The following is an 828,557-nucleotide window of genomic DNA, read 5'->3' on the forward strand; positions in this document are numbered from 1 at the left end:
GTGTGTATGTGCATCCAGCTCCTGCATTAGTCACAGCAGGTTTAGCCAGGATTTACTGGGATTTGCTAGGTCATAGGATTCCTCCTGGCATTTGTGAATAATGTGACATTTTTGGATTCTCCCCTGAAGATTCTGGTAAGTCTGGAATGGATCCTAAGAATCTTTAAAGCTTTACAATTTTCCAGGTAACATTTTGTATCTGGGCAGGTCCAGGAAACACAGGATTAATCATTCTGCAAGTATTTCTGGAGCTTATTATTTGCCTAGTGCTGTGTTAGGTTCTGTGAGAGATACTCAGAGTATAAAATACAACATCAAAGATCCCCTTCCCCCCCCTTGCTCAACACAATGAAGAATGTGACAAATGATTGCTGCATACTTGCTCTGTCTTTTTAAATATTTATTTTTATTTATTTGAAAGGCAGAGAGAGTGAGCGAGAGAAAGGTCTTCCATCTACTAGTTCACTTCCCAAATGATTGCAATGGCTGGGCCTGGGCCAGGCCAAAGCCAGGAGCCAGGAGCTTCTTCCGGGTATCCCACTTGGGTGCAGGGGCCCAAGCACTAGGACCATATTCTGCTGCACATCCGCAGGGAGTTGGATCAGAAGCAGAGCAGCCAGGACTCAAACTGGCACCTATATGGGATGCTGGCTCTGCAAGAGGCAGCTTAACTTGCTATATTACCAAGTCAGCATTGTCAGGCCCACACTTGTTCAACTGATAGCCTTTAGCTCTTTGGGTGGGTAATAAGGCAATGCAAAGAAGAAGAAGCTACACAGTATCTGCAATAGCATCAGACTATATTACAACACAGGCTTACACAAAGCATTCTGCAGAGGAGGTAAAAGAGCAAGTAAATCTACTAAAAGGAAGACAGGGGAAGTATTGCAAAGCCTTGGCCTAAGATCTAGGATTTATTTATTTTTTATTTTTAGATAACATATTTTCAATTTTCCATTCTAGCCAAAGGCTAAATGCTCCACTAAATCAGGAGTTCAACCAGCAAAAATCAAAGGTTTTGAAGGATAAATAGGAGTTTATTAATTGGAGGCACTTTGCAGGAAAAACAGAATAACAAGAACAAAGAAATATATGAATGCACATATGTGCACACATGTATTTTAATCCTAACTCTTTGGAGGAGAGGCAAATGAGACATGATGACAAGACTGTTAGTCTGTGAAGAGGAGGGCTGGAGTGGGGTTTTCAGTGTCCTTACACATCTCATTCATTCATACAATAAACATGTATCCATTACCTGATGGCAATGTTTTAGGAGATTTATCAGTTGCAACTTTAAAAGTGCCCTTCATTATGAGTTTATGTGTTATGCACTGAGAAAACCAACAAGACAAGTACAACACATGGGATGCTGGATGATAATGAATGCCTAAGCAGAAAATGAGGCAGAATAGAAGCACAGGAAATGCCTGTGGCAATGGTTGCACCTGGGCAAGGTCTTGGTAAGAGATAATATTTGGCTGGCGCCGCGGCTCACTAGGCTAATCCTCCACCTGTGGCGCCAGCACCCCGAGTTCTAGTCCCGGTTGGGGCGCCGGATTCTGTCCCGGTTGCCCCTCTTCCAGGCCAGCTCTCTACTGTGGCCAGGGAGTGCAGTGGAGGATGGCCCAAGTGCTTGGGCACTGCACCCCCATGGGAGACCAGGAGGAAGCACCCAGCTCCTGGCTTCGGATCGGCGCAGCGCTGGCCATGGCAGCCATGTGGGGGGGGGGGGTGAACCAATAGAAGGAAGACCTTTCTCTCTGTCTCTCTCTCTCTCCCTGTCTAATTCTGCTTGTCAAAGAGAGAGAGAGAGAGAGATAATACTTGATCTCTGCTCTGAAGGAGATGGAGGAGGGAGCCTGATGGGAGACGAAGGCTCTAAATGAACAGAGAAACAAGTGAAAAGGTCTTGGGCATGGAGTGTACCTGGCGGAGGCTGCTATGGCTGCAGTGAAGTGAGCTTGGGAGAGAGACAATAGTAGGAGATGAGCTAACAGGATGATAGCAGGCAGAGATGACAGGCACTGATGATGACGGGCTGCCTGGACCACTTCCTGGGTCAGAAGGGAACCCACCAGAGAATTTTATGTAGAGTAGTGACAAGATCTGACTTTTGTTTAAAAACGTGTTACTCTGCAGTGAGGGTAGTTTGTTAGGAGCCTAGCCTAGGACAGAAGATACAAAAACAGAAGGACCAATTCAACATCCCAGGCGCAGGATGGTGGTGACTTGAGCCAAGACAGGAGGAACGGAGGTAGTACAAAATGGTAGACTTCTGGAGGTATTTTGGCATTTATTAATAACTAGATAGGGGGATAGAGGAAAGAAGTTGAAGATCGTGGGCCTCCTAGGAAACCTTGCAATGCCATTACCTGGTCCATGGCTTTGCAAATCCTCCTGGTTTCAGACTGGAGAGCAGAGGGCTGCTGGAAGGCTCCTAGAACATGTGAGAAAAAAGAGATGAAGAACAAGGATCAAGGATGGCTTTGCAAGAAAGAATCATGAGGAGACAAACAAGCTGCAGAATCTGGTGGCTAGTGAAACCTGTCCTCTGTGACCATTCTGTGATAGAAAGAGAGAAGGCGATTTCTGGAAGGAAAGAGGATGTGTTTGGCTTAGACTCCCTTACCTTGAAATGATTGTGGCTTGGAATGTGGAATCACTAAGAGAATAAGCAATGTTAACTCTTCCACTTGTGAGTTAGGGTATAGCTAGGACTTTGGATATTGCATGCCAATTATACTTCTAGATCTTACCAAGATAATGATTTCTGCAATATATAGCCCTCATATCTCCCAAATTTGAGCACCAGGGGAGTTTAGGAAATGTTTGGAGATAGAGCGAGCTGACAGAAATGAACACGGGCACTGAAGTGCATGAGGGGGAGCAGTGTGGGATGTGAGAAGTTCCCCAGCCTGGCCACACACAAGAAGTCGCTGTATTATTTGGGAGTTGAGTCTCTGCCCCAATAAGCTTGATAAACAGACCCATACATTGTCTTTGCATTTCATGCATATTGAAGGCATGCATGGAAAAATCTCCAAATGAGCCTTGAATTCCCTAATAGAGCCTTACAGCATATCCCCCATATGCTTATAGGAGGAGAGGTTATTAACATTATAAATGTTTTCTTGACTGGAACAGGTCAAATTCGTTGTACTTTCTCTGAGAGGATGTCTATGTGTTTTTTCTGGAGAAAATGAATTATATGTACAAATTCTTTCTTTGGAGTTTTTTTTGTTTGTTTAGTTTGGTTGTGTACTTAATTTATGTACAGAAATTTTTCCATTGTTTCTCAAATTAATTGGAAGAAACATCTAATAGAAATTTGCCATGGATTAAAGCATAGGGCAGTTTTAATAGATTTCATTGTGGGCAGCAAACTTTGCCCCAGGAAAATTTATTTTAAAAGATCAGGACATTCCTTTGACTTTAAGTAAAACTAAATGAAACCGGCTGGCGTCGTGGCTCACTAGGCTAATTCTCCGCCTGTGGCGCCAGTACTCCCAGTTCTAGTCCCTGTCAGGGCGCCGGATTCTGTCCCGGTCGCTCCTCTTCCAGGCCAGCTCTCTGCTGTGGCTCGGGAAGGCAGTGGGGGATGGCCCAAGTGCTTGGGCCCTGTACCCGCATGGGAGACCAGGAAGAGGCACCTGGCTCCTGGCTGCTGATCGGAGCAGCGCACCAGCCTTAGCAGCCATTTGGGGAGTGAACCAACAGAAGGAAGACCTCTCTCTCTCTCTCTCTCTCTCTCTCTCTAATTCTGCCTGTCAAAAAAAAAAAAAAAAAAAGGCTAAATGAAACCAAGTTGCTGTAGCCCCAGAAAAGGGAGGCATCCTTAACTTTGGCATCCCCAAAACAATCAACACCCTTTGGGGAGATTTCAAATCTCTTGACCTAGATGATCCTCCCAGTAGCCCAGAGCAGATTCTGGACAGAACTGCAATGTGGTCAGTGACCCACGGACACTGAAAAGGACATAGGAATCTGAAATTCTGCCCTCTTATCTGTCACTAACAGCCTCAAGCACAACCATCTCCCTGGAGTCTCCACACATAATGGCCACTCTCTTATCTTGGGTGAGAGACAGGGGAAAGTGAGAAAGTAGATCTAACATCGATTGAAAAAGAATAGCTCCCTCAACATTTGCTCAAAGGGGAAAAGAGCAAGATTTTGCTTATAATTTTTGAGAGGTGAGAAAGGGAGGAACGTGCTTAAGAATGGGAGATGTTGTGCACAGAAACACAAATCGACTTCAAGAGAGAGCAGACCAGCCTTCGTATAGTTAGGTGGTGGTCCACTACAGTAGCTCCCAGTGATCCTGCCTCCCAGTCATCATGCTCCTGTATAATCTTCCCCTTTTTTGTTGGCTGCATTTGAGGACCTGCTTCTAATGAACAAGACATGGCCAAAATGATGAGAAATCACTTCTGAGATTACATCATGAAGACGGTGACTTCCATCTGGCCAAAACCTTCTCACATTAATGCTCACTTGGTGGAGCCAACAGCTATGTTGTGAGCTATACCATGAGCAGGTTCATATAGGAAGGAAGCATAGGTGGCCTCCAGCCAACAGCCCAGGAGGAACCAAAGCCCTGTGTCCAACAGACCACAGAACCTGAAGCCCACTGGAAACCAGTGACTGACCTTGGAAGCAGGTCCTGCCCCAACTAAACCTCGAAATAATTTTAGCCCTTGGAGAGAACTTGATTGCACTCTTGAGAAACATCAGGAACACAGGCACCCAGCTTAGCAGTGCCCAGATTCCTAACCCAGAGAAATTGTAAGATAATGAATGGTTGTTGTAGTAAGCTACTGAGATTTGGGAGTGATTTCCTTCACAGTACTTAATTAATATACCAGTGAGCCCAGAACAACCTGCTATGGTTTTGGATGGGAAGAAATAAAATATCTTTCATAATAATCATTGGAATGTTAAAACTGTGATCTTGATATGGAAGACCAGGGAAGAGAAAAGGCTCCACGAAGCACTGGGATAGAGGATAGAGGGGTAAGTGTGGAAACAAAAAGTGAGCAACCAAATGAGAAAGAAATGTCTATTTATTTGGAGCTTGCTGTAGTAAGGGAACCAGCAGAGACTCAAAGGCAAGTAGAAATGTAGGGAAGCTTTAGGATGGAAAAAAAGGATGACTTCGAGTGTGCTCTACTTGGAGGCTGTTGTCATGGGAAAGCTGGAAGGCTGCTAATCAGGAGCAGAGAATTTCATGTGATTGGTTAGGGTAACATACTTGACTTTCCCTGGTTGATTCTAAGATGGAAGTGGGGACAAACATTAGGGAGATAGTCGTTTGTTAGTCAAGTCCCAGCTATTTGAAGATGACTGTTTCTTGGTTATTGTTTGGCTTGAGATGGTGTGTTGTTGGCAGAGAGAGTGATCTGACTTTCCAGAGTCTGACTCATGGAGGAAGGTTGGTTTCCTGGCTTGGTTGGAGAAAATGGGCTGGTTTCTTGAGCAGATGGCCGCAGGTTGTGAGTCTGTCCATTGTCCGTTTGTATAGTCAGTATCTCTGAAGGAAGTGGAACTTTGAAGCAATGGCGCACCTGGATTACCTCAAGGAGATTCCCACAAATGGACTTGACATCCAGTCGCAGAGGGGGAGAAGGTGCACAGAATGTGTTGGCTTTTCCCCAAGCTGACAGAGAGGTCCATAGTGAACAGCACAGGGAGCTTTGCCCATACAGGTTTCAGATATTTGGAACCATGACACATTGCTGGCTTCAATTAAATTGCTGTGACTATGTGCTAGATGGACCTGCTTCCACCACTTGAATCTGAAAGCAGTTTTGTGAAGCCATTTCTTTTTTTAAATAGATTTATTTTATTTATTCAAAAGTCAGAGTTACAGAGAGAGGTAGAGACAGAGAGAGAGGTCTTCCATTTGCTGGTTCACTCTGCAGATGGCCGCAACAGCCGGAGCTGCACTGATCCAAAGCCTGGAGCCAGGAGCTTCCCCCAGGTCTCCCACATGTGTGCAGTGACCCAAGGAATTGGGCCATCTTCCACTGCTATCCCAGGCCATAGCAGAGAGCTGGTTCGGAAGAGGAGCAGCCGGGACTCGAACCGGCACCCATATGGGATGCCGGTGCCTCAGGCCAGGGTGTTAACCCACTGTACCACAGCGCCGGCCCTGAAGCCATTTCTACAATGTGCTTTCAAATGCTTCATGTCCCCTGCTTGGCTCTATGGCACGTATATCTACACCAAGTCACCAGTTAAGTGAATTCATGCCGTGCAGCTTGGTTCCAAGACCAGTCCCAGGGGAGTCTTTATCCCCACAATCCTGAGTGCAGTGGGGTTCCCTTTACTGGACTCCTTTTCATACAACCTCCCTCACAGTCAAACTTTGGAGAGGTTTGTTTTTTTTTTTTTTTTTTTTTTTTTTGGCTTTGATTTTTTACCTGCCGGTTAACTAGAAAATTACCCTTCACCTAGGAAGGTAAATGCTATCTCATTCCCTTGCTAGAATAGAAAATTATCTTTTAACTTTGCTCTGCAGGGCAAAAATCTACATCAGATCAACACTCCCTTTTAGCAAGCAGTGACTTTCAGAAGGGGTTCTGGGGCCTGGATAATAACAGCAGGGCTTGTAATCTTCCCCGTGCTAATGAGGGTCGCATCCTACCTGACTTGTCGGCCTTCTGCAGTGAGAGTTAAAACTCCTCAGCCTTTAATTAGCAATGGCTGATGGAGAGGAAAGCCTGTACCTTTACAAGTATCCATCCTCGTGGTTTGAACAATGCAGAGAACAATTATTTGGAGGCCCAGTGGCAAAAATGGTTAATTAAAATAGTGATGATGCCTGTAAGAGCAATGACAAATGGGGGTCGCTCCATAATGAGCATGGTCGCATTCTCTGCTCCCTTGTCCCCTTGCTCATCAGGAAATAGCAGAGTGGAGCCCCCAGGAGACTCCTGCTCAATTAGGGCCCGCAGGCAGTGGAGACTGCCAAAGACCTGTATGAAGAGAAAATATAACCACCTAATTTGGGAGGCAAGGAGATAGGGTACTGGCTTTAATGGAATATGCCACCAGCACTTCCAGGTGCATTCGGATGGCAGGTGGCACTGAGAGCAGCCAGTGGAAAGGCAGGAGTGAGATCACCAGAGGGACTGGCTTGAAGTCACCCAGGCCTGCGTTTGGAGCTTAGCGAAGTGCCCTCACCCCTCAGAGCCTCTGCCTTCTCATTGAAAAACAAAGAAAATGACAATGACTTCGAGGGATTGTGTGCGTGTCTGTGTGTGTGTGTGGGTGTGTGCACGCCTATGATCAGACGCTGTAAGAACTGCAACCTTTCCACCTCCCCATCCCAGCACTGCCCTGATGCTCTTCATCCACCTGAACCATCTCTTAGCAACCTGTCCTCAGGGGAGATAAGTCATCTGCACGCCACCCCACCCGATGTGGCAACAAAAGTTTCCTGAAGACCTTTCTTGGATACTTTGTGTTATTTCCTCTATGGGACAGCCCCCTGAGGGCAGAAGTCTTTCTTCTTTCTTTCTCATCTTCTTATCATCATCCTCAACAGTTTCCCAGTTGTCCCATTTATGTTGGACATCACCCCCACCCCAGTGCCCACAGCAAGGGAGGGGCTTTGAAGGACGCAGAGCTGAAGAACCCTAATTCTTGTTCCTTCAGATTTGCAGAAACCCTCATCGGTGCCAATACCCACAATTATAAAGCAAAAATCTCATGTTTGATCTTTCCAATGACCCCATGGGAGTAATGGACTGGGCAGAGACTCCCAAATTTGAAATAACTTGGCTTATATCCGACTGCTAGAAAGAGACAGGACTACAAGCCAGGTATTCTGAAGCAAAGCCGGAGTATACTTTCCATTCCTCTGGAAATAACTAATGTTTCACTCTGTATCACTCAGGATAGGTTATGAAAATCTGGCTGGCTGAAACAACAAAGGTTGCTGTCTCCCTCATGCTGTGTGTCTGTCACAGGTCAGATGCTACTCTCTCTGCTGAGCCACCCCCATCATCATGTGCACTCAGACGGCGAGGCTGGTGGAGCAGCTGTTCCTTGCAGCATTGCTGGCTGCTGGGGCAGGGGAAAGTCAAACATGCTCAAGCACATGTTTGCTCTTAAAGCACTGGCCTGGAAGTGACACATTTCATCCTGCTCACATTTCGCTGACCCTGCCCGAGTTCAACAGAGCAGGGAAGTATAAGCTATTATCCCAACCCGCAGCAGGAGGTACAGGGACATCAATGAACAGCTACGCCATCTACCACTGCCTCCATTGCTCTTTGTCTCCACTGCTCAGTGCTATAGATCTTCTTGCTATCTATTCATCCTGGAAAGTGACTAGAAATATGTGTGGGAGACAGTAGATCCCACTTACTGCTTCATATTGTAAGTAAGGATAAAGGAAGAATACCCCTAATAGTGTTTGCTTTGGAGAAGACAAGTTAGAAGTTGGTATTTGTGCTTAACCATAAATAGCATGTTTACAACTTTGACTGTAGATGGTAATACTAGCCAAAGAAGATGCTACATTGCTGTGTTTCCATGTCTGGCCTCTTACCACAGATTGTAAAACACTATTCCAAGTCCAGTCATTTTCCCCCAATGATGTATTGGGTCAATGAGAGACTGCAGACACCATAGTGTTCCCACAAGACGATATGGCTCATGGTGTCACAGCTTCCTTAGTCTGTGTAAGTATACTCTTTGATGTTTGCACAATGGTGAAATTGCCTAGCGAATCATTTCTCAGAATGCATCCCTATCATGAAGTGACGCGTGACTGTATCAGTACAGTTCAAAGCCACAGACACAGGCTATGGTCTTCAGTAAGAAGGCATTCACATGTCTCACTTTGTGCATGTGGTGCGTTTTTACTGAAAAGAAGAAAGCATCAAATAAGTTGCCAGTGACAAAGGGTCATGCTTTCCCACCAAAAACAGCAGAAATGGCATTCCTAGAATATTCAATACTGACCCAACAGGGAAAAGTCAGGGGCTTTGCATAAAAGCTTGATGATGGCGTTCTAGGACCAGAGCCATCTTAGATCAGGCAAATGCCTTCTCTGTTTCTATTCAGTGCACTTTGCACCTTCATCCCATAAAACTGGCTTGTTTACAAAACAGAAAAATAACAATCCAAAGCCTCTGCTTCTGGTTCCTGAGGTTCATGAGTGCCATGTAAAGCTACATCACACACATGTGTTTCTCTGTCTCCTCAGACTCCATCTTTATTGGATTCCAGAAGGATTTGAGGCAGCTTCTACTTTAAACTTACTTGAAGTAGGATCGTTAGAACTGAAACTGGAGCAGAGACTGTGTGGTGGGAGCAGAGTAAGCATGTTTCCATGCTCTTGAAAATGCTGCTTTGTCTGCAAAGTTTCTGGAAGGCACAAAAGGAACATGCTGGACTCCTTAGGAGTGCCATGTATCTGACAGCCCAGGTAGTTGTGCAGGTGAAGCGCCACCATGCAAGCTGTCCCTTCTTGCTTTGCCAGGATCACATTCCCACTATCCAGAAGCTTAGTAAAGCATGACTTTTTTTTTAATAAGGATAGATGTTCAGCAAACTATCTACCCTCCTGTAGGACCCACACCACTATCCATCCAGTCCCTCCTTCCTGCCTAGCTGGTGCTCATGGGTGAAGAGGATCTGTTCAGATGTTACCTGAGAAGACTTGAAGACATGGCATTATCTGGGCATTTTTGTTCAATTGCATGCATCTAATATTTATGTATCAGTTACATTTTCAGAACCTGGAAATACAGAAGTGAAGAGGATAGACATCATGAGCATTCATGTATTACTGGGATCCTTAGAGATTTCTAACATTTGAATACTGAAAGGAATTGATCAGTTCTGGGAAATCATCAGGCACTGCCAATGGTTGTCCAAGGAGATTGTTATAACCTCTTCCAGGCAGTCACAATCACTAGTGCTTGCCTGTAGTACCTGGGCAGGGCATGCTGTCAATTCCTATGCAATAGTGATGTCCACAGGGGCTGAGCATAGTCAGTTGGTAGAACTATCCTTAGACTAGTTAACCAGGGCCCCTGTGCTCTTCCTCCAGCCACTCTCTCATGGTAAAGGATCCCACGGGGACAAGGACGGATGTGCTTACTGAAGGTCCTGAGCCTCTTCCCTCGGCTCCATTTTCCATTCTGGGTCTTAAATCTTCCCAGAATTTTCTGACTAAACAACACACAACAGCATCCAGGGCTCAAGAGCTCTCTTGTCCTGAGGGAGGGAGTCCACCCAAGAGTTCATGTTGGGGAGGAGAGTTGATAACAGCTTGGACCGTTGGCTTGAGATGTTCACAGAGTTGACACAATCTGAGCAAGGGGTAGAAAGAGGAGTGAGGTGGGGATCAGGCTAAGGCTTCCATTGGAATGTCCACACTTATTCTTGAAAATATTGGAATAGTCTCAATGATCAGGCAGTCTGGGAGGTTATGACAGAGCTAAGCTTACAGCCTTGTAGATTGTAAGTCAAGAATGGAGTTCTTTTTGCCAGCAAGGAGTTAATGCACCACTGTTACCTATTTCTGATTGTTTACGGGAAGATTGGATCATGAAAGGCCAATGAGAGTCTGATTTTTCTTGTCTATCTAAATTACCATCTCAGGAGGTAAAGCAAAGCAATTTACCTTGAGGCTTTCATCAAAGAGATCCATAGACAGTCCAGGAACCACATGCTAACAAGATAGTGAGCCTTAAAGCAAGAAAACAAACTAAAAAGGCAAACTTAGACTAAAACGTTTTGCTTCATGATAAGCTTCCACCTTTTCAGGAAAAAGAATCTAAGAATAGTACTATCAAAGAAATACACGTATTCTGGTTAGCTAAATGTTAGGTTAGAACTACTTTTCTTCATAGAATCAAATATGAAAATATTTAGACAAAACCATGTCCCTCCATGATTACCAACATTGGTAATTTTTACAAATTGCCTTCAAAAAAGTCCCCAATATGTGCATAAGTTCTCTCTCCAAAGCTTGACAAAGAAACAGAAACAAGATAAAATGTCCCCAGCAGGTTCCTCCTTGTTATTACCAAAGATAGGCACTCAAAAATTTCTCTTTGTAAAGGGTCAGAAATAGCTTTACAGGCATGGCATCCTGCCCACAGTGTGTGAATTCTTTGTAGTAATGGGACCTGATATCAAATTGGACTCTTCTCAACTATTATTATCCTAGAGTACACAGCTAACCAAAGGATTCTTTTCATTACCGTTTCCTCCTCTCTGCTCTTTCCTCTGCATAGGACACAGTTGCCTACTCAGCCCATATGGTGATTGTGTTATGGGAGTCTCGCAGGTCTAACAATTGCCTTTGCCTTTTTGCTGTCCTTTAACATCTTCCTTGATGTTCTTCAGCATCTCCATGCCCTTTCCTTCCCATCCCATGGTCCTTTTAGGTAATTTTCCCCTGGACCATTCAGAAGAATTCTTCAAGGATTCTGTGTGACTAGGCTAAAGGACAGGCTTGGCAGAGAGCAAGACAACGTGGTGGAGGGGACAAACTGATGTTTCATAGAGCCATGTTCTGGACAGTTTACTTGATCCTATTGTCAATCGTCATCATTAAGGTGGTTAAGTAGGGAAATTATATGACCAGGTCCTTACAAAGGTGGAGTCAGGCTGAGAGGAAAGTCTGGAAGCAGAGAGAATGAAGACTTAATAGTGGAGCTTAGACTTTAGATTAAAGCAAAACTGACTTCAAATAGCAAATCCTAATCCCAATAGTTACCAGCTGTGAAATCTTCAGGTTACTTAAAATTTACTTTCTGGAATACTGAATTTCCTAATTAGAGAAAAGTTATGTCACCTAGTAATTCTGTGCTGGTTAAAACAGGTATAGGGGCCGGTGCTGTGGCATAATGCATAAAGCCACTGCCTGCAGGGTCAGCATCCGATATGGGCACTGGTTCAATTCCCGGATGCTCCATTTCCAATCCAGCTCTCTGCTATGGCCTGGGAAAGCAGTAGAAGATGGCCCGTCCTTGGACCTCTGCACCTGCACGGGAGACCCAGAAGAAGCTCCTGGCTCCTAACTTCAGATCAGCACAACTCTGGCCGTTGCAGCCATCTGGGGAGTGAACCAGCACATGGAAGACCTCTCTTTTTCTCCATCTCTGCCTCTTCTCTCTGGTAACTCTTTCAAATAAATACATAGATCTTTAAAAAAAGACGTATAAAAGGTTCTATTGGCAAACAAGATGAGAGTAGGATACCAGCCGTGGGGATGGACTTTGCAGACAGCATCATCATGGTGGGTAAGAGTTGTTGAGGAAGACCAGGGGTTCCACCCTGGATGAATGATTGATTTTATAGTTTATGACTCAGTTGGAGGCTAAAAAATACAGAAGGGAGAACACTTTTTGTTCAGAAGGTAAAAGACCAGATAAGGAATATCATTTTGGATAAATTGAATTGAGAGGTGACTAGAAGACACTCAGGTGCAGGTATTCATTATGTCATTAAAATGGAGATCTAGAGAATATCAGCTATTTGGGACTGTCAGAATATAGGTCATTATATTGATGCTAGGTTATTTGCTTAGCTTACACAGGAGGACATATTGGATCAATTCACTCATTAATTCACCTTTTAATTCATTCTTACATAGTTAATATATATATATATTAACTATCTACTATGTGCCAGGCTTAATGCTAGTGAATGGGCAGAAGTGATCCCTGATGGTAAGGATCTTCAGGCTCTAGTAAAGGATAAAGAGGGTTAAGGATGCTTCTGACCTTAAATCTTGGGCAATCAGGAACCCATGTATATGTGCTGCATGCTGAGCTAGGCATGGAGGGAGACCGAGCTGGTCTGTGGTTGTGGATCATGACATGAGGAGGAGGGAAGACCCTCTGGGCTGAGAGTGAGCACAGAGCAAAGTGTGAATCCAGAATAAATGTTGTACAATAAAGGACAAGAAAGGTGGAGTGTTTGGGTTCAGATGGTTGGGGGTGAAGAGTTTCCTTAAACTTGATCTGGGGGCAAGGCAAGGGCATTTTCTTGGGAACTTGCCACTTAGCTTGTGAGTATAAAAGAAATTACCAAAACCATCAAAGAAGAACCCCTGCTCTTTCAATGACAATGAAAAGACTTAAGTTATCATCATTCTGGGTATAGATCTAGAAGGGGGCGAAGTTATTGTAGACTCTCTAATAAGTCATAGAGATGATTATGGAGGAAATATCTTGGTAAGCTGAGTTTGGGGACTGTTTAAAAAGCAATGAATATTGTTGCAATGACTTAGTAAAACTGATCATAATACCAATATATACAACATCATAGCGTTGATGCTGTTTTTCTGAAATTGCAGAATCTCACCTAGGGATGGTTTTCTCCCCTTGCATGTGAAGAAAATGATATCAGCAGAGGACTGTGACTCTTCAACAGCAACTGAGTGCATAGATTGTGTTTCTGCTTCTCCCTTAACATGGGGTGCACGGTGGTTGGTGGGGGCTCACTGGCTGTGACTTGCAGTTGCACTTGTAAGCACTAACCATCAGCAGTGACTCTTAGAAGAGCAGTAATTTATAAGCTTCTGCTTAAAACTTAACTGGCAGGCTTCCTGGCAGGGCTCCTGGGAGTGATGCCCTGATTTGCAAGGATTTAATGACTTCTTGTCGTCTAACACCTGTACGTATAGAGACAAGCAAGGGAGGGCATTAGCACCTGGCTGTGCCCCAGATAAAGTGAGCACCATGGATATGTGAAGGCACTATCTTTCCTTTCCAGAAAAGAATTCTTTATGTTGTATTTATTCAATAATGGTTACCGTGATATTAAAACTGTCAGTGTTCTTGTACAGAAATATGTAAAAATTATATTTTTAAATTAAGAAAAATCATGCTATCTCCTACTTCCCCCTTACTTTGTGTATATTATTGTGCTTTTAGCTAGTCATAAATTAAACTTGAAAGCAGTTGCATTTCTATTGTTCAGTTACAATTTTCATTCCTTCAGTTTTTTTTTCTCACGAAGCAAATATATTTTTCCTAGGAACTGATAACATCCTGAAAGCAAGCTGTCCCCATAGCTTTCAAACCCTAATTGTGAAGTCCTAATTTCTTCTTTATCTTCATGTCTTCTTATTTCGCATTCAACAAGTGTCTGAATAATGTAAATGATCATATACGCACAAGCATTGATAGGAGCAGTGAAGACACTGACATTATAACTCAGTACTTCCAGATGAAGATGAGAGATTTAATAAGAGTTTATTATCCGCCCTCTTTCAATAAAGTTGTAATGCTAACTGTAATGATAGTATAGCCACAACAATACGAATCTAAAGTCCCAGCTTATTTCTAATCTGGAGTTGTGGATCCAGAGAATTAAAATAAACAACTGGAAGTAGGAAGAGGGATGAAGGTAAATGTGAACATCTTCAATTACAAAAAGGAAAGTCAACTAAATGTTGTTGCATTCTTAACATTGATTCCAAATAAGTCATAGTTTATGATGACAGGAAAAAAAAAAGAAACAGTAGAAATCAGAAAACAAGAAAACAACAGAAAGCCACAATGTATCACTTGTAACTCTCAGGTTAAAAGGCAAGGACTCAGATTATGTGGAGAATTAAACAACACGTTAATTGTAAGTTATCAAATGTTGAAAATAATACTAAGATGAAAGGAGAATTTAAAGCAAAAGGTATCAAAACAGGTCATTTTGTACTGAGCATGATAGTTTCAACAATAAAGCGCATGGAAGTCATTAACACAATAATAAATCACCAAAATGCAAAGGCTAACAACTCTTATGAATTGATAAAAATATGGATAAAATTGATAAAATATTGATAATGATTGATAAAATGATTGATAAAAACTGTTAATTCATAAAAATTCTTGTCAATCATCTGTCTCTACTGAATTATATACACATGTATATATAAATATATACATTTAAATACACATACATATATGTGTATTTAAATGATTATATGCAGACATATACTTATAACATACAGTTATATATATAGTTTATATCATATACCTGTTTGTCTTATATCTATTTTCAAAGGCAATGCATATTATTTTCAGATATTCATGGACTTTTTATAATAATTGAATACATACAAAGCTCCTACATAATAAAAATTCTGAAGTCAGAATTAGCTGAGTACCACGCATTGGTTAAAAAATAATGGAAATACCTTAAGGGCTGATTCTGAGGCCAGAGTGCTATTTAGGACATCTGCCATTCTAGGAGTCTGCTGTGTATCCCGCTTCCCATGTTGGATCATTCTCTCCCTTTTTAATTCTATCAGATAGTATTAGCAGACACTAGTCTTGTTTCTGTGATCCCTTTGACACTTAATCCTAACACTATGATCAATTATGAACTGAAATTGATCACTTGGACTAGTGAGATGGCATTGGTACATGCCACCTTGATGGGATTGTATTGGGATCCCCTGGCATGATTCTAACTCCACCATTTGGGGCAAGTCCGATTGAGCATGTCCCAAATTGTACATCTCCTCCCTCTCTTATTCCCACTCTTATATTTAACAGGGATCACTTTTCAGTTAAATTTAAACACATAAGAATAATTGTGTGTTAATTGCAGAGTTCAACCAATAGTATTAAGTAGAACAAAAAATACTAAAAGGGATAAAGTATTAAGTTGTACATAAACAGTCAGAACAAGGGCTGATCAAGTCACTGTTTCTCATGGTGTCCTTTTCACTTCGACAGGTTTCCTTTTTGGTGCTTGATTAGTTGTTACCAATCAGGGAGAACATATATGTCGATTTGGCTGAAGAGCCCATGAGAGTATTTTAGGCATGGAAAGCCAAGACAGTCTGGCCAAAAAAAAAAAAAGGACCTAAATGAAAGATCTCTGCGAGTGAGATCCAGTAGAAAGAATGGGCCATGAAAGAAAGAGGTACCTTTCTCTGAAGGGAGGAGAGAACTTCCACTTTGACTATGACTCTGTCTAAATAAGATCAAAGTCGGTGAACTCAAAAGGCTTCCATAGCCTTGGCAACTCATGCAAGAGCCTAGGGAGATTACTGATGCCTTAAACAAGAGTGTCAAATTGTTAAGTCAACAACAGGAGTCACTGTGCACTTACTCCTCATGTAGGATCTCTGTCCTTAATGTGTTGTCCAATGTGAAGTAATGCTATAACTAGTACTGAAACAGTATTTTACACTTTGTGTTTCTATGTGGGTATGAACTGTTGAAATCTTTACTTAATATATACTAAATTTATCTTCTGTATATAAAGTTAATTGAAAGTGTATCTTGATGTGAATGGAAGGGGAGAGCGAGCGGGAAAGGGGAGGGTTGCAGGTGGGAGGGAAGTTATGAGGGAGAAAAAGCCATTGTAATCCAAAGCTGTACTGTGGAAATTTATATTTATTAAATAAAAGTTAAAAAAATAATGGAAATAATGCAAGTGTGTTGCAAAATATTGTGAAGGGGTGGCTGCAACCAATGATTTAAATAAACTTCAATAGAGGGGCCGGCGCCATGGCTCACTGGGTTAATCCTCCGCCTGTGGCACCGGCATCCCATGTGGGTGCTGGGTTCTAGTCCCTGTTCCTCCTCTTCCAGTCCAGCTCTCTGCTGTGACCCAGGAAGGCAGTGGAGGATGGCCCCAGTGCTTGGGCCCCTGCACCTGTGTGGGAGACCAGGAAGAAGCGCCTGGCTCCTGGCTTCGGATCAGTGTAGCTCTGGCCGTAGCGGCCATCTAGGGGGTGAATCAACAGAAGGAAGACCTTTCTCTCTGTCTCACCCTCTCACTGTCTAACTCTGCCTGTCAAAAAAAAAAAAAAAAAAAAAAACTTCAATAGAAATGTGAGTATAAACTGCCAGTAAAAATGAAAAGTTAGGCATTATAAGATAGATGAAATTTAAAGCACTAAATCATAGCAATAAAGCTTTGAAGACAATTAAATATTATTTTAAACATAGAAAATTAGGATGAAATTCAACCATAAATGTACAGTTATAAATTGGGAACTGAAATTAAGCAGCAAAAAAGTAAAATATATATGTAAGAATTAAAAATATAAGCATGCATATTGTTAAAAGGATTGAATAGGAACATGAAGGACTATGAAAGAATGAGCATACAAGTTGGAAAGTTCCAGAAATAGAGGAAAGAGGGATGCATGCTGTGATGCAGGGGGGTCAGCTGCTGCCTGGAGCTCCCACAGCCCACACTGGAGTGCTTGGTGAGTCCCTGGTACTTTGTGCTTCTGACCCGCTCACTGCTAACATGCTGGAAAGCCCAAGTACCTGAGTTCATGCCACCCATGTGGGAGATTTGATGGAGTTTCTGGCCCCTGGCTTCAGTCTAGCCCACCCCAGCTGTTTGTGGCTATTTGGGGAGTCAACCAGAGGATGGAAGATTTCTTTCTCTATCTCTGTTTTTCACACAAATAAATCAGTGGTTTTTTAAAAAGTAGAAAAGAAGTGCAAGGCAGCCAGTAAATCTAGAACCTTGAAATGGAAAGCACAGGATGAAGCTCCAAAACATGGAAGAGAATAGAAACGTGTACAAAGAATGTATAGATTGCATGAAATATATAAAAATAATCTCAGAGTTTGTATAACATAAAATTTCTAATTATCTAATTATCTATTTGTCTTTTCCTAATTATCTAAGGTCATGTATTATTTTTAATCATAAAAATTAATATTTTAATATAATTAAATTATCCTGGAATATTTATACTCCATTAGTTTGCAAACCTGAATTTATTATGAAAACTGGTCTGTGAGAATAAAATGGTATTTTATATTGAGAGTAGAGTTCCCATAAGTTCAACATTCTTCAACCTTATTTTCAACATTATAGTTTTCCCCTTTAATTGGAAATAACAGAAACGTGAATTTAAAGGAGATTTTAAAATCGAAAGACAGACTCCTTTTCGGTAACTTGAACAACTGAGCTAACATCTAAGATTTCTGTTTCAGCCATTAACAGGTAGAAATATTGGGTAAAGTATGTCAAAATAACTTCTAAAAACATAGCTGAATTCAAAAGACCAGAAGACGAATCTGCAGGTGCTGGGACAAAGCTTCCTAGAACTGGGGGCTCTCTCAGGGCAGGTTTTGTTCCCCAGGGAGTGGAGTGTGGGGTTAGGATGTGTGTGTGTGCAAAGGTGACTGGGACTACACCTGCAGGGGAGTAACGGAGGCAGGAAGGGCCACTGCGGTTTGGCTGTGAGCACAGAAGTTCATGTACTGGAAATCTAACTCCCAGGGCAACAGTATTAGCAGTCGCGGTCTTGTAGAAGGCATCTGGGTCATGAGGGCTCCACTCCTATGAACAGATTAACGCTGTGAGTTCAGTGTCCTGCTCTTGCTCGCTCTCTCTTTGCCTTTCCATCATGAGATGACACAGCAAGAAGTCCCTAGCCAGATGCTGGCCCCTTGATCTTGGACTGCCCAGTCTTCAGAACTGTGAGCCAAACTGTCCAGTTTAAATTGCTCAGTCTTTGATTTCTGTTACAGCTGCACAAAACAGACTAAGCCGGGGCAGAGGAAGAAAGCGACCTGAGATTTCACAACAGAGTCCTCAGGTGATCCTACAGGGCTTTTGAGCCAAGGCTATCCTTCCCAGCTGTTGCTTGTCGAAGATTCTGGCCCTACCTGCACAAGATCCCCATCAGATGTGGCATGGCCCCAGGAGGTGGCAGGGCCTTGGAGAAGTGTCTCCAGCTAAGAGCAGGTCCTTGAGAGACAGCAGCCAACACTCCCAGCATCCTACGGCCTGAGCCCTTGAGTCCTGGGCAGGTGGGGTGGCTCTAGAGAGATCCGTATGATTTTCTTTAATGACATAGGTGACTTGAAAATTGAAAGAACAATTTTTTCATAATTCATTTACTTTTAACAATCTTGAAATACTTTTTTTTCTGGATTATTGGGAAAATGCAACCAAGCACTCCACCATTCTCTTAATACTCAGGTACAAATGAATTAACTTCCATGTTATTTATATTAGTGGAAAATGATCAGAATGATAAAAATATGGTAACTGTAAAATTATAAGCAGCTATTAAATTTGTGTTTCCAAAGAATGTATATGCATAAAATACATAAAAATAATATCAGAGTTCGTATAACATAAGAATTTCTAAGAACTTTGCCTTTTTCTAATTCTCTAAGGTCATGTATTATTTTGTAATCATAAAATTTAGTATTTTTAATATAATTAAAATTATGCTAGAATATTTTATATTCCATTAGTTTGCAAACCTGCATTTAATATGAAAACTGGTCTATGAGGCTAAAATGGTATTTTATTTGAGAGTACAGTTCCCATAAGTTCAACATTCTCAACCTTATTTACAACATTATAGTTTTCTCCTTTAATTGGCAGATTCCTGTTCCATGGTTTCCATTACTCATGGTCAGCCTCAGTTCAAAATATTAAATGGCAAGTTATGGAAACAAACAAATTATAAGCCTCCAATTGTGTGCCCCTCTGATCCCAGCCACATGCCCCCAGGAACCTGACTCATCCTTTGGTCCGGCATATCCGTGTGTCTTACTCGTAAATGCTAGCCGCCTGTCACCAAGCAGTCCATCTGGTTATCAGATCAATTGAGGCAGTCGGCAGTACTTGCATTCAAGTAACTCCTACTTAATTTAGCAGTGGCCCCCAAACACAGGATAGTGAGGGTGGCTATTTGCATGTGCCAAAGAGAAACTCTGACGTGCTTGCTTTAAGTCTAAAAGTGAAAGCTCATGTTTTAAGAAAAGAGGAAAAAAATCACATGCCAATGTTGTTAAGATTTATGTTCAGAACAAAACATATTACAAAAAGGATTTGGTATTAACAGCAGTTTTGGGCATCCGGTGGGACACTTGGAACATATCCCCGTAGATGAGAGGGGATTACTGCGCTTTAACAAGGAACAAAATGTAAATCTTAAGGTCCACGGTCCTTCTCTTACCTGAAGTTTCCTTGACAGCCCCACATTGTCTCCCCTTTGCATGGACACACATGCACACCATGTGTTTCTGTGTGTTTATCTGCAACTGTCTTTTGAAGCCTCCCTTATGGCAACTTCACTTGCCCTCACGTCAAGCTCCCTTTGCGTGTAATTCCCACTAGGTAGAGGGACAATATCAATCACATTTTTCTCAGGGTACAAATCCCACCCATGGCAAGGGAAGGATCCACAAGAAAATATAAGCTGCATCATTCAAGAAATTTTTGAAGAAACTTGCTCTACTATAATCTCCTTTGCTTATAGTATAGGAATTAGCTACTGCTGTCGAACCATATACACTAAGATTGGGGAGAGTGTTTGTGGTTGTTTGTGGATTTCTTCAGTTCTTCCACTTCCCATTCCTCCCTCCCCCCCTCTTTTCTTTCCCCTTTTCTTCCTTTAGATTGTTTTCCCAGATCTGTTGCGCCAACCCCTGTTTCTCTCCGAGCTTTTTCCAATCCTCACCTCATCCCTCACCCCCACGTGACTCTTCTACATTGCACAGCAGATTGCAAAGTGCTGGAGTGGGCCTGGGCTGGGGAGAGGGGGTCTTCGAGGACATGGTTTTAGAAGCCTATGTTTGAGGGCTTGTGAAATCCTTCCTGGCCCCAGAGGCTCTCAATTCTTTCAATCTATATTTTCTTTGTACTTTATGGCTTTTAAAGTTTCACATCCAATAACCACATTTGTAGCCAAAGCATGGATTTTTCAGTTTGAGAAAGTTGGCCTTGTGGATCCCATTTCCATAAATCCCTGAAAGTGTTTAACTTTTTCAGTTTACAAAAAAATGTCTCTGACAAAAACACAGGGGGAAAACAATTGTTCTTGACATCACAACAGTTTAATATGTTAACTTATTCATTAAATTGTGCTTCACACCAATGGAAATCCTCAGTTCTACAAACTATCATTTTAAATAGCAATAAAGACTGATCATGTCACAATACAATCTCCTAGTAACCAAGTTCATACATATTATTGCACAGAAACAAAAGGAACTATCTCTTAGGAGAAATAATTTACTATCTATTGAATATCTATCTTTACATCTAAAATGGGGCACCAGATAAAGATCCAAATTTTTCTTCCCAACATTGCGTTGATAAAAATAAAAGAAAAAATAATGCAAGAAAATCCCAGGAAGGGCTTCTGGAGGGAGAAAAGAAGGAAAAGAATGGATGACCACAGAATCGACACCAAAAAAGTGACGAGGTGAGAGACAAATGTGACACTGATTAAATCACACACAGCTCCGCTTCTCAGAACACCTGTTTTCCCCAGCAAGAAGGGAAGGGTTTTTTAAGCACAGACATCTGGTCCTTTGATGGGTTCCCATAGCACAGCAGCACATGCCACAGGATGACAGTTGCAGTCTTTTCCACAGACCACTTGGAACAGAGCCTCCAGACCCTTCTGTAGATTTGCAGCATCCGATCTGGAGTTTAGTTCAGTTACCTCGAGTCCTTGCCTGGAAGTTCAGAGGCTTTTGCCATGCCGGTGTTGCTGGTGTTAACAACATAGGTTCCCAGGTTTCTCCATTGGGTGTCTCAGCGCCTCTGCAAGGCAGGTGAATTCTGTCAATGCACTGTGAAGATGGGTCCATGTGCATTCCATCCATTAGGCTACAAAACACACAGGTCTCAGATCCCACTCACTTTCTCAGAAGCACTGACTCAGAGTTTCAGAGAATGTTTTGAGATGTGCCCTGGTGAAAGAGGTGAGGGAATAGTAGGGATTGACCGATGTCCAGCAGAGATGGAGGAAGGGGATAGGAAGGGAAGCCGCAAGTGCCTTGGAGAAAGATGGCACCACATAGTTAGCAGTATAGGCTCAGCCAGCCCTGATATCCAGCCTGAGGACTTTTAGTTGCAGTTCCAGAGACCAATGGAGGCACAACAGCTATGGAAAAGGAAACCTTAGAGTCACACCTGTGATCAGATCACGCTCTTTTTTCTTAAGTCCAACCCAACTTTCCGTGTTTCGGTTCCTCCAGTGCAATCAACCTTCAGTCCATAAAACCATCCCGTGCTCTGACCTCTCAGGAGCTTCGTTCAGTTTTTGTTTAAGTTTCTAAAAGAATTACCGTGTACCTGTTTCCAGCTTTCCTTTGTTTTTGAAGAAAGAAACTATATCCTAGTCATTTTTAGTCATTTTTAAAAAGTTTTCCAAGATTGCCTTGCACGTATTTAATTCCTCATCTTTCAGCTTTTGAAATATCCGCCTCCCTTTCAGGAGTCCCACTATTTCTGTAGTCAGCCATAGTCACCCAACCCCTCCACCTCTGATGATCCCATTATATAGGACTTTCATCTCAGCCAGGGGTCATGGTGGGTGGGAAAGGAATCAGATAAACTCTCCATGTGAAGGTGTTAGCTTATGACAAATTAAAGCATTTCTTTTCTCCAGCAAATAAGCAAAAGGAACTCATTTAATACCAAATAAAACCTTCAAAACTAAAGCAATGCCTTGCTGATAAAATGAAGAAGTAGAGAAAGAGGGTTTTTTTTTTTTTTTTGTATGGATTCTATTGATCGCCTCTTAAGCTTCACTAACAGGCGACTACAAGTTTTGAATATTTCTAACACTGAGCTTCCCCAAGGATTGTAAGCACAGCTCTTTAGCCGTCATCTTGCATAGTTCTGGAGTTGGATATGGCACACATCCAACTAGTTTGTCTGAATGTCTTCCCTGAGGTCCAGTGATTCTCACCCCTCACTGCAACACTCTCCATCTCTTGGACCCTTTATTCATAATAAGAACTCCCCTTCTTCAAGGAAGGAAGTTGAAAGTCAACTCAACGCGTCTCCATGGCATTTTCTAAGTCACTGCACTTCCAAAAAAAAAGGTAAGGGAAGACATAAATCAATAAAGGTTTAGTTTTGATATTCTTGCAATTCCCAATCCAAAACTGAAGCTGAGCAGCATAAAGCAGTAGGAATGCCTATAAATCAAAAAGCTGGGGCTCTGAGTAGCTTTGCTAATAAATTAGAATCTTTGGGAAATCTTTCAACACCATTGAATCTCCATTCCAACTTACCACATGGGAAAATGAATCAAGATCCTATTTAACACACAAGAATGTAATGAAGACTCAAATGAGATACTAAATGTAAAAATGTTTTGAAAAGCATTGCATGCTATACAAAGTGGTGAAATTTAATCTTATCCTTTACAAAACATATGATGAAATAAATGATGTTGAGAAGCATCTGAAATATTTTTCAATTCCCTTTCATGTCAGACACTGAAAGTTTTGTCAGTATTAATTTTTACATTGTTTCTTTAATAGAACTCCCACATTTGTCAAGGCACATGGCAACCCATAATAGACATTTCCTAGTCTTTGTAGACGTGGCTAATGTCTAGGTTCTGCTCCATGAGATGTGACTAGATACAATATATGCAGTTTCCATCCACTTCCTTTCTACGGTCTCAAATGTAAATGAAGTGGCAGGAGCCACAGCAGCCATCTTGGATCATGAGATGAATGCTGCACATTAAGACAAAAGAGCAACCAGAGAGCACCTGGGCTTCTGGTAATGTCATACATCACAGCTATCAAAGTAGTCTATCTTTAAGTGAGAGAGAAATTGTTTTAATTTTGTTTGATTTTACTATTGTTTTGGATTTCTTGGCTAAGATAGCCAAATAACAATTCTATCCAATATACACACACTTACTGTTCAATAATACATTCTTACTTCCTTGCCAGTTCTATTTTATAGACCTTCTTCCCGATATTAGAACAGTATGTCTACTCAGACTCTTGAGAAATTACCTTGAGGGCATAACCAAATGGAGTCTCATATTTCAAAGTTTCCTTAAACTATTTATGGTGAAGTTAACTCCTTGGAATGATAACATTTCTTTATCATTTTTAAATAACACATGATATCACAAGCTATCATCTAACATTGATTAGTAATGCTATCAATTATTAAAGAGTATTAAAGTAATACTTATGGAAGTTTTCTCCAGTTACCAAGAGTAGATGGCCAAAAAGATGAAGGCAAAATGAACAGTGTGTACCTTAATTCTTAATAAAATTTAAAAGCACACGTACATGCACATATTCCCAAGGACATCTATCCCAATCTGGTTATTGGTGTAGTTATTGCCAAGACAAAGAAAAGGATGTCTTTGAGCAAATTGTGGGAGTGGAAGCCTGTGCATTCCCTGGGGAATTTGAGGCCAGGGAGCAGGGAGAGGCTCTCTTCTTGCACTGTGGACACTGATGTATCTGTAGTTTATTTGTTTTGCAGTCTTGAGACAGCTAAATTGCCCACATATACTTAGGCCCAGCTGCCTTCCATTGGCATCCTTCCCTGAGCTTCACTCAGCATGTAGATGTGCAGTCAATTTTCAGAGAACACACTGTGTCGCTACCTCTCTATTTCTATCAACATAGGACCTCAGGGATGTAAAAGTGTGCTGCTTCTGAATGAAATGATATGAGGGAGGAAGCCCTTGTCGGTCTTTTTTAATTTGCTCATCCGTGGCCTTGGGCCAGCAAAGAGATGGTTTCTCTTCTGAACATTCTGATATCTGGTCTCAGGTGGAGCACCACACATCACGGCAAGGCAGTGGAAAGCCTTTTGAGATAAGTCCCAAGGCACCTAAAGAACAGTGTGAAGTTAGCAGGGGCCGCCTCCAAGTCTCAGCTATGCAGGAATTCTCTGCCAAAAATTTGAAGTGAGTTTAAAGGGAATAATCTGAATGCTCTCTAAGTTGTTTTGATTTTCCACATGACAAAATACTGCATCATCATTGTGTGTGTGTGTGTGTGCATGTGAACATGCATGCATGTGTATGTGTCACAGTGGCAGGCAGAAGGGTAATTTGCAGTCCTGCTATTCTCAGCAGAACATTATTAGATCTTAACATTGAAATACAAAGATAGAGATAGAGAGGGAGAGGGAGAGGGAGAGGGAGAGGGAGAGGGAGAGGGAGAGGGAGAGGGAGAGGGAGAGGGAGAGGGAGAGGGAGAGGGAACAAGCGAGCTGTTCATTATTACCAGCTGCCATGTTCCTTCACTTTCTACCTTAGGAACAAAGCATAGGGAAGGGAGACACAAATAAATAAGCAGTGTTCATTTGTCCATTTTTAATTCAATTTGTATGTGACTCAAAAAAGTCTGGTTGCCTAAACTGTCATCTATCTCTCTATTCCTTGATGGACCAGTGATGTGGAGGGCGTTGGACTCACCCAAGGCAGCATAGCTCTGGGTCATTATAAGCTTGGTGCTGTCACAGCTGCACCACAAACAGCGGTTAAAGGCTATCAGTTCTTGCAACAGCATCTGGCTTCTTGCATGTTTGGTGGCTTGAGCTCTTGTCTCAGGTGTATGGGATGACGGAGTAAAAAGAGCTGCACTTTGCAGTTAGCTAGACCTAGCTGCCAACCGGTAAGGTTGCTACTTAGCATCTATGGGCTTCACTTTTCTCATCTACAAAATTTTTGAAGGTATGGAAAGAGTCTTCTCTCAGTCTTGGCACAGAGGGCCATCCCTTGCACCACAGATGAAGCCAAGGTGGGGTGAAAGAAATGTGTGAGCCACTTCTCCAGATCTCCATTTGATGGAGATGCCAAACTCCTCTCTATTCGTGTAGGCAGCTCTATAAACATTTGTGGGTTGATTGACTCTCAACCCCAGAGAGAGTATTCTGGAGGCTGAGAAGTGGCTTAAGCAAAGCTGGCTTAAACATCAAACATGTTGGATATCAATGAAATAGGCTTTTCAATCTGATTTAGGGGTTTCACTCATTTTGCCTTCAGCTCCTTGAAGGGATTGATCAGATCAATCTGTTGTATAACTTCCTATCCACTCTGATCCTCCCACTGAATGCGAGGCGAAGGCTTTCTAGTCTCTGTTCCTTCACACTCCCCTTGGTTTTCAAAAAGACTTCTTTCCATTATCGTTGAGTAAAGGCAAAAATAAGGAGCAGTTGGCAATGCAGCACACGTTTTAGTCCAGTTTTATGCACTCTAGACCTGATTTGCTGCCTGGATCCATAGTCTAGTAACAGGTAAAGATCATATGGGAAGAAAATAAGCTACCGTGCTGGAGACATTCAGGAGTGTGTGCAGTGAGGAGTAGAAAAGACATCTAAATTCCTAGGACAGGTGTCCTATTAATGGGGTTCCATGTCTCCTAGCCTAACTCAGAGCTATTATTCATTTAGGGACCTCAAATATAATCCAGGTCAAGTTCTTTATAAATTCTTTTCCTTTGTGTTAGCAGAATTTCAAACCTGGCAGTACCAAATTAAAGATGATGACTGCTCCAAAGGGGTTAAACTCGAATATTTCTATAAAAACAAGGGTTCTGTAGCTGGCTTGGAAATGTAAACCATATAGGTCTCCTCCTGCTTTGTTTTCTTCTCTTAATTTATCATTCATTGCTCACATTGAAGATTGAAACTGGTAAACTGTGATCTGCTTAGACATTAATAAATAAGCAAGTTATTGGAAACACCTCACCAATGTTCAGTTTGCAGGAATTGCAATCATCCCTGTCCTATATCCACTCCCTGTTCCCTAAACGATGGAGAGGAAGCATGGCTTAGCACTATGGTGTTTGGGTTTTGCTGGATGTGGGTCTCTGGCGATGGTCAACAGTAGGGTAATTTTGTTTAAAAGCATCTGCTACAACAAAACACATCACTCTACTTATGATTTAAACACATCCAAATAGAGTTCAAAGATGAGAGCCCACAGTCAATGAAGCATTGCCAGAAAACCTCATCTAAGGGCTAAAAGGTCCTTCTCTGTCTAATGAAACAGACCAATATTTCCACAGCAGAGACAGTACGAAACAGACTGGATTCAGCGGAACATCCAAGCCACAGTTTGGCTTTTCATGTGTGCCTCTGTGGGTTCTAGGCACCAGAACTATAACCTATGCTGCTGCGAAGGTTGCAGCGACTGCTTTCTTTTGGCTGCTTCTCCTCTTGACCTCCTAAAGTGGTCTATGTTGGATATATTCCTCTCCTGTTTAACAGCATTGATAGAATAATGTGGGAAATAAAAGAACAAGGTGGTTAATCTCCAGCTGGATAAAAATGAAGACAGAGGAAGTGCATGTCCAATTCAAGTCACCTACAGCCAGATGTTCTCAGAATAACCTGACATCTTCAACTAATGCAATAAAAGTCAATGCATCTGCTCATCCTTCCCCTACCAAGAGAGGAGCAAGCAGGGGGTCACCATCTCACCACCTGGCTGTTGTAGTCCTCCGTGACAGTCCTCTCTGTGGCTGCATCCTCTTTTGGCCAACGGTGGGCCCTGTGCCCTCTCTGTAGCCTCCGTTCCTCCCGCCTCTTTTGGCGGTCTCTCTGGTGCACTAGCTGCTTGGTGTGATGGTAGCGTTGCTGGAAGAGATCTTTTGCATACTCGTAAAGCTGCATGTCCAGGAAGTTTAGCTCCTCAATACGTTGGCGGGCACCCTCATTGATTTCCACATTGGAAGCCCGCGTGATATTGAACTGTGTGAAGGGGGAGATGAACTTGAGATTGAATGTCCTCTCAAAGAGAAACTGTGTCTTCCTCTGGAATTCAGTGAGCCCAAAGAAGGCCATGTTCTTCAGGTTGTTCTTTGCACTTTGCAACAGGATGGTGTTTCTTTCACTCTCATTCATGAAAGTCAAGTTGTAGCAGCCCACCAGGCTGAGGTCTGCCAGCATTCGCACTTGGCGGTTGTTAGCCAGGTTGTAGCTGCAATCCATAAATTCCCGCAAGCTAACCCCAGACCAGTCGTCCCCAGGGTAGCAGGTAGGCAGCTCATCAGGGGTGGGGCTTCTTCCATCACACATATGGAGAGAAGTTTTCCATGTGGCCCCTCGCTGGACATGTTTCCACTCACTCAGGTAGCGAGAAACTGGATCCCGCAACATTGTGATGTAGTAGAAATTCCTGGAAGAAATTAGAGGCAGGAGGTCAGTAGCTGACACTCTAACACTGGGATTCAGAGTATCTAATTTCACATCCATATCGAGTCAATGGACTCTTGGAACATTATGAACTTGGACTCTTGTGAACATCGGATTTGCGATTTTCAGGCATATGTACATGCAAGGGGTCTTCCAAAGGCACATGAAAAAGGTGTATTATTAAAAGGAACTATATAGGGGCCGGCGCTGTGGCACAGCAGGTTAATGTCCTATGGGTGCCACTTCGAGACCTGGCTGCTCCACTTCCCATCCAGCTCTCTGCCATGGCCTGGGAGAGAAGTAGAAGATGGCCCAAGACCTTGGGCCCCTGCATCCGCGTAGGAAACCTGGAAGAAACTCCTGGCTCCTGGCTTTGGATCGGTGCAGCTCCGGCCGTTGCGGCCAATTGGGGAGTGAACCAGCGGATGGAGGACCTCTCTTTCCCTCTCTCTCTGGTTCTCCTCTCTCTGTATAACTCTGACTTTCAAATAAACAAATAAATCTTTTTAAAAAAAAAAAACTATATTAGGATTTCTAAAAATGTTCCAAAATAAACTAATCTTTTAATTGTATTTTCTACTAAATCTCTGAAGGAACTTCATATGTTCCCATAAGGACACATGGACTAACCTTTAATACTGTTTGCTGGGACTTTTTTTTCTACCCACTAGAGCATGGGGCGAAATGGTAATTAAGTAGATCAGTCATTCATTCAGCAATTATTCACTGACAAATTTAATGGCAATAACAACATATTACATTTAGAGAAAACACAACAATTTAAAAAAGTTATTACCCATCTGCTGTTTTCTTTGGTATTAAAACAAACCTTTGTAGTAGATGAAGCACTGCTTGACAGTGAAGCACCTACAAAGAAGTGAAGTGATGTAATCAGGGTAGGGGGATTAGAAAGGGCAAGGCTAGGCTGGCGCCGCAGCTCACTTGGCTAATCCTCCACCTGTGGTGTCGGCACCTCGGGTTCTAGTCCCGGTTGGGGCATTGGATTCTGTCCTGGTTGCTCCTCTTCCAGGCCAGCTCTCTGCTGTGGCCCAGGAAGGCAGTGAAGGATGGCCCAAGTCCTTGGGCCCTGCACCCCATGGGAGACCAGGAGGAAGCACCTGGCTCCCGGCTCCCGGCTTCGGATTGGCACAGTGCACTGGCCATAGCGGCCATTTGGGGGGTGAACCAACGGAAAAGGATGACCTTTTCTCTGTCTCTCTCTCTTTCACACTGTCTAACTCTGCCTGTCAAAAAATAAATAAATAAAATAAAACATTCTTCAAATTTATAAAAAAAAAAGGCAAGGCTGAAACCCAAGTTTCCTTCAGCTTTCTATTTACACTGCTATGCTGGATTATGTGGTATGTGGGGTAGATGAAGGATGGGTACCAAACCAACCCTATTGCTGAGAGTGTTTAGAGCTTAGGGGTCTACTTGTCACAGAAGCCACAAAAAGGACCACTGAGGAGCAGGGTGGACATGAGACTTCCAAGTTGTCTTCCAATTCTAAGATCTCACTTCGGCCTTTTGCTTTTCCATAAAAGCCAGTCTGATGCCAATTCAATCCCAGTGCAGTCCGTGGCCCACAGAGGTGAGTCAGCTCAGAGATACGGGGTCAATCATATGAACTTGGCATTCCTTTGGGAACAGCAAAGAGGTCCTGTGAGATGTTCTGAAAAGACCTTCTTGTAGAGCTAAACAAATGACATTGCTACAGAGTCCTGGAACCATGCCTGGCTCTCGATTTGTCGTTAGGTCATATATCTGCACTTAAAGATAAACAATGGTGTGTCTGCCTGTTTTTAAATCAAAGATGTCTTAAATCTGCAGGAGGAACTCGAATTAAACTGGGGGAGCTGGACAGCTGCTTGGCCTGCCCTTGTTTTCGCTATTTTATTCATCTCCTATCTCATCTGAGAGTATGGCTATCACATCAGGGCGGTTCTAAGTTTAGAAGAGTTACTTTGTCACCACACCCCGAAAATCACTTTTGGTAGAGAAATTTTATTGTTGCTTTAAAAGGAATTGTGAAAAGAAGGAAAAGAAAATTGTGTCACTTTTTGAGTGCATAGTAACTGTTAATGGTGACAGTGGGACTCGGGGTAGAAAAACTAAATGAAAGGAAAAGAACACATTGCGAGTTCCCAAGGAAGAGAACCTAGCCTGCGGAGAGCTTAATCAATAAAGGAAAGAGAACCTAGCCTCCGGGGTGCTTAATCAATAGAGGAAAGAAGAGAACCTAGCCTGCGGAGTGCTTAATCAATAGAGGAAAGAAGAGAACCTAGCCTGCGGAGTGCTTAATCAATAGAGGAAAGAAGAGAACCTAGCCTCTGAGGTGCTTAATCAATAGAGGAAAGAAGAGAACCTAGCCTCCAGGGTGCTTAATCAATAGAGGAAAGAAGAGAACCTGGCCTGTGGAGTGCTTAATCAATAGAGGAAAGAAGAGAACCTAGCCTCTGGGGTGCTTAATCAATAGAGGAAAGAAGAGAACCTAGCCTCTGGGGTGCTTAATCAATAGAGGAAAGAAGAGAACCTAGCCTCTGGGGTGCTTAATCAATAGAGGAAAGAAGAGAACCTGGCCTGCGGAGTGCTTAATCAATAGAGGAAAGAAGAGAACCTAGCCTCCGGGGCACTTAATCAATAGAGGAAAGAAGAGAACCTAGCCTCCGGGGTGCTTAATCAATAGAGGAAAGAAGAGAACCTAGCCTCCAGGGTGCTTAATCAATAGAGGAAAGAAGAGAACCTAGCCTGTGGAGTGCTTAATCAATAGAGGAAAGAAGAGAACCTAGCCTCTGGGGTGCTTAATCAATAGAGGAAAGAAGAGAACCTAGCCTCCAGGGTGCTTAATCAGTAGAGGAAAGAAGAGAACCTAGCCTCCGGGGCGCTTAATCAATAGAGGAAAGAAGAGAACCTAGCCTCTGGGGTGCTTAATCAATAGAGGAAAGAAGAGAACCTAGCCTCCAGGGTGCTTAATCAGTAGAGGAAAGAAGAGAACCTAGCCTGCGGAGTGCTTAATCAATAGAGGAAAGAAGAGAACCTAGCCTCTGGGGTGCTTAATCAATAGAGGAAAGAAGAGAACCTAGCCTCTGGGGTGCTTAATCAATAGAGGAAATAAGAGAACCTAGCCTCCGGGGCGCTTAATCAATAGAGGAAAGAAGAGAACCTAGCCTCTGGGGTGCTTAATCAATAGAGGAAAGAAGAGAACCTAGCCTCTGGGGTGCTTAATCAATAGAGGAAATAAGAGAACCTAGCCTGTGGAGTGCTTAATCAATAGAGGAAAGAAGAGAACCTAGCCTGCGGAGTGCTTAATCAATAGAGGAAAGAAGAGAACCTAGCCTCCAGGGTGCTTAATCAATAGAGGAAAGAAGAGAACCTAGCCTCCGGGGTGCTTAATCAATAGAGGAAAGAAGAGAACCTAGCCTCTGGGGTGCTTAATCAATAGAGGAAAGAATAAACTGTTGAAGGCTGATCTAAGACTTAAGAGATCCTTCATTCATTTAAGTCTAACTGGTCATTGCCTATACCACTTAGGCAAAAAATATGTTTCAAGATTTTGGGGCAAAAGTTTCCTAATTTTTTCTTAAATTGCACAAATATAATTTCTATTTAGATAAACTCACTGGAACACTGGAATGGCAAATTCTTTCCTTGCAGATTAGCACCCAAGACCCATGATGTTGCAAATTTACCAAATACCAGACAGAGTGCTAAAGGTATAGCCATGTCAGCAATCTATGAGATGAACACTCATTCTCACTGTTGTTGTCATTATTGCTCAGTGCTGAATAAACTAAGAATTTTAGGAGATGAAACAAGCTGTTCAAGCTCACACTGATAGTTATAGAACCTATGTTTAATTAATTCTAGCTTATTTTAAAAATTTACTTAATAGGAAAAACTCATTATTTCAAAGGTAAAGTTATATCCACTATAATTTTGTTTGACTTGAAAAAGCTAAAACTGAGAGAAAAAAAATACATATTTACTAAATAAATGGAAAAAGGAATTTAAGAGGGCAGGATTTTTTCTTCTTCTTTTTTTTTTACAAGGAACTAATTTACTACAATATTTAAACTATTTGTTGTATCTGCTGTTCTGAATGTCCAACTTTACCAATAGGTAATTGAGACAGTTTTGAAAAGTGCTAAAGAAACTCCAAAAACTAAAGTAGCACTGGCTTCCTTTTAAATCAGGATAGGGAATTTACTGAAACTGCCAAGGACAGACCAGCCTGAGCTCCCACTTTTGTCAATCACCATTTCACATTACTCTGTTGTCTTTCACTGTGATGGAATGGCAATTCCATCAGTGGAAGAAAAGTTCCTAAAAGAGCAGTAGGAAAAGCAGAAAATAACTGACACAGCTTCTGCACTCTAATGAAATGTTCATGACAAAGTTTTGCTCAGAGTGGACATTATGCTATTGTTTAATACCACACAATACATCATTATTTTTGTTTCAGTCCTACATTCAGACTTCTTCACATTAGACTCTTCCAACAGAGATCAATTTTTATTTCACAAAATAATTACATAAAAAATAGATAAATACAATAATGATGATCATCATGATACAAGTCAGTGGGCTCAGGATACCAAATGTATCAGCACAGAAGGATTTAAGTGATCTTTGGAATAGAAAGTTTCAAATTTCCCTATGAATTGAACAAAATAGGAAATACCAAAAATAAAAAAAGCAAAAAAAATCTGGTGACAATCAACTGATAAGTCTCAATGGCATGTATGTGTCTCAAGTTCAACATGATCCAGACTTTACAAACTATAGGGCTAGCGCTGTGGTATAATAGGCTAAACTTCCACCTGTGGTGCTGGCATCCCATATAGATGCCTAGTTCATGTCCTGGTTGCTCCTCTTTCAATCCAGCTCTGTGCTTATAGCCTGGGAAATCAGTAAAAGATGGCCCAAGCACCTGGGCCCCTGCACCCATGTGGGAGACCTGAAGCAGACTTCTGGCTCCTGGCTTCAGATTGGCCAATCTCTGGAAGTTGTGGCCATTTGGGGAGTGAACCAGTGGGTGGAAGGTCTTTCTCTTTGTCTCTCCTTTTGTCTGTAACTCTACCTATCAAATAAATAAATAAAATCTTTAAAAAAATCATAAAAGTCAGAGGACTGGGAACTAAGAATAAAAATGGCTGGTGACATACTTGTACAAATTCAACTAGAACCAGCTGCAATATGGAAATACTTTTGTCTCACTTGGGAAAACTAACCACTGGGCTTCTAGCACTCTTACTCCATTAGAAAGCTATGTAATCTCAAAACTGGCTGAAACTAGCTCAATTTCTAAATTGTCTTGGTTTCAAATTTAACTTTATTCAACTTAATACTTCATTTAACAAATACTAGGCAAATTATAGAGTGGTGCTTACATCAGTAAAACAAATCAAATGGCTTTGAGTTCTAGAAACCAAAGGGTTCAACTTGTTACTAAAAGTAAACCTAGTGTGGAGATACAGAGATGTAATTGTGAAACAGTTATACTGAAAGTTCAAAGTTGTCCCACCTCATGGTTCTGGATCTGAGTGGCCAATGGCAGCTGGTTTGGTCAGATATTTTCATGTATCTTTTCCAGGTTTGAAAAGCAATCAAAATAAAAAGTTAGAAATATAGCAGACATAAATAAATAGCATAGAACACCCAATTAATAGAAAAAGTGAGTGAAAATTTGATTAATTAAATCATTTTTCTCATCTCTATGAGGTGTATTCATAAAGTTCATGGAAACATCTATTATAAAAAATCTACACATGGAGTTCTAATTTTTTGCACCAAAATATATCTATTTTTAAATGTCAATTTCCATGAACTTTTTGAAGTACCTCATTTTTTTCTTTGATTAGCTTCTTCCCATGCAGACAGAAAACTATACAAATCATTAATGAGATGATGTCTATTTCCAGGCTGCACACTCAGTCTTCATGGCTGAAAAGCTTGGCTCCAATTTCATGGACTTACTCCCTACTCCAGAACAAAGGAAACTCATTTTCTTCTGCTCCCATAATTCCCAGTTCAGTCGCTGATGAAATCACCTAAAGGATTCAGTATTCCTAAAATCCACAGTTTTGTTTTTTAAGGCCTTACTTGTTCAAAAGAACCACATAGAGGAAAAAGTCGGTCTACAGAAAGAAAGCCAAAGAGTAGAGAGGAATAACAAGCGACCCTCAGTTCCCTGAACTCTGTCTCCTAGGTCGAGTCAGAGTATCACTTGTTTCTATGTTTGTTCTTACAGTTAATTTAAACTCTTCCAAGAATGGGAAAAATAAATATGCAAACTGTTATTCCACCTCTTCATCTGTAAATTCATTCGTTCTCCAAACTTTGAGTCCACTTTATTTACCACACACTGGGATTGGACACTGGGAGCACTCGGAAATTATTAAGGCATTAAGTCCTCAAAGAGATCTTGGGCACGCAATGATGTGATAAAGTGGAAGAAAGGCTAATTACCAAGTTCAGAGAATGTTCTGTCAATCTCCCTGAACCAGAACACTCCCCAAGACTGATGACTCTGTTTGCCTCAGTGACAGCACCCTGTCAGCAGATCTACCATTTGCAACCTACATCATTGAGGGGTTGAGTGAATTCATTTAGGAATGTGTGTAAAGCAGCTGGAGCTCTTTAGAACTGTCATTCTTGTGATCAGAATAATGGTGGCAAACACTTGTATTCTCAGATAGATTAGGGAATGGGTGTCTTGATTAGTTCAATAATCATTTTACCTGATAATTTGCATAGGGACCTCAAAGCCTATTGAAGTTCAAAGGAACTGAATGCATTTTTCCATGGCTTGTTTAGAACCATTTTGAGTATTTTGCTCTGCTAAAAGGAAATTGCATTAGTGAATTCTAAATACAAACAAGAATACTGCTACCAAAGCTTACTTTGAAAGTCTTTGCCCTTGCCTTTGCTCATCTGTATCCTGTTCATCTTTCCCAGCCTTATTGAGGTCTCAAATCCATCTACCTTGACTTTCGAGCACGTAGGTTTACTGTATCACTTATCATATTCTTTATCTGCATGTGAAAATATTGGTCACACCTACTCTGTAAGCCCCTTTTTGATAACCACACCATAGGCCTTACTTTCTACAGCACCCAACATAAAGTCTGGTTCACAGCAAATGTTCACAAAATGATTGCTTATGAAAAGAAAATGACTACTACATGAAATAGACATTTCTTGCTCACTAGGTTAACACTTCTTTTGATAAAAATGCTTCTTGTCTGTCACCAAAAGTAACCTGACTTTATTAATGTCTAAATGTATACAAAGAATAAAAATATATATGATCTCCTAATTCATCTGCCATCTAACAATTGATGATATGCAGAGAGAAAGATCATCAATTCAGACTTAGGGGAAAAAGTAGAATACTTCCCAAATAACAGGTAGTTAGTAGCAATGAAGTTTTCTTCCTATTATTTTTAAACGTTGCATTCACTGGTTTTCTTCACCATGGTTTCAAGAACCTATGTTTTCCTTAGCAGTGTATTGTATAATTTGCTCCCTGGATCAGTTAGCAAGTGATTTAGTTAACACAGGCTTACAGAGAGCTTGCTCAGTACTAAGCAACTGCTCCAGGAAATAGGAAAAGAATAAAATACTCTCAAGTATTGTCAGTGTGGCTGTGTTAGGGTAAGAAAAGACTTTAACTACCAAGTTGCAGAGGTGAGGAGGGGACAAAATATTTATGAGAGCTCTCCATACTTTAAGGATCACTCACCTTGCGGCGCCGGCACACCGGGTTCTAGTCCCGGTCAGGGCGCCGGATTCTGTCCCGGTTGCCCCTCTTCCAGGCCAGCTCTCTGCTATGGCCAGGGAGTGCAGTGGAGGATGGCCCAGGTGCTTGGGCCCTGCACCCCACGGGAGACCAGGAAAAGCACCTGGATCCTGGCTCCTGCCATCGGATCAGCGCGGTGCGCCGGCTGCAGCGGCGGCCATTGGAGGGTGAACCAACGGCAAAGGAAGACCTTTCTCTCTCTGTCTCTCTCTCACTGTCCACTCTGCCTGTCAAAAATTAAAAAAAAAAAAAAAAAAAAAAGGATCACCAGAGTGGCCTGTGGCCTGCCTAGACCAGGCCACATTGGGTTCTTCACTAACATGTGCTTGGTAAATGGATGAGTGGCAGGAGGGAACGAGCCAGAACAGGAGTTGAGACCAAATTGTCACTGGCTCTGAATGCAACTGTGAATTGCTGAAACGGAAGTGTTGATTTAGGCAGATTCCTTTAGCAACAGCATGAAAGGTGGATTGAAGGCAGTAGAGACCAAGGGTGACATTTCACAATTATGGTCAGAGACTTGCAGGGGAAGATCCAGAACCCAGGCTTTTGATGAGAGAATCTGGAACACACTCCAGAATTAGCACACACTCCTCTAGCATCGCTCCCTCCCGTCCCATGCTAGGTTTCTCAATCCCACCACTTCCTCTCTTCCTTCTAATCCTCTTCCAACACTGCAACAGAGAAGAGGCAGAACCCTGTCCCCATCAAAATGATGAGGATCCTTTACCTTCAGTAATTAAACACTGTTCCTTTAGTGAGACTATGACTTGCCTATGCAGTGCTAGGTTCCCTGAAGTTTAATAAATATATTCTTCTACCACAAGCTTAACTTATAAAATCAAGCAACAAAATTAATATCTGCCTACTCCACAGTTTCATGCATTCCCCAAAACCAAATCATGTGGGAACTCCTCCACCCAGCCTTCTATAAACCAATCAAGGGGATGTCTTCCCCTCTCACCACTCACAGAAACACGGGCCCCCTCCTATTTACTTTTGTTGTGGCAATCGGCGAATGTCTTATCATTGAACAAGCTTCACATAGAGAGTGAACCTTACCCTACTCACTTTTCATCCCCAGAAAGTACAACCCATGACCCTTCCCAGCGTAGCTACTCAGTTGTTGAATAAACATTAATTCTATCAGCCACTGCTGCAAGGATTCCTGGAAGTTGTTAAATGTATGGGAAGTAGTGTATCTCTCCTAAGTCCTCCTGCCCTATAGAATTTGAAATGGGTTTTCCTTTTAACTCAAGCTTTGCCAGAGCTTAGTCTCAGGAAGAATGCTGTGAATGATTGTACAGGGCAGGCTTGAGGTATCTGACACTTGGTCCTCACTTTAGAGTATGCACAGGTGACTTGTGCATCTTACTCGTATGCTGATGTGTGCATTTTTAACAAGTGCCACTTAGCTCTCTCTGCCCTGCTGTACTGCGCGGGAGTCATTTCCCAAATGCTCAGAATGGAATTAATTTCCTGGCTCTCTTTAGTGTTGCACACTCATTATAGGCTGCCCATTCTTTATTATCTCAATAGAGTATTATCTGCACTATCCTAAATCTGATGGGGGAATCGCAGCAGTTAGGGCTTAGCAATCAGATGGCCCTTTGATACATGAGGAAAAGGCCTTTTATTCCAGCCTTGAAAACAAATTAAAGAATTTAAGAATGATGTTCTGAGCAAATGGAAAATTGGAAACTATGATTGTTAAGTATCATAATAAAAAACTTCAGGAGGCTGACAATGGCTTGTGTCAGAGAGGAGGGTTCCAACTATGTGCAGCACCATCAGGGAAAACAGTGTCATGTTACCACTCAGAATCCATGTGGAGTCATGCCACACTGAACCCAGCAGCTGCCACGGCCTCCGTCACGGGCACTTGCAAACCAGCCAGAGCCTTTGGCCAAGGCATTTTTACAAGGGTACTTCATAACGTTCATGGGCAATTTTTATTTTGGTGCAAAAATGTTTAAAATCCATGCATGGTTTTTCCATAATGTGCATTTCTCTGTGAATTTTTGGAAGCCTCTTTGCAATTTCCTTCCTGCCCTGAGATCTGCCCTTTCTGTTGGTAAGGAGAGGTGAAAGCAATGCCAAGGGGCTCTCCTCAGGAGGCAAGAGGCTCCACATCTCTTTGCTTACTTGTGCATCTAATAACTTTACAGAGAGAAGACTTTGGATTCAGCTGGTCTTGATTTTCTTCTTAATCATTGATCGATTTTTACCCCCAGTTTGAAATGCAAGAGTATCTCTGTGGAAAATGAGGACACACAGAAGAGTGAAAATTAATTACCTGTCGTCCTTTATTCTGATATGACCACAGTTAAATATATACCTAAATCCCTGCTTCTTTTACAGGTTTGAGATCATAACGCACATTTTATATTATACATGTGAATTATATTTGTATTTTAAAAACCTGTGTTCTGAGCTGGCACTGTGGCACACTGAGCTAAGCCTCTGTCTGCTCTGCCAGAATCCCATATGGGCGCTGGTTCAAGTCCAGGCTGCTCTTCTTCCAATCCAGCTCTCTGCTATGGCCTGGGAAAGCAGTAGAAGATGGCCCAAGTCCTTGGGTCCCTGTACCCACGTGGAAGACCCAGAAGAAGCTCCTAGCTCCTGCCTTATTGGATTGGCAAAGCTCTGGTGTTGCGGCCATCTGGAGGGTGAACCAGTGAATGGAAGACCTTTCTCTCTGTCTCTCCTTCTCTCTGTCTGTAAATCTGCCTCTCAAATAAATGAATAAAATCTTTAAAAAAACACCCTGTGTTATAACTGAAAAATACAGTGAGAAGTCTTTTTTCCATTTTACTTAATATTCTTCCCTACGAGCACAAAAACTGATCTTTTGTATATAAAGAGAAACGAAAATGAATCTTGATGTGAATGGAAGGGGAGAGGGAGTGGGAAAGGGGAGGGTTGTGGGTGGGAGGGACGTTATGGGGGGAAGCCATTGTAATCCATAAGCTGTACTTCGGAAATTTATATTCATTAAATAAAAGTTTAAAAAAAATGCCAATTATGGATGGACCGTGATCTATGTGACCCGTCTCCCAGGTTTGGACAGTGAGACACACTCTATTTGAAGCGTATTATAAATAAGAAACTGATGGACATAGCAATCCAAAAATATTTATGCAGCGAATAAATTCCTAGGAGTTTCTAGCCAAGAGAATTGCTCCCATTTCATTATCAAAATGCTTCACTACAGTTCCTGCCAGTGCATTTGACCACAGAGTAGGAGAGGCCAGGGCCGTTGCCTGAGGCATGACATCATTGTGTGTGTGTGGAGGGGGAGGGTATGGGGGACAAGGCCCTGGATGCCAAGGGAGAGGTATCAGAACGGCTGTGTCTCCTGCCAGCTGGGTCAGGAGATGCCTTGCTTGGTTTCAGATGACCATTTTAGGACAGTCAGGTTGGGATTTGTGACTTGATGGTGGGAAAACAGTTTTCAGAAAGACTTTGTTTATTTTTCACTTAATGAGCAGCTGGAATATCAAATTAGAGACTAAACATTGGTGGAATCCAATCTCACTCATCTGCACTGCCGCTCTATTAAAGCTGACATCTGGACCAGAAAGATGGAGGTTCCTCGTCCGCTTATATGCGGTGCCAGTCCTCAAAGAAACAGCCCCAGGAGACACAGGTTGTCTGCAGCGTCTGGAGGTGTCAGCTAACTTTAATTACGGGAAGCCATGCGTGATACTAAAGTGACCAAAGCACGAAGGAAGAGGCTCCTGGGTGACACAGGTCATTTCTCAAGGATGATCAGACCCGTCCCTAGACCCCTAAAGGAAGAGACAGCATTTATCAATAAGATAAAACTTTAAATCATGTCATGTCGCTGCCTTCTATTGACAGGAAACCCAGGAGCCTCAGACTCACTGAAATGCCATGGTTTTCGGGTGGCTGTCACATTTGCTCCCACGTTCCCCCAAGTGGCTGCCGCAAGAATAAATTTCAGGGAATGCATGTTCCAGGGGCTTGCTTTTGCTATCTTGCTGAGTACAGCTCCTCCCAGTACAGTGCCAGGGAGGGTCCTGCTCTCATGCATTATTCAGGGGCTTCTGTGATTATTTGGTTCAGAGGCGCTCTGCTTTGCACTGCATCACTGGGATTCGGGCATGAGGGCGTCTCAAGGCGCTGTGCAAAGCGGCGGTTTATGCAGGCGGCTTTGCACCTGAAGCCTGGAGCCGCCCTGGAGTGAGATAAGGCCCAATTCAGTCCCACTCACAGCTCTAATCCCAGCCAGGCAAAGCAGAACACCAGATAGTACACTCAGATTGTGTTATCAGGCCGTTCGTGTGCAGCCAAGCTCTCTTCTTAGCGAGTTTCTCAGGCGCTGCTCTGAGGGCATGTGAGAATTCCACGGGGTGGAAATGACGAGGTGTTTCCATTGCAATTGTTGGCCAATTTGGAAGGGAAAAGAAGCAAGTCAGGATGTGTAAGAGCAAGGCATACGCTCCAATATTTAGGTCTATATTTGACAGCTTTGGTGCAGATTTTCCTAAAATATCACAGGAACTTAAAAAAATCATCTCTTTGGATTTTTGCCATGTTCTTACATAAAGATTCTTCTGTTTTAGGATTTTGCTACATTCTGCTATCACGACTAAGCAATCATGCTGGTATATAAAATAAAATATCTGAGAGATTCCAACTTTATTCCACCCGGGCTAACTCTCAAAGAAAGAGGGCCTCGGAGGTCATCTCTAGACAGCAGAAAAGGAGAAAGCTAATAAAATATGGAAGGTTCTGGGTGAAATGAAAATTGATATCCATAATACCATTCACAATGGCTTACATTTGTTGAGTGGGTACTATGTCCAAATACAGTCCTAAGTGCCACGTTTGCAGTAACCAATTGAGTCATCAGAATAAATCTTTAAGTTCTATATGCTTTTAGATGATGCCCATGATTTAACAAAGCAATGACAGTTTCGACAGTCCTGAGTCATCTTGCAGAAGTCAGGCTATCTTAGAAATGCAGTTTGTGGCTTAATGGTGCAGTGGCCCAGGCTTTGTTGAATTCAAAGCTCTAAAGGCAAATGAGTGGCAACTCAGGATGAAGGATTTGTGTCTATTTGGGCAGGAGATGAGAGAGAGGCAGCAGCTTTTAAGGCTGAGAGTGGACAAGATGCAGGAGGCACAGAGGCTGCTATGTAATCCCAGCACAGGAATGAGTGGGTACAGAGGCGTCCCTAGCAGCATTTGGTGTAGAAAAGGCCACAGAAACAACTTTCCTGAGCTCAGCACACACACGAAGTGGCGTAACAAATTTCCACTTGAGGCAAGAGTGTTGGAGAAAATGGGGAATTGCTACAGTGGCATGAGTTTTTTACATGTCTGAGAAATCTAGAAGCCAACGCTGAAGCAACCTCAGAACAATAAGGATGGTTAGAAATAGCAAGGCAAGAGAATCACACAAAGCCAGTGCTCATGCAACGCATAACTCTCTCTTTGGCTTTGAATTCGTTCTCTTTCTGCACACAATGCAGAGTCTTAGAAAAATCTTCAGAAAAGGTTGCTGGATCCTGAAGTTGGCTGCTCTGTTCTGAAGCTTTGATTTGGGAAGAGAGCACTCAGAAATGTACACGTCCAACTATTCATTTGGACAGAGCATGAATGCATAACTTGCGTGTTGGAAACCTCAGAAGCAGCATAAGGAAAATAGGTTTGAAGGCAGAAAGATTTGGGTTCCAATTTCAGGCTCACTTCACTTTCAGTGTGACTGATTAGCTTATCTGACCTCTGGGAGCCTTCATTTCTTCATCTAATTGGCCAAAGTATAGATGCTTGTTTTGTAGGGTTGCAAGAATTACTCAATAAAACAATGAATACAACAGAGCCAGCAGTAGTTAATATATATCAGATCCTCAACATATGTGATTCTCCAGACTTTAACTTTCTCCATAAACATCAGAGACTCATAAACTGCCCCAAATGTAGTAAAACTGTAAATATTAAACAAGCTGTGTTAAGAAGTTTTAAAATGCCCATAGTCCTTTTAAAGTTATGTAACATCTCTAAAGTGGTACTTTCCTCATCTCTTATTTCATTTTATCCTCACTATGTGATTATGTCACAGGCAAAAAGAAAGTGTTCTGATTCTAATTCTACAAATGGGGGAACTGATGCTTTGAGATACAGAAGAATGTTTCTCAAGTTCGGCAAGTAAATAAACATGGAACTAGAACTTCTCTTTTGCTTCTCCAGCTCTGGGAATCCTATTGTCTATTTGCAAACACTCATTACTTATGCATTTCATGCTGAGCACTGAGTTAAGTGCTTAAGATTTGAAGGTGCACAATGATGGCTGGACCTACAGGAGCTGACTTGTCTTTTGAGCAGCACATATTATCGTATTTTGCCATATGAGGGTTTTGAGTATGAAATAAAACATGTCATTAAGACTTCTACAAGTTTGAAGTATATAAATATATACTCCAAATATATTTTCTCTTGGGAACTAACTGAGAAAGAAGACCCAGGAAAATGGGCCATAAATTTTAAATATCAGAATATGGATATGCCTCTGGTATTTCTTTTTTTTTTTTTTAATTTGACAGGTAGAGTTATAGACAGTGAGAGAGACAGAGAGGAAGGTCTTCCTTCTGTTGGTTCACTCCCCAAATGGCCACTACAGCCAGCACTGTGTCAATCCGAAGCCAGGAGCCAGGTGCTTCCTCCTGGTCTCCTACGTGGGTGTAGGTGCCCAAGCACTTGGGCCATCCTGTACTGCCCTCCTGGGCCACAGAAGAGCGCTGCACTGGAAGAGGGGCAACCAGGACTAGAACCCCGTGCCCATATGGGATGCCGGCACCGCAGGTGGAGGATTAACCAAGTGAGCCATGGCACCAGCCCCCTGGTATTTCTTAATTGCAGACAAATCACTCTGAAATAATATACTTTTATTTCTATGTAGGTGATGCTGTAGATTTCAACCAGGAAGCACTCATAATGTCTAGTGGTCTCTCTCTTTTTGTGATGCCCATAACCCCTGATGGTCATTCATTAGAGGTTGCAAAATGGTGACGTTTCAGTTCTATCATTTCTTTTCTATGTATTTGCAATAATGCTTCCTTATCTTCTTGCCTCACCTTGAGGTATGGTGTGGACCATCCAGGAAAGGGAGATGAATGTTTGATTTGCTTTATTTACTGGTGTCCAAATGACTGATTGCTTTCCTAGAACTCTCCAAAGGGTGTTTTTGTTGTTTTACTTGTTTGTTAATTTATTTTATGGCATTATGAGCTCATGAAGGTAAACATATTTCCTAAGTTTCAGTATGTGGCAGTCATTATCCTTACTGTTGCTCAAATGATCCAATATCTGGCCAGTGGGAGCTTATCAAAGGTGGATCTTGAATCCTTTTGATACCACCCTTGTAGCCTTTTATGTTTTACTTAAAGGACCTTGCACATTGCAGAACTCCATTCCATGGAAAGACCAAGAAGAATGGTGTCCCCAGTTGTTACAGAACAAAGCCATGTCTGCTCAGCATCTCACTCGGTCAGCATATACATGTTCTCCATGGTCTCTCTCACTCCCTTCCCAGCAGTGTCACTGCTGTTTGTGCTAATCATACCTGTATATCGAAAACAAAATAAAATAGACACCATGTGCAACTGCCTATATTCTATCTAGACCCAACTTCAAAGGCTTTTGCCTTTCATTTCCCAACTCTTTTTCCTCCTCAACTCCCATCCATGACATTTTCCTCCATGCTAGAGACAACAAGCAGGGCTAATAATTCATTTGTGTCTAGATGCCAGTGTCACTCCAGGAGCTAATCTAGAGGAAACCAAATTACACTGGAAGTAATGCAGAGCCTTAATCAGGTTCTCTCCAAAATCCACTTACTCACAATAATTAGCAAGAAGCCCAGCTTACCACATGGTCGCTCAATGGGATCTTTTAGCTGTAGTGGGCTCCAAGAACTTGCTGTGATTCTGTCTAATTAATAAAGCAATGACATAAATTTAGAAAAAAATATGTGCATGATCATTTAAATCTCCTAGAAAAAAATCCATTCGTTCTGTCTAAGCTTCGCCTGAGGTGCTCCTTTTATCAATTCAAGAGCAGAGCAGAGTGACCTAAGTTATAAATATTTGTCTCCAGGCATGATTGAAGCATCACAGAGGTAAGAGTTTTTAACACTGCTTTCTCAGAGACTTTAAAACACTCAAATGAGGATGCTTATTTTCCCACTTTCCTCTGCTATATGTAAATTTGAGAAAGCAAGCTTTAAGCCTTTCAAAATAAATGTAGCTTGGGGCAGCAAGACGTAACTTTTACATTTGTGCAAATCAATACGTGGATTAAAAATAAGAGAGGGAGAAGAGACACCCCTTGAGGAGCAGAATTATGCAACCCTAATTCCCTTTTCTTTGTGAGCTCCACTAAGCATGCCCCATGCATTGATTATTTCTCTTAGCGTTAATTGGAAAAAAAGTTACCTGTTCTTTTAAAATTGACACCTGCTACCATCTCTGAGTCCTCAGTGGAAATGATGTGAATTACACTGATTCTAATCTAAATGAAAAAGAATTCAAAGCCATAAAGCAAGCAAACAGATGTAACCAAAAACAGAGAGAGGGGGAAACACATCAAATAAAACAGCTTAAAGGTTTGCATTGGTTTTCAGTTTCCCTACAAGATAGCCACAAGGGGGCTCTAGAATCTTCCCAAACACCAGGAGAGCACTGAGAGCTATTTCTAGTAATTAATTTCCACAAATCAATATTGCCTACTAATGCACATTACAGAGACGGGCTACAGGCTTCTGACACTTCACACTCAAGTTAAAGAGAGAATTTCATATAAAAATTCAAGGGGCCCGCAGTGACTGTAAGTCAAAACGGAAATTAGTTGCACCTGTGATTTCCTGTGCCTGCTCTAGCATAAAAAATCCCAACACTGCAAATTTCATCAAAGGTTAAAACTGAATTTGAAGCACTGTGCATATAATGGATTCCATTGACCTCCGATGGCTTTTTAAAACTCTCCTCCTTCTCCGGACACATCAAGCACCCCCCAACAGCGACGGACGGTGACAGAACCACTGAACAGCAATGACCCTTCCTGGGGCAGAAGGAAGTTGCCAGAGCCATTAGTTCTGGAGGCGTTCAGCCCATGCTGAGAACCTGATGGTGTTGATGGTGTTTGCCGCCTGCACCACAAAACACACTTGGAAGCAAAAGGGTTTTTGATTTTTCTGTTCAAGCCCCGAGATGGGGCAGGATCTGCAGCTGCACTTGGGCAGACCTGGAGGATTCAGCAAGCACGGACAGACTGGAAACACAGCTCCAGCAGAAGACCGAATACAGACAAGCAAGGGACAGAACAGAAGTGCCCCCCCCCCCCCAGCATGCTATCAGGGTAATCTATTTTTTTTTTTTATCAAATTTTTTCTTTTTTTTTTCTTTTTTTTTTTTAATCTTTTATTTAATGAATATAAATTTCCAAAGTACGACTCATGTGTTACAATGGCTTCCCCCCCCATACCGTCCCTCCCACCCACAACCCTCCCCTTTCCCACTCCCTCTCCCCTTCCATTCACATCAAGATTCATTTTCAATTATCTTAATATACAGAAGATCAGCTTAGTATACCTTAAGTAAGTATTTCAACAGTTTGCTCCCACACAAAAACATAAAGTGAAAAATAATAGATGATTTTTTTTTAAATGATGATGAAATCAGATCAGACCTATTGTCATGTTTAATCCCAGTGAGAGTCAAGTTGGGAATTGATAATTTCTTTCTTTCTTTCTTTTTTTTTTTTTTTTTACAGAAGATCAGTTTAGTGTACATTAAGTAAAGATTTCAGTCGTTTGCACCCCCATAGAAACACAAAGTGAAATATACTGTTTGAGTACTCATTATAGCATTAAGCCTCAGTGTACAGCACGTTAAGGATAGAGATCCTACATGAGGAGTAAGTGCACAGTGACTCCTGTTGTTGACTTTACCAATTGACACTCCTGTTTATGGCATCAGTAATCTCCCTATGCACCAGTTATGAGTTTCCAAGGCTATGGAAGCCCCTTGAGTTCTCCGACTCTTATCTTGTTTAGACACGGTCATAGTCAAAGTGGAGGTTCTCTCCTCCCTTCAGAGAAAGGCACCTCCCTCTTTGAAGACCTGTTCTTTCCACTGGGATCTCACTCACAGAGATCTTTTTGCCAGAGTGTCTTGGCTTTCCATGCCTGAAATACTCTCATGGGCTTTTCAGCCAGATCCGAGTGCCTTTAGGGCTGATTCTGAGGCCAGAGTGCTATTTAGGACATCCGCCATTCTATGAGTCTGCTGAGTATCTCACTTCTATCAGGGTAATCTAAATAGCACGGTGCCTTTGCACAAGCTCAGAACAGTGCTTCTGGCTGTGATCTGAGATGGCTCTTTGATGATGGCCTTTTCTTCCGCAGTGAATGGGAACTTGGTGCCAGAGGTCGGCTTGGGTGACGGTTCTGTTGGTGTAGGGGCAGCAGTAATGGGGGAGTCACAGTGATGGGGGGCATTTGGTGGGGTAGCAGAATTGTCTCCACGCAGCATGCTTGGAATTAGAAGACATCACTGTGGAGCAAATCCCAGGTTCTGGAAGACCCGTGTTCTGCCTCTGACTCGGGCCCTGACGATTCTTTCTCATGAAACCCTCCCTTGCTCGGTGTTAAAGCTCTGACTCAAGTTGAATTCAACCTTGAGGTGAACTGCATAGACTTCCAGTATCCGGGCCTTCTCAGGTTCAATTCCCAGCTTATATAGCAGTAACCCCTCTTAATTTGCCCAAATCACTCATCCTTACAATTTCCAAAGGTGCCTCTAAGGATCCCAGGCACAGGCCTCTCATGTTTCTTTCTGATCCGATCTGACTCCCACGTCCATCCATCCTGCAAGGCACTGTTGTGCTTTCTCACATCTTTGTCAGAATGTTCTCATTCAAGTGCATGGAATGTTGGCCTTCAGGCAGGGCCTTCCTTGTTACAGCCCTCTAGCCCCAATGACCTGGGGATGGAAGTTTAGTATAGGCCCTAGGAGGACAAAGGATCCTCAGACCAGGCCCAAGAACTCTGGTTGTCCCAAGGTGCAGTTAGGGCTGAGGCAGACCCTGGGAAGGAAGGGGCAAGCATTGAGCAGGTGGAAACATACAGACCCCTAATAGCTCACAGCCCATTTGGCTTTTGGACAAAGCACATCTAGTCAAGTTTATTTCTTCAAAATACATGTGGACCTTAAACTAACTCATGTAGGGGCAGGTATTTGGTGCAGCGGTTACAGATGCCACTTGCGATGCCTGCATCTCATATCGGAGCGCCGGGAGTTGAATACTGGCTCAGATCTCAGATCTCAGTTCTAGCTTCTTGCTTATAAGCACTCTGGGAGGCAGCGGGTGATCACTCAAGTAGTTGGTTCTCCGCCACCCCTATGGGAGACCTGGATAGAGTTTCAGGCTCCTGTTTTCATCCTGGCCTAACCCTGGCAGTTGCATCTGGGGAATGTACCAGTGAATGGGAGATATTCTCTCTCTCTGTCTCTCTGTCTCTCTGTCTCTCTCTCTCTCTCTCTCTCTCTGTCTGTCTCTCTACATGAGTTGGTGTGTGTCTTATTCTCTTTCTGCCTTTCACATAGATAAACAGCAATTTAAAAAAACAAACAACAACTCCCATAACTAAAGAGTGTAAAGAGAAGGAATTCCCCATCTCCAAGCAGCAGACCAAGGTTACTGTTTTAAAGGGATCAAGCAAACCTTCCCTCTAACATCCTTCTCATCTCATAGAGCATCTGGTCACGAGAAGGCTTGAATAAGCCAAATCCAGAGAACTGCTCTCTTACAAAATGAAATGATTAAGTGACTGGCTATGGTAGCATGGGTCAGGGGAGAGATTCATAGGCCAAGTCTTTTTCAATTAAGAACGACCAGCGCAACTGCTCATCATTGCTAACCAGCACAAAGCTCATCCCTGATTTTCCCTTGAGAGGTGTTAAGGGTTGACTTATGTCCCACCAAAAGATGTTCAGTCCTTACTGTCGGTACTGATTTGGAAACAAGATCTTCACACGTATTCAGGCTAAGATGAGATCACTCAAGTGAGCCTTAATCTAATATGATTGATGTCTGCAAGAAGAGTAGAAATTTAAACACAGACACAGACACACGTGCAGGGAAGATGATGTGAAAACACAGGAATCTCCAAGCTAAGGAATGCCTGGAACTACCAGGAGCTAGGAGGGAGGCACAGAACAGTCCCTTTCAGCCCTCAGGGGCCAATCCTACCAATACCATTACCTCGGCGTTCGACAGTTCAGAACTGTGAAAAGATAAATTCCTGCTGTTCAAGCCACCTGGTTTGTGGTGCTTTTCTTACAGTAACCTGAGGAAACTAAAGCAGGGAGATGTTTACTGGAGAAATGGATAAACATAATGGCAGAGGATGTCGCTAGGGTACAGTGGGTTAAGCTACCACTTGCAGTGCTGCTATCCCATAGCAGAGCACCAGCTCAAGTCCCAGCTGCTTTGCTTCCCATCCAGCTCCCTGCTAGTGTGCCTAGGAAGGCAGAGCATGATGGCTCATGCACCCGGACTCCTGCCATCCATACAGGAGACCTGGGTGGATTTCCTGGATCCTGGCTTTGACCTGGCCTAGCCCCAGCTGCCCATTTGGGAGTGAACCAGCGGATGGAAGATTCCCCCCTTTCCTCTCCCTCTCTCCGCCTCTCACCCCTTCCCTCTTCCTTCCAACAAAATGAATAAATAAATAAATAAATAAATGCATCTTTGGAAAAAAACATAATGGTAGAGGAAACACGCATGAACAACCCACATTAATGAACTTGTTACCTACAAGTATGAGTGAACTCATTATGAAATACTAAATATTTGAAGGAAAAATATGAAAAGTACCTGGAAGAAATAGTTAATTTGGTGAATAGAAGAGAGCTTTAAAAATATTTAACTATCCTGAAATGTAATTGCATCTATTAATCAAGAATGAGACAGTAGGAAAGTGAACAAGGAGTTCTTAGAAATGAATTTGCACTCATATACAAGATGTGCCTGAAAGTACTAGGTTAAGGTAATCTGCCCAATATGATGGAAACATGGGAAATAAATTAATTGAAGAGACAAGGAGATGGATTCTATAGATCCAATATCGATCTAGAAAAAAATTCCTAATAGAAACTTTGGAGAAACAAGAATCCAAGAAATAATAGAGTATTTCCTAAGCCTAAGAAAACATGTGATTATTATGGAATTCAAGGGATATAAATGAAATAGTAGAATATAAAATATAAAGAGAAGTTACAAAAGCTTTCAGAGAGGAGACCTAAACAGAAATCAGCCATATGGGATATAATTTTCTCATCAGAACTTTGCAAGCTAGAAACAATAGATTAGAGGCTTCAGTATTTTGATTTTTATTTGTTTGTTTATTTTTTGGAAGGCAGACAGAGAGAGAACTGCTCTCATCTGCTGATTCACTTCCCATATGCCTACCACAGCCAGGGATGGGTAAGATTGATGTCAAGGGCTGGGAACTCAATCTAGGTCTCCCAGCTATTTGACTCAAGAAGCCAGAATTGGGAGTGCAAACAGGAATAAAAATCCAGGCATTTCAATATGCTGTGCAGTTGTTCTAACAAGTGTCTTAATCCTATACTAAATACTTGTCCTTGTTTCAAAATTTTGAGGGGAAATTATTTTGAACACTGAATTTCATGCCTAGCAAAATTGTCAATCAACAATACAGGTAAAATAGAAAATGTTAATACATTCAGAAAAGTCACCTCTTCTATGCTCTTGGTTTAAAAAGAAAATTATATTCAAAAACTGTCCCAACACAAGTAAGAAAGAATCTACCAAAAAGAGGTGGGATCTAGGACACTGGAATTCACATATGCAAGGGAAAGAGTTGGAAGCATGACAATTCAGATATATTTAAGAAAAAAAAATTAGATGAAATTGGTTCCCTTTGAACAAATGCCAAAATTTATACATTGAATATTATAGATAATAATAATGAGACATAAAATTCTTATCTCCAAAAGAAAGACAATTAGCAACCCCAAGAAAAATAAAAACTGAAAGAGAAAGTTACAACCAGATGTGAAGCAAACTAAAGTGTGGTGTTATCTTAGGAACTCGATGGACTGTGGGAAGTAGCCTCCATTTGACTTCCGCATGTGACAGAAGAGCTAACGTCTAGTCCTTCTTTTGTGAATCACATCACTCCTTTGTGAATAGTCACACGGTCACATTATGTGTGTGGTTTATTGGCTTTTTCATTGTTCACTTTTCAAGCATTCTAGAGAACAAATACATTGAAGGCCAAACACACATGTCAAAAACCTTACAGGGTGAAGGCAAGGCCACCAGACGTAGGAGGTAGCGTGAGTTAGGGGGTGGTGCGTGGTAAGGAAACTAAAGATGCGCTCATTTCCTCAGGGAGGAGTCAAGATGTTTGTGGGTGACAGAGAAAGAAATGAAGATTTTATTAATTGAGTAATGGATTATTTGGGGCCCTGCGCAGCAGAGGCAGGATTGGAAGCAGCTCACTAGACAGAGGCTGTAGCGCAGTGGCAGCCTTCCTTACTACACAGTGACAGCTCTGGTAGAGAAAGGTCTCTGAATACCGTTCATCCATCCCCGGCAGGAGAGCGGCATGCTGATGCCATTACCGCCCTTCACACAGTCCCAATCACGTTTTGTGGGACATATCCCTTAACATTGGATGCACAGTCCACATCAGACTATTTTTCTGTGTATGTGTGTTGTTTTTTAATATTCTCATTCCCAGGTTTGCTTTTCTTCCTTTTTTTTTTTTTTTTTTTTTTCCAGTTCCTAAGAGAGCTGTGGAGTTGGTAAACCTGCACTGATGCTGCCATCTTTCTGGAAATAAATTGCAAACTTGATCTTGATACCAAACTGTCTCAGAAGCAAGGGCTTTAGATGTAGTTCTTCAGCCAGAGCAGGAATGTGATTTGAGCAGGGAGAGCTGATAGGAACCGTGATCAGAGCAGAGCAATGGAGGAAGCAGTCCCCGTGACCACCTGAGTCCTCAGAAATTCTGGTGCTAGGAATCTCACAACCCTAACAGTTTCCCTCAGGCTCAAATCTGCAAGAGTCACTGAAAATATGGAACTTTTCAGCAAATCATGAGTCAAGTATGAAAAGTACGTCCCCATTGTCCGATATGGATGCCTAACAGGAGTGTGTGTGTGTGTGTGTGTTCATTTTTATTATTTTTTATTTGAGAGGCAGAGAGAGACAGAAACAAAGAGTGATCCCACCTACTGGTCTCCAACATGGGTTGTAGAGACCCAATAACTTAAGCCAGCGTAGTTACTTCCCACAATCTACACTGGCAGGGATCAAAAATCAATCATCAGAGACAGACATTGAATCCAGGTATTCCAGTGTGGGCTGTGGGAGTCATAACCTCTAGGCTAAACTCCCACTCAGCATATTCATTTTTAAATACAATGACGATCCCTGATGTGGTGAGAGGGTAAAGGCATTACAACTGGTTGTTAACTTTATGATGAGTTGTTTCATCTAATAGTTGGAATAACAGATAGCTTGGAGAATGAAAGGTAACCACCAGCAAGCTAACAAGTGGCAGCAGCAAACTGCCCTTCTGTGTAGATCAGCATTGTCTTTAGGACAATGTTAAAGATTATCTTAAGAGTCAAATTTAGAAGTCTTTTCAGGAAAATTTTTCCTGCTTGGTAATGTCTATGTCAGTGTCTGCTTTTATATAGAAGCTCTGTGCTTAGCACAGTGGGGCTAGGGCCAAAGTAAAGGGAGAATTCAAATACTTTTTAGAAGAAGTTAACTTGAACTTGGAATCAGAGAAAGCAGAAAGCAAAAGAAGGCTTCAGGAAAAATAAAGAGAATGTTGGGCCAAGCACTGTGGGGAAGGCGAGTGGGGAAGCATCACTCAGGGAGAAGTTCTGATAGCAGAAGAGCTGAGAGACTTGAAGGTCAGAGATGACTCATAATCTCTTTCAGACTGATTTCTCTGGAATTCTGTCATGTCCATACTCTTTGCCACCCCAAACCACAATGCTATACATGTGTACAATACCTTCTGTGGAGAGTAGATGGAGGGAACCAAGAACCTAGTTCTTCAGCCAGGCCAGGGTAGAATGCCACTGGCTTCAGGGTACCAGAATCGAAGGTGACCTTGAGAAGAAATTAAGTCTTCCTAGAGAATAGAAAATGTGGGGAAGAAAATATGCCCACCCCCTGCCATCTCTTGGGCTCTAGTAGTTCACCAAGGAGACTCCAGCCTTACTCCTCACACACATGCACTCACAGACCAAGATTCTCCCATTACCTAAATCTGTTCTAAGAATATTCTTGGTAATCTCATAGAAAATTGAGTTTTATAGTTTAGTGGTGATGTGGGCTTGTGTACTATGTATTACTGGTTCTATCATGCTTCCACCATGATTTCAAGCCTTAATAATCTTCCTATATTAAACAAACCTTTCTTTGGGTAGTGAAAGACTAAATTACAATGGAAGGTACAAATGGTTGTTTATTATACATGCTCAACTTTCTAATCTGTTTTTAATGAGCATCCTATTCATGTTTTCTTATTCACTAATTCATTCCACAGATTCTTAAATACCTACTATGTTGCAGGCACCCTATTTTCTATTCCACAAAATAATCCCACCTTTTTGTACTTGGTAATAAATGCATCTCCTTCCCAATATAGAAAGTGGTGGATAATATTAAGCTCTTCTTTGATATTCTTTTCACAAATAACTGCATTTTTCCTATTTACATAGAGCTCAAGACATTTATTGAACATTTTCCAAAGATTCTTTAACACTCCAGCCAAGTGGGTGAAAAAGAATTGCTATTCTGATTCAAAGATGATTTAGGAACAGGGCCCAAAGCACATCAGAAGTAGAAAAGCCCTTAAAAATAGGACCTTTTTTGTGCTTCGTGCTCTCTGCCAGAGCAGCGCAGGGCACGGTCTCCTGACGGTGCCTTATCGCTTCCTTGCTACCATGCTGAATAGATATTTCCTCGGCAGCCCTGAGGTAAGTAACAAGAATGGCTTTTCATTTCTGTTATTGGTTTTACACCAGTAAAAATGTTCATTTCACTTCATTAACAAGAAAAAGGTTCACACCGTCTAGGGGCCTGCTGCTTCTTCATACAGAACATTGTTTTCTTATCACTTGTCCTAAACAGCCCCAGCAGAGCTGGGAGGTCTCTAGAGAATTTGTTCTTGGATGGCCCTATTATTAGTACTTAGTGTGCTGTGTGCAGCCTGAGGACTATAATTAAGACTACAGGGAAACTTGAATTGTAATTTCTTACTTTTGACTAATGCAAGTAAAAGAGAACTTGCCCTAGCTCTTCAGCTACGTCTTTTGCTGGTGGTGGCTGTTCTGTGTTTCATGCACGATTTACCATCAGCAGAAGCACTGCAGATTCCCTGCTCCTTAGCACACACCCGAGCTCTAAGCCAGCAGCAAACTGCTTTCTAAGTATGCAATGCCTACTTTTCCCTCTATGTTCAACCTAACTGGAAATCCATTTTTTACATGGGCCCAAGATTTGCTCATTAGATGGAAGTCAAGCTTTGACACCACTTACTTGAACAAATTATTTAACCTTCCTGGAGCTTTGCTTCCCTTGTGTTTAAATGATGATTAAAAAAAAATAATGCCAACCTTCAAGGATTTCCTGTGAGGATTCAATGAGACTTAATAAGGGAAAGTTTAACATAGAGCCCATCATAGCACTAAATAAAGGTTAGCTATTATTACTATCCACGAAGTTTTACAGTAATAATATGCACAATAACAGTCCAAACAAATGCCTTTGATGGAGTGCTTCTGGGCTGTTAGGCAAGAACAGAAATAGGTCTGTTTTCTTTTCCTCTCTTCTTCCCTTCCTGCTGGGCAGAGGAAATACTTCTAATAAGTTTGAGTAAAGCCCAGGACAAAATAGCACAGAGTTTTCCTGATAGGAATAGTTATTCAACTTTCAAAAAGTAAGCCACCATTGTGGGACCACATGCAGTTCCTCCTTTCATGCTGGAGAGGCAGGGTAAGTCACTGTGGCTTCCACACCACATTTTCCAAATCAGGTTTTACATAATGTCAGCCTTGGAGGGTATCAAGAGCTGTCTCAAGCAGAACTTTGATTCCTAGTTGGCACATTTCTCATTGGTCAGGAACCTCAATGACATCTGTAGGGTGGGTGTGGTCAGAGATCATTAAGTTATGGGGAGTGTGCTCTCTGAGGACTGCTCCCATGACAGTCTTGATTATTTGAGTTCAAGAGCTGCCTAGCTGTTCTCTCTCTTTCCTGGATCACCTTGTGATCTGGCCTCTTCACCTGCCATAACTCCATTGTTGTGCACTGGCTGTAACATCACCATGATGTCACTCCAAAACCCCTGCCCCAGGCTCTGGGTTCTATGAAGGCTCTATGAAAACATAGCCTCCTATAAGCCCCATAAGCTTAAAGGAGGAAGGTGTCATTTTCTTCATCTTTCCAGGGACCCGAGGGGATACAGGTCCTTTCACAGAACTAGTAACTGCTATTGACAGCATGAAAATTCATATGTCAGATCACAAAGCCAGTGGACATTAAGTCTCATATAGCTGTGCCTTGTATGTTGTCATGGGTATGACAGGATGTCTCCCCAAAACTCAAGCAGTTGTTTACACTCTGATGTGTTAATGTTAATCATTGACTGGTAAAGCGTAGAGACTTAACCTGATAATGGCATCTGATTGGTGGGTCTGATGGGAGGTCTTTAGGTTACCGGGGGAGTGCCGCCAGAGGGTTATTCTCATGACAGGTTTTATTATTTTACTTCAAGTGCTGCCTAGATGTTCTCTCTCTTTCCTGGCCCACTATGTGACCCCACCTCTGCATCTGCCATAACCAGCCTCCACCAGATGCCAGAATCTGGGGCCACCTGATCGTGTAACCACTCTCTGGTATTTTAGTTAAAGTAATGATAAGCAGGGCAATTCATATGTTGAACAACTACAATAAATATAAAACAAAATCCTACCTTCAAGTAACACAGGGTAGGGTCTGGGGGCCCAGCCAACATAGGGTCCCTCAAGGTGTTGTCTGTACAACAGCATCTGAGCTACTTCTTAAGGTGTGGCTTAACCCCCTCCTCCACCAGACTTGCTAAATCCAAATCTCTCCACTGTGGACCCAAGGATTCTGCCTCTTTAAATGTTATGCCTGGCCATTCATAAGGATATTAAAAGCTAAAAACTAGGATTTTCATATTTAATAGTTAAAAATAAAGACAGGGTAAGAAATAGCATATTTTTAGGAAATCTTCTTAAAACATTCATGCATAAGGGTATTCTTTTCACCAAACTTTATCTTTATAAAATCTCAGTCTGAATCTTTTCTGGGGTTCCTTAAATCCAGGAAACATAATTCTTAGGAAGAGTCATGCTGGCATTGGATTACGATAAAGATTTTATTACTAGGCTTCACTTTTTAAAAAAGGATGCATTATTACAGGGCTAACAAGAACCATAACTCAAACATGGTGAACATGAAATGCCAGGTCCAAGAGCTTTTTCCTTGAATCTAACATATTAAGCCAATAGCTCAGATGGTTAGAGGTAAGCCTGTAAATTCTCAGTTTTGCATGGATTTTGTTTTGCTCAGTTCTATGGTTTGAAGGAAAGTAATGCTTTCATTTCGGGAGTTCCTAGCTCTTCACTTTCCACCTGCACTCAGTGGTAGCCTGACTGGCTCTTCATTTGTGTGCCCTCCTTTAATTCCTGGGGACCCTGCTCATCATGCAGTGACCTTGCCACACTCATCTTCTAGGCAAAGCCAGTGATAAGTTGCTGAAAGACATTCCAGTTTCTTAGTAAAATTCTCAGTAATCTGGGTTCCACTGTCTTTTTTTTGGGGGGGGGTAATAAGAATCTATTTTTCAAATTTAAGCTTTTCAAAGAATTGAGCTACTTACTACTTCCCAAATGAATGCTTTCACCACTGGGTTATATGCAGTTAAACAACTCCTAACTCCCCAAGACTTCCAACAACAAAGGCTTACTTCTGGTGCAAGTCAATGTCTATTGAAAGTTAGTGTGAGACTGGTCTCATCTTACATAACACAGAATCAACCAGCGGAGCAGCCAGTTGGATTACTCCTGGCTGCCAAGCCAGAAGACAGAGCGCTGGAGAGGATCACACTGGCGATTCCATGCTTTGACTTAGAAGGCACACAAGCCACTTTCACTTTCCTCTCACCCCTCAGTACCAGTCACATGGTCCCACCCAACCACAAGAAAGTCACAAGTGCAATCACAACCCCTCAAATAGGAAAAATGCTAGTCAACAGCACTCAGGACTAGAGAAAGTACTTTTTCAAATTCTGTTGATTCTAAAGGTTGAGCTCACATATCCTTCAGTTGTTTTTCCAACAGAGTCCAGCTGGTTGATGCTTGACTCTTTTTTGATCATTCTTAGAACTCTTAATTTCTGTTCTGTTTATTGGATCTGTTGAATTAACACATATTCTAAGTTATTAGTTTATGTAAATATATCCTATGTCCTTTGAAATCAGAGATTGTGTCTTTTCAGAAGTCAATCACCTGATCTACCAGTTTGGAGAACAAAATGGATATTTAATGGCACAACTCAACATGGATGACCTTTCTAGGTTACTGTTAAAATATACACCTATAGAGATTGATCCAACATGGGAAGCAGGACACACAGCAGACTCATAGATGACAAATGCCCTAAACAGCACTCTGGCCTCACAATCAGCTGTTAAGGCATTCGGATCTGGCTAAAAAGCCCATGAGAGCATCTGAGGCATGGCAAGCCAAGACACTGTGGCAAAAAATGACCTACATGAAAGATCTCTGTGAGTGAGATCCCAGTGGAAAGAATGGGCCATCAAGAAGGAGGTACCTTTCTCTGAAGGGAGGATAGAACTTCCACTTTGATTATGGTCTTGTATAAATAACATTGGAGTTTGTGGACTCAAGAGGCTTCCATAGCTTTGGCAGCTCATGGCAAGAGCCTTGGGTGATCACTGACGTCATAAATAAGAGTGTCAATTGTTAAATCCTAGCCACTAAACCACCAGGGAGACACTTATCAATTGTTAAATCAACAACAGGAGTCACTCTGCACTTACTACCCATGTAGGACCTCTGACCTTAATGTGTTATACTTTGAGAATTAATAGTAAAACTAGTCTTCAAACAGTACTTTATACTTTGTGTGTCTGTGTGGGTGCAAACTGTTGAAATCTTTACTTAGTGTAGAGTTGATCTTTTGTATATAAAGATAATGAAAAATCAAACTTAAGGAAGAATGAGATGGGAGAGGTAGTAGGAGGTGGGATTGTTTGGGGGTGGGAGGGTGGGTAAGGGGGGAAGAACCGCTATAATCCAAAAGTTGTATTTATGACATTTATATTTATTAAATAAAACTTTCTATAATAAAAATACACCTCTATAATAACACTTCATGCTCACCTTGCATCACTGATGCAATGCTCACTGTATATTACAGCTTTGCACTCATTGTTTTACTCAGTTAAATTCTTAAGATGATCATTCCAAATACTATTCCCTTGGCTGTTTGTTTTGTAAAGTGTACACATTTTATCAAACACTTGTTAGATATTTTTAATGTTTTACATGTATCCCAAACACGTAGAGCAGTGCCTGACAAATAACACATGTCCAATAAATATCCATTGAATGATTCAGTCTATGTTCAACATTACCCTAAAAGAAAGTAATCTCATTTTACAGATGAAGAAATTAATTGAAGCTTACAGAAGTCTGGAAAACAATTGAACATAACGTGCATGCACAAGATAAATCTTCTTTCATCAAAGGATCCAAAGGATGCGATTTTGATATAGGATGGAATCTATAGTCAAAAAAAAAAAAAAGAGCTTTTATTCTAGCTATGTTCTTCATCACAGTCAAGAGAAGCCAACTGTAGCTAGTGTGTTTGCATGTGTAGGGGAGGAAGGAAAGGTGAGATTGTAGAATTACTGAATCAGCTAAAGATTAGTTTCAGAAAGAAAACAAGGAGAGAGGGAGGCAAGGCTGTGCTAAGGCCCATGGCAGGAAGTCTGTGGAGGAAGCTACTTGGTACACTTTCTGATGTACCTGGCTCCAAGGCTGATGGAGCCTAGGCCACCTCACCTCTCGGACCACCTTTGACTCTCCTTTGATTTGTGAGTAACTGTTTCAAGAATTGATAGATTGAGGCCGGTGCTGTGGCGCGGTTAGCTAAGCCTCCCTCCACCTCTGACACCGGCATCCCATATGGGTGTTGGTTCGTGTCCTGTCTGTTCCCCTTCCAATCTAGCTCTCTACTTATGGCCTGGGAAAGTAGTAGAAGATGGCCCAGGTCCTGGGGCACCTGCACCCACATTGGCGACCCTGAGAAACTCCTGGATCCTGGCTTCAGATCTGCCCGGCTCTGGCTGTTGCATCCATTTGGGGAGTGAACCAGAAGAGACCTTTCTCTCTGGAAGTCTACCTCTCAAATAAATAAATAAATAAATAATTAGAATTAGTAAGCTGATCCAAGCTTGGTCATCTATGTCTGTTGGTGTCTTAGATGTTCAATTACACAAGATGAGGCTCACTCTCTCTCTCATCTAGGAGATTCCCAAAACAATAGCAATTAGTGAAATAAATCACTAATTTCCAAGACAGCTCTGTGGGGCTTATCAGACTCCATGAGCTGTACTAGTATTCATGACCCCAAAGCAGATCAGTGACACAGGGCAAATGTCCAACTCAAGTCTTTCTCTCTACAGACACTGTGTTTGCTTTGTCACATTTTCTGCATTTCGGTTAATGTTGGGAATTAGGAAATGCAGGTCACTGATTATGGCCTTATTCGTTATTAGGGCCAACTTTATTTTGTTTTGTTTTTTATTTAGAAATTCTGTTTCTCCTTGACTGGCACACGGAGAATGATCAGGATTGTGCTGTCCACTGGGGAAGTTGGATGAAGCTGCACAGGACCAGAGAGTCTATTCGAATCCAGGTCCTAGAAGGCTCTACAGAAGACTGAATGCACCAATATCTCAGATCACACTAGTCGGCAAGCTCTGATTTACCAACTAGTCACATGAAGACAATTATCAAAAGCATTCCCTGAACAATTTATCTGTAGGTAGAATATTCACTTCTCCAGCCATCACCATGGATAATCCTCCAAATACCGACTTTATATCCACAATGGGCCAAACTGGATAGTCAAGGCAGAGAAAGGGGCTAGCATTCACTAGAGTGGAGACCAAAAAAGGAACCAGGCAATTCTCACGCAGTGTGAAGCCGCCACAGGCCAAGGAGCACTGGCAGACAGCAGAGGCTGGAAGAGCGAGGAACCAAGTTCTTCCCTAGAGCCCCTAGAAGGATGTGACCATGGCAACACCTTGCTTGTGGCCCAGTGACACCGACTTCAGATTCCTTCCCTCCAGACCTGTGAGAGAACACGTTTCTGCTGTTTTAATCCACAGTGTTTGCGGGAATTCTTACAGCTTGAGTTACAGTCTTTTATTGCCAAAATGGGAGCAGAGCCAATCTCAGAATCATGTTTGTTTCAGGTTAGAATTGTCTCCAAGTGAGTTATACAATATTTGGGAGGTTGAAGAGGGGCGACAGCAGTCATGGTCTGGAGGTCATCATCGGTTAGAGGCACAGACAGGGGCAGAGTTACAGCCCCTGGGTGTGTGTGCTCCCTCTTACCTTCTCTGCCTTGGATCTTCTTTCCAACAGCTGGTCCTGCTGAATCAATGGCAGTGCCCCCAGAAACACACTAGTTCCTAGGCTAGGAACTAGCAGAGCCAATCAGTGCTGCGTGGTCACAGGTGGTCAGTCACCGTCCCTGGGCTTCTGCTGTAACCAACTCCAGTGTCCCCTGTGTCTGCTGCACAATCATCTCCTGCAGCACTGATCAGGGATTCTTCTTTGATTCTAAAAAGCCAGATCCTTGCTGATCATCTCCTCTTTCAATTGTGAAAGTTCTTGTTCCCTCAAGAAACTCTTTAATATGCACATGGTTGTGCTTCCCTGATTGGATCTGGTCTAATTCATGCTCATTAGCTGAGCTAATGCAAGGGAGAGGAAGAGAAGGATACAAGCAGAGGCACAGATGGGAGAGCGAGGATGGCAGAGGGTGGGGACTGGATGTGGCAGAGGAGAGACAAAAGAGAGGTCTCTCATCTGGGGTTGGGATACAAGAGGCCTTGGTTCCCCAGGGCTACCATGAAGATGCATCACAAATGGAGTGGCTTAAATGAGATGTATCACAAATTGAGTGGCTTAAACAATAGATATACAAGGGAACTTCAAAAGGGTCATGGAAAACGAAGTTAAAATTAATATGTTTTAGTGAAAAACACTTTGAAATCTGTGCTTCAGTGTTTTCATAATGCATGTTTTACGAACTTTTTGAAGACCCCTTTTATACATGCATTTCAAATTTTTTGGCAACAAATAAGCCTACCTTCTGATTTCATTTCCTGCAATCATTTTGCAATTCCTTTGTACAATGCCTCGAAGTTCTGAAGGGTAGAGATAGAGACGGGAATCAAGGTGTCAGCAGGGCGCTAGGGAGGGATCTGCAGCAGGTTCTCCCTGACATTCTGGTGGTTGCTGGCGATCTTTGGTGTTTTTTGGCTTGCAGTTCCATCATCTCATCTTTGCCTATGTCTTCACATAGCATTCTCCCTGCATGCATGTCTGTGTCGAAATTCCCTCTTTTTAGAAGAACACCAGTTATATTTCAGTCGGGGCTCACCTTACCCAGAATGGACTCCTTTTAATAGCAACAAACTATCATTATGATCAATTGTGAACAGAAACTGATCACTGGGACTAGTGAGATGGCATTGGTACATGCCACCTTGATGGGACTGAATTGGAATCCCCTGGTATGTTTCTAACTCTACCGTTTGAGGTAAGTCAGCTTGAGCATGTCCTGAATTGCACATCTCTTCCCCCTCTTATTCCCACTCTTATATTTAACAGTGATCACTTTTCAGTTAAGTTTCATAATGATAGGACTAAGAACCAAAGGGATCACATAAACAAGAATAGTGTCTGCAAATACTAGCTGATAGAATCAAAAAGGGAGAGAACGATCCAACATGGGAAGTGAGATACACAGCAGACCCATAGAATGGCAGATGTCCTAAACAGCACTCTGGCCTCAGAATCAGCCCTTAAGGCATGTGGATCTGGCTGAAAAGCCAATGAGAGTATTTCAGGCATGAAAAGCAATGACACTCTGGGGGAAAAAAAAATGTAAATGAAAGATCTCCACGAGTGAGATCCCAGTGGAAAGAATGGGTCATCAAAGAAGGAGGTACTTCCATAGCCTTGGAAACTCATGACTGGAGCATAGGGAGATTACTGATGCCATAGACAGGAGTGTCAATTGGTAAAGTCAACAACAGGAGTCACTGTGCACTTACTCCTCATGTAGGATCTCTATCCTTAATGTGCTGTACATTGAGATTTAATGCTATAACGAGTACTCAAACAATATATTTCACTTTGTGTTTCTATGGGGGTGCAAACTGTTGAAATCCTTACTTAATGCATACTAAACTGATCCTCTGTAAAAAAAAAAAAGAAAAAAAAAAAGAAAAGAAATTATCAATTCCCAACTTGACTCTCACTGGGATTAAACATGACAATAGGTCTGCTCTGATTTCATCATCATTTAAAAAAATCATCTATTATTTTTCACTTTATGTTTCTGTGTGGGAGCAAACTGTTGAAATCCATACTTAATGTATACTAAGCTGATCTTCTGTATATTAAGATAATCGAAAATGAATCTTGATGTGAATGGAAGGGGAGAGGGAGTGGGAAAGGGGAGGGTTGTGGGTGGGAGGGACGGTATGGGGGGGAAGCCACTGTAATCCATAAGTCGTACTTTGGAAATTTATATGCATTAAATAAAAGTTTAAAAAAAATAAATAAAAAAATAAAAAAAAAAGAAGGAGGTACCTTTCTCTGAAGGGAGGAGAGAACTTCCACTTTGACCATGGCCTTCTCTAAATATGATCACAGTCGGTGAACTCAGGGGGCTTCCATGGCCTTGGCAGCTCATTACAAGAGCCTAGGGTGATTACTGATGCCATAAACAAGAGTGTCAATTTGTTAAGTCAACAATAGGAGTCACTGTGCACTTATTCTTCATGTAGGATCTCTGTCTTTAGTGTGCTGTACATTGAGATCTAATGCTATAACTAGTACTCAAACAGTGTTTTTCACTTTATGTTTCTATGTGGGAGCAAACTGTTGAAATCTTATTTAATGTATGCTAAACTGACCTTCTGTATATAAAGAGAATCGAAAATGAATCTTGATGTGAATGGAAGGGGAGAGGGAGTGGGAAAGGGGAGGGTTGTGGGTGGGAGGAACGTTATGGGGGGAAGCCATTGTAATCCAAAGCTGTACTTTGGAAATTTATATTCATTAAATAAAAGTTAAAAAAAAATAGCAACAACCTATTATTACCTGCAACAACACTATTTCCAAAGACGTCTGCATTCTGAGATAGTACAGGTGAGCACGTCAATGTATGAACCTTTAGGGGATGCCTTTTAAGCCATACTGGGGCAGAGGGATTCAATGAGAAGTCCAGGGGGAGAGATGTGCTGATGTTGGAATCCTAGCTGCCATCATTTGTTTTGAATGCATGTGCCAGGAAATGTGTTCACAGGTCCACGTGCTTTAGCTCACTCTTTCTCTTACCAGGTGATTAAAGCTGGCATTCCCATTCTCTAGAGGCTCAGACACTAAGTCACTGGGGATTTAAGTCCCCTGGAAAAAGTTCTCCAGCTAACTGGGAGCACAGGTAGTCTTGAGCCCAGCTCTTCTTGATCTTGAACCCTTGCTCTTCTAATGAAAGAGGGGAACTCACAGGCCATGGTTCTGGGCAAAATATAGATTTAACAATGATCAACTTAGTAAATTCTTAGGCATTCTAGAATCCATCCAAATCTAAGTATATATGAGTTTCCTCTGCAACTGAACCTTCAACACTGAACTGATTCATAGTTAATTGATCAAACCACTCAATTGCCTAGGACTACATTCTACAAACTGATTACCAGGGATATTCAGGGTTCAGCATGTGCCTTTATTGGTGTTGATTTTTTTTTCAGTGACCCAAGGAAAGATCTTGTAATATTTTCTTTAGCATATTTTGCCAAAGAGATGATTGTGGCTATAACCTGACTAAACCTTAACAGTTTTCATAATTTGTACTTAAATGCCATCTCACCTGCTTTCATGCGGAAGCAGACACTCTTCCACAGACATCAGTGCCCACAAATCTATACTGCTCCAGCTCTACTGTGCTGTATTTTAATCACTTATTTAATTATCAGCCTCTATGACTGGATCGTACGTTCAGTGATGAGAGGGGCTGGGTCAGTTTTGTTTCCATTAGGTCTCTAGTACCTGGTATATGTTCAATAAAATTTCTATGAGTGCATGATTATATAAATTAATTGAACTTTGATTATCCATCACTCTGAATCTTGGAAACAAGAAGCAATTCAAAATTGCTCCATAAGGCATGTTCTGGATCCATCCAGGGTCACTCTCAGTGACCTGTTTGCTTATTTCTGCTTTTTGGTCTCTACCACATAGAATGAAATCAATCCCACTTGTAGCTATGGTCTATGCTTGACGAGTGATACAGAATCTGAAATTCCAGGCACTTGTCAAGGTGCAGAAGTTCCTAATACAAACGCTACAGCAGAATCTGTGGAACGCTGCTTTGAGGTCAAACTACCCACACTTATAGGATCCCTAAAATATATTCTTGGGCTGGGACACAGCAGTATAGTCTGGCACACCTGGAACAAAACTGTATATTAAAGAAGTTTTTAAAATTGAATTTCACTTGGATATGAATGTACCTAGCAACCTCATGGTTTTGTCATCAAAGGATATTGTTGATACTGCTTACTATGTTGTATTGTGACCTCTATTGGTGACCATGGAGAAATATGAAGTCCTATTATTCTATTTCTTTTGAAAAATCTGTTTATCATATAGTCAAGCTTCCTGACCTGAAAGATGGGGATAAAATATAAATACTTGAAATGAAAAAAAAGAAAGATGGGAATAACAATAACATCTGTCTTTAGGATCTGAGAGAAGATATCATGGCCTAATGCAGACAATGGCTTAGCACCATGCTTGGCGTACAGTATGCAAGTACAGGGTGAGTTTCCCAATCTGAAAATCTGAAATCTGAAATTTTTCAAAATCCAAAACCTATTTGATCACTGACACGATGCACCAAGTGGAAAATTCTACACTGACCTCATGAGATGGATTCTAGTCAAAATGCAGGCACACTAAAAATTTTGTAGAAAATTACCTTCAAGCTATGTGTACTAAGTACACATGAAATTTAAATGAATTTAATTTTCAGGTTTGTGTCCCATTCCCAAGATATCTCATTATGTATATGGAAATGTTCCAAAATCTGAAATTTGAAGCTCTTCTGGTTCCAGACATTTTAGATAAGGGATACTCTGCCTGTGATAAGTAGTGGCTGTTTCTCCCATTATTATTATCATTTCATAATCATCATCATCTTACTATCTTTTGATATTCACAATTGGAAAGCTCCAAGGCACATTTTTCCCATCTCTACCAAGTGAAATTACTTTATGTTCAAAATAACCTTAGCTTCATTTGATTTTCCCCACCCTTATATTTCCTTTGAACTATTTTCCTCATTACATATTTGTAAGTTCAATTTTGTACATACTTTTACACACAGGCATACAACTTTTGTGAAATGAGATGAGTTATTAACACATACATTAGGTTTTGAAAGGGGAGGATGGATCACAGAGAGGTGAAGTGACTTGTATTCAAGGAAGCAAAGCAGGGATAATTCTGTGTCTTAGCTCTCGGTTGCTTTTGACTGGAAGACCACTGAAGCTTCTATGCTACATTTCTATCCAGCCTGGTCAAAGAGCTTGCTGTGGTTTGTACTGCGTTCTATGCTAGGTTGTTGAGAAGAAAGGTTTCCTTCTTATTTGGCACAGAAACAACAAGGAAGGAACGAAGGACCCTGGGAGAAGAGATCACAATAGCTGGAGAAAAAAAGGGTTCCTGCCTAGGTAACTGAAATATTGCCGAGTGAACTGATATAAGCAGGAATTTTAATATTACTTTTAAAGAAAGAAAATTCTGTTTCTTTTTATTCCCTATAGCGACTGTGATTAATCTGTGGAGGTAGGAAAAGGGAGCAGCCGGACACCGAACGCCTGAAGATTTATGGCTGTGTGTGTGTAATCAGCATGAGTTTGTAAATACATTTCTGAGCACCAGCCTGTTCCCTGAAACACTCAAAGCACCCCTTCCTCCCTCTTTACACTCACAGACAAATACAGGAAGTTTGGGGCTTCCATCTGCCCTCCATTTCTCGACAGAGATAGGCTTCTTTCTGTCCTAAGAAGCTCAACTGCACATTTCCCCGCCACTACCACTACTGCCCCCATCTCTGGCCTTACAGCATTTGGTAACCCAACTCTAAACAACTTGAGTTTGTCCAACAGAACTGAAAACTCCGCATGGAATACTGATACAAGCAACCGCTCCATCACTCCTGCCTACAAGTTCAGAAGCTCACATTTCAGATGCTACCCCCAGATCCCTGCCCAAGTATGACTAGATGCAGAAGGGGTGATGGGTTCCAAATACTTTCACACCAGAGAAGCTACATGTGGTTGGGAGCAGCACTCACCTCACACTCACTGTCTGGTTCTGCAAAGCATGAATTGTGATCCCTCCCTTACTTAGCATACACAAAGTCTAGCAGAATATTCCACATGGTTTACTTATAATGCTTATTTAAGCATATTGTAGACTAGAGAGAGAAACACAATTTTTCTTTCCTGCTGTCAAAGACTCCAGATGCTAGAATTACCAATGCTCTGGCACAAAACTTCCTGCCTATCTACTCTCAGTATTGGGTCTAAAGCTAAAAACAAACAAATTCTGGCAAAAGTTCAAATTTGAAGATGGGGCCATTTGCCAGGAAACAGAGTCTCAATTTTGGCTTTAACTTGGTCTCCTTTTAGTCTTACAGGAAAACAAAGCAAAATAGAGCAAAACACATTTTCTCATCAACTTGTGTAAAGTCATTCTCACCTGCCCCTCTGAGTTCAGTAAGGATTAATGGCTTCTATTTCTTAAGAGCACCCCAGTCCCACCATGGTAGAAAGTTAGGGATGTGGGCCAATTAGCTGCAAATGTTGCTCCAGTGGCCTTAAAGGATTAGTAAACCTCTCAGAGCCCTTAGCTCACTGGTACAAATGTGGCTCAATGGTTAATGGGCTAATTAGTTAATTGTCAACTCTGCAAAAATGAGAGGAACTATTATTTTGCACTTTATTAAATTCTCAAGCAGTAAGAAGTAGTGGGAGTAGATGCTAGGAGGGTCTGACGAAGCTAGATGATTGTGCTGTGCAAAACTGGCTCCACCAGATTCTTGTCCATCCTCCAATGGGGGGAAGACAGGATAATTTCATTAATTCTATCCCATGAGTAACTCAGATAACCATTAGGATCCATCATTTCAAAGTCCTTGTGATGAGAGTGCCTGTTATAAAGTAAAATGAAGAGCCAAGGCAGCAGGATAATTGTCTATTGGATTGTGAGAGAGATTATGTACTAATGTGTGTTCCAGGGCAAGATTTGGTCTGCAGAATAACTGAATATGCAGAATGGTGAGGTAATTTATAGTGGAGCCTTATCATGCCCTTTCAAATTATAGTATATGTTAAAGCCACGGGATAGAATGTGGGGAGAGTGCTTGAAAGTGTGAATATTCTATAAAGAAAAGTAAGGTGAGACCAGCACAGGACCAGGATGTTGGAGTTGCAGACACTATAAACAGGGGTCAGTCATGGGATGATGTCCTTCTTATTGGTGATGATCAGAAATTATATAGCTCAGACAACTTGTTTCTAAGGGGAAAACTTTAAAATTCCATGAGCCTCCGAATGACTTGGGAATGTGTTCAATCCCTGAGCACACAGTACATTTTGAGGAATTGGAAATCCTATACAGAACAGTCACAGACCAAATGATGGATAATTATGCACGCCGGTACCACAGGAAGCATGTTTAATTTACAGCTCTTGCCAATATAGCAGCTAATGAGACTTTTGGAACAAAAAAGCATGTATGAAGAACAGCTGAAAAGTTTTTCCTCACAAGTTTTTGTTAAAAGAGAAAAACACTTCAAAATGGAATGCACAAATGTGTATCTCAGACATAGTGCCTGAATTCCTTGTTGGGTCACAGAGTACACCTTCCGGTTTGCCTATGCAGTAGTCCTTCTTCCTTCATTAATGCTGACTAAGCTCTACACCTCTGTTTGGTTTCTGGACCTCCCACGCATTAGGTCAGTCCTGATAAGTCTAAGCCATTGATGATGGATCCCTTGCTACAGAGGACCAGCTTGCAGGTGGGTATGTAGCTAGCTTTGTCAAGGAGATGTGAGAAGATCTCTAGTAGTGGATCTCTAAAAATTTTCCTCTCCATAAATTTTATTCAGTCATAACTCCTTCTTCTTTTGAGATTAGTCAACTTTTAAAAAATATAATGAAATACACGAAGAAGACTCACTTTATAAAGGAGAGATTTGTTTGGGTTTTGAAGGTCCAAAGTTCAAGACTGGGCAGATCCATTGGTTCAGTCTCTCCTTGCTGGCAGGTTTTAGAGGCAGCACAGATCATCACATGGCATGAGACAGGGTGTGTGTGTGTGTGTGTGTGTGTCTAGAGGCCTGCTTCTGTCCCTCTCCTTATAAAGTTAACATGATTCAGTCATGGGGGCTCCACCCTAATAAACTAATCCAATCTAATAACTTCTTAAAGGTATGACTTAAGTTTCTACCTTGTTAGTGATTTTAACTTATGATTTTGGCATTTAAACTCCTGTATGAGCACAGGGGCCAACTTATACTACAACTGTACATCTTTAGTTGCTACATAATGTTGTATTTTGGAGTACTTCTATTAACTAGTTCAACATATTGCAATGATAAAGAGAAATAGCCTTAAGACAAAGGCAACACAGGGACAGAAAAACAGGCTGTGTCCTCACTGACAATCTTGAGCTTGCTGTGTCTGGAGTTCTATTTATGTGAGATGGTTGATCAACCCCATTATAATTTATGTCAGCTGAACTGAGTTCACTGTTTGAAGCCAAGATGTTCTAACAAATCCCAAAGAAATGGCCGAGTCCTGACTTCAATCTTTGTTTCCTCCGGAAACTTTAAATGTAAAAATGTATGTTTATTAAAAACACCACAAGAGGGTCAGGAATGGGCCTGGATCCTGAATCTGCCATTGAGTATGAACCTAGAAAAGTCTCTTAAACCCTTTATGACACAAGTTTCTGGCTTGTAAAGGGATAATGACCATCATCTCATAGGGCAGAGAATGGGGTTATGGAAGAGAAGGCAAAGTGTGGACTCTTGATAATAGTATCTAAATACAAACATACATACCATTTGAAGGCAAATCTGACAGCTGTTTTCAAATAGGAAAACAAATCAAGTGAGAAAACAAACACTCTTCAAGCAGTATGACAAATAAACCCAGAAAGACATATGGTATATTGGACAGCATCTGTGTACAGAACTTAAAACCTATATCTTTACACCTAATAGAGAATTAAGTGTAAAAATATCAGTATTATTCCCAGATCCCTTAGGAAACCGGAATCTGAGGTGAGGATATTTGAGGGACCTGGCATCTGAGAAGTACTCAGTGTTTATAGCCTTGGGATTTTCAGAGAAGAAACAAGAATGGGATGATGTGGGTAGCAAAGAACAGGCTGAATGTGCTGACCTAGAAGCCAAGAGAAATTGTGGTTGTGAAGATGGAGTGGAGTGTGGAAGGCTGATAAAATGCCAAATAACAGAACAAACAAATGACATAAGGGTTTCAGGCCAGCGCCACGGCTCACTTGGCTAATCCTCTGCCTGCAGCACCAGCACACCGGGTTCTAGTCCCGGTCGGGGTGCCAGATTCTGTCCTGGTTGCTCCTCTTCCTGTCCAACTCTCTGCTGTGGCCCGGGAGTGCAGTGGAGGATGGCCCAAGTGCTTGGGCCCTGCACCCGAATGGGAGACCAGGAGAAGCACCTGGCTCCTGGCTTTGGATCAGTGCAGCGCGCCGGCCACAGTGGCCATTGAGGGGTGAACCAACGGAAAAAGGAAGACCTTTCTCTCTGTCTCTCTCACTGTTCACTCTGCCTGTTAAAAACAAAAGGGGGTTTCTGTGTAAAAGGAGGTTATAACATCAATGGAGTGAACTGAGGAACAAATGAGGGTTTAGAAATCAAAAACAATGGCAATACATATCTTTTCTATCTCACTAAGACAGGATAAAGGGTAATGGGGCAGTGACTGGAGGATCACCAACCCAAAGCAGGTTTTTTCTTTCTTTTAAGAGAAGAGATGACCAACATGTCTATATAGTGATGCAAGTTGTGCTGGAAAGCAGGCACACTTGATGGATCAGAAAGAAGAAAGATGGCAGCAAGAGTAAAGTCTTGAGAAGAGGAGATATTGCATGCTGTGTGCCTTCAGTAGCATCTGGGAAGCTACTTATTAAAATAAGATGGGAGGGAGGCAGGTATTGTGGCATAGTAGGTTAAGCCACTGCCTGCAACGCCCACATCCCATAAGGGCAGTGACTGGAGACCCAGCTGCTCCATTTCTGATGCAGCTTCCTGATAATGCACCTGGGAATGCAGCAGAAGATGGCCCAGCACGTGGGCCCCTGCACCCACAGGGGAGACCCAGAAGCTCTGGACTCCTGGACTCCTACCACTGTGGCCATTTAGGGAGTGAAGCACGGGATGGAAGGTCTTTCTCTCTTTCCATCTCTCTCTCTCTCTCTCCCTGTCACTCTGCCTTTCAAATAGATTTTAAAAATCTTTGAAAAGATTTAAGATAGAAGGTAAGAACAGTATAGAGAGAGGCAGGTGCATTGGTAGAACTGGTGATGGGAAGATGAGTACATTTCCATCTGTCAGCTTCCATACTGGATGGTATGATATAAAAGGCCAAAGATACAGAATTTCATTTACAGAAATGGGAGTCTTATACATTTACCAGATTTCAAAGGTTAGACCTTGAAATAAAAGACTTTGGAGAAAAAGTGTAGAATTTGTCTCCAGTTAGATAATACACTAATTACTCAGACTTTGAGCTCCTTACACGGTAGCTTCTTTGGAACAGACGTAGTTTTAATGCTTTGGGACAGAACGGTTGTAAATTTAACAGGAAAATCAATTCTCTGATAATTGTTCAAATACCTGGTGGCAGCACACTGTGATAGAAAGAAAACAGCTGAGGGTATATGGTGCATATGAGGTGCACGGCCGGCTTCATAACTGATATAGCCCACGTAACATGAGGCAAGAATTTTACCTTCTCTGTACTCAGCTTTGCTACCGACATATAAAATTATTAAAACAATAATTTTCATATTATATATTTGGTATGAAATCAGCTTATATGGGAATAATAATAATGATCCTGATGATTACAAGGCCTCTTGCTTGGTGGAGGCCCACTACAGGGTGGAGCACTAAAATATACTGTCTTCATATCTCTCTCTCTCTCTCTTTCTCTGTCTCCACACACACACCCACACACTATTATGAGCTGAAACATGTTCTCCCAAAACTCATGTTGGAGGCCTAAGGGTTTTGCAAATATCCATGCTCTCCCACTGAAAGGAGTGAAATGGTTGAAAGGTTGGAGTACCTAGTACTTCAGAGATAGGGCTTTTAAGAGGTGATTAAGTTAGAGTGAGGCTGTTGGGGTGAGCCCTAATCTAATCTGATTTGAATCCTTATAAAAGAGGCAACTGGGCATGCAAAGACAAACAAGGGACAAGTGTTTGTAGAAAAAAGACAACATGAAGACACAGGGAGAAGGCAGCCATCTACAAGCCCAGGAGAGAGGCTTCAGAAGAAACCAAACCCGATTACACCTTGATCTTGGAATTCAAGCCTCCAAGGCTGTAAGACAACAAATTTCTGCTGTCCAAGCCATCCAGTCTAGGATATTTTGTTATGGCAGCCTGAGCAGACTAATATAGTTACAAAGCCGTGTATACACAAACACACACACACGCACTCCCTTATCTATTCCAAATTTTACAGTAAGGTAGGCCTTATTCACCCCATTTTATAGATGAGGGTGCTGAGGCTTGAAGAGATTAAATGACTTCTTCAGAGTCATAGATGACCTTAAACACTTTCAAAGTGCATAACAACTATAGCATCCCATTCCAAGGGAATCATGAAACATTAAAGCCAAGGAAACAGAAATTTCTAGAAAACTCTGTTTCCTATACTCGCATTTTTATATAGATTTCTAGTTAATGTGCTCTGATTCCATATCTCTTTGTTGTTATTTACAGAGCTCCAATATGACTATCTCTTCAAAGTTTATTACAATTTTTAAACATATTTCTTATAATGCCTTTTATTGGTCCCTTACTACAGTTCTATCTTTCAAACTCAATTAACTAAACTGTTTGTACCTTCTGCCTTTGTTCTCCTCTGTGCTGGGGAGGGTCACCCCAGGGGACAGCAGCTTTCCAGGCTTGCAATGAAGTGCTTAGATCAGAACCCTGAGCTGCACCGTGTTCACTGGGACAGGGCTGCCATCGGGTGGTGGCCACGTCACGGCAGCCCCAGACCTCAGGGTTTTGCAAATATCCATGCTCTGCTTTACCCTGCAGCATTTCACTCCCACTGAAAGTGAAGTCTAACATCTCCCTTGTGCATCCCCGCCTGGGAACTGGGTGACTTCCAGTTGAAGGGTCAGTAGATATAATTAAAAGGCTCATCCAACTGGATCTTTCTCTCTGCATGTCTTCTCTTGGAGGGCCAACCCTCCCCACCTCATAAACGGATTTTTTAGAACATGAAGGCTTTGGAAGGTGGCAAACATCCTCACTCAGTCTATTGATTATGTCCAGCCTGATGTCTGGCGAGTTGCGGTCAGTGTCCTAGGGCAACTAAGGACACATCCTCACATGCAGAAAAGGAACACATGATGTTCAGCAGGTTATCACCTGACCAATAACCCCTACCGAAGAAGTATTTACTACCCCCACTCTCCTCATAGGTGCAAATGCCAAGACTTGTCAGGAAATAATGAAAGAAAAACAGCAACAGCCACTATCATGAAAATTTATCAAAAATGGAACTTTTTTTGTCTTCCTACATTCTTTAGTCCTATTTTTTAAAAAAAATAGACCTGGAAGTTGCCAATTATTACTGCTTTATCATCATCAAGGAAGGAAAGAAAAGGTTTATGAACTCAACTCATATATGCAAGGTCTCATAATTATAAAGTGTCTGAGATTGTCTCCCTATCACCCAAACCTCCCTCTCACTCTACTAAAATTTCTCCCAGCCAGTCCTCACTGACATTCCAACAATATGAGTTTTCTTTAGGAAGTTAACCTTTGAAACTTTATTCCATTCAATGGTGTTTCCTCATACCACCAGTCTGAGCTGCTTTCTTGCTTTTGAAGTCTAGACGTTCAGTGATCCTTTGAATTATTGGTTTACTGCCATATCATTCAAAAGAAATGACAGTATGGTTCATTTAAAAAATTTCTTTTGCATCTGAGGTTTTGCCAAGATCTGTTTATCCCTGTCATGTGGGAAAGGAGAATATGATGAGTCTTGAAATGTTCAAATGTGAAGTTTCCCTTTTTCCATTCAAATAAGGACCAGCAACAAATCAAAAGGCAAGATTTCATTTCTAGTGATTGACTTAGACAAACTAAAGGCTGAATAAATGCTCAGTAAATTAGATGTGGTGACTGCTGCTTAAAAGACGTGACTCTCAAGGCTCCTGAAAGGTAACAGACAGATGGAAAACAGATCTTCTCTCAAAACTAATGGTAGCATTGTGGACTATGATTTCGGTAATTTGGGCTTGTGTTGTGTTTTCCCTTCCAAAGACTCAAAGCTGTCAACAGATGTACCAGGAAACAAAGACCACAGCTGGATAGAGATGGGTATTGTGCTGAAAATCTAGACTTCCTCTCCAACAGGCAGCAGGCCCTCTAGGAAGTGCAGTTCCTTTCCACTTGGTAGGGAGTGCACAGGAGGATTCAGTCAGGTGCTTGTTGCCATGGGGATAAGAGTAGGGGAAAAAGGCTCTTCAATGAAAACTGGTCCCTCAACATAAAACTATTCCCTTTAGATATGATTTTTTGGACCTTCTGGGGACCCAGCTGGAAATAATTTTCAACAAGTCAGAGACTCGAATAAGACATCTAAACATAAACAAATTTAAACATATTTTTGTAGATGCCTACTGAATTTTTGTTTGAAAAACATAAGGCAGATATTAATGAATAACAAAATCACCAACCTAATATAATTTTGATGGCTTAGTAGTCAAGAGAATGAGGGGATTCAAAAAGACTAGTTTTCAAATCCTGCTTCTGCCACTAATTAGATACATGGCTCTGTGGAAAGTCACTTAACAATTTTTTGTTTTTAGTCTCCTCATCTATATTATGGAAAATCATATTTAACTACTAAATCTATTGGAAGAATTAAGAACCATAATAATTACAAAGGATATTTCAAGTACTTGGCACAAAGACAATGCTCAGAATATTACACTTTAATATTAAAATTGATTATTCATATTATTATAGCATTGCAACGGTAAGACTGGGTAAAGATGTCATCAGTCCAATACAAAGGAAGGTTTATAATACATACTTCCAAACCAAGTACAGAAAAGGAAAAAGAATGATGGGTTGGAGTGGCAATAAAAAGGCTTACACTGGAATCACTTTGATATAAATAGATTTTGGTGGGGAGAGAGGTGGAGTCTTTTAAAAGAAACTAAGCTGAACATTTTTAAAAACTACACAGTAGGGTACTAAGGTGGAAATCACAGATGAAAATCAATATGCTTTGCCAAAAATATAAACAAGAAAACCCATCAGCTATAAGAAGCAGTGACACAATGTGCATGTTGCTTCCATCTGGGAGAAAAATGCTAGAACGAAACTTAATATTCATGACTGACACATTTTCTTTGTACTGTCAGTCAGCTGGAACAGAAATACACAGCTGGTTAGAAAGCCCATCTCTGGTTCATGTTTCATCTGATGACCTTATACATCAAATCAAGAACTGTGGGCTGAGACAACACTCTTCCTCCTCGTTTATTTTTTTCACAGGATGGTATAGTGACCAAGATCTGCCACAGTATAACCTGTTTTCTTCCCTCACTTTTCAAGTTCTTTTTGGAAGTCAACACCAGAATTCAAGAATGTAAGTCCAATTAGCCCAAACAATAAAGGAGAACAAAAAAATACACACTTGGTCAACTATCTTATTTGCAGGCAAAATAATTTGTCACACAGAAGATTCATTCTTGTTTCCACAGCACTGAAATTATGTAGTCATATTTTAAAATCCTTCAAAAAAAAAAACTTGGCCATAAATATTCAGGAAATCTAACTGTTGGAAAGAATCTTCATTATTAAAATATGCCTATTTTTAAAAGATTGTAAATTTCTCAAGTCAGAGTCTACCATTTATTGCTGTTTCCTAGAATTCTAATATGCACAGAGAGGATTAGTCAGATGTGACTTGTACATACATAGAATACACTTACCTAATTATAAGTCCAGGGCCCTGAATTTTCACATAGGAGGTGAGAATCTAAAGTCTTATTGTTCATTCTGTGATGGGGACATAATGAAGGAATTGGCCCATGAAGGATGACACTGCAGTGTCTGGACTGTTCAAAAAAAAAACAAGTCAATGGCCTATAGCCATTTGTCTGAGAGCACATGAGGTGTCATAAATGCAAAATCAGAAGAAAGAAAAGTCACCAGGTAAATGCATGCCTAAATGTTCCCCATCAATTCCATTCCTCCTTAGCATGTCACAGAATTCAACCAATAAGAAAATACTTGTTGATGTTGACAAAACTAAAATGAAATGCATTATTATATTTAAAGAATATTTTTTGAGGGAGACAGTTCCTAGATCCGTATTGTGTCCTTATTCCCTCCTGGGGTATTACTTAAGGATAGCAAAGAAGTCCCAGAGCATTGTCATGTAAATAAATTCTTAGCTCTCCACCTCCTGGGAGTACTGACTGCAGATTTATACATCTTTACCTTTTGGTATGTGGCACATTCTAAAGATCCTAGGATGACAGAGTGTAGTTGTGATTCTGCGGTATGAGAGATTTAATTAGACATCCAATGTGCATTGCCTAATGATGGTGGTTTAAATCATCAAGGCACACATGCAATTCTCTGACCCACAAGCAGGAAGGAAGCATAAGGTAAAAATACAGTCAATCCCCGTTGACATAATGGGAAGGAGGGAAATATCATGTTACCATTGGCAGCCTTACAACTCACTACCTCCCCTTCCCAAACATTCTGTGCTGTTTTGTATTTCACAGGCGATTGCTGCTTATTTTCTGTCTCCCAACTACCAGATCTGCTCATCACCACATTTGTCAATTTAATACCATGACTAATTCTATCGCAGAAAAACATTTCTGTTTATAGAAGTCTAGCTCTGTGGCAAGTGACAAATACCCAAAGGTTTCCAGGGAGCGATGCTAATGGGCGCTGGAATGGCGAGAATCTCTCCATCACAGTCCGCACCCATTTCCATTGCCTCTTGGGTCCCAGCGCTCGGGAAGTGGTGATTAGAACCCTGCTGTGTGCAGCTGTGCTTCTCAGAACAGCTGGTCTGCGTGAGAAGAGACAGGGAGCGCACCTCATTATCAGGACTTTGAGACTAAGGTAAAGGATGCTGTGCAAAGAATCTCCCCACTAAAGGTCAGAGGCTTGGCAAGTCTGTGGGTGAGACACAACCTCATTCACTGCATTGGGCTAAGCAGCAATTAGTTTCATTTCCCTCCCTTTGAACTTTTAAGGCATGGGCCACCCATGACCGAACAGAAGCAGCTCTTGGCCACCTTAACAAATTGCTGTGGTGCAGAAAGAGAAGGAAGCCTGCTGGTTGGTGCAAGATCAATGAATGTGAAGAGTTCTCAATTTTAAACCATCTGGGCAGGTGTCTTTTAACTAAGATTAATAAAACTCATCCAGAGGCATGATAATGGAGACTCCAAATTTTCCAAAGTGCCAGGCTACCACAGAGCTAAATCTCTCCAGATAAACAAAGTCCTGTGCCAGCTTGGCTAGGAAAAGCTGCCCTACTGCACCTGAAACATTTTATTCCCAAGGTAAATAGTCCTCCTTTCTGGAGAAACGACATGGACCAGTGGCCTCTGTGTCCAGGCCAAAACACCGGTTGTAAAATTTCCTCACCATGGGTAATCTGTACTCATATGAATTGAAAGCAACATCCTGGCCTGCAAGTTGATGGCTGAAGCCAAGAAAGAGACCATTTTGGAAGCTCTTATCAGAAATTGGTGGCCAGGGGTCTAGAAAAATCAGCAGTTTCCATGGGCAGCTACACAAAAGTTAGTCATGGTGACCAAAATAGGACATGTCATCAAGAGCACTAGATGGGGCTACACCTGGCCAACTTAACTCAAAGTGTAGGTTCTACAAGAATGTCAAAGTGGCCTAAGGCTATGAGCACATAAGGAGCCATCTGAGTCATCACTGGGGTCTCACATTCAAGGTCAAAGTCCATCTTCATCTTGCAGTTCTTGTGCATAGTGTACTACTGAATAACAGCATAGGCAATCTCACACAATGACACGTGTGTCAAAAACAAGACTCCAATCTCCTTGTACACAAAAGATAATTTTTAATTTTCCATTGAGTTGTGCTTGTAGGGAAATGACAATTTATTTTTCACTTTATTTCTCGCTCTGTGTGCAAGATTAATATATACTCACAACCATTTGAATATAAAGAATGTCTATATGCATAGACATATTCACATATATTGTAAGATATCACCACATATAGCATAGTATACCATATTCATTCGCCTCACTAAACCACTGCATTGATGAAAAGTAGACAAGTAAACCCTTAACAAGGACCACAGGAAGTCACCATTAATTTAAAACAGCTATCAGGGATAGAATTTCAAAAATCCACATTACATGGCATTTCTAGATGGTGGTACACACTGTGAATTCAAGCAGGTCAAAGAAAAGGATGGATGATGAAAAAGGTGGACATTGTTGTATTGCCAGATGACAGTCCTCTTTCTTGCTCTACCTGGCAACACTCTTAAAGGTTTTCTGCCCAAGGAAAACAGAGTGCACACATTATTATTTTGCATATTCTGGCATGGTTATGGCAAGTAAGTTTCAACCATGCATCAACTTTGATGACTTAGTACAGCAGCCAGAATGGATTCTGACGCTACAGCTGGGCTCAGAAAAACCAAGAATCAACAAAAACATCTGTCTTCACCACACACAGGTGGATGTTGATTACATAACACATATTTGCCACGATGAACCCTAACTTTATGAAGTACTTACTGAATGTTTACTATTGATAAGGAATGGAAAATCACCATACAAGACACCGAAAGACCAGAAGTTAGAAGATGATGAAATCAGCAGTGCAAAGTCAAACTTCATAATGTAACTGAGGTTCAGCAATGTTCAGTAACTTCAGTAACTCACAACATAAGCTGAATCTATTAATTTGGGGATCTGGTCCTAGAAATGCCACTTGGGGCTGAAGTAAAAAGAAGCTTCCTCGGAACCGACTCTACTATCAGTAGGGGTGGCAATGAGGAAAAGACTTCTAAAAACATTTGGACACAACAGTTAAGACACTATGTGGGGCCGGCGCTGCGGCTCACTAGGCTAATCCTCCGCCTGCAGTGTTGGCACACTGGGTTCTAGTCCCGGTCGGGGCACCGGTTCTGTCCCAGTTGCTCCTCTTCCAGTCCAGCTCTGTATGGCCCGGGAAGGCAGTGGAGGATTGCCCAAGTGCTTGGGCCCTGCACCCGCATGGGAGACCAGGAAGAAACGCCTGGCTCCTGGCTTCAGATTGGGGGGATGAATCAACGGAAAAGGATGACCTTTCTCTCTGTCTCTGTCTCTGTCTCTCTCTCTCACTGTCTAACTCTGCCTGTCAAAAAAAAAAAAAAAAAAAAAAAAAAAAAAAACACTATTTGGCATACCGACATCCCAGGTCAAAGTGCCTGGATCCAGTTCCAGCTCCACTTCTGATTAATTCAACTTCATACTCAAGGGCACCCTGGGATGTAGCAGATAATGGCTCAAGCTGGGGCCTACCACCCACATGGAAGACCAAATGACATTTCCACGTTCTGGCTTTGATCTGGCCCAGTCCCAGTTGTTGCAGGCATTTGGGAAGTAACTGGTAGATGGAAGACATCTTGCTCTACCTTTATCTTCTCCCTACCTCTACCCCAACCCCTACCCTCACCCCTACCTCTACCCCTACCTATACCTGTACCCCAACCCCAACCCCTACCCTTACCCCTACCTCTACCCCTACCCCTACCCTTACCCCTACCTCTACCCTTACCCTTACCCCTACCCCTACCCTTACCCCTACCCCTACCTATACCCTTACCCCTACCTATACCTGTACCCCAACCCCTACCCTTACCCCTACCTCTACCCCTACCTATACCTGTACCCCAACCCCAACCCCTACCTTTACCCCTACCTCTACCCCTACCCCTACCTATACCCTTACCCCTACCCCTACTTCTACCCCTACCCTTACCCCTACCCCCTTACCCCTACCTATACCTGTACCCCAACCCCAACCCCCATATCCCTACCTCTACCCCTACCCCTACCCCTACCCTTACCCCTACCCCTACCTCTACCCCTACCCCCTTATCCCTACCTATACCTGTACCCCAACCCCTACCTCTACCCTTACCCCTACCTCTACCCCTACCCTTACCCCTACCCCTACCTCTACCCTTACCCTTACCCCTACCCCTACCTCTACCCCTACCCCTACCCTTACCCCTACCCCTACCTATACCCTTACCCCTACCTCTACCTGTACCCCTACCCCTACCCCTACCCCTACCTCTACCTCTATCTTAATCCTTTCTGTATCTCTGGCTTTCAAATCAAATAAATAAATAAACGAATAACTCACTAATTCTTGATTAGTGGTAATTTAGGGAATTAAAGCACATATACTCTCTTACAACATACCAGAAATTTTTATAAAAATGTAAAGGAGGGGGTGGTATGCTCAAGGGAAAGGTACCAGAATTTTGTAAGGGAATTAATTACTGAGCAGCCAAAGTCACTCTGAACCAAGATGGCATCAGAACTACTTGGAAGAGGGCTATCAAGCCATAGCATGCAAACCTTCCTGCTCAGGAGCCAACAGTGTAGATTTCATTTTGTCCTCTAAAAGTTCTCCTACATAAGCCTTATTAGAAACCACCCACTTAGAGTAATCCCTGCTGAAATTCAATTATGACAGAAAATATTTTAAATACATAATTAGAAAACTGTGTTTATGAGACTACTTGGCATAGTATTTAGCATATAGTAGGAACTTTAGAACTGTTGGTTGAATGTGAATATTAGGTTACAATGTTTTGAGACTGCCTATTTTGCATTTTTTCCTAATTTCCAACCACAGTGCAAGTATTGCAGACAGCACGTAACTTAACATGCAGTGGATATTCCATACACATGCGCTGAATTTGAATCTGAAGTTAGTTTCGAGTTTCAAAATTTCCTTATTTTAAGTATTATCTTCACGAAGTTAGTCCTTGCTATTTCCTGATTTTTAAATTTTCTGTCATTTCCAATAATGATTGTAAATGTTACATATTATATAGAAGTGTGTGTGTTTGTGTCTCTGCATTATTAGGATACTATTATGAAGTTGGTTTCCAGGTAAGAAGGTTACTCTAAACCACAGATCTTAAAAGACTAAAGGACATGCCTGTTAAGTGGTCATTCTACAGCAATACTCATCACTTAAAAAGAAAAATAAAATAACTTAAAGAGGAAGAGCTGCCAATCATATTTCCAAACAAAGCTTGTTATTTGTTTGCATTCTTCTCTTTAGTATTAATGCCAATAATCATTCATACTGGTTTCAGAGTTCCTTTTACCTTAAGCTGACTTGTTGGCTACAGTTTTTACCTATGTTTGCAAAAGCAAAACACAATTTCACACGCCTCTCTGAAGATTGCAGTCCTAGTTAAGATGGACTAAACAGACTTCTCGTTCTGTTTTACCGCATATAACTAAAAAACGTTGATAGACTACATGGAGCAACTATCGGAGGATTCTGAAAGATAAATGATAGCAGGCAGACGGGGGGAAGGACAGCAGATCTCAGCATCTCATCAAGTCAGTGGGGAGCTACTCAGAGTGGATTTTTCCTCTGGGGTCTCCCTGACCTGCATTCAAAAGTAGCCTGAAACACCCGGAATCACACACTGGCTCTGAAGAGAAAAATCTCCCGCAGGAGCCCTCCTTTGTCTGAGACGAGGAGGGGGCTGCATGGGTCACAGAGAGTTGGGGGAAATCTTCATATTTATTTATTTAAAAGGCATGGAGTGAGGGAGGGAGGGAGGGAGAGAGGGGGAGAGAGAGAGATATCAGTCTTCCATCTGTTGGTTCATTTCACAAATGGCTGCCACAGACAGGGCTAGGTCCTGTGGAAGCCAAGCCAAGAGCCCAGAACTCTATCTCATTCTCTCATGGATGTAGCAGCTGACCAAGTATTGAAGCCACCAACTGCTGCTTCCCATAGTGCTCATTAGCAGGAAAGTAGATCAGAACTGGAGGCAGGGCCCAGACTGGCCCTCTGATATGGGAAGCAAGCATCCCAAGTGGTGGCTTAACCCATTGCACAACACCCATGCCTCCAGTTTGTCTGGCTATTCTCTTCTGCCCAGGCCTCTAGGCAATGCTATAGTTTGGGCAAGAAGCAAAAATCTGAGAAGGGTCCCTGTGCCTCCTCGCAGAGGAAATGTGGTTCTAAGGATGTGGGAGAGGGAAGCCCCTGGCTTTTATTCTGCCACTTGGGTCCACAGGCAGATGCAGCTACAGGACAGAGAAGCAAAATTAATTCCTGGGTTTTTAGCTAGAAGGGTGTCATCCAAGACGGGTGTCCTTGGGAGCAGGATAGAATAATGGAGATCCTAGAAAGAAGGAGCCAGAGGAAGTGATCCCACTAGTTGTTTATGGAAGTGGGCACTTGTCACAGTGGTAGATACTGCTTTGGGAATTCTTCATCCCATATCAGAGTGCCTGGGTTTGGAACTCCACTCTGTTTCTGAATCCAGCTTCCTGTTAGTGTGCATCTTGGGGGCAGTAGCTGGTGGCTCAAGTACCTGGGCCGCTGTCATCAGCTGGGAGAGCAGGATTGAATTTCTGGCTCTTGGCTTCGATCTGGCCCAGTGCTGGCTGTGGCAGTCATTTGGAGAGTGAATCAGCAGATCGACGATCTCTCTCTCCCCTCATCATCTTTCCATCTTTCAAATAAATTTTAAAAAATAACCTAAATAATTAATCTCATGTTTTAATGTTCTGTCTGGACTCCTGGGCTCACCCCCTGAGGTGTGCATGGACATATCTAACTCTAGAGAGCATTCCCAAAGCTTTGAGAACCGAGGGAGGGAAGAGGCAGCTGCCACTGACCAAGAGAAGGGCCATTTATGCAGCAATTCTAAATAACAAGCCAATGTGTTTTAAATGAACTTGCATTACAACCACAATTCTTAGAGGTGGTAGGAACTCTGGGCCTGAACACAACAAAGCCATATGTTATTTTTTTAAAAATCAACATTCTTTACTGGGGCCCACTGTACAATACTTTGGCCAAGGTTCAATCCTAAATTATTCACCATACGAAGAGTTGGGAAAATTTCAACATGTCTCAAGGAGAAAGGCAATGAAGAGATGCTAACCCTCCAGACAGGTGTCCAGCAGAGAACTCAAGTCACTGCTCAGGATGCCCACATCCCATATTGAAGTGCCTGGGTTCAAGTACTGGGCTTTGTACTCTACTACAACTCCCTGCTAATACAACCCTCTGTGTGCATGTGCGTAAGTGTGCATGTGTGTACGTGTGCATGGTGGGGAGTGGAGGGAGGGGCAGCAGGTGATGTCCGAAGTTTCCAGGTCTCTGCCATTCATGTGTGACCCAGATTTATCGGCCTGACCCAGCCCTGGCTAATGCAGGCATTTGGGGAATGAACCAGTGAATGGGAGATCTCTCTGTATCCATCTCTTGCTTTCTGCTTTCAAATAAATATAATTCATACACTAATTAAAAAATAAAGAGATGCCAACCCTGAGAAAAAACCAGAAGTTTAAATTATCAAAGTCTTTAAAGCAACAATTAAAAACCTGCTCTAAGAAGTAAGTGAATATTGTTGACATGAATGGAATGATACAAAGTCTCAGCAGAGATAATATATGAGGAATGCCTAAATTAAAAATTTCAAATTGAAAAAATGTAAGAGCCTACAAAAGAAGAACTCACTGGATTCATTAGCAGAGTGGAAAAGACAGAGTTAAGTCAGCTTAAAGACAGACTAAACAAAAGAATGAAATCTGGATGGAGAGAGAAAGGTTAAAAAACATGGCCAGTGCCAGGAGGATGCATGGGGAATACTGAAAGGTGTTCTATTATCAGAAATTTAGAATAAAGGAAAAAATGTGGAGCAGAAAATATCTTTGAAGAAATAATGACTCAAAACATCCCAAATTTGATAGGAAAAAATGGGTGTAAGAAATTCATAAATCTCAAACAAGATAAACTCAAAGATATCTATACCCAGACACAGCATAATCACATTGCTAACAACTAAGGGTAAAGAAACCAGAGAAAAGCTTATTATATATCAAGAAAGAATAGTTCAGATGGCTGTGGGCTTCCTATCAGAAATCTTAGGGGCTGGGAGGGCAGTGGAGGATAGCCTAGGTGCTTGGGCCCTGCACCCGCATGGGAGACCAGGAGGAGGCACCTGGCTCCTGGCTTCGGATCGGCGTAGTTCTGGACATGACGGCCATTTGGGAGGTGAACCAACAGAATGAGGACCTTTCTCTCTGTCTCTCTCTCTCTCACTGTCTATCTGTCAAATAAATAAAAAAAGAAGGAAAAAAAGAAATCTTAGGGGCCAGGATGCAAGGTATCAGCATATTGTATATTTTGAAAGAAAAATATCATCAACCCAGAAGTCTATATCCAGTAAAATCTCTGCAGAAATTCAGGTGAAATAAAGATATTCTCAGAAGAAGGGGACTTAAGAATAAATACATCATCAGCAGACCTACTACAAAAGAATAAAGTTCTTCAAAGGAAAGAGAAATGACATCAGTGGGAATCTTGAAACTTTAGGAATGAAGGAAAGGCAACAGAAATGATAGATCACTGGTTATTACAATAGGCCTTATATAATCCTTGAAATTGAGTGACAGTTGAAAGTAAAGACTTTCAAATAAATAAGTAAATCTTTAGAAATAAATTTGAAAAAATGAGAAAAGCTCTGACATTGAGAGAGTTTCAATGTTTAAAGGTGAAATACACACACACACACACATAGTGGCTATAAAATTAAGGGGGAATATAAAAGGACCTCAATGTTGGGAAAATTTCCACTTTCCACTTCAAGGATGAAATATCAAATCTAAGCATTTTATAGAAATGTAGGTATGTATATTATAACCTAGGCAAGCACTAAAATCAATAAAAATTGACATTTAAAATTTAATAGAGAGAATAAAATTAAATAACAAAGACTACTCAAGTAATATAGGAAAAGATCAGTGGAAGGAAAAAGAACAAAATACATACATATATACATAAATGGTAGACTTATTACATCAGTAATTGAAAAAAATGAAAATAATCTACATGACAATTAAAAGAGATTACCAGAATGGAAAACCTAATTAGATGTAATCCATGAAAAATTACTTGAGGGGCTGGCATTGTGGTGTAGTGAATTAAGCCAACCCCAGCAATGCCAGCATTTCATATGAGTGCTGGTTTGAGTCCCACATACTCCAGTGCAATCCAGGTTCCTGCTAATGTGCCTGGAAAGGCAGCAGATGATGGCCCAACTGCTTGGGTCCCTGACACCCATGTGGTCTGATCCAGCCCTAGCTGCTGCAGCCATTTTGGGAATGAACCAGTGCACTTACTCCCCATGAAGGATCTCTGTCCTTAATGTGTTGTACTATGCGAATTAATGGTAAAAACTACTACTCAAACAGTACTCTATACCTTGTGTGTCTCTGTGGGTACAATCTGTTGAAATCTTTGCTTGGTATATGCTAATTTGATCTTCTGTATATAAAGATAATTGAAAATGAATCATGATGAAAAATAGGATGGGAGAGGGAGTAGGAGGTGGGATGGTTGCGGGTGGGAGGGAGGTTATGGGGGGAAAAGCTATTATAATCCAAAAGTTGTACTTTTAAAATTTATATTTATTGAATAAAAGTTTAAAAAAATGAATGGCATATGTCCTAAGTAGCACTCTGGCCTCAGAATCAGCCCTTAAGGCATTCAGATCTGGCTAAAAAGCCCATGAGAATATTTTAGGCATGGAAAGCCAAGACACTCTGGAAAAAAAAAAAAATCCCTAAATGAAAGATCTCTGCAAGTGAGATCCTAGTGGAAAGAACAGGGCCATCAAAGAAGGAGGTACCTTTCTCTGAAGGGAGGAGAGAACTTCTACTTTGACTATGACCCTGTCTGAATAAGATCAAAGTCGGCAAACTCAAAAGGCTTACATAGCCTTGGCAACTCATGACTAGAGCCTAGGGAGATTACTGACGCCATAAACAAGAGTGTCAAATTGTTAAGTCAACAACAGGAGTCACTGTGTACTCACTCCTCATGTGGGATCTGTCCTTAATGTGTTGTCCAATGTGAAGTAATGCTATAACTAGTACTGAAATAGTATTTTTACACTTTGTGTTTCTGTGTGGGTGCAAACTGATGAAATCTTTACTTAATATATACCAAATCGATCTTCTGTATATAAAGATAATTGAAAATGAATCTTGATGTGAATGGAATGGGAGAGGGAGCGGGAGATGGGAGGGGTGAAAGTGGGAGGGAAATTTTTTGGGGGGGAAGCCATTGTAATCCATAAACTGTACTTTGGAAATTTATATTTACTAAATAAAAGTAAAAAAAAGAAAAAGAATTTAAAAAAGAAAAAAAATGAATGGATGTAATTTAATTCTCTCAATTCTGGATAGATCTCAAGGGAATTAAGCTAAGTAAAAAAAAAAAAAATCCATCTCAAAAGGAGATGTATCATGTGATTCCAGTTGTGTGACATCCTGAGAAGAAAAACTATAGTGATATAGTTTTATATATAGGATATAGTTATATTCCATATCACTATATAGTGATATAGAATAGCTCAGTGGTTCCCAGGGTTTGGAATGAGGTAAAGGTTTGCCTTAAAAAGCTAGAATGAGGGAGAGTTGGGGGCTATAGCACAGTTTTGTGTCCTGATTGTAAAATTTGTTGAAAGAATCTTGTGCTTAAACTCAGAACTCTATACTCAAAAGGAAACACAAAGTACTGTATGCAAATTTAAAAAATAAAAAGTTGTCTTTTTCAATCACATGTCAAATTATCAAATTTTTAATGTTATTACTCAATTGCATGACTTTTATTTGTGTGAATGTGTGTTTTGCCTCTGTGTGTAACTCTCTGTTGTATCTGTGTGGTCACCAATAGGAGACCCCACAATCTACTGGAAGAAACACATGCCTACAACTCTTACTTACAAATTTTATCCATTTATTAGCTGTCATTTACTAAGCCCTTACATGTGCTAGGTATGTGCTGAGTGCTAGGAATGGAAGAATACATAAAACTGATGCTAAGATGTGAAGAAATATACAATCTCATGAGGAAAACAGACACTAAGCAAACATTACAGTAGATAACTACAGACAGAAGCAGGAGCTACCAAGAACTTCGACGAGGTGACAGAGCAGAAAGGAGAGGGGCTGCTGTAGTCAGTGTTCTGGGGAAAACGGAACATTGGAGACCTGAAAGATGACAATGACATACACATTGTCCTGCAGTGGGGAGTAGCAAGTGTAAGGGAGCAGACATGAGGAAGGAACTAGTGTGTCCAGGAATACAAAATGAGGTTCCATGAAGCTGGAGAGGCTGCAGAGGTGAAGTGATCCGTGGGGCCGAGGCTCCCGGGCTGAGAACAATGGGAAGCCACTGCTTTTTGCTGAGCTTCTTATTTATGTATTTACTTATTTGCATGCATTTCATAAATACAACTTTAGGAATATAGTCATTCTTCCCTCCGTATCCACCCTCCCACCCACCCTTCCACCCCTCTTCCTCCTCCCTCTCCTATTCCCAGTCTTATTTGTTACTAGCATCTATTTTCAATTAACTTTATACACAGAAGATTAGCTCTGTTCTAGGTAAGGGGATGCTACAATCTGGTTTATGTTATCAGTGTGACCTTCGGAAAGCTCTTTTCACCCAGAATCCCAGCCTCTGCACATGCTAAGTGGGGACGATACTTAGAGAAAAATATATTTGTGAGCACTACTGTATACCTACACAGTGAGGTCTAGAATTGCTCAGGTTACACAGTAGGCACTCAGTACAATATGTGCTTCCCTTCTTCCCTTGTTTTTCGTTCTCGGTGTTTATGAGTTTTCTGAAGTGTCACTTTGTTTCCCCTCTGTTTGTGCAAGACCCTCATGTCCGCATCTTTTTTTCTGCCAGTTCATCTTTTGCTTGTTCTGTCTGACCTTGGGAAGAGAATCCGCACAGGTCCTCAAGCACAAGGCACAAGCAGAGCTTCTGATTTCTGCTGTCTTTAACCACTCTGGAAAGCAAACTGGGAGACAGGCAGCTCAGATTTTATTCGGCTGAGCCAGGGAAAATGGTTATTTTTGGAAAGCACCACTAGGAGAATTAGGCTGTACCAATTTTCAGCTTTGTAGCACACTAAAGCATGCCGTGGGTTGATTGAGGTTTTCTTCATTTGCTAAAGATTAGATTATTTTTGAGACCGGTTATGGGTCTACATTATGTTATACTAATCAAGGCTGTGTTCATCAAAGGTGCATCTTTTCTCACTAGTGTAAGTGAGCATCCCTCCCTCTTGCACACTCTATCACCAACAAATTTCTAGGAGGTTCTTTTTGTAGTTATGACAGTGTTAGATAATAGAGCTTTCATGAATACTGCATTTTACAGTAAAAGCATTTAGTTCTTATTACTTTTTATTAAGAATAATTTACAGTTTCATTGTATGGAAAACTATGGCTATCCCTTTGTTGTGGATGGACTTGACAGAAGGTACAATGACATTAGAGGGTACAGTCTAATACAACTAAGAGATATAATTCTAGTTTGTAGTTCCATTTGAGGCACCTACTTATAACTTCTTGAGGATACCATGGAACATCTATAAAATGGATTTTGAGCAATATCTTTAGTTAATCAGTAAGTTGTTTCAAATAGAAATCCCTTTTCCACTGCTCTGTAAGCACGGCCAATACATGTGAACCATCCACGAGCCAAGAATGATGGCCTTAACATGCCCTAACTGAACACTATCCTAAAATTGTCTCACAGCATTTTACATGTGTGTGTATAATATCATATGAAGGTAATTTAAATAGTTTGTGGAAAATGGATTTAAAAATAATTTTATTTTGGTGCAAAAATTTGAAATAATGCAGAATTTGTCAGTAACACACATTTTTCATTAGGTTTTAGTAGATTTCTGAAATGCCTGGGTTGAAACATTTTTTTGTACCAAAATAAGCCTATCTTGTAAAATCATATTTTACAAACTTGGTTTACTGGCATATTCTATTTTATCTAGCTCTCTGCCTCTCCATTGACAAAAATGGATAAATATTAAAAGATTGCAATTTTCAAAGGCCCATTTCCTGAAGAGCAAGTTGCAATCCTCTCCCTCCTGCCTTCACAGATATATCTCCCAACTCCTCTTCTTAGAGTGCTTTCAGCCAGACAGGTCAGTTAGGATGGTCATACTTATTTCTGAAGAGTTTTCACTATCATTATTAATCTTTTCCCAGATTTTCATGAGAAGATTCAGCAGATATCGATACAAATAAACATGTGAGTTGTTTATTCATATCAAAGCTCCTTTAGTCACAGCAGGAAGTGAATTACAGCCCCAGCAGTGATGAATCAAAGGGCTACAGCTGGAAAAGCTTGACAATATTAAAATCCAGAGAGGCCTCTCGGGCCCCGCTGTCCTCTGCTCTCATCAAGTATTTCTTTCTTGGGGTATTGTTATTTTGCTCTTGGTAAGTGCTGGGGTGCAGCATGGTGAGAGTTTTCTAAAGATCAATAGTGACCCAGTATGATGAGTTTAAGACACCTTCTCAAAGTAATCAATAACAGCTTTCGTGTGATCTTGTGATGCATTGTAACCAGGCTCTGTTTAATAACAACGTGGCTTCCTATTCAAGTTCTCATTATTGAAAATTGCCTTGCACATGCCCCAGTGAAAGGAATTGGTGGATACTGGCTCAGATTGCCTGACAAGCCTGCATAGGTTCCATCCTGTTCACAAACTAGGGTATCAGTGACAGAACCCAGGGAAGATTTTTCCTCCTAAATAAAGCAAAAGAATTACCTATGGTTTTCTTTTTTTAAAAATTTTTTTTTTTGACAGGCAGAGTGGACAGTGAGAAAGAGAGAGACAGAGAGAAAGGTCTTCCTTTGCCGTTGGTTCACCCTCCAGTGGCCGCCGCGGCCAGCGCGCTGTGGCCGGTGCACCGCGCTGATCTGATGGCAGGAGCCAGGTACTTATCCTGGTCTCCCATGGGGTGCAGGGCCCAAGGACTTGGACCATCCTCCACTACACTCCTGGGCCACAGCATAACCCACAGATGTGGTCATTAGTTGTAGGGTTCATAATTTCTTCATAGAATAAAAGAAAAGCTACTTTGAATCTGAAACTCCAGGACAATCACAGAAATAAAAATAGGGTGGAAAATGTCAGTGATTGCTGTAGTTTGTGCAACACTAAGATACTGGGTAAAAAATGAAAAATTCATTTTCTTAATATTTAGTTTGTAGGATATCAAATGTCATAACAGAATGAAGGATAAGGAAAACAGAGTCATAACCCAAATAGAGATAAATCAAGTTCAAGAGCCTAAGGACTAACTCTCTAAGAAAGAAATGACTCCAATACATATCACTAGTGCCCTGAGAGAGGAAACTCTCAGTCAGTATGATAATTTGTTCTTACATTTTTGTGTCACTCCCTTGTATCTGCTGGGGTGTTTACTTTCTAAGACTCTTCATTTCTTCAAGAAACAGTGGGCTCCATTTTGCTCTCATATGATCACATGGAATGCAATGACGTATTCAACATATTTATAAATTATTTCAGATTTGGTTCTTACTGAGGAGAGTTTCTGGCTTGTCATAGTGAATGCTCACTTTGTCATCCTTCTTAATAGGGAACCAGACTTTCCCATTTCAGGTATTTGGAGAGCCTTTCCTCTCTCTACTTAGAATGAGTGATTTTTTTTAGGGTTAGAGAGCAATAGACTAGAGAAAGAGAGAGAACTCCCACCCACTTAATCATTCTCCAAACGCCCACAATGGCCAGTGGCTGAAGCACATGAGTGACAGTGCCCAAATACTTGAGCCATGACTGCTTCTTCAGGGTCTGCATTAGCCAGAAGCTGGAATCAGGAGTCAGAGTGAATGCTCAAACTCAGGCACTTGGATATGGGACACTGGCATCCTAACCAAAGGCTTCCCCATTTAGGACAAATGCTGGGCCCCTAGAATGCATGATTTTCAATATCTATGTGATAAGTCTTCCTACAGGCATACTGGGTGGGCAGGAAGTGGTTGTCCTCAACAGCTTTTTTGCTCGCTGGTGGAATTAATGTCTGCAATCAAACTTTCTTGTTTAGGCAACCCATGCTCACACATTTATATCTCAGGATAGATAAATATATCAAACGACAAGGATTTGTGATGAGAAAGGTGGGGACAAGGAGCTAAGTACAAAAGAAAGGGCACACCATCGAGATCACAAAAGAGTATCAAGTTCTCCAACTCTCCCTGCCTGTTCCATCTCTCTACACAATGTACTGCCCATTGCTAGTTTCAATTCTTATTTAATAAAGCTTCCCAATCCCAATGTCCCATTATAAGTTCACGATCTTCCAGCTGGCTAATAATAATAACCCCCTGCCTTACCTCCATTCACAAGGAAAGACCCTACACTTGAATAGGAACAAAAATTATTTATTTTCTCTAGCATTGATATGATGTGTTTGTAGCAGCCATTTTGGAAAACATGGAGAAAACTGGTGAAACTTCTTTCTAGGATAGCTTTTACTCCTTTATGTTTCTTAAATAATTCAGGGGCCGTCTTTGCTTGAATATTAACATATATAACCAAAGGAAATTAGGGGCAGACTTAGGCTTGATTGATAAATTAATGATGTTCTCTGAAGGATGCGAGCAGAGTCTGGGGGAAAAAAAAACACAAGTGTAGCTGAGACAAGGTTGAAAGTTCACAATAAATATGGATGCTGATTATAATATGCCTTATAATTTCTATTTGTTTTCCTGACGGATTTCTAAGTCATCTACAACCACTCCTGTTTCACATGGGAAGCTTACATTAAAGCTAAGTGGTTTTTGGACATGAGATAATTATTTGGGAACATATTTATGAAAATATGATTACATTTTCAGGGTTCAGTCCATGATTTTTCCTTCAAGGGTTGACAATGACTAATAATAATGTCAATAAACACTAACAATAACGTATTTGCCATTCTACTATAATAGCTAAGTGGAAGCAATTTTAGCTAAACATGATCATCTCTAGAAAACAAGATTTGGATTTACAAGTTATGAAAAAAAGATTCACGTTTTCCCTAATAATGGGAAAGAGATTATTTTTGAGGCCCAAAGACAAGTTGTTTTGAATTGGTTTCATCTCATTATTGATATATTTTCATTTGCTGAACTGCTGCAGAGTTATAATCTGCCCTGGTTTCCTGTTGAGAGTTTTATCTTTCCATTTTTATAGTACATGACTTTTCAAAAGAGTAAACTTCCAGAGCAATTTGTTTAAGAAGATACAGCTATTGAATATCAAGATGAGTGACAAACTGCTGTGAATACACTATGGCTTTCCCCAGAACAAAGCTTTGGCAATGGCTCTTGAGCTCCAATGGCATTTTGGAAAATTTGGCTCAAGACTGCTATGTAATATGTTGGGCAGGTTGTACACTTCCCAAAGGCGTCTGGCCAAGGGGACAAAGAGACCAAAATCATCCGTGCTCTGCCTGCTGAGCCATGTGCCCTGGCATGAGGCAGCATCCACCTGGAAGATGGGCTTGTTGCTAACTCACACTAAGGCACTTTATGGGTTAGTGGCAACCCTATTTAGCTTGGCAGCTAACATTGAATACGGCAACTCCACAAGTGAAGATTTGCTCTGAGGAGTGCAGAGAGAAGTGAGAGTGTCCGCAAGCAAGATGGGAGAATTAGAGAGATGGAAGAAAGAACGTCGCCATAGTCAGACGGACACACCTATCTGCCTCTGCACCAAGCACAACGAACCTCTTCTAGAAGTAAATTAGGCACAATCATGTCCAGATAGCGACATAAAGTGTATGGTATGGGTATTTAACAGGCCTGCAATGCTTGGTAGCTGTTGTTGTCAACATTGCTGCTGCTGCTGCTGTTTTCATGTGTTTAATCTGATTCTACCCATACTTTCCAGGAAGAATGTCTCTTTGCCAGAACCAACTTTTCCATATATACACGTGCAGCTAGGAATACTCAAGAGACAAAAGCAGCGGCTCAAGTCCTCTCTGTCTTCTGCCTGCCATACACCTAAGAGGGATCAGAGTCTTCAACTTTCCCCCCAAAGCGGCCAGCACACCCTGCAGAACTCTGGACTAGAGTTCTCGGTCAAAGGTCTTAGAGGGGTCTGTGAACCTCTATAACTAAAGGAGATATTGGAGAGTATCGGTCATTGAAATTCTCTGGAAAGTGGGTTTCTAGCAATCACTTCATTCTCTCCAATGTGTCCTCTAGCCAAAGATTAAGAATGACAGCCCCAGCCAAAGCAAAGAACGAGAAGGAATTAGGGAAGACTACTTCTCCACTACCCCAGGAAATGGAGTTCTTATCTGAAATGAATGTGCCAACCACAGCCTAGTCCAGCACCGTGCCTCCTGTTTATCTCTTTTCACAGGAATAGGGCTATCTAACTAAAGCTGCTGGGTCTCACTAACACAGAAAATGCAAAACCTTGATTTAAGACCAAGAGCATTTTCTGTTGCTTCGATGCATGTTGTCACTCTCTGCATGGATCCTTGATTCCTGCCCTTCAATTTATCTCCCACCTTCTGGGTCCATGACACCTGCTGACCTTTTATTTTCTGTATTTTCATTCTTCTCCAAATCTGACAACGTACAGTTCCAGCTTTGAGTCCTAGGGATTGTATTCCACGGCTGCCACTGAGATCAATTTCCCAGTGCTTGCCCTCTGTCTACTCTGCCCTCTGATTTCCAGGTTCTAGTTCTTTGCCCTAATTTCCCACTCCACTCACAGGAGGTCCTGACTGGATCATGTCCAGGCTCTTAAAGAATCATATAATTTAGTAGTACTAAATACTCTAATAACAGCCTTTCTGTTCTGAGATTGGCTGATACTTCATAGCTTATAGCCCATCTTTTTTTTTTTCCAGAATTTAAACCATTATCTTATTGAACTAGACAATAAGTATTCCAATTTCTTGAAGAAAAACACTCTAAGAAGAGCAGCAGTTTTGAAAGAAAGCAAAGATACCTGCTTAATCTTCGGACCAATCCAAAAGTGAAGAAGTCATGAGCTGTCTCACTTGTGTTCGGTCATCTGACCTCATGTTTACTCCTGCATAGCACACGGATCATGCCACAAGTCGACACTTTCATCTCTAATCTCTTTCTACATCCTGAATTCCCAACATTTATCACATCTATTTCATAGATATTCTGCTAGCTCCTCATAATCAAAATGTTCAAACTCTCAGTTCGCTGTCATCCACCAAAATGACAAATGTGTTTTTCACAGTGTAATCAGCAGGATATGTCTGATATGCAGATCTGTTATACTTGTTGACTACCTCAAAAGGTTTCAGTCACCCATTCTCAAAGAACAAATTTCCAAAGCATGAGTTTTATTTCCATTCCCACAGGAGAAATTGTCACAGAACAAATTTCAAACTTCCTCCATTGCCACAGAATAAATTCTTAACTTCTCAACGCAGCATTCAACACTGTAATCATTGTGAAAGAGGAGAACCACACTGTAGCCAGCATTACAATAACTTGCAGGAATGTTCTTCTTACTGAGTACCCATTCCACATCCATTCTTAGACACAGATAAACCTGTATAACGGGTGAATTTCTCAACAGCACTTAGCCGTTGCACATACGACGTGCCTGGCATCGATCTTGGTTCATAGAAGATGCTGAATAAGTACAAGTTTATTTCTTCATACCTGTTTTCTTAGGATGATCTTTAATAGATAGCCACAACACAGAATCTTTGATTTCTCCCTAGTTGATTCATTATACCTATTTTTAAATAGCAATATTCTAGGGGCTGGCACTGTGGTGCAGCGGGTTAAAGCCCTGGCCTGAAGTGCTGGCATCCCATGTGGACGCCGGTTCTAGTCCTGGCTGATCCTCTTTCGATCCAGCTCTCTGCTATGGACTGGGAAAGCAGTAGAAGATGGCCCGAGTCCTTGGGCCCCTGCACCCACGTGGGAGACCCGGAAGAAGCTCCTGGCTCCTGGCTTTGGGTCGGCGCAGCTCCTGCCACTGCGGCCATCTGGGGAGTGAGCCATCAGATGAAGACCTCTCTGTCTGTACCTCTCTCTGTAACTCTGTCTTTCATATAAATAAAATAAATCTTTAAAAAAATTTTAAATTATAAATTGCAATATTCTCAGTATTTGGTGATTGTCTCTTTTTTGTTGTTGTTGTTCTGGGGTTCATCTTCTGCCTGTGTCTGATAAAATATCACTTTCTTTGCTCTTGTATAACTGGATTTGCTTAGAGTGCAGAATAACACTGGAATCTATAATCTATAATCCATGTTTCTGGTGTTCACTGGAAAGAGAATTATCACAAACCCTAGTAAAATTAAGCAAACAGCTCTGCTTCTGGCAGGTGTATCTCCACGTTGAGGATGGGCAGGAGATCAGAGGCAGCTGATTTAAGTAGCACCAATTCCAAAAGCCCCATCGAGTTTCACTCTGCTTTTGGGTGTCTCTCACTTTGATTTCTAGGGCCTGCACCAGCATCCTGGTTGCCAGATGACTTCAATTCTGCATACAAATCTCTGGCCTCTACAGGAACTGAAATATCTTTCTTTCCATCCCTTAGCAAAACTAAAACACTGTGGAGTTTAAAAAAAAAGTTTCCAATATGAAGGAACAAAATGTCCAGGAAAAACAAACCACATGGACTTGTGATATTTCATAGTTAGTATTTCATAGTTCCAGCTCATCCTTGTTAGAACAGAAATTGGGAGGATAATAGAAGGAAGATGGCCTCCTTTTCGAAACACATTTTTTTGTGTGTATTTCCTTGCTTCAGGTCGCTGTCTAATCCATTCCATAATTTTTCTAGTCAGGGTGTGATTATGACTATCAAAAGCAGCTATGTTGGGATCTGCTCCGACTGCCTAGGAGAGAACAAAATGCCTGCTGTGTGACAGGACAAAGCTGCCAAAATCTTGAAGGCTTGGCACCCTGAGAGAGGAAACAACGCACATTTGTTTATTACAACATTCCTGAAATGTACATATGCTCTCTCGTTTCAGGGCTGGGATCATTAGGTTTTGCCTCCTCGATCCTCGCCGCCAATTTTGGTCTGCTTATTTTGTACTTCTACGAACAGCAGAGCAGTTACATCAAGAGAATGCTTATCTAGGTTTCCTGAATTCTTTCAAAAAATACCCTTTGCTTTCTGTTTATTTGTGGATCCAATGTGAGCCGCTAAGACGATGGATTGATCACCTCCTCCAGGATCCCTCCTTTCAGAGGCAATGACTGGTTAAACATGAGCAACCCCATCAAGACCACCTTTGATGGGGCAACCTACAGAGAAGCTCCAGCCAAGTTAACCACAGATCTGGAAAGAAGTGAGCACAGGTTAAACCCTTCAGCAGAATTCTGGCAATTACTACCTAATAATTAATCACTCTATGACTCAGGACCCATTTATTGGTTGCTTATTGTGCTGCAGAACCGTCTAGCTTCCATTCAATATCTCTTATTTCACCTCTACTAAGAAACTCAAGTACTCTTTCTTCTGCAATGTAGTTCTCTTATATGCTGATGTAAGCAAAATTTGGCCTTACAAAACCACTGTTCACGTCAAGAAAATATAATATTCAATTAAGAATCACATGGTTCCAAAAGGCAGGTATATAAGTAAAACATGAAAGTGTTTGGTTTGATTTACATTTGTCTAAGTTTTTGGTTATTCAAAAAATGAGAACATGCCAGCATTAAAATTGTATTCAAGAGCATTTACTTTAGAATTGCAAAATGGTAAAAGCCATAATCAGGCTTCATTTCCAATTAATAAGTTCATCTATAGGAGCTCCAGACTGGCCTCTGCACATAACGAGACTGCATTGGGCAGGGAAGTCCACGTTCAGAGCCTATGGCTGTGCGTACATGGTTTTGGACAATTTATTATTCTGTACAGTAAATGGCTGGCCCATAATTCACAAGCTGAGAGTTAATGAGAATATCTGTCCCTAATGCCCATAAGAAAGATAAGGACTGGTATAATGTGGTTTATCCAGTATTTCTGAGCCTTCAAGGGCAGGAGTGAAAGCTGCTGACAACAAAATGCAACAAGAAATACTGCAGTGACCTACAGACTTCTTGCTCTCACATCAAACCAACCCTTGTATAGAGGCATTAAGGAGCAATTCATTCTGAATAACTGTTCCCAAATAACTAGATCCTTTTTAATTGCTGGCATAATTAACTTAATGATGTAATTGCGTAGCTCCAAGTAGGAAAGGGGTAGAGCAGGGAGAGTAATTTATTTGTTCCTCACAAACCTAGAATACACACAGAGGCACACACACATGAAATGTTAGGAGTGAGAAACAAATTTAAACAGGAGCAAAGTTCCCCCAAGGACTAATTGTTTATCAGTTTATCTGCTTTTATTACCAACCTTTGGAAAGTAAATAAATGTTGGGGGTTTCATCAGAGCAGTAATAAATATTAGTAATTACCAATTGATTAGAGGCTTTAAATGGTCCTAAAGTAAGGTGTCAGCAACTGCAGTGTTCCCAGGAAGCACAGAATAGATGTCTGCATTAATGGCTTCTCCTTTGCTTGGCATTTCAGAGTCAGTGATGTTCTCAACGGTCTATCAGAATGGCCCCTTAACTCCCTGCTATTTCCTTGAAGGCAGCTAAGATGTCTTGTAAAGAAGATGAGTGTTACTCCCGCAGGCTGAAATGAACCTAGCAAATCCTCTGCCTTAAATAAAAGGAGGGAGGGAGGGAGGGGAGGAGGGAGAGAGGGAGATGTTTTAGTGCAGGACAGTGGAGGATTCTCAATATGAACCCTTCAGCCAATTGCAGGGCTCCTCAAAATGGCTCAGGGACCCAGCAGCATGCGCCTCACGTCAGAGCTTGTAAGAATGAAACGCTCCTGTGGTCCCTCCCGTGCCCTATCCAGGAACTCCCTGGACTGAAGCCCAGGAATCTGTGTTCCCCAGTTGTGCAGGTGATGCTTTGGCTCACCAAAGTTTCTGAAGCTTGAGTCTGAAGTTTCCTTGACTCCAGGGGTCAGCCCCATATTATGCTGTCAATAAACCAGGGCTAAGCAAGCAGACGTCTGAGACTGAGAGGCATGACTGCTCGCACCGTAGGTTCTGCATCTTAGGCTATGGCACTCAGCAGAGACAACAAAGTTTGCACGCTAACTGAAGAGTTTGTGCATTGCTTTTACTAGAGGGCATGCCCATGGGATCGGAAAAGTCAAGTGGTATGAACAGTCTTTGCTGTACTGTGGCTTACATGGCAGGGAAGAACTCATTCTATTCTAACTTTAATCACACTTCAGTGGGAGTGCAAGCAATGGAGTTTGAGTATTCATGTTAAAATTCTATACCCTAACAACTGTGTCTGAAGAGAAATGAAGAAAAAGCTAGATAAGAATACAAAAGTGACATAGTCAGAGTTTATGATCATTTGCTAAGAAAGGCTTATGTATGTACTTAAATGCACTGCCTGCAAAACGCAAGCCCCAAATCGCTGTTGGCAATTACTTTTCTGCACGGTCAACTAGCAGAGGGAGTGATGTGAAGCATTCTCCCTTTTGCATATACAGTATTCATTTCCTTTTCCCTTAATCTTTTGCTTCAAAGGCAGTTAAAAGCAGTGTCTGCATGCTAAGCAAGTGTGACCTACCTTCCAAACATCAGCAAGGTAAACAAAGACAGGATGAGCTGGGAGCTAGTGATTGGAAAACTAATGAAAGCATTATTCTTTTTCAGGTGTGTGGAAAAGACCATGAGTTACTAAGATTCCACTGCGTCTGCCTGAATGAGAAGAGAGAAAAGAAAACAAGATGGTACGACCTCTGGCATGTTTCCTTTCCAGTCCTTGGCCCCATTTTTCTCAGCTGAAAAGAGGTGCAGCACAGGTCTTATGGCTTCCAATGGAGGCAGCAGAATGAGGAAGTTCCTTGACTTTAATATTACCTCCCTGCGTGGTCTCCAGGTATTCCTGGTTCTAAGGTAGACCTGGTTAATGGGCATCTACTTGATATACTTGTCTTAACATTTTTCTTGTTTTTGTTTCCATTTTAGCTCAGAGTATATTTTCTTGCTTACTTAAGAACACATTTCTTGGCTGACAGATCTTGGCTGTACATGAATCTTGCTGGCTTTGTGCTACTGCCTGTATTTCTTCATCCCAATCCACCTCACATGGCTTCAGCCACCATTTTCACCAAATACCCAGATCGTGAATGGGAAGTTATTTTGTCAAAATCAGTTTTTGCAACAACATTCACACACCCAGTTTTATTTCAAGGTTGCAATTTAAGAGTTCATCAGCCGGCGCCGCGGCTCACTAGGCTAATCCTCCGCCTTGCGGCGCCGGCACACCGGGTTCTAGTTCCGGTCGGGGCGCCGGATTCTGTCCCGGTTGCCCCTCTTCCAGTCTAGCTCTCTGCTGTGGCCAGGGAGTACAGTGGAGGATGGCCCAAGTGCTTGGGCCCTGCACCCCATGGGAGACCAGGATAAGTACCTGGCTCCTGCCATCGGATCAGCGCGGTGCGCCGGTCGCAGCGTGCCGGCCGTGGTGGCCATTGGAGGGTGAACCAATGGCAAAGGAAGACCTTTCTCTCTGTCTCTCTCTCTCACTGTCCACTCTGCCAGTCAAAAAAAAAAAAAAAAGTTCATCAGACCAACATGGGAACCATGTACTAACAGATTACAAACAGGCAGCATATTTTATGTTTTCTTAATTCTCTTGTTCCTCCCCAAAGTAATAGTTTCATTATTGCTAAATTTCACAAATTTTTCTAAACCAGAGGTAATGAGGACAAAGTAGGAAGAGATTTTATCAAACAGACTGAGACACATAGGACCTTCATTTTCTTAAACCTGAAAGGTAGGGTGCTTGTGTGTTTGAATGTATGCACATGTGTATGAGTGTACAGTTCTACAGTGACTAAGTGGCTACATTGGGTCATGCATAGGAGGTATTTGGTAAATATTTGTTGGAAGAATTACTGAAAATAGCTATCAGTGAAGGCATTTGGCCAAGTGAGTTAGAAATGTGCCAGAGTTCAGCCTCTTTCTAATGCAGATACTGGGCCAGCAGTGATGGCTCAGGTGTTTAGGTTTCTGCCACTCTCAGGGGATACATGGACTGAATCCCCAACTCCTGAATCTGACCCCTGGTCAGGGCCATTACAAGCATTTGGGGAGTGGAAATGGGAGGGAATGAGAGCACTCTATAAGTATCTCTCTATTCCTATCTATTCCTTTCTTTGTCTTTCTCTTTGCCTCCCAACTGAAAATAACTTTTTAAAAAAGAAAATAATTATTGACTATTTTTTCTGTAACTGGCGTTGTCCTGCTGTAGCTATGAAACAAGAAGATTGTCTTGAGGATTTTGATGTGAGACTGCGGATTCTAGGCACAATGGAGTTCCTGGCGGCTCACGGTTGCCAGTTATTTTATTAACTATAACTTAGTAAAATATCTCAAAGCCTTTGATGAATAGGCACCAAAAATATACAGAGTAATAATTATACTCTGCTTAAAAATACACTAAAGTTGAGCATGCTAAAGGCAATTTTCTCATAGATTAGCTGTGTTCAAAAGCAAGCTACCCTTGGAGTAAGTTACGCCTGTTTGTTAAGTACATCAATTCTTTTGGATCAGCAGGGTTCTAAAGGGGCACGTTTAATATATAATTTCTTGCATGCAACCAGAAGAGGTTTCAAATAATGCTGTTGAAGGGCAAACATCCTAGCTAGGGACAGCATGGTAGCTATAAATTGTATTTTGGTGACAAAGAGGTGATGATTTTCATCAGAAAATAAAAAGACCGAAGCTGGCACAAGGTTGTCTAGGATATATTTCTCAGTGACACCCCTAGAGAAGCTTATCCTTAGAGAAAACTGTAACTCTTTTGATAGATCACAAGTGAGGGGACTCCCCTTAAAGATGTTAGAGAGTCTGCAAGTCCCACAAATAATTAGCTGCAATTATGTAATCAGTCATCTCCAAATGCTATTCCACCTAGGCTCATAAAAATTCTATTTAATGATTTTGTAAGGCAACTCCCCCTAAGGGAGTTTCTGTCTGAAAAAAGTAGGGGCAAAATAGACATATGCTAAGACTCTTCTGGTTAAAGGATTGAAGTCACAAGCAGAACAAAATTAGCACATGTAATCAGTACTTTGGAAATGTGTCATATTCAGGGTTTAAGATGTCCTTTTGTAAGATGACTAACATCAAATTGCTGCTTTATTTTTCAAGGAGTATAAATAGAAATTCCACATCTACTGGTTTTTATGCAATCATTTGTTTTAGTTTGTAAACCAAGGTTTATAAATGTTCCTCACAGGACAATTAATTGCTGCTCTTACATATGGGTAGTGGGAAAGGAAAGGGTAATTCTAGTCTCTGAAATTTTAACCTTGATTTTTCTTACAATCTCAAAGCTATAAAAAAGAATGGAACAGAGATCAGTAAGTGATTCTGACTGGTTAACAACAGGATCTACTACCAGTTATGCTCAACATTTGTAAAAGAGAATTTCAAAAATTTGCTTCATATAATCAAATAAAAATCAATTGCTACCCTGATTTCATTAACTGTGATAGCATTTATTACAGTGTCATTTTTACATCTCAGATAAAGCTTTTATTTCAAAATATAATGTGTTCTCATGGCTTTCTGAGACCTGTTTCACAGTAAAAAACACCTGCCAACACTCATAAAAGAAAAAAAAATGCTCTTTAAAACTCTGAGTCTATATTTAGTACACAAAGCTTTTGTTGAATATATTACCATATTCTTTGTCAGGCACTTGGTTCCAAAATACAAGGTGAATATAAGAGAGGTACACTATATGTGATGGAAAGAGAGAGAGAGAAGAAATAGCATCTGCTCACAGAAAATTTTCAAGGACTAAACCCAAGGTAGTAGCCCAAATCTAAGAAAAGTCCTGAAAAACCAAAAAAATCCTATTGTCAGAGGAATCTTATATTCATCTAATGCATTTTTAAGCTCTAGAGATGATATAGCTAAGGCTGACAGGGCTTCATATGGCCAATGCAACTGAGGGACTGAATTGTAAATTTTGGTCACTATCAACATCAATTTCAATGACTTCCAATGGCCAATGGAGGCTTCATTGGGCAGGGCAGAGTCCTTTCGTATATCTTTCTCTTCAGATAGGCTGAAAGACATGGTCCATTATTTAAGGACATGAGAATTAAGAATACAAAAGTCATCTGCAATTATTGAAATCCCCAAAGCTTTCTAAACCCAACCAAACACATGACAAACATTGCAGGGGAAAGTGATCAATAAAACAAATACCTCCCCTCCACACACACATACACACACAGAAACCACATTTGTGGGGCTTAGGTTTTTCCACAGGAGTTGAAAGGAACTGCCAAAGAGAAGAGAACCAGCCAAAGTGGCCCAAAAGAACAGCCAGGCAACAGAACTGTCATGTTGACCTCTCAACTAGCAAGAGTTCTGCCTGGACAAAATGTGAAGGAATGCTTGCCTCGATGTGATCAACCATGAATAATGGGACCGCTGAGGAAGATGGTAGGGTTGGAAAGACATCGGACACTCTCCTGCCTGTCTGCTCTCTGCATCCTGCACTGCATGGGACACGGATACTAATCAAGCGATCTGGATTTTTATTGCTAGGTTAGCAAGTTAGAATGCAATCTTGGGAAGCACACTTAACTCACCATCTTACTTGCTTCATCTATTTAAAGAAATGCTATTGAGACTTGGTTTCCTGAGCACTGGGAAGCCTACAATGACAGCTAAAGAATTTTCACTTGTCCCTTTTCTTACATCAAGCCATGCTTCCGTTTTTCGTTAGTAAGACCAGTCTCTCTCTCAAATCCCAGTTTTGTTTCTTGTTATAGAATAGTTCTTTGAAAAGTTGGGTAGAATACTTTTTATGCTTCTTTGGAAATATAACAATTGGACCTAAAATTAGTGTGATTCATGTACTCAGTAGAAAAGGCTGTAAGATAATGAAGGGAGGAACATACGTATGTTAGGAAATCCCTAGAATCTAAAGAAGTGAATATGAGTAAACGTTTAATTAAGAATATCATGAACTGCTCTTAATTAAATGCAAATGACTGATTTTGTTGGTAAAAAGGCAAGTCATTGTTTTTTTTCATTTCTACCATTTTTCTGCACACCTCATTTTCCTTTGAAAAATCTGCATTTGTACTAATTTCAGGATTAACTAAGAGTAACTGTGCTTAAAAAAGCATATTGCTGTAATATGATTTGTGTCTTACTTTCTTGTCCAAATATTTTTCCCATTTAAAAAAAGTGTATTTGGGAGGCTTTCTTTAGTGTTTCCTAAATACACAGCACAATTCTAAGCACTTTACAAATATTAACTCACTAAATCCTTACCAGTATGAAGTAGGCACTTTTATTACCTCCTATTTATATGTGAAGGAATCTAAGATAAAGAAGGTTAAGAATCCTGTCTAGCCATGGAGCTCCTGGTGGTGGAGTCAGGATCTGAAATCAGGCAGTCTTTCTCTCTTAACCCACCTACAAAGATCTCTTAACCCACCCATAAAAGTTCCTGGAAAATGTGTATTATGAAAAAAATATTCATGACTGCAAATATCTTTTGTACCAAAAGAAAAATCTTTTTTTTAATTTATTTATTTTTTTTAACTTTTATTTAATGAATATAAATTTCCAAAGTACAACTTATGGATTACAATGGCTTCCCCCCTATACCGTCCCTCCCACCCACAACCCTCCCCTTTCCCACTCCCTCTCCCCTTCCATTCACATCAAGATTCATTTTCGATTATCTTAATATACAGAAGATCAGTTCAGTATACATTAAGTAAGGATTTCAGCAGTTTGCTCCCACACAGAAACATAAAGTGAAAAATAATAGATGATTTTTTTTTAAATGATGATGAAATCAGATCAGACCTATTGTCATGTTTAATCCCAGTGAGAGTCAAGTTGGGAGTTGATAACTTCTTTTTTTTTTTTTTTTTTTTTTTTACAGAAGATCAGTTTAGTGTACATTAAGTAAAGATTTCAACAGTTTGCACCCCCATAGAAACACAAAGTGAAATATATTGTTTGAGTACTCGTTATAGCATTAAATCTCAATGCACAGCACATTAAGGACAGAGATCCTACATGAGGAGTAAGTGCACAGTGACTCCTGTTGTTGACTTTACCAATTGACACTCCTGTCTATGGCATCAGTAATCTCCCTATGCTCCAGTCATGAGTTTCCAAGGCTATGGAAGCCCTCTGAGTTCTCCGATTCTTATCTTGTTTAGACAAGGTCATAGTCAAAGTGGAGGTTCTCTCCTCCCTTCAGAGAAAGGTACCTCCTTCTTTGAAGACCTGTTCTTTCCACTGGGATCTCACTCACAGAGATCTTTTGCCAGAGTGTCTTGGCTTTCCATGCCTGAAATCAGCCCTAAAGGCATTCGGATCTGGCTGAAAAGCCCATGAGAGTATTTCAGGCATGGAAAGCCAAGACACTCTGGCAAAAGAAAAATCTTTTTAAAAGTCTCCTTTGGCATATATACATACACATTCAGCTTTAAAAGTACTATTTGTAAAACTTCTGGAAATCGTTTTACTAGGCCAGTGTTTTCCCCTCAAGCTGCTTCCCCAAGCCTCTATTCCTACCCAGACCCTGTCTCCACAGAGTCTAAAAGGGCAACACTGCCACATCATCTCAGATATGAGAATCATTTCTCTTGGGGGAGGGGAGAGTGTGTCTAGCCTCCTCCTCTCTTAATGAGGACCATTCTGGGAGAGTAAGTTGATTCTAGTCTTTAAGATTTTATTTCATTGTTCTTGGATTTTAAGGAGAAGAAATGGAGAGTAAACTAAAGGAAATACAGAAAGAGATGTGGAGACGAGAAGGAGAAAAGACAGGAAAGGGAATGAAAAAAATTGATGGATAAGTTGCCAGCTCTGCCAAAGCGCCCCAAAGTGTTCAGTTCTCACAGGTGGTAACTGCTAATTATTTAGAATCAATGACTTGAGTGGTTAAAGAACAGATTGGACTGCAGGAATAAATATGACCTTATCCTCCCAAAAGTAGAAGTCTTGAATAAGGCCACTGAGCCAACAAACACCCCTTTGTTAATTTTATTCATAGGGTGTCCAGGACAGCCTGAGGACCCGAGCAGGTGGCTCCAGCTGGAATCCCCATGAAAACAGCCTTCATGAGAGAGAAGAGCACACCTGAAAACCTCACCTCCCATGGTGGGGAAATACAGTGGAAAAGGACAAGGTGTAGTGTCTTGATGCCATCAATAGGTACAACAATTTTAATAACAATCCCATGCTGATTTGACAGTGTCTGATGTGACTCTACACATCTACTGATTTCACTGGGAAGCAATGGAACTTACTGTAAAACAAACCTTAAATACTGTATATGAATATCATGAGTCTTTTATGTCATGTTTTATGATCTTTTATAAGTTAGTTTTTTTTTTTTATTCGACAGGTAGAGTTATAGACAGCGAGAGAGAGAGAGAGAGACAGAGAGAAAGGTCCTCCCTCTGTTGGTTCACCCCCTAAATGGACACCATGGCCGGTGATGCACTGCACTGATCCAAAGCCAGGAGCCAGGCGCCTCCTCCTGATCTCCCATGTGGGTGCAGGTGCCCAAGCACTTGGGCCATCCTCCACCACCCTCCCAGGCCACAGCAGAGAGCTGGACTAGAAGAGAAGCAACCGGGACTAGAACCTGGTGCCCATATGGGATGCTGGTGCCGCAGGCAGAGGATTAACCAGGTGAGCCACAGTGCTGGCCCCATAAGTTAGTATTTTTTTAGGTTCAAAATTCAAGACAGAGAAGTGAAACAACAGTCTATATCTCTTTTCTCTGAGGTCCAAATGAAACAATAGAAAATTAATGATGTGTGTGTGTGTGTGTGTGTGTGTAAACATAGACTGACCTTTGGAAAACATATAAAAGCAAGCAATTTGGAAAATTATTTGTGTTCCCTTAGCAATATCAAATTTATGTAAATATAAATTCTCAAAGCAATGTTCAATACTGCTTATGGGAACAGGTGAAATAAAATTGTGAACATGTCAACTAGAAGCATGCACATATGACTCACATGAGTGGTTGTCTCTGGTAAAGACGAAGGTAAGATTGGGAAGTGGCACAGGGGAGTCTTCACTTTAATCTATTTTAAATTAATTATTCATTCATTTATTAGAGAGACAGGCCAAACTCACATTCTCTGCTTCGCTCTCACATACCTACAATGGCTGGGGCTGGGCCAAGCCTGGGCCTGGCTACAGCCAGGAGATAGGACTCAATTCACATCTCCCACTTAGGTGGCAAAGACCCAACTACCTGAACCATCACCTGCTCCTCTGAATTCGTGCATTAGCAGGGAACTGGAATTAGGAGTGGAGCACAGACTCAATCCTAGGTACTTCAATATAAGATGTGGGTGTCCCCCTCCGGCCTCTTAACTACTTCACCAAATGTCTATTCCCACCTATTTTTTTAAAGAAAATAATTATATGAAACAAATGAAAGTATGTCCCAACTGGCCTCTTGGCCACTTGACCGCCCACACCCATGTATCTTTTTAAAGTAATTACATGAAACAAAGCAGGTGCTGATTCTTGGATGTAGATGGATGGATGTTTACATTTTTCCTTAATTGAAATAATAGTAATGAAGCAAACAGAGGTGGGAGGGGGTGTTGTAGCACTATGGGTAGGCCACTGCTTGGGATACCCATATCGCAAGCTGAAGTGCCTGGTTTGAATCTCAGCTCCTCTACCTCCCATCCAGCTTTCTACTAATGAATGCTTGTCAAATTTGTGGACTATCCTATGCCGTATGAAAATAATATGAATGCTGTTCATTGATAACTCCCTAATTATTTTATGTACTTATGTAAGACAATGCATCCATACAGCCAAAGTTATCTTTTAAAGACTAGAAAATTTGATGCCCTCTTGGCGCACTATAAAGCATCTTCTTGCATTATTAGAGTGGGGAGATAGCAGGCAACTTGGGTACTTGGGTGCTAGCCACCTATGTGGGAGATCTGGATAGAGTTCCAGGTTCCTTGCTTCAGCCTGGCTGAACTCTGGCTATTGCAAACATCTGCAGAATGAACTAGTAGATGGAATCTCTGTCTCTCTGTGTGTGTGTCTCTCTCTCTCTTTCTCTCCCTATTGCTCTCTAACTCTACATTTCAAGTAACTAAAATAAATAAAAAAGAAAACAGAAGTGGGATATATACATCCCAACAACAAGGATAGGAACTCTCTTCACCCGACAGAACCTTCCAAACTCCATAGAGACAAGAATTGTCTTACTTTAGCCTCCAAAACTGAATGAACATATGAAATTATAAATCAGTATAGAGAAGTAGAAATGGGCTAGGGAGAAAGTCATCAGAGTCATTGATTATATAACTACTTAAGAAACAATTGGACCAGTAGGGCCTCAACCATATTCCTTTACTAACGTTTGCAGCACTTCACATATGCACAGAATATCATAAAAATTTCCAGAGAAGAGCCGGCGCCGTGGCTCAATAGGCTAATCCTCCACCTTGCGGCGCCGGCACACCGGGTTCTAGTCCCGGTTGGGGCGCCGGATTCTGTCCCGGTTGCCCCTCTTCCAGGCCAGCTCTCTGCTATGGCCAGGGAGTGCAGTGGAGGATGGCCCAGGTGCTTGGGCCCTGCACCCCATGGGAGACCAGGAAAAGCACCTGGCTCCTGGCTCCTGCCAGGATCAGCGCGGTGCGCCGGCTGCAGCGGCGGCCATTGGAGGGTGAACCAACGGCAAAGGAAGACCTTTCTCTCTGCGTCTCTCTCTCTCACTATCCACTCTGCCTGTAAAAAAAAAAAAAAAAAAAAAAAAAAAAAAAAAAAAAAAAAAAAAAATTTCCAGAGAGAGGAAAAACCTAGACTTCCTTCAAAGAAGAGAAGATCACCATTAGTGTGCCCAGCAAGAACACCTGGTGCTGAACAACGATAATGTGACCATGCCTTCAAAGGACAGAGAGAAAATAAACATCAAAATAAAACTGTCTACCATCCAATCTGTAAATACAGTGTGAGGATAGAGAGAGAAAACACACTTTCAGTAGCACAAACACTCTAATATTTTTTACCAACTCTTCCAATCCTAAAAGGAAGGAAATATTGCTTGAGGTGGTATGCAAAAAATTATAAGAAATTAAGAAATATGGAATTTAATTAAAAAATAACAGACTCTATTAGACTGAGAACTTTAGAAGATTCTCTCCACAGCAGTATAATGATTTATAATGGATGGTGCAATGATTTAAATGTATATGATTATATCATGTTGACTATCACTTAATTTTTCTTGCTAGACAGTGGATAAAATTCATTTTGAAAGCCCAATACTGTAGAAGCAGAATTGAAGATGATATTTAAACTTTTAAAGTCACCCTTTAGACATAGCATAAAATATTTAGCAATTTTTATAGACACGAATACAAATATCACAAAGCTTGACAATATAAACAGGATTGTGTAACTAATTTAGTGTGCAGAAGTAAAATGGAAAGAAGAGGATGAATAGTTAAGTTACTCAACTGTCATGGCAGGGAGTCAATAACTATATAAAGCCAATACATCAAGGACTAGAAATAGGAGTATATAATTAAATTTGTATCAAGACAAAGCACAGCACTTAAAAATTAATGTTATGAATTTTGGATCAACCTGAAATAGCAAATACAGCACTTTTATTCAGTATTTCACTACATACAACAATGTAAGTAAAAGTAATTTTTAAAGCGCAGATACTGAAGAAGGAGAAGTAAAATCATCTTTATTTGTAGACAACCTCTCTCAGTAAACTACAGACCACTACTAGAATCAATAAATGTGTGTGGTTTTGAGTTTGAGAAAGCCCTGTAATTCATGCTTCCTGAGGTGACTTGAACCTAACCATAGATCATGGCACATGTGATGAGATGCAGTCCCTTGATTGTACTAAATGATCTTACTGTGGTGTGGGATGCCATTTCCATGACACATCATGTTATGGAGTTGGCTCCATCTTTCTAGCAGACTTCTTCTAGAATTTCTTTTCATTGCTGGATTTCAATATGAATCCTATGGGCAAAGGAAATGAAAGAAGCCATCCACCATGCTAACGGGGAAGCAGATCTTTACTCAATTAAGCCCCAAGAGGAGAATACAGTTGTGGTCCACACCCTAATTACCACTTTGGCAGATTTTTGCAGAAATCCCAGATATACTTTGCATGGGCTGCTGGGAATACCCTGCAACCTGAAGTATGCAAAGATTTCTTAGAATATATTCAAAAGATACTAACTACAAAAAAAATTGATATGTTTAATTTCACCTGAGTTAAGACTTTCTGCTAACCAAAATGAAACACTTATACAGTGAAAATTCAAGCCACAGACTGAGAAAATATTCACAGTGCATACATTTGACAAATATATATGCAGAACACAAAATAATTCATAAATCAGTAACAAAAAGAACATAATCAAATTAAAATGGGGAATGCCTAGAACAGATACTTAACAAAGAAAAATATACAACAGCCGACAAAAGAAGATATACAAAAGGCCAATAAAAACATAAGAAATATGTTCAACAACACTCAACAACAGAGAAATACAAACTAAAACTATCATGAGATACGATTACACACTTTCTAGAATGGTTATAAATTAAAGACTAGTAACCCCAATGTTGGTGAGTATGTGGAGCAAATGGTACTTACACGATGCTGGGGACATAAAAGGATACAACCAATTGGAACACTGTTAGTTGATATCTTATCATGATGAACACATATCTACCATGTAACACTGTAACCCATTCCTAGACATTAAACAATGTTGAAAAGACATGTAGCAAAATGATATAATTAAATGTTCAGAGCAGCTTTACTCATAATAGGAAAAAAATGGTAGAAACTAAAAACTTATCAATACAGAAATACATTAAAAGGGAGTTGGTCCATATTCATGCAGTGGAATATGCCTCAGAAATACAAAAAAGACTGATCTACTGACACACACACACACACACACCCCTGTTGGAACGATTCTCAGATATATTAGGAAACTAAGGCAGACAAGTGTGCAGACTATCTAATCTGATTTAAATAATGTTTATGAATTGGCAAAACCAATATATGGTGATCAAAATCGAAACAATGGCTTGGGTGGCAAGCATTTGGCACAGTATTTAAGTTACTGATTGGGACATACATCCCATATAACAGTAACTGCTTTAAGTCCTGGTTCAAGTACTTGGGTATTGGTCTCCTCAGTTAAGAGCTTGACTGAGTTCAAGGTCAACCCAGCCTTGATTGCTATGGAATTGGGGGATTGACCAAGTGGTTGGAAGATTTCTATCTATCTATGTCTGTCTCCTTGTCTCTCTTTCCTCTCTTACTCTGCCATTCAAATAAAATGAAAATGAATAATTAAAATTAAAAATAAAAACAATAGGCTGATGCCTTGGCTCACTGGGCTAATCCTCCGCCTGCGGTGCCAGTACTCCAGGTTCTAGGCCCTGTTGGGGCACCGGTTCTGTTCCCGTTGCTCCTCTTCCAGTCCAGCTCTCTGCTGTGGCCCAGGAAGGCAGTGGAGGATGGCTCAAGTGCTTGGGCCCTGTACCCGCATGGGAGACCAGGAAGAAGCACTTGGCTCCTGGATTCGGATTGGCGCAGTGCCAGCCATAGTGGCCATTTGGGGAGTGAACCAATGGAAGGAAGACCTTTCTCTCTGTGTCTCTCTCTCACTGTCTAACTCTGCCTGTCAAAAAAATAAATAAAAACAATGACTTGTGTACAAGTGGTAGGGTTCATTATAAATGGATATCAGAAAACTTTGTGGGGTGACAAAAATCTATATCTTGAGTTGGGAATGGGTTTTTAGATAAATACATTATTGAAGATGGACAAATTACATATTTCAGACCTGTACTTCCATTTATTTTAATACCAGTCTAAGGAAAAGTTAAGAAAGAAAGAAGGAAGCATGCCAATGTGGGAGAAAATCATTAGGAAAAACATGGAGATTGTATATGCTGTTATTACTATTCTATATAATGCATAAGTAAATGATAACTATAATGCAGTGGGTAAGAATGTTGATGATATATAGTAACAACAAGAAATAGACACTAATCTATCCTTGGATGTAATTTGGTGACTTTAATCATCTCAAAATAGAGGACAAGATATCTAAAAGCAAAAGAATATACAGATATTCTTCTGTGAGCAAAACAAATAGACTCCTATGACCAGCGTCCTATTGAATAGGGAAAAGTTAGAAGTATTCCCACAGAGGTCTGGAACAAGTCAAGGATGTCCACTCTCACCATTGCTATTCAATATAGTCCTGGAAGTCATAGCCAGAGCCATTAGACAAGAAAAAGAAATCAAAGAGGTTCGAATCAGGAAAGAGGAAGTCTGCAGATGACATGATTTTATGTGCAGGGGATTCAAAGGACTCCACCAAGAGACTATTGGAACTCATAGAAGAGTTTGGCAAAGTAGCAGGATATAAAATCAATACATACACACAAAAACCAGCTTTTGTATACACAGAAAATGCCACAGCTGAGAAAGAACTTCTAAGATCAATCCCATTCACAATAGCTACCCAAAAAAATCAAATACCTAGGAATAAACTTAACAAAGGAAGTCAAAGATCTCTACGATGAGAATTATGAAACACTAAAGAAAGAAATAGAAGAAGACACAAAAATGGAAAAAACTTCCATGTTCATCAAAATGTCCATCCTTCCAAAAGCAATTTACAGATTCAATGCAATACCAATTAAAATACCAAAGTCATTCTACTCAGATCTAGAAAAAATGATGCTGAAATTCATTTGGAAACACAGGAGACCTCAAATAGCTAAAATAATCTTATACCACAAAAACAAAGCTGGAGGCATTACAATACCAGGTTTCAAGACATATTACAAGGCAGTTATAATCAAAACAGCCTGGTATTTGTACAAAAATAGATGGAACAGAATAGAAATGCTAGAACTCAATCTAAACATCTATAACCAACTTATATTTGATCAAGGAGCTAAATCCAATTCCTGGAGCAAGGACAGTCTATTCATCAAATGGTGCTTGGAAATTTGGATTTCCATACGTAGAAGTATGAAGCAGGACCCCTACCTTACACCTTACACAAAAATCCATTCAAAATCGATTAAAGACCTAAACCTATGACTTGATACCATCAAATTATTAGAGAGCAATGGGAAAACACTGTAAGACATTGGCATAGTCAAAAACTTATTGGAAAAGGCCCCAGAGGCAAAAGCAATCAAAGATGAAATTCATAAATGGGATTAAATCAACTTGAGAAGCTTCCATGCTGCAAAAGAAACAGTCAAGAAAGTGAAGAGGCAACCAAAAGAATGGGAGAATTATTTGCAAACTATGCAATGAATAAAGGGTTAATAACCAGACTATACAAAGAGATCAAGAAACTCCACAACAGCAAAACAAATAACCCAGTTGAGAAATGGGCAAAGGACTTAAACACACATTTTTCAAAAGAGAAAATCCAAATGGCCCACAGACACAAGAAAAAAATGCTCAGGATCACTAGCCATCAGGAAAATGAAAATCAAAACCACAATGAAGTTTCACCTCACCCCAGATAGAATGGCTTTCATACAGAAATCAACAAATAAATAATGCTGGGGAGTATGTGGGGAAAAAGGTACTCTAATCCACTGATAGTGGGAATGTAAACTGGTAAAATCACTATGGAAGACTGTTTGGAGATACCTCAGAAATCTGAATATAGACCTACTATATCACCCAGCCATCCCACGCCTGGAAATTTACCTAAGGGAGATGAAATCAGCAAATCAAAGAGGTATCTGTATCCCCGTATTTACTCCAGCTCACAATAGCTAAGACATGGAATCAACCCAAATGCCCGTCAACTGAAGACTGGATAAAGAAATTATGGGATATGTACTCCATGGAATACTTCACAGCTGTAAAACAATGAAATCTGGGCTTTTGCAACACAATAGATGAATCTAGAAAATGTCATACTTAGTGAAATAAGCTAGTCCCTGGTGACAAATATCATATCTTTTCTCTGATTGGTGAGAACTAACAGAGCACCTAAAAGGAAACCTGAAAAACTGAAACTGACACTTTGAACACTTTGAAATCAATGACCTGAACATCCTTCTTTGTGACTATTGAGAAACTTCTGTTTTTCTTTTCTTTTTTTTTTCTTTCTGAATATCATTGGTTCAAGTCTTTACCTAACATAGAATTAATCATATGTACATAAAGTCAATTGAAAAATAGATCTTGGGAAAAAAGAAGAGTGGGAAGAGGAAGTTTGTAACTTTAAAGCTCTATAGGTCTGCATACATGCCTATGGACTTACTTCTAAGTGTACAGTTTAAAAACTTCCCGTGGGGCCCCAAATCCCATTAAGCTGAGTGGTAAAAATGCCATCTCAAGTGTTAAAGTGATCAAATTATGTGTTAAAGTGACTATATAGATAGAATTAAGTGTTAAAGGATTATATAAATATGATACAATGTCCAGTAATAAGAATAGATAAAAATAAAAAGGAGAGAATGCTCTAACATGAGAAGCAGTCCACACAGCAGACTCATAGAATGACAATCTGCTTAATAGCACTCTGACCTCAGAATCACCCCGTAAGGCATTCCGGTCTGGTGGAAAAGCCCATGAGAGCAATTCAGGCATGGAAAGCCAAGACATTGTGGAAAAAAATATCCTATATGTAGGATCTCCTTGAGTGAGACCCCAGTGGAAAGAAGTGGCCATCAAAGAAGGACGTACTTTTCTCTGAAGGGAGGAGAAAACTTCTACTTTGCCTTTGGCCTTCCTAAATAATGAGGGAGACTGTGATTTCAAAAGACTTCTATAACCTGGGCACCTCTGGTGATCAATGATGTCATAGGTAAGAGTGTTAATTGTTAAATTAGCAGCAGGAGTCACTGTGCACTTACTCCCCATGCACTTACTTCCTCTGTCCTAAATGAGTCATTCTATGAGATTCAATTAAAAAACTTGTTCTCAAACAGTTTTTTATATTTAGTGTGTTCAAATAGTTGAAATATTTACTTAGTATAGAGTTGTTCTTCTGTGTATAAAGTTAATTAACAATGGGTCTTAATGGAGAATGGGACTGGGAATGGGAGAGGGAGGGTGGGTAAGGTGGGAAGAATGACTGTATTCCTAAAGATGTACTCATGAAATTTACATGCATTAAATAAAAGGTTTCTGAAAAAAAAAAACAAACAAACAGTTAGACTAACAGTCACCAGGTTTATTATGAACACTGAATACAGAAGATAAAATAGTATTTTCAATGTGCTAAGAATTAAAAACTATTAACCTAGAGTTATATACCCACTAAACTTGTCTCCCAAGTGCAAGGGTCAAAAAATGACATTTTCAGGCAAACAAAAAGTAAGATAAAAGAGGAGAAATGTCATCTCAGCTCATTCTGTGGTATTATCATACTATAGGTAATCAGAGGATACAGGTTCTGCATTCTTTGAAGAACAAAATATCTAAACAAATATCAGTAAACACTATGTTTAAAAGATATGACCTTATAAGATTATGTATGATCAAACAGAATTTGTCAAAAAAATTATAAAGGTGATTTGACTATATAAGTCTTTAAATATAATTCATCACAATTTTAGGTAAAAGGAGAAAATATCCTAGATCTCTCAGTGGCAGAAACCTCAGTGATATGATTGATTTACTCATGATAAACAGTGAGTTAGAAATAAAAGGAAATGTCCTGAGCTCAGACAGGTTCAAAAATCTTAACAATACAGTGTTAGGAACAATTCACCTTCAACTCAGGAACAAGAGAAGTATGTTCATGATCTGCTTCTATATAAGTTGCATTAGAGATCCTTGCTTATGCAAAAACACGCAGAAAATAAATTTAATCATATAAGCACTGGAAGAGCAAAAACAATACCAAAAGTCATCTTCTACAGATGACATAATTATCTACACAGTGAACTCAAAATAGTTAACAGAGAAATTTCAGAATTAATAAAAGAAATTAGAAATTTTCTGGGTAAAAAAAATCAGTTTACTTAATTTTTACAACATCTGCATGGATAAAGTACAGATTTTTTTAAAAGGTAATAGTTAAAATAGTAACAGCAATATATAGTATCTAAAAAAAAGATGTAGAATACCATTATGAACACATTTCTAACACGTTGACTGACGTTTAAAAAGTTATAACTAAATGAAATGAAATAGAACACGTTCAAGGTTAGGAAGGCTCTATCATAAAAGGCACTATTTCCTCTTTATGTATTTAGGGATCCAAGGTCCATCAGTGTTTGGGTATTTTTATTTATTTATTTTTATATAAAGTTTTTATTTAATAAATATAAATTTCATATGTACAACTTTTGGATTATAGTGGTTATTCCCCTCATACCCACCCCCAAACCATCCCACCTCCTCTGCCTCTCCTATCTCATTCTTCATTAAGATTCATTTTTAATTATCTTTATATACAAAAGATCAACTCTACGCTAAGTAAAGATTTCAATAGTTTACACCCACACAGACACACAAAGTATAAAGTACTGTTTGAAGACTTGTTTTACCATTAATTCTCATAGCACAATACATTAAGGTCAGAGGTCCTACATGGGGAGCAAGTGCAGAGTGATTCCTGTCATTGATTTAACAATTGACACTTTTATTTATAACATCAGTAACCACTCAAGGCTCTTGTCATAAGCTGCCAAGGCTATGGAAGCCTCTTGAGTTCACAAACTCCAACATTATTTAGATGAGGCCATAATCCAAGTGGAAGTTCTCTCCTCCCTTCAGAGAAAGGTACTTCCTTCTTTGATGGCCTGTTCTTTCCACTGGGATCTCACTCACAAAGATCTTTCATTTAGGTAATTTTTGCCACAGTGTCTGGCTTTCCATGCCTGAAATGCTCTAATGGGCTTTTTAGCCAGATCTGAATGCCTAAAGGGCTGATTCTGAGGCCAGAGTGCTGTTTAGGGCATTTGTCATTCTATGAGTCTCCTGTGTATCCTGCTTCCCATGTTGGATCGTTCTCTCTTTTTTACTTCCATCATTATTATTAGCAGACACTTGGTCTTGTTTATGTGATCTGTTTGGGTGTTTTTAAAGAAAAATTTCCAGATGATTCTAACAAGTGTATAAAATGCAAAATGGCAATCCTACTGTAAATGAGTAATTGGCTATGAGAACTTGCCCTCCAAAACAGATTCCAAGCTCTTGCAATTAAAAGTGTGGCAATACTACAGAACAGATAAAAAAAACATCAATGACACTGAATAAAGAGGCGAGAGAGCTAATTTATGTCAGAAGCGGCAGCGTGGATCTCCAGGAGGAGAGATGGTTCTTTGGGACCATGCTCTATGACAACCAATTGGTGGTACAGGAAGAAAGGAGATTTGAACACTACCTATTGCACTATTCACAAAGAAACACTTCTGTAAAAGAAAACTGAAAAGAAAACTTTTTAATCTTTCATAAGAAAATATTGGAAAATATGCTTATAAGCTTTTCAAAAAGATACAAAGAACAAAAAAGGAAATAGAAGATAAATTTAATTTCATTAAATATGAGGTTTAACCATCAGGAGATTAAAAAGACAGCAAAAGACAAGCCAGAAACTAGATTTACAACATGTATGACTGACAGAATATCTAGAATATGTACAATAACACTAACAGGTAGCATGAAAAAGGCAATTCAGTAGAAAAATGAGAAAAAAGATATGAATAGGACTTAACAGATTGGGAACTTTAAATGACCTACAACATTTCAAATGCTCAGCACAGTTATTAATCAGAGAAATATAAAAGAAGATCATAATGTTTCCATTTCATACAAGCTAATTTGGCAAAAATAAAAAAAATTCTTTCACTCTCAAATTTTGGAGAGGATGTGAAACAATAACAAACTTTCCAGAACTACCAGTGGGCATGCTAAAATGATGGAAAGCAACTTGACATACCTTATACACCTAAGCTATGCACTGGAGAATGTAGAAATCTAGGATACACTCACTGATATTGGTAAACAGCAAATAGTAGTAAAAGTAGGCAAGTATCTGCAATATCCAACAACAGAAACACAAACATAGCACATGGATTATTCATTGAAGCATTTGTCAAATGATAAGAACATATCCGAAATGACAACCCAGACTGTGGTGCCATTACATGTATTAAAATAAAAAGTAATACAGTATTTTGGTAGTCAAGCATTTTTAAAACTTTTTAAGAAAAAGAAATAAATTTTAAAATTCAAGTATGCATGTAGCCAGTCATTAAGATGGCAGTTAAGATGCCTGTGTCCCTCACTGGAGTGTCTGGGCTGTAGTTCAAGCTCTGCTCCTGAATCCAGACTCTTGCTAATATTCACCCTGTGAGATAGTAAGTGATGGTTCAAATGGTCTCTTTTGGTGCAGAATATACTAAAATTTTTCATAATATACATTTTCTATGAATCTTTGGAAGACTTCTCAGATGGGGGTATTTCAAAATATTTCACTCCAAAACAAATTTATCTTTTAATTCCATTTTTCCACAAGCTTTCTGAAGTATGCATGTACATACACACACACCCACACACACTCTCACACATACTCACACCCTGGAGATAAACATTTTTTCCTTAAACACAATGAAGAAAATCATTGCAGTAGCTATAATTAGCTACATATTGACTTATTATCAGGAGTCCAGATTTCACTTAAAAATGTTTCCACCTGTATAATAGTTTCTAAGGGTTGCAATAACAAATTAGCACAAACTAGTCAGCTGATAACAGCAGAATGCTCTCAGAGTTCTCAGGGCTGGGGTGTGAAATGGAGGTGGATTCGGGTCTGTGTTTCTTCCAAAGGATTCTTGTCAAATTCTGACCCATTCCCCTTCCTGTCTCTGGTGGCTGTTAGCATTCCGAGACTTGTGGTGCCATCCCTCCCATCTGCCCCCAGTGTCATCCCACCCTTTCCTGTGTGTCTCTCTATTTTCCAATCTGGAAAAGGGTACTGGCTTGAGTATGTTTTTTTTTCTGTTTAGAAGAAAATAAGCTATTTGAATTTTATATTTTCTATTTTATTTGAAGGTCTTTTGATAAGCCTATAATTTTTATGAGCAGAAAAAAATTTAAGCTCTTTTCCTTTTGAAATTAAAATGCTATTGGCATGTTTCTTTTTTATATTTTCAAATCTTCATTTACATTTCAACTTAGGTTGACAGAATTTTAAAGGGAGGCTAATGATATTTCCCAGCTTGATACACCACGGTTTGTCTCCTGCCTGTTGGGCAGTTCCTAGTCATTATGCTCTTCTGAACAGCTACATGGTTAATCACTTCCTCTAAACAGAGGGCATAGGGGTCAGATTTATATCTGAATCTAAGGACAATGGAACATTCCCTCTTTTGAACTGGATTGAGGGGGGCCATGGTCAAAAATATCAAAAGCATTTTAAACCAATTATATCATTAACAGTACCACGTCTGTTTGGAAAATGAAAGAGTTATTGGGAAGAAGCATGGGGCTTGTTTCCTTTTCTTCCCTTCATTGAAGAAGATAAGCATGGAATAGATGGGCAGTGGCTTGTCCAGGCTGCCCATTGAGAAATGGGAGGTCTTGGGGTGAACTGAGGTTTCTATGTGGGTGCAAACTGATGAAATCTTTACTTAATATATACTAAATTGATCTTCTGTATATAAAGATAATTGAAAATGAATCTTGATGTGAATGGAATGGGAGAGGGAGCGGGAGATGGGAGGGGTGCGAGTGGGAGGGAAGTTATGGGGGGGGAGCCATTGTAATCCATAAACTGTACTTTGCAAATTTATATTTACTAAATAAAATTTTTAAAAAAAGAAAAAAATTATTTCAAAAAAGATTCATTTTCAATTATCTTTATAAACAGAAGATCAATTTAGTATATATTAAGTAAAGATTTCAACAGTTTGCAGCCACACAGAACATAAAGTGTAAAATACTGTTTCAGTACTAGTTATATCATTAATTCACATTGAACAACACATTAAGGACAGAGATCCTACATGGGGAGTAAGTACACAGTGACTCCTGTTGTTGACTTAACAATTTGACACTCTTGTTTATGGCGTCAGTAATCTCCCTAGGCTCTTGTCATGAGTTGCCAAGGCTATGGAAGCCTTTTGAGTTCACCAACTTTGATCTTATTTAGACAAGGTCATAGTCAAAGTGGAAGTTCACTCCTCCCTTCAGAAAAAGGTACCTCCTTCTTTGATGGCCCCATTCTTTCCACTGGGATCTCACTCGCAGAGATCTTTCATTTAGGTTTTTTTTTTTTTTTTTTTTTCCAGAGTGTCTTGGCTTTCCATGCCTAAAATACTCTCATGAGCTTTTTAGCCAGATCCGAATGCCTTCATGGCTGATTCTGAGGCCAGAGTGCTGTTTAGGACATCTGCCATTCTATGAGTCTGCTGTCTATCCCACTTCCTATGTTGGATCATTCTCTCCTTTTTTTATTCTATCAGTTAGTAGTAGCAGATACTAGTCTTGTTTATGTGATCCCTTTGACTCTTAGACTTATCAATGTGATCAACTGTAAACAGAAATTGATCGCTTGGACTAGTGAGATGGCACTGGTACATGCCACCTTGATGGGATTGAACTGGAATCCCCTGGTATGTTTCTAACTCCACCATTTGGGGCAAGTCAGCTTGAGCATGTCCCAAATTGTACATCTCCTCCCTCTCTTATTCCCACTCTTTTATTTAACAGAGATCACTTTTCAGTTAAATTTACACACCTAAGAAAATTTGTGTGTTTATTAAAGAGTTCAATCATTAGTATTAAGTAGAACAAAAAAAATAATAATAGGGATAATGTATTAAATTGTACATAAACAGTCAGGACAAGGGCCGATCAAGTCACTGTTTCTCATAGTGTCCATTTCACAATACTGCATTTCTTATAATTTCTGTTTTTTTCTGGGGCTTGTGCAGATTCAGGCATCATAGGCAAGAGATGGTAGATTTCCTGGGCCATGAAACTATACTCTATGACTTCTTCACCAATTGCCAGTCTTCTAATAAATGACAACTGTTACAGGTCTCTTCACATATACCAGGGTAATTTAAACATAGAAATAAGAGAATTATTGATTTTGCTTATATTACCTGTCTTCCTGTTAAACTGCTGTCATTTATTTTTGGCAAAATATGTGTCAGAGATCTTTGTAGTTACTAAAACTCTTCAAACAAAATAATATTTCCTTCTTCAACTCAATTATAGAATAGCATACCAAGGGCCAATAATTTTAAGTGTCACTTATTCTTATGCCAATTGACTAGGGTAATTGATAAATCAGTCTATGTGTTAATTCTAGATTGTTACCTAGGGATATTATGAATTAAATGATACATGAAATGCAGTACAATAAAGCTGAAGGAAACAAATAAATAAATTTGTGAAAGATAAAAGTAAACATAATAAAATGGAAAAGTAAAAGATAATAGAGCTGTATAAAGTAGGCAAAATATAAGATATTGATCAATCTGATAAAAGAGGGAAATACAAAGAATACTAGAAAACAGCAATACCACAGATATAAAAGTGATTTTAAAAATTATCAGAGAACACTATGTACAACCTCATAAAAGTGCATTTGAATACATACAATGAACTTCCCAATGCTCTTCAACATCCCTCCAAAACCGGTAAGGAGACATACACAATCCCAGAATTAATCTGTTATGAGTTGAATGCAGGAGTCTTTAACAAAATACTAGCAAAATAAATCTTTCTATATACTAACAGATTATATAAATGCATATTTATATATGTATAATTACATACATAACTATATTTGTGTAAATAAGACTTATGTGTATGATTTTTTTCACTTCAAATATTAAAAAGTACTACTGTTTCTAATAACAATATGTTGTTAGTTTCATAGTATTTCATTAAAAGCATCCACTTTAGGGCTAAATAAAGTACTGCAATTTACTTATGCTGAACACAGAGCGTATGTGTAAAAAAATATATCAAATACCCGGAAGCTGCTCATTTTAAGCTAGGTTCAAAATTCCTCAAACAAGTGTTGGATGAACTCGAAGTTTTCTATCTCAGCAAGAGGATAATTTGGCACAGAAAAGAAGTAGGGGGTGCAGTGAGCGGTAAGACCAGGGATCTCGTGAGATGAAAGCAGTTAAATTTCTGGGCTCTTTATTTCCTAAACTGAAGGGTAATAGACAAATCAGGGGTTAAGGAAGATCAGGAGTTTGTAGGACATCACCACTTGACAATCAAACAAATAGGATTAAAATGGCAAGAACTTAGACCATTACAGAGTAGCTGGTGCCAATTGTACTCTACTGGTCAATCTCTAGGAGGAGTAAAAAGCTTGATTACTATTATTTGTTTCACAAACCTTTTTGAAGACTTAACCACAAGCCAGACAAAATAGTACACAAGACATAGACACTTAATGAAATGAAAAAAAAAAAAAACAACACTGTAATGGACGAGAAGAGGAAAACATTTATGAAATGCTTTGCATGTTATGAAAAGAAAGTATACAAGGAATGTATTTGAAACGTTTGTGAACTAGCTTAGCTCTGATTAGCAAAATATAACTGAATGAGCTGTACTGACTGGTCCTGCCTACGTTCAACCATAGTGAACTAATTAGAGAGGACCAAAACTTCTCTGCATGAGAACTTTTGCTCCTGGCTTGTAGACTTCCTCTCCAAACATCTTAGAAAGTTTTACATCAATAATTTCCCCTCTTACCACACTGCCCAACCTGAATCATAGGTAGGCACAATCTGACCTACACCCAGTCAAGCAATGATTGGTCCAGGGGAGGATATGGCATTTAAACAGAATTAGAGTCTGTTTGAGTTGTGTGTGGGCTGTGTAAGACACAAGTTCTCTTATACCCTGCTACATGGCAAAGCTGGAAATCTGGGGACATCCAGGACCATCCTTCATGTCACAAGGAGAACACTGACTTGTGACAACAGAGCATGAAGTAAACACAAGAGTGAAAGAGACATGTTAACATGGGAGACGGACCAAGAAAAATGACCTGCAAGTGTGCGAGGTGGGCTTTCCTGCCACTTCTCATTTGTGTGAGTTAATCTAATTTTCATGTTAATATATTTTGATAGATGAGAGATAGATCTTCTGAAAACATACTCTTCTCACTAGTCAGAGCTGCCCACTATGAAATGCTATCCCCTAATATGCCAATTTCTATTAATTATAGACATACACATACTCATTAATAGCTGGATTATGAAAAATCCAGTGACAAATTGTATAATCATATAAATTGTATAATATAATCATATACATTTCTTAGTTATAAAGATGTTGAAGCATCCCTGCATACTATGGATAAGTCCCACAGGGCCTGGGTGAATGAAATTTCTGATGTGTTGTTGGATTCGATTAGTTAGTATTTTGTGAAGATTTTTCATCTATTTTCATCAGGGCTATTAGTCTATGGTCCTATTTTCCCTTTTTCTGGTTTAGGAATTAAACTGATATTGGATTCATAGGAGTTTGGGGTACTACATCTCTTTCAATTGTTTTCAATAGCTTAAGTAGTAATGGAATTAGTTCTTTAAAAATCTGGTAGAATTCAAAATTGAAGCCATCTGGTCATAGGCTGCTTTTCTTTGTTGGGAAGTCTATTACTGATTCAATCTCTGTCTTTGTTATTGAACTGTTTATATATTCTATGTCTTCATGACTCAATTTTGGGTACATTGTATGTTTCCAGGAATCAATCCATTTCTTTTAGATTTTCCAATTTGTTTGCATACAGCTCTTTGTAGTAATTCCTGATTCTCTCTATTTCCGTGATATCTGTTGTTACATTTCCTTTTTCATCTCTGATTTTATTAATTTGGGTCTTCTCCATATTTTCTTGGTTAGTTGGGCCAATGATGTATCAGTTTTGTTTATTTTTTTAGAAAATCAGCTCTCTTGTTGCTGGCATTGTGGCACAGTGGGTTAAAGCCCTGGGTTGCAGTGCCAGCATAACATATGGGTAGTGGTTTGAAATCCAGCTACTCCACTTCTGATCCAGCTCCCTGCTAATGCACCTGGGAAAGCAGAGGAAGAGACCGAGAAGAAACTTCTCGCTCCTTGTTTCAGATCCCCTCATTTCCAGTTGTTGTGGCCATCTGGGGAGTGAACCAGCAGATGGAAGACCTCTCTCTCTGTCTTTCCCTCTCTCTGTAACTCTGTCTCTCAAATAAATAAAATAAATCTTTAAAAAAAATCTTCATTTCACTGGTATTTTGTATTTTTTTTGTTTCAATTTTGTTTAATTATTTCTTTCCTCCTACTAATTTGGGGTTTGGTTTGTTGTTTTTCTAGGTCCTTGAGATGCATTTGGTAGTTCATTTATTTTATGCTTTTCTAATTTCGTGATGTAGGCACACACTGCTATTAAATTCCCTCAACACCACTTTTGCTGTATCCCACAGGTTTTGATATGTTGTATTGTTTGTTTCCAGAAATATTTTTATTTCTCTTTTGATTATTTCTATGATCCTCTCTTCATTCAGGAGTATATTGTTCAGTCTCTGTGTGTTTGCCTATGTTCTAGAGAATCTTGACTTGTCAATTTTCAGTTTAATTCCATTGTGGTCAGAAAAGATGCTTGGTGTAATTTCAGTTTTTTTGAATTTGCCAAGAGTTGCTTTGTGGCCTAGCACATGGTCTATCCTAGAGAATGTTCTATACATTGATGAAAAGAATGTGCATTCTGCAACTATGTGATGAAAGGTTCTCTAGATATCTATTAGGTCCATTTTGTTCACAGTGTAGATTAGCACTATTGTTTCATTTCTAATGTCCTGTCTAGTTGATCTGTCCATTGATGAAGGTGGAGTGTTGAAGTCCCCTATTACTATTGTAATGACATTCATCTATATTGTTCTGTTTATTCATCTGTGTTATCTCTCATTAAGCAAAATAGTCAAAAGGGGAAAAGTAAATCATTCCAATACCACCAAAAGTGGCACATAATTCATCCTTTTTTCTTCCTATTCTCTTATGCTACATTTACAGGAAGAATATAGGATTAATTGAATCTGATGAGTTCCTGAAATATTCTAAAATGGCATTGGGGTAATAGGGAGGTAAACAGCTGGGCCACTGTTGACTGTAACAACATCCAACTTAAAAGCTGGAATGCATGAGTAATCTGCTGTTATCATACTGATTTCATTGAGCCCTTCTGGAAGGTATATCAGGGAGATTTTCCAATGTAGAATCAAGACAGATGTTCAGGAGGTTGGAAAAAATTAGTCTCACAGTATAATGGAAGTCAAAGCAAAACTTTTGGAAAAAATATGATTATAATCCCTTGACAAACAAGTGACATCAAATGAAAAACATCTATTAGTACCACGGCAAGAATCAATGGCATAAGAACCCTCTAGCCTTCAGTGATAGTCATTAGATGTTTTATCTATCAATGAGGTTAATTGTTATAGGACTATTGCTATGATCCCTATTTAGATGCATTCCTAAAATCACCTATAAATCAAAGTACATGATATAATTAATTAGGTTACAGTTTTAGAGGATATCTTGACCTAAAAAAACTTTCAAAGTAACATTTAATTGCAGAGCAAGTGTTTACATGTCTCATCTTTAATTTAAAATGATTATTCATACCCATGAATCAAAGATCTATAACGATGGTTTATGACTTCTATACAGGATCAATATAAAAGCAAAGTGATGTTATTCTTGAGATGCAAAAAATATAGCAAATAAGTCTTATATGAGAAGGACCAAAGACTTCAGTACTCCACCCAAACATGGGAAGCAACTATTTTACATAGCTACTAAATTCTAAATAGTATAAATTTTTCATTCATATATATCTTTTATCAGCTATCCTTTTATCTTTAGAATTTGGAGGAAAACTAACTGCTATTTTTTTTTACTTGCAAACACAGACAGAATAATGAAAAACAAATTGAATTTTGGGGTTAGGGGTTTTAAGACAATTCTAAGACATATTAAAACTATGACCTAGGACAAATTACTCAACCTTTAAAAGCTTGAATTTCTCAATGCACAACTGGAATCATATAAAACTGGTAAGATTTATTAAGAATATTACAGGGGTCAGCACTGTGGCATAGCAGGTAAAGCCACCGCCTGCAGTGCTGGCATCCCATATGGGCACCAGTTTGAGTCCCGGCTGCTCCACTTCTGATCCAGCTCTCTGCTATGGCCTGAAAAAGCAGTAGAAGATGGCCCAAGTCCTTGGTGCCTGCACCTGCATGGCAGACCCAGAAGAAGCTCCTGGCTCCTGGTTTCAGATTGGCACAGCTCTGGCCATTGCAGTTATTTGGGGAGTGAACCAGTGGATGGAAGACCTCTCTCTCTCCCCCTCTCTCTCTCTTTCTCTCTCTCTCTCTTCCTCTGTCTCTCTGTAACTCTGCCTTTCAAATAAATAAGTACATCTTTTATAAAAAAGAATATTACAGGTGATTCTCTATATCTACAGGTTCTATATCTGTGGATTTAACTAACCATGGAGAAAAACCAAACAAACAACAAAAAAAAAACTATACCTGTTCTGAACATGTACCAATTCTGTTTCCTGCCAATATTCCTAAATAATATTCTATAACATCTATTTACATAGTATTTACATTCTATTAGTTATTACATTAACACAGGGATATTTTAAAGCACACAATAGGATGTGTATTGTTATACAAAAATATTTTGCCATTTTACATGAGGGCTTGAGTGTGGCTGGATTATTGTATCCACGGAGTGAGTGTCCAGGAATCAATCCTCTGAAGATGCTAAAAGGGCAACTATAGCCTTGCCATGAACATACTTTCTCTTTAAAGTAGAACTGGGGCTGGAAAATTTTCCAGTAGAAATTGTTGCACCTTCAATAAGTCTTAGGTATAGTCCTGAAAAAAAAAAAACCCTAGATGATGTATGCCTGTACAGAAGAGTAGTCCTATCAGAAACAGCAGGTACCGCATGACACAGTCGCCAGGGCTTTGATTTCTACAGCAGTGGAGAAGCCTGAAGATGACAGCCAGGTACTAGGGACAAGGTCAACAAGCAGACGTGGGTTCAAAATGAGTTGTGTTTCCATATCATAGCCAGAAGCTAGACCACTCCAAGAGTAATACTGGAGTCAAAGCAGAAAGTTCTGGGGATACATAGCAAACCAGAGGACTAATTTAATGTATCAAAATTAATTCTGAGGTACTGAATATGCATTAACTGTAATTAACTCATTTTGGGAATTCCTTGCCCCCCACCGAGGTCCGATCTTGACCTCTCCCTCTATACCCATGCCAGCGGCACTGCAGGCACCATGGCTCTCTCAAGTTTACTTTTGTGACTTGTGGCACATGGAGCACAAATGTCTCCAGTTATGCTCTGCCACACAGCTCCAGGTGATTTGATTCATCTCTCTACAGTGGCCATGGAGTCATGTATGTCTACATGAGATGAGAGGTCATCAGTTTTACAACAACTTGGTTGGGCACTGCTGTTAAGTCCTAGCACATTTTGTCACTCCCTTTGTTTCTGCACATTATATGTTCTGTTTCTCTCTCTCTTGCTTTTGATTTCCTCCTGGTTTCTTTTTTATGAGTGGGGAAGTTGACTCAGTTTGGGGATAGATTAGATAATTGAAGCTGTAATGTTTGAGGTAGAAGGTGCATTGGACAATGTTAATTTTAATTTCCTCATTTATGCAAAGGCACAGAGGTCAGGAGACTTGCTGTGATCCCAGGCTGGAGAATAACACAGATATCTTGAGTGATCTTTTCTAAGTCGGAAGAAACGTATCTTTTCCTAGATGTGAATTTCACACATTTCTGCTCACTTAGGAGGCCTTCAAACATGACTGTTGGGTGAGAAGTTGTTCAACAAGTAATTGTCACGTAAGACATGGGATCAGTGAGAAACTAGGTGCCTCTGTGAGGCTGACATACAGAGAAACCATCTGATTTATGTGTCACCATGTTCTTTCTGATTCTTAGTAATTGAGAATTGTGAAACAGCAAAAGTCAGCGTAAAGAGCCTGTGTAAAATGTGCTGGCAAATCCACAAGCAACAGACTTGGTTTGGAGGGGCAAATGCGGCCACATTTCCCCCTTTCATCTTGGCTACCATGCTACCTCAGAAGTTCTGCCCTTTGGAAAACAGTGCATTTGCGTATGCAAAGTTGATATTAAAATCCTGGTTCATCTGAAGAGAAGACTGTCACAAGAGGAAGCCTTCCTAGAACTGAAGACAAGCTGCTCCTTTCCAACTGAAAATGTCAATGACTTACTCACACAGTTCTTACAGACTTGATTTACATGAGCAACTGCCAACTTTTAACCCGCCCCCTCACAAGTGCAAATGGGAAGCCTGTTCATTCAGCCATTAATATCACATTAGTTTTGTTTGATATCCTGAATAGAAAATCATTTTCCCTCCATGTGGGAGTTATTGATTTATCCCATTGTTTGCTTTAAAATCTTCTAATTTCTAAATATGCTTGTTGTTTATCTATGGTATAAAAAACATGATTATTTACCTTATGGTTCTCTAGAAATTTGGCTTTAAAAAAATAAAAGTTGTTTATAATGTGACTTATAATTTGAATTCATATTTTCCATGTCCAGTGAAAATTACACTCTTTACAGAAAGGAAGAAAAATTCAAAATAGGATGAAATTTCACCTGTACCATGTCTTTAAGCAATAATGATGTAATTCATTTATTGAAGCTCAAGTATTTCATGAAGCATTAACAGGTTTTAAAAGTTTTACTTCTTGTATTTACTAGATATGTAACTTATATAAATATTCTTTCAATGAGAATTGACAGGAAAAATTGCACGTACAAGGTTAGGGCAGATAAAAACAAGGTTTTCAGTGAAATTTAAAAAAAAGAAGAAAAAGGAAAAAAAGACAAACTTGGTCTTACAGAATGAGTCACTTAGTTCAGAAAGAGAAGGGGCCATCAAAAGGCATGATTTATAGTACCATGCACCAATAAATCATAGCCAGGAAAAAGGAGTTGTAAGGTATGAAACATTTCCTGTGATATGCCTCTGCAGGCACTAGATTGATAAATCTTCAAAATTTAGACCCTACCTCAAATGCAGATTACAACAGAAACCTGTCTTGAGGTTTCCTGATTCATAACTCTCATTGTCAAACTAACAAAGGACAGCCCACAAGCTGTGTTTTGGTTTTATTTTATACAGCACAAGGACTAAGAGCTCCAGAAAAACTATAAAGAAACATGCCCCCATTCTTTACTTCAAAAACTAACAGAAAGATAGGTTATTCACAACGTAGGAGTCCCACCATCATTATGGGAGTTAACTCACAATAGGTAGCACTCCAACAATTGAATAATAGAGGACTCTGAATAACCATGTTCTCCAGGGAAAGCTGTCTCATCTTAGAGATTTTCCCTTCCCAAGACAAGTACTCCATGGATGGCCAAGGAGACCAGAGCAAGTCATTAACAGGACTGCCCAAATGACTGTTCCATACCCTTCACATTCATAGAGCAGGCATTTAAACCTCTAAACTTTTTTCAAACTCAACTTTCCCATGTTAAATGACTTTCTTTTCAGAAACTCATGATGAAACCTCAGAGCAATGATGACTTGAGATGGGATAAACTGATCACTGGTTTGACCATAAGGAAATGCAACACCTCCCCAAGAGGTGTCAGTAATGAAACACCTCCCCAGGGTTGGTAATGAAATGTGGAAGGGACTAGGGGTCTCACTGGAGAGTTCCTACTCGCTACTCCTGCCATATGAGGAAAAGTACTACCACTTCGAAAATCAGCCATGTTTCTCTACAAACCTTGCAGAAGACCAAGGTGGTAGAAAACTTTCTCTCTACCCCAACACTCGCAACCTGAACTGGGTCTTATTTAGGAAACTGCTAGTCCTGAATCTTCTCTCAGCTGAGATTTTACTGTACTTGGACTGCAGCTTCATGATACTCAGGTTCATGAGCTGTAGTGAAAACTTTTAGGATTCATTTTTCAGTACTGAATCTTGTTTCATATAAAGTGTGTTGTCATCTATAGCATTTCAAGAGAAAATAAAATAATAAATTTAATCATAGAAAATGACTTTATATGAGGAAAATAAGCCCAGCCCAGCAGTTGGCATTTTTGTAAGGAAAAACTGACCTCAGAATTTAAAACAAGCCTGAACAATCAACTGAAATATCATGCACCTGAAATTGTGATATTTAATTATGTGCTCCTGTTCTTTTAAAATGTACATGAGGTAGAAATCTTACAGCTAGTAGTAACAGAATAAGCTGACTTCAGTGGTCTCAACTGCAAGTGCATTTATTGTTAGCTTTTGCCTGGGATATATTTTTTCATCCTTTCATTTTCAAACTTTCAGTGTCCTTGTGATTCAGATGTGTCATGTTATATGTATCACTTGTAAGCAGAGTAAAGCAAAATTTGATTGTATTTCATGCAAAATAATACATCTATTGACACTAGAGAGTCTAGCCCTCTTATGTTTCTTGGGAGTACTGATATATTTGTCATTATTGATAATCATACATTGTCCTGTTTATCATCATTTGTTGTTCCTATTTGTTTTTACCTATTTTTTGTCATTCTCTGTCTGCTACAGTTTGTATTCAAATTTTTAAGTTTCACTCTCATGCCTGTAGCTACTGGTTTGGATGTAATACTGTATTTCTATCCCTTAATGTCTTTAGAAACCACTTAGATTAACCATGATCTACTCAAAGTAAATGAAGCACTTGGTACCTTTTCACTATCATGATAATCACCTTCACACATCCCCTCTCAATGAGTTGCTGGTAAAATTTCAAAGTTGCCCAAGGTCAATCTTGCTTGCAGAGAAATGGGATATTTCATTAGCTATGTGAAACCAAAAATTCCTATAGAAGACAGTCATAGCAGCATGAAAAAGGAAAGAGAAGAGCAAGCATGGTCCCAAATTTAGTTTATGCTGAATCGATCCATCTATTCATCATGCATGTATCCATTCATGTATCTATCATCCATATATTCAAGGAGCAAATCTTTGTTGAGGATCTCTCACACAGTTGTTAAATTGCTTTTATGAAATAAAATCCCTTTATTTGTAAGAAGTTAGTTTTCTCTGACTACACTGCACATTTCTTTTATTTGTTTTCAATCCATTCACTCAAGCAATTCTCAACCCTCAGTGAGCACTAGAGTCAGTCACAGGTAGCAGTCAGCAGGGGACTTGCATTTTTAAGAAGTATTCTCTCAGATGAAGAACTAGCATGATCAAGTAACAGTGGTCTCTCCTATAAACTCTGTACACAGTGCTGCTCCATTAGGTGTGCTACAGTGAGGTAACTATTCTCTCCAGAAAGACAAGATGCAGAATTCTACAAAGAAGCTGATGTCAGTTGACAAGACTTTGAGGGTATGGTGTACAGAATGAAAACTAACCAAAAGTAATAATAATCATGGTTACATTTTATCTTTTTTATTTTTTTTAACTTTTATTTAGTAAATAAAAATTTCCAAAGTACAGCTTATGGATTACAATGGTTGCCCCTCATAACTTCCCTCCCACCCACAACCCTCCCAACTCCCGCTCCCTCTCCCCTTCCATTCACATCAAGATTCATTTTCAATTATCTTTATATACAGAAGATCAGTTTAGTATATATTAAGTAAAGATTTCAACAGTTTGCACCCACATAGAAACACAAAGTGTAAAATACTGTTTCAGTACTAGTTATAGCATTAATTCACATTGGATAACATATTAAGGACAGAGATCCTACATGAGGAGTAAGTGCACAGTGACTCCTGTTGTTGACTTAACAATTTGACACTCTTGTTTATGGTGTCAGTAATCTCCCTAGGCTCTTGTCATGAGTTGCCAAGGCTATGGAAGCCTTTTGAGTTCGCCAACTTTGATCTTATTTAGACAAGGTCATAGTCAAAGTGGAAGTTCTCTCCTCCCTTCAGAGAAAGGTACCTCCTTCTTTGATGGCCCGTTCTTTCTACTGGGATCTCACTCGCAGAGATCTTTCATTTAGGTCCTCTTTTTTTTTTTTCCAGAGTGTCTTGGCTTTCCATGCCTAAAATAATCCCATTGGCTCTTCAGCCAGATTCAAATGCCTAAAGGGCTGATTCTGAGGCCAGAGTGCTGTTTAGGACATCTGCCATTCTATGAGTCTGCTGTGTATCCCGCTTCCCATGTTGGATCGTTCTCTGCCTTTTTGATTCTATCAGTTAGTATTAGCAGACACTAGTCTTGCTTATGTGATATTAATCTGATCCATTGAAGCCTATAAAGTTGTCCCAAGATCTTGACTCTTTTAAAATCATATCTGGCTGAAAGGCTCTCAAAATAGATTGGTCTAGATAAGACACCAACAGGATCTTTGGGATTGTGAAAATGTTGCCCAATGGCAAGAAAAAAAGCGAATGCATATTAAGAGAGTTTCAATACTTTACTAATGCCATATAATGTCAAATGGAAGCCAATTATACATTCTTCTAAAATAAGACATATTTCTAGTGGCAGTGAATTGTTTTCCAGAGTGTTACTTTGAAAAGTAATGAAGAACCAAGTGTTTCCCCTTGTGGGTTTATATTTCAGTTGGACGATAAATTGCTTAATGCTAACAAAGTGCCTTTGCTAAGTAACATCATACCTGCTACTTCTAGCCTCCCATAATTATGTGCTAGCTTGGTATCTGGCACTTGTTTAATCAAGTATCGATTCTGCCCTAGCCTTGCTGCCAGAAACTCTGAGTTGGTACATTCTGTGAACAGCTATCCATTTGCTGGCTCATGCTGGCTTCCATCCTTTCCTCAGAGGAGAAGATGAAATCTCATCTCAAATATTAATGGCTCAAATATTACTTTGGCTTTGATCTCAGGAAGCCTACCTTCCCAGACACCACTTTTCCATAAATTCCCTTAAAAACTAGGGCTATAAAATGAGAAAGAATGATCCAGTGGTGGATTATCCCCTTACTTATTTAGGTTTAATCACCCCATGACTAGTGAAGACACATCCAGAGCAATGAAGGTGATCGGTGACCCAGAATAGGTTCAAAAACTTAACTCCATCACAATGTGCACCTGAGATTAGGCCATTACCTATAATTGAAGATTGTGAATACTAGTACTTTGCTATTTTAAATATACAGCACAAGCATAAAACTCAAAGATCAACAACGTATGTGATAAATAGTATGTTTCCCTTCCCCATTTGTCCCCCAGAAGTCCACTAACCCAGTTAATCCAGTTCCCTTCCATATGGGGGCTGTTGTTACCATTCTGTTGTGTATCTTTCCACAACTCTGCCATAAGCATACAAGGAACTGATAATCAACTCATCATGTATTTATTGAGTACCCAATATATGAGAAACATTGAATACATTACATATATCTCTAACAAAAGAGCCAATGTCCCATGCCTTCAGGGGGTGCACAATCTAGTGTGCAGAGACAGATATTCAATAAGATAAATATACCAATTTTGTAGTCTATTAGAAGATGGCTATTCCTATGGAGAAAATCAACTAGGTAATGTAAGTCGGAAGTCTTGGAAAGGTGTAAAAGTGTATTTCAGAATTCAAGCATCATCAAAGTAGCAAAAAGTGAGATTTCAGCAAATTTGGAGGAGGAGTGTAAATAAGTTTTGTGGCTATCAGGGGAGAGCATCTAAAAAGAGTGAGTTTAGGGTATAAAGAATGGGAAATGAGGTCAAGGTACATGCTGAGATTTGTCATGGTAATGAAATTGGCTTTTATTTTGTAAGAAACAAGGAGCCATTGGAGGGTTTTAAGCAAGGAGTAACCTGGCCTCACTTAACATTTTGGCAAGATATGCTGGAGGCTTTACACAGAAGAGGACTGAGAATTGGGAAACCAGTACACAAGTGTAGTGACCACACAGTGAGGTACAAGTGTCTAGCCTAGTGGTTAAAGTGTCTGTATCCCATAGGATTGGAATACCTGAATATAACTTCCAGTTTCAGCTATTTACTCCAGCTTCCTGATAATGGGAGGCAGAAGTAATGCTCAAGTAAGCAGTTTCCTGCTACCCCATAAGAAACTTGATTTGAGTTCTTAGCTCTCACTTTCAATCCTAGCCTAGTCCTTGCCATTGTGGGCATTTGGGGACTGAACCAGTAGATTCGAGCTTTCTCTGTTGGAGTTTCTCTCTTCCTCTCCCTCTCCAACTCCTTCTTACTCTCGTTTCTCTTTCTTTTTTTTTTTTTCTCTCTGTTTGCCTCTCAAACAAGTTTTATAAAAAAGGATGATGATTCATGGCTTGGGCTGGGATAGCAGCCAGCGGTGGAAATTGTCAGATTATGGGTACATTTTAAAGGCAGGGTCAAGGCAACAGACTACACGTGGGATGCAGGATGAGAGAGGAAGTCAGGAGTCAAGAGTGACTCTAGTGATTTTAGCCAGGGTAACTGCAAGCACAATGCTGTAATTACCTTTGATGGAAAGACTGAAGGAGGAGCAAATGATATGGAGAAAGCTGAGCAGTTTAGTATTAGGAATCCTAAGCTTCAGATGATTATACTGTAGATATGAAACTGAAGATGCTGAGTAGGCAGTTAGATCTATCAAATGAGAATCAGGGAACAGATCTGAGCAAGAGATTAAAATCTGAGAGTCAAGGTCAAATAGAGAGATGGGAGGGGGACAGACTGCACTCCTAAGCAAATGTAGATAACAGAATGGAAGGGGGACGGAGCTGCAGAATCTGCCAACATTTGGAAGTGAAAATGATAAGGAAGCAAAAGACTGAGATGGAGTAGAAATTGGGAGAAGAAAACCTGTGTGTGGTGTCCTGGAAGTCAAGGGAAGACTCATTTCCAGGAGGAGGCATGGCAGTTGTGTCGAATGCTGCTAAGCAATTTATCAGAACCAAGGTCAGTGATAATATTGATGAGAAGGGTTTTTATGGAGCAAAAACCAATTAGAATGGATTGAGGATAAGAAGCAGAAGATAAACTCAAGAAAGTAGGCATAGATTAGCTCTTTGGAGGCATTTTACTGTAAAAGAAAGCCAAGAAAAGGGCCATAACTAGTGGGGGAAATATGATGAAGAGATTTGTTTTTAAAAGGAGAAATAAAAAGCTTGTTTGAATACTGACAGTAATGACCTCATAAAGAGAGAAAATATAAGTGTGTTTACTCATACTATTTTGTTGCACATATGATACAGTTATGTACACTAAACTCAACTTTTTCTACTTAATTACAGTATTTCATCAAATTTAAGTTCTCGCTGACCACAAGCCACACCATTATTATTTTACCACTATGAAGGGAAAAAATGCCTGCCATTTAAATCATGACAGGCCATTATTTGAAAGATGCAGCTTAATTTCAGAGATGTTAAAATGTTTAAAAAATTTTAAAAAGAACCTCTCATATACAAAGGAACGTGAGCTGCATCTTGGAGATTTTTCCCCTCAGTATAGAAAGAATAGCATCATTCATGATAGGCTGCAGCATACTCACTCCATCAGAGAATCACAGCTGCTTTAGGCAGCTCTCTTTTGATGATGATTTAATTATGTTAAATTCTTTGGCATTATCAAAGTGCTGCAGTGAGTATCCTTGGTATACAATCATCTTTATCATGTGTTGGAGAATCTGTTGGAGAAATTTCTGGAAGTGCATTTGTCATCTTCTGGTGAATCCACACATGCCTGTGCAGAAGCTTTTACCAGCCTCTAGCATGACTGAAAATGCCTGTTGCCCAGTCTCTTGGCACATATGATGTGATCAAACACAGGGTTTTTGGTAATGTGTTGCATGAAGCAGAATAATAGTCTCCCAACGAGGCCCACATCCTAATCCATACAACCTATGATGATAATACATTGTGTAACAAAATGGCTTTGTGATTAATTTAGAGATCCTAAAATAGGAAGATTATCCTGGATTCTGTAGGCAGGCTCCAAGTTATCAATCACAAGTATCCTCATAAGGGCAGCAAGGCAGGAGAGACAGAGGGAGACATAATATAGGAAGAGAGATTATGTAAAACAAAACAAAACAAAATCCCAGAGGGCAAAGTCCTGAGGCTGCTGCCTTCACAGATGGGAGGGTGTCACAGCACACGAGTGAGTTTTGTGTAGACTGAGTGTTTCTCAGGTGAGTAAAACAGTTTAAACTTCTTTCACATATTTCTTTTACTTCCCTAGTATATTGAAGGAGAGAGTAATGGTTCCATTTATTTAGTGCAGAACACTAAGGAAATTTGGGGAAAGGCAGACATCTGACTCTTAAATGGCTGGGGTGGATATGCCGGCTCTCTCCAGTATCCTTTCTACGTTCTGGACAAGTCTTCACATTTCGAACTTAATATCCTTCCTCATGTATGTACATGCCCTTTTTATAGTAAATAATCACAAAGGCAATAGATAAAGGTAATACCTCTGATCAGACTTACCAATAAATTTCGAGCCTCAGCATTTGTGAATGTGTACAGTTCCCTTCCTATATCCGTCTCCTACACTTAGAAAATGCATCAACCCTTCTCAGATATTAAAATTAAATTTGACCTTGAGATTGTGTGTGCTCTTTAGTTGTTGTTCTTTTTTTCCTGTAGGTGATTTTCATCACGCATCACCTTGGTTCTCAAAAATATTGTGCTGTGGATCAGCCCATTAGGCCCTTTTGGCCAATGCTCTCAGCTAGGCAATCTACTGAATTATGTCACTGACAGCCTGATGACTCTACTTCTTTGTCAACTTAATATACGAACTATGTTCCTCATTTGAATGAGTGCAAATGTCAAAATCCAGCGTGAGAAATAGCCTTGCAGCATCTCAACCTTCAGCTTTTGGGGAGAATGCCAGAGTTTATTCCAGAGGATGCTTCTTAACTGCTGATGATTAGCACCTTAGAGCTTCAAGGCACTGACGACTCCTCATCTGAAAAAAATACCCATTAGCAGAAGCTACTCGGGTGTGTGTGAACGAACGAAGACAAATTTCTCCAGACACCACGTCCTGGAGAGAGAATCAAGTGGTGGGTGTTCTGTCACTTGATCACTCTCTGTTAACACTGCTGCAGGCATTGCTCATTTTAGTTTTGCATTAACAAATAATCTTATTAAAAAGATGGCCAAGATAACACTGATTGATGGAGAGGAAGCATGCCTGGTTTAAAATACTCATAATTTATAATCAACCGTGCTTTAACAATGTAAAAATGTCATTTAAAATGCTGTGTATATTTAATCTATTTCTGAGGGAGCAATTATTTCTATATGAAATTCTAATGATTTGAATGTAATGTTCATCAAAGCATTCTCCATTTTAATTTCAGTTCCCTCCTCTTTAACAAATAGTTACTTTAATCTATAAGAACTGCATTCTTGAATACTCAATGATTATTAAATGTCAGAGTCTGGATAATGAAGGTGGGACCCATGTAGGAGCAATCATCATGTTAGCACTTCTCAATACTAGAAACCTTTAAACAATCTATTTTAAAACAGTGACCCAGAATAGGCATTAATCCTACATGGTTAAGACACATGCCTTCCATGTCGAGTATATGATACCTGTATCGAGTATATGGCTCTGGTTCCTGACTCCTTCATGTTAATGCAATTCCTCTGATGGAGAGATGGTAGCTTCAGTCATTGGATTCCTGTCACCAGTGTGGGAGACCTGTAATGAGTTCCTGGCTCCTGACACTGACCCAAGAAGAAAGTCTGTGACCAAACAGGGAGAAAGTAATATTTTTTCCTTGCAGTGATAGTGTAGTGTATTTCTTTCACCCAACAATTATTTGTGAGTGCCTCCTGTGCTTCAAGCCCAGGATGTGTTGAAATGGCAGATCTGACCTCTGCTCTCATGGAGTTTATGGTGGAGGCTGTGTTTTTAGATCATGAGTAAATACAGGTTTGCACTTTGCTTCAAGCACAGATAGAAATTCCTGCAAGGTATGAGTCCACCTCAGCAGGTGAGTTGCAGTACCTTACTGTTATTTAGGAAGTTGAAGATAGCTGCTCTGTAGGCAGTGAACTGTAGGAGTTCTGGGTTGAGGCAGGGAGACTCTGAGTCCGTGGCAGCGGTCTGGGTCAAGGCTACAGTGGCAGTACATAAATTTGAGGCATATTCTCAAGAAAGTTGCACTGTGAATAGCTATTGAACGGATGTGGAGGAGAATGAGAGGAAAGCAATCAAATGTCACTCCCGAGTTTCTGGCTTGAACAGGGGGACAGAAAGAACCATCTTCTGTGATTGGGGGAGTAGGACAGAAGTCAGTCCAGAACCTATGTTGTCCCTAGGAGTTTTCCCAGCTCCATACTCACATCGCCTATAACATTTACAAAACCTCATGTGGTTACATATTATCATACACATGTCACTGGTACAGAAATCCCTTTAGCAATTAGGAGTATAAAGATATCTTTAAAACTGAGTAGCATTAAAATTGCTGAAGAATATAAAGAGCACTTAGATATGATTGCTCTTAATATCTAGTTCAACTGGATGAAGACATCATCCAAACTATCAAAAGAAATGCCAGTCCTTAAGGACAGATGGTTCTCAAGTTACCATGGTTCCACTTAAGATGTTTCAACTTTAGGATGTTATGGAAGCAATGTTCTTTCAGTAGCAATTTACTTGATGTTATGAATTTGGATCTTTCCCCTGGATATGGTCTTGGACACAATCTTTGGCTGGTGGGCAATGGCAGCCACATGTCCCATTCAGCTCCACAATCATGAGGGAAACCATCAATATCCCATAGGATGCTGGGTTCCTGAGCTAGTGGCTTAGAGGTAGTAATTGAATTTTCAACTTAGTCATGTTCAAACTTATGATGGGTTTGTTGGGACACAGACCCATCATAAGTTCAGATGCATAAGTGTCTCAAAGGATTAGAGAAAGTGGATAAATAAACACTATCATCATTTAAAGTCTGTATAAAAAAGATTATTTTGCTTTTGGTGTTGGTGGGATACAGAACACAAAGCACACTGGATAGAATAAGCAGCTCATCTGGTAACCAAATGTACTTCTACTGTTGTTTATCTGGTGTTCATTATGTGCGAGGTACTCTACTAGATTCTGAAACATCTATCACAAAATTAATTTTAAAAATGGCTAGAGGATTGACAAATCCCTCAAAATATCACAATACAGAGCAACATGTTGGGCTGCAAGAAGATGACCAAAAGAGAGCCATGGGAAAGAATGTCAAGTTTAGTCTGAAATACAACTTTATTAATTATGTGAAAGAAGATGCTTATTAATGAAATTTCCAGATGATGTTGAACAGGGAATTTCCAAGCCAATGAGTGAAAAGAGATAGAGAAACAATATAATGTGCAAAGATTAATAACAGAAAGAAAGGAATTATACAATGTTTTTGCATCCACATCAAGGCTGAGATGATGCAAGCATACCACCACTTTCGAAGCCAGTTGTGGTTCTGTGCTCAGAGCATCCCTAGGTCAGAGGAGACGTTTCACTTAACACTCCATAGGAGAAATGCCCTCATCCACACTCCCACTTCAACCATGGACACTGCCATTAGACACTGCAAATAGAAACTTCTCTCTCTCTCTCGCTCTCTCTCTCACACACACACACACACACACACACTATTGCCATTATCTCAGTTTTCCCTTGATTAGACAAGGTACAGAGGCTCAGGCCCTGCTCCTCAAGCATGTCCTCTGAATTCTCTCAGAAGTGATTCACAGTTTGGAGGAAGGCACCTACAGCTCATGAAAGATACAAGTTCACAATTTGACAGCTAGCAAACTTCAGGCTCTTCCACTTGCCCTCTTTCCTTCCCATACTACATGGAAGAGGACGGTAATTTCCCTCACCACAACCACTCTGTTTAATGGCTTGGTTGGAAATCTACTGGTAGAAAGTATTTCTGTTAAAAAGACCCAGAAAACCAAACAGTGGTTCTTCCTTGGACATGAGTACTTCTCATGTATCAGAACAGGGAAAAATCATGATGGTGGGCGGTCACTTCATGTGTCAGTTAAGATGTCTGCATCCCACCTCAGAGTGCTGGTTCGTGTCCCAGCTCCTTGGCTACTCATCCAGCTTCCTGATAATGCAAACCCTGTGAGGCAGCAGATAATTGCTCAAGTACTTGGTTGGGTACTTGCCAATTACGTGGGAGATCTGGACTGACTTCCAGGCCACTGGCTTCAGCCTCACCCAGCCCTGGGTTTTGCAGGCATTTGGGGAGCAAGTCAACAGAGGAAAGACTCTCCCCAACTTCTACCCTGTCTTTTCTATCCTGTCTTTCAAATAAAAAATGAAGAAACAATAAAAATAAATAAAATCATAATCCTGAAGAGGTACCATATTCACCGGGATCCCAGATAATTTTTAACACTTGAGCCTGTTAAAATATGGAAATGGCAACTAAAAAGGAAGCAGACGACAATCTTATGATTCTGAAAGAACCTCACTATTGTATTTGCATTTTGAACAGTGCAAATCTAAAAAATTATTCAAGTAGTGGGTGAGTAGAACATAATTCACAGAAGACAATATTAAATGTTAGACAAAAGAACAGTTTAATATTCAGGACATTCAATGAATTATGTTTACTCTAGGATCTCTTTGTTTCAGGTATATTTTAGGAAGTCAGAATGATACCATGGAAAGCATACTAACCTAAAGGGCCCTGATATTGAAGTTTAGATATATGACAAAAGTTAGGTAAATGAATACAGTATTTGGCTCTTCTGCTCATTCAGTAAATATTTATTGAGTGCGAAATGGAATTTATCTCACCTCTGAACTTACATGATAATAAAGGTTTACTTTACTCATCTAATTTGTGTTTTCAGTTTTTACATATTTGTTCTATGCACACTATTTCACTCATTTCTCCTATAAGTTTTTATCAAGTGGGCACTTTTTGCTAAGCAGTAATGGTAGGCGGCTTTCATGATTTCATTTGTATAACATAGTCACAAAAAAAAAGCAATCTATAGTCACATAAAGTGGATCAGTGTTTGCCTGGATGAGCGTGAGAGGGCAGAGAAGCAGCAGAAGTTACAAAAGGGTCCAAGGACACTTTTGGGGTTGATGGTTATGTTCACTATCTTGATTTTGGTTGTGGTTTCATGGTGGACATATATGTTAAAATTCATCAAATTGGGCTAGTGCCGTGGCTCACTTGGTTAATCCTCCGCCTGTGGCACCAGCATGCCATATGGGCGCCGGGTTCTAGTCCCAGTTGCTCCTCTTCCAATCCAACTCTCTGCTGTGGCCCAGGAGGGCAGTGGAGGATGGCCCAAGTGCTTGGGCCCCTGCACCCGCATGGGAGACCAGGAAGAAGCACCTGGCTCCTGGTTTCGGATCAATGCAGTGCCGGCCATAGCGGCCATTTTGGGGGTGAACCAACGGAAGGAAGATCTTTCTCTCTCTCTCTCTCTCTCTCTCTCTAACTCTACCTGTAAAATAAATAATTCATCAAATTGTGCACTTAATTAATTGATTATAGTTTAGAAAGGGTACAGAAGCCGGCGCCGCGGCTTAATAGGCTAATCCTCTGCCTGCAGCGCCAGCACACTAGGTTCTAGTCCCAGTTGGGGCGCCAGATTCTGTCCCAGTTGCCCCTCTTCCAGGCCAGCTCTCTGCTGTGGCCCGGGAAGGCAGTGGAGGATGGCCCAAGTCCTTGGGCCCAACACCCATATGGGAGACCAGGATAAGCACCTGCCTCCTGGCTTTGGATCAGCGCGGTGCACCAGCCGCAGTGCACGGGCCGCAGCGGCCATTGGAGGGTGAACCAACAGGAAAGGAAGACCTTTCTCTCTGTCTCTCTCTCTCACTGTCCACTCTGCCTGTCAAAAAATAAATAAATTAAAAAAATAAAGAAAGGGTAGAGAAGAAGGGAGAGAGGGTTAGATTTGGATACCCAAAATCAGTTAGAGGGAAGCAGTAAGTTTCAGTGTTCTACAGCACAGAAGGGTGACTACAGTTGAAAACAACTCACTGTTGAATGTTCTGAACACACAGAGAAATAATGAGCTAGAAATACTTATTGCCCTGATTTGATCATTACATACTGCACACATATATTGAATTATCAAACTGTACCCCCAAATACGTACAATTGTTATGTCAATGACATGGAGAAATAAAATAAGAAAATTGTGCAATGTAATATATGTATAATTGTATGTCATTTAGACCTTAAGCAAGTCATTCAAAAAGTTACAGACAGAACCAAAGAGTTCCTAGATTCCCTCAGACCATTTCCCTACCTACTCCCACATGTGTAATCACAAAGTTGATATGAATATGCTCAGAACATTTTTAACTTTCTCTAATTTTTGTGGCCATATACTACGTTTTGTGCGTTAAGTGTTCACAAGTGCTAATGTGATGTGTGTATTACTTTTTATTGGCTTCAGTCTCTCTGGAGTGCAGTGATGGACAGATGAAGCTTGAGAGAGCCTGCTGGGAAGAGGTCATTCTGAGTCCAAGAGGGAAATAAACAACAGAAAGAATGCTTTTTCAAAACAGAATAAAGAGACTAAGAAACAAAACAAAACGGAAAAAAAAAAGAAACAAAAAGAAGGTAGAAAAGATATGAAGAAGTTGGAAGACAGGAGGCTGAAAGGAAGCATGCAAAGAAAAAATTTTACAATGGAACATCAAAAGGGTTCTATAATCATAAAATAGGAATTAAAGGAATTTAAGATGAGACCATTAAAAAGATCTGTAAGAGCCTGCAGAAAATGAAAGTAGGATAAAAGAGAAATGTCATGTAAAATGCCTTATATAACAAACTGCTGGCTAAACCAAGATCATGTTGAGGGGTAGAAAGAAAGAATGAACCTGCCAGCAGGGTGGGGGGAGTTACCCACAGCCAGGCTGTGAGCACACCACAGTAATTAGCCAGTAAGCCCAAGCTGGAAGGTTCAGAGGAGCTGCAGAGAGTTTATAGGTGCCAATAAAAAGTGGATTGTGAGAAGGCAAGAGAAGCAACTCTTATTGAAAGTATTATCAGTTAGAATGAGGTTCAGCTATAAGCACCAAAAAACTCAAACTAACAGTAGCTCAACAAAATGTGCCTTTGTTTCACTTTATGAAATCTAAGCCTAGACAGTGCAGGGCTGGAAACCCCATGTCCAGCAGCTATGCTCACGATCCACCATCCCTACGGTGACTTCCATCACAACCCAAGGGTGTCTGCAGGAAACAGTATGGAGAGCACAGCGTAGAGGAAGGAACAAAGGAGAGAGAGTAAAGGGTATACTCCCACTGCTTCCAGAAGGTCTGCTTTCCTTTCATTGACCAAAATTGTATGTTAGAGCCATACACAGCCAGAGTGAAGGCTGGGACGTGTGACTGTTCACCAACTAAACACTGAGATTCTACCAGTAAGAGAGAAGAGGAGACCAGGGACACTGGGTACACAGAAAGAAGTCTCTGCCTCAAACTCAGTAAAGCTGAGCACGTTAGTCCACATAACCCTGATAGAAATACTGCAAGATGGACTTATTTTTCTCATTTGAGAGGTGATGAAAATTAGGTTCTAAGAGTTCAAGTAAACTATGAAACATTGCAGTAGGATTAAAATTAAGATCTGTCTGGATTCAGAGCACATGTTCTTTTCACTGGTAAACATGGGGAATTAAAGAATCATAATTCTGGGCAGAAATTTCTTGCAAAAAGCATAAATATGAATGCCAAAGGGAAGCAAGAGACCTGGGTAGAACAATTTTGAATTTTACAGATGTAAAAAGAACTGAACAGTGAATTGACTGTTTTTTTTGTTGTTGTTGTTTTGGTTTTTTTGACAGGCAGAGTTAGACAGTGAGAGAGAGACAGAGAGAAAGGTCTTCTTTTTCCATTGTTCACCCCCGAAGTGGCTGCTATGGCCAGCACGTTGCGGCTGGCGCATTGCGCTGATCCGAAGCCAGGAGCCAGGTGCTTCCTCCTGGTCTCCCATGTGGGTGCAGGGCCCAAGCACCTGGGCCATCCTCCACTGCACTCCCAGGCCACAGCAGAGGGCTGGACTGGAAGAGGAGTAACCGGGACAGAATCCAATGCCCCGACCGGGACTAGAACCCAGGGTGCCGGCACCGCAGGCGGAGGATTAGCCTAGTGAGCCACGGTGCTGGCTGAATTGACAGTTTTGTGAGGCTGTTTTCCTAGTAAGAAATGGAGCATGTTTGGCTTTTGCTAATGAAATGGTTGGGTCTTTAACACATGTATCATATAGGTCCTCAATCTTTTATTTAAAGGCCAAAGATGAAATTTCTGAAAGCCATTTTTCCCCCAAAATAATTTATTGAAACAGAATGGATTTAAATTTAGGTGTGACTCTTCATTACATTATTGGCTTTGGCTTTTCACAAGTTTGGCTGCAATGTTAGTGAGCTTGACTACAGAGATCACTACACAGTTCCTGGTCACCAGGTAAGACTCGGCACATGCACAATACTATCTTCAAAAGTCTAGAATGTTTTGCTGAAGAAATACAGCTGGCCCTATATATTCAGATGAGGTAACATACTTTACAGAATCATCTTTCTATGACTGAAACTCAAATAAGATAATATCTATTAAAGTGTCTGGGGATGTCTAGAGAAGCTCAGGAATATATGATATATATTATAATTGTTGATGTTATTATTATTATTATTATTAACAGCCCATGGCCAGATTGGCTTATTCACTGTTAGTTCAGTAGGTTAGTTATGTTTTCTTCCACAAAAAGAATGTGTCTATAAATGTACATTGAATATAAATTTCTTAAACATTATTATTATTAGATAAATATTGTGATTTATGCAAACATTCTAATTAGCTTGGTTCAATTGAGTTGTAGAAAAACCTTCCTTAGAGACCACACTTTTTGTGTGATAAATCTCTGAAGATTCCTGACTGGAACACAAATTACCCACTCACCAGAGCAGAGGCAAATACGAAGCTGTTAAGTGGATAAAGATATAAAAATGCTACATCTTATTACAAAAGAATATGATTCATCCTCTCAGATTCAGGTAACATGCGCCATCAAAAACACACAAACGCACTGCTGCTCCATAACTAGAGCAATTACTTTTAGCCTTGGTACATAGACAAAACAAGAGAGGGATTTTAGGACGCCTGTGTCCCAAGTTGGAGTGCCTGGGCTCAAAGCCGGGCTCTAGTTCCCGGCTCCGGGCTCCTGGCTTCAGTTTCCTGCTAATACACACCTTGGGAGGCTGCAGTGATGACAACAATATGGGTCCCAGTCATCCATGTGGGAGATTTGGGATGAGTTCCTGGCTCCCAGCTTCAGCCTGGCCCAACCCCAGTAATTGTGGGCATTGGAGGAGGGGACTGGTAGATGCAAGTGCTCATCCTCTGTTCTTTCATCTCTCTTCTCTCCAATAAATAAATAAATACAATTTAAAAATTAATTTAACACTTTGCTGTAGAGTCTGCTTGTTAATTCACGGTTTCTAGGTCTCCACTATCTACTCCTCATGTGGCTTTAGAGATTACCCGATTTTTCTTCAGTTCCTGCAGTGTTTGGTATTACACAGTACTACACTGAGTGTTGTGATGATATGCCATGAACAGAGGACAGAACGATGTGCTGACGTGAGCTGCTGCTGTAACAACACCCTTAACCTTACGATGGGAATGACGGAAAACACTATCTCCTTACTGAGCCGCAAACTTCAGAATACAGGAAGGCACACCTGTGGTACCGTCTTAGGTGCCAGAGACCTGTCAGGATACGACAATTATACACTAAAGAAATTATTTACCTCCATCTAGGCAACTGCCTTTCTCAGGATGTGTTGGGTCCATTTCAACATGAGGAAAAAGCAGAGGCTGGCGGAGCTGGTGGAACAGCAATACGACAGGCTACCGGCAGCATGATCAGCAATGACAACCACACCTAGCCAGTTTTGCTAGCTCACTTAAAAGTACCTTAGAACACAGAAGACAACCAGCACACCATCAGAAAGCTCTCTTTCTTTTTGTATGTTTTCTTCCTAACTCCATTAACCTCAAAAGCCGAACAAAGCTACTACCATACACAAGGATGGTAGAAGAATGACCACGTATCTCTCAGGCTCGCCTCCCTCCTGGAGCGCTTTTAGAGCATATTGGACCCACAGAACCTGAGGGGGATGTGTGTCTCTTTTTTCTGTACTTTATGGTCACCTGCTCTATCCCAGTTGCCATGAGTTATACACAAAGGAAGAGCCTTGGCCTTTTTTGGACTCACAATCTATTTTTGTGAGACATAAGCACATGAAAGAAACAAACTCTATGGAAGGCAGAACAGTGGGGTCAGAGGCATTTAAAGGGGTGGAGATTATTTGCGATTCACTTAGCACTGCTGTCAGTGTCCAGGGAACCAAAAGAGGAAGGCAGGAGGGATGAGGGGTGGGAAAAACCAGCAAGTCAGACCCAGTGCTTCCACATCCAAACCCCAAAGATAAAACCCCAATTTTTTAGCGCATTGTCAGAAAGGGCATGATAGCACCCCCTGCAGCTGAGAGACAGAGAGAGAGAGAGAGAGAGAGAGAGAGAGAGAGAGAGAACGCCAGAGAGTGAGCTGCCTGTGATGGTGTGAGCTCAGCAAACAAGAGAGGAAATGAAGAGGAAGGGAGATGAGCACACGATGAAGAAGGGCTTCCAAGGGTGCAGGCAGCCTCGCTCTGGGTTTAGCTCAAAGAACCTCCAGGGCGACTCAGTAGAAGGTAGATTCACAGTTATAGGTAATGGCACAGGTGCTAAATTATTTAACAGTATTTTCTTTAGTCCTGCAAGCAAGAGCACCATAAACTCGCAGAAAACTGATTCACCGAAAAAGCTGACTGCAGATCACATAATGTAAAACAGTAATTATGCTGGCAATTACTCATTTTAAAGTCTAAGCAAGCTGGCTTTAATAAACCACAAACCACATATCACCAATACTCTCCTTTTTATTACAATAAAATAGCACTTTCAAGCTTGTAATTGCTTTATAGACCTAGAAATAGAATGTTCATGAGATTATTTCCACAGGGTTCAAATATTTATGAAAATATTAATAATTTTAGAAGTCAAAATACAAACATTACCAAAAAAACGATGTAATAAAATAGGTCTTCCTGGTTTCCTTTTTTTCTGTTGTCTTTAAACCAAGAACAAATGACAGTTTTACATTTTCTGGATCCTTGATATAGGAGCTTCTTAGTTGCCACTTCAAAGAAGAGATTTTACAAAGAAAATTGTATGATATATGCCTAGGCGATTCCTAAAGGAGCACACTTCTTAATAAGATACGTGTTACTAAAACTTTGTACTAAAAAGCATCACTATTAAAGAAAGATGCTATGGCTGGGAGCAGAAAAGGAGGTAACAGGTGAAAGAGAAAAGAGGGACAAAGCTGAGGAAAACAATGGAAAATCTGTCACTGGCTAACGTGGGCATTTGTTCATCCATTCTTTCAACCTTTCCTTTTCTCATTTAACACATTTTAAATACAGTCTTCTTCATGTCCAGCATTATGTTTGGAAGTGATATTGGTCATCATTCAATCATTTTCAAATTACATCTCTTATGACATATTTCACTATATAAAACAGATTAAAGAGGTCATTTTTAATGCTGCTGGATGTAGGTCATTACTTCAAGTTTATAATCGTTATTGTATATAGACATTCACCTCTATTGCATAATCAGTCAGCTCTTTTTATGAACCCCCAAATTTGATATTGGTGGATATAGAAGTCAGCATCTATTCTGTTTTTTGCCCTTTCCTTTTTTTCCATCCTATAGAAAAAACACCTCGATACGTACCCAAAACGAGTCATGGTTGGTCACAATTCCTTAACAGCAGGATAGCATGCCTTGTAATCTCAGGATGTTCTTCAATTAAAAAGAGATGGAAGGAAAGCTTTGATCTGAGCTCTGCACAAAAATGATTTAACCTGGCATTTATTTATAGATTTAATAGGTCACTGCTAGAAATGGGATGGTGAGAAACTGCTCGCTACCTTCATGGAATTCAAACCTGATGGAGGAGATAGACCTTAAACAAAACTAGTTACACAGAGGATGATTTAATAATCTTTGCAAGAAGGGCACACAAATCTGTTGCTGGTACGCTGTGTAGACCAGGGCATTTGAGAAATCTCTGGGACTAAGGGACTGACTGTGTGTGGATGGTTGGAAGACAGCGAGGTATCAAGAACTATTAAGTGGAGGCAGAGACAGGTATGGGCAGGTATGTTACTATTATCTTGTTTTTAAGGCAGGGAGAGTCAAACGTGGTGATTTACAACTCTTTAAGACTTGGAATGACACACCTCTGTGTACATTTGTTAGCTTTTTAATATATAGCCAAATGATATATTAAAAAATGAATTGTGCTCCACCTGCATGTGGGAAATGCTGCATTGCCAGGCTATGGGGCCTCAGGCTACTTTTCTTGAATGATCTTGGTGTGAGGATTAAGTGCCATTCTTGATGTGAAAACATGCTGTATGTGGTAGCAGGAAGAAAACTGGACAAAGCATAATCCTGCAGCGCTGAACATTTACTCGAGAGCAGACACCTTCGCTCTTCCCAGAACCTGCTCCCTCTGGGAGCATAGCCCAGGGTGGGGAATCTTTTTTTCTGCCGTTTGGATATTTATAACTTCATTCGCGGGCCATACAAAACTATCAACTTAAAAATTGGCCTGTTACAGATTTCTCAAGTTTCAAGTTGTGTCTGCAGTTTCCTTGGCAGGACCAGACCAAATGATGTCATGGGCCTTTTATGGTCCACGGACTGGTCATTCCCAGCCCCTGATTACTCCGCCAATTCTGTAAGGGCCAATGTGCTACGCATTTGCCTACCTAATGGAGAGTCCACTGCAATACAGTGGAGCAGATTTACTTTACAAATAGACCGCGGAATCCTATGATCTGCCATAGAAGTGTTCCACGGATAGAACAGCACTTTCTTTCTATTTCTTGACTGCAACCTTTTCAGATTTATAGGTTCTAAGCCTTAGTGGTGTACACAGCCCACAAATTACTCCTGGAGGTTCCCTGACACCCCAGACACAAAAAGGCAGGTGTTCTCCTACGGCCCAGTTTCTACGTAATTTTTATTCTGAGCTCCACATTTCACACTTCTCATTTGCTGCTGGACAGGGACGTCAGTCTCCCCAGATGACAGAAAGGGACACCAGATATTCTTCAGTACATCTGGTGCTCATACAAAGTTTCCTCCCTTGTGAACGCTTGCTCTAACACTTGGCCTGCTTACATACACTAATGGAGGAATCAAGAGCATTTGTTACCTTTGCCTAGAATTTTCTTTTCACTCTATTTTACTGTTTGCTACATTTTAAAAATCTGGAAACTACCTCATGCTCCATCTGAAACAAGAAAAGAAATAGTATAGGTAGAGACAGTTGTATATTTAGAGAGATAGATAGCTACAGAAATAGCAGGCTGATATATAGGTAGTTGGATAGATATATAGATAGGTAGTAGATAGGTAGGTACATAGATAGATACCCTTCCCTTGACTAATGACAGCTTGGGTTTAGTGTCTTGGTCTTTTAAATGTTTAATTTTCCTCTTCCTAGGCAAAAATTACTGTTGTTTTAACTTAAATAATCAATTTATCAATTTTTCCTTTATTTATTTTAGATTTCTCCATATTCCTATACCAAGGCACTTCAAAATGAATTTGAACAATAATATGCAAATGTAAGCCTAACATGATTCAACATTTTTATATTCATGAATTATCCACGAACTTTTTGAGGTACTACTGTGCATATCTCGGCACCATTCTGGATTTTTGTTTGTTTGGTTTTGTTATTCCATATAGCATTTTATGAGTACTCTACAGGTTCTTTATTAATCCTTCCATTAACAGATGGCCAGCCTGTTTTCAAAACAATCTTGAATGTCTCTGCTTCTAGTTCTCTATCGACATACATGCGCAAGTACTTTTGTAGGCTATGTCACTAGTACTCGTGGCAAGGGAATGAGGAATGCCTGCTTTCAACTTCAGTGCACCATACCAAAATAATCTCTAAAGTGGTGATATCAATCAAAATTCTGTCCAGTGGTGACTGAATATTTTTGTGGTTTCACAATCTTCCTGGCCCTTGTCATTCTCAAACTCCAGTTTTGCATGCCTGATAAGGTGAAATGGCACTGCTTTACTTTATGCACCTTTAATTGATCATGAGTATGGCACAGCCTCTTCCCACCTGTCTACCAATGGATGGGCTTCCTCCTTGATGATTAGCCTACTCTTGTCTTTACCCATTTCTCAGTTACACTTTGTGCATTTTCTTGGTGATGGGTAGGAGTTATCTACAGAACATTAATCTTTTGTCGTAATGTATACTACAAGTGTCATTTTCTAGATTGTCCTTTTACTTTGCAGGAGATATATCTTAGACAGATAACATACTTAAATTTAATAGACTTAAATTTATCTATCTTCTGAGGTTTGTAAGTATTTTTTACCTTAAGAAATCTCTCTCTGAGTTCATAAAACACAAAATATTCTTTCTAAAAGTATTGAAGTTTTTCATTTTCCTATTTTGTTCTTTAACCCACATGGAAGCTATTTTGTTCATAGTGTAAGGTCAGGGCCTAATTTTATCCTTGTGAATAACCAATTATTCCAGCATCTTTTATTGAGTGTCCCATTTTCCCACACTGGTTTAAAAGCTAACCCTTTATTCCCAAGTCTCCAGAATTGTGAAAGAGGTGACTAGGCACTTTGTTCTCTTCCAGTAATTATTTATTTTTCATCATCAGGTCTTATGAAATATTTCCTTTAACTTCAATGTTTATTAACTTCAAAAAGTAAATATGAATAAAAATAGAAAATTTAATCATTTTTACTCTAAAGGTAGAGACCTTTTCATTTTTCTTTTGAGACTATTTTTTTTAAAAAGGGCTTTCAGTAAAACCATGGCTGGGTGCTTCCACTAAAGCATCACTCAAAGCAAATTACTTTTACAAAACAGTCACAAAATTGTTGAATGAATATGCTTTGGAAATATATTTTATTTAAAACCTTGGGTAAATTATTCGGTAGCATAATTTCCCTTGATATAAAATAAAATTCAAGTATGGGAGGTGTTCGGGATCTATTCTTGGAGAGGAGTTTAAAACAGGCTTTAATGCATCTTTTGGAGCCATTAAGGCTTGCCAGGTAAATAATGTGTGTTTTAAACATCCTTGAATCTATATTTACAGTCATATGATAAATGCTAATGGCTCCAAAGAGAAACCTTAAGACCTAATGGATATTGGAAACAGCTCCTCAATATGTATTTATGCAAGGGATCCAAAGAGACTCAAAGGCAGTTTAGTTCTATTTAATCAATGGCAATCAATAGTTTTGAAAGATGAGGAATATTTAGAGTCCATATTTAAAACTCCTGGAACAAGCAGTCCTGCAAGCTTATGGTTATGTGCTTCTTTGCAGCTTGGGACAGATGTGGAATTCTGAAAACATCCCATTACCACCACACCGAAAAAAGGCCAAAAGAATTTAGCACAGAAAAAAGATGACATTTCCCCATGGTGGAGCTGGGGTGCCCAGCAAGGACAGCTGGTACATCCTTTTTACATCCTCAAATGGATTTTCATTTTGTACTACTCAGTAGGAGTCATTTTGAAGACAATTTCTTCTGAAAATAAGCTCTGAAGCTTAGCTCCACTGTTTTTAAAAACCCCATTGGATTCAGTTTATGCAGGCCTTGGTTTCTATTTCTGTTCCTTTCTCCCCTTAGAATCACTTACATTTTCATTGTATTGTTTGAATGAAAGAGTCCAATCACACCTACTGAGACCTTTAACTGCCCTCTGTGTGTATGTGTTTGTGTGTGCCTGTGGGTGAGTGTGTTGGAAGGGGAGGTGTCAGGATTTGGCAGGAGTGGGAGTAGCAGATAGGCACAGAACCAGAATTTGCATCAAACTCTTGGAAAGCTTTTTTTTTGGCTAAAGAGACTCAGGAAAGTGTAGGAGAATTTTGCAAACCCATCAACATATCAAATGGAGTCAGCTTGACTGATCTGGAAGTTAAGCCAACTCTTCTTACTTTGGAAACAATGTTGTTTGAGAATAGCATTAAAGTAAGGTCCTGGCACTTAGTTCATTTCCCTGCTCTTCAGAGACATAACACCACCTCTCAACCCCAACCCTGGACTAATAGATAACCTATGCTTTTACTCTGATGAGCCTTGTATGTCATTGAGTTCAGCACATGGAATTCCAATCTAACAGAGGCTATCGCCATGAAACTCAAAATTCCATAGCTCCCAGTTATCAACTGATGTCTAGTGCATCTATTTCCTTCTGTATTGGTGTTCCAAGTTCTTACAAGCCCGTCACATCAGCAAGGATCTAGAGAGATACTGCTGTAAGAAGAGAAGATTTTGTATCTCTTAAATTAGTGTTCATGTCTTAAACCCTTTTAATTCTCTGTGCCACTCACCTTGGTTCGATTCAGCCATGTTGCACAAATCTAGGCAGCCTTAGTATAATCCCCAGATCATAGGTCATTGACTGAGTCAAGGAAAATCAGGACTGGTTCACACAACAGATAAGAAATGAAATTAGACCGCTCTTGGCTTAATGTATCATTGGACAAATGTACCATATTAGAAAAAGGCATCTGTTAGCCCTGAAGACTGGAGTTGAACAGAATAAATATATTTTGTATTCTACTGGGGCAGAGAATGACAATATGAAATTCTAACTTCACAGATGGAATACTAACTGATCTACTCAATCTATTGTAATTACATTCAATGTCATTCTTTATATGGAACATATTGGAGATTAGAAAATATTTCAGGTTGATCACAATCTGGATTAAAAATCACAATAAAGGAACATAAATCATCATAGACCTACAAAGAATAACTCACTCATACAGAGAATGTGATGCAAATATACTGGGGAACACATGGAAGTCTGGAATGAGACACGCAATGACATAAATAGAAAGTATGTGGGAAGCAGCCCCTGAAAAAGCCCTATGGATATGCAGGTGCTTAATTGATGCTTTAGATGGTGGCTTAATAAGGAGACATTCTTAGAAGCTAGGATAAAAAAATATATGTATGCAAAACGGAAACTAGGAGGTTCATAGAAGGACACGAAGGAACAAAGACAAAGGGAAGAGGGATAGGCAAGGATGAGAACCATCTTGTCATGATCACTCATAGTCTGCTTTTTTGCACAGAGAATTACTCAATAAACAGCTTTTTCCCTCATAAAATTATTCATCTAGACGTTAAACTATTATTTTTGTTCTTATTATTTTACTACTATAATATTACCTTAATAATAAATTATGCATATATTTTGGAGGTTATGCATTATGCATCCTTAGAGTGCCTACTTCATTTATTTTCAGTGCATAATGATGTGACTGTGGGGGAACATGGCGGGCCAGGGCTCTCAGAAACTGGGAGATTGGATTACTCTGCCTGGACAGATTAGGGTGTCATAGCTTGAGGTGTGGCCAATCAGGGAGAAGACAGATCAAGCTAAAGCTCCTGACCACAGCAGGTGAAAGGCTATAAAAGTTTGAAAGCTGAGTGAGGAATGCATGTTGCACACCTCACTTTGGAGTAGTCAGGTCACACACAAGTGCAGGGTCAACTGTAAGACAGACTTAGGGCTATAGGCAATTTTTTGTTTGGGAAGACTAGTGAAGTATGGACTCAGCAGCAATCGTGGCAGCAATGTGCTCCTGGGATAACCAGCATGAGTCATCCGAGTTCAACTGGCTAAGTCCACTGTGAGATGGCTCTCTTTCCTCCTGAAAAAACAGGGGCAGTTAATGTAGGCCAGGATTCTCAGGGCAGGACTGGATACACCTTGCAGCCAGCATCCTCCAGGATGCTGTCACCACTCCTGGCTGAGATTTCTCTGTACACAGATAACATCCTGGTTGAGCATAACCTACGACATGAGAATACTATGCCTCCTCGGTTGCCTCTCACCTTGGATTGGGGAGAGGTAGCTATCTGGGAGGCAGTGTCTGCTGGGGAAGTAGAAGTGGGGACTAGAAACTATGAACAGAGGGTATACTGTAGTGAGATCAGACTACTTCTCTTCAGGGCAAGCAATGGCTACATGTAGGGACTATGCCTGAAACTTAGCTTAGTAGGTATTCAACGAATGCCTGGCACTCAGTAGAAATGCAATAAATAACTGAAAGAGGGAGTTATCTGCCCTACGTGCGCATTCACTTGCAGAGAGAATCTCCACTGTGACTCACGTTTGCCTGAGAAACAACAAGGACTGACATAAGCCGGCTTTGTCACTATAGTTCCTAGGATCTGACGCTGCTAGCCCTGAGTGGTCTATGCTCAGGAAGTCCCACTGGTGGGTAGGTTTCGGGGGTGACTCTGAGCCAGCTGGCTTCAGGCAGAGCCCTGCTGAGTCAGACCCCCAGATAAATGTGGCCAGAACAGCCTGAGACCTGCATTACATTTTCATTTCTAAATTTATTTTTAGATGGCATTGCTTACTTCACCCTAGTCCTTTGGCTGTCTTTTTGGCTGTTGTGTACTTAGCTGGCTAATTATATCTAGTGGGACAATTAGAGTAATAGTCACTGCAATAGTAATACAACCAAATGACTATTTAACTGTGTAGAACCTTTTCATTGACCTCACCCACCTTTCTCTCATGTGACTGAGAGGCAGTGCAGAGCACCAGTTAAGGACATGTACTGTGGGGCCGGCACTGTTAATGCCCTCGCCTTAAGTGCCAGCACCCCATATGGGCGCCAGTTCGAGACCCAGCTGCTCTACTTCCCATCCAGCTCTCTGCTATGGTCTGGGAAAACAGTAGATGGACCAGGTCCTTGGGCCCCTGCACCCGTGTGGGAGACCTGGAAGAAGCTCCTGGCTCCTGGCTTTGGATCAGTGCAGCTCCAGCTATTGTGGCCAATTGGGGAGTGAACCACTGATTGGAAGACTTCTCTCTCTCTCTCTCTCTCTCTCTCCCTCTCCCTCTCCCTCTCCCTCTCCTCTCTCTGTGTAACTCTTTCAAATAATTAAAAAAAAAAGGCACATAAAAAGCACATGTACTATAGCCAGCATTGGGACGCACTGGGTTAAGTCTGCCTATGGCTATGGCATCCCATGTGAGCACTGGTTCACGTCCTGGCTGCTCCACTTCATATCCAGATCCCTGCTAATGTGCCTGAGAATGCAGCAGAGGATGTCCTTTGCCACCCATGTGCAAGACCTGGATGGAGTTCGCCATTAGGGCCACCTAGAGAGTGAACCAGCAGATAAAAAATAGTGTGCATTCTCTCTCTGTCTTTCTCTGTCTCTCTTGCTCCCTCTCTAACCCTGCCTTTCAAATCAATCAATCAATAATTTTTAAGATGCAGGTACTCTAAATAAGGTTCAAAAAAAGTGCCAACACAGACATTCCTTTGTTTGAATTATACATTATTCTTGCTACACTTTTTCCAAATGGAGTTTTCTATTTCAAATTCATTTAGATATTCAAATTAAATAGTATCTTAAAGGTTTCAACTTGAGTGATCTATCTGACAATTAGTGACAGCTCACTGTCCTAGTCAGCTCAGGCAGATAACAAACTATTACAGACTGGGGGACTTAAACAACACACATTTCCCTCTCACAGCCCAGAAGGGTGGAAGTTCTGAGATCAGGGTGCCAGCCTGGTCTAGTTCTTGGTGAGGGCCCTCTTCCCAGTTTACACATGGTCACTTACTTGTTATATTCTCACACAACAGAGGGAGAAATCATTTCTCTTTGATATCTGCTTCTAAGGGCACTAATCTCACTCATGCAGTCTTCACCCTCATCACCTAATCACTTCCCAAGGACCTCATCTCAAAATGATCATATTGGGGCATTAGACTTTTGACATAAATTTCTGGGCCACATACTCGACCTATAGCAGTTACCATTGGGAAAGAATCCACACTTTATTTTTTCTCCTACTATCCTTTCCTAGTCTATGCCATGAACAACCATGCACCTACTTTGTAACATGACTTTTCCAGTTCTTTGGCACTCATGATATTAGTTTGCATTTTTCCCATATTTTACTGTGCCAGAGAACTGCTTGAAGTAGATTTGAAAAGAACAAATGCATTCCTTCCAGTTCAAAGGGCGTTGACGGGCCAGGACAAGTAGATCTCTCACCACTGGGCTTTCTTGCTCTGTGAACTTCCACTTCCCAGGAGTGAATTGGGCCCTAGACCCTGGATGACTGGTGCTTAGGTGGAGTTGAAATTGCTATATAAGATGGGGGGGAGTGAAGAGAGAGAGAGAAAGAGGGAAAGAAAGAGACAGGGAGAGAGAGAGAGACAGGGGGAGAGAGAGAGAGAGAGAGAGAAACAGTGGTATCAGCAAGGAGTAAGAAATGAAGGATACGCTAAGCAAATTGAATAGTATTGATTTCATATATCAATATTTTTCTGACATTCCTTTGAGATGGCTGAGGCCAGAGGAAGACACAGACATTCTCAAGTTGGATTATCCATGCTTCGGAAGTCAGAGCCTGACACCAAAAATTCTGAATTACATGGGGTCCAAATTTTCATGTGATCTCATCCTTATCAGAAACTTAATCCAAAGTCATTAGCTGTGCTCAGATAATTATGGAGGAAAATAAAAGTGGCTAAGTACAATGTTTACTCACCTCCAGACACTGTGAAGTTGCAAACATGTGAACAAGAGTCTCAGAATGATTTCTACTGCTGTTTACTTGAACTCATGACACCTACACTTAGTGCTTCTCTGCAGGATGGCTGAAAGGTTCACAAATCCAATATCCCCAGGAGTTATTTCATTAGATTTCCTAACTTGAAAGCCCATCTGGAATGCCCTTCTTCCCTTGCAACTCTTATTGACTGACGCTGATTATGCCATCAGCAAACCTCACTAACTCCAGTTCTTCATTTAGATCATTAGTGGTCAATAGAGGGCTGAGACGGTTCACTATTAGCTTTTCGTTCAGAGGACTGACACTGAATTCATTTCCTTCGTCTTTCACTGCGTGCTTAGCTGAGCTCTCTGAGGTAAAAGAAAGAGGAGAGTGAAATAAACAAATCCTGGATTCCACCTCCCTTCTTCCCACAAGTGCATGAGCCCAAGGATTGATTGTCAGGGCACCTTTATATGAGCTATGCACACAGACAGCAAAGGAGAAAGGGTGTGGCTCCCAATGCACCAGGTAGAGACCCAAAGGAAGCTCAGTCCACAGGAACTACCCCCCTGGTCTCCAACTCAGCAGTTCTGCAGTCTCAGTTCTGGAACTCAAGCCTGGCTGGATGCATCACTGTGCCATGGGCAAGCTTCACAATGCAGACGCACGGTCCTCTCCTTTAGGGAGACTGATAGGGTGGTGCTTCAGTAGGGCTTAGGAACAAGCAGTTCTAGATATATAACCAAAGACATGAACTCATTGAACCAAAGAGGTATCTAGTCCATCATGTTTAAGCTGCACTGTCCACAATGGCCAAAATAATAGAATCGGACGGTGCCGCGGCTCAATAGGCTAATCCTCTGCCTGCGGTGCTGGCACACCGGGTTCTAGTCCTGGTCGGGGTGCTGGATTCTGTCCCGGTTGCCCCTCTTCCAGTCCAGCTCTCTGCTGTGGCCCGGGAGTGCAGTGGAGGATGGCCCAAGTGCTTGGGCCCTGCACTCCCATGGGAGACCAGGAGAAGTACCTGGCTCCAGGCTTCGGATCAGCGTAGTGTGCTGGCTGCAGCAGCCATTGGAGGGTGAACCAACGGTAAAGGAAGACCTTCCTCTCTGTCTCTCTCTCACTGTCCACTCTGCCTGTCAAAAAAAATAATAGTAATAATAGAATCAATCAAGGTATCCATCATCACATGAATGGATAAAGAAAATGTGGTATACAAAAGCAAGGAATATTATTCAGCTATTAAAAAGAATAAAATTGTGTCATTTTCAGCAAGATAAATGGAACTGGTGGGCATCATGTTGAGTGAAAAAAGCCCAACACAGAATACTGCACACTGTCTCTATATGCAGGAGTTAAAACTAAGACAAACCACAATCTTTTTATTTTATTTGTTTATTTGAAAGGTAGAGTTACAGACAGAGAGAGAGGCCTTCCATCCTGCTGGTTCATTCCCCAAATGGTCACAATGGTCGGAGTTGAGCCAATCCGAAGCCAGGAGGCAGGAGCTTCTTCTGGGTCTCCCACGTGGGTACAGGGGTCCAAAGACTTGGGCCATCTTCTACTGCTTTCCCAGGCCATAGCAGAGAGCTGGATCAGAAGAGGAAGAGCTGGAACTAGAACTGGCGTCCATATGGGACACCGAATCTTGCAGGCAGAGGCTTTAGCCCGCTACACCACAGTGTTGGCCCCACAAAACTCAATGTCAATATAGAATGCTGATTACCAGAGTCTGGGAGGGGTAAATAATTTTTGGACTAAAAAAATAGGGGAATCTGGGTGTGGTTCATTATTTTGACAAAGATACTAACATCAGATGTTGATGGGGAGAAGGGGTGGAAGTGTATGGGAACTTTTCATTACTATCTCACAGTTTTTGTTATGTAAAATGATTTAAAAATTAAAATAATATACACACAAAATAAAATATAAATACTAGTTGCTTCAAAGAGCTTTTGGAAAAATGAGGTAAAAAAGAATTTATTTTAGTAAAAAAACCTTGAAATCCATGCATAGCTTTTTTCATAATATACATTCTTCTATTCTATACGAGACTCCTCATGTATGTATATATATATATACCTATATATATATAGAGAGAGATTTCAACATTTTTTACCAAATTAAACAGACTTTTTCCTTCCATTTTCCCCATAAACTTTTTGCAGTATCCCTTTATATAATTTAAATATGCATATGTAAATGTTTATTAAAAGCTACTCAGATGATTCTAAAGCAAAGACAGGCTTCAGAACTTCTGTTAAGGCGAGCTCTCCATATCTCTCCATGGCGCACAAGTAGTAAGAGTAAGAATTGGAGGGAACATAATCTGGTATTGTAACCAGAACTAAACTCAAGCGTAACAACATCCTGCACAGGTTAATAATTTATTCTTCCTCTAAACTAACTGCCTTTAAATACATTTTAGAGATATTTATGGGAGAAGCAGAATGTTACCTAGTGGATGAGAGATACCGGACTGTTGGACTCTTAGGGGCATAAGTCAGCCTTACCTTGCTTGTCCCAGGAAACTAAGTCTGGTCCCAGATTCAAAGACATCCTCTCAGCAGAACAAAAGCCTTGAGATGAACTGGACCCACTGTCCTGAGAAGAGACTTATTTTGACCAGTGGCTCTTATGCACACCTGCCTCTCAGGAGCCTCCATACCACCCCTAGTAACTCATCATCTACACTCTATAAACTACATGGTACTTTTCTTGGTAGATACATAGCTTGTTACATTTACAATAATATTTTAGATTCCACAGCCTTTTTTTTATCCCTTCTTATTGAGAAACCCAGGCTACTCCCAGCTCTGCCTGTTCTTCCGTCCACATGAGATCCTAGACACATCCTCCAGAAACCACCTGCTGATTTTCTGAGGCCACAAATCCTCATGAGAAAAAGTGAGTGTGCACATTTCCTTTCTGCTCTTCAGGGATGGATATTTCAAGGAAGCAAAGGAAACACAAATAAATGGCTTCTTACTAAGTACAAAAGGTAACTCAAGACCATGTTTGGTGCCAAGTGCAGTGAGGCAAGGAACCAAGGGATTGTTTAAAAAAAAAGAGGAAAAAAAGTCTCTAGATGAGTCTCAGCTTAACAAATCCTGGTACTAATAGTAGAGAATATCCAAATATCTAGAGGGAAAAGAAGGTGAAGGCAAGCGTCTGTGCCTGTCACTTCCCCTTGGTGAAATGAGCTATTTTAGTGATCAAAGTATGGCTGGAGATTCATAGAGACCAGGATCACCTGTGCAGGTGTGCAAAAGGTCAGTAGGATGGACAGAAGGGGCCCTGACAGGCTGCCATGGAGAACCAGTTCCTGATCAGTTTGGATTTATGGGAAAGGATGCTTTTCTGCCTCTATGTTAGGTCCCTCCTGTGCTGTAGGCAAGGCCTTACCTTGGAGAAAGGTAAGGCACGAGGCCACCCTTAGAGAACAGAAGTCATAGTGAGAAATGTGAGCCTTGAGCTAGTGGCTACTCACCTTTGTTTTAATTTCTTAAAGATTGATCTTATTTATTTGAGAGACAGAGACAGAGAGAGAGAGAGGTCCTCCATCCACTGATTCATCTCCCAAATGGCCACAATAGCCAGAGCTGAGCCATCTGAAGCCAGGATCCAGGAGCCTCCCTTGGGTCTCCCATGTGGGTGCAAGGGCCCAAGTACTTGGGCCATTCTACACTGCCTTCTGAGGCACCCTAGCTGGGAGGTGGACCAGAAGTGGATCAGCCAGGACTCAAACCAGCACCCATATGGGATGCTGGCACCTTTAATTTTCCCTCATTGGACCAAGGAACAGTCATCAACACATGGATGCATGAGAGCAATAGGGACACTGAGAGGCTGAGAAGGCTCAGTGAGTCCCAGATCCTTTTTCTTTCTTTTTTTTTAAGATTTATTTTATTTATTTGAAAGACAGAGTTAGAGAGAGAGGTAGAGACAGGAAGAGGTCTTCCATCCTCTGGTTCACTCCCCAGATGGCTGCAACAGCCGAAGCTGTGCCAATCCGAAGCCAGGAGCCAAGAACTTCTTCTGGGTTTCCCATGCGGGTGCAGGGGCCCAAGGACATGGGCCATCTTCTAATGCTTTCCCAGGCCACAGCAGAGAGCTGGACTGGAAGAGGAGCAGCTGGGACTAGGACTGGCGCCCAAATGGGATGCCGGTGCTTCAGGCCAGGGCTTTAACCCGCTGCACCACAGCGCCGGCCCCACCAGAACCTTCTTCAATACCCATGTGCACTTACTGATTTCCAACAACTGCACGAACAGAAATGTGCTAAAATGTACAATATGACCTAGTAGAATTTGGGGTAAAAATCACACAGACAGAAGAGTTAATCTACCCTCTTGTAATTTTAGCATTCTAAAAATTATTCTTGCCTTTGTTCGTATGCAATTTAAAAAATCCTTAGAGACTGGGGAGGGTGATGGATGGATAAGCAGAGGACAGAAGACTTTTAGGGTAGTGACACTGTTCCGTATGATATTATCAAGGTGGACACATGCCATTATACATTTATGCAAACCCACTGAATGCAAAACACTAAGAGGGAGCCCTTGGTAAATTATGGATTTTGGATGATAATGAAGTGACATTGTAGGTTCATCAATTTTAACAAATGTGTCAATCTGGTGGGAGGCATCAGTAGTGAGGGGGCTGTACATATATGGGAGGGGGCAATTGTGCTGTGAATCTAAAACCACTCTAAAAATAAGTTTGTTTTATAAATGCCCTAACAGGGTCTCTTAGCAAAATGATCTTAAAGTCTCTGGAAAGAGGCTAGATGGAACTTTCATGGGATCCCTGCCAACTTGGAGTCTTAACAGCGCCTCTGCAGTCCCTGATATAGACCTCAGGTTGCCAATGAAGCTTATATGTATGCTCAGCCATTTAGGAATGTGGGGGGAATTTCTTTCTCTTCCAGTCTCCGACTCAATGGCCCTGTGGCCAGTATTCCAGTTTTCATCCTGTACGCTGGTTCCTGGCTGGTTGCCTCTCACTAAGCTACTGGAGAATAACTCTTCCAAAGGACTGAATCTGGTTTCTATCCCAGGCGCTCTGCATCCCACCCTTTGCCCATCTCAGGAGCTATAGCATAATTCCAATGTAGCATTTTCAGACATACTGCTTCCACAGAAACTGAACAATCATTATTTCTGATCAAATTATATCTTATATATCTGTAATTGTCTTCCCACTTCAGGCATCTACATCTATTTGACTGATAAAACTACTGGTACTTGCACTTGAGATGGTATCTAGGGTAGACCAACTTGAGAATGAATCGGATGAACTATCAAGAGTAGATCTACGTTGTGCAGAGAACGAAAAGACCTCCAGGCTGGAGCTTATTCTGGAGATAGGGAACAGACAATACAGAATGTTGACTGCAGAATTCCATCAGCGATGTGTCGTGTGCATCAGAAACAGGGGCCACTATCTGCTGATATGATAACCCAGTGAACTCTGTTTCAGAGCAGGTTATGAAGCTACCAAAGCTATTTGGAGCTAATTATAAAGCACTTATCTGGGATACTGTGGGGGCAAGGACAGATATTAACATTGCAAGCCACCTTCATTTAGAAGAAGAGATAACTAGGATCTTTTTTAAATGCCCTGGTAGTGACACAAGTAATCCCAACCAACAGAACGCAATAAGGGTGATTGTTAGTAAGTAAGGGTAACACTCACGACTGTGATTTTACTGCATTTTCTGTGTTAACGCCACTTTAGACATATGAAAATATTTGCAGCAATTTATTCTGAACAAAAAGCAAGTGCTCAATCAGGCTAAGTGCTTCTGATGAGAGCACAACATTATTTTCATTCTTCATTTTTAATTAGGATGCACCAGAAAATTGCAGGTTGGTTCCTTTTCTTACAACCTTAACAAATGCAGATGAGCAGAAGCTGTTTCCAGGGTTAACACTAAAAGTTCTCAGGGCCAATGGTTAAATACAGTTCTTAAATAAGCTAAGCAAAATCATCTATGATGTGCAATGTTCATGTCAATAGATCATTTAGAGAAGTTAGTCTTTGTGGAAGCTATCTATCTCATAGAAACACACAGTTTGCTATTGGGAAGCAAACACCCCCTGGTAACACTAAGATTGGGCAGAAGGCTTGATCTTTTAAGTTAAGACAAGCAATCCAGAGAGTAAATATGTCCAATAATATTTTAGACCTGAAAAAGACTAGGATTTGGACAGCAGATAGTCCCATCATTTTGCCAGACAAAGAAAGGAACAAGTCTTGGATTCCTTTAATGGACTAGTCCAAAGTGTCAAAGCAGAAAACAGCAACAAAAATAACACTTAATATTTTATTAGTTTTCATAGTTTAAAAACATGTTTATTTGATTTGTCCTGATCACCTACCCTTTCGGCTATTGCCACCTTTGTTCATGTCCAGCTAATGTCATCAACTTGACGATTTATGGTATTTCAGGTGAGAGATTTAAACCTAATTAAGGGCTTAAATACATGATCTTAATTTTATTTCTCTTAGGTACTTTCTGAAATTAAAATTATACCTTCTGAAGTTTCTTTTTTCTTGTATATGTAAGAAAACAATTTATTTTGGAGGTTTACAAGAGGGCAATGGAAAGCAGGTTTTATATAGCTGTGCTTGTGTCCAAGGTGGGACCTGTGAGAAAGGAATGAGCGATCCTCCTTGTACCCTCATAGGTGCAACATCAGACTTTGGAAACATGGTAGGAATATGTACTGCGAATAGTACTGATTCGACTCATGCGCACTCTCGGTGGCAGTTTTTCCTTAAAAATTACCAGCTGAACTACATGGAAATGTTATCTACATAGGGCCACTCTGGACATAGACTCACTAAAATGACTATCTGAGAGTCTCCAGAGACCATGAATAATGGCAGAGAAATCCCTAGGGATAAATCAGACTCTGCATTTTCTTAACTAGGATGACTGCAGAAAGCTTTTGACACAAAGGGAGTAGATCAGGTTTTTACATCTATGGTTTTTCCCTACAATTAAAATGGAATAAAAAGCCAATGCTGCATCTAATTGACTTCACCTAGGTATTCATTTATTACTATTTTTTGGTTTCAGAGTAAGGATGGATATTTAATAAACATTTAAATTTTTATTTCAGAATAATTTTTAATTTAAATTTAAATAAAAGATTATAAAGTCCCACAAAGAGTTCCTTTATACCCCACACCCAGTTTCTCCATTGCTAAAATTATGTTAGTATATTTATCACAATGTATAAACCAAACCCAACTTCACCTATTATTTGCATGAGAATTGCATGGCCAGACTTATTATTCATGTCGTCTTTCTCTTCACGTCTTTTTGCTCATCTGCCTGTGGATTTTAATGATCACCTTGATCCATATCCTATCTTTATATCCATTGTATATGCTACAGATTGCTCATCAGCTCCTGTTTGTTTATAGGTTATTTCTGCACCTTTCTTATTTCCTTCATTGAATTAGAAATAATTTGGTCATGGAGATTCCTTTTTAAGTCCACCAAGAGCCCAGCATACTAACTGTTCTTCCCAGTTCTGGAAACTCCATGGTGTTGAATTTAATTTTTGTGTCCAGAAAAAAAATTTAAAAAATTAAAGCAAGTTAAGTATGTATATTTAACCACTTCCAATAGCTATTTAAAATCCAGTCTCTTCTAATTTTATTCTTAAATACCATAATTAGGGTCTGTCTATGCATAAGTAGAATTCCAATGAGCTACCACATTATTTGATTAGTCATTCTCTACATCTTCAGACCAATAATTAACATTTCACCTGTCTCAAATGTGCATCGTGTCTTAGATGAAATGCAAACAAAGTGAAAGGCTGGGTTTAATAATACACTGTGCCAGTTGTCATGATAGAAATGTTGTGACTTCAATAAGTATAGTACTTCTTTTGTTAGGTGGTAATTTTGATTGATTGATCAACCCAACCCCTATTTAAAATAGCCAACATGTTTCTTCTTCCAGAATCGGCTTTTTAAAAATTGTTCTGCTTATGATGATGATTAAAACGATGCTGTGAGTAAAAGTCTCACCTGTAAATTATGACCATGGGAATCCATGAGCTAAATCTCCACTCCCTGAAATGTTCTCGAGAACAATGGTACCAGGATGTCCCAATGTAAGTTTACACTCATTAAGTCATTACTGAGCCTAAAGATTAAACCCAATGAAATAAGAGTGAATCATTTGCTCCAGGGGAAGTGTGACATCTATTTTAGGCTAGAAGGGAACAAGTTTGCAAATGACCTTTTCCAATGTGACAAGCAATCTCTCTGGGACCAGGGGGAATTAATGCCTATTTCTTCTTACGGTGGACATTCTTTCCTTCCCCTCCTCCATAGACCCAGTTACAGTAAGATGGCAAGCAACCTATTTCTTTTAGCTTGAAGATTAGCTGATTTAGCTTCAGTTTCATATCTAAGGTAAAAATCAGTATACCCAAGAATGTCAACAATGTACATGATCAGCCATTCAAATACAAATAATTTAAGAGGGATACTGCAAAGCTTTGACATAACTACAACAACAAGCAACAAATAAACACTCAAATTCTGAGCAAGGGGCGCATGCCTTAGGGGCACACAAATGAGAAGTAGTTTAGAGGCCTAGGTAGTCAGGAAATTCAATAGGATTCAGCCTAACTACCATCACCAAAAAGGTTAATGCAACACTAGCTGGCTGTTTATTAGAAACAAAGCACTTACAGGTAGGCATTTAGCCCAGCATTAAAGGCAGCCCCATCCAGCATCCAGTGTGTGAGTTCCAGTCCCAGCTTTGATCCCTGATGCCAGTTTCCTACCAATGAAGTCCACATGAGGCACAGATGATGGCTCAAGTAATTAGGCTCCCATCATTCGTGTGAGAAAACTGGATTTTATTCCTGGCTCCTGCTCCTGGCTTCAGTCTGGCCCAGTCCAGTTCCCAAATGGGGAGTGAATCAGCAGATGAGAGTGTTTCTCTCTCTCTCTCTCTCCCTCTCTCTTTCTAATAAATAAATAAATAGGCAAATAAATAATCAAGTGAAAACAAAAGAAATCAAGTATTTTTTAAAAATTATATTTAAATAAATCCAGACTATTCAGTATTGATTAAGTTATATGTGGTGTTTTGTAGACTTTATTGAGCTCTGTTTTAATTGGCTTACAGATGAAAGATTAATCATAAATTTAAACTGATAACCAAAGATGCCTTTTTTGATTCATGTGACCTAAATAAATCTGTATCAGATGTTTTAAATTTGTTAGTAGAAAGAAACTAAATATGTTTAAGTTATTGACATGTTTGTTCTGGGTTTGCTGGTCAAACAAGTTACGCTTGTGTTAGATAATTTGGTGATTTTCCAAATACATGTACTCTTGGCTTAAAATCTGAAGGCATTGGACCTTTGGCATATATTTTTATAAGTTGTTATTTAACAGTTGTTTGCTAAGTTTTTACTTGCCATTAAGTTACTAAGATTAAGCAACCAGGGAAGCCTGCCTTGTCCCCTCATTTCTCTATTCTCAAGATGGGAAACTGATTCTATTCTGAAGGACTTTGATCTTTAGACCTTATAAAAGGGATGGCTAACATTTTTCTGTAATAAATGCCTGGCCACATAGAAGGCCAAATAACATAGCCATGATGAGACCTTCCTTAAATTATGATTTAACAGCTAGATATACTTTGTCATGGGCACAGAAAACAGACAAAACCTCTCTTTTCAAACCAAACTAAGGACAACATAAACATTTTTAATAATAACTTCGAAATCTATAGACAGGTTGCATAAGGTGGTCTGCATGCTTGATGTTAAAGTGAGGACAGAGCCAACATCATGGGCACTGTCTACCTCACAGAAAAACCACTATCAGAACATACCTGTGACCATAGATTTCTAGCTTAGGCCACCAAAGATTAGGGATGGGACTGAGCACACCCTTGACTTGCATCTGCTTAAAGGTTTTCTCTGGTTTACTACAACAGAGACCAGGAGGAAGAGGAGCAAGCTAGACAGCAGGAGTAATGTAAAGACAGGTGGCAGGCCAATTAATGGCTGCTTTACACAGTGATCTGCCATCAAGGAGACCCGACAGACCAGTTCACTGCAAATGGCATTGGTTTTCAGCATGGAAAGCCAGGGCTTCAGATGGACACAGAAGTCAGCTTATGAAGAGCCCTGCCAGCCAAGAGCTGGGTCACTGGAAATGGAACTGCCCTGGAGTCGCAGGACTCCCAGGTCAGAGCCACAGACCATGTTGGCTCTAAGCTGGAAAGCCCTTCACTCTGCCCAGCTTCCAAAGTAAACACCACTGTTGTGGGGACAGCCAAGCAGGGTCAGCAACGTTGCAGGCAGAACTATAAATTCTCTTTTAGAGATGCCACCTGCCTTCTGTCAGGTCAGCCCTCCTCCCTGGCCAGTTAGGTAATGAGGGTCACACCTCCCTTAGGCTGTCTCTTCTGGTACCCCATGGGAGAGATAAATAGGTCTGGGCCTCATACCTGGCCAGGTCTTAAAGCCCAGCTGATTATGATCGAGCCCCTCCTGTCAGTTTCTATTTACCTCTCAATGGGAAAGCTTCCCCGTGGTTTAGACAGCACCTTTCTTAGCTCCTCTAATAATGACTCTGTCCTTTGTTTTAGACCCCACGAGTTTAATCTGCTTGTTAGATTTGTTTTCTCCAGACTTGAAACAGTGAAATCCTAGATGGCCATGCACATGACACCTCGGACGGAAGCAGTTTCTGCAAGCTGGCACCATGTGCCCCTCAGAGGCCACCTCCTACTGGAACCCTGTCTTGACTGCCGTTGCCTGCTCCACCCCTACTCAGCTTGAAGAAGCCAGGGTCCCAGACCCCAAACAGAAGTTAGGGTCCATTCTTCTGGGAGAAGGAATGGGAGGAGTCATACGGGTTAATAGGCAGTCAGGTTGGTCACAGTGGAAATTTTAGGGTGCAAAATGCTAGCTTTCCCTAAAAGCTACCTTTAGCATGGTCAAAAGTGCCAAAAAGTGTCAAAAATTCATAGGAATTTCCAATTTCACCCTGAGAATAGCAAGGGAGTGGTGATTCCATCCTTCTGCGCTCCAAGTTTTCTGTAAAGCAAATTAGGAATCCCCCCTTTCTGATGGCTCTTTTGTTTTATCATGAGAAAACCCAGTCAGGGTAAAAAGACACAAATCAGGTCTTTTGATGGGTTTTTTTCTTTGCCTTTAACTGAATGTCAAGCTGATTGTTAAGTTTTTTTCTTCCCAAAAATTATGCTTAAAAATCCACTGTCCCCAGCTCCTTCAGGTTTTTCCTCTCTGGGAGCCCCCCTCCAGGCCATTCTGGCTGGAGGTCTCTGACGTAAATAAATCTTGCTTTTAAATACAAAAAAAATTCCAAAACTATAGAACATATTACTTCACAACTGTCTAGAAAATAATGACTAATATGAGGGTACCTCAAAAAGTTCGTGGGGAGAGGATTTAAAAGAGAAGTTAAGGGAGCGGCACTGTGACATAGTAGGTTAAGCCTCCACCTGTGGTGATGGCATCTCATATCAGTGCAGATTCGGTTCCTGGCTGCTCCACTTCTGATCCAGGTCCCTGCTAATGGCCTGGGAAAGCAGTGGAAGATGAAGAAGCTCTTGGCTCTTGACCTTGAATCAGCCCAGCTCTGGCCATTGCAGCCATTTGGGGGGTGAATCAGCAGATGGAAGACCTCTTTCTGTGTCTCTCCCTCAGTCTGTCTGCAACTCTGCCGCTCTAATAAATAAATATTTTAAAGAGAGAAGTTAAATGTGGTGTAATCTTTTTTGAAACTCATGCATAACCCCTTTTCCTACAGATTTTCCATGATGATTTATAAAAACACTTCAAATGCAAATGAAATAACCCAAAGATTCTACTAGCTATAGAATTTTATGTCCAACACCATTTTCCCTTACACTTGCAATTAAAGGTATTGTACTACTGTCTTCATGCATGCAATGATACTCATAAAGAGCCCCTCTAGAAGTGAGCTATATTTTTGTTAAAAGTTTTAAAAAAAGTTTCTCTCTATGTGGAAATTCTTAGGATATTTCATAATTTTTTTGTTTTTTGAACTTTCAAATTAATGTTTCTAATTGTGGATGTTTTCTTTACTCATCCTATTCAACACTCAGTAGAAATCTTTAACTGGAATGATCTTGTACTTTCTAGCTGTAAAATTTTTCTTGCTTTGTCTCTTCAAAGTTTTTCCCTCTATATTATATCTTCTCTTTTAGTAGAAATTTTAATTACCATATTTTGGAGTACCTGGATTGATTCTAAGGTCTTCAATATTTTTATTTTATTCAGATTTCCCAACTGTCCAGTTTTGTTAAGAATATATTTTTTTAATCTTTCCAAATTTTAAAATTTCGCATACACACATACATTGACATTTTATATTTTTATCTGTGTTAGACATATACATACATAAACACACATTTATGAGTATAATTTCCAAGGGCATTTGTGTCTGTGTGTGTGTGTGTGACCAAGGCATTTTTTCTTTGTTTTGTTAAAGTAACATCTTTTCAAACCTCCCTGGGTATAACGATTCCAGTTCTTGTCAGTAAACTCTGTTTCTTGAATTTTCATTTTTTTCTTGGAGTTTTTCCACAGCAGTTTTCTCTTTCTTAATGCTCTATTCTTTCTCAAATGTCGGAAGGTTCTGATTGCCATTGACATCTAAGAATGAAGAAGCAGGTTGCCTGGGAGGTTTGTGTCTTCTCATTCACTGTGCTTTGGTTTAGCATAAGTAGATCTTGAGGTCGGGTCAATCTCGGGTCTCCAATGCCACATGAGGTGGGTTCTACTCCCAGCTGCCAGTGCCCACGTTAGCTACCTTCATTGTTCATAGATCTCGGTTCTGCTTCCTTGGAGAAAATTTCTCCATTTACCTCCCTCAGATAAAAAAGTAAGCTGGGAGCAGTTTGTGCAAGAAAACAAGGACCCAAAGGTGTGAGATGAGAGACAAAACAGACCTTCAGTGAGCGTGCATGCACACACACACACACACACACAGCTTTCTGCCCTCAGGGTTCTGCCAAGCAGGCTGCCCGGCTCTGTTGCTTTGGGGGTATATTGCACATGCTGGGACTTCCCCTTCCCAATTCATCAGAGGACACTCTCCCACCCATTCTCCATCTTCTAGGGCAAAGGTCAGTTTCTTGTGCCAGCTTGGCTAGGCTGTCGGTCCCAGCTATTCGGTCTAACACTACCTAGCAGTTGCGGTGCATACATTCTGCAGGTGAGAGTAACTTAAGTAAGGGAGACTGTCCACCTCTATCCGGCATGCCTGACTGAGCTGAAGGGTCAAGGGCAGAGCTGAGGCTTCACTGAGGAAGATGCGATTCCACTGTGGACAGCAGCTTTGGCACCTGCCTGAGTTCCAGCCTGCGCTTTCTGATGGCCTGGGATGTGGATTTCAGATCTGTGTAGGCAGCCCCATAGTCATATAAGCCAATTATTTAAAATAACCATCTTCACCTGTATCTTCTATTGTTCTGATTAGAATCTCACTGGTACTTCTGTAAATTCCTTGAAAGCCCTTTTTATTTAGCTAATTCATTATTTTCTGTTGTCATTATTACTATTATTATTTTAATTAATTAATTTGGAAGACCATGACAAACTGAGAAGGACACAGACAGAAAGACTGGGAGAGGAGAAAGAGATCTTACATGCAGTGCTTCACTCCCTAAATGCCTAACAGCTAGGGGTGGGCTAGGCTAAAGCCAGGAGCCATGAACACCATCCAGGTCTCCCACTTGAGTGGCAGGGACCCAAGTACTTGAGCTGTCATCTACTGCCTTTCAGGTGCCTTAGTAGGAAACTGGATCAGAAGTGGAGATGGCACTCAATCCCAGGTACTCTGATATGGGATACAGGTGTCCCAAGTGGTGGTTTATTATTAATGCTGTGTTGAACGTCACTGTATATGAACCTCCTACATCTCAATATTTCTTTCCTATATGAGGAATTGCTGGGGAAGTGAGTAACATCTTTTGTTGCAAATTTCCAAATTGTCCTCCCAGGAATTTTATGTCCATTTCTTATTTCCAGCTGCAGTGCATGAATGGTTGTCAACCTTTCCCAGTGGTGATGGCAACCAGGATATAGTCACAAAAGACAGTCTGTCAGAAAGAATAGAACAACATGATGCTCAAATTCAGAACTAGGGATGGTTGACCTGGACAAGACACAGGGCACATGAAAGCAATCTTCCATATGGTCCCTCAAAGGAGTAAAACCAGAGGAAGAACCAAAAGAAGGGGCAAAGCGGGAGTTTTTGTTTTGTTTTGTTTTCTAGCTAACATAAAGAACATTGACTTTGAAAATATTCTAGGAAACCAGAAAAGTATCCTGAGACGGAACGGGTTTCTCACTACTAGACATGTTGGAGCACTTCACTGGTCTACTCTCAAGCCGCAAACAGCTGGGCCTGTGCACCAGAGATTCTTAAGGACACTATCAAGCTCAGCTTGCAGGTATCTTTGAACATTAATGTGTGTGAGTGTGCATCTAGAAGATTCTGAAAGATACTTTGAAACCGGAGATTTTAGGTGTCCTTGAAAATTAACATGTGTGTCATTGTTTTGGCACATTGAGTTTACAGCTTTTTCCCCATAAAATCTAAAGCTATGTGCAAGGAAATGAATATGTGACTGCCTGCAGAAGTGAGAAGGATATGACTGCTGAAGCTTACTTTTAGAGTTGTTGTTTTGTGGATTATAAACAGTTGTTGAGGAAAGTCATGAATGTGAGTTTAGCATCAACTCTGCGCCTGTGTAACTTTCACTGGAGATGACTCACTGAAAGAGCTACAGCTAATTCCAAATGAAAGACCCTCCTCAGAGACTGAGACCGTGAGCATGAAAACACTGTTCTGGTCTACACTGTGTGAGGGATGGTCTCACACCGGTGATAGTTAATTCCCCTCACCACCCCCAGTTACTACTTATAGCCAATCATCATTGCACCACCAGCATAGCTGAAAACAACTGGATCACACAATACCTCCAACAGAACCCTCACACTCAGGTCAAATTACAAACAACAACATAGCAAACTCACATATATTGGACATTAGTGGAAGCTGTTCTGTAATTAGTGATGAGCATGGTATGTATTTTCTTACTTTTATTAAAAACAGGTGAGATATGGCAAACAGTGCTCTTATCCATCACCAGTGCAGTGAAGAAAGCAGTCCTCCATACGTGGAAGTGAAGTAAGCAAAGTATGTGATTACTGAAAATGAAATTGGGCTTCAGGATTATTGCTGGACCTCAACTCTTAGGGGTTATTGTAACTGAGTTTGAAACTTGAGATTTCAAATAGAGATCACTGTTTAGCACAAATGGCCTTTTCAAGAAAAAATTACAGCAGGAGTTTGGTAAAATATAGATAGTACAATGTCTCTTAAATTGTGCAGTTGAAAAAACATCAGTCTAACAATGCAGTAATTTTTTTTAGAGTAGCAATTGGATTTGTATAAATTTGAGTGTAAGACATAAGATAAATAAAACACAAAAAAATGAATAGGAAACCAAAATAGTAAGTAACTGAATGGAAAAATATACATTTTTGTTTGTAAATTTGACCAATAATAGCTATACCAGAAAAGGAAATGAAAACTGAACATCTGTTATTCCATGAAATGCTATTAATATTCATATAGAAATAGATGTGGCTGAATCATTCAGTATGGAATATTAATGTAGTTTAATTATTTTCATCTTCAGGATTTGTAGCAGCCCTCTGAAAGCAATCTGTGATTAAGGTTCCCAACAGATTTGAGAACATGTAGACTTCCTAATCATGGCAAGAGTCCTTGGATATTCTGCGAAATCAAATCAGTAAAGTCCCCAAAGGCTACATAATTCTACAGAAAAGAAAAAAAAAAAAAAAAAAGACTTCTTTTCTAGAAATACGCATTAAGCAAATCAGATAATTTTGATCACAGTTAATTACTGAATGATCAGTCTTCAGTATTCTAAGCATTTATTTGCTTTTAAGTCAAAATAACCATGATATAGTTCAGTTATGACAGGCAGAGTAAAATTAGATTGTATTTGGTCTGAGGTTCAAAGTAGAATAGTGTGTGACCTTGAGCCTGCATTGCTGTGTATGTGGTAAGCAAAGTTACAATAGGGATCATTTAACTGGTCAACATTTTGGAGATCATGGAGTTCTAGGGTGCGAGGTTAAGGCCATATGGAAGCTGGCTACCATCTTGCATGGACACCCTGGTTTAAATCGCTTATCTTCTGTAGCTTGGCACCAGAGCAATCATTTACACATGGCCCTCTGACAACTTATCAATCATGCAGCAGCTGCAATTTAAATATTTTGGCTGAATACACTCCCTCCTTATGTCAGGACACATTAATTTAAAACAAACATTTTGCTGAGATGTGAAATGAAGCAGATCCATTAAAGGCTACTACTCATAGGTTTTGATTTATTGCTTTCTGATGTGCTAGTGCCATTGCATAGGCACAGTAATAGTTGACCAGTGTGATGGGTTTTCTATGGAACAGGAAGGGAATTGGAAAACACCGAGAGGCTACTACATGCCAAGTACTGTGCTGGACACTCCAGTTTTCATATTTCTCTATAATAATTTACCAGGGAGGCATGTATCCCCAACCTAGGGATTGAAAAATTAAAACTACCATAGCCAAGCAGTGACAATAATGATAATAAAAGCATATTCAGACTATTTTCTCATGTCATTTAGAATGTGATAATACCTTCTCTTGTATTCAAAATGGATTTTCTGATTTTTACCCCTTGGTCATTTCCAGGCAGGATAATGATTGTTGCACAGAAACACTTTTGAAGAATGATCAAAAAATGCATGTCAACAATTTCATAAGTACTTCACAGTGTTAGAAAAGTAATGTCTGCCCAGGAAATGGAGGTACATATGGCAAGGTGCCAGCAACAACAGGACTTCCTCAGCATCCTCTCCTTGCATGAGAGATGGCTTTTATTTCAGATGATCCACACAATTCCTACAGTGCACTCTAGGGAAGTCTGTGTTGTATTCCTAAGATATCCCATTATCTGGCTTCAAATATAGAGTTGAAAGAGGGGCATGTAACTGTGTCTAGAATAGCTTTTTGTTATTATAAAAACTTAACATACCAATCTATCAAAGAAAGATGACTTGATTGCATTTTGAATAGTAAATCACACATAGCATACTTTGTCTGCATATGAATTATAACCTGAGTAAGGAAAGTAAACGTTCCAGTATCCTTGCACATTTGCCTAAGGTTTGTATCCTATGATTTTTTGTTTTGTTTCCAGTATGTTTTTCCTTCTGTTTATATTTCACTTAAATGATGATTTACTCATACTTCTAAACCCAATATTGTAAGAATGGGATAACATAAGCCCCCCACCCCAACCCATGAGGATTGGAGAACTGAGTCAAACAACTTAAATCTTTGACTTAGCAATATTCAGTACTTAAAAATTGATTTCTGTCCACAGCATAGCTATGTTGAAAAGCTTTCAACATAGCTTTTCTTAACAGCAATTTAAAATATGAGCATTTAAAGGTCTCCCGAAATCTTCCTCAAAATGAGTCAAGTTTTCCAATGTGTACCCTCCTCTCTGAGATCTTCAACCAGGTATCCCATCTATGTTACAGCCAACAGTGCCAATATGAAATCTAAGCTGAGCATTGACTGCTATAACAAAAACAAAGCAGCTGTGGCCAACGTCATCAGAAGTCAACGTGTGTCTCCACAAGCATACACTGAGAAACTTCAGGACACTGAGTGACCGAAGAATAGCCAAGGGAGGAGCCTCCCCTTTGTTCCCACATCTATCTGACTCCAAAGGTGAACTAAAAGCAGATGTGAATTTTCTGCATTGGGTAGTCGTGTTTCCATGTGCGAATCAACCACACAAACAATTTATAACAACAAAAACCACAAACACAATTGGTGATTCTTCTGACTCAGCAGCTGATCAACACACGTTGGGAGACCCTCTTCCTATGCATATGCCATGAAGTTCTGGTTACTATTTCACGGGCAATATAACTGGGACTATACAGCACCTATGAAAACTATAACAGAATACAGTTAATCATAAATGTTGAATTTGCTACAGATCTCTATTTCAGGAATTTAGAGGAGAGCAAACTTTGGGAAACAGGGGATTCTGGACTTTATTGTCCCTAAAATTTGGATTTCTGCCTACTGGCCATACAGTGGTCAGTTGTTTCTATCTCCCTGGACCCACAAGATGACCATGAGCAGTAATGCTGACTCTCGAAACTGTGCCAAACCCTTACATATGCCATCTTATGTAATCCTTAAAACACTCCTGTAAAGGTTATACTTTCATTATATTCATTTTACAGAAGATGAAACTGAATGCAGAAGCTAAGTAGCATGCCCCAAAGTCCCACAATCAGTAAGCAGCAGACCCCATCCAGACTGTGAAGTGGGGCTCAATATCCACTCCAGTACTCTCATCGCTGCTCTTTCCTTCCTTCCTTCCTTCCTTCCTTCCTTCCTTCCTTCCTTCCTTCCTTCCTTCCTTCCTTCCTTTCTTTCTTTTCCTTCCTTCCTTCCTTCCTTCCTTCCTTCCTTCCTTCCTTCCTTCCTTCCTTCCTTCCTTCCTTCCTTCCTCCCTCCCTCCCTCCCTTCCTTTCTCTCTCTCTCTTTCTCTCTCTCTCTCTCTTTTTTGACAGGCAGAGTTAGACAGTGAGAGAGAGAGACAGAGAGAAAGGTCTTCCTTTTCCGTTGGTTCACCCCTCAAATGGCCACTGCGGCCAGCGCACCGCGCCGATCCAAAGCCAGGAGCCAGGCATTTCCTCCTGGTCTCTCATGCGGGTGCAGGGCCCAAGGACCTGGGCCATCCTACACTGCCTTCCCAGGCCACAGCAGAGAGCTGGCCTGGAAGAGGGGCAACTGGGAACAGAATCCGGCACCCCAACTGGGACTAGAACCCAGGGTGCTGGCGCCACAGGCGGAGGGTTAGCCTAGTGAGCCGCAGCACCAGCCCGTCACTGCCCTTTCAAGCTGCGATATGAGGCTCCTTAGCACTGGGTCCAAATAATCGGTCCTCTAAAAATCGTGGTTTTTCATGTAGTTAAGAAAGAAAATTTTAATAGCCTTTTTAGATAGTGTTAAGTATTCTTTGGTAGTACACCAAGACTTGACAAGTGGTAGTTCCCTTTAAAAAAAAAAAATTAAGGGGCTGGCACTGTGGCAGAGTGGGTTAATGCCCTGGCCTGAAGTGCTGGCAACCCATATGGGCGCCAGTTTGAGACCTGGCTGCTCCATTTCCAATCCAGCTGTCTGCTATGGTCTGGGAAAGCAGTAGAAGATGGCCCAAGTCCTTGAGCCCCAGCCCCTGCCCCTGCATGGGAGACCTGGAAGAAGCCCCTGGCACCTGGCTTCATATTGGTGCAGCTACGGCCGTTACGGCCAACTGGGGAGTGAACTGTCGGATGGAAGTCTCTCTCTCTCTCTCTCTGCCTCTCCTTTCTCTGTGTAACTCTGACTTGCAAATAAACAAATCTTTAAAAAAAATTAAGATAAACAAATTCCATGTATTTCATATATACTTCTTTAACCTGGGGTGACAGGAAAGGACATAGGGGGACAATATTGCAGCTGGATTTTGAAACATAAACAAGAGTCAAGCAAGCAGTAGCAAGGAGCACACTTCCAAGCAGGGGTCTTGTGTAAATGAGGAATGACAATGTATAGCTGGTATATCCTAAGTTGTCCACAGGGGCTGGATGAAGCCACATGCCAAGGATATGAACTGGACTGTTGCATGGTGATGAGTAGCTTATTTAGTGAAGATTGCATATACATATATATATATATGTATGTATGTATTTATATATACATACATATATATATATTTCATCAAGCTAAATAGGTCACCTTAGAGGAGAGGGAGTTTACACACAACTTACAGATTCTTAAGCTCAAGAAGAACTCATTAACAAAAACACTCTCAAATTTCAAGGTTATGAATTTGACAGCTGATGGGGTCAGAATAAACCTCTATATCAAATAAGCATCTCTTCTCTATTATTACTTCAACAGCATCTTTCAGAAGACATGAAGAGGTGCAGGAAGCAATTAAAAGCAGAAAGAAGAAAGCATCCTTGATCTGCGATCCTTTGGCTCCAAACTAAACTAATCCTGCCTGTTCATGCCAGCAGCTGGCTGGAGCCACATAAATCACAAGTAACAAAACCCATTAAAAAATAAAGCAAATTTATAAAAGCGCAGCATTCAGTCAAGCTCCCTTGGCCTAGCTTACAACTCCCAGGGAGACATGTCAAAGGTATTGGTGGACATATTTGCAGCCTGAGATGGCCAAATTCTTTCATAGATTCAATATCAAGATTACACAAGTGAGGACTAAACCAGTGTTTGACCATCTCATTCACTGTTTTGGCCCATTTTTAGTGACAACTTGCACTGTGTCAGTCATTGCGCATTCCTGGCTTATTCTTCATTTATTGTCCATATGCCTAGAATGAGCCAGAGGATCTCAATACTTGACAATCCTCCCCTACATGTTACTATTCTCTTCCCAATGCCACCAACCACCACACACACCCTTTCCAATGATACTATTTAAGTATATCAAGCCCATGGTATGCACTGCCTCTTGAATTGACATGCACACTACTGGATCATTTTAGAGATGGAAAGTATTTCACATTTTTCTGAGTGGTTGATATGTGAGTTGGAAATATATAATCTTTTCTGCCCTTCATTTCCTACAAATCTAAAATACCAAAGTGAGCTCAACTGTGAGCATGTTTAGAGACATTCTGTATATTGCAGTCATTCTTTAAATTCACTCTGTCTAGATGTGTTACAAACATAAGTTGCCCCAATTCAAAGTAATTGACTTTCAGCCAACTGTGACCAAATCACACACACACAAACACACACCATGTGTTATAGCATGAAAACTTATCTCTAACTCAGAAGGTTACATCCCAAGAAAACTTTTAATAGACTGCTTTATAATCACACAAATCTTCTGTGAATAAAATAATATGAACACTTCATCATATTTGTAAAAAAATAAAGGTTCTTCTGTCTTTTACAGTATATATTTGGTATTTGCTCAGTATTTCCTCCATGAAGGGAACAGCAGGAAAGGGAGAAGTAAGCTTCATAAATTAAGCAGCATTTTATCTACAGCAAACATTAAATATCCAAACCTACACCTTAATACATCTGATTATCACACGCTTTGGACTGCACAATGAGGAATAAAATGAAAAGTAACTACAGACTATAGCTGCCTAATTCAATATATTGGCCACATATGACTATGAATCCTATTTCTCATTACCAATGTTGCACAGTATTATCTCCTAAGTTTCCCTCTAAAATGGGAAAATTATACTCCTTAGCTATCATGTTATATAAGGGCAATGATCAGTGACCTGGTATTAGCATAGAACATTTTAACTTTTCCTAACTATAGACTCCTTGTTTTATTAGCAAGCCATCCTACTTTCTATTTAGTTGCACAGATCATGAACTTTCTGACATTAGGGGATATCTTATGTATTCAATATCTTTGGAGTGGAAATTTCACACATGTATCAAATTAAAATAACAAAACAACAAAATGATGATCGAAACTTCTCAGAAGTGCCTGTCCCCACATAGCAGAACACTGAACACATCAAATCATCTTCATTGTCTCGCATTCAATAGAAACCACAATAACAAAAGACACTTTTTAGATGGGTTTGGCCCCTAAGCTGCACCTTTTCAGCGCTCTTTACACAGGTAATAAAATATAATTATTAACGGAGAATAAGCACATTTCTGTGAAATAAACCACAATCTGATGTTCACATCAACAAAAATATCTTTTCACTTGTGACAGCTATTTTCTTGGCTTGAAAGGTCATCATTTGCTTGAATAAATAGGCAAGGAAGAAGCTTTTCAAGCTCTGTTTGTAAGGAAAATGAGACCCCAAATTGGAGAAGACGTGTATAGTAATGAGAAAGTGCAGTGATGGGTTGTGTACAACTGCAGGCGAACACCTTCCTCCTTGTATGAAAATTTAATGATGGGTTACTTTTCCAATGGGAAAGTAATAACTTAGGTGAGTAAAGTTGTACACTCCAAAAATGAAACTATTTTCAGCTTTAAAATATAACCCCAAAGCTATACACCTGTGACTTTGTCTGTGCATTAACTGAGCACCTAACATGCATTTTGAACATTTCATTTGCTGCATTACTCTCTGACCCTTACAACGTAAGATGGAATCTAAGCAACATGACGTGAATGTGGGGCGTGGATCTCAGCTCCTAGAAATATTTAGAAAAATATTCTGGGTAAATGAGGGAGCACAGGAATTAAATGTTGTAGTTATTATTTTGAAAAAAAGAAAAAGAAAGAACCCACAATCTGTGACCTGGCTACCACAGGCAGAAGGTGTGAAGACACTGAAAACAAGGCAGACAAATCTAGGGTTATACAAAGGGTAATGTACTGGGGCCACTGTGGACAGAAGCCAATGGACACATGGTCCCAGGCTATAGTAAAGGACTTACCTCTTAAGTTAAACAAAGGTGACCCAGAGCTAATGTACCGGAGCCTAGACAGTCTCAAGAAGTAGCACATCCCAGGCATAGGTAAGGGCATTCTGCTGGCAAGGTTATCCTGATGACTCTGCCCCATGACTATGGGGATGGCCATCAGGGTTAAGTAAAGACCAAGATGGTGGTTATAGCCCAACTAGCCATCATGTTTGGATGAATCCCTACAGTTTTTTATCTTTCCTATTGTGTGTCTGTGCTTCAGAAGATATTTTGGAGCCAGCACTGTGGTATAGCAGGTTAATACATTACCTGCTATGCCAGCATCACATATGAGTACCAGTTTGAGTCCCAGCTGCTCCACTTCTTATCCAGCTCCCTGCTAACGTGCATGGGGAAGCCACAAAAGATTACCCAAGTACTTGAGCCCTGGCCACCCATGTGAGAGACCCAGATGAAGTCCCTGGCTCCTGGATTCAGCCTGGCCAAGCCTTGGCCATTGCAACTATTTGGGGAATGAACCAGTGAAAAGAAGATCTCTTGCTGTCTCTCTCTTTCTTTGTCTCTCTCTCTCTCCCTCTCTCCCTCTCCCTCTCTCTTCCTCTCTCCCTCTCTAACTCTTCCTTTTAAATAAAATAAAATAAACTTTTTTTTAAAAAAAAGAAAAAAGTATTTTACCTAGTTGAGGTATAATTCTATTTCCTTTCTTATTCAGTCCAATCATGGTATACTGCTGGATGGACATAATGCAATTATGTTACACTCCTACAGAATGGAACATCCCAACAGCATCTCAAACGTATTGATGCTCAGTACATACACATCCAATTAGTGAATTACTGTCATAGCTGTATTTTATGTAGTATGTACCAGTATGTAGTAGTGGCACAGAATCTAGCACATATATGACTTGTCAGAAGCACAAACATGTGCTTATGACACAAACTTGAGTAATACAACAATACAAAATTTGGAGTTAGGTGTTTTATATTTCCATTCCAGCTATTGAAGGGTTAACACCCACGTCACAATAATAGTCTTATTTCTGTTTTTCAAGTGCCAAAAAAGACAATAAAAAACAAAATGAGATAAGGGAAATAAACTATCCTTATATAAATCCTTTGACTTATGTAAAATAATCAATACCTGGCTTACTTAATGACAAAATGATTAGTTTAACCTGTGTTATCACTTTTCATCAGTTTGTTTTGGAATCATGGCAGAGAATAGTAGTTAAATGATACTGATCTATTAAAAATTTAAGACTGTCAGATTAAAAGAAAACAGCCCTGCCAAATAGCTCACTTCTGTATATTGCACACTGAATGTTTATTTCACATATTGATCATTTTTTCTCCCATATGTCTTTTCTACAAGCTAAAGAGCAAAGTCCTAAAAGTTGTACACACATGTATGTTATGTGTACATACACACACCTGTATGAATCATCTGCACCATGTGGGTATTGCATACACACACACAAATGCACACAGGCCTTTCCACTGCTATGTTGAGAAGCAGCTCTTACAGGCACCACATAGCTTCTTGTTTGGATGGGTCTTCGGATGGCATCCTGGCTGTCATACGCCACTGTGAAGTGCATTCTAATTAGCTGTATATTTCATGTCATGGAGCTGCACTACCCAGTGATAACAGGTTAGGGCTGTCAGTTCAAGTATCAAGAGTGTGAAAGGATATTAAGTGCAAGGATGACAACACAATGGGAACATTTCAGATCCAGGAGTCATTCAAAGTCTGGTCCTCTATCAAGCATGGGCTACCTTTGCAAGGATCTATTTCAAGGATCAACCAGCCCGCCCCTTACCTCCATCAATATGTGCAGACTGAAAACTTTCTTCTTGGGATTTAGTTTTGCAGAAGCCTGTAAAATTATATACACAAGTCTCCCAGTCCTGCTTGTACTTAGATTTCTGTTTGCAAGTGAAGACTTCATTTCAAAAGTGTTAATGGTGTCAAATATTAATGCCAAAATTTGTTACTTAAATCAGTTCAAAAATTAGACATATCCTATTGCCCCCAGAATATGCTGTTTCTGTATTTACATAAATGTACTTTAAAAAAAAAGACTACTTTTTGGAACATCCATATAGAAAAAAATTCAAAATAAATTCAAAATACAAAAAAAAATTCAAATAAGAAAGAGAGGTGAAGAGAAAACAGTTATTTTACCCAGATTGCTAGAAGTTATAGTCATACATAGTAGAAAACAAAAAAAAACATTACTGATATTACTACACTGAGCAATTGAGGTAATTCGTATCTGTTGAAATCAGTGTTTAACTCTTGTACCCAAATTTGCATCTTGCAAAATTACAACTGTTTAACTCTTTCTAGATAAGTACAATATTAAAGAACTCATAGCAAGTGACTTAGCTCTCAAGTTAACCTTTCAATTTCCCAATATAAAATGCCATTTCAATTAGAGAGGAATGTAGAGTAATTTGGCACAGAAATGCCTGCTTTTATTAACAATAAACACTGCCCTTCAAGTCCATCCACCCACATTTCAATTGTCTTCAGACCCTGACTCTGGCTTGTAATTTTCTTAGCACAAAGTTTTATATGCTGAGCCGGCGCCGCGGCTCAGTAGGCTAATCCTCCGCCTTGCGGTGCCGGCACACTGGGTTCTAGTCACGGTCGGGGCGCCAGATTCTGTCCTGGTTGCCCCTCTTCCAGGCCAGCTCTCTGCTGTGGCCTGGGAGTGCAGTGGAGGATGGTCCAAGTACTTGGGCCCTGCACTCCATGGGAGACCAGGAGAAGCACCTGGCTCCTGCCATCGGATCAGCGCGGTGCGCTGGCTGCAGCGTGCCGGCCGCGGCGGCCACTGGAGGGTGAACCAATGGCAAAGGAAGACCTTTCTCTCTGTCTCTCTCTCTCACTGTCCACTCTGCCTGTCAAAAAATAAAAAAAATAAACAAAGTTTTATATGCTGAAAGTAAGAGTAATTGTGCTTCATTCTGATAAATGATATGGAGTTTGTTTTTGTTATCCTTACTAGATTTTCTCCCCCCAAAAGAAAAATGCAAGTCCTTACTTGTGCAAGTAAACATATGTAAATACCAACAAGAATTAAACATTCAATGAGACAATTGATGGTTGTGTTACAATATGATAACTCAGCCAAATAAACAAAATCTATCAATATGAATGGCTATTGATCGTGTATTCACAGTGCTTTGACTAGCCCTTACTTGAAACAAAGTGAAAATAATAAATGAATTATGAATGTATGAAACTAATGATGAAATACTACCTGCTTGTGTTCATGCTTTTACAATGTCTTGGTGAACATAAAATAAAAAAAGAAGACTGCTTTAAAGAATTGTCTCCATTAGTAAAAATTCTGCCAAGGCACATCAAGGTTTAATTAAAACATCAAAATGTTGGAAGAAACACAATCTGACAGATAAATGTGAATATCATGGCATTGTGACTGAGCTTTTCTAATGAGATTAGATTCTTTCTTTAATTGACATTTCCAATTGAGGCAAAAATAAGACAGATTTAATGGGAGTAGTTATATATAGCTGGACTCTAGCTGGATGAACAAGTGTTTGACATTTAAATATCATAAATGACATACTATATACTCCCCTCTCCAACACACTGTCAATACTGAGAAGGACAAGCAGATACTTCAACTATACAAGGTACAGAGAATAGCACAAGTGATGCAAACTCTTGTGAATGGGAACGCTATTGCATCAAAGCAACCCTGCATTCAACACATGTAGGGTCTTATAAAAGAAAGGACAAAGCTTCACACAGACTCCCTAAAGGTAATTTGATTTATTGTTTATAAAAGTGAATAGGAGGACATAGAGTTGCTTCTGAATGTGTGTCAATGATTTTCTCTTTCAAAAAACATTAAGAAGATGCTTTTCTTGAATTTTCATTTGGTCCTAACAAAAGACATGGGAAAAATCCATCAACTGATGCAAGGTTGCATCATGACCAAGACAATAGAAATAAACCCATCATTTATTTTAAAATATCAGTTTGAGAGCTTCTTTCTTTATTGGACTTTAATGAGGTTTCCACCATGAATTCACCTTAAGCACTTTAGCTTAATGAACAGAATTTGCTATTATGAAGTCTCTTGTGTCAGGTCCAAAATCTGAGTACTGTGGCTCCAGGATGTATGGCATGTCCACTGCACTTAATAGGCTAAGAGTCATCAGTGGCCTTTGGAGTCAAAACCATGTGCCTCCATTTGCCCAGTTTACAGCTGGAGTTGCTTGGATAATACACGATGTATCAAAGAATCATTGTGTTTGTACAAATCCTTAAACAAAACAGCACAAGTTCAAAGGACAGACAAACCACAGCAGAGGAATAATGCATTTAGTTCTAGGAGGCAAGATTTTACTAAGCCTGGTAAATATAAAGAGAAAATGAATATTAAGATTGCATGCTTTAAAGCATCATTATGGTGCCTAAATATTTATGTACAAACAATTTCAGCGTGTTCAATATTTATTTGTAGACGTAAAGAGGGCCTAGATACATATATATCTGAATATGGATAGGTAGCCTTAACATCCAGACTGAGCACTGGGTATAACGTCTTCAGAGAAGAAAAATAATTAGCAAGTGCATGAATAATGTTTTATTGGCTCTCCAAATATTTATGATGCAACCACTATGGCCCAGATACAAAGATAAATAATACATTTTCCTTGGCCTCCAGCAGCTCCGTCTATTGCACACATAAGAATATATCCAAGTAATGACATTAAATAGATTCCAGACTTTGTTGAGGTAGTCAGCACAGATTTTGCACCTGGATAATGGTCAAACTAAATTCTAAATGACAAGGAGATTTTTTTCACACAGAAATACAGAAAAGAGAACGGGGGATTTCTAGACACGGCATGAAGGAATAAGGGCTGCTCAACAAATGGCCACATGTTCAGCAAATCCAGGCTCAGTGATCTAAAAATTGGGCTACCCAGGATCTCTTGCTTCAAGAAGAAGCAGGAGGAGGTGGGAGTAATGAAGAAATTGTGTTGAGGTTCCAGACCCCTACGCTAGACCCAATCAGAGCAGCCCAGTTTTATTCATTTTCTATATCAGGCTTTATATCTGACGGCCATTAAAGAAAGAGTCTACCTGGCTGGCGGCGCGGCTCACTAGGCTAATCCTCCGCCTTGCGGCGCCGGCACACGGGGTTCTAGTCCCGGTCGGGGCACTGGATTCTGTTCCGGTTGCCCCTCTTCCAGACCAGCTCTCTGCTGTGGCCCGGGAGTGCAGTGGAGGATGGCCCAAGTGCTTGGGCCCTGCACCCCATGGGAGACCAAGAGAAGTACCTGGCTCCTGCCATCGGGTCAGCGCAGTGCGCCGGCCGCAGTGGCCATTGGAGGGTGAACCAATGGCAAAGGAAGACCTTTCTCTCTGTCTCTCTCTCTCACTGTCCACTCTGCCTGTAAAAAAGAAAAGAAAAGAAAAGAAAAGAAAAGAAAAGAAAAGAAAAGAAAAGAAAAGAAAAGAAAAGGAAAAGAAAAGAAGTGAAGTCTACCAGTAAGAACATACACTTGAATATTATTTCACTAGAAACACAAAGTCCATGGTGCGACATATTGAGAATGGCACTAGGAGGAGTCCAGGTGAATAAGAGCATGACATGCCCAACCCAGGTGTGTGGACATCAATCTAGGGCAGTAAGTCCAATGAAAGGTATGATCGGGCAAATGACAGAATCCTTGTAACTTCTATGGAAGGGAAGACCAGTAGCAGGAAAGTGGAGAAAAGTTTGCAGTGGGGATGGAATGATGGCAGTTAAAATCTGTGCACCAAGAGTTGAGGAAACTGAGATGGAAAGAAGGCGTGTTCAAGTGTTTGAATCTGTGTGACCAGAGAAAGAACAGCCTGAACCCATTTTTCAGATTTGACAAATCCAACTGGTTATGAACAGATGTCACCACCAGTCTTCTTCCTACCTTGATCAAGAAAAAGCACATTCTTTGTGGCTAGTTTTATTTCTAACATTTAAGCATCTAACTGATAGATACACATTGTAGCTGATTCACACTTCTTGTTTATATTACAGTTAACATGTTGGAAAACGTCTAAAACAAGGGTCTGCTATCCTGTCTACACAGAGCTGCAAAGCACTGTTATGGCTTATATTGATAATTTTAGGAAACAAACAACTTAATGGTGTTAACTAGTTTCCCTCTTTTTACAGATTTGTAAACTGAGTCCTAGAAAACTTAAACAGCTCATCCAATGTCATACAGCATGTCAGTGGTGAAGCTGGCATTCAAACTGTTTATGTGTTTCCAAAAACAAAACACACAATCTGAAATTGTAGCACAGAGGATGAATCCATTGCCTGCAGTGCTGGTATCCCATATATGGACACTGGTTTGAGTCTCATCTACTTCACTCCCAACCCAGCTCCCTGAAATGCCCCTGGGAAGGCGCTGAAAATGGACCAAGCGTTTGGGCCCCTGCACCATGTGTGAGACCCAGATGGGGTTCCAGGTTCCTGGCTTTGGTCTGGCCCAGCCCTGGCTTTTCCAACTATTTGGGAAATGAATCAGTAGATTGATGATTCATATTCTCATCTCTCCCTCTCCCTCTCTCCCTCCACTCTCCCTCTCTCCCTCTCCTTTTCTCCCTCCCTCCCTCCCTCCATCTGTAACTCTTTCAAATAAATAAATAAATCTTTAGGGCACACTTTCTCCAGGCTATTCTGCCCCACTCACATTCTCACTTGGTATTCTAGCAATGACTGTTATGAAGTATACAGATACCTAAAAATTCAAATATTCAGGGAGTGGGAAGAAAATGTGCGTAAGTTTGGAAGCAAGTATCTGTATACCAAGGTGGTGGGGTCAGGTTCTACAGCAGCAGTCTTCTTCCCAAACTGGCCCATGACTACTCATGCAGATATGACAAGAGCCATGATCTGACCTCCAGTGCACGGTAGTGGTGGAACACAGTGGGACCACTGTGCCAGCCTGTTGTCTACACCTCTCTTGGAACACATTCCATTGTACTTGTATAATGCATGTGTCCTCTTCCCTATGTCCCCAGAATGGACTGTACTAAGGATACCAGTTCATCCCAAGGTAGAGGTAGCTGAGTGCCCCAACAATCAGCCTCTAACGATACTTAATCTAAATTCATTCTTTGTACCCAGCCCAAGAGGAATCCTGTGAACTTATAGAATGTACAAGTGAACGGGAGGATTGCCAGGTTACAATTACCTGCATCACAAGATGTCATCAAGAAGCGTAGAGATGGCTTCGAGGCTATGACTGTGAAGCAGCCTGTGTGGGTCACTTTTCCCCAGAGAAAGGTGCTAGGCTAGATCCAAGGTCTTCCATAGCAGCCTGTGCCATCCACATACACTGGCATTGCACATACAGCAAATCTATCTTGGTGTGCAATGCTAAGACAGGGCTCAGGCCAGAGTCCTTTTTCTCTCCTTCATTCTCCTTCCTCATGTTTCTACCACCTGAGCTTTTAAGCTTGGAATAGGGCCTTTGGGGCTTCAGATGCTTCTATATCTTTTTATTCCCAAACTCTCATGGCAGACTAATGATCCCAAGGTCAGGGTCAAGTCTCTTAGACCTGTGTTCCCTTTCTTGGATCCCAGTACATACTAGAATCTTAAATGTTTGATGAGTGAGTGTGTGATGTCTACCTCAAAGACAGAGAAGGCAAAGCACAATCTACTGCCTGTAGCTCAGTTGCCACAGTAACCAGTGGGTGACCTCCAAAGCTGGCTGTGGGGGCAGAGAGCTGGGGAAGAGGGGCACTGCAAGTGAGTTCTTCCTGCTAAAACAAAAAGGAAGCTCACCAGGACAACTAGCCACTGCCGCACACACTTAAAGATAAACTGTGCTCTGCCAGTGGAGATTGCTGAGGCAGCTAGGTATCCAGGTTGGGTTGGCCTGAGGAGTTGCAGAGTAAACAGAGAGAATCCAATATGCCTGCATGAATGTATCCCTCTTGTCATATTAAGAATCTATATTGTCACCTGGGGCAGGGAGTAGTTAGGAGTCACTGGTCTCTCTGCCTCTTGACGTGAGGGGAACAGGCACTTGGCAGTAGACTTCTCAGGTGGGCTCAGAGATTTTTAAGATGTCTGTGATTCCTCATTCAGTCATTAATGAATTTAGTCATCAGACAGCTTTTGACTATTCTACTAAGATACCAGCATGCTAGCATCCTATAAATGCTGTTGAGACACTAGTAACTCAGACATAAGTGCTGACTCTATGCAACAACCTAACAGGGGGACAGGCTGATTGCTGAAGTGTGTGTCACCAGGTGAAATAATGAATATGTAGGAATTTGGCTGAGAGGAATCTGACAGCTGAGGGTGTAGTGACCAAGTGAACAGAACACTGATTTCTTTGCTTTCCACAAGAGTGTATCTTCCTTCCAGAACCAGTCAAGGAAATTGATGTAATTTTCCTACCATCATATTTGGAGTTGACATGGATTATTTTATATATAAAATCTATCTGAAATTCTTTGTTTCCTATAAAGATCTTCCTCACACGTAAAGGGTTGCATAAAGGCTGACCCGATAAGAAAAACAAATAAATAACGAAATGGATTGTTTGGCAATTATAAAGTCTACAAATAATGAGGTGTATCTGATCAAACCTAAACAACTCCATATTATCATTAATTATTATGTTGATTTTGAGTCAAGAAGGCAAATTTTGCTTTTATCTTGACTTTAAGTAATAGTCATAATGCTATAATAATGTATTAAAAATAGGAATGTTGCTAAATGCCATTGGTTTGGTGGTAAAAATATTTCTGTAAGCTAAAGAATTCAGGATGAAACAATAAATAAGTACGCATTTTGGCCAAGTACAATATTCACCTAAGTCTGAAATAAGATTTGTTTGTGTCTAATATGACTCAAGTTCTAGAAGAGAGTAAAGAAATGTAATTAAATATTTACAACACGATGTCATAAGCTATCTAAGAGAATTGAGTGCAAAGTGATATAGGCATAAAGACTGCTAATAACATCCTGAAACGAAATATTTTTTCAAAAAGAAATATAGCTCTGGGAATGAAAATGAAATGCAACTTTCTCTTTTGTTTTATTTTTTCTTAAAGGAAGGGATTGTGATTCTATATAATATACACACACACAAGTACAGACACACAAATATACACACACACACACACATATATATATATAATATGTATTTATACACATATCATATACAACATATGTGTGCATTCATTTATACAGATATATGGATATACCTAAGCGAAATTTAAAATGCCAAGGAATATGCTTGACTGTTAGAGAAATCCAGCCTACTTACATCCATCCAGCTACTACATATGTTGGCAAAAAGTAGGACACAAAGACAATCTTTGCTTAATGCATTCACTTACTCTTTTAATTGCTACTCTTATAATTTGTTTCATTTTTATTAATAAAGTATATCCTATCCAAGAGCATATAAACTAAACAAGCTAATTCAAACAAACTAATCTCAAAAAAACAGACAACATACATGGCTTTGTACTTTATCTTCATATAATGTATCCTAAAACTCAACAGATGGAGCAAGTAATTTTTTTCCTTTAATATGACAGGATCCTCAACTACCTATAGAGATGATCCTTGCTCTACCAAAGAGATTTTCTGTATGTATCACACTGTAGTATTTGAAAAAAAAGGCAAATACAAAGCCAAATTTCCCCCCACCTACTGTGACCTTGATTCACTTAGAGATTTTTTAAGTGAGCCCCAAACCTGCTGATCAGCACACCCACAGAGAGGGTGCTAGAAGAACCAAAATAACTTCTTGAGGAACAAATCGCAGCCATCTAAATTACTCCTTTGACAGAGTAATGGATCTCACAGATGAAAGGCAGCAGAAGGTGTCATTTATCTTGACTTCACAAGACTTGTCAACTTTTCTTGGTCTTTTCTGAAGAACACATTCATAAATAATTTGGAAAATTATGACTTAGACCTCAACTTTGAGGCAAACTACCACAATCTGAGAATGTGGACTTAAAAAATTAGTTTCTGCCTCTGTGGGGGTGGAATAAGAATTATAAACCAATTTAACTGGGAAATTCATAGAGCAAGAAACCATCTGCAATTGATATGAGTGACTCATTTCTTGGGTAATTCGATTTAATTCAAGTCAGTAAATACACATGTATTTAATGGAAATGCAGTGGAGTTGAACATCACACCAGGCATGTCAAAGAAGGTGTTTGCACATGAGAGTCGGGTTCTGGTTCAAGTGTCTGCCCACAGAGAAGCAGTGAAGGGCTGCTGAGGTGTGTTCCTCCCAAATCTGTATCCAGAAGATCTCACCTCCACTACCTCAAAAAGTGACCTCATTTGAAGTACATTCTTTAAAGAGGTCATTAGGCATGAATGGTGCTGTCACAAAAAGAGAAAATTTAGACATAGACACGCACAGTATAGAAGTAGGACTATGTGAAGACATGCCAAGAACCTGGCCATCTACAAGCCAAGAATAGAAGACTCATGAGAAACCAACCGAGTCAATACCTTGATATTAAACTGTGAGACAATACTTTTCAGTTGTCTAAGCCTCCATTCTATGCTACGTTGTTAATAGCAGTCCAGGAAACTAATCCAGAGTCAGTGTCAAAAAGCAGCTCTGGGTTGCCTGTGGTGAACAAAAGGTTCCTACTAGATTAAATGACCCAAGAGTAATTTGCCAAAGACTGCTCGATCCTACAGGGTGACCAGGAGCACAGGATTCTGCCCAATCAGATGATAGCGAGCTACCCACCAGAAGGATTCCTCTAGGAGTCACCCTGTTGGATATAGTGGATTGACAGAATCCAAAGAAGGGTGTAGATACTCAGTTGAGAGAACGAGAGCACAGGGAGAGATCATGTAGGCCATCAGTAAAAGTTGGAGGGAGAGGTGACTCAAGCTGTTTCAGGCTGATTTCCAAATCTGACTCCAATCCTCTTTCACTCTCACAATAACCTTTTCCATTTCACTCCCTGCTTTCTTAAAACACTTTTATGTAACTAGATGCCCAGAGGTGATCGGATCTTAAATTGTTTTGGAATTGTAAAACCTGGCATTCCAAATGGAAGAAGCAGAAATTTTCAAACTGGAAACTGAATTTGCCTATGGAGAGACCATTCTTACACGAAGAGAACCATGGAACGGGGCTTTTTTTTTTTTTTTTTTTCAAAAATACAATAATATTCCCACCCATTGTTTTTTGAGGTTCACCTGTATTCAGTGAAATAACTAACATGCCCTTGCTTCAGAACTTTATAAAAAATAAACAGCTCTCTGCTATGCCTGGGAAAGCAGTAAAAGATAGCCCAAGTCCTTGGGCCCCTGCACCCATGTGGGAGACCTGGAAGAAGCTCCTGGCTCCTGGCTTTGGATCGGTGCAGCTCCAGCTGTTGCGGCCTTTGGGGAGTGGACCAATGGATGTAAGACCCCTCTCTCTCTCTCTCTCTTTCTCTCTCTCTTTCTCTCTCTCTCTGCCTCTCTCTGCCTCTCTGTAACTCTTTCAAATAATAAAAATAAAATCTTAAAAAAAATACATAGCAAGTTGAATGCATGCATTTAGTTTTGCTTTACCCTGAAAACTGACAAAGAAAAAAGTAAAGGGTGAAAAAGAGTGTAAACTCACAAAGATCATTCTCTTGGGAATGGGAGAAAAGACAATAGGGAATAAGAGACGTCCACAACATTGTGAACGCTGGACTGAAATCTACGTTGCTGTCATGTGGAGGAGGAACAGAGGTGGCGTGAGCAGGTAAACACTGCTGAACGCCCCCAAAGGCTCCAAAATTGGAGGCGCCACCTGTCGCTGAGGCTTCCTGCACCCTGAAGACTCACTTTCTGCTGGGAATGAGTCAGAGTTACATCAACTCAGGAACAGAAGGACCTTGGAGGAGATGCCTAATGGAAGGGTGAACTGAATAATCTCTCCTCACAAAATGGAAGAAATCCAACTCCTTTCTATGTTCAGGTCCCAGAGAGGCAGCAGGAAGAGGTTAGGCAATTTCTCAGGAAAAAATAAATCAATGTATTTATTTATTTATTTTAATTTGACAAGTAGAGTAACAGACTTTGAGAGAGAGAGACAGAGACAAAGGTCTTCTTTCCGTTGGTTCACTTCCCAAATGGCTGCCACTGCTGGTGCTGCACCGATCCGAAGCCAGGAGCCAGGTGCCTCCTCCTGGTCTCCCATGCGGGTGCAGGGGCCCAAGGACTTGGGCCATCCTCCACTGCCTTCCTGGGCCACAGCAGAGAGCTGGACTGGAAGAGGAGCAACCGGGACTAGAACCCAGTGCCCACGTGGGATGCCGGTGCCACAGGTGGAGGATTAACCAAGTAAACCATGGCGCTGGCCCCTAAATCTATATTTTTAAAAAGAATTTAAAGAAAAGGCTTAAAGAAATGGTAATTTGGAAGTCACTCAGCAAATTGCTGAATCATTTTATGATCAGCTTTTAAGTTTTTATCCTTTCACTACTGAATATTAGTGAATACCTTTAGTAAATACCTGTTTTTTTTTAAATCTCCCCACATGAAGGAGAAAAGTAGAAAAAGCACTTGTAAAGAAAAAGAAGAAGAAAAGATACAGAAAAAAAATTTAAAAGCTAACTAAAAGGGTCCTTGGAGATGAGAAAATATTGTGATCAGGAAATAAGATTTGGATGTTACAAAAAAGAAGAACATGCTATCAAACATAAAAGTTTAATTTCACAAGTGTAAAACATAAGTTGCAGGGTTAAAAGATATAAGGTGAAGAAATCTTCCAGGAACTGGAAAAGTTCAAGGGACAGAAAACAAAAGAGGAAATGTAAGAGAATAGAGGCTCCCCTTAGAAAGACCTAGGAGGATCTAGTGGTTAACTTTAAAAACAGAACTATAAAAATATGAAGAAACTAAGTTCAAAAATCAGTAAAGCAAATATTCCCATGCCAATGTTGTAGCTTAGCAGGTAAAGCTGCCAACTGCAAAGCCCACATCCCATATGGGTGCCGCTTCATGTCCACCTGCCGATTAGCTCCTTGCTAATGGGGGCAGGGAGGGACAAGTACTGGAAGATGGCCCAAGTGTTAGGGCTCCTGCAACCCACATGGGAGACCCAGAGGAAGCCCCGGCTTCCTGGCTTTGGCCTGACCCAGATCTGGCCATTGTGGCCACTTGGGGAGAAATCAATGAATAGAAGATCTCGCTATCTCTGTCTGTACCTCTCTCTCTCTGTTAACTCTTTCAAACAAATAAATGAATCTTAATTTTGAAAAATCCCAAAATACAGTACATAAATGTATAGATTAAATTGCTCATAAAGTGTCTACAAAGCAAACTGATCAACCAAAAACTAATATCATTTTGAAATTTCAGGGAGGAAAGAGTCCACTAGTTAAGAACCATGAAATGTAAGTTGACCTCCTGTATATGGCTAAATAATGGCTGCATAGAAATATGTGGTCCTAATTCCTGGAACATCTATTTGGAAAAAGTTTTCACAAATATGATTAAATTAAATACCTTAGCATGTGAGGGCTACCTTGGAGTGCTGAATGGCCTCTGAAGCCATCGGAAGTGTTCTTTCAAGGGTGAGGTAGAGGGAAATCACACAGAGTAGAATGTGAAGATGGAGCTGAGACTTGCAGACACTGGCCTTGAAGACTGAAGTGACATAGCCAAAGCGAAGCCATGCTGGCAGCTCCCTGACGCTGTAAGAAAAATGGAGATGCCCCCTCGAGTCTCTGGAGGGAGCATGGCCCTGCTGCCACTCTGCCACTCAGTGGTGCCAACTTCAGACTCTGATCTTCACAACTGTGAGATGAGAAGTTTCTGTCATTCTAAAAGCCTAATTTGCTGGGACTTGTTATAGGAACCAGGAAAAATCTAGTACATCTCCAAAACCTCAGAATTCAACCTGAATCCACTACAGCATGGACGATGACGGAAGAATGTCCTTATATTTTCAGAAAAGATGACTTATAAATTCAGAATTATAAACCAAGTAAATGTTTGGATAACTATACGGAAAACTAAGATCACAGCTATGTATTCAAAATCTTAAAATGGTTTTCTTCTATAAACTCTTTCTTAAGAAGTTACTAGAGTATGTACATTCATCAAAATAAAGGAGTAAAGAAAAACAAAATATCGGAAACCAGGGAATGGGGCATTGAGTGTAGGAGAGCAATAAATGGTTTTCAAAGGATGAAGATGAAGGAAGCTTCAGGACACCACTATAAAAATGTCCCAGAGTCCAGCTGAAAGTGGAAATGAGGACGTCAGGACAGGTGTTGCCAAGGAAACAGTTGGGATGTTGTGATGAGCTGGAACGTTTGACCGCACAAACAGGAGTTTGCAATCCAATAGAATATTGAGGATGTATTAGCAGGTGCAGGCAAAGAAACAAAACACGTTTGAGCTCTATATGCAACAAAATACAGTATAAGAAGGCAAATAGAATGCTTTTGTGGATTAACTGTGAACAATGCATAGTAATAGTAAAGTAAACATTGACTAACCATGTGACTGCGTATCTGTATTGAGTATGGGCACATGAGTACACATGAGGGCCAATCTCCACACTCTGCAACATGGATCCAATGCATAATACTTATCATGAAAAATAAACATTACTGTGAGGATGGCATTTAGAAAATGAATATAAATTATGGAAGAAAATATTTGTAAAAGGCTTCTATGAAGGATTACATTTTACAGATGGAGATGAGGGGTGCAGGAGAGAACTCATTGCATTGCAAGTCACATAATATTAACTTTTAAAACTATTATTTTGTTTTAAGGTATTACTTGGATAAAAAAAAAAAACATGTTTAAGATTGAATATATTTTAAGTTTCTATTAGAGACTGAATCATGTTCCCCAAAAATTCGTATGTTGAGATTCTGGCCCACAGTATGCCACAGTGTGATCATATTTGGAGAGAGAGTCTTTTTTATTATTTAATCATTTATTTGAAAAGCAGAGTTACAGATGGAGAGAGGGAGAGGGAGAGGGAGGGAGAGAGAGAGATCTTTCATTCACTGGTTCACTCCCACAAATGGTTGCAACATCTGGAGATGGGCCAATCTGAAACCAGGAGGCAGGAGCCTCCTCGGGTCTCCCATGTTAGTGAAGGTGCCCAAGCACATGGGCCATACTCCAATGCATTCCCAAGCTATAAGCAGAGAGCTGGATCAGAGGAGGAACAGCCAGGACACGAAACCAGCACCTATAGAGATTGCTGGTGCCACAAGAGGAGGGTTAGCCTACTAAGCCACAGCACTGGCCACTGAAGAGTCTTTAATGAAATGATTGAATTAAAATGAGGTTATTGGCATGGGTCCTAATCCATTTTCACAAGTATCCTTACAAAAGGCAGAAAGCTGGCTACAGACAGATGTGGGGTGAACATCAAGTGAACATGTAGACAGTATCTCCAAAACACAGTGGGAGGCCCAAAAAAGATTCTTCCTGTGTGGCCCTCAGAAGGAACAAAACATTGTGATCATCCTGATCTTGAACTTCTGGCTTCCAGAACTGAGAAAATGCATTTTTGTATTTAAAGTACCCAGTCTGTGGTTCTTGTTACCACAGACCAAGCAACCCAATACATTTGGCAATGACACTGGTACTTGTTCATTAGGATATGACTGACATCCTGGCGGTTAGCTGGGTATATAGTTCCAGTTGGAGGGAACGCCACTGTCATTCATATTGGGAAGAGGGTAAATTCTGGGGTGGGAAACGAGCAGTTCTCGCGATGCATGAGAGAAGAGACCCCATTTTTGTTTGGGTTAGAAATGATTTGGGAGAGGATGGACTTGTACTCTAAGTTTCAAAAACACATGGAGCATTCCTAGCTATGAAGGCAGGTACCTGTCTCTCACTCACTTAGAAGCAGGAAGGAAGTTGGTCCCGCAAAGACTTTCTTGAGGCCAGGTCTGGACTGAGGGGGTCCCTTCTAGTGGTGGTTATAAGTCAGTCTCTTCTGGTGTACTTTCATCATCTCGAGAGTTCAGTAAAGTCCTGGTGAAGTTCCTGGCCTGTTCTTGGTTTCACTGTCTGATCACAGGCATCAGAAGGGAGGGCCAAGGAGCAACCAGAGTGGAGTAAAAGTGGTGGGTGTCCAAGCAAGACAGCTATGCCCACCTGTCTGCACAAACAGCACACTATTTTCCATATTGGTAGGTGGCCATTTTCAGTTTGGCACAATGAGCCCTCTCCCCAGGACCAATGGGTGGATTAAAGGCTTAAGAACATATTAGATTCCAGGAAACAAAACTTGATGAAAGATATAAAAAGAACAGCTCAATATTTTATTTTGTTAAATTTCTCAAACTTACCTTCATCTGTACCCGCACACAGAGAATTCCTTCCAATAACCATAGAATGCTCCCTGGATGAATCTAGGATCAATACTCCTCTGTGTACTGACTACCATCCTCTCCTGGCACTTCCTCCCTCTCTCTCTCTCTGGCACCTCATTTCTCTTTCTCTATTGAATTATTCCCACTAGTACACATTCTTGCTATCAGATCTCATCTTTTTTAAAAAAATTCTTGATCTCCCTGTCTTCACTCCATTCTCTGTTCCTCTTTCTATTAAATTCTTGAAATGGAGGTCTATATTCACTGCCCTGCTTTTCATCTGCCATTCTCTCCTGAATCTACCTCAAAAAGACTTTTGTTCCTATTGCACCACGAAAAAAGAAGAAAAAGCCTTTGCTTTGGCCTACAAGGACCTTACCTCTTAGTAGCATTAAACACAGCTGGCCACTCCCATGTCTTAAAGCCTTTCTTTCCTGGATACTGCATTCTCATGTTTCTCTTTCATCTTTGACCTTGAGTCTTTCAAATTTCCTTTGATGAGCCATCCCTCAGTTCAGACCTCTAAATGCCACAATGCCTTAAGGCTTTCTATACTAACTTCGTTTTTCTACATTCACTCTTTTGGTGATCACATCCAGTACTGTGGCTTTAAAAATAATCTACAAAAGGATGATTCTCAATTCTGAATCTCAAACTCTATTTTTTCCTGAACTCCACATCAATGGATTCTAGCTGTTCTAACAGCAGCTCTTCCACAGAAACCCTGCTCTCTTCTATTCTTTCCTGTCTTAAGGAAGAGCAGCAACAACAGCCAATATCACATTCATGATGACAAATTTCCTACTACTATTACCTTAGGACAGAGGTCTTTATTATGGATCCATCTCATCAGAGAATTTTTACCATTCAAAAAATGTTATTTATTTTAATTTATTTAAAAGGCAGGCAGAGCAAGAGAGACAGACAATTTCCATCCTTTGGCTCACTCCCCAAAAGCCCACAACAACCAGGATTGAGCAAGCCCAAAACCAAGAGCTCAGAGTTCAGTCTGCGTCTTCCCTGTGAGTGGCAGGAATCCAAATATCTAACCCATCGCTTGCTGCCTCCCAGGGTGCACGTTAGTAGGTCAGAGTCAGAGCTGGAACTCAAAGTGGATACTCCAACTTGGATGTGCGCATCCCAAAAGGCCTCTTACGTGCTGCACCAAATACCTGTCCCAGAAGTTTTACTACTTGCAAACACTATTCCTTTCACAGCAAAACAAAGATAGGAATATAAATGTAAAAGAAAGAAGTACTAAAGAGAAGAAAATAGTTGCTTCTACCCAAGAACAGGATACTTGACAGACAACCAAACTGTGCCACCAACTTCTCAGAAATCTAGACAGGAAGATAGGGGTTGAAACCATTGCTGGAGAAAAGAGAAGCCAGAGGGAAGGGGTTCTGGTTGGACACGATGCACTGAGGAAGGTGATGTGGTATTTTTCCTCTGAGCGCTTACAAGACGTGGGGTGGCAACAATTCTTCTGGCAGGTTTCCTCCTTGGAGGGAGGAGGAAGGAGCCAATCACCTCCCATGAGCCCACCACTGCACTAGCACCACTCTTCAGCAGCACAGAAAGGTAACCCTGTCACATCACCCCAGGCACCATCTGAGACCCTTCCTGCCCTAGGCAGACGCAGGAGTCACACAGGGTTTAAGCCAAAAAGAGTACACACATGAGTGTGCCTCCAGCATCGTGTATTTCATCTTAATACACAGTGCCCTTCCAGGTTCTTTTCAAGTCTACCACAAATAACAGGTTTTATCACATCAGGTGATATTTTGCTTCCTGAAGCATTTAAATTAATTTTCTATTACCAATGCAAATGTGTACTTTCCAATTTACCCACTGAACAATAAAACCTAATTTAAAGCAATTAATGTTCATTAATGGTCCCATCTGCATGTTTATCACTTTATCCTTAAATACTTGAGACATAGTACCCATATTTTACAGCTCACATCTTATCAGCAAGAATTCTTATACCCAAGGGTAAAAGTAAGACTAATGTGCCAGGATCTCATATCTCTATAGGAAAACTACTTTGCCATTTTTTAAAAGGCTAGATGAACAAGTTGAAGGTACATGATAGCAAATGAAACCAGTACACTAATAAAAAAAATGGTTTGTGTTCTGCTCAGCAACCACTGTCATCTTGCTCTTTCCCCAGAAGTGCAACGGCAGCAGTGAATGTGCACCAGTCAGTTCTTGGGTCTTCCAGTAGAACACTGCCAGGAATGGGATGGCTGATGTGATGGCAGCAGCCCTATAAGGTTTGCCTACCTCGTTCCCCTTCAGAAAGGTGCTGGCCGCTGCAGTGGGCAGTGGACACTTAAGTCTTACTATGCCTCAAGCACTAGGTCTTTGTAATTCATGTAATTTTGCATCAGGCATTGCCATGCCACTTATTTGTTTTATTATCTGTGTGAATTTTGCCTCACCTTTTGAAGTGTCAGTTTTCTCCTGCCTGATTAGGTTTTCTCAGGACTTAATAAGATGAAAATACGTTACAACAGAAAAGCACGTCATGATGAACAGTCAAATCCTGGTTTTGCCCATTACAGCTGTGTGTGTGTGTGTGTGTGTGTGTGTGTGTGACTTCTCTGTACCTCAGTGTTCTTATCTGCAAGACAGACATCATTACAGCATCCGTCTAAAAGGGTAAGGATTCAAGTGAGTTAATATGTACAGGTTGCTTAAAATAGAGCTTGACAGTTAGTAATGACTTTGGTGACTGTTAGGAGTAATAAGCAGAAATAGTAATTAGGAGATAGCAGCTATTTTTATTAGAGCTCCTCCCTGGAGTCCCAGACTGTGCCGTTCACATGTGGCTACTGGGCTTCCAGACAAGAATTCTGGCACAAGGGCACACGCAGGCACCTTCTGTCTCCATTTCTTCCCCATACTGGAGCAAGGCACAGTAAGTACCTCTCCGTGACACTTATTTCTCCTGACACCCAAGTGCATGTATAATTCTTGCAAAAAAAGGAAAAAAGTATATTTCTATGTTTACATTATTTTGTCAAGAAAAGCAAATGCATTTGGATGAGATCTTTTTATAATGTTGCTGAACAAAGATCAACCTGTCCAATTTTGCCATTCTTAAAATATAAAACTTAATAAATGTTTCCACACATGTGATTTCAAGAAATTTACATTTATAAGTCATTATCATTTTGGTGGAAGGCAAGATGATATTCAGCTTGTCACTTGCGGGGCAGATGGAGATGGAGTTGTGGAAGTTGACAAGCTAGCTGACAGAAATGAGTAAAATTTACGTTTCTACCAGCCTAATGGCAAGCAATTATCTCTGAACTGGGATAACAAATGTGCTTTTTTATCCTAAAACTTGACATGCATTATAGAAGTTTCCAGAAGGCATATTTTCTGTAAAGAAGCAACTGTTCTGTATTCAACATTTAGTACAAGAGTTTAATTGGATGCTGACCCTTTCAGAAGATTTTCTTACAACTGAGATATTAAGAGAATGGAAAAGTCACCTGAAGTTGTCTGTTACTTTCTGCTATCTATTTCACTGTTTAAATACTCCCTTACAAATGGAGTTTTACTTCATATTCAATACCATTTACAAATTTTGGCATTAACAAAATATAAATTATTCTATGCACAATCTGTAGTCATACTATTTTATGAATATAATAAATAAAACAAATATGAGTGGGACATTTGGTGTTTATCCTGGCTTGAAAGACAATCAGCACAAGAAAGCCATTTTTGATTGTACGGTTAAATGGCATCCTGCATCATAAAAACAGCAAATTTACTGGTATATTTCAGCATTGATGACATAGTATAACTAAAATGTGTGAATATGAAACTTTGAGACAATTTAAACATCTTATAGTGTGACTTTTGAGTGTTTTGAGTCATAAATTTATTTTTTAAGATAGTAACCAAAGCAGACATAGTCTACATGAGAGCATATCTTGAATGAGATGCAATACTTGCGTGGATTACTTTCATTTACTTGTTTTCATGAAGGCATAAAACATAAATGCTTGATAAATAAATAAACCTTTGAAAACTAGGCTACACAGAAATCCAGAAACATACACTTACAACCTATTACAGATGAAAACAACCATATTTGCTTAGTTCAAATCATTTATGTTAGATAAATCCATAGCCAGCAACATGTTGAATGAGGAAAAGCTGGAAGCATTTCCTGTAAGATCTGGAACCAGACAAGGATTCCCACTTTCACCACTGCTATTCAATACAGTCCTGGAAGTTTTGACCAGAGCCACTAGGCAAGAAAGAGAAATCAAAGGGATAAAATTTGGAAATGAAAGTCAAACTATCCCTGTTTGAAGATGACATGATTCCATGTGTAGGGGAACCAAAAGACTCAATTAAGAGACTATTTAAAGTCAAAAGAGAGTTTGACAAAGTGGCAAGTTATAAAATCAAAACACAAAAATTAATAGTACTTGTATACACAAACAATGACATGGCTGAGAAAGAACTTGTAAAATCAGTAACATTCACAACAGCTATACAAAATGTAAATACCTTTGAATAAATTTAACCAAGGATGTGAAAGACCTCTACAATGAATGTTACAAAACATTAAAAAAATAAATGGGGGGCAGGCGCCGTGGCTCAATAGGCTAATCCTCCGCCTTGCGGCACTGGCACACTGGGTTCTAGTCCCGGTTGGGGCGCTGGATTCTGTCCTGGTTGCCCCTCTTCCAGGCCAGCTCTCTGCTGTGGCCTGGGAGGGCAGTGGAGGATGGCCCAAGTACTTGGGCCCTGCACCCCATGGGAGACCAGGAGAAGCACCTGGCTCCTGCCATCAGATCAGCGCGGTGCACCGGCCGCAGTGTGCCAGCCGCGGCGACCATTGGAGGGGGAACCAATGGCAAAAGGAAGACCTTTCTCTCTGTCTCTCTCTCTCACTGTCCACTCTGCCTGTCAAAAAAAAAAAAAAAAAAGAAAGAAAGAAAAAAAAGAAATAGGGAAAGAAACAAAAAATAGGCCGGCGCCGCGGCTCACTAGGCTAATCCTCCGCCTTGCGGCGCCGGCACACCGGGTTCTAGTCCTGGTTGGGGCACCGGATTCTGTCCCGGTTGCCCCTCTTCCAGACCAGCTCTCTGCTGTGGCCCGGGAGTGCAGTGGAGGATGGCCCAAATACTTGGGCCTTGCACCCCATGGGAGACCAGGATAAGTACCTGGCTCCTGCCATTGGATCAGTACAGTGCGCCGGCCGCAGCACGCTGGCCGTGGCGGCCATTGGAGGGTGAACCAACGGCAAAGGAAGACCTTTCTCTCTGTCTCTCTCTCTCTCACTGTCCACTCTGCCTGTCAAAAAAAAAAAAAAAAAAAAAGAAAAGAAAAAAAATAGTCATGGGTTAGAATTAAAATCATCAAAATATTAATAATGTCCAAAGAAATTTACAGATTCAATGCAATCCAAATCAAAAAACCAATGACATTCTTCTTAGATCTAGAAAAGACAATGATGCAAAAAAAATCATATGGAAACCTAAGAGATCCTGAATAGCGAAAACAATCATAAACAACAAAAACAAAGTCAGAGGCACCACAATACCAGATTTCATGACATGCTACAGGACAGTTATTATCAAAACATCCTGATACTGGCACAAAAATAGACACGTAGACCAATGGAACAGAATAGAGACCCTGGGAATTAATTCACGCATCTATAACCAACTAATCTTTGACAAATGAGCTAAAATCATTCCCTAGAGAAAGGATAGTCTCTTCAACTAATGTTGCTGGAAAATTGCATCTCTACATGTGGAAGTATGAAACAAGACACCTACCCTACACCTTGTACAAAAATCAACTCAAAATGGATCAAGAATCTAAATCTATGACTGGGTAGCATCAAATTTAGAGAACATTGGCGGAAACTCTTCAAGACATTGGCATAGGCAAGGATTTCTTGAAAAAGATCCCAGCAGCATAGGCAAAAGACCTATTTCAAAATCTATCTTAAGACTTACTACTGGGGCCAGAACTGTGGCACAGCAGTTAAAACCACGGTCTGCAACGCCAGTATCCCATATAGGCACCAGTTCAAGTCCAGGATGCTCCATTTCCAATCCTACCCCCTGATACTATTCTTGTTAAAACAGTGGAAAACGGCCAAGCTCTTGGGCCCCTGTTCCCATATGGGAGGCCTGGAAGAAGCTCCTGGCTCCTTTCTTTGTCCTGGTTCAGTCCTGGGCATTGTGGCTATTTGGGGAATGAACCAGCAAATGGAAGATATATTCCCCCAACCCCTACCTCTGGCTTTGCCTCTCATAAAAACAAAACAAAACAAAACAAAAACAAAAACAAAGACTTAATACTCTGTGCTCTTGAGTAAATCATGCCCCAAACGGCTCACATTTAAAACTGGAGGAAACAATAAGCAGAGCTAATGTGAATATAATTGAGACAGTGTATGGAAAGGATTCAATTGCTCACATGGTACAGTAAATTCATATTTCAGTCCTGGGTTTTCAGGTGGGTTCTATGACACAATGCTGATGCTCGTAACATGCTCTAAAGTCAGTGGCAGATCTGCGCTTCAGAGTGGACCTGTTTAATTCAAAACCAAACCTATTCTCATATGCTTAGCCTCAAGGCATCCCCTCTGCTTGGAATATTTTTGCTACTCCTCTATCCTGTATCTCTCACTGCTTGCTAAACCCTATTTATTCTTTAAACTTTACGTTAATATACATTTTTCAGTTGTTCACCATGCTTCTATTAGATTTCCTCTTTTTTTTAAACTTTTATTTAATGAATATAAATTTCCAAAGTACAGCTTATGGATTACAATGGCTCCCCCCCCCATAACTTCCCTCCCACCCGCAACCCTCCCCTTTCCCGCTCACTCTCCCCTTCCATTCACATCAAGATTCATTTTCAATTCTCTTTTTATACAGAAGATCAGTTTAGCATACATTAAGTAAAGATTTCAACAGTTTGCACCCCCATAGAAACACAAAGTGAAAAATACTGTTTGAGACTAGTTCTAGCATTAAATCACAATGTACAGCACACTAGGGACAGAGATCCTACATGAGAAGTAAGTGCACAGTGACTCCTGTTGTTGACTTAACAAATTGACACTCTTGTTTATGGCCTCAGAAATCACCCTAGGCTCTTGTCCTGAGTTGCCAAGGCTATGGAAGCCTTTTGAGTTCACCGACTCTGTTCATATTTAGACGTAGTCAAAGAGGAAGTCTCCTCCCTTCAGAGAAAGGTACCTCCTTCTTTGATGACCTGTTCTTTCCACTGGGATCTCACTCGCAGAGTGAGATCTTTCATTTTAGGTTTTTTTTTTTTTTTTTTTTTTTTTTTTTTGCCAGATTGTCTTTGCTTTTCATGCCTGAAATACTCTCATGGGCATTTCAGCCGGATCCACATGCCTTAAGGGTTGATTCTGAGGCCAGAGTGCTGTTTAGGACATCCACCATTCTATGAGTCTGCTGTGTATCTCACTTTCCATGTTGGATCATTCTCTCTCTTTTTTATTCTATTGGTTAGTATTTGCAGACACTAGTCTTGTTTATGTGACCCTTTGGCTCTTAGTCCTATCATTAAAATCAATTGTGAACAGAAATTGATCACTTGGACTAGTGAGATGGCATTGGTACATGCCACCTTGATGGGACTGAATTGGAATCCCCTGGTATGTTTCTAACTCTACCGTTTGGGGCAAGTTTGATTGAGCATGTCCCAAATTGTACATCTCTTCCCTCTCTTATTCCCACTCTTATATTTAACAGGGATCACTTTTCAGTTAAGTTTCAACACTTAAGAATAACTGTGTATTAATTATAGAATTCAACCAATAATATTAAGTAGAACAAACAAAAAAAAAATACTAAGAGGGATAACGTATTAAGTTGTTCTTCAACAGTCAGGGCAAGGGCTGATCAAGTTACCGTTTCTCATAGTGTTCATTTCACTTCAACGGGTTTCCTTTTTGGTGCTCGGTTAGTTGTCACCGATCAGGGAGAACATATGATATTTGTCCCTTTGGGACTGGCTTATTTCACTCAGCATAATATATTCCAGATTCCTCCATTTTGTTGCAAATGACCGGATTTCATTGTTTTTGACTGTTGTATAGTATTCTATAGAGTACATATCCCATAATTTCTTTATCCAGTCTACTGTTGATGGGCATTTAGGTTGATTCCAGGTCTTAGCTATTGTGAGTTGAGCTGCAATAAACATTAAGGTGCAGACCATTTTTTTGTTTCCCAATTTAATTTCCTTTGGGTAAATTCCAAGGAGTGGGATGGCTGGGTTGAATGGTAGGGTTATATTCAGGTTTCTGAGGAATCTCCAGACTGACTGCCATAGTGGCTTCACCAGTTTTCATTCCCACCAACAGTGGGTTAGTGTCCCTTTTTCCCCACATCCTCGCCAGCATCTGTTGTTGGTACATTTCTGACTGTAAGCCATTCTAACAGGGGTGAGGTGAAACCTCATTGTGGTTTTGATTTGCATTTCCCTGATTGCTAATGACCTTGAACATTTTTTCATGTGCCTGTTGGCCATTTGGATTTCCTCTTTTGAAAAATATCTATTGAGGTCCTTGGCCCATCTCTCAAGTGGGTTGTTTGTTTTGATCTTGTGGAGTTTCTTGATTTCTTTGTAGATTCTGGTTATCAACCCTTTATCTGTAGCATAGTTTGCAAATATTTTTTCCCATTCTGTCGGTTGTCTCTTCACTCTCCTGACTGTTTCTTTTGCAGTACAGAAACTTCTCAATTTGATGCAATCCCAATAGTTAATTTTGGTTTTGACTGCCTGCGCCTCCAGTGTCTTTTCTAGGAAGTCTTTGCCGGTACCTATATCTTGCAGGGTTTCTCCAATGTTCTCTAATAATTTGATGGTGTTGGGTCATAGATTTAGGTCTTTAATCCACGTTGAGTGTATTTTTGTGTAAGGTGTAAGGTGGGGGTCTCGCTTCATGCTTCTGCATGTGGAATAGATTTCCTCTTAGCACTTGGTTTTACTTGTTCTAATTATTAATAAGTTGTTCAATTAATCTGCTAATGACTGTAAAGTAGTATTTCTCTACTAGACAGTAAGATTCATGAGAACAATCATCATTTCTCTCTTGCTGACCATCAAGACTCTAGTCCCTAGAAGAGTGTCTGGCACAATGTACACATTAAATAACAACACATCTCCTCTCCTCTCTCTCTCTCTTTCACTCTCACACTCTCTCACTTTCACTCTTGCTCACACTCTACTTTCACATAAAATAAATGAATCTTTTAAAAAATAACATGGTAGATACATCAGTGAGAGCATGAATGAATAAATGAAGAATAAAGAGGATATTTGGGTTGGGAAATGTTTTTGTTTAAGTTTGTTAAGAATGAGAGAATGCTGAATATGAACAAATAAGTGGCCATATGTAAGATATGGTAGAGAAATTGTGAGAGATTGAGTAAAGCACCTTAGAAGGCCAAAGAACTCTGATCTTCCAGAGTATGTGAATAAGAGCTGCACTTGAATAAGAGGAGGAAAAATTCTGACACTGGCTGGAAAAAAGTTAGAAAAATAGCTGTACATGCAGAAATATTTTTACAGGAGAACCCTTCATATTCTTTGTAAATGAGGAGGAAGCATTCCCACATCAGAGCTGAGTGAAAAGAGGGAGATGGAGTTTTGAAGAGCTGGGTGAAGAGAATGTGAGAAAAGGAAGATCAGACACAGAACCCCCAGAAAGCATCACACATTCAGCCAAAGTTAGAAATTAGAGTTTTCAATATTATCAATATACAAGCCTAGGATAGGATTTTCTGCTGCATAGCTCAGCAACTGGGGTTTGGGGATGAGAAGACAGTTGTCTAGATTCAGCATGATGATGATGATGATGATGATAACAGTGTAAACACTGATTCACTATTACTCTTTCAAATACTGCAATGCTCTTTCTATGAATTATTTTTACAAACACACATATCACATCCTATGTTATACATATGATTGTTTTACAGATGAGGAAGTTGAAACTTCCTTTTATATAAATTTATTAAGCTATAATTTACATACCATAAAATATAACTATTCATATATAGAGCTAATTTTAATTAATTTAGAGTTGGCAACCATCATTATAAGTTTTATGCATCAGTTTTAAATCATTTTCATCAGTCCAAAAAATTCTCTTGAGCCTGTTTGTACTCAAGTCTGTTTCAAACCCCAAATCCAGGTAACCACAGATCTACTCTCTAAATAAATTTGCTTTTATGACCGTTTCATGAAAATGGAATCCTAAAATACAGACTATTGTTCTTTTTGTGGCTTCTTTCACTTAGGATTTTTTTAGGGGGAGGTCCATTCATTCTGTAGTATGTATTTTTTGCAGTGTTGGATATTATTTAATTGTACAGGTACATCATTTTTTTTTGACAGGCAGAGTTAGACAGTGAGAGAGAGAGAGAGAAAGGGAGAGAGAAAGGTCTTCCTTCCGTCGGTTTACCCCCAAATGGCCGCTATGGCCAGCACGCTGCAGCTGGCTGTACCTATCTGAAGCCAGAGCCAGGTGCCTCCTCCTGGTCTCCCATGTGGGTGCAGGGCCCAAGCACTTGGATCATCCTCCACTGCCTTCCACTGCAGAGAGCTGGACTGGAAGAGGAGCAACCAGGACAGAATCAGGCACCCCAACTGGGACTAGAACCAGGGGTGCCAGTGCCGCAGGTGGAGGATTAGCCAAGTAAGCCATGGCGCCGGCCGGTACATCATATTTTAAAATTGATGAAACATCTGGTTTGTTGACAGTTTTCAATGATAACCTTAATGATGTTGCCATGAAAATTCACATACAATTCTCTGTGTGATTTATGTGGAATTTCAGGGCTGTGTGGCAAGGCTATGTGTAGCTTGTTAGGAAACTGTTAAAATGTTCTCCAAAACAGAAGCACCACTGTGTTTTCACTTTAGAGATGTGTGATAGTTCCAGTCCTCTGCATCGTCACTCATACTCTGAATCCTCTGTCTCCTGTGATTACAGGCATTATTACAGATTTACAATGGCATTGAACTGTGGTTTTAATTTGCATTTCTCTAATGACTAACGATGTTTGCTACCTTGATGTGCACTTACTACCCACTTAAATTCACTTATTTGGTGAAATGTCTATTAGTTAAATCTTTCTTTTATCTTTGATTAGGATTTTATTATCATTGGGTTAACAGACAATGTTTTTTTTATATTTTTGATAAAAATCCATCATCAGAAATAGAACTGGCAGATATGTTCTCCTATCCCAGAGCTTACTTCTTCATTTTCTTAACTTAACATGCTACAGTGCAAAAGTTCTTGATTTTAATGAAATCCAGTATACTGATTTTTTTTGGTTTATTGCTTATGCTTTTAGTGTCATTTCTAATTACCTTGCCTACCCCAAGTTCACAAAGGTTTCGTCTGTGATTGTCCTCCTGAGTTTTGTACGCTTAGCACTTACACTTAGGTTTAAAATCCATTTCGAGGATTCTTTTGTAAAGTGTGAAATAAGACACTAAATTCCTTTTGTTTTTCTTCCTCCAGGAACAGATATTCAATTGCCTACCACCATTTCATTTGTTGAAAACATCATTTCCTCATTGAATTCTCTTGGCACTTTTGTCACAAATCAATTGACCATGAATCAAAAAGTTTTATTTAAGCACTCTCAGTTTTGTTTCATTGTTCTTACACCAGTACCACCGTCTTGATTACAATAGCATCACAGTAAGTTTTGAAATCACATAGACTAAGTCCTCCGGTTTTGTAATTCCTTTTTAAAGTTGTTTAGAATATTCTAGGTCCACTGTATTTCCATAAAAAGATTAGGATCCACTTGTAAATTCTATAAAATATTCATCTTGGATTTAGGTGTTCTTTAATTTTATTCACAAATGCACTGTAATTTTTAGGGTACAAATCTTGAACTTCTGTTGTTCAATTTACTCTTAAGTACTTGGTAGTTCTGATCTATCATGAAGGTAATAGGTTTATTAATCTATTTTCCAAAATGCTCATTGCTAATATACAGAAACATATCTATTTTTATTTTAATTTTAATTAGTTTTAGCAGATTCAGTGTAATTTGTAGACACAATCTAAGAACATAATGATATTCCCTTCTTTCCTCCCTTCCCCCTTCACTCCTCTCTCCCTCCTCCCATTCTTCCCCCCTTTCTTTTTCCATTTTTTTTTTTTTTTTTGCTTTTGAGAGATAACATATTTTAAAGTGACGTTACCATAAAAGGCTTACTACTTCTCCAGATAAGATGTTTAACAAATAAAATCCAAAAAGACGCTAGTTTAGTGGGAATATAGATAACGGCTATACACAATGATTGAAGGGACAGTGACCATTTCATCCTTATACAGTAACTTTTAAAATAATCACAGCTCATTATAACTCTAGTAGTATAAAGAAATACCAATTCAAAATATTAATTTTATAACCTTAAACCTTGCCAAACTTATTACTTTTAGTAAGCTCTGTGTGTGTGTGTGTGTGCGTTTGTGTGTTTGAGGGGTGTGTGTGTTTGAGGGGTGGAGCTCTTTATTAATTCTTTATTGTTATATGTAGAATTTTTTCACCTGTGAATAAAAAGTTCCTTCTTTCTTTCCAATGTAGATGCCTTTAGTCTTGTTGTGATGTTGTTTTGTTGATGTTCTTTGTCTCCTGTCACAAACCAGACGCTTCAGAGCAATGTTGACTAAAGGTCATGGGAGCAGACATTCTTATTTACATGAACTTACTTGTAGGTTTTTTTTTTTTTTTTTTTTTTGAAGATGCCCTTTATAAGATCAGGAAGTTCCTTTTTCTTTCTTTCTTTCATTTTTTTTTTTTTTTTTTTTTTTACAGGCAGAGTGGACAGTGAGAGAGAGAGACAGAGAGAAAGGTCTTCCTTTGCCGTTGGTTCACCCTCCAATGGCCGCCACAGCTGACGCACTGCAGCCAGCGCACCACGCTGATCCGAAGGCAGGAGCCAGGTGCTTCTCCTGGTCTCCCATGGGGTGCAGGGCCCAAGTACTTGGGCCATCCTCCACTGCACTCCCGGGCCACAGCAGAGAGTTGGCCTGGAAGAGGGGCAACTGGGACAGAATCTGGTGCCCCGACCGTGACTAGAACCCAGTGTGCCGGCACCGCAAGGCGGAGGATTAGCCTAGTGAGCTGCGGCGCCATTCTCCTTTTTATTTCTAATATGGCTGGATTTCTATCTTAAATGGGAGTTACATTTTTGTCAAGTGTAGTTTCTGTGTCTAGTAAGATGATCATGTTCTTATGTTTTATGCTATACACAGGGTACAATGCATTAATTGATTTTAAAATATGAAGACAACCTCATATTCCTGAGACAAATCCCTAGTGTTCATGGTACAGATTCCTTCTTACACATTACTGAATTTGTTTTGCTAATATTTTGTTAGGATTTTCATGTTTGTCTATATGAGAAACATTGTCTTATGGGTGTTGTTTTTTTCTCCCCTTTGGGATGTTTTTCTATGACTTTGGTTTCAGCATCATTTTCACATGAAAAAAAAAAAGAAGTACTCCTTTCTCATCTATCTTCAAAACAGTTTGTAACAATGGTATTTCTTTTTTTTTTAATTACTTTTTTTATTAGACAGGCAGAGTTAGATAGTGAGAGAGAGAGAGAGACAGAGAGAGAGAGAGAGAGAGAGAGAGAGAGAAAGGTCTTCCTTCCGTTGGTTCACCCCCCAAATGACCGCTACAGCCAGTGCGCTGTGCCAATCCAAAGCCGGGAGCCAGGTGCTTCTCCTGGTCTCCCATGCAGGTGCAGAGCCCAAGCACTTGGGCCATCCTCCACTGCACTCCTGGGCCACAGCAGAAAGATGGACTGGAAGAAGAGCAATCCCATATGGGATGCCACTGCTGCAGGTGGAGGATTAACCAAGTGAGCCATGGCGCTGGCCCACAATATTTCTTTAAATATTTTTTAAAGTATTCTAGCAAAGACATCTAGGCTTTTTTTTTGTGGAAAGGTTTCAAATTAGTAATTTAATTTATTTATGTACTCTAGTTTTTTTTTCTAATATTTCTATGTAAGTCAGTTTCACTAATTTGTAAAAATGCAATTTTCTCCTCCAATCTTTGGATTTTCTTCCTTATGTTTAATGTAGATTTAGTTTGCTCTTTTTTTTCCAATTTATTTAGGTTAAAGCTTAGGTTATTAGGACTTGAATCTACCTTCTTTGGTGGTATAAGCACTTATGGTTATAAACTGTCCTACAAACACTGCTTTATCTGTACCACATAATTTTTATCTGTTTTGTTTGAGGGTACATTCCACTCAAAATATGTTTTTATTCTGTTGTTTCTATTTAATCTGTGGGTTATTTACAAATGCTTTAGTATCCAAATATTTGGCATTTTCCTGGATTTATTTTTGCTGTATATCTGTAATTTAATTTTGCTGTGCTTAGAAAATATGTTTTACATTATTTCTTAATTTTTTATTTGCATGTATCACATAAATATAACATCAAGAACACAGTAATTCTTCCCACTGTACCTGCCCTCCCACCCACTCTCCTATCCTTCAACCTCTTCCCTCTCCAGTTTCCTGTCCTATTCTTCACCAAGATTTATTTTCATTTAGCTTTATACACAGAGGATTAACTCTATTCTAGGTAAACTCTATTCAATGCCTAGTATGAGAAAAAGAAAGGAAGGAAGGAAGGAAGGAAGGAAGGAAGGAAGGAAGGAAGGAAGGAAGGAAGGAAGACAAACGACAAAGAACTATTCCCCAGCAGTCCAGACAAGGGCTGTTCAAAGTTATTGTATTTTGGAGGTAATTTTGCATTATTTCCCCTTCCTATTTTTCCTTCCTTCCTCCTCCTTGTTTTCTTTTAGAAACTTAATTACTTTTAAAGAAGTACCCAAGAATGACACATATTTTGCAAGCTCTTAGACATAACTATAACTTAGGAAACATAAGAATATCCTCCACTTAATATCCTAAAAGGAAGTGCTCATTAAGAACAAGTTTTACTATTAAGTCTCATGATTCAACTCTGGGGACTAAGGTCCTTCATGGGAAGCTAATGTTCAGTGACTCTTGTTGTTTATTTACCAATTAACACTTTAATATATGATGTCACTGATCACTCCAGGTTCTTGACAGGAGTTGCCTAGGCTATGGAAGCCTTTTGGTTCCACTAGCTCAACAAGGCCATACGCAAAGTGGGAATTCTTTCTTCCCTTCAGAGAAAAGTACATCCTTTGGTGGCCCCCCGAGAAGTCCTTTATGTGGAACATTTTTTGCCACAGTGTCTTGCCTTTCCACGCCTGAAATACTCCCCTGGGCTTGTCAGCCAGACCAGAATGCCTTGAGGGCTGATTCTGAGGTAGCAGTGCTACTTAAGCAATTGTCATTCTATGAGTCTACTGTATGGACTGCTTCCCATGTTGGAGCATTCACTCCTTTTTAATTCTATTATTGTTTCCAAACAGTCCTATTTATATCATCACTTTAACAGTTGATCCTATCTATATGGTCACTTTACCACTTAATCCTATCCATTTGGTCTCTATAAAACTTAAGCTGCTATTTTTACTAGCCAGCTTAAGGGAATTTGGGGTCTCATGGCAAGTTTTTAAAGTGTACCCTTAGAAGTAAGTCTGTAGGAATGTATGCAGAACTATACTGCTTTGCAGTTAGAAATTTCATACATTTCACAATCACAACTTTAGGACCTTGGAAATTCTTTCCACCATGCCTGCCCTCCCACCCACACTCCCAGCCCCTTCCTCTTTCCTTTCTTATCTCATTATTATTTTTATTAACATCTATTTTCAATTGACTTTATGCACATATGGTTAACTCTATATTAAGTAAAGAGTTCAACAATTAATATGAAAGAAAAAAATAAGGAAGATATGATAAAGGAAAATAAAACAAAAACAAAAATAAAAAATGAAAAGCCGTTCCTTAACAGTGAAGAGATGGGCTGTTCAAAGTCATTGCTTCTCAAAATGTCAGTTTCATTTCTATGGGTTGCCTTTTAGTTGCTCTATTAGTTACCATAGGTCAGGGAGAATATATAGAATTTGTGCCTTTGGGACTGGCTTATTTCACTATAGTATAATGTACAGTTTGGAACATGCTCACTCGGACTTACCCCTAATGGTAGAGCTAGAAACGTGCCAGGGGATTCCAATTCAATCCCATCAAGGTGGCATGTACCAATGCCATCTTACTTGTTAAAGTGATCAGTTTAAGTTCATAATTGATCAGAAAGATAGGATTAAGTGTCAAAGGGATTACATAAATAAGACCAGTGTCTGCAAATAATTGATAGAATTCCAAAGGAGAGAATGATCCTACATGGGAAGCAGGATACACAGCAGACTCATAGAATGGCAAAAGCCCTAAACCACAATCTGGCCTCAGAATCAGCCCTTAAGGCATTTGGATCTGGCTAAAAAGCCCATGAGAGTATTTCAGGCATGGAAAGCCAAGACACTGTGGCAAAAACAAACAAACAAACAAACAAAATCCTAAATGAAAGATCTCTGTGAGTGAGATCCCAGCGTAAAGAATGGGCCATTAAAGAAGGCAGTACCTTTCTCTGAAGGGAAGAGAGAACTTCCACTTTGAATATGGCCTTGTCTAAACAAAATTGGAGTTGGTGAACTCGAAAGGCTTCCATGGCCTTGGCAGCTCATGACAAGTGCCTCTGGTGATTACTGATGTCATAAATAAGAGTGTCAATTGTAAAATCAACAGTGGGAGTCACTGTGCACCTGCTCCCCTTGTAGGACCTCTGTCCTTAATGTGTTGTACTATGAGAATTAACAGTAAAAAGACTACCCAAACAGTACTCTATACTTTGTGTGTCTTTGTGGGTGCAAGCTGTTGAAATCTTTACTTAGTATATACTAAGCTGATGTTCTGTATATAAAGATAATTGAAAATGAATCTTGATGAAGAATGGGATGGGAGAGGGTATGGTAGATGGGATGGTTGTGGGTCGGAGGGAGGTTATGGGGGGAAAAGCTGCTATAATTCAAAAGTTGTACTTTGGAAATTTATATTTATTAAATAAAAGTTGGAAAAACATTGGTTGTTTATTTTGTTGTTGCTGAGTTTCTTGATTTCCTTTTTTAAATATTTATTTATTTTTAAATGAAGTCCACTTCATTTTTTATATAAATATCCAGCTTTCCCAACATTCTTTATTGAGAAAACTGTTCTTTGTATAGGAACAGATATTAGCTAAAATGATTTTGCATTTGTCAAACATCTGGTACTTTTTGATAACAAAATATTTTATGTAACAATGTACAGTTTTCCAACCATTTCCATGTCAATTAATATGTTTAATTCTTCCCATAATTCTGAGAGGTGACAGTTTTTATTTCCAAATTACAATTTCCAGTTACAAGTTATCCCCACCACTGATAAGTGGTAGAGTCTTGATTGGGATTCAGTTCTTCTGATGTTGTCTGAATGTACCTCACATTATACAATAGAGGTTCTGTTCATAGAAAATTTAAATGTCTTGTTATTTCTACATTTCTTTTGTATAACAAAGGTGCATAATGATTCAGTATACTTAATAGAGAAAATGAATTTAATAATTGAGTTCACAAGTCATATTAGATTAAGTAAATATTAGTGCATCTATAAATTAAACCCTATCTATTCATTAAAGTGGCATTTTGCTGAATATTCATTAATAGGAAAATATAACCATAATATAGTAAGTGGAAAAGAGTTATAAAAAATTTTGTGTAAACAGAATAGGTAGTACAGAAATAGGTGTATGCATGGATAGTCAAGTGATTCATGATAAAAACACCGCTAGAATTCATTAGGAAAATTTATTTCATTTAACGGTCTGGAGCAACTAGAAATCTATATGAAAAACAAAAATGAACCCTGCCTCATTATTTCACATCGCATTTAAAAATTAATGTGATTGACCACAAATTTGAGAGTGAAAATAAAGAACAATACTTTTAAGTAGAAAATAGAGAGTATCTTTAGAATGGAAAATTGTTTCTTCATTAGTACACAAAGATAATATCCAGAAAAAAATAAAAGTTGTAGCTTGTTAAAGTTTAGAGGTAATTTACTAAAAAATTACATGAAAAGACTAAAAAGTTCCACAAACTGGAGTAGATGCTAACTATACATATACCCACCAAAGAAGCTGTATATGGAATACCTCAAGAATTCCTACAAACTGATAAGAGACAAATGAACTTATTTTTAAATTGGACAAAGGATTTTAAACATACTTTTCAAAAGAAAGCAAACTACAAATCTCCAAGAATTGATGTGTTTAATCACTAGTGAAATGCAAACTAAAATCACCAGGCAACATCACAGCTTTACCTATAGAATGTTCAAGCAGCCCTATTAATAATAGCCAGAAACTGAAAACAATCCAAATAAACCGTGTCATGAAATAGTTGACAACAGTAAAAACTAATGTTAATACCTGCAACAATGTGAATGAATCTCACAGATATGTTGACCATTAAGACACAGGAAAATTTATACTGTATGATTTCACTTATATGAATATCAAGAATAGGCAAGAGTAATGAATGAGGATAGAAGTAAAAAATAATTTTCTCTACAGGGAAGAGACACTACAGAATCTTCTGGAACACCAGAATTGTTCTAGATTTAGATGGGATGGTTACATGTAACTGCCAAGTCAAGCAGTGCTTCAGTTCCCTGGAGGTCAATGTCTGCAAACTGTTTGCTTCTGTCACAGGCTGCCTTCAGCCACTCTCTAAGGTGTGCTGCCTTGTTCCTCATAATTGGATGGTAATTTTGAATACTGAATTTCTACTGGATAAAGTAAGCTTTAGAACAGTCACCCTTTCTGTTCACCTCTTTTTCTATTTCTGCTTAATGCAATATCCTAAAAGATCCCAATGAATACTTCCAGTACTAACACCACCATAGCCAAGCAGCTAAAAGCTCTTCTGAAAATGTCACCAATGGTATTTCAAACCACCAGAATTCACAGAAAAGCATTCTTCAAATTTCCAAAACTTTGTACTTGAAACAATAATGATACACTTGTGCACATGTGTTACAATCTTAGCACCTAAAAGGTGAATGAATTCTGGGCTGGTAAGATGATAAGATGATACCTTTTTTTCTCTCTTCTTAAATTCTGCTTATCCTTTTTATAATTTTGCTTTAGAATAAATGTAAGTAAGAAATAATATGCTTCATTTTGCTTATGTTAAATAAATATTAAGGTTGGCTAGCTGATATCTACCTTTCTTATTCACTGCTTCGCAATTGCAGCATGCTCTGCGGGAGAGTAAGAAACATATATGCAAATTCTCTCTCTCTCTCTCTCTCACACACACACACGCTCACTCACACATACACACACACTTAGAGGCAAGAAAATTCACTATTCCACTGGGCCATGATCTATCCAGGTTTGGATGAAGTGTCCCCAGAGGAGATATACTCCAAGTATGGCTTTACACTCTAAGCATCTAACCCAGAGATTGTAGTATGTATAATTTCATGAAATCAGTCAGTTTGCTGTGAAGTTTAAAGTTTAGAGTCTGCCTAAAGCTGGATGTTCAGGCCCATTAGCCCTGGTTTCTCAGTATAGCCAATTCATTGGAGGATCCCACCAGGGCTTCAGTGCTATCACGTTTGCCAATCCTTCCCTTTCCCCCATTCCATTATTGTAAAGTTCAGAATAAAGAATTAGCCAAGGGCAGAAAACTTTATTGTGTGTCTGTCCTTGAGCTGAACACTCTGATTCCATACAGTCCTCTTGCATATCATCACAGCCTTTCTCATGCCCTGAACCTTATTCTAGTCCCAAAGAAAACGAAGGGTGAAATGTCAGAATTTATTCTAACAACATGCTTCTATTTTATCTCTGTGGTTTACTACATAATAGTTTCTAGATCTGACCTTTTGGTTTGTGATAGGAATAAAAGAAGGTTTCCCCTAATGAATGAAAACAGGGGTGGCATAACTGAGTTCTCTAAAGCATCCTGAGAAATCATGCAAAGCATCATTGGAGAGTGACTCACTAATTTGCTTTAGTGGTCACCTCTGCTCAACTCTGTACATAACTTTAGACCTGGCATCTAAGCCCTTCACTGTAATTTATTTGTCTTGCATTTTAAACATCACATTATTTATTTTTAATAATGCTTCTTGAAAGGTGAACCAAAGATAATCTTCATAGTTATCTTAGGTGATGAACACAGGCACAGAAACATCAGTGTAGATTGGAAACCCCTCAGGGGATAATTGCTATTACTATGTTTTATAGATTATCTAATTTTCTCTTAGCAACCACAGACTCTGAATTATAAATGTGGTAATGATCACAACAATGAGAATGAGTGATACCTTTTACTCCCATGAACTACCCTCAACTCATTCTTCTGTTCTTGAGACTACCGTCTCCCTTCACCAAGAAGACATGGAGCCCTCAGTGGCCAGACAGATTGACAAGTAAACAAGGGTAGGACAACATCTGCATTCTCTGCAATGGTCCTGTCTCTCTTCTTCCCCAGCCTTCCCCACCCAATTCCTTGGAACGAAAAGTTCAACAGGCTGGGACAGAAGGGACAAGATCTATAGGAGCTTGGTACAATTTTGTTTTAATCTTTATCCAAGTCTTGTTTTCCTCACCACAAGTAAGAGTGATATGATTTATAAGAAATCCAGGGGCCGGTGCTGTGGCACAGTGGGTTAAAGCCACTGCCTACAGTACAGGCATCCCATACGGTCACCGGTTCTAGTCCCCGCTGCTTCACTTCCCATCCAGCTCTCTGCTATGGCCTGGGAAAGCAGTGGAGGATGGCCCCTGCACCCACGTGGGAGACCTGGAAGAAGCTCCTGGCTCCTGGCTTTGGATCAGGGCAGCTCTGGCCACTGCGGCCATCTGGGGAGTGAACCAGCAGATGGAAGACCTGTCTATCTATTTCTACCTCTCTCTGTAACTCTTTCAAATAAATAAAGTAAATCTTAAAAAAAAAAAAAAATCCGAATTTTCTTCCTGGCAATTTCTCATTACAGATCTATCAGAGAATCTTGAAGCAAGTGTGTCAAGGAAAGGATAAAATATTTTATAATTTTATACATGTTTCCAAGAAGACTGAACCTATTTGTGGATATAAATCAAAAACCTAAACAATAATCATCAATCCTCTGTGGAATGACAGCTTACAAATTTTGAATAAGAATTCAAAATTACAAAGATATTTTTTATTGCATTGAGATAAGCAACAAACTTGGATGTTCCAGGCACTTTGGTATTACCCATTGAACTGGACTCTAAAGCACATTTTCTAACACATCTGAGATGTAACCTGATTTTCCCTCGTGAAGGAAAGTCGATGACCAATGGTTAAGGGTTCACAACTTCTCTGGTTTCTGTCAACGTGAGTACATTAGATTGAGAAGCTGAGCTGAGTTGAAAAGCATAAAGTAGGGAGCTACGACACTCCTCTCTCTCCCTTGACAGATATGGGCAGAGAGAAAATACAAACTTAACAATGTCCTGAGGGCTCAGGTGATCTTTTCCCTCCACTTATAGACACCTTAAAAATAAGGAAAATCACTAGTGAGCCAGGCAGGACAGCCAAAAAGTTCCTTCTTCAACAGCTCATAATGTCAACTCTTCAGGGGCAAAATTGGTACTGCCTTTGTCAAGTTAAATCATCACTTCAGACACATTAACTCCAGGCTGTTTCTAATAAGGCTTGTTTCAGCAGCAGGTACATCTAGGATGTAACGTATAAAAGAGATACAGGTGGGATTTGTGCTCTTAAGCAGATGATTAAAAATGGACCATAGAGAGTCTGTTTCACTACAGATTTCCTTTTTTTTCCAATAGGGATATTTATTTTTTGAAAGTGACAATTTTGAAAGCAAACAACAACAAAAAAATTGTATACATCGTCTAATATTTGACTTGTGTTTCTTTGGCGGAGAGTGGGAAACAGGAAACAAACATGCACTTCGGGCAGACAACTGAGGTTTTTCAGTCCTCCAAAAGTCCCTCTTGTTTCAAGACTAGGATGAGTAATGTGAAGTTCCTCTGCCTTTATTCCACTTCAGACGAAATTTAGCAGACACAAGAACTCAGACAGCACTGACATTAAAACACTTTTAAAACATTTCTTTTTTCTTGCAGCACAGACAGTTGGTCATAATTTGGTCATCAATTCATTAATGGCTATCATGCTATGATTTGGATTTTGTGACACAAGAAAATCCTTTCCCCTTGTATAATATCTCTAAAGAACAATAACAAACAAGGTTGAAGATGATCTAGTAACACCTTTAAAAATGTATACTTGTATTTGTACCTTTAAAGTTTTTTTTTTTTTTCATTTCATTTGAAAGGCAGAGAGGGAGGGGCAGGGGGAGAGGGAGAGAGAGAGAGAGAGAGAGAGAGAGAGAGAGAGACAGATTTTCCATCTGCTGGTTCACTCTCCAAATTCCTGCAGCAGCTGGGGGTAGGCCAAGTTGAAGCTAGGACACAAGCATTTCAGCCATCACCTACTGCTTCCCAGAATGTACATTAACCAGAATCAGGAATGGAGCCAGGACTTGGACCAGACACTCCATCTGATATGGGATGCGGATCTCAACTGCTGCACCCAATGTGTGACCCTTAAAATATATTTTTACAGTAATTATGAGTCCTGTTGCTGGCTGCAGCAATTTTCGGAAGCCTTCCTCTACAAAGGGCCTCAGGACTGCAGGCATCATCCACATCACAGATTACAGAACACCTGTGATGCTAAAGTCAACCTCCCTTTCCAAGGAACACACAAAACAATTTGTTCTGATGCACTGTACAATCAAGAACAAATAGGTCAGATGCATTCAAACCACTGGTCTATATATCAATAATTCAGTGCAAGGTGATGGTGGCTTTTTTTATTGTGCATACCAAGTATACCAAAGTCCAGCCATATTTTAAAAAATGAGAAAGCAAGAGGAAGACTGGGAAAGAATGGGAAGAAAGGACATGAGAGAAAGAAAGAAATAGGGAAAAAAAGGAAAACACAGAAGAGGAAAGAGAAGAGACTGCCTACCAAATGTCATTCATACATATTAATATGTCTTCTATATTACGTTAATATGCTATTCACATTTATTTATAAATATGTATATACATAAACATATATTCATAGGTAACATGCATACTCCAAATAAAGACACACACAGATGTGAGTTCATGTAAATGCATTATTGTACATGGTGGTAAAAGTCTAATGCACACACACACACACCTGAGACCACATGCCAAGTATAATCTTCTACACATATGATATGTGTCATGATAGCAACAGATAGAGCTAAATATGAATACTTATTTTCATTCTACAATGATTAAGACTTTGCTATAATCAAAGAATTGGACTATGGACTGTAGGGCTAGACAGTTAAGGAGAACATGGCTTCTTGGTGCCAATGAACTTCAGTCACAGTGGGAGAAGGTATGTCAATACCTAAGTGAATACAGAGCATATGGAGCAAGTGCCCTGGTGTAGATGCAAAGGAGGACTGGAGGAAGGAGGGGGCACTGTGATGCAGTCTGAGCTTGGGAAGGAGACAGGAAAACACTGCTTGATGAAGATGCTGTTCAGCTCATTTAGCAGCTGTAGAAGACGTAAGAAATCCATAAACCCACAGAGAAATTACAGCATGGCATGAGATAAGGAGGAAAACAGCCTTCTCAGGATTGGCTCATTGACTCATGTACTTAGAGAGTGGGGTGCAGCAACGGAGTCCAGGTAGGGATGTCAAACAGACAAGGACAGATGACAATGTAGAACAGATGGCATTTTAACTAATTCTTGAAAGGTCACTATAATTTCTGTAGTCCTAAGTGGAGTGAAAAAGAACATCTCAGGAAAAGAGGATGGCATTAGAAATGCGGCAGAGATAAGAAAACATAATGTTGATTCAAGGAATGGAAAGGATAAAATCAGTTGCTTACTTCTTGGCACATAGTCACCGTTCAGTAAATACTTCTTTAATGACTATTTAGTCAAAGGAAAACAAGGGGGAAAAATTTCAAAATGTGGGCTGGGATTAAACCTTGAGTTGCAGACTTTGAGTTGTAGACAAAGAAGTCATTGACAGTAACCAATGGGAAGGCACTAAGGGATTTTAAAAGGAAGGACTGACAGGATCAACTCTGTAATCTGAATCAAGAATCTGGTATTGAGATCAAGAATGAATTAGGGAGGGACCTAGAAAGAATAAGCTATTGCTAAGATTCATTATCACAGGCTAAAGTTAATGGGGATTTAGGTAATAGTGGGGATTTCATGGACAGAATGAATAGAAGGAACATTAGAAAAGCAGAACCAGCTCTCTTCCATTAAACAATCTGATCAGATTTATCCACACTTCAGGGAGGGTTTTGCAAGACAATCCATATACATCATAACATGCCCGTGTCTAGTTGTGTTCATTACTTGAGTCTTCTTCATTTGTTGCTTCCTGCACTGTTCTTGTTTTCAGCCCGATGATATTTCATTCTACTGCTTGTTTCAAGTTAAGCTTCCTTATGCTACTTTGGACTTCAAGTTAAATTCTGTTTACCCAAGTTGACATTCAGAACTCATCTGGTATTGCCTTATCCCAGCCTCAGGCCCTGGATCCGAATCCCAGAATTGATCCACTTGCTCAGAACCTAGCCTATACCTTCAGTCCCTCCAAGGTGACTCACAAAAGAAGCACTCAGAAGAGTAGGATTTCAGTATAGATCAGATATAGGAAAAAAAAAAAAAAAAAACACAAATCAAAGATGAATTGCCTTCCAAGCTAGATCATTCACCCATAGATATTTAAAGTGTTTGTTGTTTACCAGCCACATCTATTCATGCTTGCTATATGTGAGTGAACATAACAGCTGAAATCCCTGCTGTCATGCAGCTTAACTGGTGCATGTAGAAATAAACAACAGACATGATGAATGTATTAGTTACACAGTATGCTTAAAGATGTTAACTGCTAGGGGGAAGGCATTGCAGGTATGTGGGACGTGCATTGGGGAAAAAGTGGGAACAGGCTACTCTACCAAATAGGGTTTCTGGTATATCAAACAAGTAGGGTACCTAGGACAACAGCATCCCTGGCAGAAGGCATGACTGAGTGTGTTTGGCAAGTTCAACGAACAGCAAGGATGACCCTGTAATGAATGAAAAGTGAGAAAGAGGGAGCATGATGGAAAAGGGACCATATCAAATCAGGGACAAATCTTATTTCATAGACTGTTGTCAGGATTTAGGCATTTACTCTGAGTAAGATAGAAACCATTGAAGAGTTTCTGTTGCAGTGTGACATGCTTTGACTTGAATTTCTAAGGGTGAAAATACGCAATGAGGAAAATCTGTAGAGAGGCAAGGATAGAAAGGGAGACTCATGAGGGCTTTCTTGAGTAATCCAAGTGAGAAATAATAATGGCCACACCAGGATATGGCAAAGGAATTGGTGAGAGGTGAGAAAAATGAGGTTGCATTCTGATGGTAGAACCAACAGGGTTTTTCCTTGACTAACTGATACGAAGTGCAAAAGAGAGGGAGGAGTCAAGTAAAATTGAAAAAATGGAAAACAACCCAGAAATTGAGAAAGGGAAACTGTGGGTAGGACTGATGTGTGGGGGAAGATCAGCAGCTCAGCTCAGCATGAGCTAAGCTCATTATGTTTATCAGATACCACAGTGGAGATGGTTAACAGGCAAGAGAATACAGGGTGTGCAGAGAGCTCTAAGACTGAAATAGGAGGCGGGAGTGCTCAACATATAAACTATTAGTAAAGGCATGTGACATGATTAAAATATCAAAGGAATTAGTTTAGGTCTGGCAGAGCAAAGAAGAGAACCCAGGAATGGGTCCAGAAGCACCCAGAGATTGAGTAGAACACTGGTCCTGGGGGACACAAGAACACTTGAGTTTGGTGAAGGATGGTGGGTAGATAAATGAGCTCTATTTTACACCTGCTGCATCTGAGCTGTAACTACACAACTTAGGTGAGGTCCAAGTGTAGTAAATGTGCACCAGCCAGTTCCAGGGTACAGGAGTGTAATTTGCAGTGTTTTCCAATTTCCCTTGTGTAAATATTTCATTATGGAAAAGTATGAGCCACCAACTTGAAGTCACTGCATTTAACAGTAGCTAGAAATACAGAACTGAAGATCAACACAAAATCAGAAAGTTAATTTTTAAAGAAACTATCTCTAAGAATGGTAATTAAAGCCGGGTGAAAGGAAGGAATTTTCAGAAGCTGTCTGGAGATAAAGCAAAGAACACTGAGAGTAAGATGTAGTAAATGTCCTTAATAAGGAGCTCAGAAGGTTCCGGAGTGAAGAAAGAAAGATAAAAAACAACAATACACAGCGGTTTTTTAAGCTATGATCATTTTCTACTGTCTCAAAGTAATTCTTTGCTTTTTTCCTACTTTTCCCTTGAGATGGAAACATAGCAAATTCAGATCAGAACTTTTCCATTTAGCATTTCAGAGACTGCACACAAGAAATTCTCCATCATATCTATGGAAGGATTTCAATTTGAACTTGGTTAAGAATAATTTCACCCACATTCAGCTTTCCTTAAAATAAAATGTCATCCTGATATCTACATACTCCAATACTGTATTACAGCATTTTATTTGTCAAACAATGTGGTTTTCAAAACTTGCTTAACTTTTTTAAGTTTGCTGATATCTGGCACAAAGAATTGTACTTAATAGCCAGAAAACTGTTACTCAGATTAATACTTTTAAAAAGATGAATAATACATTAGAAAATGATAGTATGAAGATAATTTGCTTTTTCTTTGTATAAGTTCACTGATAAAGAATAGAATCCAAAGAGGATGCTAAATTCTTATTATTTAGATACAATTCATATTATGGATAACCAGACATATGGTTTAGCAATCAGACAAATTATATAACTTTTTAAAGCTCTATTTAGCTTTGATCTATAGCATATTTATGGCAATCATATATCTAGAAATTTGTGTGACACTCTTATTGTCCTCATAAATGTATCTGTAATTTTCAAGCTAGGTAGTTTGATTTTTTTCATTCGAAATATGTGAATGCTGTTAGCAGACTTTCTTTGGACTAAATTAAATTTAGATTCCACCCCCAGTGTCTGCTGGATGGCGCAGAGAAGCTCAGTTAAATCTAAGAATTCTTGTGGAAAAAAGCACTACAAACCAAACCCACACCTTCACTGGGTTTGCATTCCCAGGAGAGCTCAGTCAGTCCTTGCTTGGTAAAACTAACAGTAAGTATTTTCTCAAATTGCAGATCAATGCTCACCCTGGATCTTGGGAAAAGCTCTGCATCTAAGAAGCTGTATGTTCTGAGGACACCGAATTTATGACTTGAAAAGAAAAAAAGCCAATTATTAAAGTATTCCCTGATTGAAAATCAGTTTGAAGACGTGAAACTCTTCCAAAAGACAAATCTCTATCTCATGATTTTGGGTCCTGTGCAGTCTCCCTCTGGGCCTCTATGTGAGATGAGGACAATACGGAGACCTGCATGTTCACATAATTGATCCACTTCCATCCACATAAAGGGATGAGAAAGCCTCAAATTATTAACAGTCCAGTGCTTTTACAGCTCCCACCTACCATGCACTTATCACTTTCAGAGTTCCCCTAATTGAATTACTGAGAGCACACCAAATGACTTAGTTGTCCAAGCACTATTTATCACATTTTATTTTAAATGAATTTCATTTTTAAAAGGAAATATTCTCTCAGTCCATTTCCCATCTTATAGTAATTTCATCGTTGGGTGTCCTAATTTTTCTGTGACTTCTCTTTTCAAGAAACAACTATCAGCTTTAATATAGTCATTGACCTTGTGTGGATGACTCTGTCCCCTCCCATGACCTTGAAGCAAAAATTATAGAAGCATCAACTGCTGCAAGTTCACCACCATCCACCAAAGGATGAAAAGAGTAAGAGCTCTTCATTTCCCAGCACTGGCATTCATCATGGAAAGACACATAAAAAGAAAGGGCAAGTTCCAATGACATGCATCCAATAAATTGGAAACGCATGTCACAGTAAACGCCAATTCAGCAGTTCATAATCACAATGCATAACATCGCTACATTACTTATTTTTTAACCATATAAGCCAGGGCTTTTATCATTGCTCCTTCCCTTCCTCACTTATATTCTTCAAAATACTAAGTTTTAACTACTATAAGACCAACTTTCCAATCTGTTCCATTTCATCTTGGCTTAGCAGTAAATCTTTCTTGCAATACTAATCAACAATCACCAATGAAGAAATCTGAAGCGTTTATTAATTCCAAACAGACCACTGTGCAAAATAAACTGAGGTGAAAAAAAATGGAATCACTTATAAATTACTCTGAGTACAATAAACCCCAGAATTCTCTTAGCAGTTGTCATGGGATTTCACTCACTTTAAGCCGATAAACAGGAGCCAAATTATCTTACCTGATTAGGAGATAACTTCAAAACAAACATTCAAAATGAACCATAATTCCTAAATTTATTAATAGACTTAAATGGTATAGTCCCCTGCAGACTTTATCAACATTAATAGGCACACCAAGTGATGTTCTCTATCAATTGTGCTTGATTTTTTTCCCCAATAATATGAATCCCATAACCCAAGTGCATAGTATAAGGTCAATCACACACATGAAGACTTCCACAGTTGTTCAAGCTCACCCAGATCAGTGTTGTATTTAACCTAAGAGAAACCTATGATGTACAGCAGGAACCTGGAACAGGCACCAGGTGAAAGGACTCACAGGCTTGGGGTTCAAGGGCAGCTCTTTGAGTCTTAGAAATTCCATTACACAGTCACTCAGATGCGCTTGGCCTTAATTTTCATTCATAAAACTTTCTGAAATCATGTGACCTGACAGGTGTATGTGATTAAATGTAAACACCATATTAACAAAACCAAACCTAAAAAAAAGAAACAAAGCAAAAACAGAAAAATTAGGATGGACGCAATTGCATGTAGTCTGTACCTGATTTTTCCATCTCTGTAATCCTATTTTACTATGCAGTTTAAACGTGTTTATCTGAAGTGAGAGGCTGTATGAGGTTAATCCATGCTTTGATACCAGGAACCCTATTGAAAAAAATTCTTAATTTATTTAGGTCTCTGACTATATTAATAATTTATCTCTAGTGACCAAAGCACACATATTAGAATTCCGGTAGTTAGTATTTCTGGTGCAGGTATAATATAATTTATAAGGTTGCTATTATATGAGCAATTGACTATTCAACATAGGCAGACACTTAAATTAATAGTAGAATAGGTGGGAACTTAATCCAACAAGGGTGTTTATTGAGGTGAGGCCCAGTGGAAAATCCTTAAGTTGTAGGAGTGTATCTCAGAAGGTAATTCTGCCAAGAAGGTTGATTATAAAAGCCTGCATTGGGCCTAGCTACACTGTGTGCCTTCTGGGTCACTGTGTGACTTCTGCTCTGCACCACCGCCATCCACTGCCCTCATTAGAGGCCAAACCTAAGAAATTCCCAATCGCAGACTTGAACCTCTAAACAGTGAACTAATTAAGCTTTCCTATTTATAAACTTAGTTGCCTCAAGATTTCATAAAACTAATGAAGAACTAATAACAAAAACAGAATATTTCTTCCATCTGAAATAATTTTCTTTGACATTATCCATCAAAGAATTGTCATTAGTGGAAGTGTGTTATTGATATAGAAAGATCCAGAGAGGAAACTATTTCTAGAACTTTCTTTTCTGAAGCATGGTTTGTCTATTTGACAAATTAACAAGCAGGTAAAAAAAATTGACAAGTTGTCTTCTTGAGTAATATATTCCTATACATTTATGACTTTTAACATATAGCCATTTGTTTCCGCTACTGATTTTCGCATCTTATTTTGGGCTTTACCCCCCAAAAATGAAGCAAGGGCTTACTACATTCTACCCAGAATATCAATCTATTTCCTAGGCTGCTTCTACCTCTGCATTCTATACACCTGAGGCAGTTCCCTAAACATCTCACATGAGACAAGGCATATTTCTATGCCCATAGGTAAGGGTGGACTCTTAGCCAGATCCTTGCACAAGACTAAGGTCTACTAGCCATATAATGTTATTTTAGAAATTTATAGAACTTGTTTGCCTTAAAAATAATTCTGAACTCAGCAAATATCTTTAAGAGAACAATGACAAGTTTTCAATTGGTACATCTTTTCCTGAGAGAAGTAGAACATAACCCAAAATCTACTTATGGCATAGTTGATTAATACCAACTCTTTTTCTCTCCCTCCTGATCCCTCTCTCTCACTTTCTCACCCTCTCCTCTGGACCTGTCAGGCTTCCCCCACCCAATGATAAACTTTTACCTTAACTCCAGTGTTTGGTGTGTTTTGTGGTGGCCTTACATTGTGCTGTGGCTTGGATCTAGTCCCTACCATCGACCTTACTCTCCCCCAGGGATCTGAACTGCCTTGGGATCCTGGATTTATGCCAGCTACAAAACATACCCCCAGACCTCCTTCCATGCCACCAAATGCTCTGTGATCTCCATCCATACACCAGCCTTTCAAATTCCTGAGGTAAGACAGGGAAGATGCAGGATCCTCTCACTGAGATGTTCGCCCCAAAGCCCTGGTACAAGGCACCACAACTCCTATGGCCTCATGCCTCTACTGACTCTGTGTCTGGGCAACAGTGAGTATGGGTGATGACTCGACCCCTGTTTCCCTTCCATGGGCTAAGCCCTGCGTTCCAGTGGTTGAGTGGGTGACAACCTCTGCACCCTCTTCCCATATCCTCCAGTCAGATGGCCATGATCTCACAGATGTCCAATATCCACCAACCCAACTCTATAGGTCACCATGGGAGCTTCTTCCCGAGTTCCATCTGATCCTCCTCTTGGTGGTCTCTCATCTCAACAACCAGTTCAAGATCACTATCTTTGAGCATTCAGAAAAGTGGAAGATTTCCTATGTCTAAGATTTCTCCTATCTCAGCTCTAAACCTCCTCTAATTCAAGTTCTCTTAATGTCCAAATGTCCAAAGCTCTCAGTAAAAAACTAAAACCCTTTTCTTCTATATTCGCTGTTCCAGCTCTCATAGTCTCACTCACTGTACCTCCCCCTCCTGCCTGGGAATTACAACCTTATCTCAGAACAAGCCCTTATCCAAAGTCTACTCCCCCTGCCTATCTATAATCCTCTCTAACACCCTCCTCCCAGAAAAGCAAAGGCAAGTTGGGGAGCAGGCTATCTCCGTGTCATAACCCTCTTCACCCCTCCCCATCCAGTTCCAATTTTAACATAAGAATAACAAGAGACTGCCGGTTCCATCCTCCTGAGCTCTCAAGCCACCTATCCCAGCCTTCTGATGGCTCTTTTGCTTTACCATGAGCAAGCCAGACAGGATAATCAGGTATTTTGAGGGATTTTTGTCCCCGCCTTGTAAATGAATATCAAGCTGACCTCACCTGGTCTCCTCAGTTCCTACAAACTCGATTTCTTGGTCCCATTAGTGAGCATTCCCTAATACATCTCTCCAAACCTATGTGAAATAATGATCAAGACTACTTGTCCTTCAAACCAGCAGGCTCACTGGGTTAATTACTATTTCCAGACATATCTCCTTTTCCCTAATTGCCCTTTACTCTATCACTTACCAGATTCTCATCCTTAGGAATCTCTGGAGGGTGCACACCTGCTCTGGTGGATGCCCTCTCCCATTAAACCTAACATAATGGTGAACAATCTCCAGTGGACTGCATGTCTCTGGCACATTAGCACCCTTGAGACCTGTCTGGCAGCTGCCTGGACATTTTGTTTCAGAGGCAATCTCACGTAGCTGACCATTGACTAGGGCATCATTGGCCTAAGGCATTCTTTGTGCAAAAGAAAAGTAGACTCAGGCCAGGGCTTTAACCCACTGCGCCACAGCACCGGCCCAATCAATACACAATTCTTCTTAAGTGCTGAAACTTAACTGAAAAGTGATCACTGTTAAATATAAGAGTGGGAATAAGAGAGGGAAGAGATGTGCAATTCGGGACATGCTCAAGCTGACTTACCTCAAACAGTAGAGTTAGAAACATACCAGGGGATTCGAATTCAATCCCATCGAGGTGGCATGTACCAATGCCATCTCACTAGTCCCAGTGATCAATTTCTGTTCACAATTGATCATAATGATAGGACTAAGAGTCAAAGGGATCACATAAACAAGACTAGTGTCTGCAAATACTAGCTGATAGAATCAAAAAGGGAGAGAATGATCCAACATGGGAAGTGAGATACACAGCAGACTCCTAGAATGGCAAATATCCTAACAGCACTCTGGCCTCAGAATCAGCCCTTAAGGCATGCGGATCCAGCTGAAATGCCCATGAGAGTATTTCAGGCATGGAAAGCCAAGACACTCTGGGGGAAAAAAAAAAAAACAAAAACCTAAATGAAAGATGTCTGCGAGTGAGATCCCAGGGGAAAGAATGGGTCATCAAAGAAGGAGGTACCTTTCTCTGAAGGGAGGAGAGAACTTCCACTTTGACCATGGCCTTGTCTAAAAATGATCAGAGTCAGTGAACTCAGGGGGCTTCCATAGCCTTGGCAGCTCATGACAAGAGCCTAGGGTGATTTCTGAGGCCATAAACAAGAGTGTCAATTTGTTAAGTCAACAACAGGAGTCACTGTGCACTTACTCCTCATGTAGGATCTCTGTCCTTAGTGTGCTGTACATTGAGATTTAATGCTATAACTAGTACTCAAACAGTATTTTTCACTTTATGTTTCTGTGTGGGAGCAAACTGTTGAAATCTTTACTTAATGTATGCTAAACTGATCTTCTGTATATAAAGAGAATCGAAAATGAATCTTGATGTGAACGGAAGGGGAGAGGGAGTGGATAAGGGGAGGGTTGCGGGTTGGAGGGAAGTTATGGGGGGGAAGCCACTGTAATCAATATTCTGTACTTTGGAAATTTATATTCATTAAATAAAAGTTAAAAAAAAATTAAAAAAAAAAGAAAAGTAGACTCAAATTCAACTAGAATCTAAAAATGTCTTTGGTAAATAATAATCTCATGCATAAGAATTTGGTTCAGCTGTAAGTTGACATTGTGTTTAAAGGAATTTCTCTCTTCTGTATCTAGGAAGATCACTTCTTTAAAAATATTGCTTTGAGCCGGCGCCACGGCTCACTAGGCTAATCCTCCGCCTTGCGGCGCCAGCACACTGGGTTCTAGTCCCGGTCGGGACGCTGGATTCTGTCCCGGTTGCCCCTCTTCCAGGCCAGCTCTCTGCTGTGGCCCGGAAGTGCAGTGGAGGATGGCCCAAGTCCTGGGCCCTGCACCTGCATGGGAGACCAGGAGAAGCACCTGGCTCCTGCCTTTGGATCAGCGCGGTGCGCCGGCCGCGGCAGCCATTGGAGGGTGAACCAATGGCAAAGGAAGACCTTTCTCTCTGTCTCTCTCTCTCACTGTCCACTCTGCCTGTCAATATATATATATATATATATATATATATATATATATATATATTGCTTTGTAACTTACTGAACTTGTTTTACAATTTGTTTTAACAGGTTTCTTATGATATAGCAATGGGTAATCAGTACTCATTATAGCCCCTAAGGTGGATTTTTCAGTCTCTGGTTTAATGTCATAGATTTATAGCTAGAGTTTTATAAAAGGAGTAGAATTCCATATGAATGTAATTTGGACCATAATTCAGATAGAGGTATGGAATAATATCAGCATCTTCAGTCATCCAGGTGTAATTGCTAAATGAAATTGGGTAAAGCAAAGGAGGTAAATATGTCTAAAATATAAACGTTGGTACTCTTAATACCTTATATTCTATAGAAAACTACTTGAGTTGCTAACATGTTTTCATAAGTCGTCCATAAGAAAATAGTTTAACACTGATTGAAAGCAACTAAGGTTGAAATTAGATGTTTTATCTTATTTAGAAAATGTCTTAATTTGGAGACTTCTAAAGGGTTATTTCAAAATGTACATCAAGGAAATCAGCAGATGGAAAACAAATTACAATATTTTAAATCATCTTAAAAACTATTTAAAATCTGCAGTATCTCCTTTTGATAGTTTTGTCTAATTGGTGACTTTCTGTCAGTTTTCTAGCAAGCTCCAGTAAGCTATTCGCTCTTCTCTAGTTCTGACTCTGTTATAACTGTTCCAAATTACGGGACATGATTCCATGCACTAGTTTGTAAATTTAAGTTTTTGTTTCCAATTTTTGGAATGACCAAAGAGACACCAATTTTGTTTTCTGTTAAAATAATCTAATGTGTTTTCTACTGTCCCATTAAGCTCTGACTGGTAGGAAAAACTGCGTTTTAAGAGCTAGGGTTTGTTTGAATATACACTCATTCTAAAACATCTGAGTAATCACCTGTAACAATGAGCAAAACTCGTCTATCTTATGTCATGATGCTAAGGGTTCTTATTCCTAATAGATATTTTAAACCTCCTTGGCATCCTTGACAGGCATTCAGAAAAAAAAAATCAAAGTTTCAAATTCCTTTGACTTTGGTATTTCCAGCTGGGCCCCTGGAAATATCAAAGGATATGTCTCTCATCTTGTAGAGATCCCCGCTAATCAGGCTATTTGGATTATATTACAGGTACTGTGAAGATGTGAAGTGGTGCTAAATTTTAAGTTGCGATAATGTAAAATGCTACTGATACAAATGTCCAAAAGTTAAAAAGTCTGATGATCTTGTGATACCAGACATGGCAGTTATTTTAATGAGAAAGGCCCAGAGGCCTAAAAGGGATGTTTTATAAAATCCTACAGGTGCTTTCAAAATGTTGCATGGAGTAAGCAAGTGCCTCTTCTTGTTGGCTAATGAATTTATAATTTTAAAACATGGCTATTTAAAGTCTTTTAAAATCCACAGTTTGTGTTCTCCTCTATACACTAAAATTCAGATTTTTCTGGTCATAAAACTAAAAAAATTATTGGTTCTGTGTTTAGCTATGTCCTTCCACAGGTTCTGATGGACTTTTTCCAGTGACGTCTATTGTATTCAGTACATTGGAACGGCTTTGTGAGCAAATGAAGCCAATAATGCACTACAGGTTCCAACTGAGAGAAAGTATGCTTAATCAAGGTTACTAAGAGTAGAAAGTAAAACGAATCAATTGCTAATTTAAAAAAAAAAAACAGGTGAAGATTTTAAGAAGCTATTACTGAAACTGCTTTATTGTTCTATCTTATATATTACGTTATACATGTATATATATTATATGTCTACATGGGAAAATTTAAGAACTTTGTATTAAGTGGTATATAGATAAAATATTGCTCATAAATTTAAACTGCTGAGTTAATTGAAGATACATTTTGGTTTGTGTGGCCTGAATCTCTGTATCTGATGTTTTAAATTTGTTAGAAGATGGGGCCGGCACTGTGGCTCACTTGGTTAATCCTCCACCTGTGGTGCTGGCATCCCATATGGGTACCAGTTCTAGTCTCGGTTGCTCCTCTTTCAGTCCAGCTCTCTGCTGTGGCCCGGAAGGGCAGTGCAGGATGGCCCAAGTGCTTGGGTCCCTGCACCCACATGGGAGACCAGGAGGAAGCACCTGGCTCCTGGCTTCGGATCGGCGCAGCACCCGCCATTTGGGGGGTCGCACCAACGGAAGGAAGACCTTTCTCTCTGTCTCTTTCTCACTGTCTATAGCTCTACCTGTCAAATAAATAAAAAAATTAAAAAATAAAAACAATTTGTTGGAAGAAAGAAACTAAAACTGCTTAAGTCGTTGACATGTTTGTACTTGAGTTTGCTGGTCAAATTACATGGTGTTAAATATTTAAGAAATGTTTCCGAATACATATATTCTTATCTTAAAATTTATAGAAGGCATTGGACCATCTAGTAAATGCTTTCATAAGTTATTATTTAACAGTTAAAGCTGTTTACTAAGTTTTCATTTGATACTGATATTTTCAGTCAGTGATCTGGAAGCCCAACTTGCTCCCTCATGTCTCTACTCTCTTTGAGGTGGAAACTGACTCTATACTGAAGGATCTCCAGAATGTACACTTTGATTTCTAGACCATATAGGGACGGATAACCTTTTTCTGTAATAATAGCATAGCCATAATGAGAGCTTAAGTTACGATTTCACGGCTAGATTTACTTCTCTATGAGCATAGTAAACAGGCAAAACCTCCCTTGCAGACCAAATGAAGGGAGAAAAAGTTTTAAAGCGAGGACATAGCTTTCCACATGGGCATTGTCTACCTTACAGAAAAACTACTATCAGAACATGCCTGTGACTACAGACTTCTAGTTTAGGCCACAAATATTAGAAATAGGACTTAAGCATCCTCTTGACTTGCATCCTCTGGTCTGTTTTAACAAAAAAAAAAAAAAAAACAAGAGGGAAAAAAAGCTAGGCATCAGAAGCAATGTAAAGATAGGTGGCAGGCCAATTAATTGCTGTTTTGCATAGTGATCTGCTATCAAGGAGACCCAAGAGGCCAGTCCACTGCAGTGGCTTTCAATGTGGTAAGCCTGGGCTTCAGCAGAAGTCAGCTTATGAAGAGCCTTGGCAGCTCTGCCAGCCAAGAGTTGGATCACCAGAAATGGAACTGCCCTGGAGTCAAAGGACTTCAGATCAGAGCCACAGATCTTGCTGGCTCTAAGCTGAAAAGCCCTTCACTCAGCCTAGCTTCCAAAGTAACCACCGCTGCTGAGGGGATGGCCAAGTAGGGCCAGCAACATTGCAGGCAGAACTGTAAATTTCCTGTTAGAAATGCCACCTGCATTTACCTGGCCAGCTCTCCTCCCATGCCAGATAGGTAATGGAAGTCAACATGGTGCCTTCCCAAGGAGGGTCACACCTCCCTTAGCATGTACCTCATGTTAAGAGATAGATAGTTCTGGGCCTCATAACTGGCAAAGCCTTAAAGCCCACCTGATTATTATCCAGCCCCTCTGTCAATTTCTTTCTGCCTCTCAATCGGAAAACTTATTCATGGCTTAGACAACACTTTTATAGGTCCTCTAATAATGACTCTGTCCTTTGTTCTAGACCCTATCTAGCCCACGGGGGGCCTAATTCCTTTGTAATCATAGCTTCTTCTCACATCAATGGCTCTACTCCTGACCCGTGTGTGTTGATGGTCCTCTCCCCAAATTAACATTATATGATTGTTCAGAATTATTCTGCAGACAAACCCCTCTACCTGCAAGAGATGAGTGGCCTTTCTCCCAACCTTGGTTGGGATCAGCTTCGTAGCCTCCCTCTCCTCTCTAGTGATCTCAGGAACAGCTTTAGGCCACAATGTTATCTCAACCAACCAACCAACTCCAAAACAACTCCAGCAGTTACAAGAGGAGGTCCTGAGATCCATCGAGACCTCAGCTGATGCCATCTGAGGTCTCCAAAGCCAAATCACCTCACTAACAGGCATGGCAGTATGGAACAGACGGGCCTTAACCGTGGTGTTATTATATTAACCAATCAGGCCAGGTAAAACAACATCCGACAGTCTTCACTGGGGTCCAGAGACGCCCCTCATTTCCTCTCCTCTATGAAATCCTCTCATTACTTGGTTAATGCCAATCTTAGGACTATTGGCTGCTATTCTCACCCTGTCTTTTATATTACTGTGTCTGTTTAAGTGTTTACAGGAGGTGATAATGGAATGAACCAAAGCCTTCACCAACTAGGCAGTCAACCAAATGCTGCTACAGGGATATACTCAGCTCCCCACCCAGGAGACAGTGGCTTGAGACATTGCCTCACACCAGCAGAGAGTCCCTTGTTGCCCCATGTCAGCAGGAAGTAGCTCTAAAGACAGATCATCATCCCTCCACCCTTCTTGGACTTTTGGAGTTGATGTAATCCCATATAACACCTGCTTTGTGAAAAACAAAAGGGGGGAATGCTAGTAAAATGGCGTGGTCTTGTCTGTGGCATGATCTATGCCCTGGACACCCTCGTAGGCTCTGGCTCCTGCTGTCATTGCTACAAGCTGGCTGACCAGATGGCCCCACCACAGGTGTCAGCTCCACCCCCACCCTAATGGGATTTGCTGTTCCTACTTCCCTGGCCCCCAGCAAAGGTATAACAGGACCTGCTGCCTGCACATGCACTCTCCCCCCTCATTTGTTTCTCTCTTACTCTCTGGCCCTCTCCCCCTGACCAGTTGGGCTTCCCGTACCCGACAATAAATCTTTCCCTTAAAAAAAAATCTTTTCCCCACTGGCACCTGAAATTGGAAAAGGACAATAAGTGAAAGTAGAAAACAAAAATTTTTGCTTCATTATCATTTCTAATGATAATAATGTTCACCTCATGTAGTTGTTAATTGGTAATTATAAATGAACACCATTCATTGAGTCTTCTAATAGTCAGGAGTGGCATCAGTGAAAAATGCCAATAAGAATATCCAACAAGACTGTCCTCCAAAAATCCAACAAGAAAACTGGAAAAAGTGTCAGAAACATTTTTTTTATAATTCTAACAATCAACAAAATTCTTGTAGCAATTTGGAGATGTCTGTTTTTTATTTCTTTATGTTTTAAGATTTATTTTATTTTTGGGAGGGAAGTCATGGTGGGGGAAAGCCATTGTAATTCATAAACCACACTTTGGAAATTTATATTAAATAAAAATTTAAAAAATGCATATACACACACAAAAAAAGAAAAAGTTACACAGAAACAGGGAGAGACAGAGAGATATCGTCCATCTACTGGCTCAATCCCCAAATTGTCACAATGCCTAGGGCTGGCCAAGCCACAGCCACGAGCCAGGAGCTTCTACTGGGTCTCCCATGTGTGTGGCAGGGGCCCAAGGACTTGGTGCCATCTTCCACTGCTTTTTCCAGGCCATTTTAAGGGAACTGGATTGGAAGTGGAGCAGCCAGGACCCAAACCAGTGTCCATATGGGATGCCAGCTCTCACAGGTGGCAGCTTTACCACCTATGCCACAACACTGGCCCTGGAGATATTTTTTAAAGCAAATCTCACTAAGAAGAGCATGCTTTGTTGTGTTTTCACTTTCCCTATTCCCATTCACCTCTGGCCAGATCTGAGTTAATGGTGAAAACCAACAGTCCACAATCACAGCTAAAACCAGCAGCAGAGGACCACTGGAGGTGGCAGAATGGTGTAGCCACTCCTAGGGAATTTGTCATTATTAGGCCTGTCTCACGATGCCCTGAAAGACCCCATTCACAAGGCTGTCTACTTGATCTGACTTGAAGCTGTTCTGGTGTGAAAAGCCACACACACACACACACACACACACACAATCAGAAGAAACTGTTGACATTTCAAGCACTGGAAGCAGTGGATAATACTGAAACAATAATTGTCAAAAGCAAACTCAAAAAAAAAAAAAAATGGGTAATGAGATGTCCATGGGGGCTCAACAAAGCCACAACCTATTCTTAGGAATCTAGAAGCAGACATAGGGATGTGCATATGGCTAAGGTTGTGTGCACATTCTCAAACACCTAAGAAGGTCTGACCACTTGCCAAACTGGAGTTCTGAGCCAGCAGACAAGGAAAGCTAAGAAGGAATCCCTGGCTGAATGGTCGAGGCATTTCCAACATACACACAAAGTCCTCAGCAAACACTAGGAGGCTTATTGGTTCCAAACACTTATGGAAATCTTCATTCAGGCAGTCACCTAGAACCAACTTCACAGGACACACACCACAAAGGATGCATAATTTACAGAATTTTCTCAGAAAAGTCACTAAACAAACAACAAACAGCAATAGACTTGGGGAGGGAGTACGGTCTAATTTTTCCACTTGTACATTAGTTAGAATGTTTAATTTTCAACAAAACATTACAAGGCAAACAAATAAGACAATAAGGCCCATACTTGGGGGAAAGCAATCAATAGAAATTTTCTCTCAGAAGACCCAAAGTTGTACTTACTATAAAAGCTTTAAAACTTAAAAAACAAAAACAACAACAAAAACAAGCAAACCAGAACACAAAATTAGGTGGTAGTGAGAAATGATAAGGATTAGAGCAGAAATAAATGAAACTGAAACTAAAAATATACAAAGTTCACCAAACAAAAATCTGCTTTTTGTTGAGAAGATAAACAGATAAGCCTCTAGAGAGACTAACAAAAAAATAGAAAAATGTAATAAATAGAATTGGAGATGAAAATGGAGATATTAAAACTGACAAAACTAAAATACAATGGATCCCCCGGCACCACGGCTCACTTGACTAATTCTCCACCTGCGGCGCTGGCACCCCGGGTTCTAATCCTGGTTGGGCGCCAGTTCTGTCCCGGTTGCTCCTCTTCCAGTCCAGCTGTCTGCTGTGGCCCGGGAGTGCAGTGGAGGATGGCCCAAGTGCTTGGGCCTCTGCACCCACATGGGAGACCAGGAGGAGGCACCTGGCTCCTGGCAGCCATTTTGGGGGTGAACCAACAGAAGGAAGACCTTTCTCTCTGTCTCTCTCACTGTCTAACTCTGCCTGTCAACAATAAAAATAAAAAATAAAAAAAAATAAAAAAATACAATGGATCAAAGAAACTACTGTGACGGGTTGGTGCTGTGGCACAGTGGGTAAATTTGCCACCTCCGACAATGACAACAGCATCCCATATGGGAGTCAGTTCGTGTCCTGGCAGCTCCACTTTTGATCCAGTTCCCTGCTAATTCCCTGGAAAAAATAGGAGGATGTCCCAAATGCTTGAGCCCCAGCCACCCACGTGGAAGACCCAGATGAAGCTCCTGGCTCCAGGCTCCTGGCTTCGGCCTGGCCCAACACCGGCCCTTGCAGCCATCTGGAGAGTGAGCTACCAGATGGAAAATCTCTCTGTCTCGCCCTCTCTCCCTGCAACTCTGACTTACAAATAAATAAAATAAGTCCTTTAAAAAAATTTAGGATCTTTGGTGAAGGTAACTACATAGGTAAATATAAAAGCTGATATTGATGCATTTTTTGTTAATAACTCCTTTTTTCTACCTTTCTTAAAAGTGTTTCATATAAAGCAATACTTATAAATCTGTATTGATACACACAAAATGAGTGAAGATATAGTTTTTAAGACAGTAATAGCATAAAGGAAAGTGGGAAGAAATAGACCTACATAGAAAATATTTGTGTAATGTTGAAATTATGGAGGTATAAATCTAAACTAGATAATATATTAATATATTAATTATAATCCCCAAGGCATCCACTAAGAAAATAAGTCAAAATAAATAACAGACTGCAAACAAATTAAAATGGCACACAAGAAAATATTTATTACCAAAGAGGATATGTAAGGCTTCATTAATATAATCAAATATATTAGTACAGAAAACAAAGATAAAAATAGTTGATGTTATCAGTAATGATGTTAAATATAAATTAATTGAGTGCATCAATTAAAAAGTAGAGATCAGCCCTCACCCTGACTGTTGATGAGCAACTTAATATGTTATCCCTCTTAATATTTTTTTTGTTTGTTCTACTTAATACTTTTGGTTGAATACTGTAATCAATACACAATTCTTCTTAAGTGCTGAAACTTAACTGAAAAGTGATCGCTGTTAAATATAAGAGTGGGAATAAGAGAGGGAAGAGATGTGCAATTCGGGACATGTTCAAGCTGACTTACCTCAAACAGTAGAGTTAGAAACATACCAGGGGATTCGAATTCAATCCCATCGAGGTGGCATGTACCAATGCCATCTCACTAGTCCCAGTGATCAATTTCTGTTCACAATTGATCATAATGATAGGACTAAGAGTCAAAGGGATCACATAAACAAGACTAGTGTCTGCAAATACTAGCTGATAGAATCAAAAAGGGAGAGAATGATCCAACATGGGAAGTGAGATACACAGCAGACTCCTAGAATGGCAGATGTCCTAAACAGCACTCTGGCCTCAGAATCAGCCCTTAAGGCATGCGGATCCGGCTGAAAAGCCCATGAGAGTATTTCAGGCATGGAAAGCCAAGACACTCTGGGGGGAAAAAAAAAAACTAAATGAAAGATGTCTGCGAGTGAGATCCCAGTGGAAAGAATGGGTCATCAAAGAAGGAGGTACCTTTCTCTGAAGGGAGGAGAGAACTTCCACTTTGACCATGGCCTTGTCTAATAATGATTAGAGTCAGTGAACTCAGGGGGCTTCCATAGCCTTGGCAGCTCATGACAAGAGCCTAGGGTGATTTCTGAGGCCATAAACAAGAGTGTCAATTTGTTAAGTCAACAACAGGAGTCACTGTGCACTTACTCCTCATGTAGGATCTCTGTCCTTAGTGTGCTGTACATTGTGATTTAATGCTATAACTAGTACTCAAACAGTATTTTTCACTTTATGTTTCTGTGTGGGAGCAAACTGTTGAAATCTTTACTTAATGTATGCTAAACTGATCTTCTGTATATAAAGAGAATCGAAAATGAATCTTGATGTGAATGGAAGGGGAGAGGGAGTGGGAAAGGGGAGGGTTGCGGGTGGGAGGGACGTTATGGGGGGGAAGCCATTGTAATCCATAAGCTGTACTTTGGAAATTTATATTCATTAAATAAAAGTTAAAAAAAATTAATGGGCCGTAAATGAAAAAAAAAAAAAAGTAGAGATTAATAGAATGGATAAAAAATCATGTTCCAATGATATGCTTTCTAAATGAAACATACTTTATTTTTTTAAAGATTTTATTTATTATTTATTTATTTGACAGAGTTACAGACAGTGAGAGAGATGGAGAGAAAGGTCTTCCTTCCATTGTTTCACTCCCGAAATGGCCACAATAGTCGGAGCTGCGCCGATCTGAAGTCAGGAGCCAGTTGCTTCCTCCTGGTCTCCCATGCGGGTGCAGGGGCCCAAGCACTTGGGCCATCCTCCACCTCACTCCTGGGTCACAGCAGAGCTGGAGCAAAAAGGGGCAGCTGGGACTAGAACCCAACGCCCAAATTGGATGCCAGTGCTGCAGGCAGAGGATTAACCTACTGCACCCTGGCGCCGGCCCTGAGACATACTTTCTTTTCTTATCTTTTTTTTTTTTTTTTTTTTTGACAGGCAGAGTGGACAGTGTGAGAGAGAGAGAGACAGAGAGAAAGGTCTTCCTTTGCCGTTGGTTTACCCTCCAATGGCTGCCACGGCTAACGCACCACGCTGATCCAATGGCAGGAGCCAGTTGCTTCCTCCTGGTCTCCCATGGGGTGCAGGGCCCATGCACTTGGGCCATCCTCCACTGCACTCCCAGGCCACAGCAGAGAGCTGGCCTGGAAGAGGGGCAACCGGGACAGAATCCGGCGCCCCAACGGGGAATAGAACCCGGTATGCTGGCACCGTAAGGTGGAGGTTTAGCCTAGTGAGCCGTGGCGCCAGCCGAGACATACTTTCAAAGACACAAGTAGGATGGAAATAAAAGGATGGAAAATATATCATGTAAATAGTAACCTAATAGAATTGGAGTGGTTACACTAATACCAGAAGAAATAGGACTTAAAAAATTATTACTAGAAAAAAATGACATTTCATAATGAGAGTCAAAGTTCGTCAAGAAAATGTAGCAACTATAGACACATAGACATTTTTTAAAGATTTATTTTGTATTTATTTGGAATCCAGTGCCATGGGGCGGAGGTGGCAGAAGAACGAGAGAGATCTTCGGTCTGTTGGTTCATTCTTCAAATTATAACAATGGCTGGGGCTGGGCCAGATAGAAGCCAGGAGCTAGGAGCTTCTTCCAGGTTTTCTACATGGGTGCAGGAGGTCAGGCACTTGGACCATCGTCCACTGCTTTTCCAGGTGCATTAGCAAGGAATTGGATTGGAAGTGGAGCAGCTTGGTCTTGAAATGGTGTTCACATGGGATGCTGGTGGTTTAACCCTCTATGCCACAAAGGCAGCCCCAACATAGATACTTTTAACAACAGAGTCTCAAATATATTTAGCAAAAACAGAATTGAAAAGTGAAGCAAAATTTACAAATAATAGTTGGCAAACTCAATAGCCCACTTTCAGTAATGAGTTAAACAACAAGCAGATGACCAACCAAAAAGAAAATAGAAATTTTAAACAATTTTGTAAAACAATTAGACCCAAGAAATCTATTGAAGAGGATCACACATGCTGCTCAAGTGTACGCCCATTGTTCATTAGGATAGACCATTTGCTTGTCTATACAATAAATCTCAGTAATTTTAAAGGTATATTTTCAAAATGAAAGGATTAAAAATCAATGGCCAGAAATCATTTAAAGTATTTTTACCCCTATATTATCTAATTTTCAACAGTATCCTATGAAATATAATATAATTAGGCATGAAAGGTATGATTTGGTAAGATGATTACCCACATTTTCATTACAGATGAAGAAACTACAGTAGAAAGGACTATATAACTTGCTTAAAATTAAACAACAAGAAACAAAGACACAAGCTAATGTGCTGGTGTTTGAGGTCTCAGCTTAAATATTGTCTCATGAGAGATATATTCCATCCAATACATAAAAGGTCCCTACTATAATTCAAGTCCACAGCATCTTATGCTCTTTCTTTGTAGAGCTGTTCGCGATATAGAATTACATATTTCTAGGGTTGAAAATGTACAAATGGATAAGATCAGGAGTGCCAGACACTCATCTCAGTTTGCCTGAGGCTTCCCCAGGGTTGTAACTGAATGTGCTGGGAAAACCTCTCTGTCGGGGAAACCAGGGTGGCTGGTCACACTGACGACTAAATAAACTACCAGTCTTCACCGATTCCACACCACCAAGTGCTTTCTGAGTGAGTGATGAAAGCTATTGCCCAGGAGATACCCGTGCTGCAGCTGACCCCAGGTGGCTTCGAGGTCTGAGGGTCTCTGTGTCAACCCACTATGGGGCACCCTACTTGGGCACCATGAAAATACTGTGTAGAAACAAAGCAAGACAGGACGTTAACCTAGTCATTGACTAGAAACGGTAGCTCTGCTAGAAGACACCATCCTTTTTGGGGGAGACAAAATGTGTTATTGTTTGTTTACTTGTTTATTCTGTTTCCTCCATCTGAAAGCACAAGGGGCTCATACTTTTGTTCACTACTGAATAAGCCGTGTCTAACAAGCCCCTGTCACTTGAAGAGCACTCAATCAGTACTTGTGGAGCCAATAACCATGTGAAGTCCAAGGCCTGGTTCATCCCATAATCACCAACTTGCCTTGGTGCTAACATAGGTGAGTAACAGGAACCAAATGTTATGTCTCACACATGATGTTATCTCAATTGACAGAACAAACTTTTGAATTAAGGATCCTATTTTTTCCAGATGAGGAAACTGGAGACTAAGACCTCCAAGTTCATTTCTGTTGCACATACATATGTTATATTTTTTCAAATCTATAATTCTGGTGGCAAGAAATAGCTTCGTGGGGCCTGCGTTGTTGCATAGTAGGTTAAGACACCGCCTTCCACTCTGGACACCAATATGGGTACCGAGGAGTGTCATGGCTGCTCCACTTCCAATCCAGTTTCCTACTAATGGCCTGGAAAGCAGGGAAGATGGCCCAAGTATCTGGGTCCCTGCCATCCACATGGGAGACCTGTGTGAAGCCCCTGGCTCCTGGCTTCGTTGGCTATTGCAGCCAACTGGGAAGTAAACCAGTAGAAGGAAGATCTCTCCCTCCCTCCCTCCCTCTTTCTCTCCCTCCCTCCTTGCCTCTCCCTCTCTCTCTCCCTCCCTCCTCCCACCCCTCCCTCTCTCCTTCTCTTCCTCTCTCATTGTAGCTCTTTCAAAATAAATAATCTTAATTTTTTGTTAATTAAAGAACAATAAATATTTCTGTAACCACACAGGATGAACAAACATATCTGGTGATTAACAAATGCTTTCTCTATAGGCCACTGTTCCAGGCCTGCTCCCACTATTATTTATTGCACCAATCTGGTAAGCTAAACATTTTTCTGATCTAGCATACTGCCAGTCTCAGCTGGGCCTCTTTCCAACTAATAAAATTGAAGTGAAAACAGAGTTATGTAAGGTTACAGCCGTTACATTAATAACCTTTGAATTCACTCAACTCCAGCAAAGTTTGGGCCTACAAATAATCTTACTTCCCTGTTTTTCTTCTTCTAATTTCTGGAAGTAACCAAGAAAAGCACCTTCATTTCTTTTTACCAATTTTAATTTATTTTTGTCTATAACCATTTTGGTTTTAAAACCTCCTTTTTTCATTTTTTTAAAAGAATCCTCAAGTGTATATGCATGATATTTAAACTAAACTCCTTAAAAACTGAATACAATTTATCTTTAAATAGCAGAGAGGAAAAGAATAGAGCAGGAATTGTCAAATATATAAATAAATTCATAGCTAGCTTCTACTGAACTCCTGTCCTCATCAACTCATTTAGAGCACAATTTTCCAAATGCCACCTTTCTGGGATTCAAGGGAGGGGAAGATAGCGCTTTCATTTCATTAGATTTATGTCAGCTCCATTCTGAGACTGTAGCAATAGGGACTCTTGGAAAAATACGTTGAGCTTCCCTTCAGAGATAGGCTGCTGTGACTCTGGCACGGTGCAGCACCAAAAGTACATAAAATGACTCACATTGTGCTCTGGGCTGGAGGGGGCCTGACAGATAGAAGGAGACATGGAGCCTGTGTGCCTAGACTCCGCCTCCGACGGGCACTCTGCTGTGTTCACAACACGCAGAGCTGCAGCCATGGCCAAGTTGCCTGCTCAGAGCCCAATTCTGTCCTCAGCCCTGCATAGGCAACTGCACCCAAAGTCAGTAGGTGTGGAGTGTCTGTCTAAAAGGAGTGCTTGGCATCCGCTCCACTTAGCTCTCTTATCAGCCCCATCCTTCCCATGCAGTAAGTGCCTCTCCACCAGTTTCTGCACAAACGGCAGCCCATGTGCTATTATCAGATGGCAGTGCTAGCTGTACCATTTCCTCACTTTTTAAAGCTTTTTGTGTTTTGCCAGTCAGGAGCACATTTTGCAAGTCTCTGGCAAGCACAAATGTACTTTCTTCTTGGCTTAAACACTTGCGGAAGCCAGATGAAAGAAATGGCTCCCAGGGAAAGCCTTGGATTTCATCAAATTGTCGCTGGAGAAGACTGTGCCTCTGCAGTCAGGTTTTTAAGGGATTGTGTTTCCTTAATTGAAGAAGTAAAATCGCAGGAGAAGGGAAGGGAGAAAACAGCTGAAGGTTCACCTCACTGGCGGGGTACATTCTGAACTTCTCTGCTTTCCTCCCGCAGGCTGAGTTGGCAGTCTGCAGACCCTGTGCAGGTTCTCATCATCTGTGTGTGGGGGTGACACATGCACAGGCCTCTCCCCATCCAGTGTAGGCTCCCTGACGCAGGGCCGGTGGAGCATTTCTCTCTATTTCTGGCATCTAGCAAGGGTGTGACGGTCCAGGTGAGGAGACACTGGCTGTTTCTCTACTCTGCATCAGGCACTGCGATGTCTTCCCTCCCCGGAGAAACCTGCATTCTAGTCAGGACACAGATGCGTGAGCATGATATTGTGTGCAGTGTGATCAGAGGTTACACAAAGCTACACTCAGGGCACTAATGCAACCCAGCAGATCAATGTAGCCCTGCGGATACAGTCAGGAAGACCTGCTGCAAGAAGGCTTTCAGAACTGAGTCCTGGGAAACAAGGAGTGGGGAGGAGAGGAGGGTCCGGGCAGAGGAAGGAACCTGAGCCAATGCAGGAGGTAATGAAATTCCAAGACTGTGCAGACTCTTTCAAGCAATCTGCCCTGCAAACGTTAGTGGCCAGGCTGGGAGCAACAGGCCACTAAGACTGGAGTGGTAGCCCAGGGTCCAGATATCTAAGGATTTTAATTTTTTATTTATGAGAAAGATACTTTTAAAAAGTATGCCGAAGAAAATCAGACATATGCCTGTGTTTTCAAGAGTTTAAAATGGGGACACAATAAGGCCGTATGTTTTTTTGTGTCCAAGACCAAAAACAGGCAACCCAACCGGAGGTTGATTTCAATAATGTTGGCGGGAGTCGACATCAGAGCGGTTTCTCAGAGTAGGTGGAGGTGGTGCAAGAGATACTGAGAAGCAGAACAGGAGGGACATTGTGCTTGGCGAGAGGAGGGAAGGGAACAGTGTGAAGGACTCAACTTGCTTTCTTTCAGAGATTAATGTATGTGCCTCGTGAATTGATAGACAAGGAATTCTTGAGAGTAAACGAACTTTCCCATGAAGAACTTGGTAAAGGAGGTGGTTGCTAGGGACCATTGGGGGAAAAACACCATTTTAGGGGGTGAGGTGAGGATCAGGTTCCTCCGAGGTGATGAGCAGACATTTCAGAGACACCCACGAGAGAAATGAGAGTGTAAGTTCCTAGAAGGCACAGCAGTACAGATTTTCTGAGAAAAGAGGAAACCAGGTTGCAGTAAAGTGAATCCAGATTGGAATAATACTTAGTCATTTGGCAATCGGGAGGTCTTCAAACCCTTTCCTCTGGCATGGGCACTCACACAGATTGCTTAATAAACACGTGAATGGACGAATGGATGGCACTAGGTCTTCAGAGACTCCATTGCCTTAGGAATGGGAAGAGTGAGGCCCCATTTGTTGTACAAATGCTGAGTTTCAAAGTAGCTCAAATCTCTAGATTTATAATCCTCATAGAGTATGAGCGACACTAAATAAGCCATTCTCTATTAGCCTTTTCTTATTGACTTCTCTGGCCCACCCCTCCTTGCCAGGCCTGCTGGCAGTGACAGATGATAGGACCTACGCACATACCCAAATCCAGAGATATGCTTAGCTCCTTACTCGTAATCATGACCCATTGTCTTAGCTTGGATTGCTATAAGAAATTCCCATACTGGATGGATTGTCAATAACAGAGATTTATTATTCCCAGTTCTTGAGGCTGGAAATGCAAGGTGAGGGAGCCAGCATTGTAGGGTTTTGGTGGAGGACCCTCTTCTGGGTAGTGGGCTGCCTACTTCTCTTTGTAACCCAAACACGCTCCCTAGAGCTCTCTAGAGTCTCTTTAAAAGGGCACTGATCCAATTCATAGGAGCTCTGGTCTCATGATCTCATCACCTCCCAGGTACCCCACCTCCAAATACGATGACATTGGAGACTTGAACATACGGATTCGGGGAGAGACAAAAGCATGCAGTCCATAACACCTACCTCCACTTTCACACAAATATTTGAGGTCATAGAAAGGAATCAAAAACATTACAAATATCAAGAACTAGATGCCATGAGGCCAGAGTTTTAGCACCAGTTCCTTTACTGTATTCAGTGATAATAGTTTATCCATTATATTTGTGAGCCTCAATACCCCATCTTTGAACTAAAGTAACAGACTAATGCACTTCTAAATTTTCCTCCACTGTAAGGTTTTCCTGGCGTCTCAGCTCTAATGTCCTTGCAGCACTGCATTCCCTCAATCTGTGCTCAACAAAGAATTCAGTCCCTACTTCACTCTTTTGCAACTAAAAAAAAAAAATTATTTTTAAGCAAACAGAACTGTGTGCTGAATTTTTCCCCCGAACCAAGCTGAGATGATTTTGCTTTCTGCAGTTGTTCTTCATTTCTGTTTTCCCTGTTGCGCTTTACACATACGCTGCCCCTTTCTATTCCAGCTTCTGTATGTGGAAGGCAGGAGTACCAGTCCCTGCTGAGGTGCACGCCCATGCTCACTGGTTCATGGGATACTGGAACCTGCACCTCCATACTTTGACTCACGGCAGGGAAGAGGCACACTGCCAGCTTTCCTGCTTTCAGTGTTAGAAAAGTGACAGAAATGCAAGATGAAGGAATTAAACAAGAATTAGAAGAGGCTCTGATGATAAGTGCAGCTTGCTGCACAGTAAGAGAAACACAAACAAACGACCTGGCTGATTTCATTGTAAACATGTGCATCTCATTCACCTGTTCCAGGTTTCTGTATCTCCTGCCGTCTTGCCTTGTGTATTCAGATGATGCACCATACCAGCACAGGTAATGTTTTCCACAATCCTTAGTGTAGTGTATGACATGAACTATCAAAGTTTCTTCCACAACATTAACAATAAAAAGAAACAGTATTGCTTAAAAAGGGACTCACTTTCAGTGTAGCAGCTGCTAAGGGCTGGAATCCTATGATACTAGATTCTATTTTCAGAGCTCACCAGGCAGTGACTGAATGTCAAAACAAGTGACCCCATCTTCCTCCACTGATATTATAGAGGAAGCCCTGAATGGTTGCCTAAATTCCTCGTGTTTCAAAGGATTGGGGCTTTGGAACTGCCCTGCAAATATTTCTAGGAAAAACCCACCACACTCTTATCTCAAATAACCTGAGGTCTAATTAGCATCAATTTCCAGATAGGACTGCATCATGCTTCCCATTCTACTTTGGCATTAATGTCCCCTGATTTTATTTCATGGATCTTTTTTAAGTATATATATATATTATATATATGATATATATCATATATACATATATGATGTATATGTATATATGATATATATATATCTTTTAAGTGCCACATAGTGCAACTTTTAAGTGCAAATATTTATGATGTATGGTGTGATATCATAGTACATCTATACTCATGCAATGTGAAATGATCACATCAGGGTAACTGGCGTATCTACCACCTGAAACTTAAGGAGGTTTTAATGAACCCCATAGCACTCGTTCTGACTTGCTATCATTACTGGAAATGTTTAAGAAATATATGACATCCCTACCAAACTGAATTGAAATTAATTGGGATTATTTTTAATAAGAATTTTGCAGTACTATCTGGGGAGAACTTTGAGTTGATGTTTAAGACATGACATGCAGCCAAAATGCACTGAAGTTTATTGCATTTTCAGAATTTTGCACACGGTTAGGATCTCAGGATGAAACTGTAAGGTGGTACCCACAGGCTGAGAATCAATCCTAATGACAACAGAATCTTTCAGCAGAGTAACTTGTTATAAGGGTTTATTCAGACAACAAGAAAAATGAGGTAAGGAAAGACCCTACATTGTTTACTCTTAAAATTTTACTTGTTTACCTCATAAAGTTTCAAGACTATTGGACAAGTCAGTGTCTTCTATTATCAAGCTTTTGAAAACAAAAATTGTAGTATTGCTGGGTGATAGTTCATGATAAAAACATTTATTCTTCCCAGGTCTTTTGATCTAAACAAGACCATTGGCTGCTCACCATTTATTTTTAGAAATAAAGAACTGACACATAATATTCAGGTACTGAGGGAAGGAAAGGCCTGTAACCATGCTAGAATGAGAAATTCTGGGGAAAAGACGCGCTGCTTTGTGTATGTCAAACCCTGTCTTGGAAGCAGAAGATGCCTGCCTGAAATCTCACCACCTGAACCCATTTCTCTATGACCTGGTTTTGTAGATTTTTATTTCTTCAAAGGAAGTTACCAACAATCGCCATCTAATATGCATTTGCACATTCTCCCTGAGAGAGTGTCTGTCTGTATTTTGCATTTAAGAATCCTAATAGGACCTTCCTGCCACGCTGCTCCTGAGCCCAATCTGCGGCCCAGGAGAACTCCCTCAACCACACGAGGGCCCAGCCCAGGCCCTCCGCAGAGCGGAGCCAGCGCCCACCACCATAGCCTCTGCAGGCAGTCTTGTCAGGCCTGGGAGCGTGATGTTCTTTTAAGATCTATTGTGTCAAGGGAAGAACATTGGCATTTTGTGGAGTTCTGGGTGCTTTTCTGTTCTCTCGCGGTGTCGCATTTGGATGGAAATAAATAGAAATGCTGAGTTTCCATGTTTCAAATGGATCTTCCTTGAACTTGAAAGTATAATCTTTTGATGGCAATTAAGCATATGATTTTTTTCTTCAGAACAGATTTTAAATAGACACTGCTAGTATATTTTGAAGTTTCTTTATTACAAAATTATAATTTTGGGAAATCCAAGATGGCTGAATAGGGTACAGCCACACTAACTTAAGCTGCTCTGGGATATGGAAAAAAATAAAGGAAGGACTAAGTTTGCAGGGATCTGACTGATGGAAATTTTTGGAGAAGAAGTGAGAAAAAAAAAAAAACAATAAAAACAAAGACCCTGTGGGTCAAGAAAAGAGAAAATGGAGACACGGCTGTGAGCCGCCACCTCACGGTAGGAAGAAATTGCCATGTGCCCTGCTGCTCATGGTTATAGCTGAGAGGTAATTCCACAGAGCCCACTGACTGTTACCTCGGTCTGGAGAGCTGACTGGGGTCTGAGCAACCATCGGGCTTGTAGCAGGGAAGCCGCCTACTTCCTTCCCCTCCCCCTTTCCCATAGAGTGGCAGCAGAAAGGCAGCACACTTCCGTTCCCCTACCAGCATCATAGTCAAAGTCAGGGCAACGTGTGGGGCAAAGGACAGACCCCCTGCATCCAGAGCTGTGGGAGTTTAGGGGCATTAGCCCCAGACCTACGCTGACGCAACTCTATGTGAGCAAGAAGGATTCACATTAGCTTCTGTGGGATAACACCAGAGACAGCCTATAAAGAGATCCTCTTCCACTCTGCGAGGTTTGGGTAATGACTCCACTATTCCCTGCAGCACCAGAACTGTAACAGTTCACTCTAAATTTCCCGGTGCCAATGGAATCTACCCGGTGCACACAGGGGAGAACCTGCATGCATTCCACCTCTCTGGACTCATATTCTCCAGAGTAAAGTCTCCTGTAAACCTTGTAGAGTCACCCTGGTGGACTGGAGCAGGATTCAGTTCACATGCTAGCCCTAGGACTTGGGCTCTTAGTATTATAAGCCACTGCACCAGTTGGACTCTCCTAGAAGGACTTGAGGAAGGGTCCATTCATATCACACAGTACTAGAGCCACGCAATTGGTGCCACAAATGTTGGCATCACTCAGGCTTGTCAGAAGGACAAGGAGGCAATCACCCTTGTCTCCCTTAGCACGAGAGCAAGGCCCTGGGTATCACATTTGCCAGGCAGGCTGACAATGAACTCTCTGTAGACCAAAGATACACATACAAGGAAACCCTTATTCATCTCAAGTCACACTACTATCCCTACAAACTGCAGATTAGTCCGCTGTGTCACTTTAGACACAGCTGACACTGATTCAGACAAAAGAAATCATTCAAAGACCCTGGACTCACCTAGACGCAAAGCCAAAGCAAAAAGACAAGTGATATTCTGTATTTCAGCAAAACCATAAAATGTTTTACAGTAAAACATACAACCATAAAGAAGAAGGGATGAAAACAGCAGATGGAAAGATGTCAACAGGGACACAGGAGTCATGAAGAAGCAAGGTAGCATGACATCCTAAAAGAACACAATACTCCTCCAGAATTAGATTCTGAACTAAAGGAAGTCTATGAAAAGGCAGATGCAGAATTCATAATGATTGAAGGAAACTCAAGAAGATGTAAGAAAATACTGATAGATTAATGAAATGAGAAAATCAATGAGTGGAATGAATGAAAATATTACTAATGAGATAGAACTCATTAAGAAGAGCCAAATAGGAATTCTGGAAATGAAAGCTTCAATCAGTGAAATAAAAAATATGCTTGACAGCTTTAACAGCAGAATAAACCAAGTAGAGGAAAGAATTTCAGTCCTCAAGGACAAAAATTTCTAAGTAACTCAATCAGACAAAAATAAAGAGAAAAGAATTAAAAATAATGAAGAAAGCCTACCCAAACTATGGGATACCATTAAATGACCAAATATTAATATTATAGGTATTGCTGAAGGAGAAGACAAGGAAAAAGGCAGTGAGAACCTGCTAAATGAGATAATAGTTGAAAAACTCCCAAGTCTTGAAAGAGACATGGATATCTAAATACAAGAAGCTCAAAGAACCCCAAGCAGACACAAACAAAAAAAGTTTTCTCTAAGGCATATTGTCATCAAATTGTCAAAGGTTAGAGATAAGGAGAGACTCCTAAAGACAGTAATAGAAAACTTTCATGTTACATATAAGGGAAAATCAATTAGAATTCTCAGTAGAAACTCAATAGGCCAGAAGAGAGTAGGACGACATATTCAAAGTCTTAAAATAAAAAAAAAGAAATTCCCATATAAGAGTATACTTTAAAATGAAAGGAGAAATAAAGTATCTTCTAGAGAAGCAAAAACAGAATTCACCACCACCAGAGGAGCTTTACAATAAATTCTAAAAGGCATTCAGTATGAGAAATAAACATCAGGAAAACACATGACAACACCAGATTCACTAATACAGCAGGCAGAATCATTATATAATCAACAAAATGTCAGGTCATGGTTCTTATCTATCAATAGATAATCTAACCTAGGATGTAAATGAATTACATTCACCAACCAAATTAGGTTGGCTGAATGGATAAAAAAAAATGACAGCCTCACTATGTGCTGCCTACAAGAAACTTTCTTCACAAAGATACATGCATACTAACAGTGAAGGGTTGGAAAAGGGTATAACAGGCAAATGGAAACCAAAAGCACACAGGCATAGCTATCCTGTATCAGAGAAAATGGACTTAATAAAAAACTGTAAAAAGAGATAAAGGACATTATATTTTGATAAAAGGTTCAATTCAACAAGAAGATATAACAATCATAAATATATGTACCCAATATAAGACCACATAAATATATACAGAAGTACTGTTAGAACAGTTAGGGAGAGATAGACTCCAATATAAGAATAGTGGGGCACTTCAACTTCCCATGTTCATCAATGGACAGATCATCCAGACAAAAAAAAATCAATAAACATACATCAGAGTTGAAACATACCATCCAGCAAATGGACATAACTGACATTTACAGAGCATTTCACTCAACAGCTACAGAATACACGTTCTTCTCATCAGCACATGGAACATTTTCTAGGACAGACCACATATTAAGCCACAATCAAGTCTCAGCAAATTAAAAAAGACAGCACCATACAAATGAGTAAGGCTAGAAATCAACAACAAGAAAAAGAGAACAATCATAAATCCTTGGAAGTTAAACATCACACCACAAATGGTCAATGGATCATTGAAAAATTAAAAAGGAAATCAAAAACTTTGTTGAATTAAATGAAAATGAAAACAGAACCTATCAAAAACTGCAGGAAAAAGCAAAGGCATTATTAGGAGAGAACTTTTATATCATTAAGAGACAATATTACTAAAACAGAAATGTCTCAAATTAAATATCTAATGATACATCTCTAAGAATTAGAAAAACAAGAATAAATCAAATCTCAAATCAGTAGGAGGCGAGAAACAATAAGGATCAGAACAGAAAAAAAAAAAACGAAATTGAAACTAGAAAGCAATACAGAAGATCACCAAGAAAAATTTGTTTTTTTGAGAAGATAACAGAAAAAAAAAAATCAAAATAGTCTAGCCATACTAATAAAGAGACAAAAACAGCTAAATAAGAGATGAAAAAGGAAACATTACAACTGAGAAAAATGAAATACTAAGGATCATAAGAAACTACTATAAAGAACTCCATACTAATAAATGGGAAAATCTTGAAGAAATGGATAAAATCCTGGATTCATATCTTACCTGGATTAATTAAGAAGATAGAGAGAACCCAAACAGACCCATACCAAGCAATGAGATTAAAAAAGTAATTAAAAGTGTTCCATCAAGGAAAAGTCTGGGATTTGATAACTTTACTACCAAATTCTACAAAACATGGAAAGAGGAAGTAGCCCCAATATTCTTCAAACTATCCCAAATTATTGAACAGGATGGAATTCAGCCAACAACTTTTTATGAAAAAGAAAAGCTATATATATAATGAACATGGATGCAAATAATTTCAAAAAATTACTAGCAAATCGAATCCAAAACCACATAAAAATATCATACTCATGATCAAATAGGATTTCCCTAAGGGTGGTTCAACATTTGTAAATCAATAAACATAAAAATCACATCAATAGAATGAAGAATAAATAAATAGAGTCATCTCAATAAATTCAGAGAAAGCATTTAGATTCAACATCCCTTCATGATAAAAACCTCCATGAATTAAATAAGAAGGACATTCCTCAAAGTTACAAAGGCTATAAATCACGAACCAACAGCCAATATCATACTGAATGGAGAAAACATTTCCTCTTAGATATGGAACAAGACAAGGATGTCCACTTTCACCATTCTTATTCAAAATAATACTGGAAGTTTTTGTGAGCAATTAAGGAAGAGAAAGTAAGAAAAGGACTCAAAATTGGAAAAAAGGAAGTCAAGTTATTCATGTTTGTAGATAACATGATGTTGCACATGGAAAAACTTAAACACTCCACCAAAAAGCTGTTAGAATTGATAAAACAATCCAAAAAAGTTTCAGGTTACAGTATAAATATACAAAAAGTAGCTTTTTTGTATGCTAATGATAAACTCACAGAAAGTTAAATCAAGAAAGAAATTCTGTTCACAATAGCCACAAAAGATAAAATACTCAAGAATAATTTTTTTTCTCCAGGTTTCCTTGGTATTTTTTTTTCTGATTTTATTTATTTGAGAGGTAGAGTTACAGACAGGGAGATAAAGAGAGGTCTTCCGACCACTGGTTTACTCCCCAAATAACTACGACAACTGGAGCTGGGCTGATCTGGAGCCAGGAACTAGGAGCTTCTTTCGGGTCTCCCACGTAAGTGCAGGAGCCCAAGATCTTGGGCCATCTTTCTACTGCTTTCCCCGGCCATGAGCAGGGAGCTGGATTGGAAGAGTAGCAGCCAGGACACAAACCAGTGTCCATGCGTCAAACATTGTCATGCTTTTGCTCATACTGTTCCTTCCACCTTAAAGACTCAATTCTACTCAACCAGTCCAGCAAACATCAACCACGCTCTCTTGATGTGTTCCTGCCTGAAACCTGGTAGTTCTGGGGCTGGTGTGGTGTTAACAGATTAATAAATAAATTTAACTAAAGAAGTGAAAGATCTCTACAATGAAATTTATCAAACACTGATGAAAGAAATCATCAAAAAAAGATATTCCTTGTTCATGAATAAAAAGAATCAATATAATTAAAATGACTATACTACCTAAAGCAATCTACAAATTTAATGCAATCCCTCTCAAAATACCAATTAAATTCTTAATAGAACTAGAAAAAGCAATCCTAAAATTCATATGGAAACACAACAGACCCAGAATACCCAAAGCAATTCTGAGCAAGAAAAATCAAGCTGGAGAAATCACAATACCTGACTTCAAAGCATCCTACAAAGCTATAGTAGTTAAAATGGCATGGTCCTGGCATAAATACTGATATATAGATCAATGGAACAGAAGAGTGAACCCAGAAATTAATCCACATAAATATAGCCAACTGATTTTTGACAAAAGTGTTCAGATCATATAGTGGTGTAAGGATAGTCTTTACAACAAATGCTGCTGTAAAACTGGATTTAAATATATAGAAGAATGAAATTAGATCCATACTTCTCACATACAAAAAAATCAACTCAAGGTGGATGAAAGACCTTAAGTTAAGCCCTAAGACTATGAAGTTGTTGGAAGACAACTTGGAGGAAGCACTCTAAGACATTGGTGTAAGGGAGGACTTCTTGGACAGGACCCCCAAAGCACAGGCAACAAAAGAAAACTAAACAAATAGGACTATATAAAACTCAGACGCTTTTTATATAGCAAAGGAAGCAATCAATAGGGTGAAGATACATCCAACAGAATGGGAAAAATATTTACAATCTACCTAAGTGACAAAGGATTAATATCCTGAATATATCAGTAACTTAAACTCAAAAACAAAAAGACAACCAGCCCAGGTGAGAAATGGGCAAAGGACTTCAATAGACAGTTCTCCAAAGAAGAAATACAAATGGCCAACAAATATACCAAAAAATGCTCAACATCACTAGCCAACTGGGAAATGAAAATCAAAAGCTCAATGAGATATCACCTCACCCCATCAGAATGCCTAAAACCTAAAACACCAAGAGTAACGAATGCTGTGAGGATAAGAAGGGAGAACACTCACACACTGTTGGCAGGAATGTATATTATTGCAGATACTGTGGAAAACGGTGTGGAGATTTCTTTAAAAACTAGAATTAGACTTGACATATGATCTAGCAGTCCCACCACTGAGCATATACCCAAAAGAAATGAATACAATGTATCAAGGTATACCTGCTCCACCATGTTTATAGCAGCAGTGTTCACCACAGTCAAATTTGGAATTAACCAAGGTGTCCATCATCAGATGAATGGATAAAATGTGGTACATATAGACAATGAAATATTATTCAGCTGTTAGAAAAAAATGAAATTCTACCAATTTCAGCAAAATGGATGCGACTGGAGGACATCATGTTGAGTAAAATAAGCCAGACCTGGAAAGATAAGTATCACATGTTCTCCATTATATTTGGAAGCTAAAATGTAAAAAATAAACAAAAAAGGAGAAAGAAATATCTGTATGTATCACCACTGCTGCAAATATAGTTTTACAAATCCTTGCTTTATACCTTTGTGAAACCAATGGTTAAGAATATCATACTAGCATAGTTTTAATGACCTGTTATTACTTCAGAATTTCCTGTGTGCAACCACTGTCTGTATTCCCACTAAAGTAGGGTTAAGCTTGTTAAACTTCTTATTTGGTAAAATGTTAAGTCTTTTTACTATAATGTAAATTTAAAACATTTTATCTCAGAAACTAAAGTAAAAGAGAAAGAAAGGAAGAAAGGAGGGTGGGAGGGAGAGAGGAGGGGGGAGAAAGAGAGGAAGGGAACATCATCATGTTCTTAGAATTGTATCCACAAAGCACAGTGAATCTTTAAAAACTAATTGAAATTTAAAAAAGAATACTGAACACCATTGCTTTCTAATTATAATTGTGAACAGTACTTCTAAAAATGTAAAATCAAAATCATTTTCATTCATATGCCTCTTCTAGCAGGCACTATAGAAAAAATCAACTTGGAGTTTAACTCATTAAAATGTATGTTTTAAATAACTATGTCCCTGAATCGATGAGAAAATATGGAACCCAACATGAAGTAAAAACCAAACCACAGGGGATAAGCCAGATTGGGGGAACCTGGGACCTTGGTTCTCTAACTGGATGGCCTATCAGGGTGGAAGAGTTAAGGGATGCAAGCCAGGGTCTGTTCAAAGTAAGAACACATTAGAGCCTACATAAAGTTGAGATCATAATGTGGAAAATGGAGTGATAAACAATTACATCCCAAAGAAAGAAGAATAAGGGACATTGCCTCTAGAGATAGAGAAAAATAAGGCTGCCTGAGAATCTGTAAGCATAGGCCAATCATGACCGGGAACCAAGGAATCTGCGGCCCAGATTCACACTTTCTGTGTGGTTTAGAAAATCTCGAGCTTCGAATATGATGAAATGTGCACCCAGTGGTCCAGAGTATCCCTTCTGGAGGGACTGAGAATCAAGTGATGGAAGAAATGGTTCTCAGAATAATTCAAAAAAAAAAAAAAAAAGGAAGAAAGAAAAAAGATCACAATTATAAAACCACAACACACAGAAAGAGCACACCGAGAATGAGACACAGAATAGCTTACAAACATATATCATGAATACATGCTATTTATAATATAAAAGAATTATGCTTAACATGCTCCAAGAAATAAACACTAGAAAATATAACAAAAGGATGTTTAAAAGAACTCTTTGGATATATTAGACTTTCAATGAAATTTTAAATTGTTGAAATTCATAGGAAATTCAACACTGCTAAAGAGGAAATTAATGAACCTGAATACAGACCTGAAGGACTCTACATAGAGAAAAAAATATTGAAAATCAAAAGAGAACATTGAAAAGTGGAAAGGAGGTAGTGTGGTAAGACTCAGAAAGTTTGAACCCATCTAAATGGCATTTCAGAGGAATATAATTTATAAAGTTAGGAGAAAGAAATACTGAAAAAGATAGTATCTGGTATTTTCAATGAACTTTATAAACATTGGACCACAGCCCTAAAAGGTTTGATGTTTTCCAAGCTGGCTAGATAAAAAATAAATTCACACCTAGAAATCTTGGGAGTGAAACTGTAAGAATGAAAATAAGGAAAGGAAGCAGAAAATAAAATGAGCTTCCATTAAATATAATATATATACACACACATATATATGTACACACACACACACACACACAATAGCTGACTTCCTAACACAACCAGAGATGCCAAAATACAGTGTGCAATGAATTGTCAGAAAGAAGCCATCATCCCATATCATCATACCCAATAAATTAACTTTCAAGAACAAGAGAAATATATGTGGAAGCTTAAAAAAATAAATCCTGGGGCCTGCACTATGGTATAACAGGTAAAGCAGCTTTCAACACCAGCATCCTATAGGGACAACAGTTTGAGGCCCAGCTGCTCCACTTCAATCCAGCTCCCTTCTCATGCTTCCAGGAAAGCATTGGGAAATGACCCAAGTTCTTGGGCTCCTGCACCCATGTGAGAGACTTAGATGAAGCTCCTGGCTTGTGACTTGGACCTGGCCCTGTCCTGGCCATTATGGCCATCTAGGATGGAAGATATCTCTCTCTCTCCTCTCTCTCACTCCCCCACCCTGTAGCTTCAAGTTTCAAATAAACAAATAAATCTTTTTTAAAAAATAAATCAATCTGAATGTAGAATAGTGATTACTAGAGTTTGGGAAGCAGAGAGGATCCAGGGAGTTGGAAATATGGATGAGTACCAAAACACAGTTACCAGATGGAGTAAGTTCTAGTGTCCTATAGAAGAGTGGGGTGATTGCAGTTCATGAGTGGAGACCCAAAGTATCCAAACACAAATAATGAAAAGGAAATGTTACTTAGTCTGATTTGATCAGTGTACACTGAATACATTTATTGAACATCACATTGTACCCCATAAATATATAAATTGTTAAATATTAATAAATTTTAAATGTTTATGGAGATGAAAATATTAACTAATTATTAACTAAATATCGACTAATGTGATTAATCATTGAATACACTTATTGAATTATCCCACAAAAACTCATAAATAAGTATAATTAAAATAATAATAAATTCAAAGAAATTTAAGATGCAATATCAAAAGCAAGAAAGAACAAAGATAAAATAAGAACATTTTCAGAAAAGCAAACCTGTGAATGCTCATTATACACAGTCTGCCCTAACTGAAATTCTACAGGATATGCTTCAGGAAGAAAGAAAATTAGTCCAGATGGAAGGTCTGAAATGCAAGATTGGATTATGAGCAAAGATATTGGCGAAGATATGACAGATAAAACATTGATGAATAAAACAACTGAATTTGTCAGGATTTAAAAAATAAGTAGAAAATAATAGTATATAAATTGGGAGAGTAGTGATTAAAAATACATTCCAAGGTTTTTGTATCATTTGAGATGAGTGTAAAATAATGTCTTACTTTTAAACTGTGATAATTATGCACATTAAAATATCCACAGTAACCATTAAAATATAAGCATAAAGAGTAAACTTCAAATATAAGTACATAGATAAAACTGAAAATGAGACAAGAAATGCAGAGGAATTTAAACATGACATAAATTGAACAAGAAATCAATGAAATACAATCACAATAAAGTAATCTATTCAGTTTTTTAAAAGATTACTAGGGCAGACCCTCATGCATACCAATTTAATTCATGTCCACATGCATATGCATATGTATTACAGACGCACACACAGTACAAATATGTGAGAATGTAAAAGAATGAAAACAGTTATCTCAAATAAAATTTAACCCAAAATACTACAAAGAGAATAGACATTAAGGCAAAAACATTATGAGCAGAAGTAAATTAGGTCTCTTCATGATAAAAAATTTAATTAACCAGTTGCATAATGATTTTAGACTCATATGAAATGTAATTACATAGTTTCAAATTACACACATTGAAAATTTATAGGTACATAGGGAGAAACTGATAAATTCACCAACATATTGGGACGTTTTAGTAAAGTCTCTCACAGATCAATAGAGTAGACAAACAAAAAGCCAATGAAGAGATGAAGATAGTGGAGAGGAAGACAGAGAGGTAGAGATAGAGGCAGAGACAGAGGCACTGGTAGAGATACAGGCACAGGTAGAGAGAGAGACAGAAGCAGAGAAAGATATCTCTATGCCCAATTATCTTCTGCTGAGTCTGTCCCTGGAGAAAACTGACCAATACAACTAAGCATACAACCTAGAATCCTGCTTATTGCTACAAAAACACTTAGAAATATCACATAAAACACAACAAATGTAACAACATGAATAGCTGAGTTCATAGAACATATGGGAAATCGCTGAGTGAAGTCAAGCAATGAGAGGAGACTCACCTTCCTTGGTTAGAGATGGAAGTCCAAATGAAAAATAAAGCGGGGGGGGCCGGCGCCGCGGCTCACTAGGCTAATCCTCCGCCTAGCGGCGCCGGCCCACCGGGTTCTAGTCCTGGTCGGGGCACCGGATTCTGTTCCGGTTGCCCCTCTTCCAGGCCAGCTCTCTGCTGTGGCCCAGGAGTGCAGTGGAGGATGGCCCAAGTGCTTGGGCCCTGCACCCACATGGGAGACCAGGAGAAGCACCTGGCTCCTGGCTCCTGCCTTCAGATAGGCGCGTTGCGCCGGCCGCAGCACGCCAGCCGTGGCGGCCATTGGAGGGTGAACCAACGGAAAAAGGAAGACCTTTATCTCTCTCTCTCTCTCTCTGTCCACTCTGCCTGTAAAAAAAATAAAATAAAATAAAATAAAGGGGGACCAGGGGAACAGGAAAGTAGGCATCAGTTGCCATTATTTCTATAAGCAAGCAACTTACATCTTCCAGTTTGTATGCAAATAGGAAATGATGTCTTGTTCTGCCAAAGGTTATAGCACTACGACTGGACCATATGCGAAGTTTAAGACCATTGAAAAATGATGGATCATGGCCGGCGCCACAGCTCACTAGGCTAATCCTTGGCCTGCGGCGCTGGCACCCCAGGTTCTAGTCCCGGTTGGGGCGCCAGTCCTGTCCTGGTTGCTCCTCTTCCAGTCCAGCTCTCTGCTGGCTGTGGCCTGGGAAGGCAGTGGAGGATGGCCCAAGTGCTTGGGCCCTGCACCCACATGGGAGACCAGGAAGAAGCACCTGGCTCCTGGCTTCGGATAGGCGCAGCGTGCCGACTGTAGCGGCCATTTGGGAAGTGAACCAATTGAAGGAAGACCTTTCTCTCTCTCTCTCTAACTCAGCCTGTCCAAAAAAAAAAAAGAAAAGAAAAGAAAAGAAAAATGGTGGATCGAAAGTTTATATGTAGGGTATGCATTTGGTACAGCAATAGTGATGCTGTTTAGGACGCCCACATCCCATATCAGAGTACTGCAGTTCAATTCCTGGCCCTGCTCCTAATTCCAGGTTCCTGCATCTGCACCTTGGAGGTCGGGCATCATGGTCCAAGCATTTCGGTCCCTGCCACCCACCTGTGAGACTCAGATGGAGTTCTAGGCTCCTGGCTTCAGGCTGGTCCAGCCCAAAGAAACAGTGGACTGAAGATCTGTCTTTCCCTTCCTCTGTGATGCTCTGCCTTTCAAATAAATTTATAAAAATAAATAAATAATTCTAAACTATATTTGTATCTGCCCCTGTCCCCAGCACAGGGAGAGATACTAGAGTCTGAGTGAATAATTTCCTAAGAATAGGCATTCACAGATATGCCTCTACATCAATTCAGGATCTGACTCTTTACTGTAGCATGGTACAGGAATACTCAATTTGAAAATATAGCATACAGTGTCTTGGCTACTAATACACCTACGATTCATGTCTCCCATTCCTACCTCCACCCTGACATTCAACCACAGCTGCTGAAATATCAATGAATAAAGACTCAAGGAAAATAAGGTTTGCAATCCAATATTACCAACTGAAAATGAAAAAAAATATAAAACTAGCATGGAAAAGTCAATGGATAAAGAAGTTAGATTTCTAGATAGTCTCCATTTTGGTACTGTGAGATATAAAAATAAAAATTTAGTATATTTGAAATGTTTGAGATCATGAAAGGAGAAATAGAAATTATATAAAAATATGCATGCTATCAAAAAATCAAGCAGATGTGAAAAATAACTACCAGAGAAATTTCTAGAAATAAGTGAAATATAAACCCCAAGAAACATATAAATCAGAGCAAGATGAAGATAGAATGAATGAATTGAAATATAAAGATAAAATTATTAAGAAATCAGGATGAAGAAAAATGCATAAAATATCAAAGGTTCGGATGCATGAAGGACACAACATAAAGACCAGAATTTAATCACTGTGCTATTCTAAAGAAGCTATATGCAGGATGTGGGTAAAGTAGACTATAGGGAGAACCACAGAAGAGGTAGAAATAAGATATTGAATGATTTGTTTAACCTGCTTGATCCAACTTTGCCTGAAGCCCTGTCTACACCTTGACTTTTCAGTTGTTAGCCTATTCATTTTCTTAATTATTTAAGCCCATTTATGTTGACAATTTTTTTCCTTGTAAACTAATTTCTCTGTAAGGGGAAAAGAGAAACTAACAATTAGCCAGAGAAAGCAAAAAAAGTACTTGGCCATTCAACAAACTGGAACACTGAGAAGTTAAGGGAAAACGAATATTTCTGCAGAGTATAAGAGTATATACTACAGCTGTGAAGTGTCCTAAGAAGTCACTTCCCTGGGTGGCTGCAGGTTCTTTACGCATTGGGTAACATCTTCTCTTAAATCTTGAACTATCAGAAACGTTGGCTTTCGGAAACTACCTAAGTGCAATGGAACAAGTCAGCCTTGCCTTGAGGATCTTCATCGTTTTACACAGAAAGCAGCCTCAGTTTCCAACCTAGGTGCAGAGTTTCAAATAAGGGGTTTCTGGACCCAACACCCCATGTCTATCTTAGATGTTTAGTTTCCAAGGAAACAGGACCTCACATCTACTTCAGGGTCCAGACTTCCCGTTGAGCCCTTCGCACACAGCCCTGCTTTGCTTTGGGCCTATCCAAACATTGCTCTATTTAAATTTCACCTAGACTCCATTATCCCTCCAAATCCTATGAAAGCCTCTATCTTTTCCTCTGTTTGGTGTGGCACCCACTATGAGTTTTCCCACATTTCCCCTGGCGTGTGATTTCCTTCACGGCAATGGTATAGTAAACCTGACTTTTCTGAATAAAAATCTGTTTCTGGTGATTTATGGCAGGGAATGAGGTGAGGCGCACCAAAAATTCAAAATATGAAATGAGTTGTTGGTGTGTCCTACTGGTTACGACACCAGTTAAGACACTGTGTCCCATATCAGAGTACCTGGGTTCAATTGTCTGCTCTAATCCCTGATCCTTGCTCCCTGCTAATGGATACCCTGGGAGACAGAGATGATGATCAGGTGGTTGCATCCGTGCCACCCATAAGGGAGAATTACTGGCTCCTTGTCTTGAGCATCAACAAGTAGATTAGAGTTCCCACAAAAAAAATTTAGAGGGGTGAGTGTTGGAAGTATTTGCTAACATGCTACTTCTCATAGCAGAATGCCTGTGTTGGAAGTCCTGCTCTATTTCTGATTCTAGCTTCCTTGTGATGCACACCATGGGAGGCAGAAGGTGATAGCAAAAGTGTTTGGGTCCTTGCCAGGCATGTAAGAGGCCTGGACTGAGTTCCTGGCTCCTGGCTTGGCCTAGCCTAGCTCCAGCTGCTGTGGGCATCTGAGGAATAAACCAGCTAATCACAGAATTCTCTCTTTCTCTCCCTCTCTCTCTACTCCCCTTTCACATAAATGACAAATTAAATTTTAAAAATGAAATTTTAAAAATTAAAATATAAAGTTATGTGTTTCGCATTTTCCTAAAAAGATTCTGATGGAGAGGAATAGAAAAGGGAATTTTAAAAATTGTCAGACTCATCTGGTTGGTCTGAGACTAAAGAGTGGGGGTTGATGGTGGTGGCCATTTGGAGAAGGCCAGTGTTGAGAAGAGAGGGAAAGAGCTTGCTTCAGCCTCCATTTAAAAAGGTGTAAGGTAGGGCCAACGCCGCGGCTCACTAGGCTAATCCTCCGCCTTGCGGCGCCGGCACACTGGGTTCTAGTCCCGGTCCGGGCACCGGATTCTGTCCCGGTTGCCCCTCCTCCAGGCCAGCTCTCTGCTGTGGCCAAGGAGTGCAGTGGAGGATGGCCCGAGTACTTGGGCCCTGCACCCCATGGGAGACCAGGATAAGTATCTGGCTCCTGCCATCGGATCCTCGCAGTGCACCGGCTGCAGCGCGTCGGCCATGGCGGCCATTGGAGGGTGAACCAACGGCAAAGGAAGACCTTTCTCTCTGTCTCTCTCTCTCACTCTCTGCCTGTCAAAAAAAAAAAAAAAAGGTGTAAGGAAAAGGGGTGCAGAGCATAGAACAAACAGGATAGGAACCTGCAACCAGAACAAATTTATTCAAGAAAAATTAATTCACACAGGTGGGTGGGCAAATGCTGGCATACACACAGACTGAATTTGAGGCAGAGGGCCCAGTCCTCCAGGGAGCTGGGCCTTACATATCTTAGTGATCTGGGACAGATCATGGAGATAGATTAAGGTCATGAGCTGGACACCATACCTCCCCTGCCCCCATGTAATCCCACCTCTATCCACCCACCTGTCAATCTGACTATGTAACAACTTCCCTTTTGGAAGTGAATAAAAAGTCTGGCAAAGGGGAGGGGCACCCTTCCACCTCAGGGTTCCCTCTCCCTGGCTTGGTCCCCTGGCTTGCTCCTGCTGTCTCTCTCCTCTCGGCCCTGGAAGGACTGGTAGGGAGATTCCTGTTCACTTTCCTCGGCCCACTCTCCCTTACTAAAGCCTTCATGTTCCTGTGTATTCTCACTTCTTAAATAAACTCTAAACTTTACCAAGCTGCATGTGGTGTTCGCGACTGTGCTTAGAATACTTCTCTAAGTAAAAGGCAAGAGCCTTAGATATTAATTTTTAGGCTAACCTAGCCCACAACATGCGGGTGGGCTAAGGGTCCACAGACGGGTGGGGGCTAATAGGAGGAGGTGAGTTTGTCCATACAGTTTTTTCACGTTTTTCCGCAGGCTTTCAAACATGGAAAAGAATGCAGATGGTGGGGTGGGGGACAATGCAAGGCTTGGGGCTGAGCTGGTCTCTTGAAAGATGGCAGGAGTTAGGGGTAAAATTAAGTTTTATCTGGTTTCAGGCAAGGAGCTAAAATGGCTGAGGCTTATATCTTGTTCCATCGGAAACAGCACCACAGATGTTTAAAGAAACAGGCCCCCTTGCTTCCCCTCACAGCTGTACCTATGCTTCCAGACAGTGAACAGTTCCTTCTTCAATACCAGCAGCCCACGGGGCTCCCAGATAATGGAGTAAAACCTAAAACAAGTGCCAAGCACACCCAGGGACTCAGCTGCCCCAGCCCTAGGAGTGAGCTCCCTGGCTGCATTTGCAGCCGTGAACTGGCAGGCATAAATGTCAAGCCCTGATCAGTGTAATCTCCTTAGCTCTTCCAGCTGCCTTCACAGGCAGTAAAGGTGGCATCAAGAAGATTTCCTATTTTGGAAAAACATAATTGTTGAACTTGGGTTGGCATGATACAAACAGCGCTAATGTTATATATGGCTTGGATCTCCAGCAGGTTAAAGGCCACTTAAGCATTTGTGAGAATTTGATTTCTTTGTAATTAAGACAAATCATAGTATTTCAATGTCTTCTCTGATTGCTAAATATAGCTATTTTTCAGGTGGGGGAGCCAATGAGAATATATCTTGTATAAATATCTGCAGGTATAAAGTATATCTGCAGTAAAAATAAACTGATTAAACATTAAAGCATACTGAAGATGTAGCATACATTGATGTATACCCCACATTCAAGACACCCTACATTCAGGAGACCCTCTCCCAACCTCCCCCCAGTTCCCTTGCCTTCTCCAAGTTTTATAGCATCAACCTTGAACAAGGAAATAAAAATCAAGGCCCAGGTATGTTCTTCAAACTCTCTCCAACTCAGAGTACTCAGTGAACACTGAGGAAAACTACATATAAATCAAGAAAAAAACACATTTTAAATAGGTTGAAAACTGTTCTGGTCCCAACTAGTTCATTTTTACATTACTATAGCTTCCTGGACTTTAGAAGTCCATTTGTATGCTTTCCGAAGCATGAAAAAAAACAATACATTGATTTTCTTAACTAAATCATACTGAATAGAAGCCATCAAAGTGAGTCGGGGAGGTGAGGGTGGTTTGAAATCAAATTTGGGGAAACTGTTTAAGGAAAGCACTTTTTTTATAGCAACAGCTTCGAGTGCTTTAAATAATTCAGATGAGTCAAGAACAGACACCCCATCCCCAACAGACAACCCCAGCACTCAAGTCCACAGACGTGCAGAAGATTCAAAGTGCATCGCACCTGCCAGTCTCCACAAGCGTCAGCCTGGCACAGAGAACATGAGAACCAGCTTCTTGCAAAGGAAAATGGTCTGCCACTTCACCTGCCTTATAGATTTCGCAGGCATGGGATTTTTAAACGTTTCAAGTTTCGAAGTTTGGTTGTTTACACCAGTCTTGCCAGTGATATGTTGCTGGGGCCTGCCACCTGCCAACCTTGCCCAACCTACCCAAAAAGGAAGCTGTAAGGGTGCATGTGCCACTACTGTAGAATATGGGATATTAAAATAAAAAATATTCCAGCTCTTTGATTTCCTCTGATTTTGTGGGTAATACAATAACCAGAATGAGATAGCTGAAACCAATAAAATCTGATTTATAGCATTAAAGGCAATCTTTATAGCACTTATTTATGGTACATTACATCTAAAATCCAATTTCACAGGCTGCTGTTTGAAACTTTCTGTTCAATCATAAATACACTACATACACTGCACCTCAGTGCCATAGAGTTAGATTATATAAATGTCTGTATCCCCAGAAGGTATTAAAATTCGGTTACTGTGGTGGTGAGTGAGCTTGACAGTAATTTTCCTAACCAACTCTTCAACCAAAAAGATCAAGTCAGCACTTGATAAATACTAAAAATGCCAGCACTGATATCATTGAACCAAAAAAAAAAAAAAAAAAGAAAAAGAAAAAGAAAGAAAAGAAATCACTTAGATAACTCTACATTCTGGAATAAAATTAATTGAAAAGGAGTCATGGAAAAATGGAATAATTGATGCTACCGAAGGATACCTGCATTAATGTCATGGAGTAGGTTTTCTAGCCAGTGAGCAGAAGCACCCCTTTGCATTTCACCACTGGCGTGAACAGGAGACACATGGCTACTTCTACACGTTACTTTGAAAATACAACCTTAAGTGTCTACATTCATACACTTCAATGGAGAAGACTATATTCTGTTCAATTACTATAATCATTGTCAAAGAGAGGGCAAAGAATACAATTTGACTTTCAGCGAAGAACTGTCATTTGAATCTTAAGCAACTTCACATTGGTTTAAAAGGGTTTTGCCTTTAAAAAAAATCCACCTCTCCATAGGCTTTGTTTGCCAGGTATTGTTTGCAAGTCAGTAGAGAGGCAGGAAGCATCCTCTGGCCTACCAGGCAAGCCGACTCATGCTTTGTGAGAGACCATGTCCCTTGGAACTCAAGCTTTACTAACCACAGCTCAGGCTCATGGTCACCCACAAATGTGGACTGTGTGTGCTCTGTGTGCTCTGTTGATAAGCTGTTTCAGAATACAAGCTAGGAATCAAATATAAATGTGAAAAAAAGTGGCAGGAATGGGCACATAGATAAACCCCAACCCAAAATAACTAACATATATTAAGCCTTTACCATGTGGTAGGTATTGTACTGTGCCAGGGGTACAAATATAATTACACACTTCAACTCTGAATTGAGGTTGAAATATATTATGTAGAAGACTCCAATGCTGAAGCCTTGTTAGTGACATGGTGAAAGCAAGTCCAGTCCTTGCTTTTCATCTATCATTTCCCATCCTCACCACAGCCCAGAAAGGCAGGGATTACTCTGAGTATGAGAAGCCTGGGTGGGTTGCTGTAACTGGGCTAATGCTGTCTCTCGGGAGTGGCTCAGATCTGGTAGATGAGTTGCTGCAAAGGTGGTTGTTCTGAAAAAGAATAAGCCTCACTCCTGCCCAGTCTGCTGCATCTTCTTGTCCTTTTGGCCATGTGTTCTCTTCAGCACATGCTCTCCCACTACCATGTTCTACCCACAGAGACCCTCCCCAGAGCTGAGCGGATGCCAGGGCCATGCTCTTGAACCTCCAGAAGGGTGAGTTAAGCAATTCTCTTTTTTTTACGAATGGCCAGCCTCAGGTATTATGTGGTAGCACCAAAGAAATAGACTAAGGCAGTCATGCAGCCTGGACTTTCCTGAGACAAAATTTTATTCTCAATTGTTTTAACTCCTGAAGAATTCCCCACATCAAGAAAAGGCTGACAGTGATGGTGATAGTACTAAAACTTAAGTGTGGACTACAGTCACCTGGAGGGTGAGTGAGTGAGGCACGTTTGCTGGGCCACGCCTCCACAGTCGCTCAGAAGATTTGAGGAGGACCTGAATCTCCCAGAGGACACTGACACCGCTGGCCTGGAACCATCCATTGATAACTGCTGACCTGCAGAAACTGAGTTTATTCTAGCATTCCGCCCTCCACCCCACACACACACAACACCCCCACTCGCCGGCTTCCTCACTCCACAATTAGTACAGCTCACATTTGCTTTTACCAGCTCAGCTGACTTGAAGCAAACCCCACTCCTTCAGGAAAGCCTTGGGCTGGATTCAGCAACAGCTGGAATCCAAAAGATGCTGGGAAGCAACAAACATTAGTGAACGATTATGTTGAAAGTACGACTGATTCTTAAAACGCTCTTCGACCATGATAAACTCCATACATGTAAATTAGCTTCACTATTGCATAATTTAAAATTGTTAAGTAACTGTAATTAACATAAACTCATATAAATACCCCAATTTTTCCGGAAACTAATAGAAAAATAGCATCAATGATTAGGGGGGAGAAGCCAAAGAAAGGGATTCACCAAGCAGAAGGAAGAAACTAAGTGACTAAGGGCATGAAATGTCATTTGAAATTGAATTCATAGGGTTTAATCAAGGGATTTAAATGCATTCTACAATAGAGTACAACTTACATTCTGTATTTAAGTCTGATTCAATATAATAATGATGGACTTTTATTACAGGACAGATATTCAGTGATGCCTATGAAATGATTGTAGACAAATTACCTCCATGACAGACTACAAAAGTCATATCCATAAATTAGTTTAAGATGCTGATACTAAGTATATTACGGTTTAGAAGACATCAGTTCACTCCAAATTCTTATGTTTCTTGAACACACTTACTGGAAGAGGAGATGAACCTTTTTCCATTATTATCTCATGAATTATTCTATAATAAGCATTTTGTATATCTGTCCTCTGGTTAGAAGCTTGTGAAGCTTCTTGGTTATTCAGTAAAGATTTATTAGCACCTACTAAGTGCCAGAGAGACATAGATCCAGCCTTCAAAGAATCAGACAACTACTTTTTGTCTGCTTGATTTGCAGAAAGGAAAGAGAATTAGTACAACCATCAAATAAGTTAAAGAATCAAAATAGTAATTTGAATTTTGGTTTCCAGAGGCTTTTATTTTGATCTGTATGATCTATGGAAATGGATGGCCAGAGATTCACAAGTTTCTTAGGCAACAGTCCTTTGTATTAGAAAACAGTATTTCTAGGGAAAATTGCAAATATGGGTCATACTGAAAATGTTCTCTGTTTCCAGGAGCAAAGCTTCATATGTAGGGTTTCTGTTCACTGGCATCTAAACAATGGTGGCTTGAATATTGAAAGAACTGTTTTTCCAAATAGGAGAACAGATTTTTCAGAAAAGGAAATTTTCTGAGGAACTGTTATTCAGGGTCACACACACACACACTTCTCTAGAAAATGCACCATCAACACTAGATCTTCCAGGCAATTACCCACTAAAACAATGAGTTTCCAGCAATTACCATGAACACAGTTGTCTTTATACATAAGAAATATAAGAAAATACATGTGCTAGAATATCAATATTTTATACCATTCCTGCTTTCAGAAAATGGTTTCTTTATGCTTATTTTGCCTATTTCATAGGCAAATGAAAACACTATACAACTGGATACCTGTGTCCCATATCAGAGTATCTGGGTTCAAGTTTGGGGTCTGATTCCAGTTTCAGCATTCTGCTGATTTAGACCTGTGAGACCTGGATTGACCTTCCAGCTCACAGCTTGGTCAAGTCCAGCTCTGGACATTGTGAGCATTTGGAGAAGGAACCAGCAGATGGAAGAGCTGTGTGTGTGTGTGTGTGTATGTCTTCCTCTCAAATACATTTTTTAAAAAAGTAACCAAAAACAAAGAACTTTTCCTTGCAAACGCTAACCATGTTTCCATCTATCTACAATGTCTGAAACTAATTGTTTGATTCATCAAATTGTTATCAGAGGGGCCGGTGCTGTTGTGCAGTGGGTTAATCCTCCGCCTGCAGTGCTGGCATCTCATATGGATGCCAGTTCTAGTCCCGGCTGCTTCTCTTCCGATCCAGCTCTCTGCTATGGCCTGGGAAAGCAGTAGAAGATGGCCCCAGTGCTTGGGCACCCGAAGCCACATGGGAGACTTGAAGAAGCTCCTGGTTCCTGGTTTTGGATAGACCCGGTTCCGGCCATTGCGGCCATTTGGGGAGTGAACCAGCAGATGGAAGATCTTTCTCTGTCTCTTCCTCTCACAGTCTTTAACTCTACCTCCCAAATAAATAAATAAAATCTTTGAAAAATTGTTATCAGAATCCTTTTATTCACTATACTTAAGAGAAATCAAAATTCTTATTAGAAGCAGATAACTTAAATGGAGCAGCTGTCTTATCAAGCAAACTCAGGTCACACATATCAAAGGTGCCAAATGTGGGTGAGAAACCAGCTCTTAGTACAGCCCACAGGAAGAGATGTTGCCCATTTGTACAATGTTGAGGATGACATATCCAAATGCACTTTGTGTCACAAGGTCTCAAAACCTTCATGCTTCACCATAATATTCAAACAGACTTTTCTAATTGTCGTGTTAATTCTTCCTCATTCACTTTCTAGTTTATATCAAGTCTCAGAAGTTTGAACTGGAAGGGACCTTAGAGATGATTTAGCCTCTTCCCTTCCGACTCATTTTCAGATATGATTGATTGAGACCCAGGACAGTGTAGTGATGTGTACAGCGTCTACATCCAGGTGATGAATGATCCAAGGCAGATTGAAACCCTGGTCACCTGACCACCATCCACCGCTGTTGCTCTCGCTGTGCCACTTGATCCATGATCCTGCATAGTGCTCTGCCACTGTTTTCGGAATTAAGTGCTTTCAACAGTTATCAGAACACACTGCATCTGGTCACTTGAACGGCAGGTAAAAAGAGTAGCACAAACACGTTTATGAAATTCTCAACTGGCTACCCTTTGTCTGGCTCACCGAACTGGTACTAGGATCTACTGAAACTAAAGAGATAACTATTTAAAGCAACAAGATCTATAACTATAAACCATGGTACAAACATAAGTAATTTTTAAAATCAGAAAACCTATGGCATGCTGTTATATAAAATTCTCTGAAAGAAAAACCTAAACATCTTGTCAAAGATACACGGGATACCACAAAGTACCTTGGCCGAATTTTACCCACAGACAAATTGGTTGGATATATTTTAAAGTTAAATTGTAACTGATGTTAAGAATAATCTCACTCTAAAATTGTATCCAAAATGGAAACAAAACTGAATTCAGCAAAACACTTAACTGGTATTTATAAAAAATTGGTTGCTCTCTAAAACTGCACTGAAATGTTAATTCTTAGAGGAAGAAATGAAATAAAATAGTAATTCTACATTTTCATAATTAAGAATAAATGTCTTAAAGTGCCTATAAAATGAAAACATATTATTTTATTTTCTGATAGCAATTTTTATACATATGCAATTCTGAGTCTTCAATAGTCTCAGAACAATTTATAGAGCAAATAGGAAATTAATTTCCACGTATACAGAGATTCGAAACACCAAAGTGTACAAGAGTCACAATATCGGATATATCCGCTATTGGTGCTTTTTCCCACCATCACCACCAACACCCCTTGCCTCTCCTTTGCTCCCGGCACTAAGATGGCTGTGTGAATTACTCCCTAAACTCTTAAGATACCTAAAACCCTCTCCTCCAAGTCCTTCCTGTCACCTTGACTCCTTACCCAATTCTCCCAACAGACAATTCTCCACTGCTGCCATTCCCTAGCAATGGTTTTGTGCCTATCTGTTAGTTTGTTTCCTGGATCACAAATTCCATAAATGGAGAATGACCTTACAGTCTAACACAGTGATTGGCACTTGTTGTGATCAATATAAGCTGCTCAGTTGGATTCAGCTAACATTCCTCATCAAATATGATTTTATTGACTATTTCCCACAGAGCAATTAAAAAGAGAAATTTTAGAGACAAGCTTCCTTTTGATTAATTTGCTAGACTCAGCATATGACCATAAGAAATCAGTCAAGTATTTAGTATTTACTGCTGAGTTTACAATAGCAGTGTTTTAATAGAAAATGAAATCATGCAGATAGATTTTTAAAAATCCAGAGTTAAAAGAAAAGGAAATTTAAATGATATTCTTTTTTTAAAAGAATAGCATATGGTGATTGAAGAAATACAAATTTTTTGATTTTATCTTTCTATATTTCTATTCATCTGAATATGGGAAAGGGGATACTATACCTGCACTGTGAATTGATATATCTGAAGTTTTTTTAGTCTTTAAATACAGGGTTGAGTCACATTCTAAGTGCCAGGGTAACAGCTGAGCAGTGAAAATAATATTAAGTCTTTGCTTTCAAAAGGCAGCAAAACCTGTGGAGGTGATGAGGCAGATGGCTTGAGCTTGAGTTCCAGCCCTACCACAAATGAGCTGCAATTTACCTAATTTCTCCATACCTCCAGTGTTAGTCTATAAAATGAGAATAATGCTATCTATGCCATGGGGTTTTGTTGCCTATTATGTGGTAATATTTATAAACTTCTTAAAAGAGTACCTAGTATAGATAATATCCAACCAAAACTTTTTGCAAGTTGCTTAAAATTATACTGTAAAAAGATGGACATGTGATGCATACCTATTTGATGAGTCATGGTACATATGCTAAATGTGCTGAAGAACGTATGAGAAGATGAAGGCAATCACTCATTTCTTCCAAGGTTGTCGCTCCCCCTCTTCGTGGAGGAATGACACAGGACCCTGCGCTGTTCTTTCGTCTGCTCGGCCCTCCCCGGGTTTGCTGCTGGTTCTTCCCGGGTTGGCTACTGTCCCTTCCACCTCCGTGGAAGGGCGGTTCCCCCTGGCCACTTTCCCCACTTCCGCAGGGGAGCGGCACACCGCCAGCTGGCTCTCTCGGGGGCTGCACAGGTGTTCCTTCAGATAGATGTTCCTCTTAGATGTTCCTGGTGCAGGCCGTCTCTCTCCTCCTTTATAGTCCTCCTCCGCCAATCCTAACTCGGCTGCCCACACGCCGAGTACGCTGCTCTCCTCCAATCAGGAGCAAGTCCTACAGTTTATTGGCTGAACTGGAGGCAGCTGTGTAGAAGCTGTTTTCTTCTCTCCCAGCGCCATATTGTGGGAGAGCAGATGCATAGAATAAGTCTTAATTCCAGTAACTTAGTCTAGTCCGAGTTGCTCCCCACACAAGGTGGTCTCCCCAGTAAAGTGACTTTTTGAGAAAAGACTTAACAAGCAAAGGAGGAGCTTTGCGAATTTCTTTTGAAGAGGGATGAGCAAGTGAAAAGGCTCAGAGGAAGAAGATGGCTGAGAGTGGTGAAGGCACGGTGGAAAAGCTGCAGCCGCTGCAGCCAGGCTGGAGAGGAGCAGTGTTTGAGAGGCCAGGTGAGTGTGGGGAGGGAGCCATGGAGACCTTGTGCGTCACGGTGAGCATCATACATCGCATCCTGTGTGAACTGAGAAACCACTGGAGAGTGGAGAAGGGAAGGGCGACATTATCAGATATCTCTTTTAAAAGGTCCCTTTGGAGGAGCTGGTGATGTGGTATATTGGGTTAAGCCATCACCTATGACACTGACATCACATATGGGCACAGGTTGGAGGCCCAGATGCTCCACTTCCATGCCAGCTCTCTGCTAATGGCTTGGGAAAAGCAGTGGAAGATGGCCCAACTGCTTGTGCCTCAGCATCCACATGGAAGACATGGAAGAAGCTCCGGGCTCCTGGTTTTGGACTGGCACAGCCCCGACCATTGCAGCCATTTGTGGAGTGAACCAGTAGATGTAGGATCTCTCTGCATCTCCCTCTCTCAGTAACTGTGCATTTCAAGTAAATAATAAACTTTTTTTTAAAGGACCCTTTGGCAGTTATGAGGGAGAAGAGTCCAGTTGACTCCAAGGGTTTTTGTCCCAGCTTTTTTTTTTTTTTTTCTTGACAGACAGAGTTAGTGAGAGAGAGAGAGACAGAGAGAAAGGTCTTCCTTTTTCCATTGGTTCACCCCCCAAGTGGCCGCTATGGCCGGCGCGTTGCGGCCAGCGTGCTGCGCTGATCTGAAGCCAGGAGCCAGGTGCTTCCTCCTGGTCTTCCATGCGGGTACAGGGCCCAAGCACTTGGGCCATCCTCCACTGCACCCCAGGGCCACAGCAGAGAGCTGGACTGGAAGAGGAGCAACCGGGACAGAACCAGCACCCCAACCGGGACTAAAACCCTGTGTGCCAGCGCCACAGGCGGAGGATTAGCCTAGTGAGCAATAGCCCCGGCCTGTCCCAGCCTCTTTTAGCAACAGAGTCACTATCAATTGAGATGTACAAATTAGGGGAAAGCAATGTTTGAAATATTAATTGCCACTTCAGTCATGAGCATTTTAAGTTCTGACATGTAGACCGTATACTCTGTAAGCAGTTCAATGCATGAGTCTGGCGTCAGGGTGGAAAGCTTGAAGCTGGAGTTCAATGTACCATATCTGGGGATAAATGTATGAGCCACGAAATTGGTGAAGGAGTGGAGATACATATCAGGAAAATCCACTGCTCAGTCTTAGGACGCACCAACAGGTAGAGGTCGGGAAAAGGTAGAAGCTCAACGTAAGGACCCCAGTAAGGAGGGCCCAGGTGAATGGGCAGGGGGGCAAGGCTGAATAAGTCACATGCTGAGCTCACGGTCCAAGCTGGCACCTTGTTCTGCTTTTCCTGTTTCAGTCCACTCCATGGCTTAAGTAACATCCTCCTAATCAATCAAGCTAGGAGATACCTTCAACAATTATCTTTCTCACTCTTTCTCCACAATATCCTCCCTAGCAATTGTACACTTCCATGTTCTCCCATATCAACTTCCTCATTTCGCCCTCTAAGAGTGCTCTAAATAGAAGTCCCCATCGTCTCTTGGATGGACTAATCAGTCTTCTAACTACCTGACAGCCTTTCCATTGTCACTTGTGGAATCCATTCTTGCAACTGCCATCAGTTAACTTTCCTGACACAAGTCAGATGATTTTCCTCCTGGAAAACCCTCAGAGGGCCCTACTCACTGTATAAAGCCCAGCCCCTGATGTTCTCATCAGGGCACCAGGCACTCACTGCCCTCATCTCCATCCCCCTGCCTATGCCCTTTCTACTCCAACCAAGCTTGACCCATTCTTGGTCCCTAAGCCTTCACAATGTGATGCCATTCCTTAGCCTGAGATGTATTCCCACTTCTGGCTAGCTGGTCCTTCAGAGTCCTTCAGTGATTAACCAAGAATTCCTATTTTCTCATGAAGATTTCTCTGATATTTCTCAGCAAGAGGCTTTGGGCTTTGTACTCATGTCACACATATTTCCTTTCACCTTACATTATTGTGCATAGTTGCTCTTTGTGCTATTTTGTCAGACTGGAAGCACTTGGAAGGCAGAGGTCATATTTTGTTAAATCAGTATGTCCATGGTACCCAGAACTCTGCTTGCACTGAAAAGGCATTCAATGGGGCTGGCACTGTGGTGTAGGAGGTTACACTGCCGCCTGCAACACCAGCATCCCATATGGGCACCGGTTTGATTCCTGGCTACACTACTTCCCATGCAGCTTCCTGCTTATGGCCTGGAGAAAGTAGAGGAGGATAGCCCAAGTTCTTGGAGCTCTGCCCCCTATATGGGAAACCCAGAAGAAACTCCTGGCTCCTGTCTGAGGCCTCACCTAGCCCCAGCTTTTGCAGCCATCTGGGCAGTGAACCAGCAGATGGAAGATTTCTGTCTCTCTGTAACTCTGACTTTCAAATAAATAAATAATTTTTTAAAGATTTGTTTTTATTTATTTGAAAGAAAGAGTTACAGAGAAAGGTAGAGACAGAGAGAGGTCTTCCATCTGCTGGTTCACTCACCAGATGGCCACAACGGCCAGACTGCATTGATCTGAAGCCAAGAGCCAGGAGCTTCTTCTGGGCCTCCCACAGGGGTGCAGGGGCCTAAGACTTGGGCCATCTTCCACTGCTTTTGCAGGCCATAGCAGAGAGCTGGATCAGAAGAGGAGCAGCCGCCAGCGCTCCCGAGCAGGGCTTTAACCCACTGCGCCACAGCACCGGCCCATAAATAATTTTTTTAAAAGACAATCATTACTTTGTTGAAATAAAATTAATAGTTGTTTCTATTAATATTTGCTTGTCATGAAAACAACTATATGATCTCCATAAATGTGCTGTAAATTTCTAATTATGTAATTTTGCTACTTGTATTTCATCAGATATATGTCCATTTTTAAGTTTTCATTTCCAAAAGAAAGGGAGAAAAACGAATAAAATAAAAAGGAAAACAGAAAAGAAAGTAGTAATGAAAAGGAGAACTGAAGTGTCTCTGGATTTTTGCTTGTTTTTAAGTCTGATACTTTTCTTTGGCTGATCATAAGCAATACCCTTGAGCTTTTTATGATAAGGTTAAAAAAATTCTATGATATCTTAGTATATAGTTCAGGCAATGTTCCTCAAGTTTTTATTTTTTCCAGCATAGCTATAAGCTCCTCTGGGGAATGAGCTTTAAAGCAAAGATTTGGTACTATCTGTCTCTTCCGCTTCAGAAAACTACAAATTACGTGCTTTGAGACACGGGGAAGTAAAGTATTGATTGTATAGAACACTTCAGTGGAGAAGAAGGCATTCTAATTAACATGATAATCAACACAGGCCTTTTCATTGGAACATATTGCATAATCGAATGTGCTTTATGGATTTTGATAAACATACTTTACTCTCTGATGGATTTCAAACTTCTGGTGCTATTTATCCTTTCTGGACACCAAGGTACACAATTAACACAGAGGAACAAAGAAAGAAGCCAATATTAATTTAAAAATCAGCTAGTACTTGATTGATTACACAGGGGAATAACACCAGTTCCTCCTTCTTCTGGTGGCTGATTAGAATAAATAATATTGGGAATGCTGGAAATCAGTAATGGTCTGAAGAATTCTCTAACAATTTTTATATTCATTCACAAGTCTCACTTGCCATCCCAAATTTTTGCTTAAAAAGAGACAAATAATTCTAGCTGAGCCAGGACTTGTTCTAAGAGCTAATAACCATTTGTTGATCACAAACTCTGCCATGGATAGCATTTTAGATATAAGGTCTTAATAATTTTCAAAATAAAAGTGAAGTAAAAAATTAAGTAACTTTCATCAAGACTGTGGAAGTTATTAACTATAAAAGCTGGAGTTTGAACCCAGACTCTTTGATGCATGAATTCATGCCCTGAGCCATGCCTTTATGTCAGTATTTATTTTCTGAGAACCTCCTATGTGCCTATGTGCCTTGCACTGTGAGGTCATTAGGGACACAGTGGTGAAAAGGCAAGAATAATAACTGCTTCTGGAGTTCACCTACCATTCCTGTAAAAGACAAAGAAAAATAGCTTCTACCATAAGAGCTTTCTTGAAGATTTAAGGGAAGGCTACACTGCCCTTCCTACTTCATATTCTGCCAGATTTTATCAGAAACATTGAAGGTTTGCATATTACCATATGTCTGAATAGAATTATATCTATAACATCCACAGGTAAATTTTCATAGAATATAATGAGTCTCCCTGTTATATTCCTGTTTCATAATTGAAGAAAACCACTGCAGGATTTGAATATGTGTAACTCTCTCTGAAAGGACCTACCGTTAGATCAGCTCGCACACGTTGGGAGACAGCGTCAGACAAGTCTAGTCGTATGCTGCCTTGGTTGACATGTCCTCTTCTATGACCTACACGTCATATGCAAGCCTCATTTTATAATATATTATTAGGGATTGCCTTTGCCTTGCATCCCCTAGAAATATTGTACAAGATCCTGTCTCCAAACACAGGTTCCCAAACACATACACAGCATGTTTCCAAGCTAAATTTTACAAAGATGTAAAAATATGAAGGGCCAGCATTGTGGTGCAGCAGGTTAAGCTACTGCCTGGAACACCATGACACCCCATACAGGCGCCCACCAGTTTGAGTTCCAGATGCTTCACTTCCAATTCAGCTCCCTGCTCATGTGCCTAGAAAGGCAGCAGAGGATGGTCCAAGTGCTTGGGCCCCTGCACCCATGTAAGAGGCCTGGATGGAGTTCCAGGCTCCTGGCTTTGCTGTGGTCCAGCCTGGGCTGTTGCAACCATTTGGGGAGTGAACCATCAGACGGAAGATTCTCTCTTTTTCTCCCTCTCGCTCTCCCTCTCTTTCTCTCCCTACTCCCTCCCTGCCTCCCTCTTTCTCTACTTCTCTCTGTAACACTTTCAGATAAGTAAATCTGTAAAAAAAAAATGTAAAAAATGGAAGGTAAAAAAAATCCTCCCAAGTATAACCAGCAGGGAAAAACTCTTATTATAATTCAGTGCTGTCTATCTGATTTTATATTCAGATTCAACTAAAAAGAATTCATTGATTTCTTTTATTGGACCATTTGAAATATTGACTCACTTGATTTTTCTGAGTTTTTTCTTAGTATTTGTATTTTAATGGAATTTCCTTTAGGAATCATAAAACTTACTTAACAATTGATATGGAAAAATCTTGCTATATTAGCCATTGTGGTTAGTAATATAAGAAAAAATGAGTGTGGTGGATCATATGAACAATGTGTGAAGGCCAAGAAACTTGGGAAAACATAAGTATGTAACACTTCATACACAAGAACTAAGGAGGCCTGCGCCATGGCTCAATAGGCTAATCCTCTGCCTGCAATGCCAACACACTGGGTTCTAGTCCCGGTCGGAGCGCCAGATTCTGTCCCGGTTGTTCCTCTTCCAGTCCAGCTCTCTGCTGTGGCCTGGGAAGGCAGTGGAGGATGGCCCAAGTCCTTGGCCCCTGCACACGCATAGGAGACCAGGAGGAAGCACCTGGCTCCTGACTTCGGATTAGCGAGGTGCGCCAGTCGCAGAGCACTGGCCGCAGCGGCCATTGGGGGGCGGGGGGTGAACCAACGGAAAAATAAACAAACAGACAAAAAAAACAAGGAGTAAATAGTTTGACTCCAATTCATCTAGTCCAATAGAAAGAAGATATAAATGACATTTGATGGCATTAAAATGTGTGCCTCTAAGGCAGTTCACCTATTTCAGACATCGTGATTATTGCATTAAGTTGCAATTTCCAGAATTTAGTCATTCTTTGAAAACAATATGAAGGTCGCACAGCCTCCTGCAATCCACAAGAACGCTATTACTAATTATTCACCATTGTTTCTGTACTACATACCTCTGATATTTAAAGAGAATAAAACATCTCGACTGAAAGGGTAGAATACCCTCAGATTCCAGAGCTGATAAGATCTGGGGTACAAGCTTTTAAATTTGTTGATAAAATATTTAAAACAAATTGGGCTACAAAATCACCAGGGAAGAAAATATTTGGTAAATGATGTAGAAATCGTAAAAATTGTCAGTATTGGAATATTTTAAAGCCCCTTGGCTTTTCTTCTCCATCTCTCACTACACCTATCAGGTCTCCAAATGTCAGTTTGAACCCTCTGGTCAAATCCTGTTTCAGGAAATCTACTTGTGGATGTGGCACAGCAGGCATTAAAGATGCCATTAAACCAACATCTGCTCCTGGACACATGAACCTTAAATGGCCTGAAAGCATATAATGTGCCATGCCAACTTAAAAAGAAATAAAAAGACAGAGGCAATAAAAAGATAGGAAGTAAAAATACACTTCAATGAAATTTTAATTTAAATGTGTGTGCATACATACACACAGAGAGAGACACTATTATGCTAATTTGCCTTAGATTCAGAACATTTGGTACAGAACTAGAGTACCAGAAGCTCAACTCTGATACTGACATATGCTTTACATTATTTTTAAACTCTTTTTTGCTAACTGTTATATTATCACTGATACTATTTATGTCTCTGCAACCTCTGATCACAGAGAGAGGGGTTCTTTTAAAATAAGCCCAAACATACAGAGCCCATAAAATGAAGATTTTCATCAACCAACATGCATCATCATCATCCCAAAAAAGCAGAATTCTTTTCCCAGTACCCTGACACAAAAGATGCTCTCAGCATCTTCATCTCTAAAATACAGTTGAAATTAATGGAAAGTTGAATTACACCCACGGCCTCTATTTTTAAAAATATTTTTACAAAGCAGCAAATTGTTTTCACTGAGCTAAAATGATGGATTATTCTATAGTGTGAAAAAATTAATGAGCAGATGGAATACCAACCCATTATTCATTAAAATATTGCACTGGGTTAATTCAGCAAATAAAAATGGAGAATAGAGCAGATGGCCATTTATAGTTCTCTTGATTTCTTAAGCTACTTCTTTACAGCCAGAACTGCTCCTATATTTAACTTGAAATGCACAGCTCTTACCATATGCACAGTAAGCAAGCATCCTTGTGACCTCATAAACTTTTCATATAAAACAGCAATGATTTTTATGATTTAGTTTAAAGGAACACTGTGCACTTACCTTGTAAGTTATTGCCTTATCCCCAGTATTCGGGGGATAGTATAAGTTTCCTAAACTCAGTAGATCCTTGCCACCATTATCTAGCCTGAAGTTGGTCCAATTAGGTGCATGAAGGAAATCTCACAAAGGAAACATCAGCTTTGTTATGAACTTTGGAGTATGCCAGGCCTATACAGAATTATTATGAAATAGGTGGTGTTTCCCTTAAAGTCATTTTAAAATCATATACCTATAAATTATATAATCCTAATCCTGTAAATTACTCCACCAAAAATATCTTCTGGTTTGGAGCAAATGGAACTCTCATACAAATCATTTGAATCAACCACTCCAGGAAAATATTCTGTATTATTCTATTGCAGCTGGACATATACATTCCCCCTGACCCAGCAATTTCACTTCTAAGTATACAGCCCAGAGAAATGTATACACATACCTACAAAAGATATGGATATGAATATTCACAGCACACAATTTGTGAAACTCAGACCAGGAAAAAATCCAGACAGAATCATTAAATACATTATGACATATTTATACAAAGGTAAAATCTAGGCAGCGAAAGAGTGTATCTTGCATAATTTCATTCACACAAATTTCAAAGGTTGGCAGAAGGAGTCTGTGATGAGATAAATCACAAGAGTGTTTGCTTTTAAGGAAAAAATGGGAACAATGAGTGGTACAAAAAGGAACTTTTAGGAGTTCTGGACATGCTCTTTTGTCTCTGTTGGATGGTTCTTACATGAGTAGATTCCTGATGCAAAGAATGTATGATTTGTGAACTTCTTAGTAGGTAGGTCAGACTAACAGTTTTAAAGTTTATTTTAGAAGATAAACACTATGAAAGAGAAAAAGTCCTCTATATCAGTGCCAAATACAGTCCCTAAATTATGCCATAATTAATGGCAAGAATTGCATTGCATTACAATAATACACAATGACAGATACTTTTAGATACTTTTTCCATAAGATTCTCCAACCTGCATATTCAAGTAAGTTCTCAGTAACATGATCACCCTCTTGTAGAAGAAGTGTATTCTTTCTCTTACATGTTTAACAATCCTCCTTTTGCTGAGTACCATATATTTCATTTGTAAAATTCTCCTACTAAATTATTTTCCATGTTGGTTAAGCCATATGGAAGTCAGTCTGGAGATTCCTCAGAAACATGAATATAACCCTACCATTCAACCCAGCCATACCACGCCTTGGAATTTACCCAAAGGAAATGAAATTGGCAAACAAAAAAGCTGTCTGCACATTAATGTTTATTGCAGCTCAATTCACAATAGCTAAGACCTGGAACCAACCCAAATGCCCATTAACAGTAGACTGGATAAAGAAATTATGGGACACGTACTCTATAGAATACTGTACAGCAGTCAAAAACAATGAAACCCGGTCATTTGCAACAAGATGCCCTTAAGGCAGTCGGATCTGGCTGAAGAGCCCATGAGAATATTTTAGGCATGGAAAGCCAAGACACTCTTGGGGGGGGGGGGGAGAAGAAGACCTAAATGAAAGATCTCTGCAAGTGAGATCTCAGTGGAAAGAACGAGGCCATCAAAGAAGGAGGGACCTTTCTCTGAAGGGAGGAGAGGACTTCCACTTTGACTATGACCCTGTTGGAATAAGATTGAAGTCAGCGAACCCAAAAGGCTTCCATAAACTTGGCAACTCATGACTAGAGCCTAGGGAGATTACTGACGCCATAAACAAGAGTGTCAAATTGTTAAGTCAACAACAGGAGTCACTGTGTACTTACATCTCATGTGGGATCTGTCCTTAATGTGTTGTCCAATGTGAAGTAATGCTATAACTAGTACTGAAACAGTATTTTTACACTTTGTGTTTCTGTGTGGGTGCAAACTGATGAAATCTTTACTTAATATATACTGAATCGATCTTCTGTATATAAAGATAATTGAAAATGAATCTTGATGTGAATGGAATGGGAGAGGGAGCGGGAGATGGGAGGGGTGCAAGTGGGAGGGAAGTTATGGGGGGGGAGCCAATGTAACCCATAAACTGTACTTTGGAAATCTATATTTGCTAAATAAAAAATGAAAAAAAAGAAAATAATTGGATTTATATTTTTGAAGTGTTTTTATGGCTAGAAAATCAATTGGTAACACAAGGCCTATAATTAAATATAGTTATTTATTTTATGCTTAATGGTATGAAATCAAATATTGCACAGGTGTTTGATGCGATTTGACTACATGGTCTACAGTGTTACACTTTGGACGCCATTGTCTGAGAAAATGAAATCTACCTTAAATCTAAATTTTCACGAGTGATTTTAAGTTTGTTTCCTGTACTTTAGTTATTGCATTAATCAGAAGTTCAGAAGTTCAGTTCTTCAAGTTCTCCTCAGAAAAGTCACAAATGAATTGAAGATAGTTTAATAATTGCCAAAAGCTGGCTTGAGAGACCCAGCATGCATAAAAGGCTCTCTAGCAGTATATTATTTAGCCATTCCTCTAGGTTCTCTAGGACCTTAATCCTATGATTTATATCAATCTCTCCACTCCTTTATTTTATTTTATTCTATTTAGTCCTGGAGGAACCTCAGAGCCCAGTTTAATATCTAATTGCAAAAACAACATATCCTAGCTTCCTGATATATCTCTGTATTATACCTTCATTGATATTTTTATCTTTGTACTCTTTAATTTTTTAAATTTTCTCCTTTTTAAGTGTTCTGTTGTATTGTTATTATTTTTAAAACAATAACATAATGTTTAAATCTTATTTACTATTTTTCACAAATACTGAAAGATCAAATTTAGATAGCTCTGATCTAAGGAAACCATAACTGAAGAGATACACCAACTTTTACTTTTCATAATGGTGCATTTAGACTTCCAGCTGAAGAGTATTTCTGTTTTTCCTGTAACTATGCAATCACAGTTTTTAAAAATATTTATTTATTTATTTATTTGAAAGGCAGAATGACAGAGAGAGAGACAAAGACAAAGAGGGAAAGAGATCTTTCATTCACTGGTTTACCCTCCAAATGGCTGCAACCGCAGGGGTTAGGCCAAGTGTAAGCCAGGATTTTGAAACTCCCACATGGGGGGCAAGGGTCTAAATATTTAAGCTATCACCCACTGCTTTCCTAGTTGTATTAGCAGGAAGCTGGATTGGAAGCTGAGCTTACAAGACTCCAATCAGTAAAAAAAATAAAAATAAAAAAAATAAAAAAAATAAAAATTCCATGTAATTTGTGTCCAGTGACATTTACTTAACTCTTTAGGTGAACACTGGATAGGCAGGGCAACTCTTTGTTGCCTGTGCACTACTGCATAGATAACTTCTCTCTACTTAGACAAGAAAGGCAGTGAGAATAAACAAGCAAAAAAATGAAAACAGAACAACTACAGAGTCATTAAGATCTATGAGTTACAAAATAAAATATGTGAAAAAATAAACAAGAAAGGATACAGTTGCTTCAGTGCTTCTCAATCATGGATCATTTTGCTCCTGGAACCATTTGGTGATGTTTAGAGATATTTTCAATTGTCACAACTGAAGGTATCTAGAAGGCAGAGGCCACGGGTGATGCTAAGCATCTTACAATGTATAGGTCAGTATTATCCAATACACCAGTAGCTCTGAGGTTGAGAAACTACTTTAGGTACAAGTGGTCAGGGAAGGAAGTCCCATTACACTTAAGATTTGAATGATGATGAAACATGAGCTAAGTCTGAGCATTCCAAGCCAAGGGAAGAGCAAATGAAAATGCTCTGAGTTGAAAACCAGTTTGAGTGCTTTGAATAAAATGTAGAAGAGTAAAAGGGCGGAAGGTGACCAGTGTTAGGGAGAATAGCACATTCAAGATGGGGTTGGGCAGAAAGCACAGACTAGGTCATCGCAAGTCATGGTTGGGTTGGGAGTTTACTTTTATTCTAAGAACAAAACAAAGCCATGAAAAAGTTTTCAGCAAGGTGACAGCACCGTGCCTGGGGAATGGCATGTTGAAGAACAATGGAGAAAACAAAAGGGAAAGATGGAGGAAAATCAAGCAAACAAGTAAGAGGACTACAGCTGTGGTCCAATAGAAACTGGATGAGGATCTGGACATATCCATCCACAGAACTGCAAATAAGATAGACTATTCCAGTTAGTTTTGGATTTCAGTATGTTATTTTGGTATAAACATATCCCCTGCAATATTTGGTACATACTTATACAAAATAAATTCAATGTTTTTCTGAAACCAAATTTTATCTGGTCTTCCTGTATCTTTGTTTCAAAATCCTGGAAACCAGATGAATAGCTACATATATAAACAAATAATGATAACGATTTGGGAAATGAGCCAACTTGCTATCTTTTCCCAAGTTCAAAAATGAAAGGTTGTACCCGAAGGATGGAATACCGTTTATACTAAGCAATTAATAGATTAATCTCTTTGATTACATCAAATCTCTAACCAGCGTTAGGGTATTCCTCCAGTTTCTGCACGAATGCTGTAGCATATATTGTAAGAATGTTCTCATTCCTCCTTCATTGATCAACTTCCTGTTCCTGTCCTCCTCAACCTGGTTCTGTCCTCATGAACCTCAATGTCAAAATCTTGGGGTAGGCTTCTTGCCTAAGAGTTTTATTTTCAAATGTGAATTTAAACAATTCCAACGTCCATCAATTCTTTAGAAATTTTTCAATCAAACTTCCCCTTTTACAGTTTCCATAGATCTGCTTTTATCTAGATCTGATTCTTGCTAATTTCTGGCATGGTTACCAAGATCTCTCTCATTCCCCATTATCAAAGTGTGACTCAAATTTAAATCTTCCGATGTTCCTTATCACTGTACAGTATTACAGACGTGATTCCTGGACTAAATCAACTGAATAGATATGTGTAAGTTGGCTCACATGGATGTTTAAAAATATATTCCTAAATCTGTAAATATGAAATACATGGAATTTGTATACCTTAAATAAAATAAAAAAAAAATTAAAAATAAAAAAAAATTTAAAAAGAAAATGGAACTAGCCAGAAGCCTTTCCGTATCTGTGACTACAGACATCCTGTGAGAAGGGCACAGTAGGCAGGATCAGATGCACAAATGTTAAAATATTGGAGAAGACAAGGGGACTACTGTTCAGTGCACTGAAAGCTTGGTACACAGATTCAGGAAATTCTAATGTCTATAATTCTGTTGTACATCTGTTCTTTGTGTCCTGTGTTTTAATTTATGTTATAGTGTTTGAAGTTAGGAATCAGTTTAATCTAACCAAAGAAAAACTTCTAGGAACTGCTGAAGGGACATTTCTATGACTTTTTTAAATCTATTACATTTTCTATTCACAAGGTTTATGAGAAACTTGGCTCTCTAAGTTAAAATGTCAAAACAAAACAAAACAAAAAGTCAACATTTAAAATTAAGAACATTTTTTTCTAAAATCTGTAGGCCTGACTGCACTTGAAAAAAAAATGTGATTTTCTCAAGGCTACAACGGCTGGAGTTGAATACAAATATTTTTCTTCACATAGAACATATATGTCCCCACATGCTTAAGTGACTTAGCTGGCATCTGAAGCTATGACCAGAAGTGGGTTATACTCAAAGGCCTTGACAGCTAGCATCAGAGACCCACCTAGGCTGCGACTCCCCTGCCAGTCCAAACTCTCAGGCCTGTAGCAAAAAGCAGCTTGTGTTGTCCCCTGCTCCCTTTGTCTTAGTCTTCACACAATTCCAGAAGCCCTGATAACCTGAGTATTCTTTTTTCTTTTCCTCATCCCAGATTTTTTTTTTTAAGTCTGATTTGCTTTTTAAAATAGTTCTGGTATAACTGCCATCAGCTCCGCTCCTTACCTCATTTTGCTTTCTGCAAGATAACATGCATCCATTCTCTAGGAGGGTTTGGAAGTTTCTCTGTCTCATCAAGACCCCAGTGTCAGCTCTCTGAGGGCCAGAACCTGTCTTGCTACAATTCTGGATATTCCAAATGCACTCAAAAAGTAGTTGTTGCATGAAATGATTTTGCTGCAATCTAATTAGCATATAAAGAGAAAACAGGTCTGCATATATTCCGTTTCTGAATAGTATCTTAGTAAGGTTTGAAACTGGTAATTTTCCTGAAATCAACTAATCCCCCCAAAGTATGAAAGAAATAGAAACTAAGCAAGCTCTTTTAAAGTTTCTATTTAAAGTGATTTGATAAAGTCCTTCTAATAAACCATACTATCTCATTTTATTCCACATATAAATTTGACTCTATGCCCAATAAAAACTAAAAATTTCACTCATTTCCCTCTTACTTCTTATGAGATTATTAAAACCCAAGTATCCAATTTTCCATCATTTTAGGGAGACATTATTTAAATGTTAAAGACTTGAAATTAAGTAATAAAGCATTTGGTGAGTTTGTGTGTATCTAATGAAACATTAGGCGACAGAATAGAAGTTTGAATTCTAAGAAAAGCTTTCTATGTGAGCATAGAACAAAACCTATATAAACCAATATATAGAAAACAGTAAGTTTTAGAATATTTAGTTATAGATCTTTAAAAAAGTAAGACTTGAAAAGTCCAAAACTATTATTTTTTCAATCATAAAATAACTCTTCCCAGACAATAATTACCTTTATAGAAATGTTTAAAAGTTTCCAAGTGAAAAAGTAATTAGGAAGAAAGTCACTCACAGTAGGGATTAACAAATAATCTATGTTCTCCTAAATCAGCTCCTCTTGATATGTTGTCAGGATCATGAAGCATAAAAAATTTTAAATGAGCTCACTGCAGAGAACGCATCCATAAGATACAGCCATCTTGAAAAAAAGTTTCAATGTGTTGAATAAAGCACAAACATTCATTACTTGGCTGCTTCCATTACTGAGCTGGTTAGTAAAGATGGAAATATAATGTTACAGGTCAGTCTTTTAGGAAGGGCTCATTTGCTTATGTCAGGTGAAGTCTGGATTATGTCCTTCATAAATACGTATGTGACTTGGGAGATCCTTACCAATGTACAAACATGAAAAAATGTATTCCTCAGTCACACTGACTTTTTTTTTATTTCAGAAAAAAATAAATATTTGTATAAGGACACAAGTTTCTAATCTGATTAAATCATAAAGCATGCAAAACATCCAGTGTGAAAGACCACCAGAAGAGGATAATTATTGACATACTAACGTCCAGTGTGAAAGACCACCAGAGGAGGATAATTATTGTGTACTAACATCCAGTGTGAAAGACCACCAGAAGAGGATAATTATTGACATACTAACATCCAGTGTGAAAGACCACCAGAGGAGGATAATTATTGATATACTAACATCCAGTGTGAAAGACCACCAGAGGAGGATAATTATTAATATACTAATGTCCAGTGTGAAAGACCACCAGAAGAGGATAATTGTTGATATACTAACATCCAGTGTGAAAGACCACCAGAGGAGGATAATTATTGACATACTAACATCCAGTGTGAAAGACCACCAGAAGAGGATAATTATTGTGCACTAAAATATACGGTGCAGCCTTAATTATCCAGGGGAACTGCATTGCTCGTTTCCCAGCACGTGACTTCGGTCTGGTGATTTGCACAGAACTGATTCATACCACATCAGCACTCAGAAGGGATTGCAGTGACTACATAAGACCTCTGCCACTCTAGCAATACCATCAGGGGAACCCTGACCATGACTCACCCGGGGGTCACTCAACTTAGCAACAGCAGAGAAAGGGCTAGAACTTAACCTGCCTACTTTAGAAAAAATACTATTTCTTGACTTGGCCTAGTTAATCTTTGGTCCTAATGACATTTTGCTTGATACTGGCTTGTTTGTTTCTTTTTCTTTGTTTAAATGAAAGGTGAAACCAAATATTATATATATATATATATATATATATATATCCTAAGAATAGTTCCAGAGAGATTAAAAAGGTACCGTGGACAGGGATTTGAACCACTATTCCTGATGAGAATAGACTGGAAGATAGTGAGCAGGGGATAAGATCAGGAAAGCAACTCCATATCTATGGGTATAATGAGGTCCACAAAGATGATACACCTTGCTTGATGCTAAACGGCTAGTCAATAGTAGAAATGAGATAACTCAGTACAACCAGCTGGTTCCTCAATGATGTCTTCAGAGCTACAATTTTTATTCTAACACTGAAAATGAATTCTTCATGGAAAGAGATAATCATGTTAAATATAAATGCAAACACTATGCTTCAGAATGTAACATAGGTGATTTCTGGATTATGTGGTATTCTACATCATGCCTACCATTGCTTCTTACACTTGGAATGGATAAGGTACCATTCACTGGGACATTTTTCCAGTATGCATCTAGGAAGTTGGACAATCACAATATTAGAACATTGCTCTGTCATGAATGCATTGCTGTATGATAGGGAAACCGATTCAGACAGCACCACAGCTCACAGACCTCAGAGGCAGAAGTGATTTCAAGCACCCAAGGACCTAATGTACTAAATATTCACAGACTTCAATATTTGGGAGGAATGGAGTAGGACATGGCCGCAAATGAGTTGGTAAAAACAAAGTATCAAAATTAAATACCTTTGAAGAAATACTATTCAATTATTTTGAAGTAAATAAGAAAAAGTAACCACTAAAATATTTCATATACATATATGTGTATATATATATGTATATATATACACTATAGGGCCTGTTTTAATAACTTAATAACTCATCCATAATTAGCAGATAAACTGTTTATATGCAAAAGATATTAGAAAGCATCTGAGATATTTTAACATGTTAAAAATGTCATATTGAATCTTGTTTATTTCAAACTTCACATAGCAAATTTTTCTCTACATAGAGTGTAGAGTTAAAATGTAGTCTAATTCTAGGTAAATTATCAAAGTTCTGATAGTAATAATGCCATTGAAACCATAAGCAGTGATAATGATAGCAATAATATCATTTTAACTCCTTCTAGGGAGTCCATAAGTAGTTTCTAATCTGTGTGTCAACAGAGCTCTGTGCACTGAGAACACACACAGGTGAAGTGACTCGCCTAAAATCTAACAGCAATTGCATCCTGCAGCCTGGATCCAGGCCCTCCGCCTCTCCGCTGTCCTACTGCTCCACAAGGCTCTCTGTGATGGACTGAAGTCTAACATTGTTCAGGAGAGCTCCCGTGGCACGTTTTTGCTTCCAAGGCCTGCATTTCTGACACCATGTGTTTTCTGATTTCAAAGCCAAAGGCACCCATTGCACACAGTTGTGAAGAGGGCCTGGCCTCGCTGCATTTCAAGGACTCTGACTTCCCTTCAGCAGGTTGTCTTGAGTGTTGCGGCCCAGTACCTGGCTCAATACTTTAGATACTGTATTGATATCAAGCGAGCATGGAATTCAAACTCCTGTACCTTTGTTTCCATTAATAAAGAAAACTGGGTCAACTATCTCTAAGCCATTCAAACGGCAAAGAAAAGTAACTTCTTATCTACACTAACATTATGTAGACTCAGACTCACGGATAATCTTCCCATTTCAGGCAACAAGTGCTATGAGTTTAACCTTGCAAAGATAGCAGAGACTACCGAAAAAAGAGCCTCAGATACTAATTTACTTAACAAAGAAAAGCATACCTGAGGAGGACAAGTCTTTGTGTTAGTAACGTTTTAATAAAGAAGAAACTGAAACAGATTTTTTTAAGTGCACTTACGGTACGGCAGTGCAGTCTCTTTCATGTTGTCCTATTGGTTTCCTGATACCAACTTTGCTGTTGACCTTACTTTACATTGCTATAGATGTGATTTTTTTTTTTTTTTTTTGACAGGCAGAGTGGACAGTGAGAGAGAGAGACAGAGAGAAAGGTCTTCCTTTGCCGTTGGTTCACCCTCCAATGGCCGCTGCAGCCGGCGCGCTGCGGCCAGCGCACCACGCTGATCCAATGGCAGGAGCCAGGTACTTATCCTGGTCTCCCATGGGGTGCAGGGCCCAAGCACTTGGACCATCCTCCACTGCACTCCCGGGCCACAGCAGAGAGCTGGCCTGGAAGAGGGGCAACCGGGACAGAATCCGGTGCCCTGAGATGTGATCTTAAACATGGCTCTGTTTGAATTTCCCTTTTTCTTTTTTTTTTTTTTTTTTTTAAGATTTATTTTATTTATTTGAAAGACAGTTACAGAGAGAGGTAGAGACAGAGAGAGAGGTCTTCCATCTGCCGGTTCATTCTCCAGATGGCCACATTGAAAGGAGTTGCGCCGATCAGAAACCAAGAGCCAGGAGCTTCTTCCGGGTCTCCCACATGGGTGCAGGGACCCAAGGACTTGGGCCATCTTCTACTGCTTTCCCAGGCCACAGAAGGGAGCTGGATCGGAAGAGGAGCAGCCAGGTCTAGAACTGGCACCCATATGGGATTCCGGAGCTTCAGGCCAGGGCGTTAACATGCTGCACCACAGCATCAGCCCCTCCCTGTCTTTTTCAACTGACACGTATGCCTGTTTGATTCCCCCCCCCCCCATAGCAGATAAGATCAAACAAGCTGGCTAATGACCAATCAGCATTGATCCCCCCCCCCCATAGCAGATAAGATCAAACAAGCTGGCTAATGACCAATCAGCAGAGTTGACCAACATGGGTGCAGAGGAGGAAGGAAGCCATGACTTTAAATAATGCTGTGACTAGATTCAGAGAACAATCTTTACACCATGCTGTCAGTCTTTTATCATCATCTAAACTTTCAGCCTGATTTCTCACCATGTACATCCTCTAGCCCAGACACACTGTTTCACTAATAATTTTCTTAACACTTTATATAAAGGATGTTTCTGGCCTAAAATAGCCCCTTCCTTCCTTCCCTCTTCAATACAGATAATTCTACTCAGTTTTCTTTTTAATTTTATTTGTATGTATCTCATAAATACAACACTAGCAACATAGTAATTCTTCCCATCATATCCATCCTCCCAATCACTCCCCACCCCCCTCCGGTTTAGTCTGAGAAAGAATAAGAAAAATAAAGGAAAAAAAAGAAAGAATGGAATTAAAAAAATAAAACTAAGAGAACTGTTCATCAACAGTCTAGACAAGGGCTGTTCTGTGTTACTGCTTCTCGAAGGTGATTTCATTCCCCCCCTTCCTCTTTTCCCTTCCTTCCTCCCCTTTCTTTCCTTTTAGAATCTTAATTGTCTTTAAAGAAGAACCCAAGGAAGAGACATCTTTCACGAGCTCTTGGACATAACTATAACTTCTCAGTTTTAAAGATCCACCTTAGGTTGCCTCCTCTGAGAAGCCCCAAATAGGTGTAATGTTATTGATACTCAACAGCATCTTGGTCAAACCCTTAGTTTAGTGTTTACAAAATGCGCCATAATTACTTGATTATCTGCCCTATCCATCAGCTTGTACATTCCTCCTGGGCAGGGTCACTGTGTTACCTCTTGTTATGTTTCTGCTACTCCTTGGTCACCTGTCCTTTACTCTTCTAGTCGCACCAACAGGCTTTCCAATGCCTTGCACTCTGCTGGGTGTAGGGTGGGTGTTCTATAAATGCTTACAGACTGAGGCAGTGGGATTGGTCAGTGGACAGCCAGAATCTAATGGGTGGTGAGGTTTGTGTGTGACGAAAACCCTGCTAAGTGCACATGTCAGCCTAAAGTCTCAACTCCCTGACCTGTAATTTAGGCTGCAAACCAGAGTGTGTGCAACTTTGTTCATCCTCTTAATATTCGACACAGTCAGATTTCAACCTCTCATTAATCTGGGATATTAATTCAACCAGCACTTCTGATAGAAGCTATAATTTACATCACTAAAAAGCCTTTCTGTAGCTTAAATTCAGAGGTGTAGAAATACAAATTATGTTAAACAATAAGTAGGTAAAGAGGTATGGATAAAGAAACTGTGCTGTGTTAAAAACTTAGGGTCAAATTGAGGCTAAAATATTTTATAATTAAATGATGAAGAAATGAACAAGTGTCGTAGGTTGTTCATTAATCAGAAAGGATAAACCAAACCAGAGGCACATTTATTACTTTAAAAATATCCTCAACTCCCCAAAGCATCTACAACTATTAATTATTTATAAACAACCCTGGAAGTGTTGACATTGTATATTCCTATAAAATGAAACATAAAATAATAATGCCTCTGTCTTAGACAATCCCTTCAAGTTAATGATGTAATTTTAAAGGGATCCTATGAAGTTTCAGGTGGACAGGTATGGTGACCATGCACAAATGGTATCTGTTTTAATAGCATTAATACTGTCGACTCTCCCTGTTAAAAACTCCTTTTTTTTCTGACATTTATCACTGTACTGAGACTGTATGAAGTGCATGGCCCTGATATCTAATCCTGACTTGTTAGTGACCTTGAACAAGGTTATATTTCTCTGGGCCTTAAATTCTCCATTTAAATAAATGAGCTGGAGCAGTTGATCTTTATTTCATTTCAATTTGAGTATTCAATCATTGCTATTTCTAAAATTTATTTGTTTTCCTTACTCTTACCTTCAATCAGAGGAAAATATGGATGGTATGAAAGAAAAAACATTTGTAATTTTTAGCATATTATTTGATAGCTGCAAAGTTAGTCTGAGTCATATTTAAAATTTGTAGCCATTGTGATGCTTCCTATTGTTTGCTAAATTATTGCTCCTCTAACAGGTATTTGGAAGGTGCATGGGTTAAGGGCTGAAGCAGCAAAATCAGCTGGGACCCAGGCCCTGTCTACTCTCTGCCCCACTATCCTCAGTGCCAGTGTTCACTGCAGAGGTGGCTGGCCTAGTTCCCAGCGAACAATGGAGAACATAAAGACTGGACTCCTCGCCTCACATTTCCCGAGGAGATGTCATCCTTCTAGTCTCAGTTAACAGCCAACAGCTCAGCACAGTATCTTTCCTTGCTGTCGGATTATTAAGGTAATTCTGCAAGTAGGTATCGAACACCTAGTAGAAACCCAGTATGGTGCCAGGAACTGTTACTGATAAAAATGAAAAGAAGTACAAAGTAAAACTCATTCAGTTTTTCTCTAGTTCACAACATAGATTGGCTTTACAGCCATAAAGCAAGACAGAAAAATTTTTTCCATGCTCTTACCCCAGTCCTACTTGAACTTCCAGATATGATTAGATGGTGTCAACCTCAGTCTAACTTCCTGAACAGAATAAATTCCTTATTTGTGAATTCCATGATTAAGGATGATTTTTAAATAAGTGTTATCATTCCTGACCTTGTTCTTGAATTTAAAGCTCAGCAAAGCAGAATTTCTTTCATATTGCAATGAGTGAACTGCATCCAACGATTAGCTGAGATATTCAGAATAAAGTTTTTACAACGATAATATACTATGCCACCAAAACACAGTCAGAGCTTCTCCAGAGTAGAATGCGTGGCACCCAATGTGTGTAATCTATATCCAAATCCGCTGCTCTCACATATGTCCTGTTTTTGAAATGGTGAAGTTATATGTAATGAAATGCCAGTCACAATATTCAGGTCCTTTAATGTAAAGACTGAGAGAGCCAGAGGTAGTGTTTGCTGCATATTCTGCATGTAGTATGAATAAATCAGAACATCTAACCACGTCACTCCCTTGCCCTTCCAGTGGCATTGTAGTGAGCTCCCCTCTGTCCTAGAAGGCTTCAGAACAAACAAGTGGCAATTTTTCTGAGATGGAGACCGGACAGTGGAACTCTAGCCCACAATATACACAGATTTTTCATAATTGCTGCCAGATAACCTTTTAAAACTATATTACGGACTTCCTCCAGCTGTATATGAGAGTTCTTGTTGCTCTGTACTCCCATTAAAAACTTAAGACATTGTGCCTTTCACCTCCCTGGTGGATGAGAAACAGCATCTGAATTCTGTCTTTATCTGTACTTCCAAATGTCTTCTGATATGCCTGATGCGTTTATTAGCCAGAACATCCCCGACTTCTAAAAAAATATACATTATTCATTTCATCCACATTGTATTTGGATATTTTCATTTTCATATTAAATTTATAAGTCTTTCATATATATGAAATATTAACTACATATTCACAGAACATGTTCTAGGTATATTCTTCTAGTTTGATATTTAGTGACCTCTGCAATATATTCTTAATTTTTATGGAGCCAAATTCACTAACAATCATTCCACTTCATGATTTGTGTTTTTTGTGCTGAAACAGCACTTCTTTGAGAGAGTCTGTGGTGATAAATTTTATGCACCGCCACCATCTATGAATGTCTTTCTTTTGTCATTACATACGATGTAATAGTAGGATGTGCATAAAAATTTAGTTCAAAAGGCATCCCCCCTGAAATATTTTTATATTATTTTTGTGTTCAATATTGCTGTAGAGAAGTCTGATGCCAATTCAGTTTCCACAACTTCAAAAAATGTGTCTTTCTTCTGGTAACCTGCACTTCCCCTTGTGCATGGTGCTCTGAAGTGCTATAATACTGTGGTTATGATGATTTTCTAATACATTTGAAATATAATTTCTGTTCAGCACCAAACAGGATTTTTAAATCGAAGACTTACAGGTGTGGCAAGAGAGAAGAGCTATAGGATGAAGGAATAAGAAGAATGGGAAGAACAAGAAAGAGTCACTGGGAGAACAGACTAGAGAAAGAAAAAAGCAGCCAGATGCCCCAGAACAATTGCACACAATAATGACACAAGAGATGAGAATTCCCCGTAAGAAACCCTATCCAAGCATTTGCTTATGTAATGTGGTGTCATTTAAAAAAAAAAATTTGGTTTGGCTAAGCAAATTCTATCCACGTTTATATCCATTTAAGTTATTTACTCTAGAGGCTAGTTATTATGCAGGATCATTAATATAGTATATAATTATAAACATGTCAGTCACAGTTTATTTTGTTAAAACCTAAACTCCATACACACTTGTTCAATCTTTCTATGTTTTCCCTTATGTAACATATTTGTTTCTGTTTGTAAAATTAGAGTCCTTTATCTACTTTGACTATGACCTTGTCTAAACAAGATAAGAGTCGGAGAACTCAGAGGGCTTCCATAGCCTTGGAAACTCATGACTGGAGCATAGGGAGATTACTGATGCCATAGACAGGAGTGTCAATTGGTAAAGTCAACAACAGGAGTCACTGTGCACTTACTCCTCATGTAGGATCTCTGTCCTTAATGTGCTGTGCATTGAAATTTAATGCTATAACGAGTACTCAAACAGTATATTTCACTTTGTGTTTCTATGGGGGTGCAAACTGTTGAAATCTTTACTTAATGCATACTAAACTGATCCTCTGTAAAAAAAAAAAAAAAAAAACTATCAACTCCCAACTTGACTCTCACTGGGATTAAACATGACAATAGGTCTGATCTGATTTCATCATCATTTAAAAAAATCATCTATTATTTTTCACTTTATGTTTCTGTGTGGGAGCAAACTGTTGAAATCCTTACTTAATGTATACTAAGCTGATCTTCTGTATATTAAGATAATCGAAAATGAATCTTGATGTGAATGGAAGGGGAGAGGGAGTGGGAAAGGGGAGGGTTGTGGGTGGGAGGGACGGTATGGGGGGGAAGCCATTGTAATCCATTATTCGTACTTTGGAAACTTATATTCATTAAATAAAAAAAAAATTAGAGTCCTTTAATGAGAAACTTCTAGTTTTTCTGAAACCTTTAATTCAGAAAGCAAAATTGGATGCAATTAAGGATGGTTTCCTCCCCTATTTATTACTGTTTTTCTAAATGATGGGCTTAGAATGCTATCATTCAAATGTTTCATTGTTGACACACTTATAGTTCAGGCTTTAAAGCACAGTGAGGTTATAACACTCCCCACCCGGGTCTCCCAGATCTTCTCAGAATGGTTTAAATGGATTTGGTTTGGGTTAATGAATGGTCTTTACAACATTATGATTCTCAATACTGCTCACTCCAAGCCAAGTACTTTCCTATGGTTAGGTTTGTTTGGGGTTTTTGTTCAACTTTTCCTTTCACAATAGTTCAAAAATGACCCAGTTGTCAGGGCAGGACTTCCAAACTTCCGACCTTGCCATATGAAGACATTGCCATCCCTTGTTTGTGCTGGCTTGTGTTCTGGGCCTGGAGCTCTTCTGTCCCCATGGCCTCGGCCTTTCCCTGTGCTGGGTCTTGCTTTTTAGATTCCGCGTTTTCCTCTTTCAAGTAAATGGCTTGACGAAAAACATCCTTCAATAGCTTTCTTAGGGAAAAAAAAAGAATTCATTAAAAGTAAAAACATTAGAATCCTGGGGAAAGAAGTATTATGTTTACTCTGACTTGAAAGAGAGCTTTGCAGGGTGCACACTCATTTATCATGCCTATGAGGTAGGATGATGGACAAAGACATCTTTATTCTGCTTACTATTTTGTCTCTGTTTCCCTGGATTTATATTTTCTGATTTGTTATCATTGAAGACCCCTTTCTCAATTGTTCGACAATCCTTGTCTATCAATCCCCATTTAAGTCCGAGGTTTAAGCAAGTTTGTGGGGGTGGGGGTGAGAAGACTTATTCCATACTTTGGGATGCCCACTTGAAGTCTTCGCTCTGGATCAGTTGAGTTTGTCTCTCTTATCTCCCGGTACAGAGAATGCACAGCTGGACCCTGGTGTTCTGGGAGCCAGGGCCCTCTCATTCAGATCTCAGAGTTTCATTTATGTCCTCTTTCGGGGTCCCATCTCTCCCAAGCCACCTTCTACACTTAGTCTGCCCCCTGGCCTGGAGCCTCTCTGTGACACATTTTTCTGAGATAGACCATTGCCCCTTATGGAGTGGAAACTCTCATGGCTGCTCTACATGAAGAAGCACATCTGGAACACAAGAAAAGGACATTGCAAGGGAGTCAGTTGGGAGAAGTTAGATCACTACTCCCCCATGTTGTCACAGATGAAGTGTCCTCAGAAGATGCACAGAAAATGCATAATATGAAAAAACTATGCATGCATTTCAATACTTTTTGCATCAGAATTATCCATTCAATTCCATTTTCAATAAGCTTTTTAATATGTTCTCCTAGTTAGCTTAAATATCTACTGCTCGATCAACGTAGGCACTACTCCCCTACTCGGTTTCTTCCAAAGCGTGTTCAACTATCTCATCAGCAGCTGCTCCTCTCCTGTTATATTGGTTCCTGTGGGTCCATGCCTCTTTAATTCTTTCACTCTCATTTTAGAAAGATTTTAGACGCCAAGAAAAGGAATGTGTGTGCTCAGTTCGCAGTGTGAACCAGAAGTTCTGAGATTGCCATGCTGAAGACATCTCCGTCCCTTATTTGTGCTGGTTTAGGTCTTGTGTCTGGAGCTATTCCATCCCAATGGCCTCTGACCTTGTCCTTTTAATATGATTCTCACCTTAGCACTCCCAATTACTTTTGTCATCAGAGAAACAGGTGGAATGAATGTCTTTATTCTGCAAATATTCATGGAAAACAGATATTTTCCCATAGAATCAGAATGAGATTTAGTTAAGATGTCTTATTGAAATAACTTGAGTTTTTGTTTATTCTAATAATACATCTGAGCACTACCCCAGAGGTCACTCAGATACTTATCTACGGTCCTGAGAAATAAGGAAGAGAGCAGACTCAGTGTGATGGAATCATCTGCCATTTAAATTTAATTAAAGATACCTTTATTTTAGATTTTCCCAGATAGTTTCATAGGGGAAAACCTCCCCACATTAATTCTCATGACCTTGTGCATTTTCCCCCTTAGTATTTTCATGTGTATATCACTATGGGTGTTAAGGATTCACTTATCATGCAATAGGGAATTTCTTCCGGCTTTGTGACTAAGTGATGCTTAAACAGTATGCCAATGAGACATTCATTATGCAAGGTGCTAAGGCAAAGCACCCAATGATGTGTGAAGGAAACAGAACTTCAGCTTTGGTATTTTAAAAGTACTTTCTAAGACAGATTATAGCCTTTCACCGCAAAGAGAAAACGAATAGTCTCAAGTAATTTTGTAAGACAAAAGAATAGCAAGTATGTACTATCTCCACTTAAAAACACATAAACTGCGTGCAGTCTGAGTTTTTCCCAAGCAATGAGTTCCTGAATAGGTAGAAGGAAAGTTCTACAGAATGCATCAGTCAGAAGTACTGTGCTAAATTGCCCAATTACTCATGCTCTATGGAAACTTTCAAAATACAATTCACACTGCTTGCTGAACTTGTTAGTTCATTCTCAATTGCAAGGAACAACAAAGTAGTTTATTTTTCCTGTTTTAGGGCATGAAAAACGAGTTATCTCATAAACTAGATATGAATCATTATCACTTATATCTGGAAGGGCTATGGCCAATTATGTTATTTCCTGTTATCGGCAAGGCAACAAATAGAGGCAGGAGAAAAGCCAAGGAGGTGTTCACATACTAGCTGGCCATATCTTTTTGGCACAGACCTCAGGCACAGGATCAGGGCAATAGGTTGGGTGTGGGTGGGTAGCTGTGCATGGTGATTCACTGGACTCCCTTCTCTTCCAAAAGCTCATCAACTCCAAGAGATGCTGTATCAGAAAGGAAGAGGATGAACTTCATACCAGGCAGGCCTCCCCCATATGTGACCACCAGCAGATCACTTAACCTTATGAGAAAAAGGGGTATGACAATACATGAAGACTAAAGGATACCGTCCACTTAGTACAGGCTATGTAATGCATTGGGCATAATAAATATCCAATTAGGCTTGCTCAAATCCCTGCTTTCCTGCTACATAATGGCTCTCACTCATTGCACTGGGTGCCATTATTATGCAGGGATGCTAAGGATGAGGCAACATACATACATTTCTTGAGTAAATACATAGACCGGCACAATTCTGCTGGACAGTCACAGACTCCTCGTGACTACATATTATAGCTTCTGCCAGAAGAGCCTGCCAATTATGATCACCCCCTTCCTTCTCTTTGTTATATACTTGAGATTCTTCCTACAAGAATTTTTTTCTGAAATTTCTCAATTTTTTAAAATACAAGACTAATAGGAATTCATTCCCAAGGAGCAGGGATCAAAACAAGACCAACTTTCAAAGCAAAACAAAACTGCTACTCTGTCACCTCTATGACACCTAGAGTTTGATTTCCTTTTAAGATTTTTTCTCTCTTTTATCATGTATGGAACTCTGATAGGTTCACCAGTGAATCATGAGTGGGGCTTGAGACAGTGTGGCAGAAATCCAGCCTGGTCTAAGTCATAGGCAAGCCTATATCATATGATTAGAACTTTGATTTCTTTGAGGAAACAAACTGAAATCAAAAAGCATTTTGTTGGCTGAATTACTAATGAGTTTCCCATCCTTAGGCATCCCTTTTGCTTCTTCTAGCAGAATCCATCACTTGCCCTCGGCTTCCTTCTGGGGGCAGCTCCTGCTTTCTCTTTCCCAGAGAAGCCTCAGAAACCTGACAGTTTCTATCACGATCCTTCATCTCAGCATTTGGTCCTTTCTTCCTCTGCTTCCCTGACCTTTGTGAGCCACAAAGAAGACATCTCTTATCATTTCCAAAGCTCAAACACCCATGACTCTCCCCACCCCGCCCCCCATCATTGCCTGCTACCCAGAAGGATGCTGGCTCCTTCTTTCTGGGTGAGAGAGCCCGATCCCTGTCCAACCCCCCTCTAGTGTGTTGCACATCCACAATGAAACACAACTGAGTATTCTGCCAGAGCAGCTGCTAGCAATCAGGTTTTTTTTTTTTTTTAAAGGTTATGATGCTGATATGAGAAAAAGAAATTCAATTTGATTTTTTAAAGACATTTCTCTTTAGATGTAAAAAATCAGAATTGTCATGAACAAGTGGTAAAGATCATTTAGAGACACAAGTATAAATGTACTGAGTAAACGTTATCTCTGATGTTTATATATCGGTTTTAACCCTTGCTAAGGACTTGGTGCTAAGGGTTTACATAATACAAGCCATCTCATTGAATTCTCACAAGGTAACATTATCGCCATAGGTGATTGAGTAACATGTTCTATACATGGCCACTGATACATAACTAATACATCAAGGCATGTATTGAACTCAGGCACTCGGGAACCAACATCAAAACTTTGACACCAGCACCTCCTACAATGAATAGCATATCTATCCTTCATTTAGTTGCCCACACAAGCTTGAGGGTTGTTTCTTTTATTTAAGATATGTTTTATTTATTTGAAAGGCAGAGTTAGAGAAAAAGTGAGAGACAGACAGAGAGGTCATCCATTTGCTGGTCCACTCCCCAAATGGCCACAACAACCAGGGCTGGAGCAGGCAAAAGCCAGGGACTTCATCCCAGTCTCCTACATGGGTGCAGGGGTCTGAGCACTTGGGCCATCTTCTGCTGCTTTCCCAGGTGCATTAGCAAGGAGCTGGATTGGAAATGGAGCAGCTGGGACTCAAACGGGTGCCCATATGGGATGCTGGTGTAGCAGGCGGCAGCTTTACCTGCTAAGCCACAGAGCTGGCCCCTAAGGGTTGTTTCTGACTGGAAGCCTGCGGAGGGCCTGGGATCAAACTGTCACAGACCTCAATTCAGGAGGCTGCATGAAGGAATCATGTATACATGTGTCTTGATTAGGATGAAATAATTAAAAATAAAATTATAGGTATGCTGATTAGACCAATTTAATAAAGCCCCCATCATCACTCCACTAAAAATACATTTTAGCATCTTGATGATTTAATCGAAGAGTGCTACATTGCAATTCCCAGCTGCATAAAAACCTATTCTCAAGCATGATCATTATAATCTCGTGCTTTATTAAACCTCTGAAAGGAATGGCATAATGGTCCTTCAAGGACAGCCCCATTAGGAAAAAAAATAGAATAATCTACAGTATAATGTGTTTAAAATGCTTTTTAAAATAGTGTTGTCATTAAGGTGATCAGCACCTGGGTTATTCTCATTGAAACAACCTGAGGTCTGTTTGATTAAAGAGACAGCTACACCCCCTTTTTCCTGGACCATTAAATGGAGCAAAGATATAATCTGCACATGTCTTGCTGGGGTCTAATTTCATTAGAATGGAAATCTTCAAAAACCAGTTAGACATCAGTGCAATAAATGAGCTTGGGAAACAGAGGGAGTAGGGTGATAGATACATGGCTTTATTGGCCAATAAAATTTAATTGACTATATATCCTCAAATAGAAATTGTTTAAAATGGCCCCAAAATACTATTTGATGTCAGTTAGGCTCCTTTCAGATGTCCAAATTTGACTTTTTTTTTTAAAGCACATAATTCTTCATCTTTGGTTGGCCAAAATTATATCAGGTAATTACAATGAATTTTAGCCAAAAGTTAATTAATAGTCTCCAATCTGTGTCTGATATTACACATGGAACACTTTTAGTCTGAACATGAGTAATAAGGTTAATAAACTTACATTTCCCTTACAGCTAAAGATTCACAAACACCTTTCAAGTTGATACCATTTTAAACTTTCCACATCAAATACATTATGATTCCCATTTTTTCAGAAAACAACAAATAAAGAAAATAAGGTTGAAATGATTATGTGACCAAGCTGTGATGACACAGAACATAGCAAGCTTAAAAGGATTCTAAGTCAGGTCTTAAAACTGGCCCTGGGCACTTTGTACTTAGCTATCTGTTCTGAGTGAAGAGTTTCCCCTTACCTGGCACTTGCATGCTGCCCAAATTCTCCAGAATATTATTACACGCTTTGTAAATGAATCTGTAAATGCCTTGTGAAAGATGAACCTCTTAGGCGCAGCAGGCAGCAGGTGGTGACAACTGTTACCTACCTGCTGTGAGACTGAGGGCAAGTGAGTAAATCTCTCTGAAAGTTAGGTTTCTCCTTTTTAATACCAAAATAATGTGACAGGGTTGTTCTTGAGAGAAATCAATGAAAAACATGTCAGAGAAACTCCCCCCAAAATGTGGTATCCAGTGAGTCTTAACCTTTTCAATATGCACCTCAGTTTGAGCATTTTCAAAATCTATGTGATAATGGAACTGCAAATGTACAATGTTTATCCCAAAGATGAAATTGTTAGAGGTAAAACAAATGCTAAGCAGATTTCCACTGCATACTCATTTATAAAATAGTGGGGGGAAAGAGCATTGGGGAGAAGATAGAGAAAACAGCAAACAGGTAATGGATAAGGAGGAATAAATGAATTTAAAGAAAAGCAATGATACCTACACATATGCATTTACTCTCTGGATAATAACTGAAAGACCAGAAAAAGTGAAGCATTTACAAACTCATTTACTTCTCCTACTAACTAGGAGATAGCTATTGATGCTATTATCATTTTACGAAGAACAAATGGAGAGACAGAGAAGTTGAGTGTCTTTCAAAGGTCCCACAGTCAATAGAAGAGCTGAGATTCAAATCCAGAGTCTCTGCACTTGCCATTTGCAGTTCTGCTCCTGACTTAAGCTGAAAGTCGAAGGCAGTAACACTGAGTGGGTACTGAAAACATTCAATGAGCTAGAAGAATTTACCCTGAAGGCAAAGACCACCTGAGAGTACTAAAGGGGCATATCTGACCCAGCGCAGTGGGTCACTAAGAGCTTGGGGTGACAAGACCATGGTATAGACAAGACTTTTTTTCATGCGTTTGTAAAAGATTGTTGAGGGATTGCTTAGGTTACATGGTTGAGACTGAAAGACACCATATTTTCCCCACAATATGATTTAAACCCTGGGCATGTGAGCCTTGTTCATTCATTCAAAGCTCAGGGAGGTCTGTTTTTGCCAGGTTTCCTCATCGATATGGTATCATTCAGGTTTTCCCAAGCCATTCTTTGCTCTTCTTACTCAAAAGCACCATCAGTGGTCACACAGGAATCTTTTTAACTGCTCTTAGCACGTATGTGAGCCCTTCAGTATTGATTCTAGGTGGAAACTGTATAGACCTGATTGTAACACTGCTGGCTGATAGAGCAGGATCCTCCTCAAAGGATATGTGCAGGGGTACAGTGTTATACTTGAGAATCTATCTGATCCTTTGTATACATTGTTGAACCTGGACTTCAGACGCAAATATTACTTTTGAACACCTGGACTGTTTCCAGAACTTCCCTGTTAGTGAATCCATCTCCACTTTAAAGATGACCTATAAATCACCTGGATTAAATAGATCAAAATATAGGATGTGACATCAGATACGGGGCCATCTCTTTTCAGCATGCCCAACAATGGAACTTCGCTGTAGCTGCTGCAGACAAAAGTGAGTGCAGACAAAATATCCTGAGCCATTATTATATATCATTAATGTCACTTTTAGCATTTTCTGTCACTTTTTATGAGTTATGACTCACCAGAGCCTGGGCTGCAGTCACTACTGTTCATTCTGCTCATAGAAGTAGATGGTTTGGAACACACACAAAAGAGCTGGCATCAGAATCGAGATAAAAGCAGCCTCATCTGTATTGCACAGTCCAATCAAGATACATTGACCAGAGTTAAAATATATTCATCTTTCCAAGATAAATAATTTTCTCAATTAGTCCAAAAGTGTATCTCAGCAAGAATCTATTTTAGTTTGTTAAGGGGTAATTTCCAAATTGAAAAATTTACACATAACAAATTCTGGTGAAATCTAAGAGCAATTACGGATATTTGAAGATGCCCTTTTAGATATTAGTTTCTGAGAGTGGATACCTAAGAATGGATATGAAATTTAAATAAAACCGTGCTTATGCTGGAAACTGGCTTTTGTTTATTTATTTGTTTTATGCTTTTCAGAAGCAGAGAGAGAGAGATAGCTCCCATCTGCTCGTTCATAGCCCAACTGCCTGCAACAGCTGCAGCTAGCCCAGGGTCAGAGCAGGAAGTGGAAACACAATCCAGGTCTCCCACACGGGTAGAAGGAACAGTTACTTAAATCATCACCACTGCCTTCCAAGGTTTACATTGGCAGGAAACTAGAGTCAGAGCCAGGGTTGAAGCCAGGTATTGAATGCAGACACTCTGATGATGTCACACACACATTGTAATCACCAAGCTAAATGCCTACACTCCTACAACTTTGCATTAAAATTAACAAAACAGGAGTCATAACTTAAATGACCTAGTTAACACCTAGTTAGTGCAATAGCTCGTATTAAAATATTGAAGTCTTTTTCTTCTGAGTTCAGTGGTTTTTCTTTTAAGTAAAACAAATATAGAGGTATGAAGCACTAAGGCCATTCTATTTTATGAACAACCAGGCCCCGCCTATCCTAATACCAGAGAAAGCCCGACTGTACCTCTCTTTGAATATAAGAACAGCCTTGGGGAGAACATAGGGTAAATAGTGGGTTGATTAAGAACAGTCTATGCTCAAGGAGGGAGAACTGAGGGCCACCTTGCCCTTCGATCCTCCATGATATATTCTCTCTCTCCTTAACTCATCTGTACAGATCAAGATACTATGATCTATGTTGCTAACTTAAGGGGCTAAGATTCCAGAAAATTTCTGAATCAATTTTCCTGCTAAAAATGTTCAGATGTTATTATTTACCTAGTATTTATTGTCATTGACATCTGGGAAGGTTTTTAGACAAGAATGGATTGCCTTCCACATCTTGCTCCAGTACAGCATACTGTATTCCATTCAGGACTTTTTTTTTTTTCAAAGAACCATCTGTTTAATGTGACTTTATTAATTCGTTTTGGTGTATTTTTTGACACGTCTACAAATTACAGGTCATAAATTTTCTAATAACAAATCGTTCATAGAGCCCTAGGCAGAACTTAACATGAGTCTAAATAAAGAAGATGTACTTACATCTGAAACCAAGTAATTCATACATAATATAAAACATGTTTGTATCTACCAAGAGCATGCACTGGATGAGCTCCAGTAAGACCAGTTCAAGACAGTTGTAGATTTGCCAACCTTAGGCCTAGTGAGCCATACAAGAAGGCTGTAATTCTACATAATACATCTCTATCATTGTACATCTCTATCTTCTCTCATAGTTTTCTTTTTGAATAGCATATTTAGCTTTAAATGTAAGGAAAGTTAGCACTCATTCCACTGTTCCCTTACCATACAGCATTTGATAACTGGTCCTAATCTAATGTTCTTTAATTTTTAACTGAGAAACAAAAATTGGAATTATTGATGACATACAACATGATGGCTTGAAATATGTGTACATTGTGAAATGACTAAATCAACATAATTAAAATGCACACTGACTCACATATTCTCGATTTTGGGGCATAGAACAATGAAAGTCTACTCTGTTGGCAATTTTTAAGAAAACAAACTATTGTTAACTACAGTCACCATGCCGTACGCTTCTGAAATGATTCTTCATATCTGAACTGAAATTCCGTATCCTTGGTGTCTAATGTGGTTTATTTGTAAGCACGTAAATGACATTTTACTTTACCCTGCAAAGTGCAGCACTTCTAAACTACCATACCACATTAAATCCCACAGTGTCTTTTCCTAGGTCAGATGGAAAGGACCTCAGGGATACTGAGAGTTCTGTGCTGGGCCAGTGTCCGAGGAGCATTTGGGATGCTGACCACAGAGGAGGACCTCCCTAGTCCCCACTTGAAGATAATGGGAGTCCTTTAAGTTTTTCTCCTTCCTTCTTCTACCCAGCTCCACATAGGATACTGTGCCCAGACTCTTCATAAGAGAACCAAAATTAAAGGTATTTCTGCAGTAAACATGGGTTTTGTTATAATAAACACAAGGACTTCTCAGATACTTTAACATATATTCTGAAAATGGATATTCATGAATGTATATCCTTGTTAGATATAATACTCCTACTCATCTTAATTGATGTCCTAATAATCTATGTCTCACTCATAAAGTATATATACTTACCTATATAGAAACATATACATATTTTCTTTTGATTAATAGAGAGGAAGGTATGATATCTCTTCCATGAAACTATCATCTCCTAACTTGGTAACACAATTTTCTATTTCTCATCTATTCCAAATGGTCATGTTTCTGTTTCTTTCTCCTGCTCCTGATTTTCCTTCTTTTACATGGATATGAAATCTAAGGTTCTGAACTCTCTTCTGTCTCAGTTCCTAGCACATCCCCAGAGCCCTAGTACCACATTCTAATTATGTGAACATGTCCACATCTATTTCCAGCTGGCTGCCTAATCAACCTTGTATTTGCATTTCAGTCTTCTGCATTCATTACCTAGCCTAGTCAAGATCATGTGTGCATGGGTGTGCATGCACACAGAGAGAAGGCTGGCTCTTCTAACTTCCCAAGTGCTATTTATATGCCAATATCCTTTGAGTCAAGCAGATTCAAAACTGTGGCTATCTTTGGCTTCCTTATCTCCCTCATCAAACTGTTACCCATCACAGCACTTCATCGTGGTGTCACAGTCGCACATGCTTTCTGACATGGCTTTTTTTCTTGAGTCCTCATTTAATTCAGCCCAGATCAAACTAAGCACCTTGTTCACTGCATTAATCCAATGCATAAAATATTCAAAAAGGCTCTGGGACTACCACACAAAGCTTCAGTGTAACTCAGTGGAATTAACTTGACACTTTGAGCTCTACCAAAAGTGAGCAATATCTTTGTAAAGACACCCTGCATTAAGGAGGCTGCCTTTCTGCACCCTGACCTTTTGTCACCTCCTAAATATCAGCAAGCTTCAAGCATGCTTTGCGATCTGCATAGCTGCTCTTTCCTCAGTCTTCTTCATCTATATCTTCTGTAAGTGTAACCTCCTGCCAGACCAAGCTCAAAAACAATGTCCTCTAAACAGGCTGGGGACACTTTTCCTGCCCTTGAACTACTGTGCTTTCTAGATCACATCCATGGTACAGCACCTTGACTTGTGCTTACCTGTTTCCTTGTCATGCCTCACTACCATAATCCCTGCACTTGGGAATGGGGATGGTGCCATATTAAGTACTAGAGCCCTACAATGTCTTGGCAGCTCCTCACCACTATTCCAACATGGAAGGGTGTTGTAACCTACCTGTGCTGGACTTCGTCTTTTAATATGTACACAATTTTATCTGCGTGGGAACACCTGTTTCTGCTCTCTAGCTTGGGGGAGAATGCTACATTGTCTCCACCATTGGAGTGTTTTTCCTTGAGATTGTATATCCTAGTTTTTCTTGCAATTATATGTGGAGACATGGAAGATTCTATTCAAGAAAATGGAAATTCAACTGATATGGGCCATTTTTGAGATAGGAATTTTAAAGGAAATGGTTTGTCCTCTTCCACCAGACTTGATGCAGAAGGCAAGAACCAGAGGGATGAGCCATGGAGTTGTGAACAGCCCAAGAAGCAACACCATCTGTTTTCCTCAGATAACCCACAACAACTATTAGATACGTGAGAAAAACAGGTAGTAGTTGTTCAGTAAGCATGTGTTGAGTATGGAAGAAGAGGGAAGAGATGCTATAAGCTAAGAATATAGGAATCACAGTGGAGATGTGAGATGGGGTGAGGAAAATAAACTGTGCAGCTGGGGAATTATAGGGATCTTCCAAGACAGTTTGAGTTCCATGAGGTGCACCAAATCCAGGGACTCCAAGGTTCAAAACTCCAGGGAAGGCCTGCTGATCCCTACTGCCGTGCTGGTCCTTTCCCAGACCCTAGAGCTCATTTCTCTCCTGGCAGCTGTCAACTAAAACCCATGCTAGATGCCAAAGGCATTTGCTCTAAGTTCTGCTCTGAATCTTTGTTTCAACCATCAAAACTGGACTCATCTCTTCGTCCTCTGAACACTCCAGTTCTGTTCTCTGGATTCCTCTTTATGCCAAAGTTCAGCTTTATTAATGTCCTTTGTTCCTCAACTTCCTGAGCTTTGGATTTTAGTAAGTATTTCTCAGTATTGACCTCTAGCATATACTCCTACAACTGACCATCAAGCAGGTGTGCCCCACCTGCTGAACTAGCACTCAGTACCAGATGTCTGTCTCCTGCAAAACCATTGCCAAGTTCCTGCCACTTATCCAGGTGTCCCTACTCTTCAACCAGGGCAGTTTCTTCTTGGGCTAGCTCTTGCTAGCTTTGCTGTCTACGTTGGCAGATTCACTAGGATTCCTCCAAGTGGGGGAATCTTGATGTCCATTTATAGTGCTGATGGCCCAAGGTGGGAAGGTCTCATTAAGGGCCCTTGGAACCTCCTCCAAGATCCATCCTGTTCTCATTTACATGACTCTGCCCACAGATGTGAATATTGGCAGGAAAACGTTTGTAGGGAACCCAGAAAAATCCAGCACAATAAATGTACCACCTTCAGAGGAATCAAGGTTGCTGCTGCCCATAACTACCCCTATGTGGATCTTATAAAGAAGGGTCCAAGACAACAAGACCTATCTTTAAGAGATGCTATAGGCCGGCGCCGCGGCTCACTAGGCTAATCCTCCGCCTAGCGGCGCCGGCACACCGGGTTCTAGTCCCGGTTGGGGCGCCGGATTCTGTCCCGGTTGCCCCTCTTCCAGGCCAGCTCTCTGCTGTGACCAGGGAGTGCAGTGGAGGATGGCCCAGGTGCTTGGGCCCTGCACCCCATGGGAGACCAGGAAAAAGCACCTGGCTCCTGGCTCCTGCCATCGGATCAGCGCGGTGCGCCGGCCGCAGCGTGCCGGCCACGGCGGCCATTGGAGGGTGAACCAAGGGCAAAGGAAGACCTTTCTCTCTGTCTCTCTCTCTCACTGTCCACTCTGCCTGTCAAAAAATAAAAAAATAAAAAAAAAGAGATGCTATAAAGCTGTGTTCAGGAAAATACAAAAGAGCTTCAGAAAAGAGAAACATCTTAGAGAGGAAAGACATGGAAAACATCACAAGTTTTTGTATTTCTAAAATCGGTGTATAGCATGCACCTAAGCAATAAATACATGCACTTGGAACTGCTCTAAAACTACTGAAATAAACCAAATTTCTTATTTAAGGTATGCAGTAAACTTTTTCTCTAGGACATCCATTACAATTGCTCAGACTTTAAAAAAAACATCAGCTGACTTATTCTGTATTCCTACAGCTCAGAATAAATAGATCAACTAACTTTAAAGTTGGCAGGTTTACAGTTCTCACAGAGGAGAGAAATTAAAGCCAAACTGAAGATAAAAAGTAAGTTTTTTTATATTTATGAAGTCTTCAAATTACTGAGCTGAATGTCTAAGGTCAATACAGAGCTGGCAGATAACAGAAGTTAAATATTTCCTACATTAGCTTTATTTCCTCAAGTGAGAAAACACACTGTGCGGGGTGGAGGGATGGCAGCGTGGGCTGAGCAGTAGGTGGAGAGTGGCTGTGGTCCTGATGCTGGGGACAAACTCTGCATTCTGGGCCAAAATTGACAGCTCAACCCCTAACTCAATTCTCCAGCCAGATCCCTGTATCCCATAAAAAGGCAGAGTTATCACATGTCAATCAAAAATAAAATATAAAATTGTCAAAGTATGAATTGTGAAATATAGTGCTCTTACATACAGATAAATTACGGTGTCTTTATTTTTAATTATTTACTTTATTTTCCTAGGTGTTCCTGCTTCCTGTCACATAAGTAATGAGTTCCATGAGGCAAGATCCTGGCTTTCCTCATCTGTAATACCAATGTTGTGTATAATGTCAGCCATGTGACAGTTTCTCAGTAAAAACTCACTGACTGAATACACTTACTTTGACATTTAAAAAAAATTAACTGATACATAAAAATTGTTCATATTTAAGGAGTACCATGTGATTATTTTGATATATGTACACATTTTAATGTATGAATCAGGGTAAACGTCTACATCCTCAAATATTTACTGCAGAAAGAAGTTCTGATGTTCCGTTGCACAGTAGGATTACTATAGGCACAATAATGTACTATTTTTCTTAAAGTAAAAAAGTCTAGAGGAAAATTTTTAAGCAAATTTTTATTCTTCTCATGACCTTCTCAAAGGAGCTCACCAGCCTTAGTACCTCTCTCAATGAAATAAAACAACTTTGCTTGTTCCATAAATATATAAGGACATCTAAGAACTGTAATTTAAGCTGTCATTTTCAAAGGTAACATTTTATTTTATCAATTTGAGAACCTGTCTCTAAAGTATAAGATCGAGTATTAATCTTCCTTATATTCATCTCTCTGATCACTGGAAATTTATTAACATTTAATTGTCTTGATTTTGAATTTGGTTTCCAGGAAGCTTCAAAGAATTAGCATACTCTGAGTAAATCTTGCAAGATATTAGTTTTTATCTCAAAGGAGAGTTAATTTAGGTTGTTTACATGACAGATTTGGACAGAGTTAAAGGTTAAATTCTACCTTTGAAGTCTAAATATAACCGACAGTTGATATTAATAATTTTGTAATTACTGAAACTATGATTAGAATTGTCTAAATATCTCTTGCCATTAAACGTATCATATGATTCATATTTGCTCTCCCTGAGAAATGACCTGACTTTTGAATTTTCATTACCCCTAAAATTATCAGCTTCAAAACAGCATTTATGAAAAGAAATTAACATAAACATTTAAATGAGGTTTTTCTGAAAAGTTACTTGCTCATATAAAATTGAAAGTCAACAATGAAATTACTTAAATTAATCATCCCTTCATCCACTCCACATATAATTATGCTAAGTTTTGGGGATGCATAAAAAAAAAAAAAAGGACACCAAAAAAAAGGACATGTAGTTAAGGAATAGAGTAGCACAATTGGTTTTTACTTTTTGTTGGTTGGTTCCGTAAGATTATTGACAAAGTTGACATGAGCAGGTCCTGGGTCCACGGTAAGTAGGAAGCACCGTAATGCTGTTCACCACTATGTGTCTACTATCAGGAGCACCACAGTAAGAAGTATGGGTGAACGTGTAATGCTTCCAGAGACATTGGTGGTGTTCAAGGGCAAATGTGGAAACAGGAACACATACCATATGACATGGTGCCTTACTCCTACAAGGAATTTCCCACACTTGCGTGGCAAATCACCAAAGGCCTCCCAGAGTAGACCCCACTGAAATAAAACACAATTTCTTTTAATTGACATATAAAACTTGTACATATTTAGACAGCACCTTGTGATGTTTCCAGACATTTGGTATAAATTATATAGAGTTCAAAAGTACCTCTATTTCCTATTCATCATTTATTTGTGATGACATGGTTAAAAATCCTTTCTTCTGGTGTTTTTTTGAACTACACCACATATTACCATTGCCTTTAGTCACCTGATGGGTTGGAGTGTTATGAACAAGCTGGTGTCTCCAGGAGAGCAGGCTTGAGGGGTTTTCCAGGCAGACAAAAAGTATGCACCCAGGCATGGAAGCATAACCGAACACGGCCTGCCCAGAACACCTAACTGTAAGACTTGAAGAGTGCTATGGACACAGTGAAGATTTTTCTCAGGAGCAGGCATGTGGCGTTGCAGTTAAGACACTGCTGCGAGATCCACACACCTTTTCTGAGTACCTGGGATCGAGTCCTGGCTCTGTTCCCCATTCCGGTTTCCCGCAAAGAGGCTGCATGAAATGACTCAAGTACTTGCGTCCATGTCAGCACTGTGAGAGACCCAGATGGAATCCTTGGCTCCTAGCTTTAGCCTGACCCAGGCTCAGCTGTTGCATGCATTTGGGGAGTAAACCAGTAGATGGGGAGTCTTCTCTCTCTCTCTCTCTCCCTCCCCTATGCATTCGTGCATGTCTGTGTGTGTGTGAAATAAATATATAAAAATATTTTTCTCAGGTTTCCACATAAACTGTTACATAGGTAAAAACAGTTTTGAAAGTAATATAAGTAAAAATCTATTATTAAACTAAAGTTGAATTTTTACAATTATTTAGTCAAAGGGCAGAGGGCCACTGACTCTATCATTTACAAAGCTTAAGAGCTTTTTTTAAAAATATTACTATTTTTTATTACTTCCAGAGAAACAGTTTAAAATTTCTATTTAAGCCTGGAATCAACTCAGAGTCACAGCTGTTCCTCCACGTATGAGGATTTAATTCTCTAATCTTCTGTCCTCTGATAAAGTCAGCTTTGAAAACTTCAAGCCACATAGTGCTATTTCCCCCTGGTCTGATAAACTATGAAAAACACAAACGAATTAACACATGCCTCCAACCAGCACATAAATGATGGTTCTTAGGAGCTGAAGTTCGTTATTTTGTGTGCACACACACGAATGATTTCTTTTTTTCTTTTTCTTTTCTTTTTTTTTTTTTTTTTTTTTTTTTTTTTTTTTTTTTGACAGGCAGAGTGGACAGTGAGAGAGAGAGACAGAGAGAAAGGTCTTCCTTTGTCGTTGGTTCACCCTCCAATGGCTGCTGCAGCCGGCACGCTGCGGCCAGCGCACTGCGCTGATCTGATGGCAGGAGCCAGGTACTTATCCTGGTCTCCCATGGGGTGCAGGGCCCAAGCACTTGGGCCATCCTCCACTGCACTCCCGGGCCACAGCAGAGAGCTGGACTGATTTCTACTGAGTGCCCCAGGAGAGCAAAACCTAAAAGTCGAGAGGTCTGGTCATCCTTGCAGGACTGGAGGAGGAAAAGCAGCTTCTTTCCCAGAATGAGACTGGGAAGAAGGGGCATTAAGGACAGGGCATGATGGGATTCATAACAGAATGCCAAACTCAGCCGGATGAGGAATGACCACGGGTCTCGATGTGTAGGCTGAAGAACTGTTTTCTGGGGGAATAAGCCTAACTAGCTTCAAGTATTTCTAGAGGAATGTGAGGGTTAATTTTATGGGTAAACTTGAGCCATGGAACATTCAGATGTTTGGTCAGGTGCAGTTCTGGGAATTCCTGTGAGGGTGTATTTACATGAAATCAACCTTTAAACTGGTAGACTGAGTCAAATAGATCTCCTTCCTAATAGAATCCAACCTTACCCAAATCAGCATTAGGTGCGAATAGAACAAAATTTGACTCTCTTCAAGGAAGAAAGGAATCTCTTGCCTGATCTGACAGCTTCAAACCAGAACATTGGCTCTTCCTGGATCTACGGGAACAAGCCAGCCAGCCCTTCAGCCTACAACTGGGACACTGGCTATGGGTTTTGGATGTGACCGAGGAAGGAAGAATCTTCTGTTAGTTCTATTTCTCTGGAGAACCCCCAATAGAGAAAGTAGTAATGAAGGGAGGATAAAGTGAAAAATGTGCAAAGCTGAAAATGTTTTTGGGTGACAATGGAAAAATTAGTTTTCATGAACAGAATCTTAGAGAGGCATGATAGGGAAGAAGATCAAAGAGTTAATTGGAGCCTTGGGATGGATTCCTTCAGGTATCAACATCGTGGGTTGTCTTTGAGCAGGAGTGGGGGATGTAATTAGCATGAAGTCTTAGCAAGATGTGTCTGGATGCAGTTTCTAACCTATCAGAGAAGAGGCTAGAGCCCCTGAGTCCAGTCTTCAAAATGAGGAATGGGGAGCTCCTCTACGTGCAACCAGTTTTTGATCAAAAAGAACTAGAAAATGTTCCAAGCTAAATATTAGGTTGGCTGGGTGGGAGAGCAGGGTTTGGGGATGAACAACTAGAGTAAAACGAAATAACTGAACAAAGTCTAAGAAGTCTGGATTTGTCCTCTGTAAACACTGTATTTTTGCAATTTTTTCATTTCTCTCAAAGAGAGCTGTGGAGTGGAAGAGAGTTGTCATGCCTGCCTTGGATGCCTCTGTGACAGCTTCATCTTTCAAGCAAATCTCTTGGATTTATAAAATATATTCTCAGGTTTTAACACACCCTGCAATATGTAAGCCTTATAAGCCAACAACAAACTAACGCCTAAACAACATTTAAACCTAAAACTGGATTCTTCCATCCCAGGTTACTCACAGATACACTGATAAAACCCCAAATAGCACTGCAATGGAAGATGAGTAAAAATAATCAAGGTGGCATATTCAGCAGTAAGACTGTCCAAAGCACAGAATTACAATGGGTTGAAGAAATTCCTAAACTGAATTCTCTCCCCCTCTCTCTCCAGCTCTCTTTTAGCCACTTACTTTTCTAAAAATTATTATTATTTTTTTTTATTTTGATAGATAGAGTTAGACAATGAGAGAGAGAGAGACAGAGAGAAAGGTCTTCTTTCTGTTGGGTCACCTCCCAGATGGCCTCTACGGCCGGTGCTGCGCCGATCCAAAGTCAGGAGCCAGGTGCTTCCTCCTGGTCTCCCATGTGGGTGCAGGGCCCAAGGACTTGGGTCATCCTCCACTGCCTTCCCGGGCCACAGCAGAGAGCTGGACTGGAAGAGGAGCAGCCAGGACTAGAACGTGGCACCCATGTGGGATGCTGGCACAGCAGGCAGAGGACTAATCAAGTGAGCCACGGCGCTGGCCCAGCCACTTACTTTTTGACAGCAAGAACATCACTAACCTTAAGGAAAACTATTTTATCATGGATAAATATTAAAAGCTATATCAAGAAAGTAATAAACATGAGTTTAATTGACTCTAAAAAGAAAAAAAAAATCTGTTGATAATGTGTCCAGTGCCCTTCAGAGAATAAAAAAAAAATACTAAAGGGCTCAACAAGCCTATTTTGGAGAAAAGAGACACTAGAAATGCTGATGGATTTGCTATGAGCTAATTTTTGTAGCGTGCTGGTACCTGAACTTTCACATATGCCATGCAGGACTCTTTGGGGTTAATTTCTTCTCAGTGATACTGTACCCTACCAAGAGCAGCTCTTCCTAGTATTTCTTCATTCCCACTCTGCTCCCCTAGCAGTTAGAGAAAGCAAGATTTCTCTTGGCTGACTCCTTCACAAAGGACCCTACCGGTTGCCAGGGACAGCGATGCCATAAGACTTTGAGAAGTGAAACTCAGATTGCTGTATCTCTTCACTCCTGTAATTTGTAATATTTTTACCATAGCTTCAGAGGAGGGCCAGTGGGATCACATTCCCCTCCTGTTATCATCTGTAGAAGAAGACACAGAAGGCAGAGAGCTAGAACAACTGTGGACACTCCTGTGCCTCTGGGAGCTGTCGTTACATGGTCCCAGGGCAATGCTGAAATATGTATTCCAGGGCAGAGGCCCATTGTGACTTGAGAGTTTATTTTAAATTGAATCTTTAATATGCAAATGTAAGATTCACCTGGGGCACCATAAGAATGAAATCTATCCTCCATCCTGTCTTGCACTCTTACATTAAAGGAAAGAAGAGTAATTTTTAACACACCCCTACGATGATTTTATGCAAATTCTTCCAGCTAGCCAAATTATTTTTGTGTTAAAATTTTTCAACCCCATAAAAACAGGAGTGAATTTATGTGGCATTTTAAAACGATGTTAGGCACATTGTAAAGCTATTCCATCTCATTTATAAAGAAGAGTGAACATAAAAACAGGCCATGGCATAATTAATAGTGAAGTGATTTATAGCACCAACTCCTTCTCTGCACATATTTATGTATTTTTCTGTGGTCTGGAGCAAGTTCTTCCTCTGCAGACTTTCAATCCCTGCCCTCGCCTTAGGACAGAAAGGGGATCAGGCAAAACGTACAGTAAGCAGCTTTAATTCTCCCATGAACACACAAATGCGTACACACTCGCAAATATGTACACACACATTGCTGTAATGGTTCTCCAACTTGGATGCACAGTAGAATTTAGTGTTTCTTGGGAAGCACTAAAATTTTTTAAATTCTGAAACCTGGACTACCTTGCCCAGAGGTTCTGCATTAATTGGTTTGGGGCAAGGGGTAGGGGGTGTTGTCAGAGACATTGAGATCTATAAAAACCCCAGGTGACGGACCAAATGTACAGCCCAGATTGAGACCTACGACAATGACAGCATTTTTAAAGTATTAGGCAAAGCTACAGAATGGAATTAAATTGTTACTGTTATAACTAAGTTGAGGGGCCGGCGCCGTGGCTCACTTGGTTAATCCTCTGTCTGTGACGCCAGCATCCCATATGGGCTCTGGGTTCTAGTCCCGGTTTCTCCTCTTCCAGTCCAGCTCTCTGCTGTGGTCTGGGAGGGCAGTGGAGGATGGCCCAGGTGCTTGGGTCCCTGCACCTACAGGGACCAGCTGTAGCGGCCATTTGGGGAGTGAACCAACGGAAGGAAGACCTTTCTCTCTGTCTCTCTCTCTCTCTCTCTCACTGTCTATAACTCTACCTGTCAAATAAATAAAAAAAAATTAAAAAAAATATTGTCTCATCTCTAATTTGCTCTGCAACTGATTGAGTAACTGAGAATTCAACTCATGTTTCTTGAGAGCCTACTGTGTACCAGGCACTGTGCTAGGCCCTCGGAGATACAAACATTAACAAGACAGACCTGCCCTGTCTGGAAGAACGTAGAGTTCATGCGATATTTATGGGCTACTTTTCCTGCTTCCTTTACCCCAGCTAGAATATCTGCTCTCAATATCCACATTCTGCCTCAGGTCGTTCTTGAAGTCAGTATTGGGTTTTCCTACTTAGAATCTCTCTCTCTCTCTCTCTCTCATCAGTTTTGGATTTTCCTACTTAGAATCTCTCTCTCTCTCTCTCTCTCTACCATTTCTTCTGAATACAGATGAAAACTGGGGAATTCTTCTAGCTTTATAACAGCAATAAGAACACTGGTAATACACTCATTTGGAAACTAATTAACATTTCAGAGTCACCTGAAAAATAAACAGGAAGCATTATCTCCTTATGGAAGCTTGATCCTCTCTCCAGAACGTTATGAGAGAAATGAAAAGATCAGCAACCGGCTATGCTTACCACACCTAACAGAGCACCAGGCCACTCTGCGACAGGAGTGGAGCACCTTGGCACATCACTCTTCTTTCTATGATTATGCCGAGGGAGTGAGTATGATTTCAGATCAGGTCTACAATATTTCCTAAGCTTTTCAAAAGAGTAGTTTGGCTTGTGAAAGGAATACAGAATAGTAAATATGCTGGTGTCATTTGTAGAAGGATATCATTTAATTTCTCTTGACTGTATTCAGCTGGAAATTCTGTGCACCGTAGTTTGATGAGGCAAATGGAAATAACCGCTTCATTCTTACAGGGAGCACATGAACACAACGAGCTGAATTAGCAAACTCTGCAAAAACTGACTCCGAAGACAAAAGCATTTTAGTCTGACATAGAACCTACTACAACTTTCTCATGACTAAAACAGGGTACGTAAATAATGTCAGGAAGACTTAGCTAGCATTACAGGGAGATATTGTCACACATAGATATTACATATTCACCCAGCAAAAAAGTGCATTTCCCATTTTCCATTTTTACTTTAGTTAGTAAGGGCCTGTTTGCTTCTCTCTACTAATTCTGAAAGGTGTTTCTTTGTGTAATTTTCAAATACTTTTTCTAGTTGAAACTTCATCTCAGAGCAATACGTTAGTGGATTTCTAACAAGGTACATGATAAAATAGCATAAGGAGCCAGATTTTCTCAAATTCTCAAGTCACTTGCTTGTAATGGCTGGGCCTTCCACACTAGTAGGGAACCACTCACCACATTCTCATCAGATGTCCACCAGAGAAGACCACATTACAGAGGCTGATGCAAACATCATGCACCAACAAGAGGGTAGTAGGCTGAGGGATTCAATGTCAAAAGTTATTCACATTTTAGATTTTAGATTTTATATATTATGCAATAAAAAGAGGATAAACCAAGTTATCTCAAAGATCATGACAATAATGAAACAAGGATAATAATGATTTATACTTAATAGACCAGTCTAAGTTCCTTGACTGCCCAATTACCAGTTTCCATTAACAAAGTGTTCATGGCTTTATTAGGTGGCTTATTCTATTGATATTCTATTTTAGTTCATCATTCCTGTCTGTCAGCCATCAGTTCTCTTGGACAACATGCTTCCTACGTTCATTCTACCATATATTAGCTCTGTAAATATTGAAAGAAACTCATGTCTACTCTAAGTCTTCTCTGTCTGTGTTAAATTTCTGTCTTCCACCCTTCAGAGAAAGGTACCTCCTTCTTTGATGACCTGTTCTTTCCACTGGGATCTCACTCGCGGAGATCTTTCATTTAGTTTTTTTTTTTTTTTTTTTTGCCAGAGTGTCTTGGCTTTCCATGCCTGAAATACTCTCATGGGCTGTTCAGCCAGATCCGCATGCCTTAAGGGCTGATTCTGAGGCCAGAGTGCTGTTTAGGACATCTGCCATTCTATGAGTCTGCTGTGTATCCCACTTCCCATGTTGGATCGTTCTCTCCCTTTTTTATTCTATCAGTTAGTATTTGCAAACACTAGTCTTGTTTATGTGATCCCTTTGGCTCTTAGTCCTATCATTATGAACAACTGTGAACAGAAATTGATCACTTTGACTACAAGGATGGCATTGGTACATGCCACCTTGATAGGATTGAATTGGAATCCCCTGGTATGGTTTTGTTTTGTTTTTGTTTTTGTTTTTGTTTTTGTTTTTTTTTTTGACAGGCAGAGTGGACAGTGTGAGAGAGAGACAGAGAGAAAGGTCTTCCTTTGCCGTTGGTTCACCCTCCAATGGCCGCCGTGGCCAGTGCGCTGCGGCTGGCGCACCGCGCTGATCCGATGGCAGGAGCCAGATACTTCTCCTGGTCTCCCATGGGGTGCACTGCACTCTCTGGCCACAGCAGAGAGCTGGCCTGGAAGAGGGGCAACTGGGACAGAATCCGGCGCCCCGACCGGGACTAGAAACCGGTGTGCCGGCGCCGCAAGGCGGAGGGTTAGCCTAGTGAGCCACGGCAATGGCCTCCCCTGGTATGTTTCTAACTCTACCGTTTGGGGCGAGTCAGCTTGAGCATGTCCCGAATTGCACATCTCTTCCCTCTCTTATTCCCACTCATATTTAACAGCGATCTCTTTTCAGTTAAGTTTCAACACTTAAGAATAACTGTGTATTGATTACAGTATTCAACCAAAAGTATTAAGTAGAACAAACAAAAAAAATACTAAGAGGGATAACATATTAAGTTGTTCATCAACAGTCAGGGCAAGGGCTGATCAAGTCACCATTTCTCATAGTGTTCATTTCACTTTAACAGGTTTCCTTTTTGGTGCTCAGTTAGTTGTCACTGATCAGGGAGAACATATGATATTTGTCCCTTTGGGACTGGCTTATTTCACTCAGCATAATGTTTTCCAAATTCCTAACAGGGATCGCTTTTCAGTTAAAAATTAAACACCTAAGAATAATTGTGTGTTAATTACAGAGTTCAACCAATAGTACTAGAACAAAAAAAATACTAAAATGGATAAACTATTACATTGTATATCAACAGTCAGGACAAGAGCTGATCAAGTCACTGTTTCTCATAGTGTCCATTTCACTTCAACAGGTTTCCCCTTTGGTGCTCAGGTAGTTGTTGCCCATCAGGGAGAACATATGATATTTGTCCCACTCTGACTATGACCTTGTCTAAATATGATCAGAGTCGGTGAACTCAGGGGGCTTCCATAGCCTTGGCAACTCATGACAAGAGCCTAGGGTGATTACTGAGGCCATAAACAAGAGTGTCAATTTGTTAAGTCAACAATAGGAGTCACTGTGCACTTATTCTTCATGTAGGATCTCTGTCCTTAATGTGCTGTACATTGTGATTTAATGCTATAACTAGTACTCAAACAGTATTATTCACTTTGTGTTTCTATGTGGGTGCAAACTGTTGAAATCTTTACTTAATATATCTTCTGTATATAAATAGAATGGAAGGGGAGAGGGAGCGGGAAAGGGGAGGGTTGCGGGTGACAGGGAAGTTATGGGGGGGGGGGGAGACATTGTAATCCATAAGCTGTACTTTGGAAATTTATATTCATTAAATAAAAGTTAAAAAAATGTAAAACTATAAAAAAAAATTTCTGTCTTCCAGAAAGAGTTCATCATATCACACAGCATCCAGATGCCCTGCCATTGGAGTCAACCTACTTTGACTACTTTGAAAGCTCTCTGATTGAGAATTATGCTTGTCACTAAGCTTGTCCCCAAATTGGACACCGTATTCCAATTTGAGCATGACAGTGCAGCTGGTGGTAAGATGTGTCCTCCCTTGTCTTGTGTGCTAGCCCTTTGCTGCTGTACCAGGCTGTGGATGGAGCACAAGTTCACGGTCCACTGATGCCCTCCCTCAGTGCCTTTCATCATAGTGAATACTGTCAAGTCACACCTGGTCTCCCTAATCCTGGACTGGTGCAGATAAGGTTTAGAATTCGGTACTTTAAGTTTAAGCCTGTCAAACTTTATATCCATGGTTAAAACATATCATTCCATCCTATTAAGAAAATAAATTTTGATTCCATCATACATTTTCAGTTTGGTCTATTCAACATTTTTAATAGCTCATATGAAGACATGTTTTAAAATTTGCTATCCTTCATAGTTCATGTCATGGACAAAACTGATCAGCATATTTTCAACACAACTGAAGCATTATCACCCATACTCTCTTAGACAGGAAAGACATTATTTGCAGAAAAGCAACAATCCTGAAACTCACTCCCTTCATACAAAGAGTAGAGAATGCTGTGGCCAAGAAATTGAGTGGCCCAAGATTCTAGAGAAGAATATTAATCGTAGAGTTTCTACTCAGTATTTGTAGAGCACAGAGACAGCCCATATGGAGAATGTTAGCCCTGTAAAGATTCCATAGTTTATATCCCTAAAGATTTCACAGTAAAGATCAAATGTCTACAAACAGGGTTCAAGAAGTTAAGTGGATTCCTTGCTATGGGCAGGGGCTTTGGGGATTGTGCTTCCCTTCCTTAGCACAGCTTGTTCTCACTCTAAGCAGGGTTCCTGAGATCGAATGCCTATTTGCAAAAAGCAATTATCCACTGGATGGCAACCAACATGAGTAGACATATTGAACCATACACTGGCAAGGAAAATTTCACAATACCAGCCCCAGAAGACAATGGGAAATTATTATTGACTGATTAAAGTAGGGGCATTCTGTGTCCAAGACCATCTATAGGACAGGTAGAGGAGGGAGGGAGATTCCTGTCTGTGAGTGGCATTCCCTAATGGGAGCCAAAATATGGATATGTGAGGATACACAATGAAGGAAAAGTACAGTGTTTCTCTTCAGAGCACTTGTTTTCTGAAAGAACCTTATATATTTTATTTTACTCCATATCTCCCACTGTCAGAAGAGATCTCCAATTGAGCTGAGATGTTTATCATATTATTCTCCTTGCCCTTCCATATAGAACCTTGCACAGAGAGGTTCTCAGTGGCTACATGTGGCCACAAGACTATGTTGAAAGTCTACTAAAATGGAACAAATCATGAAAGTGGTGGGAAACCTAACGGTAAAGTTAGAAATGTGCAAGGGGATTCTAATTCAATCTCATAAGGTGACATGTACCAATACATCTCACTAGTCAAAGTGATCAGTTTTAGTTCATAATTGATCATAATGATAGGATTAACAGTCAAAGGGGGGCCAGCGCCGTGGCTCAATAGGCTAATCCTCCGCTTGTGGTGCCAGCACCCCGGGTTCTAGTCCTGGTCGGAGCACTGGATTCTGTCCCAGTTGCCCCTCTTCCAGGCCAGCTCTCTGCTGTGGCCAGGGAGTGCAGTGGAGGATGGCCCAAGTGCTTGGGTCCTGCACCCCATGGGAGACCAGGATAAGCTCCTGGCTTCTGCCTTCGGATCAGCGCGGTGCGCTGGCTGCAGCGCCCCAGCCGTGGCGGCCATTGGAGGGTGAACCAACAGCAAAGGAAGACCTTTCTCTCTGTCTCTCTGTCTCTCACTGTCCATTCTGCCTGTCAAAAAAAAAAAAGAGTCAAAGGGATCACATAAACAAGACTTGTGTCTGCTAATACTAACTGATAGAATTAAAAAGGGAGAGAACGATCCATCATGGGAAGTGGGATACACAGCAGACTCATAGAATGGCAGATGTCCTAAATAGTACTTTGGCCTCAGAATCAGCCCTTAAGGCATTCAGATCTGGCTGAAGAACCCATGAGAGTTTCTCAGGCATGGAAAGCCAAGACACTCTGGAAAAAAAATGACCTAGATGAAAGATTTCTGTGAGTGAGGTCCCAGTGGAAAGAACAGGCCATCAAAGAAGGAGGTATCATTCTCTGAAGGGAGGAGAAAACGTCCACTTTGATTATGGCCTTGTCTAAATAAGATCAGAGTTGGTGAAGTCAAGAGGCTTCCACAGCCTTGGCAGCTCATGACAAGAGCCTCAGGTGATTACTGAAGTCATGAATAAGAGTGTGAATTGTTAAGTTAACAACAGGAGTCACTGTGCTGAGAGTCCTCCTCATGTAGGATCCTTAATGTGTTGTACTATGTGAATTAACGGTATAACTACTACTCAAACAGTACGTTATACTTTGTGTTTCTGTGTGGGTGCAAACTGTTGAAATCTTTACTTAATATATACTAAATTGATCTTCTGTATATAAAGAGAATTGAAAATGAATTTTGATGTGAATGGGATGGAAGAGGGAGTGGGGGATGGGATGGTTGTGGGTGGGAAGGAGGTTATGGGGGGGGGGGAGCCACTATAATCCCAAAGCTGTACTTTGGAAATTTATATTTATTAAATAAGAGTTAAAAGAAAAGAAAGTTGTAGGGAAGACAATATCGTGCCCACGATGACAGCATCCCATATGAGAGCACTAGCTCAGGTACCAGCTGCTCCACGTCCAGTCCAGCTCTCTACTACTGTGCCTGGGAAGTCAATGGAGGATCACCCAAGTGCTTGGTCCCTTCCACCCACGTGAGACCCAAATGAATTTCCAGGCTCTTAGTTTCAGCCTGGTTTGTCCTGGCCATTGCAGCCATCTGGGGAGTGAGTCAGCAGATGGAAGATCTCTATCTCCCTCTGTAACTTGCCTTTCAAGTACATAAATCTGTTAAAAAAAGAATTTGAAAGTGTAGAAGAAGACCTAGACCATGTCCTTGAGATAATCCCTAGTAAATACTGATCCTTATCAGTCTTTTTTCCCATTAGTGCCCACCAGAACAAATTGGAGTGGCAGGCATGGGAGCAGTGAAGGACAGAGCAGCACTGCTGAAGGCAGTCATTTCCACATTTGTCACTCTGCTGATGTTCACAAATAAGAAGGTACAAGAAATGCAGGGAATTGGGTTTGGGAGGTATCAGAAAGGGACCAGAAGTGAAGTGAATGCCCTTGATTGGGTTAGGAATATGAGAACCAGCTCCCCTTTCTCAAATATGCCAGAAGAGGTCAACTGTTGAATGGATGAAAGGACTAAGTATTTACATAATCAATAAGAATACCAGTGGGACTATAGATTACCTTTTAAGGTGATGTGAATCTAACACCTACATAGTGTTTAATCAAAGCAGCCTATCTAACCCTATTATCATGCAGTCCAATTTCTCCTTACTCACCACAAGCATTTCTTTATCAGTAGAAAAGCTGCTATCTTCATGAAATAAAAATACACTGTATTGATGTTTTTTGGTTTCCTCTTCCTCATTTGCCAATTTAGTAATCCTAGTTACAAATGCGAGGGAGTAACTTAGTCATGTCTTATTCTTAATGAATCAGAGACCACCTTTTACTTATGTAATTATTCAAACATAATTTTTTAAGTATTTGTTCCAGGGGCTTTCAGCCCCCAGAGATTCTTTGAATCCAAAGGTTTCAGATCTACAGATACACATAACTAATTCACAGGAGGTAAAAATGCTTTGATCCAATAAATACTAAGAAAGAAAGCAAAAACAAAAGAACTCTCAGAAAATGAACACTATGTCAGACTTCACTCCCATTGTATTCCATTTCAACTGACATAAGGAAAACAACTGGTAAATTGTGGAACTGCTTCTAAATCAAATGATACCTTGAGTTGTAGACTATCAAGAACATCATTCTCATGAATAATTGAACACTGATAAGATACTTTATGTTTTAGGCTCCTGGGTACCAGTTTTGGGCATTGTAGTTGCAAGTCCTTGCACAGTAAGCAAACATCCCTGTATGTTCCACAAGGCCACACAGCTTCCACGGATCTGAGCAAGTGTCTTCTGCTTGGCCCTGGGTAGTCATTATATCATCCTTTTTTGCAGAGGCTTTTAGTGATCATTCTGATTACATTTTGCATTTTTACAGCACCTGTAATCATAGCTCTCAGGCACTATACATTGTTAATTTATTACAATCATTTCAATTTTGCTAGTTAACTCTCAGTTCTTCTCATGTATTAAGCCCTACAATAAGTAGAATGAATGAAATTCTTAAACAATCAAATCATTATACATTCTCAGACAGGAGACCAGTCTTCCAATGCAGGGTGTTCCATCGTCTGATCCTGTGGCTCCGGCATGCTGCTTCTTATTTTTGACCTCAGTCTTCCCATGGGTAAATGCCAGGCTTGAACTAAGTGGCCTCTCATCGCTTCCCCAGCTCTGAGATTTTCCAATTCTGCAGATGAGGGCTCTCAGGAATGTAACTGACATACCTCTGTACATAGATATAGATTAATCTGTTCCTGAGGTCACTTTTACTCTACACTCTAACTGTATCATCTATCCTGGTGCTGGCAGCTGACCCCTCCCTGTGGAGAACTCCACGTCAAATCTAATTCCATAAGGTCCTCAGAACCAGAAATAAATAGGAATGCTGGGGGCTAATTTAGATATCCCAAGCTGAGCAAAGAGAAGTCATTCCTTCATTAGATTTACTTTAGAACAACAACAACAACAAATCTTTTGCAGAAGAAAGTAAAGGAGCTATCAAAAGTGTGTGAGTAATTAATGGTATAACTTTAAATGCCACTTTAAGAGATTATCCTCAGCAAGAAATCCATTAACTGATAGCGGGCCCACGGGTGAGGGAGGATTGGGGGTGATATTAGGATACATGGGGGAGAAGAAAGCATTGGTAGCCATCCCTAAATGTTTCCCGCTCTGCTTAAAATTTAGGTGATAAAAGTGAATCAAATATATGTGAGGGAATAAGTTTAAAAAGAAAAGAAAAGAAAAAAAAGTATGAACTCAAAAGTCCACAGCAAATACTTGGAAAGTTTGAGTAAGCTTTAAATCCAAGTGCAGGAAAGACACGCATGGAAGGTTGAATTTGTTTTGTAAGTGTCTTCGAAGAATAAATAAGAAACATACATTGGAGAGCACCTGGGAAGAAGTGCAGTCAGGCTGAACTTGCCAGAGAGTCAGTTGTATATTAAGGTTTAAAGCAGCATTCATCTGAACAAGACCCTATCTACCGGAAAATTTCAGAACTTTACCTGCAAGTCCCAAAGTGAGTTTTCAATGTCATGTTACCATAAGGGAATTCTCTATAGCTGAAGCTGGAAACCATCATCCCTTTGTCATGCTGTACTGAGTTATACCCAACACACTACTTTTGCTCTCATCAGGGAGGCCCTGAGCATGAAGGAACAAAGTAGACTCGCATGTGCAGAATGACCACTTCTTAAAGTGTAAAAAAAATACTGAGCTCATTTATCATGTAGGCCACAAGACAGAGGGCTTGGGTCAGGTGGGCAGTGGAACATGTAAAATCAGAACAATTGGATATGTTAAAACACAAAAGGGAGCCACTGTGGCTTCCCTGGCTTTTTTTTTTATTATTATTATAAATTGAGAGGCAGAAAGACAAGGTGCACACATGCAGGAGAGAGAGGGAGGGAGGGAGGGAGGGAGGGAGAGGGAGAGAGAGAGAGAGAGAGAGAGAGAGCAAGCACGTTCATCACTGGTTTACTCTCACCAAGGTGTTGGCTTATAGGAACTTTCCTTAAGTTTACAAATTTTCTTATTTTTTCCTCTGTTCTTATTTATCAACCAGTCTACCCAAAGTACAAAGCATTCTTTTCTTCTTTTTTTTCTAGATGAACTATACATAATTTTGCATTGAAAACATTTTGCTTCTTTCACTGAAGATTTATTTGGAAATATACAGTAAATTTTGTAAATTTGCATGAACTTTATGAATAAAAACAATCTTAAGAAAGTAAAAGGAAAACTTTGGAAAAGTAGTAAGCCACCCTTATGCCTGAATAATATCACAACCTCTAGAGGCAAATGTTGAGATCATGCAGAAAACACAGAACAAAGACTCTGCCCAAATAGACTTAATGGGTAGTTGGAGATTAGGGGTCCCTTCTGACTGAAGTAATCTGCTCTAAGAAACAGTGGAATTAGTACAAAAAAGTGAAATTGGTAAATATTTATAGATAAGATTTTCCTAAGTCTTTAATTTTCTATTTGATCTAAATATTTGCTAAAGTCAACATTCCTGTGCTCAAATATTTCACTAGGATTTTTTATAATATTGTAAAACAAAACTATTTTCTGCTCTCAAATTTCTAATAAATGTATAATGCAAAAGATCTCTATAATTAATGTATAAGGCAAGAACAGTCATGGCCATCATCTTTTTCCCCCTGAAAGTATGATTAGAATTACTTCATAAATTATTCATATATTCTGCTAGAACAATAAAGCAGTATCTCTTTCTGCATGAATCACATTATTTATTTGGTGTGTGTAGCCAAGTTCCTTTAAAATGTTTTGATAACACGTAGGACAGGCACCTTAAGTCATGATTAGTGTTTGGTTCATCGCATTGTAGACAGTGTACACATCACAACTGCAGGTGCAGCTGCTATGTTTGCATCCATTATGAATGGAGCATAACCTTTAAGACATGCCAGGCCTTTCGCAGACTGTGAGGTTGAGGAGAAGCGTTTGTTTCTCTCTTGTCCTCTTTTCCTGGGACCCCGTTCCCTTTCTGAAAGCATCGCTAGGTACATTTCCCACTATCGTGAACCTTCCTCTCCTCAAATGGCTCACAACCAGACAAACTGTTTCCCACTCTCACTTACAAAACAGACTTCTGACACTCAACCTATCATCAAAAATTCATCAGCACCAGCATTGGTTTATTATTAGTGCCCTTGCTTTCTGAAACACATTAATGAAATGAACTGATTCAGGCTAAGATGATTTTTTTCTGTCACATTATATTTAACTATATGAGTAACACCCAACTAGTCATTAGTCAGTTTGATGACACAAGGTTGTATGGAGATGTTTACAAGCTAACAAGCCACAGGGAAATAAACAAATGCATGTAAGTAATAGAATGAATGGTTTAAATGGGGAGAGACAGCACAGAGGAGTTTTACAGAGAAGTTTGCCTAAGAGGGGATGAACATGAATCTCATTGTAACTGTGGAGTGAGAATTTTTTTTTTTTTTTGACAGGCAGAGTGGACAATGAGAGAGAGAGACAGAGAGAAAGGTCTTCCTTTACCGTTGGTTCACCCTCCAATGGCTGCTGCACCTGGCACGCTGTGGCCAGCGCACTATGCTGATCTGAAGCCAGGAGCCAGGTGCTTCTCCCGGTCTCCCATGCAGGTGCAGGGCCCAAGGACTTGGGCCATCCTCCAATGCACTCCTGGGCCATAGCAGAGAGCTGGCCTGGAAAAGGAGCAACCGGGACAGAATCCAGCACCCCAACCGGGACTAGAACCCAGGGTGCCGGCACCGCAGGCAGAGGATTAGCCTATTGAGCCGTGGCACAGGCTCAGAATCAGTTTTCAATCACAGCCCATACCACAGAGTCTTCCTCAAGTCTAGAAGGAAACAGAGAAATGCTTTAATGGAACTACTAGCCTACAAGCATTGCCAAGGTTTCTCATCCTACACAGGACAAAATTCCTGATAAATGTTTAAAGGATGATTGTTTAAATAAGAGGCTAAAAGGGAGGACCACAAGGCATAGGTAGGTGGAAAACACCCTCTTCCCAATGGGCCTTTGGCAACCTTCTGAAACCAGATGGCTTTGGTGGTCTCTCAAGAGGCAGACTTCTTTTGAATAATTGCCTCTTTAGAAAGTATTACTCATCAAAGATTCTGACAGCCCTCAAGGCTACATTCCACCTGCTGCCTCAATTTCCTCTGGAAAGAGGTGATGGCAAGCACCAGCCCGGCCCTTAGAGGACACTTTTCCACCTTACGGGGCCAACAGAGTCAGCATCCCAGGCATCACTTTGCCTTTCCCTTCCACAACCACAGATGGCAAAGAGTCACCAACTCCAGCTAAGAATGCCCTTTATATTTGATCACTCAGGATCTGCAAGGAGTTTTTCTCTAAGCAACTCTGCATGTGTTATGCATGCAGAGAGAGAGCATCTTGTTTTTATGTTGTCTATAATAAATTATAAGTGTAACAGCAGGAGCCTTTTCAATACTATTTGTAAATGCAGCCAGAGGCTATTAAGTGATTGGTGTATGAAATAAATATAATTAGTAAATAGCAAAATAACATGTTTGTAAACTGCCTTTGGAAATATGTGATTAGACCAAAGACAACAATTTCTGCCAAAGCTTCGAAGTGTTTCTAAGAGATACCAGAAAAAATGCTTTAACAATTTTCATAACAACTTCAAAAAATTTCTATGTAAATCTGCTAAGGTATACAGAGTATTCACTTAGTCCCAACTCCTTTTGAATGCTTCATGTTGAAAATTTAAGGATGAGTGTATGCTTAAGTGTACAGCATAATTTTTCAGGGGAGTTAAAATGTGCTTGATTATTGACTATAAGTTTTTAAATTGGCATCTAATGAGGTTAAAAAAGAAGGAGTTATAAATACGCTGCCATGTGCAGAGTGCTCTCAGGTGGTAGAGTTGGTCTCAATTAGCAGCACTTAAAATTCTTCCAGCAAGTCAATCAGTTTGGAAGGAGGTGAACTCATCCTGCTCTTCCCTCTTACTGGCATGATGAAAAGGAATTTGCCCCCCACTATCAATACGCTTCTCAGTGTCTGGCAATGGAAGCAGAAGAGTCATCCAAGCCTACTGATTCTTCCTCTGAGAGATGTATTACATTTGTCCCTAACTCAGAGTCCCTCATCTCATATCTGATTTCTCAGACCCCTGCTCCCCTGAATTAATTACTCACTTTGATATGTAAGTTCCCAAGAACTTAAAATAGATCTCCATGAACACATATCAAGCCAAAAATATATATCCTACTCATACCTATGTAATTTGTCTACTGAGTCTCAAATCAACTAGTCAAGCCTCTCTAATGTGCCATTCCTGGGCCCATGTGTTCAACCCACTCCCAGGTAAACCTGCATTCCCCATGGCATTCAAGCTGCCTGCAATGTCTTGCCTTGTAAGACCCACAATATACCCAGTTGGGTTTACTGACATAAACTGAGAAGACCCGACTTGGAAATCCTAGGATTTCATGGTCTTCATTGCATATCTATGTTTGATTCTGCATTTTGCATTTTCTTTGCCTCCCCAGGCAAGACCAAAACTGGTACTGAGCAATGAGCAGGTAAATATCTATAACCATGAGGATGATGATGGTCATAATACAGATAACTAATACATTGATTCTCCTTTATGTGGCAAGCTTGTGCTATCCAATGTTAATAAAATATTGCATCTCAAGTTCATATGAAGCACATCTGATGCTTATGATTAAGTTCACCATTTAAAACATGAAAAAACTGAGGCATGCAAAGGTCAATGAAAACTGAATTTCAAAGAGGTATTAAAACATAAGCATCCTTGCCAGTGTGTACATCTGGATTATATTCACTCACAAATAAATGACCCTATCCTGTGATCACAGCCTTTGACTGCATTTTACCAACATTCATTCACTCACTCATTCGTTCAAAATGCATGAATTAAACCTTGTTTCTACACATTATGCCAATTTCTAGGTTCTTAGGATGTCAAGTAAGTCAACAAAATATGATTCCTGCCCTCAAACACCTTCTAGTCCTGGCGTTCCACAGAACTACATCTATAGTCTTTCCTTTTTCTTGGACCCTGAAGGACAAAAATATGTGAACCTGAAAAAGGAACATTTTAGAAAAAAAAATCAAGATCCAATCATCACGGGGGGTGGTGCAAGTCCAGCAGTGTCTGACAGGGAAAGTGATGAGAAGAAAACAATAGTTAAGGGACAGACTGAGAAAGTCTCTGAGAGCTCTCATGGAAATTTCTGGAAAAGCAAAGATTGGAGTAAAGACTTCTAGAAAAATAATCCCTAGACCCCTGGGGCAGCCGTATGCTCAAGCTCTTGTCTATCTGTCCATTGCAGAGGTGCAAATACCTGCAGAGAGAAACCTCAAGGCCAGATCGAAAGAGACTCTGCTTTTTTCCAGTTTGGGGGTCTCTGGGGATGACTTTAATACCGAGCACTTAGTCATCATGTTTGATGGCTGCAGCGTCCTCATTTATCAGGAATCTATAGTTAAATTTAATTTTCAGGCGAGTGGAGGACAGCCATGGCAGCCGGCTTCTGGTTGCTGATCTGCCCCCGTTGATGTCTTGTGAAGTGGAAATGATGGATGCCGCATGTTCTGGCTGTGATTAAATTTGCTTTGACAAAGCAGCATGGAGATCTGATTTTCAATAGACTTCTGCATTTCACCTAGTGCTGAGTAAACAGATACAGAACACAATGCTTGCATGGCTGTCAGGCCGACAGCTAATTCATTGTGCCCATCTAATCAGGCTGTCCATTAAATTATTATTTGTCAATAACATGCAGGATCATTTTGGAAACTCTGAGGAATGGGAAGCTTGTTTTTAAGTAAATAAACGTGGAGGGCTTGACAACTTCCAGGGCTTTTTCCCAGGAACATCCAAATAACTCATCAGTCTCTATGTCTCCCCTCGCCCTAAGAATCAAAGCACCATTTAGGAAGTTTTTAGTTTCACTTCACTTGGTTCCCATTTCAAATGCAAACAACATCATCCAATTACGACAGAGAATGAAGCTACAAACATTGACACTTTAGCTCCCCAGTTTATCTTTAAAGGAGAATGAAGCAGAAAATCACATTAAGTATGCATCTTATGTTGGAGCTTTTAACCTCCTGCCTAGAAATGCTTCATGCAGACCACCTCCTGGAAAAGGCTTCCACTCTGGGGAGGCACTGGAGAGAGTGCGGTCTCATCAGGCAGGCCAGACAGGCAGGGTGTGTGACTACAATGCTTGTTCGCCTCCCACCTTCTTTGGCTCAATCAGTGGTGTAAGTAAAACCTCTGGTTCATTGGTCTGTTAGGACAGGTCCTCCTTGTAATCCCGGCAAAACTTCTCCCCCTACAGCCCCATTCCAAAACTCAGAGCTCCATGCTTGTAGTGCTTTCATACCTTCTAAAGTTCAAGATAAGCATTTTATCACCTTCTGTGTCCCCCTTTTTTTAGAACATAATGGGCTCTATCAACACCATCCTTTTGAACCCTCTCTTTGCCAACCAACTCCAAACTCACCAAATCTATTTGTTGATGGAACCCCTAGATCTCAAATGTGTCATTCTCACTAGACAGCTGCGTGTGCAGCCCACTTGCATAGTCATACCACCTGCTGGAACTCCAGCATGTTTCTTAAAAGTCCTAAGCCCATACATATTTCTTACTGGGAAAATAAAGCCTTTATCAAAGGGTTGTTGCAATGATTATATTGCATAATGTAGCTGTGAATTAAAATATTTTTATCCCTGTTTGCAGATCCCCTTGTCACTATCAAATAGGAATTCCCCTCTCTGAGAAGTACTGGGGAATCAGCTGTCAGTCTTCTTGTCACAGTCATTCTATCTCCCCCCCGAAATGGCTGATTGCATGATGAGGCCCGGCTGCCCTTCGCATCCAAGTTGGGACCAGCCCTACATCTGCAGGGTTGGAATGGGCCTGGGGTGTCTGGGATGGCCTGCTGTTACTTGTCTAGCTCATCAGCTTTTAGGCATATGTGTGTATTTCTGAGAAGAGAAGCAGAAGGGTTCACATATTGGCCTCAAGTCCAAGTTGTATTCGTCACCCAGGTTTCCCTGTAATAAAATTGACATTAGGCAGTTGTGTTTATTTCTCAAAGATGCAAGGACTCAGGAGAGAAGCAGCAGGAAACTTCATTACACATCTTGCCCCAAAGATGACTGGTACCTAGCAGTTACTCAATTTCTAAGACTTCAAAAATGAAAAAGTAGGAGCCAGTATTTAGCGCAGCAGGTTACCCTAAGGCCTGCAGCACAAGGTATCCCATGTAGGTGCTGGATAGAGTCCAGCTCCTTACTAATGCGCCTGGAAAAGCAATGAGAGATGGTCCAAGTCGTTGGGTGCCTGTATCCACATGAGAGACCTGGAAGAAGCTCCTGGCTCCTGGCTCCTGGCTTCAGTATGGCATAGTCCCAATTGCTGCAGTCATTTGGAGAGTGAACCAGTACATGGAAGATCTCTCTGCGTCTCTTCTTCTCATTCTAACTAAGCCTTTCAAATAAATAAGTAAATCTGTTTAAAAAAATGAAAAAGTAATCCAATAAGAAACAGTGGTGACCACAGCTGTTGCTTGTTGTTATCTCATGGCCTTCACAACACCCCAGGTAGTCAGGCTGGGCAAACAAAACTTCCTGTTTGTTGCTTTTGTCAAGTTCACAAAACTAGTAGGATCCAGCACAAGAAGATCCAGGCATTGTAGCAGCCTGACGAATGCACTTTGGGAATGCAACCACTCATTGCTTTCTTGCATGGTACATGTGCAGGAGTTTCAGGATCCCTGTAGCATTAGCCTGGTGTCTGAAAATTCCCTCCGATTCCTTAGTGCGAGCTTTATTTGCAGCTTCTGTGACCTTGGGACACTGTGCTACTTTCCTTATGCAAAAGTGTTTTGGTGTCAAAACACTTGTACCCTCAAGGAAACCTGCATTTCCATATTGCTCACTGTTAAAGATGCCCAGGGGTTGGCCAATGACCCGGTCTTAGCCAGAAGGATGGTCCAGCCTGAAACAGCACTAATGGATCAGAGTCTACCCTCTGCCCCTCTGACCTGCACTGAGGGAGTAATAAACATTAAGAAACATTTCAAGGCTTAATGTAATTATCATAAATTGAATTTCATCCAGCCGACATGAATAAGAGACATTCCCAGAACACTCTTCTAAACTTTGGACTTGTAATGATCTTACAATGACTATTTGGAAAAGAATCAAGTCTACCATGGTATGCCTGAAAGGCAATGAATGGACATCCATAAAACATGGCCTAGTCCAAGGAAAAATCCCATTTTTACCAAATAACAATGTGTCACCAATCCAGAGTCTGGGTGCAGGGACAATGTGAGGGAGGCGGTTTTGAACTTTTATTTTGTTGCAAATAAATTCATTATTTATTAGGAGAATGACTAGCACATGGTGAGGGCAGAGAGGAGGGTGGGTGAGTGAGAGAGTAGAAAGAGACATGACAGTATAAATGCATAAACTGGAGACAGTCTGTTCAGCATTGAGTGCCGCTCTGAGGGGAAAGTGTTTATAAGCAATGGGAAGTCACCCAAGTCCATCTAGTCCAAGTGTGATCAGTGAAGCAATGGCATTTGACTTGTGTGAAATTTGTTAAGAACAACAAATAGCGGTCCTACTAAATTAAAATTTACAGTAAGAAGAGAACCAGGTGATTTTAATATACACGAAACTCTGAGAAGCCTTCACTGGTTACAGTTGAGACAGTAAAGAGTCATAGCAATCAGATTTGTTTTCAAGAAATGGGCGGGGGATGGCACTGTGGAACAGTGGGTTAAGTCACCACTTGGGACACGCATATGCCATATCAGAGTAATCAGCTTGAGTTCCTGCTGCTCCAGCTCTGATCCACTTCCCTGAAAATGCACCTGGCAAAGCAGCAAATGATGAATGCAAATATTTGGGTCCCTGCCTCCCACATGGAAGACCTGGTGTGGCCATTGAGGCCATTTGGGGAGTGAACCAGAAGTCAGAAGATTTCTCTCCCTCTCTCTCTCTCCCCACCCTTTCTCCTTCTCCATACCTGTCACTCTGCCTTTCGAATAAGTAAGTAAGTAAGTTTAGTAAGTATGGAAGTAAATATTTTTCTAGAAAGGAAACTGGCAAAGGAATCAACAACAGTTTGGAGATAAATGATCAGTAATGAAAGGCCATTGTCAGGGAATCCAAGGAGAATTTTTACTGTGCTAGTACAGCTGATTGATGATAGAGACCATAGTGTTTTTGGGAATAGAATGGAGGGAACAGATTTGAAAGAACAAAAGACAGAGACAGAGGAAGAAAGGGAGGGAGGGAGGGAGGAAGGAGGGAGGGAGGGAGGGAGGGAGGGAGGGAGGGTGGAGGGTGGGAGGAGAGGGCAAGGGAGGGAATAAGAGAGTAAGGGAATATCATTATATTCTTAGAATTGTACCTATGAACTATATTGATTCTGTTAAAAGCTAATTAAAATAAAAATGAAAGATATCAGCAATAGAAAGAATGCATTTGGAGACGGATGAGATAAAGCGCATTTGTGTAAAATAAGAATCTGCATGAAGCTCCAAGGCTGCTACCTTGGGACATCCATCAGGTAAGAGATTGTTCATCAAGTCTTCCCAGAGCCTATTCCACACCTGGCACAGAGGAGATAAGCACTGTGTGAAAGTTGAATCACTGCATGCACAGTCCAGGCCACGGGATTCTACATTGCACTCTACAAATCCCCAGGGGTAGAGTCCTGACCAGGTAGGCTGTGGCCCATTTGTGATTCCCAAACCATTTGCAAAATGAAGAAAAACAACAAATCTCATATTTTTTCATTACCTTACAAACCTTCAAACCATATGACTTGAAGATCAGTCCCAACTCTAATTTTGGGCCTGTTACCTGCATGTTCTTGGATTCATGTTACTCCTTCAGTATTAAGACAAACTTGGATTTATTATTAGTAGCCTCTAGAATAATGGACAGCCAAGTGAGTATCATTTCACACAAGCAATTTGGTCTTAAACAATTAAAAAGTACTAACAAAATAACTCAATAGAAGAAACCCATTATGAATGCAATCACTATGATTCACCTAAAATACTAAAAATCTAAAATCAGCTAAATGTCTTACAAGCAAGAATCATGAGATTATAACACACTTTTATACAGTAATAAACTCGAAAATAGTCATTAGGAAAATTAGGCTTCCATGAGGAAAAAGGTTTGTGACACAAAGATAACCAGGTAAAGGCACAGGTAACTTAATAGCCTGGCAGGTAAGAGACCCTGTCCCACATCAGAATGCCTGGATTCACCTGTTGCTCCAGTTTGACTCCAGCTTCCTACCAGTGCAGACCCTGGAAGGTTGTAGTGATGGCTCAAGTGAAATGGGTTTCTGCCACTCAAGTGGGAGACTGATGTGTGTAAACTGCTCCTGGCACTGGCTCTGGTCCAGCCCCAGCTGGTGTGGGCATTTCGGGAGTGAACCAATGGATATAGTTCTCTCTTTCTCCCTACTTCCCAAACAAATAATAACTAAAAATAAACAATAAAGACCATAAAATGCAAGATCACTATTGTTGGAAGTATATAAATGCATGTATGCACAGCATTAAAAGGCAGAAAGGTACTATAGAATGAGGTAGAATATTATAAACATCTGAATCATCAGTAAATTTTACAGATCCTGTACAACTAATTAACTACAACTATGCTAACTCAACTCCATCTCTCAGCTCCATCCATCTCCTCTTGCAATATATTCTCATCTTCAGCGCTACATACAATTTTTACCTACAAATTAGATTTTGCTTAAGTTCTACCTATAACTTCCAATCGTATTTAAAATACAATCTAGATCTTGAACTCTAGATCAGCGGTTTCCAAACTGGTTTCAGGGACTCTTTAACTTCCTAAATATTATTAAGGAGCCCAAAGAGCTTTTGTTTTTGTAGCTTATATCTACTAACATCTACTGTATTTTAAACAAAAACCAAGAGATGCTAAAATATCAACTTTCTAATTTGTTTATAAATAGCAATAATAAATCCATTTCAAGTTAACATAAATAACATTTTTGTGAAACTACTCCCTCAAAACTCAGTGAAAAGAGTGTCATTTTATATTTTGCAATTCTCTAATATCTAGCTTAAGAGAAGACAGCTAAATTATCACATCTGCCTCTGCATTCAATCTGTTTTGATACACTATTTCAGTCGAAGGATGTGGAGGAAATTGAGCCCCCACAAGTATGTTGGAAAAGGGAGCAATGTTTTATTAGAGTTTTTAGACAATTGCTGACATGCTTCTATCATACTTTATGCAACTTCGGCCAGTGGAAATGTCTTCCCACTTAATCGCAATGTGAAATCTGAGCCTTTATTAATGGACATTTTGTACCAAGTTATGGTAACATTCAGGGATGATTTCTGATATTACACACTGGTTATTAGAAACTATTGGTTCATTGAGTTACCAGAAATTCCAAATATTGGCATATTTCATTACATAATATCAAAACTTCATATTTGTTCATCTCTGCACCAATCTCATTGGTAAAATCTTTAAGGACTGGGTACCTGTCAAGTTCATGGGTGCTGATACAGGTTTTCAAAAAAATACTAACCTTCTCTTGAGAGATCCAGGTTTTTTTTATTATGAACATTTTTTTTCAACTTTTATTTAATAAATATAAATTTCCAAAGTACAACTTTGGAATCACAGTGGTTTTTCCCCCTATAGCCTCCCTCACACCTGCAACCATCCTATCTCCCACTCCAGAGAGATCCAGTTTCATCATAAGCAACAGTAATGTCCTCTGTTTTCGTGAAGTGATTACGCTCACTTTCAAAGTGATGGGTTCATTTTTGAGAAACTGTCAAATAGCACAGTCTGAATGACCATGATTTGTCAGACATCATTTCAGGGAAAAATGATGTTGCATGAGAAACACTGCTAGTTAAGCTTGAAATTCAATTGCCCCAGTGCTCTTCTGTGGGACAACTGATTGTATTTATGTATGCAGCAGCAGTACTTCAGGCTTCCTGCCCGATTCCTTACACACACACCCCCACACACAAAGTTAAAAAGATGTGTACTCACAGCTTAAGACTTAATGCAATTAATAATTTCACTGCTTTATCAAGGTCATTCTTAAATGAACAAAGTGGTAAGTGCACTGATCTTGAATAGCAATGAAGAATGCATTTTATGGCTTGATAGGCATAGGGGCTCCACTGTCACCTTCCTGTCATCAGAGCAAATATTAACACAATAAGATAGTTTGACCTTGCAGATGTCCCCAGCAGGTTCTGGGATCCCCCAGGGGTCTGTGAGCCACTGAGAATGACCCTACCAACTTCTCCCAGGCATTTCTTCCCGCCCAACACTGCCGCCCTTACCTCACCCCTGGCTTTCTTGCACACTGAGCTTGCTCCTGCCACAGGGTCTCTACATTCTGGTTTTGTCTGCCTGCAATGCTCCCACCTGTGAAGTTCATCTGCCTTGTTCCCTCTTCCCTGCCACTTCCTGTTTACGTGATGTCTCTTTCCAGGTGTGTTTCTGATCCCTTCATCTATCATAGCCTCCACATTTCCCATCAGAGCCCCAGGAAGTTCTCTATGCCCTTATTTTACTAAGGCTCCTCCACATTGCTTGTCCATAACGAGACTTATACTATGAGTTTGTTTACTTGCTGATCATCTGCTTCCTTCATTAAAATGTAAGCTCCTCGGAGCTAAGACTTCATTTTGTTCATTGCATCTCTCATATCACACTCAAAAAATGTTATCTGAATAAGTAACCTAATGGTTTTTAAAACAAAGATACCTTAAATGTGGTTGCTATTTTTTTTGAATAAAAGAGTCTTCTAAGTCACTGCTGTCAGATAATAATATATCCATAACCATATATGTAACTTTATTTTTTTAAAGAGAATAATTATTATTAATTTTCCTACAAATGAGGAAAACCAAGTTGATGATTAAACATAATATTTTAAAATTTTTAAATTTTAACAAAATTAAATATAGTTAGTAAAAAAATTCTTTTTTAGGGTTTTTTCTCCTTTTTAAAATTTTTGATTATTTTTTAAAAGATTTAGTATAGTTCATAGATACAGTTCTAACGATATAATGTTACTCCCTTCCCTTTTCCCGCCCTTTCCCCCCTCTCTCCAAACTTCCTTTTCTCCTCATTTTTTTCTTCATAGTTTTTGAGATAACACATTTTATATTTAAAATACAATAAAAATTCTTAATGCTCCACCTAGTAAGAAGATTAACAATTAAAAAAAAAGATCCTTGTTTAGTGGGAATATAGATGACAATGGCTATAAATAGTTGAATGGAAAAATGACAATTTCACCCATGTACAGTAAATTTTAAAGTACTTATAGATCATTAAAACTATAGTGTAACATTCTTAGCCACTGGTTTGACAAAGGTATAGAACAAAGTTTTATCTATATGTTAAGCAATACTGATACACATAGCATTTCTCTCTCTTCTTTTTTGCTTTTTCCATTTTTTTCTTTTTTTGCAATTTTAGCTCCAACATATAAGGGAGACCATGTGGCGTTTATCCTTGTACAACTTATTTCACTCAACACGATGACCACCAGTTGCATACATTTTGATATAAATTATAGAATTTCATTCTTTTTTATAGCTCAATAATATTTTATTATGTATATATACCATATATTCCCTATCCATTCATCTGGTGATGGATTCTTTGTTGATTATAAATCTGGGCTATTGTGAACAGTGCTGCTATGAACATGGTGGTGCAGGTATCTCTGATACAACACGTTCATATCTTCTGGGTATGTACGTAATAGTGGGGTTGCTGGATCATATGGCGAGTCTCTTTTTAGTTTTTAAAGAACACTCCATACTGTTTTACACAGTGGCTGTACTAATTCGCATTCCCACTATCCGTCTATAATTGCCGCCCCCTCCCCTTCCACATCCTACTAGTATTTGTTACTCTGTCTTTTTGGATTTCAGCCACTCTGACAGGGTTGAGGTGATATCGCATTGTAGTTTTGCATTTCCCTGTTGGCTACTGATGTTGAGCATTTTTTTTTTCACATATTTGTTGGCCATTTGTATTCTTTGAAGAACTGTCTTCTGTGGTCTTTTGCTCATATCGTAACTGGACTGATTTTTTGTTGTTGTTGTTATTAAGTTTTAAAGTTGCTGACATACTCTTGATATTAACCCTTTGTCAAATAAGTAGCTTGCAAGTATTTTCCCCATCCTGTTGGATGTCTCTTCACTCTCTTGATAGTTTCTTTTGCTGTGCAGAAGCTTCTGAGTTTCATATAATCACATTGTCTGCTTTTGCTGTTGGTTGCCTATGCTTTAGGGGATTTGTCCAAGAAGTTGTTCCCTACACCAATGTCTTAGAGTGTTTCCCCAACATTTTCTTCCAGCAAATTCATAGTCTCAGGTCTTAAATTTTAGGTCTTTGAGCAATCTTGAGTTAGTTTTTGTATATGGTGAGAGCTATGGATCTAATCTCATTCTTCCACATAAATACATCCAGTCACCAGCACCATTTGTTGAAGAGATTAGACTTACTCCACTGTATGGTCTGAGCACTTTTCTCAAAAGTCAGTTGGCTGTAGTATGTGAATTAATTTCTGGGCTTTCTTTTCATGGACCTAATAGGCATTTACAGGACCTTTCACCCAAGAGCTACAGAATACACATTCTTCTCATGAGTACATGGAATACTTTCTAGGACAGACCATATATTAGGCCACAAATCAAGAATCAGTGAATTTAAAAAGATTGAAACATACTATGTTTCTTCCTAGACCACAAAGCAATAAAACTAGAAATCAACAACAAGAACAACAACAGAAAAATCACAAATACATGGAAATTAAACAAGATGCCACTCACCTATTTTAAATCTTTCCTTGGTGCACCTCATCTGCAGACTGATTCTTCACTCTACATTGTCAGGGCCTAGCACACAGGCTCCTTTTGGTTGAAGGCTTCCATGCTCCCTGGTTCTCCAGTCATCACTTTCCCACATGCATCACAAACTTTCCCCAAACAGAACAAGTCGCAATTTGCTAAATAAGGAATCTTCCTCACTCTGAGCCACTCTATTTGCTCATATGAAGGGCCTCCAAAAAGTCCAGGGGAAGCATGTATCATGAAACAATTATGAGAAGATTTCAAAAACGTTTGCACCACTATAAACATTTGCAATTCTATTTCCTTGAACTTGTGGAAGTACTCTCCTATTGTGTATCTTCGTCTTGCTGGCTAACTCTGAAAGTCCTCCAAAGTCAACTCACCACCTACTGAAAACAGTTCATCTAATGTCCAACAATGGGCCCCTGTGTTTTCTCAACATCCTGGGAATACCCATAATGCATGTGCACAGAAGACCATCACTGGTTCAAGTCCAAGCTCTACTCCTGATTCCAGCTTCCTGCTGATGTACACCCTGGGAGGCAGCAGGTAATGGCTCATGTGGTTGGGTCCCTGCCACCCCTGTGGGAGACCAGGATTGAGTTCCCGGCTTCCCCCTTGGGCCTGGCCCAGTACCAGCTGAGGCTGGCATTTGGGGAGAAAACCAGCAAATGGGAGTGTTTTCTTTCTTTCTCTCCCTCCTCAAAGCAAATAAAATAAAACTACACATAAACATGGTACTCCCTCACCTCTCATCTCTATCCTAGCAGGTACCAACTGTAAACAACTCAGAATTCACCTCCAGGCAAAAATAAATAATACCCCTCTCCCATTGCTTTGTCCCACAGAAATTAAACAATGTACCTGTGAAAAATCAGCATGACTTGGAAAATGGATTGATGCTCAGTTTGTCGCCATATTGCACAACCAAACAACCTACATTCAGTGATGCTGGAGGAAACACATGAGAATTTTTTAGCAGAACTGTTATCCTTGTTGAAGTTTAAGAAAATATGATCACCATAATATAAGAACATAATGCTATGAGAAGGCACTATATACAAATAAGAAGGAGAATATCATTATAAAAATGAAAATTCAGTGGTGGGCATTGTGGTGCAGAGGGTTAAACTGCTGCTTGGGATACTGGCATCCCACACTAGAGTGCCAGTTCAAATCCTGCCTCCTCCACTTTTGATCCAGCTTCCTGCTAATGCCTGCTGCCAGACATTATTCAAGTATGTGGAGCCCTGCTGGAGAACCGGATTGACTCCTGGGCTCCTGGCTTCCACCATGCCTACTCCTGCTGTTGCGGATATTTGGAAAATGAATCAGCAGGTAGAAAGTGTCTGTCTTTTCTGTCTCTATCTCAATCTGTCTCTGTCTCTCTTTCCCTTTCAAATGAATAAAAATAAATTAATTATTTTTTTTTAAAAATAGCACTGCATTCTAAAAGGCAAAGAAACAATGCATTCAAAATATGGAGGGGACATTATGTTTTCCTAGAATATGATGCTGACCCCAATTATAGGGTAGATAAAATAATACTATACTCAGGGTTTCAAGAACTCAGAAAATTTTCCTCCCAGACACCCTTTCAGAATAAGTTATAAAAGTATATATTCCATCAAAGGGAACTGTATTTCTTATTAAACATCTCAAACTTCAATAAAAAGATTGAAGTTGTCAAGGGAGGAAACTTAAATGCATTTTGCTAATGAAAGAAGCCAATCTGAAAAGGCTACATAATGTAAGACTCCAACTACAAGACATTTGAAATAGAAAAGAAAGCAGTACAGATGCAGTTAAAAGATCAGTGGTCACTACCATTTCAGGGCAAGGGAGCGGGGGATATACTGGTGGACATGGGATTTGGGGTGCAGTGAAACTCTTCTGCATGATGTGTGGTAGTGGAGATCTGACATACATTTCTCAAAATCCATTGAAGGAACAACATGAAGAGTGGACCCTAATGTAAACTGTAGATCTTGTTAATGTACAACCTATTCATCTATCAATTGTTCACAAGTGTACCACACTAATGCAAGATATTAACAGTAAGGGGAACAAAACAGCTCTCTGTACTTTCCACTCAGTTTTCCTATAAGCGTAGAACTACCACAAAATACATCTTTTATTTGGTTATTAAGTTGCAACCTTGCCTTCCAACAGAGCTTTGGTCTCTTTTATTCTTATCTACTTTGCCTGTTTCCGCATACACACATACCATGGAACTCAACACCTTTTCACATGTCTGTATGATTTATATATTTTTATTGTATACTTTGTTTTTCTGACTTCAAGAAAAATTCCACAAAGATAGGAATTTTGCCAGTTTTCTGTATAAGTGCATCACAAGTACCTAGAACAGTGTAGCATAGAGTAAAAAATGTTTTAAAAAAAAACCTTGATAAATAAATTTAAGAGCAAGATAGAACTTAAAAATAAAGGAAATTCCAGGGACAAGAGACACTACCTAGGTCATGAATGACAGAGGACAGCAGACAGCAGCTTTGGAGAGAGAATTCTACCCCCACTAGGACAGAATATGATCAGGCTACAGGAGAAATGTTGTTTGCATATTGTCAAGCTACATATATGGATTTTGAAAGTATGGAAAGTGAAAGTATGAAAAATAGAATTCAAAGACAAACATATTTTGGTGCAAAAAATTTTTGAAACCCAGACATGTGTGAGAGGTCTTCAAAAATCTCTTGAAAATGTGTATTATGAATAAACACCATATGCCTCAAATTTTTGCACCAGAATAAACTTATCTTTTGATTCCACTTTCCACATTTTACAACAGTCTCATACACACATACACACACACACACACACATACACACTGGACCAGAGTTATTCTTTAGCCTGGCCATATAAAAATTAAGTAAAGGCAATTAGAAATGCTCAAAATATAACAAATAAGTAATATAAAGTTATTCAAGGAAGTATTATGAAATGAACACAATATGACATGCTTATGAATATTTAATGTGAAAATGTATTTGGACTTAAATGCAAAAACACGCTTCACTACTATAAGATTAGAGATCCAGGTCCAGATTCTTCAGGATCAATCCTTATTTGGTTCTTCAGTGACCATATTTGCATAATCCTAGAAACATAGATGCTGAAAACTAATTTTTATAATTTTAGAACTCATAGACAAAATGAAGTATTCCCATCATGGCTTCAGAATGGGGTACATTTTATAAATTTTGACAATATAAAAAAAATCACTCGTGCTGACAAAACTGGGGAGTCAGCAGAAGAGATGGAGAACAGCTCGGAGCGGCCCTGTCCTTCAGTTTCTGTGCTGGAGAGTAGTGAGAAACCACCTGGACTGGATGGAACATGAAACAGAGGTTCTTTAAGAGGTTACCAATGACAATACGTGTGTGTGTGTGTGTGTGTGTGTAATAAAACAGCCATCAGTTAAGAGACGCAGAGAGAAGGAAGGTGGGGACAATTTAAAAATCCTTTATGTAATTCCAAGTTAGCATTGCAGAGGTCGGCAGCAGCAGAACCAGGAACTTCATTCTCAGAACAACTTTACCTAATTACTTTGCCTCCCTCATATAGGAGGAAACAGTAAAGCTAAGCAGTTCTCTTACAGTTTCACAACTAATAATTCACAGAATAGGATGTAAATCTATTATATATAAAATATATAAATCATATTTTAAATAAATATATGTTTTATATTATACATAAAATAAATATATTTTATATCCAAATACAAACTAACTCCAAAATTTATGCTCATATCCATTATATCATATCACCTCCTAAGCTATGAACAGACAAATAAATGTGGCATCCCCTACTAAGTGTAAACTCCCAAGGGCATTACTATTTTGTTCTTCACTTTTATGTATCTCATAATGGCTAGTTCACTGGCAGCTACATCAGTAGGACCCAATAAATATCCTGCAGTTGGACCACGCTTGGAAACACCCATCCATGTGGTCTTCTGCTGCCCCACTGTCCATCAGCACACAGAAGAGGTTCATTAGATACAGAGAAGACCTATCCCCCCAGGAAGCCAATCTCAGTCACATAATTTAGAGGAAGAGCACAGGTCACGGAGTGAAGCCATCGCTCTTCTCTAGGAGACACACTATGAAATACTATGCCAATTTCCCACCAAGCAATTAGGACAATGTTGGAGTCATTGAGAACTGAGACCACAAGTCATTAACACAGGGACTCAAGGGCAGCATTAACCTTGTTTGAGACCCAGAGGATTCCCCAGGCTTTTCTCAGCCCTGCCCCTGAGAATGCTCAGAGTCAGGAAGAGGTAACTCCATTACTTTGTGCCAAGTAAACAGCTTCTACACCAGTGTTTTATTATTTTAGACAACTTACCAATAAAAGATAGAACAGGATGCACACATTTGGATCATAAACTGTGTATCTATTCTAAAGTCATTTTAGTCAAAATGTGAAAATAAATGTTTTCTAAAGGCTTGCATACAGAAAGGATCAAGATAATGTTCCAGAACTCAGAGATCTATCCTTTTTAGAATTGTGAAATGATTTTAGCATGAGTGTGGCTTCCTAAAACAACACAAAAACTGTAAGCTGATTTTCAGTGAAGAATATGCATTATAAAATGCACCCTAAAAATGTGAGAAATTCAAAATGCTTTTAAAAATCTCCTTTCAACTTGATAGCTGCTTTTAATGGGAACATAATACAAATGAATAATTAAATTATTACCACCTTAATACAGGCATTGCAACGTTTACAACTGATGTATCTAGTTAACTACTCATTTAAACGGATGCTTATACTAGGATATTAATAAAAAATACTGTTTTCAGAATTTACCACTTGGGTGTAGGGAATAGAACTGGCAGTTTTGGAAACAGGATAAGAAATAGGATTGTTTTGTGATTCTTTGGTAAATAATTTCACAGTTTCTATATAACACACTTAACATATTGCAGAGATTAAACAAAAAAGTGCTTCTGTGAACATCACGCACCAAACAACTAAATCAACTATTATTGTTACTCTAAATGCTTCTTATTAAAAAAAGGTAATAAAACCAGTCTTGCTCACCACCTCAGGAAAGACATACTTAATTAATATTTGGTATTAATCTGAAACAAATTCAGAATGTTCCGGTGCTCATAATTAAGGACATGGTGGTTCCTCCAAGGAAAAGGAAACTCAAAATGATCATAGATAAGAGAGGCTTTAAGACAGGTTCATAGTTCAGTGCCAATATCTGAGCTTCATGTCAAGGAAACAGAAGAGCCCATGGTAGTCAGTGGATCAGTGTGCCCATCCCTGCCTCCTACAGCAACCATGACCTCCATGACAGACCTGCATTTCTCTGCTCCGCTGTTGCAGAGTTGGCTATATGATTTCCTTTGGCCAATGGGATGTGGGTAGAAGTTACGATGAGTCAGGTCTGAGCAAGGCCTCTTGCCACACTGGCAATCACTCTCAGTCACTGCTACCGAAAGAGGATGGCATAGCTATTCATCGACCTCAGAAGAATCAGAACTATGTCCAGCAGACCTGAACCACACCATGGCTATGCACCAAGACCTGCTGAACCCAAATCCGATCACTTAACCCAGACAACACATAGGCCCATGTGTGAGAAAAAAAATGCAATTGTTGCATGTCCCCAGATTTGGGGGGGGGGGGGTCATTATACTGTGTTGCTATGGCAACAGCGAAGGTTAATACCAAATAATTTTGAAAATTATTTAGATTAGAGTACATGCAATTCTTTTAAATATGCTCCTTGAGATTCTAATGCAACTGTTACTCTGAGTCATTTTTTATCCTACAGATAGAAAAGAAGATTGAAAATGTAAATTAAATTTTTATTGAAAAATGTAAATTTAAGAGCATTTAAATTTAAATATAAAATATGTAAGGGATGGAAAGTGCTTTTCTATTTGTGACTATAGAAAGAAATACTACTCTATATGTAACCACGTAGATAATTATTCAGTACCTGTTAAGTGTTCAAGAGATGTTGGGAATATAGAGATCAGACATATAGGTTAGATCGAACAAGGCTTTGTCAGCGCAGGGTAAGTATACCAGAAGCGTTAATACTGTTCCTACCTTAGTAATCATCATCATCTGGATAACAGGAGAGTGTAGAATAATAACAATGTATTACACTTCCTGCTAAAATGGAAGTTCCACAGAATTATAGTAGGGTTATACAACACAAAGCTTCCCCATATTTTTAAGGACTCTGAAAAGTGTGCTAAAGGTGGTAACATTGAAGGAGAAAGGAGAATGATGAGTAAGAATTTGCGAATGTAGGATTAGGAAAAGGCAGTATGGCACAAATAAAGGCACAAAACCTGAATGCATTCAGCGTGTGTAGGAAAGAAGGAAGCAGAAGGTATAAAAAGGTGAACAAGGGCATCTCTCAATCCACAATGAGCAAAACCTTGTAACTCAATGCCTCACGTTAGAGCAGGATCCGCACAGTTTGGATGAAGAGGGTCCTCCTCAGAGGCACTGCAGTGACTTCATAAATATCACTCTGCTCTTCATTTCTTATAAACAACTTACAAGAAACCCCACAGATTTAATTTGTATTAGAGCCACATGTTAATGATTTATTCAAGTTGCTGAATACTGGGTATTCAAAAAGTAATGTTTCATTACCCCTACAGTGAGCATGGGCCGGACCCCAGTGGAGGAGGGCAGTGAGGAACCAGTGGCCCCAACAACAAAGCTCCTCCTCCCAGATGAGGGTACACATAAAGACAGCCTGAATTCTTACCCATTTCAGAAAAAGATACTTTGTTTTTAGTGCATAATCATTGTTGCATTGAGGTAGCACTGACTTTGCATTGCTATTCTAGGTTTTCATTACACATCCCTGTTTAGTTTACCTTCATCATTAGAACTTTTTCTCTGAACTCCTTGCTCCTACACAGCATCACTGGAATGCCTAATAGAATTTCCAATCTACCTTGTCAAACTCTTTGATTAAAAACTCCTCCACAAAGTAACTAAGTAAATAAATAAAAGGTACCCTACTCAGAGTCACTGAATGAGCCTGCATGAGCTGTCATAACAAACTCCGCAGACTGGAGGCTTGGTACAACAGAAACATACGGCTCATTGCTCTGGAGGCTGGGAGTCCAGGGTCAAAGTGCCAACAAGGCCTCCTCTCTTCTCTTGGCGTAAGCAGCTTTCTTCTCAGAGTGCCCATAAAGCCTCTTCATGTGAATGCATGCAGAGAGAGAACTCTTCCTCCTCTTATAAATCTGCCCACCCTATCAGATTAAGGTCCACCCAAATAGCACCTCATTACAGGCCCCATCTCCAAATATGGCCACGCAGATGAACTCAGAGTTGAGGGGACAAAATTCGGTCCAGAGAAGCTGCACCTAGTAAGTAGCATCACCACTGATCAAACCAAGAAAGCACTAGAAATAAGACACCTTTTGCAGCTACACATTTCATGTTGAATTGCTCACCAAATCCCACTGGCTTTGTACTTCCCATTCAAAGCCAAAGTCCTGAAAACCCTGTCCTGTTCTTCTCCCATCAACCTAGCTCATACCAGGATCATTTTATCTCAGGGTTATTACAATTCCTTCTGTGTGTTGCCTGTTCCTTCTAACCCTGCCCTTCTAAAAGATATCCACATAGCAGCAGGTGACCCTCTGAAAAGGAAGTCCTGTGATACCACTCCCATACTGAAATCCCCCATGGGCCTCCATCCCACTGAGAGTGTAGCCAAATCCTTACCACATCCTGCAAGGCTGAGCAAACTCCTAACCGCATTTCTGACCATATCGCCTCCTACTCTGTCCTCATGCACCTCTCAACCATTCAGCATCCTTGCCCTTCCCCACATTCCCCACATGCTCCCAGAACATTCCTCTCAGGGCACTGGGACTCAATCACCCCTCCACTTGGAAACTTTCCCCCATGTCATCACATGTCTGTTTCTCTCTTCATCTCAACCATCCGACCTCTGTTTATAAAGATGTCGTCTTCCCAAGGGATCACTGCCCTTGTCAATGACTTAAAATGCCTGCTTGCCTTGGTGTTATCCCACAGAGCTTTTCCCATTGCATGATGTTACACAATTACCCGTTCACTTGTTTATTATCTAGTGCTATTCTTTGGAGATGGTTAGAGTGTGTGCTCTGTTGGTTCCTGTGTTGGGAACTTTGGCCTCAGTGTGCTAGTGTTGAGAGGTGGTAAGATTTTTGTTTTAAGATTTATTTATTTATTTGAAAGGCAGAGTTATGCAGAGGCAGAGAGAGAGCGACAGAAAGAGCGAGAGAGAGAGAGAAAGGTCTTTCATCTGGAGGTTCACTCCCCAGATGGCCACAACTGCTGGATCTGGGCTCCAATCCAAAGCCAGGAGCCAAAAGCTTCCTCCGGGTCTCCCACACGGGTGCAGGGGCCCAAGGACTTGGGCCATCTTCTACTGCTTTCCCAGGCCATAGCAGAGAGCTGGATTGGAAGTGTAGCAGCCAGGAACTGAACCAGCACCCATATGGGATATCTACACTGCAGGTGGTGGCTTTACCTGCTACACCACAGCGGCAACCCGAGGTCGGGCAGGCATTTGGTACAGCAGTTGGAATACCACTTGGAGCAACCATAACCCAAATCAGCATAGCTGGGTTCAAGCTCCACTCTCAAAGCCAACTTCCTGCTAATGTGAACCCTGGGAGGTAGGGATGATGGCTCAAAGAGTTGGGTCCCTGGTGCCCATGTGGGACACTGGATTAAGATCCTAGCTCTTGGCGTCATCCCAGGCCCAAATATTGCATGCATTTGTGTAGTGGACAGAGTAGACAGATCTGACAAATGAATAAATTAAAAAAAAATAAAATTTTAGAAAGAAGTGGAGCAGAGCCCAGTAGGAGGTGGCTGGAGTGAGCCCTCCAAAGCTACCTCAGCAAGGTAGCTCCCATGAGACGCTGCGCTGAGCCAGCTCTGCAAGGCAGAGTTGTCAAAAACAGCAGGCCTGGCTCCACCACAGCTCTGGTCCATGTGCTTCCCCCAGGATGTCATTTGCCACAGTGTGGTGCAGGCAACAGGCCCTCACAAGAGCCTTTCTCATGCTCTTTGGATTTTTAGCCTCCAGAACTATGAGCTAAACATACCTCTTTGCAAGTTACCCAATCTCAGGTATTTCATCGTAGTAATGAAAATCAGAGTAATGTATTTCTACCCCACTAGGTAGAAAACATTATAAGGCAAGGAGGTTCCATCATCCTTCCCTTCCTCCTCCTTTTCTTGTTACACTTCTACATCCTTTCTTCCTCCTCCCTTTTCCTGCCACTCTCCCTCTGTCTATAACAACACAATATACACCATTCTGTCTATGTGCTTAAATACATAGGAAAAATAAATGGAACTGGATAATTAGCTTCTTGGTAAGTGTTAAAATGCATAGTGATGCATACCACACCAATCTTATTTTAACTCATAATTTTCTAGTCACCGGACATGAGGTTATCTGTGGGCTGGGGTTTAAACATAAGCCAGACTATCCCTTACTCCAAAGCATCCAGTCTCCTCACTCCTAACCTGCAGATACAAATGATACCTAGCCACTATATTATTTTAATATAATAAGCCATTTTCCCACTGGAAATAGGACTCATGAGCACAGACCATGGACAAAATATCTAAGAACCATTGTATGAAACTGTAATGAACAAACTCTCAGTAAAAATGATAATGGATGATCTTTGGTATTTCCATATCAACATGTTCTTGAATAAGTACAGTCTGTAAACTGTACAAGAGACTTTATCAAGATATCTGCTATATATTGTGAATCCCAGACCAAGATGAGGGACCACCCGAGAGCAAATGCACACCTCCCTGAACCATGAGCAGGACGCATACATTCTCCAGCCTCTCTGTAGAATCTGGGAAGGAATATGCGGGGGTCCTTGAATTTGAGTAATTGGATCTAAAGTCATAGACTCACACCTGAAAGGCAGGTGGCAATTTTGTAAGTCACAGTCACAGGTCATGGAAAACATGCTGAGGCAAAAACCATGTCACACACTACTTCTCTTGTTTACAACTAGCTTTTCTTCAGGAACATCATGACAGCAGAGTGGAAGGAAGGAGAGAGGCATGAAGACCCACACAATAAAAAGCTGCAGTGTCGAGAAACGTTGCTCTGAGTCACAGCAACCTCTTGAGCGCCCGAGGTAGAAGAATCCTTAATGAGATTGCGTCACCAGAGACTTCAGAGCTTTGCAGCTTCCTGTAACACTGCTTCCACTGCCCCATGTGCTCTCCTTCAGCAAAGAGCTGTCCCCATCTGAAAGAATTTGTTAGCCCAATTGTGCATAAAATCTTGGAGAAGAGGAGAGTAAAGCAAATACGCAAAGGCAGTAGGAGAATGTACATTATGAGAGGCCATCTCCAAGGAAGAGAGGCAGAGCACAGATAGTTCTCTGTTGCTTCAAAGATGTTGTGGACAGTACAGTGGCTCTAAAGGAAAGAGCTCAACAAAGAGAGATGACAGTTCAAAGAATATTTAAGACAATGCCGGTATAAAGGAATAAAAAAAATAAGCTGGCAGAGCTCAGACAAGAAGTCAAAGGAAAAGATGCATGAAAGATTTACAAAAAAATGAGATACATTTAAATTCAGAACCATGGTGAACATCATTTGAAATAAAATGGAAATTAGCAAAGATGTCTATGTGATTAAGGCATTCTGCAAAGACAGGAAAAGAACCAAAAATTTTAAATGTGTATTACAGATATTCAGAAAGAAGAGAACAGGAAAAATAAATGAAAAAGAGGTGTTCAAAGACATAATAAAAAAGAAAACTTTCCTAAATAAAGACTTGAGTCTTTAGATCTTGTCCCAGAAAAAAATACACAGAAAGATCAAGGCCAAAATACATTGTGGAAAGTCACTGAACTTCAAGGATTAGAAGTGATATTATATAGATATCCAATAAAGGATGGGAAAGGGAAGGCATTTAAAAGGGAAAAAACTCAGTTTGATCTCAGATTTATCCAGAATAACACAGAGCTATGTAACAGTGCAGCAGTCCACAGAATTTCAGAGAAAGAAAAGGTCGAGGGTCCTGTGAAGTTAAAAGATATTAGATCAAGTTATGAGAATAGCATTTTTCTAAAATCATGAATTACTAGATAACAAAATAAGAATTAAGAAACTATTCATAATAATTCATAACTACTCATAATAATAATTCATAATAAACTTAAGTGTGTAGGAATTGTTTAATCATAATTTCAACCTTACTGAAGATATCAAAAAAAGATATAATTGATGAATAGTTTTTTACTGTTGGAAGGGAACATTTGATATTAAGAAGTAGTCAATCTTTCCATAATCAATCTAAAATTCAATGTAACCACAACCAAAATTTCAGCTGGATTTTTTTAAGCATTATGATAAAATCATTCAAAAATTTCTAAAATTTTGGTAAGAGTTCCAAGAGTAGCTGGTTCAATATGGCAAAAGGAATGCAAACATAGGGGATAGGCTTAAAGAGATATTTTTAAAGCATATCAAAAGTCATACCAATAAATGCATTTGTTTTATTGTACTTGGGCCATTAAAAGGGACTAGAGGCATAATTATATAAATATAATACACATATATTATCCAGATGATATACATATGATAAAGTTGATGATAAATAAATGCAGAAATAATTTAAAATATTGAGAAATTATCTGTTAAATGTTGAGAAAATTGATTCACTAAGGGAATAAATTAGAACTCTTCCTATCCAACAGCATGTACAAAAGTGGATTTCAAATGCAAATGGCAAGTTAAACAATAAAATGCACAGCAAAAATGATGGAGGAGAAAACTGTTGTAACCTAGGAAGGATTTCTTCAATGTGAGCCAAAAGGGTGTGAGTGACCTATACCAGTATTGATGGATTTGATTCAGTTATTCAAAAATAAAATACCAGTTAAACTAATGACACCATTTTCAACATTAACAAAGAAAGAAAAATGATGGATTGGGAATTGCCTGTTATTTAACACCATCCAGAGAATTGCATTTAGGATGCCTACAAATCGAAATCAAACAAAAATAAGCCCCTTGAGTTCTCCGACTCTTATCTTGTTTAGACACGGTCATAGTCAAAGTGGAGGTTCTCTCCTCCCTTCAGAGAAAGGCACCTCCCTCTTTGAAGACCTGTTCTTTCCACTGGGATCTCACTCACAGAGATCTTTTTGCCAGAGTGTCTTGGCTTTCCATGCCTGAAATACTCTCATGGGCTTTTCAGCCAGATCCGAGTGCCTTTAGGGCTGATTCTGAGGCCAGAGTGCTATTTAGGACATCCGCCATTCTATGAGTCTGCTGAGTATCTCACTTCCCATGTTGGATCACTCTCCCCTTTATTTATTCTATCGGTTGGTGTTAGCAGATACTAGACTTGTTTATGTGCTCCCTTTGACTCTTAGTCCTTTCATTATGATCAATTGTGAACTGAAATTGATCACTTGGAGTAGTGAGATGGCATTGGCACATGCCACCTTGATGGGATTGAATTGGAATCCCCTGGTATGTTTCCAACTCTACCAATTGGGGCAAGTCAGCCCGAGCATGCCCCAAATTATACAACTCTTCCCTCTCTTATTCCCACTCTTGTATTTAACAGGGATCACATTTCAGTTAATTTTCAACACTTAAGAATAACTGTGTGATAATTACAGAATTAAACCAGTCATATTAAGTAGAACAGACAAAAAAAAAAATACTATGAGGGATAACCTCCACTTTGACTATGACCGTGTCTAAACAAGATAAGAGTCGGAGAACTCAAGGGGCTTCCATAGCCTTGGAAACTCATAACTGGTGCACAGGGAGATTACTGATGCCATAAACAGGAGTGTCAATTGGTAAAGTCAACAACAGGAGTCACTGTGCACTTACTCCTCATGTAGGATCTCTGTCCTTAACGTGCTGTACACTGAGGCTTAATGCTATAACGAGTACTCAAACAGTATATTTCACTTTGTGTTTCTATGGGGGTGCAAACGACTGAAATCTTTACTTAATGTACACTAAACTGATCTTCTGTAAAAAAAAAAAAAAAAAAGAAAGAAAGAAATTATCAATTCCCAACTTGACTCTCACTGGGATTAAACATGACAATAGGTCTGATCTGATTTCATCATCATTTAAAAAAAAATCATCTATTATTTTTCACTTTATGTTTTTGTGTGGGAGCAAACTGTTGAAATACTTACTTAAGGTATACTAAGCTGATCTTCTGTATATTAAGATAATCGAAAATGAATCTTGATGTGAATGGAAGGGGAGAGGGAGTGGGAAAGGGGAGGGTTGTGGGTGGGAGGGACGGTATGGGGGGGGAAGCCATTGTAACACATGAGTCGTACTTTGGAAATTTATATTCATTAAATAAAAGATAAAAAAAAAAAAATAAGAAACTCAGTTTAAAAAAAAGGGGGGGGAGGGCTGTTTCCATACTGTCAATTCAGTGGAGGGAACTCAAAAGATAATAAGCTCAGATTCATTAATATTTAGAGAAATTAAAATAATATTAAGTCATTATTATAAAACCATCAGAGTGGTTGAAAACTGGGTAACTGCCTTATGTCAGCTGGGGGAGGGTGGTGGAACCTGTAAGTGTAGTGGCTCAAGCTGACACAGCTATAACTGGTCTTGAGCACTAACTAGCTAGCAGTCATGTCAATTTCAAGTGCACCTCTTATCCAATAGTCTTGGTACAAATTCCTGTCAAAGCATGGGTCATTTGCAAGTCTGTCCATCTCAGCATAAGTGATGTCAGAGAGCATAACAGGACTAGGTGCCCCTGATACCAAAAGTGGAAATGTAAAATTGTGGGAAGGATGCACTAAGGATAGGACGACCATGCATCTCAGTTCTCACCCATGTCTATTGTCCTGGTACAACGACCAACAGGCCCCTTTTCTATTTCAAATATTTTCCATTTTAGGGATGGGAGTTGGTCTAGCAGTTAAGCGGCTTTGGAAGCCCACATCCATCGCCAGTGCCTGAGCTGCAGTCCCCACTCCAATCCCCATTTCAGTCTCCTGCTAATGGGAACCTGGGAGATAGCAGGTAATGGGTTCAAGTAGTTGGCTTCTGTCAGCCATATGGGAGACCTGGTGAGTTCTCAGTGCCTACTGATGCCATTGGGGGTGAGCCAGAGGGTGGGGGAGTGTGTTATTTTTCTTTTCCTCTTTCTCTCTTACTCTATCTCTTATCTCCCCCTCCTCTTTCTCTGTCATATAAGCACAATAAAATACATAACATTTTAAAAAGTGTCCCATTTCAGGATAATAAATGACACAGAATACTAGCTACTGGTATAAGCAGTAAACTAGATTATATACATAGAAACAAGGAGAAACAAAAATAACACATATTGTGAAAAACAAAAAAAAATCCAATGATGTCTTCTTACATAATAAAACACACTGTATGTTTGATATGGAAACAAACCTACAATGGGTCTTCAAAAATTTCATGGGAAATGCATATTTTGAAAACACTATGCACTGATATCAAATTTTTGCACCAAAATAAACTTGTAATTCCACTCTCCATAGATTTTCTGAAGAACCCCCATATATACATCAATCACATAAGATACACATCAGATACATCAGAATAATTTTCTGTGGGCTATGGTGAGAAGGGCTATGAGGAATAAAAGAGAACAATAAAATAATAAAAATAAAGCAAATAATAATATATTTAAGAGACGTGTGTGTCACATTAATTAGGGAGCAAGAACAATCCATTTTATAGAAAGAGGTTCAAGAGTATGTAAGGGGTGGGTGTGGGGTGTGGGGTGTGGGCAGTGGTTACTGCTTAAATGATCCAGTCAGTTATGGAATAAATCAAAACAAAAGACTAAAACCAGAAACCTGCAGTAGAAAGACTTGATTGAGTATCCTATTAATCTAGCTCCCCAGTAACAATAATGAAATAGTGGGGATTAATATCACCCAGTCAAAGGCAAATGTTATAAGCCTCAATAAGATCAATCATAAACATGTAGCTAATAAACACAATAGTTTATGGGTGTCAAAGAGTAAAAATGTGCTCTTCTTATCTTTCATAGCAGGGACTCAATAACATTAACTTTCAAACCTCAAGGTAAAATAAAACACTGAAATTTCAACTTTTCAATTCTTCAACTTCCTGCGAAAGACAATGGAATTTCAATTCCTTGAAGTTCAATCAATTTCTTTTGTTAACTCCAAGCAAAATTCATTTGTACATATGGTATAATATATTTAAAAGTTATTTTAATTTTTTCAGTCTTTACCTTTCTGCCTAGAGCAACATCTGGATCCATGCTCTTCCAACATTAATGATGATTATTCCTGAATGTGTATATTCACTTTCCCTGTCTTTTAAAAATTATTTAAATGTTCACAGGCAGCAAGAGAAGAACACCCATAAGCAGTCAGTCGGAAGAGGATACAGAAGTTGAGACCTTAATCCATGTTATCCCCATAATATTACAGCAACTTCTGTGGACAGGGGAATGTGAAGCAGGAAGTTAGAAATTCACCTGCGAGTGTGTGAGAGGCCTAAAGAACACAAAGCTTCTATGGAGAGGAGGCGAGGCGAGAGCAGCCGCAGCCAGCAGCCTCAGAAGCACACCCTGAGGCAGTCCAGTATTTTACTCAATAACTTTATACGTGGTCCCAGCCTCCCCCACCCCACACCCCTGCCCAAGGAAAGCACCCCAGGACAACCTTTCTGCCCCATGCCACAGGGTTACTCTGATAACACTGGGTAATAAAACCTTGAGAGGATTTTAATTATTGCACAAAGAAGAAGGAGTAGGGGAAGCAGAAACGATGGGGAGAACTGGACCAGGCCAGCGCCGCGGCTCACTAGGCTAATCGTCCACCTGTGGCGCTGGCACCCCGGGTTCTAGTCCCAGTCGTCGAGGTGCTGGATTCTGTCCTGGTTGCTCCTCTTCCAGTGCAGCTCTCTGCTGTGGCCCGGGAGTGCAGTGGAGGATGGCCCAGGTCCTTGGGCCCTGTACCCGCATGGGAGACCAGGAGGAAGCACCTGGCTCCTGGCTTCGGATTGGCATAGCGCAAGCTGTAGCAGCCATTTGGGGGGTGAACCAACAGAAAAAGGAAGACCTTTCTCCCTCTCTCTCTCACTGTCTAACTCTGCCTGTCAAAAAAAAAAAAAAAAAAAGAACTGGACCTGATCCCTGAGTGAGCCCAAGTCTGAATGCAGTCTGGGCTCTGGGTCTTTAACTGAGACACCTGCCTGGCCTATCAGGTGTACTTCTCCTCCTTAGTTCTCGGTTCTCCTCACTGAACTCTGCTACCTCACTTATCATTAAAATATTTAAATGTTTAAGTTGCCTGCAATCCTTTTTACAGAAACAATGAAGTTATCCTAAATAAAAATAAGAGAAAAATATTGAGGATGTGGGGAAAATGACTCAAACCAGTCTTAGTAGTTGTCAGACAAGTAGAGATAAAGGTAAAAGAGAAAAAAAAAAAGGTCTATGACAACATCATTCCACGGTGCCATGTATTAACTGTAGAAAAATCACAGCAAACATGCTAATCTGCTTGAGATCATAACTGTAAAACCCTACCTCCTCTTCCAGAGGTCAAAGCTATCTTCTTAGGCTCTCCGGAAGGCACAGCCCAGCCTGGGTCAGGCCTTACTTTGCTGTTGATCAGGGCAATGGCAAATCCACAAGCAATAGTGAACAGAAATGATGCCAAAAACCAGCCACAGCAGCCAAGTACTCTCTCTTCTGCTCAGGACACACATCGTTACATTTTACATGACAAGGTAAGGCCTCCCAAATAGTGTCCATAACTGATACACTAAATTGCCATGCAGAATTGCCAAACACAGGCTGTAGTGTAGCAGTTCTTGATATCTGTAGTTATTTGAATTAAATGAAGTCTGACATATTCCCACATGGAAATAGTAAGGAGAAACCTAATTTTTTCAGTCTATTAAATTTAATTCATTGTGTATGTTTTCCTTCCTTATCAGCAGTTCAAATTAATTTTTCTCATTGTCAATAGACTGACAGCCTCACACATCTTTAAATGCAAGCACACAATATTTGTAAGAAGTACCCATACCCACGGGTGTGGAAAACAACATGTTCATTCCATTAGGCCTTAGCAAGTCTCTAACAATTACACAAAATAATTTATCCCTCGACAATCAGGTACAGCTGTATCTAACTCCTCCTGTCAATTTCCATTTCAGCAGCAGAAATTGTGATGTTCTCAGGAGAGGAGAGATTGGTTTTCAGTTACACACTGCTACAGGTGGAAGTCATCAGAAAACCATAAAGCCAGCATATGGATACCCTGTGTGCCAGTGTAATGACATTTGTACCTACCTCACAAATGCTTACCCAGGACTGCTGCAACATCATCAGTTTCTTGTGGGGGCAGAAATAGCAGGGATCTCCCTATCTACTGACACCATGGAGCACTGAAATAATAATCACCCATCTAAATGGAAGGGCAGCATTCAATAGGAAAGAAAATGATAACTGCAAAAGCTGGCTACTTATCCTATTTAAGAGATGAATATATGACAGACACAAGTTGCGGAAGCAGCCTTCGGGGGAACTCTCTCCACTTGTGTACAGCATGCAGTGGCAACATCATGGCAATTTTTAAACCAGGAGCATTCTTGGAATCAGGAACACTGTTTTGCGGAAGTTAGCACTTCTTCCAACATCCCTTTGCTACATATTTTTATCTGCAGAATGAAGATGCTGCTACTTTCTCATTCCTAAACTTCTCAAAGGCATTTTGAGAACAAATGAAAGAATAATATATAAGTGGTTAGAGCTTTTGGAAGAAACATTCTCTGTTAATCCCAGCTATCACTATTATTATCACTACCAAGTACACAACAGTTTCAAATCCTAATCTAAAAGCTTTTTCAGACATCCATTATTCAGATATTATTAAAAATTCCTGCATTATTCAGTTACTTATTAGAAGTGGGTAAACTGAGCCATAAAAGAATAAGAAACTTCCTCAAGGTCACACAAGGGCAGAGCTAGAAACAGAAATATTGATTCTGTATGTAATATCTCACAGACATAGTGGCAGAGTGAAATTCAAAACCATGAATATCAGAGTCTGAACCAGCAATACAACAGAAAATATATATTTAAGTTAATTATAAATGCAAATATAAAGAAATACATATTTTAAGTTAATTATGCATACATGTATATATAAATATCTTTTAAGTTAAATATGTGTGTGTTGTATATACCTAATTATATATGCATGAATATATATGTATGTATATGCATGTTTTGTATATACATATATATCCAATTAAAAGTATTACTACAGAAAAAAATCATAAAGAAAAGCCCCTTGCAAAAAGGTGTGTAACCATTTCTTTGGTTATGTTTCTTGATGTGACAGGTGTTTCTACTGAGAGTAAACAAGACATGTATGACTTTTCTCTGTATGCTTATGAAAGGACTTTTAGAAGAGCCTCAAAATTCCCTTCATTAAATGACTATAGTTCTAACCACACTGATTCACAATGTATCTTTAGGAGCAAGTGAAGGTAAGTATCTTCCTGCAAATGTATTCCCCTCCATTTATTTACGTCCCATTGTCCCCTCAGTGCTTTGCTTATGTCATAGAAGTTTCTTCCAGTGACAGAGTTGGAAAGAAATGTGTGGACACACATAGACACTTCAAATGTCCAGAAGGCAGCTTTACTCCGGACAGATCCATAACATGAACTAGACAACAGCTGTCCCATTCTGTGGAACGTTCCATTTCAGCCTGAGTGACACTTAGAAATGCCTGCATCTCAGAAGGCTCACTGTCAGAGGGGAGCGGGGAGAGTGTTCCAGGAAGCAGCATCACTTGCAGGGCTCCAATTCCCCTTTCATTAGCACGTCTGTGTCCTAGGGGAAGCCTGCCTGTTCACATTTTCTTGCGTGTTTTCGATGGATTTTAACTGCTGCCTGCCAATCTTTTGGGAATTCCCCCATGTGATTACATGGGATGTAAAGTAGCAATTACAAAGGAATAAATTTGTTCCACATTAAAGATATTTTCAGCTGCCTGGGGAGATCATTTAGAAATTTTTGAAAATGTTTCTATCATACTGGACAAGCTATTATTTACACCATCAGAGTAACAGTAACACCCAAAGTTAGTACAGGAGTATGGAATATAGTACTTTGGGTTGGTACTCTATTGAGGTAATATATCCTGAAAGTGGTGGAGAGAGAAGCTGGGCGTTCTGTCATTTATCATTTTGAATTTTAATTTTATGTTGAGCAGTTTTACCTTGGAATCCTAGTATTTATTATTTTATTACTCTTGCCTAAGAGTTAAACAACAGAATGTATACACATTATATATTTTGGTAAGTTCTTCTATCACCCCAAACTTCTTCAGCTTATGATCTGACATCACAACATGGTCCTCAGAAAATTAGTGCCGTATTCTGAGGATGGCAGAGTGTTCATACTTAGTGATCATGCTAGGTCCTTCAGGCCAAGGTTGGAGCATCAGGGAGCAACAGTGGCCTTGATTTCACTGTGAGAAGGTCTCTGCTATTGTACCAAGCTGTATAATAACCACTCCTCTCCTTTTCCCTCTCTGTTAACCTTAGCTATTTCAAGTAATAATGCAGATCTTAACACAAAAACAAATGAAGGCCACCAAAATTGCATTTAAGACATGGGACCAGCATGGATAATGGATATGATAAGTACATCACTCTTGAGTTGTTCTCAGCTGACCCACTCAGGAGTCCCCACTCAGAGGGTGATAGCTTACAGTGAGTGACCTGGGTCCTCTGTGGAGGAGATTCAGTTATCTGGGCCTCAATCAACAGATTCTTTGCTAATTATTCTCATGAATGCCAGAAATAGGTTTTCCAGGTAGGGCATTTGACCCAGTGGTTAAGATGCCCACATCTCCCACATTAGAGCGTCTGGTCCATCTCTGCTTCCAATTCTAGCTTCCTGCTAGTGCACACCCTGGGGTCAGCAGGTACTGGCTCACTGTTTGGGTTCCTGCTATCCACACGGGAGACCCTGATGGTGTTCCTGATTCCTAACTTCACCCTAGAAATGAAGGCACTGCAGGCATTTGGAGGTGACCCAGCAGACAGAAGACCTTTCTCTCTCTCTCTCTCTCCCTCTCCCTCTCCCTCCTTCTGCCTACATTTCAATTAAATAAAATAAATATTTTAAAATGGATTTTTATTAGTGAAACTCATGGTTTGTTCAATCAGACTAAGGGTTCAGAAATGGGTTCCACTGATTATTCAAGATATGAGGGTACTTGAAAAAGTTCAGGGAAAAAATAGAATTAAAGATGCTTATTTTGGTGGAAAAATAACTTTTGAAGTCCATGAATAGGTCTTTCCTAATAGACATTTTCCATGAATCTTTGAAGGCCCTTCATATGTGGTTTGGTGAAAATATTTTTGATAGGTAGGTTACACTCTCTCCTTTGAATAAAGAAGGTACAGGGGGGCCGGCGTTGTGGAGTCGTGGGTTAATCCTCCGCCTGCAGCACTGGCATCTCATATGGGCACTGGTTCTAGTCCCGGTTGTTCCTCTTCTGGTCCAGCTCTCTGCTTTGGCCTGGGAGGGCAGTGGAGGATGGCCCAGGTGCTTGGGCCCCTGTGCCTGTGTGGGAGACCAGGAGGAAGCTCCTGGCTCCTGGCTTCAGATGGGTGCAGCTCCGGCCATTGAGGTCATTTGGGGAGTGGACCAGCAGAGGGAAGACCTTTCTCTCTTTCTCTCTCTCTCACTATCTGTAATTCTACCTGTCAAATAAATAAATAAATAAATCTTTTAAATAAAGAAAGGTACAGGAATGTCTGAGCCCTATAACATGCATCACGAGGGATTTTTACCTTTTCTCATTCCAGACATGGACATTGGAAGACACCTATTTGCATAAATCCACCCCTAGAAATATCTGCAGAATTCTTACTTTGGAATACTGTATATCTAACTCCACTGATGCTCTCTTGCAAGGTGGTGACTGCAGCACCTAACAAAACGGAGATGTGGGATTTCATCAAATTTGCACAGCAGGTAGTATGTCTGCTTTGTCCCTGCCAGCTAATAAATAGGGTCTTTAAATAGCAAAAGTAAAAAAGCACACTTGGGAGGAAATGTCCAGAAGAAACAGCACTTCGAACAGCTTCCCTCTCCATGTCTACTCCGACCTATTCCCATTTAGAATATTCAAAACTGTGAAACAGAAGGACAGAAGAGATGTGAGACAGACTTATACCACAGAGGATATACTGGCACTTTACTAAAAAGAAAGCTGTAGAAGTCAAATCAATCAATCAGCTAATATTTATTGAGTGCCTGCTAGGTATCCAGATCCATGACACTATAAGATATCAGAAATTGACATTTCAAATATCACATAAAATAAATCTCCAATCTCATAAGAAACAGTAAGCCAACTGAAGACTGCCATCTACACAGGAAGGTTCGGTACCTGAGGGTTACTAGAACACTGTTATTTATTATTCCATCTTTTCTTAAGGCAGAAATATTACATCTACCTGTCATATAGGGCCTTAACCAACAGTCCTGATTTATGCTCTATATACTGGGTTATAGCTCTAAAGGGAGAAGAAAATTGTAGAACAAAGTAGTAAGAGTATAAGAAGTAACATGAATTAAGACTCATTTGTCTTGAAATTGTGCCTCTTCCACATTACACTGGCATGCTAAAAAAATAGTTTTGTGGTACCTATACATCAAAGGTCAAGTTCACTTGTTGGCTAAAGTCCTGAACAACCAACAAATTCATTTGTACTTCTTTTCTGAAGCTTTGTAGGACCCTCTGTTCCTATATTCATTAGGATTTCTTAGTATACCAGAAATGTAAGGGGTACATTAAGAAAGCGATAACTCACATGAAACATGTTGTTCTTGTCTGGGGCAGAGGTGGCATGTATAATAGATAGAAACAGTCCAGGCTGTCTAGAAGAATTGAGTTTAAATTATTTTTCATGGAACACTAGCTAGGCACTAGGCCTATTCTAAATGTTTGAAGATATCAATCCTTACAATAATACTACAAGGTAGGTTACTATGTTATCTCCAATTACATGTAAGGAAACCAGAGCACACCACAGTCACGTAACATGCCAGAGGACAGTAACTAGCAAATGGCAGGAGCCAGATTTTTTTTTTTTTAAGATTTGTTTATTGGGGCTGACACAGAGGCATAGAGGATAAAGCTGCTGCCTGCAGTGCTGGCATCCCATATGGGTGCTGGTTTGAGTCCTGGCTGTTCCACTTCTGATCCAGCCCCCTGTCCCTGCTATGGCCAGGGAAAGCAGCAGAAAATGGCCCAAGTCCCTGGGCCCCTGCACTCACAGGGGAGACCCGGAAGAAGCTCCTGGCTTCTGATGGGCACAGCTCCAGCCATTGCAGCCAGCTGGGAAGTAAACAAGAGATGAAAGATCTCCCTCTCTCTCTCTCTCTCTCTCTCTCTCTGCCTCTGCCTCTGCCTCTGCCTCTCTGAAACTCTCTAACTTATTTCTTTGGAAGACAGAGTTACAGAGAGAGTAGAAGATACACAGAGAGAGGTCTTTCATCCGCTGGTTCACTCCTCAAATGGTTGTACCAGCTGGGCCTGGGCCAGGCTAAAGCTAGGAGCCTGAAACTCCAAATAGATATCTCACGTAGGATATCTCACTTGGGCCACCTTCCACTGCCTTCCCAGGCACATTTGCATGGAGCTAATGTGGAACTCAAATAGGATGCTCATGTGGGATGCCAGCATTTCAGGTTGTGGCTTAACCTTCTGCACCACAATGCTGACCCCAGAAGCCAGAATTTGAATCTAGGGTGTTTGGCTCCAGAATCCACTCTTTTTTTTTTTTTTTTTTTTGACAGGCAGAGTGGACGACAGAGAGAAAGGTCTTCCTTTGCCGTTGGTGTACCCTCCAGTGGCCGCCACAGCCAGTGCACTGCGGCTAGCACACCGCGCTGATCCGAAGCCAGGAGCCAGGTGCTTATCCTGGTCTCCCATGGGGTGCAGGGCCCAAGGATTTGGGCCATCCTCCACTGCCTTCCTGGGCCACAGCAGAGAGCTGGCCTGGAAGAGGAGCAACCAGGATAGAATCCGGCGCCCCAACCGGGACTAGAACACGGTGTGCTGGCTCCGCAAGGTGGAGGATTAGCCTATTGAGCTGTGGTGCTGGCCCAGAATCCACTCTTAACCAAGACATCCACTCTGAGAATTTAACCGATGTTAACATGACAAAGTATATACTGTAGGAAGCATTCAATATATTTTAAACCTCTTTCCCTTCTTTAGAAATCAATTTTACAAGATATGGATACTCAAAGAACAGATAGCCTTCTGTTAAGCAAACAGACCATTTAGTTCCAAACAATTTAGTAATGATCTCATAGGCACAATTTACTAATGATCTCATAGGGACAATTTACTAATGATTGCATCAGCCAAAGACATTAACAAATGTGTTATCAGCAGCTCTATCTCTCTGTCCATCCATCTCTGTCTATCCATCTACCCACTTGTCCCTGTCTGCCTCTATCTTTGACTTCCCCATACACACACACATTCTCCCTCTGTTCCTCTCTCACTACTTCCTCTCTCCTTCTCACTCATCATTTTATCCCCACAAGAAGGATTTGTGTAGTCGGGAGATACGTGGGCTCTATTCTCCACTATTATTACCCATCTCCTCCAAAAATCCCTTCCACCTAAACTTTTTTTTAATCTTTTTTTTTCGAAGATTTATTTATTTATTTGAAAGTCAGAGTTACACAGAGAGAGGAGACGTAGAGAGAGAGAGAGGTCTTCCATCCTCTGGTTCACTCCCCAGTTGGCCACAATGGCTGGAGCTGTGCCGATCTGAAGCCATGAGCCAGGAGCTTCTTGCAGGGCTCCCACGCAGGTGCAGGGGCCCAAGCACCTGGGCCATCCTCCATTGCCCTCCCAGGCCACAGCAGAGAGCTGTACCGGAAGAGGAGCAGCCAGGACTTGAACCGGTGCCCATATGGGATGCCAGCACTGCAGGCGGCAGTTTACCTGCTAAACCACAGCACTGGCCTCTCACCTAAACTTTCATTCTACCAAAAATAGATTGTTAAGACATAGCCTATGGGGCCAGGACTGTGGTGTAGTAGGTTAAGCCACCACCTGTGGTGCCAGCATCCTATATGGGGGCTAGTTTATATCTAGGCTGCTCCTCATTCAGTACAGCTCTCTGCTTATGGCCTGGGAAAGCAGTTTAAGATAGCCCAAGTGCTTGGATCCCTGCACTCATGTGGGAGACCAGAAAGAAGCTCCTGACTCCTGGATTCAGATCAGCTCAGCTCCAGCCATTGCAGTCATCTGGGGAGTGAACCAGCAGATGGAAGACCTCTCTCTCTGTCTCTCCCTCCACCTGTCTGTAATTCTGTCTCTAAAATGCATAAATATATCTTTTAAGAAAAGACAGTCTACATGTATATTTCAGCTAGGATATCTACAAATGGTCAAAATCATTTAAGTAATATGCCCAGGGATTTTACTCCTTGTATTCCAAGTACACTTATGTTTTATGGTTCTAATATGATCAGAGAGTTTTATTTTAACAGAGTTCATGTTGATTCAGTACAGTAGCATTACATCTATGAATAGAAATTTTCTCCATAGAATATGGGCACAGAGTTAATCTATTAAATATGGGTCTTTCAAACCACACCCAGGGTGGCAGGCTGACCTGATGGTATGTTGTGATGACCCTCATCCTGAGCTGAAGAAAAAGGTTTTCACCAGGGATGTATGGTTCACTTATGTCCTAGGACTTCTGGTTGGTCAAAAGCAGTTTATCTGCAGCCACCATCCCTTCTCATCCTGATTAGTGTAAGAGCCTACCACCTGGTCCCTCCACTTCCATTTTTGGCCTCCTGCAGTCCAATCTTAATACAGAAGATAATTTTTTAATAGAGGTCATTATAATTACAGGAATATGCCCAAGAAGAATGAAATCATGCATCTACACAAACACTTGTATGTGAGTATTTATAGCAGCATTATTGATAATAGTGAAAAGATAGAAACAATACAAAATTCATCAACTGGTGGATACATAAACTGTCATGGGTGACCAATGGCATCTTCTTCTGCAATAAAAAGAACAAAGCACTCAGCCATGATACAATGTGGATTAACCTTGAAAACATCATGTTCAGTAAAAAAAGTCAGTCTCAGAGAGCCATACATTGTACGCATTTGTGCAGGATGTCTGGCATACACAAGCCCACGGAGGAAAGGAATGGATCAGTGCTTTCCAGGACCAGGAAAAAGGGAGTAGTGATCTACTGCTAGCAGGTATGGGGTTCCTTTTTGGGGTGATAAGAATGTTCTGCACTTGGTGGTAACATTGAATGACTATGAAGACCACTGAATTGCATTCTTTGAAAGATGAATTTTACAGGATGTGAATTGTATGTGATAAAGTTGTGATTTAAAAACAACACATAGGGCCGGCGCCACAGCTCACTAGGCTAATCCCCCACCTTGCGCTGGCACACCGGGTTCTGATCCCGGTCAGGGCGCCGGATTCTGTCCCTGTTGCCCCTCTTCCAGGCCAGCTCTCTGCTGTGGCCAGGGAGTGCAGTGGAGGATGGTCCAAGTGCTTGGGCCCTGCATCCGCATGGGAGACCAGGAGAAGTACCTGGCTCCTGCCATCAGATCAGCGTGGTGCGCCGGCCGCAGCTCGCTGGCTGCGGCGGCCATTGGAGGGTGAACCAACGGCAAAGGAAGCCCTTTCTCTCTGTCTCTCTCTCTTACTGTCCACTCTGTCTGTAAAAAAAAAAAAAAAAAAAAAAAAAAAAAAAAAACCACAAAGAAGTCAGCTTATGCTCCTTTTTTGTTCAAACAATCCAATGGCTCCTTCAGTCAAAAGAATAGAATCCAGGCTATGAGGCTAAGAGGTCAGTGGCAAAACACCTAGTGTGTTCTAGATACTTGGAGGCCAGTAAGGCTGAGCCTAGAGCCATCAGAGGAAGCAGCATGTAATAGGCCTGGAGGGATATGCAAGGGACGGATTTCAGCCAGCTCTGAAGCCTCCGTGAGAATGTCCTAACGTCAGCTAAGGGCAACGGGAAACCCCTGCAGGAGTGGAAGCAGGACGTGATAAGGTTACGTGTGCAGGTGACCGCTCTGAGTACTTTGTGATGAATGAATTAGAGACATCTGAGAGTAGAAGCTGGGGGAGTTGCCAGAAGGTTGCTGTAATGGTCTATTCAACGAGAGCTGAGTGCTCAGATCATGGTGGAATCACTGTGAGGCAGCATAAAAATGGATTGATTTGGCATATATGTAAGAACTAATATTTCTTAAATAATGAGTTATGGATTAGATGGTGATCTTATAGAGATTTAAAGATGGTGATAATTATACAATGATATGGAATATGTTACTGTGTATAACCTACATTTCTCAGGGGCAGCCATGAGTCTACCATGTCAACATTCTTAATTCATGAGTCAGACCCACCAAGGTGGATGGCAATGCTAGCCCGGGATTTGTCTTAGTCTCCTAAATGCTGGTTAAGCCTAGTCCTAGCCTTCTTTCCAATCACGCTACTATCTCTGAGATGCTAGCTGTATTTATTCAAACTACAATAAGCCATCAATTAGCCCCTGTTTGCATTGACTATTGCTGTGTAATAAGTCATCCTAAAGCTTAGTGGCTTAACAATACAATACATTCTTCTCATGACTGCAATCTAGGCTGAGCTAAAATGGGCTGTACATGTTCTGCTCCAGAGTGTCTGTGGGACCAGAATATCTAAGAGGGCTTCTTCATTTGAGTGTCTACCATCTCACTTGAGATGGCTGGAAATGTTGGGGTGAGGGAAGAACGCATATCTCTTCCCATTTTGTCTCTCCATGAGGCAAGCTTGGGTATGGTAGTCTCAAGTAGTGTTATATATTATACAGTAATTTGCTGCCAAGAGGGAGAAAGACCTAGAATACCACTTCTTCCATATTCTACTGGCCAGAGCCAATAAAAAGGCCAGTTCACTTAAAGAGAGGGAATGAGGGGCCATGCTGTGGCATGGTGGGCTAAGCCTCCCCGTGAGGTGCTGGTATCCCACATTGGTGCTGGTTTCCTGGTTTGTGTCCTGGCTGCATCTCTTCTGATATAGCTCTCTTCTATGGCCTGGGAAAACAGTAGCAGGTGGTCCAAGTTCTTGGGCCCTGCACGAGTGTGGGAGACCCAGAAAAAGCTCCTGGTTCCTAATTTTGGATCTACCCAGCTCTGGCAGTTGCAGCCATTTAGGGAGTGAGCCAGCAGATGGAAGCCCTTTCTCTCTCTCTCCCTCTCTTTGTCTGTAACTCTACTCCTCAAAGAGATTAAAAAAATAGAGAAGGAATGAAATATCTTCCTCTTGATAAGGCAAGAAAAAGAGTGTGCAAGAGGGATGGAGTTGATGGCATCCATCTTTAGTAGCAATGCCCAGAGAGCAATCTCTAGGAACAACAGAGCTGTCCCTGCAGTACTCACTTCATTTCCAAGAAAAATGAGATCTGCCCAAACTCAAAGATAAAAAGAATATCAGTGATAAAATGTAGAAAGAGTAGCCAGGAGTGCAGCATTTCAGAATGGCATAAAAAAAACTTTAGGTGGAACTGGAATGCAGCACTCCCTTGTCGTTGGGAAGTTCTTCGCTATTGGGAGAACCCCTTATGTGGCCCAAATAGCAAAGCAGGCTGGGTCACTTCTCACAGTGAGTTTTTCTGCCTCTCCCTATTGCCTGTGAAGGCCCAATTAACCGAGGATGCTCACAGCCAAGGACGTCCTGTGCAGGCTGCTCATGTTGGCTTTGGGCCCAGACCTGAATCTGAGGAGAGAGGAGGCATGGTCCTGTTCACAAGGGTAGTAGGTATGTAAGAATATACTCATACATTAATGAGTTAAAAAAAATCACACTTAGCTCCCTGTGTCTTTTTTTTAAGATTTATTTTATTTATTTGAAAGACAGAATTATAGAGAGAGGTAAAGAGAGGGAGAGCAAGGTCTTCCATCTGCTGGTTCACTCCCCAAATGACTGCAATGGCTGGAGCTGAACTGACCTGAAGCCAGGAACCAGTAGCTTCTTCCAGGTCTCCCACATGTGTGGAGAGACCCAAGTAACTTGGGCCAGCCTCCACTGCTGCTTTCCTAGGCGCATTAGCAGGGAGTTGGATTGGAAGTAGAGCAGCAGGGACTTGAAACTGGTGCTCTCATGGGATGCTGGCACTGCAGGCCAGGGTTTTAGCCCACTTTGTCACAGTGCCGGCCCCATCCTTGTTATCTATTTTTCACAACTCTATCATTAGTAGGATGCAATGGAATGTATTCAAGAATACAGAGATTCAGGTCTCGGCCACACATTTACAAAATTGACAATTTGTGGCAGTATGAAGTCACATCAATTACACTACCCCTGCCCCAGGCTGGAATGATATTCAAATCTTCATTAAATGGCTCTTTAAATAAACAAGCAATGTGCTCTTTTCATTAAGCTCTTAATAATCTTAGCTGGAATATAACTTAGCTTGAAGAAATCACTAAAAGAAGCCATAACAAAACAAGAACAATCCCCCCATCCATTCGGTGGCTATCTCCCTCATCAACTTTTCCTACCTAACATAGAAAAGCACTAGCTCTCAGTATTTATTGCGCTGTTAAAATTCCAAGAAGGTAATGGTAAGGGCATTTTCTCATAATAAAGTCTATTACAAAATATGGGTAATAGGGAAACTGCTAACTAGCCACAAACTAAAACCAACAGGAGATGGGGCATTTCTTACATGTGGCCACAGCCCTAGAGACAAAAATTCCCATGACATAGCATCCTCTGTACCAATGCTGAAAGAAAGATAATTTCTCTTTCCATTAACAAATCCTGCACAATAAATTCTGGAACCCATTTAACAAGAACTGGGTTTTATAAATGGGCTGTGTAGAAAACAAAAAACTCCCTCAGGGTGATTGTGGAAAAGAGAAGAGTGTAACATCAGTCAGGAGGAGCAAAGAGATGTCAAGACAAAATAAGACAAGAAAAACAATAAGAAACTAGCAGAGGGGAAAACGGATGAACAAACAACAAAGGGGAAGGTTGGAGGAAAATCATCAGGTCAGGACTCACAAGTGTGTTCAGTTAAACTAGATTTGTTACCCAGAGCAAACATATTCCTAATTATTCTTAATGTTGCTATATTTCCTAAGAGTGTATCAAGGACAGATCTCAAAGGTGGTCTTTCAATAATACTACTTACACCAAAACATAGATTATAATTGAGGCCAGTAGCAATAGGGCAGATAGTTTTATTCCATTGCCTTTTTTTTATTAATAACCAACATTACATGGGTTCTTCCAGTATATATGCTGGGGAATGGGCTCAAAAGCACACACACTCTTGCATTCTTGCATATTTCATTTTTTGAAAGACACAGCAAAAGAGAGAAAGAGACAGATGAACAGAGATCTCCCATCCACTAGTTCTACCCAAATGCCTACAACAACTGGACCTGGCCAGGCCGAAGTCTGAACTTTGGAACTCAATCTAGGTCTCCCATAATAGTGGAAGGGACTCAAATATTTGAGCCATCATCTATTGCAGCCCAGGACAATTAGCAGAAAATTGGAATCAGGGGCAGAGTCAGGCCTCGAAGTCAATTGCTCCAATATGGGATGTCAGCATTCCAAGAGTCATCTTAACATTTTACCCATTGCCCATCTTTTCTCTTTTTCTTACCTCTCTCTCTCTCTCTCTCTCTCTCTCTCTCTCTCTAGTGTGTGTGTGTGTGTGTGTGTGTGTGTGTGCATGTGCAGTGGTGGTTGTGGTTTTGAGACTTGATGTTTCAAAATTTCCATTGGAATTTTCTAAAAGTACACGTTCATGGGCTGTACCTTTATCGATTGTGCATTTGTAGATAGGAGGTGGGTCCAGGTATCTCTGATGGTGATGAGCTCCAGAGATCATTCTGTTGTGTTACAAGGTCTGAGAATCACTGTCACAGTGCAAAGACTTGAACACAGATCAAATACTTTGTGTCTGAGTTGTGGCTCTGAACTAATGGCTTTAAATAATGGCTAGGGCATCTTAAGTAATTCAGTAACCAATCTGAAACTTAACAATACTTAAAATGCTTAAAACTGTGACATATTCACGTTCATCCTTTAATAAATTATAACACATCTTTTATAGCTTTCTATACCTATCCTTCGACTACTCGGATCTCCAGCACCATTGAAGTTAAAAAGATGAAACATCATTTTTTTGAGAGTTTTAACAAAACAGTACCATGATACATTTAATAATTTGCTATTGAGGAAACAGAAAGTTCAGTCCATACATTAGGTGAATCAACTTTTTCATTGTTATATATCAATGTCAAGTGAGCAACATGAATCTATTTGAAAAGAAGAGTAATAATGTTACTCTGAAGAAAAGGCACCCCACACTGTGCCGCATTACATTACCAAAAAAATGTAACATTGATCTTGCAAAATGGTTGTGCAGAAATGCAATAATGAGTCCTCTTTCAACTTTGTAAAACATTCTAAATTCTAAATGATTGTCATTAGATAGACAAATGTAACAAAGTGCTCTATTGAGGATTTAAACTACAATTTTTTATGCTCTATTGAGAGAGACATTACAGAATTACATTGAAATCCTTGAGAAAAACATTGAGAAGGGTGATAATACAGGTCCCCAGAGTCATTAAGCTAACTTCCTTCTGAATCAATTGTCTGGGAAATGGGTACAGTTATTTACAAAAAATAAAATAAAAGCTCCCCAACCTCTCAGGATATATTCTAAAAGCAGAGAGGGAACATAGAATCAAGGGATGGAATGAGTTGGATAGGAGGAACCATGACCTTGGGAAAACAAGTGAAGGACAACTTTCTGAGCCTGGCTCTGAGAAAGTTGTCCACATTCCAAAAGTCAACATTGGTAAAGTGCCCTTGGCCAGTGCAGAGATCTGAATTAGCAGCATCTGTCAGAGCAGAGACCATGATTGTGTAAACAACCACCCAAGTGGGCAGCCATAAGCAAGTGACAGCATTAGCGACCTGAAGAGAATTTGGTCTTTCCTCTTGCAATGGAAACTGAACTGACTTCTCAGCTCCCATTCTGAGTGGACAGGCCCTCAGGTTTCACAGAAATTTAATAAGAGGGAGTATCTACAGAATGAAGATACTTTCTCTCTCAAGTAAATTGTAATTTGTTTTTAGAAGTCATGGAAGAGCTAAAATCCAGATAGCTTCCTCTAAATGTAAAGTTCTCAGCCAAAGTCAATCTTCAAAACTAAAGCTACTTTGTTAGAAATGGCAAAGATAGCATAGGACTGATCATTTATCAGCAGACCTTGGGATGAAAATTCTATAAGGAAGGAAAGAGACATAGAATGCCTGGGAAGGCAATTATTCAACTTACTATTGGATAACTGAAGAATATGCCCCAACCTAGGGCCAGGTCAGAGTCAGAAAGCAAGATGAGCCTGAGCATGGAGCAGCGTCATACAGCGGCCCTGGAAGTAGCACCAGGACAACTGGCATATGCTCCTTAGCAGAACAAATGTGGAAGTAAAATGAGATACCAACTTCTCTAAAGTGAACTGGTAGAACTAAAGGTCATGCTGGTTTAGTGATAGAAAGAATATCATGTCTATCATTTCTGTAGAATTTGTTTTTAGCTACAAAAACAAAGAAATAATAAAACAGAGAGCTTGGTCCCAGGCTTTGGAGAATGTGGGCTTATTGACCAAATAGCAGCACCCATTAAACAGGAGTTGAGACCCAGTGGCTGTACCTGGCAGAACACCAACAGCAACTTTAACCATATACAATCCACAGGCAAGAGAGACATCAGGTTTTATCCCCCTGGATCATAAATATGCTACCGAGAAGGATAAACACACGGGCCTCCCAGAGTGATGAAGAGACCCTCTCTTGGATGCTGCCTGAGAACTGCAGATGGTTCTCTTTCAGCTGCAGCTCTTCCTGCCACACTTGCACGACAGCAACAACAACTACAACTGCAAGAAAAGTGAACAGCATCTCCTCCTGCCCACTGGCCTCAACAGTCCCTGGTGGGGCAGCAGCAGTGACAATGATACCAGCAATAGGAGAAGCGGGGGCCTGTAGTACTTGCCCTCCACGTCCTCCATCCACTATGGAGAAATGGAGAAGACAGAGTTGAATGCACAGCATGAATCAGGACGGAGTAGCTCCAGAGGAAGCTCCCACGTTGACAGCCTATCCCTGCAAGAAGATGGGCAGATCATGCTTGATACGGAAGTACACACAAGTAGGGGCCATAGCTCTCAGTCAGAAGAAGCTGTAGAAGATTGAGGCTTTCAAGAAGTGGGCTAACTGGACACTGGATTGGTCCAGGAGACTTGAAAACATTCCCATGCAAGGAGTTTTCAGGCACCCTAAATGTTCTGCATCTTTAAGTATGAGGAAAAGAGCTCCATGAAGAAAGGAGGTACTGTCTCCACAGAAGTTTTGAAGATGTTCATTCCATTTCTTTTCCTTTCTCATGTTTTGCTTTGAGGATGGGCATCTATACTGCAAAACAACTGAGCATACTTCCTGCCAGCATCTACTGAGTGAAAGCAAAGCCCTGGACATGTAACCTGTGAAGTGGTGCATTGTCACAGTCATTTATTTGAACTTGAAACCACTGTAAGCATGACCCAAACTATCACCCTATTTTTACATGTCCACTGCCAGTATCTCTCAAATTCAGTATTCTATTTCAACTAACCTTAATTCCTTTTTAGCCTATAAGATACTTTGGAATTCCCTGACAAAATTTACTCTTGTTTAGAAATTTGCAAGGGCTTCTTTTCTGCAAATGCCACCAGACTATAATTTTGTCAACAATGCTGTTATCTCCTGTTAATAATACAGACTTAGACCTGAATCATTCATGGTAGAGTTTTACTCTTGCAATCTAACTACCATCTCCAGCTTAAAACAACTTCAAGTTAACAAATTATAGAAAAGCTTGGTTGGGGGCCAGCACCATGGCTCACTTGGTTAATCCTCTGTCTGCGGTGCCGGCTTCCCATATGGCCACGGGGTTCTAGTCCCAGTTGCTCCTCTTCCAGTCCAGCTCTCTGCTGTGGCCCGGGAAGGCAGTGGAGGATGGCCCAGGTGCTTGGGCCCTTGCACCTGCATGGGAGACTAGGGGGAAGCATCTGGATCCTGGCTTCAGATCAGCGCAGCTCCGGCCATTGAGGCCATTTGGGGAGTGAAACAATGGAAGGAAGACCTTTCTGTCTGTCTCTCTCTCTCTCACTGTCGAACTCTATCTGTCAAATAAAAAAATTTTTTAAAAAAACAAAAGCTTGGTTGGTCAGTTTTTCTTTCCTATTTTCCTCCAAGACAAAGATAAGTTTCCCTAAGCTTGTATTTATAGCTATAACAAAGAAACAAAAGGAGAAAAAAAAAAAGCAACACACACACACACACATGCACACATACACATCTTAGGAAATACAAAATTCATTTAAACAGGGAGAGAGAGAGAGAGCCTCTCTGATAAGAGGAGTGAGGTAACAGTCACTAAACTGGGGTAAGAGAACAGGAGCCCCAGAAATAAAATTTGAGTTGAAACTAGATCTGCTCACCTCATGCTAATTTTTCTGTTTGGTATAGACATATAGACTTAGAAAATAGGAGTTTGCTAATCTCTCTCTCTTAACCTGGAGGGAAAAAAAATCACTGGTGATGTTGATGATGACCTCCCAGGAAGATGAACATAAATGACTCAACAAGACAGTAGCCATTCTTTTGTAGTATTAGGGAGCCAGGCTAATACAGATTGGTACTTGCAAAGTGTGGTATACCTACTAAGAGTAGGCCATCGAGCTTCTGTTGATCACATACCAACATGGGAAGCACCAGAGTGTTACAAGAGCACCCAGTTACAATCTTCAGAGTTTTCATTGTTGGGCAAGAAAAGGTGTGATAGATTTTTGATTCAGTTAAACTCATTGAATGTGCCAAGAAGAACCAACTGTATACCATGCACTTCCAACATGGAAGAATGACAAGAGGGTATAATGTGGGTGAATGCTAAGTAGTATAGCCAATTATTGGGCAGAAATTACAAGGAAGTATTACCCAAGGAAAATGTAAGATGATTAAGGGTGCTTCAAATGTCTAGTAGAAAATTGAATTCACGGGGCTGGCGCCATGGCTCACTTGGTTAATCCTCCTGTGGCACCGGCATCCCATATGGGCACCAGGTTCTAGTCCCGGTTGCTCCTCTTCCAGTCCAGCTCTCTGCTGTGGCCCTGGAAGGCAGTGGAGGATGGCCCAAGTGCTTGGGCCCCTGCACCCACATGGGAGACCAGGAAGAAACTCCTGGCTCTTGGCTTCGGATCAGCGCAGCGCCAGCCGTGGCAGCCATTTGGGGGGGTGAACCAACGGAAGGAAGACCTTTCTGTCTGTCTCTCCTTCTCACTGTCTAACTCTAATCTGTCAAATAAAAAAAAGAAAGAAAGAAAGAAAGCCTGATTGCAGTGAATGTCACACTAGCTATTCTTTTTTTTTTTTAAAAGGAAAATTAAATTCACTGATAATGTGCATTTCCATGAACTTTAAAAATTATTTTTATTTGAAAGAGATATTGACTGATTTTCTATCTGCTAGTTCACTCCCCAAATGCCTGCAAGAGCAAGGGCTGGAACAGGCTGAAGCCAAGAGTGAACTCCATCCAGATCTCCCAACATGGGTGATAGTGGCCCAAGCACTTCAGCTGTCACCTGCCACTTTGCAGGATGCAAAGTCAAGAAGTTGTACAAGAAACAGAGTAGTTGGGAATCAAACTGGCACTGCAATACAGGATGCAGGTACTGCTAGCAGTGGCTTAACTCACTGTACTCTTTGAAGACTCCTCATATATTTGCCTAAGATGATTAGCTGGATAAAGAGGACAGTTGGGGTAGTACCATGAAAATAGATATTAACCAACATAGTCATAATTGGCAAATGTTATACAATGATTTAATTCTCTAGATAGAAGACAAGCAAGTGATAAGAAAATTGTCTACGAAACCTTTGAGGCACATCTATCAGCAAAGTGGCTGGAATTGAGGGATCTGGAAATGAGAGCAGAATGAAGATACATCATGGCCGTGGCCTCACCAAAAGGTTTAGAGTATGACTGAGTCTGACACAGCCACGTGTGTATGTGCTGACTGGCAGGAAATCCAGCCAACAGCTAGGGTACAACTTACCACCATAACTGGTCCTGGGGGTGGGTGGCATATGTCATCTCATACATCTTTCAGCATTGTAATACACTTTCATTTTAATCATTTTAACAGCCCTAAAATTCTGTCCTGCACATTTAATTTGTATTTGTTAGGTATGCAAGCTGGAGATGTGGACAGGTGATGGTAGATAATCCTATTTATTGAAGATGTCACATTCAGGGGCAGATAACTGGGAACCCCTTTTTTCTCCACATTCCTCTCAAGGTCCCCAAACCACCCATCTATACTGTTAAGTGTTTTATGTACATTAATGCTATAAAGTTACTAATAGCCTTTTTTAGGATAATTCCCTTCTTCCCTAAGAAAACAAAGCATTTCTCCACTTCTGCTCTTTCATTGAGCAGCATGAAATGTGTCCCTGTGTCCCTGTGACATGCCACAGAATACTGAAATAATGGCCAGGGGAAGACATAGCAGATGGTATGCATATGGCTTTGGGATCAACTTTCAGCAATGGTCACTTTTCTTTTTTAAGCTTTTTAAAATGTGTTCAGTTATCAAAAAAAAAAAAAAAAAACTTAAGGGATAATTTCCCCAAATAAATGGAGTCTCCCTTGAACTTAATTAGCTAAAATGATATTCAGATTAACATGGGTTTTCTTCAGAATTGATCCAAGAAGGCAAATTATGTCATAAACAATCTTACACCCTATGATTGCTCAGCCCCGTTATCAACAAAGTCATTATGGGAAACACTCAGAATGTTTCATAAGCAGTCAAAAGTCACAAACCCGTGTCCTAAATACATGGTAGCAATAAAGAGCCCTGCTTTGTTTACCATGGATGGTTCACTCAGGCTATCCAGATGTGACTTAATACTGATTGCTAGAATAGCAAATAGCACAACACGCTCCAAGATTTGAAGCAGCATAGACTGTGTTAGTACAATAATAGAAACAGAGCGTGGCGTTAACAAGAAGTTTGCCTACTATGCTGCAAATGCTGTGAAAAGATCTATATTTAATACGTTACCACTCTATAGATATTCTGGGGAGTTATATTTACAAACCAGATGACACAGGGAATCTAAGAAAATATTCCTCTCAAGTGACATCATAATCATGAAACGAAATTGTTCGCTACTTGAAAAGACAGAATCCATAACCATGTCATTTCAATACTCTAAGCATTTTTGCACTGTAATATATATTAATATTTTAAGTGCCTTCTTAGTCTGGTCAGTGCAAAGTAGTCATCTCATAAATCCTTCAGCATTGCAATACATTTCACTTTAATCATTTTAACATCCCTAAAATTCTATCCTGTACATTTATTTTTACTTGTGAACCCTTAAAAAGACATTGAAAATACTTGTTTATACTTGAAAAATCTTACTCCCTAGCAGTGTTCAGATGTCAGTCCGTTCTGAAGCTCAGTTAGTGTGCACATGCTCTGCTTTCTTCAGGATTCTGTCATGAAAATACATGTCAGATGCCCTTGTTCACTGCTGTACACACAAGCAGGTAACTGTTCTAGATTTAAGGTTCTGGGTCTGACCTACTTATGGATGCTTTCCTATTGATTTGAATGCAGGCTCTGCTGAATATAAAAAGAATTATTTTAAAAGAGTATAATTCCAAGAACTTGGACAATTACTTAGAATTATTGCTGATTTCACTGAAAGAACTAAGCCTCAGAAGTGGAATGCATTTGTCCCCATATAAGGTTATTTAATGCATCTCTTAGGGTCTTTAAAATGCAAAGGAAACTGTATGCAAAGAATGAGTGGATGGGTTGGATGGAGCCAATTTACTCTACATAAGAAAACAGAGTGAATTTAGTTTTGCACTTAAGAAGGAAGGGGCAAAAGTGAGAAAAAATATTGGCTGAGCTATGTGCAGGAGGATGTTTTAAGAAGAGTGTTATCTGATATGCTACGATATAAATGTAGTCTTCCCTCAAGTGTCAACAAAATCTGTTCCAAATATATAAGAAGTGTAGGAGAACATGTGCGTGCAAGTGTGTGTGAGTTAGACAAGTAATATCTGAAAACTGATTATGCCAAGATTTGGCATTTGGGAAATTCTTAAAAAATGTTAGATCTTACTATAATTCTTATTAATAGTTACCATTTACAATCTTGAATAGAAAAAGAGGCAAAATATTATTATGAATTCAGCAGTCCTTTTAAAATGATTTTTTAAGAAAACATGAAATAATAGAAAAAAGTAGTTCTTGATAAACTAGGGTGAAATATTTACTATAGTTAAGAACAAAATAATATTCAAAATTTCCTAGTTGGTAGTTAAAAAACAGAAACACAATAGTTTTGCTTTTTAATAATTTTAAAAATCTACATATATATGTTTGTATATGTATACATTTTTATACACAGAAAAACATCCCCAGCACAGAATCCTGTGACTTTATTGTGTAGATTGATGAATTGAGTCACTAATTAATGTACAGAGCCATTTTGTAAGTATAGTTGGTTCTTTACATTGTCATTTTGCTATAAAGAGAAGTCTAAGTGATATTAAATCATAAGTTCAAAGGCTATTATTTAGGGATACAAGTTAATAGAGACTAGAAATGCTATTTTCTCTTACAGTATTAATAGACAGAAATATCTTAGAAAATCTTAAGGAATGGTTTCATTAATCTACTCATAATATTATTTACTTTTTTCATGAATATTTCTGGGCATTATGTACCAATTTACCTCCTTAGTAAGCAAAACAACCTCACCAAGGACCATGTAAACTACATTATATGTATATAGTTGTGCATTGCAAAATAATTTTCCAGGCAGCAAAGAACCAAATATATGACAGTGATTCCAAAGGAATATATTTCTTAGTGACACTGTGGCCACCTTGGTATCTGTCAGTACACTCTATGATGTTTACACAATGAAGAAATCGCCTAATAACTGCCTAACAATACTGAGAATATAGAGTCTTCAATGACAGTACATGACACTAGTACCATAGTGCATAATTGTTGAAAGTTTCAAATATATATTTTCTCAAGAAGCCAAAATTTTAAAGTGCATTTTTTTTGGATGAGGATGTGAAACATTCACACATACTATAAACAAGGTTGAATGAACAGAATGGAAAAATAAAATGGAGGTATTCAAGATGACTAAGAATATGATTTTAATTACATGTATGTACTACTTTAAAAAGATAAACTGATGGCAGTGATTATATACCCTGTAAAAGACTATTTGACTGGTAAAGGATTTTAAGGCCTGGTTCAACCCACTAAGTGCATTTTCATAATATTTATAAATAGCCAAGTATTTAATGGAGAAGAAGTGCAAGAAGAAAAGCAGTTCAGCTTTTGAAAAATAAGATAGCATTGCCAATGAACATTCAGACAAAAGTGATGGTGCAAGTCAATGGGGATTGATGAATCAATTTACAGTCTAACTTTCAGGAACTCACTGTTCTTACTAAAATTCATCAGTATACAAACACTAACACACAATGTTAAATAACACTGTGAAGCATACATCATCAATAATTTAATGATTTCCTCTTAGAGACATCCAAAGAGATGCCAGTTTTCAAGTTCAGGAGCAAATTCTCAGCATATTAAAAGCATAGCAGTAGATCAGATAAGTGATGTTTCTGGCCAGATAATAACTAGAGCAAAGAAGAAAACAGAAATAGTAAAATTCTCCTGTCTTACCTGTAACAGGGAGAGAAGCAGCCAAGTCCATGGGGTCCACACATATCCAAAAGTAGGAAACCAATGGGGAAGAAAAGAGAAACAAGGATTATTTTAGGTAAAACTAAAGTGTGGGTAACAATAAAAATAAAACATGTGCAAAGAAAACCACTCTCCTCCTTTATAGCAAGCTCTGATAGTATGGGTTTGTTCAGGTAAATCATCTTTTTCTGCCAAGTAAATGAGTTAATTTTTCTGTAATGTGGTTGACCCCTCACACTAGACACTCACGGATGGCACACAGTACTTCGCGCTCACATTAACAGATGTGTATAACCAGTCTTTCATTCTGAACATAATCTGACAATACAGAAAACATTGAATATGCCTTCCATTATCAATATGCACACATTCAGCTGCAGGAACCATGCAATCACATTCAAAGTTGTGTTAAAAAGGGATTTTGAGCCAAATGTGAATAGTTTGTATATGATCCAGGAGGGAATTATTTGTTCTACTTTGTTTAAATATTAATTGCAGTTTTAAAATACATCAAACACCAATGCTAGGAGCCATAGTTTAGAGAAAGCAGACAGAGCCTTTGCCCTTTAACATCTAGTATTCTACAAGAACATGACATTCATATCATATAAACAGATAAAACTGGAGACCATAAATGAGTGATTAACTTGAGATAACTAAAAGACTCTCCTGACAATAGTCCCATCAATAAACATTAGTCCTTAGCTGAATTCAAGTTGTTTATTTTGCAAGGCTAATACATTTATAAATGAAGTTTAAGCCCAAAGAATAGTTTAAGATTTTTTTAGCAGTTACCTATAAAGTCATTAAAGTGTTGGAGTTCATTAACAGCCCCAAGTCTCATCTCAACTTTTGCTCTGGAAAATCTCAAGCATTCTCTGTAATTTTACCTTTCAAAAAAAGCCTTTAGGTCTTGCTCTCCTCTTGGTAAATAATATTCATATATTAAAATTTTCAAATATTTAAATTTTCTTTTTTTAACTTTTATTTAGTAAATATAAATTTCCAAAGTACAGTTTATGGATTACAATGGCTTCCCCCCCCCATAACTTCCCTCCCACTTGCACCCCTCCCATCTCCCACTCCCTCTCCCATTCCATTCACATCAAGATTAATTTTCAATTATCTTTATATACAAAAGATCGATTTAGTATATATTAAGTAAAGATTTCATCAGTGTGCATCCACACAGAACATAAAGTGTAAAATAGTGTTTCAGTACTAGTTATAGCATTGATTCAAATCGGACAACTGATAGGTCTAAGAGTCCAAAGAAGACTAGTGTCTGCTAATACTAACTGATAGAATAAAAAAGGGAAAGAATGATCCAACATGGGAAGCAGGATACACAGGAGACTCATAGAATGGCAGATGTGCTAAACAGTACTCTGGCCTCAGAATCAGCCCTTAAGGCATTCAGATCTGGCTGAAGAGCCCATGAAAGTATTTTAGGCATAGAAAGCCAAGAAACTCTGGCAAGAAAAAAAAAAAAAAAACCTAAATGAAAGATCTGTGCAAGTGAGATCCCAGTAGAAAGAATGGGACCATCAAAGAAGGAGGTACCTTTCTCTGAAGGGAGGAGAGAACTTCCACTTTGACTATGACCTTGTCTGAATAAGATGGAAGTCAGCGAACTCAAAAGGCTTCCATAGCCTTGGCAACTCATAACTAGAGCCTAGGGAGATTACTGACGCCATAAACAAGAGTGTCAAACTGTTAAGTCAACAACAGGAGTCACTGTGTACTTACTCTTCATGTGGGATCTCTGTCCTTAATGTGTTTTCCAATGTGAATTAACGGTATAAATTTTCTTAATTATTTTCTTTTGTGAGCAGAGGAAAAAGCTGCATACAAGAAGTTAGATTTTCCTTTCCTCTTTAAAACCAAACTAATCACAATACATTAGGTGTGAGACACTTCAAACCAAACTCACCATAGTTGAACAGGGTCCTATATTAGTCTTGTTAACCTTATAGGGGTCATTTCCAAATACTGTTTAAACTCTTAGAGTTCTCAGTTAACCTGTCCCTTCATCCAACTTTTGCCAAAGTTGATAATCCTTAAGCTGGAAATTCAACCTATTTATGAAGTCTGATGCAATGGTGTTTTAGTAGACCAAATCAAGGCTGTTCTAATTTCAGGTTCCCCAATCCATGATACTAACCATACTGTACATCTAATTTATCTATAATTCAAGAGATCCTCCTTTGAGAATTCATAAGTGCATAAATTTCTAAAAATAATTTGAAAGCTATAAGATATCGTAACCTATATGAATTAAGCTAAAGCAATTACATATGTTTCAGTTACATTAATGTTCATTAATATCTTTCACTCTATCCATCAATTTCATTTAAAAACATTCTTCAAGTAGCCAACAGTTAACATCATGTTTAATGGTGAGAAGCTTGAAACTTTCACAATTAAGAACAAGAACATGAAAAATATGTCTCTTGTCACCATTTCTTGTCAACATCATACAGAAAGTTCACACTGAAGTCCTAGCTAATACAATAAGAATAAGAGAAAAAAATTAAAGCTACTCTTTTGGTTCACAAATGATATGACTGTCAATGTAGAGAATCCAAATGACTGGGCCAAAAATAAATAAATAAATAAATAAAACCCTCCTGAAACTACTAAGCAGTTACAAAAATAATGCATGTATAATACATAATATGTAATAATCAACATGACTTACATTAGTATTTCAAAATGAAATACTTAGGCTTAAATCTAACAAAGTATGTATAACATCTATATGAAAAACTACAGAATTCTGATGAAAGAAATCCAAGAAGAAGTAAATCAAATTGAAGTACGTCATTGCAAAAATTAAAATAAAAATAACAAAGGAATAAGAAAGGAGGGTGGGAGCAAGGAAGCAGAAAGGGTAGAGTGGGAATTATCATGCTTTTAAAACTGTATATGTGAAATACATGAAATTTGCTCCTATACAAATTTTTAAAATTGTAAAAATAAATAAATAAATAAATGGAGAGCTAGTGCATATTCATGGATAGGAAGGCTCAATATGGTAAACATATCCGTTTTTCCCAGCTTGATCTATAAATTCAATGCAATTCCAATTAAAACCCTACCAAGTTACTTTGTAGGTATTGATAACCTAATTCTAAGGTTTACCTGGAGAGGCAGACCTACATTAAAATCACAATTAGAAGCCCGTGCTGCGGCTCACTAGGCTAATCCTCCGCCTTGCGGCGCCAGCACACCGGGTTCTAGTCCCGGTCGGGGCACCGGATTCTTTCCCAGTTGCCCCTCTTCCAGGCCAGCTCTCTGCTATGGCCCGGGAGTGCAGTGGAGGGTGGCCCAAGTACTTGGGCCCTGCACCCCATGGGAGGCCAGGATAAGTACCTGGCTCCTACCATCGGATCAGCGCGGCGCGCCGGCCGCGACAGCCATTGGAGGGTGAACCAATGGCAAAGGAAGACCTTTCTCTCTGTCTCTCTCTCTCACTCTCCACTCTGCCTGTCAAAAAAAAATCACAATAAGATATCACCTCATACTTTTTAGAATGGCTATCATAAAAAAATAAAAACAAAAAAAACACTAACAATTCTTGGAGATGAATTGAGAAAAGGAACCCCTTGTACTGTTGATGGGAATGGAAATTGGTATAGCCATTATGGAAAACTGTGACAGGAAGATGCCTCAAAAAACTAAAAATACAACTACTATGTGGCAATTTCACTATTGGATACACATCCAAAGCAAATGAAATCAGTGTATCAAAGAGATAAGTGAATTCTTATATTCATTGCAGCATTATTCACAGAAGTCAACATATGGAAATAAACTAACTGTCTGTTAAAGGAGGAATGGATACAGCTAGAGTGATTAATTTATATGCACACACACAGGAATATTATTCAACCAGTTAAAAAGAAAGAAATCCTGTGATTTCCAACACCATGGATGAATATAGTTGACACTATGCTAAGTGAAATAAATCAGATATGGGAAGATAAATAAATATTGTATAATCTCACATAAATGTGCACTCTGAAACACTAAAATTTAAAGAACCATAGAGTAGAATGCTGATTGGCAGTGGTGGGAGAGGGATAAATAAGGTCAAAAGTTTTAGTTTTACAGAACAAATAAGTTCTAGTGATCTAATGTGCAGCAAGGTAATTATAGTCAATACTGTATATACTGGAGATTTTCTTTACTACTGAAATATTGAGCTTTCCTTACATTATCTATGGATACAGATTGATGGTTCTCACCACAGAATGAAAGATAAGGAAGCCATAAAGTAAAGGAGGAAGACAAAAAAGTAGGAAGGAGGGAAGGAAGAAATAATTACTTTGTGAAGTTACTGATAGGTTAATTAGCTTGAAGATAGTGATAACACAATTCAAAAAACATGAACTCATTATACCAAAGAGATATTTGCTCCACCATGTTTATGGAAGCATTGTTCACAATAGACAAAATATAGAATCAACCAAGGTACACATCATCAATGAATGGATAAGGCAAATGCAATTTAAGTACACAATGGAATATTATTCACCTATAAAAAAGAATGAAATCCTATCATTTACAGGAAAATGGAACTGGAGGATATCATGTGAAATGAAATAAACCAGACACAGAAAGCCAAATAATGCATATTGTCCCTTACATGTGGGAACTAGAATTTAAAAACAGCAACTCATTATAAACACAGAACATGGATTACTAGAGTCAGAGACGGATTGGAGGGATAATAAGTTTTTGGAAAATAAGACAACAAACAGGATGTGGTTCACAAACTGTGGCAAAGATACTAATGTGAAATGTTAATAGGGAAAGGGAAAATGAGAAATTTTGTGCTACTGCCTAATAGTCTTTGTTTTGCAAATTTAAAACTATGCTGAAATAAAATGCTAAAAGGGAAAAAAATGTGTAACTTAAATATAAAAATTCCTATTCCCAATTATCCCCCAAGAAGAATAAAAACAACAGCTACAGTAGTCGAGACAATATGGTACTCGCAAAGGACTGGACAAACAGATCAATGGATCAAAGAGGAGAGCTGAGAAGTAGACCCACATCTAGGCTACAGATCTCTGAAAAAGGCCAGAGGTATGAAACAGAAAATATAGACTTTCACTACATGATACTAGAGCAACTGGACATTCACATGTAAAAAGATAAAGCTAGACAGCGACCTCACATTAGTCCCAAAAATTAACTCAAAATGGATCAGAGACTTAAATGTGAAGCACAGAAGTATAAAACACCTAGAAGATAACATGGAAGAAAATCTAGAGGACCTTGGGTTTGGTGATGGCTGTTTAGATATGATACCAAAATCATAATCCATGAAGGAAAGAATTGACAAGCTGGACTTCATTCAAAGTAAAATTTTCTGCTCTTCCAAAGGCACTGTCAAGAGCATTAAAAAAAAAAAAAAAAAAAAAAAAAAAAAAAAAAAAAACACACACACAAAGAACATACTAGTAGAAAATATTTGTAGAAGACATCTGATAAAAAGCTATAATCTAAAATATAAAGTAAATATCAAAACTCAAATAAGAAACAACTCATTAAAAAAAAGGACCAAAGACTTTGACACACTCACAAAGAAGATACACAGATGGCAAATAAGCACATAAAACAAGGCTTCGCATCATATGTCATCTGAGAAATGCAAAATAAAAATGGAAATTTTCTACTAAATACCTGATAGAATTCCAAAATCCAAAATGATCACATAGGATCAGCTCTGCTACCTCTCCTACTACATCCCAAATCACTCTCCCCTTGTCCTCTGAGCTCTGACCATACCTTCTTCTCAATTCATCAGAGATCCAAGTTCTTCCTACCACCGAGTCTGTGTATCCATTGTTCCCCCTTACTGAAGCACTCTGCTCACACCTTCCGCTTTTCATCTGGGAAGCTCCCACTCACCATGTAGATACATGTGTATGTTCACTTTCCCTGACTGTTATATTCTCAGAATATGATTATTTGCATGCTTAAACACATTCAAAAAACCATGTTCCTTTCCTTTAGTAATTAGATCTTCATGTGCCCTTATACTTTCACTAATTTGATTTTCTCATCAATGACTATTAGTTCCAAGAAGGTGGAGATTATGTCTGCCTTTGCATATTAATGTTATACTCACTGCCTAGTATCTGACCCAAGCAGTGCTCAATAAACATTGCTTTTTATCAAACCAGTTGATGGATTAAGTACCTGTTTTAGCATATGATGTACTAAAATTAATCCTAGGAAAAAATGAACATTTTTTGGGAAACAGCCAAAAAAGCAGAAAAAATAACCAGTAGTTATAGGCATATACAACACTCAAAATTAAAGGCATTAACATAACTCTGCTTTCTATTTAATAACTTTCCCAAAGATCTCCTCTGGATAAAATACCAACAGCCAAATGTAGAACACAGCTTTGAAGATTAATCTCTCTCTCTATTTTTATACTTTCCTAGAGATTTCTATTTTACTTGCTGCCTCATGAACTTGAAGTGGGGGAAAGATAGCTGCTGTATGGAATTAATGGAAAGTCATTTAGAAAGCTGATCAGGACCTGGACAGATTAAGCTGCCTCAGTCCAGAAAGCGACCTTAATCAACTCATCTGATTATTATGGGCTTCTGACAGCACTCCAAGTGGAACAAGTAAAAAGTTAGTCCCCCAAGGACATACAATGCTATTCCAAAGCTGAGTTTTAAGGACAGTTTAAAAAAAAATAACGGAATGAAAATCTAAAGAGACTGAAAATTATTTTCATATGAGCAGAAAACACTTTCTATTTGGATTTAAGAAGCCAGGTTTGAAAAGTAATGATCTCAGTATCATAACCAGCCTCTCAATCAGTTTCCACTGGGAAGCATGGCCAAGAAAGATTGACAGGCCAAAATAATGAGCCCACATTTGCCTCCAGAGAAAGGACCCTGAAGATCAGTGTCATGGGCAACTAGTAAATATCATCATGGAGCAGAAATAGGCCACTGCCTGGGTTATTATGAATAAGAACATTTATAAAGTGAAGTATCCACAGTGTGTGAAAGTCACTGTGAATAATTGTGTTAAGAAAAAGAGTGGAAGCACAGAAAAAAAGCACTTTGCTGAAACTTGGAAGAGTAGTAAGAGATATTTCCCCCACTTACTCTCCTACTTTATTTTTGGAATTGATGATGTTCGGAGAGTAGAGATCTAAGAACAAAGAAGTGAGCATGTCGTGAAGAGGACCCAAGCGAACAGGACATGCAGAGAACAAAGAAGGGAGGAAAGAAGCAAAGGTGATGGAGGTGAGAGCCCGGACAGAAAAGGAGGACTTTGAAAACCAATTAGTTTCCCTTTAGAGCTGTCACATAGTGTTTTCTAGTTGCCAAAGCACTTTCCACACAGGATTCTCTCCCTTCTGGCATCAAGCCTAAGGGACAGACAGGCAGGGACCATACCTTGCCTTTTTTTTTTTTTTTTTTTTTTTTTTTTTTTTAGTAGCATTGAGAGTTGCCCAAAGTCACAGATCCGGGGAGCTGAAGAACAGGTGGAACCTGCGTTCTCTTTTCTGGCAGCAGAATGTATCTGGTAAGGCAACAAAGAAACCCCACAAGTTGAGGTTGGCGGAACCTGGGCCTGCATGCCTGCTGGTGTTATTACCAGGTGGGGTGAGCAGGGCTGAAGAGGAAAAATCCTCAGCTGACAACACGGCACTTGATTTAGTCTTGTTTTTCTACTCTTAACTCATTCCACAGATGTTTACTACAAGGCTGCTTGAGAGTTAAATGGGCCCCATGTCCTCCCTAAAAGGAATGGACACTTCCTCTTCTCTACTGATTTGGGGAGAAAGGCAAGAAACACAGATCTTTTGTTTGTGACTGCCTTTTGTAATTATAAAACACATTTTAAAATTTCTCATTATCATAAAATTTTCTTAACAGACTTGATGAGAATTCTAGACCATGTGTTCTTTGATTTCTGAGAGTTCATTTCTTATTTCATTGGTATCTGATGCACTTGGTGGCTAATTCATATCCTGAAATTAATCATGCATAGGAATTAAAGAAATGTTCATTTCCTATCAAGTTCCTAAATCCCACATTATAAAAGAGAAAATAAGTTTCTATATAGAGGAAATATTTTTGAAAGTAGTTGTTCTTATTTATGGTTGGAATGAATTTAAACAAAAGATGCCCAAACCACTCAGTTGCGATTTACTGCATCACTGTTTTCAAGTTGATGTACACGTGTCCTTTGTATGCCAGGGCCATTGTCAAATGAACCCACAATCTGGGTCAGTTCATTCAAGGACTAATGATTGCTGCTGAGTCACTTCCCATGATTGCTTGAAACTTCCACAGAAACCACTTTTTGAAAGGAGACATATATTAAGATGGCAGAAGATGACCAGTAACAAGAGCCAGGGTGTAGCAAGGTAGAGAGAAGTCTAAAGCATTCAGTGTTCAGTGTTGTGCCAAGGGACACTCTAGTAAACACTGATACCATCTTCTGGACAAAGTACCCAAACCCATGAAAACTAATGCTTACTGTCCCTAATCTCACCAAAACTCAACCAAATATTTATAAAATCAAATCCACTGCTACCATAGAACTTCTATTCCCCTGTACACACACACACACACACACTACATGAACACGCATATGGATGCTCTTAAATTTTAAGTGGAAGCAGACTCATAGAATGGCAGATGTCCTAAACAGCACTCTGGCCTCAAAATCAGCCCTTAAGGCATTTGTATCTGGCTAAAAAGCCCATGAGAGTTTTGCAGGCATGGAAAGCCAAGATATTCTGGGAAAAAAAAAAAAAAAACTAAATGAAAGATCTCTGTGAGTGAGATCCCAGTGGAAAGAACAGGTCATCAAAGAAGGAGGTGCCTTTCTCTGAAGGGAGGAGAGAACTTCCACTTTGATTATGACCTTGTCTAAATAAGATTGGAGCTGGCAAACTCAAAGGGCTTCCATAGCTTTAGCAACTCATGGCAAGAGCCTATGGTGATTACTGATGCCATAAACAAGAGTGTCAATTGTTAAGTCAACAACAGGAGTCACTGTGCACCTACTCCCCATGTAGGATATCTGTCCTTAATGTGTTGTCCAATGTGAATTAATGCTATAACTTGTACTGAAACAGTATTTTACACTTTGTGTTTCTGTGTGGGTGCAAACTGATGAAATCTTTACTTAATATATACTAAATTGATCTTCTATATATAAAGATAATTGAAAATGAATCTTGATGTGAATGGGATGGAAGAGGGAGTGGGAGAGGGGAGGTTTGAGGGTGGGAGGCAAGTTATGGGTGGGAAAAAGCCACTGTAATCCAAAATCTGTTCTTTGGAAATATATATTTATTAAAGTCAAAAAAATTTTAAGCGGAGTCTTGCTAATCCTTAAAGCAGACAATAACAGTGTTTTCATTATCTGTAAAGTTGCCTACTCTGAGCACAAAGAAGATAATATTTCTCAGCATTCCTTGGGCTAGACCATAGGCCTAGTTCTGGCAAATGATATGAGGACAAAATAAAGTGGGTCACTTCTGGGCTAAGGTAGTAAGCTTAGGCACTTTGAACTTCAGGCACAATTCTGCAGCCATCCTTTCCTGCTGCTATGGTGACTACCAGGTTCTCCTGTCGAGATGGTGCTAACACAAGGTTGACCTGACTGCCCACCTGAGCAAGTGGGGCGACTGGCCACCAAAGTTGCCCAGACTTACAATGGACTCTGCACGAGAGAGAAACAAGCTTTTGTTATGCTACAGAGATTTGGGTGCTTTTTAATAGCAATGTAATTTAGTTTAACTGGATTTACACATTCCATTTGTCTATTTTATTAATCCCTGAGTTATTTTAATTCCATTTTAGCAATATTTCTCGAATGCATCCCGTGAGAGCCACTGTCACTACCTTAAGTCAGCTACCATTCCCTCTTTCCTGTATTGATGGAGCAGGTCTCTTTGCTTTTGATCATGATCTATTCTAATCCATTTTTTGGAATAGCTAAAGTCAAACTTGAATCTTTCATTTCATTGCCTAAAATAATTCAGTGGTTCACACTGCTCCAAGGATCAAGTGAAAATTCCTCCATGGCCTTCAAGGCTCTCCACGACCAGAACCTTTCTACCTCCCCATTGTCATCTCCTGACATTGCACACTCTGTTTTAGTCCAAAAATACCTGATTTCCTTGGAACAGCCAAATTAGAAACACATACTTCCTTCTTCTTGGAACACCGCTGTCCATCCTGCCTAAATTTTTCTAGGTTAATTCCTTAGAGACTTGTGTGGGCAAAAGCCTCTTTTCCTGACGTCCAGAGACTGAACTGAGCATTCCAGGTCAACCTCTGCCTACTCCTCTTGATGGTCACCACATGAGGATCTTGCCTTCCCCTTGACCCTCCCCTACTAGAGCCAGGACTCTTCGACACAAGCCCTGTTTTCTAGTCTTCATCCTCAGGTCCTAGCACATAGTAGGCCTTCAAGAAGTATTTGTCAGATGAGTAAATGAATGAATGCTTCCATGCAACGTGCTCTCTCCTGGTTTGCCTTCTCAGAAGTGGAACAGATAGAAAAGAGAAAGGACATAAGGGTCTGTAATGGTCTAATCAATCCATTTTTAAATTTTCCCTCCACCATTTGCAAACTGGGAGACACCAGGGAACTTAATCTTTCCTAGCCTCCCAAGCTCCATTAAAACATGGAATTATTCACATCCCCCTAATGGAGTTGTCCTAAACAAAAGGGACAGTTGTAGACATTAGAGTTGTGAACACACACACATACACAGGGAGAAGCACCAAGCAAATGCAAAGTAAAAATGTAGGTATAATATTATTATTATCGATATATAAAACCTAGGTTGGTGGCACCAATGGAAATGTATTTGCTTGGAAGTGAGATCAAATATCAGTTGCAGCATGAACAAAATAAACAATTTGGCTGGAGGTGAGTCTATGGAACTTCATGGGAGATAAAGGATTCCTGCTCAACTTCCCTCTAGCTTCCTGCTTCCTCACCCTTTATGTTTCACTAAACATATATATTTAAATATATTAACTTAAATATATATTTAAATATATATATTTAAGATTTATATATTTATTTGAGAGGTAGAGTTACAGACAGAGAAAAGGAGAGACAGAAAGGTCATCCATCTGCTGGTTCACTCCCAAAATGGCCTCAACAGCTGGAGATGGGCCAGTCTGAAGCCAGGAGTCTCCTCCAGATCCCCCATGCCATAAGCAGAGAGCTGGAGCCCTCCCAGGCCATAGCAGACAGCTGAATTGGAAGAGGAGCAGCCGGGAAACGAAGCAGTGATCATATGTGATGCCAGCACCACAGGGGAAGGCTCAGGCTGCTATGCCACAGCGCTGGCCTCTAAACATATTCATTTTAAGATACTCCAACATACCTGCACTTCTTGCTCTTGGCACTCCTTCCACTATTCCCTACCTTCCTCACGTTCTTTTCTCTGCTCATATTTAAAAACCGTCTATTCAGATTCCCTTTTTGATATCTCTAGCCAAAGAGAAGCAAGCAGTTAAGGAGCTAACTGAACATCTATGTTCACTTAAAATATTAAGTCTTAATCTAGGTCACAGGTTCATATTAATCATTCGTTCAACACACATTGGTTGAGCACCCACTGTTTTAGGCCTGGGGCACTGAGCTAGGTTCCTTTTATTTATTCCTGTAAAAACATTAATTAGTTACAAACAACTGGCCATACCTAATTAAAATAAAATTTCTGGGAGGGAAAGTTATTTCCCCTCTTGAAACCAGGCAGCAATAAAGAGCTTTTTTTGTTCTTGTTTGTTGTGGTTGTTGTTGTTTTAATGAAGCATGTAGCAAATTGGTGATTTAGTATTTCATTTTCAGGAATACAAGTACTCCTTTGATTGAACCAGACATAAGAACATACATGGGTATCAGTTCTCCTACTCGGAGAATAAATACATAAAATGCACTTATATCTTTAACTTAACTATCTCACAGGTGTCCATGACACACAGAGCATCATCACATATTAAAGAATACAATAATGTATAATTACTTGTTTGATGTCATTTGGAATTGTCATTCTTCAAGGAACCTGATAACCAAAATGAAAAGTCTGCACACATTCCTCTTTTCTTTCACTCTCCCATTCTCCTACTCCCAAAGGCACATTGCTCTTGGTATAAAGAGAATGAGGCAGGACCAGCACTGTAGCCTAGTGGGCTAAGCCTCTGACTGTGGCACTGGCATCCCATATGGGTGCTGGTTCATGTCCTGGATGCTCCTCTTTCTATCCAGTTCTCTGCTTTGGCCTGGGAAAGCAGTGGAAGATTGTCTAAAAGTGCTTGGGCCCCTGCACCTGCGTAGGAGATGGGGAAGAAGCTTCGGGCTCCTGAATTGGCTCAGCTCCAGCCACAGGGGCCATTTGATGAGTGAACCAGCAGACGGAAGACCTTTCTCTCTGTCTCTCCCTCTCTCTGAGACAGAGAGAGAATGAGGCACCAGTATTGTGGGAAGTTCCCTAGTCAGGAATTCCAAAGACCTTCCTTTCAGTTAGTGTAAGTTGGAGGGTGATGGGAGTTGGGGGAGGTGGTTAGGAGGAAAGTTTGGTCTTGATTAGCCAGTGGGTCCTCATAAGGAAAATGAGTAAAAAAAAATGCTACATGGCCAGTGTTTTAATAAAAGAAGTTTTTTGTTTATTTTTTTTAGAGAAACACTGGAAGCTGAAGAGTAACTAGCCTTTCTCAGTAACTCATGCCCAATATTAAACATCTCTGTCTTTCAGGAAATTTCCCCTAAGAACGTGCTCCAACTCTTCCTCTTTGTGAAATTCTCTGAATTATTTAGGGAAACTCAAGGACACCGTCCAACTAAGGTGCTGTCATCCTCAGCTCCTCTGCTGCTTTTGATATCAGTTTTTCCTCGGGGATTGGTTTCTCATCATGAACAGCACAAATGCATTCCTCTTTCTATGATTCAAGACACTGCACCACAAATATACCCCATCCAAGTGAGCAACACTTGACAACATTCACGAGATCTAATATCACCCCAGGTAGCAAACTGTCTCCAGGAATGACTCAAAGTCTCAGTTTTCTGTCTCCTTTAGCAATCCAGCCATCAGATTTGTCTAGGGTTCCCCAGTTACTGTCAGGGGAAATTAACCTAATTAGCTGTGTTCTTAGCGTGTTAAGGTTGCAGCAAAGATAAGGATAGCCCCTTTTTCTCATGTCCATCTCAGATGTATTCCTTAAATTTAACAGCTTTCACCACCTATGAGAGGGTGCCACTCATCCCTTTCAATCACAGCGCAGTAACCTCTGATTTTCAGGTGTTCACTGCTCGCCTCAAGTAAAAATCTACCTGCTGCATGAGGCAGCCAGTTAGCCCCAAGATTAAGATGCCTGCTAAGACCCTGGCATCCCACACTAGAGTCCCTGGGTTTGATACACAGCTCCAGCTCCTGACTCCAGCTTCTTGCTAATGCATATCCTGCAAGACAGCAGATGATGGCCCAGGTAGGTGCATTCTTGCCACCCACATGGAGGACCTGGATTGAGTTCCTGTCTCAGCCCTGCCTGTTGCTGGCATCTGGGGAGTGAACCATTACATAGGAGCCCTCGTTCTCTGCCTGTGTGTCTCTCTTCTCAGTGTTTTTCCACCTCACAAATAAAAATATTTAAAAGTCTACCTGCTGCCATGGTATGTGTGCATATTATCAGACAAACCTTTCTTCTTCTGGAGTAGATTAAATATGAACATTGCACCAAGGTCATTCTACGTGTCTGTTTTACATGATTTTTCCTGCTTTTCCTTCTTTCAACCACATGAGCAGTTTTGGAAGAGGTTGAGCTAATTAACTTTCATCTCAACTTGCAAATTCTTCATTTTGACATTTGACTGCAGATATCTGTTTGGCTTACTTGACTGTGGTAACTTACCAGGCTTACCTGGGACAAAGTTAGAATGATTTCAACTGGTTTTGTTTGTCCTGTGACCCTGGATAATAGAGATAAGTTCCTAATTAACTAGTACATACCATCAACAAAAACAAATTCAGAACAAAGTGAAGGGATTCTTTTTTTCTGTGTAATACTGGTTGCTGGATAATGTAGTTCTATTTTCAGGCCTGTATTCTGGTAAAACATCTTCTGCTGATAGTGAAGGCATAGTCAGAGGTTTCCAGGGAAATAAAAGAAAACTTGTGAAAAAATAGTTTGATGTACCTGTTACCCACATGCATTTCTTACCAAGCAACAGCACTATTTTGCTTGTTACTGGTGTCCAAAGCTTTAAGGGAAATGTGTATTCATTAACCTATTTAATAGGTGCTGTTAACCTCTTGTCAGCCCTAGACAGTGTGTCCACAGCTTCAAGGGCGCACACTGTCCTGTCTCAAGGCAGCACTCAGCTCATGAGCAAGCTTTTAAATCACAGCCCATCTTCTCAGTCCAAAACCAAAAAAGTAAAGACTTCAGAGTAAGTATAGCTCAGACAAATGAATACCATCAGAACCCAAGCATGTTTAGGACTCTGTATTGGGAAGCAGGGGAGAGATTCCCAAATGCAAAATATAAATGAGGGTCCAGAACTGTGGCACAGCCGTTAAACTGCCACACTGACATGGGCATCCCATACTAGAGTACTGGTTTGAGTCTCAGCTACTCTGTTTCTGATGCAGCTCCTTGCTAATGCACCTGAGAAGGCAGTGGACAATGGTCCAAGTACTGGACTCCTGCTATCCATGAGGGAGATCAGGATGGAGTTCCTGGCTCCAGACTTCAGGCTGCCCCAGACCTGGTTGTTGTAGGCTTAGCATTTGGACAGTGAAACAGCAGATGGGAGATCTTTTTCTATCTCTCCCTCTCTGTCTACCTTTCAAATAAATAAGTCAATTTTAACATAATATATTTCAATAGCCAATCAACTGGCAAAATAAAATTTTCAGTTCTAATATCAGCATTGCTCAGTTTCTATTTGATATTATGCAGGAATTTAAAATGTCTATATCTTAGCTTCCCATCTGAAAATTAAAAATATGAAGAGCAATCTAAGGATTATTTCAATGAGATAATTAAAATGGGTCTAGCTAAACACACTCATTTCCTGTCCATCCTTTCTCCACTGGGTTGAACAAGTCTCCCCAAGGCAAACATTCCAGAGAGGTAGTGTTTTCTGAGTTTTTGACATGTCTTTACTATAGACAAATCATCCTTGTCTCTAGTGTTGTGGCTAAAAACAAGCAAATAACTACAACTTATTATAAAATTTGGTTAAACCTATGTCACTATATACTAAGTGCTATTTTTGCTTCTGTAGTCTCATAAAAACACTGATAATGCAGCAACTTTGCATAACCCAAAGATTCCCTCTGAAATCCTGTAGTTTGGCCCATAAATACTTATCACTATTCTCTTCCCACTATTATCTTGCATACTACACTTGCTTTTCAAAGCAAGAAAGCCTATCACATTTTTAAGAAGCTATTTACCATGAAGTGTCATGCAATTATTTAGCCCCTAAGGGCCTTCACCTGATCATCATTCCTTAGGGGTGAAAAGAATATGCAATGCATTTGAATACAACTGGTCTGGTCTCTAAGTTAACTTACTCAATCCTAATACCCATTACCCCCATCCATCTTTTCCCCAGGACATTCTCTCCAAAACCTAGGAGCATACATCATCTGCCTTCAGCTTCTGTCTCAGCTCACTGTGTTCCTCTCTAAACCTGACACATTGCCATCACTTACAACTGCATGTGGCTAAAGGAACTGTCACTCTCAGTACTGTGCTTAACGCAGAGCAGTAACATTAAGACGTATCCAACAGGGAAAAAAATTGAAGGGGGGGGGTTGCATCAAATGAAGAGGATTCATTGACCAGCAGAAATCAATGAAGCAAAAATGAGCCATTTTCCTCTCATTGATTTCCACTGCTCATTGTATGTTGACAGCCATTTCTGCAACTTTTCACGTCTTTTGTGATTCCCGAGAGGCCACACAACAACACAAGAATGCTCACAACACCTGGCAAAGGTCCTGCCCATTCCATGGGGTCAAATGCCACCTATTAGAAAGAAATTCACATGGAAAATAAAAAAAAAAAAAACAACTATGAGTACCATTTTGCACTTAAGAGTAAATTGCAGCTAACTCATTCCTGAGCAATGCCATCCTTATCAGTTTCTGATGAAATCTCTCTGCAGCCTCTTTGCTCAGTGGCCTCTTGACTTTGACCAGCCACATTTTCTGTTATGCTATCCCATGGGAACCGAGACCTACCCTTTTCCGGACTCAAACCTGATTCCAGAGAAAACGCATTTTACAAAAAGTGCCATCCATCATCTGCAAAAGTCAGGAAGCAAAGTCCCTGCCAAGAGCACAGGCAGATATTCTGAGTAATTGGAGGCCATCTCTGTAGACCCAGCTGCAGCCAAAGCAGCTGGAGACACGAGGGGAGACGACGAGGAACCTTCCCCAGAAGAGGCTGTGATGCCAGACACTTCAGATTTCAACTCAGAGGTAATCAGGTGTGTGTCAAACTCCCTACCTATTTTTAAACAGCTCATGCATTCTAAAACAAGCCAGCATACACTTTTTAACAAGTTATTTACTGTGATGTGTCATACAGTCACTTAGGCCCTCCAGAAGGGTGGCACAAGAGCTCAGATAAAGATAAACCTCTTTGGCTACATGCCTAGAATATGGAAGAACTCATCACTCGCAATATTCCTCACCCTTTGTTCTTCTGATAAGAAAATGATCTAATAACAACTGGGTCCCATTTCCTCAGTAGCAATTCACCAGGGGAAACTCAAGCTACGCCTTTAACTGTACATAGGCCAATGGCAGGGCAAGAGTGGTCTCTTGGTAATTAGGCTCACCCAAGTCCAGGAAGATCCTGTTCAGCAAAGCAGTAACCATAACGTATTCACCAGGAGCTGGGGTAGGGCACACACCTGAGTTCATAAAGGGATCCATAGTCAAACCTGCTTATGGTACCAAATGTCTGGATGCTCAAATAAAAGAGTGATGCCTACCAAACCTAGCCAACAGTGGTATACTGGTTACAGCCCACATCTCTTATATGAATGAGCAGTCCTACAAGTGACCACTACCACTATTTCCTTCCTTCTTTCTTTTCTCTCCCCCTCCATTCCAACTTCTCATCTTGTCACTCCTCTCCTTTCTTTTCATGAATATTGGTTGCATTCCTATTAACAATGAGGCTTTGTGACAGATACTAGGGACAAAGTTAGCCAAGGCACTAACCATTAAGGAGCCTTCAGTTTTATTTGGACACAATGCAGCACGGACGTGAAAACAAGATGCTCATAAGCACAGAGGAGGGGCACAGATGTGCATGAATGGAGTAATGGAGGGCTTCCATGAGAAAGTCTTTTCTTGACTTCACTTTTAAAATTAAAATAAGAGTTAGCTACATAAAAAGGAGGAAGGAAGCCAGAAAGAACAGTGTGCAAGAAGATATGAAACAACAGTCTATGTTCAGTAGAAGTTCCATTTGGCTTGAGCCAAACTGTACATATGTGCATGAAAGAAAATTAAAAAGAAGTTTGGCTGGAAAGATCAGTGCAGAGGTAGTTACTTATAGCAACAGGCGTACCCAGCTGAAGAATTTGAACTTTAGATGGAAAACTGAAAACTCAGGGAAATCATATAAGGAATTAAGAAGACGGTGGTATGATTCCTGTTCCCAGTTGTCACTCCTCCTACAGTCCATGAGCCTACAGTAGGGTAGAGAAGGTGAAGTATATGTCCCCACCCAGTGCATTTACCTTGGCCTTGTCCTGGCTCTAAACAACAGAAGAAGGGTGGAGGTGACAGTTAACTTCTGATCTGAGGCCTTGAAAAACAGCCTATGCTTCCATGTTGGCTCCTGCCTGAGAAAAGCAACTCTCCCGGCCGGTCCTGGAAGGAACAGAGCCAAATCTGGTTGTACAAAAGCCAGCCAAGCTCAGTCCAGATCAGCCAAACCTCATCTCCCACAGACCCACAAAGCAGAACACACACATGATGTTCTAAGTTCTGAAGTCTGGGAAGTTGTTTATTTCATGGCCGTACTGTGATGACAATTGAGTTGACTTAAGTACTGAGTCCATTCCCCATTCCTGCCTCTGTCACCAAAATAATAAGGAGATGGTCAACTTGGACTCCTTAAGAAACCCATTTTATGAATCTTGATGTGAATGGGAGAGGGAGTGGGAGCTCAGAGGGTTGCAGGTGGGAGGGAAGTTATGGAGGGGGAAAGCCATTGTAATCCATAAGCTGTACTTTGGAAATTTATATTTACTAAATAAAAGTTAAAAAAAAATAAACCCATTTTAGATAACATTAGCTCTTTGTAAAGGAGGACACATTCTGTTGGGTTGATAAGGAAAGTGTACAGGAATGTTAAAGCTATCTTGGATAAGCCACTTTCTTGTAAATGAGGAGTATCATCCTTTGAGAATTCAGATTATTTAGAGATAAGATGACCATGGAAGAGAGCTGTTCAGTTGTGCAATGGATTTTTTAAGTGAAATAGGCACATATTGGAGTTCCTGTGGGCTCGGTATCCCCATCCTCTGTGAGTGTCCCAAAGGACCCTAATGCCCTCAGGAAACAACCCCCAAAACCAAGTTTGCTTTTAATTATTATTATTTTTTAATTTATTTCTTAAGGAATACAAATTTCGTAAGTACAACTTTAGGAATACAGTTATTCTTCCCACCGCACCACCCTCCCACCCACACTCCCACCCCTTCTTCTACTCCCTCTCCCCTTGCCAGTCCCATTCTCCATTGAGTATCACTTTCAATTAACTTTGTACACAGCAGACCAACTCTATACTAAGGAAAGATTTCAACAATTTGTGTGCGTACACACATACACACAAACTATTTGAGAACTTGTTTTTGTTAGGGTCGAGAAACATCCACCGCCCCATGAAGGACTCCAAGAGACCTCTCATGCAATTAGCAAGGGGTTTATTAAACCAGCATGCTGGGGCTCTCTGAACACAAAGGAACAGAGCCGCCCGAGAAGTCAAAGGTCAGGGTTTTTATAGGGTTTTCAGAGACATTCCACATGGTACCATTTAGCGAATCACCTCACATCGTGGGGAAATTATTAGCAAATTAACTCACATTGCAGGAAACTCAAAACACGCACAGGGAATTCAAAGGATCTCAGTAGCAGGAATGACAGGTGAGGCAAGGGTTACACAGCTTTGGCCCCTCATCCTCACACAGGTGAAAGATAAGGTACCGAAACTATACAAACCCCGCCCCATGGGGTTTCAGCTTTGAAAGGAGGTTTAGGCCTGCAATTTTAATTCTTTCAGTTTTATAGTTAACTCTCAATACAACTCATTGAGGACAGAGGTCCTGCATAGGGAGTACGTTCACAGTGACTCCTGTTGTTAATTTAACAATTAACACTCTTATGTATGATGTCAGTGATCACCCAAGGCTCTTGACATGAACTGCTAATCTACGGAAACCTTAACTCTACAAACTCTGTCAAGGCCATAAGCAAACTGGAAGTTCTTTCCTCCCTTTAGAGAAAAGTATATACTTCTTTGATGACTATTTCTTTCCACTGGAGTCTCACTCACAGAGATCCTTCACGTAGAATTTAATTTAATTAATTAGTTAATTTTTTTTTTTTTTTTTTTTTTTTTTTTTTTTTTTTGCCACAGTGTCTCAGCTTTCCATGCCTGAAATGCTCTCACGGGCTTTTCAGCCAGACCAGGAAGACTTAAGAGGTGATTCTGAGGTCAGAGTGTTACTTATAGCAGTTGTCATTCTATGAGTCTGCTGTGTGGACTGCTTCCCATGTTGGACATTCTCTCCTTTCTAATTCTATCTTTTATTATTACCAGGTATTGATCATATCTGTATGATCTTGTTAACATTTAATCCTAACTATTTGTTCACTTTAACACCTAATATGATCACTTTAACAATTAAGATGGCATTTTTACTACCAAGTTCAATGGGATTTTGAGTGCCATGACAAGTTTTTAAACTGTATCCTTAGAAGTAAGCCCATAGGAATGTATGCAGAACTATACACCTTTACAGTTACAAATCTCCTCCCTCTCTTATTCCCACTCTCATTTTTTTTACTGAGATCTATTTTAAATTAACTTTATATACATACGATTAACTTTATGTTAAGTAAAGAGTTCAAAAATAGTATGAAGAAAAAAAAAGATGAAACAAACAAAACGAAACTATCCCTCAACAGTCAGGACAATGGCAGCTAAGTCATTCCTTCTCAAAGTATCAATTTCACATCTACAGATTTTGTTTTAGGTGTTCTATTAGTTCCCACAGGTTGGGGAGAACCTATGATATTTGTCCCTTTGGGATTGGCTTACCAAAACCAAGTTTCTACCACTTGTCTTTGTTCTCTTGTCTTAAGGACAGAATTTAGGATGTATAGACTCAGAAAAGGAAACAGAGAAGCTGATAACAAGGAAAGCGGATCTGTAACAGGAAAAATTGACCAAATACAGTACAAAGAGTCAGTAGTTATTTGGCCCTGCAGGCAGAACACATCGTAGATAAATTGTTTCAGTTCTTACAGCAGTCTCTCCCCATTTTCAGTTGCCTAAGGCCTGGCAGCACTCCCTGCCTTTTGACCCAATATGTAACTTTGAGTCCCAACAATAAATTGTCTATTTGCTTATATTCAAGAAAGTTTCTGGTACTTGAAACTGAAAGAAACTTGAAGAAAATACAGGGGCTGGGTATTAAGCATAACAAAGGGGACAGGACATAATCAAGCAGACATTTTCAATAGTTTCCATATTAGAAAAAAAAAAAAAAAAAGAAGATGATGTGTTTCCTAGACTTTGGACGAAGCAAGAGCCTAGAAAAACATCGTGGAGGAACTGATATTTAAGCTGAAGTCCAAAGGGTGAACTGGCAATGGCCAGATTAATAGTTTACCCAGAAGAGTATAATTGAAAGAATCAAATGCCATCTAGCTACTAGCTAGTAAGAGGTCTGAGAAATGGCCATGGTATTGAGCAAAAAGCAATGGACTCTGTCTAATTTTTGGAGAAAATAGAGACACGTAGAAAACCTTAAACATTTTCAAGGAGCGTGGCTGTGGGAGAGACACAGCTGCAAGCAGAGAGGTATGTGGGACAGAACTGAGGAGTGCTGCTTTGCTTGTTTAAGTGGGAAAGGCTTCCCATTCCAGACATGAGGAATAGGTTTCATAGAGTGACATATCAGAAGGAAGATATCTTTGGTGGAAAATGATGAGCAGAAGGAAAGTACAACAGAATTGGGAAATAATGTGTCAAGAAGATAAAGCCAGTCCATTCAGAATGTGCAAATTCAGTCAAACTAAACTGTTCTTATTATAAACCAACTGCTGGAGAGGAAATTATTTTGGGGGGATATGCATTGCCATTCTGAAAAGGAATGCCTGAAAACTAATTACTGTTCCTAACTTATTCATCCCCAATGCCTCACCAACATGATCCTTTTGTAATAGATTCATATTTCAAAGAGTGGAATGAAAAAAAAATGTGCCAACTAGCAATGACACAGAGACAATCCTCTCAGGTATAATAGTGAGGGGGGAAGTGAATGTGGGGGGATTTTTAACACTACGAAATTACAGGGTTGGTTTCCTTTTACAACTCTCATTTCCCAAGGTACTGAATGTGTAACAAACAAATAAATGAAAATTTATTTTGTCGGCTTTAAAGGAACTTCTGTATGTATATAACATTATTTGATCAAGATAAAGACTTCTCTTGTTAAAATTAATTGTATTTTAAGAGACAGAAAAATATTAGCCTGGAAAGAAAATTGCCCATTGCAAAATTTCCAAAGCATAGAAAATAAAGTGTTGGACCAAGCCCCATTCCTAGATTTTTTTAAACCAATGGCTTAAAATGCCACTTCTACAAACATCACTATTACCACCATCACTACTTCCCTCAACTTCACCAGCTCTACAAGTACCATCACCACTTGCTAGTTTCCTAGCATGATTTCTGAACCATGACTGGCTATTTGACTCAGTTATTTAATCATGGCTCATTCATTTGCAACCAAGTTGTGGGCTCCCAGGGTGGCTTTCCTGCTTTATTTGTGGTTAATAAATACAAAAATATGACGGTACTTCCAAACATCCCCGGAAGGGACAGGCACTGGCAGAGTGACTAAAATGCCACTTAGGGGGCTGGTGCTGTGGCTCACTTGGTTAATCCTCCTGCAGTGCCGGCATCCCACATGGGCGCCGGGTTCTAGTCCTGGTTGCCCCTCTTCCAGGCCAGCTCTCTGCTGTGGCCCGGGAGAGCAGTGGAGGATGGCCCAAGTGCTTGGGCCCTGCATCCGTATGGGAAACCAGGAGGAGGCACCTGGCTCTTGGCTTCGAATCGGTGTAGTTCTGGCCGTAGCGGCCATTTGTGGGGTGAACCAACAGAAGGAAGACCTTTCTGTCTCTCACTGTCTAACTCTGTCAAATAAATAAAAAATAATGCCACTTGGGATGCTCATATTCCAGCTTCCTACTGATTTGCACCCTGAAAAGCAACAAGATATGGCTCAAGTAATTGGGTCCCTACAACCCACGTAGAAGAGCCGAATTGAGTTCATAGCTCTCAGAAATTTGGGGAGTTAAGCTACAGATGGCCTTTCTCTCTCTCTCTCTCTCTCTCTCTCTCTCTCTTTGTGTGTGTGTGTGTGTGTGTGTGTGTGTCTGAAATAAAATTAGTATTTTTAAAATAAATTCCATGAAAAAAGGAATTAAAGCATAAGATCATTTTAATCCAAAAAGTTTTGAAATACATGAACAGTTTTTTTTTTCAAAATGTGCTTTATATGAACTTTTTGAAGACTCATTTGCATGGATTTCAAAATATGTTTGAACCCAACATAAATTTAACCCTTAGTTCCATTTCCCATGGACAATCTGAAGCACCCTCATACAGGCTGAGAGCAGAATCAAGCCTCAGGGTGAAGGGCAGAAGAGCAGGAAACCAGGTAGCCATGCTGCCATCATGACCTGCCTGTCAAAGCACACAGGTATGCTACAGGAGCTTCCAAAAATAGCATGTGCAGCCAGGGCTTTATCTTTAATGTTCCAGCATTGATCAAAAAAAGGGGGATTCAACTAAGCCAATGATGGAGAAAACTAATTTCATGGTAAAATAATTCTAAAATGTATTTAAGGTGCAGAGGCAAGACCATTTTCAAAGAAATCTGCATTACAAAACATGCATGGGAATTGAAGACTCCATTCAGACAATCTCCAGCTGCTAAAGAAAAATAGTTATTCTTTCCCTCTTTCTCACTGTTTCCTGTAAACAATTTTATGAGGGAGAAAAGGACTCCTTACCACATTGGCCCTTGTCAAAAGAAAGACACAGCATGGTGTAAATATTTTGTTTTGTTTCTTCCATTAGCAAACAAGTCTTTGGTAAAAGACTTGAATTAATAAGAGGAAAACAGTGGTGTGGAAATTACTTCCCAGGTTCCTTGAAGGAGACCAATATGGAAAAGTCACCAGAAAAAGTCTTTTTTAGCTCCGTGAAGTCCTATCTTTCTGTGAGCTACTGCATGTGATGTTTGAAAACAAAAGATCCAAGATAAAGACTGTACTTAAAAACGTCCAACACTCTAAATTATGGCTTCCACAGCTCCATAAACAGGGCACTGTAGTATGTGCGCAGATTTCTCTCATTGTTTATGGTAACTCCCTACTCTATCTAGCATGTGTCTTGAGTGGACATAAACTTGCAGTAGGAACTATAATTCAAACACAGCCTTGCATTAGCAGGTCCTTTACTTTTTATTTTCCTGCAGAAGAGAGAGATGAGGTTTACAGTATCATGGTGTGCTCACACACATGCATGTGCATCTGCTGTGCAATGAAACTCAAGGGCCACATAAAGTAATTCAATTAAACAATCACCTAACCAAATACATGCGCTATCAGTTCAGTTTCTGTGTTCTTATTCCAATGTATTCCAATGTGAAGACACCCAATTACTTCCTTTCTGTTACTTGTAATTATTGAGGAATAAATGACCACTCCAAGTGCCTAGTGCCTAGTAGATCATGTCACACATCATTCATGTGTTTCTTTTTTTTTTTTTTATTTATTTTTTTGACAGGCAGAGTGGACAGTGAGAGAGAGAAACAGAGAAAGGTCTTCCTTTTGCCATTGGTTCACCCTCCAATGGCCACCGCGGCCAGCGCGCTGCGGCCGGCGCACCGCGCTGATCCGATGGCAGGAGCCAGGTGCTTATCCTGGTCTCCCATGGGGTGCAGGGCCCAAGGACTTGGGCCATCCTCCACTGCACTCCTTGGCCACAGCAGAGAGCTGGCCTGGAAGAGGGGCAACCGGGACAGAATCCGGCACCCCGACCGGGACTAGAACCTGGTGTGCCAGCGCCGCAAGGCGGAGGATTAGCCTAGACATCATTCGTGTGTTTCTTTCTAAGCCTGCCTTTCTTAATGTTAGGCTTAAAGTTCTTGTGGGATTGTGTGCAGTAATATTAGGCATTTAAAATGCAAAGGCTTCCTGGAAAAGTCAATAGTAAGGTATGCTTAAAGAAAACAGAAGTTTAAAGCATAAAGAAAACATATTCTTTCATGCCAACATAAAGAAATATAGGACTAACACTGTGATGTGTTATCCCAGAACTGGAAATGTAATGAAGTCAGTTTCAAATTCAGATGGAATTTTTTAAAAAAAAATTTATATCATTTAATGTTATTTGAAATGAGGAGAGACAAAGAACTTTAACCCATTGCTTCATTTGCCAAATGCGTATAGTTGTCAGGACTGGGCCACACTGCAGCCAAGAATCCAGAACTCAATCTGGATTTCCCACATAAATGGCAGGGACACAAGCACTTGAGCCATTATCTGCTGCTTTCCAAGGTGCACACAGCAGGAAGATGGAATCAGCAGTGGAGCCAGAACTTGATCCAGGCCGTCTAATATGGGATGCTGGTGTCCCAAGTGGGGATTTAACTGCTACACCAAACACCTCCCACCTCAGTTGGAATGTTAGCGGTGGGCAGGGCTGTTCTCAATTCAGACGTAGCCATTGCACCAACCTGGTTACACGTGTACACACAAGTCAAGTTGGGCAGCAGGCATTATTTAAGGCTGACTGTGCCATCTAGTAGTTCAAATGGTTTTGGACACATGAATTGACTTTCCAGTCTTAATTTCCTTGTCTGCAAAATGGTGCCAAATAGTAACCATGTAAAACAGCTGTTGAAGTATCAGATGAGGTTAACCTATGAAAAATGGTTATCATACAGTAAATGCTAAATTCATGGTTTGCTTATTATAATCATTTATAATAATTATTATTAATGTAGCTATCTGTCACTTTAGAGGACAGCTTCCATGAGGAAAAGAATCAGGCCCTGTCTACTGAGGTAGTGTGAACAGTACCTATGCATGATAGGTCCTCAATAAATTAAAACTGCCTAACCTCTGCTTTTTATTAGAAACTCTATTGAGGTAAGATAAAAAATGACCAGGGGCACAATTATAAAAGAATAATGAGAATTCCAAAAATATTCCATTTTGCAGCATGCTCTTGCTTCTCTTTTCCTATGAGACTAATTAAAGAGAATCAGGACTCAGGACAGATTTAAGCAGAGGCCAGCACAAGTGTGAATGCCGCATTCCTGTGAGCCGTCCTGGTAGGGAATGGTGAAGCTGCAGACACATCCCCCAACTAAGGGCAAACAGAACCCATGAGCTGGGAACTGCAATCAAATTTGGAAACTTTGGGGAAACGAGGATGGGATTCCTGTGTGTGCCAAGTTGAAGTCAAGCCAGTACAGCAGATGCAGAGATGATGGGGAAGCCGGTAAGTCTACCACAGTGGGGGGTCAGAAAGAAGAAACTGCCTGCAAACCTCTAATGCTGAGATGACGGAAACAACGGGAATTACATCCCAGTGTTTTGGCTTCAGGACCACTGTGTATTTTGCTAACTTTTCTTCCTAACATTTGTTGGTAAGATGTATAGGAAAATCAAGCTCTATTTGGGAGCACCCACTGTATTCTATTGTGACTGGGAAGTTGTCATGGGTGACATAGCCCTCTTTTACCATGGCATAGCATGCTTCAATCTTAAAGGCAGTAACATGTCACATGTCATTTTCAAGCTTTTTGAGGTATAATAGACAAAAAGAAATCATATATATTAAGGTGTGCAACTTGATGTTTTGAAATACATGTTGGCCGGCGCTGTGGCTCAATAGGCTAATCCTCCGCCTTGCAGTGCCGGCGCACTGGGTTCTAGTCCCAGTCAGGGCGCCAGATTCTGTCCCGGTTGCCCCTCTTCCAGGCCAGCTCTCTGCTGTGGCCTGGGAGTGCAGTGGAGGATGGCCCAAGTGCTTGGACCCTGCACCCCATGGGAGACCAGGAGAAGCACCTGGCTCCTGCCTTCGGATCAGCACGGTGCACCGGTCACAGTGCGCCTGCCTTCGGATCAGCACGGTGCACCGGTCACAGTGCGCCTGCCTTCGGATCAGCACGGTGCACCAGTCACAGTGCGCCGGCTGCGGCGGCCATTGGAGGGTGAACCAACGGCAAAGGAAGACCTTTCTCTCTGTCTCTCTCTCACTGTCCACTCTGCCTGTCAAAAAAAAAAAAAAAAAAAAAGAAAAAAAAAAGAAATACATGTATGTTGTGAATTGACCATCACAACTGAGCTAATTAACAGCACAGCCACCCCCTCTCATAGTACCATTCATTCTCTCTCTCTCCCTCTCTCTCTCTTTCTTCTGCCCTAATATGGCATCTGCAACTACACAGATGAATCCAAAGGACATTATGCTAAGTGAAATAAGCCTGTCACAGAAAGGCAAACAACACATGATTTCTGTGGACTTGAAAAAAAAAAAAAACCACACTCATAGAAGCAGAGGGTAGAATTTAACTATGCAGGTACAGGTGTGGTCGTAGAGAGATGTTGATCAAAGGTACAAATTTGCATTGACACAAGATTAGTAAGTTCTGGAGACCTGATGCACAGCTTTCTGACCATAGTTAACAAAATTGTATGCCTTAAATTTGACAGGAGAGTAAATCTTAGTTATCCTCAGCACACAGGAAAAACAAAGAGGTGAGTATTGGCATGGTAGTTAGGATGCTGCTTGGGGTACCCACATCCCATATCGGAGTGTCTGGGTTCATATGTTGGCCCTGTTCTGGTTTCTAATATGCACCCTGGGAGGCAGCAGATGATGGCTCAGGTAGTTGCATACCTGCCAACCATGTGGGAGACCCACTGAGTACCTGTATCCTGGCACAGGACTAGCTCAGCCCCAGCTGTTGTGGGCAATTGGAAAGTGAACCAGTGGTTGGAAGATCTCTCCCCTTTCTCCCTCTCTCCAACCCATGAACAAAATGTTTTTTTTTTTTTTTTAAGAAAATGTGTCATTTCTTTTACATTATCATTTTCATTTGAAAAACTTTTAACAGAAACATTTAAAAATTCTAAAGCTCAGGGGAAACGCTCTGCTTTATTTGAAAGGCAGAGTAAAGGGGGCAGGGGGAGGGAGAGACGTTCCTTCTACTGATTCATTTCCTAAATGTCCTAAGAGCCAGGGCAGGGCCAAGCAGCAGCCAGGAGCTAGGAACTCTCATTCAAAGATGGCAGGCACTCAAGTACTTGAGACATCATAGGCTGCCTTTCAGGTGTGTGTTAGTAGGATGCTGAATTACAATTGGAGGTGGGACATGAACCAGGAACTTGGATATGGGATGTGGGCATACTAGATGGTTGGCTTAACCAGCTGCACTATAATGCCTGTAGAGAATCTTAACATTTAGGTTTATCACTTCATTTTTTAAAAAGCTTTAATAATTTGACATACACAGTGACAAAAGAGAGAAAGAAGGGAAGCAGTTTCCATTCTCTGGTTCATGTCCCAAATGTTTGCAAGAGATCAGAGTGACCCAGACTGAAGCCAAGAGCCAGGAATTGCATCTGGGTCTCCAAGGTCATGGGCCATCACTTCACTGCCTGCCAGGCATGCATTCATCGGGCAGCTGGTTCAGAATGGAAGCATGACTTGATTTCCTGCATTCGGATATGGAAGGCTGGAACCCCTAGTAGTGGCTGAATCTGCTTCATCACATCACCGGTTCCAGCACTCATCTTTGATGTTATTTTGTTTAAAAACTTATCAAAGAATATAGATGTACATGGAACATACATTTCAAAGAATTTCAACAAAGTTGATACCTATGTTCGCACCACCCGAAAAAAGACAGAACACTGTATCTCACCTTAGAAATCCTCTGGCTCCACCCCAGATCATACCCCTTTCTCATCAAAGCCTCATCCTGTCTCCTCCCTAAGCCTAGAATCTGTTTTGCCACCTGTAGGTGCCATCTCTGAATAACATTTTCAAAGTTGTATTTTTCTCCTTTATGTAAATGAAATCATACATTATGTAGTATTGGAGGTTTGTTTCTTTTCTCTTTTCTTCCCTTCTTATGTTTGTGAAGATCCATCCATGTTAAGTCCCATGCTGTGTCCTTTTTTTTTTTTTTTTTCTGCATGGTAGTCTATTGGGTGGGCCAACCTCAACAACATCTTGACTTGACTGTTGATGGACATTTTGGATGTTTCCATGTTTTGCTGTTAAGCATATTTTTACAAATGTCTTCTAGTGCAAATATGCGAAAGTTCTTTAGGGATGGAATTGCTGGTTCTGAAAATCATATGCAAGCTTAAATTTATTTAAGTAATATCGAAATGTTTTTCAGAGTATTTATCTAATATCTACTTCCATCTACAACCTGATATTTAACATTATCCATCTTCTAATTTTTGTGACTCCCATGGGTGTATGTACTGATGATTATCGAGTCTCTCAGTGTGCATGTGTGCGTGTTGTGATGTGATGTGTCTTGTCAACATCATAGATACTTATTATGGATACTGTGGGTTACGTAGTGTTGCATTCAAATTAATCAAGAGACATAAGATGCTTCTTTGGACAGCTATGCCTTTGTGATTTAAAACAATAGAGCAATGATTAAATAAACTGTCATGGTCAATGGCATCACTATTCATATAATTGCCCAAATCAGAATAAAGGAACCATTCTACTCCTCTCATTTCTCATTACTTTTCCTATCAGTAGGTGATAAAATCCTGAAACTATTTCTTAAATGCAAAGTGATTTGTACAAAATTTTCCCCCTCTCTTCATATTACTGAAATATATAACAACTTACTATATGCTCTGCTCTTGAGAACCATCTTGGAGCTGGTGCTGTGGTGTGGTATCCTAAGCTTCCACCTGCAGAGTCAGCAAACCATATGGGTACCAGGTCACATCCCAGCTGCTCCTCTTCCGATCCACCTCTCTGCTATGTTCTGGGAAAGCAGCAGAAGATGGCCCAAGTGCTGGGGCCCCTGCATCCATCTGCGTGGGAGACCCATAAGTAGCTCCTGGCTCCTGGCTTGGGATTGGCTCAGCTCTGGCCATTGCAGCCATTTGGGAAGTGAACCAGTGGATGGAGGACCTCTCTCTCTCTATCTGTCTGTAATTCTGCCTTTCAAATAAATAAATAATAATAACTTGAAGAAAAAAAGAACCATCTACATTGGCTTAACTTTTCAGCCATTGCAAACAATGATGCCAGGAACATTTTTGTACAGTAATGTGTAAGTGTAGGCATTTCTCAAGGGTATGTATTGAAAGTGTCATTTTGAATCATAGGAGTACAAATGCTTAAATTTCCTTAGAAATCCCCAAAGTGAGAATTCTCCACTGCTATCATAACCTCACAACAGTTTTTAACTTCAGAAGTTTAGGGTTACCTTATTCTGTTTTTAATTCTCATTTCCCTGATCAATATTATTTCACATTTTATCATTTGTTTGAATTTTTTAAAACTACCTTTCTGGAGCCAACACTGTGGCATAGCAGGTAAAGCCACCGCCTGCAGTGCCGGCACCCAATATGAGCACCAGTTCTAGTCCCAGCTGTTTCACTTCCAATCCTGCTTTCTGCTATGGCCTGAGAAAGTAGAGGATGGCCTAAGTCATTGGGCCTCTGAACCCATTTGGGAGACCCGGAGGAAGCTCCTGGCTCCTGACTTCAGATCAACCTAGCTCCGGCCACTTGGGGAGTGAACCAATAGATGGAAGAACTCTCTCTCTCCATCTCTGCCTCTGCCTCTCTGTAACTCTGCCTTTCAAATAATAAATAAATCTTCCAAAAAAAAAAAAAAAAAACTATCTTTCTTTTTTCTATTGCATTGTCCTTTTGTCTTCCTGATTGGAGGAAGTTGTTTTATAGGACAATGATATTTGCTACTTGCCAGCTCCTATGTATGGATAGTTTTTTCTTTTCTGTTTCTAATGTCTTTTGATAAACAATATCTTAATTTTAATATGGTCATATTAAATTCTCACTAAATCATTTGCACTATTGTGTTTTGCCTTATCTATGTCTTGTTCAAGAAATGTTTTTCTATCCCATGGTCATAAAAACAGAATCATGTAATTCTAAAAATTTTATTATTTTCTCTTTCATATTTGAAGTTCTTAAATACTTGTACTATGCTTTTAGTATGGAGGTGGACACCTATGTTTACGTTTGTCAAATAATTAATCATTTGCCTTAGCACCATTTCCAAGTCCATTCACCTCTGTTCTGCAATGTTATCTCTATCAACAAGGTTTCAGTATACGTGTGTGTCTTCTGCTCTGCACATATTCTGAGAACCTTCATGTCTAACCTCCAGCATGGTCTCAACTGGAAGCCCGACTTAGGCTTCATTATTTGGCAGGACTTGTTCTTCCCCCTGGGTGTTTTGGCTGATCTTTGCTCTTTCCTTTTAAAAATGCATTCTTAAAACAGGTTGTCTAGTTACAAACATTCATGCTACTCTGATGATTTTTTTTTTATGAAATAGGCATTCAATCTATGAATCACCTTGCAAAAAATTAACATCTTCCTAGTTATAAAGGTAATATAACTCTCCATTTACTTGCATTTCATAAAACTATTTTCCAGTAAATTTTTAACCTTCTATATCTATTCTTTAGTTCTTTTTTAAAAATATTTATTCATTTAATTATTTATTGAAAAGTAGAGACAAAGAGAGAGACGAAATGGGGCGAGGGAGTCTTCCATCAATTGGTTCACTCCCCAAATGCTTCCAACAGCCAGGATTGGACACAGCCAAAACAAGGTGCCAGGTGCCTGGAACTCGATCCTGGTCTCCCACATGGGTGCCAGGGGCCCAAATACTGGTACCTTCCTAGGTCATTAAAAGGTAGTTGGATCAGAAGCAGAGTAGCCAGGACTTGAAAAAGCACCTCAATACATGATGTCGGTGTTAAACTAACCCACTGTGCCACAAAGCTGGCCCTGTTTTCCCTAGTCCTATTTGTTTAATCTCACACTTAAATGGGAATATTGAATTACAAAACTTTTGTCAAACTTATTTCTCATTTCTTTATATATGTTGTTAAGCTAACTTCTTAGTGTTAGAATCCAGAAATGTAAATTATTTTTATATATTGATTCTATTTCCAGACTTATTAAGCTGTCTTCTTAAATCTAGTCATTTATCATAGATAGTTTTGAGATTTCTACAGAGATAATCATTCCACAGTGACAGTTTTGTTTCGTTATCCAAGTTGTTTTCTTTGTTTCATTGCATTGGATAAAACCTCCAGTACACTCTTACTTATAAGAGTGGTGAGAGTGGACTTTCTTATCTTGCTTGAGATTTTAAAAACATCTTTTCACTATTTTACCTTTAGGTGTATATTTGTTGTAGGTTTTGTATAGAATGCTTTTACCAAACTAGTTTCATTATTTTCCTAATTGGCTAAGAATAAGGTTTTTTAAGTAATTTATTTTATATATTTATTTATTTTATTTGACAGGCAGAGTTAGAGAAAGAGAGAGTGAGAGACAGAGAGAAAGGTCTTTCTTCCATTGGTTCACCCCCAAATGGCTGCAACGGCCGGTGCACCACGCCAATCCAAACCCAGAAACCAGGTGCTTCCTCCTGGTCTCCCATGCGGGTGTAGGCGCCCAAGCACCTGGGCCATCCTCCACTGCCCTCCTGGGACACAGCAGAGAGCTGGACCAGAAGAGGAGCAACCAGGACTAGAATCGGTGCCCATATGGGACGCCGGCGCTGCAGGTGGAGGATTAACCAAGTAAGCCATGGTGCTGGCCCAAGTAATTTATTGATATATTAGATTCTCAGGATCACAGCAAATGCATAATTACCACAACACTATTCTCATATTAATGTGATACTAATACAAAGAGAAGAGATTCAATGTAGTTCAGAGATACACTTTAAAGCCATAAATATATATTAAAGTTCATCAATCTTTTTCCCGATTCTGTTGAAGTTTTTAAAATTCCTTTAAGTGTTTTGTGTGATACATCACATTAATCTATTTCCTAATATAAAATCAACATTGCATTCCTGAGATAATACAACTTAATCATTTCACACTGTTTCCTTAGATGTATCTGATTTTGTGTGCTGAAAATTTGATTAGATTTTTATATCTGCATTGATGGGGACAGTTGCCTATGGTTTTTAATTCTTACAATCTCTCCTTGCCAAAATTCTTGCCAGGATTCTACACCAAGTTCATGCTTGCCTTATACAGTGATTTGGGGATTGCTGCTTCTTCCTTTTCAGGAAGAGTTTGCCTAACACTGGCATTTATGGTTGTCCAACTCTTTCGCAGAACTACTTGGCCCTGATGTGAAAGTTCAAGGTCTTCCGGCTTGGCAGAAACCCTCGGGGTGGAAGCCAGCTCTGGAGCACATCCAACCTTCCAAAATTTCAGCTTTTGCTTCAGTTTTAGCCTCTTCAGATTCATTCCTTTTATTTTAACTCAGCAATACCTTTAAAATTTTAAAATCTTTTTTACCAGCCTATGGTTACTTTAATCAGATAGTCTTTCATGCTTCTCTTAATGACAGGACCTGTTTTACTTGTAAAGCAGTATCTACTCAGATCCATCACTCTGTCTCTGGCATGCATTGGAGGCTTGAGTAATATTTATTAAAGGAACAAAGGAATACTACAAGTGCACTAAATGTATTTTGTTGTCATCCTTATCACAGTACAGGATCATTTATACTTACATGTTAATCACCCCTGCAGAAATGTCAGCTTTTAAAGGATATGAAGCTGTTTATATCTGTTTGTATATCTTCTCATCATCCAATGTCCAGCACATAAATATACTGAATAAATGAGTGAATAAATACACAGATACATCCATCTCTGTAGTTAATTTGAATATATGTAGGTTAAATTTTACCCAGATGTTTTTTCATCTGCTACCAAATCAGTAATTAATGCAATGCAGGGAAACCAAGATGTAAATTATTGAATTCTGCAGCAAAGTAAATTTACTGTCATTTAATTGGGTGTATCTCCCATTTTGTAGAGTTGCTTATGTAAATCTCAGATAATTAAAAGCCTACAGAGAGTTGCTCCATAGCACTTATAATGTTTTCCTCGTTTCTGCCCCCAGGCAGCTTGTTTTTGGCAATAGGTACCCAGCTCAAATGCACAGTCTAGTAAAGCCATGCTATGACAATATGCTTTGAACTTCATCACTGAAAGACAGGGGACTCAAACATGTCTGTGCCAAGAGGGCGCAGTGCCACACCTACCCTGTTCCCCAAAATCTGCAGGCACATAGAATTTAGACTCAAATGAGCTTCTAAATCTTGAAGCCACTGGGATCTGAAGTAATGGCCTACCACAATTTACTATCAAGTATGAAAATATCAAAAATCCATCCCAACACACATGCATTTCTTTGAAGAGAAACAAATGTATCTGTAATAACTGATCACATCCAGCCTTCAAGGTGTATAGACCCCAGGCCACTGGCAGAGTTGACAGAGCAATCTCTAAAGTGCAAAAACACTAAGATGCTTCCTGAACTCGAGTGCTCAAGGAAAACCAAACAACCAAATTATACTTCACAACATTACAGAATCTTACAGAAAAGGTATGAGCCCTGAGAGGGAAAAAGCTTCCAGGATAACATTTAGCTATCAAGTGAAAAAAATTGTTTTCGTAAAACCACAAGAACCTAAAGCACAAGTAAAAATCCAAACATTTAATGATTTTCACAGTAATCTGGGTTAGTTTGCTAAGTTCTCATAAAGGCATGACAGGCTGAAGCTTGTCTCTGTCCATTTTTGTATTTTATTCCTGCTCTCAAACACTATTCATGGCACAGTGGTTGGGTTGACAACATGTAAGACAATGGTTCAGTTCTGGGGAAAACAACACCCTTCATGGAAATTATTTTTGGCTCTTTTGTCATGTATAATATCTGGGCTCCATCTTGAGCTCAAAATAAATGATTCCAATGAAACTGTTTGCTTTAATAACTGCAACATAGGGAATTTAGCTCCTCAAAAGTATTTAAAGTAAACCAATTTGCTCATTAATCATCATTACACTTCCAAGGAGAATCAAGCAAATAACCTTTCAAAATGTTTCTCAGGTCAAACTTCAGATCACTCCTACAACTTTCAAACACTGAATTTTAAAAGGTGGTTTACAAATATATGCATATACTGTAGCCAGTTAATTAAAGCAGATCTTAATTATACCATTATTCAATTTATCATTTTAAGGTTTCAAAAGCAAATGTGAATGCTGATCAACCCTGGTACATTTTGGAGGACATCATTTTCCAAAGGAACGGCAGCCATTCAAGTGCTATGAGCTAAGAATATGCAATCCTACCAAGTATGATTGGAAAACAAGAGAAAAATTTAAAGTGTCCTTTTGCCCCAGTGAAAATATAGAAATAAACACACTGAAATACAGCAATAGTAAAAATATCAGTATCTATCTTCATTCAAAATTGCATGCCAGGGGCCGGCGCCATGGCTCACTTGGCTAGTCCTCTGCCTGCGGCGCCAGCATCCCATATGGGCACTGGGTTCTAGTCCTGGTTGCTCCTCTTTCAGTCCAGCTCTCTGCTGTGGCCCAGGAGGGCAGTGGAGGATGGCCCAGGTACTTGGGCCCTGCACCCGCATGGGAGACCAGAAGGAAGCGCCTGGCTCCTGGTTTTAGATCGGCATAGTTCTGGCCGTGGCGGCCATTTGGGGGGTGAGCCAACGGAGGGAGGACCTTTCTCTCTGTCTCTCTCTCTCACTGCCTAACTCTATCTGTCAAATTAAAAAAAAAATTGCATGCTCACCCTGATATCAGGGATATTAACAGTCCTACTTAGAGTTGTCCTTTCAGTATTTTTCCACATTGCTTTCTGTTAAACCCTGCATCAGTATGACTTTCACAGTCTGTTTGGATTTCTCCAGTGCAACGACCCAGGACAAGCATGCCTCAGTATGAGAATCTCCATGATGACCTTGATATCCCCTTTTTGAGGTCATTCATATCTTTTGGGTTCAGGACAAGAGAAAGCACATTTATTTTCTTCCCTTCCTTTGATGATTTCTACAGAAATGCCTTTATTTTCTATCCCTTATTTATGATAGAATAAGTAAATATATCAAATGAGTGTGAATTATGAACACAGAAGGAGCATCCTAGGGTCTCTCCTGTCAGGACAAGTTACAAATTATGGCTGCCCTCTCAGTTTTCACCTCAGCTCTTTCTTACAAACCTCTTCATTTGTATCAGCGTCTAATGCAGTCTCTAACTCCCTGATGGTTTTAGCAATGCCCCAGTTCCCTCAGAATACGTGTAGCAGTAAATGGAAATATGATCCGGGAATTTCAAGTCTCAAATTGCAATTCAAAGATCACTTTTTTTTTTGGTCTTGAAAACCTGACAAATGTAACAGATTAGGCAGGACAGTCTTGTAGAGTTTTTTCCAAATGTTGAAAAGAAAGTCAAATCAGAGCCAGAGCACCTTGCCTATGAAACACAGCTGCCTGCCAAGGTTTTGTTCCCTCTCAGTTACTCCCTACCCCAGTGAGTGACTCTGAACTTTATCACCATATTCACAAAAATGGCTCCATTAAAACAACTGAACTGAAAATAGCTAAAAAAAAAAAAAAACAAAAACCTTTTTTGGGTGTTTCATTATAAGATGGAAGCATCATCAATTAGATGTAGCATGGCTAATCCACATGCCTTTTAGAATTTTACTGCCAGAAACTGGATTGCAAAGAGCAATGCATAAACCAAAAAAAAAAAAAAAATCAACAATGTGACATTCATTCCACATGTACAGTGTAATCTTTTTTTATTAATAAAGAAAGTAAATTTCTTTCTCACATATCCAAGACTGGGAAGATGTAATTCAAGGTGCCAGCATGGGTTGAAGGCCTTCATACCACATCCTTTCATGGCAGAAGACGGAAGGGCAAGTTGGCACAAGTACAAGTGAGCAAGGGAGGGCTGAACTCCCTTTTAGAACAGATCCATTAGGTAGCCCATTCCTGTGATAAAGACATTAATCCATTAATCATCACTTAGTAATCCTAACCCCCCAACACCTCTGCACTGGGGATTGAGAGTCCAACACATCAACTTTGGAGGACATAGTCAAGCATCAGCATCACTAATTCAACAAAAAGCCTGCAGGACAGCTATGTATGAAGAAGCCTTCTGGGTGCTGAGGATCGAGCAGTGAATAACACAAGGAGCTTATATTCCGAAGCACATGTCACTCTGATTTTCTCTTTAATGCTCCCACATACCAACTAATGAATTGACTGGAATTTTAAACTACTAGTAATATATTTAATTTTATACTTAGATTTCCTGATCCTTGGAAAGTGTTTTCTTTTGAGTAAACTACTTTCTAGGATGCTGAATTTGGTGACTGGTAATGTCCACATGTTTCCTGTGGTTTCCACCTGCACCTTTCGGGTCAGATGGTAGTCCCATTGATACTGAATACATATTAGCTGAAGCAAAAATTATGCAAATTGTTTCAGATAATGGTAGAGGTATGAATAGACTGTGAGGCAATGGAAAATTAAACTGCAGACCTGGGCTGGTCCAGACAGTTGAGCAGAGGAAAACCACATGTAGTAAGATCTACTGCATCTCTTCCTGCACTAGTAGCCAACTCTGTGTCACCCAAGTTCTTTGTTCCCAGAGCCTACAGGGTGCACATCTGTATGGCCACCTTCTAGCCATCAATATAATTCACCTGAAACATTGCAAACTGGCAATTTGCTTTAATAATCTTGTATTTGATTTTGACGGTGAACATTCTTTCTTTAACTAACCTTGTATATACTCCTCATTTATAGTGTACATAGCATAAGGAGTTTGGGATTTTTACTATATTGAGGTAGAAGTCCTAAGCATTGAGAAAATAGATTTCGTGGGGATCTTTGTATTTTAACTTCTAATCTTATTTTTGTGTCAATTGAATGGATAAAAGGAACAGGAAACTTATGTTCTGTAGAGTCTGGCTTTATTTTTGTTGGGGCTTCTCCATTGTGCATTCTGACTTTGATAATGATGATTAAAGCAGTCCATCTCCCCCATTAACTCTTTTTTTCCCAATAAGTAGTTTATTTTTTTATACACAGAAGATCAACTCTCTACTATGTAAAGATTTTGACAATTTGTACACACTCACACACACTTACAAAACTGTTTGAGAACAAGTTTTACAGTTAATTCTCATAATATAACTTATTGAGGACAGAGATCCTGCCTGGAGAGTAATTGCACCATAACTTTTGTTGCTAGTTTAACAATTAACACTCTTATGTATGATGTCAGTGACCACCCAAGGCTCTTGACACGAGCTGCCATGGTTATGGAAGCCTTTTGAGTCTATAATCTCTGTCATTATTTAGACAAAGTCATAAGCAAAGTAGAAGTTCTCTCTACCCTTCAGAGAAAACCACATCCTTCTTTAATGACTACTTTCCACTGGGGTCTCATTCACAAAGATCCTTCATGTAGGACATTTTTGCCACAGTGTCCTGTCTTTTCATGCCTGAAATGCTCTCATGGGCTTTTCAGCCAGACCAGAATGCCTTAAGGGCTAATTCTGATGTCAGAGTGCTTTTTAGAGCCACTGTCATTCTATAAGTCTGCTGGTGTGGACTGTTTCCCATGTCCGAACATTCTCTCCTTTCTAATTCTATCTACTATGATTACCAGACACTTGATCTTAATTATATGATCCTTTAATACTTATTCCTATCTATATGATCACTTTAACACAATATGATCATACAGTATATTCTTAATTCCAGGTTACCAGCCAGTTATTTACCTTTGAGCAGTTAGGACCCAGTAAGTGTTTTGTGAATGCATAAACCTAAGACTACAATATGAGCATGCAAAATACAAAGCAAAGATTGTGTCCTCCAGGTTACTGATAAAAAAAAAATCACTACCATGCTAAGAAGCAAAATGTTCTGGTACCTTTTTTTTTTTAATCTTCTTTACCTGCAGCTCATAAAACTATATGCAGTGCTAAAGTGGGGGAAATCATTATCTAAGAGAATTGGATAGAATTGGCATCTCACCCAGGAGCTACTGATATGGGAAGCTAAGACCTGCTTAACATTCTTACTGAGGAAAAAGAAAACTCAAAGTAACACTTGACATGTTAAAGTTTCAAAAAAAAAATACAACAAACAAGTTTTACTACAAGAAATGCCTACATGCAATTTATATCTTAGGTTAAATATTTTAAATCTTCTTACTCAAGAGTATCTAATGATGAGATTTCCAGGCCTAAATTAACAGAGCCACTTCTCCTTGATACAGAAATAGGCTCCTATTGATCAAATTCAGCAGAGGGCAAAGTAAGCAGTCTCGTCTGCCCATCTGTATGTGTTTTGCCAGCTCAGAATATCCCTAAAGAGGAACAGAAGTGCTTGGAATCAATACTGTCCAACCCAATTTTTTTTCATGGCTATCAAAGAGAGTTCGGTAATTAAGAAGCAATTCCATTAAAATGTCTACTACCTATACTATAATCAACAGGGACTCAGATGACTCCGTTTCTGAAATACTATTTATGTAGTCTCTTTGTGCATCACATTTATGTAACTACACACTGTCACCAAGCAAATAACAATTTTCTCTTTCTACCACCTGAACACCCAGAAGTTGCAAGTTAACAGAAAAGACGTAATGGTGAGGTTCGGGATTATTTTTAAAGAGGTTTGTTTGGGATCATGAAGTTTGTGACATCAAGCATTTTTGCAATTTACTAACTGTTTCCATTAAATATTTTAAAAATACATGTCCATCTGGCCACATTCAAATGACAGAAATTATCTGTTAAAAGAATTAAATGATTGACTGTAGAAATATAGAGTGAGGACAAAATAAAACCAGGGATTTTAATGACTGGCATTCAGCTAATTTTAATCAGCTTCCACAGAACTGATAGAATTTAAAGTCCAATATTTTACTACTATAATAAAGTATCACACTAAAAATTCTTGATGTTGAGCATCATTTGGGAGTAACGATTATCAGAGGCTGGGGAGAGGAGAGAGGATGGAAGGATGGAGAAATCTTGGTCAACAGGTATTAGGTTACAGTTAGGAGAAATGAAGTCAGCTGTTCTATTGCCTGGTGGGCTGACTGCAGTTAGCAACAATGCACTGTACATTGCAAAAAAAAAGGAGAAGAAAGGATTTTGATTTTTTCTTTTTAAAAATTTTATTTATTTATTTATTTGAAAGGCAAAGCAAGAGAGGGGGAACACAGATATTTTCCATCCACTGGTTTCACTCCCTAAATACTTGCAACAGCCAGGGCTGGGCTAGACCCAAGCCAGGAGCCAGAAATTCCATTTGGTTCTCCCACATCAGGGCAGGAAACCAATGACTTGGGCCATTATCTGCTGCCTCCCAGGTGCGTTAGCACGAAGCTGGATTGAAAGTGAAAAAGTGGGGCTGGTGCTGTGGTGCGGCAGGTTAACACCCTGGCCTGCAGTGCTGGCATCCCATATGGACGCTGGTTCAAGTTCTGGCTGCTCCACTTCTGATCCAGCTCTCTGCTGTGGCCTGGGAAAGCAGTGGAGGATGGCCGAAGTCCTTGAGCCCCTGCGCCCATGTGGGAAACCTGGAAGAAGCACCTGGCTCCTGGCTTCAGATTGGCGCAGCTCCAGCCTTTGTAGCCATTTGGGGAGTGAACCAACAGATGGAAGACCTTTCTCTCTGTCTCTCCCTCTTACTGTCTATAACTGTACCTCTCAAATAAAACAAAATTAAATCTTAAAAAAAAAAGATTGCATGCACAATGAAATCCATGAGTCACTTCAGAAACCCAGGTATAAAGTTAAGTTTTAAAATTTCATATAAAAATTACTTGCAAAAGAAGATGAGGACAAGAAAGCCCCAGTTTAAACACCACTCTCATTAGGAGGGAAAGGCTTTTGCAGAAGCCCTGATTATTCAAGGATGTTCCAAAAGTTTGTGGAAAAATTAAAAAAAAAAATATGTGAGCCACAGATTTGGCCTAGCAGTTAAGATAGCAGTTAGGACACCCACATCCCAGATCAAGGGGCCTGGATTTGAGTACAAGCTCTGGCTCTCGTATGCATCTCTACCACTGCACACCTGGGAGACAGCAGATGATAGCATAAGTAGTTGGGCCTCTCCCACCCATTCGGGAGACACAGACTGAGTTCCCAGTTTCTGGCTTCGGTTTGGCTGAGTCTGGGCCGTTGTGGGCATTTAGTGAGGAAACCTGCAGTTGGAGCTAGCATTTGTTCTCACTCCTTCCCTCCCTCTCCTACATCTTAAATGCTTGATATACAACCAAGTAAATCTAGTCTTCAATATTACATAGCATTCTATATCTGGAATACCTTTTGTATTCATTACATCATACCTCAAACACACAGAAAATAAATCTGTGCTTCAAAAATTCACCTAGAAGAGGCAAGGTTCACAAATCCCTGAAGTCTCAGAGTTCAACTAACCCCAAAATAAAGAATATTCGGTGACACTGTCTTTTTTTTTTTTTTTTTTTTTTTTGACAGGCAGAGTTAGACAGTGAGAGAGAGAGACAGAGAGAAAGGTCTTCCTTCTGTTGGTTCACCCCCAGATGGCTGCCATGGCTGGCACGTTACACCAATCAGAAACCAGGAGCCAGGTGCTTCCTCCTGGTCTCCCTTGCGGGTGCAGGGCCCAAGAACCTGGGCCATCCTCCACTGCACTCCCGGGCCACAGCAGAGAGTAGGCCTGGAAGAGGGGCAACCGGGACAGAATCCAGCGCCCCGACCGGGACTGGAACCTGGTGTGCTGGCACCGCAGGCAGAGGATTAGCCTAGTGAGCCACGGCACCAGCCAGACATTGTCTCTTGTACAAAAGATAGCACAGCTTCATCACTCTCATCGCTGTACCAGAAACAATCTGGAGTCTGCTGTGAGTAACCAACTCAAGAGACCAAGGTTTAGTCATCAGTTTTCAAAAGATACGTAGTCATTTTTCTGCAGCAACCCCACTGGTCTAGTTACTTTCACAAAAGCTCAGGCTTTCTGTTTCCATTAGAAAGCCAGCATCAAAGAGTTTAAAACTGACCTAAAATCCAGCAAATAACCAGAACACAGATAAACAGTTCATACTGGTTTCCAACAGCTTCGAAATTGACTGACCAATAAAAAAGTTTATTTCAAAACGACCCTGAAAGTGCTAAAAGTTGCCAGTGATTGACTTAAAAGCCTTTTAATCACCTAATCTCATTTCAACTTGTCGATTAGTTGTTGGAGACACAAATGGGTTCCCCACACAGTAAAGAGCCAATAGATACTTGGTGGACAGATTGATGCTTGAAAGTCCCTGTCAGCAGTGAAAACATTATTCTCTGGAACTGACAGTTACTGGGGATCTACCTACTCTGTTATGATCCCTTGCTTTGTCTTACTACATGATAACCTCATGTCATAAAAATAGGTTTTTGGGCTGGCGCCGTGGCTCACTAGGCTAATCCTCCGCCTAGCAGCACCGGCACACCGGGTTCTAGTCCCGGTCAGGGCGCCGGATTCTGTCCCGGTTGCCCCTCTTCCAGGCCAGCTCTCTGCTGTGGCCAGGGAGTGCAGTGGAGGATGGCCCAAGTGCTTGGGCCCTGCACCCCATGGGAGACCAGGAAAAGCACCTGGCTCCTGGCTCCTGCCATCGGATCAGCGCGGTGCGCCGGCCGCAGCGCGCCGGCCGCGCCGGCCATTGGAGGGTGAACCAACAGCAAAGGAAGACCTTTCTCTCTGTCTCTCTCTCTCACTGTCCACTCTGCCTGTCAAAAAATTAAAAAAAAAATAGGTTTTTAAAGCAAACTGGATTTGGTTAATATACACTGGTAAAATTAGTAATTCTGTTGACAGATAAAAATGTAGATGAGAAGGCTGATCCTAATCCAGAAAGCAAGAACAGAAAGAATTTTTCTCACTTGTCCTCTAACACACAGTCACTTTATTTTATTTCAATGCATCAGGGATATCGTATACTCCTCTGTTTGACTGGCATAATGGCATACAACCTATTGTTTAGGGTGCAATAACATCATACTTTGATAATAACTGAAATGGCAAAAAAGGGAGGCAAACCAGATAAAGCAGTTGCTAGACCCAAGTCTTAATATGTCAGTGTTCCTACTATGCATTATCAGTGTCCCTATGATATGAGGATTCAACTGACAACAGTGACTCTCAGACAAAATGACGGCAAATCTGATTTTCCTAATGCAAATCAGTCTCTCCATCCACTGAAAGAAAAAAAAATACTTAAATATTTTAAATCACAAGCAGGGAGCTCTGAAACGTCAGCAGAAATCCACACAAGTAAAGACAGAACCACACATGAAGACATTTTAGCATTATAATCAATGCAACATAAAAACACTGATCTGACACATAGTTAGTATTATGAATAATCATTGTGTGGCATGGTAATTAGAGATAAATGCTAAGTTGTTCACATAAATGACTACAATTAATGTTAAGTTTACACAGCAAAATCAAATTTTCACATTACTACATTTTTCATCAAATTAACCCAAAAATCAATGTCTGCAACCACAGTCACTCTCATATGCACATAGAAAAGGCAACACTCTCAAATCCTAGCCCCTCATGTCTGGTGGACACTCTCACTGTACATCAGTGTAGACCCAACTTGGATTTCATTAATGGCCCAGAGTGAAGCACATTCAGTTCCTAATAATGCCCTAAACTCCAGATCTTTGACCCACAGGCCCTAAGACAGGATGCAGTACAACACCTTCAATCCTGACAGCATGTACTGCCCAAGGAGCTAACACTACTAAGATAGTAAAAACTTGGCACTACAAAAGAAATACTATGCTAGATGCAATTTTCTGCTACCTCCAAGAACTTCTGAAAGGATACCATGAGTAAAAAACATGGAAAATGTAGCCTGGGGCAGAGCCAAGTTATTTTCACTTGACAAAATTGAGACAATTTTCCATGGTGTTTCTGCACATCTTAAATCACCTTTTGTTCTGGCTTATCCTTTCAAAGGTATTTGATTAGCAAGGGGCCTTAAAACACAGACAGTGTCTCTTCCAAGGGAAAGGCTGGTCAGGTTTCCATACAGTCCATTGTAAAATACTTGGGTTGTCTATACTCAGGGGTCCTCAGCTGCTTACAGACCCCTACATGCCAGCATCTACCTACATTACTCCTCATGTTCCCCATGGAACTTGTGGTAAGCAAATAACTATGGAGTTCACGTCACCTGTCATGCCATAAGTAAGGAAGCTCTTTTTGTCTGACCCAAAGATAGCCTATTTTTTTTTTTTTTTTCCAAAATCCACAAAGCTATCTCAGGTTCACTTAGTAGTTTGCACACAGAACAAAATCTCATCTTTACAACTCATCGCAGGTAGCAGGGTAAAGACTTATTATGTAGTCTCCAACCCCCTTGTAGGAAAAAATATAGAGAAATTTCTTATCTTACTACAGGTAATTGTTGCGCTGAAGGAAGAATAACCAATCAGGTAGAAAAGACCTTCTTTAAGACCTTGTGCGAAGCCATGTTTCCCTTTATCATGCATTAGAAAAAGTATATTATTTTAAAACTCAATACTACCTTTTGATTCCTAATACAATCAGAGTTGTTAATTCAAGTATGTTAAGTCATCCAGAAAATGCAGAAAAGTTTCTGAAAATTCACCTTTTTAAAAAAGAAAACCAAAATGATATGACAAATGATATTTATTACTGCCCATATCAACTGGCAATCCACCCAAAAATATTGACACTAAGCTCAATTACTTTTCATGTCAATGAATTTTTGTCAGTATTTTGAGAGGGAGAACTTCATAATTCCTTGAAATAAGGAAAAATGTCTCCTTCAGCACTTGAGTTATGACTGCTCAGCTGTGTCATTTGGAGTCCAAACTCAATGATTTTGTTGCAAAACATGGTTCTTTACTCAGCAGTTCTGAGCTTCTATGAATTTAACAGGTTTACTACATAGATTTTGCTGCTGCTGCTGTTGCTGATCTCCTTGGTTAATTAACATTCAGAAACATTTAATTCTGCATTACATAAATACCAGTACAGAGAGTGAAAAATAAAACTAGATGCAAATTTTATGTTCATTGCAATGTGAAAATTAGGCCATAGAAAAAAAATCCTGGCTGGATTCAGAGTTTTCTTGTGCCAACCAGAGCCTTGAAAAAGCTGTTAAATTATTTTTCACCAATTCAACAGAGGTAAAAATGATCATATAAAAATCAGACAAAACAAAAACAAGTCAATGAGCCTGTTATACATAAAGCTTTATACAAATGAAAGACTGTCAAAACATTTCAAAATGTCAGAAATCTGTTTAGAAATTTACAGAATCTTTAAAAAAAAACCTTCCTGGTATAAATATGCCTTTTTGTAAATTTAGTTCCAACCCCTCATTATCACAAAATTATCTGTCCTCTCAATTTCTAGACAATATCTACAATGTTAATTGGCAGAGTACAGGCAGTCTGCTCATGTTGTATCCCAAGGTGCCTACTTGATTACAGTGTTTGAAGAAGATGGCCTAGGAGGACAAAACTGTACACAATAACAATCAACGCTGCTCAGGATGCTTTTCAGAATCATTTTTAGACATGCATAAATCAGAAATGCATTTGTGATAACTAATCACTACTAATCACGTTGGAGCAGAGAATTCAAACTTCAATATTTAGCTAAAATTTTGCAGTACAGCATCTGAACTGAATTAATACCATTGCTTGCAAAGCTAAAAATGAAGCATTTTATATTTTATAGATTGGAGATAAACACTCAAGGTTGGATATTACCATGTGTTAACCTATAGACTAGGACAAAGAGATGTATTAACTGTCCTAGCTGATGTTGTGAATTAAAACTAAAACTACATTTTTTTTTTCAGGATAAAAGTATATTCTTTATATTGGCTTTATTTTTCCTAATGTAGGAAAATGGATAATATGATTACCATCTATCCTTTTCTTCTCCTCTAACATTAGGTGATTTTTAACATGTTACAGGAAATAATGTTCTGTGAAACATAAAAAAGAGCAAGAAATAAAATAGCTTAGGTACAGCTGCAGCCATAGGAAACGACATTATTCCCATAATAATATTTGGTCTTTCAATGTGGCAAAAATTGGCCATTGGTGGCAGGTAAAGCCTTTGCATGTGGGTTTGAAGAGCCTCCATTAGGACTTCACAAAGTGTAGTCTAGTGTTTGCCTAGCACCAGCATAACTGATACCCGCCCAGGCTTTTTATTTATTTATTTTTTTGCCACTATCATAATTTCACCTCTTTAGCAGAGTTGGCAAATGCTGCATGACAGGCAACAACTGCACTTTGGCCATATCTATTTCACAATGAGCAAAGACAGTCCCTGCCTTTCCCTCAGCAAAGTGAATACTGCTCCAGCACTTTTTGCTTCAATTACTCACAGGCACATTTTCTATGGACAGTTCAGCCATAAACCTCTTGAGCAATTAGTATGCTCAAGACAATCATCTCAATTTCTTGTGGAACTGGCAAATATTTGTACTGAAGAATGAACAAGAAATAGCCAGTCTCCAGGGTATGAAAAAAAATACTCAATGGTCATTTAATTCCCACCCAGCCAGAAGAAAATCACAGAGGTAGACAAGAAAAGGCTCCCATTCAACAGCAATAAAAAAAAGTTTAAAGACACCTTTATCTGAAAATAAGCAAAGCTCACAATAATTCTATAAAAAGTCAACTATGGGGAGATTTTTCACAAACATCAGTGTCCTATTAAAATGAATAGATTATTTTTAAGTATCAAAACAAATCATAAGAGTTCCTATAGGAAATACTAGTGGGAAAATAAGAAACTAACAGATAATCAAAGAGTGATAAAACTGATAAAAATCCAATTGTGTACTACTGCCCCTGCCCCCGAAATGTCTTTGTTCAAGTCAATTCATTTATAAGACCTACCTCTCTCTTGGAGAGCAAATTTCTGAATTCACTGAACTACCACTGAGCAGAGCATTTGTTGAAGGTCACAGGGCAAGTCCTACTTTTAGTAACTAGTTGGGTCTCTGGAAGCAGAAAACATAAATGAGGAAAGGACAGGAAGAAAAATTACACAGGGCTGCCCTTTAATGTGTATTTTTTTAAAAAAAAATCAAGAATCTATACTTCATCTGTAGTTTTCATAACTTAAATTGGACTTTTAGCAAGCAATATAATGTGAGACATAACATCTTTCATCTTAAAGATATTCTAACTTGAAAATTCTATGATCTCTTTTTATAAAGGAGAAGGGCAACAAAAGTCATCCAACATTGCTCAGTGTCTTTGGAAGCTGTTCCCAAGAGGTAAATCTATTGTGAAAAACACTAGAGATTCTTCAGCCTGTGTTCTCTTTAATAAAGAACATCTAAATTGCTGTCCTCTTCTGAAATTATATACACATATCTGGTAATACACATATGACAGTGCTTCAAAACATTTTTGGACAAATGAATTCAAAAATAACATTATTGTCCATAAATTTTTGAGGTACTTTGAATATACATATGCAGCAGAGGTTCTACAAGATAAGCTTATTTATTTGGGCCCACACAATACAGAGATTTCCATAGTACCATATTTGATAACAGTGGAGCCATTTTCCACAGGGTGGACTACAGTAAGGGAGAAAAAAGACTAAGCCACAAAAACTATCCTCTCTTATGGAAACTCTGCAAGCACTGGTATCATGCAAACAAGTAGCAAAGGCATAAATTTTGTTTCTCCTAGATTGGCAAGGTCAACATGAAGAGATCCTTAGAAGTGTATTCCAGGGGTGGAATAAGAGACAGAATCATTTTTGTACAAGAGTTCATACTCAACATGACCATTCCAAAGGCTTCCGGATGTACCCACTCATCCCAATGGTAAAGAAAAACAGAAATAAATATGATACCTCATCCATAAATATCTGCTCCTTTTGTGGCTGCTAAAGTTCTACGCATGTTATACAAAATGAAGTAAAGAAATACTCTCCTAGTCTAAGGGAGACAGACAAACGTAATTTCGATACAACCTAAGTGCTACAGCAGAGCTATGGGACTAAAGAGGAAGAATGTTCTGTTGGAGTGGAGTTAGGTAGAATGGGTTCCTGGGATGTCCTCTCAAGCTGTCCAGAAGGTTGAGTAGGTGGGGAAGAGAAACTGCAGGATAACAAGATGGTAACAGTCAGAGGCAAAGAGAATATGATTTCTAAGAAGTACCAGTGGTTAGGGTAGATAATGGATAAGTCCTTTTTGGGTTTTTTGGAGTATCTGTTAGTCATCCCATATTGCATTAGATATTGGAAATACTCAAAAGAAAGCCATTTCCTGGAAAGCATTGAAAAAGAGGGCTGACAGTTAAGCTGCAAGCAGGACTGAGATCTGCATTAGATATTATTCCAAGTATTTTGGTCTTTATTTGTAGGTAAGTGGGAGAATTTTAAGCAAGTGGAAATTATGATCATTCTTGCATCACAAAGAGACATTTGGGTGCCACAGATAAAGAAGGTGATAATGATTGATTATTTAAATTGAAAGGATATGGGAAAGGCAGCAGTCTGGTCTTAACCAGCTGCCCTTCTGGAACCATGGACAATTACATGAAGTGCTCCCATGATCATTGCTGTGGATGCTATGTTCATGGAGAAGAGCACTGCCTCCCCAGACTTAAATAAGATGCAAATGAGAAAAACAAAGCACTGTGAGAGAGAAGCACACAAGGGCAGGGCACCTGGGCACTGAGGATGTGGTCCCAAAGGGGAAGAAGGGAACAGGAGAAAGGGACTGGCTCTGGACAGTTATGAATGGGTAGAATGCATGAACACTGATGACTTGTTCTATTGGTGAGCTCTGCCTCCAGCAATCCCGCGGCTGGTAAACTTCTTGAGCATGACTAAAGTAGAAGCTGATGTTTGCCTCAGTGTCCTCATCTAAAAATCAGGAAGGCTCAGTCAACAGAATAGTGTGATCAGATTCTTGCAAGGAGACCCAGTGGGTGACTACTGGAATTGAGGGTTGTCACTACCAAGGGGACTCATTAGATATGGAAGAGGTAGAAGGAAAAAGGACTTGGGAGAATGCCTAGGAAAATGGGGCATGGAAATGGGAGGACTTCTCAGTTTCTGGCCAAGTAAGTAGATGATAGCTTCATGAAATGCGGTTCCGGGACCTCAGTTCCCTCTGCACCTGTAGAAGTGAGGAGCTGAGCTCGTGGGCTCTAACATTTGCTCAAGCTTTGGATGTCTCTGCCAATAAGAATTCATCAAGAGCATTCCTGTGTCAACTAATGAATCTCACCCACCTGGCTCTCCAGGACCCATCAATATGCTTATTCTTTTCCTGTTCAAAGTTGTGTATGAATTCACCAAGAAAGAAACCATCAGAATAAAAATAATGAAGCCAGAATCAAAGCAGGCAGGAGTACCAAACGGTCTCTTTCAATAGGGAGGGCACACCTCAGACCTTGTCAATTACTGTCTGCTATTGCTGTGAAAGTATTGAAAGACTTCCACTTGCAGCCCTGCATTAGTTGTCTCACATATAGAGTTCTTATTAAATAACAGAAATCACGGAAAAGCCTACCCATGTGAAGGTGTTACTGTAGGATAGGTCAATATGAATGCTAAGATGCTGCTGACTAAATTTAGCCCCTGCTCACTGATCTAAAAAACATAATATACCTGGAAAAATTTTTACATATTTTGAAACTCATTTTCTCCAAGAGGTATAAAGACTGATACTTCTGACTTCCATAAACAAAATATTTTTACTTAAAAAACTTTAACATTGTAATTTTTAATCATTATTACTTTCCCAAAGTGCTATCAGCAAATACACATGATACAATGTATTGAGTATTATTTTCAGTCCTTAATGAGCAGCGCCTGATTCATAATAATGGATTTTTAGTTGCTCCTTAAAGGACGCATTTTGGGTTTACCACAATATGTATAATCTGTAAGATTTCACTCTGTTTTTGAAGCATAAATTTTAACCACAAATGAAAAAACTCATCTGACTGCCATGGACTCACTCTGGTTACCAACACTAGTGTCAAGCATCCCCCGACACACTTCTTGCCCAACTGATTGTTTTATTTCATAAAAAAGTGATAGTTTCAGTGTTTTCTTCTTCAGTAAACACTAGGTGATATCTGGTTCAATGCTTTTCAGCACAAAATTACACCAAAGAAAAGCGAATGTAATAGGTTTGACCTATTATTTTTACCTATTTCTTTCCAATTTCCACAACCTATTGTACCATCAGCATCTCTAATGCAGGGTAATTCATTTCTGACTCTCAGCAATCGACCCCTAAATATGCCAAGGTCACTCACTACATTTGATACTCTCATTTAAAAAAAAAATCTTCTCCCTACATGTACATTATGCTTTCACTTAGACTGAGGATATAGCATCCTCAAAATCTTCCAATCCTCAATACGTCTGTGAGATTCCAGTGCAGGTTGAAAATGAAAAGAAAGAAAACCACTTGAATAGTGCCGTTTCAATGGACGCCATGCGTTCAGGCTGTTTATAAGAAACTAATGGATGAAACCTTTGGTCTCACAACACCATCCTGAGCGATGTCACACACATACTCAGCAGACTAATTCTATCTCTTTTATATACCATATAGTTGTGTACTTTACCACATTCAAATCTTTTTATTGCTCATAATAAAGTGAACTCTACTAAATATATTCCTACATAAGGAATTTTACCATTTAGGTTTCCTACAGTTCCCAGAAAGCACAGGATAAAATATTATTTATGTGAAAATCCATTTTTATTTTACAAGAGTAAAAATTTTAAGATTTTTAGCTTTAAGAAATTGAGATTGATTATTCAATTACTAGGCTGTGATACTCAAATTTTTTAACTTACAGAAAAATGAGGAATTCCTCCAATGTTTAAGTAAATGTTAAGCATGGAATGTGCATCAGTGGTAAATCTTCAGCATGAGAAAACCTCCCTTTCGGCTTTTCCTTACCATCATGCCCATTAGGATCAGTGCTTGAATGTACATGTCATGGGGCATAGGGCATTTCTCTGCTCTTTTTTTTTTCTCTCCAGGAATCCAGAACAAATTGTACCTGTAGCACTTTCCTTCATGCTCCCCAAACCGGGGCATCTGGTACAGGAGATAATATATTTTTCATTTTATCAACATGCACATTCCATGATTAAAAACAAATCACCCAGGAGATTCTATAATAACAGAAGAGAACCCTGCCCAACCACCATCCTTTCCTCCACCTCTCCTTATCATTGCGACCCTCAGCTTCTTTCAGCTGTTAGGGACATCTGTATATTGGAGTAACAGTACACGTGGTTCAGAGTCAGGGTTATACATGCTTATACATGTAAATGCTTAGAGCAGTGTCAGGATCAGAGCTCACACAAGTGCCCTCTGCGATGATGATTAATTTTACACTATCAAGGCTGACAATATCAAGCCCTAGGACAGTCAGGTTCTATTCGTGAACCAGAATTAAGTGTTTTCCCACAGGTCGACTCCAGAAGCTAAACATCAGAAAAGAGCCCTTCCTTTATTAGGACTGTGAGGGAAACTATTTACTTCTCCATTCAAGCAAGAAATACTCTCCAAGTACCAACTACAGACCTGCCACTCTCCTGCATGCCAGGAATACAGTGTGAACAGGCCCAACTGAGCACTTACATTCTAGCAAGGAAGAAACAATACAGGAGTATGCAATAGGACAATTTTAAACAGAAGGAAGAGTTCCAGGTGCCTTGTAATGTGCTCTTTGAAGGAGAACATTCAAAAAATTATGATTCTTTTTATATTTCACAATTGTTCCAAGTTAGGCAACATTTTAGCTTGCTTCAGATTTATACGATGCTTTCTTGCATAGTTTTCTTTGTTCTTATAGGGAGAATTACATCATTTGTTTACCTTATTACTCATATTACTCAATTACTTAATCTTTCATTCTACTGATTGATGTTCTTTTCATTATTGAGCCCACTAGTCTCTAAACCTAATTTGGGATAGTTACTCATATTTGGATTACAATTTTCTTCTAACGTTGTTTAGTTTTCCTAGAGATTCAATTCTTATTTTTTATGCTCTATTTTTTCATTACTTATCAAACATCTTTTACTGCAAAATGCACTTTTTTTTTTTTTTTTTGGACAGGCAGAGTGGACAGTGAGAGAGAGAGAGAAAGGTCTTCCTTTTGCCATTGGTTCACCCTCCAATGGCCGCCACGCTGCGGCTGGCGCACCGCGCTGATCCGATGGCAGGAGCCAGGTACTTATCATGGTCTCCCATGGGGTGCAGGGCCCAAGCACTTGGGCCATCCTCCACTGTACTCCCTGGCCACAGCAGAGAGCTGGCCTGGAAGAGGGGCAACCGGGACAGAATCCAGCGCCCTGACCGGGACTAGAACCCGGTGTGCCAGCGCTGCAAGGCGGAGGATTTGCCTAGTGAGCCGCAGCGCTGGCCATGTACTCCTTTTTATATATTTATTATATATTGAACGCATCCTTTTTCCCAGAATCCTACCTCCTAATGTCCTTTCCTCTCCCTGGTCTCCCTGGAATGGTACAGAAATTTCATCTTGTGAATTTCCTTTACTGCTCCCCTACATGCAATGATTTTTGAAGTTTTTACTTTTCTGATTCTCATCCTGTTTTTGTTGTGTTCATCCTCAAGTAACTTTCCAAAAAAATGGTACATATGTGGAAATTTCTTTATTTTGGTTTGCTGGTTGATAATTTATCAGGATATGGAATTGTTAGATGAAAGTTTTTATTCACAACTGGAATTGAATGTTTGATTGTATTCTAGGATCCAGTGTGATGACAAGCAGTCAGAAGAAAATGGATTTTTTTTGTTAATTTTAGGTAGTAGGTTTATGTTCTCTAACCTTGGTCTCCTAAAATTTTAAAACAGTCACTCTGATCATCTATCTTTTCAGTGTGAAAATACGTAACCATTTTTAATTCTAAGACTTTTTTATATTGTTTAGGATTTAGATGCTCAACATTTTTCACTTAGTTCCTAGAATTCCTATTAGTTGCACAATACACATTCTAGATTAACTTCTAGGCTTATCTTTCTCTCATGTTTCTAGCCTCCTGCCTTATTCTCGAAAATATCTTAAAATTTAACTTCCAATTCTATTGTATTTTGTATATCTTAATATTATTTCACTTTAGGTGCTGTTTTTCATTATTTGATTATTCACTTTTATATCATCTTGTTCCTGTTTGAAGGATATGTCTCAAATCTGTCTAAAATGCTAATTATAATTTATTTTCTGTGTTTCCTGAACTCTAATCATCTGCTTTTTAAATTTTTTTAATTAATTAATTTATTTGAAGAGGAGAATGACAGAGACAAATGTCCTCTGTCCTCTGGCTATCTCCCCAAATGGCCTCAATGCTCAGGACTACTCCAGGACTCAGCCAAAACCCCAAAGCTCTATCTGAGTCTCTCAGATGCGTGGCAGGAGTCCAAGCACTTGGGCCATCCTCCACTGCTTTCCCTGGTGCACTATATACAGCTGTATCAGAAGCAGAGCATCTGGGACTCCAACCGGGGCTCCAATATGGGATGCCAGCATTCTGAGCGGCAGCTTAGCTTGCTGCATCACTACACCAGCCCCTCACTTGTTTTAAATGGCTTTTCCCATTTTCTTTTTCTCTCTGTAACACCGAGGACTCTGCTCACCTACCTGGTGCTTCTTTGTCATTTATTCATAAAGAAAATGCAGTGGTTATGTTCCTGGCTGAAGCTTATCAACTGACAAATTCCACTTTAGGGTGAGCAAGTGAGGAGCCACCATGATGCCAATGACTTCCAAGCACTGTTGTGCAGAAGGCATTTCTCTGAGGCACAAAATCTCTCACTAGTTTCTTGGTTCTTCCCTATACCCTCATTCCTCCCCCTTAAAATGTGTGCTTTTTAAGTCATTGTCTTAGTCAGTCTGTGTTACTGTAACTGAATATCACAGCCTGGGTGGCTCATAAACCACATTCATTTGTTACCGTTTGGAGGCTGGAAGTCCAACCTCAGAGTGCCAGCATGGTGGAGTTCTTGGGAAAGGCCCTCTTCTGGTTTTACGGATGGTCGTGCTCATGTTGCATGAAGCAGAAAGAGCAAGTTGGCTCTCGGGTCTCTTTTTAGAAGGGCACTAATGCTGATCATGGGGACTCCAAATGCACCTCCAATACCCCCAACACTCCCACCACCAATAGCCTCACACTGGGAGCAGGGTTTCAACATACGAATTTAGAGGGACAAAAACATTATGCCCATTCAAATCATCTGTCTTCTTCATCTACCAAGAAAAAAACCTCTGGGGAAAAGGTGGAGGTGAGAGAATTAATTACTCCACTTCACAGTTCTCATTTTGAGCTGCGTTTCTCACCTTCACTTCCTTCTTCTTAACGTCCCTCAGGCCACAGTCTTGCTGGGATTCTATAAATCAAATCATCACAGCTTCTGCTGCTCTGAGGAGCTGCCAACACTCTCCCGTTCCAGGTCAGCCAGAATTTTGAAGCCTCCTTCCCCTTCTCTTTGTAGATGTGATGATATCATTTTTAGCCCTTCATTTCTACATTAATAAACTCTCTGGAATAAGAAGGGATAAAAGCATGGGCTCAGTCTGCCATCTTGGCCCAGGAACCACCTCTTTGTTGCTACAGAAGGGGAAGTTAACTTTCAGATTAGTTTTAAAGGCAAAAAGAAGATGCCTATAGGCAAAATCAGGCTGAAGAAGGCTTACCAGGTTAAATGGAGCATATCAATACAGTAACTCCACCTTATCCATGTGGGATGTTTTCCAAGACCTCCACTGGATGCCTGAAACTTTAGATATCATAATTTCCCTATAAGCCATATGGCATTGTCATATAAAACCAAAGTTGATCTGTGCTTCCAGATTTTATGCCCTGATGCTCCTATGCTTCACAACCCTTGCACTATGGGACCATCATTAAGTAAATAGCCGTTACCTGAACACAAATACTGCAGCACTGTGACAGTTGATCTGACAACCAAACTGGCAACTAAGAGACTACCGATCAGAGACCACGTGCAGTGTGCATCTGCAAGATAAAGAAATGCTTCACATCCCAGGGGAGAAGGAACAGGACAGTGTGAGATTCATCATGCTACTCAGAAGAGCATGCATTTTAAAACTTATAAACTGGGGTTCGTACTGCAGTACAGAGGGTTAAGCCCCAGCTTGCAATACCAGTATTCTGTATCAGAGCACCCGTTCACGTCCCAACTACTTGGATTCCCACCCAGCTTTCCGCTGATGCACCTAGGAAGATAGCAGAAGATAACCCAAGATGGGTCCCTGCCACCCTTGTGGAAGACCAGGGTGGAGTTCCTGGCTCCTTCAGATCTGGCTGTTGCACACACATTAGGAGTGAACCAGCAGAAGGAATATGTCTCCACCCCCTCTCTGTCCTCTGCTGTTTAAATAAGTAAATCATTTTTAAAAAACTTATAAATTGTTTATTTCTGGAATTTTCCATTTAGTATTCTCATACTGCCATTGATCTTAGGTAACTGAAACCACAGAGCAAAACTGCAGATAAGAGAGGCTATTATATATGAGCATCTCAGTATATCAGTCCCAGGCCTTTTGAAATTCACAAAAACCCAAAGGACAAGTCTATTTTATTTTTGCCTGGATTTGTCTAAACACCTAAAGCAAATGAGAAAGTTGACCATTAACTACCCAAATGGCTGATACGAATTTATCACATAATTAGCATCCTCTTATTTGTAGAATCACCCAATTAGGTTGTTACAATAGCATATCTAACTCTGGGTCTCCATAAAACTGTAACATCTGTGCCTGTGTCTTTCCTTCCATGAAGATTCCTGTTGTATGCTTTAACAATAAGTTCTGGCTACAAAGCTGACCACATCTTTTTTTTAAAAAAGATTTTAATTATTTATTTGAGAGGTAGAGTTACAGGCAGAGAGGAGATACAGACATAGAGGTCTTCCGTCCACTGGTTCACTACCCAAATGGCCCCAACGGCTGGAGCTGGGCTGATCTGAAGCCAGGAGCTTCTTCCGGGTCTCCCACATGGGTGCAGGAGCCCAAGCATTTAGGCCATCCTCCATTGCTTTCCCAGGCCAAAGCAGAGAGCTGGATCAGAAAAGGAACAGCCGGGACTAGCACCAGTGCCCATATGGGATGCTGGTGCCACAGGCGGAGGATTAGCCTGCTGCACCACAGCACCAGACCCAGTGAGCACCTCTTTATTCTTTTATTTATGTATGTATTTAGAAGCAGAAAGAAAGAGAGAGCTTGAGAAAGAGAGCTCCCACCTGCTAACTTACTCCTCAAATGCCCACAGGGCTGGATGAAGGCTGAAGCTAAGACCTGGGATCTCCATGCAGGTCTCCCAAATGGGTGGTAGGAATCCAGTCTAAGTTTTAGTCTTCACTACTGTCTCCCATGATCTATATCATTCAGGGAGCTGGAGTCAAGAGTCAGAGCTACAATCAGACTCGGGCACACTACTAACACAAGACACAGAGACTTAACTTACATCTTCACCTTATCCCAAATACCCACCCCAACCACATAAAGGTCTATTACTTATTTATTTGTGTATTTTTATTTGAAAGGCAGAGTAACACAGAGAGAGAGAGAGAGAAACTGAGGAGAGAGATCTTCTCCACTGATTCACTCCCCAAATGCCCACGACAAAGCCAGAAGCCAGAACTCCATCTAAGTCTCCCATGTGGACAGCAGGAACCCAAGTACTTGAGAGATCATCTGCTGACTCCCAGGCACATTGCAGGAAGCTGGATTAGAAGCAGAGTACTTGGGATTTGAATTGTTACTCTAGCATAGGATGCAGGCATCCAAAGACACAGCTTAGCCCACTGTGCTACAACATCTGCTTTTCACTTTTAAAAACGTCCATTTATTTGCTTGTGATCATGTTTTATAATCCTCTGTTTTACTGAAGGACGTAGTCTCACAGGCATAGACCGTCCAGTTGTCAACTTTGGTGACACCAGTCAAGGCCAAAACTGAAAGTCTACGTTTCAATGGGACAAAAGCAGTCACTGGGAGGTATTCCAACAGGGGAGGTGCTCAGTTTTGTTACACAATGGGCTTAAAGAAAGATGGAACTGGATATCAGTAGGTTAAGAGAAATAACCAGACACAGGTATACTACATGTTTTCTTTCATATGTGAAGGTCAAAGTCAATATGAAGGCCAGGAAGGGTGGGAGAATGGAGGAGTTGGGTAGTGGGTACAAAACCTCATGTAGCTGAAGATAGTGAGTTCTGCTGACCCACAGAAGAGTAACAAGAGTACATGATACAGGGAATAGGAAAGCTGATCACTGAGTACTGATGCTGTGTGAACTTATTGAAACACTGAAGTGCAGTCCATAAGGATGTGTAAATGTTCCACATTAATCTAAAATTTTTAAAAAAGCTAAAGAAAAATAAGATGAATTACTTCCTTTCCTACCTAACAAGACCTATCCCACAGTCCTGCCCACTCCCTTTTTCACCCCCAAAGTTATCCGAAAAACTCCTTCCCAACACTGGTTAAGGAGAGAGACTGGGGTCATAATTTACTGCTCCCTCAAAGGCCAGTAATTAAAGGCTGCCCCTTCTCAAGGGGTTTGGCTCACAGATCGATTTCGCGTGCACACAGGGCAACAGACCCATTTCATTCATTCAGTAACAATATCTTAGTTCAGTATTCCTTAGACATCCCTATGACGAAAGGATATTTATCACTCCCACTTCTCAGGAAGCTGAGGTACAGACAGGACAGGTAATGTCCTAAGAGCCACAGGCATGAAGTAGACACAGGCGTTCTGCTTTCCGAGCCTGTGCCCTCGCCACCTGCTCATGCCGTCTCCTCGCTGTGATTTACAATTAATTTCCTTGAGTTGTTTTACAAACCACTGAACATATGTCCCTTTGAAACTACAGTTAGCATTTTCATTCCACATGACAAACAGAACATCTTGCCGTAATTTAAGAGATTACCCTCCAGTCTAAAATTAAAATCCTACATTTTTATTCTTTCAGAAACATACATATTATCTGGATGGACCCCAGTAGCAGCTTTCTATGGCTGTTATTATCTGTTTCTCATAGATAAAGACAACCCAGACCACACAGTGACAAAGCTAGAACTACAGTTGTGGCATTTAGGTTCCTATTTCAGCGTTCATTCTACACACAAGAGTTCATTGGAGGTCCCCAAAGGCTATGTATTATCTTGATATTTCAAATCTAGAAAGACCTCAGGATTCTCAACCACCTTACTACATAGATGTTTCAAAATACGTGATAAGGTTCATTATAATCACTTATAGACATTATTGACTCAAAGTAATTATAAGATCTTTGAAGGGAGTCCATGAATTTTTTTGAATATGTCCTTTATTGGTTGAAAGAAGTATCTTCCTATTCCTAGCTTTTAAAGTTTTTGAAATTTTAGTTTTATTTTTAATCGTGAATGAGTGTTAAGTTTTACTAAATGCTTACTTGTCAATAATTTGGAGATTTTTCTTCCAATACACTTCCAGCATAATTCAATGTGGTCAGAAGATACTCTGAATTATCTCAATACACTGAAGTTTATTACATTTTTTATTACACAATATATGATTGCTTTGGGCACAAAGCTATTTTTTGAAAAAATATTTATTTATTTGAAAGAGTTACAGAGAGGGAAAGGCAGAGGCAGAGGCAGAGGCAGAGAGAGAGAAAGAGAGAGAGAGAGAGAGAGAGAATCTTCCATCCCCCAAATGGCCTTAACAGCCGAAGCTGGACAGATCCAAGTCAGAGGCCAGGAGCCTCTTCTAGGTCTCCCACGTGGGTACAGGGGCCCAAACACTTGGGACATCTTCTACTGCTTTCCCAGGCCATAGCAGAGAGTTGGATTAGAAGAGGAATAGCCAGGATTCAAACCAGTGCCCACATGGAATGCTGACACTGTAGACAGCAGCTTAATCTGCTACTCCACAGCACCAGCACCATGAACAATTGTTAGTAATTTTTACTACTATAAAGAGAACAGATTTCATGTATGTCATAGATACAATTCTAGGAAGATAATCATACTTCCATCTCTCCCTCCCTCCCTTAATATACCCCCTCCTTCCTTCCTTTTTTCGTTTAATTTGTGTAATAATAGAATTTCAATTCACTTAATAATCACACACTTAATGCTCCACTAACCATAATGTTCAGTAAAAAAGTAGAAGACCACGATCCACAGGAGTATAGACAAAGGCTAAAAACAACAATCAAAGCATAACATGTCAGTTTCATTCTTGTACTTTTTTGTATTCTATATTGAATACCACATACCAGAAAAAAACATGACATTTGTCTTTTGGGAATGGCACATTTCAGGGGCCGACACCGTGGCTCACTTGGTTAATCCTCTGCCTGCCGTGCTGGCATCCCATATGGTACCAGGTTCTAGTCCCTGTTGCTCCCCTTGTGGTCCAGCTCTCTGCTGTGGCCCGGGAGTGCAGTGGAGGATGGCCCAAATGCTTGGGCCCTGCACACCACGGGAGACCAGGAAGAGGCACCTGTCTCCTGGTGGCCATTTTGGGGACGAACCAACAGAAGGAAGACCTTTCTCTCTGTCTCTCTCTCTGTCTATAATTCTATTTGTCAAATAGAAAAAAAATTTTAAAAAAAGGAATGGCATATTTCACTAAGCATAATGATCTCTAGTTACATAAATTTTGTTGCAAAATACAGGATTCATTCTTTTTTGTGTGGCTGGGTAGCATTCCACTGTGTATATATGCCACATTTTCTTTATAGCCATCAGATGGTTGACATATGGGTTAAATCCATGTATTTTTACTGAAGTGATACTCCTTATAATGCACCTCCTCTAAGTCAAAAAATGCAAATAAAGTAGGAATGCCCAAAGTAGTTACTCTATAATGATCTACAGTTTGTCAAATGAGAACCAAATCAAAAGTGAGAGGAGAAAGTTCAAGACTAAAATTTAGGGGTTGACATGCCCTCACCCAATATTAATCACTGGGCTTCAGTCCCAGCACTGCTTCCAATTCCATCTTCCTGCTAATGTGCACCCTGGGAGATAGCAGGTGACATTTCAAGTATTTGAGTACCTGATACCCATTGGGAGATATAGATCAAGTTCTGGGCTCCTGGTTTTGGTCTGGTGCAGCCCTGGCCTCACAGATGTTAGGGAAGTGAACTTGCAGATGGGTGATCTATGTCGCTTTCTATCTCTGCCCCTCTACCTTTCAACCAAACAACAACAAATAAAAACTTAGACCAAAAAAAAAAAAAAAAACTGGAATAAAATCTAGATATCAGTGTAGTCCCATCCTTAACTATGTGTCACTGACCAAATCCTTTCACATTTCTGGATCTCATCTGTAAAATAAGAATTTCACATAAGAATATGTGACATTACAAAAAACTGTCAGAATTGAAGACTTCTGTAATAATGCAGTTAAAATTTTGAAATAGAGCTTCAGAATGCTTTTTTTCATAGATCAAAGGTGAAGGGAAAGGAAATTCAATTATTATTTGACAAATAAAACATATAAAGACAGAAGAACCAACTTGAACTGAAAAATAGACATCAGCCCTTAGACACAGGGGAGTATATATTTAATGAATGAACAAGTACAAGAAATGTACATTTGGAGCAGTAAAACTGTTACAAGATGAATGCTGCTGACATCTGTAAAGAGTAAAAAGTCGTGACATCATAACAGAGCGTCCCCCCATGAATTTACTGTTAAAAGTGTTGCTCCTCCATGTGACAGGTTGGAGATTTCCAGTAACATTTGTCTGTGCCTTTGACTGTCAAAGGAATTTATTGTGCATTCACACAAGCAAGAAAGAAAAATTAGAAAAGAGTCCAATCCCAATATTTTTTAACATGAAGAATATCCCCAGTAGGGTTACTGGGAAAACAAAAAGCCCCCCCTAAAATAATGTGAGTGCCTTTTCATCACATGCATTGAACCATCAATACCATTCTCTTTTCCCTAGCATATTGTAAACTAATACAGCAAGAAAGATACTAAAGAGGCAGAAGGTTGAACCTAGAACAATAAACTTGTTTTTGCATTCTTATGTCCTCTTAATTTCTGAAATAGATATACTCGTAGTCCCTACCACTTTGTCTCTTTTTTTTACCCCAAATAGTCATGAAGAATTGGAGTTGTCAAATCCTCTGAATTTAATTCACTGGCCCCTCCAAGATAAGGACATAGCAGAGATCATGAGAGTAAAGTGGAAAGAAGTAATATTATTTTTCTTGCCTTCAAACAGCATAAAAAGTTCAAGGCAAAGAAGATCCCAAAAGATAGCACATTGAAGAGGCTGAATAACAAAATGAAGCAACTGATACTAACACTTAACATTTAGTAAACAATCTCTGGGAAATAACAACAGTTATGGAGAAGAAAGAGATCAGCGGGACTGGGTGATCAGAAACATCTCCAGGAAGGAACAAAATGATAATATATAACATATAATATAATAGCACCACAGAGAAGAGGCCTAGCTTGGACATGTACAGCGGGACAGACATCTTGACCTACTACACTCAGCACTCAAAGATCAAAACTAAGATGAGCCAAGCGAAGGCACAAACTGGAAATGGAACACAGCGGGGCTGAATTTGCTTGCAGAACACTAGTGAAGAATTGGGAGCTACACTGGCCTTCTGGGATGCTGTCCCAAAGTCTTTTCCCACCATAATTTTTTGAAGAAAACAAGAAAAAGAAAATACAAGCAAAAGAGGAGACTTTCCCCCTCTTTAATATCTTCCACCTACAACTTACCCATAAATATAGTTGAGTGTTGACTTTTGCATTGGAGGGGTATTCGTTTGCAAGGGTGGCCATAAGGAACACTGCAGGCCAGGTGGCTTGAACAATAAGCATTTATTTTCTCACAATTGTGGAGGCTGGAATTCTGAGACTGAGGTGTAGAGTTGGCAGGGTAGGTTTTTGGGAGACTTCCCTCTTTGGCTTGAGGAAGGCTGTGTTCTCCTTGCGTCTTCCTGTGATCTTTCACTGCAGCTGCTGGTCTTCACATTTCCTCTTTGCTATAGGAACACCAGTCTTAACTGATTTAGGAGCCACTCAAAAGACCTCATTTAATTTTTTTTTTTTTTTTTTTGACAGGCAGAGTGGACAGTGAGAGAGAGAGACAGAGAGAAAGGTCTTCCTTTGCCATTGGTTCACCCTTCAATGGCCGCCACGGCCGGCGCGCTGCAGCCTGCGCACCGCGCTGATCCGAAGCCTGGAGCCAGGTGCTTCTCCTGTTCTCCCATGGGGTGCAGGGCCCAAGCACTTGGGCCATCCTCCACTGCACTCCCAGGCCACAGCAGAGAGCTGGCCTGGAAGAGGGGCAACCGGGACAGAATCCGGCGCCCCGACCGGGACTAGAACCCGGTGTGCTGGCGCCGCTAGGTGGAGAATTAGCCTAGTGAGCCAGGGCGCCGGCCATTTAATCTTTATTCTCCCTATCCCCATTCTCAGGTTCTAGTAGTTAGTACTTCAGCACATGGATTTTGGAGTACAGGAGGACACAACTCAGCCCCTAACAGGACTCTTTTAAACATGCACCAGGTAATCAACCTCAATCAAACTTTAGCCTTCGGCATCTTCACCAGGCTTCAGAACATACAGTAGTATCTGGCCGACCTCCTCTGGATTAAGATGCCACCTCGCTCAGCTAAGGAAATAGATCCAAGGGACAACATGCTCATTCACTATTTCTCATCAGATTAGAAAAGGCTATTATCATGCCTCAATCAAATACAAAGAATAGAGAATTGATAAAAATACTTCAAAAACTGGTTGCAGAACACTCTTATAAGGAAGGGGAGCAGGAATGGGAATACAAAGAAGGAGGAGGAAAAAGGAGGGAGGGAAGAGGATGGGGAGGAGGGGGGGAGGAGGTGGGAGGGGAAGGAGGAGGAGGAGGGGTATTGACTGTGGCTTGGGCTAGTCCTCAGTTTCATTCTCTATACTATTTATTAGCCAAATACAGCTTCCTAAGATATAAAACCAAAAATGAGAGGGAAAATTACTATGCACTCTTCACTTACGATTTTCAATATTTTAAAAAGAACTTAAAGACTTTTTATTTTATATATTTGCCAGTAATTGTCTTTATGGTTTTATTGGTATTAATTTCATACAGCTCATTTAGAATGTCAAGCCACATATGCAACACAGCAATAAAGTTGTTATTACTTCAAATAGACATAATTATAAGCAATTTTGACTCTCATTTTTGTCCTCTCACTTTCTTCTCATTTCTGCCCACGTTTTGTAAGAATGAAGATGAGCTTGCTGACCTTTTGCTAAAGAACATTTAGTGTGAAGGAACTGATCATTCTCATCCTGGTTGGGCCTATGAAACTTTTATTTTCTAGCTCCATTAGGTTTTTCAGAGGACTTCTAATTATAACCCTACTGAATTACAAATAAATTTCTAAATTCACTTGAAAACATAAATGCTGCTAAACAATAAATAATTCAAGTAATATGGGGCTCCTTTTAGCCAATGAACCATGTTTTCATACAATGGATTTTTCCTTTTATTAGAGAAGATATTATTTAAAAGAAAATCACAAAGCCATAAGTGAAAAAATAAAATTTCTCACTATTTGGAAAAGATGACGTACATCATTAAATATAATTATATAAATCTTCTCAGTATTATGAGAGCAATTTAAAGTATAAATTAATACACTCTATACCACTAAACTAATTTTATATTTGTGCAGGTTTCATCAGCCATAGTTCTGAAGGACTTTGTGGAACTATTAATTCTTAAATCAGGGAGCACTCCAGCTGGTCTAAGGTAGGGAAACAGTATATTTTTGAGAATTATTTTGGTTGCAAAAGGAAAAAAGAAACGGAAGATGCCATTTTTAGACCATATTTTGGGGAGGGTCCAAAACAGCATCCCTTCTGGTTGGGAAAATTAGAACTTAGATTATCAAGCAGGAAAAATCACCCTACTCATTTAAAGTTCATGTTATGCGGGAATGAAATGTAATAGTGATGTTCCTTAGGGCTGACCGTGCCTTGGTCCTGGGATAGACATAGGTGTAGTACAATGAGCTATGTACACATAAAACAAAGAACAAACGTATTGGAAAGTTAGAGGAGCTGGGGCTTTGAGTTGTCCTGTAAGAGATGGTCCATGTAATATAGGCAGAAGGTGCACCCCTGAGCACAGATGTCTAACTAGAGAGACGGCATCTGTCAAAGATGGCTGTGCTCGTGGGCAAGTGTATGCTTTACTCAAGCTCACGTCAGCAGAGCCCAAGGACACGTAGCTGCTGGAAGACCTCTGCAAAGGACCTGGACTAGACTCAGCAAGGCTCAACCTAGAATGGTGAGCGAAAGTCCTACACATGGAATTACAGGAAAATAAAGACCACAAATGCTGAGGTATGTCCAGATTAAACAGCCTATCCTTTTTTCTATAATACGAGAGAAAATGTGACAGGTTTAGAAGCATGGGACCTTTGGAAGAGAACAATGACAGCCACATCCCTGGCAGTAGACAGAGGGACCTGAAGGGATCCCCACTGTCAGTCATTCTGGAGAGACATAATGGAACACAGAGCATAGGTAAAGCTGGAGAGAGGGGAACTCCATCCCGCTCTTGATGTCATTTCCTTAGGCCTGAAACACAAGAAGTCAACCTCTAGGGTAGTAAAAAACAAACAAACAAACAAACAAACAAAAAATGGCTCTGAACCATGAAGACAGGCAGGCAGGCAGCTGGCCAAAGATGCCCTGTGACAAGCAGGGCAACACTTGTGGCTGAGCAGTTTTATTTGAGAGAATTAAGTGCCCAATCAGAAGTAGGTCTCTGTGTTTACTTCCCCTGGGGCATCTCCAAGCTGGGGTGATAGAGAGTGGAGGATCAAGGTGTAGAGAGAAGAGCTGGGCCTTCTGGGCCTAGCACAGAAGACCACAGTACAGCTGCAGGAGCCCACCTGCAACCTCAAGAAGAATTCTGGGACAGAGTCTTGTAGAGTGGTGACAATAAGGACCAACACCCCAGGACAGCCTGAAGTCAATTCTCTGCAGCTGAACAAAGCATCTAGCAGTGTCAGATGGGAATCAAAATTTACAGAGGTGCTCTACGGGGAAGACACTGCAGGTAACCCTAAAGACTCCAGAAAGAAGAGTTCAGCCGGAACAGTTTTCCAGGCAAAGGGAGCAGACTTTGAATTTGCTAAATGTGACATGATTTGTCCTCCCTAAGTTGCTGAGGCCTGGGAGAGAAATGTGTTACCCTTAAAATAAATAACTCCCATGAAGGCAGAAATTAAGTTTATTCTAACTTCACAGATACAAATTCAAATGCTTAAGAGATTTTCTCCAACTGAAAAGGAGTAATAGTCCAAATGAGAACTCAAAGCTTGCAGTGTTCCTAGCTATGCTTAGACATTACTGCAGTGTGTCTCCAAGGGTGAGCACACAGCAGGCACCTGAATCAAATTGTGAAAGCACCGTGATCAACATCAATTTAGAGTCAGTGAATGAGCCCCTATATTTTACCATGCCTTTCTGTCAGGGTTTATTATTTGTTAAGGGGTTTAAATCTACAAAAGAAAAATATTTCTGTGAAATCCAGTAACACACAGTGGTTAACCACAGCTGAATTTTATAAACTATGATTTGTCAAATAATTCGTGCTTTTTTCCCAAACACAAGCCCCTGCATTATTCTGACAGCACACACAAAAAAAGTTTACCTATTCCCCATAATTTCCTATTGAACTTACAGCATATCTGCTTTACCTGAATTCTTAGAGGGTTAGGAATTTAAGCCCAAAAAAGCACTTTATGATAGAAAATGTAAAGTCTTCCAACTAAAGGGAGTGGAAACATCATTTTCCTGGACTGCAAATAATACCACATATACTCCAGTTCAGTTTGCACACAAAACACTGTTGTCTTCAGAAACGTCTAGGGAGTAAAATTACACAGGGGAGGGGTGGGTGATGGGCCTAGCAGTTAAGACACCTGTGTCCCACACTGGGGGACCTGGGTTCAATTTCTGCCTCTCACTACTGACTCTAGCTTCCTACTAATGCACACCTTACGTAGGCAGCAGTGATGGCTCAAGGAATGGGGTCCTGTCTCCCACATGGAGACCTGAATTGGATTCCAGTCTCCTGACTTTAGCCTAGCCCAGCCCCACCCATCATGTAGGTATTTGGGGAGTGGATCAGTGGATGGGAATATATTGTCTTTTGTTCTACTTCTGTCCCTCCCTGGCCACACCCTCTCTGTATCTCTGCCTCTCAAATAAATATTTTAAGCTAAAAAAAGTTATATGGCCGTCAGTGTTGTGGTAGAGAGGGTTAAACCGCCAGCAACGACACAGGCATCCCATATGGACACTGGTTCAAGTACTGTCTATTCCACTTCTGAGCCAGCTCCTTGCTGACACGCTTGGGGAAGCAACAGAAGATAACCCAAGTGCTTGTGGCCCTGCAACACGTATAAGAGATCCAGATGAAGTCCCCAGCTCCTGGCTTCAGCCTAGCCCAGGTCTGGCTATTGCAGCCATTTGGGGATTGAACTAGTGGATGGAAGATCTCTCTGTCTCTCTGTCTCTCTCTGCCTCTCCCTCTCTCTCTGTAACTCTGCCTTTCAAGTAAATAAATAAATACATATTTAAAAGCAATTTATACATGGAATAAAGAAACAATGAATAAAAAACACATACCTATTAAGGAACAAGCTGCTTTAAATGTGCTAAATTTACATTAATAAGTCTGCTAAAATTAAATCTAGCAACTTACATAGTCCTTAAAATAAAGTAAGGCAGATATCATCATCAGTATTAAGTTCTTTGTCTAAGATCATACAACTGATGAGTAGAGCTAGTCCTTAAAATAGATGTATCTAACTCAGTTGCCAATGTTCTTTTTCACAATAAAATGCTTCTTCCTCTTGTAACCTTTTGGTATTTAACAACTGTTTCTGACAGGAAATTTTTATTCTGTTAAATCTGAATCTCATTCATTGTCATCTAAACCTGTTTACTTGAAATCTGTTCTTATAAGGTTTTGAAACAGCTGGTCACTGTCCTTGGTTTAAGAACCCTCTTAGACAGAGTACTCAAAGAGAATGAAATTCCCATCAACAACAACTTCTTCCTTTACCTGAATAAGCCCTTTTCAATGCTTCCTTTAAAAGGTATCTGCACCTTTAAACATCTCACAGCACTGCCATCACATGTTGACTTCTACAGCTGGTATACTGGCAAGTGATTTTTCTTACAGTCACTTAGAATTGCAAAGACTATTCTCACTACCTCCACCACCAACACGTTCTTAATCAACTGTCTTCTGTTTAATACTCAAGCAGGTTTGTTTTCCCATTGAGCTGGGTTTGCTTTGACCAGTTCCTCCAATTTGCCTGTTTCTAATGAGCACTGCAGATCATTCATCCTCCCAGGCAGAGCCTTTGCCTGGTCTATTGCAATGGGTGGCCCTCCATGATAGGAGCCTGCTGCAGGCTGTGCATATCCTCCAAAAGCCATCTATTGAAGTAATCCCTAGTAGCTCAGCATGTGACTTTCTAGGTAGGGCCTTTGCAGTGGGAATTAACTTGAAATGAGGTCACTCGGGTGGATCCCACTCCAACATGAGTAGAGCGTTTGCAAAGAGAGGGGATCAGGAGACACTTGCACAAAACTAAGACCATGTATGAAGACTCCATGAGAAGGTAGACATTTAAAAGCCAAGGAAAGAGGCCCCCAATGAAGCCAATTTTGCTGAAACCTTAATCACAAGCTTCCAGCCTCCAAAACTCTGAGAAAATAAGTTTCTGTTCTTGTTTCACCCAGAGTGTCATTATTATTGTGGCAACCATAGGAAACTAATATCGTATGCTATAGGAGAACTCATGTTTCTAAAGATCGATAGAGGGGCCAGCGCTGTGGCGTAGCTGCTAAAGCCACCGCCTGCAGTGCTGGCATCCCTTATGGGTGCTGGTTCTAATCCCGGCTGCTCCACTTCCAATCCAGCTCTCTTCTATGGCCTGGAAAAGCAGTAGAGGATAGCCCAAGTCATTGGGCCCCTGCACCCGCATGGGAGACCTGGAGGAAGCTCCTGGCTTTGGATCAGCCCAGCTCCAGCTGTTGCAGACATCTGCGGAGTTAATCAGTGGATGGAAGACCTCTCTCTCTCTCTCTTTCTTCTATCTCTGTTTCTCTGTAACTCTGCCTTTCAAGTAAATAATAAAATCTTTTTTAAAAAGATCAATAGATCCATAGATAGATAAATGTGTATGGGTGTATATGTGTGTGTGTGTGTATGCATGTATATATACATATTCACATGCAAACACGCATCCCAACATCATGGACTTACCTAATACCGAGGTTACATTATTTCTCTGGTCTTCTTGCCAACAAGGAGTATCCAGAAAGTTCCAAATTGATAGGTATTCTACGATAGCTGACTAGTACTCTTCCAAGAGTCAAGGCTTTACAAAGCAAATAAAGACCCAAATTGTCACCACTCAGAGGAAATATGAAAACTATATATAATGTGCGATCCTGGATTGGATCTTGGAACAGAAATAGGGTAGTGGAGAAGGGGTAAAATCTAAATCAAGCCTATACTTTTATTAATAGCACTGTACTGATGTTGACTTCTTTCTTGAAGTTTTTATAAAGCTAGTTTTGATAAAGGTACATTTGATAAAGGTACCACAGCTACATGAAATGTTAACATTAAGGAAATCTGAGCAGAGTTTATATAGAAACTATTCTACCTTTGCAAAATGTTTGCAATTCTAAAATTATTTCAATACAAAAATTAAAATAAGCATAAATAATACCATAATACAAATAATGCATCATAGACACACATTATACACACATATAAATATTACACATATTATTAATAATATAGCAAAACAAATGAACTAATAAATCATCACCAGGAGCAATAAATTACAAATTTTATCCCAGTGAGGTATACTCTGAAACAAAATCTGTATTAAAAAAAGGAGGGGCCGGTGCTGTGGCTCAATAGGCTAATCCTCTGCCTGCGGCGCCAGTATACCGGGTTCTAGTTGCAATCGGGGTGCTGGATTCTGTCCCGGTTGCTCCTCTTCCTGTCCAGCTCTCTGCTATGGCCCGGGAGTGCAGTGGAGGATGGTCCAAGTGCTTGGGCCCTGCACCCCATGGGAGACCAGGAGAAGCACCTGGCTCCTGGCTTCAGATCAGTGCAGAGCGCTGGCCATGGCGGCCATTGCGGGGTAAACCAACGGAAAAGGAAGACCTTTCTTTGTCTCTCTTCACTGTCCACTCTGTCTAAAAAAATAAAAAAGGAGGAAAAAAGGAAAAAGCCAACATTCACTGAGATCTTCTGGATGATAATCTCCCTCAGGTCATTTGACAGGTGCTATCTCATTTAATCCTTTCAACATCACTAACATTTGTAAAATATGACAACTAACCAAAGAGAAGCTCAGTAATTTATCCAAGGTCACATACCAAGTGATAGACAAGGATTTCAGACCATAGTCCATTTAATCCAAAATGCCATGCATGTTCTACTAGTTCAAAAATAACTGCTATGTCCCCACCAACAACACATTCACATATCTGTTATACATGTCTACTTTGATTCCTTGGATCTCATTCTTCACTGAGTACAAGAATCACTTGGAAAGCTTTAAATATTCCTAGGACCAGATAACACCCTCAGATTCTGCTGTAATTGTTTTGGAGTTTGATTTGACCTCAGAATTTTAAAAATATATCCCAGATATTTCAGATGTATAAAGAAGAGTAACTACTAGTTGATCAAAGTAAAGGTCATACCAAACAGAACTAAATCCTTTATGAGAAAACAATGAAATTAAACTTGTGCAACACATTCTTTATGGAAACAACCAGAGAAGAAATTTTCCAAAGACACATGGCAAAAAGGTGCCAGCTTTAGGAGGGCTGTTGTCAGCTAATTGCATAGAGAGGCAGGAACATAGAGGCAATTGACTTAAGAGATAAATCTCAAATCTCTTCCAATTCAGAGAAGGAAGATGAAGTCCTTTGACTAGTAGAAGGCAAATGACTGACTGCCTTTGATTTTAATTTCCTCTGGTCCCTTTAAAATGGCAAAGGGAACCCATCAAGTTATGTAAGACTCTAATTGAAAATAAACATTTTTCTACTTTAGAGTGGAATTAAAGCTGGGAAAAACTGAATAGCTTCAAGGTGAGGAATGAAACTGAAAGCAACATCAAGAAAGCTGCCATGAGAGTATTTGGAAGCCATTCTGTTTGCTGAATTGTCAGCCATGCAAGCACTTATAGACAATTACAACCTTAGAAAAGAAATAAAAAGTGTGTAAGTAGGCACTTTGATACTTCTTTCTAATTATAGGGTTTACGAGCTGGATTCCAAAAACACAGATAGAGGCAAAGCGAGCAACACTAACCCTGAAATGAGGTTAGAAGCTTATTAACTTCCCATAATTACACAGCTGTGACAGGTTGGGGGAGACCCCTGCCTCAAGCATAGCTGTTCTGTGGGTCTAGGAGTGAGGGTGCTAATTATTTTTTTTCTATTTTACCATTTTTAAAAATAAATTTAGGTTGAATCATGTGGGATCACCAATATTTGACTTATAAAAATGACAACTTCCTATTTTGAGTTACAATGTGAAGATCTCCATCTCTCTCGGAATTCTCAGGGGTGCAGACTGATTTTTCTGCAGCTTTTGAGACATTTACAGTAGCAAACACAGTGGGGGAATAACAGAACATGCATAGCGAAGGCGGATGCAGTAAATGAAAGAAACTCGTCTACCTAGAGGGGCAAATGGAATTTTCTAATATTTAAACCGATTGAAAAGCCCTGGAAGTCACCACTCATCACATATATCCCGCCAAAAAATTTCATGTTGGTAATTGGCCTGGATAGTAAATTGCACCTGCAATTCAGTTGACAACCTGGGCCTAGCAGAGAATGATTATTTACTGCCCTTCCTGATATGTGTTTGTGCAGAGCTGTGGGAAGCAGGTAGGATGAGGAATCTATCAGTCTGTGACAGACGCATAAAAGGCGGCTTGTAATTAACTCTTTTACATATCTGTGTCATACTGTTGCTCATTATTGATTTTTATTTCATTTTCTTAAGATAGAAGAAGGGAAAACTAGGAAAATGAGAAATCCAACAGGATGGCATGAACAAACATTTAGTGACCCAAAATGTTTGGTAATAAAATCTTTCTATCAATTCCTTTGTCAACAAACACTTTATCTTTGAAAAGCCAAATATTCCTATGGACTTGGCAGATTTTCTCATATATGCCAAGGAAAGACTCTTTGAAGAAGTTTAACCAAAAGAAGAATGGCAAAGTTCTTCAAGGCATTAGCTTGAAAACTGCAGGATATAATAACAAAAGTTCACATTTATTTAGTTCTTTCCATGTTTGTTTTGCTGGTGCTTCACACATACTAGCTATTTAATCCTCAGAACAATCTGAAAGGTTGGTACTCTGTCTAGGCCTACTTAACACATGAGATGCAAGAGGCTTCCTCAGGTCATTTGCCCAGTATTTTGTCTATTAAAGGGCATAGTTCTGAGCTGTAACCCAGGTAGTTGCTCCCCAGAGCCACTGCACATACTAACCAACTGCCCTGTCTCTGATGAACAGATTGTATGAGTCAAACAAAGCTTCTCTCCGTGTTTCCCAAAAAGATCTGCTACAGTATTCATGCACAATAATATTCCAGAATTGCATAATCCATTTATACATTTTTAATCTTTATATCAGGTTAGCAGTTTCTTTGGATTTGCTCAATGAAAACAGAATGAGATGCACCAATCTATGTAGAAGCGTAAATCTTGTATTTTTAAGGAATCATAGCAATGGACGGACTTCGTATGTTCCATCTAATGCCCAGTGTGATAAAGCCAGAGGGAACGCCACTTCTCCCACATGAGGACACGGCCATAAGGTGCCATCCATGAACTAGCAAATGGCCCTGGCCATACCCTGAAATCGTCATCACTGATCTTGGATTCTCCAAAACATTTCTGTTCTTTACAAGCTACCCAGTTTGTGGCATTTTATTAAAGCAGCTAGAATAGACTAAGACATCACCTCAGAGTTTATTGCAAGTTCACTGTGTAAAAAGATGTCAAAAACATGAAGATGTGTCCATTCAAAGTGTACTATGTTTATAAGTATTAACAAATGACATTAGGGTTTGTAATCTTTTGAAATTATGCAATCATGTTGTTTATTTGGAAACTGAATAATTGAAAGGGCTTACAAGGATAAATAAGAATTGGTTGAGCTCAATAAGACTGAATACATATTGGAACATGTTAATTTTAATTGGAAATACTCTATTGTTTTGGAATTCATTTGTTTGATAGTACCAACTATGGTAAAAAATCTTTAATGAATATGACCATTTTAATTGGATTTCATAATGCAGAATGATGCTGCTTTAGAGCTAACATACATTTGTAATGTGAACATGAATAGTCCATGGGGTAGCTCTGAATCCAGTTTTCATGAAGTGTAAAATTTGAGTAAGAGGCCTAAAGTATTTAATGCCTGTGGATAATTGGGATTATCACAGCCAAGATTCAGTACCACATTTGGGAACGAAATAACTTTGGATGCCCAAAGGTTGTGTTATTTGCAGCCAGTAGCATCAGCATTGTCCTCCTTAACTGCATGTTATTCAGCCCCTCTCCACTCAGCAGCCAGAACAATTCTTATCAAACATGAGTTAGCTGAGATATTCTCCTGTGTCAACACAGGGATAATACAGCAGTTTTGTAATTTCTTATAACCAACAAGGTACTGCCTCTGTTCTGTGGCAGCCACACGGGCCTCATTGCTGATTCTCAAACCTGCATGTGGGCTCCTACCAGAGTCACTGTGCCTGCGGTTCCTTCTGCCTGGAATGCTCTTCCCAAATAATCCCAAATGGCAGGTGCTCTCACTTCCTGCAGGAGCTCAAATGTCCCTTGGGGTGCCCCACCTCAGCCACTCATCTCGACCCCACCTGCATCGGTCCATTTTCTATTGCTAATAACATGGACTGAGTAAGTTACAGAGAAAGAGGCTCATTGTGGCTCATGAATCTGGAGATGAAGGTCTCAGGCTTTCATCTGTTGATGGTTGATGGCTATCTCATTGTCAGAGTCCTAAAGCAGCACAGAGCATCAAATGGCAAGAGGCAGGTGCATATGTATGTGAGCCTCTTTGGGTCATCTCCCTCTCTTATGAAGACATCAAGATTCAGTCATGGGCGCCGGTCCTGTCCCGGTTGCTCCTCTTCCAGTTCAGCTCTCTGCTGTGACCCTGGGAAGCAGTGGAGGATGGCCCAGGTGCTTGGGCCCTGAACCCGCATGGGAGACCAGGAAGAAGCACCTAGCTCCTGGCTTTGGATTGACGCAGCGCGCCAGCCATAGCGGCCATTTGTGGGGGTTGAACCAATGGAGGGAAGACTTTTCTCTCTGTCTCTCTCTCACTGTCTAACTCTGCCTGTCCAAAAAAAAAAAAAAAAAAAAAAAAAAAATCACTCATGGAAGCCCCACCCTCCTGACCGCATCTAATCCTAAACACCTGCCAAACCTTCATGTCTAAACACCACAGTTGAGGACCAATAATACTTTACAGGACAAAGTCCTGATTTCAGCATGAATTTGGGAAAAGATACAACATAATTCAAACCACAGTTCCACCTAGCTCCAATGTATTTACAGCCAGCTGACTCACTTTACTTTTAACTACTAAGTGACTGCATCTATCTTTCTAATTATTTCCCGTTTTTCCTTGCAATAAATACTAAGTTCACTGAGGACAAAGACCCTTTTTTGAACTTGGGATCCAGAACAGCTCTAGGGATATAATAGGAATTTTCTAACAACTTTTGGAATGAATGAATGGATCTGAATAATTGAGTGAAGTGCATGAATGAATAGCCTGTTCTGATTTAAAGTACCAGAATTAGAACAAAGATGGGACCCTCATTCTTAGGGAAAGCAGGGTTAACAAATTCATGGATGCTATCTGGATGAACACTTTTCAAAAGCCCAGAAAACCCTGGGAAATACATGACCTCTTGAAAAATAAGAAAGGGAGGATTTTGTTTGCATTTTTCTGTTCTTCACTGATTATTTTTGTTGAAATTACATATTCATTCCATTGTTACTTATTATTAAATATCTGTGCCTCCTTTAGTGTCTGTATTCTAGAATATGATTTATAAAGATATTATTACATAAGCCAAGTGATAGGGCAAGATCTCTAAGAAAGCACACAGAAAGGAGGAAACATGTCTAAAAGCAAAAGATAAGCAGGAGAATTTATTTTATATTATTATCTTTTGCTAGTTTCCTATTTTGGGCCTCTCCTATTATATGCTTTATTACCTTGTATTTATTCCAAGAATTTATATATGTCTCATTTAGAGGCAAGGAGTGGGAAATGGGGGGGGGTGAATTTCTAGAAAGAAGAGTTCTAAGGTAATTAGCTCTAGTGCAATTCACATGACATGAAGTCAATAAATTCTTGTCCCCATAGAAATGCATCAAAGTGGCAATCTCTCCTTCAACATTCTCAAAAATCACCTGAGATTAAGACACAGTTTCTGCCACATTTTCTTCTAAAAACCATTTTTAATTGTTGAAAAACTGACCAGTCTGCAGTAGTATGCAAAGATACAAAGTTCATGGAAAATGGAATTAAAAGATCATTTTAATACAAAAAAGTTAAAATTCACACAAGCGTTTTCCATAATTTGCATGAACGTTTTGAAGACCACTTGTATATAGGCCCTTCATGGTATCAAGGGATGTCCACCAATCTCTAACTTCTTGATCAATATTATCCTCTATTTTCTAGAACATCCCTTGGAGAACCCTCAATATACTATAAAACTCTTGTTGGAACATTCAAAAGGATAATCCTGGTCTACAGAAATGTTTAGAAAAGTACAAAATACATGACAAGGGTCATTGCACTGTTTCAGAACCTACTTGGCTCAGGATACATGAGTACCTCATTGGCTGGATTTGCAGTAGTATGAGCTACTGCAGTCTGGCCAGGAATGTATGGGTACAGTCTATTACATCTCTCATCAGCTGAGATACAAGATGAAAAGTATATATTAACAGGGTGCTGCAATTTTATTTTAATTACGAAATACTTCTAAGATAAATAGCATTAAAATAAATCAGTGTTATTCAGCAAAGCATGAAACATGCAATATATTCAGAAGGAGGTGATAATTATTTCATGAACAATAAAACAAATTATGTAACAATATGAAAAGCTAAGTTATGGAGAAAATGAGCCAAGGCATGGAAACATGAATTCATTCAATCAACATGTAGCTATCTACAGGGCAGATACACAAACTTACAAACTGGACATATAAAAATGAGAAGACAATCTTCTTAACCTCAAACAGCTGCAATCTTTCAGGAAAAGCACTTAATCAAACTAATAAATGATAGGTGGACTGTTTTATGAGAACCATTTGCAAAATACTATCAGAACATGAATATAGAGGGGGACAAATTCTTCCTGGTAAGTTGAAATACTTTTATTAACGATTACAAAGATACTAACTAAGAGATGAGTGCAGGTCATTCAGCAAGAAAGACACAGAATTCCTCCAGGCAGTAGCAACACCATGTGCCAAGCTGAGAAGGAAAATGGTGCATTCAGAAGACCATGCCATAGAGAATTGCAGAAGTCAGATCATCAACTGCCTTTATGTAATGCTAAGCAGGAGTTTTCTCTTTGTTCAAGGAAAATGGAAGGTTACTGAAATATTTTAAATGAGAATATTATGATCAGATGTGGAATTTAATTTACCAGACTATGAAGCTCTACAGTCCTCACCTTAACTGAGAATCTGTGGCATTGTCAGGAACCATAGTTCTCCACAGGGAACAGATAAATCCATGAATGAATCAGTAAGTTAATATTTTGCAAAGCTCTCTTCTTTTTTAACTGTTAACTAAAATAATCCTACTTACAGTCAAACTACACAAAAGATCTTTATATGTAACACCACTCAATGATATTTTAATAATTCATTGATAATTAATATTAACAGTTGTTAATAGTTTTAGGAGGGCCACAATGATTTCCACCCATAGATAGCCTCCAGAGGAGTCAACGTGTCTGAGGGTTCAGTATTGGTCAGCAACGCTCAATGAAATATCACCAAGAATAAGTTATCTGTGGCTACATTTTCATAGAGCAGTGGAAGAATGTTAAATTGCTTTAGAAATGACAATAACATGGGAGAGAAGGTCAAAGTAGACTAAGAAAACCAAGTTTCAGAAATGTTTCTCAGTTACTAATGGTGTGGTCTTCAGCAAATAGTTCACCCTTTCTCGATGTGACTCATTGCAGTGCAGTGGGAATAATTACACTACTTAATGACTACGTGAAAATCTCTCAAATGCTTTCAAGGCAAGAGAACAAACTATCCCCCCGTATGGGAGTCCTCGGCTAAGGGATGAAGACTTCCACATTTACTTGGGGTTTATGTCACATGCAGATGTAAAAAGCATTGAGGCTGGCTGGCGTTGGGTGCAGCTGAAGCTGTGGCTTCTGAAGCTGGCATCCCACGTCCGAGTATTAGTTTGATCCCTGGTTGGACTTCTGATCCATCTTCCTGCTATTTTACCTGGGAAATCAGTGGAAGATGCCCTAAATACTTAGGCCCTTGACACCCATATGGAATACAAGGGTGAAAATCCCAGCTCATAGCTTTGGCTAGGCCCAGCCTCGGCTGTAGCAGCTATCTGGGGTAGGAATGTGTAAATGGAAGATGTTTTTCTCCCTTCATGATCTGTCTCTTCTCTGTCATTCAGCCTTTCAAATACACACATACACAAACATAATATATATAATATATAATATATACATATATAATATGTATAATATGTATAATATATACATATAATATATACATATATACACATATATGTAACATTATATATATAATGTTCTAGGGTAATTAAGCTGATGTAAATCTATTACTGAAACACATTTGATTGTCCATTATCAGCTATTTTAAAATACTGTAAGTGTGCTTGCAAATTTGCTGCTATAAAGGTAAGTCTTTCTTAGATAAAGTTCTATGCACTGATGAAAAGAATATGTATTCTTCAGCTGTGGGATGAAATGTTCTGTAGATACCAATTAAGTCAATTTGATCCATAGTATAGATTAGCTCTGTTGTTTATTTTTGTCTAGTTGATTTATCCATTGATGAAAGTGTGGTGCCGAATTTTCCCATTATTACTGTTTTGTAGTCTATGTCTCCCTTTTGATCCATAAACATGTTTTAAATAGTCAGTTGCTCTGGCATTAGGTGAATATGCATTTACTACCGTCACATCTTCCTGTTGAATTGATTCCTTAATCATTACAGAATGCCCTTCTTTGTTTACTTTAATAGTTTTTGTGCTAAAGTCTCTTTTGTCTGATATCAGAATGTCTTCTTCTGCTCTTTTTTGATTTCCATTAGCATAGAAAATCTTTTCTGGCCTTTCACTTTCAGTCAGTATTTATCTTTGTTGAAGTGTGTTTCTTACAAGCTGCAAATAGGTGGACCTTGCTTTTTAATCCATTTAGCCAGTCTGTATCTTTTAATTGGAAAATTTAGGTAATTTATATTCAAGGTTATTATTGATAAGTAATGATTTAGTCCTGCCATTTTTCCGTAAATATCCCTATTGCTTGCTTTGGATTTTCTTTGTACCTTTACTAGGAGATTTTTCTGCTTTCACATTTTTCACTGTGATTACTGTCTTTCTTGTATGGGACATCCTGAAGCATCATTTGTAATGCTGGACGAGTGGTGACAAATTCTTTCAATTTCTGTTTGTTATGGAAGGTCTTTATTTCACCTTCATTCACAAATGAGAGCTTTGCAGGGCACAGTATTCTGGGATGAAAGTTTTTTTTGTTGTTTTTGTTTGTTTGTTTGTTGCTGTTTTTTTTTTTTTTTCCTTAAGGCTTGGACTATGTCTCTCATTTCTCTCCTTGCCTGTAGTGTTTCTGACAAGAATCAGCTGTGAGTATAATTGAAGATGCTCTGAAATTAATCACATTTTTTCATGCACATTTTGGAATATTTTCTTTCTGTTTTATTGTTGAAAGTCTGACTACAATATAGCATGGTGAAGATCTTTTCTGGTCCTTTCTATTAGTAGTTCTACATGCTTCCTGTACTTGGATGTCTGTTTCTTTCTACAAATTAGGGAAGCTTTATATTATTATTTCATGGAATAGGCTACTTAATCCATTCTCTCCTTCCACTCTTTGAGGAGTGCTTAAGATTCATTTGTTGGGTTGTTTGATGGTATCCCATAAATCTGGAACAGATTTTTTTATGTTTTTAATTTTTCTAATTTCTTCTTTTTTTGTATGACTGACATATTTCAAAAGATTTGTCTTCTAGGTTGGAAAATTTTTCTTCTGCCTCACCACATCTGTTGTTAAGGCTTTCCACTGTATTTTTTATTTGATATATTGAATTCTTCATTTCTAATATTTCAGTTTGATTTTCTTCAAAATCTTTATCTCATGGGAAAATTTTTCATCCACGTCATAGATGGATCTATTTAACTCATGAATTTCCTTCTCATTGTTTTTTGGTAATCCTATGATAATTTTTTGAATTCTGTTTCAGGCATTCCATCTATCTCTTCATCTTCATATTCTAATACTGAAATATTGTTTTTTCCACACCATATGCTAGTTCATAAATTACATCTCAACAAATACAAAAAAAGTGAAATCATACCATGGATCTTTTCAGACCACATTAGACCGAAACTGGAAAGTAACAACATGAGAAACCCCAGAAAATATTTAAAGACATGGAGATTGAAAAACATGCTCCCAAGTGAGGAGGATTGTTGAGGATTTTTGCATCTATGTTCATCAAGGATATTGGTCTACAGTTCCTTTTCTTTGGTGTATCTTTTTCTGGTTTTTGAATTAAGGTGATGCTGGCCTCATAGAAGGAGTTAGGGAACAGTCCCTCCCTTTCGATTGTTTGAATAGCTATAGTGGGTCATAGAAGAAAAAAAGGATATCAAAATTTCCTGGAAATGAAGATGACAACATAACATATCAAAACCTGTGGGATATAGTGAAAGCAGTATTAAGAAGAGAGCTTATATCAATCAGTGCCTACATCAAGAAATTGGAAAGGCATAAAATAAATTATCTAGTAATACATCTCAAGGAGCTAGAAAAAACAAGAAGAAAACAAACTCAAAATTAGTAGAGGAAATAAATAATTAAAATTAGAGACCAAACAAAATTGAGAACAAAAAGGATGATACAACAGATCAGTTTAAGGAAGAGGTTTTTTCTCTTTTTATGGAAAAAATAAACAAAATAGATACACCATTGAACCAACTAATCAAAGGCGTGGCCCAAATGAATGAAATCAGAGATGAGAAAAAAAATGTTACAATGAATACCACAGAAATTAAAAGAATCAATTTAATACAGGCATCTATATACCAATAAATTGGAAAATTTAGAAGAAATGGATAGATTTCTGGACAAATAAAATCTACCAAAATTGCATCATGAAGACATAGAAAACCTAACTAGATGAATAACCAAGACAGAGATTGAATTAATAATAAATATCCTCCCAAAAAAGAAAATGCCAGGACTGGATGGTTCACTTCTTAATTATACCAGGCATTTAAAGAACTATCTCCAATTCTTCTCAAACTATTCAAAACAATTAAAAGGGAGAAAATGCTCCCTAACTCCTTCTACAAGCCAGCATTACCTTAATTTAAAAACCAGCAAAAAATACACCAAAGAAAGAGAACTATAGACCAATATCCCTGATGAACATAGATGAAAAAAATCTTTAACAAAATACTAACTAATGATATCCAACAATGCATAAGAAAGATTATTCACTCAGACCAAGTGGGATTTATCCCTGGTATGCAAGGATGGTTCAACATTTGCAAATCAATAATTGTGATACATCATATTAACAAACTGAAGAATAAAACCCATATGATTTTTTCTTCTTCTTCCTACTATTTGTTAAATTTTTTGCTTAGTAGAGAGTTACAACTTGTGATTATAAAATACATTGAAAGCCTGTCACTTCAAAAAATACAAGAATGAATAAGAAAGAAAGGACAGAGTATAGGAGCATGGGCAGGAGGGCGAATAGGATGAGAACTGTCCCTATACTCCCAAATCTGAAATTTGTTCATTTTACATAAATAAAAAATTACTATTACACAAACCACATAAAGGTAAGCCTTCCTCAAATACTCACCAAATTGGCAAAAAAGTTAAATAAATCTTTGAAATAAACATTCCTTGTGAATTAGCATTTATCCAAGTGATATGTTATATAGCAATTCAGTAAATATGTCATGAATTTGCCAAATAATTAGGACAACATAAAGCATGTGGGTTGGGAAGAGTAAGGAATAATCTTACATACAAAGATCTCTCAGAAAAGTATGCATACACATGGACTCTTCCAAACAAACAAATCTGATTTTTTTTATCCCTTTCAAAAATGATGTGCGAACCCCCCTCATTAAATCCAGTTCTATATCAGGTAATTTCCAGTGTTTTTCTCCTGTCCAGGCAGACTAATGTCACTTAGTACACAAAATTTCATGGCTAGCATTTGTATGTTGTTTGCTGCTATTCCTTGAAGAACATAAGAAAAGCCTCCAGCAGTAAAAGAATCCATAGGCAAGCTATGACCATGCCATAGTAGCCCATAGTTTTATATGGGATCTTCATGAATGACACTGTAACTCCTCTGTTATAGAGCTATGTCCTGACTGCCCCTCCTCCCCACCCCATCCTTAGAAACAGTACAGTGAAGTCCTAAACCCTAGTACCTGGGAAAGTTACCTTATTTGGTAATGGGATTTTTGCTGACAGAATCAAGTATGATGAAGTCACAAGAGTGGGCCCTAACTCAGTGCCACCAATGTCCTTGAAGGAGGAGGAAAATGCCACGTGGACACAGAGATCCCTGGGGAAGTGACAGTATGTGACCTCGGGGGACAGACCACAGTGATACATCCACTCCCCAAGGAGTCCCGAGGACTGACAGCAATCACAGAATCCGGGAAAAGCAAGGAAGGATTCTCCCCGACAGGTTTCAGAAGAGGAATGGCACTATGGCCACCTGAGCTTTGGAGGGTTTACTTTCCAGAAACATAGACAATACACTGACCAAGCCACCAAATTTGTTAAATATTAAGGGATCCCTAAGAAAACATACACTACAATACAGATAATTCAAGGGAATGTAGACTATGAAAACTATGCAAACTTCCTCCTCCTTCTCTTATTCCTACTCGTATTTTTTACTGAGGTCTATTTTCAGTTTACTTTATACACATGTGATTAACTCTATATTGAGTTCAACAAATAGTATGAAGAAAAAAGATGAAAAAACACAAAACTGATAGACTTCAAACATTTTTACCCCCAAATAATCTTTTAATTCCATTTTTTCATGAAGTTTTTGAAGTATCCTCATATCTCTCTATTCATTGATGTCTATCATCAAATATCAGATCAAGAGAAGCCAATGTTTTTACAAATATTAAACTTTACAACCCAGCTTTCTTCTTTCCAGACCAAATCAAATATAAACTGTCAAATTTTCTTTCTAGGTTTTGTTTACTAGCTGGCCAATGTATTTTCTCCCTACACTTTAATGCAGCTACAGAATTAAGGTCTTCTATTGCTATAGACACTTGAAGTATTGTTTCACATCGAAAAAGAAAAGGAACACATAATCAGTGATTTGCACCTGTTGACTAATTATATTGTAACTGAAAAACATTCACACAAAATTGTTTCAACTGAAAATTTTTATGATATTTTCTTGCCTCTTTAATTACCTAATGAAAGCAGATCTCAATAAAGGAATTCCATGCATCTGCCTATTCAACTGACACTGAAAAAAAAAAAAAGTCTTGCCTTGAAATCTGTAAAAACCCTCAAGGCAGTTAATCAATGTAGAAGGCATGAATTGAGGCACTTCACAGCACTGGTGCTGAGCTTTAGAATTCCAAAGACGTAGACGTGGGTCAGGTGGATTTGATTTTGAGTTGACTGGGCCAGCAGGTTTCCGAAGTATGCAGCAGCTCTGTGAAGTCCAGAAATGGCAGCTGAAAGCAAGATCCGGACACAAACCAGAGCGCGTGGCCCTGCCGCCACATGGTAGAACTTGTTCTCACATACTGCTTGCCTTCTCTCTTGTAATTATTTCTTCCATAGCTCAACATTCATCCCTCCTGGAACATAGTTACAATGGGCATGGATAAGTTGATTCATCCATCCTTGTACATTTCTAAGGCAGAGAAAGATGGTCTAGTCTTCCTTCTCAGACCCTGGCACTCCATTTTTAGGCTTGGGGTTACAACACATGCAAAGATGAAGTTCAGAACTCACTGGGAAAGACATAGGACAAAATTTAATTATCTATTTATAAAAGATGCAGCTTCAAAAAATTCATGGAAAATGCAAATTAATTTATTTTTATTTTTATACCAAAAAAAATGAAATTGTGCTCTTCACAACTGGCCATGAAGTTGGGCAAGGAAGAATACTGCCTTAGAAGGTAAGCTTCCAAGGGCAGGCTGCTTAGTCTATTTTTCTCTAAACCTCTAGCTCCTGGCAAAATTACCTTGTACAGAACATTGAATAAGTGAATGAATGTATTGGTCCACTAAACACACCAATAGCTGGTATCTGCAAGAAAACAAAGCATCAGCAAACTGCAAAATAAAACTGTGAAGCATGTTGACTTATCATATAATACTTCTTCCAATGCCTGCCTCCTTGCTATAAATTTCGGAATATATGCTGGTAGCAGAAAAGTTGTCTCTGCTGAAAGCGAGAGACTGGCCCTCTATGGGATGGTAGAAATTACTGAAAGAGTTACCAAGAAAACATATGGTTTACAGTTCCAAATAGGGCTTCTTCTTGGTGACAACCTAATACCTTTCTGTTCTCCAGTCAATTTATTGAGTTCAGTTGCTCAATTAATTCGGCCTGAAGAACCAGCAGAGAAAATGCTTTAAGCAACTTCAGAGATTATCAATAGTAGTAAATGCCATTAAAAGAAAAAGAAAAAAAAAAGTCTAGCCATAGTTGTTTTGTTGCCTTTCCTAACCTTTTGTTTCTTGAATGTAAAATTTCTATTATTTGAGCTAGGAGTACTGGGGCCACATGAGATATCTCCTAGTCCAACTCTGCAAGTGATTACAACACTTAAACAAAAAAAATATTTCTTTCAATTGGCTGCAAATATATTTTAATGCATGCATCCCAAGATATTGGCAACACCAACTGGATGAGAAAAGGCAGTTTGGCCAAGTGCCATTTTGCCACTAACTAAAAAAGCTAAGGACCGCTCTGCAAATCTCCTAAATAAAAAAGCAATCTAGTTTCTGGCAAGGAGATCAGCAATGGCCATTTCATATAAATGAATCTGTCATGATTTCATTTGCGCACAAGCTCGATCATCCAAAATAGCAGAAACAGCAGGCTGTGGTGTGGCTTTTCTTTATCTGTTTTTGATAGACTGCTTCTCCTTTTCCTGCCCCAAATGATGACAGCCATCAACAAAAACCTGGACTGTGAAAATGCAAGAAAATTATTCTCAATTTTAATAGTCAACTAACTTACCAAAGAGGACTTGTCCCCTTTATTTTGTTAGTGCTTTACAGATTCCTAACACATGATCAAATACAAATATGATCCTCTGCTGTGTGTAGCTTCATCAAAATAAGATACGTGGAATATGACAAGCTACAAAGCACATTCTTTGCTTATTGGGTTGTCCACCTGCTCCAGATCATTTGCAGGGCTGCCAATAACAGACAGAAGTGGCATAAATGAATCATGTCTTTTTTTTTTTTTCCAATAAGATTCTCTCACAAGATCCACAGAGGACATCAGCCATTATTTCCTAAAGCCAATCCAGGGTCTCCGTGCCAATGTGCACATGTAGATAGCTATGCAAGCTGGCCCTTTTTCCCCAAACTCTGGTTATTCCAGTCACGTGATACCTAAGCTGCTTCATTAGGCAGACCCAGTAAAGGCAATGTTCTGAAATGGTGCGCTCTTCCTTCCACATAACAACAGAGCACTTTATCTTTTTCCATCAAAAGGCAATGAAAATTGCTGTAGCTTAGCAAGAGGATAATGGAAGCGCATCAGTGAGCTGTGAGAAGCTTAGGAGTTGAACTATGCTGCAGCCCCTTCACCAGTGTGACCTGGGGCTGTGTGCGGGTTCCTGAGACGACCTCACTGGCGAAGACGTCGCATGCCTCGACCTCCCTCCCGCTCCTCATCTGCTCCCACCCCATCTGCACTGAACATCATGTTCCAAGGCAACTTCCCTCAGGAACTGTGATTTTCTGATTAATGTGACACTGTGCGGAGATTCAAAACGGTTGAGCAGGTCACTCCATTCCCTAAAGAACCATAATTGTAAGGCAGCAACGTCTGAGCCCAAAATCAGCCTGAATTTTCTCTTAAGTGTAAAGTATTTCTATTTTAAAAGCTACCTTTCTGAGTGATTACAACCATAAGGACTAAGAGAAGCAAAACTTGTTGAATCCTCAAAACACATTTTTTAAAAGGAAGCGTAACTTTAACTGCTTGCTCCATGTCACTGAGTTCTAAGGAAAGCTCTCTCCTTTCTTATACACTACACTATTTTCAAACACTGAAGAGTCAATTATGTGGTTTTTCTTAATCTGTTTTTCATAGACTACTTCTCCTTCTCCTGCCCCAAACGATGACTGCCATCAACAAAAACTATATTGTGAAATTGAAGAAAATTATTCTCAATTTTAATAGTCAACTAACTTGGCAAGAAGTAGCACTTTGTTTAGAAAGAGTAGAACAGGAGTCAAGGAGCTTGAAATGAGGCTGGAATTCCAAAACTAGCTTTGGGTAAATATACCTTTTTGAATTTCATATTTTACATATATAAATTAAAAGGTCCAACTAAATGACATTAAGATCCCTTTAAAGTCTAAATTCAATTCTAATTGGCAACAAAGCAATATGAATAAAAATCAGTTTTTAACTGCTCTATTTAACAGTTAGTAAGCCCCAATGAGAACAAGCCTAGCAGAGATTTTTATTTTTTAATGGATCTTCTCAATATGTGTTATCAAGATGTCTTATTTATGAAAGTTATGACCTATGACTAATAGTGAAAAATACAAGAAATACAACCAAGTCAGCACAATTCACCATGTGGATTTAAAGAAACATTGCAAGGCCTCCACGTTGTTCACTTTGCTGTCCTCTGAAAGAAATCTGGCTATTGTCCAGTTTAATTTATGTAACATTTTGTTGCTTGTGGTGTTTAACATAATTGCAAACATGATATGCATTCATAATAGCAACCTAAGCTCTAACAGTACATTTTTCATCTCATCAAACACCAGGAATAGGAAGAAAGGAATTCTATCATGGATCTTTGATAAGTCAAATGCTAACTAGCAGAAGTAATCAAAAGTATTAACAGTACAATCATAATAGGTCTTTTTAGGGGATAAGGTCATAGACTGATGATGTTTGCAAATATTGATAGATTTAGAATCATCTTAAAAATTATAACAATTAACACATGACCATTCTCACAACTGTAAGCTTTATAAGTAAATTCAAAAAGGATTTGACAAAGTACAATGAAACCAAAAACGTAGTGAATACCAGAATGGTACTAAAATTTAATAGTGGAGGCTTCTGAAAATTAAGCTTTGTAGCAAGATCCTTCATAAATTCTCCAAGTTAGTATTCTGCAAGAATTGATGAATAGATATGTGACTTAACTAAGAGAATGCATTGTTTTCCTATCCCTTTCACCGACCATTTCTTGACCCCATGTTCATTAAAATTATTATTGTTCATGTCACATCAGCACCAGTTTATTTTCTGCTCATCCTTTTTTATTTTTTATTTTTAACTTTTATTTAATAAATATAAATTTCCAAAGTACAACTTTTGAATTATAGCAGCTTTTCCCGCCATAACTTCCCTCCCACCCGCAACCATCCCATCTCCCACTCCCTCTCCCATCCCATTCTTCATCACAATTCATTTTCAATTATCTTTATATACAGAAGATCAACTTAGTATATACTAAGTAAAGATTTCAACAGTTTGTACCCACACAGGTACACAAAGTATAGAGTACTGTTTGGGTAGTAGTTTTACCGTTAATTCACAGCTACAACACAATAAGGACAGAGATCCTACATGGGGAGCAGGTACACAGTGACTCCCGTTGTTGATTTAACAACTGACACTCTTATTTATGACGTCAGTAATCACCCGAGGCTCTTGTCATGAGCTGCCAAGGTTATGGAAGCCTCTTGAGTTCACCAACTCCAATCTTATTTGGACAGGGCCATATTCAAAGTGGAAGTTCTCTCCTCCCTTCAGAGAAAGGTACTGCCTTCTTTGATGGAATAGTATGCTTTCACATATTAAATTTTACACTGCTTATGTTAACTCTCTTTCCTTCCAGGTATGAAGTGGTGTTGTTCTTCAGAAACTTAAGGAACCCTTTGTCTAATCCATGAATAATATTCATGAAAAGATGAAACAATATTGAGTCTGATGCTAGCATTTCAAAATTCAATTTAAAAAACAATTCGACCTGATACTGAGAGTGAAACACAGAAAGCATCCCTTCAAAAAAGCCTTTTGAATAAGACTGCACTCATATGACATATATCCACAGTGCACTGATGGGCATGTTCTCAGTCTGGAAAAATGCACTTTGACTCTTGGGAGCCATAGAAAGTATCAGAAAGAAAAGGCAATTTGAGAAAAGATGGAAAAAATGGACATAATACAAGCAGTGCCTCTGTATTTCATCCTTTTCTTCTCTTTTCCTTCACTTGTTCATTGTTCAGTCAGTAAACATTGATTAGACATTATGCCTCAGGCTTATATTTACATACAAATACAGATATATATATATCTACTGATAGATGCTTGATAGATATAGATATGAAGGTGCTTCAAAAAGTTCATGGAAAATGAAATTAAAAGATAGGTTTATTTTGTTGCAGAACAACTGAAAGTCATGCATATGAGGAATGTTCAAAACATTCCTGGCAATTTCAAAACCTTTTGTACCAAAATAAACTTATCTTTTAATTGCATTTTTCATGAACTGTCTGAAGTACCCTCACTCACCTGTATATCTTATCTGCCTACTCAAATATATTAAGTGTGCAAGCAAACACATATTCTGAAATGGAAATGCGTAGATTCAGTTGAATTTATTTTGCATAAAAACTGTCCACTTCAAGTTGAGCAGATGTCTTTCGTGAGTGTCTGTAATATAGTGAAGGAAAGAGATCAGCAGGAAGCCTTCAACACTTTTCTCATTCATTTTCTCTGTGGTTTGGACAAAAGCATGGAGATTCTCTTTCTTATGTCTTCTGTAATAGCACACTGTCTCCTGATCTCTAGCCATTGTGCTTGACCATTTTTACCCAAGAATCTTCTTAAATATCCCCAACCTATAAATGTTAATGTTTTCAGATTTGCATCATCCCATTCTCTTTTCTGACAAAACCTCTCCCAACGCTGTGCTCTCATTCCCACCTTTGACTTCTCTTCATCTTTTTCTGGGCCCCAAGGATATGTTCAATCTCCTGCTGGAAATATTACACATACTTTCTTTATGCATTTCCAGAGACAAATTTGATCCACCTTCTCCATTTCCAATATGCATAAAGAATTGGATGATTCTCCTGTCAATCTAACCCGAAGCTTCACTTCATTTTAGTTCCTTTCTTGTCATTCACCCCAGCCAGCTCAATTCATTTTTCATCTAGCTCTGTTACTTTAAACACTCTTCTACATCTCTGTCCACTCCTCTTGCCACTTCCTTTGTTTGTGTCCTTATTATCTCACATCTGGATTTCTGCAGCATCTAACTACCCATCATCCCTCTAATGAAGTCTCTCACCAATCTATTCCCGAGGCTGTAGAGGTGCAGGCCTTCTAAAACATTAATCTAAGCATGTCACTCCTCTCCCGTGAGTCCTACCTCGGCTCCTATACCCTGCAAGTTTAGTCTTGATTTAACACAAGCATCAGAACATATTCACTTCTCCATTGCATCTCCTGTCAATTTCCCTGAGCCTCCTTTAGCTCTAGGCCCACCGCACCGCGCTGATCCGATGGCAGGAGCCAGGAGCCAGGTGCTTTTCCTGGTCTCCCATGGGGTGCAGGGCCCAAGCACCTGGGCCATCCTCCACTGCACTCCCTGGCCACAGCAGAGAGCTGGCCTGGAAGAGGGGCAACCGGGACAGAATCCGGCACCCCAACCGGGACTAGAACCCGGTGTGCCGGCGCCGCTAGGCGGAGGATTAGCCTAGTGAGCCGCGGCGCCGGCCTGCCATCTTATTTCACCCAACTCAACCTTTGCAAATATCCTTTCTCTGCGTAAGATGTTCTTCTATCCATGCTGATCCACATAAGTCCTAAAATACTCCCCATGAATATTCTTCTGACTTCTGAGCTGGTTTAAATGCTTTCTTCCCTGGAACTGCCCGCTCCCTAATTGATAGTGGGGGTGCTAGACTTGCTGCTCCGGGTAACTGAGGAATCATCTTCACTGAACTTTGGGGTTTGGGCAGGGTTGTATCCTCCTCTTCTGTAAATGAAAGTATTCTGTCATGTATGCATTAAATTTTAAAACTAGCTTAAATCCTCAATACATAACTCACTTGTTCTGGAATAACATGAACCTAGATTTTTATCCCCTTTTTTTTTTTTTGGCCAAAATCCCATCAAGGATGGTTTGTATGTGCTGCAACAGTCAGGTCAAAGAACTTTAATATGGAAATTGAATATCCTCATTAGAAGCTATGAGCTCCAGGTTTTATATAAAAATTGAAATTGTATATCAAAATATCTTCTCATTTTTTTAACATTTTGTAATTTCTTATCATTTCTTAGTGGTAGGGGATTTGGAATGTATAATGTAGTTAAAGCTAGACCAACATGATTAATACTTAGATGTATTTCCTTCCTATCTTTTTATTTAGCTATATTTCTATTTCATCAAAGCAATATTATTCTCTATGTCTATAATGCCTATTTACTCCAATGTTACCAGGTGTTTAAATATTATGTGTAAAAATATCTCATTAAGAAAAACAAAAAAAAAAAAAACCAAAGAGATAGCTCACTAATATTTCATTAGATATACTTGGAATAATTTGGATAACAATAATTATGGCTAACATACCACAATATTACACTTCCCTTTTCTAGACACCTTCTTCAATGTTTCACAGTGGAGGTAGCACTGCAACACCCAGATAGAACATTAGAGCACTCTTCCCAGGAACAAACATTTTAAAAATGTGTATCAATGTGACTATATAAAGCATATTATTATGGCTTTAATTTTTTATCTCTTGGGTATCTGTGGGGTTGTATATGTTTGAAAATTGCTTCTTCTTATCTTCTATTTTTAACTGTAAAATTTGTATTTTATTGATTTATAAAATACTGTTCCATTATGTATTGTATCACATTATATTACATTATATCATGGATCTTAACCTTGTGATGTATATTTTGTAAGTGTAATTTTTCACAATTTTCCATTTACTTTTCAACTTTGTGCATAATGTCTTTTGGCTCTTTTGATTTATAGACGCTGCAAATATTTATGTAGTCAAATCCATCATTATTTTCACTGTTGTTCCTCTCACTATTCTATAAATGGAACACCTTTCTTAATACAAATGTGAGGGAAATTTTAACCTCATGGTACATTTATGGTTTCTTTTATTTGTTTCTTTTATTTTTTAATTCTGTAATCCACCTGGCATTTATATTGGTGTGCTATTTGAGGTAGGAACAGAATTTTTTTTAAATAAACCTCATTCCCACTCTTAAGCAAGCCTTAATGTTTGAGCCTGCTCTAAGATCAAATTGTCATAAACTGTTTTACCTAGTGTGGGGGCTGTTAAGTCTGTGGACTCATTTTCAAGCCCCCTGATTTTGTGTCCTTGACTACGTAACTTCACATTTTGGTGTCTAATTCCATTACCTGAAAAACAGAGCGAGATGTCATGCAGATAATTTTAAGTATTAGAAGAAGATTCCTATGAAATGCTTATCACAGCACACGGCACGTTAGAAGTACCTAGTAGACAGAAATTACTATTGGTCTTCTAGTACCTCGGTCTCCTCTTGTGCCAGTACCACAATGACAAACACGTTTTGAAATTTTCGATATGCTCTGTCACATCCAACCATGGGAAAATTCTTGTATGTTTACTTACCACTTACTTACCACTTAGCCCCTTTACCAACAGCCCCCACCCAGAAGTGACAAATTTAACAAATATTTGAGCACCTACAATGTGCAAGACAGTGTTCTTAGGTACTGAACAAAGATAAAGCGATGGTTATTGCATGCAGAACTTCTCTAACCCCCAGCTTGCTTCTGTTATGCACAAGGGAAACAAACTATTTATTTATTCAACCAAATATGGATTAGCCCCTGCTATGACCACGCAAGATGCCGGGGGAATGAGAAAAAGCACACTTTGTCCGCACTCTCTAAACAAGTCTGACCCTGCACATGTCAGACAGGAACAAATATCACATCTTTGGACAATTCATTGAGTTAATCTCTCCAAAGTATTAACTCGAATACTTTTCTTTCCTGAAGTCCTCCTGAGTTTCCCCATTAGAGGTCATTGTTGTTTACTCAGAATCCTACTGCTTTTTTTTTTTTTTTTGTCTCTCTTCTCTGGTAACTCCAAGCACACGTTCTTCTGGCCTCACAGAGCATTTGCACAAGGCTGTGTTTATCCGTTTGATTCTCCATCACTCATCCTTTATCTCATTGTCTCTCCCCGTTGGAGTCACAGCTCTGTCTTTCCACACTTCATATTCCTGCCAAACACTCTGTCCACTGAATAATGAGCACCTGAAATGATGCCCCACTACCCCCACTTAACACAGGTCAGCTAAATGAATTTACCACATCTCCGTTCATATTTTAGCTATATGTGTCTTCGTGGAGTGGGTTCCAGTTGGAGTACTATTCATTTCTCTATGTATAACCAGGCCATTTGGGTTCCTATGTATTGAATCATTGTCACTGATGTCATCATTATATATTTTCTACCTTGAAGTAGCATTATAGAGGTTGGAAACAGAATCCATTTATCAATATTGGTATTAACAATAATACTAAAAATTCTGAATAGTATCAATATCCAAGTTTTAAGTTGTAACTAAATTTTCCGTAAATCTTAAGGCATGTCATTTTATTTAAAATTCTTATTCTTAGCATCATTTACTTAATATAGTCTTTTTCATCCTTTTATCATTTTACTTATTATACAGAATTAATTGGTTAAATGAAAATTATTCTCAAACTCCATCTGTAATTGTAATATAAATTCCTGATAGACAAGAACAATTTGTGTATCCAAGGCACTAGCATATTCATATTGCTAGGTCACCAAAAATCTTACTTACTGATTTACGTAATCAGCACTTTACTCAATAATGCATTAAAGAAATTACCAAAGTGAAAACCCATCTAACCAAATGTTTCAGAACCAGAACCCCAAAGCACACATTTCAGTATACAATAAATAATTTTGGGCTCCTAATCTGTATAAGATATTGTGCCAGGTATGTGGTATAAAAGAGAAACATCTTTTGAGACCCTAATACATTCCCAATATCAAGCATATCACATGGTCTTGCACATTTACTCATAACACTCTACATGGTAGACACTATTATTATTCATATTTTACCAGTAAAACAACTTACGCTTAATAAACCCAAATACCTTTAAATAGGAAGTGAATAGCTGAGCAAAGATATGACCCCAGTCTACCCAAGAGCCAAATTTAAAGTCTTAACACTATACTGCCCAAAGAAGTACATGAGGATATAAACTTGGCTGAGATAACTTATGGTTTATATTTCATTAGAAGACATGGGTAAAATTTTATAAATAATTCTCCCCCTTTAAGCTTAAAATTTGACAAAGTATTTAAAAATCAGTCATAACAGATTACTGCACTGTTTCAATAAATATATTAATTTCAAAAAATTCCCTGAGTGTAAAGTCAAATACCACAAAATAAAGTAACTTTTAAAAATCAACGGCTTATAGAATATTAATTCAAATTCCAGAAGCTGAATTGCAAAATTATTAAAATACTATATAAATGTATATTTCAAACATAGTTGCATATGTATATCTCTTCTACAGAAAATGTTTATAAATGTTGTCCAAATCAATCAATATGGGAAGAGAACACAGGAGATTCCTGTATATTCTTGTCTGTTATCCACAGCACCCCAAGAAAACCAGTGTGGACTATAAGAAATCAAAAGCCTATTTAGAGTAACTTCTGACCAAATAATCTAAATACACTTTTTACATCTTTTTCTCACACAAAATCTGATCACTCTCTACCTTCTAAGGCATTAAGATGTGCTATGCTTAACTAAGTTTACTAAGTTGTCACTGTTGCCCTTTGTATTTCATAATCTTTTCTTCCTGAAAAGAATGGCAATGGCATTTTTAAAAATCAAGCCATTCCAAGGAAAACAGACTAAATTTATAACAAGTCCCTTCCTTTTTTTTAAGATTTATTTTATTTATTTGAAAGACAGAGTTACAGAGAGAGGTAGAGACAGAGAGGTCTTCCATCTACTGGCTCACTCCCCAGATGGCAGCAATGGCCAGAACTGTGCCGATCCAAAGCCAGGAGCTAGAAGCTTCTTCCAGGTCTCCCACATGGGTGCAGGGACCCAAGAACCTGGGCCATCTTCCACTGCTATCCCAGGCCATAGCAGAGAACTGGATTGGAAGAAGAGCAGCCGGGACTAGAACTGGCGCCCCTATGGGATGCTGGTGCTTAAGGCCAGGGATTTAACCCATGTGCCACAGTGCTGGCCCCAAGTTCCTTCCTCTTAGAGATCTCCATGGAATAATACCCTGGTTGTGAAACACAATAACAACTAAAACATTCTGCTCATTCTCAAGTACTAACAAAGATGAATATACACAGTACTTTAGTGTTCTATATATCTAAGGTATGGCACTGGTATTTTCACAACGATGAAAATGAGCTAAATACTATAATTTCACAAAACTAAGCAAAATGCACAAAATAGATAATAGCTATATTCACTCATATTTGAGAATAAAAAAATCAGAATCCCTGAATATAAGAATTACGATCTAAAGCTTAGTCTTAATTCACTGAATGCTTTTGTATTATTTTCATTTTAAGGAGCTGTCATAATTATCTGTGTGTGATGCAAGATTAATGTCTGAATAAAAATATAAAACTGATTAGAAAAGGCTGAGACCACAATTAAACTGAACTAACCCAAAATAAAAACAACAGTTTAATGCCATTAGTATTCCACCTCTTTAAACCATCATGGTACCAACATAACAGGATTATAAATGTCAAGGAAACTACATTAATCACATGACTGAAACGTAAATTAGAGGAAAAAAATTGTCCCAAGTCTTATTGAACAAACATGAGAATGTTATTTCATTTTGTTTTAACTTTCCAAATGTCTAGATTTCCCTTTCATGGACAGAAAGTAAGTTTCTTCAAAACTCACCCCTGGAAGTTTATGAATCTGAATGTTTCAAAAAGACACTAATGACCGCACCAAAGGAACTTGCAAAGCAATGTTAAAAAAAAAAAAAAAAAAAAAAACCTGAAATCTATTGTTCTTCCAGTGTCAGCCCTCTGGGTACTGCCAGGCTTTAACCACCTCAGAAAACAGTCATTTCAAAGACACTTGCTTTGCTATACCATGGTAATTGTTTTACCTAGGAAGGGATTTTTATACCAGCAAAAAAGGTAGAAAATAAAGGATGTACTTAATATTTCAGAATTCTATCATGAAACATCACTGTTAAAGTAGTACCCGGGCCTAAGAGAAATCTCCTGAATCTGTTTTTATTCCTTCAAATGGTGTTCTTTGATACCTATTAGAAGCAAAGCATGGTGTTACAAAACTGAAGAAACACTCCTAAGAGTTCCAATCAACCATAACCAAACCATGCATTCACAATCAACAGTATCATTTATCTGACCCAATCCGCAAAGTTAACATTTAAAAAATTTTATTAATATAAAGAGAACAGGCCGGCGCCATGGCTCACTTGGCTAATCCTCTGCCTGCAGCGCCAGCACCCTGGGTTCTAGTCCTGGTTGGGGCACTGGATTCTGTCCCGGTTGCTCCTCTTCCAGTCCAGCTCTCCACTGTGACCCAGGAAGGCAGTGGAGGATGGCCCAAGCTTAGGCCCTGCACCCACATGGGAGAGCAGGAGGAAGCACCTGGCTCCTGGCTTTCTGATCGGTGCAGTGCGCTGGTCATTGCAGCCATTTGAGGGTTGAACCAACAGAAAAGGAAGACTTTTCTCTCTGTCTCTCTCTCTCACTAATTCTGCCTGTCAAAAAATATAAATAAAGAGAACAGATTTCATGTGTTTCATAGGTTCAATCCTAAAATAACCATACTTCCCTCCCTCTCCCGCCTTCAATCTCCTTCCTTCCTTCCTCCTTATTTTTTTTCTTTAAATGTTGTGAAAACGTAATTTAACCCATGCTAAAATCACAGGCTTAATGCAACACTAACAATAATGTACAACAGTAAAAAGTAGATAGGCAATAATTCCAGAGGAGTATAGACAATGGTTAAAATTAACAACCAAGTCACAAGAGGTTTGTTTCATTTCTACACATTTTCTATATTCTATATTAATATCAGAAAAAATATGATATTTTTCTTTTTTTGGATTGTATTATTTCACTAAGCATAATGGTCTCCAGGTGCATACATTTTGTTGCAAAAGACAGGATTTCATTCTTTTTATGGCTGAGTTGTATTCCACAGTGTACATAAATCAATTTTCTTTATCCAGTAATCAGTTGATGGACATCTGGGGTAATTCCATATATAAGCCATTGTAAATTGGCCTGCAATAAACAGGGGAGTGCAAATAACTCTTACATAAACTGATTTTATTTCATTTTGGTAAATATCCAGGAATGGGATGGCTGATTCATATGGCAGCTCTAGTTTCAGATTTCTAAGGAATCTCCATACTGTCTTACATAATGGTTGTTGTAGTTCACACACCCACAAACAGTATATTAGGTACTTTTATCTTAGATTTTTACCAGCATTTATAATTTTTAGACTTTTAGATTATAGCCCTTCAAACTTGGGTGAGGTGAAGCTGAATTGTGTTTTTTTATTAGTATTTCCCTGATGGATATTGATCCTGAGCATTTTCTTGTGACTCTTGGTCATCTGAATTTCATCCTTTGAAAAATGCCTGTGCATGTTCTTTGCTCATTTCTTAACTGGATTGTCTGTTTTGTTGTTCTTGAGTTTCTTGAGCTTTTTATAGATCCTGGATCCTAATCCTTTATCAGTTACATAGTTTGTAAATATTTCTCCCATTCTGTCAGTTGCTTCCTCATTTTGATGAGTGTTTCCTTTTCAATTCAGAAGCTTCTTAACTTAGTATGATTCCATTTGTCTACTTTTTTATTTCCTGTGCCTCTGAGGTCTTTTTCAAGAAGTCTTTGCCTATAACAATGTTTTACCGACTTTCACTGATGTTTGATTTGATAATATCAGATCATAGATTTAGATCCTTGATTCATTTTTTTGAAGATTTATTTTCTTTTTTGAGACAGAGTTACAGAGAGAGGTAGAGACAGAGAGATCTTCCACCCACTGGTTCACTCCCCAGATGGCTGCAATGGCTGGAACTGCGCCGATCTGAAGCCCGGAGCCAGCAGCTTCTTCTGGGTCTCCCACATGGGTGCAGGGCCCCTCTGCTGCTTTCCCAGGCCATAGCAGAGAGCTGGATCAGAAGAGGAGCAGCCGGGATTAGAACCAGTGCCTATATGGGATGCTGGCTCTTCAGGCCAGGGCTTTAACCCGCTGCACCATAGTGCCGGCCCCCTTGATTCATTTTGAATTAATTTTTGTATAAGGTGTAAGATAGGGGTCCTGTTTCATGCTTCTGCATGCATAGACCCAATTTTCTCAACATCACTGGTTTGAAGAAACTGTCCTTTCTCCAGGAATTGACTTTAACTTGTTTTATAACAATTGGTGTGGATTAATTCCTTGGGTTTCTCTTCTGTTCCATTGGTCTACATGTCTATTTTTGTTTCTGTACCAGGCTTTTTTGATTATACTTGCCCTGTAGCATGTCATTTTTTAAAGATTTATTTATTTATTTGAAAGGCATAGTTAGGAGAGAGAGAAAGAGAGAGAGAAAGAATCTTCGATCTGCTGGTTAACTCCCCAGATGGTCCAATTGCCTGAGCTGGGCCATTCCAAAGGTAGGACCTGGAGATTCCCCTAGGTCTTCCACATGGGTGGAAGGGCCCAACTACTTCTTCCATTTCTACCAGGTGCATTAGCAAGGAGCTGGATCAGAAATAGAGCAGCTAGGACTTGAACTGGTATCCATATGGGATGCCAGTGCTGCAGGCAGTGGCTTTACCCACTAGGCCACAGGATCCCTGCAATATGTCTTGAAATTTGATATGGTGATGCTTCTGTCTTTGTTTTTTGTTGTTTAACATTGCTCTAGCTATTCGGGGGCTCTTGTATTTCCATATGAGTTTTAGCATTTTTTTTCTAGATCTGAGAAGCATTTCCTTGGTATCTTTATTGAGATCACCTTTGTAAACATGGAAAATGCTACAGCTCTCTGCATGAACAATGCTTTCAAATTTTAGGCAAATAATGGGGTATCTAGGCATAAGATATAAGATTAGTCCTAAACTTGGGAAAAAGAATAAATACATAGACAAAATTTGACTACTGAGGTAACCCTCTCCCCTTGGAAGGGGAATTGCACAGCATGAGAGGAAAGGAAGACATATTGTAGAGCAATATGGAAAAAAGGTGTGCAGGAAAAGGTCTTTGCCCAGGAGCCATCTTGGCTAGCACTCTATAGTTCTCTGATCCACTGGGCATTAGTGGGAACTGCATGGTTTTTAAGGTTCTGAGCCTTTGCTTGCCTTAGAACTCCCCAGCTTGGATTCAGCACTGTGGTGTAGTGGGCTAAGCCCCTGTCTGCTGAGCTGGAATCCCATATGGGCTCCGGTTCAAGTCCCTGGCTGCTCTCTTCTGATCTAGCTTTGTGCTAAAGCCTGGGAAAGCACCAGAAGATGGCTGAAGTACATGGTCCCCTGCACACATGTGGGAGACCCAGAAGAAGCTCCTGGCTCCTGGCTTCAGATTGACTCAGTTCTGGCCATTGTGACCATATGGGAAGTGGACCAGTAGATGGAAGACCTTTCTATCTGTCTCCCCCTCTCATTGCCTATAACTCTACCTCTCAAATAAATAAGATTAAAAATTTAAAAAATAAAAAAACCTCCCCAACTTTCCTTCAAAACTTTTATTTCTGTATTGTACCACTACAGATCTTCCATTCCTCTCATGCCATGATTCTCCTTTCCTCTAAAATTTTTCCCCAATCCTCGGAACAGTGACAGGTGAGAGTGTGGCACAAAAGGTTCAGTAATGTATCAGCCTTCCCTTTAAAATGCTCAGCAATTTCTCTTCCTGTCATCAAGCATAAAGAATATCCAACCAGGTCTCTCCAGGACAGGAACTGCCACTTGAGAGTACATTAGGCTCATTTAGAACCCACCTGAAAATTTTTGGGACACACAGTATGACATTAAATCATGTCCTAAGGCCATATATGGCACCAAGAATCCTCCAAAGGAATTCATCTCATTCCTAGGGAATAGGCTTTTTTCCCCCTCTTGAAATTAAATGTGATTTAAAATGAGTTAATTGGAGGATAGCTTCCTGAGTCATTTATATGAAATTTGGAGAGAAGGCTGAATGTTAAAAGGTATGAACTTTTAGAAATGGTTTACAATTGCTACTGCTCTGCTATGAACACCAGATGCTGAAAGAAATCACTATTCTACAGAAACAGTTCATTTTAAAATAAATCAATTAGAAAATGCTACTGAAGACAAATAAAAATATCGAGACATTTCTCATTTATATTCAAAGCTAAGGATTAGGAGAACAACCCAATTACTCATCCAATCTGCCCATTTAAGCACCTGTCAACTAAAGGGATTAATATGCCTTATGTTTATGGAATTAAGGGCAGCTCAGTCACAGTCTTTGCCTAAGAACCATTAACAAACACATTTTCTAAGTATGTATTAACATTTCTTAGCTGTCACTACTGTAATGACCCTGATAGAAGCTCATGAAGGCATTCAAATTTCACAGCTATTTGTTGTACATAAAAGGTGGAGCCTTCCCTTCACTATCCCCCCAAAAGAGACCATGGCCTTTCTATCTAAACCATAAAAATGAACAGAAAATAAAACAACAATTGCTTTAGATATCCAATTCATAAAAGCTAATTATTCTCACAAGATTTTTTTTTCCTTTATGAGGAGACAAATTAAAACAAGTATAGGAAGGAAATGATTAAGTCACAAAGTGTAAAAATGTAGAGAACTCCATAATGTAGGCTCTGAGTTACTAGAGATACCATATGTAGCATCTGCAAATGATTATCGCTTTCAGATGGCAGCAACACCTGCTTTGGCTCTGGTTGTGGTGTGAAATTCAGAAACAAAGGTACTGATACTTTACCCGGTCTATCTGAGGATAAGTGAACCATTCTGGCAGTGATTCCTTTCCAGCGACATGTGGAATAAATACACAAAAAATGTGCTGCACAATACAAATAATTAGATTTTCATATAAGCATTCAAATCACATAAAAATAACCCATGATGAAAACAAACAAAGCAATCACAAAATTGGAAAAAGAGTTGAACAGGCACTTCACCAAAAAGATGGATGAATGGTCAACATGCACAGTAAAGAAGCTCCTCATCTCCTGCTAGCAGGTAAATGGAAGTGAAAACTGTGAGAAATCCTCCACAGCCCACTGGAATGACCAACACCGCAAGGTTTCAGTGAGGAAACACACGATGGAAAATCTCCTACATTACTGGTGAGGACATAAAATTGGCAAAACCATTTTGAAAACTGTTAGACTGTTTCCTTAAAAGCTATTACATATCTATCCTATGCACTAGCAATTCTACATCTAAGTGTTATTCAAGTGAAAGGAAAATATATCCACAGGACATTGTACATAAGGATAGATATTAGAATGAGATTCATAAGAGTTTCCAAACCAGAAACCACTCAAGTGTTCATCAATGGGAGAATGGGTAAATAGATTGTGTATTCCTGGAATGGAATATGCCACTCAGCAACGGAAAGGACCAACACATGCAACATGGGTGAGTATCAGAAACAAACTGCATAGCACGAATGAGCTAAGCCTCCACCTATGGCACCCACATTCCATATGGGTGCTGGTTCTAGTCCAGGCTGCTCCTCTTCCAATCTTCTGCTAAGGCCTTGGAAAGCAGCAGAAGATGGACCAACTGCTTGGATCCCTGTACCTGCATGGAAAATCCAGAAGCTCCTGGCTCCTGGATTCAGATTGGCCCAGCTACAGCCATGGCAGCCATCTGGGGAGTGAACCAGTGAATGAAAAGACCCTTCTCTCTGTCTCTCCCTCTCTCTGCCTGTAATTCTACCTCTCATATAAATAAATAAAATCTATAAAAAATACATTATAGAACAGAAGTAAGACATAAAAGAATAAGCACACTATGGTTCCATTCATCTGAAGTTCTATGACAAGAAAAACTAAACTTTGCTTATAAAAACTACAAAGAATGGCTTCTTCCAGGGGATAGGCTACTGCAAAGGGCAGGAAGAACTTTAATCCAGATCTTCTAATACTGATGGGGTGTGGATTACATGAGTATCAAAACTCATCAAGTGGCACATTTTATGACTCAATAAAATACATTCCTTAAATTTATCAGCCACATTAATATTAACCATTTCAAACCATGTAAGAATAATAATCAAAAACTTACATCAAATTCACTATATAACAGGTTATTCTAAGAAAGTTATATATTATTTTACTGCTCAAAATTTTTATGAGGATAGCACTATTGCTATCTCCATTTTAAAGATGAGAATCTGAGAAGCTAGCAAGCTGAATCAAGGTGTCATAGCTTGTATATCCATTTCTACCTCACACGGACAGTTAATAAGTCTAGACTGATCTTTATCAACTATAAGAGTCCTCAGTAGTTCAAAGTTTGGGTTGTTAAGCTCTTTAATTCACAGACTACTGAATTAATATTGCATGAGGTTAAATAATAAAAAGTCACCATGGAGCACATCTGATTCATGAATGTGTGTGCTTGTGACGATTATCACACTCAATAAATAAAGCTATATGAAAGGGAGATAGTTCCACCAAGATTCTCTGAGCACATTCAGATGCTCCCACACTGTCAAAGCAAGACAGATGGGCATGGCTCTCGGAGAGTTATCAGTTGACTAAGGGTCATCCATTTTAGCCCCTGACACAGCTGACATTTTGAATGGTGACTTGGATGATGAGAAAACAAAGAATGCTTATTAAGTCTGTATTGACATCCAACTCAGAGTGCTTTAAGGGTCGGGCACAGTCACAAATAACCCCTTTAAGTTAGAGTTAAAAATAGAATGAAGTTCAATAGTAACAAAGATAGGTCTTTTCAATTAGAGGGGGAGAAAGTTCCACGGTAGAAAGGACAAGGAAAGTCTTCTGTTCAAAGATACCCAGAAAATGAGGGTAGAGTCTTTTCTGTAACATCCTCATCTCTGCACCTTTTAAATTACTTTGGTTTCTCCCCTATACTACTAGAAATAAACCTTTAATAATTATCACATTTTGAATTAATGGACGTTTCATATTCAAAGAAATCTGTTTTTATTCTAGGGAGGTGTGCTTTAAGAAAATATTTTCAGGTTTGCTGCTTAGACCATCCATCTTCATTACCTTGCAATTGAAGAGTTTGAGTCTAGAAACCAGAGGCAGGTTACTTTCAGGAGGAGGAAAAGAAATGCCCTGAAATCTTGGTGGAGGACAACTCAAGGTCATTGCTTGACTTAAAGGGTGAAAAGAACAAATCGAGTGTAAACCACCATGTTTTTTCCTGATCTCAAGTTTGTCAATTACTCTGCCAACGTGAAGGCCACAAAGCCCTGCACCATTGCTGGGCTGACATTCAGTCCCAATGCCTCTTGTCTTGTCATCCCTCTCCTGAGGTCTTATCTTCTCATCAGAATCCCTTTTCTGATATGTTCCTCTCATTACAGTCATAGCCAACTCTCTAGTTCCCATCGGCTGTGATAAATTCCTGTTATCACCTTGCTTATTATAACCATTAACCACTTCCTTATCCACACAATCCAATTAATGAATCAATCAGTTAACAAACATCAAATTACTATGGGGGGATAAAAATTGATACATGATGAATTTCCAGCATATTTAGGGAGCAGAGAGAGAGAGAGACAGTGAGTGAGAGTTAGAATGGGGAATGGCGGAGAGAGAGATTGATTTCAGAATTATGAGTCAAGGATAACATTTCTAACCTATTGCAACACTAGGAGGTTGGAGACTTGAGCTTCTTTCTCAGAAATAAGAGCAGGGCTCAAACTTTTAAAGAGTTATGTGAATAAAATCCAGAGATGGAATAGTAAGAGCGGTCTGCCCTGAAAAGAAAGTTTCCAGTTCTGGAGCAGCTGGTTTCCGGGGCTGTAGCAGCCCATTGCTCCAGATCACCAAGGAAGGGTCTCTAAGGCCAAGTTGAGTTCTACTTATTCAATAGGCATCATAAGTCTCTGACAACTCAATACTGCATCCTATACAGTAAACACACAGAAAAATCTCGTTAAACCTGGTCTCCCTGTTGTATGTTAGGTCAGTGTATTGCCAGCACATGGGAAGAGGGACGGTGTGACACAAGGCACCAGCTGGGCTGCATGGGAGGTTCTTAGGCAGCTTCAGACACATACCAGCTATAGCAACTGGGGTCTACAATGGATAAGGCTCTAGTTCAGATCGAACATTAAAGCAGGTTCTTTGTAGCTGCCCAAAGTACATTTTGGCATTTCCTCTCTTCTATAAATAAATAACATACAGATTAGTAATATAAACTAGACCATCGTTCAGGGCGATCTTATAAAAATCTCAGTAAAAATTACATAATATACAGAGGTCTTGCAACATAATGTAAAGAGATGTGAACAGTAAGTGCCCAAGAAATCCTGCTATTAATCTAAATCCTATTATGGACAAGTTATTTGTGATTAAATTTCCTCATCTATAAAAAAGGGTTAGATTAACTCTAATGTCTCTTAGCCTAAACGGATCTGTTTTATCTCTGCAATGCCACTTACATGCAATAATTTATAATTATGAATAGTCTCTTAAAATTAAAACTAGAATTTATTTTGCTCTAATTACAAACAGAAAGACATAGCTTAATGTCTAACATTGGTCAAAGTGAGACAAGTATTCAGAAACTTGAATTGATGTATGTATTAGTTAATCTACTGTGTGTATCAAAGTACAACATATCTGGTGACTGAAAACACACACATTTATTATCTGGCAGTTCCTGTGAGTCAACAGTTAGACCCATAGCTGGAGTTTCTGCTCAGAGAATCGCAGGCTGAATTAAAGTACCAGCCATGCTGCAGCCTGCCCTGGAGCCAGATGGTCTTTCAAGCTCCTCCGGTTGCTGTCTGTGTGCGGTTTCTGAGGTCCCTGACTACCACTGGAAGTCACCAGAGGCCACCAACCTAGAGCTTTTCTAGAGATGGCCACCAAGGCAAGACAACATGTCTGCTAATTCCTAGACAATGTAATCTCACAGGATGCAGAGCCAATCCCCTTTACCATATTCTATTAGGAAGTAGCAAGTCACAAGCTCCACCTCTTATCAACGGTTAGCGGATTATACGCGGGCATGATTCATTAGGGGCTGGTCATCTTAGGACATGGTCCCGAAACGTGAAATGCAAATGAATATGTTACAGAGCCACCTAAATTCATTCAGTTAATGAAAAATAGTGTTTACGGATATTTTAAAACTAAAATGAGATATGGAAGATACTACTGGAAAGCTTCTTTATCGTAGCTAAGACCGAGGGTAGAAAGCATGTGTTCAGCACTTCCCACACAGGGGCTTTTGCATATGTTATTATATTTTATAGTCATGATGATCCTAGGAGATGGGGCGTTATCCTCATCTTCAAGTAAGAAAAGTGAAGCAAAGACAGGTTAAGAGGCTTGAATAAGGCACCACAGTGGAAAAACACAGCCGGCTCAGCACCACAAATTCAGTTTCCAATTCATCAGCAGAAATGTCTACTAGTACTGTAAATCTAGTATCTCGATTATTCAGCAAATCGCTACAGCCTTAAGCCTCAGTTTGCTCACCTGACTAATGGCTCACCTGACTAATGGGGGAGATAATGACACCTGGTCTAGATACCTCATACCGACAAGATGATCATGAAATAACAACTTCACACAATAACTGACATACTGTCAGCGTTCAGTGAGTGTGAATATTGCTGTAAACTCTGTGTAAACTCAAAGGTATTATACATATAAAGGTGCAAGCAAGGGCAACAAATTTGATGGCTCTCTCCATTTTATTTGCTTGTTCTGGCAGGAAATCTTCAGGATTTTTTTTTCTTTTTAGTAATCAGCCCAGTACTTTTTTTTCTGGTTAGAAGGCCCTTGAGGCCAGAAAGAGGAATAAATAGTCCATCCATCTCTCTGAAACAGAAGCAATAAAATTCCTGTCCACAAATAAACTGAAATGTAAAAGATATTTTTTTTAAAAAATCACAAAAATGTGAGTTACTCATATGCCTTATAAGAATGTTTAAATTACCCTTTGTTAATCTGACAGGCAAAAATGCATTATGAAAGGCAAAAATGAATCAATGGGAAAAATGATCCTGAAATATTTAATAATGTGGTAATAAATGCATGACATTTAAACAGATAAATTAAAAAGGTAAATCATACTTAAGTTTACAACATGCTGGCTCATGGCTTCAGCGTGGCCCAATGCTGTCCACTGCAGCCACCTGGGGAGCAAACCAACAGATGGGATTGATCTCTTTCTCTCTCCATCTCTCTCTGCCTCTGTCTCTCCCTCTAACTCTGGTTTTTGAAATAATAAAATGCATTTTGAATTGTTTCTAGTAAAATACACACTGTCACCCTTTGTAAGGGCTGCATTATAATAAGGGGATACTGCTTTTGGCCAAAGCCCTCCAATCAACCACAGGCAGAAGGATGCAAGCAATGCTGTATGGTAAACATTAAACAGTTGATAGGGGGTAGGAGGTATGTTTGGAATTTTCCAGATTTCAAGCTATCAATGGGATGTCACTCATCTAGAGTTGGGAACAGGTGGCTCCAGCAAATCCATCAAGGGAACACTAAAATCAGTTTAATGTGGTGCAACCTATAACTCAAATGCTGAGGACTAGGAAATTATAAATTTTGCTGGGCAGGATTAATTTGGGAAGAGTTCTAGCAGAAGAATGGGATTTTTCAAAGGAAAGGATGGGAAAGAAATTAATTCCCTGTCCTAGACATTTTCCAAATGTTTGCTCAGGTAGTCCCTGATTAATCACAGGAGGTCGGTGTCATTCCCCCATTTTGCAGATAAGACAATAGAGGACTGGGGTAAACTTGGTAGCAGGCAGATCCTTCCACTCTTCTTTCTCTTTCCTATCTCTTCCCTAATTCTCTTCCTTTCTTTTCCTTCTTCCTCTTGTCCCTTAAGCACCTCCCTTTCTAATTACTCTCTTAGTGCCCATGATGCCCAAAGCACCATGTCTATAACCAAGTATATGAAAATAAATTATAGATATTTTTTTAAAATCCTATCCTCAAGGAATCAACACCATGGGAACCTGTAGAGGACAGGGTTCAGAGAGACCAAAGTGGGAAGCTGGACTTGGTGGGGCAGCTGCAGAGACAGCAGTGTGAACAGGCACACGGGAATGCAGCAAAGTGTGAGAGACTGCAGTGGCCCCAAGCCCTCACCGAAGAGGTATGTCCCAAGACCTCCAGTGGATGCCCAATACAGCAGATAGCACATGACCCTACATATCCTATGGTTTTATTCTATGCATGCTTATATATCCTATGAAAAAGTTTAATTTGTAAATTTTGCACAGATATTAACAAGAATAAGTGATAACAAAATAGAACTATAATAATATAATACATATCACATGGATACAGTCTTTCTTATACTACCTTTATTGTACTGTACTCACCCCTTTTCTTATGATATAAAATGACATAATGCCCATGTGATGAAATGAAGTGAAGTGAATGACATAAGCACTTTGTAATATAGCATTAGGCTACTGTGCAAGGGTTACATGAACACAATTACTCTAGTACCCCGACCATTGATCTGGTAACTGAAACAACTAATAAGTGATGAACAGGTGGGTAGCATATACAGTGTGGATACACTGGTAAAAGGGATTATTCATGCCAAAGCAGGATGGAGTATAACCTTGTGAGATGGTAGAAGATACCTTCATGCCATTCAAAATGGTATGGAACTTCAAACATATGCATGGTTTATTTCTGAAATTTTTAATTTAATAATTTCAGACCATGGCTGACTGAGGGTAACTGATACCCTGAATAAGAAGGGACTACTGTCTCTAAGTCGGCGTCCAAAGCCAAGTCTCAACACTTTCCTTTAATGCACTGCTGGGGGTCATTTCACATACTGGGTGAACAAAATCAAAAGAGAGCTCAGAGATAGGGAAGAGGAGAATGAAAAACATAGTTACATTACAAAAGTGGACTTAGCACTTGAGTACCTCCTGAGAATTGAGACTAGAGATAAGTCTGCTGTTTGATTTAACTAGCTTGTCTTAGTACAAAACAGGAAGTATTGCCGTTTCTAGAAACCTCACAAAGCTCCTGTCACATTAATAAACACCCTCATCACCATTCTTAGAAGCACCATAAAATTACAATATTATTATTATTATTATTAAAAAAGATAATTCATCTTTCATTTCAGATGCTGGAATCAGGAATGGAGTCTCACCCCACCCTCTGGAGAAAACATAAATCTTCCAAACAATAAAATGCATTGGCCAAATCTTTTCTCTTGAGAAGACCACAAAGTAATCAATAAATAAATGAAGACTTAATAGAAAGATCTTGGCTTAAACAGAGAGAGGGGATGATTATTTTGATGTTTTTAGCCACTTTTACTACTTAATTTTTTCTTTCATTTAATAAAATAAGAAAGCATCTCCATTAATGGTTTTTTCACACAGTATATAAAACTGAATGGTTCTGAGTATTTGCTATTATATTTCTCCCAAATTTCTGGAAGATTTTTTTTTCTTGAAAAGATCCAAGCTTCATTTTTGCAAAAACGAGTTTGCATTAGCTGTATTCTTAGGCGTTTCTGCATCACAGTACCAGACACGGTAACACGAGGCAGGGCACAAAGTCAAACAACAGGATCACACGCTAAGCTTTTTATTGCAGATTACTGGCAAAAGGCTGTACTTGTGCCCTGCTTCTTGTCCTGCACAATGAGGATTAGACAATTTTACACAAATCGCATTTCTGCCGGATATGCATCATATCACCTCCAAAGTCAACTTATCCAACGTTAGGTGTAGCTTTGTAGAAATGAAACCATGTTAATTTGAAACTGCAGCTACAAAAGGTAGAAGAGAATCCACTTTGTCTAAAAAGTCTAAATGAAACACAACAGGAATGAGAACAGGAAGAGAAGCTTAATCACTTGGCCTGAGGCATCCTGGAGCCTAAACACTGCTGAACTCTTCATTGCCAGCCATGTCCACTCCACCCAAGAACAAATCAGGGAACGGCAGAGCCTGTCTCTGAGTAAAGCCCTCCCCTCCCCCTAGCTCACTGTACAGAAAGGAGTTCAAGAGTCAAAGAAGCCCCAGCTACTATCAGACATCTGGTTTACCCTGAGTCTTCAGTGCAGCTGGTAAAGAGAAGAAGCTAAGAGAACACGAGGGTTACAACTGTCAAGACAGAGAAAAGCCTGTTTGGGTTTATGTGTATTGACTAGTCGTTTAAAATCAATGCCCGATCAAAGACCTCATAGAACATATTACAAAGATAATCCTTCTCCATGACAGCTTTCATTGTTGAACAAGGTTCTGGTAACTTGGCTAGAAATGGTCACTAGCACGTGGGACCCCAACCCATGGGCCTTATCCACCAAGGAGAAATATTGGCCAATCCTAAATCTAGGTGGTTCGGTTTCCTCATTCCATCCCTACAACGTCGTTTGAACCTAGAAATTCATGGCTAATACTTTATAAGGAATGGGAGGAAATTTTAATCCTTGCTGCCTCTAACAAGCCCATCTCCCTTCTTTGTCATAATTTCTCCAGGCCAAATTCTGAAGAAGAAACTGCATAATTACGATCACTCCTAAATGGAGGCAAGAAGAAATGCTATACATTTCAAATTCTCAAGTGCTTACCTTTTAAAAGATGAAGTCACCAAAATTTTTACTGGTAAGTAAGCAAAATTTTATGCTCTCCAAGTATTGCCAAAAATATATACTTGGACTATGATCATTATTTCAAAATTTATAGCATCAGTATAAAGGTAATAATGATTCAGAAAGGACTCGGTCTTTAAAAACCAAGGTGAAGAAACTATAAAGAGTTTCCATTTTATGTAATGATACACTGGGAGGGCACATCTCCAGACACTTACCAGTCTCCCGGATGAAGACTACATGCTTTTCTCTGGGGTCTCCCTAGGATTCCTCGGGGCTACTCCCACCTCTCCACAATCTATTCTTCATGCTGTAGGTCAATTGATTCTTTCAGACACAAAGAGGTTTATGTAAATTGCATGTTTAAAATCCCACAGCTCACAGGATAATGGCCAACACCATCATCAGAGTCTTTGAAGCCCCAAGGGCATGCTTCCACTACACCTCCAGCCTTTTTCCCTATCATGCTCCTGGGGCTTACTGTTATTGAGCCATATCAGTTATTTTCAGTTCCTTAAATGTCCTACCCTCTATCTTGCAACAGGGCCTTTGCACAGACTCTGCATCCATTTGGGATATTCAAAACTCTCTTCTAGCCCCCTTTCTACTTAATTTTCTATGAAAAGAAATTTAATTCCATAAAAGCCTAGAATAAAGACAATTGACCTGCAGAGTTGGCTTTAAGGAAATGATGGCATGCTGAAAAAGAGAGACATCTAAGCTCTACAAAATTTGTTACAGATAAATTGGCATTATGCCTATCAGGGTTGTCTTTCTTCTAAGCAGAATAGGAATTACTATGACAGAAAGGCAAGGAGGTAAAGAAGGGAAGGGGTGGAGTTGGAAAAGCAGTTGTGAAAGGAGAGAGTGGACCTTACCCACTCAAGTAGTAATGCAATTACAGTGTCACACCCAAACATTTGTTCAACAAATTTCAAGTTACAGAGAACTGTCATATCCCTTATTTCACTCTCTCAACTATCAGATGATGTGGGAAGGGTAGAAAGTATTCACAACCACCTCAAAGATGAGTAATAATCTCAAGGGCTAATTTCCCCAAGAGGTCAGAGACAAAGCCAGGGCTTGGTACTAGCCTTCAGTGCCTGACTCCCTTCTCTTCACACACACTGAGCAAATTCACAAGCACATCCTGTGGCTCAATCTCAGAATATGAAAAAGAAACCACCATTATTTCAAAGAAAAAAAAACAGGCATTTCAACAGGTTTTATCATTGAGAGTGTTGAATGGAACTTGGAGAAGGTAGAAGTTGGTGGTGGTTGTGTGTATGTGTTTGTGTGTATGTGTTTGTGTGTGTGTGTGTGTGTGTGTGGTGGGAGGGGAGTGTTCTGGAAGCATCTCAGTTATTCGTGTGTCTTTATTTATAATATTTATGGTAAGTTCTCATTATACGTGGTAGTTATGTTCTATGAACCACAAACACTTAAGAAATCTTGAAACAGTGCTCCTAGGAGAGATGAACTTCTGCTCACAACACTTTTCATCAGTTAATGAATACCTAACTTTGTTCAATGTAGGCCCTACTTAAAAACATTTACTATATACTCTTGGTTCATTCACACTGAATTCATAGTCGTTACTGCTATAACTCATGCCTGAATGAAGCTACTCCAACTCCTGCATGCATACTCTCCATAGAGCCTTCTGATGCTTACAAACACAAGATAGCACTTCAACAGGATGCTTGGGGCCATTTGAAGCAGAAAGAATTACTAACAAGAAAGCACAAAATTATTTTTAAATATGCTCCAGTACATAAAAACAGGAATAGCACCTTCTGCATCAAACACACTGGCAGGGAAACCTGCCAAAATTACTCATGTAATTATCTAGAAAATAATCAGTAAATGCAGTAGTACTAAATAGACCACAAAAAGGACACGGATTCCAGCATGAGAGCTGAAACAAGAAAACAGAGCACCACCTTGTTTGACCCTGGACTAAACATGTGTCCCACAACTGGCATTTTTCTACCATTCCAAAATGATCCCAAAAGTACCTGAATATTTGTTTTGTGGTTTCAAATAAATTTTAGCAAGTAGGCACATTCTCAAATATTAGGCCAGAATAATAATGATCAACTGCGTAAGTATTTGAACTCCACAATGAAACAGTGATGGTGAAACATTGCCAATAATAACATAAAAAGAAATCAAAAGCCTCTAAACATAAATAGCCAAATAACATCTTCAAGATGAAAATGTTTTCCAGACTCGGTGGGACTGAGGAGGAGGGGGAACAAGCGAGGAAGTCTAAAGACTGCCGGAATAGAGCTTTGTGAAGTGGATGGGATGTTAGGAACGAGGGATCAAGCTGGCAGAAAAGGTGAAATAGGGGGGTAAAGAGGCAAAGTACGCTACGTGTGTGTGCAATGAAGCTGGAACTTTATCTTCTCAATGATGGCAAACAAATGACAGATTTTAGGCCATAGTTTCAAAATCTAAAAAAATATCTTGATGATATTCTGAAAAATTAGCCATATGGTATTAGGGGGAAAGGCCAGATATGAGTGGCCAGGTCAGAGGCTAAAGCCAACTTCCAATTGGCCTGGATTAGGGCAGCTACCTGGGGGAAGTAGGGTGGGAGACACATACTGCTATATACCTAGGTAATAAACAACAGAGTTGAGTGACAGTTTGCATATGGTAGACAGAAGAAATGACTGTTGAAAAAGAAAGAATGATTTCAATGTATTGAAAGGTGTCTGTCTTTAAGATAAGGTATCGTAAATCAGGTAATTGTACATAACGAACATTTATTTCTTACGTTTCTGGTGACTGGGAAATCCAAGATTAAGGAAACAAGACTCAGTGTGTGATGAGAGCCCACTTCCCAGTTCACAGAAGGTCTCATCTCACTGTGTGCACAGCTGAAGCCAAGGCAGCTCTCAGGGGCCCCTCTACAAGGGCACTACACCCACTCATGATCTAACCACTTCCCAAAGGTCCCCACACATCGATAATTAGGTCTCAATAAGAATCTTGAGGGGAAACAAACATTCAAATCGTGGAAGTAACCTTACTGGAACACAAATATTTTTCAATATTCCTAGGTTTTTATATGAAGACTGATTCTCAAGGAAGAAAAATAATTCAGTTCATGATTATTGCGTTGAATGAAATAGACTATGTAAAATTTTGAGTGATATTGAGAGGTGATTTTAAATTAAAAGTCTCAACTTGTATCAATGCTAAAGGTACACTTAAATTTCATTGAAATTAAACTAGCAAAGAAAAAAAGTAATTCCGCCCCAAAGAGATACTATCCTAGATACTGCAGGAAAGCGTAGGCATCGAGAAAAGAAATTGTAATTCAAGTTCAAAAGTGGCATTTTGGGTTTGCAGTGATCTCTTCTCTGCATTCTTGCTGAGTTGGTCTTCAGTCATGATAAAATTGCACATTTTCTCTTGGAATGTGGAAAAGCAATGCCCTAGCATATGAGAAGCAGAGTTCAAATCTCAATTCTGCCACTGTTAGAATCATAGGCAAGTCCCTTCAGCTATCTGGCCCTTGGTTTCCTCATCTATAAAATAAAAGCTTTTAGCTGAATAGCTTTTAAGTTCCCTTCACTTATTACAGCCTTTCATCCATTATGCTAATTGCTTAAAAAGCCTGGATCTTAAATACTCATATTCTCATACATAGCACTCCCACTATAGAAGAGGAGAGTCGAGAGGACTAGAATTCATGGATTATCTTCCTAGATAGGTACCTGAGTATTTTTTTAATGCTAGGCTCCAGATAAGCATGTCTGATCCAGAGGGAGAGATTCTCATTTGTGCCAAGTACGGCAGTTTTAAAATAGCTGACACTTACTTAAGTCGGTACACAAATTTATTTCCAATATATGAATTTATGTCAGAAAGTATGAATATAATCATATTTTCATCAGCTGTAGACCTATGGACCCACACTTATTTGAAGAACTGTTACATAACTTTGTTTGCAAAAATTTAAGTATTCTTTATATCTACCATCTCATTTAGTAAATTAATACTGCCCTAGAATATCCATGAAGAACTCACATATTAGGCATGAACGTGATGGCAATAATTCAGAAGCTAGATGACACACCAACCTTGGGTGCATTAAATTCTGTTCATTACGTAAATCCATGGACTCTGTACTCTTAGAACCATATCAAAGTTATTACTCAGATAATCCAATATAGTAATTTTGATCATTTTGGATATTCATGTAGTATTACTTCACATTTGCTCTTTAAATATAAATCTAATGCATGAAAATTTGAATTTGACCAAGAGTATATGTTTAAATACCTTGAGGTTTATTTCCCAGAAATCAAATCACAGAAAAATCTATGGCAGTAAAGGCAGACCAGAGGGTAGTTGACAGTTTAAAGGCCATCAAAGCTAGTCAAATGCTTGTTTTATACCAGAATGGACAGTAAACTCACTGCTGAGGCTCTACAGCTCTAGACCGAGAGGCCAAAACTTCACCAGATGGCCGGAAGGCAATCAAGAGGCCTGGCACAGCAACCTGCCAATGTCGCCTAACGCACCAAGAAAGGAGGACAGATAGGTTTTCCAGAACTCCCTATTAGGCCATCATGCAAAGCTTCAGGCGCTGAATAATTCCAAGTAAATAAATGAATAAACCAACACTGATGAAGGAAAGCTTCGATTCTGCAGAAGGCAGACAATGTCCGTGGCCTTGGGGTAACTGGATTGGTACAGTTGCTCCATGACTGTAAATACGTTTTTCCCCAATGGAGAGTGCAATGCAAAAACACAAGAACCATTTCTAAACACCAGTTTCCCCACTGGGCTCTGTTCTACCTACACAGATTTTGGTTGGGGTGTAATTCTCTGCATTCTGAGCTACTTTTAATTTTACAAAGGAAAAGAAAATGTTTTAGCCAACATGCATGGATGCTTGATAAACAGCTCCATGAAAAGAATGATTTCTGCACAGAATAGTACAATGGTGATTCAACCATCTAAGTCTGGTTGTAGAGAAAGGGTTTAAATTATTAATTTTGCAGGTGTGGATTATTTGCCTTGAAGATCACCCATGGCTAATTTAAAAATTGGATTCATTCTATACACTCTGCTTATCTTTCCACAGTGTTCAAGTCTGTACTTAGGGAACAAAAATTGATCATGGTCTCAGACAAAAATAACAAGGATATTATAAAAAATGATTTTAAAAAGTCATGTAGTACATCTCAAAGCTATGGATTAAAATGTTTTCTCTGCCACAGCTCTTTTCAATTGCAGAAGGCTGTAAAGAATTATCTCCACTTGGAAAAGAGGCAAAGAGGTTAAAAAAAGAAGACATTACAAAAACAGCATCAACTCATAACTATTCCTTGAGTGCTTGTCTTTGGTCTACCTGGGTGCTAAAACAGACAAGACATGTATCTGCCCTCTGGCAACTTACAATCTTATTAGGAAAAAAAAATCTCTCAATACAAAAATCATAGCATCTTATAATTAACTAGTAATTAAAACATTAGTAATCAAAGTAAACTTACAATTTATAGATATATTGCTACAAAAATTCAGAAAACACAAGAACATTGTAAGCGGATTAAATTTCCTTAGAAGATGTACATTGTGGGGTTGTCCTGGGAAGACAATCTTCTACCAGATTGCATGGCAGAACACAAGGATCACATAACAATTTTCCAAATTTAACCAAAGGGAATCTAGGAGGTGCAAGAACAAAATGGAAATGACAGAGCAATTAAGCCAAAAGAACAACATGGGGAAAGAAGTGAAAAAGTAATAAATAAACTTGGCTGGTGTAGTATTTCTGATAAAATGTATAATCTGAATAAATTATGGGAAAATCATGCCAGAAATCCAAATCGCGAGACGGTCTACAAAATACTTAATATATGCTCTTTGAAAAATCAATGTTATTAAAGACAAATTATGCAGGGGTATTCTTCCTTAAAATACATCAAAGAGACAAAAATACTGCAATGAATTTATCTTTTAATATCCTAGAGTGAGGAAAACAGCTATAGAAGTCTTTTATTCCAACAATGTGATAAAATGGGATCATAGACTATATCTTACATGATATTACTACCTCAGTGTTGACTTCTTGATTATGATCATGGCATTATGATTCTGTAGGAGAATATCTTTGTTTTCAAGAGATACTGCTTTAGAATTTAGGGGTGAAGTATCATGACTACATCTTAGTTCAGAAAATATCTTTGTAGTGAATACACCCCACTGAGAGAGAGACAAAGGAAATGTGGCTTGAGGGAGTAACAATGAAATAAATAGTCCTGGGAGAGAAATAATGAGTCAGATGGAACTAGATTAGACAGTGGATGATACTGGGAAGCAATGAGACTGGAGCTGAGGCATGTCAATAGGTAAGGAATGAACAACTGAAGAATATCTTTGAATTATAAAATAAGGAACTTGGCCTTGACTTGGAACTAATAATAGAGACACTTCCTATACAACACTCTTTGAATTAAGAGTAAAATAATGGCTTTTTACAATTGGAAAACAAAAATGAAAGCACCAGGCAGACAACTCAAGAAACAATAATGCATTGAAAGCCATTTAGAAGAGTCTCTCATAATAACCAAATAAACATAATGAAAATTTGGTCTCTTGGGAAACATAAGGAATAAAAAGGCAATGACAGGTCCAAGAGTTGGTAGAAAACAAGATGTGGACAGATTATTTACATGGATGATGCATTCATCTAGGACTGTTTTCCTATAGAATTAGACATCTATGTTATACCTTACACAAAAATAAACTCAAAATGGATCAAGGATCTAAATCTATGACATGATACCATCAAGTTATTAAAAGAGAACCTTGGGAAAACTCTGCAAGACACTGGCATAGGCAAATACTTTTTAGAAAAGATCCCAGAGGGACAGGAAATAAAAGCAAAAATAGATAAATGAGATTACATAAAGCTGAGAAGCTTCTGCACTGCAAAGGAAACACTCAGCAAAGTGAAGAGGTAACCAATAGAATGGGAAAAATATTTGCCAACTATGAAACTGATAAAGGATTAATTTCCAGAATCTATAAAGAGCTCAAGAAACTCAAAAACAACAAAACAATCCAGAAAGAAATGGGTAAAGGACTTGAAAAGTCATTTTTCGAAAGAAGAAATCCAAATGGACAGACACATAAAAAAATGCTCACAATCACTATCCATCAGGAAATGCAAATCAAAACCACAATGAGGTTTCACCTCATCCCAGTTAAAATGGCACTTAATCAGAAATCAATAAAAAAATGCTAGTGAAGATGTGGGGGAAATGGTACCCTAATTCACTGTTAGTGTGAATGTAAACTACTACGGCCACTGTGTAAGACTGTATTGAGATAACTCAGAAAGCTGAGAATTGACCCAAACAAAATGAAATCAGCATATGAAACAGTAATCTGCACCCCTCCCATGTTTATTGCAGCCAAATTTACAATAGCTAAGATATGGAATCAACCCAGATGTCCATTAACTGACGACTGCATAAAGAAATGATGGTATACATATGGTATGGATAAGTACTCAGTTATACAAAGAATGAAATCCTGTCTTTTGGAACAACATGGATGCAACTAGAAACCACTACACTATTGAAATAGCCAGTTCCAAAAAGACAGATAGATTTTTCTTGATCTGTGGTAACTAATAGAGCACCAAAAATGTAATGTATAGGATTGAAATGGACATTTTGAGATTCAATGACTGTTCATAGTTCTTGTCTCTACTGTTGAGGAACAGTGTTTTATTCTTCTCAATATCTGTTTAACTTTTTTCTTAGTGTAGGGTTAACCTTATGATTATAAACTAAACTGAAAGTAGATCATTGTAAAAACTAAGAGAGTGAATAAGAGAGGAAAGAAAGGAAGGGTAAGAACATAGGTGGGAATGAAGGGAAGGTGGGAAGTATCACTGTGTTCCTAAATCTATACCTATAAAATACATAAAATGTGTTTACCTTAAAACAAAATTTTAAAAAATAAAGACATTTGAGGAGTGAACCAGCATATGGGAACTCTCTCTTTATCTGTGTATCTATCTTTGTATTTCTCTGGCACTCAAACAAATAAAAATGTTTACCAAATGAGACTTTAAAAAGGAGGGAAAAGATTGATTCATTTATTTGGAAGGCAGAGTAACAGGGAGAAAAGGAGAGAGAGAGATTCTTCCACCTGCTGATTCATTACCTAAGTGGACACAATGTCTGGGGCTGGACCAGGAAGAATCCAAGAGTTAGCAGGGTGCTGGATCAGAAGTGGAGCAGCCAAGACTTTAACTGGAGCTCACATGTGATGCCAATGTCACAGGCAGCCGCTTAATCTGTCATGCCACAATGCCAACCCCTAGAACTGCTCTCCTCTTTAGTCTTTCCACAACCTCTAGGTAGCCCCCATTATCTCTCCTTGATTCCACCATATTTTTGCCCACAGTGAGGCCCCACTCTGGCTATGATTTTCTCACAGGATTCAAAGCTTCTGCCCCCAAGTCATCACCAATAAAATACAAGTTTCAAGAGAAAAAGGATTGTGTTTGTCTTGTTCAATGTCATTGCTCAGTACGTACATAAGAGCAAAAGGAAACAGTAACAAACAAGACTCACAAGAGAAGTGGCTCCAAAATGCCTGTGATGGACTCCCATGTTCATTGCAGCATTACTGCCCATGCTAGGATATGGAAACAATCCAAGTAGAAGGGACGATATATGATAGAATATTACTCATCCACAAAAGGGGAAATATCTTGCAATTTGTGACAAAATGGATAATTTCACAACAATCTCCTTATGTTAAGTGAAATAAGTCAGTCACACAAATACTGAATGATCTCTTTTACACATGGGATCAGAAAAAGCTGAACTCACAGAAGTACCTAGTAGAAGGATGGGTGCCAGATGTTGAGTGATGGGGAATATCGAGATGCAGTAAAAGGTGGACAACATTCACAAACCAGATAAGGAAACTCTGGGGACCTAATCCACAGTTCTGTGATGATAGTTTAACAACATACAATTCAAAAAACCTTAATCCACGCTATAATCACAGCCTTAATTCACCACTAACCATAATAGTCAACAAGTAAACAGTAGGAAGACCCCAGTTCCACAGCAGTATAAACAGGGGCTAAAAATGACAACCATATCATGAGATGTCTGTTTCATTTCTTGTATTCTATATTAACTGCAACATATCAAAGAAAACACATATTTGTTTTTGTTTTTGTTTTTGTTTTTTTGACACTGGCTTATTTCACCAAGCATAATGGTTTCCAGTTGAATCCATTTTGTTATTTCTCAATAAAGCTTGGGAAAGGCAATGCTACCTGTGAGATTTCCAACATGGTAGGCTGAGGGAAATGCAGACTTCGAGAAGGAACCCTGGCTTGGAGTAAAAGCACCATCCTACGTTAATTTCAGCAGAGGCATTATGTCAGCAGGAGGGAGCAGTCTGAAGTTACATTACAAAAGTCACAAAAAGACTGCTTTTGGTACTGCTTTGTTTAAAATATAGTAGATATACTTACATCGTTATTTTGTCTGACTTCCTGTCAAATCAATATTTATTCATGCAAATCAATCTTGTTGTTTTGTCCCTAAAGGCATTTGGTCAATTCCAGTCACTATAAAGCAATCTTCCGGGTTTTTTTTTTCTCCTATGAATTTTTTTTCTTTTCAATGCTATTTATTCATGGTCTCTTATTGTCACCTGATTCCTTTTTGTTTAAATTTGTTTCTTACATGCAGATGAAAGCCTAATATTACCTTTCAAAAGATTTATTTATTCAATCATTCATTTGAATGGCAGAGTGATGAAAGACAGAGAGAGAAATCTTTGATCTGCAGGTTCATATCTCAAATGCCCAACACAGCTGGGGTGGGGCCAGGTTGAAGCCAAGAGCCAGGAACTTCATCTAGGTCTTCCACGTGTCAGGAATTGAAGCACTTAAGCCACCATCTGCTGCATCTCAGCCACATTAGCACCGAGCGGGATTGGGAGTAGAGTAGCCAGAACATGAACTGGCACTTTAACATGGGTAGAGGGGTCACAAGTAGTGACTTAACCCACTGCACCACAATACCCACTCAACATGATTTTACCATGAATTCATGCTAAAGCTTTGATGTGTGTATTCTTCTACATATTTGTATTTAATGAGAGCTCCAATGGACCTAGTTTTGAATCCTAGATATACCACCAACTAACTCAGTGACTTGGATGAGTTACTCAACCTCTACACAGTAGATACAGTAATAAACATTTTAAACACATCTTAAATATGATAATTCATGCAAATTATATTACCTGAAAAATAGTAAGCACTCCAAAATCATACCTGCTATTATTATAATTGTCATTAGTATTAACTTTACTTCACTATAAAAGATAAAACTCCTCTAATAATAGCACGACAATACAGTTAGAGATTATGAGTAATCAAGACATAGATGAAGAATACACTTTCAGGAACACTACCGGAACACTCTAATTCTACCAATGGCCACAGAGATTGAGTCGCTTCTTGAATCACACAGCTCATGAGCTGTTATTACCTAGTCCACCCTTTTGTCTGACTTCCAGGCTGCATCGTCTACTTTTTCACCATCCTATCAGGCTGGGGACAGCCTAGAGTAACCACCAATGCCCACTGTGGCTTGAGCATATTGCTACAACTCATGTTATGCTGAAGTTTGAACAAATCAGCAAAAAACGAATGTTCGTTGAGATACTGAGATACAAAATTGTTGCTGTGGCAACAAAACACTATTTTTTGAAGGCAGTAAAGTGTCTTTTGATGAATATTCTTTCTTTGGAGCTTAAACTTCTCCATAGGGAAAACACTGAAAACATTTGAATCTTGAAAGAACTAACTTTAAGAGCCCTTTTAAGTTACACAAATGTAAAACAAGTATCAAATACTCTACTTGTTGGGAAGATAACAGAACTTTTGACTTAACTAGAATTTGATCTGGGTTAGTAAGTGGATGGCATCACTCTGTCCCTCACTCATAGGCTTTGGTTTATGAAGCCTGAAGCTGTTAAGAGATTTAGCTCTAAGGCCAAATTGAAATGGCCCCTGAAATACAGTTCACCAGAAATAGGAAGAGCACCTCTGCCTGTCCTGACACCAGGATAAGGAAGGAACATTTCCACCCATAGCCATGGACTGGACAGATCTTAGCAGCAAAAACTCTCATTGGCAATAAAATAGCCCCAACCACATGGATCAAGTACAAGACAAGCCTAATGGGCACTTTTTTGTTTTCAGTAATCCATAAAAGCTCATAAAAACTACTTGTAGCATATTTGCACATTTGTCCTATAAAAGATAAAATACACTTGTATCTCAGTTAACTCATGAAAACAAGTTTATTTTCTTCACTTAGCTTAGTCCCTAGGATATTATTATCCATCCTTTTTAATTCCATCTGTGCTTATGACTGGAGGCACACCACCTACTTGGTGAAAGCCTGGATTATGTTGATTATTCAGGGTTCCATATGCTTATGGGGCCATGGTTACTGTATTTCCTGACTTTCAAAGCTCAGAAAACAGATTATTAAGGAAACTAAATGCCAAGAACTCAAAACACTGAAGACAAAACATGTAAATAAATCCAGGGAGAAATGACGGCTAAATTATCATTGAAATATAGCCTTAAAATATATACAAAGAGAGGAATTTTTAATCTTCCCAGGCTGCCAGCATCAAATTGGATGCCATTGTCACAAACAGTAATATTCATAAAGCAAATCTCCACCAATAACATGACATGATTAAGCCGATGGAATGTATTTTGAACATCAAGGTTATGTGTAGTTAGCATATTACAATTTTCTAAAGTTTAGATGGCATATGTTAATTGGCTTTTATCTCATGTTGAGAGATATTAATAAGCAACAAAGACAAATAATTGAGAACCAAAATAGGCACCCTGCTATAAACAGTGACCTGGTCACAAGCTTGAAATTAGAGATTCTTGGATCATGACAATTTAAGTAAATGTGCTTATTAGAAGAGCAGCTTGATCAACTGGAGAAGATTCATTTATTCATTCAATGATTTCTTTTACATGTATCTATGCACTCTTCAAGGCACTGGGAAACAGGACAAATAACCCAGAGAAGAATCCTATCATCATATATATGGGGCAACGAGTAGAGGTACACAACAAACACAAAACCAGGACGTAAGATCATTACAGGTTACAGAAAAGGCTGTAAAGGAAAGGGGCAGTGATGGGAGGTGACTAGGAGTCAGATTTGAAGGTACAGATATTTACAGAGAGCTCAGGCAATGCCTACTGAGATGGCTAAGTTCTAAATGAGAAAGAACTGGCAAGAGAAGAGCCAGATGAAAGGTATTCCAACAGAGAGAAGAACAAGTCCCAAGACCCTGGACTAAGAAAGAGCCTTCTATGTTGAAAGACAAGAATGTATGACAGTATGGCTACAGCATGATGAGTAATGAGGAAAGTTGCCTGTGGTGAAGTTAAAGTGATGGGAAGTGGGAGACATTGCAGGGCCTTGTGTAACATAAAAGTCTTAGAAATTAAATAAAGGTTCCATGTAATTTGGATGATAAATGAAATCAAGACATTTTCTCTGGGCCAGCTTGTGAGTTAGAAAAAATAATATTAGTAACATTTTAGAATTAGAGAAGAATTTATAGATTACCTATTACTCCTTATTAATATCTCTTATTTCAAATAGATACTGACTATGAAGCCTGGAGAAGGGAGAGAAGAGTTAGGGAGGACGAAAGTCTGAACATTTTGTTCTCTTACATCTAGTGATCTTTTCATGATACTCACAAACTTAGTTTTTAACATTTGAGACCCTAATGGCTTTTACCTAGTCCTCCCATAAAACACATCTAGTATCTAAAGAAAGCTCCTTAAGCTCTTCTCAGAAAATAGAAATTAAAAAGAACAAGCAAATAGTACTGTTTTGACATAAGAGGAATATCTTGAAGGTCTTCCAGCTTTGCTCTGGCTTACACCTTACAAAGAGAATGGTTGGAGCATTTACAGCACAGCCTTCACTCAGAACACCCACATCCCAAGTGTCTCTTCTGAGTACCAGCTACTCCCTGCTTCTGTTCCAACTTCCTGCTAACATTCCGGGGAGGTAGCAGGTGATGGTCCAACTACTTGGCTTCCTGCCGCTGATGTGGGAGACCCAGATTGAGTTCCAAGCTCCTGGTCTTTCCTGTTTAAGGCAGGAACCAACAGATGGGAGATCTCTTCCTGTCTGGCTCCCCCTCTCTTTCACTGTTTTTCAAAAAATAAATGGACCTTTTAAAAGGAGAGAGGGACAAGATTTGGCAAATGCCATGAAAATGTAAAATTGATAAAATTACAGAGAATGGAATTTTTCACAAAGTAAAATAAACTTAAGCAACAGACACTAAAAGGTAAAGCCATGAAAGTCAACATCTGTCTGAAACATACAATAAAACTATCAAAATAGCTTTTAAATATTCTAATTATTGATCATCAATTCAGTTGAATTCTCTTCCTAATGTATTTAACAACCATGTCAGTCCACTTTAACTAATCAGCATACACAAACAATATATCTTAGATATTAAAACAATAAATAATCACACAAGGATTCTTGACCGGATATTTAACTGCAGAACAGACCCCTAGGAATTACTACTGGCTCGCTTTTTCTTGAGAGGCAAAGATTGGATTGGCATTCTTAAGGTGTTTATCTGCTTGTAGGCAGGAAACTGGACCAAATAACTTTGTAGTGCTCCTTTTTACAAAATAATCATTTTGTCCCCCCTGAAAGCAGAACATAATTAGCATGGTCAAAACTCTAGAAAAGAGAAATGAAGTTAAACAACCATGATGACAAAACATAACTGCAACACTGAAGTTGTGATAGTCAGCATAGAAATCACTTTAATGATGGTATCAGTAGGATTTATATATCCCTAGGATTATATTGGGAAAACTCAATCACTTATTTCTTTCAAATTGATGAGATCAGGCACAACTGAAATAAGCAGAGGCTGCTTGGGGAAGAATTTCTTTAACATGTGCAGCTTCACATAAAACAATCCCCTAAGACTAGTACCATTAAATCACATATTCTAACAACATGAACAAATACATAAAGAGCCCCATTTTCAATGTGGTAAGGAATGAAAGTGATGAAAAGTAGAAAATGAAAAACTTATGCTTCAGAAATCTCAGTATGTTATATTTATAAACTATTTAAGCAATAATAGTCACTGATATTTTTATCTATTTTAATAAAAGTATTACATAGCCCAAATCCCTTTAAACATTTTTAGTGTATATTTTACATGTTCTCCAAATATTGGAATATTATCAGATTCTGTACTTCAGCTGCAGTAAGATAGATGCCTTTAGGCTGCATGGTGGCTGTCAAAATAACATGTCCACATCTTAACCCCTAGAAACTATAAATGTGAAATTATTTAGAAAATGAGTCTTTGCTTATACAAGCAAAGACTAAAGATGAGATCACCTGGGGTTATGCAGGTTGTCACTAATTCCAATGGCAAATATCCTTACAATAGACACACAAAGAGCTCTGGAAAGAAGAGGACATGAGAAGTTATAAGAGACTAGAGTGATGCAGAAGTCACAGAATGCTTACGATCAAAAGAAGCTGAAAGCAACAAGGGAGGATTTGCCTGTGTTTTCTTCCCAAGCAGCATGGTCATGTCAAAATCTTTATTTTAAACTTTTGCTATTCAGAACTGTAATAGAATATATTTTTCTTAAATACAAAGAGAAGACGAGTTCAATAAGCAGGTAGAATCATTAAAAAGACAAATAGTAGCTGTCAAGCTAAAAAATATAAGGAATGAAATGAAAAATGTAAGAGACAACATTCATAACTGACTTGAGCAAGAAAAATATTTGAACTTGTCAATAAATGATGTTGGAAAAGCTGTATACTCACATGCATAAGAGGCAAAAATGTGTTTATATCTTATACTATAGAAAAAATCAACAAAAAGGTAATTAAACACAAATTTAAGATCTGAAACTATAAAACTCATTAAAAATACTGAGGAAACCTTTATAACATTGTGTCTGGGCAATGATTTTTGGCTATGGAACGAAAAGCACAGGCAACACAAACAAAAATAAATAAACTGGATGGTATCAAATTTAAGTCAATAAGTGGCAAAGGAAAGAAATTAAAGGAGTCAACAAAATGGCAGAAAATATTTGCAAACCTTGTATCTGATAAGCTGGTCATTTCACAAAAATATGAAGGGCTTATACAACCCAATCACAAAAACAAATAACTCTGTTATAAAATGGGCAAAGCACACAAAGAAACATTTTTTCAAAAGATTAACAAATGGCTAACAGGTATGAAAAAACGTTCAATATTGCTAATCATGGAAAAGTTCCAATTAAGATCACGATGAGACATCATATTAACCTACGAGGGTGGTTATTATCAAAATATCAAAAGTTAGTAAATATTGATTAAAATATAGATAAAAGAGGACTCTCATACAGAGTTAATGGAATTATAAATTGATACAACCATTACATAAAACATTTTGGAGGATAGTCGTCAAAAAAATGTAGCTACCATATGATCCAGCAATCTCCCTTCGTGGTACATATCTAAATAAAATAATTATCTAGAAGAGATATTATCTTTGCTCATTGCAACACTACTCATTATAGCCAAGAATGGAAATTACCTAAGTATCCACTGGACCCACTGACAGATCAATGACTAAAGAAAATGATATGTATGTACACATATACCCATTGATCAACATCTACTCATTTCTCTCACTTTTCTGTCCTTGGAAACCACCAATCCAAATACAATGGAATACTGTTCAGTCTTTAATATAGAAGGAAATTCTGCCATTTGTAACAATGTGGGTAGAACTTAAAGGCACTTTTTTCTAAGTTAAATGGACAAAGACAGACAAATAGTTCACCTGATCTATAAGTAGAATCTAAAATAAGCACCTCCCAGAAACAGAGAGTTGAATGGTGGCTTCCATATCTGAAGTGTGGGGGAAAAGAGGAGATATTGGTCAAAGAATAAAAACTCATAGTTATGAATAAGTTCTGGAGACCTAGTACACAGCGTGTTGGTTATAGTTAAAGACAACTTATTGTATGTCGGAAAAAAATTCCTAACACTAATGACCCTGGAGGGAACCAGAGGACCTGAAATTTTAGAGGAACACAACAGCAGCTTCAACAGTAACACTGTAGTTTTTTTGTTTGTTTTTTTGACAGGCAGAGTGGGCAGTGAGAGAGAGACAGAGAGAAAGGTCCTTTTGCCGTTGGTTCACCCTCCAATGGCCGCCGCAGCCGGCACACTGCACTGATCCGAAGCCAGGAGCCAGGTGCTTCTCCTGGTCTCCCATGGGGTGCAGGGCCCAAGCACTTGGGTCATCCTCCACTGCCCTCCCAGGCCACAGCAGAGAGCTGGCCTGGAAGAGGGGCAACCGGGACAGAATCTGGCGCCCCAACCGGGACTAGAACCCGGTGTGCTGGCGCTGCAGGTGGAGGATTAGCCTATTGAGCCACGGCGCCAGCCAACACTGTAGTTCGTAAGATAGATAATGTGTTGATGGGTTTTTATATTATTCTTATGCTTTATAACATATTTATGTAACAAACTTTCACATATATACAATATTAGTAATTTTTAAAGAAAAATAAGAATCAATGAAAGAACAGACAAAATTTCATTATTCTAAATGGAGAAAAAACTTTCATGTAAATAATTACAAAACACTGCTGCTGAAAACAGTTCTAAACCTGTGTGTTTCAACCTTAGTTGTACATGAGAATCACTTGGGGTGATGGGGATTTTTACCAAAGAACAATGGCTGGACCCCACTTGAGACCAAATAAGTCTAAATCAATGGGAATAGGAAGAAATCATCAGTTTATTTTCCTTGACTTTCACCTTTACCATTGCTAGGTGACCCTAATATGCAGCAAGGGTCACAAATCAGTGATATAGACCCAGCCTCCTACTTTGCACTGAGAAATTATGCTCAGAGAGAAGCGACTTGCTCTATTAGTGAAAAAATCCAGGCTTCAACCCATCCAGTGACTCATCAATATAATTATACTGTCAAGAAATTTCACCTAACTTTTACTAAAACTAAAAAGAGAGAGGTGGAAAGGGTACAACTTAAAAAAAATCTCCACCTGAAAACAGTCACTGCTGCCCTGCTACCCTAGTCTTCCCCAGATTTTTTCTCCAAGTTAATATTACATAAAGCTTCCTCTTTTTCCCTGCCATTGAGTGCAGTGGAAGGGAACCTACCCTGCTTTATACCTTCAGCTCTACTTCGTACTTATCGATGTGTAGTGAAGCCCAAGAAATCACCCTGAAGAGGCATCTTAGCAGCCTCATCCTCGCCCTCATCAGTCTTGTGTCTCTGCTACCCAGATGACAGGGGCCAGTGAGGTCCTGACAAATGTGCAGAGCTGCCTGGAAGGAGCACAGATTAAAAATCCACCTTGCAGCCTCTTCTTTCCTAGGCTTTGATCGGAAAGACTTCACTGGCAGCTCAAGGGATGGTAACATTGTGGGATCTCAAATTCTACTCACATGGTGCCATCAGACAGCTGTTAACAATACCTAAGGCAATTGGATATTTTAAGGCACATGCTTTCTGCTTCACCAAGCAGAAAACTGGGGAAAGAGGAGGGGGCTGATCTTTTGATTCAATAACCAAGTATCCTTCCACCCACTCTCCTGCAAATGGTCCCAAATGCCAATCAACCTGTTGCTGCTCGGTAGTTATTCTCAAATCGTGCTCTCTCCATTGTTCACCTGTTCACTTGTTCTCTTGTTCTCTCTCTCTCTCTCTCTCTCTCTCTCTCTCTCTCTCTCTCTCTCTCTCTCTCTCTCTCTCCAATAGTCATGAGAGGAATAAACACCTCTCCCCAGTCATTTCAGGAAGGAAGAGAGCTACTGAAATGCAGTGCATTCATATAATCCCATCAAGATTGCAGGTGCAGACACACCATAACTCCCACAGCCCTTACATAAACAACATCAAGTAGGTACCATTTTTCTCTCCCAGACTTATTCCCCCTAAGTCCAAACACTTACCATACAGTGATGGAATCTCACATATTTCTTTTGTAAACACCAATGATTCTAAGATAAATATTTCCTAGAGATAAAATATGTTCTTTACACATTTACACCAAGAATATAGATTAAACATTTTGTAAAGACTTGGATTGTTAATTATAAGGTTGGCATTGTCAACACTTAAATAGTCATGCTATTAAATCTTTACTCAAGCTTTGCAAATCATAACTTACTTGCATTTAATCTCTTTTCATTTCCTTTATGAGTCCAAAATAAACTCAAAAATAAAAGAGGAAGAGGAAAACAGAATAATCCCCAACACAAATAAATTCTAAATAATTGATAGTTTACTAAGGAAAGAATATGCATAACTATGACTGACAAAAATCTAATTTTTACTCAGTTTTATTATGTTTGTTAAAATGAAGAATTATGCTGTAGATACTGAATTGTACCACATAATTTGAAGTGAAAGAGAAAATTATGTTTTTTTAAAAGCTCAGAACATCAGGCTTGCTGGCTAGAGTATGGATTAATGTTTATGATGTGAGAAGTCCTTTTTTTCATCAAATACGTCTACCAGCTGGATTGAAATATGCTTTCTTCAAATTTAACACAATGTAGTATAATGGGCATTTATATACAGCAGTTTTGGTACAAAGCTGTATTTCTTTTATTACAAAGTTCTTCAAATTTTTGTTATTTATAGGCACCCAATATTCAAACTAAATCATGTGGCCCAATAACTAAATGTGAATAATAGGTTTCAGCTGGCAAGCATAGGAGACCCTAAATTTACTAAACTGTTATGCACAATAAAAGAGAGGAAAATTCGGTGCCTAAGAAAAGCAAGAAAGACGTAGCCAGAATTGATAAGATATGTGAGGTGAAATGGACTAGGGTTTGGGGTAGAACAAAAGCAAACCTAGAGTAACAGGAGCATGTGGGCAGTTGTGTTTGTTTGTTTTCCCAGAAAGAAATAAAGTGCTCTATGAACTACTATTCTGAATTCCAAAATGTAAAAGGGAAAAATATAAAAATGATTAAATGAGATTTTATTGATTTATAGAAATTTGTTGAAAGACTGAGTGTGGTAAGAGTGGATGTGGAATCAAAACTGTTACTGAGGGGAACAGTGTGGGGGGAACAGTTCGTGAGCGTGAGCAGGTGGCAAATGGATTATTTTTCAAAATATACTGGGTTTCATGACAAGCTCATTCAATCAGGCAAGATATTACCTGTTTATTTCCCCTGCTGTGACTTCATTGTAACTGAGATTTGAACATTGCGTTGTTTGCACCAGTAATAATAACAGCTAACATGTGTTTTTCTTCTTTACATTTTTTGCAAAGAGCTTCAAGGTTATCACATTTTACATCCCTTTCTTCTTCATCATTGTTAACAGGTGGGTGGAGCACCCCATGGAACAGGAGAAAGTGCTAACAAGAACTGAGAAGCAGGAAACTACCAGTTTATCTCAGAAAATAATGACAGTAAGATTGTACAGTGTCATTGTCACCAGCTATGGTTTGAGTAAGTTGTGAATCAGTATTTAATTAAACACAGGAACAAAACATGCACATATTCGATTTATAAGAAGTGGTTCAAGAATAAATTTGAGCCCTATCATCCTGAAATCAAAGGACTTAAAAATACAAATCCTGCTTTCACTCATTTTTATAAATATTTTATAATATCCCCATTATCTAGGAATATAATTTATTTATTTGAAAGTCAGAATTACTCAGAGAGAAGAGGCAGAGAGAGAGAGGTCTTCCAATTGGCCGCAATGGCCAGAGCTGTGCCCATCTGAAGCCAGGAGCCAGGAGCTTCTTCCGGGTCTCCCACGTGGGTGCAGAGGCCCAAGGACTTGGGCCATCTTCTACTGCTTCCCAGGCCATAGCAGAGAGCTGGATCAGAAGTGGAGCAGTCAGGGGATGCTGGCACTGCAGTTGGCAGCTTTACCTGCTATGCCACAGTGCCGGCTCCAAATTGTATAAGATTTTATCAATGGAGTTAAGATATTTATTTCAGCTTTTCTTTAACAAAAAAAATTAGCCTTTATTATAACCAATATGCTCCTGTATAAGGTAGGAAAATGCATATGATAATTATTCATGGCTCAGTTTAGCACCTCATTCTTTAGAGCTCTGTTTCTAAAGTGATGAGTTTTCAACAATCACCCAATGCCTGGGTCTTAACCCCAGACTGCTAATATAGGGGGTTGGGGGGTACAGCCTGAGTATATGCTGATTCCTACGTGCAACAGAGACTCACCAGCCTTCAACTCACTTAAGGTGAATTTCTGGGCAAGGCCCTTGACATCTAGTTTTACAAGGTCCCCAGGTGATTCTAAAACCCAAGGATTAACAATAATATAAATGTTTTACTCATATATACCTGAAAAGGATTCAAAGATACTCAAGTGTATTTAAAAAAAAAAAAAAAAACACTCAACTTCCTCCATTCCTTTGTTGCCTTGCTAGGAAACTAACTCAGTATTTGGACTAACTCAGTATTAGATATCATCGTCAGGGCCGGCGCCGTGGCTCAATAGGCTAATCCTCTGCCTTGCGGCACTGGTACTCCGGGTTCTAGGCCCAATTAGGGCACCAGTTCTGTCCCGGTTGCCCCTCTTCCAGGCCAGCTCTCTGCTGTGGCCAGGGAGTGCAGTGGAGGATGGCCCAGGTCCTTGGGCCCTGCACCCACATGGGAGACCAGGAGAAGCACCTGGCTCCTGCCATCGGATCAGCGTAGTACGCTGGCCGCAGTGCGCCGGCCGCGGCTGCCATTGGAGGGTGAACCAATGGCAAAGGAAGACCTTTCTCTCTGTCTCTCTCTCTCTCACAATCCACTCTGCCTGTCCAAAAAAAAAAAAAAAAAAAAGATATGATCATCAGAAATATCTATTAGATGTGCCAGACACGTGTAGTGTTGGGATGAGCACAGTCACTGACTCAAACACTTCTCTATTTTTTCCTCCTGTTTTTCTATCATGGGAAAATGGGCATAACACAAAATTTACCATTTTAACTATTTTTGAGTTTACAGTGTAGTAAAATTAAGTACATTCTCAATGTTGTACAACCATCATCAACATTCATTTCTACAACTAGTCGATCATCCCAGACATTCAGTACCCATTAAACAATAATTCTCATTCCTCTCTCTCCCTGTCCCCAGATTCTGGTAACCTTCAAGTACTTTTTGTCTCCATGAATTTGAGGACCAGGGAGACCTCATGTAAGTGGACCTTATAATACTGTCCTTTTGTGACTGACTTGTTTTAGTTACGATGTTTTCAAGTTTCATTCCTACTATAGCATATATCAGAATTCCATTCCTTTTCAGGTATGAATAATATTTCATTGCCTAAATGCCATATTTTGTCGATATGTTCATCTGTTAATAGTTATTAGGGTTGTTTCTATCTTTTGGCTATTGTGAATAAGGATGCTATGGACATGGGTATACAAGTATCTGTTTGAATCCCTGACTTCAATTCCTTTAGGTGTATGCCTGTAAGTGGAATTGCTAAATCATATGGTAGGTCCACGTTTACCTTTTAAAGAAGCCATCAAACTGTGTTCCATAGTAGTTCTACCATTCTATATTCCCACCAGAATGTACAGGGATTCCAATTTCTCCGTATATTCCTCATCACTCATTTTTCTTTCTTAAAATTAATAGTCATTTCTATTGGGTGTTCTTACAATGTTTTGTGAGTTATTTTCTTTCCTCAAGCTTATTGAAAAAAAATAAATTCTTTGCTCATTTAACTTATCCAATTCACACCAAACTAAAAATTTTAAAGGCTATTTTATGAGGATATATTTTCTTTTTTTTCATATTTTTGTTTTATAGTTTTTAACAACAATCTCAATGAGAGAGATAACTACCAAATGGTCTCTTTCTTGCAATTCCAAAACATATAAAAACTTATTACACAATATTTATTAAGCACAAAACTTGCTAAATGGAACTCGTATAAATAAAAGAACTTCAGTTTCCTTTAATCTTTTTCCTTGTCATATATAACTGGATGAAATGTTATGGTTAAAAAAAATGAAAAAAAAAAAGGACCAGTGATGTGGCACAGCAGGTTATTTGTCCACTTGCTTGCTGGCATCAAATATGGGCACTGATTCAATTCCTGGATGCTCCACTTCCAATCCAGCTCCCTGCTAACGCATCTGAGAAAGCAGTGGAAGATGGCTCAAGTGCTTGAGCCCCCTGCACCCATGTGGGAAACCTAGATGAAGCTCCTGGCTCCTGGCTTCTGCCTGGCATGGCCCCAGCCATTGCAACCTTATAGAGAGTGAACAGTTGGATGGAAGATATCGCCCTGTCTCATCTCCTCTTCTCTCTCTCTGCCTTTCAAAAAAATAAATATTTTTAAAAAATGAAAAAAAAAAAAAAAACTTGGAGCAGGTGTTGTGCTGCAGCAGCTTGAGCCACAGCAAGAGAAACCCACATTCCATACCTCAATGCCTGATTCAAATCCCAACTACCCCACTGCTGATCCAGTTCCCAGCTCATGTACCTGTGAAGGTGGCCAGAGATGGGCCAATTACTTGATTTCTGGCCACCTACATAGGAGACACAAATGGAGTTCCTTGTTCAAGGGTTTGGCCTAGCCAAGACGGAGCTATAATGGGCATCAGGGAGGTAGATCAGATCTCTCTCCTTGAATCCCACCCAACCTTGGTAAGTATGTGGGTGGGGGGAGGGGGAAGACCGTGCCTTAATTTAATCTTTCAAATTTTCCATTCTCTTTGAATTTTACAGTGTAGGAATTTTTTCATGGTGATGTTCCATAGAGTCTGACCATTGCTATTGGATAAATTTAACTACCCAAGTGTTTACAAAAGATAAGACTATGAGAGAGCAAAAAGGGAAATGCAGTACAAATTGATGTGAATGCAATTGAATCCAGCAATTTGGTATACTGGGAAATTAGTAATTTTTGCTGCGACAGACAAAGCTAGCTGGCTGCCAAAGTCTTTCCTACCCTTCCTTTTTTCCTAGAAGTCTTGCAGTTACCTGTGCCCATGAAATTAGTTGCTTTCAGTGAAGTCTGAGGGAGCAGCAAGTGTCACTTCTGGGCAAGTTTCTTTCCTTTAAACTTTAATGTTTGGAACAACTATTGATTCACAGAAAGTTGCAATAAAAGTGAAAAAGAAGATCCCACACACACTTCCCCCATTCCCTCTGGTAGCATTTGCACAACTATAAAGAAATAATGAAAGCTGAACATGGACATTTGGATAATCCACAGAGTGCAATTAGATTTACAAGTGTGTATATGCATGCGAGTGTGGAGTTATATGCAGCTTTACCACAAGTAAACTTCTACCTGCTACCTCAATCAAGACACAAAACCATTTGTCATCCATGCCACACCTTTAGAATCATAAACTCCCTCTCCCACTCCTAATCGCTGCCAACCTCTAATCTGTTCTGCATTTCTATAATTTTATAATTTCACAAATGTTTTATAAATGGGATCATACTGTATGCAGTCTTTCAGGTCTCTTTTTCTACTCAGCATGATGCTTTGATACTCATCGAATGTGTTGGGTATATTAGTAGCTTATTGCTGAATGATAGTCCATAGCATGGAAAGAGCACAGTTCGTTTTGCTATTAACCCACTGAAAACCATCTGGGTTTTGTTCATGTGTTGGCTAACATAGGCTGCTATGAAACATCATCTGCATGGTTTCGCTTGAACCTATGCTTTTGGTTCCCTGCAACAAATATCCATGAGCTAAGTATTCTAACAAGTATGCCACGCACGCGCGCACATGTGTGTGTAAGTGCACGTGCACATGAGTTTTCTCCACTCTTTTCCCTCCCACCAGTGGAATGCAAATAATAAGACACTAGGGATGACAATAAGAAATAAAGAATGGTAGAAGCCTGGTTTCTGAATCATTGAGTGGTAGAGAGTTTCCAAGTGCTCAAGATCATCCACCTTGGACTGTTAAATAAGCCAGAGATAAATTTTCACTGTGTTGGTCCATGTGTTGAAGCAGGTCAGACTATTCTGTCTCACATCCGCACAAAATTAAACAACACACAACTGACACAACACATTCTAGCTCCACTAAATATATTTTCTGTGATCAAATTATATTAAACATGAACAGATTATGGTCAGTTTTAAACTATTACAAATCTTTATAAAACATTATTTATTTGAAAATAAAATCATTACCATACTATAACAGCAGTAATATAGGTTGTACAGGGAATACCTACATTAAATGATCTGAGCTCAAACTGAGTCATTTATTCAATTTCCCTATTTTCATTTCCTCATCTTCTAATATCAACTTTGTACTGTATTTAATGTATGACTTCTGCTCACCTATTCCCTCACACAGTAGTTCTCAAACTTAAGCTGCATCAGGATAACCCAGAGGACTTGTTAAAATCATCTGGCTGGGCCCCATTAACACAGTTTCTGATTCATTTGCATTTCAAATTTCCCTAGTGAAACAGAAGCTGTTGGTCTGGACTCTACACTTTGAGAACCACTGACCTAGAAAATCAGAAAAATAAACAAAATGCTTTTCAAATAAGAGTAGCAAGATCCTGAAAGACAATGGGAGGACATCCCTAACGTGCTGAATAAATGACACGAGATTGTCAAATTTTATAGCATCTACTTTGGCTATAAAGGAACTGGTGGTTTGGTTGGTCGGTTGGCTGGTTGGTTGGTTTTTCATTTGCTTCCAACTTCTGATGGAAGGCTGGCAGTCAGATCTTAGAGATTTGTAATCTAGCTTCTTAGGAAAGAAACTCCTCTATGTCCAAAACAACTAAGCAGCCCACTCTCTTATCAATTCCAAGGATGCATAACTCACCCTTGTGTTGTTTTCAAATAGCTGATAAGGCAAGATGGGGAAAAGTTGCTTAAGTGTGACTTTTAAGTGATATGAATTAAGACCCAAACTCAAGACACGGGAGAATAAGACCATATTAGCTTTCCCTAATAGCCTTCTAAAGATGATCTTCAAAATTGCTTATTACACCTTATTCAGAATAACATATGTAATATTTTAAAACAGCAAAATCATTTTTGTAGTAGGCTCACCAGAGCAATGTGGTGAAGCAGGATTAGAATCACAGCTACTCAGAAGTCACATAAATTGGAGATTTTTAGGAGCCTCTTATAACTCACAGGTTTACCAAATCAAATAACGCAACTCAAATCATTCTCTAATCTGTTATTAATAGCCCAATTAGTATTACCACTTTTATTTAGCTAATATACCATTCTTGCACAGTGTTTCTAATAATATCTTAGTTGCAAATATAAATATGAGTTACATAAGTATAAAGGCCCTTCTGCCTCTCATATTTTTTAATACAAAAACATCATGAATCAGTGCAGTGTCCAGTACCACTGAAAATGTCTAAATAACCCTAAGTATCCCCTCTCTGAACCTCTCTGCAGCTGTTCATAATGATGGCTGCCTCCCCAACCTTACGTCTACTTTGATATCAATAGAATCCTACCTGACAGGATATTAGCAGCTCTTTCTGATAGTGGGTAATTGAAATTTTTTTCAGCATCCTTCCTTGGCTCATCCTGCCTGTACTACTGAATATCAGAGGTCTGCCTTGCATCTCTGCTTCTTTGTCACAATCAGCTGGATGATCCTAGACGAGGGAACCAACATTTGTCTTGGAGAAGAAAGGAGCTCTAAGACATTTTTTGTCAATAGCTCCTATAAAACCTCCCAAAGATGCCCATCCTTTTTGGCCCAGATGCTCAGATACCCTGAGTCATATTCTATCCTCCACTATAATTTATATATGATTGGAGAGGGTCCACCACGAGTTCATGTGTTGTGGGGCTAACTGGTAGTGGGATGTTTAAGCAGTGGGACCTGCTGAGAAGTCAGTAGGTCATTGGGGTCACTGCCCTCAGAAGGAATTCAGGTAGTTTTCAGGGGATGCTGTTTAGTTCTTCTGAAATGGCTGTCATAAAAGAGCAGGACTGGTGCCTTCCCTGATTCTCTGGTTGCCTGTCCCATCATGCAATCTCTCGCTCTCACATGTCCTCACACCAAGATGCCACCCACTGAGAGTCTCATCAGAGTCCAAAGAAAAGAGGTCTAACTGTCTTGGACTGTGAATCTCCAAAACTGCAAGCTACAGAAACCCCTTTTCTTAATACATATATTACCCATCCTCGGGCATTTGTTATAGCAAATGAAAACTAACTAATACAGTCTCTGTACAAAGCAGACTCTTTCTTTACCTCCCCAGGAAGTCCCAGTTGCTGCCGTTCTTGGATGGTGCTTGCATCCAATCCTTCAAGGGCAGGTCTAGGGACTACTCTCCCAGATCCTGCTGCCAGCTCAGGAGCAATCCTGAGCAGATGTGCATACTATCCACTTAGTCTCTGCTCTATCTTCCTCACTCTACAAGGACAACCTAAACTGAGTCACTTCCGGTCATGCTCATGAACCTCCAGCCCTTCAATATACTGCTAGCTTCTCCTCTACCAAGTCTCACCTTGGCCCAGGTTAGAAAGACTTTACCAAGTACTGCTGGAGATGGCTAAAGACAGAAATGTTTGGCAACCTACTACTTTTAGAGGCATCCATTCATTTTGTCTGCTTTACCTCAGTAGGCCAAACCTCTAGAGTTTCCTAGTGCTTTCAACATGTTCAGAGCAATGGTCTCAGTAACTCCAGAATTTGTATGATGCCTCCCCTCCCATCCCCATAGCCCTTAGGGACCAGCAATATGACTTATGGCCATTCCTGAAAACCTGCGTGTTAATGGGAGGAACTACCAATTTCATTAATAGAAGGATTGCTAAAATGAGATTACTGGGAACCAACCCCAAGGCTTTTCAATCACTTGAATCTCTAACAAGTTTCCCAGGTAACATCAAAGTTGCTGGTATAGGAAGTATACTTTGTTTACTCTAATGGCTAAAAGAAAATCTTCAATGAGGGACCAAGGTTTTCTAAAAGTACACTGATTCTTTAATCCACCTACATAACTAGATAGTTTCCACATTCCTACCCAAGAATCCAATTCCACCCTTTGAGAAGCCCAGGTGTTGTATGATGAGCTGTTTAATACTCTTATGCCCAGTCAATGACTGCAGCACAAAAATGTACAAGCCATTCCAGTAGGGAAAGTAGCCACAGGTGAGGCTGCTAAAAAGTATATTCATTCACATCATCAACCATTGTTTGTTTCTATTAAATATGAGATTCCCAATCATCTTGCCTAGTCAGGCCTTTCCCAAGCACCCTCCTTCAAACACTGTCTTCTATGCCCTTCCTGATACTGTGAAGTAACAAAATTTTACTTCCCGCCATATTCCAATGTGACAGGTAAAAATAAAATTTAACTTATTTAGTGAGACTTATTTATGTGAGGATCTATGTTTGTAAATCCTCTATATTTTGGCAATAGGTAGCTCTTCGTAAACTTTTATTGAATTATATACATATTCCTTACGATTTTATAAGAACTTCTTATACATAAGGAAATGATAGCTTTATCTGATGTATAAATCAAGGAATATCTTTTTTCTAATTTTCTATTTATCTTTTGCTTGCTTTGATACATTTGCCATAAGTACTCAGATCAATCACTTTCTATATTATTTATTAGTTAGAAATATTTTTACTACATGATATAAAAAGTTTGGTAATATTTTCTTCTAATATTTATACATTTTTTTACATTATAGGCCTTTATTAATGGAAATTTTATATAAAAATTAATTTACTCTCAGCTTTTCCCCAAATGGCTAGCCATGTGGTCACAATATTGCATTGAGTTGCACCCGCTAATCCAAAAGTTCTCCATGTTCTACACTTAAATTCTGATGTTTAAATCTATTCTGTTCCATTGATTCATCTATTAGTCCTCCAGAACTCTTTCATTACTGTAGGTTCAAGGATATACCGTCCTCTGAAGTAAGGCTTTGAGATCCAGAAGCACAGCCCAGGTTCAAGTCCTGGCTCTCCCACCTGAACAAATTAGTTAAATCTCTGTGGCCTCCATTTCCTCATCTGCACTGGAGGTAAGAATCAGTTCACAGGGATGTCAGGGGGCATAACTGATATAATTTATAGAGCAGGCTTACCATTATGCCTGCCCAGAGTAAATGTTAGCAATATCTTTCTAGAACATCATCTGGTGATTCTCAGATTTTTATTTTTCTATACAAACATCAGGATCACTGTGCCCATTTCAAGTCTTGTGTGATAGTAGTCTCCAAGATGGCCACCAATATCCTGTGACTCCTAAAATTCACGTCCCTGGGGCGCCTCCCCTCACATTCAATAGAACTAAACTGTGTGACTACTAGGGTATTGTTGAAACAATGCTGTGTGACCGTGTGATATTTAAAGCTAGGTCATGAAAGAAATTTCTGCTTCCCAGGTTGGCATTGTGGTGCAGCAGGTTAAGCTGTCGCCTCTCACACCAGCATTCCATATGAATCCCTGGTGCTCCACTTTCTATTAATCTCCTTGTTAATGCACCTGGGAGAGCAAGAGAAGACGGCTCACGTACCTGGGATCCTGCCAGCCATGCGGAAGACCTGATGCAGTTCCAGGGTTCTGGCATCCACCTGGTCCAGCCCTGATTACTGCAGCCATTTGGAGGCAAGAGCTCTCTATCTCTCCCTTTCTCTCTTTAACTCTGCTTTTCAAATATGGGATTATTTTAAAAAAAAGAAAGAAAGAAATTTCAGCTTCCTTTGCATCCTCTCCACTGGATCACTCACCCTGAAGGAAGCTAGCCTCCATATTGGGAAGTGGCTTATGGAGAGGACTACAGAGAAAAACCCGACGCTTCCTGCTTACAGTCATTACGACCTGGGCGCACCATCTTGGAAGGGAATCTTCTAGCCCTCATCTGGTCTTCAAATCATGCAGGCCTACCTCCAGCATGGAACTACATAACATCGCTGCTCCCATATTCTGAAAACACAGAAGCTGTATGAAATAATAAACAGGTATCACTGTTTTTAATCACTAGGTTTGAGTTAACTTGTGATGCAGTAGTATGTGACTAATACAACTTACTATTTTCAGTTTTACTTATTGGGAGTGCACTGAATTAATAAAACCTCATTTATGGAGAATTGACCTCCTCACAATATTGAGTATTTCTATCCAAATAGAATTATATTTTCCTTTGATTTGGGATTTTCAAAAAAGATAGGTATTTTAATTCTTGTTCATCTGTATCTGGTATGTTTTCCTTATTATTTTTGTTGCTATATTTTATTCTATTTTATGTCTAATTATGATTCCATCAATTTAATGTTATTAATTTCCTATTAATTTTGTATTCAACAGATTTGAATTCTATCATTTCCTACAAGTGAGATAACTGATTAGTATGGATTGTTCAGAGGCATTATCTGCAACTAATTGTAACTTTGCCTCATATTTTTCTTTTCACAGATATTAATTTCTTTCTCATTTGTAATTTCATTGGCTAAAGAAACATTATCTCCAAAAATATTGTACAGAGGCATTACAGACTATCAATATTTATCAGTTTGATTTCTTCTATTATTCTAAACATTCCTGCAGTTAAAGACTGCCACCTTCCCCAATATTTTTGAAATGGTTGCCATTTTTATTTTATAACATATCATTTTAGTAGAAATATTAATAATTTTTATAGATTACACCAAATCAAATCTTACTTTCAAGTTCTTAACAATATGATTAAAAATTGTAAGAGATGGCAGTCATTGTAATCACAGCACATTGTCTTTGACTTATTATACTTGATCCTACTTGAACTTTAACCACAAGACTTAATTATCTCTCTAACCCATGGAAAGCAGAAATTAGAATTACAGAAATAAAAACATGCTTCTAATTGCAAAAGATTAAAAATTGAAAGGGAGTAACATCTTGATGTTGCTTAGGAAGAGAAAATCTTCCCATATAATTTTAATAACTTTTGAAAGTCATATAATTTCTGAAGTATTTAGGTTGAAGAACAAGAACAATTTTCAACATGAAACTGGAAACAGACAATGAAATGGGAAGCATTTCTGAGACCCAAGAAAATGAGAACTCTACACTGAAACTGATAAATCGATTTTTAATAATGTTAGAAGCTTGCAAACCCTGTCTCTTCATTGTGCTACACTAAGGGAATACACTAGCAGGTGTTAAAACACACGCCAAGGATTTTCAATTTCATTATTAAATCCATGTGAGGAAGGAAAGCCAAAATAAAAATCAGGTAAAATAAAAGGTTCATTATTAGTCAGAGTTGTTTAGTGTCAATTTTTTCCTTAACCATGTCTAACAGAACATCTAGCTAGCACTTTATACCAAAGCAAAATGAACACAGAAGTTTAGAGTTGGAGATCCTGCATTTTAGAGATTCTAATTCTAGAAACATATCTTCCACATAAATGCTAATTCTGCTTGAGAATACCCTTTCCTATGCTTTGCAGACAAATGTTATGCCAAGACTTTTCAAACTGACTTATCACAATGCCAGATTTATAACGAGGTTTGATCAACACTAGCAGAATCATCTCACACCAAACATTAGAGGATTTACACGAGTACAGACCGTGACGATAACATAGAAGCTGGCTTTTCCTGTGCTTAACTTGGAACCAGAATGTGTTCAGCTCAAACCTTTTTAAGTCTCAACATCTGTTGTGAGCATGATGAAAAACAATAGACTTGGGAAATTGGATTTATTTCAATTCTAATTCCAGTGGCCTGACAATGTAGCTACAAGATTCCTGTGAATAATAACAGGAGTAAGAAAGAGTATTTAATCTGAGCAAGGTGATTTTGTAATTGTTAGGGCTCTGCAGATTTGGAGCCCACACTTACGACTGCAAAATACTGAGTTCAAATACCCATTTTTGCCTTTCAGAAGCTCAGTGTGAAATCTGTTCCAGGGTCTTAGTAACTAAGGAGGGAAAGTTTCATCTTTACTTCCTGAACTGTCTGAACTTGGGTTACATGATTTCCTTTGAGATCTATTTTGCTAATCTCCTGGATCCTCTACAAGAACCCCAGACAACATTTCACTAACAACATTATTCTTCACATGAATCTATTATCCTTAATGTTTGCTTAACAAACATATATCAAAGTCATGGCATTAATATTTCAAGCACATTTTCTATGTACAATTTTTATCTTCCTCTTTTTACTTCTACTAAGCTAAAATTAACCAAGTGGTTTAAATTTTTGTTTTATGCTACTTTAGAACCCAGCAGCACAAACTCAAAAAATAAAGTTGCTTTACAGATAGATGACTGGCAATTGGAGACTCATATTAAACTATACTTAAATAAATTTCCAGAACTGCAGTGGATCTCTGCACTGTCCCTCTTCAGGGAGGTACACTATCCTTCAATATTTCCTTTCGGGGAGGTATTGTGACATTCTATTTAAATGCTTGAAAAATGTATACTGAACTTCGAAAAGAATTGTTTGGAAAGGGGTGGGAGGGGAATAAACTTAGTCAAAGAATAATGTTCCAAAACAACTAACCAAATAGCAAATAAAAACTATAATGATTACTTAAGAAGAATATAACACAGAACCCACAAACACATTTGACCCTTGATTTACTTATTTCCAATTAAGGAAAAAAGCTAAAAACCTGAGACTGGTTGTTTTGGTTTTTCATTTTAACTCAGCCAACCAACATCTACTAATAACTCAACGTTAACTGGAAATTTCTCAAGTTTATTTCAGATTCAGAAAGGATTAAACTCAAACACAGAGTTATAGGTGAAATCAAGTCTTTCATTTAAATTTATAAATTTCTGCTTAGGAAGAGTGTCACATTTAGGTTATCACAGACCAGTAAGAGCCGAGTCCTTTAAGATATAAAGTGGCATGGAATTTTAAATTTGTAAACCCTAGTCTTGAATCTCCTTTCCATGTGAGTTATCTGTAACCAAAACATCTCTGGTTTTCACGTGTGACATAATCAGTAAAACCCTGCTGCCACATGGGACTAAGGACGCTCTGACAGGTTATCAGGATTTTCTTCACTTTCATTCCTCTTTGAGTAAAATCCCCAAACCTGAAGAGTATGTGTGGGTTAAAGAGATCTAAAAGAAAAGAGATTGGCTCCTCCAGTGAGTACCCACACTTTGCAGTGTGCCTTAGGAAATCACTTGAGACCTTTCTGAAGCTCAGGTGTTCCAATTGTCCTGGATGGATTTCTGGGTGACAAAATAGATGCCTGCAGTCTTTGGTAAGACAAGTTCAAGTCCATCTGGGAGACAACCTTTACTATACACATCTTGCGGGGTGGGGAGGGGAGGATGAGATGGAAAGCATATTTTCACTTATGTCATAACCAACGTTAAGTTCCATCTTACATAGTTAGTCATCGTCAAACACTAGAATACTCTGTGGAATATTCTGTAAACATGATACGACCCACAGCTTTCAATGTCATGGGAATAGCCAACAACTCCTGATGCAGAGTAACTGGAACTATAATAATGGATCTTCAACTTGACTCTAGTGGATTTTGAATGTTGCACCTTCCTTTCAGCTCTTGCAAAATCCATATCCAAATTCTCATCTTTTTCAGCAAAGTGCTGCTACAAAAATACAGAGAAACAGGTGCTAGTAGTTTTCTATGCCTTGTGGATTTTCTGGGGCCAGCACTTCCTCCCACACTTTTGCTGACTCCATTGGTAAGAATCCTGTGGTTGTGCTATTGACATTTAAATTTATTTCTTCAACAAACATTTATGGAGTGCTTGCTCTATGCCACAGAGAGTGTTAGGTGCTAGAGATATGTGATGGATAAGATATTTATGTTCCCTGCTTTAACTGTCCTGAAGCCAACTGGGAGATACCAATAAGCAAACAATACCTCTACAGTATTACACACTCTGTAGTGGAAAACACCCAGCCTAGTCATGGTAAAAAGTGTAGAGTTCAGAGAGGAAGCCAAGTAAAGTACATGGAAACAGGATCACTCAGAATATGAAGAGTGATTGGAGAAATAGAGATACAGCAAAAAGAGAGGATGGGAGTGTAACTGTCCCTAGCAGAAAATGGGTATAAGCTGGTCTTCTTATTCTAAGGCCACAAATAATGTGGTATTACTGTGCCACACCTTTTCTGATTGTGTCGATGGATGTCAACTGTTATTAGTCAGGAAAAAAAGGAATTCATTATAGATTTCAACACTTAGGTGATCCTGTATAAATCCTGTATAAAACATTTTAACTCCTTCCAAATTGCAATGTTTGAATATGTACATGGGGAGGCTTTCAACAGGCTACTGGCTTTATTTGTGAAATTAATTTTATAAACAACAACTGAGGAAACTGATAATTCCATCAAGCTTAGCTTTTAAAAGATGCAGCAAAAAAATAAAGATTGAGGCATCAATATGTTTGGGAGAAATGGTCAACAATTACTTGCTTGTGTTGGCAACTCTCATATGTTTCATGACAGAATAGATAACATCAGGGAAGCAGACTGTACCCATTATCTATTGTTGAATAACAAATTATCACAAAACTTAGCAACTCTAAAGAATTTAGGCTTATTACCTCGTAGCTCTCATGGATCAGAAATCCAGGCACAGCTTATCGGGATCCTCTAATTCAGGGTCTCTCACAAGCTATAGTGAAGGTGTCAGCCAAGGCTGTGGTCTCATCTGTAGCCTTGACTGAGGAAGGGCCCATGCCAAGCCTCTGTAGTTATTTGTAGAATTCAATTTATTCCTGGTTGCTGGTTGGAGGCTAGCCTCAGTTCCTGCCATGGGGACCTCTCCAACAGGAGAGCTTACGTCATAAAATGAGCATTACAAGAAAAGAAGGTAACAGAGTCGGCTATCACGATACGTCATTTCCTCTCATAAATCCATAGAAGTAGCATCCACTTACTGCTACCATATTCTGTGTGTTAGTGGGATCACTGTGGGCCGCCTGAGACACTGTCTACCTGGCAGGCTGATTCACGATCCACTGTTAGTGTGTCTCAATCCGTCTTAAATGTGCTCTAGTTTTACAACATTTCCGAATCTCTAGCAGGAATATATAAGCATGAAATTTCAGTAGCTCTTTGTCTTGGCTTTATTATTCTTAAGTTAATTAGTGTGGGCACAGGCACCACTGGTTCAAACAAAGAATTTTACTTCAGGTAAGTAATCGAATATGCCTTATTCTCTCCATATAGAATACAAATAAACAACAGAGTGCAACCCTGTCCTCCAGTCCATAGGAGGGAAACAACAGGAAATATAAATGGTGAATATGGGTTGTGGCAAAAGTGGATTCCACCAGCCAAATAAAATTCTTGAACAGCTAACAGTTTTTAAAATCCATTAGCAACAGAAGAGCCTCATACTATCCCAATAAATAATATTGAGAACTAGATATAGGCACATACACTTAAGAACTGACCTAGTCACTAAAACAAGCATGCTTTAGGAAAAGGTCTGTCAAGTCTGGGAACAACAATGCCCTGAAACAATATGCACAGGAATATTTCAGGGAAATTGCTAGAGGCTACATTTTGTTTCCTAAGTAATTGCATTTCTCCAGGATTGATGATAGCCTTATGAAAAATAAGACACCGTGAGCTTACGTTGAAGAAGATTCTTCCTGAAGGCTGCCTAATTTAATGCCAATTTATCTCCCAACCAAAACAAAAAGCAAAATGATTCTAGCACCCCTCATTCCAGTGTGTTTCTCAAATGCTGCCTTAATCAATGCTGAAGAGTGAGATTATTACTAGCCCAAATGTTTCTTCAACATGAAACCTGAGGATAATTTTACCAGAAAATGTGACTATGTTCTATTATTTTTGTTCAAATCTGTTCTTCACACAATTGAAAAAGAATTGCCTGTTCTTCCTTTATCATTTATATGTGGACAAGCAAATAATAAGGAAGAAAGCCAAAAGATCATGTTGTAAGATTTCTCATCTATCTATGAGCAAAACAGCATTTGTATAAAGCTTCAATCAACAGGCTCATCACACTGATTTGTGGGATGGTGTTGTTACAGACCAACTTTGTTCAGTAGCAATGACCTTCATCAAACAGAAACATCCAATATGAAAGTAGCATCAAGAAAAGCAACTGAAATACAAACCAAACACGCCTTTATACCCAAGGTCAGGTGAGGGTCAGTGTGTGCCACTAATCACCACAGGACAGAGAATAAACTCAATAAACATACCAAAATGCACAATGCCCACACCCTAGGTTTTAAAAGTAATCAATTAAAAACAAAGAGCAAGAGCATCAGTAATGCATAAGCAGACCTATAAATATTCATCAGGCAAGGTGGTGTCATATGATACAAAGGTTACAAGTTTGGTGTCCCAACTATATGTCAACTATCAACTTTCTGACCTTGGGCAAGTTTGTGTTCTAAATTTTGAGACTCAGTCTGGGAAATGAAAACTATTATAACTACCTCACAGAAGATACTGAAATAAGTACCCCTTCATTCCCAATTATTTCTATAATTCTATCCATCTATTGCAATAAATAAAGTTGATGCATAATAAAGAATTACTCTGATTGTTGACATATTTATTAGACAAACTACTATTTTCCCCAGGCTTAATGAAATTAGCCCCTATTTTAGGCCAACCTCCTAGAGTTCTCATAAAGATCAGTGTTCATGTCTTTTTTTTTAAGATTTATTTTATTTATTTTAAAGACAGAGTTAGACAGAGAGGTAGAGACAGGGAGAGAAGTCTTCCATCCACTGGTTCACTACTCAGATGGCCGCAACGGCTGGAGCTGCACCAATCTGAAGTCAGGAGCTTCTAACAAGCTCCCACAAGGATGCAGGAGCCCAAGGACTTGGGCCATCTTCTACTGCTATCCCAGGCCATGGCAGAGAGCTGGACTGGAAGAGGAGCAGCAGGGACTAGAACCAGCACCCATATTGGATGCCAGCGCTTCAGGCCAGGGCTTTAGCCCTTTGTGCCACGCACAAGCCCCGATGTTAATGCTTTCAAAGAGCTTTCTTTGGCACCTACACACATACATACCTATTTAACATATGCTATATAGGTACAAGTTAAAGTGACAGGAAACATGCTAAACGGACAGGTCAAAGATACAAATGACTAAAGAGTGACATAAAAGAAATAGGAAAAGTAAAATGATAAAAGTATGGTTAAAAAGAAAAGATAAAGAGAGGTATGGTAGAGAGAATAATATCTCCCCCGCCAGATGTCAATCAAAACATGCTTGCACTGGCAACTTCTTCATATGTTTCATGACAGAATAGATAAATGCAGAGAAGCAAGCTGCATTCATTATCTGTTTTGAGTAACAAATTATCACAAAACATAGCCGCTTTAAACCATTCAGACTCATTATCTTGTAGCTTCCACAGATCAAGTGTTTCTTAAAGCAGAACCTGTGAATGCTACGTTGCATGGCACAGGAGAATTAAGTTTGCTAATCGGTTGATTTAGAGAGATTATTCTGGATTATTTAGGCAGGTCTAATACAATCACAAGAATCCCGAAAAGTGGAAGAAAGAGGCATAAGACAAGGTCATCACAATGCAATATGGAAAAGACTAGATTTTCCGTTTATGGAACTGAAGATGGAAGGGACCACAAGCCATAGAATAAGGACAGCCTCTGGGAGCTGGAAAATTTAAGAAAATGGGTTCTCCTCGAGAATCTTTAGAAAAGAATGCAGCCTTCCCAACATATTGATTTTACCCAGTGAGCCAAGTATTGGACTTCTCACCTAGGAAAAATGCATTTATTTTTAAGTCACAAAGTCTGTGGTCTTTTGTTACAGTAGCAATAGGACACCAATACAGGAGAGCTGAGGAGTAGCAAGATCGCATATCACCCTGGCAGAAAGAAAATAGATGTTTTTAAATGTATGTTTTTATGAAAAGTACAGCAAGAGAAAGAGAGCGATATTTCATCTGCTGGTTCACTCTGCAAGTGTCTACAAGAGTCTGTCCTGGACAGGGCCAGGAGTCCGTAATTTCATCTGGGTCTCCCACATGAGGTACAGGGAGCCGACTACTTGAGCCATCAGCTGCTGCTTCCCAGGGTGCACATCACGTGAGAATGGGAGGTGGGTATCCCAAGCGGTGGCTTAACCCACCATGCCACACAGCCCATATCAGGAAGAGACATTTTAATTAACCTGATTGTCTTTGACAACCAAGACTCAGAAACACCTCCTATTAGGACAAGGCTGTTTTTGATGAAAGGATCGTTCACTATTATGTCAAGACCCTTTAAGAAAAGAAAGAGGCAGTAAAAATCGAGTACAGAATTTAAACATGGAGAGAGAAGACTTGGCATTTAGCCCTGAAAAGCTTAAACATTCTTAATATAGTAGTTATCTCCAAATTAGAGTCACACATGAAAAGGTTTCTGCTTGAATAACACAAAGTCCAACAATAGTAAGAACAGACAAACTGTGCCCCTATCAATGATCTGCACTTGACACAGTATGACTTCTCTCTGGATAGGGTAAAATTTTTAGCTGATAATTAAACAAGAAATGAACCATTTGGAAATGTGAGCACTATGAGCAGTAGAAAATTAAATTAAATCAGAATTAACATATTAGGCCTGGGTTGAGTAAAGACAATATTGCATTGTCTGGAATCTGTCTTGCTAAGGAGAAGCTGTTCTTCAAAACATCCAATGCTAAAACAATTGATAGGATGGCCTTAGCAAGTCAACATGATAATTGAATCATTGAAGTTTACACAAATTGCAATAGAATGTTCTGCTGGTTGCACAGGCATTGCTTCACAAGGCTGTATGCATGTGGCTGGTCTTCAATTCAACTGAATGCACTATTTACCCAAGTACCTGCTTAGATTAGACCTCAAAGCTGAACAAGATACAGTTCTCACCCTCCATGGAACACAGTCTTGAGGAAGGAGACACGGTAGACAAACTAACTGGAACATACAAACAGCATGCAATTAGAAATTCCCATTGAGTCTCAAATCATAAAAAAAAAAACTAAACATGTAAAGAAACCTCTTGCCCACATGTAGTTCAATCTGTGAAAGACAAAATGAAAAAGAAAATACATCATTGATTTTGAATACTATTTTCATCATAGATCCACATATACGTTCAATTCCAGGAAGTCTACCTGAGACCCTGATTCAGAATAGGACATATCAATTGAGGACATGTGCACTAACATCACCTCTGAATTTGCTAGTATAAACTGGAATCTTCAATAATACTTTATAGTAAGATTTATTTTAAAATTTCACACTAGACCAGAAGAATGAACATGTATCTGCTAGAGTTTCAGAGCTCTACTTTTAGCAAGAAAACACATTCTCAAAATCTCAACTTTTAATTTTGGAAAGCCCACAGAATATGTTAATTTTTAAAAATTAAAACTCTACGTGGCTGGTGTTGTGGTGCAGGGGGTAAAGCCCATATGTGAGCCAGTTTGTGTCCTAGTTGCTCCACTTCTGATCCAGTTCCCTGGTAATGGCCTGGGAAAAGCAGGAGAAGATGGCCCAAGTGTTTAGGCCCCTGCCACCCACGTGGGAAACTCAGATGAAGCTCCTGACTCTTGGCCATTGCCGACATCTTGGAGTGAATCAGCAGATGAAGATGTCTCTCTTTCTGCCCCTCTCCCTCTCCCCCTATCTCCCTCTCTCTCTGTTTTTCTTCCTCCTTCCAACCTCTCCCCTCCCCCACCTTTCTATTTCCGTCCCTCCTTCTAACTCCGACTTTCAAATAAGTAAATAAATCTTTTTTAAATATTAAAACTGTAGGGTCAGCGCCGTGGCGCACTAGGTTAATCCTCCGCCTGCGGCGCCGACATGCCATATGGATGCCGGTTCTAGTCCTGGTTGCTCCTCTTCCAGTCCAGCTCTCTGCTGTGGCCTGGGAAAGCAGTGGAGAATGGCCCAGGTGCTTGGGCCCTGCACCCACATAGGAGACCGGGAAGAAACACCTGGCTTCTGGCTTCAGATCGGCACAGCTCCAGCCATTGAAGCCATTTGGGGAGTGAACCAAGGGAAGGAAGACCTTTCTCTCTGTCTCTCTCTCTCTCACTGTCTATAATTCTACCTGTCAAATAAATAAATAAAAATCTAAAAAAAAAGTAAAACTGTATATAACACATCTTTTTTTTTATTGTAAGAAATACTCAAAACAGCCCCTTCAACCTCCATCTTCAAGCCCCTATATCACTCCAAATTGTTTTTTCAAATAAGGTGTATCCAGATGGATACACCAAGTACCACATTCACCTTACAGCTTTACTATACCCCTGGACCCATTATGGCATACCTTCAGGCTGAGACTATCCCAGCTGGAAAAGCACAAGATGGAGAATTTCCCCAAAAAGATTGATTTATGAGCTGCATCAGATATGTTGAAAACTGTCCACCTGTCTCTATGAACCTGTATTTATAACTGGTTTCATTTTAAGACTCACATGGTACAACATAGCTATCCACACTGGAGAAAAATTAGTCCTATAAAACAAACTACTAGTTCTTCCTAAAAACAGTCAAAAAGTACTTTATCAGTTTAAAGTACAGTGAAATTTAAAATTGGGTTAAATGTTTAAATCACTTTAGGGTTTTAATTTATATATTGAAAATATAATTTGAAATTAACACTATTAATATTTATGCCACTTTTTAAATATTGTGAATTCTTTTTAAAAACCAATGTATCAAATTTTCTGTTTCCTATTTGAAAACTGTCCAAATTATATAACAGATTTTTGTTCTTCAGAGAATGTATACCATTTGCCAATATACCATAGAAGCATACATGTGAATAAATGGCTAATTTTCCCATATCCAACAAAAAATAAACAAATTTTAGTGACTTTTTTATTTTTTAGTTTAGTCATTATATCTGAGCATAAAAATCCAATTTTTTTCTAAAAATAACATAGAAGCTAAGAAAATACAAAACATCTTTTTTGTCTGTGTGTGACAACTGCTTTTAAACTGGAATTAGTGATAAGCAGATATTCATTCAAACAGAGTTTTTGACCATCTTTTATAAATAACGCAATGTCAGGCCCTGAGACTAGAAAGTTAGAAATTGCATTGAGATGCTGAGGTGGTGAATACGGTTTGGTTTGAGAAACAGACATGTGAATGAAGGAACACCATGGGCAAATTGCTGGCATGCGTGGGAACACAGCATGGTTCCGAGTGTCCTAAGTGTATCTGTTCAGTATCACGCTGCCTCAGCATCCCACAAAGCAAGTGAGTGCCTGTGTCTCTAGTGTGATCATCCTCAAAATCGGGGCTCACAGGGCCAGCACCTGCATCCCAGGCTTACGTACTGCACATTTGCTGCTCATATACTCCTCAGATCAGCCTACACAGCAAGGATTATACCATCCCCACTTAATACATGAAGTCAGTGCAACATAGAGAGGTTATCACGCAGGAGCATGCACTAAGTCGGTAAAAGAACTTTGATGTGTTCCCAGGCCCATCTAGCTTCAAATCCCCTGCCCAGAGTCAACCTCCAACTGCCCTCCCATGCAAGGCGTCCTTTGGATTGCATTGCTTTTTGCTTTGCACGTACTGCATTAGGTTCTGCAGCCAACTCGAAGTCTAACACCTCTTGGTGACAGGTCCACTTCTCAGGTACAGATGGAGTTCTCCACAATGTAGCAACACATGGCAAATTCTCAACATGCCTCATGTATAATAATCAATAAGATCCAATAACAAAAAACCTAATTCTGAAAGGGGGTGGAGAGTGGCTGGAAAACACTGTTCAAAGCTCCCTGGCTCACCTAACAAATCATACACAGCCTGATGGGAAGAGCCAGGGCCCTCTGTCCTGGACACGAGAAGCAGTTCTTCAACAGCATACTTGCTGCTCTCTGGAAAGACCTCTTGGCCCTCTGCCTTCCAAAATGTTGAGTTACACCCACAAGGAGCATCTTCCTGTTCCAGGGTCATGAACATCCACACAAACTCTACAGACAGGAGGGTCAATAGCTCCTTCCCGAGATTTGGGTCACAATAGTAATCCACTGTCAGTATTAATTGATGGTGGTGAGGAGAGTCCTGAGAATTGTCTTAAGAGATGGAGGGTCAGTGTGTGTTACAGATCCTTGGGCAATGTGGCTCTTCCATTCCTCAAATTCTTTGTCTACCTAACATCTAGATAGTCTTTGCTTCAGGGGACTCCAGGCCCCCTGACCTTCCAATGGCTTTCACTTTAATGGCCTCTATCCGGGGCTAATCAGAAAAAAAAAAAAGTAGCCTTGGGAAAGGAAGGGAAACCCTTATACAATTGGCTCCCTTGGGCCTTGCTTTTATTTCCAGGTGGAAATGCTTAAGGAGAGGCAACGCAGGCTCCCCCTCCCCCACTTCACCTCCCTGCATCCACTTGCTATACAGAGAACGGGGCTTTTCAACCAGCCAACACAGATTCCAGGTCCTTGCCAAAGGAGCCCTTACTCTTTTCTTTTTAAAGTTTTATTTATTTTTATTTGAAAGTCAGAGTTACACAGAGAGAGGAGAGGCAGAGAGAGAGAAAGAGAGAGAGATGTCTTCCATCCAATGGTTCACTCACCAATTGGTCGAAACAGCCAGAGCTGTGCCAATACGAAGAAGCCAGGAGCCAGGAGATTCCTCCAGGTCTCCCACATGAGTGCAGAGGCCTAAGGACCTGGGCCATCTTCCATTGCTTTCCCAGGCCATAGCAGAGAGCTGGATCAGAAGTAGAGCAGCCGGGTCTCGAACATCGCGATGCCCATATGGGATGCTGGCGCTTCAGGTCAGGGCTTTAACTTGTTGCACCACAGCACCAGCCCCAAGGGGCCCTTACTCTTGAAAAACACACTGGCCAGCTCTAGTTCTGCTCTGTATTAACATTGTTTTATGCCATTTTTTTAATAGGCCACCTTCAACTCAGTCTATTTTGTAGGGCATCAGAAAAGGTTTCACAGAGGAGTGGCTCACTGCACATCCTAACTTTTCCCTCCTTAATATTCTAGCCCTGATAGATACAACATCTATGAGTGGTGCCCAAGCTACAGTACGCAACAACTTAACTGACTGTTTTGCAAGCACACAGCCATGTCAACAACTTATGAACCCAGAAAGAGAGTACCACCTGGTATCCTTGACTATCTAAGCTTTCAAAAGCAAGGAGCCACCTGGCTTTGAAAGCGAATTTCAGGGCCAGCGCTGTGGCACAGCGGATTAACGCCCTGGCCTGAAGCACCGGCATCCCATATGGGCGCCAGTTCAAGACCTAGCTGCTCCACTTCTGATCCAGCTCTCTGCTATGGCCTAGGAAAGCAGTGAAGGATGGCCCAAGTCCTTGGCCCTCTGCACCCACATGGGAGACCCCAAGGAAGCTCCTGGCTCCTGACTTCGGATGGGCGCAGCTCTGGCCATTGTGGCCAATTGAAGAGTGAACCATAGGACAGAGGACGACTCTCTCTATGCCTCTCCTCTCTCTGTGTACCTCAGACTCTCAAATAAATAAATAAATCTTTTTTTTTAAAAAGTGAATTTCAGTGATAAGTAGTTCCCTAAGAAATGTGACCAATGGGGGCTGGCATTGTGGCATAGCGGGTAAAGTTGCCACCTGCAATGCTGGCATCCCAGATCAATGCCAGTTCATGTTCTGGCTGCTCCCCTTCCAACCCAGCTCTCTGCAAAATGGCCTAGGAAAAGTAGCAGAAGACGGCCCAAGTGCTTGGGCCGCTGCTGCCCATGTGGGAGATGGGAAAGAGGCTCCTGAATCCTGGCCTCAGCCTGGCCCAGTCTTGGCTGTTACAGCAATTTATGGAGTGAACCAAAGGATGGACGATTTTTCTCTCTCTCCCTTCCTCTTTCTCTGTAATTCTGAGTTTCAATTAAATAAAATAAATCTTAAAAAAAAAAAGAAATGTGATCAATGGAACTTTTCTGGGTACTAGCAGCAGTCCCTCCTGAGCCTGGGCTGGAGATGTTATGGTCCCAAACTCCAGGAATTAGGGGTACCAGGAATACCTGAAAGCAGAGGACCAGATGAATGGCAGGTGTATATTGATAATGTTTTTTGAAGGAAACTTTGCTATCTCTACATCCTCTCTTTAAGTCTTCCCAGCCGGGTGACTCCCTTTCTTCTGCTTCAGAAGAAAGTGAAAATCCACAGAGATTAACTGTCAGCAGCCCCAGGACCCTCCTCCCTCTATGACTCCCAGAACACCGTGGCCATGCATTGGCCCTCTGACACTCAAGAGGAACACCTATACACCCTGGAAGGTAGTAATCCTCCAACAACAGGCCTCATCATTCATGTTTAGAAATCCTGTCACCTTTTTGTATATCACCCTTAGCAACCTCAGCCAAAGACCACCAAATATTTGAGGAAGGTCTCCAAAGTAACCAACTTGAAGCAGGAACATAGATGGAGAATAGGTCATTTACATTCTATCACAAACATCTTCAGACACATAAGAATTGTTGCATCTATAAAGTAGAAAAAGGAAACTATAAAAATTGAAGAAACATGGTCTCAATACTGTGATATCGACAACAAAAAGAAAGTTTAAGGCTTAAAATATGATAGCAAAATTCAAAGAATGACATCAAGGACTGGAACATCAACTTGAAGAAATCTTTAAGAGAAGAAGTGAAGAGGTTGGACTCCAGGCTATTTCCATTAGAAGGGCTCCAGCTCTTTTTCTGGGGATGGGGAAAGGGGGCTACTTCTGACTATTTTCTTTTTCTTGTTTTAATTTTATTTATTTATTTGACAGGTGGAGTTACTGACAGTGAGTGGGAGACACAGAGAGAAAGTTCTTCCATCCGCTGGTTCACTCCCCAGATAGCTGCAATGGCCGGAATTGAGCCAATCCAAAGCCAGGAACCAGGAGCTTCTTCCGGGTCTCCCACACAGCACACAGGTGCAGGGCCCAAGAGCTTGGACCATCTTCTTCTTCTTCTTCTTCTTTTTTTTTTTTTTTTTTTTTTTGACAGGCAGAGTGGACAGTGAGAGAGAGACAGAGAGAAAGGTCTTCCTTTTTGCTGTTGGTTCACCCTCCAATGGCCACCGCGACCAGCACACTATGGCTGGTGCATCATGCTGATCTGAAGCCAGGACCCAGGTGCTTCTCCTGGTCTCCCATGGGGTGCAGGGCCCAAGGACTTGGGCCATCCTCCACTGCACTCCCGGGCCATAGCAGAAAGCTGGCCTGGAAGAGGGGCAACCGGGACAGAATCCGGTGCCCCGACCGGGACTAGAACGCGGTGTGCCGGCGCCGCAAGGCAGAGGATTAGCCTAGTGAGCCGCGGCGCCGGCTTGGACCATATTCTACTGCTTTCCCAGGCCATAGCAAAGAGCTGGATTGGAAGAGGAGCATCCAGTACTACAATCCATGCCCATATGGGATGCCGGCGTCACAGGCAGAGGATTAACCTACAGTGACACAGTGCCGGACCAGACAACTTTCTTTAGACTAACAGCTGCCACAGCAAAATAATGCAATGTACCAGGCTGTCTCAGTCTTAAACCCGAGGATCAGGCTGCTGAGAAGGAGGCTGGAAGAGCACAGTTAATGTGCCTCCTTATGAAGGCCTGCTTAGCACCTGCTAGGACTGCTGATCTTCACTCTGAAAACGGTGGTCCTTGTGGCTCCTCTGACTTGGTGGTGCTCTCTGCTGGCATAGCATAACAGCCACAGGCATTTGTTTCCTTGTCTTTATGAGACTGGTAGTCCTATGCAGAGCCAAGCAGAGCTTGCACAGATCCAGGTTGGAAAGACTCACAGTGGAAAGAACGGATAGGAGTGCCTGTGGCCACGCCAAGCCACTGGGCATTGCTAGCACTGTCTGTAGCTGCCGAATGAGACTGGACACCACCGCACCTGTGGAACTTTTAAGTCTCCTGAAACTTTGCATTTTAAAAGTCAGAAAAACAAAACAGGCTGGACTCCAGGAGTGAAATTATAAGAAAATTAGTGAATCTATATAGGAAGTCCTACTTACAAATTAACGGTTGCTCCAGAAAAAGAAGAGAAAATAGGTAGAGATTACATAAACAATTCTTAGGATGCTTCAGATTTTAGAAGATAAATTTTCCAAAAGAGAGAGCTCATTGAGTATTCAACTAAAAGGAGAAAATGTCTAGCCCTGTGCACATCATCATGAAATATGAGAACCTAGGGGACTTCACTGTCCTTAGTGAGAAGGTACAAGTAAGGTCCCTTCACAGCATCACAAGTGAAAATGGATTCAGGATATTTCAATAGCAACACTGGGAACTAGATCAAATGGAAAAGTTGTAAGAGAATAAAAGTTCACATCCCACAAATGCTTTCTCAGCATGACACTGGAAGATGCATTCCACCAAAATGAAGAAGTAAACCTAGGGAAAATCCAGAAAATAAGGAAATAAACAGAAGTGATATGTCATGGGAATAATTGATATAATGAAAATCACAGACTCTAGCATACAACTAACAGCAAAATCCAGAAGGAATTTCTTAGAGAAAAACAAATTTCTTAGAGAAAAACAAAACTGACAAAATTTTCTTTGTGCTATATCAGAGTTGAGAATAAAGTGGTGATGAATCACAGAAAACCAGTCAAATGAGAAATGAGACAATGATTTCAGAAACAGAAAATACTCAGGCAATCACAGTGTTCTTATCATCTCATCCAACAGTTTTTATACTATTACCACCACAGATTGCAATGCTATAATCTTACATATTTATCCATGTAAATTCAGGATGGTGACTTGAGAGTGTTTTAGTTTGCTAGGGCAAATACCACAAATATATAGACTGGGTAACTTAAATAACACAAGCCCACTTTCTTGAGTTCTGCTGGCTACATGACCAAGAACAAGGTACCAGCAGGGTTGCTTTTCATTCTGAGGTCTCTCTCTCCAGCTTGTAGATAGCTTCCTTCCAATGTCTTCAGGTTAACCTCTCCCAGAGGATGTAGGTATCCTAATCTAGTCTTTTTTTTTTTTTTTTTTTTTGGACAGGCAGAGTGGACAGTGAGAGAGAGAGAGACAGAGAGAAAGGTCTTCCTTTTGCTGTTGGTTCACACTCCAATGGCCGCCGCAGCTGCCGCACCGCGCTGATCCGAAGGCAGGATCCAGGTGCTTCTCCTGGTCTCCCATGCGGGTGCAGGGCCCAAGCACTTGGGCCATCCTCCACTGCCTTCCCGGGCCATAGCAGAGAGTTGGCCTGGAAGAGGGGCAACCGGGACAGAATCCGGTGCCCCGACCGGGACTAGAACGCGGTGTGCTGGCGCCATAGGTGGAGGATTAGCCTATTGAGCTGCAGAGCCAGCCCCTAGTCTAGTCTTATAAGGACACAAATCCGAATGGATTATGCATCACCTTAATGACCTTATTTTAATGCAGTAATCTCTATTAATACCTAGTCTCCAAAGAGTCATAGTCTAAGGTCCTAGGACTTAGGATTTCAACATAGGAATTTCATTAGAGAGACATAATTCAGCCCATAATGACCACTAGGTTGTATGTACAAAGGCAAATCATCCTTTTAAATGATGAAGCAATAAGAAGAAACTCAAGAGTTCAAAGTAGCTGTGTCTAAGAATGGGAACCTGGTGGGCAGAAGATGGGCAGGAAATTGCTTTTTCTAAGTTTTATATAACTAGTTGTCTTTTCAAAAAGCACATATTTAGATAGAATTCAAAATAAACAAGAGTATTTCAATATAAAAAATAGTTGTGAAAACATTAATAATATATATAATTACCAAGTAGTTAAAACTTTCTTTTTATTACCAGAAGCTTAAGGGTGGAATATTTTATGACATTTAAGGCACTAAGAACTAAGAAAATGGTGATAAATTAGCAGAAACTCACAGTATTCTACAATACCAAACACGAGTTTATTACTTCTCAGGCAATAATCTGAAGAAAGGCTCATGTATAAAAGACATCATGAGCCCTATCAAAGGAGATTATTCTACCACTGACAGTCAAAAGGGGCGATTTTCTTTGTTTTCTATATATCTTTTGAAAAAAAATCAAGGAATGAATTGTATAAAACATTACTATTGTATCAAAGAGGACCCTGAAGGCAGGGGAAAAATCAGCTCCAAAGGGACTCTACAACAATCCCCAGACACTTTATAAAACTGACTACACAGGTGGACAACTTGGGCCATGTACACCTGCGAAACCTGCCCTCTCATGGATTCCTTATTCCAGAAGTTGGAATTACCATGGAAACCTTCACCCCAGCTATAGCTAAAAGAGACTGGTGTGGGCAGTAAGTAGAGTCCTATTTACAGTGATACCAGAGAACCAGTCACACAAGAGATGAAAAGGGGAGGTCATCTCTGTCAGGACAAGCTACCATGTATTGCACAAGTGGAAAAGGCCAATGGCAAGCATGCCATTGGGGCCACCATGCCACCTAGTGGACCCCAGGGCTCACTTCAGATGACTGAATGACTGAGATGATATTTTTGGTCAACCCATCATCTGTGGTATACCTACAATGGTCAAGGACAGGTGTGGGTACCTTCAGAGCCTATTCAACCGCTTTCAACTGCAAGGGTTCCTGTAGCACCTTATAGTGCATGTGGTTTCTATCTTCTCCCTTGGCTTGGCCCCAGGCTGTCCTGCCAGTACCTCCTGCAGCAGCTACCCAACAAGTAGCAACAACAAACACCCACCCAAGGTCCACAAGATCCCCAGCCTCCATGGTATATCAAGATGCCCAACAGCCCTGTGTAGCCCAGTTTCACACAAGTTCTGGAAGGTGTTCCTAAGACCTTTGAGGTCCTTGATAACCGTCTCTCCTGCCACTCACTAACAGACTACAGATCCAAGAAGCAGCATCGACTAAGTATCTGGAGAATAACTGTAAAGAACTCCTTCTCACTGCACTATAGTTCTTTTCTTTTTCAACAAAAATATCTTGATCTTGTTTGGAAGTCCTGGCTACAGGCCAGTCAGCTCCACTTTCTGCATAGCTAATTCAGTCCCCATTCCCATCACTTCCTTTATGAGGGTCTCATACTATTTATTTATTTATTTATTTATTGACAGGCAGAGTTAGACAGTGAGAGAGAGAGAGAGCCTTCTGCTGGTTCACCCCCCAAACGGCCACAACAGCCAGCATGCTGCACCAATCCAAAGCCAGAAGCCAGGTGCTTCCTCCTGGTCTCCCATGTGGGTGCAGGGCCCAAGCGCTTGGGCCATTCTCCACTAACCTCCGGGGCCACAGCAGAGAGCTGGACTGGAAGAGGAGAAACCGGGACAGAATCCATCGCCTCAGCTGGGACTAGAGCCCGGTGTGCTGGCGCCACAGGCAGAGGATTAGCCTAGTGAGCTGCGGTGCCAGCCAGGTCTCACATTCTAGACTACTATGCACCCACTCTAACTGCCCTGAGGAAAGGAACCAGAGAACTAGGAATAACCCCACAGCCAATCCATAGAGAACCTTCACAGTCTTGCTAATTGCAAGTGTTAAATGTTTAGGATTAGGTGCAGCCTTTTACAGCTCCACTGTGCTGTTACCCTGATCCTAGATGCATCCACTTTGTGAGTGTGCCTAGAAACCTGTCATTTACAGCTGTGAGTGATGAAGTGTTGTGCCTTTCATCTATCCACATGTCAGTGTATTGTGTGCCGCCATCAAAAGAAGCTTTAAGTCTTAAGATACACCTATCCCAAAGTCCACATCTTGCAGAATTTCTTGTAACGTACACTGCTTCCTTCTAGCCTGACATGGCAAGTGTTTCCACCCTTATTGAACTACTGCCACTCCACATGCTTGTCAACAGCTCAGGGGAGCTACAGGGTGACTACAGTTCCCCACACCATCCAGCACAATAGATCTCAAAAAAGAGCGGAGAGACCCAACTCACACAGTGTCTTCTTCTTTTGAGTACCTTTTTTGTCTTGTACGTGACATTTACCCAAAGTACAAATGGTAGACAGCTTTACAAACTCACCACTTTAGGTAAATGACCTGCCACTGACACAATGACACAAGTATTTGGTGCCAATCACCATACAATTTATACCCAGAATTAAAAACATGAAATCTTTGCAGGGGGTCTTTCTTGCTTGGATGCCAAACGCAGTGGTCATGATGTGTCTTCTTGGCTCTAAATATTAGCCTATGAGCCAAAACATGTACCAGCAATACATCTGTACTTTCATATCCTTTCCTTAAGTAAATGTAGTTACTAAATGTTTATCTATGTGCCTTTTTCCATTCAGGTTGCTGTAAAAAATCCTAGAAATTGGATAGCTTATAAACAACTGAAATTCATTTTTATTACTCTGGGATGCTGGAAATTCTAAGATCAAGGCACCAGCAGATATGATGCCTACTGAAGACCTACATTGTGATTACAGACAGCCCCTTCTTGCTCTGACTTTACATGGGGAAAGGCAGATCTAGCCCTCCGTGGCTTCTCTGAGTCCTCAGGACATAATCATCTCCCAAAGGTCCTTTATTCTAACGTCATTTGGGGGTAGGGATGCAAACATTCCGACCACAGCACTATGTGTTACTGATGGAGTGCATACATCGGCACTACATAAGTCAATGCATGCTGCGGATGCCAAGCAATCCCTTGCACAAAATGGGGGGTGCCTCCATTTTGTTTAGTTGTAATCTCTTTAGTCATCACGGCATTCGTGAAGTTTCACAGATCCAGCACACTTTTTCAAATGAGATATGCAAAGAGGGCCTCTCTTCATTAAGAGAAATTTCAGCCTAAAGCAGAGAAGGACAAAAGGACCCGCAAAACAAGAGAACGTTTCAAACAGTGCCACACAGTCTGTGAATTCTCCAGAGAACGAACCACATACCCAAACGTTGTTAGGCTGCACAAAGACTTTCAGAAGTCAAATTAAACTCATTGCTAGAGTTTTACAGAAGTGAAGGTAAAATCAGAAGGAGGAAATGTGTTGTTTTCAAGCTCACCAGTCAGCAAAACTAGAGTTAGAACTAACACACAAAACTAACAAGGTCTACAGCAGCCGAAAATACCCAGATCTTCAGTGATTTTTTACATATTATACAAAACTATCAGGTATCTCTAAATGGAACAAAATTTAAAATTATGATATGGATTTTTTGAGCTAAAAAACTAAACAAGAAAAAAAGTCATATATGTGTAAATATATGGCTCTTCACAAACAGAATAAACTGAATGCTATTCACTATTGTAGCTGAAGTAGAGTCTTTCAGTCTTCAGACTGTAATTCACTCAATGTGCAAGGTTCCTTCCAAGTTCATTACCACTGTGCAATTTTAAGCCACTGATCTCTCCTTAGATCTTTCTTTCTTACAATAATTTCAAACTAAATTATTTTAAAAGTGTAGTTCTGTGTATACATTACCATATCTTCAGATGCATAATGAATACAGGAGGGAAAAGATTTTAACATACAAAACCACTTCTTACTAACATTAAAGTCTGTCAATGTAAATGAATTTTACATCTTAAAACTTCCCCAACCAATTTAAATGACCAAATTTAGCTCTTCAAAGAATAAACTTTTTCTTTCAGACCCCATTAGTAGTCCCAATAGATAATGTTAAATGTTTAGGATTACATCAAAATCTTTCATTACCTTAGAAAGTTCTGAAGGAGTATCATTTATATAAATTGAATTTCTATAGCAGTATTTATGAAAAGCACTTCTAAAAGTATGGTATTAAATAGTTAAATATAATCTGTCACTGTATTTGCAATGTTAGCCTATGCCTCTAAAAAAGTAGAAGAATCTCATCTATTTGTTATTAAATATTTCAGGATGCCAATATTTGTGTGTGTGAATATGTTATTGGTGTTATTAGTGAATATGTTTTAGATAGAAATTTTCTCCAGGTAATAAAAATCAAAATGTAGATATTTAAGCAAAATAGTAAAACAGTATATCCTTAACATAACAGTTTAGGAAACTATACACAGTCCTATACATAACAGTTTAGGAAACTATACACAGTCCTATACATAATAGTTTAGGAAACTATACACAGTCATATACTATATACTATAATAAAATTAAAATACGATAATGCTGCCACAACAAAGCACTTTGAACTGATTGACTTAAACAACAGAAACTTATTGTGTCACGGTTTTAGAGACTAGAAGTCTGCAGTCAAGGTGTGGCCAGGGTTTGCTCCTTCTATAGGCTCTTCCATCTTCTGGTAGCTGAAGGCGTTCCTTGCCTTCTAGAAGGCACTACCTCCGTGTCTTCTCTCTTTGTACATATTCTTCCCTCTGCACATGACTCTGAATCTAAACTTCCCCTTTTCATAAGGACACTAGTCAACTAGAGTAGGGACCAACCTAGTGATCTCATCTGAACCTGATCATCCACAAAGACCCTATTCACCAAGAAAGCACACTTACAAGTACTTAGAGGAAGAACTCCAATATATCTTTTTGAAGAGGGACACAATGCAACCCATAACAAGTGCTAACAAAATATCATGAAATGTCACAACATGTGCAATCTCCTTCTATAGAATTCTTGAGAGTGCCAAAATGAAGAAAAGTTACCTAAAACCCCTATCTTAAAAAACATGTTTGAGGCCATCAATCCTACTGGTGAAGTTGTAAGCCCCAAAATAAAGCTTTTGAAGATGTTAGAAGGAGTTTTCCTCCTACTGCCAAACTATTCCTGCTCAAAAGCTGGCAATGTCAGTTTCCTTTTTGAGTCTGCCTCACTGCCTTCCACTGCTACAGATCCTCACGGCTAGATAGAGGCACAGAGATCAGTAAACTATCTGGTTTCTCAAGGTGGTTTGTGGGAAAAAAAAGATAGCTTAGGATAAGAAGGAAGGCCTAATTCAAATCCACATGGTATTCAAAGGACAACTGTTTATTGAGCGTTTATTATGGTACGAACCATTCTTGGCACTGAATGAAATGGCCAAAAATTCCATATGTGTATATGGTGAATATGCTGCTAGGAAGAGAAAAATAAACAAAATAAGATACAAATACATAGTGTGTTAGGTGGTTATAAATGTTACACAAAATAAAGAAGCAAAGGAAAACAGAAAGTGCCAGAAGGCGGCAGATTGCAACTTTCAATAGGCTCCTTGGTGAGGATGATGCTGAATACGGATAGGATGGAGGAATGAGAGTAACGGGCGGAGCAGGAAGAACCAGACAGCTAAGGCCAGAGGAGGCTGTATTGACCAGAAACAGCAATGACGCCACCGTGGCTGAAACAAGGTGAAGGAACTATTAGAAGCCCTTGTGCAGGCACTACCAGGACCCGTCAAACCCACTGCTCTGCTAAGAATGAAGTCCAGGGAGCAAAGGTGGGCGCAGTGAAAGTAGGACTCAGGTACAAAGCTACTGTCTTCAACTGCGGAATGCGGCCTAGTGAGAAATAGGCATCTTCTGGACATGCTTTTAAAATAGTCATTGGATGCGCTTAAAGTTTGAACTTGAGACAGAAAAGAAAGAGGTCTCAATGACTTGCAATTTTTAGTGTAAGAACCTGGAATATGGTTTCCAATTATTAAAGTAGAGAAGACTGAACGAATGGATCTGGAGGGATGTTCAGATCATTGTCTTTGAGGTGTTGAGATAATCTATTAGATAGCCAAGAGAAGTTACTATGTAACTGTTCCACAAAAAGTACATGGAATTAAATTATTAACTTTTGTCACAAATTTTTGAAACCCACATATATTTTTTCATAGCATGCATCATCCATGAACTTTCAGAAGACCCCTCATATGCATGGCTGAGAGAATGGCTTCATATTAGTGGAGAGATGTCTGTCTGTCGTAGTTGCTGTAACGGCAGAGTACATGCGTGGGTGGATGAGATGAAGGGAGCCAGAAAGTTCTCTTTTGTTTCTATTTTTTTCAAAGAAGTAGGAATAAAATCAACAACTAAGGCTGAAAATGGGAGAAGAAATGTTGGAGGTTTGGGTAGGAAAGATATGCGATAGTCTAAGAAATTGGGATGCGGTCAGACCAGGGAACCTTGGTACTGGCTCCTCTGAGACCAGGTGTATCACTTCAAGTGAAACCTCTCAGCACGGTCTCCTGGTTTTCCCCAGCAGCCTTTGACTGCACACGTTCAGGTGCAGAGTAGACAGAGTTTATTCTACCCAGGATTTGGCATTGCCAAGCAACGTGTAGGGAGTTGACAAAGGAGCAGGGACTTTGCAGGAAAGTGCCAGAGGGGGTGGGATAAAATGGTTGGCTGTGGAATTATGCTGAGAAAAGAAAGTACATGAATATTGAGAGACAGGTAAAAGATGGTATTCACTGGATTGTGGTTCCTAAGGAAACTGAAGAATCACTGGAATCATGTTAGAGAGAAAATGAGTTGGAAACAGGAAATGGTGGTCAGATGAAGGGATTTTTAAAGTTAAGAAACAGAGGACTTTAAATTATTAGTAAAAGGCAAGATTTAGACGATCTGAAGAGAAACCAGAATATTTAAACTATTAGTAACAATAAGATATAGATCTAGCCAACTGACAAAAACTCAAAAAAAATTGAAGAGGAAGGGTGAAGATACAGGACATGAGAGGCAGGGATGCAGAAAAGATCATCGTCATAGATACTGAAATCAGCAGAAATCATCAAAAGAGTAGGGCTGCAGAAATGATGAGGTAGGGGCTAAATCTGGGGGATAGGAAGACAAGTCAACATGGAGCAAGTCCAGGTCATTTAGTCAAACAACATGAGGTTCAGAGCACAGAGCTGATTTTTATTTATTTATTTGAAAGGTAGAGTTTCAGACAGAGAAAGAGAGAGAGAGAGACAGAGAGAAAGGTCTTCCATCTGCTGGGTCACACCCCAAATGGCCACAATGGCCAGAGCTGGGCAGATCCAAAGCCAGTAGCCAGGTGTTTCTTCTGGGTCTCCCATGTGGGTGAAAGGGCCCAAGCACTTGGGTCATCTTCCACCACTTTCTGAGGCCATAAGCAGAGAGATGGATGGAAAGAATATTAGCCAGGACACGAACTGGCACCCATAGGAGATGCCAGCGCCCCAGGCAAAGGTTTAGCCTACTGTGCCACAGTGCCGGCTCCCTGAAGGACATCTTTAAAAAATATATTTTATTATACCAAATAATAAAGCAAAAAGAAGACAACTTTAGAACACTTCCTTTTTTAAAAAGAAGATATACTATATCAGAGTGAGAAAAAAAGCACGGTGATTGTTCATCATAATCAGGAAGGAATACAAGAAGATAATCATGTAATAAAAAGCACATGGACCAAGAAAAACATCCTTGCTGCATTCCCAGCCCAAGCAAGGAGACAGAAACCCATGTTATAATTAATAATAAAGTGAAAAAGTAGTTGGGGTTTCCTGGACCAGCATCCTCACTAAATGGACATGTTGAGCCCTGAGGTCACGAGGACTTTCTGGGAAGCATCAGGGCTCCCTGAAAACATCAGATTGACACAAGTCTGGGCTCACATGGGAAACAGGGATCCCAGCATGCTCACCCGTTCCTGATTCTGGGGATACTGGAGCCAGCTCGAAACCCTCCACCCCAGCTGCTGGGCCTGGCTGGGGCGAGAAGCTGCCCAGAGTGTTAAAGTCAGCTGAAATGTCAACTTGTCAATAATCAGTCAGACACACTCCAATGTCAGAGAAAAATAAAAGTGGAAGACAGCACTGCAATCAGTCTCAACCCAGTCTTAAGGATAAAAAGGCTTATTTTCTGTGCTCCTTTGTCAGCTTTCTGTACACATGTAAGGCTCAGCACAGTCTATTTCCATAACAACACTGCTAAGCACAATTGTGAAAAGTGAGTAAAACTGAGTGTTTTCACCATTCAGTGGAAATTTGGGGATGAGACAACAGAACACAAGGCACTGTAAAGATTCATAAGCTTTCCTCCAACAGTTCTAGTTGGTGTCAAAAAAGACAGGCAGATGCACTTGGAACTGTGATCAGAAGCAACAACAACTTCAGAATCCAGCGAGGAGTGAACCCAAGATGAGCATCTTGCCAGGAAAACTGTGGAAAGATCATAATTTTCACAAGCACACAGCAGTGACTTTTCAGGACAAAGGAAAGAACATTCCGTATGAAGCTAGCTGCATATTAATTCTCCAAGATGCTACATCAGGGAGTTCTCTGAAATGTTCCTTTTTCTTTTTCCTTTTCTCTTTCTCACCAGCATGCAAAGAGAAAGCTTGAGGAGTAACCAAAAATGCCAGCACACTGAAACACTTACAGCCGACCTCATCAGGAGCCAAACCACAGACTCCTATCTGATATCACCAGAGAACAATGAAAAGCAGTTTATGGGACAGCAATCTTGTTTTTCCAGTATTCAGAGAACTTTAGTATTGAAAGTTTTTCTGACTCCCAGGAAAGCATTATAGAAAGACTGTTCTTACGTCCTTTACAACCAATCCTAAAATATTCCTGCAAAAGTTAAAAAAGTTTGTTAAATATTGTTTCTGGTATTGACACTGTTATCCTAAAGCGAGCGATAGAATTTTAGGCTAGTGTGACTCAACAACAACAACAACAACAACAAAAAAAAAACAATTAAAATTGAAAGGGAGAAATTGGAACTGTCATGTACTGCTGGAGGGAATTTACTTTGTAAATAATTTTTCAAAAAGTAAAACATAGAATTACACCTGAGAGGTAATCCCATTCCTAGTTATACACTCAAAAGAAATTAACCATATACTGATAGAAGCCCCTGTACATGAATGTGCATAACATTCTTTGTAATAGCCCAAACATGGAAGCAGTCCAAAAGTATACTACCTGATGAATGCATAAGTAAAATGTGGTATGTTCATACAGAAGAATATTATTCAACAATAACAAGCAAGGAGGAAGGTATTAATGCTACAACATGGATGAACCTTCAAAACAAGTTAAGTTGAATCCAGTTACAAGGACCACATATGTTTTATTCCATTTATATGACTATCCAGAGTAGGCAAATCCATAGCAACAGAAAATAGACTGACAGTTACCAGGGACTACATGAAGTTGGAAGGAAGTGAGGAGTGACTATTAATGGACAGAGAGTTTCTTTTCAAGTAAATTCAAAGGATCTAAAATTGATTGTGGTGATATTTGCACAACTCTGTGGATATAATAAAAAGAACTGAATTATATACTTATAGATAAACTGTATCTTAATAAAGCTACTATTGAAAATGAGCTAAGGAAAGATACTAAAGCAGAATTAACATCTTCTTTTGTGAATATCTGAGTATCCAAAATCATTTTTTGATGTCGTTAGAATTTAGACTTAGGTGATCAACATTTAAGAGCGACTCTTCGTGATTTAAGAATGTTTGTCCATTTTTTCTGTTTTGCTGTGTATATATAATATAGAAATATGGAGAAAAGAGAAGGGGGTGGGTGTATTTGTTCAAATAAGAGGAAACGTCCAGGAGGCAGAAGAGAAGCATCTGCTCCTACTGGCTGGGACTAAAATTAAGTCTAATTTAGCTTTCAGCTAAAATTATCATAATTGAAATAAAACTAACAAACTGGATGTGACTTGCAATTTCCTCATCATTTATGGGAGGAGAAACCAAATGGTAATTTCTGAGCCATAACCTCCTCCCGTGAAGGCTGTGCACAGGCATTGGGTGGGCAAGGATCTTCCCTGGCAACCCCCACTGCAGTGATGGAGCCACATTCCTCTTCCCAAGTTCTTCAAATCCATTAGAAATAAGTCGCATTCAGTGAAAACTCAGTGACACATTGGAACATTTTAAGATGCTTGGAATTTAGAGAAATCAGGTTTTGTCTTTTTTTGGCTACTTTTTCTTGGTTCTTGCTTAAAGCAAGGATAATACATACTTGAAACTGTACAAACATGCCTGCACACACAAATATAAATGTATGTAGTGTTTATGTATGTATATATATACATATTGTATGTATATATACATATATAATGTTTATATGTTTATGAGGATACTTGGAAAAGTTAATGAAAATGTCATGTATACAAAGGGTCTCCAAAAGGCTCATGGAAAACACATTTTATGAAGAAACAGCATGGATTTCAAAAAATTTTGTACCAAATCACATTCATCTTTTAATTTCTTTGGTAACAAGCCCTGTAAATATGTATTTACAGAATTTGACATCTTACACCTACAGTGGTCCATGAGTAATGGTTTAGGAAAACAAAAGAGTAGATACCACAAATATGTGCTCCAAATTTGTGTTCAATACAAACTACAAATATTAACACAAAAATGATGATTTAAAAAAAATTAGAAATGAGCTCTCCAAGGTTCTAGAAATAAGCCAAGTACCAAAGTATGTCTGGGTTGCTCCACAATGGTGTCAACTTCTGTTTTTCTTATAAAAGGAAAAAAGGAAACATGGTCTTATTATAAAGGAAACCCACTGACTTTGTACCAGACTTCCAAAGAGTCACATCTCTCTTGGGTGTTTGTTTAGCCTATTCAAAAAACTCACAAGCTTGCTGTTGAAAGTGAAGAATAAAAACACCCTCAGTCAAAAGATATTAAGTCTGTGAAAATACATACAATCAAGTGATTAACACAAACAGTCCTTAATTTTTAAAATGGCATTTTCATTTGTTATTTTGGGTGACAAGGTGAATGGAGTAAAAAGAAAAGAAATTAATGCATACAAATGGAGAGAGTATGTTGTATATTTTACAAAGCTTTAATTTCATCATAAACTTTGAAAAATTCTGCAGAGGAAGATCTGTTGGATTTTTTTTTTCATTTTTAATCTCTGAAAGAGGATCTTATACTAATCTAAAAACTTAAATGCACACTTGAAGCAGAGATTTTTCCCTGAATCTAAATCAAGTGTTTAAAAGCATATTCTTAGAGTAAAAATCCAAAGCTATCAGGTTAAATAATGTGCTTTGTTTATTCTGGTTTATTCTGCAACCATTAATAATAATTGACTATATTTAAACTTTTCTATTTTCACAGAAATGATGTTGGTCTATTTCTTCAGTTGCTTTGTAATGGCTTGGGTCATAACCAACCAATATCAGTTGTCAAGATCTTAGAGAAATATGTCTGAACCTCCCACAAATAATTAATCTAAATCCTTTGTGCAGACACTGGGTGTAGTATGTTATGAGTCACTGATTTTCTCCTCTACAGTTGATATATTCAGCAAGAAGAAAGACTTTGTGTTTAGTAACAATTGTACATTAATTTTTTCCAAGGTCAAAAACATTTCAGTAAGACCTGTTTATCTACAGACCTAACACTGGATTTTGAAAATGTTAACAGTTTCTGAAACTCTCTGCTTTGTTAATATTGGTCTATTTTAATTTTGTATGTATTTCTTGTCTAATTTATATAATTACTATTTTTTGAAACATAGCATACATATGTAAAACATATGAAAATGTGTAAACATATATAGTTTAAAGAACAGTAATACAAGGTCAGGCATTGTGGTGGAGTAGATAAAGTTGAGGCCAGTTACACTGGAATTCCATTTATGTGCCCATTTGGGTCCCGCGGCTCCATTTCTGATCTAGCTCCCTGCTAATGTGCCTGGGAAGGCAGCGGAGGATGGCCCAAGTCCTGTGGCCCCCATACTCAATTTGGATATCTGGAAGAAGCTCCTGGCTCATTGCAACCACTTGGAGAGTGAACCAGCAGATGTAATACCTCTCTCTCTCTCAATCTGCCATTCAAATAAATAAATCTTTAAAAAAAAAAAAAAGGAACAGCAATACAATGAAATCTTTACATCTAATTCCCAGGCCAATAAATACAGCATTCCAAGCCATGCCACAAACATTTGTATTACTTTTCTGTGTATATATCGGTAAACAATATACAGTTTAGTTTTACCTGTTTTTATACTTTACTTAAGTAGAATAATATTGAATAAATTCTATTTTGAGATTTGTTTCTTTCATTCCACAGATGAGTATAGCTATTGTTTATGATATTGATCTCTTCTGATGCATAGACATACAAGTGTAGACTGATTTGTCTCTGAAAGAGAACAAGCATGAGATGAATGGGCCCAGTCTACTGAGTTTGGCAAAGTTGACTTACATCCAAAAACTTAAAAAAACATGAAGTGAAGGATTCCTCTCTCTTTCTTCCCCTGCACTCAATCCTGTCCTCATTAAAAATAAAAGAAATTCTTTGTAGAGCCATTCCAGTTTTTGTCTTAGATCAAAAGAAGTGCAATGCTAAGAGTCAGTAAACAGGTGGAGGAAAAAGAGAGAATGTTGAGAAAAGAGTAGAACAGAGATCTCTAAAGCTTGGGAAGTGGCGATGGAGTCAGTGTGGACAATGGGCATCAAGATATCATTGAGGAGAAGTCGTTTTAAAACTGTGAAACAAAGTGGGAGAATGAGAGTCTACAGTTAATTGTAAGAGAAGCAGGTATTTGCTCTAGATGTTAAGTTTCAGTTAGGAAATCTGTGTTCCATATTGGAATTCCAGGATTCAAGTCCTGGCTCTGCTACTAATTCCAGCTTCCTGTGGAAGTGGACCCTGGAAAGCCACAGATGATGGCTCAACTGGATGAGTCCCTGTCACTCATATGGGAGACCTGAACTGAGTAACCAGTTCCCGGCTTCAGCCTGGCCCAGCCTTGGCCACTGTGGGCATTTGAGGAGTGATTTCTCTCTTCTCCTTGAACTCAAATTAAAAATAAATAACTGAGAGAAGAGTTTGAAGACTCCATATTCAAAGAAATGATAATATTTGAGGCGATGCCTTTCACTGATTTGATCATGACATTTTAATACATGTATCGAATTCGAATACTGTATCTGAGAAATAAGCACGGATTGTAAATGTAAATCTAGAATTTTTTAATGTTTGGTATAATTCTTTTCGATTAAATCATGACATGAGAATTAAGTCACAACATCTGTATCTTGCCCCTGAGTTCTTTACCTCCTAATACCCACATCACTAAAGGAAGGTTTACACGAAAATATGAGGCTAGCCTTGAGCTGCCAGAGAAAGCTATTTTTAATTTAGATCAGAAGCAGATGAAAATGCTATACTTGAAACCCAGAATTTCCCTTCAGTGAATTGGGTTTAGAAAACTACTTCTATATGTTACTTGCTCGATGGATGAGACTCTGAGAGTGTCTATCTGCATAAGAGAAATGGAATTTTTTAATGAGTTTCATTAGAGATAATCAGAAATGTTTGTTATTAAAAGAACTGGAGAAAAGACAGGAGTCACAAAATCAGTGTAGGCTAGAGCAACATCTGAGGTAAAATACTCAGGAAAATTATTTCTGAAAAATGGATAGATATGGAAAATAATAAAATTAAACTTCCTTGTATTTCTATAATATAAATCATCCAATATCTTAATTAAGTGTATTATAGGCACTAACTGCTTCGGTAAAAATTAAGTAACATAACAAACTTCATCTGGGGCAATGTAAAGAAAACACAAAGAGCAACATACATAAGTGACCCACATACAGCGACACCTGTGATAACAGGGGGATAGAGATGGAGGTGAACTTGAGAACTACACCCATACTCCAGCTAAGAAACTGCAAACAGCTTATGGAGGATTTTGATCAGTGCTCAGTATACATGCATGGTTCAACTCAATCTTATTGGCAATTAAAGAGATAAGGAAACTCCAGCAGCCATCTGAGTAAAACAACAACACATCACCCTCTTTCCAGTTTCTATCCAGGGCCATCTTAAAATGAGAGAGCAATATAAGAATATGAAGCATAAGATGCTATTTTAGCTATATAGGCTAAGGAAGTCACAGGAGTTCTGCAACGGAGCACATCAGTGAGGTGTGTCAGTAGAATATCTAAGGCCATCATGGGGAATAGGAAATCTTCCATCTATTGGCTCACTCCCCAAGTGGCCACAATGGCCAGGGCTGGGCTAGGCCAAAGCCAGATGCTTCATCCAGGTCTCCCACTTGGGTGCAAGGGCCCAAGGCCTTGGGCCATCTTCCGCTACTTTTCCAGGCACATTAACAGAGAGTTTGTATGGAAGTTGGGCAGCCGGGACTCAAACCAGAGCCCACATGGGATGCTGGCATTGCAGGCTGTGGCTTAACCCATTATTTTGTCACAATGCCAGCCCCTAACTGCAGAGAATTTGACAATAATCTTCTTATATTTGCTCTGTATATTTATGAACATTTTATTTGTATAAAATATGATTATTCAATACATATCCACTATACATAAGTCCTGTAACCTCCTTTCCCACTATTAGCTATGAATTTTCTCAACCAATATTCCTCTCATTTAAAAATTTTTATAGTTAAAAAAATAAAGACATTGATATGTTTTTTAAATTTTGAATCATTGATTATAGCATTGAACAGGAACATATGTTCTTTCTTGCTTTTAAATCAAATTTAATTCAAATGATAAAGAACAGAGAGAACATATGATAACTGACAAAAATTTAGACTCTTCACTGCAACAATTAATATTTAACTCTATCATTTTAAATCTTGCTTAGGTCACAAATCTCTTTAGAATTTAATGAAAGCTTTGATCTTTCCAGAAAAATATACATGCATGCAACATTTTGCAAACTATTTCAAAGAATTTGTATTAATATTAATCCCAACTATACAGTCCCAGTGGGCTATGGAACTCTATTTAAGAACCCCTGGTCTCAACCAATTTTTTTCTTCTAAACAAACTAACTATACTGGAAACGGGAATTCAATAACATTTTTCTAATAAATAAATTAGCATCAACTTTTTAGAATGCTACATTAAAATTTTTATCACAACCAGACTAAGCAATTTTATCACCATTCATGTTGACTGTCATTATTCAATGCTACAATATTTACTGAGTGCCATCTCTGTGCTATGCTCAGCATGAAACCAAGGAGATGGTAACCTCATCCCCTTGCTACTCAAAAATACATGGGTAAAGCTTCCTGCTGTCCTGGAGGGAGCAGATGATGCCTCAAGTACTTGAGCTCCTGCCATCCATGCACGAGATCCAATGGAGTTCTGGGTTCCAGGTGTTAGCCTGGCCCAGGCCCTGATGTTGAGGGCATTAGGGGAGTGAACAAGATGATGGAAGATACATACATTGTCTTTTCTCTCTCTTTGCCTTTCAAATAAATAAACGATTAGTTTTAAAAAGTTGACTTTGTAATGTGGTTGCAAGTTCTCATTTAAAATAATAAGCATATGGTCACATGAGAACAACAAATACTAAAAACCAGAACGTGGTGAACATTAAGTTAGGAGGAGGTAAAAAGGATCTGTGATCACAGTGTATAACTTAGAACAAGCAGGGAATAAAATTTGAGGAAAATAAATAGTTGCAAACTAGGCTTAGTGTGTGTGTGATCAGAAAATTCACTTTGAAAATATTTTAAATGCTGCCTTGTAATTAAAGACTATGTAAACATCTTATACAAATATAGAGAAAATAAGCCAAATATAACTTCTTTTTCTTCACCCATCCACAAAGGTTAATTTCCCTAATCATCCTAGGAATTTTCTTCAATTCCTATTAATGCCAGACCTTTGGTCAACATGTGTGTGCATTTTCCCCTTCATAACATACTCTGTCATGCATAGAACTAGATAGCAAGTTGTCACAGACAGAATCTTTGCTTCCCAGAATAGAATACATATTTATGAAGCTTTCAGCTTGAAAGAACAAGCTCATCCTAACCAAGCACGGCTAATTGAGAAGGATATCCCAGATTAAAGAGTATACAGAAAGGAAGAGAACAGAAGAGAATTGGAAGCAAGAATGAAAATGGCGCCTTGAGAATTATCATTGCCCCTAAATTTTCAGTTACGAAGATGGATTTAAACATGTCCTGCACTGTCCTTTACATTAGTCTGCCACCTGATGCAACATCTACTAATGAGTTACAGAGAATTAAAAATCATCATTTTACTATCTGTTATTTCTAATTTTTAAATCTATAACACCCTTACCTTATTTTGGAGTTGTCTATATTTTTGATATTTATCATATCCCCAGCATTGTTCCAATACTAGCAATAAATATTTTATATCTATTAATAGTTATTTGACCAAGAAGAACTGAAATAAATCCCAGTTACTTCTCTAGTGGGAGAATCAACAGCAAATATTATGGTAATCACAAATGCTTTCAATGAAACAGTTTGTAAGGAATCAACTGTATTCATTTTAATGTGATGTCTTTTTATGTTGTCAGTTAAATAAACTGAAAAATCATTTAAGAAACCAGTCCTCTAAATACAAGAATAACTATTTTCTTAAAGCCTGAAAAACATCTATGAAGTCTGGCACTAACATTTTAATAAATGATTTCTCTCATCTTACTGATCATCATATAAAAGTGGTCATTAAATGTTGTTACTTTTTAGTGTAGATACCCTCGACTCTTCATCTATCTCCCTCCTTAAAATAAATTGGTTCTTCATTTCTCAACAACCGATGGAAGTAATGCAAATCCAAAAAGCAGCAATTATGCAAAAACTAAAGTCAACCATCTCCCCCCCCCAACAGCTTGTAAGCATAATTAATCAAATCAAGCTTCCCTCTCATCGTGGAGAGCTGTAATTTCAAAAAGCAAATTAAAGCTTCCTTGCAGTAGCACATATAAAGTATATTAAGAAAATATGTATATGAAGTAGGAGCTTGTGCTTGGTGATAAATTTTATTTTATTAAATCCCATTCTGCATCATGAACTAATATTCACATTATATTTATTGTCCATTGAAAGAGATATCTAATTAGAAATTTGGAGTAAGTGAAAAGACATACAATAAATTGAAATATTTTCTATGTCACAATAAACCAATCAAAGAATAGAATTGATGGCCATCTCACACCTAGGAATATTCTTAAACATATCTCAATTCCTATAGTAATAATTATATTTAAGAAGATTTTTTAACACTCCTCACACATGTAAAAAGATATTTAAAAATTTATTTAAATATATATATTTAATATTTAAAAAAATCAAAATTGTCTATAATGGTCCATAATGTCCACAATGAGTATATCACCAACTTCTAGTGATAAAAGCGTTTCTCTGATTTTTTACAGAATCTGTTTAATAATTACTCCCCTAATTTGCAGAAACATATGAATACTGTTCCCTGAGTCATGAAGACACATTATGTCTATGTGTCCAAATAACTGGCCAAGATTAGGAATGCAGAAAAACACTGAAATAGTAATTTGCTACCCAAGACACGATATTATAAACAGCACTTTTTTTCATTGAATCAAATCCTAAAATTCCTTCTCTTTCTTAAAGGCTTTCCTAGCCTAATTGAATTTACAAGAAAAGCCAAGAAATTTCATGGCTTACTACCACTTTTCCCTGTATAATTATTTTCCTGGGGATTATAATAGTATTAAATCATATATTTGGTGTACAGATTTTTTTTTTATTTTAACACTGATGGAACTGTCTGCATCTCCCCTGTATTGATTTGAATCACTGTTGCCTGCCTGTTTTATACCCAATCCAGGAACAGCTCCAGATAAGGCACTTTCAACAGCTGTGTGGTATAAATAATGATGATGAAATTATTTGTTAAAGTCAAGATTTCTTATCATCTAGAATCCAGTTTTAAGGGAGGTACGTTTATTTTCTCCTAAAAGTAAAGAGCTCGCTTATTTGAGTTAAAGACTTCCTGACAGCAGTTCTGGAACACAAAAGGAGCTGTCAACATGAACACAGAAAGAAGCGCATACATGCAGAGCAAGCAGAGAACCGACTCAGAAGACAAGGGTCTTCAGGGGCAGTCAGCAGGATCCGCCGGCCCCTCTGCAAAGCACAGAGCACTTAGGACAGCACTTCTGCACAAAGACAGACAGTATCTAACTCATCTTCATACAAATGTTTCGAAACAAAGAAATTTGGACTAATTTCAACCAACAGGGTAGAATATAACATGAACTAAACAACAATTCATATGAAAGGGAGCAATAAACCATTCTCAAACCAATTATGTGTGTCCAAGGAATGTTATACCATTTTGTATACTCTTGTGGGACATATGCAAACTGCAGTACAAATAACTAATAATTATTTTTATGGATAACAATTTCTGAGGATAATAAACTATTAATGATTTACATGAGTATTCAATTCTAAAAATTACATATTACTTATATAAGTAAATTCATGTAAAAAGAAGCTATTTTAGTTTGCATATAATTACAAATTCTATGAGTATGTATAGTATGTATATTTACACAGTAGAATCTATATGGATTCTGCAGCATAAATTATATAATTTGTGCAAACTCAGAGCTGTCTAAAACTCGACAAGAATAAGGTGATACATTTATATGTTTTTTGTATTTCAACAAAAATTTGCTATTAAAGTATATTTAATTTTCATGAAAGATTAAAATATTCATGAAATGTCTTAAAACCAAATATTTACTTATGGGATAAATATGGATTTTTCAGAAATACTTACAAGTTTTTCAAGCAAATGTGAATAATAATATCTGACAGGCCAGTTTATCAATGTCAACAGTCGTCCCATAATTTTGTTTTCCAAATAGAAAAGCCATTAGGTTTTCTATCCATGATAAGATATGGGTACACAATGCCCAGCATCTAAACATGAGGATTAATTTCAGGGGAATTATTAGATACTTCTGATCTTTTAATAAATAAATAAACATAGAATGAGGTACATACAGAAAACTCAGAGCAGGAAATCAATAGAAAAACATCCAGTCCTGACCCTTCAATAGTTGAGCTTCAAAGCTTTCCACAATATGTGTTATTCTCTCTCCTGTTCCCTGTCAATCAGTGAGCTCACAATGTCCACCAAAGGCATCCGCACCCTCAAAATAATCCCTCACATCCCTCCCATTGCCATTAATCATTCCTATTAGCAGAGGCAGGTGTCCACTAGAGAGCCACTTGATTAGACCTTGACACTAATGTATAATAAATAATTTAATGCTCCTTAACCACATCTTTGATGTGAAGAAAAGCATTTTATATCACATAAATGCCTAATTAAAGAATTAGAAAAAATGTTTAGAAGCAAAGGAGATTTTGGGTGAGATGAAACTCCACCCTCAAAATAACACAACCAAGGATGTAATTTCTTGAGGATTGATATAGTAATATAGCATCAATCAAAATTGAATCTGCAAAGGTAGCAATCATGAGCCCAAGTTGAATATATCTAAAATCATATTTTAAGCTAAATCTTCCTGCTTCTCTTTAAAATCTTAGATGAATCTAATGAAATAAATAAATAAATGAATAAAAAACAAAGTGAAAAAGTACCAGGGCCAAACCAAGTACAAACCCCTCACCTGTTCTCGCACAGACTGATTCATACACTCCACGTTCACCTTTTCAGATACCTCTGACCACCACAGTGCTCAGATCTGACATCCTGCCCATCCCACAGGCCAGTGTTCCCTGGACTCCCCCCAGCAGGTGCATCACTCTGCATTCTGCTTCTTCACATTCCTTCCAGACAGAGTCTCCTCACTCAGCCTCTGCAGCAGCCCGCAGGGTGCCTCAAGCAGTCAACACTGGTTACTGGACTGAATGCAACATCTCACCCTCCGTTGGAAGATAGACTAACAATTTTTCCAAAGAGCAATACCAGCTCCTCCTCCTTCCAACAAAACCAAAGTGGAAATGACAGTTTGCAGCCTTGAGGTCAGCACCTGGAGGAATGAGGGAAGCCCCAGATCTCCAGATCCCCAGTAACTATAAGTATCTCTGATTTTTTGATAGGAGAGACAGAGAGAGAGAGAGAGGGAGGGAGGGAGGGAGGGAGGGAGGGAGGGAGAGAGGGAGGGAGGGAGGGAGGAAGGGCATCTTCCATCAGTTCGTTCTCTCCCCAAATGGCCACAACAGCCAGGACTGAGCCAGGCTAAAACAAGGAGCCAGGAGCTTCTTCCATATCTCTCCTACGTGGGTACAGGGGCCCAAGCACTGGAGCCATCATCCACTGCTTTCCCAGGCAAGGAGCTGGATTGGAAGCAGAGCAGCCAGGACTCCAACCGGTGCCCACATGGGATGCCAGCACAGCAAACAGCAGCTGAACCTACTGCACCACAGTACTGAACCCAGTAGTGTATTTTTTAAAGAGGGAAATTTCTAATTCAAAAGTCAAGATTAGGGGGTCAAAAAAGCTTTTTTGCAAAGGGACAGGTCATACATATTTTAGACTTTGTAAGTCATAAAAGTCTCCATTATAACTACTCAAGTGTACCATTGTAGCATGGAAATGACCATCCATAATGTGTAAGTGTAAGGGCATGGTTATGTTCCACTCAAACTTCCTAAAATCAGGCAGCAGGCCAATGAGGTCAATGGACCCCGGTGTGCCAACTTTTAGAGGACAAAATTAGAGCAACGGAGAGCTTTTAAACAACAGGTAGCACAATAAATTATCTCACTTAGTGACATTTTTCAAATCATAACTATTATGTAACAATTATTATCAACTGAGAAATATACAAATAATATTATATTGAAATTTTTGAAATAAAAATAAGAAAGACAAAATCACTTCTAATCTCCCTCTGGTCATGTCATATAAATCTCATATGTGTGAACTTTGTAGCTTTTCATTTTATATATGTTTTTCTTATAAAGTAATTGTCAAAATACATATTTAATTCTGTGTACTATTTATCCATTTAACAACTTTTCAAAACCACTTATTTGTGTCATTAAATATTCTTCAAGGGTATCTCAAGGCTGTGTAACTTTTTTAACACCAGCTACATACGACATAATTTATTTAATCAGTTGCTTAATACTAGGCACTCTTTTTAGTTGCTCTGCTATTATAAATAAGCTGGCAATGGATCTTCTTGTACATAAATCATTGTATGACAAACTGGTTGTTTCCCTATGGTAAATTCTTTAAAAAGGGATTGTGAAGTCAAAAATATGACAAAAATCTAATGCTGTTGCTTTTTATCCACACTGCAAAACTCCCCCTCCCAGAGACTTCAGCAAATTTCACCCCCATCAACAGTAAACTGTATCACCCATTGCCTTGCAATCTCCTGATGTTCTCTCTTTTCTTATACTTGCTAACTTCATGAGCTTGAAATGCTATCGCAATATAACTTAACATGCATTTGTTTCATTAATGAAAAGACTAGATATTTTTCCAAATCTTGAAATACAATTTCTATAATTTTAGCACTCATTTAAAAGATGAGAAAGATACTAACAGTCAAAGAGCTTAACTACCATGTCATGGTCACAAGGTTAGAGAAAGACATCTAAGACCAGAATTCATTTCTTTGGCTGATAGATCAAATCTCTTTCCAACCTACTGTGCCATCCCTATATCCTCTCAGAACCTATACCATTATATCAGTCCCAGAGAGCTCATAGTTTATACTAGGACTTAGAGTTTAAGTGCAAGATAACAAATGAACTTTGTTTTCCCTTTGTTTTTTTTGTTCTGGGCAAAGTGTTTCAAACCAAGGCCTGCTTTTAAAGCAGATTTTACATTGAGTTTTAAAACTGTTATTTTCTTGTATATCTAAGAGGGGTATTAAAAGTCAACTCTGAAAATTAAAAAATATGAAAATATACATTTCCATTGATATATGGGTTGCTTATACAGATTACTAAAGACATTGGTTTGCCCAGGGACTGATTCAGCCTATATTTTGTGTGAAACATAATTAAAGGCATCCCCTTCCATTCAAAATTCATGCCATTTGGAAGAAAATGTGGTATGCATAAAAAGGCAAATACCCCTCTCTCCTAGAAACTTAAGACTGAATGCCTTCTTCTCAGTGGTGTTGCTAGTAGTTTTCAACGTCTATATAAGATGTGGACCATTCAACATCATTGTCAAACAAATTCCAAACTTTTAAACTCCTCTTACTATTACAATTTTTTCAAAGTAAAGTTAATTATGTATTTTAACATTAATTAAATAGTTTTGCAACCTATTAGAGAAACATGAGTATTTTGAACATATTGAGGGATATATACATTAATTTTATATGAAATAATAAAGCAACTTTATAAAGAGGTTCCAATAAATAATCAATGTATCTATCTTCTCTAAACATTTTTTAAGGCTTATTTTGTTTATTTGAAAGGTAGAGTCACAGAGTGGGAGAGAAAGTGACAGAGAGAGAAGTCTTCCATTCACTGGTTCACTCCACAAATGGTTACAACAGCCGGTGGCTGACCCAGGCCAAAACCACAAGCCAGAAGCTTCTTTGGGGTCTCCCACTTGGGTTCAGGGGCCCAAGGACTTGGGCCATCTTCTGTTACTTTCCCAGGCACATTAGCAGGGAGCTACATCAGAAGCAGAGAAGCCAGGACTCAAATAGGCGCCCACGTGGGATACTGGCACTGCAGGTGGCGGCTTCATCTGCTATGCCACAATGCCAGCCCCTACTTTTTGGCATGAAAGGAAGAATAATCTCTTGCACTAATTTCAGAATTCTAGAAACTTTATCTCTTTATTAAGATTTCTTCAAAACACAATTTGGAATGCCTGAGTCCTTTGACCTGGGTTATCCCAATGCTACTTTCCCTTCAAAACATCAGTGGCAGAGTAATTCTTTCCTTCTTCAGAGCAAACCTGAGTATACTAATCTGAAATGCTCTTGAGTTCCTGGTAGCCTCAATGCTTAAGTGCAGTTCCCATGTTCTTTCATAATTTGGACTCGCTGCCTCTACAGCCTTACCTTTTGATACTCCATCCAACACAAACATTACCTGTTCTCTCATACAACTGTGCTTTACCCACTATCTTTCGCTGTGCAGAAGTGGCCTTCACAACTGGTCTACCTAGTGGTATGAACTGTATATGTCCTTAATGACTTTGTCCAGGTGTTGTCATCATTGGGAGGCCCTCTATGAACTGGATCAAGTACCATTTTTCCAATATTTTTCTTCTGCAAAACCCTGAACAGCATCCAACACATAGGAGAAAGATCTCCAAAAAAAAATTCATGGAAAATGGGTATTAAGAAAACTGTGTACGGGGCCAGCACCGTGGCTCACTTGGCTAATCTTCCACCTGCAACACCAGCATCTCATATGGGCACCAGGTTCTAGTCCTGGCTGCTCCTCTTCCAGTCCAGCTCTCTGCTGTGACCCAGGAAGGCAGGAGAGGATGGCCCAGGTAATTGGGTGCCTGCACCCGCGTGGGAGACCAGGAGGAAGCACCTGGCTCTTGACTTCGGATCTGCGCAGTGCTGGTCTTAGCAGCCATTTGGGGAGTGAACCAACAGAAGGAAGACCTTGCTCTCTGTCTCTGTCAAATGAGTGAATAAAAAAAAAAAAAAGAAAAGAAAAGAAACCTGTGTATGAATTTCAATGTTTGCACAAAAATAAACATTTCCTAATTCCATTTTCCATGAAGTTTTTGATGTATCCTCATATTTATTCAGCTTCCGTGAAGTGCAAGGCATTGTGCTAGATGCCAAGAATAAGGCATTGATGAGGACAGAAGCAATCCAGCTTTCATGGAGTTTAATACTCTAAACTTACATCATGTAGTTACACTCATTACTTCCACCATTGCTTTATTTGATCTCAATCAACAGATTACAAATTCCATTCAGGCAAAGACCATCTTGTGTTTTAATTTCCCAGTGTCTAGATTAAGGCTTAGATTTTAGTAGGACTTTAATCCACCATGAGAAGTACTCCAAAGAAACATGAGATATAGACTCCTACTTTTCCTTAGATAAAAGATTCAGAAACAACTACTAAAACAAGGGGTTAGATAAACTAACAATGTTTAAATTTCTACTTTACATTCAAAATTAAGTATTTCTAAAGAAATTGTCTCTACCACTATTGAACTCACAATACTGCTTTTCCATCATCTCCAGTAGGTACTGGTAATCTTCAGGTTTTTTTCCTGCACTATGAAATTCTTTCCATTTGATTCCAGATGTTTGGCATAACAAAAGCTGCAGGACAAACAATAGGTGCTCATCTTCACTTCTGCTGAGCATTTTACTTCCTTCCTTAAAATAGGCAGAGGATACACAGGTCAAAACACAACAACCTCATTGTTGGCGATAGATCAACTATCATATATAAAGTTGAAATGGAGTTCAGAAATAAACAGGGAAAAAAAAAAGAACACTTTACAATTGCTGAACAAAAATTTGGGTGTTGCTTTATCTTGATCTAGGGATCAAACTATTAGAGATACCTCTAGAGTCAAATAATATGCCCATGGGGCTGGAGTTGTGGCATAGCAATTTAAACCTCCACGTGCAATGCTGGCATCTTGTATGCGTACCAGTTCAAGACTCAGCTGCTCCACTTCCAATCCAGCTCCCTGCTAATGCACCTGGGAAAGCAGCAGAAGATGGCCCAAGTGCTTGGGTCCCTATACCTACATGGGAGACCTGAATAAAACTCCTGGCTCTTGGCTTCAGCCTGACCCAGCCCTAATCCTTGTGACTATTTGGGAAGTGAATCAGCAGATGGAAGTTTTCTCCCTCTCTTTCTCTCCTCCTATCTCTTTAACTCTGCCTTTCAAATAAATAAAAAATAAACCTTAAAAAAAAAAAGAATGTATCCAAGAAGAGGGTAAAACATCATCCTAAGAGGATCCACGATAAATGAACATATCTGAACTCACATTTGACCTAAGAATTGGTGTTATTGGTTATGGAGCTTAGGAAACAAAACTGACCTTATAATACTCATTTTAGGAAAAAGCATTCTATATTCTGCAACTGTGGGTTTTTGCTTTCCACCCATTTGCTTTCCCCTTGTTCCAATTTCAACATTTCTTTCATCCTGTCACATGCTAATGTGTTTTTGTGCATTCACATGCAAAACCATGTTCATTTCATGTCCTGTTTTTCTCACTGGAAACTTGCCATTTTCTTTCTATTAAAACTCCTGACACATTTGCATTTGAGCACAACAACAAAGAATCCATGAAATAACCACTGTTAGACAGGATTATCTCCCTGCATTTAACTCTGATAAATTTCAGGGCCAGTGTTGTAGCATAGTGGGGAAAGCCACTGCCTGCAAGCAACACTGGCATCCCATATGGGTGCTGGTTCAAGTCCCGGCTGTTCCACTTCTGATCCAGCTACTTGCTGATGGCCTGAGAAAAGCAGCAGAAGGTGGCCCAAGTGTTAGGCCCTTGACACCCATGTGGGAGACCCAGATGAAGCTCTTGGCTCCTGACTTAGTTGAGGCCAGCTGGGGAGTAAACCAGTGGATAGAAGATTCTCTCTCTCTCTTTCTCTCTCTCTCTCCCTCTCCTTCACCCTCCTCCCTCTATCCCTCCCCTCCACCTTCCCTCACTCCCTTCCTCCTTCTAACACTTCTCTTTCAAATAAATAAATCTTTAACTCTGATAAATAGGCGCATTTCAGTAATTATCTAAATACATCACATCTAACCAGTTAAAATCAGAAATTAGTTACTTCCCTTCCCTAATTCAGAGTTCATGCATAGAAAAGCCCCAAAACAGCTGGTTTTTCTAAGCAATTTTCATTTAAAATTGTTATACTTTTTCATGAAATGTTTAGGCTTGGATTTAAGTTATTCCATCCATTTATTCATTTCGAATACATATTTGGTACAAATACTATATGCAAGATTGTGTGCTGCACATTGTAGGGAACAGAAGACGCTGAATAAGCAATATATCTTTAGCCAGGAGCTCCTCTGCCAGTGGGCAAGATTATGAATGCAAGTGGAACAGATGATAAGTGTTATGGGAGTGCAGATGAGGACAAGGAGCATTGTACGCTGGGGGACTCAGAAAAGTCTTCAGTTGGGACAAGACTTTTGTCTGGATGCTCAAAAAAAATGATTTGAGATGAGGGAGAGGAAAGCTACATTTAGAAGAAAGAACACTGGCAAGGTAGGGAAAACCAAAGCAAGGTGCACACACAGAAGAAATCCGTGTGCATAGCCGCTCAAAGAAGGAACTCTGAGAACAGACAAACAAAATGCATTAGAGCCAAGTCACAGTATGCCTTGAACACCAAGAATTTTTGTTGTATTTTTTTATTTTATTTTGTTTCCATTTCAAGATACACTATGAGAGGAAAATACCCAAAGTTTTTTAGTACAAATTCAGTGTTCAGCTTTACTTCAACTTATTCGATAAAAGCAGCAATATTTCTTCCTCCAAGAAGAGTGGCAGAGAAAGGAAACAGGTGAAATACAGAAATGTAGAAGTAGAAACCAGAGCATTTAAGTAAACCACCTAAATTTAAGTAGTAAAAGAAAGTTGTCATTGATGAGAACAAGTAGGTAAGGCTGAGGATAGGAACCTTTGCAGAAAGGGGAAAGTTCATTATCAAGATGTACAGAGTCATTAGAAATACATGAGAGGGGAGCTTAAAAATTGTTGGATGGAAACAAACTTTTAAAGGTAAAAAGTGCCAGGATGTGGAAGGCCATTGAACAAAATGCTAGTCTGATAGAAATCACAGGAATATAACAGAGACCTTACCTGCCTTGAGATGTGATTAAATGTGCACTTTAGGAAGATAACTCTAGAGCAGCATTAAGGACAGACACAAGTGAAAATAAACTGGGGACGAAAGCAATGTGTAAGCTAATGCAAGAAATAGATGAAACATGCAGATATTCAAATAATTGTTTTAATAAATCAAAGCACCAATTTAGAATACGGAGAAGGCAGATATAAGAAAATTAGTGAAAATGTTCCTGGTAAACATTTGAATAAAACTATTTAACTTTTAAAAGTACTTCATACCATAGAAGAGAGATGATTAGGAACACTGAAGAATACTTGAGACCATTCACTCAAGTACACAAAAAATAAACTTCCAGTTAATACAATCATAATGCCACCCATTTAAATCATGTATAGCTAGGTGAACAGTAAATTATTTTGCTAATTTCCTATCATACAAAAGAATAGCCTGGAGAATGTTGGTGTTTTCTAAATCCTGGGAATTTTATGGCAGGTTTTCTAGTGTTCTGCAATTCACAACATGCAGACCATCATCAATTTCCTGGGACTTTTTTCTTCAGACTTTCCAGATATACTTCTTTTAAAAAATGGCTATTCCAAGAACCCATTCTTAAATCTCACAATCCAAATTTGGATGTTAATCTGTAATTAACTAGAACTGGTCGTAACTCTTACAAGGATGGGGAAGGTTGTTTCCTAGCAATGGCCATTTGGGTACCTATAACATCATACAAAATTATCAACTTAAAAATGAACCTACTCTAGATGTATTGAACTTGGAATTTCCCACCTGTGGTTGCCTTGGCAGGGCCAACGCTAATGACTTCATGAGCCGTTAGTGGCCCACAGGCTGTACATTCCCCACCCCTGCCTAGGGAGAGCCTGATGCTTCTTATTTCAATACTATAAATTTAAATGACTCAGAAGCCCATTGGAAACATCCTTTTAATAATGTAGAACATAAATGGAAAGTCTGCAGCATAGGAGATAATCATGTACTTAAAGTTCTGTTCACTGCTAGGCAGAATTCTCTGCAATCATGGAAGTATTCTGCTTGCATTATCCAAGACAGCAGCCACCGGTCACACATGGCTCCTGAGCACCTAAAATGTATACAAAGTGACTGTGAAATTGAATTTATTTTTATTTAAATTGAAATGTACATAGGTATACCTGGCTTATGCTTCCTGTACTGAGGGCACAATACTGGACTATGGTGTGGCACATTTGGAAACTCTATCCCAAAGACCTGTTGACAGCAAGACATTCTATTAACACATCTCCCAAAGAAGCAAAGTCAGCCCTCCATTAGCAACATGTTCATGGGGAATCAAAGCCCCTCCTGTCCGTGTCACCATAGGCACTCTTTCCAGACAATCAGCTAATCCAGTCATGATGGCTCCCATTTCAAACTCAAGTCAGCCAGCAGCTAACATCAGACATCCTTGTTAGTGTATGCTAATGATTCGATGCTCACTAGACACCAAAACTGTCCACAGAACAAAAAGTATAAACACAGTGTTCAATAGAGCCTGGCAGGCTTTTAATAAGACACATGGGAACCTACTAATCCAGATTTCTGTAGGCAGACACTTCATAAAAGGTTAATCAAAGTGCTGGGCAATGTGGAAACATCTGCATCAGGCTCAGCACTATTGTTTTGGTAAGGAGAGCTCCACATCTGTACAGGAGGCCAGGATTGCTCCATGGGGAGAACTGAGGGTCTTAAAACGGGAAGATTTGCAACCGCATCAACTGTTGTTCTATTAACACGGCTTCTCAGCTACCACTTCTAAATCACAATGACAGTCGGGAAACAAAGAGGAAACACCTCTACGTGTTAGTTAACATTTTTCTTTTAAAAATTTAAGAGGTGAATGTAACCGATTATATCTTAAGGAAATACTATCTGCTAAACACTGAAAAAATGAATTTATTTCAGATACTGCTGTCATCTAATTAATAAGGTTTAAGTGGAACTATTTTCAATGTGCTATATGTAGCATGTTCAAAAGGTATAAAATAGTGGTAGCCATCTGTTGAAACAGCTGGAAAGTAAGGTCAATTCATTGATCATCCTCTTGTGATTGTAACCATGACCCTAGTTCCAACCACATACTGTTTATTTAAAAAGCAACTGATTATAAAAATCCAAAGGTTTTTTGTTTCTTGCTATGACTCCTTTAAAATAACTCTCATTCTATTCACACAACTAAGAAAGGAATTTTAAATTATAGAGAATTAGGCAGGGTTTCTATCATTTGCCTTCATTCTATACTGTACATATATAAATGCATGAGCCTCATTCAAGAAAGACAGCCCACCTTCATTTATAAGATTTATATTTTTGTTAGCTAAAGCATATAGTACATAACATCAGAGTGCTTTTAAACAGTCTGGAAAGTAAAGCCACGCTATGAATGGTCAGAGGTAATAAAACAACCTGGCTTAGTCTATTTCATACAAGTATAGAAGTTTGCAATTATGTCCCCCTTTTACAAAAAATCTAATTTGAATACTATTTCCAGAAATTCCTTTACCAATCTATCCTACATAATTTAACTCCACTGGGACAAATAAATAACATTTTTTTCTTCTTTTAACTTAAGGTATTGCTAGTGAACTAAGAAATAATAATGCAATACCCTCAGCCACATTGAATTATTGCTTTATGCCATACATTATGAATATAAATGCACAGGCATATTGCATGAAATATCACCAGAAGAGTTTCAAGATCACCTATATAGAAACTATTCTGAAATTAACCTAAATGTTGTATTGGTAACAAATAGTGATAATATAAGTTCTCTAAATAACCATCTATATTTGAAAAATACATATAATTCTTTGTAGAAAATTCTCTCTGTATGGAATATTGCCCAGAGACAAAAAGGAACAAATTCCAAATACAGCTTTACCAAATCTGTCTAAGCTTGAAAACCCCAAAAGACTAATGTCATCCCTCTAGACATTAATAGTCCCATTAGTGGCTCCCTAAGCCACAATGGATCTATTTATCTGGAAGTATAAAGATACTGTCACTACCACGCAATTCCAACACTCTTGAACACGCAGGCTAAGAAAGGTGTGTGAACAACTAACACCCTCTCTCACCCTGTCTTCTCAGTCCAGGGAATTTCTAATGGAGAAAGTGTGGCCATCTGTTTTCTGTGAGTACTTGGACATCTCAGCCTTCTCCATTCTGAATCATGAACACAATTTTCCTGCACAATTTCCTGTTCAGTTTTCCCAATATTCTCCACAGGTGAGGCCAAAATTAACCATCCACTGACTGCTTAAGAGCTAATTGCAACATGACTATCTGAGAATCTCATTTTCATAATATGGTTAAAATAAAAATATTTAATATTTATTAAAGACTATACTAATGACAACATAGTGACTATGCATCTATACTTCTGGATGGGTGAACATGAGGGAGGTATCTACATGTATAAGTGTATGTGTGTATGTTGTATGTGAGTTCATGTGCACTATGCACATTAACGTTGGCACACATATGGAATGCTTCATGAGACTCATCTAGAAGTCAATTCACCTAATTGAAATCTACCTGTTGAAAATACATGCTCTTCCACCCCACTGAATGAACCTCCAAAAAGGGTAATTGGATATATAATTGATAAGTGATGAAGTCTACCAAAGACCCATGCTCTGAACTTCAAAAACAAAGCATAATATCATAGACAAAAAATAAAAGCATCAAACAACCATTAGCTAAATTTTCAAAAACATTGGATGGTTAAGCTTCTAATTGAAACTAATTGGTTAATAATTTTACAAGTTGTTCTTGCTCTATTTCAGGGCACTATTGATTCATAAATATATATATATCACCTTTTATCAAAAATAAAGTCTTAATTTGGAGGTAAATAATGACATAATTTCTTAATATCCCTAAAGAGGGATATTTCTAAAGAGAAATTATAGGATTCATGATCACTGAAGGTCATCATCCATTTGTTATAAAATAAACTTGTGACTTCATAATCAGGGCCTGCTAATGCAGCATATAAGAACAGCAAATCATGTTGAGCACAAATAATTTTTTTCTTTTTTTTTAACTTTTATTTAATGAATATAAATTTCCAAAGTACAGAATATTGGTTACAATGGCTTCCCGCCATAACGTCCCTCCAACCCACAACCCTCCCCTTATCCACTCCCTCTCCCCTTCCATTCATATCAAGATTCATTTTCGATTCTCTTTATATACAGAAGATCAGTTTAGCATACATTAAGTAAAGATTTCAACAGTTTGCTCCCACACAGAAACACGAAGTGAAATATACTGTTTGAGTACTAGTTATAGCATTAAATCTCAATGTACAGCACACTAAGGACAAAGATCCTACATGAGGAGTAAGTGCACAGTGACTCCTGTTGTTGACTTAACAAATTGACACTCTTGTTTATGGCATCAGTAATCACCCTAGGCTCTTGTCATGAGCTGCCAAGGCTATGGAAGCCCCCTGAGTTCACTGACTCTGATCATTTTTAGACAAGGCCATGGTCAAAGTGGAAGTTCTCTCATCCCTTCAGAGAAAGGTACCTCCTTCTTTGATGACCCATTCTTTCCACTGGGATCTCACTCGTGGAGATCTTTCATTTAGGGTTTTTTTTTTTTCCCCCAGAGTGTCTTGGCTTTCCATGCCTGAAATACTCTCATGGGCATTTCAGCCGGATCCGCATACCTTAAGGGCTGATTATGAGGCCAGAGTGCTGTTAGGACATTTGCCATTCTATGGGTCTGCTGTGTATATCTCACTTCCCATGTTGGACCATTCTCTCCCTTTTTTATTCTATCAGCTAGTATTTGCAGACACTATGGAACCAAACAGAAAAGTTGTTTCTTTTTCCATTTAACAGTTTAAGAGGAAAGTTAAAGTTGCTCTAATCATCCCATTAATTCCCTAAGTTAAATTTTTCATTACAGTGACTTCTCCTAGGGTACAGAGATCTCATGTCTTATTTCTCCAATGATTTCATAGCCCCTGACATGCTGGATGCTTAGTACATATTCATCAACACACTGTTTATTTAGTCAAAGTATTACGCTTAAATGGTTTTGTGCTTTTTAACAGAAATCTAACTAAAATTTTAGAAACACCCATTTATTTCTATAGATTAAAAAATCTTCTGAAAAGTAACTAAATATTTTAGTTTTAATAAAGTACCTTTCATTTAAACAGCTAGTGTGTTTTGTTTTTTTTTTTTTTTTTTTTGACAGGCAGAGTGGACAGTGAGAGAGAGACAGAGGGAAAGGTCTTCCTTTTTGCCATTGGTTCACCCTCCAATGGCCGCCGCAGCCGGCGCACCGCACTGATCCGATGGCAGGAGCCAGGTACTTATCCTGGTCTCCCATGGGGTGCAGGGCCCAAGCACTTGGGCCATCCTCCACTGCCTTCCCGGCCCACAGCACAGAGCTGGTAAATGGCTAGTTTTAATAGCAATCCTTTGGACAGATGGAGCCCTGTAAATCCATGAGAAATCATTCCACTGCTTGAAGGGTGTTTATTACTAGAATTACCAAGGCTTACTTACTAAACAACAAGATGATCATTTTTCAGGTAGAAATGTTAAACTAATATTGAACAACTCAAAATTACTTGCTACTTTAAATGTGTGTGTAAACACATTTCTCTGACCTTGAAGATTTCATGTAGAATTACTTGTGAGGGTTTCCTAAATTCACTTGCACAGGACAGTATTTTCAAACAAATTTACAGGTGCTTATACTAAAAGTGTTCCATGTTGTAGGAATTATAACATATTTCAAAACCACTCAGATATTTACATTCTTAGAAGTGAAGGTTTTTTAAACACAATTAATCAAAGTAACATTTCTCTGCAGTACAACTCTTAGCATCTTGTAATATAGTTTTCCATGGAACACTAGTTTGACAAGTGGAACAAACAGTATGTACTCAATAAATACTCGGTGGTATGAGTAACAACATGTTTTTTGGACAAAAAATGCCATGATTAGCATCTTCCTAGATGGTATATTGGATCCTTATTTTATACTGATTTTATAAGAATAGAATTTCAGTTTTTCAAATCAATCATGGTTTTCTTTCTGTTTTGGTAGCAACACTTCGTTTTCTTTTAAATCATTAATCATTACCTGAAAACTCTGTCATAGCACAAAGCAAAATTTGAATAGATCTTCATATAATCAGATCAAAAAATTTTTAGCTTCTGAGAATATAATTTTCAAATAAATGCACTTCTCTTAATCACTTGTCAGAATCATGAATGTTTTATTAAAATCAAAGGTTTGTTTTCAAATTAAACTCAAATCATATTTGTCCACTTCCCCCCAAATCCACCCCGACCCATGCATCAGAAGATAATGGCTTCTATCCTATCTCAAAACATGGACTTCACCAGGAGTGTTGAGAACTCAGGAGTACATGTTCCAAGCACCTCACACAACCATCAAACCTTGTCATCAACACTAACGAAGAATAAAAATGGAGAGAGAACAAAGAGGAGCTTAGGAGAAGGAAAGCTAACACAGCACTGCATACCTTTAACTATTTCTGTTTTATGACAATATCTAACATGAAAACAAGAGCAGGAAGAATTAATAATTAAATAGAGTAGAAATATGCATCTCTGTAGGAAATGAATATAAAATATTATAATGATTTTCACCCTTGAACCTTAAATTGCCTGAAAAGAAAAATAAAATAAAACACTAATGTCACTTTAAATTTGATGTTAGGTGTTATTTTATTGTAAAATGATCACTAAATTGCCTTCCACAGATAGTTCAATATTAAGTAGTACCTTATATTTAGCTATATACAGATAATCCTCTTTAAAGATCTTAGAATACCTCTAAAGTGATAAAAGCTCCTTAAGGATCTTAAAATAGCCAAATGTTAGAATCTTTTAAAGTATTATAGAAGACTTTCCTGTATATGTTGATGATTGAGCCTACTTGAAATAAGATAAATCAGGTTTATCTTACAGATACTACACATTTGCAAGTATAAGTTAAGAAAAAGGATTCCTTGGATTTTTAATTATCACTCAGAGACTTCTAGGATGTTGGATATGAGTTCTCATCTGATTTCTGTTGATGAGAAAATACAAGGGATCAGGGAATATGGCTGCTGGACTGCATTTCCATGTTGTGAATTGGCAGCAAAGATCTCTATCTGGAGGACTGGCTCTGCCCTGGTTGCCTGCTGCCATGGGGCACCGGGGAATGCAGTTTCTCTTGAGGTCTCTTTTGCTGCTTTGCACAGTGCAGGCTGATACTGCCTCCTCACAACACACACACACACACACACACACACAGACTCCTCTTCAGGCAAGGTTAAGAGTAAGTGCCTCTCCCATCCTGAAAACAGGAGCACTGGAAGAAAGTTCACATGCTCAGTGTTCAAACCCCCAATCCTCCTCTCAACTCAGCTCTGGGGAGAGATCTTCCATCAAAAGAAGAAAAGAGCCTTCCCTGGAAAACAGAAACTGCTCAAAGCAAAGACATAAGGATGCTAAGTCAAATTTTTGAAATTAATCGTTCCTTAGCCACAAACAACACAAACTGTTTCCAGTGTGTCTTACTGCCATGTCTTTGTTATGTAGATATCCTTCTGCCTCTAGGTCTCCACATTCTACTCATGAGTGTTCTAAAGGGTATCATAGTCTACAGCTCATTAGGATCTGCATGCATATTTAATGCAACATATTGTTACTTGATGTTAAATAGTATGCGATTTAATTTTAAATCGCTACATCAATAGACACCTACATACAAACACACACACACACAAACACAAAGAGAGAGAGAGAAAGTGCTTTCACGGATCTTAGATATGTACCAAAAAAAGAGGTAATCAAGGAAGGAATCAGGGGACGTTACAAATGAAATGGATCCCTAAGAGTGAAAGGATTAAGAGTTAAATAGGGCCAATGCTGTGGTGTAACGGGTAAAGCCTCTGCCTGTAGTTCCAGCATCCCATATGGGCAACTGGATCGAGTCCCAGGGCTCCACTTCTGATCCAGCTCTCTGCAATGGCCTGGGAAAGCAATAGAGGATGGCCCAAGTCCTTGGGCCCCTGTACCCACATGGGAGATCTGGACGGTGCTCCTGGCTCCTGACTGCGGATTGGCACAGCTCCAGCTGTTGCAGCCAATTGGGGAAGTGAATCAGCAGATGGAAGACCTCTCTCTCTCTCTCTGCCTCTCCTTCTCTCCCTGTAACTCTGACTTTCAAATAAACAAATAGATCTTTTTTTAAAAAAAAAAAAAGAGTTAAATAGTTAAAGAAGAGGGAGAGCTTAAAATGAAGAAAACTAACTGGTTAACTATGAGAGAGGAGAGGGAACGAGAGAAGGAGGCACAGGGAGAGGTGAGAAAGGTGAGAGAGAGAAACATCTGATAACCTGATTAATCCCCTGGATCTACCCATGCCTGAAGCAAGAAAACTGTAAGAACTTGCAGCATTATGAGCACAGAAATTCCCTTTTGTCTTAAATTGATTTGAGATAAGTTATCTCCCTTGGGATGGAAAGATACCTGGTCCTTTAAATTAAATTTCAACTCTTCTACCTCTCAGAAGTCTAGAAAGATCCTCAAGTCCATAGTGAACTTACCAAATTCACCATTACTAATAGCAATGGTAAACATTGTGTGAAAGTCACTCATGTCTTATTCCTCAGAACACTAATTTCTCTAAGGCAGACAGCTATCACAAACTAGGAGCCCAATCCCATATTGCACAAAGCTTTACTTAATCATACACAATATGTGACTATATGTTCCATTTTCTCAACTGTTAAATGACTCTACAAAAGTGGCAGGCAACAGAGTTGCATAGTTTAACATCATGAATTCAGTAGTAGAATAAATAGCACTGAGTAACAAGTATTTTTTTTTCGTCTTTTTGAAAGTAAAATTATTGTTAAATATTATATCTTTAAGGTGATCAGAAGTGTCAGCTGCTCCTTGAGATTTATATGCTGGGAATCACAGGATGATAAACCATCTACATGTCAGAGTTGTAGATCTTTATGCTGAATCACACGGAATAGGTGCTCTAACTTGTCATGCAGCTTCCTATTCTTTCCCTAAAGACTCAATGTCTTATACTAGTAAGATAGTTCTACAGCCAAAGATTCACTAAATGATGAAATGCAAGACAAATAAAAATATGCACCCAATACTAGAGTCCTAAGATATTAAAACATGTACATAGCCAGCATTCTTTATCACTGCCTGAGAATTCCAGTTTCTCCATAATGCTAACCAATATCTTTCCATAGAAACCATGAAAGAAAAGCATCCAGCCAAAGCATGCTCTTACATGTGTTGATATATTTAAATAATATATGAAGGTAGAATGAAAATAATGTTTGTAGTCATCAAGTAGCTCGTCCCAGCATTTCCATGGGCCAGGTATGTGCAACCTTGTGGAGAGTTACTAAACAAGAATAATGATTTAATCTAAAAGGGTAATAAAGTTTTATTACTAAGGAGTGGAAGGCTCACAAACAATAAATACCAAAATACACAAATAGATCAAGCTTGTGCTTGCATTTTCCTGCAAGTGAAAGGACTCCTCACTCTATGTCTATCATGAACATCTCTGAGGGATGAGAAACAAAGGCTGGACTAGCAGGGGCTTAGAGCACAAGGAGGACAAGATATTTAAGAGCTGAGCCAGACTATTCATCAGGGAACTTTGAAACTGAGGACAGTCATTGATGAATGGGTTTTCCAACCAACGATGATGTTCCCAGGGAACCAGACTTGTATTCTTTATTTGGACTTCTGTATTAAACAGCAACAGAATTTTTTAAAAAATCAGGCTCACAACAGCTCTTTGAAAAAACCTTGAATTCCAAAGCTTCACGTGCTAAGAAAGCAATCTGATAGAGCAAATATGCAGCCTTGTGTTTTCATTATACACAACCTAAACAGGTATTGCTTCTTTTTTTTAAGATTTATTTTATTTATTTGAAAGAGTTGCAGAGAGTGAGAGTGAGAGTGAGAGGAGAAAGGAAAGAGAAGAGAGAGAAGAGAGAGAGGAGAGAGAGGAGAGAGAGGAGAGAGAGAGAGACGTCTTCCATCCGCTTATTCACTCCCCAAATGGACGCAACAGCCAGGGCTGAGCTGATCCGAAGCCAGCAGCCAGGAGATCCTTCCAAGTTTCCCACATAGGTGCATGGGCCTAAGGGCTTAAGCCATCCTCCGCTGCTTTCCCAGGCACATTAGCGGGGAGCTGGATCAGAAGTGGAGCAGCTGGAATTCAAACCAGCACCCATGTGGGATGCCGGCACCACTGACCAGGGCTTTAACCCACTGCACCACAGCGCTGGCCCTAGGATATTGTTTCACAAACTTGTTTTTCATGTCTAGTGCTGCCATGAAAAAGTGAATCTTAGATTCTGGTTTTTTCATTGAAATTCAAGATAAGAACTTCCTCACAAGTATTATTTAACATACATGGAACACCCTAACGTTACTTATGAGGTGGGTAGAGAAGAAACTAAATATTGTATTTAGAAATATAGGTGGTTAATTATTTTACTGAGATACTGTACTTCAAAGATGTAGGCTTAATTTCTGGTATCCACATTGCATGGGGACAGAAGAACTTTATATAAGTTAATTCACCTCACTATCATGCCTTCCTTGCTGTTCAACTGAGTAATCCAAGTTCCTCCACCACACTGTGGGAAGACAGACATACCTCTTGAACGTCTCATCTGATCTTAACTGACAGCCTTGGATGTTGACCTTGCCCACTTATCATAAAGCTGCACTTCTCTCAGTCACCTGAACTTGTCTGGATTTCCTGGCTACCCATCTGCCTTTCCCATAGGATATTGAATTGTTGGATGAACCCAAAAGGGTCAGGCCCTCCTTCCACCACTGTTCCAGATTCTCACATACCCATGCATGATTGGTTCCAGAGAAAGGACTCATATCATGCCCTCATGCCAAGTTCTTTGTGCAGATAAAAGAAGATATTATATATGAAACAAGTTCAAAAAGTGTATAATAGCTACTAAAAAATTGCTATTTTAAAATACAACAGATGTAAGCCTACCACAAAGATTCATTAAATTCATTAAAATGAAGAGTTTTCCAACATCTCAAAATTTGCATTAATATGGAACTTTATATAAGTACTATCACAACTAGATGTCTTAAGTAGAGCTGTTACCAAAAGGACCAACTGCAAAATCCAACGTGGACATCTTCTTTAGGTTTTTCCCTGTAGTACTGACTACAAGTAGATGGTATCCAACTTATTATTATAAGAATAACTGTTTAGATTTACACTGATTTTCACCTCACAATGAGTTTATTGGGATGTAACTCCATTGCAAAGTCATCTATAATCTTAATTTTCATAAGGAAATAGATGGTCCTGCAAAATATGATGATCAATGTTACCTAATGTTCCATGAGAAAATCCCAAAAGAACTTCAGCTGTATGTAACCTCACAGACTGTCTAATAAAATTCGTCATTTTCCATTTTTGGAATTCTGCTTATAACCATACAACAAACTACTACCAGAGTCAGAACTAGAAGCCAGTTTTCAGTATAAAAATATTTCCAGTAATTTTAAGATGTCTCATAAATACTTCTGAATGCAGGCAATTAAACTATTTCAGACTAGTGACACTATTCTATTTTTAAAGCTATAAGGATAAAAATCCCACAATAGTCCTTAGAATTATATTGTAGGGCTGAAGTGATATTACCACGGTTTTTCTCCTCACAGTACTCTAAATCAGTTACTGTAATTTTACCTATGTTAAAAAAGCATTCACAGTTGTTTTTATTGTCAGTTTATTCCTTACCATTGCAAGACCCCAATAGTCAGACTTATAAGAAACTAGCTAGTTTTTTGTATAGAGATAAACATAATCATTAACTATACTTAAAAATACAAACTCCTATTTCTACACTGGAGTATAATAAAGTCAGCTAGCCTTAAAATAAGCATGATATCAAAACCAATATTTATAATTCAGACCAAGTATCTTCATTTTTTTCTATTTGAATCTTACATTGAAATTGTTTTATCTTAATATGCATGCTTTGTCAATCCATCACCATAACTCTTACTCTATTGCAATACTAGCTGTTGCTCCAAAAAATACTATTATACTGAGAGGCATTTGCCAAAAGGCTCATCTAAGATAGACTATGCTAAATCTGCGCTCTACATTTTTCTCCAACTGAAGATATATCCTGCAGATTTTTGTGTTATAAAATACAGGGCACACAAAAACATAATTTACTTCATCTTGATTACAAAATGCACACTTTCTTCAGAGTCTGAACTCTCTGATTGTTAAAACAATTTAGTAAAAATCTGTTTTTCTATTCCACTTGTTGGTGAATGGAATACATCCTGAATTTGTTGTCTCTGCTTTCCCTACTGAGTCCCTCAGGTTGAAGGTAATCATTCAATTGGTTTACAATAAAATGCTTGAGGGATTGCAGTTATCCATCATTTTTCTGATAGGAATAATAATTTTGGAGAAAGAGTAGTTTTTTTTAATAGAAAAAGATTTCAATAACAATTTTTTTGGAAAATACATCATCAAAGACTAGAACACATGACTAAGAGGAAATGACTCATTTCTTGAGGAAAAAATACTCCATCACGACCATTAACCACCAGGTAAGAGACTTGCCGGAAAATAAAATCTTAGCAACATATCACTTCTGCAGAACCATCCAGGAGCTAACAGTGTCCATAAAACCAGCTTTGTGTTGACCGACAATAAGACCCTGCCAGTGTAAAATGTTGCAGAGCTACTGACTGAGGGCGCCAAGGCAAAGAACTGACAAACCCAGAAGCTATGTCTACATGCACTTTAAACCACAAGAGCAAAAATTCACAGCATTTATGGGGCTGTGATCCTTAGCCACTTTCATATAATTTGACCATTATCCAAAATGTATTAGGTCTCTGAAAAATAAAACAAGAATAATCCTTAAAAATACACACACACATACACACAATGGTTTTATGAGGTGACACTGAGAAAAAATCTATAAACAACAACTACAGAAAAAAATTGAGAATTTCCCAACATTGCCACATTGCACCTGACAACAGAATAAAAAATATGCACTGACTGAATGCCAACGAATGCTCTTTGATGTGATATTCAAAAGGCAAAAGAGCAGTTATGAGATAAAGAAGGCTAAAAAGAAAAGGGAAATAAACCAGGTAAGAAAACAGATTGACAACTAACAGAAACCACAGAATTCATTAGCAGGAACTGCCCTGGCTGGGATCTTGATAAACCCTACTCTGATTCTGATTTGCATTTTCACAATTTTCTGAAACAAAACTTTTATGGCCACTTCAGACAAGATTAGATTTCACTGGTGAGTGATACTTACCTTTTGTATCATTTATAATTATATAATTACTTGTTTTCACATTTATATTCTACTACCTTACATAATGCTGGAGACCATACATATCTTGTTCTTTATAATATCCACCATGCCTAGCATATATTGCATGCTCAGTCAGTATTAGAAAAAATGAATTCAGTATCATAACTAGTGTAACTATTTTGAGAGGTAGCATAGAATAACAATTAATGTCAAGAACTCTGACATCTGATAACCTGGGTTTCAGGGTTTCAATTCTGTTTCTGAAATTCACTGTGGGAACTTTGACAAGGCTCTTAACCTCTCCGTGATTTCATTAGCTCTATGCAAAATGAGGTTAGGGCCGGCGCCGTGGCTCACTTGGCTAATCCTTCACCTGCGGGGCCAGCACTCCGGGTTCTAGTCTGGGTTGGGGCGCCAGATTCTTTCCCGGTTGCTCCTCTTCCAGTCCAGCTCTCTGCTGTGGCCCAGGAAGGCAGTGGAGAATGGCCCAAGTGCTTGGGATCTGCACCCGCATGGGAGACCAGGAGGAAGCACCTGGCTCGTGGCTTTGGATCGGCACAGCGTGCCAGCCATAGCGGCCATTTGTGGGGGTGAACCAATGGAAAGGAAGACTTTTCTCTTGTCTCTCTCTCTCTCACTGTCTAACTCTGCCTGTCAAATAAATAAATAAATAAATAAATAAATAAATAAATAAAAAATAAAAACAAAATGAGGTTAGGAATGGTACTTCCTTCACAGGGTTGGGAGAATTAAAGACACCAATATTGGTAGAGTGAATAACCGTATTAATCACTATTAAATACTAATTAAATAACCATACTGTCAAAAACTACATAAGTAAATATTTTTGTTGATGACTTCATTTTCTCATATGAATTTAAAAGAAAACTGCACAGTTATACATGTGTGCTATGGATGATATGTATGATAAGAACAGCATAACCAAGGGCTAGATAATGGAGATACACAGAAGTAAAGTTTTCATAGAGTTTAAAAATTCAGCTGCTATTAATCCGAACTAGATTCTAATAAATTATGATGTTAACTGTATTTTCCAAGGCAATTACTAAGAAAAGAACTAAAAGAACACATTGAAACAGAAATGACAAGGGAATTAAAATGATACACTACAAAATATCTATCAAAAAAGATAGGAATAGAGGATTAGAGGTGCAAATCAAACAAGACATAGAGAAAACTAAAAATAATTTCTGACTTTAATTGAAGGATTTGGTCCCTTTACATTAATGTAAATGGTAGGATACAGATTCAAAGTAAGCTGGATTGACTATATTAATACCAGACAAAATAGGCTTTAAAAAAAGATTGTTGGGGTTAGCACTGTGGTGTAGTAGACTAAGACTCCATCTGTGACACTGGCATCCCAGTTCATGTCCCAGCTGCTCCTCTGCCAATCCAGCTCTATGCTAATGGCCTGGGAAGGCAGTGGAAGACGGCCCACGTTCTTGGGCCCCTGCACCCATGTGGGAGACCTGGAAGAAGCTCCAGGCTCCTGGCTTCAGATTGGCCCAGCTCCAGCCATTGCAGCCATTTTTGAAAAGAACCATAGAATGCAAAACCTTTCTTTCTTTCTCTCCTTTTCTCTGTCTCTAACTCTACCTCTCAAATAAATAAAATGTTTAAAAACAAAACTAAAAAAAAATAAATTTAAAAAAACTGGTACTAGAGAGCAAGTAGGATATTTTAAATTATGAAAGGGTCAATCGATCAAGAGAACATAACAATTATAAACATTTGAACTTAAAGTAGAGAATCAAATACGTGAAGCCAAAACTGATAGAAATAAATGAATACACAGAAAATTCACCAATAACAGGTACAGATTTTTTTTTAACTTTTATTTAATGAATATAAATTTCCAAAGTACAGAATATGGATTACAATGGCTCCCCCCCCCATAACGTCCCTCCTACCCGCAACCCTCCCCTTTCCCTCTCCCTCCCACCTTCCATTCACATCAAGATTCATTTTCAATTATCTTTATATACAGAAGATCAGTTTAGCGTATATTAAGTAAAGATTTCAACAGTTTGCACCCACATAGAAACACACAGTGAAAAATACTGTTTGAGTACTAGTTATAGCATTAAATCACAATGTACAGCACATTAAGGACAGAGATCCTACATGAGGAGTAAGTGCACAGTGACTCCTGTTGTTGACTTAACAAATTGACACTCTTGTTTATGGCCTCAGTAATCACCCTAGGCTCTTGTCATGAGTTGCCAAGGCTATGGAAGCCTTTTGAGTTCACCAACTCTGATCATATTTAGACAAGGTCGTAGTCAAAGTGAAAGTTCTCTCCTCCCTTCAGAGAAAGGGGTACAGATTTTAATACCCCACTTCCATAGGTAGAACTACATAAAAGATAAGGTAATAGGAAAAAACTGAACACTACAAACCAATGTTCAGTAGGCAAGTCTCAATGAATTTAAAAGAATTCATATCATACCAAATGTGTTTCATGATCACAATGAAGCTATATAAATAATATCTACAACTTTATTCTTCAACATGAATAGAAACATTCAAAGGTAGAGAAGTAACAACTCAGTCTCATCTTAATCCCCAACCAGGACCAGTGTCCACAGTGTTCTCTCACAGGGAAAATTCCATTTGCCCTTGTGCTGATACAAATTCCACCCATTTGTATTATCAGTGTGTGGGGTTGACTGTTGTTACAAGGAAGCACACAATAACAATGTTTTAGGTAAGACATTTGTCTATTTCTCTTATATAGAGAATTCTTGGCTGGCATGACAAACGACTATGAACAGACTGACAGGGATTCAGGCTCTCTCTGTCTTGTTACTGGGTACATTCACACAACTCCAAAGTTATGGTCCAAGATTGATGCTCCAACTCCCAGGATTTTGTCCTGGGCAGACCCAGAGAGATGGGCAAAAAGCATGACCTAGAAGGTACGGACACATTTCTGTTTACCTCCCATTGCAAGAACTTGATCCCGTGTCGATATTTAGATGCAAGCAGCCTGAGAATTGTAGTGTTTAGGCAGCTAAATTTTATTCCTATCTAAGACGGTAAGAATAGAAATTGGGGGAAACCAGCCATCTCAGCCACACCACCCTTCACACTTCATATACTCTGAGGAGTTCAAAGTCTACTCAAGTATTCCTCCTGTCCTGGAATTCCTTCACCCACTCACAATTACAAGGTGAAAGCCAATGGTTTTCTGATGATCTTGTGTATTAACTGTTGTTTCATTTTTTTTTTAAACTTTTATTTAATGCATATAAATTTCCAAAGTACGACTTATGGATTACAATGGCTTTCCCCCCATACCGTCCCTCCCACCCACAACCCTCCCCTTTCCCACTCCCTCTCCCCTTCCATTCACATCAAGATTCATTTTCGATTATCTTAATATACAGAAGATCAGCTTAGTATACATTAAGTATGGATTTCAACAGTTTGCTCCCACACAGAAACATAAAGTGAAAAATAATAGATGATTTTTTTAAATGATGATGAAATCAGAGCAGACCTATTGTCATGTTTAATCCCAGTGAGAGTCAAGTTGGGAATTGATAATTTCTTTCTTTTTTTTTTTTTTTTTTTTTTTTACAGAAGATCAGTTTAGTATGCATTAAGTAAGGATTTCAACAGTTTGCACCCCCATAGAAACACAAAGTGAAATATATTGTTTGAGTACTCGTTATAGCATTAAATCTCAATGTACAGCACATTAAGGACAGAGATCCTACATGAGGAGTAAGTGCACAGTGACTCCTGTTGTTGACTTTACCAATTGACACTCCTGTCTATGGCATCAGTAATCTCCCTATGCTCCAGTCATGAGTTTCCAAGGCTATGGAAGCCCTCTGAGTTCTCCAACTCTTATCTTGTTTAGACAAGGTCATAGTCAAAGTGGAGGTTCTCTCCTCCCTTCAGAGAAAGGTACCTCCTTCTTTGATGGCCTGTTCTTTCCACTGGGATCTCACTCGCAGAGATCTTTTGCCAGAGTGTCTTGGCTTTCCATGCCTGAAATACTCTCATGAGCTTTTCAGCCAGCTCCGAATGCCTTTAGGGCTGATTCTGAGGCCAGAGTGCTATTTAGGACATCTGCCATTCTATGAGTCTGCTGAGTATCTCACTTCCCATGTTGGATCACTCTCCCCTTTATTTACTCCATCAGTTAGCGTTAGCAGGTACTAGACTTGTCTATGTGCTCCCTTTGACTCCCAGTCCCTTCACCATGACCAAGTGTGAACTGAAACTGATCACCTGGAACAGTGAGATGGCATTGGTACATGCCACCTCGATGGGATTGAATTGGAATCCCCTGGTATGCTTCCAACTCCACCACTTGGGGCAAGTCAGCCTGAGCATGTCCCAAATTATACATCTCTTCCCTCTCCCATTCCCACCACCATGTTCAACAGGGATCATATTTCAGTTAATTTTCAACACTTAAGAATAACTGTGCATCAATTACAGATCTAAACCAGTCATATTAAGTAGAACAGATAAAAAAACTACCAAGAGGGATAATGTATTTAGTTGTTCATTAACAGTCAGGGCTATGCTGATCAAGCCACCATTTCCCATAGTGTCCACCTCACTCCAACAGGTTTCCCTCTTGGTGTTCAGTCAGTCGTCACCGATCAGGGAGAACATATGGTATTTGTCCCTTTGGGACTGGCTTATTTCACTCAGCATGATGTGTTCCAGATTCCTCCATTTTGTTGCAAATGACTGGATTTCGTTGTTTCTTACTGCGGTATAGTATTCTAAAGAGTACATATCCCATAATTTCTTTATCCAGTCTATCGTTGATGGGCATTTAGGATGGTTCCAGGTCTTAGCTATTGTGAATTGAGCTGCAATAAACATTAGGGTGCAGACCTCTTTTTTGTTTGCCAATTTAAATTCCTTTGGGTAAATTCCAAGGAGTGCGATGGCTGGGTCGAACGGTAGGGTTATCTTCAGGTTTCTGAGGAATCTCCAGACTGACTTCCATAGTGGCTTGACCAGTTTGCATTCCCACCAACAGTGGGTTAGTGTCCCTTTTCCCCCACATCCTCGCCAGCATCTGTTGTTGGTAGATTTCTGCATGTGAGCCATTCTAACCGGGGTGAGGTGAAACCTCATTGTGGTTTTGATTTGCATTTCCCTGATTGCCAATGACCTTGAACATTTTTTCATGTGCCTGTTGGCCATTTGGATTTCCTCTTTTGAAAAATGTCTATTGAGGTCCTTGGCCCATCTCTTAAGTGGGTTGTTGGTTTTGTTTTTGTGGAGTTTCTTGATCTCTTTGTAGATTCTGGTTATTAACCCTTTGTCTGTTGCATAGTTTGCAAATATTTTTTCCCATTCTGTCGGTTGTCTTTTCACTCTCCTGACTGTTTCTTTTGCAGTACAGAAACTTCTCAATTTGATGCAATCCCAATAGTTGATTTTGGCTTTGACTGCCTGTGCCTCCCGGGTCTTTTCCAGAAATTCTTTGCCTGTGCCAATATCTTGAAGGGTTTCTCCAATGTTCTCTAGTAACTTGATGGTGTCAGGTCGTAGATTTAGGTCTTTAATCCATGTGGAGTGGATTTTTGTGTAAGGTGTAAGGTAGGGGTCTTGCTTCATGATTCTGCACGTGGAAATCCAATTTTCCCAGCACCATTTATTGAATAGACTGTCCTTGCTCCAGGAATTAGTTTTAGATCCTTGATCAAATATAAGTTGGCTGTAGATGTTTGGGTTGATTTCTGGTGTTTCAATTCTGTTCCATTGGTCTATCCATCTGTTTCTGTACCAGTACCATGCTGTTTTAATTACAACTGCCCTGTAGTATGTCCTGAAATCTGGTATTGTGATGCCTCCGGCTTTGTTTTTGTTGTACAAGATTGCTTTAGCTATTCGAGGTCTCTTGTGCCTCCATATAAATTTCAGCACCATTTTTTCCAGATCTGAGAAGAAGGTCTTCGGTATCTTGATTGGTATTGCATTGAATCTGTAAATTGCTTTTGGGAGAATGGACATTTTGATGATATTGATTCTTCCAATCCATGAGCATGGAAGATTTTTCCATTTCTTGGTGTCCTCTTCTATTTCTTTCTTTAAGGTTTTGTAATTTTCATCGTAGAGATCTTTAACGTCTTTGGTTAAGTTTATTCCAAGGTATTTGATTGTTTTTGTAGCTATTGTGAATGGGATTGATCTTAGAAGTTCTTCCTCAGCCATGGCATTGTCTGTGTATACAAAGGCTGTTGATTTTTGTGCATTGATTTTATACCCTGCTACTTTGCCAAACTCTTCTATGAGTTCCAATAGTCTCTTAGTAGAGTTCTTTGGGTCCCCTAAATACAGAATCATGTCATCTGCAAAGAGGGATAGTTTGAGTTCTTCCTTCCCAATTTGTATCCCTTTAATTTCTTTTTCTTGCCTAATAGCTCTGGCTAGAACCTCCAGAACTATATTGAATAGCAGTGGTGAGAGTGGGCATCCCTGTCTGGTTCCAGATCTCAGTGGAAATGCTTCCAACTTTTCCCCATTCAATAGGATGTTGGCTGTGGGTTTTTCATAGATTGCTTTGATTGTATTGAGGAATGTTCCTTCCAAACCCAGTTTGCTTAGAGTTTTCATCATGAACGGGTGTTGTATTTTATCAAATGCTTTCTCGGCATCTATTGAGATAATCATATGGTTTTTCTTCTGCAGTCTGTTAATGTGGTGTATCACATTGATTGTCTTGCGCACATTAAACCATCCCTGCATACCAGGGATAAATCCCACTTGGTCTGGGTGGATGATCTTTCTGATGTGTTGTTGCATTCTATTGGCGAGAATTTTATTGAGGATTTTTGCATCTATGTTCATCAGGGATATTGGTCTGTAATTCTCTTTCAGTGCTGCATCTTTTTCCGGCTTGGGAATTAAGGTGATGCTGGCTTCATAGAAAGAATTTGGGAGGACTCCCTCTTCTTCGATTGTTCTGAATAGTTTGAGAAGAATTGGAGTTAGTTCTTCTTTAAACGTCTGGTAGAATTCAGCAGTGAATCCATCTGGTCCTGGGCTTTTCTTTGTTGGGAGGGCCTTTATTACTGTTTCAATTTCTGTCTCAGTTATGGGTCTGTTTAGGTTTTCGATGTCTTCCTGGTTCAATTTAGGTAGGTTGCATGTGTCCAGGAATCTATCCATTTCTGATAGGTTTCCCTGTTTGCTGGCATACAAGTCCTTGTAGTAATTTCTGATGATTCTTTTTATTTCTGTGGTGTCTGTTGTTACATTTCCTTTTTCATCTCTGATTTTATTGATTTGGGTCTTTTCTCTTCTTTTTTTAGTTAGTTGGGCCAATGGGGTGTCAATTTTGTTTATTTTTTCAAAAAACCAGCTCTTCGTTTGGCTGATTTTTTGTAATGTTTTTCTTGATTCAATCCTGTTGATTAACTGTTGTTTCATTTATACTGTAAAATCCATCAGAATGAGATCTATAACCTATGCTGCTTTTAAATCACTGTCTGCCTCCATGGTGCTTGGTAAATATCAGAAATACAGCAGGTTCTGTATTGTTACCTGATAATTAAAAGAAACAGGTATAATACCTGAAGAACACAAAATTACATTAACATTTCAATAAATATTTTATAAAAAGCTATTGAAAATGTGATTGCTGAAACTCATGTGTAAATTGATAAGTTTTAGTTCTCCCCAAAATACTGTTCAAATCACTTGAAAAGTTTTGAATAAGGTTAGATAACCAATTACTTATATTTTAGAGCTATTTTGGAAAAAAACTATGGTTAAAATTACAGCTGATTCATTTTATTCACAGCTGATTAATTACAAGACTTGATCAAAATTAAGCAGTTGATGTGAAACTTCAAAGAAAATTATTGATTCCTCTCATGAGCAATAGCCAATTAAAACAGTATGGTGCAAGACTGCCATCGCTCTTAGTATTCTAATTTTGGAATTTTCCTCTTCTTTTTTTTTAAACAAAGAACATTATGTAAAGACTTCAAATTAGCTCTTGGCTTTTTCTATTCAATATCAACCACTTACTGAGTGCCAATCATTTCACTGAACCCTTCTTTAAAAACGAGTTTTGCCAGTGGCACTGCAAATGAAAAGAGATGATGAGATAATCGTGGCAAAATCTTACTCCGGTGTGCTGCCTTTTCTTCCCTGATGAAAACCTCACAGGAGATTGTTATGTGGAAAAAGACATGATGATCCAAAGACCAGAGACTGTTTCTTGCCACACAAACAAAATACAAGAGAGCCCCTAAAAGAGCTTTTATGTGGATTTTGAGTAAAAGATGTTTAGGGTATTGATTGTTGTAGGTCTTAAATTTCAGACATCCTACTGGCACTTCTACTCCTAGAAGGAAATTGAAACATGGAGCTTACACTATCTATAAATGATAGGATGACTCTTTTAAAACATGAAAGCCCTGTCTTTAAAACATCTCCTATATTATCTAAATATTCATTATTGCTTAAGCTTAAAAACAGCATTAGGCTACCACAATTAGCCTATGCCTGCAGACCCCTGAAGTCTTTATATAATTCATTTTCCATCCCCAGAACCTGAATAATTTTACTATAGCTAACAACAGCACAAACTGTCTATTGTTGTATGTTTCCAAGTATTAGGAAAACATATTATAGTATTAAAAGAAACCAATTTACTTATTTATCTATCACCCAAGTTTAACTATTTTCATATTTGTGTTCTCTCAGGCTCTATTCACGATTTTCCATAGCTGTAATTGTAGCATAAATATAATTTTATGTTCTGTTTACGTCACTTAAAATTAAAATAGAATTTAGGACATTTTCATGTTGATGTATAATCTTCATAATTTTAATGAAGGCATATATTACATTTTAATTAGCGCCATATATCTATCAACACTTTCCAAAGGTACTTGGAAATATCACCTTTCTCAAGACTTGTGTTTTTAAAAACTCTTCCTTAGGACGCTGGTATTGTAGCATAGCAGATTAAGCCACCACTTGCCACACCAGCATCCCATATAGGAGTGCTGGTTCAGATTCCAGCTGTTCCGCTTCAAATCCAGCTTCCCGCTAATGTGCCTGAGAATGCAGCAGACAATTGCTCAAGTACTTGGGCCCTTGCCCAAAGAGACCCAGATGGAATTTCTGCTCCTGGTTTTGGCCTGACTCAGCCTTAGCTGATCCAGATACTTGGGGGAATGAAACAGCAGATAGATGCTATCTTTTTCCCTCCTTCTTTCCTTCCCTTCCCCCCTCTCCATCTTACTCTGTCACTCAGATTTATGTGTTTGTGTGTGCATGAGGGTAAGTGAAACTCAGGGACACAGAGGAGAGCAGATGAGCAAAACTACTCTATTTGCAGCATTCATCCAACATGAATGGGGATGGAGTTTCAGCCTCCAGAACTGTGAGACATCAAATTTCTAATATTTAAGTCACCAGATGATGATATCTTGTCACAGCAATAGTAACACTGATATGAACACACTTCACAAAGCTCATGGAAAAGTGAATTAAAATGCTTATTCCTGTGTAAAAAATGAAATCCATTTTCTTTTTCCTTTTTTAAAAGATTTATTTGAGAGGCAAATTACAGAGAGAGACAAGAGACACAGAGAGATCTTCTATCCACTGGTTTGCTCCCCAAATGGCCACAATGGCTAGGACAGGGCCACACCGAAGCCAGGACCCAGGAGTTTCTTCTGGCTCTCCCACAAGGGTGCAGGAGCCCAAACACTTGGGCCATCCTCCACTGCTTTCCCAGGCATGCCAGCAGGGAGCTGGATGGTAAGTGGAGCAGCTAGGATTTGAATCTGTGCCCATATGTGCTGCCTGCTGAGACACAGTGTGGGCCCCAATATTTTTTCTTTTTTCTGGGAAATTTTTGAAGATCTCTCATATAAATAGATTTCAAAGTTTTTTTGTGCCAAAATAAACATCTTTGAATTCCATTTTCCATGAACTGTATGAAGTCACCTCATACATAGTGTTTGTTCAAAAACACAGGATCCTCAGCTCTGTGACCAACCTCAAACCAGAGTTGATCATCTAGAGGCCCAGAAATCTACCTCTGCAGACCACAGATATGAGTCTGACACACTGAGAAATCTAAGAACTTTCTACACAACATGTGCCAAGCAATAATCTAGAACACAGGCAGAGCAGTGCTAGGAAATATTAACTAATAAAGATAATAGAGAAGATCGTTCAACACCAGTACAGATGCTGTACCTCCTATAAAACGAGGTAATGAACCTTTGTAGAGAAATGTATACAAGGGACTGTTTTCACAACCATAGGACAGATAAGCTGATTATTTATATTAGTCATATTTCCTAAATAAAAAAATTGAGAGCCAGCATGTTTCCAGCTTGCTGTATCTTATACAGCCTATAAAAACCTGAAAAAGACTTCTCAGGTTTGGGCACTTGCTCAAAAACTGCTCGCTGGGTGTTGAATGTCATAGCCCATCTACAAGAAACATTAGGTAATTGGATTCCAAGAGCAGCTATCGGTCTCCAGATAACTGACTGGGTCCAGGGCAGGGTAGTGTCCTGGGTCCAAGGAGTAGACTGGGAGGGAGGAACAATGCTGGAGTCCTGCCTCAGTGGGAAACTAGTAAGCAATTTAAACAAATGAGGCCGCTCATCACTATGACTCCTGATAAAACTGCAAACACAGAAAAACACTCATGCCAGCAAGTGAGGGCATTCAGCCTATCAAGGCATGATGAGAGCAGTGGGCAGGGCCAATGGAAACAGGCTGACTCATTCCTGTCCCACACCACAACCCTACAGCCAGGCTCTGCTGAACAAGCTCAGAGGGGCTTTGCAGACATAATTTATGTGTGTTTTAGAAATTAATTCAGAAACTCCACCAAAAACAAAACAAAACAAAAAACAGAAGAAGAACATCCCTGGCATTTAGATTATTTAACTTCACAGCTACTGACATTTCAGAAAAGCCATGACTGTCACCTTGAGCCATACATGAAGCTGGAGAAAACAAAGGAACAAAACTGGGGTAAACACAAACTTCAAAGAATGCTTTTAACTAAAATGATGGCATGTGGATGTATGTTCTTCTCCTTTAAACATACAGGATTTTTTACTCTAGATATGTAATCTACTCTAAACATCATGTAGGAAATTGGAGAAAGTATGATGTGATACTTTTTAGAAATGCTATTTTACTGATTAGAAATTTTAATAGAAATGGAGAAAATGCAGGGCTTGTTGCTACCGGATTCAAATTCCCCAAGTGATTCTTGCTAGGGCCCATTGCCATCCAGTTGTATAAACGTAAATGAGCTCATGATAACACCCAAAGCTCAAAGAGTAATGACAAAGGTGGAAGAGATGGTCTAGTCAGGCATGAAATTGATTTTATAATAACAAATATCTGTTGCCTTCCATGTGCTAAGTAAATAATTCTGAAGCAGGGGGTAAAGATAATAAAAACAAAATCATTAACTGCTTCTACTAAATCAAACACACAAAGAAACCCATTGTCATGTTGACCCTGAAGCCTGTTTGATGCTAATTAAAGCAATTATTTCATCACCACATGGTTCTTAATCAGCACTACCTTCAGAGCTATAGGAGCATTTGGGTGGTAACTTTGTTGGGGGTAAGTTTTCCACTATAGCCCATCCCCCCAAACTTATATTGAAAAAAAAAAAAAAAAAAAAAAAAAAAAGAAGACCATGTACTGAGACAAGGCTAGAGCCTGCAGCAGAACTCTCCATCGCACAGTGTATCCTTCAAAGTCAGGCTTCAGCCTTTGGAGGTTTAAGTTGTTGTCATCTAACCACTGAGTTTGGGTTTTTAAGTCAGCTAATTGAAGATAATGGAATTTTATCTTGAACTTGAAGAAGTCACTTTGAATGTCATTATGTCATTTATGTTCCCATAGCGCAGCTCAGTTGATTAGAACATAATTCTACTAGGAGCTGCATTTCTGGTTCAATGCCCAGGTGGGTCAGTTAGCTTCACTCAGTCCCTTGGCCCCACAACTCATTTTTCCAGTTAGCTATTCTCAAATCTGAGATTTTTACCCAAATATAATCACAAAAGAAACAGAAAAAAAGATGTAATTTTTCCAAATTTTCCTCTATGGTTCCAGAAAAGCTCTAAGCAAGTGCCTTATCAATGCCACTGCACACAGCCATGAATATGTGTGGAATAAATGCCGACATTTTTGTCTTCCTAGCAACCTACTCTCCTTCTTCTTGAAGCTTTCCCTCTCCATTTTCCGATGTACTGCCCAGGGTGACTGGCTGGGTACAACATGACTCCACCTCCTGGCCTCAGCTGTTGGTTAAGAGGTTGATATTTTTCTAAACCGGAGCCAAATGGAAGCCTTGCCCTGGGTTTTGAAACTGGATTCAGAGAACATATGCACAACTGTCCTTCTTTGATGCTAGACAGTCAGAATTTTAGAATTTAGGAGCTGCTGGTGACCACGTTTTATCTGCCTGTGCAGGACACTTGGCTTTGGTAAGAGAGTGAGGCTACCGGATGGGTGTTGGTGCAGCAGTTAAGAGAGTGAGGCCACCACACAGACAGAGATGGAGACAGAAGGCAGAAGACAAAGGCCTGGCAGCATTCCTGTCCCAAGCAGATTGTTCCTGAGGCTCAGCTCCATCTGTGCCTGCTCATTGTTTTATTTTTTAACTCTCTGTTAGACTCCATGTGCTGCTAAGATTCTTTTGGTTTCGCTCCAGATTAATTTGAGTTGACTTTCTGTCTCTTACAACCCAACTAATGCATAAAGACTCATTTAAAAGAAATCAAAAGAAGCCATCATCAGTTCCAGCACTGACTCCAGGTATCAATGTGAACAGGATGTTTTACTGCATTCATAGACAACCCAAGCCTCAGTAGCTTCCAGGGACAAAGGTTTAGTTCTGAGTTGACAGTGACCACAAGCTCCTGTTTATTCAAGACAATTCCAGTTTATATCCCAGCCTCCACTTAGTCTCAGAAATGCTCTGGTTCAAGTAAAAAACTACATGATCTCCCTTACTGATTTCTCACTTATGCTACTTAGCCATCACACAGAACATAGGCTGACAGAACTGTGCTATCTGCAATACCATCAAACAACATGGTTAAGAGAGAAGAAGAAGAAAAAGTTCTAGTGTCCTGAACTACCAACTAAAGGCTCCAGACTGGAAGCATCATGGCTACCAGGAACACACTGGCCATAACTCATTTCATAGTCTCATTTCATCTCCAAGCAGAGTCATTCTCTCCAGAAAGCCAAGACCTTGATTTGTTTGGGTAGCACTAGTGTCTTCATGAGCTCCTCTTATCTGTATATCAATTCTCCTATTTGTAAACCCATAATTCTTATTTATTCTTTCTAAGGAATATTATGGAGCTCTTGGGTTCCTATTCTATCAACTCCGTTTATGCTTTCTTTTCTAAATTTAACTTCTTGACAAGCTGCATTATTTGACATTCATTGGATGCCTGTTTGTTAAACACAGAGCTAACTCTTGAAGGATAACACAATGAATAAGACATGATCCCTGTCCCCAGAAGCTTATAGCACTTCTTAGTATTCTTTGGAGTATCTTTTGGTTCATTGTAGCAGTAATTTACTAAGTGATGCCTTTAAGAACTGCCAGAGTTAATATCCCCAAGGTATGGTTCACTCACCTGGTAAGACCTGCTAGAGAAAATCTCTATGCAAATTTAATAAAGCTTATTCTCCCAATTTAACTTTAACTATATAGCTTATATTCTTATGCAATGAAAACTCTGATCTTAATTAAATAAGCATAATATAGAAAACTAATATAAAACAGTAGCCCTGTCCCATAAACAGAAATTAGTTTTACATCATAGCTACTGGAACTCCATCCCCCATGCAGAACTTCCCATCTACAGGAGCACTCAGAACTTAACTTTCTGTTATGACTAAAACCAAAAGCATACCCAGATGTCCCGACTGCTGTGGCTTAAATTCTCTCCAGGAACTGAGGAGGAGGAATTCCAACACTCACTGCCAGAGATGCAAAAGCGCCAGAACTGGATCTGGAAATGCATTTTCTCATAGAATATTATGATGAACTATTACATTATTAGTGCTATATTTCAATAATATTATGAGTGAAATGACTTTTTATAGACCAGTCCAGAGGCCTCCTTACAACTTATATCATTGTTATTAGGCAGAAATGTGTTTAAATTCTAAGCAACTAAGTTATACATTAACTTCCAGAATACTAATTCTTGAGTCAGGCTTATCTAAATGCTACAGGTACAATATCAATGATTTAATAAGATGTCCAAATAAAATTTTACTTTAATTTCCATCACTCTTTATTATGGCTGTGTTGTGGACTTTTAAACCTTGGCTTCATTCAACCAACACATACTGAGCACCTCCTAGGTACAAAGTAGTATTCTAGGCCCTAGTGCTATGTGAGTGAGAAGATAGGAAGACTGTCCATCACCCATTACTAAGTTTGTATCATCTCTTCCATTTCTACAGATTTTCTGAAATGCAGAGAACTCTAAAACTACAGTCTTCAGAATGCCCTTCCAATTGGTGCCAGGTTAATCATCCAATGAGTGTCGTACACGTGGGATCTGGACAGCTCCAGCACGAGCCGTGAGCAGACTTGTGGGCAGAAGGCTGGTTCTTGAAAATCCTTAGCTCAGCAGTGGTAGCTCCCACCAGACTGGGAGCTCCACCAAGAGAGCTTCTGGAAAAATTTCTAAATGACACTTGTATCCAAGGATCCGCTTCTAAGCACCTGCTTCCATGGCCTTCACAGATGTTACATCTCTAGTTCCTGGTATAAAACCTTTCCTATTTGGAATCCCTAAACAGCTTCTATTGGTCTGCCCCAACACTGATTCTGCAAGGCAAACATGGTTTGTGTTTTGATGAGCTTTCATTCTCATAGGGAGAATAGATATGAAATAACTGATTACACACGTCACTAGGTGGTTATCAGTGGTGTGCTGGAGCCAGTTTCCAAGACTTGTCAAGAGCTGCTTGCTAGATGTTCAGGAATTTTGCACAAGCATTCATTGAATGTAGTCAATATTAAAAAGTTACGTAACTTTAAATTAACTGAAAGTGGTAAGTACTTTAAGCTCAACATTTCCTAGTTTACTCTTCTATGCATTCCATGTTATTTACATATGCATTTGCATTTTTAAAGATGTATTAATCTATTTGAAAGTCACAGTTACAGAGAGATTGGCGGGGGGGAGATGGGGGAGAGACAAAGAGAGAGAGAGAGAGAGGAGATCTTTAATTCACTGGTTCATTCCACAAATAGCTGCATGGCCAGGGCAGAGCCAGACCAAAGCAAAGAGCCAGACGCTTCATCTAAGTCTCCCACATGTGTTGTAGATGCCCAAGCACTTGGGCCATCCTTGGCTGCTTTCACAGGCAGCTAGATTGGAAGTAGAGCAGCCAGGACACAAACTGGTGCCTACACAGGATGTCAGTGTCACAGGCAGTGGCTTTTTCCAGTATGCCACAACACTAGCCCCATGCATTTGCATTTCTGTGGTGGAAATTCTATATAATGACTTGCTACTGTGCATCTTCTCTCAACACCAAGCTCAGTGTCACACCAGAAGCTTGCTATCAACATACTGGGAGTAACTACCCCATCCAAATCCTCACACTACAGATCAAGGCACTTTCCTCCTCCAGTAGACCTAGTTGTTAATGTTTACCAACACACCACTGGTAGTTGTGCTATCACATACTACAGCAGATCAGAGAGACTCCAGCAAAACTAGGGGTTTCAAGGAAACTTCCTAAAGCATGTGATACTTAGACGTGACAAGTCTGAACTCTGAAAGTTACTTAGGAGTAGGGGATTGAGGAACATTCTGGGGAAAGAAAAGCATTGCCAAGGGTACTTCGTGATGTTCCTAGAAAGTGTAATTAGATTTAAGATCATGATGGTACAAAAATATTCTGAAAACATGCATAGTTTTTATAATGAAATAATTTTATATGAAAAGAAGAGAGACAGACAGAGACAGAGAGCTCTCCTATCTACTGGTTCATTCCCCAATATCCTCAAGGACCAGGGCTGCTGGTCCAGATTGAAGGCAGAAGCCCAGAACTCAAATGCCACTCTCCCATATAGATGGCAGGGACTCAGTAACTTGAGCCATCACTGCTTCCCCCAAGGGTGCACATTAGCAGGTGGTTGGAATTAGGAGTACAGCTGGGATTTGAACTCAGACACTATGATATGGGATACAAGTGTTCCAAACGCCACCTTAACTGCTATGCCAAATGCTCACCCCACATGCATAGTTTTTTTCCTACACACATTTCTCATGAAAATTTTGTAAATCTCTTATATGAATATATTTATATTTAATGTCATTTTTCCTTAATCTTTTGAAGAACCTTGGTATGAACTCTGTGAGGTGGGAAAGTTTTCGGTTCTGGCAAAGAACTGACAGGCAGACGGAGGTAGAGTGTGGGGAAAGAAGGGATTTCATTCTACTCCATTCTGTTCAAGCTTTTTTTTTTTTTTTTTTTTTTTTTTTTTTTGCCAGTCACCATGGGCTCCCTGTGCGTTTCTCTTCCCTGTCATTCAATAGACGATTTTGTTGAAGACAGAGACCGTGTCTTCTTCACCCTTCCATCCCCAGGTACCTACTGCAGTTTCTTACATACACTGAGCATGTTCTCAAATAAGCAACTGAATAAATCTTCAGAGTACCAACTCAGTAAACACGAATGGCCAATCCCCAGAAATGAAGGATAAAATCCATAATTCAACTTTTAAGTTAAATTACACTAAAATAATAGGTTTTGAATTGAAACAGATACTTTCATGTGCATAACCACTAGGTATATGTTTTAAAAACCAAAGTTGAAATCATAGGCTACACATAATCAATATCAAAGAAGTATCAAAGACATCTGCTGTGACTGCCATAATAAAAGCCCATTGACTGGGTGGCGGAAATTTCTCAGAATACTGACCTGGGAAGTCCAAGATGAGCATGCCAGCATGGTAGCTTTCCTTTTGAGGCCTCTTCTCTTAGCTGGCATGTGTCTGCCTTCTCTCTGTGTATTCACAGGACCTGCTTGCTGCACACAGACTCAAGTGTATGGAGACAGAGAGGTCCCTGGCACTTCTCCCTCCTTTATAAGGACACAAGACCTCTCACATCAAGGCTCCATCCTCATGACCTCACTTAACTTTAATCACCTCCTTCAATGCCCTGGTATCCAGTGTGGTCATACTAGGGGTTGGGGATTTCTGCAAACAAATTTGTGGAGGAAACAGCTCAGTCCATAGCAATACAGCTGAATGTAAAAATATCATATAGTCTAGTTGGTTCAAGACTATATAAACAAAAAAAAAACTTTTCTAAAATTTCATTTGTAATCATGATAACCATTACTGGGTACAGATACACAATATTCTCATATCAAACTGTATGAAATGCTATGATTTAATTAGACCATTATATAACATGCATTATATCTTATATACCACATGAGTTGACATGAAAATTTGAAATAATACAATCTTACACATCCACACAAACACATTTTAAAAACCATCTATGAATCACATCCTTTCAAAGCTGGCAGCTGTGCTGTGTAGGTTGACCACTGATAGCATCCATGTGGTTCCCGCAAGACAGCAGCAGTTTGGCTGGTAAGCAGAAACATCAGAATTGAAAGTGTCCCTGGGAACACTCTAAAATGTTTTTGTAACTATTGCACTATTCGTTTAATGTTCATGGCTGTTATAATTTATAATTGTTTTTACATCTTAATAGCCCTAAATTCATGCCCCCAAATCAAGAATCATGGAGCAAAATTAGGTGTGGTAAAAAACTATGAAACGGGTCAAAGTTTTATGGTTTATTTATTCATGTGTTATTTTTATGTTATTTTATATACACAAAAATTATATTTAAAAGTAAAACTGCACCACAATTTTATTAGGTTTATAAAGTCTGGGAATGTATCCTCTTGCTTATAATTTATTGCAGTAGGAAAATTAGTGTTGAATTCTATGAATTTTGACAAATGCAAGGTCTTTACAAACCTACTCCTCACATAAAATGTGACCACCTGTGGCAAAGACACAAAGACCATGGTGGGGATCACTATGCTGCTTTGCATGAAATATGTGCCCCCGTCTGTTCTGAAATGTCCATCTCTGCAATGATTTAAATAATCTCTAAAGGGAAATATTGCGTTCACTTGCTTGAACTAGCTCGAGGATAGAAGTAACACAGAATATCAGAATCCTAGACTCAAAAAGACAGTCATCTTGAACTCTGGCTGAGCCTTCCTTCCCAAGTCAGCTCACCCAAAGATCATCTGATGCGTGAGACACACCTCCATGCAGAATCATGAATATGCAATTTTGCCAGGAGGCAAGAAGATAAGCAAGATGAACCAATGTCCTTAGTAGTCTGATAAATGTCATGTCAGTAACTGTTGGCAGTTCATGATGTAGATGCATTAGATTCTATCTTGCCCTTGAACCAAGCTCCTCTGCCTCTTGGAGATTCATCTGATAAAACTTGTTGGTCTCTAGTGCACTACAACGGATTTCTGCCTCACAGAAAGATGAGAATGCAGCCAATGGCAACCAGACTGTGTCCTTGAGTCAAGCGTAGGCACTCAGATGTACCTGATCATGTGTTCCGGGGTCCAAGTCTTTTCTCCAGGCACCACTAACAACTTATCCCTTCATAAGCCCATTCCTTTAGTGGCCTAATACTCAGGATCCACTCCAATGTCCAATCTTTCCTGTCAGCAAAGTCCTCAAGTGTTAAGCCCAAAAATAACCAATCTCCCAGCAGAAGCAATGCACCTCCCCCTCCTCTGAAACACACAAACACACTTTGATTTTTCAGGCTAACACAAATTCTCATCCTAGTTGGGATCACCTTGTAAATGTCATAGTATAGCACTTACAAAATCAGCCTTACACGTCACAAAAATTTATATTAGCATGAGAAAAAATAAAAGATAAATGAATACTTAAATTCATTATGATAGTTAAAGTAACTATATAGTATATACTACCCATAGCCTTGATCAAGGAACACATATTTTTTATAGTATAAAAATATTCAAATTGCCAGGAGAACACATTTTCTCCTTTCTGACTGAGGAAAAGCAGAAAGAAAATAAGTTAAAACCAAGAAATTTAATAGATGTAAAGATTCAGAAATTGCTATAAAGGATTAAGGGAAGAATCTAAAATATTCTTTGCTGATAAGTAAGATGGGAGAAGCCAATCATTCAGGAATGATTAGAAAATATAGCTTAGGACTGCCAGGCTGACAATCTCTTTGAGGCAGGCACCACACTTATTTTGTTTGCTTTTGATTTATCAGTACCTGGAATGTGTGTTGCACATGGACATTCATTGGATAGGCATACATTCAACAAATATTTGTGAAACGAATGAATGACTACTCAAAATGTGAAGTCAAACATGCTAGTTATATTGTATCCATTTTAGCCCATCCTCGTTATTATTTTAAGTGAATGGGTCTTAGAAATCTCAAGGGGTGCACCCACAGTCAAAGGGGAGTGCAAACCTAAAACCTGAGTCACCCAATTCTATATCCTGTTAATGAAACAACAAAGGACTCTGTCATACTTTTGGGGAGAAAAGATGAACAAAATTTGAATATGTAATATGTCACATGAAAAGCAAAAGTTTATTTTCAAATTTTCATTGACACACAATCAGGGTATAAACCATCAAATGCAGACACTGGGGCCGGTGCTGTGGCGTACTAGGTTAATCCTCCATTTGCGGCACTGGCATCCCATATGGGCGCCGGTTCTAGTCCAGGCTGCTCCTCTTCTGATTCAGCTCTCTGCTATGGCCTGGGAAAGCAGCAGAAGATGGTCCAAGTCCTTGGGCCCCTGCACCCACATGGGAGACCTGGAAGAAGCTCCTGGCTCCTGGCTTCGGATCAGCACAGCTCCGGCCATTGCAGCCAACTGGGAAATGAACCAATGGAAGGAAGACCTTTCTCTCTGTCTCTCCCCATCACTGTCTGTAACTCTACCTCTCAAATAAATAAAATCTTAAAAAAAATGCAAACACTAAAGGATAAGTTGCTGTTCCTTCTCTGTTTGGCCAGACCTCTGCCCAAGTGATTGCAGAAACCTGTCACTCAACCTCAGAACATCAAATGACTCACCGTGCTGAATGCCCTGAGACCCAGTACTTGGCTGTAGATTCAGGCTAAATCAAGCACCATGCATCCAGGCTTGTGCATCTTGGAGGTGGTGATATTACCTACAGGTATTACTGAACCTCTGGGTACTCAATGAAGTGGGAATCTTTGCCACCATTTTATACTGACGCCTCTCTCAAGGGCAGGCCTACCACTCCAGCATAACCCTCATCACTTCTTGACTTCTTTTGGACCAACCTATGTGCCTGCTGTCCTTAAAGTTCCTAAATGCAAGCTTTGACTTTTCACACTAAAAATAACTGGAGTGTTTCAAGGAATGCTAACCGAATCGCAGTCAATAGTACTGTGGCATATTAACTAAATTAGGACTGCCTAAAGAAAGTCAATTTCTATTCAAAGTTTCCAAGGCAGAGTCGATCCTTTTCCTGTGAAGGGTAACAGCAGTAGCATTCTGCAGGGGCACTGAGAGAGGGGTTAGATGCTAAGACCCTGATTTCCTACACAGCACCAGAATGTCACTTTATTTATATAACAGCTTTGAGTTGGGAATTAGATATGAGGGCATTATTAGCTAGGAAACTTCTGCGTGAATGGTAGAAAATGTCAATTCTCACTTATTATTGCTTAATTAGAATTTTTTAAAAGTTATTTTCAAATTTCAGCACTTTGAAATGTCAACTTGTAACACTGAAAATAACTTTTCAAAAGCTATGCAAACTGGGCCCAATTCCTTCACCTTTTAGGAGTAGCTCCTACTGACACCAACGCTGGGTTGTTTTGGAGAACTACAAAACCTCTCACCTCAGAGTTCACTTCTCTGCACTGCAAAATAAAGCTGCGAAAAGGATTTCAATAGAAGTTACATAAGTTTCACCTCAAAGCGGTAAATTTACTTTCTGTTTTCAGCCATCCATCAGGGTCAGGTTCTTGAAAGAAAGACCAAGTCACATTTGGGAGGACCAGAGATAGAAGTAATCTAATACGTTGTGTTCCGTGGGTTCTGTGAATCACCTCCCAAGTGTGTACAAACCAGGGCCAGCCAAAACACTTTCTAGAAGTCTCAATGTTTCCTGCAGTAAGGGAGAAGTTGGCACTGAGTTTCACAGTCTCTAGAGTACCTTTTGGGGAAAGCTGGTTAAAAACGGTTCCAACAGGAACAAATGACACATCTGGGGGTCTCACCCCTCACCTCGCTACTGTACCCCTCCCAGTATTTGCACAGTGTCCAGGAAGGCATATAAGTAAGAGTTGCATAAATGTGAAAAATGAATTCTCAGCATTCCTCGTGATAAGAAACTGTATTATCTGAGATTAAAACAAATAAGCAAAAGAAATTACCATGGGCATGGATTTGTCTTCCAGGTATGATGCTCACTCTACTGCACCCAAAGGAAGCCACTAATTCCACAGCATTCTCATACATCGGGGGGTAATGAGGAGTGTGGAATCCTTCCCCCACTGTGGTGGGCTCCTCACCCTGTGAGGTGGGTCAAGGAGTGGTCCCGACACCCCCAGGAAAACAGGCTACGTCTTGAGAGTAGATATGCTACTGCCAGAAAAGAGACTTCTCTGACCCCTCAGCAACTCAGAGTCCTTTATCCAAAGTGCTGTTTCGATCTTCGGGAATTTGTTCACCAAAGCAACATTGTAAATCCTAAGAAAATAACCAGATCTGGTTAGTGACTGGTCTGGTCTTTCCCACATGGATATTTTGTAAACCAAAAGTCTCCCCATGTCATAAATACCTGAACCTTAAGTCCTGCCATCTCTACTCTTTACCAAATATCTGTGATTATCAACAACTAAGCATCTCTGGCACCAAAACTGTCCTCATTTTCTAAAAATTTGTTGACATTTCTTGAACAATTTCTCACCCTAATGGTACTGAAACTCTTGTACTTTAAGGAAAAAGCTAGAGTTGAAAAGTATTTCTAAACAAATCAATATTTTCATCAGAACCCAGTATTCTAACTATGACGTATTACAGGATTGTACATCTTCCACTTCTTACATCAGTGTGGGCTGGTTCTCAACCTGGGGTCCTAAAGCAACAAGGGATAAAGCTCAGGGGATCCAGTAATTTGTTTTCTCTCTCTTCAGTGGAAATTTAATATTTCCTTGAGTTATGAATATAGGCAACACGTCACTCTAGTGCTGCACAATCAATCTTGTGACCATGTCACCGACAGAACTCACATGCATTTTCGTATATTAGGTTATGACAGCTACCTCGCAATATGAATGATATTCATTACTTCACATACCTATCACACATTTGTTGTGTAAAATTTTCAAAACAGTGTTTTCAAATAAATGGTTGCTTTTGTAATCCTTTGTGTGTGTGTGTGTGTTTTTTTACACACTTAAAACATTATTCTGAGAAGAGCTTCTACAGAGTTCCAAGGTACACAGTGAGTTGAGAATCCCTTTGAGTAACTCAAATTTAATAATTTAAATAAATTCAGGAAGTCATACAAAATAAAAAGCTTTATATACACAAATGCCTAAATAAATAATATTTGATAATAGCATGTGCCTTATTCTGAGTTTGTTACAGACTTCCATTCTACTAGTAGTTCTCGTCCTTTCAAGAGGCATCCTTTTTTTTTTAAGATTTATTTTATTTATTTTAAAGACTGAGTTACAAAGAGAGGTAGAGACAGAGAGAGAGGTCTTCCAACCGTTGGTTCACTCCCTAACTGGCCACAATGGCCGGAGCTGCGCCAATCCGAAGCCAGGAACCAGGCGCTTCTTCCTGGTCTCCCATGCAGGTGCAGGGGCCCAAGGACTTGGGACATCCTCCACTGTTATCCCAGACCACAGCAGAGAGCTGTATCAGAAGAGGAGCAGCCGGGACTAGAACTGGTGCTCATATGGGATTCCGGCACTTCAGGCCAGGGCTTTAACCCTCTGTTACAGCGCCGGCCGGAGGCATCTTTTCTTGAAAGCTGAAGTAAAGACATAGAGTTAGGAGGCTGGACAAGGACTAACTTCTTTTCTGGTAAACACAGGACTGGAAAGTAGATACAATCCCAGAAAATATTACTTTTATGTTCTTTACTGCTTGATTTTTTCTATTCAATTAAATCTAGTCAAAAACTGAATAATTCACTATGTAAAGAAATGATTACAATCAAGGTTTGGTCATAATTTCTCACTTTTTCCTCAACAAGTCCAAGCTATCCCCAAACACTTAAGTCACTGACAGCAAGACATCCACCTCATTCTCACGACTTTCAGACTTAACCACTTCCACACCCTCCTGTCTGATGCCTCAGCCAAAAACATCCACACCAAGACAGGAGTTTCTGCCTCCTAATAATCTTTGTAAAAAAGAATGTATGCTACCTATTCCCATCTTTCTACTTCTCACCTGCTAACAACTATCCTTTCTCTGTCACCATCATTTACTTATAGCCAAACAGTTAAATGTTCCCTCTCAATTTCCTGGTGATGAGAGATCCAGAGGTGGTGATGCTGACATCTCACTTTCAAAGGATTCTTGACCAACAGTTGTGGTCCACCATTATGATAAGCTTTATGCATCCTAGATAAACACCACCAGGGGTAGGTCTTCTAACTGTCATTAACGCATTTACTTTCCACCACAATCCTAGGACTCCCAGTAAACCTTTAGAAAGGCAGGTGACCCTTCTTTCCATCTACTTTTAGGAGACTTGATACAGATGATGTGTGTACCTGTTGGAGACCCCTAACACACTGATATAATTGGGCTATAGTGGATTAGTTTATGAGTGTAAAATATCTTTATCATCATATTTCAATGTCAAAATAGAAAAAAAAAACTAGAGGTAGGAGTACCATTTTCCCTACACAGCCATAGGCTATACATATTTCTGTATTCATGCCACTTGGTAAGCATTTTAAAGACCCTAAAATTCAACTGTTTCTACCTTCTAGCTTTGTAAATAAGGCAGATGTGCACAGGCTGAGAGACTCATATAATATCATTCAACTTCCAGAGCCAAGGAAAATAAGTTTACTGTACTTTTTGTACCTTATCAAGCCTCTCCTTGTTTGCAACTACAGGAGTAGAACCACTATACAACATTTCTTCAAAATGTTCACAGAAAATGTGCATCATGAAAAGCCATGGATGAATTTTAAGACAAAAAATTTTGCATCAACATAAACATCATTTAATTCCGTTTTCCATGAATCTTATTCCTATAGTGGTTAAGATTTATTTTATTTGAAAGTCAGAGTTACACACAGAGAGAAATTCTGAATCTGAGAGAGAGAGAGAGAGAGAGAGAGAGAGAGAACTCTTCCATCTGCTGGTTCATTTCCCAATTGGCTGCAATGACCAGAGCTGTGCTGATCCGAAGCCAGGAACCAGGAGATTCTTCTGGGTCTCCCACAGAGTTGCAGAGGCCCAAAGACTTGGGCCATCCTCCACTGCTTTCCCAGGCCATAGCACAGAGCTAGCTGGGAAGTGGAGCAGCCAGGACTTGAACCGGCACCCATATGGGATGCTGGCACTGCAGACAGTGGCTTTACCCTCTATACCACAGTGCCAGCCCCTTATTCCTATATTTATGTAAAATTCAATACTGTAAACACTATTATCTAGGATACTTAATAACATTTTTAAAGTAGCAGTTCAGAATCTATCTTCCTTTTTCTTTCACTGCTCTGTTTGCTCTTTTTCTTTTTCTTTCACCCAGAAACCTTTTATTTAAGGAATACAAACTTCATGCATTTTATAAATATAACTTTGGGAACACAGTGATTCATCCCAACCTACCTGCCCTCCCACCCTTCTTCCTCCTCCCTCTCCTATTCCCATTCTTATTTTTTACTAAGATCTATTTTCAATTAACTTTATACACATAAGATTAACTCTGTATTAAGTAAACAGTTGAACAAATAGCATGACCAAAAAAAAAACCCACTGTTCTTCAATAGTCAAGAATAAGGGCTGTTCAAAATCATCACATCTCAAAGTGTCAATTTTACTTCTATAGATTACCTTTTAGATGCTCTTTTATCACAGATCAGGGAGGACATATGGTATCTGTCTTTTGGGGACTGGCTTATATCACTAATTTAAATGGTTTCCAGTTGCATCCATTTTGTTGCAAATGACCAGATTTCATTTTTTTTGACCACTGTGTATCGTTCCATGGTGTACATATCTCATAATTTCTTTATCCAGTCTTCAGTTGATGGGCATTTGGGTTGATTCTATATCTTAGCTATTGTGAATTGACCTGCAATAAACATAGGGTACAGATAACTTTTTCATATGCTGATTTCATTTCCCTTGGAAAAACTCCCAGGAGTGTGATGGCTGGGTCATATGCTAGGTTTATATTGAGATTTGTTAAGTATCTCCACACTGTGTTCCATAGTGGTTTTACCAGTTTACCTTCCCACCAACAGTGGATTAGGGTAAATTTTTCTCCACATCCTCACCTGATTTCTTGTTTGTTGATTTCTGTATGAAAACCATCTTAAGGGGAGTAAGGTGAAAACTCATTATGGTTTTGATTTGCATTTCTCTAAGAGCTAGGAATCCTGAGCATTTTTTCATGTGTCTGTTGGCCATTGGGATTTTCTCTTTTGAAAAATTCTTCTTTAAGTCCTTTGCCCACTTCCTAACTGGGTTGGTTGTTTTGTTTTTGCCGAGTTTCTTGAGCTCGTTATGTATTCTGAATGTTGATCACCTACCAGTTGCATCTTATTTTAGATTCAACAATGTAAAGCTGTATTACTCCCAAGTCTATACATTAATATAATACTACTTTAAAACAGCCACTAAACAAAAAAAAAGGCAATTTATGTTATTAAAACTTATTTACTAATGATTTCTGTGAAAATAAATATAAAACTTTCGGGTATGATTCAAAGACATTTCTAACATAATAAATGTGTTAAATTGAATAATCTTCTCTAAAAGAAACATAATAAGCCGAAATATATGAATTTCTGTTCTTATAATTTCCATTTGCCTTTTACTGTAAGGTCCAGGAAGTCATCGAATGTAAAGGAAACTAAATTGAAAGGCAAACAGATTAAACTACAAGAATTTTCCCAATAATTATTTTTTATATGAGAGAGAAAGAGAGACAAAGAGTCAGATAATTCCCAAATAATAGTTCATTTTCCAAATGCCCACAGCAGCTTGGGCTGGGCCAGACTAAAGCTAGAGCTGAGACCACAAGGTTCCCAAGGACTTGAGCCATCACTTGCTTCCTCCAGGGACTGCATTAACAGGAAGCTGGCAACAGGGGTGGAGCCAGAACTTGAATCCATGCACTCCCAACCCGCAGACTGCTAGCTAGGCCAACTGTCTACCCCAATAAAGAATATTTAAATCGCCATTCAAGCTAAGATCCTTACAAGTAGTGATCAAACGATTCAAGCAAGAACATCAAAGAATATCCATATAGAGTAGATGTATTGAATGCTTTGCTTTGTATAAAGTGGTAGTAGCAGAAGAAGATGAAATAAATAAATAAAAAGATCTTGATTTATGTTATGTATCTAACTGACTCAGAAGGAACCAGTACGGTAATCACCAAAACAATGTAACCACCAAGTATACTTTATAGAACACGCTGCTACATATCCAAATAATAGTTTACTGCAGCCATTATTCAAACTTCACATTGTAGTAAAATTTAACTGGAATCAATAAACAAGAAACAAAAAAATTTCACCTCTCCTGTCTATGGCTACTCTGCCAGAGAAGCTATTAGATGATTACTTTTTTTCAGTTAAACAACTGCAGGTGGAAAAGGGAGAAGTAAAATGGATGGCAAATCCAAAATCCAATGATCAAAGATAAATATATGTAAGGACAGGTGCTAGAAAGAACCAAAGACAAAGTGAAAACATGGTGTTAGATTTGTGATCTTCATATGTTAGAACATTATCTTTTTTAAAGATTTATTTATTTATTTGAAAGAGTTACACAGAGAGAGGAGAGGCAGAGATAGAGAGAGAGAGAAAGAGAGAGAGAGAGAGAGAGAGAGAGAGAGAGAGAGAGAGAGAGAAAGATCTTCCATCTGCTGGTTCACTCTCCAATTGGCTGCAACAGCCAGGCTATGCTGATCCGAATCTAGGAGCCAGGAGCTTCTTCCAGGTCTCCCACACGGGTGCAGGGGCCCAAGGACTTGGTCCATCTTCTCCTGCTTTCTCAGGCCATGTCTGAGAGCTGGATCAGAAGTGGAGCAGCTGGGCCTCAAACCGGTGCCCATATGGAATGCCAGCAAAGCAGGCGGCAGCTTTACCCACTACACCACAGCACCGGCCCCAAAATATTTTCTTCATAGTTAAGAAAATCATAAGGAAGTTCAAACAAAATTATTAACATGACTCTTTAGAAGAATATCTGCTGATAGAATTCAAGTTAGTACTGGATTTCTCTAAGTTTTCATACAGTCAGTCTCAAAGTCTTATCATCCAGTCAGTCCCAAAATTCTGTCATTCTACCCCCCTGTTCCTACAGCCTCTGTGTGCTTTCACATCCTCTTCCGCTCTCACTGGACTGTCACAATAGTCATCTAAGTCAGCCAGAGGAGACTGATTCTAGTCCTGTCAATGGTTCAATATCCTCTGAAGCCTCAACTGACTTTACGATGAGGTACGGGTGCCTGATCATGTCCTACAAGGTCTTTCATGTCTTACCCCTGGATGTGTGTACACATACACACACACACACACACACACACACACACAAGCAGTTTCTGGATTAGCAAAAAAGGTTGAAGTTCACAAAACACATACTCTCTCTACCCCTTGCATTCTTACATAGCCCAATTCCCTCACATTAACTCTGCTTGTTGAACCTATCTTCAGTCTCTCTTCTGTGAAGCGTTCCCTCTTAGAGTGAGGCACTTCCTCATTTTCTACCACAGTACCTTAGAAAACTCTACCATGTATTCTTCATAGCTCATACTCTTTCCAGTCTGCACCCTCCTAGAGTAAAGAAACCATGCTATGCCCCACATTCTTAACATAGTAACTTACATATAGTAGTTAAAGATCTGATGAATGAATTAACTAGATTACACATGAATTATTAAACATCTATTTAGTATCTCATCTAGGTCAGACACTGTGTTGTCTTGGATAGACTCATTAAAAGGCATGATCTCAATAGCCAAGGTACAGTTCACTGTGTGGTAGGCACACTGGTCTGGCTACTGTTTCAGTGTGTTCCCCAAGAGGCTGAGTCTTCAGTGTGGCAGCGTGAGAGGCAATGAAACCCTTCAAAGGTCTTCAGGTCTGATTCCTCAGAAGAAATTAACGTAGCTCTTATGAGACCTCTGAGCTCTCACAAGAGCACCTGTTAGAAGAGGATTCTAGTCCTTGACCTCCTCTCTTGCTTCCTGTATGGCAATAAGGTCTCTTGCTCCCACAGGAGCAATACCACCACATGGAATGCAGCCAAGGGGTCCTCACCAGAGACCAAATCAGTGAGGCCACTCAACCTTGGACTTGCAGCCCCTGAAAATGTGAGCTAAATAAACCTCTTTTTAAAGTAAAGTTATCCTGCCTCAGGTATTTTGTTAGAGTAACAAGACACAGACTAATACATCATTAAAAGGAAGGAAGCTATACCAAGGTGCTCACTAAATACATTAAATGTGCTCCGTGGACACATGTGGCCTCGTATGATACCTTAACTATATGAGGGGCTGGCAGCCCCATTTCACAGACAGGCTCAGGGAACTTCACAAACTGTAAAGGCTCATGCAAGGATCCCCAGAGCCAGAATCTGGATATAATTCTGCTTACTCCAAAACTTATATCCTTTTTATTCTATGTCTGTGCTTTTCTAATGTTTAATTTCTTTAATTTTTTGACAGTGATATGAAAACTAGGAAACAGATAATAAGATGACTTTGCTCAGATCACTCTTTGCAGTAATTCTAAGACCATTCTATCCAGGATTTAGAAGCAGTCATTGCCAGATGCTGTGCTGTCAGTTCTACGAATGCTTCCATTTTCCCGTTTCACTTAGAGAATTCACCAACAGAGAGACCAAATGTATGGGTTCATCCGAATTTCAATAAAGAACTATCATTCCAAACCTCTAAGTCCTGAATCATAATAGTTAACTGATACAGTAATTGCCAGATCAAATAGATTTTAATATTTATGACAATCATTAAAATATTGATGAGAGTGGTGACATTATTAACAACAATGAAAATAATTACAGTAGTAATCCTATAAAATTCAATGGCACTCAAAGAATAGAGCAAAGGAAAAATATATTTGTCTCTTGGGTTCATTATACTCAATAAAATATTGGCTCTTGAAACATAGATTTCCATCCTAACATCTCCAGTGGAACATATTCCCTATTGCTCTTCTCTCTAATAACCTGCTGCTGTCTGTAGCCCTTACTTTCCTGTCATTGTTCCTTTTACTCCATATTTATGCCCGTGAGCATTTCAAATTGAGCATCACCAGTTTCTACTTATATGTAGAAAAGTTATTTGTATTTTTTACTTACAAACATTTATGTAGTTCCTGTAAGTATCATAACTGTTACAAGCACCAATTCATTTAATCCTCATGACAATGCTATGATGTAGGTGCTATTATTAACAGTGCTCTCACACTATTAATGAAGAAAATGAAGGGAAAAATAAAATGACTTGAAAAGAGGAATAAAATTAAGAGTTGGGCAGAGAAAGGTTTCAATGGCAGGCAGTCCGGCACTAGCAGCATTGCTCTAACCATAAGGTTAGGCTCCCCTTCTGACAAATAGAATCCACCTAGTGTACTGAAATAGGAGTATGAGCATGGATTATTGGAAAACTGACAATAATAAGTGATCTTTGAGTAATCTTTGATTTTTCATCTTAGAGATTTGCATTCCAGATGCTATTGCAAGACTGCAATTAAATTTCCATGTAGAAATACAGCAGCTGGTTGGTGAAGGCCTTTCTGGGGCTGGAGGTAGCAGGATTGGGAAAAGGAAAGCCTCTCATCTCCTGCTCACCCCATTACTTGTGAGGCCCTGCTACCTTATTCAATTTGGAAGGATCCCCAATATTTCTGAGAACATCCATCCACGGGAATAAGTCCACTCACACCCCCTGCAAAGCAGTTATGACATTAACTCAACAGAAACATGAAGTCCTTTGGAGAAATGTTCCACCTTAGATTAAACCACAGCGCAGATGAAGCACATCAGCTATGAACCGGGTGACCATACATCCTTGTTTGCTTGGGATGATTCCAAATTTCATCTGTAGCCCAGGCTTAGATATTTATAGCATACTCTTCAACTTTCAAAAAGCATACTAGTTTGAGTAATAAAAGGTTGCAACACTCACCATGAATAACCAAGATTATAAGCCAATACACCCAGTAGTGCATTGTCCAGCAAGCAAGCGTGCCCAGCTCATCTAAAAATCCCCTTACTTACCATATCTGCTTTATGACTCCTCTAAATTCAGTTCTATTCTAAGTCCCCTCAATCACTCCATCCAGGGAAAAAATAACAAATGAAAAACATGTGTTAATTATGTAACAACTTGTGCAAAGCCCTGTAAAAGCAGAAAAGGGTGGTGCCTTCTCTTTGGGTCCCTGCCATCCACTGGATGAGTAGAGGCTGATGTTGCCTTCTGGGGGTCAGCACACAGCCCAGGCTGTGCAAAATTCAAGGAGTGCGACTGGACATTCACAGCAACCCATGAGATAGCATCAGCACCCTCTTCTGAGAAAGGAAAACTGAGGCTTAGGAGACACTACTGAATTGACCAAGGAGACTGATAAATTGGACACTGCTGAAATAAAAAGGAATTTGTAGCTCCCCTATGTCCACTGCATTTTTGAAATGATAAAATGCTTCCAACATACACAAGAGTGTTCACATTTCACACAACTTTTACTTCCATTTATTACACAGTGATCTCTATTTCCTGTCCAGTACCAATTGCCTATATCACCAGACAAAACACTGGGCTAACTGTGGCCTGAGAGCACCACCATCATCTATACAGCATTTGTCTATATAAATATTTAGCTGTGTGGGTTTTTTTTTCTTACACAGCAAAGACAGAAAAAAATGAAACTGTTAATACCGGTACTAATGCAATTTTGGAAATGCATGCTATCATTAAGAATGGCAAAAGCAATTCTTGAAAACCTCATGGGACATGAGCTGATCAATTGTGAGTACATTTGTGAAGAAAAGAGCAATAATTTAGTGATGTACCTGAAATGATGGAACATTATGCCTACAATGTGAAGTGTAGGGGTAGAAAAAATAGTGAGTTCTGTAAAACTCAGCACTGAGGACCAAAATCAGAAAAGCATTTAAGCGACTCAGATGTCAGAAATCATAGCAGTTGTTGATCTGAATAAAATTTTCCACAAACACTGAGAGGAAATAAAGGCGAGTTTCCACTTTCTCTGAACAAACTCTACGGAGGTTAGTAAGTCTGTATTGAAGTCAGCATCGTGAACACCTGCTGAATCTCCAGAAAAGTCAGAACCAGAAAGCCCAACTCAATGTCAAAATACATCTCCTCAATGGGAGACCCTCAAAAAGTACAAAATATACATATAGTGAAAGCATGCTGTATGAATTTCAAAAATTTTGCATCAAAATACTTTCATCATTTCCTTATATTTCTCAAAAACTTCTTTTCCATTGTTTTAAGTTTTTTTAATTATTTATTTGACATATAGAGTTAGACAGTGAGAGAGAGAAAGAGAGAGAGAAGGGTCTCCCTTACGTTGGTTCACCCCCCAAATGGCCGCTATAGCCGGAGCTACGCCAATCCGAAGCCAGGTGCCAGGTGCCTCCTCCTGGTCTCCCATGTGGGTGCAGGGGCCATCCTCCACTGTCTTCCCAGGCTACAGCAGAGAGCTGGACTGGAAGAGGAGCACCAGGACTAGAACCTGGAGCCCATATGGGATGCCGACACTGCAGGCGGAGGATTAACCAAGTGAGCCATGGCGCCAGCCCCTCCAAAAACTTTTTGAAATACCCACGTGTCTTATAAAGTATATAGTGTAAGTTATAACATGAAAACCCTAGGTTGGAGAGTATTTATAAAATAAACTAACATTACATGTAGGTAATGTTTGATATCATTGTTACTATATTGGCCAAATATATGCATTGTAAAATTTAGAAAGAAAAGACATATACCCATACATAGCCCATATACCATATGTGCTACTATAATTACAGATTTTATAGTATTTTCATGACTCTGGGGCTGCCTTTCCTCAATCCTTTGTTATTAACCTGCCTGTATTACTCAGCTTTTATACATTATTTCCATGCTTGTGTTTTTCAGAAAGACATTATGTAATAAAATAGAATAACATACAAACTGTTGGTTCTCACATAAACTGTCTCAGGTAGAGAGGGGCTTCTGTATCCCTACTTTAGAAGATCCAGTCCCTATCTCTGTATCTTCAATGTTTAGTCTTCTTCCACCTAGGTGGCAGCTAATAATTACTTATTGAATTTGTGTAAAGTCTAAAATATTAGGAGTCTTTCTAAATGTAAAAGAATGACCTAACTTTCATCATTTACTTTAACTCACTCGTTCACAATTGGTCTTTAAATAACAGCTGAAATCCACTTCACAATCCTCACCAAATGTTAGCTTTCCACTCACTGCCGTGGAAAAGCCGTGGTCAGGAATCAACATAGTCAGCTTTTTCCTTCTAGTTTTCCGAACATACAGCCTTCTTTCTCCTGGAACAACCTGAAGTTCCTTTTTCTAAAGCGAAATTTTTCTTTTCAGTCAAAAAGTCTCTTTAGTTCCTCTAAGGCAGACAGCTGCTGGGCTTCTCTCTGGAGCTTTTCTATTTTGTTATACCTTAGAGACCTAAAATGACATCACTTTTTTTTTTCCCAGTTGATTCCAACTGAGCTCTTCCAGAAGAAACTGTGAAGATTAACCATAATTGTCTGTTTTAAAGGGCCAGAGTTTGGGGAAGTAACAACGTAGATCACCAGGCACTAATAAAGAGGGAGGTCCACTATACACTTATCAAAAGTAAAATACATTATAGGGGCCGGCGTTGTGGCGTAGAGGGTAAAGCCACAGCCTCCAGTGCCAGCATCCCATATGGGTGCCAGTTCGAGTCTCAACTGCTCCATTTCCAATCCAGCTCCCCACTATCACCTGGGAAAGCAGTAGAAGATGACCTAACTCCTTGGGCCCCTGCACCCAAGTGGAAGACCTGGAAGAAGCTCCTGGCTCCTGGCTTCAGATCGGCGCAGCTCCAGCCGTTGCGGCCAGTTGGGGAGTGAACCAGAGGATGGAAGACCTCTCGCTCTGCCTCTCCTTCTCTCTATGTGTAACTCTTTCAAATAAATAAATAAATCTTTTTTTAAAAATAAAAGTACATTGTAGCCCAATATGCTTTCCCATGGAAAAATTATAATCTATATACATCCAGAAAATGGAAGGATATGTTCTACATATCAATTAAAGGCAAGACTTGCCCTATTCACCTTTTCACACTTATGTAACATTTGAGATTTTAATAAGCCCATGTTTCTCCTATAATTAAAGTGGAAAGAAAAACTCATCAGTATTTTTGAATCTGCAATGCCTTGTTTTTACAAGGCCCTGCCCTAGGCCAAAGATACAAAGATTAATTGTGTCCACACCATGAAAGAGATCATGATCTCCATGAAATGAACACATATACTATTTGCAATACAACACTAATTTGATATGGATGCAAAAAGATACACATTTTGGCACTCTTTAATACCTAAAAAGGAAATAATTAATTCACTGGTGCCACTATGCTCTCGTGGAGAAGGTTAAGGAATTTAAGATGAAAAACCAGCTGGTGACACGACCTCAGCAAAATGACAGAAAAGGAAGCTCCAGTTACCAATCACCCCAGAAGCAACATTTCTGCAATTACCCCTGGAGGAGAATACCCTCTGGGAGCTCTATAGCACAGGTTCAAGTATACAATGTGGCAAAAAGTTTGGAGGTGGAGGCATTGAAGAGAAACACATTCTTCACATCACCCCTCCCTCCAAGGTGGCACAGTTCGGCGCCAAGAGAGGCTCCCTTCCTTGGGGTTTCTCACAGAGGGGAACACTGAAACAAAGTGAAAGCCCCACTTCCCCAGCCTTGCAGGGTGCTGCCCTGGAGATCCACCTCTGCCTACACTCCTTAACAGGGAGGGAATCCACAGAGTTGAATTGTCTGAGGACAACCGGAGAGAGAGCATGCATAGCCCAAGGCTGCAGCTCTCAACAACCCACAGAAGATCCTACTCACCAGCTGGCAGACTCAACCTAGAAGCCAACACCTGAACACAAGATCACTCACCTGAGGAAGCCCTGCTGCGAGCAGTCGACACACTCTCCAGCACCCTACACCCTGTACGTTCCTGAGCATGGCTCATCTGAGCTCCCATAGACAATATGCATATCTTGACAGAATGTGTGGACCTGCGCAGCTGGCCCAACTCCGATGGGTTGGGAAAAGCCACACACACTGGAACACTTGAGAGAACTGCCCTAAGTAAATAAACGGAGGCTCTCAGTAACAGGTGTGGCAGCTAGGGTCAAGAGAAGGCACAACAATCCTCACTTGCCCCCCAAGAAGGAGAAAGAATTGTGCAGAGGGGAATCTACACTGAAGCCCTGAGAGCTGGGCACACTGGTGATGATCACTGTCTCCCAAAGCCAGTAGTAAATGGTGAAGATGACTACTTCAAATGTGAGGACAGGAACGAAAGCATCAAGGACGTGAAGAACCAAGGAAATATTTTATCACTAGAGGAGCAGAGTAAAACTCCACTGACTGATCCCAAGAAATGGAGACACACGAATTCCATAACCAAAAACTTAGAAAACAATCATCTCAAAGAAGCTCAGAGAGCCTACAAGAGAACACAGATAGCTGTATAAATCAGGAAAAAGACATAAAATTAGAAGTTCAACAAAATATAAAAAGAGACACAAGTATTCTGGAGCCAAAGAACACAGTGACAAAACTGAAGAATTCAACGGAGAACTTCAACAGTAAAGTAGACAAAAAGCCAAAGGAGAAATAAGGGAACTCCATGATAGGTCACTCAAAATATCCCAGTCAGAAGCATAAAAAGATAAAAGAATGAAAAAGCCTAGGAGACTTAGAGACTCCATTGAGCAAACCAATACAGAGAGAGAAAAAGTAAGAGAAAGAGTAAGGGAAAAGGTAGGAGCTTATTTAAAGAAATAATGACAAAAAAAAAAACTTCCCAAATCTGTAGCAGGATCCAGGAAGCCCAAAAATATCAAAACTGTTGAGCACAAAGAGGTCTTCACCAAAACACATTTTAATCAAATTTTCTGAAGTCAAAAAGAAAGAAAGAAATTTCAAAATAGAAGGAGAAAAGTGAATGATCATGAGGGAAACTTGATAAAGATCAGTGCATCTCCTAAAGGCAGAGAGGGAGTAAGAAGATATGGTACAAGAACTGAAAGAGAAATACTGTTAACCAAATATATAACACCTGGCAAAACTGTCTTTCAGAATGAAGATGTAAAGACCTCCCAGACCATCATAAGTTGAAAGAGTTCATCAGCACTAGACCTTCTTCAAAAGAAACACTACAGAGAGTTCTTCAAGTTGAAACAAAATACACTGAATATACATGCGGTAAAATTCTCAATGCTAAAGACAAGTAATCCATTTCAGAATGCCCCAACACACTAATGATAATGCATAAAGACCTGGAAGAGGGCCTGCGCCGCGGCTCACTAGGCTAATCCTCCGCCTAGCGGCGCCGGCACACCTGGTTCTAGTCCTGGTCGGGGTGCCGGATTCTGTCCTGGTTGCCCCTCTTCCAGGCCAGCCCTCTGCTGTGGCCAGGGAGTTCAGTGGAGGATGGCCCAGGTGCTTGGGCCCTGCACCCCATGGGAGACCAGGAAAAGCACCTGGCTCCTGGCTCCAGCCATCGGATCAGCGCGGTGCGCCGGCCGCAGCACGCCGGCCGCGGCGGCCATTGGAGGGTGAACCAACGGCAAAGGAAGACCTTTCTCTCTGTCTCTCTCTCTCACTGTCCACTCTGCCTGTCAAAAAAAATAAATAAATAAATAAATAATAAAAAATAATTAAAAAAAAAAAGACCTGGAAGAAGCTCCTGGATCCTAGCTTTGGCCTGGCCCAGCCCAGCACTTGCAGCCATTTGGGGAATGAAAGAGTAGATGGAAGTGCTCTCTCTATATCTCTCTTTCTCACTCTCTCTCTGTAACTCTTTCAAATAAATAAATAAAACTTTTTTAAAAAAAGTATTCAAGGGGTCAGCACTGTGGCGTAGTGGGTAAAGCCACTGCCTGCAGTGCCAGCATCCCATATGGATGCCGGTTAGAGTCTTGGCTGCTCCACTTCCATTCCAGCTCTCTGCTATGGCCTGGGGAAGCAGTAGAAGATGGCCCGAGTCCTTGGGCCCCTGCACCCACCTGGGAAACCTGGAAGAAGCTCCTGGCTCCTGGCTTCAGATCGGCACAGCTCTGGCCGTTGCAGCCAACTGGGGAGTGAACCAGCAGATAGAAGATCTCTATCTCTCTCTTTGCCTCTCCTCTATCTAACTCTGACTTTCAAATAAAATAAATAATTCTTTAAAAATATTCAAAATAACCATAGCTACAGCAATTTGTTAATGGGTACATGATATAAGAAGATGTAAATTATGGCATCAATAACATAAAATGGGGGTAAAAAGGTAAGGGAGTTTACTGTTGATGAAAATTATCATCAGATTAAAATAGACTGAAAAACTATCAAATGTTGTATGTAAGACTCATGATAACAACTAAGAAAACACCTCTGGTAGATACACAAAACACTGGGAAAAAAAATGTACCATTACCAAAACCCATCAAATGACAAAGGAGACAGCAAAACATAAAAAAGGACAAGAGAACTATAAACAGTCAGAAAATAATTAACACAATAGTAATTTTAAATCTTTATCTACAATTAATTTTAATGCACATGGATTAAATTCTTTAATCAAGATATAGAGTGATTAAAAACAATAATACAAAAATTAGAGCTGGCATTGTGGAATAGGGGGTAAAACTGCCATCTGTGATGCCAGTTCAAGTACAGGCTGATCGACTTCATATCCAGTTCCTTCCTAATGCACCTGGAAAAGCAGTAGAAGATGGCCCAAGTCCTTGGGCCCCTGCACCCAGGTGGGAGACCTGGAATAAGCATCTGGCTCCAGGCTTTTGTCTGGACCAGCCCTGGTCATTGTGGCCATTTGGGGAGTGAACCAGTGGATTGAAGATATCTCTCTCTCTCTCTCTCTCTCAATTCTGACTTTCAAATAAATACTTAAAAAAAAAAAAAAAAGCTTAGTCTAAGCTGCCAAGAAGAGTAACTTCTAATTTAAAGACACTTATGGAAAAAAACTGAAGGGATAGAAGAATATATTTCATGCAAATGGTAAAGAAAACAGAGCAGAGGGGCTATACTCCTATCGAATAAAACAGACTTAAAAAATTGTCCTGAGAGACAAAAAAGATAATTGTATAAAGACCAAGGGATCAGCTCACCAAGAGGATACAGCAATGACAAATATATAAACAAACATTTAAAGAATTAATGCCTATTCTTCTCAAACTCTTCCAAAAATTGAAGAGGAGGATACACTTCCAAACCCAGTCTACAAGGTCAGCACTGCCCTAATACAAAAACATGAAAATAAAAATTACAGATCAACATCCCAGATGTACATATACATATACGCAAAATTCTTCTACCAAATACCAGAAGAGCTAACTGAATAACATATTAAAACGATCTCCATAAGCAAATGAGATTTGCTTGAAATGCAAGCATGGTTTAACTTCTACAAATCATTAAATGTCATATACCACAGTAACAGAACAAAGGATAAAAAGCATATAATCATCTCAACAGATGCAGAAAAACTATTTGACAGAATTAAATATCCACTCAAAATGCAAAAAAAAAAAACTGTCAGCAAATCATGTATAGAAGGAGTATACCTAACACAATATATGCCAAATATGTTTAAAAAAATATGTAAAACTAACATAATGATAAAAAGTGAAAAAGTTGAAAGCTTTTTCTAAAAATTAAAGAAAAAAAAAGAAAGGAAGGAAGAAGATTGAGGGAGAAACAGGAAGGGAGGGAAGTATGGCTATCTTCTTAGAACAATACCTCTAAAATACATATAATCTCTTTTTTTTTTTTTTGACAGGTCGAGTTATAGACAGTGAGAGAGAGAAAGCGAGAGAGAGAGAGAAAGGTCTTCCTTCCATTGGTTCACTCCCCAAATGGCCGCTCAGGCCGGTGCTGGGCCAATCTGAAACCAGGAGTTCTCCCATGTGGATGCAGGGGCCCAAGCACCTGGGCCAACCTCCAGTGCTCTCCTGGGCCACAGCAGAGAGCTGGACTGGAAAAGGAGCAACCGGGACTAGAACCCAGCACCCATATGGGATGCCAGCACCACAGGTGGAGGATTAACCAAGTGAGCTATGGCACCTGCCCTTCTCCTCTTTATATTAATGCATTTTTTTAAAAAAGATCAAGAACAAGACAAAAATTCCCATTCTCAGCACTTTTATTCAACATAGCAATGAAGTCTTAGCCAGAGAAATTAGGAAAGAAAAAGAATCAAAAGTCACCCAAATCAGAAAGGAAGAATACATATTTCCTATTTCCTAATGAACTGATCTTAAATATAGAAAACCCTATAGATTCCATCAAAAACACTATTAGAAGTAATAAATAAATTCAGTCAATTTGCAGGATATAAAATAAACATAAAATAAATCAGTTACACATCTATACACTGACAATGCATAATCTGAAAAAGAAAATAATCCCATTTACAACAGCACCAAAATTTGCCCTAGGAGTTAGAAAACTTGTACACTGAAAACTATAAAACATTGATGAAATTGATGAAGACACAAGCAAATGTAGTTATTGTTTATTGGCTAGAAGGATTAATATTATTAAAATGTTCATATAAATCTATGAAATCACTATAAAACTCCAAAAACATTCTTTCCACATTAACAGAAAAGAATACTAAATTCACATGACCATAAAAGACCAACTTATCCAAGCAATCTAGAACAAGAACAACCAACTGGCATAGACTAATGGAACAGAACAGAGGCCAGAAATAAACTCACACATTTAGTTAACTAATTTTTTTTTTTTTTTTACAAAAGTGTCCAGAATGCACAATGTGGAAAGGATAGATCCTTCAATAAGTGATGCTTGGGAAAATAATATCCTCATGCAAAATAATAAAATTAGACCTTAATCTTATACCATACACAAAAATCAACTCACAATGCATTAAAGACTTAAACATAAGACCTGAAACTACAAAACCATTAGCAAAAACACATAGGGGAGCGGCCACATTACACTGTTCTTGGTGGTTTTTTGAACATAACAGCAACAGCAAATATAAACAAAAGGAAATAATCAAAGTGAAACGGTAGTCTGCACAATGGGAGATATTACTTCAAAACTTACAACTGCTAAGGGTAACATCCAAACATTACAAGGAACTCAGACTGAATATCAAAAAACAAAACAGGGACAACAAACCTATATAAACAAATCCAAACCACAATGTAGTACCACTTCACGCCTATTTGAATGGCCTTTTTTTTTTTTTTTTAATGTTAACAAAATGTGGGCAGGGATGTGGAGAAAAGGAACTCTTGTACATTTCTATGGGAAGGTAAATTAGTATGGTCACTATTAAAACAGTATGGGGTTTCCTCAAAAGATTAAAAATAGAACTACTGCAAGATCCAGCAATCTTGTTTCTGAGTATTTGTCCAAAGGAATTGAATGAATTTGTTGAAGATCTCTGTGTCCCATGTTCACTTCAGCTGTCTTCACAGTAGCCAAGAGATGAAAATAACAGAAATGGCCATCGATAGATGAATAGATAGGAAAATGTCGGGACATACATACAATGAAATGTTATTTACCCTCAAAAGAGAAGGAAATCCTGCCAACATGAATGGACTTAGAGGACATCATATGAAGTGAAATTAGCCAGGCACAGAACAACAAACAGTTGTATGATCTCACTTATATATGTGAAATTAGCCAGGCACAGAAAGGCAAACACTTGCACGATCTCACTTACACATGAAATCTAAAATAGTCAAACTCAAAGAAGCAGGGTAGCTGTCAGATGCAGGGAGGAGGGTGAAATGGAGAAGAGATGGCTAAAAGATGAAGTTTCAATGACGCAAGAAAAAAAAATTCTGGAGATCTATTCTACACAGAGTGCCTACAGATTCTATATTGTATACCTAAAATTGCCAATAGGGTAGATCCCAAGTGTTCTTACCAGAATAAAGGGAAAGAGGTCAGGAAAAATTTGGGGAGGTGATGGATATATATGGCTTTGATGTTGATTATTTTCATCTCCAAATCCATCAACGTATACATTAACTGTGTGCTGTTTTTTCTGTCATTACATATACCTCAATAAAAATTTTTAAAGACATTATTGTTTAAAAAGCAGCTGGTCTGAGGTAGAATATAGACATACATTCTAGAAATAAGACCTGGGTTCAAATGCTCAAATATCAAGCAAATCACCCAATGTTTTATATCAAAGGCCCTATGTATAACAATTACATAACATGATTATTTTTAAAATGCAGAGTCCTAGAGACCATCCTACAGCTTCTGACACATTATGTCTAGGGCAGGGTCAAAAAATTATATTTTAACAAGAACCACAGGAGATTCTGATGCAGAGAGATCACATTCTGACAACACTGGCATGAAGCCTCAATTTCCCCCATCTGAAAACAAGAATGTTGACACCTGGCCATCTTTGGTTTTTTGTGGCACATACCACAGACCTCATGAGGGTAGTTCCATCTTCTTAAACCCAGAAGCTAGCTGAGATGCCTTCAAGATTCTAATAGAACCAGCAGGAAGCCCATCTTCTCTGCAGTTGGGAACTCCTGCAACTGCCAGTGTCTAGCCAGGTTTTCTAGAACATGGAGCCACTGGAGGACGTATTCATCTTTGTCATCGGGTTTAGGGCCAATCAAGTAAGGGTGACCCAACTCAAGACTCTTAAATTAATTACATTTTCAAAGAGCCTTTTCCAAGTCACATTCCCCATTTCCAGCGGTGAGAACACAGATGTATCTTTCTGCACCTGTGTTACATTTGAAGTGGTATTGCTACACCAAGGTACAAAAGCAGCAAGGTGAAAATGGGAGGCAGGAGGATGAGGAAGAACAGGGTTCCAGATCCATAGATCAGTTCCATATCCCCAGAGGCTAACGGCAGAGAAATGAGACCAAATTCATCTTCAGGACAGAGAGGAAAAAGAAGACCAGATGCTAATAACCATAGAGAAGGACATGCAGTCAGCAACAGACAGAACTGTCAGGAAATCCAAGAAAGGTTGTAAACCTATTGGGTGATAGAAAAAAAGCAGCCACATCAATTACACTACATGGCAAATAGGAGGTTTTTCCATGCAAAAGATTTTAAGGCAATTCTGTAAACTGTACATGTGTGTACTTGGGACAGAAACTCAGGCTGTCTTCATGTGAGTTTGTTTTTTAAAAATATAAAATTATGCTGCAAAGCAGTTTTCAGGAGGTAGAAGTCAATCACCTAGGAATTCAACTGGGAAAATTATTATGTTCCTGACACATCCAAACACCTGATTTCCTCAAATATCAACCAAACACTTGTAGGCAACTTTATAGCAATTCAATCCACCCAGGATTTCTGACTGATAGAAGTAAATGACTGGTAATATGAGTCACCTGATTCTTTAATATCTATTTAATTTTTAGAAGGTGTGTTTACATGCAGTGTACCAAGAACCCTTCCTTCAGAATCAATTGATAATTACATTTTCCTTTTATACGTGCAAAGAATATATGTTGCAATATAAATAAACAATGATGAAATTTGTTAGGGATGACAGAAATCCTACCTAAACAAGGCCCTGGTTGGGAGTACACGCAGGCTCTGGACAAGAGTGAAATGAGACTCAGGAAAGGCCAAACCTTCAAGGACAAGGATGGGGCAGATGGCAGAGATCACACAGACACCTTCAAACAACCTAGTGAAGACTACAGACCAACCCACTGCACCATATATACTGCCTGATCTCAACAACAGAAGGTTTTTGTTGGTAAACACCTGCATACTGATTCTGATGAGGTTTTCATTCAGGCAGTGAAGTAAGGGTTAAGGTGCCTGCAAATCATTAGGGCCAATGAGACACCTTTGTACTTTAAAAGGCGAACAGACTATAAAGAACTAGATGATAATCTTAAATATTCGCATGCTGTAGTAATTCTGATTTAAGTCCAAATCTCAAATTCTGCATCTAAAAGATTACTGTTGCACAGTTGACATACAGGTGTGAAGCCAGCTGGAAAGTGATCTGGAAACACAACTAGCCCTTTTGAGATTGCATAAAATGTAAAAAATTCCCTCATCTAAACTGAGCACACTGAAATATAAAACTGCAGTGTGCAACACAATAGCTTCCCACAGTCACAAAAAAGAGTCACGTTGAAAACAGTCTCCCTTATGTTGTGGGGTTACTTTTGCCAGTTCCAATCCATCTACCACAAAATGGAAGGGATGGAGGAAAGGAAAAAGAAAGAGAGGGAGAGAGGGAGGGAGGAAGCAGCTGCATTAAAACAGCCAAAAATCCTCTTACACAAACACGTTCCTGTGGTGCCAGACAGGGGAGAAAACTTCTGGAAGATTTTTCTTGAAAGCTGAGATTTTAAATATTACCAGTGGGAAAAGAAATGTCTGCCTGGCCCCCAAATTGCTGCTCTCTCAGCCAGGGATCAATGAAATGCAAAACAATCTGTATAAGGGCAGGTGCTCGACCTGGTGGCTGAGATGCTGGTTAGAATGCCTATGTCGCAAACATGAGTCACTGGATTTGACACCTGGCACCAGCTCTTGACTCCAGCTCCCTGCTAATGTGTACCCTGAGAGCTCAAGTAATTGGATTCTTGCCACCCTTGTAAGACCAGGGATGAGTTGCCAGCTCCTGGCTTTTGCCCCTAGCACCCAATCATTGAAGGCACGTGAGAGAGTAAACCGGAAGGCAGAGATCTCTGTCTCTCTGTGTCTATCTCTCCCTCCCTCTCCCTCTCCAAAGTGAAACATCTGTCTAAATCTCTGTACACCCTCACAGAACTGTGAACATTCTGCTCTGTCCCCTTTTTTATTTAACCCACCAGAATCCTCCAGCTTTGCTTTGAGCAGACGCTAAGCAAAATCAATTACCATTCTCAAGAAATATTCCCCCTAAAAACCTGTTTTTGAAGCCTGTCACATCCATTACACTATCTGGCCCCTACAGTTATAAATCCTCTCCCAATGGAAATCCCTTCCATCACAAGGAAGAAACTGAAGTTCTCTGCAGCCCAATCTTCTCCAGGGATCTAAAGACAATCTCATTCTTCTGTCTTTAAACATCTTGAAAAATCTTCACATTTTCGTGAGAGGGCAGACCAGACTGATGTACTTCCATGGGCACAGAAAAGAAAACAAGCAGAGTGCATTTCTGGAATTCGGAGAAGCTACAGGGGCACTTTCTTGGGCAAATATCTCCATCAAGTCTATGTTTGTAAACCTTTTTTGAAGTCTCTGCCTTCAAATCATGTAATCTAACAACCAGGGTAAAGAAATTGTCTTCAATAAGCCCTGATTTCCACAGGACTGCCCCCAGGGCCAGAGTGAAAAGGAGGCTGCCTAACCATTTTTTAAAATAACCTTCATGAATGTCCTTGATAATGTATTTCAATGTTTCGACCTATTAGCATCAAAAAGCTCATTCTGATAGCTAACCTAATTTTCTTCCTTTGCCAAATAATCTCATTCTCAGACCCAGAGGTAAGAAATGAGCCAAGAAGTCTGAGTCAGTGGACCTCCATTCATAGGCTGGTTTGCTGCATTTGGCTGTGGGACCTCATGCTAGTTGTAAGTCTCTGCTTACTAATTATGAAATTAAAAATTACAGGGTGAGAAAGTAAGAAAATGATAATCACAAGCCAAAACAAAAAAGCCATTCATGTAGTTAGGTGTATTTCACTATTAATTTACTTATGCATTACTCTTCTTTTGATAGCTTTCTTCTACTCAGACTAGTCCCAATGTTTTTGCTAACTTCCCCCAAACTCTATTCAGTTTGTTTGCACTTGTAGACAAGAACAATTGAAGATATTAACTAAGACAGCTTTTTTCTTTCTTTATTCCCTACTAACCCAGGAGGATTCCCCCACTTCACATTCTCACAATCTACAAAACAAGTAGTCAGGGGTTCTGTTTCAGAGAAGAAGCAAAGAAGCTAATTCTTGACTCTTACATTTAAAAACCCAAGATTCTGGACTGAGCCACAGACTTACTTGGAACAACACACTGTTTCCAATGCCACCAAGGAACTACTGCAGTTCATATACGGAATCTCCACATGCTAGGCAGACCCCAGAGAGTACCTGATAGGTGAGGAAGTGGCTCCAAGGGCACCTTGGACGACATAAACCTGAAAATCAGAAGAAGGATGCCTTCGAAGCTGTGTGCAGGGACCAATGAATGGGGTATGGAGAGGAGTATAGAGGACCCTCAGGCCTTGCCTTCTGCAGCATCCCTCAAAGCGAGTTAGAACCAATGAGAAAGTGGAAACTGAGTTGATGGAGAAAGTAGAGAACTGACAGTTCTAACCCTGAATTGTCAAAAGATTTGAAATGGAAAAAAAAAAAATCAAGTTACCATTACTTCATACTAAGGTCATGGCCTTAATGCTATACTCTTCCCTGATTCAATGCTCTGAGCCTGTCCAAGTTGAGGATTCCAAACTTGACCTGGTGACAGAGGGCCCAGCTCCAAGTCAAGTCCAAGAATAACCTCACCATTTGCAAACATAATCTGTCAATTCCAAATCTGCACTGGAAGCTTGATTTTTGATCATCTGGGATGATTTAGTAACAACACACAACATTAAGGCCACAGCTGCCAATCTCATTCTTCCAAGCAGGTTATGAAGTAAAAAATTCACTGCTGCTGAAAGTGATTAAAATTAATGCCCAGTACCTGCTGTGACTTCTGAGCACAGACAGTGAATAACATTTAAAGTTAATAGATATTAGCAGAAACAACAAGTTTATTTTCAAACAGTTACATCTACCTTAGAGAAAAACAATATATTCAAATTTCCCCTGAGAGAAACTGACAACAGTTCATTATCTGTATACAGGAAATATCATCTTTGACAGACTCCAGTTATAGGCCACCCATAGATTTCAATCCCAGGCAGAATACACCTTAATAATTAGCACCAGAGGCATCAGATTCCAATTCTATTTCTAATGATAAAGGTGTAAAACTAGATTTCATAATCCTCCACCCATCACTGAATTACCTAGAACTAGATGAAGAACACACTTTGGTTTTTTCTTTTCCTTGATTAATACCAAAATAGATGGAATGCTTAAGAACTCAATCTATTGTGTATGGTGATAGGATTAAGCATTTCTGATTCATTGCAATGACCTCTCTTATCCCCTGAGAAATCAGTTCTATCCAACAGGAGTAAATTAGCACATCTTGATTGCTTTAGTATAGTGGTCAAAACTATAGGAAAAAAAATAACATTCTTCAGGCAAAATACTTCCAGTCTATCATTGACTACAGATCTGTTTTTGATGGGATATCTATTTTAGCACTGTCATTAAAATACAGGTGTTGCTTTGTCAAACCTCCTTCCTATTCAGTATACCTGAGAGGTTTTCTAAGCTCATATAGCTCAAGTTCAAGAAGTTGTACAATGAATTCATATCATTACATTCACAATGGTAGACACTAATAAAAGGAATTGTGGAATCCCACAATTCTAAATGATTGTTGTTTTTTTATTGAACCTGCATGTAAGGGTGATGTAATTTCCCCAAAGAAATGGTTAAACTGCTTGTGTGAAAGTTGAAGCTAGCTTTATAAAACAGCACTATTATCTTTCTGCATTCATTTTAATTTGGACAAATTAAGATTCTTAAGGGACCCTTGTTCGTTTTATTTATCCTGAAGGCCACATCTCTCAGCATAAAGGCTAATCAGAAGACTTCCAGGATCCAGGCAAATCCCCTCACCATCTCCCTAAAACATGAAATTTCTAAGGGACTAGTTGGTACAGCTATGCCAATTTATTTTCAACCTACGTTCTCAGATAAATCAAATAAGTGCGATAACATTAACCAATTTGATAAGCACCTCAGGGAAAATTTAAACTCTTAATTTTTAAAGAGCATTTAATACCTTCCTAAGAACTGTTAATTTGTAGGTAAAGATGCTCACACTTAAAACAAAAGCTGTTGAAAATGGATGAAGCTGAAAAAACACACCATGGTCCCACCCCCAGGATGCCCACAAATTTAAATGATTGTCTAATTACACAAGCAGCAGCTATTAGCAGCCTCGTCAATTATTTAAAACTCTGACAGCTTTGTTGTTCCAAAAAGAGTGATTCCATTCCCAAAGGGACAGTCAACAGACTGGTTTTATCAAGGTGATTTTAAAAAAGTTTCATTAGTCAAAATAATTTAACAAACGTGGCATACCAAGCTATCATACTGTGCTGTGCTTTATGGTGAAAACCTTAAGAAGTTTTGAATATGATCCCTGCCCTTAAGGGGCTTATAGTTGGCTAGGAAAACCAAGAATAATGTTCAAGAAACAATTAGCAAATAAAAATGGAACTTTTGGGGTCAGCGCTGTGGCACAACGGGTTAACGCCCTGGCTTGAAGTACCGCATCCCACATGGATGCCGGATCAAGACCCGGCTGCTCCACTTCTGATCCAGCTCTCTGCTATGGCCCAAGTCCTTGGGCCCCTGCACCCACGTGGGAGACCCATAAGAAGCTCTTAACTCCTGGCTTCGGATCGGCACAGCTCCGGCCATTGCGGCCAGTTGGGGAGTGAACCATGGGATGGAAGACTTTCTCTCTCTCTCTCTCTCTCTCTCTGCCTCTCCTCTCTCTGTGTAACTCTAACTTTCAAATAAATAAATCTTTTTTAAAAAATGGACTTTTGTAGCACCAACATTTGTCACATACATTTGCCTCATCCAATACAGTAACCACTGGCTATATAAGGCTACTAGCACTTGAAAAGGGCCTAGACCAAATTGAGATGTTCCTGAAGACAACACAAAAGGAAAAGAAGGGTATCCATAATGGCTGAACAGTGAGAAGTCACCCTGCCCTCAGCCACAAAAAGAAGGGGGGCGGGGTGGGGGGACATGGTCCCACGGGACTAATTAAGAGAAATTTTCTGCAGAGAATAGACAGAATAGAGATTTCAAGGAGCAGAAGAGAGAGCACACAGCCACCAACTACATCCCATCAGCGACTCCTGGGTATGCACAGCTGGTGCTCAAAGTGGAAGTGCCATCTTCCCAAGGCAAGGGGAGAGGCGGCTACCACTTCTGGTGACCTCAGGAGAACTCCAAGGTCCTCACTGGCTTTGACTCTGAACTGGGGGAGGGCAGGGGGCTGAGCAACTAATTCACTCCAGGAAGGAAGCTCATGTGGCTTCCCTCCCCTCTGGCCACCAAACCACCGGACTCAATTTGCTGAGATAGAGCTGCAACCTATCTCTGTCCTCACTCAGGGGAAAGGCAGGGGCTCATGATGGAGACACAGCAGCTCACAGGGCAGAAAGCAGACTACCTGCACCCTGTTCTGGGCACCGGCCACTGAGCAGAGAGGGATACAGGATGTGGCTGGGTTCCTGTGCACCTGTACAGTCTGGCTGTAGAAAGTCAGAGTTCCCTGCAAACTGGGAATACGTCTTTCAGGGAGCTCAGGAACACAGGACCCAGTGGGTCAGTGGTCTGTATGATACGTGTAAAGGCCCTGTGAGCTCACTCCAGGTCATGCATCACTGGTTCACCTCGGCACAGAGAAGGGCTGGGAATGTGATCACCATAGCCAGCTCCAACATCCCATCCCTCTATGACTGCAGCCAACTCCGGTGTTATTCTGGACTCTTGCTCCACTCACAAATGGTGGCCTGAGCTCCCTGGCCCAACCAGCGCACACTCCTGCAACTCCAATGTAAATTTCAGGCATTCCACTGAGCCTCAGAAACACATTTCTAAAAATGAGTAATAATTTTTAAGTTATTACTAATTTTTTAAAATAATACTTTTTAAAAATCCTCCAAAAGAGGTAACAAGTGACCCCAGATATGTAAATATTAATGCAGAAATGCAAAAACAAGGAAGGTAATATGACTCTCCCAAAGGAAAACAATAATACATTAATATTGGACTATCAAGAATAGGAGACTAATAAAATTTCTGAAAATAAAATCAAAAGAATGATCGTAAGGTTACAAAACACACAGAGAAGCAGATAAATGAAATAAGTCTACACATGACACAGATAAGAAAATCTGCAGACAGACAGACATATTGGGGAAAAAAAGAAATATTAGAAATGAAGTATTCAAAATTTAAATAAAATATACACTGAAAATCTTTAAAAAAAAAAATATTTAGGGCTGGCGCCGTGCTCACTTGGTTAATCCTCCACCTGCAGCACCAGCATCCCATATGGGCACCGGGTTCTGGTCCTGGTTGCTCCTCTTCCAGTCCAGCTCTCTGCTGTGGCCCAGGAGGGCAGTAGAGGATGGCCCAAGTGCTTGGGCCTCTGCACCCGCATGGGAGACCAGGAGGAAGCACCTGGCTCCTGGCTTTGGATCCATGCAGCACCAGCTGTGGTGGCCATTTAGGGAGTGAGCCAAAGGAAGGAAGACCTTTCTGTCTCTCTCTCTCACTGTCTAACTCTGTCAAATAAAAAACTTATTTATTTATTTATTTATTTGAAGTCAGAGTTACACAGAGAGAAGGAAAAGCAGAGAGAGAAAGAAAGAGAAAGAAAGAGAGGTCTTCCATCCACTGGTTCACTCCCCAATTGGCTGCAATGGCCAGAGCTGCACCGATCCAAAGCCAGGAGCCAGGAGCTTCTTCCAGGTGTCCCACGCATGTGCAGGGGCCCAAGGACTTGGACAGTCTTCTACTACTTTCCCAGGCCATAGCAGAGAGCTGGATCAGAAGTGGGGCAGCCCATTGGGGATGCTGGCACTGCAGGCAGTGGCTTCACCCACTATACCACAGCCCAGACCCCTAGAAAAATCTTAACAACAGACTTTGGAAGACAGAAGGAAGAATATCCAAACTAGAAGGCAGGTCTTTTAAAATACCTCAGTGATACCAGAAAAAAAAAAAAAGGGACCACAAAGGACAAAACACAGTATGCAGGATCCATGGAATACAATCAAATGACCAAAATACACAAGTCTTAGGAGTTCCTGAAGGTATGGTGAAAAAAAGAATGGCTTAGAAAACTTATTCAGTGAAACAATAGGGGAAATGTTCCACAATTTGAAGAAAGATAGGATATCCAAATACAGGAAGCAAATAGAACCCCAAATAGGAATGATCGAAAACATCCCCACCACAACAAACTGTAGTCAAACTGTCAAAAGTAAAACATAAAGAGAATATCCTAAAATATGCAAGACAGAAATGCCAGATGGCCTTACAGGAACTCTCATCAGATTGACAGCAGTTTTCTCTAGAGAAACCCAGCATATTTCGCAACAGAAACCCAGGAGAGAATGGAGGGAAGTAGTACACGTTCTAAAAGGAAAAAAAAAAAATTCCAACACAGATAATTTTACCTAGCATAGCTCTCATTTATAAATGAAGGTGAAATAAAGACTTCCCAAGACCTTCCAAGCATAAATTAAAAGAATTTGTCCTATCTAGCCAACTTTACAGGTGATGCTTACATATGTACTATATATAGCAACAGAGAAAGATAATGTGCATCATGACATAATGTGAAGGCTGTAAACTTCCTAGTAAAGGAAAAAAAAAAAAGAAGTTCAAGAATAAACAATAGGAGTATTTTTGTAAAAATGGCAGGACCAAGTCATTACTTGCCAATAATAACCTTGAAGATGAATGGAATAAACTCTCCAATTAAAAATACAGATGGCTGAACAAATTTAAAAAAAAAAATCTATATGCTGCCTACAAGAAGTACAGTTCGCCAACAAGATACGTACAGACTGCAAATAAAAGGATAGAAAAAGATATTCCATGCAAATGGAAAACAAAATGAATAGTAGTGATACTCCTATCTGACAAAACAGAATTTCAGACAAAAGCTGTTAATGATATGATGTAACAAAAACTGTTAAGAATGATATGATGTAATGATTAAGAGATCAATCCAACAAGAAGATGTGACTAAAGTAAATGTATATTTACCCAATGCTAGGGCTCTAAGTATTTTAAAACAAATGCTAATGAATCTAAAGGGAAACATAAACTCAATCTCAATAATAATGTAGGACTTCAAAACCTCACATTCATCAATGGACCAAAAAAAAAAAATCCATGAGGGAACAACAGAGTTAATCTCCATGATAAAGCAAATGAACCTAATTGATATACAGAACATTTCATTCCACAGCTTTGGAATACAAACTCTTTTCATAAGTGCATGGAATATTCTCTAGGGTAAACCATATATAGGCCATAAAACAAGTCTCAAAAAAATTTAAAAATTGAAAATTGAAATCATATCATGTATATTTTCTGACCACAATAGAAAGAAGCTGGAAATTAACAACAGAAGAAACTAGAAAATATATAAGTACATGGTTACTGAACAACATGCCACCGAGTGAACAGTGGGTAATAGAAGAAATCAAAAGAGAAATTAAAATATTCCTTTAAATGAGTGAAAATAAAACATGACATATCAAAATTATGAATTGAGTAAAAGCAGTATTAAGAGGAAATTTTATAGCGATTTGTGACTATATCAAAAAACTGGAAAGGTATCAAATACAAGATCTAAAAAGGCATCTAAAGGACCCAGAAAAACAAGAACAAACCAAACATAAAACTAGTAAAAGGAAAGAAATAATAAAACTTACAGAATAAAATAGAAATCAAAGGAACTGTACAAACTATCAGTAACATGAAGAGATAATGTTATAAAACAATAAACAAAATTCATAAACCACTGTCCCTACTAACCAAAAGGGAGAATACCTATATTAATAAAATCAGAGATGAAAAGGGAGATGTTATAACTGATACCACAAAAATACAAAGTATCATTAGAATCTATTAAAAATAGTTGTATGTTGGGCTGGCACCGCAGCTCACTAGGCTAATCCTCCAACTTGCGGTGCCGGCATACCCGGTTCTAGTCCCAGTCGGGGCGCCAGATTCTGTCCCAGTTGCCCCTCTTCCAGGCCAGCTCTCTGCTGTGGCCTGGGAGTGCAGTGGAGGATGGCCCAAGTGCTTGGGCCCTGCACCCCATGGGAGACCAGGAGAAGCACCTGGATCCTGCCATCGGATCAACGTGGTGCGCCGGCCACAGCGCGCCGGCCACGGCGGCCATTGGAGGGTGAACCAACGGCAAAAGGAAGACCTTTCTCTCTGTCTCTCTCTCTCACGGTCCACTCTGCCTGTCAAAAAAATAAAAAATAAAAAATAAATAAAATAAAATAAAAATAGTTGTATGTCAACAAATTGGAAAATCTAAGAGAAATGAATAGGTTTCTGGACACATATAATTTACCAAAGTAGAGACACAAAGAAAAACCTGAATAGACAGACCAATAACCAAGGCTGAGATTGAATCAGTAATAAAGAACCTCCCACCAACACCCCCCCCCCCAAAAAAAAGATCCCAAGATAAATGGCTTCAATGCTGAATTCTATCAAATTTTTAACAAACAAATCCCATTTCTTCTTAAACTACTAGAAACAACTGAAAAATCCAAAATCATTCTATGAGGCCATCATTATGTTAATTCCAAAACAAAAGATACAACAAAAAAGAACTCTAGACCAATACCCTGATGAATATAGAACCGAAAATCCTAAACAAAACACTACCCAATCAAATCCAACAACACATCTAAAAGATTATCCACCCAGACCAAGCAGAATTTATCCAGAGATGTAGAGATAGTTCAACATACACAAATGAATACACATGATACATCACATCAAAAAAATGGAGGATAAAAACCATATGATTATCTCAATGGATGCAGAGAAAGCGTTTAATAAAATACAATACCCTTTCATGATAATAAAAAACCTTTTTAAAATTGGATATTGAAGGAACCTACCTTAGCACAATCAAGGCACTATGTGGCAAACCCACAGCCAGCATCATATTGAATAGGAAAAAGCTGGAAGCATTTTCACTAAGATCTGAAATCAGACAAGGATGCCCAATCCTATCATTACTATTCAATATAGTTCTGGGAATTTTAGCCAGAGCTATTAGGTAAGAAAAAGAAATCAAAGGAATACAAATCAGAAAGAAGGAAGTCAAATTATCCCAGTTCGAAGGATAACCTGATCCATTATATGGGGGAACCAAAAGAATCTACTAAGACACTCTTGGAATCCTTAAAAGAATTTGGCAAAATTACAGGATATAAAATCAACACACAAAAATCGACAGCATTCTTAGATACCAAAAATGCTCAGGCTGAGAAAGAACTTGTAAGATCAGTCCCATTCACAATAGCTACAAGAAAATTTAAATATCTTGGAATAAATTTAACCATGAATGTGAAAGATCTCTAAAATAATATTATAAAACACTAATGAAAGAAAAAGAATACACACAAAAATGGATCTTCCATATTCATGGATTAAAAAAAATGGAACTCATCAAAATATCCTTACTCCCAAAGTATTTTATAGATTCATTGTAATTTTAATCAAAATACCAAAGACATTTTTCACAGAACAAGAAAAAACAACTCTAACATTCATATGGAAATAGAAAAGACCCCAAAGAGCCAAAATAACATTAAACAATAAAACCAAAGCCAGAGGCATCACAAAACCAGATTTCATTACACACTAAAGTGCTGTTATAATCAAACAAGCCTGGACCTGGCACAAAAGCAGACATGTAGAAACAACAGACATGAATCCACACATGTACAACAAACTAATTTTGACAAACATGCTAAAATCAATACCTGGAGAAAGGACAGTCTCTTCAACAAACTGTTTTGGGAAAACTGATTTCCACACAGAGAAATGTGAAACAAGACCCCTACCTTACACCCTATAAAAAAATGAACTCACAATTGATCAAGGAGCTAAATAGAATACCTGAAATCATAAAATTACTAAAGGAAAACATAGAGGAAATGCTATAGGCCATTGTCCTAGGCAAACATTTCTTGGATAAGATCCCAGAAGCACAGGCAATCAAAAACAAACAAATGTGATTACTTCCAGCTAAGAAGCTTTTTCACAGCAAAGGAAATATTTAAAAATGTGAAGAAGCAACCAAAAAAAAAAAAATGGGAGAAAACACGTACAACCTATATATATATATATATATATATATATATAAAATTAATTTCCAAAATTTATAAGGAGCTCAAGAAACTCAACAACAACAAAACAATCCAGTTAAGACATGGGCAAAAGCGATGAACAGGCAATTTTCAAAGGGAGAAATACAAATGGCCAACAGATGCATGAAAAAAATGCTCTGGATCACTAGCTATCATGGAAATGCAAATAAAATACACAATGATATATTTCCTCCCCCCAGTTAGAATGGCTAGCATCAATATATATATATATATATATATATATATATATATATATATATATATATAAAGAACAAATGCTAGTGAGGAAGTTGGGGAAAAGTACCCTAAAACACTGCTGGGGAGAATGTAAACTGGTACAAAAATTACGGAAGACAGTAATGGAGATTACTCATAAAACTAAAAAACAGATTTCCATATGGCCCAGCTACCTATCCAAAGAAAATAAAATCAGCTGTCATAGAGTTACATGAACTCCCATGTTTACAACAGTTCAATTCACAGAAGCACAGATATGGAATCAAACTAGATGTCCATGAAATGATGACTGGAAAAATAAAATGATGTCTATGTATATAATGGAATATTTCTCAGCCATAAAATGAATGAAATCCTAACATTTGCAACAAAATGAATGGAATCAGAGATCGTTATGTTAGGTTCAATAAGTCAGACCCATAAAGAAATGTTTTCTCTTATGTGTAATTAATACATACTGGCAGTATCAAAATTATGTGGCTGTCAGATCATTCCTTGTATAGTTATAAAACTTGCTTCACTGAATTCATGTCATGTAAGTGACAATATATTCTTATTTTACATTGTTAAGAAAACAAATGAAGAAGAGAATATTGAGAATTCTTGGGCTATTTGTAGTCTTAATTTGGGTTTTGGCTAAGAGAATATCAAGATAACCAGAGCAATACACTGATTGCACATTTTAAAAATAATAAAATAAAAGTTAATAAAAGGAATATAAAGCAAAATATTTCAATTTGTATATTGACATGTTAAAGTAGCAATATCATGGATATACTGGCTTAATTAAAGCATATTAAAATTGATTTCAACTGATCCTTTTTACCTGTTTAATTATAGAAAAATTTAAATTACATATATGGTATATACTAATATTTATCACCTTTTCTTTATATATTCATTTGTCAATGGACATGGTTGATTCAACATTCTGACTATTAACACTAATAAACATGGTGGCACAACTATCTCTTCAAGATCCTAACTGCAATTCTGGATCTATATGCAGGAGCTCAATCACATCCTAACTCTATTTTTAAGTTTTTGAAGAATCGCAATACTGATTTCCACTGTATCAATTTACCTTTCCACCAACAGAATACAAGTGTTCCAATTATCTCCAAGCCTCACTAACACTTGTTGTCTTTATTATTCAGCCTTAAAAGAGAAGGAAATCAGGACCAGTGCTATGTAGCAGGTAAAGCTGCCACCTGCAGTGCCAGCATCCCAAATGAGCGCCGGTTCGAGTCCCCGCTGCTCTGCTTCCTATCTGGCTCCCTGCTAATGTGCCTGGGAAAGCTGAAGATGATGGCCAAAGTGGTTGGGCTTCTGCACCCACATGGAAGACCTGGAAGAACCTCCATGCTCCTAGCTTCAGATTGGCCCAGCTCCAGCCGTTGCGGCCATCTGGGTGGAAGACTTCTCTCTCTCTCTCTCTCTCTCTCTCTCTCTCTCTCTCTCTCTCTCTCTCAACTCTGCCTTTCAAATAAATAAATAAATCTTAAAAAATGAAGCAAATCACGCCATTGTGACAACATGGATGAACCTGAAGACAGGCTAATAGAGCCAGTAACAGAAGGACAAATAATGTACTTACATGACATAAATAAAACTGTCAGACTCAGAAACACAGTAGGTGGCTGCCAGATACTAGTAGGATGGGGAATGGCATATTGCTGTTCAACAGCATAGTTTCAGTTACACAAAATGAATAAATTCTAGAGATCTGCCATGCAACATAGTGTCTAGGTTAACTGTGCTGTATTGTGCACTTCAGAATTTCTTAAGAGAATGGATCTTCTGTTAATGTTCTTACACAATAAATAATCAATCTTAGTAAAAAATAAAATAAAATTATATAAATTGCTCACACATTGGCTGTCATTCTTTTTTCTCCTGAACAGTGCTGGTAGAGATTATAAGTGGAGTTGAGAAAATTCATAGAGGAGTGCCTTTCAAGAATCCAGAAAACTTTGACAGGTCAAGTTAGGATAGAGGGGGTGCTCCTGGCTGGAATGCTGAACTCTAGGGTCCTAGGAGACATGGATCTGGAAGTACATTCTGAGGGCTGGATATTGTGGTTGAGTCCAGGTGTTTAAGTCCTGCAGAGGGGCACACATATCCTTTATAAACGTCAGCTCATTTCTGGTGCTCTTAATTGGCAAATTCATTGTCGGACACAGTCACAGGATGGTATAAGGTTTAGTGGCTAGAATCTTCAGAAGGAAAATGGAGAATATGCAGCTCCATCTGCCATATGCCATGGGTAACTGATTCATGATCTCTGGCTCAGGTCACCTCCATGGCTCTTAATAATGATATAATTCCTAGTATTCTTTCTTTCCTTTTCTTTAACTAGAAGAAAACTATAATCTTTCACACATAAACCAAACACAGCACTTTCATAATATTTATTCACATGAACTTTTAAATAACTTTTACTTGTATAAGGTGAATAAATGTCATGTATTTCATATATACAGATTTAAGAGCATAATGAAGCTTCCCACCCTATCCTCCCTCCAGCTCATGATCCGACCCTCTCTCCTCCTTCCTTTCTTAATTTTTCTTTTACTGTTTATGATATACTTTCAGTTTTTTTTATTTATTTTTTTGACAGGCAGAGTGGACAGTGAGAGAGAGAGAGACAGACAGAGAGAAAGGTCTTCCTTTTGCCGTTGGTTCACCCTCCAAGGCCGCCACAGCCGGCGCACCACATTGATCCGAAGGCAGGAGCCAGGTGCTTCTCCTGGTCTCGCATGGGGTGCAGGGCCCAAGCACTTGAGCCATCCTCCACTGCACTCCCGGGCCACAGCAGAGAGCTGGCCTGGAAGAGGGGCAACCGGGACAGAATCCGGCACCACGACCGGGACTAGAACCGGGTGTGCCGGCACCGCAAGGCGGAGGATTAGCCTATTGAGCCATGGCACCGGCCTTCAGTTTATTTTATAATCACATTGAATTTAATAATTTCTCACCAATAAATGATTGAAGAGACTACCAGGTACCAAATAAATCGATGTCACTCTCCAATCACAGTCAGCTGCCCTCGACAGGCGTTTCCATCGTCAGCTGATGCTCCTGTTTGCCGCAACAGCTAGTTGAAACTGTACACTCTCTGTGGATGTCCTTCCTCAAACTCCTTGCACTCTTAGCTGTCCTAATCTCCAATCCCATGGAAACTACCTATAAATGGACAGTCAGCGATCCTTTCCATGCCTCCTTTCTACTTGTGTAAAAGACTGAAGAATCCTTGCATAATGATACTCTTAGGAGTCCAACCTACACTCTTTTCTCTTTTTACTCGGTTTCCCCACCTACAGCAGTGGTCTTCAAACTATTGTGCTAGTATACCCAGCAAAAGGATTTTGAAAAGCCTCTCTCATGTTTTAAAGTTCATTTCTAAAAATTATGGTATAACTTCACGTAGTTTATCACTGGCAAAGCACTGATTTTCCTACATATTGGAAATATTAAAACATTTTAAAATATAACAGTTTGGGTTAAGCTTGCCACTGCAATGTAAGTATCACATACTAAAGTGCATCCCCACTTCTCCACTTTTTTTTAAGACTTATTTATTTATCTATTTGAAAGGCAAAGCCACAGAGAGGGAGGGAGGGAGGAAGGGAGGGAGGGAGAGGGAGAGAAAGGGGGAGAGAGAGAGAGAGAGAGAGGCCTTCCATCTGTTGGTTCTCTCTCTAAGATGGCCACAATGGTGAAGCTGAGCCAATAAGAAGCCAGGAGTCAGGAGCTTTCTCCAGGTCTCCAATGTGAATGCAGGAACCCAAGCACTTGGGCCATCCTCTACTGCTTTTCCAGGCCATAGCAGAGAGTTGGAAAGGAAGTGGAGCAGCTGGGACTTGAACCAGTGTCCACACAGGATGCCAGCACTGCAGGCTGCAGCTTCACCTGCTAAGCCACAGCAACGGCCCCTGCTCCACTTCTGATACAGCTCCCTTACTAAAGCACTAGGAAAACATCAGAAGATGGTGGCTCCCTGCCACCCACGTGGCAGATCTGAGGCCCCTGGCTTTGACCTGGCCAAACTCCAGCTGTTGCAGCCATGTGGGATGTAAAGCAGCAGATGAGAAAGTAAATAAAAAGCAAATCTTTTAAAAAAATGTTACTTCATTCTTTTATATATGCCCAACATCTAAAATGTGTGAAGTCATCAGAGTAATTTTATTTCCATCTTAACCCAGTTAAAAAATGTATGAATGAGCTCCTCTCTCACATAAGGAAATTTCACATCAGTCCTTTTGCCCTTCGAACTCATAATTCTGCTCTCCTTCTCCAACAAAATTTCAGCTCAATATATTTTATGCTTGAAAGTCTTTCATTGACCACCTTATCATACATCTCTGCAAAAAATATATTGGTAAAAGTAATTTTTAATCTCCTGGGACTGTAAGGTTCTAAGTGATAACATTTTTCTTCTAGATTGAGTTCTCATTAAACTACCACTGCATACAACTGATTAATAAATACAATGTAGCACATTTTATATTTTGACAAATAGATATTTGAAACAGAATTTAGATGGCACTTATTAATTAAAATAGTTTTGATTTTTTTCCAGGTTTATTCCTGAAAATCAATAATATTACTTAATGGAAAAATGAGCAATGTTCTACATCAAACTTATTCCTATTTTTCCACTTTTATGTGAAGGCCTACAATATTTTTTAAATAATAAGTAGACAGAAATGGAAGGAGTTTTATTATAATATTGTCACTTGATTGTTTAAAGTCCTTCTGAGTTACATGCCAGAAATAAAATAGTGATCTGGTATCAATAATTATTTTTAATGATCTGTCAGGTGATATTTCTGTTAAATTTTCATTTTATGAAAAGAAAAACAACTAACAAAACAGAAAGTACTGCAGTTGCAAAAGGATTTACTACTCTCCCATTTGTCCTATTCACTGTCTTAATACAAATTATGTTGCTTCTGTGTAGGGCCAGGGAAGCACTGTGGTAAATAGGGGTAAATTGAAAGTCTGCCCCTTTTTTATCATACAATTAGCTCTCCACATTCTCAGGTTCTGTATCTTTGAATTTAACCACGTTGGGCCAAAAACACTCAAAAGAAAAAAAAATCCAGAAATTTCCAAATGGCAAAGCTTAAATTTGCCATGCACAAGTACAATGCTGCATCCACATGAATGATACCTGAGCATTGTACTGGGTATTGTGAATGCTCTAGAGATGATTAAAACATAGCAATAAAAACGCCATTTGGGATGCCCACATTCTACTTCAGAATGCCTCGGTTTTGGGTCCTGGCTCCACTTCTGATCCCAGCTTCCTGCTAATGTACACCATGGGAGGCAGAAGGTCATGACTCAAGTATTTGAGTCCCTATCATTCATATGGGAGGCTGAATTGAGTTCCTGGCTCCTGGCTCCAGTCTAGCCCAGCCCTGGTTGATGTAGAAAACTGGAATATGAACCTACAAATGGGAAATCTGTCTCTGTTTTTCTGTCTCTCTCTCCATCTCTCTCTCTCTCTCTTTCAAATAAGTTAAATAAATGAAAGAAAGTGTTAAGAAAAAATTTTCTTTGACTTCTTTCCTTAATCCCTTAAAACCTAAAAATGTATACAGTAGGATGTGTGCTGGTTATATGCAAATACTACAACATTTTATACAAGCAACTTGAGCATTTGGGAGTTCCAATACCCATGGACAGTCCTAGAAACCATCCCCCATGGATATCAAAGCATGCTATATTCCAGGCTATCCCACTCTCTGAGATTTAGAACGGTCTATCTGCATATCTATTTATAAACATCCTAATTCACAAATATGTCCTGACTCTACCCACATGTGTCTATTCCCCCCTCCAGTCATTGTCCAGGAAAAGGTCTTTCCTAGAAGGCTCTAATAGCATCCTAACTCATTTCCCTGCATCCAGAGTTATTTCCTTCCCACCCATCCTCTTCACTGTGGCTAGAATTAAAAGGATAAAATAAAATAGGGTCACATTCTGACTCTTCTTAGGATCTTCAATGGTTTCCAGAATTTAGGATCAAGTATGAGCTCCCACTTATTTATTTATTTATGATGCAGGAGGGAGAGGTAGAGGGAAATGGAGAAGGAGATAAAATAATAGAGAGGAAGGGAAGGATGAGGAAAGAGAGAGAGAGAAAACACTTGAGATTCCATCTGCTAGCTCACTCACCAAATGCCTGTAACAGCCTAGGAGGTGGGGCGGGGCAGAGGTGGGGGTTGAAGGGAGTGCGGATACCAGGAGCTGGAAACTCAATCCAGGTCTCCCACGTGGGTGGCAAGAACCCAATCACTTGAGCCATCACTGTCATCTCTCAGGATCTGCATTAGCAGGAAGCTGGACTCAGGAGCTGGAGTCAGGAATTGAACTCAGGCACTGTGATATGAGAGATGGTCATCTTAATGCTAGACCCAATGCCTGCACTATAAGCTCCTTTGTTATGGCTTGCAAGGCCCAGCAAATCTGCTTTCAGGCCATCTGCTGTGTTCATCTCTTCTCCCATTGTAATACACCAACCTCTGGAGAGTGTTGATATTGTTCCACTTTTCAAAGGCTCAAGAAACTAAATACGTGCTTTTTCCTCCTTCACCCAACTTCTACTTAAATAAAAGTTTAGTTCAATCACCACTTCCACTAGGAAGCCTTCTCTGACCCTTACATTAGGTTACAAACCAATTCCTTTGGCAATCTTTTCTCTTTAACGTGCAATACATTATTGCTTATTTTGGTCACCATTCTGTGTCCTTTTCCCCATCCACCTTTCTCCCCTATCCTGTGGTGTTCTTAATTCCTCTAACACAGCACACAGCACAGCAGCAATCTATTTAATGCTTCATTTAATGCTGAAACCATCAATTCTATACTGCAAGGATCCTATCTATCTTACTTCTATATACCTAGTACTGAACCTGAAATACTGTGCTACATAAATGAACAGTTAGTGAACAAAGCCTGTTTTCTTTTCAATTCATAAGCAAACTTTATTATCAGTTTATACACAACTCCCTGACCTGAAATTTGTTTGAAATAAATCATTTTCCATTATCACTTGAAAATAAGTTCAGAGTTCCTTTCTGATGACTCATGAAAACATCAAATAATCCAGAGTGACTAAATATAGAGATCCATGCACAAAGAGTTTGCTCGTCTATTGTGTTAAAGGTTCTTTTAGGGAAAAAGCCAGCTCTCTTGAGAGGATACTGATCGTAGCTTTTACCAGGATTCCATTTAGATAGAATCATGTCAGCCATCTGCAAGTAGCTAGGTAGGAATTTAATTGATTTAAAGGTTTCCTTTGCACAATGCTCTGAAGATGCTTAAAATAGAAGTTATTAATCCTGACAAATTTCCATATACTGTATTCATGTCTGCCTTGCCTCTTATATATAAACTCTTTGTGTGATAACATTCATTATTTTTATCTGCATGCTCACAGTAATTGACTATTAAATATTTCAAATTTCTTTTGTACAGTAGAAATCAGCAAAAACAAACGTGTAATTGGCTTTAATAAAACAAACGAGGGCCCTGCAGAAAGCATTGTGTTTGCTAAGAACACGGCTAAATGTATTCTCTAACGGTGTTTTCCTTATTAAACCACCCATTACAATTGCCTTTATGGATAGCATCTTTCATATAAAGTAGTGCAATGTGATAAGACAACTGCTGCTAAATGATCGATTTCATTTATGGAACCAGATGAAGGGTTGTCTTTCATATTAACACTCCAAAGCATAAGACGACCAGCAAGGGAATTCTCTGACAATCAATAAGCATCAGTCATGTAAATAATTCACATTCATATTAACCATTTCCACAGTCAGCACTCGTGGACTCACTGGTACACATGCAGACACTAGGGTCCTGAGATCTGCACAAACTTTCTCTACTTTAATGTCTTTGTAATTTCTGTTCTGTATTCCGTCTTGGGTATTTCCATGAATTCTGTTTTTGAGTCAGGTTTCCTGAAGAGATTTTGTAAGGACAAGGTCTCCCACACAAGGCAAAGAATACTGAACTCCTGGTGGAAAGATATCAACACTCTCCAGAGGCTGGCGTTTTACAAAGGGAGAAGAGATGAACACAGCAGATGGTCTGGAAGCAGATTGCCGGGCCCTTCCTCAGTCACGTAATCAGTTTGTCATTTTTCAAGTTCTAACTCTTGTTTTGTATTTCAGGTTTCCCTGCATTATGCTGCCAATCCTTATCCTGTGTCACCCGGTACACAATAATCATCTTATAATCAAGATTATTTCCATCCTTGCTCTTCACCTTGGCACCAAATAGAAGTAATACTTGGCAAATACTTATCTATTCATTTGTTTCACAAATATCTACTGAAAGCACATAGTCAAGGATGCACAAGCACAGAACTAGGTACAGAAGTAGAAAGAGATCTGAGAAGATACAAATTTGATCTCATGGGGCTTCCAGTCTTGCACAGGAAATATACAATAAACAAATGCACATAATTCTAAGCCATAAGTGTTGCAAAGAAAACTGAAATGGTGTTATAGTCAAGAGTAAAGATGGGACGAGGACCTACTTTGATCAGGAAATTGAAGGAAACTTCTGAATTAATTATATTTAATGTGAGACTCAAGAATGCAGTCACCATAGCAATGAGGATAAACTCACAGGAGGAGGTTGGAATGCGGCCCTAGGAAGGAAACCACAGTTCATCTTAAGACAAAACTGGGTTTTATTTCAAAAACAAAAGCACTTTGCTGACAAATGGATGAAAAGTAACAAGATCAGTATACAGTTAGGAGGTTGTTGTAGCAATTCAGTAAGTGAGGAGGTAGTGCGGCTTAGGATGCTGTTATAAATGGACTGAAGTAGAAGGGTTTGAGATACACAGAAAGTGAAAGCCTCGTATTATACATTTAGGTGACAAATTAGATTTGAGAGGTAACAGAGACAATCAAAAGATGATCTTCTCCGGCTGAAAAGCCCATGAGAGTATTTCAGGCATGGAAAGCCAAGACACTCTGGGGGAAAAAAAGAAAAAAAAAAAACCTAAATGAAAGATCTCCACGAGTGAGATCCCAGTGGAAAGAATGGGTCATCAAAGAAGGAGATACCTTTCTCTGAAGGGAGGAGAGAACTTCCTCTTTGACCATGGCCTTGTCTAAATATGATCAGAGTCGGTGAACTCAGGGGGCTTCCATAGCCTTGGCAGCTCATGACAAGAGCCTAGGGTGATTACTGAGGCCATAAACAAGAGTGTCAATTTGTTAAGTCAACAACAGGAGTCACTGTGCACTTACTCCTCATGTAGGATCTTTGTCCTTAGTGTGCTGTACATTGAGATTTAATGCTATAACTAGTACTCAAAGAGTATTTTTCACTTTATGTTTCTGTGTGGGAGCAAACTGTTGAAATCTTTACTTAATGTATGCTAAACTGATCTTCTGTATATAAAGAGAAACGAAAATGAATCTTGATGTGAATGGAAGGGGAGAGGGAGTGGGAAAGGGGAGGGTTGCGGGTGGGAGGGACGTTATGGGGGGGAAGCCATTGTAATCCATAAGCTGTACTTTGGAAATTTATATTCATTAAATAAAAGTTTGAAAAAAAAAAAAAAAAAGATGATCCTCAGAGTTCTTCCCCAAACAACAGGGAAGACAGTAGTAGTTCTCAATTTGATAAGGATGACTTAGAGCAGGTCTGAAGAGGAATGGAATCCAAGGGGAATGGAATCCAAGGCTCTTAGATACGTTAAGCTGCACAAAGCTACAAGACAACTGATGCAGATGTCAAGATGGCAATCAGAATCATTAAATTGTAAGTGAAGTGTGAGATCTATCAGAGAGAAGGTGTACAGATGGAAAGTTTAGAGGCCTAGCTTTAGTTGATAGGAGCACAAGCAATTTGAAGCAGAGGAGTGAAAAATTATCAAGGGAGATACAAGGAAAACCAGGAAGGTCAGGAGTTAAAGAAGCCAAATTGAGAGTGTTTCAAGAAGGAAATGATGAACTGAGTCCAGGGCTGAAAAGTCTGAGAACAAAAAGAGCCAAGACACAGCCAGTGAATTAGACCAGGTGAAGGTCATTTGCAACTTTTACAGAACATTTTCAGCCAAGTGTTGGGGTTAAAAGCAAAATTAGAAGAGAAGTATTAGAGACACCATGTGTAGTTGTTTTTTAGCAAGTGATTGAGAAGAAGATAAGAATGGAACAGATGCTTGAGAGAAATATGTGGTCAAGGTTTTCAGGTTTGATTTTATGCACTGATGTAAACAGAAGAAGTAAGTTAGAGAAGGAATTCCTGCAGAAGGCAGAATAATAGAAATAGAATCCAGTGGACAGAAAACAATCAGGAGGAGGAAATGGAGTAGGAGGAGAGATTTCTGCTATTGTGATAAAAGCAATGAATGATGCAGGTGGGTTTGCAGAATTGGTTATGAGAAAATAAATGCGCATCCTTCTGATATCTTCTATCTTCTCAATGACCTGAAAGGCAAGGCCACCAGCTGATAAAACTGGTAAAAAGAGGACTGAGAAGATATGAGGTGAGCAGATGAGAAGACAGTCATTAAAGTAGAGGGAAGAGAGCCTACTGAAGAAGCACAGGGGCGTAGCAGTGCAGCACTGGCTGGGTATTCGAGGTTGGTGATCATGAATTTAAAGTTAAACCTTGGCAGCCCTCTTGTGTGTTTTTTTCTCTAAGAATATTCATCTGCTGGGTGTTGGCAAGGAGATGATAAATGACAGATTCATAGTGTCAGAGTTGTTCCAGAAATGAGTAATAGAGGAAGAGGTAAAAGAAGGTGAGGCTTTTTCAAGGGAGTTATTGCTGGAGACAGCCGTGAACTCTAAGCTGGGTACAGAGGAAAAGAAGACAATGGTGAAAGTAAAGAATGGACAAACAGAATGGACTGTGGTGACAGTCTAAAAGGAGATTGTTTGAAAAGGGAGAGAATCAAGAAGCTTGGAGCTATATGGGCAATGATAGGGGTTTGGGAAGAGGAATAAAACTACGAATCAGGAGCTAAAATCTTCAATGAATGAAGAAGAATGACCAGGAGATCAGTAGATGGCAATAAAGGTTTGGAGGTAATAGTGGCTTATCTACTTAGTGTCACAATCAGAGGACTAAGGGTTTTTGACATGGAAGAGCTGAGGGAGGATCAATCTTATAAATTAATAGAGGTAAACATTTGACCTAACAATTAAGATGCCTGCAACCCACATCACAGGACTAGGGTTTTATTCCCAGCTCAAGCCCCTGGTTCCAGCTGTCCACCAATGCAGACCCTGGGAGGCAATAGGTGATGACTAAAGCAACTGGGTCCCAGCAACCCATGTAGCAGACCTCAACTGAGTTCCCCACCCTTGGTCTTGACCCTGGCCCAGTTCCAGCCACTGTAGGAATTTGGGAAGTGCATCGATGGATGGTATCTCCCTCACCTCCTTCTTCTTCTCCCTCTTCCTCCTCTTCTATCTCCTCTCATTTTCCCTCTCCCAACTCTCTTTCTCCTTCTGTCTCTCCCTATCTTTCTGTCTCTCTCTTTCCCTCTGTCCCTATCTCTGTCTCTCCCTGTCTTTTCCTCTCCCTATCCTCTCCCTCTCCTTTCCCTCTCTCTATTCCTCCAAGTCTCAAGTAAAAAAATAAAAAAGTACTAGAAACAGGGGAAAACAATGAGACCCACCCTTTTATTCATTTACTTTTTCATTGAAATTTGTTGGCTTTTTGGCTAGAAGGGGGAATTTACTTTCCAGGAATAACAATATTTGCATACTTCTGCGGGAGCCAACATATGACTTCCTGCTTGCTGATTCTACGTTTGACCCCAAAGAAGTCTGCCTTCAGTACTCATCAAACCTGATGGGGCTCAAAGTAGCTCATCCTCCAACATCACATAAAAACTGCCTACTCTCAGAGTACAAATCCTGTTCTTGTGCAACTGACCTGTAGGGCTTCTCCAAAGCCAGATTCCCAAGTAGTCCTCTACTATGTGTCTTTCTGCTAGCAAGCCTAAGTGATGTAATACCTAATATCCATCCATTCAGACATCCTATATGTCACATTATACAAACTACTTAGGTAACTGCTTTTCTTCCACTTAACAAAACAGTATAAAGATTTTCCAACAATGTGAAATAATCTCCTATAACATGATCCTAATGAATGCATTGTATCACACTGGCTAAATCAGCTGAGAGTTATTTAAGCAATGTACCACTGTGGTATGTTTTGGCAGTTTCCAAATTTGGGGTGCTAAAAATAATGCTGTACTGAATATAGGCATAAAATCTTAAAAGACATCTCTAATTAATATTACCATGACAAGTCCTTTGATTTAGTATCATTTAGGCATAGAAGATGACTGTTTTAAAGGTCTTTAAGACATATTATCCAACTTTCTTTGAAAAAAGTTTGTGTAAGCAGTGTCCTAGAGCTCCTTTGGACCTTATCAAGGTTGGATATATCCTAAAAATAAACAAAGGATATACATTAAAAAAAAAACAAGGGCCCCATAAAGAAGAGTCTTGTTCACAAGTCAGCATTCATCCCAACACATAGTGTGTGGCTTGGTATCACCTGTCCTAAACAGCACAGCAGGATACATCTCACACACTTACACTAAAATCCCTTTGTTTACCTTCCTTCTGCTCCTATAAGCTGACTGCAAATTCTCCTCCCTGCTGTCACTTGGACCATGTCAATACTTTATGCAAAGTCCCCCAAAGCTGCCTGTAGTAAATGTAAATTCCTTCACAATTTTTATTTATAATTTACAGACTTGCTCAGACCCCATCCCTAACCTCTTAGAACCAAGTCATTGTTGGCTTTCTGCCCAGCATCTCCAAATCCCCCATTCCCTATCAAATTTAATTTCTGGATGAAAGCTTCCAGGTAAATACATATCATTTCATCTTTTTCTATTATGTTTCATTATCTCTTTTATTATTTTCCCAATTTCCTTCTGTGTTTTCACTCCTCTTCAAAACTAGCTTTATTTTGATTTGTTAGGTATCCTTTCCAGTCCTCATCACTGTATCTCTTTCCATTTCACATTTATTTTGCTGGAGCTCTTCAAACTATGGTTTATTTCCTGGGTATTTCAAACCCTTTACAATAAAATGAATGCTCCGGTTTTGTCAAGTTCAAAATTACATTTCCCACTGGCTATCGCTTTCAATAGGACAGTAATCACTACTACACCAAACTAAAGGAATAAAAAGAACAAAGAAACAATATTGCAACATAATAATATCCTACTCATTCTGGTGGCAGGGCAAACCCTTTGCATATAGTATGCTATATAGCTTCAAGAAAAAAAAGGGGGTCTTTTCCTGGACAAAAATTCTGTTCTAGCTAGCCTGGTAGTGGTGCTTTACAGAGCAGGAAATTTGAACTTCATTCCATTGTAATTTTTGTTCCCTGATTTTCAGGATGAAGAAATGTTTCCACACATCAACTAGAAGAAAATGCACCCTCTAAACAAAAAACCATTGCTTTATTAAGAGAAAACAGACATGTTTATCAGACAACAGATACACATTGTCATTCAAAAAAATGCTTTTTAAACTCATTAAAAGTATGGAATCAAATTTTGGTAGTTTTCTAGCACAAAGTAAGTAGACCCTTTACGGACAGACTGATCAGGGCCACACACAGTCTTAAAGATGGCGCACATGAACAACTCACCAGCCTGGGAACAAGTTCACAGGATTCCTTCTAAACAACTCGTGCCCAAGGCTTAGTCAACAGGTCAACAGCATCTCCATCATGCCTCCTTCCTCTCTTCTTGGGAGTATCACAATCATTACTCCCCTTCTCATCTTCATACTGTTCTTCCCTCCATCTGTGTCCCCCCTGACTTCCCAGCAGCCAGTGCTTCAGTTCTGTTCTCTGGGCGCTCTGGAAACACCCAGCACACTCCCACTCTCCCCTGACACACCCATCACGTGTTCAGCTCATCTTGGAACACTCAAAATTCTCTACTACCTGCCTTTGACTTATTTATGTATTTGAAAGGCAGAATTACAGAGAGGCAGAGGCAGAGAGAGAGAGGGAGGGAGAGAGAGAGAGGTCTTCCATCCGCTGGTTCACTCCCCAGATGGCCTCAACGGCCGGAGCTGCACCAATCCGAAACCAGGAGCCAGGAGCTTCCTCAGGGTTTCCCAAGTGGGTGTAGAGCCAATGACTCGGTCATCTTCCACTGCTTTCCCAGGCCATAACAGAGAGCTGGATTGGAAGAGGAGCAGCCAGGACTTGAACTGGAGCACACATAGGATGCCAGCACTGCAGGCAACAGCTTTACCCACTATGCCATAGCGCCGGCCCCCTATCCTGCCCTAGTTTCCCCTTTTGGACCTCACTGGGGTCCCGTTCACTCTTCCCCAGCCCATGTACTATGTGCACCCATTTTACTGTTGCCATTTCCCAATGATTACATCTCATCCCTGCAGACCCTGTCTCAGAACCTTATACCATCGGCCTACACCATCCCCCAAGGATCCTCTGATCATGATCATTCTCACAACCAATGAGGGCTTTGGCCTCTGCCCTCTGATTCTCAGCTCCTGCTAACCCACTGATCCATTCCTTAGCAAGCCACACCAATGGCCACTATTGGATATCACCATATCTCAGTCTACCTTGCCTCTGTTACCTCACCCTGAATTCGCACCCTCAGAGCCCAGTCTCTGAGAATTCACTCTAGACTGCTTTGCAAGTCTACATGCTCTATCTCCTTCTGAGTCCAGGACAAGTCAACAAGGCACAGCGTCTCAGTAGTTCTGCCACAGCCTCCTCAGTCCAGATGTCTCTGTTCATCCCTTTTACATCAAGGCATATCATTTTTGTACAATTATGGCTACACTAAAAAGCAGGACTAGATCTTGAAATATCTGAAGACATTATAACTGAAACTCTTCTAAAATTCAGAAAGCATCCACTGTCAGTGCTTGCCTGAACTGCCTGTCCCTCCATACTCTGCTTTAAAAAAAAAGAAAGAAAGAAAGAAGATTTGTATGTCTTTATTTGTAAATTAGAGCTACAGGGTGAGGGGGACTTAAAGAGAGAGAGGGAGAGAAGGAGAGGGGGAGAGACAGAGATAGAGACAGACATAATCAATCTTCCATTAACTGATTCAGTTCCCAGACAGTCGCAAGGGCTAGGACTGGGTCAGGCCAGAAGTCAGAAGCTTCATCAGGGTCTCCCATATGGGTGACAAGAGCATAAACACTTGAGCTATCTTCTGAAGCTTTTCCCAGGACATCAACAGGTAGCTGGATTGGAAGTGGAGCAGCCAGGCCACAAACTGGCTCCTATATGGGATACTGGCATTGCAGATGGTGTCTACCTACTATGCCACAATGTGGCCCCTAAACCCTGCATTCTTTTCTTTCTGCATAGAAAACTTTTATTTAATAAATATAAATTTCAAAAGTACAACTTTGAATTATAGGGGTTCTTCCCCCCATAATCACCCTCCCACCAGCAAACCATCCCATCTCCTGCTCCCTCTTCCATCCCATTCTTCATCAAGATTCATTTTTAACTATCTTTATATACAGAAGATCAATTTAGTATATACTAAGTAAAGATTTCAACAGTTTGCACCCACACACACACATAAGTATAAAGTACTATTTGAAGATTGGTTTTAGCATTAATTCTCATAGTACAATACATTAAGGACAGAGATCCTACATGAGGAGTAAGTGCACAGTGACTCCTGTTGTTAACAATTGACACTCTTGTTTATGATGTCAGTAATCACCTAAGACTCTTGTCATGAACTGCCAAGACTATGGAAGACTCTCAAGTTCATCAACTCTGACCTTCTTTAGACAAGGCCATAATCAAAGTGGAAGTTCTCTCCTCCCTTCAGAGAAAGGTACCTCTTTCTTTTATGGCCCCTTCTTTCCACCAAGATCTCACTCACAGAGGTTTTTCATTTAGGTCATTTTTTTTTGCCACAGTAACTTGACTTTCCATGCCTGAGAAACTCTCATGGGCTTTTCAGTCAGATCCAAAGGCCTTAAGGGCTGATTCTGAGGCCAGAGTACTGTTAAGGGCATTTGTCATTCTATGAGTCTGCTGTGTATCCCACTTCCCATGTTAGATAGTCCCCTCCTTTTAAATTCTATCAGTTAGTATTAGCAGACACTAGTCTTGTTTATGTGATCCCTTTGACACTTAATCCAATCTTTATGATCTGTTATGAACTTAAACTGATCACCTTAACTAGTAAGGTGGCAGTGATACCTGCCAACTTAATGGGATTTGGATTCTCATGGCAAGTTTTTAGCTTTACCCTTAGGGGTAGTCTGAGGGAGCGTGTGCCAAACTGTATATCTCCTCCCTCTCTTATCCCCACTCTTATTTTTAACAGGGATCAATTTTCAGTTGTAAACCCTGCCTTTTTTTTTTTTTTTTTTTTTTTTTTTTTTTTTTTTGACAGGAAGGGTGGACAGTGAGGGAGAGAGACAGAGAGAAAGGTCTTCCTTTACCATTGGTTCACCCCCCAATGGCCACTGCAGCCGGCGCGCTGCGGCCAGTGCACTGCACTGATCCAAAGGCAGGAGCAAGGTGCTTCCTCCTGGTCTCCCATGCGGGTGCAGGGCCCAAGTTCCTGGGCCATCCTCCACTGCATTCCTGGGCCACAGCAGAGAGCTGGACTGGAAGAGGGGCAACCGGGACAGAATCCGGTGCCCCGACTGGGACTAGAACCCAGTGTGCTTGTGCTAGCGCCACAGGTGGAGGATTAGCCTATTGAGCTGCGGCGCCTGCCCAAATCCTGCATTCTTTTTTTTTTTTTTTTTTTTTAATTTTTTGACAGGCAGAGTGGACAGTGAGAGAGAGAGAGAGACAGAGAAAAAGGTCTTCCTTTGCCATTGGTTCACCCTCCAATGGCCGCTGCAGCCGGCACACTGCACTGATCCGATGGCAGGAGCCAGGTACTTCTCCTGGTCTCCCATGGGGTGCAGGGCCCAAGCACTTGAGCCATCCTCCACTGCATTCCTGGGCCACAGCAGAGAGCTGGCCTGGAAGAGGGGCAACAGGGACACAATCCGGCGCCCCGACCGGGACTAGAACCCGGTGTGCCGGTGCCGCAAGGCGGAGGATTAGCCTAGTGAGCCGTGGTGCCAGCCCCAAATCCTGCATTCTTAAGATTCCCTCCCCACCTACCTTGCTCCCTTTGCATCCACCACACATTCCCTAAATTCACCCCACCCTCTCCCTGGTCCCACTGGCCCCTGCTGGGGCTGGCCAGAGAGTTAGCAGGGTTTGGGTCGTGGCATTAATTACATTCTGCTTTATAGTATCAGTTTGTTTTTATGTAACTGACTTTTTCTCCAGCTGAGTGAAAAACACCTTGAAGCCAAGAACAATATTTAATTGGTTAGCACAGAATTTTGAGAAACACATTAGAATGGGCATAGTAAATTAAAGCCCATGGAATAGCACTGGCCCATTGCTTATACTTGTTTGGCTATACACTAAGAATATTTTTATATTTTTAAGTGGTTGTCAAACAAAGAAGAAAGTAAGAAAGAAGAAGATTTATGACATGGAAGCTACATGATTTAAGTAGCCATAAATAAAGTTTTATTGGAACATAGTCACAACAATCCATATATGCACTGTCCATGGCTTCTTTCACAACACAATAAAGGATTTGTGAAACAGATCATATGACCTACAAATTTTCAAATATTTACTATTAGATCCACTATAGAAAAAGGTTGCTGGGACCGGTGCTGTGGTGCAGCGGCTTAACGCCCTGGCCTGAAGCACCGCCATCCCATATGGGTGCCGGTTCGAGACCTGGCTGCTCCACTTCCGATCCAGCTCTCTGCTGTGGCCTGGGGAAGCAGTGGAAGATGGCCCAAGTCCTTGGGCCCCTGCACTCGCGTGGCAGACCTGGAAGAAGCTCCTGGCTCCCGGCTTCGGATCAGCACAGCTCTGGCCATTGCAGCCAATTGGGGAGTGAACCAGTGGATGGAAGACCTCTCTCTCTCTCTCTCTCTCTCTCTGCCGGTGCCTCTCCTCTCTCTGTGTAACTCTAGCTTTCAAATAAATAAATAAATCTTTTAAAAAAAGATTGCCAACCTCTACACTAGAAAATTGAAGTTGAACAAAGTTCTCTGATGTTATTATTAAAATATTCCCTCACATATTCTTCCCCCCTGAAAAATACATTTGAATAAGAAGAGAAATCAAAATCTTCTTTTGGAGAACCTAATTGTGGAACTGACCAAGTCATAATTTGATGCTGTGGGATCACAAAGTGACAGGGATTTTTGAGGGAAGGTCACGTTCCTGTGTCATTTTATATTAAAAGTCATTCCAATCATTAGAGGAAAAGCAGTGAAGTCATCCTGCATACTCTACCTACATAATCTATTTTGAAATTAATACAAGAGGACATAAAAGAGCTCCTTTTCCAGCAATTCAAACCCATGTTGAGCAGAAGGAATATGAATCATGGGTTGGAAACAATGAAGCCACTTGTCTTATTAATCATTTTTATGCACTTGTCTCTCACTGCAGGATAGAGATCAGTTTACAAATGACCTAAAAGAACTGCAGTTTCTATAGCTGGCTTTGCCCCCTAAACCCAGTGCATAAATGCAAGATAAAACCAGGCGTGCTACAGCACAGATGTTTTTTGATCAAATGATGGGCAACGCTGGACGGGAAGACCTAACTAAGTTAATAAAGTGCTGCTTCCACCTTGTTGTAACACCTGCACTTGTCTCGCCATGGCCACAGAGGTGCCACTGCACTAACTCAATCGGCTTCCTACCTGAGCTCTCAGCTTAATTAGGACCATTTATCAAAATGACACCTGTTTTAGAGGCCAGATCAAATTGATTACTGTTGTTCTGCTGGATCTCCACAATGATGATAAATACCTCTGGGGGGGGGGGGGGGGACAAAATATGGGTAAATATTTATACCAAGGTTTGGAGTAAATACAGTATGTGGATGAAAATAAATATATCTATGAAGAACACCCACACTTAAAAAGTAAAATAATAAATTGATTCTTGCATGGAATCTGAAAAAGATGAGATCAAGCAAAACCAATGTTTTAGGGCAAATTCTTTGAGAGATTGGCCAAAATACTCTGCCTTGTGTCGAGACAAAGTGACTGATCCTACAACCATGTATTCAACAGGCCACAGTTTAAATATAAAAAAAAATGTATGCAGCACTCTAGGCAGATAAAGTCATACAATATCAAGAAGCTACTGACTATAAGGATTAATTAATATGAATAATGTCAAGATTAGCATGTTCCCATCAATAATATCCATTGTCAAGCTACTTTGCCTGCAATGTGCCTGAAAAAATATCCTTTCATATTTTGGTTTAAAATTTCATTTTGATGTTTGTATATGTTAACATATGCATTCATACCAAGGTCTCAATTCCAAATTAAAGGTCCCTGAAGACATAACTGGACTACTATATTTCTTTAAACAGAAAAATATAACACCATAAATGACAGAAACAAACTACAGGTGTATCACTCCATGGAAAGATAAGAGTAGAATTTACATATTTTGATTAACAAAAATATAAACGATAACTACAACCAAAACAAGAGGTATGGTAATGCCTTGATTTCTTCATCTAAATCAAGGTGTCTCCCCTTTGAAATATACAAAAATCCATTGGTAGTTGTTTTCAGATGTCCTAAATCATCTAAATTAATACATCAAATCCATTTTAAGAGGGCCAGATGCTTTCCAAAACCAATCATCCCATGGAAAAGTGACACTTCTAACTGTGTCTTCACTTAAAACTAATTAATCGCAGTGCCACTGAGGGACAACAAAAGCCTAGAGAACCAACAAAACATACTTAAAGATCAGCCCACAAACCAAATTTCTTAAGTCTATGATTCCCAGGATTCTGCACAAAAAATGATCACATGCTTATAAGCAACCTTCCCCCAGAATCCCCTTGCTCCTTTTTTTTTTAACACAGTTGAAATTTCTGTATTTGATTCTTTCTCAAATCTTAAGATACTTAATTATCATCAATTTTAGTTCACAAAAAGAAAATATCAAAATGAAAACAAAAAAACTGGATAAATAACAGAAAACCATATGGATAGCGGATATGAAAGCAAGGTAACCTGTGGGTAAACTGATCACGTATTGAAGCAGAAGAGTGAAGTTATTAGAGAAGGTTGTATCAGAGATATCCTGAGGCAAGCATGATGAGTGGATAAGAGCTTGAAGATGCATTGCTTTGCCATTTCCAGTGCTACTGTCTACCCTCTCCATTGATAAAAAGAGGCACCCATTCGACAAGATTATCCAAAATAGTCCTATGTATGCAGTGAGAAAAATATTAGAAAATATGGTGCCTTATTGCCAATCAAAATGTTCCCCGTGGAAGAAATACAACTTTAAATTCTATGCTTTCTTAATTTGCACATTTTGGAAATTATTTGGTAGTTCATTAAAAGGCCTCCAAAGGAAATACACCCAGTATAAATTGTTTGCACGTTCTATTGTAGGTGATTTGTAATAATAACAGTATTAGCATTTCCATACACTCCAAGTAACTTTCCCAAGATAATTTAATTAGGCCAAACTTGATTTGATGCACATTTACTTCCAAATGGCTTTGCATATGGGTTTACCTGTCAGGTGCGATCAATTAAGTCTACTGTCTACAAAGGATGTCTGTGATCAAAATTCATATTTTAAACTCCCAAAATACTTATGACATTTGGAGGAAATGTTTTATTCTTAGTTACTCCCTTGATTGCCAACTTACTAGCTAATATATTGCTGCACATAAACCATGCATTCAACTGCAGAATAATTCAATTAGCCTTTGGAAAAAATTAAAGGCACTCCCAGTAACAATGCAAACATGCTCCACTTACACAAATATAAAAGTCTGCCCACACTATGAATGGCCCAAAAGATATCTAAGTAATGGACTATAGAGTAGACATTCATTTTAAAAAAGTATAAAATCTTCACCAGCACAATCCTATAATAAGATCATTGTTTTTTCCAAGGCAGCCTGAAAAGATTAGTTGGTCCTACAACCATAGGTAAAGAACTGCCCATCTGTAACCTACATCCTTTTATCCTAGAACAAAGATAGTTTATATTCTGCCTAAGATATAAGACTGTGAACACATATAAACAAGATTGTTTGGTTCATTTCTAAAAGGTGCCAAACAGTTGACCTCAAATTTCTCAAGTCAGAATTTGGCGAAGGCTTCAAGATTTTACTCTCCCCTGTCCAAACCAGCAGTGCTAACAATGATGAGGCCCTGGAGTCTCATTTGCAATCATTAGCCTTAAGATCCACAGGATAACTGAAGGCACCACAGAGGCTAATATCCTGACATTAGGAATTAGAACATCTGAAAACCCACAGGTAACATGCAAAGGAGTTATGTGAACCACCAGGATGGACAGCTTGCTGCTATGGGGCTGGGCCATACTAAATTATATTCTGCAAAAGGAAAAGGGAGGAGTGGAGAAGAAAGGGGAGGGATGAGAAGGGGAGGGAATGAAAATAAATGGAATATTCTTGAGATTATACAAGGAGACTTTGAAAAGTTCATAGAAATGGAATTTAAAAAATAAGCTGAGCCGGCGCCGCGGCTCACTAGGCTAATCCTCCGCCTAGCCGCGCCGGCACACCGGGTTCTAGTCCCGGTTGGGGCGCCGGATTCTGTCCCGGTTACCCCTCTTCCAGGCCAGCTCTCTGCTGTGGCCAGGGAGTGCAGTGGAGGATGGCCCAGGTGCTTGGGCCCTGCACCCCATGGGAGACCAGGAAAAGCACCTGGCTCCTGGCTCCTGCCATCGGATCAGCGCGGTGCGCCGGCCGCAGCGCGCCGGCCGCGGCGGCCATTGGAGGGTGAACCAACGGCAAAGGAAGACCTTTCTCTCTGTCTCTCTCTCTCACTGTCCACTCTGCCTGTCAAAAAAAAAAAAAAAAAAAAAGCTGATTTTGATGCCTAAGATTTTGAAATCTAGGTGTAGTTTTTTCATGAAAAAAGCTAGCTTTCAGGGATATGCACTTGGCATAGCAGCAGTTAAAACACTGGCTGGGTTCAAGTCCTGACTCCACTCCTGATTCCAGCTTCCTGCTAATGTGCACCCTGGGAACAGTAGGAATGGCTCAAGTATTTGTGCTCCTGACACCCACATGGGAGACCTGAATTGTGTTCCCAGTTACTGGCTACAGCCCTGGCCACTGCAGACATTTGAGGAGTGAACCAGAGGATGGGAGTGGGCTCTGTGGGAGGGGGGGAGGGCAGGAGGGACTCTCTTCCTCTCAAAGAAATATTAAAAAATGAATTAAGTAAAAACGAACTAGCTGCTATCTGAAAGAAATTACCCAAGGCTTACAGAGTGGGAGTAGAATCCCCTGACTCCAATTTTTGGACTTTTATGGTAGCAATTGTCAAAGAGAGTTATACAGTTATTGCCAAAAATTGTGCTGTATATGTTGTTGCAACATCTAAGTAATCTTCTTCCTTCTCCTACCACCTCTTCAGGTTAGACACAAAAAACGGAATAACCTAACCTCTGAAAAACTAAAAGTATTTTTCCCCACATACATTCCGGAAAGAACATCTATGGGGTTATTTTGTGTCACCACAAAGTACAGATTTCTGTTCTGAAATCAACTGCTCTGCTCCACCCATGAATGCTAATACCAGAGACGGTTCTTCGGCTCAAATCAAAGATGCTCCGTATATAGCAACCCTGCCAACACCAATGCAGAAATTAGCTCACTGGTATCAGTAAAGGGTGCAAGACACTGAAAGGAGAACCACATTGATAAGGGCCCTGGAGCAGGTTGTCCTTTCTAGAGCCTGGGACCTATACCATCCAAGGCAACAAGCATGCCTGTCGAGAGGCCACCTGATCAACAGGACTCTTGCTAACTGGCCAAGTTCACATTTCATTTTGCAGAATAAGAGTGACTCATCTCCCTGTCCATCTCTGCTTCTTCCCCCAAAACCATTCATGATTTGATTACACAGGTAACACACTAATACTAAACACTAAAGCAATAACAAATAAACACAAAAGCATTTTTTTTACTTTGATCAAAGCACTCCAAAACGAGTATGGCTCACAATAATAAAAGGCTACTTAACACACCATCACCTCCTGTTAACCATGAACAAATATTAAGGCATATTATATCATCACACTCCATTTCTAAACCAAAATGCACAATTTGAAGTATACAACTTCAAGATAAAACTACGGGGTTGGGTATTTAGCCTCATGATTGAAACACCAGAGTACTACATAGGTATGCCTGGGTTCAATTTCTCACTCCAATTTCCTGCTAAGGGAGTCCATGGTGATAGCTTAAATAACTGGGTTCCTGCCATCTAAGTGGAAGATTCTGGTTGAGTTTCTGGCTTGTAGCCTGACCCAGCCCCAGCCATTGTTGGCATTTAGGGAAAGAAACAGTGAATGAAAGCTGTCTCTGTGTGTCTGGCTTGCTCACATTCATTCATTCATTCTCTCTCTCTCTCTCTCTCTCTCTCTCTCTCTATTTCTCTCTCTCCTTGCCTTTCAAATAAATAAAATTTGTAAAATGATATAAAAATACCAGAGAAGCTCCTAATTTGATATGCTTTACAATGTCCATATCCATAACCTCCACCTTAAATATACATCACATGCTGGAGTCACCCCTTTTTAAAAAAAAATCACTAAACTCTGTAAGATAATGCATGCTTCCAGATAAATGAGAAATTAATTTCTGAAAGGAAAGGGATGGAAACCCAAGAAATTAATCTTATAGACTTCCCAAGTTTTAAACTGCCTAATTTTTCATCTAAAATGCAGTAACACTCCCAATAATTCTATGTAAATAAATTTATTTTGATGATTCCATTACTGATTCAGCCATTGGGCAACTGCTAGTTGTAGGTCTCAGTAATATGTTTGCATTTAAAGAGCAGAGCTCTAAGAGAAATCCTCCAGGAAGGGGATGAAACAACTAAGCTCATTTCCCTGGTATTATTTTAGTGGACAACATTCATTAAAGGAAGGGACTGCTGTTAGATTGTACCAATCCCGTTAACTCCTTGGTTAGATACTGACCTTGCACTAGCCACTTTGCCTCCAGTTTTCTCTTAGCTTTATTGTGCTCTTTAATTTCCTGTGGTATTAATCTTCAACCCAGGGAAAACAAAATTTACGTGGTAACACAAGGAATGTTGCTCATCGCTTTCACTGTGGATATCATTGCAACTAATTAGGCCTGGAAATTTTTAAAATTAATTTCAAGGCTTTTACTTACTTTTTGCCTTAAGTGGTGTGTGTCTTGTTAAAAAAGGAAATCAGGGGGCCCGGCGCTGTGGCGCACTAGGTTAATCCTCAGCCTGTGGTGCCGGCATCCCATGTGGGCACCAAGTTCTAATCCCGGTTGCTCCTCTTCCAGTCCAGCTCTCTGCTGTGGCCCGGGAAGGCAGTGGAGGTGGCCCAGGTGCTTGGGCCCCTGCACCCGCATGGGAGACCAGGAGGAGGCACCTGGCTCCTGGCTTCTAATCGGCATAGCTCCGGCCATTGGGGCGATTTGGGGAGTGAACCAACGGAAGGAAGACCTTTCTCTCTGTCTCTCTCTCTCTCTCACTGTCTTTACCCGTCAAATAAACAAATAAAAAATTTTAAATTAAAAAGAAAGGAAATCAGCTTATTCCCTGTTAAATCATAAAGTGGTTAGGAAGCAAATCATATTTATTTCAGCATCTCCAGGTGACTGAAGTTTTAAAGAAAACCTACCATGGTTGCCCAGAGAAAACAACTTTGATCTTACCCAACTACATTATCAACTTCATCAGTGGTATTTCAGAGTGTACAAGTTTTAAGTCAACACTCTGTAGTTTAGAGTCCATCCAAATAAAATAGATTATAAGATTTAAAATAGCAATTTACCATCTTAAAATAAAATCTGATAAATAAAGTTGATTTCTTTTCCACTTTGAGGCAGAGAAAATAACGTCTTTCCTTTACCCATTTTTTTATTTTTTTAATTTTTATTAATACAAAGAGAACAGATTTCATAGGTACAATTCTAAGATAACCATAACGCCCTCCCTTCCTTTCTCCCTCCTTCAATCCCCCTCCTTTCTTGTTTTTTTTTTTTTTTTTTGCAAATACACAATTTCAGTCGACTCTATAATCACCAGCTTAATGCACACTAACCAAAATATTCAACAAGTAAAAAGTATAAAGAACACAGTCCTACAGGAGTACAAACAAGGGCTAAAAAACAACAATCAAATCATAAGATGTCTGCTTTGTTCCTATATTGTGTTTTTTTTTTTTTTTTGACAGATAAAGTTAGACAGTGAGAGAGACAGACAGAGAAAGGTCCTCCTTCCATTGGTTCACTCCCTAAATGGCCACAACGGCCAGAGCTGCGCCGATCCAAAACCAGGAGCCAGGTGCTTCTCCTGGTCTCCCATGCAGGCGCAGGGGCTCAAGCACCTGGGCCATCCTCCACTGCCCTCCCAGGCCACAGCAGAGAGCTGGCCTGGAAGAGGAGCAACCTGGACCAGAACCTGGCACCCATATGGGATGCCAGCACTGCAGGCTGAGGATTAACTGAGTGAGCCACAGCGCTGGCCCCTGTGTTCTATATTAACTACACATATCAGAGAAAGCATACAAGGACAAAGATAGCTGTAGATTTTCTACATGGCCCACAAAGCCTAAAATATTCATTACCTGGTTCTTTACAGAAAAAGTTTGTCAGTCCTTGTTTCATGCTAACAGCAATTCTCTTTATGAAGCAAAATAATGTGCTAAGTAATTTGTTGTCCTTTCTTGAAATTGACACTGCAGAAAACCTCCCACCCATGCCTCATCTATAGCCTGCTTCCTTCAAGAATGGCTGTGTGTGTGCATGCGTGCGTGCGTGTGTGTGTGTGTGTGAGAGAGAGAGAGAGAGAGAGACCGAGACCAAGAGAGATTTCTTATTTAGCTCTCTGTTCCTTGCTGTTAGAGATAATGTCAAACCTGGTAAGGAAATATCTTGTTACTAGCACATGTACTATTTATGCAAATGAGATGTTATTGATTCTGCTCACGAGCTTCATCGCTTGTTTTGGAGACCAGTGTCCTCATGCCTTCCTCTGTGACCTGCAGTGACAGATACAGTCTTACGGATTATTACCATGTTTGGTTTTCATTTTAACTCCTATGCAGATTTTGCTCATATGTTGTGATTTTGTAAAAATTTTTTAAGGTAAGCAAATATCACATATTTGATATAAACTGATTTAGGAACACAGTGACACTTCCTGCCCTGCCCTCCCCTGCTCCCCCTCTTCCTACTCTTTAGGGACAAGGAATCTAGTGTATGAGGCTATGTTTCCACTTTGTATCCTAGCATCCCAATAAGCACCATCTTCCATGTTGCTTACATCTTCCAACATGTCTAGAATTCCAGAAAGTCATGTGTCAACAGCACCTTTCCTGGATCCAGATTTGGAGAGCCATCTCTTTAGCTCGCTAGACACTGGAGGGCACCAGTATTGCCTGGGGCTCTCCTTGCTCTCTCATCACCCATGACCTCCACTGTCTGCTGCCTGCTGGACACACTTTATTTGGGACATTCCCCTGATTGTGTTCCACCAAGGCCCTTCCTCTTTCCCATCCTACTGCAGTAATCAGAATTCAGGTACCTTCACCCAGCACATGTTTATTGGAAGTGCCCTGAGCATTGTCCTCAGTGCATTGTAGTATTTAAGATCATCAGAATCCCTCGCTTGAATTCAACAGTTAGGAATAAGGCATAAGCAATGAAGCACATAAAGTACTGGGGACGTGATCATCTAACAACGCTCCTCCCTGAACAACCATTTGTATTATCTGAAGTCAAGTTTGCCACACACAGATAGAGAATTATGTCTCCAAAATACTCTCCCAGGTCCTCACAGCTTTCCAATCAATCAAAAGGTAGGAGTTCCTCCATCAACAAAGCAACATCTAGATTCCATATGAAAAAGAAGTTTTTCTTTTATGGTTGAAGGAGGGCTAGTCAGAGGGATTATTTAAGACACAGGAAACGTAAATTTTCTTCTTTTAAAATTTTTTATCTATTCATTTGAGACAAAGTGTGCATTCCCACTCCCTGGTTCACTGCCAATGACCAGGTGGATGCTGGGAGCCAGGAACGGTCCAGGTCTCCCACATGGGTCACCATTGGCCAAACTTGATAGCAAGGCAAGGAATTCCTTGGCGTAGTCTGCACCAGTCAGCTTCCCAGGTGCTATGGTCTAAATGTTTTTATCCTTCCAAAACTTGTGTGTTTAAACCCTAATCCCTAATGTGATGGCTATTTGTAAACAGGGCCTCCAGGAAGTAATTAGGATTCAATCAGGTCAGGATAGTGGAGCCACTAGGATGGGATTAGCGCCATTATGAGACACTTGAGAGCTTACTCTGTCTGCCCTTACACAACAAGAAAAGCCTATGAGGGCACAGTAAGAAGGTGGCTGTCTACAAGTTAGCAAGAGGGCCCTCCACCAGGAACCAAACACTGCCTGCCATTGATGTTGGACTTTTCAGCCTCCAGAGAAAATAAATTCCTGTTGTCTATTTTAGCCCATTATGTCAGACTGAGCTGAAATGCAAACAGGTGCCAATGAGAAGAACTTGTCTCTAGACAGGCAAAGAGATGACACTCAACCACTAGGGTGTGGTTTATAAAACAAAAATTATCAATCGCATGGCTCAAGGTATGGACAGGTTTATATTTAAATGACTGAATTTCCTCAGATAACATAGTATTTCTGAGTATGTTACTACCAAGTTTATTTGAGTCAGTCAGGCATAGAAGGCCTCGTTTGTTGTCAGCCTGCAAATACCACTAACAGGTAATTAAAAGCTTTTAAAGGAGTGGGGCAAAACACATGTCCATTTGTGCTTCAATATTACTATTGTTTTAGGAAGTATTTTTCTATTTAATTTATTAATGCAATTTGTTTTTATAGCAGACTGTCATGGTTTCAGTAACCACACATTCACCCCAAACAGGATGTTTTAACCCTGCAGCATTAAACAAAAAAAAAAAAAAAAAAAAAAAAGGGAAAATCATGACATTGTCAGACCACATTAATTTCAACAATTATAGAACTAAATTCATGAAGCCAGTGGGACAGCCTTAAAAATTTACATCATATGGCTCAGCTATCTAATATGTGAATTTATAGAAGCCCTGGGCCAGATAAAATGTCACAGATTTATTATGGAATATAAAACTATTAGCAGTAAAAGAAGTTAAAATAAAAGTTCCTTTAAAGTTCTTTTTCAAAGATAAGGTCTTATTAAATATATCATCACAAACAACCTAATTCAAATAAGCTGTAGTTATAGAAAATCAGAGTGGCAGAAGAAAGGTGATTTCAGGTGTCTGGAAGATGACTGCTCTATCACACATCCTTAAAAAATGAGCCCTACAGAGCAGGCAATTGGCCTCCTGGTCAGTAGCTCCCAACCCAGACTGGAGCTCTTGGTTCTGATTCTCAGATCCAGCTCCCAGTTCTAGCTTCCTGCGGGTGTAGACCCTGGGAGGCAGTGGAGATGACTCAGTAATTCGATTTCTGCTACCCACATGGGAAACTGGGGCTGAGTTCTCAGCTCCTGGCTTCATCCCAGCACAGCCACAGCAGTCATGGAAATTTACCAAATAAAACAAAACCTGGGCGCTCACGCTCCCTCTCTGTCTCCTTGGTCTGTTCCTCCATCTCTGTCTGCTTCCTGAATAAATAAAAAATAAAATGTGTCTTCATTTACAACTTAAAGGCTAACATAACATATCAGAAATATGAAAACTTTAATGAGGTTTGAAAATTGTTTTTAAATAAAGGCCTTACAGAAATATTTTACCTCTTTAAAATGTATCTGTTTATTATCTGTGGGGAGCAACCCGGACTGGACTGAGTTACTGGAATTAAGACTTATTCTATGCATCTGCTCTCCCACAATATGGCGCTGGGAGAGGAGAAAACAGCTTCTACGCAGCTGCCTCTTGCCAACTTGAGTGATGACCTCCAGGAGCTGATCCTGCTCCTGATTGGAGGAGAGCAGCGTACTCGGCGTGTGGGCAGCCGAGTTGGGATTGGCGGAGGAGGATTATAAAGGAGGAGAGAGACGACATGCACCAGGAACATCTAAGGGGAACATCTGAGGGAACACCTGTGCAGCCCCCGAGAGAGCCGGCCGGCGGTGTGCCACTCCCCCGCGGAAGTGGGGAATGTGGCAGGGGGAACTGCCCTTCCACGGAGGTGGAAGGGATAGTAGCCAACCCGGGAAGAACCAGCAGCAAACCCGGGGAGGGCCGTGCAGACGAAAGAACAGCGCAGGGTCCTGTGTCGTTCCTCCACGAAGAGGGGGAGCAACATAATGGTGCCGTGACTCGGATATGAAGCCTAGGCAGGGTTCAGTGTCGTTCCTCTATGAAGAGGGGGAGCGACATAATGGTGCCGTGACTCGGATAGGAAACTTAGGAGGGAAGAAACGGGAAAAGAAGTGGGAAAATACTGGAGAGAGAGACTAGCAAAGAGCCTAGGGAAAGCCAGACGAAAAAGGTGCCGGAAGAAGCTATCAAAAGCCTAGGCATAGACTCGGATACAGACTGTGGGAAAGAAGTTAGGATTTAAAGTGAAAGCAAGAAGAAACTTAGACTCAGATACGGACTGCAGGTTGAAAGTGAAAGTGAAACCTATAAGAAACTTAGACTTGGATACGGACTGTGGGGAGAGGCCAGGAGAAATGAGGGAGGAATATTGTTGGAAGAAAACTTAGGGAAACATACCGGGTAGAGAAAAATGTTAGGGAGGATGAAGTCGCGAGTGCAGGCCGAGGCGGAGACGTAAGCCAGCTTGGAATTCTTTAAGTCAGCCCGGGGGGCAAAAGGCGAAGGTCTGGAACCAGAGGCAGAGACGTGAGCCGCCAGGTTGGAATCCGTCAGATTAGCCCGGGGAGCAAAAGACGGGAAGCCAAACCATAAGGCGGGAACGTAAGCTATAGGTTGAATTCGCCAGGTTAGCCTGGGGAACTTAGATTGAATGCTAGTGGCGGAAACGTAAGCTACGCTGTGTGATTCGCGGAAGCCGCCACGTGCAGAGAGAGCACGGGGCGTGAATAGATAGGGAACGTGGGGCTAGCGCGAGGCCGTGGTGCGGGCGCGAAGGGGATAAGAGAAACAGAAGTTTAGAGGTAAAATGAGAGAAATAGGAATGCTGGTAGATAGAAGTAAAATAGGAGAGATAGGAATGCCCGGAGATAGAGAAATGGAGAGAGGTGAGGCCTCCCCTCAACATGGCAATGAGAGAGCTTGGATTCGGTCTGCCTGATTAGGGAGGTGGTGAGCACCTGCGGGCGGCTAGCAGCTTATGCGCCGCAGGTCACCGAAGACAGGCACGAATTAACATCAATAAGTCTCCCCACAATACTGCAATGAGAAGGCTTGGATTCGGTCTGCCTGATTAGTAAGGCGGTAAGCACCAGCAGGCGGCTCGACCAGAGTATGAGCCGCAGGTCACCGAAGATAGGCACGAATCAACACCAATAAGTCTCCCCACAATACGGCAATGAGAGGGCTTGGATTTGGTTTGCCTGATAGGGCTTGTAAGCACCTGCAGGCAGTTCTAGCAGAGTAGAGCATGCGCTGCAGGGCACCGAACACAGGCACGCATCAGCGCCTAAAAACCTCCTCACAACATGGCGAAGAGAGGACCCGGATTCGGTTTGCCTGATTGATAGGACTTGTAAGCACCTGTGGGCAACTCTAGCAAGCAGAGCAGAGTGTGTGCCGCGGGACACCAAAGACAGGCGCGTATCAACGCCAAAAAATAAAAAGAAAGGGGGATCTGTGGGGAGCAACCCGGACTGGACTGAGTTACTGGAATTAAGACTTATTCTATGCATCTGCTCTCCCACAATATGGCGCTGGGAGAGGAGAAAACAGCTTCTACGCAGCTGCCTCTTGCCAACTTGAGTGATGACCTCCAGGAGCTGATCCTGCTCCTGATTGGAGGAGAGCAGCGTACTCGGCGTGTGGGCAGCCGAGTTGGGATTGGCGGAAGAGGACTATAAAGGAGGAGAGAGACAACATGCACCAGGAACATCTAAGGGGAACATCTGAGGGAACACCTGTGCAGCCCCCGAGAGAGCCGGCCGGCGGTGTGCCACTCCCCCGCGGAAGTGGGGAATGTGGCAGGGGGAACCGCCCTTCCACGGAGCTGGAAGGGTCGGTAGCCAACCCGGGAAGAACCAGCAGCAAACCCGGGGAGGGCCGAGCAGACAAAAGAACAGCGCAGGGTCCTGTGTCGTTCCTCCACGAAGACGGGGAGCGACAATTATCTACAAGGAGAGAATGGCAAATAGGATTTATTAAGCAACTTTTAAAATTGAGTTAAAATTTTTATTTTTTATATATTTAAAAATATTTTATTTAAAGTATTTATTTAAAAGTATTTATTTATTTTTATTTATTTAAAAGGGACAGAGAACGAGAGAGAGAGAGAGAGAGAGAGAAAGAGACTGAGAGAGAGACAGAGACAGAGAGAGAGATCTTCCATCCACTGGTTCACTCCCCAGATGGCCACAACAGCTGGAGCTGGACTAGGCCAAGGCCCGGAGCTTGGAATTCTATATAGGGTCCCCACATGGGTGGCAGGGAACCAAGCACTTGGGTCATCTTCCCCGCTGCTTTCCCAGCAGATTAGCAGGGAACTATATTGGAAAGGGAGCTGCCTGGACTTGGAAAAGAACCCATATGGTATGCCATCATTTCAGGTGGCAGTTTAACCCACTATACCACAACACCAGCCCCTAAGCAACTACTCTAGGTCACCTTTTTTGTTGCTTGACATCTATCTCATCTTCTCTCATCCTATTAGCCACACTCCAAGATTGACACTGCTTCTACCATCGCATAAAGGAAAGTACTCCATCAAGGCAAGGGTACAACCTGCTTTGTCCATCTGCAATTTTCCAGAGACTAAAAAAGTCCTCATACATAGAAGCAACTTAATAAATGTTGGAACAAAGAAGTGAGTTAGTGAATGAGCTGTAACACTGGAGTTTCAGAACACTGCCTGTGGTGGTCTGAGTCTACCTCCATCATCTACAGCAATTTGTTGTGCAATTTAGATGGCATTTTACCTTTAAAATCCCTTGGCAAGGATGATAAGGAAATGGGCAGGAATTTAACATGGGAACTAGCTCGGGTGGACAGTTTCCATAGAAGGAGAAGAAAATAACCAAAAGAGCAGATTTTAAGACTTTTCACCATGATTAAACGAGAAGGTGAGGTCCAGCAAGCTATTTGAATTCATGTCTCCCTGGAAACAAACCTGTATTCAAAGGTCTTAATTTAGGCAGAATAATAGGAAGAAGACCCACAGGGACCTTCCAGAGGTCATAGCTGGTCCCACTGGCACCTTTGTGGGAAACAGTGAAAGCATTCCAGACCCAACCATAGCAACAGCTCGAGGTTCCAGACCAAAATCATCCACTGAGAAGCAATGTGGGCTGGGGACATGGTGATAAAGACAGCCCCTGCCAAGAGCCCAAGACTCAGTGAGGGACACAGTGAGGCTTGGGTCCACCCCGGGAGAGCCACTGGCAGATGATGGACAGCAGCAAATGACATCAGACAGCACAGGACAGAAACACTCAGATGTTCCTTCAGCCTGGCCCTTTCCCAGATGCCCTTCATAATTAAGTCAAACCAAGCCATGTTTCTTCCTTGAAGCTTCCATCTCGGGTCATTTCCTGAACTGAGCTTTTATACATAGCCCTCCTGCTTGCCTCCTCTCCCCACCTGATTGCCAGTGACCTTGGTTCTGACACAGTAATTGGCGCATTCCCAGAGGGACTGTGGCATGCTGGAAATGGCCAGATCAGCAGAGACAGACAGAAGTTGCACAGTCATTCTCCACTAGATTGCTCCCTTGGGCCCAGCCTGCCCTCTCTACCTTGCTCGCCTCCCTGGGAGCTGACCTGAATGGACCACAGCAAGAGGGATCCTTGTCCTCTGGCTTCTGATTGGGATTTGGTAGTTGGGGGTCCCTGGGAAGAAACCAGAGGGAGGAAGGATTTGGAGGCATGGCTTCTCCCTGCATGCCTCCCCTGCTGTGTTTCTCAAGTGAGAGTCATTGATCCTCTCCTCAGGTTCCAGTAACCTGCCCCCTCCTTCTCTCTGTGCACAGAGGGATGGTGAAGAGCATTGTTGCTGCCAGCCCTGAGTTCCTGAATTATCTGTGACCTTCTAGCCAGCATCTATAGAAAGAGACATTTAATAAACAAATTCACATTGAATGATTTTTGTTTGAAAGCCCTATCGCTTTCATACCTTTCTTATTGAGATCTAGGCTCATAAATTTATTCATCTACTCAGCAATTATTTCTGAAACATCTACTATAGGCCAGCCATTAAGCAACATATTGCAGATACAGCCGTAAATAAAATGGGCAAAGAAATACATGAGCATATACATACTTAGAAAACACATCTGTGAGTACATACATACACATGTACATATATATGAGAGAGGTCTTCAGAAAGTTCATGCAAAATCTGTATCATGGGGGCTGGCACTGTGGCACAGAGGTTTAAGCTTCTGCCTACAGTGTCTGTATCCCATATGGGCACCAGTTCAAGTCCTGGTTGCTCCACTTCCAACCCAGCTCTCTGCTACGGCCTGGGAATGCGGAAGATGGACCAAGTCCTTGAGCTCCTGCACCCAAATGGGAGACTCAGAAGAGGATCCTGGCCCTGCTTCAGATCAGCCATTTCGGGAGTGAACTAGTGGAAGGAAGATCTCTCTCTCTCTCCCTTTCTCTCTTCCCTTTCTGTATCTCTGCCTTACAAACAAATAAATCTTTTAAAAAATATGTATAATGAACAAAATGGATGATTTCAAAGTTTTTTCCATCAAAATACATTTAGCTTTTAATTCTTTATTTTTTTTCACAAAGTTTTTGATGTGCCCTCATAGGTAAATTCAGGTGCACATTTCGATCAATGAGGCCCACATATACAAGAGTTCACAAGATTGGATCATGTAGTGAGGTTGTAGCTGTATTTATGTAAGACACTATACATTCACAAGACAACAAAGCCACCTAACAACACATTTCTCAGAAGGTACGCCAGCTGTTAAGCAAAAAATGACTATACATACATCCATATAAACATATATGGTCATGCGAACATATTTGACAGACATGGAAAGACCACTTCTATGCATCTATGTAATGCAACAAACACAGTGCAGACTCTGGAGTAAAAGTGGTTTCAAGTTCCTGTCTTAAACTTGGTTAAGATCCTGAAGGGATTTAGCCTCTCCTTGCCTTAGTCGATTCATTTGTAAAATAAAAGATGGGTGGACAGATTGAAAATAGCACCTACTTCATTAGATTGTTGGGAGGATTAAGTGAGATTCTACCAGTGAAGCCCTCAGTAATGAGCACCCACAATAATACCAAAGGTCTTCCTATCTGATGGAGTGAGATAGGTGAGTAAAAGGAGCCTTGGTTAGATCATAACTAGGTTATGGTAAACTTGAGCATAACACTTTAGTTTTCTCATCCAGAAAGTTAGAAACAGAAGCCTTACCTTGCAGTTTGAGGAGGAAGTGAATTAGACTATATTTGGGAAACAGCTAGTACAATTACATCACTCAAAAATAGTTTTGTCTCCTACCCCTTTACTTCTAACTCAAAGCCCTTGCCTTTTAGATTTGACATGGTGATCCAACTCAGCTGTCTTGTAGGATCTCTGGAAAACTGCAGACTTCCACCTTGCTCTCTGTCATACCAGAAGAGAATCAGAGACGGCAATCAGAGGAGGGATGGGTAAGGTTCCAGAAACCCACCCTGGGGTTGCAGGCAAGCCCAGAACACAATCACAGACAGGGCAGAGACACAGAAACCTATGTGAGCAGAAGGACCAGGGGAATCAGGACCCAGGAACAGGAAGACAGAGCAGAATGACAAGGCTCCAGATAACGGGAAAGTAGACTGTGCTCCTGTGCTTTCTCCCCTTCCTCTTACATTTTCCCTTTATTTTTCAAAAAATTTCCTCTGCAAATTGTAACTTGTCTCAGTGTGCCAAGAGAAAAACAGGAAACGGACAACCAAGCTTAGGCCCTAATAATAAATGGGGGGGCCTTTAAGGTGAAGAGGGGTTAATGTGTTTCTCACAGAATTTCTGGGTAGTGAGTTTGAGGAAGCAGGTTATTGCAGCACAAATACGCCCCGTCTGCTCTCTTCTGCACACACCCGTGCACACCTCTGCTTTCCTAAGCTTGGTCGTAGGTATTTTGTTATAATAACAAAAAACACACTAGGACTATGATCAATACTGAGGCATAAGTATATTAAGCAGTCATTAAAAGGACTAGTGGGAAATGGCTTGGGTAATGTGAAGAAGTACAATCAAAAATGCACGTGCAATACAAACCATGAAAATATGCTAGCGTTTCAACATCAATTGCTGAGAAACTGTGCAACAGTTTACATTTGCAAAGGGTACCTACTGTTATATGTTCTTTACAGAAGAGCTCTATGATTAAATATTATTATCCTCATTTTATAAATGAGGAAACTGAAAAGTTAAAGAATTTGTCAAAGGTTACAAGATTAAGTGGCAGAATCAGATTTGAGCCCAAATAATCATCTATAGAGGCACAGACTAACCACAACACCATACTACCTTTCATAAGGAGGCTGATAATAACAGCAGCTACCCATTGTCAAGGGAGTTACTCATTTTACTTAATGCTCACAACACCGTGATATTATCAACTTCAGTAAAAATGGTGACAGGCATTTGGCCCAGCAGTTAAGATACCTCCATCCCATATATCAGAGCCTGGGTTCCTACTCCTGACTCCAGCCTCTTGTTATTGCAGACCTGGGAGGCAGCAGGGGACAGATCAAGTAATTGGGTCCCTGTCACTCACACAAGAAATCATAGTGAGCTTCTGGTTCCACCTTTGTCCTTGGTCTAGCCCTGGCCCTTGCAGACATTCAAGAAGTAAACCACCAAATGCTTGCTCTTGCTCTCACTCTCTCTCTCTCTCTCTCTCTCTCTCACACACACACACACACACACACAGCTCTATCTCTTAAAAATTGATTGCCTTATTTTTATATTAAATTTTCAAAAGATAAAAACCTCAGTATTAGAGAGGACTAATCAATTTGCTTTAGAACACAAAGTCAGAAATGGAGAATGCAAATATCACCCAGTGGTATTCTAATCTCAACACTATACATTAATTCTTCTTTGCATTATTTTATACATCTTCTACATTGGGCACATAGTACTTTGATTTACAAAAAGAGAAAATGAAGTTAAAAATCCAAAAGAAATATCTTTATCAGCAAAGAAATTTAAACTACACAGTAATACAATATTTTAGGATAAAAACAAAATGCCATTTCCTGGTTTAGTCTTTTTAAATATTTTCACAGTACTATAAAAGAGAACATACAATTTTATATCAGTAAGAAATAATTTTGACTGGTAACACTTGGGAAAAGCAACATTTCTTCATACGATTGGTTGGATAAATTCATTGCCATCAGCACTCACATCTAGAATTCAATTTAATGGAATGACCAATGATTCTCTCTCCAAGCTATCTGAGTTGTGTCTCATTACTCATCAACAGCCAAGAATTACTAATCACTGGTTGAACTAAAAACCATCCATAGGCACCTGACACATCACAAGAACAGCGTCTCTGCTTCCTTGGAGAACACTGCTGATGTGCAGCCTCATAAAGTGGACAAAACAGGCTCACATTTTGAAGCTGCTGCTATGAGACAAAGAAGAAAGCCTGGCATGCCAACCGCCTTTAGCACCAGGCTCACCCTATCCCAGAGCCTTGCTTCATGCCTGAGCACTGCCGGGGTTAGACCTCCCCCCATCCCAGTTTCGTAAAACGGTTCTCAAGGTGGAGGAAGGGCAAGAGGAGAGGCAAGGATGAAATGCAATCCGTCAAATAAGCGACCTCCAGGCTGGCCCCAAACATGTGCCAGTACCCTGCTCACATTCTCAGCACTCTGCGCTTTCTTGGTCTCAGAGTTCAGTTCTGAAAGGTCTAACCCTCAAATCCTTTGCTCCTAAAATTACAGTGGCTATATTTACTTACTGTCAAAGAACAAACCTCTCTTCTTTTCTTTCAAAAATGTTAGAGATAGATATTTCTCCAATTTCTAAGTTTCCTAATTATCCTAACTGTAGAGGTATTTGGGTCATAACAGAATTGCCTGCTTACAGCTCTGGGCTTTGTAAAAATTCTACCAGGTCTGGGACCTTGATAGGCATATCTACATTATTTAATAAATTGCTTTCAAATAAAGGCTTGGAAGATGTGTTTCAGAGACACCCTTAAAAGGTACTCCAGAGGTGGGCATTTGTCACAGTGCTTAACTGCCACCTGGCACACGCATAGGCTGTATCAGAGTCTCTGGGTTCAAGTCCCAGTTCCGCTCCTCATTCCAGCTTCCTGCTAACGCATACACTCTGAGGCAGTAGATGACGGCTCATGTAGCTGGGTCTCTGACACCCAGCTGTGAGATGTGAACCGAGTTCCCAGTTCTGGCTTCAGTCTGGTCCGGCATGGGCACTCGGGAGGTAAACCAGCAGACTGGAGATATTCTCTCCCTCTCCTTCCCCTTCCCCCTCTCCCTCTCCCCTTCTCAAATAAATAAAACATAAATTTAAAACCTAGATAATCCAGGAGCCAGCACTCTGGCACAGCAGGTTAAAGCTGCAGTGCTAGCCTCCCATATGGGCATCAGCTCGAGTCCATCAGGAGCTTCACTTCCGATCCAGCTCTCTGATAATGCACCTGGGAAAGCAGCAGAAGTGGCCCAAGTGCCTGGGCCCCTGCACCCACTTGGGAGACCCAAAAGAAGCTCCTGGCTCTTGGCTTCAGCCTGGCCCAGCCTGGTCATTGTGGCCATTTGGGGAGTGAACCAGAGGATCAAAGATTTTTCTCTCTCTGTCTTTCCTTCTCTCTGTAACTCTGACCTTCAAATAAATAAGTGAATATTTCAAAAAAGCTAATAAAGGTAAGATCCACTTATAAGCAATGTATCTTTTATTAAGAAACTACAATAAGATGATAAACTATTTATGATAACTCCACAGATGTGAAGGAAACATGGCCACCATGGCAGGGCTACTCCCCAAGAGAGAAGTGATCAGAGACAAGATAGTAGACAGTGGGCTTGGTGAGTAAGAGAGGAACTGTCTCTCCTTGTAAAATAGTTCCTCCTTCTCACTTACCTCCAATCCCAAAAGAAATCTTTCCGAAGTTACTAGTAAACAAAAATGTTGACTGTAGTGGCTTTTCTGCAGGCAGTTCTGGCTCCTGACCTGATAAAACGGGTGACACATAGCTTATAAGATTATGAATGTAAACATATTCAAAAAAACATCAACTACAGAAATGAAAAATCACAAAGAAAAACTCCAGAGAGTTTCTTAATGACCATGAGCTAGTAAATAAGGTTGTAAACAACAAAAAGATTGAAAGCAAAATATGTATAAAAAATGCACTTCATCAAAGTGAACAGGGAAGCTATATACTGGGGAAAAGATTTTTGCTACACATACAGATGCCAAGATACAAAAAGAATTCGAACATATAAGTATGACAAAAAATACCACCAAAAAAGGGAAACACTATGAAAGGCAGTGCAGTGGTTAAGATATTGCTTAGGATGCCCACATCCTGCATTGGAAGACCTGGGTTTGCATCCCAGCTCCACTCCTGACTCCATCTTCCCACTAATGTACACCCTGGGAGGAAACAGGTGGTGGTGCAAGTAGTTGGGCCCATGACACTCACATGGGGACCTGGATCAGTTCCTGGCTTCTGGCTTCAGCCTAACCCAGCTGCAGATGTTGTGGGCAACTGGAGAATGATTCAACACATGAAAAATTGATATCTCTCTCTCTCTCTCTCTCTTTCCCTATCACACTTTTTAAAGGCTATGAAAATAATTCACTGAAGAAAAAACTTAAATTACTCAAAATCACATGAAAAGTTGCTAACTGTATTACTGATCAGAAAACTGTAAATAAAAATGAGATATTATATATGTTCCAGATTAACAACTGAAACTTTAAAGTCTGATAATAACCATTTATGCACAGCACATGGGGCAACCGAATTCTCATACACTACAATGCAAGAACCAATCAGAAAACAATTTGACAATATCTAGAAAAATTAAAGAAGCACATGTCCTAGAACCCAGCAATTCCATTCCTAGCTAGATGCCTTAGACAAAGCCTCACATGTGTACTCAGGCACACAGAAATGTTTACTGTACTGTCCTATTGCTTGTACTGGGAAAATTAAGATGCCCATCAACAAGAGAAGATGAATCAAATTTATACTCTACATTACATATATGCAAATTTTTATATATTATATACATTATATATACTCATTTCATACATGCTTATGTATTACATATGCATGTGTATATTTTGTATATATTACATATATATTTTGTATATATTTTGTGTATATATACATATATGTATGTATACACATATATTTTGTGTATATATACATATATATGTATGTATACACATATATTTTGTATATATTACATATATTGTAAATTTATATATTACAATATTTATATTGTAAATTTATATAATGCAAAATTTTAGCACAATGAAAATAAACAAATTCATCTACATGTATGAATGTGATCAATCTCCACAATATGTGGTAAGCTGAAAAGCAAGTTGTAGGCCGGCACCGCGGCTCACTAGGCTAATCCTCCGCCTTGCGGCGCTGGCACACCGGGTTCTAGTCCTGGTCGGGGCACCGGATTCTGTCCCAGTTGCCCCTCTTCCAGGCCAGCTCTCTGCTGTGGCCCGGGAGTGCAGTGGAGGATGGCCCAAGTCCTTGGGCCCTGCACCCCATGGGAGACCAGGAGAAGCACCTGGCTCCTGGACTCAGATCAGCGCGGTGCGCCGGCCTCAGCGCGCCGGCCATGGCGGCCATTGGAGGGTAAACCAATGGCAAAGGAAGACCTTTCTCTCTGTCTCTCTCTCTCACTCACTGCCCACTCTGCCTGTCAAAAAAAAAAAAAAAAAAAGGCAAGTTGTAGAGCATAACACGCCCCTTGGAACCTTTTATGAAAAGGTAAACTTTTTAAAGCTGCAAAATGATCCCTTTTTTATTGAGGAATGTATGCATATGTAGAAAAAGCACTAAAATCTGCAAAAAAATGGTGCTGGGCATTTGACACACTTGGGAATCCCACACCCCATTTTGGATGCCCTGTTGAAGTCCCAGCTACTCCACTTTAGATCCAGCGTCCTGCTGATGTGCACCCTGGGAAGCAGCATGGATGGCTTAAGAACGTGAGTCCCTGCCACCCCACGGAAGATTCAGACTGAGTTTCAGGTTCCTGGCTGCCACCTGGCTCAGTGCCAGCGTTACAGGCATTTGAAGGGTGAACCTATGGCTGGGAGATTTCTTTCTCTCTCTCTCTCTCTCTTTTTCTCTTGCTCTTTCTCTCCTTCTCCCTCTCCCTCCCTCCCTCTCTCTCTCTCTCTCTCTCTCTCTCAAAACAAACAAGCAAATAAATAAATAAATAAAAATGTGTGGAAAATGACTATAACAAATTCAAGCCACTGACTGCCTCCCAAAGAAAGCAGATCATGGGACCCACAAGGATCGTCAACCATAACTACTAGGTTTTACTTCTTAAACCAGAGAGTGGGTACACAGGTGTTCTTTCCATCATTCTCCGTTTTTTATGTATAAAGAAACCAGCTGGTCACAGTAAGTGTAATGGATGAAATAAGGGCAGGAGGTCTATGACACACTCTGCTAATACTTCAGGACTACAGTATCCAAACTTAGCATCTGGGGCCTATTTGCTTACAAAAGCAGTTGCATTTTGCTCCACTCTGTACATAAAACACCGATGTACTAGATCCACATAACAAAAGCAATTTCAGAAATCTTCCTTATTTTCTCTGCTTTTTTTTTGGGGGGGGGGGCATGGATTTTGAAGGAACACAGACATGCACTGAAGTTCAGTATTGTTTCCTGACTGATATCAAAATGTCTCACACTGAGGAAGGAGATGTGGATTCACTCACCTAGGTCTTCACAGAAGGAAACACGATGCAATGGCCAGCGCCGTGGCTCACTAGGCTAATCCTCCACCTGCGGTGCCAGCACCCCGGGTTCTAGTCCCCGTAGGGGTGCCGGTTCTGTCCCGGTTGCTCCTCTTCCAGTCCAGCTCTCTGCTGTGGCCCGGGAAGGCAGTGGAGGATGGCCCAAGTGCTTGGGCCCTACACCCGCATGGGAGACCAGGAGGAAGCACCTGGCTCCTGGCTTCGGATCGGCGCAGTGCACCAGCCATAGCAGCCATTTGGGAGGTGAACCAACAGAAAAGGAAGACCTTTCTCTCTGTCTCTCTCTCTCTCACTGTCTAACTCTGCCTGTTAAAAAAAAAAAAAAAAAAAAAAAAAAAAAAACCATGATGCAGAATCTTTATGACTAGATACAATAGGTAGGAATAAAGCCCAGAAAAATCAGAGAAAAGAGCAAAGGAATTCAGGGGCCACAGAGAAAAAAATGTGTGGATGTGTGGACACCACAGTGGTGCCTTTCAACACTGAATTAAGCCCTTTTGATGACTACAAGATGGGAACTGCATGATGCGCACACACACAAGGGGACAAAATTCTGAAGAAAATCTGTACCTGTCTTATGAAAACACCAATGGGTTAAATTAGTTCTATTTTTTTTTTTTGAAAAGTCAATATTTGGATTTGTAAAGTCCAAGATAAGCCAGTACAAAATAGCATAAAAATCCCTTGACCTAACTCACAGTTTATATATTAAGTCAAACCAAAAATAAGTTATCAGCTGCTCTGTCAGTATAGAAAAATCAATATTTTCCTATCATACCATCTGCTTGAGCGGTGCAAGTTAATAAATTTAGCTGGTGAAATTTTCTCCTCTCTTTGGATTCTAGAGAGAGAAAATATATTTTCAATAGTTAATCTAGTCACTTACTATATAGAGGAATGAAAAAATGAAATACTAGAATTTGAACATGTGAGTTTGCCATGTACAGTAATAGAATTCTTCACCACTGAAAGAGCAAACCTGTATTATATCTATGATTCAGTGCACCCATTCCTAGTCTTCCTGATCCTGAACTTCTTGCCCTCTTCTTCCCCAAATAGGGTTTCAGCCAATCAAGAGAACAAAACAGTCCGGACTCTAAACAGTAACTCAGCATTTGAGACCCCTTTTCAAACCTGAATGCATTTGTTTTTCTCTGAAAATATAAAATTGAGTACATTTGTATGACTTGAACACAGCTGAACTAGATCCACAGATAAGATCCAATGAATTTTTCTAATTTTCCCTTATTTTGTAGGAACACATTATTATTGAAAGAGATAGTTACATGCTGAGATTCATCGTACCCTGATAATATTTATCTTTTGAAGAAAATAAGTGAAATATGTTGACAACTTTTAAACTAAAGGCAAATAATCCACAATGGAAACAGGCTTTCATAGGAATTTCCAAGCAAATTATCCACTGAGTATCTACTACATGCCTGGCATATGCACATAGAATGATTTCCTATTTTCTTATATACCAGGCACTAAAATTGATGCTAGTATTTTAGTTCAATTAATTTTTTTTCATTCAATATTTCAAAAAGTCAACAAAAATCTGTCTTTGACCCTTACCCTAGAGTTATTTTCCTATTAATATCCTGGGAACAACTGATCAGTCAGTAAAAGCTCCATTTGATGTGACTCTTAAAGTTAGTAGGATATACCCCAATTGAGTGAACCATCCCAATCAGAAAATACTCTGGTTTGTGAAATTAACAGAACTTGCCTGCTCCTGGTATACTCTATAAATATTGGGAAATTGCCTGTCCTTTCTGAAACTTTCTTTCCAGTTCCCATTTATCTCATCCTCTGGGGTTGTTGAGAGTTAATATCTATAAAAGGTTTTGTGTTTTCTTGCCAAAAAAAGGGTAAGTGAGAGAAAAGTAGCAGTATATCATTGCAATGTGTAGACACTTAGGTGAGTTCCATGCAACCTGAATGTAAAATTTTAAGTTTCCCAGAAACACATATAAAAGACAACTACCTATGGTGCCATACATCCAGAAGAAAATGGCACTTTCTTTATTATATTTTTTTTCTAGAAGAGAGGAAAGTAAAGCTTCTTGGAATAGGAAGATATCTAATAAAATAATATAAAGTAATACATTTAAAGGGTTGAGTATTCTCACAAGCTAAAAAGAAGATCTATGACTGTTTTCTGAAAACTGGAGCATCTAATTCAGTTCTGCAAAGTACTACACTGAGATTCAGCAAGCCTAATATATATTTATTTGTGTAAACCTAAAACAGCAAGCATAGCATAGTGCAGCCACTGGGATGTGGCCTGGTAACAGAACCTAACGGGAGGGTGGGCCATGATTTGCTATTGGGGGTGGTAGGGCAAGGCAAAACTAACCAAGGATTGACAATCATAAGGAGTCAAAGGGTCAAAAGTTTAGCTTACAGTCAAATCATAATCAGTATAATAAAGAGAGAAATGATAATGGTGATGATGACATAAACAATGATTAAGTTGATATCACGGAAGAATATATAGAAAGGTAACATTTGTTCTTGACTTCTAAGACTGTGGTGTGGGTATGAATAAGACCAAGATCCCTTTACACAAAGGCTTTACAAAGGGGAGGCAGACAAAGAACAAATTCATTTTTAGACAGTGAGATCTGACACAGGAGATTAAATAGGACAATGTTATCCAGTCTGATACTGAAAGTAAAGCCACCACAAATGGCCTTTCTAAATCAGCCAATAACTCCTCACTGAGGCAGCATCAGTCATGCCACACCTGCCACACCTAGGAACTGAGTGGCCAGGAGCAGTCACAGCAAATACAGCATCCCTACACTGGACCAAAACATGAGTATTTGACGAAATAACAGCCTGGCTGGGCAGGAGGCAACAACAGAGAGGACAAAGAGGCCACACAGGGATCTTGTAGAAAGAGCTGCTGACTCTGCTATTGACAGATGTTACTTATTGGCTATGAATTCTTCCTAAAACATAGCTGTTTTTCCTACTATCAAACCCAATATTCTTAAGTTCACCTACTCTGGCTCCTGCTCCATAACAGATGGTAGGCTTAGGGAATAGTCTTGCAGTAAACAATAACCAAGTAATTTTTTTTTCCGCACAGGCAATCAGAAAACTCTTGGGAAGTATCAACCATAAACAGTGCTCTTGGATAGCATCTATTCCATGATGCAAGCCTTCCCTACAAAATGCAAGATGGTTGGTGGCAAGCACACTCACTGACTCCGCAGTCAAGAGATCCTACTCCAGTTTGATCTCCACTCCACCACTGTTAACCTGTGATATCTATAAGCTCTTCAAAGTCTCATTTCTTTTTTTTTTTTTGATTATTTTAAACTTTTATTTAATGAATATAAATTTCCAAAGTACAGCTTATGGATTACAATGGCTTCCCCCCCATAACGTCCCTCCCACCCACAACCCTCCTCTTTCCCACTCCCTCTCCCCTTCCATTCACATCAAGATTCATTTTCGTTTCTCTTTATATACAGAAGATCAGTTTAGCATACATTAAGTAAAGATTTCAACAGTTTGCTCCCACACAGAAACATAAAGTGAAAAATACTGTTTGAGTACTAGTTATAGCATTAAATCACAATGTACAGCACACTAAGGACAAAGATCCTACATGAGGAGTAAGTGCACAGTGACTCCTGCTGTTGACTTAACAAATTGACACTCTTGTTTATGGCCTCAGTAATCACCCTAGGCTCTTGTCATGAGCTGCCAAGGCTATGGAAGCCCCCTGAGTTCACCAACTTTGATCATATTTAGACAAGGCCATGGTCAAAGTGGAAGTTCTTTCCTCCCTTCAGAGAAAGGTACCTCCTTCTTTGATGACCCAATCTTTCCACTGGGATCTCACTCACGGAGATCTTTCATTTAGGTTTTTTTTTTTTTTTCCCCCAGAGTGTCTTGGCTTTCCATGCCTGAAATACTCTCATGGGCTTTTCAGCCAGATCCGCATGCCTTAAGGGCTGATTCTGAGGCCCGAGTGCTGTTTAGGACATCTGCCATTCTATGGGTCTGCTGTGTATCTCACTTCCCATGTCGGATCGTTCTCTCCCTTTTTTATTCTATCAGCTAGTATTTGCAGACACTATTCTTGTTTATATGATCCCTTTGGTTCTTAGTCCTATCATTATGATCAATTGTGAACAAAGTGTCATTTCTGAGTTCCCTCACTAGTAAGATCAGGGGATTGTATAGATAACCCACCTTTCTATCTGTATTACTATATTGACTTCTACATTCCACATATTGCTACAATGCTGTAGATAAATCCATAACCAAATTCCACTTATTTGCCATTGACAAGTCTATGGTAGTACTGCATCCCAAGCCAAATTTAAAAAAATCAGAAACTAACTGTTCTATAACTTTGGAGAAGTACATAAACTCATGGAGTTAATCATGAAAGGCAAAATTAAAAAATAAAACAGTAGTTTCACTTCCCAAAAGGGTTCCTGATAGTATCCCCAAATGTGCCATATTTCCAAGAAGATTATATATGAGAAGAATCTACCTTATTATCTCTGGTATTAACTATTCCCAAATAATAGAAGTAAACAAACAAGAAAAACTCTCAGTTCATCTAGTGCCCTTTTAGCTGTGGATATCAAAGTATGTTATTTACATAATGGTAAATAAAAAGACTGTCACCATTTAACAGTGGATAATATAGTGTTTTGGGTGAGACATCAAATGAAAATTAAATACCATTTTTATACAGTGGTTCCATGCAATTCAACTACATTAAATTGAAAAATAATAATAAACTACTAGTCTTTGGGTCTCAAAAATAAATATCCTAAGGCATCAAAAGGAGAGAAATTTTTTTGTTGTTTTGTATTTTTTTAAAGACCTCTTTAATTTATTTGAAAGAGTTACAGACTAGGAGGGAGAGACAGAGAGAATAAGATCTTCCATCTGCTGGTTCACTTCCTAGACGGACACAATACCCAGGGCTGGGCCAGGTCAAAGCCAGGAGCCAGGAGCTTCTTCAGGTCTCCCACATGTGTAGCATGGGCCATCTTCTGCTGCTTTTTCCAGGCCACTACCAGGGAGCTTGATCAGAAGTGGAGCAGCCAGGACACGAACCAGTGCCCATACGGATGCCAACATTGCAGGCCGCGGCTGCAATACCACAACACCGGTGCCATGCACAACTTTAGAGAGGAAATATTTTACTCTGAAGTACCTGATACTACTATGGCTCTGAATAAGCATTTGAACACTAGGAAATTAGGGGGGGTATTAAAATGCTAAATGGGCATTTCTGGCAACTCCAAGTCTAGTAATTCATCCTTGGGAAGTAAATCTTTATGTATGTTTGTATCTGTTTGAACAATGATGTTCACTATGGGTCAGTAGCAAAGGCAACAAGTTAGACACAGCCTGAAAACCCATCAGTAACAAAATGACTCAGAAAGGTGTACCAGGTCCATATAATGGACCCTTGTAGCCAAGGAAAGAATGGTTTCTTAATAAGAGAATGGTATGGTATAATTAAAAGAAAAACAGAAGCCAAAATCCAATATATTTAGCATAACTGAGTGTTGGAGTGAAATACAAAAGAATATGTGTGAGAAGTAATATGCTTTAATATTTAAATATTTTAGAATTATAAAATGATGTATATTTTAAAATATTCATAAAGCAACAAATGAAACTACAGCAATGGCTTGTTGTGTGTCATCTATTCTTTTTATGATTTGCCAATATATACACATTTTTATCATAATTAAATTTTATGACACGTATTAACCTGACACTTGCTCTTAAGCTTTAGTAACACCCACTTTCAACAGTCACAAAACAGTTTCTAGTTTGAATGTGGCCACACTCATTCAATGGTTTCCTTTTTATGGCACCTAGCTTGCTTCCTGGTTTGCTTTCAGATTTTATTTTCTTGACAACCATATGCAATATTTTAAGATATGGGTATTAAATAAAATAGGACATATTAATTTCTGCAAGAGTAGCATATACAGGGACTCTGGTTTATTTTTTATTTATACAAATCAAAAAAGGAGATGGTATCCTAATATTTCTTACTTTTCTGTATTTTTCAGATACCTTAAATTTAAATGCTACTTTGGGCTCACCTTCACTAGGAAAGTATAATAGATATATATTCCCTTCTAAGCTTCATCCAAGGTATCTGGCATTTAGTATTTGTTTTCTAGCATCTTTCCCATATGACCAATTGAGATTACAGAAAGCAGTCCAATTAAGAAGGGAGTTAAGTTTCCAGTTTGGATTTAGATAAAGATGATGGCAGGAATAAATCAGTTTTAAAACAGAATAAACTCACTTTAGGACAGTTTTACAATATGAGGTTTGCTATGCAGTGAATGTTTATGTTACCCAATAGTTTATATTGAAACCAAATCTTAAATATGGCACTAATTGGAGGCGGGGTTTGGATGCTGATTATAACATGAGGGTGGAGTCCTTCTGAATGGAGCAAGGACCCTTGTAAAAGAGACCCAGACAGCAACTTTGACCCTTCTGGCCCCTGAGGATACAGAGAGCAGGCAGCTGTCTATGAAAACAGAATACAGCCCTCTCCACATACTGCATCTCCTGGCACCTTGATGTTAGCGTTCTCAACCTCCAGAACTGTGGGAAATAAATTTCTGTTATTTGTATGCCACCAAGTCTATGGCATTCTGTTATATGAGCCCAAATGAACTAAGAAAGGGCTTATATTTAAAAAAGGAGGGGTCAAGCCAAAATGCCTGTACAAGGAGAAGTGAGACTGGCCCCAGAAATAAGAGACGCACAGTGAAATGAAGGAGAAGATGAAGGAGATGGAGCGGATGAATGGAAGGCAACTATACCAATGATCAGTCTCTAGAAACTTATCCATGACCTAGAGCAAATCTGCCTCCTAAATCCACCGTGAAGCTTATCACACATCAGAAAACATCTGTAAAAAATTCAGTAGGAAACAGCAGACTGAGAATTTGCAGAAACTGGCTCCAGACTTCTCACTTTGGTGGCCTGAGTAATTTATACATTAGCTAAGCCAGTCCTATCAGCAAGTCAAAGCAGGACTAGACCATCTACCCTTTGAGATAAATTTCTAAAATCCTAAGAAGTAAAAATTCCTTGAGCACTCTGGGCATGCTGGAGATGCCCAAGAAAAAGTGAAAGAGATGAGAGTTGTCTGTATTCTTCAGGGACTTCTGGCCGGGAGCAGCAGCAGATGGACGAGAGCAGTTGTTCCGACTCGACTTCAGAAGGTAGTATCAGGAACACGGCAGTGCAAACCATGGGGAAGCAGTGAGTAAGGTTTCCTAGCATGGTGCAGTGAAGGACATGATGTGCAAGATCATGGAGAGATGGACAAGCAGTGCTGACAGCTGTGGAAGACTGGGGTAGGGAATAAGGTCCGAGGCATTGGATGAAATCATGGCAGTTACTTAAAAAGAAAGTGGAATGCAGAGGGGATACTAGGGAGGAGGAATGGAAACCTTCGATCAGTGATTTCAGATCAATCTGAGAAGTACCTGTTTAAATAAACGATGCTTTCCCTTCACCTCCCCCAACTGTTTCATGGGACATCAAGGCATTAAGATCCAGTTCTCTGGTGTGATTCATTGTAACAACGTTGCATTGGTGTGAGATCCATTCATTTTTTAAGAGACATTTAAAAAATGATTTAGCAGAGGAAATAATCTTTTATAGCCACTGCAATGTATCACAGGAGTCAGCAATATGCAGGTGTTAATCTTACAGTGCTTATTTTAAAACAGATCTATGTTGAGACAGCTTGAATGTCCAAATCCATCACAGCTTTAATTTTAACTAAATGTTTCATTTTAATTCACAATGTGCAAATTTTTAATTTCAAGGTCATAATTTGATATAAGTATCCATTTTTGACATAAATAATTTGTTAAATACAAACACATATCCTCCTACAATATATAAACAAGTATTTTTAGATAGTTATAACAAATTTTACTAGTATATAGATAGAAATCTATTTCATGTTGGAAACTGTAATTACACCAATACTCTTACTATCTACTAAACAGTAAATATTTGTCATCAATTTCATGAGAAAATATTCAGATAATTCTCATATGATATGTGCTAAACATTATAAAAGCAAATGGTAGAGTCTTCAGCTCATTATCTAGAATCCTTAAATTCAAATCCAAAGCTTATACTCTAATAAAATTGCTAATATCAACCTATCAAACAGTTCTTAGAGCACTGGAAGGAACCTAGCCTAACAGGAATTATTTTAATGGCATATCATTCATGGCACCAATACATAACTCTCCACTAACACTATTTCAGTTTTTAAATTTTCCTACTTTCCTCAGTTTCTTGTGGATTTCCAAGGCCAACGTTAGTCACAGAAGCCTGGGGTTGGAGATATCATTATTCCAACCAGTCTAATCTAGGATGGCTTTCTCCATGCAAGGAATTTAAAAATTTGAAATGGAAGCTAATTGTAAAGCAGATTGGCTCTCATCTGAAATTCTGACGATGCCATTTTGCAGGCCAAGCTTACTTTTAGGCAAGAAATTTTACCCCTTACATCAGGTCCCAAATTGCTCTATTTAGCCTCCGTCATCAGAAATTCTGAGACACGCCAGAACTCAGAGAAACAGGTGCATCTTCATACAGCTGAATAAGGGATGCACACCCAGTCCATGCACAGCTGGGATGTGGTAATAGACGCTTGGCAGGCTGTCATTTATCATCTGTGTCTTTAATCTCAGAGATAACCAGCAGAATACCATGACCACCTGCCACGAACTCATAGCCATACCTTTCTAGTCTGAGCTTTGTCTTAAGGCCATGGGCAGCACAACACACACTCATACACACACACACACACACACACACAAACTGGGATGTTGAGATCAGGACAGGCAGAGTCAGATCATACACTGAACAAAAGCTAACTTGTGAAGAATTTGAAATGGGAGGCACACTGGATACGATTTAAGGTATATCTGTAGTTATCCACTGAGCAAATATAGTCATGCACTGTTCTAAGTACTTGGGATACATTCAGGAGCAAAATGAAGATTCTTGACCTATGTGTTTGAGAGAAGACATACAAATACAAGACATGTAATGAAGGGGAAATGATATAGTTACAAAGTGATCATTCATATGGCAAAATGAAATGGTAAAGCAGAATAAAAAGGACTGTATGCAACACGCTGACGGGGGAGAAGAAATGAGATGGCAAGTCGTGATTTGAGGTAGGATAGTCAAGCTAGGTCTAGCTGAGGGCGCACAGACTTAAGGCACACCTAAGGGGATGAGCCAAGTTAACATCCAGGGAGGAAGCTTCCAGCACAGGGAATTACGCCCTCAAAGTCCTCAGGCTGGAGCAAGCCAGGACTGTGAAACAGCAGGGAAGTGTGTCTGGCTCAAGTCAAGAAAGCAGGGAGAGTGTGGCAGGAGATCAGGTCCAGAATGCAAGAGGAGTCATGTCACGTGGACATGGACCTTGATGACCACTGGTGGGGTGCAGGATTCTCTTACAGAAAAATGCACAGTCATTACAGAGGCGACCATCTGCAGGCGTTAGGAAAGTCTGGACCACCGGCCATATAAGGCCAGGAAAATCATTTGGTTTGCCCCTGCCAAGGGAATTACAAGCAGGACTCAAAATTCAATAAATCTGTAGCAGGCTAATTTTTAAGTGGATCATGGTATATGGTCTGCCAATGATATTACAAACAGGCAAGAGGTTCTTGGCAGAAAAGAAGTTTCCCCATCCCCAAGTTCCAATGGCTAAGTTTACTTTTTGGTTGTATTCTCAAATATGCGAGACATTTTGGGTACATGAAGGCATAGTGCTGCACTCTTGCTACTAATTTTGGCTCTAATACCATTCCTTAAGTGAAGCACATTTTAAGTAACAGTATGAAACTCAGCATGGTCTGTAGTCCTTAAAGAGATTTTATTTGGAGAACCAAAACACGTGGCTATAATCAATTCTCAGTTTCAGAAATATTTCTCTACTCTTAAAGCACAGAAGTCTGGTAACAAGGCCTTTGGCTACTCTGTGAAAGTTGAATTTTAATCTTACTCTCATTTGGCGTGCTCTCAAGCTATTCAAAAATCATATGAAACTGGAATCTACACATCCTCTGACTATGACACTAGCTAAATGTCTTTTCTAGGCTTTTCTCAAGTGAAAAAATGATTAAGGTTGTAAATGGGTTGTTTCCTGGTAGGCCTGTTTTCCACAATTCAGGTCAAATTTTAAAATATACTGCAATTTGCCAGAACCTCAGCCTTGTCTTAGAACAAGTTATGGCCCGGCTTTTAAAATTAAAAATGAAATGAAATACTCAGAAGCAATGCAGAAATCAGAACTCAAAAAAAATCAATAGATATTTAATGGTTCTCATTTCTTTATAGCTAGCACTCAGTTATTAAAATGAATTTAATGCTGACTAAGCACTTGGCTACATAATAGCCTCCTAATTCCCAACCAGGAGGCTTATAATTAATTTTTTAACTAATACAACTGAGATCCCAGGGAAAATATTTAACTATCAAGACATTCTCTGGGGTTGTTCCTTTCTTAGGAACAGCAATCTATACCATATATACAAAATATCTTCTCCACTATAATCCTTAAGAATTGTACACAGAGAATACAACTGTGTATCAACAAAGCCCTGTTTTAATTCCATAAAATGTACTCATTTATATATTGTATTTAGAAGTAGTTTTGCCATAAAAGCTAAAAGAAGCTTCTGTCATCTACATATAAAATACATTTCAATCACCTGTCATGTGGTTGGCACTGAACCAACCAGTCCTCTGTAAATCACACCCATCCATATGGGGGTTGCACAGAAAGTAATCAAGTAATCGAGTAATCGAGGATGTAATCAGAATGGTCAACAGATTCACCAGTCAGAATGTCACATTTTGGAGCAGGGAAGGCACTTCCTAACCAGAGAAACAAAAGCCTCAGATCAGCAGCTGCCTATTGAAAGGGATGCAGGGAAAGCCATGGGTGGGGGGCTAATTATGTTTTCATTCAAGTTAAGGAGACAGGAAAAAAGTTTTTTTAAAAAAAGAGATTTATTTATTTATTTATTTGAAAGGCAGAGTTACAGAGAAGCAGAGAGAGCGAGTAGTCTTCCATCCTCTGGTTCACTCCCCAAATGGCCACAACGACTGGAGCTGGGCTGATCCAAAGCCAGGAGCCAGGAGCTTCTCCTAGGTCTCTTACATTGTTGAAGGGGCCAAGGACTTGGGCCATCCTCCATAGCTTTCCCAGGCCATAGCAGAGAGCTAGGTCTGAAGAGGAGCAGCCAGGACTCAGACCAGTACCCACATGGGATGCCAGCACCGCAGGAGGTGGCTTTGCCTGCCACGCCCCAGTGCTGGCCCCAGGAAAAAAAATTTAAAGATGTGGAAGGAAAAGGACAGAGAAGAGAGGAGGGCTGATTCAAGAAGATGGCGGCTTAGGTGTGATACATGACCAGAGAGGAGTTTGGATTTGTAAACAGTGATTAAAGTAAACAGAAATGTGCACCATGAATACTTTTAGACCCCTAGTACTTGGGTGTGATGAACAATTATAGTTGAGAATATACCACTGTGGTCCCTTCTTGATGCCTGGAAGCTATGGCATGAAGTTAGGTTTTGATCTGCGTCGTAATCAGTGCAGTGGTATTGGGTAGCAGTAAGCAAATAGAAGCCAAGTGGCCCTTCTCCAGAAAAGTGGTTATTTGCACATTTGTTTGACATTTCCAAAGTTGGGCCCACTGCTGTTACCCTCAATGGCTCCACCCTCCGTGGAATCCAGACAATGAGTAGGTACACCAGTAGTTGCACTGATTATCCTGGACCCAGCGATGGCTAGGACAACCTGATGGCTTCAAGAAACCTGCTCTCCAGCCTCTCGCCTTGGACTCCTGGGTGCTACAGTTCCTCTGGCCTTTCCTCAGGACTCCAGATCTCTGGGCAATTTTCCAGAGTGTGATTGGCCCTTCATGCCTCTTTGCACTTTCCCTAGTACCTTTTCTCTCCTAACTTATGTTTTAATAACGTTCTTCTCCATCCTCTTTTGCTTAACGTTAGACTTAACTGTGGTTTGTTAACTTTTGATGACAAAAAAAGAAATCTCTTTCTTATATTAAAGTAGTCCAGGGAGGCCATTCAGGGAAACAAGGTTCATGATGCCACAGGGGACCCAATTTCCATCCCCAAGATCATTGTTTCTTGAGTCACAGGCAAGAAGGAGGGGAATTAGAGATGAGAAAGGCTTCTTATTGAGTCAGGTCTCTTTCAACAATGTCTTCAAAAGTCCCACACAATACTTCACTCACAAAGTGTTCCATGGCCACCTCTAGCTGCAAGGAAGGCTGAGGAAAGCCATCTCTCAGATGGTAATAAGCATAGCTCTTTCGTATAACAAAGAAAAAGGGGGAAGTGGTTGCTGGGCAGACTTCAGCTGTTACATTCATGATCCTCAAGGGAAGGGTCCCTTTAATGATCCCTGATGCTAGCTGAGGTCACCTCCCACTCCCTGGGGAGGAGCACACTGCAGGGTGAGCACCACACCAACGTCTTCCTCCATTCCTGCAACTCTGAGATGCACCAACAGTTACCAAGTCACCAATAATCATCACCATGGTCCTCAAAGCCAGCCAATCATGCATAAATCATAGGGCTGTGGGAGGCTACTCACTCCCTCTATGCTGTTTTGCATCGACTACAAGAGGATGTTAACTAATTTTTTTTTCCTTAAAGATATATTTTTATTTATTTGAAAGGCACAGTTAGAGAGAGAGAGGAAGAGAAAGAGAGAGAGAGAGAGAGATCTCCCATCTGCAGGTTCACTCCCAAAATGGCCACAATAGCCAGGGCTGGGCCAGACTGAAGCCAGGAGCCAAGAGCTTCTTCTAGCTTTTCCCACATGGATATAGGGGCCCAAACACTTGGGCCATGTTCTGCTGCTTTCCCAGGCACACTAGCTAGATTGGAAGTGGAGCAGCTGGAACTCAAACTGGAGCCCATATGTGTGGTAGAATGAGAAGGCCATGCCAAGATGGCTGCTGGCAAGTGAGCGTCAGTTACTCAGGAATGGCTTTGGAACCCACCTGGCAAAGGAGCCTGCCTGGCAACGGGAAGTGATTGGTTATGGCATTAAACCGCCCCTTGACCAGATTGGCTGCCTCGGTTAAATAAGCTGCTGTACCAACTGAAATAAACGAGTCTGCAAGCTGCTTGCCTCTAGCCTGCTTTCACCCAACTCCCGGTGTCTGTGTCAAGACTCCGTGCCTCTTGCCCCCTGGCAAGAGGGGCTTCCCCTCTCAGAACAAATCCACAGCAACACATTTGAGATGCAGGCATCAAAGGTGGCTTTACCTCCTATGCCACAACACCGGCCCCTAACTCCTTACTTTCTAAAGCTGTTGTGGGGACTTCAGTCAATGCCATACCTTTCCCCTTCCCACTTGTGTTTCCTTCCAGACAGTGGAAGGCCAAGGAGCCATGCTGCGGAAAGTCACTTAGAGAACTGCCAGTCAAAGCTCCATAGAAATACCTAAGGATCCTAATCCAAGTAGGCAAGACCAGGAGGGACAGAAAACCAAAGTGGCAAGGAGAGCAGAGACCAGAACTGGAGGGTGGGAAGCAGGGCCCTCGGAATTCTGTGGGCCACCAACACTGGCTGCCCCCACCTTTTATAGGCACTACAGAGAGGAAGCAGTCAGTGTGCTGACCCAGCAGGACACTTCACACTAAATCACTCTTCCTTTTCACTCACATCTATGCTCTCAGGAACATACTGGAAGAGTACAAAATTATGCCTCATACTGCAGGAAAAGGCACACAAGTAATACGGATCTAAAATAGAAAGAAATCATTTAGTTCCTGGGATTTATGAACTCGGGGCTACTCTGAAGAGCAGAGGGAAAAATCTGTTTTAAAGTAACATTTATGGTGAACATATTTTACTATGTGCCAGGTACTGCAAGAGATGTTCTGGGTGTTTTTATTTTATTTACTCTCATTGTAACGTTATGTAAGAGATGCAATAATTTCCTTGTTTGTCAAACTAGGGGACTGAGGCACAAGGGGTTAAATTACTTTAAGCCAGCTGAGAGTACCTGGAGTGATTGGGAGTGGATGACAATTTACAGGAATAGCTGCTCCTCCGACACTAGCTCTACAGTGGACGCTTACTGCTGAGAGCATGGTGCTGACCACCGCGGCATGGAGCTCACATCCAGCCTCATAGCCCTAAAAGACAAAGCGCAGAGGGACCACCTAGGGCTGTGTTTTACACCAAGCAATAGAGCACCATGCGCGGTGCTGTTTGCCGTTATTCACGACCAGGTTGTAGTTCCTCCCTGACAGAATTTATGCACACACTTGAAGACGGGTAGGGCTGTGAAGATGGATTAAGCATGCCACTGGGAGTGCACTTATGCACAGAGATGGGAAGATGCTCAGGAAATCTGGAAAGGATAAAATATTTCTGCAAAGAGTTTGTTTTTTTTTTTTTTTTAAACCTTCGAAGCTATACAGTAGTTCCTTTTAGCAAGCAAAAGCTCAAAGATGGCATTAAAGATTTTTCTCTGTTATTCATCGCTATTTCCAGGAAGCAGGGAAGTCTGTAAGAAAACATGTTCCATCTTCCAATTTGACATCCTCAAATAATATAATTTCCTATGTGGGTCTGTTAATGTTGTTTTGGTTTCCCTTTTTAGTTTTGACATTTCAAAAAAGAAAATCCTTGAAACCAGCAGACAAATCTTGACTTAGTAACAGTGAAAGCATCAGTTTTCCCCCAACATATTGCTCTCTTGAAAGAAGAGTTTATATCTGAAATCAATGAAGTCACATTTTAAAATAACCATGAAACATAATATTCACATTAATTCCACGAGTAGCAAATGACCTCTAAGTCTAATGATAACAAAATGTTAATTAAAGTTTGGACATGGGATCAATTTGCCTAATAGGAGTGATAGATATCTGTTATAAGAAAGCTAGAGGAAATAAAAAGAAATAAGAGGAACATAAGAGATTAATTTAAAGAAATGGAACTCAAGAGTAACAGAGTAAAAAGGTGGTTTCCAGGGGCTGAATTGTTGGGGCCCTGGGGAAGAGATCAGATTTGGGTCAAAGGATACAAATTTTCAGCTATAATATGAGTAAGTTTCAGAGATAAAGTGTACAGCAATAGAAACCACAGTTAATAAAACTGTATTGTGCACTTGTAATTTGCTAAGAGGTACAGCATGAAGTGTTTTCACCACACACACACAGAAATAATGATCATGTGAGATGGCAGATGTGCTAATTAGTTTCTGGTCGTAATCACTTCATAATGCACATGTATATCAAAACATCACATGATATATCTTAAAAATACAATTTTTACTTGCCAAGTGTACCTCAAAGGCTGGAGAGAGAAGCAATAAAAATATTTGTAAATTATTTTGTAAAAGATGAATTTGGGGATATTACGATAAGCCTAGAAAACAGAGACCTCCATACTTCCCTGGGCTTCTAACTGACAAAATTCATCCAAAGAAATTATATTAAAAACTCAAAGCCAAGACTGAATATCTTCCAATGCATTCTGTTTTATAGCACTTTTTGTGTTTGGTTCACAGTGATCGGGTTTAGCCAGGCATGATGCAGTCCCTGTAAGCACACATTTCTGTATCCTCTTGGTTTCACAATATTACATACATAATGAGAAGAGGCCACCAGGGAAACAGCTGCACTCTGAAATCACAGCAAGTACAGGACCGAGGACCTGGGCACGGGAGGAGGAAAATGCCTGCTCACTAACGCTGTGCCGTTAAAGGAGAATTGCACAGAGCCTAACACAATGCAAATGTCCAATAACGCATGTCTATTGTTATTATTACTGAAAAGCAACATAATTATTCCTAGAATGCACATTTTGAAGCTTCATGGGCTCCTCAAGGAGTTCTACTTAATGAAGTAACAGATTACCCAGTGCATTAATTAGCTCTGGTGGCCTGAAAGAGTTGATTCAATTTCCAAAATAATAAGATGGCTACAAAGGGGCTTAACAAAATCCCATAAGTAACTTCAGTACCTCCTCTCTAAATGCCTTGTACACTCACAGGCAATGTGCACTCAAACATTACCAAAGTGACCACCGATTCTAACACCTAGGGCTCTGATTTCTTTGTAAAATCTGGAACAGCTTCTCCAGTTTTGAAGAGCATGCTCATTATCAGGATGACCTAAAGTGTTTAAGACACACCCACACACTCTCTCTGACCTCTTTAAATTGATTGCCTTTCTGAGAGTTCAGCACTTTTGTTCACCCTTAGTTTGCCCCATGATCTGCTTCACAGCCCTCTTGGAAACCTTACACCAACGCTGTCTTCACTTTCTTTATCCTCCGCCTTTACTCATTCACTGACCTCCCAGGATTTTGTTATTTATACCACCTTAATGACATCTCCAAGCAATACAGAATCAAGTACCTACGGGAGCTGAAAGAGCTGGCTGAATGGAATTGAACTGTCAAGCAATGTCCCTTCGATTTCTTTAGGCTTTGAGCAGATGATTCCACACCAGCAATCAAAACACGAGCAGTTCTGTTACCAAGTAGAGGAGGGGAAAAATCCATTAGGTTCATCTGATCCCACTGGAAGCCTAGGAAGACAGGTCTCTGGGCCATGGCAACCTTGATTTTTCTCATCTGGTTTTGAACAGAAACCTGGAGTCAAAGCCATGAGCAGGATCAAAGGCAGCACCAGAGATAGAGCTGGAGTTGAAGAACTAGTGGACTTGGCCTTGCAGCAATATGCTGGAGAGAGGAGGCAGCAGCACTGAAGGAGGCTGGCGGACACTCCGAGACCTCTCTGAAGACGTAAGCAATGCAATACCTCCAGGAGAGCTCAGAAAACTCCTCCCTTCAACCTGTCCTCACACTATGCCATCGTTCACTTCTTCCCAAAGGAATGTTTCTTCATTAACTTACCAACAATGTTGCCTTTAAAAATTATCACTTTTGGTTGCCACAATAACCCCAGACAAAAATATTCATATTTGTATTTTAATAAATAATGGTAATATTTATCAGGCATTTTTTAACATTTTCATTACAAAAGTGGATACTACCTGCTTCCTGATTCAATGCAGGATAAGTAATTTGCACAAAGCCCACTGCACAGAGCTGCCTCTGCCCTGTCTTGAAAGGATGCTCCATTTTTCTTTCCATATAACTAACCCTAATTCTGCTTCAAGAAACAGCTTATAAATTCAATTCCCCACCTTATTTACAACAACTAGGTTTTGAAGAGCACCTCATATTTACAAAGTACTAGTTGACCCATACAGAAAATAAACTTCTTTGTTTCTTTGGTCACTTGAATTGCATGTATGTATTCATTTAATCAACAAACACTGTTAAACAACTACTAGTCTTAGGCACTGTGGTGGGCCCTGGAGACATAAGAGTGAACCAGATCACACTCTGGTGGAGAAAGGAAGTGATGCTAACATGAGAGGGAAACACAAGAGGCAGTAAGCACCAGGAAGAGAGCTAGCTAACCAACCCAGTGTTGCGTGGGAAGGAAAACATTACTTGCACTAGGACTTGGAGTGGTCACTGAAGTTCCCAGATGTGGAAATGGAAAGAACCAGGACACAGAGGGACTGAGCCTGCCTTCGCCTGGAGGTGAGAGACACCACGGTACACTCAAAGAACTAGAAGCATGTAGCACAGTAGGGCCCCTGTGTGTTTGTGCTCACTGAGCAAGGAGAGTGGAAGGAACTGGACATGGACTGGAAGCACTGAAGGGCTCTGCACTGGAATTAACCTGATAAAAGTGGAATTGTAGAACCATCACTTGACAGAGAGGTGGAGAGCAGGCTGGCAGTGGTTCAACTTAGATTCAGAAAGACCAGCAGGAAGCTGCACTTAATTTTCTTCTCTTTTCACTTTTAGGGTATAATCGTTATGAAACATAAATCTGATGCTTTATGTTTCTGTTCATTGCTGTTGTCTCTAACACCTCAAGTGCACTACAAAATGGCAAGTATCAGTAAACATTTGTGAACCCATAAACTATTCAATGAATACTTGGGTGCATGAATCAGTGAGGACTTATTGGAGAGTAGGCTCGGGAGGCATGAAAAGTTCAACGACACGAGGTATTGGAGGAGTGTAAACCAATAAAGTGGCAGCTACCCAACCGGAAGATAGTTAATATGCTGTCCAAGACAGAGCCTGAGAATGGGTTCAGTTATCACCCTAGAGGCAGTAACTCATGCCATGGGGCTAGAGATGAATGCTAAGGCAGAGAGTAATAATGTAAGGGAGTCAGCATGTAGAACAGCCTGAACCACAAGAAATGAAAAGATGAACAGGTAGATGATAAATAATTGAATGGATGGATATGTTACAGTTACTTGCAAACACATCTGATCCTATAAAACTAAGTTTCACTGGACATCAACTTTGGACCATTCATTTTTTAACACTTAGATCCCACTACCTGGTTTAATAAATGTCAGGTGATAGAATTCACAATATACTGTGAATTTTTATCATCTCATTTCTTCCTTAACTTACAGCTGGATCCCAAATATCTGAGTCCGTGACACTTACCGCGGACAAATACTTACTCTCCTTGCCTGTCCCTGCCCCACCTCCACCTTGTGGAATTGGCCATGTGATTTGTTTTGGCAATGGCCTGTGGGAAGACATGATGCAAGTCACATCAATGTCCTGGGCTCAAATCTGATTGGACAGTCTATTCAGTCTTAGGTTCACACCCACTGCTATAAGGTGTCCCAGTTAGGAGCTGCCTGTCTCTCTCTGGGTTCCAGAACAAGAGTACACAGGGACTAACTCCACAGTTAACCAGTAGCCTGGAAAAAGGCCACAGTCCATCCATAAGCATAAGGTATCTGAGCCAGAAGCAAACTTCCACTGGCGTAAGCCACTGGGATTTAAGGGTTATTTCTGCAGCAAAAGTTGACTCATTCTCAGATACTTCCACCCTCCAGAAGACACTAAATGCCTCTTCCACAGGAAGAAGACAGAGCAAACCTCAGGACAAGGACCTCCAGGACAAACTCCTTACCAACAGCTCTGTGAAGAGAGAGCCCTGGTCCTCGCCTAGAAGCAAGTACCAGCCAAGAGGATGTAACTCGTACTTCACCTAGTGGAACTTGGACAGCTGGAAACTAATGGGTGAGTAATGCAGGAATTCACGGTCATCATAAAATGGCATTCTATGTAACCCCATTATTGTCCACTCTGCCACGCCACCATGGCCTATTTCCCCATTTTGTACTCAGCCCCTCCTCACCACTTCCCTATTGAATGTTTTAAATTTTAAGCTTATGATTCATAATCTCCTCTAAAAGAAAACTTAACAGAATAAGAAGCATAGAGAAGCACTAAAATTAAACAAATAATAATAGACAATTTTCATTCCTTTTACAGTCCTATAATTCTTATAGATTTAATCAAGCCATGAAATTTTATAGAAATTTATAGATGAAGAAAAAATGAAATAAAATTCATTTTTCATTCTTAATTAAAATGATTCCCTCCAATAAGAAAGTATAAATATCCAGATTAAAAAGCTTATTGTTGGGGCTGACATGTGGTATAGCAAGTAAAGCCACTAATTATGACTCCTACATCCCCTGTGGGCACTGGTTCATGACCCAGCCAGGCTCTGCTTCTGGTCCAGCTCCATGTTAGTGGCCTGTGAAAAGCGGTGGAGGATGGTCCAGGTATTTGGGTCCCTGGCACCATGTGGGAGACCTAGATGGAGCTCCTGGCTTCAACCTGGCCCAGCCCTGGCCACTGTGACTATCTCAGGAGTGAACCAATAGGTGGAGGATCTCTCCTTCTCTCTCTCTGGAGCTCTTTCAAACAAATAAATCTTTTTTAGAAGGGTGATTGTTGCTGTTTTATAGTTATATTTATTCTTAAGATGTGACAAAATTGATCTTAATATGTGTCTTAAAAACTAAGATAATACACTATATTGAGAAAAAGCTCTTAAATTAGCATACAAGTAACACGGACACACATATTTATAGCCTCAGTCATCTCTTCCAATTGTGGATAATAGATATTGCAAATGTAGTCATCTGATAATAACAATAATAATATAACCATAATGATAAAGAAAATGAGTTAAGAATTACTTTGCAATGACTTACAGTTTATGGGGGAAGAGAAATGTCATCTTGAGAGCTAACATGCCAGGCACCACCCAAGGTACTTTATATATAATCATTTTCATTAACAATATATAAATGAGGAAGTATGTCTTCCATAATATCTCAATTTGTTGATAAGGAAAATGACTCAAAAAGATTAAGAAATATGATCAATATTTTACCTAATTTTCTAGAAATTTCACTCTGGTTATTTTTTATTTTTTTAAATTTACTTTTTTATTTGAAAGGCAGAGCCACAGAGAAAGAGAGACAGGCAGAGACAGAGAGAGAAATTTTCCATCCATGGGTTCACTCCTCAAATGCCAACAATGGCCGGAGCTGGAACAATCTGAAGCCAAAGCCAGGAGCATCTTATGGATCTTCCATGTGGGTGCAGGGGACCAGTATTTGAGCCATGATCTGTTGCTTTCCTAGGTGCATTAGAAGGGAGCTGGATCAGAAGTGGAGCAGCTGTGCCTTGAACCAGCACTCATATGGGATGCCAGCACCCCAGGCAGTGGCTTTACCTACTATGCCACAGCGCCAGCCCAGAAATTTTCCCCGATTTTAAAATAAAAACAATATCATACAAAAATTATAATGAGATTAATATTTAATTTGATCTAAAATTTACTATGAATATCATGCTTACTAAATAATAATGGGCACAGCAGTTTAAGCTGCCAGCATCCTGGATGAGCACTGGTTAGTATCCCAGCTGCTCTACTTCTGACCCAGCTTCCTCCCAGTGCACCTGGGAAAGCAGCAGAACATGGCCCAGGACATGGGTTCCCGCCACTCTTGGGGAACACCCAGTTGGAATTACAGGCTCCTCGCTGCATTCTGCCTGGGGTAGGCCCCGCCACTGCAGCCTTTTGGAGAGTGAACCAGCAAATGGAAGATTGCACATTCTTTCTCTCTCTCCCTCTCCCTCTCTCTTTCTCTTTGTTCGACTCCCCCCCCCCCTTCCCTCTTTCTCTCTTTCTCTAAAACTCTGCCTTACAAACAAATAAATAAATCTTTAAGAAAACAGAACATGGGCTTTTATGCTGGGTTCTGAACTGACTCTACCGCGTACAAAGTGGGAAATCTTGGGCAGATGGCTTGACTATCGGAGTCTCGATTTCCTGATCTGTAAAATGGGGATCATGTCTGATCTTTCTGCCCAGGAGGGCAGTGGAGGATGGCCCAAGTGCTTGGATCACGCACCCGCATGGGAGGCCGGGAGGAAGCACCTCAATCCTGGCTTCGGATCAGTGCAGCGCCGGCCGTGGCGGCCATTTGGGGAGTGAACCAATGGAAGGAAGACCTTTCTCTGTCTCTCTCTCTCTCTCACTATCTAACTCTGCCTGTCAAATAAATAAATAATAAATAAGTAATTAAATAGATAGATAGATAAATAAATACAAGAATGTGCTTTTGCCCACTTTTGCTGGTAAGTAGCAGCTGCCGCCACCACGCTGGGTTGGGGGTCCTGTGTGGGGCTGCCTCACTTGGCATGACACCATGGGATGGAGATGGAGGATGGGATCCAGGGACCCCACAAACCCAGGAAGAGCTTTCCAAGCAAATTCCATTGCAAAAGCTGTGACTCCGACAGGGACCCCTTCATTCACACCCACCCTTGCAGTGAGCACCATCAGGAGCAGCAGTGTCTTTGAAACTGAAGGATGATGAAATAAAAAAAATGCACCATCAGTCTATTGTGAATAAAGGTGGGGGACATTGCTGAGAGTGAGAAGTGCACACGTAATCCCCGAAACAGGAAGAGACAGATTTATCAGAGAGCCTCATTAGTAAAAGATATTTGAACGGACATCCGGGGGGCGGGGAGGGGGGATGTGTAGCTTCCTTCTGAATAGTGTTCTCCACATTTGCCCACACAGTCAAAAATAACAGAAAAATAGTGAGGTCGATGTACACAATTTACTTGGATTCTCACATATCGTCAGATAAGGCTTTAAATCCTAGAGTGTTTTCTATCTACCCACAAAGGTCTCCTTAGTGGAAAGGCATCCAGACATTACTTTGAAGCACATCAGACTTTCCAGACCTGTCCACACAACAAACACTGAGTGCATAATAATGTAAAGTCAAAGTGTCACCTGTGTACGCGTGCCAGAAGTCTTAGCAGGAGAAGGGGTACCAGAGGCAGGTTAAAGAGATATTCCCTCATTGCCTCAATCACATACACTGTCTCTTTCAGAATTCCTCCCAGTAGAGGAGACCTGGTAGGGCCAATTCTAATGCAATCTCCAGAGCTCAGCCTTTCTGGAGTATGGAATTTCTGTGCTGCAAGCCATGCCCCCTCCTCCTTTCAGTCTTCACAAAGCGAAGGCACCTCAGGGGAACTTGTCTGCTTTCACAGGCATACAAAGGTGAAGTCTCAGAAAAAACAGCTCCTTGTCAGGAGGGAATATAGCAATGCATTCAGATAAGGCTCTACATATACTCATATATACATACACACACACGTATCTACACAAACATGTATATGGACAAAAGTATTTCAAAAAGTTCATGGGAAATTGGGTTTAAAATATAAGGTGTTTGGGTTTACTTGTTATTTTTTTTTAAACTATCAAAATAGGTACAAAACAATTTGGAAATGAATGCATAGGTTTTTTTATAATATACATTTCCATGAACCTTTTAAATACCCTCATAAATGTATACATATACAATCATTGATGTATGTGTCTATACACACGAGGTATACATAATGCACATACTATAAATGTCATGTGTGTACACATATACAAATATATGTATACACAACATGTATGTGCATGTGCTCATATATACACATATGGATATGTACATATACATATATATTAACATATATACACACGCATATATTATAGAATTTTTTAGACCTACTCCACTTTTTTTAGCATCTCTGTCCAACTTGGGAGAAGCAGATGGGCTCTGTACTAGCGAATAAATGTTTCTACTTGCAAGCATCACATGGTAAATACCCTCTCATGACCTAAAGCATATTGAGTTAAAGAAAACAGACAGTGTCACAGATTTAAACTCAAGAAGTCAGATCACTCCAAGTAATTTTATTTGCACTATCTTTAAATTCCAGCAAGATACAAAATTTGGGAACTGAACAACGTCTACTGAAAAACTGATGTTGAAGATATATATGAATACATATATATATAATTTATATGTTCTTATATACAACTTAGGTGCTTAATCAATTAATATGCAAGAAAGTGTCACAAGCTTATATAGGTGAAATGCTCTATGGTTAAAAATCCTCACTGTAAGAGTGGGTGTTTCATAATACTTCAGGATGTTTGAAATGGTCTCTGTCCTTAGCTGTGGCATAGTGAGGAGGCAGCACGGCACACATGCATCACATGGGCTTCTGTCTCAACTTTGCCTCTCCCTCACTCTGGAATGGTGGAAACGAAGTGCTTTTTCTATAAAAGGCAGATAATCATACCTACTTCACCAGGTTGCTATGAGGCATAAAAAAAAAAACTTTATAAATGTTAAAGCACTCTACAAATAATGAGGAGAAAAACATAGTCTTTACAGCTACTCTCAAGTGGATGGGCCAAGTATTATTATCCCGATTTCACAGTGAAGGAACTCAGTGTGGTGATGCAGCATAGAAACTTAGCATTTGCAGTACCCAAATCAGTGACAGGCTCATCCTAGGTTGTTTCTCTTAAACACAATTCCAGATTTGTGCTATTAATTACTAAAAATTATATATTTTAATACCTTTGAAACAAACTACAGATACACCATTTCTTCAGATCCTTGTTATTGTAATTTCATAATGAACTATGTAAGATATCTGGGACATTTAAAAAGATCATTTTTAAGCTATGAAATGAGAAAAGTCATAAACATATATTTTGAATATTCAGCCTCAGCCACTCAAATAAACATATTTTGCATATTCAGCCAGTAAATTCGTTGACTATCTACCATGTTCTCTACCCTATGCCAGGGTTCTGGGGCTACAGGGGAGATGATGGATTCCTGTCCTCATGGAGTTTGTATCCTCCTAGAGAGGATCATCAATAGAATATACAAGAAAAGAAGCACATATGTGGTGAGTGTTCTGTAGAAAACAAATCAGGGAGAGAGACAGGATTACTGATGCTAGGGAGGAGAGAGAGGGGGGAAGGATGGAAGGATGCACCAGACAGACGGTGGAAGAGGCCCTGCGAGACATGAATCTTGATGCAGACCTGAAAGCTAAGAAGACCATGCTCAACAAGCAATGGAGGAAGAACCTCTCAGGCAGAAGGATGACCAAGGGAGGGCTGCAAAGGTGTCTCTGGCTGGAGATCAGGTAGGAGGCTGCAGGAGGGCAAGGCTACAATCCTGGCATTCTGGTCTAGGGCCAGCGTTGCAGAGACTAAGAGCTGCAGAGTAAGTAGAGAAAGATTTCAGGAATAAAGTAACCAAAACCCAGGGAGGACTGGATGTGTGGGATGACAAAAAATAAAGATACAAATATTGCATCTGAACACCTGGGCGACTTTCATTGACTGTAATAATTAGAAAAAGTAAGATTATCTCTGGATACAATAGATAACATGATGGAAGGAGACTATTTAAAAAATTATTTTTAGTTGGAGTAAAACACACAAAACATAAATCCTACCATCTTAACCACTTTTCAGTGTACAGTGCAGTGGTAGTAACTGCATTCCCAATGTGGCACACCTGTTACCACCTTGAATCCCCATATTTCCTCTTGCAGAACTGAACACCTGTTCCCATTAAAAAGATCCTCAACTGAGAATCTTCATGAATGTGAAGCTTCATGAATGTGACAGCTCTAGACTCCCGAGAGTGGAATTGTACAGCATTTATCATTGTTGTGGCAGGCTTATTTCACTCCGTATAATGTCCTCAAGGCTTATCCATGTTGAGGCATTGGGTCAGAATTTCCTTTCACAAAGTAGCCTTGGAAAGCATAAGGAGCCCCAAGCAAAGTCTCTCTAGGCCTCCAACTGGAAAGGGAAGAGAAGGTGAACTCAGGCGCACTCTCTTAGGGGATTATAATTAGGATGATGCACAACTCGTAGGGACTGGGAGAGAGAGTTGAGAAACACTGCCAAGTGATCAAGCAATCTCTCCCAGGCACACTGAGCAAAGTGAAGGTCATCCACAGATTCTTTTTTCCCCCAACTGAAGTTCCTCAGTCTCCCAAGGTCTCTGGCACCAGGTGGGACCCTTGTTGGAATCAACATGTTTCATTTCAGTCTCTCAACATACAGGAAGCTGGATGTAGACAACAGTGAAAGTGAAGAAAAATCAACTTTTATACAAGTTTTCCCCTAAAGCTTTAACATAGCACTCTGTAATTTCCAAGCTTATATTTTCAATTCAATCATTTTCCAAGAAAATGCTGTTTATCAAACCAATTGTTATTATCCACAACATTTTGTAACAGAAAAACATCAGGGCCATGTCCCATGTTAGTTTCTATTGCCATCCAGAATCGCATCTCAAAAGCAATTTCTATCACTTCTTTAATTCACCCAGTAGGAGCCTACTGACAACAGCTGTCCTCCACAAAATGGAAATCCTTAATCTCCAAATACTTAGACAAAGAAATAAAGCAGAAGACTTTGAAAAGCAAGCTAATAATTTAGATGTGAGTGACTGGGCTGTTTATTTTCTGATATTCTATTTTACTTGATTCCTCTTCTCACAGAGATCTTTAGTTGAGAAGAGAGCCTTTGCAGATCAGAAGGTGAGACTAAGACATTATTTTGCAATCAACTACCACTGCAAGGAATTTTGTTAAGCAGTTTATTTGCTTACTCAAAACAGACAAATTGCACTTGATGCTGTGGCTGCTGCAGATCACAAGAAGGCTGTGCCTTCACTGACAACAGGTACCGCACAGGAAGGAACGGCCAGGGACAGCAATGGCTTCTCTGCCATGTGCAGCAGCTAGAGCACCAAATGCAGTATAATTAAACTGAAATAGAATCAATACTCCTCTTCATTAATATTCTACTTCACAAACTTAAGAATATTACCCATGAATATCTAATTGCCGTTTTCCCTCACGCAGTTCTATTTTGAAACCTCTGTCAAACTGAAATTGAGCTCCCTGATCACATTGGTGAGCAGTTATTTTAGGAATAAAGGATTCTTGTCTTAAATGATTAAGACATTCCCTTTATGTCCCAGCACACTTTCAGTAACGGTTGGAATCATCCCCCCCAAAGAAGTCAAAATGAATTGCAGGGTTCGACATCATTTTAGCAAAAGTCAAGGGGTTGACAATGCAAAGTCTCAGAAACTCAAATTAATGTAAAGGATGAATTCATGGAAAGTGTTATTTTGAGATTGCTTTCTGTGAACTGCATGCTCTAGTCTCAAGAGACGTGAGCCAATCTGATGTCCTGATTCTTCTGCTCATAGTTATGTCATTATATGGGTCCCTGAACTTTTTCGAGGCTATGGTTTCTCATCTAATAAAATTTCTTCTCCTAACTCCCAGACTTATGGAGCACATAAAACAAAATGAGACAGATGTAGGTACTTTTGAAACCAAAATTCACCAAATCTGTAAGGTTTCACTAAATAAAAATAACTACCAGGTTTAAAAAAATCATCAAATAAAAACCCTAAGGTAGCCTGTAGTAAAATAATAATAATAAAAACAAGCCAGGATGGAGGTGTGGGTATAAATCAAGAGGACGTTTTCAGTCTAAAGAAACAGCTCTCAAGGGTTGGGGGTGCCAGTCAACAGTCAGCATTCTCAGTGCAGGAAGGTCAGCTCAGAGGTGTGGATTCTGTCTCCGGTGAGGTGATCACCGAGTTCTGAATTGGAAGGGAACATCTCCATCCTCAGCTCAGTCTCCTGGAGCCTATGCTTTTCTTTCCTGGGCAACTTCAGCTTTAAGACAGACATCCACAGCAGATCATCTGCAACTCCACTGGCAGAGGACTGTGTGGAGACACTGAGGACAGCTAGACAACCTGAGAGCCACTGTCAACTGAGCTCAAATGAGACAGAAGAAAAATCTTTTTTTCCCAAGGGAAATATTTGAAGGAAACTTTTCCCAGTCAATGCTAACTACAATAATTGCACTTGACATTTTAGGAACACAGCTCAATAGCTAAAATATGTCCATGAAAATGAGTTGCAGCAAGAAATATAAATCAGTATACATTCAAAGACCAATTACTCTTTTTCTATGTAAATGTGCTTCTAAAGTTTCCCACAGTTGCAAGTTTTTAAAAGTTCTATAATACAACATGAATTCTGAGTAGGAATTGTTTTTCTAATCTAGTGTCAAATCTTACAGAAAATAAAATTGCTTAATTAAATCATATTGAATAACTTATGTAATAAAACAACAAAATCTTTCTCTACCACTCAGAGTAAAATTTAACAAATGCAATTCAGGCAGCCACTACTGACTAAATCGCAAATGCATGTGAACATAGAACATTAATGTTATTACTTTAAGCGGAATGCTACTTTATTAAATTCTGTTGTGGTGAATTAGCTCTCCATAGCACCATGCCAATGGAGTCATCATATCCATACTAAAAAGGAAAAGGAAAGAACAGAGGCAGAAAACAAGAGACGGATGAATATCTGTTACTTTGATGTAATTGTTGCTTTGGATTCAAATCTCATGCTCACCATTCAATAGCTACAAATTATTTGATGGCTTTAAGTCTTAATCTGCTGTAAAATACAAAATGTACTCACCTTATACAACTGTTATGAGCACTAAATAAGTTATTCCATATAAAAGGCTTGGCCCAGGTTCAGGTACATGTAAGTATTCAGTCCTTCTTACTGTTTGTATGTCAAAGATATACTACAAAATGTTTAACCTTTGTATTCAAGATTCCATTGACATCATTAAGAACAGCTGAAAAGTTGAATACATATTTATTGGCCCTTTCTTATTTCTTTCACTGTCTTTCAGGAATCCCTAAAACTTAAATACAGTTGCTTATATTCTTCAAAAGCAGCAACAGCAAGACGTGTCATTGAGGTGGGAGACTTCTACCAACAATTCTTAGGTCACTTTCCTTCTATAGAAAAAACTGACAAATACAGAGGAGGAAGGCACTGAGCCACAGGCTGAGAGGAGCAGCGTACCTCAGGGCATCTGCTCCTCTACTCTGGAGCCCATGGCGATGCAAGCTGCAGGAGTTCCATTGGTTGGCTGGTTTAGGGGATCTGCATGTCTCTCTGCCTGCCTGTGTAGACAGAATATCACATGATTGCATCCCCAAACTGGGGCATATACACACTATATAAAGAAAGAAATGCAAGTGGGAAAGATAACCCATAATGACTGATTCCTGTTCCTATTCTAATAGAGAGAGAGAGAGACACATAACTGTCATCCAAGACAGAATGTGAGGAGCACAGTGTTAGATGGGCCAAGTAACAGATAATAATCTTCCAAGGGATTGATAGTAATCTCCTGTGCATTGGCCCAAAGGAGAGGAAGAGGCCACCCATGCTCTCTGCAGGATTCTAACCACATGAATACAGGAGTCACATTTACTTCATTCCCCACTGTGGCCCAGAGCTCAGTGCAGTCACTGATAAATACATGCTGAGTGAATGACTTCTTAAATAGGTTTGGTCCAGGGAATGAAAGGACAGCATCATAGGAACTTCAACAGAGAGGGAAAGTTTGAGAAGGGGTAAAGCATTTGGTTACTGTAGCAGTGACTTCACTGATGTTACAGATCACAGTTACCAACCCCCAGGACTGCAGGATCCAGATAAAAGAGGACACAGTATATTTAGTCTCAATTTCTGTTTTAAAGATTGTGTACGTGGCCCATGGCACAATCTCCCTCAACTCTCTTTTCTACCCCCTATATTAAGAGATTTGTGCCGTATATCCTGACCATCTTAGTATTTTACTAATCAGTTGAGCTTGTATTTCCTAATCTGGACATTTCACTACTCAAAACTGTTTCCTGATGCCTGTGTATATTTGAGAATCTCTGCCTGATCTTATTAATGCACTACCTTCATCCATTGAAAGATTCATTTATTTTATTTCTGAAATGTCAGTAAATCTCTCCATTTCTTGGTATTGACCCAATGTCAGCAGAATTCAGCTTTGGAAAATATTCTTATATATAAAACATGGTCAATAATTTTCAGGAATCTAAGTGAAAAGTCCAGCCTTAGTTTTCACTGCTTCACATGTACTCATTCAGGCAGTTGTGTCTTTCCCCCAGGGGATGACTGCAACCTTCTGTTTCCTCTCCTCCCTATATATAAAGAAACAGTCTTGGTCTCCAAAAGAGCAAGGACAAATCCACTTCATCAACACCTGATGGAGAAAACATTTCAAAAAAGAGAGACCCACTCCAAACTAAGAGATCTCAGGGAGAAAGTATCCCCAGTGGGATACAGAAAGCTAACCAGACTAACCAACTTTCTGACAGTGTGTGGAACACTCCCTCTTTCACAGAGATGGACAGTTAGGATATTGGCCCCAAGAGAATGCATGTGATCTGCTCTGTAAAGAAGTTATCAAGGTAGACTACAGGCTCAGGAAAGGAGTGGGTAACCACAAAAGAAAGCCATCCTTTGGGGCCGGCGCTGTGGCGCAGCAGGTTAATGCCCTCACCTGAGGTGCTGGCATCCCATATGGGCACAGGTTCTAGTCCTGGCTGCTTCTCCTCCAATTCAGCTCTCTGCTATGGCCTGGGATAGCAGTGGAAGATGGCCCAAGTCCTTGAGGCCCTGCACCCACTTGGGAGACCCGGAGGATGCTCCTGACTCCTGGCTTCAGATTGGTGTAGCTCCAGCCGTTGTGGCCATCTGGGGAGTGAACCAGCAGATGGAGGACTTCTCTCTGTGTGTCTACCTCTCTCTGTTAACTCTTGTCTTTCAAATAAATAAAATAAATCTAACAAAAAATGAAAGAAAGAAAGAAAGAAAGAAAGAAAGAAAGAAAGAAAGAAAGAAAGAAAGCAAGCAAGCAAGCAAGCATACTTCTGCTGGCATTTGATTAGACAGTGCATTAGACAGTGTCTTGAGCACCCTCAAGAGGCAGCCAGTTTAAAGACTTCACCCAGCAACCTGAATCTCAAAGGCAGCCCTCATCACAGAAAGGACTTATGGACAAAATGTCCCTAGGAAATCACCCAGGAAACCCATGCTGGCTACTTACTTTTAACACAGAATGAATGTATATACTTTGTTCTTTCATGCTTAAAATTATGAAAAACTTCCAAAAATACACCAAGGTAGAAAGGGCAGTATAATATAAGCCTACATACTCAAAATGGAGATTCCAAAATATTAATTCATGACTATTCTTTTACCTTAGGTACCCCACCATATTTCTCCAAACCACACAATTGTTTAAAAATTCTGAGACATCACTATACTCCTTCAGGAAACAGTCAAGTATTCATCTCTAGAAGACAAGGCCTCCCCAGTCCAACAGACACATTTGTTTATTTAAATTGGGCTCTAAACAAATAAGCATATATCATGACCAGTTCACAAGTCTCTTAGTTTGTTATGCGCCATAGATTTTCTTTGCATCTTTTTTTCCATCCCTAAAATTTAAATTTGTTGAAGAAATCAGCTTAACTTGTAGACTTCGGCAAAGTCTGAATTGTATGTATGGCCTTCCTATAGTGTTATGTAACATATTGCTCTATTGTGCATACTTCTTTTAGGTAGATAAGTTTATTGGAAGCACCATCTGATGCAATCGTTCCTTACAAGCCCACTTCAGTGTGTGTAGTTCCAACGTGAGCACACACAGAGACAAGTGTTGTGACTCAGTGAGTGCAGCTGACACTTGAGACTCCCTGCATCCCACATCCAATGCCTGGGTCAAGGGCTGGATACTCTGCACTTCCAATCCAGCTTCCTACCAATGTGCCTGGGAGGCACCAGATAAAGTGGCCCATGTACTCGGGTTCCTGCCTCCCATGTGGGAGATGTGAATGGAGCTCCTGGCCCCTGGCTTCTGCCTGGCCTGGCCCCAGATGCTGTGGGCATTGGGAGTGCACCAGAGGATTAATGAGCTCTCGCTATCTCTCTTTCTCCTTCTCCCTCTCTCTCTCACTCTCTTATTTCCTCCTTCCTTGTTACTCTGCCATTCAAATAAATATTTTTAAAAATTAAGAACGGTAATTTGCCCTGGTAAATTTTTTGCAGAGCAGGTCACATACACCCTCTTGAGGCAAATTTCCTAGCTGTCCGTCTCTGTGAGAGTGGGGAGTATTCCAAGACCCAAGAAAGTTAGTAAGTTAGTCCAATTATCTTCCTACATCCTACTCAAGATATTTCCTTTTTTAATATTTATTTATTTATTTGAAAATCAGAGTTAGGGAGAGAGAGGGAGGGAGAGAGAAATCTTTGATCTGCTGGTTCACTCCCCAAATGGTCCCAAAAGCTGGGGCCAGGCCGGGCCAAAGCCAAGAGCCAGGAACTCCATCTGGGTCTTCTATGTGGGTTGCAGGGGACCAATTACTTCAGGCTATTGGGCCACCTTCAGCAGCTTTCCCACGACATTAGCAGCGAGCTAGATAGAAGTGAAGCATCTAGAACTCGCACCAGTACCCAGATGGGATGCTGGCATCACAGCTGGTAGTTTAGACCTCTGTGCCACAATGCTGTGCCCATCTATAGGAAATACTCCCTACTAGCTTTCTCTGTGGTATATTAAAAAGGTGATTACAGAAAGCAGTTTAAGGTTCTTTGTCATCTCTTTTGTCCTTAGGGCCATCCCACCAAATATATATAAATCATTGTGTTTTAAAGTTCTTGGAGTAGTTCATCTCTATGTGGTTACACTGCAACTGAACATACAATCAGGTTCATATATTTCATCTTGCCATTGACTTGGGGGATTAACCTTAAAAGTTTAATTTTATGGCCGGCGCCGCGGCTCACTAGGCTAATCCTCCGCCTAGCGGCGCCGGCACACCGGGTTCTAGTCCCGGTCGGGGCGCCGGATTCTGTCCCGGTTGCCCCTCTTCCAGGCCAGCCCTCTGCTGTGGCCCGGGAGTGCAGTGGAGGATGGCCCAGGTGCTTGGGCCCTGCACCCCATGGGAGACCAGGAAAAGCACCTGGCTCCTGGCTCCTGCCATCGGATCAGCGCGGTGCGCCGGCCGCAGCGCGCTGGCCGCGGCGGCCATTGGAGGGTGAACCAACGGCAAAGGAAGACCTTTCTCTCTGTCTCTCTCTCTCACTGTCCACTCTGCCTGTCAAAAAAAAAAAAAAAAAAAAAAAAAAAAAAAAAAAAAGTTTAATTTTATATTATAATTCTTTAAAACCTATGTATGATTATAAAGTCAATTTTTTAGAATAGTATAGCCTTATTCTCTCATTCTCCAAAAGGTAACTATTTTTAACTTCATGGTTTATCCTTCAATTTTAAAAGCTAAACATACACACACACTCCCACAACCCCACACACACTTTATCAGTAACTAGCATCATACTAAACATACTTTTCTCCCTGTCTTCTTTTTTCCTATGGTATATCCCATGGACTGCTCCATGAGAAAAATAGAAATCTGGATCTTCTCACATGCTGTTAGAAGACAAGTATTCCATTCTGGAGATGCCCCCTAGCCTATTCAGCTAGTACTCTAGTGATGGACATTCAAGCTGCTTCCAATCACATATCACATGCTGTTACAGACAGTGCTATAAAGAATAGCCTTGGTCATAACTGCATACACATGCTCTACCAGTAGTTAGCCCTTAATTTAAAATGGGAAAAGAGAAATGTTGCAAAAAAAAAAAAAAAAAAAAAAAAAAAACCTTTAAAGCAAAAATTAAGGGTGGGTGCCTTGCATAGCAGTTAAGATGCCACCGGGGATACCCACGACCCATATCAGAGTGCCTTGGTTCAAGTCCTGGCTCTGCTCCCAATTCCAGCTTTCTGCTGCTGTGTTCATGTACATGGGTCCTGAAACTCACATGGGAGATCTGGATTGATTTCCTGCTTGCTGGTTTTGGCCTGACCCCATCTTGGCTGTTTCATACATCTGGAGAGTGAACCAGCAGACAGGAGATTTCTCTTTGTCTTTCAAATAAATTAAAGAAATAAATATTTTCTTCAAAATAAAAAATAAAACATAAGAGAGACAAGTGGGATTAAAAATTGCCTCCAGAGGAACTGAAAATAATAATTTAAAAACCTAGTTCATATCCTCAGAGAGAATCATGAGAATACTGCAGCCGTAAGATAAAAATAAACTGCTTTACAAATATGTGAAACAAGAGAACAAGAGAAAAATCAGAATTTTTAAAGCCAAACTCACTAAAAGGGATGGAAGATTCATTTGAAATAATTTCACAATACATAAAATGGAGAAAAAAGGTTAAAATATATCAGAAAAACTAATAGACCTAGAAGATCACTTTGGATCCTACAAGTATTCAGGAAGAATTGAAGACAAAGAGAAGAGAAAGAGGAGCAAACTTTTGTTTAATAGACGAACCTTTCCAAAGCTAATGATACAGTAATGAAAGGATATACCACATGTTAAATGAAACCACAATCTGCCACAGCCTTGGGAATTTTCAAACTTCAAAGGTAAAGAGAATATTTTAAACCTTCAAAAGTGAAGAAAAAAATATTAAAAAGGAAAGCAATCAGACAGCTCACAAATAACATCAGATGGTTGGGGTGGAGGGAGGGAGGAATGTAAAAGGGCCTGAAGAAAACTAGTTTAAGCCTCTGTATTTATGCCCACCTAAATCTGCTTTAAATTGAGTATTATATAAGACGGCAAAATAAAGACACCTGCAGTAATACAACGATATAGGCATGTGTCGTAGGAGAAAAGTACACAAAGGATTCCAAAAAGGGGGATATAATGGATCCAAGAAACAGTGAAACTAACACAGTTGTCATGAAAAAATTCCAAGACAGCAGGTGTACAGATCCAAAATTAACATCATCAGGACGAGAACAAATTCCATTTAATAAAAGTCATATTTTTTAAAGTAGAAGATGTACTGGGGTGATGAAGAAGGCTCAGATTCACTGTACCATCAAGATGAAAGGAAACCATTAGAAGTTCCAGGAAAAACAGAAAAAGGCACCACAAAGCCATGGTCTGCATTTGAAACAAACTGAAACTTCAGCATGATCTGGAGGAACTAACACAGATTTTTTTTAAGAGAGAAAGAGATTGGGGGAAGAAATCATTTGACTGCAATTCTCCAACATTCTCATTTGAAGCAAAAATTCAGTTCTAAAAGACTACATACTACTCTGACAGTCAATTTTTCTTAAGAGATTTGTTTATCTATTTGAGGGCAGAGTTACAGAGAGAGGGGGAAAGGCACAGTGAGACAAAGAGAGTTTCCATTTGCTCGTTCACTCCACAAATGGCCTCAACTGTCAGGTCTGGCCAGGCCAAAGCCAGAAGCCTGGAACTCCATTTAAGTCTCTGATGTGGATGGCAGGGCCCTAGCACTTGGGCCATCCTCTGCTGCCTTCTCAGGCACATCAGCAGGGAGCTGGATAGAAAGTGTAGCAGCCAGAACTGCAACCAGTGCCTACTGAGGCTGCCAGTGCCACAGGCATCAGTTTAACCCGCTACACCACAATGTCAGCCGCTGATGTCAATTCTTGATCTTAATAATATAAATATTCCCTACTGGTTTTCAGTTTTTAGCTATTTAAGCACAATTTAGAAAAGAATTTAGGTATTTAAATACTGATAGTATAAAAACAATTGAATTAATCATTGAAAGAGATTTACATTTGTGGGGAGCAACTCGGACTAGACTAAGTTACTCGAATTAAGATTTATTCTATGCATCTGCTCTCCCACAATATGGCGCTGGGAGAGGAGGAAACAGCTTCTATGCAGCTGCCTCTCGCCAACTTGAGTGATGACCTGCAGGAGCTGATCCTGCTCCTGATTGGAGGAGAGCAGCATACTCGGCGTGTAGGTAGCAGAGTTGGGATTGGTGGAAGAGGACTATAAAGGAGGAGAGCGACAACAATGCACCAGGAACATCTAAGAGGAACACCTGAGCAGCCCCCGAGAGAGCCGGCCGGCGGTGTGCCGCTCCCCCACGGAAGTGGGGAAAATGGCAGGGGGAACCGCCCTTCCACGGAGGTGGAAGGGTCAGTAGCCAACCCGGGAAGAACCAGCAGCAAACCCGGGGAGGGCCGAGTAGACAAAAGAACAGCACAGGGTCCTGTGTCGTTCCTCCGCGAAGAGGGGGAGCGACAACATTAGAGTTTGAAACTCCAACTGAAGATACAGAAATAGTAACTTACCTAAAAATTTTGAAGGGGAAAGGAGAGGATGTATGAATTATATTCCTCCTCCATGACTGGGATTCAAGGAACACTATCTAATGTTACCAAATCAGGGGATAAACATAGAACCCAATGTATATATTCCTATCTAGAAATGATTGCATCTGGAGTTGGAAAGCTGTGTATTTTAATTTAATACCATTCTGTATGCTTAGTATTGTTCCTTATATGTTAATTAACTTAAAGTATGATAATGACTCAATCAATGTTAGCTCATATTTACATGTCTTCCTCTGAAGCCTGTTTGTCAGAGCACCAAGAAACTGAGAACTATTCTTATCTGCCAAAAACCTTCCAGGAAGAGTGTTAACAAGTGATAATTTACCCTGATGTCCAAAACACAGCGTGACAAGCATGATTTACCTATTCCTAACACATTCCCCTTGAGCCTGCCCTGCCTCTACTGTTCATCACTCTTTTTTTAAATGTTTATTTATTTATTTGAAAGGCAGAGGTACACACAGAGAAGAAAGGCAGAGAGAGAGGTCTTCCATCCACTGGTTCACTCCCCAATTGACCAAATGGCTGGAGCTGTGTTGATATGAAGCCAGGAGCCAGGAGCTTCTCCCAGGTCTCCCATGTGGGTCCAAGGCCCCAAGGACTTGGTCCATCTTTTACTGTATTCTCAGGCCATAGCAGAGAGCTGAACTTAAAGTGGAGCAGCCAGGACTCAAATCAGCACCCATATGGGATGCCGGCACTGCAGGTGGCAGCTTTACTCACTACACCACAGCACCGGCCCCCTGATTTGCCTTTTATAGTGTTTGTGCTTTTATTGTTCCATGACCATCATATAACCCATACTAATAAGTGTTTAATTGATCAACAGTTAATTAACACCACGCCACTTTGCCACAGCATCAGCCCCTGTCCATCACTCTATTACTGTTCCTTTTAACTGGCTACAATCATAATACGAATATACTACTACATGTTATCTTCATTATATGATCTCTTTTTTGTACTTCACATTCAGGTGAGTGGAATATTTTACTTCTCTTTCACAGCAAGAGAAATTAAATTGCTTAATTTGGAATGTATTCTGCAATCGACTTCTTTTCTTGTTTTTTTTTTTTTTTCTTATTTACTAACTACCAGTGAGAATGAAAATTGGTTTCTCGTGCTTGAACTAAAGAAATCGTATTGTTCCCATTGTTCCCTGGCCTTTATTTATTTATTTATTTATTTATTTATATATTTCTCACACACACACACACATATATATATATATATAAAACCTGATTACCTGGCTCTTCAAAGAATTCTGCTATCATAGCCAAGTCTTCTTTGTCCTCAGAGAAATCATTTTGCTCATCACATGAGGCAATGTACTCACGTTTCCACCTATCTTATAATGGGTTTTATCTCCTTGATAAGAATGTAAATCAGAATGATCTTTCTGAGGTTCTTAAGTTCTTTATAGATAGGAGTTAATGGTATAAATTCCCCGGTGTTCAGTTACAATGATGTATCAATTCACACACTTTGACAATTATGTTAATAATTTTATCCTTATATTAATTCAAGACTCATGGTTGTATAACATCCATTCCTTTATTAGACTGACTTGATTCCCAGGCAAGGTCTTGACTAACAATGCTACCATGGACAAATCACTTAACTTCTATGAGACTCAGTTTCTTTCTTTGTTAAATGGGGATAACACCTACACCACGGAGTTACATCCTGATTTCCATACCTAAAATGACATCTCTATCATTCTCTTTCCCTTTATCTAATACATTTTTTCTTGATCAAAGTACTTATCTCAACTTGCTATTATTTTATATGTCTATACTTCTGTTTATAATCTGTCTCCCACAGATTATAAATTTATTGAGGATAAGGTTCTACTTATTCACGTATTTATCTGTAGTCCTTGAAACAATGCATAGCACATACAGATGTTCAATAAATTTTTCTTGAATGAATGGTTGAATGAAGACTATTATGGAGGTGATTAAAATGAGACAACATGTAAAATGCTTGGTGCTTTGGTAGAAAGTAAGCACCTAATGAATGGTGAATATTACTATTTTTCTTTGTCTATTATGTCAATACTTTCCATTGTTTGCTTAATATTAAAAGACTAGGTAATCAATGTCTTTAGAGATTAAGACAAAGAATCTGTTGTGTGCTTCTATTCTCTCCTTTTTATTCCTAACTCAGTCAGATTTTCTCTCACATTGGAAACAAGATGTATCTGAACTATTTATGGAATGAACTCCATAGTGACTTTTTTAAGGAAGTTTAAAAAAAATGGATAACTGTGATTGCAAATAATAATTTATAAACACAAATAAAAGCATTACTGTGTTCATATTAAGAAGCAATGGGGGAAGGTTCGTGCAGGCGGGTGGCGCGTACCGTTACTCCGCCGCTGTTCGGAATCCGCGTCCATCCGTCCTTCCCGGTCTCGCACAGACCCAGCCGAGTGTGCCATGCCTGAGAACGTGGCACCCCGAAGCGGGGGGCCCGCTGGGGCCGCTGGCGGCCGCGGGAAAGGCGCCTATCAGGATCGCGACAAGCCGGCCCAGATTCGCTTCAGCAACATCTCCGCCGCCAAAGCGGTTGCTGATGCTATTAGAACAAGCCTTGGACCAAAAGGAATGGATAAAATGATTCAAGATGGAAAAGGTGATGTGACAATTACAAATGATGGTGCCACCATTCTAAAACAAATGCAAGTATTACATCCAGCAGCCAGAATGCTGGTGGAGCTGTCTAAGGCCCAAGATATAGAAGCAGGAGATGGCACCACATCAGTGGTCATCATTGCTGGCTCTCTATTAGATTCCTGTACCAAACTTCTTCAGAAAGGGATTCATCCAACCATCATTTCTGAGTCATTCCAAAAGGCTTTGGAAAAGGGTCTTGAAGTCTTGACTGACATGTCTCGACCTGTGGAACTGAGTGACAGAGAAACTTTGTTAAATAGTGCAACTACTTCACTGAATTCAAAGGTTGTGTCTCAGTATTCAAGTCTGCTTTCTCCAATGAGTGTAAATGCGGTGATGAAAGTGATTGACCCAGCCACAGCTACTAGTGTGGATCTTAGAGATATTAAGATAGTTAAGAAGCTTGGTGGGACAATTGATGACTGTGAGTTGGTGGAAGGACTGGTTCTCACCCAAAAAGTGGCAAATACTGGCATAACCAGAGTTGAAAAGGCTAAGATCGGGCTTATTCAGTTTTGCTTATCTGCTCCCAAAACAGATATCGATAATCAAATAGTCGTTTCTGACTATGCCCAGATGGACCGAGTGCTACGAGAAGAGCGAGCCTATATTTTAAACTTAGTGAAGCAAATTAAGAAAACAGGCTGTAATGTCCTTCTCATACAGAAGTCCATCCTAAGAGATGCTCTTAGTGATCTTGCATTACATTTCCTGAACAAAATGAAGATTATGGTGATTAAGGATATTGAGAGAGAAGACATTGAATTCATTTGTAAGACAATTGGAACCAAGCCAGTTGCTCATATTGACCAGTTCACTGCTGATATGCTGGGTTCTGCTGAGTTAGCAGAGGAGGTCAATTTAAACGGCTCTGGCAAACTGCTCAAGATTACAGGCTGTGCAAGCCCTGGGAAAACAGTTACAATAGTTGTTCGTGGTTCTAACAAACTGGTGATTGAAGAAGCGGAGAGATCCATTCATGATGCTCTGTGTGTTATTCGTTGTTTAGTGAAAAAGAGAGCTCTTATTGCAGGAGGTGGTGCTCCAGAAATAGAGTTGGCTCTGCGGTTGACTGAATATTCACGAACATTGAGTGGTATGGAATCCTACTGCGTGCGTGCTTTTGCAGATGCTATGGAGGTCATTCCATCTACACTGGCTGAAAATGCTGGCCTGAATCCCATTTCTACAGTAACAGAACTAAGAAACCGGCATGCCCAGGGCGAGAAAACTACAGGCATTAATGTCCGAAAGGGTGGTATTTCCAACATTTTGGAGGAACTGGTGGTCCAGCCTCTATTGGTTTCAGTCAGTGCTCTGACCCTAGCAACTGAAACTGTCCGGAGCATTCTGAAAATTGATGACGTGGTAAATACTCGATAATCTGGGTAACACTGACTGACTGACATCAATGTGGCCAGAGTGGAAGATGATCTCCTTGGTGTTCCTTGTTTGGAAGATTTTCCTCTAAAAATTACTGGGCTTGGTCTTCCAGTTGGCATTTGTTTAAAGTTGTATTAAAAGTTTAATTAAAATATTAAATATTTGGTTTCAAAAGGCAAAAAAAAAAAAAAAAAAAAGAAGCAATGGGGGCCGGAGCCATGGCTCACTAGGCTAATCCTCCGCCCTGCAGCGCCGGCACCCCGGGTTCTAGTCCTGGTCGGGTCGCCAGATTCTGTCCCGGTTGCCCCTCTTCCAGGCCAGCTCTCTGCTGTGGCCAGGGAGTGCAGTGGAGGATGGCCCAAGTCCTTGGGCCCTGCACCCCATGGGAGACCAGGAGAAGCACCTGGCTCCTGCCTTCAGATCAGCACGGTGCGCTGGCCGCAGCGGCCATTGGAGGGTGAACCAATGGCAAAGGAAGACCTTTCTCTCTGTCTCTCTCACTGTCCACTCTGCCTGTCAAAAAATAAAGAAAAAAGCAATGGGAAATGTTTGTTATAAAATCAAGTATATTAAAACTGTAGAGCGCAATTAAGTAAAAGGAAACTAGTAAGTGTACTCCATGGTAACTGGATGTGGAGGCGTTCTCAACCCATGCACTACAGGGCGCTAGAGAAACCCAGAGTTCCACAACCACCCTTCATTTCTCAAGAAAACACAGCATCATCTGACAGACACTGCAGAAGCTACCAGCTTGAGGCAGATCGCAGTCACTGACAACTATACACTGACAGACTGCTATATATCTTTTGATGATGCCATATATTTGCAAAGCCAGGTTTTGACAGGTGATGAACTAAAAGTCAAGTGTCGCATGAACACCTATCTGGAATAAAAAAGGAGGGTGATGGTGCCCAATCTGATTCAGAAGTTTGTGAGGCTAGTATAGTGCTCAATAGGCACACATATTCCATTATTAAGTAATTATTTGTGAATTAAATGAAACTACGTAGTACCTCTTTACCCAGTTTCACTTTCCATAGGTTCAATCACTATTGTGAATAGCGTGATGAAATCTTGTGTCACCCCCCTCTGGACAGGAAAAATCCATTTGAACAGTGTATCTATGCTATAATATCCTGCCTATTATTCATCTTGTAGTCCTATGAGTTCTCATATTGACTACTGAAGTATAGCAATGCTTATGTTCAAGTAGACATTATTTTATTTAATAATTGTCCCAAAGAACAAGAACAATGATGTTGGAGATTCAGATATGCCCAAACAAAGCCATAAAGTGCTCCAAGTGAATACGTAAAAGTTCTTGACTTAAGAAGAAAGGGGAAAAAATCACATACTGAGGTTGCTGAGATCTACAATAAGAACAAATCTTCCATTTGTCAAATTGTTAAGTAGGAGAAAGGAAATTTATGGAGTGCAATGATTAGTAAAATACAATAAAATAATTTGAGAGGTAAGGTTTCGGGTGGCAAAGAAAGAGAAAAAAATATTTATAGAATTTTTATTATAGTATATTATTATAATTGCTCTATTTTATTATTAGTTGTTGCTCATCTCTTACTGTGCCTAATTTATAAATTAAACTTTATCACAGGATGCATAGGCAAAAACATAATATATATAGGTTTCAGTTACTTACTGAGATCCTGGAATATGTCCTTTAAATAAAGAGGGCTACTGCATTACTTTCTCTTTTAACCTACATATAATAAGTTTTCAAATATCTAATTGTTAGGACATGACTGCACATTAATTTGTTTGAGCCTAATTATGTAATAAGCAGAGACATTGTTTGTTGTCTAGGGGCACCATGGAAAAAAAGTACTAAGAAACTGAGGACTCCATGAACTGATGAAGTTTGGGAACCTCAACTGTATGACTTAAAGAAAAACTACACAATCACATGTAGAAATCACGAAAACAAAACTCATAATTTGCCAAGAAGTTCTTATATAGAGTGAGACTTGGGGAGGGGGCTGGACTACTGAGAGAAGAATGCTGTCTAAAAGAAAAGGATCCACGTAATCAGAGGTCTGAGCAAGCACCTTAGATGCTGAATACAAGAGTGTGAACACACATCACTTCAAGGACAAACCATCCCTTCAGAACACCCAAGCAGCTTTGCCAGGCTTTCCCATGACTAAAAAAGAAGAGATGTTGAACTTGACCACCCACAGAGGATGTTTGCAATGATGAGAGATGAGAAGGGTAATAAAGGCTGGGGGAAGGAGGCAGCTGACAATAAATTTGTGCAAATTCAGAATTCCATGTGTGTGGAGACTCTTTCTACAACTCTTTCTCTAGGGGGCTATGCTCTTTTTCAATTGGACAATTGAGCATTTATTGTCATAGGTGAACCTAATGTGATTTTGTGGTCATAACCAAATATCTTCCTTCTACATTTCTTCATAAAATCTATTCAATGCAGGGATGGTTCAACATATGCAAATCAGTAAACGTAACACATCACAGTAACAGGTTGAAGAATAAAATCCATATGATTACCCCAATAGATGCGGAGAAAGCATCTGATTCATACAACATACTTTCATAATAAAAACTTTAAGCAAATCGGGTATAGAAGGAACATTCCTCAACAAAATCAAGGTAATTAATGACAAACCCACAGCCAGCATCATATTGAATGGGGTAAAAAGCTGAAAGCATTCTTACGAAGGATCTGGAACCAAACAAGGATGCACGCTTTTCACCCATGCTATTCAATGTAGTTCTGGAAGTTTTAGCCAAGCCATCAGGCAAGAAAAAGAAATCAACTGGATACAAATTGGAAATGAGGTAGCCAAATTATCCCGATTTGTAGATGACATGGTTCTAGTTTCAGGAACAAAAAAAAAAAAAAAAAAAAAACCAAAACACACACACACAAAAGACTCCACTTAGAGATCATTGGAACTCATAAGAGAGTTTGATAAACTTCCAGGATATAAAATCAACACACTAAAATCAATAGCATTTGCATACACAGACAATGCTGTGGCTGAGAAAGAATTTGTAAAACCAGATAGCTACAAAAGATTTAAATGCCATGGAAAAAATGAATCAAGGAAAGATCTCGACAATGAAAATTGCAAAACACTGAAGAAAGAAATGAAAGAAGACACAAAAAAGGAAGAATCTCCCATATTTTTGGACTGGAAGAATTATCAAAATGCCCATACTACCAAAAACAACTGACAAATTCAATATGATCTCAATCAAAAGACCAATGACATTCTTCTTTGATCTAGAAAAAACAATGCTAAGATTCCTATGCAAACACAAGAGACCCCATATAGCTAAAGCAATCTTAAACAACAAAAACAAAACTGGAGGCATCACAATACCAGATTTCAAGACATACTACAGGGCCCAGTGCGGTGGGGCAAGGGAGATGGGAGGGTTGCGGGTGGGAGGGAAGGTATGGGGGGGGGGGGAGCCACTGTAATCCAAAAGCTGTACTTTGGAAATTTATATTTATTAAATAAAAGTTAAAAAAATTAAAAGAACAAATAAGAAAGGAAGGAGGGAGGATACAGACTAAATGTGAGAAAGGGTAAGGTGGGAAGTATCACTATGCTCCTAAATCTGCATATCTGAAATAATTGAAATTTTTCACCATATATAAATTTTAAAAGTTTACAAACCTACTCAATTACTCTGTATGTAGATAGAATTTAAACATCCTCATCGGTGGGTCCTGAGATTAAATCTTCCCAATCATCTGTTTAATAACTGCCATACCATCTCCGTGGTGTGCGTGTGTGTGTGTACATGCACGGTGTATAACAGTATAAACTCCATGCTCTATCATTCCGATTGCAGAAATTCAAGGCCATTCCCTCCGCCAGGTTTCTGTGCTACATCAAAGCCTCACTGCCTGTCAGTAGCCTGACGAATCACTTTAGCTGCATTCCCCCTACTTGCCATGCCTATCAGTTATGTAGGTAAATGGGCTCACTATTTTTCTCATCCCCATTTGCTCCTCCTAGCACTGAGCTCCCTCTGACAGTTCCAGTGGGGCCTTTATCAATCTGAATCTTAAGGTTTTCCTTACTCATCGCCTTTTCCCCAATTGTTAGCTTAAAAAAATTTTTTTCACTCTCCCACCATTTTTAAACTTCGGGATGTCTGCAAACTTAGAAAATTTCCTTAGCAGCCTCATTGGCCCTGTAGGAAGAGCTCACTAACAGGATCACATGAGATGTCTTTATTTTTAGGTGAGGGGAAGAACATGTAAGTAGGCTGAGCTATGCGGAATTCAAGTTGCTGTTCTCTGTATAAAGTTTTCTCTTCGCTTGGAGGCAGCAGCCCGGGTTCAAGTCCTGGCATGGCCAGTTATTAAGTCTCTCAACCTTAAGAAGAACCCAAAACTTTCCTGAAGCCCAGTGTCCTTATCATTAAGATGGTGACAGAAACACCTTCTCCATCTGGTGGTACAGAGTACGAGTGTACCTCAAAAAGTCTGTGGGGAAAATAGAATAAAAGGGTAAGTTCAGGGGCTGACACTGTGGTGTAGCGGGTAAAGCCACCACCTGCAGTGTTGGCATCCCATACGGGCACTGGTTCGAGTCCTGGCTACTCCATGTCCATCCAGTGGATGGAAGACCTCTCTCTCTCTCTTTCTCTCTTACACTCTGCCTCACCTTCTCTCTGTATGTAATTCTTTCAAATAAATAAACAAATCTTAAAAAAAAAAAAAAAGCAAATCACATGGTTTTATTTTTATCATTGGCAAGTTTTAATTCTTGTTCATAACCATCCTTCCATCCTTCAATAATACCATAGGCGGTACATATAACAAGATAGGAGAATACGCAAAGAATGGAAAATAAGCTGATTTAGTCAGGTGCCAGCCATTCTGTGTCTTCTCTCCTCACTTCTGGGTCCCCTTACGTTTTGAGGTCTCCCGGGTGGAAGGAGAGCATGTGGAGGCTGGTGTTGTGCTGCAGCAGGTGAAGCTGCCAATGCCAGCACCCCTGATAATGTGCCTGGGAAAGCAGAAGATGGCCAAGTACTTGGGCCCCTGCCAGCCACATGGAAGACTCGGATGGAGTTCCAGGCTCCTGGCTTTGACCTGGCCCAGCCCCAGCTGTTGTAGCCATTTGGAAAGTGAAACAGCAGGTGGAAAACCTCTCCCTCCTCCCTCCCTCTCCTCCCCCTACTGCCTTTTAGATAAATAAGTAAATCTTTAAAAAGAGAGAGAGAACTAGCAAGCAGCAATGGGAATGTGAAATATTAAAAATATCCCTGCTGGAGCCTGAGGTCAGCTTGATGATTATAGACTTAGCCAAGATTCCTTTCCACAGTGTAACTGCATAGAACTCTGTGCCTTGAACTGTATCAAGACAACATCCAAAATTTCAGTGCTACCAAATAACTCCTACAGCGGCTGTATTAATGCATGAAAAAGTCAGGATTTCCCTTTGTCTAAACCAGAATGAAAGAAAACCACAGCACCAAACAATAAGAACGCCACACTGAAATCCACTTCTCTCATCTCCAGTCATGGAATCTGAAAGCATGGACTAGACTCGGCAAACTGTGGTTCATTTCAACTCCGAAATTCTGATTCTAGGATAAGGCCGCAGCCCTTCTCAGGGCAAAGTACAACTGTGGGTCCTAAATACGAACTTGAGAACCGGCACCTTTTTAGAAATGTTCCATGATCACGCCACTTTCAGCTTGGGTTATCTCTGAGAAAAGGGGTGAGGTGGAGAGAAATGATGAAAACAAAATAACAGACGTGTATTGGATCAGTAGGTGCTCCCCCTTTCTCTTCTAAAACAGTAAACTTTGAACAGAAGGTCAAGGATGTGCCTTCGTGCGCCAGGACTGTTCAGAGAAAGATTCATATATGTCTCAAAAAAATGATTTTCCCTATCCATGATGCTATTTTCTTCAGGGGTTCAGAAATTATACAAACTTTTGGCTGCTGTAGCCATCCTTCCTTCTAGACAACACACACATTTCCTCCCTGCATGCCTGAGAGTGGTTAATTAGCGTCATCATGGGCCCAAAATAAGTAGAGACTAGTCTTCACTGTCTAGAGGCCCAGATTATTTTAATATTCGAAGAGTAACCAAGACAACTATGTTTAAGAAACACAACACTGCCAATAAAACTTTCTGATGCGTTCAATGCTATATAACAATTATTCTTTAAAACTGAAAAAAATGGTGTTAAGTTTTAATGACACCTGTAAAAATTTTCAGTGTTAACTTACAGCTTTATAATCTAAGCCCACACAAGTGAAGTCTTATTCATCAAGCAATTCACACACACACACACACACACACGCACACCATTTGTTTATATATCAGAGCTACCACATCTGTAGGCATGCATTTATAAACAGGTTCAAAGAGAAATTTTCATGGAAATGTTAATGGTTTCCAAAAAAATCCTCACATACTCCATGACACTTGCGTGTAACATTTTAATTCATTATCCGTTCATGACACACTTGGGTACCCGCACGATTCGGCATGATTAATGCAGCATTAGTGTGAGGGCATAGGAAAGGGTGTCTAATAAAGTTTTCCTCAAGATGCTTCATGTTCGCAGAGCATCACAGCTCGGCAAATGACCCAGCAGCCTGGCAGATAATGCTCCAATCTGCTCTGCACAAGATCCGGTCTCTTCCAGCCCTGTTTGATTTAGGCCAGATGAGTCACATGAGCGTCCTCCGGCTATCGGGAAAGACAGAGCCCGAGCATGTGGCACTTTGCAGCCCCCAGAAGCCAATTCAAAAATAGACCCATGCCCTTACTTCCTCTTGAGCAAATACTACAATTGTGATTGCTACAGAGAAATAGCTCCTGCAGAGGGGGAAGAAGCATTGAAGGTGCCTCTTTCTTAATCATCGCTGCTGTTTATTCTTGTCTACTCTGTGCCCACGCTGTGTTCTCTACAGACATCATCTCATTCATTCTTCAAAGTCTCTGCAAGATATACATGAAAAACTCCATTTTTCTGATAAGAAACCTAGGACTCTTAGGTAAATGGCAAGGATCTGACCCCCAGTTTCTGCAGCTTCAAAGAGTGCCACCTTGTCACCCTTCACAAGAACCGACTTAGGACCAGAAGAATTCTGAGAGGTTTTTATCTCCTTACTGAGAGACACAAGAGCCTCACTCATCCACTCCTGCCAACTTAGTGCAAAGAGTTCAGAGGAGAGAGTCTTGCACGTGCTGCTGGTGGCTGAGACCTGCCAGGCTGTGCCAGTGAACCAAGGGGTTAGGTTAGGAAATGGACTCGGGGCAGTCCGGTGGTTTGTTGGCCATCAAAGGGTCCCACAGAAGAGAGACAAAGAAAGTGAGTATCTGCTACAGCTTTCTTCAGAACCATTCCTTCTATCATAGGGTGGGTGTCTGTTCCATGTGACTCCCCTTTTTTGTCTGCTTTTGTTTTGTCTTTGTTTTGTCTACCAACCTTCTCTTTGGATGGGTAGGTTAGGGGTTACCTCCAGTCTTCTTCAGTCCTAGTGGGACTCACTGTTCCTCTTCCCATTACCAAATTCAAAACTGGAGCTCACCCTGCCCATATGATCAAGAGGCCAGGCTACAAATGGGAGCCACCCTGCTACCCAGGGGCCAGGGCACAAGTGTGTAGCCTAGGGGCCTGAGCACGAGCATACAGTTATTCCAGCCCAGACTCTGACTCTGGAACAAAACTGGAGCGTGATCAGCAGTTACTCACAGCAGCCCCAGAAGTATCCGGTGGCAGCAACATTTTTGCCTAGCAGACGCAAAGCTCTGACTGTACAGTTCCTGCCAATGATGGGTGGTAGCAGAGCCCTGAATAGTCTTCAGAAAACATTTTTCTGTTTAAGACAGCCAGGATTGGTTTCTGTTGCCTGAAATCAAGCAAAAAAGGAACATTAATGCACCCATATACTCCCAGCTCCATGGCAGGCTGTATTTCTCTTGTAAATATTGACAGACAACCTTGGTTTCCCCCTCGACTTTTCTAAACTTGAGACAGCCTTCTTCCTGACTCTAGTCTCTTAAAGGTGGCTGCTCTAGTGAACTTGGCATTTGTTCCTTCTTTCTCTGCTCCTCTGAGAGAACAAATCGTGTCCAGTTTCTTACCAGTTTTACAATGCAGGAGTGTCTTTCTAAAGGAAATGGAAGGCCGGCGCCGCGGCTCACTGGGCTAATCCTCCGCCTAGCGGCGCCGGCACACCGGGTTCTAGTCCCGGTTGGGGCGCCGGATTCTGTCCCGGTTGCCCCTCTTCCAGGCCAGCTCTCTGCTGTGGCCCGGGAGTGCAGTGGAGGATGGCCCAGGTGCTTGGGCCCTGCACCCCATGGGAGACCAGGAAAAGCACCTGGCTCCTGGCTCCTGCCATCGGATCAGTGCGGTGCGCCGGCCGCAGCGCGCCGGCCGCGCCGGCCATTGGAGGGTGAACCAACGGCAAAGGAAGACCTTTCTCTCTGTCTCTCTCTCTCACTGTCCACTCTGCCTGTCAAAAAATAAAAAAAAAAAATAATAAAATAAAATAAAAAATAAAGGAAATGGAAGCCATCTCTAAAATGCAATTATTGCTGGTGCCGTGGCTCACTTGGCTAATCCTCCACATGCGGTGCCGGCACACCGGGTTCTAATCCCGGTCAGGGCGCCGGGTTGCTCCTCTTCCAGGCCAGCTCTCTGCTGTGGCCGGGGAGTGCAGTGGAGGATGGCCCAAGTGCTTGGGTCCTGCACCCGCATGGGAGACGAGGAGAAGCACCTGGCTCCTGGCTTCCGATCAGCGCATTGCGCTGGCAGAAGCACACTGGCCGCAGCAGCCATTGGGAGGTGAACCAACAGAAAAGGAAGACCTTTCTCTCTGTCTCTGTCTCTGTCTCTGTCTCTCTCTCTCTCTCTCTCTGTCCACTCTGCCTGTCAAAAAAAAAAAAAAAAATGTAATTATCAAGGAAGATACCACTCTTACTTCCCAGTATCTGTAGGAGGGTAGGAGCCAAATTTAGATGAGCATCTTACTCCAAATTGCAAAGCAACCTCTTGTCATGAAAACATGAGAAAGTTTACTTTTCCTTTGGGTAAGGCCAATTCTCAAACACAGAGACCTAATGATCCCCACTCTAGCTTTGAAAACCTCCTTTTGTTTCAGCAGAGTTCAGACTCAGTTTTGGTCTCACTCCCCTATTGCAACAGCATTGAATAAAGTCTCCCTTGCCTCCTTTTGCTTTGTCCGGTGCAAGTTTGCTTTGACAATATTCACCATTCCTCCCTAAAGGAGGATCATTTTCCTCACCTCCCCTTGACACCAAATTTGACCCATGTATTTGCGCTAGTCAATGAAAAGTGAGCAGACAGGATATACCATTGTTAAGCAAAAGATCAGAGCTGTACCCTTTTCCCACTATTTTGGGTCTCTTTCCCAGAAAGAGGCCAATCCATTCACCTGAGTTCAGAGGGAACACGACGGGAATGCAGCCACAGCTCTCCACTGGCAGGTACATAGCATGAAAAAGAAATATATCTTTGTAGTCACAAGTTGTGAAGATATTAATAGCATCTGTTACCACAGTATAACCAATGGTCCCAACCAGTAACACACCCTTTCTAGCATTTTGCACTACAAAAAGGAAGCCCCGAAATGTCTCCTGGAAGCCTGCCTACTGACTGCTCATCACAAACTAAGGATGAGACACCCCAAAGAGACTACATGGTAAACCAGGGCTTCAAATGCAGCAGGTACACTGCACCAGAAGAGGGAACCTGCAGGAACTTGAGGACAACAAAGGCCCCCTGACTGTCCCGAGTGATATTTCAAAGGAAATCTTTTTTCAGTGTTCTTCAAAATAACTCTACTCATATTCTTCCTAATAGGAGTTTGGGGGGAAAAGTAAAAAAAAAAAAAAAGTCATATATTCCCTTATTATTTTAAATTGTCACTCTCAATTTTTCACCATAAGCTTAAAAGTTAATTTTTTCTTAATAGGAAGCATGACATATTAAATATTTTATAAGACAAAATAAGGTAGGGATTGATTTTAACTGAAATCAATATTTCATAACATGCTTTGATAAAATAGATTTTATCTATGTTATTGAAAACCTCCACTGAATCTCAAAGGAACCAAATGAAATATGCATTCATAGTTTTATCTAATGTATTTTTTAAAACTTGGCTAATCCTGAAAAACACGACTATTCTTTTTTAAAGAAACTGGTACTACTTGTTTACATTGCAAGGCTCCGCTTCATGATTTTATCATTGTCAGAAATACATGTAAGTTCAGAAAGACAGGAAACCCATAGGTTGAAGCCTTCTTCATTAACTGTTAAAGAAGTCCTCTTCCAAATACTAATATTTCTAATCATCCTTTTCTTTATTGTATGGGAAGATTCCAATACTGGGACAAAGGTACCACATTGACATTTAAGATGGGAGAAAAGTAGGTCATTATTTAGTAAACTGAGGGAAGGAATATATCATGAAAAACAGGTACTTTCTCAGAAATTTTAGAAAAAAATAAATATGGAAGCTGAGAATCTGGAAAGCAGCATGTTAGTGCAAACCCTTAAAACTATCATGCTTGAATGCCCTTGGAAAGCACGTATGCCCCTGCTGGAAGAACGTTCTGCGTACATACACACACAGCTGGCATCTATGTGGCAAAGAAGCAGATGGCAGACCAACTCTCACGGGTGCTTTCTAGATTTGCAAAACATGCTTGAGCAGAATGCCCAGTCCCATCTGAATCACTCTGCCCTGAGAGCCGGGGCCAAGACCTCACAGCTACAGCAAAGCAACAGCAACCATTCCCGGGGCATCTCTGAAGATTGAGAACTGTTTCCCAGGACTTGGGTCACATGTCTGAATATGCCAACAAGCCCAAAAATGTTTCCCCAGTTTTATACATATTTAAGAACTCATGGGTAATATATTTAAACTCTACTAAAAAGACCCCTGCTAGCAACTACACTTGAATAAAGAACTGTCAACACTGGGAGAACTTCTGCTGAGAAGAATGTACCACAACAAGATGATCTGAGGGTATCAGTTCATGTAGTAGTATGTATGTTAGTAATGATACATTTCCTGGCTGGACCAGGGAAAAGGTTTTTGTTTTTTTATTAAACTGTAGCTACATTAAATATCATTAAAAATAGTATCAGAAATTAATCTTGTACTATTATTTTGATGGCATTTTCTGAACAGAGCACATAGATCAACATACCACCTGGGTAGGAACCAAGGGATACATGGCTTGGTGATCTGGTTAAAAACAAAACAAAACAACAAAAACCTATTTCAGACTTACACATGCATTGAAAGTTCACAGGAAAAAAAAATGTACTTACATGAAGGTATTTCAAAAGTTTATAGTAAATGCTTACTATGAAAAAACTACGTATGGATTTAGGAAAAATGTTTTACACCAAATTATTGCCTAATTGTCTTTTTTATATTTTATCTGTCATTTAATTTTTTATTTATAAAAGGTGAATAAATTTCACATATTTCAAATATACAGATTTAAGAGCATAATCATATTCCTTCCTACCCTAATTATCTTTTAGTTCCAGTTTTCTTTTTCTTTTTCTTTTTTTTTTTTTTTTGGACAGGTAGAGTTAGACAGTGAGAGAGAAACAGAGAAAGGTCTTCCTTCCGTTGGTTCACCCCCCAAATGGCTGCTGCGTCGATCCAAAGCCAGGAGCCAGGTGCTTCCTCCTGGTCTCCCATGGGGTGCAGGGCCCAAGCACTTGGGCCATCCTCCACTGCCTTCTCGGGCCACAGCAGAGAGCTGGACTGGAAGAGGAGCAACCAGAACAGAATCTGGCGCCCCAACTGGGACTAGAACCTGGGGTACCGGCGTTGCAGGCGGAGGATTAGCCAAGTGAGCTGCGGCGCCGGCCTTAGTTCCAGTTTTCTAAGAACTTTTTGAGGTACTTATCTCCTCACTGTCCCTTGCAGGCAGCATGTAACCCCACATTCAAAAGAACAACTCTATAAAATAATCAGGAATATCTCTCCTATCTTAATAACAGGTAACCACTATTACTCCAGCCTTTTTGGATGTTTGGAGCTAGATTCTAAAACTAGTTTTTTTAATATGCTGTCATTGGATTATTTGAGGGGATCTCTTACCTACATAATTTGGTAGTTGTGATGATTTAGTCAATATTTCTTGTGGGAATGGGATGGTAGAACAAAGGCAGAAAAAATCACATTAACGTGCATATAGAAAAATGTAATAACCAAACACAATGGTTAATTAACATATGAAACATAAGCTAAACAATGCAATGCAAATACAATACAAGAAAAAGAACTGCTAGGTAACATAAAGTGCACTTCCTTCAGCTAACTGTAATAAATTTGGAAGGGGTAGACAGTCCTCTGTACCATAGACTACTTTGATTTCATACAGCTAAACCACTTAGTGCAACAACTGTATATGAAATGGAATTCTTCACATCACATTTCATCACATTTTCTATTTTATCATGCACTTGAATTCCTTCAAGTATGGCCTCTGTGTTCTCTCTTTTCCCTACTTTTCCTCTAAGCTTCCAGACAAAGTTTCTATTACTATATAAGAATATCCACATAATTATTTCTTCAACATCTCCAAAATGAAAGGTCCAAAATCAAACTGAAATATCGTGTCCTCAATTCTCTTTTGCTTCTGACGCTCAGTAGCACTGTCACCTGCCTGTTTACTCTCTAGGGATTCTATATGCACAAGTTTGACAACTGCTGAAAGTTTCTCATATATTCAACCCTTTCTTCTAAAAAGAAAATTATTCCATTTTCCTCCTTTTTGTCTCTTTACCTCCTCTTCTTTCATCTCATTAGGTGAGTATGGGAACTTAGGAATCCATGCTTCATGTCTCTTAAATTTTCTATAATGTCTTTCCACATGTTTATCTCTGTGCTGCATCCTGGAAAATTTTTTTTGGTTGATATTTCAATATGCTGTTTTTCTTTTTTTCTTTTTTTTTCTTTTTTTTTTTTTTGACAGGCAGAGTGGACAGTGAGAGAGAGAGACAGAGAGAAAGGTCTTCCTTTGCCGTTGGTTCACCCTCCAATGGCTACCGCACCACGCTGATCCGATGGCAGGAGCCAGGTGCTTCTCCTGGTCTCCCATGGGGGGCAGGGCCCAAGTACTTGGACCATCCTCCACTGCACTCCCTGGCCACAGCAGAGAGCTGGCCTGGAAGAAGGGCAACCAGGACTAGAACCCGGTGTGCCGGGACCGCAAGGCAGAGGATTAGCCTAGTGAGCCGCGACGCAGGCCTCAATATGCTGTTTTACTATTAAGATATTTCTAGTTTATATTTCCCATTTTAATAATTTTATTTTTTTAATTTCCAAGATCACTAAAAGGGCTTTTTGTAACTGTCCATTCTTATTTCATAAACACTTACTTATGCTTCATAAATGGGAAGACATTTTATCACCCTGAAGATATTAAATATTTTCACTCTTGGGTCCTTTTCCATTTATTCTATAACTCTATCTTCTCCTATGTGCTAAGTGATGATGACCCTTTCATGATGGTGACCATCCTCAGGTCTTTGGAATTCCCTACTGACTTCCTATTTTGGGTGAGAAAATTTTGCCTTGTGTTCTTAACATCCTTCTCCTTATCCCCATTTTCTTTTAGCAGGAGAAATGGCTTGCTGGTTTCATAATTCTTCCTTTCATATACTGGTTGTGTTTCATGTGGGAAGGGTGATTTTAGAGGATACTTTCTTCGTCCATCCTGAATTAAAACCTCACATTACCTGCTCAGGGGATTCTGGAAAACACTGCCTCCCAACTCATCTCCTCTTCTCCAGCCTCTCCAGCCACTCTGAGACCAGAGCCATCTTCACAGGCCCCATTGAGGACCTGATCCTCCAGCTTGGTGTTATTCTTTCACCTAAAAAGTAGACAAGTGTATTCCTAAACCCTCCACTCCCAAGAGAAAAAAGGGCTCCATGGAAGAGATGTTAGCAGCAACTGTAGCCCCATCTCCTTTTCCAACCTACTTCCCTCTGCATTGGTTCACAAACTCTCCCCCTGGCCATCCGGGCTACGCAGACAATCTAAGCAATTTCACACTCCCTGCCTTTGCTGAAGCTACTCATTTCACTTCCGCGTCCCATTCACTTGTCAAGACCAAGATAAGATCCCACTGTCTCTTCCATGAACCCTTCAGCACGTTACAGACATTTCTTCAACTGAGCCTCCACAAAAAGATTACCCAGATCCCTATTAGTGTTCTTATCTCATTTTGCCTTAATGTGTTAGCATCCTCAACTAGGTCAGAACATCTTGAGGGCAAAAATTATTATTTCTGTTCATGTTTCAAGCAGCAGCTAGCACAATGTTCAGCATTTAATAGCCACTCAACATATTTTTTAAATAGGTGCCCCTTGCTCCTACGCCTAAAATTGTTATTTGCCAAGTGCATATTTATAAAATTAAATTCAAGGAAGTAAACCTTAACTAACTGGAGACAAACTTGGAATCTCAGTATTGCAGCTTTAGAGGAAAAAGAAATTTCTTCTCCTCAAAATTCAGAACCTGTGCCAGCCTCAAGTCCTGCCTCCCTGTCTGAGAAGTGGCACACCAGCCTTGCGGGTTCTATTCCATGTCTACAACTCTCCTTTACTGTGTTTTACCTCCCTGTGACATAACATCTATCCATTTGCGCCACTAGACCATATACCCTCTGGGAACAGAAAATAAATCAAAATATGTTAACCAAAAAGAGGCTGAAATACCACAATTTCCCTCATTTCTCCTCAGAACAGCCCTGAGGTGTTATTCTCATTTTCTAATGGGTACACCAGAGTAAATGAAAGTTAAATGAACTCATGGTCATGAAAGCAAGGAAGCTGGTAGCAGAACGAGGTCTTCTTAAAATCAATCACCTCTCCAGACATGCTTACATGATATAAAGTAGCTACAGTCAGGAATATAAGAAGGGGATACCTTGGGTCTCTCTACATGAAGGAAATAATCCACACAAACCATAATGAACAGAACTGGCCTACAAAAGAATCTATGAGTTCTTTTTTTAAAAAAAATATTTTATTTATTTATTTGAGAGGTAGAGTTACAGACAGTGAGAGGGAGAGACAGAAAGGTCTTCCTTCTGCTGGCTCACTCCCCAGATGGCCTCAACAGCCGGAGCTGCGCTGCTCTGAAGCCAGGAGCCAGGTGCATCCTCCCGGTCTCCCAAGTGGATGCAGGGACCCAAGCACCTGGGCCATCCTCCACTGCATTCCCAGGCCACAGCAGAGAGCCAGAATGGAAGAGGAGCAACTGGAACTAGAACCCAGCGCCCATATGGGATGCCAGTGCTGCAGGCAGAGGATTAACCCACTGCACCACAAAGCCAGCCCTGAATCTATGAGTTCTGTTTCACCACTTCACTCAATTCAATGAGCTTCCAGAACATATTATATGCATTTTATATTATATATTATACACTATATATTACATATAATATTACAGAGTAATTATCCACAATAAGCTCACCACAGTGAAATTAATTCTAGGTCTATGGGTAACCATGCTGAACTAACCTTTTCAGGAAGAGTTGTAAAGGCTGCAACCATCACTAGATTTAGCGTATATTAATTTCTATCACATTTAGCATTTTTATCACACACACATACACACACTACTACAAAGATGCTTCTATGAAAAATGAACAAAGCTATTTAGATTTTAAGTTGTTATTGCTATCATTGTACATACTATTTGCTGTTTATTGAGTGCTTACTTTGTATCAGGAATGTTGCTGAGAACTACATACATTATTTCATTTAATCCTAATAAAATATGATAAAGTAGATACTATTAGCACTACATTTTCAAAATGAGAGAAACGGAGCTCCAAAAGAGCTCTAAGTTAATACAACTAACGAGAGGTAGAACTGCAACATGCTCCTGGTTTTTCCTGGTGCCGCCGTCCTGGCTCCTATCTGCTGGTGCATTTTCCCTCATTTGTGTCCACTGGAAAGATAGATTTGACCAGATACTTTCATTCTTTTGATATTATCATACTGAACTAAATGATATTGCTGTTTTTGTAGCCTAAAAATGGTCAAATGGTTCAACCTAATATAAAGAACTTCAGATGTTATTATCTGAAGTTTTAGATTTCTTGCCAATGTACTTTTTTGTTTTGTACAATACCTTTATTAGACTGCTGAAATTTTAGTACCAATGACAGTATAACCAATTCAACATAAGCATCAACCAGCCCTTGAAGTAATTCCCCAATTCTGATCTCAGTCAGTCTATATGTGGACTGTACAAGAAACATACTAGAAAGATATGACCAGAAATCCTCCCTGTGAAAACTACTGGCAGATCAGCACCTACAAGAGCTATGGACAGCAGTTTGCTTCTGCAAACCTTCAGTGATTTACCAGGATGGTAGGATGGCTTCTCCATCACTCTTAAAATGCCAAAAATTAAAATAAAGAAAAATAAGCTGCACAGTTCTTAAAAAAAAAAAAAAAAGAACAAAGTGAAAAAAATATTTGCATGGCCTGCTCTGGCAAGAGCTGGCTCCACCTTCAGCAACCCCTGTGCCCGCCCTTCTGGTCTTGGAGCAAACCATGTCCTGCAACTTCAAGAATGAATCCTCTCATCCATGTCTTATCCAATCCTCCTCCTTGCATTTCCCCTTCTCTGAATCCTCAACTCCTCCCTCATCCTTGCCGTCCTTTTCAGCACACAACGACGATGGATAATTCTCTGTACTAAGTGGACACGGACACACACACACACACACACACACACAAGCCCTTGCTCCAAAACTCGCTTTCTCTTCTTCCTCTGTTCTTTCCTGCCAAAATGATTAGCAGGGATACTCTCTGCCCATGCTTCCTCCTCATCCCAGAGCAGCCTGGCTGGTGCCCCCACCTCTATGGAATCAATCCCAGGAACATCGCCAGTGACCTCCTAAGCACAGGCTCCCTGTCCTCATCCTGGGATCCTGGGTGATCTCTTCTTGGCTTCCCCTCCTCCAAAACTGTCTCTGGGATTCATGCACGTGAGCTTTCCTGGTCTTCTCCCCACCTCCAAGGCTTCCTTCCTTCTCCGTCACTTCCCAGGTATCTCCTCGGACTTCCTTTCTCAGGGTTCTGCCCCTTCTCACCTTTCTTCTCGTTTGTTCTACTTTTTCCTCTCTCCCCAATACAGCTTTAGATGTTCTACTTCAAAAACATTTGCGGCCGGCGCCACGGCTCACTAGGCTAATCCTCCGCCTTGGGGAGCCGGCACACGGGGTTCTAGTCCCAGTCGGGGCGCCGGATTCTGTCCCGGTTGCCCCTCTTCCAGGCCAGCTCTCTGCTGTGGCCCGGGAGTGCAGTGGAGGATGACCCAAGTACTTGGGCCCTGCACCCCATGGAAGACCAGGAGAAGTACCTGGCTCCTGCCTTCGGATCAGCGCGGTGCGCCGGCCGCAGCGCGCTGGCCGCGGCGGCCATTGGAAGGTGAACCAACGGCAAAGGAAGACCTTTCTCTCTCTCTCTCTCTGTCCACTCTGCCTGTCCAAAAAAAAAAAAAAAAATTTGCTTCTCTCTCCTAAACTCACTTCCTTTTACTACTAAATTAGACCTCTGCTGTCTCCCAAGCAGAAGCCACCAATCACTTTGATTTCCTTTTCTGACTTTCTGGTCAACTTGGTCTCCTAACACATGCATGGCCAGGCAATCATCTCACCACACTGGAGTTCCTATCCAGCAGGACCCACAGCTCTGACTGCTTAATATAATCACTTCCTTCTCTTGGAACAGCCGTTACCCTTCAGATTTCTGCTCCAGTGCTGCATACTTTGTGAGCCTCTAATATTCCTAAAAATACAATCAACTCACTGTTCTCAAAGCACTTGGCATATACCAGTAAAGTAGAATTTATCATTCTGGTATTCTCAGCGATTTCTTATAGTCCTACCCCCATCCTTCATTTCTGCTTCTGTCCTCACTGTTCCTTGAAGGATAAAACTGTTTGCACCCCTCATGTCTGCCCCATGCAGCACTGAGCAAGCACCTGGTTCATTGGAGGTATCTGAAGATATGTTTCCTTTAGCTAATACACCTGTCTGGGAGTTTATATATAATCCTGGTTAGAGGCAAGGTTTATAACAAGCAGTTTTTTTTTGAATCCCTATGAACACTAATAATTCATCATGTAAAAGGCCAAAAAAAATCGAGAGGTAATTATTATAAAACATTTTTTCTTCCTGAAATAAATGTTTTCATAAAATATGACCCTTTAAGGTTCTTATCCAGAGAAGGTTACCTGCACTGAATAAGAGTCTCTTGAAATTACCAATCAGTTTCCCAAAGCAGCCAACTGCTTGCTTCTGCTTCTTGACTCAACATTTAAAAGTCCAAAATAACAAATTATCTCATAGATCCATGGGCAAATACTTCATTGCTTTCTGAAATGTCAGTGCCAATGCCTCTTCCTACTCAGTTTTGCCTCATTTTAAGCCAACAGAAATATCTCTTCCTGCCAGCCTACATTTTGTTTTATAAAACTCCTTTTCCCCATTCTTGGTCTCCAGGATATAATTTCATTGATGGCAATTTCCTTATTCCTAACCTTGGGTAATTAAGATCCCTGTAATTCCATTATTTCAATGAATGGCCCTGTGAAGAAACTAAGTTTCAAAGAAGAAAGCAATAAAAACAAAAACCTAAAAAATCATAGCCAAAGACTTTTTCAATGGTTAGATTTACTCAATGGCAATAAATGCAAAAGTAATAAGAAAGTAGGTTAGTGGCCGGCGCCGCGGCTCACTAGGCTAATCCTCCGCCTAGCGGCGCCGGCACACCGGGTTCTAGTCCCGGTCGGGGCGCCGGATTCTGTCCCGGTTGCCCCTCTTCCAGGCCAGCCCTCTGCTGTGGCCCGGGAGTGCAGTGGAGGATGGCCCAGGTGCTTGGGCCCTGCACCCCATGGGAGACCAGGAAAAGCACCTGGCTCCTGGCTCCTGCCATCGGATCGGTGCGGTGCGCCGGCCGCAGCGCGCCGGCCGCGGCGGCCATTGGAGGGTGAACCAACGGCAAAAGGAAGACCTTTCTCTCTGTCTCTCTCTCTCACTGTCCACTCTGCCTGTCAAAAAAAAAAAAAAAAAAAAAAAAAAAAAAAAAAAAAAGAAAGTAGGTTAGTGATCAATGGCTTTATTACTAACTTTAATCCTCATCAAAGCCCTGTAAGGTAAACGTCATTATCCTTATCAGGTGAATCAAGAGGACCCAGGAGGTTTAGTAATTGCCCCAGCTTACCCAGATAATAAAGAGCAACCACCTGCCATATGCTGGAGTGACCCATGACAATTCTCCAAGGAAAAATGGATGCACCTGCAGGGGCTGCGTCTGCTCACTTGCATGCAGTTTCTGGCCAGGCGCCATTACCCCCATCCTTGTCAGTGTTCAGGTTGCCCACTGTGTCATGGCCCTTACTGCATTTCTAATTTAATTATTAAATTAATTACAAATAGGCAGGATAATTTTTTGAGTTACTACTGAACAAATGATGCATGGTGCAGTATTATCTCCATAGATAAGTTAAGCAAATCTCAGGACCTGAAGTTCAAAAACAAACCCAAAGTCTCCAGTTAGGGGAGCTGACAAATCTGCCCCACAGAGCCCATGTCCTCCACACCAACCCTGCTACCTCTTGTGACTGTCAGTAGGATCTTGACTCAGAATATCACTGGGAACTCAGACCTACTATTCTGCATTTGGAGCCAAAAAGCCATACTCAATCCTATTGGTCTTCTAGGCATTCCAAAACGTACCATCCTATCACGCTACCTGATCAGAAAGCTTGTACCTTTCACTCCCTGGATTCCTGGTGGAAACATCCTCTCACTAAACCAGGGTGCATTCAGACTGCAGGGTTGAGTCCCAGGTCGACCACTGACTAAGTGACTTGGGTGAGTGACTTAGGTGCTCAGTGCTCAGCTTACTTAAATGTAGAGTGGGGATGTGGCCTATCTTCCTCAAATGGCTTCTAGTGCAAAGTGCTTAGAATTATACCTACTCCGTAGTAATAGTCAGTAAATATTAGCTAGGTACTTCATTGGTTATTAGATGACTCTTCCTGTGAGAAGAAACAGCAGGACAAATCATGAGTGTAGCCTTCCAGAAGCGTAAGGGAAGTATGTCTAAAAGAGGGTGAGTCATGCACCTGATCCTTTCAAAGGTCACTAAAATCTGTGAGTTTAGCTAAAAGGAAAGAAGTCTTAGGTGAACTTTAAAAAAGTCTCCACAACTGTAAGACCTATTCACCAAACAATGTAGCCTATTTATGATTCCTCTCTACTTATTCAGAGAAATATTTCTGGAAGACTAAATGCAGTCCTAAATTTCATATATTCTGACAGGAAAATAGTATGACAAATTGCAGCTCATGATAAACTAATTGCACTTTTGTTGCTGGTCATGGAAGCTAGAAGTACTTGGTATGTGGTAAAAATCCTTTTTTGTTATCAGGTTTTCATTATTGAAAATCACTGCCATTCTTAGCCTTTTTAAAAAAAATTCCTTAACCTTTTTTTTTTTTTTTAAAGAAAAGCTCACCAGAATAGCATGGACATAAATTTTCATTGTATAAATTATCCCAATCAAAATCTGTATTAACCTCTGACATCTTCATCCTCCCCTAGTGCAGAATCTACAGCTAATTAATACCTATTTAAGCATTCGGTTTTTACCCTGGGGGCCAAGGTAAACTTGTCCACCAGCAGGAATATCTTTGCCCAGTAGTAAATCTCAATGAGGAGAGAACCGGTCTCGATTATTATTATTTTACCAAAAATTTTGTATAAAATGAAAACCTAGCAAGGAAAATCTGGAGAATGAAGAAAGGGGGGAAAATCATGATACCAACTCGTTTAGATAGCCACTATTATTGGGTTTTTCCTTACATTTTATCTCCATGCATATTTTATAAAACTTTAATTTTGCCATATATTTACTCTCATTATTTTTCTCAGTTAATACTCCAATAAGCATTTTCTATGTTGGTGCATAGTCTTACAAATATTGTAATACACATGTGGTGACTGCACATGTAACTGAAAACGAACTTAACCATTTCCATGGTGGTAAAAGCTTACATTGCTTCTTGTCTTCATAATTTTAAATACGACCAAGGTCAAGGTCAACATTTTGCTGCATATATATGTGTGTGTGTGTCTATGTATATGTATATACACATATATGTATATTATATATATATATCTTTTTCTATCTTTGTACTATTTTCTTAGACTTAATTTCCAAAGGCAGAATAGAAGGTGTATAGGCACAAACATTTATGTAATACTTTAAACATATTCTCCAACTGTCTCTGAAAAGTTGCACAATTTTACTGCCACCAAAACTGTAGGTAAGTGACCAGCATCAGTAGATCCTATCTTCTGCATCAAAAGTTTTCCCATGGAAATAGGCTGGAAGGAAAATGGTACTTCATTATATTGATTTTTGCCAGCCTTCTTCCAGAGAACATTTTTCTTCTCATAGTTATTTTCCCCTTTTACCCTTCCTTTGTGAGTACTCTATTCATTGTCTTCATCTGTTCATCTATTAGAGCCCTCTGTTCTTTCATCAATTTGTATGAGGCCATCTTTTACTCATAAAATTGTTTTAATTCTAAAAGCAAGAATATGAGAAGAAGTCTTGACATTTTGCCGACGCTCCACTAAGCTGAATAGTGAAAGCAGTCACTAATAGATGGAAATTAAAATACTGTAGGAACATTTCACCAGTGAGTTCTGACATTACTTGAGGGACAATCTGGAGGCCTTAAATGTCTTTACCTAAAATTTATTTGTTATAATTATAGTTTATCTTTGAAATTAAGATAAAGGGTTTTTTCAAACATAGCATGTCAGCCAACTAAAGATAAACTAATTGTCTTATTCCCTATGTCTTCCTTGACTTTTTAATGCATTGTTGAAACAATTTGATGAGTACAAATAAAACTGATGATTCTGTCACTCTAAACTGTTGCTTACACTAAAACTCAAATCATCTGACATTAGTTAATATGAACATTGTTATTAATCAGCTCCATTTGCTGAAAAATCAGTAAGTGCCAGATAGCACACAAGGTGTTTTACATAAATTATCTCATTTAATTATCAAAACAAACCTTTGAGGTGGGTATTAGTTTCCCAACTTTACAACTGAGGAAATGTGGATTCAGACTGTCTAGGCCACATGGCCAACCCAACCAGCTGGTGATGCTGCAAAATGCAAACCCTGTCTTCCTCACTGTGAAGCATCTGGCCTTATATTCATGCCGTGTCATATACTAATAGTGACTAAAAGGAATTTAGAAAAGGACACAAGAGCAAGTGAATTTAGTATACTTGGGTTGGAAATTCCTCAGTTGATATCTCCATTAGTTAAGACTGACATGATTGATTACATTTTTAAAGTATAGTCTATATAACTTACCAAAATTTTAATATATTTTCAGGCTGGTAGTTTTAATAGCAGAAATGACATTTATGTAAATATTATAAAATTCTTAAATACTTTGCTCACTTTTGATATACTGTGCACACAGAACATTAGGTTAATCCAGATAAACTATATGTTCTGGAAATAGATCCAATTATCACATCTTCCAACCATTAAGTGGAAATACATCCCATCTCCCATATAGCAAGGGAAAGGATAGTTAAAAGAGCCCCAGCCCCAGTTGATAGAGAGATACTCAGAGTAGAAACCAAGGTTTCATCCCTCACAGTGGCTCCACAACACCTTGTCTAGGGAAATACTCCTGGAATCCAAAAGATTTAACAGGCTACTTTCCATATTTGGTTGTCTACACTCTGCTGTCTTCTGATTAAATCCGTAATCTGCAACCTCCTCTTGTGTGCGCTAACCAGTGAGACTCCAGGCAGTTATCTCCCACCATTGTGGAGAATGCCAAGATGGACAAGACACCCACCTTGCCTCCCAGGGCTTTATAGTTTAGGTGTATGCATGCCTACATGCTAACACCGGGTATGGACGTGAGTGTATATAAGCATACAAAGCAGGACAACATAATGCCCTGATTCAGGTACCCTAATGCACCTCCAACTTCAAATGAAGGTGAGCAAGCCTCCAAACGAAGAAATCCAAAAGAGCTCTGAGAGGAACCACTGAAGACTGGTTGATAATTTAACAGGCGAATACGGGGGATAGGGTGGACAGGGAAGGCATTTCAGTGAACGTGACCAGTAGGAGGTAAACTGAGGATTTAGAAAGTGCAGAGCACTTGTGGAGAATCAGCAACAGTACAGCACAGGGCTTGTGTGTGAGAAATATGAGAACTAAGACTGAATAAATAAAGGAAGGCCGAGTCATGGATGACCTTGACTGCCAAAGGAGTAAAGGTTAAAAATGTAACGTGGACAAGTTCTTGGAAGCCTCAGAGCAAAGGAACAATGAGATGAGAAATACACCTTAAAATAGAGTAGATTACATAGGGAATCATTCTGAAGCACTTAGAAGAGACTAGTGCTAGGGAGTTTAACAATAGAAAGAAGGCGCAAATTAGAAATATACTCAAGGAGTTCAGCTAGAAACAGCAAGAATCAGAATTAGAGAGTGAGAATAAGAGTGAAAAGGAGATCTGAGAAACATTTTATCCCATAAAATCTCAATAAAGTGGTTACCGGGATATAGGGAAAGAAGATGTATCAAAATAACTTTCTATCTTAATGAGTGAGAGATATAAAATAAATTAAGTATTCAAGAGCAGGCTGTTTTGGAGACTGATGATTAAATTTTGAATGTAGTAATTGCTATGCGTTTAATTATTTCTTCCTGCCCTAAAAAGATATGTTGATATCCTAGCTCCCACTACCTCAGAGTGTGACCTTTTTGGAAACAGGGTCATCTGCAGGTGTGATTAGTTAAAATGACATCATACTGGCTTAGAACACACCCTTCGTCCTGTAGGAGTGCATCTTTGAAAGAACAGAAGAGACACAGAGGAGGGGATGCCGTGGAAGACACAGATGCACAGAAAATGATGGCCACGCAAGGCAGAGGCAGAGGGTGAGCCACGGCAGCTGAGAGCCACACAGCACCAAAGCTTGCGGGCAAACTCCAGAAGCTGAAACGGGTAAGGAAGCACCCTTTCCTGTAGGTTTCAGCAGGAATGTGCCCTGCCAACACCCTGACTTAGAACATCCAGCCTCCAGAACTGTGAGGCAAACTACTCCCACTGCCTTAAGCCACCCAACTGGCAGCACTTTATTACAACATCCTAAGAAAATTAATCCAGTAAATTTTTTTTAAATATTTACTAGGTTTTTTTCTATTTACAAAACAGCCAACTAGGATCTCTTCACCAAAGGATAACCACTGCTGACAGTGGGAATGTATCCACCCAACTATGTGTGGGGGTAATTTTTAAAATGCGATTTACATTATTCACACTATTTTACATATAGCCTTTATTTAGTGAACTGGCTAGTATCACACCACATAGATGTCCCATAATTTAATCAATTTCCTGTTGATGCACATATTCTGCAACTATGAGACATCTGTTTAGAAATAGATGCCAAAAGGAAACAGTGAAAGATTTACCATCCATACTTCTTTTTATAAATTTATTTGAAAGAGTTACAGAAAAGAGGGAGAGGGAGTGGGAGAGAAAGACCGAGCACAGAGCTTCTTCTGAGTCTCCCTTGTGGGTAGCATAAGCCATCGTCTGCTGCTTTTCCCAGAAGAAAATCAGAGAGTTGGATTGGAAGTGGAGCATCTAGGACATGAACCAGCAGCCATGGCATGCCCGCGTTGCGGGTAGTGGCGTAACCCACTGAACCACAGCGCCGGCCCCTCATCCACATTTCCTTACTCAAGCTCCCCTTGAGAATGAGGACAGAGGCAGCCAATTGGCATAGCAACTAAGAGACAGTTTGGAACACTAGCATCCCATGTCAGAATGTGTGGTTCAAATCCCAGTTCCGCTTCCAGGAGCAGCTTCCATCATCCGTGGAGGCAGCAGATAAATGCTCAGGTACGTGGGTCCCTGCCACTTACGTGGGAGATCCCAATTCAGTTCTGGGCTCCAGGTTTCATCCCGGCCCAGCCCTGGCTGTAAAGTGCATTTACAGAATGAACCAACAGATGTGAGATCTCTCTGTGCCTCTCTTTCAAATAAAATGAATATTTAAACAACATAAATATACATATGAAGGAGTATAGGAGAATGTATATACTCATGAGTCCTCACCCACACACACACATGCACACTGAGTACATTCAGGTATTTCACATAGGTTCTTTACCATAAATTTTGTTCACATTCACAAGACAGCATGGAATCAGAATGTTCAAGAGGGTCCTTTGTAGATATAGGTCAGGACAGCATGAGAAGCAGAAAGTCGGGGTGTCTCTTTCAAATTCACAGGGAAACCACCAGGACAGAAATAGAGGCAGTCCCTTTTCCAGTGCTATTACTGACAGTTTACTGCTTTGATGACATGAGAACTATTTTAAAAATTACTGTGGACTTTCCTTTCAAGCTTCTAGATAAAATGTAGACCTCTGCTGGAAATCTATTCCTGTCTAACTCACTTAAAAATATACAAATATTCTATTGGAATTCCACCACCAGCAGATGTCTGTTGTCTTCAGATATCTGGTTTCTTCAGATAACATGTCTTATCCTCCATGGGATTAATTGAGTCATACATACTAAAAGAAAAGTATATTACGTTATAATATAGGTGTTATTCAGTTGCTGGTGAATAACTTTTGTAGTTCTTCATGGAAATTTTCCAGGTTCCCCAAATCTCAGTAATGGTAAAAGATAAAGTTGTGCCTTGTACAATAAACAGTTGTCTTTCTAGGAAAAGAATAGGAAATTTTTATAGATCACACATTGGGGAAGGTGTTGTGGTGTGGTGGGTCAAGCCACTGCTTCGGCTACTCGCATCCCATATAAGAGTGCTCACTCAAGTCCCAGCTGCTCCACTTCCAATCAAGCTGGAACCAATGGACAGAAGATTCTCCCAGTCTGTCTGTCTGTCTCTCTCTCTCTCTCTTTCTTTGTGTGTGTGTGTGTGTCTGTGTGTGTATGAAAGACTGCTTTTCAAGTAGATGAAAAAACTTTTTAAAAATCGTACATTGTATTCTTTAAGAGATCAACATGCAATGTTGACTTTTCAAGGATAAAACAAGAGTATTGTCATGGATTCTTTCTTTGGCTTACTCTTTTCTCGTGTCCTGACTCATTGGCTACTAAGGGATTTTTTTTTTTTTCAATTGAGGCATATCTATAATTCTTATTGCAAACACAAGCTACTTTTGTATGAGGTAAGTGTTTTATCCCAATACAGGAAAATGGGACGCTACTCTATTGTAGCTATAAAGAAAGAAGCAGAAAAGCTGTAAAAATGAGGACATGTATTTAAAACGATCATAAATGACCCTCTTGATAAAAAATAAATGTTCACCGCACATCTTTGGATATAAAGCATAATGAAACAGGCACTAACAGCTCACGGTGATCTAAAAATCACTAAGAATCATTTTCTACTGTAACAAAAAGGTGTCATTTTCACTACCTCAGAGCCAGAATCATCAATAATTGGCATTCTAATTTGAAAGTAATCAGGGCCTGTTAATTTAAATGATCTTTGATCAGTTCCCTGCCACATCTGGCTTGTTCTCCTGTCCACATTGCTTCCTATTCCATTTTCAAAATTAAAGGCGATGTTTTATCACAAGGGTGAAATTTTCTTGAAGAACAACTGAATTTTGCTTTGGTACCAATTCTCTTTTCCTTCACATCTAATAAAGAGGATCTGTTTTCTGTTTCGTCTCATCTCTTAAAGGCCTAACGAATATTCCTCCGTTCTGGTACAGGTCACCTTCTGGTCCCCATGCTTCCTGGTTTTCTCTTTCCATGTCATCACTGATTGCCTCACTTCTGGTTTCATGCTCATTGCAATCCACACTCTTGAGCATTTCCAGTTGCAGCTCTGTGAAGCAACCTGGTTTTCATCCTGTGCTCTGTCCTCTTGCCACCCTCACAAGAATTGTTGCTGTAGGAAACGATCTAATTTTCGCGGGTCCTTCCATTTACAGGTCATTTTCTTATCATTTATTTAAGCTTTCCAGAGTTGACTTTCCTAAAATTAATTTCCGATAGTTTGCTATTTTCACTTCTTTGGTAGTCTTTTTGCAAACTTCAATCTTTAAGTGCATTTTCTTAATTAACTTAAGTGTTCATTAAAGAAATAGCTTTGGTATACAGGTCAAATTTCAGAAGTAGCTGAATACCAGCACAATTTCACCTCCCTTTTTACTGCATCTCTATTTCGGTCTCTCCCCTCAGACTCTACACACACATATTTCTATCTGGTCATGTTCCAGACATGCCTTCTTACCTTGAATTCATTAACTGTGTTACAATTCACTCATTAACTACAAGGGACTCATCAAAAAGTTCTTGGAAAATACGTATTATTAAAAAAAAAAACTAAAAAAAACTATGCATGGATTTAAACTTTTTACACTAAAATAAGCTTAAATTCCATTTTTTCACAATATGTTAAAGTCCCTTCATATATAGTTTTTTCCAAAACACATTTGACAGTCTTCAATCTCATTATAACTTCTTATCATGACAACTAAAGACCAGCAATGCAAGACACTGTTAATAAACTGGCCAAAGGGCAGGTTAGCTCTAATTTTGTGTAAAAATACAGGGTAAAATGGAAAAATATGTAAGCTTGAGTTACTAGTGAAAGTAGATTTGCTATGAATGAAACTACCTACAGTGACTAATAATTAGTGAGTCCCTCGTTAGGTGCTCTATTGATCACTATCAAGAATGACAAAACATTGCTGTTCTTTCAGTTAAAATATGTGGAAGAACAAGAATTTGTAAAAAGGAGCTTGATTTTTAAAAGGTCCATCAATGAAAGTCACTTGCTTTTTTTTTTTTTTTTCAATCTTTCTGCATCTCAGTTATTTATCTGGAATCTGCAACGAACGTTCCCCATGGTGTTGATGATGGATGGTACAACCACTTTTGCAGCTTAGATTTTCCTAGTCAGGACCACCGTCTGCTTGCTTCATGGTTCAACTCCAATGGACAGTTCAGCACTAGGTAATCCAATTACTTCATTCATAAAGGCTAAGCCCTGTGACATAGCTGGTTAAGGTGCCACTTGTGATATGCACATCCCGTATCACAGAACTGATTTCAGCCCAGCCATTCCACTTCCAATCCAGCTTCCTGCTAATGTATTCTGGGAGGCAACACATGATGGTTCAAGTACTTAGGTTCCTGACACACGTGTGGGAGATCTGGAAGGAGTTCCAAGCTCCTGGCTTCAGCCTGGCCCACTGCTAGATATTGGGACCATTCAGGTAGTAAAGCAATAGATGGAGCTCAGTCTCTCTCATGCTGTGTGTGTGTGTGTGTGTGTGTGTGTTTCTCTGTTAGTCAGCCTTTCATGTATATTAAAATAAATTAATAAGGATCTTTCTAAAGATAAAAAAAATCTAAGTCTTCTGTTCTCTAAAATTGAACCACAACATACGTGACACAAAATTTTTCTAGGAGATTTGTTCTCAAAGTGACTATAGTTAGGTGTGAATCAGTTTATAAAATTGTTTTTGTCCCAGGTTAGCAAGAGAGTCCGGGGAACCAGGGTCAAGTAGAAAGAAGAAAAATGAGACATCTTCATGAAATGATTCACACATGTAACCTGATAAAATCTAAATGTCTATTAAGAAGTTTCTGTCCCATTTCTTTTACCATCAAGATTTTCTAGCATATTTAAATGTTATTTCTCTTTTTCTTTTTTTTTTTTTTTTTTTTTTTTGGTGACAGGCAGAGTGGACAGTGAGAGAGAGAGACAGAGAGAAAGGTGTTCCTTTGCCGTTGGTTCACCCTCCAATGGCCGCCGCGGCCGGTGCGCTGCGGCCAGTGCACCGCGCTGATCCAATGGCAGGAGCCAGGAGCCAGGTGCTTCTCCTGGTCTCCCATGGGGTGCAGGGCCCAAGCACTTGGGCCATCCTCCAATGCACTCCCTGGCCACAGCAGAGAGCTGGCCTGGAAGAGGGGCAACTGGGACAGAATCCGGCGCCCCGACCGGGACTAGAACCCGGTGTGCCGGCGCCGCTAGGCGGAGGATTAGCCTAGTGAGCCGCGGCGCCGGCCAATGTTATTTCTTAAGAAGGATTTTATTTATAAACTATTTCAAGATCTTACCTTGTCCATAAAGTTCATACATTGAAATCTTCATACACACAAACTTTGGTGGTAAAAACAACCTGAAGAAACACTGGGATCTTTAGAGTTCCCTCCTTTTTAAAAAAAAAAAAAAAAAGATTTATTTATTTGAAAGTCAGAGTGACACAGAGAGAGGAGAGGCAGAGAGAGAGAGGTCTTCCATCCACTGGTTTATTCTCCAGTGGCTGCAATGGCCAGAGCTGCGTGGATCCAAATCCAAGAGCCAGGAGCTTACTCTGGATCTCCCAAGTGGGTGCAGGGGCCCAAGGACTTGGGCCATCTTCTACTGCTTTCCTAGGCCATAGCAGAAAGCTGGATCAGAAGAGGAGCAGCTGGCCAGCGCTGCGGCTCACTAGGCTAATCCTCCACTAGCGGCGCCGGCACACCGGGTTCTAGTCCCAGTCAGGGCGCCGGATTCTGTCCCAGTTGCCCCTCTTCCAGACCAGCTCTCTGCTGTGGCCAGGGAGTACAGTGGAGGATGGCCCAAGTGCTTGGGCCCTGCACCCCATGGGAGACCAGGAGAAGTACCTGGCTCCTGCCATCGGATCAGCGCGGTGCGCCATTGGAGGGTGAACCAACGGCAAAGGAAGCCCTTTCTCTCTGTCTGTCTCTCTCACTGTCCACTCTGCCTGTCAAAAAAAAAAATTTTTTTTTTAAATTTAAAAAAAAAAAAAAGAAGAGGAGCAGCTGAGACTAGAACCGAACCGGCGACCATATGGGATGCCAGCGCTTCAGGCCAGGGCATTAACCTTCTGCGCCACAGTACCAACCCATGGAGTCCCCAGTTTCAACCCTCTCTCCTGGGTTTGTCTCCTAATTCTGATGGAAATCTTCTAGGCATTAAATAGAATTGATGAATGCCTTTGTATGGGATTGCAGCCTCATAGAATTATGTGAATAATGGTAAGGTCATTACATTTATGCATTAAAATTTTGGCAACTTATATTCCTTTCAAAAGAGAAATATTTACTTATTGAAACTTGACAGTAAGAGAGAGAGAGAGATTGAGTCGTCCATCCTCTGGCTTACTCCCCCCAAAAAGCCAAAACAGCCAGGACTGTGCCAGGCTGAAGCCAGGAGCCCAGTACTCCATTCAAGTCCCCAAAATGGATGGCAGAGGCCCAGGTACTTGAAACATCATCTGTTGCTTTTCCAGGTGCAGCAGTAGGAAAATGGGCCAGAAGTAGAACAGCTGGGACTCAAATCACCACTCTGATTTGGGATGCGTGTGTTGCAAGCAGTGGCTTAATCCACTAAGCCACAACACTGATCCCCACTGGTATTTTATGGTAACCATTTTTCATAGTATACCAGTAATCTTAATAGAATCTAGGAATGATTCTCTGATATTAAATGTTCTAATAAACTATAAGACACAATCAGGTTGTGTCTTATATATTCTAAATATACACCAAGTTTTTAACATAAACTATTGTTATAATATATAATTATATACAGTTATAATTAATTCTCCTTATAATTATGACAGATATTTTATCCTCCATCAGCTACTGCAGAATTAGAGGCTAAAAAGCTAAACTATCTTGCCAAAATTATGTGCTTACTAACAGCAGAACAAGGACTTGAAGTTCACTGGGTCTGATTTCAAAGATCATCATTATATATATCTTGCTGTCTTTACGTTTGATTTTATTTAGGATTCCCTAAGTTAATGAAAGACATCTCATAAATTGAAATCCACAGTACATTGAAAACCTGATTTTTAAGTAACAGCTTTCAGGCAAAACATTTTCCTGTTGTTAATAACAAAAACATTGACTCACCTAACTTCTGTTGCTTCCGGCACTTTCCCTCGGCCAGCCTCCCCATTAGATGCTGGTGAGCACGGACATAAACACGAGGCAGCGAGCAGGCAGAGAAAGAAAATCAGAGGACTGGAACAATCGAGAAACTAGGCAACCACCTACCAAACCATCAAGAGTGAACAGAATCGACCAGTTTGTTTGCTTAGCGAGTATCTAGAAGGGTAAAACAATTTGTTTCCAATTCCAAAGATCAGTCTTTTTATTTTCAATAAATGGTAATAATTCTTAAGAAAAAAAATCTCCAGTACTTATATCACAGTCATTTTTAGACATGTTCTCCACTTAAAATTAAGAAACTAAATTATAATCAATTGCAATAAGCTACTTACAAGAGTTTAAAAACATTTTTAGCAGACAAGGTAGTTTCAAGAACAAATATCAGATCATTTGCTCAAATATAAAGTGGTTAAGAGACATTTCTATACCCTGATTTGTTACTCCTACTTTATGTTTTGATCTGGAAAAAAGTTTTGGTATACTCAGTAGACTTTTGTGAGCTTATTATCTTATTTCATACTGATATTAGCTTAATTATGCAATGATAGTGAGGCATTCAATTGCTGCTATCAATAGATCTGTGTTCATCCACAGAGACATTGCAAATGAAGTGAAAAACATTTGCAGACCACATTATGTGATAATAGTGAATGATTTTAAAAGATGTCACGTTCTGCTTAAGGAGCTTTATATGAAATAGCATTTACATCAGAGAGAGGTTTGGGGGAGGAGAAAGATGTTATCAGAATTTCATTTATTTTTAAACACAATCCAAATTTTGGAAACCACTGGCACTTTAACCTGAAAATATCTTTTTCTAAAAAAATTTACTGAAATATCATTGATTAGCAATTGATTTTCTAAAGCTTTCCTGAAAATGAGTTCACTTTATTAAATGGAAAGATATGTAAAGAAAACAGACTATAAGCAGAAAAGAGGGATAAAGTATTTAATTGTACTACTTTCATGATAAGTCATCATTCCTGACATATATTTACCACATTTGCAAGTGTTAACTAGAATGATTCTATGATTAGACATGTTTGTGCACATCAGAATTCCCCATTACCATACCTCAGAAACCTTCTTGATACAGGAGAATAGAAGTACAACGAATACCCTTCCAATTGTGCAGAATGTGGTTTTGTGGATATGACACTAATATTATATTGAATGTAGTATCATCTATTTTCACTTTGGTTGAGGACTAAAATGCCTCCCCTACATAGGAGCCACTGACTTGGAACCACATTCTTTTAAACAAGTCTCATTTCACCATCAGTCATCCTGGAAATTGGATGCAAGATAATATATAATGTCTCATTAATTCTTCAGAAAAAGTGTTTTCCAAGAGAATTACCTATAAAATTGTAGGAAATTACAATGTTACTAAAGATAAATGAAAAAAATATTCAGTTGTCCCTACTTATCCAAAGTTTTACATCTATGGTTTCAGTTACCTGTAGTCAATCATAGTCCAAAAATATTACATGGAAATTTCTAGGAATAAGCAATACATAAATTTTAAATTGCATGTTTGTGTTTTCTGAGTAGTGTAATGAAATCTTATGCCATCTCACCCTGTCCTGCCCTAGGCATGAGTTGTCCATTTGTCAAAATTATCTATATTTTCCATGCTACCTGCTTAGTAGTCAGTCAGTGGCTCTCTTGGTTATCAGAAAGACTATCATGATATTGCTTGTCTTCAAATAATCCTTATTTTACTTAAATATAGCCCCAAAATTTTATAGCATACTCAAGTAATGCTATAAATTTTATTGTAGTATATAATCATAATTTATTATTATTCACTAGTTATTAATCACTTCCCATGTCTTATTTATAAATTAAACTTCATCATAAATATCTATGCATAGAAAACATAGTATTCATAGGACTTGGTCCTAGTCACAGTTTCAGGCATCCTGTGGGAGTCTTGGATGATATATACCTTTTTTATTTAAAGATTTATTTATTTGAGAGGTAGAGTTACAGACAGTGAGAGGGAAAGACAGAGAGAAAGGTCTTCCATCTGCTGGTTCACTCCCCAGATGGCGGTGGCTGAGCTGATCCGAAGCCAGGAGTTGCGGCCACAGCTGAGCCAATCAGAAACCAGGAGCCAGGATCTTCTTCAGGATCTCTCACAGGGCTGCAGGTGCCCAAGCACTTGGGCCATCTTCTACTGCTTCCCCAAGGCCATAGCAGAGAGCTCGATCAGAAGAGGTGCAGACTGAACTAGCACCAGTGCCCATATGGCATGCTGGCACCACAGGCAGAGGATTAACCTACTGCGCCACAGCGCCGGCCCTGATACATATCTTTTCATAGAAAAGATCATTTTTTGTTAAATGACCCAAACACTAATTTTAATGGAAATCAAGAACTGTATTGATCTACATTGTCACTTTCATTTCCTTCTAGTATACTAACAAGTGAAATAAGAATTGAAAATATTCATTTCTTCACACTTAAAATAGATTCGTAGTTTTGGGCCCAAATATGACACCCATATGAAAGTTTAAATGTCTTGAGAACAGAAACAATTCTATGCTCTTTATTATATTTTTCAGAGGCCTATTAATATATGATGCTGAATTAAGAAGTAAAAATAAAAATATTTTATAAATATTTATATTGTTATAAATATTTATAAAAATATAAATCATTGTTTATATTGTACCTATTGTTAAGTCCTATGTAAAAACAAGAAGAAAAATTAATTTTCACTGAGGTCAAAAATTACATCCTTACTTCTAACAAGATATTTTTAACTTCTCTGTATATTTTTTTGCTAAATCTTTCAGTATTTCAGGAAAAAGTATTTCATTCTCATGTGGCAGTAGGAAAGATCAGCTTGTCCTTATTTTATTAAGCACCATTTTTACCTGCTTACATTTGTCAAACTACAGGATTTATTACAACAGAGATGTAGAGTGATGGTTTTAGCTCTTTTTGTTCTAATCCTTTTTACACAAATTCTTTGATTTGTGACCTTCATTACCAACAGAGCTCACATAATGCTTTCAGTGTAGTTCCAGGAGGATAAGTAGTCAGATACTCTAGGACTTATTTTGCATACCATAGTTATTAACATGATTACTCAGAGAAACTATATTAATATCCAAGGTACTCCAACACTGTCAGAAAAAGTCACTTTATTTCAATTTTTTTTAATCATGGAGGACACAGTTAACATCCCCAAGAGAAAATTCCTCAGTCAAGTGGAAATACATTATAAAAAGTTTATTGGATACTTAAGATTCTAGTTCACAGATTATTTTTTACTTTACCCTTTGTAAAATAATGTATTCAGTTTATGATAAATTTAGAAAATAGTATAAATTATTTGAATTCATTCATAATTCCACACACCTAGAAATAACCATATCATTTCGCTATGATTTCTTCATTCTTTCCACACGTTAAAGGCATTTTGCATATGTGAATTAAGAAACACTGTGTGTTTATAATTTTATATCATCTTTTCACCTAACATGTCATAAGTCCTTCCAGTTAATTAAATATTCTTCAAAAGCATGATTTTAACATTTTACAGAGACACACACATATTAGTTTATTTTAACATCCCCTTACTAAAACTCTACAAAATTCAAACTAATCTAGAGATACCTAAAACTGACCAGTAGTTTGCCAGGGCTGGAGGAAAGACACAGCAGGACAGACAAATGAAGAGGGGACACAGGAAAGTCTTGGAAATGTGTATAAATTGATCATGTTGGTTGTGGTGATGGTTTTCAATATAGGAAGATGTGTCAAATTTTATAAACTATAAATATTCCCAGTTATTTTATGTCAAACATACCTGAAAAAAGCCAGTAAAAAGGGATTTTTTTAAAAGTTCTCTTATTGCACAATATGTCTTTTCATGTTTAGCTATTGTAAAATGGTAAACACAATTCATTCACTACCTTAGAGAATATAATTTTTACTTTTTTTTTTTTTTTTGACAGGAAGAGTGGATAGTGAGAGAGAGAGAGAGACAGAGAGAAAGGTCTTCCTTTGCCGTTGGTTCACCCTCCAATGGCCGCCACAGCTGGCGCACTGTGGCAGGCGCACCGCGCTGATCCAAAGGCAGGAACCAGGTGCTTCTCCTGGTCTCCCATGGGGTGCAGGGCCCAAGCACCTGGGCCATCCTCCACTGTCTTCCCGGGCCACAGCAGAGAGCTGGCCTGGAAGAGGGGGAACCGGGACAGAATCCGGTGTGCCGGCGCCAGTAGGTGGAGGATTAGCTTATTGAGCCATGGTGCCAGCCAATTTTTACATTTAAACCTTATCCATAGATTTGATGAAAAAATATTTCAATTCCTGGGACAATGCACAAGAAATTTTATTAATTATATAAAAATTTTCTGAAACTCACTTTACTGAAATATTTACTAATGTTTCATAGATTTCCAGAGCCTTTTGTCCACTTAAGTTTAGGACAAAAAAGTCTTTGGGGGTAGAATTGGGTAGACTATGAATTGCTACCGTTAGCACTCACATTTATTAAAGACCTTTCATGAGCTAGACACTTACTGGTATTTCATATTACACATCAATTATCTTCTATTTATTTTCATTAAAAAAGGCACAATGAATAAAAACAGGACAATTCTAAGTAACAATGTCCGCAGAAGTTTTACCCACTTAAATGCAAATAGCCACTATTGTTTCTCCAGATTTCAAGAAATAAAATCTTCAAAACGTAAAATGGATAAATCAAATAATGTATATCGCAATAAAAAAGGAACAAAGAAAATGGAACAAACTACTGACACCTACAATAACATAATGACAAACCTCCAAAACATGGAGAGTGAAGAGAATCAGATACAAACACAGACCTGATCCCAAATTATGTGAAGTCTGAGAACAGGTAAAAACTAATCAAACTAAGTCAGAAACAGGCAACAGCTGCACATGTATATATGACTGCCAAAATGCATGCTGGGCATGTGAGATGATGCATTTTATAATACATTATTTACGCTTCGTTAAGGAAACTGGAATAAGATGAATCTCTGGAAAGATAAGGATTTAGTGCTAAAATGATTCTAATCAATGTTCATACCTTTTGCTTAGCATGACCTTCACTTTTACTCAATGAAAGCTGACCAACACCTGATGACATAGAACAAGGATGTTGCTAAGGAGAAAAGATGTCCTTCTCACCATCAAAACAAACAGAAACCAATGAGGAAAATAAATGGATGAGGAAATTCATTTCAAGCGCAAATGACCCATTTTTATATAAATGGATCAGAACTGGATATTTAATTTGCTTAAATACAGTAACAATTTTTACTATATGTGTTTCTGTATCATAACATTAAGTTGTTCACCTCAAATACACACAATATCAATTTTTTTAAATCCAATTTAAGTCCAGAGGTAAAAATGAACCCAAAGCCAAAGAACCAGAATGTTCCGACTTCCTCTTACAATGGCCCTGTAAGTCTATCCTAATCCAGTGTGACGCTGTGTGCCTTAGCAGTTTTCATAATGCAATTGCTTTTCTCCAAAAACACAGCCAAATTTGGCTCCTTGTAAATTCTACCCGTTACATCTAATTCTGCCCCACTTAGCAAAACCCTCTTCCACGGCATATGGTATCTGCCAATAACAAGCACATTTCCTTTCAATTCCTCTTATAATCAGAATAAACCCTTCTCTCAACTGTCCCTCATGTGGCATCATGTTTAAATTACTTCACTATTCTATTTTTGACTTAATATTCAATTCATTTTTACAGACTCAATGTGATTTGTAGACCATAAAGCACCATTCCATTTTAAAATACATTTCCCAGGGCAGACTTAGGGTTCCCTATGTGGGCCAACCACAAGAGAGCAATCAAGGGCTCCTCTCAGTTATCCATACCTGTATTTGATGTCTAGAAAAGGAAAGGAAGCCCACAGTGCTGCTGGCGGCTCACATGTCCCCCATAATGTGAGAGCGGATGAGGAAGAATACCCCCAGGCTCTCTCCTCAGCCTTCTGGGAGCTGGAGGGGCTGGGGCGGTGGTAGGTCACACTCTGCAAACAGAGCGGACTCAGCTGGAACAGATTTCAGGAGCAGGACAGAGGACTCAGAACAGTTTCAGAAATTTCTTCAGCAAAGCCAGGACTCAGAGGCAGCCTTCGCCTTTGACCTCTTATTTGAGCAACATGGCACGGTGTTGAGAAACTCGCTGGACTTGATGCTTGCTTCAGTCAGAATAGATATAGAACACCCAGCTCCTAATAAACAATTGGCCACTGTGGGATGCAAGGGGGAAAAACATCCTAAACTTAACAGAAAATGTGCCCCTTCTGCAAACAGAATCGTTAGTCCTGGATAAGAAACTTGCCATGTGCAACTCTGGAGCTATCAAGAATGACTTTGTTTCTCTTGGAGAATCCACACTGAAGGGTACTGGAGGAGTATTTTACAAACCCAAAGCATCAACTGCTGGAGACAGTGAGGAGAAAAATAAATGAGCTCTGGGATGATATGATTACCAAGGAAAATATCCACCCATTATTAATATCCATTCATTTTCATCCACAGCAAGACACTTATGTGTTTGCAATTTTAAATAACAATTCAAAAATCAATAAAATATATTAGGAAAATGAAATAAATAATGTTTTAAAGATTGTAATGCAAACAACTAGTGAAATTAAAATTTATAAAACAAGTAAAGCCAAAAGCTCAGAAATAGAAAGAAAAAAGTTATTGTGCTATTGAAATAGAAGAAAAAACAAGAATCAGAAAAGAGAACAAAATTAAAGGTAGAAAATTAAAGAAAATAAAGGTAAAATCATGATAAAAATTATATAAGAAATAAATTACCATGTGAAGTATTAGAAAATTAGAAAAGCATTAAAAATACATAAAACCATAAGCTAGTAGTACATTTAAGGATACAACTGCAATAAGAAAAATATTTGTCTTTTTACAAATAAATATGATAAAGAAATAAATTTAACAAATAGCAAAACTAAAGGACAATCAAAACAGTGAGATCTTGGCATAAAACAGACAGTTAGACCAATGGACCAGAATAAAGAGCCCAGAAATAAATCTACATAGTTACAGTCAATTAATTTTCAACAAAGATGCCAAGAACACACAATAGGGAAAGGACAGTCCCTTCAATAAATGACGTTGGGAACCTGGAAAACCACATGAGATGGATGCAACAGACCTTCATGTCAGATAAACCACAATCAATTCAAAATGGATTAAAGATTTCTAAGGGGCTGCCATTGTGACACAATGAGTTAAGCCACCTCTGCAACTCCGGCTTCCCATATGGGCACCAATTCAAGTCCTGGCTGTTCCACTTCCAATGCAGCTCCCTGCTATTGGGGCTGGGAAAGCAGTAGAAGATGGCTCAAGTGCTTGGGCCCCCTGCAGCCATGTGGAAGACCCAGATGAAGCTCCTGGCTCCTGGCTCCAGCCTGGTCCAGCCCCGGCTGTTGTGGCCATTTAAGGAGTGAACCAGCAGATGGAAGATATCTCTCTCTCTCTCTCTCTCTCTCCCTCCCTCTCTGTAACTCTGCCTTTCAAATAAATAAAATAAATCTTTTTTAAAAAGATTTTTAAAACTACTAGAAGAAAATATAGGAGGAAAGTTCTAGGAAACTGATCTGGGCAATGATTTTTTTGGATATGACCCCAAAAGTATAGGCAACAAAAGCAAAACTAGACAAAAGGGGTTACATAAATCTAAGAAGTTTCCGCACAATCACAACAGTTAACAGAGGGAATAGGAAATCTCTAACAGTGAGAGAAAAATATTTGCAAAACATACATCTGCCAAGATACGTAAGGAATTCAAAGAAAACAAATTAATTAAAAATTGGGCAAAGGACCTAAACAGACAATTCTCAAAAGAAGACATGCAAATAGCCAACAGGTATATGACAAAATGTTCAACAGCACTAATTATGAGGGAAATGCAAACCAAAACCACAATGAGATATCATCTCACACCTGTTGGAATGACTTTAATCAGGAAGACAAAAGACAACAAGTATTAGTGATGATGTGGCGTAAAGAGAACACTTACACTGTTGGTGGGTTCAGCCATAACGAAAAACAGTATGGAGATTTCTCAAAACATTAAAAATTGAACTGCCATATAATCCAGCAATCCCAGGTACACTTCCAAACCAAAGGAAATCATTCTGTTGCTAAAACATGTGCACTCCCTCATTTAATGCAGCATTATTCACAATAGCCAAGATATAGAATCAACCTAAGTGTCTATCAACAGATGAATGGACAAATAAAATGTGATGCAGAAACACAATGGAACACCACTTACCCTTTAAAAGAAGGAAATTTTGTCATCTGTGACAATACAGATGGTGCTGGGAGATAGGTTAAGTGAAATAAAGCAGACGCAGAGAGACAAATACCCCATTTAGGGGAATCCTAAAACGTGGAACTCAGAAGTAAACAGCAGAATGGTGGCTACCAGTGGCTGGGGAATGGGATGGATGGGGACACGCTGATCACAGAATACAAAACTTCAGCCAGATCACAGGAATTAGTTCAAGAGACTTAACCAGGTAATAGTTAATAACAATGTTTTATATACTTGAAGATTCCTGATTGTAGCTTCTAAACATTCTCTGCACAAATGATAAACATAATACATATATTCATTAGCTTGATTTAGCCATTCCACAATCCAAATATATTTCAATACATCATATTATACAGCATCAATAAATAGAATTTTATATCAGTTTTTCAAATTTTAAGTAAAAACAAAAAGGAAATGGCGAAATGATACTTTAAGTTGAACAAGGAATTTTTTTAAAAGTATCCTAAGCCTTTATTAGACTAGTAAACCAAGACAAATAACCTAAAGGAGAAAAGACAGAAAGTTTTATGCGACTAGGAGAGATTCTTTAAGCCATAAAGTAAAATAAATACTTCTCTAAGATGCTATTAAGGACTTGTTTTTAGTTCAATGCAAAGACAGTGGAAGTGAAGATTTGACCTTTCAAGACATAAAAGTTCCTGGCAAAGGGTTTCAGAACAGTTTTAATGGAAAGCTGAGGGCTGTGAGCTGATGAAAGCAAGGAAAGATCAGAAACAACATATTTCCCTTGGCTGATGCTCACCAAAGCCTTTACATCAGCTGGCCCTCAAATGCTTTACTTGGTGGTGGGAGGGATGACTTTCAAAATGCAGAGCTGAGCTGCAGGGCCGTGGGAGGGCATTTTAGAGTTTGGTAAAATAGGTAAGGCTTAAACATTTCTAATAACTACAGGGGGTACGCCATCAGAGAGGAAGAGGTTGAAATCTGAAAGCACAGATAAGTGAAGGCAGAAGTTCCAGACCAGATAGGATAGGATAAAGAGCTCAAAGAAAGCGGCACTGAAATTCATTAAATGTAAATCCTTTTATAAGCAGTTTTTAATGCAATACTAAAAAGCTCACCGAAAAGCCAAAGCTTAACCAATAGGGCCAATAATGAATGCAGATTTGGGGATATAGTTGCTCCTGGAATTACTTCAAGAAAAAGGAAAGCCAAATTCACAATGAGTGGTCAGGTAAGTTATGTTCCTCCATAGTATTCATCCCATGTTTTTAGACACTAAAAACTTCCCCAATTAGGTTTTGGTAGACCATCCTGAATTATAACTATATAATTAATCATTTTCCCAAAAATGATATTTTGCCTGTAGAAGAATGTAGCTCATTTTAAAGGCTGCAAAATACTCATGCAATGAGTCTGAGGAACCCCTCCCAACACAGTCCCTTCTGTGTGAAGTCAGAGCTGTTTCCAGGAACATTCTCAGTGTTCACTCCTAAAGAGACTCCAGGCCATCTAAGGGGAGGGTGAAGTAGAAAGACGAACAGCAACCAGCTCCCTTCACACCACTCCATCACATTACTTACAGACACACACACACACACGTTCAACCAAAGCAAAGCAGTTCTCCCAGTATCTCTTCTAAACTTCTGACAGAGATCGATTCTCTGTGAAATAAATTTTCAGAAAACTTAGGATAAGTTACTATATTTACTAAAAAGCTACCATCCTTCTCCCCAGAATTATCTATTTTAATTTTTGGTGGGAATAGCTTTCAAACTCTTTGCTACTATATTCCCCTCTAGCTAGACTTTCCACTCTAATATTCTACAGAAGGGACTGCAATTTGAAGCACCACTGTGTAAATCCGCGGAGGTTGCCATCACAGCACCACATCCTCTGTGACTTAAACAACAGGAAGGTCTTTTTCCCCAGTTCTGGAGCCCAGAAGTCCAGAAGCAAAGTGTCAGCAGGGCTGCCTTCCTTGAGCCGTGAGGGAAGGATCTGTCCCAGGCTTCTCTCCTAAAATAATAGATGGCCTTCTCCACACGCACAGGGTGTTCTCCTGCGTGGGAGCCAGTCTGCCTCCATTTCCCTTTTTATGAGAAGCCCAATTAGAACTCAATCAAAAATAACTTCATTTTCACTTGGCAAAGATTCTTCAAATGAGGTCACATCTTGGAGATAACAACACAGTAATTTGGGGGAACACAATTCAACACATCACATACACTATTATACATACGACCACTGGGTTAAAGGCTCCAAATTAACTTTGGTTTTTGGTTGCCATTCTTAGTTCCATACAGATACAGATTCCAATGACCTGAAATGGCTGTGCTATAATATAACCACAAGAATCATAAGAGATCATGTTTCACCGGCACCGTGGCTCACTAGGCTAATCCTCCGCCTTGCGGAGCCAGCACACCGGGTTCTAGTCCCGGTCGGGGTGCCGGATTCTGTCCCGGTTGCCCCTCTTCCAGGCCAGCTCTCTGCTGTGGCCCGGGAGTGCAGTGGAGGATGGCCCAAGTGCTTGGGCCCTGCACCCCATGGGAGACCAGGAGTAGCACCTGGCTCCTGCCATCGGATCAGTGAGGTGCACCAGCCACAGAGTGCCAGCCGCGGCGGCCATTGGAGGGTGAACCAACAGCAATGAAAGACCTTTCTCTCTGTCTCTCTGTCTCACTGTCCACTCTGCCTGTCAAAAAAAAAAAAAAAAAAAGAGAGAGAGAGAGAGAGAGAGACCATGTTTCCATAAATCAAACTCTGATCCTAAATCATGTAAAGCAAAAGCATGCAGTATCACCCATCCTCCAGAACGTATCCCACAAACCCCAACGCTCCTACAGGTACCACGTTATCTGGATGCAGACAAGCCTGCCATGACATCTTCCCCAAAAATGTTGAAGGATCACTTCTTGCAGAAATGGAAACTGAGAGGAGAAAGCACTCACGACAATACCTAAATCACCACCAACACTGTCATTTTTTGAAAACAGCTTTGACGGAGACATCTCAAAAAGTGAAAGAAACCCAGGCATATTCAAATTTTAAATGTTAGTTACCAAGCTCTCTGCATCCCACAGGGGGACCTGGGATAGCTCTCAGCAAAGGGGAAATGCAAATGAGAGGAAGAGAAACAATGCAGAGGAGCCTAGAAGGGAAGACTGGGAGATGCAGAGGAGCTGCAGGTTCCCAATGTAATTCCCACACGAACCCCAACTCTCCCACAAGCTCACAAATAAAAGTGGAGGCTCTGGAAACTTAAAAAGAGGTAAGCTTTGCAATCGTGTGGGGCCAAACCATTCAACGCCCTCCGGGAAGAGCCACAGAGGGAGAAGAGCCTTAGCTGGCATCTGGGTCAAAGGAAACAGCTTCCTCCCATTCAGTTACCTTGGGGTGTGCTTTACGCCCATCCTGATACAGCACTGCTCAAATGTGTAAGGACACCGAGGGGACCGGCCATCAGCAAGCCCCTGTCTCTCAATATTCTAGGCCACCACACTGACAGTACCTTGAGTCAAAACCTAACACCTGGTTAGCTCTACTAGTCGTAAACACATTCAAAATTGCTTTTAGAAGAAAGTCATGATCCTTCTCGTGAGTCCTCCTGCAGCCATTCTCTAACTAGAGAACACAGACAAGGATTTTAAATTTCCACTTAATATGCTGGCTTTGGCAACTGAGCACAGTACCTGGCACACACTAAGCACTAACCAAGTGTTCATCAGAAGCAACTCAGGAGGTTTAGACAGCACAGATCCCCAAGCCCACCCCAGGCATACTGACTCAGAAATTTAGGCACAGGACTGGGTATAAATATTTAAGTGAATCTGCTGCAGTAGGTGTGGGGATCTTATTTCAAAACCTCCAGGAATATACCAGCTGTTATCCCCTCCTGCTTCTCCATGCTCTAATACTGGCACAACTCAAATCACCAGAACTTTAGAGACGTACGTTGCCTGACTCTGCTTCCTGGTCAGTCAATAAGCACAGGAGGCTCGGTCAGGTAACCACAAAAATGTGTGAGCAGAGCGTCCAGAATAAAAGCAGAACTAGAAACATCCATTTAGAGGACACCAACATCGGAAGGGTATCTGAAGGAAAGACAAAAAGCCAGAGAAAGGAAGAGAAACACGAACTCATGGCAACACACAGCCTCCACCAGTAACTAATCACACAGAAAAACACGTTCTACTGGAGTTGGCAACATTAGATGTCACCAGCAGCCAGAGCAAGAGCGATTTTGCCACACTAGTGAGGCTGGAATCCAGCTGAGCAGGGTAGAGACAGTGAGCAGACTGGGACAAGTACAGAGGATTCAAAGGCTGGGAATGAAATGGGAGGCATGTGAATTACATTCAGTTAAGTGTGGTGGTTGTTGTTTGTGTTTTAAGGAGGAGAGACGTGTAAGATCCTTTCAAAGAAAGCAGATCACTGGGGAGAGAGAACTTAAAGGCAGCAGTTAAAGGTAAAGGCAAGTGCACAGAAGAAGAAGGACGCTGGAGTATGCAGGGTGGGTGTCATGGTGGTTTGCTCCCTGTGGGCTGCTCTTAAGTACCAGTCTGGATGCCTCATAAACAGACATTTACTAGTCACAGTTCTGGATGCTGGGAAGTCCCAGATCAAGGCCCTGGCAGGTTCAGTGTCACTTCCTGGCACACAAACCACTGCTTTCTCACTGTGTCTTCACACAGCAGAAGGGGACAACACAGCCCTCTACGGAACCTTTTGTAAGGGCACCAATCTTACTCATGGGACTCCCACCTTCACAGCCTCATCTAAACCATGCCAAAGGTGCACCCCCAATAATATCACATGCTGGGGTAGATTTTAACACATGACTTGTGGAGGCACAAAAATATTCTACTGTAACAGGTATGAAATGGAGAGCCAGACACTTCATGGATGAAATCATAGCTAAAGTTTTAGGAGGAAATAGGAATAAGTGGGGATCCCAACGATAGACCGAATTTTCTTAAACAAAGGCCATCTACTGAGGGTGAGAGGTGGAGACTTCAGAAGAGCCTGCAGAGAGAGGTGCACTGACGGCATTGAGGCTCAACTGAGTCAGGACACCACGATAATGTCATGGAAACAAGCTGAACAGTTGGGCTTAGCACCCACAGTCAGGAGAAGAGGAGGCGAACTGTATCATCAAACGAATCTAGATTTTGCAAAGTGGCATGCAACAGAAAGATAAGTATAGCATGGTTAAAGATGCCAGTGAAAGGCCAGTCAGGATAATAAACCACATAACCCCTACCAGATTGGAAAAGAACAGTGCAGACTGATGGGTAGAGTCGGGGAAAAGAGAGGACAGGATTCATGTTCTACATGAAGTCAATGAGCAGGAACAGCGCAGGTCACTTATACACAACCACATTGAATGATGCTGCATATTTTATAAAAACTGCACTTGAAGACCCTACCAATTATATTGCTTATTTTTATGCTGTTTACACTGTGCTTTATCCTATGTAGGATTTACGTGGCTTACAAGGCTATGAAAACATAGCATGATTGAATAAATTTAAAATAAGTAAGAGAGATGAGGTTAATAAAGTTAAATAAGTAAGACGGATCTGGAAATAAGGTTGGTTTATGAAGCCTGATACTCCCTAAGTTGAGATCAATGCAATAAATTCTGAGAATTTGGTGCCTGATAAAAGTTTTCTCCTAATATACTAATATACTTCCTAGCATTAAACAAGAAAAATTACTTAACTCATTCCACTTCCATTTGTATCTTAACTCTAAGAAACAGCACTAAACATTTTCCCAAATTGTAGTATCTACCTTAATCCAGATTCTTCTATTAAAACCAATACCTTGCTTCATTATTTATATCTTTCTACTTATCTCTGATATTTGGTGGGCTTTTTAAAAGTATTTTATTTATTTGAAAGAGAGTTACAGAGAGGAGGAGACACAGAGAGAGAAATTTTCCATCCATTGGTTCACTCCCCAGATGACTGCAATGGCTGAAGCAGGGCTAAGCTGAAGCCAGGAGACAGGAGCTTCTTCTGGGTCTTCCACATGGGTGCAGGAGCCCAGGGACTCTGGCCATCTTCCGCTGCTTCCCCATGTGCATTAGCAGAGAGCTGGACCAGAAGTGAAATAGCCAGGTCTCAAACCAGCACCCAAATGGGATGCTTAACCTGCTATGCCACAATACTGATCCTTATTTGGTAGTTTAATTGCATACCAATACCACCTCAAACACTTTGAGTATGTGCAACAGAAATTAAAAATAAATGTTCAGAAATCTTATTCATAAGAGTAGACCAAACAGCTAATGCTTTCCTTAAATTTGCTGGTTCCATCTTTAATTTCAAATTCTAAGATCATTTAAGTTATCCTATCCTAAAATTTTTGCTTTTCTATATGTGGTATAGTATCACAGTGAAATATTCTTCGATCTAGCATATCACTACATTTATCAGCCTATATCAGCAGTATATCAGTGGTAACACACCGGACATTAACTCCATAATAAGTTGCACTGCTTATCAGCACTGTATCCTACCTGCCACTATTATGTGTACCATGTCATCAAAAGCAAGCGGTGTTTGGGATACCTACATCCCATACTGGAGTGCTGGTTTCAGTCTCAGCTACTCCACTTCCTATTCAGCTCCCTGCTGATGCATTTGGGAAGCAATGGATGGTGGCTCAAGTGCTTGAGTTCCTGCCACTCACATGGGAGACCTGAATGGAGTTCTAAGCTTCTCTCCTAGTTTCAGCCTGGCCAAGCCAAGTCCTGGCTGTTATCTGGGAAGTAAACTAGTAGACAGTACTTTCTCTCTCCCTCTCTCCCTCTCCCCTCTCTCCCTCTCTGTCACTCTACCTTTCAAATAAATAATCTTTTTTTTGGAAAAAGCATCTTTAATAGCAGGTGTGGTTAGTTAAGAAAACTGCTCATTTAGAAGACATTTTAATGTGGATGACTCATTAGATCAGGAAAATACAGCTTTACTTGTTATGCCTACATCTTAAGTAGAAATCTGAGGCTCACCCCAAACATTTAACCAAAGAATTAATTGTCCCCACTCTTGTTAGATATCTATAAGGTTTTTAGGTCAAAGTTGCTTGCACATTCCATTATTGAAAGGGAATAAAGCAGTATCTACTTTTTTCTTTATTTAGTTTATGTTATTTATTTTACATATATTTCATTAAACACAAACTGAGAAATGTCCATGTAAAGAGGCAGACTGGTGGGGCTCTTCTGTTTAAGGAGCTTGGCTGAACTATTTTGTCCACAGGAACTTTTAGTGCCTGGAATCAGTACCCCCACTTAAGTCCCCAGTGGTCTTGTCCTAAAGGATAGCCCTGTTGAGATGGCTAATAACTTCACACCTGGTCACTATTCCTCGAAACTCAGTACAACAACTGGATAGAAAGTGCCATCAAGAGAGCAATAAGCCCCAGTTCTAAAAACTATTAAGTAAAGTTCTTCAGCATTTTGTTCTCTTTTTAATATCTGGATGGTTCCGTTTTAAAAACCCATGATCTTCAATAGGCTCAAACTTATGCTATTGCTCAAAACTCCAGTTCAGCTCATGCATGTAACAACTAACATTTCTATAAGCTCTGCATTTTAACTACACAAAACAATCAGGTTTGGGGCCGGCGCTGTGGCATAGTGGGTAAAACTGCTGCCTATAGTGTCGGCATCCCACATGGGTGCCGGTTCAAGTCCTGGTTGCTCCACTTCTGATCCAGCTCTCTGCTATGGCCTGGGAAAATAGTAGAAGATGGCCCAGGTCCTTGGGCTCCTGCACCCTCATGGGAGACCCAGAAGCAGCTCCTGGTTCCTGGCTTTGGATCAGCGCAGCTCTGGCTATTGTGGCCATCTGGTGAGTGAACAAGCAGATAGAAGATCTATCTATCTTGGCCGGCACCACGGCTCAATAAGCTAATCCTCTGCCTAGCAGCGCCAGCACACCGGGTTCTAGTCCCAGTCGGGGCACCGGATTCTGTCCCGGTTGCCCCTCTTCCAGGCCAGCTCTCTGCTGTGGCCAGGGAGTGCAGCGGAGGATGGCCCAAGTGCTTGGGCCCTGCACCCCATGGGAGACCAGGAGAAGTACCTGGCTCCTGCCATCGGATTGGCAGCATGCCGGCCGCGACAGCCATTGGAGGGTGAACCAACGACAAAGGAAGACCTTTCTCTGTCTCTCTCTCTCACTGTCCACTCTGCCTGTAAAAAAAAAAAAAAATTAAAAAAAAAAAAAGATCTCTCTCTCTCTCCCCCTATCCCTCCCCCTCTCTCTCCATATCTCTCTCTCTCTCTCTGCCTCTCTGTAATGCTGCTTTTCAAATAAATTAATCTTTAAAAAAAAAAAAAAAAGTCAGGTGGTCCTTTTCTACCATGTTTCCAAGGGGGAAACACAATGAAGGATCCTTAACTATACTATCTTGAATTCTCAGTAAACTGGCTTTTCTGGAAGAAGCTTCAAAAGGATTCTCCCATCACAGAAATCTTTTACCTGCATCTTCCACTCATTGTGAAAATTAAGGGAGAGCTGAGTTATAAAAGCAAATCATATCCTGAATAGGTTTGCCCTTTTCACAAAACTCCTTTGGAAATAAGTCCTGGGTTGTTCCAAATCCCTTCAAGGGAAGAGAATTTATACATACTCTAGTCATGGTCAATGCCAATGTCCAGGAATGACTTTCATCAGTTACGGAAGTCAAATGAGAAATTTTTCTAGCAGTTGTATAGCTTTCTATCAGTGTTACAAAATGGACTCATGAGTTCTCATGAAGCAGTTCAAAGCAAACCAGCACAACGAGCCTAAGCACTGGCAACAATTCTCCTTTTCTGATTTATTTTGAGACCTTAAAAAAAATCACCCATTCATAAGACCAGTTGTCCATTGCTCACATGAATAATGAATTAAAAACTCATTCAATCTGAATATTTTCTACTCATCAGTTGATGCTAAGAGAGGGAATAAATTGCACTTGAATAGTAAGAGCAGTTATTTATCCATTGTTCTAAAATAGATAAGCAAAACAAATAGAACAGATGGAACACAAGAAGTGTTACATATAGGCAATAAGGAAGCTTATTAAGTTATTATGTTGTTGTATTATTATAGCTTAAGAAAAGAGGGAGAAACTCATGAGCTGTATTAAGTAGAGACAACAAGTACCTTGTGAGACATAGGAACATAATAACGTGTTAAATGTATGTAGTAAGTAACCTGCACAACACATTAAAGATACACAGAATTAATGGAATGCATGATGGAATAAACAGCAGCATTTTGATGGTTTTTAAAAGATTAATATAAAAGTAATATGAGCTCATTCTGGACTACCAACTATGTTATCATTAAATCAACTACTAAACAAAGTTCAATTCTGGGCCTACAAAAAAAAAAAATGCAACTAAAACCCAAAGCTATTGGTGCATCCCTCTGATACACAAAGCATCTCTTCCTAATACCTTCCATTTTTCTTAAATCCTCTGCTCACTCTGCTCATCCTAAAAATCACATCACCAGTTTGGAAGGCTGATAAAGCAAAGAGAAGACAAATAAGCATCCCATAACTCTGCATTCAGGTTGTGGGTCTCCTTTCACCACACTAGCACACTATCCTAAGTGCTCCAAACCACCCAGTTTTTTCCACAAGTCATTTCACGTTTTGAATTGATATAACAAAGCATTTATTGAAATCGGTACTATCTTATCTGAGGCACCATCTTAAGCCCTGTGTGCCATCTTAGACTCTGGCTCATCCGCCATCTTGTGCAGTAAGTTTCAGCCTCTCCAAAATCCAGCCTGGCTTATGAGAAGTCAGGTGATCAAATGGCCCAACCACAAGCGTCAACTCTACCCACCCCAACAGGATTCGCTGCTCCCACTTCCTTATCCCTGCTTTCCCACATGGGCTCTTTTTCACTCTCTCCTTCCAGCCTGTCATTTCCCCACCCCCACTCCAACAGTAAACTTTATAACTCCAATGTTTGGTGTGTTTTGTGGTGGTCTTTCGGTCTTAATTTTCTATGTGAGTTTTTCAGTTCAGTATTTTGAAGGTTACCATTGCATGAATGTAGTTTCCAATTCAATACTATGAGTGGTTAAACAGGTTAAGCAGAAAAGAATTATATGATCAATAATATATTTTGTTAGGAACATTGCAAACATATAATTACAAGATTGTATTACTAGAAATACAATATACTATAATAAGAGACTTAGAAGAACATGTCTTTTTATGTTGTTTCTTATGAATAGATAAATAGACAGATAAGAGATTTATTTTATTTATTTGAAAGGCAGAGTTACACAGAGAGATATCTTCTACCTGCTGGCTCACCCTCCAAATAGTTGCATAATTGGGGCTGGGCCAGGCCAAAGTCAGGAGCCTAGGACTCTACCAGGGTCTCCCCCATGCTCTTGGCCATCTTCTGCTGCCTTCCTAGGCACATTAGCAGGGAGCTGGATCGGAGGTAGTGCAGCTAGGACTAGAACGGGCATCCACATGGGATACTGGTGTCACAGGTGGCAGCTTAACCTGCTGTGCCACAATGCCAGGCCCTGTATGTTGTCTTGTGACAACTGAGGACAAAACAGAAACAAAGACCAAGTTGGAAAGAAGCAAATACCTGTAGGTAAGTATCTGGACCACTAAATCAAAATTCCTGAGCTCAAATATTGGTTCCATCACTTCCTACCTTTGTGACCTTGGGCAAACTGCCTTGATTCTCTCCTCTGCAAGACAGGCATAATAATACCTACCTGAAGGGTTATTTTGATGATTAAAGGAATTACTAGCATATAAAAGTCTTACAATAGTCAGCACAAAGGAAATGGTTGTAAATTTTTTAGTTATTGAATAAGAAAGGGTAAAAGTTAAGAGAATGTCCAAAGAGAACAAAGTGACAGTGCTTTGCACAAATGTTACTCCTCACTGCCATGATAATAGGATTCCTTTCTCATGCTAATGTAAGGATAATGGGTAAAAATTCCAGCATATAAAGTAGCAGTAAGTAATGACTACTACAGATTCACCTGATTTGGAATGGTTTTTAGCATGGCTTGCATATAGGACACAGTGAACTCATTTGGAGCAGTTTCATTAGGTGGAAAGTAAAAGGCGATTCAAGGAGTCCACAAGCTGGAAAAGTTAAGGGGTGGGGGCAGCTGTTTCTCCAAATGGAAGGACCCTAGGCAACGAAAATAAGCTGAATGAATTTGTAATGTCCTACTCATAACCCTGGGTACCAGAAGAAACATAAGACTAGTGGAGAGTCCAGCTCACTCTTCAGGCCGCTGTTTTGAACTGGTCATGGCAATCAGCAAGTGCATCTATCTGTTACCTCATTTGCTTGCTCCATTCTTAGGTGACATTAAAGAGGTCCTAGCTGCCCAGAGGAAAGGGGGATGGCCACGAGGTGTTAACACACATAACTGAATAATGGCAACAAGCAAATCCCTTTTCTGCAGACATCTCTAATTCACACCTCTCAGGATGACACTCACCTCAAATAATCTTAATTCTCCATTGCTTGGCTTCTTAATCAGTCTCCAATAAACTGCACAAAGAAGCCCATGAGATCCACCTGTGGGGAGCAACTCGGACTAGACTGTTAACTCGAGTTAAGACTTATTCTATGCATCTGCTCTCCCACAATATGGCGCTGAGAAGGGAGTAACAACTTCTACGCAGCTGCCTCTCGCCAACTTGAGTGATGACCTGCAGGAGCTGATCCTGCTCCTGATTGGAGGAGAGCAGCGTGCTCGGCGTGTGGGTAGCAGAGTTGGGATTGGTGGAAGAGGACTATAAAGGAGGAGAGAGACAACATGCACCAGGAACATCTAAGGGGAACACCTGAGGGACATCTGAGCAGCCCCCGAGAGAGCCGGCCGGCGGTGTGCCGCTCCCCCGCGGAAGTGGGGAAAGTGGCAGGGGGAACCACCCTTCCACGGAGGTGGAGGGGTCGGCAGCCAACCCGGGAAGGACCAGCAGCAAACCTGGGAAGGGCCGAGCAGACAAAAGAACAGCGCAGGGTCCTGTGTCGTTCCTCCACGAAGAGGGGGAGCGACATCCACCTACTTGGGTATAGCTCCATTCGCCTAAGTTAAATACAGCTAAATTCAAAGTGACAGCAAATCGGTAACTCTGAAATTGCGTGTTTAAAAATCCCAAAGGGAAAGGAAGTCATTTTTAAAATCTGAGGTGGTTAGGAACACACTTGTAAATAACTTAAAATTTCTCCAGTTAGATACACAAACAAACTTAATTCCTCTGTGACCAGGTCTAAGGTAACTGTTTCAGGAGGTCTAGAATTTGGGACACAAAACTGTTGGTGCTTGAGTTTACTAGGCACGGTTCCTATCTATTCCAGGCCAGGCAACTAAGCCATAGACCACTCGGAACTCCATTAGTCTCAGAACCTCCTACACAATCCCGAACCTTATGCAGCTTCCAGATGAGACCAATGGCTGTGACTTCATGCATAACTTTCTAATGCTCTTGTAGGACATGTCCTTTAGAAATGTCAGCATCCCATATTTTATACCTCTGGTTTGTTAAAGTCAGGCCTCCTGTGTTTGAGCTGGTGATGATTCTGCCAAGATACGTGCACAGAAATTTAACTGGAAAAACAAATGCTTACAATTATGTTTATTATTAGGGACCACAGCTGCCTAGATCCCAGAAAACAAAGCCATGTAAAATACATTTTTCTTCAAAAAATTACCATTTACACATTTCTGTCTTCTTATAAAATTTGAATAATTCAGAAAAATATAATGAAGGAAATAAAGTCACAAATACCACTAACCAGAGAAAACCAGTCACCAGACTATGAAACAGAAATGGGACGAATATACATGCATAGGTTTTTACATTTTAGACAATAGAAGTCAGAGCATACATAATCTTATAACCTAACCTGCTTCTTAGTTATTAACATAGAGTGAGCATTTTAATGTCCTTAATATACTCAAGAATATGGTTTAAATGACTGCAATTAAACTGCACAGTCCCTGTAGTAGAGTCATTCTATTTCCTAGTGCTACAAAAGGTGTGACTTCAAATAACAGAAATGCATGGTGTCACTGCTGTGAAAACCAGGGATTGTAGAATCAGAATCAAAATGGAGTGACTGTGGCTAGAAGCGAATTGCAGACCTTTTGCTTCTATACATATTAGCTTTGCTTGCTAGCTGCTAAGGGTGTATCTTGTGCAACTATGTGGGCCCAAATTCCCAGGAGGTAGGTTGATCGAAATGTGTTCTTCACTGTTATCTTACAACCTTATCTTGGATCTGTTATTGGGTTTGTTATTGTTAACTGTTATCTTACAACCATGTTCTGGTTTTCCTTTTTATTTTTCACTGCATACCAGGGGTCTGGTTTGAAATTGTAAGCCCTAGTGGACAGAATCCTATAAAAAGCTGTGTAACTCACTGTTGGGGGCCACGCTCTGGTAAGGAGTGTTGGTCCCGATCAGTGGCCGGTCCAGATCAGGTACCTTGCCTCTCATTTGTCTCTCATTTTCAATAAAATTCATGTGTGACTGTCACTGGTTTTTATAATACTCTATTTTACCTGATGAGTGGATGCAACAGGATCAGTTATGAAGGTGTCGCATTTGTAAGGGAATCCTTGCTTGTCTTTTTTTTGTTTTTTTTTTTTTTTTTTTTTTTTGGACAGGGAGAGTGGACAGTGAAAGAAAGAGAGAGAGATAAAGGTCTTCCTTTTGTCATTGGTTCACCCCACAGTGGCCACCGCAGCCAGTGCGCTGCAGCCGGCGCACCGCACTGATCTGAAGCCAAGCACTTGGGCCATCCTCCACTGCACTCCTGGGCCACAGCAGAGAGCTGCACTGGAAGAGGAGCAACCAGGACAGAATCTGGTGCCCCAACTGGGACTAGAACCTGGGGCGCTGGCACCACAGGCAGAGGATTAGTCTATTGAGCCAAGGCGCCGGCCCCTTGCTTGTCTCTTGTTACCTAGAATACTGATGTCCCTTGGCCTGGAGTTAATATAATTCTAATCCTTGCTTTCTTTCTCACATAGTGTTCAATTTGCATATCTCTTTTCCTCTTATAAACAAACCAGTTATATTGGATTCGCACCCATCCAAGTTTAGGGTGATTTCATCTTAACTAAATTAGATTTGCAACCACCCTATTTCCAAATAAGGTGATAGTCTGAAGTACTATGAGTAAGCATATCAACATATTTTCTGAAAGAAGGCATATAATTCAACCTAGAACAGCACCCCATGGTAGAACATGGTTTCTACTTTTTGTTATATTATTTAATATTGCAAATGGTCTGCAGTATTAATTTTTAATTAATTTTAATTGCAGTGTAGTATTACAGGACTCCTTAGCCTTCACAACAACCTCATTCCTGTTGTAAAGAGTGAAAATTCAGAAGCAGAAACAGGAACTAACTTCCCAAAAATACACAGATAATAGAACAGCACCGGCATTCTGAATCCATAGTTTTATGATTAACTGTACTCTACGGTAGAGAATGGGATTCATCCAAAGTAATTTTCACTTAATCAAAGGAACAACATGATTGATCACTGAGTAACTGGATGTTCTTTGTTTATCTCAATCCTTAAGATTCATACTTTCAATTTCACAATCCTAAGCCATAATAATAAAATAATATCAAGCTTCAGAAATCTTACTTAATAATTTAGAAAGTACACCAATATCTATTTTCCTTAATTCTGCTTAATAATGGGATATTATAATCATTACACTTAAATTATTCTGGGAATGGGCATTGGGCATACTGGTGATGATGCCATTGGGTGCTTATGTGCCCCACTGGAGTGCCTGGGTTTGAGCCCCAGATCTACCTCTCTCAATTCCAGCTTCCTGTGAAAGTACATTAGCAGCAGGTAATGGTTTAAGGAGTTGGACCCCTGTCAATTATGTGGGAGACCTGGATCGAGTTCCCAGCCCCTAGCTTTGGCCTGTTCCAGCCCTGCTCTGTTGAGAGCATTTAATGAGTAAACCAGCAGGTGACAGAGATGTCTGTCTGTCTGTCTGATTCTCTGTCTCTCTCTGCCTTTCAAATAAATAAATAAAAGTTGTTTTAAAAAGTAATTCTGGGATAAAATTATACTCTCATTTTCTTGTTTTTTTTTTTAATATCATCTACCACTTACATTCAATTGAATACTTTTTATATACTATATTACATTAATTGCACTTATTTAAGGCTATTTGTACTATTTATAAGGAGATTAGTTTTTATTATATAGTCAGCCATCTGTATCTGTGGGTTTTTCAATTGCAGATTCAACCAGCTGATGAATAAATGCACCTGTATTGAACATGTACAGATTTTCATTATTCCTTAAGCAATAATAACAAGTATTTACATAACTCTTACATTGTATCAGTTAGCATAAGTAATCTGGAGCTATTTAAATTATACAGGGGATATGCATAAAATATGTGCAAACTCTATGCCACTTGATATAAGGGACTTGAACATCTCTGGGGTTTGCTATCCTTAGGGAATCCCAGAAACAATCTCCTATCAACAGAAAAGGACAGCAATATTTTATAAGTATATGAAGCACTAGAGACTACAGATGTATTGTATATGGTATAATTGTGCTGAACTCTTATTACTATAAGTTTCTATTTTATTCCTTAGGGCTTTCTAAATACAGTCATTTATGCATTCAGTAACAAGTTATTCATCTCATTCTTTGTTTTTCCTACTCACAGTTCTGCATCAAACTTCTCTACATAGTCTTGTGCCTCATAGCCATGTATCAGCCAACAACTGACCACACATACCACAGTTGTCCCTTGATATTATAATGGAGTTGAAGAACTCCTATTGCCTAGTGATGCCATGGCCATCACGGCATAATGAATGCGTTCTTCATGAGTCTGTGGTGATGTTTGTGTAAACAAACCTACTGGGTTGCCAGTCATATAAGTATGTATAAGGATAGTATGTAATACTAGATAATACCTGATAATGATAAAATATTACATTTATGATTTATTTACTATAGCATACTTTTACCACTATTTTAGGACACACTCTTTCTACTTACAAAAAAAAAAAAGCTTACTGTAAATCACTAGGCTATGTTACACCAGCAGCAGCCTTATACGCCTCCTGTTTACTTTGTCTCTTATTGCAACATTTTCTCTTGTGCTTGATTTAATCTAATTTTATTATTTTGCTTATCATGGCCCTAAGCACATGAAAGCTACTGCTAATATTGCCAGCAAGATGTCACATCAAGTGATTGACCTTAAAATGAAATTAAATGTGATTGGGGGTACAAAGGTGGAACATCAGCGATGGTGACTGCTCACCAGTCAGGCGCGTCCCGGTTCCACCAGAGCTATGATCTTGACAAACAACAAAGTGAAGGAATCTGTTAAAACATCTGCACCACTGAAGACAATGAGACTAACAAAGATCAGAGGATGGCCCATAGGAGATACAAAGAAGCTTCTATTTTTTAAAAGGTTACTTATTTGAAAGGCAGAGTTAGAGAGAGGCAGAGGGAGAGGGAGAGGGAGATAGAGAAAGGTCTTCCATCCACTCGATCAATCCCCCAATGTCCGCAACAGTCAAAGCTGGACTGATCTGAAGCCAGGAGCCTGGAGCTTCTTCCAGGTCCCTCAGGTGAGTGCAGGGGCCCAAGGACTTGGGCCATCTTCTACTGTTTTCTCAGGGCATGGCAGAGAGCTGGATAGAACTGTAGCAGCCAGGACTCAAAGGAGCTACCAGGACTCAAAGAACAACCAGGACTGGAACCAGTGTCCAAATGGGATGCCAGCACTGCAGATAGCTGCTTTACCCACTAGGCCATGGCACCAGCTCCCTGAAGCTTCTAATAACCTAAAGACCAGGCACAGGAGACTATTTCTCTGAGCACTATGAAGATTATGGCCAAAACAAAAAATCTGTTGGGCCCAACTATGATGCTAAATTTACTTCTCACTCTGGGTGGTTTAAAATTTTAAGAATCCATTCATTACAAAACATCCGACTGAGTGGTGAGTCTGCCAGAGCCAATATGAAGGCAACTGAAGAATTTCTGGAAACTCTAAATAAGCTGATTGTGGAGGAAAATGACTTGCCAGAGCAAATCTTCACTATGGATGCAACCTCTATTCTGGAAACAGATGCCTAGAAGGAGTTTCATCCATAAGGAGGCCATGTGAATGCCAGCCTTCAAGATTTTTAAGCACAGATAACTTTCTTGGGAGCAATGTTGCAGACTACGAACTTAAATGTTGTGATGTGGCACAGTAAGAACTCCTGGGCCATCAAGAGTAGGTATCTGTAAATACACACTGTTATCAAAACAACAAGAAGACACGAATGATCCAATTCCTCTTCCAAGATGCCCTCCTGAATTGATATGCAGTTAAATGAAGATGTAATGTTTGCAAAGTAATACACCTGTCACATTTGGATAATACTTTGGGTGTCTCACAAAGGCCCATGTATTAAAGGTTTGGTACTCGACATCCTGAAGTTCATAGTTAAAGTATTAAGGGTGGAAACATAATCCATTTATGGTATGTGAAGGTGCGGACTTGGGAAATGATTACAGTGACTTAGGTTACTGGGGTAGGGCTCCCATGACTGAATCATGATTGCTGTATAAGGTAAGACACAGACACACACATCATAGCATCATAGGATGAGCACTCTTTCCCTCCGTCCTGGCTTGCAATGTGATCATCTTCTGCCATCCACCACCCTCATCAGATGCCAGACCAATGGAGCTACCTGATCTTAGACTATGGACCTCCAAGCTGCAATAGACTTTATTTCTTCATAAGTAGTTTCTTTCAGGCATTTCAATTATAGCAAGCAAAAGTTGATAATATCTTTCAAGATTTTGCTTACTGTTGGTAAGACTCCCACAATGTTCCTCTTACTGATGATTTTCGTCTCAAATTCAAAGCAGTATGTCTCCTTCTGAACACCACCCCTCTGATGCAACTAATGGATCAAAGAATTAAAATAGCTTTTAAGGCCCACTACTTAAGGAGGACCTTCTCCCAGGCAACTGCTGCAACTCAAGAAGACACTGGTGCAATTCTGGAAGGACAACAACATATGTGACTGCATCAATAATCTTGTATGGAGTGATGTCACCAAGCGGCACATGACTGGCATCTAGAAGGCCTCACAGCATTTCCCACAGTCAACAAGACTGTGGCTGAATGACAAACAATTCCTAGCCAGGTGTAGATGAGGATGAAATCAGAGCTCCTAGAGGCATTTCCTGAGGAACTAATAAGGAATGATTGGATCAGGAATAGGAAAACATAGCTAACGAAGAGGCAAGAAACAGGAAACTGCAGGAGAATAAAAAGAAGAGGAATCTCCAAGAAAACTCACAGGAAAATGTTTAGTAAAATATTTGCAGACATTAATAAGCCCCTTCAATTTTCAGAAAATACAGGCACAGTGGGTTGACAGCCACTTGGGATGCCCACATCCCAATACTGGAGTGCCTGCGTTCAAGTTCTGGCTCCTCTTCTGATCCAGCTTCATGCTCCTGTGCCCCTAGGAAGCAGCACATGATTTTCTCAAGTACCTGGGAGACCTGGGAGACCCTGAAGTGGTCTTTCAAATAAAAACTTTTTAAAAAATTTTAAATATAGAACTCCAACGATGAAAGATTTTTATTTTTTTAACTTTTATTTAATGAATATAAATTTCCAAAGTAAGGCTTATGGATTACAATGGCTTCCCCCCATAACGTCCTTCCCACCCGCAACCCTCCCCTTTCCCATTCCCTCTCCCCTTCCATTCACATGAGGATTCATTTTCAATTCTCTTTATATACAGAAGATCAGTTTAGCATACATTAAGTAAAGATTTCAACAGTTTGCTCCCACACAGAAACATAAAGTGAAAAATAATAGATGATTTTTTAAATGATGATGAAATCAGATCAGACCTATTGTCATGTTTAATCCCAGTGAGAGTCAAGTTGGGAATTGATAATTTCTTCTTTTATTTTTTTTTAACAGAAGATCAGTTTAGTATACATTAAGTAAAGATTTCAACAGTTTGCACCCCCATAGAAACACAAAGTGAAATATACTGTTTGAGTACTCATTATAGCATTAAGCCTCAATGTAGAGCACATTAAGGACAGAAATCCTACATGAGGAGTAAGTGCACAGTGACTCCTGTTGTTGACTTTACAAATTGACACTCCTGTCTATGGCATCAGTAATCTCCCTATGCACCAGTCATGAGTTTCCAAGGCTATGGAAGCCCCTTGAGTTCTCCGACTCTTATCTTGTTTAGACAAGGTCATAGTCAAAGTGGAGGTTCTCTCCTCCCTTCAGAGAAAGGTACCTCCTTCTTTGAAGACCTGTTCTTTCCACTGGGATCTCACTCACAGAGATTTTTCATTTAGTTTTTTTTTTTTTTTTTTTTTTTTTTTTACCAGAGTGTCTTGGCTTTCCATGCCTGAAATACTCTCATGGGCTTTTCAGCCAGATTGGAATGCCTTTAGGGCTGATTCTGAGGCCAGAGTGCTGTTTAGGACATCTGCCATTCTATGGGTCTGCTGAGTATCTCGCTTCCCATGTTGGATCACTCTCCCCTTTATTTATTCTATCGGTTAGTATTAGCAGGTACTAGACTTGTTTATGTGCCCCCTTTGACTCTTAGTCCTTTCATTATGATCAATTGTGAACTGAAATTGATCACTTGGACTAGTGAGATGGCATTGGTACATGCCACCTTGATGGGATTAAATTGGAGTCCCCTGGTATGTTTCTAACTCTACCATTTGGGGCAAGTCAGCTTGAGCATGTCCCAAATTGTACATCTCTTCCCTCTCTTAATCCCACTCTTATGTTTAACAGGGATCACATTTCAGTTAAATTTCAACACTTAAGAATAACTGTGTATTAATATGGTCTATGGCCATACCACCCTGAACGCGCCCGATCTCGTCTGATCTCAAAAGATTTTTATTAATAGAGAGGAATATTCATGGTGAACCATACTCTTAGAAATATATGAGAAAAAGAAACAACAAGGAAAATTGCACGGCCATGTCTCTGAGTGACGCCTCCTCCGCAGAGTGTCAGGTCCCTCAGGACCTGTCCCAAATGAGGTGCTGCCATCACAGAATATGATGTTCCATGCCTGTTACTGCCCCTGTAAACCTTTCCATGGGACATGACACGGAGGTGGGGGGCAGTGATGTTGATAATCTTGATCCTGTGTAGGCACAGGCTAATGCGCAAGTGTGTGCTTTAGTTTCCTTTTTAAAATCTGTTATTCTATATTTTACTGTATTATTTCTATGGCTAGATATTACTATTCTAATTGCCTACAGTATTCAGCATGTAATATCCTGTACACAGTGTGTAGTCTGGGAGCATTAAGGCTATATCCTTTAGCCTAGGCATGTGGTAGGCTATATCATCCAGGCTTACATAAGTACAGTCCATGATGTTCACACAATGACGAAATCTCATTTCATCAGAATGTGTCCCCATAATTAAGCAACACATGACCACAATGCAAATTAGGTGTATTGCTGAAAGGAGCTTCAATATTTTTTCCTGTCTCCTCTCACAGGTTCTTTTCCAGGTAAGAGGAAGTCTCAAACCACCTTCCTGTATTTCCCTTGGTGATTGCCCAACACTTACTCTTTTGGTGTCTGTATTCATTGCAGAGGGGATAAACCACAGAATTTTCTAACAGTTCTGGGGGTTGTAAACCTGAGATCTGGATGTCAGCTGGTGTTCCTCAGGAGGCCTCTCTCCTTGCCTGGTAGACGCTGTCTTTTCTGTTTGTCTTCCCATGGTCTTCTCTCTATGTGTGTCTTCCATAGTCTCCTCTTCTTATAATACCAGTTATATTAGTTTAGGGACCACCCCAATAACTTTATTTAGCCTTAATTATTTCTTTAAAAAATATCCATCTCTAGGGCCAGTGTTGTGGCATAGCAGGTTAAGCCTCTGCCCGCAGCTCCAGCTTCCCATATGGGCACCAGTTCAAGACTCCACTGCTCCACTTCTATTCCAGCTTCCTGCTAATGCACTTGGTAAAGCAGCAGAAGATGGCCTGAATTCTCGGGCCCTTGCACCCATGTGGGAGTCCTGGAAGAAGCTTCTGGCCTGGCTTCAGACCAGCCCAGCTCTGGCTATTGCAACCATTTGGGGAGTGAACCAATAGATGGAAGATTTCTCTCTTTCTCTCTTTCTCTCTCTCTCTCTCTCTCTCTCTGCAACTCTGCCTTTCAATTAAGGAAAAAATAAATCTTTAAAAAGCACTTCATCTCCACATAGAGTGACATTCTGAGAGTAGGACTTCAACATAAGAATCTTGAGGGTGAACACAATTCAGCCCCTAACAGTGCCCCTATTATGTACAGACTTATCTCAATCTGTTTCCTCTATGTATGTAGTCTATTCCATAGTTTTAATCCAATCACGTAATATTACAGTTTGCAACTGGTATAAATCTCCATTCCAATGTTTAGGACCTCTCTTTGTAGTGGCCTTCCTTTTTGGTATTTCTGCAGCATTCCCATGTGCTGCAGGCATCCATCACCATTGCATATTTTTATAGACATTATGCTTTCTTCCCTTTCTCCAGTGGATATCATCAGTCAATCCTATCTTTCTGTGATTCTTGATATTTGTTTTCCACCTCTACCAGGATAAATGCCTGATTTTGCAAATATGTTCCTCCTCTTTGTTGTTAAAAGTAGGTCCAATTTTACAATTAGACCTGCTTTTCTTTATATAAAACTTTCACTTAACATTTTCAAAGCTTATATTGCCTTTGTGATATTTATTGTGATTTCTGCAATTCTTCTACTATTATTTTGATGTGTTAAGACAACAGGGGGCATTTTACAATGTTAATCCTATTAGCATTTTCCTGAAAGTTCTTTTCTTATGAAATATTCAGGCCAAAATAGTGTCTTTCATGCTACAGAAATCAGGACTCTTAGGACTCCTCTCAAAATCACTCTCGAAGCATTTAAGGAGGTAACAAGCAAGGTGAGAGGAAAGGAAGGAAATTACATTGCTAATACCTACTATATGCTGGAAAATTTATTTACAATTTTATTAAATACTTGATCCTGAAAGCTAAATTCTACTATTTACCTCATTTTACAAATAAGTAAATTGAGTCTCAGAGAACTTAGTAATTGTCTCATGTTCATAAATGTACTATAAAGGTCAAAGTCAAAATTAATTTGTATGCTTTCAAATTCATGCTTTCCCCATTAATTCATGTATAGTCCCATGGCATCTTAATAAAATTTATATTTTAAAGATTTATTTATTTGAAAGGCAGAGAATTGAGAGAAAGAGTGATCTTCCATCTGCTGTTTCACTCCCCAAATGGCTGCAATGGCTGGGGCTAGGCCAGGCCAAAACCAGGAGCTTCATCTGCGTCTCCCATGTGCATATAGGAGCACAGGCATTTGGGCCATCTTCTGCTGCCTTCCCAGGTGCATTAGCAGGGAGCTTCTCCAGAAGTGGAGCAGCAGGGACTCAAATCGGCACCCATATGCAATACTGGCATTGCAGGCAGAAGACTAACTCACTATGCCACAACTCCAGCCCCTCCAGAATTATGTTTTTACTGACTTGAAGTTTCCCTGATTCTTTCCAAATATGTAAAATGAGGAGAACACAAGTCAGGCATCAACAGAGTCACAAGAGGACGGGGACTCTGTCACACACACTTCACCAACCTTTCTTGTTAATCAACAGTTTATAGCAGTGGTGTTCAAGCATTTGTTGCAAATTTTACTTATCACATAATGAGTAAACTATAGGATATCTGGAAGTTCAATTTAATAAGTGTATATTAAGTACTTTTTGCATGCCACTATGCCAAATGCTTAGAATAATAGATGAACAAGATGCTCAACTCTAGTTCAAAAACTTAGGGTGTGGCTATCAAGTAAGGGGGTGGCGTTTCTATGCTGTTGATCCCTTCTCAAAGAACGGATCTCATGTCTGCCGAGGCAGCCATGTGTACCTCACACCACTGTGCTCCCTCCCACTACCCTACCCTGAAGGTGGGTCAGAACAGACATCTGACTGAAGGCTGACTGTCAAGTCAAAGGACCACACAGAAAGATGAGGTGAACCACTCAGATTTCTCAGCCAAAAGATATATAATCAGTCCTATGAGAAACAAGTCAGCCAGCTGTAGTTAATAAATGAACAGAATTTTCAGCCCTCAGTATCTGGAGGAGATTGCTTCTAGATCTCCCTCAGACAGGAAACTCTACTGATGCTCAAGTTGCTTAAACAAAGCAAGGCAGTAATTGCCTGTAATCTACACACATCCTCCCATTTAGTTTATAACACCTAACAAAATATAAATTCCATGTAAATAGCTATTATACTGTATTGTTGAGAATAATGGCAACAAAAATCTATACATGCTCAATCTAGACACTTTCTTTTCTTTTTTCCTTGACAGGCAGAGTTAGACAGTGAGAGAGAGAGACAGAGAGAAAGGTCATCCTTTTCCATTGGTTCACCCCCCAAATGACAGCTATGGCCAGCATGCTGTGCTGCTCCGAAGTCAGGAGCCAGGTGCTTCCTCCTGGTCTCCCATGCGGGTGCAGAGCCCAAGCACCTGGGCCATCCTCCACTGCCTTCCTAGGCCACAGCAGAGAGCTAGACTGGAAGAGGAATAACCGTGACAGAATCCGGCGCCCCGACTGGGACTAGAACCTGGGGACCGGTATCGCAGGTGGAGGATTAGCCTAGTGAGCCATTGCGCTGGCCTCTAGACACTTTTTTTCAAAAATATTTTTGATCCAAGACTGCTTGAATCTGCAGATGTGGAATTCATACATATGGAAGACTGACTATATATCCAACTGACTCCTTCTTTCTTTTTGTACATTCCCCAACACCAGTCTATTCTATACGCCTAAGTAATTGTTCCATTTCTAAGTATGTACACAGGTCAATGAAGGACATACATTCCTGCCACCTGCTTCCCAGAAGTTGAACAGGTTCTTAAGACTGTTCCTGACAATTGCTACTCCATTGTCTCTTTTCTAAAGATGTTTCTGTGCTCTGCAAGGATCTCTAAGAATAAATGCCACTTTAATATGAATTATATTGATTTCTGTCACTTGGAAGTGAGTTCCAACTAATGCAAAAAATGTAACTATAGTGCAATAAATACCATAACAAAAATAGTAACACAGTTCCATGTATATGCTGAGAAAGAGCTGAGGATCAGCTTTGATAAAATAGTCTGAAAAACTAGAAGCCTGAGCGAACACTCAAGAGGTGGAGAGAGAGAATTAAGGCCAAAAGAGGGCACATGGTTACCTACACTTGGATAAACTACTAAGCTAAGTCACTGAAAAACCGCAGATCTGGGAAATTCAGTTAAAACTATTCATGGCCAACCATGAGCCAACATGTTGCAAGAATGGGCAAAATAGAGACCTTGCACTAAAGGAAGTCACAGTCCCATGTCAGTGGCTTCATTTTCTACACAAAGACTCACAAAAAAAAAAAAAAAATCAATGTCTACCTAGTAAACCTTGGTTGGTGGTGTTTTTTGAGAACAGTGCTTTGTTTATTTGGGGGGATTTCGGACCCAATTATATGGAATCTAGATGTGAATGGAAGGGGAGAGGGAGTGGGAAAGGGGAGGGTTGCGGGTGGGAGGGACGTTATGGGGGGGAAGCCATTGTAATCCATAAGCTGTACTTTGGAAATTTATATTCATTAAATAAAAGTTAAAAAGAAAAAGTAACATTGTACTAACAGCAAAGACTAACAAAGTACTTTATATTCAAAGGAGCTTTTCTGAGCACTTCATAAACTACTAACGCATGGAATCCTCAAAACGCTGTAGGGTAGCATCTACTATTATCCCTCTTTCACAAATGCATAAGCTGAGGCACAAAAATCGTAAGTAACTCCCCAGTCACACAGAGTGTAAGTATCAGAACTGGGATGTGTCCCTAGTAGTCTGAGAATCCACATTCTCAACCACTATTCCATGCTGCTTTAAAAAGTAATAAAGAAAATGGGAGCAAAACTAAAATTACTCACACTTTCACAATTTCTATTCCATTTTGTTATGTTCCTTCGAGGAACTTGACCATAGGGAGTCAGAGAAGATGACTTAATAGACAGTAGAGTCTTCAAAGAGTTCATGGAAATGCAAGGTATGACAAACATATGTATAGCACCAAAATAAATGTATGTTTTAATTCCATTTCTTTCCAAATTTTTAGACGTCCCCCCAATACTATTTTGTGTCTACTTTAACAGTGCTTCAAACATTTCCTAATATGCTGATTTTCATAATTACCATTTTAACAGACGCATACAGTCTACCAATTTCTAATTCTATAGTTTAATCATCCTACTCCCAAATTCCTAGTTGTTCCCTGTTTTCAATTTCTCTGCCATGATAAATAATTGTAGAATGAATATCTTAACACTTTATAGATATAACTATAGCTATCTGTGTGTTTATGTGTGTCATTGTTTCTCTAGAATTAGTTTCTTAGGCTAATTCTCAGAGAGAGAGAGATTTCTGGGACAAATGCCCACAGGCAGTTCTTTAATTCCCAATATCGTTGATATGTAAGTATAATCAGACCAGTTTCTAAAAACCAGCAGGAGAAAGTTTCAAACTTGCAAATAAACCCATTTCACAAGTTCATGAGAACTGAGTACTATATCCATTTATTAAAATATTTACTCATTTATTAGGTGTAAGTTGGGTTTTTTTAATTTATATTTTACTTGCACTGCTTACTGATGAGGTTAATATTTTTTCTAGCTGTTTACTAACTGAGGTTCTTAATGAGAAAATTGTCTGTACGTAAGCTTTTCCCAATTATCTACTGAGAATGTAATCTCTTTTCTACCAGTTCGAATGCCTTCAAGAAAGTCATTAATCCTTTCCTGTCATACTTTGTTCCTTCTAGGTTTATTCAGGAGTGAGCTCTCCAGGGTCCTGAAAAGCAAGCCGCAGAGACATTGTTCAGAGCTATCTGGGCTCTGAGTTGGATTTTACCCCACAGATGAGGCTATGACCTTGAGAGGGATGTTTGGCTCAAGAACCAGGAGAGTTTGATATTTGTAAATGCCTCCTTAAGTTTAAGTGAATCCATTTTTGTGCAATTTATTTCTCAACAGTGATTTAAGCCCTGAGTATAAAGAGGCTGAGGCACAGTGAGGCCTGAGATTCTCAGATCTGGAGGGAGACTGTTGGCAGCAGCATCCCCGACACCCTCACCTCATCAGAAGTTCACCAGACAGAAGAGAGATCCTCTGCATCTGCTCTGCTCTCTGTGACCTCTCATTCCAATAAAACCCTGCATCCCTGGCTACATAAATCAGGAACTAATCTAATCTCACGTGAAGTGTGCATCTGTAGTATTCCTGCCAACCCAAACCCATGAAAACTCTGCCCTCTTCTTTCCTATTTTATTTCAGTTATGTTGTCTTCACTATACACATTTCACATTTTTAATATAGATAAATCTTTCATGTTTTCCCTTGAGCTTTCTTTTATCCCTTCACACACTGGAAAGGATAATTCTTTCCAACATACATGAATATGCCAATTTTATATGCCAATTTTACATTACTCAAAGCTCATATTACTTTTTATATTTAAATACTGGACTCAACTGGAAAACACTCTGTTATATAATATGTGATGTAGCTCTAAAAGGGTTTGCTAGGTTTCTGAACGTTATTTGGAAACTGGTTATTAAATGAGTACTCCTCTCCCTACCACTCTATAACTACTGTATCACACATTCAATTCATAAATATAATTGCATCTATACCTAGGGCTTCTTATCATATTTATAGCTATGCATCCAGAGAGGTAGTTTTAATTATTGTTCCTAAATTGGTTTATATCTGGGACTAACTCCATGTCATCACTTTTATTCATACTTCTGATCTCCTGTGAATTTTTTTTTCCCAAAATGATTTAGAATGAATTTTGTTATGGAAAGGCCAAATGGATTTTTTATTCTGAAATTTATAAATTAACTTGATATAGATTTAAAATTTTTACAATATGAATTCTTTCATTTAGGAAATATTTCTCTCTCCATTCATGCTTAAATTATGTCTCTAAGGAAATGTTGTTTCCTTTGTGTAGGTCATAGTTATCCCTAATGAAGTTTATTCCTAAGTATTTTATATCTTCGTCACTATAGTGAATGAGATTTTTTCATTATTCTCTCTAGTTGCTCATTGCCAACACCAGAACCTCTGCTTCATAGAGCTGATGTGAGTAACAGCCGTTTGAAGAACACTTCTGTGCCTTCTGCAAAACTACTGTGAAAACATTGTTCATGATGTCATCCCATGTCCCTTTCAGCAATAAATTCCTTCCATAAATCAGGGGGAAAATGATTTTTCCTTCCTCTGAGACAAACTTAACCCAGTGAAAAAGGTTCACTAGATATTTTTTCTTAGCAGTAAATATATTAAAACATTAAGTTCAAATTTAAGTGCAAAAAAATGAGCTAAATCTAGATGCTTAGCACACGTTTTTCTGTTTCTTTCAATTGGCTTTGGTTTTACTTATATTTTTAATTATCCTATTTTATTTTTTCAATCTACCTCAAATTGTCTTTGGAAATAGGCAGTTAGCCTAGGAAGGTTATGTACCTTAATATGCACATTCACAAGTAATTAAGCTATATGATAATTGAATAGTATTGTTCATCTGTTCTTAATTATATATGTTAAAAAATGGAGTACTCAATCTTTTTCCTTTAGTACACATGTAAATCCAACCCCATTGTACCTAATTCAAGAAAGCAATACAAAACATGAGAGTGATCCTATATGGTCACCTTCAATCCCCTTCAATTTTTTTTCAAAGTACAGTATAATGATTTTTCATACCCTTTGGTACTTTCAATATTTCAATAATATATAATTTGTGGTATAACTTATAGCGGTTGATGTACATCAAACAACATCTCACAAAGATGCATCCAGAACACAAATGGGAGATGAGTTGTGAGAAACTTATTTTGGGGAGGGTCACTAACAAGGTTAAGTTGTGCACAGTTCCTAGATTACCACTTATGAAGACTCTATTACAACCTCCTGGGAAAATTAACTCCTCTTTATTCTGACTGCTGGTGACCTTTTAAAAGTTAATCATTTCCTCCAAGGAAGATTCCCTCCCCCTACAGTCCAAACAGGCTCTGCTCTTTACTGTGCACAGTCGGCACCTGCACTGCAGCACATTCTTCACCATATATGGTCCACTTGACATCTGTCCACTGCAAGCTCCTTGGGAACACAGACAGTATCTCATTTGCATTGTTATCTCCAGTGTTAACACTGCCAACGTCCTTACACTGTACCTCGGTTGTCCACATTGTTGTCCACCAAAAAGAGAACGTTCCATCTGGAGGGCTGTGTCCAATTCTGCATGCCTAGACATGTTACTGAATGTTAAATCTGAGGACTTAACAAATACTGGTTGTAGTTCACAGTCCACTGTCTGCACCTTCCTACCCTAGCTTTCTTGAGCCACTTTTGGATCTTCATGTCCAGACTTTCCCTTGGTTCCCCCTGACCTCTCTGATACCTCCAAGTCACTAACACTAGTGTAACACGGCATACTTCCCCCAATACTTCTCCAGAACTGAACAACAGGCTGTCAGATTTTGATTGAATGTAAGCAGCTCTCCAAATGTGGAGAGAAGCAAAGCACAAACAATGTATCTAAGAATCCAGCGCCTTCAATATGTAAGTAATACATAACTTTCAGAAATGACAATAATTTTATTATATAATACTTCCTATTTTTATCCTGTCTCGCCAAAACTTAAGTTGTTTGAAATAATCTAACCCCACTTTAAGAAACTGAGTTGTCTAGACATCTATTTCTCAGAAACATATTGTAAGTAAAATGGTGCCATCTCGAGCCCTGGACACCATCTTAGGCTCTGGCCCCATCGCCATCTTGTACAATAAGCTTTGACCCTAAGCTCAGCCTGGCTCACTAGAAGTCACGTGACCAAACTGCCTAACCAAACCTCAGCTCCACCCCCACCCTAATGGGATTTGCTGTTACCACTTCCTTACCTCTGCCAAGCTATGTTAAGACCTGTTCTCCTAATATAGGCTGTTGTTCTCTCGTGCACAGGGAGGCAGCCTGTTGGGTTCCCCACCCAAACCCCCACAATAAACCTTCTCCCTTACTCTGGTGTTTGGTGTGTGTTGTGGTGGCCTTACACCTATCTACTCATGTACTGACATATGACTTGCTAGGTCACTGTTTCAGGATTCCAGCATCCAATTCACATCCAATAGTCAGAATCTATCCCCTGTGAAGTCATCCACCTAGTGGCAAATCTCATGTATCTGGCAACAATAAGGACAAAACTATCCTTCACTAAAATTGCAATAACAGACGTTTGGTTCTGGTGTTACTTGGGCTTAAAATTTTTAAAAATATGTTCAGATATAAAACTCTACAAATATTCATGGTTATGCTTTCATAAATAAAGAATGATGAACAAAATTTAACTTTCTTATTAACTATGATACAGGGATATATAAACGCACATACTTAAGAAGTAGAAATCAGAGGATTTACCAAATGCTGCTCTCTGACCTCCATACTTTCCCAGTGTTTCCATCCTTAATGGGATATTGCAGGATAAGAGGCTGTCGGCCCTTCTCTGCAAGTAATATACAGGTTCCTCCATTTCTTACTGCAATTTCCTCTTGTTAACTTCTTTTCTATCTTTCTTATTTTTATTTTCTGCTAAGTTCTTTGGCCTTTATGCCTTCCCTTCCCACAGTACTGCAAAACCAAACAATGTAGGAGTCTGCAGGTGAGAGAGGAATTATAGTCCAGTGGTCTTATGGGACACAAATCATTCTCCACCACCCTTTATCATGGTACCAGCCCATGGTCCACCTGAGCTCCAGCACCAGCTCCCTACTTTCCTCTCCATCATTCTGTTTTTTTTTTTTTAAAGATTTTATTTATCTATTTGAGAGGCAGAGTTACAGACAAAGAGAGGGAGAGACAGAAAAAGAAGTCTTCCATCCACTGGTTCACTCCTCAGATGGCTGCAACAACTGGAGCTGGGCCAATCCAAAGCCAGGAGCTAGGAGCTTCTTCCAGGCTTCCCACACATATACAGGGGCTCCAGTGCTTGGGCCATCTTCCACTGCTTTCCCAGGCCATACCACAGAGCTAGATCAGAAGAATAGCAGCCAGGACTAGAACTGGCACCCATATGGGATGCCAGTGCCACTGTGCCACAGCACCAGCCCCTCCATCATTATTGATTCAACATTCTCATGGGTAATCATCCAACGTCCTATCCTTATCATTACCATTCTTGCCCCTTTGATTAATGATGACTCCTTGCCCCACCTTAGGCAACCATTCACATAGATCATACAACGGCACTCTAGCATCTCAATTTCAAACATCTGGTTTGCTGAGCATTGTTTCCTACAGTCCAGCACACTTACAGCTCCACTCCTCTACATTTCCCAATTCCATTAAGACCTCTATCAACAACTCTGACATATAATGCTGATATTATCACTTATCTTATTATCTTTTACCCATGCTCATAACCATGCTTATCTGCTAACCAGTCTAAATAACGAGGTGTGGCACTGTGAATGCTCCCCTGAAAACAACTCTGACTCCCTTATTCCTCACTGGGTAAACTACAACCCTGTATAAACCCAGCCATGCACTTACCACAGCAGTTAGTATCACTGGAGCAGACACAGCAGTTAAATGTTGCTGGAGAAAATTACAGAACCATGATAACTAGACTTGTTTCAAATCTATTATCTTGGATATCAAAACAGAACTCAACAGTGCCAGGAAACTTACTTCCCTACGAAATGTGTTTTTCCAACTTCTAAGGAAATGATTCAAATCTCTGCTCCCCTCAAATTTCTGACATTCCGTCTCCTCACCATGCTCAGCATTGTCCTTCATAGAAGAAATTCAACCAAATTAGAACCACCTCATCTTTCAGTTGCGACCCCAGGAACTGTCCTCTATCTGAACTGAAATACTGTGCCTTCATTCCTATTAAAAAGAAAAGACAGATGAGATTGTGTTCTGTGATCAGGTCATCTCTTATCTTCTCATAAATATCACTCCTACAATCACACTTCTTTGCTTTTATTCCTGTTAGCACTCATTACAGCTCAGGCTGTTTCACAAGGCTACAGTCCCTGAAGACTTCCCTAGGTCCCCTTCCAAGCTCACTCACTGTCACTGGAAGGATTTTTCAGTTCCTTGCCAGGTGGGCTTTTGTATAGCACTGCTCAGAACACAGCTTTATCCAGAACAAGCAACCCAGGAGAGAGAGAAAAAGATTCAGAGCTGAAAGTCATGGTCCTTTTATAACCTAACCTCAGAAGTGATATCTTATCTCTTCAGTTATATTCTATTTATCAGAATCAAGTCACTGAATCCAATGTTGAGGGTGAGGAGACAAATTAAACTTTACCTCTTGAAGGGAAGGGTATCACGAATTTACAGTCATATTTTAGCAATCATTACCCCTTAAGAATATTAAGTAATTCTAATTTTCACATTAAATCTAAATTCATTTTTTCAGGGAATTGTGGTGCAGCAGGTAAAGCCACCACTTGCAATGCTCACACCCCATATCACCTATATCAGAGTGCCTGGGATGGAGTTCCACCTCCACTTCTGATCTAGTTTCCTGCTAATGTGCACCCTGGGAGGCAGCAGGTGATGGCTCAGGTACTTGGGTTCCTACCACCCACATGGGAAACCCAGATGGAATTGCTGGCTCCTGGCTTCAGCTTTGCACAACCCTGGCTGTTGCAGGAGTGACCCAGCAGACAAAAGATGAAAAAGATTCTCTCTCTCTCTCTCTCTCTCTTCACTCCCCCATCACTTTCATTCAAATACATAAATAAAATTTTAAAAATAACTTCTTCAGTTGAATATATTTTCAGAGTCCTCTGTAAACTATCCTACTTCCAACCCAGTATAACAAAATCAATTCAGCAAGTCCCAATCCTTTATTACCTGGCATGTTCATTCCTGAAAATATTTATACTCTTACTTAATACACCTTTGTATCACCTTTATAAACAGATCTGAATCCAATTATTGGAAATTTACCTAAATATTGTGATGTAAATATCTCCAAGTTATCTGCCTATGACTTACATAACTAATTTCACTCCTTGAGAGTAAGGAACAAGTCTTCTATTCACTTTGTATCCTGTGCTTGGGTGAGCTATGTACAATCATGAATCAATCAATCAAACTAACCAGATAGATATAAAAAGAAAATAACTTCAAAATAAAATTAAACAGAGTGGCCATTTGACCTAGATTGGTTAGGATGCCCGAGTCTCATATCAGAGTGCCTGGGCTCAATATCCAGCTATGGCTCCTGATTCCATGTATCTGCTAGTGGAGATTCTAGAAGACAGCCTAAGTAAGTGGGTTCTGACAACCAGGTGGAAGACCTGGACTGAGTTACTGGCTCCCAGTTTTGGCCCCACCTAGCCTTGGCTGTTGCAGGCAAATGGGGAATGAGCCAGCAATTGAATGGGCTCTTTCTCTTTTTCTCTTTCTCTGTTACTATCTCTCAGGCAAAAAAAAACAAACAAAAGTCTACAATGTAAATATGTATTGAAACATCACATGGTACACTGTAAATATACAGTTTTGTTTCAATTGAAAATTGAAACACTATGTATTGTGTCTCTCATCAACTATTCAATGCTTTTATAATGTTTAAATTATGACGAAACTGGGTGTGTCAGGCTTTGCATTATGTCACAACTTCAGAAGCCTCCCCTTCTTTCCCTCCCTCCTCTTACACCTGTGTCCTCCTATAGCCTAGATCTATGTGACTTGTACATGTGGCCCTATTGCCATTCTCTTACACCAATCTACAATTCCTGACCAAGTGTTTAACAGCACTAAGTCCAATCCAAAACCCATCTCAACTTGACCTTGCATCTGTTCTTTGATCATGGGCTTCTACATTATTTTGAAAACCAGTTATTATCACCCTTATGCCTTGGAATAGATAGATTTTTCATCTATTTGAGTTTCAGGGTAGCTAGAACTTGCTTTAATCAGAGCAGAAGATACAGCAACGAAGGATGAAGGTCTCTGTACTCGCAGATCCCTGGCAAGAAAGCAGAGCACAACACACAGCACCATAGAAGGAGGCACCAGTGTCACTCAGCAGGCACAGGAGGAGGGGAAAACATGGGCAAGAGCCTTTAATGTGGTTTCCAGGGAAAGGAACAAGTGAGAATGAGTAAGAAGGCTCAGTCCTAGCTAGTCGGAATAATTTCCCCAGGCTCTGGAGCATAGGAACTGTCTCTGTTCGCCAGGTACTTGGCTGCAGGTGGTTAGGGCAGCGGGAGACAGTGGCCTGGAATGTAACAGAACCATTCAAGGAAGCCTTGGAAGACGCACTCTGAATTAGTTGGCTTGCATATGAGAGATGCGCTGGAAGGGGAATCATTTACTATCTCCAGGAATTAGCTATGATGGGAAGGGCAGGCCCTCCAGGGACACAAAGCCCCTCAGGCAGAAGCATGAAACCCCAGCCTGTGAATCACCTGGTTTTCCACCAGCTCACTGACTTTTCCCAAGACTGAGCCCAGCACAGGAGTTATGTCTCCTATTAGGTCTCAACCCACACCAATCTGTCATATCCTGAAATTGACCAGGATCATACTTTAAATATTAAAACCAGCTCATTACTAAAAACAACTATTTTGCTAATAGATATTAATTATACTGCATTTCTACATTCTGGAAGATTTTATTTTCTATTCTAAAACAACTTCTTGTTTTCTTTGTAATTAGTTGAAAACTAAGTATGCATAATACAACTCAGCAGATTATCACAGTCTCAATTAGCTCAAAGGAAGCAGAATTTCATTCTCACCTGTGGGGAGCAACTGGGAGCAACTCGGACTAGACTAAGTTACTGGAATTAAGACTTATTCTATGCATCTGCTCTCCCACAATATGGCGCTGGGAGAGGAGGAAACAGCTTCTACACAGCTGCCTCCAGTTCAACCAATAAACTGTAGGACCTGCTCCTGATTGGAGGAGAGCAGCGTACTCGGCGTGTGGGTAGCAGAGTTGGGATTGGTGGAAGAGGACTATAAAGGAGGAGAGAGACAACATGCACTAGGAACATCTCTCTGAAGGAACACCTGTGCAGCCCCCGAGAGAGCCGGCCGGCGGTGTGCCGCTCCCCCGCGGAAGTGGGGAAAGTAGCAGGGGGAACCGCCCTTCCACGGAGGTGGAAGGGTCGGTAGCCAACCCGGGAAGAACCAGCAGCAAACCCGGGGAGGGCCAAGCAGACAAAAGAACAGCGCAGGGTCCTGTGTCGTTCCTCCACGAAGAGGGGGAGCGACATAATGGTGCCGTGACTCGGATAGGAAGCCTAGGCAGCGTTTAGTGTCGTTCCTCCATGAAGAGGGGGAGCAACACTCACCTCACTTTCAGGACCTATGAACCAATAACTAGAATTCATATCTGTCATATAAACAAAGTCATGAACATGAAATTTAAAACACCAGTTTTAGGATAATTTACTCAAAAGGGTAAAGCAATGAGAAAACCAACCATGATCTGTGCCATATCCCTAGGGAAAAAAACAATTTGCTGATGACCTAAGAGAAAGACATGCATTCTGTTAAGTCTTTCATGATATAATATGTTTTGTTTTAAAAAAACTGTTCATTACTCTAACAAGTTGTTGAGCTGAAAGAGCATTTTGCATATTTTCAACTTCATCTTTGTAATTCTTTAAGCAATTTTTGAAGCACTCTATAAAAAATTTTTAAGCACTCTATAAAAAGCTGAATTATTTACTCATTGCATTTCCAGAAGCCTACTTCCTTTATTTTTCCATTTTCTTTTTTTTTATTTATTAGACAGGTAGAGTTACAATGAGAGAGAGAGACAGAGAGAAAGGTCTTCCTTCCATTAGTTCACCCCCCCAAATGGCCGCCACGGTCAGCACTGCACTGATCTGAAGCCAGCAGCCAGGTGCTTGTTCCTGGTCTCCCATGCGGTGCAGGGGCCCAGGCACTTGGGCCATCCTCCACTGCCTTCCCAGGCCACAGCAGAGAGCTGGATTGGAAGAGGAGCAACCAGGACTAGAACTCAGTGCCCATATGGGATGCCGGCGCCGCAGGTGGAAGATTAGCCAAGTGAGCCACGGTCCCAGCCCCTGTTTTCCCATTTTCTATCAAAGGCTTCTCACCATGAAGGCAAATTCAAATGTGTATTTTGTACTTTACTACATGCCTCCTTTGTCACTTCTTCAACCTTACTTAACACCTCTACAAAAAGCTATAGAATATTCTTATCCTAATTGTCTAATAAATTAATGTACTTATGTATAGTTTCTTTCATTCTTTTATTTACTCAGTCAACATTCATTTGATAGCCACTATGCGGCAGGAACTATTCTAGGCACTGAGGATGCAGAGGCAATGAAACAACGCCACCATCCTCAGAAAGCTCATACGTCAGTGGGAAAGGAACAGCAAGTAAGTATGGGGGAATGAAGAAGCTCAGGTTCAATCCCTGGATGTCTCATTACAAATGCAGAGCTCTCTCCAGGACACCATTCTGCCTCCGAGGTCCAAATTACCGAGTGCAAAAGTTTTCTTTCCCATTAATGCTGGTAGTTTGAGTTCTTGGATTCATTCCTGTGGGTTTCAGAAAAACCTCAGCTTTTTCTCATTCTCTGAGATAATTCAATTGTCAACTGTCAAAACTTCATTTAACAATCACCATGTTCAGAGCACACCACACACACACACACACACACACCTGCAATCCAAGAGTCACGGATTTAAAAATCAATTGAGGGGCCCGCGCCACGGCTCACTAGGCTAATCCTCCGCCCTTGCGGCGCTGGCACACCGGGTTCTAGTCCCGGTCAGGGCGCCGGATTCTGTCCCAGCTGCCCCTCTTCCAGGCCAGCTCTCTGCTATGGCCAGGGAGTGCAATGGAGGATGGCCCAAGTCCTTGGGCCCTGCACCCCATGGGAGACCAGGATAAGTACCTGGCTCCTGGCTTTGGATCAGCGTGGTGCACCGGCTACAGCGGCCATTGGAGGGTGAACCAACGGCAAAAGGAAGATCTTTCTCTCTGTCTCTCTCACTGTCCACTCTGCCTGTCAAAAAAAAAAAAAAAAAATCAATTGAGGGGCCAGCCTTGTGGTGTAACAGGTCAAGCCCTTGCCTGCAACGCCAGCATCCTGAAGCACGCCAGTCCTGGCTGCTCTGCTTCCAACCCAACTCCTGCTAAGACCCTGCACCCACATGGGAGACATGGAAGAAGCTCCTGGCTCCTGGCTCTTGGCTCCAGCCTGGCTCAGTACCAGCTGTTGCATCCATTTGGGGAGTGAATCAATGGATTCTTTTCTCCCTCTCCCTCTCCCTCTCCCTCTCCCTCTCCCTCTCCCTCTCCCTCTCCCTCTCCCTCTCCCTCTCCCTTTTTCCCTCCCACTGTAACTCTGTCTTTCAAATGAATACAATATATCTTTAAAAATAATGAATTGAAAACAGAAGACACATACAAACCTGGAAAAATACCCGTGAACTTTTAATATACAAACTAATGTCCTGCAAATATATGTTATTTTAGTTATTGGCAGTTGTCTGCCTATACAGTATTATTGTGGCACAGCATTTCAAATTACTCCCTTTTGCCTGTTTTCCATCTCATAGCACTCACTAGAGTAAGTTAACTTGTTCCACGTATCATTAGTAATTCATGACTGGCTTGCGAAAATGCAGGGACAGCACTACTACAGACCTAATACAATGAATATCTTATTAGGAAGAAATTAACAAATGAATTGTTGCCAATCAATAGGTGTTGAAGAGAAAATTACAATGATAGTAAAGTCTAAATAATTTATACACAGTATTGATCTTTTCATTACATTAATTATTCTTTATAGCACACATAAGGAATTTGGAGAATAAAACCTTCAAACCAAAGAAATTTATCTGCAATGGGTTTTAGGCTTACATCTGAATTTATAAGACAAAAAGAGGGGCATGAAAGTACACAAATAATTTTACATTAAAAATGAACCTGATAATAAACAGGATACTTCCAATGTACATAAGTTCCTTCACATTATCAGAAGTTTTTATGCACAAGTACTTGTAATATTTATTACAAGTAATAATGGTAAAAATGTTTGACAATGGAAGTGTCAGGAATACAATTGTCCATTAATCCACCTCTTTCACCGCATATACAGAAGGCATAATAAGGAACTCAATGAAGCTGTGTAGGGAGAGGAAAGATCCTTCCCTGACACCTCTCCCAGATTTTTTAACTGCAGAGTGCATATTACTGAGAACTGATAATTTTCATAGCTAGCAGAAAGCAATGCTTAAGGCTATTGTATCCTGGCAAGTAAACCTTCACAAAAAAACAAAGGCCTGAAGGTGATCTTTTTGCTCCAGGCCAGGGCAGACCCTGGCCAAGTCATGAAATCACGTCCTGGGGGGCAAGAGAAGGTTTGTGCAGAGGGGGCTGTAAGAAAGGGGATGGAGGTGGGTGTTTCTCTACAGATGATGTTGCCCCCAGCAACCTAACATCCTCACAGGAATCAATCACAGTGGATGCACTATGTACAGATACGGCATAGAGCACTGTTTTTAGTCACCTAAGGAGGTATTTTTAAAAGTTCATTTTAAAAGTTTATTTTGGTGCAGAAAGTTTTGATATCCAAGCATAGTGTTTTTCTCAAAACAGCATTTTCCATACATTTTTTTGAAGACCCCCATAGTTAACGATGAACAGTATTTTGCTTACGACATTTTGACTTGTGGAATTAAAGCAGTAACTTCATTCTTGTGTCAAGTTTTGTCAGGAATGAATTTCATTTAAATAATTTTCAGTATCTAATATTAGGAGATTTCATAATCTGTACAGAAAGGTAGACTACACACATTCTTTCAAGCATATCATATCTCTCCAAAAATAAATATGGAAATACTACTATTTTCTTTAAAACTAAATATATTGGGGCCAGTGCTGTGGCATAGGAGGTTAAGCCTCTGCCTGCAGCCCCAGCATCCCATATGAGCGCCTGTTCATGTGTTGGCTGCTCCTTTTCCAATCCAGCTCTCTGCCATGGTCTAGGAAAGCAGTGGAAGATTGCCCAAGTGCTTGGGTCTCTGCACCCACGTGGGAAACCTGAAGAAGCTCCTGCCTCCTGGCTTCAGATCAGCCCAGCTCCAGCCATTCTGGCCAACTGGGGAGTGAACCAGCACATGGAAGACCTCTCTCTGCCTCTCCCTCTTTCTGTAATTCTGCCTCTTAAATAACTATTTTTAAAAATACTAAATATATTGAAATAGTTTCAAATGGGATACAATTTCTTTCCTCCCTCACCTTTAACCTTCAGATACTTAAAAGTTATACATACTATTCTAAAGAATCTTAACGTTCTTGGAAGAAAATCCATATAGCAGGAAGTATCTCATCTCATAAATATGCTTTTGCAAACTACAGCCAGTTTGGCAAATGATTTGATCATGCCTTAACTAATATTGTTCTATAACTTTAAATTTCCATAATACCACACGCAGACATCATATAAAATGTGTGCTGTGAATCATATACAGATCTAACTTCCCACAAATGTCACGATTACAGCTGATGCTAGGGTACTAAGATGACAAGTATTCAAATGTAGCATTTTTTTTTTTTTATTACTCAGCAAAAGTCCCTTATCTACGGTGCCTCGTCCTTGGGTGAGTAGTCCTTTGCTGCCTCCATCATTCTTTAAGCAGGGACCAGGAGACATGCAGTGCAGGTGATAAAATACAGGGTATCTGTGCTCAGTCTCGTTTGCAGAGAAGAACCGTAGCATCCACAAAATGAATTATTACACATTTTGAACTATTTTAAGGCATTGTCCAAGTTGTTCTCATTCCATGCCTTTCATCCCTATAATCTCAAATTCCATTCTCCATCTTCCTAAGCCTTGCTGAAGGCCATGGGATGCATTAACTGCCTCTCCTGTCCTTCAGGTTCACTCAGGGAAAACAATGAGGTAAGCAGAGGTGGGAGGAGAGCATGGTCAAGCTATATCCTTTCCCCTCGCCATGCCTTCCTCCCTGCCTCTGCCCCATTGTGCCCACACTGGCTGCATTCTCCAAACGGCTCCTATCCAGGAACCTCTTCTTCCAGCTGGCACTGGATATAGTATGGGGAGATCCAGTAGGGTTTCTCTCTGTTACAAGGACAAGTTAACCCAAGTTCCAAGGCTGGTCTCCCTATCCCTGTCCACACCTCTGTAATTGGTTCCCTCACAACCCCAACACTCGAGCCTCTGTTTACTCCAGGACCCTGACTGGTAAAGCTACCAATGCTGTAAAACAGTAATGTGATAGGAAAGAGATGGGGGGGGGGAGCACGAGAAAGAGAGAGAGAGAATGTGCAACTAAATAAGTGCACATCAGCAGCACTTAAACACACTAGTGCTCCAAACCAGATAGCCTCATTGATAGTTGATGACTTCCCATAAAAGCACTAATGAGATACACTATTGCATGCAAGACAAAGTTCTGTCTCCTATGTTCAGTACTACCTCCCTTATGATTCAGTTCTTTTAGGATTTCATTTTCCACTTTGACTACATTTAACCTTCTCTCTTTCCTCTGTGGCATCCTTCTAATTTACACTCCATGGTATCCCTGTCCATTCCCTCTTAAAATTTAACATTTCACCTTGTTCTTCACTGCAGTGTAATGTATTTCCACATAAATGTGAAGTTACTGCCTATCTTTGTTTAAAAATGTGTTTACTCTTATATACAGGTTTATTTTTCCCTTATGGAGCAGACCCATTAAATTCTATGATTTTCTAATTAAGTCCACAAAACACAGATGCCATAACCCAGGTTATAGATCCAGAAGCTCAAATTGTTGGAAGAAATATTCTGTAAATTCAATGAATGAATCAAGATAAGCAGTATTTAGACCTCTTATGCTTATAAAGAAACTAGAAAGCAGAAGCAAATATTACTATTTGTACTAAATGTGCTTTAAATGCAAAGTTCTGAAAAGAAATGATATAGTACCTACCAACAAAAGCCTGGTAAGATATTGACAGCAATGAGCTACAAATATTTATGTGCCCACAGGCAACTAATTCAATTTCACTGCAGAATTGTCTCATGTATGAATTTAATTGTATGCATTTAAATATTTTTATTGCTGTTTCATTAATTTCCCATTAAAAATGATATGCTGAAAAAAATAGACTGCAAGTTTCCATTCAACAGCATCCATTGACAGCCCACTGAGTATCCACAGTACCCTAAAAATGAATGCTTTAAGTGTTATGGCTCTTCTTTTGTATCACAGCTTGCAAGTTTGTTTTTGTATTATTCAGGATGAAAATTTCTAGATTCAGAAAGCAAGGTGTAGCCCATCATTTTGTTTTCACACAAAACAGCACATATGTATAAGATGAGCCCTTTGGGAAAATAATCATAGCTTGCTCTTACATGATTTCCCACTACATGTCAGCCTGTGTCCCAAGAGCACCAGGTCGATCACTGATACTCACCAGGAGATGTTGCTCTTACTGCTCCCATTCTCCAAATGAAGAAACTAGAGAGCACAGCAGATAACAGACTTAACCCAAAGTGATGTGACAGTAAGTAGTTGAACCAGATAAAATCCAAATAGTTGGATTTCAGAGTCTATGAGCTTCAGATCAGGCATCAGCATGATCATCAGTGGTTTTCAGGGATAGATAAGTTTGCCATTAGTTTCTTCCAAATTCTCTTGAACTTTTTTTTTTTTCTGAGTCCATCATCTCTTCCAATTGCTCTCCAATATCACAATCTCCAACCTCAACCACCTGGCTTTGATCTCTAGTAATCCAGAGTCTATGTGCTCCAGAGGTTAGATATACCCCTCCCAACCTCCTACCATATATAAAAGTTCCCATCTTCCCAGCTTAGGCTGATTTTTTTCTACAGTGAAAATGAATGATGAGCTTAACCTTTCCAGGAGGCAAGTATATCTGTTTGTGCCCAAATGAATTTATGATTTGCAGATACTGCCTAACAGGAGAAACCTCTTGAAATGGTCCAATAGGCCCTGGCTTCCATATTTACTTTTACTCCTCTTCTAGAGAATCAGGGGAACTATCACCTTGCAAATTAGGGAAGGCAATCACTAATAATCAGAATTTTCTCCTGAAATAACAGAGTCATGATACAGATTATGTTGATTTTTTTAAAAGTAATCTTAAAGCTGATATAAGTAATAAGAATATTCTATAGATTCATCTCTGTGCTTTATGTGTTTTACTGAGCAAGAGTATTTGTCACAGTAAGATTTAAACAAATAATATCATCTATATTAATAAATGTTTGGTACATTTTTCAACATATAGTTAAATGCTTAGTTATTACATAAGCAGTTATTAGCCAATTAAAATCAATAGAGAATTTATCCATGATATCCACAATCTAACAAATTCATAAACAAGATAATTGATTATGATAAAATATTAATTTGGGTTCCCTACTTAATTGTTTTCACACTGAACCTATTTCTTGGCACAATAATTTATTTTGTGACTCTTAAAATCACATTAGGATTTTCCGGTCTCAATTAAACTGTTTAATTCATTATCAAGCATAAATCACTTTCAAATGCCATAAGCTTCTGATTGTCTTCAGTGAGAATGAGATAATAATAATTAGCTTTGGGGAATAATAATATAAGAGTCTAAGATTAAGCAAATCCACATTGTTGGTGGCTAAATTTTCCTGGCTTCCAATTATTACATGAACATTTCTATTTCTCTAGAATCAGCCTAGTAAAATTCCCAAGGTAACCAGCAAGAAAAAGGCAGACTAAATCATCCATTGCCATTTACTGCTTCCAGTGTAGATCTTCACCACTCAAAAAAAAAAAAAAAACTGAATAGGTTTAATTTAACCTCTTTCTGATTGATAGCAAATACTGGTGGTTTGAAGCAGAAGCAATATTTCAGTAGAGCCTGTAATGAACAAATAAGTTGACGTGGCACACAGACAGAACGATCTCTTATCTCCTTAGTATTTATACTGCACACAAACCTTACAGTAAAAATTAACCTTCTTGGCAGTTCAACATTTCTAATTAGAAGAGACATCAAATAGATTATGCTTTAGAAAGCAGTGCAGGCCATAATACTCTAGAGTCTCTGAAACAGAGCTCTACAGTCTCCTTATATATTTTAGCCTGCTGTCTAAAGGAAAAGCAATAACCCAACAATGTTTCAAAGTAGCTCTTTTTTTGTGGGAAGTTGTGCTGTATTTTGTCATCTTTTCATACTTAGGATTAGAAGCAGATGATCTAATACACATGACCTCTTTGTTGTTTTTGACCTGACATATGTTAAACAGTTTATATCACCAGACGGTGTTTTACCAAAAGTTTCCTTGGTAGAAATATTAACACATGCTAAAGAGCTGGCTACTTCATTTAAATATTTTTTTTTCTTTTCAATGCATGGGGTAGGAAAAAGGAGAAGGAAAATACACTGGACTCAGCTTAGATTAGATCTGAAGAACCTTAAGATCAAAGGCACTCCAGGCTAAGCCTTTCCCAGGAAGGAATTCCTTTTAAAGAATCAGTGGTTAACTAGAAATTTCTGAAGTTTTCAATACTAGGGTGTATACTACTTCGCCAAAGTTCATGCTCATTTTAAACAGTTATAAATTGTATGAAGTTTCTGCTTATTCTGAGTTGAAATTGCATCCCCTTTTATCCCAGTTCTATCCTTTAGGCAATACCAAACAAGTCCCTTCCACCTTCCACATCTTCCTTGAAATATTTGAAGGCAACTTTTATGTCTCTCCTCATTTTCCCCATATCCATGTTAATATTACCAGTTCCTTCAGTTCACACTCATATATCATGGTTTCCAGATTCCAAAAATAAATTCCAATTGCAGTTTGGCTTAATAATATCAATAAATGGAGTGCAAAAAGAGAGCTGAAATTTCTCATTTATTTGTACATATAGTTGATACAATCAGACTGTGCAGGAGCTGCATCTATGTGCATTCTGATGATGATGACTGACAGACTCTCTCTCTCTCTCTCTCTCTCTCTCACACACACACCAGTCATAGGGGGTGATTCTTTGATACAAGCTGGGTCACAGAACCTCAACTGCCTGGCCACAGTCACTGGCTGCAACAGCAATCCCAAGTTTCAAGTGAACTAACCATGGTCATCCATCAAGATATCAAACCGAACTCAGAGAAGGCTTCCTTTCCTCTCTGCTTCTGAAGCATTTAGATGTAAAGACCATTTACATGGAATGAGCCAATTTGATAGAATGAGATAATTTAGAGAGGAGTATGAAGAGAAAGACACCAAATCTGCAGTTCCAGTCATTCGGGCAACCACCTCTCCCTTCCCTTTTCTGTGGTTATATAAGCCAATCATTTGTCCCCAGCTGAAACAAGCTTGAGTTAGGTTTGCATTACTTGCAACAGAGCATCCTAATATAACACCCATAGGGATCCAACTACAGTCCTGCCTTGCTAATCAATGGGGAAATCTTCTGAGAAACACATTGCTAGGCAATTTTATCATTGTGAGATCACAGTGTACTACACAAACTAAGGTGGCTACAACGTCACTGGAGATACAATCTTATGGGACCACTGTTACATGTGGCCCATCATCAACTGAAATGTCATTGTGTGACATATGATCATATTCTAACAGGACCAATGGAATGCAGGTCACAAAAGAGAAAAAAGTTCATGCCATCCTAAAAAGGATGCAGATGGAACATCCTGCATTGTTTAAGAAGGGAAGTAATATCCACTTGCCAAAGATTAAGGTTTATCTTCACTAACAGCCCAGGCTCTGTAGGGCTGACACTATGCAAAACTCTACTGCTAGAACTGCTGTAGTTCCTGTAGAGTACGTAGGTGCTAAAGACACTCCCCACTGTACTTTTCTTAATAAACTGAAGTTAGAGCAGGTAAAAAATTGAATGTAAGTTATGAAAATGAAGAGACAAATTTCATGAGATTATGAAAATATCATTTCATCTTTTTTAGGAATAGATTATCCATGAAAACTGTAGGGTTACATGGTCTCTTCAGTCCTTTTTATCTGCAAAATGCTATGATTCTATCCATAATAAAGATATGGGCATAAATAAATGGAGAAATAACACATAGAGAGACATACATAATAGAGAAGGAAGCATAAAGATAGTCAAAAAAAGAACAACCCACCAAAGAAATAATGGGAAGGGGGAGAAACAACACAAAATAATGGGAAGAAGTCACTGATCATGCAATAAAAGTATTCAGATGTGCTCTCTTCCTATTAGCTCCTTGCCTTATTCTAACCTGTTTCTGTGGTCAAAAGTTCCCTCTGTGCTGGATCTTGCCCAGGGCCTTGCTCCTTATAGACTCAAATCATCCAGAGTGGTCCCACCATGTATCTCTTTTCAGCATTGGCTTCCTACCTTCCTCTTGGTTCCTGGATGTTTCCACCTCCTCTCTCACCATTCCAGATGGCTTTTCTCATCTCCAACATAATGTATAGCCAACTACACTGTGTGTTCCCCACACTGTTCCCATCCTGCTCCCTGCAATGATTGAAGCCCAAGTGGCCATGATCTTCAATTTATTGATTAAACTTGGAATTTACGTTTCTCTCTAAAAACAATCAATAAAGGGATTTCTTTTAAGTTAAGATGATCCATTGACACGGAGTTGCTCTAAGGAACTGACTTTGGATCCCTTTGTGAAATCTTGATAAGGAAAATGTTTTAATGGGAGACTGATATCACATTATTAATATATACCTGCACAGTACGTATTAAGTACCACATACCACACGGCCAGCAATGTGAAGCAGCAGGTTGAGTTGCCACTTGTGATGCCAGTGATGCCAGTGTTGGTTCGAGATTCTGGTTGCTCTGTTTCAGATGCAGCTTCTTGCTAATGTACTTGGGAAGGCAACAGATGATGGCCCAAGTCCTTGGGCCAGTGCTACCCAAGTGCAGCACCAGAATGGAGCTCCTGGCTTCTGGCTTTAACCTGGCCTAGACCTGGCTATTGCAGCTATCTGGGGAGTAAACCCACAGATGGAAGATTCCCCCCTCTATCTCTCTCTTTCTCTGACTTTGAAATAAATGAATGAATATTTTTTTAGGAAAGTAACCAGCGTATGTATATATATTTGCATATGTGCTAAGCATTTTTACATGCATCAGCTCACTGAGCTCCCTTTAGTCTCCTATAAGGGACATACTAATTATTACCCTCACTTGAAAGATGAAGAAACTGAGACTCAGAGTACCTTCCTCCTGGTTGCACAGTTTGTAAGTCCAAGAGTCACGTCCATCTAAGTGCAGAGTCCTCACTCTGATCCACTGTATGATCTATAAGAACACTGATCCCTGAGAGAAGGAAGGAGTAGGTGCCTTGGGGGCAGCAGTGGTGACTAAAACCAGAAAGACTAGAGAACTGAAATCAACAGGATCTACTCTCAGTTTTGCTTAGAGCTGGCCCTATTTCAAGTAGGACCATGTTCCCATTAGGTAGCAATAGATTATCTGCCATTTTGCATTGTGGAAGTGTACCCTCCATTATCCAGGCTAATCTGGAAGACTGCAGATTGCTGTACATAGTCATTACAATGACAGGCAGCTAATTCAATCTTCACTGCTAGGAAGATGCTATGGGTAACATCTCTTCAACTTTTTCCCTGTAGATTTTGATTCAGGGCACTTTACATATGCCCCAACTACTCCTCCCTGAAGTATCTAGAGAAGAAAAACAATTGAGAATTAGTGGGAAGGGAGAAAGGATGAGGAGGGAGAGGAATAAGTAGTTATAAAAAGTGGTAAAAAGTTAAACAAAATACTTCCACAAAATTTTAAGAAAGAACAGAACACTAGTTCAGGACGGATTATCTGATGACTTGTAACTCAGAAGTGAATGGCTTTGGTTCATCACTGAACAAAGGAAATAATCTGACTATGCAATAAAAATCATATGTTTAAATAGTGAAGGTGGAACTTTCCCATATCATAAGTAGAGAACTATTAAGTATTTCCTATAGAAGAGAGACCACTCTGTTTACAAACCATGAAGGGTCTGTAGCAGCAGAATTTCATCACTATGTAAAAATTCAATTATTTTTAGATTCCATGTCCTCCTGTAGTTCCTCCAAAACCTTCATCTAGTCCCTAAGATTTTTAGGTTTACTGGCTTAAATAATTAAGAATGCCAACGACTACTAAAGAGCCATTAGATGTTTCTATGTAATAACCAGTCTCCAGCTCTAGCGAAAGGGAAGCTGAGCGCATGCTAGCAAACTCTTTGGGGGCAATCAGAAATTAATATATGAGATATAAACATAAATAATACAATATTTGATGAGATGTCTATAGAAGACATTGTCTCTCACTGAGGTATTGTTATGTTAAAGAAGTTTGGATGTAAACATGTAAAAACTGATTTAAGCTAAAAGGACATCATGAGATCTAAAACAACAACATGATTAAAATATTTTAAAAGTAAAACATCCTTAACATAGATCAAGGGAAGAGGCCAATGCACTCATTCCAAGACTAAGCAGTTTCTTATGCTAACCAATTTCCATGGGCAGGGAAAGGAGCAGGGAGCAGAGAAAGGCAGCTGAAAACCTGCCAGAGTAAAAAAATCCCATAATGAAATTTTGCTCATTCTAGGAGAAATGAAGTAGAATTAGATGCTTCAGTGGTGGTGAATTCCAGAACCTGGGTCGCGTCCAGTAAATGAAGCTTTTCCATAATGTCAAATGCAAAAGCTATCTGATATCAACATATTGCACTGAGTGTTTAAATTTCTATTCCTTTATACCAAATTGTTTGAAACCTTTGAGATAAAACTTCAATAAACTGGTGTTCCAAGCTTTTAATATTTCAGTCCCTGGAGCAAGCATGTCAGATTAATCTTCAAATTGCAGTGGGCAGAAAGAACATTCAACCAAATTTTTAAGCCCATGTCTCTCTCAAAGGATGTTAATAATGTAAGCAGTTTCATCAGCTATTAAGATTCCAAACTTTCCTAATCTTTAACTGTATTACTATTTTTAAAGGGGGGAGAGGAAGAGAATCATTCCATCCTGAAAGCAAGAGATGTTACTCGTTTAATCTTTGTACCCACTTAACACACTACTAGGCACCCAGTAGGCATTTAACAAACACTTTCTGAATGAGTTGACGAAATGGCCTAGGGAGAGCACAAAATCCTGCTGAGAACAGATTTAAGTCCAGGTCTTGACACTGCTGGCCAACAAAGACCAGGTCCGGATTCAGGGTTATGGGGGAGAACAAGGATTTGCACGTGTACCTACAAAGCAGCATCAAGGAGATTGGTTCCTGAGCTGGGGAGCAGCCACCCAGCAGCCACTAAGGGAGGGGTCTCCAGCTTTCTCCAAGCCTGGAAAACTCCAGCCTCGCTACTCCCAGCCCCACCTGCCTTCTATTGGGTTTGGGTTTCCACTCACAGACCTTAAATGCAAGATTCCACCTCATCAGTCCCAGGTGCCCTGCCCTCTGGCCATTTCCCTAGGGGTTTGCCAGTGTCCACTCCCCAAGAAGCCACACCGTGTTAGGCACCAGGCAAGATACGCATGACTGCATCAGACACCTTCGAAGGCGACAAGCGGTGGGGGGGTGGGGCAGGGGCAAGTTCAAGGCCTTGGCCCCACGCGCTGGACGGCGCGGGGGATCTCAGGCAGGCACGCGGCACGCGGAGTGGCCCGGGGCTGGGCCCTGGGGCCGAGGGGCAGGGAGGCGGCAGGGAGCGAAATGGGACGGGGAACAGTACCTGGTGTGGCTGTGGTTGCGAGGGCAGTCTTTCTTCTCCATGATGGCCGGCACGCAGTTGGTGAGCTCCGTCCAGTCGGCGTGCAGCCCGCAGCTCCAGCCGGTGGAGAAGCGCGAGAAGAGCCAGGTCTCCTTCTTGCCGGGCCGGTGGCAGGTGCACTTCTTCTGCCCTGCTTTGCAGCTGCACGGCTGCTCCAGCCGGATGTTCTTGACCAGGTGCCGGCCGAACGTGGTGCCCCCGGTCTTTTGGATGTGCAAGAACACGATCACGTCGCGCCCTTTGATGTTGAAGTCCACGAAGCGGGTCAGGTCCTTCAGGGTGAAGTTGAAGCGCGGCACGAAGCGGGGCAGCGAGCCGTTCTCGGGGGCCTCGGGGTCCGGCTCCTCTTCTTCCTCTTCCTCCTCCTCCTCCGGGTCCGCCGGCTCCTCGTCCTCGTCCTCCGGCGCCGCAGCCCCCCGAGGCCCTTCGGGAGGTCCCCGGGGCGGCGGGGGCAGCTGGGGCCGCCTCTCCCACTCCTCCGGCGGCGGCTGCGCCCGGCGGGCGGGACTCGGGGCGGCAGGCGGGCGGGCCTCGCCGGCGCGGGGCTGCTCCCCGAAGTTGGTGCAGGAGCTGGTGCAGGAGGGGGACACGTACTGGTACATGATGACCACGAAGAGGAGAGTGAGCACCGGCGTCAGCAGCCACTTGTTGAACCTTTCATCCATGGTCCCGCTCTCAGGCCGGCAGGCGAAGCGGCGGCGGCGGCGGCGGCGGCGCTGAGGGGCGCCTGCTCGCAAGTTTCGGGGACTCCGGGGCGCGGCTCGGAGCCCGCCGCTCCTCCATGCCCCTGGCGCCGGGGCGCGCGGCTGGCTGGCGGCCCCGCCGCACGCCGGGGCTGGCGGAGCCGGGGCCTGCGAGCCTCGTCGGGGCAGGCGGGCGCCGGCGCGCGCGGCTGCGGCTGCGGCGTGGGGATGCCCCGCGCTCCGGGGGCGCCCGGCTCGGCCCACTCCCTGCTCGCGCCCGAGCTCTCAGGCGACGCGGGGCATCCCGCCGCCGGCTCGCGGGCGGGCGCTCAGGCGCGGCGGAGCGGGGCTTGGGTCCTGCACCTGCCCGGGGCAGCCGGGCAGCCGGGCAGCTGCGACCACGAGCGCAGGGGCTGCATGAGGCTCGCCAGGGCGCCGGCCAAGGGCGAAGGCGCAGTCCGGCTCCCGCCGCGCCCCCGCACGCGCACCCGGCCCCTCAGCCCGCGTGTCGCCGGGGCGCAGGAGCCGCGCGAGCGGACGGAGCCCGCTGCAAGTTTGCGGAGCGGCGGCCGCGGCGTGCGGGTGGGCGGGCGGCTCTGCGGGGCCGCCCCTGCCCGGGAGTCGCACTGCGCGCCGGCCGCTCGGCCCAGGCGCCGGCACGCAGACTCCACTCGCACACGCGGGCTGGCACCGCCACAAGCCGCCAGCCGGTGTGACGGGAGCCCTGCCACCCGCAGCAAAAAACCTGCCCTAGGTACGGAGCATGCGCCAAAGCCTTCCCCAGCCCCGGAGGAGTTTCCAGGGGAGGAGCCCGTTGGTCCGCGGGGCTCGGAGGAGGTAACTGGGGGTGGGAACCTCTCCAGCCCGGAGCGGGAGTGGTTTTGGCTGAAAGGCTGAGGTGCGGTGAGAAGAGGCCCGGAGCAGAGTGGCGCCAGCCCTGGGCTGAGAGACCCAGACGGCGGCGGCTTTCCCAGTCTGACGGCTGACAGAAACCTGGCCGGCTTAATTTGCAGGGACAACACCTGCACCTGCTAGAAACACGCGCCTGGAGCCGACTTCACGCGGGATGGCTGGGCCCTCCATGGAAGAGGCGAACCTGCCTCCAGACCGCTTTAAGTTTCCGCCCAAGACCTCCTGACCGGTGTTCAAGGGTCAGCCACAAACTCGGTGTCCAACTGTACAACTTTGTCCAACCAGCTTCCCGGCCATCAGTAGTTACCCATGAAGCTCCTACAGTGTCTCAGGCTCTGTGTTCTGGGTACATTTCATTTCTTTAGGCACCAGTCCAGTCCACTACCATGCAGTACTTAGCACGTACAAAGGATTTAGGAGTCACTTCGTAAAATTCGCTCTGCTATTATGCACTAAGCGTCTGTGGAAAGTAAAACCTACACGTATTTCATAACTTGTATTCAAACCTGTGTTTCTTAAGCCCTTGTACGCCTATGTTTTTGAAATTTTTTTTCAAACATCTAGATTCTGAATGTACCCCAGCACCAAATCATGGCTAAATACCAACTTGTTTTTCAGATACCCAGTGGACGGATGGTTGTACACTGAACTTGGAGTAACTGCCCCGCGACAACTCCAATATCCGCTTGCCCTGCTTTGTAGCTGTTGAAGAGGGGGCTCTACAGTATGATACCTGGCCAGCTCTTGGCTACCCTGCCAGCTGCATCCTCCTGGTGTTCTTCATTTTTATAGCAACCGCCTTCCCACCAGGCCTCCTTAAGGGCTCAGGCAGTGCTTGCGTCTTCCTGAGGCACTGTGCTTTCTCTTCTTTATCAGCGTTTCCCCCTTGCAGCCATCAGTTAAGATCTGGATCTCTTTCAGGGATGCTAAAAGTTGCCCATAGAAAATTATTATTCTAGACAGGTGGGATTCTTCTCAAGGAAGCTTCCCTCCCCTGCTTCCTTTTCTGTTCACCTCCATAAACAACCATACACTGTGCCCTTCCTGGTACTGGAGACGCCTGTATTAGGTTTTTTTAAACAAAAAGGGGGTGGGGGAATGGGCTAGATGAAGCTCTTGCCTTTTTTCTCTTGCTTAGGTTTAAAGTGCCGCTAATGGCATCACACTTCACTCCAAGGCAAGAGCTTGTGATAGAACAGAAACTCTATAAAGCCTGATAATCGTTTCCGGAATGGATCAGGTTAATGACGTTACTTATTGTGTGAGTGTGTGTGTGTGTGTGTGTGTGTGTGTGCGCGCGCGCGCGCGCGCTTGTGTGTATGCTTGCTTTATTCATCATCACTTTTATATGCTCCTATTTGAGAAATTTCTCATTCTCTATGAAATTGCTTAATATCACATAGATATAGCTTGTTAGCCACCCAAATAACTGGAGTGCACGTGGTAATTTGTATAGTAGAAAACACTTTCCTAGCTGTCGTCTTGTTTTCAGCTAAGAACTCTAAGAAGATCCGAGAAGTATAAAATACTATTTCAGAGATGAAGAAACCAAACCAAAAAAAGTTAGATGAAACCAAAGCCAGGATTAGAAACTAAGGCCCTCTAACACATTCAAATCACCACTGAAGAAACGCAATGAACATCAACAACAGAGATGGCGATTTTCTGTCTTCCCCCTTGAAACCCTTGGAGTCAAAAGGCAGGAGGCAACAGAAATGCAGTAGGACAATTATATTATTTGTTCCTCTCCCCCTGGGCTTTATAGCAAAACTGAGCAGTTCTACATCCTGAAGTATTTTGGCACTTCATCTGTGAGTCTCCAAATACATAAGGAAAAGACAGTAACGTGATAACATGTTTCTATCATTGTTAAAAGGAGAAATTGAAAAGAAAATAGTATGACAAATATAACATGCTGTTAGCAAAATGCATAATTCTATAAGTAAGTTCACCTTTGATACTTTAAAAGAACTTATCCCAGAAGATCTGGTTTTGTTTTCAGTAAAATAGTTAATGGAGTGCCACCATTTTTAAAGTTACCAGGTGGGAAACAATGCACAGAATCAAGGCAATTGCATAGATAATTCAGGCCTGCACCCAAGTATTCATTTTTAATGATAGGTAACTGCTGTGTAAACAGTCTGTCCCAGGTGTGGTCTCCTTGTTCCAGTTGTGGAACTTGGTGTGAACCTAATCAAAGCTCTGAAATCGTGGACTAAACAGGCTTTCCTATCTGCAGGGGCAGACCTTACATTTGGAGAAAATGAAAAGGAAATTTCTAAAATTGAATGCTCTCCAGGTAAAAAGGAAAAACATGTTTGCATTCAGCCTACTATAGTCACTCCATGATGACACCAGCTGGCAATTGTTTCTGGCTAACAGATTGCAGCTACTATGATTCCAACACAAATTATTAAAATAATAAAAATAATATTTTCAAAGAGCTTTTTTTCTACTCCCTTTGCCAGTCTAGCAATGAGCTTAACACTATCTGTGAGGCAATTTGTTCACCTAATTTTATGCCTTAATAAGCTTTACTACAATTATTTTCCTACCTGATTCTTTTAAGGCCTTAACTTCAGCACTGTTTCCTCACTTCTTTTCGAATATTCTCAAACCTGTTAACAACATTGCTCTCCCCCAGGATTCAAACTTTTGATTAGAACAGTCCTCATTTAATCAAGCTCAATTGGGAGATAAAATTGCATCTCAACTTCTCCATTTTCCCTTTGGTGCCAGAAACTGCCTTTGAGAATGCTGAAGAAACCCTGGAGAGATTAACAATCCAAACAATCACAGAGAATAGTTTTATATCCTCTACATTTGCACACAGGAATTTATATATATGAATCTCCTTCAGTTCAGATGAAAAACAAAATAGATTATGTAAGTCATTGGCAGCATGAATAGCTCCTTCAAGAATAAAAAGTGCTGCTCTTCTCTGAAATGATTTCAGTTTTGTAAACAAACACCACTCCTCATCCCACCTCCACCCCAAAAGAGTTCCAAAGGTTTGCTGTTTAGCAAATTGTCAGCAAAGTGGTAGCTTTGTTTTCCCTCTAAGAAGTTAAGCAGAAGGGTGTGTATAGTCAGGGCAAACTGCAGGAAGAATTGTGATATATACTGAATGTGTTCCAGTTCACTGCATGATTGTAACTTTGAGGCAACCATGACCCTAAATACTGCTTCCCATAAAATTCTATTTATATGAACACTTCCTTCTTTGCTGTATAGTATTACACTCCTCATGCACCATAGGAGGCAGCCTATAATTGAACCATGGAAACTATGTTTTCTTTATGCTATAGTTTATAGCATAGTATCTAGTTTATAGCTCAGGATGAATATAATATAATCAGATAATCAGATGCATGCACAACAAGGTATTATCTCAAACACAAACTTATTTAGAACTTACTCTATTCTGAGTACTTTTTGAGTGCTTTAGAAACATCATCAAGCAAGACCTTACTGGACCCTGCTTTCCTGTATCTTACACCCCAACAGTGGAAAAATAAATGATGAAGGAATGAACAAGATTCAGTCACTTAGTCCAAAAATGTATATTGAGCTTCTGCTTTATCACAGATACATTTGGTTGCTTGGGATGCATTGGTCAACAATAAAGAGTACTTCTTGCCCTCAAGAGTCTAAATTCCAACAGGATAAGACACTAAGAAGTTAAATAATGGGAGGTGGGTCATGTCAGGCCTTGTGGACCATTGTAAGAATTTTACTCTAAGAGGAATAAGAAGCCACTGGAGGATTTGAGCAGTTTATAGAGAGTCATTTTGGTGGTTTTCTTGAGAATAGACTGTGAAAGATCAAACATAGAAGAAAGAAAACAAGTAAGTGGCCGTTCCAGTTACCAAATGACTTGGGAGTGGCTCTGACCAAGAGAGGGTGGTAGCTGAGATGGTGGGAAGTAGTCAGATAGCCTGCATTTTCAAGATACAGCCATCAGGGATTTCCTGGAGGACTGAAAGTACGTATAAGAAGGAGAGTAGAATCGAGGGTGACACCAAGGTTTGGAGCCTAAGAAATGAACAGCAGGGTCTCCATCAACTGGGGAGGTCAAGTAAAGTCCTTATAAGCACTAGAGGAAAAATTAGCAAGCTGGTGTGATGTGAACTAACTAGCAACGGTAAGGAGAACGGGACAGTTCTCTCTAATGGGCAGTCAGAAAGAATATGTCACGTAAAGGCAAAGGGGCAGAGTCCAGAATGCTTGGAACAAGCAAGCCATGGCTAACTTGCCACACATGTGCTTTCTAAGCAGAACAACCAGCCAAAGGTCTGGAGTGGGAAACAGTTTGCGGGAGGGGAGGAGGTGGTGTTTCAAGACAGAGAAAGGGCATTAGAGAGGGAGGCTGGAGGAGATAATTCCGGGTCATGATTGTGGATGCAAAGTAAAATTTTAAGCAAGGAAATCATGTAACTGACTCGTTGTAAAAGCTCACTGGGTTCCATGAAGAATGGTTTAGGAAGGGTAAGAGAGAAGTCAAGTAAACTATCCAGGAGTCAAGAGAAGTTCTCTAGGCAAAACATGGTACCGGCTTGGGCTAGGGTGGCAGCAGTAGGTAAAATAATTCACAGTCGTGAGTCCAAGACTTGGTTTGGAAAGATGTAACCTTCATTTTCTAATAGCAGAGCAAGACTGCCTATAAAACAGAAGGGAATGGAAAGCATCCTTCTTAAGTTAATTCAGTCACTTCTCAGTTAACCTCTGTCTTTCACAGTCGTCCAGTCGTGGTCCCCTGCTGCTTCTTTGCTGTGCCCTAGCGTGATCTAAGCTATGGCATTTTTGTGGTGTCTTCACACTGGCTGAGGCCATATGATCTGTGTTGAGTTTCCTGTTCTCACTCCCCACCCCTTTGTGCCAGGTACAGTTAGTCCCACCTGGGTTCAGGTGTGAATCTTGATTCCTGCTGGGTCTTCTGCTGCCTTGTTATAACCTCAGCTGGGATCTTCCTGAGCTCATCATCTTCCTCACCTGGGACCCTTTCTGTTTGTCAGCCTTCATTTCTTTGACAGCCTTTTACGAGGACTTTGTTAGCATCCAGACTACTGATCTTCAATGCCATCAGATCCAGCACTCACTTTTATTTACAAATATTTGAAATAATTCATTTAATAATTTCAAATTAAGCATTATAGATGAGAACCTACCTACACAAATGATTTCTCAAAAGTTAACATGATGCCCTAATTGTGATGTAAAGAAAATACAAAAAGAAAAAATGCTATCTAGTTGCTATGTGAACATGGTCAAACCTGACTAGAATTGAACACATAAAGAAATCCTTTCATGCTATTGTCTCCTAAATATCTAAAGTTTGTGGATATAAGAAAAAAAATCAGAACCCGTTTCTTTCTTATAAAAAATAAAAGAGCAGGAGCGTTAGTGGATACCACAATCAAAAATAGTGATACAATTACTTAAAAATTGATGTACAATTTTTAAAAAGAGAGACTAGCCTTCACTAAAATAGGAATCACATACCACAACAAATCTCAGATTTTGGAGTAAATAAGTAGGAAGTGATAGTCTCACAAATGAACTGGGCTATTTTTTTTAGAGACAGAAACAGAGACCTTCCATCATTTAGTTTACTGCTCAAATCCCCACCAAAGTAGGGGCTGGGCCAGGTTGAAGCCAACAGCCAGGAACTCAACATAGGTTTTCCACGTGGGTGGCAAAAGCTCACATATGTGAATCATCCTCTGCTGCCTTCCAGGGTCTGCACTGGTACAGAGCTGGAATCAGGAGTCAGAGCCAGGAGTTGGAACCAAACACTTCTGACACAGGATGCCAGATATCCCAGCCAGCTCCTAATCCAATAGGCCAAGTGTCTGTCCTGGGTTCTTCCTAAATAACAAGTCAAAACGCTCCTCTCTAACATAAAATGTCTCAGAAAATGTACCTTCTGTTTTGGAATCCTACCAAACATCAAAGCATAATTCAACTTCTGAATGGAGGGGGATAACTGAAAGCCATGTGAATGCAGAACAATTATATCATTGCCCGCACAAAACAAACATCACAGACTGCCCGTCATTGTGAGGTGTGTATGAAATATCCATGCACACTGCAGACCCTCCCCGTGGCATTGATGCCACTCCCACTGAGAACCTGGTAATTCCCCTGTCTTTCTCCCTTTCAAAATAAGCTGGTTTGGAGAAGATTAAAAAGGCTAAGATCAGTACACAGTTTTATCTCCTTCAGTCCTCAAAGTTTGGCTTTTGAAAGGCAATGCAATATTTTAGAACTCAAAAATAATGCCTCTTTTTTTTCTTTTAAAAAGTCTGTTTTTGCATTTGGAAGTATAGTTAGTAGCAGTGCTCTGGTGTGAACCAGGTAGTCTTATTACAGAGATGGAAAGAAGTGACTGGGTCCAAGATAGATGCTGGAAGTCAAGTCAACAGGATTTGCTGAAAGACAAGGTAGGGGGAGTGAGCTAAGAGATGAGTCAAAGGTGACTCAGGTTTGTCTTTCAAGCTCCTTGAAGGCTACAATTCCATTTACTGAAAGGGGAAAATGAGAGAGAAACAGGTTAGGAGGTGTTGGGGGAGAGAAGATCAAAGGATGAATTCTGAGTTTTGCTTTAAATAAGTTAGATTTCAGGTACTAATTATACAGTCAAATGGAGTTATCAAATAAATAGCTGAATATAGTATCTGGAGTCCAGTATCTGAAGTCTGGACAGGAGATAAATGTATGGTGGAATGCACAGCAGAGAATAATTTGTTGAGAGAAGTGGTGGAAGACTTAGTAAGCAATTGCAATGGTCCAAGAGAGCAATTAGACCACAAAGACAAGGAATAGACTAAAAGAGCAGAAATTTGAGAAATATTCCAAAGGTAGAATCAATAGAATTTAGCTAGCAAGTATGAAAGGATGAGAGAAGAAGAAAATAAAGATGATTCCAATGACCTAGCTCAGAGAGCTACTAGATGATATTGGAATTAGTATGGGAGTCAAAGTACAAAGGAGTGGGTGCAAAAATCAGTACAGATAATTGTTAGTTCTCAGCATATTAATACGTTTGCATTTTTAAAATGGGTTTGAGCTTCAGAACATTTACATTTCTTCTTAAGAAAGTAAGTTTTAAAAATATGCTTTAATTTTTCTGCAGCTAGACAGATAACCTTAGTTTAATTATTAGCTTTGGAAAAAAAAGTCTAGGTAGAAGCACATTTTGGAAAAACTATTTTCTCTTTCCTAATGTTTCATATGATAAAGCAGGATGCAAACCTCCTTGTTTCCACATTGGCAAATGAATGTCTTTCTCTCTCTCTCTCTCTCTCTCTCTCCCTCCCTCCTTCCCTCCCTCCACAGAAATGAATATTTTTTAATCATAAGAAATCAGGCTCTAAGAGGAATGTTAGGTAATTTTCCTTTGCTCCCCTAGGATGGCATTTTTCAACATCACAGAGAAGCAGATGATCTGAAAGATCCCTGAGTGTAGACTTTAAGTAGGATACTTGTTTGCATAAAGCATGTAGCACAGTGCTTGGCACTTAATAGTCACCTGAAGAAATGGCCTTTGAATACATTAAGAAATAAATATTTTCTCTCTTTAAATTGCCAAAGGAGTTTCCACCAAACCCATGCTAACATGTGCTTAGCTTAGAAGCCTGACATTTCTTGCTTACCTTTTATCTAAGGTAAAGTGAGCCCTGACTCCCTTGGCAAATCATTCAATGTGTTCCCACTACTGATAACAGCCTTTTTAGGATGACCTTTTGCAACGTTTAGACTGATGTTCCTGGTGAAATGTCTGATGAATTATACCACACAAAAGCAAAATTCTATTACATATATATGAATATCTGAATTCATTTATAAAACAGACCGGTCACCTTGTCACGGAAGCATATTAGCTATCTGACAAAATTATTTTGCCCTGTCATAATGGTTATTAAAGAGAATCATATCATTTTTAAAACTTTTATAATTGTTTCTCCTCTTTTTCCCCTAAGGAATCAGAAAGTAAATACAATTGTCTTCAGAGCATTCTCTTAAAGCTTTGAGTTCTGCTTAATTTCATTCTATCTTTCTCAAAAAGGCATATTCTAAATGTAAAAACATCAGCATTTAATCTAGCTACAAACCTGCCCACCAAACCTGAGCCAACATCCTACCTACAGTTTCTTCAGTGCCTGTCGATGGTCATTCAATTAATTAACATATTTGTTTTTAAAATCATGCTGTGAGACTAATGGTGTTTTATACAATTGATTAGTAATTGTACTCCAGACCTCCAAATTCAATATATTTTGTTGCCCAAAAAGCCATTCCAAAGCTATTGTTCTTTCATTTATTCCTCCCTCCATGGAATGTAGATGTTTACCCATCATTCATTCCTTTGAACTGCTCATGAGCATTTAATGCTAATTCTTCACAACTATTGTTAGTTAAATGTTATTCTTGTGATTTTATAAGGCAGTTATAAATCATTTAAATATTTAAAGCTTAGGTGCTTACCTAATGTAGTAAATGCCAAAACTTATTCCCCTGAAAAGAGTAAATTGAAACATCTGTCTTTCTGGGTCTTTGTTGTGAGAAGTTGTATTTGCTAAAAGCACAAAATCACAGAGCAGGAGACAATGATCATGTGTTTCCCACCATTGTTAGTTATCTAAATTAAGTGTGAAGCAAAAGGTGTGTGGTGCACTTAATTTGGCTTTGCCTGTGAAGAGTGAAACAAATACTAGAAACTTGACCCCTGCTTTTCCTTCAGTCTGTCTAACTAGCTCCTGTTCTCCCAATTCATCTCTTTTTTTTTTAACTTTTATTTAATGAATATAAATTTCCAAAGTACGACTTATGGATTACAATGGCTTCCCCCACATACCGTCCCTCCCACCCACAACCCTCCCCTTTCCCGCTCCTTCTCCCCTTCCATTCACATCAAGATTCATTTTCGATTATCTTAATATACAGAAGATCAGCTTAGTATACATTAAGTAAGGATTTCAACAGTTTGCTCCCACACAGAAACATAAAGTGAAAAATAATAGATGATTTTTTTAAATGATGATGAAATCAGATCAGACCTATTGTCATGTTTAATCCCAGTGAGAGTCAAGTTGGGAATTGATAATTTCTTTTTTTTTTTTTTTTACAGAAGATCAGTTTAGTATGCATTAAGTAAAGATTTCAACAGTTTGCACCCCCATAGAAACACAAAGTGAAATATATTGCTTGAGTACTCGTTATAGCATTAAGCCTCAATGTAGAGCACATTAAGGACAGGAATCCTACATGAGGAGTAAGTGCACAGTGACTCCTGTTGTTGACTTTACAAATTGACACTCCTGTCTATGGCATCAGTAATCTCCCTATGCTCCAGTCATGAGTTTCCAAGGCTATGGAAGCCCCTTGAGTTCTCCGACTCTTATCTTGTTTAGACAAGGTCATAGTCAAAGTGGAGGTTCTCTCCTCCCTTCAGAGAAAGGTACCTCCTTCTTTGAAGACCTGTTCTTTCCACTGGGATCTCACTCACAGAGATCTTTTTGCCAGAGTGTCTTGGCTTTCCATGCCTGAAATACTCTCATGGGCTTTTCAGCCAGATCCGAATGCCTTTAGGGCTGATTCTGAGGCCAGAGTGCTATTTAGGACATCTGCCATTCTGTGAGTCTGCTGAGTATCTCGCTTCCCATGTTGGATCACTCTCCCCTTTATTTATTCTATCGGTTAGTGTTAGCAGGTACTAGACTTGTTTATGTGCTCCCTTTGACTCTTAGTCCTTTCATTATGATCAATTGTGAACTGAAATTGATCACTTGGACTGGTGAGATGGCATTGGCACATGCCACCTTGATGGGATTGCCAATTCATCTCTGCACGTCGTCTGTCTAGATTCTACCATCAGCTGCCTCTTCTCACTGTACCACCTGCATCCACTGTGTCTTCCCCCTCTACACACACACACATACTTTCTATTCCTGGTAGTCTTCTATCAGGAAAACATGTCCCTAGCCTCTTCACCTGATGATTCAACACTCAGCTGAGTCAGCTCATCTTAAGTCAGGAGATTTGAATGCTCAATAATTTCTTCCAGGTAAAATTCATTATCCCTTCACTGTTGAGCCTTATAATTATGAAGTTCTATTATCATATTGTGTATATGTTTATATGAATAACTCTTGTGGAAGATTGTGAGCTCTTTGTGGAGAGGCTCTGTTGATTATTGATATCTGTTTGATCTGGCTGTGGTAGGTGGAATTCCAGGACGATTCTCAGTATGAGCCCATCCTGTGGAGTGTGGGAAGAAGCTGTAATTATATTACATGGCAAGGTGGAGATAATCCTGGTTAGACCTGATCTAATTCCATAAGTCCTATAAAAGCATAAAATATTCTCCAGCAAGTTGCTGAGAAAAAAGCTAGAAAAACACATGTGAGCAGCAGTTAAAACACTGCTTAGAATACACCTCCCCATACTGAAGTGCCTGGGTTCAAGTTCCGACTGTGCTTCCAATTCCAGCTTCCTGCTCTTGTGAACCTTGAGAGGTAGCAGATGATGGAACAAGTATTTGGATCCCTGGTACCCATGTGAAACATGAATTGAGTTGCAAGTTCTGGCTTCAATCAGGTACAGCACTGGCTGTTGTGAGAATTTGGAGAATGAAACAACTGATTGAAGATATTCTCCCCGCCCCGACTTCCTCCCCTTCTCTTTCAAATAAATTTTTATTTTTGATTTTTGATTTTTGATAGGCAGAGTTAGACAGAGAGAGAGAGAGAGAGAGAGAAAGGTCTTCCTTTTCCGTTGGTTGATCCCCCAGTGGCTGCTACGGCTGGTGCACTGCACCAATCCGAAGCCAGGAGCCAGGTGCTTCCTCCTGGTCTCCCATGCAGGTGCAGGGCCCAAGCACTTGGGCCATCCTCCACTGCACTCCCGGGCCACAGCAGAGAGCTGGACCAGAAGAGGAGCAACCGGGACAGAATCTGGCGCCCCAACTGGGACTAGAACCCAGGGTGCCGGCGCCGCATAGCCAAGTGAGCCATTGCACCAGCCTCAAGTAAATATAAATTAATCAATTTAAGATATGTTTAAAAGACACACTCCTGCTGACCTGGAAGAGGAAGCAGTAAGCGCATTGTGAGCTGCCTACTGCAAGCGGCATAGCAAGGGACTGCAGGAAGCCTCTAGGAGCTCAGGGTAGTCCTTGACCAACAGGCCCCAAGAAAACAGGGACCTCACTTGCTCAGCCTCTGGGCACTGAATCTATCCAAACTAGAACTAGCTTGTAAGCATATTCTTCCTTATCACATCCAGACAGGAAATCAGCCCAACTAACAACTTGATTTTAACACTGAGACCCTAAGCAGAGCCCAGCCATAGCATGGCCAGATTTATGCTCTACGGAACTGGGAACTAGCAAATGGTTGTTGGTTTAAACCATTACATCTGTGGTTATTTGTTTATATTACAATAGAAAACTATACAATAGTCCAGTGCCTGGCACTTGGTAAAAATAGTGACCAGTTAATTGGTGGGTTGTTGGTTTGAGTTAATGTTGCAGGTCGGGAAGGAAAAAAAAGAAAAAGAAAAGCATGAAATAAATGCTCTATTTAGAAAAAGTTTATATATTGTGGTCCATGCAAGTACATATGAATTTTAGGGAAATTGGAAAATGCATTCTTGGAATGACTGCTGGGCCTTTTTGAACTGCAGAAGTGTGGCAGAGTGATTATGCCTATTTAAACTAGCTTTTCTATTCATATTTCCCAACTTCCATCCCACCTCTCATCACCAGTCTTATCTTGGCCTTTTTGTCATCCCTTTTCTGACTCTGATATGCCTGATGAAAAAGAGAAACACAGCCCTGAAAATTGTTAGCCAGTAACTGGCTTACGTGATAACAGCTAGGCTACAACATCTTGCTGTTGACTATAAACAGCTTCTCATTATATTAACATTGAGTGAAGACTCCCCCTGACCATGAACAGGAGAGAAATAAGACCATTCCATAAGTAGTTTTTAACAAAGATCAAAACACACTGTGCAATCACAATAAAAACAAACATCTACTCCATACAAATATGAATGGGAATGGCAACTGCTTCTTTCCATTGCCAACTCTGGCTTTACTCCATTTATTCTAACCCCTAAAGAAAAATATAATACAGCCATTCACTAATTGTCTTCCTTCTGCCAGACCCCAACCAGAACCTCTGCTTGTTTGAATCCTATACAAAATCACTTAATACAAACTCAAATCTTAAAATAAGTCCCTCCTAGCTTCCTCTTCCCAAGGCAATCCGTGGATCTCCGTTGTGTGTGTTCTCCTTGAGCATAACAAATGATAAACTTATGTTTGTTTAACTGCAGTTACGCTCCTGGTGGTTTTTAACTTAGTGATCCTCCACAGAGGTGAGGCTGTCTATATTAGAGACCTTTTAGATGCATGAGAGTTTAAGGATTCAGTGTTGATCAATAGTTACCAGAGGTAGGAGATGACTATTATTGTGGTGACCCAATCAAGATTGTTAATAATGTGATCATGGGTGACTGTCCAAATTCTGCAGCCTAGATATCAGGATTATTGTAGAGCTCCCAAGCTAATTCAATCATCCTCTTGCTCCTTTACAATTTCTTAATCTTCAAAGCTCTCTACTCTTAAAGGTCCTAGTGCACAAACATTGCTTGAGCTCTTCGTTGATCCCTCTTCCCAAGTGGTAAGAGGGGCAGAAATCCCCTGAGTAAAGTTCAGAGTACATGAAGTATGTAGGTTTAGAGTGAAGTCAAGGGTTGTGGCATAATTGCTCTTTTTATTTTATGAGAAATTTAGATTGTAGCTATGGGTTTTGCTAAGAATTAACAAATCAATAAAGTCAGGTGAAAATGTGATGAATAGAACTCAAAATAGGTGAGCTAGGCTTAGATATGATGACAATCAAAGGTCTATTTCAGGTAAACATACAAAGAAAGATGCTGGTAGAAATTGAAAAGGGTGACTTCTTCAGTGTTGATTGTTCTAAACCAGAGATTCCCAACTGTGGATGAACAATTGAATTACCTTGGGAGCTCTAAAATAATCCTAATATCCAAGTTTCATTCCGGAGCAATTAAATTGGAATTGAAATCCAGGCATCAGAATTTTAAAAACTATCCATATGACTCCAGAGTCAAGCCAAAGTTGAGGACCACATCCCTAAACAAAAGACTTCAGATTGAGAGAAAAGGGGGGAAAATGAGGTCCTCCATTTGGACCTACTCTTCCCTAGATAGGGATTGATTACCAGCCTGACTATGGATTCCTCAAAGAATCAGTATGATGGTCTTGTTCACATTGGATACCAACACTAAATTTTGGAAATCCTAGAGCTCAACAGGAAAGGGTTGTTATTTCTCTGAGGATGGGCTATGGGTTTCACTATAGCTGTCAATATTATTTTCATCAAATTAAAGAACTGGAGCCTAAATGTTCCACAATCCTGAACTAGAATACGGGCAGCAGAATCTATGCCTTCCTCTTTGAATTAGTACAAGGGTACTTTTTTACTAGTCAAAGTGATCAGATCCAGTTCATAATTGATCATAATGATAGGATTAAGTGTCAAAGGGATCACATAAACAAGGCTAGTGTCTGCTAATACTAACTGATAGAATTAAAAAGGAGAGAACATTCCAACATGGGAAGTGGGATACACAGCAGACTCATAGAATGGCAGATGTCCTAAACAGCACTCTGGCCTCAGAATCAGCCCTTAAGGCATTCGGATCTGGCTGAAAAGCCCATGAGAGTATTTCAGGCATAGAAAGCCAAGACACTGTGGCAAAAAAAAAAAAAAAAAAAATGACCTAAATGAAAGATCTCTGTGACTGAGATCCCCGTGGAGAGAACGGGCCATCAAAGAAGGAGATAACTTTCTCTAAAGGGAGGCGAGAACTTCCACTTTGACTATGGCCTTGTCTAAATAAGATCGGAGTTGGTGAATTCAGGAGGCTTCCATAGCCTTGGCAGCTCATGACAAGAGCCTCGGGTGATTACTGATGTCATAAATAAGAGTGTCAATTGTTAAATCAACAACAGGAGTCACTGTGCACTTACTCCTCATGTAGGATCTCTGTCCTTAATGTGTTGTACTATGTGAATTAACGGTATAACTAGTACTCAAACAGTACTTTATACTTTGTGTTTCTGTGTGGGTGAAAACTGTTGAAATCTTTATTTAGTATATACTAAATTGATCTTCCTGTATATAAAGATAATTGAAAATGAATCTTGATGTGAAAATGAGAGAGGGAGCAGGAGATGGGATGGTGTGGGTGGGAGGGAGGTTATGGGGGGAAAAAGCTGCTATAATTCAAAAGTTGTACTTTGGAAATTTATATTTATTAAATAAAAGTTAAAAAATAAAGTTTGTAGAAAATGAAACTAAAAGATGCCTATTTTGGTGGGAAGTTTTGAAATCATGCATATAGGGGTAATCAAAAAGTTCATGGAAAAGGCATATTATATTATGAAAAAACTGCATGTATTTTAATTTTTTGTACCAAAATAAACTTACTTTTAATTCCATTAAAAACTTTTTGAAGTACCCTTGTATTAATGCCCACTTCAACAGCTTAAAATAAAGATTTCTTGTATAAGTGAAGGAATGATTGATTTATTTATTTTTATTTTAAAGGCAGAAGGACAGAGCAAGTCAGAGATGGACTGACAGTGATCTTCCATCTGCTTGTTCACTCCCCAAATTCACACAACAGTCGGAGCTAGGCCAAGTCAAATCCAGGAGCCCAGAAAGCAATAATCTGACAGGGATCCAAGTACTTGAGCCATCACCTGCTGCATCACAAGATGTGCATTAGCGAGAAGCTGGAATTGAGAGCAAAGCTGGGACTTGAACCCAGGGGTTCTGACATGGGATGTGGTTATCCCCAGCACTGTCTTATCCACTGCATCAAATGTCTACTCCAAATGCATTGAAAATCATTTAACTGGGTATTTCTCATTTTACTGTCCCACATCTTCCAGTAGGACTATAAAGCAAGGTTGTCATGTGTTCATACAGTGGCCATAGGTAATTTGAACTCAGAAACAACTCATTTTCTCTTTTGTGATACTCAAAGTTCAGTCTCAAGCCCTCTTCTCTTCTCACTTTAAAACCTTACAGCAAATCTTCACTTGGTTCTCCTATCACTAATCCACCAGTATATACCAGTGATTCCCAGATCTCTTCGTCTAGCCCTAACTCTTCCCTCATGCTGCCAACTCAACATCCCTAATTGGTTATTTTGCTAGTATCTCCTACTGAAAAAATGTCCATAACTATATTTATGATCATTCTCTTATGCATGTCCCAAGTCAATGGAGAAACCATCTTAATCCAGAAACCTGAGATAATTATTTTTCTTCACTTATCATCTTCAATCCATTTTCAAGTTACTTAGATTTTATCTTCTTACTACTTCTCAAAACAGTTTTCTTTCCATTAGCATGATCAGATAAGGTACTGTCAACCATTGATTTAGCTCAAAATTCACCCAAACTGGTCTTACTGATTGTGCATCTTTTAATCCACTCCATACCTTGAAGTCATATTATGTATTTTTTTCATGTGTCCGATCATATTGTTTCTCTGTTCATAAAACTTCAAAGGCTTCTCATTGCTTTGATAATGACATCAGTACTTAACATAGCTTTCAAAGATCCTTCCCATGCCTGCATTGCCCCTCAACCCCTGCACTACAGTTGCAGTGGTCTTGTTCTCTAGAATGGACTGTGCATATTATGTCCTGCCTACAGACCTTTGCATACCCTGTTTCTCTCCTGCAACACCAGAACTCCCCCTGACAATTTAATTTCTACTCATCCTTCAGAAAGCAACTCAAACGTCACTTCCTCAAAGTTTCTCCTGATCGATTCCACCACCAAGTCTAATCCTTTTCTTATACAAAACACTTTCCCTTCTAGCACCATCACCCTTGATTCCATTAATTCTTTGATTATGTATTTATTTGTATGTTACTTGATTGATGTGCATTTTCTTTGTTAGATATATACTCCAAAATACTGTGCTTGTGGTTTTTGGTTTTGTTTTAAAAGATTTATTTATTTGAAAGGCATAGTTACAGAGAGACAGAAGGAGGGGGAGAGAGAGAGAGAAGAGAGAGAGAGAGGGAGGGAGATCTTCAATCTGCTAGTTCACTCCCCAAATGGTTGCCACAGCCAGGGCTGAGCCAGGTTGAAACTAGAAGCCAGGAGCTTCTTCTGGGTCTCTCATGTGGGCGCCAGGACCAAGCACTTGGGCCATCTTCTGCTGCTTTCCCAGGTCCATTAGCAGGGAGCTGGATAGGAAGTGGAGCAGTTGGGACTCAAAACCCATATGGGATGCCAGCATTGCAGGCCATGGCTTAATTCACAGTGCCACAGTGCCAGCCCCTGTGCTTATGTTTTAATCATCACTGTAACTCCCTTGGGCTACCCTGGTTCCTGGCATATGCTAGGCACACAATAAATGGTTGTTGAATGAATGAATGTAGACTTTCCAAATGTCTTTACCTTGCTCATTTTGAGACAACTTTTACTGTATTGATGGACATATTTTAGGAGACTGGCATTCTCCTTTTTTGACAAAAGACATCTCAATTTATATATGGAAAAAGGTTTTTTTTTTTTTTTTTTTAAAAAAAGCCTTCCTGAGAGAGACAGGGAGACAGAGCTATCTTCCATCCACTGGTTCACTTCTCAAATGGCCACAACAGCCAGGGCTGGGCCAGGCCAAAGCCAGGAGCCAGGAGCTCCTTCTGGGCCTTTCATATGGGTTCAGGGGCCCATGCATTTGCACCATCTTCTGCTGCTTTCCCAGGTACATTAGCAGGGAGCTGGATCAGAAATAGAGCACTCGGGATTCAAACCTGTGTCCATAGGAGATGCTGATGTCACAGGTGGCAGCTTTATTCGCTATGCCACAATGCCAGCCCCAAAATTTCTTTTCATTCTATTTTCAATGAACTTTTTGAATTACCTGCATTCATACATCTCTCAACAATGTATTGTTTTGTTTGATCTGCTTTTAACTTCACGTGAGGAGACTCATCCTGTCGATATTCTGTGATTTTCTTTTTCACAAATCAATGTTTTGGAGATTGATCTGTGTAAAATACGCATAGCCATCATTCTTTCACCTTCTTTGGGATCCTCATATTCCTTCCAAGCAGCACTTCAAATCTGAATTTCTCTCCTGACTTCTTGCCAGAGGACGCAGGGACAATATGAAAACAGACACATGCATCCGTTCTTGCTGAGAAGGGCGGTATGTAAACCACCTCAGGTTACATACATTTCCTGATTCTGGAATAACTTGCGTTTGCCAGTTCTTTTTTCAATTTAATAGAAAGATAGGTAACAGCATGAACCCCATTCCGTTTATATACAGTCTTATCAATTTTTCTGTACTTCCACACAACTTTATTTGGTAAATACATTTCCCAAATGGATGAACACCTATCATAATTTAGTTATTGAAATAAAATAGTTTTCCCTAAAGGAATCCTTGATTACTTTTCCACTTTGCTTGTTTCAGAACTATACTGAATGCTAAAATTTGTTATTACCATGTTTAACTTTCAGTGTTGTACTATGGAAAGGAAATTTTACCTACAAAAATTCTTTGATGAAAATAAATTAGAAGATGACAGTTTAAAAAAAATGGATGAGCTAGGCATGCATTGTTCCACAGATGTTTACTGAATGTCTGCAACACTGGCACCAACCAAGGCTCTGGGTGAGACACAGGAATGGGTAGAACACTGAACTCCACACTTCTGCAGGCCCCCAACCTAAATATACTCTCCTCTCCATCTACTGGGCATCTCCTCTCTTGCCCCTTACCTGCTTCCTAGGTTTTTCCTTCTGAATATTTCTTCCTGTTCTTGTGGTAAAGAGTCACCTGCTCTTCTGTTTCTCCAGTTTTTCTCCCCACTCAGCAGCAAAGAAGACTTATAGCTTCAGAAAAGAAAGAAGAGGAAGACAAAGAGAATAAGAAAGAGGAGAATGAAGTAGAAAATGGAAAGAAAAATTAAAAACTCCTTTCCTAGAAATATGGTAGGGCAAAGATACAAAAACTTACATTTCCTACCTTTCTCTGAAACAGTCACAAAATTTGATTTAATCTGTAGCCACACCAGTGGGAGTACTGAATGATGTAGAAGAATTGCTGGTCATTAGGGTCTTCAAAGTATAGAGTGACATTCATTTACATTACAAATTCAATTGGTTTTATGTCTTCATTTTCAAAAATATTCTACAAATGATCTCTACTGTCATTCTGGCTTGTTTGTGTTTTATTCCTACTGCTCCATTTCCAATAGCCTTTGCTGTCCATTACTTTCTACCACTTACATTGCTTCTTGTTGATTTTTCCCATGGGTAGCATAGTCAGACAGACAATGTGTTGAATATTCATGGCTCAACCTGTGCAATGGAAATGTAGAACAAGTAAAACAGCTGTCAACAACTCTACAAAATTCTGCTACTTGGATTAAGACCACAGGATGCACCTGCAGATAAATGTTATTACAGGCTTTTTTCCTTTGCGTATACCTATTAAGCAAAGAGATATTGTAGTCATTGATTCCTACAAACTCTGTTAATAACCAGCAGCATCAGGTGCATGCAAGTAGAAGGTAGTTAAGCACAACCTGCTACTGCCAAGAACAGTCCCCTGGAGCCTCTCCTACCTAATCGTTTACTCTTACAAATACACAAGACAAGAAAGTCAGTGCAGAACTAATGTAAAACCCAGGGGGCAGAAAGTAATAGGAAACGCAACTACTTAAGCTTCCTGGATCTCTGGGGAAAATCACTTCTAAGCAATTATCATACATTTTGTCAGTATCATCTCCAAACCAAGACTAGCTTTTGATTAATAAACAAAGGAAAACTCACAAATAATGAAATTAAAATAGCAACATTTGCATTACATTTGTGGATTAAACAATAGTCTATTTCTTTTTCTGGCCACACCTTGATTATCAGAGGTCTTTGGGCAGCAATGACCACACCAAAATGTCTGGGCTGCAGGTTCAAGTCCAGTTAGACTCCCACACTGCCCATGTTGCCTTTCTGGGCAGGGCTCTCGGTGGTGGATCCCACCTGTCTCTCTGTATACCCTGGAATACCAAGAACCACAGAGCATTCTAACCCCGCTGGTTGGTCTTGATCTCTGAGCACAATCACATACTTCAGAAATAAGATTTTCTAAATTTAAAGAAAGGCTTTATGTAATATCAAATTTTAGACAGTTTCAGTGAAAGCTTACTATTGGCTATCAAAATTGTTATAATATATTTCTCATCTAGTTACTATTCCTAAAATGATATTCATTGGCAGAAGTTGACTAATTAAGAATATCAATATGTCAATATCAAAGAGGGGCCAGTGTTGTGGTAAAACAGGATTAATTGTCTCCTGTAATGCCAGCATCCCATGTGAGTGCTGATTTGTGTCCTGGTTTCCCCACTTCCAATCCAGCTCCCTGCTAATGCACCTGGGAAAGCAGCAGAAGATGGCCCAAGTGCTGCAGCCCTACCAAGTGGGAAAACAGATGAAGTTCCTGGCTCCTGTCTTTGGCCTGGCCTTGCCCCAGCTGTTGCAGCTATTTGAGGAGTGAACCAGTGGATAAACGACTTTCTCTCTTTCTCTGTCTCTCTCTCTCTCTAACTCTGTTTTTCAAATAAATAAGTAAATATTTTTTTCAACAATTTCAAAGATACCTAGGAAAGAGAAATGACCAGTTAGCAAGCTGTGACTGCTTTTATAAGTCATATTGTGTGTATGCATGCACTCATCTAAGAGAAAAGAGCTTAGTATTCCGCGATCTTAAGAAAATGCAACCTTTATGGAAATTGTCAAGCAAAAGTCATTTAATCCATGAACATATATTCCCTTGGGCTGACAATCTGGCTTGTGTAATAAAAAAAGCACCTGGCTTGAAGTCAGACAGAACTATTTCCTGCCACTAGCTGAATGACCTTGATTGCGTGAATAAACATCTTACCTCTATAAAGTGGAGAAAGTCCTCCTTACATCACAGTGGGGTTGAGAGAATTAGAAGAGCTAAACTATGAAAAATGACTGTACTCCCTTTCCCTTTATTTACCAGTAAGCATGTTCCAAACATATGAATTTCCTTCGTGAAAAGTGAAAGCCATGCCCTTACAGTGGGACTCTATACATGTGTTAGCCAAAGAAGTGCAGGAGCTTTTCATGTGGGTATTTGTGCTTGCTTATTTGTTGGCTTGTTTGGTGGTGGAGGCAAGGGAGGGTGGTTAACAATTTATGTGATTTAAAAAAAATTCATTGCTTTATTTGAAAGGCAGAGTTACAGAGAGAGAGAGACACACAGAGAGAGAGAGAGACAGAAAGGGAGAGGTCTTCCATTGCTGGTTCACTCCCCAAATGGCTGCAATGGCTGGAGCTGGGCCAGTATGAAGCCAGGAACCAGGAGCTTCTTCCAGGTCTCCCAAGTGGGAGCAGGGGCCCAAGCACTTGGGCCATGCTCTGCTGCTTTTCCCAGGCACATCAGCAGGGAGCTGGATGGGAAGTCAGACTTAAACCAGTACCCATATGTGATGCTGGCATAGTAGGTGACAGCTTTACTGGCTGCAATAAACTGTTGGCCCCAGTCAATGTGATTTTTAATTTTCCAGAGATTAAATGCCAGAGAACCCTTCATCTTCTTTTCTTCTTGTTCAGGAATCAAGCCTAGGTCTCATATTCAGTTGTATTTAATCATTCAGATAAAGGGACAAAGACAGAATGCGACAACATTGAAGATTTACATATTTGATTTGAAACCTATAGTGAAAGAACAGAATGGGCACCAAGGATATACAGGCTAGAAAAGTTAGATCTTGGGGCTGGCATTGTGACGTGGCTGGTAAAGCTGCTGCTTAGGATGCCGGCCTCCCATTTGGGTACCAGTTTGTGTCCTAGCTGCTCCACTTCCAATCCAGATCCCTGTTGACAGCCTGGGAAAAGCAGCATAAGACATCCCAAGTATAAAGGTCCTAGCATCAGCCTGCCCAGTGCTGGCTGTTTCAGCCATCTGGGGTGTCTGGGAGTGAACTAGGAGGATGAAATTTTCTTTCTCTCTCTGTCTTTCTCTGTAACTCTGACTTTCAAATAAATAGGTAAATCTTAAAAAAAAGTTAGATCCTCCCGAGACTGCAAATATGAGGCAAAGACTATGGAACTAAATTCTCTGTGTTCTTTTGGGCAAAATCTTAGAAAGAAAATAAGGACTTAATCATTGTCCCCTTATATCTTATATAATTTTATTTCCCTCATAGATACCATAGGTATTTCTGAAATATTAGATACAGTAACACTCCTTATTGGAGACACTCTGAAAGGATCATAAAGATTAGATTATCCTAAATTTTTATCCCATTCTCTGGTGGGGCATTTCAGCAAAATACTGATATTAAAATGATAAAACCTCTACAGGAAAAAGTCTCATTGGTCCAACATATGACATTCAGCACAGAAGATGAGGCCTTTGGCACAAATCTTTTTCCAACTTCAATCTCAAATACTCACACATATAATAGTGTATAGTAGGCCAAGCCTTTACCTGCGGCACTGGCATCCTATATGGGTGTCAGTTCATGTGCAGACTGCTCCTCTTCCAATCAAGCTCTCATCTTATGGCCTGGGAAAGCAGTGGAAGATGGGCCCTTGCTCCCATGTGGGAGACCTGAAAGAATCTCCTGGCTCCTGATCAGCCCAGCTATGGCTGTGCGGCCATTTGGGGAATGAACCAACGATAGAGGACCTTTCTCTCTGTCTCTCCTTTTCTGTCTGTGACTCAGCCTCTCATATTAATTAAAAATATTTTAAAAAATACTCACATATATAATCTTCAATACATCCTTTTTCATTTCAAATAGTTAACTTTTTTCCTGACTCAATCAAGTGCTTTTGTTAATTTTTAATTCTGCTCAATTATAGTAAAACTTATATTGTTATTACCATGAGCAAGTCACAGAACCTCTCTTATTTCTCAAATTTTCTCACTATTAGGATTCTTTTTTTAAAAGATTTATTTATTTATTTGAAAAGCAGAATTACAGAGAGGCAGAGGCAGTGAGAGAGAGAGAGAGGTCTTCCATCTGCTGGTTCACTCCCCAGATGGCCCCAACGGCCAGAGAAGCATGGATTGGAAGCCAGGAGCCAGGAGCTTCCTCTGGGTCTCCCACAAGGGTGCAGGGGCTCAAGGACTTGAGTCATCATTGTATTGCTTTCCTAGGCCATCGCAAAGAGCGAGATCAGAAGTGGAGCAGCCGGAACTTGAACTAGTGCCCATATGGGATGCCAACACTGCAGGCGGTGGCTTAACCCACTATGCCACAGCGCTGGCCCCACTATTAGGATTCTTTTTCTTTTTTTTTTATCCCACTATTAGGATTCTAAACTGAAAATTATGTTCCCAGATATTCACATACATCTACATACTCATCAGGAATTTCGCTGACCCTACAATTCTATAGGCCTTTTGTGAATGCCCTCAAGCACTTGCCTTTGGAGGATATATTGCCTCCATAGCCAGAAACAATAAGCTTAGTTGATTAATGCTTCCACTACCACCCCTGTGCAGGCTACCAGCATCTTGCTGAAGGTATGGAGAGAAATCTTCACTGCCCTCTGCCCAACCTTACCACCATTACCAGTTCTGCATGTCCTTTATTTTCTGTGAACTCCTGTTCCTGGTTCCAGTTTATACTGATATTCAGGTTGCAAGGAACAGAGTCCTCTCATTCCACATTTCACGGAAATCAGGAGGATAGAAAGCTCAGCCACGCAGGAATCCGAGCAGTTCTCATGAGAGAACAGGAAACTCCTAGGGCTTCCCTAAAAAATGACCTCAAACCGAGTGGCTTAAGGCAACAGAAATGTGTCTCAAGGTCCTGAAGGCCAGAAACCCCGTTGTCAGCGGGCCGTGTCCACTTTTTCCAGCTTCTGCAAATTCGCCGGCAAATCTTGGCATTCCTGTCCTGCTGCTGGAGCACATGAGTAGCTGCCTCTTTCATCACGCGGTGGTCTCCCCCGATGAGTCTGTGTTCCTATGATGTTTTGTTCCCTTCTAACAAATATGCCAGTCATATTAGATAAGGGCCCAGCCTGCAGGCCTCATCTTGACTACATTTGCAAAGGCCCTATTCTCAAATAAGATCCCCATGAGAGGTACCGGGGGTTGGGACTTCAACATACTGTTCTGGAGGACACAACTTTATCCATAATAGAGTCTGACTGAGAAGGATGTTTACGCCAGCTCCAGCAACTGGCTCACCCAGCTGCCACCTCAGAAAACGAGATCTGATGGATCCCTATTGCAGTGTTCCCCCATCAACGTGCCACAGTTTCTTTATCTTTATTAAAAATTCTGTTCCATCTATGAATTGCTTAGCTTTCTCCAAATCTCACATTCAAAACCACTGCGAGAATATGTTTATTCTAATGAGCTGCCAGCTCTTCTCTCATGCAGGTCCCTAGCTCTAATCCCTGGTTAGGGATCCTGACAAGTCTATTCACTGGGAAAGGGTACCCACCTACCTCTTACTTCCCTGTGGCCAAGGGAACAAGGTCATGACATATCACTCTAGCTCTTAACACTTAGGCACTCAACCCTGTGTGGGAATGATCAGCCTGTCTACAACATAAAGAAATCCTGTCTAATAACTTAAGAATTTAAGTTGTGAAATTTAATGAATGTACATATATACCATAAAACCACCTTGCCAGAGAGATATATTGTGATATCAATTTAACATACAATGCAGTGATTTACAACTATCTGTATGCTAATGTTGTTTAGGGATTCTAAATTTTAATTACCTGAATTTTATAAATTTGCATATATGTATAATATATGTAAGTGAAATATTGTAATGTGTATATGTGTGATTATAATTGAACTCAAGGGATCCTTATAAGGATTTAACAACAGGCAGGAAAAAAATCAAAACCAAAAGTAATCAATCTATTTTAATTATATGAGTGACAGCCTGTGCCTCCAGTTTCTCATACTTACCCATTCATGTGTGCCTTTTATATTTTGCACTGACTTTAAAGCTATTTCTTCAATGTTTTCTAATTATGACCAAATATAAGTCACCTCAGTTGAAAATTGCACATTTTCAAATTAACTGAAAAAGATACAAGATATTCATTTGCATTATTGAAGAGTAGTTTCTGCATGTTCACCAGAGCTATGCTCCAGCTAAGTGATTGCATGGACCCAATGATTAAATGACTGTAATGTAAAAACTCTGTTTAACATCATGAAAATGATAAGTTGTTAGACAGACTCAATGTTTTTAAGAAGTATTTAATTCATTAGGGACCCTTTAGTCTACCAATTTGAAGTGTTGTAATCATAGTGTGATTTATTGTATTCCCCAGAGCATGCATCAAATGTCCTGATTGCCTGATAATATTTGGTTTTAGCTATTAGCAAGTTCTTATTTTTCTTTTTACAGAATTTAAAAGATATGAAAATTTGATTTTAATAGGGGTATGAGTCTCAATCCTAATTTGGCTAAAGCTGAATATAATACCAGAGCTTAGGCAATATGTCTTTCTTAAACTCTCTGGAAATTGTGCACCCAGAAATTGCAGTGGTGCACTGAATGAGAACAAACAGAAAATGATGTTACTGCTTGCTTTTGCTTGAGCTTCACGTAGGTTCCATTCATATATGGCATGAGAGAGCCATCTACAGAAACTTAAGAAAAGAACTGCTTCTTCCAATGAAGGCAGAAAGCCTGAGAGTGCCTGTTAAGAGAGAGCACTGTGTGGTGACATTTTAAATTACTACAGTAGCAACACAGACATAGGTGTGGGGCCTGCAATGGGCTCAAACAATAGAAGGCAACTCTTAGAGGGCCTTAGAACCACTTTGTGCTAGTGATAGACACCATTATTGACACTGATCTGAGTTCCAAAAAGATCTGAGGTCAGGACAAGGAGAGTTGTCCGGCATTGAGAATCTGGACTGGTAAATCAGGAAGCAAGTTTAGACTGGACACAGAGAGCACCAGGACAGCAACAAAAGGACTACTTAAGCCCCGCCTTTGAAGCAGTACCCCACCAAGATCATTATGAGGGTTAATTTAGTATGCCACTTTGATTGGCCAAAGAGACACCCAGATAGCTGGTAAAACATTATTTCTGGGTAAACATGTGAGGATGCTTCCAGAAGAGACTGACATTTGAATGTCATTTTTTAAAAAGATTTATTTATTTATTTTAAAAGTCAGAAGCAGAGAGAAAGAGAGCGAGAGAGAGAGAGAGAGATCTTCATTGTATGGTTTACTCCTCCGATGGCCACAATGGCCAGCATTGGGCCAGATTGGAGCCAGCAACCAAGACCTGCATCCAGGTCCCCCATGTGGGTAGCAGGGGCCCAAGCACTTGGGTCATCCTCTGCTGCTTTTCCCAGGCCATTAGCAGGGAACTGGATCAGAAGTGGAGCATCTGGGACACAAACTGGCATATGGGATGCTGACATTCCAGGTAGCAGCTTTACCCTCTACATACAACCCTGGCCCCTATCATGTTATTTTTATCGTTGATATTTATTATTCCCCCTAACTGGACTTTATTTTTATCTTTATTAAAAATTCTGAGATCCAGTTAAGGATTTCCTATTTTTTTTTAAAATTTGGTTTGGCTGGTTGGTTCATTGGTTGATTTGCTGATTTATCATTAAATTCTTATGGTCTTGGGCAAGACTTATATTAAGAGTTCAACAAGTGTTGAATTAAAGAACTCTTGCAACACACAGTGGAGCTGGTTCTTTATTCTGCCTAAATCTAGAGTGACCTGGGATCCGGACAATTTGACAAATTATGCATGACAGCTAGTACCAAATAAACTAAAAGCTAAATACAAACAATGCTTGTTAGGTAAATGAATCCTTGAATTTCCTAGTTCTCCTTCCAATTAGGGCTGTTGTCCCAGCCCCTTCTATATAGCAAATTTAGAGCCACCAACTGGGCAGAAATAATGAAAATGATGCTATTTAACATGAGTGATAGTGAACACTTACTGATGGCTATGCGTTTGGGGTAAGAACTACTATTTTACCTATTCTACAGGTTCATTTATTTAAAAAGTAATAGTACTGTGCGGAACAGGTAGTGTTCTAAGTCCTGCCAATGTAGTAGTAAAACCAACAAAAAAAGAAAAACAGAAAAACACAGTCTCTGTTTATGGAATTTAGAAGCTGAGAAAAAAACTTATGCCAGAGCTTTTATACTTAGCCACTATACCATAGTGTGCTCGTATCATATGAAGAAAATGAAGTGTGCCTATATAGGAAAATTAAGTTGTGTAAATACAGTTTGAAAAATGGTATGGATGGGGTGTGGTTCATTTACAAACATCATGAGGCATAAATGGCACCAAAATGATTTTAAGTTAAAATATTTTACACTTTTATTTATTTGAGGGGGGGGAGGGAGGGGAGAGAGAGAGAGAGAGAGAGAGAGAGAAATGGGCTCTCATCTGCTGGTTCATTCCCCAAGTGCCCATAATGGTTAGGGCTGAGCCAGGTTGAAGCTGAGGACTGAGAACCCAATGCAGATCTCCCATGTGGGTGATAGCGAATCAACTACTTAAGCCATCATCTGCTGCCTTCCAGTGTTCACATTTGCAGGAAGCTGGAATCAAGAGCAGAGCTGGGAATCAAACCCAGGTTTGTAAATAAATGTCTTGAATTTTTTGAAAAAAATTTTTTTCCCAGAATGATACTTTGGGGACTTTGCTATTTAGAACATACAGATTTTTAAAAAATATTTCTTTATTTGCAAGTCAGAGTTACAGAGAGAGAGGAGAGGCAGAGAGAGAGAGAGAGAGAGGAGAGAGAGAGGTCTTCCATCCAATGATTCACTCCCCAATTGGCCGCAAAAGCTGAAGCTTTGATGATCTGAAGCCAGGAGCCAGGAGCTTCCTCCGGGCCTCTCACGAGGGTGGAGAGGCCCAAGGACTTTGGGTCATCTTCCACTGTTTTCCCTAGCCATAGCAGAAAGCTGGATCAGAAGTGGAGCAGCCACGTCTCGAACTGGCACCTGTATGGGATGCCGGTGCTTCAGGCCAGGGTGTTAACCCTCTGTGTCACAGCGCTGGCCCCGGAATATACAGATTTTAGATCTAAGACTTTTGGGATTTTGATCTTTCAGGATTTCAGCATTCAGGATTGTGTCTTTTGGAATGATGATCAAATCCCAAAGATATAACTTGGTATCCTACTCAGCATAGTACCTGATAAATACGCATTATTACTGGTTGAATCACTCAGTGCTTTCACTGGTTTAGCTTATCACTCAGCTTCAAGTTTGCTCTCTTCCTACTTTGCCTTGGTTTCATACTTCAGTTCTCAACAATCACTTACCCACTTAAAGGCATTTTTGAGTGCCACAATGGGCATTAACAACTTTAGAATAAATTAATATTCCTGTATTGTATAAATTGCCTCACCATTGAAATTTAGGTGAATAATTTCTGATGAACACTGGCTGAAATGGCTGCTAAGACTGGCATGATGCCAATGTCAGCAGTGACAAAATGCTGATGTCTTCTTTTACCTCCACAAAACCACAAATGATGTTTCTCTTCCAGCAATTAATAATGGGCTAGTTGGATATCATTACCATGACCTTTTAAAAATGAGTCAACAGAAAGAATAGCTAATAGTCTACGTATGGTGCACACTATACCTTCTAGAGTGCTTTCAGTTACCTTCTGGAAAATAAAGGAAGGAAGGAAGGATAGAAGGATGGAAGGGAGAAAGGAGAGAGAGAGAGAGAGAATGTTTTGAGTACGGATCCACACACTCAGCTGTGCCTCGCATCTATCTGGATTTCTCACAACCACCCCAAACTCAGTAGGTCCAAAGCTCTTCAGTTCTCCTAGCTCAGTAAATGTCACTCACCAACTTTCCCTAGCCAGAGTCCTGAGGACCATCACTCACACCTTTATTCCTTTATGGTGTCTCTCCCTCAGATATTCAATCAACAACGATTTTGCATGCCGACTTTTCTAGTATCTTGAATCTTACCCAACTCCTTGCTACACTGTACCTCAAACTCACAAGGTCCAATGCTGAACTCATTTCTCCTCTAAAACCTGCTACAGCCTCTCTGAATGGAACTACATTCATCCAATTGTCAAAGCTAGAAAATGATGCCAAATGCCCTAAACAGCACTCTGGCCTCAGAATCAGCTCTTAAGGCATTCGGATCTGGCTAAAAGTCCATGAGAGTATTTTTTAGGTATGGAAAACCAAGATACTGTGGCAAAAAAATGACCTAAATGAAAGATCTTTGTGAGTGAGATCTCGGTGGAAAGAAAGAGCCATCAAAGAAGGAGGTACCTTTCTTTGAAGGGAGAAGATAATTTCCACTTTGATTATGGCCTTATCTAAATAAGATCGGAGTTTGTGAACTCAAGAGGCTTCCATAGCCTTGGCAGCTCATGACAAGAGCCTCGGGTGATTACTGACGTCATAAATAAGAGTATCAATTGTTAAATCAACAAGAGTCACTGTGCAATTGATCCCCATGTCAGACCTCTGTCTTTAAGGTGTTGTACTATGAGAATTAACGGTAAAACTAACCTTCAAACTGTACTCTATACTTTGTGTATCTGTGTGGGTACAAACTGTTGAAATCTTTACTTAGTATAGAGTTGATCTTCTATATATAATGATAATTAAAAATGAATCTTAATGAAGAATGAGATGGGAGAGGGAGTAGGAGATGTGATGGTTTGCAGGTGGGAGGGTGGCTATGGGGGAAGAACTGCTATATTCCAAAATTTGTACTTTTGAAATTTATATTTATTAAATAAAAGTCTTCTATTAAACAATACAAGAAAATGATGTCAGTCTGGATCCATCAGACCCCATACACAACAGACATATTTGTCTGTTACTCATTCCTGGCCCTTTGCTCCTGCTTTGTTGACTTATCACCCTCTCATGCCTGCAATGTTTTAGTTATCTTTTAACCGGTTTTGGGGCTCAAGTTTGTGCTTCATACTTCTGTACAATGGTCTTCCCATCCCATGCATGATAATACACTGCCCACTTTAATCTGCTCTTCACAGTAGCATGGAAATAGCTATTATTAAAAACAGATAAAATTTATTTATTGTCCAAGAACACAGACTAGTGGTTAGCTCTGGGGATAAAAGGGTAAACAAGGACCACCAGGACGCCAGAGGGTTGCTGCCAATGTGTACTACTTGTTGATCTGGTAGAAGCTACACAAATGTCTTAGCTGTGAAAAAAAGTCATTGAGCTGTACGAGTATGAATTGGGCATTTTCTACAACTAAGTTAATTAAATTAAAAATAATTGACTTGTCAGTTATTCTACATATCAGTAATGAGCAGCAGATTCAAGTTTTTTCAAAGCGTCTTCATTATGGTGAGTTTCATTTTTAATTAATCAGAACCCAAAGTGTTCTGGTTTTAACAGCTAATCATTTACTATCAACAGAGAGGCACATACTCATTCTTATTTATTACTAGTACTCGGTATCTATTGATTTGTTTCATGTCAGTGTGATAATGCAGCAACTCTCTAGGAAACACTTTCTCCTCCAATGGGCAACTGTTCATCCACTCCCTATGACTCCTGTCAGCTCTCTTTTGTTACCATACTTGTTTAATGCATATGCGAGACAGTTTAGTGAGACACAGAAACATTTTGGTGTCACTAGCATCAATATGCTGATGCAGGAACATCAATATGCTGATACAGGCTCAACTCTGTGCCAGCTGGTATTACTATTCGACTCTTCCAGCCTGGCTGAATTAGAGATAAAAATGAAAGCCAAATGCTTAAATACAAATCCAGACAAAACAGCAGAGAAAATGGTAGGCAAAGAGATACCTTCTGAATCAATGGCAGAAACTGTTCTGACATTTTGAATTATAGACATTTGGAACATAAATTTTAAGTGAAGATATGGCTTACATATCTCAGTGAGATTTAATTAAAAAAAAAAAACTACCCTACTATTCCCATCAGTTTAAGAAATTTGTGAATAGAAAACTGCTTTATGGACACTAAAGTTATAGCAATATGAAACTTAAAGACAGTCTTATAAAACCATTAATAATTTTATAAATTATCATTTAATTATTACATAGTTATAAATTACATATGTTACATGTATACCTTGACAACATAATTATGTGGTGTTTAGTGCTTACCATATATAAGACACAAAGCAATTAAAAAACATTATTTTTAATGTAGTTTGTATATACTTATTGTGATGAATTACAATGAATTAAACAGTGAAGGGGTGAGAATTTGGCCTAGTGGTTAAGATGCCCACATCACATACCACAGTACCTGGGTTTGATTCCTGTCTCCTGTCAGGAGTAAAATTTAATCTTCATTACAATCATATATGTTAGTATGGTAATGTAAGGAATGAGAGTACTTAAGTCCTGAATCCAGCTTCCCAACAGCTGATGTTCAGGACATTTGATCTTAATCACAATGCCACCTCAGATTCTACTTGCACTTGCTGATTGCCTGGCATTCTCAGGATGTTTCTGAGAAATGCATCCTTATTAAGATGTTTTCAAAACATTCAAGGAAAATACATACCATGATAAAACTATGAATGGAGTTCAAAATTTTTATACCAAAATAAATTTACCTTTTAATTCAATTTTCCACATTTTTATATACTGTTATACAGGTCACCTCTCCTTAGAAAGTCCCAGTCCTCAGGACAAGTGATGGTGGATTGGTTAAGATCCCACTTGGGACACCCATATCCAGAGGACCTGGATTCAACTCACAGCTCTGCTCCCAGCTCCAGCTCCCTGCTAATGTGCATCCAGAAAGGCAAGAGGTAATGGCTAAAGTAATTGGGTTCCTATCAACAATGTGGGAGACTTGGATTCAGTTCCTGGCTCCCTACTTCAGCCTGGCCCAATCCTGGCTATTACGGCAATTTGGGGACAGAGGAAATTTCTGTCTCTGCATTTACTGTATATATATATTTTCAGGATATATATTTTTTAAATATATATATATATATTTTTAAAGATAGTTCAGTCCCTGGTATTCTGGATGTAAAATGATTCAAAATTAAAAGTATCTGGGCCATGAGACCAAAGTCTAGTAGGACTGGTAACCTGAAACTGTTGATATGAAGACAGAATCCTGAACTACAGGGAAAAAGGTATAGAAGACAAGGATGAATGAAACAGAACTGTGCTATTAAGTATCATCATCTGTGCTATCTTGGGTCATGGTCCAGGACCCATTTTCTTCTGATGTAGTTGCAACTGGAGGTATTAGTGACCTTTGAATGGGCTACTGGTACTGCAGCTTAGGGCCTGAAATGAATTCATGCTAAATTAAAAATGAATGCTCTCAGATTAGTAGTGGAAAAGGAAATAAGATGAGGAATATATATACTGGGCTCCAAAATGGAATGGAAACAGAAATGAAAATAAATAAAAAAGGCTTACCGAGTCTGCTAACATTGTAAAAACTCTTCTCACCTTTCCTCCATTTCTATGCTCCCTTCAATATCTCCATCTGACAATATACATGGAACAAAATCAAATTCCCTATTTGATGTGGTACTTAAACTGCCTCCAAGCATCTCTCTTTTTTTCCTCAGAATACCCCTTTAGTTTGACAACTGCAACATGCATTCAGAATCATTATGAGCACGTAAATGGGAAGAATAAATTTCTGATCTTCCTTTAGCTGGGCAAGATAATCAAATTTTGGTTTTTGAAACGAAACAAATTGTTACTTGATTACACTAAGAGCAGTTGCTGGGTCAGGAAGATTTTAAACTAAAATAACACAAATGATGTAAAATTTCTTGGCTCATGATACTGGATGCAAAGTGAAGCTCAGTACTTCCAGTTACAAATCCAACAGACTTTAGATAACAATCTCAACACTAAATTTTGCTATTTTCTTACATTTGTATTTTATTAAAAATTTAATTATTTGGGAGGAGACACAGAAGGACAGGGAGAAGAGAGGGAGAGGGAGAGGAAGAGGGAGAGGGAGAGGGAGAGAGAGAGAGAAAGCATTCCCATCCAATGGCTTACTCCCCAAATGCCTGCAATGACTAGGGCTGGACCAATGTGAAGCCAGCAGCCAGGAACACAATCCAGGTCTCCCACATGAATGGTAGGAACCCATCACTTGAGCCATTAGTGCTGCCTCTCAGGATGCCCATTAGCTGGAAGACGATCAGAAGCACAGTAGCTAGTACTAGAACCCAGGCGCTCGGATATGGGATGCAGTATCCCAACAGCATCATAACTGCCAGGCCAAATGCCTGCCCTGAATTATAGTATAGTGTTTTTGAAATAAAGGCATTTCTTTTTTTTAGATTTTATTTTATTTGAGAATTAGAGTTACAGACAGTGAGAGGGAGAGACAGAGAGAAAGGTTTTCCTTCCATTGGTTCACTCCCTAAATGGCCGCAATGGCTGGAGCTGTGCCGATCCGAAGCCAGGAGCCAGGCGCTTCCTCCTGGTCTCCCACATGGGTGCAGGGGCCCAAGGACTTGAGCCATCTTCTACTGCTTTCCCAGGCCATAGCAAAGAGCTGGACTGGAAGTGGAGCATCCGGGACTAGAACTGGCGTCCATATGGGATCCCGGCGCCGCAGGCAGAGGATTAACCTACTGTGCCACGGCGCTGGCCCCAAGGCATTTCTTAATCTATTGAAATTTGGCTTTCCAGTGATTAGCATTTAGTTTCTTCAGCCAATTAAACCCAGATTATGAGACTTACATTAGGTTAGAAGATATTTACATACAGAAGAAAAGCCATTTCCTGATGCTGTCCTACAAATTATGCTCTCCTAGAATTTCACTCACCCTGAATATTCAGGCCAATTCAATACCTCAAAATTAGATACTGAAAGTAGAAAGGATGCAGGAGTTTAACAAATACAGTCAAGTGTCTACACAATACAATCAACTTCACTTCCTGATTCCATAGTCACTCAGTGTCAAAACTGTTTTGAGAGAGAGGGAAAATATGCCCAGCTATAAAAATCACTATTCTCCACTTTTCATCATGCAAAGGGTGACCATGGGGTAGAGAACCAGCTAATAAATTGCCAGGGAAATATTCTGATACGTATTCATTAAATATAGCCATCTCAACTTGCACCCAGGTTTTGACTTTTGACTGTGCTCTTGACTCTTCCTCCTGCCAGGAATATATAAATGATTCCTGAAAACACAAGAGCCATCTGTGATGATGAGGTCAAAACCCACACATAATATGACAAAAAAAGATGCCAAAAATTAGGTAACTTTGAGCTGTCATAGCAGCTCTAGACTCACCATGTCAAGTTTCATAAGAGAAAAAACAGAGTATCTCACCAAGCTACTCTTTTGGAGGTATAGATACCGTTGGCTGAAGTCAATATGTTGAGATGTATTCAGAGATGACCAGAGTGAAATGTGGACAGAGGAACAAAGGAGACTGTCTTGCATTTAAACTATTATGGAAGTTATTTTCTTGAGTACCTCATAAATTTGCTCAGAAGTAGTTCCAAAACATGTATTTCCGAAACACCTTGACCAACTTGAAAAATGCAAATTGAAATCATAATGAGACATCGCTTTACACCCATTAGGATGGCTAGTATCAAAAATAATTGGCCGGCGCCGTGGCTCAATAGGCTAATCCTCCACCTTGCGGCGCCGGCACACCGGGTTCTAGTCCCGGTTGGGGCGCCGGATTCTGTCCCGGTTGCCCCTCTTCCAGGCCAGCTCTCTGCTATGGCCAGGGAGTGCAGTGGAGGATGGCCCAGGTGCTTGGGCCCTGCACCCCATGGGAGACCAGGAAAAGCACCTGGCTCCTGGCTCCTGCCAGGATCAGCGCGGTGCGCCGGCTGCAGCGGCGGCCATTGGAGGGTGAACCAGCGGCAAAGGAAGACCTTTCTCTCTCTGTCTCTCTCTCACTGTCCACTCTGCCTGTCAAAAAAAAAAAAAAAAAAAAAAAAAAAAAAAAATAATTAAGTAAGCAAGCAAGTAAATAAGTAAATAAATAAATAAATGTATGTTGGTTAAGGATAGGTGCACTCATTGCTGGTAGGAATGTAAAACGGTAAAGCCACTATGGAAAACAATATGTCAGTTCCTCAAAAAATTAAAATAGAATTGCCATATGATCTAGAAATTCTACTTTTAGATAGATACCCAAAAGAAGTGAAAGTAGAATGTTGAAAAAAATATTTCCACACTCATGTTGATAGCAACATCATTCACAATAGCTAAAACAGTGGAAGAAATGCAAATGTTCATGAATGAATGGACGGATGAGCAAAATGTGTTATACACAAACAATGGAATAATACTCAGTTCTGAAAATAGGAAATATTAACACATGATACAACATAGAAGAATCTTGAAGAATCACACTAAATAAATCAGTCACAAAGTATTGTGTGATGTTACGTGTGTTAATATCTAGAGTAGTTAAATTCACAGAAACAGCAGAATGGTGGCTGCCGAGGGCTGGGTTCAGAGGGGAAAAAGGAAGAGTTTTAGTTTCTTAAGACAAAAATGGTCTGCAGATTGACAGCACTGTTCAATAATGTGAATATACTTAACAGTAGTGAAATAATTGCACATTTAAAAATAGTTAAAATGATAAATTACACTATTGCCATCACTAAAAAATACTTTGACATACTAACATGGATACAAAATACAAAAGGTTTTTGTTAAATAAAAAATTCATTCCTATTATTAATTTAAAAATTATGTATTTTACATCCTTCATTTGCTTATCTGAAAGTCATTATATGTAGTACACTAAAAAAATCCTTCAAACATAAACATTTGTGAGACATTTGTAGAATATGCAAATTTAGAAAAATCGAGTTTTCTGATCCTTAAATAAATGTCAAAAAAACAACATATTACTCACTTATGACTTTAGTATAATCTTGCCTAGGGATTAGATGTATAACACATACATAAATCCATAAATTTTTTCCAACTGGAATTAGACTGCATTTGTATATTTTAAAATATTCAAATAAAGAATAAGAATAGAGTCTTTCTTATAAAGAAAATCTGGAACACATACAGAACAATATAAAGTCATTGCCACTGTGGGACTTCATTTCAGCTAAAAAAATTAAATTTTTATTACATAACAAGATAACTTGGCAGTAACTTTATCTTCGCATAGCACCATTATTATCATTAAATACGTATAGCCCATGCTGCACCTAAAATAAGTCAAGATGATTAATTCTATTAAACACAAGATTCTTATTATAAAGCATCCATTAATCATTTTTTCATATAGTGAAATTGCCATGATCAAGTTTTATTCACAGTACCTAAAGTGAATAATTTTGAATTATATTTTGCAAAAAAAAAAAAAATACAGAGGTATAGTTATATCCCTTAACTACATATAATTCACAGCCAATCTGTGCCAAAATTGTAGAATACTTTGCTGTTCCATTGACTTGTATAGCCTTTGCCGAGTGACTCAGTTTTTGCATTTTAGTTTTTCTATCTACATATAGGAATTACAAATAGAAGGAACTTTTAGCATCATGTAAAATAAAATATTTAACCATTATGTAAATAAATGGCCTGGATTAGTTAATTTTATTCTCTTTAAAAAGAGAAATGCAGCATTCTCACTATTCTGAAATATACTCTCAAATATCCTGGAGAGTATATTAATACAAGAATACTTCAATAGCTTTATGGGAAAATGGAAATAAAAGATAAGTATTTTGGTGCAAAAAGATTTGGAAATCATGCAGTGTTTTCATCATATTTTCTGTGAACTTTCTGAAAACTCCTTGGATAGGTTTTAGTAATGTCCTTTACTAATTTTTTTTTTTTTTTTGACAGGCAGAGTGGACAGTGAGAGAGACAGAGAGAAAGGTCTTCCTCTGCCATTGGTTCACCCTCCAATGGCCGCCGCAGCCGGCGCACCGCGCTCATCCAAACCCAGGAGCCAGGTGCTTCTCCTGGTCTCCCATGGGGTGCAGGGCCCAAGCACTTGAGCCATCCTCCACTGCACTCCCGGGCCACAGCAGAGAGCTGGCCTGGAAGAGGGGCAACCGGGACAGAATCTGGCGCCCCAACCGGGACTAGAACCCGGTGTGCCGGCTCCGCATGGCGGAGGATTAGCCTTTAGCCTAGTGAGCCGCGGCGCCGGCTACATTAATGTATTTCATATGGCTTTTATTTGCCAAATTATTTCTTTAAGATTTGCAACCTGTGAGATAC

The 828,557-nt window shown here is 39.9% G+C and overlaps 1 protein-coding gene, 1 long non-coding RNA gene and 2 pseudogenes across 4 annotated transcripts; 3 read left to right on the forward strand and 1 right to left on the reverse strand.

The window, feature by feature from the left end:
• Positions 1-20,795: 20,795 nt before the first annotated feature.
• Positions 20,796-791,475, reverse strand: HS6ST3 (heparan sulfate 6-O-sulfotransferase 3). 2 transcript variants are annotated; one of them, XM_051850540.3, is made up of 2 exons: positions 790,621-791,475; positions 20,796-27,880 (listed from the first exon to the last, which is right to left on the reverse strand). In XM_051850540.3, exons 1-2 carry the CDS (start codon positions 791,322-791,324, stop codon positions 27,172-27,174), a joined length of 1,413 nt encoding a protein of 470 aa, XP_051706500.1. In that variant the 5' UTR covers positions 791,325-791,475; the 3' UTR covers positions 20,796-27,171. The 2 variants fall into 2 exon arrangements, with proteins under 2 accessions (XP_051706500.1, XP_089159620.1); XM_089303494.1 differs by lacking the exon at positions 790,621-791,475 and adding an exon at positions 145,490-145,598.
• On the forward strand, positions 367,667-368,304 carry LOC138843725 (BCL2/adenovirus E1B 19 kDa protein-interacting protein 3-like pseudogene; annotated as a pseudogene).
• Positions 701,542-703,451, forward strand: LOC149124517 (T-complex protein 1 subunit delta pseudogene; annotated as a pseudogene). The gene has a single exon (XR_016212755.1). The product of XR_016212755.1 is annotated as a T-complex protein 1 subunit delta pseudogene (transcript).
• LOC149124518 (uncharacterized) lies at positions 790,788-793,742 on the forward strand. The gene is made up of 3 exons (XR_016212756.1): positions 790,788-790,923; positions 792,356-792,600; positions 792,873-793,742. It is a non-coding gene; the product is annotated as an uncharacterized LOC149124518 (long non-coding RNA).
• Positions 793,743-828,557: the final 34,815 nt, after the last annotated feature.

This window comes from Oryctolagus cuniculus, chromosome 9, assembly GCF_051225735.1.
Source record: "Oryctolagus cuniculus isolate XC-2025 breed Fujian yellow rabbit chromosome 9, ASM5122573v1, whole genome shotgun sequence".
Lineage (NCBI taxonomy): Eukaryota > Metazoa > Chordata > Mammalia > Lagomorpha > Leporidae > Oryctolagus > Oryctolagus cuniculus.

What these genes read in the sequence shown, in the direction of transcription:
- HS6ST3 (XM_051850540.3), bottom strand. Translation starts at nt 791,324, where the DNA reads ATGGATGAAAGGTTCAACAAGTGGCTGCTGACGCCGGTGCTCACTCTC. An exon ending in CGCAACCACAGCCACACCAG is followed by an intron (nt 27,881 to 790,620) that starts GTACTGTTCCCC and finishes AATTTCTTCCAG; the next exon opens with GAATTTCTACTACATCACAA.